This window comes from Diadema antillarum, unplaced genomic scaffold, assembly GCF_040938485.1.
Source record: "Diadema antillarum isolate AM-2024a unplaced genomic scaffold, OU_Dant_1.0 seq00000331_RagTag, whole genome shotgun sequence".
In the NCBI taxonomy this organism is placed as follows: Eukaryota; Metazoa; Echinodermata; class Echinoidea; order Diadematoida; family Diadematidae; genus Diadema; species Diadema antillarum.
The window spans coordinates 56,533-1,039,921 of record NW_027271348.1 but is presented as its reverse complement, the minus strand read 5'-3'; the positions used below and the strand labels follow the sequence as shown (position 1 = coordinate 1,039,921).

General features: G+C 38.9%; 3 protein-coding genes and 1 non-coding gene across 5 annotated transcripts; 3 read left to right on the top strand and 1 right to left on the bottom strand.

Annotated features, from left to right (window-relative positions):
* The first annotated feature begins 177,849 nt into the window (after positions 1-177,849).
* Positions 177,850-179,430, top strand: LOC139730735 (uncharacterized). Its single transcript, XM_071641598.1, has 2 exons — positions 177,850-178,504; positions 179,234-179,430. Exons 1-2 carry the CDS (start codon positions 177,850-177,852, stop codon positions 179,428-179,430), a joined length of 852 nt encoding a protein of 283 aa, XP_071497699.1.
* A 10,405-nt stretch (positions 179,431-189,835) lies between these two features.
* Positions 189,836-722,987, top strand: LOC139730740 (speract receptor-like). Of its 2 annotated transcripts, XM_071641605.1 has the most exons (21): positions 189,836-190,147; positions 191,226-192,348; positions 362,873-363,191; positions 421,459-421,605; positions 436,666-436,841; positions 440,440-440,578; positions 484,999-485,147; positions 490,847-490,891; positions 518,235-518,419; positions 519,777-519,882; positions 523,334-523,492; positions 535,977-536,081; positions 538,130-538,201; positions 538,617-538,782; positions 575,177-575,329; positions 577,584-577,767; positions 628,269-628,409; positions 629,626-629,749; positions 669,134-669,377; positions 683,026-683,124; positions 721,550-722,987. In XM_071641605.1, exons 2-21 carry the CDS (start codon positions 191,839-191,841, stop codon positions 722,218-722,220), a joined length of 3,894 nt encoding a protein of 1,297 aa, XP_071497706.1. In that variant the 5' UTR covers positions 189,836-190,147; positions 191,226-191,838; the 3' UTR covers positions 722,221-722,987. The 2 variants fall into 2 exon arrangements, with proteins under 2 accessions (XP_071497706.1, XP_071497705.1); XM_071641604.1 differs by lacking the exon at positions 189,836-190,147 and having other exon boundaries at positions 190,724-192,348.
* Trnas-gga (transfer RNA serine (anticodon GGA)) lies at positions 447,003-447,075 on the bottom strand. The gene has a single exon. It is a non-coding gene; the product is annotated as a tRNA-Ser (tRNA).
* A 110,499-nt stretch (positions 722,988-833,486) lies between the features above and the next one.
* On the top strand, positions 833,487-981,538 carry LOC139730733 (autocrine proliferation repressor protein A-like). Its single transcript, XM_071641597.1, has 15 exons — positions 833,487-833,673; positions 873,781-873,895; positions 887,442-887,507; positions 926,386-926,434; positions 926,787-926,903; positions 927,272-927,364; positions 928,090-928,179; positions 930,180-930,309; positions 940,881-940,998; positions 955,400-955,487; positions 962,027-962,071; positions 965,359-965,447; positions 976,351-976,444; positions 980,510-980,575; positions 981,416-981,538. The coding sequence occupies exons 1-15, from the start codon at positions 833,487-833,489 to the stop codon at positions 981,536-981,538; spliced, it is 1,470 nt and encodes a 489-aa protein (XP_071497698.1).
* The last annotated feature ends 1,851 nt before the right edge of the window (positions 981,539-983,389 follow it).

The window sequence follows — 983,389 nt, the reverse complement described above, 5'->3', positions numbered from 1 at the left end:
AGGCCCGTCTTGAATCATAACCATAATTATGAAAAAATAAGAGAAATATCAAACGTTCTCTGCGGCATGATTTTTTTCCTGATATTTAAGAGTAGTTTTTAAGATAACTAATTGCGTCTTTATTGAATTTTTCAGTTATTGCTTAAAGCCCTGTAGTGAAGATGTGTTTAAAAAAAAAAAGAAGAGAGAGAGAGATGTGCGTGAGATCATGATTCTTTTTACAAACTAAACCTACGAGTATTGGTGTACTGTAATTTCAATAGATTTCGTAAACTTGGTAAATTTTCGTAAACGATGTCATGTTCACAGAAGAGAGATTGTGGAGATAAATTCACCGCATAAAAATTGTTTCTTACAGTACTGATGACAGTTCGTGTAATGTTCGTTATTCCAAAGGTTCGTTAATCTAAAAATAAGATAAGGTTCATTATTCCCAAGGTTTATGATTACAAAACACACAAATTCCTATACCAATACTTTCCATAATCCGAAAATGAAATACGTTTCATAAATCCGAACATTTATGGCGTTATTCCGAAGGCTCGTTTATCCGAAAATGAAATGAGGTTCGTAAATCCAAAATCCGTACAAACGAACCTTACAGAGGCATTCCAGACGATTTTCATAATTTCACATCATGTAGTACATAAATCGACAGCTCCATGTATAGATTTGTGGAATTTATTGTGGTTCTTGAACAGAGAAACCTATACTCTGAATTTTTTTTTTAACAAATCACACTGAACAGTGCTGATGACATAGGATCCTCACATATTTAAGAAATGTAGCAGTGAATGAATTCCATTACAATACCGCTTGCTTAACAAGTTCACCTGTGTAGAATCTTATGCATGCCTTCTTCTTTTGTTCTGCTTCCTTGAGCCCCAACTCATACATTCTTATGGTGAGGCTGCCATGTCATCATCCTTGTTCATTGCAGTTTGTTATGAATTTTGAAAACATTCTCATTCCTTGTCCCGATCACTATACATTCTGAAACTCTATACTCAGTACAACTAATTTATAGTTGTTCAAATGTAAAAGTCTAGAAATCATCTAGAGGTCTCCTTTAACTCATATCGGATTAACGGAACTTCGAAATAAAGAACCTGAATTCATTCGCGGATCAATTAACCTTCGGAATAACAACCTTGTTTACATTTTTCGCATTAACGAACCTTCGGAATAACGAACCTTATCATGTGAACGAATTGAATGTGGAAACACTTAGCTAGCTGACAGTTATAATACGGAGACGGTGAGCTGATAACAGCTTCCCGTGGACGATGATTTGCATTCAAGGCGTGGTGATTGGTGGAAAATCCGTCATTTCGTGTAATGAGAAATTTGAAAATAAGATCAACATATTTTTCTTCCGTGCCGGTTACCGTTCGTTAATCCGAAGTTTTGGTAATCCAAAATAAAACAAGGTTTCGTTCTTCCAAAGGATGAATTCTGAAGTTACCCGTGAAGAAAGTGTGTTGTCGACATAGACAAATGTAGAGGAAGTACACCCTCAAAATCTGACGGAACTTTTTTTTTTCAGTGAAACTTAACTATAGTAAAGATATACCGCCACGGACCTTTAAAAATACCATGTTTTAACATAATATAACAATCAATCAACAGTCATGTATCATGACTAATGTGATTCTTACAGCTTAGTGGTGTATAATTATCAAATATTAATTCAAAAACATCATGGCAAGCATGTGTTTTAATATTATGGATTTGGAAGCAAAGGTACAGAGTGACTAGCTCATGCTTCCCATCATATCTACAGGAGGCAGCTTTGAGTAAGGTTTCCTAATCCTGCCTTAAAGGAGACCTCCGGACGATTTTCAGATTTTTACATTTTAACAACTATAAACTAGTTATCCTTAGGGCAGAGTTTCAGAATTTATGATAATTGGGATGAAGAATCAGAATGTTTTCGAAATTTATAACAAATTGCAATGAACAAGGATGATGACATGGCAGGGTCACCATAAGAATGCATGAGTTGGGGTTCAAGGAAGCAGAACAATAGAAGAAGGCATGCATAGATTATACACAGGTGAACACTCAAGCAAGCGGTATTGTGATGGAATTACACTGCTACATTTCTGAAATATGTGAGCCTCCTATGTCATCATCCTTGTTCAGTGTGATTTGTTTAAGGTTTTTCAAAGTATTGTTTATCTGCTCAAGAACCACAATAAATTCCACAAATCTATACATGGAGCTGTTGATTTATGTACTACATGATGTGAAATTATGAAAATCATCTGGAATGCCCCTTTAAGAACACCGTACATAATCAATCTGAAACAATATAATGTTCTTTGAATTGCGTTGACTGCTTGTATGTGAAAGTTTTAAACATAGTCTGCTCGTGTTGACTAATATGTGATAAATGCAAGAAGAGATCATTATAAAAAAGGCATCTTTGCATGAAAATGTATTCTTCATTTTTGCTGTAAAATCGAAGTAGCAATGTTTCCAACAAAAGTGAAAGAAACTGTATAGTAAACTACAATCATGTTGTTTTAATGTAAAACATAAATTTGAAAATATTGCGATTAAATCATACTCATCTGACTCATTATGTGTTTATCTTTCCTTTTGAATGTATAATATTGATTCTACATGAGAACTTAGCTACATACAGACATCGCACATGGGATTATGTTGTGACTTCATTCAAATAAATCGTGAATTTAAGCTGTCAAATCACTAAATATTTCAATGACTATACGGTAAGTGGGTGGAAACTTTTTTAAATAAAGCGAAAGAGCTCTTCGTTCCCTGCGCACAACGTGGGTTTCAATATTAGCACTAATTAAGTTCTCAGTGGTCTTATGTGGATTGATCTTTGTTGATATAAGTTTATCAATTATTTTTGCCTCTGAGCGCAAGCGATTGCAGAATGAATGAAAGTAAAGTACACATTGATAGTGCAGAGCGGATCTTGTCTATTCCATCTACTTGGTGAATAACCTGTTATAGGCCCCTTTAAGGGAAGCGAGAGTCATGCGAACGCAGACGGTTGATTGCATTCCGATGTCATTATGGAGGCCTGAGGCTGACCATGGCGTTCTCGCTAATGCATTATGCGTAACGACGTCGAGCCGTAACGATCCTTGTCCCATATTCTCACGCATTGGCTCAATGGTCATGATGGTAAAGACATAGGGAACTAAAAAATCGCCAGGGTTATTTCCATCGTGTGCATGCGTTCCTTTTGATGAAATATTTCTAAAGACTTGCATAGTTACCAAAACACAAATAAAAGACACCAATGTATAAAAAAATGAGAGTGAAGGCGTATCAAAAAAGACATAGAATGCATATTCCAATTTTTGATTTTACCCTCGTGCAAATTACAAAACGTTATTAAGAACAAACAAAAGAATATCGTACGATGAAACGTTATACACGCTGCTCCTCTTATTACAGAAAGCAATGACGTTTTATAACTATCGATGAAAGTGATACATAACTACAATGTGTCACATCAGGATAAATGAAATTATACCATGTATTGTTTCAATTGTGCAATTCTGCTAATATTGCACGAACCTTAGGCTAATTATATACTAACACAATTTATATATGATTGCAATTTACAATGATTACAATGATTTCTGTGATCTTAAGCTGAAATGCCGACACAATGCTTATAGAAAAAACTAGATGAATTAATATCGAACTTCTTAACCGTATACGGCCAGTGTGTTGTATAACACGGTCCTCTTTTCAGAGTCTCTGAGAAAAGGACACGAAGATAACGACGTAGTGCTCAAAACACGTGTTTTTCGTTTCAACTGATAGCAGGCGCGATGATACTCGTAATTGACCGAGCAAGGGTTTGATGGCAATTGCCATGTGACTGCGAACATTCATGGAAAATTGCGAGTAGCTGAAGGAAAGGATCTTTAAGGACCTGAAATGGAAGCGGGGATGATCGAACGTCACCTTCATGCTTTCTGGCTTTCAAAAGTTCAATAGATATCGACTTTGCAAAAAAAAAATGAAAATAAAAAATAAAACAAAACAAAAAACACGAAGAAGTCTCGTGCACTTTTAAGGTCATCCTGATGATAACTCACTTAATGTGATAAACCGAGATGTTCGGGAAAAAATCAAGGTAGTCACTACTGCCGAAACTGGTGATTCATTATTGGTAATGATTCTAGCACCAATCACAGCGCATGGATGATAATCTTAACGATGTGCAAAATCATTTTCCCATTTCTGCACTAAGATGCCATCGATGATTCTGGATAGTCTGCCGCCGCCCCCCCCCCCCCTTCCCCATTATGTGGAAGGAACTCAAACAGTTTTGCCGTGCTCAGACCAATACGCTATTATATGACCTATACCACAAATATTGAGAACATACGAAACGAATATATACATATATATATATATGTATATATTGGTCATCAGATTTTAAATTGAAATCAGTTTAGATAGAAGTATGTCTTCAAACATTAATGATTTGATGGATTGATTAGTTACGATCATTTCTACTTCCTTTGCTGTAGATACCACAAATCTCAACCTGTAAGAATTAGGATGCGGTTTACCTCTTCCCATGCACTCCAAATTCTGCTTTTTCTTTCTTTCTTTTTCTATTCCCACCTTTCTTCTTCTTCTTTCTCGCCTCTCTCTCTCTCTCTCTCTCTCTTTCTCACTCCCTCTCTTTCTCTTCGATTAGCATTTGCTCTTATCTACACTTTACTGGTTCACCATGACAGTAGAAGACCCCGAATCCCACGATAATTGCAGATTTTTACATCATTTTCACGTATGCATCGGTGGCAGGACTTGCATAAGATGATAGTCCTCATATGATAAGCTTCATCGTTTTCATTTTATCAATCTTGCGTGTAGTTTAGCTAGTAAGGAGGATGTTTGTATGCCGAAAGATACGCCATGATCATTATGTACCTCTCCATTTTGATGCTGGTATGGGATTATCGACATTAAATTTCACAACAAAACGGATCGTGTGTTCTCTAGAGCCTATTCTCGTAGATATCAATATGCGCGGCCATTGCGGCTGTCATGGTAATGATACGTTGCTAGATTTGCTGGAGGTTTCTTTCTCCTTTTTTTCATTTCTTTTTTTTTTTGGAGGGGGGTGTCATGGAATAGCTGATACAAAATACACTAAAATGTGTTCATCCTCCTGGTGCACAGAGAAAGGTAACCCGCTTTTTGTACGAGTGAGAATTCGATATGGATTGATTAGCGGTAGACCTTACCATGGACATGACAAATTTTCAACATGCGACGAGCGAACAGATACAAAGAGCCAAAGGTTGCTGACAATTCAAGGAAAGAGTAGAAATAATGTGGACTTAGTACTACTAACGTTTTACATCTGCAAATTGCACGATTGTGAATATTGACGTCCGATTCATTTATAATCGCCATAACGCAAAATAAATCAATGAATGCCTCGATCAATCTGAATTTTGTCACAGTTCTCATGTTTATAATTAACAAAACGGTCAGAATATTGCATTTCAAGCCACTCTGTTTCCACATTGCTTTTCAGTAAACCACCTAGCATACTTTTCAGTGAAGCGATGGATCATTATACATGTAACTTTCCTTCAGGCGGATGACACCATACTGCTTGAGGTTGAAGAGAGGGACGTTCGCATAACCACGTATGAATCAAAGAAAACAAAAAAGCTGCTGGCAGTCCCTTTAGAATTCAGTAATGCATGATGAACATATTCAAACAAAAACAACACAGGAAATTGATAAAGACATGTCTCTTGCTGACCTCCCAGGTAGAAAAATAAGATTAGATATTTATGTACTGTTGTCATTAGGGTCAACCAACTAATATCCCTTGAATGAATACAGTCATCTTAACAAACTTAACGGTTTATAAAAGTAAAACTTTCCCGTAGTCAATCAGACTTTTCCTGAAAGTCAGTCAGACTTAACTTGATCGTCAGCCAGCCTTTCCTGGTAGTAAATGATCAATCGAATAGAAGTGAATGTGATAAAACCTGAAATTGGCAATAAAATGCTCCTTCCTGCCGGGGAAGCGCATGTTATATTAACAAAGCTCCAAACAGGTTAGTCATTGCATTCTCCATCAGCAACCAGGGGACGCGATTCGATGCTAGATTTTAAAATCCGTTTCCATTCCGCAGACATACACACAAGTTTATACGTCTACTGGTCTGACGGATTTCAAAACTAACCTGCTTGTGATGGAATGCGTCTAGTCTGTGTATTGCTTCCACTGTGCATGGTAACCATGCATGCATAATACATTTTTCGTGATATACGAATCAATTGATTAGCATACATTTATATTTCCTGTAATTGCTAAGATTCTTAACAGATTGAGTTGTAACCGATAGCTTATACAATTCATTGCGGGTGTTAATTGAGTATAGATATATATATATATATATATGTATATATACGTTTTGAAACATAAAGGCCACGAAGTAACAGCATTGATTTCTCTTTAGATATTAAGGGCAATTATTTCAGTGATACGACGAAAGTACACACTCCGTCGGTAAAATTGCAAACTACTCTTCTGCCTTATGCTTCCAATGCCCGTAATGATAACCAAACAATGAAAACATAAAACATATTACAATTTCCTTGATGTTTTTATATCATCATACCAAAAAAAAAAAAAGCTCCTTTAGTTTAAAAGAAAACATCCGAAAAAAAAACATCCCTGGATCATCAGGTGAATAATTCGCGCAATAAAGACCCGTAATGAATTGTATAAATTATAGGTAACAAATCAAACTGTTGAAAATCTTAACAATTACAGGAAATACAAAAATATGCTAATTAATCTGATTCGTTTATCATATTAAATGTAACATTCAAATAAATTTGTTAACAATGAAATTAATATAAACCAGAACATTGATATTTTACAAGACAAAAGTGCTGCACTGACGTATGTATTGTGCGTAATCATATATGTATATGTAAAATGTTGTATTCAAATAGCAATCAGTTTGAAAGCGTTTTAGGTTGCTTTACATTACACACAAAATCAATAACTAAATTTACAATTGTTACATTGGAAATCTGCATGATTATGAAACAAAGGGCAATAAATGTACACTAGATCTAAGCTTCAATTGCGGGATGAATGAATTGAAAGACAGGAAATGAGATTGAGAGTGCTACAAGGCGAGGCGGAGAAATACGGACATGGCCGTAAAGAAGCAAGAGTGGGGAAATATTTGCCCAATGCGCAAACGTATGTGAGTGCAAGTGTGTGTATTTTGAGTATGTGTCGGGTCTGTGTATATGTTTAAACATGTTTCTGCATGTGTGATTGTGTACAATACAGGGGGCCCCGCCCCCCCCCCCCCCCCCAAAAAAAAAAAAAAAAAATCATACACCTTTAAAACGGCCTCAAATAAAGAAGTTCAATGACCGATGACTTTTGGAGACATTTTTTACATGCAGCTGAAGGTCTCAAACAAACAAACAATGCAACAAATGTGTAGGAAGTAAAGTCTTTGGATCATGCGGTTAGTTGTCAGAGAGCGTATTAAATCCACATGTGACGTCATCGTATTCAGGCCGATATTCTAAACGAATGTCGGCCATTTGACGACACACATCTCCTCAGAATATTATCTACAATTTCTCTCTCTGGATCGCAATTACTAATAAGAACTGGAATACATTGTATCTCCATTAAGTCTGAAAACTCCCGTGTAAACATACCAAATTTGACAACATTTAAACTTCATCGAGGTTCCAGTTTATGGTGAAAAGGCCGCTTTAAGGCGAAAAGGCCGCTTTAAGCAAGGAGATTTAAGAAATGGAGTTCCAACTGGCTGTAATTATTAAAACAGTTGTCACTTTTCTATTGATGTACAAAAGAATTCCACAGGTGCATCTGTGCCTTTGGTGACGGGGTTTGATGCCGCCGTCTTGCTGAGCAATCTGAAGATTTATTTTGAACGTCAACTTAATGTTGGCTATATTTTGCTTGTTTATCTATTAAATGAAACGAAGCACATTAAACAAAGGTCAATCCCTTCCAGAAATATGTGCAAAAATGTAAATCAGAGCTGTATCATGTGAAAGTGTTTAAAACTGTACCCTCCTGGAAAGCCGGTTTTATCACTTTTCCACTTAATTCCGCCAAACAAAACTGATATGGAATAATCTTCAAGTATAATTCTTTATTAATAGATATATCAGATTAGTGGCCGGGGAAGGCCAGTCGAGTAATTTTCATTTTCATTTCGTCATTTTTTGCGCAATTTCTTTTCGCGCATCCCCATGTCTTTACCATTGTATATCACCTATCTTTTATAAGTAGGGATGGCGAAAAGTAATTACCATCACAAAGACGTATCTTTCTTAGAAAGTGGCTGATGATTATGCAATGAGACATGAGTCAATTGTCTTCCTATCTGCGCGGCAGATCCAGTTTGCCACATGCTTCAAATACTTTCGAGTGGCGGCATCGAACGTGACTTCAAAGGAAATACGACAGTTGTGACTCCATTCTCTTGAATCTTCTTGCTTTAAGGCAGTTATCAATGGCTTATAAGGAGCAGATCCCCAATGAGGATTATCCGGTAAATTTCAAGTGAGGTACTGTAAGGGCTTATATATGACAGTTGACACTTTGGCATTTTCAAGCCACCCTTTGGTGATCGCTGCTGGCCTAAAATAAAAGGAAAATACAGTATTGAATACAGAAACGGATTAGGATGTCCATGCGACAGAAACAAATGTGACAGAGGAATGCATGAATGACAAGCAATCAGGAAGTGGAATCCTGGGTAATGTTCTGCCTCTAAACAAGTTACATGTGGGCGTTCCATGGCAGTGCACGCACACCGACAGGAGCTAAGAGCTTTAATACGCTTTGTATATTATGCATAATGGTATGTGCATCTGCAAGGACACGCATTTCAGGAACAGAGACTAATGATATCATATGGACTGGCCTTGATAGGGATAAGACATTTATTCCCAGAACTAGAATTGTATTGCCCTCTTCTTCGACTCGGGCAATACCATTCTAGTGAGGGCAATTCATGTCGCATCCCCCGAAAGAAACCAGTCCATATCATTATTATTACCCACTTCAGGCGTATTGAGCAGCAACTTCAAACATTTCCATGTAAATTTCCCGATTTACGGTAACAAATTTCCATTCGGCGCCAGCTCGAACCTTACACCACTGCGCTACACTTCACCAACATGCATGCACACAATCCCTATGAACAATTCAGGTACGCGGCGCGCCTAACAGCCAGCTCACACAGTCGCAGTGATCGCCCCCTATTTTTACGTGCTAACGTATGGGAATTTGCTCTCTGTCGTGAAACTCAGGTATGCTGCGCGCGTAACAGCCAATAAGGCACACAGTCAATCGGACGCCTGCGCACGGTGCAGCGATAGTCCTTTAATCTTACGTGTTCACGTATGGGAATTTGCCCTTCGTCACGAAACCTCTCCGCGAGAAACTCTCAACAGCAAATGTTCATCTAATCACCCGGAGCTCAAGGGTGGTATCCTGAAAGTCTTCCTAAGTTTCTTCCTAAGTTTCTTTCTGTTATTATAATCATGTCTTTATTAAAAAGTAAAAACAAAGGACATGTTACCAGGTCCATGGTCCTATTCTGGACACATGGCAGGTAATGACACACTTACAAATATTTACAATGAACAAATAACAATATAGCTATAATTATTTACAACAGATCTGTGAGGTTGACAACAATCACACAAAATTAACTAGACTTGGAATTTGTCAACACTGACAAATAAGGTGATCCGATCTTTTCGAAAATCAATGATTTGAGTCCTGATCCCAATAGGCATGACCGTAAAGGTTTCATCTGTGTTTATGGACATTGGCCGTGTGATGTTTGGATTCTCATTTAGAAAAAAGGGAGTCAGGTCTGCCATCTTTAGTGCCATATTCCGTATACACTATAACGAAGATACAGAATGAAGTATATTCTGACCATTGACCCCACTTTGCACAGCCAAGATGGCACCTGAGAAAAAAGTGGTTATTTTGTGAAATGATCCTGGTAACGTGGTCTTTGTGTGTGCAAAATATTGGAAAGAGAGGACATGTATCCACCAAGATACAGGATGATACATTTATGACCTTTGACCCTAATTTACCTACCCAAGATGGTGCTCGATCAAGTAGTTGTTACCTTATGAAATAATGTACGTCACATGAGCTAAACATGTGCAAAATATGGGGGTACTAGGGAATGCCTTTCATGTGTTATTGCAAAGAAATTTGCAAAAAGAAAGAAATATGGAAATACATCGAACCTAAGCTTTAATTTAAGCGAAGTTTTTCGACGTGATTTCGACGTCGTATGAAAAAACGGAGGACACAATACCGATAGCGCAAAGTCTCAGCTACAACATATTGAAATCTTGGAGAAATTCACTGAAGCATAAGTGAGCTAGTGCTCGATAAGGACAGTCATGTTAATTTTCATTTCAAGAAAAACTGCACTCCTACAGAGATAACTCGCAAATGTGTCAAATTTGACAAGGTTACCTTCAATCTATTTTTACGAGGTGAAGACTTCATCCAAACTAATAGAGCATTAAATTAGCTACAACATGCTGAAATCTGGGTGAAAATTGGCCAAGGATAAGTGAGATACGCTCGAGTAAACTTGAAATTTGATGACGTCATTTTGAAAATTTACTTTTTTATTTTATTAGGAAATTTGATATCTTTTCATCATTTTTCCAGCATCGCCAACCCATGAAATGACATGTACAACTCATCAGCTATCAAAATATGTAAAGAAAATGGGGGGTCATCGTCCATCCTGGCGAGTAAAATCGGATTGAAAATTGGCGGTTTTTTGGCATAGTTGCACTGTATATCGCCATTGACGCGCGCGCGGAATTTCAACTTTGACGGGCCCGTATGACGTCATATTGAGTCGGATTGACTTGAAACTTGGTAAAAATATTCCGTGACATTTCAGGCATCCGATAAGTGTAAAAAAACGGGAAATTTCTATTGCATATGAGCTGTGCGTGCGTATATGTGCGCGCGCGTACGTGTCCGTCCAATTTTTTTGATTTTTCAAAAAATGCTCCAAATGGTCTGAAACGTATGCAAGAAAAATTTGAGCTCGATTGGAGCATACAAATATTTCAACGCGCGCGTACGCGCACGTTTTAACGATGCGATGAATTTTGAAAACATGAGTAGAATTCCCTTGAATTGAAATTTACGTGACGTAAATTTCATTGAAAAATTCCATTCCATTAATGAGATATGATTGAAAATGTGTTTTCATTTAATGACGTCATAGTGACGTCACGATCGACTGATCTCTACGATTTTACTTGACCCGTCGTCTTTGGGACATGATACATATATGGTATAATTTTGACATTGATAGGAAGAGGACTTTCTGAGGTAACCGATACACAAATTTTGTCCAGAAATAAAGAAGAAGAAGAAGGAAAACTAGAGATTGTAATTTGTCATTACTGACAAATTAAGGTGATCCGATTTTTTTTTTCATCAATGATTCGAGTCCTGATCGCAATAGGCATGACCATACAGGTTTCGTCTGTTGCTAAAAACGTTGGCCGTGTGATGTTTGAATTCTCGTTTAGAAAAGGGAGTCATATCTGCCATCTTTGGCACCAAATTCCGTATACACTAGATAACGAAGATACAACAACAAATACATATGACCTTTGACCCACCTTCACACTCCCAAGATGGCATCTGAGGAAAAAGTGGTTATTTTGTGAAATGATTCTTGCGACATCGTCTATACGTGTGCAAAATATGGGAAAGATAGGACAGGAATTCGCCAAGATACAAGATGAAACATTTATGACCTTTGACCCTAATTTACATACCCAAGATGTTGTCCGATCAAGTAGTTGTTATTTTATGAAATAATGTACGTGACATGTACTAGGCATGTGCAAAATATGGGATTGATAGCCATTGTTGTTGTTCATCTATTGCACAGAAAGTAGTAGAAAGAAGAAAAATAAAGAAAAAATTATGTTATTTTATAGAAATTTGAAGGAGAAGCATAAAAAAATCAGAAAAAGATAAAGTAAGGAAAGGGAGATTAAGATTAACTAAAGAAAAAGAAGAAAAAAAGTGTTTAAAAAAATTTAAAAAAAAATATTGGCAGGAGTGAGCCTCGAACCAGGGACCTTAGGGTTACGAGTCGGATGCGCTACGCAATGACCTATTTCATTCTCCATAGGCCCTGTGTATTAAGCAAAATGACGCTGCATCGAAGCCTCGTGCCATTTTCAACCAAGTTTTTCGAATTGATGCCGACATCGTATGAAAAAATGGAGGGCACACTTACGATAGCCCAAAGTCTCAGCTACAACATACTAAAATCTGGGAGAAATTTACCGAAGCATAAGTGAGCTAGTGCTCGAAAAAGAGAGTCATGTCAATTTTCACTGCCAGAAAAACTGCTCTCCCATAGAGATAACACGTAAACTGGTCAAATTTGACAATATTACTTTCAATCCATTTTTACGAGGTGATGCCGTCCTCCAATCAAAATGTTGTTATTATATAAATGAAAGAACATTTAATAAGCTACAACATACTGAAATCTGGGTGTAAATTGGCAAAGGATAAGTGAGATACGCTCGAGTGAACTTGAAATTTGATGACGTCATTTTGAAAATTTACTTTTTTTACTTTATTAAGAAATTTGATATCTTTTAATCATTTTGCCAGCATCGCCAACCCATGAAATAACATATCCAACTCATCAACTTTCAGAATATGTAAAGAAAATGGAAGGTTACCGTCCATCCTGACGAGTAAAATCGGATTTAAAATTGGCGTTTTTTTGGCATCGTTGCACTGTATATCGCCATTGACGCGCGCGCGGAATTTCAACTTTGACGGGCCCGTATGACGTCATATTGAGTTGGATTGACTTGAAACTTGGTAGAAATATTCCTTGACATTTTAGGCATCTGATAAATTTAACAAAACGGGAAATTTCCATTGCATATGAGCTGTGTGTGCGAATATGTGCGCGCGCGTACGCGTCCGTCCAATTTTTTCAATTTTTCAAAAAATGCTCCAAATGGTCTGAAACGTGTGCAAAAAAAAATTGAGCTCGATTTGAGCATACAAATATTTCAACGCGCGCGTACGCGCACGTTTTAAGAGAAAATATCAATTTTGAGAATATGAGTAGAATGCGCATAATTTGAAATGTATGTGACGTAAATTTCATTGCAAAATTCTATTCCATTAATGAGATATGAATGAAAATGTGTTTTCATATAATGACGTCATAGTGACGTCACGATCGACCAATCACAATGATACAATAGATTTGTCGTCTTTGGGACATGATACATATATGGTATGAGTTTGAAGTTGATACTCTGGGTACTTTCTGAGCACGTAGATACACAACTTTTGTCCAGAAATAAAGAAAGAAGAAGAAGAAGAAGAAGAACTAGAGATTGTAATTTGTCATTACTGACAAATTAAGGTGATCCGAATTTTTTGTAATCAATGATTCGAATCATGATCGCAATAGGCATGACCATACAGGTTTCATCTGTGTTTAGAGACATTGGCCGTGTCATGTTTGGATTCTCATTTAGAAAAGGGAGTCATGTCTGCCATCTTTGGTACTAATTCTGTATACACTAGATAACGAAGATACAGCAACAAATACATATGACCTTTGACCCACCTTTACACTCCCAAGATGGCATCTGAGGAAACAGTGGTTATTTTGTGAAATGATTCTCACAATATGGTCTTTGCGTGTGCAAAATATGGGAAAGATAGGACATGTATTGACCAAGATACAAGATGAAACATTTATGACCTTTGACCCTATTTTACATACCCAAGAAGGTGTCCGATCAAGTAGTTGTAATTTTATGAAATAATGTACGTGACATGAACTAAACAAGACAATCATGTCAATTTTCACATTAAAAAAAATTCCCTCCCATAGAGATAACACGTCATAACGAAGATACAAAAAGAAGTACATATGACCTTTGACCTCAATTTGCACAGACAAGATGGCATCTGAGTAAAAAGTAGTTATTTTGTGAAATGATCCTTGTAACATGGTCTTTGCGTGTGCAAAATATGGGAAAGATAGTACAGGTATTCACTAAGATACAGGATGAAACACTTATGACCTTTGACCCTAATTTACATACCCAAGATGGTGTCTGATCAAGTAGTTGTTATTTTATGAAATAATTTACGTGACATGAACTTAACATGTGCAAAATATGGAAGTGATAGAGGCCGTTTTTCTTGAGTTATTGCAAAGAAAGTTGCACAAAGAAAGAAATATCTCAATATATCGAAGATAAGCTTTAATTTCAACCAAGTTTTTTAACATGATCCCGACATTGTATGAAGAAACGAAGGCACACATTCCATAGCGCACAGTCTCAGCTACAACATATTAAAACCTGGGAGAAATTCACAGAAGGGTAAGTGAGCTAGTGCTCGATAAAGACAATCATGTCAATTTTCACATATAAAAGAATTCCCTACCATAGAGATAACACGTCATAACGAAGATACAGAAAGAAGTACATATGACCTTTGACCCCAATTTGCACAGACAAGATGGCATCTGAGCGAAAAGTGGTTATTTTGTGAAATGATTCCTGTAACATGGTCTTTGCGTGTGCAAAATATGGGAAAGATAGGACATGTATTCACCAAGATCTAGGATGAAACATTTATGACCTTTGACCCTAATTTACATACCCAAGATGTTGTCCGATCAAGTAGTTGTAATTTCATGAAATAATATACGTGACATGAACTCAACATGTGCAAAATATGGAAGTAATAGAGGCTGTTTTTCTTGAGTTATTGCAAAGAAAGTTGCAGAAAGAAAGAAATATCTCAATACATAGAAGATAAGCTTTAATTTCAACCAAAATTTGTGACGTGATCCCGACATCCTATGAAAAAATGAAGGGCACACTTACGGTAGTGTAAAGTCTCAACTACAACATATTAAAATCTGGGAGAAATTTACCAAAGGGAAAGTGAGCCAGTGCTCGATAAAAATAGTGATGTCAATTTTCATTTCCAGAAAAACTGCACACCCATAGAGATAACACGTCATAACGAAGATACAGAAAGAAGTACATATGACCTTTGACCCAACTTTGCACAGACATGATGGCATCTGAGCAAAAAGTGGTTATTTTGTGAAATGATTCTTGTAATATGGTCTTTGCGTGTGCAAAATATGGGAGAGATAGGACATGTATTCACTAAGATACAGGATGAAACATTTATGACCTTTGACCCTAATTTACATACCCAAGATGGTGTCTGATCAAGTAGTTGTTATTTTATGAAATAATGTACGTGACATGAACTAAACATGTGCAAAATATAGGGATGATAGGGGCTGTTTTCCTTGAGTTATTGCAAAGAAAGTTGCAGAAAGAAAGAAATATCTCAATACATGTACATCGAAGATAAGTTTGATTTCATCAAGTTTTTGGACGTAATCTCGGCCTCGTATGAAAAAATGGAGAAAACACAGGCGATAGCCCAAAGTCTCAGCTAGAACATATTAAAATCTGGGAGACATTCACCGAAGAGTAAGTGAGCTAGTACTCGATAAAGACCGTCATCTCAATTTTCATTTCCAGAAAAATTCCCTCCCATAGAGATAACACGTAAACTGGTTAAATTTGACAAGGTTACATTATATCCATTTTCACGAGGTGAAGACATCATCCGATTAAAACTTTGATGGAACAAAACTTAAAGAGTATTAAATTGGCTACAACATACTAAAATCTGGAAGAAATTCACCGAAGGGTAAGTGAGCTAGTCGTCGATAAAGACAATCATGTCAATTTTCACATCTAGAAAAATTCCCCCCATAGAGATAACACGTCATAACGAAGATACAGGAAGAAGTACATTTGACCTTTGACCCCACTTTGCACAGACAAGATGGCCTCTGAGCCAAAAATGATTATTTTGTGAAATGATCCTTGTAACATGGTCTTTACGTGTGCAAAATATGGGAAAGATGGGACATGTATTCACCAAGAAACAGGATGAAACATTTATGACCTTTGACCCTAATTTACATACCCAAGATGGTGTCTGATCAAGTAGTTGTTAATTTGTGAAATAATGTACGTGACATGAACTAAACATGAGCAAAATATGGTGATGATAGGGTATGTTTTTCTTGAGTCACTGCAAAGAAAGTTGCAGAAAGAAAGAAATATTTCAATACATCGAAGATAAGCTTTAATTTCAACCAAGTTTTTGGACGTGATGCCGACTCCGTATAAAAAAACGAAGGGCACACTTACGATAGCCCAAAGTCTCAGCTACAACATACTAAAATATGGGAGAAATTCACCGAAGCATAAGTGAGCTAGTGCTCGATAAAGATAGTCATGTCAGTTTTCATTTCCAGAAAAACTGCACTCCCATAGAGATAACACGTAAACTGGTCAAATTTGACAATGTTACTTTTAATCCCTTTTTACGAGGTGATGCCGTCATCCAATCAAAATAATGTTATTATATGACTGAAAGAGTATTAAATAAGCTACAACATATTGAAATTTGGACGAAAATTAACAAAAGAATAAGTGAGATACGCTTGAGTAAACTTGTAATTTGATGACGTCAATTTGAAAATTTACTTTTTTTACTTTATTAAGATATTTGATCTCTTTTAATCATTTTTCCAGCATCGCCAACCCATGACATGACATGTACAACTCATCAGCTTTCAGAATATGTAAAGGAAATGGGGGGTCACCGTCCATCCTGACGAGTAAAATCGGATTTAAAATTGGCGATTTTTTGGCATAGTTGCACTGTATATCGCCATTGACGCGCGCGCGGAATTTCAACGTTGATTGGCCCGTATGACGTCATATTGAGTCGGATCGACTTGAAACTTGGTAGAAATATTCCTTGACATTTCAGACATTCGATCCGTGCGATAAAATGGGAAATTTCTATTGCATATGAGCTGTGTGCGCGTATATGCGCGCGCGCGTACGCGTCCGTCGATTTTTTTTGAAATGCTGTAAATGACCTGAAACGTGTGCAAAACAATTTTGAGGTTGATTAGAGCATGTTTAAATTTCAACGCGCGCGTACGCGCTCGTTTACTATGAACGTGACTAAATTTTATGAATTATATCAATAGACCTTGACTTGAACTATATGATATCTTAATTTCATTCAAAAATTCCGTTCCATTAATGAGATATTGATGTAAACGTGATTTCAGATAATGACGTCATAATGACGTCACGGTTAACTGATCACATTAATACACTAGATCTGTCGTCCTTAGGACATGATACATATATGGCATAAGTTTGAAAGTGATAGGTAGGGGACTTTTTGAGTTAACCGCTGCACAAGATTTGAGGAGAAAGAAATAAAGAAGAAGAAGAAGAAGAAGAAAGAATCCGTACAGATACAATAGGTGATCCGAGAGGATACTCGGATCACCTAACTAGACTTGGAATTTGTCAAGACTGACAAATTAGGTGATCCGATTTTTTTTAATCAATGATTTGAGTCCTGATCGCAATAGGCATGACCATATAGGTTTCATCTGTGTTTAGAGACATTGGACGTGTGATATTTGGATTCTCATTTAGAAAAGAGAGTCAGGTCTGCTATCTTTGTTACCAAATTCGGTATACACTATAACGAAGATACAGAATGAAGTATATTTGACCATTGACCCAACTTTGCACAGCCAAGATGGCATCTGAGCAAAAATTGGTTATTTTGTGAAATGATTCTTGTAACATGTCCTTTGCGTGTGCAAAATATGGGAAAGATAGGACATGTATTCACCAAGATACAGGTTAAAACATTTATGACCGTTGACCCTAATTTACATACCCAAGATGGTGTCTGATCAAGTAGTTGTTATTTTATGAAATAATGTACGTGACATAAACTAAACATGTGCAAAATATGGGGATGATAGGGGCTGTTTTTCTTGAGTTATTGCAAAGAAAGTTGCAGAGAGAAAGAAATATCTCAATACATCGAAGATAAGTTTGATGTCAACCAAGTTTTTTGACGTGATTTCGGCGTCGTATGAAAAAATGGAGAATCAGTGATGATAGCCCAAAGTCTGAGCTACAACATATTAAAATCTGGGAGAAATTTACAGAAGAGTAAGTGAGGTAGTGCTCGATAAAGACCGTCATGTCAATTTTTATTTCCAGAAAAATTCCCTCCCATAGAGATAACACGTAAACTGGTTAAATTTGACAAGGTTACATTATATCCATTTTCACGTGGTGAAGACATCATCCGATTAAAACTTTGATTAACCAAACTTAAAGAGTATTACATTGGCTACAACATACTCAAATCTGGAAGAAATTCACTGAAGGGTAATTGAGCTAGTCGTCGATAAAGACAATCATGTCAATTTTCACATCTAGAAAAATTCCCTCCCATAGAGATAACACGTCATAATGAAGATAAAGAAAGAAGTACATATGACCTTTGACCCTACTTTGCACAGACAAGATGGCGTCTGAGCAAAAAGTGGTTATTTTGTGAAATGATTCTTGTAACATGGTCTTTACGTAAGCAAAATATGGGAAAGATAAGACATGTATTCACCAAGATACAGGATGAAACATTTTTGACCTTTGACCCTAATTTACATACCCAAGAAGGTGCCCGATCAAGTAGTTGTTATTTTATGAAATAATGTACGTGACATAAACTAAACATGTGCAAAATATTGGGCTGATAGAGCTTGTTTTTCTTGAGTTATTGCAAAGAAAGTTGCAGAAAGAAAGGAATATGAAAATACATGGAAGATAAGCTTTAATTTCAACCAAGTTTTTGGGCATGATGCCGACTCCGTATGAAAAAACGAAGGGCACACACACGATAGCCCAAAGTCTCAGCTACAACATACTAAAACATGGGAGAAATTCACCGAAGCATAAGTGAGCTAGTGCTCGATAAAGATAGTCATGTCAGTTTTCATTTCCAGAAAAACTGCACTCCCATAGAGATAACACGTAAACTGGTCAAATTTAACAATGTTACTTTTAATCCCTTTTTACGAGGTGATGCCGTTATCCAATCAAATTGTTGTTATTATATATCTGAAAGACCATTTAATAAGCTACAACATATTGAAATTTGGACGAAAATCAACTAAAGAATAAGTGAGATATGCTTGAATGAACTTGAAATTTGATGACGTCATTTTGAAAATTTACTTTTTTAACTTTATTAAGAAATTTGATATATTTTAATCATTTTTCCAGCATTGCCAACCCATGAAATGACATGTACAACTCATCAGCTTTCAAAATATGTAAAGAAAATGGGGGGTCACCGTCCATCCTGACGAGTAAAATCGGATTTAAAATTGGCAGTTTTTTGGCATTGTTGCACTGTATATCGCCATTGACGCGCGCGCGGAATTTCAACTTTGACGGACCCGTATGACGTCATTTTGAGTGGGATTGACTTGAAACTTTGTAGAAATATTCCTTGACATTTCAGGCATCCGATCTGTGTAAAAAAAGTGGAAATTTCTATTGCATATGAGCTGTACGTGCGTATATGCGCGCGCGCGTACGCGTCCGTCCAATTTTTTCAATTTTTCAAAAAATGCTCCAAATGGTCTGAAACGTGTGCAAAAAAAATTTGAGCTCGATTTGAGCATACAAATATTTCAACGCGCGCGTACGCGCACGTTTTAAGAGAAAATATGAATTTTGAGAATATGAATAGAATGTGCATAAATTGAAGTGTATGTGACGTAAATTTCATTGAAAAATTCCATTCTATTAATGAGATATGAATGAAAATGTGTTTTCATATAATGACGTCATAGTGACGTCACGGTCGACTGATCACAATTATACATTAGATTTGTCGTCTTTGGGACATGATACATATATGGTATGAGTTTAAAATTGATACTCTGAGAACTTTTTGAGTAAGTAGATACACAACTTTTGTCCAGAAATAAGAAGAACCAACAAAGAATCCGTACAGATACAGAAGGTGATCCGAGAGGATACTCGGATCACCTAACAAAGAATCCGTACAGATACAGAAGGTGATCCGAGAGGATACTCGGATCACCTAATAAAACGATAGCGCAAAGTCTCAGCTACAACATATTAAAATCTGGGAGAAATTCACCGAAGGGTAAGTGAGCTAGTGCTCGATAAACACAATCATGTCAATTTTCACATTAAAGAAAATTCCCTCCCATAGAGATAACACGTCATAACGAAGATACAAAAAGAAGTACATATGACCTTTGACCTCAATTTGCAACGACAAGATGGCATCTGAGTAAAAAGTGGTTATTTTGTGAAATAATTCTTGTAACATGGTCTTTGCGTGTGCAAAATATGGGAAAGAAAGGACATGTATTCACTAAGATACAGGGTGAAACACTTATGACCTTTGACCCTACTTTACATACCCAAGATGGTGTCCGATCAAGTAGTTGTTATTTTATGAAATAATGTACGTGACATGAACTAAACATGTGCAAAATATGGAAGTGATAGAGGCCGTTTTTCTTGAGTTATTGCAAAGAAAGTTGCAGAAAGAAAGAAATATCTCAATACATCGAAGATAAGCCTGAATTTCAACCCAATTTTTTGACGTGATTCCGACATCGTATGAAAAAACAAAGGGCACACTTACGGTAGCGTAAAGTCTCAGCTACAACATATTAAAATCTGGGAGAAATTTACCGAAGCTTAAGTGAGCTAGTGCTCGATAAAGATAGTCATGTCAATTTTCATTTCCAGAAAAACTGCACTCCCATAGAGATAACACGTAAACTGGTCAAATTTGACAAGATTACTTTTAATCCATTTTTACGAGGTGATACCGTTATCCAATCAAAATATTGTAATTTTATGTTTGAAAGAACATTAAATAAGCTACATCATACTGAAATCTGGGTGAAAATTGACAAAGGACTAGTGACATACGCTCGAATGAACTTGAAATTTGATGACGTCATTTTGAAAATTTACTTTTTTTACTTTATTAAGAAATTTGATATCTTTTCATCATTTTTTCAGCATCGCCAACCCATGAAATGATATGTAAAAATCATCAGCTTTCAGAATATAAAAAGAAAATGGAGGGTCACCGTCCATCCTGACGAGTAATATCGGATTTAAAATTGGCGGTTTTTTGGCATTGTTGCACTGTATTTCGCCATTGACGCGCGCGCGGAATTTCAACTTTGACGGGCCCGTATGACGTCATATTGAGTCGGATTGACTTGAAACTTGGTAGAAATATTCGTTGACATTTCAGGCATCCGATAAGTGTAAAAAAACGGGAAATTTCTATTGCATATGAGCTGTGCGTGCGTATATGTGCGCGCGCGTACGCGTCCGTCCAATTTTTTTAATTTTTCAAAAAATGCTCCAAATGGTCTGAAACGTATGCAAAATAATTTGGAGTTCGATTGGAGCATACAAATATTTCAACGCGCGCGTACGCGCACGTTTTAACAATGCGATGAATTTTGAAAACATGAGTAGAATTCCCTCGAATTGAAATTTACGTGACGTAAATTTCATTGAAAAATTCCTTTCCATTAATGAGATATGATTGAAAATGTGTTTTCATATAATGACGTCATAGTGACGTCACGGTCGACTGATCACTACGATTTTACTTGACCCGTCGTCTTTGGGACATGATACATATATGGTATAATTTTGACATTGATAGGCAATGCACTTTCTGAGCTAACCTCTGCACAACTTTTGAGGAGAAATAAAGAAAGAATCAGTACAGATACAGAAGGTGATCCGAAGGATACTCGGATCACCTAACTAGAACCGGAATTTGTCAACACTAACAAATTAGGTGATCCGATCTGTTCGGAAATCAACTGTTTGAGTCTCCTGATCCCAACAGGCATGACCATACCGGTTTCATCTGTGTTTAGTGGACATTGGCCGTGTGATGTTTGGATTCTCATTTAGAAAAGGAAGTCAGATCTGCCATTTATGGTACACAATTACGTGTACACTAACGAAGATACAGAATGAAGTATATTTGACCTTTGACCCCACTTTCCACGGACAAGATGACATCTGAGCAAAAAGTGGTTATTTTGTGAAATGATTTTTGAAACATGGTCTTTACGTGTACAAAATATGGGAAAGAAAGAACATGTACTCACCAAGATACAGGATGATACATCTATGACCTTTGACCCTAATTTACATACCCAAGATGGCGTCCGATCAAGTAGTTGTTATTTTATGAAATAATGTACGTGACATGACCTAAACATGTGCAAAATATGGTGGTGATAGGGTATGTTTTTCTTGAGTTATTGCAAAGAAAATTGCAAAAAGAAAGGAATATGAAAATACATCGAAGATAAGCTTTAATTTCAACCAAGTTTTTGGACATGATCCCGACAACATATGAAAAATTGAAGGGCACATTACGATAGCCCAAAGTCGCAGCTACAACATATCAAAATATTGGAGAAATTCACCTAAGCATAAGTGAGCTACTGCTCGATAAAAATAGTAATGTCAATTTTCATTTCCATAAAAACTGCACTCCCATAGAGATTACACGTAAACTGGTCAAATTTGACAAGGTTACTTTCAATCCATTTTTACGAGGTGATGCCGTCATGCAATTAACATTATGTTTATATATTTATGAAAGAACATTTCATAAGCTACAACATATTGAAATTTGGGTGAAAATTGACAAAGGATAAGTGAGATACGCTCGAGTGAACTTGAAATTTGATGACGTCATTTTGAAAATTTACTTTTTTTACTTTATTAAGAAATTTGATATCTTTTAATCATTTTTTCAGCATATCCAGCCCATGGAATAACATGTACAACTCATCAGCTTTGAGAATATGTCAAGAAAATTGGGGGTCCTGGTCCATCCTGACGAGTAAAATCCGATTTAAAATTGGCGGTTTTTTGGCATAGTTGCACTGTGTATCCCCATTGACGCACGCGCGGAATTTTGAATTTGACGGGCCCGTATGACGTCATATTGAGTCGGATCGACTTGAAACTTGGTAGAAATATTCCTTGACATTTTGGACATCCGATCCGTGTAAAAAAAACTGAAAATTTCTATTGCATATGAGCTGTGTGTGCGAATATGTGCGCGCGCGTACGCGTCCGTCCAATTTTTTTCAATTTTTCAAAAAATGCTCCAAATGGTCTGAAACGTGTGCAAAAAAATTTTGAGCTCGATTTGAGCATACAAATATTTCAACGCGCGCGTTCTAAAATAAATATGAATTTTGACAATTTGAGTAGAATCCGCTTGACTTAAAATATATGTGACGTAAATTTCATTGAAGAATTCTATTCTGTTAATGAGATATGGATGAAAATGTGTTTTCATATAATGACGTCATAGTGACGTCACGGTCGACTGATCACTATGATTTTATAAAATTTTTCGTCTTTGGGACATGATACATATATGGTATGAGTTTGAAATTGATACTGTGAGAACTTTCTGAATACGTAGATACACAACTTTTGTCCAGAAATAAAGAAAGAAGAAGAAGAAGAAGAAGAACAAAGAATCCGTACAGATACAGAAGGTGATCCGAGAGGATACTCGGATCACCTAATAACTAGAGATTGTAATTTGTCATCACTGACAAATTAAGGTGATCCGATTTTTTTAAAATCAATGATTCGAGTCCTGATCGCAACAGGCATGACAATACAAGTTTCATCTGTGTTTAGAGACATTGGCCGTGTGATGTTTGGATTCTCATTTAGAAAAGGGAGTCATATCTGCCATCTTTGGTACCGAATTCCGTATACACTAACGGAAATACAGAATGAAGTATATTTGACCTTTGACCTCACTTTGTACACCCAAGATGGCGTCTGAGCAAAAAGTGATTATTTTATAAAATGATTCTTGTGACATGGTCTTTGCGTGTGCAAAATATGGGAAAGATAGGACATGTATTCACCAAGATACAGGATGAAACATTTATGACCTTTGACCCTATTTTACATACCCAAGATGGTGTCCGATCAAGTAGTTGTTATTTTATGAAATAATGTACGTGACATGAACTAAACAGGTGCAAAATATTGGAGTGATAGGGTATGTTTTTCTTGAGTTATTGCAAAGAAAGTTGGAAAAAGAAAGAAATATCTCAATACATCGAAGATAAGCTTTAATTTCAACCACGTTTTTCACGTGATTCCGACACCGTATGAAAATTAAAAGGCATGCATATGATAGCGCAAAGTCTCAGCTACAACATATTAAAATCTGGGAGAAATTCACCGGAGGGTAAGTGAGCTAGTGCTCGATAAAGACAATCATGTCAATTTTCACATCTAGAAAAATTCCCTCCCATAGAGATAACACGTCATAACGAATATAAAGAAAGAAGTACATTTGACCTTTGACCCCGATCTGCACAGACAAGGTGGCATCTGAGCAAAAAGTGGTTATTTTGTGAAATGATCCTTGTAACATGGTCTTTACGTGTGCAAAATATGGGAAAGATTAGACATTTATTTACCAAGATACAGGATAAAACATTAATGACCTTTGACTCTAATTTACATACCCAAGATGGTGTCCGATCAAGTAGTTGTTATTTTATGAAATAATGTACGTGACATGAACTAAACATGCGCAAAATATTGGGCTGACAAGGCTTGTTTTTCTTGAGTTATTGCAAAGAAAGTTGCAAAAAGAAACGAATATGAAAATACATCAAAGATAAGCTTTAATTTAAACCAAGTTTTTGGACGTGATTCCGACTCCGTATGAAAAAACGAAGGGCACAGTGGCGATAGCCCAAAGTCTCAGCTACACTATATTAAAATCTGGGAGAAATTCACCGAAGCATAAGTGAGGTAGTACTCGATAAACATAGTCATGTCAATTTTCATTTCCAGAAAAACTGCACTCCCATAGAGATAACACGTAAACTGGTCAAATTTGACAAGATTACTTTTAATCCATTTTTACGAGGTGATGCCGTCATCCAATCAAAATTGTGATATCACATAAGTGAAAGAGCATTTAATAAGCTACAACATACTGAAATCTGGGTAAAAATTGGCAAAGGACAAGTTAGATACGCTCGACTGAACTTGAAATTCGATGACGTTATTTTGAAAATTTACTTTTTTTATTTTATTTAGAAATCTCATATCATTTAATCATTTCTTTAGCATCCCAAACCCATGAAATGACATGTACAAGTCATTCGCTTTCAGAATATGTAAAGAAAGTGGGGGGTCACCGACCATCCTGACGAGTAAAATCGGATTTAAAATTGGCGGTATTTTGGCATTGTTGCACTGTATATCGCCATTGACGCGCGCGCGGAATTCCAACTTTGACGGGCCCGTATGACGTCATAGTGAGTCGGATCGATTTGAAACTTGTTAGAAATATTCCTTGACATTTTAGACATCCGATCTGTGTGAAAAAACGGGAAATTTCTATTGCATATGAACTGTGCGTGCGTATATGCGCGCGCGCGTACGCGTCCGTCCGATTTTTTCAATTTTTCAAAAAATGCTCCAAATGGTCTAAAACGTGTGCAAAAAAATTTTGAGCCCGATTTGAGCATACAAATATTTCAACGCGCGCGTACGCGCACGTTTTAAAGTATAGATGAATTTTGAGAATATGACTAGAATGCGCTTAACTTGAAATATATGTGACGTAAATTTCATTGAAAAATTCCATTCCATTAATGGAATATGATTGAGAATGTGTTTTCATATAATGACGTCATAGTGACGTCACGGTCGACTGATCACTGTTATTTTAGTTCGATTGTCGTCTTTTCGACACGATACATATATGGTATAAGTTTGACATTCATAGACAATGCACTTTCTAAGCTAACCTCTACACAACTTTTGGGGAGAAATAAAGAAAAAACTAGAGATTGTAATTTGTCATCACTGACAAATTAAGGTGATCCGATTTTTTTTTAATCAATGATTCGAGGTCTGATCGCAATAGGCAACACCATACAGGTTTCATCTGTGTTTAGAGACATTGGTTGTGTGATGTTTGGATTCTCATTTAGAAAAGGGAGTCAAATCTGTCATCTTTGGTTCCAAATTCTGTATACACTAGATAACGAAGATACAGCAACAAATATATAATTTAGGCATGACCATACAGGTTTCATCTGTGTTTAGGGACATTCGCCGTGTGATATTCGGAATCTCATTTAGAAAAGCGAGTCAGATCTGCCATCTTTGGTACCATATTCCGTATAACACGTCATAATAAAGAGACAGAATGAAGTATATTTGACCACTGACCTCACTTTGCACAGCCAGGATGGCATCTAAGCAAAATGTGGTTATTTTGTAAAATGATTCTTGTAACATGGTCTTTGCGTGTGCAAAATATGGAAGAGACAGGACATGTATTCACTAAGATACAGAATGAAACATTTATGACCTTTGACCCTAATTTACATACCCAAGATGGTGTCTGATCAAGAAGTTGTTATTTTATGAAATAATGTACGTGACATGAACTAAACATGTGCAAAATTTGAGGGTGATAGATGCTGTTTTTCTTGAGTTATTGCAAAGAAAGTTGCAGAAAGAAAAGAAACATCTCAATACATTGAAGATAAGCTTTAAATTCAACCACGTTTTTTAACGTGATCCCGACATCGTATGAAAAAAACGAAGGGTAAAATACAATAGCCCAAAATCTCAGCTACAACATATTAAGATCTGGGAGAAATTCACCGAAGCATAAGTGAGCTATTGCTCGAAAAAGATTGTCATAGCTTCATTCGCAGAAAAACTGCACTCCCATAGAGATAACACGTCATAATGAAGATACAGAAAGAATATATGACCTTTGACCCCACTTTGCACAGACATGATGGCATCTGAGCAAAAAGTGGTTATTTTGTGAAATGATTCTTGTAACATGGTCTTTGTGTGTGCAAAATATGGGAAAGATAAGACATGTATTCACTAAGATACAGGGTGAAACACTTATGACCTTTGACCCTAATTTACATACCCAAGATGGTGTCCGATCAAGTAGCTGTTATCTTATGAAATAATTCACGTGATATGAACTAAACATGTGCAAAATATAGAAGTGATAGAGGCCGTTTTTCTTGAGTTATTGCAAAGAAAGTTGCAGAAAGAAAGAAATATCTCAATACATCGAAGATAAGCCTGAATTTCAACCCAATTTTTTGACGTGATTTTGACATCGTATGAAAAAACAAAGGGCACACTTACGGTAGCGTAAAGTCTCAGCTACAACATATTAAAATCTGGGAGAAATTTACCGAAGCTTAAGTGAGCTAGTGCTCGATAAAGATAGTCATGTCAATTTTCATTTCCAGAAAAACTGCACTCCCATAGAGATAACACGTAAACTGGTCAAATTTGACAAGATTACTTTTAATCCATTTTTACGAGGTGATACCGTTATCCAATCAGAACATTGTAATTTTATGTTTGAATGAACATTAAATAAGCTACATCATACTGAAATCTGGGTGAAAATTGACAAAGGACTAGTGAGATACGCTCGAATGAACTTGAAATTTGATGACGTCATTTTGAAAATTTACTTTTTTTACTTTATTAAGAAATTTGATATCTTTTAATCATTTTGTCAGCGTTGCCAACCCATGAAATGACATGTACAACTCATCAGTTTTCAAAATATGTATAGAAAATGGGGGGTCACCGTCCATCCTGACGAGTAAAATCGGATTTAAAATTGGCAGTTTTTTGGCATAGTTGTACTGTTTATCGCCATTGACGCGCGCGCGGAATTTCAACTTTGACGGGCCCGTATGACGTCATATTGAGTCGGATTGACTTGAAACTTGGTAGAAATATTCCTTGACATTTCAGGCAGCCGATACGTGTGAAAAAACGGGAAATTTCTATTGCATATAAGCTGTGCGTGCGTATATGCGCGCGCGCGTACGCGTCCGTCCGATTTTTTCAATTTTTCAAAAAATGCTGCAAATGGTCTGAAACGTGTGCAAAAAAAATTTGAGCTCGATTTGAGCATACAAATATTTCAACGCGCGCGTACGCGCACGTACCAAGAGAAAATGTGAATTTTGAGAATATGAGTAGAATGCGCATAACTTGAAATATATGTGACGTAAATTTCATTGAAAAACTTCATTCCATTAATGAGATATGACTGAAAATGTGTTTTCATATAATGACGTCATAGTGACGTCACGGTCGACTGATCACTTTGATTTTAGTTCGATTGCCGTCTTTGGGACACGATACATACATGGTATAAGTTTGAAATTGATAGGCAGAGTACTTTCTGAGCTAACCTCTGCACAACTTTTGGGGAGAAATAAAGAAAGAAGAAGAAGACTAGAGATTGTAATTTGTCATCACTGACAAATTAAGGTGATCCGATTTTTTTTATCAATGATTCGAGTCCTGATACTGCAAAGTCTCAGCTACAACATATCAAAATCTGAGAGAAATTCACCGAAGCATAAGTAAGATAGTGCTCGATAAAGAGAGTCATGTCAATTTTCACATCTAAGAAATTCCCTCCCATAGAGATAACACGTCATAGCGAACATAGAAAAAGAAGTACATATGACCTTTGACCCCACTTTGCACAGACAAGATGGCATCTGAGCAAAAAGTGGTTATTTTATGAAATGATCCCTGTAACATGGATTTTACGTGTGCAAAATATGGGAAAGATAGGTCATGTATTCACCAAGATACAGGATGAAACATTTATGACCTTTGACCCTAATTTACATACCCAAGATGGCATCTGATCAAGTAGTTGTTATTTTATGAAATAATGTTCGTGACATGAACTAAACATGTGCAAAATATGGTGGTGATAGGGTATGTTTTTCTTGAGTTATTGCACATAAAGTTGCAAAAAGAAAGGAATATCTCAATACATCGAAGATAAACTTTAATTTCAACCAAGTTTTTTCACGTGATCCCGACAACGTATGAAAAAACAAAGGGCACACTTACGATAGCCCTACGTCTCAGCTACAACATATTAAAACCTTAGAGAAATTCACTAAAGCATAAGTGAGCTAGTGCTCGATAAAGATAGTCATGTCAATTTTCATTTCCATAAAAATTGCACTCCCATAGAGATTACACGTAAACTGGTCAAACTTGACAAGGTTACCTTCAATCCATTTTTTCGAGGTGATGTCGTCATCTAATGAAAATTGTGTATTTAATTTATGAAAGAGCATTTCATAAGCTACAACATATTGAAATTTGGGTGAAAATTGGCAAAGGATAAGTGAGATACGCTCGAGTAAACTTGAAATTTGATGACGTCATTTTGAAAATTTACTTTTTTTACTTTATTAAGAAATTTGATATCTTTTAATCATTTTTTCAGCATCGCCAACCCATGAAATGACATATACAACTCATCAGCTTTCAGAATATGTAAAGGAAATGGGGGGTCACCGTCCATCCTGACGAGTAAAATCGGATTTAAGATTTGCGGTTTTTTGGCATAGTTGCACTGTCTATCGCCATTGACGCGCGCGCGGAATTTCAACTTTGACGGGCCCGTATGACGTCATATTGAGTCGGATTGACTTGAAACTTGGTAGAAATATTCCTTCACATTTCAGACATCTGATCACAGTGAAAAAAATGGGAAATTTCGATTGCATATGAGCTGTGCGTGCGTATATGCGCGCGCGCGTACGCGTCCGTCCGATTTTTTCATTTTTTCAAAAAATGCTCTAAATGGTCTGAAACGTGTGCAAAAAAATTTTGGGCTTGATTGGAGCATACAAATATTTCAACGCGCGCGTACGCGCACGTTTTAAGAGAAAATATAAATTTTGACAATATGAATAGAATTCGCTTGACTTGAAATATATGTGACGTAAATTTCATTTAAAAATTCCATCCCATTAATGAGATATGATTGAGAATGTGTTTTCATATAATGACGTCATAGTGACGTCACGGTCAACTGATCACAATGATTTTACTTGATCTGTCGTCTTTGGGACACGATACATACATGGTATAAGTTTGAACTTGATAGGCATAGCACTTTCTGAGCTAACCTCTGCACAACTTTTGAGGAGAAATAAAGAAAGAAACAAAGAAAGAAGAACTAGAGATTGTAATTTGTCATCACTGACAAATTAAGGTGATCCGATTTTTTTTTTAATCAATGATTCGAGTCCTGATCGTAATAGGCATGACAATACAAGTTTCATCTGTGTTTAGAGACATTGGCCGTGTGAGGTTTGGATTCTCATTTAGAAAAGGGAGTCATATCTGCCATCTTTGGTACCAATTCTGTATACACTGAATAACGAAGATACAGCAACGAATACATATGACCTTTGACCCACCTTTACACTCCCAAGATGGCATCTGAGGAAAAAGTGGTTATTTTGTGAAATGATTCTTGCGACATCGTCTATATTCGTGTGCAAAATATGGCAAAGATAGGACAGGTATTCACCAAGATGCAAAATGCAAAGTCTTAGGTACAACATAAAATCTGGGAGAAATTCACCGAAGGGTAAGTGAGAGCTAGTGCTCGATAAAGAAAAGCATGTCGATTTTCACATTAAAAAAAATCCCTCCCATAGAGATAACACGTCATAACGAAAATACAGAAAGAAGTACATATGACCTTTGACCTCACTTTGCACACCCAAGATGGCGTCTGAGCAAAAAGTGGTTATTTTGTGAAATGATCCTTGTTACATGGTCTTTGTGTGTGCAAAATATGGGAAAGATAGGACATGTATTCACCAAGATACAGGATGAAACATTTATGACCTTTGACCCTAATTTACATACCCAATATGGTGTCTGATCAAGTAGTTGTTATTTTATGAAATAATGTACGTGACATGAACTAAACATGTGCAAAATATGGGATTGATAGCCATTGTTGTTGTTCATCTATTGCACAGAAAGTAGTAGAAAGAAAGAAAAATAAAGAAAAAAATATGTTATTTTATAGAAATTTGAAGGAGAAGCATAAAAAAATCAGAAAAAGATAAAGTTAGGAAGGGAGATTAAGACTAACTAAAGAAAAAGAAGAAAAAAGTGTTTAAAAAGATGAAAAAAAAAATATTGGCAGGGGTGAGCCTCGAACCAGGGACCTTAGGATTACGAGTCGGATGCGCTATGCAATGACCTATTTCATGCTCCATAGGCCCTGTGTATTAAGCAAAATGACGCTGCATCGAAGCCACGTGCCATTTTCAACCAAGTTTTTCGACGTGATGCCGACGTCGTATGAAAAAATGAAGGGCACACTTACGATAGCCCAAAGTCTCAGCTACCACATACTAAAATCTGGGAAAAATTCACCGAAGCAAAAGTGAGCTAGTGCTCGAAAAAGAGAGTCATGTCAATTTTCACTGCCAGAAAAACTGCTCTCCCATAGAGATAACACGTAAACTGGTCAAATTCTACAAGGATACATTCAATCCATTTTTACGAGGCGATGACGTCATCCAATCAAAATGTTGTTTTTACATTAATGAAAGAACATTTCATAAGCTACAACATACTGAAATATGGGAGAAAATTGGCAGAGGATAAGTGAGATACGCTCGAGTAAACTTGTAATTTGATGACGTCATTTTGAAAATTTACTTTTTTTACTTTATTAAGAAATTTGATATCTTTTAATCATTTTGTCAGCATTGCCTACCCATGAAATGACATGTACAACTCATCAGCTTTCAATATATGTAAAGAAAATGGGGGGTCACCGTCCATCCTGACGAGTAAAATCGGATTTAAAATTGGCAGTTTTTTGGCATAGTTGCACTGTATATCGCCATTGACGCGCGCGCGGAATTTCAACTTTGACGGCCCCGTATGACGTCATATTGAGTCGGATTGACTTGAAACGTGGTATAAATATTCCTTGACATTTCAGACATGCGATCAAAGTGAAAAAACTGGAAATTTCAATTGCATATGAGCTGTGCGTGCGTATATGCGCGCGCGCGTACGCGTCCGTCCGATTTTTTCAATTTTTCAAAAAATGCTCCAAATGGTCTGAAACGTGTGCAAAAAAATTTTGAGCTCGATTGGAGCATACAAATATTTCAACGCGCGCGTACGCGCACGTTTTAAGAGAAAATATGAATTTTGAGAACATGAGTAGAATGCGCATAACTTGAAATATATGTGACGTAAATTTCATTGAAAAATTCTATTTCATTAATGAGATATGATTGAGAATGTGTTTTCATATAATGACGTCATAGTGACGTCACGGTCGACTGATCACAATGATACATTAGATTTGCCGTCTTTGGGACATGATGCATACATGATATAATTTTGAAATTGACAGGCAGCGGACTTTCTGAGCTAACCTCTGCACAACTTTTGAGGAGAAATAAAGAAGAAGAAAAACAAAGAATCCGTACAGATACAGAAGGTGATCCGAGAGGATACTCGGATCACCTAATAAAGAATCAGTACAGATACAGAAGGTGATCCGAGAGGATACTCGGATCACCTAAAGAAAGAATCCGTACAGATACAATAGGTGATCCGAGAGGATACTCGGATCACCTAAAAAGAAAGAATCAGTACAGATACAGAAGGTGATCCGAGAGGATACTCGGATCACCTAACAAAGAATCAGTACAGATACAGAAGGTGATCCGAGAGGATACTCGGATCACCTAATTAATCACCGTACGTTTCCCCGTGCAGTACACATACACTGTATAACATTTCTGATTGCTGAAGTGTTAATCAACTGCACTAATTTTGTATTTTCCTGGATACGTATTACATAATTCTGAGTGTTTAAGTGTCAATAACCAATGACTCATTTCGTTATATTGTCCAGGATGCTCCATCACATTTTCTATTTGATCAAATGAAATTCATGTAATCATTTTATTTGTCCGGGATACATGCATTTCCAAGTATCCGAGTGCCAATCCAATTTGACTAACTTATACACATTTTTGGATAAGTGCCAAATGTCATTCCAGTAAATCATTACATTTATCCCATTAATGTAATAATTCTACATAATTATTACATATTACTAAGTGTCTTTCATACTTACATATTACATTTCTAAGTCTATAACGTCCCCCCAATTCTGTTCTTTTCTTGCTTAGAATATGGTGAATGATGAAACTATTGCATATCTATACTGTCTTGATAGAATGCAGTGGGACTTTGTTTGGATTTATATGTTTTGAGTAGGTCTTTCAGTCGTTCGTTTTCAAATGTTATCTGCTGCCCTGCTTCGATCTCGATGGCAAGAAAGGAAGGCTTATTGCCTTTGCGTTTTAGTTCGTTCAAAAATATTTTGTATTTATCTACTTTTCTTTCATGAGCGGTCTCAGTGTAGGTTCGAATGGCACTGTCAATTCAACAATAAGGATTTGCTTTACTCTTTCTAGTAAGACTGATATGTCTGGTCGTTGATTAGTTGTAATTACGTGGGGTGGAATCGTTTCGCCTGCCACCTTGCGCCCATCTAGATCAGCGTATATGACATGACCAATGGGAAGAGACTCTTTGATCGTATGGTGAATTGTATTGCAATATGTCGTTGTGTCTCCACTCGCACCTTTCCAAAACTGCCGGGCAATTTGGCAAAGTATGGTGGAGAGTGCCAGTTGTATTAGGGCAAAATACGCATTTGTTTATTAACCTTTCCCCCCATCTACAAAGATTTGCATACGATGGTAGGGAGTCGTCACATGCATTTGTTGCAAAACTGAGTACCCTTTTCGGCAAGTCAGAAAGTTAGGAAGTGCCGAGAAAAGACAGAATTGGTATCCTGAAATTTCTTCCCAGGAACTTCTTAATGCAAATTAGGCCATCCTTATTCCCGCCCACGTTCTTTCTTAAGCCCACACGAAATGCCGTATCATAAGGAACCAACCAATGACAATTGCATAACACTATGACGTAGGGTTAAATACACGTGTGCGCGGCATGTCCCCTTTCTCATGCCCATTCAGTCAGACCACAACTCCGCTGTTAATGAGCTCAAATCAAAAATTTATCATACGCTCAGGTTTTTGCGCATGCCCTTGGAGTCAGCACCCGAGATTTTGCGAGATATTCAGAGACGGAGTGCATGGTCGACGAGATTCACTTGTAGACGACATTACATCTACTATCCGTGACTAATTGACATGGTTTGTGAATGTTTGAAATAAATCACACCTTTTAAGGCTTACATCATACAATAACTTATGATACCAATTTTCTTATCTCTGCATTCTATTGATATTTTCAAAACGATCCTAAGACAAATTATAACAAGGCTTTCTATTTATTGTTCACCCGACCCGTTCCAAGGTTGAATCACCTCATTTAATGATATTCAACGTTCTAGAGATTCTTGCTATAATAGCACAGTAAGAATTGAATTGGTCCCTCACTTGGAAAACGATAAAAATTGAAAGTCTCGTCGAGTAAAAATCATGGTGTGGCAATTTGAGATACATGAATGATCAGGGTATCATTAGAATCAGCGATGTTAATACAGTCGGTTAATATGGAATAATTATTTTAATACAAAATAGAGAGCCCCAACGAACTCATTTATGTATGCAAAGTAAGTGTTAGAACTTTTATTATTGATTTATATTCATTAATTCAACATCCAAATAAGTATCTAGTTGTGTAAACAAAATCCAAGCCAAAGTCGAGCTATCGACTAGAGTAGAGTACTAAGTATACGGATTTGTTGTTGCTGTTAACGAGGAGATCTTAGTTGCAGTTGCCTAAGCGCGTACATACATTGTGCGCTCACACACACACACACACACACACACATAAAGGGTCCTACACATGTACACACAGTATTACTGTATGTACATTACACGTGTACTGTTCTTCCGCGAAAGTTCGTTCAACTCTCCGCTCAGAGGGGATTAACCAATCAGGTACGCGTAAGGATCAGTCCACATGAAGTCATTATATTTTCATAGAATGATATTTCCTTTTTCATTTTATGCTTCTTCCATTTAGTCACACGTTTATTACGTTGGTCTAGTGTACCCCTAAAGAAAAATAAAAAGTATGCAGATTTTATGTTTTATAATTTCCTTATAAAGTATATCTTATAATGTCATAACCTTTCAATTTCATCAAAAGTACAACTCTTCTGCTTTTTATCGATGTATAAATCATGTAGATTGCTAATGCCGTTTAGATTTACAGGGACTGTAAATATGCGGCCTCCAAGGTCATTACATATTCATGTCCGCGAGGTCCATGCATACGCGTACGATAAATGCGAAGGCTTTCCAGGGAGTTGCGGTCTGACTGCATTTCGTGCATCAAAGTACATGTTGCGCGCAGTGAATGACAAGCGCCTATTACGATGTTTTGCAGCTTGCTTTATATTAACAACGTGCTTAGGACAGGGGTGGGGCTTTCCTAAATACATGTATCTTCCTAAAATTCTTTCCTAAGTGCATTTTAGAATACCAACTTCTTCCTATTAAGTCAGAAATGTGCATATCTCATCCTCATTTGCGTATCTTCCTAAGTCTCTTCCTAAGTTTAGGGAAAAAAGTTAGGAAGACACTTCGGAAGATTTTCAGAATACCGCTTAGGAAAAAAATCCTGACTTAGGAAGAATTTTCTTCCTAGGAAGGATTTCAGAATACCACCCCGAGTGCCCGGATGCTATATTCCTCTCGTTTTTCAACACACAAATCCCATAAGCATTTGCCAAAGAGGGGAATATGAGAAATTTGCTCCTTTTCTCCCTGCTGGAGCGTAATCCCGCGCGTAGTACGAGGGGAATACAATTTCGTAGAACCACAGCTCAGATGTCTGATACCGGTAATAATTCCATAGATCCAATAGAATTTTAGTTTACAAACACTATTTCACTTCATTAACATAGTTTTGTGATTTCTTATAGTTATTTTTCCATTTGTTTTCTTTTCTAAAATAATGGTTATCATGTGATTCACGTGATCTTAGTTTTTGGTGTCATTTCGCAAAGTGTTATAAGCGATAATGGATGTTTGGTTGCTAATTGAATGTTCACAAATTCCTGAATTTATTTGTGAGATGTTGGTTTTACTCTCAAAAGAAAAAACTTAAACGCTGCCGCAGCTCCATTTTCTACATTCTTTTGTGTAAAGCCAGTAGCGAAGATTTTATGCAATTAGCGGGAGGGGGATGGGAGGAACGGGGGGGGGGGGAATTTACAGGAAACACTGATGGCGAAATGATTATACCCTTTGCGCCTGAAATGACGCCAAGGGAGGGCAGCGACCGAGCGAGGGAAGGGTGTGAGAGGGCGTACAAACCACCTGAAATAGAAAGGAGTTTTTCTTGTTTTTAGAATCGAAATACCACCATCAGGTGCATACGATCAATTCACGCAGGTGCATACCACGATCAGGTACATGTGCAAGAATGACCACATCACACCAATATCAAGACAATACCACTGGCTTCCAGTCAAGAAGAGGATTGAGTACAAGATTCTTGAACTTGTTTTCAAAGCACTACATATCAAACACGGCTCCGAAGTATCTTCAGGACTTGGTGACAGTGAAGCAGTCAGCTTACAATCTACATTCTTCCTCTTCGACGGTGCTACATGTTCCTAAAACTCGGACAACCTACGGGGATCGCGCCTTCCCCCGTATGGCTCCTTCACTTTGGAATAAACTTCCGGATAATGTTCGCAACATACACAGCTTAGATACTTTTCAACGACATGTCAAGGCATGTCTTTTTGCTCAATCATATAATTAGTCGTTTCTTCATTTCTTCTTAGGCATTGTCATTGTATTTTATTACCTTGTATGGTATTGCACCGTACTGAATTGAATTGTATTATTTTTCCCCTTTTCTATTTTTCTATTTTCTTTAGCATTATCCTGGAGAGAGCAGCAAGCGCTTTGAGTAGTTTGTAACTAGATATAGCGCTATATGAGAAATTACTTATAAAATGTGACCCACCACCACAAAACGACCAATAAGTCGCAATGGAACTTTTCACTTAAACAGCTGTAATAGCCGGGTTGGGGTAGAAAAGGTCATTTTTTGTTTTAGGTATTTTCTGAAAGTCCATTTATCTATCTACCATCTAACAAAATTTGAAGGTCTAACGTTTACTACAAATGGTTTTTTTATGAATTAATAAAACACTCTCAAATAGTTTATTGCGCTCATCGACCTAACTTCATTTGAAAGTTTTGGACTAAAGAATACAAGGAAGAGAAAGAATATATACTTTTAGAGGAAATTTATCAAAATTGCAATAAAAAGGTAAGAAAACTTAATATTCTTGGGCAATGTGAATAGTGTGTCATGAATATGTATTTATGTAAATTAAGTGTAACATGTTGAGCCCACATGGGGGCAGAAAGTTTCAAGACTTTTCGGACTATGGTGCTCGAGGGGAAGAATAAAGTTCAGTTGCTGTTACTCCAAGAAAGTTTGATGATGATCTGTTTGGTGTCACTGAGGATATGTTTGACGTGTTGTTGAGTTGCCACCATCTTTTCCTCTCCTCCATAACAAATGGGGGCTTGTCCAAAGGAACTGGACATTCAAGTCATGTTGTGGAGCACTTTGCGGAGACGGTGGCATAGTTCCAGCTACGCATTTTGATGCGGTGAGTAGAATGTGGTCACGTGTGGTATGCATGTTTGCTGCAAAGTTGTTGCACGTGAAGTTTGGTGACTAAGTCTATTTGTTCGGTCTCCCGGACCCATTTGTCGTTGTTTCAATTTACCTTTCGTTGCTTTGACTCTCGTTCGATGCAGTGGTGTGCATTTCGTACAGTCGTAGGGGCCTACTTACGTATAACCATAGCATTACACAGTAGTTATCATGGCCGATTTTGATGTTGAAGAATTCCTTCGTCAGGATTTGACAGTGACTGAATTGAAAAGGCTGGTAAAGGCCAATTTGAGGACTGTAGATAATAGTCCATGAGCAGATATGACTGGTTGCACACGCAAGGCATAAATATTTGATGCTGGAGTAAAAGCATCAGAAGTTAAGCACTGCGCCTACTGTTGAACTTTCAGACAATGATGGTGAGAATAAATCACAGAGAGATGAATGGAGTAAGGAGAAAGAAAAGTTAGAGATTGAAGAGCGGAGTGATAAGCTCAGAGCGGCAGAACATGATCATAAGATGGAAAGGAAGAGACTTGAGTTCAAAATGATTTGAAGAGAGAGATTTGCAGGCCAGAGATTCCATGCAGAATAGAGGTCAGAAGTCGATTGGATCTGATTTGGCAAGTAGAGTCAAATTAAATGCCAAAATTATATGAAAATGACTTGGACTCATTTTCCTTCATGTTCGAGAGGGGGGCAACTAAGTTCGAGTGGCCAAAGGATAAGTGGGCATTGTTAGTACAACAGGTGCTCACAGGAAAGGCCCAGGCTATTTTCTCTTCTTTGAGTTTTGAGCGGCATTTGACTATGATGTAATGAGAGATGAAGTTTTACAGTCGTATGAACAGGTGCCGGAAGCATATATTATGCAGCAGTTTCGTAAAATCAGACGGCATGAAGGTGAAAGTCATGTGGAGTTTGCGAGAAGGGAAGAGGTTGCTTTCGATCGATGGATCAGGTCTCTGAAGGTAGTTACTACTTACGAGTCGTTGAAAGAGATTATTTTTCTGAAAGAACGCAAGCGTTGCATCACTGCTGATGTGCGGACGCATGTCAATGGTTCCAATGAGTCCACAGTAAATATTACTGCGATCGTGGCAAACAGTTATGAGCTTCTGCATAAGGGGAAGAGGTCACCTCTTGTTAGCCGAACAATTTCCCAGGAAAAGGAGTCTAGAGAGGTTGGTGGAAGGCCTAAACCCAGCGCTCATTCAACAAGTGGTAGTGCTAACCAGAGTAGTGGTGTGAGAAATGAGAGAAAGGTCATTTGCTATTATTGTAGGACTGAGTTACACGTAAAAAAACTCATTGCCCTATTTAAAGTTAAAAATGATAACACTGGAAAACAAGAGAGATCAGAACAAAATGGTTGTGTACATGATGCGTCAAGTGGAGTGCATGGAATGAGTCAGAGTGTAGAAAACCAAACTCAGTGCATGGAAGGTGATGATGAGATTGATGAGACGTACAAGGATTTTGTGTCCTGCGGTGTGGTCAGATTCAGTGATGAGATTGCCGTCACCATTTTTAATGGTGACGGCAATGGTGAGATACAGGGGCCATACAAACCCTTTTCGTCGTAGATTAGTTATCATTGGATAAAGGGATTTCAGTGGCAAACAGGTTCTTATCCAGGATGTAAATGGGGGTTATAAACCCATTCCACAGTATGATATAGAGTTGACGAGTCAACTTGTGTCTTGGTCGGTGACAGTTGGTGTGCTGTTGACAATTTGCCGATGAAAGGTATCTCTCTTTTGCTGGGAAATCATTTTGCTGGTGGTAATTAAGGTAGTGCCAACACCAGTTGTGTGTTCTCAACCTGTCACACTGTTTAAACAAATAGTCCTGCTAGTATCTGTATCAACCAATAGTTATTAGTCACAGCCTGGTCCGTGACTAATTTTCTGTAGTCAGACTGACTAAGGGAATCTAGTCCTGCTGTCATGTCTGAATTGACTATTTTTTCTCTTGTCAAGCATCCTGACTAATAAAAATTAGTCAAGCTGTGCAAGGCTTAGTCCCGCAGGCAGTCAGGATCAATGAGTGCGCCTGTGCTGAACTTCTGTACGGTGTCCCCCAGGGATCTGTTTTGGGTCCGTTATTCTTCAGCATTTATGCAAGTCCTCTTGCAGAGATTGCAAGGACCCATGACATCCATATACATCTTTACGCTGATGACACCCAGCTGTACACATCATTTAATCCATCTGATCCTTTAAGTGAGGCCTTTACCAGACATAGACTTGAAGTATGTATTGATGATATGAGCGCTTGGATGATACGGAACAAACTCAAACTGAAAAATAGCAAAAGTTAATTTATGATGATTGTCTCAAAACATCTGGCAGCTAAGGTCCGCAGTCAATCATTACGAATAGGACGTGTCAATGTACAATCTGTATCAAATTGTAGGAATCTGGGAGTTTACTTTGACCCTGAAATGTCAATGACAACACACATTACAAACACATGCCGATTTGTATATTTGCAACTACGCAATATTCACAGTATCAGAAAATCGTTATCACACAAAGTTGCAGCCTCTGTTATTCATTCATATGTTTTGTCTCGTATTGATTATGGAATGCGTTATTGTTCAAGGCTTCATCTTACCAACTGGCCAAACTACAGCGTGCTCAAAACTCTGCTGCTCGGGTCCTCTGTGGAACTTCTCGCTTCACCGATATTACCCCAGTTCTTAAAAATCGTCGCTGGCTACCAGTATCCAAAAGGATAGAGTTTAAAGTTCTGCTCCATGCATGGGAATCACTACATTTTTCAGCTCCAAAATATATTGAAAACCTTGTTTCAGAATACGGTGATCCCTGGCAGAAATCTCCGTTCATGTAATAGTAAACAATTAACAGTTGATAGAACAATCTCGACTCTCGGAGAAAAAGCTTTTATTTCTGCAGCCCCATCTCTCTGGAATGCTCTTCCACTTAGGATCCAATCAGCAGAAACCAGTGAAACATTTAAAAAGGCATCTGAAGTCATATATGTTCACATCTTGTTTTGGTTGAAAATTCGTTGAATTGCTTACCGGGTATATGTATTTCTATCTCTTCCTTGTTCTTCAACTTTCATATGTACAACTATACAATGTATACTATTCTCTTTATATGTCTCTCTGCGCCTTAGAATAGGCCACTAAATCGATGCTGTTGTTGTTTATAATGACCTTTTGACCCACCGCACAATGGGCCTGATGTCTCATGCAAACCTGCCACGTAGTCTGCAGGATTGCCATATCCTAATGTCATAACACAGAGCTGCAGGTGGGACGAAGGTATATACCCTTTGATGTGATGGGAGTGTTGAGCATTCATCACAAAAATTCGATTCAATTCAATTCAATTCATTTTATTCGTTCAATAGATATAAAAAATATTACAAGAAATTCAGTTTGGAATTTTTACATAGATAAATGATGGTAAAAGCGTCGAGAACACGAACGGAACATAATAAACTACAATTATCACTGAAAGTGATTAATACTACAACCTAAAACTAAGGGAGCTAGCTCAATCCACGATAATTTTGCTCTTTTTACATTGAAAACAAAATGTTGTTACCATGACAACGCATTGGTCAACACGTACGGTGTCTTTTGCCCATCTTAAAACTAGTGATCATATGTACCAAATCTCATGTCAAATGCTAAAAACTGGGGAATGAGCGCAATCCACAATATTTTATGTGACTTTAACATATGATACTGTTACCATGGCAACGCATTGTTTGACGAAGATCAAATTAGCACAACTTCGTATCAAAGTGGTCACATGTCCAAAATGTCAAGTCAAATGTTCAAAAACTGAAGGAGTTACCTAAATACATAATATCTTTATATAATTTTCATAGGATATAAGGTTAGCATGGCAACAAATTCTTTGACAATGACCAAAAAATAAAGTTTGTACATCTATGTAATATATTGTTACATATGCCAAACTTCAAGCCAAATGCTCAAAAACTGAATGAGCACAATCCACAATACATGTTTTACATATTATTCAACATTGCTGAAAAATGTGTTTTGCACATCTGAAATTGATATTTGTCGCATGTGCAAAACATCAAGTCAAACGCTCAAAAAACTGAGCTAGTCAGCTAATCCACTGGTAAATTGTATGATTTTCAATAAAAAATGGTCGTTACCGTGGCCATATGGCAAGCCAAATTACTTTTTAAAAAGATTTTCTGATATCACGAATTCCCTTTCGTGATATCAAAAATTCGTATTTCTGATATCACAAATTCAATTTTTGATATCACAAATACCCATTAGTTTATCACGTAAAACCAATTTTTGATATCACGAAATCGAATTAGTGATATCACAAATTCAATTCGTGATATCACGAATTCAATCCGAGATATCACGAATTCACATTCTTGATATCAAGAAATACATTTTGTGATGTCACTAATTCCAATTTGTGATATCATTAATTTACATGGAATTTCAGCACATATCTTTCGCAAAGAAATAATTTGATTTCGAGCGTTAGTTTTGCGCTGAAATTCAACCGTAAATTTTAGCGTTAGTTGAGGGCAGAAATACACAGGGAATTCGAGCTTTAGTTCAGTGCAGAAAACCAACGGGAATTTGAGCGTTAGTTGAGCGCAGAAATACACACGGAATTCGAGCATTAGTTTTGCGCTGAAATTCAACCGTGAATTCGAGCGTTAGTTGAGCGCAGAAATACACACGGAATTCGAGCATTAGTTTTGCGCTGAAATTCAGCTGTGAATTCGAGCGTTAGTGGAGCGCAGAAATACACAGGGAATTCGAGCATTAGTTTTGCGCTGAAATTCAACTGTGAATTCGAGCGTTAGTTGAGCGCAGAAATACACAGGGAATTCGAACATTAGTTTTGCGCTGAAATTAAACTGTGAATTCGAGCGTTAGTTGAGCGCAGAAATACACTGTGAATTCGAGCATTAGTTTAGCGCAGATATTCCTATGGAATTTCAGGTGTTATCTTTACATAGTATATAACGATAGTAACAAAAAACCTAAATGAAGAGTTTTGGCAACTCGTTTTCATTTAAAGTGATTAGGAATTGGTTTTAAAAGAATCGATAAAAATAAATCGTTTAGCAACATATTTAAAATGCCATTTTTGATGTGTTGTCAATTACTTCAAAGTCATTATTATATTCTTATTTTTCTCCATTTCTCGCCATTGATTTGGCAGAGACTGGTTGGCTTACCACTTTTGTTTGCGTTTCTTTTTACTCTGTCACGTGAAAGATACTCTCTCCCGACCTCCCCCTGTTACTCCTCCGAGTTGATAAGAGAAATTCCTCATTACGCAGATTAACAAAATTGAAGTCCTTCGTACCACTGCTTTTTTTTACTACAAATTCTAACTGTTTGTTTGTCTTGCATACTGCTGCATAAACTCCTCATAAGATCTGGATATCTTCACTCTTCTTATTGCTCTGGTCTGAAGACTTTTGGGCTTGTGCATTCCAGTTTTGTTCTCCCCGGTTTTGGTTCTTGAATAAACTTGCCTATAATAAATTACACTTTAAATCATTTTACAAAATCATAAACATAATGGGGCAGGCAAACTGTACACCCAACACTATTGGTCTTAATGGATACACCCCTTTGTTCTGGAGGACTGATTTTGAGGAGTGAGAAAATGTCTTTAGGAGAAACACGTTGCTTTATGTGACCACCAGCCGACACCAGTGGTGGACATTTGGCAAGTTTACGACTCCCTCTCGCACCCTGCATGACTCACAGTCTCTCTATCTTATTCTCAGCTGCTGACATACACAGACCAGAGGGGTGATTGCCCTCGGTCGGTCCTCCGCAATACAAACACATGGTATGCTTCTATAACACACATACACATACAGCCACACATAATTATCATCGATTTGGTGGAAGAGTCTTACTGTAAAGGGGATTACCACATGAAAAATGTATCATAATTAACAATAATGTAGTGATAGATGACAATTTGAGGACCAAAACGATGAATTAAATGTAGGCCCTAAATGAACATAGTATCACTGAATTCATGATAACATGTTGCAAAACAATTGATTTGTATCAATAATTCATCGAATATAACTTGATGATCATTTAGGGAATGATGGATGTGTAAATCTCTCATATACAGTTATTAGTATTTTGAACATTGTTCTAAAAAAAGTTAGCAGTAGTATACATTCCATCTGAATATCAGCTCAAAAGTAATGTTCCAATTCCCTGTGTATTTCTGCGCTAAAAAAAAAAAAACGCTCGAATTCACAGTTTAATTCCAGCGCAAAACTAACTCTCGAATTCCCTTTGCATTTCTGCGCTAAACTAATGCTCGAATTCACAGCGATTTTCTGCACTGAACTGACGCTCGAAATCCCTGTGTATTTCTGCGCTCAATTAACGCTCGAATTCACAGTTGAATTTCAGCGCAAAACTAACGCTCGAATTCACTTTGTATTTCTGCGCTCAACTAACGCTCGAATTCACAGGGATTTACTGCACTGAACTAACGCTCGAATTCCCTGTGTATTTCTGCGCTCAACTAACGCTCGAATTCACAGTTGAATTTCAGCGCAAAACTAACGCTCGAATTCACTTTGTATTTCTGCGCTCAACTAACGCTCGAATTCACAGGGATTTACTGCACTGAACTAACGCTCGAATTCCCCGTGTATTTCTGCGCTCAACTAACGCTCGAATTCACAGTTCAATTTCAGCGCAAAACTAAAGCTCGAATTCCGTGTGAATTACTGATATCACATATTCGAATTTGTGATATCAATAATTCAATTCGTGATATCACAAAATGGAATTTGTGATATCAGAAATTCGCATTTGTGATATCACAAATAAGAATTTCTGATATCACAAATTGAATTTGTGATATCAAGAATGGATTTTGTGATATCACAAATTTGATTTCTTGATATCACAAATTAAGTTCATGTGCTACACTTACGGGAATTTGTGATATCACAAATTTTATTCTTGATATCACAAATTAATTCTTGATATCAAAAAGTTGATTTTTTTTAATATCACGAAATGGAATTTGTGATATCAGAAATAAACTTTAAATGTAAAAAAGGCTTGCCATATGGCCACACATTGTCGGACAATTACCACAGATGAAGTCTTCAGATCTACACGTTACAAGTGATAACATGTAAAGTCAACTCCTCAAAACGTGAGAAAGTTAGCAAAATCTTCAATAAGTTTGTATGATTTTTCATCAAAAGAATGCTGTTAGCATGGTAACACACTGCTAAAAATAACCAAAAAAAAACAATTTTAATATCTACACACTATATTGGTCACATATGCCAATTATCAAGTCCAATGCGAAAAAAAGAGGAATTAGCCACCAAATCCACTATACCTGTATATGAATTTCATTAAAAATATGTTACCATGGCAACACATTGTTTAAGCATAACAACAGATAAAGTTTGCACATCTTCATGCTACTACAGTCACATGTACCAAATTTCAAGTCAACTGCTCAAAGGGTGAGGAATTAAAGAAATCGACAATATTTTGTATGAATTTCAATTAAAAAATGCTGTTACGATGGTAACAAATTATTTAACAATGACAAAAGATGAAGTTTGCAAATTGACACAGTACGCATGTACACTGAATAGCGGTCACGTATGCCAAATTTCAAGTAAAAATGTTCAAGAAATGAGGATATTAGCCATGTCCACAATATCTTTGTATGATTTTCATTAAAAAGATGCTGCTACCATGACAACACATTGTTCAACAATGACTAGATAAAAAGTCTGCACATCTACAAGTCAAGTGCTGAAAAACTGACGGAGTTAGGTCAATCCATATATTTTTGTATGATTTTTATAAAAACTGCTGTCGCCATGGCAATAAATTTCTTCCCCCTCACCAAAAAACAGTGTCTTGCACAACTGCACATCATTTTGTTAGCATGTCCCCAATTTCGGCTGAATTGCGTTAAAGTGAAAGTATAAGTAGTTTGATCAACTGTCACAGGGGACTTTCCTCTGAATGTGGGGAACGAAAGTCCTCCCTGCGACTGGGATCTTTTCTATATAGTCAAAGGTTGACTTTCTCAAAATGCAGCAGATTGTTAGCAGACCATTCATTCAATCAACTCTTTCGACTTGTGCAACTCATGTGCCTCGAAATAGGTAGCCAATCACACAGTATTCTTACAATATAACAATCAATGATATTTATTACACTGGTCTCAAAGTTGTGGTCGTTTACAACAATATCATAGTACAAACTTAGTACAGATATCCAATTCCACTTGATCTTGAGCTTGGTTGCTCTGCTTGGTGGTTTATTCTAGAAGCTCCCGTGCTTGGTTGCTCTAGGCTGTCGAAGATGCCCTGCCTGAAGTAGCGGGTCGTCTCCCCTTTCTGATCGTTTCGTTGGCTTCCCCAACTTCTGGTCCTCTCTGGAACCCCAAACTGTGGCTCTCTCTGGAACCCTAAACTTGGTCCTCGCTGGAACCCTAAACACCCTGTTAATTTAATAACATGATACCTCCCTTTTAATTTGTGGTCTTTAGTTATTCCTGATTTTATTCTTATAACTTACACAAAACACTAATTCCATCCTATTACCACTGATTAGCCACACATAATTTCTATAATAATGTTTCACAATGCGTCATTATCTTTCAATGTTGAGTAGGGGTGATTAATCAGCCCATTGAAATTTAAGCATTGTTCTAGGCCTCTATTTCTTTCACAATGCAATTAGAATTCGGTTTGACATACAAACATCACACATACAATACTATATCGGGAATTACCTAGAAACGTATTATAATGTACAAACAACTTTCAATGAAATGGTCAGGTACTTACAACAGTTGTTGGTGTTTAAACTCGAATCCTCCTAGATTCTCTTCTGGACGGTCAGGCTGTCCAAGCCGAAATGCAACAATTCCTGAATCATACTGATTCCAATTAACACTCTGCTACTCTCTAACTTCGCAATCTCGAAGTACTGTAGCCTGGTCCTGAGTGTTCCGCAAAGTATATATCATCTGAATTTTGTGCCTAAACATGGCATATTTATACATTTGTTGGACCATAGGTCTCCATGTAAAATAGATTAAATGAATTGACTTCGTAGAAAGTTTTTACAGAAGTCCTGCCCCCTTTTCCTATTGGCTGGAGTTTCCTGCCTGTCAAAACTTTCCCCGAGTATCTCATTCTGCATTGGTCAAGCCTCTGCTTGACGTCATCACTTCCTGTCCACGGAAACCAAAATTCTTTGAAGTGGTCATGTTTTGACCTAGCTAGAAACTTGTGTTTGACGTCGTGAATGACGTCCACATTCCAAACAGTATGAGACATACTATCAGGAAACCCTCTCCTCTATTTTGACGTCACATAGGGTTTACTCATCCTAAAAACATTTAACTCCAAATCTCTGTCTTTTGCTTTGATTGTGCATCGCAAAATCTCCTTATATGGTTATTTTGATGCACGCTTTTGTCTTTAAAGCTGCACTTCTTTTGTAACCATTGCGATAACATCAATTTCTTACACGAGCTATATAATAGACAGTAGTACAATGAGACAAATTATTACGTAACAAATACAAAATATGTCATATCATGACAATCACCTACATTTTGTGCGTTTTCTATGAAAATTTGACATTGCCATGGCAAGACATTACGCGATGCTGGTGAAAAAGGTGTCTTGCACATCTACTTAAGATAGCGGTCACACATGTTCAAATACTGAGGGAGTTAGTCAACCCACATAATACCATTTTACCATTATTCATACAAATAGTCAAATACTACAAGTCATTTTTTTTTTGCAGGCTGCAAAATGTACTGAATGTACAAATGATATTCTCCATGCGTTTTTTTCAGTAGTTCATAGCAACCAATTGCAAAAGGTTAATTCACATTGATATTGAAACAATACTCTCCCTTGGGCAAAGCACCAACAGGTGAAACGCAAGCTCTTACTCACTTTACCTATTCAAAAATGATATTGATCATAGCAACTGGTTGCTATGCGTAAAATAGCAGTCTCAAAGCGCTTTAAATACAGCTATTAATTCTAGTCACGTATTGTGAGCGTCACATTCCCAATAGTTCCAGCCATAGGCTATACACACTTCATTTTCCAAGTCATCCCACTTCACTCGTGGGTAGCACACTACAGTCGGGGACATGCCTTGTCCAACAGCACTGTGGAAAAGCCCTAATGGCTTTTCATAGATTTGAACTCGCAATTTACTAAATATTGATGTTTAGCCTGTATTGTGCAGAATACAGGCTAAACTGTGACAACATCGTCACGGCCAAACAAGGATGCAGACACCTGTTCATAAATCCTTGCAGGCTACTGTAGTTTTGAGCTGAAGGCGGACAATGTAGGAAGTGGAACCATGGCCCAGCTTAAATGCTGGAGATGTTCATACTAGGTATGAATCTTAAATCTATTGCAAAAAACCTCTAAGATGGCTGAACGTTCAGCTCCTTTGGATGCCCATCACTTGACGACGATGGCTTCGTTGTACAGGTATTTGAAGGTCCAGATCCACAGGCTGGTTCCACGGTTGAAGATGTTGTGTTGCGACACTTGTCGCCCCGTCACAAATTGTCTTTTAGCGACAATTTGTGATGCTTGTGCAGTTCCCAATTTTTGACCTCGATGGCGACAATTTGTGCTGGCAAAATGAAACGTAGCTGCACAAATTGTCGTCGGCCATGCACTGTGAAGTGGTTGGGGTGTTTGCTCCGGTGTTATGCTTTGGTGGGGTGGGTATGACTGGTAAGTTATGCGTATGTGTGTGTGGGGGGGGGGGGCTGCATGGTATGTGCTGTGTATGATTTGAAGGTGCGTATTATGTGATTTGTGTATGCGTTTGCGCATAAGTGTGTGTGTGTGTGTGTGTGTGTGTGTGTGTGTGTGTTCGGAGTACAATAATACAATATGTGGAAACTGTGCATGTGTGGTGGTTGTATAGTGGTAGTGGTTTGTTTGTCTGTGTGTATGCGTGTGCCTGTGCAGTGGCGTCACCAGCTTTTTTTCAAGGGGGGTGCGTTTTGACCCTAATGTAACGAGATTTTTCGGACAGACATTTGGAATATAGGAAGCTCTCAATCCCTAGACTTTTACTGCTTTTTGAGGGAAACCAAGAGGGGAAAGGGCATCGGCGTAGCTAGGATTTCATCGGGGGGGGGGGGTTAGTATGCGAGGGAGCGAGCAAGGATGTGGAAGAGCCTGTTGTCCCCCCCCCCCCCCCTCCTCCCACGGTGAGAACTTTTTTTGCATTTTGACGTTGTAAATGGTGCAATTTGATGCAGGCTTTTTGCATGTTTTTATCGACTTGAAACAGTCCCACTTATTTAAGGTAGCATGCAGTACATTTTGAGGGAAATTGTTGTTGAACAATGTGCCTATATCATTTCCATAAACCTCTTGTATTGATTCTTACACTCATTTAATTGTCATGAACGCGACCAGTGGCGTATCTAGGGAAAACGGCGCCCCGGGCAAGAACGAAAATTGCGCCCCTAATTTCTGAAAAAGTGTTCAACCCCATTCCCATCCCGGTAGGGACTTTGCTTTAAGCAAAGTCCACATGATATGCTTTTTCATGTTCAAGCACTTAAAAGGGGTCTTTTGAGGGTGATTTAAATGTAATGAATTTTGATAAGTTTTGGCGAGCGAGCGCAGCGAGCGAGCCGAAAATTTTTGTGTTTCAGCTTACAAAACATGGAGTTCTTGTCATTTTTTGCTTATCAAATCTTACATTTCTAATCAAGATATAGTGACGGCCTTATAGGTAACGATTTATCTATACCAACAAACTGAGGACTTTAAAAAATACTCTAAATAAGTACGCGCGAGTGAGCCGAAATTTGTATAATTTGCCGCGTCATCATCACGTTTTATTCTTGTCTCTTTTTTTTTCTGATAAATTTTGGCGAGCGAGCGCAGCGAGCGAGCCAAAAATTTGTGTATTTCAGCTTACAAAACATGGAACTTTTGTCATTCTTTGCTTATTAAATCTTACAATTCTAATCAAGATATAGTGACGGCCTTAGATATAACGATTTATACCAACAAAATGAGGACTTGAAAAAATACTCTAAATTAGTACGAGCGAGTGAGCCGAAATTTGTATATATCCGCGTCATCATTACGTTTTGTTCTTATCTTGTTTCATTTTTTCCGCCCCCCCCCCCCCCGTATGTTCGAAACCGTTGGCGCCTTCTTTTGATCCAATTGGCGATCGCTTCAGAACGAAAGAAATTGCAGCCGCTGCTCCGTGAAATATTTTGCCTGCTAAATATAAAATGACATGTGTGAACACAACAGACATTGTCATTTTGTCCGCGCCATCATCACGGTTTTTTTTTTTACTTTCTTTTTTATATAAATTTTGGCGAGCGAGCGCAGCGAGCGAGCCGAATTTTCTTTTTTATTTCAGCTTACAGAACATGGAATTCTAGTGTGAACACAATAAACATTGTCATTTTGTCCCCGTCATCATCATGTTTTGTTTTCATTCTGTTTGATTATGTTTTCTGCCCCCCCCCCCCCACCATTCTCCCTTCCCCCACCATTCTCCCTCCCCCCCCCCCCCTTTCCGGGCGAGTTTCTTCTTGTTCTTCCTTTTTTTTCTTCTTCTTCTTCGTTTTTTTTTTTCGTTTTTTGCGCCCCCAAGATGCGGCGCCGGGGGCACGTGCCCCCCCCCCCCCAAGATACGCCACGCGACCGAGCCCGAGCAAGCGGAGCGAGTGAGGGGGGAGGGTGTGGAAGGGGGTTAACCCTCTCCCACGGTTAGAACTGAAATTGCATTTGATGTTGTAAATGGTGCAATTTGATGCATGTTTTGCTTGTTTTATCGACTTCGAACAGTCCCACTTGTTTAAGGTAGCAATATATTTTGATGTAGATTATTATTGAACAATTTGCCTATAAAATAGGTATCATCCAAATCCAAATAAACTTCCTGTTTTAATATTTACACTGAATATCATGAACGCGGCCAAGCAAGAGCGAGGGGAGGATGTGGGAGAGAGTGTCCCCCTCCCATTGTGAGCACTTTTTACTTTTAATGGTAATTGAATAATTTGGCTATAAATGGTATAATTTGAATAAACTTCTAGTAGTAATAATTCTTACACTGATGTCATGAACGCCACCGAGCCCAAGCAAGCGGAATGAGCAGGGGGTGGGGGTTGAGGTTGTGGGAGGGGGGTTGTATAAATGGATTATGGAATGACGGTGTGAGACGACAAATTACTGGCAGCAATATCGGGAGAATGGCATAACGGTTACATGCGAGCGAGCGGAGCGAGCGAGCTTTAAAAATGTGACATTTTACAGTCCTAAAACTGCCGTTTGTAGCCAAAATTTTTTTTTTGCTTTAGAAATTTAGTTTTAGTGGGGGGGGGGCGCACCGGGCGTAACTGCTGGCAGTTACTGGCAGCAACATCGGGTGAATGGCATAACGATTAAATGCGAGCGAGCGAAGAGAGCGAGCTTGAAAATTTTGACATTTTACAGTCCAAAAACTGCCATTTGGAGCTATATTTTTTCGCTTTGAAAATAAAGGGGGGGTGGGGGGCACCGGGTGCAACTGCCGGCAATTACTGGCAGCAACATCATGAGAAAGGCATAACGATTAAATGCGAGCGAGTAAAAAAAAAAAAACCCTGCTGTTTGGAGCTATATTTTTTCGTTTTGGAATTTAAGGGGGGGGCATCGGGCGCAACTGCTGGCAATTACTCGTAGCAATATCAGGAGAGCATATCGATTACATGCGAGCGAGTGGAGCGAGCGAGCTTGAAAATTTTACATTTTACAGTCCAAAAACTGCCGTTCTTAGCCATATTTTTTCGCTTTGGAGATTAATGGGGGGGGGGTCGCTCCGGGCAGAACTGCTGGCAATCACTGGCAGCAACATCAGGTCAATTGCTTAACGATTTAATGCGAGCGAGCGAAGAGAGTTTGAATATTTTTCAATTTACAGTCCAAAACTGCCGTTCTTAGCCATATTTTTTCGCTTTTGAAATTAAGGGGGGTGGGTTGGAGCGCACCGGGCGCAACTGCTGGCAATTACTGGCAGCAACATCAGGAGAATTTAAATGCGAGCGAGCGGAGCGATCGAGCTTGAAAATTGTGACATTTTACAGTCCAAAAACTGCCGTTTGTAGCTACATTTTGGGGGCGCACCGGGCGGAACTGCTGGCAATTACTGGCAGCAACTTCAGGAGGATGGCATTACGACTTAATGCCAGCGAGCGGAGCAAGCGAGCTTGAAAATTTTGACATTTTACGGTCAAAAAAACAGCCGTTTGTAGCTATACTTTTTCGCTTTGGAAATTAAGGGGGGGACGCCCGGTGAGCCCCTCCCCCTGGATCCGCCACTGGTAGTCAAGGGTGTCGGTTTATGTTCATGACTGGGGGGGGGGGGAGGTATATGACCAGCGAGGTGGCGTCGAAGTGACCAAGCGGGGGAAGGATGTCCAAAATCTATCTAAATAGTAAACGCTGTATAGAATACTAGTAGATATGTATAAAATCAGTGCTGCCAGAACCAGGGGTGCGAATTGTTTTTGCCCACGATTTTTTTATTTATTATTTTTTTTTTTTTGCCCTGGTGCAAAATCAAAAAAATCAAAAAATAAAAGAAATGAAAAAAGAATTATTTAGCGTCCGGCGTTGAGGTCGCCCGCAGACTGATTTTTTTTTTTTAAGGGTCTGAAGGGGGGTGCGTTCGCACCCAACGCAACCCCCCTGGTGACGCCCATGAAATGGCTGGAGACAAAAACAAATTTGTTCATACTAGGTATGAATCTTAAATCTATTGCAAAAAACCTCTAAGATGGCTGAACGTTCAGGCCAGGCTCCTTAAGTGGATGCCCATCACTTGACGACGATGGCTTCGTTGTACAGGTATTTGAAGGTCCAGATCCACAGGCTGGTTCCACGGTTGAAGATGTTGTGTTGCGACACAAATTGTCGCCCCGTCACAAATTGTCGTTTGGCGACAATTTGTGATGCTTGTGCAGTTCCCAATTTTTGACCTCGATGGCGACAATTTGTGCTGGCAAAATGAAACGTAGCTGCACAAATTGTCGTCGGCCATGCACTGTGAAGTGGTTGGGGTGTTTGCTCCGGTGTTATGCTTTGGTGGGGTGGGTATGACTGGTAAGTTATGCGTATGTGTGTGTGTGGGGGGGGGGGCTGCATGGTATGTGCTGTGTATGATTTGAAGGTGCGTATTATGTGATTTGTGTATGCGTTTGCGCATAAGTGTGTGTGTGTGTGTGTGTGTGTGTGTGTGTGTGTGTTCGGAGTACAATAATACAATATGTGGAAACTGTGCATGTGTGGTGGTTGTATAGTGGTAGTGGTTTGTTTGTCTGTGTGTATGCGTGTGCCTGTGTGAGTACGTGTGTCTGTTTGTGTTTGTATTTTGGTGTTTGTGCGAACGAACTTTTTGGGCGGCAGCAGGCACTACTGTGGCAATGAAAATGCCTTCAACGTGTATGAGCACGTGTTTATAGAGTTCACAGCAGCGTTGATTTCAAAATAGTATGGGTGTGTCAATTTCAGCGGTGAGGCGGGCTAGGAGAGAGAGACCGAGAGAAAAGGCATACGAGACGAGGGAGGTACCCTCCCTAAATGTTATCTGTCTTTGTTCATTTTTTCACTACAGTCATATTCTTCCATCAGTCTTAACTTCAACTTCCATATCACTATTCTTTGTCCCAGAATAAGTTTGGCAAGCTTTATGCATGAGCGAATGATTTCGACACGCCGTAAATAATTTCTCAATCGTTAGTTGATTTTAGCACAAACGAACTGTCATATGCACACCCCAAATACACATGTATTAAATACATACGTATTTATAAACAAACACCAACAAACACTCAAACAAATCCTCATAATGCATATAAACCACCTCAACACACATTCTTCTATAATATACAATAACACACACACATACACACACACAAGGACACTCAATTATCATGTGCGCGCGCACATACACACTTCCTTGAAACCTCACCGTGACTTTTTACATGGCTTGTTTGCATGGATGTAGCCATGTAAGTTATGTGTTGGTATTTCAATGACTATGTCAAGAATGATATTACCCCCAAAAAATGTGCTTCGAGGGCGGGCGACAATTTGTGCCGTCAGCCCTCATCACATTGTCGCCAGACGACAATTTGCGACGGGGCGACAATTTATGTCGCAACATGTCGTCCTAGAGATCAAAGGGGGAAAGTAAAAGCAGCATGATACAGTAGGACCAAGACTAAGTGGTTATTGTCCCACTGACCTGGGCACAAAATTCATGAAATCAAATTCAAAGATCTCAGGTTGCTTCCCATAACAATCAATCGAGGCCGTTCTTTGGCCCCTATAGCACAGTGGCGTCACCAGCTTTTTTTCAAGGGGGGTGCGTTTTGACCCTAATGTAACGAGATTTTTCGGACAGACATTTGGAATATAGGAAGCTCTCAATCCCTAGACTTTTACTGCTTTTTGAGGGAAACCAAGAGGGGAAAGGGCATCGGCGTAGCTAGGATTTCATCGGGGGGGGGGGGTTAGTATGCGAGGGAGCGAGCAAGGATGTGGAAGAGCCTGTTGTCCCCCCCCCCCCCCCTCCTCCCACGGTGAGAACTTTTTTTGCATTTTGACGTTGTAAATGGTGCAATTTGATGCAGGCTTTTTGCATGTTTTTATCGACTTGAAACAGTCCCACTTATTTAAGGTAGCATGCAGTACATTTTGAGGGAAATTGTTGTTGAACAATGTGCCTATATCATTTCCATAAACCTCTTGTATTGATTCTTACACTCATTTAATTGTCATGAACGCGACCAGTGGCGTATCTAGGGAAAACGGCGCCCCGGGCAAGAACGAAAATTGCGCCCCTAATTTCTGAAAAGTGTTCAACCCCATTCCCATCCCGGTAGGGACTTTGCTTTAAGCAAAGTCCACATGATATGCTTTTTCATGTTCAAGCACTTAAAAGGGGTCTTTTGAGGGTGATTTAAATGTAATGAATTTTGATAAGTTTTGGCGAGCGAGCGCAGCGAGCGAGCCGAAAATTTTTGTGTTTCAGCTTACAAAACATGGAGTTCTTGTCATTTTTTGCTTATCAAATCTTACATTTCTAATCAAGATATAGTGACGGCCTTATAGGTAACGATTTATCTATACCAACAAACTGAGGACTTTAAAAAATACTCTAAATAAGTACGCGCGAGTGAGCCGAAATTTGTATAATTTGCCGCGTCATCATCACGTTTTATTCTTGTCTCTTTTTTTTTTCTGATAAATTTTGGCGAGCGAGCGCAGCGAGCGAGCCAAAAATTTGTGTATTTCAGCTTACAAAACATGGAACTTTTGTCATTCTTTGCTTATTAAATCTTACAATTCTAATCAAGATATAGTGACGGCCTTAGATATAACGATTTATACCAACAAAATGAGGACTTGAAAAAATACTCTAAATTAGTACGAGCGAGTGAGCCGAAATTTGTATATATCCGCGTCATCATTACGTTTTGTTCTTATCTTGTTTCATTTTTTCCGCCCCCCCCCCCCCCCCCCGTATGTTCGAAACCGTTGGCGCCTTCTTTTGATCCAATTGGCGATCGCTTCAGAACGAAAGAAATTGCAGCCGCTGCTCCGTGAAATATTTTGCCTGCTAAATATAAAATGACATGTGTGAACACAACAGACATTGTCATTTTGTCCGCGCCATCATCACGGTTTTTTTTTTTACTTTCTTTTTTATATAAATTTTGGCGAGCGAGCGCAGCGAGCGAGCCGAATTTTCTTTTTTATTTCAGCTTACAGAACATGGAATTCTAGTGTGAACACAATAAACATTGTCATTTTGTCCCCGTCATCATCATGTTTTGTTTTCATTCTGTTTGACTATGTTTTCTGCCCCCCCCCCCATTCTCCCTTCCCCCACCATTCTCCCTCCCCCCCCCCCCTTTCCGGGCGAGTTTCTTCTTGTTCTTCCTTTTTTTTCTTCTTCTTCTTCGTTTTTTTTTTTCGTTTTTTGCGCCCCCAAGATGCGGCGCCGGGGGCACGTGCCCCCCCCCCCCCCCCAGATACGCCACGCGACCGAGCCCGAGCAAGCGGAGCGAGTGAGGGGGGAGGGTGTGGAAGGGGGTTAACCCTCTCCCACGGTTAGAACTGAAATTGCATTTGATGTTGTAAATGGTGCAATTTGATGCATGTTTTGCTTGTTTTATCGACTTCGAACAGTCCCACTTGTTTAAGGTAGCAATATATTTTGATGTAGATTATTATTGAACAATTTGCCTATAAAATAGGTATCATCCAAATCCAAATAAACTTCCTGTTTTAATATTTACACTGAATATCATGAACGCGGCCAAGCAAGAGCGAGGGGAGGATGTGGGAGAGAGTGTCCCCCTCCCATTGTGAGCACTTTTTACTTTTAATGGTAATTGAATAATTTGGCTATAAATGGTATAATTTGAATAAACTTCTAGTAGTAATAATTCTTACACTGATGTCATGAACGCCACCGAGCCCAAGCAAGCGGAATGAGCAGGGGGTGGGGGTTGAGGTTGTGGGAGGGGGGTTGTATAAATGGATTATGGAATGACGGTGTGAGACGACAAATTACTGGCAGCAATATCGGGAGAATGGCATAACGGTTACATGCGAGCGAGCGGAGCGAGCGAGCTTTAAAAATGTGACATTTTACAGTCCTAAAACTGCCGTTTGTAGCCAAAATTTTTTTTTTTTTTGCTTTAGAAATTTAGTTTTAGTGGGGGGGGGGGGGGGCGCACCGGGCGTAACTGCTGGCAGTTACTGGCAGCAACATCGGGTGAATGGCATAACGATTAAATGCGAGCGAGCGAAGAGAGCGAGCTTGAAAATTTTGACATTTTACAGTCCAAAAACTGCCATTTGGAGCTATATTTTTTCGCTTTGAAAATAAAGGGGGGGGGGGGGGGGGGCACCGGGTGCAACTGCCGGCAATTACTGGCAGCAACATCATGAGAAAGGCATAACGATTAAATGCGAGCGAGTAAAAAAAAAAAAAACCCTGCTGTTTGGAGCTATATTTTTTCGTTTTGGAATTTAAGGGGGGGCATCGGGCGCAACTGCTGGCAATTACTCGTAGCAATATCAGGAGAGCATATCGATTACATGCGAGCGAGTGGAGCGAGCGAGCTTGAAAATTTTACATTTTACAGTCCAAAAACTGCCGTTCTTAGCCATATTTTTTCGCTTTGGAGATTAATGGGGGGGGGGGGGGTCGCTCCGGGCAGAACTGCTGGCAATCACTGGCAGCAACATCAGGTCAATTGCTTAACGATTTAATGCGAGCGAGCGAAGAGAGTTTGAATATTTTTCAATTTACAGTCCAAAACTGCCGTTCTTAGCCATATTTTTTCGCTTTTGAAATTAAGGGGGGTGGGTTGGAGCGCACCGGGCGCAACTGCTGGCAATTACTGGCAGCAACATCAGGAGAATTTAAATGCGAGCGAGCGGAGCGATCGAGCTTGAAAATTGTGACATTTTACAGTCCAAAAACTGCCGTTTGTAGCTACATTTTGGGGGCGCACCGGGCGGAACTGCTGGCAATTACTGGCAGCAACTTCAGGAGGATGGCATTACGACTTAATGCCAGCGAGCGGAGCAAGCGAGCTTGAAAATTTTGACATTTTACGGTAAAAAAAACAGCCGTTTGTAGCTATACTTTTTCGCTTTGGAAATTAAGGGGGGACGCCCGGTGAGCCCCTCCCCCTGGATCCGCCACTGGTAGTCAAGGGTGTCGGTTTATGTTCATGACTGGGGGGGGGGGGGGGAGGTATATGACCAGCGAGGTGGCGTCGAAGTGACCAAGCGGGGGAAGGATGTCCAAAATCTATCTAAATAGTAAACGCTGTATAGAATACTAGTAGATATGTATAAAATCAGTGCTGCCAGAACCAGGGGTGCGAATTGTTTTTGCCCACGATTTTTTTATTTATTATTTTTTTTTTTTGCCCTGGTGCAAAATCAAAAAAATCAAAAAATAAAAGAAATGAAAAAAGAATTATTTAGCGTCCGGCGTTGAGGTCGCCCGCAGACTGATTTTTTTTTTAAGGGTCTGAAGGGGGGTGCGTTCGCACCCAACGCAACCCCCCTGGTGACGCCCATGTTAGCAACACTACATAGCACCCATCATCAGTTCCACGTGTAAGTGAGTGACAGCATGTCCCCTCTCTGCAAGTCTTGTTTAAGACATTGAGCACTGTTGGTGTTGTTTTTCTGGCCAAGGCTCTTTTTTTATTTGCACAATAACGATTGCACCTGCAGATACTGTACACCCTGCAATGTATAAACATCAACATTTTGTTATCAGACAAATGTTAACTGCATAAATGTGTAACACTTTTGAGAGCTAATTGGCTGCACCTGTGAGATGTGTGCAATCACAGTGCGTCATAGCATCACTGCGTAGTAGAGTGCATTAACCAATTTGACTCATTGCTGCTACTGTGTACACGCTATCCGTCACTCCCCTCCTCACAGGGATGCCAACCTTGAAAACGGCTCTGCAGAATTCTGGTGACTGAAAAGCCTATTTTTGGTGGAAAACACTACTTTTACTTTTATTGCAATGGACGTGTGAAGTAATGACATTAAAAACAAACAAATGAACAAGTAGTGTTTTTCATGAAACCTGCAGTATTTTTGGAGAAAAATCAGTACTAAATACTACTACCCTAACTGTAAGTTAGGCAATTATCTTGTGATGTTTTTCCCTAAGCACACACCAGCCTTAGCTGCAGTACACCTGTCGCCAGGCTCTCTAGTTCTGACGATGTGATAAGGACCTTCGTTTGTGTTCATTTCCACTGATTCATTGTCGTCGTCAAGGTCAACCCATTCCTCAAACTCTTTGTACCACGTCTGAATGGATAGGTCATCAATCTTGAAGATGTGCGCGAGTGAATTTTTCGGCTAAATGAAGCTCAGATTTAGTTAATTATTCAAATTCATGAAATCCTTCCGTCGAGATGTTTTTATACAAACTGATTGCAAAACTGTCCTACATCGCCGTAAAAGAGCACTTATTATTGATCAGTGTTTCAGTAGTAGCCATGATACAGGAAATAAAGCAAATGCGACACTGAAAATTTATAATAACTGAAGCTTCACCAAGTTACGCTGAAAATGACGTTATGTTCACTTTATCAGAAAACTGATCTCGTCAACAAGCATTCAGATTGGAAAGTTTTGTGGCTTCACAAGGTTTGAATGAACAATTGCGTGGAGTTTGATATAAATTGCGTTATTTATATTAAAGAAAGAATTGATTTCGTCAACACAGCATGAGCATTCAAAAAATTAAAAAAAAAATCTGTTACTCTCGAAGAGAAATAGGATTTGATGCTTTGTACCAAAGTCTTCAAAATTGTGATTTAATATGTGACCCTGCATCACAAAATCAATAAAAAGTCACCGACATCGAGTTTTAGTTAAGGACAGATTCTGAATGACCAGACCCTAAGCTTTGAAATGATGTATAACTCAATTCAAATAGACTCTCCTAACCTATCTAAAAATTAGAAAGAAAGCACACACTCTCGAAAAATGTGAACTGAGAAAAGAGGCTCTGAAATACAGAGTCTATTCAAGCAGTTAATGTTAACCAAGCCGTGCTAGCTATGCGATGAATGGGACAAAAAACAGAATATAAACCACCGTAGCAACAACATTAAATGGATTAAAAACAACATTAAATGGATTATACTAGGACAATGATCATTGTCCTACTATACACTACACTGACGATGGACCGAGGCGGGTTGAAATTGTGTGAATAAAAACCTTCTTGTTGGATTTACAGATGGCGTATTTGAGACTCATTCTTCTTATAATTATATATATATATATATATATATATATATATATATATATATATAGAGAGAGAGAGAGAGAGAGAGAGAGAGAGAGAGAGCGAGAAGGGGTCCCGACCGTGTACAGAACCAGTGTAGCTCCTTCATTATTTCTTCAGTGCGAGGAGCTAGTTCAATGTACATGTAGTTTATTTCAAAGCTTTCGGTCTTTTTAAGACCTTCATCAGGGCTGTGAAATGATACATAAAATGACTCACTGGTATTAACACGGCAGCACTCGTTGTATATATAAATGCGTACTGCCTTGAGGCTATGGAAGTTATAACAAATAATATATATATATATATATATATATATATATATATATAAATTGGTACTGTTTAGGTGCTATTGAAGTTTCAAAATTCAGATATAAATATCATCAAATATTTTGATGCACATATTAAAAGCTGAGTGGACAAAAGGGTAAAAGAATTAAAATCCTCAAATCTCGCAGGAAAAGTAAGGAAACCACCGATACGATCAAATCAAAGTTTGTTTCACAATTATCACGGATAAGTCCAAGGTACAACTGTAAAGACACTGAAATGAAACACAGCCATTTTGCCTCTTTGATTACTGTGGCTAACATTACTCGTGGTATGTGTGTACACATTTGCTGTTATTATCGTTTAAGATATGGTTTACAGTTATAATGAAGAGGGTACTGACGTATGTAGCTGGCAGATCTAATTTATCTTAAATGTTACATAGGCAATACCCAAGAAAGACCCAAAATTTAAATTTGTCAATTTAATTCCGAAAGAGTAGATCCGTCGGTCGCTGCTGCCCTCGGGAGGACTTTTAATTGTAAAAAATGAACAATGTCAGTCGATTGATTCCTCGCAGAGCACTATTGCTCGAGGGAAATAAGACGACGTGCATACTTTCCTCGGGAAAGACTCTTAATTATTTCCCATGCAAGCAAAACAGATTGCAATTAAAAAAAGACATATATACGGCAGACGTGATAAAAGGAAACATGAAGATGACAAAAACTGAAACGACGGAGGGAGGGATAGCTAAATACAGGTATATACACCATTCTATAAGCTTACTCTTTATAGAATTATTTATCTGTCTATGTATTGTACAATGGATATACTCTGTATGCTCTTAGTCTTAATGTGATTGCATATTTATTATCTGAATATATTATATATATATATTTATAGGAAGTGTAGGGGATTCAACATCTTTCGTTCTCGAAGGTATGGATGTCATGAAAGCATCTTTTTTTATTCTCACCCTGACCCTAATATTTTATTATACAGTGAATCATGAATTACAGGATGTCGCCCAATATGATTTATGCAAATAAATTGTCACCGAATATTGAAAAGTGAAAACATATATATTTTCAGTAATTCCTTAGATAGACATTCCAGGCTATGTTGTATTCAACACTATGAAGTCTCGTCTATTAGATTTTTAGGGGTTCGTGTTGATGATAAAAATACAAATATTTCACTCTTCATTTATTTTTATCGTTATGGCAACGTACATAACTATCCCACGAGACAATCCAATGAATTTCATCTTCCATTACTGAGAACTGTACATATTCAAAATACATTCGTTTATACTGGACTCAGATTTTGGATTAGCTTAGATAACAGTTGAAGAGAATCTGTTAAGTTAATTACATTCAAATATATAGGTATACTGAAGAGTATTTGCTTTCCACATATACCAATTAATCGTTTTGTTTATGAAAAATCCTCCATATTTTCACCTGTCCTTGAGATTGAGTAGCGTGTCCACAGACCTCTTCCATTCCTTTCCTCTTCTTTTCCTCTCTCCGTACTTCCTTGCTCATCTTTCCTCGTTCTTCGTTGTCCAGTAAGTGTGCATGCTTATTTCTCCTCATTTTTTTTTTATTTCAGTGTTTTGTTGTTGTTGCTGTTGTTGCTGTTTTGAGTGACCGCGTGTATGTCTTCTCTGTTGGTCACATTTTCCTTGTATACACGGCCAAATTTGGAGAGAAACTTCAATTGATTTTAGCAAGCTCCGACGTCCAGCTTCAAGGAAAGGTTCAAAATGAACTTTTCAAGGTTCACTTGGTTTCTTGTTATGATGCAAGAGTGATTTTGATGCATATGTCCCAATTTTATACAAACATATATAGTATAGTATAGTATAGTATAGTACAAGGACAGTACAGATACATATACATGTATGTTTGCGTATTCATACGGATGTTCTCCGACTTGACAATCTCAGAATAGGTGTAAGGAAAACTCAGGGGATCTTCAATTTTGCGTTTCCATACACCTGCGCATATTACTATCATACTCTGTTGTTGTCATCTCTATAACTATTGTCAATCATCCTTATCATCATCATTTTCACATCGCCTTGCAACAATATACGATTTTTTACTAATTGTCTACAATACCGCTTCTTGTAGATATAGGTTTAACAGCTACAAGGTACCGAAGAGCTATTCTTTGCACGTTCCGTATTTCCTCTGATGTTTCTTGAGGTCACACGGAGCGAATCCAAACCAATAATGATCTAAATGAAATAGCCAAGAATGAAATCGCTAAGTTGGGTCTTTATCCTTTTAGCTATAAAGCAGTGAGATCATGCAAAGTACCTGATTGTTCGGAAACGCAGACACGTTAGCATCGAAAGAAGGGGTTGATGGCAGGGGACAGACAGTACATTTCGAATAACACATCACTTCCAGGGCCACCGAAACCTAGCTACCCACCAATTGCCTACTGCAGGATGTCACGGTCATCCGATGGTCACAACGTTGTGTAATCATGAATCGATAGAGAGCGAAATCCAGCACGTGACTTGTCGTTCAACAAGCAGAGGAAAAAATACAGGTTTTCCCGTTCATTTTTTAAACGTTTTTCATTCAATTTGATAGATTTGTGGTTCAATTTCCTCCCGAGATATCGCGAATATGCCAATCTTAATTTCAAAGTCGTCTTTTGTCGATCATTTTCGAACAAAGTCTATTCAATTTAGTCATTTGTCACACATTTTCGTCATTTGCAATTTAGATTCGTCCGTCACACTCGCTGCACACATAATAGCAAAAACAATTTCATCTTTTAGCGATCATATTCGTCAAATTTGCCTTGAAATTTGTCTCATATCTTTTCTGTTGTGATTTTTTGGTTGTTTAATTTTTCCTGCAACCGTTCAATTTTTCCACATTTAGGAGTAACATACACACATGTGTACCGTACCCCCGCACACACAAAAAAAACACAAACATGCACACACACGCACATACACACCCCCCCCCACACACACACACACACAAACACACACATAAACACACCCTACTCACCAGTGGCGTACCGTTCGTCAAGACATTGGGGGGGGGTGCACCTCGTGGAAAAGTAATTATGAGGGTGTGTATGTTTGTGCGTGCGTGCGTGTGTATGTATCTGTGCGCGTGTGTGCGTGCGCTGTCAGTCTGCAAATTTAATGGGGACTACAATACATATTGGAATGTGATACATTGCACAGCGCAGTCATTGAGCAACATTGTAAGTTTTCCTTACATGGATTATGGAATGACGGTGTGAAATGACAAATTACTGGCAGCAACATCAGGAGAATTGCATCACAATTAAATGCAAGCGAGCGAAGCTAGCGAGCTTGAAATTTTTGACATTTTACAGTCCAAAAACTGCCGTTTATAGGGGTATATCTTTTTGCTTTGGAAATTCAGGGGGGCGCACCGGGCGCAACTGCCGGCAATTACTGGCAGCAACATCAGGAGAAAGGCATAACGATTATATGCGAGCGAGCAGAGCGAGCGAACGTGAAAATTTTGACATTTTAAAGTCCAAAAACTGCCGTTTGTAGCTATATCTTTTCGCTTTGGAAATTGAGGGGGGCGCACCGGTCGCAACTGCTGGTAGTTACTGGCAGCAACATCGGGAGAACGGCATAACGATTAAATGCGAGCGAGTGGAGCGAACGAGCTTGAAAATTTTGACATTTTAAAGTCCCCAAACTGACGTTTGTAGCTATATCTTTTCGCTTTGGAAATTCAGGGAGGGGGGGGGGGGCGCACCGGGCGCAACTGCTGGCAAGTACTGGCACACTGTAAAAACATCGGTGTTAGATTTAATACCACGGGTGTTAAATCTAACACCGATCAAACTTCAATAAAGGACCACACCCACAGGTGTTAAAAATGCTCTGTGATGGTGTTGAAAAGTGTTCACCTTACACTTCGTGGTGTTAATTTGACACTGTATCTGGTGTTATTTTGACACTGTACTGGTGTTAATTCAAAAATGACACCACATGGTGTTGATTTGATATTTGTTGGTGTTAATATCAATGGTTTAACACCCGTCCAGCTTCAATAAGAGACCACACCAGCTGGTGTTACTGTGGTGTAAATTTATTTCACATTTTTTCAAAAATCTAGTATTTTAATGTAAAATTCTTGATCGCCTTGTTTAAATTAAAAATCAACAAGAAGTGCAGTTACTAAGAAACTCTTCAAAAAACAGTTTAAAATTTGGAAATGACACCCGGAGGTGTTAATTTAACACCATAAATGAGCACCGAAAATTTAACACCTGCTCGGTGTTCACTATTTAACACCGGACTTTTTGCAGTGCAGCAACATCGGGAGAATGGCATAACGATTACATGCGAGCGAGCTTGAAAATTTTGACATTTTACTGTCCAAAAATTGCCGTTTGTAGCTATATTTTTCGCTTTGAAATTTAAAGGGGGGCGCACCGGGCACAACTGCTGTCAATTACTGGTAGCAACATCAGGAGAATGGCGTAACGATTAAATGCAAGCGAGCGAAGCGAGCGAGCTTGAAAATTTTGACATTTTGCAGTCCCAAAACTGCCGTTTGTAGCCATATTTTTTCGCTTTGGAAATTAAGGGGGGCGCACCGGCGCAACTGCTTGCAATTACTGGCAGCAGCATCAGGAGAAAGGCATAACAATTAAATGCGAGCGAGCGGAGCGAGCGAGCGTGAAAATTTTGACATCTTAAAGTCCAAAAACTGCCGTTTGTAGCTATATCTTTTCGCTTTGGAAGTTGAGGGGGGGGGGCGCACCGGTCGCAACTGCTGGCAGTTACTGGCAGCAACGTCAGGAGAATGGCATAACGATTAAATGCGAGCGAGTGGAGCGAGCGAGCTTGAAAATTTTGACATTTTACAGTCCAAAAAAAAAAGCCTATTGTAGAGCATTCTTTCGCTTTGGAAATTAAAAGGGGGCGCCCGGTGCGCCCCCCCCCCCCCCACCGCCTGGATCCGCCACTGGTAGTCAAGGGTGTCGGTTTATCTTCATAATTGGGGGAGGTATGACCAGCGAGGGGGCGTCGAAGTGACCAAGCGGGGGAAGGATGTTCAAAATCTGCACTTTAGAGCATCCCTTAATTGTGTTTGTGTGTGTGTGTGTATATATATATATACAAGGAAAAGTTAGGAAATAGCCCAGGTCAAGTCTTATTATTGGCAATGCAAGGTATTTCAATATAGACTACTTGTAGCATGTAAAGCAACACTGCAAAATCAATGATCTAGCTTTGATATAAGGAAGCGTAAGGTACAAAGGTGTACATTGTACATCACATTGCGCAACATTGCAGCGACTCTTTTTGCCGTTCGGATGTTACTGCGCACATCCTGCTTATATTCAGAATGCCAACCAGGAATCACGCTGAATCACAATCTTTTGTCGGCCCCGGGCTTTTTGAACAATGTTTCACACTATATACCTCTTTAATTATGGCTAAAATAAATCTTAGAAAAATATCTTATTTCTTGATCACCCTTTCATGTCGATTTTCACATGCCCCCCCCCCCCCGTAGTTACGCCACTGCTACTCACAACACACGGAGACAAACATATCTACTGTCAAACAAACAAAAACAGTGATCCACGATTTCCAGACAAATTTACATGTGTGTAGAGTTGAAGCTCATTTTAATGTATATAAAAAAAGACATATTTTTTGGCCGTCTATCATTTTGAATAAAGTTTGTTTCATGTAATAATATAAAATCAGGAAGTAAACAAGCTCAAGTCCAAAAGTTGTCACGACATGATTAAAGATCGTCTTTACTGTTTTTAATGTTCTCTGACTGCCGTTTATCCTTCAATCTCCTGTGTGTATATATATATATATATATATTGTCAAGCAAACTGTTTAGGAGTAATATCTACTGATCCCAATACCGGGAGGTGATGAAGGCTTATGGTGATGTAAGTGAGGTAATGCAGGTGATGCAAGTGAGGTGATGCAGGCTTAGAATTAGTTCACCCTCACACTAAGATACCAATGCTATCCGACGAATTTGTTTGAAAAAAAATATGAAATTGTGTGAACAAAGACGAATTTGATTCTTACATTCTCCAGTGGATGGGCGGCGGGGACGAATTTCAATGATAATCGACGATTTTGAATGCGATGTCTTTGAAAATGGTTGACGAAAATCGAAATACTATAACGATTGACTAAATTGAAGCTAGGATTTGCATTCTGTGAATTTCTCGGGACGAATTTGAATGAAAAATCTTTGAAATTGAATTTTAAGAGTGCGAAAATGGACTAGATAACCTATATTTAACAATCAGGTTGTTTAAATTCTAGTCGATTTAATCAGTTTTGGGGGGCATTTTGCGTTCAGATTTGACTTCCACGCTTACAAATTGGATTTGCATATCTTTCATAGATATTTCCAACTTTAAAATTACTGTTAGCAGTGCTTGCTTGTACGGCCATCCTTGCAACGACTAATTTAAGTCAAAAGGAGAACATAACTACGGATTTTTTTTAGTTTTTATGTTTTGTCTTATTGTAAAGACATTGTCTGCATTAAGTTCGTTTGAATATACAAACGTCAAATTGTACTCAGTTTTCTTTATATGTAAATGTCATTTGCATTGTATATTTTTGTCGGAAATGAAATAATAATGAAATGAAATAAAATGAAAATGATTTGATATCATAGAAATAACAGGAGATCTGTTCAAGCCATACTTAGTAGCCGCTTGTAGGGTCTGCTTCGTTTAGTCTTCATCTTTCATCCTATTGATACCTGGATGCCTGGGTATTTAAACAATTACAACTCAAGTATCGGACTATATTTCCGAAAAAACAAAATTTTAAACCTCCCCCTTGGCTAAATTTCAGCGCTTTAGAATGTTTAATTTTGAAATATTCGTTCGTTTATAGTGTTACGAAGTGAATATTGAGTGTGAATGGCTTTACCCCTTCGTGTTTTATTTTGTGTATGAGCCGGCTTTCTCTCCATTTCTTCCGTAGGAATAAATAATAAATAAAGTGGATCAAATTAAATAACATTGCGAAACCTTCAGAATGGAAAATCTGATCGTGGTAAAATCTGTTAATTTATGTTCAGCAGCTTCATCTTGTAATCTTGTCTGTTGAAAAAGTATAACTTGGTCAGTGTGTTTTTTAAGACCACAGAAAACATTGCACTCACAAACTATGACAGCAAAAAAGATCCTTAAGAAGCACAAATAAGAATCACAAACGAAGGTAATCTGAGGAATGGTTTATTTAGCAACTACATGTACTCTAAAAACAATTATCTAACTAGCGAATTAATCCAATAGATTATCTTAGAATGTAAATGAAACAAATTCCGTTTATTTCAGAAAGGGTAACTCAGGTGAATTAAACGTCACTAGTGACATATTAACCGATAGATTTTCTTTTTGCGAAAAGCACTCAATTAAAATTGTGGGTGTTACAATCGTTTCCCAGCTCTCTTGGAACGAATACATAGGAGTATTATCCTGTACACAAAATAGCGGTATACATAAAAGCTGATTTTCTTTTTTTAATCTGAACGATCCCTGGTCATTGTATGCAATTCTGTACAACTGCCTCATGTTTTATTTTCAATTATTGTGTGGGCAAACTGGAGCATTACTAAAGTGAACACATTAGTATAACAAAAAGAAGAAGTGTTAGTCAGATTATTTCTTTTTCTACACGTTTATCTCATATGAAGCTTATATTTTATCACACACCTTAGAGGTAATATATACATATATTTATATATATATATATGTGTGTGTGTATGTGTGTGTGTGTGTGTGTGACCCTGCACCTCACAACAAACAAAAAGTCGCCAGGCATGAATTTGTAGTTAAGACCATATTCTGAAAGAGCAGACTTTAAGCATTGGAATGATGTATAACTCAAATCAAATGGACTCTCCTAACCTATCTAAATATGGGAAAGAAAGCACAAACTCAGGAAAAGTGTGAACTGAGAAAAGAGCCTCTAAAGTACAGTGTCTATTCAAGCGCTTAATCTTTACCAAACCATGCTGGCTGTGCGATGAATGGGACAAAAAACAGGAAGTAAACAACCAGAGTAACAACAATGAAGAGATTATTAGATTAAACCGAAATTAAACATGTCTCATTAACGCATTCTGTCCATAACTAATGCTAACTTTCAAAGCAGTAGCACTATCCTTTCAAAAGTTATTACAGTTGAAAGTGAAGAGTATGGACAAGGTTGCTCAGAAATGAAAAATAGATTCTAAAGACACACATAATCACACTATTCAACCAAAAATGTTCGAGATAAACTGCTCAAAAAACACACTTTTCTGCCTGCTTTATGATATCAAATTTTAGCATAATGTAAAAGAAGACCCGCTCTTTCAGAAAATATGAAAAAGTCAAGTTCGGCTAGGTTGACCCATTTCACTTACTTTCAGTCCTCACGCAAGATGTGCGACTTTATGTTCGTTTTGAGGTGCACGGTCACATATAAATATATATTACCTGTAAGGTGTGTGATGAATATAAGCTATATACATATATATATAGTATATACTACAAGCAGGCAGATTCAGGTACAGTTACGCAATAAATCAAATTCCTCATTGTTACACAACATATTTCTCTTAACTTGAATATCCACACAATTCAACTCCCCATTCGACAGACTATCACCTCTTGAAAACAAAACTGTTTCAGAAATCACTCAGACACAACGGACTCGATGTCTGAGAAAAACTACTATGAATTAAATCAGTATGCTTCATTTTCTCCTTTAGGGCACATTTCAGAAAGTACTTGCTATTGACATAATAATGTGACCAATTTTCCCCCCAGTTTTGATCACTCTTGAACTACATTCAAAATGTTAACTGATTTTACACATCCTCTTTTCTTTCTACTAATGATTATAAAAGGACAACTATTTGTATATTATCACACCCACACAAGGCAAATTTTAAACCTTACAACAAAAACAGAGCACATTTAGAATTCACACTGTCTTGCACTATCTCACTAAGTACACACATGAAGTCACAGCGACTTCATCTAACCTCATAGCCCAAAACCTATCTGCATGTTAATACACACAAAGTAAAGCTCTGCTGATGATGACAGTCTCCTGTATTTTGTCCTTTGTTTTACGTATATTATATTCATTTTTATATAGGTTCACAACAGTAGTACTTAAGAAAACTCCGTGAAAGACGTTAATGTTCGGAACAATTGTATCCTTTATCTGGTGTTTGTTTGTTGTTTGCCATTTTCTTCTCTGTTGTCGTGTTTGAACATATCTATCTTTTCATTTTTTTTTTGAAGCGCCTTGAGCACCGAAAGGTGGACTTGTGCGCTATACCAGTAGCCATTATTATTATTAATATTATTAATGGCAAATCTTATTTTGAAGATGGTATAAATCAAAATAAAAGATGTGTTGTCATTGGTAGCGCGTCCATAGTAATATGCGCACATACACAAGTAGCGCATAAAATAGGACGTCACAAAGAATACTAAGAAGGCAGGGAAAATACAAGAAGCGCACAAGATAAGAAGTCACAAACAGCACTTGAAAGCGGGGAAAACATGTCACGATGGAAGCTAGCAGAAGATCGCAGATAAGGAAGAGGGAGAAAAAATAGGAACGAAGATAACAATAGAAATACACAGAGGCAGAGAGAAGGGGGAGAGAGGAAAAAAAAGAGGGAGTAGATGGTTATTCCTTTACGGGGAAAGAATGGAAAGAATCATTAAGTCTATTTGGGTTACAGGCATCCAAGGCGATGGATAAGCTGTTCCTCGCGTACTTTGCGGATTTCGTCTGTGCCACAATGGCAGGTTATCATCACGCAGATGGTGTGCCCCGGCAAGTTGAAATGGTAGGTTACTGGAAGTCCGGATGTTTTCAGCCTGATCGATCGAAAATGTTTGTTGTGCAATCGGCTAGTCTCCGTTCAGTTTCGCCTATGTACATTTTGTGGCAAGCTGTACATTTGATCACGTAAATCACATTTTCGGTAGTACAGGAGAAACGATCACGGACAAACCAGGTGTATTTTGGTCCTTTGGCGTTTGTTGCCCCATCCACGCGGCTACACATGTTACACCTTCTCCTTCTACAGGGTTGGGTACCGTCTGCATCAGAGTTTGCCTGGGCCTTCATTTTTTTGTGGACCAGCAGATCCCGCAGATTCCGGTCCTTCTTGTATGCTACGAGAGGAGGATCTTTGAAGATTTGCTAGGTGGTGGCATCCTCTTGTAAGATGTGTGTGTTGTCCATAATGGTGGAAACGAAGTTTTCCGTTGATGAGTGATATGTGAGAACTAGTGGTACTCTGTCTTTGTTTGTGTATGTGCGCATATTATTATGTACGCGCTAACAATGACGACGCATCTATTACTTTGATTTATACCATCTTCAAAATAAAATCTGTCATTGACTTGACAAAGCCCTATGGGCGAAAATTCGTTAGAACAACATCTTTCACGGAGTTTTCTTAATTACTACTGTTGTAAACCAGTATCTTCTTAGACTCCGAGCAGAAACCTTATGGACAGCTTCGTAACAAAATTGAAAGTTCCTATTTCGATTTGCATCTTTAACTTTTTCGCATAATTTGTATCAAGATGTAGGTGCACTTTCGTAAAGATATAGTATAATGAAAAATATTAACAAAATATAACAAAAGTGCCACCCAGCCCGTAGCCAAGACAAATCGAAAAGCATGTTAATGTACACAATAAACACATCTGGCAATCAGATCATCGAGAAAAGGCGACAGAAATCGTTTGACTTCTGTTTATATAACAGTTCTTTCGGTTGGTCTTATTTCTTGGACTCAAGGTCTTTGGGTCAGCTTACACAGATGCGGGAGTCCTCCTTTCTTTCCAAGGGGAACCAGGCAATCAGTCGCTTCCCATTTCTTTTCGTTGAGCCCGCGTCCATTCACATAAGCACATCTCTGTTTTCCACTTTGAATCCCAACTGTTTTTTTTTTTTTCGATACAGTATATAATAAATGAAGATGCGAAAGTATCTGTGCGCTCCAGCAAATCAAATCTTTAATACGAATTACCGGGATGTTTCTTTTAGAGTTACTATTCAAAAAAAAAAAGAAAAAGAGAAATAGAAGAAGAATTTATCCTTTCAAACTGAAAAAAAAGCACACTTATCCCGACAATACCACTAATGCTGAATTTTTAAACATTTAGTTATTTGGTCAAAAGTTGACAGTCATGTAATGGTATAACAAAAGATAGTTTTGCTTAGTTTATTCCGATCATTCGCCTATAATAATATTCGCGCATAAGTGGAACCGTCGTAACGCCTCACACGTTTTTGCCTCACATTAATCAAAAGAGTACATCAGTTAACTACTTCTGAATGAGATCCGAACACTTAGCAAAACTATGACTGCAGAATGGGAAAGCCTTCCAAGTAACAGTATGTACATATATATATATATATATATATATATATATATATATTACACGGTGTTTGATGTTTAAATGTTGTTGTTATACATTGTCATTGTAGATTCCGAAGAAGGTCAATTAGCCCGAAAGCCCAATTAAAGGGGTTGCTACTCAACATCACAGCCACGTCTCACGTACAAGTTTTGCTGGCAATATATATATATATATATATATACTGTATATATATATATATATACAGATATGGATGTATAGATATGAAGAGTTTGTTCGCAAAAACCGATAAGTCCATATTTGCCAAATGGAGATATTTGCGATTAAAGGTCAACAAAAATAAAGAGAATAATAAGAAAATGTTTGCTTCTTTTGACCATAACTTCAAAAATGTACCTTGACATGTAGTGACCAATATATCATTTAAAAGGTATTATTTTGTACTTTATGACAGAGACCGAACTTCAAAATCTTCAAAAATGGACTCATTGGTTTTTGCGAACAAACTCTTCATATGTATATATATATATATATTTATATATATATATATATATATATATATAGGTATATAAATATATATATATATATATCCTCTCATTTCCCTAAATATGAATCCATTGAACGTGCATAATACATTTTTTAAAATGATGTTTATGTACATAATCATGTGTAAGTTATCCCTACTGGACGTCCCAGTCAAGCTTTTCATAGCTTATGACGATCCACACAAAATGTATAATAACATATTTAATGTACAAACTAGGTGCATACTTTATGAATAATGTATGTATATATGCATTTTGTGAATAAATCAAAATCAATCAATCAATCAAATATATATATATATATTTAAAATAAGTTGTCCACGTGCTGGCGTGATAATATGTGACCCTGCACCTCAAAACAAACAAAAAGTCGCCAGACATGAATTTTTAGTTAAGACCATATTCTGAAAGAGCAGACTTTACGCTTTAAAATGATGTATAACTCAAATTAAATGGACTCTCCTAACCTATCTAAATATTGGAAAGAAAGCACAAACTCAGGAAAAGTGTCAACTGAGAAAAGAGGCTCTGAAGTACAGTGTCAAGCGCTTAATCTTTACCAAACCGTGCTGGCTGTGCAATGAATGGGACAAAAAACAGGAAGTAAACCACCAGAGTAACAACAATGAAGGGATTATTAGATTAAACTGAAATTAGGCATGCCTCATTAACACATTCTGTCCATAATTAATGCCTACTTTCAAATCAGTAGCACTATCCTTTCGAAAGTTATTAGAGTTGAAAGTGAAGAGTGTGGACAAGGTTTTTCAGAAATGAAAAAGGGATTCTAAAGACACACCTAATCACACTATTCTACCAAAAATGTTCGAGATAAACTGCTAAAAAAACAAACTTTCCTGCCCGTTTTATGAAAACAAATTTTAGCATAATGTAAAAGAAGATCCGCTCTTTCAGAAAATATGAAAAAGTCAAGTTCGACTAGGTTGATCCATTTTACTTATTTTCAGTCCTCACGCAAAATCAGTGTGTGTGTGACTTTATGTTCGTTTTGAGGTGCACGGTCACATATCATCAAAAACAAAAGTGAAACCTACTTCATGCTGTATTCACCAACAGTTTATTTCGGCACACAATTTTTCGAGCGATTCGCCCCTTCTCAAGTGTTGATACTTGAGAAAGTAATTAATTGTTATTGTTTTCTCAAGTGTTGATACTTGAGAAAGTGATGAAGTGTTATTGTTCTCTCAGTATCAACACTTGAGAAAGAGCGAATCGCTGGAAAATTTGTGTGCCGAAATAAACTGTTGGTGAATACAGCATGAACTTGGTTTCATTTGTGTTTTTGATGATATATATATATATATATATATGTGACCCTGCACCACAAAACACACAAAAAGTCGCCAGACATGGATTTGTAGTTAAGCAAGATTCTGAAAGAGCAGACTCTAAGCTTTAAAATGATGTATAACTCAATTCAAATTGATTCCTAACCTATATAAATATTAGAAAGAAAGCGCACACTCTGGGAAAGTTTGAACTGAGAAAAGAGGCTGTGAAGTACAGGGTCTATTCAAGTGCCTAATCTTTACTAAGCCGTTCTACCCGTGCCATGAATGGGACCAAAAAACTTGATGTAAATCCCTGTAGCAACAACAATAAAGGGATTATCAGATTAAGCTAAAATTAAGCATGCTTAACTAACATATTATTCTGTTCATTATAAAGTTCAACTTTCAAAGTAGTAGTATTATCCTTTCAAAAGTTATTAGAGTTGAAAGTGAAGGGCGTGCAAAGGATTTTAAAGGATTTAAAAGGGGCATCTAAGAAAAACCTGATCACACTACTTTACCACAAAAAGGGGTTGTAGAAAATCTGCTGAAAACCCACTTTCCAAATCAATTTATGATCCCAAATGTACGGATAAGTTGGATGTTAGCATGTTAGCATGGAGATAAGGTAGATGTTAGCAATTATAGGCCTATTTCTTTATTATCTTGTTTGTCCAAGATCTTAGAGAAAATTATATTCAAAAGAACGATGAATTTTCTGAAAATGTATGGCGTTTTTACAAATTCGCAGTTTGGGTTCCGAATAAAGCATAGCACCTGTCACGCTTTGTTGAATTTTGTTGATAAAGTAGCACATGCTTTAGACAATCACTCTCATTTAATTGGTATCTTCCTGGACTTCTCCAAGGCCTTCGACACTATAAACCATGATATCTTACTCTACAAGTTGTCTCATTATGGTATACGTGGGAAGGCCTTGGAGTGGTTCAAGAGTTATCTAACTGATCGCAAACAATATGTTTTTCTGAACAATCATAACTCTGATGTGAGAAAATTTAAGTGTGGCGTGCCACAAGGTAGTTTATTGGGCCCGCTGTTGTTTATTGTTTACATTAATGATTTTTGTGCTTCGTCCGATGTGTTATCGTTCATACTTTTTGCCGACGATTCAAATGTATTTTACTCACATGAAGACCCAAATACTCTCGTGCAGACAATTAATTCTGAATTACAAAATTTATATGAGTGGATACGAGCAAATAAGTTGTCTTTGAATATCCAAAACAAAAAACAAAATATATGCTTTTTAGTAACACTTTAGATAATTTGAATATGGACGTTTGTTTTGGTGACGCTGTCTTAGAAAGTGTTTTCCATATAAAGTTTCTCGGCATTACAGTTGATAATAAACTCTCTTGGAAATTTCATATTGATAATGTCTGCAAGAAAATTTCACGTAATATAGGTGTTATTAATAGACTAAAATTTTCCATTCCTCAGCATTCTTTGTTTACATTGTATTCATCTTTGATATTACCCTACTTAAATTATGGAATTTTGGTATGGGGAAACACGCATCAATTATTATTGGATAGGGTTCTACTGTTACAAAAGAAGGCTCTTCGCATTATTTGTAATACCGTTCCATATTATAATACAGATCCTTTGTTCTTTGATAATAAGATTCTGAAAATTAAAGATTTGTTTTTATTTCAAATAGGGCAATTTATGTATACTTATAATAATAATTGCCTCCCGTTTATTTTTAACTCCATGTTTATGCTAACCGGACATACCATAGGTATCCAACTAGACAGTCAAATGAATTTCATTTACCTCTGTTAAGAACCTTGCTGGCTCAGCAGACTTTTATATATGTAGGTCCAAGATTCTGGAACTCCCTTCCTATGGATATAAAAAAGGCACCTTCATTGAACTCTTTTAAAAAGAGATTGAAAATGTTTCTTTTGAAGTTTTATAATGTAACCGAGTGAATTTAATTTTGTAATGTATTTCGTAAGCACGACATTGTCTTCTCTTCTTTCACTATAGGCTGCGTTCTCTTGAGGCATCGATCATTTTTACTGCGTGCTAGTATTCCATACGTGCTGTCGTCCTCACAGTTACAATCTCTTCCGCTGGAAAGCAGCTCGACAATGTATCACTTTCGAAGACGCTTGGCTAATTGTCTCTGTGGGCTTTCGCACTTGGTGATTGCATCAAAATGATCTAGGCTTTTCTTTCTCTCTCTCTCTCTCTCTCTCTTCCTCTTTTCCCTGTTTTTTGTTCCCTTTTTTCACACTTTTGCTTTCTTTTTTTTTTTCTATTCCCGACTTTCCCAGTTTCCCGCACTCTTTGTAGTTGTAAGCTTTTCATCCCCCTTATTTCCCCCTTTCCCTCAGAGGTACCCACATGATACAAGCATAGTCTTTTGAGTGAGTACCTCCACTTTTTTTCGAAGAATGTATATAGGGTGTATGTATCTTTTTTGTACTGATCGTGTAGACATGAACATGTTGTTAATCCTGTCTGGTTATGTATATTTCATTACTCGCATGTCAAACTCATAATATTGTTTCTTGTACATTCTGTTGGGGAAAAAAGTGAAAATAAAATTTGAATTTGAATTTGAATTTGATAATGTAGAAGAAGAATAGCTCTTTCAGAAAATATGGAAAACTAAAAACTGACTCGGTTGATCCGTTTCACCTTTTTTGAGTCCTCACATGAAATCAAGGGGTGTGACTTTTTGTTTGTTTTGTGATGCACGGTCACATATTATATGATATAATATATAATATATATATATATATATATATACACGTATATATATAAATACACGTTTCATATAATATTATATAATATATATAAATATGTATATACATATAATATATATATATATATGTGACCGTGCATCACAAAACGAACACAAAGTCGCACACACTGATTTTGCGTGAGGACTGAAAATAGGCGAAATGGGTCAACTTAGCCGATCTTGACTTTTTCATATTTTCTGAAAGAGCAAATCTTCTTTTACATTATGCTAAAATTTGGGGTCATAAAACGGGCGGGAAAGTGTTTTTTTTAGCAGTTTATCTCGAACATTTTTGGTAGAATAGTGTGATTAGGTGTGTCTTTAGAGTCCCTTTTTCATTTCTGAAAAACCTTGTACACACTCTTCACTTTCAACTCTAACAACTTTTGAAAGGATAGTGCTACTGCCTTGAAGATTAGCATTGATTATGGACAGAATGTGTTAATGAGGCATGCTTAATTTCAATTTAATCTGATAATCCCTTCGTTCTTGGTACTCAGGTGGTTTACTTCCTGTTTTTTGTCCCATTCATCGCACAGCCAGCACGGTTTGCTAAAGATTAAGCGCTTGAATAGACACTGTACTTCAAAGCCTCTTTTCTCAGTTCACACTTTTCCTGGACTTGTGTTTTTTTTTTTCCAATATTTAGATAGGTTAGGAGAGTCCATTTGGATTGAGTTATACATAATTTTAAAGCTTAAAGTCTGCTCTTTCAGAATATGGTCTTAACTAAAAATTCATGTCTGGCGACTTTTTGTTTGTTTTGTGGTGCAGGGTCACATATACATATCGCTGATTATTAAACCCACATTTCAGTTCAGTTCATACTCTCATGCGATTATGAGTGATCAGTTTCTTGGTACGATGGTAGATGACCTCATTGAGTGCATGCTCATTTGACATGTCTAATTTGGTTTTTTTTTTTTTTTTTGACTGATGTACAAATACACTTAAATAACGACAAATATATACACACAAACGAATAAAAAAAAATCTTTCTCGAGAGTTCGAAAAGACAGGCACTGGGTTAAGGCAAAGTACGCACCTGGCAGATTCTCAATCCAGTTTGTGTAGCCCACTATGGAGCCGTCCTCCCAGTGCCACTTGACTGCTGAAGACTCTTCGTTGAGACCAATCCAATAGACGGGATAGAAAGGATTATCGCCCCTTGACAGCTGAAGCCATATTCTGTGCACGAAATCGTTCTCTTCACTGTTCAGAATTGAAGCCTGTGGTACGAATTTTAAAGAACATGCTGTATATGTATTCGTAAGTTCTACAGTCACTTGTATATGATATAATGAGTACATATTTAGGTGATACGCTATCAGCGTATCACCTATTGTGATTGTCAAAATCTCTCTTTATTAGGTGATACGCTATCAGCGTATCACCTATAGAGATTGTCAAAATCTCTCTTTATTTTTAGGTGATACGCTATCAGCGTATCACCTATTGTGATTGTCAAAATTTCTCTTTTTAGGTGATACGCTATCAGCGTATCACCTATTGTGTTTGTCAAAATCTTCCTTTCTTTCTTTTTATTAGGTGATACGCTATTAGCGTATCACCTATTGTGATTGTCAAAATCTGTCTTTTTAGGTGATACGCTATCAGCGTATCACCTATTGTGTTTGTCAAAATCTTCCTCTCTTACTTTTTATTCTTCTTTCTTTCTGCCACATTTTGTGTCGTGAATATCTCAACATTGACATGATGGAATAACATGAAATTTTCAGTCAACATGTCTCATGACAATATCTAGCCACAATAAGGTTTTCATGACAGTAACATATCTATGATGTCATCTAGGCGCCATTTTGTGATTTTCGGACCATGTTACATGATCGATCATCAATTCATAACTAAAGGCCATTTCAGTATTATTTTCGGTGGACATAAAGTTCAGGTCACGCTCTATCTTATTTTTTAATGCTAATTACCTAGGACATCATTATGCGCGCGTACGCGCGCGTCAAACTTTTTAAAGGCTCAAAACAACTTTCCAATGTTAAGCGTTGCGCGCGTACGCGTCCGTTCGCGCGCAGTGCGCGTAAGCAACATGAAAATGCACATTTTTGACAGATTTGGATTCCTGATACATCAAGTAACAATATCCATTGATTTCCGATCAATTTTGACCTATAACAAAGGAATGCGCAGGCGTCAAAGTTGAAATATCGTGTGCGCGTCTATGTGGAAATATAGCGAAAAACATGTCTTTGTTTATTTCGCCATAGCTCTTTAAAACGTCTGATGACCCTATGTTTTTATTGCATATTACAAAAGCATATGAATTGGATATAACGTTTCAAATATTAATATTTCCATAAATACATTATGACGTCATCATATCATCATCTGAAATCAAAAAAGTGGAATTAATTTTTTTGAGGTACTATTTCTTACATTCATTTGCTCGTGTCTCTATTGTTTAAGCTCAATATCATCCCAAATTCAGATATGTTGTACTTTGAATATTTGCCTTTCAAGTCAATGTCATGGTTTTGAAATTTGATGACGTCATCATACTTTAAATTGTGATTAAAGGTAAAGACGCAAAATCGGACAAGTTTACATGTTATGTCTATGGGAGGTGATTTTTTTTTAAACCATGCATTGACTTGATAACGTTTAAGCACCTTTATCTCAGCTCATTTTGCTTCATTTCCTCTGAAACTTAAGTATGTTGTAGCTGAGACAATAAGCTTCAGTAATCATGCATTTTATTTTTCAAATCTCCTCATCAAGCTGACAATTTTGCAGTTTAAAACTGAAAATGAGAATGGAATGTGGACGAAACGATTCCTGATTCATCTTTCACATACATAAGTTTACGTTCCTCATATTTCCTCGTCGAGACGTATGGCCGAGTGGTTAAAGGCGACGTCTCAGAGACGTGAGGTTGTGCGGGTTCGAACCCCATAAGGCAAAAAAGTATATATATTTATATCTTTTACTTTTTTTTCCTTCAATGGAGTATTACACCTTCGTCCATGTAGAAATCATGTTCACATGTTAACACACCTATACGCACACACACACACACACACACACACACATATCCCTTTGTTTTGTGTTGGAGACCACATTGCTTCGACTGGAAACTTCGACTTGAAAATAGAAATGTTAAAATGAAGGTGACTCTCAAAATACCTTACCACCATGTTTGATTTCTGCTGTTTTATTTTTTTTTTGCAATATAAAGACCTATTGGTAAATATGCATTTACATAATCATCATGTCTAATCAACTTACTTGCACACGCCGACACACGCATGAATTTTTTCACTTGGTTGCATGACAGAAACAATTTCATCTAAATTATGTGGGACTGTATAAAGAATTGGACTTCACGAATGTTTCTCAATATTACTTCAAGTCGCTATTATACATCACTTTCGTTGTCGATCAATGAAAATGAGAATGGAATCTGGACGAAACGATTCCCGATTTATCTTTGCAACTGTATATTGGTCGATTCAACGCGGCCACTTGTGGGAAGTAGAATAGCGCCATCACAGTCAATCACCGTCGCGATAGTATATAGATTTAAGTTTCGCACACGATCTTCGGGAGAGCCGTGTGGCATAATCGCATTGCGCGCTGCGTGTTCATAATGGCCGGAATATACCGGAAGGCGAGAAGTTCGAGTTCCGCACTTTTTTTTCTTTTCTTTCTTTCTCTTTTTTTTCCGGCAGTTCAGCTTCACTCCGATGTCATTTATCGTATTATTTCATCAAGTATACGCAACCTCCTGAACACAGCTACTCTATTTCCCTTGTTTTGTATTGCAGTTTGGAGTTTGGATTTGCTTCATTGATTTTGCCACACGTAATGTTGTAAACTGCCCCTTGAAACATTGCCCTGCTTGCCACCTTTCTTTTTCTCTTTCCTTTTTCTCTACGTTTGTTCCTGTTACACTGTCACAGGACAGGTCGGAAAATAATTTACATAACTCAACTCGAGCAGGAATGGCGACTGAATTAATTAACTGTAGGCCAGGTGTATGGGGTCTTGCTCATCTCTTTGAAATTTCAGGTTGTTATTGTTTGACCCAATAACGGAATTATAGACAGGCAGGAAAGGAATGGGCTTGATATTGCTTTATATTAAGGTATTTTGGTGCGTATGACGGGGTTCTCCGTCGTTTATTTTCGTCATGGCTGTTTCACTAGTCGCCGTGTAGGTGATATGTATTGTGGGCATCTGGGACAATAGAACAGATCAGTAAGGGCCTATCAAACTGGAATCACTCTGAACAATGTGGTAAGCGTTCAAATTGATACATTATCCTTCTCCTTCAATGTCTTCAAAGTCAATCTTTCTTCTTCAAAGTCAATCACTACTGATCGAATTTCACAATATAATGGCACTTTCCACTGGTAGTTTAGGAAAAGGAAAGTTAATGCACGATGCAATCACACGTGCATGAGTGCTTCCATTGATTTCAGAGATGTCATTGTGATGAGGTAATATCAAAGTCAATCACTACTGATCGAATTACACAATATAATGGCACATTCCACTGGTAGTTTAGGACAAGGAAAGTTAATGCACGATGCAATCACATGTGCATGAGTGCTACCATTGATTTCAGAGACGTCATTGTTATGTGGTAATGAGACAATCATCTGCATCAAGACCGTATTCCCGTCTACCAATACAGTGCATGTTTAATGCGGGCACGTTTGTTATCCTGACGCGGACATTTTCTTATTTTTTTTTCTTTTTATTCTAGAATATTAGATTTAAAGGTGTTTCTCTCCCCTAACATGTGGCATGTGTGAGTGTGTGTGTGTGTGTGTTTTGATGTTCCGTGGCCGAGTAGTAGAACAGCGATTTAAGTTACGGTTTTAATGCATCTTGTCTAGCTTCTTTATCTAACATTCAAGTTGACGGTTTTTAAATTTGACATTGTCTATTTGTCTGTTTTTGCTCATAAAACACTGCTATAACATCTAATACATTTTCTTCACTTGTCACACGCAATGTTATGGATTGCAGTTGTGCAGTTTTCCTTTTGCCACCTCTCGTTTTTCTCTCCCCTTTCGCTCAGTTTGGTTTTGTATACTGCAAATGGGAATGATTACAATAACATAACCCAACTTGAAGTAGAAATGAGAACTGAATAAATTAACTCTATGCCAGGTGTATATAGCGTCTCGCTCATCTCTTTGAAATTTCAGGTTGTCATTATTCGACCAACGGAGTTGAAGACAGGCTTTATGTTGCTATAGAGGTATCTCGCGCCACATGAATGGAATGCATACGCTGTTTAGTATCAGTAATGAGAAATTATGGTATGCCTATGTAGGGATGTCATTGATTAGGAATTAATGAGACGATTAAGCACTCCTTCCACTTCTAACTGTCCCCTTTGAATGGGTGTCGATCACGTGTGATCGGCATAAATTATCATTCACGTATAAGCTTACGTTCAAAGTGTACTCTTGGTTGGAGGAGACCTATAGTTACATGGTTAAAGGCGCTGTCTCCTTCACTGGGGCCGTACGTTTGGCCCGTGAAATTTCAAATAATGAACCTCATAGGATGAGAAGCAAGAAGAGTTTTTCTTTTGCTCTTTTTTCTTTAATTGAGGTAATGCCACTTTCGTCCAGGTATAAATCACATTCTCATGTAAACAGACACACTTGCTCTATATCCCTTTGTTTTCTTTCGGAGGCTTCATTGGTTTTACTGCTGGTAAATCTCACAGGCTTGTATATAGCAGTAAGAGCTCTATGTTTTTTATGCATATTACAAAAGTTGACGGTTTTTAAATTTGGCATTGTCTGTCTATTTGTCTGTTTATGCACATAAAACACTGCTATAACATCTAATACATTTACTTCACTTGTCACACGCAATGTTATGGATTGCAGTTAATAATAATAATGGAGTCTTGTAATGCGCCATGTCTGTCACACAGTGGCACTCCTGGCGCAGAAAGGTAAGACCTCCTCCCACATTGCTTTATTTAGGAAAAGATCCCAATTGAAAGTTACTGAAATAAAAAGGTCTTGAGTTCCCTCTTGAACAGAGGGAAAGAGGTCTCCATTCTCAGTTTTAAAGGCAATGAGTTCCAGAGAGAAGAGCCAGACTGGGTGAAAGTTCTGTTGCCCCACGAGTGATGAGTACGGGGAACTTGAAGGGTGTGAGCAGTGGATGAACGAAGAAATCTAGTTGGTTTGTACTTATGGAATAGTTCCTGAAGGTAACTGGGTGCTGTGCCATGTAAAGAACGGAAAACCAGGATCAAAATCTTTTAGACAATTCGCTTGTCAACCGGAAGCCAGTGTAATTTATGGAGGACGTGAGAGATGTGTGAAGTTTTCCTCGTTAGAGTTACTAGTCTAGCAGCAGAGTTCTCGAGCAGCTGGAGGCGATGTATTTGGTAATCTGGTAGGTTTATCAGGATCCCATTGGCAAAGTCAAGACGAGAAGACATACGAGAGTGAACCAAGCATTCAGTTGTCTTAGGAGAGAGATACTTACGAATGTGCGATAAAATTCGCAACTGAAATCTCACTCCTCTGCAAACAGTGGAAATGTGGTCATTGAAAGTCATACCTGAATCAATGACAACACCCAGGTTACGGCATTTTTTGTTAGGGTGGATATCCAAGTCTCCAATTCGGATGGTAAGCAAAGGAGACACCTTCTCCAGATTAGATTCGGAACCGAGAAGAATGAATTCTGATTTACTGTCATTCAGTTTCAGATTATTCTGGGACATCCATTCCTTGACATCTGTTACACATTTTTCCAAGCAATAGATTGAAGAGGAGAGGTTTTCATCCGTAGGGTTAAAAGATATATACAACTGAAAGTCATCGGCGTCTGTGTGAAAATTGATGCCATAAGAACGGATGATATTGCCAAGAGGCTGCGTGTAAACAACAAACAGAAGTGGTCCACCTACAGACCCCTGTGGAACTCCATGTGAAAGAAGAGTTTGAGGAGAACAGACGCCATTAACAGAGACACGCTGATGTCTACCATGAAGGTACGAGCTGAACCACTGAAGTGCTTGTGATGTGACTCCAAAGGATTCTAACCTCTTGATCAAGACTGAGTGATGAACAGTGTCAAAGGCACCTGACACATCGAGGAGAACAAGTGCAGTAACTTTGCCCTTGTCCATTTCTCGCAGAATGTTGTCACAAAGACTCACCAAGACAGTTTCAACACTATGGTTACTCCTGTATGCTGACTGGTGGCTATCAAACAAGTGGTTATCGTCAAGATGTGCAGTGAGTTGATCAAAAGCAACACGTTCCAAAATTTTTGAGATGAAAGGTAGATTTGATATAGGTCTGTAGTTTTGAAGAGCATTGTGGTCCAGTCCAGGTCTCTTGAGTGCTGGTCGTACATCTGCAACTTTCAGAGCAGCAGGGACAACACCACTCTCAAAACTTGAATTTATGATATCAGTGATGGTAGGTACAACAAATGACAGAAACTTCTTCAGGAGATCAGTGGGCATTGGGTCAAGATTACACGTTTTTGTTGAAGATTTCTTTATAATAGATTTCACATCATCTGAGGTAACAGGTTTTAGCTGGTCTAGTGTAGAACAAGGAGTTGAAGAATGTATTGATGCTGAATGGACTTTGCTCGTGTCTGGCGTCAGACTGTCGCAAATTGCTGATATCTTATCCTTAAAACTGTCACTGAACTTGCCGGCCAGCTCATTCACATCATTGTGGTCAGGGAGCACACATGTTTTCTTTCGATTAAGAAGGTCATTAGCAAGGCGATACAATTTTCTTGAGTCCTTTGCACAGTCAGTAACCAAGTTTTTGTAGTATGCCTGTTTTGCAGATCGAATCAAAGACTGCACTTTCCCACGATAAGCCAAATACATCTGACGATGAACTTCAAGCCCAGAGGACCTCCACTGCCTTTCCAAGTTTCTCCGGACTCGTTTTTCCCGAGTGATATCCTTATTGTACCACTGAGTGTCTGTCCTAATGCGAACAGCCTTTGATTTTACAGGAGCATGCTTGTAAACAGTTTCAATAACTATGGAGTTGAAATGACCAACTAGCCTATCTGGGCTGTCACAGTTACTTTGGTTCACAATCTCCAACTTACAAAGATCGTTAGCGAATTTCAGAAAGTCGATTGATTTGAAATTCCTGTAAGTAATCGTCCTGGTTCCTGTCTTTGGTTTTTCAAAAGGAAAGTTGCACACGATGGCAGAGTGATTAGATATTCCGCTAATTACTGAAAGATTAGAAACTGTTGTATCATCAAAATCTCTCGATATCAGAAGGTCTAGAGTATGTCCATGTGTGTGAGTGGACCCACTCACATGCTGCTTCAGGCTGTGAGACTGCAAAAGGTCACTGAATGATGATGACTGAGTAGAGACTTCATCAACATGAATATTGAGATCACCACAAATGATGAGAAAGCCTGGTAATACGTTGTACTGGTCCAAGAGATGTGAAAATTCTTTGAGGAAAAGGCTGAATGGAGTATCAGAAGAGGGTGGACGATAAATCACAAGCAAATAAATAGAGCCAAGGTCAGTTTTAATATACGCCTGGAGCAATTCAAAAGACTTAAATTGCAATGAAGAAGCTTTCAACTGAAAACTTAGTTCACTTTTATAAAGGAGACCGACACCTCCCCCACGCCTGGCTAATCTTGGCACATGAGAAAAAGTATACCCATCAGGTGTAAGCTCTTTCGATAACTGCAGAGTCTCCTTCAGTAAGCCATGTTTCACATATTCCAAGAATGTCAATCTGATTGTCTTTTACAAATTCACTGACCTCACACGCTTTGTTTCTCACTGAGCGCGCATTTAGAAAACCAAAAGACACATTCCCTTCAGCTGTCGTACTTTTCCTTGCAGTAGAAAGATATTCTTCATTGTCGTTAGAAAGAGGAAATTTCACTCTACCTGCACGAGTCCCTCTCTTGGTAGCAGGTGTCCTATTAATTCCTAGAGATCTGATGTGTTTCATTAGAACAGATGGTATCCTTTTGTTCTGCGGAATCTCCTTTCCAATGGAGAGGAGTTCTTGAACTGAGTAGCAGCAGCACATACTTCCTTGGTTGAAATCAAAGGAATTTACCTTGAGGTTATGCCCACTCGACTCACACCCTTCATTCACTTTGAAAGATGAAGGCAGCATAACAATGGCAAAAGATGTGTGCAGATGCCAGTAGACTCCAGTAGAGATGAACTCCTTGGGTAATGGTCCAAGCATTGTAGACAGAGGAAAACCACAGATATGAAATCCCCAAAATTAGGCAGGTAACACTCCATCAAATATTGTGGCAAAGGTCTAGTAGAAGCCTGAAGTAGTAACAAATCATTCAGTAGAAAAATCTTGAAAAATGCAGGGTGGTAAAACAATCAAATGAAGCAAAGTAAGAGGAGGTCTAAACACAAGCTGCCACAGGACGCTAGGCAAGATCTAATATCTGAAGTTGTGCCGTTTTCCTTTTGCCACCTCTCGTTTTCCTTTCCCCTTTTCGGTCAGTTTGGTTTTGTTATACTGCAGATGGGAATGATTACAATAACATAACCCAACTTGAAGTAGGAATGAGAACTGAATAAATTAACTCTAGGCGAGGTGTATAGCGTCTCGCTCATCTCTTTGAAATTTCAGGTTGTGATTGTTCGACCAACGGAGTTGTAGACAGGCTTTATGTTGCTATAGAGGTATCTCGTGCCACATGAATGGAATGCATATGCTGTTTAGTATTAATAATGAACTTTTTCATGTCCCTCCCTGCCAATTATAGTGTGTTTGAAATGAAGGGTTCTGTGTCATTCTGCCTATGAAAAAGCAAAGTTTTATTTTCGCCATGGCTGTTTCATGCGTAGGCGTGGGTGATGGGTGTTGTTGGCATCTGGGCAGTAAAGAACCGAGTATCATGCTATAATACCCCCCCCCCCCGGTTAGATTCTAAGCGTTCAATACGGTGATATATCTTTCTTCTTTATTATGTCAATCACTGCTGATGGAATTACAGAATTATGTTATGACACGTTTCACTCAAAGCTTAAAAAACAAAGTTTATGCACTATACAAGTAATGGTGCATGAGTTCTATAGGCCATTGATTTTAGATGAGAAATTATGATATGCCTATATGTAGTGGTGTCATTGATTAGGAATTAATGAGACGATTAAGCACTCCTTCCACTTCTAACTGTCCCCTTTGAATGTGTGTCGATCACGTGAGATCGTCATAAGTTATCATTCACGTATAAGCTTACGTTCAAAGTGTACTCGTGGTTGGAGGAGACCTATAGTTACATGGTTAAAGGCGCTGTCTCTTTCCCAGGAGCCGTACGTTTGGCCCGTTTTTCTTTTGCCCTTTTCTCTTTAATTGAGGTATCACTTTCGTCCAGGTATAAATCACATTCTCATGTAAACAGATACACTTGCTCTATATCCCTTTGTTTTGTATCGGAGGCTTCATTGCTCTTACTGCTGGTAAATCTCACAGGCTTGTACATAGCTGTAAGAGCTCTCTGAAGTGATCATGTCAAATTATGATAACAAGCTTAGAGGGAATCATATTGGTTATGTAAATAAGGGTAAAATGTCATGTTTTAAATGGCCAATGTTAATACCAAGATGGTTATTAAAACACTTAATTGTCATGTTTAATTTGTCCGTGTCGAGGATCACTGGGTAAATGCACTGTACGTACTCAAAAAGCCTTTAAATCGACTTAGTCGCACACGCACAGAATTTCTAATTAGTTTGTGTGACAGAAAAACAAATGTGATCTGACTAATGTAGGTCAAAAAAAGTTCAACTAAATATCTCAATATAACTTCAAGGTGCTATATCACATTCTTTTCTTTGTTGATCACAGATGACCGACATCTGATGACCCCAAGCGTATCACCTAACTCGTCTTCAGTGTGACGAGTTTCATCTCGTCCAGTTTGTTTTATAATCATGAGTACGTCTGCCGTAATTCATAAATCAAGTCTATAATAACTTGTTTCAAAACACCAGATACCACCTATCACAGGTTTTCATGTGAGCTCCATGAGCACTTAGTTCATGTTCGTCATTAAATTGAGCTTGATATATCCCCTTCAGAGTTTAATTTTCAGTGCCTCTGAACAAATCCTGCATCCTGCATGAGGTAATAAAATAACCTTTCTGTTACCTACCAGCGATAATTAGATGTCATTATGTCGTAAAACTTGAGCAAACAAACAACTTATCCGAGGCAAAGGGTAATACACAAAGCATTAAATATTGCTAACATATGTTTACATGTAGATTAGAATTAACACATTTTCCATTTACGATAGCTCTTTACAAATTCCATGCTGATCATCCAATATAGAATCGTTATTCGGCAGGCAGATCGATGGCCCAATAATTGATGGCGTGTCTGCCTTGCAATCAAAATGACTTGGGTTCGAGCAACTTTTTTTTTAATTCTGTTCCGATATTGCGCCGTCCCCTGAAAGATGCACAATGCACACTTTCGTGAGAGAGTCCCAACTCTTGCAAGCAAGGATTCCCACTTCCCTGACCCTTTGTGGAGCAAACGTCTCACCGGGAAATCTGCAAATTTCATCAACGAGAAATGACGCCTGGAAACGTGTAAATCATTTACTTTACCGATATTACATGTTTAAAGATAGTGATAAAATCTATATCAAAATTTGTTTGATAAAATCCTTGACAGATTTTCACCAACCTTGGCGGGTAACACCATTATGATGGTGATAGATTCTCAATTTCTTGAAATTAGCCCCCCCCCCCCCCTCCCCATGGCATTTCAAAGTACTAGTACCAGAACTATGGTTTATTTATATATAAATCTTCTCCTATATAACCAAATAAGGTTAGTGCTATTAAGACATTGATGACTGTAGTTTCAAGTTTAACCAACAAAAAGTCGCACCCCTTGATTTTTCTTGAGGACTCAAAAAAAGGTGAAACGGGTCAACCAAGTTAATTTTGAGTTGTTCATATTTTCTGAAAGAGGTCTCCTTCTTCTACATTATTCCTAAGTTTGGGATCATAAAATGAACGGGAAAGTGTGTTTTCAGCAGTTTTTCTACAAATCATTTTTTCGTAAAGGGGTGTGATCAGGTATGTCTTAGAGGCTCCTTTTCATTTCTTGAAAATCCTTTGCACACTCTTCACTTTCAACTCTAATATCTTTTGAAAGGATAATGCCACTGCTTTGAAAGTTGGCATTAATCATGGACAGAATATGTTAATAAAGTATGCTCAATTTCAGCTTAATCTGATAACTCCTTCATTGTTCTTGCTCCGGTGGTTTACATCCTGTTTTTTGTCCCATTCATCACTCAGCTAGCACGGCTTGGAAAGATTAAGCGCTTGAATAGATCCTGTACTTCAGGCTCTTTTCTCAGTTCACACTCTTCCAGAGTGTGTGCATTCTTCCCAATGTTTAGAGAGTCCATTTGAGGAGTTAGGAGAGTCCATTTGACTTGTCCGCTCTTTAAGAATCTGCCCTTGACTAAAAGTCCATGTCTGGCGTCTTTTTGTTGGTTTTGTGATGCAGGGTCACAATTAGTACATTAATGAATGTGTTTTCAAGTTTGCCATGGCGAATCCAGGGATACCCAAGGAGGAGGGGGGCGGAGGAGGTGGAGTTTTCACATTTTTAGCTTCTCCCGGAAAACGCCACAACAGATTTTCCCAGATTAAATTGGCAGATAGCATCCTAAGGAGTTATGGAATCTCAATGTGTTTTGATAATCATCTCCCGGTTGGTGAGGGGGAGGAGCAGGTGGCCGCTGTAGCCAGGTTCTTTACCATGCTTTTTTTCTCTAGGAGGGAATTGTTTTAGTGGTTGTATACTTCAAGTGGCCGCCATGGACAGGTATTCGCGAAAACAGCTTTTACTGTATGTGGTAATGGTTCATGCGTAGTTTTGATAGAGTTTATCTTCCATCTAATATCGGTGAAATATATTTTGTTTGCACTTTTTTCAGCGGCGTTTCCACATTTTCCGGCAAAATTGAACGTTTGCACATTTTCCAGCGAGACGTTTGAACATTTCCCGGCTCCACAACCCCACCCCCGAGTTAAGTAGAACAGGACGCTAAGCTATAGTCTGGGTGCCAGAGGCTGAAATTTGTTTTACTGTCCGCCCGATGTTTTTTGATGGTTTAACCCTATTTCGATAGAGGGTGCTGAATCCAAATCTGGATGACGCATCTCTTGCACCTTTGAGGGTTTTGAGATATCCAAAATGGGCGCCAAAATGACTGCCAACATCTGACATCAGTATATAATTGTATTTCCTTATGAATGGTAAATATTGGAAACAAGAATGAAGGTATAATTTTATTTCGAAGGGGCTGAATCCGAATCTGGATAATGCAACTTTTGCTTCCTTGAGGATTTTGAGATATTCAAGATGGCCACTAAAAATTGAAATTCCCATTTTTTATAGTCCTATGTACTTACTTTATGGTGAAAAATTGATATGATTTGATTGCTTCAAGCTATTTCAAGGGTGCTGAATCCGAATCTGGATGATGCAACTTTTACATTTCTGAGGGTTTTGAGATATCCAAAATGGCCGCAAGAAAATGGAATTTACATATGAATTTCTTCAAAAATGATTAATAAAGAGTGAGTGAGTGAGCGCCTACGCAACTCCTCATACTGCTCCATCTTTTATTGCTCCAATGTACTGTGCAGTGGATTGTTGTGGTATATGTTCATGACCAAATTGTTGTGTATTGCGTCAGGATCCACCAAGACCGCCCTGAAGCTGCTAAATGGTCAAATGTTTAACTTAGTTGACCACATTATGTTATCCCATGATATGGCTCTACACACTTAACTGGGGTGCCATGTCTAACAGACCTACTCGACTGAGCAACCTATGGGTCTTTTGAGAAAGTCTATTCAGCTACCAAGTACAGTGCTCTTGAATGTATTGTCCGGGACAATAGTTGCAAGCCTCAACAATGGAATTCCCTAATGCCTGCACAAGTGCCCTGACACTGCTACTATTCTTTTGATCAACCCAAGCTTGTAGGGAGCCATGCATGCTGTGTACAAGAAGTAACTGCATGTACAGAAAAAGTGGCGGATCTACGGGAAGGGGGGGGGAGTTCGGGGTTTAACCCCCCCCCCCCCCCCTTGGGCTGCCAAGTAAAAATTTAATGTGCATAGGAAACCGCCATCATAATATGTCCAGACTTAATCCAGAGTTAATAACCAAACACATGATAACTGTGGATATAACTCTGTATTAAAATGTTACTTGATCTAAAAAGACGTTATCATGGACTGCTTTTTATGGTCTCCATTGCGTTAGTAGATGCCAGGAAAACATCACTTACGGGGGTTCAAATAGCAAAAAAAAAAATATATGCATCTACAAGTCCTGACCAAAATAACTATGCAAACTCTGTGTCTACTTTTCACCTTTTGCTACAAGCAGGAGATGTGCATCTCAACCCTGAACCAGAAGCAGAAAACCACCTATGAGATATAAAATCTCATCTAAAAAGATGGTACGCCACCCTCTGTATCACATCTGCCTGGCACGAGGATTATTCGTTATGACACAACGTTTCTTCATAGTCTGATCCCCTCAAAATGTGTCACAGTCAAAGAGGCTGCCGTCAAGTTTTTGGGAAACGATATCTACCCTTGGACTTGCGAAAACAAAAAAGACGAGACGTAGAAAAAAAAAAGAAAATCGGAGAGTTATCTGCTTCACCCGTGGATTTGACTCATGAGTATGTAAATCAGCCAGGTGAGCTACTACACATCGATGGGAAAGGATTAGTATGTTTCCCAGTTAAATCGTTTCACATTAACTGAACCAATTCATTCCAAATATGTCGATTTAATTGATTTTGACATTAAATGATTTACATCATTATCATTGTGAGAATGCTGAACTTGATCTCAAAGGTGCTGTTGCAACCGTCTGTGACTTTGTATTAGAATACCCTGTATACCTGACTAGTCGATTTTGTCACGCACGGACATCGTCTACAGTATGTTTTCCAATCAATTTGTTAACCAAATTTAATTTGTAATTCACAACCGTTTTGGACACGAACGGACGTCGTCCATAGTATGTTTCCCAATTAAATCGTTTCACATTAACTGAACCAATTCATTCCAAATACGTAGATTTAATTGATTTTGACATGAATGAACCTCGTCCATAACAGGTTTCGCAGGTAATATGTATTTCGCACCTTAACCAGATTCAGTTTGAAATACGTAGCCATACCGTTATAAACAGTAATCAATAATGCTTGAGCAGTATGTTTTATGTTGTGACCCACCGTTTGTCTTATACCAAGGTAGTCGTTGTAACCGGATGTATCATTAACATGGGCGTAAATCCCGGGGGGATGGGGGGGATACTTTTGAAGGAGGGGGGGATGGCCTGTACAAATATCCCCCCCCCCCCGAAATTCTCCCAAGAAAAAGATGTAGGAACAAAAAAACAAACAAAAAGAAATGTGGTGATATTGATTTCAGCATGATGGATTATTGCATAGCCTATAATCTAGGCGGAGAATGCAGTTATTGTCTTTGTAATTTGCTGTTAAGCTAAACGTATGATGCAGCGAGGTAATTGTCTTTGCCAAGCGATACATCTGATGCGGCGAGACTACGAACAGTGGACGCATCTACCGCGTCCGCTAGGCGCCACGATCGGTGGCAGTTTTTTTTTTTTTTTTCCGTGTAAGAGGACTGCCACCGATTAAAAAAAATATAGCTACAAACTGCCGTTTTGGGACTGTACAAATGTCAAAATTTTCAAGCTCGCTTGCTTCGCTCGCTCGCATTTAATCGCTATGCTATTCTCCTGATGTTGCTGTCGGGTAATTGCCAGCAGTTGCGCCCGGTGCCCCCCCCCCCCCCTTAATTTTCAAAGCGAAAAAATGTAGCTACAAAAAGCAGTTTTGGGACTGTAAAATGTCGCTCGCTTCGCTCGCTCGCATTTAATCGTTATGTCATTCTCCTGATGTTGCTGCCAGTATTAAATTGCCAGCAAATGCGCCCGGTGCGCCCCCCTTAATTTCCAAAGCGAAAAAAAAAATATAGCTACAAACGGCCGCTTTTGGACTGTACAATGTCAAAATTCATGATCGCGTTCATGATCTTCAGTGTAAGAATTAAGACAAGAAGTTTCTCTAAATGATACCATTTATAGGCAAAATTGTTCAATAATAATCTACATAAAATGTACTGCTACCTTAAACATGTTGGACTGTTTCAAGTCGATAGAACACGCAGAAAAAAAATGAATCAAATTGCACCATTTACAACATCAATATGCAAAAAGTATTCACTGTGGGAGGGGAAACCCCCCCCCCCTCCCACACCCTCCCCCCTCGCTCGCATCTCTCCCTCGCATCTAACCGCTCCCCCTAAGATCAAATCCTGGCTACGCCGGTGATAGGCCCCGCTATTTAGGCCTTCACAGTGATGTCGCACAGGCGGAGCAAGAGATGAAATACCACGATGTAGTCATTCAATTATCTATGAATATTTCTTTTTCTTACTTTTTTTTATAGGAAAAAATCCCAAATTTTACCAAAAGTGTGCACCAGATCGCTGAATTTGAGGTCTGAAAATGCCAAATTTTCCTCGTGTGGGAGGGGGATACCCCCCATCATTAAAACGGAACGATGCCCCTGTGATGATTGCTTCACTGACTTAAATCAAGAAAATTGAAGAATACAATTAATAGCTACAGGAAAATATCTACTACGTTATTCAAGAAATGGATATCCTTATTAGCATTTCATCGAATTTATTTGGCCATTATTCAGGGCTGCGCTACGTTTTTGAAAGGGGGGGGGGGGGCAAAATCGCCTGTCAGTCAAGAAGAAAGAACATCAAAAGACAAGAGAAACAACAACAAAAAAGTCTTCATACTTTTAAGGTCTGATATTCCGCCGAAAGTCGGCTGACAAGAAAAAAAACAAACAAACAAAAACAAGAACAAAAAGTCGTCATATTTTTGCTGCCACTTTCCTCCCACTTTGCATGGAAAAGAGTGAGACATTCGCTGATCCCTGTAAAGTGTGTGTGTGGGGGGATGGAAGCTTGCCCCCCCCCCCCCCCCCCCCCAGGGCTGCGTCGGTTCGGTTATGGGCTTGTAATCGTGGTGATGGTGACTATCGCCAATCATCCCCCCACTCCTCAGCACGGATTTACGCCGTTGCTATCATAATGACACTTTTTCCTTTGCTGTTTACAATAGAAAAGGGTTGTCGAGGAAAAAAGAAAAAGTCACCTCTGTTCGTTATTCTGTCCACATGTATCGGGGGGAGGGGTGGCCACAAATTGTCTCTATTGGACAATGCAGAAATGCATTGTTAAAGAAATGCATATTTCTGATGTTAAGTTGTTAAGTATAACAACTATAAGTATAAGTTGTTATATAAATATAAGTTGTTAAGTATATAGTTGTTAAAGAAATACATATTTCCGTTCTCATGTTAATAGTATTCCTGCTTCTGTTCTCAACGGTTGAGACAGTTGCGTTTACCTTGTTTGATATAGTAAGTTTTGATCTATGCACATTATGTTCAACGTCATGTTCTGCTCTTAGAAGGTATATTTTTGTTGAAATGCCAAATGTAAGCTCCACAATGATTTTTTATTTCTTTCACATGTGTGCCAAGCGTGCAGTTTAAATGCCTATAATAGCACTAAGTGTATCGACACAATTCTTATTTGTGACCACATGAACTTGACCCTTCTCTGTCTGGTATGCAGATATTCCAGTTGCCAAATTCAATCCCCCTGTCATTATTCCACGCCCAGTGAACACAATATGTTGGCATATCTCAAGTGTTTTTTATTTTCTGGTTGTAACCGTTCAACCGACATTTTTGCTGTCAATGTCTGTACGTACGTAGCTATTCAAATGTGAAACATTTTTTCAAAGGGGAAAATAGTCATTCCAGTGTCTCTGCCTGCTCTTGATGCTCATAAACACAGATATTTCTATTTGTAGATCATCCCGTGAAATTCCTACCTCAAGACAAAAAGTGCACTCGTACTTCAAGTTTGGTTTACACATGATGTTTGCTCATGTTTTATGGACAGACATTCCTTTGCCAGCTATTCAAGCATCTTACATAACTCTTCCAGGCGAATGTTTTCTTCTTTTTAAACAGCAAGCAGCAAACAAATTCCAGAGCAGAGTTTTGTGTCAACAAGTTCATGTAATACCCACTTTCATGATATTTTTTTCACAATGGCTAAGTCAAATAGTGTGAATAATATGAATAATGAAATTGCTGTTTTGTCTGCTCATGCACCAGGCAAAGAGGATGTACCCGTACATGTCACAAATAGCGAAGAAGGTGATAACCCTGATATAATTACTTTTTTGAACTCACAAGCTCATGAACTGATACTTGATTCTGATGTAAATGACACCAGTCCTCAAATGCCACCCACAGAATACCATATTGAAGACGACATAATTTCATTATCTCATTCAAATCCAAACCAATTTCTTATTTTACACTTCAACATTAGGAGTATAAACAAAAACTTTGATCAGTTTAATATGTTCGTGAATCAAATTAAGTTTGACAGTCAAGTTATCGGAATTGTTAAGTTGGATTTTTTTTTATCCTGGTTGCAAACTGATATATTTAGTCTCATTCTTTATTTCATCGTTTTCACGAACAGTTCTGTTCTGTATGATGTACGACCTATTGTGTTATGTTAATATTATTTGTTGCGATTGTTACCTTGCATGTATGTGTTTACAGGGCTCCCTGGAAAACAGTATTTGATTACTGACGGGGCCATCCTGTATAAATAAAACGAAATAATAATAATAATAATAATAATGATAATGATAATGATAATAATAATATTGATAATAAAACACATTTATATTGCGCAGCTACTATTATAATAACAACAACAATAATAATAATAATCAGTGAGACCTGGTTAAAGGAAACATCACCTTCTTCGCTATTTACCATTGATGGTTTCACACTATTGACTTACAACAGGGCAGGTAAAAAGGCGGTGGAGTTGGGCTTTATGTCAATCAGAACTTGAATTATGATCTCTTGACGAATTCAGTTTAATGTCAAAAGTTATTGAGAGTATTTTTATTGAAATTAGGGTTCCAAATAGAAAAAATATTGTTGTAGGTGAAATATATAGACCTCCAAATACTAACCCCACTGAATTTATTGCATCTTTACCCGTACTTTTAGCTGATAAATATTTTGAGAATAAGAGTTGCTTTATCATGGGTGATTTTAATTTGAACCTTTTAGATTGTCATACCAACTCCACATGCCAAGACTTTCTCAATGTGATGTTATCCGAGTCTTTTTCACCTCTTATAAAGAAGCCCATTCGAATACCTGATGTCACAACAACTCCAATTGACAACATATTTGTTAATAGTTCCCTTCTTGATATCACGTTTGGTGTAATGGTGTCTGATGTATCTGATCATTTTCCGATTTTCGCTGTTATGCCCAATTTTAATGTAAGTAATGCCTCTTTTTATTCGCCCAATACTGGTTTTCGAGAAATGTCAGAAACTAATCTTAACAGACTTAGGTAGAGACTAAGATCCGTTAATTGGTCAATTGTTAATAATCAAAGCGATGTAAATTTAGCTTTTAAACATTTTTCACAAATACTATTATCCACATATAATTCCATTATACCCGTTAAGCCATTTACTCGTTCAAACCGTAAAAAAGGTTCCACAAAAACCATGGATCACAAAATCTCTCCTTAGGTCTATTAATCGTAAAAATATCCTTTTCTATAAATACAGAAGTGATCCTAACAGTCGAACTCGGTCTCGGTATGTGCATTATCGCAACGTTCTTACATCATCTATACGTTTAGCCAAACGAATGTATTTTTCAAAGCAGTTTATCAAGCATAAAAATGACATCAAGAGTACGTGGAAGGTGATAAATGAAGCGCTGAACACTAAATATAACAACGAACCCCCTAGGCATATCATTAACAATGACAAGCATATTGAAGATCAAGCTGATGTGGCAGAAGTATTCAATGAATACTGTGTAAGCATAGGACCTAATCTTGCCAGCAGTATTCCGCATTCAAACACTGATTTTCATTACTTTCTAAAAGATCAGAATCAGCAGTCTCTTTTTTCGAACCAGTCATTGAAGAAGAAATTAAACACATAGTGCAAAATTTGAACACAAAGAAAAGCTCAGGATGTGATGGAATCACAAATTTTCTCCTTACAAATATCATTAATGAAGTAGGTTCACCATTAACACACATTTTTAATCTATCGTTATCTACTGGCGAAGTTCCTTAAAAAATGACAATAGCTAAAGTAGTACCAATTTTTAAAAAGGACAAGAAGAATCCGTAAGAAATTATCGCCCTATTTCTTTGCTAACTTCATTTTCGAAACTTCTTGAAAGGTTGGTGTATACTCACACACACAAATTTCTCGAAAAATGTGAAGTTTTTTTGTAAACTCCCCGTTTGGTTTTAGGAAAAACCACAGCACAAGCCATGCCTTACTCATTTTTATCCATAAAGTTGCTCATGGTATAGATAACGTCTTCCACACTATTGGAGTTTTTCTTTATTTTTCGAAGGCATTCGACACAATCGACCACGATATTTCAATTTATAAGCTACGACATTATGGTATACGTGGGAAGGCTTTGGACTGGTTTCGAGATTATTTATCAAACAAAAAACAATTTGTGATTTTAAATGGCCGTGATTCTCAGTTGAAGTTAATTTCATGTGGTGTTCCACAGGGCTCTTTATTAGGCCCACTATTGTTCATTCTGTGCATTAATGATCTTCCTAGCTCCTCACCAACTCTCTCCTTTATATGTTTTGCTGATGACTCCAATTTGTTTTTACACACAGAGATCCTTATACTCTTGTTAACACAATGAATAAAGAACTTGTGCAGGCTTGGATATACGCCAATAAATTGTCACTTAATGTAGATAAAACTCATTGTATGCTTTTTAGTAACAGTCTTAAGACCCTTCCCCTTCATATTAAGTTTAATGAAATTGAATTAAATCAAGTCAGTAGTATAAAATTTTTAGGGCTTTTTATTGATAGTGATTTATCTTGGAAATCCCACGTTAGTTATTTAAGTAATATTCTTTCTAAAAACACGGGTGTTCCTAATAAACTTAAGAGCTGCTCGTCTTTATATTCCTTTAAACGCAAATTAAAAGAGTTTTTATTGAGTGCATATCTTACAGACACTGAATAAATTTGTAATGTCTTATGTAATATTGTGGTATGTTATTGTCCGATCAAACATTCTTGTCAACCCGCTACAGATTGCGTTTTGGGCCTTGCCGTCAGGTTCTCCGAATTCATCATTAGCAATTCCACACTCTACTTCGTTTTCCTCTCTTCCTCTACCTCTACCTCTCTCGCACTTTCTACCCACAGCTTGACGGCAGGCACCAAATGGCTTAATAGCTGTGCATGCTACTTTTTGTGTCTTACCGAACATAACCTTGGGACAGTTTTAATGCAACAACAATTTTATAATGTATACCAAAGGAGGCTCTATAAGCAAATCATGTTCTACCCCGGGAACAAATGATAGCTCGGCCACAATAATGGTTCACATTTTAATATAGTTTTTATTTCTTCTTCTTCTTCTTCTTCTTCTTTTTTAATCACATAGGCATACCCCGCTTTTCTTATTTGGTACCATTAACTCGCCTGGTCTTATCTTCTATCCGTTCTCCGTTTCTTTTTGACAAACACTGACTACTCTGGGCTTACAGCCAAACAAGCTTGCTTTCATGTAGGTCCCGTCATACTTCTCTTTGTTTGAAAAGAGCGGTGAGTTGGCTCAGTCAGTAGCGCGTCTGCCTCACGATCGCGCGGCCCGGGTTCGAACCCGGGTCTGGACTGAGCAATGTTGTGTGTAAGCATACCGTCCCCTCTAGCAAGAGGCAAAACACTCTGTCCCTCGGATAGGACATTAAATGGAGGTCCCGTGTATGAGAGAGTAACAACTCATGCACGTCAAAGATCCTGCTTCATTCATTCATTGCAAAGAGCAGGGTGTTTAACCCGGTGAAGTGGTCCCACCTCACATCCAACTAGACCCCATGGAAGACCAGCTTAACGTAGCTGAATATGGGCTATCAAGCCATCTTCTCAGATGGAAAATGAATTAAATATAGATTGGTACAAGATAGACAGAATTGACAGAAATCGAAGATGTGGTGGGGTAGGAGTGTACATTGGCGACAGTGTCACATATTATGTGCGTAGATGTGATTTAGAATCATATGAGTTAGAGGCTTTGTGGATAGAAGTCTAATGCACCAATACCAAGCCGATTTTAATAGGAACGTTTTATCGTCCTCCGAGAGCCAATGTTGATTATCAAAATTATATTGATGAATGCATATCCAGACCAACATAACTTAACTGTGAAGTCATTGTGCTTGGTGATATCAATTACAATATGTATTGTAAAAATGAATTAAGGTTTATTGAAAAGTTGTGTAGTGAGAACAATTTGAAGCAAATAATAAAAGATCCAACCCGTGTTACTGAGAACAGCAGTACTTTGAGTGATATAATAATGACAAACTTCCCAAACAATATTTGTCAGGACAGAGTGGTGACTCTTGATGTCAGAGACCACAACCTGACTTATGTTGTACGGAAATTGTATAGACGTAAGTTACCGCCAAGATTAATTACGTGCAGATCAATGAAAAGGTTTGACCCTAATTCTTTTGTAACAGACTTCCGTGCCAAGGATTTGGGCAACTGTCTAGCCTCAAGTGATCCTGATCAAGCATGGTCAATGTGGGAAACCTTTGTTCTTGGAAGTATGTAGCAAACACGCCCCTCTCGTAACATATAGAGTTAAAGGTAATCACACAAAGTGGGTCACTGAGGAATATGTATCTCTATATTACTTGAGGGATAGGCTGAAGACGAAAGCAGAAAACCAAGACCAAAACCCAAACTCACATGTAATTTTGGAGACAATACCGCAAAGTACGGAACCATCTGAATAATCTGCGTAACATATTGAAACGTGATTATTATCGAATGGGTGTCTCGGTAAACAGAAGAAATCACAGACAACTTTGGAATGTTTTAAGAGAGTTAACTCCAAGGAGAAAGTCTGCTGCTGAAAGGATCGCAGGGTTGCAGATATATGATATTCTTTATCATGACAATGGGAAATTGTAAATAAATCAAACAATCATTTTGTGTCAGTTGGTACATTTAATGTTTGCTCTAATGCCCCGATGTACCCATGTCACATATAGCCGTGTACCCTGATGTGTTGATTTCAAATTTTGTGTGAAATTACGGAACATGTGTGAGTTTCTTCAATTTGTCTCCCTCTACAAATCAAATTTGTTTAGATCGCAACTGCTGATCTGTAAATTAACAAACATGTTGGAGAGGGAGACAAATTGAAGAAACCCACACCTGAACCTTCACCCCTCTGAATAATATCTTTCTTTCATTACGGAACATCTTATATTAAATGAGCTACAGAAATTACAGACAAATAAAGCAACTGGTCTGGATATGATAGGTGCACAGTTGTTGAAAAGTGCAGCCCCGGGCCATTTACATACAGCTTACTCACTTATTTAATCTGACACTAAGATCTGGTAAAATACCCCGCGAGTGGAAAGAAGCTAAAGTCTCCCCTATCTACAAAGGCGGAGATAGAACTGACAAAAATAGCTACAGACCGATTTCTGTAATAAAACTTGCCATGAAAATTCTGGAGCGTGCAGTACAAGATCAACTGTAATCTTACCTGCTAGAGCATGACTTACTAGCACCGCAGCAGTCTGGTTTCCGTCAGGGCCACAGTACTCATACAGTACTCACATTTTTTTTTTGATTATTTGCCGAAACAGATGGATCAAGGGAACTTAACTGGAGTAATGTTTTTGGATTTTCGTACAGCCTTCGATTCCGTAAACCACAGCCTTCTCTTGAAAAATTACATATGCATGGTGTGCAAGGAATTGAATTGGCTTGGTTTACAAACTTTTTAGAGAATAGGAGACAGAAAATAGTGATTGGTGAAGTAGAATCCAGCTTGGGTAAACTTGACTCGGAAGTTCCTCAGGGTTCCATTCTGGGACCCCTCCATTTTTCTATCGTGATAAATAATTTACCCCAGGTCACAACAAAGTGTCATATTGTGCTGCATGCAGATGATGCTGTGCTCTTCTACAGTACCTCAAATCCACAAGAAATAGAAAAGACTCTGAACTCAGCACTGCAATCTATACATGACTGGGTGACTGTGAATAAGCCTGCTCTGAAGAAACCCAGAAACCCAGTATGAAGAAACCCTGAAGAAACCCAGTATGATATGATATTTGGTTGTTCACATAACTTGTCAAAAGTGTCTCATCGTATCTGCATCAGTGTAAATGAATATCAGCTTTCCCAGGTTGACACTTTCAAATATCTTGGAGTCTGGTAGACCCATCTCTCAAATGGAAGGAACACATTCAAAATACCAGCAAGAAGATTGGCGCAAGAATTGTTCGACTGTGCGGCATTAAAAAAAAATCTACCACGAAGTAATTTGAAACTTCTTGCGAATTCACTCATTATGCCCCTGTTTGAATACTGTTGCAATGCCTGGTCAAACTGCTCACAAAATACGAAAGACGTAATAATCAAACAGCATAAAAAGATGGCTAGAGTTATTACAGGAGCTGATGTTCGAACTCCGACTCAGGCAATACTAAATGAATTGAGATGGGTACACATTGAAGAAAGATGGAAGTTTCACAAATGCGAAATGGTACACCATGCTCTAAGTATTGAATCACCGTGCTATTTGTCAAACATGTTTTTCCAGCCTCATTAATTACATAGTCACTGAACTAGAAGTGGAGTAAATGTGGGTCTGATCTTGCCAAAAACCCGGACACAGATGGGAAAACGAAGATTTTCCCATGAAGCAAGAAAGCCCTCCGTGTCATTTCTAATTCTCCTACACGTTCACATACAAATGCATTGTTTGACTGTTATAAACTATTAAAAATTAACGAATTGTTTTTATTTAACTTAGGTCAATTTATGTATATGTATGATAACAATTTACTCCCACCTATCTTTGGTTCATTGTTTCCACAAAAAAAAGCAATCATTCCATGATTACCCCACCCGACGTTCTAACGAGTTTCATTTACCACTTCTTCGAACGATTTTAGCAAAGAATACACTTATTTACACTGGACCAAATTATTGAAATTCCCTGAATCATGATTTGAAATCTGCTCCATCTATAAACTCATTTAAAAATTAATTAAAGTCTTTTCTTTTACAATCTTATAAAGACGACTCGCAGAATCAGATTAGTTTATAAGTTTATAAGCTTACTTTGTTACTCATCCGCAATATCGGCATTGCCGTTCTCTTTATTATTGTAGCTATATTGCTCAAGCCTTGATTATAAGATTTTCTTTAACCTATACTTCGCAGTTGAAGGGTTTGTTCTATATTCTTTTTTTCTTCTCTTTCTTCCTCAAACCTCCGAGGATCGTCGTCTGTGTTGCAAATTCCTGTCTATTCTGTTACCTTTTTATCACGCTATAGTCTTGTTTCCTCTTGTGTCGTCGAGTCAGTTTGTTTCTTGTTTTTCCTCCTACAAGTAGTCTTGTTGCTGTCCCAGTCCTGTTACATGTTCATTACTCTGTTTGTTGTTGTTTTATGTATAACTGTTTGTTCGTCTGTCTCTTAGTGGGCTGCCAAACTTTTTTGTGACGAACTTTTTGTGCGGATTTTTTGCTGTTTTCAATTCAATTTTCACATCGGGCTTCTAATACAAGAGGGGCCCACACTCTACAAGCTCTGTCTTTTTAGTGGGTCCCCCCGTTTTTTTCACACATTGCATATATTGAAAACTATTTCACTTTCGTTATCTTAGCAATTATTGCAATGTATCGCCACTGTTAGTTTTTTTTCCTATTATTGGTTGTCTTCTCTGTACAATTGTATGCATTGTTTTTGTCATTAAGAAAGTGAGATTTATGTTTGTATATTGTGGAAAAAAACAAATAAATATTAACTTGAACTTGAACTTGAACCAACTTCCAAATCATATCAAACAGGCATCCTCATAACAAGCTTTTTACCAATCTTTACTGGAGGAGATAGTGAGACAAATTTAAGAGTAAGCAAAATGTTTGGGTTGTTAAGTTTATTTGATACCAAATTATTGTTCATCATCTGATTTTGTTTCTTTTTACTTCATTCTTTCATGTGCGATTATTAGGTGTGCCAAATGTTTTGTAGATACATATAAATGCATGTCTCGAGAGTGAAATGAATATTGCGTCACTTAAGGGTAAATGTTAGATATCATATTTTATATTGGTAGTAATTTTTTTGTTTGTTTTTATTAAAATTGCGCTATTGAGAGTGAAGTATGGAATGTAATAATGATTACGACTGCAGATGTAACATTGAGAGAACTTCGATTCCTTTCTTCATCTGTGATCTTTAGTGTTTTATTTTATGACGTATGTTTCATTACCTAGGTGTATTAAATGAGATTTGGTAATGTATAGGTAATGGTAATTGTATGATTTTTTTTGTTAAGAATAATGTTTACGTGAAATGCATAATGGTTAACGAATTACGCATTTTATTTTTCCCTTTGTTTGACGGCATTTTTTATATACAGTTGTACTTCCTTATTTTCTCAAACAACGTTAAATTCAGGTGGATATTATGAATCCTATATCATCGGATATGATACTGATTAAGGTAGAAACAGGATTTTTTTCTCATATATTATATTATCACAGCTACTACAAATGAATGAATTGTGAGCAGGTTATTTGTGTTTATTCAGCTTGCCTGTCTTTAAGGGCCCTGCCATAGTATAATTGTAAAAATGTATGAATTTGAAAGTAAGTGTTGATTGTTTCTGAGAAAGATAGATTTTACATCACTTTGATAAATGTACAATTATTCACATATAATAAGATGTGAAATGAAGAGAATCATGAGCTATGCAACTGAGAAAAGAGGCTCTGAAGTACAGTGTCTATTCAAGCGTTTAATCTTTACCAAGCCGTGCTGGCTGTGCGATGAATGGGACAAAAAACATGATGTAAACCACCGGAGTAACAACAATGAAGGGATTATCAGATTAAATTGAAATTAAATATGCCTTTTTAACACATTTTGTCAATAACGAATAACAACTTTCAAAGCAGTAGCATCATGCTTTCAAAAGTTATTAGAGTTGAAAGTGAAGGGTGTGTACACGGTTTTTAAGAGATAATAAGGGGACTCTAAAGACCCACCTAATCACACTTTTCTACCAAAAAATGCTTGGGATAAAGTCCTAAAAAACACACTTTTCTGCCCGTTTTATGATCCCAAATTTTAGAATAATCTAGAAGAACACTTGCTCTTTCAGAAAATATGAAAAAGTCAAGATTAGCTATAAGGTTGGCCCATTTCACCTATTTTCAGTCCTCACACAAAATAAGTGTGTTCGACTTTTTGTTTGTTTTGTGATGCACGGTCACATATATATATATATATATATATATACATATGTGTGTGTGTGTGTGTGTGTATATATATATATATATGTATATATATATATTATTTCTAGAGATCTCAAATATCACTTCTTAGTGAATTGAAATGTTAAACTCAACTACCTGGCCATGTTGTAAGTGTACCGTAATTGTATATTACTTTATTTTCCTTTAATGTGTCTGCAATGTATGTACTTCGTGATGTACAGTATTGTATGTGTAGGGCCTCTGAGAATAACAGTGTTTGTAGCCACTGACAGAGCTACCCTACTGAAACGAAATAAATAACTAAATGAATAAATAAATACATGAATTAGTTGAAAACAAATTGATGATTATTTGAATGGCTGAATTCCAGACTGGTTGATTCAACTCTTCCATCGTTGAGTGTTTTGAGATATAAAAGATGGCCCTAAAAATAGCCACCAAAAATCCTGAATATCTCAAAACCCACAAGTCGAGAATAAGATTACAAATTTGAATATCACAATAAAAATTCATTTAATCTTCATAATTGTTATAGAAAAAGAGTTTTATACAAGCCGATACTAAATTCTGCACTAGACCTTCATTCAAAGTTAGAGATTTGTGGGTTTTTTTCCAAGGGCAGCGAAAAAGCACTTGACATAGCTTCTGTTTCGACATAAATTGTCGCCCCGGCACAAATTGTCGCCCCCTGAAACAGGCGACAAATTGTGCATGGAGCTGACGGCACGAATTGTCGCCCCAGCACAAATTGTCGTCTGGCGACAATTTGTACTTAGGGCTGACGGCACAAATTGTCGCCCGCCCTCGAAGCACATTTTGGGGGGTAATATCATTCTTGACATAGTCATTGAAATACCAACACATAACTTACATAGTTTCATCCATGCAAACAAGCCATGTAAAAAGTCACGGTGAGGTTTCAAGGACGTGTGTATGTGGGCGCGCACATGATAATTGAGTGTCCGTTCGTGTGCGTGTGTGTGTGTGTGTGTGTGTGTGTGTGTGTATTGCATATTATGGAAGAATGTGTGTTGAGGTGGTATATTATGCATTATGAGGATTTGTTTGAGTGTTTGTTGGTGTTTGTTTATAAATACGTATGTATTTGGTGTGTGTATATGGCAGTTCGTTTGTGCTAAAATCAACTAACGATTGAGAAATTATTTACGGCGTGTCGAAATCATTCGCTCATGCATAAAGCATGCCAAACTTATTCTGGGACAAAGAATAGTGATATGGAAATTGAAGTTAAGACTGATGGAAGAACATGAATGCAGTTTTAAAAAAATGAACAAAGACAAATAATATTTAGGGAGGGTACCTCCCTCGTATGCCTTTTCTCTCGGTCTCTCTCTCCTAGCCCGCCTCACCGCTGAAATTGACACACCCATACTATTTTGAAATCAACGCCGCTGTGAACTCTATAAACACGTGCTCATACACGTTCCACATATTGTATTATTATACTCCAAATACACACACCCACACAGCTATGCGCAAACGCATACACAAGTCACATAATACGCACCTACAAATCATACACAACACATTCCATGCAGCCCCCCCCCCCCCCCCCCCACACACACACATACGCATAACTTACCAGTCATACCCACCCCACCTAAGCATAACACTGGAGCAACCACCCCAACCAAACAATTCACAGTGCTGGCCGACGACAATTTGTGCAGCTACGTTTCATTTTGCCAGCACAAATTGTCGCCATGGAGGTCAAAAATTTGGAACTGCACAAGCAGCACAATTTGTCGCCAGGCGACACACTATGCTGGGGTGACAATTTCTGCCGCCAACTCTGGCACAAATTGTCGCCCAGAGCCGGGGGCGACAATTTGTGCCGTAACAGCTTCTCCAAGGGACAACAACAATATCTGCCCTATCATAGCTTATAACGTAAGTAACAAATGGTGGGAAAATTTACTTTTCATTTGAAAATAAATATTTGCAAAATTGCCTGTATTTACAATATCACTCTACTATTATGACATCACTAATTAGAGTTAAAATCCAGATAATATAACACACGGAATCTACCAAAACCTTAGAAGTGCATGACCTTTCCATATCTTTGGTTTTCCTCAAACTTTAATTCACCGAGTGTATCACAAGAACTCTGCATCCTCTTAAACATTCTGGGAAACTTAGCCTTTTAAGGTCGCTAATTCGATGAAAACGGACGCATTATAATCCTTAATTTGCATGCTTTGCCAATAACTTGCATTTTACTGAATATTGCTGGATGCCTAGCTGCATGTTAACATGCCGACATACATTTTGCCTCCCCGAATTCTAATCATAAGGTGGAATAAGTGTTAATCTGTTATGCCTGTTGTTGAAAATAAAGTATGAGAACAAAAAAAAAAAACCTGAAAAAGTGATAGAAACGACAACTTGGCAGCCACTTATTTCATGCAAATTGGATGAGCTTGCACACGGAATTTGGCTTGGAAACCGGATTAATTCGATTATGCTAAAAAAATATGATTCTAAACTTTTACTCTATAATGTCTGTGGCATTACATTTTATCTGTTTGTTCGCCATTCTAGCGATGGAAAGTGTTTGACTGCAGAGTCTCTTAGATCTGAAGAGTAAAAAACAAACTTCGTATCACTCCCTCTCTCTCTCTCTCTCTCTCTCTCTCTGTTAATATAGGTATGATATTGTAACACAATATTGTATTGTAATTCATATGTCTGTGTAGGGCCTATGTAAAATAGTCTATGTGTAACTAAAAGGTGTATGTGACCCTGCATCACAAAACCAACAAAAAGTCGCCAGATATGGATTTTTCCATTCTGATTCTGAAAGAGCAGATTCCAAGCTTTAAAATGATGTATAACTCCATTTTAGATGGACTTTCCTAACCTATCTAAATGTGGGAAAGAAATCACCCACTCTGGAAAAGTGTGAACTGAGAAAAGAGGCTCTGAAGTAGACGATCTATTCAAGCACTTAATCTTTACCAAACCGCCCTAGCTGTACGATGAATGGGACAAAAAACAGGATGTAAACCACCCAAGCAACAACAACGAAGGGATTATCAGATTAAGCTGAAATTGATCATGCTGTATTAACACATTCTGTCCATGAATAATAAGAACTTTCAAAGCAGTAGCACTATCTTTTCAAAAGTTATTAGAGTTGGAAAGTGAAGAGTGTGCAAAGGATTTTCAAGAAATGAAAAGGGACCTCTGTTACGGCACAAATTGTCGCCCCTGCATAATTGGTCGCCTGGCGACAAATTGTGCTGCTTGTGCAGTTCCCAATTTTTGACCTCGATGGCGACAATTTGTCCTGGCAAAATGAAACGTAGCTGCACAAATTGTCGTCGGCCATGCACTATGAATTGTGTGGTTGGGGTGGTTGCTCCGGTGTTATGCTTGGGTGGGGTGGGTATGACTGGTAAGTTATGCGTATATGTGTGTGTGGGGGGGGGGGGGGGGCTGCATGGTCTTGTCTATGATTTGTGAGGTGCGAACCCTAAACGGGGAAGTACCCCCCCCCCCCCTCGATGTTATCTGTCTTTGTTAATTTTTTTTCACTGCATTCATTTTCTTCCATCAGTCTTAACTTCAACTTCCATATTACTACTCTGTGTCCTAGAATAAGTTTGCAATGCTTTATGCATGAGCGAATAATTTCGACACGCCGTAAATAATTTCTCAATCGTTAGTTGATTTTAGCACAAACGAACTGCCATATGCACACCCCAAATACATTGTAAAAGCGGGCAAAATCTGATTGAATGCTTATGACCAATGACAATCATTCATTCAAAATATTTGTCAAGAAGGGGGAAGGGGGTTAGATGTTAACTTTGGTTTGGTATTCTGACTGTTGAATGGGGCAGGGCATTGTCAATTACCTCGACCCCTTTGACCTTGTATCCCATCCTTATCAATCTCATGGCTAGAAAAAAATAAATCCATGAAATATCTCATGATATCAAAATTAATCCATCTGTTAAAATGATTAATTCATTAAGAATAAATGTTGGACCTGGATTTTGTTTAAGAGTGGTTTTAGTGTTGTATCATACAGCAGCATAATGGGGGGGGATATCATTCCAATCTCAGCTTGCTAAATATGCTAATAAAAAAAAATCAAGTTTTTCACAGAACTTGAAACTACGGATGTTGAAATTTTTGAAACCGAACTCTTCATATTATGTACACGTATATACATATAGCGAGATTGAAAGAGGGCTCTTTCTTAAGGAAATTCAGTAATACATCATTGGATAATCAAGTTTCATGTTTTCCTATATGTGACCCTGCACCTCAAAACAAACAAAAAGTCGCCAGACATGAATTTTTAGTTAAGACCATATTCTGAAAGAGCAGACTTTAAGCTTTAAAATGATGTATAACTCAAATCAAATGGACTCTCCTAACCTATCTAAATATTGGAAAGAAAGCACAAACTCAGAAAAAGTGTGAACTGAGAAAAGAGGCTCTGAAGTACAGTGTCTATTCAAGCGCTTAATCTTACTAAACCGTGCTGGCTGTGCGATGAATGGGACAAAAAACAGGAAGTAAACCACCAGAGTAACAACAATGAAGAGATTATCAGATTACACTGAAATTAAGCATGCCTCATTAACACATTCTGTCCATAATCAATGCCAACTTTGAAAGCAGTAGCACTATCCTTTCAAAAGTTATTAGAGTTGAAAGTGAAGAGTGTGGACAAGGTTTTTCAGAAATGAAAAAGGGATTCTAAACACACTTTCCTGCCCGTTTTATGATACCAAATTTTAGCATAATGTAAAAGAAGACCCGCTCTTTCAGAAAATATGAAAAAGTCAAGTTCGGCAGGGTTGACCCATTTCACTTATTTTCAGTCCTCATGCAAAATCAGTGTGTGCGACTTTATGTTCGTTTTGAGGTGCACTGTCACATATAATCATATCTTCAGACACAATTTGTAATAATATAACACTCTAAAGCAGATGATTTGATTATACACCTGTAAGCATAGAAAATTGATTTGTATCTTTTACTCACTACATGGCCTTGGACACCTTCGCCACACAGTCTCGAGACTTGACTCTGGCAGTGTCTTGACGCGTCTGGCCAGACCATCGGCTTGGCTGCAAAGAAATAACAAGCGTTGTTGTAGTGGAACCATTCCAACGGACATTTAGTGTCACATACAGATGGCTGCGGTCGCAGCCCAGGTGGACATGACATAGCAAGTGCGAAAATCGAGATTAAGGCAGCGCAGTTATGGAAAATGAACATTACAAAGGCTAGAAGTTGAACGGATTGACCGGATGTTATACTGTATTATAAACCTAGGACAGCAAGCAATGCTTTCGCTTGTCTTTAATCAGATCCAAGGTAGGAACAGATGTCTTCTTCCAGTAAATGTCTCAGCTTTTATTTGCTGTAGCACTGCCAGAATATGTTTTTTTTTTTGAGGAAATATGAGGAGACAGTGATCATCAAGGGGCTGATATGACAACAAGTCTGTTATTCCTAGCTGCTACCTGATACAGTATTTTGATTCACCGTTATCTTGACTTTATAAGCCAAAAAGCATATTGCCTTACGAAAAGTGATTTGCAACAATGTCAATTAATAAAGGATAAAGGTATAAAGGAACAGAGGATCTCGTCGATGAAGCCGTATTATCTCCCCGTAATAAGATCATGTAACGTGGCAAATGGCTTTATTCACAAGCACTTTTAAACTTGGATTACAAAGTCTCCTCGCTCAGCACTTGCTCTTCAAAACAACAACAAAAAGAAAGTAAATCTAAAGGCTTATGCTAATGTTTACAATGACAAAAAAAAAAATCTTATGGAGAGTTTTCTTTTAATCACTCATTCTATTGTTTTGATGTTTTGATAGGTAGTCTTTACAGAGGAAGACCAATGCCGATTACGTTACAGACGAACTTCCGTTGAAATTGTTGAACAAGCATAAAAATGTGCTATCACACAGTACTTTTCCAAGCTTTTGTCAAATTCCAAGAATATTCAAAATTACTCTTAAATACATCTTTTTTTTTTATCGGGCAACCTGCGTTAAATTGTATGATAATTTACAGCAGTATAAAGTTTACAAAAATTCAGACTAGTCATAATAAAAGTGGCAGGTAAAACTAGGAAGGATGAAGAGTGGAGATGGAAGAACAACAGCAGGGAGAGAAAGATCTATAGGAGATCCTTATTTGTTTTCTGCAATTTAGGTTTTCATCAAAAAGATAGTGGAGTTACGGAGTTGACATTCCCTTCAGATATTGAGAGTATTGGTAGATATTTAGACTCACTTCCGCTGCACAGTTCCGCCAAAGTTTAGCTCAAAGAAAGAACTTTTTTATGGAAGCTTACAAAACTGACACTTAATGCAAAGACTAGTGGAAATTAGGTACAAACACCAGTGAAAAAAACAACAATAAACAAAGAAATAGCAAACAAACAACAAAGTTGCATGTATGTTATTGTTTTTTCAGATGTCTAAGGAATATTGCTCACATGAATTAACAATCATATCAATGCAGAGGTAAAATTTTCGTTGTAATTAATTTCATTTGCAAAGAAAAAAGCAGTTGAAAGCAGTCATGGCACACTTCGTATGGAGATGCTGATCGACTACATAGTAAATAATAAGAAATATAGATAGATTTAAAATTTCCGCCTGAAAATGTTCATACTATGAGATTCAATTTGAGGTGTATCGTGACAGAGTTGTTGCTGTAATTCAAAACTAAAGTTTCTGACCTTTTCTCGTTGTTATTTCCTATATTATATAGACAGTGCCTACGTCCATCGCTTTCGATGCCAAGCTTCCGATACCCAAGATGCCATATGGCAAATATAAAGTGACACGTGATCTCTAGCTGTTATACAATACGAAAGACATCGATATTCTAAGAAAATATATTGGGTTAATATATGCCCGTGAAATGTGATTACAAGGCTTCCAAGACAGTTTATCAAACCCTGCATATATGGTTATCAAAGGACTCCCACACCGCACGTCGTTTTAACATTTGAACATTAATAATCATCAAACAACTATTCGAATTTCTGTACTGTTACTGATGGCTCGCAATGGCTGAATCTGGCGATAAAAAAGCAGTAATGTGTGTTTGTAGTGTGTTCTTTCTTCTCCAAAATATATTTGTTTTTGAATTGTCGTGGTAACCGTTTACCAGACTGTTCATAAGTGAAGTAGCTATGGTAACATTTAACATTGATTGTAACTCCTGTATCTTATTCAATACTGAGAGCTTTTTGTGCACTACATCCTTGAGTGTGAAAGTAAAATCTAGTCAATGAAAGCAAAGCAGGAATATGAAGGTTGAAATGATGCCATTTTCAGGTTTTACAAAATGATTTACATGCATACTTGCAATCTTGCAAATAACGGGTGAAACTTGAATAAGTACTCTCCTTAATGTTCTTCTCAACATTCACTGTGTTCACTTGAATGAATCAAAAGTCACTAAGTGCCGGTTGGACTTGAATCATTCTACTTAACCGGCCGCACTTAACAAGTGGTCAAACAGGAGATAATTTTAGGAACTCTCTTCGTTAAGCAGAAGTTCAATGCTACAGTTCACTAATTATTTTCCACACGACCTTGTAATATGTCCAACCTAATCTATGACCCAAGGAAACCATATACACGGACCAACTATGCCTAATCTGTCATTAGCAAGGTTTTCTAATACTCCAGAGACACTGCCATGTCTTATGCGAAAATGACTTATAACAGGTGGACGTCCATACATTAATCAACCCCAATGATAAATGCAATTTTGATTGTCAAGTACTCAACTTCACTCTTTTTTTAACAACTTACATTTCTCGCAACCTCAACCCCCTAACATCAGGACCTGCTTTTGCTCTTCTCTTTTCTCTGGAGCTATCAAATAGACGTATACCTACTCATCTTTTATGTATGCTTACCTTATCCATTGAATCTCTTGCTTTCGCTCGGCATCTTTCCCCTCCTTCCATGCCTTCCCCTCCCTCCCTCTCTCTCTCTCTCTCTCTTTCTCTCTCTCGCTATCTATCTATATATCTCTCTGTCTTTCTCTTCGCCTGTAACAACGCGTTGTAACCAAAGTCGTCAGTCAATATTGGTTCATGTATCGAAGGCTTTCAGTCCAGCACGGATGCCTTCTTCCCAGTGTATTTGTCAATAGGGCGACGGTGGAAACGGAGACGCTCGTGCTTTCCCTTAGGAGACCATGACTTGTGGCGCGGTTAAAAGGAAGGGGAAAAACGATAACAAGGTACACGATAATACAGAGTATCTGCTCTCTACGTTGACGAATGCATGTATTCCTCGGTTATGATATACGCTTCGAGACAGCGGGTATCTCTTGGATGTCAAAATATTCTTCTGTTTCGAGATGCTTCTAGCAAATCATACTGCTGTAGCTCCAATGTCGACTTTTAAACCTTAAAATAAGATTTGGATGTATGTCATGTACAAGAATAAGTGTATATTTCTGCCAGCTACGAAATGATACGAACACTTAACAGCTCATAGCTTTGTAAGGTCTGTTCCACTCCCCCTCACTCCATCTCTCTCTCTCTCTCTTTCGCTGTTCCTCTCTTTATATAAATTTATCATGCTGTCAATACCAACAATTTCTTCACAAAGCACATAAATTTTCGGGCACCCTGCCCTTGAAATTCACTTGACAGAGGGCAGGGTGCCCAAACATTTATGTTAGATAAACTGTTGGTATTGACAGCACGATAAATTCTGGAGTTCTGTTCTCCTACTATGCTGTGCAACCATAACAATTGTATGTCAAACCAGTGACTGCTGAAATTTTCTGTCTTTATATTGATAATGGGAAAGGAAATAGGAGAAAGCAAAGTCATCATTATATATATATACATATATATATATATATATATATATATATATATATGGTGTCAAGACAGTGACTGTGGGGAAAATGCCTGTTTTCACATCAACACAGTGAAAGGGGAAAAAGAGAAAGAGAAAAAAAAATATTATGGTTAGACAGCTTTTATAATTTACCACTTAATTTACATATCAAACAGTATGCCACCTCTCTTCATTTAAGCATTTTCATTTGTTATTTTCAAGATATGAATTTCATTATGCGTTATGAATATGACTGCAGAAGTTATGATAATTGTGGGATTAGAGGTAGGACGAATCATTTATGCATTAAGACATTCAAGTTAAGTTGGAATATCTTGTCTGAACCATGTCATGATGTATGATAACCATCCATTGAACATTTAAAAGTAGAATGTTCTGATTGAAATATTACTACACCTGCCTGCAAGATTTCCAAGGAAGAGGAGAGACAACGGGCTCTTAAATGTTCAAGAACTTTTAATCTGGAAAGTAATTAAAAAAATACATTGTCTGTCTTCGTTGCAATTTGAACGTTCCTGCGCCTTCCGTTGTTTGATGTCTAATATACAAATGTGGAAAGTGTAGTTGAACGGCGTAAAACAAGAGTAACAAAACGGGAACCAAGAATACAATATAACAGTTGTGATATCATCAGTGATGCCTAATAGGATGCGTAAGACACTATATTGATCAAATGATAAGCGAGCAGGAAAGCTTTGAAACTGCGAAAAGGATTGGGCAGAATACTAATTTACTTTATTAATGTGTATCTGCGTGTTACTCATTTCACGTCTGTGCGGATCGACTTCATCTCAAAATTCGCTTGCCTTTCTTTTCCACCTTCTCTCCCTCTCCCTCTCTTTTTCTCCCTCTCTTTCTCCTTTCTTTCTTTCTGTCTCTCCCTCTATCTCTCCCTCCCTCAACCCCTAACGTCTCTCTCTATCTCCAGGACCACTGTATGAGACACCCGATTAATGACAGCATGCCCCTTCAGCATTCCATTACCGTCAACATTGGACAGATCCGTACTATCAGTACTAGTATACTTATAACAAGAGTAAGCCTCCTTCTCAGCGCATCCCAACAAATGCGATGCGGTAGCGGCAACAACTTGGCATTGCCGTTTGAATGATGTACGCTCTTTGGCAATGATTTAACTGTCACGTAGCTAATGAAAGATAAATGACTGCATGAGATCAAACAATATTCCTGTTTTGACATTATCTCATTCTTGTCATACAATTTCTTGCAACGGTGAGGTTAAAAGAATCACTGTGAAGGAAACAAAACAAGGAAAGCGTGAGTTGTTTGAATTCTTCAGCGGACGTGACTGTGGTCTCGCAAGGCACAGTTGTGTTGATTGTTGTACATGCAGCATCTACGGTCTGCGCCTACTTTGTTTAAATGAACATACTTCATTTTTTCATACAACAAACACACTCACATTATTAAGAAAGGAGCCTTCAGTTACATAGGAATGCAACATTCCTTTGCTGGTAGGATGACTGACTCAAGTTTTTCGGTGGAATTCAGGTTGAGAAATTGAAGTCTCGTCTCTGCATGTCCAACATTCTTAAGAAGGACTACATCAGCTCACAGACTGTTTATTGTTAGTTACAATTAACTTTTCTTTCCCGAGTTTACATTTTATATCCGTTTTTCACACATGATAAGACACAAGCTGAGCACGCATGACAATACAATTGCAAACAAACTGAAACAATGAATTGTGAAGAGTAACAATAGAAAATACCAGTTGCAAAGCAAGTAAAATACAACCTAGTGGATACAATAGGCATCATCATGGCACCAATATCCCACAAGGCCCGACAATACATGGTTTGGATTACGTAGGCTGATTTCCAATCTTTATTTCTCTGAAGCAAAAGGCATAACATGCATTAAAAGTAGTAGAGTTTTTTAAACTTCGTAAAGACTCGTGTTGCATGTCCGCAAGGCTGGAAACTGATCTTGCGATTAAACTAATTTGTTACGAGATCAAACTAACGTATCGCCTCCAAGTTACGTTTTACAGAACTCTAGTTCGGGATTAATAAGGCTGGGATAAATTGTTATCATCAGGATTTGGTTGTTCGATAGATAAATCGACTAGCACTCATGCTGACCTCAGTCCCTGCAAATATATAGATACTTCGTAGAAAACAGTTACTTGGACTATAGAATAGTCGAACGCTGTGACGATTTCGTTGGAATGAAGTTTATACGATCGCTTGCCGTGTGCATTTTGATAACTGTAAGACATCTATGAGTATAATGTTTTGTTTAATAGACTCGCTCTTCAAATACCGTACTGTAGCTCAGCACATAATTTGCATGTTTTGTTAGGAAATACCACTAACTTCTCAGGGTTGTCACCACAAGAGCTGTACGTTACAAGTATCTCTATGAAGAATATGCATTCTACGTATACGTGCATAGAAAGCTATCTACATGCAACGAGAATGTTATCGTTGGCTTACCTATCCTGGTCGTATTAACCGACTACACTTCTTATTTTCAGATCAGTTATTCGATTGTACATGAGTGTTTAGCAAATAGCGTTAAATTACACAATATGATAAAGTCTGTTGGACCTTGTTCACGGTTATGCTTACCGAAATGGTGATCCATACAACATTGGCCTTGATAACGATAACAATGATAATAATAATGATAATAACAATTATAATGATAATAATAATGATAATAATAATAATAATGGTAATAACAATGATAATGATAATAATAATAATGATAATAACAATAATAATGATAATAATAATGATAATAATAATAATAATGATAATAATAATAATGATAATAACAATGATAATGATAATAATAATGATAATAATAATGATAATAATGCTAATGATAATAACAATGATAATAACTGCATTTGAATTAACTAGACAACAAAATAGCATAAAGACAATCCAACACCAAAATAACAGCAACGAAAAGAAAAAGGAAAAATATACATTTTGATACAATGTGATACAATGGTTAATAATTGACTGTGTGCGCCTCCAGAAAAGAAAAAAATAGATTTATATCTAGCGTTTATAAAAACGAAGTTGCATGCGGTTTGGGGGACTGAGTTTCTAACAACGGGGCCCTGGTCTGATGCTAATGTTCTTCTTTTTGCCAATTAATCATTTGACACTGCACTTCAAACTACAATACATTCAAAAAGACCAAAGAAGCATTGATACTTGAAAGTAGCTATGAGGTGAATGTGCATGATGCGTACACCAGAGAATTCAGGATACTTTTATTGTCCCTTCATGCGAGCTGCTATGGAATTTCAAGTCCTTTCTCAGTATAGACACCATAAAGAGTGAGCTAGTGTGTTCCAATACATCCGTAAATGCAAGATCCGTTGTCCACAAATCGTACTTCTACAGGTTTGATTTTTTGATCACCTGTTTTAGTTGGGCGGGGTCGAGTAAACTTGACTGTTGATACCGACCAGTTCGGTTTGGGCACTGTTTTGTATGGTAATTTCTAATTTGGCGCTTCAAGTATGCCTAACAAACGGTAATTTATGCACTGACATAGCAACGGACCTGGTTTATTACTTAACACTTTGAAAGTGTTTTTGTTGCTCTGAAGTCGGATTAATCTATATCATTATGTACAGACCATCGGTGACACAGATACATATTATACAATAGCTTCAAGTATCCTTTTCCGTTTTTGCAGGGAGGAGTAACGGCGGGGTTTTCTAAAGGCGCGAAAATAGAAGCTCTTAGTTGGAAGCCCGAGATTATTTTCAAAATTCTTCTTCATAATCACACAATGATGGCCAGATGAATGCGTAGACACAAGAAACAAGGTTTGAGCTTGCTATCTCATTGTTTTCCTTTTTGTTAGTCTGCTTGAACTGCCTCTCAGCCTGGTCATACATGACTCCCTCCATCTAGAGTATCTTAGAGGTTTCATCTGCTTGAATTTGTCGGTCGGCGAGGCTAGCTATCCTTCTTCGCCGAGGTAATGGCAGGAAATACACGGCAAAATGGATAAGTGTTTGTCTGATTCAATGCACACTGATGCAATCTTGAGTTTACTTTTCCTCCATGGACCTCCTCTGCCACTAGTTAGGCACTCTTCCATGCCAAAGTGGTAGGTTGAGCTAAGTTAATGTTGACGGAATAAAGAGCGATATAGGGAAAAGGAAGTGAGACAGTAGATGTATACGCGTCTACGGCAAGCAAATGACTGTTTAACCTGCAGATAGTAATGTGTAGGAAAAATTGTTGCACTTGAAAATATACATATGTATACGGGTCACAGATGAATTCGGCGACAACCGATTTTGTACTTACTATACTTGGGATCAAGCGGGGGGGGGGGGTGGCTTTGTGCTTAAACATGCAAGATGTTCCATGCAACCAGCATGTACAGCTCAGCCAAAAACAATCTACAGTGTAGTTCTTTCTATATTGTTAGTTTGTTACTGGATAGAGATGGAGTCACAACAGTCTTATACTCTTTGAACCCATTCTCGATGTCGCGACTGAAATATATATGAAGTATGCAACAAACTGGATCTGCCACACGGATATAGGAAAGCAAGCGATTCATATTCCATTGCGTAATGACCATCCACTCTTTGAGGATGAAATTGTTTTGTGAGCGTAATTACTTTTTGCCATCCCTTTCGTATAAAAGATAAACTGTACATCATGGCAAAGGCACTTCGATGTACCCAATGGAAATTAATTGATGAAATAAAAATTCAAATGCATTCGACTTGACATGTCTTTACACTAATATGATATAAATCTATAAAGAACTAAACTTGAAGATCATGCCATATTAGTTTCATTTGTCGGAATTAATTGGAAAAGTGAGATAATTGGCTTTCAATGATGGTACAGTTTCAAACACTTTGTTAACTTACACTTCTGATTTACACTTTTGTACGTATTCCTGGACGGGATTCATTTCACGTGTTGAATAAAGAAGCAACATACATTATCATACCCAACAAAGAGTTAAAAGTGAATCTTTAGATTGCTCAGAAAGATGACGCATCAAAGGCATAAATGCACCTGTGGATTTTCTTTGAGTGTGTGTGTGTGTGTGTGTGTGTGTGTGTGTGTGTGTGTGTGTGTGTGTGTGCATCTCTACAAAACTGACAGCAGTTTGAATGATTACGGCCAGTTGAAGCTCCACACCTCTGGAAGCTCCCTCTTACTAACTGCAGTTTTGGCAAATACACGATGCCTTCGATGATGTCGATTGGCATATAGATTTGATGAATACATCGGGTTCTATGGTGATTTTTCGAATTGAAGTGTTACCCAGCATGCGGTTGACAAGTCCAACCCCCCCCCCCCCCAAAAAAAAAAAAAAAAAATCAACTACAACAACACACACACATTTTTTTTTTTCTTCAGGAACTAACACATAGTAAGCGTCTTGAAAAAAAAAAACAACAACGACATGTCTCTGCATGTACAAATCATCACAGTTACACGAGTAGCTTGTACATAACGCCATAGCTTTTGGGTTTGTTTCTTCGCTTTGGTCAGTAGGAGAGAACTTAAACGTATCACGTCTTTATTTCACGTATGCTCAGACACAGAATACAGAGAGACAATTCCACGAATAAGTAGGTCAATGAGATTAACAAAATGCCAATTCGCCAGAAATCACGCCTTTCTGCAGTCATACTAAATGATTATCCTTCGAGCAGATCGTCGGTTGCGTCTACAAGCCTTTGGTATGGGTATCATAATCTTATTGTCATCGTCTTCGTGGCTGGTCATTAACTACCCGAGGACTGATTATGTCAGAGGCGCGCGCGAGTAGTATTGAATTAGTTTGCCGTAACCATGGTAACCGTTCTTTGCCGAGGAATGAATTGATTTGGCTGGCCATGGAGATATTATTATCACGCCTTGGCCAGCGAGCACAGCGTGAAACAAGACGAACAGGCGGGTACCGTGTGTGCAGAGAGATGGAGAGAGAGAGCGCGCGAAAGAGAACGGCAGCAGCAGCAAAAATAACAGCAATCAAAACAACATCACATCTAACCAGTATGCGTGAAAAAAAAGAAAAGAAGGAAAGAATACACAGTCCATCTACGCTGTACAGATAAAACGAAGGTTTCGAGGTATATATTTGTGCGTTCTGCTTCGGAAAGAATGATCATCGGAGTATGACCCTTTCATTCGACTTTATACCCAGAGAGAATACTTATGTTCATTTTACACATGTTCCAACGTACGAAATTGATTTATAACGTCCAGGTCGGAGATTTTTAAGAATTTTGGTACATAAGAATACATATTACAATCACATACATATGATAGAAAGGGGAGAGGAAGAGGGGAGAATCAAATACCCAATTAGGTACATAAAAAACACTGTGTGTGTGAGAGAGAGAGGGAGACAAAATGCGTGTAAAAAGATGCAAATATTTTACAATATGGGTTATGATGAAAGTGCTACAGGAATTATCAAATGCAGTGGGTAAAATCATAACGGAAAGTTGTTGGGGTTTTTTTCGCCTGTACCAATTATCTACAACAATGCTATGCATGTTCATTTTGAATTGTTGATGTTGTCCTGAACTGATGCATTAAATCAAGACCAAATGGAACAAAACACTACAAGACGGAGACAGACAGAGAGAGGGAGAGAGAGAGAGAACAAGGGAGGAGTGAATAACACCATTCTCGAAAACGTTGATGTTCCCTCACTTTTTTGTTCATACTTGTTTTCTGTGCTGTGAGAAATAAATTAAACTGCTAAGATATCTCCGATTTTATTGACATAATCTTCCCATCTCGTTACGTTCATTAATTGGACTACAAATTATGCACGATGAATACATATCAGATGCATGCATTTAATTCCAAAGGGAGGAGACTCGTCAAATGAATTGGCGCCGCACAACGATTTCTGCGAGAGCGATTCAACCCAGACCTATCTACGCTTGTGTGGGGCATTGTCGCATGCAGGCCTACTGCAACATTCATCCAGTTCATTTAGTAATTGAAATTTGTTCAGTGCTGTATCCATTCCCAGTGAATTCGTTTTGCTTTACTTGCAACTGTCATTATTATTAGGCTACACACACACACATGCAGGCATAAAGAAATTGTGACGCAGAGACACAACATTAACGTTATCACATACAACATTGGTACTAGTTAAATTCAGCATTGTACAAATTGATGTGTTTGTTTATCATCGAAAAGTAGAAAAAAGAATAATATATAGTACATACAAACGCAAGCACACACACACACAAATATATATATATATATATATATATATATATATAATACATGTATGTGTGTATATATATATATAGATATTTATATATATATATAGTGTATATATATATACATATGTATATAAAGTGTATATATATACATGTATGTATAAGAAGAAGAAGGGGTCTCGACTACGCCATTTGTAGTTCCAACAAGAAGGTTTTTATTCTCAAAATTTTTGGCCCGCCTCGGGCCTTCGTCCGAGGCTGGCCGAAAGACTCCTTCTTCTTCTTACGATAACATTCGAAGTCCAACACGTATATATATATACACTTTGTTTCGTGTTTCGTATTGTGTTCAGTGAGAATGCCACGTAACAACCTGCTAGAAGCATAACAGAAACATCACCTAGAAGAGATCACCTAGAACAGGACTAAGATCCCATCCTACATTATACATAGTAAACGGAATGTTACTTAAATCATGATATCGTTACACTACATATCAATAATGTCAGAATATTAATTGGATTACTGCGCTTCTTTACCCCGTTTGTGGTGGCTATCCTTGCCGCAAATGTCAATGATGAGCACATTCCAAATATAGGTTTCCCCGGTCAATATCATACTTTTGTCATTCCAATTCATGAATGTGCATTCAGATTTATACAGCGCACGCACGCGAAAATATTCGGGCATTCAAATTTAGACTCTGAGCGATCAATTTCAATTATGGGAGTTCTATTTCATTTTCCTCAAATCAAATTTACGCTTGGGCGTTCAACTTCCAAACGCGAGCATTGCATTTCCTACTCGTGCATTTAAATTCACACGATAGTCATGTGATAGTCCCGATGAGCTTGTCTGGAACGTTCATTTTCATTTTCAGACAATCAAGTTCCTACTTCTCGCAATCAGGAACGAGGAAAATGGAGTAGACTTTTTTTTAAAGAAAGGCGAAAAGTCATACACAACCCATGAAGGCTTGCATATAGTGTAATTATATGATTGTTTAAAGGTTCTACATTGTTCTGCGTTCATATATTCTTTGTTTTTCATCTCAATAAATTTTAATTGTAAGGTCCAATCAGCAGTGCATCTAAACAACACAACGACAATCTAGTTATATTTCTTGATGATACTGCATGAGACAACGCCCTAACACTAACCACACAATGTCAATGCATCAATAAAAAGACAAACTGACGAACAATGATCTCACATAGTCCCGCAAAAGTAAACCAATAAGATAGCAATAAACAGCAGACAAGACGTACACAATGTTCATGTTATCAGTTTCAATGTAGTCGAATTGTTGTTTTTGTTTGTTTGGTTTTTTTTTCAAATGGATCAACCTTCCTATTATGCTAGGCCAATACAGTGCCTGAGGTTCCTGTATATCCCTTCTCGTGAAGCCCGACTTCAAATTTTAGCATGAACAGGGGGACCTATACGGCAAAATTAATAATCTTTATCATAAATCCCCATATATGCAAAGCTAATGAAAAAGACACACATACACGGCCCCAAACTAACTAAAGTAGGACTTCTTTTGAATTGAACACAGTTATTTGGAACATAATATGGTTGCCTATTCACGAATTTGTATGACCGACGGGATTCCGTCGCCAGCTTAAAATTAATTCGAATGCTCATTGCTGATATGCGTGCTCCTCTCTTAAATTTGAATGCTCCGATAGTTGAAAAAAAAATTGAATGCTCGGAATAAGAACTTGAATGACAAAAGTATGAAATTGACCGGGAAAACCTATACATGTACTAGAAATTTATGACATATCCCAGATAAGTCGGAAATTATATGAATTAAAGAGATATACCCATTCTTCATGACTGCAAACAGATCGATTTCAGTTGTATTCTTTTTATATATTGCTATCCAAATGATATATATCTACCGCTCACAGTAGCAGCGGTAACACTACGCATAACTACGGGTACATAGTTATTATAGTTTGCTTCCCGACAATTTTCAGGGCCCCGTTTAAAAAAACAAACAAACAAACAAACAAACAAACAATGTGAAGATGGAAACTCTTGTTAGAACAGGCAATCAGGAAGACGGATTCTTGTCGTTACTATGACAATTGCCATTTCCAACAAGAGTTGCTATCATAGCAACCTTTTTTTAGTGAAATGGGGCCTAGATGTTTGAACACGAGTTCACACTTTATACAGGGAAAAAACAAAAAATAAGCATAGTTTCAGTGATAGGATACTACACATACTCTTGGTTTCTCGCAACAACAACAACAACAACAACAAAATAAAATAATTGCAAACACGCAGCAGCGTACAAAAGAATGCACAATGTGCGTAAACAACAAGAATGGATCTATTATGGCGTCGTAAAAGTCTCGACGTTTCAGTCGCGCGTAGTCACACTATACAAAACTACGCGTAGTTTCGCGAAAAGTGAGAAACTTCCCAAATGCATGCAAAAACTTTCCGACAAGTTTGCGGTCAGACTGCCAAAACTAAGGGAGGCAAAGTACCGGTTAATGAAACTACGAGTAGTTTCGACCGCACCTAATATTAGCCACATTCATACATACAAAAAAGCGGTATGACGATGGCGATCCAAATCTCGATTTATTTATTTTTTGCAAGCGTTCACACGAATCTACGCATGCACGAAATCTGCCAACTGGTGCACACAGCGCGCTTCACTGCCTGCGCTTCTGTTTGCCCTTTGTTCTTGCGCGTCACAGTGATGTGATGCTCGCGCTGTTGTTTTGGTGCGCCAAAGAGGTTAAGAAACTCTCTCTCGGGTGTGCACACGCTGTTGTGATGATCATTTGCAACGTTCACACTAGCCGCACTCACAAGTACAAAATAGCGGGTTACTGAGCGCACTCGGAAACTCTAGTTTATTGTTGTTGTTGTTGTTTTCAAGCAACCGTTCAGACGCTCCAAAATAGCGGGTTAGCGATGGCGCTCGGAAACTCGGAGTTTTGTTTTGTTTTTTCAACCGTTCACACGTACAAAGAAATAACCCGCTAATTGTCGATCGAAATAATTGCCAAACTTGCAAACTGGGGCACGCAGTGCGCTTATGGAGTGCGCTTCACTGCCTGGCTTCTCTTTGCGCCTGAGAGGTTAAGGACCTCTTCGCGGAGTGCACGATATGTTGTGATCAGTGCCTATAGGGCACTTGTTGTGATGTGCGCATTGAACGATGGGATATAAAAACTCGAGTTTATTAAATAATGGTCGACCGTTCACACGTGCCGGCGGGGTAAATTAGCGCGTTAATTCAGAAATAAGAGCAAGATTTCTTGGGTTTAGTATTGCACTGCTGATAGCGCTAATTTTCGTTTTGTGTGTGTGTGTGTGTGTGTGTGTGTGTGTGTATGTCCACACGTGCAAAAAAACTCGAGTTTTGTAACCCGCTAATTTGTGTACATGTGAATCCCCATACTGTCACTGCGGGCAAATTAGCGCGCTATTTCAGAAATAAGCGCAAGATTTCTTGGGCTTTTTTTTTTGTGTGTCGGCAAAAATCTCGAGATTGCAATCGCGATGCAAAATCTCGAGATTTGTATCCCACTAAATCATGTACATGTTAATTCCACCAATGATAACTAGAAAAGCACTCGGAGAGTATCAATATTGCGGTAATATCAGAAGTCACATGCTATAACGCCCATTTTCTAAGTCCACATGTTGAAATTTACCTGAGAAAGTCTTTTGACAATAACTTTGCAATCGTCGCTCCATTTAATTGCAAGCTAACTTGGATATGAGATGAGTTACAGTTCACTATTCCGGAGGTTCGTTAATAAGAAATTGAAATAAGGTTAGTTATTCCAAAGATTCGTTTATCTGAAATTTATACAAGGTATAAATATAAGATATTCGTTATTTTCGTTTATCCGAATATGAAAAATGGTTTGCTTATTCCAGAAGTTCGTTAATCCGAAAACAAAATAAGGCTCGTAATTTCGAAAGTTCGTTTGCAGGCACCTTTTCTTTTCATTTTTCGAACCTCATTTCACTTTCGGACTAACAAATACTCGTAATAATGAACCTTATTTCATTTTTGGATTAGCGAACCTTCCGAATAACGAGTCTTCGGAATAACGTTACAAATGTTCGGATTAAGAACATTTAGGTGTAGGGAATTGTGTGTTTCGGGAAAAAAAGCCCTCTAACCTTATTTCATTTTCGGATTAACGAACTTTCGGAATAATGAACATCACCAGGGAAATTACACTTAAACTGAAACGGAGATTTTGCGCAAAATTCAAATGTTGCATTCAAACTTTACCTGCAATAACACTCTCTTCAGTTCAAATGGCCCATTGCTATTCAATCCACTAACCAGTTACTCCCAAACTCAGGATAGGCGCCTAATGTCAACCTACGTTTTGTTGTTCAGCTTCCCCGTCACCTGTACATCAGTATCTTTTTGCAACTTTTGGTATTTATTAAAAGTTTCTGTAATGCAGTATTGATATAATTACCGATTTAAACCAACCTCGGGTAATAGGTAAATTATGTGCAACTGCGTATTATGATGTATCTAGTAAGGTGGTTCTAGAATGGAGCTCTGTTTCATGGTGGCATTTCTGCGAACATTCCTGCTTTGCTCGTATGGTCTTTGACCAGGGTATACGTAGACTTCAAAATGCAAGACACAGCACACATGAAGGGGAAAGCTTATTGTCATGTATAATTGTCAATGTGGCAAATACCTTTGAGGAGTTCACTGAAATAGAATTTACCAAACTATATGTTCAATTTAATTTGCCTTCATTACATCTAATATTTGTATTTTGCAAAAGAGTAAATTGTCCGCCCAATGTTCCGGGTAATTAGAAAAATTTATTGTTCAAATATTTTCAATTCATTGTAATGAAGTTAAATTGTAATGGGATTAAGAAGGGGGCACCTATAGGTAATGTTCATATAAAGCGGTTCCCTGCGCGCCTGTAAAATAGGCAATGGTTGAATGAAATTATCGATTTAACCATAATGACGCAGCCAAAACCTTCTTCAAAGATACCAGTTTCAATCACTAAGGCACAAATGGGTGAGGGTTTTTTTTTTTCTCAATTCACCAAACCCATCATTTTGTAACAAAGTAAACTCAAAGTCCACATAAGTTTATCGTACGTTTACTGTCATATACCTGTGCATAATACACTTCCCTGGATCCGAAATCAATGTGAATTCATCCAACAAACAAGCAAACTACAAAATGTAATGTGATATTTCGTATAAGGAGACGAGTTTGTCAACACAAGTCCTGACTTGATGGATCTGACCTCAAATTTGAATGTGTTACCAAGTCGAACCATTGCGCGTTGTGTCCAACAGAGGGTATGAACTGGAGAGAAGAACGCGGATGAGATGCGCTTTAAAAGTGTTATTTAGACACACAGTTTTCTTTGTAAGAGCTTAGAACTCTCACTAGTAACACACCATATTTTAACCCCCATGCGTGCACGTCGTTTTGACGCGTGATTATACACTAATCATAATAGTTATGTACATTACTATTTGTGCTTTCGTGCCTCTTGGAATGTCATGTCGGTATATTTTGAGCAGACTACATTGGACACTCTAAGGGAGGTGAAGTCAACTGTCTTCAGACGTAATGGACATCGATGGATGGATGGATGGATGGATGGGTGGAGTGTCGCTCGCTGATAAATGATTTATATCTGACTGAGTGTAAGACTCCTAAAGGCATGTGTGGAATAATCTTCGCATTACTTTGGGAAAGAGACTGTGTTCCACAAAGTTCGTTTTCGTATCGCAGTGTGTTGGAGGCAAAGTCATCCAGGCTTTCAAACACACAGCTATTAGCCATATTTATGTTTGTTTTTGTTCCGTCCCTGATGAGATCCTTGTCATTACTGGTTATGGGTCATTCTTTGCCTTAAACAAAAATGGTCGTTGGTTTCTTTAAGAAACATCAGCTTCATGTTCAAATGGACTTTTATGAATATGAAAGAGTAGGACTGTCAATGCTATAACAAAATCAGACAGAAGAATGCTGCATATTTTCACGAGAAAGTGATACCAGTCAAAACCATAAAGATATATATTAGATACACAAGGCGCTCGTTTGTATCTAAGAAACTTATGTTTGTAAAACTACCAATAATTCACCAACCATAAATATTCATTTTACTTAATCATCAGTGCAATCATGATTATCATAGCTCTGGAATAATGCGGTACAAAGACACGATTTCGTATCTATATGCAATCATCGATGTGATAAGTCATTTTCATAACTCATTGAAGACTTCTCGATAATGACATCACCTATATTCAATTTGCATTCATGGCTATACTCGATACTACTTTTTTGAAATCGTGCAAAACAGATTCAGTGACTGCTTCTTCTTCTTCTTCCTCTTCTTCTTTGTTCTAGCATGCCCGATGATAAAGAACACTCATCGTTTTGTCATGTTTGCCTAATTCATGATTTTATGAAATATGAATAATACAAATAATTTAGATGATACTTGATAATAACGGTAATGACTAAAATCACATGGGTTGATTTTGTGTGTTACCACTGTAAAGCTTACGCGAAGCAAAAATGGAAACACAAAAAGATGTAGTGATGTGGTTCAAATTTGTAACAATCGGGCTTTTCGTTAAGTGTTCTTCAGTTTAATCTTTGGAAATTTGTCACGTGATGATGGAATAGTGCCAAAAATTATTTTATCCTTCAAACCAACCTGAAATGGATCTCCGTTAAAACATTGTCAAGGCATACTTTCTGGATTATACAATGACAAATAGCCACATTGAGCGTAGTGGCAGATATAGCATAGCTGCACTGCTGGTAAGAAACAAAAAATATCAGAAAGAGGTGGACCATTAAACTATGTCAGAAAATAGCGGAGAGGAGAAAAAGCTCGTTGGAAGCACGCGTATGACACAATATTCATCAAAGTGCGTCATTGTCAGCCACTGTCACCTTGATATCAAGCCAACGGCATCAACTTTCAAAATTAGACGTTGTTTGAGGCACGATTTCTGCAATGGCCGATATAAGCAAACTAGTCACATATCACATTTAACTGTTCTATCTGAAACTGCATCTCTTGTCTTTTATATCATACGAAGTTTGGGTACATAGGTAGGAACAATTGGAAGAAAACTTATCACACTTGCTTTCTTTGAAGGACAAAAAAGGTCGGTGCTAACAAATTTTAATGACATATAAATCTAGAAACTACAATTTTAGGACATCATGGCGTGTGTGCCAAAATACAATTTTTTTTTTGTAGAAAGAAAAGAAAATATCTCCTGTATCCTTTAGGAAAACAAACCCTATTTATACCATTATTGAATTAGGTTCGACACATGTATCCTAAGGGAAATCTGCTAATATATATATGATATCAGTTTGGATTTTGAATGGAACCAAAGTTTTAGTAAGGGGGGGGGGCTGCTTTGGAAGGTACGGAACAAATAAATTTGACATTAAGATGTGTATCCTAGATAATTATGCATTGAGGAAGTATAGGACCCTGGTGGTGTAAGTAAAGATATTCTTGACAAAAAACTCGATAGTGGCTTCATTAAAGGGATAGTACAGTATTGGTGGAGATGAGAATTGGGCTTTTAAATTTTTGCGAAATAACAGGAAAGCACTTATGATATAGTCTGAGCATACCATTTTAAGAGGAATTCAAAGTTTATTTGATGAAAATCGGGTTTGGAATGACTGAAACTTCCAAAAACAAAGTAAAACAAAGCGATCGTAAGAAAGTGTGGGTCCCACAATTTTTTAGAATCGCTCTTTTTGGATATCTCAGCCATTTCAAAACCAATTTTCATCAAATAAACGTTGAATTCCTCTTAGAATTACATGCTCTTTCATATTTTATAAGAGGTTACTCATCATTTCACCGAAAAATGTTAGAAACCCAAAATTGGGTCTCAACCAAAACTGTACGATCCCTTTAACATCTCACAAAAGGGAATGAGTGAAGAAACCAAAGAAGAAACCGAAATTTATGATTATTAATGATTAAGATGACAATACTAGTCAATATTATATGATATCAATACGAAGAAACAACAATGTTCCGTGTGTAGGCCTATACATACTTGCAGGCTCTACCGCTTGTGAGAGATTTCAGTTGCCTACCAATTTTTTCAAAGAAATCTGCCGTTGTTGTTGTTTTTGTTTTCTTGGCTTATCTGTCACTAAACCAAATGATTATGCGTATTAAATTAAGATGACAATACTAGTCAATATTATATGATATCAATACGAAGAAACAATAATGTTCCGTGTGTAGGCCTATACATACTTGCCGGCTCTACCGCTTGTGAGAGATTTCAGTTGCCTACCGATTTTTAAAGAAATCTGCCGTTGTTGTTGTTTTCTTGGCTGATCTGTCACTCAATCAAGTGATTATATGTATTAAATTAAGATGACAATACTAGTCAATATTATATGTTATCAATACGAAGAAACAACAATGTTCCGTGTGTAGGCCTGTACATACTTGCCGGCTCTACCGCTTGTGAGAAATTTCAGTTGCCTACCGATTTTTAACGAAATCTGCCGTTGTCGTTGTTTTTGTTTTCTTGGCTGATCTGTCACTCAACCAAATGATTATACGTATTGAATTAAGATGACAATACTAAGTCAATAGTATGATATCAATACGAAGAAACAACAATGTTCCGTGTGTAGGCCTATACATACTTGCCGGCTCTACCGCTTGTGAGAGATTTCAGTTGCCTACCGATTTTTAAAGAAATCTGCCGTTGTTTTTATTTTTGTTTTCTTGGCTAATCTGTCACTCAACCAAATGGTTATACGTATTAAATCAAGATGACAATACTAGTCAATATTATTATGATATCAATACGCCGCCCGCGCAAAATATATTCTCATGAACCAAAGCAAGCTATATAGCGCATGTGGCAGCAGCATTTATTTTGATGGCTCTCAGATAGCTTACCTGGGCTGTGCTTGCATTCCAATCACATCGCACGAACTCTATATTATAGCGCTGTATACGAGTACCATTTCTACCATGTATATGTACTCGCATCAGTATCAGTGATGGGCTGTATGTTTTGCATGTAACAAAAGCGAGCTTTAGATCTGCGACGCCAACGAGGTCTCAGCCTCCCGGATTGGACGATGCAAACAGATGTTTAGCGCATTTGCAGTGGTTGTTGCGCTAAGCAGGCTGCCGTCTTCTGAATCGCTCTCCTAAAACATTGGTCTTTGAGTACTATTCCTTACACACAAAAAAATCACCATTTATGTACCAGTACTGTGCTATATCAAAGATGAAACGATGTGTATTATGGTGAAATCAGGTATTCATCCTTTTTTTTAATAATCAAGAAACAGAGTTTTTTTCTGATATATGTAACAAAAAAGATATCATTTTATGAATGCTGAGTAACTACAATGAAGTATAGTTCAAATTGTATTGTAATAATATATTAGCACAATGTAAAATGGGATAAATTATGTGTTAATACAGTATTATAGTGAAATGATAATGAATCTACACCATGTTCGAATGGCATGAGTTGTATTTTTTTCTCCAGACTGCGAACCTTCCATATGTATTGTAATAGTGTCATACTGTAATTATGTATGGTGTATATATCATGTTTAAATGAAATATCTTTTTTTTTATCTACTTTACATCTGTATAAGGCACAATGAGAAAGTGAAATAATTCAAAATTTATATTATGTTCGAATAACAATTTTGTATTGCTATCTTTTTTACTAAGTTTCTCCCTCCCCCTTTTCGTTGTCCTTTACTTCAACCCGTAATCTTGTAATTTCTTATGTTCTCCCTTCGCACTGTTTTTTTTTATTCCCCTTCCATTCTACTTCTTCTTTCTCTCTCTTCATCTCCCTCGACCTCATCTATAGATCTCATCTTAAAACTCATTCTCACTCGCTCGATGTTTTTTTTTCTCAATATTTCTCTCTTTTTTCTTAAAGAAACTTTTTCTTTAGAAACGCGTTTAGTTCAAAACACGACCTAATTCATTTGGATATGTCTTTTGGGTTATAATCGTTGTGCGACAAAACGAAACAAAGCAACGATTCCTTACGATCGCTTCTCGGCCTTCTGGCTAAGATCATGTGTAGAATACCATATTTCTAGTATTATGACTGAAATCCTTGAAAAAAATAAAAGAAAAACTCCTATCGTCACAAATAATTTAAAAGACTATCTAAAAACGTAGTCAGTGATTCACTAAGTGCATCACTAAAGCACTGGCAAATGTAATAGACCGTTTCTGTAATGTATCTAAATTCTATGCATGTTTTGTTCACAAAAGATTGCCGCAACAACTCCAAAGCTTGCCGTAGGCTTGTCCTACCTAGCCAAAAAAAAAAAAAAATGAATGCTACTTGAATTCCTGCCTATGAAATTCTATCAAAGAGAGTAGCAGGTGATCTCATCGGGCAAGTGAATGTTTTACGAAGGACGCGAATGTCGAAAAAAATGGTAAAGTCCAACATTTGGAAAATACTTTCTTCGCATTGTCTCTCGACAATAGAGTCATAAGCCGTTCTCCCTAAGGGACTTGATAGATGTCTTGAGTCAAATTTGTTCTCTTCTCTTTCTTCTTTTTTCTGTTTCATTTCTCTCTGTTTCTTGTTGGTTTGTGCACACAAGCTTGTGTGTGTGTAACTGTGTGTGTGTGTGTGTGTGTGTGCCCACGATTGAAGTCTTGCGCAGTTTGTGCGTAGTTCTCACGACGTCAAAACTTTGTGGGAATGTCATGTCACTTTTGTGTAATCACGGGCAAAATTTTTCCAAGGAAAATCGATAGCTGTCTTAACTTTTTGGCCCGTATTCTACTGTAGATCAAGGTTTAAACCCATTTTAGACTCACTTATAGTTTAGCTAGACCTGAAGTTTAACTTCGTATTCTGCTAGCAAGGCTGGGCAAAACCCAAGTCAATAATAATTTCGGGTTTCAATTAAACCCCAAATGGACTTGAGTCTAAATTAGGTTAACTGCTCATGAATAATAATGAACGAGTTTGGCCATTGGATGGTGCCCTCAATGGAAGAAGAAACTCTCCCTCTCCGAATACTTTTCGCTCCACGAATCCACCTAAATTCATTATTGGCAGGGTAGCAGCCACATGAGTGTGACTTTCTTAGAGTGAGAATAGTTTTACTGGTAAATTTCTTTGTTATGCATGTTGTATTTTAGCCCTGTTTATACTTACGTAAGGTTTTACGAGCGCCCGATTGTGACGACTCGTAAAGCACTGTATCTGTTCCTCCTCGCTTGTACAGTATTGTGATATGTGTGCGGCGCACATCACAGGACAGGCCTAACTATACGCATGGTAAGCGTAGCGCTATTCCCAGCTGGCAAGCCACCGCGCCGCATCAGCGGAACGGTTGCTATAGCTGTGCGCTGGATGGGGCATGGCCGTCGATCGAGTCTTGAATTCAGAATGGATTGATTGACCAAACCAAGACGTTGATGTAGGAAAGTAAGTAAAAGCTCTTCTTCGAAGGTGCGCACTTAAAGGTGCATGGTCCCGGTGTTTTAGTCAAGTGCGTACGCGGGCGCACGGCGCAAGTTTCCTATAGAGACCTACGCTATCGACTCCTCTTTAGCGCTTACGCTTTGGCCCACTTCCCCGAGTCCGAAGAAGTCCGATCCACTAGTAGTCAGTGGTCCGATCACAGTTCGGCTCATGATTCGGCTGAGGGGATGACAGCTTTAGCCAACTTCATTTGTGATGTCATAATAACAAGCACATATATGCACGCACCCTGGCATTGCTACAGACTGCGCGATGCCCAGAGGAGACAACGCAGGCAACGTTACTTAGCAACACCTACGCACTTTACTCTTGATGACAGCTCAACTTCGGTAATCTTCGTATCAATGCTAACGGTGATCGGCAGTACCATCAACAGCGCCCTCTACACTACCGGGACTATGCCCCTTTAAGCACTCGAACGATTGTGAGTTGATAAAATAGAAACTATTTTAAGATTAATTTTATATAACTACGCTGTCTCGAAATTAGAAGTAGAACCTAATGACGGTAGCCTAGTCCTTCAAATAGAATACAATTATATTCTATTCCAACGGCGTAAATCCGTACTGAGGAGTGGGGGGTGGGGGGGGGGGGATGATCGGCGATAGTCACCATCACCACGATTACGAGCCCATAACCGGACCGGCGCAGCCTTGGGGGGGGGGGGGGGAGGGGGGAGAAGCTTGGTGGGGGCTGCCCCCCCCCCCCCCCCACACACACACACACTTTACATGATCGAATATTTGTATCCCTCACTCTTTTGCATGAAATATAAAGTGGGATTGAAGTGGCATGCACAAAATATGAAGACTTTTTGTTCTTGCTTTTGTTTGTTTGTTTGTTTGTTGTTGTTTGTTTGGTTTTTTTTTTTTGCTTGTCAGCCGACTTTCGGCGGAAAATCAGACCTTAATAGTATTAAGACATTTTTGTCGTTGTTTCACTTGTCTTTTGATTTCCTTTCTTCTTGACTGACAGGCGATGTTGACCCCCCCCCCCCCCCTTTTAAGAACGTAGCGTCGCCCTGAATAATGCTTAAATGAAATCAATAAAATGGTAATATGGATCTCCATTTCTTTGTATGTAATAATGTAGTAGATAATATTTTCCTGTAGCTATTGCATTTTTCATTATTATTAATTTAAGTCAATAGAGCAATCATCCCCAGGGGTATCTCCGCCTGTGCGACATCACTGTGTAGGCCTACTAAATAGTGGGGCCTATCACCGACATAGCCAGGATTTGATCTTGGGGGGGGGGTTCCCTTCCCATGGTGAGAACTTTTTGCATTTTGATGTTGTAAATGGTGCAACTTGATGATTTTTTGCGTGTTTTATCGAATTGAAACAGTCCCACATGTTTAAAGTAGCACTACATTTTGATGTAGATTATTATTGAACAATTTTGCCTGTAAAATTATATCATTAAAATAAACTTCTTGTATTAATTATTACACTGAAAATCATGAACGCGACCGAGCCCGAGCGAGCGGAACGAGCGAGGGGGGGGGGGGTGTCTCCCTCCCACGTGAGTTTTTTTTTGCATTTTGATGTTGTGAATGGTGCAATTTGATGAATGTTTTTTGCGGGGACCAAGCAATGGGAGGGTGGCAAGATACCTCTCCCAAGTTCGAGGGAGCTTTTCAGTTTTAGAACTGAAATTCAACAATCTGGTGCACACGTTTGTTGAATGTCTGGAAATTTGTCAAACAGAGAAGGTGGGAGGGGATAAGCCCTATCCCCCCCCCCCTCCTACACGAGGGAGATTCTGTAAAAGGCGACCTAGGCGACCGAGGTTTATCCCCCTCCAAAGCACGAGAGGTTTTGCTTTTTTTTAAAATTGAAATTCAACAATCTGGTGCACACTTTGAGTGAAATATTGAAAAGATTATGATCTTGCTTGAGGAAAGGTTGATAGGGAGACCCGCTTCATATACATGCATACAGTATGCACGCATTTTTTTCCGTCTTCCAAATCCCCGGTCCAAATCTTGGGGGGGGGGGGGACCGCCCCCATCGCCCCCTCCCCTCTGGCTACGCCAGTGGGGCCTATACATGGCAGTTATGGAGGAGGAGAGGGGGGGAGGAGTAAATTAAAAGAGGATGAGGGAACTTTTAAATTTATTAGAATTGAAATGATACATGTACATCTGATGCACACTTAATGAAACATTTAGAAATCTGTCAATATAAATCTGTACTAAGTTTATAGGAAACGGACCGAACGGGGGAAGGGGTGGGAGGGGATATTACCTTCCCACGCGAGAGAGATTTCGCATTTTCAGGATTGAAATTCAGCAATCTGGTGCACACTTTGAATAAGATATTTGGACAAAATGCAAGACAATTTTCCTAATTTCGGGAATTATTGGGGGACAAAATGACATGTTTGCCCCCCCCCCCCCCCCAGTCCTCCAGGATCGACGTTCTCGCATACGAGGGGGCTTTTGCATTCTTAGAATACAAATACAAATGAAAAGTTTTGATTGAATTCGGAAAGCTGTCAATCCCCAAAGTGTACTAAAGTTTTTAATGGGAAACCAAGCGGCGAAAGGGTTGATGGAAAGGAGATATCCCCTCCAGCGCGCGGTGAATCTTTCGTGTTTTTTTTTTTTTTGGAACTGAAGTGGCAGACCTGGCAGACCATTTGGATATCTGTCAATCTAAAAAGAAAAAAGGAAAATGACCGAAAGTGGGAGGGGGTATCCCCCTCCCACGCGAGAGAGATTTTGTTTATTCATTTTTTTTTTTTTTTTTTTGGGGGGGGGCCATTTTCAGAATTGAAATTCTGCAATCTGGTGCACACTTTGGATATGATATTTGGACAGTTTTCTATAAACACGCAAGAAAATTTTCCACATTTCGGGAATCATTGGGGATCAAAATGATATGTTTGCTCCTCCCCCTCCCCCCCCCCCGTCCGCGCCCCCCATCCTCCAGGATCGACGCCGCCCCTGCAAACGAGGATGCTTTTGCATTTTTTGAATTCAGATGAAAATATCTCGTAAACACATTAATGATGTAATCTGGGAAAATTTCAATCCCAGAAGTGTACTGTTTTTCTTTTCTTTTCTTTTCTTTTTTTTTTTTGGGGGGGGGACCATCCGTTAATTGAAAGTATCTAGATATCTCCTCCCACCCACGGAACTTTTGCATTTTTTTAAACTGAAGTAACAGACCTGGTGCACACTTTAGATGAAACATTTGAAAATCTGTCAATCTAAAAGTGTATTAAGTAGGAAGGACTGAAAGGGGAGGGTATGGAAGGGGGTATAGGCCTATACCCTGTCACGCGAGGGAGATTTTGTATTTTCAGAATTGAATTTCAGCCATCTTTGGGTGAAATATTAAGACAGTTTTCTATCAAAAAAGTAAGAAAATTTCAACACCTCGGGAGTTACGGGGAGGAGCAAAATGATATGTTTGTCCCCAATACTTTTCTGGGGGAACCATCCCCTCCCCCCCCCCCCCCCCCTTCGACGCCTCTGTACATGAGGAAACTTTTGTAAGTGGAAGCTCTGCTAATATTAGGAAAAACGTCAATCTCAAAAGTGTACAAAGTCTATCGAAAAGGACCCTGTAGTAGAGCTTTTGCATGTTTATGATTGCAATTCAATGGTCTGGTGCATAGTTCTGGCGGTATTTGGACAATTTTTCGTAAAGAAAGTTCGAGATTTGTCCTCATCTCGGGAATTGCTTGGGGGACAAATGATTTGTCTGCCCTCAACATGCCCCTTTGCCCCCCAACCACTCCCCCCCCCCTATAGAATCGACGCCCCTGATCATCCCTGTGTATGCCCATAGATGTATCCTGACTGAGTCATCAGAGTCATCATCGTTTCAGGAATGATTCAGGAAATGGAGGGGGTTCAATTATGGCGGTATAGTGTTTTTGTTCTATTGTTATTGTTTGTTTGTTTGCATTCGTACATAATTTGCAGATGGTCCCGAGTTGCTCGCGTCATAGCATGTTTACATGTAGGCCTATACTATTTTACGTTGTCAACGTCTGGACCATACCTTATGTCGATATTACTTTCTTCGCGAGCGAGCGAAGCGAGCGAGCGCTTGAGAACAAAAGGTATACATTATCCAACAAGACAGAATACTGTTTAGCTCTGTTACCTGTCTGAAGGTGGGCGTACGAACGTCATGCAATATGCCAAAATTGATACAATCACATTTCTGCTTCCTCCATTTTTTTTTCAAATTTCAGGGGGGGGGGGGATGATTGTACAGGCCATCCCCCCTCCTCCATTTCAGGGGGATGCATCCCCCCCCCCCCGATTTACGCCCATGTTGTATACATGCAGAAGAGATGAACATTCGTAGTCAAACTTGACTCCAAGAAACATTTCACAAATAGTAAAATGTGTGTGCCACAGATTGCATGCACACTCTGAATAATGGCAGTTGCTCAGTGCAAACTATTGTATAAGCATACCTAGTGTACCTACATTGCTAAAAGTTGTTTTACAGCGCATAAGGCTGCCTGGTTGATTGCAACTGATTGCATGCTGTGATCAGTGATATTATGTAGTTTGGAGATTTATTGGTGTGAAATCTTTAGGATAATCACAATGTCATGCACAGAGATTTGTATGGATGGAAATTGTAGGGCTTCACTAAAGTGAAGTAGTAGAACTTCTGTGTCTGTTTTAAAGTCAAAATGGACATTTAATTAAATTATAGATAAACTTGTTGCATGCATGGACTGCTCCTGCCACAGAGTCTGCTCCTGCCAAAGAGTCTGCTCCAGAAAGTTCATAGAATGATTAGATACAATTAGTGTTACCATTCAAGGAAATATCATGAGCATGAGCGTTGTACACAATGAAAAAGTTATAGCATAGAGGCATTAGTCGACAAGCATTTCAGTAGCTGTAAATGAAGCAGTTTAGTAGGCGTTAAAGTGTTAGATCGAGTTACGCGCTGATGTTATACATAGTATAATTCACGTGCAATGATTGCATTGTTGTGATTTGATTGTTCCTGCCACCAGTTTTCACGGAATGCACCATAAATATGAAGGAATGCTACCAATAGAATAGGAATCAGACCGTCTAAAGGAATGATACAAATTGTTACGGAATGGAATGAAGATGAACAAAACAGAGGGAGAGAGAGGAAGGTGCTTCTGAGATATTGCGATCCCTAATAAAGCACGACATTCCCGTAAAAACTTTGTCTCGATTTATTGCTTGCGATCGACCACAACTACAATACAGTAATGATAAACAGCGTGTGACTTCCGAGGGAGACGATTACAGTATTTTGGCCTGTATACAAAATTTCTGGGGGTCAGCGCGGAAGGTGATAAGCGTCACGTTGGCGGGTTGGGTAGTAATGGACAGAATTGTTTCTTATGAACATCTACATCAGGGAGATCATTTGGGGAAAATTGATACATAAAAACTACCTATGTTGCAATTAAGTTTAAACATTTTTGTTTTGTTTTGTTTTTAAGGCATTTGTGTGAGATAAATGTTTAACTATTCTGATCGCGCGTTTTTGATGAAGGAAAAGCGAATCAAGCAAACATTTGGATGATACCCGATCTAGAATTCCATAGTTGAGATATGGGGAAATCACAGTTGAATATAAATTCTTCACAGTATGTGGGTGGGCAATTTTTTTCCCATATTTATGTTCTTTACTTGGTTAGCTGGTGCGGTTATTCCTCCAAAGTGTTCAGTTGGTGCAATTTCTGCTGTATCACACCCAGAGAGTACTATTCCTGTCCCACCAAAACAATTGGTGCTGCTCCTTTTCCAAGACATTCGGTTGATGCTGTTCCTGTTCCAACACACCCTGTTGGTGCTGCTCTTGCTCAAATGCAACCAGTTAGTGCTGCTTCAGCTCCAACATAGTCCATTGATGCTGTTCCATTCCAACACAGCCAGCTGGTGCTGCTCATGTTCCTGTTCCAACACAGTCAAGTGGTGCTGATCCTGTTCCAACACACCCAATTAGTGCTATTTGTGGTCTATCATGGCCAGGTAAATCTTTTTCGATCATCAATATCGATACTAGCTTTATTGATATGTCTAATTGAATGGTTTGAAAATTGCCAGGCATATTTAATTTCAGAAACATAAAAGGTAAAACTTCAGAGAATCATTTAGCCTTACAAGTCAACAGCAACCAAAAAAGTAACACTCATGTCTTTACATGAAAAAAAAATTGTTGTATCACTAATCTTGTCTCTGTCAAGTCCAATCTTTATTGCTCTATAACCACCTTAACCAGTAAAATACTAAATGTCTGTATGGGAAAGTTAGGAACTCACTGTTCAATCTGTATGAATTCAGTCAAATAGAAATGACATTTGTCTTTTCTTTTCTGCCAAATTTCATATTTACTTTATTCACTCTATTTTAATGCGGTTACTGGTCCAAAGTGTTCAGTTGGTGCTATATCTGCTGCATCACACCCAGATGTTACCACTGTTCTGTTCCAACGAAGCTAGTTGGTGCTGCTCCTCTTTCAAGACATCCAGTTGATGCTGTTCCTGTTCCAACGCAGCCAGTTGGTGCTACTCTTGCTCAGTTGATGCTGTTTCTATTCCAATACAGCCAGCTGGTGCTGTTCCTGTTCAAATACACCCAGTTGGTGCTTTTCCTGTTCCAAAACAGTCAAGTGGTGCTGATCCTGTTCCTACACACCCAATTAGTGATATTTGTGGTCTTACATGGCCAAGGAAATGTTTTCTTATCATCAGTGGTAGCTTTATTGATGTATCTAATTGAATATTCTAAAATTTGCGTGGCATGCTTATTTTTTTTTTTGATAAACAGAAATATAAAAAATAAAACTTCAGATAATCATTTGGCTTTACGTGTCAAGAATAACAACATCAAAAAAGGTCACATTATTTCGTCTTTACATTAAAAGAAAAAAAAATGTTGTATCACTACTCCTATCTAAATCGAGGTCCATCTTTAATGTTTTAAAACCACCTTAACCAGTAAATACTAAATGTCTGTATAAGAAAGTATTGAACTCACTCTTAATGCTGTATAATGTAAGTCAAATAGAAAAGACATTTCCCTTTTCTTTTCTGCTGTATTCCATATCTACTCTCTTCACTCTGTTAGCTGATGCATTTACTGCTCCAAAATGTTCATGTGGTGCTATTTCTGCTGTATCAGACCCAGAATGTACTGTTCCTGTTCCAGCAAAGCCAGTTGGTGGTCTGCTTAGTCCAATAGACCTATAGTTAGAGCTCTTAAAGCAGATGCATATGTTAACATGTTACCTCTAGCTCCTATTATTATACTCATACAAGGCTAGGATATTTCTGCGATTATATTTTTATTACCTTGTCCTTTCTCGCGTCACTTTTTCCCACGCTCTCGACATACTTCTGACGAGATCGCTGTCTCTGCTGAACGTTTTTGTCTGTTTTGTTCTGTTCTTTTTCTGTTATGTTAGTTTTGTCTCATTTTGTCTCGTCTCATTGCCAACTCTCCGTTGTACTGTTACTCCTATTTCAGTCCCGTTTCATGTTTATTTGTGTGTATATCCATGGCCGGCGGAACCGGGGGGGGGTCCCCCCCCCCCCACTTTTTTTGTGCCATACAAAGGAATACATAAGGTGTCAGCACTTTGCCCCTCCCCCCCCCCCCAACTGTTTTTAACCTGGAAGTGGGTAAGTGGCAATAGAAAGAAATAGATAGAGATCTTGAAGTGTGAGGGCGGTAAGGAAGGAGAAAGATGAGCTGAGGACCTTTTTTTGTGCTCCCCCTCCCCCCCCCCCCCCCCCCCACTTTTGAAAACGCTCCGCCGGCCCTGATATCTGCCTGTTTTTGTTGATCTCTCTTTCTAGTGGGCTTCCAGACTTTTTCTTTGCTCTCGACTGATGTTTTTCTTCTGAGGGGCCCCGCATCCTACAAGCTTTGTCTTTTTAGTGGGTCCCTCCATTTTTCGAATTTTGCGTTTTGTTTACTTACTTCTAATCACTTGAGTTTTATGATAATGTATGATTATCGTAAGGTGTTACAATCATTGTACATTCTATTCATCCTACAAAGTTTTACGCACCTTATGTTCTGTTACCTGAAAAAAGTGATGTCTATATGCTCTTGTTGAAAAATGAAATCAAAAATTGAAATTGAGTTGAAATTGAATATATTAAACACTCTCTCTTGAAATAGGTACCCTACTAATTTGGATTTATCATTCAATTATCTCTTTAACCTCGGCAATGCACTTGAAGCTGAAATAGTAACGAGGCAATAAATCATTTCCAATTTTTAATCACCTCTTAAAGACTATTGTTATTGTTAACCTTTCATCGCATAGCAGTGACTTATCATAATATGACTAACATATTGAAGTTCATATCAGGGTTAACATTATAATTCAAGACAAGATGTTTGTTCAATCCCAACTGAAATAAGTAATGTAAATGCTTTTGGTATCACACTTCTGTTACCCTGTGGTGACATACTTATTACTAGTGAACATGGACATGCCTCAAAAAAACCAAGATCTCTTATGCAGTGACTCACCTATGGCATGGCAGATCTCTCAAACATTCTGAATTTGGAGGGAAAATCTGAAGTTTGACCATTCTCAGTTCTTGTTTCAATAGAAGTTTCTTATTTTTCTTGATGATTTTACTACACACTCATGTGGGAAGTGCTCTTTCTTTCCCACTTTGAGCCAAATCGTCCCTATAGATTTGAGCTGGGTGATGTGAATGTAAGGACTTGCATTTAACAGATATTGAAGAGGAATTTGCAAAACACAGTGATTTTGAATTGTAGAATTCAAGGTATAACTAGGAAACATGTTTTTTTTTTCGGATATTGTAATTTCTAAGTGAAAAGAAATAAAGATGAAAACTAAGTCTTGCATAAGATTGTGAGCAGTCTAAATTGACCTGATATATCATGAACAATAGAGTATTCTTTTTTCTTTATTATCGTCATGATTACCTTAACATAGGAAGCAAACACATGGTTTCTATCAGCTATCTTGATTCTCATTTTGATATTTCTATTATCAGTTATCTTGATTCTCATTTTGATATTTCTATTACAGTCCTCGGGACCGGCAGGTTTCTTTCATTATATCGAAATTTTTTTATAACCAAACAAAAAACAATAAAAAACAAAGAGCGGGAAATGTTGCAGTGTGAATTTCTACTTTGTTATAACCGGAATTTCATTATATCCGTGTTCGTTATAACGGGTGCACCGTACCATATAAAATTGATAGTAGATAAAAAGCAGTATGTGACAAGGAGAGAGGTCTTTTGAATTTTTCATTGGCATAAAAATGTTTTTAAGCAAAACAGAAGAACTAAAATATTTCTTGGCCTTGCGATGCCCTTTGATAACGATGTCGTTATTACACTGATTAAAGATCTTGCATACAACTGGAATCTTATTGGATCAGCTAGGCATTCAATCTACTAGTATTTTATATTTTTATCATAATCCAACCTCCTTCATCATCTATTCGTCCTCGTTCACTTTCTCCGTGGAGATTGTCAGCGGCATGAAAATGAAAGAAATACGAAATATTGGATTCGTAGCATTGTCCTCCTAGTTATCAAGGTAATAGAGATGAAAGATAATATGTTAGATATAGTTTCCTGTCTAATGCCCCTGTTCCACTATGCCGTTCTCGTTACGATTTGACAATTTTCTCAGATCGGGAAGGATCGGATAAAACCTGAGCCGATCTGGACACAGTACGATGTTAGAACGCTCTAAGTACGATGCAGTTACGACTACCACGTGCTTGCTACGCTCTTACTACGATGATCGGGAATGAGACATTACAATCTCTGCCGCTGCAGTTACGCTTTAGAACGATGTAGCTACGCTGTCAGTGCGATGTTATCAGATCGATACACGATGTATCTACGCTCTGAACGATCTATACGATCTTATCACGCTGTTACCCCGTTCAGAGAGCTGAAAAGTGCCCGATGTGCCCCGATGTACCCCGATTCGACTGTCGATCCGCAGTCAGTCAACTTATTAGCATGCAAAACAAAAGAAATATACTGTGGACCTCGAAGACGGGCTCCTCAAATCACGGTTCTTTTGCAGCAACGCGTTGTTAATCAAAGGCGTGCTGATCTTTCCAAGGCTTTTTCTTGATGTCCGTGCTTTGCTAGTCCGTCTTCCTCCAGTGGTAGATGATTTCATGTTCTTCAAAATTCTATGTCCTCTTCTTCCTCCTCTTTGAGCATCACGTGCAGTCTCTCTTTCTTCGCCCTTTGTGTTACTGCTTCGCTGCTTTCTTCTCTTCTTTTTCTTCATCTCTTCTTCTTCTTCGAAAATTTGAGCTCCTTCTTCATATTCTGCCTCGACAGGTGCAGCGACAATCTCCTCCTCCTCCTCAACAGTCTTGCCTCTCGATCTCTTTGATCTTCTTCTGGCAGACATTGTGGCTGCGATTTTTCCAGCGTATCGGCTGCGTCCCTTTTAGAGCGGCGAGAGCGGGAGACTTGATTAAATGAGTCTGGGAAGGCGTAGGAACAGCGTAGTTAAAGCGGAAACAGCGTAGCTAAAGCGGAAACAGCGTAACTAAAGCGGGAATGAAGCGTACTGAGAGCGTCGTAGGAACGGGCCTTGATTCTATACGAGAGTATATAGAGAACGTAGTGAGAGCGGCGTTAAAGCGGGAAGATCGGCGCAGCAGCGAGACCACGTCGGTGTCTAAGTTTACTTCCCGTTCTTGTGCCGATGTTACTACGCTCAGAAAGACCTTGTTACGCTCATCCAGCGGTGTTTACGCTGTCACTACGCTCTCCCCACTTGCCGTACGATTCAAAATAGGTTAATTTTGAACAGATTCAAAATTTCTTCCCGATCTGAAAAAAACGCCCGCTCCAACCCCGACTTCCAAACGCTGCTGCTACGATGCTTCCGATCCCCGTACGCTTTTGCCGCTCTCTCCCGATCTGCTCGATCGGGACAGATCGGGGTCTAGGTCGTGAAAGTGGAACGGGGGCTTAAAAGAAAAAAAATCAAAACCACCTTTCCTCACATTGTTGTCTTCCGATCATAAGTGTTCAAATTTTTAAAGAGTTATCGTGAGGTCATTTTGCAGTGTGAATGTAATGGGGATGAAGAAAGGACCAATCCAAACACCGTTCTGAAAAAAAAAAAATCTATTCATCATCCAAACTAATCCAACTGCCAAATTCACGTCAGATCAACAATAGTATACTGTCGTGTATGCCTCTTACCTTCTTCACAACGATCGTAGTCGCTCCTCCAAGAAATACATCAGTGCCTTTCTGTGTAAAGCTATGCGGGGATGAAATGAAAGGATGGACCTCTGATGGTATCGCAATTGTCTGGTGAGTTAATACTGCGTACCTTGAGCATTGACCCTCCTGATAATTTGTCCACTAATTAGATTTATTTCATCACTACCTTTTACATCGATCAGTGTATGTCACAATATACTTCATAATGATGATTAGGAAAATGAGCTTGGTACGTGTCTCTTCAAAGAATCACTGCAAAGGGCAATGATTCTTTACCGTTTGATTCTTTATCAACGGCGATTACTTCCTATAGAGGGTAACGTACGATATTGTTGAAAGGCCTTGCTAACATTCCGTGTGTGTGAATGAGTATTTTAGGCTGCATTTAACTTGAGAGAGAATCACGTTTCAAAACGCGTTTGGAATGGTGTTTGCGAACATGGTGTGAAACGCGATTCTCGGGGTGCTGCGTTTATCTACCCATTATTGAATCGCAATTCTGTTGTCACTGCGCCGCTGCTTTGCGCAGTTCTACCCGAGAAACAGAGGTCAACTGAGGCCCGTGTTGTAACCTGCGGGTTGTATACGACATGGAAGGTGGCCTTGGCAGCTCGAAGATTCTGTATGGCTGCTTTTCAAAACAGCATTGTGTTTATAAACTGTCAGAAAGGCGATCGTGGTCTCAAACGCCTTTCAAAACGCCCTTTATTTGACGTTTCAAATCGACGTTTCTAAACGCGTTTGAAAACAAGGTTGCGTTTATCTTTCGACTGAAAATGCCTCAAACGCGTATAGGATCGTGATTCTGGCTGAGAGCTTTTTAGATAAACGCACCCTTAGTTTGTTAAAGGGTGAGTGTTGTGTGTGCCTGTACTTGTACTTGTGTGTATGTGCATGGAGCTACGTAGTAGTTCCATGGTATGTGAGAGACGAGCGTGTATACATGTTCATAATACACCTGTAATTATATTCTGCCTCCAAATGCCTCCTGAAGCCACCGTGTCTTGACTGAACTGAGAGTGAAGCGTGTGCTTTCGTTATGAAGAAATAGGTTGTGTCAAGTTTCATACACACGTGCATTAGAAGTCGGGTGATTCATGGATTTAATACACGAACATGACCGATATCTTATAAGATGAAAACAAATTATTCCTGTGAAAGTGAACGAAGGCAATGTGACAACTCTCCAGTCTAAAGTGTTTTCGTGTCCTACGGCGTGCGTTCATTCACCCTGTGTTCGTAGACTTGTTCAAGTTTCATACACAGACGTGAATACAATGTATTCCACTTGGTTAAGATCTTTTCATGGAATCAAGTAGGTGTCTCCTCCAGCTAACCATGGATAAACGGCAACCTTACGTTGACATCAGTAAAAGAATAAATAAATGATGAAAAATCAGTACAGTGGAAGCATTCGAATTTTCAGTATAGCGGCAGCATTAACATTTTACAATAGAGTTAAGTTTGTTAATAAGTAACATTTTGTGTACACGCATCTAATTCCATCAAATCTAAAATCGACAAGGACGGGTTGAAACAGCCATATTGTGGAAAATTTTCACTTCAGAAAAGCTCTATATTCTCAACTTATCCCACGTCATCGAATAGCTTTCTGAGTCACATGTACAATCTTGAACTGTTGTTATATTTGCTTCGTACCGTAGTATCTTCTTTATTATCTCCTCTTCCTGGGCCAATCAACTCTGATATACTGACCAGTATAGCTGAGCCAGTTGCTGCACATGAAGTGATTCTTGGCCAATTTCTGAATATACTTTAACTGAGATGGATGCTGTACGTACCCAACATTTTTTTTTTTGCTCCAATTTGTCCTGTAATGAATGTCTAAGGTATGAGCTCTGTTTAAATCGAGATATTATTTTGTAAGTGAAATTCCAACAGATTAAACTGTGAGTCAGGGATGGAGTCAGGGATAGAAACAACCAATGTAAAATCAATGTTAAGTATTCAAATTCATGAAATTTCTTCCGTCGAGATATTATTTTGTAAGTGAAATTCCAACAGATTAAACTTGCTTGAAGATAAATCTCACAGCGTGTTTGGATGAAGGGTTTGATCATAAATTATTATATTTGGGTATATCATTTTCATTGGTAGCTCTGCCGTGCTACCTCTTGTTAGCCTTAGTGACATGTATTATAAGACACGCATGTGGGTAGATATCTCAAAGTTTATGATTAACAAATATGTTTCAAAACCTCTCTGTATATGCATAATGTATAATGGAAACGAGTTCAGAGGCGAAATAGTATGGGAATAGATCTAAGTAATTTTTCGCCTCATGGTACGCTTAATTTAGAATTGTTTTCAGTTTCAGCTTCAGTTTGATTTCATTTATATTTTCTTTAATTCCATTTTCATCCCACATTTGCAAAATAATAATTGAAAACATTTTTATAGATCATTGTGTTGTTTCATTCCCCCAGTATATGTCGGTATTGTCTGTTCGATTCTTTCCTTGGAAATCATTAACAGTTTTCCATAACGTATGTACAATGTATTTGTGACCCGCTACAACAAAAGGATCCGAAAGTCGGGGGAGGTCGATTTTCTGAAGCATTATTCCCTTACTCTTCCGTTGTAATTTCATATACGACAAGACTCATAAAAGTATTCGGTTGCGGAGATATCAATTATTTTACGAGAGCATGTCGAGTGGTCCTAAAGGCATTATTTACCATTTGCAGATGATACAAAAAAAAACTCAGTATCAGTGCTTCAAAATACTTTTAAAATGTGAGTCAGGGATAGAAACAACCAATGTAAAATCAATGTTAAGTATTCAAATTCATGAAATTTCTTCCGTCGAGATGTTTTCATTGCAACTGATTGACAAATTACCCTACATCGACGTAAATAAGCATTGAATTGATCAGTGTTTTAGTAGTAGCCATGATCTAAAATCATGGGCGTACGTACTCGAGCAGGATTCGAACCTACGACCTCCTTATCTCCGGACAGGCGTCATCTCCACTAGACCACCGAGCTTCCGCCGGACAGCAACTGTTGGTTCAAATCCTTATAGCATGCAGCGGGCACTGCGTAATCATTCAAAATCATGAAGTTTCCTCCGTCGAGATGTTTTCATTGCAACTGATTGACAAATTGCCCTACATCGACGTAAATTACGCAGTGCCCGCTGCATGCTATAAGGATTAAAACCAACACTTGCTGTCGGGCGGAAGCTCGGTGGTCTAGTGGAGATGACGCCTGTCCGGAGATCAGGAAGTCGTAGGTTCGAATCCTGCTCGAGTACGTACGCCCATGATTTTTGATCATGGCTACTACTAAAACACTGATCAATTCAGTGCTTATTTACGGCAATTTGTCTATCAGTTGCAATGTTAATTATTGTTAAATGTACAAAATGTGAACAATAGATATAATGAAAAATTTTCCAGACTAAACCGTCTACAATTATGGTTTATTGAGAAAAATAGTGATATCTTCTTGTATTTTAGGCTTTATTGCAAACTTTTTATATGTAGGATGTTTTGAGATACAACGGACCTACATATATGCATGGAATATGATATCTCGAACATTTTTTAAATCACTGCTCCCAAAGGTAAACAGTACCTTTAAGAAATCAGCGTTTCTAGTAAACCGCCTTCAAAGTCTATCTTTCGACGCAGTCGTGATCAAGGGGGAGGTAAGACAGTTTTCATCTCTGGATAATAGAGATATGCCCCTAGCAACCTCTGTTCATTCAAACTTAGCGCCAGTAGTCTACGCAGGACCAATCAGTAATCAGGATGCCACGCACCGACCAATAAGATTACTCCCTCGTTGCTAGGGGCAGAGTTTATCTGCAGCCCTAAATCCAAATCTTCGGACAAGTTTCTGTTCCGTTGAAAGTCGGAAAAACATGGCCCCCCAAAACGCTAATTTCTTGCCTTTGCTTTAATCATTTAGCTTCGAAATTTTGGCCGATGATAGACGATACATTCGACTACAAAATTATGCCAAAAACAGAAATTTGACGGTTTGGACCGATTTTGATGATCTGACTTCAAACTCGATTTTCTCGGCTCAGCCACAGGCGACTTTCGGATCCTCTTGTCGTGGCGGGTCACATTTATTTCTAATTGTTGTAATAATGTAATTTTCGAGACAATCTAATAATGGATGTTAATTGCCTTCTGTATTTCTTTTATTTGGCAAATCATTGGTGACACTTACTTTTCATTGCTTGCTTGTATGAATTATTTGCGGTGGATTTAGATGTCATAATGCCTTTTGTGATGTAAGGGTGCTTCAAATGTTTTTTTGTTTTTACAAGAGGCAAATTTGTATGAGAATGAAACAGGTTTGGGCACAAATATCTCGCATGCTTTGCCAGCATCAATCTCTTTCAGTATTTCCTTCCATTCTTCATTTATAGCAAGATCACACTTTAAAAGATACATATTCTGTTTCATTTCTTTTCTCTATGTTTCATATTTACTTCGATGTTTTTATTTATTTTTCGATTTGATTAGGAGTGGCAAAACCTGACAAGTGGACTGAAACATCACTATTATACAAGAACGCCATTTATGAAAATTAAAAAGCGTAAGATGATAAAACCAATAAACTTCATAATTCAATCATTATCACTGTTTTGTAAAGTTGTATTGCAGACCTCCTTTTTCTTGACGGGTAATAGTGGCTAAACATTCATCAAATTTATCATTAAAATAAAAGACATGGAATCTGTGTTCTGATTATAGGGTCGACAAATAACATTTACAACGATATTTTTGGAGTTGCTGTATGCAATCGCAATGAAGTGGTTTTCAGTACCATTAATGTGTGGATCCGGTCTTAACCTAATTTAACGGTATTATGAATATACACAGCTACCCAAACTCCTTTGTCATCAAAACGCCAGAATTGTAAATAATGTAATTTTCTATGTTTGATGATGGTGGGGAGTTTTCATTGAGCCAGGTTTCTGTGAAGCTATCATTGGAAACTTGAAAATTGTTTAACTGTGATATCAGTAGTTCTATAGAACTAAAGTTTTTTTTTTTTTTTAAACCTCGGGCATTAAGAGAAAGTACACTAAAACATCGGAAACCAGGGCGCGCTGTTGTGTGAGCGTGTATGAAGTGCTGTTGGAATTGCTGACTTGTATTGTCGTCAGTCAGTTTTTCTCTTAATAATGGATGAACTCTTGAATTAAAATCTGCAAAAGTGATGTAGTGACTTTCAGGGTTTATAATATCTTGGTCATTATCTTTTTTTTTTCTCAATTAAGGCAAAGACTCAAGTGAGCTATTGCAATCATTCATCGTCCTTCTTGAAAATCCGTGACGAATTTTCACCAAACTTGGCAGGTAGCATCCTTAGAGGTATGATTATGATCTCACAAACTCTTTACATTTTGTATCACGCTGAATAATGTTTGCCCACTTTGAATCTGCTCGATGAGTGGTGACCGGATTGTCTATGATTTTATCATTATGCGTATATGTGAGGCCATTATCCTCGTCAAGCATGTGCTTACGATAATGGTCTCCTGCATTCCTATTATTCCTAGATCTGTTTAATTTGTCTTTCGAACAGCAGGTACGTGAACTCTTATTTTCATTTAATGCGTAGAGACACCTGCTCGAAATCATTTTGTATTATTAAGAAAAATAGTGTTATTAAATGTGACACTGCACCTCAAAACAAACAAAAGGTCGCCAGACATGAATTTTAAGTTAAGACCATATTCTGAAAGAGCAGACCTTAATCTTTAAAATGATGTATAATTCAAATCAAATGGACTCTCCTAACCTATCTAAATATTGGAAAGAAAGCACAAACTCAGGAAAAGTGTGAACCGAGAAAAGAGGCTCTGAAGTACAGTGTCTATTCAAGCGCTTAATCTTTACCAAACCGTGCTGGCTGTGCAATGAATGGGACAAAAAACAGGAAGTAAACCACCAGAGTAACAACAATGAAGGGATTATTAGATTAAACTGAAATCAAACATGCCTCATTAACACATTCTGTCCATAATTAATGCCAACTTTCAAAGCAGTAGCACTATCCTTTCAAAAGTTATTAGAGTCGAAGGTGAAGAGTGTGGACAAGGTTTTTCAGAAATGAAAAAGCGATTCTAAAGACACACCTAATCACACTATTCTACAAAAATGTTCGAGATAAACTACTTTAAAAACACACTTTCCTGCCCGTTTTATGATCCCAAATTTTAGCATAATGTAAAAGAAGACCCGCTCTTTCAGAAAATATGAAAAAGTCAAGTTCGGCTAGGTTTACCCATTTCACTTATTTTCAGTCCTCACGCAAAATCAGTGTGTGCGACTTTATGTTCGTTTTGAGGTGCACGGTCACAAATTATGTTAAACATCAACCAATATTCATGTAATTTACTATTCAAATTATTATTACTCAGGAACATTGTTCAGTTGGCTTTCTGTCATATCCTTGTACGAAAAAAGGAATGCAGAAATAAAGTTAGATAAAATAAAATGGGCACCATGCGTTACTTAAGGGCGCCCGGGGAAAAACCCCTTTAGGAATCTTTAATAATCTTCTCCTTTAGAACTGAAGTGATAGAGCGGAGTTAGTGTTATGATCACGTACATTGATGAAGCTAGTTCAAGGTAGATCCAGGGATGCCCCCAGGGTCCTGTGGGGGGTGCGAATTTGGCGTAAATTGTACATTTTCATCTTCTTCCTTAAAATACATGGTCACATTTTCGCCAAATTTGGCAGGTGCAATTGCCAGGGGGATAAAAAGAATATTTGCTCAAATGCGCATCATTCCCCCCCCCCCCCCCCCCCAGCACAGCATCCCGGGATGGGGGAGAGATAGACAAACCCCCTAAATTAAACAATCTTTACAAATCTCGCAGACACTACATATACCTCACAAATAATGCTAATAAAATGCGCATACAATCATTCAATTTATCGTTTAAAAATGATAATCTAAAGATGTTGGCTAACACCACGCGGAGTACAAAATATGTAGTCTGCGAGTAAAATTTGAGGCGATTTGATGCGATGATCACGATCGAAAATTAATCGTGTTGATTGTAGAAAATGTTTGAACCGTCAAAGAAAAAAAAATAGGCGATTAGCGCGATTGTCACGATTGACCTCAAGGTCTGATATGATCTCATACGATCTGATAAAATTACCACGACTGCTTCAAGATTAAGACCACGATTTCAATCGTGGAGCCAATCTTGATAGTGGGAACGCCGCAGAGATCGGGATGTTATTTGTAGGGATGCACATGAATCGGTATTCAAACATAGGACAATTCCGTTTTTGTAGGCTGTTATTACTTGGCTGTTCAATAGGTTAACGAAAATATCCAGTGCAATTTACACGCAATCCAGTCGTCTGTCATACGTGTTTGCATGTTTATTTACATGTACAATGTAGGCCTACATGACAGTTCAAGAAATGTAAACATATGCAAACACTAATTAGACGACAACGAATGAAATTAGCAGGAGAGGAATCGTGAGTAGCATTACGGAACAAAGTCACACGTTTCGTTTCGGTTTTTTTAATAATAATGATAAGAAGTATATTCATCAAATGAATAAAAGAACAACGGCAGGAAAAGTGATGAAAAGACAAGTACTCAAATACAGAAGCACGAGCAATAGAGCACATTACACTAATTCCACCATGTCTGTGTTGCTAGTCCAAGTAATAACTGCGATATCGTGTTTTAATACTCTACTGCGAGTTCCAATGTGCAACTGAAAAGACCACCTGTTTGTTTGTGTATACGACTCGCCTTATCATATCGCTATTATTGTCCCGACCTTCTTTCAGACGCGACGCGCAACAGCTGTTTGAGGGCAGAACGTTTCACCCGAGCTTCCCGCTTAAGCATGGCACACCGGTAAGTCAGAATTTTTATTGACCCGACGACTGTCTTTAGACGCCATTCTATACTCCTATAGAGGAGCATCTGTGGCTGGTGCATGATATTTGTACATACAAGCAATAAAAAAAAAATATTTCAATTCATTTATCCAGCAGTACACGACATCACCTAGGCAAATTAGTGTTAAGAAATATTTCAAGAACGGCTTCCATCAAGTTCACCAATACTGGAGCTAGATTAACATTGCTAACATTGGATCCATTTTGAATTTAGTGGGGTTTTTTTGTGTTGAAGCGTTAAGTACTGACATATGAAAACAACCACGTTTTGTACAATTGCGCGTCTTTGTATGTGGAAACAAAACCACGTGACAAAAATAAATGTACAAAGGTTGTTAATATCGCATATAGTAACGACAGTCGTGCAGATGCTTTATCTCTGTTGATAGTTTGTACAGTGGAAGTTGTTCTTTATGCACCATCTTAACGTCTTATCCCTGGACCCAACTGGCTCTCTGTAAGAGTATTGATTCTCATAGTAGTGTTAGATGTAATTACACGTATAGATCTGCAAATGTGAAAACACAATTGTGGCATATAATGTGGTTGTGTATTTGATGGCTTCACAATAAGTTTGTGATCACAGCGGTCGTGAATCCTGTTAGTTTTTCAATCCGTTAACAAATGCTCATCGAGCAGGCCTATGTTATGACATACTAGCTGAGCTTCAGAAAGTGCGCGTCTTTCTTATTTCTCTAGTGGGTAAGCCTTGATTTTTTTGACGCAAGGCATAATAATGTCAGTACACTTTTATGAATCAATCGTGCTATGTGATAATTTGCTTCACCCGAGATTCCTGACATTAAGTATCACCGTGATCCAATCACGCCCAATCAAATGATATGCTACAGACGAACTATCGCATAAGAAAAGTAGAAGCGGAGCCTGTCCGTCTTTGATGGAATGGGTCTGCTGTATACGACTTGACTTTGCGCCGAGTGCTTTTTCGTTCATGCCGATAGTAGAAGATTTAGATTACTCCCGTCATCCTTGCCACTGAATACATGATTAGCCTTCCTAGTAGAAGAAATAGCGTGCATTATTCAGGATCGAGTTACAGGGATGGTTTGTTTGCCTGTTGCGCTCTCTAAAGTCATCGGTGCGACAGGAAAGCAGGTCACCTTTTTCCCCACGCAGTGAATCTCTCTTCAGTATACTTTAGTACTCGCCACCGTCGATATAGTTTGTATTTTGTTTTCTTTTGTTTCATTTTGCAGTAATTTTCTATGAATTAACTAAATGTATATACTGTTCCCATACATGAAAACTTATCTCTGCAGTGATCATAAGTAGCCTCCTTTTCTGAAAAAAAAATAGGAAATTTGGAAAAGAGGCAATAAGTGCAGTTATTGCAGTCTGCATATCGTGATCTAATGTTAATACGATGTAAACAAGACATGATGGGAAAATTATTGATATTGACTGTCTTCATGTGATTGATAATGTTCATTTTTTAAGTCTGATGAAACTCTTTTCTTCTTGTTGCATAAGTTCGAATTAGAAACAAGTATGAAAGAATGAAGGTATGTTTACAACCTTTGTACTGGTTACCATGCTGGTGTATACATTATACAACTCACATGTAAGATGCGTACACGTGCAGTAAAATGCAACGGTAAATAAGCCCCAATCCAGTCCTCATTTCTTTTCTTTTTAATAAGGCAATCAAAGATTCATGAAACCGTTTACATAAACTTACTCCGGAGTAAATGATCGACCAGTAATGGTGTTGTAATATGCAAGAGTGATTATAGCTGCAGGACGCCTACAAAATTCAGATTCAAATTATTTGTTTGTTTGTTTGTTTGTTTGTTTTAATCACGGGTTAAAATACTTGCACTTTTTTAGCAAGTCCGTATGATAATCAACAGAAAAACATGATGTGGTACAATCAACGTGTAAGATGATACATACACAATAATCATAACAACGAAACAAAAAGATGAGAGAAAAAAATTGAAAATACATATATACACAAGACTCTTGACAGAATCAAATACAAAAACAGTAAATCGCAGAAAGAAAAAATCTGGGAAAGAAGAGAAATCAGAACAAAAATTATTACTCAGAAATTGAAAAACATTGTGCTAATCTTGTACATGTTCTAGTGGCTTCCGATAATTGGTTGAATAATTGAGCTGCTATACAAATAGTGCTACTTTTACAGAAATTGGTTTTTGGTTTTGGTAACAATACTTTAAATGCCGAGTTCCTGAGATTATAATTAGATACTTTTATGTTAACTTCATAAGTCAGAAAATCAGGTAGGAGGTTATGTAAGACTTTGTAAATGAAAACAAGGTCTTTTTTTCACTTTGGCACTGAGGCAGTCAATATGCAGGCTCCCATACAAACCTCGTCTCTTGTGACGATGATCCATTTTCAGGACAGTTCGCAAGGCTCTGTTCTGAAGTATTTGAAGTCTTTTCATGTTACCAGAATTTGGTTTCATCCAGATTGTGTTACAGTACTCAAAGTGAGTTCGAATCTTTGTATTATACAGGGTTAATGCGATGTCTTGATCAATATATGTGACAGTGCACCTCAAAACGAACATAAAGTCGCACACACTGATTTTGCGTGAGGACTGAAATTAAGTGAAATGGGTCAACCTAGCCGAACTTGACTTTTTCATATTTTCTGAAAGAGCGGGTCTTCTTTTACATTATGCTAAAATTTGGTATAATAAAACGGGTAGGAAAGTGTGTTTTTTAGCAGTTTATCTCGAACATTTTTGGTAGAATAGTGTGATTATGTGTGTCTTTAGAATCCCTTTTTCATTTCTGAAAAACCTTGTCCACACTCTTCACTTTCAACTGTAATGATTTTTGAAAGGATAAGGCTACTGCTTTGAAAGTTGGCATTAATTATGGACAGAATGTGGTAATGAGGCATGTTTAATTTCAATTTAATCTGATAATCCCTTCATTGTTGTTACTCTGGTGGTTTACTTCCTGTTTTTGTCCCATTCATCGCACAGCCAGCACGGTTTGGTAAAGATTAAGCGCTTGAATAGACATTGTACTTTAGAGCCTCTTTTCTCAGTTCACACTTTTCCTGAGTTTGTGCTTTCTTTCCAATATTTAGATAGGTTAGGAGAGTCCATTTGATTTGAGTTATACTGGTACATCATTTTAAAGCTTAAAGTCTGCTCTTTCAGAATTTGGTCTCAACTAAAAATTCATGTCTGGCGACTTTTTGTTTGTTTTGAGGTGCAGAGTCACATATGGTCTTGCCCTTCTTAAAGCATACAAATTGCGTAACACTTTACTTTTAACGCTGTCAACTTGTGGTGTCCAAGAGAATTCTGTATCGATGACAACACCTAAATATTTACAACTCTCTACCTTTTCTAAAGGAGTACCATCAATTATCATACTAACATTTTCAAATTTGTTACGATTACGTTTGGTACCTATAAACATATATTTAAATTTTTAACATTCCACAAAAGTTTATTATGAAGCAACCATTCATGCACGGCATGTAAGTCGTCATTAACAACTCTTCCAAGTTCAGAAAGATTGCTGGATGCATAATAAAAACAAGTATCATCCCCATAAAGCGACACTTGACAATTTTTTTAACTACCCGAGGCAATTCATTCATATACATAATAAACAACAAAGGCCCCAAAATACTTCCCTGAGCGACACCAGAGAGCACCTCACCCTCCTTTGAAACATTACCATTAATTACACTTTGTTGTTTTCTTTGACTGAAATCATTTACAAACCAGGAAATAACATCAGCGCAAAATAAAAAAAGAAATAATTTTTCGATCAAAATATCAAGAGAAACCATATCAAAAGCCTTTAAAAGATAGAGGGTTACCACAACAACTACTTGTCCAGCATCTATAACTTTCTTACATTTTCAGTGAGGTTTATTAATGCCATTTCTGAAGAAAAATTCGGGAGAAAGCCGTATTTTTTTTTCAATAAACCCTTTCATGAAGATAAGCATACACTTGTTTAAACACCAATTTTTCTAAAATCTTTGAAGCTAAAGGCAAAACAGATATTGGCCTATAATTTGAGGGATTAGTTGTATCGCCACCCTTGAATAGAGGTGTTACTTTAACACACTTTAGCACACCTTCTTTCAAAGATAAATTTACTAAGTGGATGAAAGATTTAAAAATAACTGACACAGTGTCCCGTAGGATACAAGCTGGTATAGTGCCAAGCCCAGTAGCCTTATATCTCGAGGCGTTTTATCAACACATTTCTTTACCTCATCAGCTGACACTGCAGTGAATTCAAAAGTTGTACATGCTCTCGGTACTTATTGTAAAGGATTTATTTTTGAAATTTATATTTTCTCTGTTTCGTAAAGCCAAAGTAGAAAAGTGATTATTCAGTGCATTTGCAACATCTTTGTGCCCTCTATACTCAACTCTGTCATAAATAATTTTGTGAACTTCGTAAAGGATTTAGGGCTTGGTATCATCTCTCTTAAATCTTTCCACATGAGGGTGGAGTTCCTATATTTTCCCTGATATTATCAATGACATATTTCCTTTAAGCTTTTCTCACAGATGATGTTACTAGATTACGCAGACTTGTATATTTCTACCACTCATAATCTTTATTCATGCGATTAGCGATTTCTGCCACTCATAATCTTTATTCATGCGATTAGCGGACTGTTTTGCCTTATCTCTTTATCGTATCAACGCCGTGACACCACTAGTCATCCAAGGTGACCTCTTCTGTCGAAGCCTCTTCTTTTTAATTGGAGAATGCGTATCCAATAGAGATCTTAGTTTATGAACCCAGATGTGATATGCTTTCTCTGTTGATGTTTCTTGTGATATTTCATACACTGAAGAATCATTTAATTCATTTACAAATTATTCAATATCAAGCTTTTTCATTTTGCGTGATGAAATGTAACAGAGGTTACCACTTGATTTCGGTTTATGCTTACGCCATGAGAAAAGAACCATTTCATGGTCACTTAGGCTGAAAGGCAAGCCTTTGCACTGTAAAATATTTTCAGTCTTTGACGTATACAAATTATCAATGAGTGTTTTAGAGTGCTTTGTTACCCTCGTTGCCATGGAAACGCATTGAGTGAAAATAAGTATTCTTCTGCGTTACTTTGCAAACGAGAAGTATGATACGAGCGTTTCTTGTTCAACATATCACAATTCACATCTCCTACCAGAACATAATTACAAAAACGAGCTTCAACACTCTGGAGTATATTTTCAAGACTATGAAATATGTTAATAGACGAATCTGGTGGTCTATACCACGACATTAAAATAAAAGGCTTTTGTTTATTAAGAGTTACCTGTATACACGCTAATTCTAAGCTTTGATTGTGATACTCTTCAAGGACCACGTAATCTAAACAGCTGCGCACGTAGATAATAACTCCTCCACCATTTCGATTCCGGTCATTACGAACCGTGTTGTACCCAACAATACATATTTCATGATCGGATACTGACTCATCAAGACGAGTTTCACAAAAGGTTATTATATCAATACTGGTTTTACTCAAAAGTAATCGAATTTCGTCCATATTTTTCAGGTGAGAACAAATATTCAGGTGTGCAATACTTATTCCGCCAATTGTTTTAAACTCTATTAACAATCTGTTCTTGATCACTTATTTTTATTTCTGTATGACAGTCATCTAGAACATTCTGTTCGAAATCTGCATCCAAAACATTGCAAGGAAGCTCATACATCAAACATTTAGTACATATATAATCAGAATTTGACCGAAAAATGTTGTAACAGACGAACACATCAAATGATACCATTCGTTACATCCAACACACATAAGAGCATTTTGATCAAACTTTACAGATCTATTACATGAAATGCATGAAGATATCCGACCCATTGGAAAAATCATGCATGTAGTAAGATGCTATTTCTCTGTCACCAGTTCTACAGCTTTTCAAGATCTTTGATTGATCTGATTTTTACCTTCTTGTCATCCCTGGTCAGCACTGAGATTCGTCCATCGGTAGTCCACACTCTCTTCACCTTCTCATGCTTCCTCGTCATGTAGACCAGGTTGCTCCTCTCTTGTGTGAGATCCTCGTGGATGTACATATTGGAGCCTTTCAGTTTCTGTCTTGCCGTGTACACTTATTGACGCACGTTATGCTTTGCACACTTGACGATGATGGGCTTCGGAGCAGTACTTTCGTCGTTTGTGATGCCGCGTCCAGGATGCCGTTGCCTTTCTTTTCGGTCGTACGCACGAAGCGGGATACGATGAGATCGATCCAAGTCCTCCGGCTGGATGTCGACGTCCAGTTTCTCGCGAATGATCTTTATGATGACATCGTCAGTTTGTTCTTCGCTGTTATCTGCAACACCGTGGAATCGTAGGCAGTTCCTCCTGCTGTACTGCTCATGTTCTTCCAAGGCACTCTGAGCTTCTTTTCCAGATCCTCTACTTTGGCTTTTAGGGCGACGAGTTTGTCGGAGTCCAAATGGAAGTCCACGTTGACGGAGATTACCTCATCGGACGAAAGAACGTCCTGAATTCTTCTCTGCAAGGTAATTGGGTTTCCATTGTCCTCATTCGCGCAGTCCAGCTCTGTGATGAAGGAGTCGCTTTGGTGGTCAGCTTATATGGTCTCCACATCTTTCGGGGAAGTGTCTTTAATTGCGGCGGCTTTACTCCCGAGGGCTTAAGCTTGTTGACCGCTGGGTTGCTTGCTGTGCTTAGTGACAAGTTTGTCAGCAGGATTTCTGCTCCTTTTTCGAGTTTCCATGGTCAGATACAGTCCCTCTCGTATGACAGGCACGCGTAAAATACTTGGATAAGATATATAACTGTGGCAAATAGATTCGAAGCTCTGCAAAGATCATTATATCCAAAAATTCAGAACACAGTTTCAGAGCACAGCTTCAGCATAGTTCTGAGTTAGTTCGTTCAATTGACTTTGTATTTCATTTCTGTATGAAAAAGAAACTCAGAAATAACATAAAATCAATCAATCAAAATAAAGATCACCATGACATGTTAAAGTTTGTGACTTTGAAACAATGTCGAAATATTGCTATTCCTTGAAAATATGGAAAGCTATAAACTCTATAGACTACAAAAACTCTTTCTCCCAAAGTCGCCTTTTAATGATATTTGAAGCATTTACTTACTGTTTATTTAAGTCCTTCAGGACATGGAATGGAATTTTCTGTTTAAACGTATTGGGAAATCAAAACCGTGCAAAGTCCATTTCGATGTATTCTAATCATGCCAGTAACGTGTTCTGTGCACCTTTTTGCTGTTGTTCATTAAAGGAAGCTAATAGAGATCATCAATAGGTAAAATAGATCAAATGAGTATCTTTCCAGAGTGCATACATGGTACTGATAGATTTTATTAAGAAGAGACTGATTGTGAAAAGAAAGGTATTCATTCTTTATATGACTTGGGATTTTTTCGAAATACTACCTTTGAATAAACGAAGACTGAACTACAGAGCACCATTAAACACATTTGGAAGCAATTTCAGAGCAAAACTGTTATCCATAAACATTTTGAAATAAATGTTATTGGTAAATGTTGAATAAAATTGTAAAGATTTTTAAGAATTAATCCATGCCGTCCAAAATTCAATTAATTCAGGACTTTTGAAAAGTTGATAAGGCAACTAATTTCCTTGTGTCAATGGCTGATAAAACTCAATTTTAGGTCTTTTGTCGTCTGGTCAAGTTTCCTACAAGTGCTCTTTTAAAGAACTTGTAAATAACCTGTTATGTTCAAATATGTGAATTATGAGCTGAAACAGCTGAGCATACGTATCAAACCTAAGTTGTAGCAAGAAAGAAGTGTACAACTTCAAGGTACCTAATATATGCCTGCTACAAGTTCATGGGTTACTTGAATCGCAAACATTCTGGTATTTTCGAGAGCGCGAAATGAATGATACCCTATGATACGTTTTGTTCGTTGTACCTGAGTGTTCGCATAACGTACAGTTGTCTGTTACAGCCGAGAATTATATGCCCCATTTAGTTACTGAGTGTGTTTGTATATGACGCATCATGAATTTATACTACTTGACCGATTGAATGGGTTTCCATTTTCTCCTATTAGCAGGAATAACTCTAGGACAACTGCTTTCTGGACAATCAAGCCTAGACCCCCCCCCCCCTCCCCACACACACACACACACACATGCATACACGCACTTTAACCCCAGGTGATCTATCTCAGCAAAATTAGTCGGTCAACAACTTTCCACCTGCGCAATTATAGCCTAAAGCAACAATTACAATCACCCAAGTTTATCTGCAATATCTGTCTGCACACCTTTAAGCATATCTGTGAATCTTCCCTTCTATATTATATCATGACCATTACTTCATATTTCAAGCCACCCTATATCATACATAGATATATCGATAGGTATTGATCATAAGATAGTACTTCATAAATTATGTCACTACGGTATTCGTGGTAGGGCCTTGGAGTGGTTCAGGAGCTACCTTACAGATCGTACGTTTCATTATCCGTCATGTATGCACACGCAGCTCGTACGCCGTGAAAATTTCTCGGTTTTTTTTTTTGTTTTTTTTTTTTACATGGATCGGATGTCTAAAATGTCAAGGAATAATTCTACCAAGTTTCAAGTCAATCCGACTCAATATGACGTCATACGGGCCAGTCAAAGTTGAAATTCCGCGCGTGCGTCGAATGCGATATACAGTTCATAATATACCAAAAAAAAAAAGGGGGGGCCTTGGAGTGGTTCAGGAGCTACCTTACAGATCGTACGTTTCATTATCCGTCATGTATGCACACGCAGCTCACACGCCGTGGAAATTTCTCGGGTTTTTTTTTTTACATGGATCGGATGTCTAAAATGTCAAGGAATAAGTCTACCAAGTTTCAAGTCAATCCGACTCAATATGACGTCATACGGGCCAGTCAAAGTTGAAATTCCGCGCGTGCGTCGAATGCGATATACAGTACATATATACCAAAAAACCGCTAATTTTAAATCCGATTTAACTCGTAAGGATGGACGGTGACCCCCAATTTTCTTTACATATTCTGAAAGCTGATGAGTTGTACATATCATTTCATGGGTGCTTGATGCTGGCAAAATGATTAAAAGGTATCAAATTTCTCAATGAAAAAAAAAGTGATTTTTCAAAATGACGTCATCAAATTTGAAGTTCACTCGAGCGTATTTCACTTATCCTTGGCCGATTTTTACCCGGATTTCAGTATGTTGTAGCTTGTTGAATGCTCTTTTAGATAACTTGCGTCAAAATTTTGATAGGATGACGTCATCACCTCGAAAAAAATCATTTGTGACCCTGCACCTCAAAACAAACAAAAAGTCGCCAGACATGAATTTTTAGTTAAGACCATATTCTGAAAGAGCAGACTTTAAGCTTTAAAATGATGTATAACTCAAATCAAATGGACTCTCCTAATCTATCTAAATATTGGAAAGAAAGCACAAACTCAGGAAAAGTGTGAACTGAGAAAAGAGGCTCTGAAGTACAGTGTCTATTCAAGCGCTTAATCTTTACCAAACCGTGCTGGCTGTGCGATGAATGGGACAAAAAAACAGGAAGTAAACCACCAGAGTAACAACAATGAAGGGATTATCAGATTAAACTGAAATTAAGCATGCCTCATTAACACATTCTGTCCACAGTTAATGCCAACTTTCAAAGCAGTAGCACTATCCCTTCAAAAGTTATTAGAGTTGAAAGTGAAGAGTGTGGACAAGGTTTTTCAGAAATGAAAAAGCGATTCTAAAGACACACCTAATCACACTATTCTACAAAAAATCTTCGAGATAAACTGCTAAAAAACACACTTTCCTGCCCGTTTTATGATACCAAATTTTAGCATAATGTAAAAGAAGACCTGCTCTTTTAGAAAATATGAAAAAGTCAAGTTCGGCTAGGTTGACCCATTTCACTTATTTTTAGTCCTCACGCAAAATCAGTTTGTGCGACTTTATGTTCGTTTTGAGGTGCACGGTCACATTTGAAAGTAACCTTGTCAAATTTGACCAGTTTACGTGTTATCTCTATGGGAGTGCATTTTTTCTGGAAATGAAAATTGACATGACTGTCTTTATCGAGCACTAGCTCACTTACCCTTCGGTGAATTTCTCCCAGATTTGAATATGTTGTAGCTGAAACTTTGGGCTATCGCTAATGTGCCCTTTGTTTTTCATAGGACGTCATGATGACGTCTTAAAACTTGGTTGAAATTGGCACTTGCTTAATACACAGAGCCTATGGGGATGAAATAGCTCAGTGGATAGCGCATCGGACTTTTCATCTAAAAGTCCTGCGTTCGAGGCTCACCCCTGCCACATTTCTTTTGCTTTTTTTTTAACTCTTAATTTTTTTTTATTTCTGTAATAGGTCTTATTCTCCCTTCCTAACTTTATCGCTTTGTGATCCTTTTATTCTTGTCCTTCAAATTTCTCTACAATACGTTAACTATTTCTTTATTTTTCTTTCTTTCTTCCACTTTCTGTGCAATAGATCAAGAACAACAAGTTCTATCAACCCAATATTTTGCACATGTTTAGTTTATGTCATGAACATCATTTCATAAAATAACAACTACTTCCTCCGACACCATCTGGGGTAGGTAAATGAAGGTCAAAGGTCAAAAGTGTTTAATCCTGTATCTTGGTGAATACATGTGCTATTTTTCCCACATTTTGCACACGTAAGGACCATGTTGCAAGCATCATTTCACAAAATAACAACTTTTTGCTCAGATGCCATCTTTGCTGTGTAAAGTGGGGTCAAAGGTCAAATATACTTAATTCTCTAACCTCATTAGTGTATATGTTATCACCGCCATATTTTGCACACACATGGGCCTAGATAGATGGATCATTTTGTAAAATAACGACGCTTTGGTCGGACGTCATTTTGGCTGTGCAAATGAGGTTCAAAAGTCAAATAATATTCTTCATTTTGTATCTTGCTTACTAAATGTGACTGTGCATCACAAAACCAACAAAAAGTCGCACTCATTGATTTTGTGTGGGGACTCAAAATAGGTGAAATGGGTCAACCTAGTCAATCTTGAGTTTTTCATATTTTCTGAAAGAGTAATACTTCTTCTACATTGTTGTAAAGTCTGGGATCATAAAACGAACGGGAAAATGTGTTTTCAGCAGTTTTTTTCTAAAAAACTTTTCTTGTAGAATAGTGAAATTAGGTGTGTCTGAGAGTCTCCTTTTTACTTCTCTTTACATACTCTTCACTTTCAACTTTAATAACTTTTGAAAAGTTAATGCTACTGCTTTGAAAGTTTGTATTAGTCACGGATAGAATGTGTTCATAGAGCCTGGTCAATTTCAGCTTAATCCAATAATCCCTTCATTGTTGTTGCTGTGAGGTTTTACATCCTGTATTTTGTCCCATTCATGGCACGGAGCACGGCTTGGTAGATGATCAAGCGCTTGAATAGACCCTATACTTTAGAGCCTCTTTTCTCAGTACACACATTTCCAGAATGTATGCTTTCTTTCTAATATTTAGATAGGTTAGGAGAGTCCATTTGAATTGAGTGATATATCATTTTAAAGCTTAAAGTCTGCTCTTTTAGAATCTGCTCTTAGCTAAAAATCCATGTCTGGCGACTTTTCGGTTGGTTTTGTGATGCAGGGTCACAAATGCTCAATTGGGGCCAGATTTTGTATATATATGGACCATGTTACCTGAATCATTTCATAAAACAACGATATTTGACTCAGATGCAATCCTGGCTGTGCGAGGTATATAGGGTCAAGAGTCAAGACTACTTTGTCCTGTATCTTGGTAATTGCATGCCGTATCACTCCCATATTTTGCACACATTTAGCCCATGGCATACGAATCGTTTCATGAAATAGCAACTTTCTAATCAGACGCCATCTTGGCTGTCTAAAGTAGGGTCAAGGATCAAACAAATTTCGTCCTGTATCTTCTTAAATGCATTGCATATTGCCACCATATTTTGCACAGATATAGATCTAGTCAAGAGGATCATTTCATAAGATAATGGCTTTTTCCTCAGACGCCACCTTGTATGTCAAAATGAGGTTCAAAGATACAAGATTTTCTTTTTGTCTCTTTGTTAACATAATATGCCCTTTCCATTCTAAATCTGTAGGCATGACAGGTTTGATTCTCTTTTCTTCAATGAGAATCACATAAATCATTTATTTCCGAATATATCGGATCACCTAATTTGTCAGGCTTGACAAATTCTCAAATCTAGTTTATTTATTTATTCATTTATTTACTTACTTATTTATTCATTTATTCATTCATTCATTTATTGATATCTAATCCTTTCTAACATTAGTTAATTCACCAATACGTAGTGGTCTTCCATGTGGCCCTGAATAGTATTAATATAAACATATTTACATTAAAATCATCAGCATTTATAGCAACACGTAAATAGAGAAGAAATCAGAGATACAATGGCTTACATTGCAAAGTAACATAAAACAAATATTGATATGTTAATAGAATTCATTAGAATGGCGATACAAAAATAACAGAAAAAATATCAGTAAAATCGCCATTTTGTGCATGAATTATTAGATATCAGTGAATATCCTTTATGCGACGTTTGGCAATACTTTAGGGGTGGTCGTTAGGTTTCCCTGCCTGGTGGTGCTCACATTCACCTTTTCTTCAGGGCAGTCCTTGAATATTGCGGTTTTGTCATGTATATATATATCAATGATTCTGAGAGTCTTCAAGCCATGAAACAAGCATGTTCAGTGTGTGCTTAGTATAATGACAACCAGTGGTAAGTTTCAATGCACGTTTTTGTAATGACAACATATACTTTATATGTATTATTTGAGGTTGTATAGATTATATACATTACAAACTAGCATAATTCGCATAATTCCTTTTGGCAATGTTTAGTGACAGTTTATTTTATTCAAAGTATGTTGAATTTTGATTATTCTAAATCAGTTACTACGGTCAGTGTATGTAAATATTTATGAGGGGAAAAATATGCTCGTGTCATATGCAAACATCGGAAAAATGGAGTAGCGAGGATGAAGATACTTAATCCTTTATGTGTGTCAAAGGCAATAGGGGTCCTAAAAGATGAGGATGGTTTTGTTTAGTTGATTCAGTTGACTGATGAAATACATATTGCTTCCTTGCTTTGTAGATAGTCTTTGAACCAAATTGAGAATTTGGCCATTCTATTCCATTCCATACGCTAAGATATCATGAACAGTGGCGTATTCCTTTGTAATGTTCATTCTGGTTTTTGTTTCATGTTTGTAATGTTTATGATATGTATCCTATATTCTTTACCTGGTCGAATAAATGATAATGATAATAATGATAATAATAATAATAATAATAATAATAATAATAATAATAATGGTATCAAAAGCCTTTCTGAGGTCAATATATAGAAATACCACCGGCATGTTCCCTTTTTTGTAAGACATTCAACAATCATATCATACGTGATAGCACTAATCAGTTGAATGTCCTTTTCTAAGGCAAAACTGGTTACGGAACAGTATAAAGTGCAGTAGTTCAAAAATTTCACGACGATTAGTAGGAGAGAGAAATAAGGAACCGTCAGGAGATGTTGGTAAATACTGAGTGAAATAGGCAGTCCTTGCATCTATGGTGGGGACTAGACAAGGACCCATTTCAACAAAGAACGTATTGAAATCTGTAATTTGATTAGCGCGTTTTCCAACTTTTCATAAATGTGAAAATTGAACATTGTATTTAAGGAAGTAAACTAAAATGAGTTACAAAATCGTTATTTACACAAAAAAGAATATCCTAGTTATAATGCTTCCGATTGAAAGACGAATAACATCTGTCGTTTAAAAAAATTCAGTGCATACTAATAACTCGAATGGTTTGCTTTATGTTAGTCAGGCTTAAGATCGATATCAATTTAGTAAAACGGAATACATCGAAAGGTTGCGAGTTAAGTTCAAATAAAAAGATATTGTTGCTCCAAAACACTGTAGGAGACCAGAATGAAATGAGGAAGTTCTTGAGAAAAAAAAAAGGAATGGCTATAAAAGTGCACATAACAGACATAAAACGAAAGTCACATTACAGGAATTACACCCAATGACAGACATAAATTCCTCGTGCGAGACGAGGGCGTATCCTATACTTACGATTGAGTCAACAGTAAATAGCTCCTGCTGACAGCTTATAGAGTTAAACAATCAATCCCAATTTTTATTTGTACGTTTTGATGATTGTCAGGCCAGAAATAATCTTCGTACAGTAAAGATTACTATATCTATCCTCATATATCATTGTATCACATTGATAAGTCAACGTATAGGTGACCCAATTGATTAGAATATCAGAGTGGTTGATACGTGAGTTAATGCTGCATGCACTTATCGCACTATGTCACAATAAGCATGGAAAAGTAGATCATAGTTTTGAGTACAGAGCAACACCTGGCAGCCAGGAGGGCTCTGATCTTGATCTGCCAGAAGGCAAAACGTAACCTGTGTGACAATATAAACGGCTGGAGCAATCTGGAGCAATCAAGCTAGGAAAATTAAGCAATACAGTATAGGGCAACGACCTTTCAGCTCACAGGCCTTCAACGCTCCTGCCATGTAAGACTTAAGATATACTCAGTGTAACAGTGCATAATACTATAATGAATATGCAATTTCAATTATTACAATGTAATTACTATTATCACTATCTCTACTTCACAGATTACATTATGTCATAATGTAATCTGTGATATGGAGATAGTAATAATTCAAATTAAAAGCTATGGAATATATGAAGGGCGGCAGGGCACGACCGGTCAGCTTTCAACCAACAATGCTATTGTTAGATAAGAGTTTATATCAAATATGCTATATGTCACATGTTTAAATGTATGTTAATATGAAATTTTGTATAAAACATATGAACTTCGACAGTTTTAGAGTGTAAATGTACAGTGTTCATGTTCAAGTTTAGAACTATGGAATATCCTAGAGTATCCACGTCAAAGTACAACGGCGCATCTCTACTTCTTATCTAGGAGAATATGACCTGACAGTACCGAGAGATAAATTTGGGTTTGCATATCAACGCCCCCGTATTTTGAATCTTGTAAACCAGTTAACATGATAACAGTACGACAGGGAGGCAGGGCAACGACAAGACAGCTATCAAGCAACAGTATTGTTTAATACGTAAGATTTCGTTGTCACATGTCACCATGTATGTAATGCATAACTAGCTTTTGCACTTATATAATGTGATTCGTGAGTGGCAGATATTCACTATTCAAGTTCAAGTTTATAGCTATAGAATGTCCTAGATTACTCACGTATCAAGTTCAAAGCCAGGAATGCGACAACCCTATTGACAAGGAGAATGTGACCTGAAGGACAAACTATGGTTTGAGTATCAACGGCCCATATTTCGGAGCAAGCTTGCATGGTTACTTATTGGAAGCATGCCGCGACTTTTGTTTGAAAGAAATCTTTTAAAAAGTATTTGATCTAAGCCAAATCTCAAACCACCACCCCCCCCCCCCCCAAAAAAAAAAAAAACACGAATGAAGAAATGTGAGGGGGATTTTTTTTTTTCGTTTAGTTTCTTACCTGGGAATGAACATGAACTTCGACTGTAGTGCTGAAGGCACTTTGTCATCCTGCAATCGATTTCATCCGTCAAAAAGTGAAAGCAGTCTTCTTCATTTTCTTGGATGATTGATAGAACTCTATACATAAGATAAAATGGCAGCTAGTTATTACTACACAGATTATGTGTTGTTCCCTCGCGTTGTGAAACCCCTTCAGCGACTCACATGTTTGATTTAAAAAAAAAAGGGGGGGGGTAAGTACATCAAGCTGAGAGCCGTAGCAGCAATTACGCATTCACGGTGAGCAAGGATATTAGAATTAATCGATCTCGAGGGATTTGAATTCGTTCGTTGAGGCAAGATCGAGGTAGATTAGAAAGGTTACATCAATCATACTTGGATCATGCGACCCGCATGACAAATGTGCATCGGCACCACTTTCACCTACCCGGGCTTCATAGCATGCAGGGATTGAGGAGATTTGTGAGATCATTGTTGCTGTCGAAATGTCCCATATTATCATCGGAAGACTACAAACATAGGAAATATCACTCCATCCTGGCCCATCCTACGATGTGCCAATCGACTAAATAATAACATCTGCGATGATAGCAGGTCTGATCTTGTGTTCAAATGGTCAAATATCGGTATGTGTTAAACAGACATATGAACTGCAGCAGCATGTTTCACATTCAATTTAGTATTTGTGGTACAATAAAGTGACGGGGATCGGGCTTAGCCATCTTATCCACGGGTACCAGACCTATATTACAGGCAAGTTCCATCAATCATTTCCAATCTGCTTTAGACCATACTATAAGAACAGTGGAGCTACTCAAGCTTCAGCAAACCTCGTTTCATCATTTTTAAGGGGCTCTTTGTGTACATTATCAATACTACTGGTATGGGCAGTTTGCGCTGTCCTGAGATATACTCTCCCAGAAATAGTAGATTCAATGAAGGCGTACAACTTTAGTATGAAATTTGTAGCCTTTTAAATAGGGTGCCACTTCTTACTGCGGAATGGACAGACCAGACAAATGAAATGCTTTTTCAATACATGGAAACTGGCATACAGAGGAGAAAAAAAGTTCACAATTTGAATGTGTATTGAAATGGGAAGACGATACAGTTCGTATTGTTAGTATGGAATTCCTGTTCAATAGATTTATTTCACAGAAGACAGTATACAGGATAGTATAACGTGAATTAATGACTAGGCTTTATATATATCCATATGTATATATATATATGTATATATATATATATGAATTTATATATTCAATTCAATTCAATTCATTTTAATCATCCAATAAAAAACATTACAGGAAATTCAGTGCCGAATATTTACATATAAATGACGAAGCATAACAAATGCAATATGTATATCCATAGAGAGAGAACATGAATTGCTACATGATGAATAAATAAATAACTGAATATGCATGCAAAGTCACACTGACAAGAACAATTGAAGAGTTTGTTCGCAAAAACCGATAAGTCCATATACCAAATGGAGATATTTGGGATTAAAGGTCAAGAAAACTAAAGAGCATAAGAAGAAAATGTTTGCTTCTTTTGACCATAACTTCAAAAATGTATTTTTATATGAAGTGATCAATATATCATTCAAAAGGTATTATTTTGTACTTTATGACAGAGACCGTACTTCAAAATATTCAAAAATGGACTTATCGGTTTTTGCGAACAAACTCATCAATTGTATAAACACGTGGCATAAAACCGACTCAATTGGCATGATGTTAGAAACTCCAGAAACCTTCCCTGTTGCTATGTTTCCAGTCTCATCCCCCCCCCCATGTCAGCCCGCGATAAACTGAAACACCTAAAACCAACTCGCCCTAAAATACAACACAAAAAGCAAATTAACACATGCGAAAATGATATCGAAAATATATATACATATATATATATATATATATATATATATTCACAACAGTAGTTCAATATGAAAACTCCGTGAGAGACGTAGTATTGACGAATTTTCGCCCATAGGGCTTTGTCAAGTCAATGGCAGATTTTATTTTGAAGCAGATATAAATCAAAATAAAAGATGCGTCATCAGTGGTAGCGCGTCCATAACAAAATGCGCACATACACAAGTAGCGCACAAGGGCGCACATACCAAAGAGGTTCTATATGTAATAGAGCGCGCGCTCGCATGTAGAAGCGGGGGGCCGATTGAACGACCCGCCGCCATTTTCAAAGAGGTCGACTACCAGAAGCCTGAACCCGGAAGTGCCTATAGTAATACACGTAAAGTACAGCTTCGAAGATGGGGTTGGGTTGGAAAAATCATTCTAATTTTAAGGAAAATCAATATTTGTCCATATGCCTCCGGATTTTATAAGAGAGATACATTCTCAACACAGTATACGTGTTTTGATGAAAAAAGGACTTGCTCTAATGTGTCAAATATGTACCTTAACATGAAGCCAAAATTGCCAAACAGGCAATCATGCATTCATATTACATAATGGATAAAGATTGCAGAAAGGTACAGTGTATACTCTTTGGTATGGGAGTATACTGATTTCACATAATATATGTCACTTAGAAACATCAGACACACATACAACACACACTCCCACACACATACAACACACACTCCCACACACATCCACACACCCTCAACAAGCACACACACTCACAACAAACACACACATACGCACACACATGTACACACCAAACCACATTTTTTTTTTCAAATCCCAACACACACACACACACACACACACACCACACATTACACCGATCTTCAGGTGATTAATGGTGTGCCCGGGCAGGTTGAAGTGCTGGGCCATTGGAAGTCCCTGTGTATTGAGCCTTACCGATCGGAGGTGTTCGGTTGCGCGATCTGCTAGTCTACGTTTCGTCTCTCCTATGTAGATCTTGTGGCAGGCTGTACAAGTGATCGCGTAGATCACATTCTCGACAGTACAGGTGAACCGATCGTGAACAACCCAGGTGTATTTAGGACCTTTGATGTGTGCTGCTCCATCCACATGGCTGCATGTGTTGCACCTTCTACTTCCACAGGGTTAGGTACCGCATCCCAAATCTGCTTCAGACTGTGCCTGGACCTTCAACCCCGTGTGGGCCAACAGATCCCGCAGACTCCGGTCCTCCTTGTATGCTACGAGAGGAGGATCTTTGAAGATTTCCTTGGTGGATGCATCCTGTTGTAAAATGTGTGTGTTGTCCATAATGGTAGAAACGAGCTTTTCCGTTGACGGGTGATATGTCAGCACTAGTGGTACTATGTCGCTGTTATGCTGTCTCCTGGGCTACAGGGCTTCTTGCCGGCTCAAGCTAGAAACTTTTCTTGTCGCCTTCTTGACAACCTGTTTAGGGTAGTCACGCCGTTCAAAGAAGATCTTCTACCTCCTTGCTTTGTGACGTGTTTTCTCATTGTTCTTTGTGACGTCCTATTTTGTGCGCTTCTTGTATTTTCCTTACCTTCCTAGTTTTCTTTGTGACGTCCTACCTTGTGCGCTATTTGTGTATGTGCGCCCTTGTGCGCTATTTGTGTATGTGCGCATTTTGTTATGGACGCGATACCACTGACGACGCATCTTTTATTTTGATTTATATCTCCTTCAAAATCTCCTTCATTGATAAAGTAGCACATGCTTTAGACGACGCTTCCCATACTATAGGTGTTTTTCTCGACTTCTCGAAAGCGTTTGATACGATAGACCATGATATTTTGCTTTATAAGTTAAGCCATTACGGCATTCGTGGGACAGCTCAAGATTGGTTTAAAGACTACCTTACTAATAGAAAGCAATATGTTTATGTAAATGGATATGAGTCTCTTTTGAAAACAACTTCTTGTGGTGTCCCTCAGGGTTCCCTACTTGGCCCGTTATTATTTATCCTGTACATAAACGACCTCCAAAATTCGTCCCAGATTCTTTCTTTCATATGCTTTGCTGACGACACAAATTTATTTCTTTCACATCGTAACTCAAACACGCTTATACATATGTTAAACAATGAACTGAAACTTGTTCAGTCCTGGATCCACGCAAATAAGTTGTCACTAAATATTGATAAGACGCATTATATGCTTTTCAGCAATTCTCTGAACTCTGTTTCTGATTATGTTAAGATCAATGGTATCAATTTAAACCAGGTAGATAGTATCAAGTTTCTGGGACTTTACATTGATAGTGATCTATCCTGGAAAACCCATATTAACTATTTAAGTAAAATGTTGTCCAGAAACATTGGAATTTTAAACAAGCTGAAATATAATTTCCCCATACATATATTACAAATTATATATTCAACAATGATTTCCCCTTACCTCAACTATGGAATTCTAGCATGGGGTAATTCGTCCAAATTTTTACTTGATTCGCTATTCCTTCTTCAAAAACGCGCCATCAGAATTATTAATAACGCCGGATATTTATCTCATACAAATGAATTTTTTCACAAGAATAAAATTCTGAAATTGATTGATTTGTTTGATTACAATCTAGGTATTTTCATGTATAAGTACTCAACGAATGATCTTCCTGATGTTTTTCTTCACATGTTCAAAAGAAACTACTCAGTTCACAATTATCCCACCCGCCAACGGGACGCTTATCACCTTCCACGTACTCGCACAATTTTCGCGATGAAAACAATTATGTATGCGGGACCGAAATACTGGAATGACCTCCCCCCTGAACTCAAAGGTTGTTTATCAGTATCATCCTTCAAATACAAATTAAGACAGTATTTATTGAATAATTACGCTACATCAGCTCATTGAAATTCTGTTTTGTGCTGTCCAGGACTATCCGTTATACTGTACTCCAGGGTTGTTGTCATGTAAAACCAGACTTTAAGAGCCCAGCTGTTTGCGCCCTTAAATTCTATCACTGTGTTTATGTATATTTTTCCTTCTTTAAAGATAGCTGAGACGAGGAAACAGCTGGTATTTCACATTCTAACTGCACTGCAACTGGGTGTTCGATGTCTTTTTTAATGGATTTGCAGGTGCATGTGTTCCCTTCTTAATACACGCAATGTACACATTTCTAATACTGTCTGAATGATATCATTGTTATTATAACTATATTAAGTCATATTGTATTGCCAGAACGACAATGGTTCATCCGCCTATATACAGCATGTGGCTTTTCCGATCCCTTACCTGCACTAGAGAAGAATTTATTATATAACTGTATATTTGTACTTTTTTATTTTTTTGTTTTCTCTTATGTTCCGGTCATTGTTGTACCCGTGCTCCCCTTCTCAATCTTAAACTCGTTTTTAACCGGGACCTACGCTCAACAAGCTCGCTTTTTAAGTAGGTTCCTTCATATTTCTTTAGCATTAATTCACAGATTCCAAACTGAACAGATCGACCACTATTATGTTTACATATTTGCAATATTCTATGTATGTCATGTATTTCATTTAATTTTGTTATATTTGATGTAATTTTTCATCGAGAAATATGAAAATAAATTGAAATTGAATTGAAATTGAAAAATAAAATCTGCCATTGACTTGACAAAGCCCTATGGGCGAAAATTCGTCAAAACTACGTCTCTCATGGAGTTTTCATATTGAACTACTGTTGTGAATATATATATATATATATATTGTGGCGGCCCCCGCTTCTACTTGAATGAATGAATGAATGAATGAATGAATGAATGATTTATTACCAAATTTAAGTTCAAGTTTACAATCACAGATGATTTATACAATCATTGAGGATACAATAATAATAATACAATTAACAGGAATACAAGACATGAAAGTATAGAATCAAACTTATCAACAATATGAACATGAAAGTACAAACATATTTACAAATTTGGTAAAAGGGTCCAACAAATAGCAACGCTAGTGGACGTTGGCCCTTGAATACAGAAGAAGAACATATAAATTCAACAAGAAAATTATTTACATTATAAACAAGTGTATTTACACTATGTACAAGATTAACATTCTGAAATTGATAAGTGTACTTACATTACTTATATTACTAGAATTGAAGTTTTTGCTTTGTGGATTACAAAATAAACAGATCTATTCCATCGTCAACGTCGTAGTTCTCCTCGTTCATCATTATTGGAGGTTCGAAAGTGGAGCATAAACCATCTTTGGCCAGTGTTGTATCATGTTCTGTCTTGTGTTGTCGTTTGTCAGGATTCATCGTGTGATCAGGCGTGTGTAAGATTGCTAAGTCCTGAGCGGAAAGACTTTAACTAATCTTTGAAGCTAATTCTCGTAATACGACAGGGGGCACTATCCACCAAATGAATAAGTTCGTTTCGATCAAAATATATGATCTTGAAGTGAAGGGAAATCTAGATGTGCAAGATGTTTCAGAGGTTGTATAATACCGGAGTATTTGTAACTTAAGTTTTTCACACGAATAAGAAGTCAGAAGAGATTTGTCTTTGAATTGAAAGTGAAACAAACACTAAACATCAATTTATTAACTCATCTTTACAAAACCAATTCATCGCCACTGTTACAACGTGTTCAAAATTAAACTACCTCTACGAAGTATTGATCCCGCAAAACCCTATCTTTCTGTATCTTACATTATTATGGGGATTAAATTATACTTTGGGCTGTAATTATAAAAGACCGCTCTCAGCGGTTAACTTTGTTCCTTACATTGGACCATATCAGTCAGCAGACCGCTCACTGCGACGTTTGAACTTGACCGCTCACGGCGGTAACCCCATCCCCATCTGATTTTCACACTAAGATTTGCCCTTTATATACGCGTATTGCGGACGGAGTAGGAAGCACTCTACTACGCGGGTCGCGATCCGCGGAGAATGCGTGCACCTGACCGAAAATGGCGATCCGTGCCAATTCTGTACTAATTTAATAACGTAAAATTACCTTTCTCTTAAAATATGACTAACTTTAGACGTGATGTATGATATACATCATTGGAAAGAAAATACAATTTTCATTAATATTATGTAAATTATCCTTTTTCTTATTGTCCGTGCAATCAATCATAAGCCGAAATGGTGAAAATATCCGAGAAACACAACGTATTCCAATTCACTCCCGTGCACATTCTCCGCGGACACGAATCCCTGCAAAACCTACACGTACGACATTAAAATCTCATATTTTGAAATCACTACACACTAACATGCGAAAACATACATATATCTCCGTACTCATAACAAAATGCCGTTGACTGATATCATTTGCCTCTCTTCAAATTCTACTATTTCATTATAATAACAATTTTAGACATTTAAGAGTAAGGGTTGACGGATCCAAATGCAGCTCGTATGTAAATAAGTTTCATTCCGGAAACAATCATGAATGAACAATACGCGCTGCGCGTAGTGCTCAAGTATTGTACAGCATTCATTTGCCGTCTAACGCATATCATAACAACATGGAACCGTCAATTCATCGTCAATCTAGCATCTGACCACAAGAATTTATCGGGATGCTCCTCATACGGTTGAATTACAAATATATAACAACTGATTTCTAAAAGATGGCTAGAAAATGTCGCTATGGGTCTACATCACGTCGACTGCACCGACTGCACTAAAGGAATGCCTATAGATGCATCTACAGTCAACGGTAAGTGATCATGCATAGCTTACATCAGTATTCATCCTGTGCAAATAACACGTCACTTGCTGCATTTCAAGGTATTAATAAGGAGTACCTAAATATTAGTAGGCCTGAAATCAGACGTGGGGCGCTACACTATATATGGTATTATATAACTGCACTTAAAATCATATTTTCAGATAGACCGATAAGAATGGCAACCTTTCCTGTTATTCTTTTTTGCGATATAGTAACAAGGATACTCATTGTTCACATGCCGATTTAAATTGGCTACTGTTGCTTTAGACAAAACACAAACACGCACACACGCACACACACACACACAAACAGACATAAACACGAATCTCGCTCACTTCCTCTCTCTTTGTCAATGTATACATGCTTAGATATATAAACATCATTCGTTAATTTATATCCACACACACGCACACACACTTTTTCATAATATTCTTTATTTAAATTTCATTCAATATTTGGCTCTTTTTTACAATGAAATTAATTCGAACAAGATTAAGCAGCTGTTCTTCTCCCTTGTGCTGCTGAATCACATTCCTTTTTTTAAACATATATTTCTTTAAATACAATACAAGAGTTGTTTGTTTTATTTTGTTTTGTTTTTTTTTTTGCAAATCAAACCATGAATGCAAAAGTGATATAAAAATATAAAATATAAAAAGCTTGATCAACCTGATCAAAGTAATCAATATCTGCTTCATAACACAAGCACTTGTGCCTGTGAATCACATTGTTAAAGGTATAATACACGGTTTTTTGGGTTTTTTTGCAAGACAAACTACATAATACAAACGTGATGTATAGTTCTGCATTTCACTGAAACCTGCCATAAATTCGAATCTCATAATTATGTTACTTGAACGAAATTCACCATAATTTTTAAACCTATCACGCTACCCCCATGTCTGAACAGAATAATCACATGTTCGTATTCTCAAAACAACCCATATTCCTACTAAACCATCTTAACTAACAAACCATTACCCTACTACTACCTGACTACAACTACCCAACCCCATCCCATCACACACTTCTCTACACACATCAAACCTACCCCTGTTTACCTACAACTACTCACCAAACTAATTACCCCCTCCCCACCAAAACAAACCCAAACAATCAACGAACCAACACACATACACAAAACAACGCCCCCCCCCCAAAAAAAAAAAATACACACACACACACACGCACACACACACAAACTCAAAACACATACACACAAACATTCATACCAAATTACACTACATACATAACGTATCATGGTTACCTGTTTCTTAGATTCAGACCAAAAAGCCAAAACTGACCGAACGTCCGACGTGGGGGAAAAAATGGTTGTGAGTGATAACCATAGTAATCATCATTACCCGATCCATAGATTTACTGCAGAAGCCGAAACTGGCCGTACATCTATTACACATATTACATCGCGTTTTAACAAATAACTTAAGATTTATCTTTCGCAGTCCCCAATCAGCATCATCTTGATACATAATCTTTCTTTTTGCACGGTCTTTACATTCCACAAAAAAAAATCGAAATTATCATATCCAATTCAGAAAATATCCACTAAGGGACCACTATAAGCGATGGCACATAATTCAACAATGATAATGCATACGTTTTCATCAAATGAATTTTACCCGTAAGTGTTAAATCACGCTGTTTCCACCATCCTAATAACCGTTTTATTCTACTTAATATTTCTTATAATTCCTGTAATTTTTTAATGAAAAATACCCCCAAAAATAATAATATAACTTCATTTACATATTTTCCTAATACAGATAATTCAGGTTTTTCTTTATCCTTACCCATCCAAAAAAATTCTTTATCAACTATTAAACCACTCGTTTTCCAAATTCATCAAAAACAAATTGTAACTTGTTTAAGGATTCCATGTCTCTTATAAACAACGAAATATCACCCGCATATAAAACTTGCTTTATTTCATTTTTTTTTAAAAATATTCCTTTAACAGTATTATCTTTTCTGACTACTTGTGCCAGTGTTTCAATAACAAACAAAAACAAATACGGAGATAAAAGATCACCCTGCCTAACCCCTCTCCTGATTTAAAAATAACCAGTAGAGTGCCCACCATTCATTACACAACTGCTGATATCTTAAGCACCTTAACCCAAGAACAGAACGAATTGCCAAATAAACCTATGTAAAACCTGAAATATAAATTCATGAGCCACCGAATCAAACGCCTTTTCAAAATCCACTGTAACCAAAACCCACTTGTGTAATGTAATGAATGAAACAACATATCATCTACTTATCGCACCGCTTCTCCTATATTTCTATTTTTGATATATCCAACTTGATCAAAATGAATTACTTCGCCCAACACTTATCTAATTCTATTTGATAACCCCTTAGATAATATCGTATAATCCACATTCAACAGTGTGATTGGTCTATAATTTTGTAATATACAACACATCCTTATTTTTTTTAATGAAATAATAACACTTTGCTTTTCTGATATTGATAATTCCCCTCCATCATATGTTCCATTCAGTGCATCTACGACTATTTGTCCCAAATTGGCTAAAAGGGGAGATAAAACTCCACTGTGAAACCATCATTTCCAGGAGCTTTATTACATTTCATTTCTTTCAAAACCATAAAACATTCATTTACATTTCCTTTACCTTCACAACTTTCCCGACTCTCTTTACTTAGTGTCGGAATATTATTAAAAAATACGTAATTTCTATCACAAACACACACATGAACACACACATACACACAAACACACACACACACACATATATATATATATATATATATATATATATATATATATAGCAATAATAAAGTCACAACAGAGGAATGCAGGGAATGCATTGATAGCCAATCTTGATTTAATGAATAATCCGAATTTTCGAGGAACCTTCCTCTTCTTCAGGGATGACAGTGCGAATATTCACAATGATTATTAAGAGTGAGGTGTTACTACCCTGCTAGCGCGCAATAAGTGTAACCAAAACAAAAAAATAATAGATAATAACAACAAACGCATGTTGTGCGCTTATGAGTGTCATACTACACGTCATAATAGATGAGACGTCACACTAGGATTGCGCGCGCTGCACAAAAAGATCATGAGACAATAATAGCAATAATAGAAACGTCATAAAGGCAATGAAGTTAACATGATACAATGAAGGTGCCAATGGATTTTCACAGTGATATGTCAATATCCCACCAGCGCGCGTAGTCTCAGTGTAACCAAAACAAAGGATAACAAATAATAACAATAAACGCATGCTGAGTTGCGTGAATATATGAGTGCCATACTGTGCGTTATAACAGAGAAGACGTCACACTGAGATGGCACGCGCTGCACAAAGGAGCAATAAGTATGTTTACCGAAGGCAAACATACATCAGCAAAGAGCTGAACCGGACGAAGGACACTCTTCTGGAAAAACTCAACCAGGAAGGGATAATCGACCACCCGAGTATTTTCCAGAACCTCAAACGACAGTATGAGAAAACATGTTACCAACGCATGCAAGAGAAAAAACGCAAGCTGAATGACCTACTGAAGGATTCTCCAGTGCATGAGGCGATCAGCACAAACGACAATCTCGAGAGCAAAAGGATGAACATCGTCAACTTTTCCAGTCATCACTTATCTCCCAGTGAGGAAGCGACCCTCAACCTCGGCCTATCCTACTGCCCGCGTAAAAACATCGATAAGCTTAATCTCTGCCGAGATGCTACAGCATTTAACAGACGTGTGAGACTCCGGGAGTTCTTCGCCAAAAAAGACGACTCAGCCGATATGATACGCGCCCAACCCATCTCGCAACCACCATCGCTGACGAAGGCTAAGTGGACCCCTCCAACTGGAAGGAATCCATATATTGACCACTACACCTCTGCAGTGGAGCGACATCTCGACAACTTCCTCTGTCACGTCAACGAGCAACGACCCAGCCAACAAGAGAAGGAACAACTCCGAGCAATCAACACGTTGAAGAACAACGCGGACATCGTCATCAAGCCGGCGGACAAAGGCGGAGCCGTGGTGATTTTAGACACGAAGGACTACATCGCTGAGGCTCAACGCCAGCTCTCCGACAAGGATTTCTACCATCCCCTGGTTGAAGACCCCACGCCAGAATATCGTGAGCAAGCCCAACAATGTGTAAAGAACCTTAAGTCTGCTAATAGCTCTGAGCGTACACTGGTCCCTGACAATCCCCGGGTGAGTAAATTCTACCTATTACCTAAGATTCACAAACTTTCCAATATGGTGGAGACCGCATCTGATGCAGGGGTGTCTGACGTTCAAAAATGATTAAGGAAGCCAGGGATAAGCATGTAATCCCTCCTGGCAGACCTATCGTCTCAAGCGTTGATTCTCCGACAGAACCAATGTCAAAAACTGTTGACAAAAAACTTCAGACGTACCTACCCAAAATCAAAAGTTACGTGAAAGACACGACGGATTTTCTTAACAAGATTAAGTCTGCAACCCTCAGCTCAGACTGCCTACTCGTAACCATGGACGTGAAGAGCCTTTACACCAACATCCCACACGATCACGGTGTAGACGCTCTTCGTACGTTCCTCACAAAACTGGACGTACCCAACAATGACATCGATGATATAACGTCCATGACCGAGTTCATATTGAAGCACAATTACTTTGAGTTTGACGGCAAGCACTACCTTCAACGAAAAGGTACCGCCATGGGGACCAAGATGGCGCCCGTGTACGCTAACATATATATGGCAGTCCTGGAAGAAGATTTCCTCTCTAAATGCACTCTCCAACCCTCAATGTATCTGAGATACATCGACGACATTTTCATAATCTGGCCCCACAGTGAAAAAGACCTCGCAGCCTTTCACGAGGCATTTAACAAACATAATCGTCACATCCAGTTCACAATGGAGAGCTCCAGAGAGGAAATCCACTTCCTGGATGTCAATGTGTCTAAGAATGGTAACTTGCTTTCCACCAGTGTGTATGTTAAACCCACGGATTCCTTCACCTACTTAGATTACAATTCGTTCCACCCCTTGCACACAAAGCAATGAATTGTGTACAGCCAACTAGTCAGATATAAGCGGATCACCTCTGACCCCAAGGTGTTTGAAGAAGATGCTGTACGTCTGGGAGAACATTATGTCAGAAGGGGTTATCCAGTTCGCCTCGTGAACAATGCGCTCAAAAGGGTCAATGAAAAACGGAGAGAAGACCTGTTAGACTCTAAACCTAAAGATGAGAGGAACGATCGCATTCCTCTCGTTACTACATTCCACCCACAAGTCAAAAAGTTTGTCTCCACGACCAAGAAAGAGTGGACGAATATTCAACTTGATCCCAGACTTTCTACAATATTGGGGGAACCACCTCTACACTCCCAAAGACAACCGCCCAACTTGAGATCACTTCTGGTGCAGAGTGAGTTACCAAAACCTGCAACCCCAAAAGGTAACAAGAGGTGCGACAAACCACGATGTCAAATTTGTAACCATCTGGTGACAGAAACAGTGGTGCAAATCTCTCCGTCACTCAGAATCAAACCACCGGACCACACATGCGACTCTAGCAATGTGCTTTACTGTATTATGTGCAGTAAATGCCCAGGGGTGTCATACATAGGTGAGACGAGCACGAAGTTTCGCATGAGGTTCAATAACCACAAAAGCTCAATCCTCAAACATAAAGATACTCCGGTGGCGAACCACTTCAGTGACCCCCGCCATTCGATGAAAGACTTGAAAGTCTGCATCTTTGGCGGGGGTTACAAATCGGCTGAAGACAGGAAGTGGGCAGAACTGCGTTTCATTGTTCGGAGCCGCAGTTTTGAAACAGGCATGAACAAAGATCTTTCCTGGCTCAGCCCATACACTTTCTTCCGATAACTAATTTCAGTTGCTACTCCGCTGTGGATAATTTCACCCTTGTAGAGGTCTTCAGTTTATTTTTCTGGTACTAGACAACTTGCGCAGTCTTGATGTGTTACGAGTAAGTGTACCTCATGTATATTATGACATTTTTTCTTGTGTCTTTCTTCTCTCCTTATTCCCTCCTTTCCTACTTTTTGCTCTCTCGTCTCTCCTCTTTATATAATGCGTACAAGCACTTGACAGATTGTATCACTTCATTGCCATTATGAAGTTTCTATTATCGTTCATAATTATTGTCTCCTTTGTGCAGCGCGTGCCATCTCAGTGTGACGTCTTCTCTGTTATAACGCACAGTATGGCACTCATATATTCACGCAACTCAGCATGCGTTTATTGTTATTATTTGTTATCCTTTGTTTCGGTTACACTGAGACTACGCGCGCTGGTGGGATATTGACATATCACTGTGAAATCCATTGGCACCTTCATTGTATTATGTTAACTTCATTGCCTTTATGACGTTTCTATTATTGCTATTATTGTCTCATGATCTTTTTGTGCAGCGCGCGCAATCCTAGTGTGACGTCTCATCTATTATGACGTGTAGTATGACACTCATAAGCGCACAACATGCGTTTGTTGTTACTATCTATTATTTTTTTGTTTTGGTTACACTTATTGCGCGCGCTAGCAGGGTAGTAACACCTCACTCTTAATAATCATTGTGAATATTCGCACTGTCATCCCTGAAGAAGAGGAAGGTTCCTCGAAAATTCGGATTATTCATTAAATCAAGATTGGCTATCAATGCATTCCCTGCATTCCTCTGTTGTGACTTTATTATTGCTATTTTTAGTACTGCCAATACGCGGAACAACTACAATATATATATATAATATATATATACAGTAAAATGTCCTAACTACTATTTGGGGGACTTGGTTAAAATATCAATAACGGAAAGAGAGTGTCTCTGTAAGGAAAGGGTTCAAACATACTTGATCGATTTTTCTTAATCACTTTCCTCATAATTAATATACATTTTGATTTGATCCTTTCTTTAATGCGGTAGGAAGAATTATTCTTACTTGTTGGATTGCATAGGTAAGGTTCATTGTTTTATCCCTCATTTTTGTAAAGAACTACTAAGAACAAATTGTATTAATATATGGGACACTAGTGGTAATGTTTCGCTTAATTGAGAACACATCGTGGAAGGTAATATCTTTGTTGAAGAAATTGTATCAATGAATATGCGCGACACTGGTGGTAATGTTTCGCTTAATTGAGGAGAACACATCGTGGAAGGTAACATCTTTGCTATTTGGCTTTTTTAAACATTTAAATGTTCACAAATGTTCACTGTCACGTGCACAAAACATGTTATGACTGTACTGCAAGCAAAGTAATACCGTTGAAGTTTTTTTCCCCTTATCGTGATTATCCCCCCCCCCCCCAAAAAAAGCGTGTAAAGATCTTTACATTCCTTTTCAGGGAAAACGTTTCTTTGATGCGCTTACTCGTGCGACCCTCTAAAGAGATAACTTTAACCTCCTTTCATTATTGTTTCAGTTTCAGATTGCGATTACTTATCATGTGAGGCTTATGAGTCGATGAAACTTTCTTATCGTGTTGATCACTGAGATCTGGAAAAAGAATAGTGCTTTCCAACATTTGCTTTATATTTCATGAAAGATTTAGAAGGTTAAAAGTGTAGTGTTGTTATAGCGCCAGCTATGTCAAGACGGGGTCATGCAGAGAAGGATTAACATGGCCGGAATAAAGTGACAGGCCGATGTGGATGTTATTCCCCAAAAGATGTGTATCGTGTTCTCCTGTGACTGTGTCGCGTGAATGAGAGTGATTGCTACAAATGGCGACGAGGTAAATTACGGAAAATGACACTGAATTCCATTTACTGTCATTCTGAACTGGTGTAACTACCGATCGTTTCGAGCGAGATATGTTGATCTGCTTCGGACGTAGGCCCTACTGTAGTTACATGCAACTGAACTGTGCCTGACGTTGTACGTGTATTGCGGTAGGCCTACACCGCGTAGCTACGTACGGTCTATATAGTACAGTACGCAACCCATAGCCATACATGTAAACAGTCTACCGTGCATTCCCGTTATCAGCGGTGTGTAGATGGAGTTTTCACTGTGAGGTGATAGTCGTTCATCAGCAGCTCTACCACGATGAGTCAGCTGGGACTCCCTGCCTTCCCACCCTTTGTGGAAATCGACCAGAATCCAGGGCCACAATGGGGTAAGTGGCTTGGCCGTTTTGAGCGATTGATGGTTGCTATGGGCGTATCAGATCCTAAGAGAAAGAGAGCACTTCTTCTGCACTATGCAGGTCCGAAAGTGGATGAGATTTTTGACACTTTGCAAGACGTTGGCCAAGAATCCGACTATGACAAAGCTGTCGCTGCATTGAATAAATATTTCAGCCCCAAGTCCAATTCTCTGTATGAGACATACATTTTTCGTCAGGCCAAGCAAGAAGCAAATGAATCGATAGACCATTTTGTCACACGTCTCCGCCAACTTGCCCAGAATTGCAAATTTCACAATGCTGATCGTGAAATCATGGTCCAGATAATCATGAATGGTTCATCTCCACGGTTACGGCGACAGGCCCTCTGCAAAGGAGAAGACCTAACCTTGCAACAGTTACTCGAAACCGGTCGTTCCCTTGAGGCCAGTGAGCAGCAGGCACACATACTAGAAGGGAGTAGATCTAGGCCTACTGTCAATTCAACCTTCCATAGCAATGGGAATAATCTCGAGCAGATGCAAGCAGGTGACCATGCAGACGATGTTAATGCTGTTCGCTCTAATTTCCGAAGCAAGAAAGGGCAGAGATCTCATTCGAGGGGCCGTAGTCAGTCCAGGAATAGGGACTCGCATGCAACATGCTACTTTTGTGGAGGCCCGTACCCGCACAAGGATACTTGTCCAGCCACAGGACAAGAATGCAGGCTATGTCACAAGTTTGGTCACTTTGAGCGAGTCTGCCACTCAAAACGGAAGCAGAACAATGCAAGGAGGACATATGGAGACAGGAAGGTGAATAAACATAAGTCTAAGAGGGTCAATCAGGTAGCGGAATCGGAATCTTCTGATGACCAATACACGTTCACTGTTGGTGACAGACAGATGGTAGCGTATCACCTGAATCATCTACCTATGACCGAGGTTTTTGCTGGGCCAACCAAGATAAAGGCTGTAATCGACTCTGGCACGACTGTGAACATCCTAGATGAAGAAACTTATCAGAAGCTTGGAAGCAAGCAATCCTTGCCAATGTCCAGACCCACATCCCAGTTGTATGCCTACGGCTCAAACACACCCTTGCCAGTGAAAGGCGTGATTCGTGTAGAACTGCACTCGGAAACTGCGTCCTGTTTTGCAGACTTCCATGTCGTCCAGGCCAAGGGGAATCTCCTCAGCTATGCAACGGCGAATAAACTGAACCTAATCACAATTCACCAGGTTTCAGATCATCACTTGACGACCGATGACATTCAGTCACAATACCCTGACATGTTTGAGGGTATAGGGAAGGTGAAAGACAGGAAAATCAAGCTGCACATTGATGAATCTGTTCAACCCAAACAACAGAAGCACAGACGAATACCTTTTCACACACGGAAAGATGTGGAGAAGGAACTTCTTCGACTTGAACAGCTGGACATCATTGAAAAGATTGATGGACCAACTCCGTGGGTGAGCCCCATCGTGGTTGTCCCCAAATCAACAGGCCAAGTCAGGATCTGCGTCGACATGAGGGAAGCCAATAAAGCCATCAAGCGGGAACGGCATCCAATGCCTACCCTAGACGAATTGATCGAGGACATGAACGGCTCCTGCGTGTTCAGCACACTGGACCTGACTGCTGGTTATCATCAGTTTGAGCTGGACGAGTCAAGCAGGTACATCACTACCTTCAGTACACATGTGGGACTAAGAAGATACAAACGCCTCATGTTTGGTGTGAATGCAGCTTCAGAGATATTCCAATCCGCAGTTGCAGAACTCCTCTCAGGCCTGGAAGGAGTTAAGAATGTGTCTGACGACATCATTGTGTATGGCAAAACACAAGCTGACCATGACAAACACCTGAAAGCAGTCTTAGATCGTCTCCAGAAATACAATGTTCGACTGAACCCAGACAAATGCAGGTTCTCACACAGTGAAGTCAAGTTCTATGGTCACATGTTCAGTGAGAAAGGACTAAGCCCAGATCCAAAGAAGGTGGCAGCCATCGTCAATGCTGAGGCACCAACAAATGCTAAGGAGGTAAAGTCCCTACTTGGTCTTGCGGTGTACATCTCCCGATTCATACCAGACTATGCAACAATCACTGCACCGCTGAGACAACTCACACATCAAGACACTGCCTGGAAATGGGAAGAAAAGGAATCAGAGGCATTTGACAAACTGAAGAGAGCTCTCACAAACACAAAGATAATGCCGTACTTCGACCCAAGCCAACCCACTGAACTGATCGTTGATGCAAGCCCGGTTGGGCTTGCAGCAATCTTGTGTCAGAAACAACAGCCAATCGCATATGCCAGCAGATCATTGTCTGACACAGAAAGCAGATACTCACAGACAGAACGAGAGATGCTAGCTGTTGTCTGGGGAGTAGAACACTTCCATCTCTATCTCTATGGGGCCCAGTTCAAGGTGATCACAGATCACAAACCACTACTCAGAATCTTCCAGAAGCAGACGCCCATGTCAGCAAGGATAGAGAGATGGCGTTTGAGATTGATGCCCTACAACAGCACCCTGATCTACCAGAGGGGGCGAGATGACGAAAACCCCGCTGACTTCCTAAGCAGACATCCAAGGTCTGATGAATTCGCCAGGAAGACAGACGAGTACCTGAACTATGTCTGTGAAAATGCCGTGCCGAAAGCAATGACCATAGACGAAGTCAGAGAAGCATCAGCAAACGATGACACAATGCAAGCTCTGATGCATGCAGTCACTACACAGAAGCATGAGAACTGGACAAAACCAGAGCTACGACCATATGTTTCATGCAAAGATGAGTTCGCAGTGCACAATGGAGTGATGCTGAAAGGAACCAGGTTGGTGCTCCCGATGTCATTGGCATCCAAAGCCATTGCACTTGCGCATGCTTCTCACCAGGGAGTTGTCAAAACAAAAGGCCTACTTCGAGAGAAAGTGTGGTTCCCTGGTATTGACAGGATGGTGGAAGACAAAATAAAATCCTGCCTACCATGCCAAGCAGCTCAAATTGATGGAGGTGAAAGGATTGAGCCACTGAAGATGACACCGCTCCCCACAGGCCCATGGCAAGAAGTATCAGCTGACTTCCTTGGCCCTTTGCCAACAGGGGAATATTTGCTGGTTGTCATAGACGAATACAGCCGGTACCCAGAGGTTGAGGTGGTGACCTCCACATCATCGAAGGCAACCCTGCCGGCACTCGACGCCATATTTGCCAGACAAGGTATCCCAGAGATCTTAAAGACAGACAATGGCCCTCCATTTACCAGCCACGAGTTCTCGGAATTTGCCAGCCATCTTGGTTTTGCCCACAGAAAGATCACTCCATACTGGCCAAGGGCAAACGGCGTCGTGGAACGTTTCAACAAAGTGCTGGTAAAGACCATCAGAACTGCCCACACAGAACGGAAGAGCTGGAAGCAGCAGCTTTTCAGATTTCTTCGCCAGTACAGGGCCACGCCACATGCAACTACCAACGTTTCACCATGTTTTGCTCTGAACAGTCGTGAGTTGAAGTGTGAGCTGCCCTCATTCACCTCACACCATGCAGACAAGCAGCTCAACGACACCATGAAAACCAGAGATGATGAGCAGAAGCAGAAAATGAAACAGCATGCAGACCAACAGCTGAAATGCAAGGACAGCAGCCTGAAGAAAGGAGACGTCGTCCTGGTGAGACAACCCAAAACGTCTAAAGCAAGCTCCCCGTTTGACCCCCGCCCGTTCAGAGTAGTTCGCAAAATGGGTACTACCATTGTAGCACGGAGAGGCAACAAGGAAATAACGCGTAACGTCTCATTCTTCAAGAAGGTGGATGCTAGAGTCGCTCGCCGCTCTGAAAACGACAGCGAAGACGAGTTTGACGACGTCACAGATGCGTTCCACCCAGTCGCTGACCAGGCTGAAGCTGACCGACGACCTCACCCAATCTTGCGCGGTCCCCTTCGACGCTCCCGAAGACAAGCGCGAATGCCAGTGAGGTTCCATGATTATGTTGTCTACTGAAATTGAATTACCTGTTGGAAAGTGTGTTCGCGATTCGCTTTTCTCAATTGCACAGGAAAGTGTGTGTTCGCGTTTTACCTCATGGAAAGTGTGTTGTTCGCGATTTGCTTTTCTCAACTGCACAGGAAAATGTGTGTTCGCTTTACTTTTTTTCCTTCATTGAATTACCTAATGGAAAGTGTGTTATTCGCGATTTGCTTTTCTCAATTGCACAGGAAAGTGTGTGTTCGCGTTTTACCTCATGGAAAGTGTGTTTTTTGCGATTTGCTTTTCTCAATTGCACAGGAAAATGTGTGTTCGCGGTTTACATTTTTTTCCTTTCAATTGAATCACCACTTGGAAAATGTGTGTGCTCGCGATCTACATTGTTTCACAAGTGATGTGTTCTACCCTCGAAAAAAAAAGGAAATAGTGAAAGTGTCAGTGCTCCGAATTTTATTCGGATTTCTCCTCTAATTTTCAAAAGTTGTATTCACAAGTGACGACATGAAAGAATGCTTTAGAATCATATGACAATTTGCTGCATCGGAGATCCCACACGGACACGACTTTAATTATTTTGTACCAACAGGAAGCGGTTTGGACTCCATGGATGCCTGAAAGTGATAGAAAATCCACGTTTTATTTTCAAACATATGAACACAGTACAAGTTAATGATGAGTGACAATCTTATGCAAAGGATAAATTTTGTGTGTTGGTTGGACGAAAAAAAAAAAAAGAGTTACAAACCAGAAGTGCTGCGCAGTGAAAGCAAGAAGCGTTAATTTGTGGACTTTTTTCGTGGACTTTTGAACTCTGAAAACTGTTGTGTTAATCGGTTTTCCATGTTTTGCATCTGCACTTCAGTTGAAGTGTACATACAGTATATTTACTTGTGTGGTTTTTTGTCATGCCTACATGACATATCTTTTCGTAGCTAACATGATGTTATGGTGGAACACAGGATAGTTCCCTGTATACAGTGTACCTGTATTTAATAGTTTTAAGTGTTCAAAAGAAACTTGCATTATTAGTACGTGTATACGCAAAGAAAGAAAACGAGTATACATGTGTTAGTTATAGTTTTAAAAAAAAGAAAAAGAAAAGGGGATGGAAGAGGTTAGAAAAAAAATTAACAGAAAAAATCTCTCTGAGAGTATTTGAGAAAAAAAAAATTCTGAAATGATATGGAATATCAAAGTGCATGCTTCTCAGTATTTTATGATACTTAGCACTCAAACAAGCCCAAACAGTTGTCGTGATGTTTTCTTTTGAATTAGACTTCATGAAAAAAAAAACACACCTACAAACAACAACTTAAGATGCATTAATTTTGTTTTAAAGAAAACAAAAGAAAGTTGTTATTCCAACAACATGTATACGTATGTTGAAAGAACACATGATGAGACTTATCTTTCAAAGGAAAGGGGTGATGTAGTGTTGTTATAGCGCCAGCTATGTCAAGACGGGGTCATGCAGAGAAGGATTAACATGGCCGGAATAAAGTGACAGGCCGATGTGGATGTTATTCCCCAAAAGATGTGTATCGTGTTCTCCTGTGACTGTGTCGCGTGAATGAGAGTGATTGCTACAAAAAGCAATGACAATCATGGAGCAATGGAAAGGGTACGTCTGCTTGGAATTGGGAAGCAGATATAAACGCAGCAATGGAAATTTTGTACGCATGGATACTCGAGACTCCTTTAAAGATATTGGCATGGTACCTAAAAGAAAAAGTATTACTATCAAGTATGTTCATCACGCATAATCTGATTATCATATGAATTAAACATTTAATCAGACATGTGTATTTGTATTCACACTAACTTTATATTCCAAACCTACACAAAGGAAATATCAAGAAATCCACATTTCCTTCTTTAACGACATGACCTTCAGAGAAGCATGTCTCCCATGAGCAAACATAACTGAGACAGGACAAAAGGCGTCAAATATAAAGCAATGACTTTTCCGTCATATGGAAAGTCTTGCCGTCACTGTCGCCAAACTATGATGACTCTGAAACTTAGCCAACTTTGATTCATAGGTGAATGTATGACAGTGTATCTCGTTTCTCACATTTGCTGACACCCACCTATCGTGTTTGTGTGGGGACGGCACATTGTCAGGTTACTATACTTTATTTCGGGACGACAGATTATGTATACGCATAACGCAGAGCTTCTCCGGGATATCATTTCCGCACGACTAAATGTAATACAACCATGAGCAAAAGAGTTGCAAAAGCGGATACAAAGATCAAAGAAATTACCCTATGCATTTTGCTACAGATAATGTCCCATGCTTGCAGTTTTTCATGAAGTCAATTGAATGTTTAAACTTCGGCAGCATGGCTTTCCAAATGAATGAACGAGCATGTATTCTAGTCATCATGGTATTATGTGCGTCCTATCATACGGGGATCGCTTTCCACCTTGTTCTGTTATTAAAACTGGTCATACCTGTTTCTGTTCCATCTAACTACAATTCATACACATTTCATTCCTTTTCCCGCTTCTTCTATCATATTCGTAATTACTATTTATCATTCCCTTAAATTTTGCCATTTTCTCGGGTGTACGGCCAGGAATTTATCGCTGTAATGCGTCAACGATTAATATATAACGTGTTTGAAGCTCCTTTATGTTGGAAGGCGTAGATACTGGCACTTTATTTAAGAAGAACCTAGTTTAAGAAAATTAAGAAAGACACATTCACAATAGCAAAAGCACTTTGAAGAAATACAACCTATATTCCAATTTATATGTCTCGTACCTAGTTGTAGCTGTACAATGTGTAATTATCACTTCCTGGTATCATATCATAACTTTGCGTTATTCTAATAGGAGGAGTATTTATTTTTCAATGCCAGATCAGATTTCATGAGATTTGCGATAACTGCTCTGTTTTTCTTGGTTCGCTTGTTTGTTTGTTTGTTTGCTGTTTTGTTTGCTGCATAGTAACTCAAAGCTCTGTCTTACAGAAAGCAAACCAGATCGGTCATCAAAAATCATAATTTCCAGCTCTCTCGTGTTCCCTTGTAATAATGTGATGATAATTTTCGTCCCATTCAATTCGTCTTGTAATGGAAATAACGTTTCCTTTCTTACGGATCATGTCTATGCGGCTATTTGCTTTCATTTGCGCATTTTGCGCTTTACAGCCCCTAAATTTTCGAAAGGTATAACCACTGACTATGCCATTCCTTTAATAAAAATGCATTCTCCCCCCCCCCCAAAAAAAAAAAAAACAGATAAAAATTATCTCAAAAGCTTCGAAATTGCATGCGAGCCATTCTGATTTTCCAGATTTTGTGCACATACAAATGAACCAATGCACCGTACGCGACCGAAGAAAAAAATGAATGAATAATCAAATGTGGTCCAAGCGGCATATGTAACAAAAAGCACAATTACATGTTTTGTCAAAGCGCAAACAAAATGTCAGAATGGCGTTGAGTTATTACACGATTACAACCGACCATTTCTTCTCGCGTCGCGTGCACCATTGATCATGTTCGCTGTGTGCACGTCCGTAGAAGCATGTCAGTAGCTGCTTACTCAAAGACGTTAGGGCGCTTGTGCGAATGTCAACAGTATGCCCATAGCGAAGTTCTCTGTTACCACCGAGCTCATTCACGTCTCGACCGCAGGAGATCTCAGACGTTGATGATCGATCCAGTTTCTGACATGCATAGTCGTAAAAATATAAACGTTTCGCGTGGAAATGGAAACATCATTTGCATTGAAATAGAATTTACATCTCGACTACGCTTTACAGTTCTCCATTTACACTCCAAGTGAGAGACAAAGTGGAATCGCGCATTGCTGAAAGTGTGGACGTTATTCACCGCCCTTGTGTATTGAACGATGCGGTTCGATATATTTGTATGCTTGTTTCATTTTCTGGAATTGAATTGTCATGGTGTAATGCACAAACCAATTGAAGCTGCACTGGACAAAAGGCAGGAATGGGAGTTTCCGGCAATCATGACCTCGCATTAAACTACACGCACCCAGATTACAGGAAACGTGTTTTAGCTATGAGCTCGTGATTGATATCACTGAGGGTGCTACCTAGCAGAGACATATTTCCTTCAGCCGGATCTATTCACACTTTCTACTATTGAGTAGTGTATCTTATCATTTCGTTCATTGGCGCACCAGAACTGGCTGAAGTACGGAGCGGACACAATGTTTTTGTCAAGTGTCATAGACGTAATTGTTGCTAAAGAAATCTTTGACACACAGCGAAATAAGGATAATAAGTCAATGTCTTTTACTTAACTCCTGCATATGGTGATGTCTGGTACGCGGAAGTTGTCAAGTTCTTACACTCATCTTGGGCTGTACTCTGTTTAACTTGTATACTTGATGGCGTAATAGTATCGGATACATGCTTGTGACTCCCGTTAACACAAGACACTGGTCTCCCAGACTGACATAAAGCCTACGATTGCTGTAACGTTCATCCAAACTCGGTCAGCATTAAGATTCTTTGACCTTTCATCGATGTTTCCGTATGTGTGCGTGTGTGTTTTCTGTCAAATTCCTCAGTCCTTTCAAATCGAGAAGTTAGAATGAGGGAAGGAGGGGAAGCACAACAAGAATAGAACGGGAGCATGACAACCTGATGACGATTTAATGGCTCGAGGGAAGAGCTAAACGAAGGATTCGTGCGACTTACATGCACGCATCATCTAGCTCTCACGCAATCTGTCCTACTTGCTTTAATCAGTGGATACCGTACGGGTTTCTCCAGTGCAGAAGGCAACAGAGCATACATTTTCTACACTGTTTAGATTTCATGATTAATAGCTTGTTGCAAGCGTCCCTAAAATAATTCTATTTAACTACAGACATTGCTTGTTATCCTGAAGGGAGGGTGATACTGGGAGACTTTGATGATTTCATTTTGATATATATATATATATATATATATATATATATATATATATATATATATTATATATATTATATATATATATATCGTTTTGTCTTGTTTTGTCTTTTGCTTTATTTTGTTTTGTGTTTTCTTTTTCGCTTACACACTCGCGAAGAATCACTTCTGCTATTTAAATCATCTCGAAAGTATTTCCACTCTCACACTATCGAATTTGCCGAAGCAGCTTTTGGCTGGTACTTATCGAGATTACATTGCAGCATGACTGTGCGTCAGTGGAAATAAAAACACTGGAAAAGCACTGGAAAGTTCAAAGGCTATCACGAAGAGAAATGGGTAACGCTTTCCAAAGTTGTTTTCTTCTCGTCAACCATCACTTTCTCATTTAGTTTCCCGTGACACCTACGCTATTGAAGTGATCGAAGAGAAAATCGGGTCTGTCGAGACAAACAAGATCACACATGTATGTGGAACAGAGTGTGAGTTTTAGTCATTTGATCCTTCGAAAAATACCCTACAGATTCCCCTGACTTCTATCTGACTTGATCTGTTTATATCCGTTTGTTTAGTTGTTCCTTCCCCTGCTATCTTACTATCCTAACTTTATTTCTTTTTTACTTTCCACTTTCTCTTCTATTCTGTTTGACTAATTTAAGTTAACGTCGTGCCGTATAGAACATCACGTTATGCCTGGATACATGGATTTTGCTCGCACGTCAAACGTCTTGCATCATCAGTGACACTGTCAGCATTCCATCGGTCGAACGTTTTCAGATATTGTAATCTACCTATTGCCCATACTGAACAAAACAACCATTGATTATGTGTGTCATGTGTTCTTCACAACGTAACTTTCTCATTTCAGAAGGAATAGTGTGATTGTAAGGATCAAACACTGCTTCAGCATTTTGATTTTTGACGGACATGCTTATTTCAGATTGCCTACTTGACTGAAAGAAAAAACAAAAGAATCAGCAACGGTGACATATCGCACCAGGAAGAGTAGCTATAAATGCACACCAAAGTGAATATTGGGTCAAAATGGCTGTCTGGTGTAAACATTACTTGTGACTTGTAAATCATCTGCTGGTAATTTCGAAGAAACACTGACATAACAATTACCACAGCAGATTCACCGGAGCACTGTACATGATTTGTAGGGCATGCCATGTTTTATGGAAAGCAATGAATCTACAGTAAGTTTTGACAAAAAAAAAAAAACCTCATGCCTTTAAATCAAAGGGAAAGGAAGTACATCGACCTACAATCATGCGCTCAAATAGAAACCTAGTAGTTCCACCGTTTTTGCTCTGTGCATGCTTGGCACTGGCTGCAAGTAACGCTCAGAATACATCCACAACAACTGAAGGACACTCTCGATTAGACATGATGACGACCTTGCCCACCTCGTCTTTAGATCTAGCATTCGTCTCTGGCAACCAGCCTGTCGCAACGACAATGGTCCCGGGCCCGGGACAATTGAAAGAACTCAAATTGGGCTATCTTGCTAGTGCTTCAAGAGACAGCATTCAGCGCTTCGCACAACGAATCGGTGGCGCCATGATTGAGGCAGTCAAGGACGTCAACAGCAACCCTGACCTGTTGCCCGGATACAATGTTACCTTTGAGTGGACAGATACTGGCATCGGTGACCTCCAAGCCATATCGGCTCTGACTAAGCAGTGGAGCGAAGGTGTGGTCGCCTTTTTCGGGCCAAATCCCACCTGTACACACGAGGCTCGAATTGCTTCTGCCTGGCAGCTCCCAATGATTTCAGATGTAAGTGTAAACATTTACTTTCATTTCGAAGAAGAAAAATATCCATATAATACACAATTTCACTGAATTTGATGTTCATTCATGAGATTGCACTCGCACCTTTTGTTTTTCTTAATCCTCTGAGGGTAATTGTTCACATGTTTTGCTTTTTGTGTAGGTTCTTAGATGGGAGATAGCTACACACTTCTGCGGAGACACAAACACGAAAATTTGATTATTCTTGAATAGTAAACACACATATGTATAATTATGTATGTACGTATATATTATTTTCTTTTCATAAGCACTTTCATAGGCACTTTCATCCCTGACGAAGGAGGAGGTCCCAAAAAAATTGGATTTTGTATAGAAACCAAGGCAATTGGCTTTTAATGCATTCCTCTATCGTGACATTACTATTACTATTACTATTATTGAGTAAGTTGTCCACGTGTTGGCGTGATAATATCATCGAAAACAGAAATGAAACCAAGTTCATGCTCATTATTCACCAACAGTTTATTTCGGCACACAAATTTTTGAGCGATTCGCTCTTTCTCAAGTGTTGATACTGAGAGCAATAGCAATTAAGTCTTAACAATATTGCAACCGCGTTACCAAGGATGCGCGCTTGCTGGGAATTCTAGCACAAAGCGCACATCCCGGCAACAGCGTTATATTACGTCATAATACATGCTAATCTCAGATTATGTAAACATCTATACACTAGAATTAAAGCTAATGTATGCGTATGTTGAAGTTTGAAAGAAATAATATGCTGCTTGTACAAATTTTACATCACCACCGCAGCTGCGTCTTCAGAAGAATTACTTCTATATCAATCGTGCCAAGTTTTTATGTATGCTTTTATACTCGTTGTCATTGTATTATGACGTAATATAACGCTGTTGCCGGGATGCGCACTAGGTGCTAGGCTACCCAGCATCTATGCGTTAAAGCGCGCATCCTTGGGAACGCGGTTGCAATATTGTTATGACTTGATTGTTATTGTTCTCTCAGTATCACACTTGAGAAAGAGCGAATCGCTCAAAATTGTTTGTGCCGAAATAAACTGTTGGTGAATACAGCATGGACTCGGTTTCAGGTTTGTTTTTGATGATGATGATGATGATGATGATGTTTTATCATCATCATCATCATCATCATCAAAAACAAACCTGAAACCAAGTCCATGCTATATATATATATATGATGTTTGTAGTCCGCGTGTTGGTACCAGTACAGAAAAGATGACGAAGTAGGGTAGTAATGCATTTCAGTCCAACAGTGCTATTTATTCAGACCCAATTTTCCACGAATACATACGTCTTCCTCAGGGTCGGCAATGACAAATATGAAAGTAAACAAGATGACTGTATTCTCTATATAATAATACATAAGTGGTAGTCATAGGAATGTTTCTGGCAACGCGCGTGTGGTATCTAAGTGGAGGCATTGTGCGCATCTTATGTAAGTTTTAACCTGGACATTTCTGGTAACAAGCTGATTTTTTTTTCAGGCTAGCTCCAGGAATGTGTCTAGAATAACATACTAAAAGTCCTCATAAATCCTCCTTGAGCGTTTTCCGCAATCCAAAATGGCGTCAAAATGGTCACCATTTCCTGAAATTCCTATAACTTTTCAACTAGGTATCCCAAGTACACAATTTCAATTTAAATGCTTAGATATATGTTTTGAAGCATGAAGAATTCAATAAGATACATATTAAGAGACGTTGACCCACACAAGTAGAGTAATCTAAGATGGCGTCAAAAATGGCCGCCATTTCCTGAAATTCTTATAATTTTTCCACCAGGTAACCCAAATACAAAATTTAAATGTCTAAATACATATTTTGAAGCATCGAGAACTCAATAAGATGTATATTATGAGTTGTTGAAGCACGCAAGTACCGCAATCAAAGCTGGCGTCCAAAATGGCCGCCATTTCCTTTTTTCTCATAATTTTGCAAGTAGATTACACTTGTACACACTTCAAATGTCGAAATATACGTTTTGAGTCACAAGGAACCAAATGAAATACTTATTCAAAAATTCTGAAATGACGATCATAAAAAATGCAAGAACTCCTTCCATCCTCCACTAGCTCATTGCTTTGAATAGTCATTCTACTTACACTTTTAATAGAAACAAAAATTTAGTAATTCATCAACAGTGTGCACCATAAAAACCCGAGATTTTCAGTTCTTTAAAAAAAATTCCCTCTTGTGTGGGAGGGTGCATCACCTTCTACACCTCCCCCGCATATTTTCATAAATATATATTTTCTTACTTTTATAATAAAAACAAATATAAGATATTTCACCAAAAGAGTGCGCTAAATCTCAGATTTCAAGTTGGAAAATGCCAAATCTCCATCGTATGGGAGGGAGTATTCTCCTCCCGCACTCCCCCTCCCCGACACTATCTTGAACATATTTTTTCCTAATTTTTCTAAATAGGAAATAAATATCGAATATTTCACCAAAAGGTTGCACCAGATCTCTGAATTATAAGTCTGAAAATACGAAAATCTCCCTTGTCTGAGAGGGCAACCCTACCTCTTCCTATACTACTTCCATGAATATATATCTTTTTGTTCATTTTTTGATGGAAATAACAAACATCTAATATTTCACCATTAGGGCGCATGAATGTCTGAATATCAAGTCTTAAAGTGAAAAATCTCCCTCATGTAAGGGGGGATTCCTCTTCCACACCCTCTCGTTGCCCGTTTTCCTGAATAATACTCTATATTTTTCTTACGCTTCGATGGAAACAATTCGATATCTTACGAAACGTGTGCACTATATGTTTCATCTTCAAGTCTTAAAAAAGAAAGTCGTGTGGGAAGGGAGTATCCCTAAAACATGTACCAATAACTATGAGTGTCATATTCTCTTATTTCTATCTATTATTTATCTAATCTACATGAAATAAATTTATAATTTAATCACTTTATTTTTAGGTGGAGCAATAGACTGCACCACAGAAATTCACTCGCATGTGATAAATTACGCATTATTTTGTAACACATGTAGACACTAATTTTGAACATGTAAGTAGTACAGATAGTAAAAGAGAATTGATTTTACTTCCCAAGGGATGATTGATAGTTTCAAGTGGAATTCACCTCATGGTAGACATCAAATGCGTTAGTCAAATTGTTTATAAAAAAGAGGCTAGCACTAAATTTTCATCTCATGTGCTTGAGGTAACGAAAATAGACCATGTGGTAAAAAATATTGCCTTCTAGTAGGCTGTATGTTTAGCAAAAAAAAAACTGATGGTGAAATGTTTCAATGTTTCTCTCGTAACAAGGACACACTCCTTGATTTTCACATTCAAATGTTTTAATTTGTATACTTTACACATAAGAACTATTTTAATGAAAAGTTTTTTTTAATACTATTTTCCGGATGAAAAATCACATGTTAATCATATATGCTGATACAGTTTTGTATGTATTTACATAATTGTGAGATAAAATTGTTGTTGCTGGCCATTCTGCACGCCATTTTGCATTTTAGGAAAAGCTCGAGCGGTTTCATTGGTACTTGCGTGCTTAAACATCTCTTAAAATGTATTTTATTGAGCTCTTCATGCTTCAAAACATATATTTAGACATTTAAATTTTGTAATTGGTTAGCTGGTTGACAAGTTATAAGAATTTCAGGAAATGGCGGTCGTTTTTGGACGCCATCTTGGATTACGGTACTTAGGTGCGTCAACATCTCTTAATATGTATTTTATTGAGTTCGTCATGCTTCAATACATATATTTAGACATTTAAATTTTGTATTTGGGTTCCCTGGTTGAAAAGTTATAGGAATTTCAGGAAAAGGCGGTCATTTTGGACGCCATATTGGATAGCGGAAAACGCTCAAAGAGGATTTATGAGGACTTTTAGTATGTTATTCGAGACATATTTCTGGATCTATCCTGAAAAAAAAAAACAGGGCCTGATTAGCGTTTGATTAGCACTTAATTAGTAGGGGGTTTATTAACTACCATGACAACAATCGTTTTGGCGAAAAGTCGTACGTGCTTGCGCGTATCAATGCGCGTGCACCTCTGAGTTAATTACAAATCGGTATTCTGAGCGCGTAATTGATTGTGAAAGTTAATAGAAAACTTAATGATACCAAAGAGTGTCATTAACTACCCCCGGTATCAAGCATTACAGGGGTTTTTTTCTCGGCCACAACGATGTTCAGAATTCAGATTTGTTACAACAGACTTACAACAGAGATAAAACAGTCTCAGAATACCGATTTACAACTGTTTTAGCGGTGTTGTAACTCACAGACTTACAACAGAAGTTACAACACAAGTTACAACAGAGATAAAACGGTGTTCAGAATGCCACCCAAGGCGATCTTCGAGGAATTTGTCATTTTATGTGAGCAAAGAGTTTGAGATCTCCGAGTGCGTAGGTGAAGGGTTGTAATCAAAGACCAGCATGTGCGTACGGAGTTCTTTGGTTGTAATTACAGGGGGTGGGGAGGAGCGCGCATTCAGGACATACTTGCGCGGGTAATCACCATTTTGGCTTCCAACAACGCGTCTGATTGGACTGAATAACAATTAGATGGGAGGAACCTAAGGGACTTAATCATACCTTAATTATGTCCTCAGAATACCAATTTTGCCCCTGATTAAGGGCCTATTAACTTCTCGACTTAATTACGAAGTTAATTACACATTCAATAGCACGACTTCAGAATACCACCCCTGAAATGTCCAGGTTTAAGCCTATTTTGACCTAATGCTCTTGGACTATAAAATGTATTGTACTATCCTTATTCGTCATCTTTTCTGAACTGGTACCAACACGCAGAGTACAAGCATCATTATAATATATATAATATAATAAATAAATAAATATATATATATATATATATATATGCATATACGTACATTTGTCGATTCATCGACGTAATTGCATTTACACATTGAATGTTAATACAAATATATTCAACTACTGTATTGTTAATGCTTTGAAGAAGGGGAAGCCCCAGAAAATTAGCAATAAAAATCATAATTTATGGTGGTTGAGACGACGCGGTTTACCTTTCTCTGCTCATAGATTTTTCTGTTATTTCTATGACGTGCATTGCAGGCGTACCCGAAAGAGAAAGAAATAAGATGATATATAATAACGAGGCTATTCAATGAACACGATGTGCTCAAATTTCCTTAAAAACTTCAGTGTACGACTCCGAATGAGATTGCACAGGTACATTATTTAGTATGGAGAGGGGTTTGTGTGTGTGTGTGTGTGTGTGTGTGTGTTCTGCGTAAACACCAGTCTGTACAAGCCTCGCGTGAAGTTAGAGTTTGTTAAATCTGCTGGCAGTCTAAAAGTATCATCACGGTAGTTCTTAAATCAAAATGGAAATACCAAGCGGGTGGATCATGTGTACTTGGATGCATTACTCTGTACAGTATGTCGTTTGTTGAGAGTGTGGAGAGAGCGTTTTAGTGTGTTGCCTCATCGGTATGAAACTATACTTCACGCTTACAAAGGACAAGGTGTTTGATCATGCCAACTACTAGTAATTTTGGAAAAGTATTGTAGTTCAGAACAACCATGCAAGGTGTAGTTTTTGTCCATTGTCTTCTCTAATTTTTGTCTGTTCGTGTTTAAACTGGCGCTTTGGCGGTGTTATACTCTGTATAAAAAAAGGTTGATGCTATGTTCTGCTGTATTCCTAGGCCTGGGTCAGTGAGTGGAGGGACTTTTTTTTTTGTCTTCCCAATTCCCAGAATCAAAAGCAAAACATTGGTTTACAATTGGTGAAATATGCGGCGCAAAGGTAGATTGAGCACTCAAAGCGACATATACAGACGTAAAATCCGCAGTCCAAGTACAGACAAGTGAGGGGAAAAAAAGCAATGGATTTCCTTTGAGAGATCCGTACATTACTAGGGGATCCCTCCATTTTTTGCTGAATATGTTTCACACTTACTTGTCATTGATATGGCAAGCATATTTGGTTTACAAGCAAAAATAATCGGCAATTGATTTCACTTGGCGTCATCTCATACGCATACCTTGTTACTTTGTGTTCCGTTGCAAAATTTTGTGGATCGAACTACTCTCTCATTTTTTGAGCAATTGACCCCAAATTTGTATGACCGCTATCAAAGGTAGATGGGCAAGACACCTGTTTCGTTAGTATCGCATAATGCGTTGCCATGGCAACGGCAAATTTTCATTTTAAAAATTTGGATAGTACTCTCTCATTTTTGGAGCAATTAATCCCAAGTTTGGCATGTGTGACCGCTACACTGTAAAAACATCGGTGTTAGATTTAACACCATGGGTGTTATATCTAACACCGATCAATCTTCAATAGAGGACCACACCCACAGGTGTAAAAAATGCACTGTGATGGTGTTGAAAAGTGTTCACCTGACACTTCGTGGTGTTAATTTGACGCTGTACCTTGTGTTATTTTGACACTGCACTGGTGTTAATTAAAAAATGACACCACATGGTGTTGATTTGGTATTTGTTGGTGTTAATATCAATGGTTTAACACCCGTCCAGCTTCAATAAGAGACCACACCAGCTGGTGTTACTGTGGTGTAAATTTATTTTCACATTTTTTCAAAAAACTAGTATTTTAATGTAAAATTCTTGATCGTCTTGTTTGAATTAAAAATCAACAAGAAGTGCAGTTACTAAGAAACTCTTCAAAAAACAGTTTTATATTTGGAAATGACACCCGGAGGTGTTAATTCAACACCATAAACGAGCACCGAAAATTTAACACCAGCTCGGTGTTCACTATTTAACACCGGACTTTTTGCAGTGTATTAAAAGAAGATATGCAAGACACTCTTTTCACTAGTATTGCATAATGCGTTGCCATGGCAACAACTTTTTTTTTAAATCTTACAAAAAGTTGTGGATCGAACTACTCTCATTTTTTGAGCAATTAACCCCAAATTTGGCGTGTTTAACCACTATCAAAGGAAGATGTGCAAGACACCTTTTTCGTAAGTATTGCATAATGCGTTGCCATGGCAACAACATTTTTTTTATCTTATAAAATGTTGTGGATCAAACTACTCAGTTTTATAGCAATTCATTTGAAATTTGGGATATGATACGATCAATGTAATGTGTAGTTGTGCAAGACGCCTTTTTTTGTGTGTGAACAAATATGTTGCCATGACGACGGCAGGGGTTTTTTTTACCAATCATACAAAATATGTGGATTGACCTAACTCCCTGAGTTTTTTAGTACAGGTTTTCCCTTTCAATTTCATACTTTTGTCATTCAAGTTCCAGAGCATTCAGTTTTACGCATTCCGTGCTCGCAGCACTGAATCAGCAATCAAATACAAAATCCGGTCATTCGAATTCACTATCGGAGCATTCAAATTCACTGTCGGAGAATTCAAATTCACTATCGGAGCCAGTGGCGTATCTAGGGGGGGGGGGGGGCAAGGGGGGCACGTGCCCCGGGCGCCACTCCAGGGAGCGAAAAAAAAAAACGAAAAAAAAAACGAAGAAGGAGAAGAAAAAAAAGGAAAAAACGAAGAAGAAGAAGAAAAAAAGAAAAAAGAAAAGAAGAAGAAGAAGAAGGAAAAAAAAAAAACTCGCCCGGAAAGGGGGGGGAGAATGGTATTGGAGGGGGGCAGAAAACCAAATCAAACAAGATAAAAACAAAACATGATGATGACGCGGACAAAATGACAATGTTTATTGTATTCACACAAGAATTCCATGTTCTGTAAGCTGAAATACAAAAATTTTCGGCTCGATCGCCAAACTTTATATCAAAAAAGAAGGTAAGAACAAAACGTGATGATGACGCGGACAAAGTGACAATGTCTATTGTGTTCACACATGTCATTTTATATTTAGCAGGAAAAATGTTTCACGGAGCAGCGGCTGCAATTTCTTTCGTTCTGAAGCAATCGCCAATTGGATCAAAAGAAGGCGCCGACGGTTTTGAACATGGGGGGGGGGGGGAGGGGCGCAAAAAAAACACACCCAACAAATCAAACAAGATAAGAACAAAACGTAATGATGACGCGGAAATATACAAATTTCGGCTCACTCGCTCGTACAATATAGAGTATTTAGAGTATTTTGTACAAGTCCTCAGTTTGTTGGTATAAATCATTATCTATACGGCCGTCACTATACATCTTGATTAGAATTGCAAGATTTAATAAGCAAAAAATGACAAGAGTTCCATGTTTTGTAAGCTGAAATACGAAAAATATTAATTTCGGCTCGCTCGCCAAAATTTATCCAAAAAAAAAACCAAACAAACGTGACGATGACGCGGACAAAATGACAATGTCTATTGTGTCCACAAGTGTCATTTTATATTTAGCAGGAAAAATGTTACTCGGGACGCGGTTGTAATTTCATTCGTTCTGAAGCGATCGTCGATTGGATCAGAAGAAGACGCCAACGGACGCCAACGGACGCCAACGGACGCCAACGGACGCCAACGGTTTCGAACATACGGGGGGCGCACAAAAAAAAAAGGGCAAACAAGATAAGAAGAAAACGTAATCATGACGGGGGAATATACAAATTTAGGCTCACTCGCTCGTACTATAAAACAGACTTATTTTTTCAAGTCCTCAGTTTGTTAGTATAAATCGTTATCTATAAGGTCGTCACTATATCTTGATTGTAAGATTTAATAAGCAAAAAATGACAGAAATTCCATGTTTTGTAAGCTGAAATACACAAATTTTCGGCTCGCTCGCCAAAATTTATCAGAAAAAAAAAGAGAGATAAGAACTAAACGTGATGATGACGCGGAAATATACAAATTCGGCTCACTCGCGAGTACTAATCTAGAGTATTTTCTAAAGTCCTCAGTTTGTTGGTAGAAATCGTTATCTATAAGGCCGTTACTATATCTTGATTAGAATTGTAAGATTTGATAAGCACAAAATGACAAGAATTCCATGTTTTGGAAGCTGAAATACAAAGATTTTCGGCTCGCTCGCCAAAATGTATCAAAATTCATTACATTTAAATCACTCTCAAATGACCCCTTTTAAGTGCTTGAAAAAGCATATCATGTGCACTTTGTTTAAAGTCCCTGCCGGGATGGGGTTGGGGTTGAACACTTTTTCAGAAATTAGGTACGCAATTTTCGCGCTTGCCCCGGGCGCCGTTTTCCCTAGATACACCACAGATCGGAGCATTCAAATTTAAGAGAGGAGCACGCATTTCAGCAATGAGCGTTCAAATTCATGTCAAGCTGGCGACAAAATCTTGTCGGTCATTCAAATTCGTGAATAGGCAACCATGTTCCAAACAACTGCATTCAATTTAAAAGAAGTCCTGAATTTAGTTACTTTGGGGCCGTGTATGTGTATCTTTTTTTCATATGGCTTTGTATATATTGGGATCCGTGATGAAGGTTACTTATTTTGCAGTATAGAGGTCCACCTGTTTATTGAAAAATTTGAACTCGGGCTTCACGAAAATGAATATACAGGCACATGTCCCTCGGATAGGACATAAAATGGAGGTCCCATGTGTGACAGAGTCACAACTCATGCACGAACAAGATCCCACTTCATTTATTCATCGCAAAGAGCAGTGTGTTTAACCCAGTGAAGTGGTCCCACCTTGCATCCAACTGGACCCCATGGAAGACCAGCTGTTGCAACTGAATATGGGCTATTCAGCCATCTTATTAGATGGAAAATGAAACAAACAAACAAACAAACAAACATTAGGCACTGTATAGGTCTACAGGCGAGCATAATGCCGAAGATTGGTTGACACCTTCGGGAAAAAAAAAATAATGACGATTACATTGAAACTGATAACATGAACATTATATACGTCTTGGTTGTTGTTAATTGCTATCTTATTTGTTTACTTTTGCGGGACTATGTGAGATCATTGTGTGTCAGTTTGTCTTTAAATTGGTGCATTGTCATTATGTGGTTAGTGTTTGGGCGTTGTCAGCATGCAGTATCATCAAGGAAGATGATTAGATTGTTGTGTTGTTTGGATGCACTGTTGATTGGACCTGAGATGAAAAACAAAGAATACATGAACAGAGAACAATGTAGAACCTTTAGACAATCATAATTACACTATATTGCTAGCCTTCATTGGTTGTGGATGCCCTTTCTCCTTTCGTCATTAAAAAAAAAGTCTACTCCATTTTCCTCGTTGAATTGATTGCACGAAGTAGGAACTTGATCGCCTGAAAATGAAATTGAACGCCCCAAACAAGCTCGTCGGGACTATCACATGACTATTGCATAAATTTGAATGCACGAGTAGGAAATGCAATGCTCGCATTTGGAAATTGAACGCCCAATCGTGAATTTGATTGGTCGAAAACGAAATAGAACTTCCATAAATGAAATTGATCGCTCGGATTCTGAATTTGAATGCCCGAATATCTTCGCGTGCGTGCGCTGTACGAATTTGAATGCACATTAATGAATTGGAATGACAAAAGTATGAAATTGACCGGGGAAAACCTATACTTGACTTGAATTTTGGCACATGAGACCACTACAGTATCTACATGTGCAGAAGACAACTTCTGTCGATGTTGAATAATGCGTTGCCATGGTAACAGCATTTTTCCACTAGAAAGCATACAAAGATATTGTGGATTCAGCTAGCTCCCTCAGTCTTTAGGCATTTAGCTTGAAATTTGGCGCATATGACCGCTATAGTACATAGATGGGCAAATCTAACAATTTAACATAGTAACAATGCGTTACTATGGTAACAACATTTTTTCACTAAAAAAGCATACAAAAATATTGTGGATTCAGCTTACTCCGTCTTTGGGCATTTAGCTTGAAATTTGGCACATGTGACCGATACGGTACGTAGATGTGCGAAAATTATCTTTGGTTATTGTTGAACAACGCGTTGCCATGGTAACAGCATATTTTGAATGAAAAATCATACAAAAATACTGTGGATTTAGCTAACTCCCTGAGTCTTTGAGCACTTGGCCTGAAATTTGGCACATATAACCGCTATATTATGACCTAGATGTGCAAATTTATCTTTCGTTATTGTTGAAAAATGTGTTGCCATGGTAACTGCATATTTTGAATGAAAATCATACAATAATGTGAATTCAGCTAACTCCCTCAGCTTTTGAGCATTTGACTCGAAATTTGGCACATGTGATGGCTGTGGTATATAGTTCTGCAAACTTCATTTTTTGTTAATGTCAAACATTGTGTTGCCATGGTAACAACATTTTTTAATGAAAATCATAGAAATTGCCGATTTATTTATCTTACTCAGGTTTTCAGCACTTGACTTGAGATATGACACATGTGACTATCAGTGAGCAAAATATACATTCATTAGATTTTGAACAATACAATGCAAGGGTAACAATATTCTTTTTTTTTCTTTTTTTTTCAATAAAAAGCATACAAAGTACTTTGCTGGTTGAGCTAACTCCTTCAGTGTCGGGTGGGGGTATTAATAACATTGAGTGATATATCTAGTTAATTAAGGAGTTACAAAGCAAAATATTCATTTATCATCACCCCATCAACGGAAAACAAAATATTTGTCATCAGGGGTCCTTAATGATTTGTCATAATGGCATAAGACAATAGTAATGGACAAAAGTGTCCTAAATAATGTGCGCTTAACTTTACCCTATGCAAATAACTAGTTACATGTGTTCAATCACGTCGAACCCTTCTACTGTTTAGTTTTCGAAAGAATATAATTGTCTTGTTTTGCCACCCACCTCACACCCATAGCTGTCATGAAGTCTTCTTTGATTAATCAGAATTGACCTTTTTTAGATTCATTTTCCATGGTGCACAACGATATTCAATACTTATCAATGCTGGCCGGAATGATCAAAATAATCACAAACAGTTCAAGGCACAAAACTAATTATGAAAGTAGATGTAATGATGTATATCGGTGTATTGGTTGTATAGGTTAATATCACAGCGCTCATTTTTTTTTCATGAATAACGGAACCAAAGCTTTAGGTCCATAACGAGAGAAACCGAATGGTGACGAACCATCTTAACAGTATGCTCGTAAATGTTAGCTACGGCGGAGTGCGTTCTTTGATTATGTAATAAGAAACATGGTTCTTATACATACACATAAAGATAAATGTTCACTATATAATCATTACTAATAGATAACGGAAAGGAAACAAGAAAATACAAATAAAGTACCATGTCTATTTCACTTCAGTAAAACTCCTATACGTTTACTTTATTGTATAGTTAGCACTTCTACAATTCAAGGTTGAGGAAAAAGAATGAAGATTTGTCGAATTGAATCTTAATCTGCGATAAGAGTGTTGTCAACATAGACACACCAAAGTTATATTCAAAATAGATCACTTATTTTGAAAACTTTGTTTGAAAAGAATGATTCGTTTGTATGAGCCAAAAATGCCTTTAGTTAACCATGCTAATAGCACGTTTCTGGATAGGAAGAATTTTAGCAAGGAGAAATTATGTACTATTTTCCAATCTGGAAATACCGTAATACATGTTTGGCTCGATTAAATACCATACCTTGTTTGCAGAATGTAAATGAGAAAAATATTCTTAAGTTTGTTATGATTTCCACTATTTCTACGGTATTTCTACGGTAATTTACATAAATTGTTAGTGTGGCATTGCCATAAAACGTCATTACTTCTTTATTTTCTTTCATTTTTACAGGGTAGCCCTTTCCGTTAAAGTTAAAACTGGTACACTTACTTTGCTGTACAATGCGATGTGACAAGGCAGAGGATTTCTCTGGTTGTTATTCAACACCATTATGTTGAGTTCTTTTATGCTTATATTTGCATATTTTTTATCAAATCTTTGACGAACTATGTTCCATTGTTCACAGAGTCTAGAAGGATGTTGGAATAACGATAGCGAGTAAGGTATAATATGTTAGCGTCGTCTGCAAAGAATAACAGAAAGCAGGTTGGGCGAGGTAGGGAATCATCGATATAAAGTATAAAAAGATGAGGACCGAGTAAGGCACCTTGTGGAGCACCAAGTGAAATGCTTCGAGGACTCGAATCCTGTACATTAATAGCAACAAGCCGTTGTCTGCTAGACAGATTCTATATTGGTCATTTATGTATAACAAAATAATTATCATGATTTATCTTGTCAAAGGCTTGGACAGGTTCAAGAAAATGTCGATAGTGTTAGACTTTGGAGATCATATCCATACATTTTGGTAAAATGTGCGTGGCTACAATGTTTCTTCTGAAACCAAACTAAAAATCATGAAATTGATAAATTCGCTTGTTGAAATATGTTGATGTTCGTGAACGCACTATTCTTGTAAGCGTTTCAGACAAAACTTTAAATATCAGATAATTACTGAATTCCTGGTACAGAAACTTTATCCCCTTATCGAAGGACATCTGCGAAAAATACGTTAAAAGAACGATTTTGGTAGCAGTGTTTTTTGTTTTACCTTCACAACCGTATTATTCTGGGGTGGGATTATGTTCATACCTGTAAAAAATATATATATATATATTATCATTTATACATGTTAAAAGAGATTTACTTATCCAGTAAGAAAACATAGAGTAACCAGGCAGAATTCGATTCACCTATTATGACGTGTAATTTCGTCAAATATCTACAACAAATAATGCCTAAAACATTCGTTTCACATTGTTGTATGTTGTAATACAACGATTTGACATATAGCATCTCTTTAAGGTTTTTCTGAACTCGGTGTACTAGGAATTTAAGAAAAAGTGTTAAAGATGATAGTGAACGCTACAATGCATTACAGCTCAAAAAATGTTGTAGTAGGAGTCAGCACAGCTGCTGGTCAACAACTTTCGAGGGCTACTATTTCATAATTGCCAGCTGTGGAGAGCGCAATGTTTGCTGTGAGGAAAGAGGAAGTCTTCCTTTTTCCGTTGATACCTAACTATGTCGACAAATGTCATGCTTGACTGAGCACATGAACTTTGTATATATACAACAATGACAAATTGCACTTCTTCGAACTTTGAGTGTCACATGAAGGAACAACGAATGTCTCACTGCATGGATGAGATCTGTCAATGAAATCGGTAAAAACAAAAACAAAAACAGGCCAGTCTGCATGACTGCAAGTTTGTGCTAAGGATTTCCTCTAACCTTTTATGGTGCATATCCTACAACATGGCCATGTTGTCGATAACTTGGTCACTCCCACAAAGGCTAACCCGTTATCCACTTTCCCTCTTCATATTCAAGACATGGTTTGTCGCTGCGAACTATATGTTGAATATGAACAGAGAAAAATGGACTGTGTGGGTTGGCCTTTTTGGGAGTGACCAAGTTAACGGAAAGGTGACCATGTTAAAGGTTATTGACCATAAAAGGTTAGAAGGAACCCTAAACACAACCTGCATTCGTACAGGCTGGTCTGTGTATTTAGCCACTTTCATTGACAGATGTTATCCATTTAGTGAGACATTCATTGTTCCTTCATGTGACACTCAAACTTGGAAAAAGTGCATCTTGTCATTGTCTTTGAAGTTTATGTGCTCAGTCATGCATTACATTTGTCAACATAAATAGGTATCAACGAAATGAGGAAGAGCTCTTCATTCCTCACAACCAACATTGTGCTCTCCACACCTGGCAATTGTGGAATAGTAGAATAGTTTTTTTTTGATACGCGCTGTAGTCATCCATTTCAGTCTAATAATCGCCCAAAAAGGTTTCACAGATATCCGATACTCTATGATGCTGTAAATATTGCCTGTCTTGAATCGTTAATTCATCACATTTACGTCGCTTTAATCAAACATTTTAAAAAAACCTCTCACAGCACTCACTCAGTTTGATACTGACCACAATCAACTCGACAGACACACAGATATATTCTCACAAATATGTACAGTGACACAAGAGTGTAATTGAAGCATAGTTTATAAGACAAAGGGTGCACTTGAAGCATTATATTCTCAAATTGTACACTAAGACTTTTCAACATTCTTGGTTGAATAAGATATCTTCATAGATATAAAATGTATAACCACGCATACCGTACATAATAGTTGACCTGGTTTATCCTTCATATAAACGCTCTTATGATGCTTGACTAATTTGTATGACAGAATAATTAATATGTTTGGGAAAAATGGCAAATTTGATCCTAGCATTCCTAACTCGCGGAAAGACAGAGACGAAATTCAGTGACAAATTATGAATTTGAATTTTGTTTTCAATTTGATTAACAATAGACAAAGCTGAATTACATTTTCACACAATAGAACCCGTTTTTCGAATTAAGTGAGTTTCTCTGGATGACATTGAATTAAAAATTGATTAGATTTAATGAACAGGTGACGAAAATAGGCTGGAGACCCTTTAGTTACTCATTACGTATCCAACTTGTAACCCTATTTGTCAGTACTACAGAGTGATAGAAAGTGAAGGTAACTAATTACTTGTGGTGGCCTAATTATTATAAGCTTTCTGGGCCATTTCGTTATTGCTTAAGTAAAATTTGCAGCTCGTGACTTTATCAGGATAGACGTATAGGAATGAACACAATTTTGGATGTGCTTATAATGTTCAATCGAAATCAGGGTGTTTTGTATGGTCCTCAGTTCAGAAAATATTCTAGATTTCATACGACTGTATCTAAGCAGGCGGAAGGTGTCAAAACTTGTTCACGTGTGAAAATCGAGTTGCACAACCGGTATTCAACATTCTTTGTGGTTTATTTTGTTTTGCCTGACCATGACTACGTAATGATTTCCTTTACAATATACATAATATTTGAATTAAGACGAGAGTAAAAGAAAAGGAACTATTGCTATCCTTACAATGCCTTAGATTTATTTAATCATAAGCATAAAACGTTTGGACAAATACCATCATACAGCTTTTATTTTGGAGGCCATGTATAGTGCATACATATAGATATCTCATACTATTCATATAGTTTGTCGTATATCACATGATATATTCCACTGCATGGAGGCACTTGTGGGTAAAGCACACGTATTTGCATTGTTTTGTTGTTGTTTTCTTTGTTGGTGACATTTCCATCGTACAGAACAGACAGAACGTCAGCACTTTCAATCGCTCGCCACAATAATTTCGATCCTGCGCCTCCACACACACACACACACACACACACACACAATCATACCCATATGCTGAAGAAATTGTTGAGGAGCTGTAGGTAAATGTATCCGAAAGGCAAGTGTGCGAATATTGATAATGCATCCACTTCTTACTTCCGCAGGCAATCGTGAAGTACAGTTTTGTAGCCATCTTGGCTCCGCCCATCTTCTGAAAAATTGCATGGTGATGACTCTGGTGACATGATTTACGTAAAAAGCTTACCGACGATTCCCATTTCCATCCAATGGCGAGTTGATAATGATTACACGGAACATATTTGATCAGCTTTGTCAAACAGTGATTACTCATGAAGATAGAAATGGCATTTGCTAGTTGACAGGTAGGAAAGATGGTGAACTGACATAGAATACCAAGTCCCACGGGTGGAAGCCAATACTAGTATTGGAAAGAGAGTGGTAGCAATATTTCGGTGAGACAGATATATATGAAAAAGCAGAAAATTTTAAGATGGTCGGGTAAAAAAAAAAGAACAAGGAGGTGCAAAACAGGAAAAAAATTTCCGTCCTACAGTCATACCCTCCTCCACCAGTCCTTGTGGGCGTAATCTAGTGATGACATGGATAAGTAATGCCCGCCTATGCGCTCTTCTTTTCTCTTTTATATATTATGCTTTCTTTGAGTCGTGTTTTACTGAACTGGGTGGACGAGTGGCAAGGATTCAGGGTGATGCTTTGGGAATTACGGTGTTTATCATAATTACTGAAAGCTGCACATCACAAGTTCTGAATATTATATCTTTTCGGGGGACGTTGATTCTAACTGTACGTTTCCCTGCTTTATTAATTCTTTCATTCTTACCACTTTTTCTTTTCATCCAATTCATATTTCACTCGATGGTTGTCTCGTGGTTTATGTGACTTATCCAGATTTCGAACGTGAAGTTTCTTTCAGGCAGGAAAATGATCCCTCTAGCATTCTGTGTATCATGTATTATTTCAAAGGGAGGTAGTCCTGAGAATTTTTACTTCACTGATAATTAAGAAGAGTAAACAATGAAAAACTTTTCTTTGAGTTTTTGCGCAAGGAAATCCACCACCGTCACCGTACGCCATTTTTGAAAAATAATTCCTGCGAGCGGTTGTGCAAGAGCCTGCAAAAAGGTGATGCTCAACTCGTGGGTTGAAGAAAGCGCCTTAGAAAACCTATTTTAGTGTTTCAAAATGGTCCTACAATTATATATAATTAATCATAAATGCGAAATTTGCGATTTTATTATTTTTAGATAGATCGTTTTACAGCATGCTTATTTACGAACAAACAGTATTTTAAAAAAAGCGTTTTAAAAATAAATATAACTTTTTTTTAACACGAAAAATACCATGCAGTTGACATCAAATCGGCATGGTTCTTGTCGAACTATCATACGTCCGTGTTGCGTACTACTTTGCCTAAAAACCACGCACGCGCGCATGATTACTGATATGGACAACTGTGCACTTTGTTCGGCAGAACAGAGGAGACTCGAATTCATCAGAGAAAATTGTTGTAATGTGTGTAACTACTCACTGTTCTATCTCTATATTTACTGAAAGTACTTTTTCATCGAACTACGAGTGTGACATCTGCAGGACATGGTAGCAAGGGGGCGCAGGGATATGATTTAGCTCCACTTCGCCGTGCAAGGGTGTGTATGACGTCATGTGTCGACAACGATATAAGATATAAAGAAAATATAAAGGGAATTCCACAAACATTCATTTTTCAAGGATAACAATTATTCCCCCTGCTTTCAGAAAGCGGTTAGTCAAGTTCTCTTTCATTATGCGAGAAAAGTGAATTTTTGTGGAATTCCCTTTGTATTTTCTTTATACTGTTGTCACACATGACGTCATAACCTCTTGTAGTCTCCTTATTCAGCGGTTCCAACACCAAAACTTTAAAAACGCATAACTTTTGCATCGATTGTCCGATTTTCCTAAAACTTTCAAATTTTCCTCAAACAGTGAGGTCACTGATGTGTTCTACTAACGTTGCTGCTTTCACTCAATCCTCATTTCTCTTTGGGTTTTTGTTTCCTTTAATAGCAGTTTTCTTGGTTTATAGCCGAGGGCCTTAGCCTGTCTGTCGACATCAAAACATTGACTCTCAAAAATTAATGGTCCTCGCATACTACACGATATCGAGAGTGTTGGTCAGTTTTTACACGTATGTTCATCTTGGCTGCGGTGCCGAAATTTCTCAACCAAATAGCTCACCTTTCACTATGCTTTTTTTTCGGGGGGGGGGGAACTGGGATAGAAAGAAAATGATTCTCTTGGGCAATTTTCTATACGATTCGCGCAGAATAATGCTTGACACAGCGGCATGTTGAAAGACTGGAAAGCTAACCGGGGCCGTGTTATCATTAAAAAAAAAGTACCGTTCACTCGTACTGACATACGGATATACAGTAGGGTCTATACACTTCTGAACATACAGCACGAAAACATGTTGTTTCCATTGTCTCTTCACACATCCGGGTCACTTGTGAGCGTACGCGTATTCAATAAACGAGCGGAACACCGTTGTGCGTCAGTGACGTCTGATCTTCTGCCAACACTCCCTGATTAGCGTAGTCACCACTGCATGTTCACACCTTTCAATCGAAATATACGCGCTTGTTAGGTGATTTGAAAGTTTGTTTTTGGTGAAAATAGTTCATTAGAGATACCAACAACAACAACAGCATATCGTTTTTAATTCGTGAGGACTGCCTCACTTTAATCATATTTTTTATAAAATGTATTTATTAGACCAGATGTAGAACAAAAACATGTGTTAAACAATTAAAACATAAAACAAAAACTAGATTAAATATAGCAAATGGATATACTGTACTTTACTGTAGCGTACTGCACGTTTCTGATGAGCTACAATTTACAATTCTGAAAACGGAATTGTGCTCAAAAGCAAAAGTTGCTGTGAAAGCAACAACAACAAAAATGTGGAAGTAGGAAAAATCGTAGTGAAACGTATTAGAAAGATATGATAAAGGCAATAATCGTAAAAAGGAAATAACAGATGAGTTGATCAAACAGATAAGTAATTGCAGACACGTATACTGCATTCGGTATGAAGGCAAATGTTAACAGTAAATGATATCTGATATAAGTCTTGTAAGAGTCTTTTCCGCTGTCCTTTCATGTAACTGAGTTGCAAGAAGCAACCAGATCTATTAAACAGAAGTTATTTCGTGATTCATCCAGAAAAGGCATATCGATTGATGAGGATAGAATATCGCGAGTCACGATCATTGTCCTACGAAACGAAGGCTATTCGGACGTGTTAATTGTGTTATGAACGCATATAGTGCATAACGCCTTTTTCGCAAGTACACTAACTGGCTGAATTATATTCAGCTCTACCAGCACTATGAACGCTGCTTGGGTAATTGTGTACGCTTTCGATTTAGATTGCATTTGCAATCACAGATTTAACAAAACTGGGGGAGATATGTCTTTCCATATCTATAAAATGTGTGTATTTGGGCTGATCCACTAAGTTATGCAAAGAGAAAAATAGGCAAAATGTTGAACAATCAAAATGAACAAATTCATCGTTTATTATTTGTAGATATCATTACATATGCAATCCATATCGTTTTCTGCATATCCATTATTGCGTCATCCATTATTGCGTCTCAATTGGTTTATCGTGTCTGTCTGTTATAAGGACATGTAGGGTTAACTTTTTAAGGGGGTGCAGGCAGTGGCATATTGTGGTAAAACTTAGAAGTACGTTTTGTGTTCTACTGTTTGTTTGTTTCTTTGGGTTTTTTGTCACAACACTTTCGACAGATTTATCATGGTGCGATTAAGATGACTAATATGTTATCGATCGCATTGATGTGTAAATAACGCTTTTATTTCAAAATGAAGGGGACGAGTCGGGTATCTCGTTCCTCTGATAGGTACATTTATAAGTGTGTATTTCAAATCTCGTAAAATGACTTGAAGGAGGCAATCAAAATTATATATTTATACGATGGCGTGCAAAACGAATTATTGCATTTCATCCGCACCTGAAGTACATTATGCGTTATATTATTTTAATGTCATCAAGTGAAGTCTCTTGATATTGTATTTCTGTTGTTGAGAATATCATAAAACACTCATCATCTGCTGGGTGCCCTTTGTCGAAGCTATAGAAGAATAAGTATGTTGGTGGAGTAATCACATTTTGGCAGATTTTTACCACTCTTTTTTTTAGTGTGATATGACCGGGTCAAGTCTATACACTGCGTGTTGTGTGCAAGCGGCCCATCAGCCGGAGTCCAGTGCTCTCCTGAAGGCCCATCAGCCGTAGTCCAATGCTCTCCTGAAGCCATGTACGCTCTCAGTAATGTAGTGCATTTTGAACGAAGTCTGTTTTCAAGATATCAGAAACTATGATGACCAGCATGGACAAACCTTGGTTTCTCTTACCTTGACTTCCAACCCCCAACCCCCCCCCCCCCCGGCCGCGCTTGCTTAAATCTTACTGTGCCAATGAGTAAATAGTGCAAAAATTTCACGCACATACCTATGTACAGAATACTAAAATGGTATGCTGAGGGTTGATAATTATAGCCTTGAACACAAGTTACTGTGCACCCAACAGAATTGGAGAAACTGTAGGTTTTGAATTTTAGATGCAGTCAAGGGTATGCGTGACAGTTACATCTGACAGAGGTGATGCAGACACCAAAAAAGTATGAAAAGACTATGGGGAGAGCAATCAGCTGTTTTCACTCAAACATCCCTTGTGTCAATGTTGTAAATGTGATCAACCTTTTAAAGCATATGTGCATTTGTATTTTATCCAAGATGACTTTGTTAAATATTCCTTCATCAATGTTATCCCGCTTTCTGCAGTTTCCAGTGTTACCCTTTCAAATATTCTTACTTCTTCTCTGAAGATCGAAAAAAAAAAACATATTTGGAAAAGTCACATTTTGTATTTCAAGTCCTTTCGACATCTTAAAATCTAGACAAAAAAACTGAATAAAAGAATAAAATACAAGCTTTCTTTCATCATCGCCGCTCTTAATTCAGCGGCTTTTTCAGGTCGCTGTGGCAAGGAGGTCGCATTTCATTCTAGGATGATATTTAGCAGGTTCTTGGTTACATAAAATGAAGTAAAGGAAGTAGAAACTTATGTAGTCGGCGCTTCACATTCCATTTCAGGATAAATTTGTGTTTCTTTGAAAATTGGAAATAGATTCGCGATTAATGTCTATTTCAGTCTTGACAGAAAGTCATTTGAGATCTCGTGTCTTAATCAGAAACCTAAATCGCCATATTTCTGATACCAATAGGCTTCCTTGTTTACTTCGCTCACATTTTTTTTTTTGACGAGGTAATCCTTTTTCTTACTGATGAAGTTTGGAAACAAAGAATTTAGTGAAAGCAGTGTTTTGCACACATTTCGCAGAAGCATTTTTTTTTTCTGTCAAAGGGCACATGGAAGTATACATGGCGACGAGAAAGGAGCTTTAAAAGCAGTCCGCAATTGCATTAATGTTCATTGAGTATGCCCAGTTGCCAGCGATGATGCATTAGGGTTCTACAAGGTTCTACACTCCACTGTAAGCATCCTGTATTTTTTTACACACAGGATAGCCAGTACAACTCTAACCTAAAATGGCTGAGTTGTGCACACATTTTAGCTGCTAATTGTCGCTAGCGCGCATGCACACATTCATATACATAAGTTCCCTCTTTCGCCTCTCTCTCTCTCCCTCTCTCTTTCTCTCTTACCACATAGATGACTACTAAAGCCAAGATACACTTTCAATCCAAAGTATGCATAACGTCTCTGTATAGCATACCATTACGCGAAGAACATATCCTTACCATACACATACCACATGTCATGTTGAGTTCTTAAAAAATACTACTATCTAGCTGAGGTAAATGATTTCATAAAGGATGTAAACTCGTACCGTATAGCGCAGTTCGTAATTCCACTTTGCGCGTGAGCAGAAAATGGTAATTTGTACCAATAGATATTTTGGGTAGTTAATTCACTGAGATAAGCATCTGTGATATGATGGTTATTCATGTGATCCTTATCTAAATTGTGCTTGCTAGCACATCCAGCTTGGTATTTGACAATAATTATTCAAAAGAAAAGGACTGTTATTGCAGTAAGTACAAAACAATGAAATGGACGCCTGCTTGAATGTCAACTGACGGACTATTCGGGTCACCTGGTGTATACGCAAGTTCATTCTTCGTTTGAACACGAATTCCATAAACGTCGGGCAAGATTATGCATTATACTGTTTTGAAAACGAGTGAGGTGCCTAACCAACTGAGCAAAAAGAAAGGTCATTTGTACCAATGTGTGCATGAGCTAATTACGAACTGGCTTATTAGATACTCTCAGCTATACATGTATCATCCAGCAGTCAATCAAAACAAGTAGAGGAAGATAACGCAAAAAGAACTTATATGCTAAAATGTTAGAATCTTTGATATGGCCTGTTTTCTGCTCTTGTCTAAGTGTTTTAGTCATTGCGAAGGTTTTCTTGCCAGCAGTGCTTATGTGCACGAACAAGATAAAATCTTATACTAATGAGTTTTGTGTCGTTGCGATGTGTTAACTGCTACCAGAGAGCGAGGTGAATACATGAGATAATGCGCTTCAACACTCATTTCGGTGCGGAAAACAATGTTGAAATAGATACGGCAATCAGGTGCGGGAGCCGTCTGTGAACAGACACAAAAATACAATATAATTATTTTGATTTTTATCAAAGCATCTTATCAATTAGGCTTTATCAGCACGACTTGTTTTTCGTCAACGTCCTGAGATGTCTGTACACACGAGTGATCATTAATAACAAAAATAACAATTTGGAATAACTAAAAGCCAATTCAAATCAATTTATTTTTTATTTTCTTCTTCCACACAACATAACATATGCATTTCATTTTCGGGGGATGATGACATTTGAGTTTATTATTTATCAATTTAAAATAGGGCCTCGATTATAGGATTCAAACAGAAATAAAAAGTCATCTTACACTTTCGGAAAAAGAAAGTGAGATAGGATTTTTTTATTGTGCATTCCAGAGATTTCAAAAATGTAGGGTCTGTGTACATGAATGTATTTTGAGCTATTACAGAGGTAAAAGAGGTAAATAAAAGTCATTAGACTGCCTGATAGGATACTTACGAAATGATTCGTTCATTTAATGAAACGTGGAGTCAAAAATGCGTGGAAGTGTATTATTACTGTTATCAAACATGAATTATCCCAACTGAAACAAATACAAATGTTTAGTTATTATTTGTTTAAAATTTGGAAATAGTGTATGTGGATGGAAACGTGGGGTGAGTCAGCAAATGATTTGCAACACCTCTTTTGTGGTAACAGCAATTGATGTAATAAATTTTCATGGGTGTTTCCCCATGCTTAAATTCCTTAAGTTAAGCAAGGTAAAATCAAGGAAGAGTGTAAAGTAAACAAAGAAGAGGAAGGAGTATTTAGCTTGAGTCTGTTAATCATACCAATGTTACTGTATGTGAAATTGTTTTACAGATGTTGAGAATATGTGATCTCCAAGACAATTTATCAGCTACAGTTACGCCCAGAAATTGAATTTCAGATGCATTTTCTGAAGGAGTGTCACCAAATATGACATCTGTTGGCAAAACTTCTATCGCACACCGTCACTTAAAATCATAAAATTAAACTCAATTGATATAAATAGAGGAAATAAAAAGCGATAAATGAAAGCAAAGTAGTCACATTAAAAAAAACATAGCATAAAAAATAATCATCTATACATATTCCAAACAGAAATTTCATGTTCTTTATGGCAGGCAGTAAGGTATTTGGAAAACTGATGTAATTAATAACGCGAAAGAGTATTTGCTCATACCTATAATTCTTATCATAAATATGTTGTGCACTGTAACAGTTGTATTGACCTGTGAAACTTGCTGGGATATGAGATTATCATGTTCTCGTATAGTATATACACGAAAATTGGAGTGCTGTTCTTAGTGAAATTTAATGTTAAAAGCTTGGACGCAGAGCGGGGATCAGCGTAACACGATACAGAGCTAATAAGGTTGCTGGTAATGACGACTATTGTGCGAGACCAGACAATGTACTGGAAATCTTATAGTAGGCTCCTCAGGAAGGTTTACAACGAGCTGCTTGGGTTTGAGGGCACGACTTCTGCATGATCCTCTACGAATTCCCCTTGTGATAAATCACAGAATGACATTTGTCTTCTTATATAAAATACATCACTCTTATACCATATAAGAACGTAAAAGATATAAAGGTGCTCAAAGGACGGAATTGAGATCTGATAAGACTACATGATGACGAAGTCTAGAAAATGAATGAGAAAAAAAGGGAAAATATTTGTTCACTTCACAGCGCAAACAACGTAACTGTTCCCGATTCGGCAGATTTCAGTGCAGATGTGTCCTCCACATATCATAAGGAATTAGGCCCATACCCTCATAATGACGCAAGAGGTTAATGACAAAGCAAATATAATGACATGGGTGAAATATAAATGCTGTTTGTTTGCATCCATCCTGTCTGTCTCGAAACGCTCATACCGACTTAACATGCTTAACAGGTCAAAACAGCACATTGTGACATACAGTATGCTGACAAGAACTTGAAAGTGGTGGGGAACAATAGGGAATTTTTACATCTTGTGCATTAAAGGGCCCCTGAAATCCAAATGCATGTTGATTTGTGTTGATTTATGGTACCCTCAACATCACTTTTGCAGTGAAACGAATATCTAGAAACATTCCATATATTTTTAACGATTTTTCTTCTATTTTTTCTTCAGATTACTTGGGAACGCATATAAAAAATCCTTCCAAACCAATATTCCTCAGATGACCTCATCTGTCAATCATTGCTAAAGTACTGAAATGTTTAACAAAAGACATGGGAATGCACCTTCCCCTCGACTCAGCATAACTTGCATGTTCCCTCGCCATGTCTTTTGTTAGTCACATTAATATCACAGAAACATGCAAGTTATGCTGAGTCGAGGGGAAGGTGCATTCCTTTATTCCTTTAAAAAAAATTGTTAAGTTGATCAGTAGATGAACGCAATGTATCCACAAAAATGTATTATTCTCTCTAATTATCAATTTTTTGTCTACTGTTTCGCATTCCCACTTCTCCTTGCTAAAGAAAATAATACGCCATGGTTATTTTCTTGCTAATGAGTTTCTTTCAAATGTGTTTTCAACATGATATTACAATGCATCTGATATTACAATTTCGACGCCAAGGTGTGGTGAGAAGAGAAAAGACGTTTCGTTGAATGCCTAGGTAACAAAGCGAATATGTGACACTAAATAAGATGAAATAAGGCTCTGCGTCTGAAAAGAAGCAAATAAAATGATGTAGAATCATTGATGATGTCAAGTCTTGAACTGACAACAACAAGATTGATTTTGTAGTTTAGTATGTCGTGGCGCGTTTATTTTATGAGTTCAATGTACATTACATGTACACTTAATTGTCACACAATGATATGCAACCGACCAGACACGCGTGTGTACAAAGATTGTGATGCACCTAGCGTAGAGTACGCTTTACGTGCATACGGTAGGTGCACACTAGAACGCGCTTAACAAACAGACGAACACACTCATATTATAATCGACACATCGAATGGAATATGTCAGTGACTGTAATGCGCAGCCACACGTAATAATAGGAAAGGTATTGGTGCGAAGTCAGTACCGAAGTCACTACTGAAGTCACATCTTAATGAGAAGCAGTCATGATAAAACGGGCCAAGTGTCATTTCCCAGGAGCATTTCTTCTGGAGAGGTGCCATTATCATATTTCGCACCCGGTGCCATTGCGTGCGTAGTTTATTTTCAAAGTATACACTTTTGCAGGAATGTGCGTTTATAACGATAATCTACTTTTACGATGTTGCAAATGGGGAAATTTATGATTTCATTTTTCCGTATCTGATAACATCTTGTTTTTGCACAAGATATAATTAAGTATAAGATCCTAATTGTGGACCTTGGTAGCCTCTCATTATCTGCATTTCTAAGTCCTCATATTTATTTACAATTAAGAGATATTAGTAATTCTATCCGCAATGATATTGAAATGAGAGTGTGCGCTTGTGGGTGTTTATACGTATTTGATCGCAATATGTCGCTGGTGATCTGTTGATTTCTTGCAATGGATATGTTCCACTCAAACTACTTGTGTCTCAATCTTTTTCTCTATCTCTCTCCCTCTCTTTCTCTCCTCACACACACACACACACACACACACACACACATATATATATATATATATATATATATATATATATATATATATTATATATATATACATGTATATATGTGAAGTGATAACGTTCTCAAAAATGTTCAGGACAAACGCATGCAGACTGTGACCTTTAAACAAACAGAAGGTTTTCGAAGAGCGGAGTCGTTATTGCTCACACCGTCATAACTCGTCAAGTATGTCATGCTGACATTCCTCCCTCTTTTGTCCACCCTATCTGTGCCATCATGCCTCATCCTCGTTTTGATTCTCTCTCTAGAAATCCACCTAACTCTGTCTCACCATTGCGCTATATGCTCCTTTAAATTCAAATTCAAATTCAAACTTTATTTTCACTTTTTTTTTTCAACAGAGTGTATGTCCAAAGAAATATGAAAATCTGACAGTCGTGTCGTTGAGAATATACGTAGCCAGCCAGGGGTAACAACATGTTCATGTCTACATGATCAGTACAAAAAAAAAATCTTATTAATTTTCTTTCTGTCCCTCGCAAAATGAGAGCATTTTGCACCCTTTTATGTCATTTCTGCTTGAAGAACATAGATATTCAATCCGGTAATGATTACACTTTGCAAACACACACACACACCATACGGTTGTCTAACTCATGGCAAAGAAAATGCAAAATAAGCTGATTTTGTTACAAAATTAAGGATTTTGATATTCACTCAGAAAAAGAACTTTCATGTCTTGACTGCCTCTTCTACGACTTCTTAAGTTTGCGATTTTTGTGAAACTTAAGTAATTTTACAGCTGTTTTTTTATAGTCGTTTTAACTTTTGTTCTTTTCCCATTTGCATATGTGACCCTGCATTACAAAACGAACAAAAAGTCGCCAGACATGGATTTTCAGTTGAGGGTAGATTCTGAAAGAGCAGACGCTAAGCTTTAAAATGATATATAACTCAATGCATATGGACTCCCCTAACCTATCTAGATACTGGATAGAAAGCACACTCTGGAAAAGTGTGAATTGAGAAAAGAGGCTCTGAAGTACAGGGTCTATTCAAACACTTAATCTTTACCAAGCCGTGCTAGCTGTGTGATGAAAGGGACAAAACACAGGATGTAAACCACTGGAGCATCAACAATGAAGGGATTATCAGATTATGCTGAAATTAAGCAAGCTCTATCAACATATTCTGTCCATGATAAATGCCAACTTTCAAGGCAGTAGCATTATTCTTTCAAAAGTCATTAGACTTGAAAGTGAAGAGTATGCAAAGGATTTCATGAAATAAAAAGGGGCCTCTGAGACATTCTACTCTCTCCCCCCCCCAAAAAAGGGTTGCAGAAAAAGTGGTGAAAACACACTTTCCCATTCATGTTATGATCGCAAAGTAAAGAATATTGTAGAAGAAAGATAGCTCTTTCAGAAAATATGAAAACTCAAGATTGACTCAGTTAACCCATTTCAGCTTTTTTGAGTCCTCACGTAAAATCAAGGGGTGCGACTTTTGGTTCGTTTTGTGATGCACGGTCACATATAATTATAAAGCACATTATCATGATGCTTTGAATTAGCCGATAATGTTTCAATGAATGATCCTCTGCAAGCTTTACTGCATGTAATTTCCAAAACCGAATTTCTGTTTACATGTTAAGGCCTGTTTCTGACTCTTTCCATGGCATGTATCGGAACATTAGTAGGATATGATTATCTGGAAAGAGTCTGGAGAATGTATAATATCAAAATCTAAAATGGATTTTGCGACTTCCTAAATATTCACGGTGACTGGTCACATCTGGTAAATCATGCAGGTACGTGCAGTAGCGGATCCAGTTAGGAGTGCATTGGACCCCCCCCCCCCCACCCTTTTAATTTTGTTTTGGATTTTTGGAATAAAAGAAATGAAAAATAAAAAAATGAAGGGGACGCTGCACCCCTTTTATTTTTTTTTCTCTTTTGTTTTTTAATAAAAGCATGCATGAAATCGTACGATGACTAATATAAAAAGAAATCTCCCATGGAAGGGACACCTCCTTTGTCAGAAAAAAAAAATACTAAAGCGTTTTTTGTTTGTTTGTTTGTTTGTTGTTGTTTTTTTGCTTGCTTAACAGCTGAGTAAACCCGGAAGTAACGCCAGAAATATAAACTGCTTTTCGCCCCCCCCCCCCTTATTCCTGGATCCGCCCTTAATGCGTACTCATGCTCTTCTCGGTAAGTCCTATCTATTAGGAACTGAACCCAAGAGTTGTGATTTAATAATCACACAACACAGTGGAATGAGATTTATATTCATCATCTTTAGATAAGGGGGTGATTAGTTTCGTTTACTTTTTTTTTTAATTTGCACCCGCTGCGTAATTGGTTGACGTAAGCGAAACACACTACCTGAAGTGGCTTAAAGTGTATTCCTTTCCCCTATCCCTGCCCCTGTCAACATTTTCGGAAAGGCTGAAGAAGTTCGTAACAGTCATTCTTCTAATGCGGAAATGAGAAGCGTTTCTGGTCTCTTTGAAAAGAGGAAGTGCATTTTTTTTTTTTTGGCTCTTGCTCACGCTGTTCGCTAACATTGTTGAACATTCAGTTATTTACCATTCGAAAACCTTAATTCCAAAATGTATATGAAGAGTTCCTATTGAAAATTTGCTAAATCCACTTTTAAGGGAAAATAGATTTTTATTTCACATGCTTCTACGTGTTTTCATGCAATGACTTTATATCCCATTATAGCACCCCATAATAGGATAAGGAAAATGAGCCTTGCAAAAATATATGCGTCTACACTGATTTTTAAAGAATTAATATCCTTTTGGATTTTGTGGATTTGGCACGGTGTTGTGCACCACGTATTGTTTTATTGACTTGTTTCTGTGACTAAGTATATTTTTCTCGGATGAGTTGTCTTTCTACACATTCTCTTAGTGTTTCCCCAATCTCTTCCAAGAATAGCATACATACAAAAGAGACATTTTACAGTCAAGTATCAAGTGATATGTGGGTCATCTGGAAAGCTACACAGGCAAGAAAGCTAGCCAACCTGACCTTATTCTAGGGTCAAAGTGCTGTCAAGCATACACACGGGTTTCTGATTGGATCCTGCTGGATTTAGCACCTTTTGATACAAAACTCACTTTCCATTGCCTTGAAACCACTTTCACAAATGAAGTCCAATTTGATGAAAAATGGATTAAGTACCTTTTGGAAAGGAACTCTTCATATCTCGTATAGTGTGTGTGTGTATGTATCTGTACTCATACGTATATGCAAACACAAAGTAATTTATTAGGAAGCGATACATGAAACATGACGTCAACAACCAGAGACGAGAGACTTGTCTGCGCTTCTGTCTACGCAATTAAATGTTGATGATTAGTTGGATCTCATTTGCGCAAGTTTTAAATCTGACTGGGCATGTGTTACGCTTTATGAATATGATATGTACACAGGCAGGAAAGCTAGTCAGCCTGACCTTACTCTAGGGTCAGAGTGCGGCCAAGCAGGCACACGGGTTCTGATTGGATCCTGCTGGATTTAGCACCTTTTGAAACAAAGCTCATTTTCCATTACCTTATTTCACCAAACCAAGTCCAAATAAATGATGAAAATGGATTAAGCACATTTATGAAAAGGTACTCTTCATAAAATTATAATTATATAGCATAATACATGCCCAGTCAGATTTAATAATCGCGCAAATGAGATCCAACTATTCGTCAACGTCAGTCGTCCCTGGTTGATGACGTCATGTTTCAGATATTGCTTCCTGGTAAAATTACCTTTATTTGCATATATTATGTATGAGTATATATATATATATGTGACCCTGCATCACAAAACAAACAGAAAGTCGCCAGACATGAAATTTTAGTTAAGACCATAATCTGAAAGAGCAGACTTTAAGCTTTAAAATAATGTATAACTCAAAACAAATGGACTCTCCTAACCTATCTAAATATTGGAAAGAAAGCACACACTCAGAAAAAGTGTGAACTGAGAAAAGAGGCTCTGAAGTACAGTGTCTATTCAAGCGCTTGATCTTTACCAAGCCGTGCTGGCTGTGCGATGAATGGGACAAAAAACAGTAAGTAAACCACCAGAGTAACAACAATGAAGGGATTATCAGATTAACCTGAAATTGAGCATGCCTTATTAACACATTTTGTCCATAATTGATGCCAACTTTCAAAGCAGTAGTATCATCCTTATTAGAGTTATTAGAGTTCAAAGTGAAGAGTGTGTACAAGGTTTTTAAGAAATGAAAAGGGGACTCTAAAGACACACTTAATCACACTATTCTTCAAAAAAAAAATGCTCGACATAAACTGCTAAAAACACACTTTCCTGCCCGTTTTATGATACCAAATAGCATAATGTAGTAGAAGACTTGCTGTTTCAGAAAATATGAAAAAGTCAAGATCGGCTAGGTTGACCCATTTCACCTATTTTCCGTCCTCACACAAAATCCGTGTCTGTGTGCGACTTTTTGTTCGTTTTGTGATGCACGGTCATATATATATATAATCAGACTTAACCAATGATTGCACCTACACTCTATCCGTTTCATCATGACACAATTACCACAGAGCAACAAAGTAGTCACGAAAGTCCTGTGTGAAACTGTAAATCGTACCTATTTCAGGTTCCCTACACACATAACATGCAGCAGCTCTTTTAGACGTTGTCATTTTTAGCGATGGGTGTACGTTTCCTCCATGAATATCTTTAGTTATTGTAGAAAACTGAAATATAAGGAATCCCCATAGTCTATGATTTTCATTCAATAATCGGTATGCGATCTTAAAAAAAATTACGTCAAAAACCCATCGAAATCCGTGATTAAAATCAGGTCTATAAGCGTCCGTATTGCTGCACTCCTCATCTTCTGCGTGTTATTTGAATGGCAATCACTCTCGTATACTACGACGTAGCGAGTCGGAAAAGTTCATATGACCTAGTCGGGGCGGAAGTGATGACCTTGTCGGAGCGGAAGTGATGACCTTGTCGGAGCGAAGTGACGCAGCAAAGGTCAGATCATGAGAGCATGCAGCACGCGCGGAAATACATGTACGTAGCAGACGACAAGCTTTACGTAACACACAAAACGCACGGGCGTACGTAAAATGTTACCACGGTGCTTCCGGTTGAGTGTTCGTGGTAGTTCGTTGATTTTGTGAATCATCGCACAATCTACTCCGAAAAATTCAACAATAAGGTCTGGATACCAACAAAACACCAAATTCAACTCAACCATCAGCAAAATACAATGTAGGTGAGTGGTAAAAATCATCTTACTGTTCAAATCAAATAAAATAAAAGACATTTTATGTGATTTTGCCGTCAAAAGCGACGATCGTTTACAATGTTTAAACACTAGTATATGTCAGACTGCTAGTGGTCTGGTCAGGCTACCTACACACACAGCACTCACAAACACATGCATAAGAACACATGATTTGTAAGTGTGCATTACAGGCATATTGAAACACTCTGCCATATCCTAGTTTCTGGTTTTGTCGTTTGTTTCTTTGCTTTGGTTGAAAATAAAAAAAAAAAAAATCTCAATGTAGATCTCAGTTTAGATATTGAACTGCAATATATGTTTGTAAACCATGTTGCAAGACAAAAATCGTCTCTTTTTAACGTGTAGGTGTGATTTTGCAAGGACGGACATGCGAGTGTAACAAGCATATCCCTCCCCGCACATTCAAAGATGATTATGACCATTGGAATAAGCAAAATAGGAGATTGCAAGAAATTACCATCAAACATAAGATTATTTTAGAAGTGTTGGGTATCAAAAAGAGAGAAATTACAATGTGCAATTGCCAATGCTTTGTTTGGGGGTGTCAGACATTTATGAACAAATCATACAAGCGCATGTATTGACACAACGTGGACTTTCCATTTCTCACCATTGTCTATTAGCATTCTTCATGGGAAGGGACCCGTTTCTTTCATCGCTCCACTTCTTTCTGTATTCACAAAACGCCATCTAATCAAGAGAAGACTGCTTTCTAGACGGTAACGACCAAGCAATTTTAATGTACGTTGCGGTATCTTGTGGGAAGTGCGGATCTCCCGGGTTGACAAATGGCCAGTCAAGTGCGCGACTTCATCTATTAATCATTAACGCGCCTATCCGGCACCTCCTGTCTGTATTTAGCAATTGCAATCTCATTAACAATTCCTGCACACAAGTCAAAAAAAAAATCTGCAATTCAGTCATCGGTGTTTTAGTATTTTCTTTAGCATTCTGCTTTTTTTTAATCCAGCCTTCAACATTATGTTTCTTAGTGGAAATTTAGACTGATTGAATGCTGATCGACCTTCTTTTACATTAATCTGTACTTGTGCCGAAACATGTGCTCTGATGTCGGACGGGTACATTTAGAACACATACGAAAAAGAAGATAAAATCCACTCAAGTAATCCGTCTGCATATTCATGACTTTTTGCAGCAATACGGCCGCGAAATTTTAGACTAAAATGCCAAAAGCAGGAAGTTCAAAGAGGATATTAGTATTCAGTATAGTGTGTGTTTTAGTTGACTGTTTGCTGTCAATAGCTTCACGTTTTACATCCTCATTGGAAAACAAGATGCCATTACTTAACGCATGCCATGTTTATTGCCCTCGCTGTTATAGCCAGAATGGACTGCAACTGGAAAGGGTTACGTTCAAATCTTTTTCCTCGTTGATTCCTGGATATCATTTTTTTTCACAGACTTAGTATTTCATATTTGACATTTCATACCATATATTTAATTGTATAACTATGAAAATTCCACAAAGAAAATATGTCTTGGAGTCAACGAAATCCAACTTCGATTTTTTTTTAAGACTAATGATTCTATCATCTCAATTTGAAACGTGGCCTCACAGAATTGTGGATGAAGATGTAAGCAGTTTCTTTCTTTTTTTTTCTTTTGTGTAAAGCTGTATTTCCCGTTCGATTTTTCCCTACAATTCTTCCCATGTAGTGCCTAGAAGGGTGCTATAAATCATAAGAAAATGATTTTTAGCAGACGGTTAAATTGATACATCAACATGTTGAAATGGTACGTCAAGTTTTAGGATGATCAAATAATCCCCTATAAACATGGCTAACAAAGATTATTTTTGTTGTGGAGATGAATACAGATGATCTACTTGGCACAAATTTAATGTTTCTTGGGCCAAAACAAAAAGTTTCATCCCAAAGATACAGCGCAAGAAGAAAAAAGCAACGATGCACAATGACTTGTGTGCAAATTAATGATTAATGTCATATATTGAAATACTTCCCAAATATTCATGTTTAACATCACAAATTCATATGGTATGAGTTTCAAGTAGACCACAGGGGAAGAGTACTTAATTATCTTAATGTTTTATATACTTTGGTATTATACGTATACATAACTACTTAATTTACACTGAATCCACGCAGCACTTTATTCATTTCAGTGTATGTGTCATGCAGCACAAATGTTTCTTGCACCAACTTTAACTCTTAACGTGCCATGGTCGCCGAACTGCGACCTTAGTCCTGACGTGCCATGGTCGCCGATCGGCGACAAAGAAGAGCGCGAAAAACATTGATCATTTAAGTTCTTGTGGTACCATCATTTGTTACACCAAGAAATTGACAATGATATGTACTGGTAGCTGACTAGCATAGCCATTGTTTCCACTAATAATATGAGTATGCTTACATTGGAAAATTTTCAGTAAATATGTGATTTTTCGGCTAGATGTATTTTTTTCGCGTCGGGAAAATTCGCAGCGAGCGCACCCTCTGCGAGATGTGTATAGATCAAAAGTCTCATTGGTAAACCACGCGTGTGTATGCTATTGAATCTGCGTGTATTGTCTATGCGGTTCCACTTGTATTGTTCCGCTTGGATGCTGTCCGGCGGGAAGCTGCTTTGATTTTGTCCCTCAAAAAGGGTCAGCTTTCGTTCGTCGGTCAAGTCTTTCATCCTTTTGTTTTGGTGAACTTCACTAATCGTCCCCACGCTAGCATACAAAAGAAGTAAACGCTTTTGTTCCTGTCTATGCACGTGTGCGGTGAACGGAAAGTAGGCCTGTAAACTACATCTCTTGATACCACACGTAGTTCCCAGTTTGTTTTGGCGTGATCCTCTTCTCCTAGTTCGAAGCGAAATGAAATTCAAAGTACAAAATATAGAGCGTTAAAGATGAACATTATTTTGCTTAGTTCAGTTTCAAAATTGTAGGCAGCGTTCGCAAAGCACGAAGAGAGCTGTTGTTTTCAGCGACAGCATGCAAATAATACAAATACAAATCAACACTGGATTTGACCCAAAACCGATTGTTTTTTTCTCAAACTTACGAAAGTGACTGAAAATAAACCTACTTAGTATTCTCTGTGATTTTGGCGCAAACTGGCTGTATTGGTTTTACTCCACGGATATGAAAGAACATTAGCGCCTGATTCTCTGTATGTGACGATGTGCACGTTAAAAGCAGTCAAACTATGTTGTTTTCCGTGTACTAGTATTTTTTGTGTGTGTGTTTTGTTTTGTTTTTTTGCTTTCGTCCACCGTTGCATTTTTTTTTCTTTTAGGGTTTTTTCTTCAATTGGTCTTCATACTGTACCTCTTTCGGCGTGCCTTCTCTCTTACTATGTTGCTTCTTTTATTCCCTATTTTGAAGAAAACTAGTTTTCACGCATTGTGCATGTCTCCGTATCCGTATAATTTGTCATTGTGCTGCCGTATTTTGGAGGATGTTTTGGTTCTTGTAGCTTTCCGGCTATAAATAGCGTGTAAATATTCTTGGCTATGGGAACAGCAAATGTCTCTAACTACGCGCTCTCGAATTAGCGACCAGAATCGTTGCGAGTGTCAAGAATATATATTTTATTTCTTTTGGCCAAAAAACAAAAACAAAAAAACAAAACAAACAAAATAGAACCATCGACAGAGGATTGGTGTATCATAGAAATTGAGGCCAGATTCATAAGAATACCAGACAAGTTTCAACACCAAATACCAGCAGGCTGCAATATTTACTCTATTGACAGCTAAAATGGACTAACTTCACATCTTATATCTATATCTGCATATTATTGGCGACCATAAAGCATTTTTTGAACTTCTATACGGCATTATAAAGTTTTCAGTTGTATCCTTGTGTTCGTAAGTTTCAGTAAATTGTCACTATCAATCTTGTTGGTATGCGTAAAAATTCCACATGAGACTTATCGTAATATCTCAGTATATAATACCATTGTGACAGTCATTTTGGATGCCATCAACTCTTTAATTAATCTGACAAATTCACTCAACTGAATTGTATTTAAAATATGATTTATTCGTGTCCTCATGGGTTCAATCCCCCGATTTACTTTAGAGCACAATATTTCACCATTCATAAGAAAACATAAAAGAATTTCCGTTTATACAGAACATTTTATAAATATCGCAAAACCTTAAAAGACCTTCAGTACCCGCGAAATGGGCTAAGACTAGAAGTTCATTTTCAATTTTCACCATAAAGAAAGAAACAGTCATATTGGAATTTCAATTTCTGACAGCTATTTTGGTGGTCATCTTGAACATCTCAAAACCCTAAAGAATGCAAGAGTTGCATCAACCAGATTCAGCACCCTCGAAATAGGGTGAAACCGCCGTTTGTTCTCCATTGTTCACCATTTTAGGAAAGGAAATAGGGGGCCTACATGCAAATTTCCGGTTTTTGGCGGCCATCTTGAAAGTCTCAAACCCCTAAAGAAAGCAAGAGTTTAATCTTTCAGATTCGGATCCAGCACCCTCGAAATGGGGTAAATTGATCAATTGTTTTGAATTGTTCACCATTTAGAAGGAAGTATATGGAAATTTCCGTTTTTGGCGACCATATTGGCGGTCATCTCAAATATCTCAAAACCCTCAAGAATGCAAGAGTTGAATCTTCCAGATTCGGATTCAGCACCCTCGAAATAGGGTAAATCCATCACATTGCTTTCAAATTTTCACCATCTAGAAGGAAATACATGGATAATGGCGGCCATCTTAAATATCTCAAAACCCTTATGGATGCGAGAATTACATTATACAGATTCGGATTTAGCACCCCCGAAATGGGGCAAAACCCTCAAAAAACATTGGGTGGATGGTAAAACAAGGTTCAGCCTTTGGCACCCAGACTTATAATGGAGCGGAGACTGAGATCCCAAGCGGAAACCTCTCAAAGAGTCAATACGCTTTCCGACCAGGAAGAGTTACAAAGGACCAGAGATCGCGATTGCGCCATGCGATTGTTCCTTAAGAAGTGTTGGGAGTATGCAGTTAGTGTAGTGCAGATCTACTTCAATGACTTGGAGAAAGTCTTTGATAGGGTCTCACGAGAGAAGATGTGAAAGACAATAGAGGAGACAGAAATAAGCAATAAATTACTCACGGCAATCAAGAGTACATACTGTTGCGTTCTTAAATATGAGACAGAAATCAGTCACATAGTCATCTGATCACTTAAGTTGGTGTAAGAAACATTTATTGATGTCTTCACTCCAAGAAGGCAAAACCCAGACTACCTTTTCCAAGGCGTATACCTTGGTCTTATATAGGCACTAATCTTTACACAATCATGCAGTGGGCTACAGCTGCCCTCCATAACGTGAATAGACTAGTGCAATGTTAGCAAGGATTACACACCGAAAAGGCTGAGCTACAGCAATAGGACAAAGATACATAAACACAGGCTTATTACAAGAGGAGCCAGCAATGTTATTAACTGCCAGGGAAGGATGAAGGCACTGAATTGGGCAAAAGCCACAATAAGGGTGACAATTGCTGCTGTATCAGTGACCATGTTACAAGCTTAAACTAGTGTGTCTTTGATCTTGCGTTTTCCAGTTTATATGGGACTGTGTTGCCAATTACTGGTAATGGGACGTTGAGCTTGACTGTAAGTTACCTACTTACAGTCTACTTACTTAGTCTAGTTAGATCTTAACACTACAAAAACCAGAGTAGCACTGCCTTGGGAAGCACAAGGCATTTCGCCATCAATACTGAAGTGCGACAGGGAAGTGTCATCACCTCTCCTATTCATACTCTATCTTAACAATGTCATAACAAATATCGAGAGAGAAGGCTACAAAGCTGAACGCTTTGTCTTTGTAGATGACATTGCACAGACAGGAGAAAATATATCAAGACTGCAGCCAATCATGGATCAGTGGGACATCCAGAAGAGGGAGATATCACTGCAAATCCAAGTACATGTACTCTCAATCAGGCGACTAGTTTTACCAATTTAGGAAGCCAGCTAGTATCCACCAACCTGATGGAAGAGGGAGTCAACAATAGAATTGCAAAATTCAGTAGAAAAGGACAAGAACATGCCCAAAGACGCAAACTTTGTATCTACGCCACTGTATTACGGCCAGTACTACTCTATGGCAGTAAAAAATGGATCTTAACGTAAAAAATGAAGAGTAAGATCCAAGCCATGGAAATGAGAGTCTTGAGACTAATCCATGGAAACCAAGAGAGATGGCACTAGGAATGAAAAATCAGACAATCACTCCCTGTTGAGTCAGTTTATGCAACAATCAAAAGAAATCGACTGAGATGGTGTGGCCATGAATTACGAATGTCTGACACGAGAGATACGAAGCGAATGCACAATTTTGGCCTCCCCTTAAACGATGGAAGAACGAAATCAGAGAGATAACCTAAAGAGAGGAAAGAGACTTTAAAAAAAGTCATGACAATGGCCCTTGATACAACAGAATTAAGAATGCTGATAAAGAGTCTTTCAACTAACAGGCCAACTGGCCTACAGGTTTCAGGATGAGCAGGTGAGGTGAGCCATCAGAAGACACACACGAGACCCCAAACATTCAAATAGCAGGAGCTAGACATTCTCGAAATCGAGGCTTCAGCAGTCATCGTTGTCATCGTCATGTTGGGTTTCTGATAAAATGACCACACAAAATATCGTGTGACCATTCTATAACATCCCTAAGTGCTGGGCCTCAGGGTACCGTTATCACGTAGGCGTGGCCATGTGGAGCCGGGAAATGTGCAAACGCCGGGAAATGTGCAAACGCCGGGAATTGTGCAAACGTCTCGCCGGGAAATGTGCAAACGCCGGGAAATTAGTCTTGCCAGGAAATGTGCAAACGCCGGGAAATGTGCAAACGTCTCGCCGGGAAATGTGCAAATTTCATCAACGGGAAATCTGCAAACATGACGCCGGGAAATGTGCAAAAGTTCAATTTTGCCGGGAAATGTGCAAACGTCGCCGGTAAATGTGCAAATCATTTACTTTAGCGATAGTGTGTATACAGATAGTAGATAAACTCCACATCAAAAGTGCCCATGAACTTCCACCATTTAGATTTTCTTAATGAAATCCTTGACAGATTTTCAACTTAAATTGGCAGGTAGCACGATTATGGCAATGGGATCTCAATTTGTTTATAGTAGCCATCCCCCCCCCCCGAAAAAAGGGGAGGGGGCCTCAAAGTCCCAGAACTACGGTATTATCGAAATTCTTCTTGTATTCTATAACCAAATAAGAATGAGCTAGGTTGGTTCTTTAAAGACATTGATGACAGGAGTTCACGTTTAATGGCAGATCCAGGGATGCAGGGCACGGGGCCATAAGTGGGGAGGAGTCTTCAAATTGAAGCCTCAGAGTCCCTAAACTAGTGCTATGAAGACATTAATGATTGAAATTGCATGTTTGATTATGACGGATTCAGGGGTGCCCGGATCGCAGGGGGGGGGGGGGGTGATGGGGAGGAGTGTGATTTTCTACATTTTCAGTATCTCCTTGAAAAGTCTACGACAGATTTTCACTTAACTTGTCAGATAGCCTCATTACGGTGATATGATCTGTATAAATTGAAACTAGCCCCCAATCCCCAGAGTTTAGGGATTCTGAGGCTTCAACTCCCCCTCCCCCCCCCCCCCCGCCGAAAAAGGGGGGGGGAGTTGAAGCCTCAGAATCCCTAAACTCTGGATTTTTACATCTTTTTCTGTCGAACAAAAAAAGATAGAGCTAAGTTAGTGCCTTGAAGACATTAATGACTGAAATTTCAGGTTTGATTATGGCGGATCTAGGGGTGCCCTAATGGGGGAGGGGGAGGGAAGTGATGGAGAGGAGGGGGATTGTCCACATTTACTGCATCTACTTGATAAATCTCAAGAAGCATTTTCACCAAACTTGGCAGATACCATCTTTACGGTGATATGGTTAAATGAGCCCCACCCCCTCCCACCGCCAAGGGAGGTAGGGGGAGGAGTTGAAGCTTCAGGTCCCAAAAACTCTGGAATTTTGTAATCTTCTTCTGTAGAACCGAATAATAATAATAATTATAGAACTACGTTATAATATGAAGACACTAGTTACTCAAATTTCAGGTTTGATTATGACGGGTCCAGGAGTGCCCTGATAAGGGGTGTGAGGGGGAGGAGGGGGATTTTCCACATTTTCTGCGTAGTCTTGTAAAATCTATGACGGATTTTCACCAAACTTGGCAGATAGTATATATATTGTGATTCGATCTTAATTTGTTAAAATGAATGCCCCCCCCCCCCCCCCGCCGAAGAGGAGGGGGGTGAACCCTCAAATTCCCTATACTCTTGATTTTTTTTTAACTTCTGTCGAACCGAAAAAGTTAGTGCTATAAAGACATTAATGACCGAAATCTCATGTTTGATCAGTGGTACCGTGGGTCAAGACATTGGGGGGGGGGGGCACCTCGTGGAAAAGTAATTTTGAGGGTGTGTATGCTTGTGCGTACGTGCGTGTGTATGTGTGTGGGCGCATGTGTGCGTGCGCTGTCAGTCTGCAAACTTAATGGGGACTACAATACAGATAACGGAATGTGATACATTCCACAGCGCAGTCATTGAGCAACATTGTAAGTTTTCCTCACATGGATTATGGAATGACGGTGCGTGAAACGACAAATTACTGGCAGCAACATCAGGGGAATTGCATAACAATTAAATGCGAGCGAGCTTGAAAATTTTGACATTTTACAGTCCCCAAACTGCTGTTTGTAGCTATATCTTTTCGCTATGGAAATTAAGGGGGGGAGGGCGCACCGGGCGCAACTGCTGGCAATTACTGGCAGCAACATCAGGAGAATGGCATAACGATTAAATGCGAGCGAGCGGAGCGAGCGAGCTTGAAAATTTTGACATTTTACAGTCCAAAAACTGCCGTTTGTAGCTGTACTTTTTCGCTTTGGAAATTAAGGGGGGCGTACCGGGTGCAACTGCTGGCAATTAATGGCAGCAACATCAGGAGAATGGCATAGCGATTAAATGCGAGCGAGCTTGAAAATTTTGACATCTTACAGTCCAAAAACTGCCGTTTGTAGCTATGTTTTTTCGCTTGGGAAATTAAGGGGGAGGGGGCACCGGTGCGCTCCCACCCCCACTGGATCCGCCACTGGTAGTCAAGGGTGTCGTTTTATGTTCATGATTGGGGGTGGTATATGACCAGCGAGGGGTTGTCGAAGTTACCAAGCGGGGGAAGGATGTCCAAAATCTGCACTTTAGAGCATCCCCAATGTTGTTTGTGTTTGTGTGTGTGTGTGTTTTATAAGCAGTACATGGAAACGTTAGGAAATAGCCCAGGTCAAGTCTTATTATTGGTAATGCAAGGCATTTTAATATAGACTAGAATGTAAAGCAAGACTGCAAAATCAATGATCTAGCTTTGATATAACGAAGTGTAAGGTACAAAGGTGTACATTCTACATCACATTGCGCAACATTGCAGCGACTCTTTTTGACGCTCGGATGTTCTAAGTACACTGCGCACATCCTGCTTATATTCAGAATGCCAACCAGGAATCACGCTGAATCACAATCTTTTGTCGGCTCCGGGCTTTTTGAACAATGTTTCACACTGCCTCTTTATGCCTCTTTGATTATGGTTAAAATAAATCTTGGAAAAATATCTTATTTCTTGATCACCTTTTTATGTCGATTTCAAAAGCAGTTTACTAACCCTTGAATTACCATTTTGGTAAGTTTTTTTTCCTTTTTTTAACCAGCGGATGGGGGGGGGCGCGTGCCCCCCCCCCCCCCCGTAGTTACTCCACTGTGCTTGATTATGGCGCGTCTAGGGGTGCTCTGATGGGGGAGGGGGGGTAGGTGAGGGTGAGGGGGGAGGAGGGGGATTTTCAAAATTTTCTCCGTCTTCTTGAAAAATCTATGACAAATTTTCACCAAACTTGGCAGATAGCATCTTTATGGTGATAGTACTGTAAGTACAGTTAATGCATGATGTGGGTTCAAGTTTACTATGACAGATGAAGGGATGTCCGAAAAGGGGACGGGGGTAGGAACCAGGCTTAATTTTCACATGTTCGTCTTTTTCCTGAAAACTCAAGACGCATCCCTCCGGTAATAAAATTATATATCAGCTTAAAAAAAGCCTTCTATACAAAAGTGATGGAGCTAATAGAGTGCTGGTGCCTGTTATAGTAAGTTAATTCATGAATTAATGTTAAGTGCGGAGGAGGCGGATTTGTCACATATTCAGCTTCCTCTTGAAACCCTTATATAATAGATATTTGCCAAGCTTGACACGTAGCGTAGCATATTTATCTGGTGATATGACCTCAATTTGTCTAAATGAGCGCTGTCCCAACCCCTAAGGTGGGAGGAGATGGAGCCCCCCCCCCCCCTATCTTCGCCCCTTGAACTTGAAAGGGACCAAGACGAGGGGGGTGGGGTCGTTCAGGTGAAATTCAGAATTTCATTGAAAACCCTATACATATGAAAAACGGAATACATACTTTTTAAAGAAATTTCTATACAACCGAGAGTAAAAGAACACAATTTTATCACATCTTTAGAGGTAGACCTATACTTTGATGAAACTTACGTCTGCTTATGACGTGCGGCTACCCTGGTCTTATCCTAGCTTGGGGGAAGGGGAGCAAATTGGACTTGTTGCCCCTTCGAACAAAGTGTGATTCTATTATCCTAGAGATGCTACCTCCCACGTTCGGTGAAAATCCGTCAAAGATTTCTCAAGAGGATGCAGATTATGTGAAATCCCCCCTCCTCCCCCTCACTCACCCCCCATAAGGACACCCCTCGATCCGCCACAATCCAACGTGAAATAAAATTTCAGGCATTAATGTCTTCATAGCACTAACTAAGCTCTATCTTTTCCGGTTTGACAGAAGAAGATAAAGATTTCAGAGTTTAGGGACTCCGAGGCTTCAACCCCCCCCCCCCCTCGGCGGTGTGTGTGTGGGAGGGGGCTCATTTTAACAAATGAAGTGCATATCACCGTAAAGAGGTAATTTGCCAATTTTGGTGAAAATCCGTCGTAGATTTTTCAAGAAGATGCTGAAAATGTGGAAAATTCTTCTCCTTGCCCTCACCCCCCTCGATCTGGAGACCCCTTGATCCGCCATAACCAAACATAAAAATTTCATTCATTAACGCTGTGTCTTCATAGCACTAACTTAGCTCTATCTTTTTCGGTTTGACAGAAGAAGATTTAAAAAATCCAGAGTTTAGGGACGCTGAAGCTTCAACCCCCCGCAGCCCCCCCCCCCCCCCTTCGGCGGTGGGGGAAGGGGGGGGCTGCTCATTTGAACAAATTAAGATCATAATTGTTACCATAAACGTGCTATCTGTCAAGTTTGGTGAAAATCCCTCATAGATATTTCAAGAAGATGCTAAAATGTGGAATATCCCCCTCTCCCATCACCCCTCCCCCCCCCCCCCTCCGATCTGGGCACCCCTTGATCCGCCATAATCAAACATGACATTTTATCCATTAATGTCTTCATAGCAGTAACTTAGCTCTATCTTTTTCGGTTTGACAGAAGAAGATTTTTAAGAAAATCAAGATTTTCAGTGGGACGCTGAGGCTTTAACCCCCCCCCCCTTCCTTCGGCGAGGGGGGGGGCTCATTTAACAAATCAAGATTATATTACCATAGATATGAGTGTATCTCACAATTTTGGTGAAAATCCGTCCTAGATTTTTCGAGAATATGCTGAAAATGTGGAAAATCTCCATCCCCCCACCCCGATCAGGGCACCCCTGGGTCCGCCTTAATCAAACATGAAATTTTAGTCATTAATGTCTTCATAGCACTAACTTAGCTCTATCTTTTTCGGTTCGTCAGATGAAGAAAAAAAATCAAGCGTTTAGGGACTCTGAGGCTTCAACTCCTCCCCCCCCCCCCCCCCATCCTGAGACTGGTGTGTGTGTGTTGGGGGGGGGGTCTCATTTTAACAAATAACGACCATATCACCATTAAGATGTTATCTGCCAAATCTGGTGAAAATTCGTTGTAGGGTTTGCTGAAAATGTAAAAAAAACAACAACAACAAGACAGATGGTCGCTAAGACAGGTGGTAAAGATGGTAATGGTTCGTGCGCAGCTTTGATTGAGAGTTTCTCTTCCATCTATACATGATATGGGTGAGATGAATGGTTTGCACATTTCCCGGCGGCTTTTACACATTTCCCGGCAAAATTGAACATTTGCACATTTCCCGGCGTCACGTTTGCACATTTCCCGTTGATGAAGTTTAGAGATTGGCACATTTCCCGGCGTTTGCACATTTCCCGGCGAGACGTTTGCACATTTCCCGGCTCCACAGGCCATCTCCGAAGCCAGCCTGAGACAAGCTCTAGAGATGCATGAACTAGAAGCAGCCTGAAGACGACTAACTGCAGTCCGGGTTGTTCGTATTGTGAAACAGGAATCTTGGTTGTAATACTGTTTGTTACGGGGTTGAAATTGGCCTACATTGCCGCCTGAATTTTTGAACAGCTTTGTATACGGTAATGTAATATAGTAGCAGTAGTAATGATAATAATAAAAATGATACAAATATCAATTTAAAGAGCGCTTGTTTGTTTTGTTTGTTTGTTTCTTTATTTTCCATTTGAGAAGACGGTTGGATAGCCCATATTCAGCTACGCTAAGCTGATCTTCCATGGGGTCCAGTTCGATGTGAGGCGGGACCACTTCACCAGGTAAAACACCCTGCTCTTTGCGATAAATGAATGAAGCAGGATCTTTTACGTGCATGAGTTGTGACCCTCTCACACACGGGACCTTTGTTTTATGTCCAATCCGAGGGACAGAGTGTTTTGCCTCTTGCTAGAGGGGGCGGTATGATTACACGCAATATTGCTCAGTCCAGACTTGGGGTTCGAACCCGGGTCGCTTGGGTCGGAGGCAGACGCGCTACCGACTGAGCCAACTCACCGAGTTTTTTTTTCAAGAAACATCATGCTTGGAGAGTGGCTTAAAGCTGGTAAATCTTGGTGCTCTGTGGGAGGTCTCAGAGAATCTGTGAATGGTTTCCTGGGTTCATTCAATCTTAACTCAATGACAGTATGAATTTCCATTACATTGTCATCTAAAAAAAAAAACACACACACAACCTTGCCTAAAACATCCGCAAAAGCATGTCGCATATGAAATCTTGAACAAGAGTGGTGTTATTACACACTGACTGGGCATATGGAACACATCTGGAGATTAAGATGATATTGGCAAATTGTTGCGTGAGACAGTATCTTTCTTGCAGCCGCCTGGAGTTCCTCTCCGTGTTCTCCGCCGTTGAATTGCACAAGTCTAGACGATATCACAAACAATTCGCGCAAGTTGCGTTTTGGTATGTCTCCATTGCAGAAGTTCAGACGCAGTGTACTTGATGCAACGCCGGGAGTGGTGAGATGCACCGTTGCAACCTGACGCAGGTGATACATGTATCTCCCCATTTTGGATGTTGGACCCTAGGTTTGGGTAGACATCGCCGCCATGGAGATTGTCTAGTTGAATGGAGGCAGTGCATTTCGTACTGTACAAGATTCTCTTTAAAAAGTGCTTTGGTGAATGGACAGACTTGTCACATCATTCCACTGAGTCACTCAGAGAAGCACCCAAAGAGCAACAAAGGTCTGAGATGAATCGGCTGCATTGTACCTGGCTTGTAATCCAGATGCAGGAACAATACAGTAGATAGTGAATTGGAAGTACAAGGCACACTGAGTACAATAAAATCAAATTCTATCCAAAAGTCAATTCATCAAAATACCACATAAGTCTGACATTTCACTGTAGGAAACTTGTCTAAACGTCTCTGAGCACTATTACAAAGACGGTGATAACAATTTATGGAATGAAATGTCTAAACAAGCAATCAGAAGCTTTTTCTGGAGAGCAAACAAAATCGTGTGCAGCATGCATGTGTCTCATCCAAGTCATCCAATGCATAAAATTTAGGGATAATCTGATCTCACATTTTGTAGGACAGGATGACAATGTCAACTTGGTTTCCACCACGCCTTCTTCAGGGGTCTTGCCAATGACGGTATCAAAACAAAGCAAAGCGAAAATTGAATAACTTTGCTTTGTTTTTGATACAGTCATTGCCTAAGAGGCCTGAAGAAAGCGTAGACAACGATAATTTAAATCAAATAAACTTATTCTTTATCGGCCCCAAAATGCATTACCAGTCTATTTTCTTAATTTTTTTTTAATAAAATGATATATGCATGTATATATATACAACCTTGCACCACAAAACCAACAAAAAAGTTTGGGATCATAAAACGAACTGGAAATTGTGTTTTTAGCAGTTTTTCTCGAACACTTTTTGTAGAATAGTGTGATTGGTGTGTCTTATAGAGTCCCTTTTTCATTCCTTAAAACCCTGTCCATACTCTCCTGTTTCAACTCTAATAACTTTGGAAATGATAATGCTACTGCTTTGAAAGTTGGCATTTATCATTTACCTAAGGTGTAAGTAAAGCCTGCTTAATTTCAACTTAATCTGAAAATCTCTTAATTGTTGATGCTCCAGTGGTTTACAATTGGCTTACATCCTGTTTATTGTTCCATTCCTCGCACAGCTAGCACGGCTTGGGCAAGACTTCAAAGCCTCTTTTCTCAGTTCACACTTTCCAGACTGTGTGCTTTTTTTTTTGTTATATATCATTTTAAAGCTCAAAGTCTGCTCTTTCAGACTCTGCTTTTAACTAAAAATCCATGTCTGGCAACTTTTTGTTGGTTTTCTAATGCAGGGATATATAATATATATATATATATATATATATACATTATATAGAGATCGATCCTGACCGAGAGATCGATCTTCACCGAAAGGTACGCGGTGTCTCAATGTGAAGCATTTGTGTGGAAGAAATCAAGATTTTGTAATTATTTAATATATATGATATTGTACTGTAAAGTATTGCACTAATAACATCATGGCACATTATGCCATGTAGACAATAATTGTGAATGATATAATGATTAAAACAAATCGGATGGTAGCATATTTAGTAGATAATGTGTTCATTGATAGACAATTCAGAAAGCCTTTTTTACTGGAATTAATGGAAATATAAAGCATCTCCAAGTTGTCCAAGAAATCATAGCTGACAGCAGATCAAGCAAAGGGTCTGTACATGTAACCTTCTTTGATTTACCCGATGCTTTTGACAGTGTAAGCCAGGATCTTATCACCCATTCTCTGAAACGATTTGATGTTCCCAACAATGTTGAATTGTATATTGAGAACCGATACATGTAGACTTCAGGGTACGGTTACTGGATGTAAGTGGTCGTCAGAGAAGTTTGATTTTGAGAGGGGTGCTTACCTGGGGGACCCTCTTTCGCCTGTAATATTTTAGCATGCTTCAACCTTCTGATCGAATGTTTGTCTGAGTTAAAAGAACAACACGGACGTAGTTTAAAAGTACGAGAGTGATTACTATCACCTATGCAGATGCTTTTAATCTTATCACGAGCAACAAAGTACAGCACCAAAAAATAATCAGTCAGCGTCCAGTTGCAGGATAGTCTTTAATTATATTTCTTATGAAACACAATCCTGGCATTAATAAAGTGCCTTTTATTCGCTGAGAAAAAGGAAAATCTATCTTATTTGCGTAAATCTATCCCGTCTGTCCGCGCGCTACTTTGACAGCTAGAGCTTTTTTTCTTACAGTTGCTAACATAATATACTTTATCTAAGTTGGGTAGGGATGCCCCATTTGTAAGATTAATATGCCATGTTGAAGATTAGAATAGTTTCGTTTACATTTTGAATACTTTGACCAAAATTAAAACCCTTGTCAAGCAACAATCTGTTGATTTTGTGACCCAAGGTCGCATACGCAGCACTATGTTTCACTGAGAAGTGCTAGAACATCGATTTGCCTGAAAACTTAACTCAAAAAGCAGTAGACAGCTATCTCACGCCATTATATAAAAAAAAGATGAAGGGCATTATCAACAAACAAGTAAAAGTAGAAACCTTTGTATCATCTTCGTCTTGGTTGACATGAACAGAGACATGCAGAGAAAGTTTGCTTTCTTCGACACGACGTTTTCTGCGTGTTATGGATAGGGATAACAATTTCTCACTTCTCGGCTTGGAAATTCATACTGACTGTCTAGTGAGTATTTGTACACGCGCCGCAGCTGTCATGTCTGTACTTTGAGGACATCTTGTGGGAAGAAGGTCAAGGCGGGAATCAGAAAAAAAAAGTCATAGAACATGCCATCAAGTCTGTTTTCGTCTAGGTCATCTAGGATCAGAGGTTAGATTTCTCCTCACTCTCCGACAACTTATTCCATAGGCCTTCCCCTGGTGTGGTACAGAAACTTCTGAAGAGACTTGGGATTTGAAATGCATCTTAGTACTCTCTTTCAAACACGTGTTTTCTTTCTTTGACATTTGAAATGGAATATGATGTGGAAGATTATGCACTATATCCAGAGGATTAGTTTTATCACGCATTTTTGCAATGCGAGACATTTTCAAGGACCATTTTACGTATGTGGAACAAAAATTTTCACATTTCCCTACATTCGGCTTGTCAGCATAATCGAGTTATGTTCGTGTCAGTGCATATCTTGTTCTCTTTCTAGGAAATATTAGAAGAGTTCAGGTCTCCAAATGTATTGTTTTCAGTAAGCGAACACGCCGGTAGAGACGCTTTCCGAATGTCTTTGGAAGGTAAATATACAATGTTGCAAACCTCACCCAATATAATAAAAAAAAAGAATATTGCCGAAAATATTCTATTACGAGAAACCTACCCACGTGCATATAATCTTTACTTATGTTAAAAGAACAAAATTTCCAATTTTATCTTAATACAAAATGTTATGTTAACCATACAGATATTATGTTTCCTTTTTGGGATTCATTGAGGTACCAGAAGATCATGTAAGGAGAACAATCTTTCTGTAACAGATGAGACTGGGCCGCCGTTTTATCATAATGACCTTCTCGAAAGTGCCTACTTATTGTACATTGTGGAGTACATTTCAATCTTATATTGATTAGTATAATATGCTATTGCAAGAAGTTGCAGGCAAGTTGAAGATGTGGCGTTCCCATTATGAAAAAAAAATGAAAGAAGTGGCAATTCTTCTTCTATGAAAATAGTGATGCGACAAGCAGTATATTTCCTCTCTATCATTTACGACGCCTTGTTACAATTGTAATGTTTAACAGGCGACATGATATAACATATGAAATATCCAACCTCGGGTTTGTGCTCGTGAAGATGATACGCATCAATGATTTCAACTTTTGAATTTATGATCCTTCGTGATTACTCCGGAAAAAAGAAAGCCTTTAATTGATACATTTTGAAACCACCTACTTGAATCTGCAAAAAACCCGTAGGAATAACGGAATCTCGAAGGGAATGGTTAAAGAGTAAATTTAACACTCAACTATATGACTCGTATGTTTGAATATTCATTCTGTTACTTTTTATGTGGCACGTTCGCACGCCCGACTCAGTCGCCGGCGTGCCAAGTTCCCATATTTTGCTCAAACATGCATACCCGCCCAAACTAATTGATAAATCGCGAAATACCACAGTACAATGAAGCTTCCCTCGCGAATTTCATTCCTCTCATATGCAGCTTGCATTGCGTAGTGATCGAAAATCAAGTGGTGTTCCCTAGACGGGTTTTTCGAGTAAATTCGTATCTACTATAGCGGATGTATGCGCGAAGTCATGCCTCACAGTCCTGGACAATAATGATTCTCCTGGCCATTTGTAAGGATAAATGATCAAAGATTTGTCATAACATTGTATACATTGGAATGTCCTCTACAATATTGCTTACTGCATGTCTAGCAGAAGATATTCCATTAAAAAAAAGTTACATGGCTTTGACAAACAGTTTTTTTTTTTCAAAAGCGTGCCTCCGTTGCAGTCTCAGAATAATGTGGCACACAGGGGGTTTATACCATGGCTTATAATGTAGTGCCTATCAAAAAAAAGATAATTCTACTTTGGAGGGCTATTATTTTATAATTGTCAGCAAAGAAATGCATAATGTTGCTTGTGAGAAAAGGGGACCTCTTCCTCTTTCCATTGATACTTAATTATGCTGACAAACGTGTCATTCATGACTGAGCACATCGACTTTAAAGAAAATGACAAATTGCACTTTTTCCAAGTTTGCGTGTTATTGTGAAGGAAAAATTTATGTCTCACTGCATTAATCATATCTCTCAATGAAAGTGGTCAAATCATCAACCCTGCACGACTGCAGGTTCGTGCTTAGGATTTCTTGTAACCTTTTATGGTTCATAACCTTCAACATGGCCACGTTGTCGATAACTTGGTCCTTCCCTAAATGGTTTAACCATTATCCATTTTTCTCTTTTCATTTGAATACGTGGTTTGTCGCTGCGAGCTTGTGTTGAATATGAACAGAGAAAAATGGACTGTGTGGGTTGGCCTCTGTCGGAGGGGCAAGTTATCGGACAAGTGGCCATGTTAAAGGTTATGAACAACAAAATGTTAGGAGAAACCCAAAACACAAACCCTACATACAACCCTGCATTCGTGCAGGCTGACCAATTATTTTGGCCACTTTCACTGACAGATCTGATCCATGTATTTGGACATGCACTATTCCTTCACAATAACACGCAAACTTGGAAAAAAGTGCAATTTGGCATTGTTGTCTTTAAAGTTCTTTAGCTCAGTCATGCATGACATTTGTCAACATAATTAGGTACCAATAGAAAGAGGAAGAGTTCTTCTTTCATCATAACCAACATCGTGCTCTTCATAGATGACAATTATGAAATAGTAGCCCTCCAAAGTTTGATTACCTTTTTTATACGCCCTGTATATCAGAGTTGATTTGTATAAGTTGCACAGTAGTATCTCAGACGTGCTATATGTGTGTCCATAACCACATATAAGTTCCAAATTTAACTTGGATAAAGTATTTTCAATAACGTCTCTACGCGTCCACATCTTTTTTTGCTTTTGTCCTTTGATTTCATGTGAAACTCCATCCACCCCCCCTCTCTCTCTCTCTCTTCCTCTTTCTTTTTTCCTTACCGACCGTTATTGTTACAATCAAAGTCACACTGAGAATGATGGCACTGAAAAACTGAATTAATGTTCACTTACACTTCATTAATGCTCATGTTCATTAATGTTTTTATCAGAAATATTTCAGCTACAAATCACTATCAGTACAATTGATGATACGATCACTTAGTACTGTCGAATGTAGTAATCACAAGTTCTATGTCCGAAAGATGATGCTTGATACACAAATGAATGATTGTTACGGCACAAATTGTCGCCCCTGCATAATTTGTCGCCTGGCGACAAATTGTGCTGCTTGTGCAGTTCCCAATTTTTGACCTCGATGGCGACAATTTGTGCTGGCAAAATGAAACGTAGCTGCAAAAATTGTCGTCGGCCATGCACTATGAATTGTGTGGTTGGGGGTGGTTGCTCCGGTGTTATACTTGGGTGGAGTGGGTATGACTGGTAAGTTTTGCGTATGTGTGGGGGGGGGGGGGGCTGCATGGTATGTGTTGTGTATGATTTGTAGGTGCGGACCCTAAGCGAGCATTCTAATTAAATATTAATCAAACTGAGAAAGTCTTACCACAGAAATCTTCAGCAGCAGGCAGGAGCAAAAGTCTACTGTGGTAATGAGAATGCCTTCAACGTGTATGAGCACGTGTTTAGAGTTCACAGTGGCGTTGATTTCAAAATAGTATGGGTGTGTCAATTTCAGCGGTGAGGCGGGCTAGGAGAGAGAGACCGAGAGAAAAGGCATACGAGGGAAGTACCCTCCCTAAATGTTATCTGTCTTTGTTCATTTTTTTTCACTGCATTCATTTTCTTCCATCAGTCTTAATTTCAACTTCCATATCACTATTCTTTGTCCCAGAATAAGTTTGCCATGCTTTATGCATGAGCGAATAATTTCGACACGCCGTAAATAATTTCTCAATCGTCAGTTGATTTTAGCACAAACGAACTGCCATATGCACACCCCAAATACATACGTATTTATAAACAAGCACCAACAAACACTCAAATCATCATAATGCATATAAACCAGCTCAACACACATTCTTCCATAATATGCAATAACACACACACACACACACACACACACACACACACAAACGGACACTCAATTATCATGTGCGCGCGCACATACACACTTCCTTGAAACCTCACCGTGACTTTTTACATGGCTTGTTTGCATGGATATAGCCATGTAAGTTATGTGTTGGTATTTCAATGACTATGTCAAGAATGATATTACCCCCAAAAAAAATGTGCTTCGAGGGCGGGCGACAATTTGTGCCGTCAGCCCTCAGCACAAATTGTCGCCAGACGACAATTTGTGCTGGGGCGGCAATTTGTGCCGTCTGCTCCATGCACAATTTGTCGCCTGTTGCAGGGGGCTACAATTTGTGCCGGGGTGACAATTTGTGTCGCAACAAATGATCCTTGGTCACTGCAGAATGATTCTCGATGCACAAATGAATACTCTATTGAGATGTACAATCAATAGGCACAGATTACGTTAATGCTAAGTCTAAATCAATGGTGATACGTGACGACCGCGTCCAGTTTGTTTCATTTCCATCTGAGAAGATGGCTGGATAGCCCATATTAAGCTTGCAATAGCTGGTCTTCCACGGGGTCCAGTTGGATGTGACATGGGACCGCTTCACCAGGTTAAACACCATGCTCTTTGCGATGAATGAGTAACGTAGGAGGATGTTTTACGTGCATGAGTTGTGACTCTCTCACACACGGGACCTCCATTTTATGTCCTATCGGTGTGGTTTTTTTTTTCTTACTAGGGGGGACGGTATAATAACACACAGCATTGCTCAGTGGGACTCGGGAATCGAACCCGGGTCCTTTGGATCGTAAGGCAGACGCGCTACCGACTGAGCTAACTCACCGCCCCAGTTCTGTGTGACTGATAATCCAACAAGTAATTATCCAGCAAGTCGCAGCTTCATCAAGCAACGTCCACGTATATGAAATGGAGTAGACCACAATATAATGTAGGCGGATTTTATTTACCATTCATTCTACATCTTGAAAAAGGGTGGCCAAAGTCAGCATTAGCTGTTTTTCATCGGGGCTCTTCAAAACACAGCACATAAAACATTTTCTTCTCCCTGTCACATCACCTCCCCCACCCCCTCCGTCTGGCTCCCTCGCCCTCTTTTCCTTCTCTCTCTTCTATCTTTTTATCTCTATATTTTCCCGTCCGATCATCCACGCACTTTTTCTTTTATTTCTCCCATTGTCCTCTTCTTTCTCTTTTTTATGTGTCTCCTTCTCTTCCTCACTTTATCACGATTTTCATTTCCTTGCGCAGTTAATTGTTGCAATTGTAGGCACTTGTATTGACTATGCGCCTCCAAAATGTAATCAACTGTACTATAGCGTTCTGCAATTCAATGAATCGGTCGCCTCGAAGACAGAGGGCGTTGTCCCATCTAAGTAGATCGATGGTACACAAAGCTTACAAACGAACCCTTCTAGGGGTATGACTATAGGAAAAGATTTTGTTGGTGGTGCTACCCTTGCAAGTTAGAAAATGCCAAACTGCATTTATGTTTCCAGAGAATTTAATGAAGTGGTTACAATTACCCTCACACCGCTTTCTCCCCAAAGACATCGTATTTGTATTTAATCTTCTCTGATCTTCACCTAATTTTGCTGTTGCAACTACATCGCGGCACTGATCTATTCAAGGCCTTTGATGAAGGAAAGTGACATTAAAGTTTTGTAAAAGGAGACTCGAGAAAAGAAACAGAAATATTTCAACTAGACAATGGTACAGTCAAGACACTGAGACATGAGACATGCTCCCAACTGGGTATCAACTTCCGTGTATGTAATCGTGATCTCTGATGTTCATCAATCATTCCACTACAAAATTGCCTACAATGTTACATGATAATGATTTTCTATGAACTACTTGGAAGAAAAAAAAAAAAGGTATTCTAAGCTCCAATTTTGTTATCCGCAATCAGGCAAAAGTAAATCTCCAAACAACGGGTGCTTTGGTATAGTTACTATTTTTGCGTATGCAAGCACTGTTACATGTTATGCTGCTTTTGCCTTCTACGATAATTATACAAACCAATTTTGATTAATGTTATATTGATAGTAGTTATAACGGCAGGGATAAAAGAGGAATAAACACTAAACAAAAAATACGTTCCCCCTAAAACAAATTGCTGTAATTTCTAAATCAGGAATCGTTGAGGAAATCTGAATACAGGGGCATGTAGCTGCATTTCTTAGCTACCTTTCATGAGATATTCAGTAGATATCAGTCGGTCACGCTTCAGTGAGCATACTGTAAAGGCAAAATTTGTCACTTTTTGAAGTTCACTAGCTCAATTTCGTAACTTTGATTTAATGATATCGGAACAAATTTCAAATTCCTGGCATAAGAAGGCAGGCAACTTACAACTTATGTGCTTTCTATCATACCATATGACTTGTAGGCAAAATTTTACGGTTGAGTGACCACGGGAAATTGATTGCCCATACCGCATTTTGACATGTTTCCCGTGGTGAATTTTTTATCTTAAGAGATCGAATTCATGTTTTGGAAAGCTAATTACCATCTTTGCACACAATATGTGTCAATTCACGGTTGAATGAGCACATTATACAACAAACAATTACCACATTGCATTTCTGCAGTATGTATTTTCTTTAATTCCATGCACTGAAAATCAACTAAATGACATTTCTCTCACTGTGTTTATAACAGATGTTAGTGTATCGGTATTCACATGGCATTTCTTTCAAGACTTTACGCTTCAATGAGCACATGGGTATGGAAAACCTCTTTTATGTAAATGGTTTAAAATTCAGTAGCTACCTTTGGTTACGTATTGAAGCATTCTTCTATTCTAATCATATTTGGATAACAAGGAAAAGTAGAAATTACGCGGTGCGTAACATATGTCCCCGCCGGAAGTAGCATTTTGTAACAAAATGTGCAATATAGGTACAAAATCAAGGTCAAAGGTCAAAGAAGTCAAAGGTCAAAATTCTGTGTAGAAGTTTTGAAGCCCTCACCTAGTGCCATCACATAAAGCAAATGGAATCGAAATTGGGTTAGAAATGGCGAAGGAGTAGCATTTTGTAGCCAATGTACAATATAGGTCAAAAATCAAGGTCAAAGGTCAAAGAAGACAAAGGTCAAAATTCTGTGTAGAAGTTTTGAAGCCCTCACCTAGTGCTATCACATAAAGCAAACGGAATCGAAATCGGGTTAGAAATGGCGAAGGAGTAGCATTCTGTAGCAAAATGCACAATATAGGTCAAAAATCAAGGTCAAAGGTCAAAGAAGTCAAAGGTCAAAATTCTGTGTAGAAGTTTTGAAGCCCTCACCTAGTGCCATCACATAAAGCAAACGGAATCGAAATCGGGTTAGAAATGGCGAAGGAGTAGCATTTTGTAGCAAAATGTACAATATAGGTCAAAAAATCAAGGTCAAAGGTCAAAGAAGTCAAAGGTCAAAATTCTGTGTAGAAGTTTTGAAGCCGTCACCTAGTGCCATCACATAAAGCAAACGGAATCGAAATCGGGTTAGAAATGGCGAAGGAGTAGCATTTTGTAGCAAAATGTACAATACAGGTCAAAAATCAAGGTCAAAGGTCAAAGAAGTCAAAGGTCAAAATTCTGTGTAGAAGTTTTGAAGCCCTCACCTAGTGCCATCACATAAAGCAAACGGAATCGAAATCGGGTTAGAAATGGCGAAGGAGTAGCATTTTGTAGCAAAATGTACAATACAGGTCAAAAATCAAGGTCAAAGGTCAAAGAAGTCAAAGGTCAAAATTCTGTGTAGAAGTTTTGAAGCCCTCACCTAGTGCCATCACATAAAGCAAACGGAATCGAAATCGGGTTAGAAATGGCGAAGGAGTAGCATTTTGTAGCAAAATGTACAATATAGGTCAAAGGTCAAGGTCAAAGGTCACGACTGAAATTCTGTGTAGAAGTTTCAAAGCTCCCATGTAGTGCTATCATATAAAGCAAACAGAATCAAAATTGGCTCATAAATGACAGAGAAGTAGCAAATTGAAGATTTTGATCACACACGGACGCACACACGGACACACGGACGGACGGACGGACACACGGACGGACGGACGCACGGACACACACACGTACGGAGCCCGTTTCATAGTCCCCTGCTCGAACTCGTTCGGCGGGGACAAAAATCCCACTATGTCACACTTCAGTGAGCACAGAGATGAGCAATTATGCAAATTAAATCCTTGGGACCTTGCTAATGGATAATTTGGCGTTAAGATCTTGATTCTTGCTGACGTCCAGATGTCATGCATTAAATCGTTGTAAAAATGAGCATAATTAAACAATGAAAATGTGCCGAATTTCACTTCTGTTAAATGTTGATGTCATCCGTTGTTGAAAATAATCATGGTCTGACAGTAAGGAGGCAGATGTTCGATAATGTCCACACTTTAATACATGAATGACAAAAGAATATATGCCCGGATCTTGGATGATGCGATTACTTAACACATTCAACGCACATTACATGAACATAACTAGGTTCTTCTGTATAAGCAGTATGTCTGAATTTTTGCAGACTTTGTATGTTCTAATTGAGTTGAGTTTGAGTTTGAGTATGAGTTTATTTATAGCAACAACATATGTACAAGAAAGTTTGAATACATAATGGTAATTGAACACAACACTTTTGTGCTAACATCAACATTAATACATAGCACACATAACTGTCTAAACAATCTGAAAACATATCGAATATATAATGGATAAATGATCCTGTAATCTAAAACTATTTATCAAAAAAAGAGCTTCATTGAACATACAATTGATGGTAGTAATGTACACAATGAGGTTGCTAAAAGAACCAAGAGATAGCACAGGCGCTAGTAGGTGTCTTTAACACGTGTTACATAATGAACAAATAGATACGTATAAAAATACTATTATAACGTTATTAATCGTTATTTCACGTTGTTAATTCTGACAATATAATGTAGATTTCGTAATAACTGCATTCACACATTACATATTAAACTTCTTCATAAACAAGAGGAATTTTGGAAACCTTAAAGGCATAATTTACATACATACATACATACTTACATACAATTGATGGTAATAATGTACACAAATTCCGTCTGTTGGAATAAATGCACCACGGGAAACATATCCAAACTGCCATTTTGGCAATTTTTACCTTCTGGTCACTCAACCGTGAAATTTCGCCCACAAGTCATATGTGACCGTGCATCATAAAGCGAACAAAAAGTCGCATTTCTTAAAAACCTTGTACACACTGTTCACTTTCAACTCTAATAACCTTTGAAAAGATAATGCTACTGCTTTGAAAGTTGGCATTAATTATGGACAGAATGTGTTAATAAGGCATACTTACTTCCTGTTTTTTGTCCCATTCATCGCAAAGCCAGCACGGCTTGGTAAAGATTAAGCGCTTGAATAGACACTGTACTTCAGAGCCTCTTTTCTCAGTTCACACTTTTCCTGAGTTTGTGCTTTCTTTCCAATATTTAGATAGGTTAGGGAAATCCATTTAATTTGAGTTATGTATCATTTTAAAGCTTAAAGTCTGCTCTTTCAGAATATGGTCTTAACTAAAAATTCATGTCTGGCGACTTTTTGTTTGTTTTGTGGTGCAGGGTCACATATGGTACGACAGGAAGCACATACATTGTACGTTACATGCCTTCTTATATGCTGGAAAATTGAGATTCATTCCGATTTCATTGAATCAAAGTTACGAAATAGGGCTTGTGAACTTCTAAAAGTGACCATTTTACCTTTAGGGCGTGCTCACTGAAGCGTGACCGGACGATATCCACTGAATTCCACGTGAAAAGTAGCTTGGAAGTACAGCTCCTTGACCCTGTGTTCACATATAATCAAAGATTCCTGATTCAGAAATTACAGCAATTTGTTTTAGGGGGAACTTATTTTTTGTTTAGTGTTTTATAATGGTTTTACATATCGAACTTTCATTACTTTTCCAACAATCAAAACCTTTGCAACCTTACCTGCGTAATGTTGTCTTCCCGACGCCTTGTGGATGAAAATCATCGTTATTGCACAATAGCTAAAGACCCTGTCACACCACACTTTTCCGGGCAAGCTACGAGGGCTTGTTTCATAAAGGACTTTCCAGCACGCAGGACACCGGGCAAGCCTTGCGTGTGATTTGTGGAGAACAATTTAGCTACCCGGAGATCCCCGCAGATGGCCCGCACATGACAGTACCTAGCACGTATCTCGCCCGTAGTCGCCTGGAGGTGCGCACGCAAATCCTTTTTTATCCGCAGGCATGTTTAGGCCCTGTCACACCTTTCCGGGCAAGTAACGCGGGCTTGTTGCGTGTGGGAATTTTTTAGCATACCGGACAATTTCTGAGGGCGGACAAGAATTTGGGCGAGTTTTGCATGAGTCGTACTTGCCGGACGCCTGCTACTTAAGTTCTACTTGCGGGTATTCTGTGTGACTTGCGTGTCAGGAGCGTGGGGGCTGATAACTCAGTGGAGGGATTCCGCTGAAGGAATATCTATTTGGCAGAGGTCCCAGAGAATGTCATTATCAGGCAGTAACTGATCCTAAATATGCACGCGGGTTAACTGCCTGTGACTTTCGGTAGCTACGTGCTAGGTACCGTCATTGTGCAAGCCATCTGCGGGGACCTCCGGGTAGCAAAAATTGTTCCCCGCAAGTCACAAGCAAGGCTTGCCCGGAAAGGTATGACGGGCCCTTGAGCACGCTTAAACTTGTTCCGGGTGAGTCGCGGGTATTGCCCCAGATGTCCACGCATAACAGCAGTAGAATGGCCGTAGCGGTAGCACCTCTCAAGGAACTCCTTAGCAACTAGCCCGTAACTAGCACGTGAGTAGAACGTAACTCACACGTCCAGCAGGTAAGACTCACGCGAAACTCGCCCAAATCCTTGTCCGCCCGCAGAATATTACCCTACATGCTGGAAAATCCATACACGCAACAAACCCGCGTAGCTTGCCCAGCAAGGTGGTAACAGTGCCTTAAGAAGGACTTGGGTGAGTTTCGCATGGGTCTTACCTACTGGAAGCGTACTATTTACATTCTCCTTGCGTGTATTCCGTGTGACCTGCGTGTCAGGTGCATGGGTTCCGCAATTCACAAGCAGTTAACCTGTTTGAAGTACGTAGGTTGCCCGTGGATCTGTGCCTATGCACCGGAAAAGCGTATTATCTGCGGGCATTCTACGAACATAATACGGGTGTTTTACTGGCAAGGGATGGTGTCGAAACTGGTCAGTTCTGCGGGCTTGGAGCGAACTATACGAGCAAATTGCGTGCATGCTTAGGGTCAGTTACTGCCTTTCTGCTAATTAATTGGGGGTCGGCTGAGGCCAAGATAATGACATTCTGTTAGGACCTCTGCCATATGAATAGTCCTTCAGAAAATCCCTACACGCAACCAGCCCACGTTACTTGCCCGGAAAGTGTAACAGGGCCTACACATCGCTGCGGGTAAATAGGAATTGCGTGCGCACCTTCGGGCAACTAAGGCCGAGATACGTGCTAGGAACGGTCATGTGCGGGCCATCTGTGGGAACCTCCGGGTAGCAAAAATTGTTCCCACGCAAGTCACACGCAAGGATTGCCCGGAAAGGTTGACAGGGCCTTTTAATGTAACGGCTCGAACTCTTTGACATGTTATTGACAAATCAACGCGCAATCCCCATCACTGTTAACTGCCAAAAGACCATTTGGCAAATCTTTGAAGAGAGCGCGCTGCCAACCCTAATTCACACTTTGGCCGACGTACACCATTCTAGGTTTCTCTGTTTATTGCTGTATTTGAATAAAACACGTTCTAGCCTCTTTGCGAAACAACATCGAAATTTGTCCTGCTAGAGTTTAAAATGGTAAGGTTATCCTGTAAACGGTAAGCTAGTACACTTTCGGCTTTTCCAGAAGCATAATTGAGAATTAAAAATGTTTTACACTTCATGATTACTTGAAAATTGAAAAAAAAAATAATACAGGTGTAGGTATCTTCAGGTACACGTATATCTAAGATACACCAATGCGTAATTGTGGTCCTTCGTGTTGGTTTAGTCAGGATTCCTTTTTCTTTTCCATTGTTCCCACCTCCGCCAATATGCGCACAAAATGAGTACTATGCATGATTCAGTAGATGAGTGTATGCACACATGGCCAAATGGGAGTTGAATTGTGGAATTTATGCCTGATTTGTATCTGAAAAGAAAAAAAAAACCGGTATACGTGTCACTGAACCTAGCATGCAATAGCAGTGTGATAAATGAAGTAGTCTTGACACGTTTTATCCTATCATGGCAATTAGCAGTGAATATTAAAAGTCCGCCCGGAGAAAAATACAAATTAACTAGGCAAGCTCTCGCAAATACAGCAATTGAAGTTCTCACTGGGCATTTAGCTGAATAATTTACGTTTCTAATTCAGTCAGGGATCGCAACCCATTACATTAATGGAGAGTCGGTCGGGCTCTCCATGCGTAACCCTCTGTCAATTATCCGATTAACTGCATAAGGAAAACGCTGCCTTCAGGGGGAAAGACTGTCATTTGCTTAACTCAGCTCTGTTTAAACTGCTAAATGTTCTGAGGAAGAGTTAATCCAGCAAGACGTGCGATAAGGTTGCTCTTAAGAAGGATCTTTGAGAAATGATGATGGAAATCTTTGATGTGCGGAGGTGTGTAAATGGCACACAATCCTAAGCTGTTAGTAGGCTGTTTTCCAGAACGGAGGAGTCTTGACGTTGTTATGCCCAGACAAGCGATTCCATGTTCGGCCATAGATATATGTTATACTAACATAGCGAAACGTAATATTATCCCCTTTTCTCTAATCTAATAGGTGATATGTCATTTTCAGCGAGCAGACATATCCCTTTAGCATCAGCAGAAACTGTCTTCGTTAATGTGAACGGTACATGCACTTATGGCTTCTTTTAAATCTTTAGCGCCACGGTGTAAACATTGTGTGTGCCACATTATTCTGAGACCGCAACCTAGTCATGCTTTGGGTAACATTCCGTGTTTCAAATCTATGTAAGTTTTTTTATAGATTTTTGTTACGCTGGACATGCAATGAGCAAAACTGTAGAGAAATGCGAAGCTTTGCTTTGATGTAGATTTTTATCACAAGGCTATGATTATTTCTCATTCAAATGATCAGTAGCTACATCATTGTCCAGACGTGACTTTTGCACATAGAACAGTGTCAGAATCTTCGAATTTACTCGCAAATCCAATAGGTAACACCGCTTGATATTTAATCACAACGCTCTGCAAGCTACATGTGACAGGAATGGAATAGCGCGTGACACTTTAATTGTACTGTATCATTTGGCGATTTATCGATCGATTTGGATGGGTTTGTGCGTTTGAGCAAAATACTAAGTACGCAAACTTGGCACGCCGTCGACTGAGTCAGGCGTGCGAACGCGACACATAAAGATTTAAATGATTGGTAAAATGTGTTGATACAAGTCATATATTATATTTATTTTCATACTAAATATATTACTTTATTATATTTCATATTATATTATATTATATATAATTATATATATTACTTTATCATATTATATTATATTACATTATATTATGTTATATTATATTACATATACTATATATATATATACTACATATATATATTATGTTATATTATATATACTTTATTATATTTATTTTCATATTAAAAGTTCATGGGAACCATAAAAAAAATGAATACAAGTAAAACTGATATTAATACGAATGGATCAAATCGTCATTGACACAGTGACCTACAGAGGAGCAAGTTTAAATGATTGCAGATAATCATCATTATCGTAACGTTACTACAGAGCGTCTCAAAAAAAAAAAAACGTTACACTTTTGAAAAACATTTCATGATTACACCTAAAAATGTTTCGGAGATTTTTTTCATATTTATGGATGCCCAATAGTCTCATCTATCAAGTGCAATCAACAAAACAAATTTTGGTTCACGCTTGCCTGAACACTGACGCTCTTTGTCCAGAGTGTGAAAAATGACTTGCGCCAAATTGAAAGAAGATGGAAAATTCAGCCAGCAGTCCAAATAAGTGTTCTCATTCAAACAAATTGCTCTTTTGTTCACAGTTTTGATTATGTTGTGATAGTTTAGGAATTTTCTGGCGATTTTCTGTCACGTTTTAAATGATTCCATTGTGTTATGGAAGGTTAATTAACAACATCAAGATCTTTTAAGCACAGTTATCACAAATCATGCACAGACATATCGAACCCACATGCCAGTCACTCAGTCAAGAAGAAAAGTACAAAATTAATTCATCCTCAGATCATTCAATCAATACAATCAATCCAATCAATCAAGCTGACAAAAAAATCTCAGACTATCAGAACATAATCAAAGCTTTAAGCAAAAGAGCGATTTGTTTGAATGGGAGCACTTATTTGGACTGCTGGCTGAATTTTCCATATTCTTTCAATTTGGCGCAAGTCATTTTTCACACTCTGGACAAAGAGCGTCAGTGTTCAGCCAAGCGTGAACAAAAATTTGTTTTGTTGATTATACTTGATAGATGAGACTATTGGGCATCCATAAATATGAAAAAAAATATTCCAAATATTTCGAAATGTAATTTAGGCAATTTTTTCAAAAGTGTCACTTTTTTTTGATACGCCCTGCATAGGTTTTCCCAGTCAATTTCATACTTTTGTCATTCAAGTTCCTATTCCGAGCATTCGATTTCACGCATTCCACGCTCGCAGCACTGAATCAGCAATCAAATTCAAAATCCGGTCATCCGAATTCACTATCCGAGCATTCAAATTCACTGTCGGAGCATTCAAAGTCACTATCGAAACATTCAAATTCACTATCGGAGCATTCAAATTTAAGAGAGGAGCACGCATTTCATCAATAAGCATTCAAATTCATGTCAAGCTGGCGACGGAATCTCGTCGGTCATTCAAATTCGTGAATAGGCAACCATGTTCCAAATAACTGCATTCAATTTAAAAGAAGTCCTGAATTAAGTTAATTTGGGGCCGTGTATGCATGTGTTTTTCATTTGGCTTTGAATATATTGGGATTTATGATGATTATTTATTTTGCAGTAGAGGTCCACCTGTTCATTGAAAATTTTCAACTCGCGCCTAGCGAAAAGAAATATACAGGCACAAGTCCCTCCGATTGGACATAAAATGGATGTCCCATGTGTGAGAGAGTCACAACTCATGCACGTAAAAGATCCCACTTCACTTATTCATCGCAAAGAGCAGGGTGTTTAAGACTTACATCCAACTGGACTCCACATGGAAGACCAGCTATTGCAGCTGAGTATGGGTTATCCAGCCATCTTCTTTGATGGAAAACGAAACAAACAAACACGCATTAGGCACTGTATAGGCCTACAAACGAGCATTATACGGAGAGTTGGTTGACACCTTCGAGGAAAAAAAAGACAATTTCGACTTTATTGAAACTGATACATGAACATTCGTCTTGTTTGTTGTGTATTGCTGCCTTATTGGTTTACTTTTGCGGGACTATGTGAGATCATTGTGTGTCAGTTTGTCTTTAAATTGATGAATTGTCATTATGTGGTTGGTGTTGGGACATTGTCAGCATGCAGTATCATCAAGAAATATGATTAAATTGTCTTGTTGCTTGGATGCACTGCTGATTAGACATTACAATTTGAAATCTATTGAGATGAAAAACAAAGAATACATGAACAGAGAACAATGCAGAACCTGTAAACAATCATAATTACACTATATGCAAGCCTTCATTGGTTGTGTTGGCCCTTTTTCCTTTCTTAAAAAGTCTATTCCATTTTCCTCGTTAAATTGATTGCACGAAGTAGGAACTTGATCGCCTAAAAATGAAATTGAACGCTCCAAACAAGCTCATTGGGACTATCACATGACTATCGCATGAATTTGAATGCACGAGTAGGAAAGTCGGTGCTCGCATGCCCAATCGTGAATTGATTTCATGAAAACGAAATAGAACGCCCATAAATGAAATTGATCGCTCGGATTCTGAATTTGAATGCCCGAATATTTTCGCGTGCGTGGGCTGTGTGAAATTGAATGTACATTAATGAATTTGAATGACAAAAGTATGAAATTGACCGGGAAAACCTATATTACCATTACTTTTTTTTCTGCCATACAACAAGCATACGAAAAATGAAAGACACTAACAAACATAATATGAACGAAATACATCAAGAAAATAGTTAAAAGAGATGAGATATACTTACTCTGACGTTACAAAGCTGCTGATTTCATTGTTTGAATAAGATATTGTCATGACATTAAGCACATTTTGCGGTATTTTGTTATGTAAAAAAAAAACTATGATAGTTCTTTTCGCCCCATTTCTACACAACAAGAAATAGATTGCTATGTCATTTTCTAGAGACTAGAGGCCAGATATACATCGGATTCTGCATGAGAAAGATCATGATAACGCGGGAAAACTGTATCATTCATAATATCAGTCTTTAAAACAGGGCATAATGGTGGCCTGTTCCAGTAATGTTGGCAGTTTGACAATGAAGTGAAAATCAGAAATTAATCATTCTAGAGGTATGAAGAATAATATGCCCAAGGATAATACTACAGATAGGACATCTGTTCTTTTTTAAAAAAAAGCAAAAGCGAGTTAATGAACACCTTAAAATTCTTGTTTTCTTGTATGCCACCGCCACGAAATGTCGCCGGAGGTATTATGTTTGCGGGTTGTCCGTCCGTCCGTCCGTTCCGTAATGTTTTTTTTTTTTTTTAATCACTTTACCGGATAGGCCCACCGTACAATAAACGGGCGATATTTTCCTCATCCGTTGTTCAAGTCCTCAATCCAGTGGAGAAAAGTGTAAAGTTTCCGTTTTAGAGGAGGGTACATGCACGGTCTAGGGGCCGAACAAAACGAACCAACAACGCACCTGAGGCGATTTTGTACAGGACAATGGAACGTGCGCAAAAGCATGAGAAACGAATATGAACCGCACGAGGAACAAATGGTTGACGCATGAGACTTACAAGAGGCCAAGTGGATGAAAACGCGCGGAAAACGACAAAATATATTACAGATACAGGAGAAAACGTACGACTATCGGGCAAGGGTTAGATTGCGCTCTCCGTTTTTGGCGAGAAAAAAAAACTTTGTGCATGCAGTGACATGCACAAAATGTTCTGGCCGCTCTGACGGAAATCACCGGAAGATAAACGTCCATCCAAAGGATAAAAAGGACATGAAACGCATTATAACGGATATCAACGGATGCCAAAAATCAACATTCGTTTCTCATACGTTTGCCTTATCCTGCAAAGTGTGACAAGTGGTGACGAGGAACCGTTTGAGGTATCCAAACGAAAACTTGACATATGTATGTGTGAGTGGATGAAGTTGTGCCTTTCAACATTTGGATGCTTGTGGGATACTTTTGGATGCACATGCTTTAGGTCAAAAGTCAAATCAAGGTCATATACAACTTCACTCTTTTCTCATAATTATTTATGCAGTGCCTGGGAGTATTTTCATGAAACTTAATGTATTCATGTACAGGTTTTCCCGGTCAATTCCATAATTTTGTAAATCAAGTTAATATTCCAAGTATTTAATTTCACGCATTCAACGTTCGCAGCACTGAATCAGCAATCAAATTCAAAATCCGGTCATTCAAATTCACTTCAAGCCGTCGACGGAAACTCGTCCTTCATTCAAATTCGTGAATAGGCAACCATGTTCCAAATAATTCTGTGCATTCATTTTAAAAGACGTCTTGAATTCATTGGAGGCGTGTTATGTGTGTCTTCTTCACTTAGCTTTGAATCGATTGGGCTTTATGATAAGGATTATCTATTTTGCCGTATAGGTCCACCTGTTTTATTCTAACATTTGAACTTCACGAGAATGACGGGGGGAAATAGCAGAAAATAACAGGCACATTAGGCACTGTATACAAGTATATACAGCGTAATAGAGAAGGTCGATTGACACCTTCAACGTAAACAATGTATACGTCTTGTTTGTTGTTTATTGCTATCTTTTTGGTTTACTTTTGAGAGACTATGTGAGATCATTGTGTGTCAGTTTGTCTTTAATTGATGCATTGTGTGGTTAGTGTTGGGGCGTTGGACTTGTCTAGTGCATGCGTTGTCATCAAGGAGTATGCAAAGCATGGGCGTAAATCCCCGAGGGGGATGGGGATGCACCCCCCCCCCCCCTTGGAAGAGGAGGGATGGCCTGTACAATCACCGCCCCCCCCCCCCTGAAATTTGAAGAAAAAATGGAAAAAGAAAAAGAAGAAATATGACTGTAATAATTACGGTATACTGGTTCGATCGCACGCCCGCCTATTGAGAGCTAAAAAAAGTATTCTATCTTCTAGGATTTGCATACATAATTTTTTCAAGCGCTCGTTCGCTTCGCTCGCTCGCAAAATATCGACTTAAAGCATGATTTAGATGTTGAAAACGTAAAATGCCATGCCAGTATACCTGCTATGACGCGCGCCACTCGGGCCCATCTACAAATTATCTATAAAAAAGGCCAGAATTATCCCCCCCCCTCCCTCCCCAGTCAGGAATATCTACGGGCACCCAGGGATGATTAGGGGCGTCAATCCTTCGGGAACAAAGGGGCAGCTGCCCCCTCCCCATTAAAATGTTGAGGCCAAACAAATTTCGCCCCCTCCCCCACAATTCCCGACTTTTTTTTTAATGGAAAATTGCCCACATATTCAATCAGAAGTGTATGCACCATATCGTTGAATTGCAATCATAAAAAGGCGAAACCTCCTTTGCTCGGCCCTTTTCCATAAACTTTGCACACTTTTGAGATTTACACATTTCCCGATCTTTGTCATCGAAAAGTGTACACCAGACCTTTCACTTACAAAATGACTCATATGCCTCATATTGGAGTGTGAAATCCCCTTCCTAACACTTCCGCCACTCGGTTCCCCTATAAATTTAGTACCCATTTGATGAACAATTTCCCAAATATTCCATCAAGTAAAGCTCAACAGCTTCCTCGTGTTGGAGGGGTTGAGGGATACAAAGACTATGAATTATTTACTCTTTGAGGATTGACAATTTTTTCAGTGTAACACCACGGGTACACCAGGCCGTTGAATGGAAATAATAAGAATGCAAAAACTCCCTCGTGTGGGAGGGAGTATTCTCCTCCAGCACATTACCTTGAATACTAGTCTTTATTCTACTTACACTTTTAATAGAAACAAAAAAATCTAATATTTCACGGACAGTGTGCACCACATCCGAGATTTTCAGGTCTGAAAATATAAAATCTCCCTGCTGTGGTAGGGGGGTTTCACCTTTGAATGCACAAGTAGGAAATGCAGTGCTCGCATTTAGAATTGAACGCCAATGCATGAATTTGATTTTAAATTTGATTTTGAATTTATCTTTCGGATTCTCAATTTGAATGCCCGAATGGTTTCGCGTGCGTGCGCTGTGTGGATTTTAATGCACATTTATGAATTGGAATGACAAAAGTGTGAAATTGACGGGGAAAACCTATATTATCATGTAAGGATTCTCTAGGGAAATCTTTGTCCCATTGGTCGAAGTTTAAAGGTCGAAGATCATGTTGAAGTGTTAAAATTTCACCTTATTCTCCATACCTCCTAATTGGCTCAGGTTATCTTCTTGAAAGTAGGTATGTGTGCATGTTATGCCCTGACAATGATTCTCTTGAGAATTTTTGGGTCATGGGATAAAAGGTCTAGGTCAAAGGTCACGTGAAAATACTGAATGCTGACATTATACGTTTTTCTCCATACCTTGAGAACTGCTCAGTGCATACACGTAGTGAAACTAGGTATATGCAGCATTACTGCACAATGATTCTGTAAGGAAATATTAGAACCATGGGGTCAGATGATAAGTGATAATGTAAAAATGTCACTATTTTTCCCTATATTTTGATAATAACTCAAGGCATTGCCATGAAAATCAGATATTACCAGTTAGTGATTATTTGAAAAAAGCTGTGAGCCATGGGATCAAAGGGCAAGGATCAAAGGTCGAATAAAAATGCTCGTATTCCCGAATACTTGCCCTCAATTTAGCCACAAAATCGAAATCTGGTTCATGGAATGTACAAACACTAAACAGATTTTGTGTGTGTGTGTGTGTGTGTGTGTGTGTGTGTGTGTGTGTGTGCAATCAAACCTTCAAACATGTTTTTTCATTTTCTTTGTTTACCAATCATGTAAAACTGTCGTCTCATAATCAAGATGTACAGGAGACTTATGGGAGAATAACGCGATATGGCGGAACCATACCGGTCGCCATATGGACTTTTCTAGTTTCAAGATTGTTCCACATTCAGTCAACACTAGACCAACAAGCCGGACACGTTTCATCGGCTGTGACACTGCTCTCATATTTTCTTATTCATTTCACATACAGAAATGACAAAAATCTCATATTTCAGCTGTATAATGTTAAAATTTGCCGTAAAACCACCCAAAATTAAAAGAAGAAATAAATGTTAACTCTGATACATTTTGGTATGGGAATATGCTTTTACCTCTATTAGGTTAAAATAACCATTTTTTTCCGGATTTCGAATATAACACACCCGAAAAAAAAAAGTGAGGGCATGACATCATCAACTCTTTCATTTGAATATTCATAAGGACTGGTCAAGATTTGTTTTCTAAAAAAAAGTGGAATTTCAAATTGTCATATCTTCTCTGTTTCTTATCCGATTTTTGTCATTTTAGAACGTTCTGTGGGGATTGTTTTTCTCTCCTTCTTTTTGAGTTCATTCATGTTTGAGGTGGATTTTTGAAGGCGATTAGTACGAGATACAACTAAGTTTATGTGCAGAATCCATGATGCGATTGTTGAAATCAAGACTCCAAGGTACTGACAGTTGGAACTAAATAGAGCGGGGTGACCGAATTGGTAATTATGGGCTGCAATACGACGCTTTCTGGTAACGTAAATATCTTTTGATTTGGAGGATTTACTGTCCGAAAATTATAGCACAGCATTCAAGTCATGTTAGACTGGCTTTTCATCCTCCAGAGAGCGGATTGGTATAACAGAGATCGAGCTAGCCGGACGAGCAGCGAGATTCTGTCTTCTTACGTTCCTGAGAAGACGCCTTGTGGACTAATTGGATTGAAAAGCAAAAAACGCAAAAAGGAAATCAAGGACAAGTTTAAATTCAATTACAATAGCAGCGTAAATGTTTGGATTTCGTCGAAGATATTTTCAAGATGATTGGATCTTACGTAAGCACAGTGTCTTAGTCATCTCGACCACAGTTTATCATCCACTCAAAGTACACATTTTGTATATGCATATAGATATACAGTGCGAGAATTCTCGCACTGAAGAAATAATGAAGGACCTACACTGGTGCTGTAGACGGACGGGACCCCTTCTCGCACTCTATGATACCATACTTGTTATGATTATCGTATACATGGAGGTGCAGTGCTTACAAATATGAGGTAAAGTCAGAATTTAAAAGCTGCAAAATGGCCCAATTTTTGACGTTCTTAATGGAGTTTCCTCGTTATGAGTGAGTTCCCCATTGTTTCTTTGGTGTTCATTTACTGTAACGTCAGCATTTTTATTTAGTGAAACATGTATGCATTCAACCAAACAGATAAACAAACACACACACACACACACACACACACACACAAACACAAACGATCATGACTCAAACCATTTTATCTCACAGAACCTCGCCACATTAACCACAACAAAGACATAAAGAAGTGAAATGGCATGGTCTTGGTTTTATTGGAGTTTCATCTTTATTTTGTCCTGGCATGACATGGCATGACATGTCCTGGCATGGCACCACTGAAAACTTGAATGTGAAGTTAAGATGTCTATTGAAATTTGCCTCCATGGCTGACCAGTTGAGAACAAAATACACAACACAATAGAACATGTTCTCTATTTACTCTTCACGACCATTCTCATTCATAAGGACAGTTCTTGTTCATTTTGCAGCTTTTCAATGCAGACCTTATCAGACACTTTTGAGTACAGCCCTTTACTTGATAGGATAATCATAATGAGTAGGATATCATTTCAAAGAAAATTTAATGATCTTTCCATTAATATCAAGCATGTATTGTATAGTGCTTACAAACTGGAGAAATTTACAACTGAAGTCAGATATCCAAACTTTTTTTTGAAGGGTTTATATATACAGTATACACATCCGCATACATACGTACGCATATGTGTGCGTGTGTTTTCCAAATATGTTCAAGCAGTTCTAATGCAAACGTTAGTATTATAGAGACAGAGAGAAGGGGAAATGTACTATTTTGGCAGTGCCCCATAACAATCTCCTCCAGCTCCAACGTCCTTACAATGTAAGTCGAGTGCCTTTTTTTCGGGGGGGGGGGGAGGTTCCTTGTCCATCCTGGTTGTACAGTGAATAGACGTCTTTTGGCATGATGCATGTATGTATAGTCACGGTAAATATTCAATTCAATTCAATTCGATTTTATTGTCCGTTTCTGGTAATTTGTTTGGTTTGCATGCATACAAGTTACATCGATACATACATATACAGAGAACACGTTTAGCATGGATACATAGATATGATAGACACACAAGAGATATACAGCAATACAATGTCAATGTCATTATCAGAAATACATAACATCAAAGAAATATTAATCTGTATGAGTCAATGTTGTGTTAGGTGTGGTGTGCATGTAACATAGACAGGTGTGTAAATATGTATCAGATTAATAACAACTATATAAAGAGTTTTAAACAATATAAATGAATGCATCTTTATGTCTATATAAATGATTGTATAAAAATCTTGAAGGCTATATACGTGCGTGTGTGTGCGTGTGTGTGTGTATGTGTGTGAACGTACAAAAATGTAAGTCTATGTGTTTTTGACAAAACCGTATATCACACCACGGTCATAATCATTCTTCTCCTGATTAAATATTTTCACTTGACTTTAACCTTTGACCTTGACCCAATAGCCCAGAACTTACCCTGAGAAATCTTTGTCTAATGATAAAATATACACTGAGTTTGAAACATATAAACAAACAAACAAACATACATATACTAGGTGTTTCAAAAAGCATTTTCCACTTTTGATTCTTAATAATTCATAAACTGTATATCACATAACACTGTCATTGATATGAGTAATAGCTGAATAGTGTACAATTTGGTTGGAAGTGGTTTGAATATGAAAGCCTAAATCAGTTTCATGAAATCATTGATTAATTTCACAGTTAGGTTCCAGATTTTGCTCTATTTTCAACCCTCTGTACAAAATTTCACTCTGCACAGGAGTCAATGGGTGTGTATGGGATTGTGTGGTTAACACCCTGACAATGGTCCTAAACAATGGTTAGGGTTTGAATGCTTCATTATTTATTCATGAGAAATTCCACTATCACAACTAGTCTTTATTCAGCCTCTGGCAGTATCTGTGTAAAGTCAAACGCCTGCCGATACTGTCGTTGGGTCTCGACAGTGCTCTCTCTACATCTGAAAAAGGAAATTACAATGAATACCTTCTGTTCTGTCGTAAATATGGTGACAGGAAGCAAAGAAAATCAATCAGAGTATACATTTGTGTAAATGGAGCCTTAAATAAATCTACTGTGAAACATTTCGCCCCAATGATAAATGGTGCTGAACTCTTTACAAAAAAACAAATGATTTCTTTTTATCAAAAAGCGAAAAATTTGTCAGACAATTTAATTATTTAATTTGTAGACAGTTTTATTAAAATGAGGAACTTTAGATCATTTATGCTTGTTTATATCCCAAATTTAGTGATATGTAAAGCAAAATTTGAAAATGATTGCCAGCTGGAATGAAATGTGGTGCTTGCGAGAACATGGAAGCATGTGCTTACTTTTTCCATGTGCATGCATTTTACCCTTAACCGTGCATGAATCCAGACTAGCAGTGCCCAAGGCAATCCACATGAATTTTTGATTAAGCATTCATGTGCCTGGGAGCACGAGACTGACGCCTAGTCAACAGGTGGTTCAGGCGTGTCCATTGTTCAGAGCCATTGTCAGCACACACTCACATACACATCATTGGTTCCTGTGTAAAGTTCAATTTTTGTACAGAGGGTTAAAATTTGACCAAAATCTGAAACCTTACTTCAAAATGAATCTTAAATTTAATGAAACTGATTTATGCTTTCACATTTAAATCACCTCCAACCAAATTGTACACTATTCAGCTATTATCTATATCAATGACAGTTTTATCGGATGAATAGTTTTTGAATGCTTTTTGAAACACCTAGTACATATATATATATATATATATATGTATATGTATGTATATATATATATATATGTATATATATATATATATATATATATATATATACAGCATGTACATACATGTAGCTGCCGAAAAGATGACAAGGACAGTGACTGGTGCTGGTGATGAGACAGGTTAGAATAAAACAACAAATCTACTAAGTTAAAAAGCCTACATTATTTGCAAGACTTAATTACTAGGACCAGCCTTATAGTAACTTAACGCTGTACAGTTCATTGGAATGCTTTTGTCATCCTTTCATTTTTATCACAAAAAAAACCCCGAGTAATGAAAAATTTATTCCTTAGGGTTTGATCAATGTTCAGGTTTTATAATGATATTTCCCATAGTAGGCAAGGACGATAACTATTTTGCCATACACACACACGCACACGCACACACACACACACACACACACATATGAAGAGCTCAGTTGCAAAAGGTACTACATCCATTTTCCATCAAAATTCACTTTTTGGTCTTGATGTACTCATTTTTAGGACCTCTTCACACCTATACTAATGAAAAGCTGAATTTCCAACCAGAAAGTAATAAAAAATTACATTTCAAAATCAGTTCGGTTGCAAAAGGTACTACATCCATTTTAGTTGGGTTGCAAAAGGTACTACATCCACTCCAATGACATCATCGGGAAATTGACCAATCAGACAGCAGCATTGGCTTGACCCTCTACCATTGTCTACTGACTTAATCCGTAAACAAAAGAAGTTGGCTTTTGGCTTTTTGGCTTTCTGTTAAAATCACCACGCAAATCTGACCAATATCTTGGAAAACTCATCACATTTCTATCAAGCAATGTAGGAAAATGAAGGAGAACTCATTGACAAAACAAACCATTCCAGGAGAAGGATCGTGAATTAAAAGCAGTCGACAAGAGCAAAGGAGAAACTGGAGAAATTACGTGACTCTCATGTAGTCCCACGTACTGCATCTACTGTTAGTTACCGGTACCGTGTGTTACTGCTAGGGTGTTGAGTTTGAGCCATAAATTGTCCCCAGAATAAAGTACAGACACTTTGTAGGTATGGTCTATTTTTGACATAAATAGCTTAACAGATAATAAGCGTTTGACAACTAGTCTGAAAGCAAAGTTACTTTGTTTATAGATGTATACAATGGCATGAAATTCTGACATCCCTACCAACAGTGCTTTACCTGTGGGTATGCTGTGCTATTCTATACGTGCACGATGTCAAGTACCAGGCCCTAGGGCTTGAAAGTACACAGTGACATACAGCTTTAAACACTAGATTTATATTCATTCTTGTAAATGACACCTTTTACTTAAATAATGTCACAAAGGTAATACCAAATGTTGCATTTAGTATAGGTGGTCATGTTACTCATCGACGGTCTTGATTTCTATCAGCTATTAGATTATCAGATTTATCTTACCTTATAAAGAACATACAAAAAATGAAATTCATGTAATGAATCTAATTAAGCCGTTGAGAAAATACAGCACATCAAGATGCTACTTTTCCACCTTTTCCCTTAGAAGTTACATTGAGAAAAAAAATGAAGAAAAGTTAATGAATACAGTATTCTTGAGAAACGTGAAGGGAGAATTCACAGAGAGAAAAATAGCCAAAAATTTATTACAAAGAGGAAAAAGATAAGAAATCATGAGATAAAGCTCGTGAGAGAAAAACAAAAGGAGAAAACGGAAGAGAGAAATCACCTGGTGAGATATTGTGACCCCTCCCCATCTATAACCGTTCACGCATAATGGATCCCATCCCCCCCCCCCCCAATGCTTATGACCAATGACAGTCATTCATTCAAAATAATTAGTCAGCAAGGGAGAAGTGGGGCATTAGCGATGCACATTGGTTTGTTATTCTTGATGCTAAATAGGGCAGGGCATTGTCAATTACCTAGGCCCCCTTGACCTCATATCTCATCCAAATCAACACCATTGCTGAAAAAAAAATAAATCCGCGAAACATGTCATAACATCACACTAAATATATCTCTGGCACGTGAAATTTCTGTTTCAAAAGGTACTACATCCACTTTCGGTTGCAAAAGGTACTACATCCACAAAAATATAAAAATGTTTAATTCATAAGAAATTAATGAACTGACCTGGATTTTCTTAGAGAGTGGGTTTAGTGTTGTATCATCTAGCAGTATAATAGGGGGAAATATAATTCCAGTCTGAGCTTGCTAAATATGATAATTAAACAATCGCGTTTTTCTCAGATTATGGATGTAGTACCATTTGAAACCGAACTCTTCATATATATATATTTTTATTCAACTCTTGCGCTTTTCAAAAAAGGAGGAACAGTAAGAGGAACAACGATGTCAAAGCTACGCACCGATTTTTCCTCCCTTTCTCATATCTCACACACACACACACACACACACACACACATATATATATATATATATATATATATATATATATATATATATATATATATATTATACAGTTTCCCTCAGATTTGAGCTATCCTGTTCAGATTATTCAGATTAGTAGTATTACTACATTCATTATACAGCAAACAACTCCAATGTATCCATTGATTTCACGTATGACGTAGATAACAAAATATGCAATCCATCATAAAACGTACAAGGTACATAATCATAAGCCCTTTTGCTTTCAATACATATAATGGGTTTGTGTTTCCTTCGCGACGCATCTATTCTTCAAACAGTCTGAACCAGCCACATCATGTGCTTGTTCATAGCATTTAAAGTGTTTCCCGCATTGAATACAGTACTTATCAGCGCATTTTCGTATCCCCGCCTTGCATTAATGTATCATGGATTTCAACACTCAAACACGTCAAACATCACACAGGAACACACAATTATTCACACACCCATATTCACACAAAGACTCTCGTAAAGATAACAGTTTCCTCGCTCATAGAGTACTTGACTGTCCATGATTTTTAGGAGGTTTTTTCAGTGTTTTTAACACACAGAGAACTCTAGAGGGAAGTGAAAGCCGATGTGTAGATGCCTTCTACTTTTGGTTATATTTCTATCATAAATTTTTCATAAATTCTTTTCATAAATTATCATTACCGTCGTGATTAGCGCGTACATCTCAAGTTAAAAAGTAATGTAGAGACATCTGCTCCGGGTCAAAGCATCTGGTTTGCAACGTTGATTTAGTAATGAAAAACTTGTTACTTACCATTTTACCCCTTTTGATCAACAGTTTAATATTAGGTAATTTCCCACGAAATCCAAAGATGGTCCACAGGTATAGTGGAACAATTGTTCAGTTGTGTTTAAAAGCACAAAAGTCCACCATTGATTATTGTAGCAATAGCGAGCAGTGTAGAAATTTGTATCATGAGCAAAGTATTAATTGTCCAATTCTAGAAAATGCTTATCATTCGGTTAGGATAGAGCATTGTAATTTCTTCAAGAAAAAAAAAAGCATGGCAACCATTTTTTTTTTCCAAAATTGCTGCCATAATAATAATAATTATGACAATGGACATGACAGTTTTCTCTCCTGGTCCATATTTTGCAACATTTCATTATTTCCAACTGCCAGACAAATATTTGAAATATTTGAATACGCAAACTTTTTTTTTCAGAATAATGGTGAATTGCCGCCATTTCCTTTTTTTTTACCAAATGACAATATTCTATCTCTATTATATGTTGTTTAAGTATTGATCCATGATATATTTACATTAAACTAAATTACAATACTAGTGTGTTGATAACAAATGTCCTGGTCAAAATTCTTATTTATGAAACAATAAACATAATCGAAATGTCTGAGAATGTCTATCGCAAGATGAAACTTTGTTTTGCGATCAAAATCTTAGTCATTCAATGTCATATTTTCTCTGTAAAATGGTGGTTGCTGTGGCAACGACTTTGTGGAAATTGCTGTTTGAAGAAAACATGGAGCATTTCTATATCAAAGCATAACACAGATGTAATAATAAGTACGTAAAGTTCTAACACTGACTCTTCAATCAATGATTTAAGATAGAGGTCATGAATAATAGGATAGTTTTTATGGCAACACCATTTTTGAATGTAGGTAAGCAGGTACGCTTGACTTACAAATCAAATCAGTGAAAATTGCATTTTTCTAATGTATTTGTAAACGTAACCCCTCTCTGACACGATTTTATTCAGTCTTTTCTTTTCCACCTAGGTGAACTTACCGTTCCAAACTGTCTTTTGCTGTTAATCTGGTGTTAGATAAGAGTCTCAGAGGTGCTGCCATGGTATAGGAAGGCTATTCTTTAATGAAATTCATTTATAAAAGGAAACAGAAGTGTGCCTGTGCAAAATATAACAACATAAAAACATACTGTGTCTTTCAATGAATACATTGTATCTACGTACCTAATTTGGTCTCTTTGATATAGCAGGTGTGGTTGTTATCAAAACCTAAGTTATCAAAAATCATGGTCATTATAGTTGACATGGTCTTTACCATAGTGATACCTGAATTGTCAATAAATGTGACCGTGCACCTCAAAACAAACAAAAAGTCGCCAGACATGAATTTTCAGTTAAGACCATATTCTGAAAGAGCACACTTCAAGCTTTAAAATGATGTATAACTCAAATCAAATGGACTCTCCTAACCTATCTAAATATTGGAAAGAAAGCACGAACTCAGGAAAAGTGTGAACTGAGAAAAGAGGCTCTGAAGTACAGTGTCTATTCAAGCGCTTAACCTTTACCAAACCGTGCTGGCTGTGCGATGAATTGGACAAAAACAGGAAGTAGACCATTGGGGTAACAACGATAAAGAGATTATCAAATTAAACTGAAATTAAGCATGCCTCATTCACAGATTCTGTTCATAATTAATGCCAACTTTCAAAGCAGTAGCACTAAAGATATTAGAGTTGAAAGTGAAGAGTGTGGACAAGGTTTTTCAGAAATGAAAAAGGGATTCTAAAGACACACCTAATCACACTATTCTACCAAAAATGTTCGAGATAAACTGCTAAAAAAACACACTTTCCTGCCCGTTTTATGATACCAAATTTTAGCATAATGTCAAAGAAGACCCGCTCTTTCAGAAAATATGAAAAAGTCAAGTTCGGCTAGGTTGACCCATTTCACTTATTTTCAGTCCTCACGCAAAATCAGTGTGTGCGACTTAACGTTCGTTTTGAGGTGCACGGTCACAAATAATGTCTAGGTATTAAAATTTCAATCTGAAAGTTTGACCTCCTTTAAAATCCTGCATATTCGAAGTCCTGTTTTATTTCAAAACGTTTATGTCATTTTCGCAACAATATTGGTGTTAAAATTTTGAGGAAAACAACGCCGTGATGTAAAATTTAAAGGAAATAGACCTGGTGCCATTTGCAAAGCATATTTCTTCCAAGTCCACTACAAAGTCAGATAGAAAAGATGAAAATTTGCATAAAATTGTGCACTTGTTTCTTAAATTAGACTTTTTGTGGAATACATTGCAATATAATTGGAATTACATCTTTCATTTCCTTAAAATACCTCTAAATATGCAAGATATTTAGATCTTTTAATATTATTACCAACATTCTTTCAAAATCTTCAGGTAGCTAGTAGGAAAAATGATAACTCAGCTTCGAGGTGAATATATGCTAGCAAGGGTATGGGATATGATAGGAATAAGACAGTCTAATTTTGACTTCTGTCATTTAGTCATGGACTTATGGTAATACCTACACAAAAGTTTCCTGGAATTAAACTTGATTATTAAAAAGAAGAGTTAAAGATAATTAAAGCCTGTTTAAAGGACAAGTTCACCTTCGTATACGTGTGGATTGAGTGAAAGCAGCAATATAAGCAGAACACATCAGTGAGAGTTTGGGGAAAATCGGACAATCCGTTCAAAATTTGTGAAGTTTCTGCTTAGTCACTGCTTAGACTACTACAATGTGTGATGTCACATGCGTACAACGACATAAGGAAAATATAAAGAGAATTTCACAAAATTTTACTTTTTGAAAAAAATGCGCATTTCCTCGACTCGTCACTGATGTATGTTAAGGGTAATATTGTTCCCCCTTGCCTTCTGAACGAGGGAAGTTAAGTGTTTTTTTATCATGCGAGAAAAGTGAAAATATCTTGAATTTTCTTTATATTTTCTTTATATCGTTGTACACATATGACATCACAAGCTGTAGTAGTCTTCTCATGCAGCAGTGACTAAGCAAAATCTTCAAAAAATAATTACTGTTAAGCGGATTGTCCGATTTTCCTAAAACTCTTGCTGATGTGTTCTATTAATATTGCCGCATTCACTCAATCCACATGTATATGAAGGTGAACTTGTCCTTTAACAATTCAAACAGAAAACAAATTACAACTAAATCTGATCAGTGATATTTCGCTAGTTACCCTGTCCTATGTATATAACGTATGAAATGAGTGTCCCGGTATTACATGACAACAGTCATTGTCGAGTGTATAAGTACGATTTTGGATAGTTGAGATTTTGATTGAAAGAAATTATTAAGATGCTTACAGTGTGTATGCATTGTAGGTCACAGTATGCTTTTATGGTGCTTGAATTTGTACAAGGACAATCTGGTTTCCTTTTTTAAATTCATTTGATTAAGCAGTATCTCTGAGACTTTTACCTTCCACCAGTTTACCAGAAAACAGGCATATTGATATAGTAAAGTCAAGTATGTAAAAAGTATATATGTATCGGATGATATTGTGACGAAAAGGAAGGGTTACATTTAACAATACATTGGCATATGCAATTTCTATTAATCTGTAAGCCAAGCAGACCTACTGTACTAAAAACATTTTCACAACAAAAATCTATACTGTAAAGAGTCAGTGTTGGAACTTTGTGTTCTTATATCTACGTACCTCGTAGTTTGTATTGTTTTGATGTAGAAATGTTCTTATTCACTCGAACAGCAATTTCTACGAAGTCGTTGCCGTAGTAACCACAATTGCATGGAGAAAATATGACTGCGTGAGAAAAATGTTGATGACAAACAATTTTTCTTCTAACTGGGACTAAATGTTCTAAGATCCTTATATCGTGTTTTGCATTGTTTCATTATAATAAATATGTGACCCTGCACCTCAAAACAAACAAAAAGTCGCCAGACATGAATTTTTAGTTAGGACCATATTCTATAAGAACAGACTTTCAGCTTTCAAATGATGTATAACTCAAATAAAATGGACTCTCCTAACCTATCTAAATATTGGAAAGAAAGCACAAACTCAGGAAAAGTGTGAACTGAGAAAAGAGGCTCTGAAGTACAGTGTCTATTCAAGCGCTTAATCTTTACCAAACCGTGCTGGCTGTGCGATGAATGGGACAAAAAACAGGAAGTAAACCACCAGAGCAACAACAATGAAGGGATTATTAGATTAAACTGAAATTATGCATGCCTCATTAACACATTCTGTCCATAAATAATGCCAACTTTCAAAGCAGTAGCACTATCCTTTCAAAAGTTATTAGAGTTGAAAGTGAAGAGTGTGGACAAGGATTTTCGGAAATGAAAACGGGATTCTAAAGACACACCTAATCACACTATTCTACCAAAAATGTTCGAGATAAACTGCTAAAAAAACACACTTTCCTGCCCGTTTTATGATACCAAATTTTAGCATAATGTAAAAGAAGACCCGCTCTTTCAGAAAATATGGTTGACCCATTTAACTTATTTTCAGTCCTCACGCAAAATCAGTGTGTGCGACTTTATGTTCGTTTTGAGGTGCACGGTCACATATTAGTTCCTGGAAATTCAAGTGTTACCGTGGCAACGGCTCATGACCTTGAATGGATCTTTGACTTTCATGGCAATTGAAAGAGTTATTATGAATATATACATTCAGTAACATTTATTGCTGTTTAGTATTGTATAATTTGACATTTTTTATCATATAACTTGATACTATGGGAGAAGACGGGAATTATGCCACTTTTGTTCCAGCATAATTATGATACTTATAAAATGTGAGATTGCATCATAAAGAATAAACATCATGCGGTCTCATATAGGCCTATATGTATGTATTTATCGACGTGGATTCACAAGTTTAATAGAACAATTTTGTACGAGATTGCTGTTTGTTTATTTTTTTTCTTGTAGGGGTCCCATCAAAATCATGTGTTACTTTTTAAAGTTCTTAAAGCTTCATGTGTCCAGGCACTTTTTTCATCAATATAAATCATACACTATCCAAACTTCACCGAAATCAAAAAATTAGCAAGCCCACTCAGGTATAATAGTGATGTGCCTTAGTCCAACATAGGAGGGTCATGGTGACAAATAGGGATGAAGGGGGATTAAGTACTCTCTATTCATTGACAATACGTGCCAATCGGCAAAGAAAACACTTCAGCTTGCGTACCAATCGGCGCCTAAATACAGTAAGGGTTGTATAATGTGTGACATTTACGTATCTAGGTGTAAAAGTTAAGAAAAAAAAAACCATCAGTGACAACTCCATATGTCCACAACAAATGATTTATTACTATGTAGTGCGAGCTCTTATCAGTTCTATAGCACTGTGAAGTCGTCATGTGCTCTCCACTTTCTTTCTCTCTCTCTCTCTCTCTCTCTCTGAGAGTATAACTCCAGGGGAAATGGGAGTAAAGGGATGGGACATAAATCAGCAAAATGCATCCTCTTGATTTAGCGTGATGTTTGCTCCCCACAATGTATCAGGTATTGACTAATGTAAACTTGAGTGCAGATAGAGCCTCCAGGATATCGATTGCATGGCACCATCGATCACGACTGATTCCAAAAGACAACCTAGATGAACTATTCCCTCAACACTTGTCACTCCGCTTGAGCTTTCCTGCCTTTATAAATCAAATGCCCTTACCAGCTACGTTGTAAATCGCCTGTAGAAATGTATATTTGCATTTTCAAGCAAATGCGCTCCTTCGGAAACACCTAAAAATCCCGAATCATTAGGACTGACACAGCTGCTCTCTTAATTCCTCACATGAACTAGAGCACAGGAAGATTGTTTTGTTTTGCTTTTCCATTTACAATCTCAGGAATGAAAATCGAAATATCAAGGTCAATTACTGATAATTCGCTATGAAAATGGATATGCATCATACATTTAGCAGCGCATTATGATAATTGTGCATACTTCTACAGCACAACAATCCATCAAAAACATGCTCATGACGCTTTTAGGCTCTAAGGTTAAGAAAAGGAAGAAGACGACGAAGAAGAAGTGACATCTTCCTTTTTTATCTAAATTTTTATCTAAATATTTGTATCTACATTTATAGATGTGAAATCGTTTGGTTTGTAATTATTTGATATTCCGCCCCGCATTTTATCATGACTGAATTTCATATTCATGTTATACCCCATTTCCTTCCATTATAATGAGCCATTTAATTAGAATTTCACTACGCCCTTCAAAACGATCTTCGTCTTCTCATATAAAGATGTAACATTTGCGCATATTTTCCCAGTGATAAACAAAGCAAGAAATTAATGAAAGTTTAATGAGAAACATGATGAAGTCAGACCTTGACCAATTTGACCAGTATAAGTTGTGATATCTTGATCATAATATTTCGTTCAAAAGGTCCATATACCGCGCCTTGCAAAGTTTCTCGCGTTATGAATTTATAATGCCACGCGTCTTCATGTTGCAACCAACGGAGGGGGAAGGATGTACAAATATATCATCCTCTCTTTCACAGACACTCGCATTGCTTCCATTATTTACTCAGAGTCACACAACATAAGACACTGAGGTTTGTCGGTTTTCTTTGTATGGAGCAATGCTTAATTTCACAGGTCGCTCACTTTTTCTCTTGCAAATCCAAATATGAAATTATGTTCTAATATTTTGAAAACATTACGATATGGTGTAAAGAAGCAGATATACGAAAAAAATCTTTATGTATGTGTTATGACCTACATACGAATAATGCATATCCGCCATTCAGCCTTGAACTGGTGTCATTGCTGAAATTGAGATAATGATCTGGAGTGCATTTGAAGATAAATATGTTGTCGCGTGCTTGCGTGTTCTGCTGTATCTATATATATATATATATATATATATATATACTCCTAGATGGGTCATTTGGAAGACATTTCCATTTGTTTTATATGCAAATTTTAAAATACATGTTCAATGGCAATTTACGCAATGGAGACACGAAAATTGTCTCCTTAATGACCAGTTGTGTCCCTAATGAAGACACTTCCCCCCAATATGTCTCCCTAAGGTGCCAACTAGGGATATATATATATATATATATATATATATATATATATAGTGTGGTTGTATCTTTGAGAAATCTTCATTTCATTATCCAATAAATTATCGAATCCTGAAGAAATAGCATGTCAGACTCTGAGGCTACAATTGATCTTATCTGTGTGTGTGATTACAGGTAGCAGCTCCAATTCGTAGATCCTCAAGTGGATAAATGGTCAAAACATCCATGAATTTCAAGACTATATGTCAAGATGTGCAAGTATCATTATGACTTATATGGTGCTTATGTGTAGGATGCAATTTAAAAAGAAAAAATCTTGCAAAGTTACCGGCCTTCATCCGCCAGGTGGTGACGAAATGATTCCAGAGATAATGCAATGTTAGCCTCTCGGTTTAAGGTATTCCATTTCTTGATATTACGTGCGAGGAAAGACTGCCTATGCCGTTCAATATCTGAACGGGGCACTGAATATCCTAGTTGGTGTGCGTTTCGTGGAAGGTGACTAGAAGATATATTGATTCGAGTTGAGATCTTCTAGTGTATGGTGTATCTGGAACATAATGTAGATTCGGAGCATTTTTTTTCCTCTTCTGGAGTGTTCCAACCGGGTTGTAGTAGCATTCAGAGACGCTCGACGTATACATTAATCAGTTGAAATATGCAGTACGAATGGTAAATGTATAAAGTAAGGAAGGCGGGCTGTAAAAACCACGCGTTTAGTACACCGCTCACTTACAGTATATATGGAAAGGATATTGGCGCGACGAATTTGCCAAAATCTTCACTGCGTACAGTCCAATAAACAATTCATATCTAAGGCTCCCTGTCTCTGTCCGTCTGCATGTTTGGCTATCTGTTAAACAGTCTTTTCCCTTCGTTCTCTGTACTCTCTCTGTATTTCTCATTCCCTCTGTGATGAAATCTGGGTACTGGCAGTTGTCGAAACGGTAATGCACAACCGTACCTTGCCACCTGCAATGACAATCACGGCGTATGTGAGAAAGACGGTCGACATTAATTGGTGTTCGGTTTCGCGTCATACAAGGTTTGCTTTAGCAGACGATGTTGACTCTAGCTTAAGAGAGGCATAGTTTTTAGAACGAATCGTCACCAATATAAATTTCATAACTATGCCACAGGCATAGAGCTGTAAGCTGACTTCTTAGTTCATCTATTTACCTATCTATTTAATAGGGTCATAGGGCAGCTCTGTCACTGGGCTACAAACACTGTTATTCTCAAGAGGATCTACACATACATCACAATATACAACTATAGACACATGGAAAAAGAAAGAAAGAAAGAAAATAATACATAATACAGTTATAGTAAACGTACATGTACAGGACGACCACATTGTTGAGTATTGCGGAGACAGACAATACATGAATAACTTCATTTTTACTATTACAATTTACTGAGAAGTATTGGGATCTCAAAAAGAAATATTATAAATGTCCAAAATACAATACATGAACAGGTGTATATCTTGCCTAGTTCCTAATTTTCATAATTTCACGTCATAAACAGAGATAAGGAGTTGCATAAGCGTAAACAAAATAACACTGTGGTACATATATATATATATATATATATATATATATATATAGGCGTACCTGTGTTTTGGTGCCTTGTCTACTACCGGCGGTTTCACGCTGTCGCGATCTTCAGGCAGACTGACTGATATATACCAAACGGATATATATATATATATATATATATATATATATATATATATATGTTGCGAATTCACGTATTGGCTCCAATGTAACGAAGAATAAACCGGTAATGCAATATTTCGCCTATACAGAGTTTATTGAGCAACTCAAATTTTCGGTGGCTTCCATCCACCTTCTTCAGGAGTCTCATAGAAAAATGTGGCTAAATATCAATGTTTTATATACCATAATAAAGATAATTCATTTGGCTATCTACCTGGTAGGTCAATAAAAAGGCAAACGCATGAGTGACCACATTCGTTTTTCTCTTCCAAAGCACAAAAGTAAAAATTGCAAAAATGGACAAGTTGTCATTCATGCGTATGTGCTCTTCCATGTAACAATGACAACAAAAGGCATTTCAAAACGATAGAAAATAACAATTAAGTTTCAAAATCATCCTATGATCTCTATAATGACTTTGTAGCCCGCTAAGATAAAGAAAAGCGTAAAGAATATTAGAGAAGATTAAGAATCTTCTGTCAAATCCAAATTCAAATGGCGTGAAAGAGGCAATATTAGCAAAAATGGTAGAAATTTGTAATGTTTCAAATGTAGAACTTTGAAAATGATATTTGGTTCTTGAATTTATCTCATGAATTCTTTTATTCCTAAATCAAAAGAATAGAATAAACAAAGTCAGTCCATTTTATAACCTTTCTGGCTTACTCCCTGTGTCATTTGAAGTTAGATTCGACAGAAAACTCTTATTTTTCCCCGTTAGTTTCCCACTTTGTTAGTGTTTGTGGATATAAAGAGATGCAAGGGGACGAAATCATATTTTTGCTATTTCATTCATGCCTCTCATTGTGTTGAATTGGTCTTTTGTTATCATTGCTATCTTGAAGGGTGTTTGCAAATGAACAACAAAATGTCGATTTTTGCAATTTTTACTTTTGTTTCTTGAAGGACAAAAATCAATGTTGTCACTCATGCATGAAATTTACCTTTGTATTAACCTACGGGTTGATAGCCAATTAAATAATCTTCAATATGGTATATGAGATATGATATATGATTTGTATCAAAATCTTCTATGAAAAATATGTGCTGGAAAAAGTGTTTACTTTCTCTCTTTTTTTCTTTTTGTTGAGTGTAGAAATAACTTTACTGTACATCAAGTTTGTTGTTCGTCATTTTCTATTTGACAAGATGGTTGGATAGTCAATATTCAGCAGCACTAGCTGGTCTTCCATGGGATCTACAGTTGTAACTGGACCCTTGATAACAATGGTCATACACATAATTATGTACAAAATGGCACAGAAATAATCCAACACAATCTGTGTTAATCCTAAGAAGCACCAAATTGTCACTGAGACAGCAAGCTCTGTCCTGATGGTGGAGCAGTCTGCTTCTTCCATTCTAGGTGCTCGCAGCCTCAAGACCATTGTGGACACGACGAGCATTCCTGACAGTCCAGAGCTGTTACACAGACTCTGATTGCAGACTGTGACTTCTCTGGTGGTGAACAGCAGTTACAGAGGCGGAGTTTATCTGTTATTGCGTATTCTACGGAGTGGTCTGGAACCCATGCTGAGAAGGGAACCTGATACAGATGCTGCTGTTTGTTTGTTTTGTTTGTTTGTTTGTTTGGATATTAATTGTATTTCGATTGTAGGTAATAATATTCCTCTGTCAAAGTCATGTCGCAATCTGGGTGTTATGTTTGACTCTCACATGGCTATGTCCGATCAAATCACCAACATTTCTAAATCAGTCCGTTATCAATTGCGCAATATTGGTTTTATTCGCAAGTATTTGACTCGCTCTGCCACGGAAAAACTTGTTCATGCACTTATTTCTTCACGCCTTGATTTCGGTAATGGTTTGTTTTTCAATCTACCAAACTCGCAAATTGCCCATTACAAAAGCTACAAAATGCCGCTGCACGTATTGTTTCTTTGTCAAGTAAACGCAGTCATATCACACCTATCCTGAAGAGTCTTCATTGGTTGCCTGTACAGGAGCGTATTCGGTTTAAGATACTTCTTTTGGTTTATCATGTTATTGAGGGAACAGCTCCTGATTACAATGTTTGTTTGTTTCGTCAATACCAACCTTCACGAACTCTTCGATCCTCAACTTCAGGTCTCTTACATATTCCGTTTTCTAGGAAATCTTGGGGGGAACGAGCTTTCGCTCACGCTGGACCAACACTGTGGAATTCACTTCCTCGTGAGCTGAAAGACTCAAGCTCTATAACATCTTTCGGGAGTAATTTAAAATCCTATCTGTTTAGCAGTGCATTTTGAAGACCAGTGTCTTTTGAAGACAGACTTTCATGTTTTTTTTTTCTGCTTCTTCATCTTCTTCTATTACTGTGATGTACTTGTATTTTCAATCTGTTTGCTGTGATGTACAATTGTAAAGCGCCTTGAGCATTTAATCAAAGTGGAGAACGGCGCTATAGAAATTGTATGTATTATTATTATTATTATTATTGTGTGTGTGTTTTTGTTGTTGTTGTTGCTGTACTGTTGCTCCTACTATGGGTACTGTGGCTGCAGTGGATGCTACATGTACTGGTCCACATAGTGAATCCCACTCTTGGCTTGATCCCCCAGAGATTTGCCTTGTTGTCCACCCTCTGGCAGTCAATTTTTGATGTCCCAGATGATGGCGTCCTCGCGAATGAACCGATCCCCTTGGACATCAAAACAAAGGTGTGTCTTCTTGGCAATTTTCCCTGATTAGAGTTAATTTAGGGAAGGTGGTGGCAATTGACGCAGCTATCGACGCCACTGAGGCATGAGTTGTAACCTCCATCTCTATGAGGGGTGAGTGTTAGGTGAAAGTGTGAGATGATGGAACTTCCATGCGTTCACGTTCACGCCAGCGAGTCAAGGCCTGTTGGCCGCGTTCTTCGAAATCGATGACGTGATGTTGATACGGCAATGTTGATACCGCTATGGTCTAGTGGGGTTATGATTTGAATGGTCGAGCGGTAGCCTTCATATTACTCACAGGTGATTAGTTGTCGGTAACACGCTAAGGTATACAGATTATCTGCAAATTGTCAGGATATTCCATATACGTTACTGATGCGATATAGCATAGAATTAAAGCATCGATAAATGAGGGTATGCCAGCGCTGGCTGAATTCGTTAAGATGTGAAGAAATCGCCCTCAATAAGTCACTAAATAACCGTGATAAGGATAACTGCATAGTACAGTAAGTAAAACTTACTGAAAAAAAACATATGTAAACAACTTTTGTTAAAAGTGTATTTATTTAGTAATACTAATGTACTGCGTATGATAACATCATTATGAACCTGGCTTGTGAAGGGCATATAATGCAACTGAGTTGCTTCCAAAACAACGTTATATTGCATTAAAACAATGTTCAATGTTGCATTGTAAAATGTTACACTTAGTTAACTGTGTAAAATGCATTGCCAAAGAGAGGAGGAGAAATGTTAAATTCATTTCTTCGTGAACGTTGTGTGATTCTGAAATACTCGATATTTCTAAATGTACACTGATCGTCAGTGCAGAAGATAATGATAATCTACAGTCCATCCTTTGATATGTGAGAGCCTGCACCAGCAGACAGCGTCCTTCCAATTACATTTATGGCATTTTCTTCCTCAGGGAATCTCTCCAATGAAACATGTTCCCTCCCTCGTATTGAGACGATTCCCATCATTTCACAGAAAGTAATGGAAGTGTAGGCTGAAATAAAGCAGTACTGCAGCAGGCCACAGACATATATATTGTCAAACTAAGGTCACTTGTTATGAATTTATGGCTGTACACGCCTCCATAACGAACTGTTATTCGAACATACACCAAGGTTAAATTACTTTCAAATCAAGTAGCATCCACTACAAAGTGCATATTAGCTTTGAATGAAACTTGAAATGCCCTCCTTATTTCCAATCTCTTATTATTATCTTATTGAAGAAGTTTGGATCTATTTCTGAAAAAAAAAGAGTTTGTGTATACCTTCACGTTTCTCCTGGATGAAACTTGAGAAAACACCAGACTGATAGACATTGGTTTCAAAAAATACATTAATCCCACTTAGATATACGCATTTGAATTTCAGGTGTTAGATACATGTATAAGATATTCAGATTCAAAAATATTTCACAACACATGTATTTTCAAGGTTATGGGGAAATTGACCCAGACAACCTTGTAGCGGGTTTTGAAATGCAAAGCTTGGTGCCATTGTACTTCCAAGATGTGTACAATGAACCACTCTCTACTGGCAGCTTAGTATCCTTAACATATATTTCATACACATTTCCCTTTTCCAGCATTCTTGCATACGTAATTCCCAGTAGACGTTACAATAGAAATCATTTACGGGAATATAATCGAATAGAGTAAGGGTCAATATCGTTTCATTATCCGAGACTGGAACAAGATTGGGAGGCGCATTTGGAAAGCCCGACAGGTGTTTTTCATTTTCCAGTGGCATATATGAAGGATGCTTTTGTAATGAATTAAGACCACAGGGGAAGAAAGAAAGCTGTGAGTGTTCAAATGGAAAAATAATATCCTTAAGCCAACCGCAATTTCCAATTTCCATCAGATGTAATGAACAATGTCACATAAAAAGACATGGAAGGGGGAGAGTGTCGCCAGACAACACCGTTTTCCAGTTTCAAGTCCCAAGCCCCATCGCCTGTCGTCGTTCGTGAAGAAAGTAAGATGGTGTTATAACTTCTATGAATATGAACAGATATGCCCAGGAGGGCATCAAAATCGTCTGGTACCATCCTATGGCTTTCCAGCTGGTTGGAGCAAATATTAGGCATTTATTACATTGGACGTTTGGTACCGCGAGTAGTCAAACAGCAAATACATTTAAATGTGTATAAGCACACTTTCATAAGCACGCTTTCATGACATCCAAACCTCGAGTCCGAAAGATGTTGTAGTTACAACTAATCAAAGACTAGACATAGTAGTCTTACTAGAAAGAGTAAAGCAAATCCTAATTGTTGAATTGACAGTACGATTCGAACATAACACTGAGGCCGCTCATGAAAGAAGAGTAGATAAATACAAATTAGTATTGAATGAGCTAAAACGCAAGGGCTATAAGCCTTCCTTTCTTGCCATCGAGATCGGAGAAAGGGGCAGATAACACTTGAAAACAAACGACTAAAAGGCCTATTCAAAACATATAAATCCAAACAAAGTCCGAGTGCATTCTATCAAGACATTAGTAGACATGCAAAAGGTTTCATCATTCACCATAATCTATGCAAGAAAAGAACAGAATGGGGGGGGGGTAATCTCTTGGAAACGTAATATGTGAGTATGAAAGACACTGAGTAATATGTAATAATTATGTAGAATTCTTACATTAATTGGATAAATGTAATGATTTACTAGAATGATCTTTGGCATTTATCCCAAAAAGTGTATAAATTAGTAAAATTGGATTGACACGCGAACACTTGGAAATGCATGTATCCCGGACAAATATAATGATTTATTCGAATTTAATTTAATCAGATAGAAAATGTGGAGCATCCTGGACAAAATAATGAAATGAGTCATTGGTTATAGACTCTTCAACACTCAAAATTATGTAATACGTATCCAAGAAAATATAAAATTAGTACAGTTGGTTAACACTTCAGCAATCAGAAATGTAATACAGTGTATGTGTAGTGCGTGGGGAAAAGTTCGGTGATTGATTAATTTTGTGTGAATGGTGTCAACCTCACAAATCTGTTGTAAATAAAGCTATATTGTTGTTTATTCACTGTAAGTATTTGAAAGTGTGTCATTATCCGCCATGTGCCTAGAATAGGACCATTGACCTGGTATATATACGTTAACATGTCCTTTGTTTTTACTTATTAATGGAGACATTTCATTTCATTTCATTTCATTCAATTTATTTTCATATTTCTCACATATATCACAATATGAAATAAATTGATACGAAATCTATACAGAACATAATTCAAAATAGAACTTCACCGGAATTAGTAGAGCAGATAGGTGCAAAATTTCGTCGAATTGTGGGTTTCGTGAAACAAGCATGAAATTTGGTCTGCTGGTAGATTATGACTCAGTGGTGATTTCTAGATATAGGGCCATCGCAGATTCGACCACGGACAAAAATGGCGGCCATTTTCCAAAATGGCCGCTATTGCTACTTTGAAATTCTATGATGTTGTGGGTTTAATCAATTCTAGGGGAGGGATTGTTTTCCCTTTGTATTATAAATCACAACGCAGTAATTTTACTGTCCACATAACATTCCAGACTCGACCTGTGACGAAAATGGCAGCCATTTTGCAAGATGGCCGCCATCACTTATTGAAATTCTGCGATATTGTAGTGTCATTACAGCTATTGTTTTTGAAGGGTTTGGGAACCCGTCTGGCACCATTTCATATTTGCTTGCGATATAGGGAAAGAGTCTACCAAAAAACTTAACTGACGCGATTTGGCGGGATGAGGAATTGTTTTGGAGTATTTCGAGATCAAAAATAAAAGTTGGTATACCGGTACCGACTATTATTCCAGAAGGATCCAGACTAACTCGGTCTTGAGAAAACTTGGCCCTATTTCAGACAATATACACGCTGTTCGTGATCGCCATACTGAAGAGACAATCAAAGACGCTTGATAAACAAAACAGTTTCAAAGACAGCGCGTCTCAGGTGATGTGCGTATATACGCTTGAGGACAGCGCGCTGTCCATTTGTTTTATAATGGGTTAGCGCGCACTTTCTGTTTTCAACTCGGACCATACTGTGATCAAGCAGAACGCAAAGCGCTACAGGCCGCTCCCATAGTACAACACAGTACAATCTAGAGGGACAACTCGTCCCGCCGTCAAAGCGAGGCCGAATTGTCCCCGAGTTCGAGTTTAGCCTTACCCCGAATGGATAAGTTCTGAGACTGTTGATTCTGGCGAACCCTTTTGGTTATTATTTCGCATTTTCGTTGTTAACCATCAAATATCTTGTTATTACAGCATTATTCCACACATTTCTTAGGCATACGTGCACATTTGGAAGTGAAAATTGACCATCAAAATGCGAATGATGATTTTCACTTAAATATTCAAAAATTTTGATCAGTTGAATTTACTCTTAAATAACATAAACAAAAAAAAATGATGTCGCACTTACTGTTATGGACCTCTCACAATTTTATTGCAACGGCATGTTTGCTCTTCCTGGCTATCATAGTCCAATAACAAATTAAGTAGCCTGAATACACATGGAATAGGGCAGGGCCCTGTTGCATAAAACCCTTACCGCTGGACTTACCGCTCCTTTCTAGCGGTAAGTCTTCAAATTAGCGGTAAATTTTATCATCCTTGATGCTGATTGGCTGTGACATCTAATTTTGAGGGTAGTTACCATTGAATTTCAATGGTAAGTTTTATGCAACGGGCACCAGGTGGCTACTTGTATAGCGCAAGGGTCCACTTCTCAGTGCTCATGGGGCTTTAAAAATGAAAATATATTATATATATCTTCTCTAATTTTGAATACAAGCTTAAATCAGAACTTACTGTTTTGAGTTAAGCTTTAAAGACTCTATACGCTGAATTGGTTATTCCCGGCCACAAAAATATTGTAGTTGGAATTATACATAGACCGCCACAGCGTTGTTCTGAAGTCTGTCTTAATGATTTACAGGATATTCTCTCGAGCCCTTAATTGAATAACAAAACGTTGTTTCTAATGGGGATTTTAACGTAAACCTCCTACAATTATTTTAGAAAAAATATTTATGTAAATATTTTCTTGAATACTCTTATCTCATTTGCTTTGTTTGTATGATGTCATTTATGTGAACACTTTTTTGAAAAATCTTATCTCATTTTCTTTGTTCCCACTCATTGATAAGCCAATCAGAATCACTGATACCACCTCATTCTATACATATTCTTTACAAATCTACAGCCGATTCCAACAGGGATCCTAGTAAGTGACATTTCAGATCACTTTCCTATATTTTCTAGTTTATCTCTAAGGATTGAACGGTATGAATTTTGCAAAGAATATTTACAAAGTTGCAGCCCTGAGAATGAACAGAAATTTTAGGACGACTTACTGCTGAAGAATGGACCTTTGTATTGAGTGAAACTGATGTGAACAAATCTTTTGATAATTTAAGGCAGATAATAACTTTGTTATTCAATGAAAATTTCCCTGTGCTAGAAAAGAAATCCCGTAAGTCTAAGAAAACTCCTCGCATGCCTTAAATTGCATGTTCTTTAGTGAATTTAATAAATACGAAAAATAGGCTTTTTTATAAACATAAGAATAAAAAACACCAGAATCAAAGCAAAAGTATACTTGATATAGGAATATTCTTACTACCACTTTGCGTAGTGCTTTGTAACCAATTCAAAGCTACATCTAATGACATTAAAGGAACTTGGAAAGTTATAAGACAATTACAATAATACAAAATCAAAACTCACAGAAGCCACAAAACGTATGATTAATGGTCACCAAACTGGAGACAAATAGCGAATCATTTAATGAATACTTTGTGAATGTATTCAAAAGGTTGTCAGAAAATGTTCCAAACAGCGCAAAGAAATCCTTTGACTTTTTAGAAAGTCCAAATTCTGAAACTTTTTTTTTATCATTGTTTCCAGTCATGTGGAAGAGGAGGTAATTGATATTGTCAGTAACCTCAAGATAAACATATCCCAAGGATGTGATGGCCTCACAAACAAGCTAGTGAAGAAAGTCGCTGCATTTTTTGTGAAACCTTTCACTCATGTATTCAATATCTATTTTAAACGGTTACGTACGACAAAATATGAAAATTGCAAAAGTAGTACCTATCTTCAAGAAAGGAGAATTTCAAGAAGTACGTAATTATAAACCGCACTACTTCTTTACTCAAAACCTTTTCCAGAATCCTCGAAAAGCTCTTTTATAATTTTCATTTCATTTGAAAATCAGTTGAAAAGCATATTTATGTTCGTTTGATCAAATTTTCCAAGTCATGTGAAATATTAACTAATTTACAATTTGGCTTTCATAAAATATCACATGCGATGCTATATTCTATTGATAATGTTGCCTCGGCAATTGAGAAGAAGTTACATACTGTAGGTATATTTTTATACTATGCTAAAGCTTTAGATACCATTGATCAGAATATTTTATTGTACAAAGTATCCTATTATGGAATCAGAAGAAAGGCCCTGGAATAGTTTAGAAGTTACCTAACTAATATGAAACAATTTGTTTCTTTAAATGATGCGGAGTCTATATTGCGATCTATTTCTTGTGGTGTTCCACATGGGTTGCTGCTTGGTCCCCTACTTTTTATTTTGTATATGAACAATTTTCTCGAATTTCCTCCCATACTACTTTCTTTCATATCATTTGCCGACGATTCTAGTATTTTCTTCTCTCACAAAAATCCACACCAACTACTAAATATTATAAATTCGGAACTGAAATCGGCATGGATCCATGCAAACAGGCAGTGGCGTATCTAGGGGGGGGGGGGCAAGGGGGACACGTACCCCGGGCGCCACTACTTGAGGGCGCCGAAAACGAAAAAAAAAAAAACGAAGAAAAAAAAAAGAAAAGAAGAAGGAAAAACAGAAGAAGATGAAGAAAAAAAAAAAAACTTTGCCAGACCGGGGGGTGGGGGGGGGGGTGCAGGGAGAATGGGGGAGGGAGAAAACCAAATCAACCACAAAAACAAAAAATGACAATGTGTTCACACAAGAATTCCATGTTTTGTAAGCTGAAATTTCGGCTCGCTCGCCAAAATTTATATACACATGTATATATAAAAAAGAAGATAAGATCAAAACATTATGATGACGTGGACAAAATGACAATGTATACTAGCATTGTGTTCACACATGCCATCGTTAGAAGGCAAAATGTTACACGGAGCACCGGCTGCAATTTTCTTTCCTTCGTTCTGAAGCGATCGCCCATTGGATCAAACGAGAGCGCCAAAGGTGTCGAACATATGTGACTGTGCACCTCAAAACAAACAAAAAGTCGCCAGATATGAATTTTTAGTTAAGACCATATTCTGAAAGAGCAGACTTTAAGCTTTAAAATGATGTATAACTCAAATCAAATGGACTCTCCTAACCATCTAAATATTGGAAAGAAAGCACAAACTCAGGAAAAGTGTGAACTGAGAAAAGAGGCTCTGAAGTACAGTGTCTATTCAAGCGCTTAATCTTTACCAAACCGTGGTGGCTAGGCGATGAATGGGACAAAAAACAGGAAGTAAACCACCAGAGTAACAACAATGAAGGGATTATTAAATTAAACTGAAATTAAGCTTGTCTTATGAACACATTCTGTCCATAATTAATGCCAACTTTCAAAGCAGTAGCACTATCCTTTCAAAAGTTATTAGAATTCAAAGTGAAGAGTGTGGACAAGGTTTTTCAGAAATGAAAAAGGGATTCTAAAGACACACCTAATCACACTATTCTACAAAAAATGTTCGAGATAAACTGCTAAAAAAACACACTTTCCTGCCCGTTTTATGATACCAAATTTGAGCATAATGTAAAAGAAGACCCACTCTTTCAGAAAATATGAAAAAGTCAAGTTCGGCTAGGTTGACCCATTTCACTTATTTTCAGTCCTCACGCAAAATCAGTGTGTGCGACTTTATGTTCGTTTTGAGGTGCACGGTCACATATGGGGGGAGAGGGAGGGGCGAAAAAAATCAAACAAGATAAGAACAAAACATAAAAAGATGACGCGGCATTATACAAATTTCGGCTCACTAGCGCATATCTTTTTTTTTCAAGTCCTCTGTTTGTTTGTTGGCGTAAATCGTTATCTACAAGGTCGTCACTTTATCTTGATTGGAATTTTAAGATATAATAAGTAAAATATGACAAGAATTCCATGATTTGTAAGCTGAAATACAAAAAAAGAATATTTTGCTCGCTCGCTGCGCTCACTACCAAACTTTATATTAAAGAAAATATTAACAAAACTTTATGGCGCGGAAATATGCAAATTTCGGCTCAATCGTGCTTACTAATTTGGAGTATTTTTTTCAATTCCTCAGTTTGTTGGTATAAATCGTTATCTTAATAAGGCCGTCATTATATATGTTGATTAGAAATGTAAGAGTTAATAAGCCAAAAAATGATAAGAATTCCCTGTTTTATAAGCTGAAATACACAAATTTTCGGCTCGCTCTCTCGCTAGAATTTATCCAAAAAAAAAGAAGAAAAAGAGGAGATTAAAACATGATGATGATGCCAAAAAATATATTAAAAAATTCGGCTTGCTCGCTGCTCTCACTTGCCAAAATTTATCTGAATCTATTACATTTAAACTTCCCTCAAAAGACCCCCTTTAAGTGTTTTAGAAAGCATATCATGTGAACTTTTCTGAAGTCCCTACCGGGATGGGGTTGGGGTTGAACTCTAACTTTTTCAGAAATTATAGTGGCGCGATTTTCGCGCTTGCCCCAGGCGCAGTTTTCCGTAGATATGCCAGTGCAAACAGGTTATCTTTAAATTTCTTGAAAACCAACTACTGTATGTGCTATTTAACCGCCCCTTATCATCCTTGCCAGGCCATTATTATACTCTTTGATAATGTGCAATTAGACAAAGTCACGAATACAAAAATTTTAGGCCCGCATATAGATGACAAATTGAATTTGAGAATTCATATATTATATGCTACTTTGGTAAATTTCTTTCCAGAAATGTTGGCGTTATCAATAATATAAAATCTATATTTCCAAAGAATATAGTGCGTTACTACTGTATACTCAACCCTTGTACTACACTATCTCAATTATGGTGTTCTTGCCAGGAGAAACTCAGTAAAACTTTATTTGGATGAATTATTATTATTCCAAGAACGCGCAGTGAGAATTATTTTTCTGGTGCAACATCACGTTCTAACACTATTGAGCTTTTCTATGAAAATAAATTTCTAAAAGTACATGATATACATTCTATGAATCTAAGGTCCATTATGTACAGAACGAAGGATTCTGAATTTCCACAGGTTATTTCGTCACTTTTTGTTATAAATGAAAAAGTGCACAATAACTACACTCGGCAGTCTTCTTCTTACAACTGCCATCCATTAGAACCAACTTTAAACCCAATGAATTTGCTTTTGAAAAAGGTTGAATTTCAGGGGTTATCAGGATAGTAGGACTACTGATGTGTGGTTTATAACATAATGGAAAAAGATTTCCACCCCAAAAATTGATTTAACCTACAATATCAACAACTTTCATGTACAAGCGATAGCGGCCATTTCGGAAAATGGCCACCATTTTTGTCACAGGTCGAATTTGAGATCATGTTGTGTGGACAATAAAACTACTGAAGGGTGATTCTTTATGCATGAAAAAAGATTTTGATCCCTAGAATTGATCCCACTTATACACTGAAATGTCAACAATTTCTAACGAAAAATGGCGGCCATCTTGATATATGGCCGCCATTTTGAAGCAAGTCAAATTTGAGATGTTACCTAAACAGTAGAACTACTGATGTGTGGTTTATAACATAATGGAAAAAAAATCCATCCCAAGAATTGATCAAACCTACAATATCAATGACTTTCATATAAGAGATGGCGGCCATTTTGGAAAATGGCTGCCATTTTTGTCACAGGTCGAATCTGAAATATTGTGTGGACAGTAAAACTACTAAAGGGTGATTTTCAATGCATGAGAAAAGATTTTCACCCCTAGAATTGATCTCACCTACAATGTCAACGATTTCTAATGAGCAATGGCGGCCATCCTGAAAAAATGGCCGCCATTTTGAAAAAGGTTGAATTTCAGGGGTTATCAGGATAGTAGGACTACTGATGTGTGGTTTATAACATAATGGAAAAAGATTTCCACCCAAAGAATTAATCTAACTTACAATATCAACGACTTTCATATACGCCATGGCGGCCATTTTGGAAAATGGCCGACGTTTTTCGTCACAGGTCGAATCTGAGATGTTTTGTGGAACGTAAAACTACCGAAGGGTGATTCTTAATGCATGAAATAAGATTTTTACCCCTAGAATTGATCTCACTTACACTGAAATGTCAACAATTTCTAACGAGAAATGGCGGCCATTTTGAAAAATGGCCGCCATTTTCAAACAGGTCGAATTTGAGATGTTATCTGAACAGTAGAACTACTGATGTGTGGTTTATAACATAATGGAAAAAGATTTTCATCCCAAGAATTGATCTAACCTTCAATATCTATGACTTTAATATATACGATGGCGGCCATTTTGGAAAATGGCCGCCATTTTTGTCACAGGCCGAATCTGCGATGGCCCTATATCTAAAAATCACCACTGGGGCATAGTCTACACGCATGCCAAATTTCATGCTTGTTTCACCAAACCCACAATTCTTTCACCTATCTGCCGTACTAAATGTTCAAAAGTTTGTCTTGGTATACACAAGGTCTGTATACATGCGAGTTAAACTGAGATCATAATGCGAAAAATATGATGGGGCCTGCGTAAAAGCAAGCTTGTATAGAGCCGCAGGTCCCGTGGTAAAATCAGATTAGGGGAAGCATAAGTACAGATATTTTTAGACCATACTATAATTGGGGGATCCGATTAAAACGAACAAGATCAAATCAAATGTTGCTATATAAAATACAGAATAAAACACTGAAAGGTCACATGTTGCAACTATAACCTACTACAAGTAAGGACATTGAGAGAACAACGACTGAGATTGTAAGGATTTAAGTGGGTGTGGAGGTATAGATGATGACGTAACAATTGGCATAAATACATAAATGGAAGGTGGGCTAAAAGAATTTTGTCGTGAATATAAAATATACACACAAGGACAATGGAGCTCAGGTGTCAAATTCCAGCGGGGTCCTAAACCATGCGGGCCGTGTGACCATGGTAACAGACAGCTGCCACGCGCAAGAATTCTAACAATCGAGTGTAACAATAAAAACTTAGAGAGCGCAACAGGCAGACTGATCGAAGAATAATAATGTACATGGTTAGGATCCCGTCGGACTACTACTAGAAGATAAATAAGATAGACAAGGGAGGAAATACTGAGCAACAAGTACTATACAATATGCATGCCGTAGCTGCTCAAAAGATATTGTTTTAATTTTCGTTTGAATGAGGTTAAAGTGGTGCAGCTTGTAAGTTCCGTAGGGAGTTCATTCCAGTACTTAGGTCCAGTGAACATGATAGTTTTTTTCGCAAAAATTTTTCGGGTACGTGGAAGGTGATACGCATAACGTTGGCGGGTTGGATAATCATGAACTGTATAGTTTCTTGTGAACATTTTGGAAAATGCATCTGGTAATTGGCCAGTTGAGAATTGAAACATAAACAGGCAAACGTTGTAAGAAAATAACTCAGAAATTTTCAAAATTTTATTGCTCATAAAAAGTTAATTCGTATGCGATAAATATCCAGCGTGGTTTACAATTCTAATAGCGTGTTTTTGCACAATGAATAACAAATCGATAAGATTTTTAGAAGCATTTCCCCACGCCAGAATCCCATAATTAAGATAGGGAGATATCAAAGTTGAATATATACTCTGTAGAATATTACATGGAAAATAATAACTAAGTTTGTTTAGAACCCCTGTATTTCTAGCAATAATTCTACTTACATAACCAACATGGGTTCTCCAAGATAAATCACTATCAATGTAAAGACCCAAAAATTTTGTACTGTTGACCTGTGACAAATCAATGTTGTTGATCTTGACAGAAATAGGTAGTACATGTGGGGAATTACTAAACAAAATATAATGAGTTTTTTCAAGGTTTAAGGAAAGTTTGTTTGCAAAAATCCAAGATTGAACAGAAACAAGTTCTTCATTTATTATGTTTATAAGTTCATCAGGATTTGGATGAGAAAAGAACAAATTTGTATCGTCTGCAAAACAAACAAAGGAAAGGATCTTAGATGAGTTCTGAATATCGTTGATATACAAAATAAAAAGAAGTGGACCTAACAGGGAACCCTGAGGAACCCCGCAAGAAATTAACTTAGGTTGGGAATCGTGACCGTGGATACTTACAAATTGTTTTCTGATTTTCTGATTTTCTGTTTTCTGTTTTCTGTTTTCTGTTTTCTGTTTTCTGTTTTCTGATTACAACAACACCTATATGTTAATAGGCCTATGTATGTATGTATCTATTCATTTATTTGTTTATTCATTTGTTTGTTTATAGGTAAAGTAAGGTAATATGAGAGAATGAAAATACCAAAGTAACATCATGTACAGAATTTTAGGCATCATTTTCATCAATTCATTTCATTTCATTTATTTATTTCAATATCCAGATGATACAAAATCATTGCGGAGTAACATTAACTATATTGAAGAAGAAGGCGAAATGTCATGAAGCAAATACAAATATAAACAATTGCATAACAAAAGTATAGTACATATACAGCTTGATCTACAAGCACATATGAATACACGTATTTTACATAATTTGATCTTTTTGTTTGTTTGATAGATACTTTATTTTCTGCAAATCAATATACATAAGTTACATAATCATGAAGATGCAGGAAATATACAAAGTAAATTCAACGCAGAGTCGTTTGACTTGGATAAACCACGATACATATAAGTACATAATCATGAACATGTAGGAAATATATAAAATAAATATAACACAGTCTTTTGACTTGCATAAACAACGATATGAAAGAAACATAATATACAATATGCATGTCTATGCAGCAGTGATAAGAATAACATTTATAGTTAAGAAACGATTATGCAGAGGGCCGCCATTATAAGCATTGCTTGAAAAGATGGCCGGCCCGAGGAAAAGATAAGGACGTACTAGATTCGTAACAATATAAATTCTGCTGCGAAGGTAGCAGGGGAAAATAAACTCTGGTGTGTGATGGTGGTGAATGTGTGTGCAGGTGCTTGAAGGTGCACAATGGCAGATAGGCTGGAATTTAGAGTAATAAAATTCGTTTACTGAAAGAGGGGACGATATGCGTTGTTGCTATCGGGAGACCAACATTAGTTGTATAATTTGTTTATTTTTAGTTCGTATTTGAAGTATACTGTAATAAATGTACTTCTTTAAGTTTGCTTTAAATGAAAACAAGGAGGCACACTGTTTCAACTCCTCAGGAAGAGTGTTCCATGGATCCGGACCTTGATGTCTAATCGACTTTTGAGCAAGTAAAAGCTTCGGATTACTTAAATGAAAATCATGGGAACGACGGGTAGGGTATAAGTGAATATAGTCATTGGTTACTAGGGTATTATGAAAAAATGGTAATAAATTTCGAGTGTGTTTATACATAAATATGGCAGTTAGGTATAGATGTATATCATGGGCCTTCAAAGTTTTTAGGCGATAAAATATGGGATCAGTGTGAGCCCAAAAATTTGAATGTGTGCATATACGAAGAGCCTTTTTCTGGAGAAGTAAAATTGTGTTCAATTTTGTTTTGCTACTGTTGCCCCATACAATATTACAGTACATTACATATGGTAAAAATAAAGTGTTATATAACATAATTAAAGTTTGATCATTAATTAAATATTTTATTCTTCTTAAAACACCAGTTGCTTTAGATATTGCTGTTGTAATATTCTGAATATGAGTATTCCAAGTTAGATTGCTATCTAGGGTCACTCCTAGGAACTTGGTTGAATGTTTCTCAGCAATGTATTTTTTTTATATCATCAATAAAAATACTTTGAGGAAGGGTGGGTTGGGATTGCAACGTATGAAAGTGTATGAAACATGTCTTATCAATATTCAATGAAAGCTTATTACTTCTAAACCATTTCGACATGTTGCTTAATACCGTATTTAATGTATCAACCAGTGTTACAATGTCCTTGTGGGAATAAAAAATATTGGTGTCGTCTGCAAATAAGATGAAATTTAAACGAGGAGAGGAGTTGATGATATCATTAATATAAATCAAAAAGAGTAGGGGCCCGAGGATAGACCCCTGAGGGACACCGCATGACACATTAGAATATGTTGAGTGAGTGGATTTAAATGCAACATATTGTTTTCGATGACTTAAATAACTTCTGAACCACGACAGAGTAATCCCTCTCACACAATAATTATGTAATTTTTCAAGTGAAATGTCGTGATCAATAGTGTCAAACGCTTTACTAAGATCCATAAAAACTCCAATTATGTGCTCCTTTTTAGTAAGCGCATCAATAATATTATCACCAGATTTAATTTTAGCATAATCGGTAGAAAATCCTTTCCCAAAACCAAACTGATTCGCATTTAATATTTCATTTTCAATCATGAACGAGTGGAGACGCTTGTAAACTACTTTTTCTAAAATTTTCGATATTGCAGGTAACAATGAAATGGGTCTATAATTTTTCACCATTAAGGGATCTTCTCTTTTATAAATGGGGATAACTTTGGCCGTTTTGAAGGAGTCTGGATACTTTCCGTTGAGTAGGGATAGATTGAATATATGGGTGAGAATTTCTTCATGAAATTACCTGTGATTTGAAAAAGCCCTGTCTATTCTTGCAGGGAAATCAAAACTATGTATTGTATTTGTCTTTTATGCAAGACTTATGCAAGACCTTGCATTCTCTGAATTTAATTGTCAATGGTTCATCATAAGAAATATCATTACCGGCAAGAAAGTCGTTACTCGACCACTACGAGATGAAAAGTATCTTTGATTTAATCACTTACACGCAGTATAACATTAATGTTATAGTGGAAAAGAAATCAAGAACAGGTTGTTGCTGCAATTGACAAAATGAATGTTACAATAAATGCTAAGATAAAACAAATCACAGCTCGAAAATAATACGAAATTAGTAATGAGTAATGAATAACGGAATGGGTGAGTGGGTTAGTAAGTCATTTTAAAAAAAATGCTTGGTAAGTCCATTCCAAATGATATGTAAATTAAAAATAAGATGCACTCATGAAAATACAAATGAGGGAGTCGCCATTCATATAGCCAATCCTTCTCTCCTACATCATGAAGGAATACTTGTTTTGCAACCTTGCAAAAAAGACATAAATTTCTGGATGTGGCAATGAACGTCACTGTACAATCTGCTGGGAAAGCAGTCGAAAGCAAGTCGAACAAGGCAATGCGTGTGGAGGGATAAATTCTGGTTCGAAGCATAATAACGACCTAAAATAAAATTTATGAGGCAGTGAAGGAATATTTTGATCGTCGTAAACAGCGCCTTAAACGAACTACAAAGAGTCTCAAATTGTAATGAACCATAAGGGAAAAAAGAAACTAGGACGAAGAGAAAAATTTGGATTTATATATATATATATATATATATATATATATATATATATATATATATATATATCACTGTCTGTTGCATATCTTATCACATAGCCGGCAAGAAACTTGCATGGATATGAACTAGATTTAGTTGTTTCCTTATCCTTTCATTTTGAGATGGCAGGCAAACATACTTCAGTACACATGGAGGCAAAAACCTTCATTAACACTACATAATCAACTATAGCTCTTCACACAGCCTATAATAGGCAATATTGTCTACTTCCACCAATGTTTACTCTGCATGCCAAGAGGAAAGGTTCTGCAGACGGAGTAAAATCCAGGGACGAGCTGGCATTTTATGGCTAATGGTGATGTATCGAGCATCTCCTGTTGCAATGAAAGCTTCTCCTCGTCGCTCACTCGGCGAGGATAAAAACGATGATGATGTGATGTCAAAGGGAAACAGCAGATCAAAACAAATGAGATGGAAAGCATGGGTAGGTGGGAGGGACGAAAGGAGGGAAGCAAAGTGCCAGACATGCTATCATGAATAGAGAAAATGGTAGGGAAGATGGGGATGATTATGTTAAACAATATATATATATATATATATATATAAGGCAAATGTAGACTAGCGGTACAGTCTATAATGAGAAAACATACTAAATACCGAAATTGAGGGAGACATAGATCGCTAGTGACATTAGGACAGGTTTTTTTTTTTTGTACTGCTGTCCTAGCTAATTGTCAAATATGGTACAAAACTTTTTTGTTTTATTGGAAAATTTTAAGTCGCACTTCCCAATCGTTTATTCATCTGTATTCTTTCAGGCAAATTTCTTGAGGACAAGGGAAATCTAACAGTTTAAGCAACACTTAGTATACATCCCTTCTTTTTAGGTCAATATTGTACTTTTTCTTACCAAAGCATTATTGTGTGCGAAAACGCTGACTAGTGTTTTTCGCACGTTGCGTTGCATCTTGCACCTTGCAATCTATGGATTCCGGTAAATAAGCCAGTGTCATTTGTACAGAGTTTCAGAATGTTTGTGTAGAAATGTTATGCTTCGTTGATTTCTGACCTGGCCTTTTATGCCTCTGCCACGAAGTGTCGCCGAAGGCATTATGATATCGGGTTGTTCGTAAGTCCGTCATTCCGTCCGTAAAGCCCCAGTCACGTAGACATGCCGGATCACCCCGGATCTGATCCGGGGTGATCCGGGAAGAGATCCGTGTTGACGCCTTGGGCATCCTTGGAGGTCCGTGTAGATCCGTGTATGTCCGGGGACATCCGGGAGGCCAACACGGCAACTTTCGGAGGTCAAAAACATCCGGCGTCATCCGGGGACTGCCGTGTTGGAAGAGCAATCCGGGATGGTCCGTGTGGCTGCCGTGTAGTTGCCGTGAAGGTCCGTGTGGCATGAATCTCCAGCTACAGCTGTAAAATCATCTAGTTTCATAAACCGCCCGAACAAAATTAATACCATACTCCAGTAAAAATTGGCGAGCCTTCGATCGTACACCGAGCCCCCAAAATCGAGAAATTTAGGGAAATCTCCATAGGGAAGATGAAAACATGGATATTTTAAAACCAAAAGTGCAACTCTTTCCTCTCATGGAATAACTTCAAATTCAGTATAATTGTACGCAGAACCTTTTAAAGTTGCAAAATCCGCCCGAAGATTTTTGTAAAAAGTGACTTGCTTCTGATTTGATTTGATTTGATAATGGTTTATTAAACAAACATGCAAAGTAGTAGCCCGAAGGCTAAATTATAATGCATCACATCGAAAAACATATCAATTACATCAAACAACATACAATGTATGAACATTTCAAAAGTGACAATTACCGGTTACATTAACATAAAAAATATACAGCATCATATCAAAACAATAACCAATTCATACCAATTATTATACAAAATATGTTACTTTAAAATGATAACCATAGTTATCAACGTCAACGTACTCATACGCACACACGCAGACACGCACGCACACACGCATTAACACACATACACCTACGTACACATGCACATCACATCCACATGTCTATACAGATAAGCCCATATACTCATCTCATGCAGCCGTTCAACTCTTGCATGCACAGTCACACATCAAACGAGAAATGATTATAATATCCTGTTTAATTAAGATAAAATTATTTTAAAAAAACGTATTAAACATCATGCTGATGAGCCTCATCTTAAACATTAAATATATACACTTTAACGTTGAATTTATATATCAAAATAATTGTTCAAACATTAAAAAAAACCTCGTGTATCACATTACACAGAACAAACGAGTATTGCACTGTTGTGAATTGCAATATTGCACTGACTGAAACAAACAAAAAGTTTGCCCGAGACTGAAAAAAAAGTATCTGAGAAGAAAAAGATAAAAAATTGGAGATAAAATCAGTAATAAACAAACATATTCGGTACTTAAGTTGTATATCCCGGTTACTTGCACTTGTTAATGGAGATGGTGTTATGAACATTTCTCAAATACTATATGACAACAAAAAATATTGCATTCATCTCATTCACCAGAAAATGAAATCTTCATTACTTAAAACATTACATCTATATCAATAGACTTGCTCAAATATAAAAAAGGAAAAATACCACAAAAATACAAAACTTCAAGTATCACATGACTCAAAGCAAACAAACGTGCATTGCAATCAGACTAGGAAAAAAAACCTGCTTTAAACTGTAAAATAAAATTAAAACCGGCAGATGAGAAAGAAAGAACACCCAAACAAACAAACCATATATTTGGAGATCAGAAATAGACATGAAAAGCATATTCTATACATAAGGTTTGTATTTCAGACACTTGTATTTGTTGGTGCAGGTGGTGTTACAAATACTTCTCAATCTATCACATTAAACTCGGTTACATTAACACATACACACACTCTATCGTATATCTGCATACGTATTCATAAAAAAATCCTTATTTACAATGTGTTGTTAAAAGATAAAACACCATACACAAGCACACGCACACACACACCCAACACACACCCACACACACACACACACACACACACGCGCATACACACACAACATAACTATTCATTTAAGAGACGGATCAAATGAGGAATAGCACTGGTCTTGTGTCTTTCAGTTCTATATCGGAGAGTGGTGAATTTCTGTTTACTTCTTGTATTGTGTGAGTGATTACGGGGTGGCGGAAGCAGGTGGTGCAGCTTCGAAGACTGATCCAGAAGGGTCTTTGCGAAAGACACACAGAGGTCTCGCCGCTTGTCACTGAGGGTGGGGAGGTGAAGAGCGTCCCTAGCGTCTGAATAGCTGGAATAGCTTCGACCAATGATGATCCTGCAGGCTCTCTTTTGTATGCGCTCAATCAAGTTAACCTGTTGCTTGGTGAGAGCCGCGGCCCAAACAGGAACAGCGTATTCTAGGATTGGTCTAACGGTGGTCAGATAGATTGTTAGAAGGTCAGCTGGGTAAAGGCCATGGAACTTAAGTCTGCGCAGGAGGAAGAGTCCACTGTTGCCCTTGCGGACCATGCTGTTGACCTGGGTGTCCCATTTCAGATTTGACTGGATAAACACTCCGAGTAGCTTAACAACTTTGGTGTTCTCAAGCACTTGGTCGTTAAGCGTTATGATGGTTGGTGGTGGAAGCGCCCTTGCAAAACATATATCCATGTTTACACACTTCTTCAAGTTAAGACGCATGTTACTGTCAATTGCCCATTGTTGTAGTTCCATTAGTTTGTCAGGCAGTGAAGATTGACTGTTGATCTTACGACATTCGACCACCGTTAGGTCGTCCACGTATTTGTAGTGTCGGGTATCAGGCGCGTGGCTCACCTCGCCATTGTTGAAGACGTCGTTGTTGAGGACGTCGTTGATTAAGGCTGCAAAGACAACTGGTCCTAGTTTCGTACCCTGCGGGACTCCTGACGTGGGGATACATGGGTCAGAGAGTGTGTTCTTGTACTTTACTCGCTGTTCTCTGTTACACAATAAATCCGCGATCCAGGTGACGTATGATGGAACCACTCCCATATCGATCAGTCTTCCTACAGTGTGGTCAACGTGGTCGAAGGCTTTAGAGAAGTCAGTCAGCAGGAGAGTCGAGAGGGAGCCAGTGGTGTCCGCGTGTTTGTGCAAGGTGTCTAAGACGTTGACAAGACAGTGTGTAGTAGACACCCCCTTCAGGTTCCCATACTGTGCTGGATCCAGTTGGGGGCGCATCATACGTAATGTATCACGAGCCACAAAGTGTTCTGCCACCTTAGCGAAGTGGTCTGTCAGGGCGATGGGACGAAGGTTGCTGATTGTAGCCGGTGACGACTTTGGAATTGGAACAACATGGGCTCGTTTCCATTCTAAAGGCACTTCTTGATCGCTGTAGGAAGCGTTCTTGATGTGTGATAGGGGACGAGAGAGTTCATAGGTGAAAAGCCGGATGAACCTAGCAGAAATCCCGTCAGGGCCACACGACTTCCGCCGTTTGACATGACTGAGTTGTGTGAAGACTTCATGCGGTTCTACATGGAGCGGTGGCGGTGAAGGTAAGTATGCGGGCAAGCACGATTTGTCAAGCACAGGAAAGTCACCACCGATCGACGCGAAGTGCTGACATATGACGTCACCGATAGCTTTCTGGTCGTTCGGGGCAATATCAGAAACAGTGATGTTCATCTTGGGGGTATTTCCAGACAGCATTCTGATATGTCTGAACCATTCACCAGGACAAGATTTCTTCAATCTTTGCACTCGTTTGGCGTAATTGTTTTTCTTCGCTTTGCGGATTTCTCGTATGACTTTGTTTCTTAGTTGTCTCCATAGGGAATCACGCTTTTCGCTAAATGCTCTCTGTCTTTTGGCTATCAGGGACTTGATAGGAGGAGTGATCCACACTATGTCCTCACTGTGCAGTTTCACTGACTTCTGCGGGAAGTATTTGTCAACTGATTCATGGATTGTTTGATAGAAGACCGAGCACTTAGCCTGTACACTGCGTGCATCATATACCTCTGACCAATCGTGGTCAGATATCCAAGTTCCGTACTGGTGTTGCTCCGCTGGGTCTCGGCAGTTGGCAATAGTAGGACACAATTATGGTCGCTAAGTCCTATGGGTGGTATGATCTCTGCTGGTCGATAACTGCCAACTCTGTTTGTGAATATCTTATCAAGGATGACATCACCGCGAGTGGGTTGGTCAACAACCTGGACGAACGCGTTGGACACGATTCACACAGCGAACACGGCAGAAAATTATTATTAAAACAACTTACTTAAGATGAACTTTGGTGACATGCAAAGTCCTCCACAATCCTTGCCATATTCGGGCATCTACACACAAAATCCACTGAGTCACAACACTGGAAAACAGGCAAAATATTGTGCAAATAGACTGCAAATTAGGAGCGCTAAGGAAGGTGCGCTTGTGCTGCCGAGGGCGCACTTCTAACGAAGTACACGCATAATTACAGTCAATTCATCAAAAAACGCTAATTTTGATGTTCACTTTCCATGTTAAACGAGTTCGCGCGGGGCGTGCGGAGCAGATGCGCGCAACTTTTCCATATGGTACATTTTCGTCTGCTGGCGTGGTCCGTGTAGCTGCCGTGTTGTTCCGTGTAGACGCCCTGATGGTCCGTGTAGACGCCTTGCTCTTCCGGTATGGACCGTGTAGTTGCCGGGTAGGTCCGGCATGGTCCGTGTAAGCGCCGTGTAGATGATGTGTAGATGCCGTGCTGTTCCGGCCTTACCCGTGTAGCTGCCATGTTGATACCGTGTGTACAGTCATCAACGCTCGTCGATGCTCCATCCTGGGCAAAACTATCCCGGAACTCCCCGGATCATCGCTGGCATGATACGGGGATGGCCGTGTACATCCTTGAGGATCCGTGTTTATATGTGACTGGGGCTTAAAGGGACTGTACAGTAGTGGTTGGGTTGAAGATTCAGCTTGTAACGTTTTGCGAGATATTTAGAAACCACTCTATGAAATGTTAAAGAGCATATAATTCTATGGGGAATCAAAAGTTTATTTGATGAAAATCGGTTTTGAAATGACTGAGATATCTAAAAACAAGGAAAAAACAAAGAGTTCCTAATAAAAGTCGTGGCCTGTCAATTTTATTAGGATCGCTTTTTTGATATCTCAGCCATTTCAAGGCCAATTTTCATCAAATAAACATAGAATCCTTCTTGAATGTACATGCTCTTTCATATTTCATAAGATGTTTGTCATATCTCACTAAAAAAAAAAAAAAAAAAAGTTTTAAACCTGAATCCTCACCCCAACCAGTATTGTACAGTCTCTTTCTGTAGTCAATTCTGTGAGCGACGTAAAGCCCCAGTCGCATTTAAACACGGATCCTCAAGGATCTACATGGTTATCCCCGGATCATTCCGGGATAGTTTTGCCCTATATGGAGCATCGACGAGCGTTGATGACTGTACACACGGTATCAACACGGCATCTACACGGGTAAGGCCGGAACAGCACGGCATCTACACGGCCGGAAGAGCACGGCGTCTACACGGACCATCAGGGTATTTACATGGGCTAACACGGCAACTACACGGACCACGCCGGCAGACGAAAATCTACCATAAAAAGCGCGCCGATTTTGGATTTTCATCAATCGTCTTCTTCGCGTTCTCGTCACGTAGGGACCGTGTAGATCCGTGTTCATACTGTGTTTGAATGTGATGGTCCGTGTAGTTGCCGTGTGGCTGCCGTGTAGGTCCGTGTAGCTGCTTTGATGATCCGTGACTGTCCTTGGACTGCCAAGAATACGGCGCCTACACGATCGTTCCAGGCAGCCACACGGACCTTCACGGCAACTACACGGCAGCCACAGGGACCATCCCGGATCCCGACACGGCAGTCCCCGGATGACGCCGGATGTTTTTGACCTCCGAAAGTTGCCGTATTGGCCTCCCGGATGTCCCCAGACATACATGGATCTACATGGACATCCTTGGACATCCGTGTATGTCCGTGTAGATCCGGGGACATCCGGGAGGCCAACACGGCAACTTTTGGAGGTCAAAAACATCCAGCGTCATCCGGGGATTGCCGTGTTGGCAGAGCAATCCTGGATGGTCCGTGTGTCTGCCGTGTAGTTGCCGTGTTGATCCGTGTAGATGCCGTGTTTGTCCGTGTAGACGCCGCGCTCTTCCGGCCTTGTCCGTGTAGCTGCCGTATTGATACCGTGTGTACAGTCATATCAACGCTCGTCGACACTCCATCGAGGTCTAAACTATCCCGGATCTCCCCGGATCTCCCAGGATCTACCCGGATCTACCCGGATCACCGTGTAGATCCTTGAGGATCCGTGTTTATATGTGACCGGGGCCTAAGAGCCATATGATGTATTAATGAAACTAGAGACATGTATGTACAAGTGGAGAAAACACGTTCACTTTGTGGACACACACGCTCAAGGTCAAAGGTTATTTGGAGAGCGTTGTGGGTCATGGGGTTGAGTTCAAGGGTTGAAAGTCAAATAGAACTTTGTTCATGGAATGTAGTTTATGTCCACTCAAGACATTATATAAGTTCTGCCATCAAACTTTCAGACATGTCGTTTCATTTTGTTGGCAGTCATGTGAAACTGTCGTGTCATATTGGTAAGATGTACTGTAGACCTTTGGGAAAGTAATGTGATAAAGCAGAGGCTTATCAGTCGCCGTCGCTACATTTCTGTTCCACGGTTTAATTAAAGTTAAAGCTCAGTTTCCATGATGCTCAAGCCTTTTTTAAGCAGCTCTAGACAACCTACCTGTCCGGCTACCTACCTACCTAAAACGCTGACACTGTCTTGATAAAGGAACTTAGCCCGTCAAATCGATCACTGACTTTGTAAATTTTCAGAATCCATAATAGGGATGAAACGACTTCTGCAATTTTTCTTTGCAGTGATTGTGTTCAGCTAGTTGACAGCTACAGCCACTTTGACAGTGTTTTTATTTATATCAATCAGGGGCGGAACCAGCAGTTCCGTAAAGGGGGCGCAAAGCAGTTTATATTTCTGGTGCCACTTCCGGGTTTAATAAGATAACATGGAAAAAAAAAGGCCGTAATATTTTTTGTTACCACTTCCAGGTTAATCGGCTGACAAGCAAAAAAAAAAAAAAAAAAATAGCTTAAGTGCAAATTTTCTCGTTCTCGTGCCAATTCCAGGTTTCATCAGCTGACAAAAGTTTATGCGCAATTTTCTGTTGCCAAACAAGAATCATCGTGTGATTTCATGCATTCTTTTCCACACCGCCCTCCCCCCTTTCATTTTTTTCTTTTGACGTATTTCATTTAAAAAAATAATAATAATGATAATAAAGGGGGCGCCCCATCCCTTTATGCCTCTATGTCAATCGATGTCTATTCAATATAATCTGTTTGAAGTGTGGTTACAAATTGTTGGTAACTCCGAAAATGAAATAAGGTTCGTCACTCCGAAGGTTTGTTGATCCGAAAATGAAACGAGGTTGGTAACTCCGAAAATGAAATAAATTCTTCTTAGTGACAAGATATGGCGTTGTAATTAGAAAGAAAAAAATAGGATACTATGCAATGACAATTTATTGAAAACGTGCACATACAGACACAGACACACACACACACACCACCACCAACAACAAAAACACACATGCAGGCACACACGCACACAGACTTATTAAATTTGGGTGTTTCGCAATAAGGAACCTAATTTCATTTTCGGTTAACGAAACTTCAGAATAACGAACATCACCCTTAAAAGATTCATAGTACATATATTTCTCAAATACAATGTTTTCGTTTTAGTGTTCTAATAAGCCAGTTCGTAATTTGCTCATGTGCACGTTGGTACAAATGAGCTTTCTTTTTTTCTCAGTTGGTTAGACACTTCACTCGTATTCAAAGCAACATAATGCGTACCGGTAAGTTTGCCCGGCGTAACAATTTATGGAATTCGTGTTAAACAAAAAATGACCAGGTGACCAGAATGGTTCGTCAAACAACCCTCGGGGGAAGCTTCCATTTCTTTGTTTTGATTTAATGCATTAAAACACGTGTTTATTTGTATTGCCAACTACCAGGTTTGCTGTCAGGTGGATGTACTGGCAAGTATCATTTACAAGGATTGCATGAATAATCATTATATGACAGATGCTTATCTCAGTGACTTTAAAAACCATCATGCGTCTTGGTACGAATGACATTTTTCTGCTCATGCGCAAAGTAGAACTACGAACTGGCTTATCTTTGGGCAATTCTTGACGAACAAAGTTTAACTCTATTCATATAGCACTTTTGAAATACAAATTGGCATGAGGCACAAAGAAAATCTCAGAAAATTACGTAATAACTTTTAGCCCATGAACACCAAGCTAAAACCCGGCATTCTACTTTTACTGAGAATAGCAATGTCCAGTGATTAAACTTCGTCTGTTTCGGTACCTTGAGAAATACATAGTACATTCAGTTTTAGTTTACATTGTAATCATGAATTCGTGTGAATTTCATTACTTTTATTTATGACAGAAGTGAAACTCCACTTTCCTTTTAGCTGACTACAAGAGAACAAGTTTCCAATTCAGTAGAAAACATTTATTCCGGACTTATAAAAATAATAATGCATCTATTTCAAAAATTCCCATTCTTATGAAGGGCTGAGACACAATCATTGCTTTCGTCTACTAGTATATCCTGATTGATTTTATATGATTAGAACAAGTCATGAAAATGGTTTTTGTTTTCTTTGAAGAAGAGGCTAATTGCATAAAAAGACATAATTATAAGATAGTTTGATTAAGTATCACGTGTGTAAATCAACAGACAACCCCCCTAAACAAATGACTTCCATTCATGCACATACATAAAGTACATAAATAATGGAAAAAAAGCTTAATGACAAATACATTTTTCTTCAATCATTAAATGTTTTGAAATCAGGTAAATCTATTTTACAAGATGACATCTTCTATGAATGTCTCCGAACTCTTGTTCAATACTTCAAGTGTGCACTTCTGAATTCTTTGCCAGGAAATTACAACTGACAGTTGAAGATTCATCCATGTTTTGACACTTTATATCCAATGATCCACAATGCACAAATATTTGCCTCTTGTCTGCTTATGTTAGGCGCCCTGTCATTTAAAAGTCATAAGGTACGCACTCGTCCACTTTTAAGGGGGCACTACACCAAAAATTGAAAATTGTTTCAATTTTCTGTTTTTACTTCCAAGTGACAGTTTAGGTTCTTATCTTCAATATTCAGTAGATTCTACAGTAACAAATAATGCAGTAAAGGTGGTTAAACTTCCTTTTTGTGATACCCTTTTGAAGGCACATAATCATCTTTGCGATGGGGGTATGTATTTTCACAACTGTATAGGTGGGACGACAGTGTAATAAAAACTGAACATAATCCTCATACCGTGTTTTTGTGGGTTCAAGTCATAATTCTTGACAAAATATGTTTGTGAAAGGGTATTAAGTGAATTATACATACATTTAGAAGGGAAATTTGTGTCCATATACCGCTAGAAATGACATTTGCCTGTACTTTGAAGTCAAATGTTTGTTGAAAATATGGCGAATGCAACTTTTTCATGTATTTTATCATACGAAAATGGCATCTTCATTTTCAATGGCCGTATGTGTTTCTATAAACCTTTGTTTACAAATTTTGCTATAACTTGGGAATGCTCTATTTTCTTCCCAAATTTGGTACACTTATGCAGAAGGACATGTTCAAATTCAAATTCAAACTTTATTTTTTTCACTTTCTTTCTTCAACAGAATGTATAAGAAACAATATCATGAACTTGACATGCGACTCGTTGTAAATATATATAACCAGACAGGATTAACAACATATTCTTGTCTACATGATCAGTAAAATAAAGATACATACGCTCTATATATACACACTGAGGAGAAAAAAGTGGAGGTACCCACTCAAAAGACTAAGCTTGTAACATGTGGATACCTCTGAGGGAAAGGGGGAAAATGGGGTGAAAACTTACAACTACAAAGAGTGCGGGAAACTGGGGAAGCGGGGAATAGAGAAAAAAAATAAAGCAAAAGTGTGAAAAAAAAGAAACATGTTTAATAATTTCAAAAAGCATCTTGAAATTACGGGCTTTAGTTTTTAAGTTATTGACAGCTAAACCCTAAGTAAATAATACCGGTTGCCATGGCATCAAGAGAAAACATTTTTCAAAAATAATCAACAAAAATGTTTGATTTTTAAAGTTCCATCAATCTATCAAAAATGAACAAAAAATACCAAAGTCTACAGCAGTAGCAGGCATTTTTGTGGTAACCAATCACCTGTAGGCATCTGGTTACCATGGTAACCATGCACAATATTTTAAATTACAATGCATACCAGTGTATTGCTGACATCTCTAGAGACATGTACATACAAGGTTTTATGGGTTTTTGATAAGTTCTTCATGAAATAAATGCAAAAACTGTGATTTTTTTGTCATTGTCAATGTTCTTGGTGTAGTGCCCCCCTTAATAGCACGCACTATTTGTCTTCACAAAGCGGGCTTTATCTTTATTTATTATTTTTGCTCAGTAACATGTCGTGTTCTACATGTTACTCTTTCCCTGATTTGGTTCTCCCCTGTATTACGCCTGTATTACGACACACTTCAGACCAGAAGGAATCGCACAAAATGACAAACAATCTAAATTAACTCAGTTTATCATGTTGCATATCTTCCCTTTTTATTCAGACAAAAAAAAAATCAAGTTTACACAATACAGACGGCAATGACCTATCGTACACAAACTACAGTAATTATACATTGACATAGATTCAACGAAGTTATGACAATCCTGGCTGTTATACAGACAAATTTCAAAGTCATGAGGTGACATACATGTAGTTCAATTCTGAATGATCCTACAATGCAATATGGTGTAGTACAGGCCCACTCGATAAGCGATCCAAGATTCTTGACTTTTGACGATCCACAGGCGAAACGGAATAAAATCTCATGTCAAAAATCCCACGACGAATTCGAAAATGTTTGACGAGGTGGTTTCATATAGGGTATCGAAATTATAATCATTTTTGCTCTACATAAACTGGAGAACAATTCCGCCAAGTGCAGGAATTACGCTGTAAATAGGCCTCCTAATATCCGTTAATGATTCCAAAGTACATGTATGCTGGCATCCAAGCATACAATATCCAGGTAGCAGGAGCAAGGCCATGAAGAACATTCCTGGTTTGGGAACTCAGCTCATTAAATGATGTACGTTATTATAAACATTAAAACGAAAAAAAAAGTATACATGCGCGAGAAAACACGCGTAAAGGTTTTATTGCACGTGTCAAGTAAAGGGTGGCAAAATTGCAGAAGTCACCCCTGTTCTCAAAAAGGTGACCCTCATGAAATCGACATATTTCTATCTTGCCTAGCATTTCAAAATACTGTACAAATAGTTTATTATAGACCCTATCACTTTTTGCAAACCCCTAAAATACTTTTTACTAAAGCGGTTCCAGAAAAAAAATAGAGAAGCACTCTGAGAGCGCAGACTTCCGCCAAGCATGCAGCTCATTTCCACCACTGATCTTGTTCTTCCATAGAGATATCAGTGATTTCCACCCAGATACGTACTCATAGCATTGTGTGCTAATAAGATAAAGAGTTCTCCAACAAATTGATTCTGATGTTATTTCAATGAAGAATGGATGCTTCACCCAACAAGCTAAAATACTATCGCATTTCATCCCAGCAAAGTCCTAAAAACCTGCTGTTCCATTTTTTGGGCCACCCTGTATAGTGTAAGCTCACCGTAATATTGTCGTTTATCTATTTGCATCTAATCATCAAAGTGCCACAGTTTTCGTAGCATTGTGATCTTTCCAAGCAAGTGTAAATGGCCCTATAGTACAAACTCTGCCAAATTCAGTGACTTCCCATGAAAACGAGTAGCATTAGTTCTCACCTTTAAACTGACATGGTGCAATCTGTATAGTCACGTAGATTATCAAAATTTGTAAACAGTTCAAATCTGGAAGTCAATCACGATCCCCAAATATTCCTACACTCCTGTGCTACATACTACTTAACTACCCCGCCCCCTCTCGAAAAAAAAAAATATATGTTTGTGAATCTCATGAAATGTTTTTAACGATCAGAATGGTAAAATCTTGGTTTGACACCTAGATATATCCATATTTTTGCTAACAAATATTAACGAATTTTGAGCCTGTATATTTTTGTTACTCCCCTTTTGTAATTGCAACTGAAAGATTCGTATTACTTTTTAGTGAAGTTTTCTTACTGTTGTATAACGAGAGAACAACGTCATTTTCGCAGGCTGAATCTACCAATCTTTAGCAACACACCATGTTGATGAATTTACTACGTTAAAGGGACTGTACAGTGATGGTTGAGGTGGGGATTCATGTTTTGAACATTCCTAAGTGAGATAATGAGAAACCTCTTATGAAATATGAAAGAGCATGTAATTCTAAGGATTCAACGTTTATTTGATGAAAATTGGTTTTCAAATGGCTGAGATATCCAAAAAAGTGATGATAATAATAAAAGGCGACAGGCCACGCCTTTTATTAGGATCTCTTTGTTTCACCTTGTTTTTGGATATCTCAGCCATTTCAAAACCGATTTTCATCAAATAATTTTTTGATACCCTTTAGATCATATGATAGTCATAGGAGGTGATTTTAACCTACCTGGATTGGATTGGGAAACCAGACAGGTGAAAGCATGTCATCACCCAGCGCTTCATCATGCTTTTGGTTCTATGCTTGATGACCATGGGTTAACGCAGGTAGTTATGGAAACAACCAGGAAGAAAACGTCCTCGATCTATTCCTAGTAAATAATCCAACGTTAGTCACCGATGTCTCAGTTGTACCAGGCATTTCAGATCATGATTGCCCACTTCTCACGATTGCTGGTTGTCCAACTCGCCAGAAGCTAGTAAGAAGGAAAATCAACATCTACAGCAAAGCGGATTGGGAGAAATTTGCTGATTTCATGCAAGGTGTAGGCAAGGAAATTGAAGATAAGCTTGACTTTTGCTCAGTGAATGAGGCTTGGGTTATGTTCAAGAATGGAATAGAGAAGGGAATGACAGAGTTTGTTCCACATAAGATGACATCCAAAAAGAATGAAATACCTTGGATTACAAACAAGATTAAAAAGTTGATCAAAAGGAGAGATAGGTTGAACAAAAAAAGTCGGAACATAAAATTGAGAAACCACGGGATAGTGCCTTTTCAATTGGAGGAAGAGTTGAAAGCTATTAAGAAATCACTGCAACAGGAGCTAAGGAGGGCTTATTGGAATTATGTGGAATCTCTCTTCTCTATCGATGAAGATGCCACAGAATTTGAGAGTATGAAGAGATTTTGGGGCTTCATCAAACACAACAGGACTGATAATACAGGAATAAGAGAACTGAAAAGTGATGGTATTACGATCACTGATCCGATTGCAAAAGCTGAAGCATTGAACCAACAGTTCAAAAGTGTTTTCACCAAGGAAACTCCCATACCGAATGACTTACTACCGGAAACCTCAGACTTTGAAGAAATGGAGGATATTTTGTTTACATCAAAGGGTGTAGAAAAGTTGCTTTGTGGTTTGAAGATATACAAGGCGCCTGGACCGGATGGTATAACTCCACGAGTCTTGAAGCAGCTGGCAAAAATTCTGGCTCCAATTCTTTGCAATATATTCCGGTTGTCATATGAATTAAGTGAAATACCAAATGATTGGCGTGAAGCAAATGTTGTGCCAGTCTACAAGAAAGGTAATCGATCTACTCCTGTAAACTATCGCCCCATTTCGCTGACATGTATTTGCTGCAAACTAATGGAACACGTTTTAGCCAGCAAAATTATGAAGCACGGGGACGAAAATAACACCATTTTTCCCCTGCAATATGGCTTCCGTAAGAACATGTCATGTGAACAACAATTACTTGGTTTCACAAGCGATTTACATAGGAACTTGGATGCAGGGTGTCAAACGGATGTCCTAATCATGGATTTCTCAAAAGCTTTGACAAGGTTGGACATGAGCGGCTTTTACGTAAAGTGGACTACTACGGTATCAGGGGGAAAAATCTGAAATGGATTCAAAGTTTTCTCAATGGAAGAAGTCAGAGGGTCGTTTTGGATGGTGTTAAATCTTCTCCAATAGCGGTGCGATCTGGGGTGCCTCAAGGGTCGGTTCTTGGGCCTTGCCTCTTTCTGCTTTACATCAATGACTTGCCTGATGGTCTCGCGTCAAAGGTTCGCCTTTTTGCCGATGATGCAATTTCCTACATGACCATCGACAATCAACATCATACGCTAAATCTTCAAGAGGACTTAAACAAAATTGGTGACTGGGCGAAAAAATGGATGATGGATTTGAAGACAGATAAGTGTAAGGTTTTGACAATATCCAGGAAAAGAAGAAAGGTGCAACACGTGTATCATCTAAATATAGCCCCTCTTGAATCTGTTGAATACGTGAAGTACTTGGGTGTAACCATCACTTCTGATTTGAAGTGGACCCAACACATCAACAATACTGTCAATAAAGCAAATAACGTGCTTGCATTTCTAAGACGCAATCTTCGCATAAAATCTTCTGATGTTAAAGCCACAGCTTACAAAACGTTGGTTCGACCAATTGTTGAGTATGCTTCCACAGTTTGGGATCCATCTACCAAGAACCTAATCCACCAAGTGGAAATGGTCCAGAGAAGAGCTGCGCGATTCACTTTAAATCGCTATCATAACACCTCGAGTGTCACCAAAATGCTACAAGAACTTAATTGGACCACTCTGGAACAGCGCAGGGAAAATGACAGGCTAATTATGATGTACAAAATACACAATAATCTTGCACCTCTTTCAGCACAGGACTATATTATCAAACAGGCTACTCAGTTGACGAGAGCCTCGCAACCACACTCCTATCAGGTACCATATTCGAGAACTGAATCGCATCGCCATTCGTTCTTCCCAAGAACTGTAAGGAACTGGAATTCCCTGTCGTCAGAAATTGTTTCAGCGCCATCTGTGGGATCATTTCGAAACCGTCTAATGGTTGATCACAGTGGCTAGTTATTTTCGTCATATTTTCTATGTGCTTGTAAATATCTGTAAATAAATTGTATTATAATGTAAATAGCACCAGTCTGCAAGAATCTTCAGTCTATTGAAGGAGGCAGACTTAATCAGAAGAAGAAGAAGAAGAAGAGTTGCATGCTCTTTGACATCTTATAGAGTGGTTTCTGAATATCTCGCAAAACGTTAAAACCTAAATCCTCACCTCAACCAGAACTGCTCACACCCTTTAAACATAATGGAATCTGACTTTGGAGCGACAGCTAAGTTTGAAAGCCATCAAACATTTACATTTTTTTTCGCCTGCGGATTCGTTCAGCAATAATTGAAAGAAATCCCATGGCAAACAAGGAAAAGTAGAAATAACGCGGTGCGTAATATGTGTCCCCGCCGGAAGTAGCATTTTGCAGCAAAATGTACAATACAGGTTAAAAATCAAGGTCAAAGGTCAAAGAAGTCAAAGGTCAAAATTCTGTGTAGAAGTTTTGAAACCCTCACCTAGTGCCATCACATAAAGCAAACGGAATCGAAATCGGATTAGAAATGGCGAAGGAGTAGCATTTTGTAGCCAATGTACAATAAAATGTAGGTAAAAATCAAGGTCAAAGGTCAAAGAAGTCAAAGGTCAAAGAAGTCAAAGGTTAAAATTCTGTGTAGAAGTTTTGAAGCCCTCACCTAGTGCCATCACATAAAGCAAACGGAATCGAAATCGGGTTAGAAATGGCGAAGGAGTAGCATTTTGTAGCCAATGTACAATAAAATGTAGGTAAAAAATCAAGGTCAAAGGTCAAAGAAGTCAAAGGTCAAAGAAGTCAAAGGTCAAAATTCTGTGTAGAAGTTTTGAAGCCCTCACCTAGTGCCATCACATAAAGCAAACGGAATCGAAATCGGGTTAGAGATGGCGAAGGAGTAGCATTTTGTAACCAATGTACAATATGGGTCAAAATCAAGGTCAAAGGTCAAAGAAGTCAAAGGTCAAAATTCTGTGTAGAAGTTTTGAAGCCCTCACCTAGTGCCATCACATAAAGCGAATGGAATCGAAATCGGATTAGAAATGGCGAAGGAGTAGCATTTTGTAGCAAAATGTACAATATAGATCAAAAATCAAGGTCAAAGGTCAAAGAAGTCAAAGGTCAAAATTCTGTGTAGAAGTTTTGAAGCCCTCACCTAGTGCCATCACATAAATCAAACGGAATCGAAATCGGGTTAGAAATGGCGAAGGAGTAGCATTTTGTAGCAAAATGTACAATATAGGTCAAAGGTCAAGGTCAAAGGTCACAACTGAAATTCTGTGTAGAAGTTTCAAAGCTCCATGTCGTGCTATCATAAAAAGCAAACAGAATCAAAATTGGCTCATAAATGACAGAGACGTAGCAAATTGAAGACTTTGATCACACACGGACGCACACACGGACAGACGGACAGACAGACACACGGACACACGGACACACACACGTACGGAGCCCGTTTCATAGTCCCCTGCTCGAACTCGTTCGGCGGGGACGATTATCGGTTTTTACTCTCACTAGAACAGTCTATTGCTAAAGTTCGTCTCCAGTTTTAATAGGCATAAGTTTGTAAAGTGACCACAAAGTGTTCATTAAACTTCGAGATATTTGTTTTTGCGCCATGTGATACTTGAACAATGTAATGAAATATTTTGCAAGAGCTTACTTGTGTCTGCCGATACATCTGCTGTAGTTTTTTTTTTTTTTTGCGTTTTGTATTTTTACTTCTACATTATGTCGTGATCAGGCCTTGTGAGATAAATAGGCTCCTACGAAACCTGAATGTGAGAAAATAACATAGAACAGGTGAAAAATTAGCGGTTTGCTTCGACTATGTCTCCTTCACTTCTTTACACTAAACAGTTCAAAAAATGAAAAATATATACTAGCCTGGACGTGAGCGGAATTCGTTTGTGTAAGAGTGTGTATGTGAGAGTATGTATATCTGCGTATAGAACTATATGTTTATACCAAAAGTGGGTTCGTGCGTGTGTGTGTGTGTGTGTTTGTGTGTGTGATAACTTCATTGGGCGAAACAACGTACGATTATACTGTTTAAGGGGTTTGCAGCATTGTTGGAACCCCCTTATAATGATAAATAATAGTAATAACAATATTAATAATAATATTAATAATTTCCCATAGGCCTACTAGGCTCTTAGCTGGTTTAATATTCCTCTGAACAGACAGATTACGCCACTGCACTTGAATCAAACTCAGAATAATGAGAGTGCTCTAATTTTTTTAAAACATAATTCCATAAATATTCTTCAAATCTGCAGTTTGGATTTGATAATTCGATAAATACAGTTTGCTCTGGCTAGGTTATTATTCAAAACCTCTTCATACGTTTACCTCTGACGAAATTGCTCTCATTACTTCTGACGTTTTTACCTCTGACATTACCTCTGAAATTTTTACCTCTGAAATTATTACCTCTGACATTATTACCTCTGACATTTTTACCTCTGACATTTTTACCTCTGACATTTTTACCTCTGACATTATTACCTCTGACATTTTTACCTCTGCCATTTTTACCTCTGCCATTTTTACCTCTGCCATTTTCACCTCTGACATTTTTACCTGGCACCTAGCTAACAGTTCTGACACCTATCATTCAATCGAGCTGCCTACTGTTCTAAGTTTCCATTTTCACCATTTAAATTTACTGCACTTTCAAAGTGACTGCGTTCTTACTTAACAAACATGTGAAACTTATTCAAATTTATGAAGTTCTTCCGTCGAGATGTTTTCATTGCAACTGATTGACAAATTGCCCTACATCGACGTAAATAAGCACTGAATTGATCAGTGCTTATTTACGTCGATGTAGGGCAATTTGTCAATCAGTTGCAATGAAAACATCTCGACGGAAGAACTTCATAAATTTGAATAACAAAAGCAGTACCCGCTGCATGCTATAAGGATTAGAACCAACACTTGCTGTTGGGCGAAAGCTCGGTGGTCTAGTGGAGATGACGCCTGTTCGGTGATCAGGAGGTCGTGGGTTCGAATCCTGCTCGAGTATGTACGCCCATGATTTTTTATCATGGCTACTACTAAAACACTGATCAATTCAGTGCTTATTTACGTCGATGTAGGGCAATTTGTCAATCAGTTGCCATGTGAAACTTGCATTTTCCAAGAGTCTGGAATTCTAAACAACAATTTTTGAGTCTTCACTTGTGATATCCAAAAAAAAAAAAAAAAACCTCAAAATTCAGTCAAAGCTTTGACAAAACCTTTGTACTACTAGTAGTTGTAGGCCTACATGATTGTTGTGTAGCTATGAGAGTGGAGGGTATGACGAAATAAATTAGTGTAGGCCTAGGTCTAGGCCTATCAATACATAGACCGACTAGGCCTAGGTGTTCTATAGATTCATTGGTCTAGTTGGGAGCAAAGCACTGCTTCTGCACTGACCTTGATTCTGGAAAGTAGAATACAACCAAAAGCATTAAATCATTAAAAACACACGTAATGAATTAATGCAGTTCCTAACTGCGACAGAGTCACCCTTTCATTCTCAATTAGATCTCCACTTGGCAGTTTTCTTAGTTTATCTTAGTATGACAGTGTGACACAGACGGGTTAGCAGTCAGTGCCATGTTCTAGCCAGGGACGTATCCAATTTCTGTACAATTGTACTAAAGAAAGTGCATACTAACCTTTTACATAGCATTCATGCGGAGCTCTAGCCAGCGCTAATCACATTCAACCACTGGTATGCGTCTGTCTCGCGGCGTCTGGTGGCAGCGGTTGGCATGCAGTGTCGAATTACCCAATGAACGCCGAAAAATCGGAGGGGCGGTATTTCCTATGTAACTTCAAATCTCATAATGCAAAAGAGAGTCTGTGTAACTTATCAAGACACCCAGCCGCTGCGCGAGCCAGCTATCAAGATCGAGTTCGCTGTCAAGATCGCGCTAGCAGCGGGTGCACGTCATGAGACTGACAACCATGAGTCATACAGCCCACGAGTTATACAGCCCACAAGTCATACAGCTCACGAGTCATACAGCCCACGAGTTATATGAAACTAAGTGAACAAAGCCCATGAGAGCGACATCAAGTAAACTAGGCTCACGAGTTATACAGCCCACGAGTTCGAAACTAGGCAGATAAAGCCCATGAGTTCAACACTATACTACGCAAACAAGGCTCATGAGACCGACACTAAACAAAGAAGACTCATAAGACCGACAGTACGGAAAAGAAGACCCACGAGACCGACAATATGAACAGCGCCATCTATAGGACCAATGAAGATTGTGCAGTATTGTAGGGTGTCCCGATAGTGGCATAAGGAAGAAATGAGTGAAGGCGGAGTTGCTCGGGTGTTACCGCGTTAGTTACCCTTCCTCACCCTTTGGAATTTTCAGGACCTTTATTTGTGCGTGCGTGTGTGCGTGTGTGATAAAATTCAACAAAAGTGTCCACGAAATCTTTCCACTTCAATGCCAAAAATGCAAAAACACCACCAAGAAAGTGTGATTACTATCAATATCAAAATTCCGAAATATAGCCTCATTACAATAAATTTTGGTGTGCTAGTTCATAACAGTTCCCTATGAAATAAAAAATGTCTCGCGACCCTTCTTTCCCTAGTGTCAGTCTCGTGAGCCTCTTTAGCTTAGTGCCGATCTCGTGGGCTTTGTTTGCGTAGTGTCGGTCTCGTGACCCTTCTTTGCGTAGTGTCGGTCTCATGAGTCTTTTTGCCTAGTGTCGAACTCATGGGCTGTATGACTCGTGAGCTGCTAACTCATGGGCTGTATGACTCCTGGACCTCTATTCAGTGTCGGTCTCGTGGGCCTGTGTGACACGTGAGTGTCGGTCTCGTGGGATGACCACCTAGCGGCACCCGATCTTGGCCGGTCCGGCCCGCGGGGCTGGGAAGTGTGAGAGACCCTCCCCCCCCCCCCCCCCCCCCCCCCCCCCGCCGGTCCGGTCTATCGGTCTATCGCGGAGCTGTGGGATTTGTGTGCACTTTCGCCCGCTTGAGGCTCGTTCAAGAATATTCAAAACGGCAATGATATCATTTTACCGGTGGTAGCGTAACGTGGCTTTTATGCAACCGATTTCTAGAACGATGGTAGCCTACCACTGATGCAGATCTCAGCAGAATGTGGTTTATATTTTGTTTCTTTCTATAATTGTATGTAAGAACTATTTGCTATACCCCCGAGTATTTATGTTGTAATATTTTTCTCTTTGGTCTAAATTTTGGTCCAAAGTAGTATCCATGCTCCTTATCTTCTTCTCTTTTTTTCGATTGGATGTGGGTGGGTTGTTTTTTTTGGGGGGGAGCAAGAAATGCTTAATTCTATTGTCACTTTCTTTTGCCGCAGAGATATTCTTTATTTACCAATAATTTGTTGATGATTCCACTGTATGTCTAACATCCTATCGGTTTTTAATGTTCTTGTCACAACATTTTATGATTTCTAATGCAGCTTTCAAAGGCCAGCTGTGAGTAGTTTGATATTGTGATCGATACTGCATGGTTGAGGGAACCCGTTTTTTAAGGCAAAATGTGGCTACTCAACTCCAAGAAATTGATGCTACTCTTTCGGATAAATAAAAAGTGAAAATCAACTTTCTTCCTGAATGTGTTTTATTCTGTTAGATAAGAATAAAGTACGCCATTAAAATTGCGAAAATAAATGAATGTTATGCTTCGAGAAAGACTAGTTTATGATTTCAGGAAAATAACCAGAAACAGTTTATTTCAGTATCGTGTGTACTTATTCCGTTTGTTTGAATGAATTTACATTAAACAACATGATCATCATACTTGAATGAAAATACAGTTAGGGCCAAAGATTTACATACACCTTAAAGGGAAACAATTTTCATCAATTTGTCACAACTGAAAAGAAATCGTTGCAAAGTCAATAGTTTTTAACAGAATACAGTGTTTCATAGACTGCAAAATATGAACATAACATGTATTGAATCAATAAAGTTAGCCTACTGTTTGATTTACCAGTGAAAATTACATAAAATCATATCTCACCCTTTGATAATAGCCAGAGAAGATTGTCTCATCATCAACAGGACTTGCAGAGGAACAACATTTTTGTTCCTCTGCGAATCCTGCTGATAATGAGACAATCTTCTCTGGCTATTACTCCCTCGAGGTTGGCCACTTCTTCTTGGCAGGTCTCCTACCTCCCAAGTATCATGACACTTCTTCGTAAGATTACGAAGGGCTTTGAAAGTAACACCCACTGTTCTTGCTTCTTCCTTGACAGGGGTTCCTGCCCGGAGAAGAAAAACAGCTTTGTCCACTATCCTAGCATTATGTGAATGGAGAGTAACAGTAACAGTGAATATTATGGTGCATAACATATACTGGCTAGGAAATGAAAAAGAGATAGTCAGAAAACATACATTTATTTAAAAAAAGAAAATGTCTGACTGTGTTTACATATCTTATGTTTACAAATGTGCAGTGGGTAGGTGGCTAGGATCCTCTTAAATCTCAGTAAAGAATGATTTATAAAGATTGAATTCACCTCATTCTCTGCTTCTCTTGAAGATATATACATGATAATTATTACCAATAGATCATGCTTAAAATTTGAAGCGTTTTGTAAAGACAAGGCTCACAGTGCTTCAATGTGAATACGATTCTAAGGAGGAAGATAGATAGTTTTGTGTGAACAGACAATGATCGCCACACAGAGCATGTGTCAGGATTTCACCTTTTCGAAGAATGTAGTCAAAAGGGGCTGTGTCAATATGTCAAATCATCAAATTAAAATTGTAAATTGTGAGGGGTGTAACGTATTCACACCAGAAACGGCATTGAAATTAAATTCATTTAATGCCAAATGTGTAACTACTCAATCGTAAAGTGATGGAAAATATTACTTGTATTTTACAGTGCAACACTTCTTTTAAAAGAAAAATAGACCCATCACCGCGTTATCCTCATAAGATTGCACATTCAGAAGAAATAGCTCCCATCAAAATAGTGGCGAAAAACGTTGGGCAAAATGAGCAATTCCATATGCGTTCTTTATTAGGCTTTATTATGCTTTCGGGATGCCACATCGCTAATAATTATAATGATGCTCTTCCTACCTAACAATTGAAGTATTTTGGCACCGAAAAGCAGACTCGTATCTCTAAACAAAAGGAATGTACGTGATTGTTTCTACAATTGACATTGGACCAACTTGACTATTTATAAGGAATGCTGTAAAATGTAGATTTCCAATAATTGAAATTACAGTTCTTGCTTAGAGTGAATTGTTCCAACATATTACTTTTGGTTGTCATGCAGCAGGACTGGCTTTTGTAAGATATTCATAGTGTGAAGCCTACTTACTGGCACCTTGCAAATCAGCCATTAGAGTAATCAGTGAAAACAATAGTACATAATTAGGTCATGCTAATATAGGGGAGAGATTGTGTGTATAAGATTTGTAGTACACTGTACCTGTGAAAGGACCAAATAAAAACTGTAAAGCATGCTGGGTTGACACATAATGCACATATAGACAACTGAAAAAGCAGCCCGGGCAAGTCTTAGATGTTTTCATACTGTATAGTCACACGTAGGACCCTACAATTTTGTAAAGTGTCCTCTCTCTTGCCTTCTTATTGATGTATCTGATAGGCAATGGGTAATATGTACTTCTATTCACTATAAAGTCAGGCCCCTCCCTCTCCCCCCCCCCCCCCCCCCCCCCCCCCCACTCAGGTGGTTACCTGTACCACGTACTTTCATTATTTTTTCCTCACGATATGTTTAATCGTGTTAATTAGGGGTAGTTTTCAAATTTTTCCCGAACGATCCTAAAAATAAGGTCCCAAATAGGGTTAGTTTCATACAACCGAAAAATTCCGAAATATGGGCGGTGCGGCTTCATGGCGTTTGCCCCGATTCTCCCGAATGTGCTTACGATGCATATTTTGCTTCAAAGCATACAGGGCCGACCTTCTTTTCGCAGGATATTTTGCCACATGCGTTGCACGTACGTTACGCTGCTTGTAAGTACGCTAGTGGGCTGTTCTTCCAAAAACCCGTGATAGGGGGACATTTTTATGGCTTCCCTTTCACGAACCCGTAATAGGGTGTCAAAATCCTAACCCTTTTCCATCCGTAGAGGGGGTATCTCAAGAATCTGAACAAACATATGTTTGTTCAGATTCCAGTATAAGCTTCTGCATAATGTAATTTTTTTGTAATGATAAACTTCACCAGTTTGGAATAACACATTTAAATCTGTGCTCTTTTTGTAGGGAAGAGGTCGAAACAATTATCATATATTTTATGACTGTCCTCTAGTTTATCGAATATGGAACGAGGTAGGAAATAAACTAAAATTTCCTCAGTTTATAAATATAAATTGGCTGGATGTTTTACTTGGATTCAGGGAAAATATCAAACTTAATGCCTTGTTGAATCATGTATTAATTTTGATTAAGCATATGATTTATACTAATCGTAAAATTGGAGGAGCTCCAACCTCTGAAGAAATATGTAGGGCAATTGCCACCTCAAAACAGTTTGAATATGAAAAAGCAATATTAAAGGATAAATTGACATTACACTACGCGAAATGGGAAAACTATAATTCATGAAATACGGGTTTAACTATTGCATCTTGTTAAGATATATCTTTTGTATTTACCTCAGAGAATCTATCTAGAATGATCCGAATCTCCTGTGTTTTCAGCTTTGCCCGCTCCACTTGTTTATTTACTCTGATCCTCATATCATTAAAACTTAATCAAATATCATTTGGTTATGAATCTCCACTTGCATAAGACCCTGCGAGATATTAGTAATTATGATGTTCATAACTGGTGAATAGGATACATCTTAAAGATTTTGAAAGTCCATCACCTCTCACGTTTTTTGTATTTGTTTGAGATAAAATCTTTATTCAGACTGGTGACTCCTTTCCTCGAGTAGGAAGGCTGAGTGTCTTAGAATCATTTATATTCCATTTCTGTATGAGGTGTTTATTGTACATTCATGAATCATGTGAAATGCATACAATTTATGTATGTTTCATCTATACTACTTTGCACACAACCTTTTGTTTTCCGTTAAACATTGTATTATAGTTATATTTTGTGTCATTACAATGTAACAATTTCATTTGATTTGTCTGAATAAAGGCTATAAAAAGCGTCAAAAAAATGTGTGTGGTTGACCGCCTGGGGGGGGGGGGGTATAAGGTTCATGTGAAGTCTCCTTGCCTTTGATCTCATACAGGTGGTCAAAACCTTTGTTTTTCATGCTTTCCGCTGAAAGTGATAGCCCCATATCTACTATGAAGAAAAAAGGAAAGGACATTTCCAATGTAAAGTCTCCTTGCCTATGAGCTCATGCAAGTGGTCAAAACCTTTGTCTTCCATGTGTGTTTTTTTTTCTCGCTGAAAATGAAGTCCCCATACCTACTGTAAAAAAAAGGAAAGGACATTTGAAATGTAGTATACTTTCGTTCAATACGACAGATAACGAAATTCAATCTCTCCAATCACCCCGGGGATACTCTGTGCATGCAATTCTTCACGCATCTTCATAAGTGTTGCTGTTTTTGTACTGAGTACCAGTATTTTTATCTGTGTGTCTGCCATTGTTTCCGTTGAACCAAATGGGAAAGTTATTCTGTGTTAAAATGATTTCACACAAGTTGAAGGAGAAAAAAATATATACATTTGAATGAATATATGCAAAAGCGGGGTCCCGAAGAGGCAACACCCCGGGGATCGGTTGTAGGATTTCCCCCCACTGGGCAAATGTGAAAAAAAGGAAAAATACCCCTAACCACAAGCCTTATACCGCATTGTGGAGGAGGATTAATACTGACCAAAGCAAGAGACTAGATAAATTGTGCATCTTGGGTGTACATTTTGTATCGTCAAGTTTACATTGAATGTCGGTTCCCTTATAATACAATGGATAGGCATACGAATAAAAAAAACATACATTCTAAAATGAAATCCAAGCTAAGATACGGCAGAGGCAAAATTCAAACATTCCAAATTGAAAGCCAAGGTAAGATACGGCAGTGGCAAAATTCAAACCGCTGGAATTACTCACAGCTGGCCTTTGAAAGCTGCGTCAAAAATCATAAAATGTTGTGACAACTATTACTATGGTGCATGCTGTCACCATTATAGCGATTTGAAACGTATTGCTACATCGTGCAGCAAATAAAAGCCATTGCTTCTACCAGGTACAGACGTGTGAATAGGCATACATGGGCTACTTTAATAGTAGGATGAATTTACGAACTGCGGCAATAAAGCGATCATCAAGTGGACGAGCATCCCCCTATAGTATTACCCGAGCGGTGTTGACACTAATGCTGAAACGCTTTATTCATCAGCCGGCACATCTTCACTGTGAAGTACCCTAATTGAAATAAAATACTGATGTAATTGATTTTGTATGTACTCAGGTCAAGCGGCACACGACTTACAGTAGCATCCCCAATCATTCTTTGCGTTATGTTTTGATGCATGACTGCATCAAGTAAACCGAAGCATATTCGGCTATTTATGGACACATCACCCACCGAATGACATATAAAATGGAAAAATGTCACATTTTTGTAAATAGTGCAGTAAACATAGCGGAATCTTGTCCAAGGCTGTTTCTAATGCTGTCTCGGGATAGTAGCGACAGGGCAAGTGAACACTGGGATAGTCAGAATGTAGTACCTCCAGACAAACCAACATAATCATATAAATTACATGACGAGGCTCAACCGGATGGATCGACAAACAGGAGTCCATATCAAAATACAATAATACGTCGACATTTTGAGGTTGCAAGCATTACGCTTTAGTGGAGAATACTCTGGAGTCTCAAACGAAGTCGAATCTTGTTTTTCCTTGACGGATTTTCAATAGATTTGACAGATAGGACCCTAGCATCCCTATTGGGTAATAGCATCTATTTTTTTTTTCAAATGGGCCCAAAGCCCCCAAATTCTGATAAGTTGGATAATCAAAAGGATAACGTAAATGGCTTATGGGAAACTATATATGAAATAACAGGTAAAAATAATAAGGAAACATCGTCCGTTTTTTATAATGACAATAAAGAACTCACAAACCCTGATGAAATATCTGATGCTTTTAACTCATACTTCGTAAATATTGGCCCCCAATTAGCTTCAAAAATAAAAAACAAACATGTTCATTCAAACTTTACTGAATTTCTTCCACCAAACTGCGACAAATCCCTTTTCTTTACCCCAACAGATGAGGAAGAAATACTGGAGATTGTTAACAGATTAAAACCAAGTAGATCTAGTGGCCATGATGAAATAAGTGTTTATATACTGAAGAAAATCATCAAACAAATAACCACACCTTTATCTTACATTTTCAATCTTTCACTGTCTTCTGGAATATGCCCAAACTCATTAAAAATTGCGAAAGTAGTTCCAATTTTCAAAAGAAAAGACGACCCTTCTCTTTTAACAAATTATAGACCAATATCGTTATTACCTAGTATTTCTAAAATTCTGGAAAAAATTATTCATAAACGTCTGTACATTTTTCTTCATGTAAATGACCTACTTATACCTAATCAGTTTGGATTTAGAAAGGGCCATTCCACTGATTTAGCTATAATTCAATTGTTAGATAAGATTACTGAATCTTTTGCAAATAAAAAGCACTTTATAGGAATTTTCATGGATTTATCAAAGGCTTTTGATACCATAGATCATGATATATTAATTTACAAATTAAAAAGATATGGTATTCGTGGTTTAGCACTTTCTTGGATTATTGATTATTTATCCAACAGAAAGCAATATGTACTATTTAAGTCATCTAAATCTCCGAATTCTAATATTGTATGTGGTGTTCCCCAGGGATCAATTCTTGGCCCCCTCCTTGTATATATCAATGATATAATAAATACATCAAAAACTCTTAAATTTATACTTTTTGCGGATGATACTAATATTTTTTACTCCCATGACAACCTCGAAACACTGTTTAATACTCTGAACACGGAAATAGACAAAGTCTCCCAATGGTTCATATGTAATAAATTATCCCTTAATGTCTCTAAAACAAATTTTATACGTTTTAAACCTACTGCTTCACAGAACATTAACAGCAGTTATAATATTAATATTGATGGATTATCCTTAACTGAAGTAAGATCTACTAAATTTCTAGGAATCACAATTGACTCGAGTTTAACTTGGAACGATCACATTCATGATATCCACACGTCTGTCTCAAGAACTGTAGGAATTTTATATCGACTGAAAAACTTCATTTCTAAAAATTCCCTGACTATTCTATACAATGCATTGATCTTACCACATATCACATACTGCAATATCGTTTGGGGAAACTGTGGCTCAACTAAAATTAATCCAATTCTTACCCTCCAAAAACGTGCTGTACGTTTGATTACCAATTCCCGTTACTTATCCCCATCCAATCCCCTATTTCGTCAACTAAAAACATTGAAAATTGAGGAACTTCACACCTTTCAAACTGCTTTTTTTATGTATAAATATACATTCAATTGTCTTCCAAAAATTTTTGATGGCTTCTTCACTCCAAATTCCACCGTTCATTCATATCCAACACGTCAGTCGTCCGATTACCATCTCGAAAACCCCAGAATCATTTTAGCTCAAAAATCATTAAAACATAATGGACCAGATATTTGGAATTCTTTACCCCCTAATTTAAAACAATGTACGTCGTTGAACATTTTCAAACGAGAACTAAAAAACACCCTCATAACCCAGTATACTTCTGACACATAAATATTCATACCACCTGGTCAACAAACACCCTAAACAATGAGTTCACGGCCATAACTCAAGTAACATTCACCTCATCACACTGATACACAAAATAACACTCAACGTACAAACCAAGATTCATCCCAACACAATGCACACCGCACTGCACCGCACGTCCTTCGCACAATTACTTCCCACTCAGTGAGTGGCAAGATTTTCTTTATGTATCTCTTTATTGTGCCCTTTGCACAATTACCCCCCACTCAGTGAGTGGCAAGATTTTCTCTATGTATCTCTTTACCTGGGGCCATCTTCCTCGTCAAGCTTAGCTTATGATGATGGTCCCCTGCATTTCATTTTTATCATTTCCTATTGCTTCCTTTCATATATGATATTCGTTCTTGAAAAAAAGAAAATGTATGTCAGATCCAAACGTTACGAATATTAGCTGTGTAAATGACTATGTAAGTATTTTGTTGATTTGTTGATTTGTATTGATTCTGAAATGCAGAAATAAAAACTGAACTGAACTGAACTGAATTAAGGAATCTTTAAAATTCTTCAAATATTCTTATCTAGAACCAGAAAATAATAATAGAGCTAATTTAGTACCATGACTTAGTACAATCCGGATACCCCCCCCCCCTCCCCGTCCCTCGGGAGTACTGCGGACCAAACTGGGACTCTATACATTTTCACATTCTTCTTGAAACCCTACAACATCTTATTACCAAACTTGGCCTATGGCATCACTACGGTAATGGAATCTCAATGTGTTCAAATGGGGGTCATTCCACAAGACCGACACCCACGAGTCATACGGCCCACAAGGCCGACACTATAAATGGGTCCCTGAGTCATACAGTCCACGAGTTATACAGCCCACGGGTCATACAGCCCATGAGTTCGACACTGCTCAAAAAAGGCTCACGAGACCGACACTACGCAGACAAAGGCTGTGTTTATACTGATCCCCTTTTCGGGTCAAAATCAGCGTTTTGATACGCGTTTAGTTCAAAACATGGTTGCGTCCTTTCTCACGTTGATATAAACGCCGTTTCAAAACGTCGTTTCAAAACGCACAAATATGTGCGTGTACGATCGGCGTTTCTGACTAATCACGTTTACAGGGGAAGCATAAACGCAAATCACATATATACGCGTTTAAATGACGTCATCTCCATCGCCTTTTCGGTTCATGTGAAAATGCGCGCACCAGGCCAGTCGACCTTTCGGTTACTGTGCTGCGCTATACACAATCTGCAGGTGTTAATCCCTCGTGCTCCCTGTCGGTTGGTACATTACCTTACTGTACATACACAGACACGTTAATGCATGAAGAGCTGACTACAATACAATCCGATTCTGGCAACAATTTGCCGATGAAATAAATACTCTTATTTCCTATCATTGTCTACAGTTCATACGTGTGTATTAGTAAAATAATCGAAATGATATCAGACATGCTACGGAACGTGAGCAATGCACACTCTGAGGCCAGAACTTCTGAAAAAGCGCGCGCCCATATTTCACCTGCCTCTGCTGAGGTCAACGTAACAATCGTAAACGCTCTTTCCAAACTTGAAGAAAGTGAGCATGAACAGTGCTCCCGTGAACGGCGTTTGGAATCAGCGTTTCAAAACGCTGATTCTGCCTTCGCAAATTGAGCATAAACACACCCAAAGTCCACGAGACTGACACTGCGAAAAAGAGGCTCACGAAACCGACACTGCGAAAAGCAGGCTCACGAAACCGACACTACGCAAAAGAGGCTCACGAGACCGACACTAGGCAAAGAAAGCCCACGAAACCAACAGAATGAACATCGCCATCTATATGTCAACTACAAGTATGTATCTGTACAGGGTGTTGTACTAATGACATAAAAATGGAAAATATATACTGCCGGGTACACTTTCTTCACACTATCTGTGGGATAAGGAGGGCAGTTCTGGCTCGCTACCGGGCGCGACATTGTTACCACTTATTTTTTTTTTTCATGATATCATTGTAATCTGATTCGTCAAGCCAAGGTAAATTGAGTGTATATCACAGTAGTATGGAATAAAATCTCGAAATCTGTATAGTAGCTTAACTACTCACCTCTCATCCATTCAAACTGCATGTGCACATAGATTTTTATATGTTTTATATACTTCATAATTTGTTGACGACTTTGTATCTGATCTTCATGTATCTATGAGCATGTCATTATCAGTGTTTCCTATGACTCCAAAGATAAAGAAAACATTAGCAATATGCTATTATGATGCATGACAACCCATAAGTAACATAATTTGCCAATAATTAGCATGTTAGAATCTTGTGGTAATGATAATGTATTAAATTCTTGTCTGCAGCCCTACCTGAATTCTCATTACGCAATTGAAGCGGATATTAATTTGTCAGTTCTGTGGAGAATTTCCGAGTGGAATTAGTCTACAAGAATAAAAAAGGCGATGGTTTAGCAGCCATTTTGTTATACAAACTAGCTGAGTTTGCACGCTTTTGAATATTGCTTGCAAACCGTCTTTTTTTTCTTAATCAACTCAGTATACTCGAATTATGCCAAATATTTACAAATATCTAACTTTTACTCTAAAATTCCTCCAGCAGTCACATTTTTTTCGAAGATTCGACTAGACCATGAATAATGCTAAATATTTACAAATAGCTAACTTTTACTCTAAAATTCCTCCAGCAGTCACATTTTTTTTTCTCGAAGATTCCACTAGACTATAATAACCTTGGCCGTGCGCAGATTTTTTTTTTTTGGGGGGGGGGAGGAGGAGAAAGAATACCTTTAAAAAGTCGAGGAGTTAACACGGAATTAAAGTGGAAAGATGTGGTCCACACTTTTAGTGAATTTTATCAATTTTTTGCATAAACACTCACGCAAGCACGCACGAATAAAGATCTTGAAAATTCCATGGGATGAGGGAGGGCAACTGACGCGGTAACACCTTAGAAACTACCCTTTCTATCACTCACTTCTTATTCGTTATACTACCAATTCGCGACACCCTATCCAATTTCGTACTCTTAATTGGTTTATAGATGGCGCTGTTCATCCTCTCGATCTCGTGGGCCTTTTTTTTTTTGCCTACTGTCGAACTCATGGGCTGTATAAATCGTGGGCCTATTTCACTTGATGTCGAACTCGTGGGCTCTGTTCGTTAATTGTCGATCTTTTAGCCTGTTTAACTGGTGGGCTGTACGGCTTGTGGACAGTATGACTCGTGGGCTGTATGACTTGTTGGTTTTGGTCTAGTGACATGCATCCGTTCAAATGGGCCGAACCCAGCTAACATTTCGACGTTTTCTGAACGTTCTTGAAACGTTCCAAGTTCGCTATTTGGACGTTTTGTCAAAACGTTTTCAGAACGTCTTTTTGTGGAAGGTTTTCGACGTATTCAAAACGTTTCAAATGGACGTTATAAAAAGTTTTTTTTTTAAACCAATAAAAAACCTTTCGGTATTTTTAAGGACCTGCAGAAAACCTTTTGGACGTTATAGACGTCAGTAAAACCTTTTAAGAATATTTAAAACGGTCTGTGGACGTTCTGCGGACGTCCAGAAAACCTTTGAAAACCGTCTAGAACGTTCAAAACACGTTTTAAGAACGTCTAAAAAAGTCGTATGACCCGTTCCAGAACGTTTAGAGAACCTTTCATATCCGTCCAGAACGTCCAGAAAACCGTTTAAGAACGTGTAATGTTTATTTTCTATTGGGTATTTTTTTTATTATTGTTATGAGATTATACAGGCACAAGTTGGGATTAATGTATCATAATCCTAGTCCTATATAATCCTAACCAAACTTGTTCCTAATGTTCTAACACCTATACATATACTACATCCTATTCCCAATTGATGAATCTAAACATATCACATTCTTTTATATACCAGCAAATTGTTGTAATGCATGAAGACATGGTTGCTAAAATTAAATCACACACACCTTAATTAGGCCTATTAACATATGAAAATACCTCTTCATAACACAATTTGAAATTGTGAATAACTGAACAATAACGTAGCTAAGTTAATTTTCAACACAGAAAGTTTGAACTCAGCGTAAATCTTTAGATTTCAATGTCTTTTATCTATTTCCACTAGTTTTCAAATCTTATATTTTCTTATTTGAATATTCATAAATAGGCATGAATATTCATGATAAAGAAACCAATGACGAACACGTATAGCGGACCAAATAAAAACGTTTTTTAAACGTTCATTAAAGACGAAGTCGACATAGCAGACCTAATAAAAACGTTTTGTGGGCGTTTATAAAGGACAAAGAAGTAGCAGACATAATAAAAACGTTTTGTAACGTCCACTGACGTTTTTAAAACGTTTTCCATAAAACCTGTGCTTTGCGGCAAATGCTAAGTCCCAACTTTGACGTTGTATGTACGTTTTTAAAAACGTCCATTTTATACGAAGACGTACGGAACCTCAAAAAAAAAAACCGTTTAGGAAACGTTCTGAAAACGTTATGGGAAAGCTGGGAAAGCCCCAAATCAAGATATCTAAGTGATAGAAGTGATAGAGCTGAGTTAGTTTGGTCATTGCGGATCTGGGGTGTTTCCTTTAGCCGTGTTAGGGGACCAACCGAGGCCAATTTTTCACAACTTATATTTTCTTCTTGAAACCACATGAAGCACGGCCAAATTTTCACAAAACATGGCAGGTATTATCGCCAGGGTTGTTGCGGCACAAATTGTCGCCCCTGCTAAACTTGTCGCCTGCCGACAAATTGTGCTGCTTGCGAAATTCCCAATTTTTGACCTCAATGGCGACAATTTGTGCAGGCAAAATGAAACGTAGCTGGACAAATCGTCGTCGGTTGTTGTCTTCAAGCAGCAGAAGATGATGCTAAGACGCACTGCGAATTGTGTGGTTGGGGTGGTTGTTCCTGTGTTATGCTTTTGGGAGGTGGGCATAGCTGTATGTGTGTTTGGAGTATACACACACACACACACACACACACACACACACGCCAACACACAAACCGAGGCACTAACACACACATACCCCCATTCACGTTTACATCCGCCTTCACACACATCCCTCCACACAAACACAATACACACACAGACTCACACACATACACATACAGACATCCCTCACGCACTCCTATTTACACGCACACATATGCGCGCGAGCCCCCCCCCCCCATCCCTTACATTCACCCATCATCCCCATCATCCACCCACTCCACACACACACACACACATTCACACCCGTCCCTCAAACCCATACCCCATCCATCCTCTCCTCTCCTCTTCACGCGCACCCCATACATACACACACACACACACACACACACTCACACACACACACAAACGGACACTCGATTATCATGTGCGCGCGCATAAACACACCTCCTCGAAACTTTAAAGTGGCCCTTTTACATGGCTCGTTTGCATGGATGTAGCCATGTTAGTTATGTGTTGGTATTCCAATGCCTATGTCAAGAATGATATTACCCCCCAAATGTGCTTTGAGGACGGGTGACAATTTGTGCCGTCAGCCCTCTGCAGAAATTGTCGCCAGGCGACAAATTGTGTAGGGGCGACAATTTGTGCCGTCAGCTCCCTGCACACTTTGTCACCCGTTTCAGGGGGCGACAAATTGTGCAGGGGCGACAATTTGCGCCCCAACAAGGGTGATGGAATATGATATTCATTAAATTGTACAAACGGGCATCATCCCCAGCTTCGGGCCTCAAGAGAAAAGAACTTATTTTCTTGTTTTTTTATAAATCCACAACTTAGATAGCTAAAATGCCTTAAATGAGTATGTTTGTGCGCATAATTTCGAGCTCGAAATCCCTCGAATGTTTGAACTGCCTAAGGCCGAAAGTCTTCTAAAATGACCAATTAGTTGAATTTTCTCCTTTCAGCATAAGTGAACGAATTAAGCATTAAGAATTAATAAATTCGGTATTATACACAATTAATTCTTATGTAATTACCTCCGCCAAGGTAGGTGGTTATATTTTCATCGGCGTTGGTTTGTTTGTTTGTTTGTTTGTTTGTCCGTGCGCAAAATAACTCAAAAGGTTTGGCACGGATTTGGATGAAACTTGCAGGAATGGTTGAGAATGACACAAGGAACAGATGATTAAAGTTTGGTAGTGATCCGGGAATTTTTATGGATTTTATGAAGGATTTTCGATATTTTGGCAGGTAGGGTCAATGAACTTGGGAGTTCAAGCTGCGCATTTTTTAGGTTTTCATACGCGCACTAAAGTGCGTGCTCTAGTTTCTGCTAGGGCGAGGCGCGCCGCGCAGCAGAGGGTTTATGACGCAACAAAGGCTTCTACTAATATATTGGGAAATCGGGCGATTTTTCAGCGTGCATACATCATACACGGGTGGAAATCACTGATCTCTATGAAAGAGCAAGATCATCGGTGGAAAGTAGCTGCTTGGCGGAGGTCTGCGCTCTCAGAGTGCTTTTCTAGTTACCGGAATTGTTTCCTGTGTTCTACCTCTATCCAACTAATGCTGGAGTATGTTTGTTGGTTTGATTGTTACATTTTCCTCTTAAAAGATGGCTGGATCGCCCGTATTCAGCTGCACTAGCTGAGGCGGGATCGCTTCATCGCGTTATGCACCCTGCTCCCTTAACACACGGAACCTACATGCCCTATCCGAAGGACAGAGTGTTTTACAACTTAACCTTTTTGATCAGGAGGCAGACGCGCTATGACTGAGCCAAAACTATGTAATGTGGCAAGGGAATATAATAATTCGCCTTTTGCAAACGTGAAATATTGCATTTAATCATGCGTGTTCTATGGCATCTAAGGCTTGTGAAATGAATCCACAGTGAAAATGCAGTATTTGATTACCAACGACGGGCCCAAAGCTATGTTGTATGGCAATAAAATGTAATAATCCCCCTTTTGCAAACGTGAAAAATTGCATTTAATCATGCTAGTTCTATGGCATCTAAGGCTTGTGAAATGGATCCACAGTGAAAATGCAATATTTAATTACCAACGTCGGGCTATTCTGCTTCTTTCCCCCATTCAAATTCAGATTCGAAGCATCCGCTACATGGAGATTGCAGGAATCATTACATAGTGTGCTTAAATATGCTGTGTGAATTCTCCAAGCCGTCATGCTTTCAAGCCAGTGCTTAAATGCTAATCCACCTGTAACAGATTGATTTTGATCCTAATATGCACAAAGTACATATTCCAGCATGACTAATACCCATTTTCAAATTTTCAAAAGTATCATCCTTTCAAAAATTTTAAGAGTTGAAAGTGAGGAGTGTGTAAAGGGTTTTTAAGCAATGAAAAGGGACCTCGTCACACTATTCTAGAAAAATGTGTTCCAGAAAAAAAATGGGGAAAAAATCCATTGGTCTTATCAGAATAATGTAGAAGATGTAGAAGAATAATTGCTTTTTCAGAAAATATGAAAAAGTAAAGATTGACTAGGTTGGCCAATTTCACTTATTCTGAATCCTTAGTTAAAATCAGGACGTGCAAAGTATTGTTGGTTTTGTGATGCATGATCATATACAAGGCTTTACATTAGCGGTGGCCCGGTGGTCTGGGCCACTGAATTTGATGAAATTGATGAAATGATAAATGATATTATATTTATGAAATATATGGTTTGCCCGATGTGTGGGTGTGTACAATGTTTGTATGTGTCATTGTTTCCACAAAAAGGAAGCATAACTCGCGGCTCAGTAACTGCATGCGATTCAGCTAGATGCCGCGACAAGGATTGCCAGATCACCGAACTCTATTTTTTTACGGCCAAATTCGGCTGAACTATTTTTGTCTCTCTGCCAAATTTCACAACCAAATGTTATCAAGCTAAATTAAGAAGTAGGTGTACCCCTAAGTTAAATACAATAGTGTATTACCATTTCGTGAATATGAGATGTCATTAAAAAAAAATCATGTTCATGCCTCAATTTAGATTTAAATTTAAACGTTAGACTTAATGAGCTTAGTCTCGATATATATGCACACACGTCGTTTGAGATGTTTGTAATAGAACGACGTAGAGGTCTGGTTTGATTTTAATCAAGTTAGTAAATCACATGTGAAAGGAGTTCATTTGGTGGAACGCACCATCATGCATCGTCCCGTATATACACACACTCATACAGTGTATATACATACATGAGTGTATTATACAGCCAATCCCCCGCCCCGTTCTGAGTAAGCATCAATATTTTTTTTTTTTTTGCTTCAAGCTCTTCCATATTCTTCAGTTATCAAAGGAGAGACCGCCGCGTTTTCCCATTAGCATCGGATGGGCAGTCAATTTGGAAAAGAGCGCCCTACAGGTGCACACCATGTACAATATACCGTCGATCATTGCATCTCTGTTAAAATGAATTGGCATCCCAGTTATTCTCTACCCATCACCGTCTCTCTTTTCTCTCTGTTCTGTCTCTCTGCCTCCTTGTTCGTCTGTAGACTTACAGCTTCATTGGCATATTGTGATTTAAAGAGAAAAAAAATAGTGCTTAAGATCTAAGATCAGTTTCCCAATATCTACGTTATATGCCTGTCCTCTCTTGGACACTACGTATCACGTAGCGAGAAGCACACACTCTTTAAACGTTGTACCTCAACAGTAGCCTGGCTGTCAGTGTTCTCTTCGTACCACTGCTCTAGCCTTACCAATATTTCCTGTTTGACTATGCTTTGGGATTTTTAAGCAAAAAAAAAAAACGCAAAACATTTTATCTCGCGTGTGCCAAAGAACACAGAGGTTTTATTCAACTTCATGGGGATCAAACAAATATCTCTCAGGGATTTATGACAAGTATGAATTTCTAAATGCCTGAACGTCGATGTCTTGTATATTTGTTCAATTCGTCAGCAATGCTGCCAAGTTCAAGTAAGATTGAATAAAATTTCAGCTGTATAAGAACTACGTACTGCATTAAGATACGCTGCGTATCGCTAGCATTGATAGTGCATATCGAATGTATTTTTACGTTATCTCATGACCGACGTTGAACAGTTTTTATCCAATTGGCATGTGGGTGTCATTTCAGTATTACTTAAAATGTTGTACGTTAGGGTGTATGTCATGAGACCGACACCCACGAGTCATACAGCCCGCGAGTTATACAGCCCAAAAATCATACAGCCCACTAGTTATACAGCCCACGAGTATGACATCAAGTGAAATAGCCTACTAGTTATACAGCCCACGAGTTCGACATTAGATAGAATAGCTCACGAGTTACACAGCAAATGAGTTTGACACTAGGCACATAAAGCCTATGGCCCGAATTCATGAAGGTGGTACAAATGAAACCATGGTTTAAACCATGGACAAAAACCATGGAGCGCCAAGTGTCGCATGGAATATTTCGTTACGAAATCAGTCATTAAATTCGTCGATGAAATGATTATTTTGTAACGAAATGACAACATTTTGTAACTAAATGAACATTTCGTTAACGAAACGGTCATTTTGTCGACGAAATGACCAATTTCGTAAGGAAATATTCCGTGCGACACTTGGCGCTCCATAGTTTTTGTCCATGGTGTAAACCATGGTTTCATTTGTACCACCTTTGTGAATTCGGGCCTATGAGTTCGGCACTACACAATAAAGGCTCACGAGACCGACAATTCGCAAACAAGGCCCACAAGACCGACACTGTGCAAAATAGGCTCACGAGACCGACACTAGGCAAATATGGCTCGACAGGCTGTATGACTCGTGAGCCGTATAACTCGTGGGCTGTATGACTCATTAACCTATTTTTTATGTCGGTCTCGTGGACCGTATGACTCGTGGGTGTCGGTCTCGTTGGATGAGCTCTGTTATCGCGTCAGTTACCCTCTCCACCCCTGGAATTTTCAATACCTTTATTTGTTGCGGGTGTGTGTGTGTTGTGCAAATGGATTATGAATAAAATTAACTAAAAGTGTGCACCACATCTTTCCATTTAATTCCAAAAATGCAAAAAGCAACCTCTTTTTTAGTAACTTTTTGCCTTTTCAGGTACCTTTTCAGGTATTCATGCGCCCTAGAGGAAGGGTTAGATACTTCACTTTTTTTACACTTCTTTTGTATGCTGATTTGATTAGAAAAAAACGGTTTGAGCAAATCCATAAAAGTGCAAGCCAATTTATTTCATATGAACAAAATGGCTGCCAAATCATTACTTTTTTATTCTTGTATGTTATTACTTCTCGGAAATTCTCTACGAAAGTGACAAATTAACGTTGCTTTAATCGCATGAGAAGGAAGGGCTGCAGACAAGAATTTGATACATTATCATCCCACGATATTCATTAGCATGCTAATTATTGCCAAAATATGCGATTTATAAGTTGTCATCCATATTGCACAATAATATACTACCAGTGTTTTCATTATTGCTGGAGTTATAGGAAACAGTGATAATGGCGTGTTCATAGTGACATGAAGATCAGATAAAAAGTCAACGAATTGGGAAGTAAATAAAACATATACAAATCTCTATGCACATGCGGATTGAATGGATGAGAGATGGGTGCTTAATTTAATGAGATACTATTGTTAAATCTTCACTTTACATGTGTTGACGAATAATATTACGAACGACAAAAAAAAAATGAAAAAATCTCAGCTAAATCTAGAAATGTCGCAATGGCGACTAATATGCCTCCGCCATAATGCATGATTCTCCTTATAGGTCTACAGTACGTCTTGACAATGTGTGATGGCAATTTACCATTATTGGCAAAATATTGAAATGACATGTTTGTCATAAATGTGTTGAATGTTCATTTTCCTTTAACGAGGTTTAATTGGATGAATGGCTATATTTTCAAGAGAGCATGTATTTGGGGATTTAAGTATTTTACTTGACTTTTGACCTATTATAAGTTTATGCATTGAGCAAATTCCAAGGTATGGAGAATAAGGGTAATTTCAGTTATAAATAGTAAATTGTTACCATTTTAACCTGGCCTTCGACCCTTGACCTTTGACCTTATGATTCCAAAATTCCCAAGGGAATTACTCTCAGGCAGAACATGCATAAATATTCACTAAGTTTCATGATAATACCTTGAGCCACTTCCGAGATATGGAAGAAGTGGAATTTAGCATTTTCACTTGACATTTGACCTTTGACCTTTTTGGCAGAAAACTTACGAGAGAATCTCTGGTAAGTGTATGTGTGAGAGAAGTAGGTAGAGAATGTGTATTACATGTATACACTAAGTTTCAAGAAAAATCCTGCAGACATTGCATAGAAATGAGGGGGAAGTAAAATTTTGAGGAGTTGACCTTGACTTTTGACCCCCCACCCAATGACCTTTGACCCCATGACCCCAAAATTCCCAAAGTAATCACTGTCAGTCAGTACTTTTATATGTCCTAAGTTTCATGAGGATACCTTGAACCGTTTCCGAGATATGGAGGAAAAAGGTGATTTTTTAAATATTTTCACTTGATCTTTGACATTTGACCTTTGACCTCATGACCCAAATCTCTCTCTAGAGAATCTTTATTGGTTAGAACATGTATGCACTAAGTTTCAATAAAATACCTTCAGGCATTGCATAGATATGGGGAAATAGTAAAATTGTGAGCATTTGACCTTGAACTTTGACCTTCGGCATCTGCACATACAATAGGCATAATTCACCCACTCATACATATAAATGCCAAGTTTCAATACGATACCTCAAACGGGTTTTTAGTTACGCTGTCGGCAAAATTGATTACGGACGGAAGGACGGACAACCCGAAAACATAAGGCATAAAAAGGATGACACTATCTCATGTACATACTGAATTAATGTATCATTTTGCCTGTTTTGCATGCATTTTTTTCTAAAGCTTAATCATGATTTAAAACTGTATCAGGGACTACTGAATAGCAGCTGTAGGCCCCAATAGGTTAGGAGATAATTTCTTTAACGATTTGAATTATATTCAATCATATTACATACATGTAGTTGACATAAAGATGGCGCTGTCGGTCTCGTTAGCCTTTTGTGGGTAGTGTCGAACTCATGGGCTTTATTAGCCTTTTGTCAAGGCCCTTTGGCTGTAACGGGCGAGCAAAGCGAGCCCAGCCGAGCGCGACAGCGCGAGGGCCTTTTGAGATCTGCCTCACACATTATTATTCATGACACATGAATCCTACTGAATATTCATATTAACGGGCTGCGGTCGACCAGTGGAATGGCGCGCTCCCCACATCCTCCGTCTTGGTGCGGTCATGCCTGTCCGCATGCTATGCATCACTGACCACCTGTGGAGGTCTTAGGCAAGCATTCGCCGTATCCAAATCGGGCTAGGGCAGACAGACGCGCTGATTGGTCGACTTTTGCTCCCGAAACCGGGGAGCAAAATTCGGTAATTCAAAGGCCTAACAAAAGGATGCGAAGCAGATCTCATAAGGCCCTCGTGCTGGGCTCTCTTCACCATACAGCGAGAGGGCCTTGACAAAAGACAAGGGCTTTATTTGCCTAGTGTCGAACTTATGGGGGCTGTATGACTCATGAGCATAGGATGACCCCATCACGAGCAACAAGCACGAGCAAGGGGATTAACATTTTTCAGAGTTTACTTGTGCACTTCCGATAATGGGGAGATACGGTACAGAAGACAAAGGCGCATGCATGACAGGTATTAACTACATCTCTAATTGTATTACGCTTTCCTCTCTTTTTTTACTGATTTTCATCGTGACTTCAAGTTCTGTAAAATATATTTTACTTTTTGTCTCATGTCGAAAGTCTAACACTTGAAACTCTTGAGGTGCAAGCAGCTGCGATGTAGGACGTGATGATAGAATCATGCAACCGCCCTGATATTGCTATATATTGCGCTATATTGCTTGACATTTCTTTTGCGAGAAAAACTACAAAAACTAAGGTGCTTTGAGGATGATGATCTACAAAACTATGAGGCTTTTCATGCACTTACATTGTAAAGTGCGCGCTTTGCACCGTCACGCTGCGTTATCAACACATTGTTACGGAAGGTAAAAAGCACTGCGGCCGTTGGATTTTTTACATTTATATGCAATAGGGAGAACGTACGGGTCATCCCACGAGTCATATGGCCCACGAGACCGACATTAAAAATACATGTAGGTCCACGAGTCATACAGCCCACGAGTTATGCAGCCCTCGAGTTATACAGCCTATAAGTTCGACACCAGGCAAATAAAGCCCATGAGTTCGACACTACGCAAAAAGGCTCACGAGACTGACACTACACAAAAGAGGCTTACGAGACCGATACTAGGCAAAGAAGGCCCTCGAGACCGACAGGATGAACAGCGCCATCTATACTTCAGCTACAAGTGTGTATCCGTACAAGGTATTAAAAGGGGAAAAGGGAAAAATAGCAAGAGCGATGTATGGCTTCAAGTTCAGGCCGTACTTGACATCATGCTAATTTCTATAGGCTTTCCCCATTTCTAGCTAGAAGATACATGGCAAGAGTGTAAGTTTTTCCTCCTTTTCTTCATCCTCCTACCGGACTGATATAAATGTATAAAATTCAATTGATGAAAACTTTTTTTATATCGCAGCGATGCATCCTCGACTACGTAGCTTGTGTTTGTGGTATAATTTTCTCCTTAAAACGGTAACTTTTTTGATCCACACCTTCGCTTGTGACTACGCCCCCTCCAGATCATGTCAAGCAGGTGTGCGCTGCGACATTGACCATTTGTGACCCTGCATCACAAAACCACAAAAAAAGGCGCCAGACATGCTTTTTTTTAGTTGGGGGCAGATTCTTAAAGAGAAGACTCTAAGCTTTAAAATGATGTATAATTCAAATGGACTCCCCTAACCTATCTAAATACTAGAAAGAAAGCACACACTCTGGAAGAGTGTGAACTTAGAAAAGAGGCTTTGAAGTACAGGGTCTATTCAAGCGCTTAATCTTTACCAACCCGCGCTACCTGTGCAATGAAAAGGACAAAACACAGGGTGTAAACCACTGGAGCAACAACAATGAAGAGATTATCAGATTAAGCTGAAATTGATCATGTTCTATTAACACATTCTGTCCATGATTAATGCCAACTTTCAAAGCAGTACAGTTATCCTTTAAAAAGTTATTAGACTTGAAAGTGAAGAGTGCTGAAAAGATTTCTAGAAATGAAAAGGGGACTCTAGGACATACCTGATCATTCTATTCTCCCCCCCCCCCCAAAAAAAAAAAAAAAATGGGTTGTAGAAAACTGCTGAAAACACACTTTCCCATTCATGTTATGATCCCAAACTTAAGAATAATGTAGAAGGAAGATAGCTCTTTCAGAAAATATGAAAAACTCAAGATTGACTCGGTTGACTCATTTCACCTTTTTTGAGTCCTCACGTAAAATCAAGGGGTGTGAATTTTTGTTCGTTTTGTGGTGCACGGTCACGTTTGGTGAAATATTCTTTGTAAACTTCATTTCACAACTGGACGTTTTTCTAGTAGTCTGACCTGAATATGCACATATATGTATATCACGTTTTTCGGAGTGAGTTTATGTTATGCAGGAAGGGACAGTACGGCTTCTGGGGATAAATTCCTCTACCTAAAAAAATGGACGACAGGGAACATTTTTTCATAACGAAGTGTTATAAACTAGCACACCAAAAGTTATTGTAATGAGGTAATATTAAATAATTTTGATATTAATAGCAGTCACACGCAAGAATGCCTGAAAAGGTCGAGGAGTTAATACGCAAACGACAGTGCTTTCGCATTTTGGGGATGGAAGTAATAATAATAATAATAATAATAATGATATGGTCTTATTTATCCAGGGTAGCATCGTCAGTGATGCTACTGCTTTACCAGAGGGCCATGCCATCATTATTTCCCTAGCGTTGCCAGATATCCATTTATACACCTGGGTCGAGAGGGAAATGGTGGGTAAAAACATTAATTTTTGTCCAAGGACGTAAGCACTGGGCAGAAATCAAACTCGGGTCCTCCGACTGGGAGCCGTGTCCACTATGCCACAGCGCCCCCAAAAAGTGGAAAGTGGAAATATCTGGTACACACTTTTAGTGATTTTTTTAAAATTATTTTTGCACAATCACTCACACGAACAAAGATCTTGAAAATTCCAAGGGGTGAGGGAGGACAACTAACACGGTAACACTCTAGCAACTCCCCTTTCCCATCACTCATTTCTTCCTTATGCCACTATCAGAACAATTACGGACTCTCATTGGTTTAAAGATGGCGCTGTTCATCCTGTCGGTCTCTTGGACCTTCTTTGTCTAGTGTCAGTCTCGTGAGCCTCTTTTAAGTAGTGTCGGTCTCGTGGGCTTTGTTTGGGGGGTGTCAGTTTCGTGACCCTTCTTTGCGTAGAATCGAAGTCATGGGCTTTATTTGCCTGGTGTCGATCTCATGGGCTGTATAACTCGTGGGCCTATTTTATCTTGATGTCGAACTCGTGGGCTTCGTTTGCTTGGTGTCGAACTCGATCGTGAGCTGTATAACTAGTGGGCTGTATACAGTAACACGCGGGCTGTATGACTCGTGGGTGTCGGTCTCGTGACGTGCACCCTCAATCACAATAGCCTATGTTCACAAATGACTCTATGTAAAAAAACATGCCGGTACACAAAACATGTCACTTAGGTTTCTACAGCCACCTTACCACGCACAAAATAAATGTCAGACCTGTAAGATGTCCATACCTTTTGAATGTTTTACATGGATACTATCAGTGGACCTTCAAGCAGGAACACTGAACAGATTTTGAAATTTGTGTGAAGTTGTATCATGAGGTTTGAATTTTCTTCCGTTTGTCTCCCTCTAACAAATGAAATTTGTAAGATCGCAACTTCTGATCTGTAATTTAACAAACATGTCGAAAAAAAAGGAACCAAGGGACTCGAACCTGTCAGCAGTTGCGATCTTACAAATGTCATTTGTTAGAGGGAGACAAACCTTGAATTTACATTGTATCATGTTTCACTGGCCTCACAGCCTAGCTATTCTTCATCATGCATCCACCTTATAAGACACAAATAGCTTTTCAGAAAATGCTACATATACATAGCGTAGTATCCATGTATAACATTCAAAGGGTATGAACATCTCATAGGTCTGACATTAGGTATCGTGGCTGCAGGAACATAAAGTGACATGTTTTGTGTACTAGCATGCACATGGAGTCATGTGTGAACATATATGTGTGTGTGTGTGTGTGTGCACTATTTACAGCATTGCGATAGTCTTGGTCCTGGCCTATTACTATAGTATGTACGTAGCATACGGTCAGTATATAATAAATTAAGCTCAACCAACCACTTCATCTCGCCCTTTTCGATAAACTATCTGATGAACTTGGCTTCATTCCCAAAAACTCTCTTAAGGGAAATTATGTTTTGATACATCATCTCTATGTGCAGCTACTCATCAATCTTATGATTACAGGTCGAAGAAGAACACATATGGTCTAGTTTTCTCCTTTCCATGACTAGCTGCATGTGCTGCCATGACAGATAATCGTCATAGTGGTGCCGGGCATGTGAATCAGCTGGTTGATAAACCAATAACAAGAAGTAAATTGTGTGTTGACATAAATATCAAACGTTTGTTAATGCCGCCCGAATGAATTACACAATGATCTTTGTAGAAATAACAAAATAACAGAAAAAAAAAATCATAAACACTTACCCCTTCCTCCATGGAAGAATGAGGAATAATAAAACCAATCGTATACAAAAAGAGGAACTAACTCCCTGTAAGTCAAGAGCACAGAAAGAATTATGTTATTTAGTCATTCACACACACACACACACACACACACACACACAAAATACCACCTTAAAAAGGTAGGCCTAATATTTCTTCCTTTAAACTGCCAATCCTGCGATTTTTTGATTTTTTTACTCCAGTGAAATGTAATTCTTTGAACTTGTTATCACCTATATCTTATCATGTTAGTAAATAACAGCTGTTAAGAGATATTGAACTCAGATTTGTGTTAGTAATATCGGGCTTGCATGCAAAGAAAAAGAAATGAATATGTATAATGATAAAGATATATGAAATGCTTTCATTCTTCTCAGGCTATACTTCTCGAAGTGTATCATCTCGGTTTGTTGAAAATAATTATATCCTGCATCCTGAGATGGAAGTTTATGACATATTTTCCATTGCTCTGCTGCCTAAGACGAATGAAGCATATTTTATTCAGGAGTTCAAGGCATATCAAGCGATACTATAAAGCAATGCATACTCTTGTCATCTCCCAATTCACACTTATCAAATTTATATATGCGTGTGCATGATATTGGTATTTGTATTTGAAGGCGGATAAACGGGCCATAGAGTAGATTTAACCAACACCGAAATTACACCAGTGCAGTGCCAAATTTTGTTCTGAAAATCTTTCTTTTCGTTTTTTTTTTTGTGTGTGTTTTGAGGGGGTGGTTTTGGTGGTTTTGTTTTGTTCTGATAATTTTGATGGTGTTGCATTACGCATTCTCTGTAGTCCATGGAATGGTAAAAGATTTGCAAGCTCTGTCCATGGACACATGACGAGTTGCCGATTGATTTGACACACATGCCTCTGTGACATTTGAGGTAATAGCTTAGCTGAACAACGCTGCGCGTAATCATACCGTCCCCTCTGCTAAGAGGGAAAACTACTCTGTCCCTCGGATAGGAGATTAAATGGAGGTCTGTTGAACCCACAAATGTAGGAAATCGCCCACAAATGCAGAAATTGGACATCGCCCGCAAAATATATAATGTAGAAACACCCACTAACGTAGAAATGATTCCAAAACGTCGCCCACAAAATAAATGTACAAACGGCAAATTGGTTGATAGACATACTTCTTATCTAGCAGGGCTGCGTTTCTAGTAGAATAATGTTTACGAGTACGTGTGTGGGTAGAATGGGGAGATGTGTGTGCGTATGCGTGTCTTTAAACCCCTTTTACACTTTCCCGGATCGCATCACGGATGACCACAGATCGTCGATCCGGGATCATCCGTACTGTTTCCGGCATGACCGTGTTGACTCCGTGAAGTCATCCGGCATCATCCTTGATCATCCGTCATGTCCGCTGAAAAAAAAATTGAGCTGGCTTAAGCCCCTTTTACACTTTCACGGATCGCATCACGGATGACCACGGATCGTCGATCCGGGGTCATCCGTACTGTTTCCGGCATGACCGTGTTGACTCCGTGAAGTCATCCGGCATTATCCTTGATCACCCGTCATGTCCGTGAGAAAAATTAAGCTTGCTTAATTTTTCATCCCGGACATCACGGATGAAAATCAATATGAACTCTTCCTTGTTGGCACCGTCTACTTCGTGTTGCCGCCGTATTCCTTCCTTGTAGGCACCGGCTATTCCGTGTTGTCTCCGTACTCATTCCGGGACAATCCGTATATATTCGTAGTAGTTTGCCAATACATACTAATAAAGTCCATGAAATTTGCTCACATCTTCCCCCATCATTACAGCCAGCAACCCCTCAAACTGTTCGAATAATGGTAGCCTGAGAAGCTTTAGTAACTCACACACATGTCCTTGATGTTTTGTGTGTGTGTGTGTGTGTGTCTTGATTTGTTTTGCTTTTTTTATGTCTGATGTTGCCGCAAAATGAGAGTTTGCAACAAGAGATTTGCCTGATGTCGACAAGCCCATGCGTATGTACGCTGCTGTAGACTTACTGGTGTGTTTGTTATTAGGTCTGGAGGCATGTTGCCCGAGAAGAATAAAGTATCAAAAGCAAAAGTAAATGTCATCTGTCAACATTTTAGGGACATCCGTGTAAAGACCGCGAAGGGACCCAGTTGCATCCGTGCTCTTCCTTGATATCCGTGTTAACTCCGTATCGTTTCCGCTGTGGTCCGCGTTCGTTCCTTGTCTGTCCGTGTAGGCACCGTGATTGTCCTTGTAGCCTCCGTACTTGTCCGTGTAGGCAACGTAATTGTCCTTGTAGCCTCCGTACTTGTCCGTGTAGACACCCAGTTGGGCTCGTATTCACACCGGCATTTGAGAGGAAAATCGATATTTTGCATGCCGGAACACCACGGATGACGATCCGTGGTCATCCGTGAAGCAATCCGTGAAAGTGTAAAAGGGGCTTACATTTTTCATCCCGGACATCACGGATGAAAATCAAGTCGAACTCTTCCTTGTTGGCACCGTCTACTCCGTGTTGCCTCCGTATTCCTTCCTTGTAGGCACCGGCTACACCGTCTTGCCTCCGTATTCATTCCGGGACAATCCGTAAAAGACATCGGGACGTCCGTATTAGCATAGGCTCCATCCGGGATGAAAAAGTCGTGTATTTTGCCAATACAAGCTCATAAAGTCAATGAAATTTGCTCACATCTTCCCCCATCAGTAACAGCCATCAACCCCTCATACTGTTCGTATAGTGGTCGTCTGAAAAGCTTAAATGACCCACACACACGTCCTTGCTGTTTTTTGTGTTTTGATTAGTTTTGCTTTGTTTTGCTTAGTTTATGTCATGATTTTCCAGAAAGATGAGAGTTTGAAGCAAAGAGATTTGCCTGTATGGTGTCGGCAAGTAGAGAAGAGTGTAGACAGCTGCAGATTATCTGGTGTGCTTGTTATACTTAGCTCTGGAGGCATGCAATCAAAGCAAGAGCAAAAGTCATCTGTCAACATTTTGGGGATATCCGTGTAAGGACCGCGAAGGGACCCAGTTGCATCCGTGCTCTTCCTTGATATCCGTGTTAGCTCCGTATCTTTTCCGCTGTGGTCCGCGTTCATTCTTTGTCTGTCCGTGTAGGCACCGTACTTGTCCGTGTAGCCTCCGTACTTGTCCGTGTAGACACCCAGTTGGGATCGTATTCACACCGGCATTGAGAGGAAAATCGATATTTTGCATGCCAGAACAACACGGATGACGATCCGTGGTCATCCGTGTAGCAATCCGTGAAAGTGTAAAAGGGGCTTAATAAACGTGTTTCGGTGTGCTGCGTGACGTAAGGGGGTTGCACCGGGTGCAACTGCTGGCAGTTGCTGGCAGTAACATCAGGAGAATGGCGTAACGATTAAATGCGAGCAAGCGAAGCGAGCGAGCTTGAGAATTTTGACATTTTACAGTCCCAAAACTGCCGTTTGTAGCTATATTTTTTCGCTTTAGAAATTAAGGGGAGGGGCGCACTGGGCGCAACTGCTGGCAATTACTGACAGCAACATCAGGAGAATTGCATAACGATTAAATGCGAGCGAGCGAAGCGAGCGAGCTTGAAAATTTTGACATTTTACAGTCCCCAAACTGCCGTTTGTAGCTATAATTTTTCGCTTTGGAAATCAAGGGGAGGGGGCGCACCGGGCGCAACTGCTGGCAATTACTGACAGCAACATCAGGAGAATTGCATAACGATTAAATGCGAGCGAGCGAAGCAAGCGAGCTAGAAAATTTTGACATTTTACAGTCCCAAAACTGCCGTTTGTAGCTATATTTTTTCGCTTTGGAAATTCGGGGGGGCGCACCGGGCGCAACTGCTGGCAATTACTGGCAGTAACATCAGGAGAATGGCATATAACGGTTAAATGCGAGCGAGCGAAGCGAGCGAGCTTGAAAATTTTGACATTTTACCGTCCAAAAACTGTCGTTTGTAGCTACATGTATTTTTTCGCATTGGAGGGAGGGGGCGCCCGGTGCGCCCCCTGGATCCGCCACTGGTAGTCAAGGGTGTCGGTTTATGTTCATGATTGGGGGAGGTATGACCAGCGAGGGGGCGTCGAAGTGACCAAGCGGGAGGATGTCCAAAATCTGCACTTTATATAGAGCATCCCCTAATTTGTTTGTGTTTGTGAGTGTGTGTGTTTCATATAGATGGAAAAGTTAGGAAATAGCCAAGGTCAAGTCTTATTATTGGCAATGCAAGGCATTTTAATATAGATTAGTATGTAAAGCAACACTGCAAAATCAATGATCAAGCTTTGATAGCAAATGTGTACAACCTATCAAACATCACATTGCGCAACATTGCAGCGACTCTTTTTGCCATTCCGATATTCTGAGTACACGGCGCACATCCTGCTTGTATTCAAAATGCCAACCAGGAATCACTGAATCACAATCTTTTGTCGTCTCCGGCTTTTTTAACAATGTTATACCTCTTTAATTATATGGTTAAAAGAAATATTAGAAAAATATCTTTTTTTCTTGATCATCCTTTCATGTCGATTTCAAAAGCAGTTAACTAACCCTTGAATTACCATTTTCGTAGGGTTTTTTTTCTTTTTCTTTTTCTTTTTTTTTCTTTTTTTTTCTTCTGTTTACCAGCGGATTGGGGGGGGCACGTGCCCCCGCATGCCCCCCCCCCCCGTAGTTACGCCACTGTTCCTAAACCAAGATATCTAGTGAATTTTAGGCGCCGCTCAGTAAAGTCATCCAACCACAATTTGTAGACTCACACTCAGTTATCTTTCAGTTTTAACTTTCAGTCATTGAAAAAATTCATATCTACTATTACTAAAGATTACCAAGTCCATGTGCTATTACTAATTACATTGCGTAGCAAGTAACTTGCTACTCCCAGAGCTTCCAGAGCTTGCTGCTTCCAGTAGGCTATACTATACTGACTGTACTTGGTAGTCAGTGGCGTATCTAGGGAAAATGGCGCCCGGGGCAAGCGCGAAAATTGCGCCCCTAATTTCTGAAAAAGTGTTCAACCCCAACCCCATCCCGGTAGGGACTTTACAAAAGTCCTCATGATATTCTTTTTAAAGCACTTAAGAGGGGTCTTTTGAGGGTGATTTAAATGTAAAAGGCAACCCTAAATTTTGATATATTGTGGCGAGCGAGCGCAGCGAGCGAGCCGAAAATTTTTATATTTCAGCTTTATACATAACATGGAATTCTTGTCATTTTTGGTTATTAAATCTTCGAATTACAATTCTAAACAATATATAGTGACGCCCTTATAGATAACGATTTATACCAACAGTGTCCAACCCCATCCCGGTAGGGACTTAAAAAAGTCCACATGATATGCTTTTTCAAGCACTTAGAAGGGGTCTTTTGAGGGTGATTTAAATGTAATAGATATTGAAGAATTTTGGCGAGCGAGTGCAGCGAGGGAGCCGAAAAATTTTGTATTTCAGCTTACAAAACATGTAATTCTTGTCATTTTTTGTTATTAAATCTTCGAATGACAATTCTAATCAAGATATAGTGACGGTCTCATAGATAACGATTTATACCAACAGTGTTCAACCCCAATCCCATCCCGTTAGGGACTTTAAAAAAGTCCACTTGATATGCTTTTTCGAGCACTTAAAAGGGTTTTTTTGAGGGTGATATAAAATCTGATAAATTTTGATAAATTTTGGCGAGCGAGCGCAGCAAGCGGGCCGACAATTTTTGTATTTCACCTTACAAAACATGGAATTCTTGTCATTTTTTTTTTTTGGTTATTAAATCTTACAATTCTAATCAAGATATAGTGACGGCTTCATAGATAACGATTTATGCCAACAAACTAAGGACTTGGAAAAATACTCTAAATTACTACGAGTGAGTGAGCCGAAATTTTTATATTTCCACGTCATCATTACGTTTTGTTCTTCTTATTTTTTTTTTTTGTTGGATAAATCTTGGCGAGCGGGCGCAGCGAGCGAGCCGAAAATTTTTATATTTCAGCGTTACAAAACATGGAATTCATGTTTTGGTTTTATCTTGTTTGATTTGGTTTTCTGCCCCCCCCCCCCCCCCCCCCATTCTCCTTCCCCCCGTCCGGGCGAGGGTTTTTTTTTTCTTCTTCTTCTTTTTCTTCTTCTTTTTCTTCGTCGTTTTTTTTTTCTTCTTCTTTTCCTCGTTTTTTTTTTCACGTGCCCCCCTTGCTCCCCCCCCCCCAGATACGCCACTGTTGGTAGTTGATACTACTAACTTTGCATGCAATGTGCCTATAATAGGCTGTAGCGCAGCATACATTGTACACACATAATATTATGCATCATACACAATTTACGGTACCGCGTACGGTATAATACCGGTAAACGGTGAACATTATGCGCAATGTATCTTCGCGATTCGGCCAGAAAGCAAAGCAGGGATCGGGAATGTCTACTGTTTGCGCGTCAGCTTCGCGCGCGGTGCAGTAACGTATAGTATTAACACGTACCGTACACGAGTTCTTTAGTGCGTATAATATTATGTAACTCCATAATGTATCATCATCCACACAAACATTAAGATAAAACAAGGAAGAGAGACAGAGAGAGAAAATGAACGCAAAAGAAAGGAAAGGCGGAATTCAAAACGGAAATAAAAGCGGTAAAGACAGCTTTTGTTTCATTTGTCAACATCTAAACATTGCTGAAGAGGGGTGTTGAATAGCTCAAACACCTCCCTTTTGCCCAAGGGAGGTGTTTGAACACCTCAAACACCCCCATTTTGGCAAAGGGGGGTGTTTGAACACCCAAAACACCCCCCCCCCCCCCTCGGTACGCCCTTGTTTAAGACATTCTCACAACTGCACTTGAGTCTTCTACACGTTAATGGTAGCTCTTTAGCATATCAATGTGGCATATTCTCTTGAGTTTTAGTTGCCACGTAATTCTCCTCCCCAAGCATTCTATCCTTTACATACGGACGAGTGTTATTAAGCTCTCGCTGCATCTCCTTTCAATGGAAGTAGAACTTACACTTTACCTTCAGCCCAAACGAACGACTTTTTGCCTTTTGAATCAAATCACTCTTTCATTGTCTGTTGATATCTAATGCTCTTTCGCCTCTTCATTCGCTCTCACAGAACTCACCAGAACGTGGAGTTTTTGTCAAAGACATGAGAGTTTTTCTCTTCATCAGAAAGCAACTGTTTTCAGCAGCTTTCAACCACAGCTTTTAGGGGCTCTCTTGGCTCATGCTAAAAAAAACAACTCCAAAGGGGAAAATCTGCTTGATTCATGTGGCGCTTCACGGGCAGCATGGAGAAGAAAAGGAATTACTTTATCCCAATACCGTGAATAATCTTCTGACAATACACTTTCAACATCGCTATTAGGGTCGGTGGTTCCTTTCCAAGGTTCCCTAAGATTGTGGGTGATATACTGACATTTAAATTTTTGATCTGTTGAACACCAAATTGGTACATCAATTCCTGGAAGACATGATACATGACGTGACTACCTTGATCGGACTGAATGAATATCTTTTGGTAGCCTGTACCGGGTAAAGATGACAAAAAGGCATTGAAAACTGACAAAGCAATTGAGCTCTTCAAGGGAAATGCTTCCGAGAATCTTGTGGAAACATCTCTCACAGTAAATAAGTATTAACACCCAGAGTTACATTTCGATAATGGACTAACGGAATCCACCATCTCACAGCAAGATGGCTTCTCGACGACCGGGATGGGAATCAACAGTTGAGGTCTAATAGCATGTTGTGGCTCTCCAACTACTTGATAGTCGTGACACATCCTTCCTCATTTTAGCCTGAAGAAATAGGTTCTGACTCTTTAAAAAAAGAAAGGCTTTTTGAATCTAAGTGTCCAGCCATCGAAATTTCATGCGCAGGCTATGTAGTCAACAATCGTTCATTCCTCATAAGCGTATTTTGCACGACGATCTGCCGGACATTACCTACTTTCCAACTTTGTTCTTTTTAAGCTAAATTAAATCTTTTAAAGAATGTGTCACCAAGGAAAGTCTCACTGTCGTTCCCTTCCCTCTCATTTTCTGCTATACGTGCCTCAGTCCTTGTAACCACCCATGCATGAATAATCTCGGAAATCCATCGCCAAGATTTTCCGCTTCTTTATCATACACAGCAACTCCAGAAACAACTGGAAGAATCCTCACTCGACCAAGCAACAAAGGAAATTCCATCTATAGGAAGAAATTAAACAATTCCAACAATTGCTTCCTCTAAATTTAGTTCACATTCGACATTCTTTCGGAATAGAGGGACCGCCTGAGTTCCTCCATTGACGTCATGTATCAGCACTTTTCTACCAGTATTACAGTCCCAGGATTCACTGCACATCTCCTACCATTATGGACTTGCAGTTACAGTATTACGATTTACGAAGGATAAGAATTGGTACCTTCGGTAATGGTAACTACCATGGGAAATGAATTCCTTCTCATCAACACTAGCACTTGGATAATCATCTATCATTTCCGGAACATTCCTCTTCTCGACATTTAGATGACACTAAATATCACTTTTTCTTGATTGATGAAACCATTGTTCGCTGTTTGATATGGGTTTTCTTTTGTTTAAACTGTTCTGTGCGTGTGTATCCGAATGGACAAGACCATGTGCTGCCTTTTAGCTTTTATTTTTCTTTTGCTTCATTCTGTTCCTGTATTCTCGTACACTCTGACGTGATATGACCCGTTTTGCCAAAAACATATATTCCGCTTTATATTGAGGCCGTAGCGATTTTGAGCGCTCTTTCTGTGATCCAGTTTTTGCTTTTTCCTTGCCTGTACTATCACCATCGTACCACCCTTGAGTGTCTGGATTATTGGGATGATCGAACTTCCCTTACCTGGAAGATTATTTGTTTCCCCCTGTGTGACAACTCAAACTGGTCAGCGGTGACCAATGCACTCCTAACATCATTTTCTTTTTTTTTACTCTGCGGTCTTCCAAATAATGTTCTTAACTCTGGAGGTGTCTATTTTCCCGTATTGATACTATTTCTTCCAGGTTTCCATAATTGAGATCTACTTTGAGTGAGCGCAGCCACTGATCGAGAACAATTTTCCCCCTCTGTAGGTTTGTCCAGAACTTCTCCTGTACCGTCAAAATGTCTACCTATAGGCTTGTGGTACTGAATACTAGACAAGAAGGACCGTTTCCCAAACTTTGTCATCGTCATTTGCTTCCTAATTCGAGAGAGTAGACACTACTGAGTGAGCACTGCCTGTGAACTTTCGTTGGACTATCATAAACCAATACTTCGTCTCCCACTCTAAATTTCTATTCTGTCAGAGGAGAAAATGAACGAATCTACATCCTCTTCTAAAAGGGAGGGACTGAGTGTGGTATTTTTGCAAAGTCGGGAGCCTTTGGTCTTAGCATGGCAGGCCTATGCCCTGGGACGCGCTACTGGCCTGAGCCTTGGTTAACTCAATTTGACGTTTCGTTAACTCATGTTCCCGTCTCAGATTTTTTTTTTTTTTACAAAATTTTACTTTTTGAAAAAGTGCACCGACTTTCTTTGACTTGCCACTGACGTATTTTAAGGGTATTCCCCCTGCCTGCTGAAAGAGGGAAGTCAAGTGTTCTTTTATTATGCGAGAAAAGTGAAAATATGTTAAATTTTTCCTTACATTTTCTTTGTATCGTTGTACACATGTGACATTACAAGCTGTGGTAGTCTTCTCATCCAGCAGTGACTGAGCGGAAACTTCAAAAAAAAAATCATAACTTTTGAACGGATTGTCCGATTTTCCTCAAACTCTCACTGATGTGTTCTACTAATATTACTGCATTCACTTAATCCACAAGCCTATGACGGTGAACTTGTCCTTTAAGAGAATAGACTAAGCAATTCAAACTTGGTGACAAACTCGAGGTCAATTTCCTCGTGTAAAAAGCCACATCTAACGATGCTATAATAGAACCGAAGAACTTCATTCCAACCAACCAGGAAGTGAAACCCTCATTTTAATAGAACGGCAGTAACGGAAACGATAGTGTGCATCATTACTCTCTTAGCAATCCATGCTGCAAATCCTGTTAAGCTGTTAGCGAGAACGGCAGCACACGAGCATGAGGTATATGCATCGCATCTCCAGTTTTCCCTATACTAGCTTCATGGCCATGAGTTCCATTCTTCCATTTACTGCAATATCACGCAGATCGCAAACCTATAAGCAGGACATCCAGTCCAGTGAGGTGAGACGTATCACCTCCATGCGATAAGGACACGTTTGACGCTGTACGTATCTGAGAAATATATATGCCTCCAATGGACTTCAAAGACTCCGACGATGTACACGTAGACCTACATGCAAAACATGCTTGCATGTTCACTCCCCGGACGTGTCCCCACATGTCATGCAAAAATCAGACTACACAGGCCAAATTCAAACACACCGAGACCTGAACCTCGAGAGTCCAGATGATCACTACGTGTTGTTGTAAAATCCCCACCTCACGAGGAGACGATTCCGTTATTCTCCTTAAAAAACGACAGTCAGCGTGGTTTCGTTGTGGCTTTAACTGATAATTTCAATCTGTCTTCTCCATCGTATTTTGAGCGTTTCGGAAGGGTCAATGCCTCCCCCCTCCCCCATTACTGGTCGTCATTACAATTTTCAACATGTCTACAACTTCCGTGGCCATAGTGCAGAGATGTTAGAGTGCATCACGATAGCTCATGAGCGCATCAATCGCGGCCTATTTGTAGCCCTACCAGATGAACACCGTTTAATGCGCTACCTTTGGTTGTTATTTTAGATCACACCTAGCCAAAAGACAAGAAATGTATAACTTTACAAGCTTCAGTGACAGTGGTCACAAATAAAACAAAATATCAAAACGTAGTTTATACGATGTTCACCCCTCATGACATCCCCCAACCTGTGACTAACCCTATCTTTAGTAAATATCCTTTTCCAAAATGGAATTAAATACTTCGCATCAAGTTAGTGAATAAACTAACCGCTACAAATGTGGACATTTCAGGAGGAGTTAACAATAATAATATAGCTAGGAGCTAGGTGCTGTAGTTCTGCTGAAACTGTTTTAAGAAATAGAATGTCCGTGATTTCATTTTCTGTGATATTCCGTTTCAGTTTGCTCAATTTTCTTGGCTACGATATTCAGAACCTGTGATGTCAAAGCGGTTGTCAAAGCTGTACGAATATCTACCCAACTGAAAAATGAGATAAATGATCGAATTAGGAAAAAAACAAAAGTGCCTTGATAGCACACCTTATTGTCTGAACTGAAGAAGCAGGTCAGCACCAATCTTTTACGAGAGCACAAAATATGCAGTGATTTTCCCAGGACGCGTGGTTTTCGCCATTTATTTTACTGTACACTGCTTGTCCGTGACAACCTAGCATGCATTTGTGTCCTTTCTTTCATCTCATTATCTCCAAGCAAGGGCATGAGATGATTAATCACTCTAAAAGACCGCTCTTTTTCATCTCCCCTGTGTCACAAAGATGAACATTTCTACGTAGGATTGGTTGCCATAGAAACGAATCTTTCCGATCATCTTTCGGGACACGGCTGGCGTGAGATGTCATCCACTATCCCCTTCTCTGTACTAAAGATTATTTTGAGAAAGCCTGAAGGGAATTAGCAACAAGCTTCTGAGAGTTTGGCAAAAATGACCGGAATGATGATTTCGATTCTCATTTGCGTGAGCAATACAAGTGCGGGAAAGTGTGGAATCGACTCTCGTTTGTTCTTTCAGGGTTTTTTTCTTTGAGGGGTTTACATTGTCCTTTCTCATTTTTTCATTGTGATTTTTTTTTTAGGTAAATGTCAAGAAGCGATAGAACAAATCATTTTTTGTGAATGTTTGGTTCTTCCTAAATCAATAAAATTAGAGAAACGTTAGACTCATTTCTTTCCATCATTTCATTTCACTCCATCTTTATTCGCGTATTATAGACATATGGATTTCACGTGTACGCAGATCATAAGTGGACATTTTCGATATGATCCGGTAATGCATTTTTATTGTAAACCATTTTCGATACTCTCCGGTAATGCATCGTTATCGTTAATATTCTTTACCATCCGATGAGCTATCCCCTATGATAATTTCGGCGCTCACAACAATGCATTTGTCGCCACGGTAAATGTATTTTTCATCAAAAAATTGCTCAAATTTTGATTTTAACATGTTTAAGGTAACTGTGTGTGCTTTCGTTCACATAGTATGGACAAAGGCACACGCGTATCCATCAGGTGGACATGAATTTACCATATTCCGACAAGATCAGTAAATGCATGACCCCCAGATATTGATCAATAAGAATACAGCCAACGTGCTGTGACAATTATTAGCTTATAAAAAGGCACACATGATAAAATCTTACTAAATGTTTTGCATGTTATACATCCCTCAGAATATTCGTACTTACAGACACCACTAACGACACCTCAAAGACTTTAGATTTGGTTAGAAGCTTGCAAGACAAGGTTTAATGGAGATGATTTCGTATGCCGTTGTAGACATTTCAGTATACCACACATTATTAGTTCACATATACATTGTACCATAACAATAGCCATATCATCAGGTAACATATTATACTATAGCCATAAACAAATCAGTACCACCCATTGTAAGGTTACATATAATGGTCATAGACATATCACTGCAACACATTCCCAGGTTGCATAATACCATAGTAATAGACATATCAGCAAACACATCAGATTACATATACCATGGCAATACTCTTGTCATTGGTAGGATTATTTCAAAATTGGATATGTGTTTCGATTACAACTCATGTCATAATGGTACTTTACACGTACTGCCTTAGCCTCACTTCTGGATGGACCCGGGCTTTTTCTTTAACATGCTTTCTTTCTCATTGTATACATGCATCCATCCGCACTGAGCATGGCCATCCATGCTAACTCACCGATACTTTCTGCATAAGGGCCACCTACAGACAGAATGAATAAATCAAATCAAATCAAATCAAGCACCCTCCGAATCCCCCCTTGCCTGCTAGGGGTGTATATGAAGACCCCACTGCATAGAACAGGCGAGCCCCCAACGACACCCCCCAAGCTAAGGTCCAAGGGATCCCCATAAGCCCCCTGCATCCACGAACGGCGCGCGGCGCCATTCAAAGGCGGGACGCGTACGTGATCCTTCCCGCTATATATAATGATTCACAATAGTGCAAACTTAAGATGCAAAATCTGGCCAATATTTCACTTCAAATTTATTCAAATAAGTTCCACAAAATGAAACCTTCCCGTGAGGTCCGCTAAAGCAGTACATTAAATAGCCAATTGTTAACGGGGTACATAGGCACAGCGGCTCCTACAATTACCGATTGCCGCCAAACGGGCACCGCCCGCCGCCACTGTGCAGATGGACCACGCGCGTAACGTGGAACCAAAATTCCCACATGATCCGTCTTCGGGAAATTAGCTTATAGTAATAACTAGTAATTCGAAATCGATTTCCATATGCATTATGGCATACCCTTCTTATAACTGAATGTAAACTATAGGTACTCACAACAAGTATCACTATATTATGCTCGATGGTTATAAAGTTCAAACCTGCGTAACTCTTCCTAGAGAAAGCGTTACGATATATCGTAATCATAACTGAATACAAATAAGGTACTTTACATTATACCAAACTAACAACTACATGTACTAAGTTATGTTCATTGGTCGCAAAGTTCACACATGAATATCCCTCCTCACAGGTAACTTTATACCACCATTCATACCCCGACAAACATTTAAATAATGAAGCCGCTCGAGACGAGATTTTCCATTACGTACTGAAAATTCTCATTGACTAAACTAATTATAACTAACTCAAACGAGCAATATTATTTCAAGCAATACTATGTACCACAATTATAAACCATGCCCATAAAGCATAACCTGTTAAAATTATTCCATTTATGTTACACTGTGCAGGTTACCTAGTACTGCGCTATGAACTGATACAAACCAGGTACTTTACCTAATACCAAACTAACAACTACTATATTGCACTCATTGGCCTATTAAAATATTCTATTTATGTTACGCTGTGACACGTTACTTTATAATGCGTTAAAAATTGAGGATCTACAACCAAAATAATAGACCCTCTAAAACAAGGTGGCCCCTGTGACATTAGATGACTTTAAATGACATACATATCCAAAACATTATAGCCACACATAATTGGAAATCAAAGTCGATGTGCTCTACTGAGAGCCTACTAAGATAACCCCGTGGAAATGGACAGACCCAACTTTCTCCCGATTACAAGACTGCCTGCAAGGCTTGCTTGAGGCTGCGCAGGAACACTTCAATACCTATTGCCGAAAGGTGTACCCCATCGACTCTATACAGATGCTTCTTCTCGTACTGAATCATGCAGTGACGTACTGTAAAATCTCCGGTGCAGCGGCATACCGCCCGAGCCCATTTGTTCATGGCAAGCCGCACTCGTTCTAGCTTTGGCTGCTCTTCGGTCGTAAAGCCCAAATGCTCCCTCCTTGGTAATATTTCTGACCACATTACCTGGGTGTGGGGCAGTAATTCATGGATCTGTTGAAAAATGTCCTCTACTAGCCTGCGCAGCTCATACTTCGTGGCCCAACCGATATCATTGGTTCCCGCGTGGATAAGAATAAAAGCTGGGCGAAGGGTCTTGTCTCTTCGGAGGAGGCCACGAACTACATCCGGCACGTAACGCAGCTTAAGCCCTCTACAGCCTTCCCAAAACACGCTGGCTCCAAGGCCCATGTCCGGCTCTCCCTCCGATGATGCCTGCCTTCCGGCCCAAGGAATGGAGTCACCAACGATTAACACAGCTTGTACCGCCCGATCTACAATGAAAAGCAAAAACAAAACTTCCGGCAGCACATAGATTCTTACAAATTTAGAAGTAATGCACCTCGTCACTGTTTTTATCCCTCTCTCGCTGATTGTATTAAAAAATATCAAACGCAACCTTTAACCTTTATACTCAATTTATACATTCAGCCCTTATGCATATAATTATTATTCATATAGACCTACTACAAATTTAACTGTAACATCCAACCAATTCGTTTAACTATGACTAATTAAAATAAAAACCAACCACGAGGCCCCGAGCTTCTTGAATGCATTTTTTTCAATACAATTACTTAACATTACCAATTCTATAATTATAACCAACAAAACTACCGTCCACGCAATCACTTTCACCCCTTAACATCTGAATCCCCTTAGGCTATATCTATATATGTGTCTAATTATAGCCTATATTAATGGGGGGGGGGGAGGGACACTGCAAGTCACACAATCAAATTCCAGCAAGGCTTCACTACATATACCTTCTCATAATAACGCCAATCTTTAATATCATTCCGGACTACAACTCATCCAGCATGTTTATGCGTACATAACGCTTGTGTGTGTCCGTTGAATGGCTGATGCGTCAAACCCTGCCATCGCTGCCGATGTTGCCGCACCGATGCGAAAAGAGTGTGAGGCAAACCGCGACGCCGGCAAATTAAAAAAAAAAAGACAGGCATTTCCGCAGACCCTCCGTGAACACCCGATTCGTCAGCTGCCGACCATCAAATGCACAGAAGAAGGCTTCCCCTGACTGCGGCCTTACTGCAAGATAATCTACGGTGGCATCGACTGGGCAAAGCGGGCTACCTTCGGCTTCCGGAATTATGATATAACAACCCCTGGCCAGCTGGTCTGTTTTAGATGACCGAATAAACAGTCTAAGATGGCGGCGCGGGGACTGCCCACACACTACCACATCGTTAATGCTAAGGCTGGCTCCTGTTGCTGACCGTGAGATACTGGTGAATTCGCCAATCCTCAAAAACCCGAAAAAGGCAACTGTAAAGCATACTTTGAAAAGCACTGCTTCGAATAGAACGTGCACACCCTTGTGAAACAAGGAAGCAACTTTTCCCATAAGGACATAACAGGATAACATGTATCCGTCCTAGAACGCCGCCTACGGCAACCCTCCAATAATCGACCGACTACGAAGTGCTTAGTTACATCTGGGAGCCCTGAAGATCGCAAATGGAATGATAACCCCGCAGCATATACCGGTACGCAAATGGTGGACGCCGCGTAACCTTGAAAAGGCAAATAAGAAATGAATAATGCAACCTATTCAAAAAAAATGATGCGTATTCTCCTGGGAAATTAATTGCGAAAAACTCACTAAATGATTCATATGCTTGCCCATACACCGCATGTGTGTTTTAAAACCTAAATGCCCCATTAAGTCCGACAACTCCTGTTGAAAATCGTCCATAAATGGCTCGGGGGAGGCGTCGGGTACACATCTGAATTCGGTTCGATTTGCCTGAAACACTCGTTCTAAAAACGAGAAAGAGCATCAGCGATATTATTTTGCACGCCTGGAACATAACAGGCCTTAAATCGTACGTTATAGCAAAGGCAAATGACTACCAGCTCCCTCAATAATTGCATAATAAAGGGGCATTTGGATGTCTGTGAATTTATTACTGCAACCACGGTCTGATTATCCGACCAAAACTACACTCGCTTATTAGCTAAGTGAGATGCCCACAAATGTATTCCAACAACAATGGGGAAACATTTCAGAAGGGCAATGGAATATCTAGGAGTGCCGACACCTTCCGGCCATCTCATGATCTGCCATGCGACCACTTGCCCCCGAAGTAGGCGTCAAATCCAATGTCCCCAGATGCGTGTATATGAAAATGCAATTCTTTGCGCTCCATAAATACGAACCCGGGAAAAGGACCTTACCATTAAACAAAACAAAAATTGCTACCATGCCTTTAGGTCTTCCCTGGCCCCCAAGGAAAGACGAATTTTATGGTATTGTTCCCGCACACTTAAAGCCAAGCAATGGCGTCATCGAACGTAGCGTACACCACCGAACAATCATTTGGGTCTATTTGACTATTAACAGAATTGTTTCTTGGCGCTGAGAAATAATGAATCATTAGATACACGCCCGGGGTCTTCTTTGGGACCAACCCCACAGGTGAACACCGAAAATTTTGAAATGGCGGAGTTTCGAAAGGCCCTACGATGCGGCCCAATGTAATTTCTTTTGCAGTTTATTATACAATACACCTTTACGATCATACGCAGATTTCAAGTTTCTCAACATGACCATAACTCCTTGTCCTTTATACCCAATATGAAAGCTTTGCTAAAGACCTTCCCATAAAAACTGAGCATCCTGCGCGTTTGGATAACGCGTAAGAAATGGGGCCAAACGATCAAACTTAATTGGCGTTGGTGCTCGGGTTCTTGTTCCCGCCACGGCCCCGCGGACACCGGGCGCTACCATGCGAGCTTCGCCCACATCTTTCGCATGCATGGGTGAAACTGCACGGCTGTCTGTTAGTACACTGCCCGTTATTGAAACTATAGCAGTATCTTGGACCACTTGCCAGCACATTGTATCCAAGCCCAGCACAGACCGATTCTGCCCTTGCGAAATTTCCTCCGCGACCAGCGGTCCAGTAGGCACGAAAATTCATCCCGCGATTGCCCCCAGTAACGGTTAGAGCGCGGGAGCTCGGTTGCAAGAATGGTGCCGCCGCCGTCATCAGCCAGAGTTCACTATCCACCCTGGCCCACGACCATGTGGGTTCATGTTGTTGGCGGAGGCGAAATTGTGTGTCATATGTCCGCCATCCATAGCCCCCAAACCTAGCGGCGGTACGCACGATAGCCATGTACTTAAAAAGCTCACGTGCCCTAAGGACGTGCTTTTCGGCGTAAATGGATGCAAAAACCAAATATGCGCTCGACCATTGCTCAATGGAAGTGATGCGCGGGGCCCTGCGCTGTGGTTGCAGCTGCACGGTACTAGAGCCAGACACCACTAATACCATGGCCGTATCGTCCCCTTGGGCTGGGGCATTTTTTAACAGACAACCTAACTCTAAATATTCACCTCTCCAAATTTTTTCTTTAATTGATAAAGGGACAGCGGAGCCAAACTCATCCCTTGCCATTGTCATTAATGAGGGGGTATCATGCTCCCGCACAACTTCATCCACAGCCATCACCACATGTCATTGAACTCATTCGTTTCATTCACTCCACTACAAACTACGGGCCAAGAGGCTGGCACACTTTGTAACTCACCGCCCATAGCTGTCTCTGATGCAGCGGCCCTTGGCAGTGCAGCCGGTGAGCTTGCTGCCCTTGAAGTTGAAGTTGATCTAGCTGAGCTTGTCCCCCGACCGTCACCGACAGCTTCCCCGGAAGGCCCGGCCACTGCAGGGCCCCTGGTCTGCATCTCATCACCTGCATTCAGCTTGGAATGTGCCCCTTCTGCCCCCGTCGTCGATGCCGACCTTCTAGTAGCCCGAGCTGACGGCGGCTGGGCTCTATTGGCTGGGCCCAGGGCTCGCCCCGCCCTAGACTCTGACCTCGTGTTCCTTCCCAAACAAATGACGGATTCGCGATCAAAACAACTTAACTCGAAATCACCGCAAAGGTAACGTTATGCTATTACAACTTCAAGGTAAATTCCAATACCAAGTCCTGTTAAGATAACAGTAACAAACGCGAAAAGGGTTGAATAATATAGATGAATAAAATAGATGCAGAACCAAGAGCTACATCAACAATGAACCGATCTCCATTAAAACCAAGTGCGTAATGAAAGGGGTATGCATTCCCCTTCCCAACCGCTACGTTTAACTCGAGTGCGCGCCAACCCGAATCTATTTTTGGTCAACCGGAAAGCGGTCCGTTTGAAATTAACAAGATTGTAATACATTGTATGCGCGCGCTCACTGTTTACGTCTCGCCAAGGCTGGCCACCTGTCGGCGGCCCCTGTGAAGTAAAAAGGTTAGCTGCCGTCTGTAAACCCATTTTAACAACTATGGCTGTTAAAGAGAATTATCGCATGACACCATATTCCGTTTAACATGTAAAAGTGATTGATTTCAGGTAATCATCAGATATTTGTTTTCGTCGTGCAAGAATTTTGAATGAGGGATCCATATCATTTTCTTAATTCATCATTTGAAGAATTATATTGCCACAGGAAACATACACATCTCGTTAAATCATCCATTATGTATACATATAGTCTTTGACTTTAGACTCTTAGCAGAACACTCAGCCTTGACCACACAGGACATATAGCCAAATACAGAAGATGAGCTTATTGCTGTGATGCAGGACATCATTTCAAATCATACACGCCCCAGATCCTGATCAAGGCCTGATGACAGGCCGAACGCTCGATTAAAAGGGAGAACAAGATCGAGAGCAACGTCCGTGGCACCAAATTTTGATATACAAGAGCGTTTTGACATGTCAACAATGACGGATTGATTTGAAGTATCTGACAAAACATCGAATGGCCGCAATTTTGAATTCCAACATAGCCGCCTCAACGTTATGTTTTAAATCCCTATCACGAGTTCTTAATGACGAGTAACCCTGAAATTTGGTGCAAACAGATATTTAACATGCTGTGTTAAAAAATGGAATAATGTGGTGTGTGTGACAATAAACGCTATGCCCGCCATTTTGAATTCCAATATGGCTACCAAGACAAACATCACGACTAACATTTACGGGCATGCAAAAAAGTGCAGCAAAATAAAGCATAATGCACTTTCACTGACGTAACAATGTCGTACAGCAGCGCGCACTAAACCAGTTACAAACGAGCGTTCAATCAGGGCCCCGTTGCTAGAAACTCAACTTGCGATTAAACGCAACTTCACATCAAACGCAAGTATCGCCCGCAAATTGTTTGGTCCCTGCGTTTCGTTGCTAGAAGAGACTTGCGTTTGATTTCTTGAGTTGCGTTCAAGCGCAAATTTTCTAGCAACGGGGCCCAGGTAGCCTAATTAAAGGGACTGTACAGTTCTGGCTGAGGTGAGGATTTAGCTTTTAACGTTTTGCGAGATATTCAGAAACCACTCTATGAGATGTCAAAGACCATGCGATTCTAAGGTTTATTCAAAAGTTTATTTGATGAAAATTGGTTTTGAAATGGCTGAGATATCAAAAAAAAAAACAAGGTGAAACAAACAGATCCTAATAAAAGGCGTGGCCTATCTCCTTTTATTTCTAACACTTTTTTTGGATATCTCAGCCATTTGAAAACCAATTTTCATCAAATAAACGTTGAATCCTTCTCAAAATTACGTGCTCTTTCATATTTAATAAGAGGTTTCTCATTATCTCACTTAGGAATGTTATAAACCTGAATCCCCACCTCAACAGGTACTGTACAGTCCCTTTAACAAACCCGACATAGAGATTTTCAACACTCCAACATGGCAACCATATAGGAAAATTCAAATTGGCTGCCGTGCAGCTTGTCAGACATGTCAAATTAATCTGTTATTGAAGTCATCATATCACCATGCTTTTATGTATGTATCAAATTTCAATGGCCTATGTCATTCAGAACTAAAGATAGGGATCTTTAAATGTTTTGTGATGGCGGCCATATTGTAATTCAAAAAGGCGGCTGACCCAGTGGTCAGATCTCTAGGATGCGGCAAATTTTTTAAATCAGCGCCCCAAAATGCCCCTATAGGCAAAATTTCACTCTACGCCGGATGTAAGCATCTTTTTTCACATATCTGCCCCACAATCGCCCTCCCTCTGTAAAACTACCACCCAGTTGCTATTTTTCTATAGATTTGTAATACCATATCAGAAGACAAAGCCCATGTTCGTTTGAAGGCACCTTTCTCTTGCACTGTTATCATTCACTCGTTTAATTTATTACCGTTATAACACATAAGACGATGAATATAAGAAAATGAGAGTTGATATCACTGCACGTCTTATTCCCGTATCATAAGAGATGGGCCCTCGATATAAAGCCATTATTTCTGATAGGATCTGGGCTCCGTTTCATAAAAGTTGTCAGTCCTGACAGTTATGGAGAAGGTAGGTATGTGGGGTGGGGGGAAATTATCCGGAGATGATGGGGGATAGTTATCGTGTGGTAGTTATCCGGGGGTAGTTATCCTGAGGACAGTTAACTGGGTGGTAGGTTATCTGGGGAATAGTTATCGGGAGGGGGGGTGGGAGTTATGGGGGGGGTAGTTGTCCCGGGGAAAGTGCCCTGGAAGTGATTGCCCTAGGAGGGTAGTTGTCCGGGGGTAGTTGTCCTAGGTGGTAATAGCCGTGGAGAGTAATTGCCCTTTAGTTGTCCGGGGTAATTGCTCTAGGGGGAATTGTCCTGGGTGTAATTATCCGGTGGTAGTTATCCGGAGGGTGATTTTTTTTTTTTCAGAGGGTAGTTGTCCTAGACCCGATTATCACCCCAGTGTACAGACTATTCTATTTGACTGTTAACATAATTGTTTTTTACAACACACAAGTAATGACAGTACCATCTGCATGGATTATAGAACAAGTAGATCCTTGCACTGTGCAGTATATGACGTAAGGCAGCAATAAGATTGGGAATATCACACAGCCTGGGATGCGTTGTAACTCAGAATCTTGACATGTGAAGTGATTTAAATGCAGTTAGCCCATTGTGGCTTGTCAATTAGGAAGATGTGCAGAATTAGAGCAAGGTTGGGTGCAACTGAATTACAACAGCTTGTCAATTAGAATGTGGATTCGTTGTCATTGAAACCTATAAATGATGATCATCACATCAGTTTACAAACTATTCTATTTGACTGAAGTAAGCCATGACGTATTGTTTCTACAATGCGGTAGAAATGTCAATGAACACCAATCTGGCAAACGATTTTTGAGTCTCCAAATGTTGGTAAAAATAGAATTGTCAAATAAACGATTAAGCATTGCGTGCTTCAGTTAGCTCGATGCTTCTTCTTACTTTTCTAAGCAAGTGTATTATGTGTTTTGCGGAAAGGGAAACGAGGGTATTTTGGCATTTTTTAAATCAATGTTGAAAGAGTAATGCACACTTTTACTGACTTTTCGTTTATTTCTTCACAAACACTCACACACGCAAACATAATCCAAGATCTTGAACATTTAAGGGAGTAACTGAGGGCAACTGACGGAGTAACACCCTAGCAACTCTCATTTTCCATCTCTCATATCTTCCTTATGCCATTATCTGGACACTCTACACAATTAATCGGTCTATAGGTGGCGTTGTTCTTCCTGTCGGTCTCGTGGGCCTTCTTTGCCTAGTGTCGGTCTCGTGAGCCTCTTTTCTCGTGAGCCTTTTAAGCGTAGTGTTGGTCTCGTGGGCTTTGCTTGCGTAGTGTCGGTCTGGTGAGCATTTTGTGCGTAGTATCGAACTCATGGGCTGTATAACTCGTAGGCTTATTGTACTTGATGTCGAACTCGTGGGCTTTATTTACTTAGTGTCGAACTCGTAGACTGTATAACGAGTGGGCTTTATGACTTGAGAGCTGTATGACTCGTGGGCTGTATGGCTCATGGGTGTCGGTATCGTGACGTGCACCCTTCTCGGTATCGAGTAGCGTTGCCGCTGACAGCTTAATGATTATGCTGTATTGTCAATAATGTTGGGCAGTACAAAACCATATAGATGTGTAGAATTTGTATTTTGACCTCCTTAGGCAGTCGAGTCCTGGAAATGTAGATGATAATTGTTTCCTGAAAATAGGCACTCTCTGGCCTACTTATTTGTCACTGATATATGTGCCCATATACATACAATTAATGTATACGTTCGTTTGTGTGTGAAAGCCGACGTCATATGACGATACTGTAGTGAGATTCGTCAGGTGCGTATGACAATTGTAATATGTCGGAGAAAAGGCAAAAGAGGGAGAGAGAGAGAGAAAGAGAATGGTCTGATGAATGAATCTGTTTTATTTCTTATCTCTTTTGCTAACCTATCTTTCTTCTCTTTTCTGGATACCTCATAATGACAAAAGACTTGCGCAGAGAGTGCTGTGAGTGACAAAGCCACCTTCCCGACATTCGCCCGCACGGTGCCAACGGACGACCTTCTCACCGAAGCCGTGGTCGTTGTACTGAAGTATTTTCGTTGGTACAATGTAAGCATCGTGTCAGCATCCATTCCGAGCAGAATCAGCGTGAAGAACAACTTGGAGCAGAAACTCCCGGACCGGGGAATTCACATTGGCGAGATCAGAGTATTTAAATCACCATTTGTCTCAAGCCTTTTCCGTGAAGACAACACAGAGACGGACTTGTCAAGGATCGTAAAAGAAACCTACGAGCATACAAGAAGTGAGTAGACATTTGCCTTCAAATACGTGATTAAGCAAGATAACTTCCTCTCTTTTTTGGGGGGGGGTGGGGGCGAAACGATATCTCTTCATTTTTTTCAAGATGACAAAATTGATAGTTCATATCGTAATTGAATATTGTATGGTTGTATTATGTACTGTTCATGCTGGTTATGTAAGAGCGCCATTAGCATCATTCTTGATGGACTTGATGGACGCATTATAAGAGGCCACCAATATTATCATTATTATCATTATTATTATCATTATTATTATTAAATCATGAAGCAATGATCATTTTTGAAATGTCATTATGTGTTCATACACAACAGATATCACTTGTTTATGAGTGTAACTGTACATTACTGAAGCAATGTAAACTCACCATGGATTGATATTGAGATATACTTGTGCCTGATTTCTCTGGCACCTTTTTTTATTTTATTTATAGCTCTTTGTTGTCAAATATCACAAAACTTGAATGAAAGGAAGAACTTTGAGGGAATACACGTTCCCCCTAAAAGTTATGTTGCTTCATAATTTTTCTTTTTTGTCATTTTGTTGCCATTTACAGTAATTGCAAGTGGGATTTACACGTTAGCGATTTAGTAGGATACGAATGCAGGATATGCATCGCGAACAAAATCTCGAGATTTTTGCCCGTGTGAACACAAAAATCCCCTCCGATTATTGTTACCAGCATCGCGATGCAAATCCCAAGAAATCTTTCGCTTATTTCTGAATTATCTCCATAATTCGCCCCGTGGTGACCGTGTGAACGCAGGACCAAATAATCTCGAGATTTCATATCCCATCATTCAAAGCACACATTACAGCAGCGTGCGCACCACACCACTGTGATGCGCAGGAACTGTGTGCGCCATCGAGATGTGGCTCACGATCGTTATCCCGCTATTTTGTACGAGTGAATCCGGCTATTTTATATATGCATATGTCAAACGTAGCCTACACCTTCTTGAATCTTCCATTATGAACAGATCTTGATCGATAATACAATTGCTATCAACAGACTCTGTTTCTGACTATTTCACTCCATGTTTTAGTCAAACTTTCATTAGTATCGGTAAAAAGATGCTTCGGGAAACAAAAACTTTCTTTTTTGTACAAGTTCGATTCATTGAAATAAGGACAGGAGGAAGTTGAATATCAAATATTGATTTTAGGTATTTCACTGCTGTTAGTTTCCCAGACTGTAAGCTTCCAGTGACATTTATTTCTTCCATTTTATTGCTAAACAGCCTTTATTTACAATTAATGGTATTGTAGTCGGCCATCGCTATTTGTATATTTTAAGAATATCAGCTTTGTAGCTTAGACGTATCAACGAGTGCCGGAGCGTGGTCATCTTTATAGGTATAAGGGTGGTTACGACATCACCTCTACACGCTTTGTAGAATCAGATTATTTACTGACAATTCAATTCAATTCAAAGTTTATTTTATTTTTCGACAAAACATATATATTTCACTTCCTTTGATAACAGAGAATAAAGTAAAAAGAACATTGTAAAATGAAAAAAAAACTATACAATAATTAAGGAGCCTTCGAAACTAAGAAAGGAGATTTTGGATGGTTTTATTAACTTTTCATTCATCATCATCTTTTCAATTGTCTCAAAACAACGTTCTTAGACTAAAAATATAACAATTAATAAGTGTATCTTTTGTAGTACTTTTGAAATATACGATATGCAATAGAATATAATGAACACAAAGGTTAAATCTAATACGTTTGCTACAAGTTATTTCGGAAGCTGTGCATATCGCGCGAGGCGTCAAAATTAGGGAACACTCTCTATATTTTTTTTCTGTGGTGTCACACAATAACGACGATGGAGTTCTCAGAATTCGGCTTAACATAAAAACTAGATAAAGTATGTGCCAATTTCGTCATCAGGGCGCACCTAAAACTTAGGATTATACTGAATATCAAACACCTGCAGCAGAAATCATTAGCGAACTATAATAGATTGTGTTTTGATATGTTGAGAGATGCCTTAATTCTGCGTTTATCACCTTTTCATGTATTCATTACGATGAAGTGTTCATGGAATATCTTTAGTTTTTAAGCTACTTACAATGTTTGTGGATCGTTTCCTGTTCCAAAAGCGTGCAAATTACTACGTTTAACATGATATGTTTGACTTGGGAATAAACACACTTACAACGCATTCCAGAGAGAAATCTGCTATGATGTATTCGCCAGTGCAGGAAATTACAAGTTTAAAAGCGCATTGTCAACCATCACCCTGTTTGACGGACTTTGACTTTGTCACTGGCCAATGTCACTGGCCAACGATGCCTTAATTTGATTCATTTAATGATTCAACTGATGTTTCTCAAGTTCAGCGGATGTTTCTCCAAGTATTACCAAAAGGTAAAGTAAAAGAAGAGGAAAAAAGTACATCAGTACACGATAACAATAGCAATAACGCATTCCAGTGTATAAGAAAAAATTCGGTGGACACACAATCTTGCTTTTCCGAACGTTCGTCATCACCGCTGAAAGCTGAAGATTTAGTAAAGTATTAAAAAATACAAAAGTTTGAGCATATTTGTTCTTCATATTGTAGTTATACTAGGTATTGAATTGAACTATATTTGAACTAGTTTAGGAACATTAATGCCGTGATATAATGTGTTTGTCTGTGTGAGTGAGTATGTATATTTGAGTGGCTTGGGTGCTTTCAAGTGCATTATTTGTATATAATATATACAAATAATGCAGTTTTGTATGCATTTTAGTACAAAAATGTTACCATAGTAACACATCGTTCAACAATGACAAAAGATTAAGTTTGCCCATCTACGTACCATAGCGGTCACATATGCCAAATTCCAAGCCATATGCTAAAAGACTGAGGGAGTTAGCTGAATCCACAATAGTATTGTATTCTTTTCGGTGAAAAATGCAGTTACCATGGCAACCCATTGTTCAACATCGATAGAAGACGTGTTCTGCACATCTATATACTAAAGTGGTCACATGTGCCAAAATTCAAGCCAAATACTCAAACACTCAGGGAGTTAGGTCAATCCACATTTTTTGTATGATTGGTTTTAAAAAACTGTTGTTGCTATGACAACAGATTTATTCACAAACAAAAAAGGCGTCCTGCACAATTACACATTACATTTATCATATATCCAAAATTTCAACTGAATTGCTATAAAACTGAGAGAGTATATCGGTCCACATTTTGTAAGATTTTTTTACAAATTTGTCGTTGCCATGGCAACGCATTACGCAATGCTGGCAAAAAGGTGTCGGGCACATCTTCATTTGATAGTGGTCACACATGCCAAATTTGGAGTTAATTGCTCAAAGAATGAGAGAGTAGTTCGATCCAAAAGTTTTTTTTTTCTGAGAATATGCTGTTGCCATGGCAACGCATTATGTGATAATAACAAAAAAGGTATTTCGCACATCTACCTTTGATAGCGGTCACTCATGCTAAATTTGGGGTCAAGTGCTCAAAGATGAGAGAGTAGTTTGATCTACAACATTTTGTAATTTTTTTTAATTGCCGTTGCCATGGCAACGCAATATTGAATACTATCGAAAAAGAGGTCTTTCATATCTTCATTTGATAGCGGTCACACATGCAAAATCTGTGGTCAATTGCTCAAAAAATGAGAGAGTAGTCCGATCCAAAATTTTTTGATTAAAATATGCCGTTGCCATGGCAACACATTATTTGATACAATAAGGCGTCTTACACATCTGCCTTTGATTGCGGTCTCACGTGCCAAATTTGGGGTAAATTGCTCAAATAATGAGAGAATAGTTCGATCAACAAGATTTTGCAACGGTAAATTTGGAAATTTTGACATTTTCAATTGTGGTCGACGTGTTATGACATTATTGGTCGTTATGACATTAGTGGTCGATTTTGACATTAGTGGACTCTACATCCCCCCCCCCCCCATTTCCATGGAGCTTTTGTATTTGAGAAGTGTTAGTCGTATTTCTCTATGTTCAAGTTCTGTAAAATGCACTGTCTTGTTGACATTTGTAAGACAAGTATAGTAATCCGAGAGAATCGGAAATATCCCTGTGTGCGTGAAGGTTCATAAGTTTCCCATTCATTCCATTGCAGAAAAGGATAGCAATCTGTCGGTTCTTGTAATACCGTGGACTCTTCTTCATGTTGTTATGTGAACGAACGGGTTTTAGAAGGCAGCACGTATATTTAAGATAGTCGATAAGATAGTTTGTATGCATGTGTGATATGTACTTTAGAGGTTCCATTTGTAATGAATAGTTTCATTTGCCTCTGGTATCTTTGTGTAATTCTCAGTATACACTTGATTTGTCATGTACATCAAACTATACGTGCGGATATTCATATTATATTGGATGGCTATGAATGGGATACCAGGAAATATTGCATGAGTTAGGGCCAATATTGCACGAATCGAAGATGAGTGCAATATTGACCCTAACGAGTGCAATATTCCCTGGTTTTCCATGAATCAAGGCCATCCAATATAATTATTATCATCTATACAATCAAGCAGAGCAAGCATAAACTGCACAAAATTACCCGGCTTCTACTCGTCTTTGAAGTTGACTCGGCAGTCCCATCCCAGCGCTGTAAAGGGGAAGCCCCTAAAACTGCGTATGAAACAATCAACTAGCAAGATGTTTGCGCGCTTGTGAAAAATGTAACAAAATGACGCGCACTAGTAGCAAGCGTTTGCGCATTCAGCAAGCGCTGACGCAATAAACGAGACAGAATTGAATATCGTGTGATCTTGAACGGCAAGTAACAACGGTAGCCTATGGGGAATTAATACGTTGGTCTATGCGATTCGTTCAATAAGCTCTGATATTGAACGGTAAAAATTGAGCGGACTACAATACGCGTTTTTAATGCGCCGCTAAAACGTCGTATATAGATGATAATTTAAAATATTACACAGATCAATCATGTGTTGTATGCTTCTACTTCTTAGATCCCTAATCTATGTCTTCAGTATGGAGGGCAAAAGACTCTTTTCCCTGTGTTCAGTACAACCTTTCAAAATATTGCTAACAACAATATACAAATTTTCGAGCAGGATTCTCTAGACTAATAGCCAGCATTATCATAATTTTGAAATCATCAGTCAGGGTTTTTTTCTACGCAAATCAATGGGAGGTCATTACATCCTACATGCAATGCAGTCGGTGCTGTTGTTAATTAAAGACACCGGTAACAGTTTTCAAAGCTTGATACTAAGTAGTATTTGAGTTATCTTGTATATTTTGGGCAACTGAATCATGTGCTTCACAATCATAGACTAGTACTTATACGGGTCAAATTGGGGTATAATTAGGGTATAATATCATTACATATGAACTAGAGTCTGTCCCCCACGAATTTCTACTTATTATATTACTCGTTTTCACATGTGGGTCTTGTATTTTCGATTTGCTTTGTCCTTGATAGTTTGATGTCTATCCAAACCACGAGAAGTTCCTGTTTTTGCCCGTTCATGCAAAAATTATACAAATTTGTTTTATAATCTTATTGCCAGTAACAATTAATACTGCTGACTTTCTTGGGACAGAAATCGTTACGAGCCAGTCTGAGCAGTGGCCTTTGTGGGGTTTTTTTCTCGAGGGTTCTTGAATATCCTCTATTACGGTGCAAATCTCATCTTCTTTTTGGTTAACCAAATTACTCAGAAATTTGCATTTAAGGAAATATTTTGACTGATAATAATAATAATAAAATAACGATCTTTCCTCTCGCGAAGAAAATCGTAGTAAGGTGTACAACGTTTCGCTCGCTACTGCTGAGCTTCGTCAGGTACAATCAGTCACGTGCGTGCACGCAAATTATAGCGTGTATGCCGACGTGGTAGTGGGCACGCCGTTTCCCGGGCGCGCCTCTTTTTTTCCGTAACCAAGCGAGAGATTATCTCATGATTATTCATTACACGCAGTCGCAAACATACCATTCTCCTCGCTCAAGCGTGGGAGCCATTCATGAATATTTATTACGAAGGAGGCAAACCCCCTGCAACGAATTATGGAATTGTGTATGATATGGTACGTGCGTGTGTGTGTGTGTGTGTGTGTACGCGTGTACAAATTGTCTGTGAGCTCTCTGCGCCCACGTGTACGCAACTGTGAGCTGAGTTCTGTGGTCGTCGGTATGTGAAGAACTGACGATTACGGTCATTAGCAACATAGGCCTACTAGTATTCAGGGAGACATAATACAAACCTCCCTGAAACATTCAAGAACTAGAGTAGTGATCAGCACCCTGGACTTCTCTACCAAACCTGACCAAACGTGACGCCACGCCAGAATAGATGCTAATAAAGACTTGACATTAGTGAAAAGGAACAAAAATCATGGAAATGAAGAAAGTATTTTGTTTCTTTCTCCTTTTTCGTATACAACTGCTATGGAAGGCCTACTATTGATAGGCTAAATGTTAGACACATCGTTAGAGGATTTGAGTAACTGTTGATAGCTTCACAGTGATACTGACACTGACACAAGAATAAACGCAGATTTATTAGAGGTTCAAATGAGATTAACAAGATTGGTGGTCAACGAATTACAGAATACAGCACACCACAAAATCATGTTTAGTAAGATAAAAAAAAGAACGCCAATTCAATTTTGAATTTGTTGTGTGTGTGTGTGTGTGTGTGTGTGTGTGTTAGGGGGGTTATATCTACGTTCACTATCACAGCGCATAGGTATGTAAATGGATGGCCTATTAAATGAAAAGAATTATCCTGCGGAAACTTTTTTGTGACATCTATGCTTATTCTTTATGTAGCTCTCACGATTGATTCAATTTATGTAGTGATATGGAATGCCTACTTGTTGTTCCAAAAATCAAGAAATCATGGGGGATCGGTCGTTTGCACAGGTGGAGTCAGTTGCCTTGTATCCGCTATTCTAAAGAATGATTTTATGGCGAATGCTGTCTCAAATCTGCCCTCCGTACTGTAGTAGCTTTTGCTCTTTACTTTGATTTACAAACGCTACTCAAAAGTATCCTTCTATACGTATTTATGGGAAACTCTGCTCTATCTATAAAGTCTTCTCATCCTCCTTTGTTTCTTCCATCTAACCAGCACAATATTGTAATATAGGCCTACTTGTGAGGTGATACATGTGGGCAAAATGTATATTGTCAAGCACTTCAAGTTGTAATTGCTGTTGTAATCGTTTGGCGTTGCATTCAAAATTCGAGTGCTTCGTGCCAAACAAGGTATCTTTCATTATAATACAATAATTTCTTTGTTTTATCATTTATCACACGCTAAAAGCGCTGTCAATATCACTCAATATCTGTCTTTGGAAATAACCCACTCGCCTTAAAGGGGTGGTAGGCCTATAGTATTGGTTTAGGTGAGAATTTAGTTTTAACGTTTTGCAAGATATTTAGAAACTGCTTTGTGAAATGTTAAAAAGCATACAATAATTCCAACAGGAATTCAAAGTTTAATTGATGAAAATTGGTATTGAAAAGGCTCGTATATTCAAAAACAAAGTAAAACAAAGCGATCCTACTAAAAGGTGGGTCCCACCTTTGACTAGAATAGCTTCGTTTTGGCTATCTCAGCCATTCTCATACTGATTTTCATAACAAACAAACAAAAAAAACTTTACTTTCCCCCTAGAATGTGCTCATTCATATCTTGTATGAGGTTTCTCATTATCGCTCATTGACGTTATCCATGAAATATTGGTAATCTCAGGCTACTTTCATCCCTAGACTGTACTCTCTCTGAGCGACCCATTTATTATAAAACTAACTTTAAATTTATATCCATGGTTACAAAAAAAAACCGCTGGCTCCATGAGGCAATTTCTACACGCGTATACACGTGACACCACAGATACATACACATACACACACACATACGTATCATGCGCTCAAACACAGCCACAGCCACATACACGCAGCAAACACACACACACACACACACACATACACACACACACACACACACCCTCACATGTTTCTATGTGCACTAGGTCTGACATGTGCGCTGAGATATACATTATTCATGAGATAATCTCTCGCTTGGTTACGGAAAAAAAAGGCGCTTCCCGGGCCGGGTCGGGCAGTGCGCCACCCTGTGTCCGCTGTTTACTGCGTTCATGCGGACCTAGTTGGCAGCAGGACCAGGACCAGGATATCATAGTGCTGCCTGGCGACAAAGGTCGAGCCACTGTGGTAATGAACACCAGCGACTACACAGGAAAAAATAGCGGACCTCCTCTCCATGGCTTCATACCGGGAGATCAAGAGGGACCCCACAGACTCCCTCTCCCGAAAATTCACAGCCACATTGATGGGGCTACGAAAGAAAGGGAGCTTGGACGACAACACATATCACAAGTTGCGTCCCAAACGTAAGCAGCCGCCGAGAATCTACGGCCTCCCCAAGATCCATAAGCAGTCTATCCCGCTCGGCCCTATTGTGTCATGCATAGGATCATTTGCATATGATCTATCAAAATTCCTCGCTCAAATCCTTTCCCCGCTCACGGGACGAACGCACCACACCGTGCGCAATTTCACTGACTTCGCAGAATTCATCAGCACACAAACAATACGATCTGACGAATTGATGCTTTCCTTTGACGTGACGTCACTGTTCACAAATTTTCCTATTAAAGGTGCTTGCATGCAGTGTCGCACTCACACGACTCTTGGCAGACGAAGATTTATCAACTAGAACTAGCCTCAATCCGGATGAGGTCCAGCGCTTCTCAACTTCGAGCTGAGATCTACCTACTTTCTTTACAACGACAGATACTTCGAACAGTTAGAGGGCGCTGCCATGGGCAGTCCCGTGTCCGCGGTGGTTGCCAACATGTATATGGAGGCCTTCGAGGAGCAAGCGTTGGAGAAGTGTCCCACCGAGACCGCACCCAGGATCTGGAAGCGGTACGTCGATGACACCTTCATCGTCGCCAACAGGGAACACGCTGACGAACTGCTCCAGTTCATGAATAGAAGGGAGCCTTCTATCAAGTTCACTTCAGAGCATGAAATGGAAGGAAGTCTCGCTTTCCTCGACACCCGAGTCCACAGGGGCGCAGGCGGGAAGCTGAGCACCACCATATACAGAAAGCCTATCCACACAGACCAATACCTCGCCCTCAACTCACATCACCCAATCTCCGCCAAACGAGGAGTAGTCAGATGCCTCTACGATCGAGCCAACAGGATCATCACTCAACCCTCAGGCACATCAACTGAGAAGCGCCATTTACGGTCAGCATTGTTGGCCAATGACTATCCCAGGTGTTTCGTCGACAAGGCACGACTAGCAAGAAGTCCACGTGAACAGGACAAGGAGGAGTACAAGTCCACGATTGTCCTTCCTTATGTGGAGTCAATCGCTCACATTCTCAGACGCCGCCTGCGAAACACAACATCCGTGTCGTCTACAAAGCCGACGCCACTATCAGTAATCACCTAGTTCGAGCCAAAGACCCGGTACCAACCCTAAGGAAAGACGGAGTAGTCTACCGAATCCCCTGCAGAGACTGTCGGAAGAGTTACATTGGAGAGACTGGCAGACCTGTTGGGGAAAGATTAGCGGAACAGCGACGAGACGTCACAAACCACAAAACGGAGGCATCTGCAGTAGCGGAACATGCATGGAATGCCCAACACCACCCGGACTGGGCAGACGTGAAATGCATAGACACAGCCATCCATATACGACTCAGTGAAGACAACCTAAACAGAGATGTTGGCATTGAGTTACCTGAGTCATGGATGCGTTAAATTCGCACTCACCAACGCGCAGCGCACACATCGAAACCGCTGAATCGGGATGGCAACCAACAGACGCAGGAGACGGCGTGCTGCCAATTAGGTCCGCATGAACGCTGTAAACAGCGCTCAGAGGATGGCGCACTGCCCGACCCGGCCCGGGAAACGGCGTGCCCACTACCACGTTCGCATACACGCTACAAGCTGCGTGCACGCACCACCCTCATGACGGGGCAAGGCCCGCTTGTCATGAGGGCAGGTACTTTGAATACAAAAGTTGAACAAATTTATGATTGTATATTAAAAGAACAGTATTGGTATTATGTACCTCCGAGAATATCATATTATATTTTTGATAACATTAGCAAAAGAATTGATACTGAGATACAAGTAACAAACTGTGTAAATGACAGATTATTAGTAAGATGGAAAGGTTATTTGAAAATATACACAGATGGATCAAGGCAAGACAATAATAATACTGGTGCTGCTTTTAACTGCAATTATAATGGCAATAGAATGGTTAGAGATTTTTCGTAGTATTTCGGTTGTTATTTTAACCGATTCTCTAGCTGCATTACAGGCGCTAGAAAATTTGTCTTCTATTACAAGTGTCTTAGTTGTAGAAATTTTGGAGAAATTGAAATGTTTTTATAATTGAAGGATATAGATGTATATTTTGAATGGATACCCTCCCATCGAGGAGTAAAAGGTAATGAAATAGCTGATAATTTAGCAAAAAGGGGGTCATTTAAAGAAAATATAGATATGGATATTGCTCATACGAGAACTTACCAAATATATGGTGTCGTATTATACAGATATTTGGCAAACAGAATGGGAAACATCTGAGAGAGGAAGAGATTTCTTCAGAATACAATCGCAGGTATCTAAGGGAATACAGTTACAAGGAATGAGTAGAAAGGAAGAAGTGTTAGTACATCAAATTCGTCTGGGGAAATGTAGGTTGAATTATTATCTTTATTATATTAATTGTCATGAAAATGGATTATGGGATTCATACCAAGTGTTAGAAACAATAGAACATTATTTATTGGAATGTAAACGGTATAAAAAATGAAAAAAATGATGCAAAAAGATTAAGATCAAGATCAAGATTAAGTAGGATGAAGAAAAAAGATTATATTTATATGTATTTGTATATAGATGCACTGCACATACTGCAATATCAACGGTGGAGGGAAATTGATCTCACACACTGCCACTTGACAGGTAAGCCGAAAACCTAGAACACGAGTGAGCGTGACGTGATCAACCGAACTGAGCTCATAGACTCTCTCATGGACTCCTAATATTATAGTATGGAGAAGACGTGGCGCAGATAATCAGACTGATTGAAAAACGCCAATAAACACGAACAACAACAACAACCGTGTCTCCTTAGGTTACGAACGTTTTGAAGTATCCACGTACATTCCTCCGGTCACTCGCTGCTTCAGATGCCAAAGGTTTGGCCACGGCATCGACACCTGCCGTTTCAAGCAGCGGTGTGTCCGGTGTGGCGAGCCCCACCAACTTGAACAGCGCCCCATAAAAGGTCCTTCTCGATGCTTGAGATGTGGGGGTCCCCACAGTGCTGCATATGCCGGATGCCCTGAATACAAACAAGCCAGAAAAATAGAATCAGTTAAAATCCTAAGCAAATTATCTTATGCAGATGCGGTCCAGCAAGTACGGAATTGAACACAAACTACCCATAACCTTCCTCCCTAAAGCTCAGCTTTTCAAGTCATCTCAATTTACCACATTAACATTTCTACCAATCCCCCACACATCATTTTGGTTCAGGAGACTTGGGGTCATAAACACACTGATTTCTCTATTCCTCGTTATGTATCCATCTGGCGTTACCGTCCTGACTCCCATAGAGGAGGATGCGCCATTTTCTTACGCTCCGGAATCACATACGACATCATTAACTGCGCCCCCTCGCTCGAGGCGCAACAAATAGATGTCTTGTTAGGCACCGTCAAACTGTCTGTTGTAAATTTCTATAAACCACTTAGAAAACTTACTCAAGATAATCTGATAGCACTAATCTCCAATTGCCTCCCAAATTTTATACTAGCAGGAGATTTTAACGCTCACCATCCTATGTGGGGAGGAACCTCGGAAGATCATAACGGGAGATTAATAGTCGATTATATATTAGCCAACAGCATCTCTATATTGAATGACTCCTCCCCCACACGAATTGATATTCCACGCGGGACATCGTCTTCCATAGAGTTAACTTTTTCAAGTCCCTCCCTAGCCGCACGATGCAGCTGGTCTGTCTCTACTACCACGATGGGAAGTGATCACTTCCTGATCAAATGAATGTAGCACTAAATGCACCTGTACCTAACATCACACCCACCGATTTTAGGTCAGAAAAACCATCCCTATCCTTCCACAGGGCCAACTGGGAGTTGCTTGAAAAGGAATTAAACAATACTTATAAGATGAAGAATGTTGCTATTGAAAATGTTTATGACTTTTGCAACTTTTTCATCTTATACATCCAGAAAGCAGCCGAAACTGCCATTCCAACTAATAAAATCAAAAATTTTCCTCCTAATCCATGGTGGAATCAAACATGCACCGAGGTTACCAAGGCCAAACACAGAGCTAAAAGAAGATTGGAAAGCTCATATTTATACACTGATCTATGCGCACACCTCCGCCCTTGCAGGGAAAACGATTAAACTTACCAAACGCGCTCATTTTGAACAGTTCTGTAAGACATTAAACCGCTTTACTCCCCTCTCTACAATATGGCGTAAGATCAAAATACTTTCCAATAACCGCCAGCATGGCACAACTTTTCCTCCTCTCTATATTAATGGTTCTCTCTCTTCCGACCCCCTAACTTTAGCCAACGCTTTATCAGCCTCCTTTTGTGAGAAGTCCGTTTCTTCACCCTTTTCCACACGTGAACTACCCACTAGCTACACCGAACGTCATTCATGATAACAACTCCCCATTAAATTCCCCCTTTACACTCAGAGAACTGAAAAGAGCCATCCGTGTTGCAAAAACAATCTTCACCTGGCGCTGACGGGATCAATAAAGCTCTTATCTCCCACTTGACTGATAGCATGATCCATTCGCTGTTACGGATGATAAGTTACATGTGGGACACCTCCACCCTACCACCCCAATGGAAGCACTCTATCGTTACTAGCAGCACCCGTGGAAATCCACGGGTCTGAGGGGTTTAATTTTTTTTTTCTCATAATACGATTTTGCACATTTTTATTGAAGAAATAAAAAGAAAAGTCTTCTCATTCTTTCGTTAATTGTGCTGTCTTCTAAATGACCACCCTTCCCAGAAATTTTATAATACATTTTTGTAGTATATGCCAGGCGATCCGGTCCATTGGTAGGGATCATTCCCGCCATTACTTGCTTTTATTATAGAACTTGAGTTTCGAGGGGTTATTTGCACCCGTTGAAGTCCAACAGTTGTCTTGTTGCCCCTCACCCCTCCCCCCCCCCTCACGCACACACATATTTCCACCTCCGCAGGGCAAAAAACAAAAACATTCAGGGAAAAATTACCAAAAACGCGAATGAGATTCCCCGAAAGTTCTGCCCACAGGTTGTTCCCGTCGAAACGGGAAGATATTAACACTATGACTTTGATTACCCCCCGCTCTTGCATCCACGCGGGCACCCGCGGGAATCCACGGCTGGTCTCAAGGCCTCGGTTTGTTTTGTGGGGTTTTTTTCATGTTTCTTTTCCCCACGTTATGAGAGAAAAATAAGATATTTTCGTCTTCATAATTTTGCTCCCTCCTTTTTGTTTTTAAGCACCAAAACTTGGCTTGATATATCATATTAATATAGAACTACATCTGCTTCAGATTGTACATTATCATGATTAATATTAGGCCTACAATTATTGCTCCTATTATTGTTATTATTATATCATTATTATCATTATCCTTATCATAATTATTATTATTATTATTATTATTATTATTATTATTATCATTGTTATTATATGGGGAGGGGGAGATCATAGTCATCAGGTTTAATAGGCACCCGTGTGAGTAGGTTCTCACGACCTCGTATTTTTTTTTCTTTAATATTTTTCCCATGTTATGGAAGAAAGAAGAATGATTATACATCACTGCATTCGTCTTCATTTGCTCCCTCTTTTTTTTTTTTGTCACCAAAACTTGGTTTGATAGACCATAGAACCACACATTCTATTTCCACTTGCAATTTTAAAAATAGGCGGTCGGCAAAGCGAGGTTTTCCTCTACGTCCGCTCATCTTATGAATATGTATGATTACAGCAGCTCTGCAGTATTACACGAATGGACACAGCTGCGCGTGTAATCTGATATGTAAGGGTACGATCGGCAAATATATTTAGCCGCGTCCTAAACAGTCTGCGTACAATGACCCCGGACTTGAGAGCAAACGGCGAGCAAACTAAATGACGTACCTGAGCTGCATATAGTATTCTGCAGTTGTGCAAAATACAATTACATAACGGTAACCAACGTTCGTTGTTTTCATTTCACGCCAATAATGGCGAACTGTACGTAAATGCCCTTGTAGTCCATATCACGCACACACAGATTCGTGTAACCATCGTCAATACATTCAGTACACGTAACAGGCGGAGGCAAAGGTACATCACAGAACTATTATATACACACAGTGTAGAGTGTGTATAGAGTTCTGCGAGGTACATTGTGTGTGTGCGTGCGCGTCCGCCGGAAGATGTCAGAGATTTCGCTGCACCATCATCTTTAGTATCCCCCAGTGTCTCTGCAAGCTAAAAGATGGAAGATCGAGAAAGCAGGAGGCCAGCGCAGGTTCCGTGAATATTGAAACGCTCGGCTCTTTCGTCACGCACAAAAATGCATTATGCATGTAGCTAATTAATTTTTCTTTTTCGTCCTCGACGTCGACACGGAGGCGGAGAGGGGACGAAACCCGCGCCATTCGATGTAGGATACTCTCCTGCGGCCGACGGCACCGGTCGCAACTGCCCGGAGCCGACGGCTCGGGAGGAGATAGAGAAACCAGCAACGCCGAAATAAAACAGAAAATACATAAGGCCGCGACAACAACAACAACTTCGAGTATTATAGTATAGGATATCTATTGTGAAACCCGGCAAGGATAAGCACGACATAACGTTCTTATCGTCCTATTTCTCTGACTTCTTTCTTATGCAAGACTATGGAACGAATGATATCCAACAGATTAACTTATGTTATAAACAAACACCACTTAGTGTCTCACACTCAATCCGCTTTTCGACCTCATCGCAGAATAACCAACAACCTGCTTCTTCTTGAATCAGATGTCCGTAAATCTCTAATCACTAAATATTACATCGCAGCTATTTTTCTAGATCTCAGCCAAACATTCGACACTGTCGACTACAGTGCCCTCATCGCCAAACTCAAATCCATCGGCCTACAAGGTAGATTCCTTGGCTGGATTCGCAACTTTTTAGACTCGCGGACTCTACAAGTACGCGTTGATTCTACTCTGTCAGACACTTATCACCAAAATATCGGTCTCCCTCAAGGAAGCGTCATTAGTCCAATTCTCTTTACTGTTTTCATCAACGACATCTCTTACTGAAGCAGATCCAATATATCTCTTTACGCAGATGATATATCGATTTGGCGCACTTAAATTCCACTAACCTACGATACATCAATTTTAAATTACAGGTGGACATCGACAACATCGTTTCCTGGCTGAAACAATGGGGCCTCACTTTATCAAGCAATAAATCTAAAGTAATGATTTTTTTTATCCCCGATGAGTTGCCGCCTGTAATTGCAATATACACATATCTGATACTCCTTTAGAAATCGTGCCAAATCACAAATACCTCGGTGTCATTTTTGACTCCTCGTTAACATGGTCGCCTCATGTCAATTACATACTAAATAAATGTAATAGACGTCTTGATATCCTTCGGTCTATATCCGGCTCGTCTTGGGGTGCTGATACTAAAACTTTGCTATTGCTTTATCGTAAATAATTCGTCCCCACCTTGATTACTCATGTGAAATCTATAATTCTATTTCCCCAACGCTCGCCAAGAAGCTGGACTTAGTTCAAGGCTACGCCCTACGTATTGCCACTGGTGCTCTCCCCTCCACCCCACTACACTCTCTATAAGTGGAATATGCCTTGAAGCTCCTTTAGCCATACGTCGTGAAAGGGCCGTATTCAACTACATTGTATTGTGCATATTTATTTACTCTCTCCACCACTCACCAAGCCCGGGCCGCCATTTCTGACTACTGGCAGTTTGCTACAATCAAATGGCCTGAACACAAAAAACCGTTTGCCCTCCGTAGCTCATATTTATTTCCCACTTTCAGCAAACTCATCCCTCTCTCTGACTGCCCGTGTCCGCCATGGTCAATAATATACCCAACAATTGACCTCTCTATTCATGACCACTGCAAAAACAGACTGCTCTTCAGATAATCAACACCACATATGCTATCCATCTTCATCTCTACACAGATGGTTCTCACGACCCCACCAGCAACAGGGTTGGCATGGGGATTTACATCCCACGCCATGAAATCAAAATTCATGAAAGAAACTCCCGGATATCCATATGCCGTGCTAAACTCACTGCAATTGTGGAAGCGGTTACCTGGCTCGAAACATCTCCGCCGTTGAAAGCTGCAATATTTTTAGATTCCAGCAGCTCTCTGTCTTTATTAGAAAATTACTCTTCTAATAAGCATGATCTACAAGTGAAATTTTGGTAATAGTCACTGAATGGATTGTATATGGACTTTGTCTCATAATTCGAGAAGGAAGTAGTAGTGATAACCTCCATCGTTTCTCCGTCACAATCATGGTTTCCTTTTGCAGATGACACCAATGTATTTTTTGCCCATAATGATATTGATTTTCTCGTTCACAAAATCAATATTGAATTGAAAAAAAGTGACAAACTGGGTCAGACCTAATAAGCTATCACTGAATGCTCAAAAAACGAAATATATGATTTTTGGTCATACTGTTGATAGCTTCAGCACAAATATAGTTTTAGATGATTCTCATCTACAAAGAGTATCACATATCAAATTCTTGGGTGTCATTGTAGATGACAAACTTCCCTGGAAATCACATGTTTGCAACATAATTTCGCGTAATAGGCGTTATAAATAGATTTAAATTTCATATTCCACAAAAATCATTACTTATGTTATATTCGTCGTTAATATTGCCTCATCTTAATTATGGAGTTTTAGTTCGGGGCAACACGCATAAGAATTTACTAGAAAGAGTGTCCCTTTTGCAAAAGAAAGCTCTCCACGTTATCTGTTATTCCCCTGTACGTTCTCATACAAATATGTTGTTTGCCTCTAACAAGCTCTTAAAAATTAAAGATTTGTTTTTGTTTAATTCAGGGCAATTTATGTACAGGTATAGCAACAATTTGCTTTCGTCTATTTTTGATTCTATGTTCCTCAAAAATCAATAATTTCATGAATATCCCACAAGGCGTTCCAGTGAATTTCATTTACCTCTTTTACGAACGATCTTTGCTGAAAACACACTTATTTATGTATGCCCAAATTATTGGAATTCTTTGAATCGTGATATAAAAAACGCCCCATCCATATTTTCTATCAAGAGGAGACTGAAGTCCTTTTTATTGCAATCGTATGACTCTACAGTACTGAACTAGCCATTTGGCCTTCTTTCTTACATTCATTCATTCATTTATTTTTCATTTCTAACAGAAACATATACATATATTACAGAAATTGAATACAAGTACATAGATTTCATCATAATACAAAATAAAGGATAAGTTTACAGAAAAATTGTAAGTATACGAAAATGTTGGAAATGGGGAGGAATGCTAAAAAGCTAGGCTTGTAGGGTGCATTCCCCCCACACGAAATACAAGAAATTATATGATCGATGGACTGATATACATTGAAAATGGATGAAACAAAGAAACTAAGACAAAAAGACCTATAACTAACCTAACTAATCCGAAACAAAAACCCTGAACAAACCCTATACACTGAGTCGCTGTCATGCCGGAACAGAGAGGAAGAGAGAAAGAGAGGGAGTGTGTGTGTGTGTGTTTGTGTGTGTGTGTGTGTGTGAGGGAGAGAGAGAAACTTATTACGTGGAGTGAGGATAAAAGATTAAAAAAATAGAAGAAGACGAGAGGTAGTGGATGGATGGAGCCGCTTAGCTGTGATTTCAACAGAATAATTATACGGTTGGGTTTTACACTTTTTTGCACCCAATAAAGAATCAACACAATTTTTCAATTTCATGAGATTAATATTGACATAACATACTGACTTACTCACTTTGTCTCCTCTTCGAAGAATTAAGTGTAATTCAGTGTAATTTTTTTTTTATGTATGTTGTCATCTATGCTACTGCCCAAAGCGTCTAGGATTTGAATTTCTGTATGTTACTCCTGTTCATACGTCCCTCTATTTCCTTGTCTTTTTTTTCAGGCGTTACAATATTACCTTTTTTTTTTCTCCACAACTATCATCTGTTTCTCTTGACATGCTTCTGCCTGAGATCGCTATCTCCATTGTGCATTTTTGTTTGCTATTTTGTCTTCTGTTTGTTAGTCTTGACTATTCCGTTTTGTCCCGTACAGCCTTTTCTTCAGTAATTGTTTTGTTGTCTAATCTTGTTTCATGTTTGTTCGCGTCTATGAAAGTGTATTTATCTGGTAATTTAATTTTCAGTGGGCTTCCAGACTTCTTCCTCTTCTTTTTTTTTTGTATTTACGATGCTACAATTTATGTTTCCATCGATGTTCTTTTCCAGAGGGGCCCACATTCTACAAGCTCTGTCTTTTTAGTGGGTCCCTCCATTTTTCGCACTATGGTTATATATGTATTTCACTTCGACCACTTCTGTTTCTTTTTTACTACAATGTATAATTACTATAAGGTCCTCAATTATTGTACAGTCTTTTCATTTCAAAATGCTCTGTTTACCTTATTCTCCGTTATCAAAGGAAGTGAAACATATATGTTTTGTCGAAAAATGAAATTAACTTTGAATTGAATTGAATTGAAATACGCAGCCCACCCATACAATAATTACGAGCCATTGATTGAAGCCTAACAATAGCAGTAAGACACTGCTGAACAGTTCTGATTACTGTCAATGTATTGTTAAAATGTGATAATACAATTATTTGCTTTTCCATTAGTCATTCCACCAAATTCCGACGGTCAATGTCTTGCTTCACAAATCACCGTGACCAACTCGGCGACCTGTTCTCATCCCATATTCAATCTCATCTATAGGACTGGGAGGGGTTAGTGTGTAGAGGCTTTCACCGTGGTGCAAGGTATTGTAGTTAAGCAAACCAAATACCCCATGTTAAATTGCAGAACATCGTTTCAATTCTTTAGATCTTGCAATTCAAACAGGGCCTATATCAACCAAAACATGCTGCGTGGTTATAGTTCCTTTTGTCTGTTCCATGTACTCACATTATTCTTTCTGTGTCTTCATCCTTTGTTTTCTGTCCTTCGTTGTTGTTACCCTCCTTCCGTTTTCTGTTTTATCTCTTTCATGCAAACTTACCTTTAAACTCTTTAAAAATTTGGGTTAGATATAGTGTTATATCCAAAAACAAAGCTGTAAAGAGTGCTTACATCTGTACAAAGGACAGCGTCACACTACAGTCCGGTGTAGCAATAGAAAACGCCCCAGAGTTGCGATTCCGCACCAGACAGGCATTCCTAAAATTTTAGGAATACGCGCCTCCCCGGGCCCTCACCACTACGGATTTTAGGGGAAGCAGCCTCCCGTCAGGCTGGTCAGTCGGGAATGAGTGCCTCCTTTCGTGCTCAGCGCCTCCCCCAAAATGTGAAGCGCCATCTATATCTAATACGAGATCAGCGGTCGCTATGCCGATATCCTCCATCCATTTTTAACAAAGATCAGTGGTCGTCTTTACAGCTTGTTTCATGGCCTTCGCTTGCGCTTCTGTGCGGACCAACTATAGTATCTTGCGTTGTGTGTTTTCTGTGAGGTGTGTTGTGTTTGCTGTATATAAAACGTATATGCCAACATTCGAGCGAACTTATCATTTCGCATCATGCGATATTTGTCGTATTGGCAACGTGCTGCTAGGTATGATCGCATCGTACGAGTATTTCATATAACTCATGTGAGCACTGATCTCTATGCCACAAAGACGCGCGGCCCGTTACCAGCCTTGTTCGTGTCTGTGTTTATTTGCCGTCTTTGTCGTATCCACTCGGATCGTCGTTCATTCATCACTCCGAAAAGGATGACTGTCGCCATAGAAAGTGTACTGTAGTCTTGTCATTGACACTCTCTTTCGCAATCTGCTTTATTTTTTATAATAATCAGTTACCCTTTTTCAAGATAAAATATGATGATCTCTATACAAACTATGAATGTGCCTTCTGTATAGATATTCAAATAATTTGTTACATACTTTCTAAATAGTGTTCTGAAGGAAGGCACTTTGCTTCGAGAGGAGGCGTCCAGCACGGGCAGGGCGGGCGTACAACTCTGTGGAGCACTTTCCAGTGCTACACCGGGGCAAAGGTTCTAATCGCGATGATGGCCACGTCCCGATCGGCTTATCTGTATCGACCAAAACGATACGATGACCTTCTGTAGGTATGAGCAGACGGTAATAATTTTTCCATAGTTCCGTGTGATATTTCACTGGCGATCGCCATATTGTAGACGTCAAGTTGGTATAATCTCTTTTTCAGTCATTTTTCATGACATGATATGCTTTCGTTTGAAAAAGGGATATACATGTATATATTATATATACATATTTAATGTTGAGGCTAATGGAAATGTTTGCACTGAACGATGCTCGCAACAAGTGAAACAGCTGATCAATGAAATCAACGTGACGAAATTAGCGTTGATCGGAAATGAAGCGACTGTTCGAAGTTTTGTGACTATGTCTAAATAATGTCTAAGTACTTTATTTCAAAAATCTAGACATAAAAAAAAATGAACTACAGATCGATGTAGTAATATACAAGTATAAATAATCGGGTGTAAGAATAGCCCCAAAATTATTATAAGAGACGGGAAACTTATTGACGAAAAAAATGAGAGGCGCAGACAACTGACTAATCACGTTCATGGGATTTGACCTTTCCATTTTTTTTAATCAGCCTGTTTTGGCGTAGAGTCCCAATCGGGACGCGGCTTTTATCCCTAATAAGACATGAGCCGGACTGCACTAGTAGAGTGTCGTTCTGTCCACGAAGTGTTTGCACAGCATTACGGTTCTAAATGAATGACAGTTTGAAATTGATTGTTATAAAATGATGGAGTAGATCCTAATCAAACGATTGGCTGAGAGCAATCACGTGACCTGTCTTTCATTTTGCCTATGCCCAGCGGACAAAAGTTTTTACTAATGACTGGTACTAACTTTGTGTCTTTACGGGAAAGTAGCCGACACTCTCCAAACGGTTAATGTCCATATTGTTTTGTCCATATTACATTTCTTTGTTCCCGAATGATTACTATCATGGTCTCTATTACATGCCTTGTATTAACGTCTACAAATTTTTACCACTCAAACAATAGTATACTGTACATCTGAGTTTTGCAGTTCATGGGTAACACTTCCCATGACACCACTATAACTGCTCAAGTGGCAAAACAAGGTAATTGTATGTAACTGGTGTTTGTATTAACAACATACTTCCTTTATCATTCGTTAGAATACAATTAAAAGCAGTGAAGAAAATTATGTTTAGATGTTTAGATGAGGCTCCTTAACCTTATCATTTTCAGACACATGTAAACAATGTACACACGCACACACCCATGCACAAGTATGTATAAGCACTTTAACAAGGAATCAATTCTACATTACATACATGTTCCTTGTGTTCTTGATGCGTTTTATCAGCATTTTTTTTTCCTGCATCTTTGACGCCTACGAGTTTTGTCTGTACAACACAAATCCTGTTTCGAATTTGTTGCTTGTTGATTAGTTGTCACGCCTAAAAACTTCTTTAAATTCGAAAACCAAACCACCGGTAACCATACTGGTACATGTATAAAACTAGAATGGTGGAAAATATAATGATGTGAATGAACTTAAATGATAGGATATCATAGCTGATATGCGCTACCTGACAATATGATGTCTTCCTGTGATGATAAGATGTACAACATATCATTTATCAAGTCAGGATAAATATGCTCAGGCTCAGAGCATATCGCTCTACTGTATCGTTGGCACAGAGAAACTGAAGAAAATACACGATTACAAATCTGAAGTTTTTTTGGCGTCTCTTGGCTTGCATTTCGAGGAGCCAAAAACCTGATATAAAATTACAATGCCATCATGGTGAACAGAAAAAATAAGGACCACATGAGAATTCTGACCAGAGAGCGTTAATAATACGGTGTATGCAAAGTTCTGCAGAACACATGACATGTGGTACGTTGTTTTGTTACTCTTTATTAACTGAATTGTCATCCCTCGGGTTACTTGACTAAAGGAGGTTAAAAGTATACCATGACAGGGATGCCAAACTTTTCAACATGATTGCAGTATTCTGACGGCTCATGAGATTCATTTTGGGTGAAAACGGTATTTTTACATGTCCTGCAATAGACGTGTGAAGCGTCCGCTTAGCTTTGTAAACATATCATTTTTTTTAACTTCCCGCGAATAACATTACCAAGACATAAGACACAAATATGTGAGACAGTAATTTGTCTTGCCTTGCAAGAATATAAACATATGGGGCTGGATATTTTGGAGAAAGCAACAACTTAACTACCCCGTAAACTTGGAATCAAATACTAATATTCTTATTTGAGTGTAATTTTCATGTCCACGTCACACCGGAACTTACAATCCACTGTCAATTCATCAAGGCTATGGATATTAAAAAAAATGAATAAATTTCGACCTAATGTCCTGCGCTGTCACACAAAATATCAGCTACAGTTTCTCGCAGACAGTCTACGTTTCTAGGCCGCTGTAACGTTAACAAAAATAATGACATGTTTGTTTTGTTTTTGTTTTTTTATTGTTCCATATTCCACATTTTAACAAATACATAAAACATAAACATCACAATACAAAAGCCTGGATGAATTGTCACGTACAGCTTATAAGACAATAAAAAACATGTGAAATATGAGGAATCTACATAGAAGCATTGCTTGTAGGGTGTAGATTCCCAGATGCGGATGTGAGATTATTTCTTACTTGGGTATGTAATTAAAGGAATGACAATTTCTGAATTGGAGAAATATAAACGCCAAAAAGTAAAACGAAAAAGAAAAAAGAAAACAATGAAAACAATGTCCGCGGCACAGACTTCTTGAGTGTTGCGTGATCACCCGAGCGAGGTACAAGTCAGATGCAGTGTACAATAGCAGAGATACCAAATGTGTACAAAGGAAGTTCAGGAGATAATACAGAAATCGTGAGCGAGGCACATGTTACATAATCGATAATGTCAGTAATGTGAAGTATGAACAGAGAATATCGAGGAGGATTGAAGAATAGCTATAGATATGAATTCAGAAAAACTAGTTTAAGTTTATGTTTAAATGAATAAAGAGACTGAGATTGGATTATTTCTCTATCCAACTCATTCCAAAATTTAGGTCCTGTAGTGGTTATTGTTTTTAAAGCAGATACGGTTCGTACAGGAGAAAGATGAAAAGAATCTTTTTGTCTAGTAGGGTAAGAATGAACTTCAGTATTTTTGACAAACATCGAAGAAAACACATCAGGGAGACCACCTGAGTTTAATTGATACATAAATGACCCGATATTAAAATGATATAAATCCTAGATCTTAAGTGTTCTACTGGAAAAGAATAAGACATTAGTGTGTTCGAAAAATGTGGCGAAGTTAATTATCCGTATAGCTCTTTTCTGTATCAATAATAAAGAATTAAGTCTAGTTGTACAGCAGTTTCCCCATGCCAGGATTCCATAACCTATATAAGGCAAAAATAGAGTAGAATACAATGAATGCAGAACATGTTTCGGAAAAAACTGTTTTAACTTATACATAACACCTACATTTTTTGATAATAATTTACGCAAAGAATCAACATGAACTTTCCATGTCAACTTACAATCAATATAGAGACCAAGGAATTTTATATATTCCACCTGGTTCAATTCTACGTCGTTTACAACCAACTTACCCGGTAAAATATTGATTATATTGCTAAAAACCATAATTTTGTCTTGGTCAAATTCAATGACAATTTATTAGCCTGAATCCACTTAGATACTGATTTTAATTCAGTATTTACGGTATTCAGTAAAACATGAGGGTTTCGATTTGAATAAAAAATACTGGTGTCATCGGCAAAAAGTAGAAAATAGAGCAGAGAGGACGAACTGCAAAAGTCATTCATATAAAGAATAAACAATAAAGGACCTAAAAGGGATCCTTGCGGTACCCCACAAGTTATAGGCTGTGAACTGGACACATGGCCATTCAAACTAACAAATTGAGTTCTTCCAGTAAAGTAACTTCTAAACCACTCCAAGGCCCTCCCACGAATCCCATAGTGTTGTAATTTGTATAATAATATTTCATGGTTGGTTGTGTCAAAGGCCTTGGAGTAGTCAAGAAAGATACCTACTGTATGACACTTGGCATCGATCGCTTTGATAATTTTCTCTATCATGAGTAACATAGCATGAATTGTGGAATGCTTTTTACGAAATCCAAATTGATTTTCATCTATTACATTACAGTCATTTAAGAATCGGAATACACGTGTGTACACAATCTTTTCAAGTAATTTAGAAAAAGAGGTTAATAACGATATTGGTCGATAATTTCCCAGTTCGTCCTCTCGGCCCTTTTTATATATCGGGATAACTTTAGTGATTTTCATCCTAGTAGGCACTATACCGTTCAGCAATGACAAATTAAATATATGGGCGAGAGGTACAACAATCTCATGTATAACATATTTCAGAAGATAACTAGAAATTCCATCATAACCAGTACTTTTTTTGGCTTTAAGATCATTTACAATGTCAACAATTTCGAATTCTAATACAGGCATAAAAAACAAAGATTGATTATTGCGATGACTTAAATACGTAGAAAAAGGTATATCCGTTTCCGGAATAACATCAGCTAAATTAGATCCAACCTTCACAAAATATGAATTAAACGCTTCTGAGATTTCATTATCATCTCTTAACTCGATGTCATTTACACAAATCTTATGGATATCCGATTTATTTCGTTTCTTCTGAAGAACATTATTAATAACTTTCCACGTGGATTTAATGTCCTTCTCATGGAGAAGAAACAGTGAAGAAAAATATTTCTTTTTTGCCTCACGCAACACAGAAGTAAGAACATTACGATAACTAGTATATTTGCTTTTTGCAGCATCAGTTTTTTGAGACTTGAATATATAAAAGAGCTTATTTTTCTTATTGACAGACCTCAACAAAGATTTCGATATCCAGGGGGATCGTGGTATCTTTTTATAATTTGATCTAAATTGTGATCTTATCGGAAAATGAAAAGAGAAAAGAGGAGCGATCAGATCAACAAACTTATCATATGCATCATTAGGCTCATTCGCATTGAGAACCCCTGACCAATCAATATTTAACAGGCTTTCCTTAAATCTTATAATATTTTGTTCAGACATAACACGAGCTGTAGAATTCATTTCCCAAGTTGCAGGCTTAAAGCGATTTAGTATAAATGGACTGGAAGCAAACACTGGGAAATGATCAGACATATCCGAAACTATTTTACCTTGATCAGTTGGATAATGAATATTAGTGAATATACTATCAATAATTGTATACGCTGAATCAAATATTCTGGTAGGTTAAGTTATACACGGCGTAAAAGCGTATGAAAACATAGTGTCCACAAAATCCTGGCAAAAGGGCTTTTCGTGATACTGCAGTAAATCAAGATTGAAATCCCCCATTAAAAAACAATGTTTATTATGCAAAGACTCAGAATTCAATACGGAATTCAGTACATCAAAAAAAGCAGTATGATTACAGTTTGGTGGTCTATAAATCTCACCAATCAAAATATTCTTTCCAGCTGGTACGTCGATTTCAATAAATATGCTTTCAAAATCTTCAGTCATATGACATAATTTCTGAATCAAATCAAAATTGAATCCTTTCTGAACATAAAGAGCGACACCCCCTCCATGTTTATTTACTCTATTATTAAACACAAGAGAATATCCATCCAAATGAACTAGGGGAGATGACACGTCAGACAACCACGTTTCGCACAAACCTATAACAGAAAAATCCACATTGTGTAAATTCAAAAATGTCTTCAGTTGATCAAGTTTCTTATACAAACTTCGTATATTGAAATGAAGAATACAAAAGTTGTTCTCCATCTTGAAAAAATCACGTGTACATATGTCCTGAGGGGAAATATAGTCGGAACCTCTACCTCGCAGTAATGTATCATTTTCATCATAAGACAAGTCAAATTCTGGAGTTTGTTTGTTTAACCTTTTTATAACATCGGAATCAGAGATCTCATTATCATCACCATAATAATGCATGCCCATACGACTGGTCATTAAGTCACTTCTCTCTCCATTAGTTACCATAATGGAGGAGTAAACCTTCGGATTTGAAAGACATTCATGATAGGTGAATCAGGGAAACAGAGCTGAATAAAGTACCTCGCCAGATGAAAGAAAAACGTGTGTGTGTAATTACATAACAAATGGCGTACATGGAATAACTCGCTCGGGTGACTCACGCATACCGCTAGGGATGATTGACCTTGTATATGCATAGCACTATATGCATTACAAACTGTGTCAAAATGGTAAATGACATAGCTGAATTCACGGACATGTTTTGACAGGAACTGAAGCATTGATAGGAATGTGAACTTGAACATCGTTTCAAAAACGGCTACGAAACACAACAGTAAGTGCATACATATGTATGCATTGTACATTGGAAAAAAAATCTATTCCACGACATTACTGAGTGAACCGGAGGTTGCGCCTGAACTAACACTGCCACCACCTGTACTTTTGATTTTTGTGTTATCGTAAACAAGCACAATACAAGCAGGCATACCTCTTTAAAAAAATGTCATCTTGACTAAGCTTGAACCTTAGGGCGTACAGTCAAATTTAGTACATAGAGATATGCTATATGAGTAACCTTCGACGAAGAAAAATAAAATTCCGTACGAAATGTAACCATACATACATTAAAAGATAGTATTTGTGATACATATTACAAAGTGTAGAGTACCTGCATCCTTTGTACATCATCATTATTATAACAACTGAACATTATCGGCCTATTTGTACGTCCCTACGGTACAATTAAAAAATCCGGAGTCTACAAACATACGGTTTACATGAATTGTCAGATAGGTTCTGTAAATCTAATGCACATGCATCGTTTACACTCCACATAAACACGTATATAACTTACTCAAAAATGTGCGGTGTAATATTAAAGGTATCAAAATGTGACAGTTTTTATAATCGGTAGTACACAAGCCTAAAATCGCAAAGATCTGCAATTTTCAGACAATTTCAGGCTACAGATTAATGACAATTTCTGATGAGTTCAGACTTACGCTTTTGAGTAGCTTTGCAAGACATACATAATACCAATTTCGATGGATTAATCTTTGTACAATTCCCACTTCTTTGAACCTTTCTCTTTGAAAAAGAGCACTACTTCCGTACCTGTGACAGATATTTTTGTCGACAGATTCTTCTCCCTCCTCATCTTGTAGGCCACTTTCGCTAGCTGACTGCGCTTGACTTTCAGGGCAGGTGGAAGGTCGGTTCTCACCGTCATCCGAGCCATGTCGCTTGTAGCGTTGGCGTTCTGCTTGCGAGGGGTATTGGAGTCGAATGCTGCTAGAATGCGGTTGCGTTCAGCCATGTAGACAAACTTCGCGATAATTGGCGGGGGTCTGTCATCATCGGCACGCTGTTGTAGGCGATGTACATTGACGAGGCAGACAGCCTTAGCCTCCTCCGTGCTCAGGCCCAGGTATAAGAAGACATCTCTCTCTACTTTGTCGACATTCTCGTTGGGCGTAGACTTTACTCCGTAGAAGAGAAGGTTTGATTTGCGTTGGTAGATTTCAGCGGCGACCATTTTGTTTTCTAGCTCCAGAATCTTGCGTCTAAGTCGTTCTTCCACTTCAGGGATGTGCTGCTTTTCAATGTTCAGAACACGATCAGAATTATCCTGAACTGCACTCTCAAGATCTTGAACTTTCTTGTTGAGGACAGTCAAATCAGAGTGCATTTGATCCAACTTTGCACAGACTCTTTTTTCCGAGTCCTGAAGTGACTTCATGATGTCTGCGAGTGTGAACGCATCCTTCTCACTGCTGACTGGCATACACGTATCGGCCGCAGGTTGCGCTGGTGTCTTGGGGCGTTGACTCTGCGTAGCCATTGCTTCTTGAGCTGTAGGTTTTCGCCTCAGATTATACGATTTTTTCCATGAGCACATGTCACTAAAAATATGATTCTGGAGTTAGGACATGGACGAGAGCAGTAAGGTGAGGACGGAGCATGAGAAGAAAGTCGAGTATGCTTGCTTGAAAAGCCAGAGAAATGGTGGTGGCGGAGCTCAAGAAATCACACGTCCTCCATGTTCACGGGTGTCATCCACGGGTGTCATTCCAACATGCGGCAATATTAGCAAGACCCCGTACATGTAAAAATGCATAAGGACACTATAGACTGTCAGTTAAAAAGACCTAGGACCTAATCGACGGGTAAAATCAGTATAATCCTGAAATCGGACCTGAAATCGATCTGGGGACCAAATCGTCTAGTTTATACGTGAAAACCTAAGAATTCTAGGATACTGAATCAGTTAGGGGTAACGCCCAGTTTTTGCAACGTTTTGCTTGCACCAGGAGTTGTTATCTGCAGTTACTAGTAGTCAGTAACTCATTGATGATGATGCCATTTCCTTTCAGATTCACTTTGAACTTGTAGCCGAACTGTAAAGAGCGCAGCGCTCTTGCAGCAGCTCCTCACGCTGTGCTCCCATCTTGTGTCTAATTTCTACGTATTTGTGAGTTGTTTCTTCGTACTTTATGCACCAGTTATCAGTTTGACATATCAGGATTCAGGAGGACAACATAAGCATATATTGGTTAATTGGTTTGGAAGATATTGCAGTTCGATTTTCTGCATCAGACTCTCCATGGATCCAGCAGTGGTAGCCATTACATGTACATGCTAGTATATGTATAGTGATTCACTCACTCATGCCAAGACTGCCATGCCAAACTCCCAGCTGTGATCCTGCAATTGTCTGTAACAATACCAGCTGCAACAACAATGGATCTACTGAAGTGGACACTACTTGTGTTGGCTGCACTTGGCTTTTGTGATTGTGGTGTTGTGCTTTGTGAATGGAGCATCCAACTTAGTGTACCTGTGGTTGCTGAGACTTCAAATCCCAAATATGGTGGAGAGCCAACACCTTACTATGCTAACTCCTCAGCTACGTTACGACTCTTGATTCTTCAAGCTGGTGATGTAGATCCTAATCCCGGCCCAGTAACTGGAGACGTGCTTAATGGAGATAGCCAGTCGCTTGGACTATGTGCAAGAAGGAGAATTCAGTTTGATGCAGGTGCCCTCTGCAAACTGCAGCCCCCCTTTCTTCAAGCTAGTCACAACAGACTCCCCTGTCAGGTATGGAAGACCATCTCATCACTTGGTATTGCTCGGAGGCGACGTACACGACGCGGGAAAAGGGGTAACCGGAGTGGACACACGGATAGAAAGGTTGCTATTCGCTGTGTTAAAGCAGTTAGGAGTGATGATTGTTCCCGTGATCAAATTGATTGTCAGATCGGTCAACAAGCTCCCATCCGATTTCATCTAAATACTAACGTGAGGCGTTGGTCACATATCGGGCTTTGGAATGCCCGTTCCATGTCAAATAAGACTACTTGTATATGCAATTTGATACTGGATAAACAACTTGATGTCCTTGTCCTGACCGAATCCTGGTTAGCAGGAGACCAGGGGGATGACTTTGTCATTGGTGATATTAAATCAACACTTCCTAATTATGATTTGCTGCACTGTCCTCGCTTTGGCTCAAAAGGAGGTGGAATCTGCATTGTGTATCGCGCTTCGGCCAAGGTGACTCTGAACAGTAAGGCTGGATATGCCACTTTTGAGCTCATGGATGTCACGATCCGGTTCTCCTCAGCTTCAGTTTTGAGATGTTATGCAGTATACAGACCTCCGCCTTCAGCAAGCAACAAGTTCACATACAGGATGTTCCTGCAGGAGTTTCTTACTCTTCTTGAGTCTGCGGCAATATCGGACAACATGCCCCTCATCCTAGGCGATTTTAACATTCACATCGATGATGAGCACGACATTCAGGCCATGACCTTCATGAACTCCATCGACTCACTGGGTTTCTGTCAACATGTGAACGGACCGACCCATCGGGCTGGCCACACGTTGGACCTTATCTTGTCAAGAAGAATAGACGATATCATCTCATCTGTCCGCATTCTGCGTGGACTTCCGTCTGGTCCTTCAGCTATTGTTGCTGACGTCAACCTTGCCGCTCCAACAAACACAAAGAAACTTGTGCAGTACAGGAAACCTCGGAACATTGACTTTCCATCTTTTACACAAGACATTCGGAATTCTCCTGTAGCTACGGCAATGCCAAAGGACTCTTCTGAAGCAGTCGATGTGTATAATGATACTCTGATTCAGCTCATCAACAAACATGCCCCGATGATAAGAAAGACTATCACAGTTCGACCGTCCGCTCCCTGGTACACAGAAGAGTTGAGAGAAGCCAAGAGAGTCAGGCGTCGTGCAGAACGACGGATGTTGAGTTCTGGCCTCTCGATCGACAAACAACTATACCAGAAAGAGTGTCTGTCTTATTACAATACCCTCCATGAAGCCAAATCCAAGCATTTGACTATCCCAGGTCGAAAAACCAGTTGGCAACTGGTACTGGTACCAGTTGATTCCAGTTAAGGCAACTGGTTTCAATATGGAAATTGGAATGTGTGACTAGAAATCAACTGGTATCAATTGGTATTCATTCAACTGGTATCAAGTGGTATTCGTCCAACTGGAATCAACTGGTACCAGTTGGTAGCAGTTGGAATCAACTGGTACCAGTTGTTACCAGTTGGAATCGACTGGTATCAACTGGAATCAACTGGGATCGAGTTGACAAAATTAATTTTGTGTTGAATTGTTTGATGTATGGGTGTTTCGTGTATGTCAACACATTTTTAATATCTAACCTATCATAATCCTACAGCTAGTCTTAAAGCCTATACCTACAAGTACATTTAGGCTTAGCCTACATCCTAGACCTAGTTAGTACCAGGGATATTTCATTCATTTATATAGGGCCATATAGTTGTTGTTGTTGTTGTTGTTGTTGTTCATTTTCCATCTGTGAAGATGGCTGGATAGCCCATATTCAGCTATACACTAAGCTGGTCTTCCATGGGGTCCAGTTGGATGTGGGGTGGGACCACTTCACCGGGTTAGACACCCTGCTCTTTGCGATGAATGAATGAAGCGGGATCTTTTACGTGCATGAGCTGTGACTCTCTCAAACACGGGACCTCCATTTTATGTCCTATCCGAGGGACAGAGTGTTTTGCCTCTTGCTAGAGGGGACGGTATGTTTACACACAACATTGCTCAGTAGATTAAACTTTTAGTATAAAAATATGAAAATACCTCATCAAAGGTACAAGTTGAAATTGTGAATATCACGGCAATAATATTAGATAAATTTTTCTTGCATTTCAGACATTTCTGAGTTTATTTAAATCATTAAAAAAAATTAAATTTAACAATATTTTGTCTTTTTCACGAAGAGAATTTGAATAGCTTATGAATATTCACGAGCAAAAGAACCAGTAGAAACCAATAGAAACCAACTGGTATCAACTGGTATTAGAATTTCAATGGTTTAGTTACTGGGTTTAAATCTAGAATGAAGTTGTAAGCAAGTCCAGTCAGGTACATGGGTATCAATTTTTGTCAACTAATTTGCACACAAACCGACACACACACGCACTCACACACACACACACACACACACACACACACACACACACAAACACACACAAACTGGTCAAAATACAGTCTGTCAATTAAAGTGTCAAATGATCTTATTGATTCCAACTGAATTTAGTTGAAATCATTGAGTCCAAGTTCAATCAAGTCAAATGTTTTGTTTTATCGTGTTTTGTTTACTTTTTACTCTAATGTTTTAACTAAGTTTAGTTAACTTTTTAATTCAGTTTTAATTGATGAACTAATCGAATTCAAAAAGTAGACTTCAGCTGGTGTCAACTGGTACACAATGAGACGTGAACTGGTATCAACTGGCAACCAGTAGACTTATTGTACTGGTTTCAACTGGTAAGCAGTGCAACTTCAACTGGTATAAACTGGTACCAGTAGACTTGTACTGGTTTCAGCTGGTAAGCAGTGCAACTTCAACTGGTATAAAGTGGTACCAGTAGACTTGTACTGGTTTCAACTGGTAAGCAGTGTAACTTCAACTGGTATAAACTGGTACCAGTAAGACTTCAACTGGTACCAGTATAGACCAACTGGTAAGCAGTGCAGCTTCAACTGGTATAAACTGGTACCAGTAAGACTTCAACTGGTACCAGTAGACTTGTACTGGTTTCAACTGGTAAGCAGTGCAACTTCAACTGGTATAAACTGGTACCAGTATAATTGTACTGGTTTCAACTGGTAAGCAGTGCAACTTCAACTGGTATAAACTGGTACCAGTATGATTAAACTGGTATCAACTGGTTTCAATTAGAATTGCTTATTTTGTTACTGGAAATTTGGAGTTGCCTTCTGATTTCAACTGGAACCAGTTGAAACCAGTTAAGACCAGTTAAAACCAGTAAAGACCAGTTAAAAAATGCTTACTGGTTTCTACTGGCTTTCCGACCTGGGTACTAAGCATTTGACTACTGAGATCGCTGAAGCTGACACCAGAGAGCTTTTTCACATTGTCAAGAGACTTACTTCTCCTTCCAGCCAGGAAAATGTCCTCCCTGAACACCGGTCTGATGTAGCATTGGCCAATGAATTTGGAAGCTACTTTAATAATAGGATTGCCAGTATCGTGACGGGACTTCAGACATCTCAAGCAAATCCACAGTTTTCTTCTGGGGCAAACAGAGTGTCTCAACCGGGTACGGACAAATGTCTTTCAGCATTTGCACCAGTCTCCTTAATTCAAGTGAAGAAACTTATTGTCTCTCTCAAGCCTAAATCATGTAGCCTGGATCCGGTACCATCATGGCTCGTAAAGGCTTGCAATGACGACCTTCTGCCTATCATTTCATCGACAATTAACCTCTCCCTTACGTCTGGTGAAGTTCCTGAAGCGTTTAAGACCTGTCTTATTACGCCTCTATTGAAGAAGTCAACTCTTGACAGGAACGACTTGATAACTACAGACCCATTGCCAACCTTCCTTTCCTTGGCAAGGTATTGGAGAGGTTCGTTTCTATACAGCTCAGGTCTTATCTGGAGTCCAATGACTTATTCCGAGGAAACCAGTCAGCATATCGGCACCATCACTCAACTGAGACAGCCTTGTTAAAGGTTGCCAATGACCTTCTACTAGCAGCTGACAATGGACTGGAAGTCTGTCTAGTTCTGTTAGACTTTTCATCTGCTTTTGATTGCCTGGACAACACGACTCTCTTCAATCGGCTCGAATCCTGCATAAAGAGATGCGCTTGAGTGGATAAAGTCCTATCTCACTGGTCGTCTTCAGAGAGTTATAGTGAGAGGGTCATTGTCACAATCCTTCCCTCTCCGTTTGGGGGTTCCACTGGGGTCAGTTGTGGGCCCTCTACTCTTCACCCTCTACACTGGCCCTCTTTGTCATGTAATCAGTTCACATCATGGTATGCAGCACGCCATGTACGCGGATGATACCCAACTTTACTTCGTTATGAGAGCTGATGTCAATGACAGAAGTGATGCCATTAGAAGACTCACAGATTGCTTATGCGATGTCAAGACCTGGTCCTCGGCCAACAACCTGAAGCTCAATGAAGCGAAGACTGAATTGTTGCATGTATCTTCTAGATTCAGACAGCGGTTTGACGATGTTCCTCCCCTGGACATATCTACGGGTTGTGTGCAGAAGTCCGAGTGTGTCCGAGATCTTGGTATAACCTTTGATCAGCACCTCTCCCTTGCCCAGCACATCCGCAACAAGTGCAGGACAGCTTCGTGGGGATAGCTAGGATTAACAGGATCCGCAAGTACCTCGACGCTTCTGCCACAGAAAAGCTTATCCATGCATTCGTGTCATCTCACCTTAATTATTGTAACAGTCTCCTAGCCGGTTTACCCCAATCCTATATTGCACCCCTTCAACGCATCCAGAACACCACCGCCAGAGTAGTCACACGTTCCAAGAAGTTTGAACACATTACCCCAATCATCCAGTCACTTCATTGGTTGACAATAAAGGAACTTGTTATCTTCAAAGTTCTCCTCCTTGTCTACAAAGCTATCCATAACCAAGCCCCTTCATACCTACAGAACCTACGCTCTCTCCGATCCTCATTAATTTCTTCTGCATCTAGACGTCTGCGCTCCCATGCTACTGCCCATCTTCAACTGTTACCCGGACCTCGCACGAAGACACGCTACTCATTCTCACTCATTCGCGGTTATTGCACCCAAGCTTTGGAACAATCTACCCATTCATAAACGACAAGCCCCATCAGTAGAATCATTTAAGGCACTTCTTAAAACTCATCTTTTCCCATATTGATTCCTTCCCTAAGTTAATGTGCTGAGTGTAATTCAATTATTTCATGTGTTTAATTACTGGTACACATTGATTTGTATCATGTTATTCTTACTTGTGTTTTGACCTGTCTGTTTTCCCTCACTTTTCATCTTTCCTTTCGTTTTTTTCCCTGTGCGCTTAGAAACATTGTATTAAGCGCATTACAAATGTAATGTATTATTATTATTATTATTATTATTATTATTATTATCATTATTATTATTATTATTATAACTGCCTCGCGTTGTACATGGCGAAGCGACCTTGCTTTCTGTGGTCCATTTTTTTCGCGGGTTGACAGCGTTTGGTTTGTTTCATTTTTCATCTGAGGATGGCTGGCTAGCTCATATTCAGCTGCACTAGCTGGTCTTCCATGGGATCGAGTTGGATGTGAGGTGAGACCACTTCACCGGGTTAAGCACCCTGCTCTTTTCGATGGATGAGTTATTGTCGGTGTTCTCATTCCGGTTCGCGGGGAGACCGTGGATGACCAAGCAGCGCATATCTAGTGACACTGAATTTCACTAATTACATTGAGGCTTATTTCGACACTAACTTTAATCCCCAAATCAAATTTCAGGAAGTAGTCTATAAAATGAGCATTTAGGTTTCATTATTTTTGTGTTTCACAAAGCGCGGGGAATAGCCGTTTGCCATCAAATGTGCAGTCCGCTGCACCGTCTGCCAATTCCGCTGCGTTAGTGAATACGTTAGTGAGCCCTACATTGGAGTATCGTGGGTCTACTTTCTCTCTCGCTTTCTCCCTCACAACCAATTTAGAGCGGACCCTTAAAACCGGAGTTTCATTCACAAACTGTCTTTACTACAACACGGCTAGTTCATTGACTAATCCTCTGCAATCCTCTGCAATCTTATTATCTGCTTATTGTTACAGTGAAATTCTCAGACACGGGTGCAAGCTACACTGAAATATGCAATGGCAACATGAAATCGAGCTGTTTAAAGCAATTACACTTTGTTGGCAACAATTTGTGTGTTCTTGGAGAAGAGAAACAGTCAGAAACACCCCTGGACAAGGTCTTGTACACTATGTATGGTCAGTTGCTGTCTCACTTTTATGTATTAAAGGAAATACAGTTTAACCTCAATACTTGGCCATGTCGTGACCGATAGCCATCTGGATAAATGATTTTGCGAGATATGTTCAAGCATGTCACTTTTAGCAGGTTGTGTTGGGGTTTTAGAAAAATGCATTATTCATTTACTATTCAATGCAATCATATACATGATAATCATTCAAATAATGTGGAAATAAAACGGAATGTGAGTGAAACATACACCTTCCTCTTAGTATTTGTCCCTATAGCATTTTGCACTGCATACGTAAAGACGACCATGTGCCAGTCCATGTCTGGATAGTGGAGCAATACAGAAAAGCGATTACTGGATAATTAGTACCTCCTTGGTTGGACTTATGCAAAGAGGCTAGTGTATGGAAGATGACATATCTGAAAAGACAACGATCCATGATTATTTCTTTGGATGCAGACAAAAAGGAAAGCCGTTTTTAAAACATGATGAAATCACAGTATTAGACCCTCTGCTAGCTTCAGGCTCATGCTGAAGAAGAATAAACGACATTCTCCAAGCAAACTGTATGGCTCTTGAAAAGACTGTACTCTCTAAAAAAGAAAGAGTGAATTTTCACTCGATTTTCACTCCCCTTGGTAGTGACGTCAAGGATCACTAGAAGTGGAGTGAATTTCGAGTGAACAGAAATTTCACTCCAAAAGAGAGTGAAAAAAGACGGAAATGTTTTTGGTGGGATGTTCACTCCTTTCTCACTCTAAATTCACTCCTGACGTATTTCACTCTTTTGACAGTCGTTTTTCACTCCTTTCTCACTCTCAATTCACTCCTATTTATTTCACTCTTCTTTAACTCTGGAGGTTTTTCACTCCTTTTTCAATCTTTTTTCAATCCTTTTTCAACTTTTTTTCAATCCCAAACGGAATTGAGCACACATCTCTATCACAGCACTCAGTGCACTAGTTATTCAACCCTGGAAGAAAAAGTGACAATGGTGATGAATTTGGGAATAATTTAGGTGGTCTGGAACCATTTCTGGAATAATACCAATCAAACTAATACAAACAAACACAGCAATCAACGTTCATAATATAGATATTTGTTAATATTAATGCATGTATTTTGAAGCCAACGATCCACCACTGGTAGCCCAGTGCATTGCCAACTTTGTGTTCCAGTTTTGAAAGTCATTCCTACCCGAGCTGGATCAATACATGAAACTGAATAAATATAAGCTAGTAATCCAGTTGGCTGTTGTTTCATTCTTTCTTATTAATTTATTTTTTTTAAAGTAGCATTGAGGGGGATATAAGAAAAATTTTACAAGTATCCTTCCTGAACATGTTTAATTTTCGACTACAAGTGAATATAATTATTGCATATTCAATGATAAGCTACAAAAGACTTGCAAAGTATAGTCACCATTATCTATATTATAATACAAAAACAATTACACATGTACCAGGAATTGTGATTGCTTTGAAAAATTGACAAAAATACAGAAATTTTCAATACTGCATGGTTAATCAAGTTTGGATCCTCTGTCATGTAACACAGTAATGCTCTACAAGTACATTGCACAAATACCTAAACATACTCGATCAGAGAAGCATGGTCTTGACTTTAAGTAGGCTTTAGGTGAGGTATTTATGTAGATGATAGAGCCAGAGGGGGGCCTCCCTGAAACCCCCCAGACCTCGGCCATCAACCGTGCGATCATTACGAAATCCACACACAAATTGCCTGTGACATAATCTATAAAACGGTAATGTTGATTTTCAACAATAAAAAAAAGTCACTTGGCTAAATTATGCTAATTTGAGCATGAAATCAGACCATTTGCCATAACTAAAGTTCCAAAAAGGCACATTTTTTGTTTTTGTGTAAATATTCTTTCTAACGTCCATAGCAAATGAAAGAGAAAAAAACTGTGCCATCAAAAAATTCTGAAGTATCTATTTTTTTCTATTTACCCATGTATTTCTTTGTTTCTTACTTTTTGTTTTTCATTGCCTTTTCAATGAAATTTGTCAGCGACACGTCCAGCATGAAAATATTTATGTTATTGAATACAATCAATAACCCCCCAAATAATCATGCCTTCATGAAATTTGGCATGGAATGTCAAAGGGGAGGAGGGCTCGTAGCCCCCCCCCCCCCCCCAACCGGGCCTACTATTTATGGAAAAAGAATTGCAATCAATACAGTTGACACAACATGTATCATATCATTGATCTTCTTCACCTAAATAAGGCATCATTGTACAATATTAAACACTTGTAATCCTTCCGAGTTTTGCCAGATGTAGCAACAACTAATGCATGCAAACTGAATTTCTTATAGAGTGATTTCATGTGACGTCATGTTGGTCACCATAATGGTGGCTTCCATAGCAAAGGCGATCAATATTCATTCATGCATGCCTCTCTAACAAAGGTGTTCTTTTGCCTTAGGTTTCCCTGAAGTAAACATTGCTGCAGCTTTTGTATGCAGTCTTGATTTCTAGTCAGTTTAGGCAATTGACTTCATTAGGCTGCGTTCACATAGAAGTATACGGTATACGGTATTCGGTATTCGGTATTCGCTATTCGGGCACCCAGTACACCATCACCCTCACCGTCAACTTGCCATCCCATGCAGTGAGGATTTCTTCCTCCTACATCCCAGCAAATCTTATTAACAATTTCTAAACTGCATCAGAATGTTAGTCTACATGCTTATTTTTGCTAAAGGGCAAATCCAGACCAAAATTGTCATTATTTCATAAACGTGAGACGGTATACGCTGCAGGAAAATCGAACAAGCTCGATTCCCACTTTGCTACACTATTGTATGCTATTCGGTACATTCAAATAGTGCCCTCTTATGTGAACCGGTGTTAGGAAATCCTATCGTTCGATTCAAGCTATTCGCGTGTCCTCGAAAACGAGCCCCGAAAACCCAAATAGTAATATTAGTATACTTCTATGTGAACGCAGCCTTATGGTGGGCAATTGTGACATCACTGCTAACACTCTATAACAAAATATTATTGTCAGTTGCAGGTTATCTTAATAATTTGTTATGAGCTCAAGGGAAGAATTATCCATGAGTTTGACTTGGCACATTAGTGAACTAATCTATTTGGCTGCATCTACTCTAATGCCGTGGATTTATCAATGATGGGCTGCAGATGTTTCGTGGAAAAAGAAGTTGAACCAATTGAGCTTCTACCCACAAGTTTTTCAAAGTACAGTACATCAATTACATAAAGGTGAAAATGTACAAAATAACTCTGGGTCCCGTAACCCTAGGGATCAATGATTCCCATCAATTTTTTTTTTATTTTTTTTAAAGATTTTCCCTCTACTCCAAAGAAGATGGATGCAATAAATTTGAACACATGCATATTGTACTGCATCACTGTTAATCAAAGGGGTGACAAATGTATGTGGTAACTTAATCACAACATGGAGACATGATCTTCATCCCAAGAGCATGGATGACCATTGGAAGATTCTACTATTTAGCTGCTATTTGTAGCATTCCCCCCCCCCAAAAAAAAAAACAACAACAACAACAACAAAAAATGAGGGAAAGAAAAAAAATACATACGAGTGTCTGTCAACAGTTTTCTCTCTTGAATATTACACCATAAAAAGGTTTTATTAAAGCAAGTCAGAATTGCCTGGAGAGAAGGGGGTGCTTCATGAGCGCAGCCAGATTCGTATCATGCGGAATGCCAAGAAGTGTGTGGCCAAACATTCTTTCATATGCTTGGAACACCTTACAGATGAATGTATTGATTAACATGTGGCCATGAAGAGGAGATTTTTTCTTGACTTTATAAGTCAAAACTATTTTCAGTTACTAGTATATACAACAATCAACAATTCAAAGCATTAACAATCACACATTCTATGCAACAAACTCTTTTCATCGGTGAGCCCTGTTTTACTTTTAATGTTGAAGTGCTGCAGTACATCCTCGTAACAGCTTCATGCTAAACTACCGCTGAGCCTGATGAGGCTGACTCTTCAACAAGAATGTAAGTTCCAACGTCAGAGGAGCATATACTGTATCTCAAAAGAGGAAAAAGCAAGGGTATTTAGACCTATACACTGATGGTAGCTGTCTCTTCTCATTGGGCTTCTAATCTAAAGATGGAATGGTGCTCTGTCAGGGGCTTGGTGGGAGCTGCAACTACTCTCTCTCTCTGCCTGAGGTGATGAGTGGTGTCATAGCTCCTCAAGGTCTTCAAACGATACTCAATGAATCCATGATCCTTGCCATACAGGTATACTCCTGAAATATAAGAATGCATTGTAAGTCAAAGCTTTTTCTTGAGTCTCAACAAATTTGACTTTGGCACAGAGTTAACTATAACTGATGAAGATCTGATAGCAGTAGCAATACATGTAGTGGCATTCTTATGGAAGAAAACGAGAATAGGTTTATTATAAATGAACGGCGCAACTGGCATGTTGGAACTTAAGTTACATTACGTTACGTTGAAGTTAACGTTTATCGAACCTAAGTCATGGAATCAGGCCAATCTGCACACAACTTTATTAGACATCTATGAGAAGGTACATCAAAGATTATAAAAAGTCCCCACATTGCCTGTATATTTGCACAATGAGTTAATTAAGAAATAGATGCAATTTCCCTGTAAAGGCCATTTTTTTTTTGGGGGGGGGTGGGTCATGCCCATAACCTGAAAAACTTTGGGTCCTTGCCCCCTAACTAAACAAGGATGATCAACTCCTCGTTTGGTTGCTTAATTCTGTCCACTAGCTCTTGAGAAAAGTTGAAAATGTTGAGGTTATTGCAAGCTAGATGAATAAGATACCATGTTACAAGGTATGTCACTTAAGCTTTCTGCTAAAGAGGGCTAGGAAAAGTTGTAGATCACATAAACTTACGAGTATAAACTTACATGCCCTTTTGCACCTTGTGTGGTGTCTCACAAAGTGGGGTACTGCATCGCAACAGCCTTGGCTACAACATCCTTTGCTCACTACTTGGTATCTGAATTTTAAAAGAAAGCAAGAAGAATGTTAATCATATTCTAGGACGCAAATATATAACATCAAAAATTTGGCCCTCATTTTAATCTTTTAAGGGGCTGAACTATCTTTATGTTTTTTTTTTTCTTGGCATTAATTTCTATTGCTATTCAGTACCACTGTTTCAAGTACATTTATTGCTACTTGAGCCAGATATCAGTTAATACATATGAAAATTTCATGCAGATACAAATGTAGGTTAAGTGTGAATGTGCACAGTGAGTAGAAAAATTTATACAAGATGTGATTATCCATTGAACTTCATGGCACATCAACTCCCACTTTTTTATTAATCATTGTGATGATTAAATCATAAGTATTAGGACTATTATCAAATCAATATACATGTGGCCCGATGGGGCTACCAAGAAAATAAGTCAGCGTGGAGTCTTGTACGTACACTCTGTTTACATGTCTCATACAAGTATACCAGTCTTTATTTTTAAATCTATAACCATCACTTCATTAACAATGTTATACTTACCGGTCCCTTCTACTTTCTTTCTTTCTTTCTTTCTTTTTTTTTTGGGGGGGGGCAAATTTTAGTCTGCTTTTGTCTATACTTGAGAAGACCAAGAAAAAAAAAATGAACAGGCAAATTACATGGTTATATATTGGATGGAAATGTAGTACAAGACATGACAATGGGAAACTGGTATTCCAGACAAATTTTCAATAATTATGATAATGTAATATATGAATAATAATAATAATATTTTAAATAATTGAACTTACGCTGTACAGTTTTCTGCTTCCATTTTCAACAACAAATATGCTGCAATGATCTGGGTGTGCAGATGTCTCCTCGGAACAGTCAGAACTCCTTCCCTCAGCTTTTGAAGTATCTCTTCCCCCTTGAAGTGATGTGTGTGTTGAATTCCTGGGCAAATAAGTAAAATTTAATGGTTTTATGAATAATAGGACCTACAAATGGCATGAGGATAGTAGGTTCCTCCAGTTTACATTATAAACTTGAAGAGCAAAATCATTTAACATACATATTTGACATAAGCAACAGCTCCACTTACACAACTCAAGACTGACCATAACATGGTTTTCACTTCTGTCGATACGGCAAGTACACGGTACACATTTTTCTTAAATACAAGTACTAACCTGTCAAGACATTCATTTTCAGAGGGAAGGACAGCTCCAAAACTGCTCCATGAAGTATCTTGAAAATCATTTCTTCAAACAAAATAAAACCAACCAAGCATTCAGTCTCTTAATGTAGCCTCTTATGTAATTACTAAGACTCTAGAATGTAAAATAAATATAAATCAATTTCAAACTAGTCTCCCTTCATTAATCATAGTGGAAAACAACAGAATAGCTTACAGCACGGTTAATGCAATGGAAGTCCATATCTCAGAGGCTCCTTCGCTGATGTTGGCCCGGTGTTTCCAGCATTCGTCAACCCTGAATTCAATGGCTAGTCGTTGACCACATCTGGTACTTTGCAATCTGGTGATATGCACCCTCTTCGTGTGACAGAGACTGTACAGCTATCAATATCTGTCTTTGTTCTCCAAATGATGACCCCTACACCGAGTTCCTTTAAATCACCATCACTCCCAAAGAGCTGTCATGTCTACGTCTTTATCTGGAGGAAAGTATGAAAACACAAGGTTCAGAAATGGATTTAGAAGTCATTTCCAGTCCACACAAATACTAAGTGAGCACCAATACAAAAGCTAGTAGGCCTAATTACTTTTTTAGCTACATCAGCATATTTAATGTTAGAATTAAAGACCCAAAGATGATCTCTGCCAAATTTCAATACCGGTACCTAAGGTCACCTGTAACTTTCATAAAAAAAAAACAATGTTGAAAATAGTACCAGTCATCGTCTGCTACAAGGGGGATCGATCTCCATGATGTGTGAGCACGCTGATCTTCAGCTAGAAGTGTGATGTCACAGTGGACCAACACTTAACACGAACAGTACACGCATCATACGTCTTACCTAGTACAGTAGTAGATGATCACGACACATGACGTGGGAGCTGGTGTACGTGGTATTCTCCCAGCTGTTTGGATGCTCGAATGTAGCGGCAAATAAAAGTCCTTTTTACTACATACAGTGTATATAATGAATGATAATCATAAATCACTAAGTTTCACCATTCTTTATTACCGTACTGATCGAGATCACCATCTCATCTGGCAACACAGACCAGTGTCAGTGATTCGGCTGTCAACTCAGCAATAGCAATGTAGAGTACGTGTCTGGCGCTAGGCGCTTCTAATCTATTGCTTTAATTAGCACAGCTTAGTAACAGTTAAAGTTCGATCTCTACACTCGACCACAGTAATCTCTGTGTGATGATTAACTATACACAGCCCAGTCGCTGTACATTAAGACATACCTACGTACAGCGACTGGGCTGTGTATAGTTATGTGATGATATTATGCTTACGAATGTCAATTCAATGGCTAACGACCAACGTTTCATTCGTCACTCATTTTTTTTTTGAATAGTTCAAGCCCTAGATCCCAATGTGTACAATTAAACTAAAGTCTAAAGACTCAACGTATTATTAGATCCCAACACCAAGTGTGTACCAGTTCAGTTTCGGCCTCGGATTCTAGCTGTTCGTAAGGTGTTCTATGGTATGACCAGCCCCATATAGCTAACTGTGCCACGGGCGGCCCGGGGTTATTCGTATAGAACCCTAAAGGTAACTTACTTATGGTCGTTTACGGAGAGGTATAACGTTAGACTAGCCCGTAATGCTGAAAAAAAAACTCAACAAGTTATAATTAGATCGATCTATGGTTTGCTTACCTTCAAAAATGTGAATAATATCTCCGCCCCACTCAATTTGAAGACAGACATTTTCTCACGTCCATCACGACATCCAGGCTCAGATTCTCACGATTGCACTTACACGCACGTAAATCTGTGATCCTATGCATAATACACGCACAGCTAGCACACAGCACGCAATTGCACATACACGGTCCACGCACAGGCGACGCGTCGCTGTTCAGGTAAACCTGCCCGCGCCCAAGCCAGGGGAAATTGCGGCTGGTGATTGGCTTAGAGTAAACACATGACAGGGGAATTCTCAATTTCTATTGGCCTAGCCAAATGCGTTTAATTATGTATTCACTCGGAATTCACTCGGCGAATGGGTTTCACACAAATTTCACTCGTTACAAGAGTGAAATTCACTCGACAACGAGTGAAAGTCACTCTTAATTGAGTGAAATTTTATTCACTCCTTCCGAGGAGTGAATTATTCACTCGAAATTTTTTAGAGAGTACAACAAAGTATGAAAACAAAGTAAAACAAATCCTCATTGTGCAGAAATACATGCTGAACATTAGTTGAACTTGTATGCATTAAAGTTTGAATTAAAATAGAAGTAGAGTTACGCTCAGCCGCTGGTATGTAGATGTAAATAAAAAGTTTAATGTCCGTCATATTTTTTTAACTAAATTTTTAGTTATTACTAGTTTGAATATCATTATAGAAAGACAAAAGGCTGATCTTTATGTGATTTATACATCAGAAGTCCATTGCAGACATAAATTGTTTAGATTCCAATATGATAGAAAAGGCAACAAAGCAATAAAGTAAGAGCCCTTGCTGAATAAACAATCCTCAAATAAAGAATTCCTGGAATAAGAGAACTCATGAATTGGCTACGCAACATTGTCAAATGTGTTATATATTACCATCCAGATGAAAAGAATAAAAAATATTATTACAAGCATGATTGTGACCCCTACCACTAAATAAAAGTGGACAAATCTGTAATGTTGGTAACATTTAGATTATTATGATGATAATGATGATGAAGATGATGTTCGTCCTTCGCAGGCGAAGACAACCACAACTTTTAGTATCACTACATTCCGTGAGTGCGAAGATGGCTAATCAGTCCGATCCTCGCTCTCTTTGGAATGATTAGGATGATAATAGGTGTTATAAATTGGGTTCAAGAATGTAGCCAATCAGAAGTGGTGAAATGAGTCACGTGTGCGCTCTTGATTTTCTTACTAACATGCACGGCCGTGCAAAAAGTGTGCTAACGAAAAGTCATAACAGCACGGCGTGTTAACCTATGGCAGATGACTTCTGCGCGAGCGGGTAGTGAACGATAATATGGTACGTGCTGGAGCGGGTATTTACTGTCCTATACGTGCCAAAGAGATTTGGTGTAATCTCTTTGATACGTACGTACTACTGTACGTGCGTGCGCGCGCAGCACCACTGCACACGGTGTGATCCTCTGTAAAGCCCATTGAAGAGTGGCCCAGTTGTATTGCAATATGAAGTCTTATCATCTGATAGACTGATATTATACTAAAGATAGTTCTTCGACCCATTTTGTAAACCAAATAATGCACAGGTTTAAGTTCGTGACATAAGTGGAGATGCAGTGCACTCTCGAGTATTCACAATATAGTGCAACATGCACTCGGCTTCACCTCGTGCATGTTGCACATAGTCCAAGAGCATTAGTTTTAACCTGGACATTTTTGGTAACAAGCTGATTTTTTCAGGATAGGTCCAGAAAAATGTCTAGAATAACATACTAAAAGTCCTCATAAATCCTCTTTGAGCGTTTCCCGCAATCCAAGATGGCGTCCAAAATGGCCGCCATATCCAGAAATTCTTATAACTTTTCAACCAGAGAACCAAAGTACAAAATCGAAATGTCTAAACATATGTTTTGAAGCATGAAGAACTCAATAAAACACATATCAAGAGATGTTGATGCACGGAAGTACATAATCCAAGATGGCGTCCAAAATGGCCGCCATTTTCTGAAATTCTTACAACTTTTCAGCCAGGTAACCCAAATATAAAATTTAAATGTCTAGATATATGTTTTGAAGGATGAAGAACTCAATAAAATACATAATAAGAGTTGTTATAGCACGCTAGTACCGTAATCCAAGATGGCGTCCAAAATGGCCGCCATTTCCTGATTTTTTTTTAAATCATAATGCTGCAAGTAGGTTTCAACTGTACACACTTGGAATGTCGAAATATACGTTTTGAGTCACAGGGAACCAAATATAATACTTATTCGGAGATTTTGAAACACAAATAAAGCACTTAAGCACTTTCAGAAATCCAAAATGGTGTCCAAAATGGCTGCCATTTCCTGTTTTTCTCATAAGCCTGCAACTAGGTGACCGCGATGCGCACTTAAATGTATAAATGAATATTTTGAGACATAAGGAACCCAACAAAATACTTATTCAGTGATCATGAAGCACGTAAGTACAAATAAAACCACGTGAGTTCTTCGCGAAAACCAAATGTTGCCCAAAATGGCCGCCGTTTGTTCTTTAAGAGACAAAGATATTCAACATAATGTTCGAGATTCAACAACTCAGAGGCCCGTATTCTACTGTAGACCAAGGTTTAAACCCATTTTAGACTCACGTATGGTTTAGCTAGACTCGAGGTTTAATTTTGTATTCTGCTAGCAAGGTTTAGTTAAACCCAAGTCTACTTCGGGTTTAAATTAAACCCGAAATAGTCTTGGGTCAAGCCACCATGGTGCCCTCTATGGAAGAAGAAATTATCCCTATCTGAGTACTTTTCTCTCCACAAATCCACTTAAATTTATTATTGGCAGTGTATCAGCCACATGAGCGTGAATTTCTTGGATTTTGAATAGTTTTTACGGGTATTTATGTCGAATAAGGGCATGCTGTATTTTTGCTTGCGACGACTCGTGAAGCACTGTACATTACTGTACAGTTTGTGTACGTGTGCGACGCACATCACAGGATACATGGTAAGCGTATAGCGCAGCGCTATTATATTCCTGGCTAGCTAGCTTTGAATGCTCAGTACCAGCAGAGTCATCGCGCCGCGCTGGCCGGCGGCACGGTTGCTGTGTGCGCTGGATGGGACGTGGCTTTTTATGTCGATTGAATCGTGAGTTCGGAATGGATTGGCGATTGATCAAACCAGGACTTTGAGGTAGGAAATTGAATACATTTTAAAAGCTTTTCTCTTAAGACTGTCAGTTTATAAGAATGGAAACCATTCTAAAATTTAGAAATAGAGCTAGGCCTATATCAACCCCGTCTCGATATTAGAAGTAACAGTTAGATTTTACCTTCCGTACCACACTAACCTAACTTTTAATAGATCTAACAACAGTTACCTGGTAACGTTCGTTAGTCCTAACGTTACAATAATGTACTCTAGCGAGCGGTTAGCTATATTCGAATAGGTTCTACTAACGTTAGTAGGACCCTACTCCTAGTCCTAACGTTAGTCCTACGCTCTAGGTTCTCGATCTGCTATGTCAAATGAAAATCGACCACAGGCTCTACCCTCCAGGCTCTAGTCCTACTTCTTGGTCTAGTCTTCAGGTTACTTTCATCGTAAAGTCTACTACAGGTAGTACTAGGTAGTAGTACATGTATATCTATTACATTTAGATCTCGAGTCTCTTCTAAGTGTACAAGTTCTAGATCTAGTACTAATAGTAGGCCTCTACATAGTAGGCGTATCTCGTGTGTACACGCGTGTTGCCGGCAAGCTAGCTGCAGGCAGCTGCTGCTGTATCCAGCCAGCCACTCGTTTTGTGCCATTGGCGTTGATCTGTGCGCTGGTACCCTTACCAGTCATCGTAATAGACTCGATTTAAACTCGAAATAAACCTCCTCCTGGGTAGGTTTAATTTAAACCCTATTTAGACCATAGCTGGACTTAGCAGAATACCAATTAAACCTGGGTTTAAACCTGGGTCTAAACTGGTGGTTTACACCCAGGTTTAAACCCAAAAAAAACCCACTTTAGACCCAGGCGTGGGTTTAAACTCGGGTCTAAGTTTTTAGCAGAATACGGGCCAGAAGGTCCAGTGGAATCTTTCCCTTAAATGTGCACAACACGGGTATAGGTTCGCTTGGATGCATCCCCCCTCCCATTGTGGAAAGGGGTGGCCTGTACAATCATTATTTTTCAAATATTCATCCTGAAGTATATGCACTTTGTCATTGAATTGCAATCATAAAAATGCAAAACGTCCCTCGCTCGGCCCCTTTCCATAAACTTTGTACACTTGTGAGATTAACAAATTTCCGAATATATCATCAAAAAGTGTGCACTAGATCTTTCACTTACAAAATGCAAAAGTAAGGGTAATTTGTCCTTCCTACAAAGCCCTTCCACCGCTCGCTTCCCCAATATAAATTAAATATTCCTTTGATTAACAATTCCCAAATATTCCATCAAATGTGTGTAAATGATATAATTATTTTCATTTCAATTCAAGTGTAAAAGCTCCCTGGAGTTGGAGAGGATGGGGATACTGAGACTTTGAATTATCTACTCTTTTAGGATGGACAATTAATATAACACCAAAGGTGCACTAGGCCAGTTAATGATCATAGAAAAGCAAAACTCTCTCCAAGCGAAAGGGATTCCCCCCCCCCACATCCTCTACTAGCTCATTGCCTTGGATATACCAGGGAGGTGGGAAGGCACTTCCCACCTCCCTGGATATACTAGTCCTTATTCTTTATTCTACTTACACTTTTTAATAGAAACAAAAATCTAGTATGTCAGTAACATTGTGCACCATAAAACCCGTAACCTGAAAAAAAAAAAACATTTTGTGGGAGGGTGCATCACCCCATACACCTCCACTGCATATTTCCATCAATATATATTTTCTTACTTTTAGGACAAAAACAAATCTCAGATATTTCACCAAAAGAGTGCGCTAAATCTCTGAATTTCAAATTGGAAAATGCCAAAATCTCCATCGTATGGAAAGGAGTATTCTCCCCACACACTCCCCCCCCCCCCCCGACACTTTCCTGAATATATATTTCTTCCAGCGTTAAATAGAAAACAAATATCGGATATTTCACCAAATAGGTGCAACAGATCCGTAAATTTCAAGTCTGAAAATACGAAATTTTGCCCTCGTGTGGGAGCGGGCAACCCTATGACCGCGCACTTCCATGATTACATAACTTTTTGTTCCTTTTCTAATGGAAACAAAAATTTAATATTTCACCAATTGGGTGCATCAGATGTCTGAATATCAAGTCTGAAAATGCAAAATCTCCCTTATGTTGGGGGTAGGGGTAGGGAATCCCCCTCCACACCCTCCCATATATTGCCCATTTCCCTGAATACTACTTTTTATATTGCCTACTCTTTGATGGAAACAATTCAATATCTTACCAAACGTTTGCGCTATATGTTTCACTTTCGAGTAAAAAAACAAGAAGAAGATCCCTCGTGTGGCAGAGGAGTATTCCTCCTCCATGTACCAATAATTATGAGAGCCACATTCTCTGATTTCTATCTATAATATAATTTTACCTAATCTATACACGAAATGAATAAGATAATTTAGACACTTTGTTTAAAGGTGGAGCAATATACTTCAGCAAAGAAATTCACTGTCATGTGATGAATTACACATTATTTTGTCGCACATGGAGACACTAATTTTCAACATTTATGTCACTGAGCACAGACATCAGCTAGAATGTATTGTTTTTATTTCTTGAGTGATAACTGACAGTTTCAAATGGAACTCACCTCAAGGTAGACACCAAATGCGTTGGTAGTAAAAAGGGGCTAGCACTTAATTTTCATTTCATGTGCTTGAGGTGACGAAAATAGACCATGTGGTAAAAAGATCTAGTAGGCTCTCTATTTAGCAACAAATCTTATGGTAAAATGTTTCTCTCGTAACAAGGACATACTCCTTGAGTTTAACATCCAAATGTTTTATTTGTATACTTTACTCATAAGAACTACTTTTAAATAAAAAAAGTTTCATATAAACTATAGAGACATTTATTTACATAATTGTGAGATAAAATTGTGACTGTCGGCCATTTTGCATTTTAGGAAGAGCTCGAGCGGTTTAATCGGGACATAGGTGCGTCAACATCTCTTAATATGTATTTCATTGAGTTCTTTATATTTCGAAACATAGACACTTAAATTTTGTATTGGGTTGCCTAGTTGGAAAGTTATAAATATTTCAGGAAATGGCGGCCATTTTGGACGCCATCTTGGAGTACTGTACTTGTGTCCGTCAACATCTCTTCATATGTATTATACTGAGTTCTTCGTCCTTCAAAACATATATTTAGACATTTAAATTTTGTATGTGGGTTACCTGGCTGGAAAGTTGTAAGAATTTCAAAATATGGCGGCCATTTTGGACGCCATCTTGGATAACCGTACTTGCGTGCATCAAAATCTCTTGATATGTGTTTTATTGAGTTCTTCATGCTTCAAAACACATATTTAGACGTTTAAATTTTGTACTTTGGTTCTCTGGTTGAAAAGTTATAAGAATTTCTGGAACTGGCGGCCATTTTGGACGCCATCTTGGATTGCGGAAAACGCTCAATGAGGATTTATGAGGACTTTTAGTATGTTATTCTAGACATTTTTCTGGACCTATCCTGAAAAAAATCAGCTTGTTGCCAAAAATGTCCAGGTTTAAGCCTTTTTTGACCTAATGCTCTTGGACTAACAATTGTGAATACCCTCGAGTGCGCTGCATCTCCACTAACGCACTCACACATGTGCATTATTTGTATAAAGTTGTGACTTGCGCGTGAATCCGATCAAAGTGAGGAAGAGCTGCGCAGGGTCGTAGCCTCACCCTCTCGTCCTGGCCCATCTATTTCCAGTGGCAAGATTTAATCAAGACCCGGGCTGCTCAACCTGGTGCGCCTTTATATCTCCATTGTATGTTCTGATTTTGTATCATGTAATATTGATATGTGTTATTGAAAGCCGAATAAATAACAATAATAATAATGATAATGAATGTTTTCAAGAGAAGAATGTCTCAATATCAACTCAAATCGGCGAACAAATTAGAGGTTTACGACAGTATTTGAAAGTTTTAAACTCTGCCACATACATACCCTTACTCCTTGCAAAAAGACCCTTCACATTGATATCAAAAACATTGTACTCCTGCTAATCTAGAAGGTCAAATTCTGCGATATGCTACAGCGTCCAACACTTCAAATGTAATGCCCGTATCGACACAAATATGGCTCTAGAAGGTACATGTGTCATCTGTTTCACCAAATTTAATTTCATTCTAATTAACATTTCCTAACCTTTCAATTTCTGTGGAAATTGGTCTATTGCCCTTAAACTCACAGACTTTTCAATGAATGTATAGGCATTGCCAGATTTAATGTTGTGTCAAAACTATTTGATATTTATGTCCCAAAAATTTAATGTCCTTAACGACAGATGTTTTGTGCAGTAATACTCCCATATGATTTGCTGAGATGGATCGAAATTCTAACAGTGTATGATTTAGGAACATATGTGTACATGTGTACAGACATTACACTGTAAGAGCTCAGAATGAAAATATTTTGTTATCTTCATGACCTTATGAACAATTTGTGTGGTACCTTTATTATTTGCATTTGATTAATGTCAGTGTTGCTGACTCAAGGGACTTAATGCCTTCATTTTTTGATGCACCTGACCGGTCCTGAATAGCAACAAAAATGAATATAGCCTGCTTTCGGCGTATCTTTACATCTGATATACATTGTCAGTTGGCCTTCCGTTCAAAGTGGCACCTCTGCTATTAAAGTCTGGTGTGAAGATTTTGGTCTATAAAGGGACTCTTCTTAGGTGTCTGCAAGGAACTAGACAGCACAATAGGGATTTTTGTATAATGGTAAGTGTGTTTTAACCTTTACAGTTGGTTTTTAATGGTACTCTAAATATCTAATTGGGCCTACATGGCCTTTGGGCCTAAATATAAGGGCGTTCGGCCATTATGCCATTTACAGCAGACATTTTATCTGGCATTAGTCGTCCCTTACTCTCTGGGATGGTCTTAAAAATCTATGAGCGTTTTCAAGTGGTACCCCCTATGTTTGATTGAGGCAAAATTTTGGGCCCCTCTAAGGGCGTCTGGTGGGCCCTTTGCAGCAGAATTTTTGTCCGACAGGGCTATTTGGTAATGTTTTGAAGAAAAAAAATTCTTATTTCCTGATGGTTTTATGTGGTGTTTTATTAATCTGGCCTGATTCTTATATAATGGTTCTCTCAGCCACCATTAAGGAGAGTCTAGGGGCCTTTTGTAGCAGAAATTTTGTCTAGCGGCCATTCCGTACTCTGTAGAATGAACTCCATAATTTGACACTACTTTTAGTTGGTACCGCCCATGTTTGATCGAGGCCCATTTTGGGGCCCCTTTAGGGGCGTCTGCCGAGCCCTTTGCAGCAGATATTTTGTCTGGAGGTGGTCATTCGGTCCTCAGTGGAAAAGCCTTTGAATTTCCACTTGGTTTGATGTGGTACCTAGATTGTTTAATCTAAGGTCATTTGGGGGCCACTTTAGTGGGTCCTGCCCACATGTAGCAGAAGCAACACGGCAGGCCTCCATATCTGCATATGGTAGGTTCCCCTCTGTAACCTCTGGTACCTCGTTCGTTTTTATCAAAAGCCTCTGCGCTGCCGGACTAATAGCACCATCAGGGTACTACATCAATGGTGTTGATATCGATAGCCCATTCATTAAAGACCCGGTAGAGTGAGGAGACAAAAAATAACGTCCACTTTATGGTATGGTCCCCTCAGGCAAAGGCTTTAGCCACAAAATTCTCTGTGCTTAAACAAACAATTGCTTTTAATGCACCATATCATAATTCAAATATTATTTAGTCCTTTTAGGGAACAGTTGTCTCTCCCTCTTCAGAAAAACAAAATAATACCGCATTGTTTAACTCTGTGAAAGCCATTTTAAAGTGTGGAAATATAAATCACAGAAAGCCATTTTAAAGTGTGGAAATATAAATCACCTTTGTTAAAACAAAATTCTTCCATGACAACAGTCTCTTTATCTTTCTCAAAATTCCTTTATAACTCATGGCTTCTTCAACACGTTCATTTGATCATTATCCACTTTTAAACTAAAGATTTGATAAAATGCCTCAAATAATGTCTTCTCATCTCTACAGAATTACAGTCCTTGAGAAATGAAAGTAACATCATCACTGTAAAGAATATGTTTAATTTCACCATTATCAACACCCATGAAATATCAAAATTCTTGCCTGTGTCAAAATATCAATATATTGCACGCATAAACTAGAGAAGAACTCAGAGAGCGCAAACCTGCGCCAAGAAGCTAATTTCCATCCATATACACGCATGCTGAAAATCGCTTCTATCATGCTGATAGAAGCCTTTTGTTTGCATCATCACCTTTCTGTACTGTGAAATAACCAGTAGACGTTTTACTGTTCATTACACCCACAACTACAACTTTTCGAATACAATATTCAAACCAAATTACATAATGTTGGCCCAAAAGCAAAAGCATTTAGAACTCTCTGCAAAAAAAAGAGAGGAAAAAATGCAAACATATAACAGGAGAAACTGCAGATCAATGTGTAAATAAAATCGTATCAGTAATCAATCGAATTGCCTCTCTAATGTTTCTTCCTTCCTTATATCCAACTTGATCTGGATTATTATGCCATGCAAAACATACTTGATACGGTTTGACAATATCGAAAATAAAAAATTGTAGTCTACATTCAATAATGAGATAGGTCTGCAATACTTTGAAGGAATATTTCCTTCCTTATGAATCAAAGTGACTACACCTTGTTTTGGAGTAATTCTCTTCTCTCCTACTCCTCATTTAAACTTTCCACTGCCACATCTTCTACAACTGACCAAAATGTCACGTAGAATTTTACACTTAATCTATCATTTCTTGAGGATTTATTAAACTTCATTTTCATCCTCCCTTGTTTAAAGATTTTCCACTCAAAGGATGCTCAAAGGATGCTGGGATATTCTTTAAAGATTCAATGTCAAATATACTGTAATCAGAAGTATTTGCATAATATACAGATATGGGTTGCTTTTCGATGAATGGTTGATATTATTGCCCCAGGAATCTCAACTCCATGCTTTGACGGGAGGACCTTGCTCCGAGAATCATAGCATGGAGTTGAGATCCGGAGTGACAATAATAGAATCGCTGTCAACCATGACCCGAATAAAAGAAGTCTATTATTTCATCATCTTTTTTATATACCGAATAACACTAAAATGAAATCTAACTTGATCAATCGTGATCGCGCTAGCCAGTTCACACATCGTGATCATCATGGTATAATGGACTTCTTGACCTAGCTGTTTGAACCACGCTTCTGATGCCTGTTGGTTTGTATCGACAAAGCGTCGGTAAGTATCTGAACCTAGCTCAGCCTCCCCCTTCAGCACATGGAATTTGTTTGTCTCCACTCCACTCTTGCAATTGACGGTTAGATCGTCCCATGCATATTTCGCCCTCTTCTGTTTCCACTTTTTCGGTGCCCTGAAAGTAAGTCGTACTGTTCCAGTTAACACTACCCTGTGACCAGACCAAAGAGGGGAAAATTAACAATATGCTTCACGGGCAATGATGCTTTTACACCATTTCTTACGTGTCAAAATTATAATCTTATGTGTGGTCTGCGATGGTTTGGTGACATCCAGGCCCATTGCTTCTGAAAGAGCATGTTTGTGACTAATAACTAGCTGGTTGTCCTCCACCATATAAAGCGCCCGCATGCCATGGTTATTCGTGTGATCATTGCATGTGAACGGATCATAATCTGGGCCAAGCCCTGTATTGGGGTCGCCCTGTACCGCCATGAAGAGATATCGAGGAAGAGCTTTAATGTTTTGACGAAGTTTACAATAAAAGTCAGTTTTTATCAGTGTTATCTGCGTATTCACACGGTGCATATGCGACATTTACAGACAGTGCCGGATTTATCTGGAAAGGGGCTTCAATTAGCCTATTTGAAATACGATTGATATCATTAACGGACTTTTGAGCTATTTCGTCCATACACCCACTCCTTCGTCGTCTATCATTAAGGGGGGGGGGGTCGCAGGGTTTGAAGGAACTCAAGATGGCGGGTAGGATCCGATTGAACAAAATTTATTTCTACGGATAAAGATATGCCCTCCAATTTTCCGTTCGCAGCCCACCCAAAATATGCGCTGATGGTTTGTTGCTATATCTATTCTAAATATGCAAAAGTTTCCTCGTGTGGGAGGGGGATACCCCCTCCAACACCTTCCCCCTGCTCGATAGCTGGGCGTAGAAATTAGATTGTGAAACAATTTGATCAATTCTCGAAAAATTCACGAAACTATTAAAGATTTTAGTTGCAATTGTTTGTTTGTTTGCTTTCGTTATTTTTTTGTTTGTTTTTTTTTTCTTACGTGTTTTATTCCAGCATTGCACCGAAAGTGTACTCGAAATCATTAAATTTCATTTCTGAAAATGCAAAAGGTCCGTCTTGAGGAGGTGGGATATCCCTTCCCCCACTGTAGACCATTCTAGACCACCACCCCCCCCCCCCCCCCAAAAAAAATAATATAATATATATGTATATATATATATATATATATATATATATCTTGTTGAATGTACGGCTAGGCCTCCCAAACCTATTCCGATTTGAAACCCTCACTCCCCCCCCCCCCTTAAAAATCTATGTGACAGGCCTGTTCCTCCTGTTGCTGCTGGCATTGTACTCCGTCATGCTAATGTCATGTTAAGTTCATATCCATGACAAACGCTACAGCAGTTGATGTCATCTTCCCGATTTCATCTATGCACTAGCTTGCGTTCCATGATGCCATATAATCACTTCAACACACTGCTTCTTCATATTCCAAGCCAGCTCCTCGCGTCTTCTGTCCAGAGTCCTCATTGCACCCTCATGTTTGGATGTTTAACGTGACTATCTTGAGGGGCTGCTTACATTTCAACGTTGCCATGGGTTTCTTGCACCTGTCGGTCGTACCCTTCTTTGAAAAGTTTGAGGGTGGGCCATCATAATGTCCTCCTGGCGAACGCGGGTAAAGTCTCACAGCATGAAGTCACCTGTAGACTCCCGCCGCTGAAAGTATAGGATTTTCTTGGGTGTTTGTATTTGTGGTTTTATTCAAAGCTTAATACATGTGAGGGTCGCTACTCCTCTCACCCCGATCATTGATACAAAAAGGGCAGAGAAAAGACAGAGGAGAGAGATTCAACATTTAACCCAGTTGCCACCCATACGAGATCACGTGGGTTTTACGCATTGTCCAGCACTTCAGAGATCTGTGTTTATGCACCACGCAATGGTATCGGTGATGTTTTGGTCTTCCCAAGCTCCTTCGCCAGTTTTGCCACCAGAGCAGTAATAGCTTTTAAGCGTTGGGCAACTGGATGTTCAAGTAAAACAAAAGAATAGGAAAGGAGGAAAAGAAATATAAGCTAAGGGAGGTAGAGGGCCCTCATGTCTCACTATGCTGAAGAACTAGCCAACCACCAATCAAACCTAACTATAGATCTAAGAGAGCTTCGAAATTGGTAGGTCATTGTGCGTATGTAAATATCATAGACGGTTGAAAGTACACACGGACAGTCATTAGAGATTCACTGCTAACGTAAACAGTCCAAGCAAGTACCCTATCAGGGATAAAACTGAATTATACCCTCTCAGGGCTATTCAGCGGCTTAACGAAGCGTTGCGATCGTTATCGCTATTCTTGTTGCCGGACGTTCCGATTTATGACTCAAAATGTTGCGGATTTTGCAGGCTCGTGCGAGCGCTGCACGCTGACCATGATCTGGGTGGTCTTGTGTACCCATCATTCACACAGTTCGCGCCGTTTGTATACACCCACATGCAGGCGATAAGTCACAGCGTCACATACCAGCGGCCGGGGATTTCCACACACAGTCTTCGCACATCGCTATAAGATGGTTTTGACAGTTTGCATAAATCGAAACTAATCTAAGCTACACTAAGTGCACATAGTCGTTGCAGGATGATACCACACACACACACACGCACACACACACACACACACACACACACACACAAACAAAACAAAACAAAATACACAGTCCCCCTCTCAAATGGAAGTTGGAACTATTTTCAGTTATAATTCTCCCACAGTCCCAAGCAGATATAACACAAAATGCCTACTTGGTCCTCCAAAAAATTCTGTTGATGCATTCATGGCATTGTATAATCCATAATTCAGGGAGGTGGAAAGAGATTATAACTATGCCTGATTTAGTGCACAGGGACAAACTGTACCGTGCTAATCATTCATGATCTCACTGGCAGCTCACTGGTATCGAGGAAACCCGGCTAAGAAATTAAGATACGAACACAAAAACAACATCACTCCCCCACCCCTTCCCAATGAACCTGCATGGTACGACTTGTATGTGTTTCGCAGTGATTTTCTACAACAGACACTGCCGACCGAGACTGCCAGAACGGCCAGGGTAATAAATCTTTTCGATGTCACAGCACTTTCCCAAGATCGACGCAGGGACGTGATCAATTCACATTTTGATTTTTCTGATTACCTGCGTTGACACATCTTCTAATGTCCCCGGAAGATCGTACTATAAAGAGGTAAGCATCGGTGTCATCCTACACAATGTATTTCTAAAAATTTACAGTTTTGATTTCATGTATATCAATGTGGGATGAGTTAGGTTCCTTCTCACAGCAGCGAGCATTGGCCCACGAAAGCGGCGGCCAAGCAAGCAAGGCGAGTCAGAGAGCAATACGATCGTCGGCCATTCCACGTGGGCTAACTGCGTATACGTAGGCAAGCGGTGTGTGCGCGTTTTTCTCAGTTCCAGTAGCGATAGCCTGACAAATGCAAACCGGATTGAATAAGGCTAAGTGGACAAAATTTTCGAACGTGTCGTGCTATGACAGAGAGCGTGTGAATTTTGCTCACCCCGGATTATCCTGCAAAAGGGTCTACGAAAGTAAAGACTAATGATCTTTACTCTGAGGGAAAGTGAGCACAATTCGCGGTGAGCAAAAAAATACTGTGTGTGTGTTTAAAGGGACTGTACAGTACTGGTTGAGGTAGGGATTCATGTTTTGAACACTCCTAAGTGAGATAATGAAAAGCCTCTTATGAAATATGAAAGAGCATATCATTTTAAGAAGGATTCAACGTTTATTTGATGAAAATTGGTTTTCAAATGGCTGAGATATCCAAAAAAGTACTAATAATAAAAGGCGACATGCCCCAACTTTATTAGTATCTCTTTGTTTCACCTTGTTTTTGGATATCTCAGCCATTTCAACACCGATTTTCATCGAATAAACTTTTGATACCCCTTAGAACTGCATGCTCTTTGACATCTCATAGAGTGGTTTCTGAATATCTCACAAAACGTTAAAAGCTAAATCTTCACCTCGACCAGAACTGTACACACCCTTTAAGTCGAAGCGGTTTTGTCGGTTGCCATAGACTTTACACGTGAGGGCGATTCGCTTGGCACTGAGCCAGGTTCGGCGAGCTCGCTCGGTCATCCCGTGTTATCCTCTATAGGGTATTTCGGCGTTATCCTTCACAGGGTATTTGCTTGAACTGATAAAGAGCTCATTTTATTGTGAAAATATAGAGTGCATCAGGTTTGTCTGTATTAACCTTCTTTGTTGTTTTTTCTCTCTCTCTCTCTCTTCTTTTCACAGTCTATATCTTTATTGGTGAGTTATTTGAAATATATGAGTTTCTTCGAGAGATGATGATTCATGGCCTGCTAGAAAATGGAGAATATATGGTTATTTGGGCCAACTCGGAGAACTACGACGAGGAGACCCTTCAGCTTCTTCTAGGAGGTACGTCAGTAAACACATCTTCTACGCTGGTTTCAAATAATATTGTGCAATGTGAAGTCATTTCCATGTTGATGTCGGGGAGGAAGGCCTCGAGCCTCGGTGATTAAGTTTCCCTTTTCCTCCCCTGGCAAGCAGCAGTATTCACCTTGAATCACCACAATCTTTCTGTTTTATGTGAAATGTGTAATGTTTTATGTTGAAATGCCAAATAAATGAATGAATAATAATAATAATGATAATAATAAAAATAATAATAATGATAATAATAATAATAATAATGCAGATATTTAGGACGTCATAAATTCAATAAGATTTTATATTAACCTCAAAACCTTAAAGCCCCAGTCACATACAAACACGGAGGCTCAAGCATCTACAGGGTGATCCTCGGATCATGCCGGCGTTGACGATAATATAATAATACTAGTAGACATTTTTAGAGCGCCTTTTCCACTGGATACAAAGCGCTGATCCAGGGAGTTCCGGGATAGTTTGCCCAGGGTGGAGCGTCGACGAGCGTTGATGACTGTACACACGGTATCAACTCAACAACTACACGGATGAGGCCGGAGCAGCAAGGTATCTATACGGCGTCCAAACGGCGCTTCAACGGATCTCCACGGACCATGCCGGATCCACTCGGTCATGCCGGCAGAGCACGGTGTCTACAAGGACCAACACGGCGGCTCCACGGACCAACAAGGTGACTACACGTACAACGCCGGCAGACGAAAATTTATCAAAAAAGCAAGCTGATTTTGGATTTTCATCAATCTTCGTCTCGTTCTCGTCACTTAAAGCCCAAGTCACATATACATGCCGGATCACCCCGGATTAGATTCAGCATGTATATATGACTGGGGCGTTAGAATGAGGCCAACACGACAGTTTTTGGAGGTCAAAAACATCAAGCGTCATCCTTGGACTGTTGTGTTGGCAGAGCAATCCGAGGTGGTCCTTGTGGCTGCCGTGAAGTTGCCGTGAAGATCCATGTGGCTGTCTGGAAGGATCGTGTAGGTGCCGTGAGTATCCTTGGCAGTCCGTGACGTATTTTGTTTTCACATCAAGGACCGTCAAGAATCATCAAGGCAGCTACACGGACCTACACGGTCTGTAACGCCCCAGTCACATATGTGACCCTGCACCACAAAACAAACATAAAGTCGCCAGACATGAATTTTGGGTTAAGACCAGATTCTGAAAGAGCAGACTTTAAGCTTTAAAATGGTGTAAAACTCGAATCAAATGGACTCTCCTAACCTATCTTAATATTGACAAGAAAGCACAAACTCAGGAAATGTGTGAACTGAGAAAACAGGCTCTGAAGTACAGTGTCTATTCAATCGCTTAATCTTTACCAAGCCGTGCCGGCTGTGCGATGAATGGGACAAAAAACAGGAAGTAGACCATTGGGGTAACAACGATGAAGGGATTATCAGATTAAACTGAAATTGAGCATGCCTCATTAACACATTCTGTTCATAATTAATGCCAACTTTCAAAGCAGTAGTATTATCCTTTCAAAAGTTATTAGAGTTGAAACTGAAGAGTGTGTACGAGGTTTTTCAGAAATGAAAAGGGGACTCTGAAGACACACCAAATCACACTATGTTCGAAATAAACCGCCTTAAAAACACATTTTCCTGCCCGCTTTATGATCCCAAATTTTAGCATAATGTAGAAGAATACTTGCTCTTTCAGAACAAATGAAAAAGTCAAGATCGGCTAGGTTGACCCATTTCACTTATTTTCAGTCCTCATGCAAAATCAGTGTGTGCGACTTTTTGTTCGTTTTGTGATGCACGGTCACATATACATGCCGGATCACCCCGGATCTGATCCGGGGTGATCAGGGAAGAGATCCATGTAGACGCCTTAGGCATCCGTGTAGGTCTTTGGAGGTTCGGATCGATCGTGTAGGTCCGGGAGGCCAACACGGCAGTTTTCAGAGGTCAAAAACATCCGGCGTCATGCTACCGTGTTGGCAGAGCAACCCGGGATAGTCCTTGTGCCTGCCGCGTAGTTGCCGTGAAGGTCCATATGGCTGCCTGGAAGGATCGTGTAGGCACCGTGAGTATCCTTGGCAGTCACGGATCATCAAGGCAGCTACACGGAACTACACGACAAGAAATCCAAAATCAGCTTGCTTCTTTTGGTAGATTTTCGTCTGCCGGCGTGGTACATGTCGCTGCCTTGTTGGTCGGTGTAGACGCCCTTATGCTCCGTGTAGACGCCGTGCTCTGCCGGCATAGACCGTGTAGTTGCCGGATGGGTCCGGTATGGTTCGTTGAGGTCCTTGTAAGCACCGTGTGGATGCCGTGTTGATGTCGTGCTGGTCCGGCCTCATTCGTGTGCTGCCGTGTTGATACCGTGTGTACAGTCATCAACGCTCGTTGACGCTCCACCCGGTGCAAAACTATCCCGGAACTCCCCGGATCAAGATCCGTTTTTATATGTGACTGGGGCTTTAAGCTCACAGCTTCATGTTGGTTATTATGTAAATTACCGAGGAGAAATCATTCTCTCCTGCACTGCTGAATCAAATATTGTCAAATGCTTGTTGGCATTGCTCTTAGGGAAGATTTTTTTTTCTACATTTTGGCTGACTTTGTATGTGATAATTCTGACAATAATGCAGACTTGGTAATGCATTGTATCTGCATCCACATACTACATATTAAACTTCTTTATAAACAAGAGGAATTTCGAAAACCTTAGGAATTCAATTCGTTTGAAATTTCATAAAGAATAATCTGTCTCACACAAAATTGACACTCGCTTGCAACAATGCAAGACAAGACGCTTTTCCTTTTTGTTGAATGTGATTTTGACTTGTGAATACAAGGTATAGAATAAAAAGAAATCACTGAATGAAGCAAGGAAATCTGATTACTAAATATCAAATGTGCATGCACTGCTTGAAATTCCTTTTAAATTGAATTGTAAAGTAAAATTAAAGGGTCGATGTTATATCAAACATCTCCTTCCCTATACATGTACTGTAAGAACATATTTTTGATAATGGTGAAAACTGATGCTGAAATTTAGCACTTATTATTGTGCTACAGTGAGTTACTGGATAGGCCTCCATGAATTGAGATCACCAAAAAGCAAGAATTTACCACCAAAACCGTTCCTAGTGTGAGTTTCAAATCCTTACAAAATCTTATAATAGGCACATTCCTTGTGCTCACCGAAGGATAACACAGCGGAATGTTTATCAAAATGAAATGACTAATTCCCCACAAATAATTTTGAAATCTACACTACACAGGACCTGAATTTAATCCATTCATAGGGTAAAAGGGTTGTCCAGCCCCACGTGCTCATTGAAGCGTGACACCTTGATTCGAGTGCACAAAATCAAAGCACTACTTAGAGCATAATATCAATATGATTTTTTGTTCGTTTTATAATGTGCTCATTCAACCGTGAATTGACACATATTGTGTGCAAAAATCGTTTTTAGCTTTCCAAAACATAAATCCCATCTATTGGAATAAATGTACCATGGGAAATATGTCCTAACTCTCATTTCGGCAATTTTTACCCCGTGGTCACTCAACCGGGAAATTTTTGCCACAAGTCATGTAGTTTGACAGGAAGCACATAAATTGTACGTTGCATGCCTTCTTACGTTGGAAAATGAAAATTTGTTCTGATATCATTGAATCTAAGTTACGAAATAGGGCTTGTGGACTTCAAAAAGTGACCATTTTGTCTTTTGGGCATGCTCACTTAAGCGTGACCCCACGATATTCACTGAATTCCACATGAAATGTAGCTTGGAAGTACAGCTAGATGACCCTGTGTTCAGATTTCCTCAAAGCTTTCTGATTCAGGAATTGCAGCGATTTGTTTTAGGCAGTGGCGTATCTAGGGGGGGGGGCAAGGGGGGCACGTGCCCCGGGCGCCACTTCTTGGGGGCGCAAAAAACAAAACGAAGAAAAAAGAAAAGGAGAAGAAGAAGAAGAAGAAGAAACTCACCGGAAAGGGGGGGAGAATGGTGGGGGGGGGGCAGAAAACCAAGTCAAAAAAGCTAAAAACAAAACATAACAATGACTCGGACAAAATGACAATGTTTATTGTGTTCACACGAGAATTCCATGTTATGTAAGCTGAAATATTGTACAACAATTTTCGGCTCGCTCGCTGCGCTCGCTCTCTAAATTGTATATAGAAGAAGAAGGTAAGAACAAAATGTGATGACGCGGACAAAATGACAATGTCTATTGTGTTCACACATGTCATTCTATATTTAGCAGGCAAAATGTTTCACGGAGCAGCGGCTGCAATTTATTTCGTTCTGAAGCGATCGCCAATTGGATCAAAAGAAGGCGCCAACGGTTTCGAACATACGGGGGGGCCAAAAAAATCAAACAAGATAAGAATAGAACGTAATGATGACGTGGAAATATACAAATTTCGGCTCACTCGCTCGTACTAATTTAGAGTATTTCTTCAAGAACTCAGTTTGTTGGTAAAAATCGTTATCTATAAGGCCGTCACTATATCTTGATTAGAATTGTAAGATTTGATAAGCAAAAAATGACAAGAGTTCCATGTTTTGTAAGCTGAAATACAAAAATTTTCGGATCGCTCGCTGCGCTCGCTCGCCAAAATTTATCAAAACAAAAAGGAGATAAGAACAAAACGTGATGATGACGCGGAAATATACAAATTTCGGCTCACTCGCTCGTACTAATTTAGAGTATTTTTTCAAGTCTTCAGTTTGTTGGTAAAAATCGTTATCTATAAGGCCGTCACTATACATTGTATCTTGATTAGAATTGTAAGATATGATAAGCACAAAATGACAAGAGTTCCATGTTTTGTAAGCTGAAATACAAAAATTTTCGGCTCGCTCGCTGCGCTCGCTCGTGTCGCTCGCCAAAATTTATCAAAACAAAAAGGAGATAAGAACAAAACGTGATGATAACGCGGAAATATACAAATTTCGGCTCACTCGTGCGTACATGGGGGGGGGCATTTCATGAAGCAATTTGTCGGATATTTCGTCTGACAAACTGTTAAAAGCTACTGAAATCCTTGCTTCTGATTGGCTGAAAGCAAATTTTGTCCGACAAGTTGTCGGACAAAATGCTTCATGAAATGCCCCCCTGATTTAGAATATTTTTTTAAAGTACTCAGTTTGTTGGTATAGATAAATCGTTATCTATAAGACAGTCACTATCTTGATTAGAATTGTAAGATTTGATAAGCAAAAAATGACAAGAATTCCATGTTTTGTCAGCTGAAATACACAAATTTTCGGCTCGCTCGCTGCGCTCGCCAAAATTTATCAAAATTCATTTCATTTAAATCACCCTCAAAAGACCCCCTTCAAGGGCTTGAAAAGCATATCATGTGGACTTTGCTTAAAGTCCCTACCGGGATGGGGTTGGGGTTGAACACTAGTCTTTTTCAGAAATTAGGGGCGCAATTTTCGCGCTTGCCCCGGGCGCCGTTTTCCCTAGATACGCCACTGGTTTTAGGGGGAACTTATTTTTTGTTTAGTGTTTATATATACACTGTATATATATACCGGGTGTTCCAAAAAAAAGCCGGATTGTGGATTTTCAGTACCTTGCGTTCTAAAAGTGATATTTTTTGACATCATTAGAAAGAGCATCTTTCGCAGAAGACAGTAATACCAAAATCATTGAATTTGGTTCAGTTATTTTTTATTTTACGCTTGTTTCTGTAAATGCAATTATTTTCAAATTTCGCTGGATTTTTGCGACGTATGAGCGAATAATTTGGGTGCGACACGCGTTCCATACGGTGTATCGTGTAAGCCCGTTGATCCATGTCAACAAAAGATGCAGCTTTCACACTGGGCGCAGGCCAGAATGAAACCCCTGAAAACGTGCAAAGCCGTTTTCCTCATACAAACAGACTTCGCTGCAGAGAGTTCCGGTTCGCTCAATTGTTTCTTTTGTCTCCTCGCTTTAGGCATAGCAGGTATAACAATGAACAGCTGACGATGCGCTGACAATTTTACTTTAAAACGGAGAAAACATCATCAAAAAAATATGGTTAGGCCTATATCTTTAAAAGTCGCAAACAGTAACAGATAACCTGAATACGAGCGGAAAGCTTACATTATGACAAGAGTGATTGCCTAAAATTTAGTGCTAAAGTCAAAAAGGTTACATTAATCAATGAGATAATTTCAGGTTTATTTTTTATATTCAAAGTAACTTTTTATTCTATCAATAATTTTTAGCCATGTGATTTAGGCAACTATCCTTAAAGAATATGGCTTTTCCGGCAAATTGCATGACCTCAAAAGATATCATTATTACGAATTTGAACTAAATGTTCACAATCTTATTTTTGTTACCTTTTGATAAACTTGCATAGAATATTCAAATTCAAACTTGGTTGGCGAAATCCGATTTTGGTGCACTTCGGCGTACGTAGCATCGTTTAGACGTGACATCATTGAGAACGTGTGCTCTTTTATTTTACATAATCAGTGGCCTTCCCATGCAAACACAATGCACGGGAGTCCCGGGTACAATAACGGTGTTGCAGTCACAAGTTTACACAAAGCGTGTCGAATAGGGCCTACTCGTACTGGGGCATTGAACGCACCGCACACACACACACACGCGCACACACACACGCACACACACACTAACACACACACACTACACACATGCACACACAAACACACACACCTACACACACACGCAAACACACACACCCACACACACACACAGAGAGACACACACAGAGACACACACTCATACACACACACACACACACACACACAAACAGTTTTTTCCTGTCCGCCGCCAGCATTATGGTGGAGGAAGTCCCCAAAAGGTGATGAGGGGGGGGGGGGGGATCCGACACTTTTTACCGACTTCAATTTTTGCATCGACTTTTCACACGAATAGTAGGGGTATCTATCTGGCGTCACAAACATCTGATGAGCAATGTGAAAGATGTATCTTTTGTTTATATGGATCAACGGGCTTACACAATACACCGTATGGAACGCGTGTTGCACCCAAATTCTTCGCTCATACGTCGCAAAAATCCAGCGAAATTTGAAAATGACTGCATTTACAGAATTCTCAACCAAATTTAATGATTTTGGTATCATTGTCTTCTGCGGAAGATGCTCTTTCTAATGATGTCAAAAAAAATCACTTTTAGAACGGAAGGTACTGAAAATCCACCGTTCCGGTTTTTTTTTTTTTTTTTTTTTTTTTGAGGGGGAGGGACACCCGGTATATATATATATATGTATATATATATATATATATATATATATATATATACTAGTATGTACACATACATGTATATTAGTAGCAAAAAGATAAGTTCCTTCCGAAAAATAGGCGCACCGTAGAAAAGTGGAAAACGCTCGGATTCACATCAGCAGTTCCCGCGTGCAGTACCACTATCATGGTTATTACGAGTCACTTCTCGTTGGGCTTCTAATCTAACGTTGGAATTGTAAAAAAACATGGCCAGCCCAGGATAGTAGAGACAAATCCTCTCGTATCACTTGAGCACTACGATTCTATGATCTACTACATATTACGGCGCGATCAGTAAATTTTCTGCTAAAATCGCCCTGAAAAGAGCATTTCAGCCTTACTGAATCAGCTCTAGTGGAAGATATTGGCCTAATCTATTCCTGAATAATGTTTGGCTTACCGCTGTTATGAATTAATCCGGAAAAAAAAGGACGTTACTCTTGCGCAAGACTCTCACCTGCCTTCCAAAAACACAGCACACTTCAATTCAGGTGCTGCTGTGAACCTGGCTGTGAACGTAGTGTTGGTGCTATCAGCTGTGCGTAAGCGTCCCCATACCACGGCGCGCAACTGATAACGAACCCGGCCGCGCTCGTCGGGTTGCACTGTCAATTGCTAAAAAAAGTAAGCCAGAACACGTATGAAATTTTCTTCCTTGTTCCTAGTTTAACATCAAATGATTTTATGAAACTGGTATTGTGGTCCCTTTCGAAGGCTTTGATTTCCCAAACGTACTGTAGAAATCGGAACATATCACACTAAAACTGCTTTGATTTGCCAAAAAAAAAAAACCCTCCAAGTAACATCTTTCATGTGCGATTCGCATGGAAAGTGTATACCTCAGAGTATAGAGGGTCTACTCTCTCGATTTTGCGTAGTACGCTCATGGGCAGGTTCCGGCGCCATTTTAGGAAGCAAAGCGATCGATAGCGCGCGTATTTTTACGTGACCCTCGATGGAGAGATATCTGCCTTCCTTTCATTTTCTCCTTTTTATCGAGGCATACAGGGTAAAAGAAGTACTTCGGACCTCATTACGACATTTAGAAGTATCATTCCCTCCTAAGACGAAATATAGATGAAGAAATTTCCTTTATTATCCAAAATGCGAGCAAACTAATGACTTAATGATAGGGAGTTAAATCTTACCATGGTGTTTGATATGCATGAGATTGCTCACAGCTTAAGAGCCCTCTCTCTCTCTCTCTCCCTCAGCTCTTCTCCTGGTTAACGATAAACAATAATATACAATGATTTTCCCTAGAACATCCAATAGAAATTATTGTAGGCGGTCAATAAAATTATCATTTCTATACAGCCTTTTACATAAAAGCTGCAGAACACTTATTTCTTCTATTGGGGTTATCTTTATTTTTTATTCATCTATTTTTGGTGGGGGGTACCGTGGATCGGGTAATGTAGACCTCTTGATACGCCTTGTGACTTTTTCACTGTGTTTGGCACTTTTAAAATTTATGAATTGTTTGTCTCTTTTTTGTACTGGTCATATTATAAACATGAACATGCTGTTATCCTTGGGTTGCTGTGTATATTTTCAGCGACACGGATGTCAAAATTCACATATTTTTTGGTACATTCTGTTGAAAAAAATGAAATAAAATTTGAATTTGAATTTGAATTTGAATTAACATGGACCAAAGGGATGAGTGGTATTATTTCTACATAGTTTACATTGTTGAATATGATGCGCGGACATGAGCAGAATAGCCCTTTTGGCTGAATTTAAAATTGTAAATGCCGTCCTGAAGTAAATAAAATGAAATGAAATGAAATGAAATGAAAGTATATTGTTATCAACATTGTTCTTGTTAGTATTATCATTATTTTTATAATCTGTCTAGAACCATTGTCTGGGTGTTACCCATACACCCCTGTGCACAGATAAAGTTTTGTACAGAGGGTTGAAAATAGAGCAAAATCTGAACCCTAACTTAAAAATTAATCTGGAATTTAATGAAACTGATTTATGCTTTCATTTCTAAACTACCTCCAAAAAAAAATGTACACTATTCAGCTATTGGTCATATCAATGTCAGTATTATCTGATACATAGTTTTAGGACTATTAAGGATAAAATGTGGGAATTTTTAAAGACCTAGTGTGTATACGCGTATATATATATTCAGATTTAGATTCATTTATTGTCCATTTAGGAAATTCTTTTTGTTGGCATATGGGCACAAAGGAATATACACAAAGGAATATCTACATACATACATACATATATATTCATGTTCATATACACATATAAATGAATACAAGTTTCAATATATGCACAATTATACAAGCATGATTTATACTCACAATACAGTAAATACATACATCATTACAAATTTAAAATTTACTTTTAAGTCATTATATTACCGATCAACAACAAAACAAAAAACAGTTTAGATAACGTGGAGTCCGCCTGTTCCGAGGAAATATATATATATATATATATATATATATATACATATACATATACATACACCTTCTTCAGGAGTCTCGACGCGGAATGTCAATGTCAAAACATAAATTGAACATTAAGAGCGGGCACTCATATACACAGAATTGGTTGCTATGAGAGTGCGTACCCTTTACAATGATGTTGCCATGTAGACGCAATGTAGTCAAGGCACCCCACGCATAAGGAGGAGGACATTGACAAGCTTATTACGTAACAATGGTGTTCAATTACTTTGTATTAACACAAGTTATGATATCGACATACTATGTACTCATCAACGTACCATAGGTTACAAAAATAAGTTAAAGAGCGCTCCAGCAATTAAATTGTTTCATGCTGTGATATCGACACATGTAATCATAAGTTACAAAAATAGGTTGAATAGCGCTCAAACAATTAAATGACTCAGAATACAATAATCATCGGTAGGAAGAAGTCGATATAATAATTCCTCTTAAGAAACATTTCAGTGTCTCACTGAAATCTAAACAGATTTGAACATACAAGACAGTGTGAAATTGATTGTATCATACAAATGAGAATTAGGATGACAGTGTGAATCCATCTATAGAAAATAATACAAAGTAAGAGTAAATTGATTATTAAGATGGAGACATGAAATCATAATATTCGCTTTAATTCATAATAATCTCAGACATGTCAGACAGAATAACCCACTAATTTCTCTAAACACCAGTGATAGTGAAACAGTTATCAATTAAATATCTTATAATCCTCGACATGACATATTCTTCTCTTTAACGGAAGAATGAGTAACCGTTTAAAATGGATAAATCCCTGTTCAACCCTTCACCTTGAAAGCTCTTACTCTTTACGATTACTCGTAACTCGGCGAGTTTTCTTTCCTCTGCTGATGTGTAACCTGATGTGTCAGAGTGTGCATTTTCGGAGGAGGTTACACATCAGCAGAGGAAAGAAAACTCGCCGAGTTACGAGTAATCGTAAAGAGTAAGAGCTTTCAAGGTGAAGGGTTGAACAGGGATTTATCCATTTTAAATGGTTACTCATTCTTCCGTTAAAGAGAAGAATATGTCATGTCGAGGATTATAAGATATTTAATTGATAACTGTTTCACTATCACTGGTGTTTAGAGAAATTAGTGGATTATTCTGTCTGACATGTCTGAGATTATGATGAATTAAAGCGAATATTATGATTTCATGTCTCCATCTTAATAATCAATTTACTCTTACTTTGTATTATTTTCTATAGATGGATTCACACTGTCATCCTAATTCTCATTTGTATGATACAATCAATTTCACACTGTCTTGTATGTTCAAATCTGTTTAGATTTCAGTGAGACACTGAAATGTTTCTTAAGAGGAATTATTATATCGACTTCTTCCTACCGATGATTATTGTATTCTGAGTCATTTAATTGTTTGAGCGCTATTCAACCTATTTTTGTAACTTATGATTACATGTGTCGATATCACAACATGAAACAATTTAATTGCTGGAGCGCTCTTTAACTTATTTTTGTAACCTGGTACGTTGATGAGTACATAGTATGTCGATATCATAACTTGTGTTAATACAAAGTAATTGAACACCATTGTTACGTAATAAGCTTGTCAATGTCCTCCTCCTTATGCGTGGGGTGCCTTGACTACATTGCGTCTACATGGCAACATCATTGTAAAGGGTACGCACTCTCATAGCAACCAATTCTGTATATATGAGTGCGCGCTCTTAATGTTCAATTTATGTTTTGACATTGACATTCCGCGTCGAGACTCCTGAAGAAGGTGGATGGAAGCCACCGAAAATTTGAGTTGCTCAATAAACTCTATATTGGCGAAATATTGCATTACCGGTTTATTCTTCGTTAAATTGGAGCCAATACGTGAATTCGCAACATGTTTATACATATATATATATATAGTGGTATGATGCTGATATTTTACAAACGCTTTTGTCATCTAGAAAGGATGATATAATTGTGACAAAGAAGACTATAGATGTTGCACGATGCCAGCTGGGTAGTAAGAGCTTTCCACCTTAACTCTTCCTCAGCTTTATTGTCTGTTCATACAAACATGGAATAGAATTCTTGAGCATAAACCATATGGAGTAATGAACATGATGAATTGAGTGTGATTTCAGCATGAGCTAGAGGCTTCATAGCCTTTTGACAAGGCCTCGTGGCTGAAGATTGAGACTAACTCGCCACACTGAGCACTGCGAGAAACGGGTGAACGCGAGACCGAGTGGCGCAGCCACGAGGCCTTTTGAAACCTGGGCGGTTTTTTTTTTTCCCTACCGCCTCCCGACAAAGGCGAGTATAAATCATTCATATATTCATGAGTCAGATCACAGTTGGTATGCTAATGAGGACGTGTCAACGCTGGCAATGCAGGCAGCTACCGCAGGCAGGCAACGCAGGCTGGATACAGATTACGGTATATGAGCGAGCCGCAGACATGCATGCTTATGCGTATTCATTAGATGCGACGGCGTAGAGAGCAATGCGGTCGCTGACTGGCCGCTACCTTTTTGGTAGCAGAATCGGCGAGAAACAGCACTCAAGATAAGAAATTCATGTCAGGTTTCACAAGGCCTCGCGGCTGCGCCGCTCGGTCTCGCGCTCACCCGTTCTCTCGCAGTTGGTCTCTTTTTCAACCACGAGGCCTTGCCAAAAGGCTAGAGGCTTCAGGACATATTTGGTAGTATATTTGTCAATTGCAAGACATAACACAGCGGATATATAGTTATTGTAAATAAACATGAATATAATGGGCATACTGAGACATGTTCATATACTGTACATTGTACTAGGTGTTTCAAAAAGCATTTCCCACTTTTGATTCTTAATATTTCAAAAACTGTATATCAGATAACACTGTCATTTATATGAGTGATAGCTGAATAGTTGTACAATTTTGTTGGAGGTGGTTTAAATACGAAAGCATAAATCAGTTTCATGAAATCCATGATTAATTTCACAGTTAGGTTCCAGATTTTGCTCTATTTTCAATCCTCTGTACAAAACTTTCACTTTGCACAGGGGTCAATGGGTGTGTATGGGAGTGTGTGGTTAACACCCTGACAATGGTCCTGAACAATGGCCAGGGTTTGAATGCTTCATTATTTATTCATGAGAAATTCCACTATCACAACTAGTCTTTATTCAGCCTCTGGCAGTATCTGTGTAAAGTCAAACGCCTGTCGATACTGTCGTTGAGTCGCGACAGTGCTCTCCCTACTTCTGAAAAACGAAATTACAATGAATACCTTCTGTTCTGTCGTAAACATGGTGACAGGAAGCAAAGAAAATCAATTAGAGTATACACTTGTGTATATGTGACCGTGCACCACAAAACGAACATAAAGTCGCACACACTGATTTTGCGTGAGGACTGAAAATAAGTGAAATGGGTCAACCTAGCCGATCTTGACTTTTTCATATGTTCTGAAAGAGCAGGTCTTCTTTTACATTATGCTAAAATTTGGTATCATAAAACAGGCGGGAAAGTGTTTTTTTTTAGCTGTTTATCTCGAATATTTTTGGTTTAATAGTGTGATTAGGTGTGTCTTTAGAGTCCCTTTTTCATTTCTGAAAAACTTTGTACACACTCTTCACTTTCAACTCTAATAACTTTTGAAAGGATAGTTATACTGCTTTGAACGTTGACATTGATTATGGACAGAATGTGTTAATGAGGCATGCTTAATTTCAGTGTAATCAGATAATCCCTTCATTGTTGTTACTCTGGTGGTTTACTTCCTGTTTTTTGTCCCATTCATCTCTCATCCCATTCAGCCGGCACGGTTTGGTAAAGATTAAGCACTTGAATAGACACTGTACTTCAGGGCCTCTTTTCTCAGTTCACACTTTTCCTGAGTTTGTGCTTTCTTTCCAATATTCAGATAGGTTAGGAGAGTCCATTTGATTTGAGTTATACATCATTTTAAAGCTTACAGTCTGCTTTTTCAGAATATGGTCTTAACTAAACATTCATGTCTGGCGACTTTTAGTTTGTTTTGTGGTGCACGGTCACATATGGAGCCTTAGCTAGATCTACTTTGAAACAAATCGCCCCAATGAAAAATGTTGCTGAACTCTTTACCAAAAATGATCTCTTTTTATGGAAAAAGCGACAAATTTGTCAGACTATTAGTAGACAGTTGTATTAAAATGAAGAACTTTAAATCATTCATGCTTATTTATATCCCCAATTTCATGATATATGAACAAAAAATTGAAAATGATTGCCAGCTGGAATGAAATGTGGTGTTTGCAAGCACATGTAAACATGTGCTTACTTTTTCCATGTGCATGCATTTTACCCTTTACCGTGCATGAATTCAGAGTAGCAGTGCCCAGGGCAATCCATATGAATGATTGATTAAGCATTCATGTGCCTGGGAGCGCGAGACTGACGCCTAGTCAACAGGTGGTTCAGGCATGTCCATTGTTCAGGGCCATTGTCAGGACACACTCTCATGCACATCTTTGGTTCCTGTGCAAAGTTCAATTTTTGTACAGAGGGTTACAATTTGACCAAAATCTGAAACCTTACTTCAAAATCAATCTTAGATTAAATAAAACTGATTTATGCTTTTACATTCAAATTACCTTCAACAAAATTGTACACTATTCAGCTATTACTCATATCAATGTCAGTTTTATCGAATGAATAGTTTTTGAACTATTAATGATCAAAGGTGGGAAATGTTTTTTGAAACACCTAGTATATCATTTTATATAATGGACATATATAAGGGAAAATGGCAAACAGAAATAAACAAGCATATTATAACTATACTTTATAGTTTGGTCACCTGCTTGGGTTTTGTTGTGGGTGTATGAGGTGGGATGAGGAGGAATCATGTGATATACTGGGAAGGTTGATCTGAGTGCGATGGTGCTTGTCTGGCAGGGTTTGGGTGTCATGGTGGCTGAAAGAGGGGATTGTGTGTAATATGTGAATGCTAGGTTGCTAGGTACCCATGTATACATCTGAGTCGAGAGGTTGGTTGGTAAAGACGTCTTGTTAAAGGACGTAGGCACTTGGTGGCATTCGAACGCGGGACCTCCGATTGAGAGTCAAGATTTTTATCCACTTTGAGACAGTGCCTCCGCATTAAAGTGTAATTTTATAGACATCGTCTATATTTTGGGACATATTGGGGCAAATCCACATACACGTTTCAGTAACTTGGGCGTTTCTGTTTTCCTAAAATATTGAACTCATGAAAAGTATTTGAAGGCTTTTTAAAAACAAAACAAAAAAGAAACTGATGTAAAAATAGTCTATCACTTCATTGCAACTTGAACTTACGGCAGAACCCTACTGGCGGGAACCATCACCCGAAGTCATCATGTATTACCGGTCGATGCTCGCGCTCTATCTGTCACCGGCCACCGACCCGAGCTATGAAGCTTTTAAAGTTGCAGTCTTCGACAATCTGAGGCAGCCCCCGTTTGAATTTAACTATGGAAATTTCACCGCTCCACACAAGGTGAGTTGTGTAACGGCCGTTAACATTACATGAGCGCAAAAGCAAAGTGATTAAGAGGCCAGACCGATAAGGTACGGTTCTTCACTGTCGCTCGTTTCTTTGTGAAAAATTTGCCAATCACTATTTGTCAATATATTCACAAGTCAGTGTGAATAAATTGTCTATTTTTTGAATATTATTTGAGAATTTTTTGTGAATTTTCGATGAATTCACAGATAATTCACAATTAAATGAAAGAAAGATATTAATCAGAGGGGTGAAGGTTCAGGTGTGAGTTTCTTCAATTTGTCTCCTACAAATTAAATTTGTTAAGATCGCAACTGTTGATCTGTAAATTAACGTACATGTCGGAAAAAAAGGAAACAGGGGACTCGAACCTGTCATCTACAAATTGAAGAAACTCACACCTGAATCTTCACCCCTCTGAATAATATCTTTCTTTCATTTAATATGCCTTGTCCGCTTTGGACTACTTAACATAACAATGTCTGATTTTCGGAGCTTGGGTATTAATTTGTTCCATGTTCATCGTGTCACTGCTGGCAACCAGGGACCGCCTGGTGTTAGTGTCGCTGCCCGGAAAGCAGTACATGACAGGTTTGAGTCCCACTGGTTCCTTTTTTCCGACATGTTTGTTAATTTACAGATCAGCAGTTGCGATCTTATCAAATTTAATTTGTAGAGGGACACAAATTGAAGAAACTCACACCTGATTTCACAATTATTTGAGAATCATTTGTGAATTTCGACTCAAATTTCGTTGACATGATTATTTTTGCTATGTCCCTTCAGAGTTTCATAGATTTTTCTGCCCACTGACAAATGCACAGCGGGTCCGGTGCAGCTGCAGCCAGGTTCCATTCCAGCCTCCGCCTCCGGCAGCTCGCACACGCAGAACCGAACATGTACGATCATTCAGATCAATCAGGACTGTTCGCTGCGTGTGCAGCGTATTGCCCCTTTACTTGCAAATAATCAGAACGGGTATCATCAAACAGGAAATGTTTCCCCTGTGATTACAACGATGGAGAGGCTCTAACCTCGTGAGAGATCAAAGGCTGACAGTGACGAACACAAAGATATGATTGATTATTTCATTTTTTGCCAGTAAGATACCCAAATGGCTTTTGAAATGGCCACCAAAATGGCTCCCAAGATATGAAGTTATACTATTTTGGCTCGTGTAAATTGTGTAACCTGCTGGTGTAAATGATTGTATTCTTATGAAACATGTGGTATATTCTGATTATATCATTAGAAATGGTTCCAATTATGACCACTGTGTATTGATACATATGTTATTCCTAAAGCATACTGCATAATCATAATATTTGACAGTACTGGAATACTAACTACCACCTGATATTGTTGTTTCTAACGACGTGTTACCTGTATTTTCTCCAACCACTCGTATACATTTGCGAAAAAAAGAACGAAAATAAAGTTTGAAAAATAAAAGCCTGACTGGCGTCGTAAACAATGTCTACATGACCGCCAATATTATTAGCTAACAAACCAATGTGAGCGTTCATGGATTAAGACGATTTATCCTCGGTAGTCTCAGTAACCTTCTCTTCACCACTATCGCATCATGATTAAAATGAGAAAGTCCTGCCTATTGATGGTGAGTGTTCAGCACTTCTGCGTGCAGAGAAAACAAAAGATGATAATCATGCAATTATTCAACTACATTTTGGTCGTCTTGCAAGGTTCATTGCTAGCACACCATTTGACAGCAGGATAGAGTTGGGTTTAAATTTGCTTTTTTCAAAGAGACGACCTGATAGCACAAAGATGACCAACACTTTGATGGCGCCAAAGAGGCATACAAAAATAGCTGCAAAGTTCTGACTGACTTACCGGATTATGGTGAGCAAATAGTGCAGATTGCTGTGCACAAGGAGGAATATGTGAACAAATTCTGATATTGTGGTCGGGGCCAAAATCTGCAACAAAACTCAAATGCACATTACTGTCCAATGATCACGAGCATTATGAATAAGATAAATATCATGTGTTGAAAGCTCTTGCTTATGCATGTTGATAGAGGGACAAGGACCAAACATACGGAAGCTGGGACAAAACAGCATGAACCAAAGAAGGTTGATTTTGGCCGTTTGCAACTTCAGGGAAATCTACTCGTTTAAAAGAGTATTTTGTACAAAGTGCTAATACAAGCAGGAATGTCTTTCAATTTTTTAGTTATACGGAGTCCGAAAAACTTTATTCAAATTTCCACAACCGTGGAATGTTGACTGATCTGTTACCTAGTCGTCAATGACTAGTTTTTTAAAGATACTCTTTTTTGCATGTGTCACACAAGCAAAGTAGCCAATGCAGGGAAACACCACATCCTTGGAGCCATCTTTGCTTCTATGTTTTCATCTTTTTTGCAGTCTTTTTTATGTTTATGTTTCTTAGCACAATAAAATAATTATTTATTTCTTTGTGTTCATCTCTCAAAGAGCATGTTAATATCAAGCTTTTCAATACGCGTGAAAATATCCTACGAGACATGCATTACTGGGTACAGATTACCGTTGTGGCGGCCATTGTGGATACCATTTTGGCTGATTTGACAAATTCCCTCAGCTGAAATGCATATAGAATACAAACTGAATTTGGTGTTTAAGAATTAGTCTCAACACTCGCTATTTATATTCGGAATTTTCAGCCGTCAACGCTACAGACGTCTTCTGCGGAATGACCCGTCTTCATTTTGATCACGTGACGATTCATAAGCGCGTCATAGAGTTTAGGAAGTTTATACCGCCACGCTAGAAAGTGACGGTTGTAGAGTTAACAGTTGAAAATTCCGAAGGTAAATAATATGTAGTGAGATCAAAAGTTGAGCACCATATTCGGATGAAGTACCCATTCAGATGAACTTCTAGACTGAAATTATAGATTATTCGTTATCGCCCTTGGTTTGATCTCCCGAATCTCTTAACAGCACTATTTGCTCAGAACTTGTGAGGATATATAGAGGAATTTCAGATTTTGGTGGTCATTTTAAATGTCAAAAAAAAAAACCTCAAGGTCGCAGAACCCTTAAAAATGTATTAAAGTCATCTTTTTTATTCATTTTCACCATTTATAAGGTGATACACAAACAGGAATCTCAGATTTTGGTTGCCTTTTTTGCGGCCACCTTGAATATCTCAAAACCCTCAAGGGTGCAAGAGCTGCACCACCAGAGTCCGGATTGAGCACTCTCAAAATAAGGTGAAGCCATATTTTTCCCCATTTTTTAACATTTTTTAACGAAATAAAGGTGAATTTACTTTTTTTGGCTGTCCTTTTAGCAGCCATATTAAATATTTTACAACCCTCAATGAGGTAAGAGTTGTATCACCCACATCCGGATTAGCACCCTCGAAATAGGGTAGACCAACAACAAAATATTGGTCGGACGATAAAACAAAGGTAGGCCTAAAATCTGAAGTTGTCACTTAGCCTATGGTCGCCTACCTGATGGATTCCCACAGGAGCTTTGAGAGTACTGCTGCAGTGATTTTTTCTCAATTTAAAATTTTATTCGTTTTATCAGCAAAAAAGAAATGATCTTTTCTTTTTGTTTCATCTCCCCGCTTCTCAGACTCCTATTGAGGCAGCCTATCTGTATGACGCCGTATATAACGTTTACGCACCTGCCTTGAATGAAGCTCTTGCTGATGGCATAGATGTCCGTAATGGAACGGAGATAATGAAGAGGATCCTCTGCAGGAAACGCAACAGTGAGTGTCCTTTTTATGTTAGGCAATAGTTGCCTACAAATAATTGTGATTGTTTGCTACCGTTTGTTTCACGTCGTTATAACAATCACTAGTGAGAATAAATCGACCTGCTAGATTTATGTTTTTGCAGACCTTGAGTAGAAAGATTGGTGGAAACTGCGTTTATTTTTGTAGGTGAAATGCACAGTTATTGCGCATTAAAATATGTGTATAATTCAACCAGTTGTATGTCCTTACATTGCTTATAATGTTTGCCCTTGTTGTATGACGAAAATATTGATCAGAATAATCGTTTATCATCCTATTTACACCAACACGTCAGATGACATTTATATCCGAAAGCACGTGGATCCAACCAACCTGTACATCGTGTAGTTTCTCCCAAGAAGTCTTTGAAACAGTGCAGCACCAGTCCAAAAATAACACTTAGAATCACATAAATAAAGTTCAATATGCTCACTGCAAACTAATCTTTCTCATAGAGTAAAGTGACATGCTCCGAAAAGAACGTAAATCGACATGAAGTCATATCCTGCCCTCATATTGCAACAATCATGTTGCAATAAAAACTAATTCGATGCCGTAACTGTTGTTATAGGGTGTTGTTGTGTTTTTAGGGGGCGTGCCATTTCTTATGCAATGTAGCTTCATTCTTTCTTTGAAAAATGTTGATATTCACTGAAATGAATCACATCAATATACGAAAAATCTATTACGCTACTAGAATGATTCAAGCTTCTTCCGACGCAAAAATAATTCAGATCACTTCAAGTGATTGTATCATATGATGATCGAAACGTCCCCGAATTAAATTTTCATTAAGATTCATGAATAGTTGATAAAGCGTTCATCTGCGCTGCACCTGAAACGCTGAAACTTCCTAGAGCTCTCACTGTGTGATATTTCACAGCCATTGTGCATGACTATTCTGTGCGAAGTAGGCACACAATCACTTACACACATCGGATCTTGTGAACAGTTCTTCGTAAGTGACGTCTTCAGACCAGATGACAGCTTATTCACAAAAGACGTTACGAAAGTCGCTACGTTTCCGAGACGTCTTCTCATTCAAGAAGACCTCTCCGTGACGTCACCACATCTCCACTGGTAGGTCGCCATGGCTCGCGGCAAGGTCGCGGAGACGTCTAGACTTCGGGGGGGGGGGGATAGTCTCCACTACTTTGCCGCAATTAGGGAGACTAGAAAAAGTCTTCAAAGGAAAAAGAAATCAACCGTGGTGTTCGATTCTCTCGTAACTCCCTGGGGACCAAGCTAGTCTAGTGGCAAACTATCAAGAAATCGGACACGCAAGAAAGCAACACAATGCAAAAGCACAAAGAGCAAGACATACCGGCAACCCATGCACGACGCAGGTGCCGAGCAGCTCTCCACCCGTCTCAAACACAAGTATCACCCTTCTCAATTATATCCGGGCACAGACAGACCTCATTCGCAGAGAGAGACACGGGAAAACGCACCACTCTCAATATACACTGAGAACAGGCTCGAGGAAAAGCCCGGGAGATAAAAAAAAAAGAAACGGGCGGATCCCTGGGTTCAAACTGAACGGAGAGCCGCCCATACCCACACGACACAAAGCACCTAAATCGCCCCACTCCCCAACATTTCCACACCCCGCAACCACCCCTATGAGGCCGACCCCTCCGTCCCCATGCAAAAAAAAAAAAAAACACAACATCAAGATGAAACCTTCCTCCACCTCCACAATCATGTTTGAGTTCTTTCTCAGTTGTAAGTTGATGATAGCATATTGTCAACATTTTACGTGAGTTTCACTACCTTTGAAAAAAACAACAGGTCAACAAGAGATTGGTAAACGAATACCGTATGTTATATGAAATTTAGTTCGTATAGACACACAGCGGCAAGAGAGCCGATGGGCGTTGGCCATCAAAATGGCGGCGTCGGATGGGCTGATGCAAAGAAACGTTACGCTGTCGAACCTGAACCACTTGTTTATTCAGAGCTCCGTTATTCAATAGAAGACGAGATTATACCGTCCGCCAGGAATCTCCATAGCTGTCAGCCTGTCTAATAAGTTCACAGTGATCTCGTCAGCCATGCTATTTACTATTGCGGGAAGCTTCCTCTGTTCAATTTCGATAAGTTTAACAATATCTAAAAAATTTTTGAGGCAGAATCACGATCCTAAACGCATTTGAGGCATTTTCAGGGGCTAGATAAACGCAACCGTGTTTTTAAACGCGTTTAGAAACGGCGCGGCGTTTTGAAACGCGTTTGAGACCACGATCGCCGTTCTGTGAGTAAGGCCGCGTTCATGCGAATTTCGTAGCCAGAATCACAAACATGAATCATGATTCAAAACGGCGTTTCAAATCACGGTCTCAGCGGAAAAGCGTTCATGCGGGCTTTCGCAACGCTGATTCTGGCTCTGCTCATCCTTTGCCATTGCGCAGCGCACTGCGCAGTTTCTGCAACTCGAGCCAGACCTCCTAAATGCCAACTGATCAGTCAGTTTATTATAGGCCTTTACGTTTTAATTTCGGTGAATACTTTCCAGTACTAAGGTGTAACATTTTGGCTCTTCCCACAGAAGGGAATAATCCTAATTCTTCGTCTCTCCAATTGTTTCCTTAGGTAGACACAGCGCTGCAGCCATTACTTTTATCAACTCAATCGGAGAGTAATTACATGTATTATTTTACACAGCTAACGTTAGATACTAGCATAGAATCGGTGTATGGCGTTGATGTAAACAAATAAGTGCAAGTATGGTACCGAAACACACGATTCATAAGACGTACACAAGCGCGCGAACAGAGCAAGAAGCTGTGGGATACTACTCGAGACACGCATGCGCACAACGCACAATGACGTCATAGAATCATGATTGAAATCACGGTTGCGTTCATGCGGTTTCTGCGATCGTGATTCTGGCAGAATCATGATTCAAAACGCCCCTTTTTCCGCGTTTCAGATCGGCGTTTTGAAACGCGTTTAAATGGAAAAATCGCATGAACGCAACGCAACTAAACACGTTTAGCGACTAAACGTGTTTAGAAACGCAATTCTAGTTTCGCATGAACGCAGCCTAAAGCAGTGCCGTTTTGAAACGCGTTTATATCTCAAGGTCAAATCCCAGCTGTTTCCGGTTGTGCTCTCTACCCTTTATTTGTGTGTGACTGATGAAGCATGTTTGCTGGTTCGCAGTTGACCTTTACTTCCCGGATCGAACAAAGTAGCTGCGCAGTGACAACACTCGAATCGCGATTGCATGATGGTTAGATAAACGCAGCACCCCCAGAATAGCGTTTCAAACCACGTTCGCAAACACCATTCCAAACGCGTTTTGAAACGTGATTCTCTCCCTCAAGTTAGGGTGCGTTCATGCGAATTTCGTAGCCAGAATCACAAAAATGAATCATGATTCAAAACGGCGTTTCAAATCACGGTCTCCCCGGAAGAGCGTTCATGCAGTGAGTTTATTGTATATGTTTTTATTTCGGTGAATACCTTCTAATTCGCTGTGGCATTCAGGCTCCTTTGGTATAACAGCTGCAGTCATTACTATTATCAACTCAATCGGAGAGTAATTACTTGTATTATTATAATAAACAGCTAGATACTAGCATAGAATCCATGTATGGCGTTGGTGTATACAAACTAGTGCAGGTATCGTACCGAAACACACGGTTCGTAAGACGTGCACAAGCGCGCGAACAGAACCAGAAGCTGTGGGATACCCAGTGAGACACGCATGCGCACAGCGCACAATGACGTCATAGAATCATGATTGAAATCACGGTTACTTTCATGCGGCTTATGCAATTGGGATTCTGGCAGAATCATGATTCAAAACGCCCTTTTTTCCGCGTTTCAGATCGGCGTTTGAAACGCGTTTAAATGGAAAAATCGCATGAACGCAACGCAACTAAACACGTTTAGGAACGCAATTCTAGTTTCGCATGAACGTAGCCTTAGATAAACGCATCCAAAGTTCCTGAAGACCGAGGCTACTGATTCTGAAAGCTTACCATTAATTGAGGTTACATCGAGCTTTAGGGCGTCCAATTTCTCGTAGACTGAAGAACACGAGCGCGAAATGTATTCCGTTCTCAATGAAAAATTTCGAAATTTGGGTTGTGGTCAGAGTCGCGTCGTTTTGATTCAGCGTTCTCACTGTGGAGAAAAAAAAAGGTCGTGAGTATTTATGAAAAGCTGACCTGCGCATGTTATGAATGGTTAGGTTACTAGTCTACGTCTCAAGGCCAATTCAATATACCGAGGTAGGCCACATCAGGGTAGACATAATAGCAAGGAGTGACATGCGCGGTGCATTGTGGAATTTTTTTTTTAATCTTTTTGCGGTCACCGTTCTCACAGCTCAAATTCTCGTCTTTGTGCACACAAAAAAAATGTACAAATTTGGCCGTTTTGGATTGCGACCCAAATATCTCGAAAAAAAAAACCCGCGTTATTCTGTTCTCACAGTAAAAATTTCGAAATAACAGCATGTTTTTCAAACCAAAATAAAAAACACATTATTTTAAGTGCAATCAGAACGGCACTGTAGACTGTTTTATGTCAGCTAGAGTAAGGTCAACCAGTTCCTGTAGCGTTTCAACGCTTCGATATCAGAATACGGGTTGGCATCACTCTCGGGCCGGGAGGGTTGGTTGGTGTGCGCTGCCATCAGCTTTTCCTTCGGGGGCCTAGCCAAAGCAAAATTAAAAAAGAAATCAAACAATCAATGAAAATCCGAATGGACAATAAATTTGTCCAGTATAATATAGGTTTTCCCGGTCAATTTCATACTTTTGTCAATCAAATTCATTAATGTGCAATCAAATTCCCACAGCGCACGCACGCGAGAATATTCGGGCATTCAAATTCAGAATCCGAGCGATCAATTTCATTTATGGGAGTTCTATTTTGTTTTCGTCAAATCAAATTCACGATTGGGCGTTCAATTTTCAAATGCCAGCATTACATTTCCTACTCGTGCATTCAAATTCACGCGATAGTCATTTGATAGTCCCGATGAGCTTGTTTGGAGCGTTCAATTTCATTTTTAGGCGATCAAGTTCATACTCCGTGCAAACAATCTAACGAGGAAAATGGAATGGACTTTTAAAAAAAAGAGAAAGGGCATACACAACCAATGAAGTGTAATTATGATTGTTTAAAGGTTCTACATTGTTCTCTGTTCATGTGTTCTTTGTTTTTTATCTCAATAAATTTTAGATTGTAAGGTCCAATCAGTAGTGCATCCAAACAACACAACGACAATCTAATCATCTTTCTTGATGATCCTGCATGCTGACAACTCCCCAACACTAACCACATAATGACAATGTATCAATATAAAGACAAAGTGACACACAATGATCTCACAGAGTCCCGCAAATGTAAACCAATAAGATACCAATAAACAATAAACAAGACGTACACAATGTTCATGTTATCAGTTTCAATGTAGTCGAAATCGTTTTTTCCCCGAAGGTGTCAACCAACCTTGCGTATTATGCTCGTCAGTAGTCCTATACAGTGCCTAATATGTGTTTGTTTGTGTGTTTGTTTGTTTATTTGTTTGTTTCATTTTTCCATCTAAGGATATGGCTGGATAGCCCACATTTAGCTGCAATAGCTGGTCTTCCATGGGGTCCAGTTGGATGTAAGGTGAGACCACTTCACCGGGTTAAACACCCTGCTGTTTGCGATGAATAAATGAAGTGGGATCTTTCACGTGCATGAGTTGTGACTCTGTCACACATGCCACCTCCATTTTATGTCCTATCCGAGGGACATGTGACTGTATATTCCTTTTCGTGGTGGACCTCTACAGCAAAATAGATAATCTTCATCATAAATCGAAATGTGTTCAAAGCTAAATGAAAAAAACACACATACACGGCCCCAAACTAACTAAATCAGGACCTCTTTTAAATTGAATGCAGTTATGTGGAACATGGTTGCCTATTCACGAATTTGAATGACCGACGAAATTCCGTCGCCAGCTTTACATGAATTTGAATGCTCATTGCTGAAATGCGTGCTCCTCTCTTAAATTTGAATTCACCGATAGTGAATTTGACTGATCCGACAGTGAATTTGAATGCTCCGATAGTGAATTTGAATGCTCAGATAGTGAATTCGAATGACCGGATTTTGAATTTGATTGCTGATTCAGTGCTGCGAGCGTGGAATGCGTGAAATCGAATGCTCGGATTAGGAAGTTGAATGACAAAAGTATGAAATTGACCGGGAAAACCTTTATATCAAATCGGCAGATCTATAAGAAGAATTCTTCAAATTCATGAAATTTTTCCGTTGAGATGTTTTCATTGCGACTAATTGACAATTTGCCCTATATCGACGTAAACAAGCACTGAATTGATCAGTGTTTTAGTAGTAGCCATGATAAAAGGAATCATGGGCGTACATACTCGAGCAGGATTCGAACCTACGACCTCCTGATCTCCGGACAGGCGTCATCTCCACTAGACCACCGAGCTTCCACCCGACAGCAAGTGTTGGTTCTAATCCTTATAGCATGCAGCAGGTACTGCGTAATTATTCAAATTCATAAAATTCTTCCGTCGACGGAAGAATTTCATGAATCGAATCCTGCTCGAGTATGTACGCCCATGATTTCTTTTATCATGGCTACTGCTAAAACACTGATCAATTGTGTTCTTGTGGTAGATCTTACTACGTATAGTAGTCATCAATATCGCACAACTTTGAATGATTGTGGTATTTTAATGTATTTCTTTGTTTTGGCTACCACTGAAACAGCTCAAAATACATAAAGTTAATCTGTTTTGATAAATCAAAGTCTATTACAGCACTTTGTAGGCAATAAGGTGATGATGATACCCCCTTTATCAAGGATTACTGCCTGTACCTAATTATTCATCTTATGAAGATATTGAGTATGAATTCCTCTACCAACTGCATTTTGGTTGGAAGATACAAGCTTTTCTCAGGGAATTTAAAGGGACTATATTTCATTGGGTGCATGTACAGAAAGTAGGTGATTTTTTTGAGTGAAAAGAACTCGTAGTCCAGCTTTGCGGACCCTTGGACAGAGTATGAGCTGAAGAACCCGCCTTGGGAGTTTGATGGACGAAAGGGTATATCTCACTTATCCAGGTTAGTGAAGACGAAACATTTCATTTCTCCCAGCTATTTTGCAGGGTTTTTTGAATTTTGAATTTTAACACACGTCTCTACGGGGAATTATTTACCCGTGTATCCGCATACTCTCGCTCGGGTAGAAGAAGCGAAGGGTGGTGAGCTAACGCTCGATGGAGGTGGACGTATGGCAAGCCTTTTCACTATTTAAAGTTATTTTCTTATATCACAAATTCCATTTTGTGATATCAACAAATAAAATTTTTGATATCACGAATTCAATTTGTGATATCACAAATTCCCGTAAGTGTAGCACAAGAAATTAATTTGTAATATCAAGAAATGAAATTTGTAATATCACGAAATCCATTCTTGATATCACAAAGTCAATTCGAGATATCAAAAAATTGAATTTGTGATATCACTGAATGAATTTGTGATATCACAAAATGAATTTTTAATATCACAAATTCGAATTTGTGATGTAACTAATTTTAGTTTATGATATCAAGAATTCTTATTTGTGATATCTAAAATCGGATATTCTGATATCACAAATTCCATTTTGTGATATCACAAAATGAATTATTGATATCACCAATTCGAATATGTGATATCAGTAATTCACAGGGAATTCGAGCGTTAGTTTTGCGCTGGAATTCAACTGTGAATTCGAGCGTTAGTTTAGCGCCGAAATACACAGGGAATTCGAGTGTCAGTTTAGTGCAGAAGATCACTGTGAATTCGAGAATAAGATATATTTATTCGAGAATAAGAAACTTTCTTCCGAAAAAAAAAATCATTTGTTTTCGAGCATTAGTTTTGTGCAGAAAATCAACAGTGAATTTAGGCTTTAGTTTTCTGGAGAAATTGAGATGGAATTCGAGCGCTAGTTGAGTGTAGAAATTAAAAGCTGAATTAGAGCGATAGTTTCGTGTAAACATACACATGAATTCGAGCGTTAGTTTTGTGCTGAAGTCCAACTGTGAATTCGAGCGTTAGTTGAGCGCAGAAATACACAGGGAATTCGAGCGTCAGTTCAGTGCAGAAAATCACTGCGAATTCGAGCATTAGTTGAGCGCAGCAATACACAGAACAGTGAATTCGAGCGTTAGTAGAGCTTAGAAATACACAGGATATCCGAGCATTAGTTTTGCGCTGAAATTCAACTGTGAATTCGAGCGTTAGTTTAGCGCAGAAATACACAGGGAATTCGAGCATTAATTTTGCGCTGAAATTTAACTGTAAATTCGAGCGTTAGTATAGCGAAGAAATACATAGGGAATTCGAGCATTAGTTTTGCGCAGAAATACCGATGGCATTTCAGGTGCTATCTTTACATAGAATATAACGATAGTAAAAAAAAAAACTAGAAGAGTTTAGGCAACCCGAATTTTGGGATTGCGCATTCCAGTTTTGTTGTCCCCGGTTCTTGGTTCTTTAATAAACTTGCCTATAACAGATTACACATTAAATTATTTGAAAAAATCATAAACATATTGGACGAGGCAAAATTATTTACAATCTCTATAGGGCTCACACCCGTAAATATTTCCCCATAGGGATGTGTGTTAAAAATCAAATTTCACAAAATTATGTAAAATAGCTGGGAGAAATGAGGTGTTCCAGCTTCACTAACATGAATAAGTTAGATATACCCTTTCATCCATCAAATTTTCAGGGTGGATTCTTCAGTTCAAATTCTGTCCAGGGGGCCGCAAAGCCAGACTACGAGTTCTTGTCACTCAAAAAATCACCTATTTTCCGTACACGTACCCAATGAAATGTAGTCGCCTCAAATTCCAGCAGAAAAGCTTTCATCTTCCAACCAAAATGCAATTTGTAGAGGAATTCATACTCAATATCTACAGCTATTCAGTTTTTTGCCAAACTACATCATTGATTTTTAATTAATTTTTTTCTTCATTTATTTTGGTATCTTTAGTACGAATTTGTGAAGGGGTCTGGGACATTCCATTGTATTTACGGGTGTGAGCCCTATAGTGGAGATCATATTTCTCATTTGACTTTTAAACATCATAAATGTGTTTTTGATGATATTTGCACCTACATCATATGGGAAATTACACATTCAAGGGTTATAAAGCTTCTCAAAGGGACACTTTTGAAACTCAAGCCCTTTGAGGTTTTTTAAAAAAATAAAAATGTAGTGTTGATCAATTCTTCATAAGATGAATACCTAGATGCAGGCAGTAATCTTTGATTATGGGGGTGTCATCATCACATTATTGCCTACAAAATACTTGAAAAGACTTTGTTTTGTCAAACAGACTAACTTTATGAATTTTGACCTGTTTCAGTGGTAGCCAAACAAAGAAATACATTAAAATAACACAGTCATTCAAAGTTGTGTGATACTGATGACTGCTATGTACAAAGATCTATCTATACTACAACAACATAATAAGAAAACAAATTGTAGCCAAACAGAGTTGGGGGGGGTAGAGGAGAGAGGTAGAGTGGGGGTAGGAAGGGGAAGGGGGAGGGAGGAAGAGATCTGACACAATAGATCAACATAAACCAGCAGAGTTTGTATGGGATGAATACTTCCCATAGACTTGTGTGCATTGCATGCATCCTCTATAGTGGAGGTCATATCTCTCATTTGACTTTTAAACATCATAAATGTGTTTTTGATGATATTTGCACCTACATCATATGGGAAATTACACATTCAAGGGTTATAAAGCTTCTCAAAGGGACACTTTTGAAACTCAAGCCCTTTGAGGTTTTTTAAAAAAAATAAAAATGTAGTGTTGATCAATTCTTCATAAGATGAATACCTAGATGCAGGCAGTAATCTTTGATTATGGGGGTGTCATCATCACATTGTTGCCTACAAAATACTTGAAAAGACTTTGTTTTGTCAAACAGACTAACTTTATGAATTTTGACCTGTTTCAGTGGTAGCCAGACAAAGAAATACATTAAAATAACACAGTCATTCAAAGTTGTGTGATACTGATGACTGCTATGTACAAAGACCTATCTATACCACAACAACATAATAAGAAAACAAATTGTAGCCAAACAGAGTTGGGGGGTAGAGGAGAGAGGTAGAGGGGGGGTAGGAAGGGGAAGGGGGAGGGAGGAAGAGATCTGACACAATGGATCAACATAAACCAGCAGAGTTTGTATGGGATGAATACTTCCCATAGACTTGTGTGCATTGCATGCATCCTCTATAGGGCTCACACCCATAAATATTTCCCCATAGGGATGTGTGTTAAAAATCAAATTTCAAAAAATTATGTAAAATAGCTGGGAGAAATGAGGTGTTTCAGCTTCACTAACCTGGATAAGTTAGATATACCCTTTCATCCATCAAATTTTCAGGGTGGATTCTTCAGTTCAAATTCTGTCCAGGGGGCCGCAAAGCCAGACTACGAGTTCTTGTCACTCAAAAAATCACCCATTTTCCGTACACGTACCCAATGAAATATAGTCCCCTCAAATTCCACCAGAAAAGCGTTCATCTTCCAACCAAAATGCAATTTGTAGAGGAATTCATACTCAATATCTACAGCTATTCAGTTTTTTGCCAAACTACATCATTGATTTTTGATTAATTTTTTTCTTCATTTATTTTGGTATCTTTGGTACGAATTTGTGAAGGGGTCTGGGACATTCCATTGTATTATAGATTGATTATAGTGGAAGGAGGGGGAGGGAGGGAGAGATTTGACAGAATAGATCAACATAAACCAGCAGAACTTGTATGGGATGGATACTTCCCATTGACATGTGTGCATTACGTGCATTCTCTGTATAAATATAGAGGTCATATTTCTTAATTGATTTTTAACATCATAAATGTGTTTTTGGTGATATTTGCCCCTACATCATATGAGAAATTGCACATTAAAGGGTTGTGAAGCTTCTCAAAGGGACACTTTTGAAAATGATGCCCTTTGGGGTTTTTTCAAAAATAAATCTTGCAGTATTGATTAATTCTTCATAAGATGAATACATAGATGCAGGCAGTTATCCTTAATTAAGAGGTTATCATCATCACCTTATTACCTAGAAAGTACTGTAAAAGACTTTGATTTATCAAACATATTAACCTTATGTATTTTGAGCTGTTTCAGTGGTAGCCAAAACAAAGAAATGCATTGAAATACAACAATCATTCAAAGTTGTGTTATACTAATGACTACTATGTACTAATATCTAGTACCACAAGAACATAAGAAAAAAAATTGTAGTTAAGCAGAGTTGGGGGTAGAGGAGGGGTGAGGGGGCGGGGGAAGGAGAGGTGGAAGGAGGGGGAGGGAGGGAGAGATTTGACAGAATAGATCAACATAAACCAGCAGAACTTGTATGGGATGGATACCTCCCATTGACTTGTGTGCATTACATGCATTCTCTATAGGGCTCACACGGGTAAATAATTCCCCATAGAGACGTGTGTTAGAATTCAAAATTCAAAAAATTCTCTAAAATAGGTGGGAAAATGAGGTGTTTGATTTTCACTATTCTGGATAAGTGAGATATACCCTTTCATCCATCAAATTCCCAAGGCGGGTTCTTCAGCTCAAACTCTGTCCAAGGGTCCGCAAAGCCAGACAACGAGTTCTTTTCACTAAAAAAATCACCTATTTTCTGTACATGCACCTAATGAAATATAGTCCCTTCAAATTCCATGAGAAAAGCGTTCATCTTCCAACCAAAATGCAGTTTGTAGAGGAATTCATACTCAATATCTCCAGCTATTCAGTTTTTTGCCAAACTGCATTATTGATTTTTAATTAATTTTTTTCTTCATTTATTTTGGTATCTTTGGTACGAATTTGTGAAGGGGTCTGGGACATTCCTTTTTATTTACAGGTGTGAGCCCTTTAGTAGAGGTCATATTTCTTAAGTGAGTTTTTAACATCATATATGTGTTTTTGTTGATTATTGCCCTACATCATATGAGAAATTGCACATTTAAGGGTTGTGAAGCTTCTCAAAGGAACACTTTTGAAAATGATGCCCTTTGGGGTTTTTTCAAAAATAAATCTTGCAGTATTGATTAGTTCTTCATAAGATGAATACATAGATGCAGGCAGTTATCCTTGATTAAGGGGTTGTCATCATCACCTTATTGCCTACAAAGTACTGTTAAAGACTTTGATTTATCAAACAGATTAACTGTATGTATTTTGAGCTGTTTCAGTGGTAGCCAAAACAAAGAAATACATTAAAATACAACAATCATTCAAAGTTGTGTTATACTGATGACTACTATGTACTAATATCTAGTACCACAAGAACATAATAAGAAAGCAAATTGTAGTTAAGCAGAGTTGGGGGTAGAGGAGGGTGTGGGGGGCAGGGGGAAGGAGAGGGGGAAGGAGGGGGGAGGGAGGGAGGGATTTGACAGAATAGATCAACATAAACCAGCAGAACTTGTATGGGATGGATACTTCCCATTGACATGTGTGCATTACGTGCATTCTCTGTATAAATATAGAGGTCATATTTCTTAATTGATTTTTAACATCATAAATGTGTTTTTGGTGATATTTGCCCCTACATCATATGAGAAATTGCACATTAAAGGGTTGTGAAGCTTCTCAAAGGGGCACTTTTGAAAATGATGCCCTTTGGGGTTTTTTTCAAAAATAAATCTTGCAGTGTTGATTAATTCTTCATAAGATGAATATATAGATGCAGGCAGTTATCCTTAATTAAGAGGTTGTCATCATCACCTTATTACCTACAAAGTACTGTAAAAGACTTTGATTTATCAAACAGATTAACCTTATGTATTTTGAGCTGTTTCAGTGGTAGCCAAAACAAAGAAATGCATTGAAATACAACAATTATTCAAAGTTGTGTTATACTAATGACTGCTATGTACTAATATCTAGTACCACAAGAACATAATAAGAAAACAAATTGTAGTTAAGCAGAGTTGGGGGGTAGAGGAGGGGGTGGGGGGGCGGGGGAAGGAGAGGTGGAAGGAGGGGGAAGTGAGGGAGAGATTTGACAGAATAGATCAACATAAACCAGCAGAACTTGTATGGAATGCTTACTTCCCATTGACTTGTGTGGATTACATGCATTCTCTATAGGGCTCACACGGGTAAATAATTCCCCATAGAGACGTGTGTTAGAATTCAAAATTCAAAAAAATCTCTAAAATAGGTGGGAAAATGAGGTGTTTGATCTTCACTAACCTGGATAAGTGAGATATACCCTTTCATCCATCAAATTCCCAAGGCGGGTTCTTCAGCTCAAACTCTGTCCAAGGGACCGCAAAGCCAGACAACGAGTTCTTTTCACTAAAAAAATCACCTATTTTCTGTACATGCACCTAATGAAATATAGTCCCTTCAAATTCCATGAGAAAAGCTTTCATCTTCCAACCAAAATGCAGTTAGTAGAAGATATCGATATCTCCAGCTATTCAGTTTTTTGCCAAACTGCATTATTGATTTTTAATTAATTTTTTTCTTCATTTATTTTGGTATCTTTGGTACGAATTTGTGAAGGGGTCTGGGACATTCCTTTTTATTTACAGGTGTGAGCCCTTTAGTAGAGGTCATATTTCTTAAGTGAGTTTTTAACATCATATATGTGTTTTTGTTGATTGTTGCCCTACATCATATGAGAAAATGCACATTTAAGGGTTGTGAAGCTTCTCAAAGGGACACATTTGAAAATGATGCCCTTTGGGGTTTTTTCAAAAATAAATCTTGCAGTATTGATTAATTCTTCATAAGATGAATACATAGATGTAGGCAGTTATCCTTAATTAAAAGGTTGTCATCATCACCTTATTACCTACAAAGTACTGTAAAAGACTTTGAGTTATCAAACATATTAACCTTATGTATTTTGAGCTGTTTCAGTGGTAGCCAAAACAAAGAAATGCATTGAAATACAACGATCATTCAAAGTTGTGTTATACTAATGACTGCTATGTACTAATATCTAGTACCACAAGAACATAATAAGAAAACAAATTGTAGTTAAGCAGAGTTGGGGGGGGGGGTAGAGGAGGGGGTGGGGGGCGGGGGAAGGAGAGGTGGAAGGAGGGGGAAGTGAGGGAGAGATTTGACAGAATAGATCAACATAAACCAGCAGAACTTGTATGGAATGCTTACTTCCCATTGACTTGTGTGGATTACATGCATTCTCTATAGGGCTCACACGGGTAAATAATTCCCCATAGAGACGTGTGTTAGAATTCAAAATTCAAAAAAATCTCTAAAATAGGTGGGAAAATGAGGTGTTTGATCTTCACTAACCTGGATAAGTGAGATATACCCTTTCATCCATCAAATTCCCAAGGCGGGTTCTTCAGCTCAAACTCTGTCCAAGGGTCCGCAAAGCCAGACTACGAGTTCTTTTCACTCAAAAAATCACCTATTTTCTGTACATGCACCTAATGAAATATAGTCCCTTCAAATTCCATGAGAAAAGCTTTCATCTTCCAACCAAAATGCAGTTAGTAGAAGATATCGATATCTCCAGCTATTCAGTTTTTTGCCAAACTGCATTATTGATTTTTAATTAATTTTTTTCTTCATTTATTTTGGTATCTTTGGTACGAATTTGTGAAGGGGTCTGGGACATTCCTTTTTATTTACAGGTGTGAGCCCTTTAGTAGAGGTCATATTTCTTAAGTGAGTTTTTAACATCATATATGTGTTTTTGTTGATTGTTGCCCTACATCATATGAGAAAATGCACATTTAAGGGTTGTGAAGCTTCTCAAAGGGACACATTTGAAAATGATGCCCTTTGGGGTTTTTTCAAAAATAAATCTTGCAGTATTGATTAATTCTTCATAAGATGAATACATAGATGCAGGCAGTTATCCTTAATTAAAAGGTTGTCATCATCACCTTATTACCTACAAAGTACTGTAAAAGACTTTGAGTTATCAAACATATTAACCTTATGTATTTTGAGCTGTTTCAGTGGTAGCCAAAACAAAGAAATGCATTGAAATACAACGATCATTCAAAGTTGTGTTATACTAATGACTGCTATGTACTAATATCTAGTACCACAAGAACATAATAAGAAAACAAATTGTAGTTAAGCAGAGTTGGGGGGGTAGAGGAGGGGGTGGGGGGCGGGGGAAGGAGAGGTGGAAGGAGCGGGAAGTGAGGGAGAGATTTGACAGAATAGATCAACATAAACCAGCAGAACTTGTATGGAATGCTTACTTCCCATTGACTTGTGTGGATTACATGCATTCTCTATAGGGCTCACACGGGTAAATAATTCCCCATAGAGACGTGTGTTAGAATTCAAAATTCAAAAAAATCTCTAAAATAGGTGGGAAAATGAGGTGTTTGATCTTCACTAACCTGGATAAGTGAGATATACCCTTTCATCCATCAAATTCCCAAGGCGGGTTCTTCAGCTCAAACTCTGTCCAAGGGTCCGCAAAGCCAGACTACGAGTTCTTTTCACTCAAAAAATCACCTATTTTCTGTACATGCACCTAATGAAATATAGTCCCTTCAAATTCCATGAGAAAAGCTTTCATCTTCCAACCAAAATGCAGTTAGTAGAAGATATCGATATCTCCAGCTATTCAGTTTTTTTGCCAAACTGCATTATTGATTTTTAATTAATTTTTTTCTTCATTTATTTTGGTATCTTTGGAACGAATTTGTGAAGAGTCTGGGACATTTCATTTTATGTACAGGTGTGAGCCCTATAGAGTTCACAGGTGCAAGCACTTGCGCCCTCTGTTGGAAGTGTAAAACATCTCTGTCACTTTAGCACAAGCAAGCAGAGGTGTTGCAGAATAACAAAAACACAGGACACGAAAAACATCATAATACAGCAAAAAGTCAACTTCTTAATTTCAGGTATCACCCCTTCTATTACTCACGTGCCAGCAATTGGTTAGTCAGTAATTTATGTTTGTTCTAGTTTCCATTGTAGTCTTTCATTTTGTTAAATTTGATGAATGTTTGATTTGCTGATTTCGATACATTTAGGGAAATTTAAAAATAGCCACCTTGAGGAGAGTTGGGCCATGCAGTCAGAAGAGAGTTGAGCCATGGCTCAACTCTCCTTTGACTGCATGGCTCAAGTCTTTTGGTATTGAGGTAACCATTTTGGGGATTTTATATTTCATTTCAGAGCGCCATGCCACAAAACTATGAACGAAAAACACTACAAGGGAGCTTAACAGATAAATCCCATGCGTTTGTTATGGAGAAAACAAAAATAAAAACAGAGATGTATTAAATAAATGCACAGAAAGTAATTATATTGAAACTCCTACTAAACGTCAATACCGTGCCTAGTCAAAGTAGTGGCACCTGTGACTGTAAAAAATATTAAATTATGCTCTGCTTCTAATTTCGATCCAATACATATATGAAAAAGTAGAGTAACTAAAGGCTCGGTCACAAATTCATTTACGAACTGCTACGAACGCCGTACGAACGATTTTTAGACAATTTCGTAACATTTTCTTAAGAAGGCCGTACGAAACCAGCGTTCGTAGACCGTTCGTAAGTTCGTAGCCTGGTCGATGGTCTTGTCCAAGATTTTATTTTAACTTCGTACAAAACCCTCTCTTCGTAAGGCGGGAGTAGGAACGTCGTACAAACATTGTAAGAACTACGCAAGATTTTGTAGGATCGAGAGACAATTCTAGAAGCCTTAAATTCTTACGATGATTGTAAGAACGTCTTAAGTTGTTCATAGAGGGCTCTTACGTCTTTCGTAAGATGGCCGTAAGTCTAACGAAAGAATAAAGCTACGGTCACAAAGCTCTGTACGAACGATGCGAATGTTACTGTTCTTACGAATTCTGGAATTCGTAGAGATTCGTAGATGGGACACAGATTCTTACGGCCTTCTTACGAATTTCGTACGAACGCTTTTTAATTCGCAAGAACAACTTAAGACCTTTTAGAGAAATGAAAGGATTTTCAGTTACACAATGGCCGTAGAATTCGTAAATTATTCGTAAGAATGCCTTGAGTTATTCTTTCGTCAGACCTACGGGCATCTTACGATTTCTTTTTGTCGTAAATTGGTCGTACCTGCAACTCACGGCACTCTTAAATCATTCGTAAGAAGATTTCACAATTTTTTGTATATTTTAAGGCTTCTAGAATTGTCTCTTGATCCTAAAAAATCTTGCGTAGTTCTTACAATGTTCGTACGACGTTCATACGGCCGTCTTACGAAAAGAGGGGTTCGTACGAAGTTAAAAAAAATCTTGGACAAGACCATCGACCAGGCTACGAACTTACGAACGGTCTACGAATGGTCTACGAACGCTGGTTTCGTACGGCCTTCTTAAGAAGATCTTACGAAATCGTTTCAAAATCGTTCGTACGGCGTTCGTACCAGTTCGTAAAGGCATTTTTGACCGAGCCTTAACTCAAGGCATTCTTACGAAAAACGTACGAATTCTACGGCCATTGTATAACTGAAAATCATTTTGTTTCTCTAAGAGGTCTTTAGTTGTTCTTGCGAATTAAACAGCGTTCGTACGAAATTTGTAAGAAGGCCGTAAGAATCTGTGCCCCATCTCCACGAATCTCTACGAACTCCAGAATTCGTACGAACAGTTACATTCGTACGAACGCATCGTTCGTACGAAGCTTTGTGACCGTAGCTTCACTTATCTAATATAGAAGTTAATTTTCATCCACAAACACATGCCGCATCACACCTAAGGGTAAAGTTGCATGATGTTAACATTTTGTTTCGACTGTGAAAATGTCCATTAAGAGGTTGTAAATCAAAAGGTCTCTAAAGGAAATATCAGCAAATTCTTGATGCCATGAATCATCAATATGTATTTACCTTTGATGATATTTGCTTTTAACATATGGATGTAAACATTGTATCTACACACATTATTCTTGGACATGAACTGGTGCAATGACATTAGAAAATGGTTCACATAGGTCCTACTTTACTAGCCAGAAAGAGTATATTTTTTCCTCACAAAGTTCATTATTTTTGTTAATTATCTTTGTTACAGTACTTGCCTGTAGTTTTTATTCATGAGTCATGCATATTGATTAGACAGAGGTTGATATGATAGAAGGCGCAAACACTCTGAAAAGGAAAATATGTGTTTGTTATGATTTTCTATAACAAAAATATGACTTACCTTTCTGATTCATTTCTGTAGTACATGTAGGTTTCTAAAAATAATGGTGTCTTGTTAGTTTTTCAGATTCAGAGTCCAGTTCTGATGAGTAGCTTATTTTTATTTTGCTTCATTATGCAAGGGAGTATAGTATCTAAGACATAGGAAGGTGATGAGTAAACGTAATGAAGTTCCTTTGCAAAATATCATTAAACAAAACGTCATTGTAATACACAGGGCCTACGCAACCAGGGGGTGGGGGCTCGCCCCATTTTATTTTTTTTTTTTTTGCATAATACATAGGAATACATAGTGTCTTACCACTAGGACTCCCCCCCCCCCACACTTTTCTTTTTGTTTTCGTTTTTTACTTAATCTGGAAGTGGCACAAGAAAGTATAGTAGGCCCCTCCCCCCTTTTTTTTTTTCTTGTCAGCTGATTCAGCCGATTAACCCATAAGTGGCACCAGAAATTTACAGTTAAACCCCCCGCCCACTCCTTTTTTGTTTTTGTTTTTTTGCTTTTTGTTTTGTTTTGTTTTGTTTTGTTTTGTTTTGTTTTTTGCTTGTCAGCTAATTCAACCCAGAAATGGCACCAGAAATATAAACTGGGCCCCTTATTACTTTTAAAACATAGCGCCGGCCCTGATATGAGTGATACTTATAAGGGATGTTGAATAATAAAATGCATATAATGAGTGTTTGAACATCTTAAATTTTCAGATGGTTATATGCTTGAATTTAAGATAAAACAAATTTTGTTAGCTGAGATTCATTTCTGGCTACTTGTAACCCCATCTTTTAATTTAATCTTCATCGGTTGACATCATGGTTCAAATCTCCAACAAGTGGCACATGTCGTCCAAAGGTGGCTCAACTCTCCTCAAGACATGGCTCAACTCTCCTTACACTGCGGGAGTGTTGAGCCACTAATTGACATTTATTTTTCAAAGAAAAGTTTTTTAAATTAGGCAATGACCTAGAATAAAATTTCATAGGTACAAGACAGGTTAGTAGTTGTACTTCAATTTGGTAACAAACACTTGTAAGCAAGGATTAATTAGGAAATATTTCAAAAAATAGAAAAAGTGGCTCAACTCTCCTGCATCTCCCCTACACTCATGATTAACAATCATGTAGTAATAGACGACAACTTGGAGACCAGAACGATGAATTGAATGTAGGCCATAAGTGAACATAGTATCACTGAATTCATGATATGTTGCAAAACAATAAATTTGTATCAATAATTCATCGAATATTATACCTTGATGATCATTTAGGGAATGATGGATGTCTAAGTCTCATAGTTATTTGTATTTTGAAAATTGTTCTATAAAAGTTAGCAGCAGTATACATTCCATCTGAATATGAGCGCAAAACTAATGTTCCAATTTCCTGTGTATGATTTCTGCGCTCAACAAACGCTCGAATTCACAGTTGAATTTCAGCGCAAAACTAATGCTCGAATTCCCGGTGTATTTCTGCGCTAAACTAATGCTCGAATTCACAGTGATTTTCTGCTCTGAACTAACGCTCGAGTTCCCTGTTTATTTCTGCGCTAAACTAACGCTCGAATTCACAATTGAATTGCAGCGCAAAACTAACGTTCGAATTACCTTTTCTATTTCTGCGCTCACCTAACGCTCGAATTCACAGTGATTTTCTGCACTGAACTAACGCTCGAATTCCCTGTATATTTCTGCGCTAAACAAACGCTCGAATTCACAGTGATTTTCTGCACAGAAGTAACGCTCGAATTCACAGTTGAATTCCAGCGCAAAACTAACGCTTGAATTCCCCTTGTATTTCTGCGCTTACCTAATGCTCGAATTCACAGTGATTTTCTGCACTGAACTAACGCTCGAATTCTCTGTGTATTTCTGCGCTTAACAAACGCTCGAATTCACACTGATTTTCTGCACTGAACTAACGCTCGAATTCCCTGTGTATTTCTGCGCTAAACTAACGCTCGAATTCACAGTTGAATTTCAGCGCAAAACTAATGCTGAAATTCCCAGTTTATTTCTACGCTCAAGTAACGCTCGAATTCCCTTTGTATTTCTGCGCTAAACTAATACTCAAATTCACAGTAATTTTCTGCGCTGAATTAACGCTCGAATTCCCTGTGAAATACTGATATCACATATTCGAATTATTGATATCTATCATTCATTTTATATCACAATTTTTTTTTATTATTAAGTTACTTTGATTGATTTGTTAACTGTTGTGTTGTTTTTGTTGTTGATATAACACTGTACTCACGGCCTCTCTGAAAAACAGCCTCATCTGGCTGATCGAGGGCATTTTATCCCGTGATTAAATAAAATAAAACAAACAAAACAAACAAACAAAAGATGGAATGTGTGATATCAGAATTTAGGTATCACAAATAAAAATTCTTGATATCACAAACTCAAATTAGTGATATCACATATTCGAATTTGTGACATCAAAAATTCGTTTTGTGATATCACGGATTACCATTGGTTTTTTTTACGTGAAACCTACTTTTGATATCAAGAATTCGAATTTCTGATATCACAAATTCATTCAGTGATATCACAAATTGAATTTTTTGATATCACAAATTCGAATTTGTTGAATGGAGCTCACAATTAATGTTCATAACAAATGTGATGGAGAACGGCAGTGTGAACTACCTCCTTGGTGAAACCAGGGTGGGGTGGAATAAAAGTATCCATCCGGGACATGAGAGTTGGAGTTGGCTAACATGGCGTGAACGGCTGTAGTCATTCGGTGCTGATCCAAAATGTTTTGTCGGTGTATGACAGATATTTTGTCTGTGCATGACAGGTGTTCTGTTGGTGCATGACATGTGGGGATCATGTCCGGGAAATGAACATACAAACAAGCTGTCTTTTCGTAGTACATGTATTTCGGTTTTTGGTACATCGTTGTAATGATTGATGCCCGTTGGAGGTATGTGTAGTGTTCGCACTCATGTGAGATGTGTACACAGGGTAGCGAACCTAACAGTGTCGTTCGTACCGTTCGTAGCGGTATTATATACTGCATGACATTGCATGGTTTGTGTAATGAGGCTGCGTTAGCAGTGGTTGTGAATGGAAGTGCGATTCGCGAAGCGATGCGATAAGTATGTTTTGCGCACTTGTACTGGTCTTCTCGCTAGCTGAATACCAGGGTTGCAGCATTGATTGCTGGCAAGGAAGGGGACGTATTATCGTTTCCGTTACGTCATTTTATCAGATTAGTGTGTCACTTTCTGGTTATTTGGATTAGCATTGTTAGATGTGGTTTTACGAGGAAATTGGCCTCGAGATATACGAGTGTTTGTCCGGTCTTAATTGCTTCGACTATTCTCGTAGTTCGGTACCCAGTTGGAGTGTACTGTAGGAAGTTGCGTTAGCGACGTAGTATTGAAATCTAGTCGGAAAGCTAGATGTGAATAAATCATGGCAGCCAAGTTCGATGCTGCAGAGTTCATGGGCGTCACCAGGGGGGTGCGTTGGGTGCGAACGCACCCCCCCCCCCTTTAGACCCCTTAAAAAAAAAAAAAGATTAGTCTGCTCAACGCCGGGCGCTAATTATTCTTTTTTGTATTACCTTTTTATTTTTTTTTTCATTATTTTGCACCAGGGACAAGAAAATCGAGTGGAACAAAATCGCACCCCGGGCTCTGGCAGCACTGATTTTACACATCTATTTTACAGTGTTTAGTATTTATCGACCGTACAGTACGGTATGGAGCACGAATACGTTTGCGTGTAAGTGTATACTGCTAGGATGTAGGATATATGTACAGCACTTTATTTCGACCATATTGATAATGCGAGACCAAGTGCGGGCCTTTGCTTTGAAAAAAAAAATGGAGGGGCAAGCATATTATAATTTTGCCCCCCCCCCCTTAATGATTCCCGAGATGAGAAGAATTTCTTGCTTTTTGACAGAAAAAAGTTCCCCCATAAAAACATTGCAAGGGTAAGTATACCGTTTGCCCCCCCCCCCCCCCATAATCATACCCGACAGGAGAAGATTTTCTTGGGTTTTTTTTTTTTTTTTTGATAAAAATCTGTCCAAATATTTCACCCAAAGTGTGCACAAGGTTGCTGAATTTCAATTCTAAAAATGAAAAGTCTCTCGTGTGGGAGATGGATACCTCTTCTCACACCTTCTCCCGTTTGGTCTATTTTCCATGGACTTAATACACCTTTAGATTGCAATTGTGCACCAAACCTGTCACTTTCACTTTAAAAAAATGCAAAAGTTCCGTCGTGTGGGAGGCAGTGGCGTAACTACAAACAAAAAACAAAACAAAGCAAAAAAAAAACCCTTACCAAAATGGTAATTCAAGGGTTAGTAAACTGCTTTTGAAATTCGACCTGAAAGGGTGATCAAGAAATAAAATATTTTTCTAAGATTTCTGTTAACCATAATTGAAGAGGTATATAGTGTGAAATATTGTTCAAAAAGCCCGGAGCCGACAAAAGATTGTGATTCTCAGGCCCCTGGCACCGCCCCCCCCCCCCTCTTAATTTCCAAAACGAAAAAATATGTAGCTACAAATGGCAGTTTTGGGACTGTAAAATGTCAAAATTTTCAAGCTCGCTCGCATTTAATCGTTATGCTATTCTCCTGATGTTACTGCCAGTAACTGCCAGCAGTTGCGTCCGCCCCCCCCCCCCCTTAATTTCCAAAGCGAAAAAAATATAGCTACAAACGGCAGTTTTGGGACTGTAAAATATCAAAATTTTCAAGCTCGCTCGCTTCGCTTGCCCGCATTTAATCGTTATGCCATTCTCCTGATGTTGCTGCCAGTAATTGCCAGCAGTTGCTCCCGGTAGGCCTACGCCCCCTTAATTTCCAAAGCGAAAATATATAGCTACAAACAGCAGTTTTGGGACTGTAAAATGTCAAAAATTTTCAAGCTCGCTCGCTCCGCTCGCTCGCATTTAATCGTCATGCCATTCTCCTGATGCTGCTGCCAGTAATTGCCAGCAGTTGCGCCCGGGCGCCCCCCACCCCCTTAATTTCCAAAGCGAACAAAAATATAGCTACAAACGGCAGTTTTGGGACTGTAGAATATCAACATTTTCAAGCTCGCTCGCTTCGCTCGCTCGCATTAAATCGTTATGCCATTCTCCTGATGTTGCTGCCAGTAATTGCCAGCAGTTGCGCCCAGTACGCCCCCCCCCCTTAATTAAGAAAGCGAAAATATGTAGCTATATAGAGAGAAATGGCAGTTTGGGGACTGTAAGATGTCAAAATTTTCAAGCTCGCTCGGTCCGCTCGCTCGCATTAGATTACTTTTCCACGAGGTGCCCTCCCCCCCCCCCCCCATTGTCTTGACCCACAGTGGGAGGGGATATCATCTCCTTTCAATTAACCCTTTGCTCGCTTGGTTCCCCTTCATATTTTAGTACACTAAAAGTCATGGGGGATTAAGAGCTTCATAAATTCCAAATGTCGTAATGAGCTATTTTCATTTGAATTCTAAAAATGCAACAGCTTCCTCGTATGCCCTCCACACCCTCGCCGAGGCTCTCACGCCGTCACTAATGTACCCCCTATATTATAATCATAGTCCTGTACAGTGATACGCTGTGATGTTTCAATCCCTAGAAATTTGATTTAAAATGCCCTATATAGACGCGACTTTTATACTACACGTGTATGTTTTTACAAAAGTCCCTTCCGTGTTATGGGGGTATCCCCCTCCCAAACCCTCCCCCGCTCGGTCACTTCGCTCCCTCGCCGAGGATCTCACACCGTCACTACCCCCGTATGTTATCATCAAGTCCTGCACAGTGATTTTACCACTATGTAAAACTTATGCTTGTGAATACGTGTCATTAACAATGTATGTATATACATGACAGTACAGTGTATTATGTAAATGTTCATTATGATACAGAAAACAATAAATCAAATAAAAAATAAATAAGAATCTCGCAGGTTATATTCAGTGTCAAAACGCACTCCCCTTGAAAAAAAGCTGGTGACGCCCCTGGAGTTTGTGAAAGACGTCACTCTTGGTAGATTGAGAGGGTTAGTGAAAGCCCAGTTGATTGATGCTGCAACTCATGTAGATGCTGATATCAGAGAGTGTAGTCGAAAGAAAGAAATTTTTGCAGTTCTGGTGGAGAAGCTTGAACTGGGTGGTGTAGAATATGAACACACAGACCAGAGTGAGAGTACAGATGAGATTGAGAGTGCTTGTAGAAAAACTGCTCAAAGTGCTACTGCTACTACTAGACCTAGTGATATGAGGGTAGATTCCACACATTTAGAACTGGCTAGATTGGAGTTAGAAAAAGAAAAAATGAAGGCAGAAAATCTGAGACTCGAACAAGAGTTAATGCAACGTCAAATTGAGTTGACCCAGGCCCAGGCCAGTAGCGTCCCAGGGGATAGGCCTAATGTTACTATGTCGAGACCAAAGACGCCCGACATTGCAAATTCCTTTGAGAGAATAGCCAGGAATTTGGAGTGGGAGAAGAAATATTGGTCTATGATAGTACAACAAAAGCTCACAGGCAAGGCACATTCAGTAGTGTCTGCTCTCTCGGATGAGGATGCAAATGACTATGACACAGTTAAGGAAGCCTTCCTTCTTGCCTATCAGTTAGTCCCAGAAGCCTACAGGCAAAAGTTTCGAGGATATAGAAGAGGTTCGGGACAGACCTACGTAGAATTTCAGAGAGAAAAAGAAATTCTGTTTGATCGATGGGTACGATCAATGAAAGTAGATCTCACTTATGAAAATTTGAGAGAGATAGTGTTGATGGAGGAGTTCAAGAAATCGACACCTTCAGATCTGAGAACATATTTGGAAGATCGAAGAGTACATGATGTAAAGAGTGCAGCAGTCACCGCTGACCAGTATGGGTTGACACATAAGGTGAAAACAAAAAGTCCTGAGGGAAAGAGCAAGTTTGATCAGTTGAGAAATCCTGACACTCAAAAGTGGCACGGTAGTCATTGGGATAAAGTAAAGACTGAATCACAAAAAGAGCGCCCGAAATCGCCACGGCCTCAATACAAAGAAGTGAGATGCTTTTTCTGTGGGAAAACAGGTCACATTAAGTCTGAATGTAGGCGATTGCTGGAACAGAATGAAGCAAAAGAAAAACAAAAGCAAAAAGCAACACATGGTTTAGTCCATGCAGACACACGTACACAACAGTTCAGATGCTGAAACAAAAGAGAAACAGTACCAAGCAGCCACCAATGGTTTTGTTAAGTCAAGTGTAAGTGATGAACAGCGCCATCCAAATGTTGTGAAAAGCAATGTCTCAAAAATGACAGATAGGTGTTGAAGTGGTCGTGTGGATGACAAGTACAAGGACTTCATTTCCAAGGGTACAGTGACCATTGCTGAATTTAGAGTACCGGTTGTCATCCTTCGTGATACTGGAGCTACATAGTCCCTCATGGTAGGAGATGTGAAGAGTATGCCCATAGACTGTAACACGGGTAGAAAGGTACTCATACATGATGTCAACGAAGGAACGCAGGCGGTCCCTCTATTCCGAGTGAATTTGGATAGTGGACTGATTTCAGGGGAAGTGATCGTGGGAATTGTTCCATTTCTCCCTATGGATGGAGTTTCCTTTTTGCTTGGTAATGACCTTGCAGGAGGTCGAGTGAGTGTCCTTCCGGTTGTTTCCGAAGTCCCAGTGTACGAACAGGAAAGCGAAAAACTGGTCGATGAATTCCCAGAAGTATTTCCAACATGTGCTATCACAAGGTTTCGAGCAAGTGAAGCAGAGCGTGAGAGAAAGGAGTCTGAAAGTGAAATTTCTCTTGATGACACATTGTTTGGTAAGGTGACTAGTGAAGGTGAAAGAGAACAAAGTTGGGAAGAAGGTGTGTTCAGTCAGCAGGCTTTAATCAAAGCACAGAGGGAAGATGAGGAGTTGTTGAAGTTGAGAGAGGGTGCATTGACTGTAGATGAGGCGAATGAAGTGGCAGAATGTTTTTATGTAAAGTCTGGTGTTTTGATGAGGAAATGGCGTCCTCCAGATCGTCCCGCAGATGAGGACTGGACGGTTGTCGACCAGATAGTTGTTCCTCCGCCGTATCGAAAGGAAATTCTACGTCTTGCACATGAAATTCCAATGGCCGGACACGTGGGTGTCAAGAAGACTTTGTGTAGAATCAGAACTCATTTCTTCTGGCCTAAGATGAGAAAGGATGTGTCTGAATTTTGTCGAACGTGTCATGAATGTCAAGTGGTAGGAAAACCACAACATGCCATTAGACCTGCGCCGTTGATTCCTATTCCGGCTTTTGAGGAGCTATTTAGCCGTGTGATGGTAGAAGAAGAAGGTGCAGTTGTGAGTGAGAGTGTCCTGCACAGTGCTGGGAAAAGTGCAGAAGGGTTTGAACCTGATGCTTCAGATTCTCAGAGTGTGAGTTTCAAGTCAGGAATGATTCCGCGAATAGAGAACTCAAAGGCACTAGAAAATCCAGAGTTACTGCTCAGTCATTTGTCTGATTCGGAGAGGCAAGATGTTGTCGACATCTTCCAGGAATTTCCTGAGGTTTGCAGTGATAGATTGGGTTGTGCGAAAGACACTGTTCGTACGGTAGATGTTGGGGAAAATGCACCCATAAAGCGGCATCCATATCGGATTCATCCTGCTAAGAGAGAACAGGTGGATAGGGAGATAGATTTCATGCTTGCAAATGGAATCATAGAGCCCAGTAACTCAAACTGGAGTTCCCCAGTAGTGCTAGTCCCAAAGGTAGACGGAACGTCCAGGTTTTGTATAGATTACAGGAAGGTCAATACCATAACCAAGACTGATTAGTTTCCGCTTCCTTTGATTGAGGAATGTATTGATCGGGTAGGAAGTGCCGAGTATGTCAGCAAATTGGATTTGATGAAAGGGTATTGGCAGGTGCCATTAGACAAGGATGCAAGAGAGATCTCGGCGTTTGTCACGCCCACCGGGTTATACCAGTTTCGTGTCATACCCTTCGGGATGAAAAACTCCCCCGCCACTTTTCAACGGATGATGAATCGAGTCATTGCTGGTCATGATAATTGTGTTGTCTATATAGACGATGTGTTGGTTTTCAGCAATACGTGGGAGGAGCATGTTGCTCATCTTCGAGAGCTGTTCCGGAGGTTGTCACATGCAGGACTCGTGGTGAATTTGGCCAAATGCGAGTTTGGGAAAGCTTGTGTGACCTACCTAGGTCACAAGGTAGGCCGAGGTAGCGTCGCACCACGAGATGACAAGGTCCGAGCCATCGTAGACTTCCCAGTGCCGGCATCCAAACGGGAGCTTCAGCGCTTTTTGGGAATGTGCGGATTCTATCGGAGATTCGTCCCCAATTTCAGTCACTTGGTGGTGCCCTTGACGGACCTGTTGAAAAAGGGTACCACGTTCCAGTGGTTGGCGAGCTGCCAGGATGCGTTCCAGAAGCTGAAGGCCATCCTCATGAACGATCCCGTGCTGATCGCACCAAACTTCGAGAGGAGCTTCCAGCTGGCTACGGATGCTAGTTACCGAGGAGTAGGAGCCGTGCTACTTCAGGACTTCGACAACGGACACAGCAAACCCGTGTGTTTCTTCTCCAAAAAACTGAATCGCCATCAGCAAAAGTATTCGACTGTGGAGAAGGAATGTCTTAGTGTCGTTCTAGCCGTGCAACATTTCGAAGCGTTTTTGGACGGTGGAAGAGACATCGTGGTGTACACTGACCATAACCCATTGACGTTCTTAGAACGCTTCAAGCACAAAAATCAGCGTCTCTTCCGTTGGAGTTTGATTCTCCAGCCGTAGGGCCTACCCATTGAGAATTGTGCACATTGCAGGAAAGGACAACAAATTAGCAGACGCTTTGTCGCGAGCTTGAAACTGTGCACGCGCTGATACTGTTGCCGAACGATAACAATCTCAAATCTACAGTGAAACTTACATCAAGCAGAACATTTCAAACAAGACTCAAAACATGACAACGTGTACATGTGTTTATGCATTCTCGTTCAGTTTTCTTCCTTTCCCAAGGATCTGTGAAGGAAGAAATATTATTCATGCGAATCATGTTTTGTTTTAAGCGAAAGCAGTATATGTTAGTGATGCTAGGAAGTATGAGAAAGTACTAGTGCACAATATTCTGTCTTTATAAAAAGACGTTACTTGAAATTTTCAGGATGTGTTACACGCCAAGCATTGTATAATATTTTTGAAAACCCAATATTACAGGAAGCGCCAGGATACAACATTTGTGGTGTGTAAGATTACAGTGAAAGTTGTGCTTCAGTTGCACGCTTCTATTTTGATTTCATTTAATGTACCCCAAAGAGTCAAAGGATTCAGATTTGTTATATATACCGATACGTTACAGAGTTAATGCTAGCAAATGCAAAAAGAGTATAGCAAAACACAACCGATTAGTGACAGGAAAACTGATGATCACATTTTGTTGTCAACCGATTTGTGTTAAAACAAAAGAATTTATGTTGTTTTGTATTCATGAAAAAGTGTTGAGTGACAGGGAGGCATAAAGAAGCCAAGATATAATGTCACTTTTGTAAATTAATAACCTGTATATGTATTTCGTTACAGAGTGACAGAGTCACATTTGTGTGTCGAGTATGATCTCGATATTTTACAGAGTTTGCACGTACATTGTATATCATAACATGCTAACGAGTGACAAAACATATATGTGTGGTGTGACAAAGAGAAATGTCCGATGGTTAAATTTTTGTTGTTATTTTTGGCTAACTTATGACGCAGAGTTGACATAAGTATAAGATTTATTAGCAAGTACATTGCGTAGATGTACACATGTGTCATAGTGTTTAAATACGATGTTGTTATAATCAAGAGATGTGTGCTGTCCTCATTCAGTGAAACTCCAGTGAAAGTTTGTGTTGGAGAAACAGACATACAATGTATCTTTGTAACAGTCAGAACAATTTCAGGGAAAAAGTGTTTGTTTTGTTTCCACATTTAAAGAATAAGTGCATGTGTTAACAAAAATATATACTATACATGTCTGAAGTTATGTAAGTTTATTGGTCAAGTATGTGAGGACATAATTACAGTCGAGACTACCAGAAAATACAGTCTCAGTCAAAATATTGATACTACTGGAGAAATGATTGATTACATCTGGTGTAATCTTTCCGGATTATGTGCACCCGTATGTGCACCCGTTGAAAACAGCTTCACAAGTGTATTACTGTAGACACATTGCGTAATTAGTGTATTTACATGTTTTGTAGGGGGCTTGTCAAGTTTTTATATATTGTTATAAAAGTGGACAATATGATGCCGGAGTTAACTGATTCTGATAAGGCTCAAAATCAGTAATTATAAGTGTAGTATGCCAGGTGAGGTTTTAAGAAAACAACACAAAATTATTTGAGTTTGTAATCGTGTAAGCTGAATAGTACGCAAGAACAGTGAAGTAAGCCTTACAACGAAGGTGTTTATAGTCGAAAAGTTACATTAATAACTTTCCTCTTGTTGGGGGGAGGTGTGATGGAGAACGGCAGTGTGAAACTACCTCCTTGGTGAAACCAGGATGGGGTGGAATAAAAGTGTCCATCCGGGACATGAGAGTTGGAGTTGGCAAACATGGCGTGAACAGCTGTAGTCATTCGGTGCTGATCCAAGAATGTTTTGTCGGTTAGTGACAGATATTTTGTCTGTGCATGACAGATGTTCTGTTGGTGCATGACACAAAATACACAATCTGACGGTATATAACTTATAAGTTCCTACAGCTGCAACATGTTTATCCTCAAAGAAAGGTACTGAGTAGTCCAAATGTGCACTTTTAGTTTTCTCTTGAAGTCATTGACAGTGTCACAATCCTTCACAGAGTCTGGGAGTCTGTTCCATACGCGGGGAGCTGCTGACATAAATGCTGTATCTCCCCATGATCTTTTAATTTTGGGAATGAGAAGATAAGAGTCTTAAAGGAGCGCAGCCAAGATCGAGATGGCTTATGGAACCTAAGCAGATTTGTATCGTGGTGAGGAGGATTTCAAAGCCCGGTATGTGATGAGGAAGACCTTGTAGGTGGGCCGTTGTTCGACAGGAAGCCAATGGAGTTGTTGGAGGACTGGTTTGATGTGAGTGGATCTCCGTGAATATGTTACCAGACGGGCAGCAGCATTTTGAACACGCTGAAGCTTTTGTACTTGGCACTTGGGTATTGCACGCTCACTGACGCTCTCTCACTGACTGAGTGCTCTCAGTTATGCTTTTCGGTAATGTGCCATAGGATATGCTGTTATGCTTTTTCGTTGCACACTTTTTGCACGCCCGTGCATGTAAGTAACAAAATAAAGAGCGCACTCGTGACTCATTTCAGCGCTTCTGATTGGCTACATTCTTGAACCCATTTTATAATAAGTAGTATGATATTAGAAACAAAAAAGCTGCTAAAAGCAGTATGAGAGTAGTCTTAACAGTGTCTTTGCGCACCGGTCTCCGCTCTCTTTCCAAGAAGGTTGTTCCAAAGATTCACTGTGGGCATACATTTGGCTTTATAGGTTTAGCCTTGGCTAAAGTTCTTGCTTTCAGTTTCGGTAGGATCGCCTTATGAATCATGGATACGACTGGCAAAGCGCTGACACTACTTGAGTTAGAGTTGAAGCTGACGCCATTCATGCATGTGCAAGCTCGATGCAAGACCTGTCTATCTAGCGTGGCTGTCCTCAGTTTACTAATACTGTAAAGGCCTGTATCGTTCTTCAATTACATGGATGTAAGTGGTTGTTTCCTTGTTTATGCTCCCAGATATGAGAGAATGAGCAAATAGTTCAGGGTGCAGCACGCAGTGTCTTGCTTGTCTCGTCCTCCTCGCACGTACTTCGACAGACACTTTCGGCAAACCACTATATAAGCTGAAATTTCGAACGTAATCTTTCCAGGACACACTGAGAGCTATCCTAACTATGCGTGTGTACACTCCATTCAGTGCTTTTTCTTGTTGGGATGTAAATGTCCATATTTCTGCTCCATACAGCAGTACAAAGTCAACACGAAGTTGCTGTTTTAGTCATCTTTAAGCTGACACTTCCACACTTTCCTCATACTACGCAAGGCATTCCATACGAGGCCACGTCTGGTCTTGGTGGCATGTTCTGTCGAGGAAATCCAGGAGCCCAGGTTGAGGTCGTTTTTAACCTCAAGGACTGCACCGTCCAAGGTTGTAGTAATGGTGGCGTTGACCTTTCACATTTGCCGTCTTCGCATTATAGTAGACCTGCCAAACCTCAAAAAAGGCTGTAGATAAGGATTCGAAGGCATTTTTTGTTAATGCTCCTTTTTCATACTGAAAGTCTTGCAAAAATACTAAGGAATAGCGTACGGCCGGATGTCAAGCGTATTTTTGCCGAAAAATGTCATTTTTAGCTCAAAATTCAGAAGCATGTCAAAAATCACGATTTTTATTTTTTACTTGCATTCAATTCATATTTGAAAGATCATGAGTTTCAATTGTCCCTTTTAATGAAATTGCAATTTAAATGTGTTTCCTTAGCATTTTAAAAGGTCATTTTGTACAGCCATATGGGGCTCTCAAATGTTTTGGGTGTTGTTTGCTCGAAATGATATTCACAGATTAATTAACGTTCTGCAAAGTTTGTTTTTCCAAGCTAATTAGATGATCTTCCAAAAGTGATTTAATGTTTTATAAAACTACAAATGCTTCTTTAATTGAGTGTGTCAATATTATTTCTAGTTTTCTTGAAAAAAAAATTTACTTTTAATAAAAACTCTGAACATGCAGGAACTCAGAAAATGCATTTTCGAGCATTTTCCAGTAGCCCGGCGCTGCTTATGTGCGCGCGAATACAGTGTACTTAATACGTGTGCGTACGTCTACAGGTAAAATCTCTCGCGGGACTAGACCTGCATGTTTCAGTCGTTGAGTTGGAAACGTGGTGACTGAAAAGGGGACTATTTCCTTCGAATGTAAGTAAATTAGTAAATAAATACATAGTTCTTTATTGCACTGCATAAGGGAACTTTAAAATCTATTTTCATCTAACAGTTGGATATACAACTTTGATCTGAGACTTAGTAAATATCAAGGTTCAAGCGCTAGTAGAATCTAAAGTTAGGCCGATGTCTTATGACTGTATTTCGCATCGATCCCGTGGGCATGCCTACCAACCCCCGGGCCGCCACCCGACCGTGCCGGCGGTGCTTGTTAGTGGAACACCGATTATTCCGTAAGGCACGTCTTGACACGGTGCGAAAAGAGGCCTACATTAGGTCTACGTCTAGATTTAGGTGTCTTGTTCGTTCGATCTAGGTTTCTAATCTATGGCCTCATCACATGCAGTTAGACTGAATCCTCGTCTAACGTTAGGTCTAATCTATCTAACGGTTACACTCTCTCTAACTGTCGACATTAGCTATCGTTAGGGGTTAGATGTACGGCTACGCCTGTTATGCCAAAACAATTATTCAATCGGGCTAGGCCCTAATCACAATAGCAGTTGTATAACGTAGACAGTACAGGCCCACTACTACTAACGTTAGATGTATTTGTAGGGCTAGAGCCAGGTCCAGGGCAAGGGACTGTAGGCTATACAGAAGGTGTAGATGTAGATCTACTAACGTTTAGAGTCTAATCAAATACTAGACCTGTATAAAATCTAGCGGGCTGAAGTATAAATAGCTGGCGTCTAGAATTAGGATCTAACCTTAGTCAAGATCTGGGCCACTGATTCTACCTAACGTTAAGAGGTTTCTAGTAACCTACTAGATATCTAGGCAGTTTTGTTGTAAAGACCCAGCTAACAAGGCCTAGCTAGACCTAAGTTTAGACATCTAGAGGTTCTAAAATCTATGCATATGTTATATATCTAACGTTAGGCTAACTTTGATGTAAGTAAAAGTTCACGTTAGATTTAACATTTCTATCTTGATCTAACATTAGAATATCCTTACATTAGCTCTAACGTTAGCACTAATACTAGTCTCTAGAGTAGAGGTCTAAGGTTGACTCCACTCTTTATGGTACTGTAGACCTACATGGGTTTAGAAAAAGAGTCTAGGATTTAGGCCTAGGTGTTTTACATATAAAAGCGAGTCTACAACCAAGTGATCTTGCCATTCGAATATGCCCGAAAGAGAGAGAGAGAGAGAGAGAGAGAGAGAAAGTGTTCAGTCCTGACTGCCAACCTCTCCTAATATGTGAATCATTTACATGTACTCTTCTAGTTTACAAATAGATCTAGTCAAAAAGGAACTATTTAGAAATCTCTTTACTCATAAGTACCAACTTCTTATGTTAATGTATCATAGCATAAAGGTTCATTTGAAAAAATGTAATGGATCGTTTATACCGACTCACTGAAACCTAGATATCTTTCTTCTTCTTTTTTAAATTTTCAAAAAGCTAAAAAAAATCACATCTCAATAAAAGAGATATATCTATAGTTATAATTGATTTGCATGGGGAATAAAGAAAATTATGTCAATGCCAAGATGCCTTTTCACAGCAATCAAATTTCAAATTATTATTTTTTTTTTTGTTCACTGTTAGCTTATAATGCTCTGCTTTAAAGATGAAAAAAAAATATTTGAGTCATGTTGATTTCTGTTTTCAGGTAGATGTACCAACAAGTGGACAGACTGAGTCTTGCCTTCAAACTTCGCCAGAGAGAGACATATCCTGACTTGCCAAAATCTAATTGTAAAGTCTGAGCTCTTTCTACCTGCAACAAAGTGCAGAACAACCAGAAGATAAGAAACGGTAAATGTCTGAAATACATTATAGCGGTCTAATTTCAAATATCTTTTAAATACTAAGTTACTAAGTGCTTGATTATCAAATGTATCAGTTAAGTGCCCAGTTGAAAATAATACCATAAATCTAAATACATTGAGTATTAAATATTCCTATTCCATTTGAATAAGTTGTAACAAGCATGTTTTCACTTTGACAGTTGCATTACAATACAATGTACAAGTACTTTGCAATCAAAGAGAGGAGAAGAATTTTATATCTCCATTTATATACAAAGGGGAGCAAATCTATGATCAAATGTGCATTCTTGTTTTCTTGTAAATTCATTGCATGTTCTATTGTAGAGGATCATATGAAAGAAAGGTATTCTATCCACTGAAGAGGAGATGATATAAAATCAAACATAAATGTAATCAAGTAATATATATGTAATGAAATATTTCTCAACCGTGTCAATTGGAAATGGCGGTGGCACAAGTATTTAATGTGTGCACAGATGAAAATACGTCTGTAGTCTCAAATCAATTTACTTTCCATTATTATTATGTTGCGTTAAGTATGATGTAAGGGTAATATGCTGTGACGTATTGTTCTTTATTTTTATCAAGGTGTCAGCAACAAATGGACATGCTGAGTTTGAGATCACATCCACCAGAGTGAGGGGGAGATAGAAAGATGTCTTGACTACGATGTAAATGTCCTTTCCAGCTCACAAGTAAGTGTCAACGATTTGAAATTAGGAATATTATCTCATGAATACAAACCGATTTAAGCAAGGAAATCATATCCTCATCCACATACAAATGAGAGCATGATACAATCAAATATTTGTGTACAGGAATTACAGGTGTCAAGATGACTTCCATCCTGTATAATTCATTTTCAGTAAGATATGGCTTTAGAGCATCAAAGATGATAATAACAATGACCTCATTAATGTATTACATGTAATACAAATTAATGTTGACAGTGATCCAAAATCTCATACTAAGGGATTCATAAGATCGTGATGATTAATTCTAATTCATGATGAATGTGTTTGTTTGTTTTTGTTGTTGTTGCAGTATAAATATCCTGTTTCACTCATGAAAATGATAACTTATTTAAGTTTTCGTTAATTATATTTTCGACCAGAATTAGCACAAAGTGGACAAAATGGAACCTGCAAACCACAGCCAACTACGGACAAGAGAGAAAAAGAAAGAGACAGATGTCCTGACTACCAACTTCTAATCTGTGCATCCTGTACTCTATTTCGAAAGGAAATACGGGAGGTAAGCAATAATGCATGTAAAATGTAAACCCCAAATAGGGTGGAATATTTTGTCAAGCCTTTGACATCTTGACCAAATTTTTGACTGTCGATCGTTCATTTGGCAGAAAATTAATGCATGTTTTGCTAAATGAATGCAGTACTGCATATACATGTAGTCAATCACTCCAACAACCAAGATTCACATGAATTAATGCTGATTATTTTTTTTTGAGCCTCTGTCAAAGATGGTTGCAGGAGTCTTTATGTTGTTGCAGTCATCCATTCACACCGTGGCACATCTGTCCTATTCTCATCTTGCAATAACTTAACATGTACTCAGCAGATCATCTTCAAATTTGGTTTTATACAGAAGAGATGATTACCTGGGCCTTGTAGCATTTTAGTTTCTGTTGTGATTTTGCTGCTGATTGTAAATTACATGGAAACCCTGATTTCTATTGACTGTAGAGCATTGCTACCATGGTATTGTATTTACCTTTGGATGGCAAAGTTACCATAACCTCTAAGCAATTTGACTTTGATTAGTTATGAGGGTATTGATGCGAAAGGTCACGGGGGTATTATATGCACGAAAGTGTTGAATGTATCCAGTTGCAGTATCAGGCAAGCACTACCTTGAAGTTCTTCTGAATGGAATAAAAAGCTTGATGGAAAGAATTGGATATTTGGATCATGAAAGTTTCCTACATTTTATATTTCATTGTGTACTCACGGTTAAATTGCTACAATTAGGATCTACTGTATAAAATATACTTTACCGTTTTAAGGAAACACTACATAAGAGGAAATCAAGTAACCGTATATCTTTAGCGTATATGTCACTGTGTCTTCACCAAAGATTAAAATGCCCATGTCACTTTCCTCATCAAGTAAAGACAGATACACCATTCTTTTTTTTCTCTCTCTCTCTCTCCAGAAACGACCCTGCCAGACTATCCGGTCCGCATCCAGATTCCGTATGAAGGATGTCATTAGAACCTGAACTTACATGTGGAATGCATCCATCTAAACTTCTCAAATGTAATCACAATGTGCTTTCAGGACTATTGTAGAAGTTGAATACAGCTGTATATATATATATATATATATATATATATATATATGTATATATGAAAGACATGTTTATATACTGTATTAGGAATTTCTACTAATCCAGATTAAATGCTTCTTTTCTAATCTTTTTTGTTCTTTTTTTCTTAAGTGATGAAGTAAAACAAGGTCTGATATCAAAATGTGCACAACACTACTTGGCAAACAGAATTTACAATATGATTTGATATAGATCTACTTCCAATTTTGATTCCAGCATTAAAGGGATGAGGGATGGTCTACTTTTGGTTGAGATGGGGGCTGAGATGGAGATTTTGTGAAAAAATGAGAACCCTGTTATGAAATATTAAATGGTAAACAATACCAAGAGGAATTCCAAATGTATTTGTTAAAAGTCACTTTTTTAAAAAGTTCTCGGCCGTTTCAAAACCAACAACTTTAATCAAACAAACTTCAAATTACTCTAAGAATTTGATGCTCTTTCATATTTCATAAGTTGTTTTTAATTTGCTTGCAAAAAGTTAAAGTCTGAATCTCCATCTCAACCAAAACTATACCATGCCTTTGAGACTCACAGTTACAAGCCGCATACTAGTAGTTCATGGAAATTGATCCTGTTATTTCCTTTGACGCCCAAACGCCAACATTTTAATCCTGTCAGATTGGAATGTCTTTTGTTTTTGTTTTTATGGGGGGTCAACAAAAGGGAAGTGAACTTTGCCTTTCTTCATCAGATGGAGGAAAGTATATGACATGTTGGTCAGAAAAAAAAAGGAAAACTGCACGTTGAAGTGCTTAAAAAGAGAAAACTTCATAAAGGAACAGTTGGTGAATCTGAAGGGAAATAGCACAGAGCATGTTTTTTCTAGTTTAAGATATAAAAGACATAAGTAAAAGGTTCCAATCCAAACACCAAGTACAAGAAGTAGTGAAAAGAATATGATCTGGTCAAGATGTATGTTTTGCCAGTTTTGTTTTTTTCACATGTGCCATAATTGTCATGATGTTGGTAATACTGTAATATATGCTAGCTATTCAGGGCCCCAGCAGTGTATTCTGATACTTGGAATAAGGGAAAGTATTAGAGGGAAGCATTACTCACGCATTTTGGAGAGGTGATTTCTTTTTTTCTTCACTGAGAGACGAATACTCAGTACAGATATCTTATCACACTGGTCTGCAGAACACAAAAATAATATCAGACTAAAAGTAGAATTTTGAAAATTTGGCAGTCACCATTCTAATTTAGTTGTACAGTGACGAAAGTTCAATGCAACAGCGTACAGTCATAATTAGCTAGGATATGTAACCACAAACTGTGAAAAAGATAGAGATATTGAAATATTGCCTAAAGAGAAAATTTTGTTTTTCTAACTGGTGTAACGTTTGTGATGGTGGACACATAGTATATGTCACATTAAAAAAAAATGAGTTTATCAATGCAGTTAATGTAGTCAGCGCAATTTGTATGGTTGATTTTCAAAGTCTTTGGATGTATGTCACAGAGATTTGTTCAAGGTAAAAATTTTAACTGAGGACTCATTCTTTTTTAATGCTTTTAATCATTTAAGAAGATTGCTTTTAGATGGAATTTTTATTTTTGTTTTTAGATGTCCACAAATCGAGACTGAGGTTCTTTACCTTTCAAAACGAAATACTGTTGAAGACAAATAATTAATTATATTTTGCAGGATTCAAGCTTGTTCTTACTGTGTATGGTATTTTTATCAGCATTTTGGTAACCAGCAACATAGATGTCAAGTGCTGCTATTCTAGTAAATGTGCGCTAATGGCAAATCATTATTTTAAAAAAGAGAAATTGCCTCGTTAACTGTATTTCATTGTGTGTTGATATAGTCCGTGAACGCTGTTTGAGACGGTGGTTGCGGGCGTGTGCACATTGTGTAGTACGTTTTGTTGGTTGACTGGGAATTTAGAGTGTTGGTGATAACTGAAATGATTTTTTTTTTTCACAAAGATGTGATAACATAGAACAAAAAAAAATCGAATCGCAAACAAACAATTTGTTACATGTCTGCTCCAAGGACATAGAACTTGGCCAAGGATAAATATAATCTGCACTATAGACTCGATGATTTAACCGACTTAATGGTGGGAAGGGGAGATGAGGCTGTTATTGCATTGTACGCATTTCAATTCTACTTCCTTTTTACTTCTTGTTTTCTTTTTTGAGGGTGATATTTGCCTTACTTTTTCACACAAATATCTGGGATACATATATAATATTCTTATGTCGCCGAATAAGTGTGCGTTCCAAACAACGTTCATGTAAACAATCAACCATCATAAAAGAAACGTTTAGTAAGTCTTCTGCGGGAGGATAGATCAAAATAAAATGCAAACACCTCGCCTTAGAACATTACAAAAGTAAAAGTGATTTCGTGTCTATCCCTTGCAGGGCTGCGTTTCAGGGCCTGAGAATGCAAACTATATAGCATTGTATTGATAACCATGAATTCCCAAACATTCTCGGGGGAAGGGGTGAGTATGCAGGATGGGAGATCGGTATCGGTATTGGTATCGTAATTTCCAAACATTTCCAAACATAGTAAACAATTTATATATAACTCTTAGGTTTCATTGTTAAACATACATTTTTCACACAAAAAAAAACATGTTTCAACACTTGTACGTTTTACAATCATGAATATTTGAAATTTTCAGGGAGTGACCTAATAATGATCAGTTGCCATGGTAACAACACTACTGACCACCCCTCTTTGTGTGTTTTTGTTTTTTGTTTTTTTTTGCAAAGAAGCACATTTCAGTCATATCAAGGTGCCACAAGGGGTTTTTGCAGTCAGCTATCCAACCTGTCCATTGACTTCGCCGATTATGTAAGATAAATACCTACACGCACTATACCATGTACAATATATATGGGCCTCCGCTATACATTCGATTTTTCATTCAAAATGCGCGTCCAGTAAAAAAAAAATCGTCCCATTTAGGATAACATAAAACGAGTTATCTTTCGCCTTACCTTATAATTTCTTTGCTGCATAAGATATCAGAACATATATTATATTTCGAAAAAATAAAAACTTTTGAATAGATTGATTTAGGTAGTTTAAAAAAACTTTGAAATATTGGTAGATTTTACAAAGTACAATTTTAAGTAAATCACGGTTTTATGTTTCATTGCGCCATATATGTGCGTGTAATATTCTACATTCAAATGTATATTAGTCAGGTTCTAAACTTGAAGTAGAAGATAACACATTTCTAGTTTGAAAGGTACTTATCAACCATTACTTATTTCGATAAAAAAAATAAAAATCATGATTTTTTACACTCTTTCAAAGTCTGGGCTAAAAAAGGCATTTTCGGTAAAAACGCGCTTGACATCCGGCCGTACGCTAAACTTCAGTATTTTTGCAAAACTTTCAGCTGGGAAACTTAGCATTAACAAATTTTACCGTCTAAAGTTTAAAACAAATCGTCTTGGCCGGCCTACTATTAGGCAGTAGACCAATTTTCTTCCAATCTTATTTCCACTGCCAGTAGCAGGTCCTATGTTTTGTCGTTCATATCGGATATTAAAGCAAATCGTCAGCAAAGTCAAGGTCAGTTACCATTACAGGTGAAAGACGACGGCTTTGACAGAGCACCAATCTAAACCCTATCCCTTGACATTGTAGTCCAGCGGCTATAGAAAAAATCATGCACTTAATGGTAAAAGCACCATACTTGGTACACATGTACATGATGCCAATACAAGTCATTTCTGATATGGAAGCCACTCTGATTCTCCCTTTGGCGGCCGTGGCGGCCATTTTTCAAAATGACCACCATGTGATATAGCAATGCTGTGTATTTTGGAAACTGTAAGTCCGATTGTCGTGATTCTTGTGCCAAAGTATAGGTTTTGAGGGTCAAGGATTCCAATAAAATAATTTTTGAGAGGATAAAACCATGGCAACCTACTTATTGGCGGCCATTTTGAAAAAATATGGCCACCATGTTAGATATAACATATCCTTAAAACGTATGGACAAAGGGTCATGACTCTGGTACCAACTTATATGTTTTTGGCGTTAAGGATTCCGATAAATTCAACTGTAAGTGAATATGAATCGTTTCATCCTACGTTTTGGCGGCCATTTTAATAAATATTACTGCCATACAACAGATAATGAATATTGTATATCTTCGAACTCAAAAGATATATAATCACGATTCAAGCGTAAAAGTATAGTTTTGGGGTGCAGGTTTTCAATATAATGATGTTTTAGCAAAGTGAAGAGGTTCATCACATCCTTTGTTTTGGGGGCCATTTTATAAATATGGCCTCCCACCAGTTATATAGCGTACGAGTGTCATGAAAGCGGGATGCCCATTGTGGATTGATTCTCGTGTAAACGTTTGTTTGAGGGGTCAACAATTACTTGTTCACTCATTTTTAGCATTCTAATGTGGAACATCTGGGCATGGTTTGTAAGCATTTTGGAAGATATTCTCAACTTCCTTTATAGGATTTCTGTGTGTACAGTGTATGTGAAAAACATGATCTTCACAATTTCATGTCTGAGGTACATATTAATCAAGTTATACATTTTCTAGAAATATAGACTCTCGCTTTCACTGGTCCCTGGACCATGGAATGAAAATCAAAGTTTCCAACCAATATAGTAGGCCTACATCTGTTTTCTTTGGAAACATGACACTAAGTGTGAGAAAACTTCTAAAACTTCTTGGGTCACTTACATCAAATGTAAAACTTTATGTATGTCTATAAAATCCATGATTGACCAGGCTGTTCTGATACTTACAACTAACACTGAATCTTATACATCAAACGATAAAGTAAATACAATAGGTATTATACAATACATCTTTATAGGTATACAGCTAATTGTCATTTGCAGCTCCACATGAGTCTACTGGCAAAATATAAACTACAAGAAAAATCATGCTAATTTATGAATTTAAGGAAAACCTCAAAGAAATACACATTTTTAAGTTCATAATTATTGGAAGATAAAACTGCAGAATAAAATATTCAGTAAATCGATCTTACTTACCGGCACCAGTAGAAATACTGAAGACGTTCTCTAAAGCTCACCTGCATCTATATATGCATTCACGTTCATCACCGCTCATCAATGGATGATCAGGAACAATAATTCTTGTGGATTGTCAGAGCTCATTCGATTCCTTCATATGATTCCTTATAATTTTGTGTAACAGTTTTGACAAGGTCATACTATGAAATAATGAACAAGAACTGAAAACAAACTTTAGAAATCAGTAGGTCTTATAAGACTGCAATAATCATGTCTTTGTGGCTGGAAACTATGACAGTACACTAATTGTACTCTCCTGTCTATGCATCCAAAATTGGGGGGAAAGTCTTCTATTCCATTCTCACCATTTATTCTACCTTTGATATTCAACATAATTATCTTTAGTATTCCAGGTATGCAACAATTATACTTCTGTGATGTTCAATACCTACTTGAATAGTGAATGTGATAGAGGTATAGTCAATCAACAACAATCAATGAACAATAAAGAACTAAACGCCGCAACAACAAAGGAGGTACATTTACCAATAATAGGTGAACGATTCTTGTCAATGGGACAATACATATGGCATGTGAGGGTGTATATATATATATATATATATATATATATATACAGGCCCCTAAGAAAACGGAAACGGATATTTTTTTTCAAAACTAAAACGAAATTGTCCAATTTGGTTGAGTACTTTTCTTTCTAGACATTCTTTCTAGACATGTTTTTGTTGATCATTAATTTCTTACTTTATTTTATCAAAGCTCAGCAACGGAGACTACCCAACAATTGAAGGTCAATTTTCGACAATAATCCTATTCAAGCATTCCACATTGTGATGTGCGGCCTCAATTCTTTGTTAGTCTCCCAAGGTAGTGGCTTTTGTTCATTGCAGAAATTTGTTGAATTGAGCTAAGAAATTTACGCTCGACCCGTCTTTACAAAAACATCTGTAGAATGAAAACTACTCAACCAAATCGGATGATTTTGGTGTCATTCTTCTTCTAGATAAATTTTCTATAAGTCTATGTCATTTATTTTGGCATTAAATTAATGCAAATGTGCAAATATTTGCGAAAACTCGCGTTTCCGTTAATTCTAGGCCACATGTATATAATGTGTGTGTGTGTGTGCATACTCTATGTAGTGCGGCAGTCATATTTATCAAAATGGACATGAAAACGAAATGTGTTAGTTCTATTCATCATCAAGTACTTGTTTAAAATCATTGACCCCAATTAGTTTCAAAGACGTACAGTATAGTATATAGTGCGGTGGCCATGTTTTAAAATGGCAGCCAAAGCATAGGATGTGATGGTTGTACACACGAAAAGATGTATCCATTTAAATAATTGAACCTCAAAAACATATTTTTGTACCAGAATCATGAAGATGCATCCATTGGTTTTAAAGATATATGAATACTTGAATGTAGAGCGGCAACCATGTTTTTTTGTTGTTTTTTTCAAAATTGCCGCTAATAAGTAGGTTGCCATAATTTTATCCTCTCAAAAATTATTTAATTGGAATTCTTGACCCTCAAAACCTATACTTTGGTGCAAGAATCACGACAATCGGACTTATAGTTTCCAAAATACACGGCATTGCTATATCACATCACGCCACGGCCGCCACAGGCAGAATCAGAGTGGCTTCTATATCAGAAATGACTTGTATTGGCATCATGTACATGTGTACCAAGTATGGTGCTTTTACCATAGAGTGCATGATTCACCCTATATGTGCTCTATATCCGCTGGACTATTGGTACTGGCATGGTGTTAAAAGTACACCACTGTTCCATCCTCATCATTAGGGGTTGATGGATTCGAAGGCCGATATTTGCCTATTTCTTCACGGTTATTATATAAAGGTAATCAAACATTTATATCTCCTCGGGAGATTTCCCCAAGCACCTAGGTAGGTTAAATTGTAGGTCTATTGACTTAGATGCTAATTTCAGTAACATTTTAGCGTTACTGTGATTATGGGTTTGTCAGTAGGTCCACGTTGCCAAGCTCGAGGCCGCTTGCGACCGGGCAGCAGTGCCATACACTGCAGCTGCCCTCTCCTAGCTAGATTTAATCGATAGGAGATGCTGAGCCTGAGCTCGACTCCGTGTTTATGTGTAATCACAAATTATTTGTTAAACTGGGGGTGAAGTGATTACATGTTACCGAAATCAAGGAAATCATATTTTATGCATACTAATTAAAAAAAAATAATACAAAAGTCCGCAAAGCCATGAAGTTCGCACAAAATAAAAAAAATGTTTGTTTGTTTGTTTGTTTGTTTTACCTAAACTGCCCCCCCCCCCAAAAAAAAGGAATATTTTTGTTATCCCGTGGGCCGATGGAGATTAACATAATACATAATTATCATTGGTCTCGTGTTTATTTGCCATGAACGTAATTCTAATTGGTAGTCTTTGCCAAAAGTGCATGTTTTATTTCGAACCTCTCAGATCTTTGAGAGCAAATTCTATCATCGCATCCATTACTCTACGATAATACAGTCACGGTGCGCTGTCACATGAAGCCACTTACGTTGTCAATCATGAAGAGCCTATAGTAAATTGTCTGATTTGTTTTTTCAAATCAAAATGAGCGTGTAGAAGATTTTCAATTGTTTTCGCTTCATCCAGTTTCACTGGCACATTACCCAACCCTTTCAGTGTATTTCTGCTTCTATCAGCAATTACCTTTGCCATGTTTAAAAAGACAAGTCAGTTTCAATGGCATTGTTGATATTATAGAACCATTTAACAGCCATACAGTATTGCATATAATACGATGATTAATGACGACACTGCAGCAGTGCGATCTTTGTCATTAATGCATATTGCGCTTGTTTAAATCTTTGGAGAAGAGCAAAAGGCTATTTTGACGTCAGTTTAGAAATACTGTATTTCATTTATTAACATGACGTTACGTACTATAGGGGCCCCGAATTCCTCTTAAGGATATACAGTGTAAAGGTGTAGGGGGAACCAAACCTCAAAAATCAATACGTAAAAGTGAACGTTTTAGAGAGCACCGATCACTATGAGATGATACTCGACCGAGGAAAGGATCTGATAAGTTATTTTCGTCTTTGCTGTTCTTCCTCTCTTACAGGCATCACCGGGCGTCCAAAATACATCGACAAAAATGGCGATGCTTATTCAGATATTACAGTGATATCGATGCGGTTGGAAAAGGACATAAACAAGTACGGGTACACAATGTTGCCAGTAGCAACCATCAAGATCACGAACAGCACACCAGTAAGTGCATGTTGTATCAATCTTAAAATTTTAAAACTGATATCCCTGCTCTTTCTCCGCACGCAGACACCCACCCACACACACACATAAACACACACACACATTCATATTTCTGTATGTGTATGCAGATGATTTCCCTCCGTCGTATGCGAAGAGAGTATTGGTGAGGAAGGTAAGTTGGCTTGGTATCAGGGAAACAATGGTATGGTGATGTCTTTATTGGTTCTCTCCAGAAATTATTCTATCAATTTTACGTCTCTATTTTCTCATACTTCTAATCTTTAGCGAGAATTCAAAGGAGCGTTATTTTGTTTTAACCTTATCATCATCTTGAAATGTTGAAAAAATGAAATGTTGCATATATATTTTCTAGATTCAGGCAGCGGTTTGATGTTCCTCCTCTGGACCTGTCTACGGTATGTGTGCAGAAGTCCGAGTGTGTCCGAGATCTTGGTATAACCTTCGATAAGCACCTCTCCCTTGCCCTGCACATCCGCAACAAGTGCAGGACAGCTTCTTGGGGGATAGCTAGGATCGGTAGGATCCGCAAGTACCTCGACGTTCCTGCCACAGAAAATCTTATAAATGCATTCTTGTCATCTCACCTCGATTATTGTAACAGTTTCTTAGCCGGTCTACCCCAATCCCATACTGCACCCCTTCAACGCATCCAGAACACCGCCGCTAGACTAGTCACACGTTCCAAGAAATCTGCACACATTACCCCCAATTATCCAGTCACTTCATTGGTTGCCAATACAGGAACTCGTTATCTTCAAAATTTTCCTCCTTGTCTACAAAGCTATCCATAACCAAGCCCCTTCATACCTACAGAACCCTTATCTCCCTCCTCATCAACTTCATCTGCATCCCGACGTTATCGCTCCCATGCTACTACCCATCTTCAACTGTTACCCGGACCTCGCACCAAGACACGCTACGGAGAACGTTCATTCGCGGTTACTGCACCCAAGCTTTGGAATGATCTACCCATTCATATACGACAAGTCCCATCAGTAGAATCCTTTAAGGCACCTCTTAAAAGTCACCTTTTTCCATATTGATTCCTTCCCTAAGTTAATGTGCTGAGTGTAACCCAATTAATGTATGTGTTTATTTACTGGTACACACGTTGCACACGGATGTATGTCGTGTTATTCTTACTTGAATTTTAACTTGTTTGTCTTTTCCCTTTGCGCTTACAAACATTGTATTAAGCGCATTGAAAACGTAATGTATTAGTATCATTATCTTATCACCAGGGCTTCCGAACATTTTTATTGTCAAATTAGTAAGGTAATGACATTTTAGCTGTCAATAAGTAGTACAATTTTTGTATCTATTTCTGTTCTTAGGAGTATGGCCCTTTCAGTTACAAATCGATCTTGAAGCGGGGCCTTCTATGGAAAAAAAAGTACTATTCGATGACAAATGCAAATAACAAATAAATAAACAGATCTTTCCTCAAATTCTTAATTTCTCCTGACTAAAATCATAGTTCCAAAATCTACACTTACTTTTATCCATCGCTTTTGAGAATGCTGTAATATATATATATATATATATATATATATATATATTGATTCACAATAGTAGTTCATATGAAAACTCCGTGAGAGAAGTAGTTTTGACGAATTTTCGCCCATAGGGCTTTGTGAAGTCAATGGCAGATTTTATTTTTAAATAAAATCTGCCATTCACTTGACAAAGCCCTATGGGCGAAAATTCGTCAAAACTACTTCTCTCACGGAGTTTTCATATGAACTACTGTTGTGAATCAATACTTCTTGGACAGAAACCTATTGCTGTTATTCATTAATATATATATGTATATATATATATATATATATTCATACTTTTATATAATATGCATAGCACATATATGTGGGGTAATCTCATGAGCTAGACACCAACTAAAACATATATATATATATATATATATATATATATATATTGATTCACAATAGTAGTTCATATGAAAACTCCGTGAAAGAAGTAGTTTTGACGAATTTTCGCCCATAGGGCTTTGTGAAGTCAATGGCAGATTTTATTTTTAGATAAAATCTGCCATTCACTTGACAAAGCCCTATGGGCGAAAATTCGTCAAAACTACTTCTCTCACGGAGTTTTCATATGAACTACTGTTGTGAATCAATACTTCTTGGACAGAAACCTATTGCTGTTATTCATTAATATATATATGTATATATATATATATATATATTCATACTTTTATATAATATGCATAGCACATATATGTGGGGTAATCTCATGAGCTAGACACCAACTAAAACAGACCCATACGCTAGGTACTAAGTTAAAAAGGATTACGAGCTCGACAGTAGGCAAAGACAGACCCACGAGCTCGACAGGATACACAGCGCTTTCTATATACCAACGACAAGTCCGTATTTGTACAATAATGGCACAAGGAAAAATAATGAATATTCAGAGGGGCAGTGTCGTCACACCAGCAGGAGCGAGATTCTTTCCAATCAGCAATTTTCCAATGATATTGTTCTCTTCATGGGCCCCTCCCCTGAAATCAATGTCGATTAACTTGCGTAGGTTGGGTCTTCGATAGTGACGTTATGCTATATAGGCTTGCCACGCTAAGATGGGCCGGATGTCAAAATTTCGTTCTGCTTCCTATCGCTTCTCACATAAACTATTGTATATGCACTTTGTCCTGCCTGAAATTTATGTAGAAACAATAGTAGGGGAAAAAATAGGTAATAATTTCTAAATCTATATATACTAAATGCTGTCAATTGATGAAAGACTTTGATATTGCAGTGATGCATCGCCAATTTGTGGGGTTTTTTTTTGTATAATTCTTCTGAAAACGGTAACTTTGCAAAGAAACAGCTGTAATATATGGATGCCTCTTTTTTTCCTGAATTATAGGTTTTCTCGGTCAATTTCATAATTTTGTCATTCAAGTTCCCATTCCGAGCATTCGATTTCACCCATTCCATGGTAGCGGCATTGGATCAGCAATTAAATTCAAAATCCGGTCATTCAAATTCACTGTCGGACCAATCAATTGTTCATTTGATAGGAGCACGCATTTCAGCAATGAGCATTCAAATTCATTTCAAGCCGGCGACGGAATCTCGTCGGTCATTCAAATTCGGGAAAAGGCAAACATGTTCCAAATAAGTGCATTCAATTTAAAAGAAGTCTTTCATGTAGTTAGCTTGGGGCCGTGTATTTGTGTCTTTTCAACTTAGCTTTTAATAGACTAGGCTTTATGATGAAGTTTAGTTCATTTTGCCGTATAGGTCCACCTGCTCATTCTAAAATTTGAACTTCACGAGTATGACGAGGGAAAATGACAGGCAAATACCACAGGCACATTAGGCACTGTGTACGAACAAGCATAATAGGGAAAGTTGATTGACACCTTCAAAAAAAATCCACTACATTGAAATTGATGACATGAACATTCGTATACGTCTTGTTTGTTAATTGATATCATATTGGTTTTCTTCGTGGGGGACTATATGAGATCATTGTGTTTCAGTTTGTCTTTAAATTAGTGCATTGTGTGGTTAGTGTTGTGGCGTTATCTTTTTTTAGCGAATGCGCGGTATCATCAAGGAGTATGTTTAGATTGTCGTTGTGTTGTTTGGATGCAGTGCTGATTGGAGCTTGCAATCTAGAATTTCTTGAAATGAAAAACCAAGTATACATGAACACAGAACAATATAGAACCTTTAAACAATATATGCAAGCCTTTCTGAGTTGTGTGAACCTGTGTGCTTGTTTTAAAAGAAACTTTTGCCCGTTTCTTCCCCCCCCCCCCCCCCATCCTCACCCCATTACCCCTTCTATTCCATTTATGTACTTCATTAAATTTACCCTTTCCATTCCATTGACTTCATTAAATCTATTCCATTTACTTCATTAAATTGGTTGCTCGAAGTACGAAATTGATCACCTGAAAATAGAATTGAACGCCCCAAACAAGCTCATCGGGACTGTAGAGTGAATTGGAATGCACGAGTAGGAGATGCAGTGCTCGCATTTGGAAATTGAACGCTCATGTGTGAATTTGATTTGACGGAAGCGAAATAGAGCTGCCATTAATGAAATTGATCTGAATTTGAATGCTCGAATATTTTTGTATGGATGCGCTGTGTGAATTTGAATGCACATTCATCATTTGGAATGACAAAAGTATGAAATTGACCGGGTAAAACCTATATTACAAATACTTTGATAGACCCTTATGTTATTTGCTGTGAATTCATACTGAATCTACATTTCGCTGATGACTACCAATCCTCCTGATCTTGTAAAACAGATGTTCATGTCGACATATAGAATTTGTGAAACACTTATTCTTACCTTCATTTCACAATCGAAGTTTTTTCTATAGGTTAATCAGAATGTAGACATTTCATATTATTCGTAATAAGCATCCGTGTTCTTCGGGGAGGGAAGGGTGACTTCGCCGGATGAAGCCCTTCTGCCCTTCAAGATACAATTATAAAAGACAATTTAGGTACAATTTTCATTTCTTAAAGACTGTAATTTATAAAACTAGATCATCAAAATTCAACTGAGGCAATCTAGAAAAACCTTGATATTCATAGATGATGGAAGACACAACAATTTTGATAGACGTTATATTTTTAACATTGAAATCAACATTGAAGACGTAGGCATGTAGACATAGGTGTTAATCCATATCTCGCCCATAGTGTAAGCTGCCCCATCCCATCATTTGTGCCCTCCTCAGCCATTATTGCACGGGACACCCTGTACAAAGACGCACACATCATTGGTTGATCGATGGCGCTGTTAATCCTGTGAGCTCATGGGCGTTATTTGCCTGGTGTCGCTCTTGTTGGGCTGTATAACTCCAAGGTGTCGATCTTGTGTCGTGCCCTTATATATAAATAAATGAATGAATGGATAGATACATAAACAAATGAATACAAATATATATATTAAAGCATCGAGCTATCACTGTTTGCCACAAATAGAAAGCATTGCTTATGAAAGCCTATGACTTGATTGTTTCTCCGTTTGTTTTGTATTTACATAAGGCATTTGTAAATTCAGGGACATTTTCAGCCTCACGGGCTGTAATTATCCTGTTGTAGTGTTGAGAAAATTGTCATTTTACTTTATTAAGTTTTATTTTGTTATTGCAAAGAATGTCACTTGTCATTACTGCAGTTTTGTAAGTGCATGAAATGTTTATTATTTCATGAAAATTATTAAGGCAAAGGACTATTGTACAACGTCTTCTTATGAGGTCAATTTTTGTTCATAATTCCACGTCATGTTATTGTGAAAGCACATTTCCCGAAACCATTTAACAGATTATTAACATTTTCCAACCAGGCTGTCTTACTACTTTCATGTTCCCACTCAATCAAAGTGGAGATGAATGTATTACTGAATGTTCTAAGACTTCACATATCGTGACAATGTAGCCTGAAAGGGTACTCATTTCTAATTGAATTGAGGAAAAAATCGCTCTAAACATAAAGTAGCCTAATATCATTATTGTAAACATCATACTTATGAGGCGTTTCTAATATTTTCATGTAATTGTATTCACACTTATCTACTCTCCTGAGGTGAAAGGCAGGTTTACTATGATCCTAACTTTTAAAGTTGCATCGATGAACATTATTCATTAACATGTTATTTTTGTTTGGTTCTATTTTCCATGTTTCTAGGCGGTGGAAAAATCATGCCTTGGCAATGGGACCTCATTTAAATGGGTACGTTTGCAATACAATGTATACTCAAAATAGTCCAGTCATACAACCTAGCCAAAGTTTCCTTATGATACTAAAACCCACTTGCGTGGAGCGTGGAACGGACGGTCTCATTCAAAAGTACTTGATGATATACATTGATATAAGTTCTTGGCAACAGAAATATGATACACCATGTGTTTAAACCACCAACATCTCTCATGGTACTTCCTAGAGTAAGCTCAACATTGATTTACTTGAAAATATCCTCGCAAAATGTTTTCATTTTATTGACATCATTATGATCAATGTTTTAACAATATCGAAAGTAGGTTTGGATGACCAATGGTAGCATCTGTGATATATATATATATATATATATATATGTATACATACTCGGATGAGCTACCGTGCCGGCTCCTTGTCAAGATGAATTTATTGAACGTAACGATATGCGGCACAAAAAAAAAAGGAAGAATTAGTATTGCACTTGTTCTGGATTGTCACTTTAAGACACTTAAAGCCTTGGTCACAACGTGCGGGCCTTTACTTTTGTTATCAAGCACGCAAAACACGCATAGCGATTGTTGGACATGTCCAACAAACATTGCGTGTGGCTACGTGTTTTGATAAACGCATGTGGCACGTGTTGCCATCGCAAGACATGCACAGAAGCGTACGTTCTTATTACCTTGGCTGCCAGGTTTCGCAATGTTCAGGCCGTGTCACACCTTTCCGGGCATGATACGCGGGTTTGACGCGAGGAGGGATTTTCCAGCACGCAGGAGAATTTTCCACGGGCGGACAAGAATGTTTGCGAGTTTCGCACTTGTTTCTTACCTGCTAGACGCGTGCTACTTACCTTCTACTTGCGTGCATTCCGTGTGACCTTCGTGAGAGCTTTGAAACTGATCCGTTTTCTGTTACGAGCTACTTACGGGTACTGAGAAGTACCTGCGTTGGTCCACGCAGAACGCCAGTAGGAGGCCCTTAGCAGCAGCACCTCGCAGGCAACTCCCACGCAGGTACTTCGCAGTCCCCGTATGCAGCCAAGATGACATTCTGTTGGACTTCTGCCATTCCTTCAGAGGAATTCCTTCACTGAGTTGTCAGCCCCCACGCGCCTGGCACACAAGTCACACAGTATACCCGCAAGTAGAATTTAAGTAGAACGCGTCCAGCAAGTAAGACACATGCACTGACTCGCCCAAATCCTTGTCCGCCCTCAGAAATTGTCCGGTATGCTGGAAAATTCCTACACGCAACAAGCCCGCGTAGCTTGCTCGGAAAGGTGTAACAGGGCCTAAACATGGTTGCGGGTAAAAAGATTTGCGTGCACACCTCCGGGCAACTACAGGTGAGATACCTTCTAAGTACTGTCATCTGCGGGTCATCTGCAGGGACCTCCGGGTAGTAAAAATTGTTCTTCGCAAGTTGCACGCAAGGCTTGCCCGGAAAGGTGTGATACAGCCTTTACCATATTGCGAATTTTATTTCTGTACGTTCATTTGGATGACAGGAAGACAACGGGACAGCGGTCCAAGTACACGAACACATTCTGTCCTTCAGAAGAACAGATTCTAGTGTTTTGGGGTTATTTTTCAGAGATCATCCGGACCTGATTGCCCGAAGGCCCGTGTGGAGCATGCGTTTTAGAGACAATAATTACGGGTAGTTTTGTATCACTCAAACGTCGCGTAGTTTTGTTATTAGTAACACAGCGAGCTCAAACTTCTGGCCCAAGCTGCTAGAAACTTTGCGTTTATACACGCAAATACACGCAAATCCCCCTAACCGAGCGCAACTTTGTGTTGTTTTTCGTTGCTAAAAAGAGTTGTACTTGATTTCGTACGCAAATCATCAAATGAACAGACTCGGAGGCTTCACCGTGGGCAGTGCCATGCAGCTCCTCATGAGAGTGTGAACATGATCTGGAACCTGCTAGATACTTCTTCCAGTAGTCTCTTTATTGGTCGCGCCTTCAGCATCTCCAGAATTATTTGCTAGTGTGACGTGGAAGGACAGGAGGACTCATGAGGTCTTCTTTGGAGGCTCTGATGTGCTCCCTACTCTTTCTCAGGGCCTGGCCATTGCAGTACACGTCACATAACCTTTTTACAAATCTCCCCAAGACTGTAGCCTTCTCCCCTGTTTTTCCCTTCATTCGTTGAACAGCTCCATCTGGTAAGTTATTAAGAGTCTTTGTTTTTCAGTCAAGATACTTGGCGCTGCTGCTTTCCTTTGATCTTTGCAGCATCTTTGCTTATGTCCATTTGGGGTTAAAGTAAATGTTGCATTGTGGGCAGTAGTGTCCTTGTGCGACGTCCAAATAATTTATGGGATGGGCTGCTATCGATGTCCCGTGTTGGGGCGTTGCGAATGTTGAGCAACATAATGTTGACAGCCTTGCTAGTGCTGTGACGTTTTTCAGTAGTCTTTTTGCGGTCTTCACGACAGTCTCCGCCCTCCCACTGGAGGGGCTACTGAGAAGGAAGATGGTCTAGTTGTGTGACTCAGGTTTTCAGGTCTGGCAACTTATCTTCTGGGAGACACAGATAGCATACGGAATAAATGGCCTCAAATTTCTGTCGGCTTGTCAATAGATGTGGAAGGTAAGAGCGACTAAGAGGGTCTGCTAGGTGATTGTTCTTCCCCTTAAAGGTCCAGTTTACCTTTGGGAGCAATGATGTGAAAAATGTTCAAGATATCGCCTTTCATGCATATGTGTAGGTCTGTTGTACCACAGAACACCCTCCCATACAAAATTTTCACAATAAAGCCTAAAATATAAGGAGATATCAGTGTTTTTCTCAGTAAACCGTAACTGCAGACAGTTTAGTCTGGAAACATTTTTATCATAACTATTGTTCACATTTTGTGTATTTAACAACACTTACCATCGATTATACGGTTTCAAATTTTTACAGTGGTTGTTTCTATCCCTAACTCACATTTTAGATCTATTTTAAAGCAGTAATGCTGGGGTTTTTTCATCTGCAAATGGTAAATTATGCCTTTAACATAATATATATCTATATCAGAGGCCATACTGCGCAGCAGCTTGACCGGCAATCGCTTTGGTACCCTTTCTGGTGGTTTCTTGATTTTAATTCCCAGCGGTGTGTTGTCAGTGAGGATGGTAATCTGATGTGCATAGGTGAATTGGTTCCACTTTTCGAGTGCAAACACGATTGCCAGCACTTCCTTTTCAATTACCACATATTTTGTCTCTGGTTCACAGTGTTCTACTATAATATATGCTACAGGGGTCCATCTTGGAGAAGTGCAGCACCAATGTCAGTTGTACTAGTATCTGTGAAGATCTCAATTTTCTTCAAAATCAAATTCAAATGACCACTATTAAAGTACGCCAAGAGAGGAGCTTAAGTGAGCACTCATTTAATGCCTTTTCTTAGATTTCTTATCAACTGCAATATTCTTTCAAATTTTCAGTTTTGATTCTGAAAACAGCATAGCACAACCCACGCTTTGTTAGCTTTCGTTGATAAAGTAGCACATGCTTTAGACGACGCTTCCCATACCATCGGTGTTTTTCTCTACTTCTCGAAAGCGTTTGAGACGATTGACCATGATATTTTGCTTTATAAATTAAGCCATTACGGCATTCGTGGGACAGCTCCAGAGTGGTTTAAAGACCACCTTACTAATAGAAAACAATATGTTTATTTAAACGGTTATGAGTCTCTTTTTGAAAACAACTTCTTATGGTGTGCCCCAGGGTTCCCTGCTTGGCCCGTTATTATTTATCTTGTACAGAAACGACCTCCCAAATTCGTCACAGATTCTTTCTTTCATATGCTTTGCTGATGACACAAATTTATTTCTTTCACATCGTAACTCTAACACGCTTATACATATGTTAAACAATGAACTGAAACTTGTTCAGTCCTGGATCCACGCAAATAAGTTATCACTAAATATTGATAAGACGCATTATATACTATTCAGCAACTCTCTACACTCTGTTCCTGATTATGTTAAGATCAATGGTATTAATTTAAACTAGGTTGAAAGTATCAAGTTTCTCGGACTTTATATTGATAGTGATCTATCCTGGAGAACTCACATTAACTATTTAAGTAAAATTTTGTCTAGAAACATAGGAATTTTAAACAAGCTGAAATAACATTTCCCCATACATATATTACAAATTATATACTCAACAATAATTTCCCCCTTACCTCAACTATGGAATTCTAGCATGGGGTAATTCGTCCAGATATTTGCTTGATTCGCTTTTCCTTCTTCAAAAACGCGCCATCAGAATAGTCAACGCCGGATATTTATCTCATACAAAATGAACTTTTTCATAAGAATAAAATTTTGAAATTGATTTATCTATTCGATTATAATCTAGGCATTTTTATGTAAAAATATTCCACGAATGATCTTCCTGATGTTTTTCTTCACATGTTCAAAAGAAACTACTCACATCACAATTATCCCACCCGCCAACGAGGCGCTTATAACCTTCCACGTACTCGCACAATTTTCACGATGAAAACAATTATGTATGCGGTCTCCCTCCAGAACTCACAGGTTGTTTATCACTATCATCCTTTTAATGCAAATTAAGACAGTATTTACTGAATAACTACATTAATTCAGTTCATTGAAATTCTGTTTTGTGTTGTTCAGGACTATCCCGCTGTACTGCACTTAGTCTGGGTGCCAAAGCCACTTTTTTGGCCTAACCTTGTTTTACCGTCCACCCTATGTTTTTTGATGGTTTTGCCCTATTTCGAGGGTGCTGAATCCAAATCTGGATGATGCAACTCTTGCATCATTGAGGGTTTTGAGATATTCAAGATGGCCGCCAAAATGGCCGCCCAAACCGGAAATTCCCATGTATTTCCTTCTAAATGGCGAGAAATTGAGAACAATTGATGATTTTACCCTATTTCGAGGGTGCTGAATCCAAATCTAGATGATGCAAGTCTTGCATCCTTGAGGATTTTGAGATATTCAAGATGGCCGCCAAAATGGCCGCCCAAACCGGAAATTCCTCTATATTTCCTTTTGAATGATGAGAAATTGAAAACAATTGATGATTTTACCCTATTTCGATGGTGCTGAATCCGAATCTGCATGATGCAACTCTTGCACTCGTGAGGGTTTTGAGATATTCAAGATGGCCGCCAAAGTGGCCGCCGAAATGACCGCCAATTAAAACCAGAAATTCTGACGTATTTCATTCTAAATGGTGAGAAATTGAAAACAATTGATGGTTTTACCCTGTTTGGAGGGTGCTGAATCCGAATCTGGATGATGCGTCTCCTGCATCCTTGAGGATTTTGAGATATTCAAGATGGCCACCAAAATGGCCGCCAAAACCGGCAATTCTCACGTATATCATTCTCAATAGCGAGAAATTGAAAACAATTGATTGTTCTACTCTATTTTGAGGGTGCTGAATCCAAATCTGGATGATGCAACTCTTGCATCGTTGAGGATTTTGAGATATTCAAGATGGCCGCCAAAATGGCTGCCCAAACCGGAAATTCCTGTGTATTCCCTTCTAAATGGTGAGAAATTGAAAACAATTGATGGTTATACCCTATTTCGAGGGTGCTGAATCCAAATCTGGATGATGCAAGTCTTGCATCCTTGAGGATTTTGAGATATTCAAGATGGCCGCCAAAATGGCCCCCAAAACTGGAAATTCCTATGTATTTCATTTTAAATGGTGAGAAATTGAAAACAATTGATGGTTTTGCCCTATTTCGATGGTGTTGAATCCGAATCTGGATGATGAAACTCTTGCATCCTTCAGGGTTTTGAGATATTCAAGATGGCCGCCAAAGTGGCCGCCGAAATGACCGCCAATTAAAACCAGAAATTCCTATGTATTTCCTTCTAAATGGTAAGAAATTGAAAACAATTGATGGTTTTACCCTGTTTGGAGGGTGCTGAATCCGAATCTGAACGATGCATCTCCTGCATCCTTGAGGATTATGAGATATTCAAGATGGCCACCAAAATGGCCGCCAAAACCGGAAATTCTCACGTATTTCATTCTCAATGGTTCGGAATTGAGAACCATTGATGGTTCTATCCTATTCCGATTTCAAAATGGCCGCAAAACCGGAAATTTCCACGTATTCCAATTTTAATGTTTCGCAATCGAGAACAATTTTATTGATGATTCTACCTTATTTCGATCACTGTGCTGAATGCGAATCTGGACGATACCACCCTTGCATCATTGAGAGTTTGGAGATATTCAATATAGCCGCCAAAATGCTCGCCAGAATGGTGAGAAATTGGTAACAATTGATGGTTTTACCCTATTTCAGGTTTTCGTCAATGGCAAAATCTAAACCAAATCATAGTCTGCTGATAAAAGAACGCATATTGTGCATCCCAGTTTGAGCTTGCTGTACTGTGAAACCAGCTTTACCGGATATCTTGGAGTTTGTAAGATACAGCTGTGCCAGGAATGAATCCTGCTAGACTACAGATGCGGTTGAATGTTAGAAAGATTACACTGTTTCATCTACATATCATGGATATGTTTCGAACACTAACAATCAGTGGACAAGACATACCCATCTCGAACAAAAGTGATAGTGATGTAGAGAAGTTTACTGAGATTCCCAACATTACCTGTTTTAATCCGTGAACAGTTTTAGTCGTTTCATCCATAAACACTCACATTGGTTAATTGGTTTATATTGGTGGTCTTGATGACATTGTTGAAAGACAATGTTGGACATTTTTATAGTTCTGCTTCAAATTTTTCTTCAATATGATGTAATATCATATATAATAAATGGGGCGACAAACCTCGTATCTACAAAATGTCACATGTTCAGGAGAGAAAAACAAAAACAAAAACAAAAAACAAACCAAAAATGGCAGCCAAAGCACTATAACAAATGAGAGGTAAGACAGCTAAGGTTTGGACAGGACATCATTTACTGATTATCTGACTGTTTATTCAAAAAAGTCATTTTCACTAAAATTTCAGAAACAGGTTCTTGTCGCCCAAGCGACGATATTATAATTATATACACACGAAGAGATGGAAATATCACAGGTAACGCGCAGTAAAAAAACAAACAAACAAACGACAACATGTAAGGTAATAGTTGATAGTCCAGTACTTACGAATATCATAATCACGCAGAGTGCTTTTGAAATTCCCCTTATATTGATATCTACTACAGTGGTCATGGATGCAACCATTTCTAGTGACGTTATCAGAATATGCCACAAGTTTCATAAGAGTACGCGGCGAGACTCATAATAATACAAGAAAATTTTCAACACCAAATACCAGCAGGCCATAATTTGATATTACTCTTATAGCCAAAAAGGATTAACTTCACATCAGTCTGCAGAGCTCTTATTGGCTACCACAGGCATTACTTTATAACAATTGTGCAAAAAAAAAAAAAAAGAAAATCAGTCTTATCTTTGTGTTTGTACGTTTCAGTGTGATGTCAATATCATTTGTCTTTCAATTACGTGTTAAAGTTCCGTTTGAGACATATCGGAATATCTCAGTATATTACAATACCATTGTGACAGTCATTTTGGATGCCATTAATTGTTGGCTGATTTGACAAATTTGCTCAACCGAGTTGAATTCAAGAATACGGATTATTGCTTTTAATCCCTCGCTTCACGTCATAGCACAATATTTCACAATTTATAAGAAAATATCAAGGAATTTTCGTTTATACAGGACATTATTTTGTAAATATCTCAAAACCTTCAGCATCCTCGAAATGGGGTGAGACCATCAATTTATTTTCAAATTTTCACCATTTAGAAAAAAATATATTAACATTGGAATATCAATTTCTGCCAATTATTTTGGCGGTCATCTTGGACATCTGAAAACCCTAAGGAATGCAAAAATGGCAACAACAAAATGTCGAGGGTGCTGAATAGGGTCTCAAAAATTTCAATATTGACAGTTATTTTGGCGGTCATCTTGGAATTCTCAAAACCCCCCAAACACAAGAGTTGCATCCACCAGGTTCGGATTCAGCACCCTCAAAATAGGGTAAAACCACCAATTGTTTTCAATTTTACACAATTTAGAACGAATTAGGGGGCCTACATGGGAATTTCCGTTTTTGACGGCCATTTGGGGCCATTTATCATCTCAAGACCATCAAGGATGCAAGAGCTGTATCCTGCAGCTTCAAATTCAGCAAACTCAAAATAGGGTAAAACCATCAATTTGTTTTCAATTATACACCATTTAGAAGGAAAACGGGATCTACATGTGAGTTTCCATTTTGGGCGGTCATTTTGGTTTCCATCTTTATTATCTCAAAACCCTTAAGGATACAAAAGTTTTATCAAGATTCTGATCCAGCACCCTAGCTCGAACTAGGATAAAACCATCGACAGTTTTTCAATTTCTCACCATTTAGAAGGAAATACAGGGGAATTTTCGGTTTTGGCGGCCATTTTGGCGGCCATCTTGAATATCTCAAAATCCTCAAGGATGCAAGAGTAGCATCAGCCAGATTCGGATTCAGCACCCTCGAAATAGCTTAGAACCATAAATTGTTTTGAACTTCTCACCATTTAGAAGGAAATACATATGAATTTCCGGGTTTTGGCGGCCATTTTGGCGGCCATCTTGAATATCTCAAGATCCTCAAGGATGAAAGAGTCGCATCAGCCAGATTTAGATTCAGCACCCTCGAAATTGGGTAAAACCATCAATTGTTTTCAATTTCTCACCATTTAGAAGGAAATACATGGGTATTTCCGGTTTGGGTGGCCATTTTGGTGGCCATCTTGAATATCTCAAAACCCTCAAGGATGCAAGAGTTGCATCATCCTGATTTGGATTCACCACTGTCGAAACAGCTTCGAACTATCAATTGTTTTCAATTTCTCACCATTAAGAAGGAAATACATATGAATTTCCGGTTTGGGCGGCCATTTTGGCGGCCATCTTGAATATCTCAAAATCTTCAAGGATGCAAGAGTAGCATCAGCCAGATTCGGATTCAGCACCCTCGAAATAGCTTAGAACCATCAATTGTTTTGAACTTCTCACCATTTAGAAGGAAATACATAGGAATTTCCGGGTTTTGGCGACCATTTTGGCGGCCATCTTGAATATCTCAAGATCCTCAAGGATGCAAGAGTCGCATCAGCCAGATTTGGATTCAGCACCCTCGAAATTGGGTAAAACCATCAATTGTTTTCAATTTCTCACCATTTAGAAGGAAATACATGGATATTTCCGGTTTGGGCGGCCATTTTGGTGGCCATCTTGAATATCTCAAAACCCTCAAGGATGCAAGAGTTGCATCATGCAGAATCGGATTTAGCAATCCCGAAATAGGGTAAAACCATCAAAAAACATTGGGTGGACGGTAAAACAAGGTTCAGCCTTCGGCACCCAGACTAACTCCATGGTTGTTGTCATGTTAAACCAGACTTGATAGTGGGGCAGATATGTAGCAAAAATTGGTCGAGATGCTCACATCCGGCGGAAAGTATGAAATTTTGCATATAGGGGTATTTTGGGGCGCTGATTTCAAAAATTGCCGGATCCAAGAGATCTGACCACGGGTTCGGCCGCCATCTTGAATTCCAATATGGCTGCCGTCACGATACATATTTAAGGATATCATCTTCACTTCTAAGTGACATGTGGCACCAAAATTTGATACACAAGAGCGTTTTAACATGTTGACTTTGATGACAGATTAATTTGAAGTGTCTGACAAATATCGAATGGCCGCCATTTTGAATTTCAATATGGCCGCCTCGATTAATGTTCAAAATCCCTATCTCGAGTTTTGAGTGACGAGTGACGCTGAAATTATGTGCACACAGGTATTTTAACATGCTGAGTTAAAAAATGGAATAATGTGATGTGTCTGACAAAAGCAATTCACACTTTTTTTAATTCCAGTATGGCTGCCAAGACAAACATCACGACTAACATTTACAGGCATGCCAAAAAGTGCGGTAAAAATAAAGCATAATGCACCTTTCACTGACGTCACAATGTAAATACAGCAGCGCGCACTCAATCAGTTGCAAATGCGCGCTCAATCAGGTAGCCTAATTTACAACCCGAAATAGGGATTTTTAACACTCAAACATGGCAACTATGTAGGAAAATTCAAACTGGCTTCTGTGCAGCTTGTCAGACATATCAAATAAGGCTTTTACTGAAGTCATCATATCACCTTGCTGTTATGTATCAAATCTCAATGGCCTATGCTATTCAGAACTGAAGATACGGATCTTTAAATATTTCGTGATGGCGGCCATATTGGAATTCAAAATGGCGGCTGATCCAGTGGTCAGATCTCTTGGATCCGGCAATTTTTGAAATCAGCGCCCCAAAATACCTCTTTATTCAAAATGTCATACTTTCCGCCAGATGTGAGCATCTTTTTCACATATCTGAACCACTATGAGCCCAGCTGGTTGTGCTCTCAAATTCTGTCACAGTGTTCATGTATATTCTTCCTTCTTTCAAGACATTGAGGGCGCGGTAACAGCTGGTATTTTAATTCTCACTGCATTGCAACTGGTTGTTGAATGTCTTTTTCTTTTCTCGATTTACCGGTGCATGTGTTCCTTTCTCAATACGCGAAATGTATAATTTTCTAATATTGTCTAAATCGTATCATTGTTATTATACATTGACTCACATTGTTATTATTACCAGAACGACAATGGTTCATCCGCTTACAGCATGTGGCTTATCCGACCTCCAAACCTGCATTAGAGAAGAATTTGCTATATCCCTGTATATCTATATATTTTTTCTTTTATCTCTATGTTTCGGTCATATGTTGTACCCGTTCTCCTCATCTCAATCTTTAGCTCGATTTTAACTGGGACCTACGCTCAACAAGCTCGCTTTTAAGTAGGTTCCTTCATATTTCTTTAGCATTCATTCTCAGATTCCAACTTTCATAGATCGACCACTATATGTTTTATATACTTGCAATATTCTATGTATGTCTCCTAGTTAGATATAATGTATTTCATTTAATTTTGTTATATTTGATGCATTTTTTCTTCGAGAAATATGAAAATAAAATAGCTTGAATTGAATTGAAAATGTTCATGGTTGCCGGTCCATGTCCATACAACATCCTTCCGTGTTAGGTAATTGATCAGTTGCATTGACTTCAGAGAGAAGGGCGGTGATTAGGCTCAGTCTGCCTCCTGATCCAAATGACTTGGCTTCGATTCTAGAGTCTAATTGAGCAAAGTTGTGTGTAAGCACACAGTCCCCTTTAGTAAGAGCCAAAACACTTTGTCCCTTGGATATGACATAAAATGGAGGTCCCGTGTGTGAGAGAGTCACAACTCATGCACGTAAAAGGTCCCGTAAAAAGAGCAGGGAGCATAACCCGTTGGAGTGGTCCCGTGTCACACCCACCTTAACCCCATGGAAGACAAACTTGTGCAGCTGAATATGGGTTATCCAGCCATCTTTCTCAGATGGAAAATGAAAACAAACTAACATGGGAGATACCGTGAGAAGTAATTCACCATGCCTCGGAGCCTGTAGACATCATCCCTGTTGGAGGGTGGCTTCATCTTTAATAGGAATAGCAGCCACTATGAGGGACCTAATTTCAGTGCAGTGTCTATCACAATGAGCCCTAGGAACTGCACTTCTCTGACATAGAATTTGGACTTGTCACATTTGAAAACTACACCAAGTTCCTGGCACTGTTTCAGGAGGCAGTAGAAACGGGTGACACGACATATGCTCCTGCGACAAATGCTCCGACGACAATTACTCCGAAAAATGCGACAAAAAATGCTCCGCGACATTTGCTCCGCGACAAATGCTCCGGCGATATTTGCTCCGGCGACAAATGCTCCGCGACATTTGCCCCGCCGACAAATGCTCCGGCGATATTTGCTCTGGCGACAATTGCTCCTGTGACAATTGCTCCTACGACAATTGCTCTGACGTCAAATGCTCCGATGACATTTGCTCCGGCGATAATTGCTCTTACGACAATTGCTCCTAATGTGCGACAATTGCTCCGGGGACATATGCTCCGGCGACAATTGCTCCTACGACAATTGCTCCGGGGACATTTGCTCCGGCGACAATTGCTCCTACCGCAAATGCTCCGACGTCATATAGGCCTAATGCAAAAGTCTGAAGGTACGTCTGTACGGTCAGACAGGTACGACATTTGCTCCGGTGACAATTGCTCCTACGACATTTGCTCCGACGTCATATGATGCAAAAGTCTGAAGGTAAAGACAGGTACGACATTTGCTCTGGCGACATTTACTCAAGCGACAATTGCTCCAACGAAAACGTCTTGTACCACCTTTGCTATACAAAGGTAAGACATTTGCTCCGGCGACGAATGCTCCAGAGACATTTGCTCGGACGGTCCTCCGACGGCAATTCGTTCCAACGGTTCGATAATTGATCTGGTGAAATTATATCAGACGAAATTTGTTTAGAAGATGAGACAATTTCAAGGGTGAAAAATGCCCTCCTCACAATTTCTCCGGCGGAAAAAAAAAATCTTCCTGGACTTTTCCTAAGAATTATACATGTTTTTGTTTCTTTGTTTGTTTTATTCATAGTTATTGCATATTGACTCTTTTTAAATTACTTTTGAAAGATCAAATGGAGAATCCTTAATAAAGATAACGAACGAATTAAACGAAATAACAAAAATACACAATTAAACAAGGAAACCCATATTTTCTTCTTCTCACAGTATCATTAACTCAAATTACGCTTTCACATACTGATCCAAGTCTCTGGAACTTTCCTGAAAGTGATACAATAGATTGAAGGTCAATGTTTCAAGAAAAATGTTAGATCGTATTTTCTTGATGTTAATAATTGGTATTGCAGGAATGTAATCTTCGTATTTTGTATACTCCTTTACTCATAATCATGTATATTGCATTGTTATAAGCTGCGTAACGTGATAATTCAATCTTGTCACATTTCCCCCATTATTGTTCGTCGTTGGATATTCAAACTGTGTGCTTGTCAAGCTTTTGTTTCATTCATTCTTTCTTTTTTTTTCTTTTTTTTTCTTTGATTTCTTTCTTTCTGGTATTTTTCTTTTATTCAGACTCACTTTCTCTGCGTCTTTCTATAGAAAGAACTTTTTTTTTCAGACTTACGGTGCGCCCTCTTGATAAACAAAATAAGGAGAAATCTGTAGTTTTTTTAATGACTATCTAATAATCATACTTTCGTTCCCTATATATGTTATTCTGTTTCCTAAATTGTTTTCATCTCGACCGAACTTGTGCAGTTTTATTCTATAGACTTTTTGCTTTCGATCATGCCTAGTTACCATGTGGCGTCACAGTGGGGAGGGGGCAGGGGCTAGACTGCCCCTAATGAATTTCAAAAATTCACAAGGGAAATTCAAAAATTCACAAGGGAAAATACAAGGAGAGGAAAGAAGAAAGAAAGGGGAAGGGAAAAGGGAAAAGAAAGAAAAGGAAAACTGAAGGATGAAATGAGAAAGAAGAAAGGGAAAATATTTTTTCAAGGAAAATGTAATATAAAAGGAAAGAGAAAAGAAAAAAAAGCTAGAGTCCTTTTTACTCGTCCATCAGGGTTGCCGCACGCTGAGTGTCCATGACTGGCTATGGCTCCATTGCAATTGCTACTCCTTCGCTTCTTTGCCATATATACTCTTTTTCGGAATGAAGCGTGTCGTCAACAAATTACAAAAATGCATTCAGCAGAAGCAAAACATATGCGAGAAACACAGTCCAAAGAATGCAAAGCAAAAGTTCTCCTCAAATTGGGATGTTGTTTGACTGTTTGTTAGTTACAAGACCATTTCAAAATTTCTTTCAGGATCCGAAGTTGATTTAAATTAGAGAAAACACAAAACATGTCGATAGAAATTGTTCTGGTCAACGATCCTGCAACTAAAAGAGATCACCTACTAACCTCATTGAGCTAACCCTAAAAAACAACAACCCTTTGTGATATCTCTCTTTCATGCTAAGAGCAGGAGTACATTGAAAAATATAGCCAGCGACAAGAATATTTGTTCAAAGCGTACACGCAATCCAAAACATCCCTAACGGGCTTTTTGTTTTGTTTGTTTACTGGTTTGTTTTTTATTTATGTATGGGAGCAGGGCGGCGCCAAGGCGCCCCCTATGATTTTGCTAAAAAAAAGAAAGAAAGAAAGAGAAAAAAAACAAACTAAAGAAACAAAAAGATAAGGGAAAAAAGAAGAGAAAGAGCGAGGATTTAAAAAAAAGATTGCCCCCTGATTGTAAACCTATTAGTGGGTCTAAAATTTACATTATTTCCTAGTGCGAAAAAGAATACGTGGATAATGGATTTGTTAGTGGGTTTCTGGGGGGGGGGGTGTTAGAACATGGCCAGAAGAAATCTACGATTTTATTTCGGTAGATAATCATCATGATACCCCACTTATTACTTTGATAGCACTATAATTGATTTAGCAATGTTACAGTTCGCTGAATTATGTTAATGGTAATGTTTCATAGATACGTATTTTCTGATGTTGCTATTCATGCATTTGTTATTTTGTCAATTGTAAAAGTCATATTAGTTTGTTAATTTGAAAATTGGGCCCTTGCCCTCCCCCCCCCCCCCCCCCAAGAATTTTTCTTCGGGGGGAACGAATGTGCCCCCGGAAGGTTAAGAAATAATAAATCAATTAATTAAAGACAAAATTAAACAATAAGGCACTTTTCTTGTCTAAAACTTGTCAATAATATAACTGAAAATTGCGAAATTTTCGCCCCTGCTGGACGGGGCGCTTAGAATTAATGTATTTCGATTTTAATTTAATTTTTGTTCCAACGCTGACGGTGTCGTGTTTGATGTTCTTAACTTTCATTTGTCGCTGGAGCAACTGTCGCCGGAGCATTTGTCTCCGGAGCAAATGTCGGAGGAGCAAATGTCGTACCTGTCTGTACCTTCAGACCCTTGCATCAAATGTCCTTCGAGCAATTGTCATCGGAGCAATTGTCGCCGGAGCAAATTTCGTACCTGTGTGTACCTTCAGACCTTTACATCATGACGTCGGAGCAAATGTCGCCGGAGCAAACGTCGCTGGAGCAAATGTCGCCGGAACATTTGTCGTAGGAGCAAACGTCGGAAGAGCAAAGGTCGTACCTGTGAGTATCTTCAGACCTTTGCATCATATGACGTCGGAGCAAATGTCGTAGGAGCAATTGTCACCGGAGCAATTGTCGCCGGAGCAAATGTCGTACCTGTGTGTACTTTTAGACCTTTGCATCATATGACGTTGGAGCAAATGTCGTAGGAGCAAATATCGCCGGAGCAAATGTCACCGGAGCATCTGTCGCACCTTAGGAGCATTTGTCGTAGGAGCAGATGTCGCCGGAGCAAACGTCGCTGGAGCAAATGTCGCCGGAGCATTTGTCGTAGGAGCAAACGTCGCCGGAGCAAATGTCGCTGGAGCAAATATCGCCGGAGCATTTGTCGACGGAGCAAATGTCGCCGGAGCATTTGTCGGCGGAGCAAATTTCGGCGGAGCAATTGTCGCGGAGCAAATGTCGCGGAGCATTTGTCGCATTTTTCGGAGCAATTGTCGTCGGAGCATATGTCGCCGGAGCAAATGTCATGGAACCGTAGAAACGACAGTCATGTTCTTATGATGATATCATCTGAGACGCAGCTTACGCCTTCTAGTCCATCTAAGGCTTGGTTGAGTCTATTTTGTAAGATTTTACTTGACACCTTGAAGCCAAAGGGAAGCCTTTTCCATTTGAACCTGCCCCAATGAGCTGCCAAGGTAGACAGTAAGCTTTAGTCTTCATCTAGTGGGCAATGTAGGTGGCCATCCTTCAAGTCAAAAATATCGAATGTGGTATCCTTGGTCAGTGAAGGAAGTACTGTATATCGTCTAGGACAGAATGAGTGGAGTGCTTTCTTTTCAAGGTCGTGTTCAGTGGTCTTGGATCGATAGAGATCTTGACATCTCCTGTTTTTTCTGTGTTAAAGACATCTGATTTACCCAGTCAGTGTGGTCGTCAACCTCTTCTACCACTCCATTTTCTTTCAGGCTCTCGATTTTTGCCTTACTATATCTTTCACAGATTCTGAGACATTACAGTTGGCTTGGCATCTGAGCGAACAGTCAGATGTACTTCTGGACCAAATGTATTATAGTGGTTTGTGACCAGGTTAATCATTTCTGCAGCAGTCTCGCTGAAGTGAAGTGAAGTTCTTTCCGGCAGTGACAAAATCGACATCGCATTTCTCCTTGGTAGCAGGACTGTATGGGCCCGTATTCTAGTGTACATCAAGATTTAAACCCAGTTTAGACTCATTCATGGTTTAGCTAAACCTAAAGTTTGATTTTAGTCTGGGTGCCAGAGGCTGAACCTTGTTTTATCGTCCACCCAATGTTTTTTGATGGTTTCAACCTATTTTGGGGGTGCTGAATCCGAATCTGGATGATGCAACTCTTGCATCCTTGAGGGTTTTGAGATATTCAAGATGGCCGTCAATATGGCCGCCAAAACCGGAAATTCCCATGTATTTCCTTCTAGATGGTGAGAAATTGAAAACAATCGATGGTTTCACCCTATTTCGAGGGTGCTGAATCCGAATCTGGATGATGCAACTGTTGCATCCTTGAGCATTTTGAGATATTCAAGATGGCCCCCAAAATGGCCGCCCAAATCGAAAATTCCCACGTATTTCCTTCTAAATGGTGTGAAATTGAAAATAATTGATGATTCTACCCTATTTCGAGGGTGCTGAATCCGAATGTGGATGATGCAACTCTTGCATCCATGAAGTTTTTGAGATATTCAAGATGGCCGCCAAAATGGCCACCAATTAGAACCGGAAATTCCCATGTATTTCCCTCCAAATGGTGAGAAATTGAAGACAATTGATGGGTCTACCCTATTTCGAGGGTACTGAATCCGAATCTGGATGATGCAACTCTTGCATCTATGAATTTTTTGAGATATTCAAGATGGCCGCAAAAGTGGCCGCCAATTAAAACCGGAAATTCCCATGTATTTCCTTCTAAATGGTAAGAAATTGAAAACAATTCATGTTTTTACCCTAATTCGAGGGTGCTGAATCCGAATCTGGATGATGCAACTCTTGCATCCTTGAGGATTTTGAGATATTCAAGATAGCCCCCAATATGGCTGCCAAAAACCGAAAATCACCACGTATTTCCTTCTAGATGGTGTGAAATTGAAAATAATTGATTATTCTACCCTATTTCGAGGGTGCTGTATCCGAATCTGGATGATGCAACTCTTGCATCCATGAAGTTTTTGAGATATTCAAGATGGCCGCCAAAATGGCAGCCAATTAAAACCAGAAATTCCCATGTTTTTCCTTCTAAATGGTGAGAAATTGAAGACAATTGATGGCTAAACCCTAATTGAAGGGTGCTGAATCCGAATCTGGATGATGCAACTCCTGCATTGTTGAAGTTTTTGAGATATTCAAGATGGCCGCTAAAATGGTCGCCCAAAACGGAAGTTCCCATGTATTTCCTTCTAAATGGTGACAATTTGAAAGCAATTGGTGGTTTTTATCTTATTTTGAGTGTGCTGAATCCGAAGCTGCAGGATACAACTTTTGCATCCGTAACGGTTTAGAGATGGTAAAGATGGTCGCCAAAAATGACCGCCAAAAACGGAAATTCATAGGTAGACCCCCTATTTCCTTCTAAACGGTGTAAAATATAAAACAGTTGGTGGTTTCACCCTATTTTCAGTTTGCTGAATTTGATGCTCCAGGATCCAGCTCTTGCTTCCTTGAGGGTTTTCAGATGATAAAGATGGCCGCCAGAATGGCCCCCAAATGGCCGTGAAAAACGAAAATTTCCATGTAAGCCCTATATTACCTTCTAAATGGTGTAAAATTGAAAACAATTGGCAGTTTTACTCTATTTTGAGGTCGCTGAATCCGAACCTTGTTGATGCAACATTCGTGTTCTTTTGTTAGGGTTTTGAGATGTCCAAGATGACCACCAAAATAACTGTCAAAAATTAGAAAACTTTAGACCCTATTCAGGACCGTGACCCTCGAAACTCGGTGTCCATTCTTTAAGGTTTTTAGACGTCCAAGATGACAGCCCAAATAAGTGGCAGAAATTCAATGTTAATTTTTTTCTTAATGGTGAAAATTTAAAAATAAATTGATGGTTTTACCCTATTTCGAGGGTGCTGAAGGTCTTTGAAGGTTTAGAGACATCTATGAATGTCCTGTATAAGCGGAAACTCCTCAACATTTTCTTATACTTAAATGGTGAAGTATTGTGCTCTAACGCGAAGCGGGGGATTAAACCCAGGGTGAAAAGCAATAATTCGTATTCTAACATTCAACTCAGTTGAGCGGATTTGTCAAATCAGCCGAAAGATTTGGCATCCAAAATGACTGTCACAATGATATTGTAATATACTGAGACATTCCGATATGTCTCAAACGGAACTTTAACACGTACTGGAAAAAAAAGTGATCTTGACATCATACTGAAACGTACAAACACATAAATACGACTGGAAATTCCTTTATGCATAATTGCTAATAATGCTTGTGGTCGCCAAAATGGTTCACAGATGTGAAGTTAATCCTTTTCGGCTATCAATAGAGTAAAATTAAATTATAGCATGCTGGTATTTGGTGTTGAAACTTGTCTTGTATTCTGACGAGTCTCGCCTCGTATTTTTATGAAACTTGTCTCATATTCTGATAACGTCATTGGAAATGGTTGCATCCATGACCACTATAGTAGATATCAATAAGGGTAATTTCAAAAGCACTCTGCGCGATTATGATATTCGTAAGTACTGGATTATCAACTGTTACCTTACATGTTGTCGTTTGGTTTTTTATTCAGTTTTTTTTTAAACAGCGCGTTACCTGTGATTTGTCCATCCCCTCTTGTGTGTTTGTAATATATATATATATATATATATATATATATATATATATATAAATGGATTGAGACAGGTATAATGTTGGGTAATTTCAGTAAACTTCTCTACATCACTATCACAATATGATTTAGATGAACCGCTGGCACACTTGTATCCTATCAACTCAAAGATATCCGGTAGAGCTGGTTTCACTGTATTATACAGCAAGTTCAAACTGTGCCATTAACGAAAACATGAAATCTTGCAGTCAAAAATAAGATAGGGTAAAACTATCAATTGTTATCAATTTCTCGCCATTTATAAGAAGGAAATACATAAGAATTTCCGCTTTGGCGGCCATTTTGGCAGCCATCTTGAATATCTCAAGGTGAATCATCCAGATTTGGATTCAGCATCCTCGAAATAGGGTAACACCATCAATTGTTTTCTATTTCTCATCATTTAAAAGCTAATTCATAGGAGTTTCCGATTTTAATTGGCGGCAATTTTGGCTGCCATTTTGGCGGCCATCTTGAATATCTCAATACCTCCAAGGATGCAAGGGTTGCATCATCCAGATTTGGATTTGGCACCCTTGAAATAGGGTAGAACCATCAAATGTTTTCAATTTCTCACCATTTAGAAGGAAATTCATGGGAATTTCCGGTTTTAGCGGCCATTTTGGCGGCCATCTTGAATATCTCACAACCCTCAAGGATGCAGGAGTTGCATCATCCTGATTCGGATTGAGCACCACCGAGCTAGGGTAAAACCATTAATTGTTTTCAATTTCTCACCATTTAGAAGGAAATATATAGGAATTTCCGGTTTTGGCAGGCATTTTGGCGGCCATCTTGAATATCTCAAAATCTTCAAGAATGCAACAGTTGCATCATGCAGATTCGGATTTGGCACCCTCGAAATAGGGTAAAACCATCAATTGTTTTCAATTTCTCACCATCTAGAAGGAAATACATGGGAATTTCCGGTTTGGGCGGCCATTTTGGCGGCCATCTTAAATATCTCGAAACCCTCAAGGATGCAAGAGTTGCATCATCCAGATTCGGATTCAGCACCCCCGAAATAGGGTAGAACTATCAAAAAACATTGGGTGGACGGTAAAACAAGGTTAGGCCCAAAAAGTGGCTTTGGCACCCAGACTATTTTGTATTCTTCTAGCGAGGTTTTGTAAAACCAAAGTCTATTTTGAGTTAAATAAACCCTAAATAGACTGCAGTCTAAACCGAATTAAACTGCAAATTCATTAACGAGTTTGGCAACAATAGTAAATGAAGAAGCTCTTCGAGTATTTTAATTGATTAGTAAAGGTAGTGTATCAGACACATTAGTATGTCTGTATATCAATTGTGCATATATCTAAATATGCGTGCCGTAATTCTAACCGTGATCATTCAGTATACGGCTGGTAGTAGCGTTTGCTTGTACCAAAGAATTAGGTACTGGCCTAGCCTATCAGGTATCAGTATGGCATACTACGAGTAGTTGTAAGTATATACACGTATGGCGCATAAAATATCATATCATGAGACGCGTGGTAGCGCGATTCCTAGCTACCGACCGCCGCGCCGGCATGGCGGCATGGTTATAGGCTGTATGTAGCTAGGTTTATCCAATGTGCGTTTTGCATGCTGGTCGTCGAACGAATCGTGAATTCGGAACGGGCGACCAAACCAGACCTCGAGGTAGGTAGTAAGCTCTCTTTCAAGAAAGCGCGCGCTTAAACACACGAATAACGCATGTGAGCATAAAGTGGGAATAATTTTAATATCCATATAACGAAGTTGTTTAGAATGTAAGTACATGTCGACCAAATGGTGGTGCATGACGTGTATTGCATTGAGTATTAATGTGGCTACCGCGCTGTGTGTATTAAGCCGGCATATCCATGCCCCTATATCCATGCCCCTAAACCATAGCGCTACCGCGTATGGATAGGCGTCTCGTAGGCCTGCTGATACGTAGCCTTCTGTACATCTCCACAATCACGCCTCACATGCGTTTGGCTCTGTGCTTCATAGGCCTACATTGCATTGATCATTTCGTCATTATCTTTCTTGCCTTTGCAGGGCATCTTTAGAATTCAGCCATCGATAGTTAGACTCAAATTAAACTGAAATCAAACCTTTTCCCAGTAGGTTTAATTTAAACCTGATTTAGACTACAGCCGGGTTTAGTGGAATACAAATCAAACCTCCCACTAAAGTGTGTCTAAATTTAGATGCTTTAAACCGTTTTTAAACCCACTTTAGACCAAACATTGGTTTCAACTCCGTTTAAGCTTTTAGCAGAAAACGGGCCTTGCTCTTTAATTTGCACCTCCCCAATGACTAAAGCCTAGACTTATTCTACATCTACAACTGAACTTTTCCAGGCCGGATGATATTTTAGGGCCTATAGCCATTTTTGCAGCAGGAGATCAACAGTGGTTGATCAACAACATCTTCAACCTCACAGATTGACATTTTAAAATCATTGAACCAGCCTTAGCTTGTACAGCATGTACATCATTCACGGTTACCTTGGAGATACTCTCCACGAATGAAACGTCTGACGAGTCATTGGAATTATCTACAACACTGACTTCGCACACATCTGATGAGTGGACATGGTTTCTTTCGTGACAAGAGTTGCAGAGACGGCCCCAGGCGGGGCACAGCACTTTTCCGATTGGATGCATAGGGCGGCAGACTTTGCATCGTCTTGTTTGTGGTGTGTCTTATTTTATGCCTCCGCCACGAAGTGTCGCCGGAGGCATTATGTTTTCGGGTTGTCCTTCCTTCCATCCGTCCGTCTGTCCTTGCGTCCGTCCGTCCTTGCGTCCGTCCATCCGTCCGTCTTTCCGTCCGTCCGTAATGAATTTTGTGGACAGCGTAACTAAAAACTGTTTAAGGTATCCTAATGAGACTTCGTATGTGTATGCATGAGTGAACGAAGTTGTGCCTATTAACTTTTGGGTGCACATACGCAAGGTCAAAGGTCAAATGCTCAAAATGTCACCTTTTCCCCATTTCTATGCAGTGACAGGAGGTTTTTTCTTGAAACTTGGTATATACATGTAATACCAAATAAAGATTCTCAAGAGAGTTTTGAGTCATGAGGTCAAAGGTCAGAGGTCAAATAAAAATGTTACATTTCATTTTTTTTCTCCATATCTTAGAAATGGTTCAAGGTATCTTCATGGAACGTAGTACATATGCATGTACTAACCAGCAGTGATTACCTAGGGAATGTGGGGGTCATGGGTCAAAGGTGATGGGTCAAAGATCAAGGTCAACTCCTCATAATTTAACTTTTTCCCTCATATTTATGCAATACTTGCCGGATTTTTCTTTAAACTTGATATATACATGTATAACCCAATAGAGATTCTCTGGGAAGTTTCTTGGCCAAAAGGTAAAAGGTCAAGTGAAAATGCTAAATTTCATTTCTTCCTCCATATCTCGAAAGTGAATCAAGGTATCATCCTGAAACTTAGTACAGATCTATGCATGTTCTACCTGACAGTGATTCTCTTGGGAATTGTAGGGTCATAGGGTCAAAGGTCCAGGGGCAAAGGCCAAGTTAAAATGCAAAAATTTTACTTTTTGATAGTGAAATTACACTTTTTCTCCATACCTTGAAAGTTACTCAATGCATAGACTTAAAAAAGGGTCAGAAGTGAAGTAAAAATCCTCAAATCCCCAAATACCTGCGCTCCTAGGCAGTATAGCCATCCATCCAATTAAGTGTAGTTCAAGGAAAGTGAACATTCAACACATTTGTGACAAATATGTGAATGCCAATTAAGTGAAACTCATCCCACATTGTCAAGACATGATTATACCTATTAGGAGAACCATGCATTATGGCGGAGGCATACCAGTCGCCATAGCGACATTTGGAGTTCACCTTTGTACTTTTCTTTCCGCGTAATTTTCTCAAACTTTCGTGATGGCCGCGAAGCAGCAAGAGTGGGTTTCTTGGCAAGTTTGTGGACATATCTATTGTTTGAGTGCTTTCATTTGAGTCTTAGTGGCTTCTATTTTGCAAATGTCATTTGCCTTGGAGAGTGTGAGGTCTAGAGTATCCCTCTCTCATCTAATCACCCCTGACCCCCTGGTTGGAGACAGTCCATGACCAGCTTTTCCTTCATACAGGATCAAAATCCACAACTTTTGCTCATTGTCCGGACAGTTACATGTTTATCAATTGATTTGCCTGCTCCCCGGAAACGTTGAATAAACTTGAATCTCCCAAAGAATTCTCCTGTCTCTCCTAGGAACTGTAGAATGAGTTTGTCAAGGATCACTAGATACACATTGCTTCCATGCTCATTGGCAAACTTTGAACCGTTGTACACACAAACCCCATGAGGACCATGAGGCGCAGAAGTTAGGCAGTTTGATAGGCCTGAGGTTGAGATGATAGGTTTGTCAGGATGAAATAATTGTCCAACATTTGCTTTCAAAGTTTCCATTCCTCTGCTACGACGGGCACCGGGGCATTGGTCAGTAATTGTACACTGGGCTTGATAAAGCATGCCCCACCTTGACTAGTATCAGGGCCTGTAGCGGGACAGCACCAGACAGAGGCGTTTGAGCCAATTGATTCATAGATATGATTCAAGATATTCAGTCTAATATAGTTTTTTTTTCGCTCAATTTCATCAAATTTAGATATTCATTGCATTCAAGGAAACGAAATTTTCATTCAATTTCGCGCCAGCGGGATAAGACGTTCAACTTTGTCCTGCATACAAATTTCAATTCAATTTGTAGGTAAACACCTTCGCACTTTGAAAATCCGAAGTCAATTAACTTAGCCAAGTTCTAGTTCTTTATAATTCTTGCGCAATTTCCTTGGCAAATTCAACAATTTTCCCTGTTTATGATTATATCATTTCATTGTCAAAATCTCCTGTTTAGTTCTGCCAGTTTTACTTTATTCCCTATGAATATGGATATAACACTTACAGAATAGTTATAACTACGAATTTGCTGGCATATGAGAGAGCACATACGAACACAGGTGATGAAAGTGTGATTAAATGTGTAGCTGCTGGTTATTGCTACTGACTCTTATATGCTGTAATGTATGATACCCGGGCACTTTGTGTAATCTTGGGTTGGCTCTTTCTTGTCACGCCACTCTTCCGCCGATCCGTCTCCCGATTTCCACTTCCATTCACACTTCATCATCCGATCATCACACACACTGATGCTCTGTACACACTTGCGCTGCTCTGGCACGATACGGTACTCACAAACTTGCAGCGAATCACAATCAAGTAACTGTGCTGTGGTATTGTCCACTGTGTTCTTTAATGCATCGTTTCACGTCTGACTCACTATTTTCTACACTTGGACACTTGAGACACGATCGAGCATCAATGAAGGTCAACACGATGAATTCTTCACTGCCTGTCTGTTCTACATCCTTACATGATTACCGAGCAGAAAAGGTGAAAAGGTGGAAAGGCGGTACAAAGTGGGAAAAGCAGAAGAAGTAGGTTGAAAGATTGTGCGCCTCCCCCGGGTCACAATCACAGCATCCCTCACCCGTTTCTGTCAGCCAAGTCCTGTCTTCTCTTTATATGTACTGCCTATTATGCCAGTGAGATATATGCGTTTTCAGATTCGACCACAAGGTGGCGCTATTCCTGTTAAATCTGCAGTAACAAAATGTATGCACTATAGATTTTGTGTTTATTCAGGTTTTCGGTTTTATAAATATGTATGAGACACGTTACACCGGGATATTCTTTCTTTAAATAAGTATTCATAATTTTTTACGTCAGTCTCTGAGTCTCTTCAGTCGTCGATCTGTTGACGCGCCAGGCACCTTTGCAAGTTGGCATTTACGTCTGAGAGTGGTTGTACACTTCTCGTGTGTAATGGCGTCGAGATTCTGCAGAGCGGCATCTGTGACGATGTCACAGCGCCATTGCTATTAGGTTGACCCCTGCGGTTTAAGCTGCTTGCCTACCCCAAAACGACACTGACGCTCTGGCTGTGCCAACGGTCTTCTTGACGGAGGCCTTGATGGTGGAGTGAGTCACTTCCAATCATATTGAGAAATGGGGAGTAAGGAGGGAGTAGCTATCTGTATGACGGATTAGGCTCCGTCAGGAAGCTTGGCGCGGACATAAGATGAGATAAATTGAATCATCGACAGGAAAAAAAATTGGTTGCATTCGGCGACAGTTTCACGGGGAAATCATCGAAGCTCTCCCTGGTTACGATTTGAAATGTGATTCTGCGATGGACAAGACCGACGACAGTGGACACCGCAAAATTCACGTGACAATTGCAACCTCGCTGGCCGTGAATTGCCCTCCTATTCGGAATGGTTCCATGACATTTGCTCCTGCGGCAATGCTCCCATGAAATATCTGCACGTTAAGCCAAACACAAATTCTACCCACAAATATTACCCTTACCCTAATACTAATCCTCACATCAAACTAAACCTAAACCCCATCACTAATCCTAAGTCCTTTGAGAAAATAACACCGGATCAATTGTCGCTGGAGCAAATGTCGTGTCACCACTCGGAACATAGCCCCTTGGAGCCCTCCCATGTATACGTCTGGTCCAGATATTGTACCCTGTTTCGTCAATAAATACAGTTAATGCAACGCCATGTTCGAGAAACCATTCAGAGTTCATAAAGTACATTGGATACCCAGAGGATCTCAATCTCCAGAATAATGGCTGCTATCCTTAAATGTCCATTAAGACAAGATTAGACTTCTCAAATAAAGGTAAGAAAACACCCATTTCAGCGACCAGAATACCGATGCTTCATAACTGGCTCTTGTGTGTACGCCCTCTAATTAATGGATGTAAATCCCGTATACAGATATTGTAACAAATGGCATTATGGGAAACGCAGAATGTGTACGTGTCTGATCGAGAATCAAATAAGGGTAACTGCACCATGTTACAAAGTTTCAAAGTTTTGTAGTAAAAGCGCAGAAAAATGCTGGGAAGCATGTAATGCATTGCGTGCCTGGCCCCACCCTCGGCCTATAGGGGTAGTGGTACGTACCTAGTGGTAGGCATACGTAGCTTTGATTAGCCCTGCCATCGCGCATAATCATACGTATACTGCACACAAAGATCCAGACGAACATATCCCAGTCTGTGCGATCGACGCCTAACGATAGTCGGGATCAAGACTCATGCGCTTTGAGTGCAATTTGGAATATTCTTCATAACATTGTTTCTAACTGTATAGAACTCCACATTATCATTAGAACAGTGTTCTGTTATGTCACAAAGTTGATATTCAGGGTATTGATACAATTATTTAAATCTACATTCAAGCAAAACATAAAGTGGACATGAAATCATGTTTGTGGCTTTTCGGCGTTCAAGCAATCACTGCAGCTGGGACGCTATGTATGTGGTGATATTATGCGTTGGCTGTGACATTATTCGTTGTAACAGGCCCCACATTTAGGATGGTGTTTTCCATCGTGTTTTCTTTGTGTTTTTACTCATGCGAAGCAGTTGGCGTCACGTTTTGATGATGATATGTGCAATGTTTCCTGTAAAAGTAATGACCATACACTCAACAATCTTGATACTGTGCATTATGATGCGATTTGTGCCTGCAAATCATCCTGGCATTATATATAAGGCATGGTTTTCTACGTGATGAAATAACGCGCCAGGGCCCAGTACGTGTTACTTGTTGCACAAGAGTTCAATTGTGTTAGATTTGAGAAGCGTAGACAAACTTTAAGCGATATTTCAGATAATTTCATACCATTGCCGTCCGGCTTTAACACTATAGTTACATGCGGATTAAAAAACAAACAAACAAACAAACAAACAGATGGAATTATATGTAAACTGTCACCATTAATTACTTTCATGTTTTCCACTACTGTGATGAACCAAATCAATGAAACAAATATGTGAAGGGTACGAATGGTATGCGAAACATTGCATTTAGATATATCCAAAAGTAAAACAAAGAGGTCCTGATAAAAGGTGGAAACCACTTTTTATTAGAACCTCTTTGCTTCAGGATATCTCAGCCTTTTCAAAACCGATTTTCATCGAATAAACTTTTAATTCCTCTTAGAATTGTATGCTCTTAAATATTTCATGCAAGTGGTTTCTAATTATCTCGCAAAACGTTAAGATCTGAATTGTCATCTCGGCCAAAACTATACCATCCCTGTAAGTGAAAATATTGGTCCTTTTTTTATTACTGTGCTTTCAAATGTAAATTGCAATACCTATACATCCATATCTCGATTTTTAATTGGACAGAAGAGTATCTCGGAAACACCCTAATTTATCCAAAGGAAAAATTTGCATAAAGATATATATATATATATATATATATATATATAGCAAAAGCTCTTTCCTCCTCATGCCTTATTTCATAATCCTGCTGTGAATTGGGCCTGTAGTTGAGTATATCGGAAGGGTAATGTTACAGTGCTTCTATTTAATTATGATTCATCTTGTCAGGTTTACGAGCCAATCAACGGTACTTTCATCCCATGGATCAGTGGCGCACCACCACTCGCTGTGCCGAACTGTGGGTTCTACGGCGAGTTTTGCATTAAGGAGCATCGACCAGTTGCTCAGATTGCATCCGGGGTAGTTGGTGGGATCGTCTTTATAATCTGCATGGTCCTCATCGCGGTATATAGGTATACATCACCACTTAGTATAAAGAAAACGCGGTCAAAAGTAATTCTAAGGGAGATCGACTACATTTCTATATTTTTTTGATTATATCAAACAGAGCTGCAAATCAACGCTCAAAAGTAAGTTGTCAACTTTTTTTGGATGCATAAAATTTCTCAAGCGATAGTGTGATGTATTGAACACAGTTCCTTCAGCAACTAGAATTCATTTTCATGTGGCGAAAATATAGGGAAATTACTTTCCGTCATTCTTTAACATAGTTTTTACTTCTGCAGCTAAGTGCAATTCTCAGACTCCACCGAACATCAGTGTTGTATCTGACAGATAAAATCATACTAGATATGATGTAAATTATGCTTTGGAAACGTTTGCCGGTTTTATCTTTTTTAGGGGGACTAGTGATGAAGATGAAAAGCACTATGCATTTCTTTTTTACTTTCTCAGTAGTACATGTGGCTTTTGTAACACCCTGTAAATTTTCACTATTTTTTCTTAGAAATGCTTGAGCAGAATTCACGAGGTCTCTTATTACTAGTAAGCCGGCTTTGAAAGAAGAAACAAGCCTTGCAGGCCAGTAGATTTGTAATATGAAAAGATGATATGTTCCAAAATCACGACGTAAAACATTCCATGCCTGTAGAGAAGGTGGTTCGTACTGTTAAATGACTAGTTAAAACGTAAGAACACATAAAATTATTTACCTCACGTTCGTAAAATATGTGACCACTTATGATTTAGTTTTCTTTTGCTGGTGGCCTGTATAGTTAATTTCCTTATTTTTATCCCCCTCACACTTCTGTCATCAACATTCAAACAGATGAGTTTGTGGCAAGTAGGTCACACTGTTCATATGCATGTTGCTTAGTGCCGACGAGCTGCCGCCGTGATATGAATATTTATGTTAAGGTCGCATAAAGCAAAAAAGTGGCAGCTTTAGGTCAACTTTGATTGGAACCTATAGAGCACGTCTGTCTATGAAGCAATCCATGAGGCAGATTAATCTTGTCATCACAAAATAAAGATCCTATGTACCATTCAGAAGTTTTCGCGAGCTGTACATAAACGCGTGTTGTTGAAAGCCCTATCTTCTTACAGAGATGTTCTTAACGAAAATATTGTTTAAATGTGCATAAATGGGCTTTCATAAACGAATATGCACATTACTCGAAAAAAAAGAGAACTACGAAAGTAAATTTATATCAGTAACCAATTTTATTCAAGGTCTTTTGCGTTATACAGTATACTTTCCTATTCCATGCAATACAATTGAAGCAGTATCGAAAAAATGTTGTTTCCGTGGCCAGACAGAGATGTAACGTGTATACCAATTTCTTCTTTATTCATTCATTCACTTTTTAGAAACTGGAAGTATGAACAAGAACTGGCCAGCCTCTTGTGGAAAATTGACTACAGTGACATTCAAACAAAACGTCATAATGGATCCACTATGTCCGCGATTAGCAAGGTTAGCAGAACAAAGATCACAATACAAACATAATAAGACGGATTTGATAATAATGCATCAATAAATGGTGATCACCAGCTCTTTTGACCCATGGACACATCTGCGCTATCAAGCAATATTCGAGAATTTCTAATTTTCATGTCAGTTGAAATATTAGTCTGTGTGCTTTGGTCAAACCGGGTAGGTTAGGCAAAACACAGTTGTAACCACTCTCCAAGACAGGAACCTAAGTCAAAACATCCAAACAGTACCAAACGCTTTCACAGAGCTCCAGTTGATTATTTTTGACCAGGAAGATATCGTGTTCAGCTCAATTTTCCCAATTGAAGACAGAAAGTGATATTATGCCTACTAATTTCGTATGGTATAGCTCTTTGTTCATCTTGCTGTAGGGTATTACATAGTTATTGGATATCGACGTAGTATTTTCGGGTGCACGTCACGAGACCGACACCCACGAGTCATACAGCCCACAAGTTATACAGCTCACAAGTCATACAGCCCACGAGTCATACAGCTCACAAGTCATACAGCCCACCAGTTATACAGCCCACGAGTTCGACACTGAGTAAATAAAGCCCACGAGTTCGACATCAAGTAAAATAAGCCCAGGAGTTATACGGCTCAAGAGACCGACACTACACACAAAAGGCTCATGAGACCGACAGTAAGCAAACAAAGCCCACGAGACCGACACTACACTTTAAAGGTCCACGAGACCGACGCTACGCATACAAGGCTCACGAGACCGACATTACGCAAAAGAGGTTCACGAGACCGACACTAAGCAAAGAAGGCCCACGAGACCGACAGGATGAACAGCGCCACCTATAGACCAATAGATTGTTTAGGGTGTCCTGATAATAGCATAGGAAGATATGAGAGATGAAAAAGAAGAGTTGCCAGGGTGTAATCCCATCAGTTGCCCCCCCCCCCGAAATGATCAGGATCTTTAATTGTGTTTGCATGGGTGTGTGTTTGTGACAAAAAAAAAAATAAACAAAGTACAGTAAAAGTGTGTAACAGATCTTTCCACAATAAACCTCCGAGGGTGTTGATTTAGTATTAATTAAAAATAAAAAGTAACGGAATCGTCTATTAAGGTAGCATTAGGGATTCGGAAAAAACCAGATGCATCCATGAAAACAGCTATTGTATTTCACGATAAAATGTACTGTTCGGAGGAGAATAACACAAGCCACAAAATTAAGGTGAATCCCTGCGATATAAAACGTTTTAATCAGTAGAATTACATTATAGTTACAGAGAAAATTACAAATAGATCTTACTGCAAAACGTCAGAGCAGGAGGGTAGAATATATCAAATAGAATAAGTAACTAGTGAATTGGGAAAGAGAAGAGGTAAAATTTATACCTTGTCCATCTTCTAGCTAAAAACTGAGAAAGCGTATTAGAAATAGCACGATGGTATTATCAAAGCTCTGAAATTAATCCATACATCGTTATTGTCCTCTTTTAAATTCATTTGTGGTTTTGTCTCTTTTTGGGGGCATGAAGAATACAATTCAATTTTTCTACTTGATAACAATTTCGCTCCCTGACACACTTGCCCCCCCCCCCAGAAGTATGTAGAAATACATATTTGATGTCGTTCATAATTATGTAGATGGTCACCATCTTTTAATTGATAGCGTTACGAAATTACACCCGCCAGTATGTTATCTTTCCGTTCATGGAACACCCTGTACAGGTGATTGACATGTAGATGGCGCTGTTTATCCTGTCGGTCTCGTGGGCCTTCTTTGCCTACTGCCGGTCTCGTGGGCTTTCTTTGCTTAGTGTCGGTCTCGTGAGCCTTTTTAGCTTAGTGTCGGTCTCGTGGGCCTTTTTTGCCTACTGTCGGTCTCGTGGGCTTTCTTTGCTTAGTGTCGGTCTCATGAGCCTTTATTGCTTAGTGTCGGTCTCGTGGGCTATGTTTGCTTAGTGTCGGTCTCATGAGCCTTTTGTGCGTAGTGTCGAACTGATGGGCTGTATGACTCCTGAGCCGTATAACTCGTGGGCTGTATGACTCATGGACCTATTATTGATGTCGGTCTCGTGGACCGTATGACTCGTGGGTGTCGGTCTCGTGGGATGCCCCCGTATTTTCCTGCTTTTGCAGCGTTCATAAATGTACTTTGATGGTCTTGATGTTATCATTTAAGTTGATTTTCAAAGTTGATATTCTGTTTTATTTTTTATGTTGCTGTAATAAGAGCAAGGCATTAATAATTTCTGTGTATGTTCTATTACCGGATTACATAGGATATCAGACCAGTTTACGTTAAGTAACTTGAAAAACAAATGCATTTTGTAAACAGCGACATACATAAAGCGCAAAGCGTACTTACTATGTACCTGACAGCTGAATAAGTATACCACTGATCCACGTTTACAGGGAGGAAAGTCTGCATTGATCTTGATTGTTTAGCAGCAATTTGAGTAAATATAGCATATCGTAAGAGTGAACATGGTTACGTTTGTGGAATTAACCGATTATTCTCTGCTATGACGAAATCCAAATGCAATGATATTCAACAGGACAAGATCGTTGATAAGATTTTAAGCTTAGTTTATTTTTGCTATGTTGTCATATTTCACTATGTTAATACCTAAAATTAACAGCTATTGTGAAGCAACTTCCAGATCGATTGACAATTTCGAATGTCTTTTTAGTGCATACATTGTTTATTATATATCTTTACATTAAAATATGGCGACCATATCGAAGTACCTGTACATATCGTAAATTCCATGTGCACCTGTAATGTTCTGACATTATTGGCTCACCTGCACAAAGAGTTCAAGTTAGCTTTTCGATCGTTTTTCGTGAGTTGTCAATTATGCCTTGTCCCGATTTTTTTTTGTAACATTTGTAACTATTCGTAGGGAAAGGAGGTACAATAATGTTCTTATCGTTGAAGTGTTCCCACTGGGGACCAAGGGATTGGCCCAGCATGCTCAAAGTTGAGTGGATTAAAAAGCAAATGCATAGTATAGATATTTTGATATCTAGAACAAAACGTAACCCGTTAAGGACGAGTTATACTCGGGCAAGTGTCTATGGGAAATGCATGTTGTAGCAAAATCAGCCCGTCCTCAACGGTTTAATGATAGCTAACTATACATTTGCAACACACATAGTGAAATAATCATTCGATATGTAAGGTGTAGCACTAAGTATACCGTTCATAGCACTCGATGGTAATTTCGCCCAACCCCATTAAGTATAATGAAAGTGCTTTTTAAAATTTCAATAATTTCGGTGACATCATTGATAGCAATGAACTTTTCACTGAAGTATTTGTCTTCTGTGTTTGTGGGATAGTGTGAAGAAAAAATCAATGCAGGTAGCAAAATTCAGCAAAAATCAAAATATTTCGTTTCGTCCTGTGTCAACACGTATTTTAAAACATGTTATTTGTTTGTACACATTTGTGTTTGTTTCCAGTTAAGCTTGATGACAACCGACAGTCGAAACTCCTTGGACCCCGGCCGGTGTCAGATATTCACAGAAGTTGGAACCTACAAGAACATTTTGGTGGCAATCAAAAAAGTGTATAAAAGACACCTTGATCTCAGCCGATCAGTCAGGAAAGAACTGAAAGTGGTGAGGAAAGACGAGACTTATTGCATGTATGTCGTGAACTTTGTAGTCATGGAAACAAATTCAAACAAACCAGCTCTTGCCCCGTGCGAGCACTGCTATTCAAATACATTTAAATTCATTGGGATCTTCTTACGGTGCCTTACTCTTGATAACATCGAAAACTGAAAATCTTGATACTCATATACAATCATGGAAGAATTTGATAAATATATATATATATATATATACTTATAGATAATATATAGATATATAATATGTGACCGTGCACCACAAAACGAACAAAAAGTCGCACCCCTTGATTTTATGTGAGGACTCAAAAAAGGTGAAATGGGTCAACCAAGTCAATCTCGAGTTTTTCATATTTTCTGAAAGAGCTATCCTTCTTCTACACTATTTTTTCAGTTTTGCATCTTAACATGAATGGGAAAGTGTGTTTTTAGCAGTTTGTTTTGTAACCCTTTCTGGGTGAAGAGTAGAATGATCAGGTATGTCTTAGAGGCCGCTTGTCATGTCTTGAAATCCTTTGCAACTTCTTCACTTTCAAGTTTCATAACATTTGAAAGGATACCGCTACTGCTTTGGAAGTTAGCAGTAATCATGGGGAGAATGTGCTGATAGAACATGCTCAATTTTAGCTTAATCTGATAATCCCTTCATTGTTGTTGGTTCGGTGGTTTACATCCTGTGTTTTGTCCCTTTCATGGCAAAGTTAGCACGGTTTGGTAAAGATTAAGCGCTTGAATAGACCGTGTACTTCATAGCGTCTTTTCTCAGTTCACACTTTTCCAGAGTGTGTGCTTTCTTTCAAGTATTTACGTAGGTTAGGGGAGTCCATTTGAATGGAGTTATACATCATTTTAAAGCTTAGAGTCTGCTCTTTTAGAATTTGCCCTCAACTGAAAATCCTTGTCTGGCGACTTTTTGTTGGTTTTGTGGTGCAGGGTCACATATATATATATATATATATAATATAGTGAAAGAAATAAGACTTGAGGCAGACGTTGCTCTCGATCTTGTTCTCCCTTTATATGTATATTATATATATATATAAACTAGGTGTTTCAAAAAACATTTTCCACTTTTGATTCTTAATAATTCAAAAACTATATATCAGACAACACTGTCATTGATATGAGTGATAGCTGAATAGTGTACAATTTGGTTGAAGGTGGTTTAAATATGAAAGGATAAATAAGTTTCATGAAATCCATGATTAATTTCACAGTTAGGTTCCAGACTTTGCTCTATTTTCAACCCTCTGTACAAAATTTCACTTTGCACAGGGGGCAATGGGTGTGTATGGGAGTGTGTGGTTAACACTCTGACAATGGTCCTGAACAATGACCAGGGTTTGAATGCTTCAGTATTCATTCATGAGAAATTCCACTATCACAGCTAGTCTTTATTCAGCCTCTGGCAGTATCTGTGTAAAGTCAAACGCCTGTCGATACTGTCGTTAAGTCGTGTCAGTGCTCTCCCTACTTCTGAAAAACAAAATTACAATGAATACCTTCTGTTCTATAGTAAACGTGGTGGCAGGAAGTAAAGAAAACTAATTAGAGTATATATACACTTGTGTATATGGAGCCTTAAATAAATCTCTGAAACAAATCGCCCCAATGATAAATGCTGCTGAACTCTTTACCAAAAGTGATCTCTTTTTATCGAAAAAGCGAAAAATTTGTCAGACTATTTAATTAGTAGACAGTTGTATTAGAATGAGGAACTTTAGATCATTTATGCTTATTTATATCCCAAATTTAGTGATATGTGAAGCAAAATTTGAAAATGCCAGAATGCCAGCTGAAATGAAATGTGGTGTTTGCAAGCACTTTATCGTGCATGAATTCAGACTAGCAGTGCCCTGGGCAAACCACATGAATTATTGATTAAGCATTCATGTGCCAGGGAGCGCCAGACTGAAGCCTAGTCAACAGGTGGTTCAGGCATGTCCATTGTTCAGGGCCATTGTCAGCACACACTCACATACACATCATTGGTTCCTGTGCCAAGTTCAATTTTTGTACAGAGGGTTAAAATTTGACCAAAATCTGAAACCTTGCTTCAAAATCAATCTTAGATTTAATGAAACTGATTTATGCTTTTACGTGCAAATCACCTTCAACCAAATTGTACACTATCCAGCTATTATTCATATCAATGACAGTTTTATCAAATGAATAGTTTTTTAAATATTTATGATCAAAAGTGGAAAATGTTTTTTGAAACACCTAGTATATATATTCTTATACACATGAGTGAGAACATCCATTTTTGTCCTCCAAGGCACAAAGGTAAAAATTGCAAAATTGGCACGTTTTCTTTCATTTGGAAATGTCCTTCAAGATAACAATGATAACAAAAGACCAATTTAACACAATGAGAGGCATGAATGAAATAGCAAAAATAAGTTTTCACTCTTGTTATCTCCTTACAACCGCAAACAAAATAAAAGTGGGAAACTACAGGGGGAAATAAGAATTTTTTGTCAACTCAAACTTCAAATGACATAGAGAGCAAGGGCACAAAGATGATTAAATGAACAGGATATCTTTATTTCACTCTTTTAATTTAGTGATTTAGAAATTCATAAGACAAATTCAAAACCAAATATTTATTCTCAATTTTCCAAAATATGAGAAATTAATTCAAATTCCTACCACTTTTTGTTTATATTGCTTCTTCTCTCATTTCATTTGAATTTGGATTTGACAAAATATTCTTCATTTTCCTCGATTGTTTCAGCCTTTGTTTATTATTTGGGCTTCAAAGATATTACAGAGATCATAGGTTTATTTCTACAAGTTAATTCATGTTTTTATTGTGTTAAATTTGTCTTTTGTTCTTATTGTTACATGGAAGAGCCGTTATGAAGAGCACACATGAATGACAACTTGTTCATTTTTGCAATTTTGCTTTTGTGACTTTGAAAAGAAAAGCCAATTGAATTACCTTTCATATAATATATAATACATTAACTTTTAGCCAACTATTTTATGAGAAATATAAACTTGAAAAAATATTTATTGAATGTGTATATATGTATATTTATAACTAGAGAAAGAGAGAGAGAGAAGGGGTCCCGACCTTGTACAGAACCAGTGTAGCTCCTTCATTATCTATTCAGTGCGAGAAGATGAAGCGTTCAAGCGTCGTATATACTATATATATATAGATATATATATGTAAAGAGAAATGTGAAATGTATGAGTTTTTCTCGAGTTTAACTGTAGTGACGTTATCGTCGGTTTGGCACATATGGAGTTTTTCAACCATTGTATTGTCGTTGCATTACAGAAAGAAGGTTTTCTTTTTTGCCTATTTAATTTTGATAGCTGTGTTTTGACATTATCCAAAGACAGGTTCAACAATCAACTTCACCGACAATACAATTGTAGGTTGATTATTTTCACCGCCAAATTTACACTGAAAGCCTCCAGAAGAGGAGGGAGCCTATTCCAAAGCCTGGGCGCAGAAGAGGAAAAAGCTGCATCAACTAAAATTTAGATAACGTAAAGCAGGTCAAAACCATATTAAATCCACGCTAGCAGGGTGATCAAAAAAAATGCTGAAACTTGTCCCGGAGGATCACTGTACTGTACACGTCACTGGCCCTGTTCATGAATTGAAATAAAAATCTCCATTTTAGTAATGACACAAAATGGGTAATATTCAGGGAGCGAGCTCTGCCACGTGGCAGCAGGAATACAGCGCCCTCAAAACAAAACTTGTAAAACTTGTAATTCTTAAAAGTTACACATTGCAAGTAAAGTTAAACAGGACTAACTAGGATCTCACTGGAAACGCAAGCGTTGTCTGCGGATCACGTTTGGGGGCCCATGCGACCGATGATTGAGGTGGAGATCTATATCTAATGCTGAACATGAAAGAGCCTGTGATGACAGAAGCCTTAAATAGCAATCACGAGGTGACTGTCTAAATAATGAAAATTATGACTGTCTACATTGTGATAAGCAATGAGCTACAGACTTTTGTAATCACATTTACATTTGTGCATGTTCATCATAGATACTTTTTTTGTGCAAAGAAAAACACCCAAAAAAAATAAAATTTCCTGTTGAATTCGCATTTTTTATGTGTCTGTAGAATGTCTTTGCATTTGGAGTAGTTACTAATTGGTCTGCAATTGGGTTTGATTTACAATCCTAATGTAAGGCTGCAATCATTTAGCAATCAATGTGGTCTCTGCTTCGACGTACCTTTTCTAAACTATGATATCCCTAATGCTGACCACGTAAGACTTTGCTCTCGTCTTGGGGTCTGATATGGTGTTGTTTTAATGTTTCACTTGATTTTACTTGAGAAAAACCTCAGTGTTTTCCATGACGAAATGAGGGTCCTTGTTGATGTCGAATTACACGAAAAATAACATACTTCTTTAACAAGGTACTATAGTCCATGTCAATGACGTAGTGGACATCATAGAGACTTCTGGCGTTTGATAATTTATTTTTTTAATGTGTATGCATAGTCCACCCGAATATATTTCCAATGTGCTCATGGCCATGGCATCAATGGTGCCAGCGTAGGAACCGTTTCATTGCGGCTTACTTCAATAGAGGTTTTATTTTGTCCTCCAGGTTTACCATACAGGAGTTTGTGCTTAATGGGAAAAAAAAAAGCTGTCGTCGCAACGATTCCACCCTTGGAAAAGTTTGGTATTTCGGGAAGTTGTTCATGACTTCACCGTCTCCTCGATATCATTGTCATTGGCAACCACGTGTGACTGCGAGCAGCCTCTTCTCCTCCTAGATTGCCTAACAATTACCCAATTGCCCTAAAGGAAGTACTCGTTTTCTATGCCCAGGGATACTGCCAAACATTTCAGAGATTTTTTTTTTTTGTCATCTTCCTTCTCTCTTCATGTTTTCTTCCATGTGTACAGCTGAATGTATGCATTCTTTTTCTTGCCGAGGTGGTTTTATTGTGATATTGTGATAGAATTGTGTTGTAATATCGTTACATCTTTGCTTGCTATGTATGAGCTCCGTTAGTTTACAGTGCGTCTGCAAATGCAAAATTAATCTATGATGACTAATTGATTAACGCTGTTCACTGATTATTGTTCAATAATCTGATCATAAATGGGATTAGTCTGGGTGCCAAAGTCAGATTTTGGGCCTCACCTCATTTTACTGTCCACCCAATGTTTTTTTTAATGATTTTACCCTATTTCGGGGGTGCTCAATCCGAATCTGGATGATGTAACTTTTGCATCCTTGAGGGTTTTGAGATATTCAGAATGGCTGCAAAAATGGCCGCCAGAAACGAAAATTCTCATGTATTTTCTACTATAAATAATAGTGAAATATTGAAAACAATTGATGGATTTACCCTGTTTCAAGGATGCTGAATCCAAATATGGAGGACGCAGCTGTTGCATCCTTGAGGGTTTTGAGATATTCAAGATGGCAGCCAAAATGACAGCAAAAAACAGATATTACCGTGTATTTCCTTCTAAATGGTGAACAATTGGAAATAAGCAATGGTTTCATCCTACTTCGGAGTGCTGAATCCAAATCTAAATAATGCATCTCTTGCATCCTTGAAGGTTTTCAGATATTCAAGATAGCTGCCAAAAATGGTCGCCAAAATGGTGGCCAAAATGGCCGCCAAAATGTAATTTCCCATGTATTTCCTTCTAAATGATGAACAGTTGAAAATAATTGATGGTTTCATCCTATTTCGAGGGTCCTGAATCCAAATATGGATGATGCATCTCCTGCATTTTTTTTTTTTTTAGATATTCAAGATAGCCGTCCAAAATGGCCACCAAAATGACCGCCAGAAACGGATGTTAATATCTTCTTCTAAATGGTGAAAAAGGAAAAACAATTGAAGGATTAAACCTTTTTCAAGGGTGTCGAATCCTAATCTGCATGATGCAACTGTTGCATCCTTGGAGGTTTTGAGATATTTTAGATTGCCGCCAGAAACTTGAATTCTTATGTATTTCCAGATAAATGGTAAAAATTAAAATAGAAAAGAAGGTTTTAAACCCATTTTCATTGTGCTTAACCCGAATCTGGATGATGCATCTCTTGCATCCCAGAAAAAAATTGTAATATCCAAAATGGTAATCGAAATGGTCCTCAAAAAGTGCAATAGAACTACAGTATCTCGATAGTGAGAAAGATATTTTCGCTTGTATCAGTACTTGACAGTTTACTGTCATGCGGAGATTGTTAAGTGGATTGCACTGAATTGGCATATCGCCAAAGTCAGTCTTCCCTTGTTCATTTTGTTTTGATCTGTTTGATCAAACTACTCCACCTTCCGTACGATAACTCCTTGTCCCTCCCTAAAAACTAAAGTTTCTACAAATAATATTCATATTATTCATGATGCTCATGAGTACTGAGCAGATGAGGTTTCATCGCGCATTCTTGCCCTTACCACAATCTCAAATTTTTTCGCACAAGGTTCCTCCTTTGGCACAATAATAGTCCGCACTGTTTGTCACCATCATCCTGTAATTCAATGAAAACTTAACAGCTGTTATGTCTCTCCGGCACCGTCACAAGATATTAGCCATTTTTTGTGTGTGCGGAAAGATTTCAGGGATTAGTCTCTGCAAAAATCGCAAAATCTAAACCCAACTCTACTCTGCTGACAAGCAAATGCATATTGTAGTTCTAAAATCCCAGTTTCAACTTGCTGTGAAACCAGCTCCTCCAGATATATTGGAGATGATACGATATTGGTGTGCCAGCAATGAACCTTACAAGACTACAGATGAATGATTGCAAGATTATACCGTTTCTCTACATGAAGAAGTTGTGAACACTTACAATCAGTGGACAAGACATACTCCTCTCAATCATAATGTGAAAGTGGTGAAGAAAACTTTACTGAACCGAGAAATACTCGTCTTGATCCTTGAACAGTCTTCATCTCTTAATCCATAAACACTCAAATTGGTTAATTGGTTTATATTGGTGGTCTTGAAGACATTGTTGAAGACACGTGTTAGACATTTTTATCCTTATGTTTATTTTTGTTTCCGCAATATAATTTTAGATGTATACTATATATATATATGTAGAGAGAGAGAGAGAGGGAGAGTAAGTTGTCCACGTGTTGGCGTGATTATCATCAAACACAAAACTGAAATCAAGTTCATGCTGTATTCATCAACAGTTTATTTCGGCACACAAATTTCGAGCGATTCGCTCTTTCTCAACAGTATCAACAATATTGAGAAAGAGCGAATCGTCGAAAATTTTTGTGCCAAAATAACATTTATGAATATCTCAAAACCTTCACAAAGACATTCAGCACCCTCGAAATGGGGTAAGACAATCAATTTACGTGTTTTTTTTTTCAATTAATAAGCGTACATATTGGAATTTTTTTTGAATATCTCCAAACCCTCAAGGATGCAAGAGTTGTATCCTGCAGATTCGGATTCAGCACCATTCAAAAAGGGTCAGATTATCAAGTGTTTTTAATTGTTACCCTTCAGAAGAAACTGGGAATTTCAGTTCTGGGGAACTGGCGACCATTTTTATTAAATCATGAAGGCGAGATCCTGGCTGTGCAATATTCTGGACAAATTTTACACATAGGGAGATTCGACCGTCATTTAATAGGCAGATTACATTTCACTCGGGTGTGGTCATGACACTCGTATTGTGTTGCGAGCATGATGCGACATACACGTGTTTGTACTCTCTCGATGTCATTTATCTGGGAAACTGTTAGGCCGGAGCACCACACAACCGCGCAATACTCCACGACTGGGAGAATTAAAGTGCAATAGATGACAATCAGGTCAGCGAGGCACATGCGGAAAGCCTTCAAGACTCGCAAAAAGTGGAGTCTATTAGGACCTTATTAGATTTCTTCAGCAATTCATGCACGTGATAATGCCATCTCAGACCTTGTTGTAATGTCTCACCGAGTAGTTTGATTTCATTCACATGGGTCAAAGCTGTGTCTCCGATCATAACATCTGATGCATTGACTAACACTTTTCCGGGTTAAGTTTCACTAAGTTTTATTCGGACCAAATACGCAAACGTGTAACAGCTTCCGGTATGGTGGATACTGCACCGAGGCTCCTATTTCCAGCAAGGGATAATTTCTTTGCTGCATACATTATTATTGATCATCGCCAGAAAGATGATGGGGCAAAAACGGGTGCCCTGCGGGGCTCCTGATTGGAGCTCATGCCAATCATAATATGTATTCTGATATTTAACATGTTGGGTGCGATTCGATAAGAAATCACGAATCCAGTAAACCACACACTCACGAACATTCAAAAGCAGTGACTTATGTAACGCTAGATTGTGATTTATCCGATCAAAGGCCTTGCTATAATCGGTAGAGACTACGTTGGAAAGTGCTTGTCAGCATTCATGTGCATTGCATGAAGCAAACTGACCAACATAGTCTGCACACCTGCCGAGATTGCGAATTTGAAACACGATTGTACTGATTGTACAAAATCGTGTTTCAAATTAAGCATATTTGCCGTGTAGATCTGGAATCACAGACGTTGATTTGAAACATTATTCCAATCGTGTTTCAAATGACGATCCGGAAGTGTTTTCCTATCACGTTTTGCCGGAAATAAGCAACGGAACGGCCATGTGAACATAACTGAACTCCAATCGTGTATTTGGTTGCAGAGTGACTTCGCTCCCCCAGAAAGAAGGCTCAAAAGTGATTGATGGGAACTTGCAAAGAAGCCAAATCTCCCCTCCTCGCTCTGAAATTCAAAATCGCAGAATCCGTGAAGCCTTCTTCGGTCCTGTGAATGAACCATGATTCGACTCATAATTGCAATCGTGTTTGTAATTCAGCATTCAAATTCAGCATTCAAATGCACCATTTTCGGTACGTCTAAAAACACGGCAAGAAGTGAGAAGTAGAAACTTTTTTTCTGGTTTCCAAAATTACGATTTATCAATCAAAGGTTGCATATCGCGAAGCGTCAATCCTGCAGTAAAGTTCTCTGCTACTTTCGCAAAGTGATCAGTTAGAGATACTGGTCTGAGATTGTCGATAGATGGCGGTGAGGCCGTTGGGTGGGAACTACTGCCATTCCGTGGTTTTGGGGCACTCGCTTGTTTAAAAAAAAAAAGGCACTGAATATGTCGGCAAGTGGCGAACTGAGTTCCAATGCGAATTCCGTCACCAAGCGGGGGTGGGGGATTCCACCAGGTTCCGGGGCAGTACGGAGCCTAATGCGCCGGACCTTTTGGTAGACCTCCTATGGTTGTACTAGAGGGCAGGGCTCTCGGGGGGGGGGGGGGGAAGGAATGCTGGGAGGCACAGCGTATCAAGCGGCGGGATGTCGAAACCGACATTAATGAACTGAGTGTCAATTCCTTTTGCAGTTGACTTATAATCTGTTAGTTCGATATTGTCAATCTGGATCAGCGGGGTGGGGGATTCCACAAGATCCCGGGGCAGTACGGGGCCTAATGCGCTGGACCTTTTGGTAGACCTCCTATGGTTGTACTAGAGGGCAGGGCTCTCGGGAGGGAAGGAATGCTGGGAGGCACAGCGTATCAAGCGGCAGGATGTCGAAACCGACATTAATGAACTGAGTGTCAATTCCTTTTGCATTTGACTTATAATCTGTTAGTTCGATATTGTCAATCTGGATCAGCGGTAATTTCCTTGGTCCAGGCATAATTTTACCTATGTGCTGAAACTATGGACTAGAATGTTTAAGATGTTGAACTCTTTTCGAGTATTAATTAGCTTTAGAAGATGCGATTTCTCGCTGGATTTTGTCCCGAAGAGAGCGCCATATATTTTGTCCTCAGTCCTTTCAAAACCTCTTTGTCTTCTCCCTGTCATCGATTTAATAGCTGGTGTCACCATTGTTTAATGTTTATGTTCAGCTTCACAATATGGGTTGGGAAATATGTGTTGATTATTGCAGTTAATTCCGAATAGAAAGGCTCACACATTTCGTTGACATCTCTGATGGAAAATAGGTCAGACCAGTCATGATCAGCGACTTTAGCACCATATTCACGGATTTCACTGTCTCTCATTGGACGGGAGATCTTTGTTCGCTTGATATTTTTAACGGGCCGTGGTTGATGCTTCGTTGACTATGTACCCTCACTTTGGTCAGTGGTTCCTCAAAATTCTCTTGAATATTAGTGATTATTTGATTCAAAGTACGGTTGCCTCTGATTGGTACACGTGCTATCTGCTTGAAGTCATTGTCCGACAAAAGTGAGGACATATCTAAGTCATGCTTTGCGCGTATCGCTTACATTGTGGAGTGAAGGTAATCAATGGGCATTTCCGCCTTATCGCTCTTTAGTGGATGATATATTGTGGCCACCATGATAAACGAGATTAATCATGGTACTCTTTACTGATGGATCGTAACCCTAACGATCTGTAGGTCAGCCGGAACTGCATTATCCAGATGTTGTGGACAAAGTTCATCTCTGGCATACACGACAATTGCACCTCCTCTCGTTTTCTGACGTGATTTTTAGAAAACATCAAAATCAGCGATAGATACCGTTTGAATCGGTAGATCGTAGCGACTGCAGCATCGACGTTTCGACCAAGGACGACAGCGTGGAACTCATCTAAGTTATTGTTCACAGATCTGGAATTAGTGAGAAGGAAAGATGACAGTGCATAAGCGGTTCTGCTGATTTTGTGTGTTGATTTGAATTAGGTTGCACGCGTTGACTTTCTTTTGACACAATTTTCGGCGTTTGTTATGAGCATTGCTAGAGTTAGAGGCATGACTAGGGATCATTCGAGTTTTGCGTGAACCTGCCCGACATCCAAGAGCTCTGTATACAACTTATTCCTTAGTAACGAGTATTGTGTCTAGGAGTAACTTCGAAGTTTTTTTGGTGTTAAGTAATGGGTAGAGTTCCTTGACAGAATACGTGACGCGAGGTACACTTACTGTTAAGATAATTAAAGATATCCGGCACTGAATTTGACATCTGAGCGGGGTAGGCGACTTTTTGATGGTACACTCACCGATGAAACAGTAGGCCTTCTGCGGGCTTCCTCTCAGTAGCTATTTCAGCGAACAGAGCAGGACCTAGTTCGCCTACTACCCCCTTGGTGGGACTATACGATAGTGCATAATGTACACAGAACGCAGACGTGAAAACTGATAGCAAGGATAGTTTTCATTTTTTATACATGCTGTGCTGGAACGTGGGACATTACACACATAAGGACTGTTAAATACAACAAAATAAATAATGGAGTACTGAAGAACCCTACTTACGAGACAAAATTTTAACATGGCACCAGTATCATAGCGCCCTCTATCTCTACCTTTAACGGTCTCTGATAGTGCCTCATCACAAAACTCATCTAAATATCACTTGTTTCAATGTCCGGAGTCACATCTTGTCGATACTATAGGAAAGAAAAAACAGAAACCATTAGAAATTGTTCCAGTATTTGTGCGGCGAACTGTTGGTTTGTCAGGGGGTGTTTCATAAAGCTGTTTCTTAAAGTTACGAACGACTAAAGAACGACTGGTGATCAGTTTTTGTGCTGCATTATTGAAATTCTGATCAGTATAGCACATTAGAACTGATCACCAGTCTTTCGTAAGTCGTTCGTAACTTTAAGAACAGCTTTCGAAACACCCCTCCCCCAGTTGTGTCATATCTTTCCTCCGACTAATTACTGAAATGTTGTTGCTGTAATTGTTCATTTCTGATCCAAATAGGCTAGTCCTACAAATGTCTATACTTTCTTTCCATCGTAGATGAAATCTCAGTCATTCATTCTATCTGTCTGGGTAAAATGATCATTGGCTTTTCTAAGTCGATAAGACGAGTAAAGCTCTTCGTACTGTTTTCTTTATAAGTTCAAGTAATTCTGAGCAGGAATAGGTTAGGACTATGTAATTAGCAAACCTGAAATGGGAACCGCTCCACACCCACTGTGTGGCCACAAACGTTCCTTAGTGTTTCTTTCGTGATGTATGGTATACATATTGCATAGTCCAGATGATATTACGATTACAGTTCGTTATTCCGAAGGGATGTTATTCCGAAAATGAAATAAGGGTCGTAATTCCGGAGGTTCGTTAATCCGAAAATGAAAAAATGTTCGTAATTCCGAAGGAGCTAGTCTGTTCGCATTTTCTTTTCGTTGTCGGCTTAACAAACCTTTTTTCATTTTCGGATTAACGAACTTTTGGAATGGATAGCCTGAACAACAATGCAATAAAACACATTAAAACATGAAAGAAAACTTAATCTCATTGAGCATCAAACGCCTTTGCATTTAGTTAGGGTTATAGTACTAATATATCTGAACCTAATCGCAATTGATGTCCGAAGTATAGTAACAAATCGTGAGAAACCTTTGTCAAATTTCATTCGGGAACTGATGTGTACGTAATCAGAGGCCCAAACAAATGTAGCTTTGAGGGATATTCTATACAAATATGATAATAAATTGTTCAAAAATTGAATGTGAGTTACATTTATTTCAGATGCGAGACCTCAGGCATCCACATCTCAACCAGTTCATAGGAGCGTGTGTGGATCCACCTAATATTTGCATCATAACGGAATACTGCCCAAAGGGGAGTTTGCAGGTAAACATCTGTTCTACTGTTTTCCTAAGTGATTGCATTTGAGTTTTACTGTTATATTTCTATGGTTTATGTGTCTGTTATTGATGTTTTATAAAGTGGCACTTAAAATACACTTCGATGTGAACCATAAGGATCTTCCATTACACTTCAAAAAACATAAGGTTTTATATCAAGTTTGTCTTTGTTTGTTGCATTTGTTTTTCCCCAACAAAGATATGAGAAGTAGTAAGTTAAAAGGAGTATAGAGTATTTTGTTTAAAAAAAAAATAATGAGAGGTGTGACTGGAAATGAGTTATAACGATATTCACATTAGTACAGGGCAATTTTCATCTACTCTCGGAAACCTTCGTGACTCAGGTATCAAGAAACCATATCGCTTTCAAAATATTGATGCTAGAGTAGTCACAAGAGTCTGATCCTACGAGCATGTTACACCCATTCGGTACATTCTGTACTGGCTCCCAGTACATCTCAAAATTATTTTAAACTCAGATTAAATCATGCTCAGCATCTGTAAGGTGTTATGAAACCATGCTACTCCCTCTTACATATATGATCTCATCACTCCCGTCCCGTCAAGAAATGTACAACCCCATATCCACCTCACCAAAGGCCAATACGAAGTACTGCGGGGAACCAACACTCCGGACCTCCCCGCCACCTCAATTAAATAAGCAAGTCCTTTCTACTGAACAATTCAAAAAACAACTTAATACTCATGTGTTTAATACTGTTGCTACGTAAGATTACTATTATTGTGTATCGTAATGGAATTTAATGTTAGTGTGGTTGTACAAACAGGTATATTAAATATCGTGTACTCATATACTTAAGAATGGTATGTAAAGCGCTTACAGATTACACATATTATGCGCTGTATAAGATTCTTCTTATCAGTTATTTTTCTGCTATTATTGTTATCATTACTATAATCGTTACTATTGTTACTCAAGATGGATGATATCCAAGGAGAATGGTTTATTATCATGATAACGAGATTGCCTGGAAATGCACGGCAAAGCTGTACAATTTATATTGCATTTTACTTCGGTCGTTGAAGATGGTTGAAAGAGCAAACTAGGGCTACAGTTATAAATGAAATATAGCAAAAGGAGAAACTTCAAACTGAATACATAGCCCTCTTTTGCGAAAATCACTCATGCTCTTTGCGCATGCGGGCTAATTTATCTATCTCATGCCAAATCTAATGACAAATGTCTCCCACTTACAACACAGTACAATTTGAGAGTTTTTTTGGAATGGATACGCTTTTGTTACAGTTTCAATGTTGTGACTGTACAGTATGACGTCTTTACCCCTGATAGAAACTTCAAACTGAATATAAAGCCTTATCTCACCATCTATCTCTTGCCTGATATAATGACAAAATATCTCCCACTTAGAGCACAGTACAATTTGACAGTTTGTTTGGAATGGACAGCGTATTTGGTAGTTTCAGTGCTGTGACTGTACAGTATGACGTTCATACCCTTGATAGTTTTGACTATAGACTTGATCCATAAAATGTTTCTCTTGAGTATGAAAGTGTCAACATGATGCAAAGTGAGACAAGAAAAACGCTGGCAAAAGTTTCATGTTGTCGGTATGGGAAATAATGTGCTTAGACCACAGAATCGTACACACGATTATGTTTGCTTTATTTCCGTTCAACGATGACGTATCCCGTCATGGATGAAACGATAGCTGTAGGTTTGGTAATGAAAACAGACATTAATTGCGAAACTTCGACCAATAGCAATTGTTTGAATAACATCTGCCTGGTTGTTCCTGTAATATTTGGAGCACAAGGGACAGTGCACAGTTTTAATATCTCGCAAAACATTCCACGCTACCGTATTTTTGATCAGTAGTACACATTTGTGAATAACTGTTTAAATCCCCTTTTTCTTTTCACAAATAGCGGAATATTTTCTTAAAGGAAATTTGGTCCAGCTTTACTGGAAGTAGGATTTTAAAGACACGTTTTTGTCATTGTTTTGCTTCTGTATTTCCTCAGGACTTTTCTAATTTAATTTTCTTTTCTCAGGACATTCTTGAAAACGAGGAGGTGAAACTGGATAGCATGTTCATTGCGTCTCTGATAGGAGACACACTGAAGGTAAATAACTAATGATTCTATCACAATATGTTGAGATGATGTTCTACTTCTTCACGCCCCAGGCCTCAGTTGCCAGCTGTTTACCAACTGCAACAAAGGCTTCGAGGTTACTTGTGAGTTTAAGAAAATACATTTTGTTTTCTTTCTCAGTGATTGCTCTGTGTATTATAACTCCTCTTCAAAGTTCGGTATTGCAAAAGACTTACACAAAGTTTGTATCTTGAATTTCGCATAACGAGTTGTGAGTCAGCATATACAGTACACATGATAAAGTATTGTGTCAATACTGATGGGAAGTAAGTGAAACTACATTGCACGTGGATCTGAATATAACGTCTGTGGGTTTTTTTTTTCATGTACTCACATGTTCTTTGTGAGTTAGTAACATTTAGATTAATACTATTGTTTTCTTTAGGGTCTTGGCTACCTTCATGCGAGCGAAATTCATTCCCATGGCAACTTGAAATCAAGTAACTGCGTGGTGGACAGCCGATGGGTACTGAAGATTACAGACTTTGGATTGCATCAGTTTCGAAGTGGTAGCAACCCTCCCGAAATGGGCGATCACGCTAAATACGAAAGTAAGATAACAATTCCATTCTCTGTCCTGACAGATTCTCGCCCGAAAATTACCTGATAATTTCATTTATTTTTCATTTGTTTTGCCATTGTTTCAATTATGTCTAAACGTGATTTACATTTATAAAAAACAATAGGTGCTACTTTTATAGCGCATAATAGAAAATTAATGTAAAGATAATAAATTCGAAGTCCGCTATACAATTGCTGCCTTATTTCGATGTCCTCTATAATATCAATCTGCCTCATGATAAATTCTTACCTGTGCCTTTAAACTGCATTTTCCTTAAATGCCGCCCTCTGTCTCTTAAAGTAAAAGAACAGAAACAAAAGACGCCCTACTGACGTGTCCTAAGTAGCCCCAGACCCCACCTATAATCGCCCTATTAAAGCAGCCTGATAGCAGACATTCTTCCTCATTCCTTCTGCGACCGTACCTCGACGTCTCCTGTGCTGTGAAGCTCCTGGTGCTTGCACCTCTTTCCAAGCCCCTGTTGCCGTTTTGGATGAGCCTGTTCCTTTTCTAGGTTTTATTTTTAGAACGACCTGAATATCCCTGTTTAGGTAGCACCTACGTCGCTGCCGACGCACCATCGGGGGAGGCATCCTTTGCTAGAACTGCGTGTTCTCTCCCTTTCTATTCCGTAGCACAGCTCGAGACAGCTCGGGCACCTGTTTTCTAGCGGAGTTGTATACTGAACTTGATCGGCTTGATACGGAACTCCCGCTCTCAGTTGCACCGCACGGGGCAAGGTCGTCCTTTTGAGTCAAGGGAGATGCGAACGATAAGTACATAGCGCTGGAGAAGCACTCTCCCAAACTTAAGGCCCTGGAGGAATCGCTTTCTACCCCCAATGCTCTAAAGTCTCGTGAATAAAAGTCAGTTAATGGACGCTGGCCTATTTTTCAGAGGCATCGCGGGTTTGCTTTAAGGTTAGCGGTTACGCGTCGTCACTTATCGATCTACCACTTCGTGCAGATAAGCTCAACGTCTCTCAGGAGGAATGCGCGCTGATCGGCCCCCTACTGCTCTCAATCTCTGGAGCGCAGTTTGGTCAGACTGCTCGCACTACTCTGTTTGCCTTTCAGCAGCGTCGTAGGATTGCTCTGTCCACCCTCGGCCTAGAACAATGAGCTGATAGTTCAACCGCTCAAACCGTTCCCCTTCACGAGCCATTTCTGTTCGCTGGGCAGTTCCTTGAAGCAACGGATAGGGAGATCTCGATGCCCAAGCGGCTGTCACATGGAAAAGGGGTCTATCTTGAAAATTGTGACTTTTTGTGAAAACTTCAGAATCTAGTCAATTCTAGGTGCTCTTTCCATTGGTGACATCGGCTTGTCTCAAAAACGTTTCATTTTTTAGATATTTCTGATCCTTTTTCTATCTTAAGATAGAGATAAATGATCGGTGCTATCGGTGGTGTCTTACACGGCAAAACGGGCTATCTTCGAGTTAGACCGTTTTACAGTAAAGTATCAGTGACCGTGCCGTCTAACTCGTAGTTACCCGATTTCAACATGTTTGTAACAACGTGACCTACCCCACGGTCGTCGCGTGTCTTCGATTAGATTCATTAAGTTAGCCGATTTTCAAGCCGCGCGGCTGTCACGCGCGAACGCACGGCGTCTGGGATCGGCTCCCATCATTCAGTACACACAGTCTACAGTATCCTCGACTAATAAGGCACGTATTCTGCTAAAAATTTAACTGAGTTTAAACCAGTCTTCGGTCTATTAAGCAGCTGCAAAGTGAGTTTAAAATGATTTAAAACACTAAGTTTAAACCCACTGTTGTGTGAGGTTTAATTTGTATTCTGCTGTAAAGCCTAGCTTTTGTCTAGATCGGGTATAAATTACACCTACCCAGGAGGAGGTTTATTTCGAGTTTAATTCGAGTCTAACGATGGCTGAACAAGGCAGCGTACCTATACACCTAGCACACAGAGCGTGCTGGATACAGCTAGCCGACCACACGCGTGTATAATACTAGTACGCAAATAATTGTAGATGATCTATACTAGCTTTCTAGACCTACAAAGAGAACGGCACTTTTAAAATAGTCTATTGCAGTCTAGTATTGGGTAGTCTAGTATTGGTCTAGGCCTACGCCTATCCTATCGATCCGTACGTAGGACGACTTAGTGCAACTAAAACTGCAAGCCCGATAAGCCCAGTTGCAGGATACGTACACAATGCAATGCAATGGAATTCACATTACATGATTAACTGTCATTAAATTTGCACCAACTTGTTAGAAACATCTAGACTTATCACTAAATTACGATGATTTTAAGTAAGGCTACACCTAGAACTCGATGTAGATCTGGTCTAGGTAGTCAGGAGAGTAAAACCTGAGGTCGATCTAGGCCTAGACTAGAGAACCTCGATCGGTTTTGGGCATATTAAAACAGCTTGACTAACCGTTACAATTCTAGGATTAGTCTACAAACGTTAGATCTAGAGTCTATACACGATATAATAATGACTTTCGTTAGGTGGAAGAATCTAACGTAGTTTTACTAACTAATGTGAGACAGGGTTGTTTTATTTTAAATCACAAATCGTTTCCATATTCTATTAAACCACAATCTTTCGGGTGCTCAATAAGTGCATGCCTTCGAAGAAGAGCTTTTATTTAGGCCTACTTTCCTACCTCAAGGTCCTGGTTTGGTTTATCAATCCATTCCGAATTCACGATTCGATCGACGGCCATGCCCCATCCAGCGAACAGCCGCTGCTTGCCACCGGGCCGCCGGCGCGGCGCATTGGCCTACTGGCCGGCTATCGGCTAGGAATAGCGCTACGCTTACTATGCGTATTCTGTTATGCAGCGATGTACGCCGCACACTGGTCGGGCTAGGACTCAGGGGCCCGAATTCTCAAAGGTGGAATAACTATTCCGGGGAATAGTTATTCCGGGGAATAGTTATTCTACTGCTTGCGCTTATTCCGCGTAATAAAGTTATTCCCATTTCTCAAAAGGTGGAATAACTATTCTGGGGAATAACCTTATTTAGTCTAGCAGCCAGAAAGGGTCCCCGTGCACCCCCCCCCCCCTAAAACAAAATTCTACGATATGTCCGAAGATCGTCAGAACCTGTATTTTCCGAATCCGGTTGTCGCCAGCGGAAAAAAAAAAGGTTGCGCGTGCGTCTAATTTGCATATTTCTAAGATGGCCGCCGCCCGTTGCTAGGAGACGGATTATTTTTGAATAACTTTAATTAAGAATATCAAATTGCCATAAACATTGTATCATTTTAAAGAGAATTAAATTTCCTACAAGTTGATACCCCATTTGATGGGATAAATAGTTGTCATGAGATATTAAGGAAGGAATTATGTTTTTTAACATTTTCCCCCAAAAATACGGAATTCGGTAATAATGTTCTTTTCCATACATTTAATATGCGTTTATAGCTAACATTTGAATTTTACTAAAATTATTCCCCAAACATAACTATTATCATGTGAAAACGGCTTTCCAACACACGAATTCCTTTCAAAGTTACACGACATCAAAGGGGATATGGTTCAATAGGTTTTACAGCAATATTTAAGGGTTATAATGTCTCCGCGCGCAATTGCGTATGTTCTGTTTATGGGGTTTGTTGATGATCACTGCTATCTCTTGATCAAATCTCGTCGAAATCGGTTCATGTCGGCCGATATTGGGTTACATCATAAATTCTTCAGAAAGGGTCCCCGTGCACCTCCCCCCCCCCCCCCCCAACCAAAAAAAGAAAAGGAAAAAAAGTCTTCGATATGTTCGAAGATCTTCAGAACCTTTATTTTGCGAATCCGGTTGTCGCCAGCGGAAAAAAGGTTGCGCGTGCGTCTAATTTGCATATTTCTAAGATGGCCGCCGCCCGTTGCTAGGAGACGGATTATTTTTGAATAACTTTAGTTAAGAATATCAAATTACGATAAAAATGGTATCATATAGGTTTTCCCGGTCAATTTCATACTTTTGTCATTCAAGTTCCCATTCCGAGCATTCGATTTCACGCATTCCACGCTCGCAGCACTGAATCAGCAATCAAATTCAAAATCCGGTCATTCGAATTCACTATCCGAGCATTCGAATTCACTGTCGGAGCATTCAAATTCACTATCGGAGCATTCAAATTCACTATCGGAACATTCAAATTCACTATCGGAGCATTCAAATTTAAGAGAGGAGCACGCATTTCATCAATGAGCAGTCAAATTCATGTCAAGCTGGCGACGGAATCTCGTCGGTCATTCAAATTCATGAATAGGCAACCATGTTCCAAATAACTGCATTCAATTTAAAAGAAGTCCTGAATTTAGTTAGTTTGGGGTCGTGTATGCATGTGTTTCTCATTTGGCTTTGAATATATTGGGATTTTTGATGATTATTTATTTTGCAGTAGAGGTCCACCTGTTCATTGACAATTTTGAACTCGCGCTTAGCAAATAGGAATATACAGGCACATGTCCCTCGGATTGGACATAAAATGGAGGTCCCATGTGTAAGAGAGTCACAACTCATGCACGTAAAAGATCCCAATTCATTTATTCATCGCAAAGAGCAGAACATCAAACTTGACCCCATATTATGGAAGACCAGCTTTTGCAGCTGAATATGGGTTATCCAGCCATCTTGTTTGATGGAAAACGAAACAAACAAACAAAAATTAGGCACTGTATAGGCCTACAGACGAGCATAATACGGAGGGTTGTTTGACACTTTCGAGGAAAAAAAAAACAATTTCGACTATATTGAAACTGATACTTTAACATTTTATATGTGTTGTTTGTTGTGTATTGCTGTCTTATTGATTTACTTTTGCGGGACTATGTGAGATCATTGTGTGTCAGTTTGTCTTTACATTGATGAATTGTCATTATCATGATTATGTGGTTGGTGTTGGGGCGTTGTCAGCATGCAGTATCACCAAGAAATATGATTACTAGTCGCTGTGTTGTTTGGATGCACTGCTGATTGGACATTGCAATTTGAAATTTATTGAGATGAAAAACCAAGAATACATGAACAGAGAACAATGTAGAACCTGTAAACAACCATAATCACACTATATGCAAGCCTTTGTTGGTTGTGTTGGCTCTTTTCCCTTTCTTAAAAGTCTACTCCATTTTCCTTGTTAAATTGATTGCACGAAGTAGGAACTTGATCGCCTAAAAATGAATTTGAACGCTCCAAACAAGCTCATTGGTGCTCGCATTTTGAAATTGAATGCCCAATCGTGAATTTGATTTCACGGAAACGAAATAGAACGCCCATAAATGAAATTGATCGCTCGGATTCTGAATTTGAATGCCCGAATATTTTCTCGTGCGTGCGCTGCGTGAATTTGAATGCACATTAATGAATTTGAGTGACAAAAGTATGAAATTGACCGGGAAATCCTATATTAAAGAGAATTGAATTTTCTACAAGTTGATATCTCTTTTACGGAATAAATAGTTGTTGTCGTGAAATATTAAGGAAGGATTTTTTTTTTTACATTTTTCACAAGAAATACGGAATTCAGCAATGTTTTTTCCATACATTTAATATCTGTTCACAAATAACATTTGAATTTTCCTTAAGTTAAACCCCATAAATGAGTATCATTATTTGAAAGCGGCTATTCAATACACAAATTCCTTTAAAAGTTACACGACATTAAAGGGAAAGGTTCAATACGGCTATACAGAAATCTAAGGGTAATGTCGACACCCGTACTTGCGTAACGCGTGTGATAATATAATAATTAAGGCAAGTATGAAACCCTATCACCTCTTACATGCAAATTATTGATTAAATATCATTTAATCTTGTGGAATATGAAAGAAAATTACGTTTTCTATTCACTATCACCTTTGATCAACTCAGCTTCACTTTTAGTTTACGTCTTTTTTCATCAAATAGGGTGAAGGCCTTACGAGAGTTGTAATTTCATGACGGCCGAAACGGGCTTACCTGGATATGGGTTTTCAACATATTGATATTAATCAAACTTCTCTTCATCAAATCGTATTCATCTGATCATCTTCACACACATACTCACACCTTTAGTATCACACACAGGCATTCATACAGGGGAAATGAATAAGCTCAGTCGTGAATTTTGTGAATTTATTGAATACGCCATTAATGCATTCATGGAATATTAAACTCGAATGCTTTATTTAGATGTCGAAATAAGAGACACATGTATACCGCACAAGCGAAATAATTCTCACCATGCTCTAGCATGAAATCAATTTATCTTGAAATGATAAGATCGCACACACGTGTTCTCATTCTTTGGTGGTTCGCCTGGTGGTTTTTGAATATATTGCTCATACGTTTATTACTGCCAAGAAACTAATAGATAAATTACAAATACCAAGGAATGGCATTGATAAAAACGAATAGTTGCAAATCAAATCCAGTCGCTTTCAAATTCTGTTTTTTTCTTATATAAAAATGATTTCATGCACTTGATTTTATTACATGGGTTGATTTAAATGCAATACAATGTAAACTTGCTTGTTAAATCCGTTTGGAGTGACTAATAATCAATATTATACAAAAATGAGAGAGAGAAAGAAAATGTTCTGGTTAAGTAGACCTTAATGCATGGATCTATATAAAACATGAGGGAAATGTCAGAGGGAACATTAACCATGCATGCGTGTATGTATGTGTGTATGTATGTACTATATATATATATATATATATATATATATATATATAGTGCGAAAGATAGTTCCCTTCCCAAACGTGCGCGGTGCCTCATTGTTGGTTAAGAAATTGCATACTGAAAGAAATTAGACTGAGGCGGACGTTGCTCTCGATCTTGAGTCTCCCTTTTATTTGTCAAGCTTTCGGCCAGTCATCAGGCCTTCCTCAGGATCTACCAACAGAATAGTTATTATCTGAATAACCTGATGTGTCATTATATGTAATGCAATTATGTATGTGGGTGTGTGTGTGTGTGTATGTGTGTATGTATACATATATACGCAATGTAAATAGACATATGAATATAGTATATATGTATGATTTTGTTTGTAATTGTCATGGTCAGAATTATGAGAAAATATGGTCATATTTCAGCAGTTTGATTTGATATAGGAATCTATACGTATATATATATATTTTGGATATATATATATATATATATATACATATATATACAATGTGTTTGACTAATTTGTTGAACTTTAGATATATTCAGAGTGCAAATGTTTAACCACAACGAATGCAATATTTTCATGTTTTCCACAGAAATTAGACATCTATTATAATTTAGATAAATTTGCCTAAAATTGATTTGAAGTGTATTTGCTATAAGTGCATCTGACGTGCAATCCACATTGACTTTATAGTGCGCATGTAAGTTCCGCTGGAATAACAACTCATGCATTAATTAAATACACCATCCAATGTTTTCGGATATCCATGCTCTACTCGTCCGCCGATCGTTTTTTAGATAGCGTATAGTATAAATGTGCATGATCGGTACCCAAAGATTATTGACATTGCACGTTAAACACTTTCAATAGGTTCCCAATGTCGCGCGACTCGATATGCTAATATGTACTATCTACCACGAATTGATTCTTAGTCTACGAGTGATCGTGGTGATCTTATCATGGCTTATCACATCTTCAGGTCTATGGTGGTAATCGTGTTGATCGTAGAAGAATTATTGGACTTTTCGAAAAATTACTACGATCAACACAATGTCTTTGACTGACATCAAGATTTGATTAGGCCTATCTGATGATCAGCACGATTAGTCCCCTAGTTAGACCACGATTTCGGGCGAATCGAGAAAGTGGGACCAGCTTAGTGAATTCCACGAGAGTGGTAACGTACCATAAAGGATAATCAACACGACAGTTTCAATACCGCAGATATCAATATTCACACATTTTCAAAGATTACTTTTCTTCACCTATGTAAGCTAGATTCCTTTTTTAATCTTACAACGAAGATTAAGACTATCATTAGCAATTGGTAATTAAGCGGTGTACGAAGACTAACTCAAACAATACACCATTATTGAGTCGCTATTCTAATATACAATTGAAAAAACCCCAATAAATCTGATTTTCAGGTCTGTGCCAGTAACGTCACTTTCATGGGCATAATATCATGCATGCCTTAAAGATGGGCAATCTCTTTTGCATTCCTTCCCAAAGAGCACAGAACATGACACATTCCACCAAAATGACAAGACTATTGCAAAGCTATTTTGAAGGTTGTTAGCCGTTAAAATTCAAATGATACATACCATTGCTCACCGTAACGTATTCTGTGTAATAGGCATAGCTGCTGCATTAATTCTCCTGTGTTTGTAATATGATACTCATTCTTCGAACAAAAATACGTATGTTAAAGCTGTCAGAAAGGAAGAATTCACTAGCTCATTTTACTTTGTTATCTATGGCAAATAAAAACACACCACTTAATGAACTACATAAGTGCATCACACAGATCTGCAAAACTTGACTAGTAGTTTAGATTTGTAATTTGTAAAATTATTCAATTCTGAACCGTCAATTGAATTTAACAAATAAAGATCCTCTTGAGTTCGAAATTTACAGGAGGTTGCCAAATATTTTGTTCTTCAATACGTAAGTGTTCTCATCAATTTTTCTTTTTACTTAAAGCAATATTATGAAAGCATCTATATTTCAGACATCATTTCACGTCTAAACGGAGCCCGTCTGCATTACACATTGAACACAAAGTTTGATACAGATGATGAATCTCGATGATGTGATGAAGTATATTTTATCTTCCAACATCATTTGTTACCAATTAAAATTAAGCGTTTTATCTAAGTCCAGCTCTAATAAGAGGTATGTAGAAGGCCCGTAGGATTTTTTGTTTTGTTTGGGGGGGGGGGGGTCCGTACGTAATTTTAGAAAACCGGACCTTGGATGTTGGTGAAAATGTCGGACTACTTTTTCTCTATAACAAATATGGAATGTCTTACAACTGATGTATACAATTCAAATATTTGTCATTACTATGTCATAGAATAATACCTGATGAAATAATGTCCGCGAGTGAGCAAGCGCTTCAGAAATTGATTATTTTCATGTCTCACACAGAATTATGGCATTTCGTTTCTAACTTACAACAGTAAGTATCCCATTTATAGGTATACATTCATCTTGAATGTCTCAAACCGTTAGCACTTACCCCGTGCATAAGATAATCATTGCACGTTTAGGTTATATCATCGTTTTCCATCATCAGAGCATCGTCATCAAGGACGCCGGAAGCTTTTAAATGCCCTAAAACGCGACTTTTGTACTCTTGTTTTTACAAAAAGTCCCTACCGTGGAAGGAGGGTATCCCCTTTCACACCCTAACCCCTCTCGGTCGCTTCGCTCCCTCGCCGAGGATCTCACACCGTAACATAATGTACCCCCCCTCCTATTACATAATCGTATCGTCCTTCGCACTAATTATTTTTCACTATATCAAATTTTTTCCTAGAAATTTGCTTTTAAATGCTCTATAAAGGCGACGTTTGTACTCTGTTTTCACAAAAAAAATCCCTACCCTGGGAGGGGGGTATTCTCCCTCTCACACCTTCCCCCGCTCGGTCGCTTGGCTCCCTCGCCGAGGATCTCAAACCGTCACATAAATGTACTTCCGTATGTTATAATCATAGTCCTTCGCACTAATTTTTTCCACTATGTTTAATTTCCTAGAAATTTGCCTTTAAATGCTCTATAAACGCGACTTCTGTACTCTGTTTTTACAAAAAGTCCCTACCATGGGAGGTGGTATCCCCCCTCCCACACCCTACCCGCATTGAATTCAGTGTTTCTGGGGAAAAATGTGAAAAAACATAATTCCTTCCTGAATGTTTCATGACAACAACTATTTATCCCATAAAATGGGATACGAACTTGTAGAAAATTTAATTTTCTTTGATATGATATCATTTTTATGGTAATTGGATATTTTCAACTAAAGTTATTCAAAAATAATCCGTCTCCTAGCAACGGGCGGCGGCCATCTTAGAAATATGCAAATTAGACGCACGCGCAACCCTTTCTTTCGCTGGCGACAACGGATTCGCAAAATACAGGTTCTGACGATATCGAAGTTTTTTTTTTTTTTTTTTTGAGGGGGGGGGGGGGGCACGGGGACCCTTTCTGAAGAATTTATGATGTAACCCAATATCGGCCGACATGAACTACACTGATACTTCCCTTCATTTTGTTATGAAAAAAAAAGATAAGATAGCCGTGGTGCATTTTCAACTCTGAAAGGCTATTTAGCAAGTTCTGTATTTCTTAGCGTTTTTAGCATAAGATTCCTTTTTTTTCACTTTAATCTTCCAATAAGAGAAAACTGTCATATTTAATGTTTTCTTTAGCTTTCTAATGCCACATAAGTTGTGATTAATTCCACGTTCTTTGAGGGAAACTACAGCCAAGAAACTGTTGATATGGGAAGCTGAATGGATTGAGTTTGGTAACACAGAATAAAAAAAAAAAACATGTTTTATTTCAAATAAGAAATAGAAATGTAATTTTTGTTTCTTGCTTCACCGATTTCGATGAGATTTGATCAATAGATAGCAGTGATCACCAACAAACCCCACAAACAGAAAATGCGCAATTGCGCGCGGGGACATCATAACACTGAAATATTGTTGTAAAACCTATTGAACCATATCCCATTTAATGTCGTGTAACTTTGAAAGGAATTGGTGTATTGGAAAGCCGTTTTCACACGATAATAGTTATGTTTGGAGGATAATCTTAGGAAAGTTCAAATGTTATTTGTAAACGCATATTAAATGTATGGAAAAGAACATTATCACCGAATTCCGTATTTTGGGGGAAAATGTTTAAAAAAATAATTCCTTCCTGAATATTTCATGACAACAACTATTTATCCCATCAAATGGGGTATCAACTTGTAGGAAATTTAATTCTCTTCAAAATGATACCATTTTTATGGTAATTTGATATTCTTAACTAAAGTTAATCAAAAATAATCCGTCTCCTAGCAACGGGCGGCGGCCATCTTAGAAATATGCAAATTAGACGCGCGCGCAACCTTTTTTTCCACTGGCGACAACCGGATTCGGAAAATACAGGTTCTGACGATCTTCGGACATATCGTAGAGTTTTGTTTTAGGGGGGGTGCACGGGGACCCTTTCTGGCTGCTAGACTAATTCCGCGGAATAACCTTGACCTAGTTTTGGCAGGCGCAAACCTTGTTATACTGGGCATGCGCAAAGATGAAATGGGTGGTGTCAGTCTTTATGACGTAATAATCATATCAGCCAGCATTTGCTAGATCGTATGATCATTTATATTATGACATGATCGCGATATCTCAGTTTACAACTTACACGACCACAAGCTTAAAGTTTGCAATTCATGCTACACAAGTTAATTATTTTTACTGATTATTATTCTTCCTTTTTTTTTTCTTATCTTTCTATACTAAGTCCTTTTTCTCTGTATTCTCTTTTTCTCCCATTTGTTAACTGTCTTATAATTTGTTAACATCTTTTAAATATTTCGTCGGCGCTCATCCGAACCGTCGTATATGTGACCAGCGGTGTGCGAGAACACGATTTCGAGAAAAACGCGTTTGAAGTTTAGGGGTCTTTGAAGTCTAGTGTGAAGAAATTTCTGGCTTTTATTCCCGATCTTTTTCTATGAAAAGAAAGGCAAATTCCAGACGATTCGTATTATATATATTTCAAAGCATTTATGAATAAAACTAATTCTACGTACACAAAAAGAAAGGCCTCCGCACAGGAAGAGTCGAAAAACCGGTATACGACGGTTCAGAGATCACACTCTCAGTGCGCGCGCTCAGCAAACTGTCATATCAGTGTGATACGACAGTTTGCTGAGCGCGAATTGACTGCACGCGCTCACAGGCGTCGTATATCCCATTCTTATAACACGTGTGTCTATGCGATATGCATGGCTACTTGGTATTTATCTGTAAAACGAGTGATTTGTGCATATTTTTGTGTGAATGCAACTATGCAGTGTCATTATTTAATAAGCTGTAGTACAAATACGTACACGGTTTAGTTTTGGCATGGATGATGAACAGTGGTTCGAGGGGGGGGGGGGGGGGGGGTGGGAGGTTCATCTGCAGATTTTTTTTTCACATGAATTACGCTTCCGGCGTCAGACGAGTGTTCCTTTGATGTAAAAACAAAAACAAAGCAAGACAAAAAGAAACCCATCCCTGTTTAGGTTAGGACATATAGCTTAGACAAAATTAGTTTGTATCTAATTTGTATCAAGAAAAAGTGGTTATATTCTGAAAGAGGTAGGGCCTATCGATCGATTGCTTTTTCATTGCAGCCCGCCTCTTCTTTCTCCTCTCATTTTATCTTCTCACTGCTCCCCTCCTCCTCTTCTCTCTCCCCCTCCCAGGCTCTCTCTCTCTCTCTCCCCCACTCTCCAAGACTATAATTAAGCACACAATCACACATCCAAGCCTTGCTTTTCTTTGTGATACCTCATACCAATGTCACATGTAATGACCTAACATTCATTCTTTCAACTTCAAAGCCGCCAAGATAGATAGGGAATATTAACAGAAAATCCATGAATAGATGTGTTCTCGTGCAGCTTTAACCTAGGGCACGTACATACTGTACATACTGTACATGTCAGACATTATTTCATTATCATTCAAAAGGGTACAACTCACTTATCAGCTTTCCCATCAAAAACTATTACGTGATAAGCAAAATTTTTTATGTAACCACACGTCTCTCTCATTTTCGTCTTTTGAATATGTGCAGGATTCTGAGACAGTTTGAAACTAGATTTTGCACACAAATACATCCACGAACGCAAACATGGATTGTAGTCGTTCACACAAGTGATAAAAAGTGTATCTAATTGTCCTATAGACTCAAATAGTGTGCATATGTATATGTATACACCCTTTTACTTCCAATTATGATATGTTATTTCAATGCATGATTTTATGATTTCCTCGTTTTGAGATCCCAGTAAGTAAAAAAAGAAGGCAGTCTTAAACAATACTTCATGTAAATGCAGAAATATTTATTTAAAAATCAATCAATATCTCACATTGGAAAAAATGATGAATATGTCCTTGAAATACAATGGTCAAATTTCATTCAGAGTTCTTAAATGTACAAATCAAGATTGCTGTGGTTAAATAAATGTTGATTTGAATTCATGGAAAAACCTATTTTGACTTGTTGAGAACATTGTACACAATATATATCGAAATACATTACGAATCATTCAAGAGATGGAAAATGGATTGCAGCAATAGGCCAACTTCCTCCAAATATAAGTAAATCTCTGATAATTCAGCCTAAAAGAAAATCAGCATGAGATAGCCTTTATTCTTCTGTGCATGTCTGTGTCTTACTATTATTTTTTGATATAACTATAGTACTTTCTAAACAATGTTACTACTTATTAAAGCACATTTGGAAGAAGAAATATAGTTATTACATGCAGTATCTTTCAGGTAAAAACAAGTTTAAAAGAAATAAAGCCACCAATACTTTCCATATCTTTATCTTCATTTGGTTACCACTTTCCTGAATAAAGTGTTGGAATGGTAGACATAACCAGTATTATCATCATCATAGCAATAATAATAGATATTTTATGGAGTGCACATATCCACCAAAGAAGGTGCTAGGGACTAGTGGCGTATCGGGGGGGGGGGGGGGGGGGGGCAAGGGGGGCACGTGCCCCGGGCGCCACTCCTTGGGGGCGCCAAAAACGAAGAAGAAGAAAAAAAAACCTCGCCCGGACGGGGGGAGGGAGAATGGGGGGGGGGGGCAGAAAACCAAATCAAACAAGATAAAAACAAAACATGATGATGACGCGGACAAGATGACAATGTTTATTGTGTTCACACAAGAATTCCATGTTTTGTAAGCTGAAATGCAAAAATTTTCGGCTCGCTCGCCAAAATTAATATACAAAAAAGAACATAAGAACAAAACGTGATGATGACGCGGACAAAATGACAATGTCTATTGTGTTCACACATGTCATTTTATATTTAGCAGGCAAAATGTCACACGGAGCAGCGGCTGCAATTTCTTTCGTTCTGAAGCGATCGCCGATTGGATCAAAAGAAGGCGCCAACGGTTTCGAACATACGGGGGGTGCAAAAAAACCAAGTCAAACAAGATAAGAAAAAAACGTAATGATGACGCAGAAATATACAAATTTCGGCTCACTCGCTCGTACTAAGTTAGAGTATTTTTTCAAGTCCTCAGTTTGTTGGTATAAATCGTTATCTATAGGGCCGTCACTATATCTTGATTACAATTGTAAGATTTAATAAGCAAAAAATGACAAGAATTCCGTGTTTTGTAAGCTGAAATACAAAAATTTTCGGCTCGCTCGCTGTGCTCGCTCGCCAAAATTTATCCAAAAAAAAGATAAGAACAAAACGTGATGATGACGCGGAAATATACAAATTTCGGCTCACTCGCGCGTACTTATTTAGAGTATTTTTTCAAGTCCTCAGTTTGTTGGTATAAATCGTTATCTATAAGGCCGTCACTATATCTTGATTAGAATTGTAAGATTTAATAAGCAAAAAAATGACAAGAATTCCATGTTTTGTTAGCTGAAATACAACAATTTCGGCTCGCTCGCTGCACTCGCTCGCTAAGATTTATATATATATAAAAGATAAGAACAAAACGTGATGATGACGCGGACAAAATGACAATGTCTATTGTGTTCACACATGTCATTTTATATTTAGCAGACAAAATGTTACATGAAGCAGCGGCTGCAATTTCTTTCGTTCTGAAGCGATCGCCAATTGGATCAAAAGAGGGCGCCAACGGTTTCGAACATACGGGGGGGGGGGGGGCGCAAAAAACCAAATCAAACAAGATAGGAACAAAACGTAATGATGACGCGGAAATATACTAATTTCGGCTCACTCGCTCGTACTAATTTAGAGTATTTTTTCAAGTCCTCAGTTTGTTGGTATAAATCGTTATCTATAGGGCCGTCACTATATTTTGATTAGAATTGTAAGATTTAATAAGCAAAAAATGACAAGAATTCCATGTTTTGTGAGCTGAAATACGAAAATTTATTGCATTTAAATCACCCTCAAAAGACCCCTTTTAAGTGCTTGAAAAACATATCATGTGGACTTTTTTTAAAGTCCCTACCTGGATGGGGTTGGGGTTGAACACTTTTTCAGAAATTAGGGGCGCAATTTTCGCGCTTGCCCCGGGCGCCGTTTTCCCTAGATACGCCACTGCCAGTGGCGTATCTAGGGGGGGCAAGGGGGGGCACGTGCCCCGGGCGCCACTTCTTGGGGGCGCAAAAAACAAAACGAAGAAAAAAGAAAGGGAGAAGAAGAAGAAGAAGAAGAAGAAACTCACCGGAAAGGGGGGGGGGAGAATGGTGGGGGGGCAGAAAACCAAGTCAAAAAAGCTAAAAACAAAACATAACAATGACTCGGACAAAATGACAATGTTTATTGTGTTCACACGAGAATTCCATGTTATGTAAGCTGAAATATTGTACAACAATTTTCGGCTCGCTCGCTGCGCTCGCTCTCTAAATTGTATATAGAAGAAGAAGGTAAGAACAAAATGTGATGACGCGGACAAAATGACAATGTCTATTGTGTTCACACATGTCATTCTATATTTAGCAGGCAAAATGTTTCACGGAGCAGCGGCTGCAATTTCTTTCGTTCTGAAGCGATCGCCAATTGGATCAAAAGAAGGCGCCAACGGTTTCGAACATACGGGGGGGGGGGGCAAAAAAATCAAACAAGATAAGAATAGAACGTAATGATGACGTGGAAATATACAAATTTCGGCTCACTCGCTCGTACTAATTTAGAGTATTTCTTCAAGAACTCAGTTTGTTGGTAAAAATCGTTATCTATAAGGCCGTCACTATATCTTGATTAGAATTGTAAGATTTGATAAGCAAAAAATGACAAGAGTTCCATGTTTTGTAAGCTGAAATACAAAAATTTTCGGCTCGCCCGCTGCGCTCGCTCGCCAAAATTTATCAAAACAAAAAGGAGATAAGAACAAAACGTGATGATGACGCGGAAATATACAAATTTCGGCTCACTCGCTCGTACTAATTTAGAGTATTTTTTCAAGTCTTCAGTTTGTTGGTAAAAATCGTTATCTATAAGGCCGTCACTATACATTGTATCTTGATTAGAATTGTAAGATATGATAAGCACAAAATGACAAGAGTTCCATGTTTTGTAAGCTGAAATACAAAAATTTTCAGCTCGCTCGCTGCGCTCGCTCGCCAAAATTTATCAAAACAAAAAGGAGATAAGAACAAAACGTGATGATAACGCGGAAATATACAAATTTCGGCTCACTCGCGCGTACATGGGGGGCATTTCATGAAGCAATTTGTCGGATATTTCGTCTGACAAACTGTTAAAAGCTACTGAAATCCTTGCTTCTGATTGGCTGAAAGCAAATTTTGTCCGACAAGTTGTCGGACAAAATGCTTCATGAAATGCCCCCCTGATTTAGAATATTTTTTTAAAGTACTCAGTTTGTTGGTATAGATAAATCGTTATCTATAAGACAGTCACTATCTTGATTAGAATTGTAAGATTTGATAAGCAAAAAATGACAAGAATTCCATGTTTTGTCAGCTGAAATACACAAATTTTCGGCTCGCTCGCTGCGCTCGCTCGCCAAAATTTATCAAAATTCATTTTATTTAAATCACCCTCAAAAGACCCCCTTCAAAGGCTTGAAAAGCATATCATGTGGACTTTGCTTAAAGTCCCTACCGGGATGGGGTTGGGGTTGAACACTAGTCTTTTTCAGAAATTAGGGGCGCAATTTTCGCGCTTGCCCCGGGCGCCGTTTTCCCTAGATACGCCACTGATGAGCACACCTTATTCATTCATGATTTTAATGAACGCTTTGACGAACTCATAAAATAGGAAAACATGGAGACCGTTTTTACGTTGTCTTAAGCTACGGTCACAAAGGTTCGTACGAACGATGCGTTCGTACGAATGTCACTGTTCGTACGAATTCTGGAGTTCGTAGAGATTCGTAGAATTTCTTACGAACGCTGTTTAATTCGCAAGAACAACTTAAGACCTTTGAGAGAAACGAAATTATTTTCAGTTATACAATGGCCCTAGAATTCGTACGTTTTTCGTAAAAATGCCTTGAGTTATTCTTTCGCAGACTTGCGGCCATCTTACGATTTCCTTTTGTCGTAAGATGGTCGTACGTGCAACTCACGGCACTCTCAAGTCATTTGTAAGAAGATTTTACAATTTTTTAGATATTTTGTCGGGTTGTTAAAAAGACGCTGCCGTGTCCTGTCGAAAATTCTGTAACAGTTGAAAGTTTTATACTTCAAGATGGCAGTAGTGCCAAGGAGACTATAACTGCAGCTGAATCTGCAAGTAGAGGAGGAGGAGGAGAACGAAGAAGATCGAGTGGTTGTAGCGGTTGCTTTAGTTCAGGAGAGACAGAAGGAACTTCCCCCTTTTTCCTTTAATGTTGCCTTCCCTCTTGGTCCCGTATTTAACAGAGATGCTTTCTGGTCGAACACCTAGAACAGAGTGAGGATTTGAACTTCGCGCGTTTGGCTTTATACCCTTCCCCCCCCCCCCCTAAAACTCAACAGTTGCACAAATTGTGTACCTACGCCTTACGAACGCCTTACAAACTCGAAAAGTTGTTTGTAAGAACGCCGTACGAATCTCCGTCCGTAAGGCATTCTTACGAAAGACGTAAGAGCCCTCTATGAACGACTTAAGGCGTTCTTACAATCATCGTAAGAATTTAAGGCTTCTAGAATTGTCTCTCGACCCTACAAAATCTTGCGTAGTTCTTGGGATGTTCGTACGACGTTCGTACGGCCGCCTTACGAAGAGAGGGTTTCGTACGAAGTAAAAAAAAATAATCTTGGACAAGACCATCGACCAGGCTGCGAACTTACGTACGGTCTACGAACGCTTGTTTCGTACGGCCTTCTCAAGAAGATCTTACGAAATTGTCTTAAAATCGTTCGTACGGCGTTCGCAGCAGTTCTTAACGGTATTTGTGACCAAGCCATTAACATTTATCTTTTATGATGGATAGGGGCTTACGATGTAGCCAGAATACTCGAAGACATATGGATTCCGAAAGTTTAACATGACACAATAACTAATGCATTTCGTCGGTTGTACTTATAAGCCAAAAAAAAAAATCACCCTCACTTAACTCTTACTCATTATTGGCACTAGGCATGACATTTTTTAATCTTTTAAGCAAATATGTATGACATAAGTCGTAACAAGAAACGTTCGTGGTCCTTTAAGCTATTAAAGTGTACAACTCATGGCGAGGGAGTGTTTACAGAGAGAGTGCTTACTTCTCGCATTACTATTTACACATTTGCTGTAACTCTAATAATGGCGGAAAGGCTTCGTGTATACTAAAACTGTCTGGTTTATTAAATCCCCTCAGGGGGTTTATTGGCGTTAGCAATGTAATGTTACGACCAAAATCACATTGAAAATGATCGCGCAAATAAGCTCTGAATGAATGTTCTGACGGTTTATTCATAACAATATCGTCACTGCATTAACTTACACATAGTTCCCTATTGAAGTTAAAAAGAAGTTCTGACTGATTTTGATGTAATCCCAAGGAAATGTCCGAAAAAAAAACAAGATGCTCGATGTACGGATGAATGGTCCGCTCAGATGCAAGTCAGCGATAATGATCCAAAGTATAAATCCACGGGTGATACATGCAGAATCCAGATGTCATCGGAACTCATCGGAACGACGAAATTTTGGCATTCCGGGGATCGGATGAGCCGACAAACGGAATTTGGGGGCCCTGTTTTCTAGCAAATCCAACAAAGATCTGACGTCGATCTGGGTAACCGTATCAAAGGCTGGTAGCCCCCCGATATCTGTCATCTGTACGTCTGATTGTGATTGGGGGGGGGGGGGTGATCTGAGACTGACACAACACTTCCGACAATCGCAGAACACTAGTCCCACTCAATCGGTCAGTAATCGGAGTGTAATCAGACCCAGACTAGATACTGGGCTGATTTGCGCCAAAATCGGCATTTGTGTATGGAAGCGGGTCAAACAGACTCTCCAAAACAGTACAACTCCTGACGATAAGTTCACTGAAGTGAAATGCCAATTCCATGTATCTCTGAAATCTTTAGATAAGAAAAAGCAAGAAAAGATACTTTTTGTGTTGCTTTTTATTTTAGTTTCGTAAACGCAACTGTACAGCCCAATAATACTGAGGGGGCCCTGGGTCTCGACAGCAGCATTAGGGGTGATTGGGATCGGAGTATCCTCCATTGCTGAAGCCTCTGAAGCCGTAGGCGTAGAAGTGATAAGTACGATAGTCCATTGGCACTTGAGATGGAGCTGCTGGCACTTCAAGATTGATAAATCCAAATGTACTCTTGGATTAAGTCAATGCAGCAAGTATTACTAGAACACATCGGTGAAATTATTTTGAGAGAAGGCGGTCAATCCATTGAAACTTATGAATCTGTACAGTTTCTGTGCTGCTATCGCTGGATGAGAAGTCTACAACAGTTTGTGGCGTCACTTAAAATGGAAAACGGCATACGGAAAATATAACAAAAAAATCAACATATTTTCACTTTTCTGCCATTTTTATCACTTTATTTACCTCACTCAGAAAATGGGGGGATATTTTTTTCTTGGCATATGTCAGTAACAAGTCGAGGGAATGTAAAATTTCACAAAAAAAGCTCAATTTTATGGAATTCGTTATATCGTTTTCTATACGTGATGTCACAAAATGCTGTAGTCTTCTTAACCAGCAGTAGCGGCACAAAAATTTAACAATTCATAACTTCTCAACGGATCGTCCGATTTTTCTCAAACTTTCGCTGATGGGTTTTAATAGTATTGCTACATTCACTCAATTCACATGTTTTAAAAAGGTATTGCAAATTTACTTGAAATTTTAAACTGTTTCAATTTTTCAAAAGATAAACTCTCCAGATCTATCATAAAACATTCGTCTTTCACTACATATAAGTAATTATAAAGAAATAACATGACAAACACAGCAGTTTCAGAGAGCGCTTCCTCGCCAAAATCGGAAAACGGCTTCCGATCTAATTTTATGCAGAGACGTCATTACTAGGAAACAACACAGCTGGCACCCATCGACCGAGCTAAATGTGTATACATTATCCATGCGAAATCGCACATGAAAGATGTTACTGGGAGGATTTTTGTTTGGCAAATTAATGCAGTTTTAGTGTGATATGTTCCGATTTCTATAGTAGGTTCAGGGAATTATAGTTTTCGAAAAGTACCACCATGCCAGTTTCATATGTTAAACCACGAACAATGAAGAAAAAATCAGACGTGTTCTGACTGATTTTTCCCCCAATTGACAGTACAACCCGACGAACGTGGCCGGGTTCGTTTCGTGCGGAATGCCAAGTATCTGCGTGTGGCCAAACATTCTTTGGTATGCTCGGAACACTTCAAAGATGAATGTACAATGTATTGATAAATCTGTGACCATGAAGAAGAAGTGGGTTTCCTTTGTCGATTTAAGTTAAAACTGTTTTCAATAACAACAATCAATTAAAGCACCAACAATCGCATGTTGTACACAACGAACTCTTTTCATCGCCAAGCCCGGTTCTTCTACTAACTATCTGGTACGAGTAGGCGGGTAGTAGTGGAGTGTTGCGGTACGCCCTGGTGCAGCTTCATGCTCAACTGCAGCTGAGCCTGATGAGGCCGACTCTTTAACAAGACCGTAAGTTCCGGTTTCACAGGAGCACATATGTCAACAGAAAAACAAAAATCAAGGGTATGTAGGCCTATAGAACCATGGTATCTGTCTCATCTACTTGGGTTTCTAGATAGAGACATATCCTATCGTATCAATTTGCCACTGTACTATGAATGATAGTTTGGTCCGCTACCATGACTACTTATTACGCCGGTCAGTAAATTTTCAGCTAAAAACGCCCTAAAACGAGCATTTCAGCCTTACTGAATCAGCTCTAGTGGAAGATCTAGGCCTAATCTATTCCTAATTGATGTTTGCCTTATCGATTTTATGAATTAATCCAAAAAAGAGATACTTTTCTTCCACAAGTCTCATAGCTGCCTTCCAAAAACACAGCACCATTCAATATTCAACCGCTGTGTGCCACACTGCCACTGCGGTATAGCCTGAGGACTACGTTGATACACAAAGCGACGTTTGTTGCGACACGGATTGTCGCCTCCTGCTCGGGGCGACAATCCGTGACGGGCGTTGGCGGCACGGATTGTCGCCCCCGTCACGGATTGTCGCCTGGCGACAATCCGTGACGAGGGCTGGCGGCACGGATTATCGCCCGCCCTCGAAGCACATTTTGCTGGGTAATATCGTTCTGGACATAATCATTGAAATACTAACACATAACTTACATGGCTACATCCATGCAAACATGCCATGTAAAAAGTCATGGTGAGGTTTCAAGGAAGTGTGTATGTGCGCGTGCACATGATAATTTAGTGTCCGTTTGTGCGTGTGTGTGTGTGATGGAAGAATGTGTTTATTATGTCAGTTTTTTGCGTATGTGTTTTTTAGCTGCGCGTGGGGAGGGATACCTAGTAAGCTGTTGCTGGCATAAACGTTGATATTGATTTTATCAGCAGCTTTGAATTTGATGAGTTTGTTTGGCAGATTTGTATATGAATTCGGAGTGGAGCTTGCGTGCGGGCGGATGCTGCTTTTCTGCATACGGTCCATTACGTCTTATTTATCAACATTGGGAAATCGTTTCATCAGGAAGGAATGTGGTATCGGTTCGGGTGTGCGTCGGTATGTGGGAAGGGGGTTGCATTTCGTTATTGCAAAAGTTTGTTATTCTGAAGGCTCATTCGTCCGAAGGCTCATTCGTCCGAAGGCCCATTATTATGTATTATGTATTTGGGTTGGTGAATGTGGGTGTGGGATGATTTAGGTTTTGTTTAATCAGGGGTTGGTGGGTTGGGGATTGGATTTGAAGAAGGATAGTTATAAATGGTATGACAGATGTTGGTAGGATTTAATATTTAGGTGAGATGTAGGCCCTATTATAGATTTGTTTCGGTTGGGGAGGGGAGGGGGTGGTCGGGTTTTTTTATGACTGATTTCATTCTAGATTTGTGTAATGTATTTGTGTTTTTTTATGTATATGCCCTTGTAAGTAAGAAGGTGTTACATGATCCAAACCAATATATTCAAGGAATATAGGTTTGGTAGGGCCCTACATGTCAAAACTTTCTCGTGAAGAAATTATTAGTAGGGTTGGTCTATAATCGAGTTATCTATGTTGAAGTGAGATTATTTGTAGTATAAATTGACAAATGGATTTGTTTGTGTTTCGAATTGCCATTTGTAACTTTTTTGTTCATGTTACACCCAGAATGGGTCGATTTATGAATGATTTGAATGAAATCAATAAATATCAAGGAAAAAAGTGTTGAGTTGGTTTATTTGCATTATGAGGATTTGTTTGAGTGTTTGTTGGTGTGTGTTTGTATTACGTATGTATTAGCGGTGTGCAATGGCAGTTCGTTTGTGCTAAAATCAACTAACGATTGACAGATTTTTTACGGCGTGTGGAAATTATTTGCTCATGCATAAAGCATGCCAAACCTATTCTGGGACAAAGAATAGTGGTATGGACGTTCTAGTTTATAAGACTGATGGAAGAAAATGACTGCAGTGAAAAATGAACAAAGACAAATAACATTTGGGGAGGGTACCTCCCTCGTATGTATTTTCTCTCGGTCTCTCTCTCGCCTAGCTAGCCTCACCGCTGATATTGGTTGACACACCCATACTATTTTTAGATCAACGCTGGTGTGAATTCTTTAAACACGTACTCACACACTCTGAAGGCGTTTGTATTGCCACAGTAGCGCCACTATATTCCACATACACACGTAAGCATACAGGCACACGTATACACACAGACAAACAAACCGCTACCACTATACAACCACCACACATGCACAGTTTCTACATATTGTATTATTATACTCGAAACACACGCACATACACACACACACACACACAACAAATCATACACATCACATATCATGCAGCTCACAATACACACACACACACACACACACACACACACACACACATACGCATAACTTACCAGTCATACCCATCCCACCAAACTTAACACCGGAGGAACCACCCCGAGCCCGGGGCGACAATCCGTGTCGCAACAAATTTTTTGCCAACACGGATTGTCGCCTTCGAGGTCAAAAACTGGGAACTGCACAAGCGTCACGGATTGTCGCCAGGCGACAATCCGTGACGGGGGCGACAATCCGTGCCGCCGGCGCCCGTCACGGATTGTCGCCCCGAGCAGGAGGCGACAATCCGTGTAGGGGCGACAATCCGTGTCGCAACAAACGTTCATATCAGCTGCTAGCTGCTATCAGCTGTGCGCCGCGGTGTGGGGACGATTACGCACAGCTGATAGCACCAACACTACGTTCACACCCATGTTCACAGCAACACCTGACTTGAAGTGTGCTGTTTTTGGAAGGCAGCTGAGAGACTTGTGAAAGAGACACTTTTTTCGGATAAATTCATAAAGTCGGCAAGCCAAACATCATTCACGAATAAATCAGGCCAAGATCTTCCACTAGAGCAGATTCAGTAAGACTGAAATGCTCTTTTCAGGGCAATTTAGCTGAAAATTTACTGACTGCCGTGATACTAGTAGTGGATCACACTATAGAATCGTAGTGCTCAAGTAATACGAAAGGATTTGTCTTTACTATCCTGGGCTGGCCATCTTTCTACAATTCCAACGTTAGATTAGAAACCCAAAGAGAAGAGACAGCTGCCATCGGTGTATAAGCCTACATACCCTTGCTTCTTTTTCTCCTTTGAGATATATGCTCCTCTGCAACTGGAACCTACGTTGTTGTTGAAGAGTCAGCCTCATCAGGCTTACCTGCAGTTGAGCATGAAGCTGTTACCAGGGCGTACCGCAGCACTAGAACACCAAAAGTAGAACCGCGCTCGGCGAAGAAAAGAACGTGCGATTGTTGGTGCTTTAATTCGTTGATTGTTGTACTAGTAACTGAAAAAAAAAAAAGGTTTTACTTAAATCGTCAAGAGAAGCCCATCTAATCTTCATGGCCACAGATTAATCAATACATTCATCTTTGAAGTGTTCCGAGCAGCTTGGCATTTTGCATAACACAAAGTCGGCCGCGCTTGTCGGGTTGCACTGTCAATTTGGAAAAAAAAGGAGGCCAGAACACGTCTGAAATTTTCTTCTTTGTTCCTTGTTTAATATCAAATGATTTTATGAAACTGCTATTGTGGTCCCTTTCGAAGACAATAATTTCCTAAACGTAATGTAGAAATCGGAACATATCATTCTAAAACTGCTTTAATTTGCAAAAAAAAAAATAATCCTCTCAGTAACATCTTTCATGTACGATTTGCATGGCTAGTGTATACACATTTACTTAGTTCAGTCGATGCGGGCCAGCGGTGCTGTTTCCTACTTATGACGTCTCTGCATATCATTATCATATATAAAATCGAGAACAGTTTTCCGATTTTGGCGAGGAAGCGCTCTCTGAAACTGCTATTATTTCTTCATAATTACATATATATGGTGGAAGACAAATGTTTCATACTAGATCTAGACAGTTTATCTTTCGAAAAATTGAAACAGTTTGAAATCTCATTTGAACTTGCAGTCACTGTTTAAGGTCACAAGCCATATCAAAACGCCGAACGGGACTGGATCGTCCCAATCTTAACAACGAGTATGTAGCTAGTATCCCCATTCCACAGAGATTTCTCTCATCGGTCACTCATCGGATGCAAAAGTTATCGCTTCCGGCCACCCATCGAATCGCAGTCCGATGAATCTTCGAGTCATCGGACGATCTTGGCTCATCGGATCACCGACCGACATGTCTGACACTCACCTGATAGTCGACCAACCAAGTCGGATTCTTCGGACTGCGATCCAGTACACTGCAGTGTGTGGCCGGAAGCAACAAAATTTGCTTACGATGAGTGACCGATCAGAAAAAGTCTCTGTGGAATAGGGTTTAACGGTTATTGTCCAAAAAAAAAAGTTTACCAAGCGCCAGTGTTGGCTGATCACCCTGAATTTATAGACCGTTGGCCTTCAGATGTCACTAGCTTTATACGATGAGTGTGGAGAGTGATCCCAGCACCAGCGTAAATCCGCAGCGAAAAGTGGGGGATGATCGGCGATAGTCATCACATATAGCCGGCGCAACGGTGGGGTCCCCCACATTTTTGCAGAAGATATAGTGAGTGAGTGAGTGAATGTTTGTCCCCCCCCCCCACACACACACACACACACGCACGCACCTTTTATTTTGCATAAGACATAAGATGGGAGGGAAATGGCAGTAAATAAAATTGTAATATAGATGTCTAATTCTGTTTATGTAATAATGTAGGAGATACTTATATCTATCGGATTTCTCTATTTTCTTGATTCAAGTCGATTAAATCCCCAGGGGCATCCATCCCTTTTTAAGATGGGGGCAAAAACTATGAAAATATGTGCGAGGGAACGGAGCGACCGAGAGGGGGAAGGGTATGAAAATAAATAGGTTACCTTCTCCCAAAAGATTTTGCAATTTCAGACCTGCCATTCAGAGATGTAGTGCATTTGGTGAAATATTAGATATTTGTTGACAAAGAAACGTCCATATTTAGGGAAATGTGCTGGAATAGGGTGTGGAAAGGGGATAGGCCCCTCCCACACGAGGGAGATTTCGCTTTCTCAGGCCTAAAACTCAGAAATATGGTGCAAACTTTTGGTGAGATATTCGATTTTTTTTCTATCAAAAGAGTCTTCTTCTTTTGGTTGTCTCTCGAAGTCCGAGGAAGACTAGGTGTTGCGCCCTCGTTGATGTGTCCGCATGTGACTGGGAATGCAGAAACTGGAGACACACATGCGATTCCAGGTAGGACATGGAATGCCAGACGGTGGAACACAGGTAGATGCAGCTTGGTGCCGTCTCTCCCAAGCAGCTGCAAGGCGATGGAGGCGATCATCTTCACAGGCAGTTACAGCCTTCTTTGTCAGGGCTCGCCAGTGATATCTGTCTGCAGCAGCAGTCGAGTTCACGGGATTGTAAATGCGCCTATTTGAGGTTGGCCTTGAGATTGTCTTTTATTTATAACGTTTCTTGGGACGGCCTTGCTTGCGATTGCCGTGTGACAGCTCGCTATAGAAGGGATCCTTGATTCTTTCATGCGGATGACATGGCCAGACCAACGAACCTGAGCTTGGAGGATTTTGGCTTCAATGATTGATGTCCTGGCCCTGTCCAAGACCTCTTGGTTTGTGATGCAATCTTGCCATCGAATATGCATGATGGTCCGCAGAGAAGGCATGTGGAACTGTTTCAACTTTTTGGTATGCCTGCGGTACAGGGTCCACGTTTCGCAGCCAAAGTGCAGAGATGAGAGGACTACTGCATTGTACACCTTGAGTGTGGTTGAAAGGCAAATGTTCTTGTGTTGTAGGGCTTTCATGCGTAGTCTTCCAAGTGCCGAACCGGCCATTTGTATTCTTGCTGCTATTTCATTGTCCAGAGTACCATTGCTGGAGAGCGTACCGCCCAGGTATTTGAAGTTTATGACATTCTCAAGCTTAGTGCCGTTAATTGTGATGCTTGGCTGGCAGGATGCACTGTTTGGTGCTGGCTGGAGGACTTCTGTCCTTCCAAGCCTGATAGTCAGGCCAAACAACTTTAACGTTACAGAGAACTTGTTGACGATCACCTGTAGGTGGTTCTCTTTGTGTGCCATTAGAGCACAATAATCCGCAAACAGAGCTTCGAGAATGAACCTCTCTAGCACCTTTGTCTTCGCTGCAAGGCGTCTCACATCAAACAGCGATCCATCTAATCTGTACCTAATGTAGATGCTAAGCTCAAGGTCACTGACAGCGTGGACTAGGACTTGTGCAAAGAAGAGGTTGAACAACACAGGGGCAAGCACACAACCTTGTTTTACACCATTGTAGATGTCAAATTTTTCGGATGGTTCGCCATTTGACAGAACTTCACCATTCATATTTTCGTGGAACAGTCTAATAAGTGTGGTGAACTTTGCTGGGCAGCCAAGTTTCCTAAGAATTGTCCAGAGTGCTTCCCTGTTGACACTATCAAATGCCTTTGTTAGATCTATGAAGACATCACAGAGGTTCATATTCTGTTCAATGCATTTTTCCTGACCCTGTCTCATAACAAAGACCATGTCGACTATATTACGACTGCATCGAAAACCACATTGTGTGTCAGGGAGGTTTCTCTCTGCGACTGTGGAGGTCAGCCGATTCAGAATGACACGTTCAAGAATTTTTCCAGCAATCGACAGGGGGATGTGCCTCCATAGTTCCCGCAGTCTGCTCTGGAGCCTTTGTTTTTGTATAAGGCAACTATCGTGGCGTCACGGAAGTCAGCTGGCATTTTTTCTTCATCCCAGAAACTGGTGAGAACATTGTGGAATTCCTCAAAGGCCTGGTCGCTGAGTGCCTTGTACACCTCTGCAGGAATACCGTCCTGGCCAGATGCCTTTCCTGGATTCATCTGCTTGATGGCTTTCTTTACTTCGGCTATGGATGCGGGGACATCAAGATCCTCTTTCATTGTTTGCAGTGGGACCTGGTAAAGCGTAGCTTGCTCAACTGCAGATGAGTGATTCAAGAGTTGACTGAAATGCTCTTTCCATCTCTCATTTATGCCAGTCCTGTCCCTGATCAAGGTGGTTCCGTCTGCTAACAGAAATGGACAGGAGCCTGATTTTGCAGGGCCAAAGACTGTTTTGATGGAGCTCAAAAGAGTAAGAAAATTACAAACTAGTATATAGAGAAATGTGCGGGGAGGGAATGTGGGGGAATATTCCCTCCCACACGAGGGAGATTTTGCATTTTCACACCTTAAATTCAAAGATCTAGTACACTTGGTGACATGTTTGGTGTTTTTTCTATCAAAACGCAAGAAAAATAGATACTTAGGAAGGTGTGCGGGGGAGGGGATGGAACACCTCTTCCAACACGAGGGAGATTTTTGCATTTTCAGACTGAAGAATCAGGGGTCTGGTGCACCCATTGAGTGGTATGTTTGATTTTTCTTTTTTAATGAAAAAGCACGAAAAATGTATACTCAGGGAAATGTTCACGGCGAGGAGGGATATAGCCCCTCCCACACAGGGGGACTGAGTGTAGAGTGGGGGATACTTCCTCCAACAATACTGAGAATTTGAATTCTCAGACCTAAAATCTAGAGACATGGTGCACCCATTTAGTGAAATAATTAATTTTTTGTTTGTAATAGAAACAAGTAACGATTACGTGTATTTTGTTAAATGTACTGGGAGAAGATGATGTGGAAGGGGGATAGGCCCTCTCCAACACGAGGGAGATTTTGCATTTTCAGACCTGAAATTCATTGAAAGAGTGCACACTTTTGGTGAGATATTCGATTTGTTTATCTGTCAAAAATGGGAGAAATATGAGCAGTACATTGAAGGAAACATGTGGGGGAAGTGCTGGAAAGGACACCCCTTCCACACAAGGGAGATTTTTGCATTTTCGTACTTGAAAATCAGAGATTTCGTGTACTCCTTTAGTGCAATGTGCAAAATTTAAAAGATTATATTCAGGGAAATGTGCGTGCGGGGTTTGGGAGAGAAAGTGGGAGGAGGATAACCCTCTTACACACGAGGTAGATTTATTACATATGATGCACATTTTTGGTGAAATATTCGATTTTTGTTTCTTTCAACAAGAGAGTACAAAAGAAACTTATGTGTGCTTCCAGGGGGAGAGTGTGGAAGGGGAGACAGCCCCTTTCCTCACGAGGGAGATTTTGCATTTTCCGGCTAGAAATGCAACGATATGTGACCCTGCACTTCAAAACAAACAAAAAGTCGCCAGACACGAATTTTTAGTTAAGACCATATTCTGAAAGAGCAGACTTTAAGCTTTAAAATGATGTATAACTCAAATCAAATGGACTCTCCTAACCTATCCAAATATTGGAAAGAAAGCACAAACTCAGGAAAAGTGTGAACTGAGAAAAGAGGCTCTGAAGTACAGTGTCTATTCAAGCGCTTAATCTTTACCAAACCGTGCTGGCTGTGCGTTGAATGGGACAAAAACAGGAAGTAAACCACCAGAGTAACAACAATGAAGGGATTATCAGATTAAACTGAAATCAAGCATGCCTCATTAACACATTCTGTCCATAATTAATGCCAACTTTCAAAGCAGTAGCACTATCCTTTCAAAAATTATTAGAGTTGAAAGTGAAGAGTGTGGACAAGGTTTTTCAGAAATGAAAAAGCGATTCTAAAGACCGGCACACCTAATCACACTATTCTATCAAAAATGTTCGATTATAAACTGCTAAAAAAACACACTTTCCTGCCCGTTTTATGATACCAAATTTTAGCATAATGTAGAAGAAGACCCGGTCTTTCAGAAGATATGAAGAAGTCAAGTTCGGCTAGGTTGACCCATTTCACTTATTTTCAGTCCTCACGCAAAATCAGTGTGTGCGACTTTATGTTCGTTTTGAGGTGCACGGTCACATATGATACACACTTTTGACGAAATGTGAAATTTTTTTTCTATTAAAAAATAAGGAAAATAAAGACTAGTATTTAGGGCAATGTGAGGAGGAGGTTGTGAGAGGGGTATTACTCCCTCCCACACGAGGGATTTTTTTTCTTGTTATTCAAAGATCTGGCATACATTTTTGGTGTTACGTTTGGAAAGTCGTCAATCCTCAAGGATTTGATAGTCCGTAATGTGGGTATTCCCCAACTCCTCAAAACTTTGGCATCATTGAAAACGGAAATGACAACATATATACACATTTTGACGGCAAATTGTGGACATTGTCGATCAAAAGTGTACTAAATCTATAGGGAACCCAGCTTCGGAAGGGTTAATTGGAAGGGGATATCATCGTCCCATATGAGGGAACTTTGGCATTTTCTAAGTGAAAGATCTGGTGCACACTAAAGATGAAATATTAGGAAACTTGTTCATCTCAAAAGTGTACAGACAGGGGCGTCGATCCGTTTTTTACGATGGGCGCAGGGGGCAAAACTGTGAGCGGGAAGAAATGTGGGAAGGAGCGGAGCGACCGAACGGGGGAAGGGTGTGGGGAGGGTATCGCCTGTCCACACGAGGGAAATTTTGTATTTTCAGGCCTGAAATTCATCAATCTGGCACACACTTGTAAAATTTTTGATTTTTTTTTTTCTTTCAAAAAGTAAGAAGAATAAAAAGGCCCCTATTCACAGACATGTGATGATCAAATGGCAGTATCTCGGCTCTTGTTCCGAGTGTGTGACATCACTGTGTAGGCCTACTATAAGAGTATTGAAGTTGACGGGGACGGGGAGGGTGTGGGAAAGGGTAGCCCCTCCTACACCACGGAGCTTTTGCATTTTAATAAATGAAATAAAACGATCTAATGCACACTTTTGAGGAATATTTGTCAACCCGCAAAGAATACCAAGTCTAAAATCTATGGATAGGAACCGAGATGACTTTTGATTTTATTTTGATTGAAGTGACATATCTGTTGCGCACGTTCTGATGAAATATTCTGAAATTTGTTAGTCTCCCAAGTGTGCTCAGTGTATAGAAGGGGACCTAACGGGGGAGGTATTGGAAAGGGTATCCCCTCTCGCACGAGATTATGCTTTTTCAGAATAGAAATCCAACGATCTGGTGCAGATTATGGGTAAGATATTTGGACAGTTTTTTTATCCAAAAAAGGCAGGAAAATTTGCCTTATTTCGGAAATCATTGGGGAACAAAGTGACATGTTTGCTCTTCTTCATGTCTTTGCCCTCCAGAATCGACAGAATTGCATATGCAGAATTCACATGCAAATATCTCGTATACGTTTTTGACGGAATTTAGGAAAATTATCAATTCCACGCTTTAAGTCGATATATTATCTTTGCGAGCGAGCACTTGAAAAAAAAGTATAAAAAATCCTGAAAGATAGCATACTGTTAAGCTATGTTTAGCGTATGAACGTCATAAATATGCCAAATTTATTACAATCATACTTTTTTCTTCTTTAATTTTTTTCCTCAAATTTCATGGGAGATAATTGTACATGCCATCCCCCTCCTCCAAGAGCTGGATGATGTATCCCCCATCCCCCACCCCCCCCCCGGAATTACGCGCATGGATCACAGTGTCAGCCAACACTATAGCTCTTGGGAGACTTTTTATTGGGCAATAATTGTTAGCTACAAGGCTTCATCAAGATTCTGATTGCGAAGATTGGTCAAAAGAAGAATAAAACTGGGAAAGGACTCAATGCAAAGACCTCCTCTAGGAGTCGACGACCCAGTCCCTTTAACTTCAGCGTTTTAAAGTGGATTGAAACTTATTTAGATATGGATGTCAATTTAGTGAATGCAGCAATGTTAGTAGAACACATCAATGAAAGTTTAAGGAAAATCCGACAATAGGTTCACAAGTTATGAATTTTTTAAAGTTTCGGTGCCGCTACTGCTGGATAAGAAGACTACGACATTTTGTGACGTCACGTATAAAAAACGATGCAAACGAATTCCACAAAATCTATTTTTTCATGATAAATACCCATTCCTTCGAATTTTTATTGACTTATGCTCAACGAAAAATTTATTCCTCCTCCCCCTTTTCTAAATAAGGTAAACGATGTGCTCTTTTTAAATGCCAGACAAGTGAAAATATGTTGATTTTTTGAATATTTTCTTTTTCCATAGTGACATAACAAACTATTGTAGACTTCTCATCCAGCGATAGCAGCACCAAAACTGTAAAGATTCATAACTTTCAACTGATCGATCGATTTTCCTCAAACGTATTTTACTTATGTGTTCTACTAATTATTGCTGCATTTACTCAGTCCACGTGTCCATTTGGATCTCTTTAAGTGCCAGCAGAATTTCCTGTGCAACCACCTCAAGTGCCAGTTGACTATCGTACTTATGCACTTCTACGCCTATGGCTTCTGAGTATTCAGCAACGGGGGATACTCAGTTCCCAATTACCCTCATGCTGCTGCTGTTGAGACCCAGGGCTCCCTTGATATTATTGGGAAGTACAGTTGAGTTACAAACTATAATAAAAAGAAAGATAAGACAAAAGTATCTGCTTATGATACAAGTATTGTAGTTTTGAATTGTGGTGCTAAGCTTCTTTCTAAAGACTAACGATCTAAAGACTTCAGAGATACACGGAATTGGCATTTCACTTCTAGTATTTTGGCACCAAAGTCATATTTTCTTTACATTGCCTTATGGCCAAGCAGGATTTAGATCGCTGACAACTGCAGAGCTTGTTTTGCTTGAGCAAGCAATCACACAACACAGGGCAGGGAGTTGATGCATGGCTCGTCAGGAGGTGTACTGTTTTGGAGAGTCCGTTTGACCCGCTTCCATGTACGATTTCCAATTTTAGCGCAAAATCATCCCAGTATCTGGTCTGAGTCTGATCACCATCCAATTACTCTGATTACTGATCAGTCGGACTGGTGTCCTGCGATTGAGGAAGTGTTGGATCAGTGTCAGGTCACCCTCGAATTACCCTCCAATCGCAATCAGATGAACAGATGACAGATATCAGGGCTACCAACCTTCCATCCAATTACCCCAATCAACGTTAGATCTTTATTGGATTATCCAGAAAAACAGGCCATTGTCAGCTCTAAGATCTGTATTATCTACGACTGACGATAGTCAGGTTCTGCTATGAGATACACTGTAAATAATTCCCTATAAACACGTCGTGAGTTTACTGAACAAAAAAAATGCAGCTCTTATGCTATTTATTTTTTCCAACGAAAATCCAGTAACAAAAAATATATATATTTACAATACTTTCCTACAAAAAACCCTAATACAATTTCATTCCTATTTACACAAAAAATTATAGAAACGTTCAGGAGCAAATCAATGAGATAATTATACTCATAATTCCTAGACACTCTAAACAAAATCCTAGACCCGGGTTTAATCAAATATACCTGTGGTTCAATACTCTATCCTATGCGCACGTGTGATTTCAATTTATACTGTCCGACGAGGATGGGGGTGAAGCGGGTGATGAAATAGTCCGTAAGGTAATGCAGAGGTTGCCAAGATAATCGGGATGTCGCCGAGTTAACGAGGATGTCGTCCGGCTGGCGGGACTGTTGTCGTGTCGACAGGAATGCCCCCATGTGCAACCGGAGGGCTTACCGAGTTCACGGGAATTCTGTCCAGCTAGCGGGAATTGCCCTAACGCTAACCGAGATGCCGTTGAGATAATGGTGATGCCGTCGAGTGGAGTAGCGATGCCGTCGAGATAATGGTGATGCCGTCGAGATAATGGTAATACCGTCGAGCCCAGCTCGTCGGTGTCGATCTATATGGGAATATTATAACCACCTCTCATATGACATTACTTATTCACAGGGTAGTAGCAATCATGAACCGCAGTTCAATATTTCCCTACACCTAACCAATAATGCTCCTGTATAATACCATAATTAATTCTTACACCATCACCGAGACCTACATATACCTACTAGAGCTACTAGAGAAATAAACCACCGCCATATATATAATCATATACTCACTTAAAATATGAACATTACAGGTCATCTCGTATATAAACTATATCACAACAGCAACAAAACCAACTACAACTGTATTCTCTTAACATATATCCGTTTCTCATTTAAATCCTTCAGCAACCAAATTTACATTCTAACTTATCATTTACCAAAATTCTAACTTCATTCACTTTAACTATGAACAACAGAGCCTGGATTATATTTTCCTGATACAACCATAGAAAAACAAAATACACTGTATCCACAACTATCGCTGTAAATTTAAACATTTCACATATAACATTCCCCTGCTGACTTGGCCTGCCTTCCTGCCAAACTACAACAAAATCCTATTTTACCATTATACAACATATCCACTCTTACATACATCATAATCTATACTCTAGCATAATTAATTCACATATTATAGTGAACCAGCGAACATAACATAAATCTCTATATGCAAAAAATATAACAATAATGACAAATTCAGAATATTACAAAAACAAACTTATACAGCTACATAACTACTTACGTCTGATTTGGTGTTCAGACCCTGAAGTAATGGTGAGGAGGAGACTTCAGCTGTTGTCAGTGCCTGCAGCATGTCTTGCGCGTGCCCTGCACTTATGCGTGGGGCTTCTATGCCATGATTCTCCTGCCTGAAATGCAGCGCTGCGTTGCAGGCCGATCAGCAACCTCTCTACTCCTATCACCTGTGAGTTAGAAGAGCATGTCCTGCTCTGACAGATGTTCAGATCCAACTGATTTTTCCCTCCAAATTTACTTTCCTTGTCGCCTCTAATATAACTCCACCCTTTACAGTGCTTAAGCTTTCCCCTTTTTATTACATGTCCCTTTTCTTTCCAACTAATTCTCCCTTTTTCTTTAAACCTATCTATCCCAACTATCTCCCCTTTTTTAATACCTATTCTTTCCTACCAACTCTCCCTTCCTCAGTTAGCTATTCTACCCTGACTCCCCTGAGCCTCCCTCTTTCGTCTACACTGTCCTTTCTCACTGACCACTTCTCTCCACCTGGCTTGCCTGATTCTGAATGTCTATGCTGTTTACTTCTGCTGTCCCCATTTCCCACCTGATGGCTTGCCTGAACAAAAGAATCTTACACATCCCACACTCGCACTCTCAGTCACAGCCATCGTGACAGCCATCTTTATTGGATTATCAAAACAAAAACAAAAAACAGGGTCCCCAAATTCCGTCTGTTAGGTCACATTTAGTCGGAACTCATCGGAAAGTGGGAAATTGCATTTTGGGGATCAGATGAGCCTCCGATGTTCAGTGGAATGGGGCCTTCATCGGTGATCTCGCCTCATCGGATCACGCCCAACACGTCTGACACTGACCTCATAGTCGACCAACACAAATCGGATTCATCGGACTGCGATACGCCACGCTTCAGTGTGTGACCAGAAGACAAAACAACTTTGTTTCCGACGAGTCACTGATGATAAAAGGCTTTGTTGAAGAGGTCATAGCAGTTTGTAAAGCCTCAATAATTAAAAAGCATATTAAAATTGGATATCATTAACAATGAGCACTTCAAAAAGTGAAATGAAAAAGCGTTGACTCTGTGGATTTGTGGTACAATCGAAGACTATTTATGAACACTAATTAAGACAAAATCTATGCGAATTGAATGGGACTTTTAAACATGATAAACATTGACATTTATTTCCGCTTTCACTCATAAACATGACACAAAATAAACACATTGGATTTTGGAAGATAACCGGTAATGATTGACACACAATGACACATAACGCAGATTCAAACGAGACAGTTACAAGTAGAGATTTCCAGTTTTGAAGTAAGTAAATGCAACCTAATAGATACAATGTTTAGGTATATAATGTTGAATATATGACATAATAATTGGGGGGACGAAACTTTAACTACATTATTATGCAATTAAGTAAGTCTTTACTAAGTTTAGTAGGATTAACTTTTTGAAAAACCAATAAGTTTGTATACAATGGGTCCCCCGAGAAAGAGAGAGATGGGGTAGGGAAAATAGTGGTAGACTAAGAGAAACATGATAGAAGAACACAAAAGCAATTAACGAACATACTTAGGAGTACGTGCATGCATTAAAAACACCCAGAGGCAGTACAGTACAAATATATACACGAAATATACATCTAGTTGAATGTTGATGAATGCAAAGAGACTTAACCAAAAAAAAAACACAAACAAAACTCCCACTAGCCTGCATGTGTGCATACGCTCACTTTCTTTTTCTCTTATGAATGCGTACTACCCATTGTGTGTCCATACTAGTGGGGACGGAAAGTGGAAAACAAAAGGAATCCCAGGTTACTAAACCAAACGAAAAGACTACAGTTATGCAATGGTGTGTCTCAGATGCATGTGTCTGGAGATATCTACAACAGAATGACTGTTTTCTGTTTTGTTTCGTTTGTTATGTATTTCACTGAATAATCACAAAGTGCACTCTCACTTCTTTAACTTGTGCGAAGCAAAACAAAGAATCAGGACGATTATTAGGCCTCTTTAACCCACTGAAAATATAATGGTCCATGGAATATAAATTACAATTGTTTTAACGAATGTGTAGAACTTATGGTAAAAAAAAAAGATAACAAGGAATCACAAGATACCATCATCATTCAAATTGGCAATACCCCTGTTGTAACTCTGTTTCGTATCCTCTAACTCTGTTGGTGATTTTCCTCTTGTCTTTTTTATTTAACTCAGAATTGCTTTGGAAAGCTCCGGAGCTTTTGCAAGACGACGACGATAAATGTCCAGAAGGAACTCAAAAGGGCGATATTTATGCTCTCGGTATCATTCTCTATGAGATGGCTACGCGACAGGGTCCTTTTGGCAAATGTGTCCTAGGCCCAAAAGGTTGGTATGTTCATAGACATGGCCTGATTGTTTCCGTTATTCTGCCTAGAAGCAATGCCAAAGTAATCTCAGTCTTTTGAAAAGTATTGTCAGAATCATTGTATTGACGTGACGGTTCTTGTCTCGCCTGCGAAAAACATTGAACCATTTTCGAAATCATCACCGGCAAAATACACTGCACTGCTACCGACACATGTGTAAATCTTTGATAGTGATATTCAGCATTCATGATATTTCAAGTATGTTATACATGCTCAAGGCCAAGACTTTGTCACAAGTAAAGAGAACAAAACGAATAGAGCAAAATGTTTCACATTCAAGCGTAGTACACGGCACGGTATCACTATTATTTTCCATTATTCTTGCATTCTCGAACTTAACAAACTTGTATCTGAGCTGAATTGTATGTAGCTGAAAATAACGAAGGGGGAATGGTTAATGGACTGTTATCTCATTGTCGCTTAAACTTACTCGCAAAGTACTATTTGCGGCTATTTGGTTACTCTACATTTATTGCAATGAACTTATTAAATCTTCAACGAATGTATTGTCCTATAACTATTACTGTTAGATTTACATATTGAAACGACTATAACAAAAAAAAAGTATACAAGGAATACAACCTATGTAGACATTTCTGGGGTAACATTTGTGCATCATTGAATAAATTCGATTTAATGTTCTTCATTGTTCATCATTTCAGGTGGTAGTGTACTTATTTGCTATTTGATATGAATAATCGTTAACAGTATCACTTTACCTCTTAGACCAGGCGTCCACTAGGGCGCGGACAAGACGTGGAAAGCGTTTCCGCACCTTCGTAACACTTCCGCTCCCTCTGCAAACGCTCCTGAAAGAATCCCGCGATGTGAGCAGCTTCGCGAATGAAAGCGGAAGACACCCGGAACGTTTTAGGACAGCGCGGTGCCGATGCGGATCTATGTATGCAAGCGTCCGGATCCGATGCGGACGTTTTGTGATCAAGACATGAATGAATCAACACGTTCCGCGAGCGAAAGAATTTTGAATGTTAGAAAAAAAAATAAATCCATGCAGCATCATACCAGTGAAACGCAAAAAGACCAAAAAGGGAGGCGAGGTCCCCATGCTATAGCCCAACAGCCAAATCTCTCTTCCAATGATGAGGAACAGGCTATCAGCATTTCCCAGTCCCAAATGAAGAAAGCAAAGCAGAAGGCAGTGGATGTTTTGCCAACACTAACTAGGAAAAAGAGGAAGCAGCACCCTCCGCTCCGAGTAAACTTTGTTTTTTGTTTCGTTCTTTTGAGATATCACTCTCATTTGAGGGATTTTTAATAGTTGTCATTACATCGTATATACACAGAACATTGTTTTGTTCGTTTTAAATGTGACCGTCCAACCCCAAACCCACAAAAGTGGAACTAGGTCAAAACCTACATACATATGTCAAAGCACTATGTTCTAAGCTTGGAAAATTATTTAACTTGTTTGAAAATGACCATCCTAACCCATTCAAAAGGGACCAGGACGAGCGCTACCTGAGCATCTCTCACAGCTGGCATTTGAGGCAATAGAGCAAAGGGAATTTCGGCTGGTGTGACCTCCATGACGGCTAGCAGTCAAATGAGAAAAATCGAAAGTCGGCTCCCAATTTATAACCTTGCCCTATTTTCTTATACAGTGTACTGTCCGCATATCTAACTTATATCCTAATTGTCCTAGTTCATGATTTTGCCACTCGGGTGTAATCCTAGATGATTGTGTCCGCGCTGTCCGGCTACGATTAGCATATTCCGGAGTGATTCCTAGGACACTCCTAGGAATGTCTGCAGTCAGTCCGTAGACTAAGAATGTCCCAGGACAAGCCGATTCGCACACTTTCTCCGCGTCTGACGCGGACAACATGCCGAAATGACAGAATTTGCTTCCGCAACCCTTCCTAGGCTTGTCCGCGCCCTGGTGGACATCAGCCCTAGAATATGAAAGGAGCCCATTAACCAAGGTAAACGCAATTGTTTGAAAGTAGCATTGGAATTCACGTGTGGTCAAGCGTGCAGCAGATCAGGTATTTTTGAACCGTAGGTCAATAACCAAAAGCATGGTTCTGTAAACTGAAATGTTCCAAATTGCTCAGCACTGGAGGAGATACCCAATTTACAATGGATCCGTCTATTTTTTTCAAGCGAAGCTTTGATTTAGTAGCATATTGACCGCTATAATGTAAATGAGGTTGGTATTGTTATCATTTTGTGGGTTTTTTTTATTTCGGTAGAAATAATAGAGAAGATAAAGAATCCACTGACACCAAGTAACCCGTTTCGGCCACAAGTAATGGACATCGAGGACTGTCCAGCCTGTATGCTGACCACCATGCAAGAGTGTTGGAGGGAAATGCCAGAGGAACGACCAGATATTAAGGCAGTCACTTCCAAACTCAAGCCACTGCAGAAAGGGATGTGAGTCTGATATATTACAAGAAACATCATCGTTTGAAATGAACAGAAGATTCAGAAACCCCGTTGCTAAAACATTTTCACGCACTTAAAGAAATCACCCCCTCCCCCTTTACGGACATTTGTGTTAGTGGGTTGATAAAACGGGTCTAGGGCAATTACCCCCTAGGCAATTACCCCGGATCCTTCCCCTGGCCCCAAATCCTAACCCTAACCCTAACCCAAACTCTAACCCTACCCCTTATCTTTACTCTAACCTTACCACTAACCAGTATTTAGCCTGGGGGTAATTTTCCTCGGGGGTAATTGATGTTTAAGCTATCGTCTGTTCCTAACTTGTCATCACGAATCAAACACAAATTTACATGAAATACTAGATATTCCATTTTATTAGTGAAGTCATAATAAATGCCTATGATGGAGGGGGAATATAATTAACACCTACACTGGCGATTTGCATAAATAGTCGAGACAAACCTGCAGATTTTGGTAAGATAGAAACCATAGAATACCAATTTAAGCAAATAGCGATCGTATTAAATGCTTGATTCCATTTCGAATTCCACAGAGCCCCAACTAGCAGCACGTGTTCATTAGCTTATCATGATTACTAGTATCATTATCACAATCGTTTGTAGTATTTGTAGTAGTCGTAGTACTCCTACTGCCTCATTTTTGCGCATTTTGTTGGGGCGCTGTGGCATAATGAATAAGACTCCCGACTTCCAATCAGAGGACCCGAGTTCGAGTCCCACCGAGTGCTTACGTCCTTGGACAAGATGTTTTTACCCACCAGGTCCCTCTCGACCCAGGTGTATAAATGGGTACCTGGCAACGCTGGGGTAATAATAATGGCAGGGCCCTCTGGTAGAGCAGTGGCAACACTGAAGAGGCTACCCTGGATAAATAAGACCTTATTCTTATTATTGTTATTATAACCACCATCCATTTGAAACGGGTGCTATATCCATCTTTTGGCGGATGCAATGTATATAACAGGAACAGGTTCAGTCTTATTTCTAATCATTAAAACGTCTATAAGACAACAAGTTTAAAACTACTTAAGTACTTGAATGAGACCGGGAACTAGGAAAATAGGCAACCTGTTTTACTTCACCATTACTACAACAAAGCTGACGTTGTATGTAATAGCATTTGCTCACAAGTCATATGGTATGACAGGAAGCACATGAATTGTGCGTTGCATACCTTCTTATGCTGGAAAATTGAAATTTGTTCCAATATCATTGAATCAAAGTTACAAAATACGGCTTGTGAACTTCAAAAAGTGACCATTTTGCCTTCAAGGCGTGCTCACTGAAGCATGACCCGACGATATACACTGAATTCCTCATGATAGGTAGCTTGGAAGTGCAGCTATTTTCCCCGTGTTTAGATTTCCTCGAATGTTCCTGATTCAGAAATTACAGCGATTTGTTTTTGGGGGAACTTACTTTTTGTTTAGTGTTTATTTTAAAGCACTAATGCTCGGCTTTTGTTTCATCTGCATAATGGTAAATTATGCCTTTAAGCAGTTCGCAACTTATAACAATGAGTTCAATGACTTCAAAGCATTAGTGAAACGCCATAGCCGAACAATTGTGTGCATTTTGTGATAAAAGCACCAAACTTCGTACAAAAGTTTACAATTATATTCCAAATAATTCAGATATTGGGCCATCGTAAATTGCCCCCTCAATGGCCAGGGCAGTCATTTTCCAAACTTGCCGCAATAGATGCAGTTCTTTTAGAGTCAAAATTTGCTAATTCCAGAAGAAAAAGTCGATAACATTTTGCACACATTGTGACACAAGTGGAAAATTTAAATCAAAACAAATTTAGATATTGGGAAATCGTAAATTCTGCTCTCGACGGCCATGATAGCCATTATTCTAAAATGACCGCCGTAGATGCCATTCTTTTATTAACAGTTTGGAAATTCCAGAAAGAAAACTCAGATTTTGGACACAGATGGAAAATTACATTCAAAATAACTGAAGATAATAGGCCATGGTAGATTGTGCCCTAAAATGTCATAGCCCCGTTTTTCAAAATGGCCGCGAAAGATCCCTCATTTGGGGGTGGAAATTAGTTGATTTCAGACGGAAAAGTCAGTAAGATTCTGTACTTAATTCAAAACTTTTGTTCAACATAAATTCACATATCAGTGTAATGAATTGCGTCCCCAACGCCCATGGTTGACATTGATGCCGCTTATTGTATAGTAAAAGTATTGGGTCCCAATAGAAACATATCAAATACAATCGATATAATAATAGATATTTTTGCTAAATAAAAGGCTATTTTACATATGTATGTCTTCTAAAAGTATACAAGTTATATTTTATAACAGCTCTTCTTCATATAGTCCCATGCGTTGAATTATATGATGTTTGTGGGAAACTTAATACACCGCCATTGTCTCTAAATATTCTTTACTCTTTCATTAGAAATTTTGCAAGTATACCAATTAAGCATACATTACCTCGCTGGATTTCCATTCTTAATGTGCAAAAGTTCCCGGTTTCGGAGGGGGATAACACTCCCTCCCCCTCAACCTCCCCCTTTGCTTCACCTCCATGGACTTAGTTAAAAGATGCACACGTTTAACAAGAATTGAGAAAAAGCACGGTCTAGCCATTCACATCGTCACTGCATATTCATTTTTCTTTAAATTTTCCAAATATGCCACCTTAAGTGCACATTTGCATTTCAATTCTAAAAATGCAAACGTTCCGATATGTGGCAGAGAGGATATACTCTCCCCTTTTGGTACACTTCCACGCAGTGATTACCGTGAAGAGGCACACGCGGATCAAGAGTTGAAAGCTCCTGCACGTTTTATAGCCATTAACATCGTTCCAGGATATTAGTTATATTCTTACTTTTTTATTGAAAAATTTTCAAATTTTCCACAAAAAGTGTGTTTCAGATTGTTGAATTTCACTAGAACTGCGAATGTTCCCTAGTGTGGCAGGGGACTCTCTCCCTATCCTCTTCCACCCCCCCCCCCCCCCCGGAAAAAAAAAACAATCCTGCATACAGTCATGTATGTTTACATGAATCTTCGAATGTTGGTGGATTCCGACAAGGGAAGAAGTTAAAATGCCGATGAACTTTCCTGATAAGCAGCACATAATATTATTATGTGCTCTGACAAACTTTCCACAACTTTGCGCCATAACAACAAAAGTCATACTACAGACCGTACATCACCTAAAGATACCGGTCAAGTTCGAATTTTGGTGAAGTTGGACACAGTCCATGGTAAAAAGGTCAATGAACTTACATTAGCCTTTGCCTTTTTTACTTTTGTTGTTCCGCGAATAATTTCTTTTAACACCACATTGCGAATGATATGATGTTCCTTCTGGAATAAGCAAATTTTCAAGACAAAAAAAAAAGAATTGTGTGGTTGCCATTTTGACAAATAACTGTCATAGCCATTGCGGACACACCTTATGAAGGCTCGATATGTATATTTACGAAATTTTGTCTTCTTCTTGCGTTCGCAAATTTTCAAGAGAAAATACTACGGCTACGGCAGCCATTTCGAAAATTGGCTGCCATTACAGTTAAGGATTTTTTTTTCTTGGAAGTTTATTATGGAAAACTATTCAAATTTATCTTTAATTTAATTGTCTACCTGTTAACGAAATAACGTTGGCATCTTTTACTGGAAGTACCATTAAAAGAAAAAAGGCATCAATGGCAGCCATTTTGAAACATAGCTGCCATGGCTGTTGAGGACGCAATTCAACTCTGGCCTTATATCTAAATCTATTTTGAGTATAGTTATCAATTTATAGGCATAATTCTATGGACTTCTCCTTCTGCACATTGACGATTTTTTACATTTAAAAAAAATGGCATCTTTGGCGGTCATTTTAAGAAATGGCTCCCATGAGAGTGCCATTATACAATGACCTCTGATGTTATTTAATTTGGAACATGATTTTCCACGTGTGTATCAATTTTTATTGACTTGTCTTTTTGAAATAAGCAAATTTTTACGAAAATGGAATCAATAGCGCCATTTTAAAACATGGCACCCATTGAGGTTCTGGGTGCATTTTATGATGACGTATATGTAATTCTTCTTGAAAATAATTTTCAACTCGTGTGCAAAATCTCATTAGCGTTTCCTTCTGAAATCAACCAAAATAGCGTCAATGGCGGCCATGTCAGAAAATTGTTGCCAGGGAAGATGACGGTGCAATTTTCAATGACCTATCATCTAATTTTATTTTGAATGTAATTATCCACATGTGTGCATAATCTTACTGACTTTTTCTTATAGCAAATCTTTACCAAAAATGGCATATATGGCGGCCATTTTGAAAAAGTCTGTCATTTCCCTTGAGGGCGCAATTTACGATGTGTCAATATCTAAATTTATTTTTGATGTAATTTTTCACTCGTGGGCAAAATCTTCATGACTTTTCCTTCTGAAATTAGCAAATCTTTACCAAAAATGGCATCAATTGCGGCCATTTTTAAAAATTGCTGCCATGATCGTCGAGTCCCGATATCTACATTTATTTATTTACAAAATGCACAATTGTTTCATTTCTTTCATTTCATTTTATTTCATTTCCGGCCAAAGTATACAATATGACAATTGCATGTAAACAAAGTAAATTACAATGTAACTTTTGCATATCCAAATGAGATTTAAATGCACGTCATTTGTTTACAATGAGACAATAAACATACTTTAGATGAAGAAATACATGGACAAAATGTGACTGAATCATAACAAAGAAAAAGTCGGTAATGGAGGGGACTGCTAAAAAGCCAAGCTTGCAGAATGCAGTCCCCTCGTGACTAGTAAAAATTGTGGTAATAATGAAACGAAACAATTAGACATGTTCCTCGGGAAGCAGCAAATAACAGAAGTACGCACACAAACGCACACACAGACAGAAACAAAGCAGCTCTTTTACATACGCGTGGAAAGAGTAAACAGGAGCTCAAAGGCCAGAAAGGGACAGGAAGAGGACAGAGGAAGGAGCAAAGGAGGAAGAGTTCAAGAGTCAATGCCAAGGCACATGAGACTTTGGTCTTACCGAGAAGTGGACTATATATGAATAATGTATTGTAACGGTTATGAAATAAATTAAACAAAGTTAAAGACGTTAGCAGCAAAGAAATCAATTACCAGCTTTCAAAAATACAAATCCCCAGTGATATAAGAATTCAAATACTAAAAGTTTTCTTTAATTTCAGAGTAAAAGTGTTGAAACTTAGAGATTCTTTTATGCTGCTGTCAAGGGAATTCCAGAATTTAGGGCCAGCGAAAGAGAATATAGACTTTGCAAAAGTCGTCCTAAACAGTGGTAAATGAAATTCATTAGTTTCTCAAGTGGGGTATCAATGTACAGTTTTATTTTGAATAAACATGGAGTCAAACACAAAAGGAAGGATATGATTTATTAGTTTGTACATAAACTGTCCTAAATTCAAACAATACAAGTCCTTGATTTTTTAAATATTATTTTGATGAAACAAGTCATTAGTATGACATCTCCACGATTCTCTACAAATAATACGAAGAGCTTTGCAATAATAATATTCTTTCGAGATATGAAGAATAAGTGTTACCCCAGCCGAGAATGCCATAATTCAGATAAGGTAAAATTGAAGATGAATATAACATAAATAAAACATTTTTGGGAAAATAAAATTTAACTTTATTGATTACGCCGATATTTCTAGAGATTGACGGCAAATTGAATCGATATGCAAATTCCAGGTGAGCTTATCGTCAAGAATCAAACCTAAAAATCTAATGGAGGAAACTTATACGGCTATATTATCAACAACAAAAAATGTTCTGAGGTAATTTTTCCAAAGAATTACTGAAAAACGTACATTTAGTTTTTTGAAGATTAGTTTACAATTTGTTAGCTCTTATCTAGTAAAGTAACTTTTTTTAACTCGATATTCAAAGTATCAATCAAAAACTTGGGATCAGAACTAGAAAAAAACATATTTGAATCACCAGCAAATAATAAAAAGGAAAGAATACTTGATGAAATTTCAATATCATTGATACATTGATATAAAGAACAAATAAAAGTGGACCAAGTAAACTTCCTTGCGGTACACTACAAGTGATATCATGCATAACAGATGTATGACCATTAATATAAACAAATTGTTTGCGATTAGTAAAGTAATCCCTGAAACACTCCAAGGCCATGCCTCGGATAATTTGTAAAGAAGTATTTTGGAGCCAGTGGTATCGAAGGCCTTGGAGAAGTCCAGGAGCACACCTATAGTATGACGAAATTTATCAATGGCTTTAGAGACTTTATCTAGGAAAGTAAGGACTGCATGAGATGTGTTGTGTTCTTGCCGAAAACCAAACTGATTATTAGAAATAATAGTATGCTTAATAAGAAAATCCAAAGTCTAAAGTAAACAACTTTTTCAAGTAATTTAGAAATAGTGGATAACAAAGATATGTGGATAACAAAGATATATGTCTATAACAGACGTCTTCTCTATCCCCTTTCTTAAAAATTTGAATAACCTTAGATACTTTCATGGCCTCGGGGACAATACCATTACTTAGAGACAAATTAAACACATGAACCAAAGGATCAACAATAAAATTTAAAGTGTTTTTAAAAGAACATTATCAATATTATCATAACCAGCACTTTTTTTACTCTTTAAATTCCGAACTATATCAATTCGTTCCTGTGAGTGGGAGCAAAAAAACAGGAGCTGGAATAAGGAGTTTGTAAAAAATCAACAACAAATAACTTTTGGGACTTAGGAATCTTTTAAGCAAGATTATTTCCTATTTGTGAGAAATATTGATTAAAGACATCAGCTATAGACCTTGTATCAGCAATTGTAAGATCATTATGTTTAATTGTAGTAATACGGGATGTTTCTTTGTTTCTATTAATGGCTGAATCAATAACTTTCCAAGTATTTTGGATATCATGTTTAAAATATGTCTGATCACTGATATATTTTCGCTTTGCATAACGCAAAATTTGAGTAAGAACATTTTTATATGAAATATATTTATGATGAGATTCCTCAGTACGTTTAATTTTATCAGCATAAAACACATAATTTTTTCGGTTAATTGATCGCAACAAGGACGTCGATATCCACGGGAGTCTAGGGGATCTTTTATAATTACTACATTTTTCTTAACTAAAAGAAGATGCTTATCCATGGGATTTCAATTTTCTCATGAATAAATCGAAGCATAATTAGGGTCCTCTGCATTATATACCTCAGACCTATCCACTTCATTAAATCATCTTGCAACCAAGCTACATTATCGGGTGTAACTTTTCGAAAATACACTACAGAAGAACTCAAATTACGTTTGCGATTAAAAGGAATATGGGTAAATATGCGGTAATGGTATGACAAATCCGATAAAAATTCCAGATTTTAACTGTGAAATATTCAGAACTAGGATATTGTTCATTGTTATCTTCACCAAGGTTTGCACTTTTACTTTGAGAATTAAAATCATAGTTTGCACAGAACCTTTTACTGTAGGGTTCGTTTGTTGCATGAGTTACTGAGCCATGATTAAACATATCAAAAAAAAAATCATCATTGTTTAGAGAGTGATAAGGAAAATTCACAACCTGTGTCATACTATCCATCATAAAATGGTATTACAACATTCGTTGACGGTATGAACAAGAGTGCATTAAAGAGTACGAGGCAAAGACCCAGAGAGAAGTGCAGAAGAAGAAGGGGCAGAAATGTAAGTATACGGAATGCAAGAGAGCGGCGCATTGACATTTTGAACTCACAAGACAACATAACTAGACAGACATACGAGAAAAATAAACGAAACAAGGAATACATTTAACACTTTCGTAGGAGTAGAAGCTATGAATATAAAATACACACGCGACATTCAAGGAACCGCCGTCACTCGTTACAATTGATGAATGTCTGGAGGGTACTGATGCAGTGGAAAAGACTGGAATGTAATGTAAGTACTGTGATACAATAATCAGATCTGCTACTTTAAATATTCCGTGTTTCAAAACCACGATGTCTCCATGTTGTGCTTTGTGTCAAAATCAAAATTCAAAAAACTATCTTTTAATGATTATATAAGTTATCATATAGACTTCATTATTGGACAATCTTTCAGTTTGGTTTGTAATGTCCAACAGCAACATCTAAGACAACGACTCTTACATAGAAAAGCGGTATACATACGAGTACAATATCATAACATACGGGTTGACTTTAGCTTAGGCGGTGGGTGTCAAACAATGCGTTCCAACTGTTCATAACCTTCATTAGGCATTTAGTTAGAGAGGGTGGAAAAAACAAGGAGCCCAGTTGGTTACCTGCATACCGCCTCAAACTATCTGGGACCATAGCAATTAACTAAGTGTTGTATTTTAACTGCGGAGCAATATTGGAATGTGGGTACAAAAGAAAAACGACGCAACTGCCTCTACGTACCTCTTTGTATACGTGTACATATTCGTAAATAAAGATACCGTAGCTGAAACTACAGACAGCTATCTTGCTATAAGTATTCAATGTCATGCCTTATATAGGAAAAAAACAATATACATGTACAATGTCATATCATGCGAGTTGGCTTCAGCTTAGACGATGGGTGTCAAACAGTGCATTCCAACTGTTCGTGACATTCATTAGGCATTTAGTTACAGAGGGTGGAAAAAACAAGGAGCCCAGTTGGTTACCTGCATACCGCCTCAAACTATCTGGGACCATAGAAATTAACTAAGTGTTGTATACTAACTGCGGAGCAATATTGGAATGTGGGTACAAAAGAAAAACGACGCAACTGCCTCTACGTACCTCTTTGTATACGTGTACACATCCATAAATAAAGGTACCGTAGCTGAAACTACAGACAGCCATCTGTATTCAACGTCATGCCTTATATAGAAAAGCAATATACATGTACAATACCATAGCATACGAGTTGGCTTTAGCTTAGACGATGCGTGTCAAACAATGCGTTCCAACTGTTCGTGACATTCATTAGGCATTTAGTTTGACTATGCCGCTTCACTATTTCAGAGGGACTGTGCGCTTAAGTTTGCTTGTCACGACGTGTGGACTGACAGACGTTCTCCTCCATTGGGCGCTGTGTGGGTCATTTGACTGAAATTAGTTAATTGGGGTAACAAGGGGATCGCACACGACGGCGCTGACTCCCGACATAGCCACTTTATAACGGCAAAACATTATGGTGTTATTCCTAGCTTGCTCAGAGCGAAAAATACCCACAGATAGTGGTAAATGAACTAAGTGTAATATTCTGTTTGTCAGAATTATGGTTGTGACCAGCAGTAATTTGGTTCGCTGGTCATAGCGGTATTCTTTGTACGCAATATATTCAATGCTCATTACACATTGCTAGTAATTTACCAGAATTGATACGGTTAAATGCAAGAAATACCTATAGCTTGTGTTATTACATCCCAATGCAGTCTACTTTATTCTAATTCTCTTTTGGATGAACTCGGAAAACATTCCTCTAGCGCAAGGGAGACTCAGAGAAGCATGCGATTTCTTCAGCACCATCCTAACAGGGGCCCGTCATCGTTTAACCAGTCGTCGAGGCAGCACAACAGCAAGAAAGTGAAATCAGTCCAATAAGTTAATTTAAAATCATTAAAGCCAACAAAGCCACTGAGCCAACGATAACTTACGACTTTTTATTTGTATTTTATGTTTAAATGCCAAATAAATGATGAAATAGTAATCATCATCACCATCATCATTTTTGTTATAACTTGAAGTGAATGTTAAACGCATGGACGATTAAAACGTTGATTTTATGCTTCATATTGTTTTCCCGTTTCGTTCTTATGTGAATTAATGTGTGAAAATAGTTCTCAAATATTGTTTAAATTGTTCAATTTCCGTTCTAAGAAAGGGAATTGAGACCAATATTGTGACCCGCGACAACGGTTTCAGGCAAAAGTCGCAAGAACAAATTCCCTCTTAGGCGGGGTACGAAGATTTTGACCATTATTTTTGCCGATTTTGGTTTTTTGCAGAAGTAGAATCTTTGATATGTTTTCTACATCTACCCTAAATTTCATAGAATGAGACTAAGTTTTCCTATCGAAAATGGAATTTTAAACACCCTATGTTGGATCGCACTCGTCAGTTTCGATCTTCCTTCGAACGCAGAGCCAATATGCCCGGTGCTGCTCCGGCGCGGCGTCTCACGTGCGATTGGCTAATGCTTCGCACACATTTACATAGTTCGGCTTTCGAAGACACCTCTCGCAGCGTTTCGGGAATGTTATGTCCACGTGTCCATGCTCCACTGTTGCTGCTACAATAGATATGCTCGTTCTGTAGTGTATGCTCTCCATTTGGCTTTCTATCCGAGCTTTTCTACCGCAATGTTCAGCAACGGAAATGAAACATGTCATGAGTCAAAGTCGCAGAAAATGAAATTTATTTATGCCTATATGTGAATTGTTCAGACTCTTAGCTTTACAATTATGTATTACAACCCATTTACACATCCCAATTATTCTTATAAACGAATATAAACTATATACGCTAATGATGTCTGTTGCGACACGGATTGTCGCCCCCGGCTCGGGGCGACAATCCTTGACGGAGTTGGCGTCACGGATTGTCGCCCCCGTCACGGATTGTCGTCTGGCGACAATCCGTGACGAGGGCTGGCGGCAAGGATTGTCGCCCGCCCTCGAAGCACATTTTGCTGGGTAATATCGTTCTGGACATAGTCATTGAAATACTAACACATAACTTACATGGCTACATCCATGCAGACATGCCATGTAAAAAGTCATGGTGAGGTTTCAAGGAAGTGTGTATGTGCGCGCGCACATGATAATTTAGTGTCCGTTTGTGCGTGTGTGTGTGTGTGTGTGTGTATAATGAAAGAATGTTGTTTATTATGTCAGCTTTTTGCGTATGTGTTTTTTAGCTGCGCGTGGGGAGGGATACCTAGTACGCTGTTGCTGGCATAAACGTTGATATTGATTTTATCAGCAGCTAGTTGAAAGAAATCAATAAATATCAAGGAAAAACAAAAAAAAGTGTTGAGTTGGTTTATTTGCATTGTGAGGATTTGTTTGAGTGCTTGTTGGTGTTTGTTTGTATTACGTATGTATTAGCCGTGTGCATATGGCAGTTCGTTTGTGCTAAAATCAACTAACGATTGACAAATTATTTACGGCGTCTGGAAATTATTCGTTCATGCATAAGGCATGCCAAACTTATTCTGGGACAAAGAATAGTGGTATGGACGTTGTAGTTAAGACTGATGGAAGAACATGACTGCAGTGAAAAAATGAACAAAGACAGATAACATTTAGGGAGGGTACCTCCCTCGTATGTATTTTCTCTCGGTCTCTCTCTCGTCTAGCCCGCGTCACCGCTGAAATTGACACAACCATACTATTTTTAGATCAACGCTGATGTGACCTCTTTAAAGTTTGAACACGTGCTCATACACGCTGAAGGCATTTTCATTGCCACAGTAGCGCCTGCAGCAGTTTCGGATTAACGAACCTTCGGAATAACTAACCTTTGAAATAACGAACAGCACCCGAATAGAACACCCCTCCATTTCCAAAATACAAAATGAAAAATGTAATACACATTCCATGGAGTGTAAAGTAGTTAAGACTTTATAGAAATACAGTCTTTCTCATTTTATATAGTTTATCGCTGCCCCACATCGTCCCCGGCCAGAAAAGTAAATGAAATAATGTAACCCCATTCCCTACCCAAAATGTGATAAGAATAACATACATTCAGAGAGTGCAAGAAAAATAAGTTCAGCACCATGGGTCAACGATGTCATCTGTATATGGGTGCCACGTAAAATGACCATTTTGTGGGAGAAATTTCATAACTCGACCATGCATCGGTTCTGCCACTCCATCACTCTGACTGTGTTGCAGTATTCCTTCAGATACTAGCAGCACCCGTGGAAATCCACGGGTCTGAGGGGTTTTATTTTTTTTTCTCATAATACGATTTTGCACATTTTTATTGAAGAAATAAAAAGAAAAGTCTTCTCATTCTTTCGTTAATTGTGCTGTCTTCTAAATGACCACCCTTCCCAGAAATTTAATCCATGCAATACATTTTTGTAGTATGTGCCCGGCGATCCGGTCCATTGGTAGGGATAATTCCTGCCACTACTTGTTTTTATTATAGAACTTGAGTTTCGAGGGGTTATTTGCACCCGTTGAAGTCCAACAATTGTCTTGTTGCCCCTCACCCCTCCTCCCCGCCCCCCCCCCCCCCCCCCCGTCACGTACACACACATTTCCACCTCCGCAGGGCAAAAAAAACCAAAAACATTCAGGGAAAATTACCAAAAACGCTAATGAGATTCCCCGTAAGTTCTGCCCAGAGATTGTTCCCGTCGAAACGGGAAGATATTAACACTATGACTTTGATTACCCCCTGCTCTTGCATCCACGCAGGCACCCGCGGGAATCCACGGCTGGTCTCAAGGCCTCGGTTTGTTTGTTTGTTTTTTTTTTTCATATTTCTTTTCCCAACGTTATTATGAGAGCGGAAAAATAAAATATTTTCGTCTTCATTTGCTCCCTCCTTTTTGTTTTTAATCACCAAAACTCATAGAACCATCATCTGCTTCAGACTGTATACATTATCATAATTAATATTAGGCCTACAGTTATTGCTCCTATCATTGTTATTATTATTATTATTATCATTATCATTGTTGTTATTTGGGGAGGGGGAGATCATGGTCATCAGGTTTAATAGGCAACCGTGGGAGTAGGGTCTCACGACCTCGTTTTTTTTTCTTTAATATTTATATGGAAGAAAGAAGAATATATATTCGTCTTCATTTGCTCCCTCTTTTTTTTAATTGTCACCAAGACTTGGTTTGATAGACCATAGAACCACACATTCTATTTCCACTTGTAATTTTAAAAATAGGCGGTCGGCAAAGCGAGGTTTTCCCCTAAGTCCGCTCATCTTATGAATATGTATGATTACAGTAGCTTTGCAGTAAACGAATGGACACAGCTGCGCGTGTAATCTGATATGGAAGGGTACGATCGGCAAATATATTTAGCCGTCCTAAACAGTCTGCGTACAATGACATCGGACTTGAGAGCAAACGGCGAGCAAACTAAATGACGTACCTGAGCTGCATAGTATTCTGCAGTTGTGCAAAATACAATTAAATAACAACGTTCGTTGTTTTCATTTGGGGACGCCAATGGCGAACTGTACGTAAATGCCCTTGTAGTCCATATCACACGCACGCAGATATAGTGCTTCGTGTAACCATCGTCAATACATTACATATACACGTACAACAGGCGGAGGCAAAGGTACATCACAGAACTAATACACACAGTGTACAGTGTGTAGAGTTATGTGAGGTACATTGTGTGTGTGCGTGCGCGTCCGCCGGAAAATGTCAGAGATTTCGCTGCACCATCATCTTTAGTATCCCCCCCCCCCCCCCAGTGTTTCTGCAAGCTAAAAGATGGACGATCGAGAAAGCAGGAGGCCAGCGCAGGATCGGTGAATATTGAAACGCTCGGCTCTTTCGTCACGCACAAAAATGCATTATGCATCTAGCTAATTAATTTTTCTTTTTCGTCCTCGACGTCGACACGGAGGCGGAGCGGGGACGAAACCCGCGCCATTCGATGTAGGATACTCTCCTACAGCCGACGGCACCGGTCGCAGCTGCCCGGAGCCGACGGCTCGGGAGGAGATAGACAAACCAGCAACGCCGGAATAAAACAGGAAATACATAAGGCCACGACAACAACAACTTCGAGTATTATAGTAGTAGACAATGCGCTGCAGCTTAGCAACACGGGTGGTGTAGTTTACCATTAGTCTCTATATTCCTATGGGAGATGAAAATGGAAAACGCCAATAATTTCGGATACTTACAGTGGACGGGAATAAACGCAAATGGACGGGAGGTAAACTTATTTGCGGATAGTCTGCGTCCAAGCTACGGACGGTTACGTTCAGTTACAGATAGTTACGTTTGATTACGGTTACTTGCGTAAGTCTGCATCCGTGGAGTCCCTCTGCGAAATTTTGAACATTTCAAAAATTTCGCAGGCTTGGCGCCGTCATTTTGCGTTTCTTTACGGATTAGTTACGGACAGTTACGCCTACATACGACCCTGCGGATGCCTGCGTCCACGCTGCGTCCACTTATCCGTATCTATCCGCGGCGGACGTAACCATCGTAGGGCACTATGTGACTGGGGCATTACGTAGACACACGAACGCGCTCACACACAACACACATGTACGTAGGGCCTACGTAGCCCACGAACACCAAACCCCTCAGATACTCATGCAGTCACAAAACTGCGCCCACAAACACGCACCATCACATACCCTTTGATATACACATACGCCACTATAAACCACATACACACGTACGCATACAGGCACACGTATACACACAGACAAACAAACCACTACCACACACACACAACTATACGGAAACTCATACACAAGTCACTTATTGTACGCACTTACAAATCATACACAGCACATACCATACTATACAACCACCACACATGCACAGTTTCTACACATTGTATTATTATACTCCAAACACACACACACACACAACTATACGGAAACTCATACACAAGTCACTTATTGTACGCACCTACAAATCATACACAGCACATACCATGCAGCTCACAACAATCACACACACACACACACACACACATACGCATAACTTACCAGTCATACCAATCCCACCAAAGCTTAACACCGGAGCAACCACCCCGAGCCCGGGGCGGCAATCTTTGACGGGGCGGCAATCTTTGACGGGGCGACAATCCTAGTCGCAACAGATTTTTTGCCATCATAGATTGTCGCCATCGAGGTCAAAAATTGGGAACTGCACAAGCGTCACGGATTGTCGCTAGACGACAATCTGTGACGGGGGCGACAATCCGTGACGCCAACTCCGTCAAGGATTGTCGCCCCGAGCCGGGGACGACAATCCGTGTAGGGGCGACAATCGGTGTCGCAACAGCTTGGGTGTGTGAGATAAATAACCAATCACGGGACAGGTCGCGTATTAACGCTTCTGATCAATACGGCAGCCCGAATGTTAACTTCGGTGCGTTTGTGTCCGTGCGTATAAATGAGTCGGTACGCTTTGTGTGTCGGAAACAGAAAAAGAAAAAGGCATGCAACGCGTATTACGAAAAGCCTCTTTTACCGAGGGCGTTGATCGCTTCCATTCTCCTCACATGTTGTTGTCAATGGAAACTAGATAGGATGCTTTTAGCAAGTACCAATACCCAAATAGGACCTGAGGAACCCATTCTATAGGCGGGGGTTCAAAAGGCATTATCGATAGAGAAAGTCAATTACTAGTAAGTGAATTAACGATAGTCATCTGTCGATATCGTGTTCTTTGCGTGTACTAAAGACCATAATAATGCCCAAGGACATAATGTTGCAGGGCACTTAAAACAACGCATCAAAGACTGCCTTCGCGTCTGTTCTGTTGCAGCTACTGCCGTAGCATTCTGAATTCCCGCAATACTCGTACTAGGCACATGTCCTTTGCAGTCGTTGCGTCCACAGTAACTATCACTTGTCGCGTTTGTCCATGTTGCGCATAATATACGTATCAGAAGCAAAAGCTTATGTAGGCCCCACAGCGTCACGCTGGGTCTGTCAAATTGTATCATAATTATGCTTTTTATACTCAGTCACTTTGTATACTATAGCATATGAAGAACCATGGAATGATTGCCTAAACTTATTGCTTTTTATCACATTTACAGTTATATTTTTTGTTTAGTATATGAATATACTGACAAACATCCGGAAGCACGTAGGTGTTCCTCTTGTCGTTTTTATATTTATGAACCGTATGGGAATAACATTTATTTTTTCTAACTTTCAGGTAATCGAATCATCGGAAAACGAACCTCATTTCATTTTCGGGTTAACGAACCTTTGGAAAAGCGAAGCGAATTTCACTTTGTGAATAACGAACCTTCATGATAAATTGTATCCCCCCCCCCCCCAAAAAAAAGCTAAATATCAATGTAATAAACGACTCGGTCCAGATGATGTCCTGTTCACAGGCAATGACCAGACGAATGACAATGGCAGACGACTGCTTGATACAATGGAAGAATATCAATTATTGGCCAAAAACACGCTCTTTCAAAAACGAAAGGGAAAACTATGGACCTGGCTGTCAACAAACAAGACCACTTGTCAGTTAGATTATATTCTGACACGTAAGAAATGGCATAAAAGCATCGTTAACAGTGAAGCATATATTATGTGGATCCTTTTCCTCTCTTGATCACTGATCACAGGGTGGTGACTGCAACAGTAAGACTTAGTCTCAGGGCGTCGAAAAAGCAGAAAATGAAAAGAGTGAAATATGTTGGGAAGATCTAACAACTGACCGTCAATTACAACAGCAGTGGAAATAAGAAATAGATTCCATGTGCGCCAGGAAGAGAATGAGTCTGCCACAGAAACTTACCAACGCTTTATTGATGCAAATTAACAAGCAGCAGAAGCATGTCTCAAACACGTCAAAAAGGTTCGGAGGGAGGAGCAAAACTCAAACCCTACAGTTACTGTCGCCAGGAAGAAGACGAAAGCTGCATATAGAGCGTTCATCACAGTGTAAAGTAAAGATGGCAAGAGCAGAGGAGAGTATGCAAGGACATGGGAAAACTTATACAGGACATATACAATGTTGGATCAGGAAAAACTGACTAGGCAAATAACTGAAGTAGAGGGAGCACATGAAAATCGAAAATATGGAATTTCATTTCATTTCATTTCATTTATTTCATTTCCAACAACATTTTCATACACAAAATAACACAACATCAATACAATGTCGTAATAAAGAAAAATACGTGAAGTTAACAATACTACGCATGAAAAAAAGCAAGAGAATATTGAATCAAAACTAAAGTTGCAGGAAATGGAGGAGACATGCTAAAAAGCTAAGCTTGTATTTTGCAGTCTCGTGGACAAAAAGACTAAATAACATCGAAAGGCAATTAGCTGGACATAAACGGTGCACAACACATATAGTCCTATACAAATAAACAAACAAACAAACAAACAAACAGACGGACAAACAAACACAAGCAACCTCTCTTGTAAAGAGAAAGATAGAGAGAGAAAAACAAAACACAGTGAAGGAAAAGGAGGAAAAGAGGAAAAGAATTAGCTGGAAGCTCATCAATGACATCTCTGGACGGAATATATCTTAGTCTTTCAGGATTCGGGGTGAAAGTGCAGAAAAGAGAGTTGCGACCTGGTAATCACACTTCAAGAACCTCTTGGGCAACCCTCCTGAGCTTCTAGTAGATAATGAATCAATAGCACCTATTTTCAGTGACCTTCCTATACCAGATGGCCCGTTTACGATGAGTGAGTACAAGAAGGCTAAAGCATGCATGAAGAAGAACAAAAGCAGTGGGGAGGATGGGGTAGCCCCTGACGTTCTGAAATATGTCACTGTGGATGACATTATCTTAGAATTTATCAATCGCTTATATGAAGATGGGGACCAGCCGGAACAGTGGTCTACATTTAACATCATCCCAGTACCAAAGTCAGGAGATCTCTCCAAGACTGACAACTACCGTAGGATTTGTCTGAGCTCAGTAATGGTCACTGACCTTGATTTTGCTGACGATATGCCTTAATATCAGATACGACTGAAAAGGCAAAGATGCTGCTACTTGCAGTGGAAAAAGAGTGCAAGAAGATTGGTCCACGGCTCAATGCCAAGAAGACAAAGGTGATGGCATTTGATATCGACGACACCACTATCACAACCTTAGATGATGCAGTACTCGATGTGAAGAACGACTTCAATTATCTGCGCTCCTGGATTGCCTCGACAGAACAAGACACCAGGATCAGACACGGTCGCGCAAGGAATGCCTTGCACAGTATGAGGAAAAAGAGGAAGAAGTAGGGTCACTTTCATCAGTGTACTGAAGAAGAACACAGGCCTTGATAGTATTAATGAACTGAGGACAGCCATGTTAAATAGACAGGTTTGGAGGTGCAACTTCTTTTATGGAACCCGAGTTGGCATTGGCTGAAGCTAAGATATGCCCTCGAATTAGTAGTACAGGTAGTAGTAGCAGTAGTAGTAATAGTATCAATGTAATGCATTATCAAGAGTGATAAAATGTCCGTTTCTGTTTCGTACATTGTGTCTCAGTACTCCTGTTTTTAGTTATAATGATGTGCCTCGCTTTATGATTACACTCTATGTTCAACCATTTCATTTCCGCAATCTTGAAAAATAAGAAGCTGAAATCCAAGCAAGGACACATATTTTTTTTCTTTAATGAGAGACAATCATTAAGATATACCTTCATTCCCGCAAGTTGTATGATAACTTATACGCTACAGAATTGTGTCCATTACATGTATCAGACACTGTATAGAACTGATGAAATTAGCTGGAAGTCGCTACACTTCGTTCTCGATTTCATTTCCGTTTCAAGCAGGGATAAACCAGAAATTAGTTCGTCTACTGGCAGGAGAAATCAAATTTACCAATATATACTCCGCATTTTAACAGTCGCAATAATTTCGTGATCAAAATCAGATAATAGACAGGTGATATTTTGAAAAAATACAGAAAAACGAACGCACAAAAGTACAAACATACTGAACTTCAATGAATTATACTCACCTGTGATATTTCGCTTATTAAAGAACAAGCATGACAATTAAATGACTTCAAGAAATTAGCCAGGAGCTGTGCTTATGTCACTTTTAATTTCGTGAGGTAAGTGTATCTCGCTCTGGATTGATTTGTTTAGTACACTGGAAAAACACACCCAGCAAAGTAGAGCATAGCATTCAAAAAATATGCGGAGCCACATTTACTATAAATACAAAATGTGAATACTGTAGAATGTGAATCATAAGATATGGTTACAAACAACGTTCACAAAGATATTTGTTTTATTCGTAGAATTAAACTGAATAGAGGATAAAAAGCGATATCATGCATGGTACATCAAAACAAGTTCAATAAGCGAGAAAATTAATGAAGTTTACGTTGACTTCTTTACGTTTCTCTTTAAATTTATTAGAAATAGAATATATTTATTTGAAGCGGATTGTTTCTGCTGTGAATGATCGCCATAGCATTGTTAATCTGCAGAGCTAATCCGAGTCCTTATGTAAAACTTCGATTTTTGTTTGAAACTGTAATAACCCTTATAACTTCAAGGATTCGCAAATTCCAAGTTTCAAAATGTATACTAAAACCTTACATTGTACTTCAAAAACATTTAGAATGCTGAATTGTGTGTTAGCTTTTAATGGCATCCATCTGCCTTATATTTTCCGTCCGTAAAGCGCACAGAAACGCAACCAAACATTACCAAATACAGTGAAATGCTTTGTAAAGCATAGTGTTATTATTATTATTATTATTAGAAGTATATTCCATCCCTTTTTTAATTCAATTTGCTTGAAACCGTAGTCAAACCATGTGTCATTTTCTTAACAACATCAGTTGGGTATCCTATATGTACGAAGATTTGCGCTATAATCGCTTGTAGGTATTATTGTGTGGGCCTATAATGTAATACCTAACAACTCACCGAATGGCGGACAGGACAACAGAGCTGAAGGCACCACCAGCAGGAATGGTAGGCGACCGTATGACAGTAGTGTAGAATGCACCAGGGCACCAGAAGAGGTGATCAGTGTCCTTGTAATGGATATTGCACTTCCCGAACTCATATGAAATAATATGGACTAACTCCGAATGCACTTAGGGTGTCCGAAGACGACAGTGTCCCATAGAAATATGTACAAAAGATCCAGCGGCAGCGTGGAGTAGCCTCCGGGTGCCGCGGCTAGCACAAGCGAGGGTAGAGTCCACCGCTGGAGCGCTAGATAGAAGAACTGCGAGGTCCCTGGCAGAGTCTGCACACCACCGGCAGCACGCTAGCAGGACCGATGCAGCGATGTAACGGGACGCGAATCGCGTTGAATGCAGCGATGTGGAAAATCCCCAGGTTGGGAGTGTAGAGCCTGAAGAAAGGGCGAGTCGCGATACAAAAAGGAGCGAATATCGCGAGGTATAAAATCCGAGGAAGTGTAATAATCCGTATTGAATATAATCCGTATGGAATGACAGTCCACGGCGCGAGGTATCGTCCGCGAGAAAAGACGTGGAAAGTAATGTAATGTACGGATGTGAAATGCGGACGTGACTCCAACGATTAGAACGTGCTCTCAGGATGAAAGCTAATCGTGAAGTGAGGAAGCGTGGAAAATGAAACAGCGTGGTCGGAGAAAAGTCGTCACGGACAGGAGCTTTGAGGGTGGTAATTGGCTGGTGAAGATGCACAGCTCGCCACTAATTGGTAGTTTGTTTCCGTGACAGCAAAACAAGGGGTGTGTTTATGTGAATCCGGCTACTGTTGGAATGTGAAATACGCGTACCTCGGCACGATGACAAAGGCGGAGAATGTAGTGCACACCTGTCATGTGTCGGCGCACAAAGAAAGTTTGCGTGGATGTTGACAAAATGCTGGGGTTGCCAGACAACGTAATTTACAACAGCCAGAATGCCAGACAATATGATACATTGATATAGAAAACCGCTACATTTAGCCCCCTTCCAGATCGCTAGTAGAGAGGTCAATGAAGTGAAGACTAAAAACAAGCGATCGATATGAGAAGGTAAACAAAGTAGAGGTTGAAAATTTCAGGTAGCAAAATACATGTATTGAACGTAACGTGCTGGCCAACGTACTTGCCTACCCGTGCGAGTCGTCCGTGTCGGCTGCTGCGGTTGTGTTGGCTGTGTTGGCGTAGGCTGCTGCTGCTGCTGCCGTGGTGTGGTGAGCGGGGCGCTCGGTGTGGTCGCCGGAGTTCTGGCGGGGACAGGTGTGGGTTGCTGGACCGGTGCGGCTTCTAAGAAGGCGGCCTTTAGGCGGTCGATTGTGACGGTCTCCCTCTTACCGTTGATCTCCAGTGTAAAGTGCTTGGGAGATCGACGCAGCACCTCGTATGGTCCAGTGTATGGTGTCAGCAAAGGTCGATGTACACCGTCCCGTCTGACAAAAACGTGCGTGGAGTTGTGGAGATGTGTAGGGATGTAAGATGTGGTGTTCTGTTTGCGTGAGTGGGCTGGATGTAAAGTAGACATGTACTCACGTAAACGATGTACACAGTTGGCAGGATCATCTAGTGTGGTAGTAGTGGCTGGGATGACCATCTGACCAGGTAGGACTAGAGTCGTGCCGTATAACATCTCAGCTGGTGTACATCCAATATCCTCCTTAATGGTAGACCGAATACCAAGCAGAACGATGGGGAGAAGTTCATACCACTTGTCGCTGTGGCCGTGGGCTTTCAGCGAGGATTTGAGCTGTCGATGAAAACGCTCGACAAGACCGTTAGCAGCTGGGTGGTATGCTGTGGTGTGAATGTGAGTCGTGCCCAGTGTGTTAGTGAGCTCGTTGAAGAGTGACGACTCAAACTGGCGACCTCGGTCTGTGGTTACAGTAGATGGTACACCGTGCCTGGCTACCCAGTGATGTATGAGGGCTTTGGCGACGGTCTCTGCTGTGATGTCACGGATTGGTATAGCATCTGCCCATCTACTGTACCGGTCTACACATGTCAGGAGGTATTGATATCCACACGATGGGGGGAGGGGTTCAACAATGTCGATGTGGACATGTTGAAATCGAGCATCTGGTGTGGTGTAAGTGCCCAGTGGAGCCTTGACGTGGCGATGTACTTTGGCTTTTTGACAAGCCACACATGACCTGGCCCACTGGCGTACATCTCGATGCATGTTAGGCCATACGAAGCGTGATGAGATGAGCTTCTGTATAGCACGAATTCCAGGGTGGGAGATGTCGTGCAGTGTATGAAAAACTGTCCTTCTGTGTGACATGGGAACATAAGGACGTTGGATTCCAGTTGAAACGTCGCACCAAATCTCACCAGTACCATCAAGCAGGGGGAGACGCCTGAATGAAAGGGATGGTAACTGCTGAGTTGTCGTCCACTCGTCGTCGTCTTCCTGATTGTCGGCGAGCTGCCGTAGATTGACGACGGGGGATGTATGGAGTGCGTCGACGTGTATCCGTGAAAGTGCGTCGGCTACAGTGTTGCTGTGACCACTAACATGGCGTATGTCAGTAGTAAATTGAGAAACGTAGTCCAAGTGACGTATTTCACGGGGGGAATGACGGTCTGGCTTGGCCTGGAAAGCGTATGTAAGTGGCTTGTGGTCTGTGAAAAGGATGAAAGGACGTCCTTCTAGCAGATAACGGAAATGCCGCACCGCTAAGTAGGCTGCTAGAAGCTCACGACCAAAAGCGCTGTAACGTGTCTCAGCAGGCTTGAGTTTCTGAGAAAAGAAGGCGATGGGGTACCACTCACCGCGCGAAAACTGCTGCAAAACGCCACCTACAGCCGTGTCTGAAGCGTCTACCATAAGACTGGTAGGTAGACCAGATGAAGGATGTGTTAACATGGTAGCGCTGGCAAGAGCTACTTTCACACGAGTGAATGAAGTCTCGCACTCGGGTGTCCATGGGATGGGCTTGTTGCTGCGTTTGGGGAGATCGCGCAATGCGTTTGTGAGAGGTGTGAGCATTGCGGCAGCACTGGGGATGAATCGTCGATAGAAATTGACGAGCCCAAGGAAGCGTCGAAGCTGCTTGATGGACGAAGGACGAGGAAAATCGTGGATGACTTTCACCTTCTCGGGTAGTGGGCTGATGCCGTGGTGGTTGACGTGATGACCGAGGAAATCCAGCTCGTTCGCACCAAATACGCACTTGGCTGGGTTGATGACCACTCCGTATTCGGTTAGCCGTGCGAACAGAGCATGGAGGTGACGTTCATGTTCCTCAGGGGACTCACTGGCGATGAGGAGGTCGTCGATGTAGGCAAAGACGAAGGGCAGGTCTCGGGTAACCTCATCGATGAAACGTTGGAATGACTGGGCAGCATTCCGAAGACCAAACGGCATACGAGTGAACTCAAACATCCCAAATGGTGTTGTGATGGCGGTCTTTGGGATGTCGTCAGGGTGAAACTGGGATCTGGTGGTATGCACGAACCAAGTCTATCTTAGTGAAGATGGACTTGCCTTGGAGTTGGGCAGTAAAGTCGTGCAAATGGGGAATTGGGTACTGGTCGGGTATCGTCCTGGCGTTGAGGGCGCGATAATCCCCGCACGGTCGCCAGTCTCCCGGGGTTTTCTTGCGCACCATGTGTAGTGGGGATGACCAGTTGCTGCTGGAGGGACGGATGATACCCAGCTCTAACATGTGTTCAAACTCTGCCTTGGCGATGGTGAGGCGGTCTGCTGCCAAGCGACGTGGTCGGGCTGCCACGGGTGGTCCACGGGTAACTATGTGGTGAGTTACCGAATGTTTCACGGCCTTCTGATCATAGGTAGGGCGAGTGATGGGATACTGTTGGACGATAGTATCGTACCTATGATCGTCTGGCCGAGAAAACAATGGACTCACGATGGAGGGAGAGTTGTGGGCGCAGACACTGTTGACAAAAAGGTGTGTAGTGGAGTCAATGAGTTTGTGGTGTTTGACATCCACTAACAAACCAAAATGTCGCAAGAAATCTGCCCCGATGATGAGTGTAGGCACATCAGCTATGATGAAAATCCATCGAAAGGTGCGACGGAGACCAAAATCGAGCGTAAGTGAGCGCTCTCCATAAGTGGTGATAGAAGACTTGTTCACCGCCTGTAGATGGAATGTAGGCGAAGAATTCGTCTTATCAGCTGCTGAAGGAGGAAGGACGCTGACTTCAGCTCCGGTGTCTACTAAAAAGCGTGTGCCGTGTTGTCTATCTGTGATGTAAAATAGGCGACCTGTTGTATCACTGCCAGAGGGACTCGTCGCCGCTAATCTCTGGCTGGGCCGTTTCCCTGCTGTTGTGGTGAATGCGGTTTCTGTTTTCGTCGCTGCTGGGCGTCGTCGCCGAACCTCCAGTGGTAGTAATATTCACTACCGGCGTGGCGCTGTTTGGAGTCGGCTCGCTTCCGTGAAGAACCGCGCGACCCGCTTCCACGGCCGCGGTTGCCGCCTCGGGACCGCTGGCGCCCACGCTCGTCGTCTAGACGGGAGGCTATCGCGTACACCTGCGTCGTCAGCATGGCGACCTGTGCAGTGAGGTGCGCTACGGGATCTGCCGCCGGGGGACTGGGAGACGTCGGTGGGGGAGTAGCCGACGGGATGGGGAAAGACTGGGGCATGGACGGCGGTGCTGTCACTGTAGCGACCGATAGTGGCGTGGCGACCTCTATGATCTTGTCTGCCAGTTCAGCGACCTGCTCGATAGTGACTTCCGTGGACGTGGAGGCTAAGATCTGCTGAACGTTGTGTGGTAAGCGTTGCAAGAACAGCTGTTTCAGAATGCTGTCTTCTAAGGTCGCGTCGCCGAGCAGCTGTTTCATACGACGTAGGAGTTATGATGGTTTGCGGTCGCCCAACTCCTCTGCCGTGAGTAACTGGTGGGGCCGCCGCTGCTCCGATACGGTGGTCCTCTTTATGAGCTCGGCCTTCACCTTGTCATACGCATCGGTGGTGGGAGGGGAGATGATGAATTCCCTCACTTCCTGCGCTATCTCCGGTTGCAGGGAGGAGATTACATAAGCGAAGCGCGTCTGCTGAGTAGTAATGCTCCTGGTGGTAAATTGCGCTTCTACCTGTGCAAACCAGAGGGCAGGATCGTTGGGCCAGAAGGGAGGGAGCTTGAGGCTAACCGCCGTGACCGCTGGCGTGGATGTCGTGGCGGCCGGGATGGCGTTACCCTCGTCGCCGTCGGCCATTGTAGAAGAGAAGGAAGGAGGATGAGATACGTGAAGTTGGCCCTAAACTATCACGTCGGGGTCACCAATGTAGGTATTATTGTGTGGGCCTATAATGTAATACCTAACAACTCACCGAATGGCGGACAGGACAACAGAGCTGAAGGCACCACCAGCAGGAATGGTAGGCGACCGTATGACAGTAGTGTAGAATGCACCAGGGCACCAGAAGAGGTGATCAGTGTCCTTGTAATGGATATTGCACTTCCCGAACTAATATGAAATAATATGGACTAACTCCGAATGCACTTAGGGTGTCCGAAGACGACAGTGTCCCATAGAAATATGTACAAAAGATCCAGCGGCAGCGTGGAGTAGCCTCCGGGTGCCGCGGCTAGCACAAGCGAGGGTAGAGTCCACCGCTGGAGCGCTAGATAGAAGAACTGCGAGGTCCCTGGTAGAGTCTGCACACCACCGGCAGCACGCTAGCAGGACCGATGCAGCGATGTAACGGGACGCGAATCGCGTTGAATGCAGCGATGTAGAAAATCCCCAGGTTGGGAGTGTAGAGCCTGAAGAAAGGGCGAGTCGCGATACAAAAAGGAGCGAATATCGCGAGGTATAAAATCCGAGGAAGTGTAATAATCCGTATTGAATATAATCCGTATGGAATGACAGTCCACGGCGCGAGGTATCGTCCGCGAGAAAAGACGTGGAAAGTAATGTTATGTACGGATGTGAAATGCGGACGTGACTCCAACGATTAGAACGTGCTCTCAGGATGAAAGCTAATCGTGAAGTGAGGAAGCGTGGAAAATGAAACAGCGTGGTCGGAGAAAAGTCGTCACGGACAGGAGCTTTGAGGGTGGTAATTGGCTGGTGAAGATGCACAGCTCGCCACTAATTGGTAGTTTGTTTCCGTGACAGCAAAACAAGGGGTGTGTTTATGTGAATCCGACTACTGTTGGAATGTGAAATACGCGTACCCCGGCACGATGACAAAGGCGGAGAATGTAGTGCGCACCTGTCATGTGTCGGCGCACAAAGAAAGTTTGCGTGGATGTTGACAAAATGCTGGGGTTGCCAGACAGCGTAATTTACAACAGCCAGAATGCCAGACAATATGATACATAGATATAGAAAACCGCTACACGCTGTTATAGCCATTGATTTTTTCACCTGTTATCAGCAGTGTATGTTACTGTGTGGTTACAATTACGAATGCTGGTTATGAATCCGAAAGACTCGTTCATTAATCGAACTTTAAAAGTAATAGCTGTTTTGAAAGTTGCTAGGTACGAGTTCAAAACGCAATCGAAGTTATCAGAATGCCATCATAAAAGGGAAATGATAGCTCTAGAAAACTTGTTTTGGTCAATAAAGATTGCCGTATGCAATCTTCGTGGAATTGACTCATGCCATTTTCTGAGCATTTTGAGAAATCGTTCAAAGTATAAAATTATTTGTTTGTTTGTTTGTTCATTCCCATCTGAGAAGATGGCTGGATAGCCCATATTCAGCTACGTTGAGCTGGTCTTCCACGGGGTCCAGTTAGATGTGAGGTGGGACCATTTCACCGGATTAAACACCCTGCTCTCTGCGATGAATGAATGAAGCGGGATCTTTTACGTGCATGAGTGTGTTGTTGTTACTCTCTCATACACGGGACCTCCATTTTATGTCCTATCCGAGGGACAGAGTGCTTTGCCTCTTGCTAGAGGGGACGGTATGCTTACACACAACATCGCTCAGTCCAGACTCGGGTTCGAACCCGGGCCGCGTGATCGTGAGGCAGACGCGCTACCGACTGAGCCAACTCACCGCCCTATTTTTTAGATAATTTTATGTTAAAGGGATTGTACAGTTATGGTTGAGACCTAATTTCAGGTTTCTAACATTTTTTGGTGATATAATGAGAAACCTCTTTTAAAATGTGAAATAGCATGTAATTCTATGAGGAATTCAACGTTTATTTGATGAAAATTGGTTTTGAAATGGCTGAGATATCAAAAAAGAATTATGATTCTAATAAAGTGTGGGACCCACACTTTATTAGGATCGCTTTGTTTTACTTTGTTTTTTGATGTTTCAGTCATTCCAAACCCGATTTTCATCAAATAAACTTTGAATTCCTCTTAAAATGGTATGTTCTGTACTATATCATAAGTGTTTTCTTGGTATCTCGCAAAAAGTTAAAAACCTAATTCTCATCTCCACCAAAACTGTACTATCCCTTTAAAAATTATTTTGAACTTTCAAAATAAAAAGATATGGTTACTTAAACAATGTCGTAGTTCGATTAGCCGTGATGCGTAAAGTGAATTCATGATTTCATTTAGATATTTTAGATAGATACGTCTGTATAATCGTTGTCAAAATACTTTGGAGTGATAAGACGAAAACTAACAAACAAAACGTCATGTATCATCGCGTGATTTTTCAAACATTTAGCGTCACCCGACCAATTTTCAAGTGACAAATGTAACACTATGAATTTGGCGATAGCAGACTACTTTACGATTTTGAATGTTACGAGAAACCGTTAAATAGGAATAAAAGAGAAGAGCTAGACAAAGTTTAAGAAATTAATAAAAACGCGTAAATGCAGGTGATCATGTTCAGTATCCAAAGTAAGAGATTACAATCGGTCATGCGGATGTACTATGCTTCATTTACATGTTATTTGATTTCTATAAGCTATCCTATTTTCAAATTGAAGTCCCCTTCCCTCCTTGATGAACATTTTGTCGGGGTTTCGCTAATGGTACTTATTAGAAAACGTTATATAAAAACAATCACAACAAATGCCTACTATACATCGATTGATGACCTACACATACATGAAACACACATTATTCAGTACGCTGTGATAAGGAACTGTTCTTTTTTAATGACCTTAAGGTCTGAATGACCAAGGGGTCGGTAGAAAGATGAAAAAAGAGTAAAGTTACCACTCTGTTATCAAATCCGGGTGATTGTGATAAGGGTATACTCCCGCCTTTTCTAGACAGGTAAACGATTAAAAGCTTGGTGTGCAATTATATAAAAGCCTGTAACCAGAACTGATACACGATCACCTTCAACCTTTCATAAAGTTCTCCTTTTAACTATAGTAACAATAGCTTGTAAGAGATAAAGTTAGCGTCCCTGACTGTGGTTCTTTTGTTGTGGCATAACATGAACACAAAAGGGGACCGAAAATTCTTTTGCAAATTAGCAGACATAATGCCGATTCTCCGACACTAGCGCTCCGTACGTCACTGATTCCTGCTATCAGTGGCGAAGAAAGAATGATGGTTACTTGATTATCTACCCCTTGAAAGCAGGAAGTTCACCTTTTATTGTTCAAGGTTTCGTTATGCGTGGTTTATTCGGATACAAGGCGTAAACAGCGTTGTCTGAGTTCTTTCATTGAGAATACACCTTTCAATAGGCAATTAGCACTGCTATTTAGCAAGGCTGTTGAGGCAAATTCTTTGCAAACTTGACCTCTCAACTGTCAGCTACACGATGAACAGCTATCCTTCCAACATTCCGATTACAAAAGATGAAGAAGCACACTTTCAGTAGCGACACTGCAGCTTTCTGACGCTTTCTCAAATACTTCCAAAAGACTCTATGACAAGAGTTAAAATATCCTACAGAGAGAAAACGAGCCAAAGATGGACATCAATCATTGTTTGTCTTCCTATCTCTCTCCCTGCTGGCTCGGCCCAACCCATTCTAACAAGAAGAGGACAAAGTCTTTGAACCAGGGAAATTACACATAACATACATCTGTCGAATTAGTGAATTAATTATTACACAAATTGTTGTCTTTTCGAAAACGAAAATGAATAACTTTCTTTATTTCCAAAAATGAACTTTGAACAGCCCGTCACATACCAGGGAACAGTGATAATCATTATTTGAATTGATTAATTAATGAGGCCAATAACCTTTGTAAAAGGCGGCAATCCTGGTGAGCTGAGCAAGACTGCATGACCAGCGATGTGCGTTTGAAATGATACACGTCATTTTTAGTGTGCGAGTATGCTCTCAGGAGGTTCTGCACAATACCAGAAGAAGAAGAAGAAGAAAAGTACACACATGGAGAGCTTGCAAAGTCGCTATTAGCCCAGTTAAGATGTATCAAAAATTTTCTGTACACATAGACAAAACATCAAAGAATCAGAATCCGTCATTAAGAAAAAAAATTGACCCGAGTAGTGCTTTGGCTCATTACAGGGAAACTCCCCGTGCGAATTATGACTCATTTTGACAGAGCGCCACACGTGAACAGCAGCGCTAACTTCCGGCGTGAAAACAGATATGTACATGGTGAACATGGTTTGAACGCATCAGAGTAGCAAATTGCCACACAAATCGTCCAACATGCGATTGGAAACTCACTTGTCAATTGCAGCAAATGACCTAATTGTGTAAGAAGAAAACTTAGAATATTTTGTGTATTAGAATACATTGTGTGCTTGTAGTAAATATGACAAGCAGGTTGACTCAAAAGACAGCAGAGGAGAGGAAAGGAGCGGTCATATATGACATATTCAAATATTAAACGTCAAAATTGCACCAAACTAAGTAGTCGTGTTTGTTTGTTTGCTTTTAATAATGAATACCATCGCACAATGCAATAAATGCACGGCATGAAAAACAAAACGAAAAAACAGGAAGCTTGACCCATGCCAGCTCTAGCAATTTTTCTGCCTTCGAAAGGGTCTCCAATGATGAAAAAACAAATCAACCACAATAAAAACGCGATTTGTAAAGATGGGGATACAAATGCGCCACCCGCTCCTGATATGTACACACGGGCATGGCGTGTGGATGCCATTGGGTAATGCGTGCACCATACACACCAGCAGGCTTGCGATTATCGTATCCGCCATCTTGAAAAACATACTGGTATTATCAAAAACAATATATTTCGGCTCCATACACTGAGTTCCGAGAAAATTTGACTCTCTCCTGCAGTGAGCCAATCAGAAGGCGTTGTGGTTGCATCGTACGGATTGGTGATTCTCACCTCGCATCGCCGCTCGGACATTGGGGAGTTTTCGCTACACGACGCAGCCGGTAGTTGAGCGTGCCGTGTGCAAAATTTGCTTCTGCGCATGATCAAATCCGAGAAACGTCCCGTCCTGAGTAGTCTAGCTTCTGGACTCTTTTTACTCGTAGCGGTGATTCAATGTACTCGACAAGCCGTATGAAGGCGTGACACCCGAGGACTGCGATACGCCGAGAACTGCGATACCCGAGAAAAAAGAGTCCAGTAAAGGGCTCACACCTGTAAATAAAATGGAATGTCACAGACCCCTTCACAAATTCGTACCAAAGATACCAAAATAAATGAAGAAAAAATTAATTAAAAATCATTAATGCAGTCTGCCATAAAACTGAATAGCTGCAGATATTGAGTATGAATTCCTCTACAAACTGCATTTTGGTTTGAAGATAAAAGCTTTTCTCATGGAATTTGAAGGGACTATATTTCATTGGGTGCGTGTACGAAAATAGGTGATATTTTGAGTGAAAAGAACTCGTAGTCTGGCTTTGCGGACCCTTGGACAGAGTTTGAGCCAAAGAACCTGCCTTGGAAATTTGATGGATGACAGGGTATAGCTCACTTATCCAGGTTAATGAAGATGAAATACCTCATTTCTCCCAGCTATTTTACAGAATTTTTTGAAATTTGAATTTTAACACACGTCTCTATGGGGAATTATTTACCCGTGTGAGGCCTATGGAGAATGCACGCAATGCACACAAGTCAATGGGAAGTATTCATCCCATACAAGCTCTGCTGGTTTATGTTGATCTATTCTGTCAAATCCATCCCCCTACCCCCCCCCCCCTCTCTCTCCCCTTACCCCTTACCCCTCACCCCTCTACCCCCCCCCCCCCAACTCTGCTTAACTACAATTTGTTTTCTTATTATGCTCTTGTGGTACTTGTAGAAACTAGTCATCAGTATCACACAACTTTGAATGAGTGTGTCATTTTAATGTATTTCTTTGTTTGGGCCAGCACTGAAACAGCTCAAAATGCATGAAGTTAATCTGTTTGATAAAGAAAAGTGTTATGCAGTACTTTTTAGGCAATAAGGTGATGATGACACCCCCTTAATCAAGAATAACTACCTGCATCTATGTATTCATCTTATGAAAAATTAATCAAAACTGCAAGATTTATTTTTGAAAAAACTCCAAAGGGCATCATTTTCAAAAGTGTCTCTTTGAGAAGCTTTATAACCCTTGAATGTGCAATTTCCCATATGATGTAAGGGCAAATATCATCAAAAACACATTTATGACATTAAAAAGTCAAATAAGAAATATGACCTCCACTATAGGGCTCACACCTGTAAATGAAATGGAATGTCCCAGACCCCTTCACAAATTCGTACCAAAGATACCAAAATAAATGAAGAAAAAATTAAAAATCATTAATGCAGTTTGCCATAAAACTGAATAGCTGCAGATATTGAGTCTGAATTCCTCTACAAACTGCATTTTGGTTTGAAGATGAAAGCTTTTCTCATGGAATTTGAAGGGACTATATTTCATTGGGTGCGTGTACGGAAAATAGGTGATATTTTGAGTGAAAAGAACTCGTAGTCTGGCTTTGCGGACCCTTGGACAGAGTTTGAACCAAAGAACCTGCCTTGGAAATTTGATGGATGACAGGGTATAGCTCACTTATCCAGGTTAGTGGAGATGAAATACCTCATTTCTCCCAGCTATTTTACAGAATTTTTTGAAATTTGAATTTTAACGCACGTCTCTATGGGGAATTATTTACCCGTGTGAGGCCTATGGAGAATGCACGCAATGCACACAAGTCAATGGGAAGTATTCATCCCATACAAGCTCTGCTGGTTTATGTTAATCTATTCTGTCAAATCCATTTCCTCCCCTCCCCCTACCCCACCCCCTCTCTCCCCTTACCCCTCACCCCTCTACCCCCCCCAACTTTGTTTAACTACAATTTGTTTTCTTATTATGCTCTTGTGGTACTTGATCTTGGTAGAAACTAGTCATCAGTGTCACACAACTTTGAATGAGTGTGTCATTTTAATGAATTTCTTTGTTTGGGCCAGCACTGAAACAGCTCAAAATGCATGAAGTTAATCTGTTTGATAAAGAAAAGTGTTTTGCAGTACTTTTTAGGCAATAAGGTGATGATGACACCCCCTTAATCAAGAATAACTACCTGCATCTATGTATTCATCTTATGAAAAATTAATCAAAACTGCAAGATTTATTTTTGAAAAAACTCCAAAGGGCATCATTTTCAAAAGTGTCTCTTTGAGAAGCTTTATAACCCTTGAATGTGCAATTTCCCATATGATGTAAGGGCAAATATCATCAAAAACACATTTATGACATTAAAAAGTCAAATAAGAAATATGACCTCCACTATAGGGCTCACACCTGTAAATGAAATGGAATGTCCCAGACCCCTTCACAAATTCGTACCAAAGATACCAAAATAAATGAAGAAAAAATTAAAAATCATTAATGCAGTTTGCCATAAAACTGAATAGCTGCAGATATTGAGTATGAATTCCTCTACAAACTGCATTTTGGTTTGAAGATGAAAGCTTTTCTCATGGAATTTGAAGGGACTATATTTCATTGGGTGCGTGTACGGAAAATAGGTGATATTTTGAGTGAAAAGAACTCGTAGTCTGGCTTTGCGGACCCTTGGACAGAGTTTGAACCAAAGAACCTGCCTTGGAAATTTGATGGATGACAGGGTATAGCTCACTTATCCAGGTTAGTGGAGATGAAATACCTCCTTTCTCCCAGCTATTTTACAGAATTTTTTGAAATTTGAATTTTAACGCACGTCTCTATGGGGAATTATTTACCCGTGTGAGGCCTATGGAGAATGCACGCAATGCACACAAGTCAATGGGACGTATTCATCCCATACAAGCTCTGCTGGTTTATGTTAATCTATTCTGTCAAATCCATTCCCTCCCCTCCCCCTACCCCACCCCCTCTCTCCCCTTACCCCTCACCCCTCTACCCCCCCCCCCCAACTTTGTTTAACTACAATTTGTTTTCTTATTATGCTCTTGTGGTACTTGATCTTGGTAGAAACTAGTCATCAGTGTCACACAACTTTGAATGAGTGTGTCATTTTAATGAATTTCTTTCTTTGGGCCAGCACTGAAACAGCTCAAAATGCATGAAGTTAATCTGTTTGATAAAGAAAAGTGTTTTGCAGTACTTTTTAGGCAATAAGGTGATGATGACACCCCCTTAATCAAGAATAACTACCTGCATCTATGTATTCATCTTATGAAAAACTAATCAAGACTGCAAGATTAACGCAGAAAAAACTCCAAAGGGCATCATTTTCAAAAGTGTCTCTTTGAGAAGCTTTGTAACCCTTGAATGTGCAATTTTCCATATGATGTGAGGGCGAATATCATCAAAAACACATTTATGATGTTAAAAAGTCAAATAAGAAATATGACCTCCACTATAGGGCTCACACCTGTAAATGAAATGGAATGTCACAGACCCCTTCACAAATTCGTACCAAAGATACCAAAATAAATGAAGAAAAATTAATTAAAAATCATTAATGCAGTTTGCCATAAAACTGAATAGCTGCAGATATTGAGTATGAAATCCTCTACAAACTGCAATTTGGTTTGAAGATGAAAGCTTTTCTCATGGAATTTGAAGGGACTATATTTCATTGGGTGCGTGTACGGAAAATAGGTGATATTTTGAGTGAAAAGAAGTCGTGGTCTGGCTTTGCGGACCCTTGGACAGAGTTTGAGCCAAAGAACCTGCCTTGGAAATTTGATGGATGACAGGGTATAGCTCACTTATCCAGGTTAGTGAAGATGAAATACCTCATTTCTCCCAGCTATTTTACAGAATTTTTTGAAATTTGAATTTTAACACACGTGTCTATGGGGAATTATTTACCCGTGTGAGCCCTAAAATATTTTCGCCTGATCCAGCAGGGTCAAGAGTTCACGCGAGAGTGGGTCATGAATATTCACGATTCGCAGTCAATCAGACAGTTTTACTGGTTAAGCTGGTATCTCACTGAGCGGCGAACGTTTGCGAACGTAGCGAATTTGAGATTCGCCAACTTTTCTGACGAATGTTTGCGAAAAATCAAAGTTCGCTTCTGCCATTAGCGACAGTTAGCGACTTTTAGCAATGTTTAGCGACAATTAGCAACACTTTAGCGAATGTTTGCGAAAGTGTTTGCGAACACAGGTGGCGACTATTAGCGAATGTTAGCAAATGTTAGCGACAATTTTGCAAATGTTAGCGACAGTTTTGCAAATATTAGCAACTGTTTGCGAATCATTTGCGACAATTTTGCGAATGTTCTTGGACCTAGAAAAGTACTAGGCGATTGTGTATAGTAAGACCAATAAAACGACATAAAACCTTCCACTGAATTCAGATCTCTTGTGACAACCGTTCAAGATGGATTTCCAGGATATGGAAATAAATTTCTGCCAAGAAGAGGCTCAAGGTGTTGCTATCCTTGAAGAGCTGCTTTGTCAGGCTGCTGCTACAGCTATTCTCTCTAAAAAAGAAAGAGTGAAAATGTTCACTCTTGAAGAAGTGAATAACAGAAAAGAGTGAGTTTCAAGTGAAATTAGAGTGATTTTGGAGTGAAAATGTTCATTTTCACTCATTTTTGAGTGACCTCAGGGATCACTCCAAGATTTTCGAGTGATCCCTGAGGTCACTCCAAAATGAGTGAAAATAGATATTTTCACTCAAAATTCACTCCAATTTCACTCAAAACTCACTCTTTTCTGTAATTCACTCCTTCAAGAGTGAACATTTTCACTCTTTCTTTTTAGAGAGTTGTGCAGTATAAGAGAAATAAAATAAAGAAAAACAAGAAAGGAAGAAGAAAAGAAAGAGATTCAGAGAGTGCTTGATGCAGAGGACAGACTTTAGTCAATATGAAAAGCTTTTGAAGCAATTACAATCATGATGGAGATGTCAAGAGCTTCAAGAACTTTCTAGAGTGGAACCTTGTCTGTTTCAGAATCTTTTATAGGAACCATGTGGTTACTTGTTCGCAAGCAGTGGCGAATCATATAAAAATGTTAGCGACACCGTATTACGACCGTTTGCGAATTCTTACGAGTGTTTTGCGAATGTTTGCGAATGTTTGCGAATGTTTGCAACTGTTAGCGAAAATACAAATTCGCAAAGGTTCGCAAAGAAATTTTGAACATGTTCAAAATTTCTTTGCGACAAGAAAAACTGTTTGCGACACTAAAAACCGTTTGCGAACTTTCTTGCGAATGTTAACGAACCTTTTGCAACCGTTTACGAACCATGGCGAATTCCCAAATTCGCTACGTTCGCAAACGTTCGCCGCTCAGTGAGATACCCCCTTTAATGAGAATGCCAGCTGATCGCACTCCCGCTGGTAGTGTGTGTGGTAGTGTGTGGTAGTGCTGCCCATCTCACCTCCCTGAGTACTGTCCTAAGCATTGTGCACCAAAATAGGGGGTTGTGTTCTAAAGTTTGGTCCCAGCCAGGGAGGTGGAAGAAAAAAGATGGAGTGTGCTCTTTTGAGTTTCCTTTGAAGTCATGCGTGGCCCCGACAGCGTTTTTTTCCCCCTCCCGTAATCCCATTACTCACGCTCGGCGCACTGCAAGTCGTAAATCTTGTGGCGGAAACTCACGACGCGAAATGCATTGTGGTCGGGGAATAAAATGGCGTCCTACGGTGTGAGCACAGAACTCTATGTGTAAGCAGTGGTGTAAGCAGTGGTGGTGGTTCTGGCGATCGTGATTTTGACGGAGACGAGTTTGTTGAGGAGGAATTGCTTCTTTAGCAAATTCAAAATCACATTGACACAGCAACTTAACGAAATTTGATTTACAATTGAAACTGAAACTCAGAAAGTTAGTTGGGCCTTGGCTTGGAAATTGGAGGCCAAGGCAAAGGCAAGGCTCAGGACACTGTTTAATAGCGCAGCGTCACCTCCACTCCTCAGGTATGCTGCCTAGCAAAAGCATACCTAACGTTAGTCCTAGCTAGTAGACTCTAGTATTTCACAAACTAGAATCTAACCACTGTTAAACGTTAGATTCTACTAGCTCCAGAGGTGTACTCTACTACTTTTTAATTCAATTTTTTGTAACGTTAGAATGGGGTAGAGTCAAGCCGATTACCGGTATTTACCGATGAATGATCGAGGGAGAGTGAGGCGAAACGCTGTATACTAAGCTCTGTTTCCCCCCTAAAATATACTTACAGCATCATACATCTAGGCTTTTGTAGATATCATCTTTAATTCTCTACGGAAAATTATTATAATAAAGGCTGATATGTCTAATTTACACTTTTTAACACTCAACTTTCCATTCCAATATGTATTTACTAGTAACTCAAATTCACCGAAACAACGGCAATGAACGCTGTCCCGACGCCTACGCGGCGGCCCTACAACAACCCGACGAGTACGCTGAAAAGCCCCAGCTCGCTCGGGTGCAGACGAAGAAAATCCCGCTTCGGTCTCTATGAAGCACTACTTTTACACTCGAACTGTTTGAAAACACGCTCGAACACGCTCATGTAACTTATATTATTTTGAAGATAAAGGTCAGGCCTACCTCTCTAACTATAAAAAAAATGCGGAAATGTGCGGAATTTCTCATAATCGATACAGAAACAATTATGATGACATCTCTAGCGCACAAAACTAACTGCTCAGTAACTCCGTCGTTTGTGTACCGATTTCGCTGGTTCAAACGGCAATCTCCTCAGCACAGTCTGCTGAACCAGCGAAAGGTATAGACATACCACGCTACCCAATTCTTGAGCCATAAGTTGTAGATTTCGAAGGGGGACGTCTTTCACTGAATGTAATAGACTGCCAAAATGTTGAATATGACGTCATTTTGTCGGTGCCACGCATCGCTTCAAAGCCCGATTTTTACGAGCGTGTGTTTATGGAAGGCCTGGAAAGGAGATCATGTTGCGTCACTCTAGTGTGCCGGAGGGTGATGGGTGGACCGATAAGGCCAGATTTTGACATATTTATCACAGAATGAGGGTTGGATTTCAAGACGTAATCGGTGTAAGACCACTTGATTTTTTTCTCTGAGGGAAGCTCTCAGAGTGCCATCTCCATCTTTCTTCCACCTCCCTGGTCCCAGCTGTACTAGTAATACTTCGGCCGCCAGGTCATCATACTGCATTATGTTACGTGCTTTCTTTATGCATGATGAGCGACAAGCTGTCCATTCCATGATTTCATGAAGTCATCATATAAAGTCTTTACATAAAATCTCGAAAATACCAAAGACTCTCATTATTATGTAGCTATATTATGTATACAAGAGAAGTAAATTTAATTACATATCATCAAGTCTGTGTAACTTATGGGCAAAAAGTCTTTTCATGAAACGTAGCCTTCAAATAGGGGAGCTGTACGACGATTTAATACGATGAATGACGACATGGCCGCTGATGAGGTACACAGACAAAATTAATGTTTCATTGGACATTAGGCTTATTGCAGGTTACAGACTTTATTTTAGATCGATTCCTCCGAGAATAACAGAATGACATCCGTAAAAGGGTCAATCCCACTATATCCGCTCAAATACGTGATTTTCATATACATGTATGTCACATGACTTTTGATCAATATTCCATTATATAAGAATGAGGAATCCTGTGTCATAGAAGTCATATTATGGTAAACCAACTCTATCAAAGATAACCAGATGAAAAAAATACTATGAAAAAATATCACTGTAGGAACCAGATTCAAATAGTCGATCGTGCAAAGACGCATGTCTCAAAGATAGATTTCTGTTTTTGAAAGCCTGTAGATAGGAATTTAAAAAATAGTCATGGTCATCACAGGCAAGTGAAATTCATTGGATTGCGGGGTAGGATAACGAAGAGTTTCGTGTTTTTGTTTTTTTTTTAATATAGATCGAGTCAAATACAGACGGGAGATAATTTTTGTTAAGTTTATAAATCGTCCTAAATACAAACAATCGAAATTGTTTATCTTTACAACAACAACAAAAATCCCATGAAATAAAACATGCTGTTTTCGTAAAATAAAATGAAATAAAACACTAATTCTTCCTCTTCAGAAGGCATATTTCATCAAGAGAATTCAATATGTTATGCTAGTTTATATCAGGTATTGAAAAATCGATATTGGTTGCCATTCAGTTGTCTATTCGCAACTTCTGTTCGAGTGAATGAGCCTTCCCTGACGAATTCCACACGGTATTTTAAGATTCAACGAAACATACGTTATACCCTGCTATGAGATTTCTCCTCAAGGATTATGACAGCCTAAAAGCTCAACTGCAAGGAACTCCTCCCATATCTCACTATAGAACCCATTAAAGTCACTTTATTATCTCATTTCCATGGAAAAGTGCAGGTGTGAAACGTATACGTTACGAAAACTCACTCCCTGGCCAACATAACTCGCAGGATTCATCCATTTATAAACTAATACAAACGCTTTGAGGGAATGTATTCTTAGCAACAACTTTCATAGTCAAACTACTTCATCTAAATGTAAAAGCAACATTATTCCCTTGTGTCCTTTTACCAAAACACTTGGACTCACAGATTATGCTGGTAGTGCTATATTCGTGAGAAAGCTGGTTGAGACAGACTTTTTTTTATTTTGTTTTATCAACTAATTCATCTTTGCACATCACTTTAGTTTTTACACTCATTGGTATAAATGTGTGACGGTAACGACAATTTTAATAACATTGATACACACAATGAAAATAGTAACTCCGCTCTTAATCTGAAATATTGTAACCGTTGAACGAATTCTTTTCGAACAAAAAAAAATCAACTTGGCAAGACAAATCTACACTATTATTTACTAACTTTTGTGTGAACACGGAGAGAGTAATCTTTTGAGTTACGTACAATAATAAACATGGGTGAGCACAGAGAGACAAGATGGTCCGTTTTCAAGAGTCACAAATGTTGTGTTGGATGACGTCTGCAGAATATTGTATTCCGTTGAATGTTTAAGTCCTTTCTGTAGTCTTATCATTCATCAATAATATTGTTTGACCCTCTAATGTCATTAGAGAATATAATAAGGTTCGTTATTCCGAAGGTTCTTTATTCTCGAGGTTCGTGATTCTGCTATATGTACTACTGAGTTTTAATGTCTTTTATAGGGCCTACCTGTGCGTTAATCCGGGGTTTATGGGGCTGGTTAAAATGGTGCGTTCTTCCAAAGGTTCTTTAATCAGAAAGTATAATTATGTCTGCTATTCCGAAGGTTCGTTTATCCCAAAATAAACTAACGCTCACTATTTTTTTTTTTCTGATGATGAAGTAATGTTCATTAGCCGAAACTTAAAAGAAGGGTTTGTATACGTGTACTTGTAAACAGCACACTTTGGAATATTGCGAACATTAGTAGCCATCACAACGATACCCCTCTTATGTTCACACGGCATGTGCTGATACGTGGCGATAACAATATGCCAATTCTTTTAATTTTATTAACTGAATGGATTTTGAAGTTACAGGAGGGTTACACACATCTATTTTCCCTGAAAAGGTGTTAGTGCTAACAGTATGCATTAAAGCAAAACAAAACAAAAGGAAACAAAATTGTAATGGTATATTAAGCGTTAGTCGAAGGATGATGATACAGCATGACATTGTTAAATGATACATCAGAAGCAGAATGCTTCACAGACGCAGGTACACAGTGACTCAAATTGTCTTATGACTTCTGAAAGTGAACACTTTTTTTAATGGGTGCTCACCAATGTGAACGCAGGATGGAATACCGGTCATTCTCATTGATACACAGAAAATGGGGAAAAGTGAATAGGATACCACTGGCAAATTACGTCCCGCAAAACCATACTGTTGAAAAGACATGCAATTTCTTCTCTTTTTTTAATGGTGGTGGACTTTGTCTGTATGGTTGGAAAGCAATACCCTGAAGTACCTGGTTTAGCAAATAATTATTTAGACATCACAGATGATATAACTTTCGAGCCCAGCTATTAGTAAAATTGCATTTATATACATCGAACATCTTTAATATAAATATTAATGATGCGCAGTGTGGGGCACGACATATTTCAATCTGTCTTAACGGTAACGTACTATTAAAGATGTTTCATTGGAAATACCAGATATTTCTCCTTTAATCATGCTGTTAATGAACATCTTTAATTATCATCCAACAATGAAGGATTTAAAATCTAGGGCAGCTAGATAAGCTTTATAGGAGTGTTTACCATGTTGTTATCATGTTATACGTATTGTTCTCGGGGTGAACCCGGGAAACTGTGGTATCATAAAGTTTCATGAATAATGAATAAGTTCATTTTGCACTACGATATAATATTCGTAAGCAAGTGTCTAATTTATATCTATGCCCTTCAGCATGGTGTTGTGGAATTTGTCTGTTATATTAAGGAGGTTCTCTCGCCTTCTTGATGATTATAGTTTACCTCCTGATGGTTAAATGCCATCATCATTATAATGCATGGTGAATATCAGAATTGTATGATATCCGCTGGGATTGTTAAATGCTAAATAAGGGGGAGGGGAAGAGAATCACATTTCCATCTTGTTCAGAACCAATGGGCAGACTTCAACCAGGGAGGTGGAAGAAAAAAGATGGAGTGTGCTCTTTTGAGTTTCCTTTGAAGTCATGCGTGGCCCCGACAGCGTTTTTTTCCCCCTCCCGTAATCCCATTACTCACACTCGGCGCACTGCAAGTCGTAAATCTTGTGGCGGAAACTCACGACGCGAAATGCATTGTGGTCGGGGAATAAAATGGCGTCCTACGGTGTGAGCACAGAACTCTATGTGTAAGCAGTGGTGTAAGCAGTGGTGGTGGTTCTGGCGATCGTGATTTTGACGGAGACGAGTTTGTTGAGGAGGAATTGCTTCTTTAGCAAATTCAAAATCACATTGACACAGCAACTTAACGAAATTTGATTTACAATTGAAACTGAAACTCAGAAAGTTAGTTGGGCCTTGGCTTGGAAATTGGAGGCCAAGGCAAAGGCAAGGCTCAGGACACTGTTTAATAGCGCAGCGTCACCTCCACTCCTCAGGTATGCTGCCTAGCAAAAGCATACCTAACGTTAGTCCTAGCTAGTAGACTCTAGTATTTCACAAACTAGAATCTAACCACTGTTAAACGTTAGATTCTACTAGCTCCAGAGGTGTACTCTACTACTTTTTAATTCAATTTTTTGTAACGTTAGAATGGGGTAGAGTCAAGCCGATTACCGGTATTTACCGATGAATGATCGAGGGAGAGTGAGGCGAAACGCTGTATACTAAGCTCTGTTTCCCCCCTAAAATATACTTACAGCATCATACATCTAGGCTTTTGTAGATATCATCTTTAATTCTCTACGGAAAATTATTATAATAAAGGCTGATATGTCTAATTTACACTTTTTAACACTCAACTTTCCATTCCAATATGTATTTACTAGTAACTCAAATTCACCGAAACAACGGCAATGAACGCTGTCCCGACGCCTACGCGGCGGCCCTACAACAACCCGACGAGTACGCTGAAAAGCCCCAGCTCGCTCGGGTGCAGACGAAGAAAATCCCGCTTCGGTCTCTATGAAGCACTACTTTTACACTCGAACTGTTTGAAAACACGCTCGAACACGCTCATGTAACTTATATTATTTTGAAGATAAAGGTCAGGCCTACCTCTCTAACTATAAAAAAAATGCGGAAATGTGCGGAATTTCTCATAATCGATACAGAAACAATTATGATGACATCTCTAGCGCACAAAACTAACTGCTCAGTAACTCCGTCGTTTGTGTACCGATTTCGCTGGTTCAAACGGCAATCTCCTCAGCACAGTCTGCTGAACCAGCGAAAGGTATAGACATACCACGCTACCCAATTTTTGAGCCATAAGTTGTAGATTTCGAAGGGGGACGTCTTTCACTGAATGTAATAGACTGCCAAAATGTTGAATATGACGTCATTTTGTCGGTGCCACACATCGCTTCAAAGCCCGATTTTTACGAGCGTGTGTTTATGGAAGGCCTGGAAAGGAGATCATGTTGCGTCACTCTAGTGCGCCGGAGGGTGATGGGTGGACCGATAAGGCCAGATTTTGACATATTTATCACAGAATGAGGGTTGGATTTCAAGACGTAATCGGTGTAAGACCACTTGATTTTTTTCTCTGAGGGAAGCTCTCAGAGTGCCATCTCCATCTTGCTTCCACCTCCCTGCTTCAACCAAGATTGCAAGGAATCATCCTTTCGGTAGAAGGACCAAAAGTTCTTTGTGTATGGGGGGGGGGGGGTTGGAGTTCTCGTAGCTAGCGAAAGGGAGACTTCTGGACTCTGAAATTTCTTATTTCTGGTTACAGTTTGTTATTCTAAAGGTTCATTTTCCCAGGGTTTATTATTACGATGGTTCGGTATAATCCAAAATGAAATAAGGTCCGTTTAAAATACTCAAGGATTGTTCTTCCGAATGTTCGTTTGTATAGTCCGTAAAAGAAAAAGAAAGAAAAAAGTTTGCAATCCCGAAGGTTCGTTCATGTAAAACGAAAATTGGTCAGTAATTCCGAAGGTTTCTTATAAGTATGCAATTTTTCCATTTTAGGATTAACGAACCTTATTTATTATTTTTTTTTTTGGGGGGGGGGCTATCAAACCTTCAGAATAATGAAGTTTCTCTTATTTTCAGATTTACGAACCTTCGGGAAAGCAATGCCTATTCAATTTTTGGATTAACAAACCGTATAGCGTACATAAGGTTTGCCTTGTAAATTCTCCAAACACGTCATTCTATCATGCTTTGGTGAATTAGGTCTGAAGAAAATACCAGCTTATTTTTTTTTTTAATCAAAACTGATACAATGACATTCCTTGTGAAACTCAACGCGGTAAACCGTTGGGCCTATGCTCACGTAATCAAAGCTGTTTTTGTATTCTAGCCTGTTATACTTTATAGCACACTATCCACAAGAAGCCTTGATGGCTACAATATTTCATCGATGAAATCACTTAATTTCATTGTCAGAGCCACACTGAAGAAAGATTTGTGGATGTTTTTATTTGAAATTGCGTGGTATTTAGGCCCTATGCTGATAGTATTGAGGTTGTGAATTATTGTTCTCCAGACATAAAACCCAATTGTAAACCTACATTACGTTTATACTTGGTTAAAAAAAAAAGGATTTCAGAAGTTCAAGGCTTCATTTAATAGGATTGGCCCACAAGTACAACATACACAGTCGACTGCAGTCGAAGTATACCCAGTCAATTTGCATATAATATCAATTTGATATAGAATCAGTGCCTCGATCTTCAAAGTGTTTATGGATTCACTCGGACACAGTGCAGCCGATTGAAATACACTGTACCTCTCTCTTACCAAATTCTGTTAATACAAACAAGATCGCAAAATCAAGAACATGTCTAAAAATGATACGAATAGTCATGCGGCTACTGTTGGGCCCTATTTCTTTGTTTAAAGTTGAAAAAAAAAAAACATGAGAGAGAAATCACTAGAGATAAACGATCGTAGATCGCCAAACATTGGAGCTATATTGTTCGTAGCTCCATGGCCAAACTAAACAATATTATACTGGGTATATTATTTATGCAATGCATGCATGCAGTACTGCACACCAGAGTACGTGTACCTCCATGGTGAGACCAGGGAGGTGAGACTCACCTCCCTGACAGATCTGCAGGGTGTTGGTAGAAAGGTACTGAACTGTATAATACCTATACATTTGATGACTAGTCTAATCCAAATTCAGCAGTAAATTCAATTTTATGTGTTCGTATTAGGCCTGCTATGAAGAAAAAGGTACTGTATCTTTTCTCCAGAAGAATTGAATGATCTGAAACCAATTTGTGACGTATATAAATCTACATGTAATTAATATAGCTCACATACGAAGTCAGATAGATGCGAATTCCATTTACTGAGACTGGCTTAGTTTGATAAACAAACTACTACCACTCTCGGTGGGAGGGACCTGTCAGAGCGAATGATTTATCGCGTTCAGTCAAAATCTGACTGAAAGTCGTAAAAATACAACTTTCTTCCCGGACTCTTTTTCGTTGGGCGCGCAGTCTCTCGATTATCGCAATCAGAAAATTTGCGCCCTCTCTTGGTTTATCGCACCAAGGAAAAGGGGACGGAGCCCAGACTACGTCCTGGGGAAAACGAGTACGGTTCTCGGCCAAAATAGCGTTCGGTCCCGATGCTAGGCAGGAGTCAGCCAGCCAGCCAATCAGCGAGCTTCTCTCCACGCCTCCGTCCTAATAGGAAAGCGAAACTACTTAGATACGGGAACGGGAGTCCAAGTACGTGGACTGTCACAGTTGATTGCTTCCGCGTATTCTCGGTCTTCCCGTCGTGTAGCGAAAACTCCCTATTGTCTTTAAGCAATAGGTGAATCTTCAAAGCCTGTTTTCTCGAAATTTTGTCAGGCTAGCTAAATTAAAAGTTGCATTATATTTCGCTTTATATGCCCACTTACGGTGTTTTATATCAATGCAAAGTTTAGGAAATGGGCAATGTGATTCAATGAAAAAAAAAGAGAATTTTCAAAATGCCCGACTTTTGCCTGACACCGTTGTCGCCGGTCACAATTGTGTGACAGCACTATACAAAAAGATATAACACACAAACTTACTCTACACTCTGACCACTCCGCGATTCCAAGGTATTACAATTTACTTTCACCAATTACCCCCACGTGTTTTACCACTTGATGTGCATTCAACCAATGTATATATAACTGCCCACTCAACCAATCAATATGTATAGATGTCCGTGTGCAACAGATCACTCGTAACCCCTCCCGTCAATCTATTGCTCCGTTCCTACTGCTATCCTTGGACGAAATACGGGGAGGGAGGTCACAAACAGGAGCTTTAGGTTCGACAGACCAAATCAAAAAGGGACGTTGCCGCTCGCGAGCCTAAGAGTACACCCGCAAGCAATGGAAATATCTATTTCAAACTTCAAGTAGACTCAAGGGATTAACTTTCCCTTGTCAACAGTGAATTGGAGCTTGCTCTAAAATTACTACTGAGCACGACAGTTGAATAATGTCCATACCTAACTGTTCGAAATAGAGTGGCTCGTCTTCGCTTGGCTACAGAGCAAAGAAGACTTCATCGTGGACACTGGCATCATGATGTGTACAAGGGAGACAAAGAGTTCGTCGATTACAGGGAGAGGATGGGTGTTGTCTGCACTTACGGGGCGACATAAAACGGCTTATATACTGCAGGACACTGTTGGAAGGCAAAGACTTTTGCCGTTCAACGTTCTATTAAAGGTGGCAGACGCTCTGGTGAAAGAAGGAAATGTTTCCCTGTTGACGTCGTCAACAAGGTAGTGGATATTCGACAGTTGCGAATCCAGGAGGGGGCGTACCGGGTGCGCCTCCCCCCTCCCCCTTTAATTTTTTTTTTTTTTTTACATAAAAGAAATAAGAATAAAAAATTGAAAAGGGGTGGATGCGCCCCCTCCCTCTTATTTTCTTTTTTTGGAGGAAAAGTCAGTCGATTGTGTTGCGCTTAAAGGACAAATTCACCTCCACACGTGGATGAGTGAATGCAGGAATATTAGTAGAACACACATTGAAGGTTTGAGGTAAATTTTGCGCAGTCACTGCTGGATGATAAGACGTTTACAGTTTATGATGTCACATGCGTAAAACAGTATAAGGGAAATATAAAAAGAATTCTTTAAAGTACACATTCCCTCCATTTGTCACTGTCTCATGTTAACGCAATATTTTTCTCCCATGCCTTTTAAGAGGCAAGTCAAGTGCTCCTTTATTGTGCGAGGAAAGAGAAAATATGTTCAATTTTCTTTATATTTTCTTTATCTCATTCTACACATGTGACATCACAAGCTGTAGTAGTCTTTTCATCATGGTGGCTCTGTAACTATTAAACTGTTTTTTCCGATTTTCCTCAAACTCACTGATGTGTTCAATTAATATTGCTGCATTCTTTCAATATATTCACTGTTTGCTTGTCAAGTGATAAAATCCGCAAGTGGTAAGAGAAAATACCTGTCAGGGCCTTTTTTCAGGTCAGCTGATTAAACCCGGAAGTGGCACCAGAAATATAAAGTGCTTTGCGCCCCCCCCCCCCCCCCTTTAAGTGTGGTATGCATATGCTTACCAACTGAATGTTGTTTTTGTAACTCGTTTCCAAGAGACATACGGTAATCTAAGTCATGAACATGTATTTCCGGTAAACAACTCATTATTCAACTCGTGTTTGTGCACTTCTGAATATGGATGAGTTCATAAACGCTATTTCTTCTTCTGATATAGATAGTGATGTAAACGATTATCAGCCAGCTGCACTGAATTCCCTCTTACATTCTTATGATAGAGAAGAAGGTGAAGACTCCGATTTTGTTACTTCTTTAAACACAGAAACCCAAGATCTGAAGCTTGATTTTGACGCTAATGATGCGTCTGCTCGAAATGAAGGCCAACTTTCTCACTATCACTTGGAAAAAGAAATGATTACACTTTCCCATTCACACTCTAATGAGCTTTTTGTTTCACATTTCAATATAAGAAGCCTCAATAAAAATTTTGATAAATTACTTGTATTTCTCAACGAATTACAATTTAAACACAGCATAATTGGTCTCAGTGAAACTTGGCTCAAGGAAACGTCACCTTCTTCTCTATTTACCTTAGACGGTTTTAAATTAGTTACCAACAACAGGATTACTAAAAGAGGTGGTGGTGTTGGTTTTTACGTCACGCAAAATTTAAACCATAAACTGTTAAATGAATATTGTATTATGTCTGAATGCCTTGAGAGTATTTTTATTGAGGTCATGACCCCTACTAAGGGGAATATCATTTTTGGGGAAATTTATAGACCTCCGCATTCCAACCTTAATGAATTCACTGAGCGGTTTCACAATCTTCTCTCTAATGATTATTTTGATACAAAGACATGCTTCATTATGGGTGATTTTAATATAAATCTTTTAAATTGTAATGACGCTTTATGCAGTCAAGATTTTCTTAATTTCATGTTGTCAAAATCCTTCATTCCTCTTATCAGGAAACCTACTCGGATATCTGATGCTACTTCTACTCTCATTGATAATATATTCGTTAATAATGTTTTTACTGATGTTACTTCTGGTATTGTAGTTTCTGATATCACCGATCATTTCCCGATATATGCGCTTGTACCACAGTTTTCTATTAGGAAAATGCCAACCCTTAATTCAGGTTCTCGTGATATGTCCGAATGTAATCTTGATAGACTTAGAGAGGGATTGAGGTCAGTTGATTGGTCCTCTGTTTATAACCAAAGAAATGTAAATTCGTCCTTTGATGTTTTTATGAACATCCTTATAAATATGTGTAATGTTTATATACCCTTATTTAGACGATTCAGATCAAATTATAAGAGAGTACCAAAACAACCATGGATTTCAAAGTCGCTACTTAGGTCTATCAATAGGAAGAATAAATTGTTTTACAGATACCGAAAATCTCCGAATGATGTAACCAAATCCCGTTATATTCGTTACCGCAATGTACTTACTTCTTCGTTGCGTTTAGCCAAGCAACTGTATTTTGCAAATCAGTTTGAAAAATGCAAGTTCGACATTAAGAGCACGTGGAGGGTGATAAACACAGCTTTGAAATCTAGCACTGTTACAAATTCCCCTACTCATATTTTGAATGACGGTCATCAAGTTGATGATCCACAGGAAATGGCCGATGTATTTAATGATTACTTTGTTAACTTAGGACCTGATCTTGCTAGCAAAATACCAAATACCCAGACAACTTTTCATTCTTTTTTAAAAGACAGGAATATACAAACCATGTTTTTCATTCCTATTGTTGAAGAAGAAATCAAAGAAATTGTTGATAACCTAAATATTAAGAAAAGTATAGGTAATGATGGTATTTCGGCTTTTCTTCTGAAGAATATAATAAATGAAATAATTTCTCCACTCACTTATATTTTCAATCAATCTTTATCTAGTGGCAAAGTCCCAGATAATATGAAAATCGCTCGAGTTGTTCCCATATACAAAAAGGGTCCAAAAGAATTTGTGAGCAATTATCGCCCGATATCTCTCTTAACCTCAGTCTCAAAAATTCTTGAAAGGCTTGTTTATAAACGAACTCTTAGATTTCTTGTTAATTGCAATATTCTTTCTAATTTCCAATTTGGATTCAGAAAACAGCATAGCACAACTCACGCATTATTAGCCTTCATTGATAAAGTAGCTCATGCTTTAGATGATGCTTCCCACACCATCGGTGTTTTTCTCGATTTTTCGAAGGCTTTTGATACCATTGATCATCAAATTTTGCATTATAAGTTAAGCCATTACGGTATCCGTGGGAGGGCTTTAGAGTGGTTTAAAGACTATCTCACAAACAGAAAACAATTTGTTTACATAAATGGCTATGAGTCAGGTATGACGTCAACTTCTTGCGGTGTCCCCCAGGGTTCTCTTCTTGGCCCACTTTTATTCATCCTGTACATCAACGATCTCCAAAATTCGTCACAGATTCTTTCTTTTATTTGTTTCGCTGATGATACAAATTTATTTCTATCTCACCGCAATCCCAATACCCTCGTAAGTATAATGAATAATGAATTGAAATCTGTTCAGTCCTGGATTTACGCTAACAAGTTATCATTAAATGTTGATAAAACACATTACATGTTATTTAGCAATTCTTTGCAAGTTATTCCTGATGATGTTAAGATTAATGATATTAACCTAACCCGAGTAGATAGTACAAAGTTTTTAGGACTTTACATCGATAGTGACCTTTCCTGGAAAACTCACTTTAATTTTTTAAGCAAAATTTTGTCACGAAATACAGGAATCCTAAACAAACTGAAACATTTTTTGCCCAACCATATCTTGCAGATTGTATATTCAACCATGATTTCCCCATATCTTAATTATGGAATTCTTGCGTGGGGTAACGCATCTAAATACTTACTGGATTCACTTTTTCTTCTTCAAAAGCGAGCGATCAGAATTATTAACCATGCTGGGTATTTATCTCACACTAACGCCTTATTTCAGAAAAATAAGATTTTAAAACTGATAGATTTGTTTGGTTATAATTTAGGTATTTTTATGTATAAACTTTCCTCAAAAGATCTTCCTGGTGTCTTTTTACAGATGTTCATAAGAAACAATTCTGTCCACCACTATCCAACTCGCCAGAGTGACGCTTATCACCTTCCACGAACTCGAACAGTTTTCGCTAAAAACACAATTATGTATACAGGTCCTAAATATTGGAATGATCTCCCAACAGAGGTTAAAAGCTGCTTGTCATTATCATCCTTTAAGCGTAAACTCAGACAGCATGTATTGAATAGCTACAACACACAAGTGCACTAAAATTCCTTTTTATTATGCTGATGGCTGCTCTGTTATACTACTCGGTTGTTGCCATGTGAACAGACTCATGCATATACATTTTAGTTGCATGCTCTCTCAAATTCCTTCCCATCGGTGTTTTTCCTTCCACTTCTAGTAAGACCATGGTCGTGTCGCATAGTTTCCCCTCCTTTCTTTCTTTCCTTTCTTTTATGCATCATTGCAGCTGGCTGGTATATCACATATAGGAATTGCAATTGATTCATGTTCTCCATTTTTTAATCTTTCCCCGTGTCTATGGAAGCCGGAATGTTTAAACCCTAATAGTACTTAAGTATTTACGTCATTATCACTCCCATGTCTAAATTGCTATGAGAGCAACTGCTATAGTGTGCAGCATGTGGTTACTTGTTCTCATTTTATCACACACATAAATGCATGTGAGAAGAATCTTCTGAGCCCCGAGTAATAGTCATTCTCTTTTGTTTATCATTACTTTTGGTCTTAATTGTACCCGTGCTCCTCATCCTGTTCCCCTTACTAGGCTTTTGTTGGGACCTACACTCAACAAGCTTTGCTTTTTAGTAGGTTCCATCGTATTTCTCTTCGCATCTTTTACTTTGATTGAAAATGACACATCGACCGTTATGTATTACTTTTGTATTCCTATTTCTTCATGTATATATCCAAGCTCGACATTCTGTATTATATTTTGTTATATACCATGTATTTTCCATCGAGAAATACGAAAATAAATTGAAATTGAAATTGAAATTAAGGAATTTTGGTGGATCCGCCCCTGTCCTACCACGACGTCTGCATGCCCTTTTTTCATGCCAAGATGGACATATCCGCTCTAACTGATTAACAATAAGGAATATACTGTAAAGCTATATAATTGATCTGTGAAATCATCACAGAATATCCCCAAAACTGACAGAGATTAGGAATAAGTGCCTTAATCCTTAATAGTATGACTGATGTCTTCATCATCGATTGACGCTCGAGACACTTATCCATTAAAACCGGCAATTCATTGCAATCATTGTCAAAATATGCTTAACAAAAACATAATTCTGGTAATGAAATAAGGTGTTTAGGTTACATAGTGACGCTCTGAAAATTGGTCAAATTAAGGTTTCCGAAGATGTATTATTTTTGCAATATCGATTGTGTCCAATTCAAGGTTATGTGTTGAATTGTCTCATATCAATGTGTTATTTTCTGCAGGAAACCAAACATACTCGACAATATGATCTTGATTATGGAAAAATACGCCAACAACTTGGAAGAGATCGTAGAAGACCGCACCCAACAGCTTATTGAAGAGAAAAAGAAAACAGACAACCTATTGCATCAGATGCTACCAAAGTAAGATTGGATGAAACTTAATCTTTGATCGTAAAGAATGAACTATTTTAAGCAGAAAAAAAAAATAATTGAAGAAGCAATAACTTTTTTGACACACACACTAACGTGTATTTTATATGCCATCAATCCATTTCCTCGGAAGAAATCAAGGAGAAGTATAACGAACAAGGTTCATATTGCTGAGGCGTATGTCTCTAAGTATTTATGCAGATCTCACATATAACCTCAAACTGCAAAAATATTTCAAATAAATGTTATAAATATACAAATATATATATATATATATATTACCAGTAGTTTGCTTTTGGAAACCTCTTTGAGTGACATTATGATATAGTAACGTTTCTGTCAATACTCGAACAAGCACTTAGCATTGCATGAACCGCACATGATGTTGGTTATGTTCTTTACCATATTTTATATATCAACTTTACAAGAGTGGAGGTGAAATAGAAGTGTGAGATGATACATTTCGTATTGTGACATCATAGTGACACATATTGCAGTACTGGGCATGCTCCCAAAATTATAGTAAGTGAAGTGCATGTGTAATGTTGATAATTTTTTATTTTTCACAGTATTTCACGTGTACGAACTCCTACTTACCGAGAACGGCCATGTAAAAGAACAGGAAAAACGAGCGCTTCCTGATGTCAATTAAACCAATCTATACATTTCATGCAAATACAACCACTACAAATATTCAATTTCTCTTGACATACCCAATGCAATATTAAGTCGTGTGTCCTCATGCGTTAAAAATATGTAGGCCCTTCTATCTGTACATTTTTATCAATACTAGCGTTATACCACCCGTTTATAACAATCTCTATTTAAAGGCATAATTTATTATTTGCAGATAAAAGAAAAACCCAGCATTAGTGCTTCAGAATAGTTTTAAAATGTGAGTTAGGGATTGAAACAACCGATGTAAAAATGTTAATCAGTATAATTGATTTTAAGTGTTGTTAAATATACACAAGGTGAACAATAGTTATAATACAAATGTTTCTCGACTAAACCGTCTACAATTATGGTTTATTGAGAAGAATTGTGATATCTCCTTATGTTTTAGACTTTATTGCGAATTTTTTACTTGGTAGAATGTTTTGTGATACAACTGACCTACACATATGCATCAAACGTGATAGCTTGAACATTTTTAAAATCGCTGCTCCCAATGGTAAACAGTACCTTTAACATTTGAACTTGTTAGACCGGTGGCTAACCAACTGAAGAGAGGTATGCAGGTCGTGCCAGAGTCCTTCGACTGTGTCACTATCTTCTTCAGCGACATTGTCGGTTTTACAAGTTTGTCCTCAGAGAGCAGTCCCTTTGAGGTAAGGTTCATTTGGATACATTTTCTTACTCTGATCGAAGATGTTTGCTCAGATAACGCTGCAGATGGCCTGCACAATTAATACTTAACGCACATTATAACGATGTCTTCATAGACCGTTGCTAATTGGGCGACGAATCAATTTCTCTCACCGGAGTACTTTTTTATTACTATTCTTATTTATTTATGGTATCATGGCACCATGAACGAAAATTAATCACAACTCCAACGCAAGCTCAGCAAATTATGACATTAATACATTTAAATATGAATCATAGGTATGATCTTGAATGCACTATACTAGATTATTATGCACAACAAATGCATAATTAGCCCATGTACGTTTTTATTACGCCGAGACCTTCCCCCTCCGTGAAGTAGAATTACACGAGGGCCATTTATGCATTTTGAGTGTAAATTCGCGAGAATGTGATAGTGCATGAAAGAGCATGTACAATTTATTATAGTAAATGAAGTGTACCGGAATTTAGATGTTAAACACAGATGCGTCTAGGCTAGATACGGCCTACCCAGGCCAGTGCACGACCATGGTTGGATTCTGCACAATTAACAATCAAAAGTCCACCGTACAAGGTGTAACTTTACTGTTCAGTTTAGTTTAGTTTATTATCTGCATTCCGTTTTCATTACAATGTATAACAAAATTTGACGATATGTCATGAATCATATGAATTGTTCCGACGCATTAGTACAAATTGCGGGGTACGATTGTACAAAGACAACGTATAGGGGAAAAATAAATATGCAGCAATGTCAAATTGAATGTAAAGGGTACGATAAGGAACAGATCAAATTGGATGTAAAGAAGATATAAACAATATCATATGAAGTTGGAAACGCAGGGGACCATCTTCATAAGCAGAGCTTGACTAGGAAGATGGCCCCAGATAGGCTTACAACACAATAAATCACAATGAATCTTAACATACAATTCTGTATCGCCATTCATTATTCACGTTGTGGCTGGCATACCAATACCATGTTTACTGCAAGATCCACGGAGAATTAACCTCATGTTTCCTCAAAAAAAAAAGTGTAAGGCACTGCACATGCAAGTATAAATGTCCAAATCTAAATAGGACGGTATAGGTTCTATCAGTTCCATTGCTGTGTTAAGACCTAGAGAGTTTTCGGTTCACATCGGACCTGGGTTAACTGTGTGTTCGAAGAGTTGCGTAGTTATAAGGGGTTTCATACCAAGCTTTGCGTAGAGTTACGTAGTGTTGCGTAGGGTTGCGTAGTGACTACGCAACACTACGCAACTATACGCTGTGCACTGGCGTAGCCGGGGGGGGGGGCGATGGGGGCGGTCGCCCCCCCCCCCCCCCCCCTAAGATTTGGACCGGGGATTTGGGAGACGGAAAAAAAATGCGTGTATACTGTATGCATGCACATGAAGCGGGTCTCCTTTCATCAAATAAGATATTTTTTTGAATATTTCACTCAAAGTGTGCACCAGATCGTTGAATTTCAATTAAAAATATGCAAAATCTCTCGTGCTTGGGATGGGGTATCCCCCTCCCAAACCCTCCCCCTCTGTGCCTCTTTCCCTAGCTTAGTACACTTTTTAGATTTACAAAAAAAAAATAATAATTCTGAGTGCACAAGACTTATTACTTATATTCCGAAAACTCAAGGTTCCCTCATGTATAAGGGGAATTTCTCCTTTTAATCGACACTTTCCTCCCTCAGTCCCCCCCCCATCAGTTTTTTTTTTTTTTTTTTTTTTTTTTTTTGTGATTTCCCAAATGTTGATTCCATCAAATATGCGTATACGAGATATCTCAATTTCAAGGTTAAAAAGGCAAAAGCTCCATCGGAAGGGAAGGGTGGAGATAACACTCGCCCACGCCTTCTCCATGCTCGCCCGCCCTCCCCCCCCCCCCCTTCCGCCATGCATAGAAGTAGACTGTGGCTATACCCAGATCGCTTTATTTCAATTCTAAAAACGCAAAAGCTCCACGAGCGGGAGGGGAAATCCCCCTTCCCCTAAGCTCTACCTCACTAGACTTTATACATACACACAGATGGTGCACATTCGGAATAAGAGCTAAATTCCGTGATTTTAACACTTCGATGAAAAAGTATTGCACCAAAAATTTGCACCAGATCGCTGAATTTCAGGTCTGAAAACGCAAAATCACCTTCGTGTGGGAGGGGATATGCCCCTATCTACACCCTCGTGTGCATGCTTTTTCTGTTTGATTGCTGAACTGCAGACAGCGTTCATGATATTCAGTGTAAGAATTAATACAAGAAGATTATTTAAATGATACCATTTTATAGGCAAATTGTTCAACAATAATCTACAGTAAAATATACTGCAACCGTAAACAAGTGGGACTGTTTCAACTCGTTAAAACGCGCAAAAACATGCATCAAATTGCATCATTTGCAACATCAAAATGCAAAAAGTTCTCACGTGGGAGGGGGGGACACCCCCCTCCCACACCCTCCCCTCCCACACCCTCCCCTCCCCCTTCGCTCGCTCCGCTCACTCGGGTTCAGTCGCGTTCATGATATGCAGTGAAAGGAATTAATACAAGAAGATTATTTAAATGATACCATTTTATAGGCAAATTGTTCAATAATAATCTACATCAAAAGATACTGCTACCTTAAACAAGTGAGACTGTTTCACGTCGATAAAACGCGCAAAAACATGCATCAAATTGCACCATTTGCAACATCAAAATGCAAAAAGTTCTCACCGTGGGAGGAGGGACACCCCCCTCCCACATCCTCCCCTTCCCCCTCGCTCGCTCCGCTCGCTCGGGTTCAGTCACGTTCATGATATTCAGTGAAAAAAATTAATACAAGAAGTGTATTTAAATTATACCATTTTATAGGCAAATTGTTCAATAATAATCTACACTAAAATATACTGCTACCTTAAACAAGTGGGACTGTTTCACGTCGATAAAACGCGCAAAAACATGCATCAAATTGCACCATTTACAACATCAAAATGCAAAAAGTTCTTACGTGGGAGGGGGGACACCCCCTCCAACACCCTCCCCCCCCCCCCCCCTCGCTCGCTACGCTCGCTCGGGCTCGGTCGCTTCGCTCCCTAGCAGACTAACCGCCCCCCCCCCCCTAAGATGAAATCCTGGCTACGCCGTTGACGCTGTGAGGACGCAACTCTGCGTAACAGTATGCCGAGGGACGCAAAATATGTACGCGAGATATACGCAGAAAATTAAACATGTTTATTTTTTCGCGTACCCTCCGCGTACCGCACTGGTACGCAGATTTTACGCAAGTCTACGCAATACTACGCAACTGTGTGCCATTTAAACGCAACAGTACGCCACCAAACCGTGTTCACACGAAAGCACTTTTGGGACTCGCGTATGACATGGCGTAGTGTTGCGTACTGTTACGTAGACATTTGTGTAGAGTTGCGTAGACCTGACGTACCTTTGCGTAGTGTTGCTTACAGTTGCGTAGCCTTTATTACTGTAAATGCAAATTTGGCATTCCCATGCATGATCCGTGTTGGAAAACTGCTTGGTTTCATTCATCCCACTGAACTCTGCACATCGCTGGTGAATGATTCTACCTGTGCTCTTCGAGACTATCCTTCTTGTGTAGGCCTAATAACTGCACAATGCCGAAAAGGAAGAGCAAAGGGTGTAATACGGGCAAGAGTTCTTCTCCTGCTCATCAAGATGCACACAATTCGCCAGCACTATCTGAACCTAGTGATGAATCTGGCAATGAAGATGCCCGGGAAGTTCCAAAACCACCGAAGAAGAGGAGACAAACCAAGCTTCCACCAAGCTTTTCAGTTTCAAGTGACCAAGAGCGTGGCTATTATGGAGTGGGTGAAGCAACACCCGATGCTCTATGATAAGGCTTGTGAAGACTATAGTAATAAGGAGGCAAAGAAGCAGCTGTATCAGGAAAAGGCCTTGGAGATTGGGGTGGAAGGTACAGGTGACCAGCCAGGCCAGCGCTTGCAGACATGGGTGAAAACTCAACGAGATAAAGTTGGTAGGCTTATGAAGATCTCTAGAGGAGCATCAGGGAGTGGATCTATTAACATAACAGCAGAAAACAATCGCTTCCTGAAACGATTTGGTTTGATCCATCAGTACCGAAACGTGAAGAACGCTGGAACCCCAAGTGTTGCTGGATTGGTAAGTAGGTTCCCTACACGACAGCCTTCCACTTTTAGTAGGGTATCGCTGGTTCTACTCCCTGTTTCATTAGGCGTTTTCACATCAGCCCGATGTTTCGAAATTAATAGTCCGGGAGCCAGCGGGGGTCAGCCTAGCTGAAAAGGTTACCAATTTTTATGTATTTAGCAATTTAGTACATATGCCCCTGAGTATGGAAATGCACGTCTGGCTGGTCATCGGTGGTGGGTGTGGCCAGGAGGGCCATAAAAAGGACCCCCCAAAATTAGGCTAGCCTAGCTGAAAAAGTAACCTCTTGAAACCTGCGGGACATTGTCAGGCATAACCCAAGATTCAATAAAACACCATCGCCAGACATTTTGGGTGGTAGGGCGTAGCCGCCAGACGCAAAATATTGGCATCCCAGAATTAGGCTAGCCTAGCTGAAAAAGTAACCCATGAAAACCACTGGAACTTGTTCGTTACACTTGCAGGATATATGAATGACCATTGCCAGACGTTTTAAGTGGTTGGGGGTAGCCGCCAGACGCCCTCAAAGACCCAATTTTTCCAGCTAGGCTAGCATAGCTGAAAAAGTAACCTAATGAAACCCACTGGAACTTGTTCGTTACACTTATAGCATATATGCATGACCGTTGCCAGACATTTTAAGTGGTGGGGGGTAACCGCCAGATGCCCTCAAAGACCCAATTTTACCAGCTAGACTAGCCTAGGCTGGAAAAGTAACCTCCTGAAACCCACTGGAACTTGTTCTATGTTTGTATCTCACCTGGTAAACACTGTCGACATAGTATTCTGGTGTTCTTTTAATAACTTTCCACACTTTTGAGCTATATGACCACGAAATTCACTCCTGAGATCATCTAATGATTACTGTCAAGTGTTAATATTGGTGAAGTCCGACTACGTCAACAGTCAAAAAGTCAATGAACTATACCATTTGAAAATCAGTGAAATCACAAAGTCGATATGTGGACGAGACATCACTTCGCTTTTGCCTTGTTAGATGGTGAATATTTGTGAAGCTTATGTTTCTAATTCATACAGCATCAGCATACATGTCTGAGAATAGTGGTAAAGAAGATTAGAGTCTTTGGCAACAACGTGCAAAATTAAATTTTGTGCCTTATTTTGCTGAACAAACGTCGTAGGAGGACAACAACCTGTTAGGCAATGTGGCGGAACAATAACTCTATATTATCAGTGTTATAGAACAAATGGCAATGATGTAGTTCTGAAGCATACTTTTCATTAGATACTTTTGCAATGACTCAATGTATACTTTTAATCGAACTAAGTATATATCCATGACTTGCACATGAATTACGGCAGAACGATTCGGTGAGGAAAGTTTTCTGTCATGTCATTAAGGAAGAAGTGAACGTGTCAATATTTTGCTATTTGTTCCATAATTATTTCTGAAGTGGTTATATGTATTTTCCTAAAACATGTTTTCTTTTATACATACCTACGTTGCATCCAAATGCCTATTCGTTGAAAAAATGCGGACCATGTATTCAAAGGTCAAAGATCATAGGTTAATGGACCTAGGGTATACAACATTTCACTAGTTGTTGGGTTTTTTGTTTGTTTGTTTGTTTGTTGTTGTTGTTTTTTGGGGGGCATGATTCAAAGTGTCCTAAAACCTTGTATAATACATGTATTTAGTTTTGTAGTCACGACACTTGCTATGTATGATGCCAAACTCTTCCCGCTCATACAAATGCAGCCGTTTCAGGGAAATATGATATTCGTATACTTCATGATTTGATAATGCTTAAGTGGTTCATAACATTCCATTGATGCTATGTATAGAACAGAAAGTGAATTTGACAATGGTATGATATCCGCAATTTACTCTTTGACAGGTTCTATCATCCGATTAATATGTATAAATTGAGTATACAGTAGTCCCCTATATTCAGTATAACTACAGGTTAAGTTAGATAAGCTGCATTCATTTTGCACGCGACCATGGCGTTATAGCTAAAGATGATCTGTAAATCCCTGTGTGCCTGCATAAACAACTTTCTGTGTTTAGAATAGCGAAACAGAAACTGGTGCATGCATTATTCTCAGTCACTTTGTTATTCATAATGATGGTTTGCTCATTACAGTTCCGGAATCTCAGCTCGAGGGACTCGAATTGATCCAAAATCAGTCGGAATGCGTGTATCACCCAAAACAATATCTGAACACATAACTGCAATCCTCCATAGTCTCTATTGGTTGCCGATAGGGCTGGTGTCAAGTTTGATTTTCATATTTCATACAGTACCTTGTATTTAAATGTTTTCATAGAAATGCCCGAATACGGTATGCGTATCTCAGTTAACTCTTTAAACCATAGTTGTACTCTACGTTCCAAGAGTCTCATGTTTTAGATAAGTGTGAACTCCAAGACATGTCGTGATAAGGACTTTAAGACAATTGGCATCGTCATTATAAAACAAATTCCCCTTTATTATAAGACACGTTTTAGATTTTAGGTAGAAATATGGATTCGTTTAAATGCATACAAACAACTTCTTAAATCCTCTTACATTTTGTTTTCAAGATATGATGTATAGTTTAGAAATGTAAGAAGCATGCTCTTGTTTTAGAGGCTTTGAGTACTGGTAAGAAGCATATCTTATTCTTACAGATTATGTGAATAAGTACGCATTCAAGAACGTTTTTAATAAAACGTATCCAGACAACTGCATATCATATTTTTACCTCTTCCTTCATGCAGACTATACTCTTGCCTAGAAGGTTTGTTTAAGATAGTGATTATAGTGCTCACCGTATTGAAAGGTAATTGGGTAAATTTTTGGTTTCAGTATATTATTCAAACACAACTAAGTTAACATTTACATTAACATTTTCACAACTCACAAATTCCACACACACACACATTTCATGATTCACAAGATCCAAATTACACTAATCCTATTTACTTTGCAGAGTGCAACAACAACATAAGTTTGATATACTGAGCAAATAGGCTTACATCAGTTCGCACTATTCAAGGTTTAAAGTAGATAAGTAACTAAATCGTACCCGGTTATGTGATGCTAAGTTGCAACTTGAGATGACTGGGCAATATTGCCCCTCTAAAGGAGCAGGCAGTGACACTGACTTGCTCCTTTAAAGGAGCAATTTTGCAGCAGTCATTTAACAAATAAGCACCATATAGGTGCAACATTATACCTATAAGGCACAAGATTGCACCCTCAAGAGAGGGTACATTCTTGCATCCTTCGGGTATAAAGTTGCACCTAAAGGTACGAGGTTGCGCCTTTTTCAAGGGGGCAAAGTTGCTCCCGAGGGTGTAACTTTCACCCTTTCTTGCGGGTACAAAGCAGCACCCAAGTTCCAAGATTGCATCCTCAAGACAAGGCACAATCTTGGAACTTTGGGCTCTTCTTTGCACCCTCACGAAAGGGTGTAAAGTTGCACCAAGATGTAAAGGCTACAAGGGGTGCAAAGTTGCGCCGAAAGGTAAAGGGTGCAAGATCGCACCCTCAAGAAAGGTGCAACTTAGCACCACTTAGTGTGGGTGGAAAGATGCACCCTCAAGAAGGGGTGCAACCTAGCACCACTTAGTGTGGGTGGAAAGATGCACCCAAGGGAACAACTTCGCACCCTCAATAAAGGGTTCAACTTTGCACCCTCTCTGGAGGTGCAATGGTGCACCCACATGGTGCAAGATTATACCCTTGCGCAGGGTGCAACTTTTGCACCTATTTCTTGAGGGTGCGAAATAAGACCCTTTGGGAGCCGCCAGTGTGACATCACTTTGCACCCTTGAATTGTGCAAAAGTGAAACATTTTTTCTTAGTGTGTATAAAACATGTTATGAGCTGGAAGTTTCTATTTTGCTATTTTATCTTTACTCGTCACCGTCTTCTCAGCTACAAGGTAATACTAGGTCCTATAGCACGTCCATATATGAGCTCAGTGGCTAAAGAAGTTGAACATTTAGTTACTGAAGCATTTGCTTTAAAACATTAGCATTTTAATCCCTCCAGCCAAGTACTTGCAGTATTATTTTATACACACGTGAATTCCTTGTTCCTGTGAGCTACGTTTCATATGAGCGTGACAGATCTGTATACACGTGTCATAGTGGTTGCAAACAATAAGTTTCCTTTGCTTTCATAGTTATCAGGAAGCGATTTTGAACAATTTCAGATGTTCTTTTTTTTCAATTTTGTTATGAGGAGGCAATAATGATTTCATGTAAAGCATGTTAAGGAAAGTTGATAGTTTGGTTATTTTATATTTACTCATCTTCGTCTTCTCAACAACAGGGTGATACACATGAGCTCATTTGCTAAAGAAGTTGAAGGATGTTTAATTGCTGGTAGCCACGTAGGGGCTTTTGTCTTAAAATGTTTTTGCATCTTAATCCCTTGAAACCAAGTACATGCAGTATTAGTTTATAGATAACATAATATTTTTGTTGTTGCTGTGAGCTTATTCATACACACTAAGAAAAAAAGGTTCAATAAGGGAGCTAGAAGGGTTCGAAGTCGCGAAAATGGGTGCAATCTACACGATTTGAGAAAATGGTGGAACTTTGCTTCTTATATGGTTCATTTTGGGTTCGATCTTGCCACGGTCATTGACGGTGCAATATTACGCCCCAAACTAGTCTCAAAACAAAGGCCATCCTATGGTGTTGCTCGGCACTAAAATGCAATATTACATATCCTTGTGCTGATATTACGAACATATATTTTTTGATATCAGGAAACTTAAATTTCTTTCATATTCTATAATCATTCATCGAGAGTATATTTTCAAATTAAGTTGAGTCCATGATGAAAGGGGTCTACTAAAAAAACAAAAGTAGAATACCTGATTGCTTGTCTGGTATTGACCAATCACATTGTACACATAACCTAGGAGGTTTAACAGATGAAGTTCCAACTGGATGTAATTATTCAAATAGTCGTCAGATTTCTATTGCTGTACAAAACAATTCCACAGGTGCATTTGTGCCTTCGCTGATCGGGATTCGATGCCGCCGTCTCACTGAGCAATCTGAAGATTCATTGTGGACGTTTACGTAATTTTGGCTATATTTTGCTTCAAATGAAATCCTATACTTTAAGATAAAAACATATAAAACAAATGTCAATTCTGAACAGAAATATTATTGTGCAAAAGTGTTAATCAGAGCTGTTTCATGTGAAAGTGTTTAAACTGTACCCTGGATAGCCGGTTTATTTTATCACTTTTCCTCATGATTCTGACAAAGCAAACTGATATGAATCTTCAAATAGAATTCTCTATCAATAGAAACATCAGATTACTGCCCAGGCATGCCTATTAGAATAATGTTCGTTTTATTTCATTTTTTTGGAGCAATTTCTATTCGTGTATCCCCGTGTCTTTAACATTCACCTAACCTATCTCTTATTGGTGGGGATGTCGAAACGTAATTACCATTACAAAGACATATCTTCCTGTTTGTGGTTCATTCTTGCTAAGGTGCAATATTGAGCCCATAACAAGTCTCAAAGAAAGACCCATATGGTGTTGATCGACACTTGAATACAATATTGCATACCGTCGTGGTGCTACTATGTACATGTTTTTTTTTAAAGACATCATAAAACTTGATGTTCTCCCATAATTTCATAATCATTCATCGGAGCATTTTTAAATGAAGTTGAGTCTTTGATGAAAGGGTTTGCGAACAAGCTAACGAAGAATACTTGACTGCTCGTCTGGTATTGACCAATCGAAATGGAATATGTCACATCAGCATTCCCTGCATGCTTACTGTGCGACGATGGAATCAAACCCTACTACACGATAAAGATTTTCGTTGCGACTCGATCTCGGGACAGAAAAAAAAGTCAATATTTTTTCAAGGCCCTCAAATCTGGAATTCCATCCACTCTGATGTGAAATGTAAGAAAACGGTACAAAGTTTTAAGGAAGCTTTAAAACGTATTTTACTTGAAAGGTTTTCTGGAAGTTACCAATATCATTTTACGAATTTGGAGACTAGCAAGATAGGGTGTGTTTGTGAAAATGACATCTTGTGTATTGCTAATATGCGCTGGTCCATGTTTTTGTCTGTGTGTGCATGTGTGTGTATGTGTGAGTGTGTGCGTGTTTGTGTGTGTGTGTTTGCCAATGTTTTTTCTCTGTATATACAATGTATTTACTTTTTCCGGGATTAGTTTTAAATAAGGCCAATTGCCTTCTCACTCACCCCTTCACTTGATATCTTTTGCTGTTTGTTTGCTTTGTTTGTTTGTTTGTTTGTCACATTGTCATTTTATTCATACCATTGTCACATTTTATGTATGCATATTTTATTAAGTGAACGTAAAGGAAATGATAAACTAAAATCATTTAGAGAGCAAACTCGCGGATATATAAGGGTGCAAACTACACGATTTATTTGTAAGGGTTGATTTTTTTCCCCTTTTTTTTCATGGATTCATGCACGGTAAAGCCTAAGGGTAAAATGCATGCACATGAAAAATGCAAGCACATGTTTCCGTGTGCTTGCAAACACCACATTTTAGAATGAATAAAGACTAGCTGTGATAGTGGAATTTCTCATGAATAAATGATAAAGCATTAAAACCCTGGCTATTGTTCAACACCATTGTCAGGGTGTTAACCACATACTCCCATACACACCCATTGACCCCTGTGCAAAGTGAAAATTTTGTACAGAGGGTTGGAAATAGAGCAAAATCTGTAACCTAACTGTGAAATTGATCATGAATTTCATGAAACTGATTTGTGTTTTAAACCACCTCCAACGAAATTGTACATTATACAACTATCTCCCATATCAATGATAGTGTTATCTGTTATATAGTTACTGAATTATTAAGAATCAAAAGTGGATTTTTTTTTTAAACGCCTATTAATCCATAGAATACATTCGATGCAAAATAATGACATGGATGTTTCCTAGAGTGTCAATTCACGGACCCAGTAGTTTGGTCACCTGGTGTGGGCATGTTCATTCTTTTCTTGAACATGATTTATGAATTCAATGAATTGTTGAGTCGTGCAAACTTATGTGCACATAAGTTGACTCCCAGATGGCTCATTCATGCGTTCATGCGTGTTTGAGCTGAGCATCTAGCGCAAATTCCATTTCCATAGCAGATCAGCTCTTCTGAGGTTTTTCGTAGCGGCTTACTGCAACTCTGACTTCAAAATTATTTTGTCCACTTCATAATATCAAGACCCCGCAGATTCCTACCACGTGGAAAATGGTGAGTTAAAACATCATCGTAAAGCATGATTTGAAATATCCACAATGTTCTCGACCAAGGCCTTACTCTCGATATTACCCTTCATTAAATTTCTTGTATATGTTATGTTTTTGGTTGTATAGCCATGTCTTATAATGTAGGCTTGCAGGCAGTAATATTAAAATGTTCATTTTAGAGTTCTGTTAAAACTGGCTAGTTTTATGCGTGCTGTTTTCTGTTCTATTTTGTTTTGTTTCGTAACCATTCTGTGGAATTAGAGCACCTTTAGCGATAAAATGTCTTACTAAAGACGTCATGGCATTCCGATTTCAGATTTCAGATTCATTTATTGTTCATTTAGGAAATTCTTTTTGTTGGCACATGGGCGTGCACATAGGAATATCTACATACATGCATAAACTCACATATATTCATGTACATGTACACATTATAAATGATACAATTTTCACTACATACACAATTATACAAGCATAATTTATACTGACAATACAGTGAACACATACATAATCACAAATTTCAAGTAATTCTTTATATTTACCGATCAACAACAAAACAAAATAGTTAAGAAAACGTGGAATCGGATATTCCTATAGGAAGTGTATCCTTAACATAACCTTTACGCCACCTCCTCCCCCCCCCCCCACACACACAAACACACATCCCCAAGGATAATACATCGCGTCGTGCCATACCACATTTGATTGATAACGAATAAACTTATGGATAAATAGACTAGTGTACTAACTAAACTTATAATGGCAAACATTGCCCGCTTATCTTTATGCTGGGATAATTCTCTGTAGTCAGGTATAGTGTTAGTGGTAGACTTAAGTTCACCCTGTATGCAGCAAGGCAGTGCATAAAAATTGAACTATACATTAAGCTGCCATGGAGAGAGTTATGTAGTCACATTTACATAAGTTAGCTCTTCTGCAAAATTATTACACACGCATGAACTGTGGCCTTGAACTCATGACACTTGATTTTCCTTTTCAGGTATTCAAGCAAGATACAATAATTTGCGCGCATTCTCCTGATCACGTAAACTGATATGCAATTCTGAAGGACAGAGTGATTCCTCAACAGAATATGTAAGTTTCATTAATGGATTAATCCGTAATACATGTACACTTGTATATGTATTTTCAGGTTATTGATTCATCTAGATTTTCAGCATGTGATATCCGTGAAGTATATTATATTAAAGCGTATTATTACACATGAACGCAGTTTTATCAGTTACTATAACGTAGCCACCGTTTAGTGGGTTGCGGAAAATTTGATAAGACTATAGTGCAATTTTTGATACCATCTATAATCGAGAGATATGTTACTCAAGTGGACCATTGCGATCATTCATTCTTGCCTTTTCCGTTCTGCGTCTTCTCAGTTTTTTTGGACTTTTTCCTGAAAACTCCATGATGGATTGTAACTCATACAGGCAGCATCTCTACCCCGCAAGAATCTTCATTTTTTTTCCTTTTTTTTTTAAATTTATTTATTTATATATTATTTATTTTATTTTATTTTATTGTATTTATTATCATTATCATTTATTTATTTATTTATTTATTTATTATTGTATTTATTATCATTATCATTTATTTATTTATTTATTATTATTATTATTTTTTTTTTTGGGGGGGGGGGGGGTAAGCTTCTTTTCTGTAACCAGTATTATCAAAGTAAATCAAATCAATGTTATGAATAAGTAGAGGGGGCTATATTTTCTCTTTTTTGTGTGTGTGGTAGCAGGATTAGAGGTGTCAACCATAATGGGCATCATTAAACCCATTGCCATGGCCAGCACCCGGACCATCATCTGTGGCAAGCTCAGCAACGGCTGAATGGCCGAGGTCTATAAGTCTTACTCCTTTCCTAACTGTGTAAAATATACAGCAAACTGATGTTAAATTGGCATGTAATTTGATGTTGTCTTACTTTGTTATTTTATGTTATGAAGACTTTGAGTTGGTCAGGAAAAATGTGGGAATATTTGAATATGCCCTATGTCATAAATGTATGCAGGCCTACATAAAAGGTGTGTATTTTCATCTCAGTCCAAATTCGCCACATTTTTCTTTTCAACATGACTTTACTCAGCCTATTCCACATTTATTTTTTTTTTTCAGCTCTAACTTAGTGATGTCGGCATGCTGTCTCCTAATTCCCCGTCTGCCTGGAGAGGACATGCTGTATGTCTGTGACAAAGTGAGTGCTGCACTTTTATTTTTTTATGGGAGACGGGAATTCCATCTGCTTTGTGACTAGAAATATAAGAGGAATATTTCTTTGCAACATTATCATGTTTTACTTATATGACAAAGAGCTGAAATAAATCTATCCGACCGGATTTGTTTAGAAACCAATATCAAAGCTTAAAGGGATGGTATAGTATTGGTGGAGGTGAGGATTTGGGCTTTTAACTTTTTGTGATATACCAAGAACCTACTTATGAAATAATAGAGAGTATGCCATTCTAAGAGGAATTCTAAAGATTATTTGATGAAAATTGGTTTTGAAATGGATGAGCCATCCAAAAACAGAGTAAAACGCAGCGATCGTGATAAAAAGTGAGTCTTATATTATATTATTATTGCTCTGTTTTGGATATCGCAGCTATTTCAAAACCATTTCTCATTATTTCAGCAAAAGACGTTAGAAACCTGAAGTAGATCTATGCAATCAATTTAATTTTCCATTTTCTGGTCAATGGTCATAGTTGCAACCTGTTAGTTTATGTAAGCAACAAAACCGCCTATAGTGTAAACGACCTATTTCCTTCGAAATTTTATTCAGTCATTATTTATTCATGCCAAAATCTCTTTCAGAACCTGGCAGGACTAAATCCCACAATCTTCACTGTGAATGCTGCGCACTATTTGGCTGGATGGTTGTGAAATCTGCCCGAATTCCTGTATACAATCGTGTCTTCCTTCGCTACAATGTTTCCGGCCTTCTGTGCTCTGTGGCTTTCAGTATCCCAGACAAGGCAGAAACACCCGATGCATACTTCAGCAGTACATTGCAAGCCTTGATCTGAACAGGCAACTATCACGAAGAAAAACCTATGGCATTTCATTAACAATATTGTTCAATAATTGTCTTGATATAGTTTACCAGCCTAAAGTTTTCATGGTGTATACTTTTACAAGGAATTGTCACCAGAGAAATGATGTTGTTCAGCTTGTCCTTCCGTTCGTACATCAGTCTGTTATCGATTATGGCAACGTTGTATCAAGAAGGGAAATGAAACGAAAAGTACAAGTGGACAAGTTAATGCAGGGAGATTACTTTAGCAGTTGAACACATCGTCACAAATTGAGGAATATCGGAAAATCCGTTGAAGAGGTATATATACACATATATTTAGAGTTTCAGTGCCGCCATTACGAGATGAGAAAGCTACATCTTTGACGTCAACCATGGAAAATTATATAAAGAAATGTAAAGAAAATAGGCATAGTTTCACGTTTCTAGCATTACAAAAGGAGCACTTGATTTACTTCTTCCAGAAGGGGGTGGGGGTAATATTACCCTTAACATTATGGCAACGACAAATAAGGGGAGGCAATTTGTACTTTTTATTTAGAATAAGATTTTATGGAATTCCCTTGATATTTTCTTCATATACGTTTCCATACATGAAAGTGACACTGAAACTTTAAAAAATGCATAACTTCCACTGGATCATACGATTTTCCATGTTCACTTATGTGTTCTTATGATATTGCTCCAATCCACGGGTACATTTGGGTTTCATTCCCCTTTAAGTACTGTTTGAGGTATCCAAATGAAACTTTGCATATGTATGTACGATTGGATGAAGTTACTTCTACCACCTTGTGGGTGCCAGCGTTCAAGGTCAAATATTGTAGGTCATTGTCAAATTCTACCATGTCATTTCGTGCTCTTTCTTTGTATCTCACCTTGTAAGCACTGTTGACATAGTATTGTGGTGTTCTTTTAATAACTTTCCACACTTTTGAGCTATATGACCACCAAATTCACTCCCCAGAACATCTAAAGATGGCTGTCAAGTGTTGATATTGGTGAAGTCCGACTCCGTCAACAGTCAAAAAGTCAATGAGCTTACATTTGAAAATCAGTGTAATCACAAATTCGATATGTGGGCAAGACATCACTTCCCTTTTACCTTGTTAGATGGTGAATATTTGTGAAGATTCCGTTTCTAAATCATACAGCATCAGCATACCTTATGTCTGAGAATAGTGGTAAAGAAGATTAGATACTTTGGCAACAGCGTGTAAAATTCGCAAAATTTTATTTTGTGCCTTATTTGCTGAACAAACGTCGTAGGAGGACTACAACCTGCCAGGCAGTATGGTGGAACAATTACTCTATTATTTGCGTCATAGAATAAATGACAATGATGTAGTTCTGAAGCATGCTATTCATTAGATACTTTTGCAATGACTCCATGTATACTTTTAATCGAACTAGGTATATAATCACCAATGTCTTGTGCTTGAATAACGACAGAATGATTTCGGTGAGGAAAGTTTTCTGTCACGTCATTTAGGAATAAGGGAACGTGTCAATATTATGCTATTTGTTCCATAGTTATTTCTGAAGTGGTTAAATGTATTTTCCTTTAAAAAAAAATCATTTTATATATACCTACGTTGCATCCAGATGCCTATTCGTTGAAAAATATGGGCAATGTATTCAAAGGACAAAGATCATACACTAATGAGCCTAGGGTATACAACATTTCACTCGTTGTTGCGTGTTTTTTTTTTTTTTTTGGGGGGGGGGGACACGGTTCAAAGTGTCCTGAAACCTTGTATAATACATGCATTTAGTCATGCATGATGCCAAACTGTTCCCGCTCATACAAATGCAGCCGTTTCAAGGAAATAGCATAAGATTATTCTTATACTCCATGATTTGGTAATGCTTAAGTGGTTCATAAGAGTCCAGTGAAACTGTGTATAGAACAAAAAGTGGATTTGACAATGGTATACGATATCCGCAATTTACTCTTTGACGGGGATTATAAGCACGGTAGTCCCCTACTCAGGAAACTACAAGTTAGATAAGCTGCAATCATTTTGCACGCGACCATGGCGCTATAGCCAAAGGTGATCTGCAAATCCCTGTGTGCCTACAGAGGATTGGAAAACGTAACAACTTTCTATGTATAGAACAACGAAACAGAAACTGGTGCATGTATTATTCTCAGTCACTTTGTTAGTCATTATGATGATTTGCTCATTGCAGTTCCGGAATCTCAGCTCGAGGGACTCGAATTGATCACCCAAAACAAAATCTTAATACATAACCATGATAACTGCGATTCTGCCTAGTCTCCATTGGTAGCCCATAAGGGCTGGTATCAAGTTCGATTTTCATATTATAATTATACCTTGTATTTAGATGTTTTCATCGAAATGCCCGTATACCTGAATATGGTATGCGTATGTCAGTTAAGTATCTAAACCATAATGAATTGTAGTCGTAATCTAAGTGCCAAAAATCTCATGATTTGAATAAGTGTGAACACCAAGACATGTCGTGATAAGGACTTTAAGACAATTGGCATTGTCATTATAAAACAAACTCCTAATTGTAAGACATGTTTTAAATTTTAGATAAATTCATGTCTATGCTGGAAACATATCTTTTTGATGATTCATGATGACGTCACTGTTACATGAATATTGTACGCATGGAAATATGTAGGCCTATTCGTTTAAATGCATACAAACAACTTGTTAAATCCTCTTACATTTTTTTTTTTTTTAGATATGGTGCATACTTTTGAAATGTACGTAGCATGCTTTTGTTTTTTGAGGCTTTGTGTACTGGCAAAAAGCATATCTTATTCTTACAGATTATGTGAATAAGTACGTATTCAAATACGTTTTGAATAAAACGTATCCAAACAAATGTATATCATATTTTTACCTCTTCCTTTATGCACGTGGTATGCTCTTGCGTAGGGGTTTGTTTGATAGATAGTGATAGTGCTCACCTCATTGGAAAGGTATTGGGTAAATATTTGGTTTCAGTATGTCATTCAAACACAACTATAAGTTAACTTCTACATTAACATCTCAAAACTCACAAATTCCACGCACACATTTCATGATTCACAGGATCCAAATTACACCAATCTTATTTACTTTGCAGAGTGCAACAACAGCATAAGTTTGATATACTGAGCAAACAGGCTTGCATTAGTTCGCACTATTCAAGGTTTAAAGTAGTTAAGTAACCAAATTGTACCTTGTTATGTATGTTAAGTATATTTACCTTATAAGTATAATGTTGCAAATATGTGGTGCTTATTTCATCCATAACTGCTGCAAAATTGCTTCTTTAAAGGAGCCAATCAGTGTCACTGCCTGTTCCTCTAGAGACGCAATATTGCCCAGTAATCTCAAGGTTCACTTGAGGTTATACTGGGCAGCATTGCGCCTCTAAAGGCGTAGACAGTGACACTGACTGGCTCCTTTAAAGAAGCAATTTTGCTGCGGTCATGGATCAAATAAGCACCATATAGGTGCAACATTATACCTATATATATGGCACAAAATCGCACCCTCAAAAGAGGCTACAATCTTGGAACTTAGGGTGCTTCTTTGCACCCTCACGAAAGGTGTAAAGTTGCACCAAAAGTAGAGGCAAGAGAGGGTGCAAAGTTGCGCCGAAAATTAAAGGGAGAAAGATCGCACCCTCAAGAAAGGTGCATCTCAGCACCAATTAGTGTGGGTGGAAAGATGCACCCTCAAGAAAAGGGCGCAACTTAGCACCACTTAGTGTGGGTGGAAATATGCACCCAAGGGAACCACTTCGCACCCTCAATAAAGGGTGCAATGTTGCACCTTCTTTGGCGGTGCAAAGGTGCACCCACAGGTTGCAAGGTTATACCCTTGCGCAAGGTACCACTTTTGCACCCATTTCTCGAGGGTGCAAGATAACACCCATAGGGAGCCACCAGTGTGACATCACTTTGCTCCCTTAAAAGGTGCAAGAATGAACCATTTTTTCTTAGTGTGTATGAACGTGACGAATTCTTAGAAAATAATATTTCTCATATGTTTCTGTCATATGTTTCAGTGAAGAACAGCAAATGTTGAGTTAATTGACAAGAGAGGTTGATCATTACTTTACATTTACGTTCATTTAAGTGCTGGAGCATAAACTTGTCTTGAAATATTAGCATCCAAAACCCTCCAAACCAAAAACGTACAATACTAGACACGACATGAATGCCTTGTTGTTGTGAGTTATGTTTCTTACAAACACTGAATTTTTCTGCTTTTGCAATGTACTATGTTCAAAAACGCTCTTGAACAATTTTCAGATTTCGTTTCTTTCTTAAGAGAAGAAAATGGTGAGTTCATGTGAAGCATGTTCCTAGAAGTTTTATTTCGTTAATAATTTTTCTTTACCCATCTCCTCAACTGCAAGTTAATACGGTACCTCTAAAGTCATAATAGGCCAAAGGTGTTGAGCTTTACTTCCCATTTTAAAGTAAATTTAAGAGCTGGAGTGTTTTCTTTAAAAAGTTGGCATTTTAAGCTATGCACACCGAGTACTTACTGAATGGATTTCTTGTTGCAATAGAATTTTGGGTGTTTTCTTTTTTTTAGCTTGATGGAGTATTAGACAAATGTATCAAGTGTTTTCAAAAACTGTTAATGTATTCCCTTTTGCTAATGTCCAAACAGTTCATTTGCCAAGTTTTGATTGTCTTTTGTTTTAATCATCAGGGGTTTGTTTTATCATGGTCATAGAGGAAAGAAACTTAATTATAAAAAAGCCTTCATATAAGAAGAAATACTGTAGGACAAGATTTCATCAAAAGTTGTGATTTTCAAACATTTCCAAACTGCAATTGATAAATATTTCTCCCCAGGGCACAGAAAGAAAGTAGTTTTTGTCTTTTTTTTCACGTCCAGTATGTTAAAATACCCGCGGGTTTACGCCTATCCCACCAATTTCCATCCGGATACTGTACCCGGCCCTGTCTTTTTTGTTTGTTTGTTTGTTTGTTTTACACTGCATATAAAATGAGAACATGTTTGAGAAAAATCCCCACATGTTTGATTGGGCAATTCTTTTTTGCTGTCTATTATTCTTTCCAAATAAGTTTTGGTTATCACTGAGGACAAATACAGATACCCTATTTCTTTTACCAAAACCACAGCACTATATATTCTCATATTTCTACAGTATTTCGTCTCAACACTTGCCCTGTTGATATTTCAAAGCATGTTTCCCTGTGCGCTCAAAAAACTCCCCCATTAAAGGAGACCTCCGGGTGATTTTCAGATTTTTACATTTGTACAACTATAAATCAGTTATACTGAGGACAGATTTTCAGAATTTGTGATAATTGGGATGAAGAATAAGAATATTTTCAAAAAATAAAACAAATTGCAATGAACAAGGATGATGGCATGGCAGAGTCACCATAAGAATGCATGAGTTGGGGCTCAAGGAAGCGGAACAAAAGAAGAAGGCATGCATAGATTATACACAGGTGAACTCGCAAGCAAGCGGTATTGTTATGGCATTACACTGCTATCATTTCTGAAATATGTGAACCTTCTATGTCATCATCCTTGTTCAGTGTAATTTGTTTAAGGTTTTTCAAAGTATTGTTTCTCTGCTCAAGAACCACAATAAATTCTACAAATCTATACAGTGAGTTGTCGATTTATGTACAACATGATGTGAAATTATGAAAATCGTCTGGAATGTCCCTTTAATAATAGAGAGTGGCAATATCCCTAAGGAAGATGACATAACCACTTTACTTGGCGATGGAAGGGTCCATCGTCGTTACATACCATTATTGGTGATTGTGATGGTTGTGGTTGTGGTGTTGGTGTCTGTGTATGTGTGTGTGTGCGTGTGTGTGTGCGTGTGTGCGTGTGTGTGTGTGTGTGTGTGTGTGTGTGCTTGCGTGCACGCGCATGGAGATGGTGTCTCCGGGCTGTCTGACAGCTAAATTCACCCCACTACTCGAAAAGTCCAACAAAGGTCATTCATGCAACTGTTGAGTTAAAAAACAAGTTCATGTGGGTTTCACTATAGGTTATTATACTCTTCAGGTAGGCTACCCTAGCTGGAAAAATTGGGTCTTTGAGGGCGTCTGGCGGCTGAGCCCCAACACGTAAAACGTTTGGCAACAATCATTCATTCATCCTTTTAGTGTAAAGAACAAGTTCAAATGGGTTTCAGGAGGTTACTTTTATAGCTAGGCTAGCCTATAGCTGGTAAAATTGGGTCTTTGAGAGCGTCTGGGGGCTACGCCCCACCACTTAGAGCGTCTGGCAACGGTCATGCATTTATTCTGTAAGTGTAAAGAACAAGTTCCAGTGGGTTTCATGGGGTTACTTTAATTTTCAGCTAGGCTAGCCTAGCTGGTAAGAGTTGGGTCTTTGGGGCGTCTGGCGGCTACCCCACCACTTAAATTGTCTGGCAACAATCATTCAATTATCCTTTGAGTGTGAAGAACAAGTTCCAGTGTATGGGTTTCAGGAGGTTACTTTTCCAGCTAGGCTAGTCTAGCTGGTAAAATTGGGTCTTTGAGGGCGTCTGGCGGCTACCCCCCACCACTTAAAACGTCTGGCAATGGTCATGCATATATCCTGTAAGTGTAAAGAACAAGTTCCAGTGGGTTTCATTAGGTTACTTTTTCAGCTAGGCTAGCCTAGCTGGAAAAAGTTGGGTCTTTAAGGGCGTCTGGCGGCTACCCCCCACCACTTAAAACGTCTGGCAACGGTCATGCATTTATCCTGTAAGTGTAACGAACAAGTTCCAGTGGTTTTCATTAGGTTACTTTTTCAGCTATGCTAGCCTAGCTGGAAAAAGTTGGGTCATTGAGGGCGTCTGGCGGCTACCCCCCACCACTTAAAACGTCTGGCAATGGTCATTCATTTATCCTGTAAGTGTAACGAACATGTTCCAGTGGTTTTCATGGGGTTACTTCTTCAGCTAGGCTAGCCTAATTCTCGCATGCTAATATTTTGCGTCTGGCGGCTACGCCCCACCACCCAAAATGTCTGGCAATGGTGTTTTATTGAATCTTGGGTTATGCCTGACAATGTCCCGCAGGTTTCAAGAGGTTACTTTTTCAGCTAGGCTAGCCTAATTTTGGGGGGTCCTTTTTATGGCCCTCCTGGCCACACCCACCACCGTGACCAGCCAGACGTGCATTTCCATACTCAGGGGTATATGTACTAAATTGCGAAATACATAAAAATTGGTAACCTTTTCGGCTAGGCTGACCCCCGTTGGCTCCCGGACTATAACCCGATCACGAAATAGCGCGCTATTAGATAATGTAAATACAAATAAGCGCGCTAATTGATCGAGAAAGTTTCTCGAGTCCAACTCGGGAAATTTTCGAAATAGCAGGATAATTAATGCAAACTAGAGCGCTATTTGATAATGTTCGGGCTAATGTGAATAGGAAATGAAATAGCGCGCTAATTTCCAATCGCGAAAAATATCTTGAGCTTGGATTTTTATCGGGCTGATGTGAAAACGCCTATTTAATGTAGAAATGAATTTTTCTTGAATGGAATGAATGCCTTTGTCCCCACTGCGCACTATATTCAATTGTTATTCCTGGTAAGGCTTATTTATATTCAAAGGTCCTGTGAGACATTTCTTAAAGAAGTCGCACTTCTCTTTAATGCATGTCCATAATTATTCATCAGAAATGAATATATTAACTTCAAGGGACACAAAAATCAACAGTAAGCCAATATTAATGAAAATGTCATGTTTTGCTTTTTTAACCTGGTGTAGAAAGGAACAGTATGCCTATGTGCATCATCAGAAGGGAAAAGAGAATCTGAGGACGACGATGATGGGGCTGATGAAGAAGAGAACAATGAAGACGAAACCATGGACCTCAGTGTTAACAGCTCGTTAGACAGCAGGCCTCCCAGCCGGGCATCTTCCAGCAAGGCTTCACGAAGCAAGGGAGGACCATGCAAGAAGAGGGATATCTCCCCTGCATCAGATTTTGCTCAGGTAAAGTACATGTATTTCTAGATTTTATCATGTTTATAGAACGACTGCAGTAAACACAAATTGTTGTCACAGGGGCAAGTACAGAGAACTTATAGAAAGAAAGAGAAAAGAGAAGATTAAAAGGGGAATAAACCGAAACAGGAAGATGAAAAGGAAGAAGAAAAAAAGGAAGTATATTAGTACAAATAATGCAATTGATAATGAAAAAAAAGAGTAAACGAAAAAGTGAGAGGAGAATGAAGCAGCTGAGAAAGGCCGTACATGTTGCAGCAAGACCAATAGAAGGAGGAAGACAGAAGTAGTGCTCAGAAAAATACACAGAAATGGGAATTGCGTGAGCAAAAGAGAAAAATTAAGAGAGAAGAACAGATTTTGTCTGTATTTCACTCATTATTTCCGTTTGTATGTCTTCTTAGCTGTCAAAACAGGTCACTTCCACCAGGGCTGCCATTATTGAAGCTATGAATGCGGAAAAGGGTTTCGAGAGTCAAAGGATGTTTGCAGAACTGGTGTTTCATGAAACAAGCAAGATGGATGAGGAGACGGTTACAGCTCGTTATTCCGAAGGTTCGTTATTCCGAAGGTTCTTTGGTCCGAAGGTTCGTTATTCCGAAGGTTCGTTATTCCGAAGATTCGTTATTCCGAAGGTTCGTTAATCCGAAAATGAAATAAGATTCGTTATTCCGAAGGTTCTTTAATCCGAAAATGATACTAGGTTCGTTATTCCGAAGGTTCGTTAATCCGAAAATGAAATAAGGTCTGCTATTCCGAAGGTTCGTTAATCCGAAAACGAAATAAGGTACGTTAATTCTAAAATGTAATAGGGTTCGTCATTCCGAAGGTTCGTTAATCCGAAAACGAAATAGGGTTCGTAATTCCGAAGGTTCGTTAATCCGAAAATGAAATAAGGTTCGTTATTCCGAAGGTTCGTTGATCCAAAAATAAAAATAGGATCGTTATTCCGAAGGTTCGTTAATCCGAAAATGAAACAAAGCTCGTTATTCCGAAGGTTCGTTGATCCGAAAATAAAAATAGGATCATTATTCCGAAGGTTCGTTAATCCGAAAATGAAATAAGGCTCGTTATTTCGAAGGTTCGTTGATCCGAAAAGGAAATAAGGCTCGTTATTCCGAAGGTTCGCTAATCCGAAATAAAATATGGCTCTTAATTCTGAACAAAGGTGTAAGATTCTTGTCGTGACAAAATATTGTGTTTTAATTAGAATACTGTCTTATGTGTTCGTTGACACTTGTGCGCATATGTGTGACTGTGTGTATTGAGGTGATGACCTTAGAAATTACTGTTTAAATGCCCATCTTAACCGCTTTCACCCCCATTATCATCGCCTTAAATCCATCGTTTATCGGTAGTCTAAAATTCATCATAACAATTCAGGAGAGGCACGCTCACTATAATATGAAAAGGGGATGCCAGCATACTAAAACTCTCTTTTGACACATAAACACATACGCGCGCGCACACACGCACACACACACACGCACACACACATGTAAACAGGCAATCACAAACACATGCGATTCCATACGAACTTTTTTTTTCAACGACGTAGAAAGCCGTCGTAATTTGTAATTTCATTTGTACATGTATACTAATGATGAAAGTAGAGATATTTTCTCCTCCGGAGGATGAGCTCGTCCCCTCCGACTCCTTCTTCACTTCTTCATCATTGTCAGGAAAATACATTCATTATTTGAAATGATTACCATATTCTGCCATTCTAACATGTCTCAAGCACACATGTCTCAAGGAAAACACACACACACACACAAACACACACACATGCGTGGTCTTAGGAATAAAGGCTATTACACAAACAATGAAATATACTCAACAAGCAGATTTCAAATGCTACATCGCTTTTAATAAGCTTCACTGGGAAGAGTAGAATGTAATCAAACTTGTCCTACCGATCAGTCAGTAGGTAGGAAATTATTTTTGCATGAATTCAATGAGAAGTTAGATGCAGTTCTCCACTTTCTTGTGTGACATGGTAACACATGGAATTCATGTCGTTATGTAAATGACAAAATGTAAGCCAGTGTATGTATAATTGCTAGCTCTCGTAAAGTTAAGTAAATTACGTTTTAGCACTCCATAATGATAGCCTTTGCCATGACACTAGTCGTATTACATTCGCAGGATTCTGAAAAGAGTTACATAGATTAGTTTGCATTCGGTTCAAGCCCAGGATAATAACTGCAATCTACGCTCTTGTGTTATTTCATCCATCAGACAGTGAATCTCTTGTAAAGAGTGGACTTAAACGTAGGCCCACATTGTATTTCAGCTTGTTCCCCGTCATTTCTTGATACAGCAAGTGCATTTCTTTCATTTCTTATCTCTTTCAATTTCTATAATATATACCCTTGACTTTAGTATGTCGACGCCTTTTACATATGAGTTAAATTATTCATTTTCTAATAAAGAAGAAATGCATTTATATAGGCCTACATGTATACTTCATGTGTACGAAAAGAAACTATAACTTTTCTGTGTAAAACCCGATTTGGGACACAAAGGTGCACTTTTTGGATATTCAAGTTAGGGTACCCATTGTTAGAAGTACATGAACAGAGTTGACAGTTTGCATGCATTTCACTTTCTTTAATTATAAGATTTTTTTGGGGGGTGGCCGCGGTTACCATCTTTAAAAGGGAAGGCATCATCAAAATTAAAGGAATCGTATATTTTTTGCTGAGATGGGGCTTCAAGTTTCCAACTTTCTCTTGTGAGATAAGGAAAAACTTCTCATGAAATATGAAAGAGCACGTAATTCTACGATGAATTCAAAGTCTATTCGATGAAAATTATTTTTGAAATTGCTGAGATATCCACACAAAAAAAAAATGGATCCTAATAAAATGTTGGACCCACCTTTTGTTCATCCCAATGTGTTTTACATATTTGTTTGTATATCTCGGCCATATCAAAAACCAATTTTGATACAACATTCTTTGAATTTATTTTAGAATTGTATCTATTTTGAATTTCTCAGGTGATTCCTAATTGTCTTGCAAAAAGTTAAGATTTGAATCTCCCATCTCAACCAAAACTATGTTATCCTTTAGAATACCTTGCCTGTAATATGAAATAAGTTTCTGTATATAAGACATTAATACCCCAGAAGATTGATACACGCTCCAACACATATACACACAGACACAAAATAAAAAGGGAATAACTGCAAGCACCTTATGAAAACAAGACACACCGCGTCATTTGATATTGGTACAATTAAAAAAAAAACATGTACGTATAGATGTTGCCGATTATATTGGTCGTTATCTTACGACCAATCATAATCATGATTCTGAGTGCTAAAAATAACCATAATGAAGGTGGACGATGTGAGATCATTACACGGAGCCGCTGCATGTCGAAGATCCCGACTGCAGTATGGGGAAGGTGGGGCATGGAATGGAGCACCTATTTCAAACTTACAATATGATGTCATCATTGACACAAAACAGTAAAAATAACAGTTTGAGATACACGTTGTATGAATTTTATTATGTAAACGAAAAATACAACAACAAAACCACTTTAAAATTTCAGAGAAACTTGAAGCACATTTTACAAAAGTAATATCAAACTTGCCCCATCTCTGGGGATAATGACACTCCAACTTCGGCCAAAATTGATCTACGGGTCCGTATTACTCCTTCAGAATTCCTAACGTTCTATAACATGCGCAATGTACCTTAGCATACTTGGTGGGCAGAGCTGCGTAATGAAAGTCTATTGTAGCTTCAAACATTTCTGATATTTGTAGGACTAAACTGGAAAGTATAATCGTAGTTAAGACTTGAAAAAAAATATGTACTACTATCTGAATATCATAGAATTGAATATGGGGCAAATGTTTGTTCTGATGCGACTACTGTTACGTGGAAACCAACTGCCAGGCCCATACTTGGAATTCGGCTAACTTATGAATATTAAAAAAAAAATTACTGGAAAACTTTAAAAATTATTGATTTGTTTTACGAACAATTGTTCTTACATTGAAAGATGAAATGCTGGTAAACAGGTCCCTATAAATCGGCGAAACGATTTTTTTTTTTGGTGAGTTTTGATGAATCATTTGGCAAGACAAATAAGATTAGCAATAACATAGCACGCGTATTAACGTTAAGGACGACTGTACATTAATCATTCCGAGACTAAACTTTGCCTATATAAAGGTTGCTTTGCAAAAGGGGATATATTTTTTTCTTTTTTTAACATATACAAAGAATAATCAGCAAATTTATCCTTAAGATGGATCTTAAATTTCATTACAGATGTTTTAAGCCAATGAACACACTGGAAATGCAACTGATCTCTGATATTTTAAACCAAATGTTTGGTTTGATATGACCACTGTTACAGGGAAACCAACTTCATATTCCAATATTTTGATTTCTGCTGGTTAAGTCTACAATTGGTACTGTGAAACTTGTTTGTTTTATTGACTAATGTACCGAGCTCGGAACATGAAACACGGCTAAACGGGTCCCTTTAAAGAGGGTGAACACAGTATTTTGTAATTTTCATATATCTTTATTATATATTATATACATTATATATATTCTTGGATATCGCAAAACAAAGTAAAACAAAGCGATCTCAATAAAAGATGGGTCCCAGCCACCTTTTATCGGGATTGCCTCATGTTTGGATATCTCAGCCATTTCAAAACCAATTTTTTATGAAATAAACTTTGAATTCCTCCTGCAATTATTATGCTCTTCCATATTTCATAACAGGTTTCTCATCACACACATACACTCACACACCATCATCATCATCATCATCGAAAACAAGTTGGAAACTTGGAGCCCTATCTCAACCGAAACTGTACCATCCTTCCAAGATCACGTTTCTTTCCATTTCCCCTCCCCCTTCCAGTTCCTCTTGGCTCTGCCGCGGTGTATATCAGGGCAATCCCCTCTCCCCCTCCCGACAGTAACCCCCAGCTAGTTACTTGTTAGTGATAAGGTTAGAGTAAAGGTTACGGTTAGGGTTGGGTTAAGAGTTATAGGATTAGGGTCAGAATCAGGGTTAGGCTTAGGGGAAGGGGAAGGGTCCGGGGTAATTGCCAAGACCCCTGCCGCAGGTCATTTCATTATCGGATTGATATGAAATGCTGATACCGCAGGAACAACACTTTTCACTGTGAATCTAGTAATAATTAAAGTTGCCCTGCTTTATCATCATTGTTACCATCGATAATTATAGCCATTACTACTATATATGATACTTTTTAGTCTTGTCAATACGTATTAATCATTCTCTGTATTAGTCTTATCGTCATTACTGTTATTACCATGTATCATCCTCCCCGAAACATTATCGAATTTTCATTGCGTAGTATCCAAGCATTTTTTCCTGATTACGACAACTTATGTTATCATCACAGTGAGTTTATTTCATTTTCGGAATTACGAACCTCATTTCATTTTCGGATTAACGAGCCTTGTTTTAATTTCGGATTAGCGAGCCTCATTTCATTTTCGGATTAACGAACCTTATTTCATTTTCGGATTAACGTGCCTTATTTCATTTTCGGATTAACGAACCTTCGGAATAACGAACCCTTTTTCATTTTCGGATTAACGAACCTTCGGAATAACGAACCCTATTGCATTTTCGGATTAACGAACCTTCGGAATAACGAACCTTATCATATATTCGGATTAACGAACCTTCGGAATAACGAACCTTCGAAATATCGACCCTTATTTCATTTTCGGATTAACGAACCTTCGGAATACCGAACCTTATTTCATTTTCGGATTAACGAACCTTCGGAATACCGAACCCTATTTCATTTTCGGATTTACGGGCCTTCGGAATAGCGAACCCTATTACATTTTCGGATCAACGAACCTTCGGAATAACGAACATTCGGAATAACGCCACAAATGTTCGGATTAACGAACCGTTTTTCATTTTCGGATTAACGAACCTCTAGGTATAGGGAATTTGCGTGTTTCGGATCAACGAACCTTCGGAATAACGAACCTTCGGAATAACGAACAGCACCCGAGGAGACATGGAATAAATATTATATTGATGCAACAAAACAGCTTCATCAATACAGAAGACAGCAAATCCAGAAAAACCGAGAATTACAACAAGCCCAGCAGCCGTTTCAGCCTCTTGCACAGCCCTCCAAGGCTCCTCCACAATTCCGACCTCCAATACAAACTTTCCAGTCCCATCCACAACCTTTCCCGTCTCCTGCACATCCCTTTCGGAACCTACAATTTTTTTAGATTTTAGATTTTTTTCGATTTACCATGGTCAGTCACTGGGCCACCAAGACATCTTGCCACAGGGTCACCCGTTCCGAGGTCATCAATACAGTTCGTCACAGAGTCAACAGCCGCATGGCCAGCAGACGACATCGCAAGACTCACAATCCCCCTGTATGGTCTCCGCCTCAAGAGCGAAGCTCATCATGTGCTGGACCTGCCAAGAAGTCCTTGTCCTACTCTGACCCGGGCGCTAGTACCAGCAGCTATGATACTGCCTCACAGATGTTTACCTTCCAGGGTCCAGATCCCCTGATGAACACGTCCAGTGAGAACAACACTCAAGAAGAGACCGATAGGGAATAACTGTTGTGTTCACAAGCTGCGAGCAGGATAAACTGACTCACAAATGTTACAGACGGATGATCTTGACTTTTTATTTTTTCATTTCTTTGATTTTTTGTTTTCATTTTTGATTTCTTTGATTTTAAAGTAGGTATTTAGACCTACACAGCGTTTTAGACTTTATCAGGATTTACATGTAAGTTTGGGACTGTTGTCGCCATGGTAATCATTATTTCGTGTTCAAGTTTGTATTTGAAGTTACTCTCCTGTAAGTTTACAGTTCACATTTTAAAGTGTTAGCAGGGTTTTCCTTCTTGTTGTCTGCTGTTTGTTGGTGCCATGGTAATTAGTACTTGATGATCAAGTTACAGTCATGTCAGTTGTATTATATATCTTGTCATGTAACTTTACAAATTACATTTCAGAGTGTAAGCAAGGATTTATGCTTGTTTTATGCTGCTGTTCGTATCATAAGATTATAGTGATCATAAGGCTACTTAATGATCAAGTTAAAGTTGTGTAATATTTTTGTTGTTTAAGGTCACATTATAAATTTTGGTTGACGTTAATGTTACTCTTCTTGGACGTCATAAAGTTGAATGGTATGGTTATGTGTTGAAGGGAATCTCTTTTGTTGACATTTTCAAAGTAAACAGTAATGAAACACCAATTTTTTGTCTTTAGACCAAATATGCAAATATCAAAGTCGAAATGGTCTGGAATTAGAATCAAACACATTTTTGCAAATATTGTGCAGTCTGCAAGACAGGCTATTATGTCAGCCTTTTATTGAATCAATCGTGGCACCATATCAGATAATATGTAATAGTTGAGCAACGCACGAATACAGAAATGTCTACTCTAGTTTGTAGTTTTGAGATAAATTTCAAATTTCTCTCCTCCCCCCTCCCCCAACGAAAAATTACGAATATTCAACGCATGGTCTTTTAAGATACACTATATATAGGATTTCGAAAAGTCAGCATCTGCACGGCCGCAAAAATAAAATTATGACACATTTATCAATGACATTTTCTTCCAGCTTGACTATCATAAGAAAATTCTTGTTTCCGTAACAATGAAACTGACCACAATCAAACGGAACCCCTTTGCATGCTGTTATAGTTATCATATGTTCTTCAAAACCAAGTGAAATGATTGTATAACTTGTAAGATTCTCTGTAAGCTACACAGTTTGCTTCATAATAAATTTTGTCTTTGAAACAAGCTGAATTCGATCCGTATATATCAATTCACAGTGATACAAATCTACGCACTTCAACAGAACTGCAACGACTACTTTGTAATTTCTTTAATGAAATAGCACATCAAACAAGGTCGGTGAAGACGTATTGTCTCCCAAATGTTATTGCGGCTTCGATGCCCAAGAAAGACGAATGTCATTCAGTCACACTGATATAATTATTGATGTTCAGTATCTCATCAGTATCTCAGGCACACTGCCTGCAGGCGAGGTGAAACACTCCACTTTGCTCCTTTGCTGCTCTTCTATAGGAAAATTATGTTTCAGTAATAATGAAACTGATTACAATCAAACGAAACCCCTTTGGATGCTGCTATTGTTATCATTATGTATTTCAAGCAAAGCGAAATATTCATATCACTTGTAAGATTCTCTGTAAGTAGCACAGTTTGTTTGTACAAATTAAAATCTATTGTCTTTGAACAACTGAATTCGATCCTTTTGCATTTATTCACAATGATTGTGCTTTAAATGTCGAGTGTGCTTTAACTGAAATGCAACAACTACTTTGTAAATTTTCAAATAAACAAGGTTGGTGAAAGACATATTGTTTCCAAAATGTTGTGGGTGGCTTCGATGCCCAAGGTATAGAGGAATGTCGTTCAGTCATCCTGACGTAATTATTCATCATCAGCACATATCATCGTGTCATGGCACATTGCCTACGGGCGAGTTGAAAGACTCGTCGAGGTAGTTCATTTGCTCCTTTTCTGCTGTATTGTATAGGAAAATTCTTGCTTCAATTATTATGAAACTGATTACAATCAAACGGGACCCCTTTGCGTGCTGTTACTTTTTCACATGTACTTCAAGAAAAAGGGAAATAATAATATAACTTGTAAGATTCTCTGTAAGTAGCACAGTTTGCTACAAAGTAAAGTCGAAACAAACTAAATTCAATCCTTATGCATTTATTCACAATGAAGCAAGTGTGCTTTCACGGAAAGGCAACAACTACTTTCAAATGAAATAGCATATACACACCAAACAAGGTCGGTAAAGCCATATTGTCTCCAAAATGTTAATTGTGGCTTCGATGCCCAAGGTAGAGGAAGCTACTGCAATGTCATTCAGTCACACTGATCTAATTATGAATTATCAGAATCTCATCTTGCCATGGCACACTGCCTACAGGCGAGTTGAAATACTCCACGAGGTAGTTCCTTTGCTCCTTTGCTGCTCTGCTTGTGTTGCCACGATACAGTTGTTCCATGTCTGGCAGATGTGCATCCCGTCTCCATGAACCAGGATTTACTTCATGGTTGTGCTGCTGGTCCTCTTGATCAAGTGTAGCTACATCAGCTGTAGGGTTTCTGAACAGAAGAAAGTTGTGTAGGACACAGCATACATGGGTAATCTTGATGACTCTCTCTGGAGTTAGAGGCAAAGTGACCAGAAGGCAGCTGAACCTTGCTGCCAGTAGACTAAACGCATTTTCTACAACCCGTCTGGCTCGTAAAAGCCTGTAGTTGTAGACTCGCTGCTGGTGAGTCATGTTGCGAAGTGGCAGAGGCTTCATCAGCCAAGTCCTCAGCGCAAAAGCGTCATCTCCAACAAGGAAGTATTCAAGTGGCTGATCATCATGGGGCAGAGGGTCTGCTGCAGGCAGGTTCAGGTTCCCACTCTCAGTGGCTGTCTTGAAAGGGCTCTGATTGAACACCCCAGCATCAGAGCCAGAGCCAGTCTGTCCAATGTCCACATACATGAACCTGTAGTGAGCGTCTACAATTGCCAGCAGGACAATGGAGAAAAAACCTTTGTAGTTGTAGAACAAACTTCCGGTCTTTGCATGTTTCTTAATGGCAACATGTTTGCCATCTATTGCTCCAACGCAGTGAGGAAAGTTCCAATGGTTGTAGAAATCTTCAACCACTTGTTTCCATCCCTTTGGAGTATCTAGGCACATGCGAACTTCATCAAATAATTCTTCAATTATTGCCTGGCACACTTGGGGGATAAACTCACAAATAGTATCATGAGCAACTCGAAATCCATATTGTAGGGTCTTGTAGCTATTGCCAGTGGCTAGAAACCTCAAAGTTATAGCAAGTTTCAAACCAGGTTCCAAAGAATGTCTGAATTTGGTATCCTGTTTTGTGATTCTCGGTGCAATTCGTGTCAGGAGTTCATTGGATACCTGTGGCTCCATCCGCATGAAATTGGTAAATGAAGAAACATCTTCGGAATGCAGTGACCCACACCCTTCTTCTCATTCTTGCAACAGCCCGTTTTCTTTCCTTTTCTCGTTGAAAACGTTCGCATTCTGTGAATACTATCTCTAGAGCATCCAAATGGTGAAGAATTGTAGACACTAGCAAAGGATTCAACCTCCCCATCACGTTTAGCTACCTGTTCGAACAGCAGAGAAGAGTGAACTGAGAAGCAGAAAGCTCTGCTGAAGTAGCTCTGCAGTCTCATTATTTTATGAATACGCCCTCGGTACGCAACTTTACACAACTGTAAGCAACTCTGCGCGGTCTGTACGCTCAACCTACGTATGTGTAAGCAACTCTACGCCCGCTATACGCAAAATACGCTACGTATATACGCGCTTCGAGCGTATGCTGCCTACATACACTGTGCCTACGCTGCTAGCACGTAACAACACACACTATTCGTCGGTGTATGCACAGAAAATACGCAACACTACTACGCCACTGTACGCCATTTACTGCGCAACAGTACGAAAATATAAACAATAAATACAAATGACCAATCACAAGTCTTGTCATGAATACACCTCACCATTAATGTATATCAAGAGCTTACTTGCAAAAGGACCTTAATCCATCTTTTATCATTTGATAGTTTTCACATGCCTAAAAAAATAAAGGCTCGACACATTTATTTTGGCAAAAGTCATAAAATTTCATTTTTGCTTTTGGCAGCGCGACAATGAAATTTGGTGGCCCGAAAAATAAAGGCCACCGCTTATATCTAGCCTTGCCGAAGTATACATTCACCATGTGCATCAGGCTGACTATAATCCAACTGCTTAATAGTTAAGTAAAATAGATATAAAATGCATGTTTTCTGTCAAAAGGGCCTATCAAATCCAAATCACTTTTCTTGCAAAAAGGACGAGAGAGAATCAACATGTTCGATTTTTGCGCAGACTTCTTCCAGTCTAAAGCTGGCCTCGGAGACGTCTTCACGACGTCTACTTAGTTCGCTCAGCGTCGAGCTCGTGAGGTGTATTACTCATGGGTGTCGGACTCGTGTACCCGAAAAATATAACTTTGCTTGACCAGGATTTGATGGCTAACAAAGTTGTAATTTGAAACTGACATTCTCAGATACTTTAAGTAGTTTTTTGCTCGTTTCATCGTAAATATTTGTAAGTTTATGGAAATTCAAGTGCTACCACTGCAACAACCACCATTTTAACATACAAACAATGGAATCGTTTTACTCTGCACATCTACGTCACCCTTACTTACTCACCCACTAACACTTACTCACCCACACGTATCCACTCTACCAACACACAGAAATATGCTCACTCTAACATGTGCAGTAACACAGTGATGTAATTGAAGCGAAGTTCCAAGAACAAAGATGCAGTTTAAGCATTACATTCTCATAGTGAATAGGCATAAATAAAACACTCTTCAACATTCTTGTTTTTTATTTTAAAAAAAACTCTTTGTAAACACAATGTATCACCACACATACAACACAAGATGCAATTACTGATCAAAATTGAAAGAGCATGTGTCACACTGTTAGATATCTGGTGTGTCCTTCATATCAAAGCAAATGCAACAGTATACGAATTTGAATGACATAATACCATCTCAAGAAATGTGTTTGAAACCATACCAAATTTGATCCCAGCATTCGTAACTTAATAAAAATTTGCGATTTTAAACATAAGATTTCAACGCATTGAGCTTCACCGGGCGAAATTGAAATGGAATTGAATGAGGGAAAGATGAGGAATAATATTTCTGTTCTTGAAGATGAACAGAAGATTTATGAAATATGAACAGTGGTTTTTATGAATTACGGAAGTATATGAATACATATTATGTTGAAATATTACATGTAATATATGATTATGGAAATATTCGGAACTACAAATGTTTAAGATACAAACACTGATATATACGAATTATGGAAAAAGGATATATAAATACGTACATTATTATGAAGTAATCAAAATTTTATGGGAATTAAATTTGAATGTATGCATAATACAATGCAGATGACGTCATTGCAATTTACATATTCTTTGAAGAGGTGATATGTGTACGACATTAGATCATTTACATATGTTGTGTATCAAACGTCTTGTGGTGACATTAAGCAGGGCTCGACACTAACGGTGGCCCGGTGGCCCGGGGCCACCAAAATTTCAAAAATAAAGATTTTGGTAGCCCGATCGGGCCACCAAAAAAAGTCGGGTGTTTGCCTTTACTTTTGGAAATGAACAGCGTAACAATCGGCTCCGTAAGATGCTAAAATAGATGTCAGATGTTTGCTTTTAATTTTGGAAATGAATACCGGTAATATTCGACTCCGTATGATACTAAAATAAATGTCGGATGTTTGATTATACTTTTGGAAATGAATAACGGTAAGATTAAGCTCCATACGGTGCTAAAATTAATGTCAGATATTTGATTTGTGTTCGGAAATAAATAAGGATAACATTCGTCTCCGGAAGATGCTGAAATGAATGTCGAATGTTTGTTTTGACGTTCGGAAATGAATAATAATAATATTCAACTCCGAACGATGATGAAATAAATGCCGGGTGTTTGCTTTTATGTTCGAAAGTAATTAGCAATAACATTCAGCTCCGGAAGATGGTAAAGTAAATGTCGAATGATTCCTTCAACGTTCGGAAATGAATAACAATTCATGATATTCAACTCCGTACGATGATTAAATAAATGTCGGATGTTTGCTTTTACTTTCGAAAGTAAATAGCAATAACATTCGGCTCCGGAAGATGCTAAAATAAATGTCAGATGATTGCTTTTACGTTCGGAAGTGAATAGCAGTAATATTCTGTTCCATACAATGCTAAAATAACTGTCGGATGTTTGCTTTTAAATTTCGAAATGAATAACAGTAACATTCAGCTGCGTTCGATGGTAAAATTAATGTTTGATGTTTGCTTTGACGTTCGGAAATGAATAACAATAATATTCAACTCCGTACGATGATAAAATAAATGTCTGATGTTTGCTTTTATGTTCGAAAGTAAATAGCAATAACATTCAGCTCCGAAAGATGCTGAAATAGATGTCGAATGTTTGCTTTGACGTTCGAAAATGAATAATGATATTCAACTCCGTATGATGATTAAATAAATGCCGGATGTTTGCTTTTACGTTCGAAAGTAAATAGCAACAACATTCGGCTCCGGAAGATGCCAAAATAAATATCAGATGATTGCTTTTACGTTTGGAAGGGAATAGCAGTAACATTTTGCTCCATACGATGCTAAAATAAATGTCGGATATTTGCTATTACATTTTGATATGAATAACAGTAACATTCAGCTGCGTTTGATGGTAAAATAAATGTCTGATGTCTGCCTTGACGTTCAAAAATGAAAAACAGTAACATTTGGCTGCGTACGATACTAAAATAATTGTCAGATGATTCATTTCACTTTCGGAAGTGGACAGCAGTGACATTCGGCTCCGTACGATAATAAAATAAATGTCGGATGTTTGCCTTTAAATTTGGAAATGAATAACGCTAATATTCTGCTCCGTGCAATGCTAAAATAGATAACAGATTGTTGCTTTTACATAGGGAAATGATTAACGGTATCAATCGGCTCGGTTAGATGCTAAAATGATAGCGGATGTTTGCTTTCACGTTCGGAAATTAATAAGGATAACATTCAGCTCCGTAAGATGCTAAAATGAATGTCGGTTGTTTGCTTTTACATTTGAAAATGATTAACGGTAACATTCGGCTCCGTAAGGTGCTAAAATACTAGTAAATGTTGGATGATTTTATGTATTTTTTGGGACAGTTAGAGGAACTATTTTGTGAATTTGATGTTGTTATTTGGATGATGTTTAAAGAAGAATGTGGGTCACGGGGTTTTGTAGGGGTCGGTGAGAGTGCTAGGGTATATGTTTCATGTGATAATTTAGTCATTAGAATAAAATTTGGTTATGAAATATAAAAAACAGTTGATATGATTATATTGGGGTTGTGCAATCACATTTTTATTTTATTTTTGATTATTATCAGTCATGCAAACCTGATGTCTTGTGTATGATGTTTTGTAGTTTTATTGGAGTAGAGGCAAACCAGGCACAGTATTTTTTTATATAGTTCTGCTTGTTTTGACAAATGTGGAATATGTTCTTATTTTGCATGATATATATCGGATAATGCTCAACTTATTGATTTGTGTACTTTGGATATTTTCCCACTCATTTCTACCACACGTGCAAATGCTTTATTCTGTACCTGTCTGAATGGTTGAATTTGTATATATATATATTTTATGTAATATTATACGCAATTTACCCCTTGGGCTACGAGATGTGATATGAATAAATAAACCTTTCAATAAATAAATAAAAATAAATGATTGCTTTTACAATCAGAAATGAATAACGGTAACTTTCGGCTCTTTACAATGATAAAACAGATGTCGGATGTTTATAAATGTCTGCAAATGCTCCCACTTTCTCATTTCAAACGTAAGTTTTGACCACCTAAATAGGCATCAACTTTTATAATAATCTATAAGCCTATTTGCTAAATCTTAGAACTCAGAATAACGGTAAGATGATTGAATTTTCTATTTATTTATTTTAGACATGGGTACCTGCATCACTTCAGTAATGCTTAATATCTTAATATTTATTTGTCTATATTTAGTAGGACCGATTTAGTTTTTCTTATGTTTTTCTTGATTTTTTTTTCGGGCCACCAGATTTTACTTTCGTGCCACCAAAAAATAAAAATCAATGATTTTGGTGGCCCGATCGGGCCACCAAAAATAAAAGTTAGTGTGGAGCCCTGCATTAAGCATATCCTAACATGTCGATTTGTTTTTGTCTTTCACCTACATACTCACATCAAGGTATTGTTGGCCATATGTTTTCATAGAATACTGTTATTTTAAGCATTAAATGATTTTTCTGTTTTGTCTTATAGTATAGGTTTTCCCGGTCAATTTCATACTTTTGTCATTCCAATTCATTAATGTGCATTCAAATTCACACAGCGCACGCACGGGAAAATATTCGGGCATTCAAATTCAGAATCCGAGCGATCAATTTCATTTATGGGAGTTCTATTTCGTTTTCGTCAAATCGAATTCGAGCTTGGACGTTCATTTTCCAAATGTGAGCATTGCATTTCCTACTCGTGCATTCAAATTCACGCGATAGTCAATATGATAGTCCCGATGAGCTTGTTTGGAGCGTTCAGTTTCATTTTCAGGCGATCAAGTTCCTACTTCGTGCAATCAATTTAACGAGGAAAATGGAGTAGACTTTTTTAAGAAAGGAGAAAGGGCACACAAAACCAATGAAGGCTTGCATATAGTGTAATTATGATTGTCTAAAGGTTGTACATTGTTCTTTGTTCATGTATTCTTTGTTTTTCATCTCAATAAATGTTACATTTTAAGGCCCAATCAGCAGTGCATCCAAACAACACAACGACAATCTAATCATATTTCTTGATGATACTGCATGCTGACAACATACCAAAACACTATAACCACATAATGAAAATGCATCAATTTAAAGACAAGCTGACACACAATGATCTCACATAGTTCCGGAGAGGTAAACCAATAAGATAGCAATAAACAACAAACAAAACGTATGCAATGTTCATGTTATCAGTTTCAATGTAGTCGAAACCGAAGGTGTCAATCAACCTTCCGTATTATGCTCATCTGTAGGCCTATACAGTGCCTAATGCTTGTTTAATTGTTTGTTTCATTTTTCATCTAAGAAGATAGCTGGGTAGCCCATATTAAGCTGCGGTAGCTGGTCTTCCATGGGGTCCAGTTAAACACCCTACTCTTTGCGATTAATAAATGAAGTGGGATCTTTTTGATACGTGCAAGATCTGTGACTCTCTCACACATGAGACCTCCATTTTATGTCCTATCTGAGGGGCATGTGCCTGTATATTCCTTTTCGTGAAGCCCGAGTTCAAAATTTTCATTGAAAAGGTTGACCTGTACTGCAAAATAAATAATCTTCATCAGAAATCCCAATAATATATTCAAAGCAAAGTGAAAATAACACACATATACGGCTTCAAACTAACTAACTAAATTCAGGACTTCTTTTAAATAGAATGCATTCATTTGGAACATGGTTACCTATTCACGAATTTGAATGACCGACGAGATTCCGTCGCCAGCTTGACATGAATTTGAATGCTCATTGCTGAAATGCGTGCTCCTCTCTTAAATTTGAATGCTCCGATAGTGAATTTGAATGCTCCGATAGTGATATTGAATGCCCCGACAGTGAATTTGAATGCTCCAATAGTGCATTCGAATGACCAGATTTTGAATTTGATTGCTGATTTAGTGCTGCGAGCGTGGAATGCGTGAAATCGAATCCTCGAAATAGGAACTTGAATGACAAAGATATGAAATTGACTATAATACTATCGGACAAAACTGAATAATATCTTAATGCTTAAAATATACAGTATTTTGTGACAACATATGGCCAATAATAACTTGATGTGAGTATGTAGGCGTTGTAAAATCAATATATTAAAACCATACGACATAAATATATTAAAGCCATACGATTGTTGTAGTCACAGCGCGTTCACCCTGCCTCTTCAGAATATTCGTTCTGTAGAAGCCTGGAGCTAATACCTCTATGATAGAAACTCTATGTACTGTAGTGAGACGGTAGTTGAAGCACTCAATAGGTATTCTTTGTATTCTTTGGCATAGCCACTAAATAAAAGAAATTCGTGCCTAATACCTACATATCATTTAGGGTGATAAATACAAACAATCAGAAAAAAAGGTAAAGTTTTGAAAACCAAATATTTATAATCTATGAAATCAGTCGAGTGAAAACAAATTATCCATTTTTTGTTTCATTTCGATTGCCATCTCAGGTCGTTGATATGCTGAACGATCTCTACACACTTTTTGATGAAATCATCAGCTACTACGATGTCTACAAGGTGGAGACCATTGGTGACGCCTACATGCTGGTCTCCGGACTTCCCCTGCGAAACGAGAACAAACACGCGGCTGAGATTGCGTCCACAGCGCTACACCTGCTTGATGCTGTTAAACAGTTTCGGGTTAGGCACCGCCCCGACGTCAATCTAAAGCTACGCATTGGAATCCATTCTGGTGAGAATGACCACCTCACACATTCTTTTTGGCTGTTTGATAGTGAGTTGACATTTTCCACTTATTTTATTAAAACATTTCTCACCACGTGTGGAATGGGTAACAAAAAAGCGGGAAGTCTAACAAAATTTCATAGCTAGGGACTTCAAAACGAAACAACCTCTATCAAAGAATAAGTCGTTAACTGTAATACAATCAATACAAAAAGTTCCACAGAGCTTCTTTGTGCGTCAAAATTCTTGCAATAGCTGGGGACTTCAAAACGAACAACCTTTATCAAAGAATAAGTCGTTAACTGAAATACAATCTGCTGGCAAAGACTAGTTATAACTTATTTCCATTTCTTGTTTGCATGCATTTGTTTATTGTACTAGACAGATGGGTTGGCTTACCTACCAGTGAACAATCATAACGCTCACGCTGAAAATCATTTCAATGTGTAAGATCCATTCACAATGAAATAGTACGCGATTCGCTGCTAGAAACAAAGTCCTTAAAAATGAATTTTTTGGTCTCCGAGTCATCAAGAAAGTTAAAAACAAATAATACCAGATATTATCGAATCTGAGCCAGGTGACAGACGTTGTGCACACCTGGCATATCATAAGTATCAGTGTCAGCATTTTCCTTTTCACTTTTTTTTGTAGAAATGTTAGTTTAATTCACATCAAACAACATCGTAAGAAAGGTAATAATGTTTTAATGCCTACACGCGAAAAGTGATATCGCATTTCTTACCTTAAACGCGTTATAACATAATGACGTTTTATAACTGAAATCACTCCTGTCGATGCAACAAAATACTTGTGGTTTGACTTGAATGACCAAAAGTGGATTGCCACATTACGTTCTGACGTATTTTAATCGCATGCAAGCAAACTCAACATTTCTTGCATTACCAAAGGGAAAGCAATCAGCAGGGAAATGATTTGTTTCTCTCTCCCTCTCCCCTCCCTCTCTCTCTCTCTCTCTCTTGCTCTCTCAGTCTCACCCATCTTACCATGAAAACCTCTCCAAATGCGATCGATAAATTTTCAACAGTATAACATAAGTATCCATAGAGTTGGAAAACGTGATGTTATCATTTGTGGTCCTGTCCACTTTCTGTTTTGCTCGAAATACAAGCAGAGAAAACGGCTGATGATTAAGCAGAAGGAAATTGGCCACATAGGCATATAAAACCGGAACCGATGGCAATAAAAGGTGTGTGATCTTCAGAACTCTAGTCTGGTGTTTTTGTTTTGATACGAGATGAATCTTTCCTCATAGTTGTTTCTTGTATATGCTTCGATGATTTACAACCAGGAGCACATTTTGCACGGTAGTATCAAACTGTCACGAAATTGACAAATTCCACATTTCGTGCGAAGTTGGTCCAAAAGTTGGTCAACAGCCAATAAACAACCGAAGCAATAACGATGCCTATATACAGAAGGTCATACGATGGCACCCGAATCGTACATGAAGGCAACACGAAAACAAGAATTTTCGTTTAAAAGTTTACCCGAAGGACACACAAAGGCAACACGATGGTTACATGATGGCTAGGCGACGTCGTCTTGAGATTACGATGCATTCGATATAGGTCACGATGACGTCATGTGACTTTCCGATGGTATAAAACCGTCGGCCGAAAAGACGCGCTTGAAACTCAAATGCTGATCGGATACTTGTATTTGTGAACAGAAAATACAGTGTTAACACCGTTAACACATCACCCATGGCAGGAAGAGGCATAGGTAAGAAGCCGGCTGGTATTAATGTTATTATTGTTACCTTTCTAATTACTGTCATTATCATTATCATTACTATCATTGTTATCATTTGTGACCGTGCATCACAAAACGAACAAAAAGTCGCACACACTGATTTTGCGTGAGGACTGAAAATAAGTAAAATGGGTCAACCTAGCCTATCTTGACTTTTTCATATTTCCTGAAAGAGCAAGTCTTCTTTTACATTTTGCTAAAATTTGGGATCATAAGACAGGCAGGAAAGTGTGTTTTTTAGCAGTTTATCTCGAAAATTTTTGTTAGAATAGTGTGATTCGGTGTGTCTTTACAGTCCCCTTTTCATTTCTGAAAAAAAAACTTGTACACATTCTAAACTTTCAACTCTAATAACTTTTGAAAGGATAATGGTACTGCTTTGAAAGTTGGCATTAATTATGGACAGAATGTGTTAATGAGGTATGGCTAATTGCAGTTTAATCTGATAATCCCTTCATTGTTGTTACTCCGGTGGATTACTTCCTGTTTTTGTCCCATTCATTACACAGCCAGCGCGGTTAGGTAAAGATTATGAAGCACTTGAATAGATACTGTACTTAAGAGCCTCTTTTCTCAGTTCACACTTTTCGTGAATTTGTGCTTTCTTTCCAATATTTAGATAGGTTAGGAGAGTCCATTTGATTTGAGTTGTGGGCAATTCCAGCGTTATGGACATTACAGTTAGAGAATTTTTGGTGACTTTGTGGGCTTATTTCAACAACCCAACACAATCATTCTTAATCCATTCATGGTTTATTCTAACCCAGTCATCCTGAAATGTCAACAGTCCGAGTTTTGATCAGTTACTATAAATCATTTGGTAGATATTACATAAAACGTTTGCCGTTACAGACATTACATTTTTTTGGAAACGATTTTTTACCTTTATGTGGATATGTTGAGAAATTTATGAATCAGAGGATTAAGTAAAAGGAATTTTCTTCTGAAATGAGTGCTCTGGTCCTGTTTAAGTTGTAGATTGATCATGGTGTGCAACACATTCAGCATTTACTATACAGAGTCACAAATGTAGCGTTACGGACATTACATTTTTAGCGTTACGGACATTACAACTTCGTCCACATTTTAAAGTCCGAATATTCAGACTTTAACACAGTCCATATCTCAGACAAGGCTAATATTAGTGGTGGTTTTTTTTTTTGGTTCATTCTTAACTATAAACTACTTTGAAACAAGTGCTGAAGTGTTTCTGAATTATGGAATAATGAGAGTCAAAGATTGTGTGTTTTTACAAAAATTATTAACAATTTTGCCCCAAAATGGGTTTCTTAAAGAAAAGAACGCCTAAAAATACTTTAATTGTATCAAAATACCACTTAAATGAAAGAACTAAACAAGTTCTAGCATTTGATACTAAACTTGTCCCTGTAGCTCATATATTTTTCAAATTATTGCAGATTCATGATTTTTAGGAAAGGTAACATTTTTCGCGGAATTGCCCATATACATCATTTTAAAGCTGAAAGTCTGCTCTTTCAGAATATGGTCTTAACTAAAAATTCATGTCTGGCGACTTTTTGTTTGTTTTGTGGTGCAGGGTCACATTTAATGTATGGAATAATGATATTGTAAATACAGTTAGAGCCATCGTCATTATCATCAGCACCGGTGCAACTCATGCGATTAGTTGTGGTCCCTGTAACTGAATGAGTGGATAGAAGAAATAACATAGGAATGACAGAATCATGAAGAAAAGAACGATCTTTCCTTGTTCATTACGTAATAAGGTTTCATTGGTATTATGCTAATGAAATGGATTATGTGGATACGAACCGTTTCTATCTTTCACCTTAATTAGGTTATCCGTGACAGCTCACAGATCGCCTTCTGTTTCTGTACAAATTTATAATTTCGTTATCTTTGTTGCCTTCTTTGTAAATCCTGTGCAGAGCATATCTCTAAAAGCTCAATCTGCTAGCTCTTGAAACTTGCAGCACTTATGTATCATGAGCTCAAGATGCTCTTGATTTTTTTTTCTTTGTTATCGCTCAACCATTACGTCATTATTGTAACATACAAACAGTGCTTGTCAGATTATTTTTTGTTGTTTTGTTTTATTGTTCCATATTCCACATTTCAACAAATACTTAAAACATAAACATCACAATACAAAAGCCTGGATGAATTGTCAAGTACAGCTTATAAGACAATAAATCATGTGAAATATGAGGAATCTACATAGAAGCATTGCTTGTAGGGTGTACATTCCCAGATGCGGATGTGAGATTATTTCTTACTTGGTTATGTAATTAAAGGAATGACAATTTGTGAATTGGAGAAATATAAACGCCAAAAAGTAAAAAGAAAAATGAAAAAAAACAAAGAAAACAATGTCCGCGGCACAGACTTCTTGAGAGTTGCGTGATCACCCGAGCGAGGTACAAGTCAGATGCAGTGTACAATAGCAGAGATACCAAATGTGTACAAAGGAAGTTCAGGAGATAATACAGAAATCACGAGCGAGGCACATGTTACATAATCGATAATGTCAGTAATGTGAAGTATGAGCAAAGAATATCGAGGAGGATTGAAGAATAGCTATAGATATGAATTCAGAAAAACTAGTTTAAGTTTATGCTTAAATGAATAAAGAGACTGAGATTGGATTATATGTGTATCTGAGAACGGACAAATTGGTCAAACAGACGAGTAACGTTTACTTCAAACTGGACATCTTTATTGGGCTTCTTCCAAGATGACGTGCGTGCTGAATATAGCCGGACAGTTTCCTTTCTGTTTATGACATCTTTAAGTAGAACACTACATCATTCCCATGTTAGTTGAAAACGCACATTACAATAAAAGGCATTTCTATAAAGGCACATCACAACATAAGATTGATATTAGATGTTCCTTGAGTCAACTAAGATACCTGTGTGAAGATTTTTTTTTTCTTTGTGTGACATTTATGTGAATGGCAAGCTGTATAGGGCGTGTCCCTCACAGATGCACTAATCAGATACAACAAACTGTAAACTTTTCGTATTCTAATTAGAGGGCATTTGATATCTCTGGTTTCACAGTGCTTATATATGCAGGTTAAGGATACACAAAGTGAAGTGAATGATGTTGCGTATTCTTTCAAGTACGCTGGGGATTTCGAGTACGGGTCGAATACCGCTCAGCCTTTCGGGTAGTTGGATGATAAGTACGCTCCGTTAAAGACTAGATCTGTATCAGTGCGGCCGAATAATCCTTGGTACACAACAGAAGCGAAGGAGGCCAAGAGGCGCAGACGTCGCGCAGAGCGCCGCAAGTCTGGTCTTTTCTTCGACAAGAGAGCTTTATCGGCAAGAGTGTGAATCCTAAGACCTTAGACAGGAGATTGCTGACGCAGACACCTAACGACTTTTCAACATCGTCAAAAGACTCACAATTGCACATCCGGATTTTGCTCTTCCTGATGATACTTCAAATCCTGAACTGGCTAATCGGTTTGCTGAGTTTTTTGACAACAAGTTTAGTAGCATTGTATCTTCATTCCCAATGTCTCCTGAAATCTCTCTTTATGATTCCTCTCACATAAATGTAAACACTGTATATTTTCTGACTTTGCTGTAATCACTGAGTCGCAAATGAAAGATCTCATCAATTCTCTTCCGTCCAAGTCATGTTCTCTAGATCCTCTTCCCACATGGCTGCTAAGAGTGTCTAGATGAATTTCTTCCTACAATAACTCACATCCTGAACCTTTCATTGTCATCAGGCGTAGTTCCTGAACACTTCAAAAGGTCGATCATATTGCCCTTTTTGAAGAAACCTAGCTTAGACCGTAATAATTTGAACAATTTTCGCCCCATTACTAATTTGTCTTTTCGTGGCAAAGTTCTTGAGAAAGTGGTTGCTTGCCAACTCAGAGATCATTTTGATAAACACCAGTTGTTTCCTAGAAATCAGTCTGCCTACAGGCACTTCCACTTCACGCAAACCGCCTTATTGAAGGTACTCAATGACCTCCTCTTAGCAGTAGACAAAGGCCATGAAGCTGCTCTCCTGCTTTTAGAATATTCTGCTGCGTTTGACACCATTAATCATGCATTGCTCCTCAACAGATTAGAGACTAATTTTGGTCTTACTTTAACAGTCTTGAGATGGAATGCATCTTACTTACATGACCGCCACCAGATGGTTACTCTTAATGGCGCCTTTTCCCGGTCGTTCCCTTTCAGACATGGTGTCCCCCAGGGGTCTGTGGTTGGTCCATTTCTACTGTATTTCTTCTATACACAGCCCCTCCATCTTCGGTAATCAACTCTCATGAAGATATACTACATGTTATGTATACTGACGATACTCAAATTTACATAATCATACAACCAAATACCCAAGTCGAAGCACTCTGTAAACTTAGTAGTTGTGTTGATGATATCAAGCAATGGTCCCGCGATAACTACCTAAAATTGAATTGTGTCAAATCAGAATTCTGTCCATTATGTTCATTCTCCGTTCAGGCGGGGTAGCTCTCTCACAAAATTTTCTTTTGAAGATAGTACTATCCCCATCTCTCAGTCAGTCAGAGATCTCGAAGTTATTGTAGATAAGCATCCGAACTTTCAACAACATATTAAGAACTCATGTCGTTCTGCTTCTTGGGGTATTTGTAAAATTTGTAAAATCAGTCTTCCACTGAACGTCTTATTCATGCATTTGTATCTTCTCATCTTGATTACTGTAGCTCTCTCCAAAGAATTCAAAATACAGCTGCTAGGCTTGTGACCCATACAAAACGATCTGACCACATTACTCCAGTTCTCCAATCTCTCCACTAGCTCCCCATACAATAACGTATCACCTTTAAAATCCTTCTCATTGTTCATAAGATATGTAATATTCTTGCCCCATCTTATCTCAAAGACTTGATTTCTCTCCGCTCCTCCACTTCAACCCGTTCTCTCCGTTCTTCCTCTGTCACATGGTCTCCGCACCTGTCATGGTGCCAGGACTTTTCCTGTTATTTCTCCATCTCTTTGGAACAAACTCCCTCTTTATATCCAGAATGCTGAAAGTGTTGATAAGTTTAATTCACTGCTGAAGTCCTATTTTTTGTTGTTATATTATATGTACATAATGCTGTACTTTAATTTGATATTTTTCCCGCATCTACGCGCTTAGAAGTAACGTCAATAATAAGCACTATATAAGTGTTATTTATTCATTATTATTATTATTAGTGTACTCATTGTCACTGTCATCTGACAAATTATCGGAAGCACTGGGTTGTTTTGTTTGCTCCTGTTCATTTTCTCTGAAAGCTGGTTCATAATTGTTCTCCTTCATGGCTTTGAAGAAAGATGTGTTGCGGGTTATCACAACTAGCTGTTACCATAGAGCCTTTAACAATCGTGACTACCAGTGGCTCGCACTCATAGGGAGTCATCGTCATCACGCTTCACTAGAACTCTATCTCCGACACGAAGGGGATCGCGTCTGAACGTCATATGGTCGTGTGCGCATAGGTCTCGCGAACATGGTCGTTGCTGAAGGTAGCGATGTCGTCGCGTGCGGTGTTACGCGATAGTTGCGAAGAAATCGATGCATCTCTTGTCTCCATGATTTGGATTAGGCATGACCTGTGCGGAGAACTTTCTTCAACATGTGCGCATAAACCGCTTTGCTTCACCATTGACACGTGGCCATCGCGGCGTTATCTTACGATGGGTGAAGCCTAGGTATTATAGGTATTAGGTATTGATACTGTCTGTTGAAATGTAGGCCATTATCGGATCGCACGATCTGCGGGACTCCGAACAATGAGAATATTTTATGCAATAGCGGGATTATAGCTTTGCTCGACGTCGACGACACGACTTCCACAACATGGTATCGACTATAATCATCAATGACTACTAGCAGGTGATCTCCTGAGGGCAAGTCGGCGAAATGTATGCTCAGTTCTACCCACGGACCAATGGGCAGATCAGACATTTCAAGCGGTGCACGAGGACTTGGCCCTACGGTTGTCGCCTGACATGGTATGCACTTGTTTATTTTTCGCTCGACCATTCCATCAATGCCAGGGAACCACGCTTTTTCTCTCAGAAGCTGCTTAGTTTTTACAACGCCTTGATGACTTTCATGAGCGATGTCGATCATGCAATCCCTCAGTGATTGTGGGATGACAATAAATTTCCGCGCAACACAAGATCATCATTTGGCACAATTGACAGCTCATCGCGGACATTGTAGAGACTCTGTAGGCGGCTCTTTACATCATGAGATAGAGCGGAATCTATCGCTTCCTTCCAATTTCGCAATCTGAGTGCCTGCATACACAGATTCAATGCGACGTTTTGCTCGGTCGCGACTTGGATTTCGCTTAGCTTCATCGATTTGGGTGCTCCGTTCACACTCACGAAATTGATATGTTGCTCTGCTGGTTTTTTTTTTTCTTCGCGGTTACTACGCTCAGTGGTCGGCAGAGGATGGCGGGGACAAGTAATCCGTTGGGTTGGACTTTCTGGTCTCGTACACGACAACGAAATCATACTCTTGAACTTTGAGGATCCATTTCTCTATTCGCGTCGGCGGTTTGCTGTGAGGATTGTTGAAGACGGCCACTATAGTGACTTGTGGTCGGTAATTACTTCAAACGTATTACCATACAAGTAAAGATGATAATGCTGAACTCGCCAGGTGATCGCTAAAGTGTCTACGAGAAGCTGTGTTTGTTTGTCGGGGTCGTAGAATGCATTCGTGCATCCGGCTGCGAGGTACTGCTTGACGTTATGCATGGCTAGCTGATGTTATGTGGTCCACTGCCACTCCATCTTTTCTTTGGTAAGGTTGCGAAGTGGGGCAGAAAGCGTAGCGAGGTCTAGAATGAATCGACCACAGTAATTAATCAGGCGTAGAAGACTGCGCACTTCCTGAACACTCGATGGATCTGATGCGTTGATTATCGCTTGCACTTTCTTTGGATCAGGTGACACCCCATCTGCACTCAGGACACGTCCGAAGAACTCCATCGTTTCTTTGTGGAATTCACACTTTTCCTTGTTGAGAGTGAGATGATTGGCTTTCAATCGCTTCAAGCATTGTTCGAGCATGCCGTCAAGTTCCTCGGGTGTGCTGCCAAACACTAGAATATCATCAGTGATATTCAGAACTCCATTGAGACCGCTCAGGGTGGTTTGTATCAGCTTCTGAAACATCTCTGCTCCTGCGTTGACGCCAAAGTTCAGTCGCTTATATCGAAACAGGCCGATATGAGTAGAGAAGACAGTTATGTAACGTGACTCTTCGGCAAGCTCTATCTTGTGGTAGCAAGCGTTGAGATCCAACTTTGCGAAATGTCGAGCTCCATGCACTTTTGTGATTATCTCGTAAATGGTAGGGGGCAAGTGGCGTTATCTCTGGATGGTTTTGTTGGGAGCACGCATATCTACACAGATGCGAATTTGATTCGGACTCTTGGGTTTTTTTGACAACTTGAATCGGCGACACCCAGGGCGTCGGTTCATCGCCAACACGTTCAATGCTGCCCAAATCAAAAAGATGTTGCAGTTCTTTCTCCGTTTGTTTTCGAACGTAGAACGGAATTCTGCGATGGGGCTGGGCTTCTGGCTTCGTGGTGTCGTCAATGTGAAGTTTACACTTCACGTCTTTGAGTTTCCCAACCCTTTGAAGAGTTCGGTGTAGCGTGATGACAAGTCATTGTCGTTGGTTACAGCGTACTGAGCTTGACAGTGCCTAGCGATTCTGCAGTGTCACAACTCAGCAGTTTATCAGAATCTCCATAGACCACATAGAATGTAGCTTCAGTAGTATTGTCTCTGAAGGTCAATTCAGATTCGAAAGTGTCGCGAACCATGAGTGGAGCCTTGCTGCATATGCGTAGATGCGTAGATACTGATGTCATCGTCCTCCAGCGTAAAGGATCTTTTGGCTTTCACTTTGTTCGATACCAAACGTGTATTCACGGTCACTGCCCTGTTTGCGGCATTAGTCATAGTTAGTTCACGAACTCGACCTCTCGCAGTTTCGGCATTTCTGTCCTCGCACGGGACATTCATTCTGATGAGGGTAATCGCATCCACGGTAAAACACTCCTTCGCTTTAGCAGATGACTGCTTCGACTGAGGGGTCTTGGGTTTGCGATGCGGTTTATGCTTGTTGTGTTTGAACACTTTATTGACTCTGGCATGCGCAGTCTGCTCATGCTCGACTTCTGCAGCTCTGGAGGCGGATAGTGACAGCGATCTGACAAGTCCTAGGAGTTCGGCTAATAACATGTCTTTCTGTAGAGCTTTACGTCTGAGTTGGCTAGAGTGACAGCCTTCGATGATCTGAGTTTTTAGTTCGCTGTCAACATCACTGGTTCACACTCGGTTGCTGTCTGCTAAGGCGTGTGTAATATTGAACAACTGTCTCATCAGTTTTCTGAGTTGTGCGCCTGAACACAATGCCTTCATACAGTATGTTTTTCTTCGGAGTGAAGTAGTTAGTAAGGGCTTGCTTCTCTGGGTGTCGAATATATCTTGGAATGTTTCTCCTCCATAATGAAATAACAGAGCTTTCTGTCGCTTAAAATCGGTTAGGCCTATCCCAAAAGCGACCATGGCTCCTTTGAACCGGCATAGCCAACGTTCCCATCGTACGAGAAGAGACGTGGGGTCCATGAGGGCCATGGCGAGACGTCAGCAAAACAGCGAGAAGAAATCAAGCTATCCTCGTCGCCAGTGTTACATACTAACATGCTAGTCAGATATGTGTATATGAGAACGCACAAATCGGTCAAACAAACGGGTAATGCTTACTTCACACTGGACATCTTTCTTGGGCTTCTTCCACCATGGCGTGCGTGCTTAACGTAGCCGGACACTGCAATTATGACGTCATTTTCACAAATCACATCGCCTCTACCTCCATTTCTTAACGTTATTTTCCAGTGAAATAGGTAGGCGCATATTCCATGAAGTGATCTATATTTCATTATAAAAGATCGCCGTTGCGCACACGTCAAAATTTCATAATACTCCAATCGAGCTAGAATTCATTTTGCATACGTCTCAGACCATTTTGAGCATTTCAAACTTTTGCATGTCCGCGCGCCCGTCATTCGGGCGTATTTGCGCGTCCGTAACAAAAAACAACAAAAACAAAAGAATGCTTCTGCATGGAGTCAGTTTCTCGAGCATATTTCTACCAAATGGGACTTTAAGGGTGACAAAAGTATTTAAAGCTATCAAGTTTCTGCATGAAATTAAATATATCTAATTTCATAATGACGTCATCAGATTTCAAGCTTATCACTCTTATGCTTCACCATCTTTTACCCAAATTTTAGTATGTTGTAGCTTATTACATTTTCCGTTTTAATTGTAATAACTATTTTTCAATGTTATGACATCTTTGTGAAAAAAATCGATTGAAATTACCCTTGTAAAATTTGACAATTTACGTGTTATCTCTATGCAGTCCATTTTCTTCTAAATGCCAATTGACTTGAGCAGTAGCTCACAGAATTTCTCCCAGATTTTGATATGTTGCAGCTTACACTTTTAGTGTCTGTGATAATTATTGTAATTTTTAAATGAATGTCTGAATCGTGTCTTAAAATTGGTTAAAATCGAAAGTTAGGTTCCGAATTATGGAGATTTTATGCAATCCGTATCATGTACAGGCATAACGTCAAATTTATTCGATCGTGTCTCACTTATCCTTGATCAATTTGTACCCACAACTAAGTATGTTGTAGCTTATCAAATTTTCAATCGAAATTATTCTTACATTTGTTCAATTTGATGATGTCATCATCGTGGCAAACTCGACTGAAGTTATCTTTGTCAAATTTGACCATTTTACGTTTAGTCATTATAGCAATCCATTTATTTTCTTTTCCCGAAACCCAAATTGACATGACTTTATTCATTGAGCAGTAGCACAATTATTCCTGTTTCGATTTCTCCTAGATTTCGATATAACTTGGCTGGTACTCTGGACTATCGTCACGTTGCCATTGTTTGTCAATTGAATGTGGCAATCATTTCTAAGAATGTGGTTGAATTTGAAACTCAGGCTTCAATTTACGGAGATTTTGTTCAATACTCATAAACATATATGAAATTGCGTGGCCAATTGCCCCCGTCTCAAATTAAACGGATCATCTAATTTGTCACTTATGACAAATTTTTTAGTCTGGTTTTTGTTCTCTTTGTCTTTTATTCTTATTTTTTATTCTTATTTCTTTGTCTTCTGTTTCTTCCCCTCTTTGCTTTGTCCAACTTTTCTCCTCATGCTCATTCTTGTTCGTCTTTGTCATTGTTTTTCTTCAAACTTTTGTTTTCATACCTAAAATATTAATTCCTCACTATTCATCAGATTTTATTCCGACTATTTCATAGGTTTAGTAGTAGGAAATAAGAAAGAGAAAAAAAAACTTATTGGGAAGACCAGGTGATATGCCTATTACGTGAAAGATGTTCGTCGTGTGTTAAGATGTGCATCCAAATAAGCAATGTTGCTGCTTTTTTCAGAAGTCTTATCATCGAAGTTCGCTACTCTGCAGGAACTGAATTACGATTAATTGTGATTAAGGCTATGGGAATTAAACACCGCTCTACTTTGCAAAGTTGCTTTGACTGAGGTAGATGCTCACAGGCTGGCCATAATGTCCACGTTATCTATAACACACGGGGAAGGCTAGAGCTACTCAAATTAGGCTGTCTACGCCAACACCGTGGTTTCATCACGATGTCATAGTAATATGATACGATGGCTACATATAGGCATTACGAGATCTGCTCTAAGTAGACGTGTTGCCTTCCTAAGACAATCGGGCAGCTTCTTTTTTCCGTCGTATTATCTTTGTGAGGCGAAAAATGTCCAATGGCACAGGTGATTCTACGAAGTTAAGACGAAGATGACACGACTTGGCAAGGTGCCCTAACGATGGCCCTGCGACGGGCAAAATAGACTCACGATTCCAACACGAATATGAACTTCCACACGGTCTTCAGGCCATTTTTGGCTTTCCAAAGATTTTGCCACCGCTCACGAAGTTGTTGACGGATCCTGAAAAATTCCACAAGCGGTCATACAATGGCTTAAGATGCCCTCACGAAAGACCCGGTGTTTATACAATCAGAGTCGAATTTGAAAATTGCCTTTATCATGTGTCCATCATTGCTCAATTTCTGGACAGTGTGACGTCTACATACATGTTACACGCAAACGAACATGTAGCGCACGTCGCAGTGCATCACGTTTTGCAGCATCACTCCGTGAGCAGTGCATGCAAGTTTAAGTGTAAGTTTTTCGTCTCTAGCATTAGGAATACAGCATAGGCCTTACATCTAGCAGTTAATGCACGTGGGTCTGTGAGAAGGTGCGATTGATTCTTTGGACGATCATCAGGCGCCTCCACTCCCATGTTGGTGGCAGGATATCTTTAAAAAGTTTGTCATTTGAAACTGGTTGAATATCCCCCTTCTCTTTCCACTATATGTACTTGCACACTTACACATTTACTTGATATTCATAATGAATATTCACATTTTTTATAATATGCATCATATTGTCATTGTTTATAAATATGCTTACAAATTCACCTTTTTCCTCCTTAAGAGGAACATGCTAAAAATATTTTCTCACCTACATATTTGGCTAACAGTGGAGCGATCGTCTGAAGTCCCACGTGTGAGTATTTATGAATCAATAGCATCCGTTCTATAGACTAGAACGCTGCAAACGCTTCTATTAGAGCACTTGATGCACATTCACCATCTTCAAAGCTCTCTTTTACATTTTGTAAAGAACGTTCAGATTATACCAGTAGAAATTGCCAGAATGGTTTATTCTTTTAACTCGGTGACAAGGAAAAAGAATTGTTTAATACGTGGCTCTTAATTTCTTTACAGGCTCAACTGTAGCTGGTGTGGTGGGACTGACAATGCCACGGTATTGCCTGTTTGGGGACACAGTCAACACGGCCTCACGTATGGAATCAAATGGAGAAGGTACATCGCTTTTACTATGCAATCATTTTTTTTTTCATTTTCATCACTCACTGCTGTACAAATTGTCATGTGGTGTTCTCTTATATAACGGACTTACAATCTCTACTTGCTGAAGCAATGTGCTTCCACCAGCGTTTTGTACTTGATTCATCTTATTGCATATTCACAAACAAATGAATATAATCAAGAAAGTTGATATATCATCAGATAACAGTTTTCATGACAACAGCAGGTTTGTCTAATACGTTTTCAAACAAGTACATGAATACAGGGCACTCTATAACCAATGTCATGCTATGCTACTTAATTACACGGTCCTAATCATCGATCCTTGATTGTATTTTTTTCTTCCTATCTAAATATTAAATTGTACTTCAATAAACTTTGAAGGCCTGAGAGAAGTGAGTACCTTAATATTTTTCAGTTTTCACAAGGTATAAGATCTTATATCTTATTTATATTTTTATAAATATTAAACTAAAGGAGGACGAATTCTGTCAAATCTGGAGCCGGGGAACTGTTTTTGTAGTTGTTGTTTAAGTGTAGGGGGAGGGCTGCTGGCCCGGGGATGGCCATGGGTAATTCGCGTGCTTGGGTCAAGGGTCAGTGGTAAGCAACCCACGGAATGTAGTGTGATTTGTTGTGTTTTTCAGTCAATATTTAAGACTCAAAAAGTCTCACAGTAGAGGCGTACCTGATCCAAACAAAGCGCTTCTACACATTGGTTAAATCATGATGATTACACGAGGTCAAGTTAAAATCTTTGATATCTGCCCTTGCTGTTCACAGTGAAATATTACATCAAACCTAACCGCGCACACACACTCATTTATCGAAAGAAAGAGTGTAATATCTACAAGTAAAACAACTGGCCGCCCGTCCCTCAAATTATGTTATTATATCATACTGGCTACGCCCGAAGCCTAGAGCATAATAACACAGAGAAACAAAAACAGCAGCTCACAGCACGGGCCCGGCGGCACGCACCCCCGACGCGCGCAAGTCCATTCACCAATCATCCTCTTTTTACCATTCATGACTCGAGACGCTCAACGGAAACTGTACCATCCCTTTAAAGGAAAATTAAAGAAACCTCGCCTTTCGCATCCGTTCTCTACCTATATATGGGGTTCTTGTCCGTGTCCAGGTGCAGCCCCGGGGTTTTGGGGGGCTCTTACGCCTAGCTTAACTGTTTGTTAGCTTTCTTAAGTCCGTCAAGCACTTTAGCATGGTAGCGACTCGTTGCGATTTTTAATTGACGTTTTCCATCCTGCCACGCACACACGTGGCGTTTATTTTTGGACAGCCACTCGGTCAGGCGAAACTTAGCTCAATTTCATGTCCCCAGAAGGCCAGAAACAACCCCCCCCCCTTGACTCTCGTGTTTTTGGCTTCTCAGCTTAGGCAAGGGTTCCCTTGGACTAGGACCTTCCTAAGGCCAGTTCCTTTATCTAAATTAGCCGAATTACTCATTTTTTCTGGAATCTGTTTTTCATGTACTGTACAGGGTTACTCTTGCGTGTATCAGTCAGACCGCAGCGCGGCGAAAAGTGCTCGCATTTATCGTACTCGTATGCACGCCAAACGGTCATACGAATACATAATGTGCTACAACACCTTGCCATTTCACAGCTTATTATTGCAATAGGCAAAGTAAAAACCTAAGCAAACGGATATCATCTAAAAGTAGAAAAATAGCTCATTCTCATGAAGGCAAAATCAGTTCTAATTTTTTGGATATACATTAACGTAATTATAGTACGAAGTATGTGGTGAAAAAAAATTGAAGAGTTTTATGTTCAGGGTCGCAAAATACTGTGATCTTGTGCTCAAATGAATCGTCTGTATATATTCTGCTGAAATATATCAACTTTTGGTTCGGTGATTGGCTGGCGCATGTTGACCTGGGTTCAACCTTGCTTCAATGAACTTCCCTCAAAAAAGGGGCAACACAATTATGTATATTGGCATTGTCAATAGGAAAATGATTTATGCTAATATAAAATCTAGATTGTACTTGTGTTTTTTATTAAAAAAAGAAAAATATTTGCTCCATGACATTCACTGTGAAGTGTAATCATCAAAATAACCATTGTAAAAATCGCAATGCGAACAAGTCCAACTTATTCGCATTTATCGTACTCGTATGCACGCCAAACGGTCATACGAATACATAATGAGCTACAACACCTTGCCATTTCACAGCTTGTTATTGCAATAGGCAAAGTAAAAACCTAAGCAAACGGATATCAGCTAAAAGTAGAAAAATAGCTCATTCTCATGAAGGCAAAATCAGTTCTAATTTTTTGGATAGACATTAACGTAATTATGGTACGAAGTATGTGGTGAAAAAAAAAATTGAAGAGTTTTATGTTCAGGGTCGCAAAATACTGTGATCTTGTGTTCAAATGAATCGTCTGTATATATTCTGCAGGAATATAGCAACTTTTGGTTCGGTGATTGGCTGGCGCATGTTGACCTGGGTTCAACCTTGCTTCAATGAACTTCCTCCCCTCAAAAAAGGGGCAACACAATTATGTATATCGACATTGTCAATGGGAAATGATTTATGCTAATATAAAATCTAGATTGAACTTGTGTTTTATTAAAAAAAAGAAAAATAATTGCTCCATGGCATTCACTGTGAAGTGTAATCATCAAAATAACCATTGTAAAAATCGCAATGCGAACAAGTCCAACTTATTCATTTTCAAATTCGAATCGCTGAGCTGATATCCAAGTCGTACTTCATCCACAAGACCTGCACAAACAAGTGATGTCATTGGTAATTGAAAACAAAATAACAAGTCAAATCAAATCTGTACATGTTATAAAATACACCTACCTTAGCACATGTACAAATGTAACAAGGTCAAATCATTGCCATGATACCTACAGGGAACTAAACTCACATCGAGAGATACCACACAAAATGTTGAAGGGAGTAATGCAGGTACTTGTACATGTATTTAGGCCCTACATCCGTTTACATAGGCATACAGATATTAGATTAATCACTGTCAAATCTTTGAAAAGAAACGCTTTATTAAAGATGGGCACGTAATACACGAACAGATACGTGAAACAAACATAAAATGAATGTGAGATGAAAGAACAGGGCGCCAGTCAAAAAAAAAAAGCATATATATATATATATATGTATGTATATTTCCCACCACATGTACAAAATATATTCGAGGAACTTCTGGTAAACTTTGTAATTTCTGTCGCACTTTGAACCTATTGAAATCCCTTCTAAACCATGCGACACTAACCTTTTTTTCACATTTTTTAACAGCTTTGCTTTTCGTCAAGGCCAACTTACGAACAAAAATAAAAAAGAATAAGAAGAAAATCAATTAAATCCAGGACAACAAAAAGTCTTAAAATTGCTCAAACTTCATTGCTTACTAGAAGACCTTAAAAAACATCAAACAAAAGAGCGTTTATCAGGAGATCAAATCACCCTACCATCCTTCCATGTCCTTGTACGCACACTCTGTTTTGACTTCACAATTTGTAGGCCTTTTCCTCTTTCTTCGCAAAATCTCGCGAATTCTCGTTCAAGGGAGCGACAAGATATGTTTGTGTGTTTGTTTTGTTTTATTTTGTTTAATCATGGGTTAAAATGCCCTCGATCAGCCAGGTGAGGCTGTTTTTCAGAGAGGCCGTGAATACAGTGTTACAGCAACAACAAAAACAATGCAACAGTTAACAAATCAATTAAAGCAAATTAACAATAAAAACAAAAAAAACAAGCATAACAAAATGAAATACATTACAACATAGCAGAAACTAGATACCAAGAAAAAAAGGAATATAGATGTAACCACTTAACACAAACGCTACAAAAGAGGGTGACACAAACAGGTTCACGTTAATTCAGACAATTTAGCTCAAACATAGTTATGAAATCCACACTATAACACATACTCTAACATTCTTTCAAAAGCTTTCAAATTACTTCTCATTCCTACATTTTCGGGGAGGTTATTTGATATCTTAACACTGGAATAAATGCATTCAAATTTCATGAAATTTGTTATAGGCTTTGGAAGTGTGATAATATTGCGTGAATTGCGTAAATGATATCTATCTCTTTTGATAACTCTTTTTTGACAGATAAATGATGGCAGTAAATGATGTTATAATCTGAAAATGAATATTGCGGCGTGTTTTTCCCAGCGATTACTAATTGCTTCCACTCCAGATAATTCATATAACGCTCGACTACTGAAACGATAATTTACTAATAAAATGGTGCGGAGAGCCCTTTTTTGCAAAACAGTTATTTGATTTATTAGACGTTTACCGGCGTTCCTCCACACAATTGAACAGTAGTCCAAATGGGGCTGAATTAACCCTTTGTATAAAAAATAAGGGCGGTGTCTTGCGGAATATATGGCCTTATTCTCTTGAAGCAGTACAAAGCAGAAGAGAGTTTGGCCTTTACATTCGCAATGTGATTGTTCCACGTCAGAGTGTCGTTTAGGGTCACACCTAAATACTTACAGGAGTTTCTTTGTTGTACGCAAAAATCATTAACCGTAACCTTAACGTTATCAAAGAGCTGTTTTTTTCCGCATGGGTGTGACAATCATGTATTCATACTTTTTTTCGTTTAGCAGTAGTCCATTGTACCTGAGCCAGTTCGTGATCGCCCTTAAGTCATGGTTTACACACTTTTCTAAGTCATGGGGATTGTTTGCTGCGTAGTAAAGGCAAGTGTCATCAGCATACAAAGAGACAGTACAATGTTGTACAACTTCAACAATGTCATTAATAGTTATCACGAACAGAAGCGGTCCGAGGATACTTCCCTGGGGAACGCCGCACGTAACGAGACATTGTTCAGACATATTTCCGTTAACAACTGTGACTTGCTTCCTAAACGCCAAATAATCTTTGAACCAGGCTAAACTGTCGGATTCTACACCGTATTTTCGCAGCTTCTCAATTATCACATCATGAGGTATTAAATCGAAGGCTTTTTTCAAGTCAAGTGTAACGAGTGCAACTGCACGCCCTTCATCTAAAGCCTTCCGGATTTTTTCTGTAATTGTTACAAGAGCAAGCAAAGTTGAATAATTAGGGCGAAATCCAAATTGATTATTTGTTAAAAGATTATTTTCATTGAAATAATTGTATAATTGCTTAAAAACGACCTCCTCGACGACTTTTGAAAGGACTGGAAGGACCGAGATGGGTCGATAACTTTGTGGGTCGGTTACGTCGCCTCCTTTGAAAATTGGCGAAACTCGAGCTAGTTTCCAGGGCTTCTGGTATTCTACCCTGAGCCAGAGACAAATTTAGTACATGACATAACGGTTTCACAATCACAGGCAGAGTATCTTTCAAACACACTTGTTGATAAATTATCTAAACCAGCTGCCTTATTTCTCGGAATTGTATCAAAAGATTTCATGATTTCACATTCGGTGACAGGATCAAATGAAAATTTGCAGGTTACTATGTTTGATGTACTGAGCGGACCTGCGATAATCTTCTTTCGGCAAACTAGACTTAAGACGTTTTGGCGCATCCACAAACAAGTTATTCATAACATTGGCTATATCTTTGTAGTTGTGAACGTCCTTTCCTTCGCATTTGACATGATGCAATACGTGTCCCTTTCTCTTAGGTAACAGTGTATGAAGAATCTTCCAGAGAACGGACGAGTCACCCTTATTTTTCAAAATGCTTTCATTTATATATTTTCTTCTACATTTACGAATCAAACAAGTTACAGATTTCTCAATTGCTTATATTTATTCCAATCGGATATCTGTTTAGTCTTTAGTGCCGTCTTTTTACTTTTATCTCTTTCAAACATAAGCGACTTAATGTCATCATTCATCCATGGGCTGATTTGTGCTTAACCCCTTCTGCGTTTCATTGGGGCAAATTTATCTAATATGTTCACAATATTTAGAAACCATCATCTCATAGGCGGTATTGGTGTCTACTTCACAAAACACTTCATCCCAACATTCACTGCGTAGCTCATTACAAAATGTGTGAAAATCCAGATTTGTTAAATTGCGAAAGTTGACATTTTTATGATTTGAGGTGGCTGTTTTCACTCTACCAATAGCTGATACCACCATATAATGATCACTGAGTGTGATTCGGTGCTACGTCACAATACTGTATATGTTCATGGTTAGATGAAAAACAGTAAGTCAATGGTTGTGGCAGACAGTGGTGTAATTCTAGTGGGCTTTGTTACAAATTGTTTCAGACCATAATCTGAGACGATGTTTAACGGCTTCCTAGTATGATTAGATAACACAGGCTTCGTCACATCACAATTCAAATCACCGATCACAATATAATCAAAAGATTTAGCATCTAAACACTGAAGAGTATTTTCAAATTCTTCAAAACATTTCACTGGAGCATCTGGGGGCCTATACCACACCACAATACACAGTGGCTTCTGCCTTTTAAAGGTAACATTTATACATAGAAGCTCGATATCACAAACAATTTCTGTATAAATCGTATATGCTATTGAATCTCGTAGCATATATTAGTTATACCTCCTCCTTGTCTATTCCTATCACGACGTATTACATTATAACCGGCTATCTCTATCTCAGTATCAGATATAGACCCATCAAGTCTAGTCTCACACAAAGTGAACATATCAAAATGGTTATTAATCAGTAAATTTTCTATTTCTTCTAAGTTCTTCATGAGAGAACACACACTTAAATGACAAAGTTTTAAACCACGGTGTGATTTGAGATTGCGAAAGATTGTCTCGCAGTCGTCATATTGAAATGTGTTAGTCACTGAGGACAATGTTGTCTGCATGGGTTCATTTGGCTCAGGCAAGTTATTGAAAGGCAATTCGGTGAAGATGCACTTACTACAAAACCAGTCAGCTGTTGAATGAAAGAAATCGTCGTCCACGTTTGAGCATGAGAGATGAATCAAGTTGTGGCATGAAACACATAATATAGCGTTGTGACTAGATTTTGCAAGCATCGAACATTGAATACATGGGAACTTGTGTAACATAACAGATGATCACGCTGTTTGCGATATTCAGTGGTGATAAAACTGAGCTAGAGGTTTTCAAGATCACGCTAACTGTTGACTTTCACCTTCCTGTTGTCTGTTGTGTCCCTTGTCCATGCCTTTCTTACGCTTCGACTGCTCCGAACTTTGCCGAACAGGGCTTGACGAGTCTCTCGTGAGATGTTCGTTGACGAAAATACTGGTCCCTCGCAGCGTGCTTCGAGCACGGTAGATCTTGTCACTTATGTTGTTTCTCGTGAACTTGACGAGCAGGGGGTTGGGACCACGACATTCCTCTGTGTGCTTGACCTGGAGACGATGTGAACGATCGATGTCTTCTGGGGTGAGTTCGATCCCTAGCTTTTGGTTGACGAGATCCATGACAACTGCATCGGTGTCCTCGTTTGCGGACTCGGCAAGTCCGTAGATCCTCAAACAGTTCCGACGACTGTAGAGTTCAAGTTCTTTCATCTCATCAGTAACTTTGGACAGCTTGTGCTCGAGATTACCGATGTGTTTTTCGAGGTCCTGGATCATTTTGAGTTTTGCCTGGAGGTCATGGTCCAGTGACGCATACACTCGCTGCGTAACAGATTCCAAGATGGCGTCCGATGACGTCTACTACTTCAGCAGTAGACAATGCTTCCACGATGCGTTTTTGAAGGGTGCCATTGAACTCTTCCATAGAAAGGCCAGAAGGCACAACGCTCGAATGACCAGCAGCAGTGGCCGCAGCTTCACCGAAATTCGTCAACGGGGAAGCTTGCCCAGGGTCCATCGACTGGGGCGCGTTGATGTCTTCGGCGTTTTCTGCCTTCTTTTTGGCAGACTTGCCACTGTTCCTGGGGGCCATTTCCAAGAACGGGATATCATCCAGGAAAACGAGCCAGGATATTGGTAGCAACAGTTCAGTAATACTATGATGAAAATGTCAGGAACTCGCTAAATTGCAGAAATTTTATCAACTAAATGAGGCAGCGATTCAGAAGATGTGTTACGTCGTTGATGGCGCCCTCTATATAAGTGTCAATACATATGTGTCAAAGGGTTTCTCGGAGGACGACCGTAATAATAAACTGAACACAGTGAATCACGGTGTCAAACTAAATACGTGTCATCCGACTTTTTTATTTGAGCATGGTCGGTGCAATGTGGGATGGTGTGCTCCTGGATCGTAGTACAATCTCACCGAAAATGTTCTTTCGGGTAGAAAAAACACAAACACAAACAAATCGCCTCACAATTTCCTATATTCTGAGTAAATCCCTAAGCACGTGCATTTTTACCATTGAGATCCCCCAATGAACATATTAGATGCAATTCCGTGATGTCGGTAACCGCTCGATGACTGCAGCTCGGGCGAAGCCGGATGCTGGCGTCGGATAGCCGGTTCTCGCGGGGTGGCTGATGCCTGTTCCTGGCAGTCTGTCGCGGCGCCCTTTTTAGGTGTGGCAGCACAGCGTGGCCGGATACACACGGTCGGGAGTCGCTGGTAGCTGTCCGGTTCGCGGGTGTCTGCCTGTCTCTACAGCTGGGTGTGTGATAACTGGATGACTGGACAGCATCCGATTGTGGCTGTGTCTCGGATACTCAGTGCATGGATAACGGCTACAGAATATGGCAACAAATCCCTTGTCATAATACAACTCTTATTGGGACTTCTAATTCTAAACTCCTAATATAAAATTATTGTCTACCCTTGCACTTATGCATATAGAATAAAACCAAACTTTCTCATCCAAATTTATCGTTTTCCTCAGCTTTCATATATCATCTTCACTTAATTCTCTCTTACGAAAGAAAAATACATTTGTGTCACATTTCAAGTCCTTTTGCCACAAATTGCCGTTCAGTGGAATACATAAGCGATGTGTTAGCAACGCATGAGTGTAACCTCTCCAATTAATCGAAACGTCACACTATTAATGGGGCGGTTACTAAATGTCCAGCTATCGAATCAAACTACTAGCAGTACAAATCTCTCGATGAACAATCAGTTCTTACCAGCTTCTGTTATTAACTCCACATGCATACTTTACACTATATCTATTTTGTTTCTGGTGTTCAAATCCTAATTTCACACAAACCTTACGTTCTTTTAACATTAATTTCTCAATCGATTCACATCATCTCTTTATCAATCCTGATGTATATCGTATGTATGCATACCGATATATGTATGTCAAATTATCATATATCGTAATCATTGCGAGTATCGGACTAAAAAATGAACACCGGAACAATTACACCATAAACAGGAATTATCGTTACGAATAAGAACCTTATTGCCATTTCTTTTACTCAACCGGTTTCACTTTTGGCGTGTAACAAGCAACCTAACCTCACTGTCAGACCAGTTTTCTTTCTGGCTTAAATATTTTTCGGAGCATTACGCACTCAAAAAGCATCATAACGAACTACTTTCGGGAACACCGTGCGGTGTACTTGCTACTCTTTGATGTCAACATACCTTTACTACTATTCGAGTCAAATTAAAAAAAAAAAATCTATTCTGTCCTACCGGTTGTTAATTAAAGCAACAGCAATGTTTGCAAACCTACAGCTTCTCGGTCCCTTTTCCTTTTGGAATGTCAGGTAAGCGGTGTCCAGCGGCCGTAATCTGGCAGAACTGCGTATCTCCTTTAACCCATTACGCAAGAAATCGGCTTAAAAGATTCATTGTTACACCTTTCTAAACTGGGATACAATGAGTTGCATTTTTCTTCTTTTCTTGGTCATAATTGGTCTAAAGAATTAATTACCAACAACAACAACAAAATCACAATTTGACCTTTAGTAAGTACTAATAATAAACAATTTAAAAAACTTACGCAGTTCTGCCAGATTAATCGCAGCCAAATTTCAGCGATCGTAACCTGGCAGAATTGCATATCTCTGATCACGTGCGCGGGTTGATCAGCCAGAGCTGTGTAGTCTTTGGCCATGCGGGGGGGGGGGGGGGTTTCAGGCAGAACTGCGTATCTCTAGGAGATACATACGCAGTTCTGCCTGATACGCACGTGTTTCATCAGGCAGAACTACGTATCTCTTTTCGTGGTTAACCACGTGCTTATCATCAGCAAAAACTGCGTATCTCCTAGAGATACGCAGTTCTGGCTGATAAACACGTGGTTTATCAGGCAGAACTACGTATCTCAGTCTCTTTTCTGCGGATTGTCTAGCAGATTACCATCCATCCCCCTTACTATTCAGCAGATGCAGCGTCAAAACAATGAATATTTTAGATCAAGTTTCAAGTTTCAAGTTTGTAAAACATTTATTTTCCCTCTTTTTCATGTTGTATATCACATACATAAGATTGTACAAGGAAGGCAGAACCTAAAAAAAGCAGAGCTTTTGGTGAGCTGCCTAAAAAAAATACATTACATCACATACACAAGAAACAACAAAAACATAATAGTTCGAGTACAACTTTTTGAATTGGTTGTTCACATTGTATAATGTCATCATTATTGATTCACATTTAATTAGATTTTATCCATTTTCAATTCAATTTCAATTCAATTCAATTCATTTATTTTCATTCTTCTTCTTTTTTCTTTTTCAACAAAAACATAACACAAGATAAATCAGGTTTTACATCATAAACAAAGAACATTTGTCTTAATCAATAAATGGTATCAATAAACATAGGAGCGCATACTGGCAAAAAAAAAATAATACAAAGTCATGCTTTAGTTGAAAAAAAAAGGAAGAAAGAATAGAGAGGTCCACTAAAAAGCAAAGCTTGTAGATTGTGAACCACTCATAAAACCTATAAATTACTTATTTACAAACACTTGTGACGAATATAATATACGACAGGACGGGACAAAACAGAAGAAACGCAACAACATGACACAACTTGCCAGAATAGATGAAAAGTATGGAAGGAAAGAAAGAAGAAAAGAGAGAATGAGAGAATACCTACACGCTGAATAAGGGAAATGGAACAGAGGATGGTAGAGAATGTGCTTCATAGAGTTGGTGCTGCATGCAGCTGAGCAAGGATTGTAATGGCTACTTCTTTACGTAATAATAAATTCAGTGTTTGGATGGTGGATGATGAACTCTGAGGTTAACAAAAACTATAGCTGTTAATGGAAAAAAAACATGTCAGTTAGGATTTAATAAAAAAAAGTTTCAACTTGCGCTTAAAAGAATACAAAGATGGGGAATATTTTATTTCACAGCTCAGTGAGTTCCAAAATCTAGGACCAGTGTATGTAAATGTATTCTGAGCCAATAAAGTTCTCAGGAGGGGTAAATGAAACTCATTAGATTGTCTAGTGGGATAATCATGAAAAGACTGGTTCCGTGGGAACATTGAATTAAAAATACTGGGAAGTGCATTTACATTGTAATTAAACATAAACTGACCAAGTTGAAAAAAATACAAATCTTTAATTTTCAAAATCTCATGTTTAATAAATAATGGCTCTGTATGGGAACGTGGCGGGACGCCACAAATAATACGAATAACCTTTTTTTGTAACAAAAGTAATTTATCTAGTAAGTTTTGATGGGCACTACCCCACGCTAGGAGTCCGTAATTAAGATAAGGTAAAATTAGAGAAAAATACAACGTCAACAAAGAGGATAATGGAATATGAAACTTGAGTCTATTAATAATACCAATATTGCGTGAAATTATTGTACTAATGTTAGTAATATGCGGCCTCCACGAAAGTTTATCATCCACTGTGATACCAAGGAATTTTATATGAGGAACTCGTTCTAACAAAGTGTTATCAAGAACAATACCTGTGTCTAAATCTTCTAAAGAATTACTAAAAAACATATACTTAGTTTTCTGAAGATTAAGAGATAATTTATTAGCTCTTATCCACTGAGTTACTTTTTTCAATTCGGAATTAACTATGCGTACAAGAGTATCTGGATTTTGGTGAGAAAAGAAAATATTTGAATCGTCAGCAAAAAGTATAGATGAGAGTATGTCAGATGATCTACAAAAGTCATTAATATAAATGATAAAAAGTAAAGGTCCTAATAAACTACCCTGTGGGACGCCACATTTAATGAATTCTAAACTCGAGCTGTACTCGTTCAGAGATACATATTGTTTTCGGTTTTGTAGGTAACTCCTGAACCACTCCAAGGCCTTCCCGCGTATTCCATAATGAGACAGTTTATAAAGTAATATTTCATGATTAATTGTATCGAAGGCCTTGGAGAAGTCCAGGAAGATACCAATAAGATGAGAATGATTATCAATAGTGTGCGCAGCGTGGTCAATAAACTTTAAAAGAGCATGAATGGTGCTATGTTTCTGACGGAACCCAAATTGAGAATTTGTAAAAACATTATGCAAATTCAAAAAATTAATTGTTCTTGTAAATATCAATTTTTCCAATATTTTAGATAAAGATGAAAGCAAAGAAATAGGTCTATAATTACATATATCAGAATCATCTCCTTTTTTAAATAAAGGGAAAACCTTAGCTATTTTCATAAAATCAGGAAAAACACCACTTGATAAGGATTTATTGAAAATATATGAAAGTGGGTCTGCAATTGAAGATATAATCCCCTTTAAAATAAAATTACTGATATCGTCATGACCGGCACTTCGCTTGTTATTCATTGCGGTAACAATATCTATTATTTCATATTTTGTTGTTGGAACAAAAAAAATAGAACTGGAATTGGATTGACCTAAAAATTCAGAAAAATGTATATTTGACTGCGGTATTTTTTCTGCCAAATTCTCTCCAATCATTGAAAAATAAGAGTTAAAAATATTGACTATATCATTAGGATCTTCAAAAACTTTATTATCATGTCTTATTTTTATAATTTCTGATTTCTTTTTTGATATATTCATAGCCTGCTTCAACACCTTCCATGTATTTTTCATATCATGTTTATATTTTTCTAACTGAATCATATAATATTTTCTCTTTTCCAATCGTATAATCTTCGTTAAAATATTTTTATACGAAGTGTATTTATATATTAACTTCTCAGTTTTTTTCATTTTGAATTTATAATATAACCTATTTTTCCTATTTATTGAACGAAGAAGAGATTTTGTAATCCATGGTAATTTGGGGGACGTTTTATAATTAACTGACTTTTCTTTTAATCTGGGAATATATTCATCTAAATGTCTATTAACTATCCCTGAAAAATTCTCAAAAAATACATTTATTCGTATGTGGAAAATAACTTGTTTTCCCCAAATATTGTACGTCTGTATTCATGTTTCAGTCTTATTTAGCGGCATGAGAAGAACCGCTACATCAAAAGCCTGGCTGCTACTTGGGTCATTGTCGATCTCATGAAGCATTGCGTTTGGATTAAGAATGATATTAGACTAGACGTAAAGATTGTTCATCAAGACTACATGTACTACATTGTAGACCGTCTTAGACTGTAGTCTATTCAGGCCTAATGTTACACTAGACTATCTGGAGACTAGACTAGAGTAGAGCGGTAGAGGGATCTGCATACGATACAGATCTCATCGTCCCTACTCTATGCCCAAAGTAAGAGTAGGCCCAGACCCTATGGGCTGTAGGTCTAAACTCTATTTAAACTAGATAATACTAGGCCTAGCTAAAGGCTTATTTACAGCTCTATTAGAAATAGAAAACAGGCCCTAGGTCTAGTTTGTGCAGTACTGTACTAGCCACTCCTACTACAGTACGAGGGTAGTAATGTTATACCCTCTACGTAGGCCTACAACGTACTAGAACTCTACTAGAAAGTGTTAGATCCAGACGTCTATATTGGGGCATCATTAACAGACTAAAATCAATGAAAATTAGTATCTAGTCTAGATCTAGACTCCAGATCTACATTTAGGTGGAGTCTAAATCTAGAGCTAGACTGTCTATTGGGGATCTAGTACTAACGTCAGTAGAACTAACAACAAGGTAAGGCCTTACCTGCCTAATGTCTAGATCACAGATCTAGATCTACTTCTAGGGCTACATGGTTATGATTTAGCTTTTAACCTGTAGATTCTAGATTCTTTATATTACAGACTGAAAGACTGCCTATGCCGAATTGAATCTAGAAAAATAGAAAACTAAGTAAAGACACAAGAACCGGCGCTTCGGCCTAAGTTTAGTAACGGCATGATGAGATCTTCCTAAATCCTAGTAGAACTCTACCGGTACCGGTATAACTGTAAAAGTGTTAGTGTTGGCCAATTTCTGACGTCTTTAAGATTGGATCGAAAATGCCATTGTTATGGACGGTATCCTAGATATTCAATAAACTTCAATTTTTTTTCAATTCAATTCAAAGTTTATTTCATTTTTCGACAAAACATATAAGTTACACTTCTTTTGACAACAGAAAATAAGGTAAACAGAACATTATGTATCGAAAAGAATATAAAACAATTGAGGAGGACCACATAGTAATTATACATTGTAATAAAAAAAACCAGAAGTGATCGAAATATAGTACACGTATAACTTTGCTTAAAGTGCATGCGAAAAATGGAGAGACCCACTAAAAAGACAGAGCTTGTAGAATGTGGGCCCCTCTGGAATAATAACATCAATAGAAAAATTAATTAAAGCATTATAAATACTATAGGAGAGGAAAAAAAAGGAAGAAGTCTGGAAGCCCACTGAGAACTAGAATTACAGATAAATACACTTACTATTACAGACGTGAACAGCATAAAACAAGACTAGACAACAAAACAACTGCTGGAGAAAAGGCTGTACGGGACAAAACGGGATGGATAAGACTAACAGACGCGAAAAAACATGAAACAAGACTAGACAGCAAAACAACTACTGAAGAAAAGGCTGTACGGGACAAAACGGAATGGAAACGATGAACAAATAGAAGACAAAATAGCAAACGAAAATGCACAACAGAGACAGCGATCTTCGACAGAAGTGTATCAAGGGAAACAGGAAATGGTTGTGGAGGGGGAAAAAGTGATTGTAACGTCTGAAAGGAGAAAAGCAAGGAAATGAAGGGACGTGAGAACAGGAATAAGACAGACATTCATGTCTTTGACTCTTTTGGCGAAAGCGTAGATAGCAGCAGACATCCAAAAGATTAGAATTTATTCTTCAAAGAGGAAAAAGTAAGTCTGTATGTGAGAAAGAAGGCCAAATGGCTAGTTGAGTCCTGGAAAGTCATACGACTGCAGTAGAAAGGACTTCAGTCTCCTCTTGAAAGAATGTATGGATGGGGCGTTTTTTATATCATGATTCAGAGAATTCCAATAATTTGGGCCGATATAAATAAGTGTATTTTTAGCAAGAATCGTGCGTAAGAGGGGTAAGTGAAATTCATTGGAACGCCTAGTGGGATATTCATGAAATGATTGGCTTTTTAGGAACATGGAATTAAAAATAGACGGAAGCAAATTGTTACAATACTTATACATAAATTGGCCTAAGTTATACAAAAATAAATCTTTAATTTTTAAGAGCTTATTGGAGGTAAACAACGTGTTTGTATGAGAACGTACAGGGGAATGACAGATAATGCGGAGGGCTTTCTTTTGCAAGAGGGACACTCTTTCAAGTAAATTCTGATGCGTGTTGCCCCATACTAAAACTCCATAATTCAAATGAGGCAATATTAACGACGAATATAACATAAGTAATGTTTTTTGAGGAATATGAAATTTCAATCTATTAATAACACCTGTATTACGCGATATTATATTACAAATATTATCAACATGTGATTTCCAGGAAAGTTTATCATCTACAATGACCCCCAAGAATTTAATATTTGATACTCTTTGTAGATGAGAATCATCTAAAACTATATTAGTGATTAAACTATCAACAGTATTGCTGAAAATCATATATTTCGTTTTTTTAGCATTAAGTGATAACTTATTAGCTCTGGCCCAATTTGTCACTTTATTCAATTCAATGTTAATTTTGTGAACAAGAAAGTCAATATCATTATGGGCAAAAAATACGTATCATCTGCAAAATGAATAAAAGAGAGATCATCAGATACACGACAAAAATCATTGATATAAATAATGAACAATAACGGCCCTAAAAGACTTCCCTGTGGGACGCCACATTTGACTTCTCTGATAACTGAATCATTGTTCTTAATTGTAACAAATTGTTTTCTATCGAACAAATAACTCTTGAACCACTCCAAGGCCTTCCCACGTACTCCATAATGCGATAATTTATAAAGTAAAATGTCATGATTGATGGTGTCGAAGGCCTTGGAGAAGTCCAAGAAAATACTAACTAAATGAGAGTGATTATCAATGGCATGAACTACTCTATCAACGAAATATAAAAGAGCATGCGAAGTACTATGTTTCTCACGAAAACCAAACTGATAGTTCGTAAAAACTTCATGTACCGTCAAAAAATTGCTCATTCTCTTATAAATAAGTTTTTCTAGAACGTTAGAAAGTGACGACAATAATGAAATTGGGCGATAATTACTGACTTCAAGTTTATCACCTTTCTTAAATATTGGTATTACTTTAGCCAATTTCATTTTATCCGGAAACACACCGTTGAGGATTGACAAATTAAATATATGAACAAGTGGATCAGCAATCGAGGAAATAACACCCTTAAGTATGAAATTATCTATCTCATCATAACCAGAACTTCGTTTGTTCTCAAAACAGGAAACTATATCAATAATTTCAAATCTATTAGTTGGTGTCAAAAATATGGAATCAGAGTTGCGCTGACCTAAAAATTCAGTAAAATGAGTTTCTGTTGCAGGAATAGTTTGAGTATAATTTTCACCTATTTTTGAAAAATAGGAATTGAAAATATTTGCAATATGAAGAGAATCATTAATCACTTCATCATTCACTTTAATTTTATCAATGTCAGAGTGTTTACTCGGAACATTCATGGCCTGTTTCAGAATTTTCCAAGTATTTTTCATATCAAACCTATATCTCGAGAATTGCTTGAAGTAATATCTTTTCTTTTCAGAACGTAAAATCATCGTCAGAGTATTTTTGTATGATGTATATCTATTTTTCGATCGCTCAGTTTTTTCCAACTTATACTTATAATACAAACGATTTTTCCTATTAATTGAACGAAGGATTGATTTTGAGATCCAAGGTAATCTGGGTGTTTTTTTTTATAGTCTGTTCTATTTTTTTGTTTTGGAATTACAACATCTAAATGATGATTAAATATTTCCATGAAATTATGAAAAGATATATTGATGTCATCGCTGCCAAACACTCCTGACCAGTCAGCATTCTCGAGAGCCACATCAAAACTAGCTAGCTTTTCGGGTGAAACTCTACGACTAAACAAAGGAAGTGACAGAGGTTTAATATAAGATGATGTTTTAAGAGTAAAATAAGTCATTATTGGAAAATGATCAGTCATATCTGAAAGAATTATGAAAGAATCGGGGAGGGGTAAAATATTACAAAAAAAGTTGTCAATGAGGGTGGCAGAACGATCTGTAATACGTGTGGGTTTGGAGATAAGCGGGAGAAAGGATGAAGATAGAAGTGTGTGAATAAAATCACTAGAGATATTGTCATGCTCAGACTTCAGCAAATCTCCTCGAGATCAATCTGATAGATCCAAGACAACTTACCGTTTATTACAATGAAAAACAAAATGAGAAACTATGGATTACAGATGGACTTAATCAGCAGCGCAGTATCACATTGTTGTTCGCGTGACCTACCGCACAATATATTGATTTCACGTACACTAACAATGGACAAGTGCTGCAGTACTAAGTAGACCCTAGGCCTAAAGTTGACTGAAGCGTGATGTCAGACAAGATGCAAACTATAACGTTTGTTAGATCTAGAAATGCTCTAGGCTTAAAAAAACCCCTAGCTTGTAACAAAACTTAAGAGTAAGGCATACCTCATATTGACCTGTTTTGAAGCCTGCCAGTCTACGAGGGAAAGAAAGTGGCAATTTCCCCCTAGAGTTGAGGGTCATTGCTTTTGGATCCATTGCTTTAGCGTGACTGTCGTATATACTGTATGCAATTTATCCAGTTAACTTCAAAACAACGCGCAGCGCGTTCGTCACTACCAAGGCCGCGCACGCGCGTGTTAGGATACACCATGTCCGTGCGGGATGTAGAAACACCGTTGCCCAAGTGTTGTCGTAAGTTGACTTACGCATTTCTGCCTGATTAACATCGGAAAATTCATTTCGTATCTCGCCTTATGCAGTTCCGCCAGATTAATCGCCCTCTCTCCCTAGAAATTTTGCCAAAAGTACTTTCTAAAAATAACTTTCTGTACGGAATCACAACTCATTTTTGGCCAATTTGAAAGAGCATGAGAAAAACTCCCAAAACACTCAAAACCTGAAAATCGACCAAAATCGACTTAGGGAGTTCTGCCAGATTACGGCTGCCACGGAGATGGCACCAAGCGACGCAGTCGAATTATCTCAAAGATGGTCAGGCTCTGGTTTTTGCGTTTCAACCCGTCCTCGGCAACCTCTCGCCAGCACGACTCAAATGCAACTGCTCGCTCTCTCTCCTATCTCAATGCACAACCGCCTATCTCAATGCACAAACGCACCGTAGCCACACATTCCTCCTACATAACATTCAAATCATATTCAAATTTTTCTCCAAAATATTTGTCTATCTAGCATAAGCTCCCTCTATTGGGAACCAAGCGAAACCTACACGACTCAAATGCAACTGCTCACTCTCCTATCTTGATGCACAACCGCACCCTAGCCACAAATTCCTGCTACATAACATTCAAATCATATTCAAATTTTTCTCCAAAATATGTGTCTATCTAGCATAGGCTCCCTCTATTGGGAACCAAGCGAAACCTACACTCGCACCAATGTCAGATTCATTTTGACAATATGTGAAATGAGAAGTACGATAAATGGGAAGCGTATTAATCAATACAGTACGAGCTGCAGTCTGACTGACTGGTATGATATTTATGTACCATGTTTTCCCTTCCCTACAGGGTCGGTAAGTACACAAATTTTCTTCTGACAGTTATTGTTCACATTTCTTTTCCCTTACAGCATGTCCCTCTGCTGCAGCAAGTTTTCCTGTCCTCTTCCTGAAGGGGGTTCCCTTTTTCCGAAGTTCTGTGGAAAGCCCTGTGCAATAGGTGGACGCGGGCCTCTTTGGCAGCCCCAGGAGACCAGGCTAGTGGATAGGTCAGCTGATATTGCAGTCGCCACCCCTAGTACGGCACCCGCATGAGCCTTCTCGCTCCTGGCTGCCCTCAGTGAAGTCCTCCTGAGAGGATGAGCCTGTGGGCAACGGGAGCCCCCGTCTTGTGCTGGTGTATCACATCTTCCACATGGGCTCAGGACCATCTGCCGTGCTCCCTCCCCTACCCCTGGCTTCCCCAGCTGTTCGGAATGATATAAGTCCTCATCAATAAGTATGGCTGGGCCATTGCGGGTCCTCAGCGGCCTGCGGCAGCTGCAGGCACGTCTCCCCCGGTGGCTTCCCCAAGACAGCACCCGCCCCCAGTCGACATTGCCACTATGGGGCAGCCGAGTGACAGGTTAACCCCACTCAGGGTGTCCCTCTGGTTCCCGGGCTTAGCAGTGAGCCACTCCCGCCCACTCCCCTCTTGGGCCCCAACCCCCCTGCCTAGGGCTGCCACTCCCTGGTCAGCCCATTACTCGTTGGAATCTGACTGGTCTAACTGGCCAGATGACTCCCTTTCCTATGATGACCCGTCCCCCGTGACACTGGGCCACAGCTCCCACGGAGACCCCGCCCTGTTGAGACCCTGCTGTTGCGTTACCTCGAGGAGTTCTACTCAATGAATCCCGAGTCCTCCACCCAGGAACAGCAGGACTCCCTCCTCTTGGCGGCCCATGGCATACCGCTCACAACAGATTTTCACCAGGAATATGATTGACTGGCCGCTGAGACCAAGTTTGGACGCTTGCCCTGATAAGTATCCAGTGTCAGCGTAAAGCATTATTGATAAACCTTGAATAGACCATTATTAATTTGATGGCTGGGCATTGTGGCGTGCACCTGTAATCCAGCTGCTTTGGAGGCAAGGGCGGGGATATAGCTCAGTCGGTAGCGCATCTTCCTTCACATCCAAGAGTACCGGGTTCGAGTCCCGAGTCTCACTGAGCAATGTTGTGTGTAAGCATTCCGTCCCCTCTAGTAAGAGGCAAAACACTCTGTCCCCTGGGCAGGATATTAAATGGAGGTCCAGTGTGTGTTTAGCCATGACACACACTTATTCATTCATCGCCAAGAGCAGGGTGCCAACCCGGTGAAGTGGTCCCCTACCCACCCACACAAGAAAACGGGCGAATGATGCCGACCCCTTGTGGTTCATCCCAGGTGACCAGCAATAGTCAGCAAACGGAATGCCCCTGAGTAACTGTCCCCAGAGCTGTCACCTGCTATTATTGCTGCTGCTTACAGTAACCGAGCTGTGTCAGCAGACAACACGTACGGCCCTGTATACGACCCATCGGTGCCGGGACCTTACCCTCCGAGCACTCAGATTCTATCTGTGGCACAGTGCCCAGCTCATGCGCAGCGTCCCCTAAGAGAGGCCATAGTTATTTTCAGGTCAGTTTGTGCGGCAGCACTAAGAGGAGATCGCAGTGCACCAACAGGACCTCGCAGCTGTGCCATTTTTCCAACCCCTTTCAGCCGCTTCTCCTTCCGTGCCCAGCCACACCAAGGCACTGCTCCTTTGCCCCCAATGGGTAACCACAGTTTTTGGGATTACCACCAGCACTCCACCTGGGGCAGAGGGCATGGCCGTGGCCCATTGCACCCCGGTACCCGCTCTGCCCAAAAAAACAAAACAAAGGTGGCTTCTGATGGCTCAGCCTTAGTACAGGAACCCCAATGGGAGGTTGGCTGCAAGCTACGCACAGGGGATTGGATGGTCTCCATAGACCTCAAGGACGTGAACTGGCACGTCCCGATCACACAGTCCTCCAGAAATCTGCTCGGCAGAACCTACGATTATCATTCCGTTCCACTCAGCCTCAAACCGGCCCCTCAACTGTTCACATTGCACATCCACCTGCATGGCAGGTTTTCTCAGACTCCACGGTCTCAGACTGTACTGTTACCTGGACAACTGGTTTCTGATGGCAGATTCTCAGGACCGCATCAACCAGCTTTCTACTTCACACAGTAGAGAATCTGGAGGTCATAGTCAATTGGGAGAAGTCAGTCCTATCTCCGACACAACACCCCACCTTTCTGGGCGCAGTTATTGATCTTCGGAGCGGGCATGCGAGACCTACGCCCCAGTATGTCGAAGCAATTACTGTGGCGGCGTGTACCCTATGCTCAAGGCCCAGAACGTCCACCAGGTGCTGGCTCAGGATTCTCGGGTATCTGGCCAGCCTGGATGTACTTTCAGGCCTCAAGGCTGCATATGTGTCAGCTCCAAGTACACCTCTTCAACCACTACACCCCCACTGCGACCCCCTGCACAAGAGCATAAGTACCACACCTCGTATCCTTGCTCTACTGTAGAGGTAGAGTGCCTCTGCCTTCCTCTCTCAGGGCAAGCCCACCTGTACGGCGATCCCGTCTGTCAGGGTCACGACGGATGCCTCACTACAGAATTGGGGAGGTCACTGTCGGGGGAGAACAGCCAGTGGCTCCTGGCCCCACTCGAATGTCACCCCCAACATCAACATCCTGGAACTGCAGGCCCCCCAGCATTTCGATCGGAGGTTCAGGGCCGTCCTGTGCCTATTTTCACAGACAACATCACTTTTGTGGCCTATATTAATAAGCAGGGGGCACTCCTTCCACACAGCTGAATCCATTTGCAACACATCTGTGGCTCTGATGTCAGAGGTGGAGTGTCACCCTGGTTGCTTCTAAATCTTAGGGGTGGACAACATCCTCTCGAAGGCAACGTCTCCCATGAGAATGGACCCTGAATAGTGAGGTGATGCATCAGTTATTCCACTCCCTGAACATCCCATCAGCCCTGAACATATGCCTGCCTCGGTACTGCTCCTGAATGCAAGACGTGGCGGTGTGGGTCGGGAATGCGTTCTCCGTGCAATGGACGAGTCTCCGCGCCTATGCCTTTCCTCCAATAATTAGGCCTCCGTACTCCTGATTGCACCATGTTGGCCAAAGTGACTGTGGTATCCAGAGCGTCTGGGCCTGTTGGCAGAGTTCTTAAGAGCCCTTCCAAGCAGGCCAGATCTACTGACACAGCCTCTGTCAGGTGAGCCACACCCTCCCCCCCCCCCCCGAACCACTTGCACCTGCCTACGTGGCCATCATCCCGAAGGGCAGCTCTCAGGCTGGCCTCGCCCGCCTGGCTTCTTAAATTGGTGTGCTGGAGTCAAGATCGACCCCCACACGACTCTGCTACCTAAGGTGGCTGACTTTCTAGTGCACCTTTTTGACAAGGGCCTGGCCCTCGCCACGATTCAGGGCTACAGATGTGCCATTGCCGCCATTCACCGCGGGTTCCAAGGTGGCACGAATGTGTCTACCGCCCCCACTTTAACTCGCCTCTCCGGGGAATTTTTCCTCCAACAACCACCTACTAAGACACTTCTCCCCTCTTGGAGTCTGCCCAAGGTCCTGGAGGCCCTCAGTAATCTACCTTTTGAGCCACCTAACCTAGGAGTCATTCCGTGACTTCACTATCAAAATGCTTTTCCTGATTACCATCGCCTCAGGGCAGCGCCGAGGAATCCTCTCTACATGTCCTCTCTACCCTCTACACGCCTAGCTTGGCAACTGGGCTGTCGCTCCCGCTGGGAGGGCCTCTTCTTTGTGCTATATGGAAGATAATTAGTGGACGGACTTGTGCATGTCAAGCGTGCGTGCCGCCGGGCGCGAGGCGACTGTGAAACGTTTAAAGATGTATAACTTTGGAACTGATTGAAGAAGAAAGAGAAGAAGACGGAAGAGAAAAAAGGAAACTAAGCAGAATATGAAGAAAAAAAGATGGAGATGAGAAGGAGAAGTATACAGGAGATGGGACAAGTTTTTAATGACTTTTTTTTTTGTAGATGTGGTCCAAATTTGGCGAGTATCATACAGCAAGCTTTTAACGGTAGTAGTTTTAGGGATTATCTATGTAGTCAGGGTGAAGGTACACTCAATTTTAAACCAATTACAGAATATCAAGATCATTGTCAATTATTGTCTTTAAAGGTAATTAAAGCATGTGGTCATGACATTATCCCAGCTAGACTGATAAGAGATTCCGCATAATTCATTGCTAGACCATTGTCCCACATTTGCAATCTCTCACTTCTAAGTGGGAAAATTCCAAATTTATTGAAAGTGACCAAAGTAACACTTATTTTTTTTAAAGATGATAATAATAATAATAATAGTGGCTACTTGTATAGCGCACAGGTCCACTTTTCAGTGCTCATGGTGCTTCAAAAATGAAAAGATATATATTTACATGCATATACATATTCAAACATTTCAACAAATAAGAAAATGGTAAACAAAAACAAATATATACCAAATAAAGAATACAACATATACCAATTAGAAATACAATATTGATCCAATATTAATAACATACAGCAATTACAGTCCTCAGTATGAAAGGAACAGATAAGTTTTAAGTTTGGATTTGAATGACTCTGTAGATGACAGTTCCCTTAACTGAAGAGGTAACTGATTCCACAATTTTGGTCCCATAACGGAAAAAGCACGATCACCATACCCATGTTTTACTCTGGGTGTTTGGAGTAAGAATGCATCTGATGATGAACGTAGCCTTCGTGTCGGATTGTATTTTTGAACAGAATTACTTATGTATATTGGGGAAAAAGAATGAACTGAGTGATATACTAATAACAGAATCTTGAAAATAATCCTTTTTTCTACAGGTAACCAATGTAAGGAACGGAGAACTGGTGACATGGAATCAAACTTATTAGTAAAAGTTAACAATCGGGCAGCAGAATTTTGCAACCGTTGACATCTTTCTTTGAAAGATTACACAACAATGAATTCGAAAAATCCAACCGAGAAGAAATCAAAGCATGAATAAGTATCTCAGCTGCAGATTTAGACAAATATTTCCTTATGAAACTTAAATTACGCAACTGAAATCGAACATTCCGCTGAATATGAGTTACATGACTTCGAAATGACATTTCCTGATCAAATATGACACCTAAATTACGGGCTGTTTTCGACGGAGTAATGCAAGTGCTACCGATGTTGACATGACATGACTGACAATCAACTTTGCTTAACATATGCTTTGATCCCAATAACAGAAACTCAGATTTATCATCATTTAGTTTAAGGTCATTGGATGTAAGCCAGATTTTCAGGTCTTGCAAACATGCTTCGAGTTTTGCAATGGCGGATGACAATGAAGACACAGTGGGTTCAAAAGACAAATATAGTTGCATATCATCCGCATAACAATGATAACTAATACAATGCTTGCAAAATACTTCACTAATTGGTTGCATATACAGAGAAAAAGCAGCGGGCCTCCAACAGAACCTTGAGGTACACCAAACTTTGTCATAGTTTTACAAGAGGTAGAATCACCAATTCTGACATAATGAGATCGATCACATAAGTAGGATATAAACCAATCAAGAACAGTTCCTTTGATGCCCAAATATCTCAGTCTTTAAATCAGAATAGCATGATCGACTGTGTCAAAAGCTGAGCTCATATCAAGCATGATAAGAGCAGTGATGTTACCACTATCTAATTCTCTGAACACAATATCTGATAAGTTGACTAACAGTGTTTCTACACTATGACCAGGCTTGTACGCAGATTGAAATGAATCAAGCAATTCATTATCTTGCAGATACATTGTCAGTTGTGAGAAAACAACCTTTTCAAGCGATTTACTTAAATAAGGTAAATTTGAAATTGGGCGGTAATTTTTTAGACACTCCTGATCTAAGCCTGCTTTTTTCAAAGTTGGATGAATAACTGCTTTTTTACACACCTGTGGAACTACACCTAATCTCAGGCTAGCATTTATGATTCTTGTGATAACGGGTGCTAAAACTCTGCCACACTTCTTAACCAAATCTGTTGGGATTGGATCAAGTTCACATGATTTGTTAGGTGAGTTCTTAATAAGCTTTTCTATCTCATTAACAGTGACAGACTGAAACTCACTCAATTCTGACTTGACTTCACATACAATGTCATTTGGCTGTTCACAACGAGTTGGGAAACTCCGTTGGATTGCCACAATTTTATCAATGAAATATTGATTAAAACAATTGGCTAACTCAACTTCATCACCATAAGGGAGGTGTTCTGGCAAAGGAGGTCGCTGTTTTCGGTAAAGTAAAGCATTAGCAACTTTGTACAACTTCTTTGTATCTTCCCACAATCCGTAACCTTTTTTGAATGATATTGTAACTTAGCATCTTTAATCAAGGCATTTACACATCGCCTTTGTGCATGATACATCTGCTTCTGAATCTCCAGTTTTGTGGACCTTGACTTCCTTTCTAACTGTCTACGAAGCAGTTTTGCTTGAGCTATTTGTGGGGTATACCATTCCGTATTTGGGTGTATTGTGACCTTGATTCGTTTCTCAGGTGCCAACTTATGAAGGGTGGCAGTGAGTAAGGTGTTATACAAATTCGCTTCATCGTCAACATTATTAACTTGAGATTCAGCTGATAAAAGAGACTTAACATGAGTATCAGCAACAAACTCTTGTGGGTTTACAGATTTCAAATTCCGTGTCACAACAAATGTTTTATGATACAACGTTTAGGAAGGTTCAATTCACACATTATTGCTGAATGATCTGATATGCCTTCCACAACACCGGTATTACAAAGTTGTACAGTGTTACCTTTATGAGTTATAAGCAGATCTAATACATGGCCTCGATTATGAGTTGGCTCATTAATATGTTAAATCATATTAAAGGCTGACAATAATTCAGAGAACAACTTCGAATTCGAAGTTGATGAGTCCGCAGGTATATTGAAATCACCTGCAATCAACAAGTCAGACGAGCAGAGAAGCTGTCTATCGAGAACATTAGAAAACTCATCCAAGAAAATCTGAAACTGTACTGAACTGGGTGGACGATATACATTGATGAAATGCAACGATTTCTGCATATAAGGAAAATCCTGGAAATTATCGTCCAGTGTCCGTCCTTCCATTATTTGCAAATGTTTTAGAAAAAATGGTAAATGATAGATTACTAAATTTCCTAGGGAAATGAAATGTATAAACATCAATATGGCTTTTAGAAAAAAAAAAGTATAGTACCAAGCTTTCCTTGATCAACTTGATTAATGATGTTATTTAGTCAATAAACGAGGGGATGGTTACTGTAGGAATTTTCGTAGATTAAAAAAAAAGCATTTGATGGTTTAAAGATCATTTAGCTGACATATTTCATTTTGTTAGTTGTAATAAGGTACTCTCTGAGTACAAGCCAATAACTTTCGGCGTAACTCAGGGGTCTGTTTTTGGACCAACTCTGTTTTTATTGTATATTAAGGATTTACCGAATTCAAGTGATTATTTTACTTTTAGATTATTTGCTCATGATTCCAATCTATTTCATACATTTCCAGTCAAAAAGTACGAGATGGATTTGGGAGAAATCACCTTAGAATTAAAAAGAAGGTACTAGACTGGTGTAATGCTAGTAAAGCTACTATAAATTTGTCAAAGACAAATTACATGCTAATAAGAGGACGAAGACAGACAATCAATGTGCAAGAAAGAATTCAAATCATGAATACAGATCTCCATGAAGTAGATGTTACAACTTTTATTGAAGTAGACATTGATAGGCATTTGACATGGAAAAGTCATATTGCCAAAATCAAATTGTGTATACGTAAAAAAGTTGGTGTCCTATATCGACTGCGAAACTTTGTACCATGAAACATTTTGGTTTTGCTATATAAGACATTTATGCAGCCTTATATCACATACGGTATCAAAGTTTGGGGTGGAGCTAGAAAAGTTGATCTTAATTCTATATTATTAATTTTAAAAATGACAATACGTGCGATAACATTCACTAAGTACTTGACAAGGTCAGGACCATTATTCAAGATACTTGATAATAGTCAAGTGCATAAATTATCTATTTGTAGTTTTATGTATGATTTGATTAATGAGAGTTTGCCCCATACGCTGCCACAATATTGTTTAGTAATTCAAAATGGTTATGGAACGAGGCAAAAAGAAATGGCAATCTTTATATACCAAAATTTAAGACGAGTTTGGGGGAAAACAAGTGTTTATCTTTCCAAGATACAACATTTTGGAATGATCTACCAGTCCGAATTAGGAAGAAAACATCACGGTCAAGTTTTTTGAAACTGTTGTATGACTTATAACAGAAAGTTAACATGCTCATTGAAATATTGTTAGCATACGTTTATCCTATAAATTTAAATACTTTGTTTTTGTTGGTAGTATACATTGTGTACGACACACTTATATTACAATTATCAGTACATTCGTCATGTAATGAATTGTTCAGTTAATCATTTTTCTTTTATTAGCACTAGAATATCTCATTGATAATTATCTAACATCAACCGTGTTAACACATTACTAAACAGTAAAAAAAATAATAACAAAGACTTTGTAACTGCCTGAACCTCAAGGGGCCAGACTCGACTAGCATTTTCTGATTCATTATTATCCTTGCATTTTGACTGCATACAATGATTATGATATTGCATTGGATAATAAATTCACATTCATTCATTCAAGTGGGAGTGTGAGGGAAGAAGGACTTCAACATGTCAGTGATATCTGTACGGATTTGGATTTGGATTTAATTTTACCCCCCCCCCCCCCAAAAAAAAAAAAAAAAAAAGAATTTGGAGCTTTGGGAAGAAGTTTTCAAATTAATCTTTCTTTTGAAATCTTGAATCTTTCTTAAATTCAATTTGCGCTTCGGCTACAAACTTTGAATCTGCACGTTTTATGATATGGGACAGTTGTTCTAAACTGTATGGCACATTTTGTTTTGTTTTGATGTTGCCAGAAGATGGAGCTTGGATTCCCAATATCCCGCGTAAACCGTTGGGTATGGAATCTACCCTCTTCGTGAACACTGTAGGCTACGTGCTTACAAGGCTGCGCGCATGTTTCGGACTGCACATGTATATGAGAACAGTATGATATGCGTATGGCGTGTTTCGTGCGCATTATTTCAATGTAACGCGTGTTTTTATTTCCCAGTACCGTTCATGCGTACACTTCGGAACACTTCACTTCGGAATACAGCCTTGATGTTCTGCGTGCTTTGCGGCAGCGGAGGATGGGGAAATAGATGAGTTCTCAGCTATATCACCACCATGTAGAGTCATTGGAAGAAAGGGAGAAAAGAGTAAAGACAATTGTACTGCGTTCTCCAATTATATAAGCCTTTTAGAGAAAAGCAAAACTATAGTAATCAGCCGAAAGATCATCAGCGCACAGATCTACAAGAAAGGACAGCAGCTGGACGAAATAAATGCCTTCAAACACCCTGGTGCTACACTAAATAAGGATGATTAGATCGCTTCACAACAAATATCATGACCATGCTGACCGTAGCATCAACAGCAACGGGATATGTTACCAAGATATAGAGAAGGAGGAACATAACTTTCCCAACCAAACTAGATCTCTACAAATCACTGGCCGTGTCAATTCTGCGGTAGGCCTACGGTATGAAGGCAGAAATGACAGCTGAATCTACCTAGAGGATATAGGCATCTCTTGGGCAAAGAGGAAAATGAATGAGTGTGTTCGTGATCAAATCATTCTTCATGCAGGTCCTCATTAATCCCTTCTTGTAATTATAAAGATGTCTAAACCTGTCTTGGTTCGGGAATATATACCGTCACAACATTCTTTCCAGGAAAATTATGCAAGGAACCTTGGAAGGTGGCAGACGCAGAGATAGACAGCCCAAATGCTGGAGGAGAACATCGAAGCATGGACACGACTTTACAGTCCCACATTGTTTCGCAGCGCAGAGGACAGAGCCGGTTGGCGACGACTGATCTCCTCAGATTCTCACGTCTCTACGACTTTCGGGTCACGAGATGAATGATGAATATTGCACTACAAAAAAAAAATCACCACAAAGGAAACTGCAGTAATGGAATATAACCCTTTAGCAACTGGAGATTCTGTATATATATGGCCCATGGTTCCCTGGAAGGTATAATGATATTGCTGTCATTTCGACAATTTTTAAAATGATGTTACATAGCTCACAGCAAGTTTATATTTTTGTTTATTTCTAAGCTACGCTTATTTGAAGCCTATTAAGACTTTACCAAGAGACTAGTGTGTCACAGAAATCATTCCGACATACTTTTAACCTTTGACCTCTTTCAAATTACATAATTATATATTCTATATGAGAACAAAAAATGATAAAGCAGAAGAATATTTGAAAATGGACGGGCGGTTTCGAAAGGTTAAGGAAGTAATAAAACGGGCGGTTTCGGGCGTTTGAGTTACTAATGGGATAACTGTATTAATCAAAAGGGTGTTCACATTCCCGTAGGATATAGGGGCTGCAGCCCCTCCCCGTATTCGTATTTCATAGAAATCTTGGTTTCATAGCTTACACTGAGCAAGGTGCATTTTGCATTAATTGTAGATACATACTCTACATGCAATAGTTCTCTCTTCAAGGGCTGTGTGAGACTGAGGTCGTGAGGAGAACATCGTTGGGGTACAGTAGGGTTCTAGGGTGAGGCAGGTCTCTGCGGGCATTGGAGTATGTATTCATAAGATTGTGGTTGGTTTAATAATATGTTATCTTGCACTACATGGCCAGTTATCGGTACTGTAGAGCGTCCCAGGCCCTTGGCTTGGGCGCTGTGGGAGTACGGATTTTTTCTTGTATTCATGGAGGAAATATCTAGCAGCCTATCGCCTAGATGTTTTTATACTTTATTTCTTTCTTTGTATTATAGCCCCAAGCACAGCAGCCATATTCCACTTTAGGTCTTATGCTCTCATGCCATATAATGTCACTTTTTGATCACACATTCCAAGTTAAGTGAACATGACGAAGGGTCCTCGATGTCCTGGGTTGGATCATTTTGCATGTTGGTTTTCCTAGCTCAAGTTCTTAGAAAACTTTTACTCCTACGTATGTGACGTATTTGCGGGTAGCTTCCTTGGAAACCTGTTGTCCATTTGTGTTAAGGTGATAGCCTAGGGTCGGTACCGCTTCCATGATGTGTACGTGTTGTGACACTTCTTCATGTCAAAGGAGATGCCCATCGTTTTGCAAGTTCTACTCTTGTGCAGGTCTGTTTGCACCTTTATGAAATCGTTGTTTGCTTGAGTGTATCTGCCGACACAGAACACAATTATCTGCAAACAACCAGATTGCCGATACGTCCTCACTTATGTCGTTGATCAATACCACGAACAATACGGTTCCAAACATGAAACTTAAGGGCCGTTACAAAAGGGTGAAGGTGCACCTGACTGGGACTTCCTAGAGAGAAAAGCTTGGACCCAGTTGTGAGTTTGCCGAGTGATGCCATAGTACCCCCCGGTCTATGAAACACCTTTATGTGGAACAACTTGTCGAAGGCCTTACTAAGTTCAAGGGGAAAAATCTCTGAGAGCTATCAGCATAATCTTTCTGAGCGTATGAAAACACCATCAATTTATCACTGATATACATCCTGCCACTTCATATCGTTTTCAAGTATGTTTCATTTCACTCAGTCTTCTCACGGTAAGACGTGTATTCCAAGTAGTCCCAGTGTTTTTTTTTTTTTTTTGGGGGGGGGGGTTATGAAAAATTAATCGCGGTAGTGTGTGGCGCTCGAGCCACCCGGGATCTTGATTGTAATCACTCCATACATGAGTGCACTATCACGTCGATAGTTGTGGAATTCATATAAAGTCACTTTATTGCAGAGCTCGTTCAAATTGTTGTCACGTATCCCGATAGATGGAGGGCTTCGAGGATGACAACCTCTACACTCGCGCCCCCGATGATTCTCTTCTATGTCTAATCTATATTCTTTGTTTTGCCAAAGTTTCTTTTTTGGGGGGAACGGGATCATTGACTTATAATAGGTCTGAAAGCGAGGGGCAGTTTTGTTTATGGTCAATATTGATAAGGGCGAAAAGGATTAGGATGTGGTTTAAGGAAAGTGAAAGGGTTACAATAACTACCGCGCGTGCCTTGACCATCTCCTGGGAGGTACACACATCCTACGATTGAGAGTAAGGGACTTAATGTGGGGGTTTTCTTGGGGAGAGGATGTCTATCCTTTTTCTACAATGTAAGGGATAGGCCTGCTATACTAACTGTCTTTTGACAGGTGCTACGCCTACATGACAATAGGACAAATGTGTGGCATAGTTATTTTCAACAAATTAACTAATAAATCAACGTGGTAAGTCATTAAACTCATGATAATCATTCCGTTAGGTAAACAGTATCTTACATCAGATTATATTTCAATGTGCTTGGTGAAACTTTTTCAAGATATAACATCAATTCCCAATCAGTACGATCTCAATTGACAAGCACTATCCATATTTTGTCTCTAATAAAATCCATCACTTCATGACGCGCGTAATTATCGTTTCTAGCATTTTCTTCAAGCGATCATGTAAATACTTACGCTTCCATTACTGTTCATGTCAACGAACGTTTTGATGTTTTACTACCGGGATATAAACATTTTAAACCGAAACCTTATAAAAATATTCAACGTTACTTTATTCCATGGTACTACAATGGTATCACATAATTGGCAAATAAAATGAAATGACATGCTTGTCACAAACGTGCTGATGGTTCACTTTCCGTGAAGTAGGTTTAAATGGATCGATGGCTTTATCATTTAAGAGAGCAGTTATTTGGGGATTTTGAGGATTTTAATTGCCCTTTGATCTTTTTAAAAGTTTATGCATTGAGTAATGCAAGTGTAATTTCAACATTAGATAGTAAAATTTTAGAATTTTAACCTGGCCTTTGACCATTGACCTTTGACCCCATCACCCTAAAATCATCCAGGGAATCACTGTCGGGCAGTACATTCATAGATATGTACTAAGTTTCATGATGATACCTTGAGCCACTTCCAAAATATAAAAGAAGAGGAGAAATTTAGCATTTTTCACTTGACCTTTGACCTTTGCCCTTTTACCAAACACTTTCCCAGAGAATCTTTATTAAGTAATATATGTATAAACAAAATGTCTAGAAAATACCTTCAGGCATTGCATAGATATGAGGGGAAAAGTGACCTTTTGAGGAGTTGACCTTGACCTTTTGACCTTTGACCCATGACCAAAAAATTTCCCAAGAGAATCACTGTCAGGCAGTATGTGCATATTGTAGCGATTTGGGGTACTTGATCTTCATGCTGTGCTACTTATCGCTGAAGTAATTAGTAGGCTCCAACCCAGCACTCATAATCCCTTGCACACACGCACTTCACCTCAGGTTCATTGCTGACCAACACGTCATTAACAAAATAAAGCACTCTTCATTCACATGCCATTTGGCACGGCACACGTCACACAATCGTAAGAAGAAGAATGCTTCACGATAATAATCTGCACCCGAAGCAACTATACATACCGTCTCAAATGTCTTTATTCGGTGGTAGCAACCAGGCCAAGTGGTGACATGTATAACAAGGAAAATCATACTCGTAGCAGGAGGCTTCCTGTCTGGTCTGCCTCTCTAGTGGACAGTGTGCCCCATTCCAGCAGACACAGCAGCTCAGCTCATCAGCTGGTGGATGGTCGCACACCGCTGCTGAACCACCTAACTTCACTGTACTGCACTACATGTGCTACAGGGACCTGACAAGAACTGTACGAACTGCAGGAACTGGAAGAAAACTGAACTCACGAGACCGACATTACACAAAGAAGGCTCACGAGACCTACAGTATGAACAGCGCAATTTACATGTCAATTACAAGTATGTACCTGTACAGGGTGTTCCATGAAGGGGAAAATAACATACTGGCGGGTGCAATTTCATTGCAACTGATTGACAAAATTGCCCTATATCGACGTACATCGGGTGCAATTTCGTCACGCTATCGAGCGCGAGATTGTAACTAATTGAACAGCACCATCTACATATCTACGACATCAAGTATGTATTTCTACACGTGTGGCTTTTAGGGGGCAGTTCTGTCACGGTACGGGGAGTGACATTGTTACTGATTATTTTTAACGATAAAATTGTACTCTTCATTTGACATTAAAAACAATAATAATAAAAGAGGACAAGAACGATGTATGGTTTAATTTCTACATCTTTGATAATGCCATCGTGCTGTCTTTAATAAGCTTTTCCAATTTCTAGCAGAAGATGGACAGGATGTAAGTTTTATTTTTCTCTCTTTTCTTTCTCGCTTCACTAGTTAAGAACGTCTTATTAGATATCCTACCCGCCTGCTAAGACGTTTTAGAGTTCAATTTGTAATTATCTCTGTAACTGTAATGTATGACATTCAATGGATAAAAACATTTCATATCGCAGTGATTCACCTCGATTTGTGGATTATGTTTGTAAGATTATTCTCCTCAAAACGGTACATTTTTCATGAAATAGAATAGTTGTTTTCATGGATGCTATCTTCTTTTTCCGGATCCTTACCGCTACCGTGATAGACGATTACGTTATTTTCTTTGAATTTATACTAAATCAACACTTTCGCAGATGACTACGCCCCCTCCAGATCATGTAGAGCAGGTGACCACTGCAACATTGACCATTTTGTGAAATATTTCCTTGTAAACTTCATTTCACAGCTGAGCATTTTTAAACTTGATTGATTTGAATGTCCACATCACTTTATTTTTTTTTCTAAGTAAGTGCGTGTGTTTTGCGGGAAAGGAAACGAGGGTGTTTTGGCATTTTTTTAATCAATGTGGAAAGATCTGATACACACTTTTACTGATCTATATTTTTTCACAAATACACACACAAACACAATTAAAGATCTTGAAAATTTCGGGAGTGAGGGAGGGCAACTGACGGGGTAACACCCTAGCAACTCTCCTTTTCCATCTCTCGTATCTTCCTTATGCCATTATCTGGACACCCTATACAATTAATTGGTCTGTAGGTGACGCTGTTCATCCTGTCAGTCTCATGGGCCTTCTTTGCCTAGTGTCGGTCTCGTGAGCCATTTTTGCTTAGTGTCGTTCTCGTGAGCTTTGTTTGCATAGTGTCTGTCTCGTGAGCCTTTTGTGCGTAGTGTCGAACTCATGGGCTGTATAACTCGTGGGCTTACTTCACTTGATGTCGAACTCGTGAGCTGTATAACTAGTGTCCTGTATGACTTGTGAGCTGTATGACTCGTGGGCTGTATGACTTGTGGGCTGTTTATGACTCGTGCGTGTCGGTCTCGTGATGTGCACCCCATACGCACAGCTCATTTACGCACAAATATCAGGTTCCATAATACATTGTGCACGCATGTTTAATTATTTTCTCGTTGTAACAGATTTACCAGTGGTTTAATTCAGCAATAAATTTTACCTCGCACGATAGTGGCCGGGTTCGATTCCCGCCGGATCATGTTTTCTTGATTTTGCTTTACTGTTGTACTTCAGACAACGAGCTATCACAATGCTGCATTTATTTTTTGATCAGATGCCGGGATCGTGAAATTTTGAACTGAAATTGACTTTGCGTACATGAATTCAGACCATTTGCCCGGTCCACGTGTTAAGTCTATGGACAGTGTTGTAGTTGATGGGAATAAAAACATTTGCCTGAACGATTCGATTCGATTGGCTTTTGTGTTTGATTGTTTGTTTGTTTTTTATCTCAGGTGCCGGGATCATGATGCAATTGAATATTTGCCTTTCTGATGGAATCAGGTCATCTGTCAGCTCCGTGTTTTAGTTTGTGGGAAGGTGGTGTAATCGAACGCTAAAACATTTGTCATTACACGATAATGGTCCGGGTTCGATTCTCGCGGGATCACGGTTTTATTTGCTCTGCTTTGCTGTTATAGTAGGGACAACAAACTATCGTAATGTCACATTTATCTGTTGATCAGAAAATATCATGCTGACTTTTTCAATTGAATATTGGACTTGCGAATGGATTCATGCCATTTATTCACTCCGCGTGGAAGGTGTTTAAGAAAATGTTTTATCGTTTGACCAAAGTCAAGGGGTAAAACATATGGCTTTCACGCGGGTCTAGGGCAATTACCCCCTGGGCAATTACCCCGGACCCTTCCCCTGGCCCTAATCCTAATCCTGAACCTAATCCTAACCCTAAACCTAACCCTAACCCTAATCTTTACTCTAACCTTACCACTAATCAGTATTTAGTCGGGGGGGGGGGGGGTAATTGCCCTGATACGCTTTCACGCTAGAGGCCCGGGTTTGGGTTATTTGTTTGGTTGATTGTTTTGGAGGTTTTTGTTTTGTTTTGTTTTGTTTTGTTTTTTGTAGTTGACACACCACAAGAGGCTTTTATAGTATTGCATTAACTTTTTGATCAGATGCCAAGCTCAGTTATAAATTTTAAGTTGAAAATTGGACTTGCGTATGGATTAGGAACATCTCTCAGGTCCACGTGTTAAGTCTTTTGCTTTCGTGTTGAGACCTTGAACGTTCGAATCCCGCCAGGTCATTTTTTCTTTCATTGCTTGTTTTTGCTTTCTTTTTATAGTTGAGACAACATGCTTTCGTGATGTTGCATTTATCGTTTGATCTATTGCCGCGATAATGGTGACATTTCGATTTGGACTCACGAATGGTTTCAGGCCATTGTCAGCTTCAAGTAAAGTCGACAGGAGTGTGCTTTGGTCAAGGGAAAAAACAACCTTTTCACACTGGTGTCCCGGGTTTGATTTTCGCCAGGTCATTTTATTTCCTTTCATTATTTGTTTTGCTTTCTTGTCACAGCTGAGCCAAAAAGCTCTCCCACTGTTGGAGTTATCTTTTGATCAGATGCCGGGATCATGGTGAAATTTTCCGTTGATAATTGATTTGGATTCAGGTCATTAGTCCGTTCCACGTACTGAGTCTGTGGGATGATGTTTAGGTCGAGTCTTGCACGATAATGGCCCAGGTTCGATTCCCTCTGGGATATTGTTTTCTTTTTTCATTTCTTGTTATGATTCAGACAATAAGCTTTTACAATGTGCTTTTAGTTTTTATCAGATTAAGGGATCAAAATGAAAGTTGCAATTGATAACTTGTATTGCTTATGGATTAAAGCCATCCGTCAGCTGCACGTGTTAACTCTAAGGACGGTGCTTTGGTCGAGGGGTAAAACATCTGCCTTTCACATAATTATAGTGTCCCGGGTTTCATTCCTACCGGGTCATTTTCCTTATTTGGCTTGAGTTGCTTCCTTGTTAACAGGTTAAGACAACAAGCTTTCGCATTGTTGTATTAAAGAGGAAATCCACCCAAAAAATAAATAATTCAATACTCTCATCTTGAATACTTCTATAGACTTCTCTTTTCCTAAACCTCTAAATAACACATTGACACTTCGTACATCTCTTACCTACTCTTTCTACACAATCAACCGAACTCACGTCACTCTGTACCCTCAGATCTTTATTACCTAAGCGATGCCTGGCATAACTAATAACCTACACAAACTGTATTAGACATCCGTTGAAAAAATTTTTAAAAAAGTTCCGTCTCAAACAACCTCAGCTGAATGACAGTGCAAACTACAATATTGTGCCTACATTGTACATCTCTATGCTTAAATATATTTGTTTCTAAACTCATCAAGCAAAAGTACATTGCATAATTACGTTGCATCAATTAGGCAACAGCAGTCATTAAAGACCATCAACTCATCCTATAATACTAGGGACTGTACTATTGCACAGCGCTACATATTCCACTGATCAATATTTATCTACACGTTCTAATTGACCACATTGCCAAACCTACGTAGGCCTGCAGTCCGTGCATACTATATCATGCGTACATGACTACGGCAGCAGCGACTTGTTACGCCTGCACACACAACACATGTTTGTAGGCAGACCATACATAGGCTCGCACAGTCATAGACAACCGTGTATTCAGTGTCACTGAAAACAGACGCAATCAACCAGGGATAAGTAGAGCAGCTTTTTATCAGTTGTGGCAAAACTACATCATTCCATTTGATATGCCAGTTTGATCTCCAGAACTTTCCAAAACTGTTACCAATAACTAATCACTAATAATGCAGTACGACAACATGTAAGCCCTTTAATTCTCGTGCCATTTGTGAGGTTCTTTTATTTTCATCAACTCAGCTGTACACAGCAAACAGAGGGGCTCCCGCCACATGGCGATGCCTCTCTGCTACAGATAACTTTTACATGCACGCTCCCCACAGCGGCTTCCTGCTAGTGGGATCTGACAATCCCCACATTTCCTACCTGATTTTGATAATTTTTGCATTGTTCTACAGGGAAATTTTGTCTCTTTCTTATGAAATTGATAGAATTTTGGAGTGGATTTCTTCTTTAATATATTGATCAGATGCCAGGATCACAGTGTCTTTCAATTGGAAGTTTGACTTACGGATGGATTTAGGCCTTTTGCTGGCTCCATGTGCTAAGCTGTAGGACGTATGTTTTGGTCGAGCGGTAAAACATCTGTCTTGCTCGCTATTGGCCCGGGTTGGATGCCAGTTGTCACTAAATACACATAAATTTGGTCGGAGGACCAAAAAAAAAATGTGTGTTTTGTTGCCCTCCAACCAAGTTTATGTGTATTCAAGTGACAACTCGACAGGAACTTGTTACTATGACAAGTTGGATGATACGCGGGATTCGAAATTTGTCGCGAATGATCGTCATGTAATAGACAGAATTGTCTGTTGATGTACCAGAAATGAAAACATAAAATGACAATTTGGTGTCATAAATCTTCATCTAGGAATTTTGATATGCCGTAGATTTTTCAGGTTTTTAAGTTATCGCTCATTCATAGCAGAATATGTCATTTTGAAAAGGATGATAAAATATAAATCCCATAACTTTATAAATGGGCATGAGCCAATCCTGTAGCAATGCGATCCTATTGCAATCCTATAGCAATGTAAATTAATTGTCATTATTACCTAAAACGAAGGCTCATTTATTGCCATTATTACCTAAAACCATTTATATAATCCATTATATATATATTACCATTTATATAATCCATCCTAATGTCATGTATTTGTCCAGAAATTATACGAACGGCTGTTTTGTTGTGAAATGTACCACAGAGATGAGTTATTCAATATATTAAGTACGAACACAAGTGTTTTACTAACGTATGAACCGATTCCAAAGAACTCTGAGACTGCACATTTTACTTAACGTAAAAGGTCACGGCTTGAATCTCCACAATTGTGTTGTGGTAACACACCTTTATTTGTTACAGGAATGGGATATGTCGAATGCCAGAATAATGGTGTCATTCAGTTGTTTGTTTGTTTTTCATTTATCCTGTATGATTTTTGCCCTTGCAGCTCTAAAAATCCACACAAGCTCTGAATGCAAGAAGCTCCTCGACGAAATTGGTGGTTTCGAGCTGGAGGAACGCGGGCTTATCAGTATGAAGGGCAAGGGTCAGTTACTGACATACTGGCTAACATCAGCGGATACATCATACCGCAGAAACTCACCATTCAGAACAGCAGAAGAGAACGAAACAGTTGGTCTCTTCGACTCAAAGCACCCAAAGAATGGTACAAATCTCTCAAACCGCTACTCAAAGACCGGAACCCATGCCAAGGAGCAGTTCACAAAGCGCTTGGAATCAGACGTTCGCCCTGCAAATATGAACACGTTCCCCAGCCGCGATGTGAACAAGAAATATGCGAATCCGGTCGAATCCGAGCGGCCTCGACCCAATTCCATGTTTGCAATCGGCAATACACCCAACCATTTCCCTAGTTCAACGCTGATCGACTTCGGTCAAATGAACAACTCGAACGAGAATTCACCCAAGGTAACCGATAGGTTGCTAGGGAATGTCGATGGGCAGAGCATCTGCGACCAGAAGAGTGCCCTTTCGTGTACAAATTCTTTGGTAGAGAAGCGACGTAGATTGAACGACAGTGCTTTAGAATACGCCAATAGAAACAATGACAATGATGTGAACGATAAACCTAGTGCTGAGGTGGAGACCATGGTGTGAAATGCACATGGAAACCTTGATGCCCGTGCTACAAAATATATGTGGGGTGCCCGACTGTAATTCAATTTGACTTTCAGTGCACAGTACTATTTCATTCATAAATTCTTCTGGGAATTACAATATCTTGTGTTATGATGCATATGCTGTTACGTTCCTCTTTAAATATAGACAGCCGACATTTCCGGTCCATGTAGTATCTAGTAAATCTTGTAATTTTTCCTTGATTTTTCAGTCAACTGCATAAAGGAGGAAGCCTTTCGATTTTTTCTCGACTGTGCATGCTAACGCTAATAAAGTACTCCTTTTTTATGAATGAATTCCTTTGTGCAAAAACTTTGAACTGTATCTTAATGAGTTTTAAAGAGGTCAACAGTACTGATTTTATCACATGAATCTACCAATTACGTGCATAGTCGTCACATTTTTTTTTTACTGACTTAGACAAAATACTTGTATGAAATTTGAAGTGTTGAGTCTACCAAGTTCCATTGACCAACGCCGGCTTAACAGCAAAGAGGTTAATCCGTATGCCTGTGAGAAAAGCATATTTTGGCAACATCGATGGTGAGCCTTGATGATCATGTTGTCTAACACTGATTTTGAATGTCTTACTCTGTAGGAACTTCCGTAGTTTGGGGGTTCGAGTTTTTCTTACGTTTTAAGATTAAAACCTAAAATCAGTTTAACACGTTTTAATATTTCCTTATTTTAGGGTTTACCTTTTTGTCGTGTGCATGTTGTTCAAAAGAAAATAATGAAGTTAGGTATCAAGATATGTTTTATGAAGTGAATGCGAACAATTTGTTAAAGAGGTTCCATGGACCTGTTGAAAACGAATCTTTCGTCGATTGCTGATATTTGTTTGATGTTTATCACATTTTAAACTCTCGTCTCTTTTTCGTTTCACATTTGTGCTAATGTTATTCTACGTATACGCTGACTGTCTGTTATATAGTCTTATACTATGGTAAGCAAACTATTACGCATGTACCCAGGAGTTCTGTTAAGCGTTACCCACCGGTGAGATAAGCACTGTTATCTATGAATGAGAATACAGTTTCAACCTCTCTAATATTGCGACAAACTTTGTATAGCGTAAAGTAGGTCTACAATGTTGGGTAAGAATTATGTTTTCCTTTAAGTCCCTGACTGTGCTTTGATTTTAATCAAGGGATGGACAAACAGTTATTTGTCAGATCTGACATCAATGATTACGTCAGTGCAAAATGAGCTGGCTATGGACCAAATTCAAGACATGAGTCTCTAGTTTGAAATGTATCAGAACGAATTATTAGATTTGTCGTGCGATATTCATGGATTAGGACCTGTGTTTGCGAGACTTAAGAGGGGAATTTCAGATAGGGCCTGGTATATACGTAACATTGATTTTGTAATTCATGTACGATATTTTACTATTACAAATGATTCCATTCTTATTTCGTTAAAACCGTACCTTTTGCCAAGCCTTAACACGAACCTATGTTAAAATGATGTAATTTTCTGTGTCCTTTGTTGTAAAGGGCTGAATCGCGCAAAGCTTCAAGCTAAAATATGAAATCTGTGATTTTCCGACAGCAAGTTAACATTCTGATTACTTTATCCGGTACTGTCATTAATAATAATATAATAATAATAATGATAATAATAATAACTACTTGTATAGCGCACAGGTCATTAAAATGAAAAGGAAAGAACGCATTTGCATTAAATTTGTACATAAATGATTCTTCCGCAACGTGTTCTGCTGGTACAACTACAGCTTAAAATGAATATAATTAGACTGCAAATCTGCAGGATAGTGATGCATTTCATCTGAAGATCATTCCTCAAAATCAAATGTTAAGATCAATGAATTCTATCTAATTGCATAGAGTCAGGGGACAAGATCAACGAAATCTTATTCATTCTAGGGGCCAATACGTGAACACAATATAGTACAAACGACGTCCCTTTATCTGTGCACTTCTTTTCCCCAAATCTATACATACTTAACGCAGGAAATACTGATGAACTTCCATTATGTCCAATCTATGAAACATCCAAGGGTTAAATTCAGTTTCAAAGATGACATCCGTGACGTAACTTAGAAGAGATATGAATATTCGCGTAATATTGGAAATGGACATAATCGAGCGTGTTGGAAGGTTTGTCATATCCAATGGACACATTACGCTAATGTGGCCCAACATCAAATTACTCGTTTTAGTCATTTGTCCCTTCAGAAGATCTACATAGATAAAAGAGTTTTGAAACTTCACTAGGATAAAAAATGAAAATGTATTTCCATCATCTTTCAATCAATTTTTTCTTCCTGGTACTCAAAATGTACGGAGGATCATAATAAATGTTTGCTCAATTCATTTATCAAAATTATTTTGCATGTCAGAAATACTGGGGGAAATGGTGTCTTTTGTGTAGACACTTTCAAATCGTTGGCTAAAAGCAGTCAGGGAAATAATGATACCCAATACGGAGTTAAAGGGCAAGTTCGCCTTCATATACATATGGATTGAGAGAATGTAGCATTATTAGTATAAAACATCAGTGATAGTTTGAGGAAAATTGGACAATCCGTTCAAAAGTTATGAATTTTACAGTTTCAGCGCCGCAATCGCTGGATGAGAAGACTACTACATAGAGGTTGTGATGTCACATGCGTAAAATGATATACAGTCGAACCTGCATTAGCGGCCACGTGCCAAATGCGGCCACTGAAAATCCCCCGAGAGAAAAGCCCTGTTTTTTAACAGTGTATAGCGGCCACCTGTCTAACGCGGCCAGCGGCCACAAATTTCCCGCGATAGATTTTAATCTGTCTATAGCTGCCACAGACCCCACATGGAGCCGTAGCCGAGCCGATAATTCAGCGTGTTTTTCTGCTTTGTAGCCGTGCCAGTCATTCATGGGCAACGTTCAAGTGATCGCCACCGCTGCATTCATCGCTCATTCAGTCATAATAATGCACTTAGTGTAAAGCTTTCTTGTTCTTCACGACTGTACACGTGTTACTGTGCAACAACTTGATAAACATCGACATTTTTCAATGCATGAAACACACGTGTGCATACGCATAACATATTCAGTAAGTACTTATAGATATACAACGATGATACATGTACGATGTAAGCAATGCACACAAAAGTCGGATAACCTGTCTATAGCGGCCATCTGTCTATAACGGCCACCCTTTTGTGGCATAGACTAATTTGACTGTATTGAAAATATAAAGAAAATTCAACATATTTTCACTTTTCTCGCATAATAAAAGAGCATTCAATTTGCCTCTTTCAGAAGGCAGGGGAATAATATTACCCTTAATATATGTCAGTTGAGAAGTCCAGGGAATGTGTACTTTTAAGAAAAAATGAAATTTTGTGACTTTTTAAAATATTTTCCTTATGTCCTTCTATATATGTGACATCACGAACTGTCGTAATCTTAGCGTCCAGTAGCGACTGTGCAGAAACTTTAAACATTCATAGCTTTTGAATGGATTGTCCGATTTTCCTTAAACTTTCAAAGATGTGTTCTACTTATATTGTCGCATTTACTCAATCCACATTCATATGAAGGTAAACTTGTCCTTTAAACTATAGGAGCTCTAGTGTTAACAGTTGAATATGTATTTGTACTGCTCCTAGACATTTGTAAAATCCATATTGTTGAGTACTGTGTCATGTTCTATAATCTCTTTACGAGACTGTAATCCCAGATGGTCACAACGTGACCTTACGATATTTGTTCTGAGAATAATCTTCAATAATTTGTTAATTAATTTTTTGCCGTGCCTGATAATCCAAAAATATCTTTTGTCCATATTCAGTAGATTTTATTGCATTTATTGAAAATCTGTTGCACTCAGAAAGCAGCATCATGCTGCTATGTTTTCCTCTTGGTAATGATGAGGAATCAGAGTTATAACTGGGAATGAACATTCTAGAATCTACTTCACAGGTGTTCTCAAAAAGTTTCAAAGCTAGACAAAAAGCATTACATAATTATGTCAAAATGACTGTTTCCCATTGATTTTCAGTTTTACAGATTTGTTTTTAGCATTTGTGTGTCTTCGTATCTTGATGTTTTTGTTGAGGAAGGAGAGGCAGCTGCACGACGAGCTCAATTTTAGCAGGTTGGACAGTCAAATAATAAGTATGTGGACAAACACCTGTTTAAGTTTCGTAATTGGTGACTTTTAAGGAAATCTTAATTCCAGGGAGGCCTATGAATATATTGTGTTTCAGTGAGACAATGCATTTCAAGAGAAACATGCTTAATAACCATCTCACTCTCTCAGTTCATTATAACACAAGGCGCCTGGCGCTTCGAAGAGTTTATACAATTTCCTTGCACTGTCAGATGATTTAATTTGTTTTTAAGCGATTATTTCATCTATCTTTTTTATTTCAAGGTTACAGAGGTATCAGGGTACTATGTGTCCAGCCTTTGTTCTGAACAAATACATATAACATCAATACTTTGTGGCAATTGTTTTCTATGTATGTATATCATAAGTAATCAGTGGGAGGCTGTTTGGTCATATTTGGTGTTTAGGTGTCGACTGTGAGTACTACCAAATCTTGTGATATATGACAGAACGTGGGTGTTTGAGAAATAAAGAAACTACGAATGTATGGTAGTTTGCAGTTAGTTCTTTATCACATTTACCGAAAGATCGAGTTTCGCCGCAAACCTTCGTACCTCATGTATATATTGTGATGATAACACAGCAAGGTGAACACCAGATAGTTTAGTACCCAGCTTACGACTGTTTTCATGTGTGTGCGTGTGTGTTTTGAGTTTCAATATAAACAACCACAAAGAAAAGGACTAGAGGGAGTTGACAGCGAAATATATAGGCCTACGATAAAGCTCACTTGCAGCAAAGGCACGAAGGTAATATATATATATATATATATACATATATATATATACATATATATATACATATATATATATATACATATATATATATATATACATATATATATATATATACATATATATATATATATATATATATATATATATATATATATATATATTCTATCGGCCAGGTATGTACATTTCCTTCGAAGACTGAAAGAGCCGTTAGTAATTTTTATATATATGCGTTTTACTCTAGATTCCTACCTTTTCTTCTTTTTTTTGTCATTTGTTGGTGCTTTCATATGTTCGGGGTTTTTTTTTCATCCTTCAAATTGCAATAAATTATGATTACTCTTTTTCTATCGGGTTACTGCAAATAACCAAACCCACTCTATTATAGTTAAATATGTATTCAAATTCTTCATGGCAGGTACCCTGTAGAGCCCACTATTGTCAAAATTAACCACTGATGTCAAAACAACCACTAATGTCATAACTCGTCAACCACAAATGTCATAATAACCACTAATGTCATAACACACGTCAACCACAATGTCAAAATCTGATTAACCACAAATGTCATAACTCCTCGACCACAAATGTCAAAATTTCCATATTTACTGCAAATGTCATAACGCTACACAGGGGTGGATCCAGAAATTCCGTAAAGGGGAGGCGCCTTTACAAAATTAAAGGCTGGCGCGCACCCCCCCCCCCGTTTTTCTTTCTTTTTCTTTCTTTTGTTTTAACAAAAAGTAGAGAGGGGGCGGCAAGTGCACCCCCCTCTGGATCCGCGACTGCGTCAACCACAAACGTCAAATCTCATTGTTTTCATTACAAGGGCGGATCCAGGAATTCCGTAAAGGGGAGGCGCCTTTACAGAATTAAAATAGAAATTCAAAGAGCACGAAACACAAATTTGATAAGAAAATATTAAATTTGAACATCTGTCCTAGGTGTACACAAAATATCGAGAGAAAAGAACAATCCCAACAATTTTTTTATTAATTATTGAAATCGGGCGAAAAAGTGAACCCGAAATGCCCCGATGAACGGTCTGCCGATACCCATTCCAGATGACGTCACGCACTGGATTCGTACTCTGAAAGTACACGTTCGCTCCATAGACTACTATCGTGAATTGTTTTCAGTGTTGTGTTTAGGAGCCTAGCAAGTCCAATTATTCAGTTTATTAGCAGTTTTCTTGCATGTCTCCTTGTAGTTCAGAGTTTTTCCTTACATTTCATCCTCATAAAGTATGAAATTTGTGAATGCTAGCGGCGAATAAAAGAGATTTCTTTCAGACGTTTTTGTCCGCATTTCGGTTCCGTGCCTTCAAAAAGTAGATCCGGTCACAGCAAGCTGGATGGTACGTCTCGCTCTCAGCAGGTCTCAGCCGTTCATGCACTGTGTTGGCGTGTGGTTCGCACTGCGTTGTGTGTGTTTGCGTGTGTGGAAATATATTAGTGTTCGTGCTGTGATTTGTTCCTCGGTCTAGTGAGAGCTGTGCGTAAACACGTGTGTGTATGGGAACATGTACTATTGTACGTACTTCGAACATGTGCGCCAGCTCCATGCCCCCTCGACGTTCTACGCAAGACACCCTGATCACTCGCTCTCTATGCATATTTTAGTTTGTAATGATAATGGATGAACATAAACTCAATACTGTACGTGTAATGTTCGCCACACGTAATCTGTGTATTTCGTATACTGTTCTACGAAGCGAATTGCTACTGACAGGGTGGAGCCGTGAGGAAGTACAAATGATCTCTTCTTTTTCCACATTTTTTTGTCTAAACCGCCGCCGTCCATTCATCGTACATCGAGACTCTAAATCGTACGGAGCCGAATATTATACGGCTTTTTCATTTTTTTCTTACGTCAAGGCAGACATCAGACATTTACTTAACCATCAAACGCAGCTGAATGTTACTGTTATTCATTTCGAAATGTTATAGCAAATATCCGACATTTATTTCAGCATCATATGGAGCAGAATGTTGCTGCTATTCACTTCCAAACGTAAAAGCAATCCTCTGACATTTATTTTGGCATCTTCTGGAGCCGAATGTTATTCCTATTTACTTTCGAAAGTTAAAGCAAACATCCGACATTCATTTAATCATCGTATGGAGTTGAAAATTATTGTTATTCATTTTCGAACGTCAAAGGGATCATTCGACATTTATTTTAGCATCTTCCGGAACTGAATGTTATTGCTATTTACTTTCGAATGTAAAAGCAAAATTTCGGCATTTATTCTATCATCGTACGGAGTTGAATAGGCCTACTATTGTTATTCATTTCCAAACGTCAAAGCAAACATCAAACATTAATAACTATTTTACCATCGAACGCAGTTTATATTACTGTAATTCATTTCGAAATCTTAAAGCAAACATCCGACAGTTATTTCAGCATCGTATGGAGCAGAATGTTACTGCTATTCACTTCCGAACGTAAAAGCAATAATCTGACATTTGTTCTAGCATCTTCCGGAGCCGAATGGTATTACTATTTACTTTCGAAAGTAAAGACAAACATCCGACATTTATCTAATCATCGTACGGAGTTGAATATTATTGTTATTCATTTCCGAACGTTACAAGGGATCATTCGACATTTACTTTAGCATCTTCCTGAGCCGAATGTTATCATTATTCATTTCCGAACGCAAAATCAAATATCTGACATTAATTTTAGCACCGTACGGGGCTGAATCTTACCGTTATTCATTTCCAATTATTTTAGCATCTTACGGAGTCGATTGTTACCGCTGTTCATTTTCAACAGTAAAGGCAAACATCCGACTTTTTTGGTGGCCCAATCGGGCCACCAAAATCTTCATTTCTGAAATATTGTCGGGCCGACGTGCGTTTTTTTGTGGCCCCGGGCCACCGGGCCACAGTTAGTGTCGAGCCCTGCCTAATGAATATAGATGATCGCAAGTGTAAAAATGAAAAATGATTTGTCCCCTCCCCCCCCAAAAAAAAAAAACAAAAACATGCAAGAATGTTTGTGCCTAGCTGCGTTTATCCGGACATGAATCTAAAAAAGGAATTACAAAACCTCTTTATTATTATCATTATTATTATTAACGAACCATCAGAAAATCAAAGCTAATCTTACGTTCAGATTAACATCTTTTTTTCTTTTTTCATTGTCGAATTAGCAAACCTTCAGAGTATCGACTCTCGAGCTAGCTTGTTTCATTTTCGGATAAACGAACTTTCACAGTAACGTGCAAATATTATTTTTTTAGTCGGGCATTAGGAAATGTTCAGAAAACGTGTATAGACGGGTGGTTAAAAAAAGGAGAAAAAAATAGGTTTGAATTTTAGTTTGGCATCGCGTATCTCTTTGCTAGGTGCTCGTTATTCCGAAAAAGAATAAGATTCACTATCCCGATGGGTAGTTATTTCGAAACACGCATATTGCATATGCGGATGTTTGTTAATCTGACAAATTTAATTATGGTTTGTTTAACTTGATTTGTGGTTCGAAAAGTTCGTTTATCTAAAATTGAATTACGCGGCAAGAAATTATTTATTTCCCCCTCATTTTTTCTTTTTATTTCTTTTGTTTTCACAAAAAAATAGAGGGGGGGGGGGCCAAGTGCGCTCCCTCTAGATCTGCGACTGTATCAACTACAAATGTCAAAACTCATTAGGAATTCCGTAAAGGGGAGGTGGTGGGCGCCTCTACAAAATTAAAGGCTGGCGCACCTCCCTATTTTTTCTTTTCATTCCTTTTGTTTTAACAAAACATAGAGAGGGGCGCCAAGAGGAGCGCCTGGATCCACGACTGCGTCAACCACAAAATGTCAAAACTCATTGCTTACATTGCAAGAACGGATCCAGGAATTCCGTGAAGGGGAGGCGCCTTTACAAAATTTAAGGCTGGCGCACCCCCCCCCCCCCCCATTTTTTTCTTTTTATTTCTTTTTTTTAAACAAAAAATAGAGAGGGGGACGCCAAGTGCGCCCTCCGCTGGATCCGCGACTGCGTCAGCCACAAATGTCAAAACTCATTGCTTGCATTACAGGGGTGGATCCAGGAATTCCGTAAAGGGGTGGTGGCGGGCCCCTTTACAAAATTCATTTTCTTTTTATAAGTCGAAATTGTAGACACTTTTGACGAATAACTAGACGATGACGTACAATAGACGTCCTCGTTGTGGCTCTGTGTCAGCGTAACAGTAGCCTTTTGACAAGGCCTCGTTGCTGAGGAATGAGACTAACTCGTTACACCGGGCATTGCGAGAAGCAGGTGACGAGACGGAGTTAACTCAATCTCCCGTTCACTCGTTTTCGCGCAGTCTCAGCAAGCCTCTCTCCAAGCCTCAGCCAGGAGGCTTTGTCAAAAGGCTAGTGTAAGGAATGGAAAGTGCCTCCCAGAGCTGAGAGCCAGCCCGCCCGTGGCAATGCTCAGTGTTCCCCCTCCCCTGTGCAGGAGCTGTCTGCCTCCCGTCATAGCATTGATCAGCACGTACAAATTCTGCTGAATAATTCTCTAGAAGACACATTGATAGTTGTGCGAAGATCAGTAGCCTCAAAAGAACATATTAAATAATTATTACTATAACGAGGTTTGCGAACGAGATTGTTCAAGAACGGATATGACGTACGTTTCGTATGGCGATCACCAATATCTGTGCAGAGATATGTGAACGACAAGAAGAGGGGACTAGAAAAAAAGTGACGACCTCGAACGAGGCTGATCAGTGGGCCTTCGGAACGGAAGAACAATAATGCACTGCGGAAGAAATACGACGATAAATGGCTGTTTGACAGTAAGTTTCTTCGATTTTGTAAGTAATATAAATTCATAGTAACAGTGGTTGAGCAGGTTGATAGATCAGTGTATTTTATATAAAAATTAATTGTTCTGAGTAATAGCTGTAATTCTCCCTATCGCATATAGCCGATACCGATATCTGATCGATCACTTTGGGACGTATACTTCCCTACTTAGTGTAGGATCTTTGATCATGCATTCAAAACGCACAGAACTCGTCATGCACAAGCAAACATGGATCGACCTGATGACCAATTGCGGAGAATGTCTGTGTCGCGATTAAAGGATTTTCTTAGTAAAGAAATGTTCCTACGACCGGTAAACGAAGGGCTGGGCGTAACTCCCCGTACGCTACCAGGAAGTGGCCGCTTCACATTCGGGTCCGCGTCCGGTGCGGCTAGGCTGGGCCTGAGTCTGGGCGATAATCGCGAATGTCGCCCATACAGAAAACGAAATTTTTTGTAAAAGCAACTGTCACATGGGCGGACTCAAATAATACTCAATCACACTCGTGCCATTCACTTTAATGTACAATTTAATATAACCATTTGTGGAATATTTACAGGACTGAAATCAAGGAGTTGTGACCAACATAAAATGCAAAATCAAAATTCTGAGTGAGATAAATTAAATTACAATACTCTTATATTCGACAACCATGTGAACGGGACCCTGCCTTGCTCCGGTTCCACCTGTAATTTTGGCTTAACACTTGTTCAGAATAATTATAACAGCTTCACTATCAATTCGTTATCCCTGACAATACACTATATCTGCCATCAAGCGCAACACTATTTGGTTCACACCACCGTAGTGCTGATCCTGAGATGACCAGCCTGCACGCACGACGGTTTACCGCGGTTATAACACTTGTCTTCAATTACACTGCTTCCGTTTACATCCGGGTTCTGTGCTAACCCGCAATTATCATGGAGTATATAAATACCAATATTCGAATTATGTGCACATTATATTCATCTTTTTACCAATTTAACATGGCCTTCATCTCTCTACTTCAGCGACACTTCCACGTCATAACCAATCACATCTACAGGGTGTCATGCACCCGCCAGGTTCATCGCTCACCTGCGTTGTCCACAGAGTCACATGAATTGTCAAACTGTTCGCTTCCAGAACATAACTAATTCGTGGGTGGAGCGTCCTTGTATGCGAGGGTGCTATTTTAGCTCCAAAGTGTCGCGAGGACCCGCGTCCGTATTCACTGGCGTCCAAGTTTCTCCCTAGCGAGGGGCGGACACAGTCACTCGGCTGGGAATGCGTCTGCCTGGGAGTAAATTTGACCTCGGCCTTGGCGCCATCTACAAAATTATCTAAATGCAACATATACCAATGGGGTGTGTTCTAATCACACACACAAAAAGGTTATCAGCTTAAAATCCTGACATCACAGTGAAAATTTGAGAACTGCATTATTATCCAATTAACATACAAAATTCACATAATGAAATGTTTCAAACATTGGAAATATAACAGTGCATAGCTTATCAAACATCACCGCATCGTTTTCAAAAACTGTACACCATTATAATATACTTTATCACTTATTCACGGGGTTCTCCGGGGCTATATGTGGTGCCCTGAAACACATTCACATCCTTATACACGACAAAGCAGAAATCAAATCGCAATTTAACTTACCAATGACCGGTGTACTATAACCAAAATGCCTCTTCCTTCTTGTCTACTGGAAGGCTACAAAGGCTGTTGGAATACGCCTTCTGGCAGCAAATAAAATCTGAACTCTAATCAGCCAGTATACAGGCTGACGGTAAAGTGGACGGACGGCTCCTGGCCGCAAACGAAATTGGGCTTAGACACAAAATTATCTTGCCAACTGGCGCCTGGGTGTGGCAGGTTGGTTTCCTGCCATCACGGAGCTAACTCAATGTTCTCTCGGTAAAATCAAAATGGTGTCTGCCCCGAAAAGATCCAACTCTACTGTTAAATTGCTACTCGACTACGACACTCCTTTTCGAGGCATTTGGAATATTTGATACAACTAAAAGGACTTGAACGAAAACACCTATACAGCACTCTCCCGGAACTGGAGCTATTTCCTGTCTTTTCTTTCTACATTAATTGACATGCAAAAATTAATGAACTCCTCTCGGTCATCGATGGCGCGACTTGTAAAACATTTACACCTGTCCTGGCACTTTCTCTCTCTCACTCTCGCTTTCTCTCTCGCTCACTCACTCGCACTCTTTGTCTCGTTGTCCCTACACGTAAACAAGTTTGTCTAGTTGAATGACCGATAGGTGATCTACATGAAACAACCTGAAAATGCATTTTCAATGTGACAGCAACAAAATAGACAAATTTTCCGAATGTGATCTTCATTCATCTTGACACATCGATAGTTTACTAATTCATAAATCTTTGATATGAAAGCACGTACGTTGCGACACGGATTGTCGCCCCTACACGGATTGTCGCCTCCTGCTCGGGGCGACAATCCGTGATGGGCGTTGGCGGCACGGATTGTCGCCCCCTACACGGATTGTCGCCTGGCGACAATCCGTGTAGGGGGCTGGCGGCACGGATTGTCGCCCGCCCTCGAAGCACATTTTGCTGGTTAATATCGTTGTGGACATAATCATTGAAATACTAACACATAACTTACATGGCTACATCCATGCAAACATGCCATGTAAAAAGTCATGGTGAGGTTTCAAGGAAGTGTGTATGTGCGCGTGCACATGATAATTTAGTGTCCGTTTGTGCGTGTGCGTGTGTGTGTGTGTGTGTGTGTGTGTGTGTGATGGAAGAATGTGTTTATTATGTCAGTTTTTGGCGTATGTGTTTTTTTAGCTGCGCGTGGGGAGGGATACCTAGTAAGCTGTTGCTGGCATAAACATTGATATTGATTTTATCAGCAGCTTTGAGTTTGATGAGTTTGTTTGGCAGATTTGTATATGAATTCGGAGTGGAGCTTGCGTGCGGGCGGATGCTGCTTTTCTGCATACGGTCCATTATGTCTTATTCTTCTTCTTTCGTATGAGACAGTAGTATCAGGCGATTTCTTGAAGTCGGGTGAGCCAGTTGGCTTGGGCATCGTTTGGACTTGTTAGGTCGGTCATCCCATCAGGGGGTTGAAGAACAGGGCAGTTGTAGATGACGTGGTCTGCTCCGCAAATGCACGCCGGTGACTGTCGAAGTCCCCAACGATGCATGTTAGCATTAAATCTGCCTACCCCAGTTCGCAGCCGGTTGAGTGTTACCCAATCCCTTCGGGGTAGTTCAGAGCCAGCCGGAGCCTTGGTGTCGGGGGGAATGGTGAATTGATGTGGGCGGGCTGTCCCTTCCCAGCTCTTTTCCCACTCCTGAATTAGGTTGAAGTTTGAGCTGCTTAGGGTGGCTGCATGTCAGGAGAAAGGTCGACGTGATCGGAGGCGTTGACGACCTAGATCTTGCGATCTTGTCGTTATCCTGTGTAGGGGGTCTTATTTATCAACATTGGGAAATCGTTTCATCAGGAAGGATGTGGTATCGGTTCGGGTGTGCGTCGGTATGTGGGAAGGGGGATACATTTCGTTATTGCAAAAGTTTGTTATTCTGAAGGCTCATTCGTCCGAAGGGTCATTATTCCGAAGGTTCGTTATTCCGAATTTCATTTTTGGATCAACGAACCACTAGGTATAGGGAATTGTGTGTTTCGGATAAATGAAGCCTCGGAAAAAACGAAACTTCGGAATAACGAACCTTCGTGTGTGTGTGTGTGTGTGTGTGTATGTATGTATGTATTTGGGTCGGTGAATGTGGGTGTGGGATGATTTAGGTTTTGTTTAATCAGGGGTTAGTGGGTTGGGGATTGGATTTGAAGAAGGATAGTTATAAATGGTATGACGGATGTTGATAGGATTTAATATTTAGGATAGATGTAGGCCCTAGATTTGTTTCGGTTCGGGAGGGGAGGGGGTGGTGGGGTTTTTCATGACTGATTTCATTCTAGATTTGTGTAATATATTTGTGTGTTTTTTATGTTATATGCCCTTTTAAGTAAGAAGGTGTAACATGATCCAAACCAGTATATTCAAGGAATATAGGTTTGGTAGGGCCCTATACATGTCAAAACTTTCTCGTGAAGAAATTATTAGTAGGGTTGGTCTATAATCGAGTTATCTATGTTGAAGTGAGATTATTTGTGGTATAAATTGACACATGGATTTGCTTTTGTTTCGAATTGCCATTTGTAACTTTTTTTGTTCATGTTGCACCCAGAATGGGTCGATTTATGAATGATTTGAATGAAATCAATAAATATCAAGGAAAAAAGTGTTTAGTTGGTTTGTTTGCATTATGAGGTTTGTTTGAGTGTTTGTTGGTGTTTGTTTGTATTACGTATGTATTAGCGGTGTGCAATGACAGTTCGTTTGTGCTAAAATCAAGTAACGATTGACACATTTTTTTACGGCGTGTGGAAATTATTCGCTCATGCATAAAGCATGCCAAACCTATTCTGGGACAAAGAATAGTGGTATCGACATGATGGACGTTCTAGTTTATAAGACTGATGGAAGAAAATGACTGCAGGGAAAAATGAACAAAGACAAATAACATTTGGGGAGGGTACCTCCCTCGTATGTATTTTCTCTCGGTCTCTCTCTCGCCTAGCCCGCCTCACCGCTGATATTTGGTTGACACACCCATACTATTTTTAGATCAACGCTGGTGCGAATTCTTTAAACACGTGCTCATACACTCTGAAGGCGTTTGTATTGCCACAGTAGCGCCACTATATTCCACATACACACGTAAACATACAGGCACACGTATACACACAGACAAACAAACCACTACCACTATGTAACCACCACACATGCAGTTTCTACATATTGTATTATTATACTCCAAACACACACACAAACACACACACACACACACACACACACAACAAATCATACACATCACATATCATGCAGCTCACAATACACACACACACACACACACACATACGCATAACTTACCAGTCATACCCATCCCACCAAAGCTTAACACCGGAGGAACCACCCCGAGCCCGGGGCGACAATCCATGACGGGGCGACAATCCGTGTCGCAACAAATTTTTTGCCAACACGGATTGTCGCCTTCGAGGTCAAAAACTGGGAACTGCACAAGCGTCACGGATTGCCGCCAGGCGACAATCCGTGTAGGGGGCGACAATCCGTGCCGCCAGCGCCCGTCACGGATTGTCGCCCCGAGCAGGAGGCGACAATCCGTGTAGGGGCGACAATCCGTGTCGCAACACACGTAACTCTAGTAGGAAGTCTTCAAATGCTTGTCGAAGGTTAACAAAAACTATTTCTTTTTCTGTCCGTCAACAAGTTGATGCCAGTTTCGACGGATTAGAAAAAAGGAAAAGGTGAACTAACATATTTTATTCAAGTGCATTCACGGCCAAAACAAGCCACAATGTCATACCTACTTCAACAATCTTTTCAAGAGTATTTGCAAAGTTAGGAATGAGGAGTTGTTTAGTGTTTCAAAGCTTCCATATCTGCATTCTTGCCGTTTATTTGAAATTGAAGTTGAAAACTCTCTACCACAAACCTCCATATGCTTGTAAATGGTTGAAAATATTATTTCTTCTGCTGGAACATGAACCTCGTAAAGCTTCAATGAAAGTTGTCAATTGTGTAAAGTTGTGCAACATAAAAAGGCAAAGCTGTCAAATCCTCCGAGTTTTTAGGTTCTTGTCATTTCGAAAACTATTTCAAAGCCTTCATAATTTACTTATTCGGGGTTCTTGCTGTTCAAGAGAAAAATTTCTCGGTTACTTTTTCGAATAGAGTGTTTAAAATTTCTCAATTTCTTTTTAGAACCTATCGTCACTGTTTACCCATCCACAAGAATTTGAAGATTTTTAAGTAGAAAGCATGTAACTCTAATTATCAAGTCTTCAAATGCTTGTGGAAGGTTACCAAAAAATATTTCCTTTCCAGCCCCTTAACAAGGTGACACCAGTTTCGACAGATTAACAAAAAAGTGAAGTAACAAATTTAATTCAAGTGCATTAATGCCACAATGATGTAATACGTATTTTGAATACCTTTTCAGGACCATTGGCAAATTTACAGAATTTTTACTTTATTCCTCTCTATAAAGTCAGCTTCCGTGTAGAAAACCGCTTGTATTCATTTTTTCATGTAAAAAGAATAATCAAAGAAGTCGTTCTCAAGCATCAAACCATAAAATGCTTTGCAGAGTTGAGAAATTCAGTTTAAATACAAGATGACCATTTCGACATTTCCACCGAAGTTGAATTACTGAAGTCCTTAAAGCAGACTTTAAGTCCTCAATTGTATATCGCTTCAGCAGCATAAAGCACCGTAGGAAAAGAATTTTCGGGAATGAAGCTTCATTTTCGTTCTTTCCATGATTATTCAATTTTCTATCGAAATTTTGGAAATTGCCGTCTGTTGCGACAAAGATTGTCGCCCCGTCATAAATTGTCGTCTGGCGACAATCTTTGATGAGGGCTGGCGGGGCAAAGATTGTCGCCCGCCCTCGAAGCACATTTTGCTGGGTAATATCGTTCTTGACATAGTCATTGAAATACCAACACATAACTTACATGGCTACATCCATGCAAACATGCCATGTAATGGTGAGGTTTCAAGGAAGTGTGTATGTGCGCGCGCACATGATAATTGAGTGTCCGTTTGTGCGTGTGTGTGTGTGTGTGTGTGTGTGTGTGTGTGTTAGTGTATATGATGGAAGAATGTATTTATTATGTCAGCGTATGTGTTTTGGCTGCGCGTGGGGAGGGATAAGCTGTTGCTGGCATAAACGTTATATTGATTTTATCAGCAGCTTTGAGTTTGATGAGTTTGTTTGACGGATTTGCATATGAATTCGGAGTGGTGCTTGCGTGCGGGCGGATGCTGCTTTTATGCATACGGTCCATTATGTCTTATGTATCAACATCGAGAAGTTGTTTCATCAGGAAGGAAGGTGGTATCGGTTCGGGTGTGTGTGTGTTGGTTACATTTCGTTATTGCGAAGGTTCGTTATTCCGAATTTCATTTTCGGATCAACGAACTTTCGGAATAACGAACCTTCGGAATAACGCCACAAATGTTCGGATTAACGAACCTCTAGGTACAGGGAATTTGTGTGTTTCGGATAAATGAACCTTCGGAAAAAACGAACCTTCGGAATAACGAACAGCACCCGTGTGTGTGTATGTGTGTGGTGTGTGTATGTATGTGGGCTGGTGAATGTGGGTGTGGGATGATTTAGGTTTTGGTTAATCGGGGGTTGGTGGGATGGGGATTTGATTTGAAGAAGGATAGTTATAAATGGTATGACAGATTTTGGTAGGATTTGATATTTAGGATAGATAGATTTGTTTCGGTGTGGGGGGGGGGGTGGTCGGGTTTTTTATGACTGATTTCATTCTAGATTTGTATAATATATTTGTGTGTTTTTTTATGTATATGCCCTTGTAAGTAAGAAGGTGTTACATGATCCAAACCAATATATTCAAGGGATATAGGTTTGGTACATGTCAAAACTTTCTCGTGAAGAAATTGTTAGTAGGGTTGGTCTATAATCGAGTTATCTATGTTGAAGTGAGATTATTTGTAGTATAAATTGACAAATGTATTTGTTTGTGTTTCGAATTGCATTTGTAACGTTTTTGTTCATGTTACACCCACAATGGGTCGATTTATGAATGATTTGAATGAAATCATTCATACAACAAAAAAAAAGTGTTGAGGTGGTTTATTTGCATTATGAGGATTTGTTTGAGTGTTTGTTGGTGTTTGTTTGTAATACGTATGTATTGGCGGTGTGCATATGGCAGTTCGTTTGTGCTAAAATCAACTACCGATTGACAAATTATTTACGGCGTGTCGAAATTATTCGCTCATGCATAAAGCATGCCAAACTTATTCTGGGACAAAGAATAGTGGTGTGAACGTTGTAGTTAAGACTGATGACTACAGTGAAAAATGAACAAAGACAGATAACATAAGATAAGATAAGTGACAAGTTTTAATGAACACTTTCGTTTTATAAGTGACAAGTAGGCCTATTATGAACACTAAAAAAACAAGCGGTGTGTGTGTGTGTGTGTGTGTGTGTGTGATGGAGCGCTGTGCGTGTTGTGGGAATTGTGTCGCTTGAATGTTTCGTTCCTGTTATCTCCTGCGTGCTTACGTAGACGCACGAACGCTCGCACACAACACACATACGTAGGGCCTACGTATGTTACGGTCTTAAAGTGCAACCCGGTCTTAAAGTGTAACTCGACGCCTAGGCTTCTGAAAATGTGTCAGCGTATAGAGCCTCACCTTTGGTTTTGGATACGTTTATGGGCCAGTTCTTTCTGTCGTCTGCTCGCTCACTCACCACTCACTTTTATATTTGCCATGGTTTTAAAATAGAACAAGTAACATTCATTCTGAATGCTTATATTTCAACATGTCATAAATGAATATCATTATTTTCTTCCCTAAACTCTGGTCATTATGTATGAAGTGTGCTTATTTTTAAAGAGGCATTATTAGATGAAGAGGTGAATGACAGATGGGGAGATGACGGAGTAAATGGCACTGAAAGGGGGGTGGAATAACACGTATGTGTGAAAAAATTACAACTCCATACTGGAAACCTACATTTAAGAAGTGAAAATTGCCATCTTTTCATAATTTGGTTTTGTACCTAATCTATATACCATGATGTATGTGAATGTTAGTGTGTGTGTTGATGCGTGATGTGCGAGTGTCTTGTATGACTTTAAGCAGCAATATGATACTAGTACATGTACAAACCTCTACTCTAGTTTTTGATATACCAAATTTTCCTTCTCACAGTGAGTTGTAAAGTGTTTCTACACTTAATAATCACAATAGGCATGATCATTTCTGTATGCAGGATATTTTATGAGGTGCATGTTTTTGAGAACAATCATGCGCAATAAACAATACATTACGTAGACATATATATTACCTTCAATATTACACGTCACGAACGCGAAGCTGCAGATGCTTTCAGGGTCCTATATGAGCTATTCTTTTCATTTGATTTATTGCTGTTTCTCTATGGTACAGTTAATCAAATCACTTTCGAAAACATACTTATTGATTCATCATTAATTATGACTAACTTTGTACATGAGAGATAAGGAAATCATCATGAATGATGATAAAAGAAATGATCTATGTTTAAAGCAGCTTAATAACACAAAGTTTTTAGGGCTTTTGATTGAGCGAGAATTATCCTGGAAATCTCACATTAATTTTGCAAGTAAAATTTTGTCCAGAAACATCGGAATTTTGAATAAGCCTGAACATTTCTTCCCTGTTTATATTTTGCAGAGTGTATATTCTTCTTTTAAAATATCTCCACACTTTACATGGCGTTGGGAAATGCAATTCACTCATTATTAGATTCCCTTCTCCGTATTCAAAAGCGTGCAATAAGAATCATAAACCATAAACCATCATAAATCGGATTTTTTGCTCATACCAACTGCTTTTTTCATCAAAAGAAAATTCTGAAAATTCCAGACCTATTTTATTACAATCTCGGAATTTTCATGTACAAACTAACAACTAATGAATTACCATCTGTTTTTATCCACATGTTCAAAAGGAATCGCTCTATTTACTGTTATCCCACTCGCCAGAGTGACGCCTATCACCTTCCCCGTACTCGCACTATTTTTGCAAAGAAAACAATTATATTTATTGACCCAGATACTGGAATGACCTCCCTCAAGATATTACTGCTTCCTTATCTTTATTTACCTTCAAACGCAAATTAAAACAGCTATTAAAAGCCCTTTTTACACTTATGTTTCTTAACCCCGTACTTTCTCTGACCCAGGACTATCGTTAGTCCCGTACCAATTTTTCAGCTTTTTACACTCGCCAATGAATCCCGTACTAAGCTCTTGTCCTGGGCTAAGGAGAAAACTGACCTTTTTACACTCGTATTTCTTAGTCCCGTACTTTCCAAACCACATGAATATTCATGATTACGCTGTGCACTGTACAAGTACACGCACGCACCGGCAGCACTTGATTACCTCGTTTCTGATTGGTCAGTGGGGGGTCGGACTTCGTCTCCGTCGCTTAGCCCCGGATTATTTTCTCGTTCTGTTTACACTCGCTTGCTTGGCACCGCAATTGCGGCCGGGGGTTAGCACCGCAATTGCGGTGCTAACCCTGCTATTTTGCAGGGCCAGATAGTACGGGATTATCGGTGGGGCTAGCCCACTTTGGCAATAACAAGTGTAAACAGAAAGTGGGCTAAGGAAAGTCCGGTACCAACGGTAGGGCTAAGCCCCCCCCCCCCCCCCCCCTTAGCCCCACCGTTGGTACGGGACTAAGCAAAAATTTGCAAGTGTAAAAATCCCTTTAGTGGATGCACACCACCAAGTTTTTAGCAACTTTTTTTTTAATACTCCCAATCTTTTGTCTTTGTCCGCAGCAATGGTACCGATACATAGCATTCTTTTTCAAACACGGCGAGATCCGTATACAGTCTGGTTTGAGCTATATCCATGTGGTTCATTATTTATTCTTTATATCGATTTTTGTACTGTTATAATTTCAGTTGGTCAAGACAAACATATCTGTTCTCCGTATAATTATATGCCAATGAATTCGTGAACCTACAGTTTTACAAGCGTTATAGCTTTTATGTATAGGTCCTATCATATTTCTTATATTTACTTGTGACATCTTCATTTGTGTCAAGTATGTCAATCACTTTGTAATCTCATCACTGAGAAAGTGGAAATATGAAATATGAAAAATAAATTTGAACTGAACTGAAAGAAAGCAGCTAGAGATAAAATAAAAGGGAAAATGGAAGCATGAGGAATGAGGTTTGCATTTCCTGATAAAATTGCGAATTTTATCATAAAAGCAGTTGACACCTCACCGATCAGAAAAAAAAATAAAAATCATTAAATCACTTTCCTACGCTGCATCAGTGACCACCATGTAGGATTTCAAAGTGAAAACAATAGAGGACCTTTCTCATCTTGGGATGTAAAACAACCAGGAATGTGTTATAGGCAAAAATTGTGAAAATTAAAGCCCATAAGGGGTTTATTGATTACTTACACACCATGCAGCAAAACCGTTGTTTATGTAAAAATATGTTAGGTGTTGAATTACTCTGGGGATGCTACCTGCCTTGTAAAGTTAAAATTTAAGAGATTTTTCAAGAAGATGTTGAAAATAATTATGAACATTATGCCTCCTCCCCCCCCCCTCCTTCGGCATCCCCTCACCAGCATATCAAATAAAAAAATGCATTCATACATTCACTTTCTAATATAGCATTGCATCAGCTCTGTTACTTATGGTTCTGAAGAAGATTTGCATGTATTTTGTTCAAACAGTCCCCTATTTTGAGGCCTTTGGACTTGGTGCCCCTTCAAACAAAGTGGGATTCTATTACCCAAGGGAAGCTACACATTTGGTGGAAATGTATAGTGTTATTGTCATATTTACATTTTTCAAAAAGATGCTGAAAAGGTGAAAATTCCGCCTCCCCCTACCAGGACACGCGCATGGATACCGCCCTGAAGTAGGCATCTTGTCGTAGTATGATCCGTGCTTGTGTGTCCATGTGGTGTGCTGCGTTGTGTATTCCTTAGTTCTTTATGCAAAACAGCAATTTTGAATTTTGTTTTTTTTTTCTCTTCCTTTCTCCAGTTGCCCTTCAATCTATTTTCTTTTGAAATGTTATACCCTGATGAGTACACATCAAGCTATTGCATTCTAGTGAACCCCTACGTTCTTCAATATATGTAATTAATAAATAAGTTCCTTTCCCTTCATGTATTTTATATTCGTTGAAGATTTCATTTATATCACGTTGAAGAAAAAAATGAATTAGATTGAATTGAACTGAAATGAAATGAACGCGCCTCATGATGACAAATGCATTCTGTTTGCGGGCACAAACCCTTGTTGGTCGTAAAGGAGTATGCGCCAAGACTTCTACAAGCACCACCGGCATTGAGCCTCTCTCCCATGGGAGATTGGCACAACCACATCAGCACTCTGACCAAAGGAGCCTGTCACCTCCTTGCTCTGACACATTTTCAGAAGCCTAGGCATCGAGTTACACTTTAAGACCACGTTACACTTTAAGACCGTAACATACGTAGCCCACGAACATCAAACCCCTAAGATATACACTCATGCAGGCACAAAACTGCGCCCACAAACACGTATCACCACACACCATTTGATATACACATACGCCACTATATACCCACATACACACGTACGCATACAGGCACACGTATACACACAGACAAACAAACCACTACCACTATATACCACCACACATGCACAGTTTCTACATATTTTATTATTATACTCCAAACACATACACACACACACAGAGCTATACGCAAACGGATACACAAGTCACTTATTGTACGCACCTACAAATCATACACAGCACATACCATGCAGCCCCCAACACACACACACACACACACACACACACACTTACCAGTCATACCCATCCTACCAAAGCATAACACCGGAGCGACCACCCCGAGCCGGGGGCGACAATTTATGTCGCAACAATTTGTTGCCATCATAAATTGTCGCCATCGAGGTCAAAAATTGGGAACTGCACAAGCGTTGAACATTGTCGCCAGACGACAATTTATGATGGGGCGACAATCTTTGACGCCCAACTCCGTCAAAGATTGTCGCCCCGAGCCGTCTTTGTCGCAACAGCCGTCACTTTCGTTTTATGTACCAGCGACATAAAGTGCATAAAGTGACGAAGTAGACATATTTACCGACTTATCACCTCGTTCATCTGGAAATGTCATGTAGTAAGTCAAAACATCCATCGTTTACTAATTCGTACCTGTTTAAAACGGAAGCTCGAAACTTGTTCTCCATCCACCAATTCTCATATTCTCACAAGCTTGCAAAAGCTTTCGGCGCAATGTACAGCTCGCCTTCATCCGCAAGAATATGTAAAATGATTTGAAAGAACAAACAAATTGTTTTCTTTCAATTGCGAATTAGTATGAATTATCAATTATCTGTGGAGGCTTTGGAGCATTCAATCAACTTTCCTAGATTAAACTCAAATTTGGTAAATTAGAAACTTCCTATTACAAGTACAGAAGTTGATTTAATGTAACAAATCTTGAAATGCGTGTGGAAGGGTTGCAAAAATATTTCGTCTTCAAGTACGACAACATAAAGTGACGAAGTAGACGAGTTTACAGAATTTTCCTTCCAGTCATCTCGAAAGGACGTGTAAAAATTCAAAACATCCATAGTATACTAACTAATTTGTACTTGCTCACAATGAAAGCTCGAAACTTGGTCTCCACTAACAAATTTTCATATGCTTCATAACAACAAGTAGAAAAAGCAGAGTAATGTTATTCTTGATTTCAGAAATGTAGTTTTTAAAGAGAAATCTTGATAAAAAATACATTTGTTTAGTTTCATTTTTCTCTGAAAGTCAATTTCAGTACTGAATACCACCGCCACAATGCATACGTTACGATAAAAGCAACGAGGACATTCTGATTAATCAAATATTAAAATGCTTGTGCAGGGTTGCCAAAATTGTCTACTTCGTCACCCATGCAGAAAACGAAAGTGACTGCAATTTTTAAAAATATTGAGGAAAATTGAAGCAACCACGGAAAGAACGAAATGAAGGTCAAAATCCCCTATAAATTCCTCTACGACGCTTTTGAAGTTCTACAATTGAGGACTGAAATGCAGAACTTTAAGGAGTAAAGCAGAACTTTAAGGAGTTCATCAGTTCAACTTTGGTGGAGATGTTGAAATTGTCATTTCGTGTTGAGGTTGAGGAAATTGAATTATTTTCTCAACCCTGCACAGGCATTTTAATTTTTTATACATTACAACGACTTCGGTGATAACACGAGATACTATGAATACTGGAGGTTTTCCACATTACTTTTTCTGGAGAAGAAAATGGAGCAAATCCCTCTTTTTTGGCCTTTTTTGGCCTAGTCCTGAAAAGATTTTTGGAATGGGTATGACATCATTGCGGTTTGTTTTGGCAGTAATGCACTTCATTTTAATTTGCTAGTTCACCTTTTTTGTAATCTGTCGAGGCTGGCGTCAACTTGTTAACGGACAGGAAAGGAAAAGTATTTGTCAATTTACCACAAGCATTTGAAGAGTTATGAGAGTTACAGACGTTCTATCACGTTAAAGATTTATGAACTGGTAAATTATTGATCTATCAAAAGATGAACAAAGCTCAAATTCAGTAAATTTGTCTATTTGGTGCTTCATGTGACACTAGCTTTCGAACTCAGGACTATATGTATTTCACAAGACCAATCTATATATGAAATTATGAAAATTTGTGTCATTTCCTATCAGTGACATTACTGTGGTTTGCTAGCAATAACGCTTCAGCTGAATTTGTTAGTCCAGTTTTCTCGATTTTGTCGAAATTGTCAATTATTTTCGCGTTCAGCAAAGAAATGGTGTCGGCAAGCTTTTCCATACATATTCAGGATCATGGGCGTAAATTCGGGGGATGGGGGATGCCTCCCCCCCAAAAAAAGAAAATGGAAAAAATGGAAGAAGCAGAAATGTGATTGTATCAGTTTTGGCATATTGAATTTTTACGCCTGCCTTCGCAGAGCTAAGCATAGCTTTACAGTATTCCATCTTTTAGGATATGTGTACATTAATTTTCTCAAGCGCTTCGCTCGCTCGCGAAAATGATAATGACGACATAAGGCATGGTCCAGACGTTGATAACGTCAAATGATATAGGCGTACATGTACACATGCTAAGACGCGCGCAACTCGGGACCATCTGCATATTACGTACGAAAACAAACAAATAAACAAACAAAAATATCATAATAATTGAACCCCTTTTACGGCTCCAGTTGTCCCCTACTCGGGGCGACAATTTGTGCAGGAGTTGACGGCACAAATTGTCGTCCCTGCGTAATTTGTCGCCTGGTTACAAATTGTGCTGCTTGTGCAGTTCCCAATTTTTGACCTCGATGGCGACAATTTGTGAAGGCACAATGAAAACGTAGCTGCACAAATTGTCGTCGGCCATGCACTATTAATTATGTGGTTGGGGGTTATCGCTCCGGTGTTATGCTTTGGTAGGATGGGTATGACTGGTAAGTGTGTGTGTGTGTGTGTGTGTGTGTGTGTGTGTGTGTTGGGGGCTGCATAGTATGTGTTGTGTATGATTTGTAGGTGCGTATTATGTGACTTGCGTGTACGTTTGCGAATTACTGTGTGTGTGTGTTTGGAGTATAATGATACAATATGTGGAAACTGTGTGCACGTGTGGTGGTTCTATAGTGGTAGTGGTTTGTCCGTGTGTATACGTTTGCCTGTGTGCGTACGTGTGTATGTTTGTTTTTGTGTTTTGATGTTTGTGCGAACGAACTTTTTTTGGCCAAATGTTAAGTTTTTACGGCGCGTTTCTATTATGGCTCATAACTTTTGATCCATAGGTCTGTTTAAGACCAAACTTGGATGGTAGATGTCCCTTGGACAGTTGAAGGGTATCAGAAGGCAGACTAAAGGTCACAGGTATGGGTCAACGAACTTTTTGGGCCCAATGTTAACTTTTTACGGCGCATTTCTATTATGACCCATAACTTTGGATCGATTGGTCCGTTTGTGACCAAACTTGGATGATAGATGTCCCTTGGGGAGTTGAAAGTCACCACAAGGTAAGAGGCCACAGGCAGGGGTCAACGAACATTTAGGGCCCAATGTTAAGCTTTTATGGCAAGTTTGTATTATGGCTCATAACTTTTGATCAATTCATCTGTTTGTGTATGCATAAGCGATTTCGACACGCCGTAAATAATTTCTCAATCGTTAGTTGATTTTAGCACAAATGAACTGCCATATGTAAACCCCAAATACATACGTATTTCTAATCAAGCACCAACAAACACTCAAACAAATCCTCATAATGCATACAAACCACCTCAACACACATTCTTCCATAATATGCAATAACACATACACACACACGCGCACACACACACGAACGGACAATCAATCATCATGTGTATACACTTCCTTGAAACCTCACCGTGACTTTTTACATGGCTTGTTTCCATAGACGTAGTCATGTAAGTTATGTGTTGGTATTTCAATGACTATGTCAAGAATGATATTACCTCCCAAAATCGAGGGCAGGCGACAATTTGTGCCGTCAGCCCTCTGCACGGATTGTCGCCAGATGACAAATTGTGCAGGGGCGACAATTTGTGCTGTCAGCTCCATGCACAATTTGTCGCCTGTTTCAGGGGGGCGACAATTTGTGACGGAGCGACAATTTGTGTCGCAACAACCCCCTCTATTTCCTGAATCATTGAGCAAACGATGATGACTGATGACTCAATCAGGATACATCTATGGGCATACACCAGGGATGATCAGGGGCGTCGATCCTGGGTGTAGGGGGCAACTGCCCGCCCCCATGGAAATGTTGGGGGCAAACAAATCATTTGTCCTCCCAAACAATTCCCGAGATGAGGACAAATTTCGAACTTTTTTGATGGAAAATTGTCCAAACAGATTTTTGAATTGCAATCATAAACATGCAGAGGCCCCCCACTGGGTCCCTTTCGATAGACTGACGTATTTCGCAAGATTTTATCAAAGAGTGTGCAGTAGATCTTTCACCTACAAAAGTTCCCTCATGTGCAGAGGCGTCGATGGGGGGGGGGGGGTTCCCCCATAAAAGTATATGGGCCAAACATATCATTTTGCTCCTCTTCGTTATTCCCGAGATGTGGGAATTTTCTTGCTTTTTTGATAGAAAACTGTCTAAATATTTCACCCAAAGACAGCTGAATTCAAATTCTGAAAGCACAAAATCTCCGACGCGTCAGAAGGGGATAGGCCTACTCCTTTTCATACCGTCCCCGTTCGGTCTTTTCTACTTGATACACTTTTAGATTGACAGATTCCCCAATAAATCTATGGGGTTGAAATTTTCTCGGATTCAATGATAAATGTGTTTACGATATATTTTCATCTCAATTCCAAAAATGCAAAAGCATCCTCGTATGCAGGGGTGTCGATCCTGGAGGGCTAGGGTGCAAGCATGTCATTTTGTCCCCCAAAATTTTCCTCATATCGGGGAATATCCCGATATGAGGAAAATTTCCCTTTTTTGATAGAAAACTGTCAAAATATTTCACCCATATTATGCACAAGATTCTTGAATTTCAGTTCTAAAAATGCAAAAGTTTCCTTGTATGCAGGGGTGTCGATCCTGTAGGGCTAGGACGCAAGCATATCATTTTGTCCCCAATAATTCCCGAAATGAGGAAAATTTCCCTTTTTTGATAGAAAACTGTCTATTTCACCCAAAGATGGCTGAATTTCAATTCTAAAAACAAAATCTCCGTCGCGTCAGAAGGACATAGGCCTACCCCTTTCCATACCCTCCCCGTTCGGTCCTTAGATTGACCCATATAATGCACAAACCCTTGAATTTCAGTTCTAAAATGCAAAAGCTTGCTCGTATGCAGGGGTGTCGATCCTGGAGGGCTAGGGCGCAAGCATGTCATTTTGTCCCCAATAATCCCCGAAATGAGGAAATTTCCCCTTTTTTGGATAGAAAACTGTCCAAGATCCTTGAATTGTAGTTCTGAAAATGCAAAATCTTCCTCGCGTGGGAAGGGGTATCCCACACCCTCCACCATTTCGTCGCCTGTTATATACTTAATACACTTGGGAGAGTTGGGCAAATGTAGAATATTTCATCAAAAAGTGTACATCAAATCTGTCACTTCAATTCTAATAAATGCAGAAGTTCCCTCATCCTCATTGCATTTACCCTTTGCCCACTCGGTTCCTATCCATAGAATTAGACTTGGCACGTTTTGGGGATTGAAAATTCTCTGAGCATTCCACAAAAGTGTGCATCACATCGTTTTATGTCAATTCTTAAAATGCAAAAACTCCGCCGTGTGGAAGGGGACTACCCACACAGTCCCCCGTCAACTTCCATACACTTGGTTCACAGCGACGTCGCACACGCGGATCAAGAACTGAGATACCGCGATTTAGTCATTCACATATCTGTGAATATTTATTTTTCTTACTTTTTTGATAGGGTAAAAATCCAAAAAATTCACCAAAATTGTTTATCAGATCTCTGAATTTCAGATCTGAAAAAGTAAAAATTTCCCTCGTGTGGGAGTAGCCACAATCCCACACCCTCCCCGTTCGGTCATTTTCCTATAGACTTAGTACAATATTATAGATTGACAAATTTCCAAACGTTTCATTTTAAGTGTGCACCCGTCTGTCACATCGGTATTAAAAATGCAAAAGTTCCGTCGGGTGAGTGGGAGGATATATATATGTATATATATATATATATATATATATATATATATATATATATATATACATATATTCACAACAGTAGTTCAATATGAAAACTCCGTGAGAGACGTAGTTTTGACGAATTTTCGCCCATAGGGCTTTGTCAAGTCATTGGCAGATTTTATTTTGAAGCAGATATAAATCAAAATAAAAGATGCGTCGTCAGTGGTAGCACGTGTGGAGCCGGGAAATGTGCAAACACCGGGAAATGTGCAAACGCCGGGAAATGTGCAAACGTCTCGCCGGGAAATGTGCAAACGCCGGGAAATGTGCAAACGTCTTGCCGGGAAATGTGCAAATCTCTAAATTTCATCAACGGGAAATGTGCAAACGTGACGCCGGGAAATGTGCAAATGTTCAGTTTTGCCGGGAAATGTGCAAAGAGCCGCCGGGAAATGTGCAAACCATTGATTTTACCTATATTATGTATACTCGTAGATGGAAGAGAAACTCTCAATCAAAGCTGCGCATGAACCATTATCATCTTTACCACCTGTTTTAGCGACCATCTTTTAAAAAAAATACATTTTCGGCATTTTCTTGTAAACCCCACAAGGAAATTTCACCAGATTTGGCATATAACATCTTAAAGGTGATATGATAGTAATTTGTTAAAATGAGCCCCCCCCCCCCACCACCACCACCACCACCACCACCACCACCAAGGAGGTGGGAAGGAGGAGTTGAAGCCTCAGAGTCCCTAAACGCTTGATGTTTTTTTTTTTTTATGCCTCCGCCACTAAGTGGTGCCGGAGGCATTATGTTTTCGGGTTGTCCGTCCGTACGTACGTCCGTACGTCCGTACGTCCGCTTTCGTTTACGCGATAACTTGAGTAATATCGACTGGTATTTTACCAAACTTGGTCCAAGTATGAAGTATGATGGGGCAATTATTTGATTAGATTTTGGGTGAAATCGGCCAAAGGTCAAAGGTCAAGGTCAAATCATGAAATTGTATCCGTTTACGCGATAACTCAAGACTGGATCGAGCAAATTTCATCAAACTTCGTTGGAGGATGATGTATGATGGGGTAATTACTTGATTAGTTTTTTAGTGAAATCGGACAGCGGTCAAAGGTCAAAGATCAAGGTCAAATCCTAAAATTTATCTGTTTACGTGATAACTCAAAAGTGGATGAAGCAGCTTTCACCAAACTTGGTACAAGGATGATGTATGATGGGACAATTAGTTGAGTAGATTTTAGTGAGATTGGCAAGAGGTCAAAGGTCAAAAGGTAAAGGTCAAATGCTAAAAATTTCCCCCATATCTATGCAATGCCCAAAGGTATTTTCTTGAAACTTAGTGTAGACATGTACTACTGCGTAAAGATTCTCCAGAGAGAGTTTCATGTCATAAGGTCAAAGGTCAAAAGGTCAAAGGTTAGGTTAAAATGTTGCAATATCACTTTTCTCGCAAATGGTTCAATGTATCTTCATGGAACTTGGTACATACGCATGTACTGACTGGTAGGGATTATCTAGGGAATTTAGGGGTCATGGGTCAATAGTCAGGGGGTCAAAGGTCAAGGTCAACTCCTCAAAATTTTACTATGATATTTCCCTCCTATACTAGTATATGCAATGCTTGCATTATTAGTTTAAAAACTTAATATATACATTCATTACCTCTCTGGGAAATTTCCAGCCAGAAGGTAAAAGGTCAAAAGTTAAGGGTCAAAGGCCAGGTTTCAATGCCCCCCCAAAAATCTATTTTGTACTGTAATTACACTCTTTCTTCATACCTTGGAAATTACTCAATGCATAAACTTATAAAGAGTCTATCAGAGGTCAAGTAAAAGTTCTCAATTCCCTAAATATGTGTACCTGCACTCTTAGACAATTATAGCAAACCCAGTTCAAGGAAAGTGAACATTCAAAGATATTTCTGACAAACCTGTCATTTCAATATTTTGCCAGTTATGTGAAACTGTCGTCACACATTGTGAAGACATTGTACTATACACCTATTGGGAGAATCATGCATTATGGCGGAGGCATCAGTCGCCATAGCGACATTTGTAGTTCTTCATATGTCGAACCGAAAAAGATAGAGTTAAGTTAGTGCTATGAAGACATAAATGACTGAAATTTCATGTTTGATTATGTCGGACCCAGGGGTGCCCTGATCGGGGGTGATGGGGAGGGGATTTTCCACATTTTCAGCATATTCTCGAAAAATCTAGGAAGGATTTTCACCCGACTTGGCAGATACAGTCACATTTATGGTAATGACATGATCTTGATTTGTTAGAATGAGCCTTCCCCCCCCCCCCCCATCGCCGAAGGGGGGGGGTTAAAGCCTCAGCGTCCCTAAAATCCTGATTTTTTTTTTAATCTTCTTTTGTCAAACCAAAAAAGATAGAGCTAAGTTAGTGCAATGAATACATTTATGAATGAGATTTCATGTTTCATTATGGCGGATCAAGGGGTACCTAGATGGGGGGAGGGGTGGAGGGGATATTCCACATTTTTAGCATATATTAGCATTAGCAGATAGCATGTTTATGGTAATAATTATGATCTTAATTTGTTCAAATGAGTCCCCCCCCCACACACACACACCCCGCCGAAGGGGGGGGGGGTTGTTGAAGCTTCAGCTTCCCTAAACTCTGATATTTCTTTAATATTCTTCTGTCAAACCGAACAAAGATAGAGCTAAGTTAGTGCTATGAAGACACAGGGGGGATTTTCACATATTATGCATCCTCTTGAGTAATCTTTGACGGATTTTCACCAAACGTGGGAGGTTTATAGCATCTCTAGGGTAATAGAATCCCACTTTGTTCGAACAAGTCCAATTTGTTCTCCTTCCCCAAAGCGGGGGATAAGACCAAGGTATCCCCATGTCATAAGCAGACATGAAATTTCACCAAAGTGTAGGTCTACCTTCTAAAAATGTAATGAAATTGTGTTCAATTACTCTTGGTTGTAAAGAAAATTTCTTCAAGTATGTATTCCTATTTTCATATTATGTACGGTTTTCCAGAAATTCTGAATTCCACGCGAACGACCCCACTCCCCTCGTCTTGTTCAAGGGGCGGAGATGGTGGTGGAGGGGGGGGGGGGAGCTCAATCTCCTCCCTTCTTATGGGTTGGGCAGTGCTCATTTAAACAAATTGAGGTCATATCACCAGATAAATACGCTACGCTACGTGCCAAGCTTGGCGAATATCTAATATGTAAGGGTTTCAAGAAGAAGCTGAAAATGTGAAAAATCCGCCTCCCCCGCCCTTGAAATTAATTCATGAATTTACTATAACAGCACTCTATTAGCTCCATCACTTTTGTATAGAAGACTTTTTTTTTAAGGCTGAAATGGAATTTATTACCCGAGGAATGCGTCTTGAGTTTTCAAGAAAAAGACGAAAATGTGAAAATTAAGCCTCCTTAATACCCCTCCCCTCTTTGGGCATCCTTTAGTGAACCTACTCCATGCATTAACTGTACTTACTAAAAAAGCGCGGTACTATCTTTATATATCTCTTACGTATGGTGAGAGAGATATCTATATACTCACTCTCAATCCCTTAGGTTTGAGCCTTCGTCTCACCCGAACCACGCCCGTCCCCCCCCCCCCCCTCCCCGCGGTTTGTTACCCCTTATCCTGATAGTGAGATTCTATTACACTAGTGATGCTACCTCCCACGTTTGCTGAAAATCTGTCATAGATTTGTTTAAGGAGATGCTGAAAATACATTTTTCATCATACATCCCGCAACACCCCTTACCCCCCATCCCCATCAGGGCACCCCTGGATCCGGTGTAATTAGGCATGAAAGTCTTCACAACACTAACTTAGCTCTATCTTCTTCTTTTTTTCGGTTCGACAGATCAGAAAAATCCAGAGTTTAGCGAATGGGAGACTTCAACTCCCCCCCCCCCCCCCCCCCCCCCCCCCCGCTTATCCCCACCTCAATCTTCGGCGGAGGGGGGAGGGGAGCTTTTTAACAAATTAAGATCGTATCACCATAAGGATGCTTTCTGCAAAGTTTGGTGAAAATTCGTCATAGAGTTTTCAAGAAGATGGAGAACATTTTGAAAATCCCCCTCCTCCCCCTCACCCCCACCTACCCCCGATCACAACACCCCTGGACCCGCCATAATCAGACATGATATTTCTGCCATTAATGTCTTTATCGCACGAACTTTTTCGGTTCGACAGAAGTTTAAATAAAAACACAATCAAGAGTATAGGGACTCTGAGGGTTCACCCCCCCCCCCCCTTCGGCGGTGGGGGGGGGGGTCATTTTAACAAATTAAGATCGAATCACCATAAATATACTATCTGCCAAGTTTGGTGAAAATCCGTCATAGATTTTACAAGACTATGCAGAAAATGTGGAAAATCTCCCTCCTCCCCCTCACATCCCTTATCAGGGCACCCCTGGACCAGTCATAATCAAACCTGAAATTTTAGTAACTAGTATCTTCATATAACATAGTTCTATAATTCTTCGGTTCGACAGAAGATTACAAATTCCACAGTTTAGGGACCTGAAGCATCAACGCCTCCCCCCCCCCCCCCGGCCGTGGGAGGGGGTGGGGCTTATTCTAACAATATCTAATAAAGATCATATCACCGTAAAGATGCTATCTGCCAAGTTTGGTGAAAATCCTTCTTGAGATTTACCAAGAAGATGCAGTACATGTGGACAATCCCCCTCCTCTCCGTCACTCCCCCCCCCCCTCAAAATCAGGGCACCCCTGGATCAGCCTTAACTTTAAGGCACTTTATCTTTTTTGTTCGACAGAAGAAGATTTAAAAATCCAGAGTTTAGGGACTCTGAGGCTTCAACCTCCCCCCCCCCCCCTCTCGACGGGGGGGGGGGGTTACTTGGGGGCTAATTTCAACTTATATCATATCACCGCAATGAGGCTATCTGACAAGTTTGGTGAAAATCTGTCGTAGACTTTTCAAGAAGATACTGAAAATGTAGAAAATCCCTCTCCTCCCCCATCACCCCATCCCCCCCCCCCTCCCCGCGATCCGGGCACCCCTGAATCCGTCATAATCAAACATGCAATTTCAGTCATTAATGTCTTCATAGTACTAGTTTAGGGACTCTAAGGCTTCAATTAATTTGAAGCCTCCTCCGTACTTATGGCCGGTGCCCTGCATCCCTGGATCTGCCATTAAACTTGAACAACTGTCATCAATGTCTTATAGAACCAACCTAGCTCATTCTTATTTGGTTAGAGAATACAAGAAGAATTTCAATAAAACCGTAGTTCTGGGACTTTGAGGCCCCCTCCCCTTTTTTCGGGAGGGGGGGGGTATGGCTACTATAAACAAATCGAGATCCCATTACCATAACCGTGCTACCTGCCACTTTTGTTGAAAATCTGTCAAGGATTTCATTAAGAAAACATAAATGGCGGAAGTTCATAGGCGGCAGTTTTGATATGGAGTTTATCTACTGTCTTTATACACAATATCGCTACAGTATATCATTTGCACATTTCCCGGCGAATTTTTGCACATTTCCCGGCAAAATTGAACTTTTGCACATTTCCCGGCGTCATGTTTGCACATTTCCCGGCGAGACGTTTGCACATTTCCCGACGTTTACACATTTCCCGGCAAGACGTTTGCACATTTCCCGGCATTTGCACATTTCCCGGCGAGACGTTTGCACAATTCCGGGCGTTTGCACATTTCCCGGCTCCACAGCGCGTCCATAACAAAATACACACATACACAAGTAGCGCACAAGGTAGGACGTCACAAAGAACACTGAGAAAACGTAAGGTGGAAGATCGCAGACGAGGGAGAGGGAGAGAGGGAAACGAAGATAAAAATGACATACACAGAGGCAGAGAAGATAAAGAGAAAAGGATTATTCCTTGATGTGGGGAAAGAACGCAAAAAAAAAAAAAACATTCAGTCCAATGGGTTGCAGGCAGCCAAGGCGATGGATAAGTTATTCCTCTCGTAGTTTGCGGACTTCGTTTGTGCCACCATGACAGGTCGTCATTACACCGATCTTGAGGTGATTGATGGTGTGCCCGGGCAGATTGAAGTGCTGGGCCACTGGAAGTCCAGGTGTATTGAGCCTTACCGATCGGAGGTGTTCGGTTGTGCGATCGGCCAGTCTCCATTTAGTCTCACCTATGTAGATCGTGTGACAGGCTGTACATGTGATCGCGTAGATCACATTTTCGGCAGGAGAACCGATCGCAGACAAACCAGATGTATTTAGGTCCTTTGATGTGTGCTGCTCCATCCACATGGCTGCATGTGTCGCACCTTCTCCTTCCACAGGGTTTGGTACCGCATCCCAATCTGCTTCAGACTGTGGACCTTCATTCCCGTGTGGACCAGCAGATCCCGCAGACTCCGGTCCTTCTTGTATGCTATAGGAGGATCTTTGAAGATTTCATTGGTGGAGGCATCCTCTTGTAAGATGTGTGTGTTTGTCCATAATGGTGGAAACGAGCTTTCCGTTGATGGGTGATATGTCAGAACTAGTGGTACTCTGTCGCTGTTCTGTTGTCTCCTGGGCTACAGGGCTTCTTGCTGGCTCAAGCTAGAAACTTTTCTTGTCGCCCTCTTGACAACCTGTTTAGGATAGCTATGCCGTTCAAAGAAACCCTATGGGCGAAAATTCGTCAAAACTACGTCTCTCACGAAGTTTTCATATTGAACTACTTTTGTGAATCAATACTTTCCTGGACTCCGAGCAGAAACCTATTGCTGTTATTCATTTATATATATATATATATATATATATATATATATATATATATATATATGTATATATGTATATACATATACATATAAATATATGATTTATACATACTTTTAATTAACGGAGGGTTCCCCCATAGATTTAGTACACTTCTGGGATAGAAATTTTCAGATTTTATCATACATGTGTTTACGAGGTAAATTTATCTTAATTCTAAGAATGTAAAAGCTCCCTAGTATGTAGGGGCGTCTGTTGCGACATAAATTGTCGCCCCCTGAAACAGGCGACAATTTTTGACGGAGTTGGCAGCTTAAATTGTCGCCCCGTCATAAATTGTCGTCTGGCAACAATTTATGATGAGGGTTGACGGCAAAAATTGTCGCCCGCCCTCGAAGCACGTAATTTTGCTGGGTAATATCATTCTTGACATAGTCATTGAAATACCAAAACATAACTTACATGGCTACATCCATGCAAACAAGCCATATAAAAAGTCACGGTGAGGTTTCAAGGAAGTGTGTATGTGCGCGCGCACATGATAATTGAGTGTCCGTTTGTGCGTGTGTGTGCGTGTGTGTGCGTGTGTGTGTGTGTGTTATTGTATATTATGGAACAATGTGTTTATTATGTGTTTTTTCTGCGCGTGGGGAGGGGTAAGCTGTTGCTGGCATAAACGTTACATTGATTTTATCAGTAGCTTTGAGTTTGATGATCGAGTTCGTTTGACGGATTTGTATTTGAATTCAGAGTGGTGCTTGCGTAAGGGCGGATGCTACTTTTATGCATACGGTCCATTATGTCTTACGTATCAACATTGGGAGATCGTTTCATCAGGAAGAAAGGTGGTTTCGGTTCGGGTGTGTGTATGTATGTATGTGCGTTGGTGAATGTGGGTGTGGGATGATTTAGGTTTTGGTTAATCGGGGGTTGGTGGGATGGGGACTTGATTTGAAGGATAGTTATAAATGGTATGACACATGTTGGTAGGATTTAATATTTAGGATAGATATAGATTTGTTTCGGTTGGGGGGAAGGGTTGGTCGGGTTTTTTATGAATGATTTCATTCTAGATTTTTATAATGAATTTGTTTTTTATGTATATGCCCTTGTACGTGAGAAGGAGTTACATGATCCAATATATTCAAGGGATATAGGTTTTGGTACATGTCAAAACTTTCTCGTGAAGAAATTGTTAGTAGGGTGAGATTATTTATAGTATAAATTGACAAATGGATTTGTTTGTGTTCTGAATTGTATTTGTAACGTTTTTGTTCATGTTACACCCAGAATGAGTTGATTTATGAATGATTTCAATGAAATCAATAAATATCAAGAAAAAAAAACAAAAAAAAAGTGTGGAGGTGGTTTATATGCATTATGAGGAATTGTTTGAGTGTTTGTTGGTGTTTGTTTATAATGCGTATGTATTTGCGGGTGCATATGACAGTTCGTTTGTGCCAAAATCAACTAAAGCTTAAGAAATTATTTACGGCGTCTCGAAATTATTCCCTCATGCATAAACCATGCCAAACTTTTAATGGGACAAAGAATAGTGATATGGAAGTTGTAGTTAAGACTGATGGAAGAATATGACTGCAGTGACAAAATGAACAAAGACAGATAACATTTAAGAAGGGTACCTCCCTCGTATGCCTTTTCTCTCGGTCTCTCTCTCCTAGTCTGCCTCACCGCTGAAATTGACACACCCATACTATTTTTAAATCAACGCCACTGTGAACTCTATAAACACGTGCACATACACGTTGAAGGCATTTTCATTGCCAGGGTAGTGCCTGCTGCTGCCCAAAAAGTTCTTTCGCACAAATATCAAAACACAAACACAGACACACGTACGCACACAGGCACACGTATATACACAAACAAACCACTACCACTATACAACCACCACACATGCACAGTTTCCACATATTGTATTATTATACTCCAAACACACACACACACACAGTTATGCGCACACGCATACACAAGTCACATAATACGCACCTACAAATCATACAAAGCACTACGATGCAGCCCCCCCCCCCCCCCCACACACACACACATACGCATAACTTACCAGTCATACCCACCCCACAGTGCAAGCCGGCGACAATTTGTGCAGCTACGTTTCATTTTCCCATCACAAATTGTCGCCATCATGGCCATCGAGGTCAAAAATTGGGAACTGCACATGCATCACACGCCCCGAGCGGGGGGCGACAATTTTTGACGGGGCGACAATTTATGTCGCAACAGGCGTCGATCCTGGAGGAGACGGGGGTGGGAGCAAACATATCATTTTGTTTGTATCGTAGGCTAAGTCGATTTCATCACCTTTGCTGCCTTTTTCGTCACCATTGTGGAGCCGGGAAATGTGCAAACGCCGGGAATTGTACAAACGTCTCGCCGGGAAATGTGCAAACGTCTTGCCAGGAAATGTGCAAACGCCGGGAAATGTGCAAACGTCTCGCCGGGAAATGTGCAAATTTCATCAACGGGAAATGTGCAAGTGCAAATCATTTACTTTAGCGATATTGTGTATAAAGATAGTAGATAAGGGGGGGGGGGAGGAGGAGTTGAAGTTTCAGGTCCCTAAACTCTGGAATTTGTAATCTTCTTCTGTTCAACTGAAGAATATGGAACTACGTTATATGAAGACACTATAGTTACTAAAATTTCAGGTTTTATTATGACGGGTCCAGGAGTGCCCTGATAAGGGATGTGAGGGGGAAGAGGGGGAGTTTCCACATTTTCTGCATAGTCTTGTAAAATCTATGACGGATTTTCACCAAACTTGGCAGATAGTGATCGGGTGATCAGGTGATCACGCGATCAGGTGATCACGCAACTCTCAAGAAGTCTGTGCCGCGGACATTGTTTTCTTTGTTTTTTTCTTTTTCTTTTTACTTTTTGGCGTTTATATTTCTCAAATTCACAAATTGTCATTCCTTTAATTACATGACCAAGTAAGAAATAATCTCACATCCGCATCTGGGAATCTACACCCTACAAGCAATGCTTCTATGTAGATTCCTCATATTTCACATGTTTTATTGTCTTATAAGCTGTACTTGACAATTCATCCAGGCTTTTGTATTGTGATGTTTATGTTTTATGTATTTGTTGAAATGTGGAATATGGAACAATAAAAAACAAAAACAAAAACAAACAAACAAAAATAGTATATTTATGGTGATTCGGGATTTGTTAAATTGAATCCCCCCCCCCCCCCCGCCGCCGGCGAGGGGGGGGGGGGGGGTAAGGTTGAACCCTCAGAGTCCCTATTCTCTTGATTTTTTTTTACTTCTGTCGAACCGAAAAAGTTAGTGCTGTAAAGACATTAATGACCGAAATCTCATGTTTGATTATGGTGGGTCTAGGGGTGCTCTGATCGGGGGTAGGTGAGGGTGAGGGGGAGGGGGTGCTGTTCGTTATTCCGAAGGTTCGCTATTCCGAAGATTCGTTATTCCGAAGGGTCGTTAATCCGAAACACGCAAAGTCCCAATACCTAGAGGTTCGTTTAGCCGAAAATTTGTGGCGTTATTCCGAAGGTTCGTTATTCCGAAGACTGGTTAATCCGTAAGTGAAATTCGGAACAATGAACCTTCGGAATAACGAATCTTAAGAATAAAGAGCCTTCGGAATAACAAACCTTCGGAGTAACGAGCTGTAACCAGGGGAGGAGGTGGATTTTCAAAATTTTCTCCATCTTCTTGAAAAATCTATGACGAATTTTCACCAAACTTGGCAGATAGCATCTTTATGGTGATAGTACTGTAAATACAGTTAATGCATGATGTAGGTTTAAGTTTACTGTGACAGATGAAGGGATGCCCAAAAAGGGGAGGGGGTAGGAAGGAGGCTTAATTTTCACATTTTTTGTCTTTTTCCTGAAAACGCAAGACGCATCCCTCGGATAATAAAATTATATATCAGCTTAAAATTTTCTTGGTGTGCACCTTCCTAGGTAGCCCCACAACTTTTGAGCTCTATATTTGTTTGGGATTGTGTTTGATTTTGTGCAGCGTTGTTGTATTCTGTTTGCGAGTGATGATTCATGGTGTTTTTGTGCTTCAACTGGGCAAATTTGAAGGGAAGTTATCAAGTTGTTCCCTTGTATTTTCAAAATTTGGAAATCACTTGGCTATTACTGGAAGGAAACCACCATCACCTGCACTCTTGCATCCCATGTACAGTATCAATGTCTACAGCACTACAGATTGCAATCTTTTGTGAGAGGATTACCATCTTTCGCTGCAAGAATGGCGGGGATCAAACTGTGGTCTTTGTGCTTTTTAGTGACTATAGTCACGGTATCTTTGACCCGTGGACTTGAATGCAGCTATCCTATTGATGCCAATGAATGGAGGAGAGCTGCATGCATTGAGAGTACATCCAAAGGCTCCCGTGTAAAACTCTATGGACAGCCATTACCAAACTACAGCAACTCTACAGCATGTTTTCAACTAGCCATCCAGTTGTCTGGGGACGTCTAACTAAATCCAGGCCCATCAAGCGACGAGCGTCACAACGATCTTCAGAACCACCGCGACATGGAATTGCCCTCCCACAGTCAGGCGAACATAAGGTATGATGTTCCCACACTTCATCGTCTGAACATCAAACGCCAGCAGTCGATGCTGTCACAGGATTTATGGCACAGGATCTGTGAGCTGGGTATCGGACGTAGAAGACGTACTCATCGTGGTCGACGAGCCACCAAGACTCACTCTGAGATGCCTACTACCATCAGGGGTCACCGCTCTTCAGACCAGAATGAAGAGACAACCGTTTGTAATCACCTTCAAGGCGATGACGACAACAATGACCTCACTGAACATTCGACTGATTTTAGTTTCTCTGTTAACATACACTGTAGGGGATTGAAATTAGCACATGTAAACATTTGCAATTTGTTTCCAAAATGTGACCATATCAGGGAAAAATTTGTGAATAATCCCTTCGATGTTTTGTCTTTCTCTGAAACCCATTTGGATAACACTATCAACGATGTAGAAATACAATTTGAAGGATTTTCAGTTGAAAGAAGGGACCGGAACCGTCGCGGAGGCGGTGTGGCAGTCTACGTTTCCAATGCGATATCATACAAACGGAAATATGATTTTGAGCACCCTGATATTGAATGTTTGTGGATAGAACTGAAAATCACCAACATGAAACCCATTCTGATTGGTACATATTACCGTCCTCCTAAATCAGACACACGATATCATGAATGTATGGTTGACAGCATAGCCCAGGCCACGCATACCGGTCTCGAGTGTTATATACTTGGTGATTTCAATTATGATATGTTCACGAAGAGAGAATCTCGGATAGTTAAACAGTTATGTAATCAATATAATTTGCATCAGGTGATTGAGCAAGCGACTAGAGTAACTGAGAACTCTTCTACACTTATTGATCTTGTTTTAACTAACCGACCTGCAAATGTGTGTGAAAAAAATGTTGTAGTGGGGTGACCACAAGCTCATATATGTAGTATGTAAGCATTATAGACCAAAATTACCTCCCAGGATTGTGCATACACGGGCTTTCAAGCGTTTGAATGTAGATAATTTTTGCAAGGCACTCTTAGATGCCCGTATGGATACGGTTGTTAAACAGGGGGATTTGGAAGAAGGATGGAAAGTATTGAGAAACACTTTTACTGAGATCTGTGATACCCATGCTCCTTTTATTTCGTTAAGAGTAAGAGGCTTAAAGACACCATGGGTTACCCCGGAGTTCATTAATTTGTCACGTGAAAGAGATTATCTTCGTGCGAGGGCTGAGCGAACAAATGACTCTTTAGCATGGAGACATTTCAGAAGTTGTCGAAATCATGTGAATAATCTGAGGACCACATTAAAAAAGGAGTATTGTCATTACCAAATTTTGTCAAACAAAAATAATCCTACCCAACTATGGAAAGTGTTAAAGAGTCTTACTCCTACTTCAACGTACAGTGTACCGTCCAGTATAAGTCGAAATGGTTGCTGCGAGACAGATCCATTGAAAGTGGCTGATACATTTAATCGGTTTTTTGTGTCAATCGGTAGTGAACTGGTAGCTAAATTCTCTTCTGCAGAAACCAGAGTTGCGCATGGGGATAATCATCACTCAGTCACTCCAGGTACCTTCGCTTTTGTGAATGAAGATGAGAGTTTTGTTATGAAGGAATTGCAATCAATTCGGACTGACAAGTCAACCGGACTGGACGGTATCAGTGCCCGCCTTCTCAAACTGGCTGCACCTCTTGTTAGCAAACCGCTTACTGACCTTTTTAATCGTTCCCTTGGATCTGGGGTAATTCCCCAAGAATGGAAACTAGCCACCGTCACCCCCATTCACAAAGGCCCTCCTTTGTGAATGGGGGTGACGGTGGCTAGTTTCCATTCTTGGGGAATTCTTCGGGATAAGGACAGTGTAAATAACTATCGTCCTATTTCAATTATTCCAACAATAATGAAGGTGCTGGAGAAAGCTGTTCACACTCAGTTGCATGATTATCTGGCTGACCTCGACCTGTTAACACCACAGCAATCAGGCTTTAGGAAAGGGTACTCAACAAATACAGTTTTAATTTATGTCAGTAATTATGTATTCAGGAATATGGACAGCGGGAAACTGACAGGTTTGGTATTCCTAGACATAAGGAAAGCTTTCGACTCCGTGGATCATGGCCTGTTGTTACATAAACTACGTACATATGGTATAGGTGATAACGCAATATCATGGTTCAAATCATATTTGATAGGTCGGAAACAAAGTACAATGATCCAAGGGAAAAAATCTGATAAAAAATCTCCAATCAGGAGTACCGCAGGGTTCTATTTTAGGACCCCTGCTCTTCACGCTTTTTGTTAACGACCTACCCTCTGTTGTCAAACACAGCAAAATCGTTCTGTATGCAGATGACACTGCTATTATGTATCGAGTCCCAAAGAATTAGAGACTGTATTGAATGACGATCTAAGGCGAGTCGTGGTTGAACTCGAATCGTTTAACACTCAACACTGAAAAAACAAAGTTTTTGTTAGTCGGCACCCCACAGAGAGTAAATGGTATCAGGGAAAACATTGATATTCAGATTGAAAATGTGTCGATAGAACATGTGAAGACGGTCAAATATTTTGGTGTTTGGTTGGATCAACACTTGACCTGGAATGAACATGTTGCCCAGGTATCTGCCAAAATTGCTTCCAGGCTAGCTTTGCTCCGTAGAGTAAGAAAGTACTTGACTGTAGAGAGCGCTAAGCTATTAGCAAATGCTCTGATATTACCTTACTATGATTACTGCTCAAGTGTGTGGACAAACTCAAGTCAAAGAATAAAGTATATTCTTATCAAGCAACACAAACAAACAGCAAGAATAGTTTTGCAGACAAACACTCGAACCTCAACGAATGAAATGTTCACACGTCTAAAATGGATAGATATGGAGAAGAGATGGAAATTTCAGAAAGGAAAACTTACGTTTGACATTCTGAATGATTCTGCTCCTGTATATCTGCAGAGTATGTTTTCAGCTGCCATGAGTGTACATCGCTACAGTACGAGAAATGCTCAAAGTAGAGGTTTAGTTGTACCCAAAGTAAAAACTGAAAGTGGCAGAAAGGTATTTTCGTTTGATGGTGCAATACTTTGGAATAGTTTTCCAAGTGAAGTGAGAAATGCTCAAACAAAGCAAACATTTTGTAGTCAGTTTCTGAAAAGTCGGCAATATTAAGATGCTGTATTGGTGATTATCACATACATGATTACATTTGATAATTTAGTATATGTTTTTTTTTTTTTTCAAAAGCAATATTGTTTTGGTAATGACTTGAAGTTATATACACACATGTGTTTTCTATGGTATGTACAAGTTTGTAGGAGTGCAGACCCACCTTTGGTAGTTGTCGGAGAGTATGTGCTGTGGTGACAGGTTTTGTTTTTCCTTTTCTTTTCTTTTCTTTTCTTTTCTCTTCTTTTCTCTCTTTTTTTTCCTTTCTCTGTTTTGAAGGTCATTCAAATTGCCAGTGGATGAGATAGGCTTTCTGGTTAAATGTTGCACAATGTGTTGCCATGGTAACAGTACATTTTGAATGAAAAATCATATAAAAAATATGGATTTCGTTAATTTATATGAGTTTTGAGTATTTGGTTTGAAATTTGGCATATGTGATTATTATATGATTTAGATGATAAATTTTTGTTATGTTATATATGTACTTGAAAAGTGCATTGCCATGTTAACAACATCATTTGAATGAAAATTATAGAATAATACTGCCTTTTTAAAGTTTTTGAGTATTTTATTTGAAATTTGGGATATGATATGATTTATGATATCATAGTGGTGTAGAATTTTTTTTTCATGTTATACATTGTGTTACCATGGCAGCAGCGTTTTCACTGACAAACACAGAAATTACCGATATATTTATTTTTCTCATATTTTGGGCATAAGACAAGAGATATGATATACATCTGTATATATTCTTCCTGTCATTACCAAGTTGTTCAACCTTTCTCTGTCCACTGGTCTCGTCCCAGAACCATTTAAGTCATCTCTACTCCTCCCTCTCCTGAAGAAGTCTTCACTTGACCCAAATGAACTCAACAATTATAGACCCATCGCTAATCTTCCATTTTTGGGTAAGGTCTTGGAGAGGATTGTGTCATCACAACTCAAAGATTACCTTGAAAGTTCTGGCATGTTTCCTATTTTTCAATCCGCATATCGAAATCATCATTCGACAGAAACTGCCTTGGTTAAACTTTTCAATGATCTTCTACTGGCAGTAGACAAGGGAAATGAAGCAGCGTTAATACTTCTGGACTACACAGCTGCTTTTGACACTATTGACCACAGTGTGTTACTTCGCCGCCTTGAAAAAGACTTCCTGATATCCGGAACTGTTCTTGACTGGATCCGTTCATATCTTCACAGCCGTACTCAACGAGTCATCATCAATGACACGCTGTCTTCACCATTCCCCCTGACCTGCGGGGTTCCGCAAGGTTCTGTGGTTGGGCCACTCCTTTTTCTTCTATATACCAGTCCAATGTCCAAAGTCATTGAATCTCACCAAGGCGTTCAGCATTTGGTGTATGCTGACGACACACAGATTTATGTTACACTCAAACCAAATGAGACGGCTGAAGCAGCTCAAAAACTTCAGAACTGTCTTCAGGACATCAAAATCTGGTCCTCAAACAATAAGCTTTGCCTCAATGAACAAAAATCAGAGATGATCCATATATATTCCAAACAGAAACACCAATCCATTCCCAGATTTAGTTTCTGATAATGTTTCTACCAAGTGTAGTGAATGGGTACGCGATCTTGGTTTGATCATTGACAAAAATCTTACCCTTCAACACCACATTAAGCACATTTGTAAGGCAGCATCTTTTGGATTGTTCAAAATTGGGAAGATGAGGAAACTACTTGACCGACCTACAACTGCCAAATTAACTCATGCATTTGTTTCTTGTCATCTAGATTATTGCAATTCCATATTTTCTAACCTCCCTCAGACACATATATTCCCACTTCAACGGGTACAAAATTCTGCCGCAAGACTTGTCTCCCTCTCCAGGAAATCCGAGCCCATAACTCCAATCCTCCGTTCTCTCCACTGGCTTCCCATACATCACCGCATATCTTTTAAAGTTCTTTTGCTTACGTACAAAATTCTGAATGGGCAAGCCCCCAGGTATCTCACAGATCTTGTTTCTTTACGTTCCATTACTTCCTCAAGACCCCTCCGTTCCTCCTCTACAATGCAATTGACTCCTGGACCACGTACTTCCACAAAATACGGTGATCGTGCTCTTTCTACAATTGCCCCTTCTCTCTGGAATTCTCTACCCGCCTATATACATCAAGCCACTTCCGTTAATCAGTTTAAGATTTTGCTTAAGACTTATCTTTTTAGTAGATAGTTCTTTGGAATAGTCCAGTTGTGGGTCGGTCAATGGAGGTGCACACTGGTTTTGATTTTCATTATTTATCGTAATTATACTCTGTATCTATTTTTTTTTTCTTTTTGGTATGTTTGTACTTGTATTTTGGTATTTTTGTATTATTCTGGTATAGATATTAATTTTCCGGTAAACTGTGCGCTTAGAAACATCGGTATTAAGCGCCTTATAAATGTATTGTATTATTATTATTATTATTATATGTGAATGCCAGTTGGCAGTGTATTCGTATTCTTATTTAATGTTGAGTAACATATTATTATGTTCATGAGTTTGTTATTAGTAAGAATATAATAAGATGGTTGCTGGTTGGGTTAATTTCTTCCCGCTTTGGGTGGGGGTATTTATCACTCTCAGTGACAGTTTTAAGTTTTGATGAAATTTATGGTTAATTGTTTGGTTATGATAGTTACGTAGGCCCACCATGTTATTATTGCTTGTTTGACTAGTAAGCGTGTAATCTTCAGTGTATAGTTATTGTGTGACTGTATGTAGGGGACTCAGTGGAAGAATTGTACTTGTCCACATACAGTGTGTTGTATTTGATGTATATGTCTCTGTCTTGTCAACTGTAATGTTTGTTTGTGCAGGGCCCCCAGTAAGAACAGTACTTGCCTACTGATGGGGCTACCCTGTTGAAAAAAGACTGAATGAATAAATAAATAAATAAATAAATAAATAAATAGATAAATAAATAAATAAATAAAAAGAAAAAAACCTTCTATACAAAAATGATGGAGCTAATAAAGTGCTGGTGCCTGTTATGGTAAGTTAAATTCATGAATTAATGTTAAGCGCGGCGGAAGCGGATTTGTCACATATTCAGCTTCTTCTTGAAACCCTTATATAATAGATAATTACCAAGCTTGAAACGTAGCGTATAGGGTATTTATCTGGTGATATGACCTCAATTTGTCTGAATGAGCACTGCCCCAACCCCTAAGGTAGGAGGAGATGGAGCCCCCCCCCCCCCCACCCCATCTTCGCCCCTTGAACTTGAAAGGGACCGAGACGAGGGGGGGGGGGTGGGGGTCGTTCGGGTGGAATTCAGAATTTAATTGAAAACCCTATACATATGAAAAAAAACGGAACATATACTTTTTAAAGAAATTTTTTATACAACCAAGAGTAATAGCACACAATTTTATCACATTTTTAGAGGGTAGACCTATACTTTGATGAAATTTCATGTCTGCTTACTAAATGGCGTGGGGGCTACCCTGGTCTTATCCCTATCTTTGGGGAAGGGGAACAACTTGGATTTGTTGTCCCTTCGAACAAAGTGAAAGTGTGAAAATCCCCCCTTCTCCCCTCCCCCCCGATAAGGACACCCGTCGATCCGCCACAATAAAACGTAAAATAACATTTCAGGCATTAATGTCTTCATAGCACTAACTAAGCTCTCTTTTCCGGTTGGACAGAAGAAGATAAAATTTGAGTTTAGTGACTCCGAGGCTTCAAACCCCCCCCCCCCCTTTAAGCGGTGTGTGTGTGTGTGTGTGTGTGTGTGAGGGGGGCTCATTTTAACAAATTAAGTGCATATCACCGTAAAGAGGCAATCTGCCAATTTTGGTGAAAATCCGTCGTAGATTTTTCAAGAAGATGCTGAAAATGTGGAAAATTCCTCTCCTTGCCCTCACCCCCCTCGATCTGGAGACCCCTTGATCCGCGCCATAACCAAACATAAAATTTCATTCATTAATGCTGTGTCTTCATAGCACTAACTTAGCTCTATCTTTATCGGTTTGACAGAAGAAGATTAAAAAGATTCCAGAGTTTAGGAACACTGAAGCTTCAACCCCCCGCAGCCCCACCCCCTCCCCCTTCAGCGTGGGGGAGGGGGGCTCATTTGAACAAATTAAGATCAAAGTTATTAACATAATCTTGCTATCTGTCAAGTTTGGTGAAAATCCCTCATAGATATTTCAAGAAGATGCTAAAAATGTGGAAATCCACCTTCCCCCTCCCCCCCCCCCCCCCGATCTGGGCACCCCTTGACCCACCATAATCAAACATGAAATTTCATTCATTAATCACAATAATGTCTTCATAGCACTAACTTAGCTCTAGCTTTTTCGGTTTGTACAGAAGAAGATTTTTAAAAATCCAGATTTTTGGGATGTTAAAAGTGAAGCTTAACCCCCCCCCCCCCTTCGGCGATGGGGGGGGGGGACGCATTTTAACAAATCAAGATGACTGTATCTCACAAGTTGGGTGAAAATCCGTCCTAGATTTTTCGAGAATGTGCTGAAAATGTGGAAAATCCCCCTCCTCCCCCTCATCCCCGATCAGGGCACCCCTGGGTCCGCCATAATGAAACATGAAATTTTAGTCATTAATGTCTTCATAGCACTAACTTAGCTCTTTCTTTTTCGGTTCGACAGATGAAGAAAAAAAATCAAGCGTTTAGGGACTCTGAGGCTTCAACTCCTCCCCCCCCCCCCCCCCCCCCTCCTTAGGACTGGTGTGGGGAGGGGGCTCATTTTGACAAATTACGATCATATCACCATTAAGATGTTATCTGCCAAATCTGGTGAAAATTTGTTGTAGGGTTTGCAAGAAAATGCTGAAAATGTAATTAAAAACTAGAAATGTCGCTATGGGCGACTGATGCCTCGGCCATAATGCATGATTCTCCCAATAGGTGTATAGTATAATGTCTTCACAATGTGAGATAACAGTTTCACATAACTGGCAAAATACTGAAATGACAGGTTTGTCAGTAATACATTGAATGTTCACTTTCCTTGAACTACGTTTGCTATAATTGTCTATTAAAGGGTGCAGGTACATGTATTTGGGGAATTGAGGATTATTACTTGACTTCTGACTGACCCTTTTATAAGTTTATGCATTGAGAAATTTTCAAGGTATAAAGAAAGAGGGTAATTACAGTATAAAATAGATTTTTTTTTTGCATTTAAACCTGGCCTTGACCCTTAACCTTTGACCTTTGACCTTCTGGCAGGAAATTTCCAAGAGAATCTCCATTAGGTAATATTATGTATATCAAGTTTTAAAAATAATAATGCAAGCATTGCATATACTAGTATATGAGGGAAATAGTAAAATTTTGATTTTTGACCTCTGACCCGTGACTATTGACCCATGACCCCTAAATTCCCTAGATAATCCCTGCCAGTCAGTACATGTGTATATACCAAGTTCCATGAAGATAGGCCTACATTGAACCATTTGTGAGAAAAGTGAAATTGTAACATTTTCACCTACTCTTTGACCTTTTGACCTTTGACCTTATGACATGAAACTCCCTCTGGAGAATCTTTATGCAGTAGATATGTCTACACTAAGTTTCAAGAAAATACCTTTGGGCATATTCATTGCATGGATATGGGGAAATAGCAACATTTTTAGCACTTGACCTTGACCTTTTGACCTCTTGCCAATGTCACTAAAATCTACTCAACTAATTGCCGTATCATACAACATCCTTGGACCAAGTTTGGTGAAAGCTGTTTAATCCAGTTTTGAGTAATCACGTAAAATGTTAAATGTCAGGATTCGAACTCTTGATCTTTGACCTTTGACCTCTGTCTGATTTCACTCAAAAATTAATCAAGTAATTGTCCTACCATACATCATCCTTGGACAAAGTTTGGTGAAATTTGCTTGATCCAGTCTTGAGTTATCGCGTAAACAGATATAATTTCATGACTTGACCTTGACTTTTGACCTTTGACCTTTGGCCGATTTTACCCAAAATCTAATTAAGTAATTACCCCATCATACTTTATACTTGGACCAAGTTTGGTAAAATTCCAGTTAACATTACTCAAGTTATCGTGTAAACGAATGCGGACGGACGTACGGACGTACGGACGTACGGAGGGACATACGGACGGACGGACAAGCCGAAAACATAATGCCTGCGGCACCACTTCGTGGCGGAGGCATGAAAAACAAGACAGATGGTCGCTAAGACAGGTGGTTAAGATGGTAATGGTTCGTGCGCAGCTTTGATTGAGAGTTTCTCTTCCATCTCTACATAATATAGGTGAGATGAATGGTTTGCACATTTCCCGGCGACGTTTTGCACATTTCCCGGCAAAATTGAACATTCGCACATTTCCCGTTGATGAAATTTAGAGATTTGCACATTTCCCGGCAAGAGGTTTGCACATTTCCCGGCGAGACATTTGCACATTTCCATGCGTTTGCACATTTCCCGGCTCCACAACCCTCCCTTTATATTTGAACTCTGAAATGCACAGCATAATATATGTCTTTTTTTGTTGAAGTTGAGGAAATTGAATTATTTTCTCAACCCTGCACAAGCATTTAAAGTACTTTGTATACATTACAATGACTTCGGTGATAACATGAGATACTATGAATACTGGAGGTTTTCCACATTATTTTTTTAGAGAAGAAAATGAAGCAAAAACGGATTATCTCTTCGAGGAAAAGTTCTTGATACTGCACATTGAGGAGAATACAACTGTCACTAAAATGCTAAGACGAGTTGATGGCAATTAGAAACGAGATGATCATCTGGAAACAAAGGGTAACGAAAAGGGAGGTAACAGCAACGAAATCCAATTTGTGTAGGAAACACATTCAGCGGTTACACATCGTGTTGTAAGTAAAAATTGTTAGGGACATCTTACAGACACAGAAGTTTAATTGTGCGATATCTTCAGGAAACGTTTTAACCAAATGAGTTTCTTCGATTGCTTATTGGTAAAATCAATCAATGAAAAAAAAAACTGTTTTCTTGGCTTTCAGGGAGTTAAAATTGTTAAATTTGTTGCGAAGATTGCGTCGTGTCCACAACAGAAAAGATATCAACAAAATGTCGCATGCATTTCATGATCTGTTTCATTTAGACTGAAAGAGCATTTGATGCTTTGTACAAGATTGACAAATTAACGACTACTCAAAATGTAAAAATCAATTTCGTGAATTTGCCATAAACTGCGTCATTTAGGGTATTGACGCATTGACGTATTGACGAACTGAATTCGTCAACACATCACAAATATCAAACAAAATCATGTTAATCAAGGAGAGAAAAAGCGTTTTGTTCCTTGAATTGATATTCTCTACTTTGTTCTTTCACTTGGTCAATTGTAAGTAATTTTCGCACTATTGAGACTAAACTATTAAACCTTCGGATTTCGGATTTGCCAGTCAGTTCAATTCATGGAAAAGGGGTGCCCGCTTTCTTCGTCCGCTTTCGTATATCCTGCACTAATAGTTGACATTTTATTACAAAGAGCGAGTTTGTTGGTTTCAATACAATGTAAGATCCACCCACTATCGCAGTTCATTACTTCTAATGTTCTGTCGACCTTTCCATACAATTTCGTTGAATTTGTAGAAAATAGCGTCATAATTTTCAATTTTCCGCAGAAAGATAGATTTCGTGTTGTAAATAAAAGCTTTAATTACAGAAACAGAAGTTTGTGTGGTATCTTCATGAAACATTTAAAGAGTTTAACCAAATGGTCTTTTTCGATTGCTTATTGGCAACGATTTAGAATGTTATACGTAATCATATTGTTGCCTCAATCGATTTCGTCACCGTGTTGAGCCGGGAAATGTGCAAACGCCGGGAAATGTGCAAGTTTCATCGACGGGAAATGTGCAACCATGACGCCGGGAAATGTGCAAAAGTTATATTTTTTCTTAATTAGATCTTTGGCAGATTTTCAACAAAATTGGCAGGTATAGGCACCATTATGGCAATGGTGTCTCAATTTGTTTAGATTAGTCATACGGAGGAGGGGGGGGGGGGACCCCAAAGTCCCAGAACTACGGTTTTATCAAAATTCTTCTCATATTCTATAACCAAATAAGATAGAGCTAGCTTGGTTGGTGCTATTAAAGATATTGATGACAGTAGTTCAAATTTAATGGCAAATCCAAGGATGCAGGGCACGGGGCCATGGGGGGGGGGGGGAGGGTTCTACTCCTCTCCCTAGCCCCCTTTCGGGGAGGGGGGGATTGAAGCTTAAGATTCCTAATCTCTGGAATTCTTAATCTTCTTCTGTCGAACCGGAAAAGATAGAACTACGTTAATGCTATGAAGACACTAAAGTTACTGAAATTTGAGGATTGATGATGACGGATCCAGGGGTGTCCTGATAGGGGTTGTGAGGGGGAGGAGGGGGATTTTTCCACATTTCTGTATGTTCTTGAAAAATAACAGATTTTCACCTAACTTGATTTTGATTTATTAAAATGATTCCCTCCCCCTTCCCCACCCTCCCCCGCCGAAGAGGAGGGATGGGGGGAGGGGGTGAGTTGAAGCCTAAGAGTCCCTAAACTCTGGATTTTTTTTTTTAGATCTCCGGTAGAACCGAAAAAGATAGAAATAAGTTAGTGCTATGAAGAAAAAAGATAGAAATAAGTTAGTGCTATGAAGACATTAATGACTGAAATCTCATGTTTGATTATGGCGAGTGCAAGGGTGTGTAGAGCCGGGAAATGTACAAACGTCTCGCCGGGAAATGTGCAAATTTCATCAACGGGAAATGTGCAAAAATTCGGCGGGAAATGTGCAAATTATACATGTATACTTTAGCGATATTGTGTATAAAGATAGTAGATAAACTCCATATCAAAACTGCCCATGAACTTCCACCATTTACAGTTTCTGGAAAGAGTTCCTTATGTCCCCCCCCCCCCCACTAGTTTGCAAAAAAATGGATAGATTGCTATTTTTTTTTACTAATAATGGACTAAATAAAGGTTATGCCATTTATGGGAAGACTTCCCATAACCTTTATTTAGTCTATTATTAGTAAGGGGGAATAGTGGTTTGTTTATTTTGTGCAAGTTGGTGGGGGGGGGGGGACATAAGGAACTCTTTCCTATTTTCTTAATGAAATCCTTGACAGATTTTCAACAAAAGTGGCAGGTAGCACGATTATGGCAATGGGATCTCGATTTTTTTGTAGTAGCCACCCCCCCCCCCTTTTTTTCGGGAAAACAGGGGAGGGGTCCTCAAAGTCCCAGAACTACGGTTTTATTGAAATTCTTCTTATATTCTCCAACCAAATAAGAATGAGCTAGGTTGGTTATATAGCATTGATGACAGTAGGTCAAGTTTAATGGCAGATCCAGGGATGCACGGCACCGGCCTTATGGCCCAAGGAGGCTTCAAATTGAAGCCTCAGAGTCGTCCCTAAACTAGTGCTATGAAGACATTAATGACTGAAATTGCATGCTTTGATTCAGGGGTGCCCTGATCGCGGGGGGGGGGGGGAGGGAGGAGGGGGATGATGGGGAGGAGAGGGATTTTCTGCATTTTCAGTATCTTTTTGAAAAGTCAACAACAGATTTTCACCAAACTTGTCTGATAGCCTCATTACGGTAATATGATCTTTATAAGTTGAAATTAGCCCCCAAGTAACCCCCTTCCCCCCCCCCCCCCGGTCGAAGGGGGAGGGGGGTTGAAGCCTCAGATTCCCTAAACTTTCGATTTTTAAATCTTCTGTCGAACAAAAAAATATAAAGTGCCTTAAAGTTAGTGCCTTGAAGACATTAATGACTGAAATCTCATGTTTGATTGTGGCGGATCCAGGGGGGCCCCGATTTTGAGGGGGGGGGGGTGATGGAGTGGGGGGGGGATTGTCCACATTTACTGCATCTTCTTGATAAATCTCAAGACGGATTTTCACCAAACTTGGCAGATAGTATCTTTACGGTGATGTGATCTTTATTAAATTTCTTAAAATGAGCCCCACCCCCTCCCACCGCCGGGGGGGGGGGGGAGGAGTTGAAGCTTCAGGTCCCTAAACTCTGGAATTTGTAATCTTCTGTCCAACCGAAGAATATAGAACTATGTTATATGAAGATACTAGTTACTAAAATTTCAGGTTTGATTGTGACTGGGGTGCCCTGATAAGGGGTGTGAGGGGGAGGAGGGGGATTTTCCAAATTTTCTGCATAGTCTTGTAAAATCTATGACGGATTTTCACTAAACTTGGCAGATAGTATACTTATGGTGATTCGATCTTAATTTGTTAAAATGACCCCCCCCACACCGCCGAAGGGGGGGGTTGAACCCTCAGAGTCCCTATACTCTTGATTGTTTTATTTTTTTTACTTCTGTCGACCGGAAAAAGTGTTATAGTAAAACCCGTATACAGTAGATATTCGCCAAGCTTGGCACTTAACGTATTTATTGGGTGATATGACCTCAATTTTGTTTAATGAGCATCGATCCAATCCCAAAAGTGGGAGGAGGTGGAGCCCCCCCCCCCCCCCATCTCAGCCCCTCGAAAGGGACCGAGACGAGGGGGTGGGGTCGTTCGGGTGGAATTCAGAATTTCAGGTATTTCTTCAAAACCCTATGCATGACAAGAGGAATAATAATAATAATAATAATAATAATGGCTACTTGTATAGCGCACAGGTCCAATTTTCAGTGCTCATGGCGCTTCAAAAATGAAAAGATATCATATACTTACATGCATATACATATTCAAACATTTCAACAAATAAGAAAATGGTAAACAAAAACAAATATATACCAAATAAAGAATACAACATATACAATTAAAAATACAATATTGATCCAATGTTAATGACATACAGCAATGACAGTCCTCAGTATGAAAGGAACAGATAAGTTTTAAGTTTGGATTTGAATGACTCTGTCGATGACAGTTCCCTTAACTGAAGAGGTAACTGATTCCACAATTTTGGTCCCATAACGGAAAAAGCACGATCACCATACCCATGTTTTACTCTGGGTGTTTGGAGTAAGAATGCATCTGATGATGAACGTAGCCTTCGTGTCGGATTGTATTTTTGAACAGAATTACTTATGTATATTGGGGAAAAAGAATGAACTGAATGATGTACTAATAACAGAATCTTGAAAATAATCCTTTTTTCTACAGGTAACCAATGTAAGGAACGGAGAACTGGTGACATGGAATCAAACTTATTAGTAAGAGTTAACAATCGGGCAGCAGAATTTTGCAACCGTTGAAGTTTTGTGACATCTTTATTTGAAAGATTACACAACAATGAATTCGAAAAATCCAACCGAGAAGAAATCAAAGCATGAATAAGTATCTCAGCTGCAGATTTAGACAAATATTTCCTTATGAAACTTAAATTACACAACTGATATCGAACATTCCGCTGAATATGAGTTACCTGACTTCGAAATGACATTTCCTGATCAAATATGACACCTAAATTACGGGCTGTTTTCGACGGAGTAATGCAAGTACTACCGATGTTGACATGACATGACTGATAATCAACTTTGCTTAACATATGCTTTGATCCCAATAACAGAAACTCAGATTTATCATCATTTAGTTTAATGCCATTGGATGTAAGCCAGATTTTCAGGTCTTGCAAACATGCTTCGAGTTTTGCAATGGCGGATGACAATGAAGACACAGTTTGTTTAAAAGACAAATATAGTTGTATATCATCCGCATAACAATGATAACTAATACAATGCTTGCGAAATACTTCACTAATTGGTTGCATATACAGAGAAAAAAGCAGCGGGCCTCCAACAGAACCTTGAGGTACACCAAACTTTGTCATAGTTTACAAGAGGTAGAATCACCAATTCTGACATAATGAGATCGATCACATAAGTAGGATATAAACCAATCAAGAACAGTTCCTTTGATGCCCAAATATCTCAGTCGTTGAATCAGAATAGCATGATCGACAGTGTCAAAAGCTGAGCTCATATCAAGCATGATAAGAGCAGTGATGTTACCACTATCTAATTCTCTGAACACAATATCTGATAAGTTGACTAACAATGTTTCAATGTTTCAATGTTTCAATGTTTCTGGGAGTTTGGAGTAAGTTTATATACAGTTTGAATACATATTTGAAGACATTTTCTGTACAACTAAGAGTAATAGAACACAATTTTATCACATTTTTGGAAGGTTGGCCTACTTTGATGAAATTTCACGTCTACTTATAACGTGGTAGCTACCCTCGTTTCATAGTCCCCGCGTTGGGGAACGGGAACAAATTGGACTTGTTGCCCCTTCGAACAAAGTGGGATCCTTTTACCCTGGAGATGCTACCTCCCACGTTTGGTGAAAATTCGTCAAAGATTTCTGAAACAGATGCAGAAAATGTGGAAAATGCCCTCCTTCTACCCCCCCCCCCATAAGGACACCCCTAGCGATCCACCACAATCAAACATGAAATTTCAGTCATTAATGCCTTCATAGCACTAACTTAGCCCTATCTTTTTTTGTTCGACAGAAAAAATAAAATTCCTCAGTTTGGGGACTCTGAGGCTTAACCCCCCTTCATCGGTGTATGCGTGTGTGTGTGGAGGGGGGCTCATTTTCTCAAATCATATTACCATAAAATGCGATCTTTTCCGGTTTCACAGAAGAAGAAAAATCCAGACATTAGGGATCTGACGCTTCATCTCCCGCCCCCCCCCCCCTTTTTGGCGGTGGGGGGGGGGGGGGGGGGTAGGGCTAATTTTAACAAATAAAGAACATATCACCATAAAGATGCTATCTGCCAAGTTTGGCGGGGGGGGGGGCACATTTCATCAATTAAGATCATACTACCATAAACATCCTATCTGCCAAGTTTGATGAAAATCCGTCGTAGACTTTGAAAGAAGGTGCAGAAAATGTGGGAAATTCCCCTCCTTTCCCCACCCTCCCCCCCCCACCCCCGATCTGGGCACCCCTGGATCCACCATAATCAAACATGAAATTTCAGTTATTAATGTCTTCATATCACTAACTTACCTCTATCTTTTCTGGTTTGACAGAAGAAGATTTTAAAATTCCAGAGATTAGAGATCTGACGCTTCATCTCCCGCCCCCTCCCCTTTTGGCGGGGGGGGGGGGGGGAGGCTCATTTTAACAATTAAAGATCATATCACCATAAAGATGCTATCTGCCAAGTTTGGTGATACTTTGTCGTGAGATTTATCGAGAAGATGCTGAAAATGTGGACAATCCCCCTTCTCTGCGTCACCCCCCCCCCCAATCGGGGCCCCCCTGGATCCGCTATAATACAAAATGGAATTTCAGTCATTAATGTCTTCAAACCACTAACTTAGCTCTATCTTATTCGGTTCGGCAGTAGAAGAAAGGAAAAAAATCCATAGTCCAGGGACTCGAACGCTTTAACCCCCCCCCCCTCCTTCGGTGGCTCACTTTAACAAATTACGACCATATCACTATTGAGATGCTATATGCCAAATCTGGTGAAGATCCGTTGTGGGGTTTACAAGAAAATGTTGAAAATGTTTTTAAAAAACCAGGTGGTCGCTATAGACAGGTGGTGGCTAAGACATGTGGTAAAGTTAGTAATGATTCATAGTGGGGCAGCTTAGCAAACCTATTGTGCATTTTGTGATACAAGCATCAAATTTGGCACAAATGTACATTAACGTATTGCAAACATTTTCAGATATTGGGCCACTTGGAATTCTCTCTTTATGTCCGCCATATTGGATTTCAAAATGGCCGCCATTTGAAATCTACATTTGCGACTATCTCTTGGTCTAATGCTGCTATTGACTCGATTCTGGTGTCTAAATGTATGTTTTGGGGGGCAAGGAATCCAATGGTAACAATCTGCATTGGGTATTTTCACCAATGGGCCGCCATTTTGGATTTCAAAATGGCCGCCATTTTAAATCTACATTTGCGATTATCTCTGGGTCTATGCTGCTATTGGCTCGATTCTGGTGTCTAAATGTATGTTTTGGGGGGCAAGGAATCCAAATGGCCGCCATTTAAAATCTACATTTGCAATATTATCTCTGGGTCTAATGCTGCTATTGACTCGATAATGGTGTCTAAATGTATGTTTTTGGGGGTAAGGAATCCAACGGTAATGCTTTGGATTGCGTATTTTCACCAATGGGCCGCCATATTGGATTTCAAAATGGCCGCCATTTAAAATCTACATTTGCAATTATCTCTGGGTCTAATGCTGCTATTGACTCGATTCTGGTGTCTAAATGTATGTTTTTTGGGGCAAGGAATCCAATGGTAACAATCTGCATTGCGTATTTTCACCAATGGGCCGCCATATTGGATTTCAAAATGGCTGCTACTCGATCTACATTTGTCGTTATCTTAGGATCTAATGACTTGATTTTGGTGGTGGTGGCAGTAGTTGTAGTGGTAGCTGTAGTGGCGGTGATGATAACAGAAGTGTTACATTGTGTCATTCCAGGTTCATTGTGATGTATGCATGCCTATGGACTGACAGTGCTGGGTTTTTTTTTTTTTTGTCAAAGAGGTTCAGATTAGCTCATGCTGAGCGAACTTCACCATCAACATCACCGCAACTCACCACAACTGACTGGATTATGCCTCATATGTCAAGAAGACATGATGGCGACACTGACCAAACCTGACCAATCAAAGAGGAAAGACATTGGTAGTGGGTAAAGTTCACTCGCATAGAACTTGATCAAATTCAGTGAACTTTGAGAGCTTCCAGGATCATTTCACTTAGAAAGACTCAATGATGGTCATGGCATTGAAGCTGCGATGGTTGAACACGGTGCACAATATCACCAGACGTGCAGGCTACAGTACAACAAAACCAAACTACAGGGGGCACAAAAGAGAGCACTCAAGAAAGAAGGGCAGAGCGATGAGGAACAATCTTTATGCAAACGCACCAAGGCACATTCATGTTCATCGAGTACAGAGAAGGTCCCAGAAACGTGCTTCTACTGTGGATAACCTACTGGGGCTAACAGTCTTTGGAAAGCTGCAACATTGTCTCGGTGCTGCACTTGACAAAGCCTGCGAGCTGGACAGTGATAGTGATGCAGTCCATCATGCAGTCCCGTGCTGCACACATTGTTCACCATCACATGTTTGGAGAAGCCAAGCCCTTCACAGGATTCCCTGAAGGATGTCAAGAAGAATCTGTGCCACCGTTGCTGCTTGCCCTAGTCAGCATGATCCTAGAGGAACCCAGCATCACTTACCAGACCGCAGACACTAACCCTGCAGCACTTACCGCAGCCCAGATACTGAAGTTCAACAGCATCAAACACATGTGAACACGTGGCACCACATCATCCACCTGTGTCAAGCACAGTGTTACACAGGAGACCCCACTTCCAACATACATAGGGATGATGTTTCATGCTCATACACGCACGAAGGAATTGGACGACAGACTGTCACACGTTGGCCTCAGCATCTCTCTCTTGTCATCTTGGGCTGCATTTCATGCCAGCCAACAGCCACCAGATGCTCGAGTCATCTGCCCCATGTTGCTGCTTCCACTCTTCCTGGAAAGTGCCCACATTGTGGCCATGATCCGGCATTCAATGGATGTGAAAAATGCTGTAGAACACCTGAATCTTGGACAGACACCAGTGGTCACCTTTGATCAGCTACTGTTTGCTTTGGCCAAGCAGATACAGTGGAAGTGGCCAGAGAGTTATGGTGAAGACCACATAGTGGTGATGTTTGGTGGTCTCCACATAGAGATGGCGGCACTGAAAACAGTGGGGGACTGACTGTAAGGGAGTGATTGGGTGCAAGCACTTGTGCAAACTGAGATTGCGATCGTGACAGCAGGGACAGCAGACTCATTCCTGAGAGCATTTCATGTCTTGCGCACAAGAAGAGCACATCAAGTGACTGCAATAGCACTGTACATCCTGCAACACCATGCCTACAACCACTACTGTCTGGGAGAAACCAGGGACGCAGAGGACCTTCGTGCGTTTGAATACTGGTGTCGCCAGAGACGAGACAACATCTCCCAGTTTCGCTACTGGGCAACTGTGCTAGAACTAGAACTGTTGGTTCTAGTGTATGTGCGTTCTCTCAGGCAGGGATCGTTGATGATGTACCTCGATGCTCTGACAGAGCTGGTCCCACCTATGTTAGGTAGATACCAGTGCACCTGAAGGACATGGAAAAACTCACTACCGGTACCAAACACCCAGATGTAGCCAGGAAATTCAGTGAAGACCACTTCACAGTTCAGAAAACACAGATGGTGTTCTCTTCAATCCCGATTGACCAGGCACATGAGCAGAATAATGCCTGCATCAAAGGAGACGGTGGCGCACTTGGGCTCAATGACAACCCTATAGTGCCCTTCGTCGCTGGATGGTTGCGGGACCGGAGGTTGCTCGGGTGATCGAAGAATTCCAGGATGGGAACCAATACTGTAGACCGCAAACAGCAGACACACAAGACAAACAAGTTTCTGGGACCGTCTCTGTACTCAATGAAAGTGAATGTGCCCTGGCGCATTTCCATAAAGATTGTTCCTCATCGCTCTGCCCTTCTTTCTTGAGTGCTCTCTGTTGTGCCCTCTGTAGTTTGGTGTTGTTGTACTGGAGCCTGCACGTCTGGTGATATTGTGCACCGTGTTCAACCATCGCAGCTTTAGTCTGGTAGGAATAGGGGGTCCCCATGCACCCCCCGAACACATTTTTTTAACTTACTTTTTTGTAACCCTTAGGGTGTCTAGTTAATGATTTTTTTTGTTCCCAAGAAAAAATCGTGTCCCATGGGGGTCATTGGCGGCCATCTTGGCAGCCATCTTGGATTTTCAGGGAAAATCATTATCTTCCATAACTTTTGAACTACACAGCATAAAATTATAAATAAAGCATTTCTTCAGGGTAAACGTGACACGAGGAATCGATTGCAATGGTTATTTACGTGATTAAAGCAAGCCTGAAACAAGAAAAGCCTAAAAATATGCAAATTTCGGTGTCATTTTCACCGAAAAATACCTAAATAGTTTAACTTTTGAATTACACAACATACAGGGACAAATAAAACAGTAATTCAGAGTTCATATGGCATGAGGAATCGTTTGAGAGAGTTATTTACATGACTAAAGCAAGTTTCATACAAGAAAAGTCCAAACATGCGAGGAAAACCAGTGTCGTTTACCCTATAGAAATATTCCCAAGTGAATACAATCTCATATCTCCTAAGAGTAAACTAACCTCTTTTTCTAAACAGTCTGGTAGGAATGGGGGGTGGGGGTCCCATGCACCCTCCTTTTTGTATCCCTTAGGGTGTCTATTTGATTCTTTTTGTCTCCAAGTGAAAATCGTGTTACATGGGGGGTCATTGGCAGCCATCTTGGATTTGCGAGGAAAATCATTAATTTCTATAACTTTCTATAAGTTTCCAACATACAAGGACAAATAAATAATTTCTCCAGGGTAAATTTGGCATGAGGAATCGATTGACATTGTTATCTACATAATTAAAACAATTATGATACATGAAAAATCCAAACATGCGAATAAAACAACAGTGTTGTTTGCTCTGCCCAAATAGTCCATATACATACATGACAATTATATACCTCATATGATTGACTAACCACTAAAGTCTAGGAATGGGGGATCCTCATGCACCCTAAATTTTTGTATCCCTTCAAGGTGTCTATTAGATGATGATTTTTTTTCCAAGTAATAATCGTGTCGGAGGGGGGGGGGGGGGGGAGTCATTGGCGGCCATTTTTGATTTGAGAGGAAAATCAGTAAATTCTGTAACTTCAGGGTAACTGTGTCATAAGGAATCGATTGAGATGGTTATTTTTATGATTAAAGCAAGTTTGATACAAAAAGTCCAAAATACGAAAAATTTGGTGTCATTTAGGCCTACACCGTAGAGTACCCAAAATCCGTATACATACATGACAAACTACTTCACAAAAGTGACTTGGCACTTTGTCTTTAGATCATAGCTCAAATATGGTGTTTTGTTTATAAAAAAAATATGCAACATGCAACTCCAAGCATTTTGACGTCTCACTTGTTGAAATCAAATGAAAAATGTAAGCACGATGGCAATTGATATGCAGATACCCCTAAAAAAGCAGATCGAAAGAGGTCAACATACAAATTTTGACCACATGTGAAAGTGACTAATCGACAAAATTCAAACCTAAAATGTAATTGAACACTTTTTGAGTGCATCTTCTATTTCATATAATTTTGTATTTGAAGAGTTTGAGTAAGTGTAATTTCATAAAGGAAATCACTGTACCAAAATGCTCTGTCGGTTTCACCAGTTTAGGTGTCATATTGTTATCATTAAACTTATTCAAGATTAAGTTAAAATGGTTCATTGAAACGTATTTGTTTAAAGCCTTCCTGTCTGAAAATAAACATATGAAAATCACTTGACAGTCAGCAATCCACTCTCTCTCTATGACTTTAATTTGTCTAACATATTCTTAATTCTCATCCTATGCAATTATACAAACCACAGATTCGGTAAGCGATAATATGTTAGCTTTGGGTTTTACACTTCTGGTAATTTACAGTCATCATCAAAACGATCATTGTAATCAATATCTGGCTCCTCCTAGCTCTTCATTCTCCTCTGTCTACGGAGTAACTTTCTGAAGCAAGTCAATGAGGGAAGTGGGAAGGATAGGGCCACTTGACCACACCGGATCCATGATACCGAAGGCTGTCTTATGCCACCTTTGTCCAGGATTAAAGCGGTAGCGCACCAGAAGATTGGCTAGTCAGATCGCTTGAAGATGGCAAGGTGGTACCCATGGTTCACACATTGAAAGTGTGAAATAAGGTTGCCTCTGCCAGGTGGGAGCAAGGAGAAATCCACCTTGGATTTGGTCATCAGTTGCTCGCCCTCTCCCACCATCTGTTTCAGCATGATGCTGCGAAAGCCATTATGATAGACTTCTCCCGGACCTCGCTATACATTTTAGGCATGTGAATGCTTCAATGTCATCTGTCACCTCTGGCTCCACAGACCACCCATCACCAAGAATTGTGAGGAAAAAACACTCAACTTGGCATATTGTAAAGTCATATTCTAATATTTTAGTAGTGTTTATTATGATATAATACTGAGCAACTTATTAGATTTCAGTAAAATACTTCTGAAATCACGAAATCAAACAACTCTCACCTGAATGCTATGTAGTATATGGGGTGGCTTTTGTTGATTCTTTAGGGGTCCCAACCCATTAAGGCACTTTAATTGTTACATCTTCCCCGGTAGTCCAGGTATTTTGGTATACAGTATAATTATGAGCTCCCGTTGATTCTATATAAATACAAGTTAATTGACATTGACAACCTGGCAATACGTGACAGTCCGTTTATTAAGAAAGATACTACATTGTAGAATTGATTAAGCAAGGACCAAGGGGATCAAGGAAATGTGTGTCTGGATCCCTCACCAAAGCTACCTTGTACCTAAGTTTAGCAGCGCACTTGAGGTAGAGCACGACCCTGGTGTCCGTCTTCTTATACTGGTTAGACAGTCACTCATGGATATCGCGCCATTGTCTCTTGGAACATATCATTGTGTAAACAAAAGGAATGTAACAGAAATCACATTCTCTGAAGCTTAAGTGATTCCTGTTACATTCTTTTTGTTCACCTAATTATTCATCCCAGGAGACAATAAGCTCTATCCATGAGCTGCCGTCTAACCAGGAGAAGGACACCAGGGTAGCGCTCTACCTCGAGTATTCCACTATTAAGCTTGGGTACAAAGCAGCTGTGGTAAGGATACCAGACAGAGACATTTTCTGGATCTTCTTGCACCATGCTCACTCCGTCACCCTCACTATCCTCCTTGATAAATGGACTGTCGAGCATTGCCAGATTGTGAATGTCGTTGAACTGGCATACTGAATCAAAGGGAGCGGGCTACTGTACCACAATACTTGGACGACATGTGTTTACAGGGGAAGATGTAACAAGTGCCTTCAAGAGTAGGGGCGAAGTCGGACCCCTAAAGAATCTACAAAGCCACCCCATGTACCATACAGCATTCAGGAGAGAGTAGTATGACATTATAATCTCTGCAATATTTTACTGAAATGTGGTAAATTGTTCAATATTACATTATAATGAACACTGCAGAAATCTTACAACATGACTTTGAAATGTGCCAATGTTTTTTGTCCCCCACTTAAACCTTGGAGATGGGTGGTCTGTAGAGCCAATAAGAGGTGACAGAAGACATTGGAGCATTCACATGCCTAATGTATGACCACAAGAGGTGGAGAAGTCTATTTACAGCAGCATCATCCAAAGCAGATGATGGGAGAGGGCGAACAAATGACTACAAACTCCAATGTGGATTTCTTCATGCTCATATACACCTTGCAGTGACAACCTTATCCCACACATTAAATGTGTGACCCATCGCCTTGCCATCTTAAAGAGAGCTGACCAACCAATCTTCTGGTGCTCTGTATATGACTCCTTTGATTCTGGACAAGGATGGCAGAAGGTAGCCTTTGTTATGATGGAGCCAGTGTGGTCAAGTGGCCCTATCTTTCCGACTTCCCTCATTGACTTGCTTCAGAAAATTATTGAGGAAATGAAGGAGGATGAAGAAGAGGACCCAGACATTGATTACAATGATCGTTTTGATGATGACTACCGGTATAGAAATTAAAGAAGTGTGAAATGAAAACCTGATATATTGCATAACCGCTTCTGTGGTTTGTACAGTTACACAGGGTGAGCATTCAGAATACTTTTTAAGAAAAGTGAAGTCATATTGTGTTACTTTATATTTTTTCAATATACGTTAATTCCATACTTCATGAAAAGCATATACACATGTCACAAACGTTGAAATATATAGATGATGACTGGCGGCGGAGGGAACATACCCAATGTTCCACCCGAAGGGTTTGAAATGCTATTGAGGGAGGTTATAAGTGCGCTGCGGTCCTAGGCCTTAATTCTGTCGTTTGTCACGTGGAAATGTTTTCCCATGGGAGAACATTACAAGAATGTTCGCCCATGGGCCAACATAACGAATGTACTTCCATCACGTGACTGTGTTCAGCCAATCACTAATCGGTATGTGACTAACCCTTTCAAAATATCATTATGTCTTTTGATAATAGCTTGAATATTGCGTCTTATATCAGACAACTTGTAACAGAATTCGAAAGGAAACTTAATTCCAATCAATGTGAACTTGAATTGAATGCATACAGGATGTAAGCACAAAAGCGATTCACATGCAAATATTTCTAAATTAAAGTAGCAGCAATCCACATTGATATACAGTCCCTATTCACAGGCTAGATTTCCGGCTGTCAAATGAAATGTTTCTCTTTTTGTTTTCGGACAATAAACTTTAAGCAAATACATTTGAATGAACTGCTTTTTTAACTTGAGAATAAATGAAACCATTTTGGCATCTAAAATTTTTTAATCTGCTGGACATTTTGACACAGTGATTGTTTCCTTGAATATATCCCAACTCAAACTCGTTTTAAATATAAAATGAAACGAAATTGAACGTGCACAAAGAGTGTTAAATTTCAGTTCAAGTTTTATCTCTGTCAATTAGTAACTTTTAAGTGTTGTGATCAACATTATTCTCATGTGTCACCTCTTTTTAACGGTATTTGCATATGAATTACCACAGTGCTTACATTCTTATTCTATTTCACAAAGTGAGGGGTGACAATGCTTGAAATTAATTTTCTCTTCAGATTCTATATAATGTTTTTGATACAAAACAAAAAAGGCCTATTTGGGCAATGATCTAAAGACAGAGTTGTTAGTCACTTTTGTGAGGTATGCAATTTGTCATGTATGTAGCATGAAATATTTGGGCCATTTCCAGAGTAACAGCACTTAATTTTTCAGTTTTGTGACATTTCTTGTGTCAAATTTGCTTTCATTATGTAAGTGACAATCTCAATTGATTCCTCATGCTGTGTTTCGTCTGAAGAAATGTTTTGTTTGTCCCTGTATGTTGTGTATAGTTCAAAAGTTGAACTATTTGGGTACTTTTCAGTGTAACCGATGTTGTGTTATATGAGCGCACTACATTTATCACAAGTGTACGCATATTCCATGTATTATATTTTTGAGTGATACGGTCAGAGCAGCAGTCATTACATGACGCTAGTTTGTGATAGTGGATTAAAGTTGTTCATTTTATCGTTAAACAACTATGTCCTCTGTTCATCATTGAATCTGGTCCACTATTACAACAACCGATACAGAATTTATTATATTTGGGACTTTTCTTGTATCGAGCATTTTTTAATCATGTAAATAACCATCTCAATCGATTTCTCATGTCATATATACCCTGAAAGAATGTTTTATTTTTCCTTGCATGTTGGAAACTTCAAAAGTTATAGAAACTAATGATTTTCCTCGCAAATCCAAGATGGCTGCCAATGACCCCCATGTGACATGATTTTCACTTGGAGACAAAAAAAAATCAAATAGACACCCTAAGGGATACAAAAATGAGGGTGCACGGGACCCCCCCCCCTTTCCTACCAGACTGTTAAGAAAAAGAGGTAAGTTTACTCTTAGGAGGTATGAGATTGTCATGTATATATGTATATAGACTACTTGGGAATATTTCTAGAGTAAACAACACTGGTTTTCCTCGCATGTTTGGACTTTTCTTGTATGTAGCTTGCTTTAATCATGTAAATAACTCTCTCAAACGATTCCTCATGCCGTATTAACTCTGAATTACTGTTTTATTTGTCCCTGTATGTTGTGTAATTCAAAAGTTAAACTAATTGGGTAGTTTTCGGTGAAAATGACACCGAAATTTGCATGTTTTTAGGCTTTTCTTGTTTCAGACTTGCTTTAATCATGTAAATAACCATTGCAATCGATTCCTCGTGTCATGTTTACCCTGCAGAAATGCTTTATTTATAATTATATGCTGTGTAGTTCAAAAGTTATGGAAGATAATGATTTTCCCTGAAAATCCAAGATGGCTGCCAAGATGGCCGCCAATGACCCCCATGGGACACGATTTTTTCTTGGGAACAAAAAAATTCATTAACTAGACACCCTAAGGGTTACAAAAAAGTAAGTTAAAAAAATGTGTTCGGGGGGTGCATGGGGACCCCCCATTCCTACCAGACTACTTCAATGCCATGACCATCATCGAGTCTTTCCAAGTGAAATGATCCTGCGAAGCTCTCAAAGTTCACTGAATTTGATCAAGTTCTATGCGAGTGAACTGTACCCACTACCAATGTCTTTCCTCTTTAATTGGTCAGGTTTGGTCAGTGTCTCCATCTTGTCTTCTTGACATGTGAGGCACAACCTGCAGTCAGTTGTGGTGAGGTGCGGTGATGTTGATGGTGAAGTTCGCTCAGCATGAGCTAGTGTGAACCTCTTGGACATGGTGGAACTGTCTTGAACAAAAACCAGCACCGTCAGTCTACAGGCATGCATGCATCACGATGAACCTGGAATTACACAATGTAACATTTCTGGCATCATCACTGCCACTACAGCTACCACTACACCTACAACTACTACCACCACCACCACCACCAGAATCAAGTCATTAGATCCTAAGATAACGACAAATGTAGATCGAGAAGCGGCCATGTATAAAAGCAGCCATTTTGAAATCCAATATGGCGGCCCATTTGGTGAAAATACGTAATGTAAATTGTTACCATTGGATTCCTTGCCCCCCAAAACATACATTTAGACACCAAAATCGAGTCAATAGCAGCATTATACCCAGAGATAATCGCAAATGTAGATTTCAAATGGCGGCCATTTTGAAATCCAATATGGCGGCCCATTGGTGAAAACACGCAATGCAGATTGTTTACCATTGGATTCCTTATTCCCCCCCCCCAAGAAAAAAAAAACAACAACAACAACGTACATTTAGACACCAGAATCAAGTTAATAGGAACATTAGACCCAGAGATAATCGCAAATGTAGATTTCAAATGGCGGCCATTTTGTAATCCAATATGGCGGCCCATTGGTGAAAATACGCAATGCAGATTGTTACCATTAGATTCCTTGCCCCCCAAAAAATACATTTAGACACCAGAATCGAGTCAATATCAGCATTAGACCCAGAGATAATCGCAAATGTAGATTTCAAATGGCGGCCATTTCGAAATCCAATATGGCGGACATAAAGACAGAATTCCAAGTGGCCCAATTATCTAAAAATGTTTCCAACATGTTAATGTACATGTGTGCCAAATCTGGTGCTTGTATCACAAAATGCACAATTCCTTTGAATTTACGAGCTAAACCGCCCCACTATCATCCGCAGGTTTGATTGAAAGTTTCTCTTCCACCTATACATAATATAGGTGAAAGGAACGGTTTGCCCGGCAAAACTGAACATTTGTACATTTCCCGGCGTCACGTTTGCACATTTCCCGTTGATGAAATGTAGAGATTTGCTCATTTTCCGGCGTTTGCACACTTCCCGGCGAGACGCTTGCACATTCCCCGGCGTTTGCACATTTCCCGGTGTTTGCACATTTCCCGGCTCCACACACCGTTGTCGCCTTTTATCGTCACCCTTTATTTTACATTCTTACTTGTCATGAATTTTAGTGTTATAATCGAAAGAAGTTGTTACTTATTAAAAAGCATGCAACTTTAAATAAAGAGTAAAAGAATCTGCTCTACGAGCTGAACATATCGTGGACTAAATCAGTTTTGTTCCCGGTGCCGCCTTTTTTATGTTACCCATTATGTTCAAATGTCATGTATTTGAGCCCTCGAATTTTTTGTATTCGTTTCGATAAGGCACATCTGTAAAGCTTTGAACCCTAAGCAAACAAGTAAGACGAATTGATGTATGTATTACTTATATAAAGCATATAAACATGTAGGGTGTGATTCGATTTCGTCATTGTTGCTGCCTTTTTTGTCACCCTTTTTTGTCTGACAGCCTCATGTATATGAGACATCGGACGGCGCATAGCACATGTTTCTTTGTCAAAACGTCTTGGCATGATACTTTTAAGAAATATGCACTTCTAGGGAAACCAGTGTACAATTTGATGTATGAGCTAAGCATATTGTTGGCTGATTTGATTTCGTCACCGTTGCTGCCTTTTTTTTCGTCACTTTTAATTGACAACTCTCTCACGTATGCGCTTTGTAAAAGAGGGCTTAAGCCCTCTCATTAAAATGCAATATCTCTTCAAGGCAAAGTTCTTGATACTACACATTGAGAAGCATACAACTGTCACTAAAATGGTAAGACGAGTTAATGATCATTTTGAAACAAAGTGTACCGTAATAGATGATCATTTTGAAACGAAGGGTAACGAAAAGGGCGGCAACAGTAACGAGATCCAATATGTCTAGCTAACACATGTAACGGTTACACATCAACTTGTTATACCACCTCTACTTTTCAATATGCTAGATCGAAGACGTTTCTTTTATTTTGTAGAAAATAACGTCATTATCTTAATTTTCTGCAGAATTATGATATGATTTCGTGTTGTAAATGAAAGTTTTTAGGGACTTATTATTACAGACACAGTTGTTGTAATCATGTCTTTATTGATAAGTAAAACAAAGGACATGTTGACATATATACCAGGTCCATGGTCCTATTCTGGACACATGGCAGGTAATGACACACTTACAAATACTTACACAGTAAATTAATAACAATATAGGTGTATTCACAACAGATTTATGAAGTTGACAACAATTACACAAAATCAATTAATCACCGTACATTTCACCACGCACTACACGGTATTACTAATGATTCGTTTTGCTATTTTGTCCAGGATGTTCTATTACATTTTCTAACTGATCTAGTGAAATTCTAATAAATCATTATGTCCGCTATATAAATGCATTTCCAAGTAGTCACGTGGCAATTCAACTTTATTAATGCATACACTTTTTTGGATAAGTGCCAAATGTCATTCCAGTAAATCATTACATTTATCCAATTAATGTAATAATTCTACATAATTACTACATTATTACTAAGTGCCTTTCATTCTTATAAATGTAATGTTACTTTCTAAGTGATTAACGTCCCCCAGTTCTGTTCTTTTCTTGCATAGAATATGGTGAATGATGAAACTATTGCATATCTACTGATGTCTGGATAGAATGCAGTGGGACTTTTTTTGGATTTGTATGTTTTGAATAGGCCTTTCAGTCGTTTGTTTTCTAGTGTTATCTGCCCCCTTGCTCCGATCTCGATGGCAAGAAAGGAAGGCATGTAGCCCTTGCGTTTTAGTTCATTCAACAATACTTTGTATTTCTCTACTTTTCTTTCATGAGCGGACTCAGTATTAGATTCGAAAGGTACTGTCAATTCAACAATTAGGATTCGCTTTACTCTTTCTAGCAAGACTACTATGTTTGGTCGTTGATTAGTTGTAACTACGTGGGGTGGAATCGTTCCGAGCGCACCCATCTAGATTAGCGTATGACATGGCCAGTGGGAAGAAACTATTTGATCGTATGGTAAATATATTACAATATGTTGTTGTGTCTCCGTTCGTATCTTTCCAAAAATGCCAATTTGACAAAATATGGAGTGCCGCTTGTATTAGGACAAAGTACGCCTTTTTTGTTAACCTTTTTCCTCACCTATAAAGATTTGCATTCGATGGTAAAGAGTCAATGCATGCATTTGTTAAAAAACTTAGTACCCTTTTCGGCAAGTTATACATAATTGATTTTCAGGTGAGATATTCGTCAGAAAGAGTCAGGAGCTTTACAAGCTGACCTTGCACCAAATTCCACTTACTGTTATCGACATCAATGGTGTCTTTGGCCTTTTGCAGACTTTCATGACAATGGGCCATCATTGACTGCTTATTTGACCATTGTAGTTCTCGTTTTGATTTGATAAGGTGACTGGGGATTAATCGAATTCCGACCTCCCGGTTTCGTTTACAGGTATGAAAGGAAACCATTGCAATCTGTTAAAGTCTAGCTCTACTCTTTGGGAGTATTTTTCACAATAATATCTATCTGCTACTTCTTTGGTGAATGAAGGTTTCGGAGATTTTTTCCATTACAAACAGATTTTGCGAAATTCCAAAACTCGTTACGATATTGCCGCTCTTGATGTATACAATTATTTTCAGAATTCTTTTTTCTTGCTTTTTCTTCAAATACGAAACCGCCTTGACTGCATCTCTGAAGCTTCTTCCGTCTTCGTCAGTGGCGTTCTTGGCATAGGCATTACGTCGAAGACCGTTTTTCCTTTTCCTCGCTTCTGTAAGGGTCTTGGGTTCGTGTGCGATGTAAGTTTCGGAGTTCCTTTTCACAACAAAATCCGGATGCATAGAATAGTACTCAAAAACAGTGTCGCTGAATAGAAGTTTAATTGTGTGATATCTTCAGGAAACGTTCATGAAGTGTCCACAACAAAACGATATCAACAAAATGTCACATGCAGTTCATGATCTGTTTCATTTGGACTGAAAGAGCATGTAATGCTTTGTACAAGATTGACAAATGAAATAATACACCGACTGTTAACAATGTGAAAACAATTTAGTTGAATTGGACATAAACTGCGTCATTCAGGGTAATGACGTAAAGGAAAGAATTGAATTCGTCAAGACAGCACAAATATTGACCGAAATGGGAGAGAAAAAGCATGTGGTTCCTTGAATTGATTTTCTCTTTGTTCTTTCACTTGGTCAATTGTAATTTTCGCACTATTTTAAACTTTAGAGTTTCCGAATTTGCCACAGTCAGTTCAATTTATGGAAAAGGGGTGTTAGCTTTCGTATATCATGCACTAAAAGTCTGTTTTATTACTTGACAACGAGTTTGGTGTTTTCAATACACTTTAGGATTTAGCCAATATCGATGTTCATTACCTCTAATGTCCGTACTTCTATGAGGCTTCCATTACTTGACTCTGTTGTCCTTTCCCGCATTTCAAGAACTTGTACACTAAACGAATAAATCATTTTGGGTAAATGATGTTAAAATTCATAAAATTCTTCCATTGAAATGTTTTTATGCAATTCAATAGACAAACAACTGCCCTGCATTGACGTAGTAAATAAGCACTATATTGATCAGTATTTCGAAAGTAGTTATGATACAAGACATCAAGGAACACTGAAAATTGAGAATGACCGAAACTTGACCGAGTTATGCTAAAAGCGACGTTATTCTGTTTATTTTCATCAGAAAACTGATTTCGTAAAGAAGCACTGCAATTGGAAAGTTTCGTGTAGCTTCACGAGGTTTCAAACAATTGCGTGGAGTTCGATATAAATTGCGTCATTTTGTATTAACGAAAGAATTGATTTCGTCAGCACAGCACGAGCATTTTACAAGTTCGTTACTCTGGAAGAAAATTAGGATTTGATCCTTTGATGACTTTCAAAATTGTGATTTATGTTTTATGTACTGTGTAATAAGTTATCGGGCTGCCGCGGGAGAAGGACGTATTATACTGCACAAATTGTCGCCCCTGCATAATTTGTCGCCAGGCGACAAATTGTGCTGCTTGTGCAGTTCCCAATTTGTTGACCTCAATGTTGATAGTTTGTGCAGGCAAAATGAAACGTAACTGCACAAATTGTCGTCGGCCATGCACTATCAATTGTGTGGTTGGGGTGGTTGCTCCGGTATTATGCTTGGGTGGGGTGGGTGTGATTGGTACGTTATGTGTACGTGTGTGGGGGGCTGCATGGTATTTGTTGTGTATGATTTGTAGGTGCAAACCCTAAACGAGCATTCTAATTGAATATTAATCAAATTGAAAAGAAAGTCTTACCACATAAATCTTCAGCAGCAGTCTACTGTGGCAATGAAAATGCCTCCAACGTGTATGAGCACATGTTTAGAGTTCACAGCGGCGTTGACTTTCAAAATATAGGTTTTCCCGACCAATTTCATCAGATTTGCATTCGATTTAACGATGCGGGCATTCAAGTTCGAGTGAATTTGAATAATCACCGAGATCGACATTCAAAAAGGTACCTAGTTCATTCAATTTCATTTCATCCCCATGCGATGTTATGAGTTTCTCACACAAGGGGCATTCAAATAAAAAATGCAAGTGCAACGCATTCAAATTCCCATGGGCACCGTCGTGGAGAGCGTTAAGGAATTCAAATTCATTGTAAGGCAAAGAATTACAGAGTATGACAGTCATTTTCGTTGTTACTTTTATTTTTTGTAGTTACTCAGCTGTTTTAATATGCAAACTTGATATACATTGAAAATTAATCTTTTACTCATACTAGCTAATAACTCGTCATAACCCCACTTTCTGACACATGCGTGTACATTTTATTCATACACGATTTTAGCCGTTGCTACATTAAAGAGTATGCATGATCATCTAGAATACGGACAGAATTAGTGGATCTTGACAACCAGCGAAGCTAAAGATATAACCCTTTGGTGAAAAAGATCTACAGCTGATCCAATTGCGGCAACTTATGATATGGACACGAGGAACTACGGAATGGAATCAAAATGGATCAATATGGATATGGACGTATAAGACCACTTAGAGATATTCAGGGATATGGCTATTTTCTAAATGTTACGTCAATACGGTTAAGGGTGAAATGAAATGAAAGAAAGGTCGATAAGAAAGAAATACATACAATGCAATTAGGATGATTAAATGAGACTTTGAAATGAAAATGACATTTTATCAGCTTGTGAATGACAATGAAAAAAGGCCCGTAGAAGTTGTGTATGTTGATTGAATTCGAACGTTAAAAGTGCGAAGTTGTGCTCCTATAAATGAAATTGAAAGTGGTATTTGGTGCGAATTTGAACGTCAATCCAGCTGCCGCGAAAATGAATGCCAACTTTGTGTCTTTAAATCTAATGAATTTTTCTCTAAATTGAATGAAATAAAATCTAAAAGGATTCACATGAAATGAAATTGAATACTCAAAGAATTAAATGAACCGTGAGAGTAGGGCAGTGACAAAAATCCCTTGAATTTGAAAGCCTTCTCATTAATTCGAATGCAAATCTGATGAAATTGGGCGTGAAAACCTGAAGTATGCACACTGTATGGGTGTGTCAATTTTAGCGGTGATCGAGGCTGGCTAAGAGAGAGAGACCGAGAAGAAAGGAATACGAGGGAGGTACCCTCCCTAAATATTATCTTTTTTTGTTCATTTTTCTTTCACTGCATTCATTTTCCTTCCAGCAGTCTAAACTTCGACTTCCATATCACTATTTTAAGTAACCTGTGCTTTTTGATTGGGATCCGCAAATGAATTAGACAGTTATAAATAAACGTAGATTTAAGGGAACAATGATGACGAATTCGACTAACTCAACGAAAGTAATATAACCAAGCATCTTAAAATCACTTTGGTATGAAGTTGCAAAGTTGTCAACGTCCTATCGTAAATTTGTTTTCTGTCCGGACAAGGGATTTGTTTTCGAGGTGCATGATGACAAGGCTTACGAAATCGATTCATTTCACAGTATGTGTAAAGTAATATACCAAACATACTAAGAACGTTCTCTAATAGCAATCATGCCTCTCAGTGTTTATTTCAAGTAACTTGTGCTTTTTTATTAAGAAGAAGAATGAAGAATTTGTACTTTAGCTGAACTTTATGATGAATTATCATCGAATGACTTGCGCCTTTGATTGCAAAACTCAAATCCATTAGACAGTTGTGAATAAAGGGTGACGAGAGATGGCTACAAACGTGGCGATATTGAATCAAGTGAACAATATCTTTCATTAATACATGTAAAAATGACCATCAGTCCTTCAGATAAATACCTCAAGTTAGGCCACGTTTTGCTTAGCATAGGCATCACATAGGTATCTTATTTTGGTAGCAATCATGCCTCTCAGTGTTTATTTTAAGTAAAGTGCTTTTTTATTAGAGTTCTCAAATGAATTAGTTGTTAAAAAAAGGTTACCCCTCAAAAGGCAACAACGATGACGAATTCGACTAACTCAACAAAATGCTTAAGTAATATAACCAAGCATCTTACAATCACTTTGGTATGAAGTTGCAGAGTTGTCAACGTCCTATCGTAAATTTGTTTTCTGTCAGGATATGGGATTGTTTTCGAGATGCATGATGCAATTCAACATAACGGGTGACGAAAAAACGCGGCTAGTGTGATAAAATCAAATTAGTACACGATTTCTTAGCCTTATGCATCAATAATGCTTTGGTGTTAAATGCACATGAATCTGCTTTACAATGAATTTGCTTTATGTAACATGTGCTTTTGATTACAGTGCTCAAATGCGTCCCGACAGTTATAAGAAAGGATAATGAAAAAAGGAGACAAGGCTGACGAAATTCATTCATTTAACAATGTGCGTATATAATATACCAAACATAGTAAAAACGTTCTCTTTCAGTAAACATCGGGTGACTCGGGCTTTTGATTAGAGAGCTTAACGCCATTAGACAATTGTTAATAAAGCGTGACGAAAGATGGTGACAATATTGACGAAATTGTTTTAAGTCAACATTGAGGATAAGAAATATATGTACGATTTCTCTTTAGTTGCATACTTGTCAATGTGCCCTATCCGGGCCTATCTCTTATACAGACATGTGCTTTGTATTTAAATGCTGAAATACATTAGGATATTGAACATACAGGTTGACCAAAAGAGGCAGGAGAGGTGACGAAACCGATTAAACCCAAGATTTCTTCGCTTTTATACAGTTTTCAAATGCCTCCAACAGTTGTAAAACAGGATGAAGAAAAAAAAAGCGGCAACGGTGACGAAATTCATTTAGTCCATAACATTCTGAAGCAATATACCAAATTGTCTTACTGCTTTGCTTTGAAGTTCGATGCCTGTCAATGTGCCATGCAAAAGACGTTCTCTCCCTGAGACATATGTTTTGCATTTGAAGGTTCAAATACCTAAGGTATCAAGGGTAGTGAAAAAGAGGCAGCAGGGATGACCAAATTGAAGCAGTCAACAACATACAATACTGTTAACTTTAGAGCTGCAAGCTTATCAATGTGGTATAACAAAGACATTCTCTCCAGCAATAGAAATGCACTAACCAAGCATCTTAAAATCACTTTGGTATGAAGTTGCAAAGTTGTCAACGTCCTATCGTAAATTTCTTTTCTCTCCGGACATGGAATTTGGTTCCGAGGTCAACATAACGGGTGACGAAAAACGCGACAAGTGATTGTTAACTTTGAGTTATAACGACTTTAAGTTTGATTCCATATCACCAGTTCTCCGTTCCTTACATTGGTTACCTGTAGAAAAAAGGATTATTTTCAAGATTCTGTAATTAGTTCATCGTTCAGTTCATTTGTTTTCCCCCATATACATCAGTAATTCTGTTCAAAAATACAATCCGACACGAAGGCTACGTTCATCATCAGATACATTCTTACTCCAAACACATAGAGTAAAACATGGGTATGGTGATCGTGCTTTTTCCGTTATGGGACCAAAATTGTGGAATTAGTTACCTTGTTGCGACACGGATTGTCGCCTCCTGCTCGGCGCGACAATCCATGACGGGCGTTGGCGGCACGGATTGTCGCCCCCCCGTCACGGATTGTCGCCTGGCGACAATCCGTGACGAGGGCTGGCGGCACGGATTGTCGCCCGCCCTCGTAACATATTTTGCTGGGTAATATCGTTCTGGACATAATCATTGAAATATTAACACATAACTTACATGGCTACATCCATGCAAACATGCCATGTAAAAAATCATGGTGAGGTTTCAAGGAAGTGTGTATGTGCGCGTGCAGATGATAATTTAGTGTCCGTTTGTGCGTGTGCGTGTGTGATGGAAGAATGTGTTTGTTATGTTAGTTTTTTGCGTATGTGTTTTTTAGCTGCGCGTGGGGAGGGATACCTAGTAAGCTGTTGCTGGCATAAACGTTGATATTGATGTTATCAGCAGCTTTGAATTTGATGAGTTTCTTTAGCAGATTTATATATGAATTCGGAGTGGAGCTTACGTGCGGCGGATGCTGCTTTTCTGCATACGGTCCATTATGTCTTATTTATCAACATTGGGAAATCGTTTCATCAGGAAGGAATGTGGTATCGGTTCGGGTGTGCGTCGGTATGCGGGAAGGGGGTTACATGTCGTTATTGCAAAAGTTTGTTATTCTGAAGGCTCATTCGTCCGAAGGCTCATTCGTCCGAAGGCTCATTATTCCAAAGGTTCGTTATTCCGAATTTCATTTTTGGATCAACGAACCTGTAGGTATAGGGAATTGTGTGTTTCGGATAAATGAAGCCTCGGAAAAAACGAAACTTCGGAATAACGAACCTTCGTGTGTGTGTGTGTGTGTGTGTGTGTGTGTGTGTGTGTGTATGTATGTATTTGGGTTGGTGAATGTGGGTGTTGGATGATTTATTTTTTGGAAATTATTCGCTCATGCATAAAGCATGCCAAACCTATTCTGGGACAAAGAATAGTGGTATGGACGTTCTAGTTTATAAGACTGATGGAAGAAAATGACTGCAGTGAAAAATGAACACAGACAAATAACATTTGGGGAGGGTACCTCCCTCGTATGTATTTTCTCTCGGTCTCTCTCTCGCCTAGCCCGCCTCACCGCTGATATTGGTTGACACACCCATACTTTTTTTAGATCAACGCTGGTGTGAATTCTTTAAAACACGTGCTCATACACTCTGAAGGCGTTTGTATTGCCACAGTAGCGCCACTATATTCAATATACACACGTAAGCATACAGGCACACGTATACACACAGACAAAAAAACCGCTACCACTATACAACCACCACACATGCACAGTTTCTACATATTGTATTATACTCCAAACACACACACATACACACACACACACACACACACACACACACACACACACAACAAATCATACACATCACATATCATGCAGCTCACAATACACACACACACACACGCACACGCACACACACACACACACACACACACACTTACTCATAACTTACCAGTCATACCCATCCCACCAAAGCTTAACACCGGAGGAACCAGCCCGAGCCCGGGGCGACAATCCGTGACGGGGCCGACAATCCGTGTCGCAACAAATTTTTTGCCTACACGGATTGTCGCCTTCGAGGTGAAAAACTGGGAACTCCACAAGCGTCACGGATTGTCGCCAGGCGACAATCCGTGACGGGGGCGACAATCCGTGCCGCCAGCTCCCGTCACGGATTGTCGCCCCAAGCAGGAGGCGACAATCCGTGTAGGGGCGACAATCCGTGTCGCAACATACCTCTTCAGTTAAGGGAGCTGTCATCTACAGAGTCATTCAAATCCAAACTTAAAACTTATCTGTTCCTTTCATACTGAGGACTGTAATTGCTGTATGTCATTAATGTTGGATCAATATTGTATTTTTAATTGGTATATGTTGTATTCTTTATTTGGTATATATTTGTTTTTGTTTACCATTTTCTTCTTTGTTGAAATGTTTGAATATGTATATGTATGTAAATATATGATATGTTTTCATTTTTGAAGCGCCATAAGCACTGAAAAGTGTACCTGTGCGCTATACAAGTAGCCACTATTATTATTATTATTATTATTATTATTATTATTATTATTAATGCTTTGCTGACTGTTGGATGCACGCTTTACAATGATTTTGCTTTAAGTAACATGCGCTTTTAATTACAGGGCTTAAATGCGTCCCCAAAGTAGTAAATTAAGGGTGAGGAAAAATAGATGACAAGGTTTCCGAAATTGATTCATTTAACAATATGCTAAGTAATATACCAAACATACTAAAAACGTTCTCTTTCAGAAAACATCAAGTGACTGTGAATAAAGGGTTACGAGAGATGGCGACAAAAGGTGACGAAATTGAATCAAGTCAACAATTTGTTTGATTAATACATGTAAAACAGACTGTGATAATACTTTGTCCTTCAGTTCCAAACCTCAACTTAGGCCACGTTTTGCTTAGCATAGGCATCACATTAGTATGATATTTTGGTAGCAATCATACCTCTCAGTGTTCTTTAAGTAACTTGTGCTTTTTTATTAGAATTCTCAAATGAAGTAGACAGTTGTAAATTAAAGGTTAACGATTAAAGGCAACAACGGTGACGAATTAGACTTACGAAATTGATTCAATATACAATATGCGTAAGTAATATACCAAACATACTAAAGACGTTCTCTTTTGGAGAGATGCAGTAGATGAAAGTTAAGTAACATGAGCCGGTGCGTAAGTTGTGCCACCCTGTTGCGACACAAATTGTCGCACGGCACAAACTGTCGCCCCCTGAAACAGGCGACAAATTGGGGATGGAGCTGATGGCACAAATTGTCGCCGGCCCTCGAAGCACATTTTGGGGGGTAATATCATTCTGGACACAGTCATTGAAATACCAACACATAACGTATATGGCTACATCCGTGCAAACAAGCCATGTAAAAAGCCACGGTGAGGTTTCAAGGAAGTGTGTAGTGCCCGCACACATGATAATTCAGTGTCCGTTCGTGTGTGTGTGTGGTGTGTGTTATTGCATATTGTTGAAAAATGTGTGTTGAGATGGTTTATATGCATTATGAGGATTTGCTTGAGTGTTTGTTAGTGCTTGTTTATAAATACATATGCACTTGGAGTGTACATATGGCAGTTCGTTTTTGCTAAAATCAACTAACGATTGACAAATTATTTTCGCCGTGTCGAAATTATTCGCTCATGCATAAAGCAAGGTAAACTTATTCTGCGACAAAGAATAGTGATATGGAAGTTAAAGTTAAAACTGATAAAAGAAAATGAATGCAGTGAAAAAAAAAATGAACAAAGAAAGATAACAATTAGGAGGGTACCTCCCTCGTATGCCTTTTCTCTCTGTCTCTCCTAGCGTCACCGCTGATATTGACACACCCATACTATTTTCATCTATTTTTCCATTTTCATTTTTATTGCCACAGTAGACTTTTGCTCCTGCCTGCTGCTGAAGATTTATGTGGTAAGACTTTCTTTTCAGTTTGATTAATATTTAATTAGAATGCTCGTTTAGGGTCCGCTTCAGTTTGATTAATATTTAATTAGAATGCTCGTTTAGGGTCCGCATCTACAAATCATACACAACACATTCCACGCAGCCCCCCCCCCCCCCCACACACATATACACTTACGCATAACTTACGCGTAACTTACCAGTCATACCCACCCGGAGCAACCACCCCAACCACTCAATTCATAGTGCATAAGCGACGACAATTTGTGCAGCTACGTTTCATTTTGCCTGCACAAATTGTCGCCATCGAAGTCAAAAATTGGGAACTGCACAAGTAGCACAATTTGTCGCCAGGCGACAAATTATGCAGGGGCGACAATTTTGCCGTAACACACCCCCTTCTTGCTAGGAAACCACAACAATTAAAATCTGTTTTGCACCCTGTGGACATTAAGCACAACATTCTACATCGCTGGAACTGCCTCCGTCACATGGGGGAGAAGGGTAAGAAATTTATCATTATTTTCCTAGTTTTCACAATTGTTTGAAATTTTCTTGATTTTGTATATATATATATATATATATAAAACGAAGAATAAACCGGTAATGCGCCGTATATCCATATACATATGTATATGCATGCATATGCATATACATATATATATATATATATATATATATATATATATTGTAACGAAATTCGGTGGAACCGATTCGATTTAACTGTTCGATTAGTATTTGTCATAATCGATTGTGTCTATAACATAGTAAGGGGCACAATATCGAAACGTTGGACAAACGTTTCAAGGTGGTAGAGCATCATTATGAGTTTAAACATTTATTATCTAATATGTGGTTACTTGTTTGTCATGGGCAAGTTTGGATTATTTTAATACCAACTCCGGTTTAGACCGATGATACATGCCGAATTATAATAACCATGTACAAGAGATACTGTTAAAACGTATAATCATTGTACGAATTTTGTAACCACGCCAACATTGTAAATAATTTGAACGACTACTGCGGGTATTTTTCGCGATGCCCACGGCCGTGCGGGATTGCCTCCTCGTTCCGCGATAGGAGGAGAGGCATATGAAGTGGCCGTTGTGTGACATAGTCCGCAACAAACAGCCCGTGTATGATACATTTCCAATGTGTTGTTAATGTTCACTTCTATGCGTAATAAACTGTACATGTGTTCCTGAATTGCTGACTGTCCTGAGTCTTCTTGAGTGTTCTACCACAATACAAAAGATTGGAGAGTGGTGGTACATGTTCCTGAGTTGGAGCACCGTTCCTGAGAAGACCAACTAGCAAGCCGTTGGATTTCGGGTATATTGGTAATGTGACTTGTCGCATAGTCCGTGCCCAATCCAAGTTCCAGTCGTCGTCATTGGATTTCGGGTATAATGGTAATGTGACTTGTCGCATAGTCCGTGCCCAATCCAAGTTCCAGTCGTCGCCTGAGGAAGTTGGTAACGGTGCGATACCAGCACTTTACCCCGTGCCATCAACGACACCTGTGCCACCATATGGTTGTGAAAGGTGTTCCACGTTAGCGTGACTGAGTTGGTAGCAAAAGTTGGTAGCAGAGTTGGTAAAAAAACTTGGTAGCAGAACTTGGTAGCAAGAGTTGGTAACAAAAGTTGGTTACAAAATAAGTGTACCAATTCAACATCCTCTACAAAGTGACGCTTGGGAGTGACATACTTTAAGTGATGCTGAACTTGGTATGTGTGCCGCTTGTGTTGGTGAGCTGCTTCTGACACAACATAATACATGGTAGCGTACAGACCAGTAGTTTTAATAATTTAAAGGGATCGTTGTAAACTGCAACAAAACGAACCCCGCCTACTCGGCCATCCTGACACGGCTCGCGGAGGCATTATTTGTACAAACAGTCAAATACACTCTTACTTCACGACGAGAAGGCGAGTTCGTCACAATATATATATATATATATGTATATGATTATACCCCCCTTTTTGGATCTACTTAAATTGTTTCTTATGAACCGATGATATTAGATTATCGTGGATTTTTCTGTAAAAACCTTTGAGTCGCATTGAACAGTAAAATACAATCCTGTGTTAAGCTTTTTAAATGGTGCCTTTTGATTGGGGCATGTTGAGCCACGGTTCAACTAAGCCCAATCCATGGCTCATCTCACCCCAGTATGAATTACTGTGTAATTTTTTTAAAATATTTAAGCCAACAAGGACTTTGTAGTCAAATATTACATGCTTACATGTAGGCCTACATGTCATGCCATTTTATTCAGTTTTTCTCAGATATCAAAATGCCGCGGAAATACACAGGAATAAGCAGAAGGGGTGCCCGAGAAGATGTTCTTAAAAGAGCTGCTGAAAATATATAAAGCGGTAGTTCTGTGCGATCGGCAGCTCGGGATCTGAACATAGACTGCATGACACTCCACCGAAATTCAAAGCATCAGTCAGAGGGCACTGATTCGTCGTTTGGTTATGCAAATTTTGCATCACTTAAACGGATCTTCAGTACCACCACGAAGAACGACTTAGCTTGCCACATGAAGAAGATGGCTATGTTTTTCGGTTTGTCTAAAAAAAAAAGCGTCGGGAGCTTTGTTACGAGTTTGCCAAAAGGAACGACATTGAAGTCCCAAATGGATATCATGAAAGCAAAGAAGATGTTGAGCATAAGAATTTGTTTAAAATGCTCTCAATTACACAACAGAAACGACGAAATAGTGTTTGAATTTCCTGGAAATTAACAAGGGATAGTACAGTATTGGTGGAGATGAGAATTGGGCTTTTAACTTTTTGCGAGATACCAAGAAAACACTTATGAAATAGTACAGAGCATACCATTTTAAGAGGAATTCAAAGTTTATTTGACGAAAATCGGGTTGGAATGACTGAAACATCCAAAAACAAAGTAAAACAAAGCGATCGTAATAAAGTGTGGGTCCCACACTTATTAGAATTGCTCTGTTTTTGGATATCTCAGCCATTTCTAAACCAATTTTCATCAAATAAACGTTGAATTCCTCATGGAATTACGTGCTCTTTCATATTTCATAAGAGGTTTCTCATTATCTCACCAAAGAATGTTAGAAACCTGAAATTAGGTCTCAACCAAAACACACTAAAAAAAAAATACATTTCTTCATATTTCAACAACAACGAAAGAAAAGCATTGTTTCAGATGGAATTTGAGTGGTTGTACCCTAATGTTATACCATTCACTTTTGAGTCAAATGTGAACAAGTACAAGTGTATAGGTATAACATTTTCTGATTTTTTTTTTTATTAGGTCGTAAATGGTTCACTACTTTCAAAGACCGAAACAATATGTCTATTCGTAAGCCAGAGGCAACTTTTATGGGACGAGCCACAGCGTTCAACAAACATACCGTGAATGAATTTTTCAACAATTTGGACACTGTGTATGAGAAGTAAGCCTCCATTCTTTTCCTCATATCAGGAGTGCTCCTCCCCCTTTCAATCCTCCCCAATAAAAACGCCTCAAAATATATAATGTAATGAACCATAAACTAGAGAATGCAAGTCTCAATCTAGATGAATCTATATTCTAATGAAAAAGTATCAAAATCTTTTGTGAGCACTAACTACACGTGTGACGTAATAAGTTATTTGTATCTTTTTTTTAGAAAACGGGTTACTTATTCTTGGCACTGCATTTCAGGAAAAAAATTCAGTAATTAATTACTGTACATCACCAGTGCGTAACCACTCAACAAACCTCATTGTGACGTCACCACTTACAGTCAATGAAGCTTGTTCTCACTGATTCAGTATAACATGCTAGCGGAACTTACTCATGATAAGATCTACGCACTGTCTTTATGACGTCATTAAGCAATTCATCATCACACACTGGCTGGAGCTCTATACATGGCACCTACCTACAACTACTAGTTTTACACCTGCACCAGATTTTCACTTGTGGTCCCTACGAATAGCTGTTGGCATGCAACAGTACCCACGTGAGGGATACCGATGGGTCTCAAACTCCTGGTGAAATAGGGCTTGTCTACCTAAGCATGCGAAGACTGGATCCGGCGAACCACGCTGAGGAAACCGCCAGATTGGTTCAATGGGCGGGAAGCAAAGCGTTGTGGAGCGCAACAAGGGCGCAGAGACATGTAAGACACTGATGGCCATCCACTGCATCTTGACCTATCGCCAGCCGTTTTGATTAAGTCTTACCACTGGAAATAGATGGGCCAGGACGAGAGAGTGAGGCTGACGACCCTGCCCAACTCTTCCTCACTTTGATCCAATTCACGCGCAAGTCACAACTTCACCCATTATGATCGTAATCATTCCAAAGATTAGAGCGAGGATCGGATTTATTAGCCATCTTAGCACTCACGGAAGGAATGTAGTGAGACAAGAGGTTGTGGTCGTCTTCGCCTGCGAAGGACGAACATCATCATTATCATCATCTACTTTGTTGCTTCATAAGGCAAATTCCAAGTTGCTTCACCATTATAGATTTCCCATTTGCCATTCAGCTAAATTCATCGAATACGGTGTTCCATTTATTGCAACAACAACAAAAAATCGTCTGTCCTACAAGAGAAACTTACACTTTGTTACATTAGAACGAGTTTCGTATTTTCAATACACTGTAAGATTCAGCCAGTATCGAATTCAGCCAACTTCAAATGACTGGTCAGTTTTATGCAACATGAAACAGCAAAGAAGACGGGTTTTGTACAAAAATCATCGCATTTAAACATACACACACAAACACTCAAAACGCATTCATTATAAAGAAGTATAAACAAGTATTAATTTGCTGACTCTTAGTTGAGAATAAATCTTCTGCTGCAACTTACACAGAAAGATTATCAAATCAACTCCCGTAACGTAGTAATTAGAAGTGCGGTGTAATGTAACGGAATATCGTAATGGCGTTAAAGCTATTTCCCCGAAATTTTATCCTTTATTCATTGTGAATATATTGACGCCGACTTTGACAAATTCCACGAATTTAATCTTGAATATCAAACTTGTCCGTACTAGATAGTGTCATAACTTGACTCCACAAATATTTGAATCATAAAGGCAATGAAGTAGATGCTTTCACCGAATTTGAAACTAAGAGGCATTTATAAAAGTTGAGAAATCATTTCTTTATCTGTAACTGAGAACGGAAACTTCAGTCTAATGTAAAACTTAGTCGTGTGAACAAATCACAGTATTTGTGATAATTTCAACGAAATTGAACTTACAAAAACTGTCATACCTATAATGTACATGATCTAAAACGCAGTTGATGGTTTCTTCCTGACTTCGAGTTAGTCTTCACAAATTATTTCTACACTAAAACTCAATTTCTGGAATGAATCTTCTTTCTCGAGTTTTAATAGGGTTTTCAAATGAAGCGACAATGCTCGTTTATTTCAAGGAAGGATTTCCTCCGTAAAGGTTTAAAAATGTCCAGAATTTAAAATTGATTTTCCAAATAAATGCAACACCAAACAACAAGGTAGATAGGAGTGCACAAATCTCAAAAACACACACTCACACACAAACGCTTTCTGTGCAACGAAGTACAAAGTAATGTAAATCTCTACAGTGGAAAACTCCATTATTTGTTGATGTCAGGGATTTGCAATCGTATGAATATTCAAAGTCACTTAGGACTCTTTTAGATAGATCTCCTGAAACAGAGTAATTAGAAGTGTGATTTAATGTAACAAATATCTTAATGGCGTTATAGCTAGGTTGACGAAATCATATCTGATCGTGAGAATTTCAAGACACCAATTTCAACAAATTAAACGAAGTGGATCTTATAAAATGTCAAAGCTGTCCCCAGTAGTGGAAACATAATGTCGGTCATCAATTATGGAAACAGAAAAGTAATGTAGTAGATGATTTAACCAAATTTGAATGTAACAGTCGTTACCAGGCTTCTTCATAGGTTGACGCAATCAACAAATTCTTTGGGTTGACGAAACTCTTTAACTGACGTTGGAAGGTCTATAAAACCTTCAATGTAGTGAATCGTTACATGATTAGATATAAAAACAACGAGAATGACAAATTCCAAGTTTCATTCGTCTCCACAAAATTATTTCACCGTTGGAATTCACTATCTGGTAGGAATTTTCTTATGCTTTATGAAAGTTGACGAAATTCATTCATGATCTTGTACGTTTTTTGTAAAGAAGAATGAATGAAAGAATGAAAAATGGCTAGAATAATAATAACCATTTGATTTCAGTAAACATCACACTCTAAGCAAAGTAGGTAAGTCGATTTAATGTATTTTTATAGACGCTAAGTCGATTTCATCACCTTTTTCGTCACCCTCTCTTTATATTTGAACTCTGAAATGCACAGCATATGTCTCTCGGAGAGAATGTCCTTGTCATGGCACATTCAGACGTACACAACTCCAGAGCAGATGAATATAACGATTTGTCCACATGTATCACACACGTTGAAACACTTCAATATTTAGAGTTCCACTAGGAAAACGAGTAAAACTTTGCTTGAATTATCTGGAGCTGTCCGGGTAAACGTCATAACGCTTTCACAGACATGCTCTGTTTGAATCTGTTTGAATGAATACCAGTGGATATTTTGTTATATTTTGAGATGTACTCTGACATGGCTACTCCTTCGTCCGAAGCGTATATACCCAAGGGACCGAAGCCAGTCTTCATACAGACAAGAGATGTCCCACGGCGAGACGCCACCAACACCCTTACAGGTGAGGAATTGTACCTTGCGTTGATTCATTCGGTAGACCGCCAGTATGTCACCGGTGTACAACGCATCGATTCTCTATGGAGAGTCTATGTAAACAGTCATGAAGCTGGAGCAGGCTTTGTTACCAATGGCCGACTATTGAGAAGTACCACAATTCCCGTCTATGACACAAATCCGTACACGAAAGCAGAAAATGAACACTTAACACGTGTGTTGATCAAAGATGTCCCTCTGCCTGTGGGTGATGAACTGATCAAATCTACTCTGGAAAAAAATGAAATGTCTGGTGAAAGGTGAAATCATTCGGCAAAAACTCCGAGTGAATGGTGTACTGATTGATTGGTTGAAGGGGGACAGAGTGTGCTACATAGATCCGCCATCTCAGCCCCTCCCTCGGTCCATAATGGTGGTAAATTTGTTTCGTGCTCGCGTTTCATAATGGTCAACCTGGGCGTGTGATAACATGTTCAAGATGTCTAGAGAGGGGGCACCATTCGTCACAGTGCTCGAACAGAAACAAATGCAAAATCTGCAACAAAACTGGCCACAAAAGCACAAGCTGCATGGAAAACACAAACACTGGCACGCCCAGTACATCGTCGCGTAACTTCACAGCTGATCGCAGCTCACGTGACAGTGCGAGGAAGCCATAGAAGTCACATGACCAAACCGCGGCAGTAACCGACGCGAATGACACACATGCTTCATAACAATGGAAATGTCATCAACGATGCCCTGATGACAGCTCGCGACTCCTCTTTTAGACAAACAAACAACCAGGAATGTGGAAACAAAAGCAACTCACAAGTTCAGACGGGCCCAATGCTGGATGCCAGGCGAAGCGATGATTCCAGTGTACGCTCGAAGACCCCACATCAGCAGGATATATATTCTACTTCTTGCGTCCTAAACACACAGCGTCACCTCAGTGTACGGATGCCACTCGAGAAAGCGCTAGAGAGCAAGCAAGCGACGACTCGAATAACATCTCCTCCGATGACACCTGCACTGATGACGATCAACAAATTGCCACACCTAAAATCTCCAGTCAAAGAAAAAAGTGAAAAAAGACAAGAAATCCGGAGGGAAAGAAGGAGTCAACGAAAATAGAAAAACATACAAAACAAGCAAGCAAACAAGTGAATGATGATAATGAAGCCCATGGTGGTGATGATAAATCGAAAAGAAATTTGAAAGAAGTACATAGTGTGACGTTCTCAAAAACTCAAAGCATATCGCTTTTATCTCTCAATGTACGGGGAATCAGAGATAAGTTCAAAAGAAAGAAAATATTTTCCTGGATAAATCATCAAAAATCAGATGTCATGTTACAAGAAACATTCCTAACACCGGAATTGGAAGAAGTTATCAGAGTAGAAGGCCGTTACCATTGCTAATTCAATCATGGTTCAAACCACTCAAAAGATGTAGCCATCTTTATTCGTAAAAATGAATTTGTCAAGCCACTTGAATGCTACACTAATTTTGATGGAAGAGCTGTAGCATTACGACTGTATAGTGGTGAATTATTTTATCTTGTTTTGAATGTTTATGCACCTTCCAAACGTAACAACAAAGAGCAGTTTTATAGAAAATTGTTCAAATAGCTAACGAAGGTGAAACGTAAAAGTGACTTAATGATGTTAGGACGGGATTGGAATTGCATGGAGAACCCTTCGCTTGATACTCGTGGCGTATCTTATACATATAAATAAGTGAATTGGTTTCAGAAATTGCTTAAGCGATTTCAGCTGACAGATGTATGGAGACATTTTTTTCCACTCAGAAAGCTATACACTTGGCGTCAATTATCGCTGAATTTTTTTTTTTCGCGATTAGATTATTGGCTAACATCAAACTATCTTTTACCTTTTGTTCAGGCAACAAAAATAAAACCAGTTGTAAAGTGTGATCATTGTGCCATCACCTTACGAATAACAACTTCGCATAATCAGAGAGGAAGTGGAGTATGGAAGATGAACTACTCTTGGTTGAAAGATGATGACTATAAAGAAAATGTACAACGTGTAATTGCCAAATTTAGATTGGAAAATATTCAAATGAATGCACAAGTTAACTGGGATATGTTCAAAATACGAATCAAAGAATACACGATTAAGTATGCGAAATGAAAATGTAGAGAAAGTTACAAAATGAATATGAGGAGTTTTTTGTGAAGACTGATGAAAATCCTTCTGAGGAAAATGTAAGGAAATTAACAGAAATTCAGAAGAGATATGATGATGTCTTAACACAAAAATGTAAAGGCGCGTTTATAAGGTCAAGACAGCAATGGATGGAAAATGGTTGATGAATGTGACGAGTATCTAACCTCAATCGAAATCCCCACTCTTAATGGTGAAGAGGCAATCTCATGTGAAGGACTCACGAAGCTCTTTTAACTATGAAAAATAATAAGTCACCAGGTAGTGATGGACTGTCGGCTGAGTTTTATATGTGTTTTTGGGATGATGTCAAGTCCTTATTAACCGAAAGTGTGAATGAAGGTTTTCGGAAACAGGAATTATTTGAATTTCAGAAGCTGGCTATTTTGACATTATTGTATAAGAAGGGAGACAAACAATGTTTGGATAATTGGAGACCAATATCATATTAAATATAGATTATAAGATTATAGCAAAGGTATTGTGCAAAAAAGTAAAGAAAGTAGTATAAAAATTTGTTTTCCTTTGATCAGACAGGTTACATCTGTATCGCCCCTAAATGTAATATCAAAGCTAAATGTAATATCGACCCTAAATGTAATACACCTTAACCCTAAATGTAATAACAACCCTAAATGTAATATATTTTAACGTTAAATGTAATAATCGAGTCAACATTTTAACCCTAACCCATTTTAACCCTAAATGTTATAACCGGAGACAACCCTAAATGCAATACATGTCAACCCTAAATGTAATATCGACCCTAAATGTAATACACCTTAACCCTAAATGTAATAACAACCCTAAATGTAATATCGACCCTAAATGTAATACATCTGGGGTGGTATTCTGAACACCGTTTTATCTCTGTTGTAACTTGTGTTGTAACTTGTGTTGTAAGTCTGTGAGTTACAACACCGCTAAAACAGTTGTAAATCTATCCAATAGGAAATATTGTTAGAAGTAGCATCTAAGACATTTCAACCAATAAGATTGCTCCCTTGGGCAAATGCGCCTTGCTTAACTCTGCGCGTTTTAACAAGCGCTCATTCTCTGGCGTGCGCACAAATAGGACAATGGCATGCGCAGGTAAAGAGAGCCAGAGATAGAATAAAGTTACAACAGAAGCTTGATCATTTATGCCTTCTTACCGGTTTTGACGTATAGTTGGTGCGGAAGGGGATTCGCAAAGCTATCTCAGATTGAGTCTTTTTATTTGAAATTTTGTCTAAAAAAATAAAAAGATATCTGGCGTTCATAAGAGGAACCCAAATTTCATGGTTTATGGGGAACTAGACGCTTCTAAATTAAGTTAAGCCCTTGCAATGCCATGTTATTATTATCATTATCATCATTGTTGTTGTTGTTGTTGTCACTATCTTCACAAGATATCTCTTGGAGATCAATATCACGTCAAGTTCCATCATGGAACCTTGGACTTCTAATACTTTTCTCAGGATTCGCGCCATTCCCAGCAATAAATATTTTTGAAACACCCAAAGGTACTGATAATGAATTCTAATTGGTGAAGATAGTGAACTCATATAAAAAAATGTTTAATATTTGGAAACACATTTTTGAAATGAATAGTGCTTAAAATAAATTGCCGACGGTGCCGGTAACCTTTGTGTTCATTTATACAACGCGTATGTATACTTGCAGTGTTACTGTTACCAAATTTTGTATTGTGGAATGAGTTTACATTTTGTCAAACTGCTATATCTTTTGCCTTTCTGTACATACATTGCTTTTATTTTTTGTATATCTTTTTATTTTGAACTCGCATACCACAATATTGACTTGATGAATTATCTCACTATGTAACCTAAGTTAAAACGACAGTTACAACGGAGTTAAAACACCTTCCACCCTGTTTTATCTCAGAAGCATAAATTTGCACGGGGCGTGACTTACAACAGAAGATAAAACAGTTTTCAGAATACCGTGTAATCTAATGGGTTTTCAGGTTTGCGCCCACTGTTACGCGCGTGCGCATACCCTAAGACAATGGTATGCGCAGGCAAAGAGTGCGCAAGATAAAACATAAGTTACAACAGAAGTTACAACAGAAGTTACAACAGAGATAAAACGGTGTTCAGAATACCGATTTGTTACAACAGACTTACAACAGAGATAAAACGGTCTCAGAATACCACCCCTGAACGCTAAATGTAATATCGACCCCAAATGTAATACATCTGAAAGCTAAATGTAATAACAACCCTAAATGTAATACATCTGAACGCTATATGTAATAACAATCCTAAATGTAATTCATGTCAACCCTATAAATGTGACACATCTTGACGCTTGATGTAATTACGACCCTAAATTTGAAAATCTCATTATAGAGAGTGTAACCAACGCAGAATATCGGGCAAAAGGTCAGGGGGTATATGAAGGGGATATGACGCAACTTTTTATAGTACTCTTGAAATAGCAGCAATAATTGCTTGGATTCGTTTTTGTTGTTTACCCAGGTAAAGATCACACAGTTTTATTAATTCCTTTGTTTGCTGCAAAGTTAATTAGGTACATTCAACATAGTTTTTTTAAAAATAAATCTTTACCTTTATCATACAATCACATAAACATTTTGTATTCCAATCTTCTTTCAGTGTTCATGTTTGTTTAAAGTTTTGATGAAAAAGAAAAAAAAAATCGGCAAAAATTCTTTGCAAGGAAATTCTGAATATGAATAATATTGCAAGAAGAAAAAAAAACATATACCTACTGATAAAAAGGGATGATAGAGCGAGTAGATTGAGAAAAATTAGAAATTAGAAAGATTTAGAAAGATTTCACAATTTTTTTACTAACCGTCATTATCTATGTAACGTTTCAATGACGAAATATCTGTCACACATTGACATGGCAGCAAATCACTGTCCGAAATATTAGCCTCATTACATTGTTCACTACTCCTGGTAATCACTACTATACTTATAGTGACACGAAACTGGGACAAGTGGTCGTGGGGAGGGTACACGAAATAAATTTAAAAATGCCAGTAAAGCAAAAAGAAGTACAAATGTAGATGTCTTTTTTATCATCTTTGAGTCACCATTTGTATATTGACTTTCCAATGATATGTAAATGTATGAGTAAGGCAAACTGACTTTTAGCGTTAAAATGTATTACATTTAGGGGTGTTATTACATTTAGCGTTAAGATGTATTACATTTAGGGTCGATATTACATTTAGCGATAAGATGTATTACATTAAGCGTCGATATTACATTTAGGGTTGAAATGTATTACATTTTGGGTTGTTATTACATTTAGGGTTGAGGTGTATTACATTTAGGGTCGATATTACATTTAGGGTTAAGATGTATTACATTTAGGGTCGATATTACATTTAGTGTTAAAAAGTATTACATTTAGGGTCGACATGTATTGCATTTAGGGTCGATATTACATTTAGGGTTAAGATGTATTACATTTAGGGTCGATATTACATTTAGGGTTAAAAAGTATTACATTTAGGGTCGATATTACATTTAGGTTTGACATGTATTGCATTTAGGGTCGATATTACATTTAGGGTTGTCTCCGGTTATTACATTTAGGGTTAAAATGTATTACATTTAGGGTTGACTCGATTATTACATTTAGCGTTAAAATGTAGGGTCATTTAGGGTTGTTATTACATTTAGGGTTAAGGTGTATTACATTTAGGGTCGATATTACATTTAGCGTTGATATTACATTTAGGGGTGATACAACATCAAACGTCGTTCGGCTATGCAGAATTTACGCTTAGTTCAAGACGTTATTGAATACTGTGATTACTGTGATTTACCAGGTGTATTATTATTCATCGTTTTTCAAAAGGCCTTTGTGTTCGTCATGAATTTGTTTTTCATTTATTGCGTAAAATGAATTTCAAAGAATGTTTGATTGGTTGGATTAAAGCATTACATTTTGACGTTAAAGCTAGTGTTATGAATAGTGGATGGGTATCAGAAGTTTGAAATAAAACGGGGAATAAGGCAGGGCTGCCCACTTTCCGCTTTATTATTTATACTTGTAGCTGAAGTAATGGCCTTGAGAATTAAGCAGAACAGTCACATAAAGGGTATCACTTATTTCCGGCAACACAGCCCAAGAAGAAGCATTGAAAATCTCACAACTGGCTGATGATACTATTATTTTTGTTAATTCGATACAGTCTGCTAATATAGCACTCGGGCAAGTTACATGTTTTGGGCAAATTGCTTGACCAGTTTTGAATGTCATGAAAAAAAAAGCAGTAACAATGAAATTTCAAGAAAATAGTGTAAATGATTTGAATTGGACTAGTGATCCTGTGAAATATTTGAGTGTATTTTTAACAAAGAACAGAAATTAAAATGGTTTTCAAAATTAGGAAAGGTTAAAGCTATTTTAAAGTTCTGGAGAATGACGAATTTAACATTGTATGGTAAAGTGGTAATTATCAAGTCATTGATGATTTCACAATTTGTGTATGTAGCTTTAGTATTACCATTTCCAGAGAAGTTCATTATGGAATTGAATAAATTGATTCATAATTTTCTTTGGAATTCTAGGAGAGAAAAAGTGAAGCGATTATTTTACTAAATCCTATTGAAAAAGGCGTGTTGCGACACGGATTGTCGCCCCTACACGGATTGTCGCCTCCTGCTCGGGGCGACAATCCGTGTAGGGGGCTGGCGGCACGGATTGTCGCCCGCCCTCGAAGCACATTTTGCTGGGTAATAACGTTTTGGACATAATCATTGAAATACTAACACATAACTTACATGGCTACATCCATGCAAACATGCCATGTAAAAAGTCATGGTGAGGTTTCAAGGAAGTGTGTATGTGCGCGTGCACATGATAATTTAGTGTCCGTTTGTGCGTGTGCGTGTGTGTGTGTGTGTGTGTGCGTGTGTGTGTGATGGAAGAATGTGTTTATTATGTCAGTTTTTTGCGTATGTGTTTTTTAGCTGCGCGTGGGGAGGGATACCAAGTAAGCTGTTGCTGGCATAAACATTGATATTGATTTTATCAGCAGCTTTGAATTTGACGAGTTTGTTTGGCAGATTTGTATATGAATTCGGAGTGGAGCTTGCGTGCGGGCGGATGCTGCTTTTCTGCATACGGTCATTATGTCTTATTTATCAACATTGGGAAATCGTTTCATCAGGAAGGATGTGGTATCGGTTCGGGTGTGCGTCGGTATGTGGGAAGGGGGTTACATTTCGTTATTGCAAAAGTTTGTTATTCTGAAGGCTCATTCGTCCGAAGGCTCATTCGTCCGAAGGGTCATTATTCCGAAGGTTCGTTATTCCGAATTTCATTTTTGGATCAACGAACCACTAGGTATAGGGAATTGTGTGTTTCGGATAAATGAAGCCTCGGAAAAAACGAAACTTCGGAATAACGAATCTTCGTGTGTGTGTGTGTGTGTGTGTGTGTGTGTATGTATGTATGTATTTGGGTCGGTGAATGTGGGTGTGGGATGATTTAGGTTTTGTTTAATCAGGGGTTGGTGGGTTGGGGATTGGATTTGAAGAAGGATAGTTATAAATGGTATGACGGATGTTGGTAGGATTTAATATTTAGGATAGATGTAGGCCCTAGATTTGTTTCGGTTTGGGAGGGGAGGGGGTGGTGGGGTTTTTTATGAGTGATTTCATTCTAGATTTGTGTAATATATTTGTGTGTGTTTTTTATGTATATGCCCTTTTAAGTAAGAAGGTGTTACATGATCCAAACCAATATATTCAAGGAATATAGGTTTGGTAGGGCCCTATACATGTCAAAACTTTCTCGTGAAGAAATTATTAGTAGGGTTGGTCTATAATCGAGTTATCTATGTTGAAGTGAGATTATTTGTGGTATAAATTGACAAATGGATTTGCTTTTGTTTCGAATTGCCATTTGTAACTTTTTTTGTTCATGTTGCACCCAGAATGGGTCGATTTATGAATGATTTGAATGAAATCAATAAATATCAAGGAAAAAAGTGTTGAGTTGGTTTGTTTGCATTATGAGGTTTGTTTGAGTGTTTGTTGGTGTTTGTTTGTATTACGTATGTATTAGCGGTGTGCAATGGCAGTTCGTTTGTGCTAAAATCAAGTAACGATTGACAAATTTTTTACGGCGTGTGGAAATTATTCGCTCATGCATAAAGCATGCCAAACCTATTCTGGGACAAAGAATAGTGGTATGGACGTTCTAGTTTATAAGACTGATGGAAGAAAATGACTGGAGGGAAAAATGAACACAGACAAATAACATTCAGGGAGGGTACCTCCCTCGTATGTATTTTCTCTCGGTCTCTCTCTCGGCTAGCCCGCCTCACCGCTGATATTTGGTTGACACACCCATACTATTTTTAGATCAACGCTGGTGTGAATTCTTTAAACACGTACTCATACACTCTGAAGGCGTTTGTATTGCCACAGTAGCGCCACTATATTCCACATACACACGTAAACATACAGGCACACGTATACACACAGACAAACAAACCACTACCACTATGTAACCACCACACATGCACAGTTTCAACATATTGTATTATTATACTCACACACACACACACATACGCATAACTTACCAGTCATACCCATCCCACCAAAGCTTAACACTGGAGGAACCACCCCGAGCCCGGGGCGACAATCCGTGACGGGGCGACAATCCGTGTCGCAACAAATTTTTTGCCAACACGGATTGTCGCCTTCGAGGTCAAAAACTGGGAACTGCACAAGCGTCACGGATTGTCGCCAGGCGACAATCCGTGTTGGGGGCGACAATCCGTGCCGCCAGCGCCCGTCACGGATTGTCGCTCCGAGCGGGAGGCGACAATCCGTGTAGGGGCGGTTTGAATATGTTTGATTTACATGCTCGATTTCAATCGTTGTATTTGTCGTGGTTCGCAGATTATCAAAATTGTCATTCAAACTCGCCATGGAAGTTTATGTTCAAATTTTGGGTAGAGAATATCGGTCCAAGTCCACTGATAATGAAAACGAACTGTTCTTGTAAAGGTATGTTAGCACTATGCAAGAAGCATAGACTACCTCGTTTCTACACTCATTGTTCACTTTCGTCGTGCGAATTAAGATATATTGATTTTCTTCATGTGATCATCATACTAGATGAAGTATTGTGGTATACCAGTAATATATGTTTTAATGGAAAAATTTTGAAGAATGGCACAGGAAAGGTATCTTGACATTTAGTGATGTAGTTGAAAATGGATGTTTTAAATTCAATTTGTTGTGCTTTTACTTCTGATAATTTATTAGTGGACTTTAAGTATTCATAACTTAAAAAGGCAATTAAAGGTATGGGTGGAACGTATATCAGAAGTAAATAAATGCGAAAACGATCACAAAGATTGCGATATTGATTTATATGCAATAAAGGACAATGATTATATCAGATTATCTAGAACAACATCGAAACAATGTCATAATTTGTTATGTGAGAGTAAGAAAAGTGATCTGATTATACTGTTATATTGGAAAGATAGATTTGATTTGAATGTTGATTTTGATTGTAATACTGTTTTGAAACAAACATTTTGAAAACTAAGGAACAACAAAGTTAAGCAATGCTACTTCAAGACATTACATCGTATTTTACCTTATAGATATAATCTTTTCAAATGGAAAATTAAAAGTGACAATCTGTGTACATTTTGCTCTGAAACAGAAACCTTTAGTCATGTTCTCCTGGAGTGTCCTAAAGTGTCTGTTTTGGAAAAAATCACTGATTTTATTCAGTTCGCCTTTAGAGAAACAATTTCATTAAACGAGAAATTATTGATTATTGGAGGTGGAATCAGAGTCCAAATGTAAAAAATATAAATAAAATATTAATATAGGCGCAGTATGCAATTTATAAACAATACATGATGCATTTATTTCAAGGGCATTCATACAATATTTTGAAAATATGGATTAGTTTTAGAAGTGAAATACTGTCAGATAATGTTTCTGAGATTGTATCAAACATGATTATCAAACATGATTTCATCATGTTTGATACTTAGTAACTAATGAAGAATCTGTACTTTTTTTAGTATGTGCCCATTCATTGTTTACAAAAAAGAAATCGCTCGATATATAGTTTTGGAAATGAATGAATAAAGTACCTCTGCAGAGGAAAACAAAAATATAACGATTTTGAATATCATACGTAATCATATCATACCAGTGTACAATTTGATGTATGAGCAAAGCATATTATTGGCTGATTTGATTTCGTCACCGTTGCTGCCTTTTTTTCGTCACTTTAAATTGACAACTCTCTCACGTATGAGCTTTGGATAAAAGGGCTTATGAAGCCCTCTTATCCAAATGGCATATCTCTTCGAGGAAAAGTTCTTGATTATTGTTATTATTATTATTATTATTATTATTATTATTATTATTCATTCGGCATTTGCAAAGCAATACAAGTGATAACAGAGAAACAAATAAAACAATAAAATACAAGAAAACAAAGTGTCAGGCTTTCCCTGTTGAGCTTCCTTAAGGAGCCGGGTTGGAAAAAAGCAATCAAAATCATATGACCCTTGGGCCTCTCCAACCAACTTAAGGAAGCACATCAGGGAGTAGTTGAACATAAAAGAAAAGAAATAATACAAATAATTTCAAATTGAGCGTGTACACCAGGTGGATTATTGTACATACAAACTAGAAATATCATTGTGGCGAATGGGTATTCGTTCCTTCCCCCCCCCCCAAATTTAAAAAAAGAAAAGAAATCATCCATTGTACAAAAGAAAAATTGTTATCAGAGTACATCTCAACAACAACAAAAATATTCCCTTTAACTGCACTTCTAATTGATAATGTATTCTTTGCATCCAAGCCCTATTCCATGGCCCAAAACCTCCGCCCCCCCCAAAAAAAAAATCACTGTAAGACAGCAAGTGTATAATACCAACAGGTATCATTAACATACCCCAAACCATGTTTTATACCAACAGGTATTATTAACATACCCCAAACCATCTTCGATACACAGTAAAAACAAAAATAATTTCAGAACTTTAACTTCATCGTTATCCTGAGACTCCATGACCCAGCACTTTCTCTGAGAAGTCGTTGTGTGGTATGTCATACACCATTGTGCAATGTACATTATATATCAGGCGCCAGAATTCATAAATACAATTAAATAATGTAAAGCATTCAGAAGCATACAACTGTCAGTAAAATGGTAAGACGAGTTGATGGCAATTAGAAACGAGATGATCATTCGGAAACAAAGGGTAACAAAAAGGGCGGTAACAATAGCGAGATCGAATATGTGTAGCTAGCACATGGAGCGGTTACACATCAGCTTGTTATACCACCTCTACTTCTCAATGTGCTAGATCGAAGACGTTTCCTTCTTGTAAGGACAATTTCGTTCAATTTGTAGAAAACAGCATCAAATAGTCTTCTTCGATTGCTTATTGGTAAAAATCAAGCAATGGAAAAAATTGCATTCTTGGCTTCAGGGAGTTTTAAAAATTTGTTAAATTTGCTGTGAATTTTGCGTCATTGTGCCCACAACAAAATGATATCAACAAAATGTCACATGCATTTCATGATCTGTTTTGATTTGGACTGAAAGAGCATTTGATGCTTTGTACGAGATTGACAAATCAAATAATGCAACGACTATTCAAAATGCGAAAACAGTTTCGTTGAATTTGATATAAACTGTGTCATATAGGGTTTTGACGCAAAGCAGAGAACTGAATTCGTCAACACAGCACAAATATCAAACGAAATTTTGACTCTAGGAGAGAAAGGGCATTTTGTTCTTTTAATTGATTTTTTCTACTTTGTTCTTGCACTTGGTCAATTGTAAGTAATTATCGCACTATTGAGACTAAATATTAAATTATTTCAAATTTGCCAGGCAGCACAATTCATGGAGAAGGGGTGCCCGCTTTCTTCGTCCGCTCTCGTATATCATGCACTAAAAGTTGATGCTTATTAGAGAGAACGGGTTAGGTGGTTTCAATGCAATGTAGGACCAATATCGGAGTTCATTACGTAGAGATGAGGTTCGTACTTCTATGAGGGTTGTAATGGTTGATTCTGTCGACCTTTCCCCGCATTTCACGAACTTGTACCAGACGTTTAGTGTACGAATGAATTATTTTAGTTAAACGAAGTTGGAATTTTAGTTGTTTTTTTTCAAATTCATAAAATTCTTCCTTCGAGATGTTTTTATTGTATCTAATTGACAAGCTGCCCTAAATCGACGTAGTAAATAAGCACTATATTGATTAGTGTTTCAGTAGTAGCCATGATACAAGAAATCAAGCAAATGCAGCACTGAAATTTGACAATAACCAAAGCTTCACCGAGTTATGCTTCAAACGATGTTTTTATGTTTATTTTATCAGAAAATTGATTTCGTCTCAACAAGCATTGCAATTGGAAAATTTTGTGGCTTCACGAGGTTTCAAGTTCAATATAAATTACGTCATTTGTATTAAAAGAAAGAATTGATTTCGTGAACCCAGCACGAGCATTTAAAGCAAAGACATTCTCTCCCATGGAAATGCACTTTGCGTTTCAAGGGCTTAAATACATGATTCAGTTCAACATCAAGGGCGACGAAAAGAGGCGGCAAGGGTGACGAAATCGTTTAATCTTAGATATTTTCTGCCTATAAATCGTATTGATATACCAAGTTTATAACATTTGAATGCATCTCAAAGTGCTTTATGATGAATTATCTTCAATTGACTTGCACCTTGATTAGAGAACTCAAATCCATTAGACATTTGTAAATAAAGGGTGACGAAATCGATTCACGTCACCAATACGTTTAATTAATAAATGTAAAACAGACCGTTATAATACTTTGTCATTGAGTTGCATACCTGAAAATTAGGCCACGTTTTGCTAAGCATAGGCATCACATTGGTATAATATTTTGGTAGCAATCATACCTCTCAGTGCTCTTAATGATGAATTTCCTTTATGTAACCTGTGCTTTTGATTAGAGTTCTCAAAGGAATTAAACAGTTGTAAATAAAGGTCATCGATTAAAGGCAATAAAGGTCATCGAATAAAGGCAACAATGGTGACAAATTCGATTTTATCAAGAAAAGGCTTCAGTAATATACCAAACCTCTTAAGCCACTTTGCTTTGAAGTTGCAAAGTTGTCAACGTCCTATCGCAAAGATGTTTTCTGTCCGGACATGCGATATGTTCTTGAATACATGATCCAATTTAACATAATGGGTGACGAAAAAACGCGACAATTGTGATGAAATCAAATTAGTACACGGTTTCTTAGCTTATGCATCAATAATGCTTTGGTGAATCCACATAAATGTGCTTTACAATGAATTTGCATCGAGTAACATGCGCTTTTGATTACAGAGCTCAAATCCGTCCAATTGTAAATAAAGGGTGATGAAAAAAAGCGACAAGACTGACGAGATTGATTCATTTAACAATATGCGTAAGTAATAAACCAAACATGCTAAAAACGTTCTCTTTCAGTAAACATCAGGTGACTCGGCCTTTTGATTAGAGAGCTTAAAGCTATTAGACAGTTGTAAATAAAGGGTGACGAAAGATGGCGACAACATTGACGAAATTGTTTCAAGTCAACAAAAAAGGATAAGTAATACATGTAAACATATCGTTATACCATTTCTCTTCATTGCATACCTGTCAATGTGCCCTATCCGAGACATTCTCTTAAAGAGACATGTGCTTTGTATTTAAATGCTCAAATACATGAGGATATTGAACATGCAGGTGGACCAAAAGAGGCGGGAGAGGTGACGAAATCAATTAAACCCATGATTTGCTTTGCTTTCACAGTTTTCAAATGCGTCCGACAGTTGTAAATAAAGGGTGAAGAAAAATATTCTGAAGCAATATACCAAATTGTTTTGCTGCTTTGCGTTGAAGTTCCATGCCTGTCAATGTGCCATGCAAAAGATGTTCTCTCCCTGAGAAATGTGCTTTGCATTTGAGAGTTCAAATACCTAAGGCATAAAGGGTAATGAAAAAAGGCGGCAAGGATGACGAAATTGAAACAGTCAACAACATACCAAACTGTATGTGCATGCTTATGAATGTGTTATAACCATGACGTTCTCTCCAATAGAAATGGACTTTTGCATTTCAAGGGCTCGAATACATGATTCAGTTGAACATCAAGGGTGACGAAAAGAGGCGGCAAGGGTGACAAAATCGTTTAATCTCAGATATTCTTTGCTTATAAAATTGTATTGATATACTAAATTCATAAAAATTGAATGCATCTCAAAGTGCTTTATGATGAATTATCGTCGAGTGACTTGCACCTTTGAACTCCAATCCATTAGACAGTTGTGACTAAAGGGTGACGATAGATGGCGACAAAGGTGACGAAATTGATTCAAAGCGGAAAAATGGGCAAAGAAAATGGGATTCCATCGGGATTCGAACCAGAGACCTCCGGATTGCTAGCCCGGTGCTCTACTGACTGAGCTATAGAAAGCCCTAGTTCAGTGTTCGTCCCAGAAATCCTAAATTCTCAATACTCAGATGGTAAGAAGTTATAGCAGTGTGTTTGTGTCTGACACACATCCACACACTTAAACCTGGCATAAACCCGAAGGATAATTCAACTTGGGGATAAATGCGAGGGATCACCGAAGTGATTCAAGTCAACAATATGTTTAATCAATACATGTAAAACAGACCGTCATAACCCTTTGTCCTTCAGTTCCATGCCTCAAGTTAGGCCACGTTTTGCTTAGGCATCACATTAGCATAATATTTTGGTAGCAATCATCCCTCTCAGTGTTCTTTAAGTAACTTTTTGATTAGAATTCTCAAATGAAGTAGACAGTTGTAAATAAAGGTTAACGACTAAAGGCAAAAACGGTGACGAATTCGACTTATTGAACAAAATGCTTAAAGTAATATAACCAAGCCTCTTAAAACCACTTTGTTTTGAAGTTGCAAAGTTGTCAACGTCCTTATCCTAAATATATTTTCTGTCCGGACATGGGATTTGTTTCCGAGGTGAATGATGCAATTCAACATTACGGATGACGAAAAAACGCGGCAAGTGTGATGATATCAAATTAGTACACGATTTCTTAGCTTATGCATCAATAATGCTTTGGTGACAGTTGAATGCACATATTGTGCTTTACAATGAATTTACGTTATGCAACATGTGCTTTTGATTACAGGGCTCAAATGCGACAGTTGTAAATAAGGGGTGATAAAAACAGCGACAAGGCTGACGAAATTGATTCATTTAACAATATGCGTAAGTAATATGCCAAACATACTACAAACGTTCTCTTTCGGAGAGATGAAGTAGATGAAAGTCAGGTAAGATGAGCCCGTGGGTAAGTTGTGCCACCCTGTTGCGACACAAATGTTTGCCCCCTGAAACAGGCGACAAATTGTGCATGGAGCTGACGGTACAAATTGTCGTCCGCCCTCGAAGCACATTTTTTTTTTGGGGGGGGGGTGGGGATAATATCATCCTTGACATAGTCATTGACATACCAACACATAACTTACATGGTTACATCCATGCAAACAAGCCATGTAAAAAGTCACGGTGAGGCTTCAAGGAAGTGTGTACGTACGCGCGCACATGATAATTGAGTGTCCGTTCGTGTGTGTGTGTGTGTGTGTGTGTGTGTGTGAGTGTGTGTGTTATTGCATATTATGGAAGAATACGTGTTGATGTTGTTTATATGCATTATGAGGATTTGTTTGTTTGTTGGTGCTTGTTTATAAATACGTATGTATTTGGGGTGTGCATATAATGGCAGTTCGTTTGTGCTAAAATCAACTGATTGAGAAATTATTTACGGCGTGTCGAAATTATTCGCTCATGCATAAAGCATGGCAAACTTTTTCTGGGACAAAGAATAGTGATATGGAAGTTGAAGTTAAGACTGATGGAAGAAAATGAATGCAGTGAAAAAAATGAGCAAAGACAGATAACATTAAGGGAGGGTACCTCCCTCGTATGTCTTTTCTCTCGGTCTCTCTGTCTCTCTCCTAGCCCGCCTCACCGCTGAAATTGACACACCCATACTATTTTGAAGTCAACACCGCTGTGAACTCTAAACACGTGCTTATACACGTTGAAGGCATTTTCATTGCTACAGTAGCCTTTTTCTCCTACCTGCTACTGAAGATTTATGTGGTAAGACTTTCTTTTCAGTTTGATTAATATTTAATGAGAATGCCTCGTTTAAGGTCCGCTCCTACAAATCATACACAACACATACCATGCAGCCTCCCCCCCCCCCCCCCACACTTACGCATAACTTACCAGTCATCCCCACCCCACCCAAGCATAACACCGGAGCAACCACCCCAACCACACAATTCATAGGGCATGGCCGACGACAATTTGTGCAGCTAGGTTTCATTTTGCCTCCACAAAATTGTCGCCATCGAGGTCAAAAATTGGGAACTGCACAATCAGCACAATTTGTTCCCAGGTGACAAATTATGCAGGGGCTACAATTTGTGCCGTCAACTCCTGCACAAATTTTCGCCCCGAGCCGGGGGCGACAATTTATGCTGCAACACACCCCTTGTTGCTAGGAAACCACAACAATTGAAATCTGTTTTGCGCCATGTGGACATTCAGCACATCATTCTACATCGCTGGAACTGCCTCTGTCAAATGGGGGAAAAGGGTAAAAAAATTATAATTATTTTCTTAGTGCTCACATCCTTTTGAAATTGTCTCGATTTTGTAGATATATATGATTATACCCCTTCTTCTTGGATCTACTAAAATTGCTTCTTATGAATGGATGATATGGATTATCGTGGATTTTTCTGTAAAAATCTTTGAGCCGCATTGAACAGTAGAATATAATCCTGTGTTAAGTTTTCAAAATGGTGCCTTTCGATTGGGGCATGTTGAGCCACACGGTTCAACTAAACCTAATCCCTGGCTCATCTCACCCCAGTATGAATTATTGTGTAATTTTTTTTTAAATATTTAAGTCAACAAGGACTAAAAGATAATAACAATAGTAACAATAAATGATAAAACGATTTTTTTTCTCAGATACCAAAATGCCGAGGAAATACACAAGAACGAGCAGAAGGGGTGCCCGAGAAGATGTTCTTAAAAGAGCTGCTGAAAAGGTACAAAGCCGTAGTTCTGTGCGATCGGCAGCTCGGGATCTGAACATGACCGCATGACACTCCACCGAAATTTAAAGAGTCAGTCAGATGGCACTGATTCGTCGTTTGTTTAGGCAAATCTTGCATCATCTAAACGGATCTTTAGTACCACCACAGAGAACGACTTAGCTTGCCACATGAAGAAGATGGCTGATATTTTTTTCCATTTGTCTCAAAAAAGTGTCGTGAGCTTTAGACAACAGAAACAACGAAATAGTATTTGAATTTCCTGGAAATTAACATGCCCCTTCGAATTAAGTCACACACTAAAAAAAAAAAATATATGTTTCTTCATATTTGAACAACAACGAAATAAAAGCATTGTTTCAGATGGAAATTGAGTGGTTATACCCTACTGTTCTACCATTTACTTTTGAGTCAAATGTGAACAAGTACAAGTGTATAGGTATAACATTTTCTGATGTTTTTTCTTGTTAGGTCGTGAATGGTTCACTACTTTCAAAGACCGGAACAGTTTTCTATCCGTCAGCCTGAGGCAACTTCTATGGGACGTGCCACAGCGTTTCACAAACATACCGTGAATGAATTTTTCAACAATTTGGACACTGTGTATGAGAAGTAAGCCTCCATTCTTTTCCTCATATCAGTAGTGCTCCTCCCCCTTCCAACCCTCCCCAATAAAAACGCCTCAAAGTATATAATGTAATGAAACATAAACTAGAGAATGCAAGTCTCAATCAAGATGAATCTATATTCTAATGAAAAAGTATCAAAATATTTTGTGAGCATTAACTACACATGTGACGTAACAAGTTATTTGTATCTTTTTTTTTAAAAAACAGGTTACTTATTCTTGGCACTGCATTTCAGGAAAAAAAAATCAGTAATTAATTACTGTACATCACCAGTGCGTAACCACTCAACAAACCTCATTGTGACGTCACCACTTTGAAACTTTGAAACTTTGTTCTCACTGATTCAGTGTAACATGCTACCTGAACTTACTCATGATACGATCCTCGCACTGTCTTTATGACGTTATTAAAGCAATTCATCATCACACACTGGCTGGAGCTCCATACATGGCATCTACCTACAATCACTAGTTTTACACCTGCATCAGATTCTCACATGTGGTCCCTACGAATGGCTGTTTGCATGCAACAGTAACCACGTGATGGATACCGATGGGTCTCAAACTCTCGGTAAAATAGGGCTTGTCTACCTAAGCATGCGAAGACTGGATCCGGCGAACCACGCGGGGGAAGCCACCAGATTGGTTCAACGGGCGGGAAGGCAGATACAGCAAAGCGCTGTGGTACGCAACAAGTGCGCAGTGAGACATGTAACACACTGATGGCCATCCTCCAGCCGTCTTAAGTCTTGCCGCTGGAAATAGATGACCCAGGACTAGAGAGTGAGGCTACGACCCTGCACAACTCTTCCTCACTTTAATCCAATTCGCGCGCAAGTCACAACTTCCCTCATTTCACTGCAGTAGTGTGTAGTGTTACTAGAAGTTGTGGTCGTCTTCGCCAGCGAAGGACGAACATCATCATCATCATCACAAAAGATTAAAAAAAAGAAAAGTTAAAGTTATAAAAGTTAAAGTTATAAAAGTTAGCTATGCCTTTGTAGCAATAAGAACATTCAAATATCATTTCATTTTTCAGATACAAATTAAAGCCCCAGGACATTACACAACATAGACGAGACAGGAGTGACAACAGTCCAGAATCCAACGGAAATTATGGCTGAGAAGGGCAAAAAACAGATTGGGTCGTTCACATCTGGAGAACGGGGCGAACTTACAACAGTAGTGTGTGCTGTCGGGGTCATCCCACGAGTCATACAGCCCACGAGTTCGACACTAAGCAAATAAAGCCCACGAGTTCAACACTATGCAAATAAAGCCCATGAGTTCGACACTAGGTAAAAACAGCCCACGAGTTCGACAGATATAACACGGCGCTTAATGTGTCAGTGTCATGGGCCTTGTTAGCTTAGTGTCGAACTACTACCGTAATGGGCTGTATGACTAGTGAGCTGTATAACTCATGGGCTGTATGACTTGTGAGCTGTATGACTCGTGGGCTGTATGACTCGTGGGAGTCGGTCTCGTGACGTGCACCCGCAGACATATGGGTGAAATAGTGAAATCTTAAGAATTTGACCTTGAGAGTGGGTAACAAAATGTTGATAATAGTGTTACGGTCAAGTTCACACAAATGAATGCAAGGCGGTCTCAGTGAATTGAAATGAATAAATCTTCAGGAGCTTTATTAGGAATTTGCTTGACAATCAGTTTCCAACCGGAATAATAATTCTTGTTTAAAACATTACAGCGAAATTAACCATAACAATTCAAGGTTAGATGGGATCGTTCCAACGAAAGGTAACTTAAATACAGATAAAGTAATACCCTAAAAGAACCAACGTCGGGGCCCAACTCATCTGCGACGTGACGGGGTGGCGACACCAGACGCTATCATGTGGAGAACACGTCGATGCACGGGGACGTCGTCGGTGGGCGTTGGCTCCACACCGCCTGATGGTTCGCATGGCCAAGTCGACGAAAACTTTTTATTGCCGTCGTCGTCGAAGGAAAACGGACTAGAGGCAGGTTGGCGGCTCTTGGATTATCCTGCCTTTTAGCACTTAAACTCAGTTAGCAGAGTACTTGTCTTAGGGAAAGCAATTTCTCCCAAGACCGTGAACGGGACGTTGAGAAAGCTGTAACGGTCCTCTCTAACGGAGTCTGATTGTCGACTGACGTGAGCAAGGGATTTTTAACGAGTATTCTCACATACATGGAAAATTCCATCAGGCACGCCCAGCTTAATATATTCACAACATTAAACTCAACCTGGGCGAAATGTGTGGGGCTGCGGTTCAAAACGAATGACTCAACATTAAGATTACGTAACCGGCGGTGTTTACAAACATTCGCGATCGCGCACGTGTGATCGCATACACATGATCATAAAACATAGAACTACATTCTAAAGTGATTATATGGGCAAATTCGTAACAATAGGCACAACTTCGTCGACTCGTACACTATACATAGGCCTATGCCAAATTTCATGTGGATACAAGAACCGGTTATTAAGTTACGCTGTCAACAAAATTGATTTCGGACGGACGGACGGACTAACTTCCCGAAAACATAATGCCACTTTGTGGTGGAGACGTAGATATCAAAGTGTGAAGAGATTTACGACAATAAGATATCTATGTATAGTGATTGTTTTTTTTTTTTTTGCAAAACACGCGCACGTGTGATCGCATAAACATGATCATAAAACATAGAACTACATTCTAACTACTAGTAGTTCAAGCGTGTGCACTCTCTGGATCATTGGAAACGCAGTCAACTTGTTGCGCGATCTCAGTATAACGCACTTTACCAGTGTGCAGTGACGCACCTCCATTGTGACATCATTGGATTTGAAGGAATCAACGCAATCTTTAATTGTGACGTTATTGGAGTCAAAGAAACGTAAAACAACGTTTGAATTCCATCGCTTCTATCGCGGGATTGTGTTGACACTTAAGTGCGAAACGGCTAGCAGAGAGTAGTGTTTAGTATAGGTCAGGTCAGGAATAATCAACCCTGCTACTAGTACCACGTAACCTAGTACAACCTGCCACGTGGTCCCACTGCCTTGTGGTTATCTTCAAGAGAAGAAAAGGCTAAGGAGTAAACCCTACAGAAATCCGGAGTGGAGTCCCTAAGGCGGTCGAGCAACGTATTGCGTTACCTTCCGGCAACTCCTGCAGCTGTGCTGGTGCCAAATTGTATTGGTTCATCCTTTCCTTTGGACTACATCAGCAACGCCGAGAGGGGGAACTTGACGTATGGGCAGCACAAGTTCTCCATTTCACATCAGCCCAGGCTCGTAGCACTCTGGAGAAGACTCTCCAGTGACGTCTCAAGACGTCGACACAATATAAGAAGGAGAAGTTAAGAAGTGAAAATGAAGACTCCAACTCTTCGGCTAGCAACCTGGAACGTTCGAACCATGTGCCCTGGTTTTAATAGCGACATTGAACAGATTAATGATGCCCGAAAGACTGCGGTTATCGACAAGGAACTATCAAGACTAAATGTTGACCTTGCCTGTCTACAGGAGACCCGTCTGGCAGACAGTGGTTCTATCAAGGAAGCCAATTACACCTTCTTTTGGAAGGGTCTGTCACAGGACGACCCAAGACAGCACGGGGTGGGCTTCGCAGTGAAGAACTCTCTGGTTTCCACCATTGAACCACCAACTGGCGGGACAGAGAGAATACTCACTCTGCGTTTGTCTACAACAGTGGGCTTCATCAACATCTTCAGCATTTATGCACCGACACTCTGCTCCACCTCAGAGACTAAAGACCAGTTCTATGAAGAATTGGATGAGATGATATCCAGGATCCCCAGCACTGAAGGACTTTATCTTCTAGGAGATTTTAATGCTAGAGTGGGAGCTGACTACAACACCTGGTCTTCCTGCCTCGGCCACCAAGGCACGGGAAAGATGAATGATAATGGACAGCGGCTGCTGGAGCTGTGCTGCCATCGTGGTCTGTGTGTGACAAACACCTATTTCAAAGGTAAAGAACGCCACAAAGTCTCCTGGAGACATCCTCGGTCTCAACACTGGCACCAACTTGATCTTGTCATCACCAAGCGTACAGACCTTAGCAGTGTTCACCACACACGGAGTTATCACAGCGCAGACTGCGACTCAGATCACTCCCTCGTCAGTAGCAAAGTGAGATTGATGACAAAGAAAATACATCGAACCAAAACCAAAGGTCTCCCACGCATCAACACCTGCTGTATCAACGACCTCGAGAGATGTCGACGATTTCATGACACGTTCAGTGAGAAAATGATCACTTCAATTCCAAATGACAATGATATTGATAGTAAATGGTGCCACCTTAGGGATACTATCTACTCCTCAGCCTTCTCTGTGTTCGGGAAGAAGGAACGACGGAGCGAAGACTGGTACGAAACTCACTGGGATGTGATGCAATCAGATGTTGAAGCCAAGAGGAAAGCCCTGCTGGCCTACAAGCAGAACCCCATCTCCAGCACACACGATATCCTAAGAACTGCTCGCAACAAGGTTCAACAGACTGCGCGCCGTTGTGCTAATGACTACTGGTTGAACCTGTGCCGCAGGATTCAGACAGCTGCAGTCAGCGGAAATACCAGGGACATGTACGACAGCATTAAAGCTGCAATCGGTCCCACCGCCATCAAGACTGCACCGTTGAAGACAAAGACTGGAGAAGCCATCACAGACCAATGTAAGCAGCTTGAACGCTGGGTAGAACATTACCTGGAACTTTATGCAGCCCAAAATATGGTAACAGATGCTGCCTTGGACACCTTACCTAGCCTTTCAATCATGGAGGAGCTGGATGCCCTGCCTACAAAAGAAGAACTCAGTAAAGCCATTGACCGTCTATCCTGCGGGAAGGCTCCTGGAAATGATGGTATCCCACCAGAAGTTCTAAAGAGCGGCAAGCCAGTACTACTGCAACACCTCCATGAGCTCTTGTGTCTTTGCTGGGAAAAAGGCCACGTACCCCAAGATATGCGTGATGCCAGTATCGTCACTGTCTACAAGAACAGGGGAGACCGCAGCGACTGCAACAACTATAGAGGCATCTCTCTCCTAAGTGTTGTGGGAAAAGTCTTCGCACGTGTAGTTCTGGCACGCCTACAGAGTCTTGCCTCCCGGGTGTATCCAGAGTCACAGTGCGGCTTCAGGGCAGGCCGATCTACAGTAGACATGATCTTCTCACTACGCCAGCTGCAGGAGAAGTGCCGTGAGCAGCAAAAGCCGCTGTACATTGCCTTCATAGACCTGACGAAAGCCTTTGACCTGGTCAGCCGAAGTGGACTCTTTAGTCTCCTGCAGAAGATTGGATGCCCCCCCGAGACTGCTCCAAATTATCATTTCCTTTCACGAGAACATGCAAAGTAGAGTCTGCTACAACGGGAGAACTTCTGATGCCTTCCCTGTGAACAGCGGTGTGAAGCAAGGCTGTGTCCTCGCACCGACACTTTTCGGAATCTTCTTCTCCATGCTCCTTCAGTACGCCTTTGTTGACTGCACAGAGGGAATCTACATCCGTACCAGAGCGGATGGGAAGCTATTCAACATCGCCCGACTGCATGCCAGAACCAAAGTTAGAGAGGTTCTTATCCAAGAAATGCTGTTCGCTGACGATGCTGCTCTGGTATCGCACACAGAAGCGGGATTGCAGAGGCTTGTTGATTGTCTGTCCCATGCCTGTAACGAATTTGGACTAACCATCAGCCTGAAAAAGACTAAGATCTTGACCCAAGGCACTGACTCTCCTCCAGACATCTCCATTAATGTCACACATCTGGAAGAAGTGGACTCTTTCACCTACCTTGGTTCAGCAATCTCCAGTTCCCTCTCCCTTGACAATGAGATAAGCAGTAGGATAGGGAAAGCTACTGAAGTCATGGCCAAACTGAACAGGCGCGTATGGAACAACAGTCAGCTGACCAAGAACACCAAGCTCTGCGTTTACCAAGCCTGCGTCCTCAGCACCCTGCTATACGGTTCTGAGTCCTGGACAACATATGCTGGCCAGGAGAAGAGGCTCAACACCTTTCACCTCCGTTGCCTCAGACGACTCCTGCACATAAAATGGCAGGATAGGGTGACAAATGCAGAGGTCCTCCAGCGTGCCGGTATTCTCAGCATGTTTTCACTCCTCAGCCAGAGACGCCTGAAGTGGTTGGGTCATGTGCGTCGAATGGAACCAGGTCGCATCCCGAAGGACATGCTGTACGGAGAGCTAAGCGAGGGTTCTCGTCCCATGAGAAGGCCGCATCTTCGCTTCAAAGATGTGTGCAAACGTGACATGAAGACGATGGACATGAACACCAACACATGGGAAGGTGTAGCTGAAGATCGTCCGCTATGGAGAGGCACCGTCAGGGAGGGCGTTCAGAGAGCTGAAGCTGTAAGGCACGTACAGCAGACCGACAGGAGAGCTAAGAGAAAGGCACGGGCAGTCTTAGTATTGGCCCCAACAGACTTCATCTGCTGCAAGTGCTCTAAGGATTGCCACTCAAGAGTGGGGCTTTACAGCCACTCAAGGCAGTGCAAACTTCTTGCCTAGCGAGTGCTACGCCATCGTTTCTCGAGACGAATGGATGCCAACCAACATTCTAAAGTGATTCATGCTTTTCATTTATTCATGCTTTGATTTCTTCTCGGTTGGATTTTTCAAATTCATTGTTGTGTAATCTTTCAAAAAAAAAGATGTCAAAAAACTTCAACGGTTGCAAAATTCTGCGACCCGATTGTTAACTTTTACTAATAAGTTTGATTCCATGTCACCAGTTCTCCGTTCCTTACATTGGTTGCCTGTAGAAAAAAGGATTATTTTCAAGATTCTGTTATTAGTACATCATTCAGTTCATTCTTTTTCCCCAATATACATAAGTAATTCTGTTCAAAAATACATTCCGGCACGAAGGCTACGTTCATCATCAGATGCATTCTTACTCCAAACACCCAGAGTAAAACATGGGTATGGTGATCGTGCTTTTTCCGTTATAGGACCAAAATTGTGGAATCAGATACCTCTACAGTTAAGGGAACTGTCATCTACAGAGTCATTCAAATCCAAACTTAAAACTTATCTGTTCCTTTCATACTGAGGACTGTAATTGCTGTATGTCATTAATATTGGATTAATATTGTATTTGTAATTGGTATATGTTGTATTCTTTATTTGGTATATATTTGTTTTTGTTAACCATTTTCTTATTTGTTGAAATGTTTGAATATATATATGCATGTAAATATATGATATCTTTTCATTTTTGAAGTGCCATGAGCACTGAAAAGTGGACCTGTGCGCTATACAAGTAGCCACTATTATTATTATTATTATATTGGCAAATTCGTAACAATAGGCACAACTTCGTCGACTCATACAATATACATATGCCAAATTTCATGTGGATACAAGAACCGGTTATTAAGTTACGCTGTCAACAAAATTTATTTCGGACGGACGGACGGACGGACGGAAGGACGGACTAACTTCCCGAAAACATAATGCCTCCGGCAACACTGGTGGAGACGTAGAAAATCAAAGTGTGAAGAGATTTACGACAATAAGATATCTATGTATAGTGATTGTTATTTTTTTTTTTTGTAGTCGAGATTAATGATTTAATCGAGTTGCCCTTTGGTCGTGTTATCGAAGCTCCGAGCGCTACCCTCGCACTCGACCTGTGTTTTATCGCTTCCCAAATGTGTGACAAGGTAAACAGAAGAAGGATGGCGGGCAATGGTTACCGTGTCCAGGTTCCAAGCTGACTTACCTAGGAAGATTAAGTTACACTGTCAACAAGATTAAAGATTTAATCGAGTTGCCCTTTGGTCGAGTTGCCCTTTGGTCGTGTTATCGAAGCTCCGAGCGCTACCCTCGCACTCGACCTGTGTTTTATTGCTTCCCAAATGTGTGACAAGGTAAACAGAAGAAGGATGGCGGGCAATGGTTACCGTGTCCAGGTTCCAAGCTGACTTACCTAGGAAGTCAAAGTCTAATTTCATCTTCTTATCATAATGGCATGACTATCAGTAGGCCTACACTTAGAGTGGTCGTGAATTTCGTAAACTTCAGAGATATTGTCGTCTAATCAGTGAACACGTAGTTTACTTTTCCTGAACACGTTGAAGACGTGCACATGCCTCTCCATCTTAATCGTCAGAAGCTCTTAATTGGAGAGTTTTCACTACCTTTTCCCTATTCTTCCGTCATTAGGTCCTTCACACTTCCATGCCACCGATGTAGCGATGGCTTCCAGTTTTTATGCAGCGTTGCTGGTGATTTGTTTTGTCGCTGGTTCCTACGCGACACCACTGGATGACTACGTCAACATGCCTGACACAAACTACAGGTATGATGTGCTTAGTGAGCACCGCGTAAGTGGAGAGTATATCGCATACGTCATCAACATGACATCGCAGAAGTGGTTGACATGTGAGTATATTCACGAACATACCACGAGAGTAGTATGGGGTATTAACTAAAATGCAAACTATGAACAATAGCAACAACACCACCATGCCAAATATGCTAATCTTTAGCGTTAGTGCCTTTATTTTCTTTTACAGGGGCCGACTAGCTCGACGCCTGGGGGTGTTTTACAAAGTTGTTCGTAAGTTCCCGAATTTGTTCCTAAAGTCGTTCGTAAAGTCGAGCGTAAAGTTACAAACAACTTGAGCAGTTTCATACAGATTTGAGTTGTTCGTAAGTGTAACAATTCGTGTGTAACTTTACGAAAGGTTCGGGTTGTTCTTAAAATCAAAGGTTGTTCGTAATGTCATGCGTTCAAGTTTTCATGGCAACAGCACTCCAAAATGGCTGTAGTGGAGATTGTATTAGCGATCAAGTTATTTGGAATTAAAGTTTCAAAATGACAACTTCTAACGGACTTGGAAACTAAGCAATGGAAGCAACAGTTTTTTGAGATATACTTTGGGTGAGTTTGAACAATGTTTGAACAACATCATTACAGTGACATTACGAGGAGCTCGATTAGTCACACAAACACACAAGCAATAGGCTAACTGATACCCTATGCTTGTGGTACGGACACGACAGCAGGATCACACATATAAGGGCGGACGTCCACGGGCGCGGATAAGCCCAGGAAGGGTTGCGGAAGCAAATTCTGTCATTTCGGCATCCTGTCCGCGTCAGACGCGGAATAAGTGTGTGAATCGGCTTGTCCTGGGACATTCCTAGGAATGTCCGCGGACTGACTGCGGACATTCCTAGGAATGAATCCGGAAGAGCGCGAAACACCTCGGAATATGCTAATCGTAGCCGGGCAGCGCGGAAACATCTAGGATTACACCAGGAATGAACGCGGACAATCAGGATGCCTTCCGGACAACATAAGTTAGACATACCGACAAACTACGGACAATACCAGGAAAATGGAAAGTATAAATTTGGCGCTGACTTTGAATTTTCCTCATGTGCTTTATCCATCGTGAAGTACATGTTTTGTCTGATACTTCTGCAGAGCATGCTCAATGATCCTTATCTTTAAATTTGTTTTTCTTTCTGTCATTTTTAATGAGTTGTGAATCTCTAACTATCTCTTATTTTGATCACTTAGAACAGTTTGCAATGATTCAAGTCCGAGAAGTTATTTTTTTTTCATGCTGAGAGCTTACTATTGTCAATGAAGTGTAAAATTGGGGAAACATTTTTGACCTACTTTTATTTATTTTTGTTTCTCTTCAGCTGGGCTGTGAAATTGGACAATCCACTCTTTTTTTTGCAACTAAAAGAAAAAGAGAAAATAAAATTATTAGGTAATAACAACTACGAAAATCATTCAGGTCAAAAATATTTCTGATATGATTTGTGATGCTTAGAGTGTACTTAAATATATACACTCAGCAAAAATAAAAAAGAAAGAAAGAAAGATATGAAACACTTTTTCGAGTTCATAATTTTCATAGAAGATCTTGATGAAAATCAATGTTTTATACATACCATTTTATCAAGGGTAATTTAATTGGCTATTAACCTAGTAGGTCAATATAACACAAAACCTTACGCATGGGTGGAAAAATTCGTTTGTGTCCTCCAAGGCAAAAAAGTAAACATTGCAAAAATTGACGTATTGCCTTTTATTTGCAAATGCCCCTAAAGATAACAATGGCAACAAAAGACCAGTTTAAGACAATGAAAGACATGAAAGAAATAGTGAAAATAAGATTTTGTTCTCTTTATCTCTTTATAACCTCAAACAAAATTAAAATGGGAAACTAAAGGGGAAATCGATTATTTTCTTTTGACAACTCAAACTTCAAATGGCATAGAGAGCAAGGGCACAAATATGATTAAATGAACACAATACAGTTCTTTCATTCATTCAGTTTAGATGAGAGAAATTCAAGAACCATAAAGGTGACCGTGCACCACAAAAAGTCGCACCCCTTCATTTTACGTGAGGACTCAAAAAAGGTGAAAAGGGTCAACTAAGTCAATATTGCGTTTTTCATATTTTCCGAAAGAACTACCCTTTCTTCTACATTATTCTTAAGTTTGGGATCATAAAATGAATGGGAAAGTGCATTTTCAGCAGTTTTTCTACAGCTCTTTTTTTGTAGAGTAGTGAGATCAGGTTGTGTCTTAGAAGCCCCTTTGCATTTCTTTTGCACACTCTTGCACACTCTTCACAAGTCTGATAACTTTTAAAGGGATGAAGCTACTGCTTTTAAAGTTGGCATTAATCATGGACAGAATGTGTTAATAGAGCATGCTTAATTTCAGCTTAATCTATAAATGTTTCAACATATAATTTAAAGTTTTCCTAATTTGAGAAATCAATGCCAAACCCTATCATTCATGTCAAATTTGCTTTTTCTCTCATTTCACTTGAATTTTGATTTGACAGAAAACTCTTCATTTTCCTCCATTATTCTTCAGCTTTCATTGTTATTTTGGTCTTCAAAGATATTATATTGTAATGAGACCATAGGTATATTTTTGCAATTGAATTCATGCTTTTTATTGTGATAGATTTGTCTTTTGTTCTAATATATTGTATAATAGAAGAGCATTTACGCATGAATGACAACTTGTTCATTTTTATATAACACATTAAAATTTAGCCAAAAATTCTATGAGAAATGTAAACTTGAAAAAGTGTTTACATGCATCTTTTTTCTGAGTGTATTTTTACCAACTTTTGTGAATTTTCAGCTGGGCTGTCACATGGGACAACCTAGTTTGTTCGCAAATAAAATAAGAAAACAACATAAAAGAAAATGTACCATAGTAGGCAATGGCAACAATGAAAGTCACTCAGATGAAAAATAATTTCTGAAAAGATCAAATCAACATAAACATACTAGGAGGTGAGAGGGGCACTTTCGCGTCTGGATCACAAAATGTCCGCATCGGTTCCGGACACTTGCATATATAGATCCGCATCTGCTCCGCGCTGTCCTAAAACATTCCTGGTGTCTTCCGCTTTCATTCACGAAGCTTCCCCACACCGCGGGATTCTTTCCGGAGCGTGTGCGGAAGGAGCGGAAGGGTTCCGGACAGGCGGGATGTCCTCAGGACATCGTCAGGACAAGTTACCAAAGGTGACAGGAAGTTCATTTCCGCGTCCAAATTTTGGTGTCGATCAAAATTTGGACGCGGAAAATTTTCTCTCTCCCGAAAGGTGCGGAAACGCCCGAACATGTTTAGGACAGTGAGCGGACACGTTCAGGAACGTGCGGACAGGTTGCCGAAGGAGTGCGGAATACCAAATTTGCTTTCCGGGTCTTGTCCGCGTCTTGTCCGCGCCCTAGTGGACGCCTGGTCTTACGAAAAAGTTATGCGCATCTGCTCCGCACACCCTGTCGAATCTCCAAGTCACGTTTTTTTCTACAAACCTTCGGGCGGAATTTGAAACCTAAAAAATGCTTTGCGAGGAATGATACTAAATTTGGTGTTATTCTTTGAGAAGAAAAGTTTCAAAATTGGCATTAAGATGTCCATGTTTTCAGCTTTTCTATGGAGATTTCGCTACATTTCCCAATTTTGGGGGCTCGGTGTACGATCGAAGGCCTGCGAAATTCTTTTGGAGTGCGGTGTCAATTTTCTTCCGGCGGTTTCTCTGAAACTAGCTGATTCAGCTCGTGGTTCTTGTTCGTCGAAGTGAACGGTTGCACTTTTAGGATCAAATCAGGTATAGTTTTTTCTTTTTTAAAGAGGTATTTGCAAATTTATTTGAAATTTCAAACTGTTTCAGTTTTTGAAAGATAAACTCTCCAGATCTAGTATAAAACATTCGTCTTTCACTATACATAAGTAATTATGAAGAAATAACATTACAAACATAGCAGTTTCAGAGAGCGCTTCCTCGCCAAAATCGGAAAACGGCTTTGGATCTGATTTTATGCAGAGACGTCATAAGAATGCCAAGTATCTGCGTGTGGCCAAACATTCTTTGCACTTTTGTATGCTCGGAGCACTTCAAAGATGAATTTACAATGTATTGATAAATCTGTGACCATGAAGAGGAAATGAGTTTCCCTTGTCGATTTGAGTTAAAACTAATTTCAATAACAACAATCAATTAAAGCACCAACAATCGCATGTTCTACACAACGAAGTCTTTTCATCGCGAAGCCCGGTTCTGCTATTAACTATCTTGTACGAGTAGGCCGGTAGTAGTGGAGTGTTGCGGTACGCCCTGGTGCAGCTTCATGGTCAACTACAGCTGAGCCTGATGAGGCCGACTCTTCAACAAGAACGTAAGTTCCGGTTTCAAAGGAACACATATCTCAACAGAAAAACAAAAAGCAAAGGTATGTAGGCCTATAGAACCATGGTATCTTTGTAATCTTTTTCAATTTTCAGTCTAACGTTGGAATTATAAATGTAGGCCCAATGGCCGGCCCACTGTACTAGTCTGCTATGAATGATACTTATAGTTTGATCCACTACTTATTATGCCAGTCAGTAAATTTTCAGCTAAAAACGCCCTAAAAAGAGCATTTCAGCATTACTGGGCCGGATGCATAAACGCTAGCAACTGCTTGTGCTAGCCTTTTTCTTGAATCCGTATGCATAAAAACAAGCAATTGCTTGCGAGCAGAAGCTTTGCTAGCGAGCACAAGCAATTGCTTGCTGCCCGCAAGCAATTGCTCAGAGACCAAGCATTTGCTTAAAAACGTATGCATAAAACATACCTTTTGCTTGTTCTTAATAGCAATTGCTTACGATTTTCCAAGCTCTGTAAAATGAGCTTGAGCTTTTGCTGGGACGTTCCCTTTTAAGTATCATTTTCATATTTTTAAAAGAAAGACCATACTTGTGTAGGAGTGGTTACGATTTTTCCAAGCTCTGTAAAATGAGCTTGAGCTTTTGCTTAATTGGGACGTTCCCTTTTAAGTATCATTTTCATATTTTTAAGAGAAAGACCAAATTTGTGTAGGAGTGGTATAAATCTACAAGAAATTACTCCTAAGTAGTGTAAGAAACTTTTTTTGTTACAACGGGAATGTCCAGTGGTTAGCACGCAAAATGTGATGAAAAACAGGTAGGACGTCTGACTTCGGTGGAGAGCAAGGAGACCTCTCTCCACGTGCGATTTGGCAGATCTGGGCTACTATATGCAGTGGTGGGAATCAGCCAGTACGTTTGTGTGTATAAATGTGTGTGTGCGTCTGTGTGTGCATTTATGAGTGTCATTTCATAGCTCCTTTGCTATGCCAGGAAATGTTTCCGTACACACATGCCGTTTCAAATACATGCTGTCACACTCGCCTTTGTTCTTGTGTTCGCACAGGCGTGATGTCCCTTTTGTTGAAAACGCAAGCAATTGCTTGTGCTGGACAAGCAAAAGGTATCAGCACAAGCAAAACATAATTCATATGGATTAAAGCAATTGCTTGAGCTAGACCTTTTGCTAGACGAGCTTGTGCTTTTGCTTGAAGCAATTGCTTGTTTTATGCATTCGGCCCACTGAATCAGCTCTATTCCTAATTGATGTTTGGCTAACCGATTTTATGAATTAATCCGAAAAAAATAGTTTTCTTGCACAGGTCTCTTAGCTGCCTTCCAAAAACACAGCACCGTTCAATATTCAACCACTGTGTGTCACAATGCCACTGCGCCTTTAGCATGAGGCCTACGTTACAATAGCAAGACAGTCAAACTCCCAGCAGTCTTCATGCAGGCCGATCTCAAGTGGGATACACATGTGGAGTATATGGTGAAACCACAGAACTTCTGTGGGTGAAACGAGCAAATAGCCGTCTGTATGTTCTACGCACGCTGAAGCATCACGGTATCTCTGTCTGTGACCTCGTTACGGTATACGTCACTTTTGTGAGACCAGGGTTGGAGTACGCCGTGCCAGTGTGGTCTAGTGTTCTTACAAAGCGGCAACGCCAGGTTATCGAGCAAATTCTTGGGAACACATACACCCGATATTCTGAATCGTTGCTAAAGTGCAACCTGTCATCTTTGGCCGACCGCCGACAGCAGCTATGCACGACTTTTGCCAAATCATTGCAACGCCCAACATCCAAATTGCATCATCTCCTACCACCCATGAAAATTCATGATCACAACACTACGAGCGGCACCCAACGCTCAGAGCCCTGGTGTAGACCCAGAAACAGTCCGATACCACACTTCACACATATTTTGAATTTAGCAAGAGTTTTCTGTGCGTAAGATTACACATGTATGTTATGTGATGCCTTTCACAGGAGGGCTACCCACACCAACAACATTCATCTTCATGATTATGTAGTGATTTGAGTGTATTTGATAATATGGACACAATAATGCTTTCATTTGCTCTTTTCCTTGTTTCCTTTTTCTTTCTCACCCCCTTTTTTTAGCTCTTTCTCTTTGATCACTGCAAATTTCTTGCATTAATATGGTCATAGTGAAGTCCGTTTATCTGTTTTATTTATCTTAATCAGTTTTGTACAATTAGGTGATCTGAGTATCGTCTCGGATCACCTTCTGTATCTGTACGGATTCTTTCTTCTTTTTCTTATTTCTCCTCAAAAGTTGTGCAGAGGTTAACTCAAAAAGTCCTTCGACTATCAATGTCAAACTTACACCATATATGTATCGTGTCCCAAAGACGACAGATCTAATAAAATCATTGTGATCAGTCAACCGTGACGTCACTATGACGTCATTATATGAAATCACATTTTCATTCATATCTCATTAATGGAATGGAATTTCTCAATGAAATTTACGTCTCATATAGTTCAAGTCAGGCTCTTTCTACTCATATTCTCAAAATTCATCTTTACACTTAAAACATACGCGTACGCGCACGTTGAAATGTTGACATGCTCCAATCGAGCTCAGTTTTTTTTTGCACGTTTCAAATCATTTGGAGAATTTTTGTAAGAATTGAAAAAAATGGACGGACGCGTACGCGCGCGCGCATATACGCACGCACAGCTCATATGCAATAGAAATTTCCCGTTTCTTCACACGGATCGGATGTCTGAAATGTCAAGGAATAATTCTATCAAGTTTCAAGTCAATCCGACTCAATATGACGTCATACGAGCCAGTCAAAGTTGAAATTCCGCGCGCGCGTCAATGGCGATATACAGTGCAACTATGCCAAAAAAACGCCAATTTTAAATCCGATTCTACTCGTCAGGATGGACGGTGACCCCCCATTTTCTTTACATGTTCTGAAAGCTGATGAGTTGTACATGTCATTTCATGGGTTGACGATGCTGGAAAAATGATTAAAAGATATCAAATTTCTTAATAAAATAAAAAAGAGTAAATTTTCAAAAAGACGTCATCAAATTTCAAGTTCACTCGAGCGTATCTCACTTATCCTTTGCCGATTTTCACCCAGATTTCAGTATGTTGTAGCTTATTAGATGTTATTTCATTAATGTATATCAAAATTTTGATTGGATGACGGCATCACCTCGTAAAAATGGATTGAAAGTAACCTTGTCAAATTTGACCAGTTTACGTGTTATCTCTATGGGAGTGCAGTTTTTCTGAAAATGAAAATTGACATGACTATCTTTTTCGAGCCCTAGCTCACTTATCCTTCGGTGAATTTCTCCCAGATTTTAATATGTTGTAGCTGAGACTTCGGGCTATCGCCAATTAACCCTCCATTTCTTCATACGACGTCGGAATTACATCGAAAAACTTGGTTAAAATTGGCACTTGGCTTCGATGTAGCGTCATTTTGCTTAATACACAGAGCCTATGGGGATGAAATAGCTCAGTGGATAGCGCATCCGACTTTTAATCTAAAGGTCCAAGGTTCGAGGCTCACCCCTGCTTTTTGCTTTTTTTAACACTTTTTTCTTCTTTTTGTTTAGTTAGTCTTATTCTCTCTTGCTAACTTTTTCTGATTTTTTTAATGCTTCTCCTTCAAATTTCTACACAATACCTTAACTTTTTCTTAATTTTTTTTCTTTTTTCCACTTTCTGTGCAATAGATCAACAACAACAATGGCTATCAACCCTATATTTTGCACATGTTTCGTTCATGTCACGAACATCATTTCATGAAATAACAACTACTTCCTCCGACACCGTCTTGGGTAGGTAAATTAGGGTCAAAGGTCAAAAGTGTTTAATCCTGTATCTTGGTAAATACTAGCCTTTTGGCAAGGCCTCGTGGCTGAAAAAAGAGACTAACTGCGAGAGAACGGGTGAACGCCAGACCGAGCGGCGCAGCCGCGAGGCCTTTTGAACCCTGACATGAATTTCTTATCTTGAGCCTTGTTTCTCGCCGATTCTGCTACCCTGTAGGGTAGCGGCCAATCAGCGACCGCATCGCTCACCACGCCGTCGCATCTAATGAATACGCATAAGTATGCATGTCGGCGGCTCGCTCATCCGTAGCTGCCTGCATTGTCAGCACAGCGTTGACACGTCCTCATTAGCATACCAAGTGTGATCTGACTCATGAATATATGAATAATTCATATTCGCCTTCGTCGGGAGGCGGCAGGGAAAAAACCCCAGGTTTCAAAAGGCCTCGTGGCTGCGCCACTCGGTCTCGCGTTCACCCGTTTCTCGCAGTGCTCGGTGTGGCGAGTTAGTCTCAATCTTCAGCCACGAGGCCTTGTCAAAAGGCTAGGTAAATACACGTCCTATCTTTCCCACATTTTGCACACATTGTGTAATTGATTTTTTTTCATTGTTTAACAATGTGTTATTATGGTACATATGACTGTTACGGTACAAAAATGTGCAAACTTAATTATTCTTTTGGTATTGTTGAATAGTGTGTTGCCATGATAACTGCATATTTTGAACAAAGAACTCGTATAAGAGTATTGTGGATTTAGCTAGCTCACTGAGCTTTTGAGCGTTTTTTAGTGTTGGTTTGAGATTTGGCACATGTGACCGCTGTAGTACATACGCACATGCGCAAATTTATTCATTTTTTTCGTCATTGTTGAACAAAATGTTGCCATGGTATCAGTATGTTTTGGATGAGGATCATATAAAAACTTTGGTTTGGCTAACTCTCTCAGTTTTTTCAGTATTTGGTTTCGAATTTGATATGTGTGACCATTATATTACCTAGATGTGAAAGATTTATTTTTTTTATTGTTACTGTTGTGAAATGTGTTCCATGGTAACTCCATATTTTGAATGATAATCATATGATAATATGATTTCATTTAATTTTCTCAGATTTTGGGCAATTGATTTGAAATTCGGCATATGTGACTGCTATGATATGTGGGTGTGCAAATTTCATCCTTGTTCATGTTGAACATTGAGTTGTTATGGTAACAGTATACAAATTGATTGTTAGCTGAGTTTACTTTCTCGGTGTTTGATGGGGTATTAATCACATTGAGTGATAGTTTTTGTTTTGATTTGTACGCATGTGCTTCATTTTCATTTTTATGCTGACGACAATGATGACTATGTTTTAAGAGGTTAAAGGTTTAGGGTTGGGGGTCGGGCGGAAATCCAGGAATCTCGTACATTTATGTTGAAGTTGTATCTTTTTCAGTTTTTGAGATTAATGTATGAATATATTTATAGATGAAGTCAGTGGTTGGATGATTATATTGGAATTGTATTGTGTTTTTATGTTTAGAAGTTGATATGGGCTATGGTGTTAAGGGGTGGGGATCGGGGGTTGAGGGATAATTTTTCAATGATTGTTAAATGTTTCTTAGGGGCAACATGTGTGGGTTCACATGCCTATGGGCAATAGTAAATGTATTTACTTTTGTGTGCCCTGACCCTCATGTAGTCTCCATTCATTTCACTTTCATTTTGTGTAACGTGTACAGTACATTGTATCCTTTGTAAAGTTCATTCTGGTTTTTGTTTCATGTTTGTAATGTTTATGATATGTATCCTATATTCTTTACCTGGTCGAATAAATAATAATAATAATAATAATAATAATAATAACATAAGGAACATGTTGCAAGAATCATTTCACAAACAACAACTTTTTGCTCAGATGTCATCTTGGCTGTGTTAAGTGGGGTCAAAGTTCAAATATACTTCATTCTATAATCTCATTAGTGTATATGGTATCACCGTCATATTTTGCACATACATGGACCTCGATAGATGGATCATTTTGTAAAATAACGACGCTTTGGTCGGACGCCATTTTGGCTGTGCAAATGAGGTATTATCTCTATGGGAGTACATTTTTTCTGGAAATGAAAAATGACATGACTGTCTTTATCGAGCACTAGCTAATTTATCCTTCTGTGAATTTCTCCCAGATTTTAATATGTTGTAGATGAAACTTTGGGCTATTGTTCATGTGATCCATATTCTTATCGGAAGTCGGGATTACGTCCAAAGACCTGGTTGAAATTGACGCTTAGCTTCAATGTCGGGAGATATGTCTTTCTTTCGGTGACTTTCTTTGCAATAGCTCAAGAAAAACAAGCCCTTTCACCCCCACATTTTGCACATGTTTAGTCCATGTCAAGTATATCTTTTCATAAAATAACAACTACTTCATCAGACACTGTCTTTTCTAGGTAAATTAGGGTCAAAGGTCATTACATTTATTTCCGAATATATCGGATCACGTAATTTGTCAAGGACAAATTCCAAGTCTAGTTTTTTTTTTTGTGCGTGTCTAAATGAATGTTGTATTTCATATGATTTTGAATTGAATCTGGATTTGATAATATTATAGGATATTAAAGGAGAATAGAGGTGAATAATTATGATGCTTATTTTTTATGTATATTGTATTTTTGTGTAACTGATAGATATATGATATACACGGGTTACGATTTTGTTTTGTAATAATTGTATCCTGTTGTTTTTTTCACACTTTTGGATTCTTGTCACTGGGTTTGATCATGGGCTGTGTATCTTTTTGAAGCATCCAAAATCATGAGATACTTATGATTATGTATACATAGAAAATATCTTTTATTGTTATACATATCCAAGCATTAGAAGAATCACTATATTGGGTGATAATGAGTGATTTTAATTTGATATAAACACTAAACAAAAAGTAAGTTCCGCCTAAACCAAACCTCTGTAATTTTTGAATCAGGAACCTTTGATGAAATCTGAATACAAGATCATGTAGCTGTATTTCTCGGCTACCTTTCATGTGAAATTCAGTGGATATCACTTGGTCACGCTTGAGTGAGCATGACTTAAAGTCAAAATGGTCACTTTATGAAGTTCACAAGTCCTATTTTGCAACTTTGATTTTGGTGATATCGGAACAAATTTCAATTTTCCAGGATAAAAAGGCATGCAACGTATGATTTATGTGCTTCTTATCGTACCATGTGACTTGTGCACAAAATTTCACGGTTGAGTGAACACGGGGTGAAAATTACCAAAATGGCCAATTTGACATGTTTCTCGTGGTAATTTCTATCCATTGAGATTAAATTCGTGTGTTTAACAGTTTTTACACACAATTCACTTAATTTCACAGTTGAATGAGCACATTAAAAACAAAAAAAAAATAACAACTTAAATTTTGCAGTGAGAATTGCGATAATTTTGCGCACTGAAATCAACTGTTTAATGCTATTTGTATCCATTGAGATCGAATTCGTTTGTTGAACAGTTTTTACACACAATTCACGCAATTTCATGGTTGAATGAGTACATAAAAACAAAGAAAAATAACAATTTAAATTGTGCAGTAAGAATTGCGATAATTTTACACACTGAAATCAATTGTATGATGCTTTTTTATATTGTGCTAATATCCACACGCATATCAGTGACCACCTGACATTTCAGTCACGCTTCAATAAGCACGTGAGGCTGGAAACGCTTTTTTTTACCCTACATTATCAAAAATTGGCAGTTTGGTCATAATCCCCATGGTAAGTTCATGTGAAGAGGAGGAATTTATGTTTTTGAAAACTAACAATGGATTTTGAATGCAATGTGATTTATTTTACGGTTGAATGACCACATTATGAAAAAATGATTCATCTTATTGAAATCATCCAGTAGATGTAACTTTGATATTCTGCATTTAAAATCAACTTAAACACATTTCATTATTGCGTTTTAGGACCAATATAAATGTCTCAGTCTCATTCCTTCAAAATTTTACACGTAAAAGGGTACATGGGGCCGGAAACCCCTCTTATAATCCATGGCTACCTTTGATTAAATATTGAAGTATTCCTGGGAAATTGGTCTGCCTTTAATTTGATGAAATCCCTTTGTTGGGGCAGAGATGAGAAATTATGCAAATTAAATCTCTGGGCTTTTGTTCTCGCTACTGAATACTAATTTTAGCATAAAGTTCTTGATGTCTTTGTGACGTCATGAAGTCATGCATTAACTCAAGGGAAAATAAATGTAATCAATCATTGATATGGCACCAAATTTCACTTTTGTTGAACATCAATATCCTCCCGTGCTGCAAATATGCACTGAGAGTCTGGAGACAGATATTGATTGTGGTGAGATAGTGGCCTTTGTTGTTCTTGTGGTGTTGATGATTGTGATGGTGATGATAGTTGCTTAAAATGTTGATTGACTATTATGTGATCGTTATGGCAATAATTACAACACAGATTGGGTAGCATCTGCACTCACTTTTCAGGCTCTATCTGTAAGACCGCTGAACAAAACAAATGTAAATCTTATCGGAATTGCAGCCACGAAAAATGGTTTTGACCTGCCCACTTTGCTCATCTTATGTGCTCACTGAAGCATGTCACAATGTTATTTTTGTTGAAATGTTATTTTTTTCATTGAAATCAGAGTAATTTCTGATCATTTCAACTTAAACATAGGAAAGCAATGAATATTTCATCATTATAAAGGGTAAAAAGGATTTTCCAGCCCCACATGCTCATTGAAGCGTGACTGAAATGTCAGGTGATCACTGTATGCACAGTGGTATTAAACACAATACAAATAGCATTAAACAGTTGATTTCAGTGCGCAAAATTATCGCAATTCTCACTGCAAAATTTAAGTTGTTATTTTCTTTTTGTTTTTAATGTGCTCATTCAACTGTGAAATTAAGTGAATTGTATGTAAAAACTGTTAAACACACGAATTTAATCTCAATGGATAGAAATTACCACGAGAAACATGTCAAATTGGCCATTTTGGTAATTTCACCCCGTGTTCTCTCAACCGTGAAATTTTGTGCACAAGTCACATGGTACGATAAGAAGCACATAAATCATACGTTGCATGCCTTTTTATCCTGGAAAATTGAAATTTGTTCCGATATCACCAAAATCAAAGTTGCAAAATAGGGCTTGTGAACTTCATAAAGTGACCATTTTGACTTTAAGTCATGCTCACTCAAGCGTGACCAAGTGATATCCACTGAATTTCACATGAAAGGTAGCCGAGAAATACAGCTACATGATCCTGTATTCAGATTTCCTCAACGGTTCCTGATTTACAAATTACAGAGGTTTGTTTTAGGGGGAACTTACTTTTTGTTTAGTGTTTAGATATCGATGTTAATGAATAGTGTATTGAGACAGAGAGAGAGAGAGTGGAAGAGGGAGAGGAGAGGGAGAAGGAGAGGGAGAAAAAGAGGCAGATAGATACAGTGAAACATACAGGAAAGAGAGAGAGAGAGGGAGATAGATAGACAGAAAGGGAGGGAGAGGGAGAGAGAGAGTGAGAAATGGGAGGCGAGACAACAAAACTGGCTTTTTTTTTCAGTCTGAAATGTATATCATGTGCAATATTAATCTCGCGAATCCCTTTTAGATATAATATTTTATATTTCACGGAATAAGTTGTAGGCCTACATTTAATTTTAGTCATTATGAATATTTATATGTAGTTAAACTTTTGTATTTTTTAAGCTATTTTGATGTATTCTTTTCTATCATTTGCTGTGAAACGTGACAATTCGGCCTTTGGCTGCGACGATGTTAATATCAATAAACCATTTCAATTCAGATCACGTTTATATCAGCTATCAACTGTGCGCCGCGGTGTGGGGACATATTAGGCCGAATGCATAAACGCTAGCAATTGCTTGTGCTAGCCTTTTACTAGAATCCGTATGCATAAAAACAAGCAATTGCTTGCGAGCAGAAGCTTTTGCTAGCAAGCACAAGCAATTGCTTGCTGCCCGCAAGCAATTGCTCAGAGACTAGACATTTGCTGAAAAACGTATGCATGAACCATACTTTTTTCTTATTCTTGCTAGCAATTGCTTACGAGTTTCCAAGCTCTGTAAATTGAGCTTGAGCTTTTGCTTAACTGGGACGTTCCCTTTTAAGTATCATATTCATATTAATAAAAAAAAAACACACACTTGTGCGGGAGTGGTATAAATCTACAAGAAATTACTCCTAAGTAGTGTAAGACCTTTTTCATTTCAACAACGGGAATGTCCAGTGGTTAGCACGCAAAATGTGATGAAAAACAGGTAGGATGTCTGACTTCGGTGGAGAGCAAGGAGACTTTTCACCACGTGCGATCTGGCAGATCCGGGCTACTGTAAGCAGTGATGGAATCAGCCAGTACGTGTGTGTGTATAGATGTGTTTGTGCGTCTGTGTGTGCATTTATGAGTGTCATTTCATAGCTCTTCTGCTACGTCAGGAAATGTTTCCGCACACACATGCCCTTTCAAATTCATGTTATAAAATGGGCTTTAGGTTCTCTGCAATCTGATTGGTCTTATTTTGTCATTCATTGATTTTTACTTATCCGCACTGAGCCATGCGTCCGAACGCATGGCCATGCATCCGGTAAAATCCAAACGCATGGCTTAAGTCTTGTAGTGTTGTAGGTGTACCAGATGCATGATGGGGAAAATGGTTTATTTCATGAATTTATGATCAAAATCCGAACGCATGGCTTAAGTCTTGTACAATGTTGTAGGTGTACCGGATGCATGATGGGGAAAATGGTTGTATTTCATGAATTTATGGGCCCATTTTATAACACAAATGATGCGCAGGCCTATTTCGTGGATCAATGAGAATTGGATGCTCTCGTTTAACTTTGGAACAGTTCTAAAACCCACTCACTGCGCTCGTGGGTTTAAACAGTTCCAAAGTTAAACTCGCCCATCCAATTCTCTCCGATCCACTGTGTCATGTGCATCATTTGTATACTGTCACAGTCGCCTTTGTTCTTGTGTTCGCACAGGCGAGACGTCCCTTTTGTTGAAAACGCAAGCAATTGCTTGTGCGGGACAAGCAAAAGGTTATGCACATGGATTTAAGCAATTGCTTGAGCTAGACCTTAAAATGCTAGACGATCTTGTGCTTTTGCTTGAAGCAATTGCTTACTAGCAATTGCTAGTTTTATGCATTCGGCCCAATTACGCTCAGCTGATAGCACCAACACTACGTTCACAGCCAGGTTCACAGCAACAACTGAATTGAAGTGTGCTGTGTTCTTGGAAGGCAGCTGAGAGACTTGTGCAAGAGAAACATTTTTTTTTTCATAAATTCGGTAAGCCAAACATCATTCAGGAATAGATTTGAACTTCCACTGGAGCTGATTCAGTAGGGCTGAAATGCTCTTTTCAGGGCGTTTTTAGCTGAAAATTTACTGACCGCCGTGACATGTAGTGGATCATACTATAGAATCGTAGTGCTCAAGTGATACGAGAGGATTTGTCTCTACTATCCTGGGCAGGCAATGCATGTTTCTACAATTCCAACGTTAGATTAGAAGCCCAACGAGAAGAGACAGCTACCATCGGTGTATAGGCCCACATACCCTTGCTTTTTTTCTCTTTTGAGGTATATGCTCCTCTGAAATTGGAACTTACGTTCTTGTTGAAGAGTCAGCCTCATCAGGCTCAGCTGCAGTTAAGCATGAAGCTGTTACCAGGGCACACCGCAGCACTACAACACTAAAAGTAGAACCGGGCTCGGCGATGAAAAGAGTTCGTTGCGTAGAACGTGCGATTGCTGGTGCTTTCATTCGTTGATTGTTGTATTAGCAACTGAAAATAGTTTTAACTTAAATCGACAAGAGAAACGCTTCTCTTCATGGTCACAGATTAATCAATACATTTTAATTTTCTTTGAAGTGTTCCGAGCATACCAAAGAAAGTTTAGCCACACGCAGTTTGGCATTCCGCATGACATGAACTCGGCCGCGCTCGTCGGGTTGCACTGTCGATTGGTAACAAAGTAAGCCAGAACACGTCTGAAATTTTCTTCCTTGTTTCTAGTTTAACATCAAATGATTTTATGAAACTGGTATTGTGGTCCCTTTCGAAGACTATAATTACCTAAACGCACTGTAGAAATCGGATCATATCACACAAAAACTGCTTTAATTTTCCAAAAAAAAAAAAAAAAATCCTCCCAGTAACATCTTTCATGTGCGATTCGCATGCATAGTGTATACACATTTAGCTCGGTTGATGCGGGCCAGTGGTGCTGTTTCCTACTTATGACTTCTCTGCATATCATTATCATAAATCAGATCTAGAGTCGTTTTCCGATTTTGGCGAGGAAGCGCCCTCTGAAACTGCTATCACTTCTTCATAATTATGTGTATTTGTTATGTTTTATACTAGATCTAGAGAGTTTATCTTTTGAAAAATTGAAACAGTTTGAAATCTCACTTGAACATGCAATCCCTCTTTAAAGTTCACTGTTTTATGAACAGTTAAAATTGATTATATAGTTAATTGAACTGCAAGTCTATGGTCTGATAAGATATCATAGCGCTTGGTTTGAATGTCCTCCGCATCCAGAGTGCTTATCTCTCTATATCCCTTTTAACGCCAGTGCGCGCACTGCACTGCATAGTTGCGTTATTTTGCTGAGCGACAATATCTTGCCGATTACCGATTAGGGAACGGTATACTGAAAGGAGCTCATCAAGTTGGACATCTTACAAGGGTATTTATAACTTCTGTACCTAAAAGATAGACATACGAATGACATAATCCACATTGCATCTTATGACTTTGAAAAGTTCAGTGAAGAATACATACTAATTAACAACAAAGCGTGTTCTTTCACGACTCTCTTCACAGTGTATTTGTGACGTGTGATCGCCGTGTACGCGCGCGTTGAGTTATACCTAGCATACAGCAGCCGGAGTCTCAGCCAGAATTTAACAAAAAAGATTTCAAATTACGCTTAAAAAGAGTATAACGATGGAGAATCTTTTATTTCAGAACTTAATGAATTCCAAAATTTAGGGCCGGTGTATATAAATGTATTCTGAGCTAAATAAGGTTCTCAAAAGGGGTAGATGAAACTCATTAGACGGCCTAGTAGGATAATCATGAAAACATTGATTTCGTGGAAACATTGAATTAAAACTATTCGGGAGAGCATTTGTGTTGTAGTTGAACATGAATTGACCCAGTTGAAAAAGAAACAAATCTTCAATTCTTTAAATCTTATATTTGATGAATAATGAATGTGAGTGGGAACGTGTCGAAACCCCACAGATAATACGAAGCACTTTTTTTTTGCAATAACAATAATTTATCTAATGAAATTTGATGGGCGCTGCCCATGCTAAAATTCTGTAATTGAGATAAGGTATAATATTAAAGAAAATACAATGTTAACAAAGAAGACGATGGAATGTGAAACTTAAGTCTGTTAATAATACGAATATTACGTGAAATTATTTTACTTATGTTAATAATATGAGGCCTCCATGAAAGTTTATCATCCACTGTGATACCAAGAAATTTTACGTGGGATACACGTTCTTATCGAGTATCATCAAAAATAATATCTGTATTTGGTATTTCTAAGGATTTTCTAAAAAGCATAGACTTAATTTTCTGAAGATTGTATGAAGATCTTATCCACAGAGTTACTTTTTTCAATTCAGAGTTGACGGTGTCTACGAGAGTAACTTGGTTTTGATGAGAAAAGAAAACATTTGAATCATCAGCAAAAAGTATAAATGAGAATATGTCAGATGATTTGCAGAAGTCATTGATATAAATAATGAAAAGTAAAGGACCTAATATACTACCCTGAGGGATGCCACATTTAATGAATTTAAAACTTGAGTTATTCTCGTTCAGAGCTATACATTGTTTTTCGGTTCTCCTGAACCACTCCAAGGCCTTCCCCCGTATGCCATAATGAGACAATTTGTGGATTAAAATTTCATGATTTAAAGCTGTTATAACTCGAGGTGAATAACATTTTCCTTTGTATCCTTTTCTCCTTATTTTTCTCCTTGGCACTCTCAATCTCTTCTTTATTTCTTATTTTAAATTCTATGTTTTTTCTCCGTTATCCCACAGCTTTTCCCCTTTTTACTTTTTATTTATATATATTCCATTTTGGGTTACATTAAACCATATTTCTGTCTGTTTCCTGTATATTCATGTTACAGGTAGTTTACTGGCTGTTTTTCATTTTCTTATCTCTTTTAATTTCTGTCTATCCCCTTGCCACTATTGGCTTCAAACCTTTTACATGTGCATGTAATATGTATTTTCCATTAAAAATGCATATACATATATGTATGAAACTTAACGTGTACGAAAAGAAAATGTAACTTTTTGTGGAACACCAGATTTTGGACACAGGTGCACTGTTTGGATATTCAAGTTCGGGTATTATTAGAAGTGGAAAATTTACGTGAGTTTTTGATACCCCATATCTTGCATGCACTCTACTTTCTTTAAACAGAAGTTCTGTTTTAGGGAGCCGCAGTCACTATCATGAAAAGGGAAGGCATTCAAGATTAAATGGATGGTACAGTATTGCCTGAGATGAGGGTTCAGGTTTCCAACAAAAAAAAAAATCAACAAACAAATAATGACAAACCTGCAATATAAAAGAGCATTCAATTCTTTTAGGAATTAAGAGTTCATTTGACACAAATTTGCTTCAAATTGCTGTGATATATGTATAAACAAAGAGGCCCTAATTAAAGGATGGACCCACCTTATCTGCCCACTACACATGTATTTTTGTTTTCAGTCCAAACCGATTTTGTATAATGTACTTTGAATTTCTCTTAGAATCGTATGCTCTCTAATATTTTAAATGTGCTTTCTAATTATCTTGCAAAACGTTAAATTTTCAATCGCCCATCTCAACCAAAACTATACGGTATCCCTTTAGAATACCTTGCCTGTTTGAAGTAATCTCTGTGTAAGACATTATTATGCCAGAAGAGATAGACCGCCCCCCCCCAAAAAAAAAAAAAAAAACACACACACACACACACACAGACACACACATGCACATACACCCGGACACAAATAGAATAAAGACAACTGAACACACAAAAACAAAATTCATCCCGTCATTTGAAGTTGTTACAACTGATAAAAACAAAACAAAACATGCATGTATAGACGTTGGCGATTGTATTGGTCGTTATATCGTACTAAATGATTAGATTCTGAGCGATGAAAATAGACATTAAAATGAAGGTGGACTATTTGAGCTCATACGTGTATTTTATATGAAGCTCCTTGTATTACAGTAGTTTACATGAAGCATGCCGAGCATCCCGACTACAGTAACTCATTCGGTTATTCTGTTCAAGACGATTCAAATCATAGAGAGGTTGGCATGACCAACGTCATATCGGTATCCGGTACGTGCATGTACTGTATCATGGCCACCACGACGACGAAAGAGATTAGGGAGAGAAAAAAAAAAAGGAATCGCTTTGTAGTCCGGGTCTCAAATTGGCAACTTTGTTCGATTGGCTGGTTAGAAAGATTTGGAAAAGTTCATTGGCTGTGGAGGGCGACTGGAAGAGTACATTTTACTGAAGGGATGTTTCCCCATCACCACTTTGTATACATTGTACGGTAGAGACCCGGATCGAATCGGCGGTGGGGGGATCGTAACGGCGGTGAGGCAAAAATTCCGCCGATTGGATCCGGGGGATCCGATATACTGACCAAATTCCCCCGATTCGTTCCGGCGGAATTTATCTACTGGCCGGAACGGATCGCCTGTGACACCGGCATGACATCGTGAAGTACTGAGGATTGTGTAAGCACAGGGCTGGGTACAGGATCATTCTAACAACATAGAGATGAGAATTTAAACCTCCTCGAAACATTCAAAAACTAGGCTCTGCTGCGCCGCGCGAGGCGGCAATTTGACTGTCCATACCAAGATCATGACCCTAGACTTGTCAACAACATTGATGCTGGGAAAAAAACTTGACGCCGTGCCAGAATAGTATGCTAAAAGTTTGACATTGGCGAAAAGGAACAAAAATTATGGAAATTAAGATATCTTTTTTAATCAACTCTTTTTTTTTAAAGACAACTGCTATGGTAATATAGTAAGCCAAATGTTAGACCTATCGTTAGAAGGTTTGAGTAACTGTTAATAGCTTCACAGTGATACTGACACTTACTCAAGAATAAAAGCAGTTCTAAGAGGTTCAGATGAGATTAACAAGAATGGTCACGAACCAATTACACAATAGACCCTATATAGCACACCACAAAATCATGCATAGTCCATACAAAAAAAAAAAATACAAGAACGCCAAGGTGATATTCATGTCCATTGTTTTGAATAATTGTAAGCACACACTCACATACACATCATTTGTTCCCGTGTAGTGTTCAAGTTTAGTACAGAGGGTTAAATTTGACCAAAATCTGGAACAACTTTAAGATTAATCATGGATTTAATGAAATGATTTATGCTTTCATATTCAAATTAACTGAATTGTGACTCTCACATATGGGACCCCCATTTTATGTCCTATCCGAGGGACATGTGCCTGTATATTCCTTTTCGAAACGCCCGAGTTCAATTTTTTCAATGAACAGGTGGACCTCTACTGCAAAATAAATAATCTTCATCGTAAATTCAAATCACTCAACTAAATTGTACCCTATCAAGCTATTACTCGGATTATACCAATGACAGTGCTATCTGATATATAGTTTTCAAAGTAAGTGTATTAAGGATCAAAAGTGGGAATTTTTTTTCTAACACTAGCTAGTATAACACACACAATAAAGACATATTACACAGTTTTTAAAACCAACAGAACTATAAGATATTACTGTGGCGACTGGTTTACCTCCGCCATATCTCACTATTCCTCAAATAAAACTACAAAACGTCTTACATAAGACAATTTCACATGACTGATTATAACCAAAAATAACATTTAGAAACGTGACAGCACAACCCCCAAATATATCAACCTAGGTATAAATGGATAGCCTATTAGATGAAAAGAAATAATCTGCCAGAAACTGCTTTGTGACATCTGTGTGTATTCTTTATTCTCTCTTATCTAATATTGTTCACTCAATCAGACAATCTGTAGCTAGTCACGATTAATTCAATTTACATTGTGATGAACTACTTGTTGTTCCAAAAATTACGAAGTCATGGGAGATCGGTCGTTTGCACAGGTGGAATCAGTTGCCTCGTTATCCGCCATTGCAAGTAATATTTCGAATGTGGATTGTTTCAAATCTTCTCTCCATACTGCAGCAGCTTATGGTCTTTTCTTTGATTTAGAAGTGTTACTGAAATGATAGAAGTATCCTATGCGTGTTTAATTTCTGCTCTTCTCATATTCCTTCTCTGCTTCTTCCATTCTAAACAGCGCAACCATGTCAAATCGGGTGCTGTTCGTTATTCCGAAGGTTCGTTGGTCCGAAACACGTTAATTCCCTTTACCTACAGGTTCGTTAATCGAAGAATGTAAAACGGTTCGTTATTCCGAACATTTGTGGCGTTATTCCGAAGGTTCGCTATTCCGAAGGTTCGTTGATCCGAAAATAATAATAATAATAATAATCGCATTTATATGGCGCTTCATACTGACGTTTCTAAGCGCACTTTGCTACTCATACAAATAGATTAGAAAACACAATAACATTAACAAAATCAGCGTTAAACAGTAACAAAAGAAGAAGAAAGAAAAGAAAAGAAAAGAAAAGAAAAGAAATGAAATAGGGTTCGCTATTCCGAAGGCCCGTTAATCCGAAAATGAAATAGGGTTCGTTATTCCGAAGGTTCGTTGATCCGAAAATGAAATAGGGTTCGTTCTTCCGAAGGTTCGTTAATCCGATAATGAAATAAGGCTCGCTATTTCGAAGGTTCGTTATTCCGACGGTTCGTTGATCCGAAAATAAAATAGTGTCCGTTATTCCGATGGTTCGTTATTGTGAATATATGATAAGGTTTGTTATTCCGAAGGTTCGTTGATCCGAAACTAGCAAATTCCCTATACCTACAGGTTCGGTAATCTGAAAGTGTAAAACGGTTCGTTAATCCGAACATTTGTGGCGCTATTCCGAAGGTTCGCTTTTCCCAAGGTTCATTGATCCGAAAATAAAATAGGGTTCGCTATTCTGAAGGCCCGTTAATCCGAAAATGAAATAGGTTTCGTTATTCCGAAGGCTCGTTAATCCGAAAATGAAATATGGTTCGTAATTTCGAAGGTTCGTTAATCCGAAAATGAAATAGGGTTCGTTATTCCGAAGGTTCGTTAATCCGATAATGAAATAAGGCTCGCTATTTCGAAGGTTCGTTATTCCGACGGTTCGTTGATCCGAAAATAAAATAGGGTCCGTTATTCCGAAGGTTCGTTAATGCGAATATATGATAAGGTTTGTTATTCCGAAGGTTCGTTGATCCGAAACAAGCAAATTCCCTATACCTACAGGTTCGTTAATCCGAAAGTGTAAAACGGTTCGTTAATCCGAGCATTTGTGGCGCTATTCCCAAGGTTCATTTATCCGAAAATAAAATAGGGTTCGCTATTCTGAAGGCCCGTTAATCCGAAAATGAAATAGGATTCGTTATTCCGAAGGTTCGTTAATCCGAAAATGAAATAGGGTTCGTTATTCCGATAATGAAATAAGGCTCGCTATTTCGAAGGTTCGTTATTCCGACGGTTCGTTAATCCGAAAATGAAATAGGTTTCGTTATTCCGAAGGTTCGTTAATCCGAAAATGAAATATGGTTCGTAACTTCGAAGGTTCGTTAATCCGAAAATAAAATAGGGTTCGTTATTCCGAAAGTTCGTTAATCCGATAATGAAATAAGGCTCGCTATTTCGAAGGTTCGTTATTCCGACGGTTTGTTGATCCGAAAATAGAATAGGGTCCGTTATTCCGAAGGTTCGTTATTGCGAATATATGATAAGGTTTGTTATTCCGTAGGTTCGTTGGTCCGAAACACGCAAATTCCCTATACCTACAGGTTCGTTAATCCGAAAGTGTAAAACGGTTCGTTAATCCGAACATTTGTGGCGCTATTCCGAAGGTTCATTTATCCGAAAATAAAATAGGGTTCGCTATTCCGAAAGTTCGTTAATCCGATAATGAAATAAGGCTCGCTATTTCGAAGGTTCGTTATTCCGACGGTTTGTTGATCCGAAAATAGAATAGGGTCCGTTATTCCGAAGGTTCGTTATTGTGAATATATGATAAGGTTTGTTATTCCGAAGGTTCGTTGATCCGAAACTAGCAAATTCCCTATACCTACAGGTTCGGTAATCCGAAAGTGTAAAACGGTTCGTTAATCCGAACATTTGTGGCGCTATTCCGAAGGTTCGCTTTTCCCAAGGTTCATTGATCCGAAAATAAAATAGGGTTCGCTATTCTGAAGGCCCGTTAATCCGAAAATGAAATAGGTTTCGTTATTCCGAAGGCTCGTTAATCCGAAAATGAAATATGGTTCGTAATTTCGAAGGTTCGTTAATCCGAAAATGAAATAGGGTTCGTTATTCCGAAGGTTCGTTAATCCGATAATGAAATAAGGCTCGCTATTTCGAAGGTTCGTTATTCCGACGGTTCGTTGATCCGAAAATAAAATAGGGTCCGTTATTCCGAAGGTTCGTTAATGCGAATATATGATAAGGTTTGTTATTCCGAAGGTTCGTTGATCCGAAACAAGCAAATTCCCTATACCTACAGGTTCGTTAATCCGAAAGTGTAAAACGGTTCGTTAATCCGAGCATTTGTGGCGCTATTCCCAAGGTTCATTTATCCGAAAATAAAATAGGGTTCGCTATTCTGAAGGCCCGTTAATCCGAAAATGAAATAGGATTCGTTATTCCGAAGGTTCGTTAATCCGAAAATGAAATAGGGTTCGTTATTCCGATAATGAAATAAGGCTCGCTATTTCGAAGGTTCGTTATTCCGACGGTTCGTTAATCCGAAAATGAAATAGGTTTCGTTATTCCGAAGGTTCGTTAATCCGAAAATGAAATATGGTTCGTAACTTCGAAGGTTCGTTAATCCGAAAATAAAATAGGGTTCGTTATTCCGAAAGTTCGTTAATCCGATAATGAAATAAGGCTCGCTATTTCGAAGGTTCGTTATTCCGACGGTTTGTTGATCCGAAAATAGAATAGGGTCCGTTATTCCGAAGGTTCGTTATTGCGAATATATGATAAGGTTTGTTATTCCGTAGGTTCGTTGGTCCGAAACACGCAAATTCCCTATACCTACAGGTTCGTTAATCCGAAAATGTAAAACGGTTCGTTAATCCAAACATTTGTGGCGCTATTCCGAAGGTTCGCTATTCTGAAGGTTCATTGATCCGAAAATAAAATAGGGTTCGCTATTCCGAAGGTTCGTTAATCCGAAAATGAAATAAGGCTCGCTATTTCTAAGGTTCGTTATTCCGAGGGTTCGTTGATCCGAAAGTAAAATAGGGTCCGTTATTCCGAAGGTTCGTTAATCCGAAAATGAAAAAAGGCTCGTTAATCCGAAAATGAAATGAGGTTCATAATTCCGAAAATGAAATAAATTCACTGTAATGACAAAATACGTTGTAATAAAAAAAGAAAGAAAAAACTGCTTGGATATTACGCAATGAAAATTCGATATTGTCTCTATGGGGAGGATAATACACGTATATATTTTCAGGTAAAGCACGTCGTGTTGCGTGAAGATAGTGGCGTAGATCAAGAATCTTGATTTTAATTCAGTCTGAACAATTATTTACCTGAGCGATTGGATTTACAGCGTAGGGGACTGTGCGATCTTTTTTTATAGCCTACCTTCAGACACCCTCACATTTTTTATGATTATAACAGTAACGACAATAAGACTAATACAGAGATAGAATAATAAGTATGGACCAGACTAAAAGGTAACATTGATGGTAGTAATGGCAATAATTATCGATGATTACAATGATGATAACGCAGGGCAACTTTGATTATTACTAGATTCATAGTGAAAAGTGTTGTTATCGCGGTATCAGCATTTCATATTAATCCGATAATGAAACGACCTGCGGCAGGGGTCTAGGGCAATTACCTCCTGGGCAATTACCCTGGACCCTTCCCCTTCCCTAACCCTACCCAAACTCTAACCCTAATTTTTACTCTAACCTTATCATTAACCAGTATTTAGCCGGGGTAATTGTCGGGGGGGGGGGGGGTAATTGCCCGGATATACACTGCGGCAGAGCCAGGAGGAACTGGCAGGGGAAGGGGGAGGGGGAATGGAAAGAAACGTGATCTGATATGGATGGTACAGTTTCGGTTGATGGGGCTTCAGGTTTCCAACGTGTTTTTGATGGTGATGATGATGATGATGATGATGATGTGTGTGTGTGTGTGTGTGTGTGTGTGAGTGATGAGAAACCTCTTATGAAATATGGAAGAGCAAAATAATTGTAGGAGGAATTCAAAGTTTATTTGATGAAAATTGGTTTTGAAATGGCTGAGATATCCAAAAATAAGGGAATCCTAATAAAAGGTGGGACCCACCTTTTATTGAGATCGCTTTTTTATTCATTTTTTTGATATCTCAGCCATTTCAAAACCAATTTTCATCGAATAAACTTTGAATTCCTCGTCGAATTACGTGCTCTTTCAATTTTCTTTTTAAATAAAAAGTTTCTCATTATCTCACAAAAAAGTTGGAAACCTGAAGCCCCATCTCAGCCAATACTGTACCATCCCTTCAATTTTGAATTGCCTTCCCTTTTTAAGATGGTGACCGCGGCTCCCTCCCCCCCCAAAAAAAATCTTATGTTTAAAGAAAGTGAAATGCATGCAAACTGACAACTCGGTTTTTTTTTTTCACTTCAAACAACGGGTACCCTAACTTGAATAGCCAAACGGTACACCGACAACTCTGAATCCAAAATCGGGTTTTACACAGAAAAGTTGCAGTGTCTTTTCGTATACACATGAAATTTTATACATTATACATGTAGGCCTATACATATTTCTTCTTAGAAAATAAATAATTACACGCACATGTAAAAGGCGTAGAGGTAATAAAGTCAAGGGGATAGAAAGAAATTAAAAGAGATGAGAAAATGAAAGAAATGCACTCGCTGTAGCAATAAATGACAGGGAACAAGCTGAAATACAATGTGGGCCTACATTAAATTCCACTCTTCACAAGATATTCACTGTTTCTGATGGCTGTAATAAGACAAGAGCGTAGATTGCAAGTAGTATCGTGGGCTTGAACCGAATGCAAACATGCCTATGTAACTTTTTCAGAATCCTGCGAATGTAATACGACTAGTGTCATGGCAAATGCTATCATAATGGAGTGCTAAAATGCAATTTACTTAGCTTTTCGAGAGCTAGAAATGATACATAGCACTGGCTTACATTTTGTCAGTTACCATAGCGACATGAATTCCATATGTTACCATGTCACACAAACACGAAAAAATGGAGAACTGCATTTAACTTCTCATTGAATTTATGCAAAAATAATTTCTTACCTATAGTGACTGATCGGTAGGACAAGTTCGCTTACATTCCACTCTTCACAGTGAAGCTTATTAAAAGAGATGCTACATTTGAAATCTGCTTGTTGACTATATTTGATTATTTAGCCTTCATTTTTAAGTCCACGCATTTGTGTGTGTGTGTGGTTGTTTTTTTCCTGCTTGATACATGTTGGAGTCGCAGAACAGTAATTTCAAAGGTTCTATGTACTTGACCTCAATACACACACTCACACATATGCGAACACAAAAGAGGAAAAGTTTTAGGAAGTACAGATGTCGCCTACCTTTTCTTCCACCGAAGTGCAAGATACACTTTCCGGCTGAAGTTGAAGAAGGATGAATTGTTTTAAACTAACTTTAAATTTATGTCCGTGGTTACTAAAACACGCTTGCTCCATGAGTACATAGACAATTTGTACAAGCGTGTGCACGTGACACCACAAATACGTACACATACAGGCATGTACGTATCATATACATTAAAAAAAAACACCACACACACACGTTTCTATGTGCACTCCGTAGGCCAACATGTTGTGGCAGGTGCACTGAGTTATTAATAATTCACGAGATAATCTCTCGCTTGGTTACGGAAAAAAAAGGCGCGTCCCGCCCGCACTAGCACGGTGCTTGATCGACCGTGGATTTTCTCACATTCCCACGATGCTAGCAAGTGTTAATGTAGGTTTTCCCGGTCAATTTCATGCTTTTGTCATTCAAGTTCCTATCCGAGCATTCAATTTCACGCATTCGACGCTCGCAGCACAGAATCAGCAATCAAATTCAAAATCCGGTCATTCGAATTCACCATCGGAGCTTTGCCCTAACATTTTAAGGTGATATTTTATGGAAGGGGGTCTATATAAACCTATGATGCCATCCATTTCATATAAAAGCCTTCTATAGATCTTTAAGATTACAAAGGACAAGTCCACCTTCATATACATGTGGATTGAGTAAATGCAACAATATTAGTAGAGCACATCAGTGAAACTTTGATGAAAATCCGACAGTCCGTTAGAAAGTTATGAGTTTTTAAAGTATCCGCACAATCACTGCTGGATGTGGAGACTACTACAGTGCATGATGTCACATGCGTACAACGATATAAAGAAAATAAAAAGAGAATTTCACAAAACTTTTTGTTTAAAGTGCACATTTCTTCGACTTGTTACTTATGTATATAAAGGGTAATATTATTCCCCTTGCCTTCTGAAAGAGAGAAGTTGAGTGTTCTTTTGTTATGGGAGAAAAGTGAAAATATGTTGAATTTTCTTTAGACTTTCTTTATATAGTTGTACACATGTGATATCACAAGCTATTGTAGTCTTCTCATCCAGCCGTGACTGAGCAGGAACTTCAAAAATTCATAACTTTTGAAAGGATTGTCCGATTTTCCTCAACCTCTCACTGACGTGTTCTACTAATATTGCTGCATTCACTCAACCCACATGTCTATGAAGGTGAACTTGTCCTCATGTTCCCGACCTGTCAATCACAGTGTATGAATAATCACGATAACGATAGCGCGACGATATCGCGATTCGATCAAGACAATACATCGGATAAATCCGCGATAATCGGGGAAGGATGGAACCGCATGCGCGGCTTCGGCAGCTGTTTGGGTAAAACATTGGGATGGCGATACCGGGGTTAGCACGGCGCAGGCCGGGCGAGACATAGCACGTCCCGCCGGACCGCTGCTGAGGATTCTGTGTACCATCTATGTAAATTATGTACATTTTTATGTAGCGGTTTTTGAAGCCGTGACGATACCTACGTGTTTGAATCACGCGAAGTGTCATGGGGTCCTAACGCACCTTTCTGTTTTTTGTTTTTCCAGCGCATGGCAGCACAAGTGAAATGTGAAATATATTTGTACATTTAAGGGTATATTTATAAGCAGTTATTTAGTAGCTTGTGTGTGGAATGGTACCTTATTGTTAATGATGCTCAATGTCATAAAATAGAATTTAAGTATGATCATGACAATATTTCAGAGAATACACATTACTATAGTTATTACAGGGCTAAGGGGGAAACTAAAGTAATCACTATACCTGTATGTTTGTTTTTCACAGTAAGGAGAATTCTCAAGACAAGTGATTGCAATCGTCGCGCCGATGAGAAAGCAACGTAACTATTCAGTGTAATACAACGTAGCGTTCGTAGAGACAGCATTGATCAGTGCAGTACAGTGTGCAGCTAGCAGCGCTCACAGAAAGGGAGCTCATGCATACGAACCGTAGGCGACGTACGTAAACGCAGCTAGCAGCGCTCACAGAAAGGGAGCTCGTGCATAGGAACCGTAGGCGACGTACGTACACGCCTACGCCCGGTTCTGCGTTATACATTCGATGAACGCACGAGAACGTACGCACGCAGAGTGGGAGCGTACGGAACCACAGCGTTTCCGTAACAACTTTTTATGAACATTTGAATTAAAATTTCACGAATTAGGAGTATTGCTGTGAAATATGGGTAACTGTTACCGAGTTATTTTCTTATGTACTTTTCATTCTCAAGATTAAAATTTTGACCGAAGATGCTCTTTAAGAGAGGAGCACTCATTTCAGCAACGAGCGTTCAAATTCATGTCAAGCTGGCGACGGAATCTCGTCGGTCATTCAAATTCGTGAATAGGCAACCATGTTCTAAATAACTGCATTCAATTTAAAAGAAGTCCTGAATTTAGTTAGTTTTGGGCCGTGCATGTGTCTCTTTTTCATTTAGCTTTCAATCTATGATGATTATTTATTTTGCAAGAGAAGTCCACCTGTTCATTGAAAAAATTGAACTCGGGCGTCACGAAAAGTAATATACAGGCACAAGTCCCTCGGATAGGACATACAATGGAGGTCCCATATGGGAGAGAGTCACAACTCATGCACTTAAAAGATCCCACTTCATTTATTCATCGCAAAGAGCAGGGTGTTTAACCCGGTGAAATGGTCCCACCTTACATCCATCTGGACCCCATGGAAGACCAGCTATTGCAGCTGAATATGGGCTATCCAGCCATCTTCTTAAGTGGAAAATGAAACAAACAAACAAACAAACAAACATTAGGCACTGTATAGGCCTACAGACGAGCATAATACTGAATGGTTGACACCTTCGGGAAAAAAACGATTTCGACTACATCGAAACTGATAACATGAACATTGTATTATGTCTTGTTTGTTGTTTATTGCTGTCTTATTGGGTTACTTTTGCGGGACTATGTGAGATCATTGTGTGTCAATTGTGTGTCAAATTGTGTTTGTTTTTAAATCGATGCATTGTCATTATGTGGTAAGTGTCGGGGCGTTGTCAACATGCAGAATCATCAAGAAATATGATTACATTGTCGTTGTGTTGTTTGGATGCACTGCTCATTGGACCTTACAATTTAACATTCATTGAGATGAAAAACAAAGAATACACGACCAGAGAACAATGTAGAACCTTTGAACAATCATAATTACACTACATGCAAGCCTTCATAGGGTTGTGTATGCCCTTTCTCCTTTCTTAAAAAAAATCTACTCCATTTTCGTCGTTAAATTGATTGCACGAAGTAGGAACTTGATCACCTGAAAATGAAATTGAATGCTCCAAACAAGCTTATCGGGACTATCACATGACTATCGCGTGAATTTGAATGCACGATTAGGAAATGCAATGCTCGCATTTGGAAATTGAACGCCCAAGCGTGAATTTGATTTGACGAAAACGAAATAAAACTCCAATAAATGAAATTTATCGCTCGGATTCTGAATTTGAATGCCCGAATTTTTTCGATTTTTTTTTTTTGCACTGTGTGAATTTGAATGCGGATTAATGAATTGGAATGACAAAAGTATGAAATTGACCGGGAAAACCTATACTTAGGTAGTACAGTTATTAGTTACGTACCAACTGCTTGCGTGAACATGAAAATCATCCGCTTTTTCGTCGCTCTGGAGCCTAATAGTCTGTGTGCCAGAGGCTAAATCTTGCTTTGCCGTCTGCCCCCGTCTTCCCATTTTTTTAATCGTTTTGCCCTATTTCGCGGGTGCTGAATCCGAATCTGGATGATGCAACTCTTGCATCCTTGAGGGTTTTGAGATATTCAAGATGCCTGCCAAAATAGCCACCAAAACCTGAAATACCTATGTATTTCAATCTGAATCTTGAAAACTTGAAAACAATGATTGGTGGTTTTATCCTATTTCGAGGGTGCTGAATCCGAATCAGCATGATAATTCCTTGCATCCTTGAAATTCCCTTGTATTTCCTTCGAAATGGTGAAAAATTGAAAAATTGTATTTTCTACCCAATTTTCAGGGCGCTGAAAGCGAATGTGCATGATGTAACTCTTGAATCCTTGAGACTTTTGAGATATTCAAGATCCCTGCCAAGACGGCCATCACAAACGGACATTAAATATTTTTCTTTCTAAATGGTAAAAATTAAGAATATTAGTTATGGTTTTACCCTGTTTCGAATGAGCTGAAGCTCATCTGGCTGATGCATCTCTTGCATTCCTTAGGGATTTGAGCACGGGACGGATCCAGGAATTCCGCGCAAGAAAAAAAATAAATAAAGAGCACCGGGCGCGTGCCCCCCCCCCCTAACCTGGATCCGCCAGTGTTGAGTTATCCAACATGACTGCCAAAATTGCTGTCAAAAAGTGAAATTTCAATATGAATATTTCCTCATAAATTCTGAAAAATTGGAAATAAATTGATGGTCTTATCCCATTTCACGAGGGTGCTAGAGCCGAATCTGGTTGATGCAACTTTTGCATCTGTGAAAGTTTTGAGATATTCAGATATGACCTATATAATCGGAAATTCCTCTATGTTTTTGTATATAGGGGTCCTAAATTGTGAATTACCGTGATCTAAATTGAAGCAGGGGATTAACGCAAGGACGAAAAGCAATAATGCATATTTTTATGTACAAGTCACATGAGCAAATTTGTTCAAATCAGCCAAAAATCAGTAGCATCCCAAATGGCCGCATGTGATGTTTGTACGCGTACTGAAAAAAAAAATCATATCATCATTAAACCGAAATTTAAGCACACAAGCTAAAGATACCACTGCCAAATAGAAATACAAAATGGCTTTTTGGCCGCCAATTATGGCTAAAAAAGATGTGAAGTTACTCCATTTCGGCTGGAATAAATAGCGTACCTAGTGGCCTGCTGCAATACGTGTTGAAACTTGTCTGGTATCTTATGAATCTCGTCTCATGTTCTGATCACGTCATTACAAATGGTTCCATCCATGACCACTTATAGATATCAATATGGTTCCCCAAGCATTTTATGTTATCATAATATTCGTTTATGACTACTGGATTATCAACCGTTTCATATGTTGTGTGTATGTGGGGGGGGGGAGGTCTTTTTTTGGTAACGGCGCGTTACCTGTGATTTTGGCAATCACACCTTACTCTTATAAACATATAAACATATTTCTCTATATATAAATATATAAGTATAGAGATATCCAACTCGTGTTTTTAACAATGTCTTCAAGACCACCAATGTAAACCAATAAACCAATTTGAGGGTTCATGGATTAAGATGAGCACTCCTCGGTAATCCCAGCAACCTTCTCTTTATCACTATCACATTATGATTGAGATGGGTCTGTCATGTCCATCGCTTGTTTGTGTTTAGAACTTCTACATGTAGAAAAAATAGTATAATCTTGCAATTATTCAAGCTGTAGTCTTGCAGGGTTCGTGGCACACATATATCGTAATCTTTAAAGGCATTATTTACCATTTGCAGATAAAACAAAAACCCAGCATTAGTGCTTCAAAATAGTTCTTAAATGTGATTTGGCGATAGAAACAACCAGTGTTAAAAGTTAATTCCGTATAATAATTGTTAAGTATGGTAAAATATACAAAATTTGAAAAATAGTTATAATAGAATTGTTTCTAGACTAAACCGTCTACAGTTATGGTTTAAATCACTGCTCCCAATGGTAAACAGCACCTTTAAGATATCTGCTTCAAAGTGAGATTGAAGAACTACAATATGCATTTGTTTGTCAGCAGAGTTGATTTGGGTTTAAATTTTGCAACTTTTATAGAGACGAAATCTGAATTTTTAGGCACTAAAATATGGCTAAATATTTTAATGGTGTCCGAGAAGCATAGTAAAGTTTCTACTGACTTTCAGGATGATTATGAGCAAACAGGGTGGCCTATTGTGCCCAAGGAGGAACTTCACGTGTAAAAACAGAAAATCTGATATTGTGGCAAGGGCCAGAATGCGCTACAAAACCCTATATGCACCTATCTGCTCAATGCTCGCGAGCATCATGAATAGGGAGCTTTAGATTTTGACGCGAGGACGTTTGAGGCGACGCTTGCGCTAGACGTTCTCCTCTCCCCTGCGTCGTGCTGAAAAGTAGCTTTAGATTACGCTGGGACGCAACGTATAGATACGATCGGTGCATGAAGTGTTCTCTGCGTTGCAAACTGTGCGGACGTAAAAATAGCCCAGTACGCGTAGTGAAAAACTCAGGCGACGCAAGCTAAAAATTGATTGACTTGACGCGCGATTCTGCGCATGCTCAGAACATTTCTTTTTTCCTCTGAACGTCCCCGTCGCGAAAGTCTAAAGCTCCCTATTATCATCTGTGTAAGACTTCAGCGTTTAGGGAGGGACGAGGACTAATAGTACTGGGGATGGAGGACCTTGATCGGCACAAAATGAACCGCAAAGGAGACTGATTTTGGTGGTTTGTCAGTTCGGTGAAGTCCACTTGTTTAGCAATCTTAACATGAGAATAAACTTTGTCAAGTACTGATTTAAAGCAAGAATTGATCTTTCTCATTCTTTATATAGTTCTATGGAGCACAAATATTCATTCAAATTTCCACTCCACGGAATATTCCACATCTAAACAGCTGTGTTCATGCTAACAATCATTGTTAAAAATTTTTGAATCAGAACGTAGGAAAAAAAAATGTTACTCAGTCATCAGTAATTACTTTCTTAAGTTAAAAAAAAAAAGATAATCACGTGTCAAACAATTTAAGTAGCTACTATAGGGTAAGAAATCGATCAAACCTTTGGAGCCATATTGGTTTCCATTTTTTGCAAGCCATCTTTTTATGTGTTGCTAGCATAATAGATCATTAGTCATATTATATCTCTGTGAGACTTTCACTTCTTCTAGAAAAAATGTCAATAACAACCTTTTCAATCCCATGAGGCATGCATCATTGGGATACTCTGGTGCACATTAACATCGAGGCAGCCATTTTGTATACCAATTTGGCTGATTTTACAAATTCGCTCAACTAGCCCTAACCTACGCCCTCAGGGAGACAAGAGTTGCATCAGCCAGATTGAGATTCCCCCTCGAAATAGGGTAAGACTATCAATTTACTGTCAATTTTTCACCATTTAGAAGGAAATATTCATATTGGAGATTTCATTTTTCCATCTTGGCGACCACTTTGAATAACTCAAAACCCTAAAGAATGCAAGAGTTGCACCGGCCAGATTCGGCTTCAGCTCCCTGAAAATAGGGTAAAACCATCAAATGATCTAAATTTTGTACCACTTAGAAAGAAATACATTTGAATGTCCGTTTTTGATGGTCATTTGGCAGTGATCTTGAATATCTCAGAAGCCTCAAATATTCAAAAGTTGCATCATGCTGATTTTGATTTTGATCCAGCACCCTTGAAATGGGGTAGCACCAACAATTATTTTCAATTTTCAACAATTCATACAGAAATAATAAAGATGATGATGATAATAATAATAATAATGATAATAATAAATAATGTAGGGCTCGGGTTCGCTTAGAGCTCTAGCACTCATCACATCAAAAGCAGACTGGGGCAGCTCACACGTGTTACTTGGGAGAAGTCCCCTGGCTATACTGCCTTGTAGCCAGTTTATTCTTCACATAATTTGGCATGGGTCTACATGTAAATCTTGGTTGTAACATAGATATTCATATACAAAATCAACATAACAGGACATGCAAATAAGGGAACAAAGGTTAAAACTAAATATTCATAATATGTAAATGATGTGTAGGCTTGGGTGATTTTGGCATGTTTTCAGTATTACAGGGACCAATGGGTGAGAAGTGGCACCTTTAAGAATATCTCAAAACCCTCAAGGATGCAAGAGCTGTATCATGCTGATTCAATTCAACACCCTCAAAATAGGGTAAAACCACCAATTGTTCTCCATTTTTCACAATTCAGATGAAAATACATAGGAATTTTCTTTTTTGGCGGCCATTTTGGCGGCCGTTTTAAATATCGCAAAACCCTCAAGGATGCAAGAATTGCATCATCCAGATTCGGATTCACATCCCTGAAATAGGTTAAAACCATCAAAAGACAAAAAAAAAAGGGTAAAACCCACAAGCTTTGGCACCCAGACTAAAAAAAAAAAACCCCAGGAATGTTTAATTCCCCTCATCCATACGGTGTAGTCAGAACAACAAAGAACTTCGCAATTAAGCAAGCAAATGTTAACGACAGTTTTTGCAAAGACTAGCAATTATTTTCCAATCCTCTACCACTATTTGTGAATGTTTGGAAACTTTTGCTAACTCCTAGAAAAGTACAAGGAGAATTCATGAAGCCAAATCTACAAATAGAGTGAGCAAAACTTCCCAAGCATTCCGATTTCTTTCTGACCGCAATCGCAGAATATTTTCGAAATGGGTTTCCAGAACATCTGAATGAATTTCTGCCAGGAAGAGACCTAATGTGCTGGTGGCCTTGAATAACTGCTTTGCCTTGCTGCTGCTGCTACAACTAACGTGCAAATTAAGAGATAGAAAATGAAGAGAAAGAAGGACGAAGAAAAGAAAGACTGTCTGGGTCATAGAGTGTTTGTTGCAGAGAACAGACTTCCGTCAATATGAAAAGCTCCTTTTTAGTAGTAGCTTGTTTTTTGGCATGGCGACTTAAAGGGCCTCAGTAGGTCGATTTTATACAGTAACCATATGGTCACGTGTCGGTAGCATTGGCGAAGTAGAAAGAATCTTAGTGAGACCGTCTTGCAACCGTTTGCAAAGACTTACAACATTTTTGCAAACGCTTGCAACTGTTTGAGGAAAAATGAATTCGCAAAGAAATTATGAACATTAATTATGAAAATTTATTTGCGACAAGAAAAACCGTTGCGACAAAAAAAACAACAACAAAGCTATTTGTGAATTTTCTTGAAACCTTTGACGAACCTTTTACAACCTTTTACGAACCCTGGCGAAATCCCAAATTCTCTACGTTCGCAAGCATTCGCCGCTCAGTGAGATACCCCAATTATTGCGATCATGGAAAACGAGAATATGCGAGTATATTTATGGCTGGCATTGCTGGGCCGTTGCAGTACACATAGATACACACAGCTCCGCGGCGAAAAATTACACTCTCCATAAATCTACTGCGTTTGTTTTCACTCCAACGCGCATCTCCGCGCGCTGTGGGTCACAGTAGTACCAGGATGTCACACTTTGCCGGATAAGCCCACCATACAAGAAACGGGCGATATTTTGCTAAGTTAAGTTGTCTTGAACACTATGGGTTTAGTGGCAACTTAACGACCTTCTCATTGTCACTAAACGTGTTCATATTGTCAATCCGGTGCACAAAGTGTAAAATTTCCTTTTTAGAGGAGCGCACATGCACGGGATAGGGATCGAACGAATATAACAAACAACGCACCTGGGGCGATAGTGAACAGAACAGTGGGATGTGCGCAAAGGCATGAGAAACGATTATAAACGGCACTCCAACAGGAAAAAAACGCACGAGGAACAAATGGGTGAATGCAGAGAACCGTGCACATGCGTTTGATGTGCTGTACGTAGGCGTTTCATCCGTTCCATCCCTTGGAGCAACGGACTCTACAGGAGGCCTAGCGGATGAAAACGTGTGGTAAACGACAGAGTACATTACAGATACAGGAGAAAACGTACAATTATCGGACAAGGGTCAAATCGCGCAATCCGTTTTTGGCAAAAAGCAAACAAAAACAAAACATAACAATATTTTCTGGCTGCTCTGACGGAAATCATCGGAAGATAAATGTCCATCCAAAGGATAAAAAGGACATGAAACGCATTTCAACGGATATCAACGGATGCCAAAAATCGACATTCGTTTCTCATACTTTTGCCTTATCCGGCAAAGTGTGACAGGGGCATATGCTAATAAGTGCGACTTAGCAAGTTACGCAGGACTGCCTGTAGTTAAGCTCAACTCTTTATGAAACAGGGCCCTGGAAGGGGATGGGGGTGGGAATAGGTCGAGACACTCTACTCACTACTCCTGAACTTCTTGTGCTATACTAGTACATGTAGTTGGTTTGTAAGGTTTGTTTCACTTCCTTTTTTGTCATATTGAAACAGGCAGTCAACTACTAAAAAATAACCTCTCCGATTCTAGCTTCTTCTTGTGGGAACCGTTGTGATGCTAAATCTAAACACTTGTTTCCGAACCACAATTGCGACTTTCTTTGTAACCCCCCAAAAAACAAAAACAAAACACAAACAAACAAACAGCAACACAAAAAGCAAACACCTGATTTAAGCATGCCGGGTATTTCGATTTCTTCTTTCTTTTGTCGGATAGCCATTATTTTCTGAATTCTCGACAATCATACAAAAAAAAAAAATATATATATATACATACACCTGAGATGGCATGCATCTCAGCGCGGTGAAATGATCTCTCAACCACAATGAGAGATCATCGTAAAATCACACTTGAATGAGACTTACACTCAGGGATACCTATTGTTCTATTGGTACGTAACAAAGTGTTGATAGCATGAGAAAGTTATTCAGAGCACAGAGAAATAGATTATGGCGTTAGTTGGTGCTATTGCTTCGCTGAATAAAGTCAGTCAAGATAATATATTGATTCAAGACATTTGCAGACTTACATATTATGTGCACGATGTGCAGCTGCTTTTAACTGAACCATAACTTTGGATTGAGACTATAGGTAGTTTGTCGAATATTTTTTGTCCACTTTTTTTTTAACATTTCATACAGCTCAAAGTATGTGTATATGTTAATGAGTACAACTTTACGAGGATGAGGGGGGGGGGGCAATATCTTTCCGGACTGTGCAATGCACGCCGTGCATTCTTCTTTTGTCGGATAATCTTTATTTTCTGAATTTTTGTGACTCATCAAAAAATTGCATATTCACCTGAGATGGTATGCACATGTAGCCATACAAAAGTGTTTCGATGATGTGAGGAAAACTAGCCTTTAGTGGGTAAAGCTTGTAGGGGAACCGGGGGCAAAGTGAACCACCTCCATTAAACCTATGCATGCACCAATAACCCTGTGGGAAGGAGGCTGCATATTTTGATATCGGAGCAATGCAAGTAAGTCATTGTATGTGTGTTTTTTATGGAAAATGTATATTTTTCATACCCCAAAACCAAAAATGTATGACATATCTCATGCTAAATTATCATGCTTATCTGAAACATCTCGAAAACCATGCTAACGACGTATGGGCCTTAGGCTTCCACAAAATGTGACATCCGGGCTTGCAAAAATTGACCGACGTCAGTGATGCATCCCGGGAAAAATATACATGGTCGGGGCAAAGTGGACATGGCAAGGTGGAACATGCCAGATAATGGGCTTGTGGATGAAATGTAGTTTGGTACATTTCCACACTCGAGGCCGCGCAGAAAGGCGGCATGCACTGTTGCCTACGCTCTACTACAGTTGCTAGATTAAATTGCTAGCAGAGTCTGATCTCGACTCCGTGCTTACACGTTATTAATCACTATTCTGAGGTTGGTCACTTGACATGACGGTTCACAAAATTGCATACAATTCCTTAAAATACGTTACAAACCATTTGTTCTAAGTTACAGTGTTAAATATCGCGTAAAACTCTCGAGTGGAAAATCAGAACGCGTAAAAAAGTCATCAATAGAGGGCCCAGAAACTCCTCAATTTTGAAATCCTGTACGTAGGTCTATGAGGGAACAGGACATGCAAAACTACACAAGAATGTACAAGACCAAGTAAAGCAATTTAGCAGGGGGTATATGGTTTTTACATTGAGGACAATTTCTAGGAGAAGTGTTTCACTTTGCCCCAAAGGTCTGGGGCAAAATAGAATTTTCATACTTTTTTTTTCAAGTTCACAATATTAGATAAAACTGATAATTTGAGAAATTTCTTTACTGCCATTTGTTAGTGGTAGTCATAAGGTAATATCATAAACAAAAAATCTTGCTTCACTCTGCTCTGAATTCCCGTTTCGGCTGGATAAAATTTTTGGTCCATTTTACCCTCGGCTTCCCCTATACTAAAAGCAGCATGACTTGGAAACTAAGTATAATGTTTGTGTGTATGTTTGTGTTTCAGAAAGAGGAAGCTACCAAAATTGGGATAGTGGGTTGACATATTGGTTGGAATAAACAAGTTGACATATTTCCTCTTCCTTGAATTATTATATCATACTGGACTTCATAGGAACATTCCAGTGCTGTGAAATGATCTCTGAACTACACTGAGAGATCATTGTTAAACTTAAATGAGACTTACACTCCATTATACCTCTTGTTCTATTGGAACGAAACAAAATGAAAAAGCATGAAAAAGTTATTCAGAGCACAGAAAAATAGATTATGGCGTTAGTTGGTGATGTTTCGACGCTGAATAAGGTCAGTTAAGACAACACATTGATCTAGGACATTTGCAGACTTACAGATGTACACGATGTGCAGTAGCTTTTGATTGAACCGCAACTTGGATTGAGGCTATGTGCCGTATATTTTTGCACACTTTTTTTTATTTCATGCAGCTCAAAATATGTTTATGAGTAAATAAGTATAATTTCACGTGGGGGGGGGGGGGGGAGGGGGGCAAAATCTCTCTGGGCTGTGCAATTTTGACTCTGAGGTGTCAAGTAAATGACTCTTTGATGAGACAGACAGGGTGTGTTTCACTCGAAAATTCTGCGTGAATCATTCTACCGCATTTTTCGAAAGCCAAAAGCTGATACAATAGTGCCATAATTCCTGCTGTCTTCACTGTCACTTGTAAATCAAGCAATGTCGTACCTTTTTAGGATGCCTGTTTGCACTGCCTCTGTCATTCCCCGGGCGTGCTGCTAGCACGAGTTAGGTAGTATATGGATGATGAGTTAAAAATTCCCTATGAACTGTAAACTGTCAAGATAAATAAGTATGAATTAAGTATTTGATATTTCTTGCTATCCTGTTCTTTCACAATCTCTGAACTCGTCTCGTCTCTTCTCATCTCTTCCGATTTCAATTCTTTTTAAAGAACTTTGTTGTTCATTCTTGTCTGCCGGAAGCACATCATCCATATTTTTGAAGCATCTGTTTCGGAAGCTGATTTCTTGATGTATTTGCATAATTTGTTTTCTTGTCTATTTGTTATGCTTCTACATATTTTTTATTTATATGCTCTTTCAACCCATATTTTGAGAAGACAACGACTCCGATTCTGCCATTTGGTGGCATTACTTGACAATAACCATTCCCGACAATCTGACATACCCGGACAAGGCGGCAGTATGGGTGACTGGTGGATCCAACCACGACGGGTAAATTGTTTTTTATCTGTATTCAACCTGTGTTCACGAGTTTTCCGCCACGAGATTTTTAGATATGAAATTACATTTTGCACGTTTAGTCATATTGCAGAAAACAGCTTAATGTAATGGCTGCTACCCTGATCTTGCAACATTCATCTTAGTGAAGAACCATGATCAGCAAAAACACACTAGTAAATTCCATATCATGATATGAACGATCGACTTTTCTATCGATAGAAGCTGCCGCAGTGCTTGTAATATTTAAGAGAGTTCTTAAACTGGTTTGACGGTGTTCCATTTCACTTTCAACAAAGGACCTCTAACAGATCTTCTATGCTCTTGTCTGCGGTAAAAAGGGCATGAATAAATAGTCAGCTAACAATTAATGGACTTCGTCAATATGCCGACATTTGTGCATATTCATTTCATGCATGCGGCTTACTATCATTACTCAGTAGATTTACAAAATTCCCTTAACATCTTCATTCAAATCATACATAAACGACACATTTTGCGCTGTTGTCTAAGGCACCTTATATATATATATATATATATATATATATATATATATATATATATATATATATATGTATATATATATATATATATATATATATGTATATATATATATATATATGTATATATACAGTGTATATATTTTCAAAAACTTCAGGTTGCACTAAAATTGATAAATACAATGTACATTTATATAGAGAAGCGACTCCTACTATGTATTGACACAAGTACATTTTGTCATAGCTTATCACTCGACCGAGAAATTTCAGTTTGAAAAAGTGTATTTCGCGGTATCAAACTGCCCCTCCCCTTGACGGCTCTATTTCACATTCGGGACAACTATGAATATAATGTGCTGTGGCAGTCATGTAACGTATCAACCAACTGTTTAGGTAAGTTTACTTTGTTTTACTTTTCAACTCAATAACCCCATGTGGATATGCTAGTACAAAACAAAATCGCAATACAAGATATGGATCGATTCGGCAAAATCTTACAAAGACAATTTGCAAAATACAAAGTTTGATAAGCAAACCTTAACCACACGAACTTGTATAATATAGGAAAAAACACAAACATACAGGTATAGGCTACAGGTAAACAAGTAGGTTACAGGTATACCGCCTGTCTGGGCACTAAAATTCTAGTACAGTGGGCTAGTACAGTGGAAACTCAGTATAACGAGGACTGAAACAACACACCACCCTTTCCTGCCCCAATTAACAAGTTTCTTTGTTTTATATCACCCATCGTTTTTAAACATTTCAAAGTAAGTCCATCATCAGATAGAGCAAAATTAAATCTTTCCAGTGATACCTCACTTGTAACATAACATGGAGTATTCCTGAAGTTATGATTGAAAATAGCCTCTGTTTTCTTATTACTCTTTGTTGTTTTTCTTTCCTTCAACATTCCCCCATCTTCTCCAAAGTCTCTTTAGTACTGTCATTAATAAGGGAATCGATTTGCGATACACCTGGGTCTCCCTAACAAAATGTCATAAGTGCTTGTGTGCGAGAGTTTTCAAAGAACAGACACTGAAAGAAATAACAGAACTCATCACCTGTGAACAATTTTCATAGATTTGCGAATGACGCGAATGTCGAAAAAATGGCAAAAAAAAAATGGAAAAATGTTCCCAAGGATGTGTTCCGATAATAGAGCCGCAAACCAGTTTTGCGCAGTTTGTGCAGTTCTCACGAAGTATGTGCAAATTGTGTGGTTACCATTTCTGAACTACGGCCTATTAAAACGAAGAATGATGAATGATGAATTTCTTTTTTTTTTTTACTTTTCGACGTTTATATTGCACCAATTCACTAATTGTCATTCCTTTAATTACATATACCAACTAAGAAATAATCTCACATCCGCATCTGGGAATCTACACCCTACAAGCAATGCTTTTATATAGATTCCTCATATTTCACATATTTTATTGTCTTATAAGCTGTACTTGACAATTCATCCATGCTTTTGTATTGTGATGTTTATGTTTTATGTATTTGTTGAAATGTGGAATATGGAACAATGAAAAACAAACAAACAAAAAATACCCAAATTAAATGCAAACAACGCAAATTTTCCAATAACCACGGGCAAAATGTTTCCTAGGAGAGTTGATAGCTGCCTTGACTTGAAATCAAATTTGTTTTCTTTTCTTCCTCCTTTCTCTCACCTTCATTTCTTTCTGTTGTTTGTTGGTTTATGCACGCATGGTTGTTGTTGTTGTTGTGTGTGTGTGTGTGTGTGTGTGTGTGTAGTTTCTTTTCTGAGGATCTACCCCCTCAAGCATTTGGTTTTTCTGTCGGTTCTCACACATTATGTCAATTTTGAAGTATAATTTTGGCGTGGTCTATAATCATTTAAAGTGTATTCTGTGACTTTGATAAAAAATCTAATTCTCTAAACAGTGTCGTGTATCATCATGGACCTACTACACACATGGTTATAGTCTAGCGGGCGACGTATTTTTAGCCTAAATCAGTCCTTGATTGCCAGTCAATAGAGGGCGCGACGGTGTAGTACTGTAGTCGACTAAAAATACGTCTAAAAGAAACCTCCGAACAGAGGCGTGGAACCGGGCGTGGAAAGACAGTTGCCAGTCTTCAATATCGAAGTTTCATTGGCTGAGCACCAGTGTCAATGAAAACACATCGCAGAGCCCGAAGGAATTCTAGTCTACTCTCCTAGGTATAATACTGATTGTCTTTCAAAGAAAATAGAATTTCGCTGTCTCTATCACATTATCATAGTATTTTGTCACTCTTTTCTATTCATTTTGAGGTGTATGATGTCTCACCTTACTTCAAATAAAAGAACTACTCCAAAATTACTGCCGAATGCAAGCCTTTCACTGTTGTCGTAAAGTCTACAAGATATTCACTGTGATTGCAAGTTTTGAAAGTGTTATTGATGATATTTCTCCCATTGGTAATTTTTTCACTTTGAAATACTCTATATTTTTAATATTAAATCTATTAGAAAATTGCTAAACAACAATAAAATCTGCCGTCAAGATAACAATCTCTATTGCCAAGCACCATCGACATTAAACAGGCATTTCCTGACGTTTTCGTGGGTGATCACACTGTCATAGGAAAACCCCTCCGTGTTACATTTCCTGTGAAAGGGAAAAGAGAGGATCTGCGACAGTAAAGGACTCCTGCAAAGCCAAAGTGCCACGGGAAAATGGTGCATTCTTTGCAATCATGAAATTACGAGACGCCAGTCTCACAGAAGGCTCAATGATATCGGGACTAATTAACATTTTCAATTCAAATGTAGATAAGGACATCTCTTCTGGCCACTCAAAATGCATGCCTATGTAGAAAATGTGAAACTGAATTAAATAACCTTAAACGAGCTAACCTATGTGGGATGGTGCACACACACATACATACACACACACACACACAATAACAAAAACACGACATTTTACGAAACTAGAGCACAACGCACAAAATATATGACCACGTCAAAAAGAAAAAGAAAAAAAAAAACCGCATGTGGCTCAAATGAAGCGTCTGGTACCATTTTCCCGAGAAACATCTCGTTTAGAAGAAAGCCATTGTTGATTACGTATATACAAAATTTGTTTAGATTTGACAGAGATAAACTCTGTCTGCCTTTTATGACAAGATTTCATAAGAATGATGTTCCTTCATGTCCTTTCCGAAGTTGTTCGAAGGATCGTTAATCCGAAGACGAATTTGTAATTCCGAAGATGAAGTAAACTGTCTTTAGTGACAAAATATGGTGATGTAACAAAAGAGTAGGATATTACGCAGTGAACATTTTTCCCTCTACTCTGTAGGCCTATACCCCCATACTCATTTGCAACATCATTAGGATTAGTCATGTATGGCATAGAAACAATACAAGTGACGTGTAATATGAGGAACCTACTATAAAGCAAAGCTTGTTGGATGTAGGTTCCAAAGATATAACATAGGTTCCAAATATATAATTTCTGCTGTAGAGGTCCTGCCAGACCTCTGTAAATGGGGGGCCATAGGACCATTATTGGAGAATTGGGCAAGATTAGATATCAAATGTATTATACCACGTCAAACCTGTAAAAAATAAAAGAGCTTATCTTGTAAAATTAAGAATAGTCTCTCCAAGACAACAGGACTGAGATTTGGGCCTCGATTCGACAAAATATTGTTCCATGGATGATGCAAGTTTCTCAATACTACAAAAGACAAAGAAATCAGTAAAACAGCAGCAACGACGTCGCTCTCTCTTCCCGTTTTTTCTCTCTCTTTTGAATCACCCTCCTTATAATTTCCACTATTAAGTTTGTAAATAGATCTTTCTATCCCATACCTTTTTGACCCTTTCACTTTACAGGCAACCAATGCAACGCACTTATTAATGGACTACAATTGGAAAAACGAAAAAGAAAATTTCATATAAATTCCACTATTATAAACAATTGAGGTAATCTTTTCACATCTTATATTGTATTTCAAAGAGGGAAACAGATAAACTACTAGTATAGGACAACTTGTTATTACTGGATGTACGGCCAGCGATCTCTCGCCAAATGCATGAAAGCTTGCCAAGTGCGCGATAGCATGTTTACAGCGTCTATCCATATTATTACCCTCTATTTTACATGCAAAATCCCATAGACTTTCGTGAGCGGGCAATCAGCAAATCTTCGGCCCGGGTATATTGTCTGCCGGTCAAAGTGAGGCAATAAGATGTAAACATTACATTGCTAAGATAAACGTGTGATGTGTTTAATACATTGGCTTATTTCAAGTTCGCTGCTAGTGCTAGTGTTAGTGCTATCTCAAAAGTAGAACCGGCGTTAAACCGAACTTGAAGTCAGTCAGTGTTGGCAGGTTGGGGCGTGCTGTTGAATGTCGTCTGCAGAAGCGAGTTCCACAGTTTGTGTTGGCGATTTGGGTGCGTTTTTTTCCCCATTGCCTAACACTAGTCCCTAGGGATTATCATATTTGTCATTTCAAGTTCGGTATTGGTGTTTGCTTTGCTATTAGCTATGTTCGAGACCCACATCCACGTCTATTATATTTACGTTTTCAGTGCGAAGTCTATGTTAATGCAATGGATCGCCCGCGGAACGTACACGAACGCTCCAGATATCGCTACATAAATTTGAGCCTGCTTGCAAAATTATGATCGTGTTTTGAAGAAGGGGTGAAAACCAAGCAATCATGACTATATCTAATGAAATTTTACTTGAACCAAGTGCCATCACTTTTTTGTCGCGCAATTCCAGCGAGGTCCCGCGTTCTTCGTGGTGGCGTGATGTAATACCAGTGTATGAGATGAAACATCGTGGTATCGCTTGCATTATTTCGACCATGGACTTACTACACACGTGGACTAATGGTCCCATCATACACCCACGAGTCATACGGTCCTCGAGACCGACATAAAAAAATAGGTCCATGAGTCATACACCCCACGAGTTATACGGCTCACGAGTCATACAGCCCATGAGTTCGACACTACGCAGAAAAGGCTCACGAGACCGACACTACGCCAAAAAAGCCCACGAGACCGAAACTACACAAAAGAGGCTCACGAGACCGACACTTGGCAAAGAAGGTTCTCGAGACCGACATTAGGCAAAGAAGGTCCACGAGACCGACACTAGGCAAAGAAGGCTCACGAGACCGACACTAGGCAAAGAAAGCCCACGAGACCGACACTAGGCAAAGAAAGCCCACAAGACCGACACTACGCAAAGAAGGCTCACGAGACCGACAGGATGAACAGCGCCATCTACATGTCAATTACAAGTTATGCACCTGTACAGGGTGTTCCATGAAGGGGAATAACATACTGACAGATGCAATTTCGTCACACTATCGAGCGAGAGATTGTAACTTATTGAACAGCACCATCTACATATCAACGACATCAAATATGTATGTCTACATGTGTGGCTTTCAGGGACAGTTCTTTCACACTACGGGGAGCGACATCGTAACCATTTAAAAAAATAGAATTGTACTCTTCATGGACCCCTCCCCCAAAAATAAATAAAAGATAACAAGAACGATGTACGATTTGATTTTAGATCTTTGATAATGTTATCGTGCCGTTTTAAATAGGCTTTCCCAATTTCTAGAGAGAAGATGGACAGGATGTAAGTTTTGTGAAATATTTCCTTGTAAGCTTCAATTCACAGCTTGGTATTTTTCTAGTTTGTTGATCTGAATGTCCATTTCATTTTATTTTTTTTTTCTAAGTAAGTGTATAAGTGTATTGAGGAAAGAGAAACGAGGATGTTTTTGGCATTTTTGAAAGTTAATGCAAAAAGATCTGATGCACACTTTTACTGAATTTTGTTTATTTTTCCACAAACACACACACACACGAAAACAAAATTAAAGATGTTTAATATGGGGGGGGGGGGGGTGAAGGAGGGTAACTGACGGGGTAACACCCTAGCATCTCTCCTTTTCCATCTCTCATATCTTCCTTATGCCCTATACAATTAATTGGTCTATAGGTGGCGCTGTTCATCCTTTCGGTCTCGTGGACCTTTTTTGCCTAGTGTCGGTCTCATGAGCCTCTTTTTGTGTAGTTTCGGTCTCGTGAGCTTTGTTTGCGTAGAGTCGGTCTCGTGAGCCTTTTAAGCGTAGTGTCGGTCTCATGGGCTTCGCGTAGTGTCGGTCTCGTGATCCTTTTTTGCGTAGTGTCGAACTCATGGGCTGTATAATTCGTGGGCTTATTCTACTTGAAGTCGAACTCGTGGCTGTATAACTAGTGGGCTGCATGACTTGTGAGCTGTATGACTCGTGGGCTGTACGACTTGTGGGCTGTATAACTCCTGGGCTGTATGACTCGTGGGTGTCGGTCTCGTGACGTGCACCCATCATCACCTCCGCCACCTAATTATGTGCATTTCAATAGGTACATTTAGATGTATGGACAAGGACGATAGTGTAATATTGTATCGTGACTAACAAAAGAACCGTTTAGGTCATTTCGGTCTTATTTGGCTGAGGTGCCTTTTTAGACTCGACTGCCTTCGAATAAACACCATGATGGGGAGCAGCAAACCTGAAAACATAGCAAATTTTCTACCAAAAATTTGTAATCACTGAAGTGGTCACTTGTGGACACACATGTAAGGTTGCTTAATGGTAAGAAATACATGTCGTCTACGGTTATTGTCCATGTTAACACTAAAACTATGTGCGAAAATGGGAAAAATTAGGTTACAAATCACAATCAACCTGTCAAAATGTTTGCTTTCTCTCGTAAAGTATAAAATTTCGCAAATGGAATTGCCTGAGCGATTATTTCCCAACGTACACTACAGCTGCACATGTATTTTTTTTTTCGGTTTGAGAGAGTTATTCAGGTAGGTTTGGATATCTCAAAGCGCCGTCTTGGTTTTATTCAGGCGGTCATATATATCAAAGCAGGAAAGCATGTTTAAAATGTAAAGATGACACTTATGACAAACGGGTGTTTGAAATAATTAACGAGCAGTGAATGTCCATATGTTGTAGTTTTATGGTCAGATCAGGGACCTACTTCACATGGACGTTCATCGCTTGATAATAAATCTATGCACTTGTTTCGGTCAAAAGTGTCCCAAAAACATTTTAAACATGCTTCGAGAAAAAAATGCATGTGCAGTTGTAAGTGTACATTGCGAATTCATCGCTCATCCAATGTCATTTGCGAAATGCACTTTACGAGATAAAGCAGGTTGTATTGAGATATTTCCATGACAAAGTTAAAGTGGATTGTGTTCAAGAAATGTTGTAAACACTATCTTTATGTAAAATTCGACTAGTTTCACCAATTCTTAGGTAATCATTCTCATAGGTAGGCCTACTTTATATATGGTCTCTGCATGATTGGTGGGACTAAATTGCCAGTTCCTTTTCGATAAATGATCAGTTCAGGGCCGTGCTATAAAATCATAATTTTGGTCCGTGATTCCGGCAGTCATCTTTGGTTCAAAGAATCAATGAGCAAACACAATCAAGTACAGTCAAACCTGCCATAGAGGTCACCTGCCGTATGCAGTCACTGACAAATCCCCCCTAGAGAAAATACATGTTAACCCTATAAAGCCAAGCTATTTTAACCCCTTTCAAGCCCAATTGGGGGGGGGGGGGGGGAGTGTAGAGCCCACTAATGTCAAAATCGACCACAAATGTCAAAATAACCACGAATGTCATAACACGTTAACCATAAATGTCAAAATGACCACTAATGTCATAGCACGTCAACCACAAATGTCAAAATGACCACAAATGTCATAACACGTCGACCACAAATGTCAAAATTTCAATTTTTACTGCAAATGTCATATCGCGTCAACCACAAATGTCAAAACTCATTGCTTCCATTAAAATAATGAAAAACAGTGAATCGTACTCAAATTTGATGAACGTTTGTCTGTCTAGGGAGGTGGGAGGAGTCTCTTCCCACCTCCGTGGTCTGTCTGTCCGTCTGTCTGTAAAAAATGGAATGAAACTTGGTGGGTGGATGAAGGTTGATCCCAGAATTACCGGCAAGTGTCATAACGCGTCAACCGCAAATGTAAAAACTCATTGATTGCATTATAATAGTGTACATGTACATCGTACATAATATCATGTACGTGTGTTTACACCTAACTTTTCTGAGTTTGCTCCATCATATACTACTGACTTAACAACTTTTGTGATAGCTCTTCTTTTGTTTTGCCCAGTTCAGTGGCGTAACATGGATCGACGGATATGGGGCACCCCCCTATATGTGTTGAGTCCCGGTGCTTACAGGTTGATGACTCAATTTTTAGCGATCCGATGGGGGGGGGGGAGGGGCTGTAGATAGTAAAAAATCTTCTTTACAAAAGTGATGGAGCTAATAGAATGCTACAGTAAGCTAAGTTATGAATGTAGTTTTAAAATCAAACATGCAATTTCAGTCATTGATGTCTTCATAGCACTAACTTGGCTCTATCTTTTTCAGTTCGACAGAAAAGATTTACAAATTCATGAGTTTCTGGATTCTGAGGCTTCAACTCCTCCCCCACCCCCTTCAGCGGTGGAGGGGGGGGGGATGGGGCTCATTTTATCAAATGAAGATCATGTCACCATAAACATGCTATCTGCCAAGTTTGGTGAAAATCCGTCAGATATTTTTGAAGGAGATGCTGAAAATATGGAAATTCCCCTACTTCCCTCAGCCCCATCAAGGCACCCCTGGATCCGCCATGATCAAACATAAAATTTAATTCTTTTATGTCTTCATTCGGTTCGACAGAAGAAGAAAAAAAAATCCAGAGTTTAGGGACTTTAAGGAGGCTTCAACTCCCCCCTCTCTGCAATGAGTTTTGACATTTGTGGTTGACGCGTTATGACATTTGCAGTAAAAGTGCAAATTTTGACATTTGTGGAGATGACGTGTTATGACATTAGTGGTAATTTTGATATTTGTGGTTGACGTGTTGTGACATTAGTGGTCATTTTGACATTTTTGGTTGATGTGTTATGACATTAGTGGTCATTTTGACATTTGTGGTTGACGTGTTATGACATTAGTGGTCATTCTGACTTTTGTGGGCTCTACAGGGGGACATAATACCCCCTATATAATTTCTTTAACATATGATGTATCACCGTCATATTTGACACATGATTAGCAACTCATACTCTACATGACCCAATATGTCAAATTTCTTAAGGTCACCCATTGAGTTCGCTAATTACCAAATATAAAGAAATACTAAAAAATTAAGAAATATGCTGTAATCATGTTTTTTCTTTATATTTCTTTATCCCCAGTATACATGCTTTTACTTTATACCAGCATTTTTATATTTGACACAAAGGAAAAGCAAGTAAATCTGCACATTTGTTATGGTTGACATTTCTCAAGGTCTACACATGGGGGAGCTATTCATTATTGTATAAAGCAATATGAGACCTATGATGTATTTTTTGGGGTAGGTGCATATATTGGTATCACATTTCATATTTCCATAATATTGGGATTTTGATTTTGCAGATTGATAATATGAGAAACAAATGATGATACAGGCAAAACTTGTGTGAAAATGACACAAAATAAAACGGTAGTCTTTGGAAAATGCTGTATCCTCAATCATTTCTCTTAGATCTATTGTTTGATATATATTTGATATTGTTTGACGTTGAGATGTATGTTTTAAAGTATCTAGGGCAATTGGAGCAATAAATAAAATAAGTGCAATAGTTCCTTCTGATATACTCTTAAGTTTATATCATACCATGATCTTGCCTCATTTAATGTAATAATAATAATAATAATAATTGCATTTATATTGCGCTTCATACTGACGTTTCTAAGCGCACTTTTGCTACTCATACAAATAGACTAGAAAATATAATAACATTAACAAAATCAGCATTAACAGTAACAAAAGAAGAAGAAAGAAAAGAAAAGAAAAGAAAAATACATGTGATACAATGGTACAAAAATTGATATTTGTGTGCGCCTCCAGAAAAAAAAATTACAACTGATTAAACAGGTGAGTTTTGAGAAGAATTTCAAATGATTCGACAGATGAGGCATTTTGAATATAAAGAGGGAGTTTGTTCCAAAGAGTGGGAGTAATGGAAGAGAAGGCTCGGTCCCCATAACGGGTTTTTGTACGTGGGCCATGAGTAATTGGAGAGAGGAAGATGAACGGAGGGGTCTGGCAGAAGAGGAGGAGCGTAGAGAGACTAGATTTTGAAGATAATGGGTGCAAGATTACGTGTGATTTTGTACGTCAGAAGTAGGATCTTGAAAGTAATACGGGAATGGACTGGAAGCCAGTGGAGTGAGCGGAGAACAGGAGATATATGGTCATGTCTCCTACTTAGGGAGACTAATCTAGCGGCTGAATTTTGAATACGTTGGAGAGGGGATATGTGCAGTAGTCCAGATAGGAGGAGACGAAGGCATAGACGAGCTGCTCAGCTGATGATTGATCAAGCAGACGCCTGATCTTCCCTATTTTGAAAATACCCCATAATGCAGGCTTACTTACAAATGTTTGTGATATGGTGTTTAAGAGTTAAGTGTTTGTCCAAAGTAAAGCCAAGGTCTCTAACACAGTCAGAGACATTAATGTATTGTAATATCATCTGGGGGAACTGTGCTAAATCTCTTTTGAACCGTATTTATATTTTACAAATACGTGCAATAAGAATTATTACCCATTCGCAGCCCCAAACCCACACAGGGCCCTTGTTTAAAAAACTAAGATTGTTATCAGTGTATGAAATTAACAAATTCGTTACCTGCACATTTGCATATTCTTATATCAACAACATCTTGCCAAAATTTTTAGATAACTGCTTCATTGTAAACAATACTCGAGTTGTATACAGCACTCGTCAAAGTAATAAGTTATATATCCCATTTTATAAATACAATGCTTCTAGACGTACTATAAGGTGTGCTGGCCCTCTTTTGTGGAATAACTTGCCAGACAACAATGTACCATTAGTCTTTCGTCCTTTAAAAGAAAGTATAAACAATTTCTTTTGATTCAGTAATCTCGTTTGACACACGCATGAATGAGTTAGATATATTGCTTGCCTAATCACCTGTTTATCGTTATGTTTTTGTCATCTGTATAATCCAATGTATTCTGTAATGTTTTATTACGTGATCGTTATCAACAATTGTATACCATTTTTAATTGTCAGGGATCAGCCTTTGAAAGGCCATTATGGCCTATTGTTGATTCCCCCACGTGTTATATATTCATTGCATCTTGCATGATGTAAGTTGCGCTCATTGTAATGTTTGTATGTCTTTTATTTACCCTGTGGAAATAAATGAATTGAATTAACTGAATTGATCCCTTTGTCATATAAAAATAAAAGATATAAAGAAGAACATGAAAAATCAGACGGACATAATTGTAAGTTTACGGTTGCCATGTCAAACAGCTGTTTAAATCAGACATAGCTAAATTATATACCAAAATGTATGTGCAACAAAGTTTTTGGAAAAGTCACCAAATTTGGTTGAAATTGGGTAAAAGGCGTAGGAGTGGCAAATGAAAATATGGGGGGGGGGGGGCACACAATGTGCTCACCCTTGGGCTTCATAGAGTTAAACACCCGGTGTTTAGCGGCCCCTTGTCTAACACGGCCAGCGGTAAACAATTTTGTTTCACAGACTTTAACCTGCCTTTAGGGGCCACATACCAATACGAAGCTGCAGCCGGGCCGATAATTTCGTGTGGTATTCTACTTTGCAGGTTGTTCATGGCTAACGTTTCGTGACTGCCACCGCTGCATTCACCCGCCATCAGAAATAGTAATGCACTAATGAAAAGCTTGCTTGCTGTACGCATGCCACAAGACTGTCATGTGCAACAACTCGATCAATACCGGCATTGTTCAATGTATAAAACACACATGTGTCTACGTACACACATGTACATGCAAGTTTTTATAGATGAATACGATACTAAATGTACATGTAGGCAATACACACAAAATGTCGGATAAGCTGTTTATAGTGGCTACCTGTCTATAACGGCCACTCTTTTCATTTCCCTTTGGTGGCCGTTATAGACAGGTTTGACTGTATATATATTTAACTTACAATTCATTAATCCTCTATATTACTTAATAAACTACTAGGTTATAATCCCTCATGCGTGTTGCTTATTCTACATTGTTTCTAAATACGTCAACTCATAGATTCTTGCTTATCAAATTGCATAACCAATCATCTCTGTATCATTTCTGCATCTCCCACCTCATAACACATGGATATACCCATGTAATAGGGAAAACAATCATTGAAATCATTCCTGTATTTCGCCTGAATATTTGATATTAACATTTACCTATATATTGAGGTTTTATCATTTTGATGTGATGAATGATTGTGCCGTTTGGATTATTCGTATCTAACGAATACAACAGAGGGACATTTCTGTTGCGTTTTATAACGTGAAACATACTCTTCCTCTTTGTTAAAACTGTTAATTATTCTAAACTTCCCCTATTGCGATTATATTTAATCAAACAACTTAAGGATAGACAACCAAACTATAACTCATTACGTTTTGGCAACTCCAAATTTTGGTTAAAGGCTTAATTGACTTACGACTGCTTTGTCCGCTTCGAACCGCTTCTGACCATATAAGTATACATGAAAGAATCGTTTATTGAGAGAGAAAGACAGAGAGAGAGAGGGGGAGAGATAGAGAGAGAGAGAGAGAGGGAGAGAAATGGGAGGCGAGACAACAAACCGGGTATTTCTTTCATTAATATGAAATATATATATATATATCATGTGCAATATTTCTTCTCAGGATTCCCCCTCTCAGTGAGATATCTAGATTTCAAAGAACAAGTATATTTTACTTTTGTTCATTATGAATATCTACGTGAACTTCATCTCTTATTGTGTGTGTTTTTTTAATTGTTTTTGGAGCTATTTTGATGTATTCTGCTTTTATTCATTTTATGTAAAATGTCACAGTTAGGCCTTTGGCTGATATGTTGATATCAATAAACCATTTCAATTCGATCAAATTCAATTTACTGCTTAGTCCCCCAGACCCACTGAAAGATCAGGAGACACTACTTACATCACTGCTTGCTGTTGCTACGGGATCGTAAGTACTGATGTAGTTGACTGCTGTCCTGCAGGCGATATAGGTCCTACGTCTGTAGTAAGAGAAACAAGCCCACAATAACATCAATCTTGATTAACAATTCTTTCAATATAAAGAACTCACTAAAAACAGGATCATTCTAATTTTGTATATTTTTGGCGAGCACGTGAATGGATGAATTATCACCTTGCCCACCTGCATATGCAGGAATTTGCCTTTCTAGAATTCAAATGAAAGTATCTCTTAAAAACATTTTTGATGGAATAGAGGTAATTGTCACTCCCACGTGGGGAAAGAGTTATTGAAAGGAGATATCCCCTCCCACCAGAAGGAACTTGTGCATTTTTTCGAGCTGAAATGACAGATCTGGACCCTGTTTTATGAAGAGTTATAATTGATTATATAGTTGATTTCGATTGTAAATCTATGGCAGCCTGTGTGGTAAGGAAATTTATAATCGATTATATTTTTTATAAAACGGGGCCCTCGTGCACATGCACTTTTGATGGAATAATAAGCAATCTGTCAATTTAAAAGTGTACTATTAAAGTCTGTGGGGAAAGGGATCAAACGGGGAGGGTGTGGGAGGGGGATTTGGCATTTTCGGAGTTGAAGTTACTCAAACTCATGCACACTTTGGATGAAATATTCGGACAGTTTTCTATTTTAAAAAAACCAAGAAAATTTCCCATATTTCGGGAATTATTCGGAAGGGGCAAAATGTTATGTTTGCCCCTCCCCCGTTCGACGCCCTTGGGATGTGGGATATCTATATGACAGGGAGCAAATAAAAATACAACTGTATGTGATTCTTTATTGATCAACTCTCTTTACAAACAATACAATGCAATACAGTAGAGGCAAAACAATATCTGTGGCTGAAGTAAGTTGAAAAAAGAAATTGTTGCTGCTGACGCCAATGAAAGAGTTGTTTTAGAGGAAAAATGAATAACTCATAACTCATGATTCAGGTAATACTTATCAATGCCACAATACCAACGCGAATGTTTTTGGAATGCGTACTACATAAGGTGCATATTGCAGAGGAATGTACTATTATGTAGCAGAAAATAAATATTTATTGCGCTTGTATTGCTCCATTTTACTTATTCTTTTTTCTTCACTTATCTATTCAGTATTTTGGTGCTACAAAGTGACGGGGTTTAGAATGATCCTTTCTTAGTACGGATGTTAGGCCTATATCATAGACAATTTAAATAAATCACTTAAAGATAATGTATATTGTATAAAAACATGGGAAATGTTAATATCAGTTTTGATGAACGAGTAAAGTAATTTCTGTTGCTGTTGTTTTTGTGGGTTTTTTTCACAATATGCTAAGTACAGATTTGGAAATTTTTGCGGTACTACGGGGTGTCCTATCCAAGAGACGCTGAAGTTAGGGAATGTGTTTTCTTCTCCCAAGAAATTATCTATTTCTATATACATGGACTGTAGAGGGGAAAACATAATTCAAATTGTTTTCAGCTGTTGACATCTAAAACTTGATTCAATTAATGTTTAGTATAACTGTTTAGTTTACTCAGTCACACAGAGCGCCGCTCATGTACATGGATTGTAATGTTTTCTTACGAAACACTGTTGCTTATCTAAAAAAAAAAAACGCAGTTTAGAACAATATTCATGAGCAGTTTTTGCATTTCTGACACAATTATATGAATATATTTCACGTATCGTATATAATGTTGTTTCAGCCAATTTGACAAACATTTATTTTAATGCAAAATGTATATTTCCTCCAAAAATACTAGTGCTGCGCGAGGTTGCCACGGTGAGTTGATTTTTGACTTATGACATGCGGTACTGAGCTGAATTCTAGACCAACTGTTGTTATGGAAACCAACCCGGAGAAAGTTTTCGTTGTGTGTCTGTTAAGACGGTATGTTAAATCCCGAAATGAAGACCATCAACCATTAATGTAGCAAATCGCCCACAAATGCAGAAATTGGACAGCGCCCATAATAGAAACGCCTTCTGATCTAGAAATGATTATCAGACGTCGTCCACAAATGTACAAACGGTAGAATGGTTGCTGCCTTTTGATGATGTTTTATACATTGTCGACCATAAAGATGGAATAAAATATTTTAGACTTGATACCATTATTTCTTTTGTTGTTGGACAGTCTACAAGTAAACAAACAGTACTTGAGTGACTACATGATGTTTCCCCGTTACACAGGAAATATGTTTTACGTAATAATTTCTTTTGTAGGAGAATATGAACGACATTGCAATTGAGATTCTGTCCACTTCCCTGATGCAATGCCGCGTTTGACGAGACTATTTTTTTTAAGCTCTTTGAACCGTTAGCAATAAAAATCGGTACAGACGTTCCCTAGAATATCCCTGATTCATCGGAGCCAGAAATATACGATAGGGTGGTGTCACTGCGGCAGGACGGCTACAAACAGAGTGATATCGAGGATGTCTTCGCGGGACAGCACAGAGTACAGTCTGTAAGATCGTGAAACGCCAAGGTAAGGCATGAAATGTGCGGTTACGGAAACTTCCAGGACATCCAATCTTACCCACGAGAAGAGATGATTGCCAAGTGTTGAATCTCTGCAGGAGAGGCCACAAAATGTCACTGAATTATCTTCGTCGTTTGGGGAGGAGGCATCATGGGATCGACGTTTCCCGGTCAACCGTTAATTAGAGATCGCTCCAACATAGTTAACGAACACGACGGCTGACTACCTCTGTGGCTGTTCGCCACAGAGTTGCTCGTCTTCGCTGGGCTTTGGAGTACAGAATGCTTCATCCTGGACACTGGCGACGTGCTGTCTTCACGGACGAGAGCCGCTACATCCTTGACCGGACAGATGGGAGACAACGAATTTTTGATTACCCGGGGAGAACGCAAAAGCAAAATTGTCATGTGTGAGCGCATGTTTGGGTCGATATCTGTAACGTCTCAGTACATGCAAGGTCGTAAATCCATGGGGGATGCATCCCTCCGCTCTTGTAGGAAGGGGGATGGCCTGTACAAACATCCCCCGAAGTTTAAAAAAAAATGAAGAAGAACAAATGTTATTGTAATGATTTCGGCATATTACATGACGTTCACAAGCCCGCCTAGTGAGAGCCAGGATTTGTATACATAATTTCATCAAGCCCTCTTTAATATCACTCTTGATGGAACACCTCTTCCTTACAATGCCACACCAACCTACCTTGGAGTGAAGTTGGATAGGCAGTTGACCTACAAGGATCAACTCAAGGCCTTACGAGCAAAAGTTTCCTCAAGGAACAACCTCCTTGCAGGCTCAAAATGGGGTACCAGTGCAACCACTCTCCGCACTATAGTGCGCTAGCACTGGTATACTGTACCGCGGAATACGCCACCCCTGCGTGGTGTAGGAGCTCTCACACCAAGAAACTTGACACGGTCCTGAATGACACCATGAGGCTGATTACAGGATGTCTCCGGCCAACACCAACAGAATTTCTACCTATTCTCTCAGACATTGCTCCCGCCCCATGCGTCGAGAACTCCATACCCAAAGGCCCCAAGCAACCCAAACAACCTCCTCCACGTCGCCCTTTCTCCCACCATGCCGCAACGCTTAGGGGATCAGATCTCAACATCTGCCAGGCATGGAGAGCAAGCTGGCAAGACACCCCACGACCTGCCCAACTCGTTATCACGCCCAATACGTCTGTCCCCCAGGTGCGAACCTCCCAAGGAGTGAGTGGGTGTGATTGAATCGGATTCGAACGTGAGTTGGGCGTTTCAACGCAGCCATGCATCGGTGGGGCTACGCTCGTCCCCGCAGCCTGCCAGTGTGGTGCACCAGAACAGACTGCTCAACACATCTTGATTGAGTGCCCTGATCTCCGACCACCTGACACATGGACCTAACACACCCTACCCCTGAGACTGTAACTTGGCTTGAACAACTGAGAGACGTTACTTTGCTGCCGCTGCCTCATACGCAAGAAGAAGAAGCGCTCGCTCGCAAATAGAAATAAGGAGTTTTAGAATATGCAAGCTCAACGCAGACGGCAAAACCCACGGTCCGTGCGCAAATTCGAGGAGGATATAGTAACAGCGATGTAGAATCTAGAAATGTTCTCAGCAAAATTCCCGTCCGTCCAGATTGAGACCACAAGTGCGTGACCAGCCAACCAGCGAGCGCCGTTCTGGTGGAGGAGGTCGCGTGGATAGGTGTTATCTATGGAGCAGGAGCCCGTCAAAAACATGAACATACGTCGCGTAGCAATTCGAATTGCGACACGACGTAATTATTTACGTCGTGTAGCAATTCGAATTTCTACACGACGTAATTTGAATTACTACGCGACGTGATTATTTGCGTCGTGTAGCAATTGGAATTACTACACGGCGTAATTCCGAATTACTGCTCAACGACTTCACATCCTGACATTAAATGAATTAGTGTAGTGTTGTAATTCCTAATGCTACACGACGTAAATAATTACGTCGTGACGTAATTCCAATTCCTACGGGACGATATCATTTGCGTCGTGTAGCAATTCGAATTACTACACGACGTAATTCCTAATTACTGCTCAACGACTTAACGTCCCGACATTGAATGAATAGGTGTCATGTTGCAATTCCTAATGCTACACGACGTAAATAATTACGTCGTGTCGTAATTCGAATTACTACACGACGCAAATAATTACGTTGTGTTGTAAATAATTACTACACGACGTAATTCCGAATTACTGCTAAATGACTAGCGAAGTAAAGCAGCGTAGCGACGTTAAATCAACCAATGAAATCGTTCATTATTTGCTCAGTGATGTATCACATGCAAGTGCCAAAATGTTCCCCACACTATACTCAGGGAGTATTTCAGGCAAGTGGCCCACCTCCCTGACCATGTGAATCGCCAATGAGTATCTGGGAGATACCTTGTGGGGCCGGGATTTGTAAAAACGCATGGAAATGTACAATGATGTCTCGTCGGGAAATGTAAAAATCTCAAAAATTTGATCAACGGGAAATGTAACAACGTCTCCCTGGGAAATTTAGAGGCGTTCAATTTTGACGGGAAATGTTGACATCATATACTTCAACGGTATTACGTACCGATGGTATATAAACCCTTCAAAAAAGTTTGGAAATCTGAGTTTGATCAATAATTTCTCATTTTTCCTTAGTATTAATTTATTTGTGCTTAGTACCACACAAAGACTGTTTAATTCTCTTTAAAATGATACCATACTTGTTATGATTATCGTATACATGGAGGTGCCGTACTTACAAATATGAGGTAAAGTCAGAATTTAAAAGCTGCAAATTGGCCCAATTTTTGACGTTCCTAATGGAGTTTCCTCGTTATGATTGAGTTCCCCATTGTTTCTTTGGTGTTCATTTACTGTAACATCAAATTTTTTATGGAGTGAAACATGTATGCGTTCAACCAAATAGATAAACAAACAAACACACACACACACACACACAAATACAAGACATCATGATTCAAACCATTTTATCTCACAGAACCACGCCACATTAACCACAACAAAGAAAGTTGCGCACAAGTCTCGCTCTATGTGGTCTTGCGTTGTCATCTTTTTGAAGGACCTCAGCTTCAATTTGCCCTATGGCGCGGGCTTTTTGAACATTGGGTACACGTGGCATGATGTACAACCATAAAACTTAATGAGCTATCAAAATTGCCTGGTATGGCACCACTGAAAACTTGAATATGAAGTTAAGATGTCTATTGAAATTTGCATTCATGGCTGACCAGTTGAGATCAAAAGACATAACACAAAAGAACATGTTCTCTATTCTTCACGACCATTCTCATTCATGTAGACCGTTCTTGTTCATTTTGCAGCTTTCCAATGCAGACCTTATCAGACACTTTTGAGTACAGCCCTTTACTTGATAGCATAATCATAATGAGTAGGATATCATTTCAAAGAGAATTTTATAATCTTTCCATTGATATCAAACATGTATTGAATAGTGCTTACAAACTGGAGAAATTTACAACTGAAGTCAAATTTCCAAACTTTTTTGAGGGTTTAGATGAACTCAATGTCTAACAAAACTGCTCATGAACCTTTACCGTTTTCATTTTCTTGTAAGCCCCACAACGGATTTTCACCAAATTTGACAGATTGTGTCTTTGAGGGGACATGATTTTACTTTGCTTATGAGCCCCCACCCCTCCCACCCCCAAAGGAAGGGGGGGGGGGAGTTGAAGCCTCAAAAGTCCCTGAACTCGATCTGGAATTTGTTATCTTCTTCTGTCGAACCGAAAAAGATAGAACTAAGTTAACTTTTTTTGAGTTGAGTTGAGTTGAGTTTATTAACAACATACATGTGAATATGATAACGTGATAACATGAAATTACATAGGGTAAGATACAATAACATGAACATCTTTTATGAGAATACAATGATATACAAGGTTCTTACAGCTATGCATGCATATATTTTACATACTTATATTCATCAAACATAAGAATACATGTAGTATAATTGATTTGGTTTCATTGTGATATATTTATCACTGAAAAGGCAAAGAGAATGAATAACATATGTAATATAGACATATATGCATAGACAAAGGTTCTGAAAAAAAAACCAGAATAGAAAACAGAAGATAATGTTGTTAAAGGGGGAACCAAAAGTTAGCACAAGTGCTAGTCGAGAATGGTTCTCCCATTATAGCTATATTTAAGATGCTTACTGCAAGGTCTACCCTTCTAAAGTAACTGTACTATAAAAGTACATTAAACTAAACATTTGAATATTCTTTTCATCACTAAACTTTATTTAACAAGTGATTTTTTAGGTTTCTTCGAAATGAAGATCTTGTTCTTTCCTCTTGAATATTTTTGGGCAAACTATTCCAGAACTTTGACCCGACAAAAGATATAGAAAATGTACCATGTGTCGTTTTACATTCTAAGCATGTCTAAGCATGGAATGATCTTTGCCTGTAGTCCTGTATGCATGATCCATTGGCTCATAATATTGCGTTACAGAATGTGGTAAATGTCCCTTGTGTAGATCATATACAAAGGTTGACACTGCAAGCTTATGCAGGTATAAAACATCTAACACTCCTAGACTGGTGAATAATGGCCTAGAACTTGTTCTTAAGGGAGAAAATGTAATTGCTCTCACGGCCATTTTTTGTGCTAAAAATATACAATTTAAGTGGCTTCTGTAGGTACTTCCCCAGACTTCAATTCCATAAAGTATACGTGATTGTATAAAGAATTTATATAAAAGCATGAGAACATGCCTTGGAACAAAGTATCTTGACTTAAAAAATTAAGCCAATTTTGCGCCTAATGCATTTGTTGATACATTGAATCTGATCCTTCCACATCAAGGTCTCATCAATTTGGATTCCTACAAAACATGCTACATGTACTCTTTCTATAACCGTTTCAGAGACTATTAACACACCTTTAATTGCAATTGGTTGTCTTGGTCCTTTAATCATCATATAATTTGTTTTGTTCAAGTTAATAGTTAATTTATTCACAATACACCATTTTTGTACCTCATTAAATTTTCCATTTACGTCATTCATATCAATTTCTTTTGTACCTTTGGGAAACGTATGAAAAAATGTTTGAATCGTCAGCGAACAGTCTGAACTGAAAATAGTTAGATGAGCTAAGTAAATCATTGATGTATAACAGAAACAGTGTGGGTCCCAGCACTGATCCTTGTGGTACTCCACATGAGATCGTTCTACTGCTGGATATTTCATCCTTGCAGCACAATACCTGCGATCGGTTTGAGAGGTAATTTTGGAACCACTGCAACACAATGCCTCTTATGCCATAATATTCTAATTTCGCTGAAAGGATGCGATGATTGATTGCGTCAAACGCCTTTTTGAAATCTATAAATATACCAAGGGTTATTTCACCTCTATCATTTGAGTGTAATAATGTATTAACCAAATTAATTAATGATAATTTTGTACTATATTTCTTACGAAATCCATACTGGTGTCTGTACAAAATTTTTAGTGGACTCTAAAAAGTCCATTAGACGACCATTGACTAATTTCTCGAAAACTTTTGCAATTTACTGGCAGAACTGAAATAGGTCCGTAATTACCTAGGTCATCTTTCGACCGTTTCTTGAACAAAGGCGTCACTTTTGCTATCTTAAGTGCATCTGGGAATTGGCCCATTTCTAATGACAAATTAAAGATATAAGTCAATGGGGAAACAATATATGGAGCTGCGTCCTTGATCAATCTTATTGACAAATTATCATAATCATGAGTCTTTGTAGCATCAAGAGCATATACAATATCCATAATTTCTTCTTCTCTTATAGGTTTCCAAGCCAAAGACTTTGTATTTCTGGCACCCAAATAATCTTGAAAACAACTATTAGGAGGCCCATTTGGTATTCGTTCTGCCAAATTTGACCCAACAGTGACAAAGTAGTTATTGAGTTCTTCGGCTATTTCATTTTCAGAAGATACAACTTTATCAATTCCACCTTGATTGATAGTTAACTCTTCTATATCCAAATGCTTATTCTTACCCTTTCTACCAATTAACTCATTGATGGTTTCCCAGGTCTTTGTCATATCACTTTTATTGCGATTAAAAGAATTGCGATAATACAATCTCTTTGCATTTTTAATAACTGTTACCAAAGTGTTTCAATACCTTTTATACCTGTTTCCGTATTCGTCACTAAAATTTGATGACCTGTAGTTTTTGTATAAGGTGTGCTTCTTCTTGATGGATTTAAGAATTGCTGATGAGATCCAAGGTTTCTTAGGGCTGTTCTTTTCCTGGGATACATTATATTCTATTGTAGGTGCATGCTTATCACATATTTTCTCACACATATCACGAAAAACTTTATAAGCTGTGTTTACATCTTCGTATCTAGATACATGTGCCCATTCAATTTTCCCTAGATCCTCGTGAAATGACTGGGCATTAAATGACTTGTAGGATCGGGCAAATTTCCGCACAAAAGCATTCATGTTCTTATTCCCGTTTTCAAAAATGACAAAAATTGGAAAATGATCTGACACATCTGTCTCAATGACACCTGAATGAATTGTGTGACTATACACATTAGTATAAATATGACCAATAACAGACGAAGTAGAATCTGTCACCCTTGTGGGTGAAGAGATAATCTGTTGCACTCCTGTACTCTCTACCATACTCAGATAATCAAATACCTTTTGATTATTCGTTTGAGATATAACTATATTGAAATCACCAAGAAGTACAATGCCTGTTTTTCCAACATTAAGCTCCTCTAAAACATTAAGCAAGCTATATCGAAATTGTTCAACATCAGTATTTGGTTTTCTATAAAGTATTCCTATCACAATTTTATCAAAACAATTCTGATTTATCCTCAACCAAAGACTTTCCTTGTGTTCAACATAATAATTGAGTGTAACATAGTTCAACATCTTATGAATACAAGCTCCTACTCCTCCACCCCTCTCCTTTCCCAGGCGGCAATTGACCTCTAAAACATAATCCTGTAATGGTAATGTGTTAACATTACATGTACTAACGTTCCAAACTTCAGAAAGTGCAATAATATCAAATTTGAATTCAAGGCTGTGATCATACAATAATTGCAGTCCACTTATATTTCTATTTAAAGACCTAACATTGACATAAGTGATACTAAGAGAGTTATCATTTACTTTATTTATTTCATTATCAAAATCACTGGGACATAATTTGTATTCATGAACTTCCAAAGTATTGACTTCATTTTCTAACATTACTGATGAGGGTTGGTGTTTATTTTAAGTTGGGGTTAACAAAGTCACAGGCTATACCATAAAGTGAAGTTTGAAGTCACTATATAAAATATCATCAAAACCCAGATCAAACAGATCATCCGAGTTCTTGATGATCTTCGTCTCTCCGCTTTTGAGTTTGCAAGATACGTTTCCGTACTTGCTCGTCGTTGACTTGACATTTGGGGCCGTCTTTACCTTCATGAGGATGGAATACCGCATTGCCGTCAAGTCTTCATTGATGTATACCCCCTTCATGTCGTCCTTCCCTTTGAGTCCGAAAGGGGCAGCATACAAATTGTCTCTTTTCCTCCTTGCTGTGAAGCGGACAACAGTTTGCCTGCTTTTCCCTCCTTCGCTCTTTTCAAGTCGGTGACAAGAAGATATGTCCTCAGGGCGTATCTCCACACCAGCTTCCCTGGCCACTTTAGCAACACTTTCAGCTAGCTGGTCCTCCGTCTCCTCCTCAGCCTCAGGGATCCCAGTCAGCCGAAGGTTGTCCCTTCTCAGCTCCTGTTGAATTTCATCTTGCTGGAATTGTATTCGCAGCAAATGTGGATTGATGGCTTCCTTGATGGTGTTGAGACAGGCCTTCTTGACCACCTGCACTATTTGGGGTAGACTATATACACATTAATGACTGAAATGTCATGTTTGATTTTGGCGGATCCAGGCGTGCCCTGATTGGGAGGGGGAGGGTGAGGGGAAGGGGGATTTATCACATTTTCTGTATCTTCTTGAAAATCTATGACGGATTTCCACCAAACTTGCCAGATAGCATCTTTATGGTGATATGATCTTAGTTTATTATATTAAGCACCCGCAGATCTCAGTCTTATTACAATCTCGGCAACGATAACGCCACTGTCGTTCTCTCAAAACCACTGAACCAATTCTCTAAGAAAAAGTGTACTATACTCAACTTCTAAACTCTTTAATGATCTCCCTATAAGTCTTGGGACAATTTATGATATGAAATTATTTATAATGGAAATAAGGAAAAGAGCTGTATGATGGCAACAATTCATATTTAATCTATACCCAAGTGCTAATTTTGTACATTAAATGTTTGCTCACAGACAGGTCTGTCAATTCATATATCACCATATCGTAAAGATGCTATCTGCCAACTTTGGTGAAAATCCGTCATAGATTTTCAAGAAGATTCAGATAAATAGTGGAAAATCCTCCTCCTCCCCCTCACCCCCCCCCCCATCAGTACACCCCCGAATCCGCCATAATCAAATATGAAGTTTCAGTCATTAATGTCTTCATAGCACTTACTTAGCTCTATCTTTTTCGGTTTGACTGAAGAATATTAAAAAAAAACATCCAGAGTTAAGGCGCTCTGAGCCTCCACCCCACTTTTTTTTTTTCCGGCGGTAGGTGGTGGTGGTGGGGGGTGACGCTCATTTCAACAAATTAAGGACATATCACTATAAAGCTACTATCTGCCAAGTTTGGTGGAAATCCGTAATAAATTTCCAAGAAGATGCAGAAGATGTGGAAAATCCCCCTTCTCCCCTTACCCTCCCCCCCCCCCCCCGGATCAGGGCACCCCTGAATCCACCATAATCAAACATGAAATTTCAGTCATTAATGTCTTCATGTAGCACATACATGTATATCGTTTCGACAGAAGTAGATAACAAATTCCAGAGTTTGGACTCTGAGGCTTCAACTCCTTCCCCCTCCCTTTATACTCCTTCGGCGGTGGGTGGGGGGGGGGGGGGAGGGGGAAGGGGGATCATTAAACAAATTAAGATCATATCGCCAAGAAGATTTTGGTGAAACTCCGTTTCTGGGTTTACAAGAAAATAAAATGGTAAAGATCCATGAGCAATTTCGTTAGACATCGAGTTCATCTATAGGCCTACCGTCGTTATACGTAATACCGTAGAAGTACATGTACATGATTTTAACATTTCCAGGCAGCGTTTTTTCATTTCCCGGCGAGACGTTTTTACATTTCCCGGTAATGCAATTTTCGAGATTTCTACATTTGCCAGCCAGACATTATTACATTTCCCGGCGTTTTTACGAATCCGGCAAGACGTTTCTACAAATCCCGGCGTTGTTACAAATCCCGGCTCCACAAGACCCTACCTTGGATGGAGCCGGGATTTTAACAACGCCGGGATTTGTAGGAACGTCTCGCTGGGATTCAGTACGCCGGGAAATGTAATGATATCTCACCGGGAAATGTAAAAATCTCGAAAATTGTCATGTTCGGTAAAAATCTGTCATAAATTTTTTAAGACAATGCAAAAAAAAAAACAAAACAAAACCGTGGAAACCCCCCTTTTCTCCCTCCACCCCCCCCCCCCCCCCCGATCAGGGCACCCCTGAATTAGCCATAATTAAACATGACATTACAGTCATGAGTGCATGTCTTCATAGCACTAACTTAGCTCTACGGTTTTTTCGGTTGGACAAGAGAAGATTTAAAAAAAATCCAGAGATTAGGGACTCTGTGGCTTCAATTCCCACCCATCCCATCATATCCCCATAAAGATGCTGACATGTTGTATAAAAAAAATGATATGGCTGAATGTTTATTGTGATTGATAGACAAGAGGTCCTTGATGAATGACTTAAATGTGCAGTTTCAATAGCTAACTAGTTTGAATTGCTTTGGGTTATTAAAATAGCGTTAAAATAGTATTTTCCTTTAAATTCTATCTGAATGCAGATCGAATTGTGTAGTGTTGGATTACCTGCTTTTTCAAAATGAACTGTGTGCCCAAAGGTTTAGACTCATTTCAGTATGTTTGTCAGTAATTGGTTAGAGGGTACCTTGCATACATATTTTTTGATACATGTTATATAGGTTAATAAACATTCCATAAGATTGCTCTGTCAACGAAATGACGTAATTATTTGCGTTGTGTACCAATTCGAATTACTATACACGACGTAATTCCCAGTCTCGACATTGAGTGTCGGCGGTGGGGGGGGGGGGGGAGGGGGATTTAACAAATTAAGATCATATCTCCATATCGTAAAGATGCTATCTGGCAAGTTTGGTGGAAATCCGTCATAAATTTTTCAAGAAGATACAGAAAATGTGATAAATCCAAATCCTTCCCCTCACCCCCCCCCCCCCATCCTGGATCTGCCGTAATCAAACATAAAATTTCAATCATTAATGTCTTCATAGCACTAACTTAGCACTGTCTTTTTCGGTTCGACAGAAGATGATAACAGATTCCAGAGTTTAGGAACTTTTGAGGGTTCAACCCCCCCCCCCCTCCTCCTTCAGCGTTGATACAACATTTTCGACACTTTTACATTTCCCGTTGCGTTTTTTCAAATCCCAGCGAGATATTTAAGACAAATTTTACATATCCCGGCGTTGTTACAAATCCCGGGGTGACGTTTCTACATATCCCGGAGTTGTTACAAATCCCGGCTCCACAAAGTATCTCCCAGATTAAATGGATGTAGTATAGGTAGAGATGAGGATTGGGATTTTAACTTTTTGCAAGATACCATGAAATAATACAGAGTATATCATTCTGAGAGGAATTCAAAGTTTATTAGATGAAAATTGGTTTACAAATGGCTGTGACATCTAAAAACAAATTAAAACAATACAATCATAATAAAAGGTGGGTCCCATCTTTTATTACGATCGCTCTGTTTTTAATATCTCAGCCACTTCAAAACCAATTTTTATCCAACAAATGTTGAATCCGTCTTGGAATTAAATGCTCTTTCATATTTCATAAAATGTTTCTCATTATCTCACCAAAAATGTTAGAAACCTGAAGTTAGGTCTCAACCAAAACTATACGATCCCTTGAACATGGCCAGGGAGCTGGGCCGCGTGCACGTGCACTGTGACACATCACTGAACAAATATCGAACGATTTCATTGGTTGATTTGACGTCGCTACGCTACTTCGCTTCGCTAGTCGTTGAGCAGTAATTCGGAATTACGTCGTGTAGTAATTATTTACAACACAACGTAATTATTTGCGTCGCGTAGTAATTGCAATTACGACACGACGTGATTATTTACGTCGTGTAGCATTAGGAATTGCAACATGACACCTGAATGTCGGGACGTTAAGTTGTTGAGCAGCAATTCGGAATTACGTCGTGTACTAATTTGAATTGCTACACGACGCAAATAATTACGTCGCGTAGTAATTCGAATTGCAACACGACGTAATTATTTACGTCGTGTAGCATATAGGAATTGCAACACGACACTAATTCATTTCATGTCGGGACGTTAAGTCGTTGAGCAGTAATTCGGAATTACGTCGTGTAGTAATTCGAATTACGACACGACGCAAATCTTACGTCGCGTAGTAATTTGAACTACTACGCGACGTAATTATTTACGTCGTGTCGTAATTCGAATTACTACGCGACGTATATTCATGTTTTTGACGGGCTCCTGCTTCCATAGTTATCACTCACTGACCCAAAGGCAGGAAGCATGAATTTCCCACAGTTTGCATGCACGAATTGCACCTTTAATATCTTGATTCACTGTAGTTTGTTCATGGACCATTGCAATTGATATGTGTGTACAGTCGATGGACCAATTAACCAGTGAACCAATGGCTATGAGAATATATATTTCACGGTCATTTATGGTCAACTGGCTAGTATAGTTTAATTTGTCTTACATGTGCAGCATAAAATAACTCCTACAGTATACCTTCTTTGTGTTTGGAATCATGGTATCCACCGATCATTACTGGCCGTCAAGGTTCTAGTTGCTGTGTATAGATATGTGTTGATATATGACGTAAAAATAAACTCTACATCATCTATAAGGTCGAAATATGCAACGAGATGTATGTTTTGTGCTCAATGTAAGTAAGCCAGCTCACAGATACAGCAATGTATAGTTTGCAATATGGTCTCTGGAACCACGGATTATCGGAAACATGGATCATTTTAATAATCTGTTAGAGGAGCATTTGAATAATAGCGAAGCAGAACATTTACAACTATTGTTTAGTGCTGCATGAATGGCTTTTGTTGATTTGAAAAGATATATCTTCATCTACATGTGGTTTCATATATAAGTATACATGATTATTTATTGCAGTTTTCATATGACGTTTCCATTTTTTTTTCAAACACGAGTGTTCCTCTGCAACCCGCTCTGCAATGACCTTTGAACATATTTAGATCATTTAGCTACTATTAAAGCCCCATGCTGAGATTGTAAAGTAGTTGTGAACTGTCTTGCTTCGGGAGAAGGATCCCTTGGCGGTGACGTCAGACACGTGATTACTTTCTGTACTTGCGTTCGCGTTCACCGAAATGCGAAACTACTTCTCGTAACGATGGCAGTCTGTCTACGACGGACACAAATCTGATAGCACCCGCGTCGTAGATGGTTCGTCCGTCGCTGAGCGAAAACTCGGTACTATCGACTCAAAGTATGGTTCAGGTGTTGAAACAATAATATAACCATAACAGAATACCTGCTATGACACGCGTCATGCGGGACCATCTAAAAAGAAGAAGAAGAAGAAGAAGAAGAAGAGATAAACAAAAGGAGCCCCGCCAGAATTTGCCCACCCCACCCCATTTTACATGAACAAAAATCCGACATTCATCCAAAGTGTGCACCTTATATTTCCCGGCATATTTCCATGAATATATATTTTTCTCTATTTTGATAGAAACAACTAGAAATGTCGCTATGGCGACTGGTATGCCTCTGCCATAATGCATGGTTTTCCAATAGGTCTATGGTACGTCTTGATAATGTGTGATGACAGTTTCATATAATTTGCAAAATATCAAAATGACATTCTTGTCCAAAATGTGTTGAATGATCACTTTCCTTGAACTAGGTTTCAGTTCATTTCCAAGATATGGAGAAAAAGTGTAATCTAGGTATTAAATGTTAAAATTTTAGCATTTTAACCTGGCCTTTGACCCTTGACCTTTGATCTTATGACCCTAAAATTCCCAAGTGAATCACTGTCAGGCAAAACATGCACAGATATGTGTTAAGTTTCATGATGATACCTGGAGCCACTTTTGAGATATAGAAGAAGAGAAATTCAGCATTTCACTTGACCTTTGATCTTTTGACCTTTGACCTTTTGGCAAAAAAACTTTTCCAGAGAATCTGTATTGGGTAATACATGCATACACTAAGTTCTAAGAAAAATCCTGTAGGCATTGTATAGATATGGAAATAGTGACATTTTGAGGAATTGACCTTGACCCCTCTGACCTTTAACCCATATGACCCTAAAACTCCCTAGATAATCACTGCCTGTCAGTACATGCATATGATAATAATAATAATAGAGAGACTCTTATAAAGCGCTCATTCTACCTAAAAAGATACTCATGGCACTGTACAACAGAGTACATATGTATCACGTTACAACAGAGTATCACAGAAGATATAAGAACAAACAAACAAACAATATACTTTCATATATACATACAGGTAAACAATTTTCAATTTAGGCAGGGGCAAATTTGTGCAATGTACCGTATAGACAAGAAGAAGAATCTTGAAGTTAATACGTTTTTCTACAGAAAGCCAATGTAGGACCGCAGTATTGGTGGTAGTATGTGTAGTTTTCTTCGTGAAAGTAAGTAATCTAGCGGCACAATTCTGAAGACGTTGCAGTTTACTGACTTCTTTTGTGGAAGGCTGCAAAACAGAGAATTGCAGAATCTAGACGAGACGAAATAAGAGCTTACATCAGATTTTCCTGCTGCTGATCTAGCTAAATATCTCCGCCCAGGGTATGCAAATGAAATCTTACAGATTGGGATACATATGAAATAATATGGTCTTTGAATGTAAGATTTGCGTCAAAACAGCACCAAGATTACGAACTTTGTTCGAACACTATTCGATATTACTATTGCCAATTCTAACATAACATGTATCAGAATTCACTTTGGACAACATCTGTTTGGATCCTATCAGAATAAATTCTGACTTGTTGTCGTTAAATTTCAGACATTTCTTTCCATCCATGCCTTAACATCATCAATACATAATTCTAGTTGTTTTAAAGCTTCAGAAAGTTCAATCCTGGTTGGTTAAAAAGACACAAATATTTGTATATCATCTGCATAACAGTGATACTGAATGTTATGTCTTTCAAAAACGTGCCTTATCCTTGAAAGATAGAGAGAGAACAGAAGTGCTCCACCTACAGACTCTTGTGGGATACCGCAATTAAGTGCAGCCGGATTAGAGTTACTGTCATTGTGAACGGTTGATAAGGTATGGTTGAAACCACTCTAATGCAAGTCCTGTGACACCCACAGATCTGAGAGTCTGGATGACAATGGAATGGTCCACAGTATCAAAATCTGCCGACATATCAAGTAAAACAACTGCAATGATATTCCCAGCATCCGTCTGTCTCAAACTTTGATCAGTTAGGTCAGTAAGTAATGTCTCTACACTATGATCAGGGCGATACGATGATTGGTGGTTATCAAGAAAATCATTCTCCTGCAAGTAGTCTCGTAGGCGTGAGAAGGAAACACGTTCCATAACTTTGCTAACAAATATATACTAAGTTCCATGAAGATACCTAGAACCATTTGCGAGATATGAAGAAAAAAGAGAAATTTTAACATTTGCACTTGACCTTTGACCTTTGACTCCATGGCCCGAAATTGTGAAGTTCATAGGGAAGGCAGTACTCTACTACAGTAATGCAGACTCCACATTTAACATTGTACAGTGTGGCGATGTGCAGATAAAACTTAGGGCCTCTTCTACAGCATGGTACTTCCAATTCTAACCATGATGCCACTGCAGCTTCATCCCGAACAACCCAGAATACAGCAAGGAAGAGAATTCAGTATGACAGGTCTGAACTCTTTGCCATCAACCATGTTCACCGAAGTGTCAGTCCTTCAGTGTGGTCGACTATCAATGAACTCAAGATATCTTCCAAACAGCCAACAAAGCGGGGAAGAAAAGGTGGCATGAAGCGCTCAACTTCCAGGCCTCATGCTGCCTTATGCCCCGAGGAAGGAGGTCTGTCATTAATATGTCGTTTCGCTCTCTGGAATGCACGGTCCATAACCTCAAAAACACCGGCAATCTGTGAGTTCATAATCAATCACCATATTAACATTCTAGCATTGACCGAGACTTGGCTGTCGGGTGATGTGAGAGATGATCGAGCTATTGCTGATCTAACGAGCTGCCTTAAGAACTATGGCTTCCATCACGCTCCTCGCAAGAGTCGCTTGGGTGGAGAAGTGGGAGTATGCATTGAGAAAGTTTTCAATGTTCACAAGTACGACACAAGACAGTTTACATCATTTGAGTATATTGATCTTCTACTTAGTGCAAAAGAAAAATCGTCATTTCGCCTTGTGGTTGTCTATCGTCCTCAAAGAACTGAAGCTGGCCGGTCAACTTCGCAGGTTTTCTTTGATGAGTTTTCCTCATTTCTTGAACAGATTGCTGTGTATCCAAATCAGCTAATGCTGGCAGGCGATTTTAATTTCCATGTAGACAACCCTTCAGATAGAGATACATCCTGTTTTCTGGAGATGATCAACTCTGTGAACCTAAAACAGCATGTCACTATACCAACTCACCCCAGGGGGCACACATTGGACCTCCTCCTGACTCGTATGACTGATAACCTTGTCTCTGAATTTGACTCCACATACTACCTTCCCTCTGACCATTGCGCTCTGATGTGCTCTCTGATGATTGATAAGCCAAAGCAACAGAGAACAGAAGTTACGTTTAGGAAACTTCATAAGATTAATATTGATGTGTTCCGAGAGGATGTCAGGAGCTCTAAGTTATACGCATCTGTCCCTGATGATCTGGAACAACTGGTACAGCTATACAACTCAGTCCTGTCTGAATTACTGGAAGAGCATGTGCCGCTGGTTACTCGCTCGATTTTCCCTCGCCCCCATGCTCCATAGTTCAACGAAGACCTTCATAAGCTGAAACAAGATCTCAGACGCCTTGAACGTAGATGGCGGTCAACCAAGTTGGAGGTACACCACCAAATCTTCAGGAAGGCTTGTTGTCACTATATGAAAGCACTCACGACAAGAAAGAGAGAATATCATCAAGGACAGTTTAAGGACTGTAGCCCTCGTGAGTTGTTCCAGAAATTTGAAAGGATGTTTAAGCCCAAGCCTTCCTTAACTTTACCAGTGTTGATTCTGTGGCATTACCTGAATATTTTCAGAATTTTTTCGATGACAAGGTTAGACAAATATCTGACAGTTTGTGTAGTATGAGTACAGATCCCACACCAGCTCCAGACAAGAAATGCAAGAACGTGAATTTCTCTAAGTTCGAAAGAATGAAAATTTATGAAGTAGAGGAAATTATCAAGAAGTCGGGTGCTGCAACGTGTAAACTTGAATCAATGCCAACTTCTCTTGTAAAGAAGTGTGTTGTAGAATTTGCTCCATATATCACATGCGTCATAAATAGATCATTTGAAGAGGGTACATTTCCTAAAAGTCTGAAGGATGCCATTGTTTTTCCCCTAATTAAAGGGTCAAGGTTGGATCCAGAGCAGTTGAAGAATTATCGACCAGTTGCTAATCTTTCATTTCTTGGAAAGATTATAGAGAGAGCTGCGGTTCGGCAGATTCAGCATTATTTTTTTGATAATGATTTACACTCACCCCTGCAGTCTGCGTACAGACCATACCACAGTTGTGAAACAGCATTACTAAAAGTGTCAAATGACATTAATCTTTCTCTAGACCATGGTAATGAAATCATACTTGTTCTGCTTGACTTTTCATCGGCATTCGACACCATCAGGCACGATGTTTTACTGCAGCGGTTGCAACACAAGTTTGGTATCACATCTCTTGCTTATAAGCAGAGAAGGCAGACGGTTGTAACAGATAAGTTAGAATCCTCTGCTCATGTATTAGATATTGGTGTCCCCCAGGGCTCTGTGGTTGGCCCAATGTTGTTTACCATGTATTCTTCTCCTTTACAAGATATTATCGTGTCCAACCGAATGTCAGGGATGTGTTATGCTGATGACACTCAGATATACATTTCATTTCAACCTTGTAACCTGCAGGATGCAATCTCTCAAGTAGACTGTTGTGTCAAAAAGATTAAACTATGGCCAATCCAAAATGGTCTTAAACTGAATGATGAAAAAACTGAGATCTTACACCTTACATCTCGATTTCGCAGAAGAATGGAACTTCCTGCAATAAAGATTGACAGTACTTCCATTGTACCTGGTATAACAGCCAAAAACCTTGGTGTGATATTCGATCAGAATATGGTCATGGACAAATTTGTTTCAGAGAAATGTAAATCGGCATCCTTTGCTTTATATAAACTTGGAAAAGTTCGTCAGTTTTTGGATGCAAAGACCACTAAGAAGCTTGTTCAGGCTTTTGTTATATGTCATTTAGACTATTGTAATAGTTTGTTGTACAGTGTGTCTCTAAAAAAAGTAAACCCAACTTCAACGGCTAATTTTCAGAAAACTATAAAATATTTACACATTATTTTTTTCATGGTTAGATAGTCCAATAAGTCCTCTGTCCAATGATACCACGTAGGTTATGTAATTCTCATGCATGACTGAGCATGATTCAACTTAGTGAATGGGTGTGAAATCATCACTGTGGCAAGTTCCGTGATCAGCATACTTCCTCACATTGTACCAGATGGCTCTTTTTGTTGGAGGCTGCCTGTCGGGGAACTGCACCCGAAAAGCCTCTTGAACTTCCACGAAACTTCTTGTTTCCTGGTATCGAGTTACCAGGAATACTCTCTGCTCAATTGTTAACTGTACCATGTTTGGAAAGCATGTGAAGTGTGAATGTGTCAGGAACAACCTTTGCTGAAGTTGTTATGTAATCATAGGCCTAACATGTGACAAAAATTTAACTTCAAATATGCCCTGAATGCATGACAATAGCAAGAAATAACTTGCCACAGTGATGATTTCACACCCATTCACTAAGTTGAATCATGCTCAGTCATGCATGAGAATTATATAACCTACGTGGTATCATTGAATAAAGGACTTATTGGACTATCTAACCATGAAAAAATAATGTGCAAATATCTTATAGTTTTCTGAAGATTTGCTGTTTAAGTTGGGTTTACTTTTTTTTAGAGACACCCTGTATAATATCTCTGACTCACAGCTACATAAACTCCAGGCAATTCATAATGCAGCTGCAAGATTGATCACCCGCGCAAAGAAGAATTCTCACATAACCCCCATTTTGAAGCGGCTCCACTGGCTTCCTGTTCAGTCACGTATAGTTTTTAAGATACTGTTACTGACTTATCAGTGCCGGCATTCAATGGCACCAGACTATCTCAGTAAGTTCTTGGTCAGGTACGCTCCCTCTCGTAATTTAAGATCAACTCAGAAAAATCTTCTCCAATGTCCTGCTATCACAACAAAGTTTTATGGTGAGCGATCTTTTGCTCATGCTGCTCCCACACTGTGGAACGCTGTTTCGTGTTATATAAAAGAAGCTGCCACAGTGTTAAAGTTTAAAACCGCTCTCAAGACATTTCTGTTCAAAAAGTATTATGAATGAGTTTGCTTTTGCATTTATGGTACACACATTGTACACTACATTTCCTCTGTCTACTTTCATCCCTCTCCCTTAAAGCACATATAGACACCACAGTAGTGATATGCGCTATATAAGCACTGTGTTATATTGTGTCTAGAGAATCTTTATCGGACAGTACATGTATACACTAAGCTTCAAGAAAATATCTTCAAGCAATGCATAGATTGAATAAAATCGAATATTTCATCAAAAGTGTGCGCCATATCTCTGAATTTCAGGTCTGAAAATACAGATTTGTAGGGGGATATCCGCCTTCCGACACTCATCATCGCACATTTTTTCCGAATATATTTTCTTACTTTTTTGACAAAATCAAAATCAAATACCTCACCCAAGAGGTACACCAGATCTCTGAAAATCTAGTATCTAACCAAAAGCGTGTACCATATATCTGAATATGGGAGGAGATATCCCATAACCTCCCCCGCACATCTTCCTGAATATCTCTATTTCATGCTTTATTTGAGAGAAAATATGGAACGTTTCACCAAAAGTGCACCGCATCTCTGAAGCTCAGGTCTGAAAAATGCAAAATCTCACTCGTGTGGGAGGTTTCTACCCTCCCACAGTCCCCTACATTTCTCATTAATTTAATCATTCTTACTTTTTTGAGAAAAAAAACCAAAATTCGAATATTTGACCAAATGGGTGCACCAGATCTCTGAATTTGAAGTCTGAAAATGCAAAAACTGCCCCGCACATTTCCCTGAATATACAGTATGTTCTTCCTACTTTTTTTTTGGACAGAAACAAAACCTAATATTTCACGAAAGGAGTGCAGCAGATCTCTGAATTTCCAGTCTGAGAAGGCAAAATCTCCGTCAAGTTGGAGAGGATTAAACACACCCTCCCCCGCACATTCGTCTGAATATATTTTTTCTTGTTTTGATTGGAAAATATCTTAAGTTTTACCAAAAATGTGTACCTTATCTCTGAATTTCCCGTCTAAAAATGCAAAATCTCCCTCGTGTGCCCTCCCCGCACATTTCTCTGAATACATATTGTGCTTACCTTTTTGTTGTTGATAGAAACAAAAGGTAATATTTCACAAAAGTTATGGACCAGATCTCTTAAATTCCAGTCTGAAAGTGCAAAACCTCCCTCGTGTGGGAGGGAGGTTTTGCAAATCACTCCCTGTACATCTCTGAATATCATTATACATACATATACATTGATTTAAACTAAAATCGAATATGCCGCCAAAGGGAAAGGGACTCACCAGATATGTAAATTTCAAGTATGAAGATGCAAAAATCTTCCTCGTGTGGGAATCCCCCTCCCACATCCTCCCCGCACATTACATTTCTTAGAATACTAGATTATATTTCTCTTACTCAGTTGATAAAAAGAAAAATCGAATCTCTCACTATAAGTTTGCACCATTTCTCTGAACTTAAAGTCAGAAAATCCAAAAATTTTCCTTGTATTGGAAGGCACCTACCCGCTCCCACATCTCCTCCCCGCACATTGCCCTTAGTATAAATGTTTCTTACTTTTTTTTGGATAGAAACAAAAATAGAATAATTCACCAAAAGTGTGCACTTATCTCTGAATTACAGGTCTGAAAATGCAAATCACCCTCGTGTGGTATCCCCTCCCACATCCTCCCTCGGTCGGTCGCTCCGCTTCCTCTTATATTATCTTCTAAGTTTCCCCCCTCTTTATCAAAAGGGATCGACGCCCCTGGGGAGGACTGTTTTAGATGGCTCAAAGGTACTGTTTACCTTTGGGAACAGTGATTTAAAAAATATTCGAGATATCACATTTGATGCATATGTGTAGGTCAGTTGTATCACAAAACATCCTACCACATAAACATTTCCTAATAAAGCCTCAAATATAAGGAGATATCACTATTTTCCCACTAAACCATCACTGTAGACGGTTTAGTAATGAAACATTTTTCTTATTATATCTGTTGTTCACATTTTGTATATTTAACAATATCTTAAATTAATTTTACTGATTCCGATTTTTTACATTGGCTGTTTCCATCCCTAACTCACATTTTAGAACTATTTTGAAGCATATACTGAATCAAATTTTTACATTGGTTTTTTCTATCCCTAAGTCACATTTTGAAACTATTTTGAAGCACTAAAGCTGGGGTTTTGGTAAATACTGTCTTTCATTCAGAAATATTCAGAAAATAATAGAAATAAGGATCTATGTACTTCATATAAAGAAATAAACATACATATTACTGTTTTATTTATTTCATTTAATTTAATTGTTGTATGCACACATTGCGCGCGTGTGCGGATTATGGGTTTGTATAGTTTGTGCTAGTATTTATTTATTTATTCATTCATTCATTCATTCATTTATTCAGTCTTATTTAAAAATCAGGGTAGTCTTTTCACAGCCGAAAGGCCTGCTTCAAAAAAGAGCCCTGTTAACATAAATATTAAAAAAAAAACAGATCTGAACTTATTATTTGTGCAGTGTAAAGAGATATTACGACAAAACCAAAATATACCAAGTCAGACACAAAAACAACTAAAAAAAAGAAACAAAGAAACAAACGAAAACAATTTAAACTAAACTCATAACAGAATAAGATACTACATAACAAGACAGGGTAATCAACGTGACACACAACAGTTGTGGCTTCAGTCGGTGCACTATATAATAAAAGAATAAACCAGAATTTGCGTTACATCTGCACTGAAAACTTAAATTGATTGTATTTGGGTCTTGAAAGAGATAGGTGTTGTTGCCGTTCGAATATGGGTTGGGAGTTTGTTGTAGTGTGATGATTATCGCTGATCACCCCCCCCCTTTGACTACATGTCGAATAGAGGGTAAATCTTCGGTTTGTGTATTATCATCACTTTGTCTGCTACTCATTTCATGTAATTGCACGACCAGGATTTAGGATTTTAGGATTGGGAAGGTGGTTCACCTTAACCTGCTTCACCTGCATTGTTGGGCTCCAGGAAAGACGATGGTCTTCTAATGCTCTCCCAATTTCATTTCAATGGAAGGTACTCGTCTGGTAGGAACGGGGGTCCCCATGCACCCTCTGAACACATTTTTAACTTACTTTTTTGTAACCCTCAGAGTGTCTAGTTAATGATTTTTTTTTTGTTCCCAATTAAAAATTGTGTCCCATGGGGGTCATAGGCGGACATCTTGGCGGCTATCTTAGATTTTCAACGAACCATTAATTTCCGTAACTTTTGAAATACACAACATACAGGGACAGATAGAAATTTTTTTCAGAGTAAATGCAGCATGAGGAATCGATGGAGATGGTTATTTGCATGATTAAAGCAAGTTTAATACAAGAAAGTCCAAAAATATGCAAAATTCAGTGTCATTTACACTGGAAAGTGCCCAAACAGTCCGTATACATATAGGATAGACTACGCACCTCACAGAAGTAACTAACCACTAAGTCTATAGATCATAGCTCAAATATGGTGTGTTGTATAAAAAAAATTCTACAGAATTTGAAGGAAAATTTAATTTCAAGCATTTTGACACCTCACTTGTTGAAATCGAATGAAGAATGTAAGCACAACCCTGCCGGAAAGAACACAGCGTCAACACAGTGTGTTCATAGAGTGACCACACAGTTGACTGTATGAACACATAGTGACCACAGTGTGGTCACACCTTTGCCACATTGTGATTACTCTCACTATGTGTATCATCATGGGTTGTCACATAGTTTTCATACAGTGGAATGGTAACAACTGTGAGCAGCTTCGTTCACATAGTTTCACAGAGTCACCACATGGTGATCAAGACTTTCACATAGTGGGATAAAGCTAACACACAGTAGTCATAGAGTCTCACATCGTGTTCACTATGTGGAAGTCGTCATACAGAGCGAATGCATAGCACATAGTTGCCACACTGTAGAGAGATCTGTCACACAGTGAAAATGTATGGACACATAGTTGCCACACTGTAGATAAATCTGTCACACAATGGGAATGTAATGGACACATAGTTGCCACACTGTGGAGAGATCTGTCACACAGTAAGGATGTATGGACACATAGTTGCCACACTGTGGAAATATCTGTCACACAGAGGGAATACATGGACACATAGTTGCCACACTGTGGAGAGAACTGTCACACAGTGGGAATGTAATGGACACATAGTTGCCACACTGTGGAGAGATCTGTCACACAGTAAGGATGTATGGACACATAGTTGCCACACTGTGGAAATATCTGTCACACAGAGGGAATACATGGACACATAGTTGCCACACTGTGGAGAGATCTGCCACACAGTGGGAATGTACGGACACATAGTTGCCACACTGTGGAGAGATCTGCCACACAGTGGAAATGTATGGACACATAGTTGCACACTGTGGGAGATCTGTCACACAGTGGGAATGGATGGACACATAGTTGCCACACTGTGGAGAGATCTGCCACACAGTGGGAATGTACGGACACATAGATTGACACACTGTGGAGAGATCTGCGACACAGTGGAAAGTATGGACACATAGTTGCCACACTGTGGAGAGATCTGCCACACAGTGGGAATGTACGGACACATAGTTGCCACACTGTGAGAGATCTGCCACACAGAGTCAGTGTCAACACGCTGTGTTCACATAGTCACAGTCTCCACCCCGAGGAGATATCTCTCACACAGAGGCATCACCTCGCAGTGTTCACATAGATACAGTCTCCACACAGAGGCAAAATCTCCGAGTCATGCAGAGACAATGTGTCTTTTTTGACAGAATTATCGTACACATTAAATCGACACATAAGATCTTCAGTAATCTTCAGGACTGAAGGATGCAGAATAAACAGAAGAAGAAGAAGACACCCAGGAAAATTTACATGACAGAGAAATAGCGTCAAAATTAAGGATTACTGAAATGGTATGATTCTGCAATGTTAATAATTTATGCCAGAATTTATCAATTGAAAAAACAACACAAACTTGCAATTGCACAACATTTTATGAATCTTTTGCCGAAAGGTGATTGTACGAAAAATTAGACTGGATATAACTCTCCAACAGGTACTAGTATAGAATATTAATACAGATCCAACATGATAATGCATTCGCAATTGTGTTCTTAAATCCCTTTCTACGAGACTTGGAAGACATGATTGTGATTACAACTCTACTTGCGCACTTAAACCTGAAGGCAATGCTGCAGCCTGACTAGAAAACCTCATAGGATTTGGACGCACCACTCTCACACATACATAGTCGTACTCATATACAGCACATACACCCCGCATAATAGCGAGCACACAATATCTGCATGATTACGGTTCTGGTGTGGTGGAGCTTGGATCTAGTTTATTTGACCCACCGCTAACCTCTATGTACTTATCTCTATGCCGTACGCTACGTAGAGATCTCACAGTGGTTTGACCCCTTGACGTATTACGAAACAAGCGGCTCGGCAGAGATTTAACCGTCATTTTGAATTGCGTACCTAGTCGAACCACTCCGTATATGCAGGGAGGTGGTCTTTCTTCCACCTCCCTGGTATATATGCGTACAGTGTATTGTACGTATCGTCCATGGCCATTGACGAACGCACGCGAATTATAGTTTGCTCATGCGTTTGGTGGTTTCATCGTGTTTTCGTTCCTTTGCAAACTCGGACAGTGTGCAAATGTGCAGTGCTAAAGCTAAAGAATCAAAAGCGAGTGGTAATCTTAACTGGGCAAATTAAAAGCAAGTCATGTTGCATGTGACGTTCGGATACGGCTGAGCGACAGCGACAGGTATACCAGGCAGCCTGGCAACGTAGGATGCAACCATGCAAGTGGAAATATATGCAACAATGTTAAGAAAACATTTGTTAGACTCTAGTGAAAAGACAAAAAAAAACGGGGGGGGGGAGGATGATAATGCTAAGTTTGATTGAAACCGCTATAAGAAAGTAATGGACAGAATGCCAAGAAAAATGAAGTTACTACTGGTGTTGTTGTGGTGTGATGTACACCAGATACCATTGTGCATCGTGTGATGTGGCCTAACAGTTACGTATGGATGGAGGGTGAATGCAGTAATACATGTATGTGTGTGGCTGCATAGTCTGCAAGTGCAAGAAAAAAAAAGCCATGTTGTGAAGATGGAAAACAAAATGAGCCTCAAAACTCATAGCGCAAAACTTATATTTGTTATTGTTATTATTTCAGTCCTGGAGAAAATATTTTGTCTGCTCTGGAGAGAGCACAGCCGATAGAAGCAAAGATATCACCGGTCTTCTGCAGCACGTACAGCGCCCATACCATCAAAGAGAAGTTAAATGACTTTGCTTTCTCCGGCTCAGCTTCTGTTCCGTTCTTCAGAATTACAATGACACCACCCCTTCCTTACTAGTACCATCACGGACTGTCTGGTTCTCCACAACAATGTTCTCACTCCACATTTATGCCTGCCTCGATCTCGACCCCATCTACGTCCCCAAATGACAAGGAGATGCATTCTTATGAGTCATGTGGTGACTCAGTCAAGAAGGTATTGTAATTCAGATGGTTCATCATTTAATTTTCTTCGGACATATGTAACAAAAGAGGTCTCTTTTTTATTGAACAACAAAAAAAAAGATATTTATTACCATGTGACTCTTGTAAAGCCAGCATTACTCGTTCATGTGCTAAGTTTTGGTGATAATTTGTTTTGCTGTTTTTATTTGTGTAATTCAAATGAATTCCCGAAGCCAGTATATTATGTTCTACGGTATGCTAAAGCATTTCACCTCATTGGCAACGGAATGTCCAAGACAAGATTTCGAGACAAGTACTTCGAGGGAAATCGAAGTATTATTGATTGAATACTTGCGAGCAAAATCTTCAAAAATTTCAATCAGAAGATGATAGCTAAGGGAGAGTACACCCTGAAAAGTTATACAAGAAACATCCATACGAGAGAAATAATGATAATACCATATTTAAAAAAAAAAAACAACGTTGAACAGTGTATCAGAAATTAAATTGCAATCTCCAAAAGTTTTAAATGACTTCTCACTAAACTGTTTGAGTCGAGTGTGGTACATATGCAATGAAGTTTGTGCAAAACATAAATACATTGTACATTTACTTTGACTTTGATTGTTCTGCCTTTCACTGGCTTTTTGAAAACGTATAAAGTTGTGATTGATTGCAGTTCTTGGATATTGTTTGGTTGTTTGTTTGGTTGTTTATCATTGTAAAGCGCTTCGAAACATGTTGTATTAAGCGCTAAACAGATATTTCATATTATTATTATTATTATTACTATTACTATTATAGAGGGTAATTACCCCTGTAGACTAGCAGCCATTGCAGTGCACCTGAAATAACACCTGTGATTAAACAATTTCACAAAACTTTTCCTTTTCCTGTTGTAGTAATATGGTACATATTTTTATTATTACTTTACATAACTTTATACAAGCAAGTGAAATTTCGTAGTAAGATATAGATTATGAAACATATAATCCTAATATCGATTATCTTATATGCTAATAGTAAATGACACTGCGTGCTTTTATCATCATTAATACTGTCTTCAATCTTTCTTTTCCATTCTGTACAGAAGATTCGGACATACTGAGCGATGGCTTGGCTCAACTGGGAATGCTACAACCGCGCCAGCAATCCTGGTCAAAGGTAGTCCTGGCTCCGTTTGGGATACTCTTCACCCAAAAGGAAGTGTGATTTGTACGGCTTCGCGGCACATCCAAATCCATCGCAGTAGATAAACCAAATACAACTCGAATTTTTGGTAACTATACAATATCTCAACATTCCTTCCTGGAACAGCTATACAGTTCAGTGAGTCATACCAACCCTTTTGTTGAGTATAAGGTGATTTAGCATGCCTAGTGCAAATGAATTTTTTCCATTGCATGTTCTTTTTTTTTTTCCTTTTTTTTTGGGGGGGGGGGTCTTGGGTTGGTTATGAAGTCAATTTCTTGTTTCGGACCCAAAAGTTAAGAACATTTGTAGCCTTGAGTAGGTATAATGTCGATAAAAAGAATACATCTAGCCTGACTTTTTTTTATTGATTATCAGTGATTCAAATTGTAATCATTAAACCTGCCTGCAAACATAGCTGGTTACCAGTCATAGTACCATAACTGGTGTTTAATTGTGCACAGATCTCAGTCCAACTGATAAGATCACACCTCATGTAGAAGTCATCATCTGTAATGATTTTAGTCAGTCAAATCAAGCCCTATGACATACTTGATTGTGCCAAGGAACCATCATTAACTCTTTATGTGCCATGTTCGCACGTCCGACTCAGTTGACGGCGTGCCATACAGTACATGTATTCTGCCCAAATGACAAACCTGTTAAAACCGATCGATAAATCGCCAAATGCCGCAGTACAATGAAAGCGTTTCTCGCGTTTTCGTTCCTCTCACATCTAGCTTGCATTTTATGTCGTGATTGACTAACAAGCGGTGTTCTCTCCGAGATTTAGGTGTAAATTCTAAGTTTCTGTCACTGTTTCGTGTGCCATAGTCATGTCTTTATAGTGATTTAGCTATACGAGTCATTTGAAATAAAAGAAATTATAGATTTATCATAAACGTTACATCACAACAAAGCTTGGGATTTTCTCGACAATTTTACTCATATGTCCAGCTGAACAAAAATCTATAAAAGTAAAATAGACTTGAAAAACAGAAGGTCTTCTCAAAGTATGACATCGTTGGTGTCTCAGAATAATGTGGCACGCAAGGGGTTTCCGTCATGGCACATAAAGAGTGAAAAAGTTTTCACTCACCCAGATGTGGCTATTAATGAGGTAAATGTACCAAAGATTGGTCTGTTAAATTATTATTGCCCTGAAAGTAAGATTATGTTTGTTTGTTTGTTTGTTTGTTTTGATAAAGGAAACATGAAGATATGTGCTACGAGAGCTCGCTGCTATAACATATTCCTAAATTGGTTTGTAATAACAGGACATGAAGCAAACTTGTGTTTCATAATAGTCATGGAAATTGTCATTGATACATAGCTTTTTCTTTCATAAAACTGAAAGAATATTTTGTGGGCAATTACAGAATAAAGTACGTTTTAATAGTTGATTATATTTTCCTGTTATTTTTGTATGATATAGATTATCATAAAAGTCTTGTCCTGGCAAGTTTATACTTTGAAGCTTTAAAAACTATGATGTCGAGTTACATTATAGATGTTACAGTGAGCTGTATTTGTAAATCATGTGATTGATTTTGTAGTATAAGAGAAGTGTTTTTGATTTTGATATCAGATTTAGTGTATTGATGCAGAGTACACATTTGCGCACTTTTGTCTTCTCCTTTAAGGTATAGGTAGTGCTCTACAAGACTGCATCTTAACAATCTGGGGGGTTTGACGACATGAAATTTCATTAGAGAAAGGACAAGTTCACCTTCATATACATGTGGATTGCGTGAATGCAACAATATCAGTAGAACACATCAGTGAAAGTTTGGGGAAAATCGGACAATCCGTTTAAAAGTTATGAATTTTTAAAGTATCTGCGCAGTTACTACTGGATGAGAAGACTGCTACAGTGTATGATGTCACAGCTTACAATACATAAAGAAAATAAAAAGAGAATTTCACAAAATTTTACTTTTTGAAAAAAAGTGTACATTTCCTCACCTTGTCACAGACGTATGTTAAGGGTAATATTATTCTTCTTGCCTTCTGAAAGGGCTGAATTTAAAAGACCTTTCAATAAGCGAGGAAAGTGAAAATATGTTGAATTTTCTTTATATTTTCTTTATATCGTTGTACTTATGTGACATCACAAGCTATAGTAGTCTTCTCATCCAGCCTTCAGTGAGCAGAAACTTCAAAAGTTCATAACTTTTGAACGGATTGTCTGATTTTCCTCAAACTTTCACTGATGTGTTTTACTAATATTGCTGCATTTACTAAACACACATGTCTGTGAAGGTGAACTTGTCCTTTAAAGCGGATCAAAGTATGCAGGAATCGGGCCATAACTAAGAAAGCTTGTCATTTTCATGAAATCTGTATTTCTATTTCTTCACAACGAGTGAATTAATTATTGGAAATAACTCTTTCTGTAAACTGCATTAGAGCTACTAGACAATGTGACAGCACTGGAAGGAAACTCACCACGGAGTGTTCACAGTGTGAAGACTGGATGGAAAATCACCATAGAGTGTACACAGTGTTGAGTCTGGATGTAAGATTACCACAGAGTACTCACAGTGTGGTAACTGTATGGAAAATCTCCACAGAGTGTACACAGTGTGGTGTTTGAATGTTTGGATGGAGAACTCACTGAGTGAAAGATACCACATTGTGCAGAGAAATCACTGTGAGAAAGGTAACGGTGTGGCAGTAGAGATCACTGTGTGAAAGATACCATAGTGTGGCAGGAAATTCACTGGGTGAAAAATACACAGTGTGGCTGAACAGCCATTGTGTGAAAGATACCACAGAGTGACAGAAGTTAATGTGTGAGAGATAAAAAGTGACTTCTGTCATAAAACACATAGTGAAAACACACAGTGAAGCACACAGTGAAACACACAGTGAACCACGTAGTGAAACACACAGTGAAACACACAGTGAAACACGTAGTGAAACACATTCACCACAGTGTGAAACACGTGTGTTCATACAGTCATTCCACTGCGTTAAATTGGAACACTTTTTAATACAGTGAACCACACAGTGAAACACTTTGTGACTACACTATGAACCACGTGGTTGATCAGTTGAGATCACACTGTGGTTACAGTGTGGTTCATAGTGTTGTCACACTGTGTTCCACTGAGTGGTTCACTGTATTAAAAAGTGTTCCAATTTAACGCAGTGGATTGACTGTGTGAACACAGTGTGAACACAGTGTGTTTCACACTGTGGTGACTATGTGGGACACTATGTGTTTTTTCTGGCAGGGAATGGCAATTTATATGCAAATACCCCTAAAGTGAAAGGTCCATGGAGGTTAAACATGATACTAATTTTGATCACTTCATGTGAAAGTGACAGAATGGACACAAATAAAACTTGAAATGAAATTGAACACTCTTTGTGTGCATTCCATTTTGTTTCATTTTGTGTTTAATATGAGTTTGAGTTGGGATATTTTCATGGAAACAATCACTGTGTCAAAAACTTAAGTCGATTTCAACAATTTAAGTGCCAAAATGTTTTGCATTCAAACTTATTTAAGATTAGGTTAAAAGTGGTCCATTCAAATGCGTTTGTTTAAACTTTATTGTAAGAAAACAAAGAGATGAATTTAACTTGACAGCCAGAGATCCCCTCTGTGAATAGAGATATCAATGTGGATCGCTGCAAATTTTATATTGGGACACATTGTATTTGTATATAAATTGCTATTGTGCTTACATTCTGTATTCAATTTCAACAAAGGAAAGGTCAAATTCTTTTAAATTAAATTTTCTTTCAAATTTTGTTGAAAGTTAAATGTCTGATACAAAACACAATATTTGAGCTATGATAAAAAGACAAAAGGGTTAGTTACATTTTGTGAGGTGTGTATATGTTTTCCATAAAGTATGGAATTAACGTATATTGAGAAAAAAGTAACACAATATGACTTCACTTTGTCAAAAGAATTCTGAATTCTCATCCTGTACAACTATGCAAACCATAGAAGCCGTAAGCAATACCTCAGCTTTTCGTTTCGCACTTCTGTAATTTTTAGTCATTATCAAAAAGATCATCGTAATCAATGTCTGGCTCCTCTTCATCCTCCGCCATCTCCTCAGTAGCATTCTGAAGCAAGTCAATGAGGAAAGTGGGAAGGATAGGGCCACTTGCCCACACTGGCTCCATAATACCGTCCTCTGTCTTCTGCCACCCTTGTCCAGGATCAAAGGGGTTAGGGCACCAGAAGATAAGCTGGTCAGCTCTCTTGAAGATAGCAAGGTGGTGGTGCACACGTTGAGTGTTTGGGATATGGTTGTCTCTGCGAGGTGGGAGCATGGAGAAATCCACCTTGGATTTGGTCGTCACTTGCTTGCCCTCTCCCACCATTTGCCTCAGCATGAAGCTGCGGACGACATTAATAGGCTTCTCCCGGGCCTGGCAATACATTTGGCACGTGAATGCCTCAATGTCATCTGTCACCTCTGGCTCCACAGATCACTCATCACCAAGTTTTCTGAGGGGGAAAAACATTGACATATTATAAGTCATGTTTTAACATTTCAGCAGTGTTTATTATAATATATTATTCAGCGATCTTCTTCATTTCAATAAAATACTGCTGAAATTATAATATCAGACTACTATCACCTGAATGTTATGCGGTACTTGGGTGGCTTTGCAGCTTCTTTGGGGGTACAACTTTGCCCCTACCCTTGAAGGCCCTTGTTACATCTTCCCCGGTGAACACATTCAGGCCAAGCATTGTGGTACAGTAGTCAGCTCCCTTTGATTCTGAATGCCAGTTTACTGACATTGACAATCAGGTAATGCTTGACAGTCCGTTTATCAAGGAAGATAGTGAAGGCGATGGAGTATCAATTCGATGACGCCAGAGGATCAAGAAAATGTCTGTAGCGTCCTCGCCACAGCTGCCTTGTACCCAAGCTTAGCAGCGTGTACTTAAGGTAGAGCACAACCCTGGAGTCCGTCTCCTCCTGGTTAGACAGCAGCTCATGGATATGGCGTATCGTCTCCTGGAACACATCATTGTATGAACAAAATGAATATAACAAGTATCACCTGAAGTTCAGAGAACGTGATTTCTGTTACTAGTGCATTCTTTTTGTCACACAAGAATGTGTTCCATGAGACGACACGTGATATCAATGAGCTGCTGTCTTACCAGGAGGAGACGGACATTCGGGTTGTGTTCTACCTCAAGTACACGCTGCTAAGCTTGGGTACGAGGAAGTTTTGGTGAGGACGCCCGACACAGACATTTTTTTCTTGATCCTCTTGCACCACGCGCATTCCATCGCCCTCACTATCTTCCTTGATAAACGGACTGTCAAGCATTGCAAGAATGTCAATGTCAGTGAACTGGCATACAGAATCAAAGGGAACTGACTACTGTACCACAATACATGCACTTGGACTGTATGTGTTCACCGGGGAAGATGTAACAAGGGCCTTCAAGGGTAGGGGCAAGTTAGACCCCTAAAGAAGCTACAAAGCCACCCCAAGTACCACACAATACTCAGGTGAGAGTAGTCTGATATCATAATTTCAGCAATATTTTAGTGAAATCAAGTAAATTGCTCAATATTATATTGTAACAAACACTGCTGAATGTTAAAACATGACTTAATAATATGTCAATGTTTTTTTTTCCCTCTCAGAAAACTTGGTGATGAGTAGTCTGTGGAGCCAGAGGTGACATATGACATTGAGGGATTCACATGCCAGGCCCGGTAGAAGTCTATTAATGTTGTCCGCAGCGTCATGCTGAGGCAGATGCTTGTAGAAGGCGAGCAACTGACGACCAAATCCAAGGTGGATACTCCATGCTCCAACCATATACAACCATATCCCACACATTCAATGTGTAAACCACCACCTTGCCATCTTCAAGAGAGCTGACCAACTAATCTTCTGGTGTCCTATCCCCATTGATCCTGGACAAGGGTGGCAGAAGACAGAGGACGGTATTATGGAGCCAGTGCGGACAAGTGGCCCTATCCTTCCGACTTTCCTCATTGACTTACTTCAGAATGCTACTGAGGAGATGGAGGAGGATGAAGAGGAGGAGCCAGACATTGATTACGATGATCTTTTTGATAATGACTAGAAATTACATGAGTGTGAAATGAAAAGCTGTCAAGTTAAATTCATCTATTTGTTTTCGGACAATAAGGTTTAAACAAACGCATCTGAATGGACCACTTTTGGCATCTAAAATTGTTGAAATCGACTGAAGATTGTGACACAGTGATTGTTTCCATAAAAAAACCCAAACTCAAACTTATTTTAAATACAAAATGAAACAAAAGGATTGTGCACAAAGAGTGTTACATTTCATTTCAAGTTTTATTTTTGTCCACTAGCTATGATCTAAAGACAAAGCGGTTATTAACTTTTGTGAGGTGTGTAGTTTGTGCTGTATGTGTACGGACTATTCGGACACTTTCCAGTGTAAACTACACTGAATTTTGCATATTTCTGGACTTTTCTTGTATCAATTTGCTTTTATCCTGTAAATAACTGTCTTAACCGATTCCTCATGCTATATTTACTCTAAAAAATTGTATTTGTCCCTGTATGTTGTGTAGTAAAAAAAGTTATGGAAATTAATGATTTTCGTCGAAAATCCAAGATGGCTGCCAAGATGTCCGCCAATGACCCCCATGGGACACAATTTTTATTTTGGGAACAAAACAAATCATTAACTAGACACTGTAAGGGTTACAAAAAAGTAAGTTTGAAAAAAATGTGTTCAAGGGTGCATGGTGACACCCCCCCTTCCTAATAGAGTATACGTAACGAAGGTGCATTTCCCCAGAAATCGGGACGCTGAAGGTTTTGGTTTTTAAATTTGAAATCATATTAAAGTCTTTTTATTCCGGATATGAATATTGGTTGCGTTATCACAGAAAGGAAATGAAATTGATTAGTGCGAATTCATACAGGGTTCGTCAAAAGAGATGTACGTCAGAATTTGTTTTCAATGCATTTTGATGTTTTGCTCTTGGTACACCTATGTGCAGCATTCTCAGCCTTTGAGGGGTCTGTTTGAAATATTTCTACGTCATACATGATCAATGCTGATGATGATGAAGAGGAGTAGAGAAGGAGGAATAGATGGAGAATGGGAAAAAAGGAGGTGGAGGAGATGGAGCATTCCTATTGCAATTTCACCAATGCTATGGTATATGTTATACAGCGTGTCCCCCCCCCCCCAAAAAAAAAAAAACCCACCGAAACAGAGTTTCATTGCAATTTTTGGCGATCATAAGCATAAATTTGCTTTATGAGATGTACATGAATAGAAAAGTACACTTCTCTTCTTTCTTTTGATGCACAACCCAATGTTCATAATTAGGGGCATGACTGAGTTAGAGCAATAGAAAGCAGTGCTACTAAATTTGCATTTGCACGCGCAAATTGCAATTTTGAGCGAATTTTTCGCACTTTTTCGGCAATCGTATTCGTATAAGAAAATCATAGCCTTAATAAACATCATATTTCCTTTTCATATGACAGCTCATTTGTAAAAAAAAACAACAACAAAAAACAAACATTTGCGCCTGCTAGAGATAACTTGATTTGAAAATATGCTTCAATTTTACCCTAAAAGTTGGATAGTTAAAGAAGGAATCATTAAGATTTTCTGACTTGGCAGGTAACAATGGCTTTCATGCTTCGATGAATTTACACAAACGTTGGGGGGGGGGGGGTGAAGGGAACGTTAAAGACTGTTCTGTTGTGAATAGGGTCGAAAAATAAACACACGCTCATGAGGTTGCCTGACAATGTAGCCTACCTGGAGAAGCCTACCTGCACTTGATGGACGAGGAGATAGTTACTCGCACTGAAGGGAAATATCAACGAGATGGATACGGAGAATTTCGTCACTTATGGTGGATTCAGGATGGGGCTACCGCCCACGGTCAACTGATCGCAAGGCAGAGATTGCATCAGCTCTTCGAAGACAGGGTCGTCGCTATGAATCACCCCCGTCGAATGGCCTCCGCGGAGTACCGACCTCACCCCCTGCGACTTCTTTCTCCGGGGCTTCCTCAAGGGAAAAATCTTCGTCACTCCTTTTTATGATCTTGCGGATCTCAGAGCCAGAATCGTCAAAGCGGTGGACGCTCTCCGACAGGACTGTTTGATTTGCCATGCAGACAAAACCATGAGGTCGACTGCACAGACATGTGCCGGCGACGGCGGTTATGTTGCATGAACTTGAACTCTCATTGACAAGCTTAATAAATCTATTTCATCATTATGATTATGAAGTAATAAAGAGCACAATCACATACAATTTATTTCTAATGCTTTCATCTTTTAAGAGTCCTAACATAATTTATGCTTGATCTGAGAATGGTTTCTAAAGTCTTAGTGCGATCTTGCTGTTGGCTTGATTTTATTGCATGTGTTATGTTTGGATTTCTTGTACAATGCGTTGGTTGAAATGAGTGTATAAAGCAGGGGTAGCACAAAAAAAAAAACTCAGGAAAGGACTTTCTGCCCTGCACTTGTACCTTTGAATTATTGCAAGTGCAAGTTTACTGATAAAAAGTAATTCACCTCTTTTCTGCTTTTCCTCCCCCTTCAAAAACTGTCCGCCTCCCCTGTCAGTGATGAAGGATGAATCATGCTTGCCTATGAAACGTAGTGAGGAACGAAAAGATTGAAAGAAGCGTGAGATTCAATCTGATGTCAAAATTCGTACCATTGTTGTAACATTGACTTCCCATAACCATAGACTCCATGCAACAAGAGGATACTCACGTCATCACTCTTCAATTGGTTTAATCTCGTAGCTTGTTCTAAAGAAATGACAATCAAGGCCTTTCCGTCCACATACTGCATTCTCTGAAAATATTCTCCCCCCCCCCCCCCGAACAATGTTCACTGCAGCACTGCCATTGTTTTGTGTGAATTCACTTGCGCAGATATTCTGCCCATTGTCTAGTGCGAAGTCGGGAAAGTTGAATGCGTGTTTTTCGACTATCCGTCAAATAGGTAGAAATAAAGCATGTTTACGAAATTTTTACTCCAGCATACATCATTCACGTTTTACGCATAAGATCTCATATAAAGAGGAAAATATGGATATTTCAGTTATGAACTTTGTTTTTCGAAGAAAAATAACTGTAAAAGTCTAAAAAACTCACAGTCGGAATTTGCGCGTGCAAATGAACATATTTGGTAGCACCAATGTCTATTGTTCCAACTCAGTCATGCATGTTACAATGAACATTAAGTTGTGCATCAAATGGAAGAAGAGGAGCGTACCTTTCCATTCATATACATCTCATTGAACAAATTTATAATTATGATCGCAAGAAATTGCAATGAAACTTGGTTTCATGGGGGGGGGGGTTGCGCAGCCAGGGTCGCCGTAATCATCAACGCCAAAGTAATATCCACTATCTACAACTACAAGAATACACTCAAAATGTTAACTCGTCAGTTTGGGAAAATGTGTGGGGACTGGAATGTGACAAGATATGTAAAAGACACATATGGATATTCTAAATTAAGTGAAATTGAGGTGCTTAGGGGTAGGGTAGTGTATGCTAGTGTAATTAATGTTATGTGTTCGTTGTCCATGATGTGTTCGCAGAATTTTCGACACCCCTTCAATGTTAAAGTTTTTTCTTTCAGATTATTCCTTCAAATTGTGAAATATCTTCAAAAGTGGTTTGTTATGCTCTTCAGTTTGTAGATTTCATTTAGATAGATAATCCTCTTTTTATCACAACATTTTAATAGAAAGTCCACAAATCTGATGTACTATACCTCTGTTTGTTTCTATCATACAAGTGCTATTCGGATATTCATTCGTATTTAAGATTCATAAAATTCTATTTACGTCGATGTAGGACAATTTGTTAATCACAAAAAAAATCGTCTTGTTTTTCAGAGTCACAGCAATCATTCGACAGATTCCTAACCAGCCAATAGTATTCAAGGCAAGTACATATTTATTCTCTTGGAAGCTCTGACTATTTTTATTTATTTTTTGTTATAATGTTATTGCTCCGCATTTCTAACAGAATGATATGATTCTGGTATGTTTTTCCTTGTTAATTTTCCCGACCATTATTCCGTAACTGTCGTGGTCCTCATTTTTCCTCACATCGATCTTTTGTTCCAAGTCCTCACATACATTTTCATATCACCTTTCCACTTTGCTCGATAGTCGAGTTAATGAAAATACGTGGGTGTGTAATCACGGTGTAAGGAAAGGAGTCATGGTATGTAAAGAAGTAAAAGTCTCCATTTACTCAATGAATTCATATCATGTGTACCTCATGATTTCAGTCGGATCCTCGACAAAAAAGTAGAAGTGAGGATGCCATAATCGCTTTCACCTGGCGCCACTTTATCGAGAACGGTACAAACGAACCATACTGGCTGCTTCGGATGCCCATGACGAAGGTTTGGGTGCTCAATAAAGATTGCAAATATTTATTTAACATACGAATAAAGTATAAAGATTAAATCGTTTTTCTCACACAGGCTTTAAAAATATTCACCTTATTATACAGTAATGTGCTACTGCCATGTCCTATGAAATTAAACAGTTGCAGCAGGAAAATCAAATTCATTATTCTAATCAGACGTAAGGGATCAAGGAAATTTTGACTGTTCATGAGTGCTTAGCAAAACGTTGAGAGATCGGAAAAAATATGTAATATATTTAGGTGCTATGAACGGACGTTATGGTTGTTGAGGCTTACTTCCACTCCATTGTTTGGATTCCCCACTTCCCGCGTTACACTTTAACGAATTCTTCTTGTTCAAAGGCGGTTGTTAGGGCGATGGATACAGTGACTGACCACGTGGCCAAAGTGCGGGGAGTGAACGTCCAGCAGTTCGTGGTCGCTGGTGCGTCGAAGGCACGTACAATTGTCTATCTTTCTACAGTAGCCGTAAATACGTACCCTCTATTTGGATTCACTTTCGTTTTGTTTCAGATTCCCATCGTTCAAATGTGCAATAAATGCTTACCACAGGCAATTTGAACGTCTAATGCCTTTGCTTAGTGTGTCAGCATTTACGGGCAAAAGGTGAATATTTGAAAGTTCACTTGTGTGCTCTGTGTAAGCTACATCATTAAAAGGACTGTCTTTATCTTATTTTTATACAAGTGAACTTTGGGTAGCAAAACACGCCCAGAGGTTGTACTACTTTCACCTTGAAAGAAAAAAAAACCAAGACAAACTAGCATCACATTTTCACATACGTTTGTGAATGCAATAACTCACCACATTTTATTCAAATGTACTATGGCAGTGTACAGCTTGTCATTCCTTCGTCATATCTTTCTCATTTTTTATGATGCTCTCCTCTGTCTTTTGACTTTTGGAGGCCTGTGTTGAGTGCGTTATATCGGCCACATTTCTCGAAAAATCTCGTTTGAAAATTTGTGTATTTGAATACTGTAATACAATTTTTTTTTTGAAATTGCATAAACGAAACGAAATGAAATAAAATTAATTAAATGTGCCACGTAGAGGTATCACGTGACAGCCTGCTGTAGATAACACAAGTGAGCACAATGTTTAAGTATGAATCCGAGTATAAATACTTAAAATTACCGCTTTTAATTCTTATCATATAGAGGGGTTGGACCACTTGGACAACAGGAGCAGTTGACAAGCGAGTAGTTGCCATTTCACCCTTTGTACTGGACCTTCTCAACATGGTTAAGGTAGTGATTCAATGATAGCTATTTGGCATTGGTCACATGATAGGCGCAAGTTAAGATTTTTGTATTTGAAAGCTAGCTATGTCAAAAATTCTAGCAGACTTTGCATAACGGACATGATTATAAACCTTGTCAAAATTAGAGCTCGTCGTTTCAGAATTATGATTTACTTATGGAAGGGATAATTTCTCCTAATGACATGAATGATATTTCACGGTTATAGATGTCCGTACGTATTCATGACTGCGTACATATAGATGGTGGTTACTATAACAATGCCACGGCCGTGATATGTATCAGAGGTAAGAAGAGGTGTGATTTGAATCCTACTCCTAATCTTTATTTGTTTTCAAAGCACACTTGATCTAACCACCGCTGAAAGAAATCGAGCAAGGATTAGTTAGCTGCTAACTGTACAAAGTCGTGTCAAATGGTGTTTAAAAAAAATTATGCCATGGAGACAGCACATAAAGTTATAAATTTTTCAAGGTTCACTTTAATTGATTTATCACATTCATCAAATAAAACAAAACAAATAAAAAACATTTGACCATTGACTCTCAATTTCATAGTAAGAATGGCGTAAAAACAAGTTGTTTTAATAAATGATTTATTTGATATGCTCTAAATGTGCATAGCATGGGTCCATAGGGCATGTATTTTTAAGATAGAGAAATAAAGATGTCGACCTTTTTGCCCTAATTTGCATATCCAAACAATAACATTTTATTTGTACAATGATCTGTTTGAGACAGTTTGTGTGCAAAATATGGGGTTGATTGAGCATGTCTTCCCTAGATAAGTAATAAAGTCTATTTACCTTTGTCCCCAATCAACATAGCCAAAATGGTTTGTTATCAAGAAGTTGCTAATTTTATGAAATGATTCCCTTGACACGGTCTATAATTTGATTTCAAAATATGGAGGCAATACGGCATGTTTTCCAAGAAAGAGAAATAAAAACTTTCGACCTCTGACCCTGATTTCTATGGCAAAGATGGTGTCTGATCAAGATGTGTTTTTGTGTTTTTAACATAATGATCAGCTCGATAATACGTGGTAGATATAGGGTGGTAGCGCATTCGTTCATTTTCCCATCTCAGAAGATGGCTGGATAGCCCATATTCAGCAATGCTAAGCTGGTCTTCAATAGGGTCCAGTTGGATGTGAGGCGGGACCTCTTCACCGGGTTAGCACCCTGCATGCACTTCCCAAGATACAAAAATACAACTTTTTAAACTTTGACCCTAATCTAGAATTAATATTTCATGTAGGGTTAAAAGTTGCTGCATTTAGGGTTGACTCCGGATTTTACATTTAGGGCTGAGAATCATAACATTTTAGTTGTGACTCGATTATTATATTCATTGTTGTTAAAGTTATTACATTTAGCGTTCTTATCACGTTTAGGGGTGATACATCGGCAACGTTCCTAATCCTCGTTGAACACATAAAGAGGGATCAAACTGCACGGTAGGACAGCTTCAGCAAGACGGCAATCACCAAACTGGCGAAAGCTCTCTTATTGACACATGATTGTATAATGATTGGATGTCGATTTGTTATTTCTTTATGTCACATTATATTGTCCGTGTACCGTGACAAACACACAACGTAAGAAATTTGGTTATGATATTCCAGGGTAGTATACATTAATGATGTAAGAAGAAATTTGGAAAGGATCAGAAGTTTGAAGAAGCAATCGTTTATTTTCATTGAGTGAGAGAGTTACAGGTAAATATATTGAACCTAAGGTAATTGGAATCTGGACATTTGTGTCATTTTCAAGCTACAATGTCAAATCACGAAAAACACTTCGTCGTATAGTATTTGGAGTATCATTGGACAAATCATCACGAAAAGACACACGTCAATATATTCTCAGTAAATGTTAGTCGCATAGGTTGCATTCTTGCAACATTTGTTTGTTGTTGTTGCAATGGCTAAATTTCATATTCAACCTTATGCCAAGGCTGCATTCCAAACAATTTTCACTGTTACAGAACCTCCACCACATGTACCGGTCGTTAGGGGGGTGGACCTTTGCATTTGAGGACTATTACGACGAGAACATCACCCTCTACCTCGACCACCCCAACACACAGAAGTTGGCCGATATTGTCGATCCCCTGGGTAACTTGTCTCTCTTTTTTTTTTCTTCTAATGTTAGTGCTTAAAACTTCCCGTTAAGAGCATCACTGATAATTTTGCTAGTCACAATATAAATAATTAGCAATTGCTCATATATATATATATATATGTAGACACTTGGTGATTCTATCCTACTATGAAGAGAGCTCGATGTCCTCAAAGGAAGAGCTTAAGACAGAAGTAATGAAACAAGTTTACGCGGTTGACTGCAGGTTCATCCGTATTTATTGCAACTCTGAGTTTCATGCAACCTCTATGAGGTGCTTGACGCGCTTTATAGCGCGTGACACCATAACAAGCTATAAGCGCAAGGACCATAGTGACCACTGCACACTGAATGACATTCATTATTAAGTATTGAATAATTGCATCCGGAAAATTGCATCAATGCAAAGAAAGTCCAACTTGATACATGTATTTGCGAATTGAACTATTCCCAAATTTGCGATGAAAGATTGTGGAAATGTTCAAAATTATTGATTACAATTAGATGCTGGGTGATACTTAAAGATGAATTATTGCAGAGATCCTTCAAAAAGCACGAGATTACGATGATTCATTCTTGAAATTACAGATGTAGAATTTATTTTCATGGCGACACTTCGACACAAGTTCTGGTCTCTTGTTCAGTAGCGTTCGTTTATTTGAGTTCCTGATGAGAAGCATCTCGGTGAGACACAGGTCGCACCTCTTGGACTCAGTGATGTGCAGATGGGCATGGCTGGCGATGGACCATTTGACGGTGTACGGTGTGCTGTTCTGGTTCAAACTCCAGATGAATTTGGATACCTCCGTGCTGTTTTCGACCTCTCGTGCCGGAAGGATTGGAGGTGGTTGTTGTACTTGAGCTTGAAGGGGGGGCTCAATGACGCCGATGCAGGTCATTCTTTCGTCGGGGGTTATGACCTCCGCGTTGTAGATGAGATTGGTAGCCAGACAGTTCCCTTGGAGCGGGCAGAGGTCCTTGTTCCGGCAGTTGCATGTTTTACTGTTGTTACTGCAGCTGTATCTGATCTTGGTGTGTTCCTGTTGAAGATCCGATTGAGTTTAGATTTCTTCGGGAAGTGCTTGTCTACCAGTTCCAGCAAAGTGCGACCGATGTTTGGCAGGACGTTCATGCTGAATGGGGGGTTAAAACAGATTATTTGATTATTTTGCGCTTTCTGTTTTTCCTTTTACGTCTTGCTCGATCATTGGCGTAAGACAAGCTTTCTGTGTATCCACTGGCTTTCAGGGCATCGTCATACATCGGCGTGGCTTTCTTGAAGGTCTCTTCGTTGGAGGAGATGTCTGAAATACGTCTGCTTATAGAAGCTGGAAGGCCCTTGATGATCGATGGCGGATGGTTAGATTGCCTGTGGATGTACATCGGATTGTCGTCGGGTTTTCGGTATGGGTAATGCTTGCCGTTATTCAAGTTGAGGATGATGTCGAGGAAGTTCACCACAGATCAAACACCTGATACCGTTCGAAGAGGACACAAACCAGTTTTAAGATCAGATGAATGCAGACATCACCAATATCAAGAGCTCAAAAAGGTGCTGATGCCTGCTGATAAGACGAGAAACCTCTACGAGACGGACGCACTTTATGCGACAAACTTCTTCAAGAAAGCATCACCAAATGCTACAAATCTACAAGCATGAACACAGTCGATGACATCAACATCGAAGCACAGGTCATCGCCGCTGACCTCGAAATTGAAGATCGAATGGAAAACATAGCAAAGAAACAAACCTTCTTCACTTTAAAGGACCACAAGGATAATTTTGAAAATACCCTTCCCTGTCGACTGATCAATCCTGCCAAAAGTGAAACCGGCATCGCCGTTAGAAGAGCCACATGTGTAAATTAATGCGGTAACTCCAGCACCGTGATCAATTTGTTCAAAAACATAAAAGAAAAGGAGAAGCATACATTCATCAGCTTCGACGTGGTCAACTTCTACCCATCAATCTCTGAACAGCTGCTGAAAAAGCCTATTGACAAAGGAATACACAAATATCTCCGTCAGAGACAACAAGATCATCATACACGCGAGGAAGTCCAGACAAAGACCTTCCATGGAAGAAAAAGGACAATTAGAGCCTTTTCGACGTCACTATGGGCAGCTTTGACGGATCTGAGGATTGTGAGCTTGTGGGTCTCTATATCCGCAACACCCTGTCCAATGAGTACGGCCGAGAGAACATTGACCTCTACAGAGATGATGGTTTGGCAGTCTTGAAAAATATCTCCGGCAGTGAAGCTGATCGCATCAGGAAGAACATGACGAAAACATTTCAGAAACTCGGCCTGAAAATCACCATCAGCTGCAATCTTAAGACCGTGAACTTCCTCGACATCACCCTCAATTTGAATAACGGAAAGTACCAACCATACCGAAAACCCGACGACAATCCGATGTATATCCACAGGCAATTTAACTATCCGCCACCGATCATCAAGGGCCTTCCAGCTTCTATAAGCAGACGTATTTCAGACATCTCCGACGAAGCGACCTTCAAGAAAGCCACGCCGATGTATGACGATGCCCAGAAAGCCAGTGGATACACAGAAAGCTTGTCTTACACCAATGATCGAGCAAGACGTAAGTTAAGTTCTGAGGCTGCCCCAACCCCCCCCCCCTTTGGCGGTGGGGTGGGTGGGTGGGGGGGGGGATCGGGCTCATTTTAACAAATAAAGATCGTATTCTCTCTCTCTCTCTCTCTGCAATCAGTTTTGACATTTGTGGTTGACGCGTTATGACATTTGCAGTAAAAATGGAAATTTTGATATTTGTGGTCGACGTGTTATGACATAAGTGGTAATTTTGATATTTGTGGTCGACGTGTTATGACATAAGTGGTAATTTTGACATTTGTGGTTGACGTGTTATGACATTAGTGGTAATTTTGACATTTGTGATTGATGTGTTATGACATTAGTGGTCGATTTGACATTTGTGGGCTCTATACGAGTCATGGCGAGTTGGCTAAAGGAGGCACTCGTGATAACTCGTGTAAAGCTCTTCATGTATACGATCTATTCTTAAAAATGCAGACGACACTGTCACCTTACGACTCATTCATGAGGATGAGGCTGAAACTAGTTACCGGCTTGAGATTGAACGGTTTACCTCTTCGTGTGATAAGAACCATCTGCAGTTAAATCTCATCAAAACCAAAGAGATTGTGTTTGATTTTAGGAAAACGCCTTCACAGCCAGAATCCATGCTGATGAAACATGATTAACGAAAGACACTGGAATGCACCCTCCGTGAGACCATAAGGATAACTTGCATGTTCCCTCTCCATGTCTTTTGTTAGTCACATTAATATCACAGAAACATGCAAGTTGTGCTGAGTCGAGGGGAAGGTGCATTCCAATGTCTTTTGTTATACATATCAGTACTTTAGCAATGATTGACAGATGAGGTCACAACCAGAATCTTGGTTTGGAAGGTTTTATTGTGGGCGTATCCAAGTAATCTGAAGAAAAATAGAAGAAAAATTATTCAAAAATATATGGAATGTTTCTAGATATTCGTTTCACCGCAAAAGTGATGTTGAGGGTATCGTGAATCAACACAAATCAATATGCATTTGTATGTCATAAAACCTTTAAATTAAGATTGCACGCGAAACGCATCAGAACCGTTGTGATGAACTATTATGGAATTCAGACTGAATTTAATACTACTACTAATAATAATAATATTTTTTTATTTATTTATCTTTTATTTCTAAACTTTTGGCAGGGTGGCCATCAAATCAGTAGTGGTCTTCCAGGGAGCCCTGAATGATATTGATGAACATATGTATGTAGGCCTACATTAAATAGCAAAACGTATATACAGAAGAAAACAATGGTGTGAGGTGAATGGGCGCTGTGGTGCTGCTGCCAACCAGCTCTGAAATAACGCGCTATATCAGTGATTTTGAGGGTGCACTGCTGTGTGATATTTCAACAGGACCTTTTTCAAAGGGCAGTCCAACAACTGGATCATTTCTGCAATGGAAGATGTGATAATTTGACCTATGCCTTGTACACTGCTTCTTATTGCATGGCCAACATTCAACTCTTGACCATTGTGTTTGTGCGTTCACTGATGACAACAAAGGAGTGGGCTGTGCAACCAACCCTAGACATTGTTACCTGGAATTGAGCTGTATAGAAATAACAATGGCAACTATGCCTTTACAATACAGCACTACTGAGCTGATGTCTATGAGACACCCATGTGGTACATCCTCCATTCCACCTAGTGTGTTTAATACATTAAAAGATATGGGGATCCTGCATTTACGAAGTCGACGAGGTGGTCGCCATATTCAGCGTCATTCCCTGTTTCGCCCATCAGTCAAGACTTCCTGCAAGTTGCTTGAGTCTTCACCTTCATCAAGAGTTAGGAATTCCTTATCAGCCAGGGCTAATTTTTGCTTGATGAATGCCCAGTCTGTAAGAAACAAAACTACAGAATTCAGTGAGTTTGTTATAGATCACAAGTTGGACATTGTTGCAATATGTGAAACATGGTTAAGGCATGATGATCAAGTGGTCATTGGTGATATAACACCTCCAGGGTATAGTCTCAAACATATTTCTCGATCGTCATCAAAAAGAGGTGATGGAGTGGCTCTATTGTACAAAACAGGTTTTGATGTAAGATTCACTGATCTTGGATTTAATCCAAATTCTTTTGAGTTTCTGTCAGCTGAGTTTATCAGTTCAACCGAGTCACTGTCTCTAATCATCCTGTATCGCCCTCAACAGAAATCGACGGGGTGCTCTTTCAGTGATTTCCTTGATGAATTCACCTCATTGATTGATATTGCTTTTATGAACCCAAAGCCTCTCATTGTAGTTGGAGACTTTAATGTTCATGTCGGTGATCCGAATGATGCAAGTGCAAAGGCTTTCATGAACCTTCTATCTAGCAGTGGTCTACAGCAGCATGTCACAGGTGCTACTCAGAAGGAAGGTCACACACTTGATCTGGTTATTACTCGCGAAGCAGGTCCACCTGTCATTGGTAACCTGAGCATCATTGATGGCATATCAGATCACTCTGCTGTACTTGGTAAAGTCCATCTTCACCGCCCCCCAACTCAGACCAAAGTGGTGAAATCACGTAATATTTCTGCCATCGAGATTCCATCATTTTGCGAGGATGTGAAATCTACCTTAGACTCTAACCACAATATAGATGGAGATCTGTGCATTGAAGTTGAAAGCGTCAACAATGTTCTTGCTGAAGTACTTGACAAGCATGCGCCTATGATCACTGAGCGAACTGTGAAACTGCGCCCTCAGTCTCCATAGTTTGATGAAAAAATCAGGGAAGGAAAGCCACTACGTCGTCAACTGGATAAGAAATGGAGAAAATCAGGTCTTCTTATTGATCGGCAAGCATACTGTCAACAGAAGCAGACAGTAATTCGTGATATTAGACTTGCAAAATCACATTACTACAATGATCTATTCATTGAGCATGCCAAAGACCAACGACAGATTTTCCATTTAACCAACAAACTTCTCAACCAGAGGGAGAATTCATCTTTTCCAAGGTGTGAATCTCAGCAGGGTTTGGCCCAGCTTTTCTGCGAATTCTTCACAGACAAGATCAAGAAAATTCGAGAGGAATTTGGAATGGCTGATGACTTTTATCTTCGTCAGCAAGACACCCCTGCAGCATGTCGTTTCCCAGGTTTTGATGAAGTATCAGAGCAAGAGGTACTTCAGATTCTTTCAAAATCCCAAGGAAAGTGTTGTGATTTAGACCCAGTTCCTGCATCATTGATGAAGAAGTGCGCCACTGCAGTAGTTCCAGCTATGACATCTATCATCAATAACTCTCTGAAATTGGATGAGGTTCCTCCTGTGCTAACTGCCCTGTGCTGAAGAAGGCAAATTTGGATTCAAATGTGATGAGCAATTTCCGTCCTGTGTCAAACCTCTGTTTTCTGAGCAAAACCTTAGAGAGAGTAGTATCCAAGCAGCTCACAACATTCTTACAAGAAAACAGCTTATATGATGATTTCCAGTCGGCTTATCGTGCTCACCACAGTGTGGAGACTGCTGTACTTAGAATTCAGAATGATCTCCTTCAAGCTATGAATGTTGGGAAAGTATCTCTCCTGGTCCTTTTGGACATGTCTGCAGCCTTTGATACTGTAGATCATGGAGTTCTTCTTACTCGCTTGGAAAGCCTCTTTGGTGTAACTGAAATCGCGCTTCACTGGTTCCGTTCTTATCTCACTCAGAGAACACACTTTGTGAGCATGGATGGTGCTAGCTCTGACAGATTGCTTTTGCAATATGGACTTCCTCAAGGATCTGTCCTGGGCCCAGTGCTCTTCTGCGTGTACTGCTTGCCACTTGGAGATATCATCAAGAGTCATGGCCTTAGTTATCATTGCTACGCTGATGATATCCAGATATATTTATCAGTGAATCCTGTCCATTCTGAAGTAATCCAAGCAATACAGCGTATTGAGGCTTGTGTTGATGAGTTGCATAAGTGGATGATTTCAAACTTTCTGAAGCTTAATGAAGGGAAGACGGAGTTTATGATCATTGGGTCTAAGCATCAAAGACCAAAGGTAAACGTCACTGGGATCAGAGTGGGTGGAGATATCATCCCTCCTTCAGATACTGCCAGGAATCTTGGAATCATTTTTTACTCTAATCTTTCCATGGAAAGCCACATCTTGGCTGTATCCAGAGCAGCTTTCTTAGCTCTCAGAAACATTGGCTTGATCCGCAAGTACATCAATAACCATGTTGCAGAAGTTCTGGTGCATGCATACATCACATCGAGGCTTGACATGGGAAATTCAGTATTGTATTATCTGAATAAATCACAAATACACAGACTTCAGCGCCTGCAGAATAGCGCAGCTAGAGTTGTCACCATGTCCAGGAAGAGTACAAGCATCAACTCTCTTCTGAAAAAGTTACATTGGCTATGTGTTGAACAGAGGATTGAGTATAAGATCAGTTTGGTTGTGTACAAGGCACTGAATGGCAGTTCTCCATCATATATATGTGATCTACTAGAGCCATATGTCCCAGCAAGAGAAAATCTACGTTCTGCAGACAAGTACCTGCTGGTGGAACACAGAGCACACAACTCTTGGGGAGCTCGTTCATTCCGCGTGGCTGCTGCAAAGATATGGGATGGCCTTCCACAGTCTATCCGCAGAGCTCTTACCACAGAATCTTTTAAAACAGCCCTCAAGACCCATCTCTTCAAATTGAAAAACTAGCCAATGTGTAAGAATGTATGTTTACACATTTGGAGGCAATTACTTCCTGGAACTATTTCTTTTTATTTTAACTGTCATATCACAAGCGGTGCACCCATGAAATTTAAGCTGAATTATGTATTTTTTTTGGAGCAAGCGCCATGAGCGCCTGACTTGGCGGATACCGGCGCTATACAAGACTTCATCATCATCATATATACTGTATATTGCAAAGTAACATAAAAATACAGTGTATATTGGTATGCCACAACAACAGTTTACCAGAATGCCAAAATATGAATTAAATGGCTATTATGCAGGAATGATTAGATATCACAGAATAAATTCGGCTGTGTTACTTACAAATAACAACTTTGTTTTAACAATCTTTTAATGAATATATGGAAGAAGCTGATCTGATTATATAATCTAGCTTGTTTCATTCAAGTAGAGAAGATATGATCGGGCAACACTTGTGACAATCAGAGCGAAATCTTGGCATACGCAGACTTCCACGATCTATCTGCCTTGTGTGATATTCATGTACATCATTAGGCTTAACAAAGTGTACCTGAATGTTAAGCACGTGGAAGTTATAAACGCATTTACATACATAACGCGACCGAACTCGAAACGTTTGCCTAGTGTCATTCATTTAAGACTTCTGAATAAATCAGCTAACGGTTTGTCATATATGAATTTATAGTGCGCCAAATCCACTCTAAAAGAATGCTCAAAGCTCATACACACTATTATTACCCCGATCTCTGGACACATTATTTCCCGCCAGCACTGACAGTGCTCACTCTCCACTCCCTGGGGAGCATTCCATTAGCAAGTCGCTGATCAACCATAACATAAACATTCTCATCCTACCGGATACTCATTTATACTCCTGGGTGGAGAGCAGCAATGTTGATAAAGTGCCTTGCTGAAGGGCAAACGTGTCGGGCTTCGTGGGGCTGGGACTGTACCTACGAACCCAAATCACGCTTATTATATATGATTCAGAAACATGCGCTCTTATCTACTCGGCCACGACACCTCCACGAAAGGCAACATTTTGGAATTGTTTTTCATTACTGATTATGTTCTTTGTAGTTACTCATTGTTTGAATAGATTATGCAAACTTAATGATTGATTGCGTTATTGTCCACTCTGGAAATTCTTTGTACATTGGATATCACAACAAAATAAACATTCAATACATCACAGGTACACCACAGACATATCACAGAATACGAATGACACTTACTCATATTAACAAAGAATGACATATGCACCATAACAACATAATACATTAACCCGACATTTACAACTATACAAAAACTATTATCACTTTTATACAATTATTCAACTCATAAATATATTCATTAATATCCTTTCCTGCATTATCATTATACACCAAACAATATATCACCTACATATCCCAATATATATATTTATAATTCACTGCAAAAAATTTTCCCCCCAAAAAATATATACCGTTACCATGGCAGCGCCCTATCAAAATGTACCTTGAAATGGGACTTTTGACTAATATACTAAATTTCTCATTTTGCCGTCAAACCGTCATTTCGTCATTCAGTCATTTCAGTCGACAAAATGACAACATTTCGTCGACGAAATGACTGATAACGAAATAGGCCATACGACACTTGGTGCTCCATACAAATTGTCCATGGTTTAAACTATGGTTTCAATTGTAACGCTTCGGTGAAATCGGGCTTATGTGTCTGTAAGTTTCTGATTTCGCGGAGCACGCGAACGATTTGCGAAGGACGCGAATGGCAAAATCCAACAATCGAAAAAGTTTTTCTCCGAATGTGTTCCGACGATGCAGCTGAAAACCATTCTGGCGCTATTTGTTCGAAGTTCTCACGACGTATGTGCGAATGTCGTGTGTACCATTGCTAAATACAGCATGTTACGTACACGAAGAACACTCGACGGAAATGCGAACAACGCAAATTTTTTCATTAATCATGGGAGAAATATTTCCAAGGAAAGATGGTAGCTGTCTTGAGTTGAAGTTTTCTCTTTCCTGTATTTCTCCTTTCTTTCCCTTTTATTTCTTTGTTGTGTGTGTGTGTGTACCTCTAGTTTTTTTTTTCTGAGGACCTGCCTCCACTAGTAATCATTTATTTTTTGCAGTTTCTCCCACACAAAATCTCTGGTTTCGGGGTCTGTTTGAGACATTCTCTCGAACGTTTAGCGCATGTTTGGGGATGTATGACGTCTTTAAAACTCTACGTTTTTTACCAATCAAAATCGTAGCATACATCAACGAAAATACGAGTGCTGGATTTTGCCATTCGCGTCCTTCGCAAATCGATCGCGTGCTCCGTGAAATCAGGCCTTAAAGGGCTGATTTCACGGATGTCGTTTTCACTTCGCGGATGTTGTTTTCACTTAGTAGAGAATTTGAAAAATTAGATTTTTTTTTTTCGCGAACCTTTTCCGTACACTGGGTCGTGATTTGCTCGTGATCTGTTCTCGAAAATGTCTGTAACGCCTCGTCATATGCTCAAGAACTTTGCAAGACGTGCGCGATGTTCGCAAAATCTTCGTGAAGCCTCAAACAGACCCCGAAACTAGAGATTTTGTGTGGGAGAAACTGCAAAAAATAAATGATTTACTTGTGGAGGCAGGTCCTCAGAAAAAAAAAACTGTAGGCACACACACACACAACAAAGAAATAAAAGGGAAAGAAAGGAGAAATACAGGAAAGAGAAAAACTTCCACTCAAGACAGCTATCAACTCTCCTTGGATTATTTTAAAAATTGCGTTGTTCGCATTTCCGTCGTGTGTTCTTCGTGTACGTAACTGGCTGTACTTCAGCAATGTTACTCACAACATTCGCACATACGTCGTGAGAACTTTGCACAAACTGCGCAAGAATGGTTTTCGGCTTCATTGCCAGAACACATTCGGAGAAAAAAAAAACGTTCCGAATGTTGGACTTTGCATTCGCGTTCTTTGGAAATCGTTCGTGTGCTCTATAAAATCAGCCCTATTTGTGTCAGAGAGATCGAAAATAATACTGCCTTTCTACTATATAGCAACTCTGACTTAAAGAAATCGGATTTTCATCTCAGGGACCTAGAAAAGGACACATATGCGTTTGCTGTGTCCGTTTATTTTGTGTACAAGGGAGCTAGAGCGGATTCCTTGTAGCACTGATAAAGAAACTGCCATGACCTAGGTGCGAGTTCTGCGTATGTCATCATCTATTATCTAAAATCAACGTAGTGTTTTATATTTCATTCAGTTGTTATCTTATGCCTGTTATGAGCTTTGCTATTGCTTTTGAAATGTACAGCATACAAGGACAGACTGACTATGCCAAAACTCATTGTGACGGCGGGATCTGATGAGTTTTTCTTGCCTGACGACTCCTACTACTACTTCAACCAGATTCCTGGACCCAAATATCTCAGGTAAATCTTTTCTTAGTCACTCTTTGATATTCATTATCATGTTCATTGTGTGACCTATTGGTATAAATGTTGAAACTCGTCTCGTATTTTTTTAAACTTGTCTTACATTCTATTTTGTCATTAGAAGTGGCTGCAATCGTGACCAGTGTAAAGTAGATATCAATATGCAGTTATCTCTAAAACATTCTCCTGAGCACTGGATCATTAACGGATGCATGTCACGAGACCGACACCCACGAGTTATACAGCCCAGGAGTTATAGGCTACATCCCACAACTACTATTAGTCATACAGCTCACGAGTCATACAGCCCACAAGTCATACACCCCACTAGTAAAACAGCCCATAAGTTCGACAATAAATGAACAAAGCCCACGAGTTCGACATCAAGTAAAATAGGCCCACAAGCTATACAGCCCATGAATTTGACACTACGCAATAAAGGCTCATGACACCGACACTACACTATGCAAAAAAGGCTCACGAGACCATCACTTCGCAAACTAAACCCACGAGACTGACACTACCCAAACTAAGCACACGAGATTGACACTATGCAAAACAGGCTCGCGAGACCGACACTAGGCAAAGAAGGCCCAGTCACGAGACCGAGACTGCGTATTTGTATAGGCTGTCCCGATAACGGCATAAGGAAGAAATGAGTGATGAGAAAGGGAAGTTGCTAGGGTGTTACCTGGTCAGTTGCCCTCCCTCACCCCCTGGAATTATCAATACCTTTTTTTGTGTGTGTGCATATGTGAGTGTTTGTGCAAAAACGAAAAAAAAAAAACTATGTGCATCATTTTTTTATTCCAAATAGGTGACTTGACATATGTTTGAACGAAAAAAAAATCATCGAACATCATGCATACCCAGTGTACTACGTTTCGCCTGTGGAGCATGAGGTCATGAATATTCATATCAGTTCTCAGCTTGAAATTTCCCGGTTTTTTCCATACGAATAAGTGTCTAATAATGTGTCCAACGTTTTATCCATATTTTCAGACAGACCATGGATAATGCACGTAAAAGCAATATTGACGAATGGGCTGTTAGCGGTTGCGCTGTGTAAGCTGTACGACGATACGAAGTGCATAGAAACTATAAAAACTCAGATAAAATCTTTAACTGGAATTCCCCCGTAAATGATTGTATGTATCTTAAACAGTACGGCTACGAATTTTGGTACAAATCCCTGTATTTTGGTCTCTGGTCCCGCTGGTACAAAGCCACATCAGGAGTAACCTTTTGGCAAGGCGTCCAGGCTGAAAATGAGAACCTGACATGAATTTCTTATCTTGAACGTTGGCCTCGGCATTTTTTTAGTTCTGTATCTATTTTTTGTCAGTCTAACCATGGTTTAACCTCAATTTCTTTTGTCCTTTTTTTTTCTTAGTGAGTCCTACGGGAAATAACATCTCTGAATATATTGACCTGCTCTCATGCTCTCTTTTTATGCGTTATTTTTCTCTATAACATTATCACAATCTCTACATGCACACGAGTGTTTATTCAGTAACAAAATTAACCGACTTATCTAAATAGTGTGAAAGAAATATTTCCATAAACGGCTTGGAAATCCGATTTGTTGTTTTCATTTCTTCTGTATTTCAGATAACAAAAAGTCTCCTTCGTCCTTTCTGACAATCCCAGAATATGAAGTCCTGCGTACATTAACATGGTAGATAAAATAAGCACACCATCGTAAGGGCGAGTTGGTATGAACTACGTATTCCTTTAAGAAAGGTGGGCAATCTCGAAACAAACCATGATAACTACGAGATTGCCACGACCAACCAAAACAGCTATGCATAATGTACCTGTTGATTGAAAGTCTTTCTTGTGATGGCTTATACATCAATATACAACTTTGATGATCAAGGACCAACTAAATACCGTGGTTACAGAAAATTCGGGGAAACAACCCGACAGATGTCTCCGACTTTTGCCGTGACGGGTTACTTCACCATAGCACCGTGATTTATATCAACCTAGAATTCGAATTAACATAAAAAGAACAACAACAACAACAACAACAACAACAACAACAACGAACAAAACAAGAGGGTCCTACATCAATATAGACAGTCACAGAAATTAACAAGTACATAATAAATCTTGATTATTTTGGTATCATATTTAAGGATATATTTCTCTTATATCACTGATGTAAAAACAGCAATCAAACATGCATCTGTTGCGACATAAATTGTCGCCCTGTCAAAAATTGTCACCCCCTGAAACAGGCGAGAATTTGTGACGGAGTTGGCGGCTTAAATTGTCGCCCCGTCACAAATTGTCGTCTGGCGACAATTTACGATGAGGGCTGACGGCAAAAATTGTCGCCCGCCCTCGAAGCACATTTTGAGGGGTAATATCATTCTTGACATAGTCATTGAAATACCAAATCATAACTTACATGGCTACATCCATGCAAACAAGCCCTGTAAAAAGTTACGGTGAGGTTTCAAGGAAGTGTGTATGTGCGCGCGCACATGATAATTGAGTGTCCGTTCGTGTGTGTGTGTGTGTGTGTGTGTGTGTTATTGTATATTATGGAAGAATGTGCTTATGTGTTTTGGCTGCGCGTGGGGAGGGGTAATCTGTTGCTGGCATTAAAGTTATATTGATTATTTATCAGCAGCTTTGAGTTTAATGAGTTTGTTTGACGGATTTGTATTTGAATTCGGAGTGGTGCTTGCGTGCGTGCGGATGCTACTTTTATGCATACGGTCCATTATGTCTTACGTATCAACATTGGGAAGTCGTTTCATCAGGAAGGAATGTGGTATCGGTTCGGGTGTGTGTGTGTGTGTGTGTGGGTGCGTGTATGTGTGTGTGTATGTGGGTTGGTGAATGTGGGTGTGGGATGATTTAGGTTTGGGTTAATCGGGGGTTGGTGGGATGGGGATTTGATTTGAAGGAGGATAGTTATAAATGGTATGACAGATATTGGTAGGATCTAATATTTATGATAGATGTCGATTTGTTTCAGTTGGGAGGGGAAGGGTTGGTCGGGTTTTTTTTATGAATGATTTCATTCTTGATTTGTATAATGTATTTGGGTTTTTTGTGTGTTTTTATGTATATGCCCTTGTAAGTGAGAAGGAGTTACATGATCCAATATATTCAAGGGATATAGGTTTGGTACATGTCAAAACTTTCTCGTGAAGAAATTGTTAGTAGGGTTGATTCATAATCGAGTTATCTATGTTGAAGTGAGATTATTTGTAGTATGAATTGACAAATGGATTTGTTTGTGTTTTGAATTGCATTTGTACCGTTTTTGTTCATGTTACACCCAGAATGGGTTGATTTATGAATAATTTGAATGAAATCAATAAATATCAAGGGAAAAAAGTGTTGAGGTGGTTTATATGCATTATGAGGATTAGTTTGAGTGTTTGTTGGTGTTTGTTTATAAATACGTATGCATTTGCGGTGTGCATATGGCAGTTCGTTTGTGCTAAAATCAACTAACGATTGAGAAATTATTTACGGCGTGTCGAAATTATTCATTCATGCATAAAGCATGCCAAACTTATTCTGGGACAAAGAATAGTGATATGGAAGTTGAAGTTACGACTGATGGAAGAATAATATGACTGCAGTGAATAAAATGAACAAAGACAGTTAACATTTAGGGAGGGTACCTCCCTCGTATGCCTTTTCTCTCAGTCTCTCTCTCCTAGCCCGCCTCACCGCTGAAATTGACACACCCATACTATTTTGAAATCAACGCCGCTGTGAACTCTATAAACACGCGCTCATACACGTTGAAGGCATTTTCATTGCCACAGTACTAGTAGTGCCTACTGCTCAAAAAGTTCGTTCGCACAAACATCAAAACACAAACACAAACAGACACACGTACGCATACAGGCACACGTATACACACAGACAAACAAACCACTACCACTATACAACCACCTCACATGCACAGTTTCCACATATTGTATTATTATACTCCAAACACACACACACACACACAGCTATGCGCAAACGCATACACAAGTCACATAATACGCACACATCATATGCCCCTTCCCCTTCACAAAATTACTAGCACTGAACACTAGTCCTGCCTGGGACAATTATTGATCACCTTAATTGAATTCTTACTCCTGGAATGCTAAATCTCCTACCAATGCACTTGACCCATACTTACTTACAACTTTGGGACCCTACTCCCTAAGAATGATCCTCACCAAGTTTGATTGTCTGAAATCCGCCCACTGGTTCTGAAGAATATGAAATGTGTTCCCCCCCCCCCCGGTCTCCAAGGGGGATACCATAGGTATTCCCATAAATAAATTATATTCTTCAGCCGTAAAGATAGCCACGTACAACATATCTTGCGTGTAATGCTTTTTGGCCTGGATAACAAATTTCTACCTATTTCCCCCGGGGGGGGGGGGGGGGCTCCCCATGGAGGCCATATGCCCAACAGGAACAACCTTATTATCCAACCCCCTAAGGATGATCCCCACCAAGTTTGATTGAAATTCACCCACTGGTTCTGAAGAAGAAGATGAAAATGTGTTTTCCCCCTCGGCAAAAACGAAAAACGAAGAGCGATCGCAATGTGAGCTAAAAAAAGTGTCTTGCCTGTCTTTACTGCAGGATCATATCGCCTTAACTCATTGACCGTATCAACTCTCATGCCCATCCATGGATTTAATGTGCAGTTACCAAAATGTGCAGATTGTCCAAAATGTGCAGGCAAATCCACTTTTAAGTGCACATTTTGGTAACAGTTGATCCCGTCAGGTATAGGTGCAATATCGGCACATTTTGGTAACAAATTTCTTTAACAAAATGTGCAGTTACCAAAATGTGCCCTGACATAGATACAGCACATTTTGGAAAATTGCACATTTTGGTAATTTACCAAAATGTGCCGTAACACCGTGGCCAAAATGTGATCAAGAGGGCTGCTCAGACTAGTGAATGAAAGGTAAAATTACCAAAATTTGCCGTAACACCGTGGCCAAAATGTGATAAAGAGGGCTGCTCAAACTAGTGAATGAAAGGGCCACAATCAAAACCACTGAAAGGCCGCGGCAAAACGATTAAAAGGGCTGCCCCAACTAGTGAATGAAAGTCCACAACAAAGCGAAGGAAGGGTCGCTGCCAAACAAAAAGGGCTGCCCCAACTAGTGAAAGGCCACAACAAAGCCAAGGAAGGGTCGCTGCCAAACACAAAAGGGCTGCACCAGCTAGTGAATGAAAGGCCACAACCAAGGTCGTGGCCAAAATATGATCAAAAGGGCTGCTCAAACAAGTGAATGAAAAGGCCACATCCAAAACCACAGAAGGGCCGCGGCAAAACGATTAAAAGGGCTGCCCCAACTAGTGAATGAAAGACCACAACCAAGGCCAAGGAAGGGTCGCCGCCAAACAAACAGGGCTGCACCAACTAATGAATGAAAGGGACACAACCAAAGCCACCGAAAGGCCGCGTATAGGGCTATTTACGTCAGAAAATGAAATGCAAAGAGCAAGTAACCCTAAGAGTACTAAAAGAAGGGAATATTATTATATTATTATAATGGAACGAACGCTGTCTGTTATCTCCTGCTGTACAGTCGTCGTTGATTTTTTTCCTCCTCATACGTTTGTCTTTGGTTACTTGTTGTTCACAGCTCTTCTCAGATTATTTTGTAGCTTTCTAAAAAAAGCCGTGGAACATTAAACTTGAGATACAAGTGCGTTACCGCAAAGATATTGAATGGAATACGAACGGCGATAAATCGTAATACAGAGTATGGCAATTGAGGCAATTTGTACGTTGGCGGTATTCAGCTTCATCCTATCTTTTCGGGGAGGGGGTATAGTAGTTTAGGTCAATGGGAGAATTATATGGCCATTTCTTCATAATATACGTCCTTTAAGTTGGTTTGTGTGTGTGCGTGTGTTTGCAAATTGTATCACTGGTTGTTGCATTTCAAATGTGTGAAATTGTAATGTGTTCCAAGAAATATCTCACATACTATACTTTGATGAAACCATTTACGCATTCTGTCCCAATACATGGTCGTGACGATGATGATAACTGAAGTAGCGATAGTAGTGGTACATTGCATTTATTTATATCCGTAGAGATTGGTCATGCTTATTTCTTTTATAAGTGATTTTACTAGTGGATGAACATCAGTACAATTACTGTGATATTCATAACCAAATCCCAGCACCAACAACTCCTTGTATTATACAAAGGATGGATGCAAAGGCACAATGTTGCAGTATATAGAATTTATTAATAGGGTCTAAAGTATGTGACTACTTATCTAGATCTTTTACAGATGTACACAGAGTCTACAACCAAAAAGGTGCTTCTGTTTTACTCTGTTCACGTATCAAGATTTAACGCGACTGTAAAAAGAAAACCAAAAAAACAAACAAAAAACAAACTGTTTCATTATGCATTAACTGATATCGAAAACATTACATTACATGCCGAGGGATACAATAAAATTGGTCTATCTCACACCATGTAACTTACTCAATCGAATACGGTCACTGACTAATGAGATCACAGATTGTTGGTGTGCAATGACTTCGTTTGTGTCTTTACTCGAGGATTCTAGCAGCACTTGCTCACACATTTGCGACTTTTGTTTGCTTCAGGATATATACTTTTCTGTATGACAAGAGCTCTTTTTTTTTTTTGGGGGGGGGGGGGTCATAGAGTCCTCTTGCACCAAGAAGCCACTAAACATTTGAGTTTCTTTTGAGCAAAGATTACATAATTCTGTGACTTGTAGCTTCAAATCTCCGCAATTACTCTTTCTTCAACTGAAAAATTAAAGCCTTTTCAATAATTCAGTTCGGGATTCAATTTGCGCATGAGCAGAGAAAGACAATTTGTACTGAGAGACAGGTCGGTTTTTAAATTCACTGAGATAAGCATCTGAGATACAATGATTATTCATGTGATCTTTATTAATGGTGCCTGACAGCAATCCACCTGTTGTTGATACATTCAATGCAGCACAATGAAGTCAATGCTTCCCAAAGTGGTGATTGACGAAACATTCTGGTCAATACTAGTATGTTGATCTACGCAGGTTCATCCTTTGTTGAATATGAGTTCCATAAATTGCTATGTCGGGCACACTGATGCATTATGTCGCCTTGAATCGAGTGAAGTGCTTAACTAACTGAGAAAAATGAAAAGTCCTTTGTACCCACATGTGCTCATGAGCTATCTCAGAACTGGCTTATTAGTGAGGATATGAGGGCTGGTCGAACTGGAACATGCATCATAGACACATACATGTGCACTTCTTTGGTAGCAACCCTTGTCCGAATATATCTGAAAATGGTTGTATTTCAAAGGTTTATTCTCTGCCACTGGTTTCTATTATGTAACCCTTATACTTGTATTCATAATGTTCATGGACGTCATGTGCCATACACAACGCGGATTAACGGCTCTGAAAATCAGCATCCGCGCCCAGCTTCTAAATACCTTTTGTCTCAATACGGAACGATGCGCCACATAGAACGATGTGTACAAACTCGCCAATGTGTTGAAAGCTTGAAGATCATCACTCCAGCAGCTTTTTTGATATGATTCATCAGTCCCTCCCACTTGAAATAAGAATCCACCATGTCCTTCTCACTTCCACTTCTACCGCATAAGGAAAAGCTATGGAAGAAAAAAAAAGTTCTCGATGATAATAATAATGATAATAATAGTAAAGAAAATGTGACCGGGATAGTGTGTGTGTGAGGGTGTGTGTGTGTGTGGGTGAGTTGATTTGAGTCTCGCATATTACTCTTTCGAAAACTTACATTATTGAAATAATTGGAACCTTCCATATTCGAGCGTTTTGAACAGCACTGTTCTAAATTATTATTATCACACTTCACAAATGGCTTGTTTCTAGTACTTCCATACTGCACTGTCACTATAACACTGTATTTCCAATACTTAACTGTTTTTTCTATACTGCGGCTACAGCTATTATAAAAGTATAAAACATCAGTTTAACGCGAGGGTCTATTAACACAAAGAAAATTAGATGGGTAATGTTACACAGGCTGAATAGATATGAAACCCATGGCAGAGGTAAGGTTGCTGAAAGGAATAACAATCAAGTGGAAACTTACAAGCTATGATTGACAGAAACTCGTGAAGTGACGTTAATATAGGTTTTCACGGCCAATTTCGCACTTTTGTCAGTCCAATTCCTAATTGCTGCATTCAATTTAGCAAAATTTAGCGTAAATGACATGTTCGGTATTTCAATTTTATGATCTCTTCATTCAAATATCTTTTTGGAGCTTTCAAATTACTTTTAGCCTCATTCTAATTAACACTTTTTCAATTGAAATTCGTAAAACAAGCACCATTTCGTTATTCATTCATTCAATTTAGAATGATATAGTCACGTGATCACGGACATGCTGCACTCGTTCATTCGAATTCATTTTTGGGCATCCAATTTAACATCTTTTGCAGTCAATTTAGCACGCATGTGCTTTTGTTCTTTCTTTATTTTTTTAACATAGTTATTGTTTTGCAAGCGTCATTACATTTCATATTTTCGTATTCATTTTAGAGATTTTGGCAACAGTTTTTTTTTTCTTCAATGCATGTGCTTATTGAGTCTTCCAGTCCAAAGTGCATGTGGCCACAACTTATCTGGCCGTTGAGCGCTTTATTCCGAGTGTGTCGGCCAGTTCTAGGAAGTCAAGGTTATGATCATCAAACAAATGATCCTATAATTCTTTTACTTGTCTTCTTGAGAAATACGTCTGTATCTAACTTGTGCTGTCATGACTGTAAGAAGATGAAGTTAATCTGTAGTATTGGTACATGTAGGCCTATGATGACATCTATGAAAGGAAAGGGGCGTTACAGAACAACAAACTCGAGTGTGTAGGGTAAAAAATATGACACTTTTACTGCTTAACAGTGCGTGGATGAAACAAAAAGTCACATAGATATACGCGTTTAAATGTTCTCACCTTTTCAAAAAAGAAATAACATGACGTTGATTTGAATGAACACGTTTGGAATTTGACTGCCCATACGCGAAATTGAATGACTGAAATACCCTTTTCGGCCAGTGCTGGCGAATTTGAATGACTGAAGAGCACGTGCCCATTTGAATGCCCGTTTTACGAATTCGAAAGGCACATGTGCAAATTTCATTGATCGAAATGCTAAATTGAACGAACAACTTGCAATTTTGAATGACAGAATGTGCAGTGACGAGGATTTTCGCTAAATTGAATGAACCTTCTCTCAAATGGACTGACAAAAGTACGAAATTGGCCGGGAAAACCGATACTCATGGCCAGAATTCGATCGTCAGGACACGATGACACTATAGTACACTGAAATCCTCATTTATTACTTTATATACATGGATCACTTGTTACATTTCTTTTTTTTCGTTTTGTTGCTTGAATCGTCCAAAACAAAACACAAGATGACTTGTCACATGCCATGGGATGAAAATACAACCAAACACAATAGTCTCGCATGCCCCTGATATTCTTCTTCTTCTTTTTTTTTCCAAAAAACGGTATCTGGTGACATGCAGGCCTAGGTAATATTTTAAAATGCTTCTTCCATCTTGTTGTTTTGTATGAAAGAACGGTGCAATGATGAAAAGTGGGAAAACATCAATGCAAACCCAATGGAATTCAGGGACTCTTACCTTTATTTCTTTAGCTATCAAGTATAAGGTACCTGATTGACAAATTGCCCTACATCGACGTAAATAAGCACAATTACAAATTGCATTTATCATTTTGTTCAATTAAATTTATTTGGATCCGCTGAAAATGAAGTTACTATTGAGAAATACCACAATGATTCATTTACATACCACTTAAGGGATTTAAGAAGAAATATTTACAGCATATTCTATTATATCACAGCATATGTGCCTATCAATAGATGCATCAACATAAATGTGAATAGTGTGCATGTTACGTAACGTTACAATCATGTATGCTCTCGGTTGAACCGGGGTGGAAAGGCAACTGCCCCGATCGAAGTGACGCACTATCAAACCAAACCAAGCCAAACCATAAACAACATGCAGAAGAAAATAATGATATCATCGCACAAAGATTGCTCCCCTTCGCGGGAAATTATAGCAGAGGTTCTTATCAACTTTTGATCTAAGACTTTATTAGCGTGTATCTCTTGCAACTTGTCGCTCCTGGCAGATTAACGCTCACTATTTGAGGGAGTGTATATTACCCGGAGTGTATATAATAAGTTTTGTGCTCCTATGCGTCTTGTTCACAGTAATGTTTTCCCTTTCAGACATAATTTGTCTCCGAGAATACAAATTCACAACCGAAAAATAAACAGCGTCTAAAGTTGGTGACTGACCGCATACGACACACATCTAGCACCTGTAATGGAGCCCTTTAGAGGATATCTACCAAGTACAGAATTTTCGACCGATAGACAGTGATAATTCCTATCCCATACAGCAGCAGGTACTGCACATCGTAGTCACATCGTTCTTGATTTTTTTTTCATGTGTTTAACTGATGACAAATTTTTATTGCCCTTCAGTTTCCGTAACTTTTCGTGTTTGTCGAAGTTGTGTAGAACGATACCCACGCCATCGACGATTGATCCAAGAGAAACACACAGTCTGTATAGGGACCTGTAACTCCCAAGGATAATTTTCTTCCGTTGATTTTTAAAAGACCTACCCTGGGTTCATTATCCGCTACTGATTTCCATTGTGCTACCTTTGCAGGGGCGGATCCAGGAATTCCGTATAAAAGGGGATGCGCCTTTATAACATTAATTTTTTTTGTTTTTGTTTTAACAAAAGATAAAGAGGGGGCGCGCGCCCGGTGCGTCCCCCTCTGGATCCGCCACTGCTTTGATACAGTGATCATCATACAAAGCCGTGTGCCACGGACATTGGACATAGCGGATTATCAAAAAGAAAGCCCACGAGAACGACACTATGCAACAAAGGCTCACGAGACCGACAGTACGCAAAAGGCTCTCGAGACCGACACTAGGCAAAGAAAGCCCACGAGACCGGCACTAGGCAAAGAAGGCTCACTAGGCCGTCATGATGAACAGCGCCATCTACATGCCAATTACAAGTATGTACCTGCATAGGGTGTTTCATGAAAGGGAAAATAACACAAAACTCGTTCCGTGTGAGTCGCGGGGGTTTGCCCGCAGATGTACACGTGGAACACCAGTAGGAGGCCCTCAGCGGCAGCACCTCGCAGGCAACTCATACGAGGGTACTTCGCAGCCCCCGTATGTCGCTCGTAACTGAAAACGGATCGGTTTCGAAGCTCTCACGCAGGTCACACGGAATGCACACAAGTAGCAGGTATGTAGCACGCGTTTAGCAAGTAAGACGCAAGTACGAAAAACGCCAACATCCTTGTCCGCCCGCAGAAAATTTTCCTGTGTGCTGAAAAATCCCTACTCGCAACAAGCCCGCGTAGCTTACCCGGAAAGGTGTGACAGTGCCTTTACTAATTGAACAGCACCATCTACATATCAAAGACGTTAAATACATGTAGGTATTTCTACACGTGTGGCTTTTAGGGGGTTGGAGAGACATTGTTAACGATTATCTTTTTAAAATACACTTGTACTCTTTATGGGACCCCAAAAAATGAATAAATGAAAGGAGACAAGGGCGGTGTATGATTTAATTTTAGATCTTTGATAATGTCATCGTGCTATGTTTAATAGGCTTTTCCAATTTCTTACTAGAAGATGGACAGGAAATTTTTTCCCTTTTCTTTCTCGCTTCACTAGTTAAGTAGGCCTCGTTAGATATCCTGCCCGTCTGCCAAGACATTTTAGAGTTCAATTTGTAATTATCTCTGTAACTATTAATGTATGACATTCAATGGATGAAAACGTTTTATATCGCACCGACTCACCTCGCTTTGTGGCTTGTGTTTGTAAAATTATTCTCCTCAAAATGATACATTTTTCATGAAATAGAATAGCTGTTTTCACGGATTATCTTCTTTTTTCCAAATCTTTAAAGGGGAAATGCAGCCCAAATTTAAGTTGGTCTGATAAAAAAGAATAACATCTTACAAGTTCAACGGTATAAATGTGACTGAAATTGAATGAAAAATAAGGAAGTGATGACATTTTGATGTTTTGCTAATTTCTGCAAAACAATTCTTGTACAGTGGATATGAATATGCAAATGAGTGAGCTGACCATGTCATAACCTCACAATTTTCCATTGATCTTGTACACAAAATGATGAAAATTAAATGTTTTTGTCATTGAAGTTTGAAACATGATATTATTCCTTGTTGATTAACTTCAGAATAGTGATCAGATAGATACGAGGATTTGAGCCTCCGGCATAATTGCGTTTGAATGAAACACGGAAAATTTCAAAATTTCATGTACCTATGTAACTATATTTCATGTAACTATATGGCAAGTTGTGAGGGTATGACATGCTCACTTTGCCATTTGCATATTCATATTGACCGTTCAAGAATTGTTTCCCGAAAAAATAGCGAAACTTCAAAATGTCATAATTTTCTTATTTTTCATCCGATTTCAATCAAAATCATACCGTTGAACTCATAATATTTTACACTTTCTTATTAGACTAACTTATATTTGGGCTGGATTTCCTCTTTAACACTACTTCAATTCAATTCAATTCAATTCAATTCTTATTTCATTTTTCGACAAGAACATAAAGACTTCACTTTTTTGGTAACAGAAAATAAGATGCGTAAAACTATGTAGGATTAAAAGAATGTACAATAATTGTAGAACCTTACTATAATTTTACATTGTCATAAAACTCAAGTGATTAAAAGTAAGTAAACAATATGCAAAATTCGAAAAATTTATATTAAATCAACACCTTCGCAGATGAATATGCCCCCTCCAGATCATGTAAGGCAGGTGTGTACTGCAACATTGACCATTTTGTGAAATATTTCCTTGTAAACTTCATTTCACAGCTGGGTACTTTTCTTGTTGATTGATCTAAATGCCCACATCATTTTGTCAATTTTGTCTAAGTAAGTGTATATGTGTTTTGTGGAAAGGGAAACGAGGGTGTTTTGACATTTTTGAAATTAATGTGGAAAGATCTGATGCACACTTTCACTGACTTTTGTTTGTTTTCACAAACACACACACACACACACACACACACACGCAATCACCATTAGAGATCTTAAACATTAGAGGGGGTAAGGGAGGGCAACTGACGGGGTAACACCATAGCAACTCTCTTTTTTCCATCTCTCATATCTTCCTTATGCCATTATCTGAACACCCTATACAATTACTTGGTCTATAGGTGGCGTTGTTCATCCTGTCGGTCTCGTTGGTCTTCTTTGCCTAGTGTCGGTCTCGTGAGCCTCTTTTGCCTAGTATCGGCTCGAGACATTTGTTGCGTAGTGTCGGTCTCGTGAGCCTTTTCAGCGTAGTGTCGGTCCCGCGGGCTTTGCTTGCGTAGTTTCGATCTCGAGAGGTTTTTTTTGTGCGTAGTGTCGAGCTCATGGGCTGTATAACTCGTGGGCTGTATAACTCGTGGGCTTATTTTACTTGATGTCGAACTCATGGGCTTTATTTACTTAGTGTCAAACTCGTGGGCTGTATGAATAGTGAGCCGTATGACTTGTGAGCTGTGTAACTCGTGGGCTGTATGACTCGTGGGTGTCGGTCTCGTGACGTGCATCCGCTCATGACACGTATACGAACACTCTTGACATGACTACATAAATCTGAGCCTGGGATCAAAATTAAGATCGTTGTGTTTTGGAAAAGGGATGAAACTTTGTGAAATTTTAATGCGTCTTCCTTATTATGTGTCTAAACTAAGCAGTCATAACTACATCTTTTAATCACTGTTTTCCCCGCGCAATTCCTGCGGACTTAGCGATGATTTAATGGCAATACCTATAGTGCTGGGGATCTATAATTGCGATCGGTATCGCTGCGTTTATCTATTAGGGCTCAGTTTAAGGCAGTTGTTTGGGAGACAGCACTAGCACTAGTACCGAACTTGAAACCACCATTACCTCTTCTAGAGGCAATCTTTGTTAGTTGAGAAAACTATTGGAAGCAGTACCAATACCGAAAATCAGGAGACAAGAATGTTATTATTCAAATTGAAGACAGTGCTATGTATTGTGATGTCTACAGATACATTTACATTATTTCAATTTCGCAACATTATCCTAAAATTCAATGTACAAAATATCGTTAATACAAGACTGTCTCTAAGGAGGGACAGTCGTGAATATTTCTATCGTGACAGCAAAAAAACATTTCTATTATCGAACTAAGAAAGATTGACATAAAACTTTGAAACACTGTCATATTATCTTTAACACGTCTCAACCGACGTCATAGAACAATTTTAAAATAACTTTTATCCCGCAGGATCACACCAAATGCCGAACATTCCCTGACTCTGCATCACGTCGAACTACTGACCGTCCTTACTGCATTCATGCGCACAATCAACGAGGTTTGTGAATTACACTTCTATTTAGAAAGATTAAGGAGGTTCAAGAGCTGGAGTTCCAAACTGGCAAAAAATTATTCAAAAATCTATCACTTTTCTAGGGATGCACAAAAGAACCCTATAGGAGCCGGGGCGCTGGGGTGCTGCAGCACCGCTGTGAAAAATTAGGAAGCATCCAAAAGGTTTGAATGTACATGTTGTATATTACACTGTAGTTGACCATAGATTTCATGTCTTCATCATACGCTGTGTCATTGTTGTGTAGTCTGTGAAAATATCCCTCATTAATAATTGTGAGATCTGCTAACATCCTACCCTCACGAAATGTTCAAAACCCTTCTTTTTTCTTATTTTTGTTTTTCAAATAATGCTATCACTCAAATAGAAATGGGCAAATCATGTTCCAATAAAATAAAACAAAAACGTTTTTTTTCCCTTGTGTTTGCTAAATATATTTCTTATATACATCGTTGTGTGAGAATGATTCTAGTTCATTATTCCGAAGGTTGGTTAATCCGAATATAAATTAAGGTTCATTAATCTTAAAATTAAAGTAGACTTAGAAATTGGTCATCACTGACTAATTAGGTGATTCGCGTGATTTTTGATAGGCGGCAATTGGCCACGCAATTTCATGTATGTTTATCAGAAAACAGATATTCGAACTTGGCATCTTGCGGACGATAAGCTTTCAGGATCTGCTCATACACGATAAATATTGAACAAAACCTCCGCAAATTGAAGCCTGAGTTTCAAATTTAATCACATTCTCAGAAATAATTCCAACATTCAATTAAGAAACAATGGCGACAGAACAAGAGACCAAAATGTCAGCTACAACATGTAATATGGGAGAAATCCATCCAGGTGTATTAAAGCGAGCTACTTGCTCAATGAATAAGACCATGTCGATTTGCGTTTGCCATAATGATGTGTGGCATCGAATGAAGTAGGGGGACTTTAAATTTGGTGAACATACTCTCCATAATAGTAATACAATAAAATTCCACGCAAAAATTATCATTCCAACTTGGTATCTAACGGACGATTGGCAACAGGTTATACCTCCACACGATACGGACTGCACAAAATCTCCTCAATTTGAAGCCTAACTTTCGGCTTTTAACCAATTTTATTGAATTCAATTCAATTCATTTTAATCGTCCGATAAAAAACATTACAGGAAATTCATTGCGGGATTTTTACATATAAATGACGAAGCATAACAAATACAACGTATACATAGAGAGAGAACAACACGGAATAGTACTTGATAGATAGATAGATAAATAACCGAACATGTATGCAAAGTTAAACTGAAAAGAACAATCGTACAAAAACGTGGCATAAAAACCGACTCCATTGGCATGATGTTAAAAACTCCAGAAACCTTCCCTGTTGCTACGTTCCCAGTCTCAACCCCCCCCATGTCAGCCCGCGATAAACTGAAAGAACTCAAACCGACTCGCTCTAAAATACAACACAACAAACAAATTAACACATACGAAACAATATCGGTGATTATATCATCATATCATATAAATTTCTTTCTAAATCCACCAATATTGCACATAATCACTTTACAAATTCTGAGATATAATAATGATAACGAATATAATCATTGTAGTTGTACGTCAACTTGCTAGAAAAAAATATAAAGGGAGGATTAGCGGTAGAGAGAAGAAAGAAAGAAAAAGAATAAGAAAGGAAAGGGAAGTAGAGGTATATAACAGTTCATAAATAACATATATCAAACATCATTAGCTATGACATCATAAATCCAAAAACTGTAAAATCTAAAGATAGGTGATGATGATAATGACCAGTCAATGTCAATGACTTAAAAAAAAGTGATGAAGGTGATGATAATTTGAGTGACGACTCATCACAATGATTCAGACATTTACTCATAAATTGAAATAATTATAACAAATACCCCAAATGCAAACTACAAAACATCGAAATCTTGGAGGAATTCACGAAAGGATAAGTGAGCTACTGCTAGATTTACACAGTCATGTCATTTGGCATTTCGAGAAAAGCTGGACTGCCACAGAAATAACAGGTGAAATGGCCAAAATTTACAAGGGTAACTTCAATCATTTTTTTTTTCACGATGATGCCATCATAACATTGAAAAATAGTAGTGATCAATTTCGATAGAAAGTCTAATAAGCTACAACTTACTGAAATTTTGGGTAAAAATTGGTGAAGGATGAGAATGATATGCCTTGAATGAATGTGAAATCTGATGACGTCATAAAATTTCATATTTTTCGTTTCATGCAGAAATTTGATAACCTTAAATTATTCCGCCAGCCTTGAAGTCCAATTAGCTGTCATCTACCATTCATCAGCTATCATATTTGGGTCAACGTCCATTCTGACAAGGTGAACGGATTTAAAATATGCATTTTCCGCACATTTGCACTGTGTATCGCCATTGACGCACGCACGACATTTCAAATTTGACAAGCAAGTATGACGTTAAATCAAATTGGATAGACTGGAAATTTGGTAAAGATATGCTCAATGAAATTAGAGATTGATTCCATACAGAAATTTTGACGCGCGCGTACGCTCGCCTACGTGCACGCCAGGGCAATTCTTTTATACAAAAAATAATCTTATAGATCATTACATGAAATATGCAACTTTAAATTTTCATTGGGAAATGACTTTGGAAATGGAGCTAGAGGCAACAATGTGCTTTTGGCAAGTGACGTCATAATCTTGAGCTCATGATACATAAGTGCTGCACGTTTCAAGAGCTAAGGGTTTGAACTTTTAAAGATATGCTCTGCACAAGATTTGTACAGAAAGAAAGATAAAAAATTCGTACAGAAACTGAAGGTGATCCGTGAGCTTTCAGGGATCACCAAATAAGGTTTGTTAATCCGGCTATGTAATGAGGCGCGTAATTCCGAAAATGAAATAAAATTCATTTTGTGACCAAACAAGATATTTTAGTTCGAGAAAAAAATGGTAAGATATTACGAACAGGAAATTCACACACACACCCAAACATACAGACATGTATGAACACGTACGATATACTTACTAATTGACAACATGGAATGCAATCGTAATTCTTAATTGTGTCATCGATGAAAAAAAAAAGTATTTTTTTTTTCACATGCCCCCTTTCTTCTCTTTTACATCTTCATCATAATGAGCAATTCTTCCCAATATGTTATTTAATTTTCGGATTAACGAACCCTATTTCATTGTCGGATTACCGAATCTTATTACATTTTCGGATTAACGAGCCTTCGGAATAACGAACCTTACCTTTCTTTTCGGATTAACGTACCTTCGGAATAACGAACACTCGGTATGGAGAACATTATTCTATTTTCGGATTAATGAACCTTCGGAATAAGGCCACAAATGTTCGGATTAATGAACCCTCTTTCATGTTTGGATTAACAAACCTCTAGCTATAGGGATTTGTGTGTTTCGGAATAACGAACCTTCGGAAAAACGGACATCATCCGTATTCACACATGGCATTAACATGATATAAATCAATCCTTCATTTCTTCATTCACAGCCCTTTGTTTTGAACTAGTCATTGAAGGTGAGGGCCATCCATCTCCGTAGACTTAGTACACATTGCAATAAAGATTCACACGTGGAGCAAGAGCTGACATATGCAATGTACCACGGTTTAGCCATTCACAGTTTGCTGGAATTCTTCTTTTCCTTACCTCTTTTGTTGAAAAAAATCCCAATATTCCACCGAGAGTGGCCAAAAGATTGTCGAACTTTAATTAAAGATATAAAGAGGCTCCCTCATGGGTCAAACGGGGTATCCCTACCACACCCTCCCCCCGACCACCTCCACAAACTTAAAACAGTAAAAGCACACGTGCAGAACAAGAGGTGACGACAGCTGTCACGATTTAGTCATGTCACGTTTTCTCTTCTGAGCAATCTCAAGATTCATCTTGAACTCCGATGTCGGGTATATTTTGCTTCTTTATCATAAAATGAAATAAAATTTCACCTAATGCACGAACGTAAAAACAAAAGTCAATCCTATCCAGAAACATATGCAAATGTATAAATCAGAGCTGTATGTTTCGAACGTGTTTGAAGCTGTACCCTTCTGGAAAGTCGATTTCATTGCTCTTCCGATCTATTCCCGCAAAGTTAACTGATATGGTGTAATCTTCAAGTATAGCTCTTTATAAATCAACCTGTCAGTTTTGTGTGCGGACACGTAGAGTCAGGTAATATCTATTTGTCTTTAAAAAATCTTTGCACATTTGCTGTTCGTGCACCCCCGTGTCTGCACCATTACGTACCGCTCATCTTTAATCAGTAGGGATGCAAGAGTAATCACCATCATAAAGACATATTGTCCTTTAAGGCCGTGTCACACCTTTCCGGGCAAGCCTTGCGCGTGACTTGTGAAGAACAATTTTTACTACCCGGAGGTCCCCGCAGATGACCCGCACATGACAGTACCTAGCACGTATCTCACCCGTAGTTGCCCGGAGGTGCGCACGCAAATCTTTTTACCCGCAACCATGTTTAGGCCCTGTCACACCTTTCCGGGCATGCTACGCGGGCTTGTTGTGTGTGTGTGTGTGTTGGGGGGGGGGGATTTTTCAGCATACCGGACAATTTCTGAGGGCGGACAAGGATTTGGGCGAGTCAGAGCATGTGTCTTACTTGCTGGACGCGTTCTACTTAAATTCTACTTGCGGGTATACTGTGTGACCTGTGTACCAGTCGCGTGGGGGCTGACAACTCAGTGAAGAAATTCCTCTAAAGGAATGGCAGAAGTCCCACAGAATGTCATTATCTTGGCTGCATACGGGGACTGCGAAGTACCTGCGTGGGAGTTGCCTACGGGGTGCTGCCGCTAAGGGCCTCCTACTGGATTTCTGCGTGGACCTCTGCGGGCATCCCCGCGACTCACCCGGAAAAAGTTTTGGTCATGCTCAAAACTTGGCTGCGATTAAATCGGACTTGCGTGCGCACCTCCGGGCAACTACAGGCGAGATACGCGCTAGGTACTGTCTGTCAGATGCGGACCAACTGAGCTCCGGGTAGCAAATTTGTTTCCCCGCAAGTCAAGCCGCAAAACTTCCCCAGATACGGTATGACAAGGTCTTGAGCATGCTCAAAACTTGTTCCGAGTGAGTCGTGGGGGTTCGCTCGCAGAGGTACACGCAGAACACCAGTAGGAGACCCTTACCGGCAGCACCTCTCAGGCAACTTTAACGCAGGTACTTCTCAGTACCTGTAAGTCGCTCGTAACAGAAAATGGATCGGTTTCAAAGCTCTCAGGCAGGTCACACGGAATACACACAAGTAGAAGGTAAGTAGCACGCGTCTAGTAGGTAAGAAACAAGTGCGAAACTCGCAAACATTCTTGTCTGCCCGGGGAAATTCTCCTGCGTGCTGGAAAATCCCTCCTCGCAACAAGCCCGGGTAGCTTGCCCGGAAAGGTGTGACACGGCCTTTAAGAGGAAGTGCAGGGTATTTTCATAATTTCGCATTATGTAGTACATAAATCTATAGCTCCATGTTTAAGGCCGTGTCACACCTTTCCGGGCAAGATACGCGGGCTTGTGGCGAGGAGGTATTTTCCAGCACGCAGGAGATTTTCCGCGGGCGAACAAGAATGTTTGCAAGTTTCGCACTTGTTTCTTACCTACTAGACGCGTGCTACTTAGCTTCTACTTGCGTGCATTCCATGTGACCTGCGTGAGAGCTTTGAAACCGATACGTTTTCTGTTACGAGCGACTTATGGGTTCTGAGAAGTACCTGCATTGGAGTTGCCTGAGAGGTGCTGCCGGTAAGGGTCTCCTACTGGCAACTCCCACGCAGGTACTTCGCAGTCCCCTTATGAAGCCAAGATAATGACATTCCGTGGGACTTTTGCCATTCCTTCAGAGGAATTCCTTCACCGAGTTGTCAGCCCCCACGCGACTGGTACACAGGTCACACAGTATACCCGCGAGTAGAAGACATTCTTATTCCTTATCCCAATCACTATAAATTCTGAACCCAGTATAACCAATTTACAGTTATTCCAATATAAAAGTATGAAAATCAGCCGGGCACCCATTTAAAGAGTAACTGGCCATTATGCGATGAGACATAAATCAATTGTCTTCCTATCTGTTTGGCAAATCCGCTTTGGTGCATACTTCAAATACAGTATCTTTGAGTTGCAGCATCAAAGCTGGTTCAAAGGTAATAAGACTGTTGTGGCTCCATCTCTTGAACTTTCTTTTAAAGCTGTTGTTAATGTAAACACCTGGGTATAAACGATGCGTTGAAGAAATGCTTATGAAATTTTGTCGAGAACTATAGTTTTGTATAATCTAACAACACATAATTGTGCACAGCTGATAACAAGTACTTTTTTGAGCTTGTTTCCAAAAATATTGACAAGATACTGAAATATTTCTAATGAATAGATAGTAATCAGCGTAAAATCGGAAAGAGGAAATGAAAGTTGGCACCAAAATTCTCTAAATTTCGTAACCAAATTGCTGTAATATCTTATCTCTTTACACAGCCTTCAAAATGGAGCCAGCCAAATATGGCATGGACACGATATGAGGTGGGTAACGCTGGACTGACAGTAATACTTCGACTTGTGAAAATGTACTCATCGATATATGTTATAACCAGGGAGGAATTTTAGATGGAACAGCAACTCTTGGTGATCCATGCAAATACATGTTTGGGTCCTTAAGCAATTACAATGGGATGTTTAACATTCTCCTACGCTTTGAAGACATGCTTGGCGACGCTCCAGCCCAAAGACTAAATTTGGAGACGTCGAAAAAGATTCTCATTACCTAAAATTCTTTGATTGAGGTGATTGGAAACGTAGGTTTTGTTTTTAGAGAACAGGGATTCGGACTTGGCATCTTGCAGGCAAATGAGCTACAGGTTATGTCTATACAAGATACGAATGCACAGTATCTCCATTGATAGATGACAAAGTTTCGACTAAACAGAATTTTTAAGTGTGATCCCGACATCTATTGAAAAAAATGAAGGGCACATTCTCATAGCCCAAAATGTCAGCTACGACATATTAAAATCTGGGAGAAATTCACCTAAGGATAGGTGGGGTAGTGCTCGATGAAGACAGTCATGTCAAATGACATTTCCAGAAAAAAAAAATGGACTGCCATAGAGGAAACACATAAAATTTTGCAAGGTTACTTTCAATCAACTTTTTTTTTTCATTGAGGTGGTGACGTCAACCAATTCAAAATGTGTGGTGTTAACCTAAAAAAAGAAACAATTTAAAAAGCTGCAACATACTAAAATCTAGATGAAAATTGGCCAAGGATAAGTGAGATACGCTTGAGTGAACTCAGTATTTAATGACGTAATCTTAAGATTTCACTTGCTTTTATTCCTACAAGAATTTGATAACTTCAAATCACTTTACCAGCACCGGCAACCCGCGAAATGATATCTGCCACGTGCCACTAATCAGCTACAGAATGAGTAAAGAAAATGGGGTCACTCTCCATCCTAACGAGCAAAAACGGATGTAAAATTAGCGGTTTATTGCCATTTGCTATTGACGCACGCGCCGAATTTCAACTTTGACGGGTCCACATGACATCACATTGCGTCAAATTCACTTGAAACTATTGGCATGAGTGAATAGAACTTGACTTAAATTATGTGTAATGTAAATTTCATTGATAAGTTCCTTTCCGTTAAAGAGGTACGATTTTAGATAATGACGTCATACTGACTGACATCACGGATAATTGATCACGTTGACACATTAGACTGATCGTCCTTAGGACATGATACAAAGATGACGTAAGTTTGAAGTTGATTGTCAAAAAACATTTTGAGTGAATTAATTGTGTACACGAGTATTGAGGGGAAATAATACAAAAAAAAATTATGTAGATACAAAAGGTGAGCTGTGATATTACATGAATGACCTTAAAATTCTTGGGGAACAGTTGGTCATGTATTTCTGTTCTCCTGGTAATGCGTAATTCGAAATGAAATGAAAATTACGTCCTTTTGAAATCTTAATATATGCAAGGATGTGAAAATTTGCCCGCGTCCGAAATACTCCACTAAAGCGTGTTCTAGCTTATTTTTGTTTTTCTTTTTGCTGTTAGATGTACAAGTCTTGCACTGTAATTTGATTCGCTGCTTCATTTCAAATCACACAAGTTTATTGAAGCGCTCTTTTGTCAAAGCACCTGGGTGCCTAACTCCTGTAGTATATTTATTTATTTATTTGTTTTGTTTCAGTAGGGTAGCTCTGTCAGTGGCTAAACACTGTTATTCTCAGAGGCCCTACACATATAATAACGTACATCACGAAATACATTGTAGACACATTTACCAAGAAAAATAACATAATGTACAATTACGGTACACTTACAACATGGCCAAATAATTGAGCATTGCGGAGGATGGTAGAAAAAAAATAAATAACATCATTTTTATCATTACAGTTCACTGGAAAGTGATATGCCAAGACATATCTAAGAAAAATCAAAATGTCTAGGTTACAGCACATGTATATATTGCATAATCCATAATTCTTCATATCACTTCAGATTACATAGGCCTAATTGTAATCTTTTTCAGAAACAATCAACACACAAATTCATTCATTTTTATTATTATATGATAACAGGGCCTTTAAAAACAGGCTAGCTAAATAAACACAAATTTCCTGCTCACAGAACCTTTCTTTCATTCATTATATGTAATTACTGAAATACTATAGCATATGAGAGAGAGAGAGAGAAAAAAAAATCCTGTTTCAATCAGTATCATATCTGATGGTGTAGAATTCGTAATATCCAACCATATGTAACATTGTTTGAGGAAATAAAAAAGTATATTGAAACGCTGTCAAACAAATGAAAAAAAAATCATTTCATACACATTATTCTGAACAAAAAAAAAATACATTACATTACGGTATATGCGCATAACTTCTCAGAGCTGTGGAATATGACTGCAAAGGAGAGCAGTGATTCCTTCTCAACCTATAAGGCCTCCCTGTTGTAACTATCAAGAATAATCAATGCACTTTGCATACATAAAGGTCCTGTTTACCTTTGGGAGCAGCTATATAAAAAAAATGTTCAAGATATCACATTTGATGCATATGTGTAGGTCTGTTGTATCGCAAAACACCCTACCATTATAAAATTTTCACAATAAAGCCTAAAATATAAGGAGATATCAGTATTTTTCTCATAGACGGTTTAGTCTGGAAACATTTTCATTAAAACTATTGTTCACATTTTTGTGTATTTCAATATACTTCAAATTTTTTACGGTGGTTGTTTCTATCCCTAACTCACATTTTAGAACTATTTTAAAGCACTAATGCTTGGTTTTTATTTCATCTGCAAATGGTAAATTATGTCTCTAAGATTTGGTATGAACACACGAAAACGAATGATTTGAATTTCTGACATACTTTATTCGTATTTGTTATTTTTAAAGCTTTCGTTAGAAGTTGCGAAAAATTTGGACCAAACCCAGCAGACGTATTTTCATCAACGACACTACCGCCATAGACACTACATTTAAGCTCTTCTTCGTTTTAGGAAAGATCTGAGGCAAGCTCTGCAATTTTAATGTCATTGCCTGGTTAGAGTTCATTAATGAAGTAATAATAAAGTTTGATTATCAGTAATGATAATCAAGTTAATTTGATATGCAACAGTATTGGTATAATATTTCAATTTAATAACGAGCTTCCTGTATAACTTACAGGACAGCATGGACAAATTAAACGACACAGCTCAAGAGTGAAGAACAAAATTCTAAACGAACAGTGCTTATCTTTGTTAGGCTATAGCATTTTAACTGTTCCTGTGTTTACCCTCTCAGAACAGTACACATGGCATAATTGAATTTACCTCAGACCCCATCCCACTCAAAGTAGAAGTATTCCGGACTCTCACAAATCGAGGAAAGAGGTACGTATCTATTTTCCACTTTAATGTTTCGTATCCCAAAATGCAATTTGTAATTATATCGTACTGTGTTTGATGTTGAGATGCCGAAAATATGTATACATTGATATCGGTTCTCGCCCATAGAGCGATAGATTATTCAATTTCTCGATAGTGCAGCCAAAATTACAAAATTGTTTTTAATAATCGCCACTGGGCAGCCACAAATGCACAATGGGCACCCGAATTCGTCATAGAGAACTCAAGAGTGCATAAAAGTCATTCATACTCACCATAGTGGAATCAAGTTTAGCACGGGAGGACACATGTCCAAAGTTAGAGAATTTAATTTTGCCAAAAGACATTCATGTTCATAACACTGTAATTACAATCATGTACTTAGTATTACATACATATAAAATGATTATGCATTTGTATGTTACTGGTTCAAAGACTTGTTTCTAATACATATTTCGCCTTTCTGGTTTCTCCACTATTTACTATTTACTTTTGACGTTCGCCTGTCTATTTCGGAGACCTTATTCATAATTTTCATCACAAGATGCATATATATATATTTCGGTCTATTTCGTAAGTTCTCCAGCATAATTGCTACTTCGATGATGAAGTTTTTAGGGTTTGGGGCATACGTGTCCGCTTTGTCGTTCAAATTAATTTTTCGATCAGTCGAATGTGCATTCATGTCTATCAAAGCTAAAATGTTGTCATTCAAATTCGTAAAAAGTACTCCAACTTCGCGAAGCAGTCATTCAATTTGGCGAGTGACGGGATGTGATTGCGCAATTTTTAACACTTCGAGCAGTCACATTATCACGATAGTGTTCTGGTTCTCTCATATAATCATTAACCTAAACATGTCTTTTATGCATTTGTTTTTTTTTTTTTTTTTTTTGGGGGGGGGGGGCTTTAAACACTCATGCCCATGTCCTTTTCATATTTTCATTTATCTATTTTTTTAAGGTATATACATTTATTGTAACAGACTTCATGAGGTCACATTCCAGCATTACTATTTTTTCATTAACAATAACAACTATGCTAATTTCCTTTGATTTGAATACCAGAACATTATGTTGTGATGTGTTCTTTCATATAATATGCATTATATATATAGGCCCTTTGTCATGTTTTGAAAAGTAGGCTACATATATATATATACGTGTATATATATATATAAATATATATATAACTTTCATCAGTGGAGGAGATTATACAATAAGAGATTCAGGCTTCTACCAACCTTTAGTGAGTTGCTAGCTAGCTTTCATCCACTCCTGTGGATTTCTTCGGGCCAAGTGATTGCACCTTTTCTGTAGCCGTAGACCATTGGACCGAAGATTGGTAGTAAGCTGTATCCGGAATCCCTATCTTTTTCCAGATAGACTCTTTCACTTCTCTTGGCCAAAATTACTTTCAAAGGCTAGTACTGTTTCATCATTCCATCCGTGCATGGGCACGAAACGAAAGACCACACTGTCTACATCATTGAAGAAATTTCAGGACAACAAACATATCGAAGAAAAGACTAGCAGACGAGTCTCACCCTCCATCTAGTGCCACTGCACAACCTCAAAATTATATAGCCTTCCGAACATTCATAAAATGAACGTTCCTTTGCGACCCATCGTCTCCTCCATTAACTCTGTCTCACATGATCTTGCCAAGTATTTTGCCGAGATGATCAACCTATCGTTGGGGGCACAGATAGACACATTGTAAACACATGTGATTTTGTGTATAAAGTAAAGACATGCAAATTATCCCCAAATAAGAAACTTGTGAGCTACGATGTCATTTCTCTTTTAACTGGTGTTCCTGTAAAACAGGCTGTTAATATTGTTACAGAATGGTTGCAGGAAGACTCAACACTTGACGATAGAACAGGTTTAAGCCCCAAGGAAATTGGCGACCTACTTAGATTGTGTCTTGAGAATACATATTTCTCCTACAATGGCACTCTCTACCAACTAACTCATGAAACACCCATGGGCTTACCTATCTCTCCAGTTGGTCTACAATATATATCTAAAATATCTGGAAGAAGAGATTTCTCACATGCCCCCATGCCCCTAGGATATGGCGGAGGTATGTCGATAACACCTTTGTCATCATAGACCAAGACCATATTGATGAATTTACAACATACATCAATAGCACTGACCAGCATATGCAGTTCACTGTGGAGGAAGAGCAGAAAAGTTCACTGAACTTTGTAGACACCAAGGTCGAGGTGAATGTTGACCTTAATAAGTATCCATCACCGTATACAGGAAACCTACACGCACTGATTCTTACTTGAACTTTGAATCAGACCTCTCAACACAAAAGTGGGGGTTGCCATCTCTTTGTACTCGAAAGCCCGGAAGGTTACCTCAGACAGTGATGCACTAGAGAATGAATTTCTACACGTTGACCAAGTGCTCACATCATGTGGATACCCACCGTGGGTAAGACAAAGAAGAAAAGGACAGAACAAGAAACAAAATCCTTCAAAAGGATAACAAGAACCAAGCATCCGAGTTGTTCTTCCTTTTGTCAACAGTTTAGCCACTCGTCTGAGACGACCATCCATGACAAGGAGATTACTGTTGCCTTCAAGAGTTCCAACACTCTAAAGAGCAGGCTGGTCCACCCTATACACAAAGAACCAAGGGAACAAAGGACAGGTATTATCTCTATGTTGGTGAAACTGGCGGAACTCTACATTATCAACTGAAGGAACACAAAAGAGCCCTTAGGTTAAGGGATTTCGGATACAGCTTATCACCAATCTTCGGTCTAATGATCAAGAAACAACCAGGCAGTGCTAGAGAAACGGTGCAATCGCTTGGCCCGAAGAAGTCCACAGGAGAGCATAAAAGCTAGCCAGCAAATCGCTTAAGGTTGGTAGAAGCTTGGATCTCTTATTGTACATATTCTTTTTTATTTCTGGGGTAATGGAGTCAATCTATTTCCGACCTGTTGTATGACATGTGGACGCTATTCCGTCATGGTCATGTCGGCTTCACTTCACTTCACTTCACTTCACTTCAATTCACTTCACTTCAATTTGACTTTATTTTCACCAGTGTCAATCAACCGTTTATCAGTTCAACTGCTAGTCAATTTGAAAGGACAAATCACTAAATATAATACTAATTATTTATGTATATCGGACGTACGAATGATAATGTAGTGAAAATTACACATTTTGCAAGTGTATATACATATCGATGGAAAAGAGTGTAGCCTCTTCTGCAGCTTCCTGGTCACCAACCCTCCGCTGGTAAATTGTATGAAATAACTCCGAATTCGTATACACGTGCAAATTTGAATGCTGGAAAAGATGCTAGTTACGTCACAAATTGTCGCTCCTGAAACGGGCGACAAATTGTGCAAGGAGCTGACAGCACAAATTGTCGCCCCTGCACAATTTATCACCTGGCGACAATTTATGCAGAGGGCTGACGGCACAAATTGTAGCCCGCCCTCGAAGCACATGGGGGGGGGGGGGGGTAAATATCATTCTTGACATAGGCGTTGGAATACCAACACATAACCTACATGGCTACATCCATGTAAATAAGCCATGTGAAAAGTCACGTTAAGGTTTCAAGGAAGTGTGTATGTGCGCGCGCACATGATAACTGAGTGCCCGTTTGTGTGTCTGAGTGGGTGTGTGTGTATGTATGTATGTGTGGGGTGCGGGTGAAGAGGAGTGGATGGATGGGTGTGGGTTTTAGGGACGGGTGTGAATGTGTGTGTGTGTGTGTGTGTGTGTGTGGAGTGGGTGGATGATGGGTGAGTGTAAGGGAAATGTGTGTGTATGTGTGTGGGCTCGCGCGCATGTGTGTGTGTAAAATATTAACAAGTGTGCGTCAGGGATGTCTGTATGTGTGTGAGTCTGTGTGTATGGTGTTTGTGTGGAGGGATGTGTGTGAAGGCGGATGTAAACGTGAATGGGGGTATGTGTGTGTTAGTGCCTCGGTTAGTGTGTGTGTGTGTGTGTGTGTGCGTAGACACGTGTTTCTATGTGTGTGTGCGTGTGCGTATGTTTGTGTTTAGGCGAGGTTAGCATCAACCACCACACATGCACACAGATTCCACTCATATCATTATACTCCAAACACACACACACACAGAGCTATGCCTACACGCATACACACGTCACGTATACGCACCTACACACCATACATAACACATACCATGCAGCCCCCCCCCCCCCACACAGACATACATATCACATTTACCAGTCATACCCACCACACCCAAGAATAACACAGGAACAACCATGCACCCCAATACACAATTCGTCGTGTATCTTAGCATTATCTTCAATTCAATTCAATTTTATTGCCCGTTTCTGGAAATTTGTTTTGTTTGCATGCATATCCGGTTACATACATATACAAAGCACACGTATGCGTTGCAACATAGATACATAGACATGATAGACATACAAAAGATATACATCAATACAATATCACTATCATTGTCATAAAGATATAACATCAAAGAAATATTAATCTGTATAAGTCAACATTGTATTGGATGTGGTGTGCATAATTGATATATACTGGTGTATAAATAATATGTGTCAATTGATAATTGGTATGTTTGAATGCATATCCGGTTACATCAATACATTATACATATTATACAAAGCACACACATACATTGTAGCGTAGATACATAGACATGATAGACATACAAAGATATACAGCGATACAATATCACTATCATTGTCATATATATATAACATCAAAGAAGTATTAATCTGTACAAGTCAACATTGTATTGGATGTGGTGTGCATTATATGCGGGTGTATAAATAAATATTATGTGTCAATTGATAATAACTATATAAGAAATATAAACAATACAAATGAATGCATGTTTATATGTAAATAATGATTGTATAAAAATCTTGAAGGATACATACGCGTGTGTGTGTGTGTGTGTGTGTGTGTGTGTGCATGTATGTGAAGGTACAAAAATATGGATCTACAGTTCGACCTCGATTATCCGGCTTCCTTTTAACCGGAAATCTCTATTATCCGGACGCGTTCACGCAGTGAAGGACTATTGTTTTTCATCCAAAAATTGAGAAAAAACAGTGACTTTAAACTCAATTAAAATTTCTACAAAACTCACACGATTTGCCTACAATATTCCCGACAGAACTCACATAAATTCACACCACATTATCATCGTAAAAGTAAGCAGTCATCACCACCGTTGCGGGGTATGCTACCTGCCTAGCTGCCAGTGCACTAGGACGGCAGCTTGGATGGCAGCTATATACATTAACATAGTGTCTCCCATATCCGGCCAATTCGCTTATCCGGATGAGCGCCGGTCCCGACATAGCCGGATAATCGAGGTCGAACTTTATGTGTTTTTGACAAAAGAAATATATATATACATCACACCACAGTCATAATCATTCTATATACTCCTGAATTAGTATTTCCACTTGACTTTAACCTTTGGCCTTTGACCAAATAGCCCAGAACTTGTCTTGCAAAATCTTTGTCGAATGACAAGATATACACTGAATTTAAAACATACGAGCAAACAAACCAACCTTGGGGCAATTGATAAACACAGCTTCATCCACTCATACATAATAATGATATACATATATCTGATGTTTGATATAATACAGATTTGATAATTATAACACAAAACTACACAAACAAGATATTACAATCTGAGAAATGTCCCTCCGTTCAACATTCTAATCGAGCTAGGCACAAAGGAGTCCAGGAACCTACTTGTTCTACATCGAAGCAATCTCAGCCTGTTCCCTGACCTCAACACCACATGATTATCATTCAGAGGATTAAGCCCATTATCTATGATTGATTTGGCCTTTTCAACAATTTTACTCCTACAAAGATCTTCAAAATGTAGTTGAACCCCTAGAATCTTCTCCGCCTGTCTCGACAATCGTTTTGATCAAAGAGAGATCTACCTTTCGGCATGCGGTGAACCAAACCACACAGTCATGTACAAGAATACTCTCTATGACAGCTTTATAGAACAAGTGCATGATGGAGCAATCGACATGAAAAGAGTTCAATTTGCGAAGAAAATACAATCTCTGCTGACCTTTCTTGTACAACTCCATACAATTGTCTTCCCATTTCAGATTGGCATTGATTACAGTGCCTAGGTACTTGTAAGAGTGTATACAATCTCAATGTTCTGCCCGTTCATATTCACTGGGCGACTGCTTGGCTCCATGGATTTGCGATTTCTGAAATCAATAATCATCTCTTTAGTTTTTGATGTGTTCAAATCTAAAAAGTTCATCTCACACCAGTTAATGAACCAGTTCAGGAACTGCGTATATTCACACTCATTTTCCTTAATGTGTCCAACAATGACGGTGTCGTCCGCGTATTTCAGAACAGACACGATTTCTGAAGATAAGCGGCAATCGTTGGTATAGAGCACGAACAGAATGGGAGAGAGCACACAGCCCTGAGGGGAACCTATGTTGGTAACAATGGGCTCACTCATTGCGTCCCGCACTCGCATTCGTTGGATCCGACTTTGTAAAAAGTCCACAATCCAGAGGATAATCGATGGTCTCACTCCAAGTCGCTTCAACTTTTCAACGAGTATATGGGGCCGAATTGTGTTGAATGCAGAAGAGAAATCTGGAGGAGAAGTTAGAGCCACTGGGCGGTAATCATTGTGTTGGGATGGGCGGGGCGTCTTTGCTGCAGGAATAATAATAAATGATTTCCAGCAATTAGGGACTACTTTCTCGTCCCAAGACATTTGAAATAACGAGCAAAAAGGTGATGTTAATTCTCTTGCACAATGTCGCAGTAGTTTCCCACATATTTTATCAGGCCCTGTAGCTTTCCGGGGGTTGACTCTACTGAATCGAAGGTAGACATCTCTCTCGTTCACTGTCACAGATTCATCAAACACACGGTGAAGTTCATCCTTTTGCGCCTCGATGACATCGATGAATTCGTTGGTATCGAATCGGCAAAAAAATGTGTTAAGTTCACATAGACTGTAGGCACTGCCATGCCTCCCTGGGCTTATTAGCTTGAAAATAACTCTGTAACTTCTCTTTGTATTTCTTTTTAGCATTTTCTACATCCCACTTCATATCCAGATGAAGGGATCTGAGCAATTCTTGATCTCCCGCTACAAAGGCATCACGTTTAGCCTTGACTATGTCTCTTAAATGCTTTGTTATCCAGGGTTTGTTATTAGGATATACACGGACAGTTTTACTTTGTACGTGAAGATTCTGACAGAACACCACGTAGTCGTTTATCGCGTCAGCGATTTCATTGATGTCATCTGATGCCTCAAAGAAAACGTCCCAGTCAGTAATTTGAAAACACGTTTGAAGTTTGTCGATTGCGTCATCGTTCCACACTTGCACCGCTTTCTTTTCTACTTTGTGGGTTTTGAGTTTTTGACGGTATTTAGGTAGCAGGTGCACTGTATTGTGATCTGACAGGCCAATCCCGGGTCGAACAACGGACTTGTAAGCGTTTGGAACTGAAGTGTAACATCTGTCCAGAATGTTCTCACCTCGAGTGGGCTTATCAATAACTTGACAATAGTTTGGCATCTCGTCTTCTAAACGACAGTGATTGAAGTCCCCCAATACAATTTTGGTGAATCCGGTGACTGAGCTTCCATCTCCCCAACAATGTCCTGAATATACCGCGCAGACTGAGTTTCGTTGGCATCAGGGGCAATGTAAACCAAGAATACGTGCACTTGGTTAAACTCACGGGGTAGGTAAAATGGACGAAAGGACACACAAAGCATTTCCACGTCTTCATTACAGACAGAATGCCTAACAGTGAAATTAGTACACCATCTTTTATTGACGTAGATACATACTCCACCGCCACGCTTTTTGTTGGTCTGTTCTTGAGATCTGTCTAATCTGGCAATATCAAATCCGTTTATAACAATGCTTTCGTTAGTTATGCCTGGATTTAGCCAAGTTTCAGTCATGCAGATTATACTGGAATTGCGGAAATCGTTACAGTACCTTGTCAAAGCTCTGACTTCGTCAACTTTGTTAAGCGACCGCACATTGCTAAGGGTGATCACTGGTAGTGGGGGCTTGTTTCCTCTTTTTCGCACCCTGTTCCGAACTCCGCCACGTTTCCCCCTCCTTCTAAGTCCAGGCACTCCATTGTTATTGTCCCGTGTCGGTGTCCATTTGGGCAGACTTGCCGGGACGTCCCTGGACGCAGGTGCATTGGCGAGGCTGTACAGGAATTGGCGGGAGTACTGAATCGTCGGAGGCAGTTCAGGTGACGCAGAAACAAGGCTTTTTCCAGGCAACGATATCGTCAGTAATGTCGGAAAATATATCATCAAACTCAATATGGTTTCCACATGCATCTTTGCAAGCACAAATACTCCACGAGATCACAATATATGTGAAAAACAAATATCAAATCCGGTGACGAAATGACATGCAAACTGGTCGCTACAGTGCAGCGCCCTCATATCTTGAAAACAACAACCGACGACAATTTGTGCAGCTACGTTTCATTTTACCTGCACAAATTGTCGCCATCGAGGTCAAAAATTGGGAATTGCACGAGCAGCACAATTTGTCGAGGGGCGACAATTATTGTGCAGGGGCGACAATTTGTGCCGCAACAGACGCTCCTTCGCTTTCTGACGAAATTTAATACTCTCGACGGGCAATCTTATTTGAATGGTGTAACTGTTAAGTTGTCCCGCAGTGCAAAATTGAATGATCGAAAAGTTGATAGACTTTCTTTATGGCGCTGTCTTTATGGACGAATTTAGATGATTCTATTATCAAATTGAATGACAAACGTGCAAAAAAGCTGTATTGTGTGTGTGCATACATATAGGGCCTATAACAGAAGAAAATCACCCTATTGAATATTTTCTATGATCTCTGTATCTAGTCTATATGCATTTCTATTTTTTTCTTTCGTTCATTCATGGTGTATTTCTTATTCAAAGTAATCACTTCACATCTTGTTTATGTGTCTTATTCGGTCATGTACATTTGTGTGTGTGTGTTTGTGTGTGTGTGCGCATGTTTTACTGTACAGGGCCACTTGATAAAGCCTTTTTTTAAAACCTGAAATGGCTAACCTATTCACACAGAACGGAACGGAAATAATGCATTGAACAACATTGTGTACATGAAAATTTAATAATACTGCATTATGAAAAATTTTTTTCCAAAGATTCAAACGAAAAAGGTACGTGATTTAACAGAAATGAAGGTTCTTTTTTTTTCGAGTAGCAAAAAAAAAAAAAAAAAAAAGGAGGAGGAGGCGGTGAAGTTTGCACATTGACAGGTGCTATTTTCCTCATTTTTGGACCATCTAATGAATGTGACTTTTATTCCACGACTTTCATGATAAAACAAAGACTAAATTGAATGGCCCCTCTTCAAAAGAACATTAAATCAAGAAGAAGAATAATGAACATGAGAAAACTAAAAAAACAATGATGATATGCAACACCTGTTCGCATGTGCTGAAATTGAATGAACAAGTTGTATAATTAAATACTCCAAGGCGACATTCAATGTTCTAATCTAGCTCGAGGGAGCTTCACGAGAAAAGTTGGTTGCACTATGTTCGAGGTCGTGCGCTTATTGGCGACTTTGGTTGCCCTGTAGCGAATTTGAATGCCGATTGGCGAGTTTAGCTGCTCCAAGACGAATTTGAATGACTATTGAAGACCTTAGCTGCCTAGGAAAAGGAATGATCTATTTATACTCTTTCATGCACTACGTGCAAAATTGAATGACCTATCTATACTATTGCGTGCACTAAGTGCGGAATTAAACGGGAAAACCTGTATTAAATGATTACTACATGTACTTTTAAACAACTTATACTGATATCATGGGTTTTGTTTCATTTGGCATACACTTCAAATGATTTATGTTTAGAAACTTCATAGTTTATACTTTGCAGTGATATATATTCAACTTGACCTGCCTTGATATTTATTGTATACAGATTATGTTTTGTTGTTACAAATATTCCTATCATACAGGCACATTTACAATTTCATATAAATTTCTACAAATGAGAAATATTGAAGGTAATATATTCAGGGAACAAGAACATTATATCTTTTCATTTGTAGATTCTAACATTTCAAATTGTGAATGTAATTATATGTAAGCACATGATAAACCTTAAAACATCGACATGTACCGTTTTCAAAACACAGTGCTGGTTATGTACTTACATGCAAAGTATTATCTGCTGAGACAGTAAAAACTGCTGTAAATCCTACTTACTTCACATGTATAAGCTAGCCACAGCGTTGTTATGGAGATAAGTTATGCTTGTTGAATCATTGACAAAATGATTAACAATATGTTATGTATAAACCAGTGCTAGAATGGAGAGGTGATGACATTATCGCCTAGTCTAATTGAGGTTTGTAACTGTGAATCATAGAATACAACTAAGAGACAGCAGAGCTTGCTGTTACTTTTGCTGTTATTGAAAACTATCTTTCGTGTATCTTCTAAACTTGTTTGCGTTTTTTTAATCAAAAACCATGGAATACAGTCTTCATCACAAGTAAAAATTGTACTCAGGTTCATAACAGTTATAAGCAGAAGTCCACTCCGGATATAAAAGTTTATTTTCAACGCAGTGTCGCTAAAGTGCATTTGTACCTGCATACCTTATTGCCCGTCTTCCTTTTCGCAAATGAAGCAGCATTGACAAGTTTGTTTGTTTGTTTTTCATTTTTCATAGTTATGACTTAAGACATTTCCGTTAATCACGTTCCATATCATTTTTCTTTTTCAAAATGACAATGATGAATCCCCGGTAAGGTATTTCTTCATTTCCTCCTCCACTGCTATTCACAATTTTATTGTCTCATTTCGGCAAATTTCACTTAATTATAGGCGTGATTTTCGATTGGCTGTAGCGGAGGAACATGGATCGTCGAAACCTTATCCAAACATCATTGTATACAAAACATTTCCATGCAGAAATCCAGTAAGTATCAGATAAGTCATGACAAAATTAGGACATTTACGAATTTTCATGACCTCTTCCTTGCTGAAGATGATAGGTTATCGTTGAAATGTTACAGTCTGATTAATATAGTTTATGCGAATTTTTGACTTGGGAATGCGGAATTAAGATCAATTCCTTTATTTCTTCAGACAATACCACAAATGTTGTCCCTCTTTTGAGCATTTTACTAAAAGAAACATAAGGGATATGAGCTGGTCCCAAAAGAGGACTGGACCACGATGACGTTGCGTTAGTTCCTCACGACAGCTGCCAACAGAATGGCCTGGAAAGGAACTGCTGCGTCTTCATCAATCTCTGATCATATACTAAGTAACTAATGTGCAGACCATGCGTTAAAAGAAACCCTTCCATACAAACAAGGCCACCTTCCGTATAATCATTGGAATATCTTTCAAACATGATCTTAGGTTGAATGACCTTTTGGTAGCCTACATAATACTTTGACAGCTCGGGCAAATTATTAAAATGATATATTTCTTCGTTGAATAACTACCGCCCCATCTCAATCTTACCAACAGTGAGTAAAATTATCGAAAGGGCCGTACATCAACAACTGAGCGAATTCATGAATGCGAATGATTTACTACACCCTAATCAATCTGGTTTTAGACCATTTCATTCCACATCAACTGCTCTTGCAAAACTTGTGAATCAGTGGTCTTTGAATATAGATAATAATCAAATTTCTGGAGTTGCCTTCATAGATCTTCGTAGATCATGACCTACTTTTACATGAATTAAAGTGTATAGGGTGTAGTAAGACGACTGTAGATTGGTTTAAATCCTATTTAAGTGACAGACAGCAAGTGACGCAATTTAAAGAAGCCAAGTCCCACCCTTCAACTATTAAATTGGGTGTACCTCAAGGGTCAATTCTTGGTCCCCTTTTATTTTCAATATATGTCAACAGTCTACCCGAGCGTACTTCAGAAGGTGTTATAGATATGTACGCTGACGATACGACCCTCACTGTCAGTGCTAATGACGCAACAGTTTTAGAAGAAAAGATAACTATTGCACTAAATAAAGTAATGGGGTGGATTAAGAAAAATCGGCTCGTCCTTAACACTGACAAAACTTCTGTCATGATTATCGGCTCCCTTGCTAATCTCGGGAAAATTGAAAATTTCAATATTTCATTAGATGGTAGTCGGATTAAAAGAGTTCAGTTCACTAAATGTTTAGGTGTTTTAATAGATGAAGAACTGAAATGGTCTAAACAAATCGAAAATGTATGTAAACGTACCCAAAAAAGTGTCTGCATGATAAAGAGAGCGAAGGCCTTTTTGCCCCAACAATCCCTAAAATTACTTTATAATAGTCTAGTGTTACCACAATTTGATTACTGTTCTGATGTTTGGTCAAACTAAGCTAGAAAAAATTCAAAAGAGGGCAGCAAGAATAATTTTGGACAAAACATATGACACACCGTCGGCTGATTTATTCAAAAGTCTTAAATGGATGGCACTAGACAAACGTTTTGATTTCAGCCGCGTTATGATGATATATAAATGCGTCCATAACTTAGCACCTTCGTACCTTCAGGTGCACTTAGTTAAGCCTAGTGATGTACATGAACATCATACAAGGCTAATAGACAGTGGAAATCTATGTGTGCCAAGATTTCGCTCTGATTGTCACAAGTGCAGCCCAATCGTATCCTCTGTACTTGAATGGAACAGGCTAGATCATTCAATTAGATCAGCTTCTTCCATATATTCATTTAAGAGATTGTTTAAGCAAAGTTGCTATTTGTAAGTAACACACGAAATTCATTCTGGGCTTTATCATTCCTGTATAATAGCGTTTTTAATTGTTATTTCGGCATTCTGGTGAACTCTTTCTGTGGCATGTACTTTTTATGTTACTTTGCAATGTACAGTATGCTGGTATGTATCTACACTGTATTATGTCATCTTCTGTATATACGTATTGCTATTTAATGTACATATGTTCATCAATATTATTCAGGGCTCCATGGAAGACCACTATTTATTGGTGAATGGACTACCCTGACAAAAGATTAGAAATAAATAAATAAATAAATAAATATAGGAAATTGGAAGGAAACTGATCAAGATTGCCATGTGAATAGACTCGAAGAACTTTAAGCATGCTCATAAACAGACAGTATTTATGATGAATGACCCCGTATAGAGTACTATTAGTTAGTTGAGGAAATGGCCTATTTGTCATTATGTATATATATATATATATATATATATATATATATATATACATATATACGTGTGTGTGTGTGTGTGTGTGTGTGTAGTATACATATCATAGGTTGTTGGATGAATGCAAAAGTTATTACAATAGTAACTGAATACGTGATATGCTGCTTTTTAAGGTGTTTCGATGACTTAATTTTCATAAAACCTCCACAGAAATGCAGAAATAGCAATAATTTCAGTAATCAAGGTGCCAAGACAATGGCTATGTCATCAATTCTTCATAAAATTCACTTAAATCCAAATTAAGAAGTGAATTATGCAAATTAGGAGTTGCCGCTGATACAGCAATGCATTACAGCATATGCGCCTGCATAGTACTTGTTCACTTCTGTTTTTAATCATTTTTACAAGTTATCGTCAAACAAAAAGTACATGATGTCATCAAAGTCCAATCAAAATTAAGTCCTGCAATCAATCAATTCAAAAGAACTGAATAACATTGCTGCAATGTATGAATATGTTTCATAACAGTTATTACGTCAAGACCCGTTCATGATTCCTGGTGTGATAAAGAGATACAAAAATTAATTGCAACTACATGTACTAAACAACATACATCTATTATCTCATTTTCATTATAAATTATGCTAATATTCGCCCATTTTCTATGCATATTTCCACCAAAACAAAGTCTTGCTGTCAAAGTGTATCATAGCGTCATGAAAAAAGGATAAGTTATCGGGCAATCATATCACTATATATAAATTGCTCTATAGATTAGTGCACGGTCAGTGTATCTTTCCCTGTACTTTGTCGTTTTCATTGGATAAGTTGGTATATAATTATTTTCAATCTGCAGGTCAATGTAAAATCAAGTGGCAACTTTCATAAATCTATATATAAATCAAGTGGCAACTTTCATAAATCTATATTTTTTTTATCTATCTATTTACCTACTCTGTAGGCTCAAGCAAAAAAAAAAATATTTTGGCTGTCGAAAAAAACATAATCTGAGTCGAAAAGTATATTTCTCAATCGAGCTGAATCAATCTACATTCATGCAAGGTTTGCATCATCATATTGTTGCTGACAATGCACACACTGCTGTACATTGTAGACCTAATTTTTGTGACATTTCCATCGAAACGTTCTGCATTGCTTTCGCATGCACATGAAATCATCTCAAGGAAACTTTGCAGGATTGGAGCTAGAGACATCAGTACAGACAGTAGGCCAGATCAAACCTTTTGATCTTCTCTCTGAAGGAAGCTAAGGTTGTATCGTACGTAATGTTTTGCAAGGTTCCCGGAATCTCTTTGAGAGAGTCTCCAGGGTGTACTTTCTTTGCAAACTTCTATAATAAAAGCGTTAGGATGTTACTGAAAACGCAATCAAACACACAATCATATATTTTATCATGTGCATTAATACGTTAAATCCGTCTGTACTTACGACCTTGTCGAATGATTCAGCGAATACATAGTTGAAATACTTATATCTAATATTTGCCATATCACGACTAATATTTGAGAACATTTCCTTGAATTGGTATGCATATCCCACTTGAGGGTGGTTCTCAGATGCTGTTAATGAATATCTCTTGATCTTGAATATGAAAAAACAAACCTTACACGCCTCGGCGAGATACTTGAGAATATGCTATACGCGACCACTTTCCATATGTTCTAGGTGACCTTTCCGGAAGAAACTTGCAGAAATCATGTACATTTATAGCATTCTGTCTCACTTGAGAGCAGGACAGCCCTAAGACCTTCCTACGAATAATATACGTGAGGTATTCGTAACAGTTCTATTCTCAAAATATATGTATGCTTTCCCTCCACAGTCACCAGGAAAATATGTTGCAGAGTTTTTGACCCCACAAATCGGCTGGCAGTGCTTTTTCATCAGAGTAAGTTTTCAAAATACGTCAAGATAATGCTAGTGATTAGTGGGCAGACAGTTCTTCCTTGTAGGGGGATAGCAGGGATATCTCAACGCAATCTGCATCCAATGGAAAGCTACATATATATATATATGTATATATATATGTATATATATATATGTATATATATACATATATATATATATGTATATGTATATATATATATATATATATATCCGTATCAGACATCTGAATAGGACAGGTCTAATTCTTCATTGCCCTAGTTTTGACCTTAATCACTGTTGACTGGTCAATGATTTTGTTTAATATTGCCCGCTCAGAGAAGTCGATGGGATTTAGCGTGTAAAATAGCGGGCAATGAGTAAGCTCACTTGCTGCAAAAGAGTTTTCGCACTTTAATAGCAGGTGATGGCTAGACGTAGCCGTGCTTTCAGTGATAACAAGTTAACCCAATGTCTCTGTTTTTCCCTATTTTAAATGTAATTTTAGATGTGATTACTAGTACATTAATTATCAATGTTTCCAAGTTCGCTTTAGACATCTAATTGGTTGATAATAACAATATGGACTGGCTACTTTTGGGGGATACGACATTAAATACCCTCACTAGAATCTTATTCGACTCGAGCAATCAATTCTAGTTCAGGTGAGTAATGTCGTATCCCCTCAAGGCAAGTCCATATAATCATCACTCGGTCATTAGCTATTATCATTTTACGAGATTTGAAGGAATCGCTTGGCAGTAAAGAAAGTATTGCAAGTTCAAATGCAACTGCAACATTATATTGTTTTCAATAGTTTCCAATTGCTTCATTCATTGTCTGTCGTTCTTGTGTTGGCACACAGGCATACTATCCAGCACCTGGTAACACGACCATAAGTTTTACAACCGAGGCCAACATCACCCCGGGCAGCAAATATTCTACGACTGATTGTCACGGGGAGAGCTGCCGAGGCACCTTGGTCTAAATGTCGGATCCCTTGTTACTTTGAAGTTGTCACTCTATATTATGAAATTCGGTTTTATCTCTTTTAGAATTATTCTACGTGAAGAAACATGTAAAAAACAGAGAAAACCATTTTTTGATATTACCAATATTAACGAAATGCGTATGTCAATGTTAACAAATTTATTATCATTTGATAATGCATCATTGTGTGCTTTTTAAAGAAATTCAATGTAAATTATTGTCAAGGCAAACCGTGTTTTACTGTAAATTCAGCGTCTTATTGGGGCGAATTTGAACTTGAAATAAATGTCTGTTGAGACCATGCCTAGATCTAATACATATTTAGATGCTTTGACCATAATATATTGCTAATCAGCTCAAAGCATTACCTTTTCCTCCATGGAAGATCGGTTGATTCTGCTGTGGCCCGATTTTCGATCAGGATAATCGACTATAAATTTTATTATCTATTGTGCTATTAAGACTGAATACAGAATTAGATTTACCATGATGATTAATGAATGATACAATGATATTTTTAGCTGTTTTTTGGTGAGGAAAGTAAATGTTGAAAAAAATACTGAAAAATAAATCGAATGAATAGAAATAATCGGGAATCTGTCGATTTAAGAGGTAACAATTAGAAACAATTACTGCTGTTACATGTACATGTTTTTCACAGCATAGTTGAAATCACGTATCACTTCGAAAACAAGGTTGTGCGAGATAACCTTGGAATATCTTTGAAAATGTTCCTTTCTTTAAAAGTAATTAGTAGATGTCTATAATACATCAGGAAACTCGTATTTCTGTCACGTGTGTAAATCCGTGTACCGAAGGGGGGAGGGGCGTTCCCCACTTTTTTGCAGAAGATATAGGGAGTAAATGTTTGGTCCCACTTTTTTTTGCATAAAGTATAAGGTGGATATAAATGGCGCAAAATATCTAATATATATATATATATATATATATATATATATATAAGAGGGATACCCCCTCCCACACGAGGGAGTTTTGCATTTCTAGACGTAAAATTGGGTGATCTGGTACACCTTTAGGTACAACGTTTGATTTTTTTTCTATAAAAAAGTAAGTAAAATAGATATTCTGGAAGACGTGCAGACGAGGGTGAGGGATATAATCCCTTCCCACAGAAAGGTTTTTGCATTTTCCGACTTGAAAGTCAGAGATCTAGTACACCTTTTGGTGAAACTTTCATATTTTTTTTTTATATTAAAAAAGGAAATGAATAGATATTCAGGCAGGTGTGCGGGGGAGGGAGTGGGATATCCCCTCCCCCGCGAAGGAGATTTTTGCATTTTTCAGACCTGAAATTCAGAGATATTGTGCTCCCATTAAGTGAAATATAAGTGTGTTTTTTTTCTAACAAAAACAGTTTGAAAAATATGTATTTAGGGAAATATGCTGGGAGAGGGTGTTGGATGGGGGAGAGGCCTCCCCTCCCACACTAGGGAGATTTTGCATTTTCAGACCTAGAATTCAGGGAAATGGTGCACACTTTTGGTGAGATATTCGATATCTCTTATATCAAACGAGTAAGAAAAATGTGAGTTGGTATTCAGGGAAATGGGCAGGGGAGAGTGAATGAGGGGGATACCTCCTCCCAACTCCTCCCATACGAGGATGATTTTGCAATGCGGACTTGAAATTCAGAGATCTGGTACATACTTTTGGTGAAACGTTCAATGTTTTTCCTATCAGAAAAGCAAGGAAAATAGATGTTTAGAAATATGTGCGAGGGATAGTTTTGAGAAGGAGAAAATGAGTGTAGGGAGGGGGATACCCCTTCTCACACTCCTGAGGTTTTGCATTTTCAGACATGAAATACAGAGATAATATGGTAACCCAT

Bases quoted from the DNA above. Each gene is read 5' to 3' on its own strand.
- LOC139730735 (XM_071641598.1), top strand. From the start codon at position 177,850: ATGATTAAGGAAGCCAGGGATAAGCATGTAATCCCTCCTGGCAGACCT. The intron at 178,505-179,233 runs GTAACTTGCTTT...TCAAACATAAAG, and splicing joins TGTCAATGTGTCTAAGAATG to ATACTCCGGTGGCGAACCAC.
- LOC139730733 (XM_071641597.1), top strand. From the start codon at position 833,487: ATGGCTTCCAGTTTTTATGCAGCGTTGCTGGTGATTTGTTTTGTCGCT. The intron at 833,674-873,780 runs GTGAGTATATTC...TATTTTGAGAAG, and splicing joins ATCGCAGAAGTGGTTGACAT to ACAACGACTCCGATTCTGCC. The intron at 887,508-926,385 runs GTAAGTACTGAT...CTTGTTTTTCAG, and splicing joins CTTGCTGTTGCTACGGGATC to AGTCACAGCAATCATTCGAC.
- LOC139730740 (XM_071641605.1), top strand. From the start codon at position 191,839: ATGCGCTCAAATAGAAACCTAGTAGTTCCACCGTTTTTGCTCTGTGCA. The intron at 436,842-440,439 runs GTGAGTTGTGTA...CCCGCTTCTCAG, and splicing joins ATTTCACCGCTCCACACAAG to ACTCCTATTGAGGCAGCCTA. The intron at 523,493-535,976 runs GTGAGGAAAGAC...CATTTATTTCAG, and splicing joins TCAGGAAAGAACTGAAAGTG to ATGCGAGACCTCAGGCATCC.